Source organism: Paroedura picta, chromosome 13 (genome assembly GCF_049243985.1).
Source record: "Paroedura picta isolate Pp20150507F chromosome 13, Ppicta_v3.0, whole genome shotgun sequence".
Lineage (NCBI taxonomy): Eukaryota > Metazoa > Chordata > Lepidosauria > Squamata > Gekkonidae > Paroedura > Paroedura picta.
This window is the reverse complement of record NC_135381.1, coordinates 36,717,888-37,747,161: the sequence shown is the minus strand read 5'-3', so window position 1 is coordinate 37,747,161 and position 1,029,274 is coordinate 36,717,888. Positions and strand designations below refer to the sequence as shown.

Below are 1,029,274 nucleotides of genomic sequence, written 5' to 3'. Positions count from 1 at the left end.
AGATAAACTGGAGCATGTCCAGAGGAGGACTACAAAGATGGTGAGGGATTTGGAGACCGAGTCGTATGAGGAAAGGTTGAGGGAGCTTGGTCTGTTTAGTCTGGAGAGAAGGTGACTAAGAGATGATATGATAACCATCTTTAAATACTTGAGGGGCTGTCATATAGAAGATGGAGCAGAGTTGTTTTCTGTCGCCTCAGAGGGTCAGACCAGAACCAATGGATGAAAATTATTTTTAAAATTTTGGCTAAAGATTTGGAAGAAGTTCCTGAAAGAGTGGTTCCTCAGTGGAGCAGTCTTACTTGGGAGGTGGTGGGTTCTCCATCTTTGGAATTTTTAACAGGGGCTGGATACTCCTCTCACAGAAATGTTGATTTTATAAACGTAGGCAGATTGTGAGTGGGTGGGTGGGCAGGAGGGGATGTGTCTGTGCTTGTCTCTTGTGGCCCTTCCTTGCATTCCCAGGGAATTGCTAATTGCCATGGTGGGAAGGTGAATTTCCTGCAGACTAGACTGGATTATGGAGATTTTTGGTGGGGGTGGGGATCACTTGGGCATGTAATTGGGGTCACTGTGGGTAGGCAGGTAGTTGTGAGTGTTCTGCATAGTGAAGGGGGTTGGACTAGATGACCCTGGTACTCCCTTCCAACTCTTATGATTTTATGGTTCTGTGACATTTACCAGGGACAATCCCTCCCACCCCCTTCTCCCTCTTGGTACACCTCAACCCTTACAATGTCCTTATTTTGCCTCTTGGGGGAATTTTAGGCTGCCTTTATGAAAACTGTGTTTGTGTATGCTCCTCTTAGAACGTGTTCACTTCTCTTTTATCCCTCCCATAATTACTTTTTCAGACAGTTAAGTGTCTGGCTGGATGTGTTCTTGCAGTTCCAGGTAGGGTTGACAGCTCATGGCTGGAAATACCTGGATATTTGAGAGGCAGAACCTGGGGAGGCTGGAGTTTGGAGAAGGGAGGCACCTGGATTAATGCCCTGGATTCCACCCTCCACAGCAGCCACTTTCTCCAGAAGAACTGATCTTGGTCATCTGGTCCAGGGATTTGCGGAGTAAAGGAATGTAGCATTTAGCAAGCAGGGAAGGACTCTAAGCCACACAGAAGAGCACAGGAATCCCACAGGGACACATAGGAAAGTACCACAGTTTTCCTTCTGTAAACCGGAGGCAGATTGGTTGCCATAGACTAGGAAGAGTGGTGAAGTTTTGTGCCAAGATGGAAAAAAGGCCTTTCTGTCTGTCAAGAAGCTGCCTTTGAACAGCAAGCTGCCTTTGAACAGACATGTTAGCAAGATCTACTCGTGTGTATCAAGATGAAATACTGTAGAGCAGGGGTGGCCAAACAGTGACTCTCTAGATGTCCATGGACTACAATTCCCTTGGCGCTTGTGGGAATTGTAGTTCATGGACATCTGGAGAGCCACAGTTTGGTCAGCCCTGCCCTAAAGGAATTGCAAGGATTAAATCAGGACAGTTGGATCAGAAAGTTCTAGGGATAGATCTGGATTTCTCATCACTGCTAATTTCTCTGAAAATCTCCATTTTGATATCTTTTCCCCCAGCTGTCGTTTTTTCAGTGTTTTTTCTTTTCACCAAACTCCTTTTCAAATACAATGTAGGCATTTTCAGCAGTCTTTGTGCATTAATAAACAAGAAGTATGGGGGTGTGGCTAAAGATGTCGTCCTGAGAGGGTGGCAGGGCATCTGCTCTGCTATCTCTGAAGCCTGACAGGGGTCAATTGTGCAAGCAATTGGCAGAAAAGAGGAGGGGTACGCAAACCTCACCTCACCTTTCTACCCAGGAAGTTCTTGGGGCCGTCTCCAATCCTTTAGGGAGTATATCTCCCTGGATTATAGGCTGTCAGCGTTCCAGGTCCAGAGGACGACTGCCATTTTCTACCTCGGACTTTCTTTTCTTTCTTTAATCTTAAAGTATCTGCTTCAACCCTACATGATGATTTACCACAAATGAACGCTTTGAACTGAGGGGAGGACTTCGGCTGAGTTCCAAAACATCATTTACTGCAAGTATCTCTCGCTTTTTTTTTTCTCCGTCTCTCTTCCTGCATCAAAGCCCTTTGTTTCCCCCCTCCTCTTACTCTGCTCTGCCTGAAGCCACCTCGTTAAGAGGCAGGCTAATTCTCCTAACTAAGCAGAAGAAGGATTCAAATCAACTCGAATTAATTGGCAAAAGCTCTTATTGTAATTGTTTTGGTTTTCGGAGATAGAGATAAGAGCAGTGAATGTGAAAATCTCACGAGAACTTTGTGCCAGTACGAGAATCCCTGCCTTAACCGGCTTCAATACGTCACATGCCTGTGCCGGAACATTAGAGGATAAAACAGAGGACCTCTACTGGCCACTTGTAAAATTGTTTGGGGCCGGGTTTTTTTAAAGTCAAAATCATGTCTATGTTAAAAAGATTGGCTCATCTAATAGAGATACAAACCCAAGATTACAAAGTATTCTTAGATGGATTGATCAAAAATATCTCCAAGGAGATCCAAGATGGCAAGGAAGAAGTCTTCAATAGGAATGATGGATCAATAACAGTGACTGATGACAGCTTTAAACAAGGTGGAAAACCAACAGCAGAAGAGAAATCTGAAATTCATATCTTCAAGGAGATCCAAGATGCCAAGGAAGACGTCTTTAACAGGAATAATGGATCAATAACAGTGGCTGATGACAGCTCTAAACAAGGTGGAAAACCAACAGTAGAAGAGAAATCTGAAATTCTGGAGACGGAAAATGGGATGCCGGAGTTCTGCAGCCCAGATAAGGACACCCTTTTTAAAAAGACATACAGCCATCTCAAAGCAAGAGTGTACAAAAATCAATCAAAAGAAATATGGATCTGCAGTGAAAGTAACCGATTTAAAGGATCTCTCTGGGGAAAAAATTGTATTGATACTGGAGTCCAGGAGGTGCAACGGCCTCAAGATTTATCGATGCATATTTTGCGGGAAAGAGTACAACTGCACTTTCTACGCCAAAGGCCAGTGGGACAGAATATAATTTTACGGGAACGACAAGATGTAGCAAGCCTCGAGATGAGACCCCCTTAAGAAGACCGAAAGCTCATATTGTTTTATGTTTAATGTTATACCGTATTCTATATTTCCATTTTTATGAAAAAGGGGAAGCAGTGTCTCTTTCGCTCTTGTTTTTTTTTTTTTTGTCTCTTTTCTTTTATAGGCATATAGGTAATATAATCATTAGTGCTGAAAATGTAAAATGGGGTTCTCCCCCCTTATTTTTTCTTTCTTCTATTAGTGAATTGTCCTAGGACTAAAGCCTACACTGAGGATGGTTCTTAGAATGGGTCAAGCAAAAATTGTTTTGTAGATGTATTAGAACCAAGGATAAGGAGAAGCTATAGAAGACTGAAAGCTTATATTGTTCTATGTTTAATGTTAAGCATTTAATCTAAACCTGGAAATCTTATTATTCTCTGTATTAACAACATATACTGTATCCTATATTGCTATTTTTATGAAAAAGGGGAAGCAGTGCCTTTTTTCTCTCTTGTTTCTTTTTCTTAGTAGGCATATAGGTAATATAATCGTTAGCGTTGGAAATATAAAATGGGGCTTTCCCCTCTTATTATTTTTTTTATTGGTGTATTGTTATAGGGCCAAAGCTCATATTGATCTGTAGAAAATGCAAAGCTCTCAACTTATACCTGTCAGGATGGCTCTTAGAATGGGCCAAGTATAAATGGTTTGTAGATGTATCTGTATTAAGGATAAGGAGAAATTATGAAATCCCTTTGTAATTTTTTTTCTTTGTACATCTTTAAGGCAAAGCCCTACTTTCCTCTCCCTTTATCAGGGTATTGATACAGGGCCAAAACTAATACTGTGCTATAAGAAATGTTTAATGTTAAGCATCTAACTCAAACCTAGAAATATCTGCTAGGATAGCTCTCAGATTGTATCAAGCAGTTAATGTGAGGTCTACGATCTCTCAAGTAAGTTGATTAATAATAACTTTTCTTTTGTATATCTAAACAGGCTTTTTTTTTTTTTTTAATGTAGTGGAAATGTGGATGGCTTTTAGACTCATGGCTCTTAGAGTTTTGGGCAAAAGTTTATATCACTGTGGAGTCAATGTGGGGTCGTATATTCTCAAATGATGACTATATTTCTATCTTTATGAAAATAAAAAAAATCATTATAAAAAAAAAAAAAAAAAAACAAGAAGTATGCATTATATGTCTATTCTACCCATCAATTATGTCAACAGTGCATATAATGAAATAGCTCTTTGTGTGTATACTATACTATAGTGCAGCCTTTCTCAACCTTTTTACCACTGAGAAACCCCTGAAACATTCTTCAGGCTTCAAGAAAACCTAGAAGTGGTGCGATCATGAAGAATATAGTTGGGAAGCAGAGCTGTGGACATGCCCACCTGGGGCCCCTCTCCCCCTCCTACTCTCTCCAGGCCCATCACTGGCCATTTTGGGAGGGGTGGGTCAACATGATCATAAATGGGGTCATGCCGCCCAATAAATATTTAACTTTTTTAAAAAATCTATGCAAATTAATTAATTAATTAATTAATCGGGCGAGCCGGATTTGATTCCCTGCTCCTCCACATGCAGCCAGCTGAGTGAGTGACCTTGGGCTCACCACAGCACTGATAAAGCTGTTCTGACCGAGCAGTGATATCAGGGCTCTCTCAGCCTCAACTCCCTCACCGGGGGTCTGTTCTGGGGAGAGGAAGGGGTGATTGGAAGCCACTTTGAGACTCCTTCTGGTAGAGAAAAGCAACATATAAGAACCACTCTTCTTCTAGTATAAACCTGCTTCATTTCAGTCAAATTGCTGCCCCCTGTGCTGTCTGACTATCCTCTCTGACTCCATCACTTCTATGGGACCCCTAGATATCGTTCCTCTGATATGCTTGGGGATGGTCTTGCAGAACAGAGGGAGGGAGATGGTGAATCTGCAGATGAGCAAAGAGAACAGGATGTTGGCACTTGCTCCTTGTGCTCCTTCACCCGAACAGCAGAAACACAAATTTAAGAAGACATAAGGAAGAATTTCCCAGGGCTTCCCGGGAAAACCTCCAAGGGCTATTTCATCTAGGAGCAAATCCATTTTGGAACATAAAGAAATTGATTTCAAAACAGCAGCTGAGGACTGTAAAAGTTGATTAAAAACTCCTTCTGCTCAAGAGTACGCAGAGACCGCCATAAATAATCCCCAGCAGTTGACCTCCCAGTCAGCATTTACAGCTGGGCTGCCTTGTATGGTCCAGATTCAGCCTTAAAGAAAAACAACATACAGCCTCGCTGACACCAGTCAGAAATTTGGGATCATTTACAGGTTGCGTGCCCCCATCAGGTTTTCATAACTATGAGGAACTTTACCCAGGGACACCTTGGGATAGAAAGCTGCCTGTCAACAAGACCATAATGTTAAAGTCCAACTTTCAAAACGGGGCTGCAAGCTTTCTAGTCCCATCCCATTAGGAACTCCTTGAGACCACCATAAAACTGTGAAGTTAAGCCTGCAGAATGACTTTCTCTGGCGCCTTTCAAGATGGCGACAAACAGCTCAGCAGAAGCAAAGAAAGGGCCAAGCAGTCAAGACCGGCTTGAAATATTTTGGCAGCCAATCCAAATGGTGCGCAGTGGTAAGACCTGTCCTTGACTGATGCACCAAATTAGCCACCTGAGACCCTTGCCTCTCTGCTTTGTAGAAATGGCTGCATTGTTGCCTTGAGTTACAGCCCATTAGAGTTAGAGCCCATGTCACTATGGCTTGTCGGCTCTGCCTAACTAAGGTTCTTTCAGGTCTTCTCTGCATTTAGAACCACAGGACCCTAGAGTTGGAAGGGTCCATCCAGACCATCTAGTCCAACCCCCTGCTCAACGCAGGATCAGCCCAAAGCATCCAGGATAAGGATCTGTCCAGCTGCTGCTTGAAAACCGCCAGTGCGGGGGATCTCCCCACCTTCTTAGGCTATTTCACTGCTGAACTACTCGGACTCTGAAATCAACCCCCCACCCCCCAATATCTAGCCAGTACTATTTTTATAGTTTATACATAATTTTACAGTTTAAACATAGTTTAAAGCCATTACTGCAGGTCCTATCCTCTACACCCCTCAGGAACAGCTCCCCTCCGAGTGACAACCTTTCAGATAGGCAGATATTGCCGTCATGTCCCCTTTCATCCTCCTTTTCTCCAGGCTAAGCATTCCTCAAATCCCTCAGCCTTTCCTTGGAGGTCTAGGCCCCTGGCCCTGGATCATCCTCATTGCTCTCCTCGGCACCCTCTCCATTTTGACGGTTTTGAAGTTAGGCTTCCAGAACTGCACACAGTATTCCAAGTGTGGTCTGATCAATGCAATATACAGCGAGACCTGCGATTTTGATGTGATGCACCTGTGGATACAGCCCAAGCCTGCGTTGGCCTTCTTCACCACCACATCACATTATCTCCTCTTCTCACAACAACCCTGAAGGCACACGGTTAGCCCAAGGCCACTCAGCACGCAGATTCGAACTGGGGTCTCGCAGATCCTGGTACGGCCATATAATCACTACACCACAGTCAGCCATGGAGTTAATTTGGGACCTTGGACTATTCATTCTGTTCTCCCCCAGAGGGTTGTTGCAAGAATAAAATGAAGGGGAAAACTATGCCCCAAGTTCCACAAAGGAAGGGCACGATAAAAATCAGACACTGAGGCTCTTTTGCCAAATTGCTCAACTCTCTCAGGAATATATACAAAATTTGAGGTTCTCACAGACACTTGCAGGATCAGGGCCTCCAATTGTTTTCAGACTTCATCTTCAGCGCAAGTACTCTGCAGCCAATAGACCTGAAAGGCTCCAGAGAAATTGCGTATTTAGGATATGCAATAGCTGTCATAGATCCTTACAAGCGATTGCAGGATAAAATTTATTTCAAATGTCCCAACAGCCAGATTCTTTTTCAGAAAACCACAGTCTCTCAGCTGTATTCAATTTTAGTTTTTTTTAAATATCAAAAGCAATTATACTTAAAACAATTTGCTAAATAATCCCTGTATTAAAACCATGCTTTCAGCAGCATGCCTCTATTTTTTTTTTGCTAAAGCCATCAAACAGAGTAAGGAAGGAATAAAATGAACGTGTATTGTTAACATAGCAGAACAGATTTTTCCAGTTTAAGATTGCATAGGTAGGATTTCAGCCTAAAAATAGGATCTGTACTGCCAATTTGGAGCATTTAAAAATTACAAGACTCTGGGAATTTGGGGTTGTTGAGTTTCGGGGGATGCTTCTGGGGTATTTGTTGCGATTGGTGGTTGTTACACATGGTTTGCATTGTAGATTTCTTATTTCATTTTAATACTGAGACACTTGGCTGCACTCAATGAGTGCAACAAACCAACGTTAAACCAGAATGTGCACAGATGTCACCCATGCTACGTCTCTATGCTCATGCTCACCACCACAGTCTTCCTCTTACCTTCTTACCCAAAGCACAGTGCAGTTACCCTAGTTTAAAACCGCAATGTATGGATGCATCTGGTTTGATGATGATGATGATGTCATCTGTTCAGTTGTTTCCAACCCTCGGCGATTCTATAGGGAAGTCTCCACCATGTGCCCCCATCTCTGACTGCTTCCCTTAATTGGTTCATGGTCAGCTTTGGTCGTGTGTCGGCTTTGATCGTGTCAAGCCAGTGGATTCTTTGGCGACCATGTTTCCTTTTGCCACTGACCATACTGAGCATTAATGATTTTTCTAGCGAGTCTGATCGCATGATGTGTCCAAAGTAAGTGAGCTTTAGCCATAATATCTTCCCTTTTAATGACATAGTTGGTTTGCTCCTCTCTGAAACTGTCTTGCTCGTAACTTGGGTTCTCCATGGTATTCACAGCATTCATCTCCAGCACCATAATTCAAAATCAGCTATTCTCCTCCTGTCTTCCTTCTTCAGGGTCCAGCTTTTGCATCTATAGGTTGTTATGGGGAAGACAACGGCATTGACTAGCCGGCACTTTGTATTAAGGCTGATATCCTTGCTCTTCCATATTCAGTTCATGCCTAACATTGCATTCCGACCCAGTGTGAAAACACAATGCCAGTGTGGTGAAATGGTTAGAGGGGTAGGCTGGGTCTGTGAGTCCCCCATTTAAATCCCCAGTCGGCCTTGAAAAGCTTTCACGGTGACGCTGGGCCTGTCATATGTTCTCAGTTTAATCCTACCTCAGAAGAGAGAAGAATGAAGTAAGCCATTTTGAAGTAAATATAATAAGCAAAAAAGAATCCAGGCTCAAGATACCAGTAACAGGTGGAGGTGAAGCGAGTTCTGGTTATTGGCCATTTCTGAACTGGTGGAAAGTGGGGTATGTTCTAAAATGGGATTCCACCATTGCACTCCATGGAGAAGCAAAAGCATCAGGAGAAGCACAGTTCCTAGACCAGTGGTTCTCAACTTGGGTGCTGGGACCCCTTTGGGGATCGAATGACCCTTTCATAGGGGTCGCGGCAGGACAAGCAGCTTGGCTGGAGGGGTGCCATCCATACAACAACCTTGTGGGGTAGATCAAGATAGAGCGTTTGTCTGTCTGGAGCAGCGGAAAAGAGGAAGATCAGCATGGTGGGACAAGAGGCAGAACTGAACTGAGAAACCCCGGGGGGGAAACAATTTATATACAATCATGAACAATGGATCTTCACGCCATTGGTCAGTTTCGGTTTAATTTCTGTGAAAGAACACTTGCATAATTTTATGGTTAGGGGTCACCACAACATGAGGAACTGGATTAAAGGGTCGTGGCACTAGGAAGGTTGAGAACTACTGCACTAGACACTCATGGCTGATGCAGGCTTCTTGTAACTTGGAATGTTTTAAGAATATGATTCAGTAATCATGAAAAAACCCTAGCAACAAGTGGATTCTCACTCATGTGGAAACACATTCTACATAATGGGTGCAGTAGCTGGCAAGGCCTGGCACTGAGCCCTGCTTGCTGCACTACCACCACTGCCACCCATCTTCTGAGGCTGTCCCCACATTCCTGAGGGTGGGACCAGCTGTGGAAGATGGGTGGCATCAGAGCAAGCGTGGCTCAGTGGCTCACCAGCCACCATCTATTGGGGCAGGACAACAGATATCACATCTGTAGTCATATCCGTTTCAGAGTGTGTGCTAGTAGATGTGTTTCCACATCAAAAAGGAACCTGGCCACCATTTCCTATGGGATGAGTCCAGGCAGCTTTTTCATTCCATCTCACCCTAATTCTGCTCCTACAGCAGCCCCCCTACCACACGGCTTTTCTATATGCAGGCCCCATGATCCCTCAGCAGGGCATTTTGGGTGGTCCTTTTTCTGCCATGGACAAGCTGGGTGGATGGCAGCCTTGAGGAAAGAAGACAATGCATGACACTGATGGGCAATGCTGATGGTCAATAAAGAAGTCAAAAACACACAATAAAAGGAATATGGCCCAGTGTTATTGTGGAAGGGAAGCTGTTTGTGCAAAACTTTGCCCAAATCGGTCATGACTGCTTTACAGTTTAACATCGACATCTCTCTGCAGAGAACCCAGGGGGTTGTAGTCCTGTGGAGAGGATTTAGGGATCTCATAAAGAAACCTTAGCATCTCTCCATTTAACAGTTCTCAGGATTCTATGGGAGAAGCCCTGATGAAGTGGCATACAGCCAATGCATGCTTGGAATATAGACAAATGCCTCTGATTTGCCTTCCTTTTTATGCAGGAGTCATGGAAGTTTTTCTGCCTGTCAACAGAGGTAATTACATAGCATAGCTTTTGCTACGAGATGCCAGCTGAGGTCACAGTACTGAACCCTTGATTAATGCTAATAGGACCTGTAAATCCATTTCCCCTCCATGAAAATATTCTTTTAATAATTTCTAAACTGCCATTCTCCATGCTGCACTCACAGTATGTAGAATACCTAAAACTGACATTTTAGAACTCCTCTTCTTCAAAGGGCACAATTCATGAAGTTTACATCCGCAACTGGAAGGAGAACTCTGTGTTCAGCTGTGGTTTTTCTGAAAGCTTGTAGTGCAGCCCATCCAGATAAACATTGCATGTTGGTATGAGGGGAGGGGAGAGGATTTTATTTTTGCATATCCAAAACCAACTTTTGCAGCACATGAGAACAGAGCTGCTGCGTCAGCCAAATAGTTCATTTAGTCCAGCATCCTGTCTCATGCAATGGCCAATCTCTTCCTCTGGGGGGCCAACAGCAGGGTACAGAAGCCAAGGTCTTTCCCCTGATTATGGCTCCTGGCTCTGAGATTCAGAGTATTAGTGCCCATGAATGTGGAGGTTCCTCATAGTCACCATGGCTAGTAGCAATCCTCTATGAATCTATCTAATCTCCACTTTAAAGCTGTATATTCCTATGGCCATTGCTACATCCTCTGGCAGTGAATTCCACATTGTAATCCCTCTCTGTGTACGGTAGTATTTATTTTTGTCTATCCTGAACTTAGTACCCACTAGCTGCATTGGATGCCCCCAAGTCCTAGGATCTGGGAAGAGAGAGAGAAATCTCTTGGCCAACTCTCTCATCCCATTCATAATTTTGCAGACTTCTATTATGTCCCTCCTTAGTTGTCTCTTTTCTAAACTGAAAAGCCCCAAGAGTCTTCAGCCATACCTTCTAGGGAAGGAACACCGACCCCCTAATCATCTTGGTTGCATTCTTCCCTGTACATGTTTCTTCCCTGCTCACACATGAGGGTTACGGCCAAAGATCCCTTTCTTCAATGTAGGGAATTATTTTAAGGGTTTTTAGACTACCTTTCTGCTGTTGAGCCTGAGCATATTTACTCCCAAATGGGTGTCCTAAGGAATGTCGTCATAATTTCCTGAAAAGAAGGAGAATGGGTTCCTGATCAGGTATCCCCCAGAATGACAATGACCTCCACACAAGAGAGATCAGAGGAGAAAATGGCTGATTTGGAGGACAGATTCTTCGGCATCACATCCTCCTTCCCAAACTCTGCCTTTCCTTGGCTCTACCCCTACCCCTAAATCCCCAGCTATTTCCCAGATGGAAGTTGGCAACTGTATCCTCATTGATTGATTGATTGATTGTCATTGACCAACATCAGAACATTGGTAAAACCACAGCAACAGTCCTAAGTTAACAACCAAGTCAATTAGTATCAGCCAAGGATTTCTGCACTTTACTGGCAATACAACAGAACTTCGCCACTGTATAAGAACCAGAATTATCTTTACCTGCAAGGAAGATGGTAACTAACAGATTGTAACTAACAGATGGTAACTAACAGAGAACCGGAGTAACAAAGGTGAAATTAGGCTACTTATATCCTGATAAAAATCACAACTCAGTAGAATATGAGTAATCAATTTAATTGCACCTGAACTGCAAGGGCATCGTCGATTGTGCATAGGCACATGTTCAGTAAGCAGTGCCAAAGGAAATGCATTAGAACAAACTCTTGAAAAAGCCCATTAGAATCCAGCAAGGGTGATATGTGTTAAATATGGAGCAGTAGAACCCCCCCCCCACCCCAAAAAAGATTTTAATAACCTATATGGGCTTGGTAGGAGGGCCATCTCATTTTGCAGTTCAATATCCATAAGTTGTTGATAAACGAATTGTATCCTCTCCAGATCACAGGGCAGAAAGGTTTACTTAGGTTTGCTTAGGAGAAGGCAGCCATGCTCCTGATCACAGGTCAGCAGGCCATCATGACTGACCATTGCAGGCCAGGGAGAGATGCCTCCTGGCAGCAGGATACAGTCGCCTCTGATCTTGGTGTTGGCGAGAGGACTTAAAGAATATGAAAAGGGCCAAACTACTTTCTCAAGGAAGGGTGTGTATGTGTACACAGACCATAGTGGGCTTCATTTTTAGTGGTAGGACATCTTGCCCAAAGAGATATAGGGCTATGGCCCAGTGGTGGAGTGTATGATTTGCAATTGCGTACTGGGCTGCAGGTTCAATTCCTGGCGCCCTCTGTTTACATCAGGAGATACAAAAAAACAAACAAAAAACCAAACAAACCTCTGCCTGAGACCCTGGAGAATCACTAGAGAATCAGATAATATTGATAGACTAATGACTTGACTCACTAGAAGACGTTTTCATGTGCAAGAATTATTTTATGAATAAAGGAAGGGATATTGCTTAGAATTTCCAAAAGACAAACAAACCAGTCCAAGAGGATGACATTGTTTGGACAGATTGTTATTTTCACAACTGCTGAATACATTTTGGGCTTTGCATTATCCCTTGTCAACATTCTAGAAAAGGGAATGCGGAAACTGCGTCATGTGAAAATTGCATTTTAAAAGTATCTCGCCATTCAAACTATGGAATTTGGGTGTCTCTGTCACTTCCTGTCCACACACCCCTATAATTGCTGGATTTAGATGCTCTGTAATTACCCCACTGCTTTAAGGTTCTTTAAAGGTATAAGGAAGAAATGGCTGTTCTACAAAATAATCATTAGCAATAGAGAACACAATGTCAATGCATTATTCTGCCTTTAGCTTGTTATTTTAATGATGCAGGAATTGAACTCCTGCACCCAGAATACAAATAATATTTATCTACTCTGCAAATTCTGTTATTCCAGATCTGGTAGGGCAGCTTTTAATTTTTTCAATTTTAATTTCCTTCACCCTTTCCCCCCTATTAAAAAAACCCCAGGGATTCTAATTTGGGTTTTTGATTTTTATCGATAGCTATCAAACCACCATCTTCCGGAGCTACATCTTTCTTAGTAGCTTACACATTCTGCTATGGGGCTTCCTCCCCTTTCCCCTGCTGCCTATCTTCCCCTGTCTGCATTTAGATTGGGAGGTCCTTGGCACAAAGACTTGCTTGTTTTTCATTGTTCGCTGTAGTGGTATCCCATTTCTGAGCCAAAAATTGGTCCCCAAAGCAGCTAACAGACTTCCAATCCAATCCAACATAAATATAAGTTACAATGCTTATAAGAAGCTCTATAGGAAATGGTTTCACATCAGAGTCACTGCCTCCCTACCCCTTAGCAAGGATGGTTGCCAACTGATGCCAGCAAGGGACTAGATTTAGGTATTCTTTCTGGAGACATTGCATTTCCAGCATGCTGACCTTGGTGGTGGTGGTAGCAGTAGTAGCAGTAGTAGCAGTAGTAGCAGTAGTAGCAGTAGTAGCAGTAGTAGTAGAAGAAGAAGAAGAAGAAGAAGAAGAAGAAGAAGAAGAAGAAGAAGAAGAAGAAGAAGAAGAAGAAGAAGAAGAAGAAGAAGAAGAAGAAGAAGAAGAAGAGGAGAGTTGGTTCTTATATGCCGCTTTTCCCTATCTGAAGGAGGCTCAAACCGGCTTATAGTTGCCTTCCCATTCCTCTCCCCACAACAGACACTCTGTGGGGTGGGTGAGGCTGAGAGAGCCCTGATATTACTGCTTGGTCAGAACAGTTTTATCAGTGCCGTGGCGAGGCCAAGGTCACCCAGCTGGGTGCATGTGGGGGAGTGCAGAATCGAACCCAGCATGCCAGGTTAGAAGTCCGCACTCCTAACCACTACACCATCTAAATAAATATGGGCTTCAATATTACATGAATTGGCTTAAAAACATTTTGAGCACAACTACAAAGGTGCCCATGATTCAATATATATAAAGTTGAACTACAAGTACTTATAAGAACTGCAATGTCTTAGAAGAAGCATTCCCTTTTGTGGGAGAAAGAACAAGGAATGCCTCTTTTAAGGTGGGTGTGCCACCCAGTGGTGCTTCATCCAGAGATGGGTCCAAATGACTGTGAAAGGAGCAACCTTAAGAAGGTTTGGTCTTCCCATCCTATGGCAGCCCACAGAACTGTTACCCTAAAGGTAGCTCATAATGGAAGGGTGCCTCACACAGACCGTTTCTGCACTGGAGGTTTCATGCCGGGCTGCAGGCTGGAGTTTTAGTTGTGGCAGGTTGCCCCACCTCCTCCTGCACCCACACGAAGGAGTATTTGGCTCAGTGTGCCTCATCTGCCCACGGTTTGTGCTCCTGCATGGGATCTGGGCCAGTGAAGTTCCCAGTGCATAAACGGTCACAGAGACCTTCATGCTCAGAAACCCATGATTGGACTCTGAGCAGGATGGTACATGTAGAAACCAGCCTGGAAAAGACTATGGAGTTAGTACGACCCCTCAACAAACCTAGGAAGCCAGGCCAGATTGCCATCTTGTTTGGCTTCACTAGATTTCTTTCTCTTGCCTAGAAAAGCCAGGCCAGATTTCAACTGATTGAGCTAAATGTGCACATTATGGAAATCACACCCTCCCAACCAAAGACCTTTAGACTATAAATAGTAAAGGTATTTCTCTTCAGGACCTAACTGGTACTTCTTTTGTCCTGTCTTCTCCCAGCCTCTTGTTAGATACATGATTCTCTACAGTTCCCTTTGAGGGATCCAATTTGGGTAACAGAACCTCCAAAATTCTTCTCAGAAAAGTGGAAGTCAAAAGATTCTCACAAGGAACATAGTTGATTAAGTGTGTATGTGTGTGTGGGGGGGGAGGGGGTTCAGGATGAGGGGCCTCCTTCTTCCCACCAGTTGAAGTACCATTCCACAAACATAAACAGCAAAAAGCAATGGAAGAGCGACATTTTGGGAGTCAAAGGATGTCTTTTTCTTTAGGACTAGCTTTTTCTCACATTTCCCCCCTATAGAGTTAATCAATAAGTAGACCAAAAGCCATACAATTAATCAACTGAAACTTTGTTAACTTGATATTACCCCTAACATCTTATCCATTTGGTGCCACTTAATAATTGTGAAATAGCCTTGGGGGACGGACTGCCCGGCCTCTCCAGGGCCAATCAGAGTGCAGCCAGCTGCACCCTGATTGGCCCTGCCCCTTCAGCTCCCACCCTCCCTGTCTGAGTTGAAATAGGGCCAATCAGGGTGTACCCACCTGCACCCTGATTGGCCCTGCCCCTACAGCTCCCGCCCTCCCTCACCAAGCCCTCACCCCTTGCCTCACAGACTGCCTGGCTGTTAGAGCCAGGCAGTCTGTGACTCTGCTGCTCCACTTAGAATCATAGAATAATAGAGTTGGAAGGTACCTCATGGGTCATCTAGTCCAACCCCATGCACTATGCACCCCCTTGAACCTTCACAGAATCAGCCTCTCTGTCAGATGGCTATCCAGCCTCTGTTTAAAAATTTCCAAAGATGGAGAACCCACCACCTCCCGAGGAAGCCTGTTCCACTGAGAAACCGCTCTAACTGTCAGGAACTTCTTCCGGATGTTTAGACGGAATTTCTTTTGCATTAATTTCATCCCATTGGTTCTGGTCTGTCCCTCTGTGGCAAGAGAGAACAATTCTGCTCCCTCCTCTATATGGCAGCCTTTTAAATACTTGAAGATGGTTATCAGATCCCCTCTCAGTCATCTCCTCTCTAGGCTAAACAGACCAAGCTCCCAACCTTTCTTCATACATGTTTCATTCATTCATTCATTCATTCATTCATTCATTCATTCATTCATTCATTCATTCATTCTTATATACCGCCCTTCCCGAAGGCTCAGAATGGTTTACATCTAACTGAAACTATATATGAAACCATACATATAATAACATTAATATTATTAATTGATAAACTGGGTAACAGTATATCATAACATAAACAGTGGTAACTCGAACATGTCCAGGAGTCTTAGTGGGTTTCTGGGGGGGGGGGGCAGGAGCCCCGCAGATGTTGGTTGGTTATGCCTGGTCTCAGCCAAATGCCTGGTGGAAGAGCTCCCTTTTGCAGGCCCTGTGGAACTGTTTTAGTCCCGCCAGGGCCCTGACCTCCTCTGGGAGCTCATTCCACCAGGTGGGGACCAGGACAGAGAAGGCTCTGGCCCTGGTCGAGACCAGGCGGACTTCTTTTGGGCCAGGGACCAGTAGCCGGTTGGTGGCGGCGGAGCGTAAAGCTCTTTTGGGGGCATAGGCGGGGAGGCGGTCCCTCGGGTACACTGGGCCCTGACCGCGTATGGCCTTGAAGGTAATTACCGGAACCTTTAACCTGATCCAGATGTTGGTCTCCAAAGTCCTCACCATCTTTGTTGCCCTCCTCTGGACATGTTCTAGTTTGTCATCATCCTTCTTCAATTGGGGTGACCAAAACTGAACATACTTGCAGGGCCCCAGGTAAGAGGCCTGGCCGGGGGGGGAGGGAGTACTTCCCAAAGGCCTGCAAAGGCCTCGCACAGGCCTCAGGTGTGACCCTTTCAAAGCCCATTCTCACGAACAGGTTTTGCCACTAATATATTAATAAAGGCTGTAATTGACCCTACAATGACAACTGTTTTAAGAATAGATGTTTATCCGCTGCTATGCCTTCTTTCACACCATCAGTGGAAAGCTGAGGTCACAAAACTGATATGCTTCATACATACTGTATAACTGACCTTTTCAGAGGTGGGTCCTCCCCCCCCCCCGTCCCCCCAGCCATTTATTTGCTCATCATTTTCATCCTTCCTGTTTATAGCTCTGGTAACCTGTAGGGAAGCAGGGAGACAACTAGCCAATCAAAACGTAGAATACTGAAAAGGTTAAAGTCTATGTTTATGAGTCCATTAAATGTTTATAGTTCTTTACAATCTACACCGGGCATTAAAATTATGATCCCTCATTCCCATTGCAAACACAGCAACGAGAGTAAGAGATGGTAAGAGATGAATCTTTCCTGAAAGTGAAATTTGTCACGGAACTACCTCCCATCCCCCCCTCCCCAATGGGCATGATATTAATGTACTTCTTTGATGATACTAACAAAAAACAGATAATGGCACAGAACTGAATCATTCATATGCATAACATTTGCACAGGAACAGCTGTATTAAGCACGACACTAAGCAAGGCCATCTCTCCTGCTATCAGTTCAGTAACACTGGAGACGCCTCAGCGGATATGCACGGTATTCTCATTTATCAGCATCTTCCAGATCTGCAGTTTTGGCAATAGTTATTTCACTTTATGCCCTGTCTGTTTTATGGTCTTTTTTAGATGGAGGAGACAACGTCACTGCCCCCACCCTAGCCTGGACAGCCCAGGCAAACCCAGCCCATCAGCTCTCAGAAGCTAAGCAGGGTTGGCCCTGGTTAATATTTGGATGGGAGACCTCCAAAGATCATGACACAGAGACAGGCAGTGGCAAAGCACCTCCCAACATCTCTTGCCTGGCTGCCAGACAATTCTAGGATCTCTGGGCTACATGACACTCATGCCCTACGATAATAAATAAAATAATTAAATCACTGCCACCTGTGCAAGAGGCGTTACTTCAGGTCCGTGCCACTCACTCAGATGAGAGTCACTTCTTCTTCTAGCAACTGTGTGCCTTGTGCTTAATCCGCATGCTTTGTTTCGACGGGTGGAGAGTTCAGGTTTTCTAGGGTGGACCTCCTATTTCTTCGGAGTTGCAACACCATCGGGGTTCTTCTCCCCCTCCACAAAAAAATATCTTAATTGCTTTGCTTCAGTTTTTTTCCCTTTGTGCTGATTGGATGATGTTTGCCTGCCAAATGATCCCCCTCTCCAAACCTGGATGACTATGATCTTTTCCTTCCTGACCTAGCAAGGCTCACAATGATAAAAACAAAGAACTGTGCTGTATTCCCAGTTATAGAGCTCTGCGCTCTACTGCCTCCAATCAGCTAAGGATCCCTGGCCCTAAAGAAGTCCGCCTGGTCTCGACCAGGGCCAGAGCATTCTCTGTTCTGGCCCCCACCTGGTGGAACGAGCTGCCAGAGGAGATCAGGGCCCTGACGGAGCTTAAACAGTTCCGCAGGGCCTGCAAAAAGGAGCTCCTCCACCAGGCATTTGGCCGAGACCAGACGTAATCAATCAGCGACCAAGGGCCCCTGCTCCCCCCCCCCTCAGAATCCCATCAATAAGCCCTGGACCTGTTTGTATTACTATATTGTTTACTGTTATACTGTGTTGTTATTTGGTTACAATTATTAGTTATCAGTTATACATGTTCTACAGACTGTTTTATGTATTGTTTTCTGTTATAATGTAAACCGCCCTGAGCCTCCAGGGAGGGCGGTATAGAAGTATGATAAATAAATAAATAAATAAATAAATAAATAAATAAATAAATAAATAAATAAATAAATAAATAGTCGCCCTGCAGTCCCCCTACGGCAAGTAGGAGCTTCAAGTTCATTCTTAAGAGTGGCTCCCAGTGGAGGTGACTGTGTGAATTAAACTTCTCCCTTGAGGCCAAGTACAGTCTTCGTATGAAGCCATGCCGGACAGTCCCTTCCAATGCAGTAGATTCACGGGGCACCCTTTTCCTGCCTCCATATATAAGTTTCATTAAAGAGAAATTAACTTGAGTCTAAAGAAGAAAGGCATTTTGTGTACTTTTTTTTCTGCCAGAGGGAAAACAATGAGCGACAACACAAGCCTACAAAAGAAACACAGAATGCATTCTCACTAATGCACGACCCTAATAATAATAATAATAATAATAATAATAATAATAATAATAATAATAATACTTGTTATTGTTGTTATTGTTATTGTTATTGTTATTGTTGTTGTTGTTGTTGTTATTATTATTATTATTATTATTATTATTATTATTATTATTATTATTATTATTATACTCTGCCCTTCCCTGGTTGGCTTAGGGCAGTTGACAACAACTTAAAAACAATCACATTTAAAATATTAAAACATTTTGACACTAAAGGACATGGGCTGGATCCAGAGTAAATTAGCAGTTTTTCACGGATTCCCCTTTTCTACTTCAGACTCCCCCTCGTGCTGTTCCTGTGGGCGTCTGGTTTCCTGGAAGTAACATTTCAAAGAATGGGCTGCAGCAGCCAGGGGAGGTAGGAAGTTCCATTCCACCGATGGAAAACTGAGCTTGAATCTAGCTCCCTATTTACAGTTATACCGTCTATGGATTCTAGTGAGCAAGTAATGGAGAAAATCTCTGTATTACAATTAGTCATAGTTGCCAGATGCACAACTTCCATAGAGATGTACTGATTAAAGCAGGGGTAGTCAACCTGTGGTCCTCCAGATGTCCATGGACTACAATTCCCATGAGCCCCTGCCAGCATTCGCTGGCAGGGGCTCATGGAAATTGTAGTCCATGGACATCTGGAGGACCACAGGTTGACTACCCCTGGATTAAAGAATATAAGAAGAGTCCTGCTGGATCAGAACAATGGTCTCTCTAGTCCAGCTCCTGGCCCACCTGAGTCAGGAGATGAAGGTGAACCAGTCAGAACACGTCCAAACTAGACCCCTCTAGAATAGCGGTCCCCAACCGTTCTCAGGTCAGGGACCGCCTCCGGGGTGAGGGGGGAGCCGATGGCCCGGATGCTGTGAAGAATTAGAGAGAGGAGAGTAACATAAACCACTTTCAATCCCCGGTGGGGGTGGGGGGAAGGCAAGGTCTATATGAAGCAAATAAATAAATACAACACTGTAAGCATGTTTCTGAGCCTCCATCACATGTTGCCATCCAGAAAATTGCACATTTTAACCTGTGCTGGCTGCTGATGTATTGATTCGAAGAACCTGTGATTCCCTGAGGCATTCACTGCAGACAGAGACGGAATGAAGCAACGGAGAAATCAGAGAAGGAGCAAACAGAGCAGAGCAAATTTGCAACAAAATTATTTAACATTCATAAACCAATGGGAGCAAGAGTATCAAAATGAACAAATGTATTATTTATAGGCCATCGTTCTCCTTAAACCTCAAGGTGATGTGTGTGTGTAAACCCCTTATGACATCCCTGCAGTGGATTAGATGGACCTTTGGACTTCTCTTAAACCCATCAGGGTTCTGTCTCATCTCTTATGCAACACAACATCTATAGGAAATTACTAGGATAATAAAATATCATTTGCTGACAACAGCCAGATCTAGTTATTTTTTTTTTCTTGAACCCAGATGAAGCAATGAATGTGTTCTGAACAAGTGTATGGAGTCGGCACGAGCCATGCAAAGTGGGGTGCTACTAGTTGAGAATACAAAGGAAAGAGATTCACTCTGCTCTGGATTTTGGGCACCTGCCGTGCATGAATGGGTCTCAGGGAGAATGTCGTAGCAGCAATGGGGGACTCTCACAGTGGGCTGAATGACTGCACCCTTTCCCTTGTCCCAAGCAGAACTCTGAGGGGAGGCACCAAATGTTTAGGTACAAATTGAGTAATGAAATTGATATGTCCATTCCTTGCTCTTTTTGTTCTATCCTCTTCTTTCCTCTTTTTTCTTTTATGTATCTTTTCTCTCTTAGAATCATAGAATCATAGAGTTGGAAGGGGCCATGCAGGCCATCTAGTCCAACCCCCTGCTCAACGCAGGATCAGCCCAAAGCATCCTAAAGCACCCAAGAAAAGTCTGGGGTTGCCATAGGTTGGCTGTGACTTCCCATTCCTCTCCCCACAACAGACACCCTGTGAGGTGGGTGAGTGTAAGAGAGCCCTGATATCACTGCTCGGTCAGAACAGCTTTATCAGTGCCGTGGGGAGCCCAAGGTCACACAGCTGGCTGCATGTGGGGGAGTGGGGAATTGAACCTGGCATGCCAGATTAGAAGTCCGCACTCCTAACCACTATACCAAGCTGGCTCTAGTAATAGTCATAGTCATAGAATCATAGAATCATAGAGTTGGAAGGGGCCATGCAGGCCATCTAGTCCAATCCCCTGCTCAACGCAGGATCAGCCCAAAGCATCCTAAAGCATCCAAGAAAAGTGTGTATCCAACCTTTGCTTGAAGACTGCCAGTGAGGGGGAGCTCACCACCTCCTTAGGCAGCCTATTCCTATTCTTCTTTTAAGATGTATAAAATTGTTTAATAAAAAAATCTTTGACAAAAAAAGAAAAGAAAGAGACCGCATTGGTTAGCTACCCTCAAGGCTATTCCCTCTACCCAAAACTGCAGGAATAGAGTCCCCCTTTTAAATTGAAGAGCAACTGTGATATGTAGCCATAGACACACAGAGAGAGACAGACAGACAGAGACAGAGAGAGCACATGAAAATACCCTGACTCTCCCACACCCTCTTCCATTCATCGCCCCTACAGCCTTGAGAAGTTGACTTTTTGGAAGGTGGTGGTGTTTACAGGGACCAATTCTGAATGGCGTTAAATTAGCCACCACCATAATAGGGCTAATGTTTCATTAACCCATTGCATAAGTCCCTCACTGCATCATGCGCACAAGAAAACAATTTAATTTCCCTGCCTTATCACAAGCTGCAGAGACAGCCTTTCTACAGGCAAGGAAGGATTAGCGCAAAACCGGCCACTCCAGCGTTGTGATTTATACACCCAGCGTGCCTTGAGCACGTGACACGGTGTGACCCTCCCCAAGACACAATTGGTCTCGTACTGGGAAAGGGCAATTCCATTTCCCAGGGCTTTCGGTTCCACTGGCTCTGCCTTTAAAACAAACAAGATGCTGCATAATTAATCTATTCCCACACGCTGAAGAGCAGGGATACCTCTCGGCCGTTGCTACATGGACAACTCTTTCAATGGTTTCGGGTGCGGTTGTGAAGTTAGTCTGTTGAGTTATGGACTGTTTATGCACTGGAGGTTTCATCCTGGGCTGCAGGCTGGAGTTTTAGTCGTGGCAGGTTGCCCCACCTCTTCCTGCACCCACATGGGGCAGCATTTGGCCTGGTGCATCTCATCCGCCCCCGATCTATGCTCCTGCATGGGAGATGGGGCAGGGAAGTTCTCAGTGCATAAACGGTCATGCAGAGGAGGGAAACTTGGATGCAGCCTGATCATGAATGGGGAACATGGAAGGACGCTGCGGGAGGCACCCCACCTGCCCAGGTGAGAGTTGAAAGCAGCATTAATGGGAAGAAGGCTGATAAAGAAGCGAGAAAGTGACAGATCAGTTTGGCCTGGAGAAAGATCTGGTTCAGATTTCAATCAGCGCTTTGCTGGGATTTATAGGGCTTGCCTGTAGGCTTGCTTCTGTGCCCCAATAATTTTTGCACAATGTATATGAACACAGGCCATTTAAAATAACAGAAGGGTCAAGGCAGGATCAGCCTCAATCATCTGGGATAAGCATCTGTCCAGCCACTGCTTAAAGACCACCCGTGAGGGGGAACTCACCACCTTCTTGGGCAGCCAGTTCCACTTTTGAAATAATCTGATGATGAGGGGAAAAAAACCCTAAAATCCAGCCAGTGCCATTCTACGCATAGTTTAAACCCATTACTGCGTGTCCTTTCCTCTGCAGCCAAGGGGAACAGCATCCTGCCCTCCTCCAAGTGACCCTCTTTCAAATACTTCAAGAGGGCAATCCTGTCCCCTCTCAACCTCCTCTTCTCCAGGCTGAACATCCCCAAGTCCCTCAAACTATCTTCATAAGGCTTGGTTCCTTGGCCCCAGATCATCCTCGTCACCCTCCTCTGCACGTACTGCATTCTGTCTACATCCTTGTCGAAGTTTTGATGTACTCTGAACTACTGCACACGGAGCATACATCTGTGTTCTTGCAGTGTGCAAGCGTCAGTGAGCCATCACTGGTCATGCCTGCTTGTGCTCAAAACCGGGATAGCCAATGAGGTGGATTGGATCTAGATGTGGTGCACAAAGCCATTTTGTCTAGGGCAGGGATCCTCAACCTGTGGTCCTCCAGATGTTCATGGACTACAATTCCCAGGAGCCCCTGCCAGCAAATGCTGGCAGGGGCTCATGGGAATTGTAGTCCATGAACATCTGGAGGACCACAGGTTGAGGATCCCTGGTCTAGGGCCTTCCCTCCCATTGATTTGTTCTGTTGAATTCTAGTCTAGGACTGGATCCAGTGCAAAACTTCTGCTTGCCCTAGAGCTCTTGTGTCCATGGAAATACAAGGGCGAATCAAACTAGTTGCATCCCTACTCCTATTTCTGCATGCTCAGGATCTTGGGTGCAACCCTCTACAGGAGGAAAGTGTTAAGGAAAAGAAACTCTCTTTTGCCTGCTGAACACATAAGGTTTAGTCGCTGGCATCTCTAGCTAAAAGGATTTCAGGTAGCAGATGCTGCCGACAACCTTTCTCTGCCCAGAGACCTTGGGGAGGTATCCCCAGCCACCAGCAGTCTGACTCGGCATGAAGCAGCTTTATAGGATCTTCAGATGGCAGGAGAAAGAAGCCCCAAAACATCAAAGAAAAACAAAACTTTCTCTTTGAGTGCAGTGAACTTACCGCTATGTCCCAAATGAAAACCTACAGATTCTCCTTCATAAATCACAAACCCTTGATCCGCTGTTTCAAAAAAAAAAAAAAAAGCACAGCGGGCAAACAGCATAAGTACATATTTGCAATGCAGTTTACCCCATCGCCGCTCCAAGTTGCAAAAATTAATTATTGCTATAAAAAAATTACAACGTAAGTAGGTTATGGGAACTTTCATTTCTCAGAAGGAAGCATAGAGATGCTGTTCCAATAGCATCCCCTAGTGGCAAAAGAAGGGAAGTGGAGGGGCTCTGCAAAATCACCACGAAATCTGGGGCCAAACTAACATGGAGCGGCTACGTGGTGGCTTCTGCGTGAAAGGAAGTGGAGAAATGGTGGGCAGGAGAAAGCTTTCCACCCTTTGACTGCCTCTTATTCCCCTCTCCCATGAGCAGTTTCAGACTTGTCTCTGCAAACAGGTCCTTGGGGCACTGTCCGGTCCTTTACCTCAATTACAGACTTAATGTAGCAGGTGATGCTATTTACTTCCATGCCACAAAAAGCTTCAACTGCCCCTTTCCACACTTTTAAGCCTCTGTTAAAGGGACAGGGCTTTTTTCTTCCTGCCCATTGACAATTCTAGATGGGGGGAAGGGACTTTGCTGGAGGAGGGAGCGATGGGTAACAGAGAAATGTTTTCTGGGAAAATTAGGAACCTTCCTACCCACTTATCTACTCCTTATTGGCCTTCTGTGGGTGTAGGTTTTCCTCTTTAGAATAGGGCATCATGCTACAACTGCATTTTTGATAGAACAGGGATCAAGCTCAGCATGCCCCCCCCATTGTACTCACAAACATTATAAAGACTGTTTGATCATGATTTCCTATGAAAGATGACTCACATCGGAAAATATGGGGTTCAAGGGGATTGGATGAATCTAATTAAGAGCCAGAGTCCTCATTCTCAGGCTTCAGGGTGAAGTTTTAAGCAAAAGTCTTTATTTGGAGAATCATTGCAAAGATCAGCACATCGTATAAGCTCTTAGACAGAGACACCAGGACGGGGAATTGCACAGAATATATTCCTGGGCCTGGGGAGGGGAGCAAGGAATTGGCTTTTGGTGGGAGCCTGGATTCACACAGGAAAGGAGCAATAGTGTCTCTCTGATCTCAAAGGTATAAAAACCAGCTCAGGCAGCCATCTGTTGTTTAGACTGCCTAGCCGGGAGACCAGTCTTGAAGTTGGGTGGTAAGAAAGTGCATGTGGAATGAGCCTTTGAAATTTTAGGATTGGAAGGGAGGGGCACTGCTAAGAAGACCCAGGGAGGAACCACAACTCAGCGGGAATTCTGGGAGCCTAAAGGAACAAAACAACCTCAAAGAAGACGAAAGCCGTGGGTCAGGAACTAGGGGTTCATGACAAATAGTTCCTCTGGACGGACCACAACAGGGCATATAGGCCAAGATCTTCTCTTGATCTTGCCCGTGTCCCTGGGGTTCAGAGACTTATTGTGTCTGAATGTGAAGGTTCCCCTCAGTCCCCATGGCCAATGATAGACTTATCCTCTATCAGTCTATCTATCCCCTTTTTAAACTGTTTACTGCTGTGGACAGACAGTGAGCACTATCAGATTATCCCTAGGTAATGTAGCGTGTCCTGCATCCATCCCATCCCATCATCCATAATGGAGAACTTCTTGAAAACTTCACCAGGCTTGGCCCGGACAAACATACCTGGGGTTCTAGCTATAGATACAAGAAACACTGACACAAAACATTCTCATGAAACAATCTAAAGAACAGGTTAATCCAGGGGTAGTCAAACTGTGGCCCTCCAGATGCCCATGGACTTCAATTCCCAGGAGCCCCTGCCAGCATTCGCTGGCAGGGGCTCCTGGGAATTGAAGTCCATGGACATCTGGAGGGCCGCAGTTTGACTACCCCTGGGTTAATCAGTAGGGAAACCATACCATATGAAAGACTGCATGGCCAGGTCATTTCATTGGCCATAATCAATGAAAATGAGCCTCTTGTGGCGCAGAGTGGTAAGGCAGCCGTCTGAAAGCTTTGCCCATAAGGCTGGGAGTTCGATCCCAGCAGCCGGCTCAAGGTTGACTCAGCCTTCCATCCTTCCGAGGTCAGTAAAATGAGTACCCAGCTTGCTGGGGGGTAAACGGTCATGACTGGGGAAGGCACTGGCAAACCACCCCGTATTGAGTCTGCCATGAAAACGCTAGAGGGCGTCACCTCAAGGGTCAGACATGACTCGGTGCTTGCACAGGGGATACCTTTACCTTTACCTTTACCTTTAATCAATGAAACTGACGTCAAGAGGCTAAGGTTAAAGATCTTCTATTCATGTGCCTACAGAACATCTGATTCAGTGTGGAGGGTGTTCCACTGACTACACATGTTCACATTTACTGAGCATTCTGTGTCAGAGAAGAACTTCTGAGTTTAATGGGGTTCAATTTGCAACACATCTGAACATTACAAGCAGGCAAATTTGGGCACAAAGTCAAGCACTTACAAATTCTGATGACTCTATGACATGTGCTTGGTTTTAATGCGGCAGAAAGCACAGGATCTATGAGATTTGAAAAGCAATACAAAGAAAGAAAACCTTCTCCCTGTGTTTGCAATTTCTTGGCTTCTCAAAAACTGAAGCCCTTGTGATTCTACGCCAGAAAGGTGTGATGGTGGTTGCATTATTTAAATTTCTTAATTTATTAGGTGTAGTGACACTCCCTCATCCTGGAAAACCCAATAACACGGTACAAGCAGGTGTGCATTTTCAATCTTCAAATGAATATGAAAGCTTTACTAAGAGAAGGAAAATTAACAGTACATACATTTAAATGCTAAAATATCAGTTTATTTCATACCAAAGAATGAAGAAACCGCAGGAAAAGATCTGTAAACAGAGGCCAGAAGGTGGAATAAGCCAATACAACTATTTTAATTTCTATTTTGATTCCTTTAGTTGTTGTCATCGTTGATTCTGGATCACCACATTTTTGTTGCAGTTGCTGAAGAACTTGTTTCCTTCATGCTATTTCTATGTGTTTGGTTCACACATAGCACTGAAAATGTGAACATTTTTCCAAGCGGCAAAATCAAAGACCTTGGAGATACATTTCTCACAGAGGAAGAGCAAAAGAGACAAGTCACAGTGCAATCGCTATAGAGCAGGGGTAGTCAAACTGCGGCCCTCCAGATGTCCATGGACTACAATCCCCCTGAGCCCCTGCCAGCATTCGGTGGCAGGGGCTCATGGGAATTGTAGTCCATGGACATCTGGAGGGCCGCAGTTTGACTACCCCTGCTATAGAGGCTAACTCCAGTCTGAGACAATTGACTTTGATTGAAGTCACTCTGCAGAGAATTAGATTGTTAGTCTTGTCCTTTTCATGGGACTTTAAAAGCAATCATATCACAAAGTAGCCACTCAGGCAGTCCCATTCAACATTATTTGAATGCTTCCCTAACAAGGGACAGAGGCTTAGGCCAGCCTTTCTCAACTGTTTTACCATTGAGAAACACCAGAAATGCTTTTCAGGCTTTGAAGACCCCCTAAATGGTGTGATCATGTAGAATAGGGTTGGGAAGCATAGCTGTGGACACGCCCACCCCCTCCAAGCACATCATTGACCCATTTTTTTTTGACAGCACCATATTTGGTCATAAAGCACCGAGTCATGTCTGACCCTTGGGGTGACGCCCTCCAGCGTTTTCATGGCAGACTCAATACGGGGTGGTTTGCCAGTGCCTTCCCCAGTCATTACCGTTTACCCCCCAGCAAGCTGGGTACTCATTTTACCGACCTCGGAAGGATGGAAGGCTGAGTCTACCTTGAGCCAGCTGCTAGGATCGAACTCCCAGCCTCATGGGAAGAGCTTTCAGACTGCATGTCTGCTGCCTTACCACTCTGCGCCACAAGAGGCTCTTATTTGGTCATATTGCCCAATAAATGTTTTTTAAAAATTAAAAATACATTAAAACTTAATTAACTCCCACCCATTCAGGAAACTGTTCCATGGCTGTCAAGAAACCACAGTATTTCACAAAACCCAGGTTAAGAAAGCCTGACTTAGCAGTTTACAGTGTGAGACTGGATGTCCTGTTATAAGTCTCTCAGGGGCCATTGGTTTTTGATCTCTTCTTTGCAATCCATAGCTTATAACTGTAACAATTGCAGTTCACTAGCTGCAGGTCGGTCCGCTCTCTTCTGCCTTTCCTGGGTCATTCTGTCACAACACATGAATCCACTTTCTTTGTGAACTAATACTGTGCCTCGGAATGTACTTCCTTCATTCTTGCTATGCTTTCCCCAAGCTTGTGAGAGCAGATTCTATGTCCCTCTATCCCTTTAGCTGCATCGATGTATTACCAAGTCAAATTTGTTGAAGAAGAAGAAGAAGAAGAAGAAGAAGAAGAAGATGAAGAAGAAGAAGAAGAAGAAGAAGAAGAAGAATCATAGAGTTAGAAGGGGCCACACAGGCCATCTAGTCCAACCCCCTGCTCAACGCAGGATCAACCCAAAGCATCCTAAAGCATCCAAGAAAAGTGTGTATTGAACCTTTGCTTGAAGACTGCCAGTGACGGGGAGCTCACCACCTCCTTAGGCAGCCTATTCCACTGCTGAACTACTCTGACTGTGAAAATTTTTTTCCTGATATCTAGCCTATATCATTGTACTTGTAGCTTAAACCCATTACTGCGTGTCCTCTCCTCTGCAGCCAACAGAAACAGCATCCTGCCCTCCTCCAAGTGACAACCTTTCAAATACTTAAAAAGGGCTATCATGTCCCCTCTCAACCTCCTTTTCTCCAGGCTGAACATTCCCAAGTCCCTCAACCTATCTTCATAGGGCTTGGTCCCTTGGCTCCAGATCATCCTCATCGCTCTCCTCTGTACCCTTTCAATTTTATCCACGTCCTTCTTGAAGTGAGGCCTCCAGAACTGTACACAGTACTCCAGGTGTGGTCTGACCAGTGCCGTATATACAATGGGACTATGACTTCTTGTGATTTTGATGTGATGCCCCTGTTAATACAGCCCAAAATGGCATTTGCCTTTTTTACTACTGCATCACACTGCCTGCTCATGTTTAGTTTACAATCCACAAGTACCCCAAGGTCTCGTTCACACACAGTGTTACCTAGAAGTGTATGCCCCATCAAGTAGGCATGCTTTTCATTTTTCTGACCCAGATGTAGAACTTTACACTTATCTTTACTAAACTGCATCTTGTTCTCATTTGCCCATTTTTCCATTGTGGTCAGAAGAAGAAGAAGGAGAAGGAGGAGAAGAAGAGTTGGTTCTTATATGCCGCTTTGCTCTACCCGAAGGAGGCTCAAAGTGGCTTACATTCACCTTCCCTTTCCTCTCCCCACCACAGACACCCTGTGAGGTGGGTGAGGCTGAGAGAGCCCTGATATCACCTCTCAGTCAGACCAGCTTTATCAGTCCTGTGGCGAGCCCAAGGTCACCCAGTTGGCTGCACATGTGGGAAGCGCAGAATCAAACCCAGCTTGCCAGATTAGACGTCTGCACTCCTAATCACTACGCCAAGCTGGCTCTCAACTCAAGGACTCTACATCCCAGGTGCACCCTGGCTCTTACCAACCTGCAACCAACACTGGCAGGAAGAACCATCTTAAGCCACTGTTGCCTCTGCTGAGAAACTTTCCTGCAGCCATAGAAGTGATGTGGTTTCGGCAACCAAGGGAAGAGCGGCTCCCTGGAATCATTTGACGATGTGAACATAGTATGTGGTGTGTGTGTTTTTTTGTGTTTGTGTGTGAGAGAGAGACACAGCGCCATTGTGATACAAAATCTTTGTTGTTCACTACCAAACATGAGGCCCTTGTATTATGCACACGGAGCCTCTGCAGCCCTGTATGCTCAGATGTCTGCTTCAGCTGCACACCCCTGTATGACTGACTACCCCCAGACTTCAGCCTGGAGAAAAGGAGGCTGAGAGGGGACATGATAGCTCTCTTTAAGCATTTGAAAGGTTGTCATTTGGAGGAGGGCAGGATGCTGTTCCCATTGGCTGCAGAGGAAAGGACACGCAGTAATGGGTTTAAACTTCAAGTACAACGATATAGGCTCGATATCAGGAAAAAAGTTTTTCACAGTCAGAGTCGTTCAGCAGTGGAATAGGCTGCCTAAGGAGGTGGTGAGTTCCCCCTCACTGGCAGTCTTCAAGCAAAGGTTGGATACACACTTTTCTTGGATGCTTTAGGATGCTTAGGGCTGATCCTGCGTTGAGCAGGGGGTTGGACTAGATGGCCTGTATGGCCCCTTCCAACTCTGTGATTCTGTGATTCTATGACTTCAAACACCTGGGGGGGGAACTGGCTAGGAAAATGACACATGTGGGGAAGGTTGCCCTCCCTTCCCTGGTCTCATAGCTCCAGTCCACCTGGCTCCTGCCCCATGACCGCTTTTTGCAGTTCAATTGGCAGATCCCGACATCCTTGTGGTTGGGCCTCTGAAAGATTGGGTCACAGGTGTGCATCGGTGCTCAATCCCAATAGCTGGGGATGTGCTGCTCAGGGTGTGCAACTTTGCAAAAGAATCCGGCGAGGTCTTATTGGTGTTTGTGCAAACAGCACTGCTTGATTCCCTGCCAGCCTCCCCCTCCCCCCTCCCGCCCCCTCTTTTGGAATACAGTCTCTACTTCTCTGACATCTTCATTTGGAGAATACCTTTGATCGGTCCCCTCTTCTATAGTGTACGTTCCACATTAAGTCATTATCTATGCTGTTCACTCCATTAATTCTGCTAGTTTTATTAGCAAAGTTCTGCCGCCTCGTCCTGTAACGGTGACAAGCATTTCGAAAAGCTAATCTGACAGATAATGACTCCATTAGGGGTTGAATACTAATTGGTTTACATCAGGGGCCTGGAATTAATTGATGTAAATAAATTAGCACCTGAGCATGTTTCACCCCTGCTTTGGATTTTCCTAAATACTAAGAATCCTTAAAAACAAAACAAAACAAAAAAAGCCCTCCTTGTATCTTCAACAAAATGCAACTGAATATAAACAGACAGGCCAAGTAATTAAAACGTGGCAAGAAAACCTGCCAGAAAAGGTTGAATACTCTTTCCCAACTGATCTTTGGGGAATGGGAGAGGATATGGCAGAGAGCTTAATTTACAGATTTTATGGAAGTTTGATGACTTGAGCTTCTTCCCTTCCAAAGCACATTACTACTACTACTACTACTACTACTACTACTACTACTACTACTACCACCACCACCACTAAGTGCCACTGATAAATGGGACTGTGTTCCAAAAGAGCAACTAGTATATTACAGTACTCACCTCTCATCTATCAAGATGGAAAATTATTACCTGTCATTGGATTAATGTATCTTATTGTGGTTTGGTGTCAAGGAGAGGAAAAGCATCTGGGACGAGCTCCACTGGCAACTATGCTAAAAATAATAGCAGCTGGTTGAAAGGGGGTGTTCCTGCAGAGGCAGAACAATTTCTTTTCCAGACATTTCCAAAGCAGCAAATATCCTGATTTTTGTCTTATTTAACATATGACACTTTACCTTTATTAGTTGTTTTTTTGGGGGGAGGGGGTGGGATTAATAACTAAAGTGCAGCCTAGGAATATTTTGGAATTCCAAGCAAGGCCAAGTGGAAATAAGAAGGCTGTTTGCTCGGGAAACGTGAATGATGCCTGCAGATGGAAAATTCCGGCAGAGAGGGTTGACCGCAGAAGGCAGCCCTGGGTGGACTTTGGGAAGAAGGACTCTGAAGGTTCTTGCAAAGCCAAATCACTCCAGGCAACTCAAAAACAACAAAAAAGTTTGTTTAATTATATTCAGTGTAAGAAAAAGCATAGGGACATGGCAGGACCATTGCAGGGACAAGAAAGTGACATTGTAATAGGTGATGAAGAAAGAGCTGGACTTCTCAATTCCTAAATCTCCTCAGTCTTCTCTTCTGAGGGAAATCGTGTTCACCGTGGCAAAATCATTTTACGCGATGAGGGATGGGAGCTGTGGCCTAGGATCACTATAGGGGTAGTCCATAAACACCAAGTTTCTTTCAATGAAACCAAATCCTCGTGCTAGATCAATTGCATCCAAGGGTACTAAAAGAACTTGCAGATGGAATTCCTGAACCTCTGTCCATTGTTTTTGATAATTATTGGAGAACAGGTGAAGGGCCAGAAGATTGGTGCTCACTGAAACTTCACAGCCCAAGAACACTTCTGTGTACCATCAACTGCGCCTCCCTGTTGCCACCTCCTGGAAGCCACGCCACAATTTTTATTTAGGACTTTAGGGCACAGTAGGAGGCAAGGCAGCATGGTCTAATAACCCCATCTCATCAGATTTCAGAAGCTAAACATAGCCGGTATTTGGAATGGAGACTGCCAAGAAAGACTCTGAAGAAGAAGTCACCTCTACTTGTTTTCCTTGTGCTATCATGTACTGGAGTGCGCAGAAACACAGAGAAATGTCGGTGTGAGCCTGCTGGTTACAAGCTGAAGTTAGAACCCTTTCGACAACCGTAGCTGGCTTTTCTCCAGAGCAGGGGTAGTCAAACTGCGGCCCTCCAGATGTCCATGGACTACAATTCCCAGAAGCCCCTGCCAGCGAATGCTGGCAGGGGCTTCTGGGAATTGTAGTCCATGGACATCTGGAGGGCCGCAGTTTGACTACCCCTGCTCCAGAGGAAGCTGTGCTCACCATTGATTTTCTCCCCAGGAAATCAGACGTGCTTCAGTTTTAGCACAGGGTTATGGAACTGAGAACAATCCTACAGAGACGGTTTCCCTCTCTTGCTGGGGGTGGGGAGGCTTGGATGTGCTGCAATGCACCTAACTCCATCAAAATCTCCGGTGCAATGGCTTTTGACATCCAAGCCAGAATAATGGATGCACTTTGGCGGTAGAAAATAGCGGACAGTAATGCAAAGATTGTCCACTAGAGGGATCAGTTTCCATTGTCCAGGGATTCTGCATTTTTGCACGGTGTGAATTCACTCAGCAACGTGGCAGGTTTTCTAGGGCGACCTGTTATCTAATGGAATATGGACTGCAGACGCCGAGTCCATTCACACCAAAGTTTGGGTCCAGGGGCACCTTTAAGAATGACAGTTTGATTCAAGGTATGCGCTTTCATGTGCAAGCACGCTACATCGTATATGAATGGTACATACACACCAAAACTCATACCTTGAATAAAACTTTGTTGCTCTTAAAGGTGCCCCTGCATTCAAACTTTGCCCTGCTGCTTCAGACCCATACGGCTATCCACCTGAAGCTCCTGTTTAAACCAGTAAATAGTAAGAATTTAGGTATAATTACTGATACCCATCAAGAGCCTCTTGTGGCGCAGGGTGCTAAGGCAGCTGACATGCAGTCTGGAAGCTTTGCCCATAAGGCTGGGAGTTCAATCCCAGCAGCTGGCTCAAGGTTGACTCAGCCTTCCATCCTTCCGAGGTCGGTAAAATGAGTACCCAGCTTGCTGGGGGGTAAACGGTCATGACTGGGGAAGGCACTGGCAAACCACCCCGTATTGAGTCTGCCATGAAAACGCTGGAGGGCGTCACCCCAAGGGTCACACATGACTCGGTGCTTGCACAGGGGATACCTTTACCTTTACCTTTACTGATACCCATAACCTTATCTGACCCTCAACCAGGGTTTCTTTTCTTTCTTTCTTTTTTTTAAGAGAAGACTAATATGGAATTTCAGTGAGGGCTGATAATAAAACTGGCTTCTTTTTTTCCATTCCTGAATTAGGAAACAGTTACAAATAAATTAATGTCTTAAAAAAACAAAACTCCTGTGCCAAATTAATATTGCAAGTTTTTGCAGAAATGAAACACAGACGATACAGAGGATCAGACAAATGCATTGAAAAAAATGTCTATCATCATCAATACATATAATTCTCAGTGTAGCCAAATCTGTGGATACTTAAATCTTCTGTCTGAAGACATGGACAGCCAAGGCAGATCTTTTTAAAGCCATGTTGGGATAGTCACGTCTTTTAATGGGGGTTTTTAATGGGACTCCAACTTTATTCTGTTGTTTCAAACCAACATGGCTGCCCACCTGAACCTCTGAAGCAGGTTAGACAGAAAGTACCCTTCTTTCCCTTTAGCAAAGAGATGCAGTTAATAGTTACACAGTAGCCACATCTTGCCCACCTCCTGGGACCCTAGGACCACTGAGTCCCATGGGACTCTGTGACCCAATACACTCCTCTGTCAGTGGCCCTTGGTGGCCACTGAAGCAGAGGACAGCTCTTGGTCAATGCTAGGTGTTGTATCTGTAGACATGTGAAGAACCGAGCCTGAGATCTGAGACAGGTTTGTGGCTTATAATGTAATTGACCAATGTACAGCTAGATTTATTTCATTTATTTTATTATATTATATTTATGTACCACCCTCGTTTGTGGCTCAGGGTAGTTTACATTGGAAACTTTCATTAAAAGACTACAATAAAATTAGCATCTTGGTTTGAATACAGAAACTTTGCAACAACTGGCCAATTCTGCATACATTGGATAATGCTCTTTCAATGTGTTTTTGCAACTGGATTTTCTTGTGCAGACCAGGGCTGAATCTGCACAGAGCTTTTATTCCAATCCCAGGTCGATTCAGTCCCTGACATCTACACTGAATGCAATTTCCATTTTAATTTTGGGCAATTTAAATTTTCCCTTTGCAACAAGCATGATTAAACCAGAGTGACCCTACCTTTCCCCCGCGATATCCTGGAGTGGATAAAACCCTCGATATTTGAAAAATCGACATGAGTAAGTGTGCAGCTCTCTGCTTTCCCTGAACTAACTTGCTGCCTTGAGCCTCTAACAGTGTAGAAAAGCCCTGATTGGCCAGGGCATCAGTTCAAAGGCTTCCTCATTCCCAGGTTGCAAGGCTTCCCTTAAAAGGGAAGCCCTAACTTTTCTCATCAGAGATCTGCCTCTTGGATTTATTCCCCCTCCTCTGCTGTCTCCAATCCGCTTCCCCCCCTTCAAGAAAAGAAAGAGGCTCCTGCTGTGCTTTTCTCCCCTCCCCCATACACACACACTTCTAAGCTTCCCTGATAATGTGCAGAACACTTTTCTTTTTCAGTGGGGGGAGGGGGAGGAGGTAGAGGAAGACCTGAGTTCAGATTGATCTGAATTCAGCAGGACCCACAATGGAATAAACAAAGTAAGTGCAGAATCAGCCCAGGAAAATCGGCTTCCAAAGTGCATTGGAAGTGCATTATCTAGCATGTGCGGAATGGGCCCCAGTCAGTTTAAATCAAAATTGTCAAATACCACGTTTTAGCATGAAGATCCATTGTTTGCTTGTGTATATAAGTTGGGAGGTTTTCAGGGGGGTTGTTGGCTCCATTTTGGTTCATTCCAGTACTTCTTTGTATCATGCTGGGTGCCTAATAAAGAGCTCAACTTTTAGTGTTTGTGTCCACCTCTGAACCCATGGATCTAACACTAACCCAAGTATGATAGAAGGATACCTGTCTGCTTTCCCCCTTCCTTCTGAAGATTTCTGCATAGTTCCAAAAGTCTCCAGTATGCATACAGATATTTATTTTCAGGTGGATAGACATGTTGGTGTGAAGTAGCACAACAAAATTTGAATCCAATGGCACCTTTAAGACCAACAAAGACTATTCAAAGCATGAACCCACATCTGAGATCAGCATGTACATGGAAGCTCACACCTTGAATAAATATTTGTTGGTCTTAAAGATGACATTGGACTCAAATTTTGCTAAGGTATTTATTTGTAAATGTTAAAAACAAAGCTGCTTGCTCCCTGCCGTGATTACACCACCTAAAAAGGACTGAGCATGTTCCTTGCCCTCTGTGAGCCACGGAAAGAGGTTGGTTGAAGAAGACCTCCCCACGTCCTTAATAACTCATTGCATGTCCAGCTCATCAACACTACACAGGCAGGAGGAGGCAAAAATGCCTCCCTCACATATTGTTGTCTCCTTTAAAAACATATATATATATATACAGTCACTGCATATAAACAATACATTGGTATATTTAATTAGCATACAGTTTCTGCCAAAGGCAATCTCAATTAAATGCATCTTTACACATTCAATGTAAAACAGCGTTGGCAGAACAGTTCAAAGTGCCTAAAAGGCAGCTCTGTGCTTTTCCCTCTAGACTGAGGAATACAGAAAAAATAAAACAAAATAAATCCTTCAAAGTAGAGGGAACCTCTTCAAGGCAGAATTCAGGGACTTGAAAAGGGCAGCCATCAATGACAAATGATCTCTAAAAAAGGATACATTCCTTGAGCAATTAGAGCTGTTTGAATGAAAGCATTTGCCTAACTGATGGCTTTAAGCCTATCTCTTCTCCAAGGAGCTCTGAGCGGCATACACAGATTGTTCCCCTCCTATGTTTCATGCTTACGAAAACCCTGAGAGGTAACTTAAATTAAGAGAGAATTATTGGCTCCATGAACGTAATGAACTTCCTGGCCAAATGGAGATTTGAATCCTGGTGTCCCTAGATGGACCCTACATATAAGCCTAGTTTTCCAGCAACTTTTTCCCTACTGAAAAAGCCCTCCTCGGCTTATATGCGAGTATGTATGGTAATTGCAATAAAAGCCTGCTCCAGCCAGCCAATCGTTGCATTGCCTTCTGCAGAATGTGTACTGCAAGCTGAGCTTGCTCTGGCAGCTTGTAGGACATCAATGGTTTGACTGAGGGACTCTGATCTTTTTTTCCTTTTGCCTTCAATGGATGGGAGAGCCTGTGATGATGGAGCATTTCCCACTCTCGGCTTATATGCGAGTCTATATGTTTGCCCAGATTTTGTGGTGAAATTAGGTGCCTCGGCTTATATGCGGGTTGGTTTATATGCGAGTATATATGGTTATTATATGTAGTCCGTTTTGTGGTTTCTGATCTTTTTTTCCTTTTGCCTTCAATGGATGGGAAAGCCTGTGATGATGGAACATTTCCCACCCGTGGCTTATATGCGAGTCAGTAAGTTTGCCCAGATTTAGTGGTAAAATTAGGTGCCTCGGCTTATATGCAGATCAGCTTATACTCGAGTATATATGGTAAATTGACATTTTACCTAACAAAGATGCATGTGGGGAGTCATGTTGGTCTGCAGCAGCTGGACAAAGTTTAAGGCCTGGGCATCTTTAAGACCAACCACATTTTACTCAAGGTATAAGCTTTCGTGTGCATCCACATTTCTTCAAATACAGTTGGTAGAGGGTGAGCAGCAGAATGAAGATACAGTTAATTATTCTCAATATTCCACAATCAAGAAGGGGACATCTGCCCATCAATGTCCCAGGCTGTCACGGGTCTTCTGGTGCAGGAGTCTGACCCTACTATGCCGGCCTGGGGCTGCAGACACTGGGAGGGCCCCGCCTGTTCCTCCAAGTCTTCTCCTCTACTCCACCTCCTCTGCTCAGTTGAAGGACCGCCGCCTTCTTCCCCAGGACTCTGGGGCACCACCGACTGGGAGCTTATTAAGTGGGATGTCATCTGTAACTTCCCTAGGACCTGCTTGATGCAGCTCACAAGAAAAATCAAGCAAGTCAAAACAATAAATCTATTTAAGTGATCAGTCCAAATAGGTCAAAAACAGCCACACGGTTCCCAAGGAGAAGAAAACCCCAGCGGAGTATCTAGCCTTGCAACTATCCCTGTCTTGATGCTCCCTGAGCCACCAGGCACAGCTGGGTTCTGCCCTGTGACCCATCAGAGCCTATTTCCTCCACCAGAAACAACTTCCCATCTCATTCTGAACAGTGAAGCTCATGTCCTTTCTCCATCACCTGAGCTTCCTGATCTGGCCACTCTAATCTGTTGTAATAGTCTCAAGCTCTGGTGCACCACTGATGGAACCAAAATGGAATTTACTGGTTGTGAAATATGACTTGGTTATCTAACAGCTCAGGGAAAACCACTGTTTGTAGCTATTCCACAGAGGCATATACAGCAATCCCCATACCATTCTATGAACAGTATGGTACCCATTCAATTTTAGGATAAAAGTCTGAGGAGCTAGACATTGACTAGCCACTTCTGAGATCACTTCCAAGGGATAGGCTGAAGGGAAAACCTGAAATAATGGAGTCACAATGTTCTAGCCACCTGATGATGTGACAATATAATGGTCCAGCCAGGTTAACAACTTCTGCACAGTGCAAATCCGGCTTCCTGAGCAAACACCAAGCAAAAGAGGAGGGTACCATAATGGAGGACTTAGACGGGCAAGTATTATCAAGAACTCCTCTTTCATCCCAGCCAGCCTTGGTACTTAAAACATTAGGGAACTTTCTCCAAGAGTCCCCCATACTCTGACTTATGGAAGTTGGCCCATCAGAATTAATTTCCTCCATCAAAAGCTGATCCTGCTTTGAGCAGGGGGTTGATTGATGTCTTCCTGGCATGGAATAAGTAAAAAGTAGCGACATGTCCCTATAGTCAGGGGTAGTCAACCTGTGGTCCTCCAGATGTCCATGGACTACAATTCCCATGAGCCCCTGCCAGCAAATGCTGGCAGGGGCTCATGGGGATTGTAGTCCATGGACATCTGGAGGACCACAGGTTGACTACCCCTGCCTATAGTCATAGAACTACAATGAAGATCAGTCGGGTCCACGAGCCCTCCATGATTGGACAGGAACCTCTGCCCCATCTCTTTATACCCAGAATCTGATGTCATAGTGAGAACTCATTAGGGTCCAGGATCCTGAGATGGGAGGTAACATGCCAAGCAGGAATTCCACATATAGAAGGAACCTTGGTTTAGGCTTGCGCTGCAGCTGCCCCTGTTGGCAAAGACGCAAGCTGGTCTGGGTTTTCTTAAACAGGCCACTGGCTTGCCTCTTCAGTAGTGAACAGTAATACAGTGCTAGAATGAAAGGGAAGATTTTGCAAATACCATAACCAGCATAATTGGCTAATGAATGAGGTCAGAATAGAGCAAACTGAGAAAACTGCAGAGCAATGGGATGGTGGTGTAAATGCTTTATTATGTATGATTTTTATCAAATTTGTTATATCAGTTTTAATATGTTGTGCATCCCCCCAAGCCTTATAAGGAGGGGTGGTTCATAAATCTGATGATGATGATGATGATGATGATGATGATGATGATGATGATGATGATGATGATGATAATAATAATAATAATAATAATAAACAATATATTTTATTTCTGTGAAAGGTGTTCCATTTTGTTTATTTAGATTCCAGGGTTATGACCCCGCTTAAGCCAACCCCCAATTTGCCTGTTACTTCATAAACCTTAAAAACATTAAGATCTGCTTCATGAGGAGGGTTGCCAGCCTTCAGGTGGGGTCTGGAAATCTCTCAGCATTACAGCTGATTTCCAGACTACAGAGATCAGATCACGTGCATAAAATGGCTGCTTTGAAGGAAGGACTCGATGGCATTATATCCCCCTGAAGTCTCTCCCCTCCCTAAACCCTGCCCTTCCCAGGTTCTACCCCCAAATCTCCAGAAACTTCCCAACCGACAGTTACTTTATTCCCAAAGCCAGCCCTCTGTGCCCTCACTTAGAGAGATGAAACAAGTAAAAACGAGTGATGGCATTTTCTGTGGTGGCACCTTTGGATTGTGAGGTTCATCTCTTCAGTGGATCCTGCATCACTGGTCCTTGCTCCAGTGTTGTTTAGTGCAGGGGTAGTCAACCTGTGGTCCTCCAGATGTCCATGGACTACAATTCCCATGAGCCCCTGCCAGCATTTGCTGGCAGGGGCTCATGGGAATTGTAGTCCATGGACATCTGGAGGACCATAGCTTGACTACCCCTGGTTTAGTGGATTCGAATCATGCGAAATAAGTAGAATGATCCTGTCTGCAAGCAAACAAAGTCCTTGGCAGTGCAGTGCTCATGACTACAAATGTGGTGGTGACAATTCACAAAAAGAATTGATTCAGTCACGTTCTCTATTTGGGGGGTTTCTCTTTTCTCTCCAGCAACAGTGAGGAACTTTATGAAACCGAAATAGAAGATAAGTTCTCATTCCGTGGAGCAACGAGTCAAAGTGAAGGCAGTACAGATGAAGAAAACGAGGGATTTCATACAGACTTTGAAGAACACTCCGTTTCTGAACCGTCCATCGATGAACTAGATGCCTCTGTGGAAGCTGCTGGCCAAGAAGAAATGAACCAGAAAGCATGTAGGTCTCAAACTCCTCCCCCTTCATCAATAGACAATAACAATCCTTTTGCATCTGGGTCAGACAGTACCCAAACCAATGCATGGTGGGAAACAGCTGGGAGAGACCCTGCCATGACCCTTGTGTACCAGCTCCCCTTCCAATCCTACATGAACACACCATATTGTAGCTAGGGACTAGGGAAGCTTTCAGATTTCTCAGCACCCCTGACTAGGCTCTCCCCAACTTCCTTTCAGTTTCACTTCTCTCTTGTGCAAAACAATCTTGTTTTGACGCCATCTTTCATTTCTACACTCTTGAATTTCCCCCTTTTTCAAAAGAGCTTCATAGTACCATTATAAGCAGAGTTAGATCCTTGGACTTAATTTAGTTTAAGGGTGGTTGTTCTTTGATTTATTGGCAGTCCCAAACATGAATTTAAATGGTGGTCATTTTTGAATTTTTTATAAAACAGAATTGTCCCACTTAATAACTGCAAGGAAAAAATGGGGAGAAGTCAACAAGGGACTTGGAATGACGTGTCTCCAATATAAGACCGTGACCTGTAGAAAGCTCTGTCAAATTCTGGTATCAGAGAGACTTTGCTTGCATGGTTGTGATGTTCCTGATACCCTCCTCATAATATTCTGCTTTCTCCTGTCATCTCTGGTCAGCACTGCTTAATGCAGGATTATATCATTAAGTTTGACCTGCAGGAATGAGCTATAAATTATCAAAGCCATGCTTAGTGAGAAGGATCACATTCTATTATCCAACGGTGTCAATGTACTCTGTACATAAATTATGATTTAATACTCTCTTCTTGTTAAAATCGTGAATTGTGCATTGGTGTTATCACTGGAAGGCAAAATCACAAATATCCGGCTCACTTGCTTTGGCCATATCCTGTGATCCAACACAATGGAAAAGCAATGATGCTCAGATTGGTAAGTGGAAAAAGGAATCCAGGCTGACAAAGAACATGATGGTTATAAAAAGGTAGAGGTATCCCCTGTGCAAGCACCGAGTCATGCCTGACCCTTGGGGTGATGCCCACCAGCGTTTTCATGGCAGACTCAATACGGGGTGGTTTGCCAGTGCCTTCCCCAGTCATTACCGTTTACCCCCCAGCAAGCTGGGTACTCATTTTACCGACCTCGGAAGGATGGAAGGCTGAGTCAACCTTGAGCCGGCTGCTGGGATGGAACTCCCAGCCTCATGGGCAGACAGCTTCAGACAACATTTCTGCTGCCTTACCACTCTGCGCCACAAGAGGCTCTCAACACGGTGGTTAGACACCATCAGCCAGAACATTATACCACTAAAAGAAGTGGTACAAGATAGAAAATTGTGGCGACAGTTGAGCCATAGGATCGCCAAGAGTTGGACTTCACTGAATGGCTAACATCATCATCATGTCATTGTGTATATTATCTCTGAGTATTTAGTTGGTTTGTTTTTGTCTGTATGGATTTGAGATTTTTTATGCCATTAAAGGTAGAAGCATAGAATCATAGAATAATAGAGTTGGAAGGGGCTCATGGGAATTGTAGTCCATGAACATCTGGAGGACCACAGGTTGACTACCCCTGCCCTAGAGAGCTTATGGCCAATTGATACTAAAATATTTAAATAGTAATATAAGGAAAGGCAATAGGATTTTGCCACCTTTGATACAACAAACTGTTTTTGGAGGATTGGAGGATTCAACCACTGATGAAGTCAATGAAAACAGAATTTATCTAGAAGCTGTTATGGTTGTTCCTCCTGGTATATAAAAAAACTGTAAAATAAATTGAATTGAAACTCATTGTATAAGGTAAAGGTAAAGGTATCCCCTGTGCAAGCACCGAGTCATGTCTGACCCTTGGGGTGACGCCCTCTAGCGTTTTCATGGCAGACTCAATACGGGGTGGTTTGCCAGTGCCTTCCCCAGTCATGACCATTTACCCCCCAGCAAGCTGGGTACTCATTTTACCGACCTCGGAAGGATGGAAGGCTGAGTCAACCTTGAGCCGGCTGCTGGGATTGAACTCCCAGCCTTATGGGCAAAGCTTTCAGACGGCTGCCTTACCACTCTGCGCCACAAGAGGCTCTTCTTACAAACATTACAAACATATCGCCATGGAAAGGTTCCCTGTTTTCTTCTGTGGATCTTGGCCTCTGGCTGGAAGTTCAGGACAGCTTTGGGTGATATACCAGTTGTGGCTCACACACACAAAAAGTGGAAACTGGCCCTGAAGGTCTGTCCTCTGATCTTGTGCCATGTATTTATGTTGCCTCTGAAAACTGCTTACAAATCTCAGCTGCTCCAAAACACAACATCCAGAGATATACATCTTTACTCAGAGAGTGATTAAAATGGGGAATTCACTGCCGGAGGATGTAGCAATGGCCACAGGAATAAACAGTTTTAAAGATATGTTCATAGAGAATGTCTATCAATGGCTACTAGCCATGGGGACTGAGGGGAACCTCCACATTCAGAGGGAATAATCCTCTGACTCAGGAGGCAACGTCAGCAGAAGGCTTTGGCCTCTATACCCTGTTGTTGGTTGTCCAGAGGAACCAGTTGGCTGACGTAGGACTAGATGGACTACTGGTCTGATCCAGCAGCTTTCTTCTGATGGGGGCTTGGACACATAGATCATATCTTTTATGCAATAGCTGCTCACTTGTTTCCAGGCACAATTTCTAGTATAGATTTGTGCCTTTAAGACCCTAGATGCCTTGGGGCCGAACTGATCTTCTTCCTAAGCCCTTCTCTCTGTATCTCCCCCTGCAGAGGAGAAGGAGATAAGAACCAGTGGCATGGCTTTGTCACTGCAGGCTTCCCTTTAGAAGGAGACTCGCAATCTTGATAATAGTGATTCAATATAGCCCAGGGCCAGAAAAATGAACTACGCTGGTTGACTGAACATTAGGAGTTCTTTGCCTCTACGTTTAAATTCCTTTGTTTTCAGTCCTAGATTCGATTTTTGGTGAGCTGCCTCCAGAATCATTGATCAAGTTCAATTTTTTGTTTCCAAAGCCTCCACCTCCTCCACGAAGACCGCAGACAAAGCACCCTTGGTATCTCACCAAAGTAAGTGAATTGTGATTCTACATTCAGACACAGCGTCAGAATGTAGCCTGTTTCAACTAGTCACCCTCCAAGAGCAACCTGGGTGTAAGCTGCACGGAGCTTTTATTCCAACCCCAGATCGATTCAGTCCCTGCCGTCTACACAGAATGCGATTTCCGTTTGGATTTGGGGCAATTTAAATTTTCCTTCTGCAGCAAGAAGGATTGATCCAGAGTGACCCTACCTTTATTGTGCGATATCTTAGAGTGCTTTTAATCCTGAATATATTATAAAATCGCATTGTTTTGAATCGGGGCTCTCCTCCATGGTAGAGGACCTGTGATCGGCCACAGGTGGTCATGTGATGAATTTGCCTTAAAGGAGAGGCTCCTAATTTCTCTCAACTTCTGTCGGTCCTGGATTTTTTCTCCCTCCTCTGCCTTTTTCAATCTTCTCCCCCAGCCCTCCAAGAAAAGAAAGAGGCTCCCTGCTTGGCTCCTCTCCCCCCCCCCTTCAAGAAAAGAAATAAAGAGGCTTGGCTCCCCCCCCCCTTCTGAACTACCCTAACCACATGCAGAAGACTTTCCTGTTTCAATGGGGAGGGGGGGGAGAGGAAGAGTCCAAAGCAATCTGAATTCAACAGGATTGACAATGGAATAAACAAAGTAAATGCAGACTCTGCCCTGGATAGCCCATGCAAGTCTGAGCCCACCAGATCTCATATGCTAAGCAGGGTCCACCCTGGCTAGCATTTGGAAGGGCAGCTTCCAAGGAATTCCAGGGTTGGTAATGCAAACTATCTTCAAACGTCTCTTGCCTGGCAGCCAAACCATCTTAGGATCTCCTAAGTAATAAGTAAATAATGAATAAATAAACCTCCAGAGTTACTCACAAAAGTACTTGGGGGAGGGGCTATTGCAGTCTTCTAGGTGACTAATTGGAAGTGTCTATGCATCAGTGTGCTTAAAGAAAACACTGTAGAAATTTGGGAGATCAAGTGCCCCTATGGACACCTATGTCTGCCTCCTTCTTAGGGTTAGATCCCAGTGTGAAGCATGGAGGAAAGCAGCTTCCTCAAGTTTATCTCCAGATTTCTCCTCGATTCTATGGTGCAGCCCTCTTCTTTAACCCTCTCTGTCTTTTTAAGAGAGACAAGGGCTGAGAGATAAATGCCTCTATTTTCCTCGGGAGGTGGTGGGTTCTCCATCTTTGGAGATTTTTAAACAGAGGCTGGAGAGCCATCTGACGGAGAGGCTGATTCTGTGAAGGCTCAAGGGGGTGGCAGGATGAGCAATAGAGATGTGAGTGTCCTGCACAGTGCAGGGGGTTGGACTAGAACTTTTCTCTACCACCAGTTAGAGCAGACAATATTGTGCTAAATGGACCAATGTTTTGACTCAGTCTAAGGCAGCTTTTGACAGTCTAAGGCAACATTATTAGACAGGGAGGATGCATCTTTCAATGTTTTTTATTGCAGTTTCTCTCAGAGCTCTCTCAGCCCCACCTACTTCATAGGGTGTCTTTTATGGGAAGAGGAATAGAAGGTGATTGTAAGCCACTTTGAGACTCCTGATAGAGAAAAGCGGCATATAAAAGCGGCTTCCCACATGTGCAGTCAGCTGGGTGACCTTGGGCTCGCCACGGCACTGATAAAGCTGTTCTGACCGAGCACTGATATCAGGGCTCTCTCAGCCTCCCCTCCCTCACAGGGTGTCTGTTGTGGGGAGAGGAAAGGGAAGGGAAATGTAAGCCGCTTTGAGACTCCTTTGGGTAGAGAAAAGTGGCATATAAGAACCAACTCTTCTTCTTCAGTAATCTCAAGGCTCTCTCAGCCCCACCTCCCTCACAGGCTGTCTGTTATGGGAAGAGGAAGGAAAGGCGATTGTAAGCCACTTTGACCGTTTATGCACTGGAGGTTTCATGCTGGGCTGCAGGCTGGAGTTTTAGTCGTGGCAGATTGCCCCACCTCTTCCTGCACCCACACGGGGGAGCATTTGTCCCAGTGCACCTCATCTGCCCCCGATTTGTGCTCCTGCACGAGAGCTGTGGCAGTGAAGTGCCCAGTGCATAAACGGTCCATGAGACACCTTCTGGTAGTGAAAAGCAAGGTATAAACACCAACTATTTTCCTAAAACTGTGTAATAGTACAGCAACTTTCTCTTTTGTCTGCTACTATTATTTCAAGGTTGATGTGGCTGATGATGGAAGAAGCCAGGAAATTACCAGTGATGATCTACAAAAAGACGAGGAGCTCAGCAAGCCAAAGAAACGTTTTGTTCGTATTGGAGGCATGTTAGCCATGCCTGTCCCTGTGGAAGGTCCACTGTTTGCTGGTCAGGATATGTGACCATGTACCATGAGATCCCAAAAAAAGGGGAAAGCAGGAGATTGAAGCTCATGGCCACTTGGCTAATAAACTCACAGCACCCCTCTTTTTGTTCATGTTTGTGTATGTGCCTTTGAAGCTTGGTTTTAATTAGTTGAAACTTTTAAAATTTATTAATATTTATATACCGCCTTCTCCTCATGGCTCAGGGTGGTTTACAGAAAACTTGGAGATCATAATACAGGTAAAAACATGGCTCAATAGTAACAGCAGGATGACAACAGTAGTAACAGCAACATACGGTGATAATGATTTTTCTTAATTAAAACATTAACAGCAACATTAACAGTTAACTGAATCCCATAGGTCCATGATTGCCCTTTTATTTGCTCCAAGGACACACCTGTGTGAAGGGAGGGGTTCTGGGGGCTCTTTGCAGGCACACGCCAGCCCTGTGTGGTAGGACCGTCATCACTCTCTCACTCTGGGAAGACTCTAGAGGTACCAGACTTTTCATGGAGGTCGTGTGGGGAGTGGAGAAGCATTGGCAGGGTGCTGGAAGATCCCCCCCAAATGTTGGGATACAGAGTTGGGGAATCGCTTGTGATCGAACCTGTATGGCATGTCACCCCTCTACGTGTTCAGCATGGAGAACCATTATGAAGTGGCTAAAACATTTTTGCAAGATGATGGGGGGGGGTGAGGGTGGAGTGGCTCACTTCCGATCAAATTGGGCATGTCTATGCACATGTCTCGATGCCAGGGACCTCATCCCACACTCCTCCCTTGCAACTGAAGCATTCTGGCATCAAACACACCAGTGAGTGGCTGGGGGATCACTGGTGTGTTTAATTGATAAACAGAATTAGTAATCTCAGTATAAAATTTCATTATGAATAAATGTATGTATATAACAATGTAATACATATGCCCCACATCTCTTTCTTATCTATCAATCGTAATTTTCCTTTTTGTAGTCAGTCACCTGTAACACAATGCACAAAGTTCAAATTCGTACAGGATTCATGCTTTTTCTCCAGATGAAATAATCATATCCATCATCTTAAAGATATATATATATACTAGAAAATAAGCCCGCTGTAATCCAAATACAGCGGGCTCTAGGGAGGCTGTGGAGGTAGAGGTGCCAGCGGGGCCAGAGCACCGAGGCCAGGTGTTGGCCATCTGGGGAGGCGGCAGCGAGTAATCCTGGCCCGCCCCCCGGCCCGTGGCTTACCGGAGTGCGTGTGCAAGGCAGGAAGCGGAGGCAGCCGGGCTGGAGGGCAGGAGAGAGCTGGTTACTGGAGTCTGGAGACGCTCAGCCCGTTGTTGGTGGCGGCCGCGCCCGCGCATCGAGCCGCACCCGGCTCGGATCGGGCCGCGCCCGGAAGCCACGCCCGCGGATCGGGCCGTGCCCGGAAGCCACGCCCGCGGATCGGGCCGCGCCCGGAAGCCACGCCCGCGGATCGGGCCGCGCCCGGAAGCCACGCCCGCGGATCGGGCCGCGCCCGGCCGCGCCCGCGAGCCACGCCCACGGATCGGGCCGCGCCCGCGAGCCGCGCCCGCGGATCGGGCCGCGCGGGCGCGGCCTGCACGGGCACAGCCCGGCCCTGATTCCCTCTCCCCGCCCTCTCGCAGTAAGTAGCTTCCCGGGCCGCAAGCTTGCGGCCTGGGAAGTTTTTTACTGCGGGGGGGGGGGGGCGGGGAGAGGGAGCTGCGGCCCGGCGCCATGGCCTTCACGACCCGGCGCCAGGCCGCAGCCCGCAGGTTGGGGACCACTGCATAGACGGCGAGCCAGGTAATGTTGCTTTTCGGGTTTTTTTTTTTTTTTTTTTTTATGTCGGTGTCTCCCCGGAGGTTTCCATTGCGGCCATGCGGGCTGGGAGCCCCCAGGCCGGCTGCTTAATGCGAGGCTCGCCAGGGAATGGTGCGTTTGTTTTTGGTTTTTTTTGTATGTCTGTTTCTCCTCGGCAGTTTCCTTAGCGGCCATGTGGGCTGGGAGCCCCCAGGCCGGCGGCTTAATGCGAGGCGCGCTAAGGAATGGGGCTTTTCGTCTGGTTTTTTTTTGTATGTCTGTTTCTCCTCGGAAGTTTCCTTAGCGGCCATGTGGGCTGGGAGCCCCCAGGCCGGCGGCTTAATGCGAGGCGCGCTAAGGAATGGGGCTTTTCGTCTGGTTTTTTTTTGTATGTCTGTTTCTCCTCGGAAGTTTCCTTAGCGGCCATGTGGGCTGGGAGCCTCCAGGCCGGCGGCTTAATGCGAGGCGCGCTAAGGAATGGGGCTTTTCGTCTGGTTTTTTTTTTTTATGTTGGTGTTTCCCCGGAGGTTTCTGTTGGGGCCATGCGGGCTGGGCTCTCGGGGCGTCAGTCCGGGGGCTCCCTAGCGGCCGGCCTTTTTTTTTTTTTTATGTTGGTGTTTCCCGGGAGGTCTCCTTAGCGGCCATGTGGGCTGGGAGCCCCCAGGCCGGCTGCTTAATGCGAGGCGCGCCAGGGAATGGCGCTTTTCGTCTGTTTATTTTTCTTTTTATGTTGGTGTTTACCCGGAGGTTTCTGTTGTGGCCATGCGTGCTGGCCTCTCGGGGCGTCAGGCCGGCGGCAAAGAAGCAACTGCGAGCCGCGCTGCGCGCGGCTCGCAATTGCTCGGGGCTGGGAATCGGAGGGACCAATCGGCAGGCGCTTCGCGCCTGCCGATTGGTCCCTCCGATTGTCTGTCCAGAGGAAGGGTCCAATCTGGACTCTTCCTCATCCCGGACACATCCCGCCTCAGAACGCCTTACCGTTTTATTTAGTCCGTGGCGCCCGTGGCGCCACGGGCGGTGTTAAGATATATATATATATATATATATATATATATATATATACATATACATATACATATACATATACATATACATATACATATACATATACATATACATATACATATATATACATACATACATACATACATACATACATACATACATACATACATACATACATACATAATTACCTCTAAATATGAATTGGCACACTGGCTCATATGTCTTCTGGGAGATCTATGCATTTGAATTACCTTCAGCATGGAAGCGAAACAAGGGAAAAATTGACAGAAAAGCACTCTCAGAAAACCCAGGGAAACAATAAACAGAAAGTAAACTGTACTCTGATTGCAGGTAAATCAATGCAGAATGGAAAGAAAACCCAATGAACATGCATAGTAAAAGTGAAAACACCAGGGCATAACAGGCCAATATCAGGGTAAAAGTGGTTTCTGTACATTTCCTGGCAGGTGGGTGTGACAAGCTCTAGATATTTGTCAGCAACAACCAGAATATGCCGAACTTCAAAACACCAACACCAAGTCCAGATCCAATCTAGAGGATCCTGGGCTGCTTCCTTTGGCACACATCCACATATATCTTTTTAAAGCCCTGGTGAGAGCCAGTGTGATGAAGTGGTTAGAGTGGGCTTTCTCAAGCAGGGTTTTGTGAGACCCTGGTGTTTCTAGGTGGCCCAGGAAGGGTTTTCCAAATGGGTGGGTGTTAATTAAACTTTAGACATTTTAAAAAAATTGTTAAATATTTACTATCCTGGAAGCCCATCACATCCAGGAATGCAACGGGCACTAGCGGTGGGCACCCCCAGAAGGGGGCACCGGTGTCTGACCTACCGTTGCAGCTCCCGATGGGGACGACAGCTTGGCAGGCAGGCAAAGGTCACATGGCAGTGGAGTGGGGTATTGTGCTGGCATCCAGTGCAATGGCCCCACAGCTGGTCGGGCTGTCATGTGGCAGCCGAGCCGGTAGACCCACTGCCAGGTGGGGCAACGGGTGCACTGCTGGTTGGGTTGCCATGGCTCTGCCAGCCCGGTTGATTGGGGGTGAAGGCAGGGCGCTGCAGGAACACCCTCCTTGATGGCCAGGCAACGGAGCACCCTCCTTGTTGGCCAAGTAGCATGTGGCCGCAAGGCTGGCTGAGCGCCTTGCAGCCAACTTCTGGAAGCGGGTGCTCCAGGGCTGCGGGAACGCTCTCCTCATTGGCTAGGCAGCATCTGGCTATGAGGCTGGCTGAGCGCCTTGTAGCTGGCTTTGGAGGTGGGCACTCCAGGGGCTGGTCCATGCAGGCGGAAGCACAGGCCAGACACCCAGATGTGTCCCAGATAGCGTTCCACCCAGCGTGGATTTTCAGAAATATTAGAGCCACCAAATGGTAAAGATATAGTCATGTCAACCCCCCTTCTAAAATAGCCAGTGATGGGCCTGGAGCGGGTGCGAGGTGGAGGGGCCCAAGTTGGGCATGTTCACAGCTATACTTCCCAACCATATTTTGTATGATCCTGCCACTTCTGGGGTTTCTCAAAGCCTAAGAGTGTTTTGGGGGTATATCAATGGTAAAAAAAGGTTGACAAAGGCTGTGTTAGAGTGTTCAACTAGGATCCAAGAGTCCCAAATTCAAATCCTCACAGTGTTAAAGAAGCTGGCTGAGTGACCTTGGATCAGTTTAGTACCCTGATCCAGAATTGTCGTGGAGGAGAGAAGAATGATGTAAGACAGTGGTCCCCAACCTTTTTATCACTGGGGACCACTCAACGCCGGGGACCACTCAACGCCTTTTACTGAGGCCCGGTGAGGGGGGTAGTTTACTCCTCTACTCTCAACCACTGCCCTAACGCTCTCTGACTCTGGTCACTATGGTAATGTTTAAACATCCCTTCAAAATAAGATACAGACACGCCACAACAATGAACATAAGGAACATTTTATTTACATGGAAATTTTAACTCATGACAATGACAAGTCAATGGGAACCCTGAGCTTGTTTCTCTGCAACGAGATAGTCCCATCTGGGAGTGATGGGAGACAATGACACCCGAAGTGTGTTGTAAAGGGCCGGGGGGGGGTGAAGTAAAGGGCCGGGGGGGAGAAGGCGTCCTTCGGGGCCCACCTCCAATTAGTCGAAGGACCACATGTGGTCCGCAGCCCACAGGTTGGGGATCGCTAATGTAAGGTGTTTTGGGTCTCCTCTGGAGATAAAAGTGGTGTAAAAGATGAGGTAAAGGGATGGACAAACAAACAAGAGTTATAGACACACACACACACAGAATGCCAGCCAGGCTACAAGGAGTATGAAAAAGTTTCACTCTGTTCCAGACTCTCCCAGATTGAAATGGGAAATCGCTCCCCCCCCCCCCCAAATGCCTCTTGGATGATCTATGAAAATGGATAGATGAAGCATTTGTACTTTGTGCTGCGTGATACTCCTTGGCAGATACCCCTCTGTTCAACACTGCCGTGAAGAAAGAGTTCAATCACCTGGCACAGACACCTGAAAGCAATCTCTTTAAGGGAGGACAGGCCTTTCAGTGGGTACTAGTCAAGAAGGCTAAAGGGAATCTCTAGGGTCAGAGCCCCCTGTGCCTGGGAGCCTGTTGCTTGGAGGGAAGTGTACAAAGCTAAGTGTGGGCTATTGCTGTTAGACTCCCTGGAAAGAATCTGAAGCTGGCCTAGATAAACCTCTGGCCTGATCCAGTCCTTATATGGTTTATGAATGTCTTTAAGATATTTCAACTCCTTTCTAGTCTAAGCCACATTTGTAAGAAGTAAACTGGTCTCCTTCTGACAACACAGCACACCCCTACTGCAAAGACCAGCCATTCAGCAGTGGAGCTTTGGGCCAGATTTCATGGATCCAAATCCCATACCTCAACCGGAGCAGTAATAAGGACTGAAACTCAGCTCTAAAATATTAGAAGAGCAATCCCAATATACATCAACAAGGTATCTAGGTTCGGTCCAAAATATTCATAGAAATATTCATACTGTGTGAGTTTGAGCCGTCATTCACAGCTTCTTCTCCATCTCTTTGTGACATCATCGTCTATCCAGACGTCTTCTAGATGACGTCACAATATAAGCTAGAAGGGACAGAAATGGCCACCTCCGAAATGTGAGTTATCTGCTTGAGATTCAAATTAAAAAACAAACAAACATAGAAAGGTAGAGAATTTATGAGAAATGAACCCAGCTCTGTCTGGGAGAGGGGGAGATAATCATCTGTCTCTAAGCACCAGGCATTGTAGACATTTTTGTCCCAGGCAGAGGCCCACATTGAATTAAGTTCAGAATGATGGAGATAAACAAAACCCAGACAGGGGCTTAGTAACAAAGTCACGTGTAATAATGTGTGTGTTCCTCAGCGCAGCTATAACTTAGAGCAGGGGTAGCAACTGTGGCCCTTCAGATGTCCATGGACTATAATTCCCAAGAGCCCCCTGCCAGCGAATGCTGGCAGGGGCTCTTGGGAATTGTAGTCCATGGACATCTGTAGGGCCGCAGTTGGACTACCCCTGACTTAGAGGGAGCAAGATATGGTCTTGACCTGTGCAAAGCTGTTGAAACAATCTCTTGCAGGGACCTCCTCATTTCTCTCTGGAGTAAAAGAAGAGGGAGCTGAGGCACGGTCCACTCAGTACTTCTTCACCCAAGAAATAATCAGTCCAGCCTTCCTTTGTTTTTCCTGTCTCCCTTCAAAGGAGAAGACCAAGGCATTGCATACATTCACCTTCCCTTCCCTCTCCCCACCACAGACACCCTGTGAGGAAGGTGAGGCTGAGAGAGCCCTGATATTGTTTTGTGAAAGCAGCACTATCAGAGCTGTGATGAGCCCAGGTCACCTGGCTGGTTGCATGTGGAGGAACAGGGAATGCAACCCGGCTCACCAGACTAGAAGCAGCAGATCTGAACCACTACCCTACACTGGCTCTCATCCACATGTTTCTTAATGCCCACTTGGTGCTTTAGAACAGAACTATAAGTGAAAAACAGGGTTTTTCCCCTCCCCTCCAAAGTCAACAAGAATGGACAGCGTTTTATGCAATGATCTCAGGATTATTCTACTTGATTTATGCACATAATCCAGTCTGGAGGCTGGCTGACCCAGAGCAATTACCTTGTGTAACAACACCAGCCCATGGCTTCCAGGGAGTGGCCGGAGATCTCCTGGGAGTAGAGCTGACCTCCAGATGATAGAGATCACTTCACTTGGAGAAAATAGCTGCTTTGGACAGTGGAGTTTGCCATTGAACATCTCCCCTCCCCCAACCTTGCCCTCCTCAGGCTCCATCCTCAAATCCCCAGGCATTTCCCAACCCAGAGCTGGCCACCCTGGCCCATGGAGAAGCCAGAGCCTTGTACCTTCACTACTACATGGTGTACTACTACTACAACTACACCATGAAGGTTTCTCACAAGAATGTACTTGTGCATGCATCATTACTTATGCAACTAAAGTCTCTCACAAGCCGATAGTCGTGTAAATATATTATATTCACATGCATGAGATGTTAAGTTTTAAACATTAGAAAAGGCTGGATTGACGAAAATCAGTAATGGAGGGGGGGTTGAATATACATGACCCTGCTACAGCCCTTCATCATATTCTCTTCCATACAACCGAAAAACAACTACCAGAAAGAATATTTCTGGGGGAAAGATGTTTTTCAGCTCAAATAATTGTTTCTTGTTCTGTTTCTAGACTGTGGTTCATTATCCTTGTCGTCTGAGTACAGTATTACGTTGCCGTGTTTCCCGGTAGCCTCACTGAAGGCTATTTAAAGGGCTTTGGGCTCCCATTGTAACAAATCCTTCAAACGGTCCAGCTTATTCTTCATTGCTTTTCTTTCCACTAGGCTAGGTCTATAAATTAGATCTTTCTTCTCCAAACCCCTTGTGGATGAATGGTTTAATTAACAAGGGAAGAAACAAAACAAGGGGAGAGAAGCCTTTTCAGACATGGTTTAAAAGATCTTGAACCAAATCACTGCAATGTGTGTGTGTATGTGTACGTGTGTGTATGTACGTGTGTGTATATGTATATGTATATGTATATGTATATGTATATGTATATGTATATGTATATGTATATGTATATGTATATGTATATGTATATGTATATGTATATGTATATGTATATGTATATGTATATGTATATGTATATGTGTATGTATGTGTGTGTGTGTGTGTATATATATATATTCATTTATTCATTTATTTAATGTTATTTTCCTGGCCGTTACCTTGGAGTTGCAATCCTTCCCACCATAGGCACACAGGAAAACTGCACAAAAATGAATGCTGTGGGATGTCAGGGACAAGAGAAATGTAATCAGCATTCTGCAAAATACTGCCCACCCTTATGATTGATCAGCTAAAAGCTCGTCAAACATTGCTTACCAACCTTTATCACTGAAGGCTCTGTTCCATTAACCTCCTTTTCAAAAAGGTGATAAGGGTAGTCACGAGGTTCAGGGCCTTTTCAGCTTTGGCCCCCGAATTCTCGGATGCATTCAGGGTTGCCAGAGTAGGAAATTCTTGAGGATTTGGGTAACCTTAAAGTTCAATAGCATAACAGAATAGCCACTATAATATGTCTGTCAGGTTGACAGACTGGAAACAATCACTTCTCTAGAAGAAAGTATTTATTTTCCAAGCAGATTGATACCTTAGACCAGCGGTCATCAACCCCCGGTCTGCGGCCCGGTGCCGGGCCACAAAGGCCACGGTACCGGGCCACCGGCAGGCGTGTCTGCCTCCCCCCGCCCTCAGCGAAAAGGAAGGGAAGAGGCAGGCGCAGCCGCTGGCACGCTGGTGACGCAAGACTGTCTGGTAATGTTGCAAAAGGGAACAAAGCAATATGAAGCATACAGAAGGCCAAAGCAGACAAACTGGTCAAAATAATCAAAATGGATACACACTGGTTCACAAATGGCATGGCAGCAATCTTGTGATTCTTGGAAAAATCTTAACCTGATGGAGAATGATAGCATATTGAGTGCCAAGCAAACATAGACAAGGTAGACATCAGTGGTTACCACCCTCCAGGTGCAGCCTACAGTTCTCCCCAAAATTACCAACTTATCTCTTAGGTGGGTGAGTCTGAGAGAGCCCTGATATTCCTGCTCGGTCAGAACAGCTTTATCAGGGCTGTGAAGAGCCCAAGGTCACCCAGGGGGCTGCATGTGGGGGAGTGCAGAATTGAACCCGGCATGCCAGATTAGAAGTCCGCACTCCTAACCACTACACCAGGGGTAGTCAAACTGCGGCCCTCCAGATGTCCGTGGACTACAATTCCCAGGAGCCCCTGCCAGCGAATGCCAGCATTCGCTGGCAGGGGCTCCTGGGAATTGTAGTCCACGGACATCTGGAGGGCCACAGTTTGACTACTCCTGCACTACACCATACAGATGGCCACTCAGTGGAAGAATGATCAAACCAAGGAACAAAAACTCAATTGAGGCTCCCAAATAAGCTGTGATAGATGTAACTGTTTATTCAAAACAACAGCTAAAACCCCTACTGGTAGAATTGGTTATCTGATGGACTTCTTCAGCAGCCAATTTCTGTGTTAAATTTATAACATGCATAATATGTCAAATATATACAAAAGCAAAAAATCAAACAAATTACATTCTGGTATAACATTTAGAGGCAACATAAATAACCTTTCAAAAGGTACCAAAACAGAATTTGATTGAGAAAAAAAATCATGCATGGCAATTTCAGTCAAGAATATAACAACATAGAATATAAAAAGACTTGCACAACAGTAATGAAAACTCATTCCACAGTAAAATAGAATTCTGTAGTATGAAATCTCTTGTGGGGGACCTGGTCTACTAACAGAACATTGTCTATGGTGGTTTTATATTGGTTTTAATGGGTTGTATGGGGTTTTTATGAATGTTGTAACCCGTCTTGAGCCTTCAGGGGCAGGCGGGTAAAAACTTTAATAACAATAACAATAATAATTAGATATACTATGTAAGTTGACCATATAACAAAAATGTAAAGGAGAAATAGCACATCTTATCAAAATAGTCATCTAATGTGGCATTCAAATCTCCAGGAGTTTGAGTCCCTAAATGATATATGTAGAAAGCTTCCCTAGGTAAAAGTTTGTGCTGTTTGTCTATATTCTTAAAGTCCCTGGGTACTATCTGCTTTAAGGCAGAAAATCTTGTTCACTATGTTGCATTTCAAGGAAGTAACTGACTAAAAAGGGCTTTGATGTGAACCTCCAGGTGGTGCCTGGAGATATCCTGGAATTTCAACTGACCTCAAGGCTACAAAGACCAGTTGCCCTGGAGAAGGCTACAAAGACCAGTTCTCCTGGAGAAAATGGCAGCTTGCCTGGCATCACATCCCTGCCAAGATCCCTCCCTTTCCCAAATACCACTCTCTCCTGGTTGTGCCCCCAAATTGCCAGTTACTTCCCAGCCTGGAACTGGCATCTCTGCCCTGGCCACCTTATTTCAGGGCCTGAAGACAGGTTGAGTGTCTCCCAGTCAAAATGCACGGCCGACATGAACAGAAAACAGCACGTAGGAATGAGAGGGAGGTTTGTGCGGGTTCCCAGTTGCTGCCGTGGCTGACAGGTTTCTCCACTGTTTCTCAGACTGCTTTCCTCCAGCAGCAGACATCATCCTTCTCCTGGAGCACTGGAATGTTTGTGATAAAAAAGCACTTGAATATTAGTATATCAATACAATGTTATAATAATAGTTGTGAAAGGTTCTGAATTTTCATTTTCATTTAAAAAATAAAAACAGCAAGTATCTAGCCAGGGTGGCCAAACTGTGGCTCTCCAGATATCCATGGACTACAATTCCCATGAGCCACAGGTGGCCACGTGGTGCACATGCGGGCAGGGGCTCATGGGGATTGTAGTCCATGGATATCTGGGGAGCTACAGTTTAGCCACCCTTGACCATTTATGCACTGGAGGATCCATGCCGGGCTACAGGCTGGAGTTTTAGTCGTGGCAGGTTGCCCCACTTCTTCCTGCACCCACATGGGGGAGCATTTGGCCAGGTGCGCCTCATCTGTCCCTGATTTGTGTTCCTGCACGGGAGCTGGGGCAGTGCATAAACAGTTCCCAGTGTATAAACAGTTCTTGAAAGTCTTTTCTGTTGATAGGGCTGCCAGTTCCATGAGCCACCTACAGAGGATGGGGAATAAGGTTCCTAAAACTCCTACCTGAACATTGGATGGCTTTCCTTGCCCTCACATTCTGTGTGAGCTTTAAAAGTCCCTCCTGCTGAATTGTTATTAGAATACACAGCATTTTGTTGGGTCTTTTGCAGCGACATATTTATATGATTTGTCTATGTTTTTATTGATTGCATGTACATTTCTGCCTCACATTTGTGGTAGGGCATGTTGGGCGTTTTAGGGAGAAGGCAGCAAACAAATTTTGAACATTAAGCAATTAAACACAAATGTAATCATTTGTATCTCCCCTTCCTTTCCCCCCTAGTAATTATGGCGACATTGTGCTATATGAAAAATACATCCCAGGTATGAAGGTGTATAGCCTGGCGAAGAAACTGGCTCGGTAGGGCAGAGTGTGTGCTGGGAAAACATGCATCCTATGTTAACCGGTAGGGGAGAGCCGAGGTGAGCATTCTTCAGGCACAGTTGTCCAGTCCACCCCTGTATTCATCTGGGTAACAATCTTTCTTTACTGATTATTAAACCCCTGATAAGGACTTGGGTCTGTATTTATTTATTCATCTTATGGTGTGTATGTCATACAGTCAGGAGATCCAAGGATTGTCTGGCAGCCAGGCAAAGGACGTTAGGAGGTAGTTTGCCATTGCCTACCTCCACCTCATGACCCTTGGAGGTCTCCCATCCAAATCCTAAACAAAGTCCGCCCTGCTTAGCCTCTGAGATCGGACAGGCTCAGTCTGCCTGGACTACCTAGGTCAGGCTACTTGGGACTATATTTTAAAACACACAGGTCCAGAATCCACTTTTAATCTAAAACTGCAACATAGACTTTGCTTCAATTATTATTTTTTTAAAAGCCCTCAATGTGCTCTTTTATTCCTTCCTTTTGAGGCTGCTGCAGCAGAGGAAAGTTTTTAAGCACTAGTTGGGGAATCGCATAAAGTAGATTCCCCAACATAAAAAGTGTGAGCTACAAGAGAGCAACCAGCAGGCCACTCACTAAAGAAATGTGTGGAGCAGAAGAAGCGCTATCTCCACCTCCAATGTCCCGCCTTCTCCCAGGGATTGGATTTTTTTTAAAGCAAACTGCTTGGAGCAACGAATAGGTGTACAAGCATTCAGTCAAAGCCAAAAATAATTTTTCCCCAAAGTTGTCACGCAAAGCATGCCTCTCTAAAGGGTCCCCTCCCCTCCCCCCCAAAAAAATCAGGAACAAGATTAATTTTTTTAAGATTCTAGACTCGTGATTCCATAAGAGGTGGCATTATAAAAAGCACTATGTATCTATGATTAGATGCAAAGGAATTTCAATTGAGAAGTTTTACTTTAAAAAAAATTAGCAGGCATCACAGGCCCTCTAAAACATTGTGAAAGGGGATTGGCTGCCTGGCTTGATTGACAAGCGGAAGAGAGTAATGTGTAAAGCACATTGCTCTCTTCTGCCATTTCCAGCAGCGCTTGCGGAGTGTAAGAAGCGCGAGAAGGTGTCAGACGAAAGCAATAGAGCAAGAAGGCGAGGAATGGCCAGAGGCATGATAATATTTAGCACTACGCCATTTCACTGGTGTAACGCTGTTTTTCGATGTGCGGAAATGCCCATATTGTAAGAGGATTGCCCCTGTGGTCTGTTGCACATATTGTATCTATGTACAGTGCTAGCACATGTGGAGGGACAATGGAAATGAATACCCCTACCCCCTGTCTCCTTCAACGTGCATTCACCCACCTGAGAGCACAGCACCTACATGCATATGAGCGGTATTTCTTTATTGGTTGCCTTGATGAAAAGGCAACACTACATATTTTTAGCTTTGCAACCTTTTTTCTTTCCGTGTCCCTGTAGTAGCTCTTTTAGGCCCATTATGCATGGCCACCGAAACAGCGATTTCGGGTCACATGGAAAACTCGGAGGGGGAAAAAGCAAAGCAAACCGGTTATGCATGGGATGGGATGCAACAGCGGCAAAACCCAGAGTAACCGATTATGCACGTGGCGATCCCGGCGCCGCTTCTGGTTGCGCCCCGGTCACCCGGAAGCTGTGGTTTCTTCCGCGTTCCGCTAACACGGCTTTTTCGGCAGCGTGCATCAAATCTGTAGACAGTTGCGGCTGGCACCATGCGTTGCTGCCATTCCACCCCGAATGTGCGCTAAAACCCCCGTGCATAATGGGTCTTCGTGAATCTGCTGAAGATTTAATGTGGGTAAATTCATTAGAACTGCAGTTGCTGGAAATGCATTCATCTCTCTCCACTTCCTCCCACTGCTCCATTTCATCTTGTGTTGGTCTCTCTATTTCAGAACTTGACTGCTACAGGGCCGCACAAAAGCGGCGCACCAAACTAAGCTTTCCACTGGACTTTACAAAGCCTGAACGCCCAGGTACCCATGTCAGATCAAAACCTTCTGATTTAAAGGCAAGCTAAATTAGACATTATAAAAAATGTTTGTTTCGTTATTTTTATAGCGTCAGAATAATACTAATTCCATTAACCTGAATGGGACTATGTTCACAAAAAAATGAATTCAAATATAAGATTTAGCTATTCAACTTTAAATCATCTGACGCAGAAATGCCAAAATGTCCTGTGGTAAAAACCACATAATTTCACAAGAGCTTTATCAGAAGCTTACCCATCGGATTATATCTTACGTTTAACCTTTTGTAGACTTTTTCACCCATGTCTGAGGACCAAACTAGATACCACATCCCCAAGTCTGCTACAGGGACACAGCGTCATTTTAGAGCCTTGATTCTTGCTCTTCCAAACACGATGAGGACTCAGTCCTGTTGGAGACCAAGGCATGGAGATACGAGGGGCTTCAGGAGCCAAAACTCAAGGCTGCATCAGCTTCTAGGTTGGCCATATCTTCCCTGCAGTTATAATCTAGAATAGTTTATGAAATAGTTTATGAAGTGCTTTAGCACTTCACTAACCTTGTACAGGTCCTGATGATTCTCCTACCTCTTTCCTATTGTTAATGGCAGCTTCCATGTTGAAGTGACTTAATATTGGTCCCCGATGCTGGTACTGAGGAATGTGCTTGTGGTTGCTTAAGAAGAAAGTATTGGCAAAGTTTAAATATGCAAAGAGGTTCAAGCACCAGGCTGCTTAAAAGAATAAAATAGTTTTATTAAGTAGACAAACTTTACATAGAGAAAAATACCTAACTAACAGTTCTGTTATTTTCATCCTGCCTGTTCCGGAGGCAAGCAGAGAGGAAGTGAGCTCAAAGGAGCAGGAAGTCTCTAACGGAGCCAATCAGGACACCGGAGGAAATTATTTGAAAAAAAAAATCAGGAGGTTCCTAATCTTACTATGCTAAATATCCATTTTCTCTGGTGCCCCCTGTAGGATATTCTGCATATGCTTTTGAATCATGCACACTATAGGTCTTGCATATTCAAACAGAAAGAACAAAAAAGACAGTGGTGTTGGTACGTATCCAAACGCGCACTTCCTCAAACTGTTTGCAGATGCACAGGCAGTGATTTCTGTAATCCCTCATACTCATTTTTCTACCTACAATGTTCCTAAGGGTCCTGCAAGCCTCCAGGAACAATACTTTAGAAAGCTCATTGGGCTGCAACAGGAGAGAAAGAGGCAAAGTCTGGTCCCATGAAGTCCATGGATGATTGCATGCATGCTTTCAGGAAAAAGTTTTTCACAGTCAGAGTAGTTCAGCAGTGGAATAGGCTGCCTAAGGAGGTGGTGGGCTCCCCCTCACTGGAAGTCTTCAAGCAAAGGCTGGATACACACTTTTCTTGGATGCTTTAGGATGCTTTGGGCTGATCCTGCGTTGAGCAGGGGGTTGGACTAGATGGCCTGTATGGCCCCTTCCAACTCTATGATTCTATGATTCTATGCTGATGTTACCTAGAGATATCCTTATCCTTTGGTCCTCTTAATATTTATGAAACTGGCCGGGGGGTGGAGCTGTCCGGGGTGTCCGAGCTCAGATACGGGCCAATCAAGGGGTGGCCAGCAAAGCCTCATCTGAGTCATGAACAAGAATCCTCCTGTCCTTATTTATGTGCCCTTGATCATGCCAACCTCCTTTAGGTCACCAAACACCTATCTACCCCTGCTGTGGATGGATGGAATAACAAAATAATAACAATAATATTATATAGAAGAAGAATAAAAACAATGAAAAAGACAAACTGAAAATGAATGTATCCTGCCCATCCCTACTAGCAAGTAATGTTATTATTGCTTTTCTGCAGCGGAAACCGCAGCCTCCCACTCCTCCTCCTGAGCCGCCCCAGGAAGCCATCCAGGAGCCGCCTCCAGAGAAACCCGTGACCCCTCCACCCAAACCGTCCTGCTTCGACAAACTGTGCTCGTGTTGTTGTTGTTGTTGCTCACCGTGTTGGAAGAAAAAGGAAGACTCTTCCACTGCAGAGGCTGAAGCGGAGCCCCCTCCGGCTGTGGAAGCGCCCCAGGAGCCCCCAGTTCAGATAACACGAAAGCCAAAAAGAGGGATCCTTAAAAGAGGCCCATCCGTGGAAGAAAAAGTGACCCCTTCCAAGTCTGTTTCCATCAAAACAGAGGACGACAACACGCCACTTCCTTCTGAGCCTGCTCCCCCCGCTCCACCAGCTGCCAACACAGATTCTGGAGAAGAAATAGAAGTCATCAGCTCGTATACTGCAACAACGACGACGGTCGTAGCAGTTGTGTCTGAGCCTGTGACCACTATTTTTCGGTGTCAGGAAATTTGCTCTGTGATTGAGGCAGACGTCTGTCAGCTCGGACCAGATAGTCAGTCCAAGGGGGATGCATCTGCTTTGTCTGCCACGTCTCCAACATCAGAGAGGCCTTCCCCTGTGGTCCCTGGTGTTAGTGAACCAGATAAAGAACCACCAGCAGCATCTCAGCCTGAGCCTACAGCTGACTCCAGGCCCTCCCAGACGACTTCTGAGAAAACTGAACAAGGCGGTGAGTTCATTACTGAGGAAGGAGCTTCCCCACCCCTCACCCCATCCGGATCTTCACTTCCTCAACCACGCAAGTCATCCCACAGATATTTTACTCTTGCTGCTCCGGCCACACCACAGCCAAAGAAACGCGATGGAAAAACCGCTCCCCTAGTAAGCTATTTGTGTTTTTCCTCATGTTTAATGGAAGCTTTGTTGTTCTAAGGGTGGTCCTTGGCTTTGATGGGAATGTTGTTGTTGTTGTTGTTGTTGTTGTTGTTGTTGTTGTTGTTAGGTGCGAAGTCGTGTCCGACCCATTGCGACCCCATGGACACCAATCCTCCAGGCCTTCCTGTCCTCTACCATTCCCCAGAGTCCATTTAAGTTTGCACTGATGGGAATATTTGATGGGAATATTTCCCAATAATTTAAGAAGTAAAATTAGGAGCTACCATGGGCATCCCTCCCTGCACGCATTCCATAGGCTTCACACAGGCACAAATTGGAACAAATCATAATCCAGCACAGGGAAAGGTTGAATTCTGAGATCTGCATTTCTTCTGTGTTGTAGAGAGAGGTAAGCTAGTGGCCATTGTTTAAGGGTCTGGAAAACTGTTCATGAACATTATGTCCCCAGACTAAGAAGGATGAATTCTGTGTTTGATATCTCCCTGCATACTTTTCTGCACTTGCACAACACAGTCCCTGGACAATGTCTCTTTTGTAATCAGTCCTATAATTCTGTTCCTACTTACCTGATTATTGTCATAAGAAATATCTCACTTGTGCAGCATGAGTACCAGAACTAACCTGGAAGTCTAATGACATAATAGTCACTTTTCCTGAATACACCCCCAGGTTGGATTAACAGCTGTGTTCTGAGAGTTCGTTCTTTCTCAGTTTTGTGCACAGGACTGATTAAGACCAGGGCCATGGTGGGCAGAGAGATGGAGATAAAGCCTTCTCCTTCATCCCGTTTTTCCAGTCTGATGTACTGATGAGCTTTATAGTCATGATCAATAGGCAAGTTCAATAGGCAATAGGCAAGATCAATAGGCAAGACATCAATAAGTGGAGCAAATAGTGGCTTGCCAAGTCCATTTCAAATCTCCCTCTCCTTGTACATGGCAATGTTGGTCCAAATATGATCCGTTCATATCTGGAAATCATGGAACTACGAGAATATACCTGGACACATCAATATACCTGGACACATTTAAATCTTGGACAGGAAATCTCCAAGTCAGGACAAACCAAGATGGCAGGGGAGTAGAGTGAAGAAGCTCTCTGTGCCCCAGAGTGAGCAAGTCTTGTGATTGTTTTTAGAGTAGGTTTTGAGTGGGTCTCACTGGCATGGGGGAAGCAAACTGAACTCATGTCCCTGGGTGATATTCAGCAGCCCTGCTGTGTGGGGAGACATTTCCTTATCATTGCTTGCTGAAAGCATGAACACCGACATTCTTCCTTTGGCCTTGGCTGCTTCAAGGATCTTTTTCAGCTGCTCGAAGGATTACTTTTCTGTGATCAGCTGCAACTAAAAATAAACATCTGGCAAGTTCTTGTCAATATGCTCATCAGAAGCAAATCCTCTTCACCAAAAGGTGTTTCTCAGTCCCTTCCATGTTCTCTTCAACGTGTTACTTGCCTATTTCATAGCATAGCATTTCTAGTTATCTGTGCTAAATGAATTCATGTACTAATTCATTAATTCCTATTATTTTACACTGGTCACAGAACTCCTGAATGGATCCTTCATCAGTTTCTTTTCCCCAGGGAGGAGGGGAAAGACTTAAGTTCCTGCTTTTCTAGGGCATCCTTTTATTTTATTTGACATAAACATCATTTTGTATTGGAAATTATAACAATTCCCAATACAAAATGATGGTTCTGTAGTCTGCACAGGGTTTTTTACCCACTCCCAGCTTGAATAAATCTCTCCCATCTACACTGAATTCTATTTCCGTTTTGATTTGAGGCACTTTAAATTTTCCCTCTACCACATGCATGGTTGATCCAGAGTGACCCTACCTTTCCCCAGTGATATCCAGAAGTGGATATAACCCTCGATATTAGAAAAATCGCCATCAGTAAGTATACAGATTTCTGCTTTTTGCGAATTAACTTCCTTCTCCATGCCTCATAGCAAAGCAATCTTCCCAGATTGGCCAGGGTGTCAGTTCAAATACTTCCTGGTTCCCGGTTGCAAGGCTTGTCTTAAAGTGACTGTGCTCCAGAAGCCCTAATTTCTCTCAGCAGAAATTTGCCTCTTGGATTTATTCCCCCCTCCTCTCCTGTCTCCAATCCTCTCCCACCCACCCCCCCATTCAAGAAAAGAAAGAAAGAGACTCCTGCTGTACTTGGCTCCCCTCCTCATTCTGAGCTTCCCCAATCAACTGCAGATCATTTTCTGTTTCAATTGGGGGCAGGGGACAGAGGATGACCCAAGTTCAAATCAATCTGAATTCAGCAGGATCCGCAATGGAAAAACAAAGTGCAGATTCAGTCCTGGTTTGTTTAAGGATCTAATCAGGAATCCTGCACAAGCAAACAGGAAGTATTAGGTTCAGAAGCAGGAGGAAAGAGAAATTGTAAAGGGACACAAACCCTGGGAAAGCTTTGTCAGTTTACATGTGAATGGGTAGCCCTGCAATAGTGTTCTAAAAGTGTGGATGAAACCTCCATGAACTGGGATTTAAAACAGCAAAAACAAACAGAAATGCATCCTGAATGGAATGGGACCAACAATAAAGTACATGTTAAAATGAGCAATCTGAATACTTTCAGATTATGCGTAATTTAAATAACATCTATGGTGGCAAAATTCAGCTTTGTCTTAAGGCAAGATTTTTGTTTTTTAAAACACATCCACAGAACCCCTCCAGCCCTGACTCTCACGCCTGGTCTCTTTTTCTCTGCAGCCTGGGCCAAAGTGGATTCACACATTCCTTTGAAAAAGAAAAGTAAACGTTTGCAGAGATGCTTTTCCAATTCCGCTGTCTCACTCCTCTTGGGATCCCTCCTGCTGCAGCTTAGTACCAAGGAACAGTTTATTAAAAGCTCACAAATAAAACATCTCCATCGACACACCACGAGTCCTGATGTAAAGATAGTTTAAGATCTGATTATTTTAGAACTGCCAGGATTGGAGTGATGAAGGGAAGTGGGGATGGGCCAGAAGAGAGAGAACGGCTGTCAAAGAATTGCTCTGGGACGAGTCCCTTGGTGAAATGTTTCATTATACTTGAATCCCGTTGACTTTGTCATGGGCACGGCACAGAGGTAGACAATTTAGCAATTTGATAGAAATGATTTATGGGGGAGGGGGAAAAAAGCACAGCCTTGCTGACAAGTTTCAGACAAAACACTTGATTATGAACAGCTTGACTTGCTGCTTAGCTCGCACGAGAGGTCCTTCAGACTCTTGCAACAAACTGGAGCCAGCTTGGTGTAGTGGTTAGGAGTGCGGACTTCTAATCTGGCATGCCAGGTTCGATTCTGCACTCCTCCACATGCAGCCAGCTGGGTGACCTTGGGCTCGCCACGGCACTGATAAAACCATTCTGACCGAACAGTGATATCAGGGCTCTCTCAGCCTCACCCACCCCACAGGGTGTCTGTTGTGGGGAGAGGAAAGGGAAGGCGACTGTAAGCCACTTTGAGCCTCCTTCGGGTAGGGAAAAGCGGCATATAAGAACCAACTCTTCTGCTTCAAAGAGAAAACGGCACATTTCTACTAACTCATTGGCTTTGCAGCCGATTTGGAGCAATGGCTGGATCTCAGACACCAGCTGGAGAGGGATGGTTTGGCTATCCTTGTTTCATGTGGTTGATCAGAAGTACAGTATTTGCTGGGGTATAAGACTACTTTCCCCCCCTGAAAAACATGCCTCCAAGTGGGGGGGTCATCCTATACGCCGGGTGCACTTCAGTTGGGATAGACATAGCTGCCCATAGTGGCCCATAGTACTGTATTTTGAGTGGAAATGTTGGTGGGTCGTCTTACACGCCCAGTCGTCTTATACGCCGGCAAATACGGTAGTTGGTCTGCCCCCTCATCCTCTTTATTGTGGTTTGCATATTTGGAGAAATGAAAAAAACATTGGCGGGTGGGCCTGGGCAACTGTCCCCCCCCCCCAGCCAGTGGTTGATGCGGGGGCTCCATTAACATTGCTTCCTTCCCCTTATGGATCTATGGAAGGAACTCATCCCAACGCTGTGTTATCCAGTCAGAGTGGCAAGGGAGGACTCTGTTGCTAGGCAGATTGGGAGCCAAGGGCAGGGAGACCCTTTGCCCTAATAAGAGCCAGCTGAAGACAAAGGTGTTTTAAGTATTCAAGACACTCCTGCCAGGTAAATTTATATGCAGGGCAGGTACGGAGCATCAATAGGAAATGAGACAGGAAGCTTGCACATAACACAAAACCAAAATGAAGGCTAAGTTTGGTTCATGATCTTGGCTTGAGGTACCTCAGCTAACTTAGTATGGTGGAACGGGCTGAAGGACATCATTTAATCTGGGGTGGCTCTAATTATAATCATAGGCTTGCATTTTGTCTGAGCACCTTCGTTCTTTAGGTTCTGCTATGTTTGACCTGACTCCCATTTATCAAAACTGAAGAGCAGGGGTAGTCAAACTGCGGCCCTCCAGATGTCCATGGACTACAATTCCCAGAAGCCCCTGCCAGCATTTGCTGGCAGGGGCTCCTGGGAATTGTAGTCCATGGACATCTGGAGGGCCGCAGTTTGACTACCCCTGCTGAATAGGATGAGTGGAACTTTTAAAATTTATTTTGTGAAAAGAATTACAATCAAGATCACATGCAGTAATAGTAATAGTAATAGTAATAGTAATAGTAATAGTAATAGTAATAGTAATAGTAATAGTAATAGTAATAGTAATAGTAATAGTAATAGTAATAGTAATAGTAATAGTAATAGTAATAAAACTGTTTTGGAACTTGCAAAGAATTTCCGCTGAAAACATGCTCTATAATTCATTGAGCGAGCATAAAAGAATTAAATATCCCTTCACTGCCCAAGGCACCAAATACGTTTGTGGAAGTTAAGCAGAGTAATAAATGGCAAAGAATTCTGAAATATTAATTTGGCCCGTAGCACTCCGAACACTGATTTGCATTCATTAATCCGCGAGCAAGCTCGCGCTCTTTTTTTTCCAGGCGTTTGCTAGCAGCTAAACTAGTGAAAGGTGATATTGGGGATATTCGTATTCCGCATCTTATTCTGCGCATTCATGTGGGAACAAATGTTCGTGCCTGGTGTGGTGTGGAGCATATGAAATGAGACTACGTGGCCTTGGGGGTAAAAGGGAAGGGCTTGGGAGCACAGGTTGTGTTTTCATCAGTTCTTGCTGTTCATGGCCGAGGCTTAGGAAGAAAAAGAAAAAGAATGCAGATAAATGACTGGCTACACCATTAGTGTCATTGGGAAAGGTTTGGGTTTTTGGATCATGGACTGCTCTTCTATCAGGAGATGGTTTGCTCCTCAAGATGTTGGGGGAAGAATGTCTTTTTGAAGAGTCTTGCACACCTGGTGAGGAGGGATTTAAACTAAGTCCAATAGGGGAGCAAGACGTACATTCAAAGTTTAGTTTAGTGAAGATAACTGTAGATAAGAACACTGCAGGTTTAAAGGGAATGGCACATATGCAGGGAACTATTCTTACAGAAAAGTTCAGAAACTAAACATCTGGGGTAGTCCTACGAAGGATTATGATGTCTCTACACTAATGCACAGAGTATGGGAAACAAGCAGGAAGAACTAGATGTCCTAATATAGGAAGGGGACTATGATCTAATAGGCATTACAGAAACTTGGTGGGATAACACTCACAACTGGAGTAATAGGAAAGCGAACAGACAAATATTTAAAAGCGGACAGACAAATAAATAAGTGGGGGGGGGGGGAGAAGCACTATTTGTCCTGCTGACAACTTCATATCCCAGAAAGTGGAAGGGGCAACCAGGGGGTTGGCTGTTTTAGATTTCTCATCAATAGGGAAGAACTGATTGACATGGTAACAGTTGTGGGCACACTTAACAGTAGTGACCATGTGATTTTGGACTTTATAATCTTGGGGAAGAGATAAAAATAGGATATACAGAATCAACTTTAGGAGAGGAAATTTTAACAAACTTAATGTTGGATAGAATCCCATAGTCAGAAATACTTAGGAAGAAAAACTTAAGGAGATGGAAGTACAAGTATATATATGTATATGTATATATATATATGTGTGTGTATATATATATATACATGTATGTGTATCTGTATATGTGTGTGTGTATATATATAACACTTGACTAGTGTTAAGGATACATATATATATACATATATATACATATATATGTGTCTGTGTGTATATATATATATGTATGTATATACGTATCCTTAACACTATTTTGCTCCCTTTTGGGAAACAGCCTCCTGGGAGGAGACTGTCCGGGGCCCTGTCCATTCATGTCCACCCTGATTGGCCCTCCCCCTCCAGCTCCCACCCACCAAACCCCCTCCTTGCCTGCTAGAAGCCTTGTGGCAACGGCCTCCATTGTCACCCATAAGGAGAGAGGCAGCGACAGGGCTTTCCAGCCCGCAGGTACACTCCTGCTGGGAGGGAGCCGGGGGGGGGGAGTTTGCAACCTCCCTGTGAGCTGCAAAGCCCTGTCACTACTGGTGGGGGGAGGGGGGGAGGAACTAAAGAGCCTGTTGATGTGGGTGAGAGAGGAGAGTGCAAAAGTTGGCTTGAAACTCAACATCAAGAAAACAAAGATCATGGCATCCAGCCCTCTCAGTTCCTTGCAAATAGATGGGGAACAAATGGAGGTAGTGACAGATTTTATTTTCCTGGGCTCCAAGATCACTGCAGATGGGGACTGCAGCAAAGAAATTAAAAGACTCTTGCTCCTGGGGAGGAAAGCTATGGCAAATCTAGACAGCATCCTAAAAAGCAGAGATATCACCCTGCCAACAAAAGTGAGTTTAGTCAAGGCTATAGTCTTCCCAGTTGCAATGTATGGCTGTGAAAGTTGGACCATAAGGAAGGCCGAACGTCAAAGAATTGAGGCTTTTGAACTCTGGTGCTGGAGAAGACTCTTGCGAGTCCCTTGGACTGCAAGGCGAACAAACCCGTCAGTCCTAGAGGAAATCAGCCCTGCCTGCTCCTTAGAAGGCCAGATCCTGAAGATGAAACTCAAATACTTTGGCCACCTCATGAGAAGGAAGGACTCCCTGGAGAAGAGGCTAATGCTGGGAGCGATTGAGGGCAAAAGAAGAAGGGGACGACAGAGAATGAGGTGGCTGGATGGAGTCACAGTCGGTGCGAGCTTAAATAGACTCCGGGGAATGGTATATACACACACACACACATACACATATATACACACACACATATATAATGTTGTTGTTGTTAGGTGCGAAATCGTGTCCGACCCATCGTGACCCCATGGACAATGATCCTCCAGCCCTTCCTGTCCTCTACCATTCCCCGGAGTCCATTTAAGTTTGCACCAACTGCTTCAGTGACTCCATCCAGCCACCTCATTCTCTGTCGTCCCCTTCTTCTTTTGCCCTCAGTCGCTCCCAGCATTAGGCTCTTCTCCAAGGAGTCCTTCCTTCTCGTGACGTGGCCATGAGAAATAAAAAATGTGGCAATCCCTCAACAGTAAAGTATTTTTCTGAAGTAAAAAAACTTGATACTCTTTAGTGGTTATATCAAGTATGTGCTTATTTATATTTAAGAATAGTAGCAAAAATAAATTCCCAAGAGACACATGCATACCACAGGATTATAATTAACGATTTCACTCAAAGTGCTACAATGTGTTTCTCGATTAAACTCTCATTTAAGAACCTTTTTATGAGTCAGTGTGTATAAAAGAACTTCTTGGGTGCTGGAGAGAACTTGACTGGCTCAGTTTTGGACTGGAATGCCAGCATGAACAAGCAGGTGCCATTTTTATGGCACTTTGGTGACCTCACCTGAGAAAATCACATTGCTCAGTCTTTTCCTGAAGACAGTGGGAATCATATATGTTAGGCAGCAGCTCCCTCTTCTGACCAAAGTAGGAAATTTAAAAAAAAACGTTAAAGGAAATCTGTGTGCAAAAGCCCAGCACAATTATAGAATCATAGAATCATAGAGTTGGAAAGGGCCACACAGGCCATCTAGTCCAACCCCCTGCTCAACGCAGGACCAGCCCTAAGCATCCTAAAGCATCCAAGAAAAGTGTGTATCCAACCTTTGCTTGAAGACTGCCAGTGAGGGGGAGCTCACCACCTCCTTAGGCAGCCTATTCCACTGCTGAACTACTCTGACTGTGAAAAACTTTTTCCTGATATCTAGCCTAAATCGTTGTACTTGAAGTTTAAACCCATTACTGCGTGTCCTCTCCTCTGCAGCCAGCAGAAACAGCATCCTGCCCTCCTCCAAGTGACAACCTTTCAAATACTTAAAGAGGGCTATCATGTCCCCTCTCAACCTCCTTTTCTCCAGGCTGAACATTCCCAAGTCCCTCAACCTATCTTCATAGGGCTTGGTCCCTTGGCCCCAGATCATCTTCGTCGCTCTCCTCTGTACCCTTTCAATTTTATCTACGTCCTTCTTGAAGTGAGGCCCCCAGAACTCCAGAACAATTCTTTAAACCTGTGCACCAAAGAATTGTACAGTCTTTGCAAAGTTTATGAGCAGGGAAGTTTCCAAAATGATCTTCCTCTAAGCAACTCAAGAGTTCATAACAGGAATCCTGCATGTTTGTTTTTATTTCAGAAATTGGCACAATGCACTGCGTATTTACAATTTGCTGCAGCTTTCTATCTCTTTAGCCCAGGGGTAGTCAACCTGTGGTCCTCCAGATGTCCATGGACTACAATGCCCATCAGCCCCTGCCAGCATTTGCTGGCAGGGGCTGATGGGAATTGTAGTCCATGGACATCTGGAGGACCACAGGTTGACTACCCCTGCTTTAGCCCATTCTCTTTGCATTATTTTATTTATTTATTTATTTATTTATCATACTTATATCATACTTATCACACTGCATGTGCTTACTGGGAGGCCAACATAATGTGATGTGTACAAAGAAGAACTCTGATGCATGGAGCTTTAATGCTGAAATATATGTGCACATTCATAAGACACTGTACAAAGAGACTCTTGATACAACATACGTTTTCTTTTTTTATACTGTTTTTTTATTGATGCATATGAGCAACAGAGGAAAAGGGAAATGTGAAAATAAAAGTAGTAAAGTCTACAAACTGCACACAAGTCAGTTTCCATTTAAGAAATTATTTTAGTGGAGCAAAGGCTGGGTGGGATATATGACTTAGTGATCACTAGGGATGGGTGATTCAGATAAGCCAAAAAAATACCCGAATTGATGCTAATTCATGTACTTCTCAATCCTATCTGTGCCTATTTAAACTGGCCAGATCAGCAATACCCAAATTGCAATTTGGCTATTCAGATGCAATGTGGTGATGCAATGTGGTTATTCCCATGCAAAGTGGCGATTCAGATGCTCCACTTCAGCCTAAGGTGCAATTAAAGTCAATTTGCCTTTTTGTGACCTGGGGGGGTGGGAGTTTGAGGTAGAAGCACCAAATTTGCAGGATACCTGCTGGAGTCTTACCTCAAAAGAACCCCCATGTTTCAAAAAGATTGGATGGGGCAAAGACCAAAGAATCACAGTGGAGGCATCCCCCAATAGTGTTAGCCCAGGAGGGAGATGTTGGCCCGGCGGGGGGGGGGGGACCAATGGCCCAATTGGGGAGGACCTGATTTATCTCCAGCCTGGCCCCAACCAAATCCTTGGTGGAAGAGCTCCATCTTGCAGGCCATGAGGAACCTAGATGGCTCTGTCAGGGCCCTCAGCTCTTCTGAGAGGTCATTCCACCAGGTTGCAGCCAAGGCCCAAAAGGCCCTGGCCCTAGTCAGGGCCAAGCCAATGTCCCAGGGGCCTGGAACAACCAGCAAAAAGCCTTGAGGGGGGGCATAGGTAGACTCAGATAGGTAGGACCCAGGCCGCATCTATCCTTAAAGGTCAAAACCAAAACCTTGAACTTGATCCAGAAGCAAACCAGTAACCAATGGAGCTGCCGCAGCACTGGCTGAATGCGGGCACTCCAAAATGTCCTAGCGCTTTTATTTACTATTTAATGAGTTTAGAAATCAAATAGTTTCTTGGGATCAAATTAATCATTTTTCCTTTGTGAAGAGAGACTGACTTCCACATGTCAAATGAAATGAAGCCAGTCCTTTTGAGTTGCACTCGATATGAATTTTACTTGTGATTGTTGTTATTCTTTTTCATACATGGAGTTCTGTAGGAAATCTAAGGAGAAAGGTTAGTTCGAACTAGGCCGTAGCCTCCCAATGTGAAAAAAAACCTTCTCTCTAAACTCCTCTTGTATTATTGTACACCAGTTCCTAAGCACTGAAAGGCTACCAGTTAAAGCAGTAAAAGCCAGGAATAGTAGTTTCCCAAAGCAGACAACCAGCAGGAAACCAGGCGAAGGAAAATATGGAGGCTCAAATACACTAAAATTGTCTGCCTCGGCCTACCCTCACACCCACATACCTCTCCATTGTTTTACTTTATTCAGTGTTGTGACACATAGCGCGCCTCTTGAAAGTTTTCTTCCCCCAAAATCAGAAATGATATTAATTTATCAAAGGACTCGTCATCCCATAAGGGGTGGTGTTCAAAAAGCACTACGCATCTATGATTCCATGCATAGGCATTGCAACGGAGAAGTATGGATTTTTTTAAAAAATGGTCCGCATCGTGGGACCTTTAAACTGCATCAAAATATGGAAGAAGGGGATTGGTTGCCTGAATTGATTGACAGGCCAAAGCACAACACATTTAAGGTGGGTTGCTCTCTTCCACCTTTTACAGCAGCAGATGAGGAGGATGAGATGCACAAAGACAGCAGACAAAGGCAAGACAGCAAAAAGGTGAGGAGGGCCTGGGAGGGGCGATATAATTTTGCACTTTGCCATTCCGCAGATATAACGCTGTTTTTACTTATGTATCATCCTCGCTTACACCTGTAATCACTTTAGGAAACTCGGTGAAATAGTTGAATTAGTGTATGTTCGTGGCACGGCAACTTTTTACTTTGGTATCAAAGAATACCTCACAGTCATTGAAACATCTTTGCAAAGAGCAATGCTGCAGTCATGTTGATCTCTCCAGAAGCAGAGTCAACGCTGGCATCTTGTCCTATTACAGTGTGCCTGGGTGACCTACATTCTGACACTTTTGTTGATCATAGTCTGACTCGCTAGATGATGTGCACATATTCATGTCTTAAAATGCTTGACAATTTTGTAGGGAATTTTAGTAAAAGACGACGTGCTCTGGGGGATCAGTTTTCAGTATTTAGATATAGGTGCATCTATTACTGTTCTGTTTTCAAATCCAGTCTTGCATTTCACTCAGACTTGGTTATATGCATATTGTTCACTTCTTATCCTAGACCAGGGGTAGTCAAACTGCGGCCCTCCAGATGTCCATGGACTACAATTCCCAGGAGCCCCTGCCAGCGAATGCTGGCAGGGGCTCCTGGGAATTGTAGTCCATGGACATCTGGAGGGCCGCAGTTTGACTACCCCTGTCCTAGACTGTTCTGCTTGGATTGCTGGGGTCATCCAGCAGTGTTGCTATGTGTGGGGGGTGCCTCTTGACAGTAGGATCAGCCCTTCTTGCTCAGTGCTGTACAAGTGTTCCATCATCTTCAGCTTGAAAGGAAGCTTAGAAGTGTTATTGACTGAAAAATAACAAGCATCATTTCAAAGACACTTCCTCCCGTACAGGCTGGTTTGAGTTTTGTCAAACCTTATGTCTGCATCTTAATATTTTAATAACCTAGGTTATGGAGTTAGACGGAACTGAAGGATGTCAGCCTCAGGATCTGACTTTCAGTTTGGTCCAATGGTTCCATTTCTTGTATGTTTGATTTGAGATATTTTCGCTTAAGAAATAGTGCCAGAGCACACATCTGTCATGATTATGATTAAAGATATATAGAAAGACTTGAGGGAATGGTTGTGATCTAGTGAGTTTCATGAACTCACTTATGTCTACCATAGCCAATAATGGGATTCTTGTGTGTGTACTACTCCCATGGCAGCTATTCCTCACGTGAGCCAAAAAGCTGAGTAGGCGCTGAGAAGACAGCCTAGACACCCCACACCACGCCATTTCAGCGTTCCCATAGACCCGCCTCAGAGCTCCCATGAACCCCCAGGAGTCCTTGGACTCCTGGCTGGGAAACCCTGTTCTAGAACAACTACTCAATTAAAACATCAGGGTGTAAACTGCACGGAGCTTTTATTCCAATCCCAGATCGATTCAGTCCCTGCCCCCTACACAGAATGCGATTTCCGTTTGGATTTGGGGCAATTTAAATTTTCCTTCTGCAGCAAGGATTGATCTGGAGTGACCCTACCTTTATTGTGCGATATCTTAGAGTGCTTTTAATCCTCAATATTTTTCAAATCCGGATTGGGAAAGCAAGCTCCGTAGTAGAGAACCTCTGATAGGCCACACCTGGTCATGTGACAAGCTTGCCTTAAAGGAGAAGCCCCTAATTTCTCTCAACTTCTGTCGGTCCTGGATTTTTTCTTCCTTCTCTGCCTCTTTCGATCCTCCCCCCACCCCAAGAAAATAAAGAGGCTTGGCTCCACCCACCCCTTCTGAGCCTTCCTAACCACGTGCAGAACACTTTCCTGTTTCGATGGGGGGGGGGAGAAGAAGACCCGAGTTCAAATAGATCTGAATTCAACAGGATTGACAATGGAATAAACAAAGTAAGTGCAGACTCTGCCCAGGTGGCCTAAACTCTTGTTCCTTTCAATGCATACCATGAAGCATTTGTACATTTTATACTGAACAACCATTTCATACCAGGCTCTCACAATAGCATAAATCAGGGATCAAACGATGATCTTAGCATCTTTTAAGAGCATTTGTTTGAACTTAGACATCATTCAGAAAATCCAACTTGTGATTCTTCTTGAAATATAAATGATCAAAATATGGTCACTTTGAAAGCCTTATTAAATTACATTTTTATTCTAGTACCCATAGACCTGTTATTTTGACACTTTACCTTTTACAATTGCTCCTCACAAACTTTCAACAAAAAATAGATACAAACTTCTATGTTGTCTTTGGCATATGTCATGATCCAGAGGGGGGGGGGGACCACAAACTATCTTTAGCAGCATGAATGCAAAGAACATGTGATGTAATACAATGCCAGATACACTCTTAAGAAGAATGTAATACAATGCAAACTTTAATGTCAATATATACACAGCATTAAAGAAAACTTTTGGTTTGTTTTTTTAAACCCTGAATGAAATAAATACAATATGATACAAATTCACAATATGCTTTGAGAAATGAGAGTTACAATATTGATAACAGGGTGGGAAGACTATTTTGGATAATTTTACTTTTTTGTATCTCTAAATATCATGAATTAAAATTGCACAACTGGGTTTTACTTAATGCCCTCTCGCGGTTGAAGATTCATGGCCACCCATACGCCAGAACAGTTTTAAAATGCAAACTAGTCTATCAGTGCAAGGATGCCAAAGTACTTGGGAAGTTGGAAAAAAGTGATGGGGGCAAACAACCGTTCGAGACTAACTATGCCCTGGGTTAGATCCCAAACACCCTAGTGCAAGCACAGCCATTCACAAGTGGGGCGAAAAATTTGCACAAATCACAGTGTCCCTCCCCTCTGCCTATACCCTACTCTCTTCCTGAGGGTCAGGGTAACCCCTCAGGAGGAGAGATTAAGGGAGTGGCTGAGAGGCACTGAGGATGGGTGGGAGGGAACCACTCATACATGAGTACTTACCGTCCTTGGGATCCAGCCTCATATTTTGAGCACATCTATCCCAGACACAAATAATTCTTGCTTGTTTCTTCAGCAACCTATCCAAACAATGTCAACTTAAAGGGTGGGAAAACCCAACTTCCTGGCGAGTCTATCCTAGAACTATATAGACAACTTCTCATTAGTGAAGCTGTTCCTTTAAATTTAAAATTGCATGGAATGATATCTTCCCAAAAGCATCGTGACCCAGATTTTGACTTCAGTTTAATATTTTAACTTGTACCTATGACTAGTTCCGACTATCAGTATCACTATGTTAATAGGATGAAAATGGAAATGAATAGCTGCATTTTTATGATTCTCTCCTAATAACACTGAAGTGTGGGAAGAGATCTCCATTAATTGTCACAGTAAGCGTGGAGCTCAAACCCACTGGAACCAGTGAAGAGAAGGAAAACTGTACACGGACTCAAACCATTACCATGGGGTAGGAGACCTTCCCAGAAAACAGGTGTAACTTTAACCAGCTTGTAGGCAGGTAGTAACTAACAGAGCAGGGCAGTACAGCCAATTGTGGACTGAATACAAATCTGTACAGGCATTCTAGGCCAAGATTGGACTAGCCTAAATATACGTAAAAATATACTTCATATTGGACCATAAAATAATCCCTGAATGAAACACTAAAATTAGAGGCAAACTTTTGAAAGGAGATATTTACAAGGACTTGTGTTCGTTTTTTTTTTTTTACATGTACAGCTCCTATTTATCAAGTGCTATTGTTCTGTATAAAAGCAAAATGCATTTTATCTTGATTTGGGCAACTCAAGTAATTACAGAACCAAACAGGACTTCTCCCCGTCCTACACAGGTTGCTTCTTACAGGGGTTTCCTTCCCCAAACCACAGAGTTTAAGAGTCATTGGCGCACTTGTGTACAGCTGAACCATTCCTGAAGAATTTGTATACTGCTGTTTCTTTGCTGAATATGCAAACAAACCGTTTCAACTTAATAACAACAGTAATAATATTTATTTTTATATCCTACCCTTCCTACACTCAGGGGTGGGAGAGAACAAAAAGTTCAACATTACATTTCTCCTCGGCCTCAGCAATCCAACATGTATTTGTAAGTTTTTAGGGGGGAATTTATGCACATGGCTGATTTAGATCCCAAATGTGGCACATGGGAAAAAGAGAACATGAATGTTCCTGGTCTGAAACTGCTCCAGGGGGAAAACTCTGCACCCACATGGATCCCTTGATAGGGATCCCTTGATAGGGATCCCTGGGGCTTTCCAAATCAGCCAAAGGTTGCAAGGGGAAGCCCCTCAGCGACTGGATAGAACCATCAGTGTATTCTTAATTGCTGAAAGTTAGCTGTACTTCATCTTAAAGTTTTGTTGCCTCACCCTTAAGAAAAATGTGGCCCCCAAACACAGATTACAGTCAGCACCCAGCTTACAGGGGTGACTAGGCTTTCAAAAGAACACTCAGGCAAACTACCAGGCCAAGCAGAATATTCTCTACAGATTCTCCTTCCCCATAAAATAAACATCGTCTGAGAAAAGTAAGGCTAACACATCACGGTAAAATTGGTTAAAAGCTTGCCCAATTTCACAGGCAGCATACAGAGTGCTTTCAATTTTCAAATTGCTTGCAAAAGCCAAGCCGACAGTGTCACAGACTGGACACTTGGGTGCAGTGAGGCAGAACGCAAGGGAAATGGGTGGGAGAAAGAACTGGTAGAAGCAGCAAGATGCACTGATTAAAGCTACTTTCCAGCATTCTGCAGATCCTGCTCTGAAAAAAATATGGGGAGTTACGTAGGATGGAGTATGGTTAAAGTTCAGTTTAATTAGCTAAGAAGACTGCTAAAACAGTCTGCTAAAACGAAAGCCGTTAAATGTCTATTTACTGTTTGAACATATCTTTTGGGAATAGAAGACCTCAGAGCATGACCATACTCATTAGAACATGTTTTGTGGCATCATAATCAGTTTTGTCATATACATTTTAAGGGATGAATCACTTGTCAGAATCTTGAAGTCTGAAGTCGCAATTATTTTCACTCTCCACACCTTTCACCATTTGTTTTGGTGGCAATCCATGCTGCTTCTCTGTTTTCATTCCTCAAAAATAAGACTTTCTAGGAAAGACACATATATTTTAAGAAACAACCCCAAATGTACAACTGAAATGAAGGGGTAAATCACATACCAAAGGGTGCTTGTTAATGGTTAATGGTTAAAGGAGTGACAAGTGGAGTGCCTCAGGGATCTGTCCTGGGCCATGTTGTTCAACATATTTATAAAAGATTTGGATGAAGGAATAGAGGGGGTGCTTATTAAAGTTGCAGATGATACTAAACCGAGAGGGGTAGCAAACAAACCAGAAGACAGAATCAGGATACAGGACAATCTTGACAGGCTGAAAAACTGGGCTAAAACGAATAAAATGAATTCTAATAGTGAAAAATGTAACATTCTGCATTTAGGTCTATTTAGCCTGGAGAGAAGATGACTAAGAGGTGATATGATAACCATCTTCAGGTACTTGAAGAGCTGTCACACAGAGGATGGAGCAGAATTGTTTTCTGTTGCCCCAGAGGGTCAGACCAGAACCGCTGGGCTGAAATTAATTCAAAAGAATTTTTGGCTAAACAGATGACAGAGCGGTTCCTCAGTGGAACAGGCTTTCTCGGGAGGTGGTGGGTTTTCATCCTTTGGACATTTTTAAGCAGAGGCTGGACAGCCATCTGATGAAATTGCTGATTCTGTAAACTTAGACAGGTTGCGAGTGGGTGGGCAGGAAGAGTTATGTCAGTGTTTGGCTCTTGTGGTTCTTTCTTACATGCCCAGAGAAATGACAGTTGCCACTTTAGGGACAGGAAGCAAAATTCCTCCAGGCCAGGGATTTTGTATTTGCTGGGGGGGGGGGGCATCATCTGAGCATGGTATTGGGGACAGTGTGGATAGGCTGTTACGAGTTTCCTGCATTGTACAGGGAGTTGGATGAGCCTGGAGGTCTCTTTCAACTCTATGATTCCATGATTCTATAAGTACAACTGAATCACAGAATATACAAGTTAAATTTTAATCAGGATTAATTAACCCATTACATTCTACTACTCACAAGCCAGTGGTATTTACCAGGTAGGCACCTCTGGAGTACACAGCCCCACTCTTGGGATTATATCTAGAAAGTACTTAAAGACTGTTTTGATTTTATCCATGCTATGGCCTCAAAAGGGACAACCACATGCTCTAGTTCATACTGTCATGGGGGTCCCCTCTGACTGCATATTACCGGTGCTCCTTTGGGGACTTCTGACCAACTGAGAACAAGGGCTTAAGGAAACAAAATGCATGCTTGAAGTTAAAGTGAAGGTTCTAACAGTGTCATTCTAAGCAGAGTTACACCTTTCAAGGAAAGTATAGTTCTACTTAGAATGGCCCTGTGACTCCTTTTAGTGAACAAGAGTACGGATATCACAAGGCAAGAGCCAACCATAACCTTTGGGGCAATAAAAGTGCCCATCACGCTTTTGAATAAGACACTTAGGCATAAGAACAGCTCCGATTAGACCAGTGGGCCATTCAGCACTGGATTCTATCCCGTGAACAGCTACATCCAGGTGCAAAAAGTACATAATCTGTAGCCCTAATAATGCCTGGTTTGTGTGCAGATTAAAAACCCGCAAAACCCGCCAAGATTGGCCCTCAGTGGGGGACAGGCATCCAATAGGGAGAAGGCACTCCCCCACTGAGGGTCAATCACAGGTCTTCCCCACACCCTCCTCTTCAGGCACTTGGGAGGAGGAAGAGCAGGCAGAAGGTAAGCCAGGGGGAGGGGGAGGCCAACCATGCTCTATGCCACCATACTGACCAAGGTGGCCGTGACTTGCTGATGGGGCCACTCTGCTTCCTGGCCACCAGGGAGCGGGGGGGGGGGATGGTTGGCCATGCTCCCCTGCAGGCACAGCACAGGCTCTGGCAGCCCAGCCCTCGTGATTGGGCTGCCACACTCTGTGAGAGCCCTCCTGCTTGCCACCCCTTTAAGAGCCTGTTTCAAAATGGGCTTTGATCCTAGTTTTGGTATGATTCATTCCACAGCATCTACCTTTTCATAATCTGAGTATTAAAGGCAATTTAACCCCTTTAGATGGATCTCTGCACCGTCTTGATCAACAAAGAGGATCTGTCCATTGCAGGGGTCCTACATGGTGTCTGTAAGCGTCCGACTAATACCTTTCCTAGCACCTACCAAGTATTTTAGAGGGAGGGGGGCACAAGAGGGTTTTGCTCAGAAGGTCTTCTAACTGGCGGTACAGATTTTTTAAAATGTTGCTTTGGCAGCAGCTGGCACAACACAAGGATCTTCACTGCGTGTCTCAAGGTAAGCTGTGTGTATGCAAGAAAATATTTTAAAACTACGTTCATTTAAAAAGGCATCCTATTAAACAGCTTCTGCCAGAAATACTGAACAGTTCCTATTACGTACGATCTCACTATCTGACAACTTGCGACAGCTATTTGAGGGTGGAGCTCAGCAACACGCATCAGAATTCCAAATGCACCTGTAGGCTTGAAAGATTGAGGGCCTTTAATCAACAGTGTCCTCTTCAGCAAAGACCTCTGAATGTAATTCAACATGTCTGCATCTTTTTGGTGGGAGGTACAGAAGGCACCTTTCCCAGATCTGCTTTGAAATGGAATCAGCAAAGTTATAGTTTATTTTAAACACCTGTATCCTCTTTTATCTCTTCAGATTCAAGGCAGCTGATCAACATACTCAATGGTGATTTTACTCTGTAGAACCCAAAACACCACGTGTCTACACTAAAACAGTCAACCATGACATCCAATTAGTTTTCTACACCACTATTTTTGTGGCCACTCCATGATCTTTTCTACCCACCCCCCTGCCACCATCAGCCATAGCCAATTCCATATCTAACATGGTGTCTACAGGTATGAACCAATTTGCACTGAATATGCAATTCCAGCTGTTGCTCTGTCTTAATGTTAAGATGAGATTCTCAGATTACCTTTTGGCTTCTTACAGACTTAGTTCCTTAGTATCATCAGCAAGTTTTGTTACTTCAAGGAGTCACCTATAAATGGATAATTGAGGAACCGATGGGGGGGGGGGAATCAAACCGCTTTGCCCTTTCCTCATTTTTCTTATGTTGAAAAGCTAGTATACAGTATATTTTAATGAGATGATACGGATTTTCTAAATTAAATTTCAAGCCTTCAGTTTGAGCTACCTTGTTATTCCCAGTTGAAGCATCCCCGTTTAGACACAAAAACCAGACATTTAATGATACTCTAAACCAGACTTTTTCAACCTTTTGACCATGAAGGAGCCCCTGAAATAATTTTTTAGACTTCAAGGAGCCACGGAAGTGATGTCAGCTGGCCACGCCCCCGGAGGTGACATCACTACCCATGCTTTTAGCTCTCCTTTTGCTTCCTCCCTCCGCCTTTACTACTATTATGGTGGCTTTGCCTCGTGCAGGCCAGAAAGAAGAGTAGGAGCTGAGAAGACTGCACAGATTCCCCCCATATCACGACATTTCAGAGCTTCTGCAGACCCCCAGGGGTCCACAGATTCCTGGTTGGGAATCCCAGCTCTAAATGCTAGTAAATACATCACATGTATTCAACTCTACCTTCTTCTACCTGCTTGCATAAAGGAGCTATTTTAAACAAAAAAACGTGATTGTTTTCAACATGATGATTTTTGAACAACAGTAATCTTGTCTAGCAACAGGGCACTGTCAACTGGAGCTGTCCTCCTCTGTGTGGCATATACAATTTCAAATGTATTTACAGCAAACCAGATATTATAGAACCAATATCCAACCTAGGCTGAAGCTTACTGAAATGTGGAAATCTTAAAACCACAGTTCAAGAGAGACACAGCCGCTTGTAATCTATCCCTAAGGAGGGTGTCCTTAATGCCAATAAAGGCTCCTTTCCTTGACTTGATATGAGTGAATTAACTGTTCTGTTTCCCTAAATAATATCTCAGATTTATTTACTGCCTAAGATGCACTACAGCAATTAAGACCTGCTGTGATGCCTGAACAAAACAAACAGCATCAGAATGCATTATTTTGCACACATGTACATTGGGATAAGTTCTCATCTATGGAAAATAAGGCTTCTGCATACATTGGGAGGGGAATCTAGAAGTCATTTGAAACTTATTGTGCAGCTACAGGGGATTAAAATAAGACATTATTAGCATTTCTTTGTAATCCTTTTTATAATGTGACAAAAATGACAGCTTTTTTCCCTACAAAATCTGAATAATTTTTTTTTAAACCCCGTGAAATATGCCATGTGATAAGGAATTGTTGTTTTATAATTCAGGGAGAATTAACTACTGTCACATCACAAAATAGTCTTGTCAGAACAATAACCTGATCATGTGGGGAAAACAGAACAGCAGAGTGAATTAACAAGATGGCCCAACAGTTTCTTTAAAGTGGGGTTACCAACCTTTTCTTTAAATGAAACCTCATTCTGAGTAATGGAAAATATCTCAAACTAGCCCCTCCCCTAGAATATTACCAAGTCTTGCTCCAACCTTGAACCATGAAGTAAGAAGAGCACCAGCAATGAACTTATCAGCTAAGCAGCATGGAGACAAATCTTATTTTGGGGGAGGTGAGAAAAGTCTAGAGCTGCCGGTATCTAATGAGTTAATGTCCTGAGCTTTGTTGCTGTGGTTGAGGTTCTCATTCTGGAGGGCTTGACGCCTTAGTGCAGGTTAACAAACCAGCCCTTCTAAACTAATCAAAAAGGAACTGCCCATGTTTACAGGATGGTACATGGACAGTAGAAAAAAAAACATCTTTATCACATAAGACCCATATTGTTGGAAGGAGCTTAGTGGACTGCCTAGTTTACAGGTCTTCAAATGATGTGCCAGGAGTCACAAGCAGGTAAGGATCTTAGGCAGACTGTACCAGTTGCATTTTCCTTGTTTAGCTTTTAAAATGCAAGAGAGAGAGACAAGGAGGGGAAAAAAAGGTCACATACAGAAAGCAATTTAAACTGATTCTTTTGATCAAGAGAGGGAATTGGGAGTCTGTAGTGTGATATGATTGAAGACTATAAAACCAAGCCAACCCCGGCCTTCAATGTCTTATGCTATACCTAATATACAGCTAGAAGCTTTTTTTCCTGAAAACCTCTCACAGGGTGGAGATGTCACCAATGTATATATCTAACATTATTTATTTATCATATGGCATGCCCCCATATCATGACCCTGGTATTTCTTATTTCCAAGGGCTAGCCAGGGCCCTGCTTCTGAGATCTGATGGGATCAGGCTTACCTGGGCTATTCAGGTCAGATATTGCCCTAACAACCCCTCCCCATCAGCAGCCTCACATCAGAACTTTCCTAGTGTGACCCCCCCTCTGTAATTCAGGGAGGGGCTTTCATATTATAACTGAAGTGTAGATCTTCAGAAACACATGGCCCGAACACGGTCTGATTTAGACATCCATATGAGCACTAACACATTTTGCACTGATGCATCTTGTTTCGATTACCCTTGCCCTGCTCTGCCAGTCGTTTCAATGAACGGCCTCCATCGCTAAGTGACGAATTTACAAAACTATAGAGCTCAAAGGTGGTTGCTGGTTTTTTATTACATTAGCGCCAGGTGGCGAAAATACTAAACACCTGTTTTTCCTCTTCCAAATTTACAACTCGAGCATTGTTAATGGTCCCCTAAACCATATCTTTAGGAATTGGGGAAAATATACAGTATTAAAAACTATTAATGCAGCGGATCTCTGAAAAGGACAGCATATAGAAATTCCTCGTGATCTTTGCGATGCACCCTGACGTTTTAACTTTGATGAACCACCAACACTTCCTTTAGAACACATTATGAATCTCCCTGGACCTGTGTCCTTTTTGCTTCCTTTCCACTTTAACAGAATTCAAGTAGTGTAGGAGAAACTTGTACATGCTTTATAATCACAGGCCAGGCAGACACTCAGCCACTTATTGGATTTTCTCCCCTTGTCCCACTTTGGCTAAGTGCTCCCAGTGGATCTATAAGTCTGTTGATGTTAGCTTTTTCATACTTCGCCGTTGAGCTAAGCTGGAAGCTGCGACAGGCTCTAACACAGGCTGAAATGTCTTGTGATTCAGTGCAGAATATGTGGCAGCCATGGCCCCCTGGAAAACAATGTTCAGAGATCATCAGATCTGCATCTGCAAAAATAATGTCCGATTTTCAAGGAGAATGGAAGACAGGTACCAGTTTTACCTTTACTAAATGTGGCGCATCTTGCCTGTTCAGCTGATAGTGTGGCAACTGATCCCTACATGTTATCCATGAATGCTTGAGAACTTGCTCTGCAGTATATCGCTGATGTGGGTCTACATGAAGCATATGAGATAGCAAATCCTATATTAAAGTAAGTTAAACAGAGACAACAGTTAAGATCAAACAGGACGATGTGATTGTGAAGACTGAAGTACAGCAACTTATATTTGACTCTGCTGGGCCTTAGTGAAATCCGACACATGTTTTAATGTTAGCAGCAGATGAGTAACAGTAAATGGTAGAACCAGTCTGCTGATTTAACCTCAGCCTTGCAAAGTTCAGCCACTTTCAGGGGGAGTCAGTGTTGTGCATTCAAAAGACTTTTAGAACTACTCTCAAAACAATGGCTGAAAGCTGGCACGGTAAATAATTAATGGGAGGTTTTGTATACAGTTAATAAGGTAAAAGGTAAAGGTATCCTCTGTGCAAGCACTGGGTCATGTCTGACCCTTGGGGTGACGCCCTCTAGCGTTTTCATGGCAGACTCAATACGGGGTGGTTTGCCAGTGCCTTCCCCAGTCATTACTGCTTTATCCCCCAGCAGCAAGCTGGGTACTCATTTTACCGACCTCGGAAGGATGGAAGGCTGAATCAACCTTGAGCCGGCTGCTGGGATCGAACTCCCAACCTCATAGTCAGTTCAATGACAGCTTCAGACAGCATTTCTGCCGCTTACCACTCTGTGCCACAAGAGGCTCTCATACAGTTAATATATATACTAAAATCAGAGTGCAGTAGCACCTTTAAGACCAACAAAGATTTATTCAAGGCGTGAGCTTTTGAAGAGTGCTTGCACTCGAAAGCTCACACCTTGAATAAATCTTGGTTGGTCTTAAAGGTGCTACTGCACTCTGATTTTATTGTGCTACTTTAGAGCAACATGGATACTCATTTGAATATATATACTTTTTGCTTTGCATTTCTTTTACCATATGATTTTTGTTTGAGCATATGCACACACTGAAAATCCTATTGTGTACTCTTGATTTCAGAGGAGAAAGTACAGTAATAATCTTACGCATCAGCTGCCACAAAATCACAAGATAAACAAAGGTCAAGACATATATGATCATCTTTGACATGTTCAAGCCATGAAAGTAGAAATGAAAGTACAAAATTTGTATAACTGAAGTCCTTACAACAGGAATTCTAAAACAACTGCTTTGGTCCATTCTGTCAAAACCCTTTACAGGAAAGATTTACAAAGTACAAAAGCTAAGCGTTAATTTTATTTTGAAAGCAACACTTATATTGCAAACGAGGAGCCCATGAAAATTTTTACATCGATTTGATGCACATTTAAATTGTTGGACTCTACCACATAAGTTGCTCTACTGCATTCACACATTTAACTTTCACATTCTTTTGAGGTAGAAAATGAAACATATTTACACCTTTGCTGCATCTGAAACTGTGTCCCAGTTGCCTCCACTTAAAGAAAATTTTCCACTTCCTATTCGTAGCAAAATTTCCTCTGGGGTATCATTGGGGCCATTGGCAAAAGGAGTATACCTAAATTGGAATATAAAAGAAAGAATTATGGCAAATAAATTATTGAATTCACTATTAATAGGATTAAGCTAAAGGATGGAGCCTGCAGGGAGAAGGCACCTCAAGTTGTCTCCTCCATACCCAGCATTCAAATGATGGCATCAGAGCTCCATTGTGAGTCTCTTCAGACACCGACAGGCTACAGCCAGGGCACCGTTTTAACTTCCTGTGACCATAATATCATGAAGCCAACCATATTTGGTCATGTAATGAGATCAGAGGGAGCAAATGAAACTATTTCAGGGTGAGGGCAATATGGAACCAGCTCCCTGTGAATTAGTTTCCTCAGTAATAGACCAAATGTCAGTAAAGCTTCTGTAAGCAAAAGAAATATTTTGTATTTAGAGCAGGGGTAGTCAAACTGCGGCCCTCCAGATGTCCATGGACTACAATTCCCATGAGCCCCTGCCGGCAGTTTGACTACCCCTGATTTAGAGTATCACATATCACTGACAAAGATACCGAAAACGAAAAATACCCGGGAGTTCGTTTTGATGATTTGGAAAGATTGAGAAATTGTTTTACAGTGGAATAAACTGTTATTTGCCAGCGCCAATAAAATCATTTATTTTGCTTGTATCACGGCCGACGGATCTTCACCTGTTGAGTAAAGCTTCTGTATGCATGTCTATGTTTGAATAGATGTGATAGCCCATTCTGCCAGGCAGCTTAAGCTCTTAATATCATCAAGGCTGCTGAAGCCGATTTTTCCTACCTTGTCCAATTTGAGCTGCAAGTTGCCAACTAACTGACCAATTTCCAATTTTAAAGCATGGTTGCTTTAAAACTATAAATAACTAATGCTGACAATCATCCATTACCATTTTTGCAATATGAGGCATAAATCAAAGGAAAGATTCATTTCTCCCCCCCCCCCCCGCCCCTCACATTTTATTTATTATATTTTTATAATGCCAACCCAGCAAGCTGGTCGGGGCAGAATATCTGTAACAGTGGGCTCGCTGTTAATAATAATGCGCTAAGGGCTAAGTGGGTGGAGAGTGGGCGTGGCTGGTCCGAGGCAGGGCCCAATTGAGATGCACTAAGGGAAGCGGCTGCGGGGTGGTGGGGGGGAGGATTCCGTTCCCTTCGGCCCCCATAGCTTCTCAGCTCTTCTGATATTTACCATTCATCATCTTCTATTCTGCTTTTCTATAGATAAGACAGATAAGCTTTGGGAGCTAATATAATTACAATATGCTTTACAGTCTTGGGGCGTTTTTAGACCTAACTGCATCTGCAGGTGCCGACTGTCACAAGTGAAAGCCTGATTCATAGCTTGAGGCAGCCGAGAAAGTGGGAGGAGAGATACAAGGGAGGAACGGAATGAATCATACCATGCAATGGACAGTGAGAGAATGACACCAAATAGGGACTGTGATCAATTTTACTTGATTGTAATAACTCTGGACTGTATACTCATGGGTATAAAAACAAATTATGAACCAACTTCCGTATCTCACTTTGGAAGCTGAGAAATTCTCAAAACAGTGCTGATTAAGTACTCCAGGCATTGGATGTTCCATGAACATTCTGAGACCTGACCCCTCCTATAGGCCGATAATGGAGAACAGCTTTAATTAGTGCCGTGGCGAGCCCAAGGTCACCCAGCCGGCTGCATGTGGGGGAGTGCAGAATCCAACCTGGCTTACCAGATTAAAAGTCTGCACTCCTAACCACTACACCAATTAATGGAGTACCTTGGTGCTATAGTGGCACCACTGAGATTCCTTGACTCCCTTGCTTCTGGACCGCTACCATTTCTGCCTGCCAGTTTTTAGTTGTTAAAAGGAGAAAGGAGTCTAAAAATGAGTATGGATTCACTGAACTAGTGCAATGATTCTTTGGATTTTGGCCAGTAATTAGGATGTTGGGACAGTATTTCTCCTTAAGTACAAGACTTACAATCTTAGTATGGCTGTCAAAGTTCATACAAAATACCAGCCATCATATTAATGCTATGAAAGTTAGGAATGTCCAGGTTCTGAATACAAATATTAACCATAACCCAATAACAAATGCTTACCCAGCCAGCATTGTGTAGAGGAGAACACCCAAACTCCATATATCACAAGCAGCATCATATCCCTGTCGCATGAGAACCTAATAGAGAGAAACACACCACTACATCAGTGCAAAGACTCCACTGAAAGCTGACTTAGCTCAGGAGATGTTTAAATATAGCAGCTACCTTTTCTGCAACTTCTGCTCTTACATGCAAATAAAAGTCATACGGAAATCCAGGTTTATACATTTGCTTAAAAATTCTGAATGCACTGAACTATTTTAATGCTGCATTTCATATTTCAGCTACCTTGCCTTATCAGAACAAGTCTCTACAAATATGGTAATTTAGAATGTCAGCTTTTCTTTAAGATAATATGAAGCAAATATATCACAACTGACTTTAAATGTCAAAAAAGATACATAGAAAAATAAACATGAAATTCCACACACCTCTGGAGCTACAAAGTTGGCAGTATAGCAAGGCGTTAAGAGAAGCCCGTTCTCCCCCCGAAGTTGTTTCGCAAAACCAAAATCACAAATTCTAATAGAGTCTGCATTATTTGAATCATCCATATACAAGATATTACTGGGCTTAAGGTCTCGATGCACAACCTTTTAAAAAGACCAAACAAAACACTGGTAAACACTTCCGACACAGAAGTATTGCAATTAGCATAATTGCCTGATATATATGACCAACACTGTAATCCTATATGAATTTAATCCAGTCTAAACCCACTGAAATTTTAGGCTGGAGTGTTCAGGACTGCATAGTAATTTCTGAATTTACCGCGGTCTAACCAACCAATATAGTATTTTGCTAATTGTCAGCTATTACAATAAATAGTACCCTGTTCTAGGTTTACAGTGATGCTGGCTAATAAAATGTTAATAATATACTTTTCAAGATGGTACATGGAAAAGAACTTGTTACAGTTATTATACAGCGTTCAAAGGTATGCTTATTCATAACTTACTCCTTGACAGTGAAGATAGTCAACTGTTTTGGTGATAGTGTACAATACAGCACTTGCTTCCCGCTCACAGAAATACTTTTGTCTGAGAATACGATCAAGCAGCTCACCTCCCTTCATCAATTCAGTGACAAGGTAGATATATTTACCATCATCATACACCTGCAGAAGATTAACAAAACTGAGTAACACAAATATTCCCAAGGTACTGAAGGCACAAGAAAAAAAAAAGTATCATTTAACCCATCAATATGCAGAACATATACCAACAAGGACCCTGGGACAACAACAGAATTCTCAGCTGCACATGTACATTTAGCAGCACATGTACATTGAACCTAACTCACTGTATGTAATGCTCAACCTAAGCTTGTCAAAGTAAGAAATGGAGCACTTTAGAATGTAGACAAGGCATTGAATTAGACCTTAGGTCAGTGGTTCTCAACCTGGGGGTCGCGGCAGGGCGAGCAGTTTGGCCGGGGGGGGGGGGTGTGTCACTGTTGCCGCTCCTCCTGAAGGCACCCACCAATTCATAGACTATTTATATACGATCATGAACAATGGATCTTCATGCCATTGGTCAGTTTCGGTTTAATTTCTGTGAAAAAACACTTGCATAATTTTAAGGTTGGGGGTGACCATAACATGAGGAACTGTATTAAAAGGTTGCGGCACTAGGAAGGTTGAGAACCACTGCCTTAGGTTGATCATCCACACTTCAGATTGCTTACTTTATTTCACAGGATACGATAAATGGGGAAACGGGGAATTTCTTCCTTATTACCACCAAATTCAAATGGACTCAAATGTGCAAGTTTCTAGATATGCATATCTCAATTAGGAGTAAGTATTGAGAGCATACCCATCTGATAATGGCGATGAGGCTATTTTTTATAACTGTGTTAATGGCATCTGATGACATCTAATACATGTGAGAGTGGGTGGTAGATACAGCCTCCCAAATAGGGAGGAATAGAGGACATACATACACACTCAAAGTCACAATTTCCTCACCCAGATGGAATACATGCTCTCTTGGAAACATTTCTCATAGAATAATTTAGAATAATTTCAGAGCAAAACTTCTTTAAATTCAAGTGCTTGACCACTAATCAAGCTATCCACTTATCCTGTCTTTATAGTTTCTATATTCTTATGCACACATGCCCATTTTAGGGCCCCTAATCGGTAACCTGGATAAATATGCATGTGGCCACCTGTAAGTATTTTTTAAACCCTATGTTAAGTTCAATGTGCCAGTACTACATGTGAGTCAAAGAAACTATAGTCAAGCCATTGCATCCAGTATCTAAGTATTTTGGTTCATGAATCTTATATACATTTGGAACCCACTTAACACTGCCATATAATAAATGCTCTATAATTGCTAAGACGTTTTGAGTATTTCAATGAAAAATACTGTCAACTGTTACAAAAAAGTTGCCTTTTATATATTCTGACAGAGAGACAGAGGACATTACTTGTAGCAATGCTTAATAATGGTTTCTGAAACACAATATAAACCAGAATACATACATCTTTTAAAGTAATAATATTGGGGTGCTGTCCATAGCGCATCAAAATCTCAATTTCTTCAGAGGGATCTCTTTTACTTTTGTCAATGATCTAGAAAAGTGAATGGCAAAAACAGTTACATACTATTAATCGTTTTATTTACTACAGATTTTGTTAAATGTTAAATCTTACTTCGTAACAAATGACAGTCCTCTGTAGAACTATCAGCAGGCAGGCACATAGAACCAAATCATAGTTTTTAATGACAAAGCCATGTAACTGCTTCAGAAAAACTGAACAGAATTTACATCCGCTGACGGTTGCTAATTTATAGCTAACTGCAACTATTACATGTCACAATGATCCAAGTAGGACATAGCAACGTACTGAGGATCTACAATTTAACTCCCACTCTGCTCACGCACATCCCCTCATGATTGAAAAGCCATAAAATAAAGAACAGCAGTGTCCTTTCATTTATTTCAATTTATAATCAGCTTTCCACTCAAAAACTCAGGTCAGGCCTAAAAATATGTTTGCCTTTGGTTTACAGAACACAAAGAATGAACACAATGGCACTTTAGAGACCTACTCTAACTCCAAAAAAACATACCAGTGGTTGTAACTCCCAAGGCTACTTTCTCAGATACATGAACAAGCATACCCACCAATTGCAATGTCTGCAGTTCATCAACTTAATAAGCAGTTGGGTCTTTTTTTTGGGGGGGAGGGGGGTTGAGCGAATCTGTGTTAAAAGTCTTCAATCTAAATTTTACAAATCTGCTACTTCTTGTAATGAAACCACATAACAGGTAATCAATTACTGTTAAGGAAATAACTTTAAGAACTTTTAAGGCGCTAAATGTTGGTAAATTCCCCATGGGTGGCAAGAAATATCAGATATATAAGAAGCAGCTCCATAAATACCTTCACAGCAAACTCCATATTTGAAGCTATATGGATACAGCGCTTGCACACAGAGTAGGACCCAACACCAATGTCCTCTTTGAGCTCATACGCATCTGTGAATAGGGCACTGTTTCCATGAAGTTGCTAAAAGCAAACATAAGTTGTCATGTAATATTAAATTAAGGGATGAAGACAAAAGAACTTTCTGGAGAGCTTGTAGAACCTCTATCCATCATCTTTAGGACCTCTTGGAGGACTGAAGAAGTACCAGGAGGCCAGAGGAGAGTAAAATTTATCCCAAACTTCAAAAAAGGGAGGAGAGATGAACGAGGAAACTATAGGCCACGGAGTCTAACTTCAGGTGCAGGGAAGATAACCGAGCAGGTTTTAAAGGGGGCAATCTGCAATCATCTGAAGGACAATTTGTTCATCTGGGGAAGTCGGAATGGATTTATCCCTAACAGATCCTCCCAGACCAAACTGGTTTCCTTCTTTGACAAAGTGATGGGCTCTGGAGACCCAGTTGTGGTCCCCGTGCTCACCAGTAACATCAGCCCACAATGCCATATGTCGTGGCCGCCACCATGGTTGATCCGACTCTGCAAACACTGGTTACTTTACCAGAGACAAGTAACAAATTCTTCTTGCCTTATTATATTGATTCACCACTTGTCTTCTGTAGGGTCTCCTGCTTCTCTCCTCCATTTTATCCTCAACACAAGCAACCCAATGCAGTGAGTTAAACCAAAAGAAAGTGACTGGCCCAAGGTGACCCAGTAAGCTGAATGTGGATTCAGACTTGGTTGTGTCCCAAATATTATTCCAACATTCTACCCATTATGCTATTGCCAGCTGTCTCCTACACTGCCATAACAAACAGGCAATATCCAACCCAACCATCAGAGATCAAAACAAGCTCCAGGAAAATTTTGGTTATCCAACTAACTACAATAGAGAGAGATCAAAATGGAGAGCTGTATTGGTCTGTCTGTGGTAGTAGAAAAGAATGAGAGTCCAGTAGTACCATAAGGACTAACAAAATTTGTGGCTGGGCATGAGCTTTAATAAGTCACTGCCCGCTTCAGTTTGTTTAGGACATTTACATTTAAAGGTCACAATCAGTGTATTCACGTAGCACAGTACATTGCAACATCAAAATGTAGAACAATATCACAGCATTTTGAGACAGCTAACAATTTGACTGTCTGAATGTGTACAGCATCTCCATCACACAGTTCTTCAACTTTTATAAATGGTAAAGAGACATGCACATGTTCCAAATCCTCAGCAGGGTAGATGTATGAATTGAAACTTAGAACGTAAAGACCCTAGTCCAACAAGTCTGTATTTCCAGTTTCTTTGCTTCCCATAGGGGGCAGGAGTGGGCAAACTGTGGCCCTCCAGATGTCCATGGACTACAGTTCCCATAAGCCCCTGCCAGCAAATGCAGTATGTATACTCCACTCCCATCCAAGCCAGTTTGCTCACCCCTGCCATAGGGTATCGGTATTTGCCAAGAAAGACAGATGCACATTATATAAAAGTTTACTTAACAAGCAGTTATGGTAAATCAAATATCAAATATCACTACATAAGTTGACTTTTCTGTTTCTGCAAATAGTTAGAACCAAAATGGGTGGGGGATATCTTTACCTGTACTATTGGCAATATGTTGTTGAGTGGGGAGTTTTTGTGGTCTTCTATCGCAGTAGTTGCAACAAAGCTAAAGCCTTTGAAGAGCTGATGTGCATTAGCACTAGGTGGAACTCCTGGAGAATCTGGTGGTTAAATTTACATTTATTAGGCAGAAGACTATATCTTCAATATAAGACACTAGACAGATATATAAAATTTATCTTTTTGAAAAATGGAGAATCTAAATGTCATCCAGTTACATTCACAAATTTACCAAAACTATATGTGTATAACACTATGACAAAAATGTGATCACAATGCCTAAATTCGAAGGTTTGTTTTCCAAAAAAGTTAACAGGAACAAAATTTCATAGGGATAAAGATTCAACAGAAGGAAAACCAAAAGCATCTTTCAAAGAGGAGGTAAATACACATGATAAACATAGGTGGAAAGGTTATTATAATTACTGTTTAGCAGATTTGACATGTTCATAACAGATTTTGGCGCATTAAACAACATGCTGTAAATTTAGGGGAAGTGAAGAATTCTAGATCAGCTGGATAGAGGCGGGTCGGCAGTGCTAGTTCTTCTGGACCTGTTGGCCGCTTTTGACACCGTGGACCACGAATTGTTGGTCCACCGCCTCGCCGAAACGGGGATACGGGGAACAGCTTTACTCTGGATACGCTCCTTTCTCCAAGACCGGACCCAGAGGGTAGCAGTGGGGGATGAGCTCTCGCGCTCCTACAGACTTCCATGTGGAGTCCCACAGGGCGCGGTCCTCTCCCCCACATTATTCAACGTCTTTATGCGCCCTCTGGCCCAGCTGGTGCGGAGTTTTGGACTGGGTTGCCACCAGTACGCTGATGACACCCAGCTCTATCTCCTCATGGACGGCCGCTCGGACTCTCCCCTGGAACCATTTGCCAGATGTTTGGAAGCGGTGACAGAATGGTTCGAGCAGAGTCGCCTGAAACTCAACCCCTCCAAGACGGAGGTCCTGTGGCTGGGACATAGGGGGCGGGATCAGGAAGCGCGCTTGCCCACCCTGGGAGGGGCGCATCTTACCATTGCGTCCCAGGCCAGGAATTTGGGCGTGATCATTGATGCCTCCCTAACTTTGGAGGCACAGATCAAAAGAGTAGCAGGCCAGGCATTCTTCCAACTTCGCCAGGCCCGACTACTAGCGCCCTACCTGTCCCCCGAACACCTGGCCACGGTGATCCATGCAACGGTCACCTCCAGAATAGATTTCTGTAACTCGCTCTACGCGGGCCTTCCCTTGTCCTTGATCCGGAAACTTCAGCTAGTGCTGAATGCAGCTGCTAGGGTCCTAACTGGTACACCTTGGAGGGCCCATATCCAGCCAGTGCTGAGGCAGCTGCACTGGTTGCCAATTGCTGCCCGGATCCGGTTCAAGGTTTTGGTTTTAACCTTCAAGGCTTTCCGCGAGTTGGGACCCACATACCTGAGGGACCGCTTATCGCCCTATGCCCCCCGTAGAGCTTTACGTTCTGCAGGAGAAAATCTATTGGCCGTCCCCGGCCCTAGAGAAGCACGCCTGGCCTCGACCAGGGCCAGGGCCTTCTCGGTCCTGGCCCCTGCCTGGTGGAATGAGCTCCCGGGAGAGCTGCGGGCCCTGCGGGACCTTCCATCGCTCTGCAGGGCCTGCAAGACGGAGCTCTTCCGCCAGGTTTACAGTTGAGACCAGGCTTAACATCTATGCCCCCCGGGACCTGAGGATTGGGATTAGAGACGGGTACCACCAGTATCCCCTCTCCACTTGCTAGGGGGGAATGGATAGTTGATCAGCCGCTCTTGCCAGGTAGTTATTAACTATTGATATGTTAATTGGTTTTTTAATGTATTTTATGGGGTTTTATATTGTTGTAACCCACCACGAGCAGCAAGGGAATGGCAGGTAATAAATTCAACAACAACAACAACAACAACAACAACAATAATAATAATAATAAATCATGCTCATCTAGAATTTTTTGTTTTTTTTGCTTTACCTTTTGGCGTTTTGGCTGTGAATTCTGGATCAAAACAAAATGTGTCTTCGGGTTTTCCAGAAGCAGGCTTAAATGGGGGCTGAATCTCTCTCCTGTATAATTTCTGAAATTGATATAATACCCATAAAGTATTTTTTCCTCACACAACTACAGACTATTGAGACTATAAGAGTTTCCAAGACCTGTTCTCATCACAAACAAATATCTTTAATCACAGCCTAAACTTCAGTTTGTATTAGTAACTTTGATCAATCATTTCCCCACTTGAAATTTAAAAAAATATATTTTTCTTTCAAATCATTGTAAAGATATGCAGCATCATCAGTGTATCTAATTCTCAACATGAATAAACAAGACGGTTATCCACAAAACTGAAAAATGTCACAGGTTTGCTGAAAATTTTATTTTGTTTCTTTTCGTTTATTTTTAAATCACAGCCATTTCAAATCACAGCCATATCAGAGATGATATTAGGAATGGCTTCCCTGAAAACTAAAGTTTGAATCCATTGGCATCTTCAAGACTAACAAAGTTTATTCAAGGTATAAGTCATATGCATGCAAGCTTCTTCAGATACAACTTTCTTCAACTTTGGTGGTCGTAAGGGTGTCACTGGACTCAAACTTTGTTCTGCTGCTTCAGACCAACACAGCTAAGCACACGACTCTTTCCTGAAGACTGTTAAACTGTTCTTGACCGGGGGGGATAGCGCATATTCGGGGTGGAATGGCGGCGACTAAAATCACCGATAACGCACAGTGCCGGCGGCAACCAGCCGCAGCTTTGGTGCATGCCACCGAAAAAGCCGTGTTAGCGAAACGCGCAAGAAAACGCAGCTTCCGGGTGACCGGGGCGCAACCAGAAGTGGTGCCGGGGTCACCGCGTGCATAATCAGTTACTCTGGGTTTTGTCGCCGTTGCGCCCCGGCCCGTGCATAAGCGGTTTGCTTCACTTCTTCCCCCGCCGCGTTTTCCATGTGACCTGAAATCGCTGTTTCGGCGGCCGTGCATAATGGGCCCTTAAGGTGCTATTGTATATCATCTCTTTAACTAACATGGATCAGATTAAAAAAACACTGCAGGTGTTTACTGTAAACTATTAAAGTCTACTTTATGTTAAACTTTAATAAATCCCCTTTAATATTTTTTCTTCTTTAATTCAAATGACAGGTTATGCTTGCTTATAAGTATTCAGTATACTTATATGCACTAGTATATATCCACTAACTAGTATATCCACTAACTTCTAAGAACAGAAGATCATTAGAACAACACTGCAATGGACATCCTTAATGCACTCACATTCCAGTCAATGGTAGAAAAAAAGGGATGCCTCTTAATTTCTTCAACCCCATCAGGACCAGCTCCTATAATTACCAAGAATACAAAATATGTAACGACTACAAATAAGATATGTACATAAATAAATATTCAAATAAGATCAGAATCAGGGACACTTTCTCTAACTTCAGCACAAAATTCAATCATATGGGGAATAAAGCACCTAAGCAGAGAGGAAAATATATGGTCAGTATTTGTACAACCAACAGATCTGTTCTATATCCTCAGACTCACTCTCTCAACTCTACCTATAGCATTTAAAATAGCAATGGGTTGGATCCAATAAACAGGGAGCAGAAATAAAACAACCGCTAATGCCATCCTTTGCATAGTTGCATAATAGTTAACACACTGTTATGGAAATTTACACAGTCACTTTTAAGTTTCCACTTGCTCAAGAGCTTCGGGTAGTGGTTAGGAGCACCAGCTTCCAATCTGGCAAGCCGGGTTTGATTCCTTGCTCCCCCACATGCAGCCAGTTGGGTGACCTTGGGCTCACCACAGCACTGATAAAGCTGTTCTGACTAAGCAGTGATATCAGGGCTCTCTCAGCCTCACCCACTTCAGAGGGCATCTGTGGTGGGGAGAGGAAAGGGATGGCAACTGTAAGCCGCTTTGAGCTGCCTTGAGACTCCTGATCAAGCTGTTCTGACCAAACAGTAATATCAGGACTCTCTCAGCCTCACCTACTTCACAGGGTATCTGTGGTGGGGAGAAGAAAGGGATGGCAACTGTAAGCCGCTTTGAGACTCCTTTGGGTAAAGTAGCGTATGAAAACCAACTCTTCTTCTAGAAGCCTGGCAATCAGTGAAAGGAGGGAGAAACTGGTTTTGGATCTATCCAGCAATTTTCCAATATATCCAATCCAAGATTTCTCTGGACATTTTTTTGTCCAGAGAACAAAACAAAACAAACAAACAAACAAACAAAACAAACAAACAAACAAAAACAGGATGTATTTGGGATACATTTCTGGGGTATATATATTTTGGCTCAGACTGGAATGCACAATCCTAAGCACAACTACAGCAGGTAATGGATCACGGCATTCGACAAGACCACCGACAGATCAGCATACCGGTTTAGAACCCAGAAGGTGAATAAGGCACAGTGCTACAGTTGCACGGCGGGGTAGGTTGTAAACACAAATTATCATTTTAAAGTCTTTGCTTTCCTCTTGGATACTGACTCTTCTGTGACAGCGAAGGTATTTAGGACAACACTGAATTACTTAATGGACACTGTAAGATCACATTAAATTGATTAAGGTCCTTTATACCCACAGTCAAGATAATCCAATGGAAGCAGTATCAGACAGCTTAGGCAGCTTTGGGAAAGTTCTGTCTCCCTCACTTTCTTAATTATCCAATTGGATTAACAGTGACCTAGCCCCACACGAGACTGCTGTGAAACTAAATAAGGCGATACAAATAAGGCCTGGGCCACAACTCTTAATGCAGCAGAATGTAAAATCATTTGTAAGAGTCATGAAGGTGCCCGGCTCAAGAGCATCTTTAGCCCTCTTTGCCTTTACGGTTTTGCTTGGTAAAAATATGTTCTTTGAAGATTACAAAAGATAAAGCTTTAGTTGCTGTAAAGTCTAAGTGATGCTTACCTAATCTATTGGATGGATTTCTTTTAAACAGCATTCTCAGGAGACTTTGAGCTTCAGGACTTAGAAACTGCGGCATTCCAAGTTTTGCTCTAGGGGGGGGGGAAATAGCACTCTGTCAAATGCACTCAGCAATCATATCAGCTGAGATTAATTCAGAGCATGCAATTTGCAAATTATGCAATACACTTTTAAATCCCGGATAAAAGGCTGATGGTGGAGGAGAGTTGCAGCACCAAGACTCTCTTTCCTTTCGGACACTCCCCAGCCCAAGGATCCCAAGAACTGAATGTGTGGGCCGAGTGTGGGAAGCAGTGAACTTGGTCCATCTGTCTGGTGCAGGGGTAGTCAAACTGCGGCCCTCCAGATGTCCATGGACTACAATTCCCAGAAGCCCCTGCCAGCGAATGCTGGCAGGGACTTCTGGGAATTGTAGTCCATGGACATCTGGAGGGCCGCAGTTTGACTACCCCTGGTCTGGTGGATTGATCGATTAACACGCCAGCAGATGCCCAGCAGAAATTCCTGGAGCCGGTAGCTGGATGGGCCTTGCAGTTCACCAGATTATTAATTCTGGGGTGTTTCAAAGTTTATGTAGAGAAAACGGGTCTCTCACAGAATTCAGACCAAGAGTCTGCCACAGCAACACTGGGACTCTCCCAGTTTGTTACTGGCCTAACACATCAAGCAGGCCACACCTGGATTTTATCTTTGGGAGAGGGTTCATATCCACCTGGTGCCATGGTCAGACCATTTTGCCCTTAAGGCTCAGATCGATACCCTACTCCGTCGTTGTATAGGCGGAGAGCAGATTTATGCTTGCCCAAGGAGACTTATGGATCCAATTGGCTTCTGGTATGCTCTGCGGGATCTGATGCCTCTTGGCAACTCAACTGATGTGAAGACTGGCATAGCTGTCTTTCTGAAGCCATTGATGAGAAAGCTCCCCGATGCCCTCTCCACTCCCATCCCAAGCCAGCTCCATGGTAAACATCAGAGCTGCATAAACAGAAACAGGAGCTGAGTTGACTAGATTTAGCGTGATGGAAAACTTGTGACGAGGCATCAAGAACATTTTATAAGTCACTTATGAATGCTTATGAGAGCCACAAAATGGGAATATTTGGCAGCCTCTATTGTCTCTGTTAGCTCATATCTGGCTCAATTATTTAAAGCAATTCAATCTCTGACATCCCTGACAAATGTATCATCCAAAAATGCTCAATTAACCATTAGCTGTGAGGCTTTGGCAAGTTTTCTAAAGAAAGTCTTGTTGCTCTGCCAGGATTTATCTACCATGTTTAATAATTAGGGAACCGGTGGCCTCTTGGCCGTTTCATGGTCCCATTTTGGACTGCTTCAGTTTGCTCTCCTTGGTCAATGTAGTGGTCTGACAGTGGTCTGACCTACCACTCACTCCCTGGACCTGTGACTCTCATGGCTAGTAAAAACTCGTAGTGAAAAGATTTGTGCCCCCCCTCCAGGAGATTATTGACTTGTTCCTGGTTTCAGGCCACTTCTATAAAAAATTGGGGCTGGACCCATTTGACCATGCCAGCTACTTCTCAGTTTTGTATCAACCATCTCTGGGTCAGGTGATTGAGTGTGCAGTTGCGGGACAGATACAGGGTTTACTGGAGACAACATTGACTTGACCCATTCCAGTCCAGCTTCTGAGTGGAGATGGCTCTGGTCACCCTAATGGACGATCTCTGGTTTTGTTGTTTTTGTTGCCTTCAGCTGCCCTTAGCTGACCAGGGTAGGTACAAATAAGAAAATTATTATATATTATATATTATTATTATGATAAATGGGACAAGAATGTATGCAGGTCAATCCGAATAATTCCAGAGGGGGAAATTTCCATATTACAACATATATAGCATGACATTTTCCTGTTTAATCCATTCCATTTAATCCAACTCACTAAAAATATTGCATTCCACAATACTTTCATTAGCTGGCTCAAATCAAATTACATTTATTTGTGGACATAGACCAAAGATAAGACATTTTAACAAAATGTCATGTACAACAGAATAACATCAACAGTTATGGATAAAATATTATCAGAATAAAAAAAGGATATGATATATAGAAATAGAAATAAAATCAGTAATTTGATCTTTAAAAAATCACAAATCCTTATAATTTGTTATTTGGACTCTTATGAGCTATGTATACTAAAGCACATTTGCTGGCTGTTTTTTGACAGGGCTACTTGCCCATTCTCTGTAAAAAATAAGAGCCCATTTCTCATAGATGCATATCCCCTCCTTTCTCAGAACCAAGCCCTGAAGTCTCTTACCATACTTGAAGAGATAACCCCTCCCAAATCCAATACATCAGTTTGAAAGAAACCTAGTATGCACTTACTTGAGTATCATATTCATAGTTTCATTTCGATCTTTGCCTTGAAATGGCAGTGTACCAGTAAGCATTTCAAACTGGGGGGGGAAAGCCAAATAGTTAAGAAGTATGAAGACTGAGCACTTAAAACTTAAATAAAATCTGAAAGCTGTCTGGGAGTTTGTATTATTCATTAAAACCATAAATATTCTTCATTAAACCACTTTACTATACTAGAGGTTTCTGAGCTGGATCCCATATACCGTTTCCACTGTTTGTTTTGCTTTCCTCTGGCAAAAGGCGATTGCCTGATGAAAAAGACTCCAGAGTCACGGGAAAGACACTTGTATTGAAAGTGTATACGCCAGAGGAATAAATCTTCAAAATACAATTTCACACGGTTTTCTGTGTCTAATACTGTTCTAAAGATTGCAGCATTTTTTAGCTTAAGAAATGAGGGTATTTTGTAAAGTCCAGTACAGGAAATCCCACTCCATTAAAAACTGAAAAAGTATATTCAGAATACAACCACAACAACATAACAAACTACTGTCAAATCTTGCAAATGAAAATTAAAATTAAAATTTCCTAAGCAGCAGCAAAAAGCACATCTAAACATTATGTGACGCAGCAGGGAAGGGCAAATTATTATAAATATAAAGTTGTTGTTGTTATTAAGTTAGGAATTGAAATATCAAGTACCATAAGAACTCCAAATGACCACCAATCAGCACTCTGGTTATGGCCTCTCCTGTTGACAACTTCAGGTGCCATGTACTCTACAGTACCACAGAAAGAATAGGCCTTCTTTTCTTGATCGACAGATTCTTTACTAAGGCCAAAGTCTAAAACAGTAGTATAAAGACATATACAAAGTAAAGAAACTTGATAGAACAGTAACTACAGAACAAGACTATCTTACTATCCCATGAATGTAGGAGAGGGGAGATGTGGACCCATTACAAGTAAAAAAGGCACTCCTAAATTTAAAAAACAAAATTTATGAAGAACTCCCAATCAAAGCTTACTGAAATATATGTGAACAAAGCAAGGCAACACAAATGTTGATTTAGCATTCTAGTTCTTGTACAACACAGGCTTCATGTATCATGTGTCTGGGCAACTTAACAACAGATATTGTTTACGGAGCAGTACAGAAATAAAAATAAATTAAAAATTTAGACCCCCTAGAATCAGAATCATAGAGCTGAAAGAGATCTCCATGGTCATCAAGTCAAACCCTGAGAAGTCCAGAAACTCACAACTACCTGCCTACCCACAGAGACCCCATTTTCATGCCCAAGTGACCCCTCCACCAAAAATCTCCAGAATCCAGCCTAGCCTGGAGGAAATTCACCTACCATACCACTACGGCGATCAGCAATTCCCTGGGCATGCAAGGAAGGGCCACAAGAGACAAAACACATCCCTTCCCCACTCACAATTTGCCTAGGTTCATAAAATCAGCATTTCTGTCAGATGGCTATCTAGCCTCTGCTTAAAAACTTCCAAAGAAGGAGAACTCACTACCTACCAAGGAACACTGTTCCACTGAGGAACCACTCTGTCAGAAAATTTAATTACCTTTCATCAGTGTCCAGAAACAGACACTGCAGGGGCAAAACATAGTAAACTATGTGATACTATCTGGAGTGATGATTAATTCAAATCTTCCTGGTTCAGTAAGGAAGCCAAATCTGTCTTTTAAAACAATATTTGAAAACTTGCTAAATGTTTGGGAGGGATTCACAGGGTTATATGAACACATAAAGTTGCCTTATACAGAATCAGGCCATTGGGTGATTGGTGATTGGAGACTCACAGTGGCTCACCTATAGCCTAGCCATTTAACTAGAGATGTCAGGAAATGAACCTGGGACCTTCTGCATGCCAAGCGGAGGCTCTATCACTGAGCCACAACCCCTCCCCAAATCAAAGCAGTCTCTTCTCTAGCTTGCCCACTGCTGCTCAATCTCTTTGCCAGCAAGTTTGCACATACATTTTCTCTCCTCCCATCTGCATTCCTTCCACTTCCTTCATTAATGTCTCTGTTAAATACAGTCTGTGCATGTATAAAAGCAAATAAATGCAAATGTATGTGAGGGCGGGGGGATACTTTACTTTTTACTTCATTGATATCCCACCTTTAATATCAATGGGGAACCAAAGCAGCTTACATTGTTCTCCCAATCTCCGTTTTTTCATCACAACAACTGGGTAGCTGACTGACTGACCAGCATGCCAAGGTCATCCATGGCAGAGTTGTGGCATTGGATCTCCCAGATTCTAACCCAATAATTTAACCATTACACCACACTTTTTATATTTTTTTATTTTGCAAAGTTTTATGGCTGCTGTGTTTTCACTACTTGATTTCTGCCACTTAATTACAAAGTTGTTTATTGCTAATAGAAAAACAAAGTACCTAGAAGACCAGGGTTATTAACCGCTTAAACAATGCATGCCAATTAGAAAGAACTGAATCACTTGCCAATGGTTTTAGCTTGATGGCAAGTTTATTGCCTATCCTAGTCCGCAAAGTTCTATTGAATAAAAATACCACTGCCAGATTCCATCGTAATTTCAGCTAGCTGCTGACAGCTTCTGAAGGGAACTAACATTAGGGTAAAGGAGTTGAGGTGATATAAATGAATCCTCTTTCACATTTTGGGACTCTTCAACCAAAAAAACAATATACATACTGTTAGAAAAAGCTACATTTTCCGTTACATTTACATTTTGCTCCAAGAAAACCATCTGTCAAGTGCAATGGCAGAATGGCTGTATACAAGGTATTTAAAATATCTGTTTCCTAATAAATATCTGATTGTTGCAGAAGAGGGCTTATCATTGTACCCTGTTTTAGAGTAAGTGTAGGCTGTGAATGGTATTTACCAAAATGATACATAAGGTGTTGCAAACTGACGGAAGGGAACTTTAGACTTCCCAGAAGGAGGCCACATTTCTGGCAAGTGAGCAAAATATCTTGGCCAGACTCCAATTCTCAGTAATATAAAAATCTATTTGGGAAAACTCCATACATGAAACCAGAAAATGCTATTAAAAGTAAATATATTATAAGCAAATATACTATGTATACCCATTAATACTAAGAAACCATGCTAATAATTTCCACTTACCTGTTAACTTGATATGTCCTGCTTCATCAAGCAAAATGCTGAAAATTAAAATTCACATTCACCAATGCATGTAATAAATATATCAGCAATATTTTGTTAGACTATTTTAATAAATTAATTTCCTATCAAGATGACTGAATGAACTTATTGGGTAAAGAAATGGTTTACTGTAAGGTTTTTATATTATAAAAGTTGATAGTGAAACACCATATTTACATCCTGCACTTCTAATTTACAGTTCACAAGGCAGCTTACAAAGTTTGTACAGTAAGAAATGAGACCACAGGACTAAAATTAGCACAATGCTCCAATAAGATGAACTAAAAGCCACAGTTTCAGACTCAGAACTACTACAGTCCATAATTAAATCCTAATGGGCAGATTATAAACCCAAATAGCAAAAAGAAAAGGAACACTAAACATTAAGAACTAGGATATCTGCAGAATTAAAAAAGGGGGAGGGGGAGAATTATAAACCACACAACTTAAATAAAGCTAGTCCTCAGGACATAACAATGTGATCTTATGCAGTTACTTCAGTCTAGGATAGGGTTGCCAATATCCAGACAGCACCTGGAGATTTCCTGCTGTTACAATTAATGTCCAGATGGCCAAGATCAGTTTCCTGGAGAAAATGAATGCTTTGGAGGCTAGACTCTAAGCAGGGGTGGCCAAGCTATGGCTTTCCAAGCTCCCCCCCCCTCTACGACCAACATTAATCGGTTGCCCACAGGGTCCAGCAAGAGTTGAGCTGAGGCTCTTACAATTTCTATTTTATGTATCATTGTTATTATCATGTTAAATTATTATTGTTATAATATTACTGCTGTTATTGTTACCTATTACCATGAGTTAATTGTATCCTCCCTGTTTTCTGCAAACCACCCTGAGCCCTCGGGGAGGGCGGTATATAAATATAATAAATATTTTATTTAATCCATGGACTACAATTCCCATGAGCCCCTGCCAGCATCATGCTGGAGGGGACTAATGGGAATTGTAGTCTATGAATATATGGAAAGCCACACTTGGACCACCCCTGGCGGCATCATTTCCTGCTGAGATTCCTTCCCTGCCCAAAACTCCCTCCCCAGGGTCCACCTCCAAAATCTTCAGTTATTCCTCAATCCAGAGCTAGCAACCCTAGTTATTAATACTTTTGAAATAAATTGGCAAAGACCGGGAAAACTTTGCATAGTATAAAGCTAAGCTTCCGCAGAATGGTATATTGGCAGCAAGAAAAAATGAAAGCCAACTTAAATGTAAGTACTATAGTAGTGGATAAAATACATTTACTTTACTTTTCTGGCTTCAGGTCCCTGTATACAATCCCCAAACTGTGCAGATGATCCAAAGCAAGAGCCAGTTCTGCGAGGTAGAATTTCACATCTTCCTCTGTAAACATAACCTAATAAGAACTATATAGATTTACATTCTGATCTTGTTAAATTTATGCACATCTCTACGATGTTTACAAACTTCTTGAAATTTTAAAAAGCAGACAGTCTGTGATTTAGACTAACTATCAGGGGTAGTCAAACTGCGGCCCTCCAGATGTCCAGAGAACGCTGGCAGGGGCTCATGGGAATTGTAGTCCATGGACATCTGGAGGGCCGCAGTTTGACTAGCCCTGAACAAGATAGATACAATCCTCACTTCCTAGCATGATAGATCAGACTATAGACAATATACTCAGAAAGCTTCCAACTAAATAGATCTCTCTCAAAAACACACAGTTCTCCATCCTTAACATAAGAGAAGTGGAATGGTGATAAACTTTTTGAGAGATCATGCTGTCTCGCTAAATGACCACTCTTCCTTTAAGAAAGTGTGATTTAATGCAGCATGCATACTCTCCCCCATAGTCCTATCACTGCTCAAGTGAAACAGGCTTACAGACTGGAGCACAGGTCAGTAAAAGTACATCTGCATGATCTTCAATGCAAATAGGTAATTTGAAGAGCAATTAAACAAGATTTCAGATGACTATAAAATTTTATTTCATAATCAACTGTTGTACTACATCTATCTTTAAAATAGGAATCAAATTTGGGGGTGGGGGAATAAAACTTTGTTATAGTTCACATAAGAATAAGTTTTATAAAGCAGAATGCCATAAGAAAATGGGATTATCCCTCAGTGTTAGGAATAATGGAATTTTATATACACATTTCTAATGACCAAACAGTTCTACCGAAAATTGCTAAGCATATTTCTCAATAATGTATTACTTCTTAAACATAAACGCTTGCAGTTCATTAAGTGAAACACAGCTAGCAGTGGGAGTTCCAGTTTGTCAGCCATTTGCTTATCCAATATGCATATTTGCTTTTTCAGTCCTCAAGCTATATCACCTCATATCAAATTCAAACAGTAACTGCCCCACATAGTCTAATGATTTTAACAGTTAGAAAGAAAAGAATGTGGTAATACCTTGGTTCCTATACGCTGAGTTATCTAATAGAGAATGACTCCTCCAAATTTCATATACCTCATTATGGTTATTAATTTATTATCATATATGGCCTGTGTGTAATATAGCCAAGAGATCTTAAGATTGTTTGGCTGCCAGGCAAGAGACGCTGGGAGATGGTTTGCCATTACCTGCCCCCCGCACCATGACCCCGGTATTCCTTGGAGAGTGCCCTTCCATGTGCTAGTCAGGACCAGGTTGGGACACCATGGTTATCAAAACCATCATATCTGTTCCAAAGTTGGAGGATGGCTCATCATGGCAATTGCAAAAATAAAAATGGAAACCAACTGCTGAAGAATGTTTTGTATTTATTATAAATACATACCTCTTTGGATAATCGTGTGAATACATCTCCTCCCCTGAGAAAATCCAATATTAAATATAGCTTCCCTTCAGTCTGAAAGGCTAATATGAAAAATTTAAACGTCAGTTTTATAGAAGGAATGCTCTGAACAGCATCTAAAGCACAAATTGATGATGGGCTCTGCTGATATACACTGGATATAAACTGCAAGGCTCCTGCTTTAATTCATCAGATAACAGAAGTTTGAGAAAATCCATTTCTTCTGACATCCATGGAACTAGTTCAGTTTGGTTACATTAGTTTGTGAATCATAATCACATCAAAGTGAAATGAATCCAAGAGTGTAACCTGAATCCATCACATTGAATGTGTTTGCAATTCAACAATGAACGGTTCCCCAATAGGGAGGAAAGCAGGATATAAATGAATTGAAAATGAATGTATTTAATTACTTATTATTGAAATACTTACATCCCATTTTTTTTCCTTGTGGCTCAAGGAGGCTTACTAATGGTAATTGACACTGTCACTGAAAACGAGTGAATAAAGGTCCAGATAATTCCCCTCCCCAAGGATACCTGCAATTTATACCTCATTAAAAGCCCTGGAAAAAAACGGCCATGTAGCAACTGCTGGACATTTCTGAAAACAATGCCCTCCCCCCTCAGGGAGCTCATTCCACAATGTGGGAACTATAATGAAGAAAAGCACAAGGTATGGCTGGTGCCAAGCAAGTTAGCTTAAGCAGGAGTATAGCCCGTAGCTGACAGCCTGTTGACTGTACTTGGCACATGAGGAAATGTGAAAGATGACCCTTAGATACTTGGGTATGAATAGTTCTCTTTGATAAACCTACGCCAAGACATAAAGGCAGCAGAACAAAAACCACTCACCATAGTGCAGCTTGACAATAAATGGATGATTTACTTCTACCAATATATCTCTCTCCATCTTTGTACGAACCCTATCTCGAACTGCAAACAGAAATAGCAGTTACCTACACAAGGAAACAATGTGATTTAAGCAAAAAGTAGAAAAACTCATTTTCCTCCTGCTAAGAGCTGCAGTTATTTTATAAGTGACTAATTTCAAGAAAATTAAAATCCTAAAAACCTAGCAGTCTGATTTCCCAACAGAGTTACAAGAAAGTATATGAATAAAGCATATTCCTAAGTTCATAGATTAAATCAAAAGTGTAACTGCTTGCATTTAATCGAACTAATTTTAAGGTACATGCTCAAAATGTTGTCACTTAACACCATACAACAAAGGCAAAGATTTAGCAACCTCGGTTTTAATGCCAGAACAAAAGCTGTTGAACACATGGCAAGATCCTCATCACTTAACATGGTTAAAAGAGCAAATCAGTACCTTCTCTGCATAAAGAAACCTTAGCTGATTAAATCTTCTGAGTTTTTATTAAGGTTGGGCATTTTCACACATGAATAAAGCAATCATTTTGAAGAAACCTTCCTTTGTTTTGTTTTTTTAATGGCACATGCATACAATGTAGCAGACTTCTAATAGAAACAGAATCCTCTCCCAAAATGAGAGAAAAGGAGTAGGGATTGGCACAAGCCAATTTATGGGACTCCGCAAACCCATGATATGAGGTAATCCGTGGGTCACAAACTATGCTTGTATGGCCATGCCACCGATAACTGCGCAAGATCACATATGGGCCTTACCCCCCTGTATTTTCAGGCTTTTTCAGGGGCGGGGTTTCCTCCTTTGGCACACGTGCGTGAAACGCACAAAAATCTTTCATCCAGCCTAGACAGGGCATGGGAAGGTTGTATTTTTGGTTCCCGTGGCTACTCCAATGTTTTCCCATCTAGCTTGATTGGCCAAGAGTAATGCTCCCCCTTGGTTTCAATGCGAGAGCCTTGGGGCCACATGAGAAAGCATTGCATTATTTTGCTCATGATGGGACTGGGTGGCGGCAAGAGAGAGAGGTTACTTTGTTTTTTGGAGGAGATAATTTTGTGGGATAGAGTAGTTCTAGAGAGAAGGGGCACCCTTCAGCCTTACTTGTGGGTCTTTGGCTGCTCATTTCTGGCTGGCATTCAAAGCCCCACCCCCACACCCATTTGGAGCCCGACTGGCTTTTAATCGGAGCCTTGCTGTGCCTGTGACACTGGCTAAGCTTTTCCACACCCTTAAAGAACACCATGTTGGGAAAAAGAATTGTTTTCCCCTGCTCCCAGACAGAACACTTCAAAATCTGTAGTGGGAAAAAAGCAAATATACCTTTCAAAGAAGCTTTCTTCAGAACTTTCATTGCATACAGCTGCCCAGCATCAGGACCTAGAATTTTCCTCACGAGAAAAACCTAACCAGAGAGATTAAGTGTTTTACAATATGATCATCAAAGTGCACATAACCTATCACTTTTGTGTAAGAGAAAACCCAGCCAAGCTGAAGCCATTCATGTAGAACTACAGTAAGCCTCCCATTCCCTAGGAACCAGCATCAAAAACGTCGAGCTTTTTTTCTAATTATGATGGCATATTCATCAGCTTAACTGAAGCACAAGTACAAAAAGATCAATTAATAGGTCAAGCAGCCATACAAAACCGGAGGTAATATTTTTACTACTTCTTTTGGCTCTCTTATCAATACTGTAAAATTTCAAATGCTAAATTCCCTCCTGGAAAACATGCCCCCCCCTCCAATCTCTCAGATATGTGAAGACAGAAAAATTCAAAGTATTGTGATTTAGGCTTATATTCATTTCCAGTAATTTTAAGAGCAACAGGTCACAAACTGATTCAAGTGAATAGCTGTATTGGTCTGAAGTAGTACAACAAAATCAGAGTCCAGTTGAACCTTCAAGATCAACAAAGATTTATTCAAGGCGTGAGGAAATATGCATGCACATGAAAGCTCACAGCTTTAATAGATCACAATTCTGTTTCTATATTTTAAAGACTGAACACTCAAACTGAGAGCCAGTTTGGTGTAGTGGTTAGGAGTGCGGACCTCTAAGCTGGCAAGCCGGGTTCGATTCTGCGCTCCCCCACATGCAGCCAGCTGGGTAACCTTGAGCTCGCCACGGCACTGATAGAGCTGTTCTGACCGAGCAAGAATATCAGGGCTCTCTCAGCCTCACCCACCTCACAGGGTGTCTGTTGTGGGGAGAGGGAAGGGAAGGCGAATGTAAGCCACTTTGAGACTCCTTCGGGTAGAGAAAAGCGGCATATAAGGACCAACTCTTCTTCTTCTTCAGTAATCTCAGGGCTCTCTCAGCCTCACCTCCCTCACAGGGTGTCTGTTGTTGGGAGAGGAAAGGGAAGGTGACTGGATGCCGCTCTGAGCCTTCTTCGGGTAGAGAAAAGCAGCATATAAGAACCAACTCTTCTTCTTCTTCATCATCATGGATTACCTGGCCAAGAAGAGCTTTACTGGGGCAACCACATGTAATTGCTTTGAGCATTTTGCTGCCTCCTTTTACAAATTTACACAGGGGTAATAGCTGTTATTGTTTACTGTCAGATTTTTGTCAAACCCATTCTCCAAGAAACTTTCCACAATCCCATATATACTTTTTTAATTTACTGATGCTATGAGGTAGTTAGGCTAAAGGGAAAAAGCTGAAACAAAATCACTCTAACATCATGGCACGGGCCTATTATGCACGGAGGGGAAGGCCCGCATTTGAGGTAGAATGGCGTTGGCGGAAATCACCAATAACACACGCTGGCAGCAGCAACCTGGCGCAGATTTGATGCAGGCTGCTGAAAAAGCCGCTCCAGCGAAACGCGGAAGAAAGCGAAGCTTCCCGGCCAATCAGGGTGCAACCAGACATAGTGCCGGAGAGGCAGCGTGCGTAATCAGGGAGGTCTGTGGCCACCAAGGCAGTGCCACCCTCGAGACAGCCGCCGGAACGCAGCCGCAGTTAGGACGGCACTGCAGGGACAGAAAGGCGGCTTGGGAGCCCACAAGGGAGGGAGACCAGGGGGGGCCGGCCAGCCGACACTAAACGCTGAAGTCATGGCAGGCCCCAGGGGATGTGAGCACCGCAGCCCAGGGGCTTGGGGCGTGCAGCAGAGGCAGGGAACAGAGGAGACCATGGCCCCATCCAGGGACAGCACATAGGCCGCTCCAGCAATTCCCATACCACAAAAGACAACGGAGGCGACCGGAGTATGAAAATAGAAAACCTTTACTATAAAACAGTAGAAAACAGCAAGAAACAGTACAGAACAGTATAAATATGCTAACAGGCAACAGTAGGGAAACAGTATAAACACGCAGAAACTTGGAAACAGAGGAACTGGGGCAACAAACAAGGGGAGGGCTGAACTGGGTGCAAACCAAGGGGAAGGTAGAACAGGGGTCCAACACCCCCCCCCCAAAAAAAAATCCAGCTCTGGGAAGGCATCAGCGGCGGGACATCACATCAGTGCCGTGGAAGGGCCGGTGCCCTCAGCATCCATCGAGGCACCCCCTGCAAGGGGGGAAGACAGGGACCCTCTGAGGGTGACGGCCGCAACAGGGGGGCCAATAGGGCCATGGGAACAAGGCAGCACCGCACAGCCAGGCCAGGGGCCCTGGACCACGCAGCCGCCCTCTGGCGCCATAAAAACACTCCTGCCGATGCAACATTCACGTGGGCGCCCCGGCCTGCGCTCACATCAGATCCAGGAGGTCAGCGTGTGGCGGGGGCACCGTCGTCCATAGCTGCGCGGAGGTTGGACTGCTGGAAGATGAAGGCATCATTCGGTTGGCCCTGCCAGCCTGCCTCCGCGTCAATGAAATGGCCCGTGAGGCCCACCATTCCCTGGAGGATGACAGAGCAGAAGCCCTTCCGGTTCCCATATTTGTCATAGCGCCTCCCGAGTACCTGGATGGGGATGTGGCAGCCATCAACTGCTCCGATGCAGTGGGGGAACACTCGGCTTCCGAACCCATCCATGATCTGCGGGCGACGGGGAGTGCAGGTTCTCGGCTCCTGGGTCATTTCGCCAGCCACCTCCCCGCTGTGCCCCCTTGCCCCGCACCCCATTGCTGGCCTGCCTCCCACTGTCCCATGGCTTCTCGTCCCTACCTCGCCAACCCTGTCACCCAGGCACATGACCATCCGGTACCGCTCGGCATCCATCGTGAGACACACTTCCCGGATGATCTTCCCTGCCATTGCAACGCCGACCCCGAACTGGTGGGCAATGTGCCAGTACGTGAGCCCCGTGGCCAAGAACCACAGGGCAACGGCAACTCTCTTTTCCACGGGGATGGGCATCCTCATGTTGGTGGCTTGTCTCTCCAATCTGCTTTCGGCTGTCACAAATTCCTGGAATGTGGTGCGCGTCATATGGAAGTTGTCTATCCAGTGGTCATCACTACAGATGGCTTTCACATAGTTCTCCCACCAGTCCCGCCTGCGCCGTTCAGTCCAACCGACCCTCGAGATCCGCACTGCAGACAATACGCACCACCAGCGGCAGGCCGTTTGCCCACTTCCAAGACAGGGAGGCTCTCCACCACATCCCCCCTCCTGCGCCAGGTCTCTGGGCCAGCATCGGTAAGCACCGTGCTCACCTCCCTTCTGCATCACCATCTCATCAACCACAGCCGGCGGTTGCTCAGGGTTTTGCCGCCGTGGCTTTCCATCCCATGCGTTTGCGGTTTGCATTGCTTCATCTTCCTCCGCGTTTTCCATTCAACCAACGACCGCCGTTACGGCGGCCGTGCATAATAGGCCACTGTGAGAACTAACTAGTAAAACTCACTGGCTAGCCAGCATTAGGTAGCAGTACTTCTAATCCAGGCCTAGGTACATCTCATCAATGGAAGAGTCAGTATTGTTTGGCTGACCCTGTGTTATTAGCCAATCTAGAAATCAGTATAAAGCTGCTTCCGCACACCATGCGAACATGTTTAATTCCCATTTCACATTTTAATTCTAAGTGCAATAGCAATGTAACAGCAAAATTTGTAAATATTATTATGATGTGTGAAACTGCTAAATATGCGGCAAGATTGTTAAATTGTGTTCTGGAGAATCTAGCAGCTCACTCCAAAAATACATTTTAATGTCGGAGCAAAGGTGCAACATATTTAAAGGACACTTGCAAAGCTTTCAATTATTTTGCCTAAGCATTTACTCTTAAATCAAATATACTCCTCTTTCCCTCAAGCCTGCCTCCTTCCAGACAAGGCAAAGTGTATTATTCATCATGAAACAGCTGATAAAACATTTTGCATGGGTGTGTAGCACAGGGTGTGTAGGGTGTATAGCACAGAGACATTAAAAGGTTTTGTAAATCAAAGAGTAATTATGCATAGTTTATTCAAAGTTTCATCAAAAGTGAAAGCCTGTTTAAGTAATTAAAGTGTTAATCCAATAATATTTAACACTCTGATGTACACTTGTGGGGATGCCCCCATGCTTGGGTGAAGACAGATGGGGCTAACAGCATGTCTCTTAATTACTCTTCTCTACAACTGGAAATGCATCTGTCATTAATCTTAACATTTTTATTCCCTCTACTGTGTTTTCAAACTGGTTCAAAGTTGAACCCAAAGGACTGATAACCTGATAAACTTATAAACTCCGCTTCTTATTCTAGCAAGGTCATCTTCATTACCATTATACTGCAAATTTCCTAGATATTTTCATGATGATGTTTACTAATTTACTGCTAATTTACGGTCTTCTTATATATGTAGTCTAGCGATTTCCATTTCATTGTCTGAAGTGTGCATGCACATGAAAGCTCACAATCTGAATAAAACACTGTTGATCTTAAAGGTTCCTTTGGACTCAAACTTTTTACTGAACACACACTGTATATTCCTTAGTGCCAGCATTCAACATTTCGTCATTCTTTTGAGATAAAACAGTGGCACTTCTCTCCACTTCAAAAGCTACGAGAGGTAGCTAAGGTAATCAGCATCACAACAGCATGTGAAAGAAAAGAACCTTCAGTAATGATGAAAATTGGTTTTAGCTATTAAAGCAGCAAGATACCTTTCCTAGAATGATTTACACAAAGACTGTGCTTATAAAAAATGTGTCACTACTTGGATAAGATGCTATGCTCAAATCCCTTTAAAATACCAAAACACAGCTATACTTTCATTAGAATTTGTGCATTGACATGTGAACCCAAGTTCCCATCATCATCATAAAGAATAACTCACAAGGAATTCTAAATAGTAAAAGATGCCATGATTTGCAGATAGCCTAGAGCAAGGAATTGTATTTAGGAATACTACAGAACCCATTACAAAAGTCCTGCAGCTCATAAAAAATACAACAGATAGCAGGGGACAAAAGCTTGCTTCACAAGCAGAACACTACATGCAGCAATCTGCATCATATTTGTATTTTGAGGAATTGATTGTTCAGAGAAAGGCACGAATTCTTAACGTGCAATACAAATTTTAGACTATAAAAGCTGCTCCTTGTGCCTTACCTTTCCAAATGATCCCTGACCAAGGACTTTAAGTAATTCAAATTGTGCAGGGTCTGCTTTTTCACATCCTTCTTTCACGTGGTGGGTAATAGGTATCTCTTTTACACATCCTTCATCCTATTCAGGCAAAACCAACAGTAATTACCGATGAAATAATCACCCTTAATTAGGGTTATCAGTCCACAGTGGGGGTAGGGGATTCCTCACATCAAGCTGGTATTTCCCATCACCACTCTAAGTGGCATAAAAATAATTTTTAAAAAGGATGTCACATCTTTAGGAACTGGCAAATTTCTTTGGTTTTACAGTACAGCTTTGGCCAAATTTTAGAGAGGTGAGACATCACTTCTGGATTTAGCTGTCTCCCCTTCCCCAATTTCCTTCCCAATCTCCGGATGGTTGCCAGGTTGGGTCTAGCAAATCTACCTTTAAGATCCAATGTATTTATTTACTTACAAAATGTGTTCCTCGCATTGCTGCTACATAGGAGCAATCAGGTGGCTAACCATTAGAGCCAGCATTATACATCATAAAAACTAATCACAAGCAATTATGAAAATAAAGGGCAGGAAGAAACAGTCATTCAGGGAAAGCCAAACAAAACAAAAAAACTTCACTTGTTGGCAGAAAAAAAATGGGACAGAATATCCCTGGGGAGAGGGTTCCATAGTTTTGCTGTCATAACCAAGAAGGCTCTGTCTTGAGTTGCCGCCCACCTAATTTCAGAAGGCAGAGCATCAAACCAGTGCCTCAGAAGAAGACTACAGCAGTAGTGTTGCACCACTACTTGTAAAGGAAGATAGGGGATTTCCAATTAAAGGGAATACCATAAATGTGCTTACATTATTATAGCAATATGGTTCTCCTTCCTCCATGGGTTCATCCACCATTTTAATGCCATTCAGCTGCAAAAAGAAAAACAGTAAGAAAATGAAAGTGAAACTATGATTAAGGGTGAACAGAAATCATACAATTGCAATAAACGCTCATCAAACAAAAATGCGATAGTTGAGGCCTAACGTGTTGCTTCATCCTAGAAAATGAACAAAAAAGGGGGGAAAGCCCCATGTGAAACTGGACATTCCTATGCATTGTCCACTTAGCTCCCTCAGCATGACAGCACTGGTCCCTTATATATGAACAAATAATACTTTATTTGATCCCAAATAAAATTAGAAATGAGTACAGAATTATAGAACCTACTAGTAATAAAGCCCATTTGTAAAAATGGGCATGTGGAGGCCGGGGGCAAAGGCGGGCGCAACGTCAGCGGCGGAAGAGCAGGGGCGGGGCGGCACAACAGGGGCACAACGTGGACATGCCGGTGCTGGTGGGCTGGGGCGAGAGCCTTGGCGGGTGAGTGGGGGAGCGCGGGCCATCGCAGGCTTCCCGGGGCCTGGCGTGGCGCAGTGGGAGGCTCCGCGCACTGTGGTCGGGCCTGGGCGGTATGCACTGTCCCCGGCGAAGCCTTCGCGGCACGGCATTGGCTGCGCTGGGAGCAAATGGCCACTTCAGGCGCCAAAGCACCCAACCCTACTCAGAAAAGGTGTGATTGTGGAGAACAATCATTTGACACTCACTTTGTGAAGGGTCCTTATCCTCTACGGGGAAAAGGAGGGCATCTTTTGGGTAATTTCCACCAATCCGTCAAGAAGGCAAGACTCAGAAAGTTCTTCCTGTCATTATCAAGGTGGGAGTCACCCTCAAGATCAGTTTGGCAACTCCAACAGCTTTTAAATTCCATAATAATCTACTAACTGTGCTAACAAGAACAAGAACCACAACACAAATCAAACATAAATCAAAGCATTAGTTAGCAGTAAAAGGCAGCCCTTTTTTGTTCTTTTATAACAATGATGTGGGAGAGATGAAGATGTCCTCTTTTTCCCTCTAGAGAAGTAGGACCCTTCACAAAGTATCAAATGGTCATTCTCTCTCTAGGGGGGAGACATCTTCTGGAACATCCCTGAGCTGTGTCCCACCTGGGTGGGATCATTGTTCAGCATCCTGTTTAACCTGGTCCAGCACCCTTCATTCAAAGGCTGCCTGAGAAGCACTGTAGGCGTTGATCCTATAATAATGCCTAATAAATGTTGATACCGACACCCACATGGCTGCTTTACAAATTTCCTCCACTGAGGTTCTGTTTGTCAGTGCCGCATTTGTGGCTCTGCTTCTAAGGAAATGAGCTGCAATTCCATCTAGTGCCCTTAATCTTTGACACTTGTATGCCTCTCGAATGCAGTCTCTTAAGCACCTGCTCAGCGCTGCCATGGACATTTTTGTTCCTCTGTTGGGCTGTGCTATGGCAACAAACAGATTCTAACATAATAGGTTCAGTGCTCTACACACATCCAGAGAGTGCCACTACTTTTCTTTCCCATCTTTCAGTCTTCAATAAAAGGTTGGTAAAACAATCTCTTGTTCTCTATGGAGAACAGAACTGACTTTCGGTTGAAAGAATGATTCTAATCACAGAATCACTTTCTTTGTATACTATGCACAACTCCTTTCTTACTGACAAGGCTGCCAGTTCTGAAACTCATCCTGGCGACATTATTGCCACCAAGAATAGCACTTTCATTCTGAGCCACTTTAAATCTACTGAATTTAGGGGTTCAAACAGAGGTTTCTTCAGTCTTTTTAAAACTATGTTCAGTTTCCAGGACAGGAACCGATGATTCATTGGTGCTGAAGTAGCTGTTACTCCTCTCAAAAACCGTACTATGTAAGGGTGTCTTCATAGGCTTTGACCTTGAACCTTCAGAAGTACAGAAGACAATGCAGCCACCTGTCTCTTTAGTGCAGCTGCAATTAACTTCTAACTCCTTCCTGCAAAAATGCCAACACTTCTTTAATTTGCAGAACCATATAATGTACTTTTTCTCTCCTGCACAATCTCACAAACACATTCCAGCTGTAGTTATATATTCTAATTGTTGACTTTTCCCTAAATGCTAAGATTGTGGTGACCACCTCTGCATTGTATTCTTGCTCCTGTAATTGTTTTCACTTAAACTCCAGGCGGTTAGCTGTAAACCACCCTGGCTCCTGATGCCATACCGGTCCCTGTATGAGTAAATCTGGACACGTTGGTAACTGCAGTGGCTCCTGAGCTGATAACCTTACCAGTGTCAAGAACCATAGCCTTCTTGGCTAACATGGAACAATGAGGATGACTTCTGCTCTTAGCTGAATTTTCTTTAACACTCTTGGCAACACTGGGAGCAGAGGGAACACGTACAGTAGTGACTCGGGTAAATCTGTCATCAGGGCATTCACTGCTTTGGTTTCAAGATGGTGGTATCTGGACATGAACCTTCTTGTTTCTCTGTTTTCCTTCATTGCAAATCGGTCCACATCTGATTCTCCCATTCTGTCAGAACACTTCTTTCTTTAGTGGCCACTCCACCTCAGACAGGATCGTGCAACTTAGCCAATCTGCTCTTGTTTTCTACACCTGTTATGAGCTAGGCTCTCAACAACTTCAGGTTCTTCTTTGCCCAGTGCAAAACCTTCAACTCCTTGTGCAGGATCAAAGACTTCGAACCAACTTGCTTGTTTAGATATACCTTTGCCGCTACATTGTCGGTTCTAACCACCAGATGCATCTTGTAAAGGTTCTTCTGAAAATGCAGTAGTACCAGATGCACTGTTCTCATCTCCAGGGCATTTATGTGCAGTCTTGATTTTTCTGCTTCCACAAGCCCTGCAACGATGTCTCCTATGATGTCACTCCCCAGCCCCAAAGGCTCACATCTAGGATTGGACAATTCGGCTTCAGAAATGGCCGAATCGGGCAAATTGGCCCCAATTTGGACGTTTCCGAAGCGGAAACAGTATGAATCGCAGCCCCTTTAAGTTTTAAATGGCAGAATCGCCACAATTAGGTGATTCAGTAGCTGAATCGATTCGGCTGAATTGGAGGCAGCCGATGCTGCCCCAGCCTTCTGACTGCTCTGAGGTTTTGATTCTTTCCCCCCACCGAAAATGCCAAAGGGGGGGAGGGTAGGGGGAGTGATTGGCCAATCATAATGCCTGAAGCATTTCAGCTCAGGCATTTTGGCCACTCCAAGAAGCTGTTTCTTTTTTAGAACCCTGCTTTGTTGTAGCCTGCCCATGAGGCAGACCAACCTTATTTCTTTTTTCGAGAAAGTGACTACATTGCTGGATCAGGGGAATGCTCCAGACATAGTTTATCTGGATTTCAGAAAAGCTTTTGATAAGGTTCCACATGATATTCTTGTTGACAAGTTGGTAAAATGTGGTATGGATCTTAATTCTGTCAGGTGGATCAATAACTGGTTGACAAATCGTACCCAGAGGGTACTTGTTAATGGTTCAGCATCTTCTTGGAAAAGAGTATCCCAAGGATCTGTCCTGGGGCCTGTGTTGTTCAACATATTTATAAATTATTTGGATGAGGGATTAGAAGGGATACTTATTAAATTTGCAGATGATACTAAACTGGGAGGGGTAGCAAACACAACTGAAGACAGCAATGGAATACAGGATGATCTTGATAGGCTCGAGAAGTGGGCTAAACTGAATAAAATGAAGTTCAATAGGTAAAGTTCTGCATTTAGGTAGGAAAAACCAAATACACCAATATAAGATGGGGGAGACTTGTCTTGGCAGTAGCATATGCGAAAAGGATCTAGGAGTCTTAGTAGACCATACATTGAACATGAGTCAGCAGTGTGACTCAGTAGCTAAAAATGCAAATGGGATTTTGGGCTGTATCAAACGGAGTATCGTGTCCAGATCACGGGAGGTGATGCTTCCGCTTTAATCTGCTCTGGTTTGGCCTCACTTGGAGTACTCTGTTCAGTTTCGGGCACCCCAGTTGAAGAGGGATGTTGACAAACTGGAACCAGCTGAGGCTGACCTGAACCCAAGCGTTTCCAACAGGCCCCCAAGCCTCCTTCCTATGGTAATCACTGCTGATCTATCCAACCCACAGGGTCATCATTATGCATTAGTTGACCTAATGTTCTCCCCATTGTTTTTCTGTTCTACTAGGCTGTTTATTGTTAATACCATATTATTATTGTATACATACTAGGTTATTTGTATTGTTCCTGTTTTATATAAACCACCCTGAGCATTCGGGGAGGGTGGTATATAAATATAATAAGCAAACAAACAAATATATAAAATTTGCAGGAACCAATTTGTAAGCATCCTTGTTTATGAAGAACCGGAACGCTGGAAGTGTGATTTAGATCAATCAAGTATGTTTTATACTTCAAGAAGGTCAAACAAAAAGAAATGGGCCCTACAGCCTCCAGCAACTGAAAGTTAGGCTACCTACATAGTTAAAACAACTAAAACACTTCAACAAGGCAAGTACCAAATCTTAAGTAGCCAGGCAGGTTTTTTTTTAAATGTCCCAACTGCAGGCTTGGCAGCCAGGAAAGTGAGGGGGGGGGAGGATGACTCTAAACCTAATTCTACTATATTACATCAGTTTACTTAGAGGCACTACTGACTTCTTTTGTAGTTAAATTTGCTTAAACAGAGGAACCAAAAGAACAAGGATATAGCCGTGTCTTGACATGCAGAATGTATTAATTAAAAAACTAGAATAACCTGGTATGAGAAATTATTCATTTTGATGCATCTTCATACAATTGCATAGCTAGTCATTAACACAATCCCTCCTCCCTATTGTGGGATGAAACTCAAAAGCAGCACCCAAAACAACCAAGAAACTGTTCCAGGAACAAATTTGTATAATTTCAATATTAAAGACCATTATAAAAGTAGAAGACAATCTCTCTTGTGGTCCTTCCTTGCATACCCAGGGAATTGCTAATTGCTTCTGTGGGGTGGTAGGTGAATTTCCTCCAGGCCAGTCTGGGTTTTGAAGATTTTTCATGTAGGGGTTACTTGGGCAGGAGGTTGGAGTTGCTGTGGGTAGGAGGTAGTTGTGGGTAGGCAGGTAGAGCTACCTGCTGTGGGTAGGCAGGTAGAGCTCCTGCCTTGTGCAAGGGGGTGTTCTAGATCACCCTGGAGGTCCCTTCCAACTGTATGATTCTATGAGACAACAGAATATTGCATGGATTCCAACATGGAAGAAGCAAAAATAAAACAGGAATTTTCACTCAGATCATGAGGAATCAGAAATTTGATAGCATCTCTAATTACAAGTCATCACAGAAACTCAGCTTATGAACATATGATTTTTATCTCCACAGAATTCAGGGAACTCATCATTTACACAATCTGCAGCAAAGCTTCTCTATTATGTCATATTCACTTCTTTTGTTTAATTCAATATCTGTATTTCCAGTTCTGGACCGGATTCCTTAATGTGCTGTAGAATATGGAGAAATCTGAAGCAGGCAAAGTATGAAGAGCAACTAAAAATATTTGAAAACATTTTACACATCTTTAAATGTGCATTGCTTTTTATAACATTAGTATTTGGATTGCCTTCATGGGAACTTACACGTCCAAAAATTGTCCTTTAACACTGAAGTATAATCCACTTCTTTGCCAAGTCAAACATTTGCTTATTTTTACCAAAGCCACAATTTTGAAACCCTACTTGGACCACAGCAAAGTGTAAAATTAAGTGGCTGAGATCAATAAGACAGCAAGCATCAATAAACTCTTGTAACTATCAGTTCTCATAGAGTAATTAAGAATTTATCAAAACTCCCCTGTATAAATGCTTACCAGTATTCTTTTATGGGGTTAGATGTTAATGGTTTGTTCAAGATACATGGAATCTGGCGGGTTCAAGGGATTGAACATACACTGGAGACTTGCCCTTTCTTTGAACAGCAGGTTATCATAGTCACATACTGGTTTTGAAACCCTGCTCAGTTTCAAAAACAGTGTACCAAGCGGCAAAAGCTACAGTTGGACAAATACAAGCTGCAGAATGGGGGGATAATTCAGAAACATTCCACCACTAAGAATTTCTGCCTCCAAAATGCTTATGAGTTCCCGGAGCTTGAACAAACCAATTCTCTTTCCCTTATAAAATGGCCTCTGATATCCTGAAGCATATTCCTGTCTCTACCAGACTGGGGGTGGGAGTATCTTCTGACTCAGTGACAACATCAAGCTTTTCTGCATAACTAGAAGTTACTCAAGAACCTCGACATCCCTTTCTTGCATGCAGGAGGCCTAGTTTTGCCATTTTTGTCAGTATTACAAGGCTGCCAACCACTTTACTGATAAATGCAAAGAGGCTGGCTCCCAATGAAAGGAAGGTTTTACTGAGGATTCACACTTAGACCCCTTACTTGCTCATTGCAGTATCAGCTGATAGTTTGAGTCTATGAATAAATCACTTCTAATGTAGCTTGGTCTCAAATTCTTCTGCCAGTCATCAAACGTTGAATAATAAAGAAGTGTACATATATGTGAAACTATCACTTAAAAATCATAATGGAAACGCGAACTGGTCATAAGGGAAGGCCTTTTAAATGGAGCAATTCAGCCTACAGGTGACTGTTGCGTGGATTACTGTGGCAAGGTGTTCTGGGACCAAAAAGCTGCTAGTAGCTTGGCTTGGCTGATTATGGCAGAAATGGGGTCAAATAAACTTTAAAATATATTAAGTAAATCTCTACACACAATAACTACTATTAGCAATTGCCCTAGATAATGCCGAACATAATGAAAGGCTCCTAGCAACCCTCCTGCATGCGCACACATACACATACCACACTAAGAGAAGTACAACTCCTTTGATTGGGATATTAGCCAAAATCGCATTCTATATTTAGTGCAATGGCAACTTAGAAGAAAAAAAGCAGATTTAAAAAAAAATATCAAAGGAAAAACCAACTATAAAAGCAGCTAAAGTTGATTTCAACTACCTCACAATACAGGAACCAAGTTGATAGTCTAAGGATGTTCTCTTCTCCCACATCATTTCAACAATGAGAACACATACAAAGGAGGCATTGAACTGGCAAAGCTATAGGAGCAACAAGGTTCAATTCATATTCATGACAATATTTGCTGTCTCTGAATCCAACAGTATTGTCCTAAGTAAACATCCCTTTTGTTGTGCCTGAATAAATTCATTTCAGGCCACTATGTTATTTTAACATTTGATTTCCTTGTGAACTTCAAACAATTAACAAAGCATTTCCCATTTTAAAAATTTTTCAAAAAGAAAGAATGAGAACGATTTAAAAGAATGATTGCTGGACCTGACAATCTACAACACTGATGCTAGGTCTAAAACACCTGCACAAATAGTCATTTAATAATAATAACAGCTCTTCATTTAAAAGGCTACCTTCACGAAATAGCAATGCAAATGTCTAAAGGATGAACAGTCCATAGAACAGCACCCATATACTGAACTTATCATCTGTCAAGTCAAATCAGATTTTATTGCATGTAGCCATAGGCCATTACAATACAAAAGGAAAATTTAAAAAGGATTTAAAACATTTCAAATCAGTAACAAAAAAGTAAACAAGAGAATGTTCAATCTCAGATAATAATTACTTATCATAACTTATCATTTGCAGTCAAAGGCAGGGGTAGTCAACCTGTGGTCCTCCAGATGTCCATGGACTACAATTCCCATGAACCCCTGCCATTGTTTGCTGGCAGGGGCTCATGGGAATTGTAGTCCATGGACATCTGGAGGACCACAGGTTGACTACTCCTGGTCAAAGGCATTTGCTTGTTGGGCTGTGTTTGAGTAGGCACTGAAAACTTTAGGTGAAACTTCAGAACATAAGAGGCGCTCTGCTGGATCCAATCAGTAGTCCAGCATCCCATCTTAAACAGCAGCCAACCAGTTCCCCTGAATTAACAACAGGGCTGACACCTTTCCCTGATGTTACCTTCTGGCTATGGGATTCAGAGGATTAGGCCCTCTGAATATGGGGGTTCCCCTCAATTACCTGGTGGTGAAAATGTGCATGCGCGGCAGCTGCGCATGCGTGTTTGTGAGTAACTGCTGCGCGGCACCCAGGCCGTCGGCTCTCCCCTCACCCCGGAGGCGGTCCCTGACCACACAAAGCTTGGGGACCGCTGCACTAGATGACCCTGGAGATTCCTTCCAACTCTATGATTCTAACTAATTTCAAAACATTCCCATTCCTTTTAAAAGTAGACAGAACCTGGAGAATAGTTCAGTGTATGATGTTAATGCCTAAAACATATAAATTGAATTTATACTTCAATCTAAGCCAGAAGCAATAATCTTTAGAAGACTGACATGAACTTTAACACTGACAAGAAACTTCAAAACTCCTGTACAGAAGCTTCATATAGCTGATGCTTTAGTGTAAATTATCTAACAGATTCAATATGCTTAGCCTTAGAATAAAATTTATGTCATTAGCAATTAATGCCTTTCAAACAGCAAATGTACAAAGGAGGATAATGAAGATGAAGCAGGAAACCAGAAACAGTCTGTATAGCATTAATGTGCTAAAAAAACGTCTGGGTCCAATAGTTTACCATCAATAGTTCTCCAAGTAAGATACAGATCGCACAGAGGCAAGAAGAAGAAGAAAAGTTGGTTCTTATACAATACAATGTTGTTGTTGTTATGTGCGAAGTCGTGTCCGACCCATCGCGACCCCATGGACAATGATCCTCCAGGCCTTCCTGTCCTCTACTATTCCCCGGAGTCCATTTAAGTTTGCACCTACTGCTTCAGTGACTCCATCCAGCCACCTCATTCTCTGTCGTCCCCTTCTTCTTTTGCCCTCGATCGCTCCCAGCATTAGGCTCTTCTCCAGGGAGTCCTTCCTTCTCATGAGGTGGCCAAAGTATTTGAGTTTCATCTTCAGGATCTGGCCTTCTAAAGAGCAGTCAGGGTTGATCTCCTCTAGGACTGATCGGTTTGTTCGCCTTGCAGTCCAAGGGACTCGCAAGAGTCTTCTCAAGCACCAGAGTTCAAAAGCCTCAATTCTTTGACGCTCGGCCTTCCTTATGGTCCAACTTTCGCAGCCATACATTGCAACTGGGAATACCATAGCCTTGACTAAACGCACTTTTGTTGGCAGGGTGATGTCTCTGCTTTTTAGGATGCTGTCTAGATTTGCCATAGCTTTCCTCCCCAGGAGCAAGCGTCTTTTAATTTCTTTGCTACAGTCCCCATCTGCAGTGATCTTGGAGCCCAGGAAAATAAAATCTGTCACTATCTCCATTTCTTCCCCATCTATTTGCCATGAATTGAGAGGGCCGGATGCCATGATCTTCGTTTTCTTGATGTTGAGTTTCAAGCCAACTTTTGTACTCTCCTCCTTCACCCGCATCAACAGGCTCTTTAGTTCCTCTTCACTTTCTGCCATTAGAGTGGTATCATCTGCATATCTGAGGTTGTTGATATTTCTCCCTGCAATCTTGATCCCAATTTGTGACTCCTCTAATCCCGCATTTCTCATGATGTGCTCTGCATACAAGTTAAATAGGCAAGGCGACAGTATACAGCCTTGCCGAACTCCTTTCTCAATTTTGAACCAGTTAGTGATTCCATGTTCAGTTCTCACTGTTGCTTCTTGACCTGCATATAAATTTCTCAAGAGACAAATAAGATGCTCTGGTATTCCCATCTCTTTAAGAACTTGCCACAATTTGTTGTGCTCCACACAATCAAAGGCTTTAGCATAGTCAATGAAGCAGAAGTAGACATTCTTCTGGTACTCCCTAGCTTTCTCCATGATCCAGCGTATGTTGGCAATTTGATCTCTAGTTCCTCTGCCTCTTCGAAATCCTGCCTGTACTTCTGGAAGTTCTCGGTCCACATATTGCTGGAGCCTAGCTTGTAGGATTTTGAGCATAACTTTGCTAGCATGAGAAATTAGTGCAATGGTGCGGTAGTTTGAACATTCTTTGGCATTGCCCTTCTTTGGGATTGGAATGTAAACTGACCTTTTCCAATCCTGTGGCCATTGTTGAGTTTTCCAAATTTGCTGGCATATTGAGTGTAGCACTTTTACTGCATCGTCCTTTAAGATTTTGAATAGTTCAACTGGAATGCTGTCACCACCACTAGCTTTATTGTTGCTCAGAGTTCCTAAGGCCCATTTGACTTCACATTCCAGGATGTCTGGCTCCAGGTCAGTAACTACCTCATTGTGGTCATCAGGGATGTTAAGCTCACTCTTGTATAGTTCTTCTGTATAATTTTGCCACCTTTGTTTAATCTCTTCTGCTTCTGTGAGGTCCCTACCATTTTGGTCCCTTATTATACCCATCTTTGCATGAAACGTTCTCTTCATATCTCCAATTTTCTTGAAAAGATCTCTGGTCCTCCCCATTCTATTGTTTTCTTCTATTTGTTTGCACTGTTCATTTAAGAAGGCATTCTTATCTCTTCTAGCTTTTCTCTGGAATTCTGCATTCAATTGGGTGTATCTTTCTCTTTCTCCCTTGCCTTTCACTTCCCTTCTCTCCTTAGCTATTTGTAAAGCTTCCTCAGACAGCCATTTTGATTTCTTGCATTTCTTTTTCTTTGGGATGGTTTTAGTTGCTACCTCTTGTACAATGTTGCGAACCTCCATCCATAGTTCTTCAGGCACTCTGTCTATCAGATCTAATTCCTTAAATCTATTTGTCACCTCTACTGTGTATTCGTTGGGGATATGATTTAGTTCATACCTGAGTGGCCTAGTGCTTTTCCCTACTTTCTTCAATTTAAGCCTAAATTTTGCAACAAGAAGCTCATGATCTGAACCACAATCAGCTCCTGGTCTTGTTTTTATTGACTGGATAGAACTTTTCCATCTTTGGCTGCAGAGCACATAGTCAATCTGATTTCTGTGTTGACCGTCTGGTGATGTCCATGTGTAGAGTCGTCTCTTGGGTTGTTGGAAAAGAGTGTTTGCTATGACCATTGTATTCTCTTGACAAAATTCTACCAGCCTGTGCCCTGCTTCATTTTGTACTCCAAGGCCAAACTTGCCTGTTATCCCGGTTATCTTTTGGCTTCCTACTTTAGCATTCCAATCCCCCATGATGATAAGTACATCATTTTTTGGCGTTGCTTCTAGAAGGTGTTGTAGGGCTTCATAGAACTGATCAACTTCATCCTCTTCAGCAGCAGTGGTTGGGGCATAGACCTGGATCACTGTGATGTTGAATGGTTTGCCTTGGATTCGAACTGAGATCATTCTGTCATTTTGGAGATTGTATCCCAAGACTGCTTTTCCTACTCTCTTATTGATTATGAAGGCTACTCCATTTCTTCTGCGAGATTCTTGTCCACAGTAGTATACCTGATGGTCATCTGAATTAAATTCACCCATTCCTGTCCATTTTAGTTCACTGATTCCTAAAATGTCGATGTTCAGTCTTCTCATTTCTTGTTTGACCACGTCCAGCTTACCTTGATTCATGGATCTGACGTTCCAGGTTCCTATGGAATAAAAATCTTTACAGCATCGGACTGTCTTTTCGCCACCAGTTACTTCCACAACTGAGCGTCCTTTCGGCTTTGGCCCAGTCGCTTCATTCATTCTGGCGCTACTCGTACTAGCCGTCTGCTCATCCCCAGTAGCATATTGGACACCTTCCGACCTGAGGGGCTCATCTTCCAGCGTCATATCGTTATGCCTATTGGAACTGTCCATAGAGTTTTCATGGCAAAGATACTGGAGTGGTTTGCCATTTCCTTCTCCAGTGGATCACCTTTTGTCAGAGCTCTCAGCTATGACCTGTCCGTCTTGGGTGGCCCTGCACGGTATAGCTCATAGCTTCACTGAACTACGCAAGCCCCCTTGCCACAACAAGGCAGCGATCCTTGAAGGGGGCTCTGCATACAATACAATACAATACCTTTATTGGCATAAAGCAAATAAGCAGGATAAACAAAGTTAGTCAGGATACGTCAGACAGTTTAAATTTAAAAACTGAGGACAGAAATTCAGCCGTAATAAAAGTGACGTCGGCATCCTTATCACTCAGTAAAAATTGGCAAATCAGGTCTCTTGAATGGTTTCTCCGTTTTGGTATGAGAGGTATGATATGCCTTCTCTGTTCAGTGAACAAGGGACAATCCAGTAGGATATGTTGGATGGTGTCAGGAGAACTTGATTCACAGGTGCATAGTCTGTTTTCGAAGGGGATCTTGGCAAATCTTCCTTGTAATACTTTAGATGGAAAGGCGTTAAGCCGAGCAAGTGAAAACACTCTGCGATGGAGGGGATTTGCCAAGTTATGGAAATAAGCCGGCATTATCCCGTGCTTCACTTGGAGACCAAGCGCACAAGGAGAGCAGATTGCTGGCCCAGTGGTTCTTATATGCCGCTTTTCCCTACCTGAAGGAGGCTCAAAGCAGCTTACAGTCGCCTTCCCTTTCCTCTCCCCAAAACAGACACCATGTGACGCGGGTGAGGTTGAGAGAGCCCTGATATTACTGCTTGGTCAGAACAGTTTTATCAGTGCCGTGGCGAGCCCAAGGTCACCCAGCTGGTTGCATGTGGGGGAGTGCAGAATCGAACCTGGCATGCCAGATTAGAAGTCCGCACTCCTAACCACTACACCAAACTGGCAAAGCTAGCAAGTAAAGAGGCTACATGCTTGGTTCTTATTTCGCTTTTCAAAACCTTCCAATCAGCTTCATTGACAGAAGGAGATGGTCCAAAGTTATTTCCCCATTCCAGATCTTTTTGCCTTTCTTGGAAGCAAAGACAGAGATTCGAGATTCAATGAGGTTTACTCTTAAGTAAACATGCCTATGACTACAGGTTCCAGAGTAGTAACTACTGTTAGAATTGTTGCACACCTGTTGGAATTGTTGCAGGCCTATTAGCTTAAGTAACTCTGTCAAATTTAGCAAAAATGAACCTGCCATTTTTCACAGATGGTCTTTAGAAGAAAGCTAAAATTAAGGATTTTTGCCAGCGGTTATATTTTAACGTCTCAAATATAAACACCAATTTTCAGCACTCCAGAGGCAACTGAATGTTTTTATTTAGATAACCAATGATGTAATTTTATTACAGTATTTTTCTAAATTACCAGGGCAGAGAGAGCATGATTAAGTATTCAATTGCTGAAATATTTCAGAAGTGCATACAGCTATAATGGAGAAATGCCTAGTAATTACAGTGCTTAAGAACAGCACTCTATGGACATACAAACATAGGAAGGTTACAATCCAGTGTACCAAGACTACTTAAATCCCATTAAGTTCAATCATATGCACATTCACTTGGGAACTAAATTCCAATGAACCCCATGGGAATTTTTTTCGCGTATATATTCAATATTTCTAATCCAGTATAACATTCTAAGTTACAAGAAAGTCCCATCTATAGGAAAGTGCCAGTATCTAACAAAAACTTGCACTACAACCACAGACAAGCCTGTTCAGTTTTCCAAAACCATATTTAGATTAAATCTTTCATTAACATAGCATGTTAATTAGTATTAAAGGCATATATGCAATACTTCGCTTTTTATTATTATTATTATTATTATTATTATTATTATTATTGGATTTTTGCCCGGAAACTTTGGACGCCTACCATCTACTGCAAAGTCTGACCTCATTTATATTATTATAGCATAAAATACTTAAATATTAGGTAGCACTCAAGGCTAGAATATGATTACTTGCACAGTGTGAATTTTAAAACTTGTACAATTCTCTGTTTCCAGCAATAACCATTCCAGGATTAGGAAGGTGCCAAAAGAATTCACCAATAGTTAAATACATTTTCCCTGAGGTCGTTGCTTATTTTTGTCCTGAAAGTGTTGAGCATCTTTTTCAAAGATTCTATCTGACCTTGCTGCAAATGTCACTAATTGATGCATGTAGTATGTTTACTTAATGAAGCCTCTGGTCATGTCTGGGACAGGAAAAACAGAGTAGCCAGACTGTTAGAATTTAAGCCACCTAAACAGAACAAAAGACATTCCCACAAAGCTGGAACAAGTATCCAGTGGACATACCAGGCCCCAGTATCACACAGAATTTCCTAACATTCTGGCAATGCTAACAAACATACAGAAGTTGGGCATATCAGCTTCATTCAAACACAAACTCTCTCATACACACTTCATTGGGCACCATTCATCTGAACAACACTTTGCTGACTCTTAATCATGTACAAGTTGTTTTCCATAATAAATGAGCCCTTGAGAGGGCAAGAGGTTTGACAGCTTCTCCTTGGCCTGGAAACAGTAGCCACAGAAGTTGTCAGATCCTCCAAGGACAAAATGAGGCCCAAGGTGCAGGTTACTTACAAAGATAAAGAACTGAATTATTGTAGGACAATCAAATGTCTGGATTTTAAGGAATATTTAGTCTTTTAAGCAATGCAAAGGTCTTCTAAATCTTATCAGAGTTGGGGAGCGGTATTAGTAGCTGGATATTTCTGGAAAACAGGGGACTTTGGAAAGGGTCATCACTAGCTCCTCATAAAGTTTACACAGCAAGTATTTTTATTCCCTAGTCGAAACAGTTGACACCACACCTTGTATTTTTACAATGGAATGCCTGCATCACTCTCACAGCCCTGATAAACGAAATATGATTGGAATTTGCAAGTCCTTAAGGCTAAAATTATAAGACACAACTCAAGGACAAAGTGCAGCAGCAGAGGGATACCTTTGCTGCTGACACTTGAAAGTCATGAAAGGCTGGCAGAATGTTTGAGATGGAAAAACTATTAACTTTCAGGTTTTGGGATATCAGATGTACCCAAACCCTCCAACCACAATAATGAACAAAAACACTCCAAAGTAAGGGGGAGAAGCTCCAGGTCACCCCACCCCCAACTGCATCTGGCAATGTGGACAATGCACAAAAGAAATACTGTATTTGCTGGCGTATAAGACGACTGGGCGTATAAGACGCCCCCCCCCTCCCAACATTTCCACTCAAAATACAGTACTATGGGCAGCTATGTCTATCCCAACTGAAGTGCACCCGGCGTATAAGACGACCCCCCCCCCCACTTGGAGGCATGTTTTTCAGGGGGGGAAAGTAGTCTTATACGCCAGCAAATACTGTACTTTATGCTGTTGCAAACTACTGCTGTTTGAGAGGCCAGGTGCAAACATGTGCATCACGGGCTCTGTCGTAGCAAGGGTAATGGCACAGATTAGAGGGCGGTGACTTTTTTGGGAGCCTATCCGATCCCAAAAACAGAAGAAGCCAAAGCCCTATAAACATGGTCCCAAAGCCCTAGACACTTAAGCAGAAATAATTTTTAAAAGAACTAGCATTCCTAGGATGGCGAATAACTGGAGGGCTAGAGAAACTGCAATGGACAGAAACGAGAATGAATGAGCCCTCCACAGCTCACCCTCCATGCCCCAAACTGCTAACAAGAGAAAGCAGCCTGAGCTAGGTAGAGCAGAGAGCCAGCTGTGAATTCAGGACAAGGAAGAGATGATATCACCAGGAACGAACTGGAAGGGTCTGAAGGCAAGAGTCCCGTGAAGGGCATGGGCCAGGTCCCTTCAGGTAAGCTAAAAACAACAAGCAGCAGAAACTCAAGAGGAGAGAACCTACAACGTGCCATCAAGACAGATTCAAATGGGCAGCCAGGTTGGTCTGAAGGAGCACAATAAAAACCAGAGTCCAGGAGCACTTTTAAGACCAACCAAGATCCATTCAGGGCGTGAGCTTTCGAGGGCAAGCCCTCTTCCTCGGACTATGAGACTAGGCTTGCCCTCGAAAGCTCACGCCTTGAAGAAATCTTAGTTGGTCTTAAAGGTGCTCCTGGACTCTGGCTTTAACGTGCCGTAAAGGAATAGTGGAGAAGTCACAGAAAGCGCTGCCTTGGGGGGGGGGGGGGATGCTTGCAGAAACAACGAGGCCTTTTAAAAAGCGGAAAAGGGCAGTTTTCTCAGGGGCAGCCAGACATGGGGGGGGGGGGGCAAGATCCGCCTGGGATCGGGGGGGGGGGGAGGAGGCAGGCGAAGTTCTCCAGGGCAGAAAACCGGGGGGTGATATCACCTGAAGCGGGGGGGGGGGGTCTGCCCGAAGACTTTTGCGAGAGAAGAGCCCTGGGGAAGCAGGCCGGGGGCGAGAAGTCCTTTGCCCCCCCCCGTCTCCTCTCCCCCCCCCCCTCAGGCTTCCCGCCTCTCTCTCTCACCTCTCCCCCTCCTCCTCCGGAGACCTCCATGAGGCCGTCGTCTGGGGGCGGCGGCGGAGGGCAGGAAGGCTCCGCTTCGGGCTCAGGCTGAGGCTCCTCCACGCCCTCCGGCGGCGCGAAGGGCACCATGGCGCGGCCGCCGCTGTCGTCGTCGTCGTGGTGGTGGTGGTGGCGGCGGGGCTGCTCCTGCCGCCGCCGCCGGCCCTCCTGCTCCTGCTCCTCCGCCGCCGCCTCCTCTCCTCCTCCTCGCCCTCGCCCAGGCGGCGCCGCGGCGGACAGGGACGGGGCAGCCTCTCATGCTCGTCCCCCCCCGGCCGAGGGGACGCAGAGGAGAGCGGGGCGGACGGAGGGAGGGAGGGAGGCTGGCCGGCCGGCCCCGGCGCCCAACTCAGCAGCAGCAGCAGCGGCGGCGGCCGCCCCGGTTCATGGCGCGCGGCGCTCCGTGAGGCGGCGGCGGCGGCGGCTTCCCGGCAGGCGGGGACAGCTCCTCCGCGCGACGCCGGCCTCCCCTCCTCCGGCGAACATGGCGGGCGGGGCCGAGCGAGCGAGGGGCGGGGCCGGAGGGGGGCAGTGACGTCAGGACAGGCAGGAGAATCCCCGGCGGGAGGGGGGGGGTTACAAACCGCGCGGAAGGAAGGAAGGAAGGGAGGAAGGGCGGGGAGGGCGTGACGTCAGCGCCTGCGTAGGCGCCGCGAGGGGGACTGGCAGGGGCGGGCGTGACGTCGGCGCGCGGCTGCCGCCTCCTCCTCCTCCTCCTCCTCCCTCCCGCCGCCGCCGCCGCCGCCGCCTCTAAGGCAAAACAAAGCGCCCGCCCCTCCCCCACCCCACCCCTTTGCAAACCGCGGCTTGGGGACCGGGGAAAGCCACGAGGGTTGTGAAGGTTGTGCGCTGAATAAAGGCAACATAATGACAGTCCAGGAGCACCTTTAAGAATAAACGAAGGTTTATTCAAGGCGTGAGCTTTCGAGGGCAAGCGCTCCCCCTCAGACTATCAAATGTCACTATATATCTGCCGGCGTATAAGACGACTGGGCGTATAAGACGACCCCCCAACATTTCCACTCAAAATACAGAGTTTGCTACATTACATTACAGTACTATGGGCCACTATGGGCAGCTATGTCTATCCCAACTGAAGTGCACCCAGCGTATAGGACGACCCCCCCACTTGGAGGCATGTTTTTCAGGGGGGGAAAGTAGTCTTATACGCCAGCAAATACTGTATATATATATATATATCACTATATTTGATATATATATAAAATGGTAGGTGAGGAGGATGTATGTGCGAATGCTTCCTTGCGGCTTGTTGAGGGCACCTTAAATCCTTAAAATTGGGTTGCTTTAGGTGGCCATCGACTGAGAGGGAATCTCGGTTTGCCCAAAGCAGGGGTAGTCAAACTGTGGCCCTCCAGGTGTCCATGGACTACAATTCCCATGAGCCCCTGCCTCTCAGTCGACGGCCACCTAAACCAGTTTGACTGCCCAAAGGATGCAGAAAGCGGCCGGTTTGCAAGGACTGAGGGGCAAAATAGATCCGAGCCGGGGACGGAAACTTGGTCCTGAGGAACCAAGTGTCAGGGTCCTTGAAGGCAATTGTAACTTCAGTGCCCCCCACACACATGCAGGCAAGGGATGTGGGTAGAATGGATGGTGCCTCCTTCCCTCGTAGGAAGAGGGTTGTTGTTGTTAGGTAAGAAGTTGTATCCAACCCATCACAACCCCATGGACAATGATCCTCCAGGCCTTCCTGTCCTCTACCATTCCCCGGAGTCCATTTAAGTTTGCACCTACTGCTTCAGTGACTCCATCCAGCCATCTCAGTCTCTGTCATCCCCTTCTTCCTTGGCCCTCAGTCGCTGCCAGCATTAGGCTCTTTTCCAGGGAGGAAACCAGCACAAGTCAGGAGAAGAAGGAGAACCTGCTGGGCTGCTCTCCTGTTTGTTTGGAGTTCTTTATGTGTCTTTCTGGAGTTTCTTTGTTGGTTTACCTGTTTTGTACTTTAAATATATAGAAGGAGAAGGGTTGGTTTGTATGCCCTGCTTTTCACTGCTGGTGTTGGAGACGAATGCCGCAAAGTTACCAACAAGTTTTAGAGAGGAGCAAGCCAACTATGTCATTAGAAGGCAAGATATTACGGCTAAAGCTCACTTACTTTGGACACATCATGCAATCAGACTCATTATAAAAAGCATTAATGCTTGGCATGGTCAGCGGCAAAAGGGAACGTGGTAGCCAAAGGATCCGCTGGCTCGACACGATCAAAGCCGATACAGGGATCGGATGGACAAACTCTAACGGAGGATGCAGAGAAAGCAGAAAGGCTCTGCCTATTTTACATCTGTTTTTTTTTCCCACAGGTCAAAGGGTTTAGGTTTAGGCACATCTAGAGATGGCAGTAGCCAAGAGATAGTGTCTGGGTGGCAGGTTGACATGGACAGAGAGGTTGTCGAGAGGCATTTAGCTCCACTGGATGAGTTCAAATCCCTTGGGCCGGATGAAATGCACCCGAGAGTGCTCAAAGAACTTTCCAGAGAACTTGCACAACCCTTGTCCATCATCTTCGGGACCTCTTTAAGGACTGGAGATGTCCCGGAGGACTGGAAGAGAGCAAACGTTATTCCGATCTTCAAAAAAGGGAGGAAGGATGACCCGGGAAACTACAGACCAGCCTGACCTCTGTTGTGGGTAAGATAATGGAGCAGATATTAAAGGGAGCAATCTACAAACATCTGGAGGACAATTTGGTGATCCAAGGAAGTCAGCATGGATTTGTCTCCAAGAGGTCCTGTCAGACCAACCTGGTTTCCTTTTTTGACCAAGTAACAGGTTTGCTAGATCATGGAAATTCGGTTGATGCCGTTTATTTGGATTTTAGTAAAGCTTTTGATAAGGTTCCCCAATGTTCTGATGGATATATTGAAGAACTGCAATCTGAATTTTCAGATAGTTAGGTGGATAGGGAATTGATTAAAGAACCGCACTCAAAGAGTTGTTGTCAATGGTGTTTCATCAGACTGGAGGGAGGTGAGTAGTGGGGTACCTCAGGGCTCGGTGCTCGGTCCCGTACTTTTTAACATATTTATTAATGATCTAGATGAGGGGGTGGAGGGACTACTCATCAAGTTTGCAGATGACATCAAATTGGGAGGACTGGCAAATACTCCAGAAGATACAGACAGAGTTCAACGAGATCTGAACACAATGGAAAAATGGGCAAATGAGAACAAGATGCAATTTAATAAAGATAAGTGTAAAGTTCTGCATCTGGGTCAGAAAAATGGAAAGCATACCTACTGGATGGGGAATACGCTTCTAGGTAACACTGTGTGTAAATGAGACCTTGGGGTACTTGTGGATTGTAAACTAAACATGAGCAGGCAGTGTGATGCAGCAGTAAAAAAGGCGAATGCCATTTTGGACAGTATCAACATGGGCATCACATCAAAATCACAAGATGTCATAGTCCCATTGTATACGGCACTGGTCAGACCACACCTGGAGTACTGTGTGCAGTTCTGGAGGCCTCACTTCAAGAAGGATGTAGATAAAATTGAAAGGGTACAGAGGAGAGCGACGAGGATGATCTGAGGCCAAGGGACCAAGCCCTATGAAGATAGGTTGAGGGACTTGGGAATGCTCAGCCTGGAGAAAAGGAGGTTGAAAGGGGACATGATAGCCATCTTTAAGGAATCTGAAAGGTTGTCATTTGGAGGAGGGCAGGATGCTGTTCCCATTGGCTGCAGAGGAAACACGCAGTAATGGGTTTAAACTACAAGTACAACGATATAGGCTAGATACCAGGAAAAAAATTTTAAAGGTCAGAGTAGTTCAGCAGTGGAAGAGGCTTCCTAAGGAGGTGGTGAGCTCCCCTCACTCCCCTCTTCAAGCAAAGGTTGGATACACACTTTTCTTGGATGCTTTAGGATGCTTTGGGCTGATCCTGCATTGAGCAGGGGGTTGAACTAGAAGGCCTGTATGGCCCCTTCCAACTCTATGATTCTATGATTCTAGCAATGACCATGAACCAACTGAAAGAAGCAGTCAGAGACAGGGGGTCATGGCGAAGACTTTCCTATAGAATCTCAAAGAGTTGGATGCTACTGAACGGATAACATCATCATCATTTCACTGCCTGAATGGATCTCAATGCAGTTTCCAATCACCTTCCCTTCCTCTCCCCACAACAGTCCCCCTGTGAGGGAGGTGGGGCTGAGAGTGCCCTGATATTACTGCTCAGTCAGAACAGCTTTATCAGCAGCCTGGCGAACCCAAGGTCACACAGCTGGCTGCAGGTGGGAGAGTGCAGAATCAAACCCAGTTTGCCAGACTATAAACCACCACACTTAACCACTACACCACACTGGCTCTCTTTATACAAAGGCTCCATTCTGTGGGGCAAGAAATGTGAGACAGAAATATTTTTAAATTAATAAAACATCACTGTGAAATAGTATATTCAGGGGAGAATAACATAGTCCAAGGAGAAGTAACGTTTTATGTTTCAGACAAATGTAATGACTTTTTCCCCATCCCTGTAGTAAAAGGCAAGTCAAGGGCTCTCATGTCAATGCATTCCAGAAGTGCTGTTTTTGGAATTAACACAGTGCGAGCCACTCTGCAACCTTTAATCTTCTGTTCTTCACTGTCCCCTCCTGGAAGTCTTCTGCCCTCTTTTAAGAGTTGCAAAAGAGCAACCTTCTTTTATTTAGTTAGTTAGTTAGTTAGAAGTGATGTTTGCAGTGCAGATAAAATTAGAGATTCCCATTATATTTTCTGTTGGTTAAGGCTGAATGTTGCAGAACATGATACACTGCATTCCGCACACAGGATAATGCACTTTCAATGTGCTTTGGAAGCTGGATTTTTCTATGCGGAACAGCAAAATCTACTTCTAAAGTGCATTGAAATTGAATCAAATCAGATATTATTATTATATTATAATTATAAATCAAATCAGAGAATTTTCTATGTTGTGTGTTAACGCATCACAATGCGTAAGTCCCCTTAAATATATATATATATATATATTAATTTTGGTACTTGGGGGAACTTTTGAGTCCCCAAACAATCCCTGAAAGGGGATTGGTTGCCTCCAATGATTGACAAGCCGAGAAGCAGGAAGTAAAGTTCACATTGCTCTCTCTTCAGACTTCCCTGCCACCTTGGATAGAGGGGAAAAGGCAGCAGGAAAACACAGGAGGGGTCTCCTTATGGAGGGCTGCAAATGCAGGTTTTACAATCCTGTGTTTGCAAGCAGGAGGTGACATGTGTTTTACACAAAGGTGACCAGATTTTAACATTGGTAAAGCGGGACACCATTGACCGGGGGGGGGGGGGGTCCTGTTTAAAATTTTGGTCTATATGGAGCAACAAATATTTTCATAGAATGCATAGAACACAAAAATAGCATTGTAATACATATTTTTAAATTTCAACATAAGTACAATTTGCCAGGTGCCCTCTGATGTCCCTCCAAAAGTGGGACAATCTGGTCACCTTATTTTACACCCCCGAGCAAAAACGGTTTACAAATCACATTTTGGATACTGCTGATTTGACCCATTTAAATAGGGTTGGGATATTTGGCTCAGAAATGTCCCAGAAGTTCCCAAATCAATATTTTTTAAATACCTGTCAGCTTATCTCAACCAAATCTCCTGTTCCTAGTTCCCAAGTGTATTTGTAAATATCAATAGAGCAAGGGAAGGGCCACAAAATGAATAAGTAAAACAGCAAAAAATACTGTGTGGCAATTAATGCTAGTAAGAATTAACATATGAGCCTCTTGTGGCGCAGAGTGGTAAGGCAGCCGTCTGAAAGCTTTGCCCATGAGGCTGGGAGTTCGATCCCAGCAGCTGGCTCAAGGTTGACTCAGCCTTCCATCCTTCCGAGGTCGGTAAAATGAGTACCCAGCTTGCTGGGGGGTAAACGGTAATGACTGGGGAAGGCACTGGCAAACCACCCCATACTGAGTCTGCCATGAAAACGCTAGAGGGCGTCACCCCAAGGGTCAGACATGACTCGGTGCTTGCACAGGGGATACCTTTACCTTTACCTTTAAGAATGAACATAAAATGATTCATAACTTTTTTGTCACAGGAATAATATAGTAGACGTTTTCAACTACTGTATTTTTACAACTGATTAAATGTTATTAAACTGAATTGTGAGTTTTTTGCTTAGCCTTTTGCTTACCTCCTGTTTTGTATAAATCCGGGTTTTTTTGGAATTGTTTGTTAATAGATTTATATTAATACCGAACTGGTGAAGGTATAAACTGAAACGTTTTCAGTTCTTTTCTTCAAGCAAATTCTGGAATCAAAAAACGCTTTCAGTGAAGAAAGAAACTGAGACAAAATTATGAATCGTTTGTTTATTGTTACTAGCATTAATTGCCTTCCTCCAACTGGCCTGAATAATACTATTGAAAGTAAAAAAATAATGTCTGGATATAATATCTCTTATTATACAAGAATATTACCCAGAGACTGAAAGATATAGACATCCAGTTCCAGGTTCTTCTGTTACCACTGTGTGCTTTCCTTGAATCTGGGATATACCTTTATCATATGAAACCACGCCAATGTATTTTCATATCCTGAGTGCATATCTCTTAAAAAGAGCCTACTTGTTAGCCCATCTGAATATTTTCCCCTCAAACATAATGTGGGGCAGATTTCAGCGAATCCCCTTCTCTGAGAGACTTGGTTCAAGATACATTATGTCACATACTCGTGGAATGACCCAGGTTCCTACACTTTCGTTATCCTGAGTATCACTGAAATCTTTTTGTGCAGATGAGTAATACTGATAAATGTTATATTAAGTGACAAGGACTCAGGGTTTGTTGTAACAATAGTCAAGGTTTTTTCAGCTATTTTAAGAGATAACAGATCTTTTATGGAAATGATTAGGGACCAAGCACATTGCATTCAGGAGTACAACAGGTGCTAGATTGGGATGGTGGGATGGAAGAACTCTGTGGATAGCCTCTCCCTACCCCCAGGACTTAGAAAAGCTGCAGGCCCCCAGGAAGGGAACTCACTGGCAGGGGCAGCTCTCATGCGGCAGGGATCTGCAGTTTCTGAGCCTCAGAGGGAAGTGGAAGGAGGAGGGGGTGGTCAGAGATGGGAGATCGAAGGCGATTGGCTGTCTGCTGGATGGACAGGCAAGCCGGTTGGAGGAGGAGGCACACAGGGGCGGGACAACCACCCTGAGTGGATGTTAAACATTGAGTGGCACTTAAGCCATGAGACACGCTCCTCCTCTAAGCCCTTATTAGAAATATATTATGTGGAACAGGTATTTATCTAAACCAGCCTTTCTCAAGTTTTTCACTGTTCAGAAACCCCAGAAACATTCTTCAGGCGTAGAGAAACCCCAGAAGTGGTACGATCACGCAGAATATGTTTGGGAAGTATAGCTGTGTACACGCCCACCCATGGCTTCTCCTCTTCACACCAGGCCCATCACTGGCCATTTGAGGAGGGTCTATGTGACCATATGTGGTCTTATTACCCAATAAAAAATTAACAAATTTTAAATATGTATATTAAAAAATTAACTCTCATCCATTTAGGAAACCCTTTTGAGACTGTCAAGAAACCCCAGGATTTCACGAGTTGAGAAAGTCTGATCTAAACATTTAACATTTCTTGTTTATTGACTTTATTGCCAATAAAGGTGTTCTGATCTGATCATTAATTGCCATACAGTATTTTTTGTCACATTGGTAACCAAAGCATAGGACACCATGGATCTGTCTTCCAAAGGGGGGAAAAGGAGAATGGTGTTTGCAGACCACCTTCATTCAGTTTGGCTTGGTTTGCTGCTATACTTGCACGTGCTATATTTGCATGGGCACTTCCCATTTTGATTATGGGCCAGTTTGCTGAGCTATCTCAATCCAGGTGTCTTGGCAAAACAGTGTTTGTTTGCTCCCTCAAGCCTGGTTTCAAAACCTGATTTAAACCCCCCATTTAGAATCCCTGCTTGTGGGAAGTATATAATACTGAGTTTAATGGAAATAAATCATTTGTCCTGGAAATACGGAAGATTTACACAATATTCCTGATCTCCGGTCACCACTTGGAGTCTGGCAAGCAACCCTAGGTATTAAATTAAAACATGCACAGTAAAGTAACATTTTAAAAATCACATCTGAATAACATGCACAAAAACAAAGCAAGTGAAGCAACATCAAAGAACTGCTTTTGGACACCATTTCATGTTCTCTCGCTCTTTTGATTTTGTAAACTTGGCAAGAATGGAGGAGCAGTCTGTTGCAGCACATGGATCAGGAGAAGTACTTATCCTTCCTCCTCCTTTCTTCCTTATTCAAAGTCAGCAGTCATGTTTGTAAATCCAAGTCCAGGCTACAGTCTGTTATAGTGTTGTTTATTTGAATGTGGTGAGAAGAACTACATGTTTTATTCCGCTAACCATAATACGTTGTAACACAGCAGCGTGACTCCCAAAAAGAACTGCTTCCCGTGGGTGTCGAGAAATCTGCCAGCACGTAGTTGTACCGTCAATGATAAGATCTGCCTTTTTAACAAACTCTGGTGACTCCTTTGGAACACGGACTGCTCAATCAAGAGAATGGCTTGACTCAACGCTACAGTTTGCAATATGCAATGGCTGGGAACATTCCGACTGAAGCTAGACTCTAAAAGCAGCTTAATCCCTGTTGACATGAGGATACGGGGGTCAGCTCTACAGTGGCAGGTCTCATTTCTCCAAGGTCAAGGGCACAGGCTTGCTGTTGGGGAAGAACAGTCACACTGCTGCTCACTCAGGTGTGGGGTACCGTGGGGAGCAATACTTTCCCAGATATGGAAACTATTACGTCTGCGGGTTCAGTGGTCACAGACTCCAATTCTTCAGAACAGCTCTTTTTATTAAATAACTCCAGCAGCAGATTACAACTACTGAACAGAGAAAAACAGGCAAACTCATGCACTTTTATACCTTTCAGACAGCTGCCTCTAATTGGCTGTAAGCAGAGCAATCTGATTGGCCCTAGTGGAGCAATCCGATTGGCCCCAGCAGAGCAACCCATTTGGCCCTTAAGCAGAGCAATCAGATTGGCTCCTATGATTCCTTGTCTGGCAGAAGCCCTCATTTGCATCAGTGGCCAAATGCCCACAGACATTCCTGTCCCCCATGTTGTGTTACGTTTTTGCCACATTGATCACTATTTCCCTCACAAGAGAAGACCGAGGAGAAATAGGAGTTAAGCAGTTCAGCCGTCTCTTCATCATCTGTTATAATTTCACTTTCTTGTCCTCACAGTGGTCCTATGGTGTCCCTATTCTTTTTCTTGCTTGAAATGTAACTAAAGACGCCTTTTTTGTTATGTAGCAAGATTTATGGCATGCTTAGATTCACTTGTTCAAAAACGATGATCCATAACAAACAATTCATGTATGGTTACTTGGTTCGGAAATACGGGCCTAACAAATATGTCAGGACAGACTTCTTTCATCCCTGCAATGCTTCCTGGCATGCATTATGCATGTTCTAATGCTAGCGTCCCTGTACTTTCCCCACTCCAACTGGTTTCCGTTGTGAAATAATCTAGTCCCCCCCCCAAGAGATTTCTCTATGCCAGGAACAATGATTGGTAATCAGGTTTTTCAGTCTACAGCTTACGATGTACAAAGTTGCATTTACTGAGTCAAGCCATTGACTCATCAAGGCCCATATTCTGTACTCTGTGAGCTGCTCTCCATGATCTTGGGCAGAGAACTTTCCCTCCCCTGCAATCTGTGCTCCTTTTAAACTGGACACCTTGTGCATGTAAAATACGCCTGCACTCCTTGCACGGTGGGGAAGCACCACCATTAGCGCAATGGTTCCCTGGAGTCCAATCCAATGATTTATATTGCTGGGCTGGAACAAAAGTGCATTGCAGTATAAATATGACTATAGCAACTCACATCTCTTCTTGATTGCTCACAATTTTTCTCACCCAAGATAGCTTTTGCACCAGCATCTAAAACAGGTTGTTATTCACAGGGTGTTTTTTTATTATTATTATTGCATTATGTTCTACCTATTCAGCAACCAAGCTGGGAAGTGATGGTTCCGCAGTACTCTGCTCTGGTTCGGTCTCACTTGGAGTAATGCAGGGGTAGTCAAACTGCGGCCCTCCAGATGTCCATGGACTACGATTCCCAGGAGCCCCCTGCCAGCGAATGCTGGCAGGGGGCTCCTGGGAATTGTAGTCCATGGACATCTGGAGGGCCGCAGTTTGACTACCCCTGGAGTAATGTGTTCAGTTTTGGGCACCCCAGATGAAGAGGGATGTAGACAAACTGGAGCATGTCCAGAGGAGGGCAACAAAGATGGTGAGGGGTTTGGAGACCAAGACATATGAAGAAAGGTTGGGGGAGCTTGGTCTGTTTAGCCTGGAGAGGAGATGACTGAGAGGGGATCTGATAACCATCTTCAAGTATTTAAAAGGTTGCCATATAGAGGATGGAGCAGAGTTGTGGTCTCTTGCCCCATAGGGACAGACAGGAACCAATGGGATGAAATAAATTCAAAAGAAATTCCATATAATCATCCAGAAGAGGTTCTTGACAGTTAGAGCAGTTTCTCAGTGGAAAAGGCTTCCTAGGGAGGTGGTGGGTTCTCCATCTTTGGAAATTTTTAAACAGAGGCTAGATAGCCATCTGACAGAGAGGCTGATTCTGTGAAGGTTCAAGAAGGTGGCAGGTTGCAATGGATGAGTGATAGGGTTGTGAGTGTCCTGCATAGTGCAGGGGGTTGGACTAGATGACCCACAACGGCCCTTCCAACTCTATGATTCTGTTATTTTCTGCTTCCCCAAACACCAACATTTAAATGAAAGAGGTTGATTTTAAAAACCCTTTCCCTGGCCATATACTGCCAGTGGCCGGGAGACCTGGCAACCTCACCTGGACAAGATGTGGCAATCATGCCAGTGTGCACCCTCTTCATCTGCATGTGTGTGTGTGCATATGAATATACTCTGCTGAAGAGTGCCTCCCACTTCCTGGTTGGAAAGATGCTCTGTTCCATCTTCTAGAGGCCATGCTCAGCAGCATCATAAGAGCCATCACGACAAGCACTCATTGAGGGGCAGAGTGGGTATGTCAAACATTTCTGGTTATACAAAAGGAAAAAGATCCACTGTGGAAAGACAACACAACTAAACAATAATTTCTGCAATATAGAGAAAAGCTTTATCCAATGCTTGGAAAGCACAAATAAAGCATAGTAATGATACAAAGGCATTAAATAACTGTAGGAGTGCCACTGGAAAATCCAAATGAAGAACCCGTAAATCCTGCATTTCAGTCGTGAATGCTTCCTCAGTCTTTTATATTATGAGGAGTTGTTACTCTGCAATTGCACTATGAAGAAACTCATTATGAATATTATTTAGAGGCTTCTAGGTACTTGTTGGGGTCCACTGAGGAAACATCCATGAGCAAGATGCAGGATTTACCAGTTCCTTATTTGGATATGGATTTGGATTTTCCTACAATGGCATTTCTACAGCTACTTAATGTCTTTGTAGTATTACTATGTCCTGTTTGTGCTTTCAAAGCATTGGATAAAACCTTTCTCTGTATTGTATGAATTCTTTATTTAGTTGTGCTGTCTTTACACAGTGGATCTTTTTTTTTCTTTTGTACAACCGCAATGCATTGTGTATTGCATTTTGTATATTTTGGTTAACATTTCTGGCTGGCAGAGGACTGTTGGTTGTGGGCCTCTGTTGGTTGTGGGCCTCAGCAGATCGCCCACCTTGCTGTGCCCTGATGCCAGAAAAAGCACCCCTTCTCAATTGCAATGAAAGCTTCGAGTCGAGTTGCCAGCTCTGGGTTGGGAAATACCTGGAGATTTTGGGGGGTGAAGCCTGGGGACAGTGTGGTTTAGGGAAGGGAGGGGACACATCAGGGCATAATGCCCCAAAGTTCATGCTCCAATACAGCTATTTTTCTCCAAGGGAACTGATCTTGCTCACCTGGAGTTCAACTGTAAAAGTGGGAGATTTCCAGATGACACCTTGAGGTTGGCAAGCCTAATGGAGCCACAACAAACAATGGAGCCCATCCTAATGCTGCTCCAGCATTAGAGAAGTCCTCATGGATAGAACATGGAATAGTGCCAAGGATCCTGGCAGGAAATGGGAATTAGTATATGAACAACAGTCAGTAGGCTTGAAGGCTGCTTTGAGGACCTCAGTTTGTGTAGAACTATCCTCCATCGCTCTCTCATCTTCAACACCATTTGTCTTTGTACTCAGGTTTTGATGCAAAACGGTTACAAGAGCACTTGGACTGTATAGCCCTCGTTATAATTGCTAATCTACACTTTCCCTTACCCAAGTGTTTTTATTCTGTTAATTGGCTTTCTATCAGCCAAGATGAAAAATCTCTTCTTTGCAGAAAGACTGATTATTCTGACTTTCAACAGCCTGGCTTTATGACCAAAACTGCTTGTTGAGATTTAAATGAGAGCCACTATCTCTCCCAAAAACAATAACCTGGTAGTGGATGATATCCTTGCCCTGTCAAGATGCTGTTTCGAAGGGGCAGATTTATCAGCAATTTTGTTTTCTGACTGAACAATGAGATCTGACTGCTTGCTACTGATGTCTGTCAGGTGGGCGTGGAAAGCTCTAGACGGGAGAGAAAACTCAAGACCAAAAGCAATATTCAATTATCATTGTTTTGTTTTTAATCTTTTAATTTTATGTTAAAGATAGAATCACGGAACAGAAAAGTAAGAATGTTTAGATGAATACAGTTATAAAATGTATTCAAGTAAAACTCTTAATATTTCCATAATTTATACATAATTTATTATAGAAATTAAATATTGGTAGACTTGTGGTAAAGTCTTAATATCCTGAAAGTTAGCAGAGTACTTTGTATGGCTAATAAGCACAGAGTGTAGAATGCATGTGGTCAGAAAACACCAAACAAATAAAGGTACATTCTCCAACATGGTGGGGATCTGCTATAGATCACCAGACCAGGCAGAGGACTTGGATGAGATGCTCCTAGACTAGATTACAAAGTTCTCAAACAGACAGGACCTAGTGGTCATAAGATATTTCAATTACCCAGATATCTGTTGGAAGACCAGCTTGGCTAAAAATGAAAACTCCAATTGACAACTTCATTGAAACTAGAAAGGGCAACCAGGGGGTCTGCTATTTTAGACTTGGTTCTGACCAAAAGAGAAGAACAGGTTGACAAGGTAAAAGTTGTGGGCACATTTGGTAGTAGAGACCATGTGATTTTGGACTTTAAGATCTTGAGTAACAGAAAAGCTGTATGTAGTCACACATAAAGACTGGACTTCAGGAGAGCGAATTTAAAAAAAATGGAAAGTTATATTGGGTAGAATCCCATGGTCAGAAAATCTTAAGGAGATGGAAATGCTAGAAGGGTTTCGAGTGCATGCACTCTTCCTCAGACAAAAAGAGTACATGTACATGAAAGCTCACTCCTTGAATAAATCTTTGTTGGTCTTAAAGGTTCTATTGGGCTCAGCTATAATACTATGGTAAAGAGAGTTTCTGTTTATTGTCTCAAGTCAGGAGACATTGCACAGTGAGCTATTTTCAACAATTTATACACTGTTATTGTTTTTTGGGTGAGATAGCGGCTCTTATTTAAATCTCCATCCAGTTACCCTTTATTATTTCTATTATTTCTTATTCAACAACTACCTGTACTGTCATAAATATAACAATATACATTTATCTATCCAGCAATTTTTTTTTAAGCCACAATGATCTTTGTATTTTTGTAATGGTCTTCTATTAACTAAGTTGGTCAGTTTTGCCACTATAGCCAGTTCTCCAGTTCAATCAATATGGATGAACAGTCCAAAGGTTGGATCCCACTGATTCAGTCTGTTAATGGTTGTGTTTTCTGCTTGAACAGCAAGCCTTTCTTGTCACAAGGGGCTCCTTGTCTCTGAGAAAGCACCACCATGAGAAGAACGTATCTACAGAGGATCTGGGAGAATAAATTCTCCTCCATTCTGAATGTCTTGCAACAGAAGAAGAGATGGAGTTTTTTCTACCCCACTTTTCATTACCTGAAAGAGTCTCAAAGCAATTTACAGTTGCCTACTCTTCCTCTCCCCACAACAGATATTCTGCAATGTAGGCGTGGCTAAGAGAGCTCTGAGAGGACTGGGACTGGCTCAAGGTCACCGAGCCGGCTGCATGTAAGGAAGGAGAGTAGGTTTTTATACCCCACCTTTCTGTACCTTAAGGACTCCTCTCCCCACAACTGGCACCTTGTGAGGTAGGATTACCAACCTCCATGTATGGCCTGGAGATCTCCAGAAATGACAGCTGATCTGCAGATGTCTGAGATTCATTCTCCTGGAGAAATTGTCTGTTTTGGAGGGTGGGCTCTGTGGGTGGCCTCCCTAGAAGAACCCAAGAAGAACTCTGAAGAACTTGAAATCAACTGGAATATCATGGAAAGATGCATCTCCCAAACAAGGATACACTCTGATAATAGTTATATTAATGAGTGATGGGAGGGTTTCCATTACAGCTAACCCTACGTCGCCCTTGCCTCTACCTATATGTCATCAAAATCAATCTAATGAAATCAGTCAAATAAAAAGAAATCCTAGGGTTTCATTCAAGGTATAAGCATTTGTGTTCATTCACATTTCTCCAGATACAGTGAAATAAAACTTCCTCAACCATTACATATAGGTAGAGGCGGGGAGGGGGGAGTGGGGTTAGCTGTAATGCGAAGTGACCATTGGCAGAAGACTGGGGAAAGGGAGGAATTTTGCCAGGCAGTTGAAGACTATTTAGTATTGTTCTGTAGCTTCTAATCGCTTTCATAATAGACTTTCATTACATTCTGTTTGCCATAATGAAGGTTACATTCAAGCCACCCCCTAGCTTGCTCTGGAGCCCAACTTGATTCATCAATTTTTTATGTGGACTGCATTTCTTAACTGCATCAGCTTTATTCTCCATGATGTCACCCATTAATGGATATTTAATCCTTCCCTCATATTCCAGATTCTCGCTTTGATTTACCGTCATAGTGCCCGGTACCCAGAATTCTCGTTACTGTTCCATTTCAGGAATGTACTCTTTCCTGAGAAAGCATTTAGGAAGGTTTTACGCTTGTGGTTATGCCTCATACTAAAACTGAATGAGTCTCCAGCATGGGCTGAAAGCGAAAAATGTTTATAAGACTTCTCCTATATCCAATCACCATTAAAAATTAATATGAAGAATATCAGAAACTTCTCCAGTTCACAAAACGGAAATGTATAATGGAAAGCAGAGAGATATGACGTATGTCAAGCCTGTTTCTGACAATGTTAGGTCACCCCACTGTGGGGTGTTGGGGCCATTCCATTTTGTCCACCTCCAGCCCCGTGAAAAGATTTCTGCGCTCAATAGACAATTGACTTACGGAACCCACTGCCACAGGACATGACAATGGCCACCGCCTCTGTTCTAATTTAAATGTGATGCTGGTAAGGCAAATACTCTAATTTGGCATTGACATGGGATCTTATTCAAACTATGCTGCTACATGTGCAAAGAAGCGATACATGCTTATGTAGCACGCCAGAGACTGGAAGTCCAGGCAGTGAACATGCTAGTGATGAAGTGGTGATAACAAGTTTCTGAAATTATTATTATTATTATTATTATTATTATTATTTGAGTATCAGTTGCTTCTGGGAAATTGACTATGATTTTGCCTATGAGTTTGCTTTTAACTCTCCTTTAGTTATGCTACTGTTCACTAAAGGAAGAAGATGCATCTCTATGACCGTTTATGCACTGGAGGTTTCATGCTGGGCTGCAGGCTGGAGTTTTAGCCATGGCAGGTTGCCCCACCTCTTCCTGCACCCACACGGGGGAGCATTTGGCCCAGTGCCCCTCATCCACCCCCGATTTGTGCTCCTGCATGGGAGCTGGGGCAGTGAAGTTCCCAGTGCGTAAACGGTCTATGCCTACTTCTGAACTCTGCCCACCGGTAAATAGGAAGAACAGTTGGCAGCACTAGGCTTTTCCTCTGGAATGGTTCAGATAAGTTTTAACATTGAATCAAAAACACTGAACCAAGGACACCATATAGATAACTTGAAATATAGAGGTCACTTTGACCAAACTTTCTGGATACCTCCAGCGCCTTGAGAAGGAGGGAGGGGGAGGAATGTGCTCTGTATAATGTAAACTTGGGGTGAATTCTGACCCAGTGACTCCATGCCATGTCAGGAGCTCCAGGGCTGGCCTGCAGACTTTGGAGGTGATCCTGCAGATGACACAACGTACAACGATATAGGCTAGATATCAGGAAAAAAAATTTCACAGTCAGACTAGTTCAGCAGTGGAATAGGCTGCCTAAGGAGGTGGTGAACTCCCCCTCACTGGCAGTCTTCAAGCAAAGGTTGGATACACACTTTTCTTGGATGCTTTAGGATGCTTTGGGCTGATCCTGCATTGAGCAGGGGGTTGGACTAGATGGCCTGTATGGCCCCTTCCAACTCTATGATTCTATGATTCTATGGCACTGAAAAAGCCAGCCCTACGTAACCCTTTTATTCTTTGCATTAGCTTTGGACACTAGTCTATCTGTGATTTTTTCTTTTCCTGCAGCTAAAATAAAAACTCCAGTTTTCCAATCTGGTGTGTTTTGGAGTAACATTACACTAGGCAGAAATGGATCCTGCCTTGGCTGCCGGGCCACCACTAGCATGCTGATTAGGTGAACATGACTACTTTGCACAGATAGCAGCCCACTTTAAATGAGACCTGCTCCCATATGGGGTCCCACAGGTGTGTTCTTGTACCTCACCAGCCTAACATTTAAATCAGACCACAGGTGGTTTAAAAGGGAGGTCAAACAAGTTTATGGGTTTTCCCTGGAAGTGACGTGGCAAGGTGGTGGACATCAGTGTTCATCCGCTTCCACTCAGAGTGGTCGTGGGCAGCTAGGACTGCTGGTTTCATGCCATAGCAGGAGATCTGGCAGCCCTAGATGAAAAGAACTTGGCACTACTCAATGCCAGTTACTGGTAGATGACAACTACAGGAAGTTTCGTCCTCTCTGGCTCTGTTTGTGGTCCTTCCAGGGCAGGGGTAGTCAAACTGCGGCCCTCCAGATGTCCATGGACTACAATTCCCAGGAGCCCCTGCCAGCATTCGCTGGCAGGGGCTCCTGGGAATTGTAGTCCATGGACATCTGGAGGGCCGCAGTTTGACTACCGCGGTTCCAGGGTATCTGTTTGGCCAGTGCAGAAAACAGGATGTTGAAGTTTGGATTTTTTGTTTGGTCTAGCCATGGGTCCTCTTTGTTCTTAAGTCAATCAGCTTGGGAATTTGTATGAGTGTGTGTGCGTGTGTGTGTGTGGGGGTAACTTCATCAACATTCAGTGTTTATTATGATCAGTTACCCAACAGAATCCATATCTGGAGTCAATATCATCAGGCACTTACTGAGCCCCAAAGCCCAGCAGAGGACCCTGCTCTGCTTCTTGCTGTCCCTACCTGCTTACCTGTCCTCTGTAACTGAATAAGCAACAGAGGAGAAAAAGGAGGAAGCAGCTCCGAGTGCCTTGAGACTGCAAAATGGTCAACTGAAAACAATAAAAAGACAGACACTTTGGCAGCAACATCTACTAATTCTTCTGGATGGAGAAAGTGCCTGTCAATTACATCATCTGCTGATTCATTGCCCCTTCCCATTTTATCCCATCCTCTCCTCCTGCCGTGTAGCACAAGTAACAAATAGGTAGCACAGGTGCAGGAGCATACAAGAGGAGGGCCAGTTTATCCATGGATCAGGGCCATAGCCTCTTTACTCCCCCTTTCCCTTCTCTAAGGACACTCGGAGTGACACTCCTTTCCACTGTGGGGGGCCCCTTTGCCCTCATTCTGGCTGCTTCTGCTGCAATGGTACTCAGCTCGGATCCTGTGAATCCTTAAAATAGCTCTAGTGCAACCGGCCCCACAGATCCTTAAACCACTGTACAAGGGACCTTTTCAGCAACTATTGTTGCTCTAGCCATTGATGACAATACCAATGACAACATAAACTGCATTTTCCATTGAGCCATTTCCTTAACTTAATGACCAAATGTCCTGAGCCACATGCTGAATTTTTGCCAGATGACAGTGAGACCTCCCCACATCTGGCCAATACATGCCAGAACTTGTGTGTACTTTCAAATAGTTTGATAATTTCCTGTAGTTCACTTGAGGTTCCATGGCAGACGCTAGGAAATTCCTCAACAGATCCATCAGTGTAGACAGCATGGCCACACACTGCCCTGTTCTGTACTGAATCTCACCAGCTCTGTTATGAATTGGCTACTGCAAGAGATGGGACATTCTACCCAGCAAGCTGCCACTATTATTATCTTGTATGTCTTTCTGTAGCTTGGAATACCTCCTACAATGCCGTCCAAAGCAGAGAATCACCTTTCTAAGTCCATTGAAGTTAATGGGCTGAGAAGGGTATAACTCTGCTTAGGACAGCTCTGCCAGTCAGTTGCCTTATCGATTGTCAGAACTACTAACTTGTCCTTTCTTTAAAAAAAAAAACAGGTAAACCGAGTCTGATTGACACCTTTTTGTTGGCAAGATTTCTATTTCAAGAACAATAGCGTGACAAGTTCTGTCAATCTTTTTATCTTAGTCATAACTTCATAGCTGTCTAATCCAAGCATCTTCTTTCATTCCTTTTTTATTTTTAACTCCCTCCTTCCTGGAGAGTGCTTTTGATCAAAACTTTACATAAGCATAGCAAAAAAGAAAAGAAAAGAAACCAGCAGAACAATCTGTTCAGGGAAAGACGGGTATGTAACACGATGCATGTTTTTTGAAGATTATTCTCGGCAAGGTGCTGGCGCATATATTAATCTGTACGAAACTTGTTCATATACACACTTTGTATAAAAAGATATATAAATGCGCACACACGCACACATACACACAACAGTACTTTGATGAGAACCACTTTTACAAGGTATGCATAGCTCACAAATTTACACACACATCCACACTGTTTTATTTGTTTAAACCACACAATGTTCTGCCCTTAGTTGCTTGGGAGAGGGAGGAAGCTTACATGTGCACATAATATTCTAGACACTTCTCTTGCAGCATAAATAATCCTACTGCAAGGTGGTAGGTACTGTGGTAGGATTCAAATTGGGAAAGCTGTGCAGGAGAAAAGGGTTAAAAACCTTACCTCACCCCACAAAAGCTAATGACAACTTAAAAAAAAAAAAGAAACAGAAGAGAGACAACCAGAGATCTCCCACCTAGAAATCTAGCTTGTCTTTGAAATGAATCTTTTTTGTTGGTGCTTTTAGACTCCCCTGGAAAAGTCATGATCCAAATGTCAGAAAGTGATGGGCAGTAGCAATGAGTTACAATGAGCCAGTTTGGTGTAGTGGTTAGGAATGCGGACTTCTAATCTGGCATGCTGGGTTTGATTCTGCGTTCCCCCACATGCAGCCAGCTGTTGACCTTGGGTTCGCCATGGCACTGAGAAAGCTGTTCTGACCGAGCAGTGATATCAAGGCTCTCTCAGCCTCACCCACCTCACAGGGTGTCTGTTGTGGGGAGAGGAAAGGGAAGGCGACTGTAAACTGCTTTGAGCCTCCGGATAGAGAAAAGTGGCATATAAGAACCAACTTCTTCTTCTTCTTCTTCTACTACTACTACTACTACTACTACTTGCCAATGAGGACGGGCCACTAGCCACCCCAGCTCCTCGGGGTTCCCAATCTCAAAGTATAGCTGAGACCCAAACAGGACCCTAGAAGCCAAAGTCCACAGCATAATGGTTCTGATTAGCCAGGGACCAAATGACCTGCCAACCATGAGACCATTGATTCTGTATGGATCCACAGCTGAGTGGAGACAGTATGATGCAGCCTAGTTGCCCCAAGACAACAGAAGACGATGCAGCCATTTTATACCAAGTCAGACCATTGGGCCATCTGCTAAGAATTGTTTAGTCTGTCTGGTAGCAGCTCTCCAGGACCCAAGCACAGAAGTGGAGATCTCCCTGGCATTTTCAACAGCAGGCAGGATCAATATGTTTCCTCCCCTGGATAAATAGCAACTCTTCCGTCTCCTCGCAATTTCTTTTGGCATTTGATGGGAAAGCGGGTCAAAAATCCCTGCCTTCCCCCCACCTCCATTACAAAAAACATCCCATTGGGAAACTGTTGGAAGGAGCAACTCAGCATGCCTGGACATGTGGGGAGAGGGGCTACATCACTCTAGGTGTGTCTAGGTGACATCATCTTGAATGAGATATCTCTTTGTTGTAACCTGAGAGCTACCCTCTGGCCCCTCCTTTCTCTCTTGATTTGCCCTCTCCCACTCTCTGTGTGGCCTTCTATGGAGACAAATGTCTCTGCATGTCTCTCCTCCGGAGAAGATGTCCTCAGAATCACATGTGCATGATGCCAGACAAGCTGGCCATTTGTGATGGGGCAAGGACTCTCTACATTTGGCTTCTCCTTCTTACTTTGAATGCAACCTGAATGTGAACTGAATCTCCTTGAATAAATGTAAGTTTATTTTTTTGTAATCTATTCCTTTGACAGTAGCATACTTCTAAGAACAGCCAAAACTCTGCTATGTTAACCAAATATCCCAAAAGAAACAGAAGACAGCGTTCCGGTCAAGGCTGAAAGTTAACAAGTTCAGGGGATCCATAACAAAGTGGCCAAACCGGTACTTCCCTTGTTCAGCTTTGGACCCACCCAAGAAAGATGGCACCAGTAAGAAATCTAAATTGCTTTCACCCTTGGCACAAACGAGACCTGCCAGAGACACGGGGCAATTTGTAGGGTGCTCGTTTCAAGCTTCTCGTGAATTAGGCAGTGAGTGCTTGAACAGTCAAAACCTGGTAGTTTGAACAGTATACATATCTTGCTCCAACCACAATTTCAGGTTATTGCAACTGACGGCAAGTGAAGTTAAGAACCAAGGAATGCCTGTTAGCTTTTGACTTCTCAGTTTATATATATATATATATTGTAAAGCAAAGGCACTAGCGGGAAGACAACAATTCAATAAGCCGTGACTCACACCGCCGACCCACTCTGTATTAAAAGACATTATTTAAAAATACACTGAAAAAGTAATTGCTGTTTCCGATGTGTCTTTTAAAAGCAGAAGGGGGGTGGTGAGCAGTAAAGTCTTTGTGGACAACAATTCAGCAGGTGGCAAACTTGATAGGGGGGGGGGCTGGGTTTTTGCCATCGTGGTGGTGTGATGGACTTAGAAAGGTGCAACTCTGCTTAGGATTGTGTAGCAAGGAGACAGGGACTGGGACAGAATGAGGACACAACACAAGATATATAATCTTTGGCAAGAAATTGGCCAAATCTGTAAAGGTATCCCCTGTGCAAGCACCCAGTCATGTCTGACCCTTGGGCTGATGCCCTCTGGCGTTTTCTTGGCAGACTTAATATGGGGTGGTTTGCCAGTACCTTCCCCAGTCATTACCATTTACCCCCCAGCAGCAAGCTGGGTACTCATTTCACCGACTTCGGAAGGATGGAAGGCTGAGTCAACCTTGAGCTGGCTGCTGGGATTGAACTCCCAGCCTCATGGGCACAGCTTTCAGACTGCATGTCTGCTGCCTTATCACTCTGCGCCACAAGAGGCCCTATGGCCACATCTGTATTGTTACACAAATGAGAGTCAGAACAGAATGGGTGGATCTAGCCATCTTGTGGTCAGCGGGCGACAAGGAAGCCCCAATGCCAGGAGCCAGACCTGGAGGTATACAGAAATATGCATGCACAAGCCACCAGGCCTAATGCTTGTTGGGCACCTGGGAGGCGCAGGCAGGTTGGGGATGTTGTAGGCATTAGCCTCTGGTAGGTCCCCCTCCCGCCATCCAGAAATGTGAGTTAGGCAGCCATTCTCTGCCCCCTTCAGGGATAGTGCTGCAGCTCGACATCCACACAGCCTCATAAGGAGGCCCACTGACATGGGGATCTGGTGCACAAGTTTGGCTTCCCCCAAATATGGATCCATCCCATGCACAACAACCACCACTGAGAGGGGGGAGATCCCCCTCCTCCCACCAATACTCAAAAAAACCCAAAATAGCTTGACACATGATGAATATCTTGCAACCACAAGTTCATTCACTGGTCTGGTAAGCACATGCCTCCCTCACAGTATAATTGTAGCTGATATTTGGATGGTAATTTAGAAAATTAGAAAACTGCCAAAGACTGAGACTTCCTTGTATGTCTGTCTTCTTGCCAAGTTCATATGCTCTGGAACTCCAGACGTGAGACATTACAGTTCCAAGCAGTCTCTGGTGGATGATCCTTAGGTCATTAATATGGAAAGGACCAAGCCAGAGATGCCCGGAAGATCGTTACCCCTGAGTGGAATGACAAGTACCACTGGGACCCTGTGACACTGAGCCTCCTCTGACAGCACACCAAGGATAGAAAACCACCTCATATCATGGTGGCCCCACCAAATGATACTGAAATGATCCCCAAATGAAGACCTCAACCGGTGATGTACGTGGTGGCCCAATGGATGATGCTGTGACCAATGACAAAGACAGTAAGCAGGGACACAGAAACTCCTAGGATAAAGAAAAAAAACACAGTCTACTCAAATGTAAGTTTTCTGGTAGTCAATGGAGCTTGATCCCCCCAAAAGTGCCCTTAGGACTACCATCTAAATGCATTTATTTTCTGTTTGCAGGACAGTGTTTTAAAATGAGGGGGCATTCAAAACAGTATCTTTCACGTCATCAGAAGTGGTATAGTTCATTCTACCATTTCATCCAGAAACAGCTATCAGAATTCTGTAAACTAACACAAGTTAGGCAAGGAAATACTCCTTCCCCCATATTTCCCCTAAAGTCAGCTAGTTTCAAATTGTGACATTGAGAATTTTGAAATAATAATTTTGACCTTATTTTTCTCCATGTAGCTCCAAACATCTGCATGTGCCCTTTTGATTATCATCAAATTTTAAGGCACCAACTTCTCAAAAGCCTTTCTCTACAAGATCTGATCATCTGAGCCTTCTTTTCTTTACGAGACTGGAATGATAACAAATTACTTAAATTAGCCTGCCAAGAATAAATACCGGGCAGAATTTCCAGTCCATGCATGCCCAGAATGGAAGAGACAATTTAGAATCAGGAGTCATGTCATAGGCTGCATGGATGGTGAGAAGCAGATAAAATCTCCAGCACATTGGTACTAATCCAAGATCCCTACTTTCTTATTGCTGGTTCTCTTTAAAAACTGTATTGTAATAAGATAAGATCCACACTACTACAATTGAAGGATATAGGATGACTGCAGGCTAATTCAGAAGGCTGACCTTATACAATTGGTCCCCACCCCTACCCCAGTTCTATGGGATCGTGGGAAATTGAATACCACAGAGAGCTCATTCTTATGGTCAAATCCATTAAGCCCTCACATATCCCTAAACCATAAAATGCTGAAGGGACACTGACAAAGAATAAAATCCCAAGCTTGCTTTTTCCTCCCCTAGTGAGCACCAAACACAGCAAAAACACAGGCTGATTCAAAAACATGTCATGTCTTTTTTTATTTGGATGTAGAAACAATTGCATAGAAGTTGGATTCAGACATGTTTGAACCCAGATGAACGCACACTTTTTTGAGTGACATATGAAGAAAGGTTGGGGGAGCTTGGTCTGTTTAGCCAGGAGAGGAGACGACTGAGAGGGGACATCTTCAAGTATTTAAAAGGGTGCCAGAGTTGTTCTCTCTTGCCCCGGAGGGACGGACCAGAACCAGTGGAATAAAATTAATTCAAAAGAAATTCTGTCTAAACATCTGGAAGAAGTTCCTGATAGCTAGAGCAGTTTCTCAGTGGAGCAGGCTTCCTCATGAGGTGGTGGGTTCTCCATCTTTGGAGATTTTTAAACAGGCTGGATAGGTATCTGACGGAGAGGCTGATTCTGTGAAGGCAAAGAGGTGGCAGGTTACAGTGGATGAGCAATAGGGATGTGAGTGTCCTGCATTGTGCAGGGGGTTGGACTAGATGACCCAAGAGGTCCCTTCCAACTATGCTTACCTCCACTCCCTAGACTTATGAAGAGATGGTAGTTTCACACTGTTGATTTCCGGGCATGGTAGGATGGATCGTGCCATGCCAGATAAAATCCGCAGTGTGCTGATGGATGAGTGGCATGCATATTATGCAGATGGAAAGGACCAACCCTGTCAGTTCCTTGACAATCCAGAAACAAGGACCCGCTCCCAATAAATAAATCAAACCCTCTCTAAAATGTCAGTAAAGATGGATCTCCCCCCCAAACCATTACCGGGTCCGGTTCCAGCTGAGAATGCTCTTGAAAAACAGGCACCGTCTCTATGCCAGGCATTTGATTCAGCTCTGAGTCACACTTAACCACTGCCCACAGCAATCACCAAGAGCGGGCTGCTGGTGTGACTTGATGGGCATATTCAAGTTGCTGCACCAAGGCTGCACGCACACACACACACACACACATCATCTCTCTGTTATCGAAATTATATAAGTGATGCATGGATAGGGACAGAAAGAATCATCCGTCCACAGGCTCCTGATCTGGGAGGGTTTTTTTTAATGGCTTCTGTGGCAGCCAATAAGCCAATGGCGTGCTTACCGCTTGGAGAGGCACAGTGTAATGACACTCTGAGTCAACATATTGCTTCGGCGTGGGAGAAGTGAGCAGTCGGTGATGTCAGCCTCAGCTCTGTTGTGCTGCCTTGAAGGAGCTGCCAGTGCTCAGGCTGAGAGAGAGGGAGGCACGATGCCCCCAGACACAGGCTCCCAAAGCCTAAACCCCTACACAGAGCACACAGGGAGTGGCGCAAAATGCAAAGCATGAACAGAAAGGTGTGTTTCTATATAAAGACCAAGTGCCTTTTTTGTTGTTGTTGTTGTTGTTGTTGTTGTTGTTGTTGCTTTGAACAAACCAACAAGGGCCATGAACTGCCAGCGCTGCAGGTGGCAAGAACTAGCGCAAAGCCAAAGGGCTAGGTCTACACAATAACAATTGCATGTTGTTGAGTTGCAACTGATTCTTGGACGCCCAGGACCAGGGATGTATCACGGCAAGAGATGAATGGAGCTGGCTTGCTGTTGCTGGCCTCTACATAGCAGTTCTGGTCTTTCTTGGTGGTCTTCCATCCAACTGCTAACCAAGAAGGGAGGGGCCATGGTAGAGCCTCTGCTTGTCACACAGAAGGTCCCACGTTCAATCTCTGGCATCGCCCATTAAAATGATCAGGTAACAGGTGAAACGGGAGAACTCCACCTGAGACCCAGGCGAGATGCTGTTGGTCTGAGTAGACAGCACTGCCCTATCATCATCATCATCATCATCATCATCATTAGTTACTTGCCTCTCCCCAGAGGCTCAAGGCGAGTTACAACAATAAAACCCCAATAAAAACCCCTTGATGGACTGAGGATCTGATTCAGTAGGAGGGAGCTTCATATGTCTTCAAGTTGGACTAGATGACCAAGGGGGTTGGACTAGATGACCCATGAGGTCCCTTCCAACTCTATTATTCTATGATTCTATGACCCTACTTAGATTTCAACTACCTGAGGTAAAGAATCTTGAATTGTTTTCAATTCTTGCCCTTTTTTTCTTCTAATAAAAGTGCCGGCAGGGGCTCATGGGAATTGTAGTCCATGGACATCTGGAGGACCACAAGAGCAGCGGCTTCTAATCTGGCCAGCAGGGTTGGATTCCCCATTCCTCCTCCACGACTAGCCAGCTGGATGACCTTGGGCTCATCACAGTCCTGGTAGATCTGTTCTCACAGAGCAGTTCTATCAAAGCCCTCTCAGCCCCACCTACCTCACAGGGCGTCTGTTATGGGGAGAGGAAAGGAAGGTGATTGTGAACCACTTTGAGACTCCTTTAGCCAGTGAAAAGTGGGGTATAAAAACCAATTCTTTTTCTCTGACTAAATAGATACTCATGCTTTTCCTCACAGATAAACTTCACGTGTGGCTACACATCCTCCATGGTCATTCCCTTCGGTACTATGACCGTTAGCTCCAGGGCAGCATCCAGAATATGCAACCTGACCTACCTCACAAGTTTGTTGTGTAGGAAAGCAAGACTATACAGTAGCCCCCCTCCCCCAAGGTTCCTGGAGGGAGGGCAAGCGGCAGATGAATCCCGCAAGGAAGGTGATCTGAGGTGAGCCACCGGAGCTGTGGGATGCTGAAGAAGAGAAATGACAGGCCATACTGAGTCGCTGGCAGAATGAGAATAACGGGGGGAGAGACGTGTGCACCGGAAGGAAGACTAAACTCAATAAGAAATATTTGGCAAGAATTATTCCAACATGTTTATAGTACAGATGGGATTGTGCTTATGATTCATTTGCCTAGGAAAGCTCTTGCTCCTTTTTAGAGCGACCAATAAAATAAAATAGAATAGAATTAGAAGATGGTCTGCAGTCAGCACCGCCTGATGAAGTGGGCCTCCGGAGCCATTGTGGTGTTGGGATTATTGGGCTAACATCTGGGAGACCCAGGTTTAAATCCTCACTTGTGCCATGGAGGACACATTCTCTCAGCCTAATCTACCTCACAGGATTGTTGTGAGGAGAAAATGGAGGAGGGGAGAAAGATGTAAGCCCAGTTGGGCCCCCATTGAGGAGAAAGGTGGGATATAAATGAGTTAAGACATAAATAAGAGGTGGCCATTTCTACAAGGCCCTTTGTGTGCCTGGGGAGAGGGGAAACGTGGCACTACAGGGGACTCCAGAACCTCTTTTGCTCTGAGCATCCCACCTGGGCAGTCTGCACTTACTTTGTTTATTCCGTTGTCAATCCTGTTGAATTCAGATTGATTTGAACTCGGGTCTTCTTCTCCCCCCCCCATTGAAACAGGAAAGTGTCCTGCCCGTGGTTAGGGTAGTTCAGAAGGGGGGGGGGGAGCCAAACCTCTTTCATTCTTTTCTTTTCAGAGGGGGAGGGGAGAAGCCAAGCAGGGAGCCGCTTTCTTTTCTTGGGGGGGGGGGAGAGGATTAAAGAAGGCAGAGAAGGGAGAAAAAATCCAAGACTGACAGAAGTTGAGAGAAATTAGGGGCTTCTCCTTTAAGGCAAGCGTGTCACATGACCAGGTGTAGCCTATCAGAGGTTTTCTACCACGGAGCTTTCTTTCCCAAATGGATATTGAGGATTAAAAGCAGTCTGAGATATCACACAATAAAGGTAGGGTAACTCCGGATCAATCCTTCTTGCTGCAGAAGGAAAATTTAAATCGCCCCAAATCCAAACGGAAATCGCATTCTGTGTAGAGGGCAGGGACTGAATCGATCTGGGGTTGGAATAAAAGCTCCGTGCAGTTTACACCCAGGTTATCCCTTCGCTTCCAAAGGTGGGTCAGATCTTCTGGAAATAGGGGAAGCAAGCATATGGGAGGACCTTGGGCCGAGCCTACCTCAGAGGGACATTGTTGGAAGTGGGAGCTTGTTGGAAGAAGGACAAGACAGAAATTGATTCCAGTGGGCCAGTTTCCTTTCCAGGCATTGACTGACACTTAGTAATACATATAAAATACATTCGGCGTAGTATAGTTGTCAAAGTAGTTTATGCCAATACAAGTTATATGTGAAATATTTCCCGGAAATCCAGCTCTGTATAAACACTAAGCATTCAGATGAATTAGCTTAGCCAAATTGTGATTATTAAAATTAATTTCTCACCAAAAGACAGTCTGTTGTTGTTGCCAGCAAGTCACAGCTAACTTATGGCGATCCTATAGGGCAAGGGCAGCCAAACGGTGGCTCTCCAGATGTCCGTGGACTATAATTCCCATGAGGCCCTGCCAACACTGGCAGGAACTCATGGGAATTGTAGTCCATGGACATCTGGGGAGCTACAATTTGGTGGCCTGTACTGTAGGGTGCGCAAGGCAAGAGTTGGTTTACCGTTGACAGCTCCAGGTATTGATCCTGGCATTCCTTTGTGGTCTCCCATCCAAATATTAGCCACGGGCAGGCCCTGCTTAGCTTTTGAGATCTGAGAAGATTTGCCTAGTCTGGACATTGCAGGTCAGCACTGTTCTCTTCCCCAGCAGAAATATGCTATGTGTTATAGATAGCAGGAATGCAAGCTCTGGGTGGCAAAATTAAATGAAATTTGGGGGGGGGGGGAGCAGCCTGGAGAGAGTGGTGTTTAGGGAGGCAGTAGACCTCAGAGCGGGATAATGCCATAGACCCCACAATCCAAAGTAACCATTTTCCTCAGGGAACTGTGCAATGTGGAGATCAGTTATAATTCTGGGAGATCTCTAGACCTCAACCACAAGTTAGCAACCATGATAATGATTGATTTATAGCAGGGGTGGCTAAACTACTCATCAAGTTTGCAGATGACACCAAATTGGGAGGACTGGCAAATACTCCAGAAGATAGAGACAGAGTTCAACGAGATCTGAACACAATGGAAAAATGGGCAAATGAGAACAAGATGCAATTTAATAAAGATAAGTGTAAAGTTCTGCATCTGAGTCCGAAAAATGAAAAGCATACCTACTGGATGGGGGATACGCTTCTAGGTAACACTGTGTGTGAATGAGACCTTGGGGTACTTGCTGATTGTAAACTAAACATGAGCAGGTAGTGTGATGCAGCGGTAAAAAAGGCAAATGTCATTTTGGGCTGTATCAACAGGGACATCACATCAAAATCACAAGATGTCATAGTCCCATTGTATACAGCACTGGTCAGACCACACCTGGAGTACTGTGTGCAGTTCTGGAGGCCTCACTTCAAGAAGGATGTTGATAAAATTGAAAGGGTACAGAGGAGAGCGACGAAGATGATCTGGGGCCAAGGGACCAAGCCCTATGAAGATAGGTTGAGGGACTTGGGAATGTTCAGCCTGGAGAAAAGGAGGTTGAGAGGGGACATGATAGCCCTCTTTACGTATTTGAAAGGTTGTCATTTGGAGGAGAGCAGGATGCTGTTTCTGCTGGCTGCAGAGGAAAGGACATGCAGTAATGGGTTTAAACTTCAAGTACAACGATATAGGCTAGATATCAGGAAAAAAATTCACAGTCAGAGTAGTTCAGCAGTGGAATAGGCTGCCTAAGGAAGTGGTGAGCTCCCCCTCACTGGCAGTCTTCAAGCAAAGGTTGGATACACACTTTTCTTGGATGCTTTAGGATGCTTAGGGCTGATCCTGCGTTGAGCAGGGAGTTGGACTAGATGGCCTGTATGGCCCCTTCCAACTCTGATTCTATGATTCTATGATTCTTTGAAACCGTGGCTCTCCAGGGGTCCATGGACCACAGTTCCCATGGGCCTCTGCTGCCACAGTTTGGCTAATCCCGGTCCTATACTAATATTCCTATGCCAGATGACATCTGAATTTAGGAGCTGGCGATGGCACTTCCTCTAGACATCTTGGCTTTCACATCTTCATGGCACCCTCTTCCTTTTCCCATGGGACCCATTAGGCACGGCCAGAAAGGAACAACCTATCACAGCCTTTCTCAACCTTTTTACCATTGAGAAACCCCTGAAATATTCTTCAGGCTTCAAGAAACCCCCAGAAGTGGTGTGATCTTGCAAAATATGGTTGGGAAGCAGAGCTGTCCCCAAAACACGCCCATGCAGGCCCCCTCCCCTTTACCCCCCCTCCAGGCCCATCATTGGCCATTTTGGTCATAACCATATTTGGTCATATCACCCGATAAATGTTTAATGGATTATTAAAAATACATTAAAAAGTAACTCCCACCCATTTGGGAAACCCTTCCAGGTCCATCAAGAAATCCCAGGATTACATGAAAGCCTGGCCTATTTGTGTCCTCCTCTGCTGTATCCCAGCCCAGTGAAAAGCAACTTGGACATAACCCTGATGAGAAAACCCAGCACAACTGTAAGGAAGGTCCTGCTTCCTTTGAAGGCTCATGTAGTCTCAGCACAAGAAGGTGTTTTCAGTAAGCCTTGTTGGCCAAGGTCAACTTTTGAAGGAAAAAGCATTTCCGGAGAACATCCAGACCCAGAAATGTAGAGCTTTATCTGGGTTGCCAGTCCGCATGGGGGGCTGGAAATCTCTCATAATTACAATAGACCTCCAAAGTACACGTATTAATTGAAAGCATTTGTTTCACTTCTGGAAAATGGGCTGCTTCGGAAGGTGGATTGCATAGTGTTATACCCAACCAAGGTCCCTCTCCTTCTTAAACCCCACTCTCCCAGATTCTACGCGCAAATATCCAGGTATTTCCAAACCTGGAATGGGCAACCTAAGCTCTCTAGAGCAAAATCAGTACTGAAGTGCCTACTCAGTTATACAGATGAGGCTGATTTACACCTGCAGCTAGGTTGGCAGGCACCTGTTGGACCCCTGGAGCTTCTTGTTTCTAAATCCTGATCCACTGCAGTAGTCTAACCTAGAAGGTGAGACATCAGAAGAAGAAGAAGAGTTGGTTCTTATATGCCGCTTTTCCCTACCCGAAGGAGGCTCAAAGCGGCGTACAGTCGCCTTCCCTTCCTCTCCCCACAACAGACACCCTGTGGGGTGGGTGAGGCTGAGAGAGCCCTGATATCACTGCTCGGTCAGAACAGTTTTATCAGTGCCGTGGCGAGCCCAAGGTCACCCAGCTGGTTGCATGTGGGGGAGCGCAGAATCGAACCTGGCATGCCAGATTAGAAGGCCGCACTCCTAACCACTACACCAAACTGGCTCTCAAGAGAGGCATGTATCCAACCATACAGTGTACATTTCCACTTGTGGGAGAAGAGGAGATTTTTTTATGACGTCTCACTGAAGAATTTTGCTGATCCCCAATAATAATGGGGTGGAGGCTCAGAGGGTTGGCCCACATGGAAGAAAATTCTGCTCTATGAAGTCTGCAGATGGTGGGATACACATCATTGCTTTCAGGTCAACTGGTTGTTGACTTTTCCTAAAAGAGTAAATATAATTTTTCAAATGGGTAGCAGTGTTGTTCTGAAGTAGCACAACAAAAACAGAGTCCAGTAGCACCTTTAAGACCAACAAAGATTTATTCAAGGTGTGAGCTTAGTCTGAGGAAGAGTGCTTGCACTCGAAAGCTCACACCTTGAATACATCTTTGTTGGTCTTAAAGGTGCTCCTGGACTCTGATTTTGTTGTAGAATTTTTCAAGTGGAGCATTTCCATTCAGTAGATTCTACCACCAGGTGTCACTACAACAGCACACATGGCCCAGAGAATGCAAGTGGAAGATGTCTGCTTTTTGCAACATGCCCTCCTGTTAGCAATAGAATATACAATAACTCATCCACCCATTTCTTTCTTTTAAAAACTTCCTCATTTTGTTTCATCACAATATCTCATGATAAAGTGCCACCCCTCCGTGCCAATTACAAAAGCAGGAAAACCAAGTACATAACATATACAGAAATAGGTAAAGGTAAAGGTATCCCCTGTGCAAGCACCGAGTCATGTCTGACCCTTGGGGTGACGCCCTCTAGCGTTTTCATGGCAGACTCAATACGGGGTGGTTTGCCAGTGCCTTCCCCAGTCATTACCGTTTACCCCCCAGCAAGCTGGGTACTCATTTTACCGACCTCGGAAGGATGGAAGGCTGAGTCAACCTTGAGCCGGCTGCTGGGATCAAACTCCCAGCCTCATGGGCAAAGCTTTCAGACGGCTGTCTTACCACTCTGCGCCACAAGAGGCTCTCAAATAGATGCTCTTAAATTAACCCAAGATCTGACCTGGATAAACCAGCCTAGCCAGATCTTGTTATATCTCAGAAACTAAGCTGGATTGACTCTGGTCAGCTTGAAATGAGTTTGTGAACTGAGTTGAGATCCAACAACAGAGGATATTGGGATCTCTGTTACTTTATGAGCTGTACCCAAGGTGATACTTGAAGGTATGCATACATATTTCTTTATATCTCATGTTAATGCAATTTGTTTTTCATTATGTATAAACAAAGAGCCTCTTGTGGCGCAGGGTGGTAAGGCAGAAGATATGTAGTCTAAAAGCTCTGCCCATGAGGCTGGGAGTTCGATCCCAGCCGCCGGCTCAAGGTTGACTCAGCCTTCCATCCTTCCGAGGTCGGTAAAATGAGTACCCAGCTTGCTGCTGGGAGGTAAACGGTAATGACTGGGGAAGGCACTGGCAAACCACCCCGTATTGAGTCTGCCATGAAAACACTAGAGGGCGTCACCCCAAGGGTCAGACATAACTCGGTGCTTGCACAGGGGATACCTTTACCTTTACCTTTTATGTATAAACAACCGATCATAAACATTCAATTTCAGACATTGTACCATCGGCACTCGATCCGTATCAGTCTGGCTTCCCTGGCCACGGGGTGGAGACGGTGCTGGTCGCCCTATTGGATGACCTCCGTCGCCAGCTCGATAGAGGCGGGTCAGCCATGCTGGTTCCCTTAGACCTGTAGGCAGCCTTTGAATGGTTCGAGCAGAGTCGCCTGAAACTCAACCCCTTCAAGACAGAGATCCTGTGGCTGGGAAGCAGGGGGCAGGATCAGAAAGCGTGCTTACCCACCCTGGCAGGGGTGCAACTTACCATCACGACCCAGGCCAGGAATTTGGGTGTGACCATTGACGCTTCCCTGACTATGGAGGTGCAAGTCAAAAGAGTAGCCAGCCAGGTATTTTTCCATCTTTGCCAGGCCCAACTACTAGCGCCCTACCTGTCCACTGATCACTTGGCCACAGTGATCCATGCAACGGTCACCTCCAGAATAGATTTCTGTAACTCGCTCTATGCTGGCCTACCCTTGTCCTTCATCTGGAAACTTCAGCTAGTGCAAAATGCAGCTGCTAGGGTCCTCACCGGCACACCTTGGAGGGCCCATATCCAGCCTGTGCTCAGGCAGCTGCATTGGTTGCCAATTGCTACCCAGATCCGGTTCAAGGTTTTGGTTCTAACTGGCCTTACGCGGGTTTGGACCCACATACCTGAGGGACCGCCTATCACCCTATGCCCCCCCACAGGGCCTTATGCTCTGCAGGTGAGAATCTTTTGGTCGTTCCCAGCCCTAGGGAAGCACGCCTAGCCTCAACCAGGGCCAGGGCCTTTTTGGTCCTGGCTCCTACCTGGTGGAATGAGCTCCCGGGTGAGCTGTGGGCCCTATGGGATTTGTCAGCTTTCCGCAGGGCCTGTAAAACAGAGCTCTTCCACCAGGTCTATGATTGAGGCTGGGATCAGCAAATTAGATCTGCTGCCCCCCTGGGCCTCCAGGCTCAACATGAACATCTTCGGACCACCTTCTCCACCACCACCCCCTTAGCAACAGGGATTAGGAATGGGGTTTTTCCGCCATGTTGGGAGCATTTTAAAGTTTTAACGGGTGTTTTAATGGGGTTTTTCTTAGACATTGTGACCGTTTAGAGAATGAGCCGTTTAGGGAGTGGCGGGAAAGAAATATAATAATAATAATAATAATAATAATAATAATAATAATAATAATAATAATAATAATAATAATAATAATTCCAAGTTGGGAAAGCATGGATATTTAAACTTTGATTATAGCAGAGGTATGTTTGAGAGGGGGGATTGGCTTATAGTTTGGAACTGTATTGAAAATATGCTTGCAACAATAATTATTTTTTATTCAGGGAGTAAGCCACTGAGGAAGGTATCAATATGTATTGTACCTGGAATCTTGTTTAGACAAACTGATCTTTGTTTGTGATACACAGATTGAGGAACCATTCAAGAAATAACACAAGTATTCTTTTCAATTCAAGATACTTTATTGTTCAGCCACTTTAAAATTCTTTTTTTCCAGCTTCAATCTCAAGGAATCAATGGCTCTCTTTCAAATTCCAGGTTGTGCCTGGGGATCTCCTGGTATTACAATTGGTCTCCACGCTACAGAGGTCGGTTCCCCCGGAAGAAATGGCAACTTTGGAGGGTACACCCTACGGCAGGGGTAGTGAACCTGTGGTCCTCCAGATGTTCATGGACTACAATTCCCATGAGCCTCGACCAGCAAACGCTGGTAGGGGCTCATGGGAATTGTAGTCCATGGACATCTAGAGGACCACAGGTTCACTACCCCTGCCCTATGGCATCTCACCTTGTTGAGGTCCTTCCTCTCCCCAAAACCCACCATCCCCATCCTCTATTCCTAAAATCTCCAGGTATTTCTCAACCAAGAACTGACAGTCCTACCCAATCTAAGTAGCTGTCCTCCCCAGCCCCTCCCACCCCAAATTTATATTCTGAAGAATCTTAAATATCCTTAACCCTATTTCTCTCCCTTATATAGGAAGGAGACTGTCCAGGGCCCTGTCCATCCTGGTCCACCCTGATTGGCCCTCCCACTCCAGTTCCCACCCTCCCTCCTTGCATGCTAGAAGCCTTGTGGCTGCGGCCTCCATTGTCACCCATGAGGAGAGAGGCAGCAACAAGCCTTTGTGACCTGCAGGTACACTCCTGTTGGGAGGGAGCGGGGGGGGGAGTTTGCAGACTCCCTGCGGGCCGCAAAGCCCTGTCGCTGCCGGTGGGGGGGGACTTTACACTCCCTTTAGCCCACTTTGCAGGCCAGAGGGAGTCACGGCCACCCTCTCACACCCTCCTGCCTGCCGCCCCTTTCACAGCCCATTTTAAAAATTGGCTTTGATACTAGTCAACTTCAGAATGCTGAGTTGCAAACTGGTTCATTGCAAGAAGACTGAACAAATTTGCCTTAACCGGTGTGTATCCAACCATTAGCAGCCCTTGAAGAGAAGGGTTTCCCTGCTCCCCCCGCCTGCGGCAGCCTAAGAGACCCCCATTTTGTTCCTTGTGTTCAGTGGGCTCTTGGGAACAGAGTGGGGAGTGAGGAATTACCAGACATCTCTGGCCCCTCTTCTGAAACAGCTGTTCTAGTGGAAGAACGGCGTAGTTGGTTACGGGCCAGTACCTTCATCTGAATACACGACTCTATTAATATAGCACTCGGATTTTTAAAAATCAAATTTTACCAGCTGCCCATCTGGATCACAACCAGTACAGTCTAATAATACGCTTCCCTTCCAGATACCCCATTTAATTTCATAGGAAAACGGCTTTTGGAAGATACAGTGATGAAATTCTGGCCTGGACCCAGATTGTTTCCACAGGCAAAAGGATTTCTGCCCATATAGTGTGATTTCCCACATCTCACCTGTTACTGCAGCCCCAAATGCCCTCACAGCCTATTCCTGGAGCTCCTCGTTACCCTGAGAACATATCTGGATGGCATTTCAGAGGGCTGTGGGTGGGGTAAAATCATACCCAACATAACTTTTGTTCTTGCCATCTTGCCAAATGATTCCCCTTACAAGAGAAGACTGAGTAGGAATTGAGTAATTCAGCGCTCTCTTCATCACTTGTTACAATGTCAATTTCTTTCCCCCCACAATGGTCCTACAATATCCCAATTTTTTTTTCTTGTTTTGAATATAAACTCTTTTGTTGTTTTTAGCATTTCATGCTACCTTAAGCTCATATTGAGCTTTAGCTTTTCTAACACTCTCCCTACAAGCATTGGTTGTTTATATTACTCCTTGGTTATAAGGGCCTCCTTCCTTTCCCTAAATGAGTCTTTTTTATTACTCAATTCTTTTGAAAGCTGTTTATGGACCCATCCCGGTTTCTTGAGGTTCCTCCCAATTTTCCTTCTCACAGGAATTGTCTGCAATTGTCCCTTCAGTATTTCACTTCTGAGAAACTCTCAGCCTTCTTGGATTTTCATCTCCTTCAGTTTTTCTGACCATGGGATTCTACCCAACGTAACTTTGTTAAAATTTGCTCTCCTGAACTCCAGCCTGTATGTGTGGGCACATATAGCTTTTCTCTTCCTCAAGATCATAAAGTCCAAAATCAAATGGTCAGTACTACTGAGCGTGCCCACAACTTTTACCTCATCACCCAGTTCTTCCCTATTGATGAGAATCAAGTCTAAAATAGCGAACCTCAGAGTTGCCCATTCCACTTTTTGGGAAATGAAGTTGTCAGCAGCAGAACAAGTCAAGAATTTATTGGAGTTTTCATTTTTAGCATAGCAGGTTTCCCAACAAATATCCGGGTAATTTAAATCTTCCATGACCACTAGGTCTCTCTCCCCCCCCCCTGAGAACTTCGTAACCTGGTCTAGGAGGATCTCATCCAATTCCTCCACCTGGCCTGGCAGTCTATAACAGACTCCTACCATCTTGCAAAGAACCTCTTGTGGCACAGAGTGGTAAGGCAGCCGCCTGTAAGCTCTGCCCATGAGGCTGGGAGTTCAATCCCAGCAGCCGGCTCAAGGTTGACTCAGCCTTCCATCCTTCCAAGGTCGGTAAAATGAGTACCCAGCTTGCTGGGGGGTAAACGGTAATGACTGGGGAAGGCACTGGCAAACCACCCCGTATTGAGTCTGCCATGAAAACGCTAGAGGGCGTCACCCCAAGGGTCAGACATGACTCGGTGCTTGCAAAGGGGATACCTTTACCTTTACCATCTTGCAAATGCTTTTTATTGTCCCTTCTACACAGATATCCATACAAAATATTTAAACCCCATTTTATTATTATTAAATTAGACACTACTTCTTGATCCTTTAAACATTTCTCTCCTTTCGAATAATAACAACTCTGAATACTGGATAAATTTTTGCAAAATGCCATTAAATGGAACTGGTATAAGTTTTCTGGACAACTTGTAGCATATTTATTATTTTCCTTTGCTGTTCTTTTGTATTCATTCCATCATTTTATTCAGCTTTGACCGTGCCATCCTAATTTTATTGTGTCAGTTTACATGCCCGGATTCTGATTCCTTTTCTCTCTTGAATGCTTCTTTGATACCATTAGAAATTCCTAGCATTGGCATGCATGCCTAAACACCCCCTGACTCACTACCTCCACATAAAACCTCTCGTCTTTGCTGCGTCTCTCACATGCTTTTGCAGACGGCCAATACTGCCATCAATATTGAGACATTCATGATCTCAGGCCAGCTGCTTCTGCTAATAAGGAGAAAGGGTGGAGAAGGCTACAGAGCCAGGTTCTACTCACGACTTTTGCTTTTGCCTCATATAAGCTGCAGCGTCTGCTGGGCAGGGCGGAAAGAAAATTAAAATCCTTCCTATTCCAAGGAGAATAGAGCCCTCAAAAAGAGAGAGACCTTTTCTGCACCAGGAATCTGGCCTGGGCTGTGGAGCAGGTGAGTTTCTGCATCATGCCAGGCCTGGGACCATCCCGGAGCAGCGCCAATGTCGTCCGGAAGTGGAATTAAGCCCGATGACCGGACAAACGCTGTTCCAGACCAGATTCCTGGTGTGGAAAAGATCAAAGTATGTTTTTCATGCAAAGAGGTTTTAAGCAGCCACTCACCCCATTCATAACAATGAATGGGGGCAAACCACCCCCCATCCACTGCAAGGCTGAAATGGTTAACCAGGTAAAAACGGAAAACAGCTATGGTAGGCCACGGGGGGGGGGGGAGAAGCAGTAGGATAATACCTTTTTGTTAGTACCAACTAAAGCATCACAGAGTAGAGAGCAAGCTTTGAGGTGTCCCATCATGGTGGAGGAGACTATTGTAATAAAAAAACAACAATACTTTAATATATTATTGGGCTTCTCAAAAATAAGAAAGCAAGATGGCTTAGTAGTGAAATTATGGAGGCCAATTATTAGGAATATAGAAACCGAAAACTTCATGTAGGAAAACGAATCACTTAGCCTTTATTAAATTCTCCAGGCTTTCAGATCTGGTAGACGTAGAAAAATATCTTTGAGTGTAATAGACAAAAGATAGCAAAGGTAATCAGCCCTTTACTATGACCCAGTTAACCTAACAGATACAGTTTTGTAACAAACAACTCAATTTATTAATTAAAGTTTTGCCAAACTAAGTCCAGAAAAGTAAGGGAAAAATAACCCCAAACAAACAACAACAATTCCTGGAATTATTTGAGTGTGCGTTTCAGTATGGATGCAAAAGTTTCCAAGGACAAACAGTGTAAGAAAATTGTTTGAATGTGGATACACAGGATGAATACATTTGAAGAACAATTCTTAAGCAATGTAAGTTTTCCTGAAACAAATCAGTAACCAAATATAATGTCCATCTTTTACTTAAAATGTGAATCAAATCAAAGTGGGTTAGTTATCTCCAGATAAGTTAAAAACTCTATGGCACAAATTTTCACAAAAAAAGTTAAGGCAGAGACCAACGTTTTATATAAAAATAGCTGAGCAGGTTTCTAATGAAGGAAATAACTTTTTGTGTTTGAGGGAGATGGATTTTGTTAATACAAGATTATAAATATCCTTAATATATACAGACACAAGATTGATACAAATGGATGGAATCCATTTTTCCCCCAATAGGCCAAGATCATGTATCCTGGATTGCTGTGGAGGTACTCAAAGTTAAATATCTGCCATAGTCTTCTTGCTACACATACCCATTTACATGTCATTAAAACGGCACTGTAGATAGTGAGTTTCGTAGAGAAATTCAGTTCTGCCACACAAAAATTTACAAGTCTTGCTGAACTGGCCCAAAGGATATCATGTTAATTTAAAGATAATTACTTAGACTTCGTTGGCACATTTGAATAGCATACCGGTTTATAAAAACACATAGAACCTTCAAAAGAAGAAATGAGCTTTCAACTAAAATAGGTATCCAGTGTCTCCATCGCAAAGAAGCTTTACAGGAGGAGCTCACCTACTGAGATCTTACAGAGTGCTTCCCAACAGGACTGTTCCTGCAGCTGCCAATTCATATCCAGCAGACTCCCACTGAGCAGTGGAAGATAATTCATAGGAAACCATGTTCAGTTTTGATCAACTACTTTTGAAATGTAACTAGCAGCAAAATTATACAAAGCAGAGAGACAGACCGGATGGACAAGGTTTTACGTTTGGATATTCACCGACACACAAGAATGACATGCCTTTTAGAGCCATTCTCCTGCTCGCTACACATTGAACACCTCCTTTGATTCTTCAACACCGGATGAGGCTTACAACAATGCAAACAGCAGAAAAAGGTTTTTAAAAGGATCAGTACAGCAGAGGGCTCCTGCCCCTCTCCCTCAAAAGCATTTTCAGCAGCTGGCAAAGGTACATGACATGACTGATGACTTCTCTTCCAGCCACTCAAAACCTTTCAGCCTGGGTTCCACTTCAGGCTGGGGTGGTGGCACATCTGCCTATCAGCCGTGAGGTGCAGAATCGCCCCAAATAGCACAATCCCAGCACTACGCTCATGCAAAGGAAGATGTGCTCCTATGTGTACACTCATATCTGCTTTTTAGCCCCCTCCTATAGAAAGAGCAAGAGATCAAAGCTACATTTAGTTTCTGCAGCAGAAAAATAGTCGAAGTGTGACTGGGCTGCATGTGCTTAAAACCCTCCCCATAGATGTAACTGGGAAGGAAGCACAAATGCAATCCAGGTGACCTGTAAAAGGCCTGGTCAGCAGAATTAGGTGGTAGAATGGGTTGTACCATTCAAGACCACAGGTGAAGGATTAAATTTTTTCCAAGGTTCCCCTGTATTAGTAAAAAAAATCCTGTAAATGGAAAACTAGCACAGCAAGCAAAGGAACGCAAAGGGTTAGGCTAGATCTGGTTTCCCTAGTATGTGGAGTTATTTACAGGGAATGTCAAACAGAGGAGAACTAAAGTAGGAACAATTTCTCCCCTACTCTGCAGTCTACGGTAGAACAGCCCATTAGACTACGTCAGATTTTTACTATCTCACTCTGTTCCATGTGTTGACCACACTCAAATCTTGACAAAATCAATATATCTTAATCTTATCATACTGAAACCACCACCAATGACTGAGGCACACCTCTCTCTGAATTTTACCCATGACCAAGGGAAGTATCATGGTTAGCATCCCAAGTACAGAGATATTTAAGGAAATGCCTCTTTAAAGCATACCTGGTTCCTTTATGTATTAAGAGAATACTATTCATTCATTTAACCTGGACATCTGGGTTTTTATTTTTTACATTAGGTCTAATTCCTGCATTACAAGGATTCTAGATAATGAATTAGCTTTCCTTTTATCCTATTTTGGGACTCTGTGCCAACAGATCTTATCCAGGGAAAGGTAATAGAAGGCCATTTTCAATTCCATTCATGTGTTGGGGGGGGGGGGCAAAATGTCATGATTTCAATCTGAATTTTATAACCCACTTTGGGGTATTGTGATCAAAATCAGGGTGCAAAAAAAGCATGCATGCAAACTAGAAGTATTTCCATAAGAACCTCTTGGCTTTTTCTTTTTTAATGCACCTCCTTCTGAGCACTTGCCATCTCCCAGTGGGGAGACCATTGAAGGTAAGTGTGAGCCATTAGAATGGTGGGGTTGAGCCCCACGCATAGGTTGTTGGCCACAAACTCACCCAGGCGCAGTTTCTTTGACCTTGGAATAACTCTAGCCACCTGCTACAAGCACTGCTGAAAAATTGGGGAGGGGGGGGCAGGAGCTATAGCTTATCCATTTTAGCTGTAAGGTACAGTCCTGTGCAGAACATGTATAAGTCCCATTCATTTGTGGGACCCATGCTGGAAACATTCATATCATTCCCAACAACATAGTGTTATTTCACTGTGATTCTCTCTCTCTCTCTCTCTCTCACACACACACACACGCAGAGCTGCCTGTCTTTTCAGTCCTTTCATAGTTTTAAGGTATCAGTATATAACAAATTAGCATTAAAAAATTCCCAAATAAAAGTTTAAAAAACCCCCCAAAACTCAATTATTCAGTACACATACTTCTCAAGGTAACTCCCTCAATAAACACACCCTAATACCAAATAATAATAATAATAAAAAATCCACATACTTTAGGCCATTTATTACCAAGGGTGGTAGAGGAACGTAAGTCACACAGAAGTCTATTGTTACTCCCTTGCAGAGGTAGAATGTAATGATGTCATGTCAAGTTTTTAAAACTGAAGGATTAAGTAATATAGAAAAGATTCCAGATGTGACCAGGAGATATCATGTAAGAAAAATAACACACTTGCTTTTCAGATATTCTTATGAAGCATCCCAACCTTCCTATAAAAACTATTAACATATGTATTGCATCTGAGGACATAGTGTCATGTGGGAGTGGAGGGTGGTTCTCCAGTGAGATCACAACAGCATTGATCAGGGGGTTGGACTAGATGACCCTGGAGGTCCCTTCCAACTCTGTGATTCTGAGAAGACCAGTGAGGATCTTTTCAATATTCTAATCCTGGTCACAATAAGTATTTTCCTCAACATGATAAAGTAGTTAAGTTCTCACACAGGAAGGGCACTATCTATAGAAAGAAGCCAAGTTTATTGAAACAGGCAAGCCCCATATCGTACAAAATTAAGCTCCTATAGACGTTGCAGTCTTCTTTTACCAGTTTTTAAATTCTCCGTGCTTTTGGGGAAAGCCTTGGGCTGAAAAAAAATTGCCAGTGAAGTTCCCTTTGCACGGGTGTTAATGATACAAGGGGACTGGCATCTGGGGCACACCCCTTTGCTCTGAAGGAAAGCTAGTAACGCTATCGTGTATGAGCTTCCTTGGACAAATGTTTAGGATAAGAGTGAACTTTGGCAACTTTGCCCACTTTAATCGCAGTTGCATGCTGCTTTCACTGTTTCGGAATAATCATTTCATACATCATTGGTTACTATTTACTATGTTTTGCAAAAGTAGGTTTTACGACAATATGAGAACTTTGTACTTTATTTTGCTTCTATAATGACCCTAAAGAAACACAAGCATTTTTGTTATTTGAAGTCCATCCCATCTAGCAGATTGCAATTAAGTTGTACTGCAAAATGCGAAAAATATGACATGTCTGGCCACAACTGGTTTCTCAAGACATCTGCCCAGAGCTACTGTTGACAATGCCCTGTCCCTGTTAGGAGCAGAATAGGAAATAAACACAGTATACGTTCTCCTAATGTACTCTGCCCTAATGAATCAAAGTGATTATTATTATTTGTTCAATTTATTACCCAGCACTCCCAGACACACTGGCTCATGGCGGGTTACATACAAAATTCAATACAATAATATAATCCTCAATTAACCCCTCCCCCCATTAAGACCCCACAAAATTACAAAAATACAAAACCATTTGGTGGAACAATAATGATCCATCTTGACACCTCCATTAATAACCAGAGTGGCTAAGGGTGTAACAACTGGCCACACCAACAGATTTATCAGCATGGGAGCACATCTTCCAGGGGGGTGCCCCATCTGATCTTCTACCAGCACTGGCCTCAACCATAGACCTGGCTGAAGAGCTCCGTTTTGCAGGATCTGTGGAAAACTTGTGATGCCACAATTTGTCAGTGGGATGTTTCGGATTGGGACAGAAGTTGGGCACACTAATCTCCTGAGATGAGTTAAAGTCAGAGATCTTAGGGCTAAAAGTCAGGTTCATTCTGAGAACCACTTTTTCTGTGTGAAACACACAGAACCCTGGTTCAACCGATAAAGCTTCCAGCTCTGAAATCCTGTGAGTTGTTATCACTGATGAAACACTGATATTTCACTACAAGAAATAGTAATATTTCATCGTCAAAGGTATCTCCCAGATAGGCTCAAATGGCTGTTTTGTAAGGGTGCTCAGGACAGTGTTCAATCTCCAGGTAGGGAAAAGATGGACTTGTGGGAGTTGCCATAACACTGCTCCTTTAAAGAACCTGGCTATGTGAGGGTACCTGGTAATAGGTATCCATGTCACTAATGGTAACACCATAGCTAGAGCAGCTAACGATTTGCAGAGTGTAGCAGCTCTCAGGCCTTTAGAAACCGCATTCTGGAGAAAGTTTAATACCCTACGGACACTTAGAAATGTAAAATCTACCTTTCTCACCTGTATCACCATACAAAAGCCTTCCAGGTCAAGTTATAAATTCTGTTGGTAGAGTTTTTCCAGGAGGCCAGCATCATGTTAATGATGCAGCGCCTTTCCTCTGCAGAATCAACCTTTCAGTCTCCAAATGGTCACCTTGAGACATTCCAGATGAGGCTGCTACAGGTGACCTTGTCACAGTAAATTTGGGGACACTGGGAGCTCCAGCAGATCTGTCATGGAAAGCGGCACAGAAAACCAATGCTTTCATGAATAACCTCCACTCTTTCTCTTGCTGATTCTGTGTAACAGTTGGGAATGCTTAGGAATGGGGAAAACACACACAGCAGGCCCTGGGGTAAGTAAGTGCACCTGTCACTTCCACCTCCTTATGATACCGGGAGCAGAATCTGTAGTTTTTCCTATTTTTGTAAGTTACAAATAGACCTAGCACTGGAATCCCGAAGTCATTGGTGAATTCAGAGAATGCTTTGGAATCTCTCTCCTGAATAGTCTGTCTGCTTAACCAGTCTGGCTGAATGTTTGCAATGCCTTGAATGTGCGCTGCCTTGAGAGACAAGTGAGTCACCACCCAAGAGAGTATCCTGTGAACCTCCTGATGAAGTTGGGAGCAGCATGCCTTGATGAATTGTGTCCCTTTGCAGTAATGTTGACTGTGTGCACTGACATGAGCATTATGAAACTTTACCTTGTAATATTGAAGACCCAAGCATAGCACTTATAATTCCAGGAAGCTAATTGGGTGATGCGACTCTCGTCTTGACCAGAGGCCTTGAACTGGAGAGTTCTGTAAAATTGCACCCCAGTCAGTCAGACAGGTGTCTGCAAAAATCTCAAGATCATTCTCCACAATGAAGAATCTTCCCCAGTTCAGATTATTGGTCTACCATGCGAAGCTCAGCTTAATCTGTCGAGGTACCTTCAGTGAAAGTGTCTTTTTGGATGCTAAGACTGGTAAGGTCCCAGAAACTGTTGGAGGGGTTGAGTATGCCCCCTGCTCCATTGAAGAGCTTCCCAGTCTGTTACAAACAGGCCCATGAGCTTGCCTGTAACATTTGGGTCAATGTTTTAACTTTGATGACTGAAGCTGCTGTCCTCTTGGTCTTGAGATTGTTTCCTTGTGAGAGAAAGATGCATTTTTACTGTATCCAGAACCATTCTGAGGTGTTCCAGCCTCTACACAGGTAACAAGGAACTCTCTTGCAAAGTTGACCATGAAGTCACATCTCTCCAGGCATCAAATGGTCTTCTGTGCATCATCCAAGGTTTGTTGAAAAGATCTTAATTGAATCAAAACATCGTCGTGTTATGATGTGGGTGCACTCCCTGGCATCTCAAGTGACACCACCAATATGATCAAAACCTTGATGAATACATAAGGTGCCACTGAAAGACCAAAGGAAGGGCTCAAAATTGGAAGTGCCTATCCTTAACACAAAACCGTAGGTACTGTCAGTATTTGGAAAAATTAGAATGTGCAGGTAAGCCTCTGTTAGGTCTAGAGATATCCGGAACTCGCCCTATTGGAACACCTCTGCAATAGAGTGACGGGTTTCCATCCTGAAGTGCCAAAGGTGGATAAAAATGTTGATAAAGATTAAATCCAGGATGGCCCTACAGTCCCCATTCTGCTTGGTATTGTGAAAAAACAAAACAAAACCCTGCAACCCATTTTGTACGCAGGACCTGGCTATTGTCCTTATGTTGAAGAGGTTCTCCATCATTAGGTGAGTTCTCTGTCATTTTGTGGGTTTTCTGAGGAAGGACAACCTTAGAAACCTGTTGGGAGACATCCTTCTGAAATCTAACATGTATCTGTTTGTTACAACCTCTTTCATCTGAGAATCCATCTTGCACTCCTCCCACATTTAGGAGAAGAATTCCAAGTTTCTAACCCACTGGAAGCGACTGAGAGTCATGGTCTAAAACCCTTGGAATCTTGGTCAGGATACTTAGGTGTCCTGCATAGTTCAGGGGGTTGGACTAGATGATCCTTGAGGTCTAGGATTCTATGATTCAGGCTTTGAATCGTATGGGGCAGGCTCGTACTGTAAATTAAGGGCTGTCACAGATCTGGCTAACATGAATTTATAATCCTCCGACTGAAAAAAATCGAACTGAAGGCTTGGGGACTTGTGGGGGTGTTTGAAAGGAGGTAGCTACGTTACCCATTCATTGATCAGGAGATACGTTGCCATCAGCTGCCTCTCGAGCCTTTTCCTGGCTGCAGCCAATGCCTTATATATTTCTACTTATAGCTTATATAATTCTGGGCACAGGGGAGTATTTAGTCTGCTTCAGCGCAATATACTTTCATCTGCTTTTAATGAAGGTAAATACTAAAAAATACCTAAGCAGTATTGTTTATGCATCTGTCAAGATGGACGTGTAGTAACAACAGAACATGAACTTTTTGAATGTAAACTATATAATCAAATTAGAAAATGTCTCTCCCACTAACTAGGCAGAATTCTGGTACACTTAAGAAAATGCTGTCTGATAAAAATAATAAATTAACTTATGCAATAGACAAATTTGCTAGTCTGCTACCAAGATTAGGAATGTTTGGAAGGAATCTGGAGGCAATATACCAAAGGATTGTGATACTTGTTAAATTTACAATGTATTTTAGATCATCCAATTTTAAATTTTAACTTTGTTATTTATGATCCTTAGAATTTTCCTCTTAATTCTTAAGAAGTTTTTAATTATTATATATCTGTATATATTCTGTCTTCTAGTCAATTACTATAAGAAATCTTCTAGGAAGGAGGACCTCTGCCCAGCTGGAGCTACTACAGGCTGAGCTAATTTCAGACTGGGGAACAGACAAAATATGGCCATGGCCATTATTTGGCTTCATAGATCCCACCTGCGCTTGATACCCCTTTTCCCTTTCACACCACTTTTTGGCATGCTTGGAAGACTAGTTGCGAACAGTGTTGCGTTTGACTGGTGCAGCCTGGATAGGTCTGCTGCCTCTTGGCTTTTATCTTATCTGATAAAAACCCGTCCTCTGCTGTGCTGATTGCCCTTATATGCTTCAGCAATTAGGCTGTTGAAAAGCTGGCTGTTACAATGGCCAGTGTCGCCTTTTTCCTCATTCAATGACTTCCTTGCAACCGAGATAAAGAGGCAGGATGAAAAGAATAAGCACAGTAGGAGAAGAAAAAGTAAGTAAAGAATATAAGAAGGAGAAAACAAGAAACAGTAAAGAGAGAGTTATCAGAGACCCATATCTAGGTGCTCTCCCTAAAGAGGTAAGAAGAAAGATGATTTTCAGAAGATGAGCACAACAGGAGACAGGAAGTGGGAGAAATGTTTTGTTCCTGCCTCCCTAGTGACATTCCAGCAATCACCCGCCAAGATGTCCTCTGCTCAGGGGGAGAAACACAGTTTTTCTGTGGTATCTATGTACCATCAAGTTTTTTTTTTTTAATAAAATGCACACATAGGTGGACCAGCAATGGCTGCTGGATTTAAACTTTGTAGAATTATGCTCAAATCCTATTTTAGTTATTCACTTGATGATGATGTTATCTGTTCAGTTGTGTCCAACCCTCGGTGATCCTACGGGCAAGTTTTCGCCATATGTTTCTGTCAATGACTGCTTCTTTTAGTTGGTTCATGGTCATTCCTGTATCAGCTTTGATCGTGTCGAGCCAGCGGATCCCGTGGCAACCACATTTCCTTTTGCCACTCCCCACGCCGAGCATTAATTTTTCTAACAAGTTTGATCACATGATGTGTCCAAGTAAGTGGTAACTTTGGCTGTCCTTGATGTTTGCAGCATTTGTCACCAACACCATAATTCGAAAGCATCTATTTTCTTCCTGTCTTCTTTCTTCAGGGTCCAGCTTTCCCATCCATAGCTTGTTATGGGGAAGACAATGGCGTTGACTAGCCGGCACCTTGTATTAAGGCTGATATCTTCGCTTTTCCATATTCGGTTCATGCTTAACATTGCATTTCGGCCCAGTGTTATTTACCATTTCACGGCTGCATCCACCAGTTTGAGTGACCATAGAGCCAAGAAAGATGAAATCATCAATACATTCAATGTTCTCATTGTCAATCGTGACTTTGGTGCTCCTGCCAGTAGTTGTCATGATCTTGGTCTTTTTGATATTTAGGTATAATCCCATCTCTTCACTTTTTTCTTTTAGTCTCTTTATCAGGGTCTTCAGATCATGGTCTGATTCAGCAAGGAGTGTTCTATCATCTGCTTTCATTTTTAACAATGGGCATCCATTGTTCTGAGGGTGGCCATGTGCCCTGAGCTAGATGCAACTCCAGATGTGCACCCCAACCAAGTAGAGTGGCATTGGAAAAAAATCTTAATTCTGTACGAGAAAGGGTTTACTATTAGCTATGTTGACCGGAGTTGGCAGGATTAACAAGGAGATTCACCTTCCTGGATATCTTCCCTTGAAAGACACAACACCAGTTGGAGAGGTCATGTATGGAAGTGGCCCCACTGAACCTCTTCTACATTTACACCAGAAGGCCCAGGAACCTGTATAGCTGCATTAGAAGGGAGTGCCTGGCAGCAATTGCTGCTGAGACTAGAATAATAGTTTTAGCTATAATGGACTGAAGGAGGAAGAAATACAGTGTGGTTTTATCTATTACCACCCCCCAGGTGTTTCAATCTTCAAGTGGGAAACAAGGAACTTGTCTCACTGTTTACCATGAAATCAAAGTGCCCCAGAGTTTGAATGACCCTCTGAGTAGTTAAGTGTGACTGTTCCAGTGAGGAGACCTTCAGAAGCAGATTGTCAAGTTAAAGGTAAATGTGATGGCCCTCCTGATGCAGGAGGACCACCACGTTCCTTAGCACCATCAAAAATACCCTTGGGGACATGAATAGACCAAAGGGTAGGACCTTGTATTGATAATGTTGAACCTCAACACAAAAGCGTAGAAAATGCTTGTGATCTGGAAAAATAGGGGTGTGGAGGTATACCTCCTGCAGGTCGAGAGAAGTCAGGAACATAATGAGCTGGAGAGCTTCCGCGATGGGTCTCAGTATTTTCATTTGGAAATGTTTTAGACAAATGAACCTGTTTACAAATTTGAGATACAGGATGGCCCTCCAGTCTCCATTCCTTTTGGGGATGGTGAAGAACAGGAAGTAAATTCCCATGCTCCTTTCTTGTTGGGGAACTGGCTCTACGGCATTGATAGGTACCAGATGGTATATTGCCCGTAATGTGATATGTTGCTTTGAAGCATTTTTGGACATTGGTGAACTGAAGAAGCGGTCAGGGGGAAGCTTGCAAAACTCTAATTTGTAGCTCTGGAAGACAATTTCTTGAGTCCAAGCATAAATGCTGAGGTTGCTCTAGGCTTCCTTGAAGGATACCATCTTACCTCCCACCATCCCATTGTTGCTTTTCCACCATGAGTAAAGAAAAAAAAGGGGGGTGCAGCTGCTTCCATTTCATACCCCTGGCAGAGAGATGCGGCCCCAGTCGCTTCGGGTGTAATTAGTGGCTGATGCCTCTCAGCTACTGCCACGTCTTGGCAGTTAGAGTCAGGCTGCTGCTGCCACTATTTGACTTGTCCAGCAACCTCAAAGTCAAAGCCAATAGAAAACAATAGAAAAGTGACCTCTGGGGCTATTTTCGTTCCAGTGAGAGTCACGTGGTTGCCGCCACTGAGTCCAATGAGCCTCTTGTTCGTGCCACGCTGGGGGGGCAAGGCTCCGCACGGCTCATGCCACTGTGGAACAAAACTAAGCTAAAATACAAAATAACAAGTCTCTGGAATTAATTTGCCCCATTGGGTCAGATCCTCAGGCAAGCCTCTAATGGCTACCTGTCTTCACCTAGAAAAATGGCCACCAGGAAAGTGCAGAAACGCCTCACACTCCAAGGCTCAATGTTTCGCTCCAGAAATCAAAAGAAATCTGACCTATGAAAATTAAAGGAAAGAAAAAAATAGAAATATAGAAGAAATATCCCAATCTAAAGGATTCTCTTGAGGTAGGAAAAAGACTGAAGGAAGAAGGTGTTCCCATCAGGAGACAGGAAGTTCAATTTGGTTCTTCTTCCTTCAAAGAGGGGTGGGAAACACCCACCAGGATGTCTTCCTGGCCTCAGAGGGAAAACATAAATTTTGTGAATTGAAACTATGCAAGTCAGTCAATCAATTTCAATTTCTTCCCAGAATAATCATTCAAATGGTATGCGTCTAAGCAATATTCAAACCCACAGAATTCATTTTAATCTAAATTTCAGGAAAAAAAGTAAGAGTTCAGTCTCTTTATGGATGGAGGATTTGCACAGGAAATAGTTAAGAAAAAAGAAAAAAACTTTTGGCTGAAATGTTAGCTTTTGAAGTTCTGGTTGCCTTTAATTTATACTGACACCCACTTGCTACTGCTTTCTCTAAAGCATTTGTTTACTTGGGAAAAGTCAAGAGGCCTAATTAATTGGTGAGGACTTTACTAATTGGAACATACACCATGTCCATAACTAAGCACCGTATCTGGTTCAGCAACTGTCATTGCCGAGCAACTGGAAGCGGTACGTGGAACTAAAGTTCCACACCGAAAAAGGTAATTTTGCCATGCAATCACATTTGTCTCTATTCTGTCCATGCTAATATAAAACCTGCAATGTGGAGAGTTCCTTCCACACATCCAGAAAGGAGCCTCAGCTATCTAGAATACCTCTGCACTGAGAGAGTGGTACAGGCAAGTACCCTATACACAGCTATTCTACTGAAACACTGGACTTGGGGGCAGGGCAAAGCATGAACTCCTATTCAAATCTTTCCACTTTTTCTATCCAACATATCTCCGTAAACATGCTGTTTGTCCTCTTTAGTAAAGTTTATTTAATGCAATGTACATTTATTGTAGGAGTGGAAAATAGTGTGGGCATGCAGAATGTAAATATGATAGGTATATGGTTGGCAGGTAATGTCTTGTGTGAAGTCAAATACCTGTCCACGCCTTCAAATGAGAAGTGGGAGGGTGGGGCAAGAAGAATAAATTATCTAGCTTCTTACACTGCCCAAGTGTGCTGTGAATTGTCCCTGGTTGTATTCCACTGGTACCATCTAGTCTAGTGCCTTAGCCTCTCCTATCTTTCCCACTAAGAAGCTTATTTACTCCTGCTTTTACTTAGGCATAATTTTCAAGGCCTATTTGTAATCTTCCCCTTCAAGGGCTGTCTGCATGCCACCATGATTCCGTAAGAGTGTAGAAGACACACACATGATGGAAGCATGGCACAGAATTCAGCTTCCTGAGAATGTCAAGATTGCATTTCTTTAAAAAGCAACTTACCAGTCCTTGAGGACACAAAGATATGCTGAAAAATGACTGTGCAACACCTCATGAAGACTCAAGAGACAGAGGCATTTCTAGTGGTTTGAGTGCCATTGGAGCTTCTTAACCACTCTGCTGAATTTTGCAAACCACAATGACACAAAATTGTTTAAAAAAAAAACCCTGCAGAATTATGCTAGAAAATTATACCATTTTCACACAGGAATATTTGCTTCCTGGCAAATATTGCAACCCCCTCCCTTCCTTCTTGCCTGCAACAATAATCTTTTGGGAGACATGCACATTTATATCTTCAGCAGGATCTACAAAGTATGTCCACTCTGCAATTCTGGAGAAATTCCTACTGTTCTCCATACTTAGATGATTTCAGCAGATCTATGTTCAGTGCAAAACAGTCTATGGAGTGGAGGTTTCTCATGCGGTATTCAGCAAAGACCACCATCAAGACTGACCCATCTCCGAAGACAGAAAGTCAAGGTCAGTGGCAAACAATTTGGACTTGTTATGTACCCAAGCCAATGTCTGGAGATCCATGTAAATGGTTGTCTTTTCTGTATCTTTCAGGGAAGGCAGTTAGGTAGGAGAACAAACAAGATAAATTGAGAGGGGGAGAGAAGAACAGGAACATAAAGAATTTATGGACAGAAGAGAACATGGAGGGTTCTAGAAAGTCTAAGCTGTTTGCAAGGTTGTTTTAAGAATAAAAGGACAGGATTCTCAAAGTGGGGAAAACAGCAGGTTTTCTGTGTGTTTTCTTGCCATGGCACCAAGGCAACTGTGACTGCTGTCATTTCTTTCCTATTTTCACTGAAGAAATAAAATTCCACAGACCAAAAACAACAACCCAGAAACAGCCCTTCCCCACACTATATATCTTTCGCTTGGCAACATAAATTTGTATCCAACTGTTTCATTATCCAATTAAACACAAAATAAAAAGGAGTTGTAAATCAAAATCCTGAAAACAGTCAGTTAACAGAGGCAGTCCTCTGCACTGGTAGAAAATAAAGAGGGGAAGAATACAAAGACAAATTGGACATGTGAGTATCATAATTCTGAACAGCTGATACACATCAGGATTTTGATCTATTCAGACACACAAATGATTCAAATGCATTCATCTCAGAGCTCAGATTTTCTCTGGCTTATAGCTACCTAACAAGCTGAAGGAAGAGAATTCAGAGTCAGGACTACATGAAAGCAATTTCCATTTGGGGATCATATACTGGGGCTAATTTTGAGTTGGAGCATGATAGGGTTTTCTTTGGGGGGGGGGGAGTTAAAATAAATCCTAGTCTAGGTAAGAACTAGTATCTGAAGGGCTTCCTTGGGAATTTCACATCCCACCCATTCTTGAGTCACTGTCTGTCTTAAAGAAAAATATATTTGAGCTTGACACTCCCCCCCCCCCCCATACTCTGTTTCCCAATTCTTCTTACTGGCAGCTGGGGGGGGGGGGTTAGAGATGAGGCTCTAGTTTGAATTACAAACCAGATTCAACTTCTCTTGAAGGTAAGCCACAAAATATACCTTCAGAATCTGTGCACGATACGTGTGTAGCCATTACCTCGGAGTTATTGCCATGCTAAAGGGTAAAATACTTTGTCAAACCACCCTACTCCTGTAAAACAGTACTTCTTCCAACAAACAAGCATATGCAATACGAGGTGCCTAATTTCACCCAGAGTTCCTGCCTGCTGTTATACATAAAATAATTTATTGGAGTTTTCCATGTAGTGGGGAAAGAAGAGAAGATACAATAGTTAGTCACATAGTAAGCAAACATTTCTTTAGCTTGATCCCTGGTTTGCAACGTCATTTCTGTGAAGGTTCGGCTTTTTGCCGACCCACCTCTTCAAACCCATAGTTTCCAATGGTCAGTCCACCTACCTGAGAAGGGGGGGGGGCAAAAGAGAGAGAGAGAGAGAAGGCAAATATCACACTAAACAGGACTGATGGGCCACCCTGAACTATTAACGTAACTGGGCACCTTTCTTCCAGTCTTGATGCCCCACTCGTTTCAGGACTTAGTTAACAATGCAGTTAATGCTGACAATTATGAAGGTACCATAGTTGAAGCATAGCTGCTGGAAGCTTAATGTCTGTTTTCTCAAGTGGCTTTCACATCCGTCAAAAAACAAAGTTCCAAATCAGCAGCTACTGGCAACCGAGCCACTATGCAAGGTTGCTACTCTGCCTCCACCCCCCACCCCCCATTCCTGCCCTTCATATTTTAGGGTATTGGCTAAAACGCAATTAGTTCAAAACATACACACTAAGCAAACTATGATGTCTTATTTCCTCTGATGGAGCATCACAAACTGTCTGAGGCATTTTTCTCTGACGATGACGACAAACTGAATGAGGTATCATCAGGTTCAGGAGAGGCATGATTGAAATCCATTTCTTCTAACTCTGGAGGTAAATCTGCCAGAAGTGCCTGTGAAGGATATAAAATACAAAGAACAAGAACTTGCTGTAACCTTTGGTGGACTGTAATCCTTGGTTCAAGAAGAAGAGGAAGAGTTGGTTCTTATATGCTGCTTTTCTCTACCCGACGGAGTCTCAAAGAGGCTGACAATCGCCTTCTCTTCCTCTCCCCACCACAGACACCCTGTGAGGTGGGTGAGGCTGAGAGAGCCCTGATATCACTGCCCGGTCAGAGCAGTTTTCTCAGTGCTGTGGCGAGCCCAAGGTCACCCAGCTGGCTGCATGTGGAGGAGTGCAGAATCGAACCCGACTCGCCAGATTAGAAGTCCACACTCCTAACCACTACACCAAACTGGCTTTCAAAAGAAAGACCACCTGAGCACTGCAAATGACTCCCTGGACTCTGCCACCTTCCACAGGAGTCACAAAAGCAAAGACCCCTTTAATAGCCTGTCAGTAGTATTGTTAACCACAATTATCGTATATACTCGAGTATAAACCGAGTTTTCCAGCACATTTTTTACACTGAAGAAGCCCCTCTTGGCTTATACTTGAGTATATATGGTAGTTCTTCGGTGTAAGAGTTTCAAAGCAACATACTGAAGCAACAAATTAAATACAACACTTTTATTTTATTTTACTTCATTTAAATCCCACTCTTCTCCCCCAAGGAGGCCCAAAGTGGCTTCCATAGTTCTCTCCTCTCACAACCCTCTGAAGCAGATTCAGCTAAAAGTGTGTGACTGACTCAAGGTCACCCAGAGAACTCTCGTAGTAAAGAGGAGAGTCAAACCTGATTTTTCTCAGTGCTTAGTCTGACACTACGTTGCACTTGCTGTCGCTAAAATGATAACGAAAAGAAGAAGAGTTGGTTCTTATACGCCGCTTTTCCCTACCCAAAGGAGGCTCAAAGCGGCTTACAGTCATTTTCCCATTCCTCTCCCCACAACAAACACCCTGTGAGGTGGGTGAGGCTGAGAGAGCCCCGATATCACTGCTCGGTCAGAACAGTTTTATCAGTGCTGTGGGGAGCCCAAGGTCACCCAGCTGGCTGCATGTGGGGGAGTGCAGAATCGAACCCGGTATGCCAGATTAGAAGTCCGCACTCCCAACCACACCAAACTGGCTCTCAAAAACCTAAGAAGAAAGAGAGAAAGAACAGGAAAACCAGAGTTCCACCTTTGAGAGGAGCATCACTCGAAGTAAAGTTCTTCAGTCAAGTTCTCATCTGCATGCGCTTCATTTTACCTGCTGCTGTTCTTTATCATCTGTTTTGATAGCAAGTATCAAACTCCTGGTGAAAGTCTGTAGTTCAAAATACTTCTGTTTCTGGTGCTCCAGTTCATTTTCCATGAACCTCACTTCTTCATTCTAAGGAGAAGGTGGAGGCAAGCAAATACATCAGACTCTGATTTTTCAAAGGCAGGGAGGAATATAAATCCCAAAACAAATAAATAAAATTTAAAAAAACGTTAGCATTTGGGAAGCAATAATGAACTATGTTGTTCCTATAGTCAGCAATTGTGCAGACATGGAGAAAAATTAAACAGAGTTAATAATACAGGAAAGCACACCAAGAATGGCATCATTGGAAGGGGGGGGGAGAAACGGGACAAGGGAGAGAACAGCTTAATAGAAGGAACTTATTAGAAGGAAGCAGTCGCAAACCAACTGACGGAGTACCTGGAAGAAGCTTCGGTCCTAGACCCATCCCAGTCAGGCTTCCGGCCTGGCCATGGGGTAGAGACAGCGCTAGTCGCCCTGGCGGACGACCTCCGTCGCCAGTTGGACCGAGGCGGGTTGGCACTGCTGATATTACTAGACCTCTCAGCAGCGTTCGACACAGTCAATCATGAGCTACTAGCTCGCCGCCTCATCGATGCCGGAATACAAGGGACAGCCCTTCAATGGCTGATTTCCTTCCTCCGGGATCGTGGACAAGGGTAGCAATAGGAGAGAGAACATCAGACCGCCAACAACTTACTTGTGGAGTCCCACAAGGAGCAGTCCTCTCTCCTATCCTATTCAACATCTTCATGCGCCCTCTCACACAACTGGTACAAAAGTTTGGGCTGGGTTGCCATCAATATGCAGATGACACCCAGCTCTTCCTCCTGATAGATGGCCGCCCTGACTCTCCCCCAGAAGCATTAGCCAGCTGCCTGGAAGCAATGACGAGATAGCTCAAGCAGAGTCATCTGAAGCTCAATCCTTCAAAGACGGAGATAGGAAGGGCCCATGTGAGGAAGTGCGCCTGCCTGTCCTGGATGGTGTGCAGCTCTCTATGGCTCACTCCGCCAGGAAATTAGGTGTGATTCTAGACACTTCCCTCACAATGGAAGCCCAGATCACAAAGGTAGCGTGGTTGGCAGTCTACCACCTCCGCCAAGCCAAGCTACTAGCGCCTTACCTGGCCCCAGAACACCTAGCCACAGTGATCCATGCGACTGTCACCTCTAGACTGGACTTTTGTAACTCGCTCTATGCAGGCCTGCCCTTAGTCTTGACCCGGAAACTACAGCTGGTTCAAAATGCAGCGGCCAGGATCCTCACTGCAACACTGTGGAGGTCCCACATCTGGCCCATTCTCCATCAACTGCAATGGTTGCCAGTTGAATTCCTGGTCAGACTAAAGGTTCTGGTAATTACCTTCAAGGCCATACGTGGTCAGGGCCCAGTGTACCTGAGGGATCGCCTCCCTGCCTATGGCCCCAAAAGAGCCCTGCGCTCCACTGCTACCAACCAGCTAAAGGTCCCTGGCCCTAAAGAAATCCGCCTGGTCTCAAGCAGGGCAAGAACATTTTCTGTTCTGGCTCCCACCTGGTGGAACGAGCTCCCGGAGAAGATCAGGGCCCTGATGGAGCTTAAACAGTTCCGCAGGCCCTGCAAGGAGGAGCTCTTCCGCCAGGCATATGGTTAAGACCAGATATAACCAACAGCGACCAAATGCCCCCTGCTCCCCCCCCCCCTCAGAACACCACCTGTATACTCTGGACCTGTTTGTATTTTGCACCGTTGTATTGTTTATTGGTTATACTATTATAATGTTATATGTTTACAATTATCAGTTATTATTGCACGGTTAGTCAAATGTTTTATAGACAGTTCCATGTATTGTTCTTATGTTATTATGTAAACCGCCCTGAGCCGCCGGGGTGGGTGGTATATAAATATAATAAATCAATCAACCAAGCATATTTTATTACAATTTAAAAATTAGTATACACTTTAAGTGCTTGGACTGGTTTATGTAATCATACTTCATATTTTGGACATTCTAATACACACACATACTGTAAATATGGCTGTAATCAACAGCCTGTAGAAAAAATGCACTGCTCCCCTTAAACAACATCCCACCGAGCATCAGAATTCTAGGAAACTGCAACATCCAGGCAGCTGTCGCCTCCAGAAGGCCCAGCAAGGCATCCGGGGATGCATTGGGTGAGTGGTACACCACCCAGATGGCCACATTCTTGACTGATTCCCATCCTAAACCAACATACAGTCCCTGGGATCAATAGTGCTGGGAGAGCTCTGAAGGTCTCCCAAACCAGGACTTCCACCACTCTTCCCCTACCATGTATCCAAGGCTGATGCAGGACTGAATACCTGGGCAGCACCAGATCATTTAGGGCAACAGTCTCCCCCTCTGGTGCCCATGTTTCAATGAAACAAGCCATGTCAACCCTGTGCTTTGCAATATAACCTCACAAGGTTGAGGTCGTGTCAGCAACAGTTCCTCCAACTCTGGGGATGAGCTGGAGATTTGAAGGGAAGCACACATATCTCCCCGGCCGATGGCCCCAAGACGGGGCCTTGAAAATGCTATAAAAAAATAAAACACCTTTTCAATTTTTCTTAATTTCGTTCCCTCTTTCCCACACTTTTATTCTTTCTGCTCCTATTGTCATCATCTGCCTTCATTTCTGTATCCCTACTTCCAATTCTGCCCCCTTCTTTGTCAGTATTAGTCTCATTTCCTTCTCATACCTGTTGGACAAGAAAATGTCAGGTAAATCAAAGAGAATCATAGAATAACAGAGTTGGAAGGAACCTCATGAGTCATCCAACCCCCTGCACTATGCAGGACACTCACATCCCAATCGCTCATCTACTGTAACCTGCCACCCCTTTGCCTTCACAGAATCAGCCTCTCCGTCAGATGGCTATCCAGCCTCTGTTTAAGAATCTCCAAAGATGGAGAACCTACCACCTCCCGAGGAAGCCTGTTCCACTGAGAAACCGCTCTAACTGTCAGGAACTTCTTCCAGATGTTTAGAAGGAATTTCTTTTGAAATAATTTCATCCCATTTGTTCTGGTCTGTCCCTCTCGGGTAAGAGAGAACAATTCTGCTCCATCCTCTATATGGCACCCTTTTAAATACTTGAAGATGGTTATCAGATCCCCTCTCAGTCGTCTCCTCCCAGTGATCACTGTACTTCTCAGGCAGTATAAGTACATAATCAAATTGCCTCTGCTTTTGTGTTAGGTAAAGGTACAAGAGTATATGTAAATATATTTCTTGCTGTTTTACATACTATACATTTATTATGTGAACTTCTGAGAACTACGGCCTACTACATCAGATGTGTCCTAATACTGGTATACATATGCAAGTGTGTACAAATATAAAATTACGAACTTAGATTCATGGGTTGGATTACAGTCATATTGTGGTGAGGAGTGGGCAGCATGGATTCTTTGTTCAAGGGCACACAGTGATTACTGGCAGCCATGCCCTGATCTGAAGAACAACTGAGTTTCCTAATACTGCTGCCTTCAGTTTTGACCAATTCCCAAAAGCAACTGAATGTAATGTGACTTGTATGGGCTTCGTTGGGGTACTCCTTTTGTGGCTGAACTAGACAGCCTATAAATTCCTTTTCCAAACTTAAGATTCCATCTTTGGTGCTGAATGATTGATTGGCTCTCTTCTTAGTAGCATCAACACAGCAGATTTCTAGACCTGTGCTAATTCCAGGTAAAAAGTGAAAATTACACAGAATAGATAGTAGCTAGGAATAATAAAATTGTAATTATCACCAGAAAGCAGATGACACAGGAGTGATATTCCTTAGAACTCGCTGAAATGCTGCTGAGCTCATGACACTAGAAATTATAAAGAAAGAAGTGATTCACTCTTTCTTTTAAGACTATTTGAACTGGGTTTTTAATCCCCCCCCCCCGCTGAAATTAAAATGAAAATGAAAGGTGTGAGGAAAACTGGCAAGTAGAAAAAGCATTTTAACAAGCATGAATGATTTCTTTACCCTCATTTACTAAGATGACTTGCAAATTAGAATTCCACAGCGATCATTCTGAACAAATAGACTTTGAGGGCACAGCAGATGCGTGACATGGAGAAGTTCAACAATAGGGCTAGGAAGAGACTGATTGCTATCTTCCGTCTTGTAGAATATACAAGGAAGAAAATATGAAAAGCACTTTCTTGTTTGTGGAAAAGAGAAATCTAATTTGGGCATGTAAAATAGCTTCAGAACATAAGTACCGTATTTGCCGGCGTATAAGACGACCCCCCAACATTTCCACTCAAAATATAGAGTTTGTTGCATTACAATACAGTACTATGGGCCACTATGGGCAGCTATGTCTATCCCAACTGAAGTGCACCCAGCGTATAGGACGACCCCCACACTTGGAGGCATGTTTTTCAGGGGGGAAAAGTAGTCTTATACACCAGCAAATACTAACTATCTTAGCTGTCTCTTTCACAGGTATACAGCCACATTGTTGAAGGACACTTGATCACTATCATAGATTCTATAGGTCTGATGGTTGCTCATTTGTAAATTGAATGAGGATCCCTTTATTTTCCAGTGAAAAAATTATTATACAAATGACTCTTTAGAAACTAATCCTAAAGATGGAACCAGATAGAGTTTTCCTTGTTAGATGGCAAAAGGATAATAAATTAGATGATGTAAAATGGAAATCCATCTTTACTCAAGGCATTATCTTTACAGTATGTCTTGCATTGAGAGAAAATTTGATAAAAATGATTTATAAGTGACACTAAACTCCTTTAAGATTAACAAAGATCTATAAGACTGATGTAACTTATTGTTGGTTCTCTAAAGAAAATAAAGCGGATTTCCTTCATATACAGGGGGTTTGCAGACATGCCTCTACCTTCTGGAAAAAGCTGGCAAAAATTATGCTGACTGGGGTACAAATATTTTTAATCTATTTATGTACTGACTGCCACCCCCGGTCCAGCCAGCTCATGTAAAGGTCCTGGCCCCAGTTGAGGTCAGGCGCACCTCCTGAGGTGTGGGGACAGCCAGCAAATTCCTACCCGCAGAGCAAAAAGCCTTGGGAATACTTTTCAAATGACGTATCTTCAACCTTGATTCTGGTCTCCAAAGGAAGCAAGATGTTTTTCAGCCAAGAATGATGCCTTGAAGAAACTGCAGAAGCCATAGATCTGGCAATGTCAGCAGCATGCTTCCCTGTGCTGATGCTTTGTTTCGAGGTTCGGATGGCTTCATTGGGCACCATACGGACCAATTCCCTTTGTTCCTCAGGAAGCAGATCGATATATTTGGACAGACTCTCCCAAAGACAGAGCTGGAATGTCCCAATGATGACCTGAGAGTTAGCTATTCTGATGCTAAGTACAGAGGAAAAGTACATCTTTCTACTGTGTCTAGCCACCTTCACTCCTGATCAACAGAAGTCAAGTGCTCAAAGGGTTTTCTCTTAAATTGCATATCCTCGACGATAGAGGAGTCAGAAGAAGGGTGTATGGAGTCAGGCTTAATATAATACAGAGATTCAATTTTCTTAGGGGCGAGTTGCACAGATGCTGACATGTTCCAAATAGGTCAAGTCCTCGAAGCCTTGTATAATTGAAAGGGCTATGACAGTAGGTATGCTAGAGTACAGACAGCTAAGGATTTTGTTTCAAGGTCTAGCATCAGAGGTTGACACATTCAACTCAACGGCCTTTGCCATCCACAGAACCTCCTCATCATACATCCTCACGGGGGGAGGTAGAGGCTGGATGCATCACTGTGTTGTCTGATGATGGTTCAGAAGCTGTTTCAGGGCTCTTCTGAGGGGGAACAGCCTCCGTTTCAACTTCAACATAGGACGCTCAGTTGGAACCTAGAACAGACGCACTATCGGGAAGGTCAAGAGTGGCATTGCCCTCCAACTCTTCCAATGAACAGTCCTATTGGCCCATATATATTGGGGAACGGTCCATGATGGGATGATTCAAAAGTCTCCAGGTAATAGGACGATACTGGGCCGGTGTAACCACAGAATCTTCATCCTCAAAATCCAGAGCAAACTCCTAAGTCAACAGCTGCTGGAGGGATGGAGTCTCAGTAGATGGTAATGACCCTGTTGGATGAACATATAGGGCAGTGGAGGATGAACAAGGAGAGCGAGTTTTATCATAGAATCATAGTTAGAAGGGGCCATACAGGCCATCTAGTCCAACCCCCTGCTCAACGCATGATCAGCCCAAAGCATCCAACCACCACACTGTTTGTTTTCCCCTCGCTTATTTTCACCCAGATGCTTTCCACTGTAGATATACTCTCTTTCACTAGAATTTCCTGACAGGTAAGCCCTTTCCTCACGTACAGTGCCACTCCTCCACTTCTTCGATCTATTATGTTTTTTCTTAACAGTTCATATCCATCCACTATTACATTCCAGTCATGAGAATTATTCCACCAATTTTCTGTGATGCTTACCAGTTCGGATGCTGTTAACAGACCTCCTAAACAACCCGTTTCCTCGGAGTCTAAGGTTCCTAAGAGATTGCCTATTCCAGCTACTCCTTCCACTGGACAGCGTTTGGTGTCTGAGCCTCCCCCCAAGAGGCATTGTATGTCACAGCATAAGGCATTGTATGTCACAACATAATTCGGTTGATGTCGTTTACTTGGATTTTAGTAAAGCTTTTGATAATGTTCCCCATGATGTTCTGATGGATAAATTGAAGGACTGCAATCTGAATTTTCAGATAGGTCAATGAGATCTGCAGAATGTTCAACCTGGAGAAAAGGAGGTTGAGAGGGGACATGATAGCACTCTTTAAGTATTTGAAAGGTTGTCACTTGGAGGAGGGCAGGATGCTGTTCCCATTGGCTGCAGAGGAAAGGACACGCAGTAATGGATTTAAACTACAAGTACAACGATATATGCTAGATATCAGGAAAAATATTTTCACAGTCAGAGTAGTTCAGCAGTGGAATAGGCGGCCTAAGGAGGTGGTGTGCTCCCCCTTGCTGGCAGTCTTCAAGGAAAGGTTAGATACACACTTTTCTTGGATGCTTTAGGATGCTTTGAGCTGATCCTGCATTGAGGAGGGGATTGGACTAGATGGCCTGTGTGGCCCCTTCCAACTCTATGATTCTATGGTAGCCACAGATCAAACTGAAGGAGAGCCTGGCCTCGGAACCGATCGAGAATGATGAGCCTTTCGTGGGAGGATCTGCTGACAAAGCTTTCTCCCAAAGTGCTGCTTTATGTCTGGCCACTGTAATGCAGTGCACCTTCGGAGTGAAATTTTGGCATACAGGGCATGTAGCCACCAAGTGTGCTTCACCCAGGCAAATCAAGCATCGGTCATGCTCGTCAATAACCAGCATCTCGTAACTGAGCACTGACCACACATTTTAAAGACCTATTTATTTATTTGATTTACAGACCACCACTCTTGGCCCAGCAGTTTCGTGGCAGTTTACAAAATATAATGTCAATAAAAATTCACAAAATATAAAATTCACAAAACCCCCTTTACAATCGATGGCAGCGCAGTTGATGTCCTAACTCCCTTGTGGACCCACTGGACTGCTGCCATTGTAAAAGGCTAGAGCAAAAACAATATATGTAGAATTAGGAAATCGATGGAGAAAGTTAAGGCTGACCACTAAATGCAAACTGAGGAGGGTGGGTGCACCAAGCAGCGAACAGTCTCTGCCAACAAACCAATTGGTAGGGGAGGAATGGAAGATATTTGTGAAATCATGACATCTAACAAACTTCAGCAGTGTAAAGATCATGGTAGATTAAATGGTGTACATACAGCAGCCGGACTAGAATAATGTTCCATATTTCTACAAGTGAGGGGAAGGGAATAATAAGGAAGATGCAGTTTTGAACACAGGGGATGCAAATAACAGCACAGGACTCAAGTTTCACAGCAACACCTGCTGACGGCTTCAACTAATTTCATCCTCTTATGATTCCTTCAACAAAGGAACAGTTTGGTTCACCGTTGGCTAATCACCTTTCTATATGAAAACCAAAGCTAAGGTACTTGCTTTGTAGTCCAGAAGAGAGCTCATTTGATCCACTTCAGAATTACTTATCATATCACTTTCTTCATCATCTATGATTTCTATTTTCTGAAAAAAGAAAGAATGGGGATTCCATTACAAAATCAAAAGTTTTACAAGAGATATTAAAATATGCTGAGACATAGAAGGGTTGCAAAAACTGCCATTTAAAAATAATTTTATTTTTATCCAGGATGACTAAAAAGGCAAATAGCTAAAAAGGCAAATGGGATTTTGGGCTGTATTAAACGGAGTATCGTGTCCAGATCATGGGAGGTGATGGTACCGTTTTACTCTGCTCCTTGCCACTGTGACCCATTATGCACGGGGGGAATAATGCACATTTGGGGTGGAATGGCGGCGACTAAAATCACCAATAACGCACAGTGCCGGCTGCAACCGGCCGCAGATCCAAAAAACGCGGAAGAAAGCGCAGGTTCCCGGTGACCGGAGCGCAACCAGAAGTGGCGCTGGGGTCGCCATGTGCATAATCGGTTACTCTGGGTTTTGCCGCCATTCCGTCCCGTCCCGTGCATAAGCGGTTCGCTTAGCTTCTTCCCCCTCCGCATTTTCCATGTGACCCGAAATCGCCGTTTCAGCGGCCATGCATAATGGGCCTGTGGGATGATAAGTAAATTCCTTTCAGGCAATGCTGAATTCTGGAGATTTTTTGGTGGAGGGGATCACTTGGGCATGAAATTGGGGTCACTGTGGGTAGGCAGGTTTGTGAGTTGCTGCATTGTGCACTGGGTTTGATTAGATGACTTTGGAGTTCCCTTCCAAGCCTATGATTCTATAGGTACACCTTCACATCTGCCATACGAACACGGATGTAATCACAAGTACTAATTTGTAGGAAGGATACCTACCACATTATCAGCAGATACAGTAGTCTGGTCCTCCTCTTTGTGACCTATGTCTTCACTCTGAAGAACTTCACTGTGTTCTTCTACAGAAATAACGAAAGGAAAGTAAATTATTTATGAATCTATAGAATCTATGGTTGTAAATAAGCAATTTAATTGAAGGGCTTATAGCAAAATCCACAACATCAGAGGCAGAAATTCAGGCTTCATTTTTTACATAAACTCAATCTCGCAAAACATATCTTTTTTTCCCCCTGGCAAATAATTCATCATTGCACATAAAATAGTGATCATCGATCCCAGGACAACCCTGTCTGCACATTCAAGCCCTGATTTGTTTACACAACTGGTAAGTTAATTATAGGTTCTGGATTCTCAGGACACATGACTGAATGTTGTCTGTGATAAGACAGCCCATAGGATAAGCTACAGCCCATAGGAGCAGTCTGAAGAAGAAGAGTTGGTTCTTATATGCTGCTTTTCCCTACCCGAAGGAGGCTTAAAGCGGCTTACAGTCGCCTTCCCATTCCTCTCCCCACAACAGACACCCTGTGGGGTGGGTGCGGCTGAGAGAGCGCTGATATCACTGCCCAGTCAGAACAGTTTTATCAGTGCCGTGGCGAGCCCAAGGTCACCCAGCTGGTTGCATGTGGGGGAGCGCAGAATCGAACCCGGCATGCCAAATTAGAAGTCCGCACTCGTAACCACTACACCAAACCAGTGCCCTTCTCAGATCATTCATAGCTATGTGCACCTACCATGCTTTTATATTGACCAACAGGCCCCAAGTGCGCACAGAAATGATCCAACAGGCAATCCTATGCACAGCTGTAGTGCCTTATGCCACCAGTGTTGGAGTATCAATCCAGATTGCAATGTAATGGTATCTCATATAAAAGATTCTAACCAGAAAAAAATGTGCATGACAAGGTCCATACAAAAATTGTGCACAGAAAAAAGCAGTCATAAATGTGAACAAGGAAAACTGCTCATACCATAAAAAGCCAATGTGGAAAAACTGAATTTAATTTTTTTTGTTAGGGTTAGGGAGTTCTTTGCTGTGATCACTGGGTGTACTAAATTGTTATGGTTATTGGGTGTACTAAATTAGCACTTCGTTCTGAGGTTCTTATGAAAGCCATGTTCATCCATATTCCATTCTAAAAGCGGCTTATACAGTTTTGAAATTTCTCTGCCATCTTGTTCTACCATCCACATAAATTAATTCCACATATGTTTACCAACTTGGAATTTCTTTTAATCCCAAACATCTAGACATTTCTTTTGGAGAGAGCCATAATGGTGCATAAGGTTCAAACCTATGTTTATATCTCTTCCAAGTTATTAGATTTCTTCTTACACTGTAGTCTTTAAATTCTTTGTGCATTTTATCCTTATCATGCCACATTTATAGGTGCCAACTAAAACGTTTGTTGACTCCTTCTAATTCTAACAACCTAATATCTTTCACAAGGCACCAAGCTTTTGTCCTCACCAGTGATGCTTCCTCATTATAAATCCAGAAATTTGGAAGAGAAAAACCACCTCTCTTTTTAGTATCTGTTAATAATTTAAAGAGCCTCTTGTGGTGCAGAGTGCAGTAGAAATGTTGTCTGAAAGCTCTGCCCATGAGGCTGGGAGTTCGATCCCAGCAGCTGGTTCAAGGTTGACTCAGCCTTCCATCCTTCCGAAGTCGGTAAAATGAGTACCCAGCTTGCTGGGGGGTCAACAGTAATGACTGGGGAAGGAACTGGCAAACCACCCCATATTGAGTCTGCCATGAAAACGCTGGAGGGCATCACAACAAGGGTCAGGATACCTTTACCTTTAACAATTTAAATCTAATCCTAGGTCTTTTCCCCTTCCAGATGAAGTTCCAAATGTCTTGGAAGAAGAATGAAAGAAGTAATGGTTCTTTCATAAGTGGTGGGAGTGTGTAAAGGCGAGACAATACTGGAACAAAATATATGAGGAGCAAAAAGAAAGTTGAAATTTTGAATCAGCAATCAGTCACATTTTTATCCCACTCCTCCTCCAAGCAGCAGAGTGCCATACATCGGTGGTCTCCAACCACCGGGCTGTGGCCTGGTGCCGGGCCGCGAAGGCCCTGGCACTGGGCCGCGGCTCCCTGCCTCTGCAGGGCTGCGCAAACGCGACCCAGCCGCGCATGTGCGTTTGCGGCCACGCATGGCGCAAACGCGCATGCACGGCCGGGCAGTCGCCCTCCCCGCCGCTGCCGGTCCGCAGCCTGAAAAAGGTTGCGGACCACTGCCATACATGCTTCACCTTTATTTCCTAACAGCCAACCCGTGAAGAAGGCTAAGAGGATAGTGAGTGACCGCTGAATGACCCAGTAATATTTGAACCTGAGTCAGTCACTGTTCAACATCCCAGCTATTACACCATATAGCATCTTCATTTCATGTCTCCTCTGCTGCCTATCCCAGTTGAAATAGTTTTGGAATTGGCAATAATGGGCCAGAGAGAGATTACACAAATGAACCAAGTCTCCTTTCATTCTCTGCCCCTAAAAAAAACCCTAGTTAGTTAAGAGCTATGTAAGTATTGATTACAGTCATTTTTTCACTGCCTTTTGCCAGACCCAGATAGTATGAACATGTCACTGTACCTGAGGAAGCAGAATGTTTCAGCTCTGTTTTTTGCTTTTTTGTCTCTCCTGCTGGAGGAGTTCTTTCTCCCCTGGGCCAATGAAGATTCACAGAGTCTGGCAACCTACTTGGCTTTCAATCACTCTTTGTTATCTTATTCTCTTTATAGCTGAAGTTTTGACAAAAGCATGGAAATTTTGTGCCCAACAGCTCTCCGACATTTTCTTTCCCCCAGATAGTCATACAAAATGGTAAGATTGAGCCTAGCATATAAATCTGCAGATGTGCCCCAGAAACATGCTATTTTTGAAGTTCAGAAGCCATACACTTTGTTCTGACTGTGGCAATTAGCAGGATTTGTGAAAACCGCAGAAAGCATGAATGCTAGTTTAATCCTATCTCAAGCAGTCATAGCCTCTTCTGTTTTAGAAACATACAGAGTGCCATTACAGCATGTATCCACCACCTATATTGGTAGGGATGCCAGCCTCCAGGGATACCTTATCAATTAGGCTTCTAGGAGATATAACTCATTATCAGCAGGCCATTATGGAGATTCATTATGCCTACATTTAGACTTCTTGTCAGTTTGCAAGGCTAGAATCCCAAAGAAGACCTGTATGTATTATTCTAAAATACTTAGTATTAGTATTTTGGAATAATACAGCAGGGGTGGTCAAACTGTGGCTCTCTAGATGACCATGAACTACAATTACCAAGAGCCCATGCCTGCAAGGAGTCATGGTAATTGTACTTTATGGACATCTGGAAATACATAGTTAGGCCACTTCTGATATAAAAGATTGATCTTAAAGGCAAAGGCAGTCTCCCTAGGTCTCATGAAGAGACACCGTTGATCCCACGAATGGCTGTGTAATGAAGTCTTTTTATTCAGTAATATGAGTTTATATGTTTTTTATGAAAGGTTCACCACTCAGTATTCAAAAACACAATTGAAATGGAGTTTGCCAAAGCGAGTTTAATGAATATAAAACTTTTTGTTCGCAGAAATTTCTTTACTAACGTGAATATACTTGATGACAAATATGCTAGCAAGTGTTTAAGGAAGGCTGGAGGTGATTCTTTGTATTTATGCTGCATATTATATAACTGGATTGAATATTAATTGAATACTGTTGTTGTACAGCAAATAAGCCACTGAGGAACGTGCTACTTTTGAAAACAAGGCTAGAACCCAGGACCTCATTCTGGCAAACTCCATTTCAATTGTGTTTTTGAATACTGAGTGATGAGCCTTTCATAAAGAACGTATAAACTCATAGTACTGAATAAACAGACTTTATTGCACAGCTACTGGTCGATTGTCTTCTTAGATTCCCTTGGTCTCCTGGCAGCCAGCATCTTCCCCCAGGTCCCTGGCTGACCTGCTGCTGGGTCTTTCTCATTGCTCAAAATGCTGGGAAGTGGCACAGAGGAAGAGGCTGGGGCTGGGAACAGGCTCTAATTGGCTCTCAATGAGGGAGGGCCCTCCCACTGAGGTCCAGCACATCATTGGGTAGCGTGGTCCCGATTTTATGAGGTATGATCGTTTTGTTTTATATAATGTATACTTGGTCTTGGCACTATTTGTAAATTTTCTTTTGTAATGAAGGTAACTACCACAGGATCACTGTATTTCTCACAAGAGCTTTTCTGTTGTTGTTGGCTAGCCTCCAGGTGGCTGGAGATCTCCTAGGATTACAACTGATCTCCAGGTGACAGAGATCAGTTGACTTGAAGAAAATGGCCACCTTGGAAAGTGGACTCTATATGAAGCCTCATCAAACCCCACCCTCCTCGGGCTCCATCCTAAACATCTCCAGTTACTGCTATCTATTGCAATCAAGAGGGACTTGCCTTCTCTGGTGCTAGCTTTGTATATCTTTCTTCTTAGAGGGCTTCATTGGGCCCAAAAAAATAATATTTTCATGCCTTTTCCTCATTTTTAGACAGGAAATAAGCAGCAGACTGGCAAAGGAATGGGACTGCCTGGCTGCTGCCCTTAAGTCAGTCACTTTAGCAATGGAAACCTAAGCTAGACTGGCTGCCCCAAATAAAAGTGGGGCATGATAGGTCACAGCTATGCTAGATTACCTTCCAATTGGACAGAAAGGAGAGACAGGAGGAGAGTTGGCTTTGAGGCTGATGCTTTGATGCCCCTTCCATTCCCTGCTAACCAACAGGGAACAAGAAAGCCTTCTCTTCCCCACTCCTCCCATTTTGCATCCTTAATGACAATCTTGAATGCTGCTCCATTTGCTTTGTCATTCTCACACATATACAAATATAAATTTCCTGGAAGAGGAATATGCAAGAAGCAAATGTATGCAACAGCTGAAATTGAGCTTACCTATTATGAGGCCATATGGACAAACTTTACGATGTAAAGGAGCAGTAAAAATACCTTGTGAACTTCCTTCGGATAAGCAGATGGAGACTTCGTCATTTCTGTCATTATCATCACCCACATCAGTTGAAGCATCATCTCCTGGAATGGGTATTGATTTGCTGCTGGAATCGGACTGATTGGAAAAATCAGCAGGACCACCTCGAGGAGGAGGAACTTCAATTCCCATCAGGCGATATTTTCGTCTTCGATTCCCAATCCAAGTCTTGAAACAAGAATGGCAAGGAAAATACAAGACGTTTCAGAAAAATTAGAAAATTAAGAGGAAGCCTACCTCTGCTCTTTAGGCATCTAGGAGATCACTGACTACTTACACACTACCATTAAAAGACTGCCTATTGTTATCCTGGCAATGAAGAACAGAGAAAGGTTGACACGGACACATGAGCTTTTACTTGCAAGTAAGAATGTTGAGGAATGGTGTATAAGTCTTGCTTAAGTTTCTTTGGATTGAGAAAAGTTTTCATAAGTGGAAGTAGGCAAGTCTAACTTTGTGGGCAAATATAAGCTATTTAACTGAGCCCTTAGTAGCTGGATATTACCCTCTTCCTATGAAATAAAGGTAAAGGTAAAGGTATCCCCTGTGCAAGCACCGAGTCATGTCTGACCCTTGGGGTGACGCCCTCCAGCGTTTTCATGGCAGACTCAATACGGGGTGGTTTGCCAGTGCCTTCCCCAGTCATTACCGTTTACCCCCCAGCAAGCTGGGTACTCGTTTTACCGACCTCGGAAGGATGGAAGGCTGAGTCAACCTTGAGCCGGCTGCTGGGATTGAACTCCCAGCCTCATGGGCAAAGCTTTCAGACGGCTGCCTTACCACTCTGCGCCACAAGAGGCTCCTATGAAATACATGGACTCAATATGCAGGTTGTTATCTTTAAAGTTCTTTATGTCCTAAGAGTCACATCCCTCCAGGACCACCTCTCCCAGTATCAGCCCACTCCTTGAACCAATACCAATTGATCCCTTCTATAGTATACTTAGGATGTTCTCTGCTAGATCTCAGGCTTCTTTCTGTTGCAGCATTTATCAATATCTAATTCTCATCAATGCCAAATTTGTGGACGCCTAAACTTGCAAATTCCAACCATGAACAGAGAAGCCAGATGGTTCTACAAACCTGAGAAGTTATCAGATTTGCAGAAAAATTTATAAAATGAAAAACCAAACCGGTGTGTATGGGGGGAGGGAGATAAAAGCCATACATGTAACTTTAAGAAACAAATGATTTATGTGGTTATTGCTAAGCAACCACAAGAATATTGCCTGTAAAAGCCTTGGTTTCTCTCAGTAAAAGGCAGCAGGGTAGGCAGGGTCCTTTTCAGGCCTGTTTTGAAGGAGGACTCCTGAGTGCCAAGACAGCCAATAGCAATAACAACCAAGCAACTTGTGTGCATATATCTTGCATCACTCATCAACGCTGTTCAAAAGCAGCCACTGAATGGAAGACAGTGTGGTACAGTGGTTAGAGCAGCATTTCCCAATGAGGGTTACACCAGTTGTGGGGGGGAATTAATTTTTAAAAAATAAATATTTTCTCAACCCATTACTCCACCTTCTATCCTTAACAAATTCACCTCTTCTGATACCTTTCAATGAGGATTACTTATTTATATATTTCATATAATAATGCCAATAGCCTTTGAATGTTCAGGTGGCCTTTGGTTAACCAAGCTAGTCAATCCTCTTGCGGTTGTTTTTTGTTAGGGTAGGTGGTCAATCCTCTTGGGGTTGTTTTTTGTTAGGGTAGGTGGGAGGAAGAGGGAGGCCTAGCCTGGTCTCATACTCAGCCCTGCAGAGCAGGCTGCTGGGCAGCTTCAGGGCTTTGGTGGGAACAGGGGCCTAACTTCTGCCACCTGGATTTGGGTCATGGCAGTCAGTGGGGCAGACTGCTAGGCTGCTTCAGGGCATGGGGATGGGTAGAGACCAGGGCCTCGCTCCCACTAGAAGAAGAGTTGGTTCTTATATGCTGCTTTTCTCTCCCCGAAGGAATCTCAAAACGGCTTACAGTTGCTTTCCCTTTCCTATCCCCACAACAGACACCCTGTGAGGTGGGTGAGAGAGCTGTGATATCACTGCTCGATCAGAACAGTTTTATCAGTGCCATGGCAAGCCCAAGGTCACTCAGCTGGCTGCATTTGGGGGAGTGCAGAATCAAACCCAGCATGCCAGATTATCTTTAAAGTTATCTTTTTTTTCATTTTATAAATTTTTCTGCAAATCTGATAACTTCTCAGGTTTGTCCGCACTCCTAATCACTATACCAAACTGGCTCCCCCCCCCCCTTGCTCGGTCCCAGCAGTGGGAGAGCAGGCCACCACTCTGCAGCCAAATGATTCTTCATTGCTGGGGGAGGGGTTGTTCCGTATGTTTTTTAAAAACTTTTGTTTGGGTGAGCTGGGTGGAGAGAGATGGGGCACCATGTCACTTCTGGGGGAATGACAGGGAGGCATGGCCAGATGACATCATTTCAGGGTTACCTCAAAACCTGCAAATTTTTCCAGGAGTTATTCCACAGTCAAAAAGGCTGGGTTAGAGTTTCAGACTAGAATCTGGGAGACCTAGGTCCAAATCCTCATTCTGCCACAGAAGCTTGCTGAGTGATTATGTGTGAGTGATTATGTGTGAGTGATTATGTGTTAGTCAAACACACTCAGCTTAGCCTATTTTGCACTGTTTTTTTGCAGATAAATAATGATGTAGTTGTTTTGTGTTCCCATGGTAGAAAAAGGCAGGGTAAAAATGTGATAAATAATAAATATAGCTGAAGATAGGGATTGGTTTGTGGGGGGGGGGCAGGGAAGAGCGGAGGATGAGAAAATTAAATCCCCGGCCCAGCAATCCCCGGCAGTTCATCAGAATGCACCTAGTGGTTGGCACCACTTAACTTGACCAGACTTTGTCCAGGGAGAGGCTGCCCCAGGGAGAAAAGGAAGGAAAACCGAATGCTGGAGGAAGATAAAGCTAAGTAGGCGGGTGGATTGCAAATAGAAGGACGTGGGAAATGGGGACAGGCTATGGAGGTTTTTATGGATGGAAAAGTAGAAATATTAGAGCAAGGGAAAATGAGAGGCCTCCCACAAATCCCTGTGGCTCCTCTCCTTGTTTTATGAAATAGCCTTTCTGAAAATATTTACAAAGCCTCCACTTTGATGAGATCCTACACAGCGTGCAAGGAGAAATGGCTCAAGAATATTTTTTTACTTTGCCACTTAATTTTTAATTAATATGTTTCTTAGTATTAATTATATATTTCTAATATCAGTGGAAACCTGCCTTGTGTCTTGTTTTAGAAACCAGTGGGCTAAAAATGTTCAAAATGTTCAAAAAGCTCATATTTATGACCAAAAGCAGACTGTCTGGGAATTGCCTTCTTGGACAATGTTTTCCACAGTAATAAATTGACCTATGGTGTTTTTAAGAATCGTGTATACCCAGGCAAAGTTAAAGAATGGCACTGGGGCATAATACAAGTACAAATCCAAAGAAGGGGCATGTGAAATTAGCTTGCATCTTTACAATGAAAAGAGACAGAATAGTCCATTCATTTTCTTTTGCAATGAAATGCTGCAAGTATTTAAAGGAGCTCTTTGGGAAAAAAATTGTATTGATACTGGAGTCCAGGAGGTGCAACGGCCTCAAGATTTATCGATGCATATTCTGCGGGAAAGAGTACAACTGCACTTTCTACGCCAAAGGCCAATGGGACAGAATTCTACGGGAACGACAAGATGTAGCAAGCCTCAAGATGAGACCCCCTTAAGAAGACCGAAAGCTCATATTGTTCTATGTTTAATGTTAAGCATTTAATCTAAATCTGGAAACTTACTATTCTTTGTATTAATAACATATAAAAAGGTAAAGGTATCCCCTGTGCAAGCACCAGGTCATGTCTGACCCTTGGGGTGACGCCCTCTAGCGTTTTCTTGGCAGACTCAATACGGGGTGGTTTGCCAGTGCCTTCCCCAGTCATTACCGTTTACCCCCCAGCAAGCTGGGTACTCATTTTACCGACCTCGGAAGGATGGAAGGCTGAGTCAACCTTGAGCCGGCTGCTGGGATTGAACTCCCAGCCTCATGGGCAAAGCTTTCAGACGGCTGCCTTACCACTCTGTGCCACAAGAGGCTCTATTAATAACATATACTGTATTCTAAATTTCTATTTTTATGAAAAAGAGGGAGCAGTGTTTCTTTCTCTCTTGTTTCTTTTCTTTTGTAGGCATATAGGTAATATAATCGTTAATGGTGGAAATATAAAACGGGGTTTTCCCCCCTTATTTTTTCTTTTTTCTTTATTAGCGTATTGTTATAGGGCCAAAGCTCACACTGATCTGTAGAAAACGTTTAATGTTAAGCTCTCAACTTAAATCTGAAAATATACCTGTCAGGATGGCTCTTAGAATGGGTCAAGTATAAATTGTTTTGTAGATGTATCTGTATTAAGGATAAGGAGAAGCTATGAAATCCTCTTGTAATTTTTTTTTTTGTACATCTTTAAGGTAAAGCCCTACTTTCTTTTCCCTTCATTAGAGTATTGATACAGGGCCAAAACTCATACTGTTTTACAAGAAATGCTTAATGTTAAGCATCTAACTTAAACCTAGAAATATCTGTCAGGATAGCTCTTAGATTGTATCAAGCAGTTAACGTGAGGTCTACGATCTCTCAAGTAGGTTGATTATTAACAACTTCTCTTTTGTATATCTAAATAGGCCTTTTTTAATGTAGTAGAAATGTGGATGGCTCTTAGACTCAGTTTTGGGCAAAAGTTTATACCATTGTGTAGTTAATGTGGGGTCATACATTTTCAAATGATGATTATATCATTTATATTATAAAAAAGAAGAAGAAGAGTGTTCTCCTTAACAACCAAAAAAAAAGCTATGCTGGAAATCACAGAACCTGCATGGACAAAACCCATCTCAGCTGAGTACAGGAAATGTAGTAAGGAGAACTAGGTAACATGGAGTGAAAACGCTGGCTAAATCTAATGACTGTACTAAACATGGGCCAGGTGATCTAAAAACACTGTAATATTTCTGAAGGCTGTTTCACACATTTTATTTATTTGTTTTAAATGCTCAGTTGGTGAATCACCTCTAATCTCTTTACTACCATCCCTCTACTATTGTGCCATCTCCATCTGCTATTGTGCATTGCCTTCTACCTTTGTAATCTAATTCTTAAATGATTTAAGACAGATTATTATATATCTTATACAATTTTCTGTTAGCACTGCTTTGTAATTCTGTATTCTAAATCCTATCTCATTTGTTTACTGGATGTTTTGTGTTGCCTGGTTAAATTGTTTTTATATTTTGTAATCAGCCAAATCTCAGTGAGGAAGGCAGTCTACAACTATAAAGTAACTAAAATAATGAAAATAGTATTCCAGTTGTTCCAAAGACCTTTTGAGAACATCAGTCTCTGAAACAGAATAAATGGCACAAAGACAACATCAAAAACTGTATTTCTACATTCATTTCTGATAAGAGCATCTGGACTTTTTTAGGGCAATTTTTTTTTTGGGGGGGGGGAGGTAAGAATACTAAAGAATAAACCTTGAATAGTCATTCCTTTTAATGTATTTTTGGAAAATACAGAGCAATCTTCCACTTCAGAAAATTATTTATATGGTTTTGACTACTTTCTGAAGTACATCAACAACCACAACAATCAACAGCTACTAATATTCAAAGCCTTTCACGCATATTATATAAAGTCTTTACAAGAATCCCAAAGTAGGTCAAGTATTTCATAACGCAGATTGTTAGCTCTGCATGCTAGGATTACTACTTGTTATAACTGAGGAAGACAAGATATGAACCAGGATCTTCTCCACACATGAATCTTCTCTTTCTCCACATATAAATCTATAACAGGCCCCCCAGAGCCTAGAGCACCAGGCACCAGATTTCTTGAATTCCATGCTTAACTCATCTGGCTTTAAATCCTTGAATTTGAAATATCAGGCAGTAAACAATGGACCTTCTCTTATGTTCCTCCATTATGAAAAACAGTTCCACTTCCTTCTGGTTGAAAGTAATTTACATTATAGGTGGGCATGAACCTGGAAAATGGAAGTTTGTGGGGTTTATGGGCAGTCATAGCTTGGGGGGACATCATGAACCTCAAACCCCAAACCTGCACGGATCTCACCGTGCTCACAAACATTTAGGTTTGCATGGGTTTGTTAATTGTTTAGCTGTTTCCTGGAGTGCTGTATTTGTGAAATTAAAAAAAAAAGACATCTGCCTGCACTTAGTGGAAAAGCCTAGTCATAGGCACAACAAGGCTCCAATTAAAACCCAATCAGGTTCCAAAGGGAGGGGATGGCCCCCCTTGAATGCCAGCCAGAAATCTGCAGCCAAAGACCCACAGGTTACACTGAAAATGCTCCTTCTCTGTAAACGCTCCACCTGAACCACTCAATCTAACGAAATTATCTCCCTCCAAATAGCAATGTGCCTCTTCTTTTCTCCTTCACTCACTCTGACTGAGAGCAAAACAATGCAATGAGCTCTCACGGGGCCCCAGGAAGTATATATACCAAAGCATTCCCATTGAAACCAAAGGGAACACTACTCTTGGCTAACAAGGATGCCAATCAAACTAAGCGGGTAATCATTGGAGTAGCCATGGAAACCAAAAGACAACTCACCCAAACCTCATCTATGTAGAGAGGGAGAGATTTTTGCGTGCTTCACCCACTTGAACGCATGCGCCAAAGGAGGAAACTCCACCCCCCAAAAACACATATGTGGTCGTGAGCAGACTTCGGGGTGTGGTCAGACAAGCCCCAGTTCGCAACCCCCAAACCATCCCAATTCGTGGGTCTGCAAAGACCCATGGGTTGGCCCATGCCCATCTCTACTTTACATGCTGACCAAGTATAACCTTTTGAGCTATTGCTAGTACAAAACCCAGTATAAATCACAGCCCAACTGGAGCGTCAAGCATCCAGCTTGGGCTGCCGATCGATAAATGTCTCACCTGAGAGATTTTAGCTATAAATAGATAGGAAACAGAGCAAAAGAGCACTTCCTAACACGTCCATTAATTATGTAACACATGCAATCTATTTCAGTCTACCTCATGCAATTTTAAAGAAAGCTTTAATCTGGGCTATTTTTGCTTTGGCATAAAAAAACAAAAAAAACCCCAAGAGTTCCTTACCCGCACTATTTCACAGTCAACATTCAACTCTGCAGCAACCGCTTCAATTTTTTCTCTGCAAACTGAACCAAGGCTGGTCATTCCCTTGTCCCAGTATTTCTTGAGGGTCGCTAAATCCCGGTCACTGAACTGTGTACGATCCTGTAGCTGCAAAATAAACATATAGGTTTCAAGACCGGCTAACTGACAATAAAGACATATGCTGAAAATGAAGATGTTCGTTATGCTACTGGAAAGGAAAACACACGATAAAAAACAAAACTTGGATTATGGCGCCAAATGCACAAGAAGTGAGAAAGTCAAGATACGTATCCACTATCAATCAAAAACTAATACAAATATAAGAGTAAAGAGATCATATAAATGTTGGAAATCCTTTTTGAAGTCTAATGGGAACCAATCTCTTCCCCTAGGATTGCCAATTTCCAACAGCACTATAAAAATAAGCCACACTCAGTCCTCTCAGGCTTCAATGGAACAAATTCTGAGATACAGTAATGCGAGTTGTCAATTATCCATCCGTGAGAAAAATGTATAATTGGATAATTATGATGGATGAATAACTGGATATTTCTTCTTCTAAGATACTTGTGAATGCACATTGTTTTTACTTTGATATGATGTTTTTATTCTTGTTCTATAGGTTCTAATAAATAGTTTAGTTTGTCTAGACAGGCTGTTGACATTTGATATATCAATTTCATGTCAGAAATCTTTCAACATTTGTATTAATGAATACATGTTTTCTCACTTTTTGTATATTTGGTGCCATTACCAAATTTTTGTCTTTTCACTGTTGGTTTTTGACTGGGTAACCTGTTTATACTCATATTCTGATTTCAGAAAACAAGACAAGCACATTAAACACAGACCAAACTTTAGGCTTGATTTTGATTTGACTTGTAAAAATTCCTCGTAAGGACATGATGAAAAACTGAAAGTTCAATATCTAGTCAGTATGACACAATTAAATAAATAAATAAATATAAGAGATTAAATGAACGTTAGGTCACCTGTAGGGCAGAAACCCCCTGGCTACATCCAGCGGCTATGCACTCTGCCTTGGGGCCAACGGAGCAGTTCCACAGATGGAAGAGGGGTAATATTTACCAATTCCCCCCTCCCACTGCAGACCTCTAACTCTCACCTCATGATGTTCTTGGGGGGTCTCCTGACCCCCAGGAACAGCATTCCAGGGGATAGTTTGGGCTGCATCAGGAAAGGAGAGGTAAGAAAGTTAGATTCTGTGAACTGAAATCACTTCTGTCTGCAGAATTAATCAGGTATTAAAAGGAACTCTTAATTTCCAGTCATAGCGGCCACCACGGAGAAACCTCACATTGCCTGAAGAAATGTTTAGACTTGGAATTTGCATAGTTTATAGAGGGTTCCAGAGCCTGCAGCCAGCAAAACTCCTTTTTGTGTTTAGGTGTCTATGCATATCTATATAAACAAGGGGGCATTCTCAGGCAATGATTCTGAAACAGGCCTTCTAACTACCGCTGCAAGACAGATTACGAAATGGAACCTCCACATTCAGAGGGTAAATTGGGGGGGGGAGCTGCTTTCTTGTGTTGTTTTTGGGTCCATGAGAGCGTCTAGTTGGCGACTGGGTTAGACAGAACTCTGATCAGATCTAGCAGTGATCATCTTATGTGCCTTCGGTGGTTCTCTCAACTGCAGACCTTGCATTTTTTGCCATATAAGACAATGGAGTGAATCCAGCTTCTCTCTATGCCAAAAAAGAGGAGGCTGAAACCATGGAAACAAGTGAGCAGGAGAGGCATATTAACTCCCACATCACGGCCCTCAATGTCCCAGGTGGTCTCAGTTCCCATTATGCCCCAAGCCATTATTAATTCTCAGGCTTCTGACTGTTCCTGCTGCAGCTGACCCTGGTCTCTCCCATGATGTCTAAACTGTTCTGAACTCCCACAAAATCCCACAGAAACTAGGAATGTGGAAGGTAAGTTGGGGATGAAACTTCACCAACCAAGCTTCAGTAAGCAGGTAGTTGAAGAAGAAGAAATTAACCATGTATACCAGTTTTCACTTTACCATTTGAAACAACAGTGCTACCCAGTGTTGAATTCTTCAGTCTAGTTTAGTTTATTATTGTGATTCGAGATCAGCAGTGAGGAATATATACTACACACTGGATGCATAAAATAGATATTCCATACCAAAAGTGGTAAAAATAAAATGATTAAACACTAGACCAGTGGTCCGCAACCATTTCCAGGCTGCGGACCGGTGGCTGCGGGGTGGGCGATTGCCCGACCGCACATGTGCAGCACTCCTGCGCATGCGCGGCCAGGGCACACATGCACGTTTGCGGCATGCGTGGCCGCAAATGCGCATGCGCGGGAGTGCTATACATGCACGCTTGCAGCCGCACATGGCACAAATGCACATGCGCGGCCCGGTGCGGCCCTGCGGAGGCAGGGAACCGCGGCCCAGTGCCAGGGCCTTCGTGGCCCTGCACCGGGCCATGGCCCGGTGGTTGGGAACCACAGCACTAGACTATATTCTTCTGCCCTGTTAAACATGCCGAAGTGCAGAATCTTGCTACCTTAAGGGTAGTTTCATTGAGACAGTCATTATAAAAATAATGTGATCTACCTGGACATTTGAACTGAACTGGGGTAATGTACATAGTCCTGCTAAAATTGGCAATTTAAGAGGACGTGTTTGAGTGTTTCTACCATTCCGGACTGACCTATCTACCTTCAAGAAGGGCAGATGGGGGAGAATTAAGCTAGAGTACAGTCTCTATGGTGTTTGAAGTATTCTAATATGTAAAGATAGTTTGATGGAACATTTTTTTATTACAGTTCTCCCCTGCGGAAGCAGAGCAGGACCATGAGCTGTTGATTTGAAGGGCAGTATCCCTGCTTGATTAGTGCTCTGGCTCCTAGGTATCCAAGAAGCAGTAAGCCTGTACAGGAGAAACCAAGAAGTTGCAATTTGTCCTCTATTGCTGTCATCAACCTTGAATGAAAAGAGTCTGAAAGGACTAATGGAGTTAACTGCGGTGGGGAGTTTATCTTGACCCAGAAGCATGTAACTTGAAGCCAGGTATGTACCTCTAGTGGAACCAACCCTGCCTTTAGCCTAAGCAAGGCACTGGGTACACAACAAGGTATTCTAAATAAGCATCTGAGGAATTTGGATTAGATTGCTTCTAGTTTGCGGTGGTCATTCGACAGGCATGTCTGTGAACCATATACGTACGTTGGGGGACTACCTTGCCCTGAAAGAGTTTCAATGCATATGGTATTCAAGAGCCCCCTTTTAAGGAAGAATATTGCTGTAGGTGCTCTTTCAGCAGATTCAATTACATCAGAAAGCAGAACTGTCTATAAGCCAAATGGTCGTTTTCCACATATCCTGAAGGATAGGTTGTGAGATGGCTTTCTAGGGAAGAGCTTTAATTAGTTCACTATAAAAAGCAGCTCTGTGGCTTAAGTAGAGGCTGCATTTTTGGCATATTCAATACTGTACATAGTTTATCATGTGAGAAGGTCAATATTAACAGCTTTTAAGCTTTGGCCAACCACCTCCTGCAGAAAGTGTGGGTTCTTTGAGACACCCCAAGAAGGAGGAGCTATGCAGTGAGTCTTAAAGGATTCCTAATGCATAGGTGCTGCTGTGCAGGAGGACAGAAAAATAAAGTCCTTTGAAGTCAGGAAACATTATACAGATGTTCCTGCATTGCAAACATACTCTTATGCTATCCATTCTTAAGGCTGCTTATGTTTTCCAGTAATGAAAAGTACCTACCCTAAAAAGCCTCAACTCTTGTACTGTTCGTACAGATAAATGGAAATTAAGAAGATGGATTCCTGCAGAGTTTGTTCAGTCAACTATTACCAAAGTTGGCTATTCCACTCTCTCTACAGGTATCTTTCTCAGTTATGTAGAGAAAAACTTTCTCCCCCCTCTTAGCGGCAGAGCAGAGATCTCTGCAATTTTCCCATGTGAACGGAACTGCAAGAACACAGTCAAATATTGAACTTCACAGTATGTAAGAAATTATCCACTTTTTAGATTCTCTGACCTAGAGGAGGTCTCAATTTCAAAGTTGAAACTTTTCAAAATTGTCATGAGGACTGGTTTTGGAACATGCACATTATATCACTGTCTGCCTCAGTTACGGTAGTTGTTGCATTTTTAGGTACTACCCTCCCCCTCCAATATTTTGGCATTCTAAACATTCTCAATGGGTGAAGAAACCTCTCAAGGGCAATATGTCAGATATCAGCATTATTGTTATTAACATCTGTGACATAAACAGAGCAAGGAAAAATTAAGGCAGGCAGCACAATAAAATCAGAGTCCAGTGGCACCTTTAAGACCAACAAAGATTTATTTAAGAAATGAGCATCTGAGTGTAAGCACTCTTCCTCAGCACAGTATAAGAGTGTTCTTTCTTTGCCATTAGCTTGCAATGACCTCATGGTGACCCAATGGGGTTTTCAAGGCCACAGACTTCAGAGGTGGCTTGCTAATGCCTTGCCTCTGGACCTCCCTGGTAGTGTCTCAACCAAATACTGCTCAGGGCTGACTCTGCTTAGCTTCTGAGATCTGGCAAAATCAGGCTATCCAGGTCATGGCACCTGGATAGTGTAGCATGGTCCTCCTCAAAAGATAACACAGGGACCATGTGCAATGCATGAGAAGAGATCCTGCCTCTCTGTGTCAATCATCAGTCTCCGGTTTGAATTAAGAACAGCTCTTTGTGTGAAGAACAGCTAAGAACCAATCAGGACCCAAGGATGGCTGAGAAAGCCAGAAGGGAGGGAGGAGTGAGAGAAAAAAACTATCACTCTGTGAGTTCAGAACAAATAGGGTTTGGATCCCTAAACTGTTAAGAGAACTTGTCTAGGAGACTGTTCTGGGAGGCTAAATGAGTGAATGATCTGTGCTTACATAGGACAGGTTGTTTGATAATTCTTTCTCTGGAGACTTTGGAAGTTGAAGAATCTGTCCATTTTGATGAAATAGGCTAACACAGTGAATACTCTGGGAGCAGAGTGTGCGTGTTTCAAGGTCCAGTTTTAGAGGAAAGCTGTCTAATGATCTGTAGCTTCTGAGAGTAGCGCACATTTTCACCATGAGAATCCTGAAAATGAGTGACGGCCAATTTTCACATCAGAAAGAGAAGTTCGTCTGTTAACAGTTCTGTGCATCAAGGAGCTGATACTAAAATGTTATACCCTGAGCCCAGCAAAAGCTTTGTGTGACTTGTAAATAGCTTTAATCCTCATTTCTGAACCTCTACATGACCCCCAATAAGCTGGCTCTAAGGAGCCGGAAAAAAGAGCCTCTTGTGGCGCAGAGTGGTAAGGCAGCCGTCTGAAAGCTTTGCCCATGAGGCTGGGAGTTCAATCCCAGCAGCCGGCTCAAGGTTGACTCAGCCTTCCATCCTTCCGAGGTCGGTAAAATGAGTACCCAGCTTGCTGGGGGGTAAACGGTAATGACTGGGGAAAGCACTGGCAAACCACCCCGTATTGAGTCTGCCATGAAAACGCTGGAGGGCGTCACCCCAAGGGTCAGACATGACCCGGTGCTTGCACAGGGGATACCTTTACCTTTAAGGAGCCGGAAACACGATTTGGGGGTGAGCGGGAAGGGAGACGGTTCTGCTCCCATCGGTTCCTGGAGCAGTCCCTGAGGAGCCTCCAATTGAGGCTCTCCCACCAGAATTTCCCTCTGCCCCTTTAGGGCAACCCTGGGGCAACTAACTGGCAGCCCATGACTCAGCCCATGAGCCTACCAGGAGTTGCCTCAACTCAGCAGAAACAGCAGGCTTGCGCTGAGATAGAGGAAACACAGTGCCAGGTTAACAGCACACATAGCAGCTGCAGAACCAGACTGGACCTAGTTCTATGCAGCATTCTGACCCAATTAAGACCTTACCAGCAGAGTTCCAGGACCTGCCTCTAGAACAGCTGGATCAGCTTATTCTCACTCTATTTAAGATGAGTGCAAGGAAGGGATTGGGATTGCTGCTGGATCAACCAATTCCCAAGTCTCTGTCTGTGTGACTGCTCCTGTACTCCCGACTATGCCAGGTGATAGTCTGCAGGCTAAGGACGCCAGAGCAGGAAGCCTGTGGCCAGAACAACCTTATTTTTCCCATGCCTGGTTGTGAATCAAAGATATTTTAAAATCTTGTCTCGCTAACGTTTTTTATGAAATAACTGCACATAGAAAACCACTTAAGTGCAGTCTGTTAGTTATGGTTGCCAACTCTGGCCTTGTACCCATGGAGGTGGGAAGTCTAAGGAGAAAGTTAGCCTATATTCTAGGGTATAAAAAGTCTGGCCTTTGAAGCTGCTATTTTCTCCAGCGACACTGATCAGTTGGAATCCTGGGAAAACATCAGAACCTACCTGGAAGTTGATAACCCTACTGTCAGTTGAAGGTTTAAGTAGAGCAGGGGTAGTCAAACTGTGGCCCTCCAGATGTCCATGGACTACAATTCCCAGGAGCCCCCTGCCAGCGAATGCATCTGGAGGGCTGCAGTTTGACTACCCCTGAAGTAGAGGTATGATTGAACTCCCCCTTCAAGGATCGCTGCCTTGTCGTGGCAAGGAAGCTTGCGTAGCGCAGTGAAACTATGAGCTATGCCGTGCAGAGTCACCCAAGATGGACAGATCATAGCAGAGAGCTCTGACAAAAGGTGATCCAATGGAGAAGGAAATGGCAAACCACTCCAGTATCTTTGCCATGAAAACCCAATGGACAAGTTCAAAAGGCAAAACGATATGACGCCGGAAGATGAGCCCCTCAGGTCGGAAGGTGTCCAATATGCTACTGGGGATGAGCAGACGGCTAGTACGAGTAGCGCTAGAATGAATGAAGCTACTGGGCCAAAGCCGAAAGGACGCTCAGTTGTGGAGGGAACTGGAGGGAAAAGCAGTCTTGGGATACAATCCCCAAAATGACAAAATGATCTCAGTTCGAATCCAAGGCAAACCATTCAACATCACAGTAATCCAGGTCTATGCCCCAACCACTGCTGCTGAAGAGGATGAAGTTGACCAGTTCTATGAAGCCCTACAACACCTTCTAGAAGCAATGCTAAAAAAAGATGTGCTTATCATCATGGGGAATTGGAATGCTAAAGTAGGAAGCCAAAAGATTACCGGGATTACAGGCAAGTTTGGCCTTGGAGTACAAAATGAAGCAGGGCACAGGCTGGTAGAATTTTGTCAAGAGAATACAATGGTCATAGCAAACACTCTTTTCCAGCAACCCAAGAGACAACTCTACACATGGACATCACCAGATGGTCAACACAGAAACCAGATTGACTATGTGCTCTGCAGCCAAAGATGGAGAAATTCTATACAGTCAAGTAAAAACAAGACCAGGAGCTGATTGTGGTTCAGATCATCAGCTTCTTGTTGCAAAATTTAGGCTTAAATTGAAGAAAGTAGGGAAAAGCACTAGGCCACTTGGGTATGAACTAAATCATATCCCTGACGAATATACGGTAGAGGTGACAAATAGATTTAAGGAATTAGATCAGATAGACAGAGTGCCTGAAGAACTATGGACGGAAATTCACAACATTGTACAAGAGGTAGCAAATAAAACCATCCCATAGAAAAAGAAATGCAAGAAATCAAAATGGCTGTCTGAGGAAATTTTACAAATAGCTAAGGAAAGAAGGGAAGTGAAAGGCAAGGGAGAAAGAGAAAGATATACCCAATTGAATGCAGAATTCCAGAGAAAAACTAGAAGAGATAAGAATGCCTTGTTAAATTAACAGTGCAAACAAATAGAAGAAAACAATAGAATAGGGAGGACCAGAGATCTTTTCAAGAAAATTGGAGATATGAAGAGAACGTTTCATGCAAAGATCAGTATGATAAAGGACCAAAATGGTAGGGACCTCACAGAAGCAGAAGAAATTTTTAAAAGGTGGCAAAATTATACAGAGGAACTATACAAGAGCGAGCTTAACATTCCTGATAACCACGATGGGGTAGTCACTGACTTGGAGCCAGACATCCTGGAATGTGAAGTCAAATGGGCCTTAGGAAGTCTGATCAACAGTAAAGCTAGTGGTGGTGACAGCATTCCTGTTGAACTATTCAAAATATTAAAAGACGATGCCGTAAAAGTGCTACACTCAATATGCCAGCAAATTTGGAAAACTCAACAATGGCCACAGGATTGGAAAAGGTCAGTTTACATTCCAATCCCAAAGAAGGGCAATGCCAAAGAATGTTCAAACTACCGTGCCATTGCACTCGTTTCTCATGCTAGCAACGTTATGCTCAAAATCCTACAAGCTAGGCTCCAGCAATATGTGGACCAAGAACTTCCAGAAGTACAGGCAGGATTTCAAAGAGGCAGAGGAACTAGAGATCAAATTGCCAACATACGCTGGATCATGGAGAAAACTAGTGAGTTCCAGAAAAATGTCTACTTCTGCTTCATTGACTATGCTAAAGCTTTTGATTGTGCGGAACACAACAAATTGTGGCAAGTTCTTAAAGAGATGGGAATACAGAGCATCTTATTTGTATCTTGAGAAACCTTTATGCAGGTCAAGAAGCAACAGTGAGAACCGAGCATGGAATCACTGATTGGTTCAAAATTGAGAAAGGAGTTTGGCAAGGCTGTATACTGTCGCCTTGCCTATTTAACTTGTATGCGGAGCACATCATGAGAAAGGTGGGATTAGAGGAGTCACAAATTGGGATCAAGATTGCAGGGAGAAATATCAACAACCTCAGATATGCAAATGATACCGCTCTAATGGCAGAAAGTGAAGAGGAACTAAAGAGCCTGTTGATGAGGGTGAAGGAGGAGAATGCAAAAGTTGGCCTCAAACTCAACATCAAGAAAATGAAGATCATGGCATCTGGCCCTCTCAATTCCTGGCAAATAGATGGGGAAGAAATGGAGATAGTGACAGATTTTATTTTCCTGGGCTCCAAAATCACTGCGGATGGGGACTGCAGCAAAGAAATTAAAAGACGCTTGCTCCTGGGGAGGAAAGCTATGGCAAATCTAGACAGCATCCTAAAAAGCAGAGACATCACCCTGCCAACAAAAGTACGTCTAGTCAAGGCTATGGTATTCCCAGTTGCAGTGTATGGCTGTGAAAGTTGGACCATAAGGAAGGCCGAGCGTCAAAGAATTGAGGCTTTTGAACTCTGGTGCTGGAGAAGACTCTTGCGAATCCCTTGGACTGCAAGGCGAACAAACCGGTCAGTCATAGAGAAGATCAGGCCTGACTGCTCCTTAGAAGGCCAGATCCTGAAGATGAAACTCAAATACTTTGGCCACCTCATGAGAAGGAAGGACTCCTTGGAGAAGAGCCTAATGCTGGGAGCGATTGAGGGCAAAAGAAGGGGACGACAGAGAATGAGGTGTCTGGATGGAGTCACTGAAGCAGTGGGTGTGAACTTAAATGGACTCCGGGGAATGGTAGAGGACAGGAAGGCCTGGAGGATCATTGTCCATGGGGTCGCGATGGGTCGGACACGACTTCACACCTAACAACAGCAACAACGATTGAACTACACTGAATGCTACCTTTGTTTCAACAGCATTTAAAACCCTGACCTTCACACTACGTGACAAAAGACATAAAGTTATGAATGACGTGGAGAACAGGCTGGGTGACATTTTTCACTCTCTCACAAATGCAAGGGTTTTTAGGACCCACCACTGAAACTGACTGGCAATGCAAGAAGGACAGACTAAAAGTCCATGAGACATGATTTACAGAATTCACTATACAAAACTGTGATGATGGCCGCTAGTTTGGATAGCTATGAAAAGGGGTCAGGCAAATTCAAAGAGTAGCAGTCTACCAATGGCTGCTGATCAGAACTAAGAGAACACTCCAATGCAGCTTTATTCAGTTGGGCTTACTCTCAGAAAAGAGTTTCTAGGATTGCACTGTAAAAGGGTATTTTGACTAGTGTCAGATTAGGATTGGAGAGACCCAGATTCAGATACCTGCTCTGCTATCGAAGCTTGCTGGGGGTCCTTGAGCAAGTCACACACTCTTAGTCTATTCTCCCTCAGAGAGTTCTGATGAGGATAAAATGGAGAAGAGAATGATATAAGTTGATTTTCTCCATTAGGGAGAGAGAGAGGGTATAAATGAGACAAATAATAAAAATATCTGAATATCAAATGCTGAGGACAAAGAACAGAGAAGGTTTTAGGCCTTGCTTGAGGGCTTCTTAGACTCTGACTGCTGAACGAGGGGTGCCCTTACTATGATCCAGAATCATGTTCTTATAAACAAAGAGGACTGCCACACTGGTTCCCAAGCCAATTACTCAATAAAAAGTGATTCCCAGCTCAAACATTTTGATGTAATGAGGAGAACAAGATGGATTTGTAAACATGCCATAGTTTGGCTCAGTAAGCACACACCAATCTAGATGGCAGGACGCCTTTCTGATAGAAACTTCCTCGATCACTGCAGTCTACTTTGTAAACCGGGATTCTAATACATTACAGTCTTTTAAGGACTCTTCAAATGAATATTTCCAGTTATTTTCAGCTTTGGGTCAATTTTCTCTGCATCCCAAGGCCCTCAAAATTATTTTGCTTTGTTTTCTTTACAATAAATGGGGACACATGCACATTACTTTACCCCTTCTCAAATCTCATTTTCATTATGCAAAACCTAGAAATTGTGCCATTTGTTAGACTTCAGAGTTTCAAACAGATTGAATATTGCTTTTAAAGCATGTTCAATTGCAGGGATTCAAGCTATTTAACACCATCACAAATTAATAGTTAGATAGTTAAACACCACCACTAAGAGAAGAATCTGTGCACTGTTGTTTTTCCAGGGTAGATTTAGAGTTATTGCAGAGCTAAAAGATTTATGGCCTTCTATCATTGCCTTTCCCTTCCTATTTTGTGCCAGGCAGCCTGGATTTCATTCTTTGTAAATTAATTTAATGAAAAAGCAAATGAAGAAGGCAAACTACTTAAAAGTCTGGAGAATATAACAGAGGAACTTTCTACAGTTAGCTGAAATGGACTATATATTTTGAATATGAAGATTTTATTTTGAGAACTATCAATTAGAGCTGTCCTTGTTATGCCTCCATTAGCAATGCTCATCATTTTTAAAGATCTTATTCTGTAGCTCTAATGCTATTTTTCACTCCACTGGGTTTTCCTAGTTATTTTCACTGACATCAGTCCATAAGAAATATTTGACAAGTGAAAACATATTCCAGTCCATTTTACAAAGAGAGAAGTTCTAATTGCACTTTTATTTAAGCTTTTTATTGCTGATAGGCCATTACTTAAACCGGCTATGAAAACTGCATGGAGAGAACTAGTTAACCATACAACTTTAACGAGTCTGATTTTAGGACATCTCTGTATAAAAGGCTAAAGGTCCTGTTAATTACCTTCAAGGCCTTACGCGGTCAGGGCCCAGTGTACCTGAAGGACCACCTTCCTGCCTATGCCCCCCAAAGAGCCCTACGCTCTGCCGCCACCAACCGGCTAGTGGTACCTGGCCCTAAAGAAGTGCACCTGGCCTTCTCTGTCCTGGCCCCCACTTAGTGGAATGAGCTTCCAGAAGAGATCAGGGCCCTGACAGAGCTAAAGCAGTTCTGCAGGGCCTGCAAAAGGGAGTTCCTCCACCAGGCATTTGGCTGAGGCCAGGCACAATCAACCAACATCAGCAGGGCCCCTGTCGCCCCCCCCCCTCCCAAAATCCACTAAGACTCCTGGACCTGTTGTATTATCATTGTTTAATGTTATACATTTACTCTGTTATTATCATTAGTTATATGTAATGTTCCCTATATAGTTTTTGTCCTATGTAAACCGTCCTGTGCCTTCAGGGAGGGCGGTATATAAATTTAAAAAATAAACAGGCATAAATAAAAGGAAGTTTTTCACTCTTTCTAATTTACTACCATTGCTACTAACAGCAGCTTCAAAAATTTTAAAGGTGTGCAGATTATAGAAGTAGCTTATATCAGATTTTTTTTTACCAGTTTTGTTGATGGTAAAGACAATGCAGTATACAAAATTGCTCAGAAAAAATGCACCTATCGGTGGATAATCATTCATATCTATCAGGGTATCCACTGCTCTTTCAAAAGTCACACCAAAGAAACCAGGAGGATAAAGGATTTCCTCTAAGCCTAAAACATATACAACCAAAACATTTTAATACCTCCTAAGAACAGTACTTAAAATCACTCAAATGCTGAATGCAGTGGGCCCCACATGGCTTCAATGCATAGTACTTACTGCTCTTTTCCGGGAACACCCTGTAATCCAAGGCACAGTAAGGTTTCCTGAAATCTGTAAAAGGACAAAGAATGCGATGATTAGACAAACTCATGTGGCAAAACCTACAGTTTGTTGGGCAAAGCTCAAGCAAAGCAAATCCACACAAATATCATACCCAACAGTAAAGCAGTGATCCCTGTGCTAACAGTGAATGCAGCAAAACCAGGCCACCCACATAAATATGACTTTTTAAATTAACCAAGGAAGCCCTGTCACCACCAACCCCTAAACTTTACCTGATGGGGACTGAATAATATGCTGTACAAACTGGCTTGTTCAAGTCACTTTTTAAGTCCAGTTGCCATTTCATTTCGGCACTGTGAAGAATATGGAGTATAGACCTTTTCTTTTTTTCCAACATGGGAACATTTTCTATGGCCCTGATTTGACTGTGATGACTTATGACCTCCAATGTTCTTTGCCTTTTCTCCGGTTGCTTGCTTAGGGAAGATCTGATGAATCTTATAGATGAGGGGTCGGTGGGTGTGACATTCAATGGAATAGATTTGAGTGACCACTTCCTTGGACCATTGATCTGCTGCTGCCTTGAGTGAGGTTTGTTGGGAAAGCTGCAATCTGCCCCCCACAGGATCCATGGGATAGCCCTTGGATTGCTTGGAATCTTGCTCAATTTTGTCTGAGTGTTGGTTTCTGAAGAACCTTGAGTTGAGTCCCTGGCAAGAGGACTGTCTGAATTGATTCTAGGACTGCCTTTCTTTTGGTGATTCCTGCCCGCTTCTGATGTAGCTGCGCTTCTTACTGAATGGGTAGTGATTCCCATCGGAGGGATCAATTTCTGTGAGCTATATGCTTCAGCAAGTACCACTCTTAGACATCTTCCTATGGCCACACTGGACATCTTAGCCCCTTAGTTTGGATCGGATACAGAGATAAAAAGTGACTCCAATTTCCTGAACTTCTGTGTTCTTATCAGGAAGGCCTTTAGGGTTCTCCAAACATCTAAAGTGTGCCAAATTACCTTCGGATGTATTGACTGGACAAAAATGATGTTAGAGTGATGTCTTGGTTCTGCTGAAAACTTGACAGCACCTTTAGACGGAAGGTGTCTTGTGACACCTTCCTTGTCCTTGTGAAACAGGCAGAGCTCCTTCTTCTTCTATGCCTCTGCTCTCCTTACAAGCAAGCAGAGAATGTGTAACGTTGGCAGAGGTTTTGGTGTGTTGGTCTTCAAAATGGTCACTGTGTTTCTTCTCCTGAGCCTTTTCCCGCGCTTCTCTGTCTTGCATCACTTGGTGTCCTTTTGGGCAGGCTCAGCAGAGGCTGGGTTTGGGACAGTCTGTTTGGGCACATCCTGCAGTACCAGAGGCTCCTGGTCCATGGTGTCTCCAGCTCTCCCTTGGAAAGTAGTTCGTCTGCCACAGTCTTCCGACCTAGATGTCCAAGGGCCGTTGGGGAGTGACTAAGCCTTTAATGGCATCACTGCCAGAGCAGAGTTGTAAGAATGAGGGAATTTTTTTTAATAGGAAAAGAAAGGAGGGAATGGATTAAGAGGAGCAGGAAGGAAATTATAGAAAGGTAGTAAAAATGCAGCTGAGAGAAGAAAGATTTTAATCGCTAATCCCAATACCTTGTGCTATCTTAGATTGTGCATTTTTGTTTTTCACATCTGAGATTTGGAGTGGGAAATAAAAGTTGAAATTAGAAAATAAAGTCTGTTGTGTGTCCAAACAAGTACATTGTCTGGACTGAAACATTCTCAATTCAGTCACAACAAGATGTTTGGATTGAGATAAATCCTTTTTCTTACCATACATGTTTTTATCATTGAAATAAATCTTTTTAGGTAGGATTGCCAATTCCAGTCTGGCCTTGGTACATGGTAGGCAGGATTGTTTATTGTGTTTTTAACTGATGTTTTAATGTTTATATATTTTATACAATATATATGTATTGTATACATTTTATACAATCTCTAGGAGGGGTGGGGTATAGACTCACAGAAAGAAAGACAGCATTAGGGTCTACTGAAATAAAAAAAATGCAACTCAATAATTCCAGTACACCAAGAGAAAAAAAGTCCTGCCTTCCTGAGACAAGGGCTGAGAAACACCCAAGTAAGAGTTGAGCTGAGGCTCCTTACACTTTCCACCGTTCTTTACTGTTATTGTTGTTGTTACTATAAATGATGTTACCTGTATCATTTTCTTGCTTCATGTAAACCGCCCTAAGCCTTTGGGGAGGGTGGTATATAAATACAATAAACAAAAGAACAAATACATAATAAATAAAATAAGATGTCTTCTGCCTCTGGGGGAAAATACCTTCATTTCCCTCTCACAGCATATTCAAACAAGCGTAAGGTTGCCTTTGTCATAGTAGCTATAGCATTACTACTACGGTACTTTTCAGAAACCAAGTCAGAAAGATCCCAAACTTGTAGAGCAGCAAGTCTTAATGACTGCAAAGTGGTTTTAATACTAGATTGTAACCAAAGTCAGTGTACACACTGAATCCAAATTATGACCACTCCATAGCATCACCAAATCCTTTACACACTTCAAAAAGTCATCTCATTGTCTGAAGTTGTGGCCATATCTAAAAGACATGTAAATTCCACCATCATTCCAGATTCTTCTCTTACATAGTTCCTTTTTGAGGCAGCTGTACAATTCATACATTCTTTCTCAATGTCAGGGTTAAATGCTGCATAATGAAACTCATCACCACAAGACATGGTCAAAATAAGAAGACCTTAAGATAACTTTGCAAAAGGATCAGACACACTTTTTTGTTTACCAGCAGCCATTAGCCAGGATAGCAAAATACATTTTCTACATTTAAAGGCTGTCTACCTCCAAGAACCAGATGACAAGGACAAGAAACAAAGAGGAAGAGGATTTGTGCCCTGTTCATGTGCTTCCTGGAGGCATCAGGCTAACCAGTGCTGGAATGAGAGGCATCGGTATACCTGATATGATCCAACAGGGCTCTTTTCAACCAGCTTTGAGACTGTGGTTATCTTCACAGCCACTTTGTTGGGTATTGCTTAATTTGTTTATTTTTTAAGAGTTCTATCAATGTAAATTCTTACTGTATTTTAACCGGACAGTAACCCACTGTGAGCCAGCTTGCCTAGGAGCAGCAGGCAATAAATATAAAGAAACAAAGAATTCACATCTGCTGGCTGTAAAGTATGCAGGTTACCTAGAAAGGATTGTTACTCCATTAAGCTGAATAGTTTATTTCTCTCCAACTCTGCAATCTCCCCAGTATTTTATACCAGGTTCAGCGGAGTCCGTTACTGAGAAACCGCTGGGGCTTCCTGACAACAAAAAGCTCAGGTATTCTGGAGGTAAGGCACCACACTTTGGGTTGTCAACCTCCAGGTGGTAACCAGATGTCTCCTGGGATTGTAATTGATCAGCCTATGACAAATATCAGTTCCCTTGGAAAAAACAGCTCCTTCAAGGTGGTGCATTCTACAGCATTATATTGTGCTGAGCTGCCTTCCCTTCTCAAACCCTGCCCTTTCTAGACTCCACTCCAAAATCTCCCAACTAAGAACTGGCAACCCTAACATTACTTAGTCAGAATGGCTGCACTTCACCAAGCACCTTCCTTGATGCAATGTCACAACATAAAGCCGTTGGAAGAGGGTTAACTTTTAACAGACCACCACTTTTCATGCCTATAAACCAGGTACAGGCGCAATATTGTGATTTACATTAAAAATACTAACATCTTAAGACAGATAATCATCAGTGATTTAAAAAAAATGACATTTCAGTAAGTACTACTACTGCATTATTAGTAAAAATAATACAATACCGTTTCTGCATGCAAATGTTTCTATCAGCAATGAAAGCTGTTAGCAATTTGCTCGTCTGTAATCCAATTTAGTTACATTAAAACTGTCAGGGAAAAAAATGAGCTCATGTCCCCAGTCAATGGCTTTTCATAATCAAGCAAAGAGATCACAAGTGTTCTGATTTTCAAAGAGAGAAAATAACCTATAATTGGCCTGTCAACCTTACAAAATATACCCCACAGGCTTTACTCTTTTATAAAACAAGAGCTAGGAAACAAGACAGATCCAAGAAAGGAGGAGATGATAACCACAAGCAAGAGAAACACACCTAACAATTTGCAATGAAAATCTACTTTAAAAATCTTAAATGCATTTGTTTCAAAAACTGAGTGAGAGCTTTATCTAAGGTAAAGATAAAGGTATCCCCTGTGCAAGCACCGAGTCATGTCTGACCCTTGGGTTGGCGCCCCCTAGTGTTTTCATGGCAGACTCAATACGGGGTGGTTTGCCAGTGCCTTCCCCAGAGCTTTATCTACTTTATATTTAATTTCTAAAATCAAAATTAATTTTTTTAAAAAAATACATAAATTGAGGCTGTGAACTAAGTTTTGGCTAGTTAGTGTTCATTAATTTAGCTACCTGTGATTTTTGTTACTGATTTAAAATAAAATAAACCTGATGATGAAATATTTCATATAGAACATGTCTGTTGCATACTATTCTTTCAAGGTATCATCATAGAAAGCCAATTGGCTTCCAGAGCAAAAATAGTATGATTACGTAACAGTGTATTCTCTCTGTAAGCCAAGCAATTTGTGGTTGAATAAAGATTAAGATTAGTTTCTACTCCTGGTTCCAATAATTTTGAGTCACTCACCTAGAAATACTCTCTGTACTATTAAAAACTGATTTTACTAGATGCACTACTAAATTAGATTTATATGAACTATTTGGACATTTTTACTAACTACTAACCAAATAGTCAATCTGAGCTCACCAGTAATAAAGTCATAAAAGTGCATATTGCAAACTTTGATCCATAATCAGGGTCTGCAGTAAAACCTTGCATACCAGTGATGTTTCACTTATTTAAACAGTCTTTTAGATCCATGGATAATTTAGACAAAAATCAAGTAATAGTAAGAACAACAAATCATGCATCGCAAAGACAAATATTCAGCACCTGGCACAAACATCCAGATGGCTACATTGTCAACATCAGGTGCCATCTTTATGGCTCTCCCCAAAGAGCTAAAAGCCCTATGCATAATATTTGTTCCAAAGGACTGGTTTCTTACTGAACCTAAATTAGCTAGGGAAAAACAAATACAGATGATGATTCTAAAAACAATTCTAAAGATCATTCATGAGATTCAATGTGGGTAGAGGTTTAGGGGTGTAGGACCAAGATCGGGAGACCCAAGTTCAAATCCCCTTTCCATCATGGAAGTTCCCGAGCTCTTTAGAGCAGGTTTTCTCAGTTGGGTTTTGTGAAACCCTGGGGTTTCTAGACAACCCTAGAAGGGTTTTCCAAATGGGTGGAGTCTAATTAACTTTTATATATTTTTTTCAATTTAACATTTATTGGGTGATATGACCATATGTGGTCAAGTCAACCCCCTTCTGCAATGTGGCCAATGATGGATCTGGAGGGATAGGAAAGGGAGGAGACCTGGGTGGGCCAACCATATTCTGCACAATCACACCACTTCTGAGGGTTTCTCAAAACCTGAAAAATATTTCAGGAGTTTCTGAATGGTAAAAAAGATGAGAACGGCTGCTTTAGAACAGGGGTCCCCAAACCCCCAGACAAGTGCCTTCCTCTCCCCCGGCCCCTGCAGCACGGGGCTTCCTGTGCCAGGAGCGATTAGCCGAAAAAGCGGCCAATTCACTCAAGCCTAGGCCCATGAGCATGTGCGTCTGTGCCCACCGGCACACCGGTGCCTCCCTCTCCCCGGTCCAAAAAATGTTGGGGACCACTGGATGAGTGGGATAAGAAAATATAATAATGATAAACACAAAGATGATGTCCCTAGAATTATATCTCATAGCTGCATATATTGGTATGTAAGATTGGATGTTCAGGAATGTGGAGTGGAGTACATCATAATTTAAAAATAAGCAAGAGACATTTTCTGTGCAATCTACATCTTCTTTTAACATAAAAGAATACTAATTACCTGGTAACTGTTTTGGTTTTGAGATAGCCTTAACTGATTGGATGCTGCAAAATGTGAAGAAAGGTTGCTTCTTGATGGGTAAGAGCTGCTGTACAAAGTACTGGATGTAGTGTGTAAGGAGGTTCGTGGAGGCAAGTGGTAGTCTCTGTTATGATACATGATATTGTCATGCAAGTCCCGTGTGTTGACCATGTGTGAACTGCAACGGACACTTCTTCCTGATCCAGGCAAACCTGTGCCTGAATTCTCTGCTCTGAGGGAAGAACCACTTAATCTCGAGTAATTGTGTATCTGAGCACCCATTGAGGCCAACTCTTCTTCTCTAGCATATTCGTCATCGACATCTCCTGTTTCCATGGCGATGGACAGACAGCTGCCTTCTCCGGAAGAGGACTTGTGTGTGTTCCCACCCAGGATTCGCTGAGGTTGGTCAGTAACAGCTAAGGAGAAAACTTCACGGATTTCCAAGTTGTGTGTGCTACAGGAAGGGTCCCTCATATTAGCCCTTTGTCCAGATGGGATGTGGGAGGCAAGGATTGGGTGTTCCTGTTTTTGTAGCCTTTGACACCCCATCTGCTCCACTTTACATGGCCTGTGGCACAACACAGGCTTCTGAGGTAAAACCAACTCCGCGGTCTGAACTGAAGATCCACCATAACTTTTCTTAGTATGATTATAAATGGAGTTTGCGGAATTCAACACGCTGGTTTGCCTTGACAAGATTATAGTTTTCTCTCCCAGAAACAGGGAGGCATTTTTACAGTGGGGTGTTTGCCGAGCCACAGCAATATGTTGTCGTTGAAATTCTGGGTCACTTTTTCCAGGTGGCCTCTGAAGAGAGCTTTTATGCATATCGTTCATCAAAGCATTCGTCTGTTTACTGGACACCAGTCTGCCAGATGAACTGGTTGGATTGTATATACCAGTTACTATCACATCATTGTTGGAGGATGTCCAAGATGACTGCTGACTTTGGGACCGAGCAATGCTGACCACATTTCGGACTGCCACTTCCGGAGGTATGGTAAGAGTGCCGGCAACAGTCCCCGATGGTGTGCCTCCAGAATCCACAATGCTCTTGCTGCTCATCTTTCTTCTTTTGTTGCCAACCCAAGTCTGCAAACACAAAAGGATTCATAAGCAAAAAGGTCTCATCCAAATTACTTAACTCAAAACTAAAGGATCAAAGAGAGCTCTGTGGTACAAATGCTAAACGGATAACATGGGTGAGAAACATAAATGACCTCTGCCATTAATTCCCACGTACATTCATCCACTGTATTCTTTACCATTAATAGAGCAACAAGAGTGCAGGTCTTTCCTAGAATTATTCTATCAATTTTTCCAGAGAGAGACATTCGGGCACCAAGCAGTATGGGCCTTCTACTTTCCAACTCAGTCTTTTCCCACTGGACAGGGACAAGTTTTAAACTAATCTCTAAAGAAACATTCTTGAAAACAACAACAACAAAAATTGCCAGAAAAGCAGCCCAGGCTCCCCCCCCCCCCCTCAACTTTAGACAGAGCGGGGGAAGAAGCAAAGCAGTTTGTGCTCTTGTTTGCTTTAAAACTTGCTACATCAAGTAGAAACATGAATACCAATACCCATACAAAACACAAAGCCTAACAGAAGCTTATTACGAACTTAATTACACATTTTTATACTGACAGGGTGTAAATTCAAGAATCTTCTTTCCACAAGGAAAAGGAATGAAGTCATATTTTTTAAAATTATCAACTTCCTTAAGTTTTATTTGTTTCCCAGCATCATCCTTTTTCAAGTCTTGGAGATTTTATTCTTTTGATTTGTCTCATAACGTCATCGACAATATATCAGCAGCTCAATAAACGATTGAATTTTAATTTCAAATTTCTCAGGGGGAGAATGACTGAAGCACTGAGTGTTTATTTCCACCATTTCATCTTTTTTTAATACCTTATTTCTCTTGAAATAAAAACCACAGCTTTACTGGCAGGTTTCAGCAGAAGACAGGGAAATTTTTAAAAAATCATATCCTTTCATTCTGCTTAGAAATACATATTTCGAAGGGCCAGTATCAAATTATAGCCACCATGCGGGAGCTATAGAAATTATATTTAAGTATATAATTTATATAATTTCTCTCCTTTGCTTTTTTATGTAGCAAGATCCCCAAGGCAATTTACATGGAATAGCAATACACTATTTGGTGGGTGCTTTCATCTGTTCCAACAGCAACTATCTGGTGTGGCATTACAGCCAGATCCCAATTCTCATTGAATGGTCACTTACCAGACTTGATGTTCTTTATTTCCACACAAAATGTCCCATAAGGAACTTTATACAAGCAAGTGGATTTATTTTGTACTAGAATGACAATAAATCACACTTGGGTTCTTACAGCAGTTTTTCATAGCACACACTGATTAGATAAGAAGTGTTTTAAAAGAAAGTTTAAATGAACAAGTTTTTTCTAAATGGCCATTCAGTGTTTTCATTTCAAGAGGCACTTCTGTGTTTCTTCGAAATACTACAGACCTCAACCGTCTTCTGTAAGCTAAATTTAACATCTTTGTAGAAATCCTTTGTTCCAGAAATGATGGCTAGCTCTTGTAAATTGTGAATTACTGATAGTACCTGTATGTACCCAAAATTACTATTGGCTGCTGGTTAAGTTTTAAGAAAGGTACCCAATATAAAATATACACAGTGAACATCTGCTATGCAGTTTGCTTTTATTTTTAGTCACCTGATTCATTAACACACACATACAAATGGGCCACAGTCCTTTCTGATCATGTGTGATTAAAAGGACACACAGTGAAAGATACAATCCAATATGCAAAGCACCCACTTTGCATTTGGATAATCTACTTTTGAAAGAGGGCATTGTTCAATAACAAAATTATTTGGTCTAAATTATTGCATACAGGGGAGGAAAGACATAAAGACTTCTTGTGAACCTCTGTGCTGGCATGTTTGTTTTACTCACACAAACTCCCTCCCCCCCCCCAAAAAAAAAACCCATGCATACCTTAGCAACACACACAGATAACAAATGAGGGACCAATCTGCAGAAGGGCCACCATCAACTGGTTCTGTAATCAAGCAGGGATCTTTTGCTTCTTGCAGACAGCAAGATCTAGCAACTCCTTCAAACAAGCAATCTACAAAACTACCAAAACATTTGATTCCCAGATTACCCCTTCCAGCTCAAAAGAGATTGCACACCTCATCACCCTACCCCAGAAGAATTAGCAATCCTTTAATGACAATGTACCTAATTACCCATGAGAACAACAGTAAAATGTGATCTGCAATTGTAAGATCTCGTAGTTATTTTCAAGCCAGTTTGAATACCTCCTAATCTTCCTATAATTCTGTCTTCCCTATCAAGACTTGAAAAAATACCCGCCCCTTTAGTGAAGGAAAGCACATCTCACATATTATGCCTGACAAATCATAAACCGAAATGACTACCCTCTTTTGCATGTTGTACCAACATACAAATGCTATCAACAGTCATTTAATTGATAACACAGAGGCAAATACAGGGCTTCTTTTACATGGTATTATAGCCAACTAGAGATCCATGAACACTGATGGTTACATTCATGCTATTCTTTTTTTGTAAAGATATATATATATATATATATATATATATATATATAAACATGTTAAAATACACACTTATGCAGAAAACACTTCAAACAACTGAGGATGCTTAACCAAGCATCCAAATGGAATTTTTACTAAGAATCTCAAGAAGGCACAAAAGCCAGATTTTTCAACAAAAATCCCTGACTTCAAATGTTAGAGACTCACATTGCCTGGCAAGATGAAAGCTCTTCAAAATACTATCTCAAACAACAGAGGAAATTACTAAGAGCTGCCAATGGGGCAGAAAAAGAGATGTCAACAGGAAAAAAAGCACATATTATACCAAGGGAACGAAGTTTTCAGTTTCTTAATGCCTCCATGCCCTGCAGATGAATAAGCAAACAAGCGTATTTGTTATACTGTTATGTAAATTTGAGCATGGAAGACCTCAGTACTTACCCTGACTACACTGAAGTCCAGCTTAGTTTCTTGTGCACACTGTAATATGAGCTGAAAGCAATTTTTACTCTGATTTGTCATTCCATTTTCATAATAACGCTGCAATATCCTTTGTTGTTCTGCAGTAAATACAGAACGCAGATTCATCTAAAAATAAAAGAAGATACTCTGAAAATTGGAATAATTTAAGATTCGCAGATTTTAACTTTTGGAGGGGAAAAACCAAACAGGTTCTCATTTATTTAAATATGCCAAAGACTACAGCAAACTCAGCTCTGAATACTTCAGTTCAACTACTAGCATTTTGCTTAGCTTTACTTTTTAAAAAAATCCAGACTTTAAAAATGCTGTTTGCACAGTCAGGAATAACTTCAGTTTGAGCACAGGATAAGTCACCATGCTTTTTAAATGGCTAAAAGATGTTGATCAACACCATAATGTACAACCCAAGCAACCAGTTTTCTCTCTTCTCTGTTACCTTACACTTAACCAATATTACACGGGGAAGGTTGTGCACATTAGACAGGCCTCATTCCTAGCAGCTTCCATCAGAGCTAATGATTAAGTACATGCCTCACAATCTGGGACATGCTCAAAGGTGGCTTTCACCTCCATTCCAGATACAGCAGTCAAGGGACTGCAATAGAAAGGTAAAGGTATCCCCTCTGTGCAAGCACCGGGTCATGTCTGACCCTTGGGGTGACACCCTCTAGCGTTTTCATGGCAGACTCAATACGGGGTGGTTTGCCAGTGCCTTCCCCAGTCATTACCGTTTACCCCCCAGCAAGCTTGGAAGGATGGAAGGCTGAGTCAACCTTGAGCCAGCTGCTGGGATTGAACTCCCAGCCTTATGGGCAGAACTTCAAACAGCATGTCAGCTGCTTTACCACTCTGCGCCACAAGAGGCTCTTACTGCAATGGAAAAGACACATTCTTAACCCAGGATGAGCAGAACATCAAATGGTTGATCTGCTATCATTGAGCTCCAAGGATTCATTCTTACTCATAGTGGCATAACCCAGAGGAGGTATCTCCAACTCTGAGCTTGGATTTTGTCTCTTCCCAATATTGAAAACACCCAACACTATCCAAATTCTTCAACTAAGTAAGCTCGGTTCTGGCCAGGACCTGAATACCTGTTTGTATTGTTGCACTGTTGTATTGTTTATACTGTTATATTGTTATACGGTTACAACTATTAGTATTATTATTGTAAGGTATTCACTTGTTTATAGACTGTTTTATGTATTGTTCTTTGTTCCTATGTAAACTGCCCTGAGCCTTTGGGGAGGGCGGTACATATAAATATAATAAATAAATAAAATAAATAAATAAATACGAGGATGTTAGAAGACCTCATGGCTTCTGCTCTTAAGTGCAGCTCATAAATGTTTCTACAAGGACATTTGGCATGCTTTCCACTCCGACTGTCCTTTAGATACCAGTCTATAGAGACATGCCAAATCCAGGGAATATTAAACCCAAACTTTCTACTCAAATAGTAGAAAGGCTGGGTAAAATAAAACAAACCTGCCAAAATTATGGTGGAACAAAAATGCCTAGGTAAAACACAGATCGTATAACATTATTGTAACATGTATGTAGATTTCTTTTAATAGTGTTTATAATTGAATTCATTGCCCTCTCGTTGGTTTCAGTGCACCGTCCTCCTGTCCCATCCCTCCATTACATTATTTCCAAAACATTTCAGATCCCACACACTGTTGCAAACCATCCTCATGCCCAGGATCTGATACTAAAATCATGCCCAGCATCTCATACTAAAACTTCTCAGAATGCAATGAGATACATTACAAAGTCCTTGCGCAGGGGGCATGCTAATCTTCTCTGTATCGTTCCAATTTTAGTATATGTGCTGCCGAAGCCAGCACAATTTGAATGCTTCACGAATTTGCGTGTCATTTTGTTTCTAAAAACATTTTGTTTCTAACAAAATGCCATTATTTGCCCTTGCGGCAAGGAAAATAAGGGCCAAAGCGGTCCTGCAGAGAACAAATACCTAGAATAGCTACAAGATAGGTGGACGTATGTAATCTGGAAATGTTCTTATGATGTTAAGTAATTATTATCTGAGATGGCACATTCTCTTATTTACTTTTTTATTACTAATTTGAAATGTTTTAAATACTTTTATATTGTAAATGCATGTGGCTACATGCAATAAAATCTGACTTGACTTGACTACATTACAAAGTCAGAAACGGTGAAGACAGAGGGTGGGATGGAAGACATAGTGTTGGCCACAAGAATAGACAAATGACTTTTAAAAAGGAGAGGCCCATCTGTGGCTATTAGCCATGGGGACTAAAGGAAACCTTCATCAACAGAGGCAGCAAACCTCCAAATACTATTATTTGTGTACCGCCCTTCCCTGAGGCTCAGCCTCAGCCTCATCTAGACCTTGTTTGTTTCACCCTCCAGAAGGCTCCACTTATATGACAACAAACAATTATTTCCCACCTGCCTGGCCACAACATTAGCCTCCAGCACAGTAAGTGCCCTGGGTGGGAGGGAAGCTTGAAAAGGAAGATCCTGTAACCAATGCTATTCATTCCTTTTTATGATTCTACTCTTTGTTTGCCACAAATATAATGAATGAAAGGAATGGTACTTCTCCAGTTTGTTTTTTTCATCCAATTGGTAACAAATTAACCTCCCCATTTACAATCAATATTATTCTATGCACAGAAGAAAAATATCTAATTATGTATGGTTCCCTGAGGGTGGCAGGTTAGTGCAGGGAGTTGGGCTAGATGACCCAGGAGGTCCCTTTCAAGTCTATGATTCTATGGTTCTAAGTGTTTTAGCACCAACTGACTGTTTTTTCTTTCATATGTGTTTTGAATAATTTTGAAAGTGATTGGGATCCACTTTGTATATTTCGAAACAGAAAGGTGGGTTATAAAATAAACCAAACACACACACACACACATTTTTATTATTATTTAAATAAAGTAGTAAGGGCTGGTGGGGAGGAGTTAGGGCGGGCTCTGTCCGGGATAAAAACTCCTCCAAGTGCCATTCCAGGGCCAAGTGTCCAATTGGGGGGCGCGCATTGGACACTTGGCCCATCTCCCGAACGCCGCGCCTCCAACTCTGCAGTCCTCCAGAACAGCCATCCTCGCCGGATGGCTGCCAGGGAGGACGCTCGCCCCACGCCGCTGCAGTTTGGGGAACCTGCTTCCCCGCAGAGCGACTGCCCTTCGCCTCTGAGCTGCCTGCGACCGGCTCCGCCGCCCACTACTGCGACCATCCCCGCCCTTCCCACCCCCACCCCAGACGTCCCTCGCCCGCCAGCGCCACTGCCCGCGACCTCCCCCCCATTTCCACTACCCGCTTCGCCGCCTCAACCTCGGGTTCCCGCTCGCTGCTGCCTCCACGCCCTGACCTCCTGGCCTACCTTCCCTCCTCACGGCCCTCCAGAACACCTTCGCAGCTGCCACTATGTCCACCGCCGCTGGTCCACGAGACCCTGGCCTACACGCGGCCCGCCGCTCACGCTTCTCCATGCGGCCCCAAAATGGCCGCCGCCATGACGGGCCTGCCGTTGCTGCTCCACACAGCCAGCGCAAAGTCCTGCTTGCCCTGCACGTCCCTCGCCGACCCAACAAATGCTACTTGGCTTCTCCACGCTGCTGCCGCCCTGCGCGCCGCACAGCTACCGGTGAGTCGCCCCCAGGATAGGGGGCCACAACGACTGCACCCCCCCCCCAAAATGCCTGCCTGCCCAGCCGCCCACCACCACTCACACACGCACCTAGCGCCCGCTGTATTTCTCCCATAGCGGGCTTAATTTCTAGTTTTAAATAAATACTAATACTCAGATCAGCACTTGTTCACAAGCTTCTTTCTACAAGTATCTATCAAACCTCCCATATTATCAGTTCAGACGTCAAGAGATATACATAGGCTGCACTTCTCTCCATAAGGAAACATTTAAATACTGATGGAAATCTCAACACCTGCATATGAAGGGGACACTCATTAAAGAGATTTCCAACTACAGCCAGTGAACACAAAACTTGCAAAAATTATTAGTCCGGATTGATTGGGGATTGATCATAATGCTTATGCAGAAAAAGATCAGCAAATAGCTACCAATATATACAATTACCTTACCTTTATTTCAAGATATATACATTACAAACCCTCAAACTGCTATGTTACTTCGCAAGAAATTGCAAAGAACGTATTGGTCTATTAAGAAAAAAGCCAAAGCCAAAAGCAGAGCAATGCTTATTACAAGAAACTAAAACGTACAAGGAGCTTTTCAGTTCCAACAGAACTCTTCTTCCAGCTGGACATTGTGAAGAACACAAGAAAATAAGGATTACGGGATTGGAAGAGAGAAAGTAGCTGGAAATAACGGAAAGCACAGATCTGTAGGTTGCAATTGAATAAAGGGATGCATTTTGTAGATTGAGTTGGGTTCTGTTGTATCCTATTAGGCTAAAACACAAAGGAGGGCCCATTAGCTTCAAAAGGTAAATCTGGGCAATGCTGCAACTGCTGTCACGAATGGTAAAAGCCAAGCAATAACTTGAATCAGGTTCCAGCACTGATTGAATAAATTGGCCCCTTACAAGAAACAAAAAATATTGTGGTAATGCTAATATTAACAAAGGTAGACATTAATTTTGTGATGCACTAGGCAGAGATATTTATAAATCAAACTGAGCAGTATTTCCTAGAATACAGAAAAACCAGCAGGTATTTCTTGTGTGGCTGCTTTTAGATTTCCAACCCCCCCCCAATAAACCAACAAAGCTATATACAATTTATCTAGCTTTAACAAACCATGTGTTTTGTTTTGAAAACCATGCAGGGTCATTATAAGTTAGCGATGAATTTTAAGACTGCCCAGTTCATTAGGGGGATCCTTGAGAAAATAGTTTACTTTTTGTAATTATGTGTGAGGAGGCGGTTACATCCTCCAAGGTGGTTTTTATTGTACTCTTGTACTGCCTAAACAAGGCTTTCTCAACCAGGGTTTCATGAAACACTGGAAGGGTCTCCTGAATGGATGGGAATTAATTTTTTATATATTTTTAAATTTGTTAAACATTTATCTGGTGATATTAACATATATGATAATGTCACCCCCCCCCCCAAGCCAATGATGAACCTGGAGGAGGTGGGAAGAGGAGGGGGCCCTAAACCGTATTCAGCACAATGGAGTTACTTCTGGGGTTTCTCAAAGCCTGAAGAATGTTTCAGTCAAAGAGTTGAGAAATCCTTTCCTCCCGCCCCATTCACCCCTGGAGAAAGCAAGGGCCTACCACTACTCTGGTCTGGGATTGAGGACACAGATTATTTCTCCCCTCCTTTCCACATAAAGGTAAAGGTATTCCCTGTGCAAGCACCAGGTCATGTCTGACCCTTGGGCTGACGCCCTCTTAGTGTTTTCATGGCAGACTCAATGTGGGGTGCTTTGCCAGTGCCTTCCCGTCATTACAGTTTACCTCCCCCCCAGCAAGCTGGGTACAAATTTTACTGACCTCGGAAGGATGGAAGGCTGAGTCAACCTTGAGCCGGCTGCTGGGGTTGAACTCCCAGCCTCATGGGCAGAGCTTTCAGACTGCATGTCTGCTGCCTTACCACTCTGCGCCACAAGAGGCTCTTTCCATATAGGACCTTCTACTGCTGAGGGCATTGCCAGGTGAATGGTAAAGCTTGAGGTGTGAGGGCAAGACAAATTAAAACAAGCTGCTTTATTAAAGAAGGTTGGTTATTACTAAACAGGTGTGGCACCAAAAATCTTGCAAGCAACAACTTTAATTAACAGGGGATATATTTTCAACCAACACAGCAGAATTTAACACATAAAGGAATCAGCAAGGAGAAAAACCCCTCTTAACAAAGCTGCCTAACTGATCTTTACAGTATGTGGCCTTTCCAAGGTTTTATTTTCAATGAGGGATCCACTCCTGCTGGTAACAGCTGCTCTGCCACTCAGCTCCTGGGAGAACACCTTCCCTTGGTTGGGGTGGATGGGAGGTTATTTCCCTTATGGCCCACCTTCCTTGGTGATGACTGACCTCCCTTTCCCCTCTAATTTCACCACATCCTATCTCAGGATTGGAGGACATTTGGGAACTGTAGACTCATAGCAAAAACCCGAGCTAGGCCCCAGGTCTTCAAGTGGGAGAGAGTTTGCACACAAGCTTGCTGGCTGTTAGAGGCCTAGGAAAAAGAAGGCAGCGTACAGTTTGTAGCACAGTGACCCAGTTTCAAGAGAAAGCTGTTGCTGACTTTAGCAATTTTTAAACGAAGAACAGCACTACATCTTTGTACAAACTAGCCTGTGGTGCAAACGTTGCTTTTTTCATTTCTTTTGCAACTGCCTAACCTAGTTAAGCCTGCATAATACCCCTTCTGCTCTAGCGAGACTCCATTATAGTCTACTGTTCACTAAGCCTCAACATCTCTTTTTTGCCCCATGGCAAACCTGAACTATACATATTCCCAACAAAACAAAATCCAGTCAGGCACCTTTAAGACCAACAAAGATTTATCCAAGATGTGAGATTTCAAGTGCAAGCACTCTTCCTCAACTCCCACTGCTCCTTACAAGGTACATGAGAACAGGAAGCCAATGTTTCGGGGCTAACAGAGGTGATGCCCACAATGGACGGTATCATTATATTGTGACAATATATGGTACCGCTAGCACAACTCTCTGTAAATAAATTAACTCCAGGTGTACACACACACTCCCATTACATACATTAATCTAATAAAAGACTTTTGATGTAATCTATAGTAGTTAATTCAAACTGGTATTTGTTCAATTCATTATAAACCAGGTTTTTAAATTCTACCTGAATTCTGGTTTGTAGGGAAGACAGCAAATCATGGTTTTTATGTTAGTTCTTATGAGGGCTACATGGGAAAAGTGAGCACAAGCAAAAGCACATTTTCAGTAATACCTTAATAATGTGAAACTATGGCCATTTGCACAAAATCAACAAAATAGTTTTTTCACAGAACTCTACACTGCAAACCTATATGAACTGAAAATATACTAAAGGAATGATATTCCAAGCATGAGGTTCTCTATCATTTAGAAGTCACTTGTTTTTAGACTTATATAGAATACAGATCCACATGCCTTCTCCCAGGGTCCACAAAAGCCTTTCATTTTGTTTCACAGAGTTAACCATGAACAGTTAAAAATAGTTTACTGACAAAATATGACTGGACAACTAAGCAGCATCCCACCTGAACTCACAAGTATATCAATCAAATACTCCATTGAATAAGTTATGAAGCTTAATGAAAATAAAATCTATTTAATGATTGCTGATTTTGACATGCATTATTATCCTGCCCATGTGTTTATGAATGGGGAGGCACATATTGCATAGTCTCAGTGGAGCATGTCCAATTATTTTGCCACCACATACTAGTACATCTGTTACTCTACAGAAAAACCTCTTCAAGCAAGCTGCATTTAAAAATACGATCAATGTATACAGGTAAATACTATCAAAGTTGTTGAATAGGAATAAAGCAGCTATTTTACCAGAAAATGAAGATAGATTGGGATTATATTCTGCCATTATGTATGGAAGTTAACTAGAACACATTGCCCTACTCTCAGTACTATCTCTAGAAAGTGAACTACAGTTAACTGGAATGCTCAAACTCTCCAAGCCACTTCTCCAAACTCAGCTTATATAAAAAATTGAACTATGCATGCCTGGGGGGAAAGGCCCGCTCCTACCCAAGCCACCATTCCCCATCTCTTGGTAACTTTTACAACCCTAGAGCATACACCATCACGCATGCGTACTCTTGCCCCATTCAAAAGGAAAGATGGCCTTACACTGATGACCATGCGCATGCGTAAAAAATATTTAACTATTAAAAAGACTTCCCCTTCGGCTTACAAAAAAAAAAAAACCGCTGGCCTTTGCGTATGACGACGAAGCATCTGAAAAGGATGAAAACACGCACTCACGTAGAATTGGGAACTTGTATCCTCCCTACCCCGCATGCGCACCTGATCGCAACGGGTACGCTTTGCGCATGCGTCACGGTGGATCGCAACAGCGGATGATACCGCCGTCCCCAGCCGCAGATCAAGGGAGAGGCTCGTGCGCATGTGCGCGCCCAGTCACGGTCTGCGAGCACCACACTGAAGCGGAGCTTCAGTTTTTTTTTTCCCGCCCTTCCCCCCCCCCCCCAGCCCTCAGCTGAGGGGGCATCTTCCTCCATCCCAACCCCCACAGAGGCTGCAGAGGGCCGCCCGCCTGCCCGGCCCCTCAGCCGCCGCCTTTCCTCCGCTCCTCCCCTCCCCTCTGAGGAGCCGCGCGCTCATCCACGCCCCTCCCCCCCTTCCCTGCCCCCTTCACCGCCGAACCCACCGTGCTCTGTGGGGCGGGCGGGGCCGATCCGGCGGGGGGGCTCTGGCCTCCCGAATTCAGCCGGTTTCGGCTGGGTCGGTCCCGGCGTCACACAATGAAATCAGCGCCTCCGATCATTAATTCTCATCATGATCGTGACGTCAGCGGAGACAGCGGCCAATCGGCGCTCGAGATCAGCGCCGGCCGGGACAGTCTCTGCGCCCGCCCTCTCCACCCCGGGGGGGAGAGCCGGATGCAAGGAACAGCCCCCCGCTCGGGCAGGCGGCGAGGGGAGAAAGGGAGGGGGGGGAGGAGGAGGAGGAACAGCGGTTTTGGACCCGCTTGGCCGGAGGGAGGGGAGGAGGGAGGGGTGAGCGTATTCGGGAACGGCCGGCGAGCGCGAGAGAGTTATGAGCCGAGGGAGGAGGGCGCGGGGGGGGGGGTCGCTGTGCTATCCGCCGGCCTCAAAGGAAGCCGCCCTGGAATCAGCGGGGCCGGCTTCGGAGTCGAACGTGATTGGGCGATGAGGCCGGCGTTGCCCGTATGTGGATCCCGCCGTCCCCCAACTCCTACCTGAGGGGGGAATTCCAGGGCCGCCTCACGGTCGCCCAAGGGCGGCATTCCGGGGGGGGGGGGGGGGAGAGAGAGAGGACAGCTGAGGCAGAGTCCAGAGGGAAGGCATGGGTGGCTTCGGGCGCGCCTCGGTGCTTATTTTAAGAACAGGGGCCGTGGTAACTTTTGGTCTGCCCCTTAAAAGGGCTGGAGCAGTATTAATCCCCCAGTGTTTGAAAGCATTTCAGACCCATTTGCCGTCGTCAACCCGTGCAGGTTCAATAGGTAGTTGAGAATAATCATGAAAATAGAATATATTCCAATGGGTGGCCCGTGTTGGTTTGAAGGAGCACAATAAAGCCAGTAAGTCCAGTAAGCGCTCGGAAGCTCACGCCCTGAATAAATCTGTGTTGGTCTTAAAGGTGCTACTGGACTCTGATTTTATTGTGAAAATAGAATAGACACTGAACTTTTATCTGTCTTTTAAAAAAATCATCTCTTAGATCACAGTATGTTTTAAAAATATATTAAATGTATATAGATAGATTTTGGGAGATGTAACTTCCAATGCCCCCTATTAACCACTGTGCCATGCTGGCTCTGAGGATTTAAAAATGAGTGTTAAATTCATTCTTTGGATCCTTATGCGGGGCGGAGTGAAATATAAATATCTAAATAAATAAATGTTTACTCAGAGGTAGTCAAACAGCGGCCCTACAGATGTCCATGGACTAGTCCGCAGTTTGACTACCCCTGGACTTTACAGCATTACTTGAGGTGAACGTCAATATATCTCACAGTCATAGAAAGGCTGCTGTCACAGGTTAAAAATTGCCCTTATGCTTGAAGGATTTGTACATGTTGCATGTATAAGTTGTAATTTACTCAAAACTACATTATTTCCATGTATGGTCAGATCTATGACACTATTAATGTAGCTTACTTTCACTTAAATTCCAAGGAATTGCAGTCATACTCATTTAAACCATGATCTGTGTTTTCCTAATATTCAAGAGTATTTATTCTGGCAAATATTTTTATACCCCACGATAACTATAGCTCTACCTCTTTACCATTTCTCGTTAACCAGGTAGATTTGTTTGTATTATTGAGATATATACATATGTACCTAATTTAAAAATCTATCATGCCAATTGTATCCTAGAAGGCACTGGAACCAACTTCTCTATTTATTAAAACATTTATACATTTAAACGTCAGTGTTATAATGTAACTGTAATGCCCTGACAACCATAAAACTAAAGTAAAGCAAAAGCTATTGAAATATCTAGCCAGTATGATATAGTGGACTGGGAAGCCCTAGTTCATACATGAAACTTAATGAACAGTGTGTAGCCTTGGATTAGATACTATCATCTCCTAATTTACTGTCATAATTGTTGAACAAAGTCTGAGTCTAAGACTAAGTATGTTTAAGACCAACAAAGTTTTATTCAAGATATATAGGCTTTCATGTGCAAGCATACTTGAAGTAGGAATTACTATACTAAACTTGTTGAATGGTTTCGGCATAGCCGCATGAAGCTCAACTCAAAGACTTCTTTGGATGGGTAGGAAGCTAAAATCGCAAAAGTAGCACAATTGGAATTTTTCCATCTCTGCCAAGCCAAACTACTAGCGCCCTATTGGCCCCCAGAAAACCTAGCCACAGTGATCCATCCACGGTCACTGCTCGGATGGATTAGTGCAACTCGCTGTACATGAGCCTTCCCATATCCCTGATCCAGAAATTACAATTGGTCCAAAATGCTGCTACCTGCATGCTCATTCAAACACCATGGAGTGTTTGGTAATCACATTACCCCGATCCTTCAGCAGCTGCTTTGGCTGCCTGAACTTTGGTGGGCTGTGGGTTATCCTGGGGGCACTAAGAGGTAAGGGAGCGATAGGGTGAGAGGTGGGCTCCCTATACCATGTTCACTTAGTTACAATAGACCTGGCTATGGGACTATGTTGGTAAATGGCACTCCACATTTCTGCCTTTGCATAGTGCTGAAATCTGGTGCCAGCTGTTAGAATTTTTAGTAAATATGCCACTTGAGCATATTTACTAAACAGTGTACCATGTTTTGAGAAACTCTTGTCATCACATGTTTTTTCCTCTTTTTAACTTTTGAAATTTTTGCTGGTTTGGTGTAGTTAGGAATGCAGACTTCTAATTTGGCAAGCTGGGTTTGATTCCGCACTCCCCCAGCAATCAGCTGGGGGACTTTGGGTTCGCCATAGCACTGAAAAAGCTGTTCTGACCAAGCAGTAATGTCTGGGCTCTCTCAGCCTCACCCACCTCACAGGGTGTCTGTTGTAGGGAAAGGAAAGTGAAGGCGAATGTAAGCCGCTTTGAGACTCTTTCAGATAGAGAAAAGCAGCATATAAGAACCAACACTTCTTCTTCTAAATTAAATCATGAACATAATAGTATTGAATGTGGTATCTATTTTCCTGTGTTCTCATTTATTTGAACCTGTTGATTATGAGGTGCACTTTTAAGCTATATGAGGTTTTTAGTTCTTGTTGCAGCTTGCCTAATATTAATATTTCTAGTCTAGAAGAAGAAGAAGAGTTGGTTCTTATATGCCGCTTTTCCCTACCCGAAGGAGGCTCAAAGCGGCTTACAGTCGCCTTCCCATTCCTCTCCCCACAACATTCCTCTATATAAGAATTTTAAATTTCTCAGTTTTTTAGGGGAAAAATGTTCCCAGGTTAAACTTAAGGGGTATAATATTAAAAATTGAGTAATTGGGGAGAAATTTAGAGTATTAACATATAAAATTTAGTAATAAGGGAAATATTAGGAGCCAAGCACGTTGCATTCAGGAATACAATGGTGCTAGATTAGGGGGGGTGGAGTGGAAGAACTCTGCGGAAAGCCTCTCCCTCCCCCCAGGATCTGGAAAGGCTGAAGGCAGTTCTTATGGAACTCACTGGCAGGGGTAGCTCTTGTGCAGCAGAGATCTGCAGCCTCCAGCCCTCAGAGGGATGTGGAAGGAGGAGGGGGTGGTCAAGGGGGGGGAATGGAAGAGGATTGGCTGGCCGCTGGACAGACAGGCAAGCTGATTGGAGGAGGAGGGTAGACAATTCCATTGTGTGCTGTGGGAAGAAAAGGAATAGACAATTCTGTTGTCTGTTCATGTAGTAAGAAGTGGGGTACAAAAAAAAACAGTCTCGTCTTTCTTCCACATAAGTAGCAAATCGTGTTTCTTTTGTTCCTTAAACTGCTATATTATTTCAGCTTGCCTTTTGCTTAAGTTTGCGATGCAGTATTTTCATAAGTGTTTGGCAAACATTAAAATTAGCACAATTAAATCCTGTTCTGAGATTTCCTTGTTCAGCTAGACTAAGCATCTGATCTAGATGGTCACACAAATTGCCTTCCTCTGGCATTCTAATGCTAAGTCTCTTTTGCAAATAGAGCCTCCCTAACTCAGACCATACTGCTCTTGCTGTCTGCATTTGAATTACCCATAAAACATCTCTGTCCGTCAAAGCTTTGATCAGGGTTCCTCTTGCCTTCCTACTATTAGAATACAATGTCCTTTGACTTATCTGCCAGTCATCTTCCAGTTGTGGTTCCCTAATAGTGTGTCACAGTTCTCTTCCTCCAAATTAGGTAGCTATCTTTGGTACAGTAGGTGGTTATGCTAAATGTTGCAGGAAGCTGCCATTAAGGTTTCTTCTTCTCTTCACTATAAAAGTTGTATTTGTATTTGCCTATCAGGTTGTATTTCACAACCTGAATATTCATGCTGGACCCAGAATCCTGTTAGCAGAGTTTAAATATGCAGGTAGGTGTTAAGCACCAGCTACTTAAAGAACAAAACAGTTTTATTAAGAAGTGAATCAACTTTGTAAGTAAGAGGAGAGAAATGATCCTCTCAGTCTGCTTAACTATTCATCTGAAGGCAAAAGGGGAGGAAATGTACTCAAAGGAGCAAGAAGTCTCAAACTGAGCCAGACTGGACATAGGAGAGAATTATTTGAAAAACATCTGGAAGTTCCTAAATATGCTAATTACATGTGCCCTGCAGGATATTCTTCATATCCTCTTGAATCATGCACACTACAGGTATTGCATGTTCCAACAAAACTAACTACTCACACATATTAGTTGCAGACTTACTAATTACATACTGCACAAATCAGTCCTGCTCTTTGAAAAGACAAAACTGGTATTTCAAAGGGTCAGTGCAAAACTTTGCACTTTATCTAAGTAGATACTGCAATAATGCTTCCAATGATCAAAGGCTTATGTATTGGACCTAAACTCTATTTGTGATTCTAGTCTACATGAGCTTTTCAGGACAATAGTTTGTGAATGGAGGATATGTGGGAATTTATATAGAGGCTATATGATGCTTTTACTGTACATGGTAGTTATTTTTGAGTACATAATTACATACCTTTAGCTAGCAATGTACTTTAGCTAGCAATGAGCTTATTATTTTAATAAAATTTCAAAGAGCTGTAGTGATCCATAATCAGTACTCAACATTTCAGGTGGCTTGAGCTGATCATATGATCATGAAGCCCTGAAACGAGTTTTTCATGAGGGAGATGCTTGCTCAATTAAAGGGAATTGTGATCTGGGAACAGAAATATTACCTGAAGTTACAGAAAAGCTTATTATGTTATCCTTGGTTTGCTGTGTCACCTTAATACATTTCACTGACCACGTTAAAATTACAAAGCATATATATAATTCCGTAGAGCCTCTTGTGGCGCAGAGTGGTAAGGCAGCCGTCTGAAAGCTTTGCCCATGAGGCTGGGAGTTCAATCCCAGCAGCCGGCTCAAGGTTGACTTAGCCTTCCATCCTTCCGAGGTCGGTAAAATGAGTACCCAGCTTGCTGGAGGGTAAATGGTAATGACTGGGGAAGGCACTGGCAAACCACCCCGTATTGAGTCTGCCATGAAAACGCTAGAGGGCATCACCCCAAGGGTCAGACATGACTTGGTGCTTGCACAGGGGATACCTTTACCTTTATGTAAAATAGCGTCACCAGCTGATGAAATTACGGTTATCGAGAAACTTACGATACTTTTGCATTTTCATGCTAAGTACACAGCAGGTATAACAGATAAGGTCTTGCTATGGTAGCTGAAGAGTGTTAGTGTAACAACTAAATCAATCTATCAAACTTTATTACAGTCATTCAGACAAAGTTATACGAAATCAGTATATAAGAGACCAAAAGAATATGGTCATTTAATGTAATACAATTTAAAACAGATCATAAAATAGAACTTAAAATTATGCTACTTTAGAGCATCAGACTTTTATGGTGGCAGCACAAAACTTAGCGTAACAACTAAATCCATTTTGCCAACATATCTTAGACCATTTATGCACTGGAGGTTTCGTGCTGGGCTGCAGGCTGGAGTTTTAGTCGTGGCAGGTTGTCCCACCTCTTCCTGCACCCACATGGGGGAGCACTTGGCCTGGTGCACGTTGTCCGCCCCTGATTTGCGCTCCTGCACAGGAGCTGGGGCAGTGAAGTTCCCAGTGCATAAACGGTCTTAAAAATGCATTGGCTGGCACAAGTGTAACATTAGCACGTGAGTGCAAGATCATGCCACTGTAGCCACTGGAACAAAGACATGGATGTAAGGTCAGAATTAGCAGTGTCAAAAGTAAGCGAAGAGGGACTTAGAGCCCTAAACTTTCTCAGTTCACATTTGCATTGAAAAAGGGGAATATGATTTTTCACAGAGTTATAGATGCATCAGCCAGGACCATGGCTCAATGATCAAGTACCTGGCCTGCATACAGAAGGTTCCAGGTTCAGTCTCTAGCACAGGGGCAGTCAAACTGTGGCCCTCCAGATGTTTGGAGGGCCGCAGATGGCCTGATTTAATGTAAGGCAGCTTCATGTATTGAAATGGTATTGCAGAGACTATAACTTCCTGAGATACCCAGAATTTAGTGATAACTACTATGGTCATCTTTATCTGCCTGTCTTTTTAGACCCATGATATAACCCAGTCAGAGACATGCATAGTTTTTGCTAAAAGATCATACTATCAAATTCTGCCATCACTACTATCAGAAGCTTATTGCAGTAAAAAAAAAACTGTTCATGAAGTCAGATTCTGATGTCCCATTAATATCTTTGCAACAGCTATAATGTTGAGGCATCAGTGATGTGTTATCACATTATTTTTCTAATGCAATAACCTTGTCATCTTATTTTATTTATGCCTGCAGAATACATTCAAGCAGAGGCATTTTATCTTTTGCAAAATGGAATATGTTATTGCTGTTCTGCTCAGGCATCCTATTCAGGCTATAGAGCTGTTTGGATAGTGGCACATCTTAACACATGGCATGTTTTTTCCCAGTTCAATATTATCCATTTTCATGTGGGTACCACTCAGTCTGCATTAGAAGGATATGATGCGTATGGCCAGAGGGAAGAATGTAAAAAAACAAGCATCAAAGACCTTGTGATTCCATTTACAGCCTATCCTCTAATTAGGTCATGATTACTAGACAGTTTTTCCCCTTATAGGATAACCACAAATAATCACAGAATTCTGCCTCCTCACTTTCATTAGGCGCAAATCCCTCTGTGAATTTCTTTTGCTAAGCTTCACTCCTGAAAATCCAACATAATCCCACTGCAACTTGCATGACTGTGACTGTGAGAGCAAGATTGTATTCCAGAATAAATCAAACGGAGTTTGAATAAATTGTAAACTTGAATTTGATTGTTTATATTCTTCTTACTATGCATTCAGCAGTTTAAAAAAATCTTCCTGTTTCCTTTGGTGGTTAACATGAGACCTTTAATTCTGTGTGGAAATTTGAGGCAGTAAAAGAAGCAAAGATACCATAAAAGAGACCGTAAATGGTTTGTTAATTGAATACTGCAAAGTTCAACTCAGTGACTGATGCAGAAATAAATGTAGTAAAATGCTGAGGTGTTGAATTGATTGGTTTGGACTGCGCTGAAGGTGTCATTGAAAGTTCCCCATGTAACCAACTCCATGCAATGGTGAAATAACGAACTGGGAAGAGAAGTTCTAATCTATTCTAATTTTCTTTTGTGGCTTCCAGGATGTATTTTTAACCTGATCAGTTTTTTTTTAAGCATAATAGTATTTAAAAAGTATTTAAGAGCCTTTTGTGGCGCAGAGTGGTAAGGCAGCAGACATGCAGTCTGAAAGCTCTGCCCATGAGGCTGGGAGTTCACTCCCAGCAGCTGGCTCAAGGCTGACTCAGCCTTCCATCCTTCCAAGGTTGGTAAAATGAGTACCCAGCTTGCTGGGGGGTAAACGGTAATGACTAGGGAAGGGAATGGCAAACCACCCCGTATTGAGTCTGCCATGAAAACACTAGAAGGCGTCACCCCAAGGGTCAGACACAGGGGTGCTTGCACAGGGGATACCTTTACCTTTATTTAAAAAGTGGGGGACCTTCAAGTAGTTGTGGAGGGACATGTCATATTCTCTTCTACTTTATTCTGGAAGTCCCCCAGCCTATCTCCTGGAGAGCCAGCTTGGTGTAGTGGTTAGGAGTGTGGACTTCTAATCTGGCATGCCGGTTCGATCCTGCACTCCCACACATGCAACAAGATGGGTGACATTGGGCCCACCATAGCACTGAGAAAGCTGTTCTGACCAAGCAGTAATATCAGGGGTCTCCCAGCCTCACCCACTTCACAGGGTATCTGTGGTGGGGAGAGGAAGGGAAGGTGATTGTAAGCTGCTTTGAGACTCCTGATCGAGTTGTTTTGACCAAGCAGTAATGTCAAGGGAAAGCACTGAGAAAGCTGATCTGACCGAGCAGTAATATCAGGGCCCTCTCAGCCTCACCTCCCTCACAGGGTTACCTTTCTCATGCAGTGTTTTCACCCCTTTTTGGTTGTTCTCATAGTCTGCAGACACAATGTGTTTCTTCTACTCAATTTGCTAATATTCTTCCACTTGGAAAAGCTTCCTGATTACTGTTTATATTTGACTCTTTCTCAGCCATGCCTTTACTCAGGTGCACTTTAATGCCAAACCATCTAGAGTTTTGAAAGGGAGTATTTCAAGAAACCATACTTTGATATAGTACACAATATAGTATGTCCAGGTCATATGGAGACATTACATTTTTCTTTTATTAGAAGATAAAAGTTCTATGTAAACGTTCTAAAATGTTTTATGTAAACCGCCCAGAGCCGTAGGGAAGGGCGGTATAAAAATCCAAACAAATAAATAAAAAAATAATAACAGACCTATCATTCTTTTACCTACAACATTTTATGTTTGTGATAGATTTTCATCACAATGCAAATATGGTGTTGCTTTTTATATTTAAGTGATCTTAGCATGAGATACAGAGAGAACAGTTGGTGATGTGCACATACCTCGTGATTCCATGTTAAATTCTAGTGTCAGCAGCTTTACTATACAAGTAGAAGAGTCTGGCTTATTTGATGCCTGCAAATTAACCGTTGCTCTGCTTAGTCATTAGTAAAGTGAATTACTGTGATATCATGGGAAGTACATAAAACTTCTGATTGCAGAATGTTATATATTTGTGTGAATTAATTAGGCACATTTTAACTTCCTTAACAGAATGAGCATCCTAAGATACCATCTTCAAGTTTTAAGTTGCAGCCGTTATGATTATAGATAAAATCAGAAGGATATGTGGACAATGTGTAATTAATATACAAAACGAAGCCACCCTGCTAGTTCTCACTGTGGTAGTAAATCTGTGTTTGGGCTTTTCCAGTTCAGATTGTAAGTCTAAATGATTCTTCATTTTAAATAAAAATCTTTATATATAGGAAACTTGCAAGTCAGACAAAGTGCTATGCTAGAACTATTCTTTACATACTAGTTTTATATATACATGGATTATTTTTTTAAAAAAGGAGTGTTCAATCAAATTAGCACCCAATTTACAATTCAAAGTGATGTCACTGGAACTGACCTTATCAGTGGGAACTTTGTTACAAGGTCTTTGCAAATCCTCCCAAGCATTAATGTAACATGGGCTTCCAAACTGCTTGAAGTCTTGTTGTTTGGGGAAATAGATTTTTGGAGTTCAGACTTTTGTAGTAAGAGAAAATGTCATCATCTGACCTGCCACTTTCTTCTCCAAATGAATCTTTATTTTGAAAAAGCTGCCCAGAGCTTCAGAGCATTTAGTAAGGGAGGAATGCAAACCAGTATGTATTCAGAACCATTCTTGGTGACACCCACGTTGTTTCTGCAGCCAGCTCTGTGCAAACAAGCCGGCATCATTTTCTTCAATGCTGTTGCAGCGACCGCAGTGTCATCACCCACTTACAGTAAGTGTTGCCCACTTGGAGGTTATTTTTAAAAAAGAAAGAGCTACCACAAGTGGCTTACTCACTGAGATGCTAAGAGAACGTGAGCAAGGAAAGAGACATGTGCTGGCAGGAGAAGTGCTAGTGGTGAGTAAGGCTTGGATAAATGTGTCTGCATTTTTGATATTTTTAGATAAAGCCAGTGCCACTTAAACCATGATACACTCATCTATTTTTGAAACCTCTCTCTTTTTTTCTTATGACAAATCTTGCAAGCAGTTCTGAAGTTAGTATCTTGATCTTGAGAGGTGGCATCCATGACATTCCTTACAAAAACACACTTTTAAAAATAAGGTATCAGTGTTGTTTGTGTTGTTGTTTACTAAGGGCAATTCCGCATATTGAAAAAAATAGCGTTACATCAGCACCTCTGGCCATTCCTCACCTTCTGGCTCTCTTGCTTTCCTCTGCTGCCTTCTCACACTTCTTGGCACTCTGTCCACCTGCTTGATATGGCGGAAGAGAGCAACGCACTTTACCCGCAACTGTCTTCTGCCTGTCAATCAAGCCACGCAGCCAATCATCTTTCTCCATGTTTTAAAGGGCCCACAATCCCGGCTAATTTTTTTAAGTAAAACTTGTCTGTTGAGATGCGTATGCATCTAATCATAGATGCATAGTGCTTTTTTAATGCCACCCCTTTTGCAATCATGAGCCTTGAAGCTTTTAAAAATTAATCTCGAGCCCAATTTAGAGAGGCATGCTTAATATGTTAACTGGTGGAGAATTTTTTTTTTCCTGCTTTGCTTGGATGATTTAGCACCTATTCATTGCTCCAGGTATTTTGCTTAAATTTTTTTTAAAAACCCTGTCCCCGGGAGAAGGAGGTGGGTGGGAAGGTGGCCACTGGAGGTGGAGGTAGTGATACTTCAGCTCCACACATTTCCTTGACGTGTGGCTTGCTGGTTGCTCTTCTCTGCTCGCGCTACATATTTTGGGGAATTCACTTTATGTGACTCCCCAACTAGCGCTTTAAAATGGAGGATGTAGCTACGGGTTTGCTGCTGGGACGCTAGATGTTGACAATGACGTGAGAAACGCCAAAAATGTGGAATCTGCAAAAGGTAATCCTTTCACTATACTTTATGGGCTTGTCAGGCTTCCTCCTACAGCCAGGTTAGGCAACATCCCCCTCTGCCTCGCCTCCTATCATCTGTTGCATTTTTATCCTGCCTTTCCTCTAGGGAGTTCAGGGAATGTTTTATTTTTATTTATTTATTTGGATTTATTTTTAAAAAACCGAATAGTTCTTCTCTCCCTATTTTAATGACAACCTTTTGAAATGGGTTGGGCTGGGTGAGTGACTGATTGCATCTTCTAGCCTCAAGGAAGGGAGCAATTGCAATTCCACAGCCTCTCTTGGTTTTGCCTTATGGGCGTCTCTGCAGGCTATACATGCCTTGTGACCTCATGAGCTCCATCACTTTCCAGTTCCTTGGCAGCCTCTGCTGAATGTTGTAGGTTGCCTAGCAACCTGTCCCATCACAATCATCAGGCACGCTCGGAGTTGCCTGGTTTGCAAGCCCTCTGGCCCTGCCTGTCCTTCTGTGGAGACCATCTTACTGCCAAACCTCTTCCTGACCAGCATCAGGCAAAGAGAAATGCCACTTAATGTCAGCACTGAGTCCAACACTACCTTTCAAAGTGGTGTAGTGTCCCTGTTGCTCTGATATAGCTAGCAGCAACAACTCCCGAGTTACACCACATGAGGATACTCTCCTTCAGAGCTCAATGTAGCCCAACAACCAGTCATTTGCCCTACTGGGATTGACCTCCCTTATACACCTTGCTTCCTAGGTTGCTGTTCACAGAACTGTAGATGGACAAAGTTCTCTGTACTTTCTGCATGCCATGCAAATCTGAAAAACCTCAGAACCTTTCCTTATAGGGAAGGCGCACAATTAATTTGCATCTTTTGCAGCACTAAGTTATGCCTTTTGTGGCACAAGGACCAGATATGTAACACTATAGATTTGTACAAGGGCATTATGAAACATGCTGTTAAGTTCTTTTACTATGAAACAACAATATATACCTCCGAAGTCATCTTTTCTTATTCCTGTGGAAGGGAATGCTGATGACATTACATCCTCATGTGTCAGTATACTGTTCTCCTTTCACCCAATTCAACACACCATTTGTAATATAGAGAGACAAAGGTTCTGAAAAGCTATCATTCACTTGTTTAAAGGCATGCTAAACTATTTTTTGCAACCAACACAGGATTGTAAAAATGTAGCTATTATCCAGTGCCTACAATTCCTGCATCATCTACCTTGAAAAACTGAGCTCAAAGGTCCCTTTAGGGCAAAGTGACATTAATAAGATGAATTAGAAGCCAGACAGGTGAAACTGGTATGAAGCATAATTATGCACTTTGAAGTATTCCAGCTAACAATAGAATATGTAAAAGACTCCTAGATAACTGGCCAGATCTTTCCCTATAACTATATAATTCCCTATAAAAAACCATTGACTTGGCCCCTGACCTCCCAAACTGGACTCTGGTCTCTGGCTAGCCCTCTGTCTTGGTGCAACCACCTGCCTGAGTAGGTGCAGCCTGACAGAGTAGCACAAAAGTTTAAAATACAATAAAATCCAAACCCCAAGACCCTCCCCTCAAACCAGTCCTCACCATTTCAATCCCCACCACCACCCAGACTGCCATATCTCCAGCAACCTGTTCTACTAGGACTTTCAGAGGAAGGGAAAGCTCTTCTTCTGCCTGACCTCAACCAAATGTCTGGAAGAAGACCTTCATCTTGCACACTCTGTGGAACTTTGACAGCTTTGTCAGGGCACTCACTGTCCCAGGAATGTATTCCACCACACAGAGGCAAGATGAACATCCTGCAGACCGGGGATCACTATTCGTAGTCACAGAGGCCCTGAAGTTAGGCAGTCTCTCAAGTACACTGGGCCCAGACCATAGATGGCCATCAAGGTCAAAGCCAAACCTTGAACTTGACCAGTATTCAACTGGCAGCCAATGCATCTGCCTCAGCACCAGCTGGACATGGGTCCTCCAGAGTGTCCTAGCGAGAACCCTAGCAGCTGCATTTTGTACCAGCTGTAATTTAGGGGTCGAGAACAATGGCAGGCTCACATAGAGTGAGTTACAGAAGTCTAGCCTGGAGGTGACTGTTGTGTGGATCACTATGCTTCTGGGACAGATAGGGCAATAGTAGCCTTGCCTGATGGAAGTGGATAGAATGCCAGCTGGACTATTCTGGTGACCTGGACCTCCATAGAAAGGGAGGCATCCAGACTCACTGCCAAATTCCTGGCAGTGTGTGAGATCCTCAACAGCCATCCAGGGTGTGATTCCTGAACTGGCCCATTTCTACCCAACCACAGGACATCCTTCTTGGAGTGGTTGAGTTTCAGCTGGTTTTGCTTGAATCGGATCATCACTGCTTCCAAACATCTGGAAAATGTATCTGGAGGGGAGTTGTGGTATCCAGATAGAGCAGGACATTTAGAAAGTGCTGGAATAATATCCCAGTCCAACACTCTGGACCAGCTGGGACAGAGGTTACGTAAAGATGTTAAATAATATGGGGGAGAGTATCACTCCCTGTGGAACCTTGCAGGGGAGTTGGTAAAAACATGATTGCTCTTTCCTTACAGCTATCCTCCGAAAGCGTACGGTTCCAGAGAAAAGAGCACAGCCACTGAAGGGCTGTCCCTCGAATCCTTGCCCCAGCGAGGTGGTGGGCCATCAACTCATGGTCAACAACATCAAATGCTGTCAACAGAGTAACATGAGGAGGGCCAATCTGCCCTGATCCAGCTGGCACTGAAGATCATCTATCAGGGTAACCAGCACCATCTACTCAATGGCCAAGACAAAAGCCAGACTGGAATGGGTCAAGACCCAAAATTTCTTCCAAGAATGCTAGGAGCTGCTCTGCCACAACCCTTTCTATCACCTTCCTCAGAAACTCAGAAGTGTGAGATGGGATGGTAATTGGCTGGGTCATGGGGATCAAATGATAGCCTCTTCAGCAATGGACAAACCATTACCTCCTTAAGACCTTCTGGGAACTCTTCCAAAGTAAGGGAGAGGTCAACAATCTCCCAGGGTGGCTTTCTTACCCTGTTTTCAGGAGCCAGGAGAGGCAAGGGTCCAGAGGACAGGTGGTTGCTCTCACTGAAGCTAGCAACTTGTCCACTTCAGCCAACCTAAGTCAGCTAAAGCCATCAAACAATTCCCCACAAGGTGGCTAGTGGGTCTCCAGTTCCCTTTCTGTATCAAGCATGGAAGGAAGGTCACAGTGGAGTGATGAGACCTCATCCATGAAATTGCTCACCTTGCAACTCAACTTCAATTGACTAATATTTTAATGCCCTCCTTCAAGGACAGTAAGAGACCAGACTACCTCAAATAATTGTGTGGGGTGTGAGCTCGCAGACGCAATGGAGGTGTTATAAAATTTTGGTTTATGACTTTTCACATGTCAAAAGGTTTTTTTTTTAGTGCAAGGGTATGCATTGATAGTTGACTCCTGAGTAAACTAATTTGTAAGTGGTTCAAAGATACTTTCACATTTTTAATCTGAAGAGGAGAAAATTGCCCCATTCTTCCTGACCAAAGCTCAGACAACCTGTGTTTTCTTCCCTTGCCATTTATATTTATACAGCCCACTTACTCTACTTCCCCTTCCTTTACTCAAAAGGAAGCTGCTTCTCCCCTTTCCATTTTCAGTCACCCCATCCCATCAGCCTCCCAATCTGCTTGGAAGGAGGGTAATTGGGAACTAAAATAGTACCAGAACAGGAAATAGCCCTTCCCATACTCAGACTTCCAATCTGTCCTATCAAATTTCATCAAAGGAGAAAAGAAGAATTCTATATTACATGTGGCTCGTTCCATTGTCTGGAAGCAAACTTTGTTGCAGACCAAGATTTTCATCCCCCTTCGTCTCACCTGTAGCTTTCTGTTTTCTTCTCGCTCTCTAAGAGATGTAAGCGGCTTGTTAATACAGTGTTAGCAGGGTGGGAATAAGCAGCACCAATGCACTTAAAGCTACACAAGGACTTCCAGTAAACGGCTGGCTGGCATTCAAGACAAACGGGTCAAACTACAGCATTCTCCTCTCTCACACACACACACAATTTAATGGTAAAGCTGTCACTTCTTGTTTATCCTGGGCTGCACTGACCCAATTCCCTCTTTCCCATAAAATACATTGCAAGCCACGACTTCTCAAGTATGGTACGTTTCCTCTTGAGGCATGCTTTATTCTTTACATAAATTCCTCAGCAGCTGACCAGAGATTAATCGTAAGAAGGGGGAGTGCAAACTGTATCACTGTTGACAAAGGAACAAGAAACAATGAATGCAGACTAAGGAAGCAACAGAATAAACTGTAATCTATGAGCGTTACTATGAACTAGATATTACCACCAATTCTTGGTTCTCCTAAAAGCAATAATATTTTATTTTAAATCACATAAAGGAATATTCTCTAGCAAATACCAATTTTTACAGGCATTCTTTTTTTAGAACCACGATTATTATAAGAAAGGTGGCATATAATCTGATGACAAGTAGTTTTTTTCCCCTTGTTCATGAATAATTTCTTTTTATCCGATGCTGAGGCTTTTTGATAAGCAGACTGGAGTATGTAATTTGGATAACACCTACCAGCTAAACTGTATGCAAGAGTGGAAGTGTCCCCTCTGAAGATTTGTATACATTATTTCCTGTTCACTTATAAGCATGACATCTAAAGGGCTGTTTTTTTTTAAATCATCCACGTGGAAGTGACACCCATAAATACATTTGTTAACAAAACAGTTCTATTTGCTATTAATCCTCAGAGACATTATACCTGTGGAAATTGTGACTGTTGTATGTTAACATGTAATATAAAATACTTTATCAACCCTTTAGATAAGAAAACATACTAAAGGATTTTATGACATGGAACTTTACACAGGATACATATACATACACATACACATATACATATGTACATACGTACGTACATATAATCCATGTTAAAAAAAACAATTAGAAACTTAAGAACACACATAGCAGAGCACAAAAGTAATCTTGTTCAATCTTATAACAAGTGCCTCATTGGCTAAACACTTGCTTGAAAATAATCATGTTCCCACTGATTTTATTTTTGGGGTTGTGCAGTAATTAACCTGTAAAAATGAAAGGCTGCTACTGAAAAATGAAACAGACTGGATTGTTAGATTCCAGACACTGGGACCTGAAAGGGTTAAATGTGTCTTTAGAATTGCATCAGCCTCTTTAAAAGAAGGGGGGGGGGGAGATTACTTCAACTGAATGCCAGAATACAGTAAAGTTACCTATTTAATTCTGAGCCATGACCTGTGGGTGGTGGGCAACCTTCTCTCATCTTCGTTCTTTACAAGGAGTTTCTCTTCCTCATGTAATCTCAAGGACGGAATAAGTTCTAGCTGTTGTGTACGTGACTGATATTCCAGGACCTGCATTTTAACTTTTATTACAATATCTTATTTATATGATTTTAACTATACTTGCGTATAGCACCTGTATACTTATGCATAGTACTTATTTGTGCATCGTGATTTCCCAGTGTTGTTAAAATGCCAAAAAAGATGACATGTTTATCACTTGGGACCATGAAGAGCCGAAAGTATCTGTCTGTTACCTCTTTTCTTAAAGAATTTGGCAGCCTGTTTTTCTTAATTTTAAACCTATTTATATCTTCTGTCTGTTATGTATATTATAATGCTAATAAGATATGTGTATCTCACTAGGGAGGTGCATCAAAGGATGCAGAAGAAGATGGCTTATACCATAATTTGCATTACATTAACATATTTCAAAATTCATCAGATTTTTGCATCCTTTTTTCATGGCTCACGGTAACATTAGTTAGTTTAAAACTGGAAACTGCATTGTTCAGATTTTCAAAGTAAAAGGGAAAGGAGGAAGCCCAAGTTATCTTGTATGCCTTTTCCCAAGAGAACCAAGGAAATCCCAGCCTTAACCAAGATTCAGCTATCATTTATGTTAGCGATCCCCAACCTGTGGGCCGCGGACCACATGTGGTCCTTAGACTAATTGGAGGTGGGCCCCAAAGGATGCCTTCTCTCCCCCCCCAGCCCTTTACTTCATCCCCCCCAGCCCTTTACAACACACTTAATTGTTGTGGCGTATCTGTATCTTATTTTGAAGGGATGTTTAAACATTACCATAGCGATCAGAGAGCATTAGGGCAGTGGTTGAGAGCAGAGGAGTAAACTACCCCCCCCCCGGGCCTCAGTAAAAGGCGTTGAGTGGTCCCCGGAGAGTGGTCCCAGGCGTTGAATGGTCCCCGGTGATAAAAAGGTTGGGGACCACTGATTTATGTGATTTAAAAAACCTGCCCTTATATATTAAATGATATATAAATAACAACAAGGGAAGTATATTCATCATATATATTTTAAACATGTTTATAAAAAGACAAAATGACATATAAAATGAAACAAATATATCGGTTCCCCTCCTAGTATATTATGAAAGAGAAAAATATCGAAAACCCTGAACTGTGCCTTGATCTTAAAATGCTTTAGTAGTTTTAATTAGGGGCATTCACAAAATGATTAATAAATTGGGGAAAAGCTGCAACTTTCATCAAAAAGACACTTCTCTATAAAGGTACAATGTTTGCAAATATGCCAAATACAAGAAGAATGCAGCTGGCAGTAAGAATGGGGATTAGGGGGATCTGCTATTCCTACTGATAACCTTCAGTCCACAAATTAGTTAAACCAAGCACTTGAATGGGTTTAAACAAAACTGTCTTCTGTTCAAAGAAGGCTGGAAATTAGTGGAAGGGGCAGTCCCAAAGCCAAATCTCAAACACATTTGGTTCAAGCCATTTGGTATGGAGCACATGGGTTTGTATACACAATGACGTGGTGACTTAAAATAATGTCCAGTCTAGGGATTTCCCTGTTCACTCCCTGAGTTATCATATGGTGGTTAGAGTGATGGACTATGATCAGGGTGACCTGTGTTCAAAATTGCCATTTTTCCATTAAGATTCCTGGATGATGTTGGGCCATTCACTTTTTCTCAGGTTCACTTTTTCTCTATTTCACAGAGCACTGGCCAAATACGTACTCTCCAGATGGTTCTTTTAAAGAGCCAGGCAGCAGCATTCTGGACCAGTTGAAGATTCTGAATCATATACAAGGGCAGCCCTATGAAATGTAAATTGCAGTAGTCTAATCTGGAAGTGACAGGTGCATGGATCACTGTGGCCAGGTTGGGCACTGACAACTAAGGCACTAACTGCCATGCCTGGCAAAGATGGTAGAAAACCTGGAGGGCAGGATTTGTGACTTGGGCCTCCGTCGATAAGTAGGAATCCAAGATCACACCCAGGCTCCTGATGGTAGTAGAAAATATTAGCTGGACATCACCAAGGGCCAGGAGTTGTAGCATCTCACTTGGGGCATGCCAAACCAGCCAGCTTCAGCCGACTTTGCTCGAGCCAATCCGCCACAGCCTCAGACAGCTATCCATCAACAGATATAGCTGAGTGACACTTATGTATTGATGACACCCTAGCATGAAACTCTGGACTAGCTGAGCAAGGGGACACATGCATGGCAGAGTTTCCAGTGTCACATCTTGGTTTCCAAAATACAAATGACAGCATCGGAGAGGGCAAATACTGCCATTAAGAACTGCTGACTTGCGACCCACTTTCTAAGACTTTGTGGCCTGTTTTGGGGTTCTAAAAGTGAAGATATATACAATCTGGAGTCTGTGATCACAGAGGATTGCACTGTTGGTTATTTTGTTCATGTTTTGTCTCCATCTGTAATTTATCCCAATCTAACTTGGATGAAATTCTCATCCATTGTCCACTCATCCCCAAAGGGACCTTCCCTGCCAAATATCAGGCACACAAGAGAATAATAAATTAATGTCCCTTTTTTATAGGCAATTAAAATTCTTGCTTGGAGACTGGCCATTGCAAGGTGGTTGGCAACCCAAGAAAGAGGGCATTGGGCATGAAAAAGTGAATAAATAAAATATGAATGGCCATCACACTAAGAAAATAGCAGTATCACCTCCCCAATGAGAAGACTATGAGGTTGCCAAGGCAACTGAATATGGTATTTGCAATCTCATGAGACCCTCTTGCAAATATGTGCCTGCCATTTTTGACTGCTACCGGGGGTCTGTCTCCCCTTTGTCTTGCTGTCCACATCCCCTTCCAGCCCGGTGCTGCAGCCTGGATCCACACTTGGCCCCACACCCACCAGCACCACCAGTGACCCATGGATGCCTGCCTCCATGGACCACCATGGGCGGCCCTGGCACATTGCAAGAATGCTGACACCTCCCAGCCCCATGCGCTCACAGCTGCCACATGGCCCAATGGCACAGCCCTGTGCCCTCCTGCTCCCCTGTGGGGCCTCTGCTACCCCCACCACAACCCTCCATGCCCCCCCTCTTCCTCACTGGCATAAGGAACACTGAAGGAGCACCACCAGACACACTGCGACAACACCCCCCCCCCATCTTGCCGCTGCCTCATGGGGAACATGCTGTCATCCACTCCCACCTGCCTCCAGCCCTCCCCCACCATGAGTAAACACCACCCAAACCTCCCATCCTCCGAGTTCATGCAACAGCAAGAGGGCAATTGGGAAGTGGGCAATGAGCCATGACTCGCCCCCCCCATACCTCCACTGCCCCAGCACTCTGCCGGGGGACATCACCTCCCAGCCTCCTGTCCCCTCCTCCCCAAAACAGCCCAGAAGCTCCCACAGTTTGACCAGCTTTCCAGCTCCCCAGGCTAACCACTTCCCCTTCCCAGCCCTTGCTGTCACTACATGGGGCGAGGGTGCCATGCAGTGCCACTCCCTCTGCCATGGGGATGGGGTCTTGCTTCTCACCTGCTTTTAAACTGCTAGTCTTTTATCAAATTCTAGATTATTCACAAGAGAACAAGCATGATCAACAGCATCAATATCTGTGTTGTTTAGTGAAAATGGGCTGCAGAAAGCACCTTTTCCCATAATCACATCTGCATGTCATACCTGTAATATTTGATCAACTGCTGGTTTTTCCTGCTTCCACTGGAATGCTTTTCTGCTTCTTCTGTATGGAAGTTCTGGAGTGGAACCTGGCATCAGCACTATTTTAAATCTGAATACCTGCTCAGCATTTGATGCTATCATAGCCTCAAACACTTCCTCTCTCTCTCATTGAACAGCCTAATAAAAAGCCCTGGGAAATACAAAAATTTGCTTACTGTTTGGTGTCATTTTGGTTAGTCCTAAAAAAATGTCTGTCCAGAGGCAGGCAACAGCAAACCACTTCTGTTCCTTTCTCACATTGAAAACCCAAGAGCAGCCTTTCTCAACTTGTTTACCATTGAGAAACCCTGAAACATTCTTCAGGCTTTGAAAACCCCCATAAGTGGTCCAATCTATGCATAATATGGTTGGGAAGCAGAGCTATGTACATGCTCACCCAGAGCCCTTCTGCTTCCCATACCCTCCAGGCCCATCATTGGCCATTTTGGGAGGGGTAGGTGGGTCAACTTTACCATATATGGTCCTATCACCTGATAAATGTTTAACAATTATATATATAATATTATATAAATTAATCAATTCCCACCCATTCAGGAAACCCTTCCAGGACCATCAAGAAACCACAAGGTTCTACGAAACCCTGGTTGAGAAAGTCTGCCACATAGTCTGCCATATAGGATGGAATAGGCTGCCTAAGAAGGTGGTGTGCTCCCCCTCACTGGCAGTCTTCAAGCAAAGGTTGGATACACACTTTTCTTGGATGCTTTAGGATGCTTTGGGCTGATCCTGTGTTGAGCAGGGGGTTGGACTAGATGGCCTGTATGACCCCTTCCAACTCTATGATTCTATGATTCTATGACCATAACCTGGTTGCAAATTGATGGAACTTTCTATCAACAGCACTACCAGTAAAAAGTACTAACCTCAATTTCGTTGTGACCTTTGCCAGGGCTCTTCTGATTCTGACAGAACATGAGAAAAAGATGGGAGCTATTTTGGTCATCAAAATCAGCCTTTATAGCAGTATTAAAATAACATCCCCAAAGGTCGCAAACTCGTTCTCCCTTCAAGAGACTGAGCCTTTTTAGCTTATTCTGAGACCCAAAACTGTTAAGTGCAAGAGCCATATTGCATGCCTAAGGAAATGGGAAGTGAATCTGGAATAAGGTCAGAAGACTTCTAGAGGCTTGAATAGCCACACCTTGTTCTGGGAGATCTCTGCTCTTTGTTCTTTCTTCTCTGCCTCTAAGGTCAGCCATCGCAGTACTTGTAGTTCCTACAGAGCGTGTCTGATTTATGCATCTGCTGTAGTTAGACAGCTAGTCTCATGGGAGCAAGAGGCTGAAAATAAAATGTAGGTCTGTTGTGAAGTCTGAAGGAGACTTGGGAAAGAAGCAGCAAAGTTTTCCACTGAGAAACCTGAACCTTTGATGAAATTTGGCTATAGGAAAAAAGGCAATCCAGTGCACATGTGCCATGAAATGCCTACAATATACATGTGGTGGGAGAATGGGATAGCACACCCTAGCATGCCTTTAAATGTACCCACATTCAGTGCTGCCATATTTTGATGAATTCTACATGATGTTTCAATGGGGAGCAATGGGGGTTCTACTCTCAGTATTTCACCATTGAAAAATGAGGAGGTGGTAAATATCCTACTCTGGATTTGTGGATTTGTCCAGAAGTTTGGCGTGCTTTCCATTCAGTAGATTCTTCCATTACCCTACAGGGGTTATGGTTTGCCATTGTTGATTTATAAGATGAGTATTTCCTGTTACAAATACTTAAGATTTGTTTACAATGTCCACTATGAATCCACCATTTTACTTTTTTGGTTTGGCATTAGTGGTCACATACTTGAGAACCCAGATCTGTATGATTTTCCCTTACCTGGACAATTGGCTATCTGTAGGGAGAAATGCCTACATATTTAAACAATACTTTAGCTGACCTATGTCTTGTTATGAATATGGAGAAATCTTTACTTACTCCACTATAAGATGGGCAACAACGATGGTGAGGGCTTTGGAGACCAAGACATATGAAGAAAGGTTGGGGGGAGCTTGGTCTGTTTAGCCTGGAGAGGAGACGACTGAGAGGGGATCTGATAACCATCTTCAAGTATTTAAAAGGCTGCCATATAGAGGATGGAGCAGAGTTGTTCTCTCTTGACCGGAGGGACAGACCAGAGCCAATGGGATGAAATTAATGCAAAAGAAATTCCGTCTAAATATCCGGAAGAAGTTCCGAACAGTTAGAGCGATTTGTCAGTGGAACAAGCTTCCTCGGGAGGTGGTGGGTTCTCCATCTTTGGAGATTTTTAAACAGAGGCTGGATAGCCATCTGACAGAGAGGCTGATTCTGTGAAGGCAAAGGGGTGGCAGGTTACAGTAGATGAATGATAGGGATGTGAGTGTCCTGCATATTATTCTATGATTCTATAAGACATCGAATTTCCCTGTTTTCTTTCCTTCTCCTTCCTCAGACCAGGAATGTTCCATACATACCATGGATACCATGGTAAGAATTTTTCGTCCACCTGTTGTTGTTAGGTGCGAAGTCATGTCCGACCCATCACGACCCCATGGACAATGATCCTCCAGGCCTTTGTCCACCTAGACAGAGTCAAACAATTCAGAGAAGACAACTATCTCTTTTTTGTTTTGTTTTAAGTCCTAAAAATGGAAGAAGGACTTCCCTGCAGATACTGTCTCAGTGGATGGTGTTTGTGATTGAGCTAGCATATATACATGCCATGGTTGAGTGCCACTTATACATTGCAGCACATTCCACTAGGGCCCAGGCCACCTTGGCAAATTTTTGGCTGGCTTTCCACTTGACAACACCTGCAAGGCTGCTATGTGGTCAATGCTGTGAATGTTCATCCAACATTACTCTGGAAATGGACTTGAGAAGTGAAACTGCAGTGAGGAAAACAGTATTACAATGTTATTCTGCTAACTACACCCACACCCTCCTCTGTGATGAGTGATCTCTCTATTTTCCCATGTGGGATTGTAGAGAAGCTACAAAGATGAAAATAAAATTGCACTTACTTACCTGTAACTATTGTTCATCAATTGGTCTTCTGTGCATGCACACATACCTCCCTCCTATCCCCATTTTGGTCTCAGTGTATTATTAATTGATTTAGTTCACCAGCGGCAGAATAGGAAAACTGAGGGTGAAGTGCCCCTGCCACATCTCATGACTTTTGGGAGGGAAAGTCACTATACTCCTCTGAGAGGAGAGGGGCAACACTCCTGGGATTTGAATTCTATGAGAAAAGCATACGAGCTCCTCTCTGTGGCAGGCCTGCGGAAGCACAAATCTTTGTGTGTGCCTGCACAGAAGATCACTCAGTGAGCAATTACAAGTAAGTGCCCAAATTCCCAAGCTCTGAACACAAAGCACATGGAACACATGGCAAAATGGAGCACATAGCAAAATATAGATGATCAAAACAGTATGGTAGCCATTAATAATCCTATGGACTATTTAAACCTCTAATAGCATGATTATGACTGAATTCATATAAGTTTTGACTGATTTAACTTTCTATGGCTGCAGCCAAGACAGCAATCAACCATCTCCCCTGTATTTTCCCCTGTAATGCTAGGGCCTTTTAAAAATAAATAAATAATTGATATTGTGAAACAGCATTGTAACCTGATAATGATCTGTTGTGCCATACTTTCCCCTTAAAACTCTGCAAAGGAAAGAGCTAAAGACTTAGTTTTCTTTTTAAACAAAAGCTGGGAAATCATAAATCACAAGCAGAGGATCTTCAATAAGTGAATGGGGAAATCTCATTTTCTCCTGTATCCCCCACAATATTCTTTACCTTGGCAGCTTCCATAGACTCTACTCATGCTCTACTCATAGGCTCTACTCATGCTCTACTCATAGGGACCAAGCCCTATGAAGATAGGTTGAGGGACTTGGGAATGTTCAGCCTGGAGAAAAGGAGGTTAAGAGGGGACATGATAGCCCTCTTTAAGTATTTGAAAGGTTGTCACTTGGAGGAGGACAGGATGCTGTTTCTGTTGGCTGCAGAGGAGAGGACATGCAGTAATGGGTTTAAACTTCAAGTACAACGATATAGGCTAGATATCAGGAAAAAAATTTTCACAGTCAGAGTAGTTCAGCAGTGGAATAGGCTGCCTAAGGAGGTGGTGAGCTCCCCCTCACTGGCAGTCTTCAAGCAAAGGTTGGATGCACACTTTTCTTGGATGCTTTAGGATGCTTAGGGCTGATTCTGCGTTGAGCAGGGGGTTAGACTAGATGGCCTGTATGGCCCCTTCCAACTCTTTGATTCTATGATTCTCCCTTTTCATCTTCCCACCCACTAGCCAATCTACATTTACCTGCTGAATAGCCATGAACTGGTTGATGAACAGCTGAACTATTTATTGAAAACTTGGCTCCAACAGGTGAACAGGGCATGAACTAAACCAATGAGTGTTCAAGCAATGATAATTACCTCTGAATATGGAAATTCTATTCAACCATCATGCCTGTATGTGAATCATAGGTTTATCCCCCAGAAATGTACCTAAAGCTTTTTAAAGCCATCCATGTAAAAGGGGGAGCCCACTGATTTTTTAAAACAAAAATATGTTGTTATTATTGCAAGTGCTTAAGTGGTTAATTTATCAATTATTACATTAACAAATAAAACAGGTTTTATATTATTATTATTATTATTATTATTATTATTATTATTATTATTATTATTATTATTATTATTATATTTCTGTACTGCCCTTCCCCACAAGCAAGCTTGGGGCAGTTTGCAATAATGATGATAATCATGATGATGATATAAATAATACCAGTACCCCCTCCCCACTCTCTTAAATACCCTCCACCCTCCAACTTCAGTTGTAGATCTGGTTGAACTTCTGGTTGAAAGCCAGAATTTAACTAAAGACATGCAAATAGTGAAGTATGTTGCTGAAGATAGATGTGTGTGCTGTGTGACAGTGAAGGGTACAAGACCTAGCTTTAAGAGCCACCATAGCACAAGCAGGGCACAACACCTTCTAGAACTGACATACAGAGATGTTTGTGGTCCAATGAAGACAACCACTCCTAGTAGAAACAAATATATTCTGAGTTTTATTGATGATTACTCAAAATTCACTATAACTTACCTGATTAAAGACAAAAGTCAAGTGCTGGAAACATTTAAATATGTGGCACTTGTCAGCAACAGAATTAAAAAAGCCAGGCAACTAGTATTTTTCTCAGATAACAGGGAAGAATATATGGGACATGAAATAAAAAATTGTTTGGCTGAACATGGAATAGAACACCATCTTACTATCCCATACACTCCAGAGCAGAATGGTGTGGCAGAAAGGAAGAACTGCTCTCTCACAGAAATGTGCAAATGCATACTCCTTGAAGGAGAGCTACCTAAACAGTATTGGGGAAAAGTAATCAACACTGCTACCCACCTGCAAAACAGATTACCTACACAAGGTGCTACTCATACACCATATGAACTATGGTATGGGTACAAACCCAGTGTGAATCATCTAAAGGTGTTTGGATCAAAGGCATACAACTACATTCCTAAAGAAATGCAGGCCAAGATGGACCTTTATGCAAAAGAAGGCATTTTTGTTGGCTACGCACTGGGATGCAAAGGATACAGAATCCTTGACCCACAAACAGACACAGCCAATATCTGCAATGTGGTGTACATTGATGAATCAAAAAAGCATGAAGAAAGTGGATATCAGTGAATCTACATCAATAGAGAAGAAGCACAGTAACTAGAAACAATGTATGAACAATACAGAAGACACAACTGGGGAACCTTGAGAACCAGAAGGGGTTGCAGAGCCAAGTGTTAGATGATCAACCAGATCAAACAAAGGAGTTCCACCAAAGAAATTTTCTTATCTAGTAAAGGAAGAAGCCATACCTGAGTCTCCAAATGGGAAGACATAGAACGGATGACTGCCAAAGAAGCATAAAAATGGAGAAAATCTGCAGAAGAAAAGGCTGAATCTCTGATCAAGAACCATACTTGGACACTTACAGAACTGCCTCCAGCGAAGAGGACAGTAGGATGCACGTGGATCTTTAAAACTAAGCATGATGCAGAAACGGAAGTACAAAGATACAAAGCCAGATAGGTTGCTAAAGGATGCACTCAGAAGCATGGAGAAGACTACAATGAAACCTTTGCACCAGTGGTGAGGCACACTTCAATAAGAATGCTATTAAGCATAGCAGCAGCAAGGAAGATGCATGTGAAGCATATTGACATAAAGACTGCTTTTCTTCATAGAGAAATGAAGGAAGATGTCTACATGGAAAAGCCACTAGGATTTGAACTATACAACGAAAAACGCCTCATGTGCAAACTGAAAAAGAGCATCTATGGACTAAAACAGGCTGTGGGATATTGGAATGAGAAAGTTCATCAAATGCTAACCAAAGAAGGGTTTATCATAGAATCATAGAGTTGGAAGGGGCCATATAGGCCATCTAGTCCCACTACTCTGACTGCGAATTTTTTTTTTCCTGATATCTAGCCTATATCGTTGTATTTGAAGTTTAAACCCATTACTGCGTGTCCTCTCCTCTGCAGCCAACAGAAACAGCATCTTGCCCTCAAATACTTAAAGAGGGCTATCATGTCCCCTCTCAACCTCCTTTTCTCCAGGCTGAACATTCCCAAGTCCCTCAACCTATCTTCATAGGGCTTGGTCCCTTGGCCCCAGATCATCTTCGTCGCTCTCCTCTGTACCCTTTCAATTTTATCTACGTCCTTCTTGAAGTGAGGCCTCCAGAACTGCACACAGTACTCCAGGTGTGGTCTGACCAGTGCCGTATACAATGGGACTATGATATCTTGTAATTTTGATGTGATGCCCCTGTTGATACAGCCCAAAATGGCATTTGCCTTTTCTACCACTGCATCACACTGCCTGCTCATGTTTAGCTTACAATCCACAAGTACCCCAAGGTCTCGTTCACACACAGTGTTACCTAGAAGCGTATCCCCCATCCAGTAGGCATGGTTTTCATTTTTCTGACCCAGATGCAGAACTTTATACTTATCTTTATTAAATTGCATCTTGTTTTCATTTGCCCATTTTTCCATTGTGTTCCGATCTCGTTGAACTCTGTCTCTATCTTCTGGAGTATTTGCCAGTCCTCCCAATTTGGTGTCATCTGCAAACTTGATGAGTAGTCCCTCCAACCCCTCATCTAGATCATTAATAAATATGTTAAAAGTACTGAACCGAGCCCTGAGCCCTGAGGTACCCCGCTACTCACCTCCCTCCAGTCTGATGACACACCATTGACAACAACTCTTTGAGTGCGGTTCTCTAACCATTTCCCTATCCACCTAACTATCTGAAAATCCAGATTGCAGTTCTTCAGTTTATCCATCAGAACATCGTGGGGAACCTTATCAAAAGCTTTACTAAAATCCAAGTAAACGACATCAACCACATTTCCACGATCCAGCAAACCTGTTACTTGGTCAAAAAAGGAAACCATGTTGGTCTGACAAGACCTGTTGGAGACAAATCCATGCTGACTTCCTTGGATTGTCCTCCAGATGTTTGCAAATCACTCCCTTTAATATCTGCTCCATTATCTTCCCCACAACAGAAGTCAGACTTACTGGTCTGTAGTTTCCTGGGTCATCCTTCCTCCCTTTTTTTAAGATCGGAATAACCTTTGCTCTCTTCCAGTCCTCCTGGACATCTCCAGTCCTTAAAGAGGTCTTGAAGGTGATGGGCACTCTTGGGTGCATTTCATCTGGCCCAGGGGATTTGAACTCATCCAGTGCAGCTAAATGCCTCTCGACAACTTCTCTGTCCATGTCAACCTGCCACCCAGACACTATCCATCTCTAGATGTGCCTAAACCCTTTGACCTGTGGGAAAAAACAGATGTAAAATAGGCGCTGAGCCTTTCTGCTTTCTGTGCATCATTTGTTAGAGATTGTCCATCTGCACCCAACAGTGAGCCTATTGCCTCCTTTACTTTACGTTTGCTCCTCACATAACTGAAAAGTCGTTTCTTGTTACAATGGGCTTCTCTGGCCAATCTTAGCTCACTCTCAGATTTGGCCTTTCTGATGATTGATCTACAGTGCCTAGTAACCTGTATGTACTCTTCTTTAAAGCTCTGTCCTTCCCTCCATTTCCTGAACATTTCCCTTTTCTTTCTTAGTTCCTCTTGATGTTCTCTGTTCATCCAAATAGGCTTCTTAGAGCTCCTGCAGTGTTTTCGTCTTTCTGGGATAGTCATTCAGATGTTGAACTATTTCATCACAGTCCTTCTTTGCTTCATAATAAAATGAGATTATCAACATAAACCAGAATTTAAGTCCATTTCTTTGAGCAAGGCAAAGCAAAACCATGCCTGTACTCAAGATATAGAGACAACAAATAGATTTAAATTCTGGTTTATGTTGATAATCTCATTTTATTATGAAGCAAAGAAGGACTGTGATGAAATAGTTCAACATCTGAATCAAGAAGTAGAAGTGAATGACCTTTGAGACATCAAGTACTATCTTAGAATACAAATAGAACGAAAAGAAGATGGATGCCATCTTCTCAATCGGAAACAAAATCCTAGAATTTCTGGACTACATGAATATGAAAGAATTTGTCAGCACCAATTCCTATGAAAACAAACTCCCTGGATCAGAGAGGAATTAGTGAACTTTTGCCTGATAACAAGCAGTATAGAGAAGTGATTGGAAAACTTCTTTACCTAAGCACTTTGACAAATCCATATATCACAGCCGCTGTGGGACTATTATGCAGGAAGGTGGATTCACCAAACAAAAAAGACTGGAATGCAGTCAAACAACTTACAAAGTATCTGACTGGCACCGCACATATGAAAGTTACCGATGTGTGACAATCCCATATTGGTGGAATACATGGATGCAGACTGGGCAGGAGATACTAAAGACATAGTCAATCAGTGGACACTTATTCTACTATGGCGGCACAGTGATCAGCTGGAACAGCAAGAAGCAAGAAAGTGTAGCTGTTTCTACAACTGAGGCAGCAGACGCACGCAGACAACTGAAGTGGATACTGCAACTAATGCAATACTTTGAAACAGAGGAACCCAAACCAGTGCAACGTTTTGAAGACAACCAAGACAAAGCTTGCAGAAAATCGACTCGAGAACTAAACACAGTGATGTGAAGCATCACCTGGTAATGAACATGAAGGAAGATGGGCTTGTTGAGTAGGACTACTGTTCTACAAACGAAATGATTGTCGATACACTCACCAAGCCACTCCCTAGAGAAAAGTTTCAAAGTCTATGTAAGAAAATGAACCTTGTGGACTTTGTACACCAGACCTTGAGAAGGGGTGTTGGAATAGGCAATGTCTGGTGTACAAAGAAAAGAAGAAGAAGAAGACCCTGCAGGGGACAGCAAGAAGACTGTAAGAAAGGACAGTGAGGTCAGGAGGATAGAGAGGATAATGAGGTCTCCTGTTAAGTGTCATTCCTTGCCTGTCTCCAGATTGCTACTCTTAGCGGCAATTTCCTGCTTCTTCTCAGAAGCCACAGATCCAGTCTCTCTCTCTCTCTCTCTCTCTCTCTCTCTCTCTCTCTCTCTCTCTCTCTTAGTTAGGCATGTAGTCAGCTCCTATCTCTGTCTCTCTTCTGCACTATCAAATATGGTAATTCCCGAATAAACCTTTACCCACTCCAATCAGGGTGTGCAACCTCACTGCCTTATGTACTCTGCGAACAGAACCTGCACCAAGAAATGTGTCTAATAGATTCCATGTTAATCAGGACTTAAGCCCATGAAAGGCTATCAACATTGTACCTGAGGAAAAAACTCTACATTCAAACATTACATTGTGTGAAATTCAGAAACCAACTGAGTGGATGTGGGCATGACTCTCTCTTTCACCTTCAGAACCTGTGTTGCTATGCTAATGGTACAGAACTATGTTTCCCTTTCCTCTTAATTTCTACAGATGTTTCACCTCAATGGGTGACACTGAGTGGCAACTCTGTGGAGGCTATATTGTCCAGTCATAGTGCAAATTCTTGCCTGGTCATGCTGAGAGAGAAAGAGGGGTGGGGGGGGGGGAAGAGATTATCTGTAAGAAGCATGAAATAGTTGAGACACTATTAGTTCTTTTCTCTTCCTCTCCTTTCCACGGAAGAGAGAATCTTGTGGCCAGATGTCTGGGGCAAGGAATAAAAGATCCTCAAAGCATATGCTCTTGCTAAGTCATGTGATATTCTCTATGAAATAATGAAGATCCCCAAAGGGTCCTGACAGCCCACCTGCTTGATCAATGATTCCTGTACAGAGATTAGTCTTGTGCTGTTCTCACCAAAAGTTTAACATCTGCACAGTTTAAAAATATGTCCTCCCCTGTGGGTTTTGGAAGGAATGGGATCTGGCTAGCAGTGCACTTTCAGCATGGGCTACCCCTGGATAACTATATTTTGCAGGTCATGCTCAGTGGCAAAAGCAGAGCCTCCGGTAGGCTGTAAGTTCCCTTTGCCATAAATGAGGGACGCAAGTACAAAAAGACACAGTGGGTTGGTTGTCCTAAACATGGTTAGGTGAGGAAAGGCTTCCCTTTGGCATGTGAGTTCTACCTTGCTATGACTCCCTCTCCTGTGTCTGACATCCTGAATTACGTGATTATAGATTCTGGTGACATCCTGCATGGTGAATACAGAGCCTCTCAGCAATTTTCACCAGCTGCCAAACACTCTTGCGCTTTTAATTCATCGGTGACAATCAGCATATTTGCCACCAAGCCGAGACAATCTGCTATCAAGTTCCAGTGAGCAATATTGTCAGTGTTATTTCTGTCTAATTTTCTTTCTTTCTTTTTTTTGCTCTCCTCCCTCCCTCCCTCCCTCCCTCCCTCCCTCCCTCCCTCTCCCCTCCCCTCCCTGCAACATCCATGATCTCGGAGCTAGTCAGAATCTAAGCTGGGAGGAGGCTGAACAGCTGAAGTGTGCACTGTAAATTCACATTTGTGCCAGCCTAAATAAGTAGATCATTGGGTGTAGAGGCTGCCTCCTTTTTTTGTAAGTAAGTAGAGACATACTGCACCATTTCCTGATTCACTGAGCTCCAGAGGGCTGCTGGCTGTGTGCAGCAGGGGAGGTGCTAGAGCTGATCAAGCAGTGTAATTTTATACATTACTGAATCAGTGCAGAGAAAACCTGGAGGGACAAAGCATCAGCTCATCTTTGGACTGCATTGTGAAATCCTCCCTCTTCCTGCTCCAGCCATGCTCTGAGACATTTGTCCGTCTCCCTCCCTCCCTCCCGCCCACCCACCCACCTCCCTTTGCTCCCCACTCCTCTCCTTTTTTCCTCCCTCAGTTTTTTCCCCTCCTTGTGGTGTGAATGATAAAGTGGTCTGATGATGGCCCTCGTTATGGAACCTATTAGCAAGTGGACACCCAAACAAGTAGTGGATTGGATGAAAGGTAAGGGCATTTCTCTGCTGCAACCTGGCTTTTTATCCCTTGCGTTCTACAGAATCCGTGCTTTTGCAGCGGGAGGGGGGGGGAGAGTCATAATGCATTATCTTGATCCAGCTCCTGCTCCTTTTGCGATGCATTGTGTGGAGTTCTCTCAATTTTTCGGGCGGGGAGGGGGATTTTGATCCGTATGCTGTCTCACACCGAGAGTTGACGGAAAGGCACGGCCGAATGGAGAAGCTGGTTTCTTTGACACTCCTGGGTAACGTGCCGCTGGAGTCTCTGGGCCAACAGTTGATGCATGTGTGAGCACAAATGCTGACAGAACTGTAGACCTTGTTTGCGTCTCAAGAAGGCTCCCTTTAGTCATTGCACGGCATAATGATCTGATGCCTGGCTGTCGTTAAATTTGTCCTGATTAGCTCTTGGTGTGCTGAGAAGGGGTAACTGGAGGCAGTAGCTGGGCATGGCTGCAGCCCTTCTTTTGGGTGTACTTTTGAAGGGTTCAAAAGGGGGCTGGGGGAAGTAAGGGTGGCCTCCTGGATTCTTAATCCACACACCCGGACTTGCTGGCTTTGCTAGCGGGTGCCTCTGTATTTTGTTCCCGGAGTAAGGTTGACTGTGACAATTCCCCCAGCACCGTGGACAGTGCAGCCCTTGCCATATATGGAGAGTGCAAGGAGGAAGCAGGAAGGGACCGCCTGTCTGAGAAGGGGAAACTCTTCTGGATAACTTATCAGGAATTGATGGATACTGTACCCCCCTCCCAGCCCCACACATTGTCTTGTGCTACAGATGAGAGCCTGGAGAGGCAAGTTAGGCGATAACGGGCACAACAGAAGGCATAAAACACACGTCTGTTAACAAGCCAGTTTCATCTTCTAAGTTAGGAGGGTGTGGATGTATCTGAGAGGGGGGATATACTGTATAGCTGTAGAGGCAAGCCCTTTAAGGAAGGGTTGGCCTTACAGCATGAGCAAGCACACAAATTGCCTGCAAAAGAAAGCTCAAAGGAACTCAGTGGCAACATTTTTGTGCAGGTATGCACACACACACACACACACACACACACAATCTCTGTGTCTAATAAATATTGTCTGCATCTACCTATATTCAATACAATGCAAACTATGTATATATATATATATTTATATTTACATGTATTGTTAATAGATTTCATATTTTGTAGTGCTGAAGTTCATAGTCTTCTGCTTATCCTTTTTTTTAAAAAAAGTATTTTCTGGTTGTTATTATATCCAAGGAATTTTTTTTTTTTAACTTTGAAACTGAAATATGCAAAGATTATAATGGGGAAGTCCATATCCGGCTTTCCTTTCCCAAAGGTTCAGCATATGCATGAAATATTATATGCCCTATATTATTGATCCCATTTCGATATATGGCCTGAGTTGCGTACAGAAAATTGTTTGTGTTGCATATGTTAGTTCTAAATGATTATGTGCATGGCAGACTTGGCTTTTCTGTCCTTCTACCCTAATCATCTGTGCAAACATTCTGGTAAGTAAAACAATGTCTGCTACCCAGACCTTCAACTTACACTGTTGTCCTCATGGTAGCATCTAAAGAATCCACTGAGTTGTTTTCTCAAAGAGACCGGTTGAGGGACTCAGGGTATCAAACCGGCTTTGCCAGGGAGGTGGGGTCTTGAAATTACTAGGTAGGTGTGATGCACAGCTCTTGGAAACAAGATGTTGGAACCTAAGGAAAAATCCTACTATTTATAGATCTTTGTTCATGTTTCTAGAGCTATTTTGGAAAGTGAAAATGCTGTCAGTTCCCAAAATGATGTGGTAGAAGGGTACAGTGAAACTGTTAGGGGGAAATAACGCTTGTCGTTTACTTCAGAATAAATTTTGGCCCCCTTTGATTTGAGATTTGACATTTCAGCTGAAAGAGATTATCCTCAACCGATTTAATAACCATCTCACCATTGCTCCCAAATTTGTAGGGGTGGTGGTGGAACAGTACCTAAAGTCTTCAATATCTTAAACACTTAAAATGTAGTAGGCAACAAGGACAACTTCTGTGTGAGTGCGTGGACCTTGCCGAATTCCTGTAACTTGGATGGCAATTAGAAATACATCAGATGTGGGTGAGAAATATCGAATTGCTGAACTTTTTCTCTTGCCTGGTCTTCTCCTTCCATTACTTTTCCTACCTGCTTCTAGTCAGAGCCTCAGCTGGGGGTGGGGGGAAGCAGTTGAGGAAGAAGGTCTTCAAGAGGGGCACATGTGGGTGAAGGAAAGGTTCTCCCCTCACCCTCCTGCTATACAGAAATTCAGCAGTGACCTGATTGTAACGCGTGGGTCTGCTGCTGAATTATCTTGCTAAATTCCTCAATAGAACATGGTATGCATGATTGCGAGCCCTTGTATGCCAGCCTCGGAAACAGCCTTTGTCTGTCACTCATCGTGACATAAGAAATTCCTGGGGATTCCTTGAAATGTTATGGGTTGTCGTTCAAACTACATGTTGCACAATAGCTAAGAATATGTGCAGCCGCAGCAGCAAGGAATTTCCCCTAGCTACGGGCTTCCTGTGTGCAAACAGTCATACAAGCTCTGCTTAAAGCCATTTTATTACTAACACGTACAGTATAGGATTAGATTTCCCTTTAGCATTTGCTCTGCAGAAGGACACATATTACAGCATGAACTGCATTGCTGAACAGGGGAAAAAGCACATTAAATAATGTATCATTGCTAAAGTGTAGCATGATATCACCAAGAGTAGTCCCCATTGAAGACTCTCTGCTGATTTTAGGCATTATGTGCATAAAAAGGTCCCTTTGGAATCAACTCATAACCCTAACTTCTTGGACGGGTCTATCTGCATGACTTTATTTATTGATGTCTGGGATGGTGTCATGTCCCGTGTATAGTACTGTGATACTATCCCTTTTGTAGATTGATTGGCATTACCCATATGGCTTAATCAAGGAGGAACCAAAGTAAATGACATCACCGAGTCCATCACAGATGGTGGTGATCAGCATCTAGTTTCATTTAGGAAAATTTCTGTCTTTGCTGAAACATCTAGTTTTGACTGAGGCAGAAACAGGTAAATAATCTTTGTAGCATTAGACCAAATTTGTATACTCAGAAATGTTTATGTTCATCTATAAAAGAAAAAAGAAATGTAAATTTTCTCCTGAAAAAAAAAATGCTCGTTTATTCTGTAATGTTAGGGACTCGGATTTGACCCGGAGTTAAAATTAGAATTTTTTTCTGGGGAAGAATCCTGGAAATAAAGTAGCTAAAGCTTTGCCCAGCTTCATGGCTATACCCAGTAAAGCTTTGCTTGCTAAATTTGTGTGAGCCTGGCTGCTATTAAAGATGCAGGAGAAAAACCTGGAAGGGCTAAAATGGCAACCTACATTCCCCAGTGCGGAAGTGGAAGAAGTGGGAACCTCTCTAAATCAGGGGTAGTCAAACTGCGGCCCTCCAGATGTCCATGGACTACAATTCCCAGGAGCCCCTGCCAGCGAATGCTGGCAGGGGCTCCTGGGAATTGTAGTCCATGGACATCTGGAGGGCCGCAGTTTGACTACCCTTGCTCTAGATCATGGAGTTCCAGAACTCCATTGAGTGATAGCACTTCGGCTCTACCACTGAGACCAGAGTTAAATGCAGCCTGTTTCTTAAGAGTTTTCTGACCCCAACACTGCAAAACTCCTAGTGGTAGAGATCTTTCCATGCATTGTTGGGGGTAGTGGTAGAGAATGGAGTCCAAATGGAACTTGGGAAGATAATCCTGTGTCTCCTTCGTCAGCTCTGCAATCTCAAAATGCTGATAATCAATCAATCAATCAATCAATCAATCAATCAATCAATCAATACTTTCTGGTTTGAATACATGGAAAAACCAGGAGGGCTGCTTCCATGATGCTGCATTTGTATGCTTCTGCATGTCATTAGGCTGGCCAGTGAAGGAGACAAAAGTGTTAGTGGTGGGGTTGGGAAGTGCAGGATCATAGCTGATTTCTGGTGACCTGGTGGAGTTTCCAAGGCAAGAGGCCTTTGGAGGTGGTTTGCCATTGCCTGTCTCTGCATCTTGACTCTGGTATCCCTTGGTGGTCTCCCATCCAAAAACTAGCCAGGACCAACCCTGCTTAGCTTCCAAGAGCTTATGACATCAGGCTAGCCTGGGCTATCCAGGTCAGGTCCAGAATTCTAGTAGACCTTTAGATTAATCTAAGTATCCCATACTCATCAATGGTGGTTTGAACCATGAAACAACCCAGGTAAAATCCTCAGACCCCATGCAGGGGAGATGCTAGGGGGATAGGGGGACCACTATGTAGCCACCATTGCCCCACTGCCTGTCTGTGACTTAGGAAGCAATGATGAAGGACAGAGGTTAGGGAGTCTTATTGCCACCATGCAGCTGCCTGGCTGCTCTTGCAGTAACTCAAAAAATGAGGGAGAAAGGGGGGGTCCCCTGATCACTGTGCAGCTGCTTACCCCCTGGTACCTAGCAACCGAGGCAAGGTGAGAGAGAGAGGGAGAGGGGCCCTGAGTTGTATATGCTCACTTGCTTGCTCGCCTGCCCTGGCCAGGCAGCTGATTGGCAGCGCGTAGAATGACCAGAAGCATATCCTCCCCCACTTTGTTACTGGCTTATTGCCAAAAGAGAGAATTCCTAGTAGCAGGCTGGCAGACATGCCAGGCTGCACCTGCTCAGGAAGAAGTCAGCAGACATGCACCCATGGGTGCATCACGTTTCTTCTCCTCTGCAACCCACACTGCAACTATTCTCACTCTTCATGCGGTCTGCTGCTGCAGCAAGCAATTTACTGGTGATAGTGGAAATAACAAGTGTGAGTGGGACTCCGTTCTATGGTTCAGGATTCCAAAACCATGAAGACCACTGGCAGTCTTCAAGCAAAGGTTGGATACACCCTTTTCTTGGATGCTTTAGGATGCTTAGGGCTGATCCTGCGTTGAGCAGGGGGTTGGACTAGATGGCCTGTATGGCCCCTTCCAACTCTATGATTCTATGATTCTAAGACTATCTCTGCTTCTCACGATCTTTGGGAATGGAATGTTCACCAAAGTAACACGATGAGTTCTGTGATTGTCCCACTGCATTTCTACCTGGTCAGAAATAGTGGTGTGAGCATGATATGATGAATAACCGGCAGCAAGGTTTACTTTGACATTCTTCCTTGATGATTTATAGACTGGGGGATTATCCTGGCTTTTTTTGCTTGCAGTAACCATTATTTGCCGGACAATTCTATGAAGCTCTTTTAGTAGGCCGTGTACTTCTGCATTGAAAAGGCTGTAATTTCCTCAAATCTATTGATTACTAAGTTCATGTCACATTGTTTGCCACCAAGTAGCACCTCAAGTGGTATACAGCAAGGCAAAGGGACCACGAATTTTTCAGTAATGAAGCAATCAAGATCTCAGTTTGTATCAGAGACATTAGGGCCAAACTTGTTGCAATACTAGGAGAAGTCGGTGAATGGCTGACCCAAGCATTTCCTTTATTAAACAGCAGCTGTTGGGGGCTTTGTATTGAGATGGAAGCTATAGACCAGGGAAGGGAGTGTCAGACCACTGGTGCATGTAGTTCAATACTGTCTACATTGATTGTCAGAGATGTTCCAAAATCTCCATGTCTTCCCTCTTACATTTAACCTGACACCTCTCAACCAAAGGTCTGAACCCAAGACCTTCTGCATGCAAAGCATAGACCAAGACTGACAATTTAAGAATCCTTGTCAGTTTTTTTCAGATTATGGCAGCAACCTTGCTGTCACCAGTATTCATTTCTACATGTTGATTGTTAAATAACATTAAAGTATTGTTGCATTCACTTACAAAGAAACCCCCTAGCTATGACATTTCCTCTTGAGTTGGGCAGCCTGTTCCATCTTTCTTTGGTCTGTCTACGTTTCCTTGTAGCTAAATGAAATAATCTGTGTGGAAACCCAGAACCTGCATAGCACAGCAGCACCAACAAAATTAGTTGTGACTTTCAGGAGCCTGGTAAGTGATTAAATAGCAGGGATTATAAAATATATAAAATCAGTTCCTTCTTAAATGCACCTTTTTAGCTAGAGCTTCACACCAAGTCATTTATTCAAAGCCCTGCTGATTGATAGCAGTGTTTGCGTGCCAAAGCTGCCTGCTCAGGAAGTTCCATTGATAATGAATGTAAATGCACATTTCACAACTGTAAAAGCATTCCCCCAGTTCTGAATTTTGCCCCCCCCCCTTAACAAAGCTGGACCTCTAAAAATATAAGCAAATTCTGTTGGTAAATTTATTAACCATGCTGCATTGATCCTGGTCAGAATAATTATACATTCCCAGCAGAAGAGTTTTCCTTGGTACGTAATCCCCTGTTTTCAAGATGGTTCATTAAAAAAAAAACATAGAAGGGTTGGGGGGGGGAGCAAGGATGCCAATGACGTAAGTGGGCTTGTTAACATTCAGATCACACATGATTCTGGCAAACCCCTTTTCAGTCTCCCTTTTTTCCTTCTCATTAAGTCAGTACCTGCTCTGTAGCAATGTGTCATGACAAGGGAGTCTCCCACACTTGCAGAGAATGATGTATAAAATTGGAAAGCATTGGTGGAGCACTAGAATTTTTATCATCTTCTAGTCAAGCGGCTTTGCATCCATTAAATATGTCCCCTCAGTATTTTCTCCTTTCAGTAACGTTTTGCTACTTCAGTGTACCAAGGGCAAAGCCCAACCACAGAATTAAAACAGTCTTTCCCTTTCCCAGGGATTTCTGGGAAGTGTAGTTTTTAAGGATAAAAGGGGGAGTAGGCTCATTAATGAAAAGTCCACAGTTCCTTTGCATGCTAGAGTTCCCAAGATTCATTGCAGGTAGTAGCCATGATGGCTAAACACAAAAAACCAGTTGGTAAATTGGCACCCAGATAATCTGAAATTAGGAGGCAGTGAGTATTATGAGTTCTCCTGGGATAATTCCTCATTAATTCATTTTTAAACTCTCATCTATTTTCATAATAAATAGGTTAATTCGAGACAGCAAGGGGCTACAAGCAGGGAGCAGAAGCCCTAAATATATCTATCCTGAGGGATAAAACATACACAATATTTCTTATGAAATTCCATCTACTTCAAAAATGTAATTAATAAATCACCAATGGGAGCTGCTTCCAGTCAGAGTAGGCAATATTGAACTCAGTGGATCAATGGCATGACTCAGTATAAGGCAGCTCATCAGGAAGACGGACATCTGTGTTGTATGCAAGAGGTCCTAGATTCAAAACCTGGCATTCAGTGGTGGAGCATCCACTTTGCTTGCACAAGGTTCCAAGTTCAATCCCCAGCATTTCCAGTGGGAAAGATCAGGTAGTAAGTGATGTGAAAGTCCTGAAACTCTGGAGAGCTTCTGCCAAAGACAACAGTGAGCTCAATATACTAATCTAGGGGTGCCACACATGGCCACCACCAGGAATCTAGAAATGTGGTCTTGGGGGTACCATTGAGTGATAGCATGTTGACCTCTGTAAGAAAGAATAAGAAAGGATATGACACCTCACTAGGAAACCCTGGAAACCATGTGGTAAAGTTTTCTGTTTTCCCCAGATGTTACATCACTCCATCACTGATAGCTATTTTTCCTGCAGGCCACAGTAGTAGTAGTAGTAGTATAGTAGTAGTAGTAGTAGTAGTAGTAGTAGAAGTAGTAGTAGTAGTAGTAGTAGTAGTAGTTGGTAAGGTAATTAATGCAGCAATGGTACACAACCCAATTGGAGAGTAGATAAAAGTTTATTTATGTATTAACATACTTGATAGGAAAGAGGAGAGACATACACATCAGAGCTGCTCTGCTGGGCAGCCACTGGGTGTTTGGGCTGGGACACGTTGCCCCACCTCTTCCTGGGTCTGGATGGGGGAGCATTTTCCCCAGTGGACCTGGTCTGCCCCCAGATCTGTTCCTCTGGGGCTGATTCCGCATGGGTAGAAAAGGCCGAGAAGGTGCTCAAATGGAAGTGTGGCTAATCCCCGCTTGTATACAATACAGGCACCAGACAGGTCCCCACCTGGGCCTGCCATGGATTGGGCCCTCATTTACCCTGGGCTAAGGGAATGCAAAGGGCCTCTTGTGGCGCAGAGTGGTAAGGCAGCAGACATGCAGTCTGAAAGCTCTGCCCATGAGGCTGGGAGTTCAATCCCAGCAGCCGGCTCAAGGTTGACTCAGCCTTCCATCCTTCCGAGGTCGGTAAAATGAGTACCCAGCTTGCTGGGGGGTAAACAGTAATGACTGGGGAAGGCACTGGCAAGGCCAACCCGTATTGAGTCTGCCATGAAAACGCTAGAGGGCTTTACCCCAAGGGTCAGACATGACCCAGTGCTTGCACAGGGGATATCTTTACCTTTACCTTTAAGGGAATGCAGAGTATCCATGTTCCCTTAGCCCACTGCAGGAGCCAACGAGGCCATCCTATGGTGGCTGGAGGGAGCAAAAAAATATGCTGGTCAGCTTCAGGGCTCTTTGCTGCACTGTGGGGCAGACCTGGGATTCCATTGTGAGGGAAGTATTCAGGATCACACCCAGATTCCTGGTGGAGTGAGTCGTTGAGAGCTGCACACCATCCAGGGTGGGCAGGCGCATTTCTTCACATGGACCCTTCCTACCCAGCCACAGGACCTCCGTCTTTGAAGGATTGAGCTTCACACAACTCTGCTTGAGTCATCTCATCACTGCTTCCAGGCAGCTGGCTAATGCTTCTGGGGGAGAGTCAGGGCGGCCATCCATCAGGAGGAAGAGCTGGGTGTCATTTGCATATTGATGACAACCCAGCCCGCACCTCCTTACCAGTTGTGTAAGAGGGCGCATGAAGATGTTGAATAAAATAGGAGAGAGGACTGCTCCCTGAGGTACTCCCCCTGTAAGCTATTGGCGGTCTGACGTTCTCTCTCCTATTGCAGCCCTCTGTCCCTGACCCCGGAGGAAGGAGCCAATGAAGGGTTGTCTCTCTTATTCCAGTGTTGGCGAGGCAGCGAGCGAAGAGTTCATGATTGACTGTGTCAAACGCTGCTGAGAGGGCTAGTAATATCAGTAGCACCAACCCACCTCGACCCAGTTGGCTGCTGAGGTCATCCATCAGGGCAACTAGCACCGTCTCTACCCCATGGCCAGGCCGGAAACCTGTCTGAGATGGGTCTAGGACTGAAGCTTCTTCCAGGAATGCTTTGCGAAGATAACTGTTATTTATGAATATATAAAGCTACCAGAGACATTGACGCACCTGTCCATGGGCGTCCATGTCACTTGTCCAAATTCATTAAATGGGATTGTTGATAAAAATCCATCTCAGATGCAGTCTTTGAACGGGAGCGAACTACTATCCTGCACAAATCAATGACAGGTCTTGTGTTGTCGGTCTTTGGCTTGGTTTTCTGTTAACAGTGCTGTTTGTCTTCTCCCCAGCTTCTTACTTTTAATCCTCCCAACAAGTACCCAGCAATCACCTCACCCAGTCAGCACAATAGCCTCTCCTGGACTAGATGGCCTGTATGGCCCCTTCCAACTCTATGATTCTATGATTCTACTTTTCTCCCCAAATCTGTGACTGAATCATAACCAGTACTGTAGTGCATATTACTGGTGGGAGAATGTTTTGGCAAGATTGTGACAGGCCTATACAAAGCAGCATTCTAGGATCTACATGCTAGACCCATGTTATTTTTAGGCCTTGCTATTTCTGCAGTGAGGATTAAGGGGAGTCTGATTCCTGGGCAGAGTCTGCACTTACTTTGTTTATTCCATTGTCAATCCTGTTGAATTCAGATCGCTTTGAACTCGGGTCTTCCTCTCCCCCGCTCCTCCTCGCCATTGAAACAGGAAAGTCTTCTGCACGTGGTTAGGGTAGTTCAGAAGGGGGTAGGGTATAAAGGTAGGGTCACTCCGGATCTATCCTTCTTGCTGCAGAAGATAAATTTAAATCTCCCAAAATCCCAACAGAAATTGCATTCTGTGTAGAGGGCAGGGACTGAATTGATCTGGGGTTGGAATAAAAGCTCCGTGCAGTTTACACCCTGGAGAAGGAGGCGGAAGCAGAACTGAAATTGGGGCTTTTACAGTTCATAACATACTTACTTGGAGTGGAAGTCTAGAAATCTGTCAGTGCAAACTCTTCCTTCTGCCGCAGAGCTTGAAACGATTTTTTGTTTCAAGTGGGACAAAAAAGTCATGTTCAAATTCCATAAAGCCAGGGCTGTTTCCTCTCTCACTTAGAGGCACATTGTGTCATTTGGTTTGCATAGGTAACTGTTATTTATGAATATATAGAGCTACCAGATACGTCAGCAGCTTTTAGAAAGACTGGCAGGACCTTCTTGTGTCAACAAGTACTTCCATGTCTGCTGTTACCCATGCTGAGACTCTTATCAGCCCTGTCCTAAGCAGAGTTATACCCGTAAATGCCCATTGGACCTAGAGAGGTTTAGGATTGCGCTATGAATATGTTCACTGGGCTTCTTTCTGAATGTGATTATTAAGTCTTTTAAAATAAATTCCCCCTTTATCATTTTGTTTTTTAATGTTTTAAGATGTGAATATGTTGTAAGACTCCTTCCTTGAGCTCCTGGAAAGGGAGATAATACATTTAAAAATAAATAATTAAAATTTTTTAGTCAAACATGGTCCTTCTAGCCCATTCTAGAATTGCAGTGGTTCTTTGATGCATCAGCTAGGGATTTCCTGCATTGGATTAGTTCTGGCTTGACTTTCACTCCTTCTGAATTCTGCCTTAACAAGGATGACTTCGTTGAGTGAATCTAAATCCAGAAGCCAAAACAGGAGTTAGGAACCAGTAAGCAAACAGGCAGAGCTTTGCTGAGCGGGGTCAAGGCAGGACCCAAAGTCCGAGGTGCTGGAAGGATCAACGTGCAGTTGTATCCACAAGGGAATGCCAACCCTGTCCTTCCTTAAGTGCAATGGCTGGCTGAGGTGCAAGTGCTGTCCAAGGCAAGGCCACCAGAGACAGCAGTGTCAGTTTGTCTGGGCCCTGGTGGCTCAGTCTGATTGGGGCTTGGGGCTTGCTGAGCGTGCCCCAGCTCTTCCTCTTCTTCTGCAGGCTTTGACAGCAGTAGCAGCAGCAGCGGGGCTGATGGCAGAGGCACCAAGCCCCCTGGCAGGTGAGCTGGTGACACAGGTGCAGACAATTCCTCTGCTGGTGGCGGCCTGGGGCACATGCATGACAGAGACTCTGGGTTGGAGAATTTGTTTACTTGTGAAGTCTCCTTCTACTTACTCCTCTGATGTAGTGAAAAGATGATCACCTCTCCATTCATTAGGAGGTAATGTTTTTTTGTAGAAGAAAGCTTCATAAGGCTGAAATATTAGGAGGCAGCCTTCACTTGTCCCTTTGAAGAAGGAAGCCTAGGAGCAGCCTTCACTTGTCCCTTTGAAGAAGAAAGCCTAGGAGGCAGCCTTCACTTGCCCCTTTGAAGAAGAAAGCATCACAAGGTTGAACTAGGAGGCAGCTTTCACTTGCCCCCGAGCATTGCTCATTATTATTGAACTCATAGAACAGAATGTTGCACAGAAGCTGTCCACAGCCTACCTACCACCATCATGGACAGTATCTGTTGATCATTTTCTAGAGATGTATTTGAATTCATGGGTAAGTGAACTCTTCGGTTTCTCTAGTGAAACTCCCCAATGTCTCCCGTGGTCCATACAAAGGGGTGTCATACAGCATTGAACATTTAGCCCTAGTTAGGCATTTGTTGGACCTAGGACTAAATAACTTAGTCCTTGAGGGCTGTTGGTTGGAGAACAGAACACAGATTGATTCTAGTACTGCTATCTCTAGTCTGGCCTTGGCAATGCAGTGCTTACAATAATGTGGAATTGAGGATACTCTGTGCCTGTAGGTATTTTATCAAAACTCATAGTGATCTGTCACAGAGCAATCCTAAGAAAAATGACACCTTTCTTATGTCCATTGACTTCAACAGAGCCTGTTTCTGCACTGGGAACTCTGCTGCCCTGGCTCCCATGCAGGAGCATAAATCCAGGGTGGATGAGGTGCACTGGGCCAAATGCTCCCCCATGCAGGAGCAGGAAGAGGCAGGGCAACCTGCCCCATCTCAGTACATGAAGCCTCCAGTGCGGAAACAGTCTAAAAGGAATGCATGAGCTTCCAGATGGCAAGCATACATTTGCTTTTGTTTCTTTGGAACCACAGAGAATGGCTGCAAAGAGAACGATAGGCAAGAAAGAGCAAAATCCATCTCTTTGCTCTTCCGTTAATGGTGCTGCATTAAAATGAGGGTCTTGCTGTAGTCGTCGTTAATCCTGAATACAGAATTATGTTCTAGCACACCCGGAGCATGTGCACTGGCCTTGAGGGCCGTCACAACAGCTTCATTAAGAAAGCAACCTACAAGCCCAGGCCTTTCAGAAGACATGTCATTGTGAGCCGACACCCATCCATGCTATAGCCCAAGCCTCCCGGACTGCTTGCTAGAGTCAGCAATGAAGTCGGAGGCCTGTTTATCTCTAACCAGACTTGACTCTGCATAAATTGCCCCTGAGAACATGTGTCATTGAAACAGCCAACAAAATGCTGACAAGGATGCTCAAGCTACAGATGCAGATGCATGACTGGCAGTTGCATTGTCTTGCTCCTTCTGATATGTGGAACAGGGGTTTTTGTGTTCCTCTTCAGCAGTCAGCTAATTTTATTATTCAGTGTTTACTGGGGACAAGATTCTAGGTTGATTTTGTGAGTAACAGTGTGTTTGTGTGTGGTTGTGTGTGTGTGTGTGTGTGTGTGTGTGTGTGAGAGAGAGAGAGAGAGAGAGAGATTTAATTCTAATTAAACTGCAAGTTCAGCAGTCTGGTACAGCGTCTGATAACAGGGTCAGGGACACAGGCTGTATATAGATGGGAGTAGTTCTCGAAACTCCGCAGAAAAATGGGAAGGAACATGGTAAGGAACACACAAAGGGCAAGACACAAACCCAAGTAAGGACATGAGCTGGGGGGGATTTAAACTAAATAGACTGATTCAATAATTCCTCCTGGGATTTTGTAAGTATTTGAAGCTTCCAGCTGATGAATAGTTTTGCGACTTTTCAGAGGCACATGAACTCATCTGCGCTTTGGAAAAACATAAAAATTACACTTTTTTGCCCTCATTGTTATCTATCACAGCATATGTTTTGGACATGAGTGAAACTGAACGTTCTACAAAATATTTCAAAGTGACATGGTGAAATTTTCCGTTTCATTAAAAGCCTCTGTAAACCTCACGTTTGACCTGTCCTCCAACAGCTTCACTGGTTGCCGGTGGAGTTCTGGATCAGGGTCAAGGTTCTTGTACTGACAAAAGCCCTATGCAGTCTGAGCCCTGTGCATTTGAAGGACCACCTCTTGCAACTTGTCCCATGGAGCAGTGGTCCCCAACCTTTTTATCACCAGGGACCACTCAATGCTTGAGAATTTTACTGAGGCCCGCTGGGGGGGGGGTAGTTTACTCCTGTACTCTCAACCACTGCCCTAATGCTCTCTGATCGCTATGGTAATGTTTAAACATCCCTTCAAAATAAGATACAGACACGCCACAACAATGAACATAAGGAACATTTTATTTTCATGGAAATTTTAACTCATGACAATGACAAATCAATAGGAACCCTGAGCTTGTTTCTCTGCAACGAGATAGTCCCATCTGGGAGTGATGGGAGACACCCGAAGTGTGTTGTAAAGGGCCGGGGGGGGGAGGGGAGAAGGCGTCCTTCGCGACCCACCTCCAATTAGTCGACCGACCACGTGTGGTCCACAGCCCACAGGTTGGGGATCGCTACCCTGGAGGTCACTACACTCAGCAAATACTAATTTACTGGTCATTCCTAATCCCAAGGATGTGTGCCTGGTCTTGACCTTGGATCCAATGTGGTAGAATGAGTTGCCTGTTGAGATCTGGGCCCTGATGGAGCCATCAAAGTTCTGCAGGGCCTTCAAGAAGGCACTCTACTACCAGACCCATGGCTGAGGCCAGGGCAGCCCAAAGTTATATCAGCCTCCCTCCACCTTCTCCTCTTTGGCTCCTCCTATTTTTTTTTTTTAAAAACAATATTTTATTTCATTTTACCAAAATAAAGGGGGAAGGTTCCATGTAAGGGAGTTAGGGAGTTGGAGTTTGGGGGTTTACATATCTTTCCATTTACAGTCTCATCTTTAAAGTCCGAATCAGCCGTTCTATGGTGATAAAAGGGAGGAGAATGATGTTGAAAGCTGCTTTAGGCCACTACTGTGAAGAAAAACAAAGTAGGGTTTTTTTTTAATATATAGTGAAAGGGGTAGTAATTTATTAGGAGCTCTGGCCTGGATGCCCAAGGCTAACCTGATCCTATCTCTTGCTGCTGCTGCTGCTGCTGCTTCTTCTTCTTCTTCTTCTTCTTCTTCTTCTTCTTCTTCTTCTTCTTCTTCTTCTTCTTCTTCTTCTTCTTCTTCTTCTTCTTCTTCTTCTTCTTCTTCTTCTTCTTCTTCTTCTTCTTCTTCCTTGAAAACCCTGTAAGTCACCTAATACTTTAGGGGGTGGGGAGGAATGGTATCAGAAATTCAGAACTGTCCTTCCTCAATAGGTTTGCTGGGGCATGTAATTGAAATTTTATTCTGACTTTAGCTTTAAGGGAGGTCTGGGGGATGCCTTTTCAAAAAATGCAGGCATACCGTCCATTCTCTCCTCCATCTTGATCCTTGTTGTGGACTTTTAAAAAGAAACCTGCAGCCAACCAACCATGGTGGCATTAAACATGTGAAACTTTAAAAATTTTAAAAACACATGCAATCCTGCCGGGCCAAGTAGCAGGGTATACGTTTAAAAATAAATAATTTAAAATAAACAATGACAACAATGATGACCCATTTCTTTATGTACTTGCATTATGAGCAGTATAGGACACAGTTGTTGGAAAGTCAATGCATGTAACATGCAGCAACATGGGGCACTTTATGAAATCCCCAGACGATTATGAGCATTTTGCCAATGTGATACTACGACTAATACTGTGACAGTATATTGGAAGAGCAACCACTGACGAAGATAAAACAGAAAGCGGGTCACTTAACCTAGGATCCCGTTTTGGTTGACTCTTTATGTTTGATCATATGTTTGACCATTTAGACTTTGTTATAACCTTTTCCCTTATAAACATAGAGAAGACTACTATATAATTGTGCCTTGTGATTTCCTTTTTTCTTCTGTGTAACATGCAGCAGGCAAAGAACAGCAAGCAGGGAGAATGTGGGGATTGATACAAGGAGTGTAATTAATGTTACCAATTGGACGGGAAAAAATGTCCTTACCCTTTAATAAATGTTTAATTTGCAAAAGTGTTTAATATACAGTTGAAGTTTCTCATGGCTTCGTGCTAAATAAGATCTCCTGATAATTGCTGCAGATCAAAGCCAGAGAGACCATCTTTAAAGCTGGCCTCACGAAGGGTTATGAGTACAACATTTTTTTTATTTTTTGGACATGCAAAAACTCAGTTTCTCCACAGCAGACGGTGCAAGCCAGATGAATTTGAACATGTGCCTCTCTCATCAGCATTAGTGCATCATGAAATGCTACTGGAGACACGGCCTAAGACTGGGATTGTACCTTGTGTAATAAGCACTGCTCTTGAATGTACGTCTCATTTATTCAAATAAGAAATGCACTTGATAATCATCTAAATAATATAAAACCCAGTTGCGTTGCCCTACTGAATCTGCTGTTTATTCAAATGCAAATCCCTCTGCAACAAAACTTTTTGTTGTTGTTGTTGAAAGAAAGGAGACATGCCCTTGCTAAGCATTAAGAGGCAGCAAAATCGCATTCATGTTGATACGTCTTTGATCCAGTACTTGAAAAACCATTGATGTTTCAGCAAATGACTGTGAACAGATTTTTTTAAAAATATGGACTACCATTTCATTAGCACGAAAATTCCTTAAAGTGGACTAGAAAAGCAGCTGTGCTTTAACTTCAATGGCTCCCAGCGCAAAAGCCCCGTTCGTTTTGTAATCTGGATCCTTTCTTGTATCAGACTTTAATAAACTTTTTGCTGATGCTGCATTATTTCTTTGGATATCAAAGATGTTTCTAAATGACTGTGTGATTTTTCTTTGAATGATTTGTAGTCTAAGCTGATGAATAAGTAGGATACTGACAGGCTGCCACTTACTGGAGATGGCATTCTTTAAAACTGATGGAAATGGGAAACAGATGATTTGAGGATGGTGCTTTTTTTCGGGGGGGTGGGCATTAAGTGCTACCAAGCTGTTTCTGCATTATAGTGACCCTATGAATTAATGACCTACAAAATGTCCTTGGCTAAGTCAAGTAAGTACACTTTATTGCATTAGGTCATAGGCTATCACACATTCAAATATACAACACCAAAAAGACGTTCAAGAGAATTGCAAGGCTAGAATTTAAACTTTCTTGATTAACAGCAAAAACCGAATGTGACTTACTCCTGTCATACAGTCTACATATTAGCTGTTTTAAAAGGCCAAGGTATTTGCGCAGCGGCTACCTTGCATCTTTCTTGCAACCTATGTGCAGGTAGCAGCCCTTTGTGTCACATAAGGATTTGTGTCAGAAAGCAAATATCTTAATTTGTCATGAGCTGAAGATACTGCCCCTGGAATTGTTTTATTTAGAAATTTTCTCTGTGTAAAGTGAGCAGTCCAATAGATAATGAGGAAGGTCTTCAGCTATTGGATTCCTGAAAATATAGTGATGTTGTAAGAGAGGAGTTTGGGCATATCTCCTGGTCAAAACAGATGAAGGCATTAACTGAAATCTCAGGGCTGAAAACACCAACTTTAGCTTACTCACGTTGATGTTGACCACATACAGGGCTCTGCTGTGATATTTAAAAAGGTCGAAGAAGAAGAGTTGGTTCTTATATGCCGCTTTTCTCTACCCAAATGAGGCTCAAAGCGGCTTACAGTCGCCTTCCCTTCCCTCTCCCCACAACAGACACCCTGTGGGGTGGGTGAGGCTGAGAGAGCCCTGATATCACTGCTCGGTCAGAAAAGTTTTCTCAGTGCCATGGCGAACCCAAGGCCATCCAGCTGGCTGCATGTGGGGGAGCCTGGAATCAAACCTGGCATGCCAGATTAGAGGTCCGTACTCCTAACCACTACACCAAAGTGGCTCTTTTAAACCATGGAGCACATCTAGACTGCACACTTAAGGATGTTTCTATTTTTGTATCCTGAATGAAAACTCACTGTATTAGATCTTTATCATTTCCTAGTTCTGCTACTAAATAATCTGGCACAGTGTAATGTAAAATAATATAATCCATAAAGGCTGAAAGTGGACCCTTAGCTTCTATAGCAGAATTAGAGCTCTCATGACTAAAACAATCTATAGCAGACAATATATTTTTCCTTCACTTGAAAGAGGGTACTCCAAGCTCTGCTCTCATAAAAATGGCTGGGGCACATATCATAAAAGGATATTGTGGATATTCAGGATAGAGTCGAAGACACTAAGTACTTGCTCCTTCCTACCTCTACGTTTGTCAGAGATCCTTAATTTTAAATTTTAAAAACTTAATTTTAAAAACTTAATTTTTTCAAATATGTAAAATTGCAATTGGCGCAAGAGGTACAGAAAACGCTTCTCCAAATTTATTCTGTCAACTTTCTGCCAGAGTCTCTCCCTATTAATGGATTAGCTGAAGCTAAATTAACAAAATCCATGTATAAAGCTTTAGTTGGACCATTCATTCCCGAAGCTGCTATGTTGTAAAGAGTTTGGCAGTGGGCCATGATGCAATGTCCTTTTTGAACCCTGCTTAGTATGGACAAATTACGCTATTTTTACCAGCTCAGTGTTCCAGGTTTTTTTAAAAATAAAAATTTACCATAGATCTTAGAGGAGATACTTAACAAGCTAACTTGGCACAGTAGTTACACAGGCTACCTTTATTCCCTTTTTGATGTATTAGAACAGGAGTAGTCAAACTGCGGCCCTCCAGATGTCCAGGGACTACCATTCCCATGAGCCCCTGCCAGCGAATGCCAGCGAATGCTGGCAGGGGCTCATGGGAATAGTAGTCCCTGGATATCTGGAGGGCCGCAGTTTGACTACCCCTGTATTAGAACGACAAGACTTGTCTTCCAGCCTTTTGGGAATTTATCTGTGCTGTTGATTTGGGTTAAAAAAAAAAAACTTGGCTAAGTTGAGACAACCATCCAGGAAAGGCTTTAAAAAAGTCACGGGGTAGCAAACCTTCCCTGGGATATTTACCTGATGCCAGAGCTGCAATTATGTCTCTAACCTCTGCTTCTGCAGCTGGGGCCCATGCTGGGAGACCTGACATACCAATGCCCCGCAATCTATCATCTAGTAGGCTGAGTGAGGTAAGTGGCATAAAGTTTCAGAGATTTTTGAGAAATATGGCATATTTCCAAAGGCACGTTGAAATTCCCCACACCTGGCACTATCAAAACCCAGCAGCGTCCTGATCCTAATTCCTTTCACATACCTTTTGCATGATCCGATTTCCCCCCTTTTAATTAGATTTTTGAATTGGGTTTTTAACCTGGCAATCCTTAGCATGCTAAACTCAATCTTATCATATCCGGTCTGTTTCAGACCCTTTATTAACTTTGTAGAAACTCAAATACTTTGGCCACCTCATGAGAAGGAAGGACTCTCTGGAGAAGAGCCTAATGCTGGGAACGATTGAGGGCAAGAGAAGAAGGGGACAACAGAGAATGAGGTGGCTGGATGGAGTCCCTGAAGCAGTTGATGCAAGCTTAAATGGACTCTGGGGAATGGTAGAGGACAGGAAGGCCTGGAGGATCATTGTCCATGGGGTCGCGATGGGTCGGACATGACTTTGCACCTAACAACAACAGCAACAACATTAAGCTCTCAACACTCAAGCCAACTGTTTTTCAGACTTTGCACAGCCATTATAGGTTTGTTACTAATGAACAGATGTTTTAAAAAACTTAAGCATCTTATCAAACTACAATAGAGCATCAGAGTCAGCTTGTAACAGAGCTGGGCAGATGGACTTCTGTTGTTCAGGGCCTGGGATAGCCTAAGATGCATTTGCTCAGACCATTTGGCTTGTCTGTGGTTGGAAGATCTCCTTGAATGAGTCAATCAACCTCATGTTGGCTCTTTTCCTACTGCCTTCAACCTTTTCCTCAGAATTATTGCCCTTTCCAGAGGCTCTCCTGTTCTAAGCAACTTTAATTCTACTCTTCTTCCTAAACCTTTTGTTGACTTGGCTACTGCTGCCATTCTGCCTACTCTCCCATAGATGTTGACAGGAGAAAGGGTAGAGCTTATTCAGGTAGGTCAAACATTGACAAGGAGTCCCAGGTTCAGTCCCTAGCATCTCCAGTTAAATGAAGCAGGTAGTAAGTGATGTGAAATCAATCTCGCTAAGAGACCATTGGAGTGCTTGAGCCAGTTGGAGTAGGTAATACTGACTTGATACACCAATGGTCTAATTCAATATAAGGTAGTTTCAGGTAACTGGTTCTTTCTTCTCTGGTCAAAACACAGTGCTCTGGCAGTTAGCTGACCACATTTTTGTTAGATTAATGACTCAGAATGCCCAGGTAACATTTCTTCAATGAGTACTAATGCTTCAGTATAATCCCCCCCCCCCATAGTTCTGTTAAATGTGCAGGAGAGTTTGGAAAAGGATGAGTCATCCCAGCTGAGGAAAGGGAACAGAAGCTTATGTGAAGAAACTAGGGGCCAAGCACCTTGCATTCAGGAATACAACGGGCGCTAGATTAGGGGGGGTCTAGTGCAAGGAGCTCACTGGCAGGGCCAGCTCTCATGAAGCAGGGATCTGCAACTTCTGAGCTTCAGAGGGAAGTGGAAGGAGGAGGGGGTGGTCAGGGGTGGGGGATGGAAGGCAATTGGCTGGCTGCTGGACAGACAGGCAAGCCAGTTGGAGGAGGAGGCACTCAGGGGCGGGACAGCCACCCTGAGTGGGTGTTAAGCGCTGAGTGGCACTTGAAGCCATGAGACATGCTCCTCATTCAAGCCCTTACCTGAAATATTAATTGGAACAGATAGCAGGATTGAGTTAGGAGAGAGAGAGGCAGGTAGGCAGGCAGGCAGGCAAACAGGTAGAGACAGCTTTGAGTAGCTTAAAACATCTTGGAGATCTCTATGCATCTGTGGATAGATGCACCTACAGCCTTGTACCATGCACTGTAAACAAAAGACCCATACGTTTCTAGTGTTCTCCAAGGGAACGAACCCAAGAGCTATTTCTCCTACTATGGCTTGGATACCTGGGGAGTGTGACAAGTACAAATACAGTGACTGTGATGCTGAGTTGAAGGCAAACAAATGGTAACTTTATAAACTTAGCTTGCTATTCCTAATAGGACCTTCAATCTGTGTACTTATTTATGACTCACCTTCTACAGCAGCCTTTCTCAACTTTTTTACCATTGAGAGACCCCTGAAACATTCTTCAGGCTTGAAGAAACCTCAGAAATGATGCAATCATGCAGAATATGGTTAGGAAGCAGAGCTATGTACATGCCAACCTAGGGCCCCTCCCCTTCCCATCCCCTCTACGCACATCATTGGCCATTTTGGGAGAGGGAAAAAAATACAACATGACCATATATGCTAAGGTGACCATAGTGTCCCACTTTTGGAGGGACGTCTGGGGGTACCTGGCAAATTGTACTTATGTTGAAAGTAAATATATATATATATTACAATACATTTTTGCGTTCTGTGCATTCTATGAAACTTTTTGCTGCTCCATATAGACCAAATTTTAATCAAGAACCCCCCCAGTCAATAGTGTCCCGCTTTACCAATGTTAAAATCTGGTCCTTAATATATGCTCATATCCCTGGATAAATAGTTAACTCCCATCCATTCAGGAAACCCTTCCAGGGCCATCAAGAAACCCCAGGGTTTCAGGAAATGCTGGCTGAAAAAGCCTGCTCTGCATATATATGTGGAATTGTACTTCACATTTCATTGTGTGTGAGGGAGTGTGCTGTGCACACAAAAGCTTACACCTTGAATAAAACCTTTTTGGTCTTAAAGGTGCCACTGGACTCAAGCTGTGTTGTGTTGCTGCTGTTAACGTGGGGGAGTTAAAAGGAAACCTCCATGTGCACTGACAGTGTACTATATCTTGCAGAATAGAAGAAACACCTTTATACGCTGCTTGACAGCTTCACAGAAGCACTGGCTATTGGGGGCTATTGATTGAATATCAAATGATATTTCCAGCATTTATGTCCAGGGGATAGGGCAAGCAGGCATATGATTAGACACCCCAAAACACAGGGCTTCTAAACCCAATAACAGAAAAGCACAAAACACATTACAACAAAGGTCTCCCATGTGTGGGTCAAGGTGACAGCCTGCTCCTATTTAATCATTCTCTGAAGCTCGGAGAAATGATATTTCCAGCATTTATGTCTAGGGAACAGCCCAAACAGGCATATGATTAGACACCCCAAAATAAAAGGTAAAGGTAAAGGTATCCCCTGTGCAAGCACCGAGTCATGTCTGACCCTTGGGGTGACACCCTCCAGCGTTTTCATGGCAGGATCAATACGGGGTGGTTTGCCAGCGCCTTCCCCAGTCATTACCGTTTACCCCCCAGCAAGCTGAGTACTCATTTTACCGACCTCGGAAGGATGGAAGGTTGAATTGACCTTGAGCCGGCTGCTGGGATCGAACTCCCAACCTCATGGGCAGAGCTTTCAGACAACATTTCTGCTGCCTTACCACTCTGCGCCACAAGAGGCTCATACACCCCAAAATACAGGGCTTCTAAACCCAATAACAGAAAAGCACAAAACACATTACAAAAAAGGTCCCCCATGTGTGAGTCAGGGTGATGGCCTGCTCCTATTTAATCATTCTCTGAAACTCAGGGAAATAGACCTTTCTGGCTTTTCATTAAGACTGATATTTTTTCTACCACAGTGTGAATGTCAGCCTAATCATTAATAGCTAACCATCAAGCTGGAGATGCACTAACAAGCTACTAAATGGCTCAAATGGTGATGTATTCAGAAGACATTGGTGATAAATGTTTGCTATTTTTAAATCATTCACTAATGGCTGGAATGAATTATTCCCCCCCCCCCTGAACTAGCCCTTTTCCAGAGATGGATTCTTAAAAAAATTAATCTTCTTGATGAAATATATTTTGTAAATGTATACCTCTCTTGCCCATCCACTAGGTAATGTTACCTGATTTGGCTTCCTTTTGACTCTGTACCTGGTACATTATCTCAATTAAGCTCCTTTGTTAGCATAATGGCTGCTGCATTTTACCTCCACTCTCAGCCTTTTAAGAGATTGGCATGTTTCATTTAGCATTAGAGAAATATTTGATCAGCGATCGGTTTTTATGGATTCTGATGGAGGCTGCCATTATTTCCTCCTTTCTCCCAGAATGCAAAAGTTTAACGTGTCTCAGTGAGGATCTTCTTGGAATGCAAAATGTCTTAGTGTAACTCTCCACATCTCCGTATAGAAGTATCAAGTAGTGGGTAATGTTAAGGGTTTCTGCTTGAGAACCTGGTATGCTGCTGCCATTCTGAATAGATAGTACAATCCTCAATGGACCAAGAACCTGATTTAGGGTAAGGCAGCTTCATCGTTTCACATGTAATCTAAGGAAGGCTGCAGAAGTCCTGAACAAGATAAAGATAAAGGCTGATGACCATAACTCAAAGTATATATTTAATCTCTTGTCCCTTCTTTTTGCCCCCCCCAAATAAAAAATAAAATATGATCAGTCCCAAGAGCTGAAAAGCTCACAATTTCATGATATCTTGGATTATTCCTAATGGACAGTGTTGTGTTGGAAAGTCCCACCCTGTATTTTTTAAATTTTAAAACTGGCTAAACAAAGCAAATACCACAAAGCTCAGAGATCTTCCCCAAACCCACTTCCAGTTCTAAATAGTTCATTTAACACTTATCTCCTTTATTTTTATTCTACTCTTTCTCTAGGGAAGTTGGGGTAAGACATGGGTCTGATTAGATGATACTTTAGCAGTTTTAAGAGTGTTATAGCTCATCCATTGAGGCATTTCATTTCTTTTGGCTACGAAGCCTTGATGGATGACTGATGAAACTCTTAAAATTGCTAGAGATAGATGAGAAACAATAGTTGACAAAAACATAATCAGAAGTCTCAATGCAGTGTTCTAGCAACTTGCACATAGAGACTAAGAGAACTATTATGATAGTGTAAAAAATGGAAAAGAGCAACAAAAAAAAGGAAGAACAAGAGTTCTGTTCCATAAAATACAAGAAATCAAAGGGAAATTTAAAGCAGAGATAGGCACACTGAAAGATCCTGGGCCTGGCATGCATTAGGCTGTCATGGCCCTGAGTGAGAGCCAGTTTGGTGTAGTGGTTAGGAGTGCGGACTTCTAATCTGGCATGCCGGGTTCGATTCTGCACTCCCCCACATGCAGCCAGCTGGGTGACCTTGGGCTCAACACAGCACTGATAAAACTGTTCTGACCAGGCAGTGATATCAGGGCTCTCTCAGCCTCACCTACCTCACAGGGTGTCTGTTGTGGGGAGAGGAAAGGGAAGGTGACTGTAAACCGCTTTGAGCCTCCTTCGGGTAGGGAAAAGTGGCATATAAGAACCAACTCTTCTTCTTCTTCTTAATGGAATGTGGTTATTTTCCGCATTCCCTTAACTTCCCTTTTTGGATTTGTTTCTATGCAGGTAATATGGTTTGATATGCCATTTTTACAGAATTTGTATGTACAATGTATGTCATTAGTATGTATAATGCATAAGGCGCAAGTGACATTGAAAAATGCATGTTTTTGATGGCAAAATTTAGTACAAGGAAACAACATGGTTGGAAATAAAGAACCACAGGTTTGATTTGCCCAGGGGTGAAACACAAGCCTATTGATGGATTTTCAGTGATGAAAACTGAATCAACCCTAGTTTGGGCTTCCTTTATTGCAACCCCCCACAAAGGGCTGCAGAGCATTTTTTTATTTATACTGTCCCCTGCTAGTGTAGATGACCAATTTCCAGGGTTGGCTGTTCTTGTACTGGTGTCCCTTTGATAGCTATGTGTCAGCAAAAAATGCACCAGACTTCACTTTCTCCACACTGCTATTTCCATGCTTACTAATGCTGCATCTTTTGAGTTTCTGGTTGGCACAGCAACCTTTTTAGGAGGGGGGGGATATAAACCAGAGTGTTAGTGTTCTTCCCAGAATTCAACCCCAGGCCTTTTCCATTAAATCACCCACCAATATCAATTGAAGCAGGCATTCTACACTGTTTGCATTCTCATTGTCTGGGTTGCATTTAGCTACGCTCTGCTAAACCTATCACCTATCATCACAGAGCTAGCTGTGTTTCAGTTCTGTATAAACCTATCCTTGTGCATCGTGTAGAATTTTTATAACAAGACTCCTTGTACCAGGGGACCAGGGGATGAAAAGCATTGTGCAATTATAAGAACTAGTGTTTTACTGTACATCTATATCCTTGTATCTTTGATGTGGTTACATTCTGGTAGAACAAAAAAAAAGGGACAGCATTTGCAAGAGAGCCAACATGGAGCAGGAGTTAGACTAGGATCTGGGAGGCCCAGGTTCAAATCTCTACTCTGTCATGGAAGCTTGTTGGGTGACCTTGGGTCTGTCTGTCTTTCTAAGTCTAACCTACTTCATAAGAGTGTTGTGAGGAAAAAAATGGAGGAGAAAATGATGTTGTAAGATGCTTTGAGTCCTGCTGGGAAGAAAAGTGGGGTATAAATATCCAAATAAACAAACAGCGTCATTCACAGGGCTTCCAGAGAGTGCCATGGCTACTGTAATACAAATAACACTAAAGTAGGATTAAGTGCCACTCAGCGCTTCACAGCCACTCATGGCGGCTGTCCCGCCCCTGAGTGTCTCCTCCTCCAACCAGCTTGCCTGTCTGTCCAGTGGCCAGCCAGTCACTGGACAGACAGGAGTCTGAGGAAGAGTGCTTGAACTCGAAAGCTCACAACTTGAATAAATCTTTGTTGGTCTTAAAGGTGCTCCTGGACTCTTGATTTTACTGTGCTACTTCAGACCAACACGGCGACCCATTTGAATCTAAAGTAGAATGTGTTTGCTTCTGTAGCACACTGAAGAAGAAAATGAGCTGGTTTTATACACATTTCACTGCCTAAAAGAGTCTCAGGGCAGCTTACCAATACCTTCCAGTTTTAGCTACTATTTGAATGGGAAAACTTCCTTGCAGAGCCAGCATGGTTAAGGAAAGCAGTCTCTAATCTGGAGAACCAAGGTTGCTTCACCACTCCTCTTCCACATGCAGCCAGCTGGGTGACCGTGAGCTACTCACAGTTCTCATTGAGCTCTCTCAGCCCCACCTACCTCACATGGTGTCTGTGGTGGGGAAAGGAAGGGAAAGTGATTGTAAGCTGCTTTGAGTGTCCTTTAGGAAGTGAAAAGCAGGGTATAAAGTTTGCAGCAAAATACTTGAAAATGGGACAGTGCCAAAGTTCCACTAAAGGTATGGTGACCAGATCTAACGCTTTTGGCGGGACCGCCCTGAATTTGGGGCATCTGTCCCGCCTCCTTCGAAGTTCTCAAAATGTCCCAATTTTTTAAAATAAATATAGAATCATAGAATAATAGAATTATAGAATAATAGAGTTGGAAGGGATCTCATAGGTCATCTAGTCCAACCCCCAGCACTATGCAGGACACTCACATCCCAATCGCTCATCTACTGTAACCTGCCACCCCTTTGCCTTCACAGAATCAGCCTCTAGGTCAGATGGTTATCCAGCCTCTGTTTAAGAATTTCCAAAGATGGAGAACCCACTACCTCCCGAGGAAGCCTGTTCCACTGAGAAGCCGCTCTAACTGTCAGGAACTTCTTCCAGATGTTTAGATGGAATTTCTTTTGAATTAATTTCATCCCATCTGTTCTGGTCGGTCCCTCTGGGGCAAGAGAGAACAATTCTACTCCATCCTCCATATGGCAGCCTTTTAAATACTTGAAGATGGTTATCAGATCCCCTCTCAGTCATCTCCTCTCTAGGCTAAACAGACCAAGCTCCCCCAACCATTCTTCATACGTCTTGGTCTCCAAACCACTCACCATCTTTGTTGCCCTCCACTGGACACATTCTAGTTTGTCAACATCCTTCTTCAATTGGGGTACCCAAAACTGAACACAGTACTCCAAATGAGGCCGAACCAGAGCAGAGTAAAGCGGTACCATCACCTCCCGTGATCTGGACACAATACTCCGTTTGATACAACCCAAAATCCTATTTGCCTTTTTAGCTACTGAGTCACACTCCTGACTCGTGTTCAATTCATGGTCTACTAAGACTCCTAGATCCTTTTCGCACATGCTCCTGCCAAGACAAGTCTCCCCCATCTTACATTGGTGTATTTGGTTTTTCCTACCTAAATGCAGAACTTTATATTTGTCCCTATTGAACTTCATTTTATTCAGTTTAGCCCACTTCTCGAGCCTATCAAGAACATCCTGTATTCTGTTGCTGTCTTCAGTTGTGTTTTGCTACCCTTCCCAGTTTAGTATCATCTGCAAATTTAATAAGTATCCCCTCTAATCCCTCATCCAAATCATTTATAAATACGTTGAACAACACAGGCCCCAGGACAGACCCTTGGGGTACTCCACTTGTCACTCTTTTCCAAGAAGATGCTGAACCATTAACAAGCACCCTCTGGGTACGATTTGTCAACCACTTATTGATCCACCTGACAGAATTAGGATCCGTACCGCATTTTACCAACTTGTCAACAAGAATATCATGTGGAACATTATCAAAAGCTTTACTGAAATCCATATAAACTATGTCCACGACATTCCCCTGATTCAGCAAGGTAGTCACTTTCTCAAAAAAAGAGATAAGTTTGGTCTGACATGACTTATTCTTGCAAAACCCATGCTGAGTCTTAGAAATCACAGTTCTCAGTTCCAGCTGCTCAAGGACCGAGTGTTTGATTATTTGTTACAAAATTTTTCCAGCTACAGATGTCAAGCTACAGAAAGGCAGGACACGCTGCCACCACCACCACCGCCGCCACCACCACCAAACTCACTGGGAAGGGGGAGGGGGGTCCGCCGCCGCTATTGCGGCAGCGTGTCCCACCTTTCGGTGGCAAAATTCTGGTCGCCTTAACTAAAGGTTCTAAATCCAAAGTGAGTCTGTGGGCTAGCATATCCTGGATTTTCTTGGAAGTGATATGCCTGCCCCTAGAGATTAGATCCCCTGGACTGTTTCCACACTGGGAATTTGCTCCCCCCTTACCACACATCTAGTGACAGGGCAAATTCCTGGTTCTGCTTGGTTTTGGGCTGGGGCTGACCCAGGCATGGCCTGACTCAAGCTATCCATTGCCCTGCAGCAATGCCCCGGGCAGCAACGGGGCCTATGTTGGGGCAGGCCCATGCAGCAATGGAAGATTCGGGCCATCCTGGCCAAGCCCCTTCCCCACCCTTGCCAAACTACAGCATCCTGAAAGGGACGAAAAATGCCCTAGGAGGCTCCGTCATGCTGCACAGGGTGGTGGAGCTGCCTTGGGCATTTCTTTTTTTTAAATTAAGACTGTGGTATTGCTTACCACATAGAAATAAAAACAAACCCAGGCCCACACTGCCCCGCAAAGTGGCAGAATCTCACTGCCCCGGCTCCTGTGTAGGAGCATAAATACCCCACTGAGGTCGTCCTCCATAGAATCATAGAGTTGGATGGTACATCATGGGTCATCTAGTCCAACCCCCTGCACAACCCCCTCCACCCCCAGATTTTCATGGCTTTTCCAATTTGGTTCTGGCAAACTGTTCCTGGCAAACTGTTTCTCACATATGGCCAGGGAACACTTGATTATTCTAATGTTGCTTTTTTTTAAGAGTGGGAGAGGGTGGTCAAAAGAGGGAGAGGGTGGTCAAAAGAGGGAGAGGTGGGGGGTCAAAACAAACAGGGCTTATAAAAGGGTTTATTCAGCTTTTGACAATGTAAATCTATGTATGGATGTCCAGTTATCCCAATAGCCTCCTCTCCAGGTAATATATTTTTATTCAGGGCTGGTTTAAAAAAAAACAACACCCTCCATCATGCCTCTCACATCCCCCCTCCTCCCGGTCTATTTTTATTCACGATTTTTAAAAAACCTTCATGCTTGTATCTATTCCCGCCACATCCGATATATTTTGAATCTCTTCCTTTGTACAGTTGATTAATTTTGCTCTAAAATCTTTTGGCTAGGGATAAAATTGAGTTTCAAAAAGTGTCTACTTGGGTTCACATATCTCTGTTTTCTCTCTTGCAAGGAAGGGACCTGAGGGAGTCTTTATTGTCTTTCTTTTTCCACATCATATTTTTTTTTTGCTGGTAGAAGGAATATCTTTTTTTCAGCCTTCATTTTGTGCCCGTTGCATACCGACAGTGCAAGATGTATAATAAATGGCATATAAATGAAAGGAACACCATCATGATAACTATAGTAAAAATGAAGCAAAATGAAACTGGTTTTTGGCTGTATTAAAAGAAGTATAGTATCCAGATCGCGTGAGGTGTTGTTACCAATTTGCACTGGTAAGACCTCACTTGGAGTACTGTGTTCAGTTTTGGGCACCACAACTGAAGAAAGATGTAGAGAAACTGGAGCGTGTCCCGAGGATGGCTCTGAAGATGGTGAGGGGTTTGGAGACCAAGACATATGAAGAAAGGTTAGGAGAGCTTGGTCTGTTTAGCCTGGAGAGAAGGTGAATAAGTGGTGATAAGATAACCATCTTCAAATACTTGAAGGGCTGTCATAGAGAAGATGGAGCAGAGTTGCTTTCTGTTGCCCTAGAGCAGGGGTAATCAAACTGCGGCCCTCCAGACGTCCATGGACTACAATTCCCAGAAGCCCCTGCCAGCATTCGCTGGCAGGGGCTCCTGGGAATTGTAGTCCATGGACATCTGGAGGGCCGCAGTTTGATTACCCCTGCCCTAGAGGGTCGGACCAGAACCAACGGGTTGAAATTAATTCAAAAGATTTTTTGGCTAAACATCTGGAAGAAGTTCCTGACAGAGTGGTTCCTCATTTGAACAGGATTTCTCAGGAGTTGGTGAATTCTTCTCTGGAAGTTTTTAAGCAGAGTCTAGATAGTCATCTGACAGAAATACTAATTTTATGAACAGACAGATTCTGAGTGGGTGGGCAGGAAGTGATGTGTCCGTAGGGAATGGCTAATCGCCACTATGGGATGGTAGGTGAATTTCCTCCTGGTTGGGCTGAATTCTGGATATTTTTGAGGTCTCTGTGTGTGTTTTTTTGGGCATGGGTCATTTGGGCATGAAATTGGGGTCACTGTGGGTGGGCAGGTAGTTGTGAGTTCCTGCATTGTGCAGAGGGTTGGATTACATAACCCTGGAGGTCCTTTCCAACTCTATGATTCTATGTCCCTACCATAACATAGTTTTACTCCTTAGATAATTTCAAACAAAAACAAAGACTTGCCAATTGGCTCCCTACTTCTCTCTGTCTAATCCCTGCTTTCCAGTCTTTGAAACAGTGGCCATGATCCCAGAAGGAAAAAGATCTGTGTACATTCTTGGAACTTCTTTTTGTGGCATCTAGGCATGGCACCAATTCCCTGGCTGGAACACTTTATAGGGGCTTAAAAGAGATCGGTTTTGGTCAGGCTTGCTGAGGAGCTGCTGCCAGATCTGAGTCTCGGGTGGTGGGGGCAATATGTGTGCTTGCCTGAAGGTATTTTCTTGGTGCATGGAATGGTGCAAGAATTGGGAACTCAAATTCACCAATGTTACAGTTCTCTTGCTGATTTTTCTTAAAATTCATTTTGGTCTAAGAAGAAGATAAGGCAGGCTTTCTAATGGGGTTCGTGAAACCTTGGGCTTTCTTGATGGCCTTGAGCAAGTTTTGTGAATGAGTTGGAATTAATAATTTTTCATATATTTTAAAAAGGTGTTAAACATATATCAGAGCCTCTCACCCACTGTGCCATTTCCTTGCCTTGCCATTGCCTGCCAAAGGGAATTACATCACTGGAATGTGTCTCAAAATATGTGTTGGGCTATTGAAGCAGTTGCATCCAAAGGACCTGCAGGTGATGGAGCAACAGCAGGATGTGGACTACAGAGAAGAAGTGGGAACTATTTAAGGCTGTTTTGTGTAGTGGTTAGGCGTGTGGACTTCTAATCTGGCATGCCGGGTTCGATTCTGCGCTCCCCCATATGAAGCCAGCTGGGTGACCTTGGGCTCAACACAGCACTGATAAAACTGTTCTGACCAAGCAGTGATATCAGGGATCTCTCAGCCTCACCTCCCTCACAGAGTGTCTGTTGTGGGGAGAGGAATGGGAAGGCGACTGTAAGCCGCTTTGAGCCTCCTTCGGGTAGAGAAAAGCGGCACATAAGAACCAACTCTTCTTCTTCTTCTTCTTCTAATTCAAAGAGAGAGCAGAAAAATAGGAAGGCTGGCTGGGATGTAGTTCAGACAGAGAAAAAAATATGAAGAGACAGAACCAGGCTTCATTCCTGATCAAAGTCCTCTGGGGTGCAGGCGAACGATAAATGTTTAATGCTAATAACAGAAAGAGGGAAATAGAGAGAAGAGACTGGAAAGCAGAGAAAGAGCAATTGGCAAATACCATTGCTTGCAAGTGTGTTTGTATCACAAAGAAAAACATCCAAATGCTTGCTTTTTAGCTCTCAGCCTCTCAGAGGGGTCATATTCTTGTTGCAGAAGATGGGGTGGGGGAGATGGTTTTCAAAATGAAATATCTGTTCTAGATATAAGCACCCCCTGTGATGGATAAAAGAACAGTGGTCTCCTAGTAGACAAGAGCCTCTTGTGGCGCAGAGTGGTAAGGCAGCAGAAATGTTGTCTGAAAGCTCTGCCCATGAGGTTGGGAGTTCAATCCCAGCAGCCGGCTCAAGGTCGACTCAGCCTTCCATCCTTCCGAGGTCGGTAAAATGAGTACCCAGCTTGCTGGGGGGTAAACGGTAATGACTGGGGAAGGCACCGGCAAAGCACCCCGTATTGAGTCTGCCATGAAAACGCTGGAGGGCGTCACCCCAAGGGTCAGACAAGACTCGGTGCTTGCACAGTGAATACCTTTACCTTTACCTTTAGTACACTTTCACATAGCCCTTCAGTCCACAGTTAAATGCTGGGAGAAAATGCAAAGCAGCCAGAGATTGCTGGCAATTTCTATCATGCTGAAAAGTCTAACCTCTTTTTCATTTAGATGTTAAAATTATATCTGAAAAGTTGGGCTGCAAGTGTTAATTGATTCACAGGTTAATCAGTGAGAAGACTTTCAGTACCCCTGTTAATCTGTGCAACGTTTTAAAAAGGGAAATATTCATGCTCTTCATATAAACACTTATAAAAAGTTTCAGATGGCAGAAGAGGCATCTTCTCTTTAGTCGTGGGACTGAAGGATGCTCTTCTTACACCGAGCAACATGTGGGGTATGTCTCTATAGCTAGATTCTAGTCCAATAGTACATATAGATGTATGAGTCACTTTGAAAAGACAATAATGCTAAGAAGCTGATGGCAGCAAGAAAAGAAATCCCAACAGGAGATGGATTGATTCAAGGTAGGAGGCCACAGCCTTCAGTTTGCAAGACCTAGGAGCAAAGCTGAGACAAAGTGCCTATCATAAAGATGTGTGTGAGAGCAGGGGGGGGGGGGAGAGGGGAGAGAGAGAGAGAGAGAGAGAGAGAGAGAGAGAGAGAGAGAAAGAGAGAGACTTGTTGATCGGAAGGACCCCAGAGGGTACAGTTGGTAGATCTCTGTACACTGACACATTGAGTGCACCCCTGTAGAATGTCACACAGGATCTATGGATTTTCCTCAGAACCCACATGCACAATGCCCAGCTCAGGATGAGCCCACAGTGCCTTTGGAAGAAAATCTTCATCTTCCCTCCCATCCTAGGTCAGTTTTGAACCTGAAACAGTCTTTGGACCAATACATGGCCTGCTGAAATAACCCAAGGATTCCCCAACATGGCAATTATACCACCAGAACAATGGCGGGGTGGTAGTGGCAATGTTTTGAACTCTGGTGCTGGAGAAGACTCTTGCGAGTCCCTTGGACTGCAAGGCGAACAAACCGGTCAGTCTTAGAGGAGATCAGCCCTGACTGCTCCTTAGAAGGCCAGATCCTGAAGGTGAAACTCAAATACTTTGGCCACCTCATGAGAAGGAAGGACTCCCTGGAGAAGAGCCTAATGCTGGGAGCGATTGAGGGCAAAAGAAGAAGGGGATGACAGAGAATGAGGTGGCTGGATGGAGTCACTGAAACATTAGGTGCAAACTTAAATGGACTCCGGGGAATGGTAGAGGACAGGAAGGCCTGGAGGATCATTGTCCATGGGGCCGCGATGGGTCGGACACGACTTCGCACCTAACAACAAAGTGGCAATGTTGGGGTTTCCTTATTTGATTCCTTATTTCTCCACATGCAGCTGGTTGAGAGTTCTCAGACAGAGCTCTCTCAGACCTGCCTACTTCACAAGAGGCCTGTTGTGGGGAGAGGAAGGGAAGGGGTTTGTAAGCTGTTTTGAGACTCCTTCAGTTACAGAAGAATGGGTATACATGTCAACTTTTTTCTTCCTGCACGCATACCATGGTCCCAGTCTGAAGTGGACACCACGTTTGTGGGAACAGAGTTGAACCCAAAGCTCATTTCTGACAGTTACCTGGATGGGAACTAGACTCACTGTGTATACCATAGAACGGTGGTCCCCAACCTTTTAATCATTGGTGACCAGTCAACACTTGACAATTTTACTGTGGCCTGGTGGGGGGGGGGAGTCCTTTGCTAAGGGACATCACTGCCTGAGCCCCTGCTCCACTTGCTTTTCCGCCAGCGCCCTTGACTTCCTGCTGTCTGCTGGGAGGTGCTGCCAGCAGCAGCTGCGCAGTGCCACACCAAGGGGTAGCCCCAGCCATGGCGGCCGCAGGAGAGCACCAAAGGTGAGCTGGCGGCAGAGTGGCAGGGCAGCCCCCAAGGCAGCAACCGGGGAGGAGTACGAGGAGGAGCCATGGCCCAGTACTGACTGATCCACGGACCGGTACCAGTCACCGGACCAGGGGTTGGGGGCCGCTGCCATAGAATGTGTGAACCAGACTCTGAGGAGTTACACCTGCCACTGTAATTTTTTGTGAAGCCCAATCCTGAATTTATATCTATCACAGGAGAGTGAGAGGGAGGTGGAAATATGGATAGATGTACATTAGGGAAACAGAGAAAACTGTTTGTCCTATGATCTTCGTGCTTCAAAAGGGAGAGCTATTTTTTCTTCTGCCTTCCATTTTCATTGGACAATATATTTTTTAAAAGGCTAGACTTGATTTGTTTCTACTTTCCCTCGTTTGGTCTTTTCTGCAATTTGTTCAACATACATATGGAATCCTCTTGTTTACTCATTTTAAAGAGAGAAATCCCACCTTTAAAAAAATCCACCCTTAACCCTGGGAATATCAGCTGTTGTTCTGGTAGTCAACACAGTTCAGTGAACAGAAAATACTAATGAAGATAAGCAGATCATTCAGGGAGAAATCAGAAAAACCCTCACCAAATCATGATCGTGATTAAAGAATGCAGCGGGATTTACTACTAGTGCAAGTATAAAAAGGTGTTCCCTGTGCAAGCACCGAGTCATGTCTGACCCTTGGGGTGACGCCCTCCAGCGTTTTCTTGGCAGACTCAATACGGGGTGGTTTGCCAGTGCCTTCCCCAGTCATTACCATTTACTCCCCAGCAAGCTGGGTACTCATTTTACCGACCTCGGAAGGATGGAAGGCTGAGTCAACCTTGAGCCGGCTGCTGGGATTGAACTCCCAGCCTCATAGGCAGAGCTTTCAGACTGCATGTCTGCTACCTTACCACTCTGCGCCACAAGAGGCTCTTCCTAGTGCAAGTATACTTCCTGTCAATATATAATAATTATATTAGAGATGAAATTAAAGCATGGAGGTATAAATGTCAAGAGTTGTTTAGGCTTGGATCAAGAAAGGACATGTGAAGGAACGCAAAAGAAAAATAAGCCAGGACCATTCTGGGAAATGCAGCAAGTAGAGTGTATATTGTGAGGATAAGAACACCTCCAAAAAACAACAACATTTTACAAAATGCAAAGAGGTTGACTTTCATCACATCTGTGTCTTTTGCTCCGGACTGTGGACCCTTTCTCCCTCATACTTACAAATAATCTGGGCTGCAGAGCTGTGAAGTATCTGGAGAAAAAGAGGCAGAGAAACCACTGATGGTAAAGAAGGACATCCAGTTGGCTTCCCTTGGGGATGGTCTGCTCGGCGTATGAAAGTGCTGAGAAGCAGATAGATTTATAGTAGGAAGTGACATGGAATTGGTTCTCTGAGATCAAGAGGATCCCGATCTGTGATGTTAGTATCCCACTGAAACTGTCTCCCCTGACTGGTGGCCCCAGGAACGTAAGGAATAGAAAATGCCATCCATTTTGAATTCAAGAACTGTAGCATCCCTGTGTAATGAGAGAAACATTCAGTCTTCTACAGACAACAAGGAGTCACCCTCTGAACGTTAGAAGATATTTCTGGACAATTCTATCATATGTTCGGTACAGGTGGGCCTTTCCTTCCTGCCGATTACCTATGTGGGTCAAGCCAGCCAAGCATTCCTCTCCCCCTGCTCCTGAAAGCAATTCAGTTGTCTCTAGACATCTGCCTACATCTGCTTTCAATCACTGAGATATTTTTGTGTATGTGTTGTCTGATGCTGATCCAGCCAGAGTATCTCTGTGCGTTTTATTTAGCAAGCGGAAGGCTTCTTGTTGCAGACTCATTCTTTCCAAAATTGTTTTTCTAATACCTTGTGGTTGGATTGCAAGTATGCCCTGTGGAGGTGTCCCAAAAGGAAGTGTGGGAGGCTGCTCAGGTCTTCCTGACTGTAAATGTCTATAGGCAGGCTGTGGTATTCTCCAGTTTCAAGCATGAAATAACGATTCTGGCTTGGAACTGGGGTGCTTAAAGCAGGGATCCTCAACCTGTGGTCCTTCAGATGTCCATGGACTACAATTCCCATGAGCCCCTGCCAACATTTGCTGGCAGGGGCTCATGGGAATTGTAGTCCATGGACATCTAGAGGACCACAGGTTGAGGATCCCTGGCTTAAAGGACTAGTTGTTCTTAGAGTTTCCAGCCTGTCAATGAACACCTTCCTCTCAAGCCCTCTTCTCTCCGGACCCGCCAACAATGGCATTGAAAGTGGCAGACTCAGCTTTCCAAGTAGGGGCACTCCATCTTTGGCATTCTCTCCCCCTTAGGTACCTTTCCTACTGTTGTTTAGGTCTGCTAGGCCAAAACAGTTCTCTTTACCCAGGTTTTTAATTGACGTTTATCTCATCCCCTTTAAGTGGCTGTTTTAAGGTTGCCAGCTCTGGATTGGGAAATGCCTGGTGATGATGGGGATGGAGCCTGAAGACAGCAGAGCTGGAGAGGGAGGAACTGCAATGAGGTGTAATGCCACGGACTCCACTTTCCAAAGCAGGCATTTTCTCCAAGTGAATTGATCCCTGTTGCCTGGAGGGCAGTTATTATCCCAGGAGATATGTAGCCACCACCTAGAGCAGTGGTTCTCAACCTGGCGGTTGGGACCCCTTTGGGGGTTTAATGGCCCTTTCTTGGGGGTTGTGGCAGAGCAAGCAGCTTGGCCGGGGGGGGGGGAGCACTGGCACTGTTGCCGCTCCTCCTGCAGTTGCCTGCGCTTGCCACCGACTGCTCCAGTAGCGCCTCCAGTGCAGTCTCCTGCCAGGCACTCCAGGGAGCGGTATAGCTCAGCGAAACAAGAGGCAGAACTGAACTGAGAAACCCCGGAAAAAAACCAATTTATGTACAATCGTGAACAATGGATCTTCACGCCATTGGTCAGTTTTGGCTTAATTTCTGTGAAAGAACCCTTGCATGATTTTATGGTTGGGGGTCACCACAACATGAGGAACTGTATTAAAAAGGTTGCAGCATTAGGAAGGTTGAGAACCACTGCCCGATAGGTTGGTGGCCCTAATGGCTGCTGCCGTAGTTTTATGACTTGTTTTCATTATTTTATATTGTATGCTGCTCTAGTTTGTTGTCCCCTTGTTAGCCACCTTGAGCAGGTCTGGCAGATGTATAAAGTAATACAAATAAGAATTACATTCACATGGATTGACGCACACGGTTGGATTTGACTGCACGGGGGTGCCATTTGGGACAACTGCGAGCAAGTGGGGGCAATTTAAATGAATTGCCAGACTTTTTGCCAGAAGGCATTTCTTTACACTGCCAAAATTGTTTGCAAAAAAAAAGAGGAAAGGTTAACTCCTCCTTCTGAGTCTGCTTGGAAGTAAGTTCCATGTTATTCAAAGGGACTTACTCCTGGTAAATCCAAAAATAGTAAACCTAGCAGTTTAAATGAATAGCCAAGCATCTTTGCAATGTGTGCCCCCAAATTACCCCATATGAGAGGGGGTTCTGGCACTGCTAAAAACATTTGCAAAAAATGCTAAGCACAACTCTGTCCCAATTCATGGCCAAATTAAACAAAATGAGTTAAATTTGTTCTCTTTTGTTATCTTTCTAATACAGCTCAAATTAGGACAAGTAGTAGAATGCCTAATTTATAGAGCTATTCATAGAATACATTACATCTGTGGCAAAGAGTGCCACCGTTTATAAGCCTTTAGAGATTTTGCCATTCTTGATTGAAAGTTCAGTGGAGTTCTTTTCTTTTATCAACCCATAAAGAGGGATCTTATTAGAACAGGATGGTACTAAAATGGCAGAAGACCAGTTTGTAACAATCAATGCAGATTGAGTTCAGCTGAAGTAAACAGATTTATTTTTAGAGCTTCTCACTGTAAGGACTAATTGGTCTGTGAGGATTATCAACATAATTATGCATATTCTGTCTAAATAAAGTACACTGATACAGAAATAGGTCCAAGACTGGTACAATGTTTATTCAGTAATATCTGAGTAGGAGGAACACCATGACAGATCGCCATTTGTTTCTCCCTCTTCCAGTAGCTCTCTGTCATTTACTGCATTTGTATCCCACCTTTTTCTTCTATAAGCACCCAAAAGTAATTGACATAAGTTTCCTAGCCTCTTGTTTTCCACTCAGAAAACCAACCCTGTAAGGTAGGTTAGGCAGAGAAGGTGTGACTTGCCAAGGTCTCCCACTGAACTTCCATGGCAGGGTGGAGATTGAAATTTCCAGGGACCAGGCCAAAATTGCAGACAGAAGTTCTGGTTAGCTGGGTTTCCAATTTTGGATTGGGAAATTCTTGTAGATTTGGGGTAGGACAGAATTTGGGGAAGAATAGGACCACAGCAGGATGTAATATAAATATAAATAAATCTTATATAGAGTTTAAAAGGAGGTGGAAGGAAAGGAAAGGCAGCCCTCAAAAGGAATATTTTGCAAAACTTCTAGCACAGAAGCAATTTGTTCCTGGGATAGGGACTGTGCTGGAAGCAGAGTTTAATGGCTGCTGGCTTTGCTTGTCCTCTCCTGGGCAGTTCTGCTCTCTCTTCCATCAGCCAGGAGAAGCTGGAGGCAGGCAGGATGGCCGTGCTGAGTAGGGTGTGCAAACTTCAGAGGGAGGAAGTCTTTCAGCCTTCATGCTGAATTTCAGAGGTATTGGAATTCCTCAAGGCACAATTAATGGAATAAATTATGAGTGGTTTTATATTTGGGCTTCGTGTATTAATTATATACACAGGATTGCGATCCTGATTTACTAAGTTAGTGAAGGGAGGCTCCTACTTGAAATCTGTTCCACACACACCCACCCACACAAGCCAAGGACTTAATGCTAGATATGAAAAAAGAATAATTCTTAGGTATTTTTCTTCCTTTACTTTCATTCCCCTTGCATAGCAGCCCAGTGGTAACAGTTGGCCTGCCTTATAACATTCATTTGAAAAGTGCTTCAGCCTGCAAAAGGTCATGCTACAAAACAAGTCTTCTGAGTTATGCTTAGAAGGGAAGGAAGGGGGAAGACCAGGAAGCGTGGTTACTGACCTGGCTGGGGTGCAACTTAACACCGCGCTCAGTGCTAGGAATCTGGGTGTGATCTTGGACACCTTACTTACTATGGAGGTAAAGGTCAAGAGAGTAGCACGCCTGGCATTCTTTCATCTTCGCCAGGTGACGCTACTAGTGCCCTATCTGTCCCTGTAACACCTGGCCACAGTGATCCATGCGATGGTCACCTCTAGGATTGACTTCTGTAACATGCTTTATGCAGGCCTACTCTTGTCCTTGACCTGGAAATTGCAGCTGGTACAAACAGCTAGGGTATAGTGACCAGACTTCCAGAATCTCACGGGACCGTCACACCTCTGGGCCAAATGCCCCACATCCTGCCGAGGTCTCTAAAGGTCCCGCAACTTCTCGGAGGCCGGGTGTGCTGCCCTAGCTTGGCACACGCAGAGTTAGTGCAAGGGCAAGCACGGTTACAAAGTCAAGCAAGTTCAAAGCGCGTACCAGAGAGTAGCCAAAAGTCCAGTCCGGGTCTTATCAGGAATTGCTAGTGGATGAAGTCCAAAGGAGAACCGAAAGAGTTGTCGTTTATCTTTACCAAGGTCAAGCCGGGAATCTGTGGAACATTCAATCAAAGCGTAGTCTAGTCGGGTGAAGCAGGGTCAAGCTGGGAATCAGTCCAGCAGAGCTTCGCCGAAGCATCAAGAAGCAGGAAACCAGTCAAGGCAACGGGTGGACATGTGCACAAAGTTGCAGGCACACTGGGAAGCACTTCGGCTGTACTTAAGAACAAGCTGAGCTGTCACACCAAGTGGCTGCACCTGGCACTCAGCCTTCCTCCGATGAATGAGCCCCACCTGAGCCCAACCTAGCCTGTTGCTGTAGTCTAAGCCGAGCACTTTGCCTGCGTGTTGCCAACGTTGTCCTCCTGCATTCCCTCCTGCGCTCTGGAGACGAGTCTGGGCTGTTCAGCGGTGTTGCTGCAGGCTGAGGTAATGCTGGTGCAGAGGGCATGGTGCTTGTCTGGCTGGGACCTGGTTGTGGCTCCCTATCGGGACTTGCCTCTCTAAGCAGCACCCTGCTGCTTTGCTCCAGCTCCTCCACTTCCTCCTCCGAGGGAGCTGGCAGGATGAGCTCAGGCAGTGGTGCAGAGGCACCCTCTGGAGATGGGGCCATGACACCGGGAGGGAAGGAAGGAGGTGTGTTTCTTCCAGGGCTTCCACTCGCACCCTCCCTATGGGCAGAGATGGCAGAGAGGTAAGCAAGGCAGGCGGCTGTGAGGGAGGCATGCCAGGTCTCCTCCCCAGAGGTGGAGCGCGCACACAGGCACAACCCAGTGAATTCCAGGCCAGGAGGTGTTCAGCAGAGTCGGTGAGCCCAGTCAGAGAGTGAGGGGGGAGGGGCAAGAGGGGAGGAGAGGGGGGAGGGGCCACCCTTGCTGCTGCATCCGCAGGCTGGGTGGGCAAGTTTCCGCGCAGCCTTGTGTGTGGATTGCCTTCCAGGCCGGCCCAGGTTTGCACCTCCCTGTCAGGCTGCCTCCTGGTCCAAAGGCGCCTGGGTGGTGCGTCTGGTGCCACCCCCCCCCCCCCCCGGATTCCGACCAGGGCCCTTCCTCCTCCTTGTAGGAGCTCCGCCAGCCGGAAGCGAAGAGGGCAGAGGAAATGGCCGCAGTGAAGGCGGAGCCAAGGAGGCAGCTGCTCGCCCCCTGGCCTGCTATGACTCATACAATCGATGGGCAGGCTGGGCCCCCCGCATGGTTGCCAGCTTTGAATAGGGAACTCCTGGTGACGGCAGCATGTCCGGCCTTTTGGCCAGTTAATTCTGGTAACTTTAAGCTAGGGTCCTTACTGGCACATCTTGGAGGGCCTATATTCAGCCGGTGCTGAGGCAGCCGCATCGGTTGCCAGCTGCAGCCCGGATCAAGTTCAAGGTCCTTTTCGGTCCTGGCTCCAACCTGGTGGAATGAGCTCCCAGAAGACCTAAGAGCCCTGCAGGAGCTTCCATGGTTCCACAGGACCTGTAAAACTGAGCTCTTCTGCCAGGTCATTGATTGAGGCCAGGGCACGGGAGATTGAAGGGGCCGTCCACAACGAAGAACTATTGACATCCCTAGGAATTTGGGCGCGGGGACGCCGATGTGGGGGGGGGGGCGCATGGGAAGTGGAGAGGGGTTTTTATTTTTCTCGTCCCCAGAGTAAGTTGTTATTCAGGTGTTATGGTTTTGATGTTTTTATGTATCAGGGTTTTATTCTTGATTGTAACCTGCCACAAGTCCACTCTGAGAGAGACGGGTAAGAAATCCAGATGATGATGATGATGATGATGATTCAATTTATATCCCGCCACTTCCCAGCAGGCTCGTGGCAGGTAACAGCAGTCTTAAAACCCATTAAAAACTCCCATTAAAAGACAATACAATCACACAACATGGCGGGCAAAAACAACCCACTCCCACCCCTACGCTCAAAGGCGACGAGAATGGAGCACAATTGATGTCCACTATGGGCCCCTATAGGCCCCAGGGGGGCAATAAATCTCCTCCACCGACCCCAGCCAAAACCATAGACACGGTGGAAGAATTCCATTTTACAGGCCCTGCGGAATGTTGTCAAATCCCGCAGGGCCCGCAGCTCACCCGGGAGCTCGTTCCACCAGGTAGGGGACAGGACAGAGAAAGCCCTGGCCCTGGTTGAGGCTAGGTGTGCTTCCCTAGGGCCAGGCACAACAATGACGTCAACGTCGATGATGATTATGATGTGCAGGGTTGTTTTTATGATCATAACTTAGCATAGCTATTCCACTGGAACTTGTTCACTTAGGCCAGACTTTTTCAACCAGGCTGTTGTGTAACTCTGAGTTCCTTGATGGCCCTGGAAGGGTCTCCCAAATAGGTGGGAGCTAATTAATGTTTATGTATTTTCAGATTTGTTAAATATTTATTGGATGGTCATGTCAACCTGCCCCACTCCTAAATGGCCAATGATGGGCTTGGAGGGGGTGGGGAGTGGAAGGGCCCTAGGTGGGCGTGTCCACAGCTCTACTTCCCAACCATATTCTGCATGATTGTGCCACTTCTGGAGTTTCTCAAAGCCTGAAGAATGTTTCAGGCGGTTTGCAGGAGTAAAAAAGTTGGGAAAGACTGGTTTAAGCCCATTTATCTTACATCCTACTGAATCAAATGCTGGGTTATTTCATGGAAATGTCAATGTGCATTATGGTTGACAGAACATGAGAAGGCAGGTCTCTGCTCCAGGGACTTTACAGTCTAAAATTTGAGACAAGACAGATAATAAAGAGAGGCAAGAGAAGATAAATTAGAGTGGCAGCCTCTAATCTGGAAATAAATTAGAGCAGCAGCCTCTAATCTGAAGAACCAGGTTTGATTCATCTCCACATGCAGCCAGCTGGGTGACCTTGGGCTAGTCACAGTTCTGCTAGCTGTTGCTGCAGAGCAGTTCTGTCAAAGATCTCTCAGCCTTACCTCCCACATAGGGTATCTATGGTGAGGAGAGGAAAGGAAGGCGGTTGTAAACTTCTTTGAGACTCTTTTTGGGAGTCAAAACAATGTTATAAAACCAGCTCTTCTTTTGAATTTAGGGTAATATTGAGGAAGAACGCATGTTCATTCCAAAGACATATGGATGGGGTTAGTTTATTTATTTATTTATTTGTTTGTTGATTAATTGAGGCTCAGGGCAGTTTACATAGTTACTGTAGAGGCGGAGAGGTAAGAGACTATGGTATGAGTTTAAGCTTCTCTTGGACTGTGTATCTTCACAAAAAACATCCTCATGTGCACAAAACACTTAGCGCCCCATGTGAAAGTAGAAGAGGAAGAAGTGACTCCAGATGGCATTGCCTTGGGCCAGCCACAGTAAAGACCCTGATCTTTACAACTAGCTGATGTTTTTAGACTGGAACCTGAGCTGATGTATTTAGGATTGTCAACTGTCCCTTTAATAGACACTTTTTTTTTGAAAATATCCTGTCCCTTCAATAGAAGCTTACTTTGTAGAAATTGACTCTTGAAGCTTTTTGTAGAATTGAGATGAATATCACTTTAGAGCTTCTTGTGGCGCAGAGTGGTAAGGCAGCAGACATGCAGTCTGAAAGCTCTGCCCATGAGGCTGGGAGTTCAATCCCAGAAGCCGGCTCAAGGTTGACTCAGCCTTCCATCCTTCCGAGGTGGGTAAAATGAGTACCCAGTTTGCTGGGGGCGGTAAAATGGTAATGACTGGGGAAGGCACTGGCAAACCACCCCGTATTGAGTCTGCCATGAAAACGCTAGAGGGTGTCACCCCAAGGGTCAGACATGACTTGGTGCTTGCACAGGGCATACCTTTACCTTTAATATCACTTGATAAACAGCATGCCACCAGTCCTGTAGTACAGTGGTCCCCAACCTTTCTGAGGCTGGGGACCGGTAGGGCATCGGTCCACGCCCGCGCGGACCACTCCCACGGGCCGTGCCCGCGCATCGGGTTGCGCCCGCGGGCCGTGCCCGCGCATCAGGCCGCGCATCAGGCCGCGCCCGCGCAGGCCACGCCTGTGCAGGCCACGCCCGCACATCGGGCCGCGATGTGCGGCCCGGCCCTGATTCCCTCTCCCCGCCCTCCCGCAGTAAGAAGCTTCCCAGGCCGCAAGCTTGCGGCCTGGGAAGTTTCTTACTGCGGGGGGGGGGCGGGGAGAGGGAGCCGTGGCCCGGCGCCATGGCCTTCACGGCCCGGCACCGGGCCACGGCCCGCAGGTTGGGGACCACTGCTGTAGTATACGGACAGGTGACTTTATCATTGGATCTGACAATCCAATTCATAATTTACAACTTTCACATTTGGAATATCTTTCCCCTTGAGGTTTGTCTGCTTGCCCACATAACTCTTAGGAGCCATGCCAAGCAATGGAGGCCTTAGTAGACCAGACACTGAACATGGGTCAGCAGTGTGACTAGGTAGGTAAAAAGGCAAATGGGATTGTGGGCTGTATTAAAAGAAGTACAGTGTTCAAATCACATGAGTTGATGTTGCCACTTTACTCCACTCTGGTAAGACCACACTCTGTTCAGTTTTGGGCACCACAACTGAAGAAAGATGTAAAGGAACTGCAACATGTCCAGAAGAGGACTACAAAGATGGTGATGGGTTTGGAGATTGAGTCATAAAAGGAAAGGTTGAGGGAGTTCGGTCTGTTAAGCCTGGAGAGAAAATGACTAAGAGGTGATATGATAACCATCTTCTAATATCTGAGGGGCTGTCATATAGAGGTTGGAGCAGAGTTGTTTTCTGTTGGATGAGAACCAGTGGGTTGAAATTAATTTAAAATAATTTTTGGCTAAACGTCCAGAAGAAGTTTGTGACAGAGCAGTTCCTCAGTGGAACAGGATTCCTTGGGAGGTGGTGAGCTTTCCTTCTTTGGAGGTTTTTAAGCAGAGGCTAGATAGTCATCTGACAGAAATGCTGATTTGATGAACTTAGGCAGATTGTGAGTGGTTGGGCAGGAAGGGATGTGCCAGTGTTTTTCTCCTGTGGCCCTTCACCACTATGGGATGACAGGTGAATTTCCTCCAAGCCAAGTTGGATTCTCAAGATTTTTGGTGGGGCAGGATCACTTGGGCATGAAATTGGGGTCACTGTGGGTGGGCAAGTAGTTGTGAGTTCCTGCATTGTGTAGAGGGCTGGACTAGATGACCGTGGAGTTCCCTTCCAACTCTATGATTCTATGACTCTCAGTGAACCTATGGCTCAACTGTCACCATGATTTCTGATCTTAAACTGCTTCTTTTAGCTTTGTAATGCTCTGGCCAGTGTCCATTTTGATTGTATCTAACCATTGCATTCTTTGTTGGCCTGGTTTCCTGTTTCCACTGACCAAGCCTAGTATAATTGCTTTCTCCATTGAGTTGGATCACTTGATATGGCCAAGTAAGTGAGCCTACCAGGGATAGATCAGGCTTTATGCGCTGTAGTACTTCCTTGTTTGTGACTTTTGCATGCATGTATGTATGTATGTATTAGCCTTTGTTATTAAATGTATGTCATGCTTGCAGGGAATGATATGATCTTTCACTATATTTCACTTTTGTGGGAAGGGAGAGACATTCACTTGCCAAGCTACATAAAAGTTTTAGAGGAAAAGTACTTCTGTGACTGCCTGCTCTTGGCAGATAACAAGCCTTGTGTGGTTTCTGCTTCGCAAGGCATCAATTTTGCAGCTTGCTTTGTATTGCCTGGTAGCCCCGCGGGCCTGTGTGAAAATGAAGAACCTAGGGTCTCAAAGATGCTTGTGAAATTCTTCTCATTCAATCTTGGAATTTCAATTACCTGGCCTTATTTCTGAGTAGAACAGATGTAGTGCATTAGGAATTCTCTGTTCTTCCATTTATTATTTCTGAATATTGTTCATGGCTCAGTTTGGTGTGATTTTCAGTCAGAACCTTGAGATGAGTTATGGAGTGTCACCTGTGTTAAGAGCTGCTACAGCATTGCCATTTTTTAAATTACCTTTTAGAAGGACTTTCTGTGTTGAGAACAAGGGCACCACTCTGTCATCTTTTTATGCACATTGAGAACATGAGTAGGGCAGTGAGATAAAGTTCCTGACCCATTATGAAAAAGAGAATTCTACAGCTCTCTGGCTCTTGACTTGGACCTTCTTGTGGAATACCTCCTGATGTGCTTGCCGCCTTCAGCTTATGTTGGCTACCCATGGTCTGGGCCTTGATGCCAGTAAATCATATCTCTGACATCTTCCTGTCACATGATACTGATGTCATAGAACTTCTTTGCACATGCAAAGCTCAAGGAGGGACTTGAAAAAAGAGGAAAAACTACCATTTACATCCATCAATGCACATTTGCACATTGGTAAAGACTGCAAAAAAGCAATATTGTTTTGTTGGTCTGTATGTTTACATAAGATTCTTCTGCAATGTATCCAAAGAATCTTGATATGACTGTACATGTTGTTGTGTCAAGATCAAATCATCTACAAAAAGCATCTTGATGCTTTCCTTCCCTTAGTGTTACCATTTCTGAGTCGTACACTGGAGATGTAGATGGAGGAGATAACTAAGGAATGGGATGACCTGAGATCTACTGCAAAGGGTACATGTTTCAATTCGGCAATTAATTTTAGAAATTCTCGTTACATTTGAATTAAAGTCTAGAAAACTGCTGAATAGAACTAATGTCTTGAACTATAAAGGAGTAAAAAAACACTTTCTTATAATCTTAAATCAGCAAAGTTTGATTCAAAAGGACACCCATATACACCCAAGCCCTGTAAGATGTTCTCTCTGCTCTTGGACAGTCTGATTCCTCTTATTCAGTCATGAGACTGAGACATACTCTGCACATTATCAGAGGTCATTCACATTTCCAGTGCAGGGGTCTGAAAATAAGTTCTGCTGTTAGGTCATGGCTGAAATTAAACCTTGTCCATGGGAATGATAGAAGTAGGGCTTTTGGGGGGGGGGGCTTGGACTTTCCCACTCGCTCTGTTTTGAAAATGGGTTATGGGCAGGGAAAGCAAAAGGCAGAGGGTGATGGACACTGAGTAGCAGGCAGATATAAAAAGAACATCAACTTCCCTGTCATTTCTCCGGCTGCATATCTCTCCCAATAGGAGAGTTTTAGGCATAGGAAGGCTTTTTCACTGGCTAGATGCCATGTAGCGATTTTGGAGAGACCATATCAAGAGGTCCCAAGGCCGATAGGCTATGTCCCTGTGGACCAGGGGAGATAGAAACTATGGACCATGTTCTTCTCTGTTGCCCCTTATACCAAGAGCCCCATTCCAAGTTTTTTTCTTCCCTCTATCAGTATGTATCTGGGTTGGTTTATGCAAAATCACCGCTTACACTACTTATGCAAAATCACTACTTTCAGATGGAAATCAACAGGTATCAGCACTTACTGCAGAGTTTTGCATTGCAGTCTTTAGAAGTCACCAATTACTGGGGACTTGTTTTCTTCTGCATTGTAGTATTTTAATGCTCTCGTACTTAATAATAAGGCGTAGTCCTTCTGAACATGTGCCTCCCGCTGAATTTTATTTTATGCATGAGACTAATGTTGTATTCTGATGGACCAAAAGATTTGTGCTGGTCTGTAACTGAAATAAAATGTTCTGAATTTCTTATATATCAATTCAATATGACAAATTCTAGATAAATGAGTTGGGCTCTGCTTTATTTGAACTGGATCCTTATTCCCTCTTTAATGCAAACCCTTCCCTTTGTACCTGGGTATATTTATAATAGCTGATGTTTATCAGTCAGATGTCCATGCTACTCTGCACATGTTTTGTCTCACATTTTGCTTTATGAGTGCTCTACAAATCCAGGTGTAGAAAAGGGAGAAAATGATGTTTTAAAATTGCATTTCTACCAATGTACAAAACCAGAAAACTCAATTGCTGGGGGTAAGGATATGTCATTAGAAGGCAAGATATTACGACTAAAGCTCACTTACTTTGGACACATCATGCGATCAAACTCATTGGAGAAATCATTAATGCTCGGCATGGTCAGCGGCAAAAGGAAACGTGGTCGCCGAAGGATCCGCTGGCTCAACACGATCAAAGCTGATACAGGGATGAACATGAACCAACTAAAAGAAGCGGTCAGAGACAGCAGCACATGGTGAAGATTTTCCTATAGAATTGCTGAGGGTTGGACACGACTGAATGGATGACATCATCATCATCATCAACATCAAGGATAATTTAATAAGAATTTTCAGCAACTTTACCAAGCTACAATTGCCAGAATGTTGGAAGAGGAGAAGTAAATTTCTCATGCAGACACACCTTTAGTTACCCTTCTGGGAGGTTCAGTCTGGAATTTAGGTGAAAGTTTGTGGCACTTTCATTTAGATAATAAATGGAGAGAGAGTTGGTCGGCAAGAGGTCTTGGAGTCACTGCCTGAATGGATTGTTAGTGAAATTTACTACCATCAAGAATGTATCCTCTAATGGATTCCTGAGAGGAAGCTTGACAAGGCAGGCTCTGCTAATTACACTGGGGCACATACTCCTTTTCGCTTTGAAATGTATGTATTTATTTTAAAAGGTCTTTGGTGACACTGTAAAATCCAGGACTGTTTTCAGCAGCAGCCCTTGCACACATGATTAATTCTGTTGCCATCTAGACAGTAAATTGTTGAGCCAATTTACATGTTAAAAGGGACCCTGTCAGGTTGGAATAACACACAAGTGTGTAGAGGTTGGAGTGTGTCCCCCACACTTTATTCCTCTGCTTGGTCATGAGCACAATCTCAGATTAGTTTCTATAGTCAAAAGTGCTGCTTATTGTGAGGATCTTTGGTAACTCAGAAAAGCAAACTCTTGGCATAGAGTCAAATTTTTCTGTATTAAGTAAGAAAGTACTCTCATCAGGGCATTGTTGAAATTGGGGTTGTGGACAAAGGTCTGAGTATATAACCCAAACTCTGCCCTCCCCCCCCCCATAGGAATCCAGTAAGGACGGGGAAGCACCAAACAGTTTTAACATGCAGATGGGCATCTGGCTTCAAGGGAAGGGGAAAGGAACAGAGCAAATGGGTTTCTGAGAGGTGAGAAAGAGTGGATGGAATGGAAATGCAGAAAAGAACATCAGGGTCATAAACTGCAACGAAGGAGACAAGCTGCCCCATCTCGTGCACTGGGATGAAACTCTACATATTCTGATTACATAAACATCCTAAATAATAGCAGAAACCACAGGATTTTGACATTGGGCCACCCAAAGATCAGCTTCCGGCTGCAACCGCCAACAGGGAAGGTTCAGAGGATAGGCTGAGTGGAAGTCCTGGACCAACCTAGGCACTCACATATGAGCAGCCTCCACCCACTCCTTGTCCCCCATGGGAAACTACTTCCAATGTACTGAAGTTTGTCCAGTGTATCTTAGAGTCCAGAATTTGCTTGACCTTGTAGTGGGTTTGCTCATCCGTGTACACCAGAATAGGGGTGCCAGGACCAGATTACCATTTTGAGCATGATCCAGCATGCTACAATGGAACACAGGATGCACATTTTATATGTTTAAGGTGGAGAGAGCTCTACTACTGCCTCATTAATGAGAAAAAGTAAACGGCCCCACAAATCGAAGCCCTAACTTGCGGAATGGCTGTTGACAACCACTTCATAGGGAGATATCACTGTACTTCAATGTACCCCATTATTATAAGTGAATTCCATGAGTGGGATTAGGTCAATCCAATCATTCTGTTGGTTGTTGACTAAACACTGAAGATATTGTTCTAGAGGTTGATTTACCCACTCTGCCCATTAGTCTATGGGTGGTAGCCTGAGCTCAAGGTTTGTTCAATCCCTAGGGATGCCAAAACCTCCCACCAAAGCTTGGTAATGAACTGAGACCCCCTATTAGACAAAATTTGCTTGTCAATTCCATGCGATTTATAAACATGTTGTACAAATAAGGATGCCAACTTTTGGGCTGTGGGAAGCAAAGCACAAGGAATTAAATGAGCTTGTTTCAAAAGCAGATCCACCATCATCCAGTCTTGCCCTGGCTTGGAGGCAGATCAATGCAGGCATCCTTCCAGGGGGCTGCTGGGGTCTCCAGAGAGCACAGAAGCCCCTGCTGCTTACCCCCTGCCCTCTTGGATGTGATATACACCAGGCAACCTTGTACATAAGTCTCTACATCACTGTGAAAGTATGTCCACCAGTAATGTTGGTGCACCACGTGGAGGGTTTTTACAAAACTGAAATGACCAGCCACCCAGGAATCATGGCACAATTTTACAACCTCGATACATGTGGCGGTGGGAATGTAGAGCTGCTCCCCTTTGCAAAATAGACCCTCCCTCTTCTCTAAACTCAAATGCAGCAAGGTAAATGCAGCGAGGGGGGGAGCTTGTTGCGCAGCAGTCTGGCTTTGCATTATGGTGGCCAACCCCAGGTGAGTGGGACTGAACACAGATTCTATGACTGGATCTGTTTTGTTTCTCTGATGAGGCAGGTGGGACAAGGCATCAGCCAGAATGTTTTGCTTTCTTGGGAGGTGCTTGAGATAGAAGGAAAATTGGGGAAAGAACTCCGTCCACCTAATCTGTTTGGCAGAAAGATTTCTTGGTTGGCGTAAAGTGTACAAATTTTTATGATCAGTCCAAACCTCGAAAAGGACTAGGGATCCCTCCAGCCAGTGCTGCAAAGTAGTGAGTGCTAATTTAATGGCTGCTTCTTCTTTCTCGCAGATTGCCCAATTCCTCTCGATGTTGTTAAACTCTATTGACAGATACGCACACGGGTGCAACTGCCCCATCCCCCCCTTTGCAAAATTATGGCCCCCATCACCACATCACTTGAATTGACCTGCAAAATGAAGGGTCACATGGGGTTAGTGTGGTGGAGGATGGGCTCGGTGGTCAATAGGCACTTCAGCTCCTTGAATGCCCGCTGGTGTTCAGCAGACCATTGGAGCCACACTCCCAGTCCTTTTGCTCCTGATCCTCCCCCTTTAGTCTTAAAAAGTTCTGTTAGGGGCAGGGATGTCGATGGGTGCATACTGGAATGCCCCACTGTATAAATGGCTCCCTGGAGATTAAAATCCAGGCCAACATCCTTTCTCATCTTCTAGAATTTTATGGGAAGAGTGTCTGTCATATGAAGAAACATCTAAACATTCACTAACCTGCATTCCAAAGCCCCAATATGATTGCCCTTGTTCTTCTTCTGAATTTTTGATTTTCCCACATGGTATTTAACATAAGAAGAGCCTTGCTGGATTGGACCAGTGGTCCATCTAGTTAAGCATCCTTTGGCCAGTGTAATCCCCAGAACTCATTCTTCATTGAGTTATTTCTGGCTTGAAAGATATGAGAAGGAAATAATTTTATTAAAAACGTGAGTCTTCTACTTCCATGTGCAATATCAAAACTGCAGTTGATTCACACATTTATCCCTTGATTTGGTATGGCTTTGTTGTACAGCACTTGGCAACTCCTATCTGAATGTGGGTACTGAGAAGGATTTGGCTCTATCCAACCAGCTTTTGGCTTGGACAGTATTTCTCTTCCAGTCAGTTTCCTCTTTCAGCTGTTCCTGATGATCCATAGATCATTAGAAAAGGGCACTGAGTGTGCTGCATCAGGATGACAAAAAAGAAAATCCCTACTTTGTGAAATTGGTTAATGGTAATGTAGAAGGAAAGTGTCATATAAACTGAAAACTACAAAAAACTGCGTATGTGCATACCCAACACTTGGGTTCCCTTAAAAAAAAGATCTGATAATAAAAAAATATGACAATTCAGAAAGAAACATGGATGTATCTAGAGCATTTTGGAAGAATCTCTTGAGTTTCTGGCAGACTCATATGTATCGGCTTTGATCAGGTTGAGCCAGCGGATCCTTTGGCGGCCACGTTTCCTTTTGCCGCTGACCATGCCAAGCATTAATGGTTCTAATTCCAGCAGGTGTTAGATACGTGTTAGATAATATTTCCATATTTGCCACTATTGGGAGTAAAAATTTGGACAAGCAACATTGGTCAGACCTTGAATGAGAGCTGTGTCATTGCGAACAAAAATTATATTTCCATTTCTGTGGATTTAATTCTATCCAAATGTTGACCAATACAGGTTGGTGAAGGTTAATGCAATTTTTGGCAATTTAGCATCTTGTTTTTTGTGTGATTTATCCCAAATTCGGTTCAGAACAGCATTAAAGTCTCGAGTCAAAATAAACTCTGCATCAATTACTTCCATGTGCTTTTGAAAAAAATCATCATAAAATTTGTCTTTTGTATTGTTAGGTAGATATTTGTCAAGATTAAACTCTTTCCCTCTGGTAACTGAACCATAAGCGTAATAAATCGACATTCTTGATCTCGAATCAAAATATCAGCTTTAATAATTGGTTTGACTAGATATATCACTACTCTTTTTTCAATCAAGGCCATGGCAACAAAGGCTGTCCCCAACCTTTTAATATCTAAGAACTTCTCATGCTTTTGTTTAATATGAGTTTCTTGCAAACAAAGGTGCACAAACATGCTGAGACATTTCTTTTCAAAAAGACCAGAAGCTATTTATTGAAGTCCAAAGAGCACAACAGATCACTTCATAATAGGCATTGCTAAGAACAATTTGCTAAGAGAGACCGAGGGTTCACATAGACAACCTCCTCCTCCATCACCAGTTCATATCATATTAGTGTTTTGGAGCAAAATATCTGTTGTAGCCAAGTTTTAAAGGGGTGCTTAATCCAATGGGATGTTCATGAGAGAAGAAAATAGAGCAGAAGAAAGGAAAAACAAATTGTAGAAATGACAGGTGGCAGCATTGGGACCTCCCCCCCCAAGAGACCTAAGATCTGGAGGAGAGACTCCATGGATCAGTTCAAGGCCTCTGGCACCCCCGGAGGAGAGGGGGAGCTAGCGTGCCTTCCTCATTTCTGCTGGTTACAGCCACAATCAGCCCACACCTGGTGTCGGAGCTTGCAAAAAGCAAACTTGCTAGGCTGCCCCCCCCCAGAGCCTTTATTCTTGACCATCCTTTAGCAGCTAATTCTTTTGACAGTCTGCAGGGTCAAGTTCAGTTCATACCCATAGGTACACATTTCTGTGGCAGAAGCAATTATCCTTGCCTGTTTCTTAACCATTGGATTGTACATCTCTGAGAATATCTGCGAAACTCAAATCCTGGGAACAAAATGCTTGTTTCTCTTGGAGGACTGCTCCAAACACTGTTTTATTGGGCAGAGCAATCAGTGAGTTTTAAAAACTCTGACAACTCTAAAAGCTGTACTACGTTAAAAAAAAAACACCAAAAACCACATTGGTGCCTTCGTTTTCCTTAAGGTTTTGAAACCCAATATTTTCCCAGGTGCATTAAAGTGACTAGAATATCCATATTGTATTCATTGCCTCTCTAAATAGCATACTGTTAGAGGGGGGAGGGGATTTATTATGCCTCACTGCAGCTTTAATGTATAGCAAAAGCTTATCCTGTGTATAAAATGTAAGAAAGCTACATCTTCCTGTTGAAGAAGAAGAAGAGTTGGTTCTCATATGCTGCTTTTCTCTACCCGAAGGAGGCTCAAAGAGGCTTACAATCGCCTTCCCTTTCCTCTCCCTACAACAGACACCCTGTGAGGGAGGTGAGGCTGAGAGAGCCCTGATATTACTGAAGAAGAAGAAGAGTTGGTTCTTATATGCCGCTTTTCTTTACCCGAAGGAGTCTCAAAGTGGCTTACAATCGCCTTCCCTTTCCTCTCCCCACAACAGACACCCTGTGAGGGAGGTGAGGCTGAGAGAGCCCTGATATTACGGAAGAAGAAGAAGAGTTGGTTCTCATATGCTGCTTTTCTCTACCCGAAGGAGGCTTAAAGTGGCTTACAATCATCTTCCCTTTCCTCTCCCCACAACAGACACCCTGTGAGGTGGGTGAGACTGAATGAGCCCTGATATCACTGCTCGGTCAGAACAGCTTTATCAGTGTCCAAGGTCACCCAGCTGGCTGCATGTGGGGGAGTGCAGAATCGTAACCGGCATTCCAGATTAGAAGTCCACACTCCTAACTACTACACCAAACACAAAAAGATTTCTATGTTTAGAATGCTGTAATGTCAACAACCAAGGGCATCTCACTTGCAAGCCAGTCTTCCACGAGTGGCAATTAAGGGTAGTAATGGTGTGTTGTTTGTTTGCTTGTTTTGTATGGAGAAGCATTCCGTGATTTGTGCCCTAACATACAGTATCAACTGGCAATGCAAAACACAGGGTTGCCATGTCTGAGAAATGGGACTTAGTCACTGTTCTTTGAGCAGTTTTGGGGCTGCTGAAATCCTGTTTTGGACTTAGCTTAAAGCCCTCCTCACTAGGTCTGCAAGTCTCTTTGCAAAGACATTTTTTCTCACGTTTATGAGAAACTAGAAGAGCCTCCTCACGGTAGTGCGATCCATGATCCAAAACCCGAAAACTTTCCCTATGACACCAATTACATGGCCAGTCATTTATCTGTATTATTTTTCTTTCCCCTCCTAAGCCTCGACCATTAATAGGAAGAACTGATGAAAACACAACCTGTACTCCCCTGTCCTTCCTTCCCCCCCTAAGACCACATAGTCTTGCTTCATGTGCTCCACACTGCACTGGGCATATCATTTGCTCCCACATCAATGAGCAGGAAGGGATCTCTGTCCTTGGGCTTTACCAGTCTTTCCACCCTTTCCATCCTTGATTCTTGCACCAGGTAGACCGCATACCTCTCGAGACAACAAGACTGGTTGACATACTTTGGATTCTACTCCTCTCAATAGGGAATCCCCAACTACCAACAAGTGTCTCCTAGTCCTAACAATTTGGGGAGCATAAGAGGTAGTCCTCTCATCTACAGGGGCCTGTGAAACATCTTCTGAGCTTCCTATTTATAAATTGAACAATATAGGAACAAGCATGCTTTCTCTGACCTGTCCATGGTGCTGAACTGTCAGCCTTGCTGAACCTTCATTCCTATTGCACCTCTAGTCAATAATCCTAGATATTTGGTCTAATGTTGACTATATTTGCTAGCAACCCTGGTCTTCTGCTCAGTTTGACTTTTCCCTACATGAAATCAATGCTGAACACTGAAATGAGACTAGTTTTGATGGCTGTGAATTTCTTGATGTAGCTACCTCATTAATCATTCATTAATTAAGAACATTATACAAGAATATATAAAAAACATAAGAAAAGACCTGCTGGTTCATACCAGTGATTCATGTAGTCTGGTATCCTGACTCACACCGTGTCCAATCAGTTCTACTGAATGGCCAACCACAGGGCATATAGGCTTTCTCTCAATCAGTTGTAACAATATCAACACAACAGTGTTAGGATGGGACTCTTAGAACTCTCCAATCACCTCTGATCTATGCTAGCAACATTCATTCATTCATTCATTCATTCATTTGATTTATATACTCCACTCACTGCAACATCTTGTTTTATTTCATCCTCAGAACAACCCTATAGTTTAGGCTGAGAGTCGACTAGTGGGCTTCCATGGCAGAGTTGGAATTTGAATTTGGTTCTCCCAAATCCTAGGTCAATAATTTAATCACTACTCCACACTGGCTGTTTTGTAGGAAGTTGCAGGTAGTAAGATGTTGATGTTACAAGATGAACAGCTTCATTTTAGGATTCAGATTTGGGGGGCTGGGGCATTTTTAAGGACCCTGTATGCAAATTATATCTGCCAATAAAACTGAAGAAAGGTTTTTATACCCTACTTTTCATTACCTGAAGGAGTCTCATAGTGGTTTACAATCACTTTCCCTTTCTCTCCCCACAACAGGTAGGTGGGACAGAGAGCTCTATGACTAGCCTAGTGAAGAAGTGGGGAATCAAACCTGATTCTTCAGATTAGAGGCCACCTCTCTTAAAGCACTAAACCACACTGGGCAAAGGATAGTACATGATCTGGTAGCTACTTGCCTGCAAGGGGGAAGTTCAACCAGTAGTATTCCCTACATGCATCCTGAACGGGTATCTACAATTTGTTCTATCCCCTCAGAATCTAATGTTGAAGCCAGATGGGGAGCCTGTACTGTTTAGTTGCAGCCTGTTAATGGATATAAAATGGCTTATGGCATTAGAGAGCCAGTTTGGTGTAGTGGTTAGGAGTGCGGACTTCTAATCTGGCATGCCGGGTTCGATTCTGCGCTCCCCCAAATGCAGCCAGCTGGGTGACCTTGGGCTCGCCACGGCACTGATAAAACTGTTCTAATTGAGCAATCAGCGATATCAGGGCTCTCTCAGCCTCACCCACCCCACAGGGTGTCTGTTGTGGGGAGAGGAAAGGGAAGGTGACTGTAAGCCACTTTGAGCCTCCTTTGGGTAGGGAAAAGCGGCATATAAGAACCAACTCTTCTTCTTCTCCAGTAATATCAGGGCTCTCTCAGCCTCCCCTCCCTCACAGGGTGTCTGTGGTGGGGAGAGGAAAGGGAAGGCGACTGTAAGCCGCTTTGAGCCTCCTTCGGGTAGGGAAAAGCGGCATATAAGAACCAACTCTTCTTCTTCTTCTTCTTCTAGCTTTCCTGCAGGTGATAGACTATGAGACACATTATTCCATCTCCCTTTCCTGCCGCAGTAGGCAGTGGGTGGACTGTGTTTGGGACAAAGTAGCCACTCAAGTGCCTTCTCAGACCTTATCATCCTGGCATTTGTTTAGGTGACTCTCACAGGTCATTTAAATTCTGTAGGGTGACCTGCAGCAGCAGCTGGCAACGATCCTCTTGCTTTGGAGTGGTTCAGCAATCAGTTGCAGAATACCTGGAAAGACTAAGAAGCAGGCTTTTGATTGGCGCTTGAAACGTGATGCGTATTTTATACAAATGCCATTTCAGAAATGTCACACATCCTGCATTGATTTCTAATTACATGTCAAGTGAGCAGATAATTGAGATCGACTTCTTCTGTTAAGTGATACGTGGGCATGCTAGGGATGAATGGACTATCCTCTGTAGCTCCAGCATTCCTTTGCCTTTTGTTCCTCCTGGATTCCAGTTTAAACTGGAGGATTAAAAATATACGCTAGGTAGGCTCCTTTTAGCATGATGGTTTATTGATCTAGACATGTACTGTTGTGTGTTGGTGAAACAGCACAAAACACACACATGTAAATTAGACTTAATTAATTTAATTTACAGTTCTCCTTTCTCACTGAGGCTCAAGGAGGACACAGATAAAATCCAAGCAATGAAATAGAGTGTGAAATGAGCAATACAATTCCAGTAGAAACAGATATTTGAAAAAAAATTAAAAATTTATTTTTATTTTTTAGCAGAATTTTTATTTTATTTTCCAAAATTAAAGATGAAACAGTACGAATAATATACATTATTAATACAGAAAAGAGGTTATGCTCTTCATTTGATACACTTAATTCCCCATTTCAGTCCCCTTTTAGATTATTTTCTTAAGTAATTCAGATAAGGGCCCCATTGTTCTTGAAAGGCCTCTTCTGTTTTTCCATTAACTATCAGTGTCAGTTTGGCCATCTTGGCAAAGTCCGCTAGTTTGTTCAGCCAGTCTTCTATCGAAGGTAGTTTTTGCGTTTTCCATTTCTTGGCCAAAACAAGTCTTGCTGCCGTTGTCACGTAGAAGAATAAGCTTTGAGTTTGGGCTGGGAGGCACTGCGGAGATATACTTAATAACATAGATTCAGCTTTCATCTAAGACCCCACATTTTCTGCACAATAGTGTGTATTTTTGCCCAGAACTTATAAACTTTTTCATGTTTCCACCACATATGAAAGAAAGAACCTAAAAATTAAAAATTTTCAGACATGATATGTCAAACAATGCAGAAAATCATATTGCCTATGTAGAAAACAATTCATTGAGAGCAGGGTAATACATGCAGCAAACAGATAACATGTTCTTTACAGAGTGGTAAAGTTCACAATCTTGCTCCATTTATTCAAGCACCCTTCTGAACTGCCAAATTATACTATAGCCCTCTTACCTTGGTCATTCTGAATAATGCTCTGTTTCATTGTCAGCGGGATGCCTGAAGTATGGAAGCACTCCTGACTTCTTCAAATGAAGAAGAATAGTTGGTTTTTATATCCCGCTTGTCACTACCCAAAGGAGTCCCAAAGCAGCTTACAATCACCTTCGCTTTCCTCTCCCCACAGCAGACACCCTGTGAGGTGGGTGAGGCTGAGAGAGCCCTGATATTCCTGCTTGGTCAGAACAGCTTTATCAGTGCTTTGGCGAGCCCAAGGTCACCCAGCTGGCTGCATGTGGGGGAGCGCAGAATCAGTGCCTTGAACTGAACCTGATAACTGATGAGCAGTCAGTGGAATGGCTTCCACACAGGTGCCATATGCAAGATTCACCTGGCTCCTGATAACAAATGTATGAAACGGTACATGCATACACGCATAGTGCTTTGTCTAGAATTTGGAAATTTAAAATAATAGAATCATAGAGTTGGAAGGGGCCATACAGGCCATCTAGTCCAACCCCCTGCTCAACGCAGGATCAGCCCAAAGCATTCTAAAGCATCCAAGAAAAGTGTATATCCAACCTTTGCTTGAAGACTGCCAGTGAGGGGGAGCTCACCACCTCCTTAGGCAGCCTATTCCACTGCTGAACTACTCTGTCTGTGAAAAACTTTTTCCTGATATCTAGCCTATATCGTTGTACTTGTAGTTTAAACTGATTACTGCGCGTCCTTTCCTCTGCAGCCAACGGAAACAGCATCCTGCCCTCCTCCAAGTGACAACATTTCAAATACTTAAAGAGGGCTATCATGTCCCCTCTCAACCTCCTTTTCTCCAGGCTGAACATTCCCAAGTCCCTCAACCTATCTTCATAGGGCTTGGTCCCTTGGCCCCAGATCATCCTCGTCACTCTCCTCTGTACCCTTTCAATTTCATCTACGTCCTTCTTGAAGTGAGGCCTCCAGAACTGCACACAGTACTCCAGGTGTGGTCAGAACAGTGCCGTAAATTTTTAAAATAAAAAGAAACACCAGACAATCCCTAATGCATTGGTTCTATAGAAGAAGCCTTGGAACTTAAAATTCTAGGGAGAAATCTGGTTGTAGAGAATTGGGAAGCCTCCATAGTTCCTATCCAAGACACCCATTACCCAAGAAGTACTGTAAAATCAAAGCAGTGGAGAATAGGGATGTTTGCATGAAGGAAGTATTTTTTTCTGTTTTAGCAGTTTGGTGAATCTGTTAAAAACATTTAAAGGTCAGATTGGCCTGATTTAAATGAAAGTGACGCAGAAACCTTACTTTTGATGAGGCTGAAACTGGCCATGTGGCCATGTTTATGATCTGTAGAGCACTGGAGAAGACTTTCCCTTGGCATGATTGCTTTTAACCTTTGGCTTCCAGCCATCCTAGCCAGGGTGGTCTTTGTCCCATTGTTGCTAGACCCCCTCTGTGGAGTGTGATACAGTGGCTGATTGTCTCACAAAAGCCTTGTTGGTTGCTTGAAGCAGAGATTTATTCCCTCTTTGGTCATTCCCTGTATGGTTATGTTGGCTGATGGCTGTTGGGAATTGACTCAATTAATATGACTGCTAAGGTTACCAAGATGGATGTCTTTTTTTAGATTCATAGTTGAGAGTTTATTGTTGGCTACCATTTATTGTCACCTTGATCTCAGAAGCTAAGCAGGGTCAGTATGGTTAGAATGTGGATGCAAGACCAAAAGGGAGTCCAAGGTGCCTATGCAGAGGCAGGCAATGGCCAACTATTTTTGAATATTTGTTGTCTTGAATCCCTACAACAGGGGTAGTCAAACTGCGGCCCTCCAGATGTCCATGGACTACAATTCCCAGAATCCCCTGCCAGCAAATGCTGGCAGGGGCTTCTAGGAATTGTAGTCCATGGACATCTGGAGGGCCGCAGTTTGACTACCCCTGCCCTACAAGGTCACCATTAGTCCACTGTGACTTGATGGCACTGTCCACTACCACCTTGGAAAAGCTTTTTGGGGGGGAAGAATGATAAAAGTCTTTGAAATAAATAAACAACCCCCATAGGGATTAGGCGAATGCTCAAAAAAACTTGCCCAACATTGTGAAAAAGAAAACCTTGAAATTAACTACCAGAAGATCAGGGCCATGGCATTTGGCATATGTCCAAAATCTAGAACATGGATGCTAAATGGGCGCAAAATTAAGCAAGTAACCAAATTTAAATATTTAGGTGTATATATTCAAGCCTCTGGAGCAAAGAGCATCCATTATTCATATACATCAGAACTAGGGCAAAGAAATAATATATTGAAATTCTATCGAACAAAGGGCAGATTCTTAATACCAGCAACCCTGAAACTATACTCTGCTAAATCTCTAGCCCAACTCACGGTGAATTTTTGGGGGCTCTGATATCAGATACTATCAAGCTTGAAAGGGTCCAGTCTAAATTCCTTTGGGCACTCCTCCAACTTCCATGCTGTGTAACCAACTCCATGGTGTATCTGGAAACAGGAATGTTAATGGTCCAAGACAAAATCTGCCTCAGCAATAGGAATGTGGCTGAAATTAATACATAACCCACAGGGTATAGTTTCTTTAACCCTGAATGACAACTTCCAATATTCTTGGACTAATGCTGTTCACAGAGGAATCCAAAGTCTGGGCTTCTCCATACACTTATTATCCAAATTAGCTCATGATCAAGCTGCATCATTAGTTAAGCAGCGGATATAAGACAATCAACATCAACTGGACCTGAGTAAAGCTCCAACTTTTTTGGCCTCCAGTTAAAACAAGATATGTTCTGGCTCCTGCCACTTATCTGTCTCAGCTAGTAATAAGTAAACAAAGAAGGGTATTTACCCTTGCAAGATGCTCCGTCTTGCCTTCAGCTCTTGTAGAGGGTCGCTATAAGAACATTCCCCTTACACTGAGACAATGTTTTTGTGGGAGTGGCGAAATTGATACAAGAGAGCATATATTGTTCCGCTGCCCTGCTTATGTAGACATTCGTAGCAACTTGATTGAACCACTCCTTAAAAAGTTGCCTGAACATCATGATGTAGATCGAGCAAAGAGTCCCCCCAGGTGACAACTCAGCTGGCCAAGTTTAGTGCCGCCGCCATAAAAATCTGATGCTCTAAAGTAGCATAATTTTAATTTCTATTTTATGATCTGTTTTAAATTGCATTATATCAAATGACCATATTATTTTGTTCTTTTATGTATTAACTTCACACAACTTGGTCTGGACGATTGTAAAAAGGTTTGAACTGAACTAAACTGAACTGAAATAAATAAATATTCTGCTATAGTTTCAAGCCCTGACCTGGATCACCCAGGCTAGCCTGATCTGATGAGATTTCAGAAGCTACAAAGTGTCATCCCAGGCTAGTATAAGGATTACCGGTGTTTTGATGCAGGGATAAGCAATGGCAACAAACCTCTGAACGTTTCTTGCCTTGAAAACCGTATGGTGGTTGGCATAAGTCTTGACGGCACTTTCCGTCCCCCTGCAGTTCGAGAGGATACAGGCAATTAAGGGAGCCTTTGTCCAGATGAGAGGTCATATGTACCCCAAACAGAGTTATTCACTCTCATTGAAAACTACCTTTTCCACCCAGCCCTGATAAGTGACTCAAAAAGAGAAGGTAGACAGTCCAATGTGGGATGGATTAGGCTGAAGTATATCAATTTGACAGAAGAGAACATGCATAAAATGAACTTCACAGCATGAAATATATTTAATGAACTGTTAATAACTATGGCTAAAACTGTTAACAGTTCATTAAATGTATTTAATATTAGAAAATTCAATGTATGCATGCTATTCTGTTAGAAGATATAAAATATACACACAAGTGCATGGATAGCCCTGTAAACAGAACTGCAGACTACCACCCTCCTCCAGATTTTGCCCCAGGTAACCAAATTTATTCATGGCTAGACTAGAAGAAACTCATAGGTAAACAGAGACAGCTTCCAGCCTTATGAATCATTTGAATCCCAGTCCATGGACTCCAGTTGGTTTGCAGGTGTATCACAGATGTATGTACGCCTTGCTAGGCGTGCTTACGGCAAATTTTCTCAATGCAAATCTGCAAAAAAACACCCAAAATATTTGTTGCCAGCTGCTTTAAAATGACATCTTGTTATGTTTATGGGTCTTTATATTGCTAAACACTCTAAATATTGCAATGCAGCCGTTAAGAAACTTGTAAACAAATGCAGACTGGCTCCCAAAATCTTGGGAGGAAAATATTGAACCACATTCACACACACACACACACACACACACACACAAGCCGATGGGTGCTTGCGAATTTGGCGCCTGGTTTTAAGAAGCTATAGAATGTGCAGGGATATAAACAGGTAAGCAAGTTCAGAGCAGAAGATGTGAGTTTCAAAGCAGCTGAGTGCCTTTGAATTCAGAAATGAGCATTCGGGTATTCTTAGCTAGCCAAGTAAATGGGTGCTGCATACACAATCTTCTAATCCAGATGTCAGGACTGCATTCCTAAAGCTTCAAGAGAAATTAGCAATCCTGCTGTTTGATGGTTCGGGAAGGAGAGTGAAAGACAGATCTATGGAAAATTCCCAAGCTGGGCATGAACGGAACAGACCTCACCTTGAAGTCAAAGGGTTACTAGTTCTGTATACAGTGGTTGTATTGATTTATTCATTTATATTTGCATTTATATACCACCACTCTTGGACCCAGCTGGCTCATGGCAGTTTACAAAGAAATCTTTAAAACCCTATACAAAAAATACAATAAAATGCAGAATGCAATACAAATGAACCTCCCCCTCTCCCACCCATCCATGCCCTACAATAACAACTACCACTACCTGGGGGGGGGGGAGGCCCTTCTGGTGATGCCTAGCTTATGGGGCCCATACAGGGAGAGACCCAATCTTCCAAGCCTGGCCACAACCAAATGCCTGGTGGAACAGCTCCATTTTGCAGGTCTTGAGAAAACTGTGCTAGCTCTGTGAGGGTCCTCAACTCTTCCAGGAACTCATTCCGCCAGGTTGGGGCCGGGACCGAAAAGACCAGGTTAAGGCCAGGCATACCTCCCAGGGACAAGGGACTACCAACAGATTCAGACTCGCAGAGCAGAGAGCCCTGCGGGGGGCATAAGGAGTCAAGTGGTCCCTCAGATATATGGGGCCCAGGCTGTGGATGGCCTCAAAGGTAAGAACCAAAACCTTAAACCTGATCCAGAAGCCTTTTAAGCCATCAAGTCACACTGGTGACTCAAGTTCAGCATATGGTCTACTAAGACTTCTAGATCCTTTTCACACATATTACAACCAAGAGCAGTCTCCCCCATCCTGTATTGGTGTATTTGGTTTTTCCTACCTAAATGCAGAACTTTACATTTATCCCTATTGAGTTTCATTTTATTCAGTTTAGCCCGCTTCTTCAGGAGGGAGGTCTTTGTTAGTTGCTGAAACTGTTCATTTTAGCAATTTACTGCTGCTTTAACTGTTTTGTTGATCGTTTTATCCTACTGTTGTGAACCACCCAAAGCCCGTTCATAGAGAGGGGCAGTACACAAGCTAAATGAATAATAATACCTCAGATAGCTAATCCAAGGCCTGATTATCACTGCAGTTATTGTGCGGGGATGTGGCTGGCTGGCTCTCTGGGACCTCATGCAAAGACATTCAGTAATTTGTATCTGCTTTTGATATCATTTTTATCCAGGAAACATGGATGATCAGCAAGATTCACTGTCCCGGATTTTTGTTTTTTCTCAAAAGACTCTGAAAGGCCCTGTGGGTTGCCCTAGAAAGCACCTAGCTTGTCTAATACTGTTATCCATGACATCACAGGCTTCTCAGGTTCTTGTTACTCACAAACTGGTTCTTGTAGTTAAGATTTTTTGTGTGTGTATATACTATAATATTATTCTCAATATATCTATCCATTCCATCTTTCTGTTCTCAGTCAGTTGAGAATTAATCAAAGGCCAGATTTTTGATGATAGTAAGGGCTGTTTTTCTAGCACCCTTTAAAAAATTTTGGCAGATGATTTTAACGCTAGAATAGGGAATTTGTTTGGAAAGCTAATAGATTTTCCTATGAAAATTTTCTCAGTTTGTTCAAAAGATATGGTAATAAATGCAAATGGACTAGAATTGGCTGGTTTTCTTGCACAGAGGAATTTGGCCATAATGAATGGCTGCTTTACTTACCTTAGTACCAATGGGACAAGTGTCATAGATTATTTTGTTTCAATGAATTTTCTACCATGGGTTAAGCTAATGAGGGTGTGTGATTTTTGTTGTTGTTGTGCTAATGGCCATCTGCCTGTTGCTCTCTATATGAAATCCTGGTGTTCCTAATGACATAAACTGTGTTCCAAAATAGATTCTCAGATGCCTCTAGCTACAACCAGCAGCCAGAGGCATTTCCAGCAGAGAAGGATGTTTGAGACTAATTCTGCATTGAGCAGGGGATTGGTCTAGATCAGGGGTAGTCAACCTGTGGTCCTCCAGATGTCCATGGACTACAATTCCCATGAGCCCCTGCCAGCATTTGCTGGCAGGGGCCCATGGGAATTGTAGTCCATGGACATCTGGAGGACCACAGGTTGACTACCCCTGGTCTAAATGGCCTGTATGGCCCCTTCCAACTCTATGATTCTATGAAAGTGGGGAACTCCATTATGACATCAGGAAGACATCTGGGCTGAACTTCTATTTTTCTTCTGCTTGTGTAGGTGGCCAGAAGCAGGAGTCCACCGGCATGAATTGAAGGATAAGGGCCACAGAGTGCTTGGTCTATGGACCTGAGTAAGCTGGACCAGCAAGTGTAGGACTAGCCCAGCATGTCGTGCATTGTAATATTTGTTTACCTAATCTGTGGTTTTGAATTTTGTAAGCCACGTTGGGTCCCCACCTGGGAGAAAAGTAGAGTAAAATAAATAAATAAAGTGGCCCTCCCCGGTTGCCCATCCCCAGGATCTGGTATTCCAAGGTATACTTTGTCTCTTTATGGAGGTTCCATTCAGCTGCCATGGCATGTAACGGCCATAGATTGCAGATCCATGCCTTCCCAAGCTTAGCTAATCCCTTTTTAAAAGCTGTCTAAGCCAGTCGCTGCATCTTGCACTAGTGAATTCTGTAGGTTAATTACACATCGTGCAAAGAAATCAATGCTGGCTATAATTGCTCAGCAAAATAGAATGCCTATATATTTTGGTACATCAACACTGTGTTTTTTTTTGCCGCTGGAAATCTACCGGAAGATTTGTGGAAATCTATATTGGTTTCAATAAAAATAAAATCCTCGAACAAAGTTGCTTGTCAGAGAGAGGTGCCAATCTCATTTGCTTGGTAATGACTTGAAATTTATGACTAAATGAAAATAACCCACCGGAAGACTATTGTGACAAGACTCATTCAATCTGGGTTACAACTGCCTTGTGCAATGCGGGGGGGGGGGGGGGGGGAGAGATAATGACGGAATGAGAAAATTGCTATCTTAATTCTCTCCTCTCTGTCAGATAATGAAGATCTGAATTGGCTTGCAGCTAATGGGGAACTGGTAGCTTTTGAGGCAGATTGGCTGCTTTGATAGGTGGTATGAGCAGACAGTGCAATTAGCCTTCAGTTGATTGTGTAATTACGTCAATCGTTTGCGGAGAATGAGAGAATATTCATCTTCTGCTCTCTTGCATACGGCATTGGATCTCCTCGGCTAACAGAGCCCACGTAGCAAGAAAGCACCTTCTCAGGAGAAATTTCCTAGATGATTCGCTCTGGTGCATGCTTGACTCATTTGTTTACTCTTGGATCAAATGAGATTGCAGGCTGGAGATCTGTGATTGGAACTCCTGGCCTGCAATTTTAGCAACACTTTCCTGGAATTAAGCCCAGGCCATAATTCTGAGTAAACCTGAGTAGACCTGCTCCCTTGATAATAGTGGAAATGCATAAGGGCAGCAGTGCCAGGAAGGGGCTCGAGGCAGTATTCTTTCCTTGCACTATTTGGCAAGTTAGAAAATGCCTTGTAGGGTTGCCAGCTTCCAGGTGGAGCCTGGAGATTTCCCAGAATTACAATGGACCACCAGACTAAAGACGTCAGTTTTTCTGGAAGGAACGGATGCTTTGAAGAGTGGGCACTATGATATTCTGTTCCACTGATGTCCCTTCTCCAAACCCCACCTTCCTGAGGCCACATCTCCAAATCTTCAGGAATTTCCCAACAAGGAAATGGCAACCTTATCACCTAGGTGGCTAAAATCAGTCATTGGGGAGGGAGACTGGGTTCTCTTGGGGAAACCACATAAGAGTTAAGTCTTCTTGGCCTTGTGCCATGCTGTGATCCACATTGCCCCACAGGTGCTTTTGGGGATAATATAACACATCTGGAGTTTGAATCCTAGGCAATATTGAACCAGCTGGACTGATGCTGTGACTGTTTGAGTTCTGATAGGCTCTTAATTTTCATTGGGGAGTTTGTTCTACCACGTTGGGTAACAGAAGAGAAGGCTCTGGCTCTGACTGAAGCCAGGTGAATGTCCTTGGGGCCAGGGATCCCCAATCTGTTTGAATAAATAGAGTGAGTTGTTCTTCAGGGAGTATAAGTAAGCAGATAGTTGTTGAGATACGCAGGACCCTGATCACATATATCCTTGCAGGTGAGTACCTGATCCAGTATTCAATTGGTAGCCTGTGTAGCTGCTGAAGGACCAGGATCCAAGGAGGTGCATATGTATGAATTGGCAGATACATTAAGTTTGAGCTGTATTAAATGGCAGATTCTGTCAAATTTCTCTTCCACTGCAGCTTTCCTGTGGGTCCCCTATCACCTGGCAGCAATATTTTGGAGATTAGTCACAGCAAGCACCTGCATTCCGAGGTGTTCACATGACTCAGTTCAGAGAGACAGAAAATTTAAAGGAGAGGATGTTAAGACACACTGACGATCTTTTAACAAAGATTTAGATTTAATCTTTAATAAACTGGGTCGTTTTTTTATCTGTGTTTGTAACAACAATCATGGTTTTAAAAGCTTTCTCATACACGGCTTAGAATACTAAATTTTACAAGCCTAAAGTCTGGCAGCCATTACTGTCATTGAGACACATGCCTTTAAATTCAGAGAATTGTTCTAAATTTGGCACATTGTGCAAACACTGGCAGAAACAGAAGACCGTTTTTTAACATCCCTGGGCAATTACGGTGGCATCTTGTACGCATTTTTAAAAAAATATCACTGGGTTTTATTTTTCTGTAATTAAAGATGGGACAAAGTTCCTTTAAACATTTTGAGAAGCTGCTTAATTACATGATTATTCTTTAGAAGTTGCGGTGGTTTGTGCGATGAATTGGTAATTAGCAACTTCTTCAATGTAGCTTGCACGCATGCCGGGCAAACTACTCTGTTAATGTTAGGGAAGTGCTTGGAAGATTTACTGCCTCTTATAAGAGCAAATTATTATAATGTTTAATATTCCAAGGGCGCAAAACAATAGGCTATGAGACAACCATATAATTGTTGGATTAGTCTCTGCAATCTATTCCCAATTTTTTATTTAAATTTCCCTGTTTGATTTTTACAAGGCTCGCTTCTCTGACTTCTAACCGGAGCTCAGTAGAAACTCTTCATAGGGTTTGGGTTTTTATTAAGCAAACATTTGTGGCGTTACTTAAGGAGTCCTACCCATTCCATGATTTCTGCATATTCCTGGAATAAATATTATGGTGACCCCAGCAAAAGGTTAACATGGCAAGTGAGACACAGAGGGGGCTTCCTCTGCAGATCCTTCCTTGGTGGTCTCCCATCCAAAGTCCAACCTGCTAGCTTCCAATATCTGATGAGATGAGGCTAGCCCAGGGGTAGTCAAACTGCGGCCCTCCAGATGTCCATGGACTACAGTTCCCAGGAGCCCCTGCCAGCGAATGCTGGCAGGGGCTCCTGGCAATTGTAGTCCATGGACATCTGGAGGGCCACAGTTTGACTTTCCCTGACCATACCATTCTGCATCCTGGCTGATTCATATACTTTGCCTTTATTCTGAATTGCCTATATAGCATTGGGGTGCTGCCTGATTGGATGAAATTACCTCTAGCAGGTTCCTGGATTTTATGCTAGGAGAACCCATGAGATCAAATTCACCTGACAAACCTGAGCAAGGAGATACCAGTAAAAATAGGAAAGCCTGGCTCTCACTTTCAGGGCTTTGTGATCCACTTTGGAGCCGGGTTTGTTTGTTTGTTTATTTGGATTTTTATACCGCCCATTCTTTGCAACTCTGGGCAGTTGCATAAACTGGGAAATGCTGACCGATGTGACTAATCCGGAGAGAAGGAACAGGCAGCAGTTTGGCTAGAGCATGTAACCGAACAGGCCTGAGACAAGGTAAAGAACTGGACAAAGCAATTTCAGGAGAAAATGTATCTCGTGCTGAAGTTGTTTTCCTCCCAGAAATCAATACCAGGTAATATTTTAAAGAATTCTACAAATTACTGAGGTAGTGAATTCTTGTCCTCTTCCACGATCAGGTTCACAAATATAGTTGCTTCAGTTTAACAGGTTTGGGGCACTTTTAAACTTCTCATTTTTTCTCACGAAAGCAAAGAGGGAGAAGCAAACTGACTCCTTTTTAAAGAGGGGTAGGCATACATGAATGGGACAATATATCTCCAACATGTCTATCGTGCCATATTTTCTAGGATAAGTTGGGGTGGGGTGGGGGTGGGGGAAAGTAGACAATGGCTTGTACTAGGAGTTTAATTTTGAGTATGGCCACTGCCAAACAAGGAGTTCTCTTCTTCTTCTTCTTCTTCTTCTTCTTCTTCTTCTTCTTCTTCTTCTTCTTCTTCTTCTTCTTCTTCTTCTTCTTCTTCTTCTTCTTCTTGAAACGAGAAGGGATAAGCTTACAGCCACCGCATGCCTTGAAGCTGGAACATTTATTCACAGATCAATGGGTGGCATTGCTTGAGAGAAGTACACAATCTTGGAAGTCTTAGTGTTGTCAGTCGTTTTTGAAGTTAGACTGGAGGAGGCTTCTCTGATACTTGCAAGCTGTCTTGGAAAGAGAAAAGGGAAATGCAAGATCAAAGAAAGGACCCAATTACAGAGACTAAATAGGAAGGCTTTCTTTTCTGCCTTTCTCCCAGCAAGCATACATGACTGATTGCTTGGTATTTGTGTTAGCACCCTAAAGATAAAAGATCTCATAAGGGTTAATCAAAAAGGAAATTTACCAGCCAATCAAAAGTATGTCTACTCTGATATAAGTCACATTGATTTCGTTTTGTGCAGATTGGTGTGTGGTGGTGGTGGGGGGGTGGGGGGGTTGGGGGGTTGGGGGGTTGGGGGGTTGGGGGGAGGGGGAGAAAAGACATCGACTGAGCTATATAAATGACCTTTGAAGACTAAAGGCAGTCTCAGAACCTTATAAAGACCACTTTACATTTATACAGTGCTTGCATTGTAAGGCCCTTAATTATGCCTTACAGTAACCCTGAAATGTAGATGTATCATTAAGTATCTACTAGTAGTAAAGCCCGTTGCATTTTGTAATACCACGGGTGCTAGCTCATGGTTTGGTGTGACTCATTTGAAAGTTGGCAACCCTAAGAGAAGGTCTCTCTGTGCACAGCAGTCTTGACCCCAGTCAGGTTTATACACACCTAGGTAGTGTGGATATCCAGAACATGAACCAATCTGCCAACCTTACCTTCTCACTGCAATGTTCTCTGGGTGGATAGCTAATCAGGCTGGAGGAGAACACCCAGGAGCTGTACAGGTGACCTGATTGGCCAGTAACGCCCAACTCCTCCTAGGACCCCTTATAATGCTAATGGTTACAGATGGTAAGTTTGGAGGCGAACTGGGCAAATAGTGGTAGGCATACCTAAAGCCATTTTGAATAATTTGACCTGAGCACTTCAAGGCTTATAGAGTGCAAGCCTAAGCAGTTCTGCTCAGGCATAAGCCCCATTTTATCCAATGGAGCTTACCTCTGAGAAAAATGTTGTTAGTACTGCAAACTCAGATACCAAACCAACTCTCAAGCAATCTCTGTATTGCTTCCTCCAGGCAGAGTCAGGCTTTTCTATGCACCCATGATCTTAAATCACATAACTGGCAATGTCAGGGATTGAACTTGGCACCTTCTGTATGCAAAGGCACACAGTCTACTGTACTACTCCAAGGAGCTTGTCTATTCCAAGCTAAACAGGTTTCATCACTCCATGCTGGGTACTGGAAGACCTTATAGAATCATAGAGTTGGAAGGGACCTCCAGGGTCATCAAGGATGCTTTAGGATGCTTAGGGCTGATCCTGCGTTGAGCAGGGGGTTGGACTAGATGGCCTGTATGGCCCCTTCCAACTCTATGATTCTATGATAGATGGCCTGTATGGCCCCTTCCAACTCTATGATTCTATGATTCTAAGTCCAGCCCCCTGCAGACTTTTTCAGTGTCTTTTGCAAACCACAGAGAAATGGAATGCTTAAGGCAGGGGTAGTCAAACTGCGGCCCTCCAGATGTCCATGGACTACAATTCCCAGGAGCCCCTGCCAGCGAATGCTGGCAGGGGGCTCCTGGGAATTGTAGTCCATGGACATCTGGAGGGCCGCAGTTTGACTACCCCTGGCTTAAGGCCTATTGGCTCAATGGCAGCACATATATTTTGCGTGCCACAAATTCAATTCCATCAAATGATCTCAGGTAGCAGATTTTGGAAAGACACTGGAACTTTGGAATGGCATTCCTACTCAAATTCTTTATTTGTTATATTTCTATACCACCCTCTCATAAGGCTCAGGTTACATAAAACATAAGGGAGTACATTATAGCCATAATAACAATAATCTTAACAGTAACAGTAAGAACCAGTATTGATAAATAGCGTAACAATTAGCAATGCAATAGAACTTTTCAAACAGAACCCATGGGGGGGCAGTTGGGTTCAGGATGCGCAGGATGTCTGTGATGTCCATGGGGCCAGCTGAACGGTGTTAGGTCTGTCAGCCTCAGTCAAATGCCTGGCAGAGGAGCACCATTTTACAGGCCGTTTGGCATTTCAGGAAGAGCCCTGATCTCTTCAGGGGGCTCATTCCACTACGTTGGGGCCAGAACCAAGAAGGTTCTGGCCCTGGTTGAGGCTCGCTGTGCTTCTTTGGGGCCAGGGATCCACAGATAGTTGGTGGTGGCTGAACATAATGCTCTGGGTATAGGTAGAGAGGCAGTTTCTGAGATACATTGGGCCCAGACCGTGTATGGCCTTGAAGGTGACAACCAAAATCTTAAGCCTGACCTGGAATTCAACTGGGAGCCAGTAAAGTTGTTGAAGGGCCAGCCAAATGTGATTATTTCTCAGACAGGGGCCCCTATTCTTATGTCAGTTGTTTTTAGGAGCCAAGATGGACATGGGTCTAGTGGGCAAGTGGTTGGCCTTGTTGCTGTTAGCATCCTGCCCACTTCAGCTAATGAGGGTTGTCTGAAGTTACTCAGTGTTCTCTCCAGAGGTGGCCAAGGGGCCTCTAGTTCACTTTCCGTATCAAAGCTTGAGGGGAGGTTGTGGCAGAGAGTCGAGATTTTGTCTGCAAAATGACTTACAAATGCCTCATATAGAACATAAATAGAGCCTGTGGGATCAGACCAGTGGTCCATCGAGTCCAGCGTACTGTTTCACACTAGGGTTGTCAGTTCCAGGTTAGGAAATATCTGGAGATTTTAGGAGTGGAGCCTAAGGAGGGGAGGGGTTAGGGAGGGGAGGAACTTCAATGGAATATAATGCCATAGTAGCTTTTCTCCTGATGAGTTGATCCTTGTTACCTGGAGATTGAGCCTCTTGTGGCGCAGAGTTGTAAGGCAGCAGTCTGAAAGGTCTGCCCATGAGGCTGGGAGTTCGATCCCAGCAGCCGGCTCAAGGTTGACTCAGCCTCCCATCCTTCCGAGGTCGGTAAAATGAGTACCCAGCTTGCTGCTGGGGGGTAAATGGTAATGACTGGGGAAGGCACTGGCAAACCACCCCTTATTGAGTCTGCCGTGAAAACGCTAGAGGGCGTCACCCCAAGGGTCAGACATGACTCGGTCTTGCACAGGGGATACCTTTACCTTTACCTGGAGATTAGTTGTAATTTTAAGAGATATCCAGCCTCTATCAAGGTAAACTATGTCTACAGCATTCCCCTGATATAGCAAGGTAGTAATTTTCTCAAAAAAAAGAGAGATAAGGTTAGTCTGACATGACTTGTTCTTAAGAAAGCCATGCTGACTCTTAGTAATTACAGCCATCCATTGTAGCCACTAAAAGACTGACAGTTTGATGGTTTGTTCTAAAACTTTGCCAGCTATCGATGTCAAGATGACGGGTAGGTTGTTACCCGGATCTTCCTTTTCCCCCTTCTTGATGGTGGGTACCTGTGGAGAGAGAAAAACATAGTGACAGCAGCTACCAAACAAGAAGCAGACGATGCCTCAGAGTCCAAAGGAGAAGGAAGAGGGGCTTAGACTCCTGTTTAAGAGGGCAGGGGCGGGGCTTATGTAGGAGATAAAAGGGAAGTGGGGGAGACACAAGGGGATGGATAAGAAAGTGGAGAGAGAGGAGGTTGAAGGTCGTGGTGTACAGTGAAGGAGGAGTAAAGCTATAGGTGTCTAGATGATGGGATGGTAGTTACCTGAATCCTCCTTTTTCCCCTTCTTGAAGATGGGGGCTTCATTTGTCCACCTCCAGTCTTCAGGTGTTTCACCTGTTCCCTAAGAATAGTAAAAAATAATGGAATCAGTTCTTTTGAAAGCTGTTTATGGAGCCATCTTGGTTTCTTAATGTTCCTCCCCATTTTCCTTCTCAAGGAAATTGTCTGCGATTGTGCCTTCAGTATTTCACCTTTGAGAAACTCCAAACCTTCTTGGACTTCCATCTTAGGTTTCTCTAACCTTGGGTTTTCTACCCAACAGAATTTTACGTTTGTTCAAAAAAAAGATCTACTGATGTCCAGCTTGTATATGTGATCCACCCTCACGAGGTGCAAACCATCTCCTGATAGAAGAGCCTCATCACAGTAGCATAATCCGTGGTCCAAAAATCCAAACCTTTCTGAATGACATCAATGATGCAGCCGGTCATTTATCTGTATTATTTCTCTTTCCCTTCCTAAGCCTCAGCCATTAACAAGAAGGACTGACAAAAATACAACCTGTACCCCGAAGTCCTTCACTTTCTCCCCAAGGTCAGTGGTCCCCAACCTTTTTTCGGCTGGGGACCGGCAGGGCAAGTGCCCTGCCCGCGCAGCACGCATGCGTGCCCATGCCCGCACAACACGCACGCGCTGCCGGGCCGCGCATGCGCTTGTGCGTGCTGCGTGGCCTAAGTCACACATGCGCGGCACTTTGCGCATGCGCGAAAGTATGGCGCATGGACAATTTCGGCCGCACAGCACGCAGGTGCACATGCGCGGCCTGGCCGCGCATGTGCAATGCTTGGTGTGGCCCTGATTCCCTCTCCCCCCCTCCTGCAGTTACTGCGGGGGGGGCGGGGAGAGGGAACCTCGGCCCAGCGCCCTGGCCTTCGCGGCCCGGCACCGGGCCGCGGACCGCAGGTTGGGGACCACTGCCCAAGATGACGTAGTCGTGTTTCATGTGCTCCGTACTGCACTGGGTGGCATTATTTGTTCCCAAATGAATGAGCAGGAAGGGATATCTGATGACGCAGGAATTAATAGTTCTGATTTGGTATATGTAACATTATTATATGTAACGATTCAAATGGGTAGCCGTGTTGGTCTGAAGTAGCACAATAAGTCAAGTCTTTATTATTACAGTACTAGACCAGTAGTCAAATTACAAGGTACATAAAAAACATCTGGCATTAACAAGATAAAAGAATCATTGATAACTTAAATATTATTTAAAAAGATTAAAACATTCCAGCTAGAAGAATCATTCTGGTTTTAAAACTCACAAGCATTATCTCAAGCAATTGAGACTATCTCTACCTAAGTTGCTCCGAATCCAACCAGCTCTTCCTTGTTTTGAGTAGCACAATAAAATCGGAGTCCAGGAGCAACTTTAAGGCCAACAAAGATTGATTCAAGGCGTGAGCTTTCGAGTGCAAGCACTCTTCCTCAGACTGTGAACTACCATCTGAGGAAGAGTGCTTGCACTCGAAAGCTTGAATCAATCTTTGTTGGTCTTAAAGGCGCTACTGGACTCTGATTTTATTATATGTAACGTAACATTATCCCAGGAATTGCCAGGTAAACTGTATCAAACCGAATTGGTGTTGGCAGATGCATTCGTACTACTCAGGAGTATTACAGAAGGAGCTATTTTTTCCTCTGCAGTTGCCTTTTGGCTCTAAGAAAAGATCTGAGTCTGAGTGACATATGCTGACCTATATATATTGTGAGGGGTCTCTGAACTTGTTTCCAGTTAGTGAATGATGGAATTATGTCTTAATGGTTTTATGATTCAAGCTGAGTTACTCATGCTCCATTTTCTCCGTCTTTCACTCAAGCAGAGTAATTTCTTCCATGGATTTTTTGTGAGCAGGGATTTTGGAGCAAAGCCAAGTATTGCCTTTATTTTGGGAGTAAAATGAGATTTCTTTTTCCTCCAAGATTTGCTCTATCTGTAGTTTTGGTGCCCTGTATTTGATATGGTAAGGACTTTAGATATGTTACCCATCCATCTAATTCTCTGGACAAAAATGTTAATCTGCTGCCCCTAAAAACATGAGGGTTTTATACCTGGGAAGGATAGAGGGAATGCTGGAGTAGCTATATTTTAATAAATAACATAGCACTTCTTCAGATATGTTAAATAAATACATGGACTAGACAATACAGGTTGCCCAGTTGCTGTGTATTGTATTTCTCCTGCAAACTGCTTTCCCCTGTATCAGGGTTTTGTAGTGTGGTGCCTATGGACATCATAAAAAGCAGAGACATCACCCTGCCAACCAAAGTGCGTCTAGTCAAGGCTATGGTCTTCCCAGTTGCAATGTATGGCTGTGAAAGTTGGACCATAAGGAAGGCCGAGCGTCAAAGAATTGAGGCTTTTGAACTCTGGTGCTGGAGAAGACTCTTGCGAGTCCCTTGGACTGCAAGGCGAACAAACCAGTCAGTCCTAGAGGACATCAGCCCTGCCTGCTCCTTAGAAGGCCAGATCTTGAAGATGAAACTCAAATACTTTGGCCATCTCATGAGAAGGAAACACTCCCTGGAGAAGAGCCTAACGCTGGGAGCGATTGAGGGCAAAGGAAGAAGGGGACGACAGAGAATGAGGTGGCTGCATGGAGTCACTGAAGCAGTCGGTGCAAACTTAAATTGACTCCGGGGGATTGTAGAGGACAGGAAGGCTGGAGGATCATTGTCCATGGGGTCGCGATGGGTTGGACATGACTTCACAACTATGGACATAAGGACACTGTGTGAACCCTTTCCTGAGAGCCATCTTGTGTGATGCTGGGGTCAGGTGATTTGCTTTTGTCCAGCAATGCTTCTTATTGACCACTGGAGATTTTACTGGCTGTGCAGATTTTTAATAACATTAGGGGGTTGGACTAGATGGCCTGTATGGCCCCTTCCAACTCTATGATTCTATTATTATGCTTTAGCACCAGCTTCCACCATGGCACAGGAATCCTCACTCTGACTTGAAGGTAAGCCATGACAGACATTTTTTGGCTGGCTCATCCTCCTGAGGCAGCCTTTTTTTGGCTATATCCACCACCCCATGTAATAGTTCCAGGCTCAGAAAGGTTGGGAACCCCAGCCCCAAACCAATAACAGACACGGTCAGTTGTCATAGAATAGCCACGAATATTCAGATAGCTGAATCCCTAAGGAAGCTCACAAAATCCTGATGATCAAATTAGCTTCGGTAATAAGAGCTTAGAAAAATGAGAAGGAATAAATTTGAACATCTGGGACCCAGAAAGGTTGAGGGGGCTGAGGCTTGGACATGCGCTACTATAGAGCCATCACTGCTCCTCAGGCAAAAATGCCCTCAGCGCCTACCTCAGAGCCAACCAAAACATCATGTGACAATGAATCATAGGACTAGCCAGGCCCCATGGGAAATGGGTATCCATGAAAGTCTGTTCCCCTAGTCCCCTTGTCTCCGGGACCATGAGTGAGATGGTTGAAGTGGCAGCACAAGAGGCAAGGAAAGAATGGAGGCTGGAACCAAACTTCACAAAAGATCTAGAAGGTGTGGAACTACCTGGGATGGGGGGTGGGGGGGATACGAGAGTGGCAGAGGGGCTGTGCAATGGGGATGGTGGAAAAGGCTAAAAAGGGAGTACTAGGAGTGAGTTGTTACATACTGATTTTTTTTTAATGGCCATATTTTTGGCTATTGGTCAATGTGGAATGTTTAATTGACCGACCCAATCGTTTTATTGTGTGTTTCCCATAAGGCTTCCCCTCCTCCAGATGCTAGTCTTTGATTTGCTTCAAGGCTGATCATCACTGCTCTTTCATCTTACTGCTCTTTCATGCCGCTGCTGATCTCCGAGCTATTTACCCTAAGAACAAATTCAGAAGTTGGTCTTGGCAGACAGTTAACTGCATGAATACTGCCATGTCGGCTGCAGATGCTGAATCCCATGGTCCATTACTGTTTGATCTGTCAGAAAAACACACACACAAACCCCCGAAAGAAATAAAAAAAATACTTGCAGAGCTGGCTAATGATGCTGCTTCTCAAGTTAGTGACCTAATTTCCTATATGAAGTTGGCAACATAGTATTCCTTCCTTCTGCTGCTTTCTGTATTAATTTTGCAAGAGGTAGAAAACTAATGACTTTTTTTCAATTAAAAAAAGCCAGCCTGTGTCCATCTGAGGGGCGCTCAGGAGTAGGCTCCATCATTACGAACAAAACATCACATCAAAATCACAAGATGTCATAGTCCCATTGTATACGGCACTGGTCAGACCACACCTGGAGTACTGTGTGCAGTTCTGGAGGCCTCACTTCAAGAAGGGTGTGGATAAAATTGAAAGGGTACAGAGGAGAGCAACGAGGATGATCTGGGGCCAAGGGACCAAGCCCTATGAAGATAGGTTGAGGGACTTGGGAATGTTCAGCCTGGAGAAAAGGAGGTTGAGAGGGGACATGATAGCCCTCTTTAAGTATTTGAAAGCTTGTCACTTGGAGGAGGGCAGGATGCTGTTTCTGTTGGCTGCAGAGGAGAGGACACGCAGTAATGGGTTTAAACTACGAGTACAATGATATAGGCTAGATATCAGGAAAAGATTTTTCACAGAGTAGTTCAGCAGTGGAATAGGCTGCCTAAGGAGGTGGTGAGCTCCCCCTCACTGGCAGTCTTCAAGCAAAGGTTGGATACCCACTTTTCTTGAATGCTTTAGGATGCTTTGGGCTGATCCTGCGTTGAGCAGGGGGTTGAACTAGATGGCCTGTATGGCCCCTTCCAACTCTATGATTCTATGAAACCCATACACAGGATCTGACCGTCATAGGCTCATACCAAAGGCAGTTGAATTGACTGTACCGCTAACTCAGTCCAGTCGGAAATGCAGATTTCCAACTCTTCTTTCTAAGTTACCTTGGCATCTTGTGACTTTATTTCTCCAGGTCAGTGGGCTTCTCAAATGGTCCTCTGGAAAGCCCTGGGGCTTCCTTGCAGGGACTCCACAACAAAAAGGTTATTAATCTTTCCCAAAAGACAGCTTTCCTGTTATTACCAATGTACATTTGCAGGGGAATTTCTACACACACTCCAGATCTTCCCCCCTTTTGGGGCTGTATCCCTTAAATGTCATTGTCACCACCTTTCCTTTTGAGGAATGATCTTTAACAATTTCCTCATGAGAATTAATGATGCTGTCATTTTTCAGGGCTTGGTTCCCTCCCAGAGTTATAATTTATTTTTGAGAAAGTAATGGAAAGGCATTGTGGTAGGGGTACTTAAGCAGTGCTTCTCCAGTGCCGTGCCCATAGATTCTGTGGCACTCACTGATATGTTTCCTGGCACCAGTTTGCTTCTTCGGCAAGGCAAACAGGCAAGTTTGGGAGCTGGAGGTACATCAGAGAATTTGGGAGACATCCCCTGTGGGTCTTCAGGAAGCACCAACTGGGAAAGAACTGCCCCCACTGTAGAATACTTGACCTGGGTGGCTGTGAGGACAGCCTGGCATTTGTCACCCTCACAAACTCAGCAGCTGAAAGTGCTCACTAGAAAGCAAAGGAGAGAAACTGAGAAAGTCCTACTGCTGCAAGAAACCTCCAGCTACCCCTAGACAGAGCAGGAAGTAGCAATCTGTCCCCGCCTCATTCAGGAAGTTCTTTGGGAGTGGCTGCCGGGATGGGAGATGGTATCTCGGAACAGCATCACTAGCCCATGGATGGTGTGCCTCCAGACTCCGGGGAATCCAGCAATCCAAGTCAGGAGCCGCCACTGGCTATGCCAGTTGTGTTACGAGGGATGCACAGGGGAGACGGAGGAGTGCAGGCACCATGCCAAGCCCGGGAGGTGGCCACCAGTATTGCGGGGAATGCAAGGAAGGGCCGGATACTGGGGAGGGGACAGGGGGAGAGAGGAGAATCCAATAGACATCACCCGTGGGAACAAAGTGACAGCGGAGCCAAAGGAGAGTGCAACCCTTGTTTCGAGCAGGGAGGTTGGAGAGACTGAACCATGGAGGGTGATGCCTTGTACTTGAACCACAAGGGGCAAAACCTATAGGGAGTCACGGAAGGTGTTTGTTCCATTGCAAAAGTGCTGGGAACAGGCCGAGTCCCTTGTTGAGTGAAAAGAGCTGGGTGATACTAATTTTCAGTGGCAGGAGGGGATGTTATATAGGATGTATGTTTCCAAACAAGGACTGTGATTGTTTGAACCCCATAAGCGAGTGGTGGTCCCCCTGGTACATAGGGGGCTTAGGCCATAATTTTCCATTGGAGGGGGGGGGGTTTCACATAGCTGCAAAGCACACAGTATTAAAGGTATCTCGAGCCTTTTATAGGCCAGAGCAGGGGTAGTCAAACTGCGGCCCTCCAGATGTCCATGGACTACAATTCCCAGGAGCCCCCTGCCAGCGAACGCTGGCACGGGGCTCCTGGGAATTGTAGTCCATGGACATCTGGAGGCCCACAGTTTGACTACCCCTGGGCCAGAGTGTCATAAAGATGTGAAAAGATACCTGATGAAAGGGGAGAAGAATGGGAGGGTGAGCTAAATATGAACACCCTGTTGACTTGGAAATAGCAGACAGAGCTCCAAAGGTTTTTGAACAAATATGCTGGCATCTTTCCAAAAGTTCCCGGGGTCACTCAAGCGTTTCAGCATCATATAGCCATGGGGGATCACCGGCCAGTCCCGTCTAGACCCTACCCCTGAACGAAAGGATGGAGGCAAGGGTGGCTGAAGAGATGAAACAGATGCTGGAGTGGAGAATCATAAAAGAGTCCACCACAGAATGGGGTTCCCCCGTAGAGGTTACTCTGAAGAAGAGAGTGAAGGAGGAGGCCCCGAGTATCGGTTTTGTGTGGATTATAGGAAGTTAACAATACTGGATCCTTATCCCACTCCTAGGGCAGACAGATTGCTGGAGGAACTAGGAAATGCGCATTTATTAGCACCATGGATCTGACATCTGGATATTGGCAGATTCCTTTGAGAAAGGAGGTGTCAGACCGTACTGCTTTTGTATGCCCTTTGGAACGTTACCAGTTTCTCAGGCTTCCCTTCGGCTTAAGTGGGGCTAGCAAATGGTTCCAAAGGTTGATGGACCATGTCCTACAGGGGCTGGAGCTTGCCAAAGCCTATCAGGATGATGTGGCTGCTTTCTGCTCCTCGTGGGCTGAACATTTAGGTCACTTGGAGATGGTGCTACAGTTTTTAAAGCAAGCAGGCCTCACGGCCAAGATTTCTAAATGCCAGTTTGCCTGTAAGGATGTGGAGTTTTTGAGTCACATGGTGGGGGGCAGGAGCCATTTGGTCCCAAGAGGCTAAGGTCACCAGTGTGATTACTTGGCCCGTCCCTAAAGGATGTACAGGCTTTTTTCAACCTGGTCAATTACTACCGAAGATTCCGCAAGGGGTTTGGAGAAATAGCATCCCCCTTGAATTTGTTGTGCTGTATGGTCTGCTGTAGCCGTGGTGTGGTCTGCTGAGTGTCAGGTGGCTTTTGACCCACCATTAGATTTCTATACCGCCGCTCGCCATAGCCTCGCGGTGGTTTACACATACCATTCTAAGACAAGAAAACCCCAATAAAATCCCCATTAAAATAATAATCACGTACTAACCAACAATGCAATGGCGACCATAATTTCTAATAATCCCTCCTTGTTCAGGGTGGTAAAGGTAAAGGTATCCCCTGTGCAAGCACCGAGTCATGTCTGACCCTTGGGGTGACGCCCTCCAGCGTTTTCATAGCAGACTCAATACGGGGTGGTTTGCCAGTGCCTTCCCCAGTCATTACCATTTACCCCCCAGCAACAAGCTGGGTACTCAGAAGGATGGAAGGCTGAGTCAACCTTGAGCTGGCCGCTGGGCTTGAAATCAATTGTCCCAGCTCTGGCACATCAAAAGATTTTCTAGTTATAGATGGGAAATGTTTCTTGTGGGGGTGGCCTCATTGCGAGTCCTGACATACATCCATAAGGGCTCTGCCAGAACACGCTTGGGTGAAGTCTAAACCTGCCTGAACTACACTTGTCTCCCAGAGCCAGCTGTAGGGGGCGGCGAGATTTAGTTAGGGTTCTATCTGTCAAACAATCTATTTGTATTATTACTGTGGTTTGCTTTAGAATATCTTTTAATACACCCTTTTACAGATATCTGGCTCTGGTGTGTCCTACTGGCTCTCTGCAACCTGTGGAACCCTCAGAGGGGTACCCTGAGTCCAATATACCCTACAAGGGGGGCAGGAGAGAGACCCCTAAATCTCCTTCACAATGGCCCAGGCTATCCTGATCTTCTCAGATCTCAGAAGCTAAGCAAGGTCAGCTCTGGCTAGTATTTGGACTGGGGTCCTCCAAGGAATACCAGAATTGTGATGCAGTGCTGGGCAAGGGCAAACCACTTCTGAAGTCTCTTCCCTTGGAATCCCCACGGGGTCACCATAAGTTAATGGAGACTTTGCAGCACTTCCCATCACCACCACCACCACCACCACCATTGTAGGACACCAGGCTTGGAACCTCCCAATATTTTGTGATTGCCCTGTCGTGACATCAGTTTCATGGTAGTGCCATTTCTCCAAATTTCCAGATGCACCCACAGGCTCACCAAGCTTGGCCAGTGCCTGGAGGTTCAGCCATGAAATTCACAAGGAGAGCATGGACCAGTCCCTTTTTCTCATGTGATAGCAAAATGACAGGAGGTATATCACAGAGGTCACCAGTCGCCTTTGGAAGGAAGCATGTTTTAGTCTCTAATCTTTGGGATTCTGACAGAGTACGGTAGGCACAGATGCAAAATGGTGGTTATATGAGGTGGAGCCAACCACAAAATGGCAGCTGCAGCTTTCCTGCTATTGGTGGCAGCTGCTACCAAAGTAGCATTTTAAAAAGTCTGCGCAGCCAATAGAATTTCCAATAGCCAAATAAAAGTCCCATTCACTTTCTAAAAACCCTTGGAATGTGCCAGGAAAAGTGTTGGTGGGCACCCTGCTGGGGACCCCTGGGCCCACACATATCCATATCTGCATGGCTATTGACATTGTGCAGGACTCATCTTGCTGTTTTGCATACTTAAGAAACTGAGCTACACTGCGAACAGAGAAGCATTTAAGATAACAATTATGTTCCCCCCCAAAAAACAACAACAATGAAACACGCGAACAAATACTGCCTTAAGTTAATGGAGGATGAACAATTGCACAGCTAAAGAATTCAGTGTGTGACAGCCATAACAGAGCCTTCAGCAATGGGTAATGGAGTGGGGGCTTGGGCAGTAGCCCTTGATATGAGAACTGAAGTGTTTACAAACATGCCTTTATTTTAATTTGTGGAAGTGTTACCTTGGGGAATGCTTTCCGTGCCCTCCTAAGCAGAGTTAGAAAGATAGGCTAAGAACAGTGTGCGTCTGCTGGTTTTCCTTCCCAAAACACATGCAGCTATTTTAACAGGCATTTTATTTGCTTGGGCAACAAAATCGAGCAAGTGAAAGTGAAGAACTTTGTATGCTAGAATCTGCACTCCAGGATCGCCTCGTAATTCTCTCCTAACAACCATTTCAAATAAACAGTGCTCAGGTATGCTCACCAACGTAGAAATAGGGGAAGGGCACGCCAGAGTTTAAATTTCTCAGCAAGGATTGCCAACTGCTGTTTGGGAAGTACATGGAGATTTTTTTTGGGGGGGGGGTCCTGTGGAGGGTGAGGTTTGGAAAGAGGGGGGACTCCAGTGGGGTATAATGTCATAAAATCCACACTCCACGGCAGCCATTTTCTCCAGTAAAGCTGATCACTGGAAGCTGAAGATCAGCTGTAATTTTGGAGGATCTCTAGCCCACACCTGGAGGATGGCAACTCTACTCAGACTATGAGTGACTGTTTGACCTATTTGGGCTATGTGATGTTATTTGGTGACTACCTATTCCATATAAACAATGAATTGAGGGGAAAAATGTATATACACCATATTAAGAGTCACTGATGAAGATATTCTCTTCATTTTGACTCGTGCAATTACACAATAAACGGACTGTGTGTATTATTCCAGACCATTTGTAAATTGCCAGGGATTTCCAAAGCAGTGGTGGGTGGCCCTAGTTTGGGCAATATCACCGTATGTAGGTAAGCCACACCTGTGTCTGAATGCTCCTTGCAACAAGGTGCCTTCTGTGTAGAAAAAGCTAGTACATCTGGGAGACATACTTTCTCAGACATACTCTCTTTTGGTGTGAAGAGGTCACACCAATCAAAGCACATTCCATTCTAAGGCTCCACCTTAGTTCTTGACTGAAGAATACAAACACCACCTGAAGTGCAGAACCTCTGTCTGTTTTTAGTCTCCAGTGGGTGGTAACCTATTGCCCCATGAAGCATTTTCCTATATCAGTATTGTCAGATAAGTCACTTTTCTGACTTTTTAACAATCAGGCTATCCATCTGGCTTGTGGCAAGCTGTAGGTGTTGACCAAGTGGTATCATGTTGGTGATGGTGATAGTCCTGTAATTTGTTGCATATTATGATGATGAAGAAGAAGAAGATGAAGAGTTGTTTCTTATATGCCGCTTTTCCCTTCTCATTCCTCTCCCCACAACAGACACCCTGTGGGGTGGGTGAGGCTGAGAGAGCCCTGATATCACTGCCCGGTCAGAACAGTTTTTATCAGTGCCGTGACGAGCCCAAGGTCACCCAGCTGGCTGCATGTGGGGGAGCGCAGAATCGAACCTGGCATGCCAGATTAGAAGTCCGCACTCCTAACCACTACACCACGCTGGCTCTCTTATGATGATCTTATAAACATGACAATCAGGAATATGGGTCATTGACCTCAGTACAGTTAGGACAGTGGGCTGAAGGTTGCTCGCTTTTCCTATTGTAAGAACTTGCTGCCATTTGGGTCACAACTGACACTGAACAGAAACAAGAGCAGAGCAAAATGCATTCGGAATCCTATTTTAGGATCCAATGTGATTTGAGTCCTGTAATGTGGAGACTGCCAGGTTGATGAGGGTTCATCTTATACATAATTTATTATTTATACTTCCGAGGATGTACTGAACGTTTGAAAGGCTCCAGAGCGAGCCCCACCCATCTCTGGAGACTTAGAACCTTCAACTCTGGGGGGGGAGGGGGGTCGATGGCTCAGGAATGCTGAGGTCGTGGGGTGGGATGACCCACTTCAGCTGGCAGGTAAGCATCTTACTTTTGATGCTTTCATTTTTCTAAAAATATAACAAATCAAAGGTTGGCGGGTACCTGTGTCACCACTATGTCAGCTTTTATCTACCTCCAAGCTTAATGTGCGACTACCGGCCAAATTCAACTATTGCCTGCTCACTCTACACAGGACACGACTCTGTGCAAGCAGGTGGTCAGAAAACTAACTTCATCAACGACTACAGGAGTGCCTTCCCCACAAGGAGACATTGAGATACCCCCAAGCCCCTACATAGCGCCTAGTGCATTCCTGAGTGCACCAGGCTTTACTTCTAGTATAGCATAATTTTGGGTTACAGCCTGCAATCTGAATGGGTAGAGATCAGATACAGGTCTGCATCTCCCCCTCCCTCAAGAACTAAACCTGTGTCTGTTCCTTTGGTGCATTAGTGCATTGATGTAATGTGGCCATTAGAACACAGTAGAGTAGCAAGGTGGTTAAAGTGTTGAATTCAGGCTAACGGGTTGTGTCCCCATCCTGCCATGAAGATCACTGCCAGCCCTTCGCTGTCACAGTTGTTGTGAGGTTAAAATGGGAAGTGACCAGATAGTTGTTATGAATGCCTTCAAGATAGATATGTGTGTGTGAAGAAAACTCTAATTATTTAACCAATTTCTCTCCAAAGGTCCAGAAACTCCTCTAATCTTTTAAAGAATCAAATACTTAAAAGGAGTTACCCTTACCTCGATCCACAAACCATACATGCTTCTCAATATTTTTTTTGAAAAATTAGATTGGCTTCCCGATGCAAAAAAAATAAAGCACTAAGAAAAAAAACACCAGCAGGCTGTAATATTCTCTGAATAAATACTTTCTTCCACCTGGTTGACAACTTATCATATGAATGAATATTAATTAACTTCTCTAGCATTCTCTGCTCAATAAACTTTTAAGTATCTGTTCTTTGGGTGGGCATCTGAGCAGCAAGTTGTTATGACATAATTCATATTTATGTTTAAAGAGAAGACAAGGCACAGTAAAACTGACTTATAGTAATAGCCAAGAACCATAGATTTAATCACCATAGTAAAACATAAGTTTTCAAATTGGAATGACTGCTAGATTTTTGTAAAGGTAATTGAAATGGAGCTTCAGTTTGTTCTGGACAAATCAAGAAATAGTTCTACAGATGGCCTCTCTGATTCAGCAGCCTTTTCCTCATGCATTGGGCAACTTTGGAGACGATGTGCAGTGGTTTTGTATACTTTTAATCTGGGTATTCACAAGACTTTTCTGACTTGCATCTAACGTCCATCAACTGTAGGTCTGGCAGACTCTCTCAGCTACACATCTGTAACCATTAGCATTATAATAAAGACAGTAAGGGGGCCTAGGAGGAGTTGGGCCTCACTGTTTACTGGCCAATCAGGTTGCCTGTACGGCTCCTGGCTGTGTCCTCCTACAGCCTGATTGGTCATCTGCCCAGTGGCCACCAGTGTGCATGTCCCGCCTCTAGCCATCTCCCCACAGTTCTTTCTCCTTGCAGTTCTTTCAGTTCATCTGAGTCCTTTCCCCGGTGAATTAGCTGTCCCTGGCAGCTAACTCCCCCCTCCCTTCAGGCCTGCTGCGTGAAGGAAGCCTCTAACAGCCCCCGGCTGAGGTGAGGCATTTTCGAGAGCAATGCAGAGGAGTCTGTCAGCACACTTGTGCTTTCCTTTTGAGGGGGAAAAGCTTGGCTGACAGGGAAGCCAGAGAGAAGCCCCTTCTCACTTAAAATACTGCTGTGGCCAGCCTTGCTGCTGGAAGGAAGGCACAGCCAAGCCATGTGTATTTCTTGCCCGTGTCTCTCTGTGAATTTGAAGCCTACCACACAGGGTTGTTGTGCAGATTAAACTGGATGTTGCTGCAGAGGTTCTTTTGCATCCTGTTTCATCTGCACAACAATCCTATGCAGTAGGCCCCAAGTGTTTCAACTCCACAACAACCTGCGTGGGAGGCCTTAAATGTTTCTTCTGCACAACAACCCTGTCCAACCTCAAAAGCTGCTATTTCTGCCTGGGGAGCTGATCGTTATAGTCTGGAGATGAGCTGCAATTCCAGGAGATCTCCAGGCCTCCCCTGGAAGCTGGCTGTCTCTGGTCTGGATATATTCCTCAAGGTTTAGAAGTGGGGCCTCAGAAGTGTGTAAAGCCTCCACCTCCACCTAACCAGCACCATAGCAACCTCTGACCTATTTCAGGTCAAGAAAACATTGCAGAGAGGAAGTAAGGTTCCCAGATTGGTGTAAGTTCATGTTCTGGAATTCCACACTACCTAGGTGTGCATAAACCTGACTAAGACTGCTGTGCACAGAGAGGCCTCCTCTTTGGACCAGAGTAGACCTGTGTGATTTGCTCTCCTATTGTTGGAGGTGGCACAGAAAAGTTCAATGAAATTGTAGTGCCATCCTGATTAGGAAAGTCAAAAATGTTTGGGTCTACTTAATGGAGAAAGAGTTTTCATTTAGAGCAGCGGTCCCCAACCTTCTTGTAGTCGGGGACCGCCTCTGAGGGTGGAAGAGAGCCGGCAGCCCGGCCACCGCGCATGCACGTTTTCGCCACGAGGTGGCGCTAACACGCATGTGCAGAGCTGCTGCACGTGCGTGTTTTCGCCAGCAGGGGGTGCAAACGCGCATGCGCGGCAGCTCTGCGCGTGTGCGTTTGCGTCGCTGGCGTGCCGGCGGCCGTGCCTGCCTCTTCCCCCCCTCTCACTGCGGGGGGGGGGGGAAGCAGGCGCGGCCGCTGGTGGCCCGGTACCATGGCCTTTGCGGCCCGGTACTGGGCCGCAGACCAGGGGTTGAGGACCCCTGATCTAGAGCCTGAAGCTGAAAATAGCTAGTGGTAAAGTAAACCGTGCAGTAACTGAGATGCCACCAAATAACAGAACCTGCCTACTTCAGAAGGTGGGGGAGCAGAGAACAGAACCTTAGGTGCTAATTGTAACTGGAGGTGGTCCTTTTTGCCTGTTGCCCTTACAATTCCACCTGCTGTTTTTAGATACCTGGGCAGGAAAATGTCTTCTCAGGCTGGGATTTACATAGGGCTCCTTGTGCGCCTCACAACTGATGCAAACAAATATCACACGTTTAATTGCACAAAGCTGTTGTTGATTAAAAAAAAACACCCAATGTTTTGTGCAGTAAATAGCAATGTAATTTAAACTGAAATTCTGGTGCAGTGCAAATGCTTGTCAAAAGAGATTGGACATTATCTGGTACTGTTTCAAGGCTTTATACAAGATTTCTTTATTAACTGTCAAGCAAGGAGAAGTGAGAACTTCTTAATAATGTAATGAACTAATAAAATACTTGGGGTAGCTGCAACAGTTTTGAGGTAATTATATTGCCGCTATCGTTCTGCTGACATCCTCTTCTATTGGAACCTTATTAAAACTATATTTGGAAAGGTTTATTTGAGTCACTGTAAATGCATGTCCTCAGCTTGACTGGCTGTGGAATGAATATCCTGGAAAATAATCTTCTTAATGTGAGTCAACAATTTTCATTAACTTGTCAAATGGAATAATTACATTTCCACTAACTATGAAAATATACAGGTCTTCTACTACAAGCTTGTCCTATTAGATAACCTGGTGGTGCGTAATTATGGAGTGGGGTGGCAATGCTATAATATCCCGTGCTATTATGGGTAGCTTAAATATCACTATGTGCTTGGATTAATGTAATGTATGAGCAGATAAGGACCATTTTAGCCGATCAAGTGATAGGTTTGTAGAAAGGCTGTGTGCTTAGAATCATAGAATCATAGAGTTGGAAGGGATCTCCTGGGTCATCTAGTCCAACCCCCTGCACTATGCAGGACACCAGCCTATCGCTCATCCACTCTAACCTGTCACCTTCTTGAACCTTTACAGCAGTGGTCCCCAACCTGCGGGCCGCGACCTGGTGCCGGGCCGCGAAGGCCATGGTGCCGGACCGCGGTTCCCTCTCCCCGCCCCCCCGCAGTAAAAAATTTCCCAGGCCTCAAGCTTGCGGCCCAGGAAGCTTCTTACTGTGGGAGGGGGGGAGAGGGAATCAGGGCCGCACCGCGCATTGCACATGTGCGGCCGGGCCGTGCATGCATACATGCGCCATGTCTGGCTGAAATCACGCATGCGCAGCATTTTCGCACATGCGTGCATGCGCAAAAGCGCCGCGCATGTCCAAAAGCGCCGCACATGTGCGATTTAGGCCGCGCATGCGCGATGCGCGGGCGGGGCAGTTGCCCTGCCGGTCCCCAGCCTAAAAATGGTTGGGGACCACTGCTTTACAGGATCAGCCTCTCCACCATCTCCCAAGGAAGCCTGTTCCACTGATAAATCATTCTGTCAGGAATTTCTTACGGATGTTTAGTTGAAAATTCTTTTGAATTAATTTCAACCCATTCGGTTTGGTGCGTCCCTCTGGGGGAAGAGAAAACAACTCTGCTACATCCTCTATATGGCAGCCTTTAAAATACTTGACCTTCATTGCTGAACCAGAGATATGGGCCCTGGTGATTCCAACTAGGACAGCATTGTTGGGGGGTCCACACTCTAGGAATGGGACCATAGAATATCTATGGATGGTTTTAGTCATCAAGCTGCCATGTTGCCCAAAGACACAACATTGGGGACCCCTGAATCAGACATTCAGGTCATGACCCTCAAGGGCAGCATGCTGGCTTCTTCTCCATGTTCACTGCAAAGTCTGCAGAAGCCTTAATCCAGACAGCTGAACATTGGAAAGAAAATGCCTTCTCTTGTCTCTGATTCCATTTCTCAAGGAGCTGTTGGGTTCTGTTTTCTACCCAACTAGAGGAGATAACATGCAACAGTTACTAAGGGATTGCTTGACAGAGCAACGAGGCTGTTTGGCAGGTATGGAAGACTGAAACCAAGAATATGGTGAAAACAGGGATCTTTTAACTGAAGGCAATACATTCAAGTGGTCATGATGACATACAACATGTGGAAATAGCACCAAATACTAGAACATCCACGATAAATTCAAGTATTCGGGGCACCAGCATTCAGTGCAACATGTAGCACTGAGGAAGGGAAGGCAGATGCGGAAGAGGTGGAGCAAGTGGGTGGACAGGAAACTTATAGACACATTGCAGGATTTCTAACGAGAGATCCAAATAATCTGGCTGAGGTTCCAAACATCTAGTCAGCAAATGATCCAAAGCGAAAGGCAATATCTATGTGTTGCCATGGGATGATGAGGCTTAAACCACTGCACAGACTGTGTGGGTTTGGAGCAGATAAGAAACTCTGTGATGGCAACAGAATATGCTTTCATTTATAGAGCTTGAAGCATGAACAGGACTCAAAAAAGTGCTGTTACTAAGGTCAGGAAAGTCAAGTAGTTTCCAAGCAAGTAAGTTGTACACCCTAAAAGGCTGAAGGTGAGAAGGACAGAGCACCTATGTCCTGGGAATATTTTCAGTTAAGGAAAGCATAGGAAGTCTTGGGGCCAGAAATAAACCTTGTTGGAGGCAGTTTTAGTACCCTCATTGGAATATAGGATTTAAGAAGTAGCTCTCTACTCTCTGACATCAAGCCAGGGTGATCCAGTAGCCCTGGGATCCATTGTCCAAAATGTGGAACGGATAGCAATCCAAAAATGATGACATTGTGAGCCATGTCACTATGAGCTGATGCTAATGCTGTTCCTATGCTTTCAAAGGTCCAATTAAAGCAGGCAGATTTGGTTGTAGCTAGTGCTGGCACACTTGCTTTGAGGGGCAATGGCTTGTAAACTGAGTTAGTGATTAAAGAGTACTTAAGAAAACTTACGTGCTTTATCTTAATACTAGAAGAATCAGGGAGTGGACCCTGGTCTCAACCAGGGCCAGAGCATTCTCTGTTCTGGCCCCCATCTGGTGGAACGAGCTCCCGGAGGAGATCAGGGCCTGACGGAGCTTAAACAGTTCCACAGGGCCTGCAAAAAGGAGCTCTTCTGCCAGGCATTTGGTTGAGACCAGGCATAACCAACAGCGACTGAAAGGCCCCTGCTCCCCCCCGCCCCCCTACCCCCCCTCAGAATTCCACCAATATGCTCTGGACCTGTTTGTATTGTTGCACTGTTGTATTGTCTATATTGTTTATACTGTAACATTGTTATATGGTTACAACCATCAGTTATTATTGTAAAGTTATTCACATGTTTATAGACTGTTTTATGTATTGTTGTTTGTTCTTATGGAAACTGCCCTGAGCCTCTGGGGAGGGCGGTAAACAAACAAACAAACAAACAAACAAATAAATAAATAATTGACAGTGCAATCCTAAAGAATGACACCCCTTCTGAACCCCCTTAAGTCAATGGGCTTACAAGGTTGTGACTGTTTAGCATTGTACATTAAGAAAGAGGGAGAACTTAGTAGTATGTGGTGCTGAAGAAAATGCAGGGTAATTTTTTTTTGTCTTGTTATTCTTCTGACGGGAGCATGTACAGCAGACTGTCAAAGCCCTGTGGTATTTGCCATGTTTAATATAATTCTGTTTGATTTGATTTTGACTTGATGACTCGCCTTTACGATGGATACCATGTTGCAGTGTTCATTGTATTACTCCATCCCCTTTTGGCAAGCCGGCAACCATTTAGGAATTTCACATGTAGCTCACATCTCCTGGTCAGCTACCTTCACCCCTTTTGCTGAGCTTCCAGCTCACAGCTTTTCCCAGGGACAGCCTGGGCTATGTCCGACTACCCTTGGATAAGTGACCATCCCTCCCACCATTGCCATCTGCAATTCAAGGTGAAGCGTTATCTTGTGGGGGAGTGTGGGGGGGTGAGAATAACAGCAGTAACAGACCTGTATTAGGGTCCCCTCCCCAGTTCAAGCAAAGAGTGTGTATATTGCTGTTTCAATGCTACCCATCCAATAATTCTGATTTTTACAATCACAAGTCTTTTTGGTATCTTCAGTGGGCAATCCTCATAGAGATGTACCCCATTGCTTTTAGAAGAATCAGACAAAGCTTTTCCATATGTTTCTGGAGAGATGTACTCATTGGTCAAACTTTCAGATAACTGACTTTACCAGAAGATCTGGGCCCAAAGTCACCAACTCCATGTCTGCTTTATGGTCTTGGCAGCCATAACCTGACCATGCTTTTCAGATGTTTATGCAGTCGGTCATAGATTGAATCAATGATTATTAATTTTTAATATGAGTTCTGTTAATGGTATTTTCATTTCTGCTTTGCTGTTATTGTTTGCAATACAGGGCATCATATATTTAGACAGTTTTATTTCTTTGGGTCCTTGACCAGTACAAAAACTATAAAGCAATTTTTCTGTGGGGGGCAGGGACTGTTAATCAGTACAGTGCTTTATATTTTAGTTATTTAACTGTGTTTTATAATCCTGTTTCCTTTTGAAAAAGTAGAATATAATAAATGAATCACTAGTTGGCTGTCCGCAGAAGAATCTGTGTTTTCTTAATGTGGGTCTTCCGAGGGCCTGGGTCGGGCCAGGGCTTGGATGGCAGTGATGTTGTGCATAATCGGGGATTTTCCCCGAAGCCCTGTCACTGCCATCTTGGGCATTCTGGCCCGTGCCTAATCGGTCTATGTGGGATATTTGATGATTGATGGCTCCTTCACAGTAAAATTACCTCATTGCAAACACTGAGGGGAGGACGGTATCCAAATGTAATAATAAATACATTAAATAAATAGAGCTATAGGACTCTTGGATTGTGGATGAAGCTGGAGGACTCTGGAACATTTACAGAGTTTTCAGAATGGAACTGGTTCTTCCCGCAATGGGTCGAAGATGACCCATGAAGGTCATCCAACTCTATGATTCTATGATTCTATGAAGCAGCATAGCTGACGATGGACCTGAGGCTGTGACATGCACTGCCTGTGACATGTTTGTATTTTTACCTCAGGGTAAGAATTACATACAAATGCAACAAGCGCAAGTTAGCAGCGCTTCTGGAGGAGAAGGTACAGAAGTGTGAAGAACACCTGTCCATGATTTATTCTATAAAGGCGGGTGAAGAGCTCTTGGAAGGAACTCATGGAGGACTTTTTGAGGGCAATTGGGAGAGGTGGGAAAGGTGTCTCACCAATAAGAGGAGAACACAATACAAGAGGACAACAGATGTTACCCTTTGGTGTTGAAAAATAAGATGTTCTGCCCCTCTGATTCCCAGAAATCGTTTCCAGGATCTGCCTGTAGATAGTGACTAGAGATGTAAAAAAGAGAGAGAGAGAGATTCTGCCCCTCTGACATAGGAGGATCTGGCTATAGATAGTGACTCTGGACTACAGGAACAAGTGCTATCCCCCCAACTCCCCTGAACCTCCCCCAAGTCCCCCAACTCCCCTGAAGTAATATCTGAGCCTCTGTCCATTATTTTTGAAAAATATTGGAGAACAGGTGAAGGTCCAGAAGATTGTAGGTGGGCAAATGTTATCCCCATCTTCAAGAAGGGGGGAAAGGAGGATCCTGGAAATTATAGGCCTATCAGCTTGATGTCTATAGCTGGTAAAATTTTAGAACAAATAATCAAATAGGCGATCCTTGAGTAGCTAGAGGAGATGGCTGTAATGACTAAGGGTCAGCATTGCTTTCTCAAGAACAAGTCATGTCAAACTGGATGTGCCATTATTTGTCACTTTTGGCCCTTCCTGGCATACCCAGGAAATTCCTTATCAGTACTGTGGGATATTAGGTGAATTTCCTCCAGGCCAGGTTAGATTCTGGAGATTTTTGGTGGATGGATTTGGCATGAAATTGGGGCCACTGTGGATAGGCAGATAGTTGTGAATTCCTGCATTGTGCAGGAGGTTGGACTAGATGATCTCTAGAAGGATCTTCCATCTACGATTCTGTGATTGAATGATTCTAAGCTTATCTGTGAGATGGATCCCCCTTCTTTGCATCCTATTCGAGAAGAAAATTTGAGGTAATAATGATGTTCCCTCTGGTGTATTATGATAAATCTTTTCTGAAAGAGCCAAAATGAAATGTTTTATATGTGCCTCTCCTTCATTAAAGAGATCATGTCTCTGTTTCGGGGATAATGCTTCACACTTAAAGAAGTTGCATTAAGAAAAATCCACAGGAGTATTATTGCTTTTCTTGGTAGATGAACTTCATTTTCTTTTTGTAATTAAAAAGGTGCACCTATTTTCCCTTTGTCAGAGGCCATATGTCTACACCAATCCTTTTCCCAACCACCTACGTTCATAGTTATAAAAGTTAGCACCCCCACTACCCTGGCCCATCTGTTCAAGAAAGTTCAGAGACTTGAGAGTACTGTTGATAATGGTTGTAGGCTTAATTTTGCCCTGATTTACAGAGCTCCACTTGCTGTGTTTTAGTGTGTGCCATCTTAAGTTCCCAAATCCACACCGAGAGCAAATCATTTTCATGCACTTTATTTTTTAATTTGGTTTCATCCTCTTAACAATCTGTTATTTTGCTTCCCCGCTTCCCCAGAGAGATAGGAGACAAAGGACACTTGAAGCAGCTCCCATTAATAATACAATAGGAGTGAGCATGCAGATTTGCTGAGCTAGTGTTTTTCAGATGAATTGCCTGTGTATTTTTTTTCCCTTTTGGGTGTACGGGTGTGTTGCATGATTATAAAAGTATTTGGCCCCATCCTCTCAGTGGTGTAAATCTGCTCCTGAGAAATGGCAGTGAGTTGAAATTTAAGGGGTCCCCTGAAAAGGAGGCCCAGTTTATAGTTCTGATTCCCCCGCCCTTCTCCTCTGCCAAGTAGAAAGCTTGTAAAGCTTGGTTGATGAAGCAGAAAGGCAGTCTATGCACATAGGGCTGTAAGCTCTGGGTTGCGAAATATTTCTCTACATTTTGCCTGCTGTGAAACCCCTGAAACGTTATTCAGTCTTCGAGAAACCCCAGAAGTGGTGTGATTCTACAGAATATGGTTTGGAAGTATAGTTGTGTACATGCCCACCTGGGGCACCTCCTCTTCCTGCCCCCTTCCAGGCCCACCATTGGCCATTTGGGAGGGGGGAGGTCAACATGACTGTATACAATCACGTCACCCAATAAATGCTTAACAAATTTTTAAAATATATTTTAAAAATTACTAAACTCCCACCCATTCAGGAAACCTTTCCAGGACCATCACAATCCCTTGGTTGAGAAACCCTGACCTAGAGATTTTGGGGGTAGAGCCTGAAGATAGCAGATTTCCTGGCAGCACCTGGGGGCTGGCAGCCTTAACATGAGTCAGATCCATATGGCTGAGACAATATTATTATTATTATTATTATTATTATTATTATTATTATTATTATTATTATTATTATTATTATTATTATTTTCTATTTATTCCCCGCGACTCCCTGTCTGGCTCAGATGGAAGCGTAGATCTTTTAAGAAAACCAATTGTTTTGGCAGTTTAGGAAGGTGAAAATAGTTTGCCCATTCTGAGATGGATAGGAAACATGGTCTTCATACTGTGCTTGCTGTATGACATCATCATGAAGCCAGCTCTGATTGGCTGGCGAGTGATGTTCTCAGGAAGCTTTATTTGTTTTCATCCTCGATCATAAGCCTGGTGGAACAGCTCAGTCTTGCAGGCCCTGTGGAACAGGTTAAGGTCCCACAAGGCCCTGATCTCTCTTGGGAGTGCATTCCACCAGGGTGGGGCCAGGGCCAAAAACAGTAGGAAGTGATGAGGAGCCCCTGGTCATGTTTACATGTTGATTTGGCAGGTCCCTTCTAAGGTCAGATTTTTCTGATCGTTGTCAATGTCATGTCAAAGTGGCTTTAAGTGATACCTGTGGATGCCATGACATCACAGGTTGTGATTCAGGAGCTGCCCTAGTTATTTGCTACTCACAGCCTACTATATGTCGTGATGTCTGACAATGGCCCTTAGTTCACCTCTGCCAAATTTAAATCATTTGGGGCAAAGGAGCTCATCTACCTTGTGACATCTGTCCCCTTTCATCTGTCTTCTACTGGCCAGGCCAAATGGATGGCGAGGTCCAAGGAGTCATTAACACAAATTGTGGAAGGGAGTTGGAAATGGCAGTTAGCCAGGTGCTTGCTAACTCAACATGTCATGCTCAGTAGGTCAACCAGGAGAAGTCATGGCAAACTATTGATGCACAATGCTACTAGACTGGCTACATCGGGATAGAGGAGCAAGGATGGTTGTGAATGTTTACAATGGCTGATCTAGTGTACGTAAGGAATTGTGGGGCAGGCCCTGGTTGGGTTCCAGCCAAGGTAACCAAGGCTACAGGCCTGGTTTCCTACAAGGCAATGACACCATTGCAACTATAGGAGGGCTGAAACTATAGGAGCATATCGATCAAATGCAGTGATGCGTGCCTGCTGTGGTCACAGTCCTTGTGTCGGAGAGTCGGTGAGCAGTCTTCTCCTAATAGTACTCCCCGTTTAGCGGAGCAGATAGTTGACGCACCAGTATCCAATGGCGCAGATCTTGCAAATGATCCAACAGTGTCAACAGGTCCAGAAGCTCAGCCTGCAGTGGAAATATGGTGTTGTCAGAGGGCCAAAACCTTACCACAGTATTTAAGGGACTTTGTTGAATAAAGGGGAAGGGTGTTACATATTGTTAATTGGTTATTAAGGGGTTAACCCCGGGAAGCAGGAGGTTCCTTTGTCAGAAAAAAAAGGCAGGAAACTAACCTAGGGTTCTCCAATTGCAGTTGCCACTTGCTGTGAGTTGTGTGCGAAAATAAACATTGTGTTATTCAGTTCAAGAGTGCCCTTGTTCTTGATTCACAATACCTCTGATTCCCCCTTCAAGCTATTCCTGAAGGGACCCCCATCTTCCAGAATCAGCATATCATGGAGTATTGGAAACCACAGCAGGAGGAGGGGAGGCATGCACATTGTTTCCACATATGGAAATCCTTCTATCCATGGTCATTTCAGGCAAGATTCAAATCAGTATATTCGCTGGTGCAGTGGTGCTGCAAGCAAATGAGGGAAGATTCAGCAGCAAGACCTAGTTCTCTTCAGCCCCTTTGAACTCAAGTTCAAAGTTATAAGGAAGAACCTGAATGTTTCTCTTTAGAAAGTAAGCTACTGGTGCACCTAGCCCAGATTCAGATCAGAGCTATGCAGGGTTTTAACCTTTCATGCTCCTCTAATCTAAGCCTCCTCTTGTAGGATCTTAGCACTTTAAAGGAAAAGACTGTTCCTTTGAATAATTTTAAAAATTCCTTTAAAGTGCTAATAACTGCGTGTGGAGTGCCATTTTTGACTATTATAACAATGCAAGTGGTATTTAACCCTTAAGTCTGTTTAGCCTGGAGAGGAGACAACTGAGAGGGGATCTGATAACCATCTTCAAGTATTTAAAAGGCTGCCATATTGAGGAGGGAGCAGAATTGTTCTCTCTTGCCTCGGAGGGACAGACTAGAACGAATGGGATGAAATTAATTCAAAAGAAATTCCATCTAATCATCTGGAAGAAATTCCTGACAGTTAGAGCAGTTTCTCAGTGGAACAGGTGGGGTTTGGAAAGTAAGCACGTGAGGGATCAATGAATACACACAGAGCCAGCTTGGTGTAGTGGTTAGGAGCACCAACTTCTAATCTGGTGAGCCGGATTTGATTCCCCACTCCTCCACATGCAGCCAGCTGGGTGACCTTGGGCTGGCCACGGCACAGATAAAGCTGTTCTGGCCAAGCAGGAATATCAGGGCTCTCTCAGCCTTACCTCCCCCACAGGGTGTCTGTTGTGGGGAGAGGAAAGGAAAGACAATTGTAAGCCACTTTGAGACTCCTTCTGGTAGAGAAAAGCGGCATATAAGAACCAATTCTTCTTCTTCTTCAAAATAAACCCAGGTTGCCAACTTGCAGGGCTAGGCTATCTGTTCCCCTGAAGGAAATGGCAGCTTCGGATGGCAAAGTGTATGAAATCATATCTTTGTTGAGCCCTTTGCTGTCCTCAGACTCCATCTCTAGATCTCCAGGAATCTCCTAAACTGGAGTTGGCAACCCTTGATAAGTCATTTTTTGCTTTCAGTAGATTCGTTCCTGAACAACCACTGTCTTTTTCTTTTCACTTTTTCTGTCCCGTCTGTTGAAATAAGACCTTTGTTGTTGTTGTTGTTATGTGCGAAGTCGTGTCCGACCCATCGCGACCCCATGGACAATGATCCTCCAGGCCTTCCTGTCCTCTACCATTCCCTGGAGTCCTTTTAAGTTTGCACCTACTGCTTCAGTGACTCCATCCATCCACCTCATTCTCTGTCATCCCCTTCTTCTTTTGCCCTCGATCACTCCCAGCATTAGGCTCTTCTCCAGGGAGTCCTTCCTTCTCATGAGGTGGCCAAAGTATTTGAGTTTCATCTTCAGGATCTGGCCTTCTAAGGAGCAGTCCGGCCTTATCTCCTCTAGGACTGACCGGTTTGTTCGCCTTGCAGTCCAAGGGACTTGCAAGAGTCTTCTCCAGCACCAGAGTTCAAAAGCCTCAATTCTTTGACGCTCGACCTTCCTTATGGTCCAACGTTCGCAGCCATACATTGCAACTGGGAATACCATAAAGGTAAAGGTAAAGGTATCCCCTGTGCAAGCACCGAGTCATGTCTGACCCTTGGGGTGACGCCCTCTAGCGTTTTCATGGCAGACTCAATACGGGGTGGTTTGCCAGTGCCTTCCCCAGTCATTACCGTTTACCCCCCAGCAAGCTGGGTACTCATTTTACCGACCTCGGAAGGATGGAAGGCTGAGTCAACCTTGAGCCGGCTGCTGGGATTGAACTCCCAACCTCATGGGCAGACAGCTCCAGACAGCATATCGCTGCCTTACCACTCTGCGCCACAAGAGGCTCATAGCCTTGACTAAACGCACTTTTGTTGGTAGGGTGATGTCTTGACTAAACGCACTTTTGTTGGTAGGGAGATGGAGTCTGTCCTCAGACTCCATCTCTAGATCTCCACTTTGCTTAAATTTGTTCTATGTAAGCATTCCATTTCAGATTTTCTAAATCTATGTCCTGTAAAAATGTACTGTGCATTTCGTCTTCATACAGATTTATTTTTAAAACAAAGTTTTAGAAGTCCATAGATTATTCTGCCATGGGTAAAAAAAAACATTTAACTATTCTAACACAAAGGGTAGCTGCATTCTTCTACAGGCCCTCCCCCCTTTCTTGTAGAGATGAAGTGAAAACCTCTCTCTGCTTACTCAAGTGAGACAAAACATGAAAAGTTAGATGAGCATTTCAAGTATCTTCTGTCAATGCAGGGGGGGGGAAACGTGTTTCTTTAATAAAATTACAGAAGCAATGCTAATTTTAATCAAGGTTACATTCCTACAGTATGTTTTTAATTACTATTTGTAATTAATAGATTGTAGCCGTGTAATTATGTCTATGGCATTTATGGTACAGATGGAGTCGTGTCTGAAAATACGAGCCATTGATTTGGTAGTCCTGCTCCCCTCCCCCACACACTGATACTGTTTTTAATTAAACTCGTCTGTAAGCAATTACTTGAGTCCACGGTGACTTGTGTGTTTTGTTGCAACGGACTATGACTGAAGGTATGAACAAATCAGAATCGCAATTAGTCATGGAGATATGACTCATTGGCAAATGTCATAAGGCCACTGGGGATGACATATACCTTAATATTTAGCTTGCACTTTTGGTTCTCCTGGCTAGTTTCACTTCCTGAAGCAGCCCCCTACTGCCTTCACTGAATACTCTTCTCTGTGTCCTATATAAATGTAAAGGTATCCCCTGTGCAGGCACCGAGTCATGTCTGACCCTTGGGGTGACGCCCTCTAGCATTTTCTTGGCAGACTCAATACGGGGTGGTTTGCCATTCCCTTCCCCAGTTATGCACAGCAAGCTGGGTACTCATTTTACTGACCTCAGAAGGATGGAAGGCTGAGTCAACCTTGAGCAGGCTGCTGGGATCAAACTCCCAGCCTCGTGGTCAGAGCTTCAGACAGCATGTTGGCTACCTTACCACCCTGCGCCATAAGAGGCTGTTGTGTCCTATATAGTAAGCCATAATAGTATACTTTAAAATAAACCACAATAAACTACTGCTGTATCAACCGCATTGCCTCTCAGCTGGTTTCTCTTGGCATGCCTACAGGAAGCTTTGGTTCTTGGGTGTTATCTTTGATATACCTCCTTATCAATGGAGACGTAGGTCACCATAAGGTAACTCAGCTGGCATTTTACCATCTTCACTTCTGCTGGTTCTTGAAGCCTGAAGAATGTTTCAGGGGTTTCTCAAAGGTAAAAAAGTTTAGAAAGGTGGTATATCTGGAATACTACGTCTGGTGATGCTTTGTATTCTTGCTAGATGGGCCAGTGGCCTGATCCAACATGGATTTTGTAATGGTCTTATATACGTGTACCACAAGGCTTTTGAGGCACCTTTAAAAGAAATTAAAGCTGTTCGGGTAGCATTTCAAACTTTGAGATCACAGAGGAGGGTGTGACAATGCATGGTGTTTATAATGGTAGTCATTTGTTCACACCTTTAAAAAATGGACTGTGGAGTCTGTGCATGTCTGCAGCCAGTCACGATGCTTGGAAGAGATGGACTGTTCACAGCACAAGGGGAAATAACGTGGGAGGGAAAGTCAACATAGGAATTGACTATGTGCCGGATGCAAAGCACACTTTATTTAAAGGAGTGCTACCCACATTTTCCATTAACATGTACAAGGCGACTAACCGTGACAAAATATAGAACAATAAACGCAATTGATATCACATTTGCTAAAACCTTAACTAAAAATAGCAACGAGTATATAAACGAAACATAATTAAAACAGCAATAAACAGTGGTGGAGCAGTTCGTGCCGGATTATAGCTTCCCATCTATATCTGTGGTCGTTACCCCAAGCAGGCATACAGTTAAATCCCAGTGGAAGCTATAAAATGAGGCAGGCAACAGATGGTCCCTGAGTTTTTAAGGGCCTGTGAACCCCATATCATGAGTCTTGGGGCCAGAGCCTAAGAGCTGGCCACCCTAATTAAAATTGCAATGAAAATATCACTACCACTTAGAACCAGGAAGGAATATGGCATGGCATAGCTTGGTCTTATCAGAGCTCAGAAGCTAGACAGGATCAGTGCTTGGAAGGGAGGCCACCGACAAAGATTCTGCAGGAGAAGGACATAGCAAACCACCTGTGTTTCTCACCTGCCTTGTAAGTCCCTTGCTGGAGCCACTATAAATCCACTGTGATTTGATGGCACGTTACACATACATTAATTGTCACTTCCAGTTACCCCTCCCTGCTCTCAAGCAACTGAGCAGTGAGAGAAAACTGGGGTGGACAGGGGATGGGTGGGCAATGAAGGGGCTTTGGCACCACCTCTGTAGTGTTACTCCTGGTTGTTGCAGATGTGATGCTGTAAATCTCTTAGGTCTTTATGGTCTTATCACAAAGATTGGGGGAATTCCCAGAATCCTGTTCTGATGTCATGTCTGGGTGATCACCATGGAAGTGACGTTGTCACATCAGAAACTTTCCCGCTCCCCACATTCCACTCCTGAAAAATCTCCCAGAGGTTAGCAGAATACAGCCATTAAGTGAATATCTCTAAAGAGGACAGCCTTATCCCACCCCCCACCCCCAAACAGACTCTGCAATCCGGACTTTAGGCCCTCAAACTGCCTATTGTTTAGGCCCTCAAACTGCCTATTGTCCTTCAGGGCTGCTTGGATCCTGCTCCAGACCCCAAGCTCAGCCCTCTGCTACCTCGCATACACAACAGCGATCATGTCTCCAGAAGCTCGGGGTTCGAGAGCTAGGGAGGGACATTCTTTCTACCGCTGTTTTGAGAATGCACATGTCTTTCGCTGATGTGTTGCGGCTTGTTCTCAGAAGTGTAGCGGTTTTTTCAGGGGAAATCCACATTTCTGGATTTCCTCCTAAGCGCTATAAAAATCCGATTGTTGCTGGAGTTTTGCGGTTAGTTTGCGCCGTCAGGCAGAATGTTAAATTAGTAGTATTTACAAAAGGTAAGACTTCGGCTACATGCGGAATGGCCCTAAATAAGGTAAGACTTCGGCTTCGTGCGGAATGGCCCTAAATATTTCCTTTCCCTTTTAGCTTGCATTTCTGCCTAAGAACTTCAAAAGGTGACACTTTCCATACCTGCCTTTTTCAAATACTTGTTGTTGTTATGTGCGAAGTCGTGTCCGACCCATCGCGACCCCATGGACAATGATCCTCCAGGCCTTCCTGTCCTCTACCATTCCCCGGAGTCCATTTAAGTTTGCACCTACTGCTTCAGTGACTCCATCCATCCACCTCATTCTCTGTCGTCCCCTTCTTCTTTTGCCCTCGATCTCTCCCAGCATTAGGCTCTTCTCCAGGGAGTCCTTCCTTCTCATGAGGTGGCCAAAATATTTGAGTTTCATCTTCAGGATCTGGCCTTCTAAAGAGCAGTCAGGGCTGATCTCCTCTAGGACTGACTGGTTTGTTCGCCTTGCAGTCCAAGGGACTCGCAAGAGTCTTCTCCAGCACCAGAGTTCAAAAGCCTCAATTCTTTGACGCTCGGCCTTCCTTATGGTCCAACTTTCGCAGCCATACATTGCAACTGGGAAGACCATAGCCTTGACTAAACGCACTTTTGTTGGCAGGGTGATGTCTCTGCTTTTTAGGATGCTGTCTAGATTTGCCATAGCTTTCCTCCCCAGGAGCAAGCGTCTTTTAATTTCTTTGCTGCAGTCCCCATCTGCAGTGATCTTGGAGCCCAGGAAAATAAAATCTGTCACTATCTCCATTTCTTCCCCTTCTATTTGCCAGGAATTGAGAGGGCCGGATGCCATGATCTTTGTTTTCTTGATGTTGAGTTTCAAGCCAACTTTGGCACTCTCCTCCTTCACCCGCATCAACAGGCTCTTTAGTTCCTCTTCACTTTCTGCCATTAGAGTGGTATCATCTGCATATCTGAGGTTGTTGATATTTCTCCCTGCAATCTTGATCCCAATTTGTGACTCCTCTAATCCCGCATTTCTCATGATGTGCTCTGCATACAAGTTAAATAGGCAAGGCGACAGTATACAGCCTTGCCGAACTCCTTTCTCAATTTTGAACCAGTCAGTGATTCCATGTTCAGTTCTCACTGTTGCTTCTTGACCTGCATATAAATTTCTCAAGAGACAAATAAGATGCTCTGGTATTCCCATCTCTTTAAGAACTTGCCACAATTTGTTGTGCTCCACACAATCAAAGGCTTTAGCATAGTCAATGAAGCAGAAGTAGACGTTCTTCTGGTACTCCCTAGCTTTCTCCATGATCCAGCGTATGTTGGCAATTTGATCTCTAGTTCCTCTGCCTCTTCGAAATCCTGCCTGTACTTCTGGAAGTTCTCGGTCCATATATTGCTGGAGCCTAGCTTGTAGGATTTTGAGCATAACTTTGCTAGCATGAGAAATTAGTGCAATGGTGCGGTAGTTTGAACATTCTTTGGCATTGCCCTTCTTTGGGATTGGAATGTAAACTGACCTTTTCCAATCCTGTGGCCATTGTTGAGTTTTCCAAATTTGCTGGCATATTGAGTGTAGCACTTTTACTGCATCGTCCTTTAAGATTTTGAATAGTTCAACTGGAATGCTGTCACTACCACTAGCTTTATTGTTGCTCAGACTTCCTAAGGCCCATTTGACTTCACATTCCAGGATGTCTGGCTCCAGGTCAGTAACTACCCCATTGTGGTCATCAGGGATGTTAAGCTCGCTCTTGTATAGTTCTTCTGTATAATTTTGCCACCTTTGTTTGATCTCTTCTGCTTCTGTGAGGTCCCTACCATTTTGGTCCCTTATCATACCCATCTTTGCATGAAACGTTCTCTTCATATCTCCAATTTTCTTGAAAAGATCTCTGGTCCTCCCCATTCTATTGTTTTCTTCTATTTGTTTGCACTGTTCATTTAAGAAGGCATTCTTATCTCTTCTAGCTTTTCTCTGGAATTCTGCATTCAATTGGGTGTATCTTTCTCTTTCTCCCTTGCCTTTCACTTCCCTTCTCTCCTTAGCTATTTGTAAAGCTTCCTCAGACAGCCATTTTGATTTCTTGCATTTCTTTTTCTTTGGGATGGTTTTAGTTGCTACCTCTTGTACAATGTTGCGAACCTCCGTCCATAGTTCTTCAGGCACTCTGTCTATCAGATCTAATTCCTTAAATCTATTTGTCACCTCCACTGTGTATTCGTCAGGGATATGATTTAGTTCATACCTGAGTGGCCTAGTGCTTTTCCCTACTTTCTTCAATTTAAGCCTAAATTTTGCAACAAGAAGCTCATGATCTGAACCACAATCAGCTCCTGGTCTTGTTTTTATTGACTGGATAGAACTTTTCCATCTTTGGCTGCAGAGCACATAGTCAATCTGATTTCTGTGTTGACCGTCTGGTGATGTCCATGTGTAGAGTCGTCTCTTGGGTTGCTGGAAAAGAGTGTTTGCTATGACCATTGTATTCTCTTGACAAAATTCTACCAGCCTGTGCCCTGCTTCATTTTGTACTCCAAGGCCAAACTTGCCTGTTATCCCGGTTATCTTTTGGCTTCCTACTTTAGCATTCCAATCCCCCATGATGATAAGCACATCATTTTTGGGCGTTGCTTCTAGAAGGTGTTGTAGGGCTTCATAGAACTGATCAACTTCATCCTCTTCAGCAGCAGTGGTTGGGGCGTAGACCTGGATCACTGTGATGTTGAATGGTTTGCCTTGGATTCGAACTGAGATCATTCTGTCATTTTGGGGATTGTATCCCAAGACTGCTTTTCCTACTCTCTTATTGATTATGAATGCTACTCCATTTCTTCTGCGAGATTCTTGTCCACAGTAGTATACCTGATGGTCATCTGAATTAAATTCACCCATTCCTGTCCATTTTAGTTCACTGATTCCTAAAATGTCGATGTTCAGTCTTCTCATTTCTTGTTTAACCACGTCCAGCTTGCCTTGATTCATGGATCTGACGTTCCAGGTTCCTATGGAATAAAAATCTTTACAGCATCAGACTGTCTTTTCGCCACCAGTTACTTCCACAACTGAGCGTCCTTTCGGCTTTGGCCCAGCCGCTTCATTCATTCTGGCGCTACTCGTACTAGCCGTCTGCTCATCCCCAGTAGCATATTGGACACCTTCCGACCTGAGGGGCTCATCTTCCAGCGTCATATCGTTATGCCTATTGGAACTGTCCATAGAGTTTTCATGGCAAAGATACTGGAGTGGTTTGCCATTGCCTTCTCCAGTGGATCACCTTTTGTCAGAGCTCTCAGCTATGACCTGTCCGTCTTGGGTGGCCCTGCACGGCATAGCTCATAGCTTCACTGAACTACGCAAGCCCCCTTGCCACAACAAGGCAGCGATCCTTGAAGGGGGCAGGACTGCTTAGTGAAGTTGATTGACAGATAAGTTCAGGATGGGAAAAGTCACTTGTGGGATTCCCTACCAACAAGATGCAGTGGGCAGCCACCGGCTTAGATTTGCTGTTAACAGAAATAGATCATTTGATGGAGGACCAGTCTCTAAAACTGGTAGCCGCTGGAAAGGAACTAGGCTTGCCAAGCTCCAGGAAGGGCCTGGAGATCTCCTGGAATCACACCTGATCCCCAGGCTACACAGATCAGTGCCCCTGGAGAAAATGGCTGCTTTGGGAGGTGAATTCTACAGCATTCTTCTCCTTCCCAAACCCTATCCGCTGATCCCAAATCTCCAGGAATTTCCCAGCATGACACTGACAGCCCTCACAAGGAATCCTCGGCAGGCATGCAAAGAAAGTCCAGCAGTGGCCATGAGCCTGGAACCACGGAGGCAGCAGACTTGTAGGTCAAATCCTCGAGCCGCTGAACGACGCTGTCTAGCAGCCGCTCTTCAGGGCCGCGATGAACGGTCCCGCCGCGCTTGGCCGCCCGGGCGCAGAAGCCGCCTCCAGTGCCACGCGGCTCCACATGCTCCCGGCGCCGGGCTTTGCTTCTCGCCTTCCTCTTTCCTCTTGCATTATATTCACAACCCAACAAGGAAGCTTTCACGTTGTTTGACAGACTTTCCCAACCACCAAAGTTATATATAATTTCTTTGCGGCATTATAATGGGGAATCCCAAGATTGACTTTCTCATGGAAGTTAATTAGAATCTGTCCAGGGAATGAATTCTGTGTCTGACAGTATGTGTTTGGTATACATGTCACGTCAAGCCAAAGGCTTTTTTGGTATTCTGATGATCAAAGCAATTACTCTTTTGATATTTTAATTATTACTTTTTAAGGTGCACAAAGTAATCTTAATAAAGGCTATAAGACCTTTTCCACACTGATAATTTGCCCCGAGTTGGAAGGGGCCATACAGGCCATCTAGTCCAACCCCCTGCTCAACGCAGGATCAGCCAAAAGCATCCTTAAGCATCCAAGAAAAGTGTGTATCCAACCTTTGCTTGAAGACTGCCAGTGAGGGGGAGCGCACCACCTCCTTAGGCAGCCTATTCCACTGCTGAACTACTCTGACTGTGAAATTTCCCCCCGATTTCTAGCCTATATCGTTGTACTTGCAGTTTAAACCCATTACTGTGTGTCCTTTCCTCTACAGCCAATGGGAAGAGCATCCTGCCCTCCTCCAAGTGACAACCTATCAAATACTTAAAGAGGGCTAACATGTCCCCTCTCAACCTCCTTTTCTCCAGGCTGAGCATTCCCAAGTCCCTCAACCTATCTTCTTAGGGCTTGGACCCTTGGCCCCAGATCATCCTTGTTGCTCTCCTCTGTACCCTTTCAATTTTATCTATGTCCTTCTTGAAGTGAGGCCTCCAGAACTGCACACAGTACTCCAGGTGTGGTCTGACCAGTGCCGTATACAATGGGACTATGACATCTTGTGATTTTGATGTGATGCCCCTGTTGATACAGCCCAAAATTGCATCCGCATTTTTTACCACTGCATCACACTGCCTGCTCATGTTTAGCTTATAATGCACAAGTACCCCAAGGTCTCGTTCACACACAGTGTTACCTAGAAGCATATCCCCCATCCAGTAGGCATGCTTTTCATTTTTCTGACCCAGATGCAGAACTTTACACATCTTTATTAAATTGCATCTTGCTCTCATTTGCCCATTTTTCCATTGTATTCAGATCTCGTTGAACTCTGTCTCTATCTTCAAGAATATTTGCCAGTCCTCCCAATTTGGTGTCATCTGCAAACTTGATGAGTAGTCCCTCCACCCCCTCATCTAGATCATTAATAATATGTTAAAAAGTCTCGGACCGAGCACCGAGCCCTGAGGTACCCCACTACTCACCTCCCTGCAATCTGATGAAACACCATTGACAACAACTCTTTGAGTGCGGTTCTCTGACCAATTCCCTATCCACCTAACTATCTGAAAATCCAAATTGCAGTCCTTCAATTTATCCAACAGAACATCACGGGGAACCTTATCAAAAGCTTTACGAAAATCCAAGTAAACGACATCAACCGAATTTCCACGATCCAGCAAACCTTTTACTTGGTCAAAAAAGGAAACCAGGTTGGTCTGACAGGACCTTTTGGAGACAAATCTATGCTGACTTCCTTGGATCACCAAATTGTCCTCCAGATGTTTGCAGATCACTCCCTTTAATAACTGCTCCATTATTTCACCCACAACAGAGGTCAGACTCACTGGTCTGTAGTTTCCTGGGTCATCATCCTTCCTCCCTTTTTTGAAGATTGGAATAACGTTTGCTCTCTTCCAGTCCTCCGGGACATCTCCAGTCCTTAAAGAGGTCCCAAAGATGACAGACAAGGGTTGTGCAAGTTCTCCAGAAAGTTCTTTGAGCAGTCTCGGGTGCATTTCATCCGGCCCAGGGGATTTGAACTCAGCTAAATGCCTCTCGACAACCTCTCTTCCATGTCAACCTGCCACCCAGACACTAGCTCTTGGCTACTGCCATCTCTAGATGTGCCTAAACCCTTTGACCTGTGGGAAAAAACAGATGTAAAATAGGCACTGAGCCTTTCTGCTTTCTCTGCATCCTCCATTAGAGTTTGTCCATCTGCACCCATCAATGGGCCTATTGCCTCTTTTACTTTACATTTGCTACTCACATAACTGAAAAAATTTTTCTTGTTACAGTGGGCTTCCCTGGCCAATCTTAGCTCACTCTCAGCTTTGGCCTTTCTGATAATTGATCTACAGTGCCTAGTAACCTGTAGGTACACTTCTTTAGAGCTCTGTCCTTCCCTCCATTTCCTGAACATTTCCCTTTTCTTTCTTAGTTCCTCTTGAAATTCTCTGTTCATCCAAATAGGCTTCTTAGAGCTCCTGCAGTGTTTTTGTCTTTCTGGGATAGTCATTGATTGAGCATGCAATAGCTCTTGTTTGAGTAGCGCCCACCCTTCACATGCTCCCTTCCCTTCCAGCATTCTCATCCATAGTATAACATTCATTTTTTCTACACTAATAGAGCTGTTTTGACCAAGCAGTGATATCAGGGCTCTCTCAGCCTCATCTCCTCGCAGGGTATCTGTTGTAGGTTGAGGAAGGTAATGCAATTGTAAACTGCTTTGAGACTCCTGATAGAGAAAAGCGCCATATAAAAACCAACTCTTCTCTTTGCATTGCATTGGGACCCAGCTTGGGCATGCCCGGACACACACAGTAAATTCTGTAGTGGTGCATCAATAAGCTTGTCAACTTAAGGGCGATAGCAGGACAATTTAAACACCAACTAGCCAGGATATTCCAAACTAAATAATACTTGGCCTCAGTGGCTTGCACAGTTTTTTTTTTTTTTTTTAATTTGCTATCCTGCTGGAATGGAAATACCTACAACTGAGTTTAGGGCCTGTGGGACCAGGCGACAGATGGCAACATAAAAATGTTATGTGCACATAATTTAGTTAACAGCCACAAACAATTAATATTTGGGGGGAGGAAGAGTTTAGAATAGTCCTCAAAGCCTCAAATGGTGGTTTCTGAACCTCTAGATGCAATGGTTGTTTATGCCCTACTATTCTCACCAGTGAAAACCTGGAACAACTTGGAGTATCATGCCTTCCTCTTCCATTTTACCTTCAGAGTTTAGTCAAGCTGAGAGGAGAGACTGGCACAAGATTACTCAGCCAGCTTCCATGTCAGAGTGTGGTTTTTTTTTACCTGGGTGTTCCAAATCCTAGTCCAGGGGTAGTCAAACTGCAGCCCTCCAGATGTCCATGTTCGCTGGCAGGGGCTCATGGGAATTCTAGTCCATGGACATTTGGAGGCCGCAGTTTACTACCCCTGTCCTAGTCAGATGTTCCTTTTAACCTCTGTCCAACTACACAGAATGCCCATTTCAGAAATGATGTATAGGTTTGGCTGAGGCCGAAGCAAAAGCCACCATAGCCTTAAACAGGGAACTTTTCTCTGTATAAATTTGTTTCAGAGCTGACAACAGAATAAACTATATATGGTAGGAGCCATGAGATCATCTCACGAGCAAGTTACTTTTCTAGAGATTAAACTGAAAGTTCCAGGTTTGAAACTCCCAGGCTTTCTTCCTTTAGGGAGGTGATGGTACCGCTTTACTCTGCTCTGGTTCGGCCTCATTTGGAGTACTGTGTTCAGTTTTGGGTACCCCAATTGAAGAAGGATGTTGACAAACTAGAACGTGTCCAGAGGAGGGCAACAAAGATGGTGAGTGGTTTGGAGACCAAGACGTATGAAGAATGGTTGGGGGAGCTTGGTCTGTTTAGCCTAGAGAGGAGACGACTGAGAGGGGATCTGATAACCATCTTCAAGTATTTAAAATGGTGCCATATAGAGGATGGAGCAGAATTGTTCTCTCTTGCCCCAGAGGGACAGACCAGAACGAATGGGATAAAATTAATTCAAAAGAAATTCTATCCTGACAGTCAGAGCAGTTTCTCCGTGGAACAGGCTTCCTCGTGAGGTGGTGGGTTCTCCAGCTTTGGACATTTTTAAACAGAGGCTAGATAGCCATCTGACAGAGAGGCTGATTCTGTGAAGGCAAAGGAGTGGCAGGTTACAGTAGATGAGCGATAGGGATGTGAGTGTCCTGCATAGTGCAGGGGGTTGGACTAGATGACACATGAGGTCCCTTCCAACTCTATTATTCTATGATTCTATGATTCTATGAATAAAAGCTACAGGGGGGGGCCTATCTGACCCAAGCCCATGGCATTGGAGCAGAAGGGGTTTTAACCCCCCTCCCAACTTTGTTTTCCCAGCCTCAAATCCTTTGGCAGAACATAGAAATCATGTTAATTATGCACAATTCAAGGTGCTGGCTTCATCTGTGGCAAGCTGCTTCTATTAGCTGATTTTGGGGGAACCTAGTTTATTTTAAAGTATAAATGTTTCCCTTGGATACCATGCGTTCTAAAGGCAGTGAGGCTGGATAGCCATCTGACGGAGAGGCTGATTCTGTGAAGGCTCAAGGGGGTGGCAGGAAAGCCTCCTTTGCCGTGCTCCCATTTGTGCCCACCGTGGGGGGTGCATCTTTCCCTTTCTTAAGTCTACTGCCCTGTCTTTGGATCATCTTCAGCCTCAGTATTCAGGAAAATGAGCATTCCATAGCTGACTCTTGGTCTCTTAAAACAGGCTCCGAAATCTAGTTTATGTTAAGCTCCAGATCTATAGCAGAAGGTTAAGCTGCCATTGGCAGTACGAACAAGAGAATATAATTTAAGGCATGCCTTCATCCCCTAGACAAAGCAGATTTGGGGATTAAATGCTCCTTCCTAGCCAGCTCTCTCTGTCTGTCTCTGTACTTTCAGACCCTGTTAGTTGTCAGCCTCTAAAGTTGCAGTAGGGACTGATTGTCTACTAATAAGAAAATTAGCATTTAGAAGATGACACAGTGCTGTGTTGAATCTTCGAACAGCTCTGGAGTTGGTAAAGGAGATCTGATTACGAAGCAGACAGGCGATGTCAGGTCCGTCTTTATAATGACAGTCTTAAGGAATGACAGGCAAGCCATGGAGATGATTTACAATCAGCCTTCTCACCCAGCAATCATAGCAGCTGCCTATTTTTTCGTTCATGGACAACCAAGCTGTGTTTTGCAAACCTGGGTAATTTGTCGGCAGACGAATCTGTCCAAGGTCTGGGCATCTGCATCCTTTGGGGGATCTACAGCTTGAAGGGATTAAGTGGAGAAGGCTGTAGAGAAAAGCAAAGCTAGTCCGTCACGTTAAGGTTGCATGCCCCAGTACCCTAACTTTGGGGAATTTGGGTTCTTCTCGACCTACTCACTCACGCACATGTTTTCAGGCTTGTTTTTATCTCTGCTTTGGGGAGATGAAATTATCAGATAATGATGATGATGATGTAATCCCTTCAGTCATGTCCGACCCTCAGCAGTTCTATCGGAAAGTCTCTGCCATGCGCCCCTGTCTCTGACTGCTTCTTTTGGTTGGTTCATGGTCATCCCTACATTGGCTTTGATCGTGTTGAACCAATGGATCCTTTGGCGACCACGTTTCCTTTTGCTGCTGACCATGCCGAGCATTAATGATTTTTCTAGCGAGTTTGAACGCATGATGTGTCCAAAGTAAGTGAGCTTCAGCCGTAATATCTTCCCTTCTAATGACATAGTTGGTTTGCTCCTCTCTAAAGCTATCTTGTTGGTAACTTTGGACAGCCAACAAGCTGGTTTATCAGATAAACGTATGCTCAAATTGTCACATTTATTAGGGACAGTCTCTGTTCTTGGTAGCACTCTCTTCTTTTTTCTTTTTTGCTATTGAGTCATAGCGGACTTATGGCAACTCTCTAAAGTTTTCAGAGCAAGAGAAGTTCATTTTTGGAGGGGGGGCAGGTCAACATGACCATATATGATCATAAATCCAATAAATGATTAACCAATTTTAAAAACTCCTACCCATTTGAGAAACGCTTCCAGGGCCATCAAGAAGCTAGGGTTATGTGCGGTGGCATCCGAATCAGCCTGGAATGGCCAATTCGGATGCCGCGACACACAACCCTACAAGAAGCCCTAGGATTTAATGAAATTCCTATTTGAATGTGTGTGGGGATTAAATCTGGGAGTATATATACATATATACCATATATATATGTACCATCATCTTCTGGTCGTTCCCGGCCCTAGGGAAGCATGCCTAGCCTCGACCAGGGCCAGGGCCTTTTCAGTCCTGGCCCCCACCTGGTGGAATGAGCTCCCGGGAGAGCTGCGGGCCCTGCAGGACCTTTCAACGTTCCACAGGGCCTGCAAGACGGAGCTCTTCCGCCAGGTCTATGGTTGAGGCTGGGGCTGCTGGGGTACATCGACTGCTCTCCCCCGGGCGTCTTCTTGAACATCGTTGACCTCCTTCTCCTCCACCCCCCCTTTTTTAGGAAGGGGGGTAGGAAGGGGATCTTATTATTGTGCCGCCATGTTGTGACATTTTAAAGTCTTTAAATGGGAGTTTCTAATGCCTCAGAGCCTAATTCCAATTGACTAACATTTGGGCGGTAAGGGACCTAACTACCCTAAGTAATTGGGCCAGGCGAGAGTTTGCGGACACGATTTCCGCAGCAAAAAACTCCCTTTTGGCCCTTTTCACCTCCATCTCATATGCCCTCATAAGCGTGCAATAAGATGTTCTTGCAGCTTCGTCATGAGTCTTTCACCACAATTTTTTTAAAGATATTAAAAATGAATTAACTCCTACCCATTCATGAAACTCTTCCAGTGCTATCAAGAAACCCCAGGGTTTCACAAAATCTAGGTTGAGAAAGCCTACTTTAGAAGCAAAGAAAGCTAAGGGAAGATTTTTGAAGAGAATTTTCCTCCCATAATCCTGAAGCTAGGAGGCAGCCAATTAACTTGATGAGCAATAGAAACAGGACGGGGAAAATTGAGTACTTCTTTACCTAGCAACTAATAAATTTCTGGAAATTTACTGCTAGTGGGTGTAGTCAATAGGCACAGTTGGCAGGCTTTTGGGTCTTGTGGTTGTAACAGCTGCATAGGGCTATGCTGTCTAATGTGTCTGTGATGGGCCTTTCCCACATGCTAGTCATGGCTTGATGTCAGGTGTTAAACACGCAGAGCGACAAGGATGATCTGGGGCCAAGGGACGAAGCCCTATGAAAATAGGTTGAGGGACTTGGGAATGTTCAGCCTGGAGAAAAGGAGGTTGAGAGGGGACATGATAGCCCTCTTTAAGTATTTGAAAGGTTGTCACTTGGAGGAGGGCAGGATGCTCTTCCCATTGGCTGCAGAGGAAAGGACACGCAGTAATGGGTTTAAACTACAAGTACAACGATATAGGCTAGATATCAGGAAAAAAATTTTCACAGTCAGAGTAGTTCAGCAGTGGAATAGGCTGCCTAAGGAGGTGGTGAGCTCCCCCTCACTGGCAGTCTTCAAGCAAAGGCTGGATACACACTTTTCTTGGATGCTTTAGGATGCTTCGGGCTGATCCTGTGTTGAGCAGGGGGTTGGACTAGATGGCCTGTGTGGCCCCTTCCAACTCTATGATTCTAGGATTCTATGCATGTGGGAACAAGCTCCAAATATATAACACTGAAGTCATTGAGTGACATATAAAATAATGGTACTTAACCACAAGATTCAGAGAAATGGAATGTCAGATTTCCACCCTTTTGCATCTTGTCTCTGAGTGTGAGAATGTGTGGATTCAAGTGTGGGAGTAAAGAGGCAATTGACTCAACGATGTTGATGGATCAGAGAGAATTTTCGGGGTTTATGTTTTTATTCTGCTTTCCTTCTCAGAGATGAATGTTTCCCCCCCCCCCTAAAAGGCTTCATATAAATATAATAGATATATTTATATATACTGGAAGAGGGAGAGCCCTGCTTGCTTCCTACAAATTTCATGATGAGAGTCTCCAGCCTGGCTTTCTGTTACTAATAGATTACTGGGGATGTTTGTATGCTGCCAATGAATAATTTTGGCAGGGTTTCAAAAGGAAATGAGCAGACAAATACTGAAAGGCATATGTAATAAAAGAACAGCTTAAGACAACTGTGAACTGTTGACAGCCCCAACCATATACAGTGTGCATCTGCCACGGGGTATTTAACAAGCTGCTCAGGCTTGGCATGGGAATAGCTGGAGGACTTCTCGTGAGGCATGCTTTGGACAAGGCAAGAGAGAATGGAGATAGCAGGATTGAAGCCCACAGCAGGTCATCACGAATCTGGGTCCAGTCAAGGCTCAGACTGTGTGTTTTCTTTTCAACTTCATTTTTAGAATCTAGATATTAGATATTACCCAAGGCTGCCTCATTTTCCCAGGCCAAATAGAGGGGCGTTATACTATACAAACCGATTGATTAGATGGATTTTGGATAGCGAGACCAGGAGATTTTAATGTTGTTTCAGGGCTCAGAAGAACCATTTAATGTCCTGCGGGTCACTAATGTCAATGGACAGAGCATCTCACAGGCTACTCAGCCACAGAATCTGGTGTTGTGGATGGATGGCTGTTTATCAACAGATATACCAGGGTGCCATCAGGATATTGATGTTACCCCATCCCAAAACTCTGGACAGCTGGGCAAGGGGGCACATGTAGATGTTAAACAATACCAGAGAGAGAATGGCTCTATGTGGGACCCCACATAGCAGGATGTGCTGCTGGGGAGTTCTCTCCCCAAGCATCACCCTCTGACCCTGACCTTGGAGAAAGGATTGGATCCATTTGAAGGAAGCATTTTGCATCCCCATGTCAACTAGGTAGTGAGCAAGTAGCACATGATCAACAATGTCAAACACTGCTGTTAGGCCTAATAATAATGATGCCAACCTGCCCAGATCTACCTGTTCCCAAAGATTGTCTGTATATAGTGTAGTGACCAGAGCCATCTCCACACCACGGTCAGGTCAGAAGTCAGATTGAAATGTTTCATCCAGAAAACACTGTAGCTGTTCTGTGATTGGACACTCAACCACTTTGCCTAGAAAGGGACTGCTTATCTCCTATCTGCAGGACTGCTTATCTCCTTATGCTCCCCACAGGGCATTCTGCTCTGTGGGTATAAATTTGTTGATGGTCCCAGGTTTCCCGGAAGCATGCCTAGCCTTGACCAGGGCCAGGGCTTCTTCAGTCCCGGTCCCTACCTGGTGGAATGAGCTCCTGGAAGAACTGAGGACCCTTTTGGAGCTCTCTGAATTCCATAGAGCCTGCAAAATGAAGCCCTTCTGTCAGGCTTTTGGTTGAGGTCAGGCTGAACACTAGCCTTATGAGAGATCATTACAGAAACCAATTGGATCCATAAGTCTCCTTGGGCAGGCAAAAATCTGTTCTCTGTCAGTACAAGGAGAGAGCAGGGTACTGACTTGGGCCCTTAGGGCAACGCAGTCCAACTGTGGAATTCTAGTAGATTGTACTTGACCAGTATGTATCCCCATTCTGAAGATCAAGTCTAGGGTGTGGCCTGCTTGATGTACAGGACTGGTAACAAATTGACAGAGTCCCAGCATTGCCATAGCAGAAACTAGGTCCAAAGTCTACATGGAGCAGGTCTTCTCTGCATGGATGTTGACGCCTCCCACAATTATCAGCCTGGGGAACTTCAAGGCCCACCAGCCACCAGCTCCAGAGAGTTCACAAAGGCATCTGTTGGTGTGTTAGACAACTGGTATAACAGACAGAGGGCCAATCCCAACCAATACATCAGACAGATGGCCAATCGGGTCACATATGCCAGGCTCACCCATCCACCAACTCCAGGGAGATTGCAAGGGTATTTGCTGGTGAATTAGATGGCTGGTACATCCAACAGATGCCCAAACCTTTTGACCAGGTTGGTTGGAGGACCAAGAATCCAGGTGGAGCCAGTTTTACCCTCTCGCACCCAGGTCTTAGTCACACACACCAGATCCACATTTTGCTCCAAGGAAAAAAAACTCTGAAGAACAGCAGTCTTATTTTTTATGGACCTGGCATTTCACAGCACCAATGCCAGAGAAAGGTTGTTATTTATAGCCCTACCACTTTCATGTCTCAGAATGGGACAAAGATTTAAAAGGGTATGGGCATTCCCATATCTCCCATCCCTGGGAGGGATCTTAGCAGAACATAGGAAAGGGCCATGTTATTTCCCTCTTTCCTATAGAGCTGCTGGCTTCTGAATAATGCCCAATATACGTGGGTTTTTTTTGTTTTTTTCCTGTCAACTTACAGCAAACTTAATACAACTTAATAGGATTTTCAAGGCAAGAGAAATTCAGAGGTGGTTTACCATTGCCTCCCTCTGTGTAGTGATACACATTTGAAATGCAGGCAGGAGATGGCTCAGTGGGTGATCTTTCCTTGCTGCACTTGCCATATTTTGAGATCTGGAAGAAGTCTCCTGCCACTCCTGCCAAGTCAAACTGGAAAATAAAAAAACTAAAACCCTGTTATTGTCACCCACTCATAATGTTTATGGATTGTTCATATTTTAAACCCCTCTGTGCAAACATGTTGTGGATGGTGTCTGTGTGTGATAGAAATTATTTCTCACTAGAAACAAATTCCCAGTTGGTAACGGCAGCTTCACTTGAATGCCTAACATTGGTTTGTTTTTTGAAGTATCTCTGCATCAACCCCATGAGGGCCCAGTTAATTATCTAAGAGCATCTGATAGCAAGGTTGAACTTATGTTGGTCTAGGCTCTCAGTTTCTGGATGGGAGAACTCAGAAAACCTTGTGTCAGAACATACCCTGAAAGAAGGCGCAATTATGCCCAATAATGAAGAAGTCAAATAGGATTTCAGCAGCCCCAAAACTGCTCAAAGAACAGTCAATAAGTCCCATTTCTCAGACATGGCAACCTTGTGTTTTGATACAGTTGATACTGTATGTTAGGGCACAAATCACGGAATGCTTCTCCATACAAAACAAGCAAACAAACAACACACCATTACTACCCTTAATTGCCACTCGTGGAAGACTGGCTTGCAAGTGAGATGCCCTTGGCTGTTGACATTACAGCATTCTAAACATAGAAATCTTTTTGTGTTTGGTGTAGTGGTTAGGAGTGCGTGCCGGTTTCAATTCTAATCTGGCATGCCGGTTTCAATTCTGCATTCCCCCACATGCAGCCAGCTGGGTGACCCTGGGCACTGATAAAACTATTCTGACCGAGCAGTGATATCAGGGCTCATTCAGTCTTACCCAATTCACAGGGTGTCTGTTGTGGGGAGAGGAAAGGATCGAGAAAAGCAGCATATAAGAACCAACTCTTCTTCTTCTTCTTCTTCTTCTTCTTCTTCTTCTTCTTCTTCTTCTTCTTCTTCTTCTTCTTCTTCTTCTTCTTCTTCTTCTTCTTCTTCTTCTTCTTCTTCTTCTTCTTCTTCTTCTTCTTCTTCTTCTTCTTCTTCTTTATGGATGTATACAATCCTGTGAACCTCACTGGTAGTCACACACAGGTTTACCTCCTTCACCTTCACTCTCTTGCACACAGGTTTACCACCTCCACAGGAGCCAGCCTCAGTGAGATGTCAAAGGTTCTTGATTAATTAAGAGGTTTTACCTTTCAAAAAGCTAATCAGCATCCCCAGATGGGTGCTTTGAAAACCAACAGCTGCCAATGGGACAGAGGTGTTTATTAATTCTTATTAATTCTTTCTGAAATGTAGGTAGCCAATCTGAAGTCCATGAGTGAGAGAGAGAGAGAGAGAGAATAACTTCAAGTTAGTGCATTACGAGCAGAAAGATTTTAAAAATTTGCTTTGGCAACACTTCATTCTCAAAGCATCAGCCTGGGATTACAGATTTTCTTTTTTCTTTTTCTTTTCTTTTTGATATTATGGAATACCTTGATCATAGATGTTTGGTGTCTTGTCTAGACCTGTACGATCAGAAGATTTCACCTTGCATGTAATACTCTACTGAGCCTCAGCACAGGTACCAGCCCCTGTGTTTACTATTGGGCTTATTGTGTGTCTGTTGTGTTTACTGTAGTTTTATGCTGCTAGGTATCAAACGATAAGGAACTCCATAATTTGGTAGGCAGGAAAGAAATGACCTTAAGCACTAAGCTCTTTGTGGAGTCCCTCTGTGCAAAGGCTAAAGGAGGAAAAAAACCTTTACTTCCCTTTCATGGAGTTAAAATTGGCCAGAGACATTAAATATTAATAATAAAGAATTTCTTTCCTCTGAAACTCTGCAGTTCTTCAAAAAATATCTAAATGCTATAGGTGCAGTTTCAAACTATATTTTCTTACAGAAAACCCCTACTCTGTTCTGTACCTACTAGAAAACGTGTTCATATCAAACCGTTCATTTTTTGAAGACAGGAGTAAGGAAGTTGTTTTGAAGACAGTTCTTTGGACCGCAGATTCTTTGGCATTGGTCCACAGATTGGATTTGTGTGTTTGTGTGTGTGTGTAAGCCCATAACTTACAAGAGTTGTAAGGTACTGTGGTATAATAATAAGGTATCACGAAAAAAGCATAGCAATGTGTCAAAGAGCAAGCTTTTGCACAGTATTGCTGTTTAAAAGCCTTGAAAACACTGGGGGCCTTTTCGCACGGGGATCTTTGTTGCAAATTGTTTGCGGAATGAAAAATCGCCATTTAAAATAGTGGAATTCGTCGTTATGCATACCTGCCTTTGTAGTGGAATCAGTTGCGTTTTTTAGCGTTTCCCACAGGCTTCCGGTCTCGGCAGAAATCGCTAGAAAGGAAGCGCTATTGCCAAGCTCGTCCCGCCCCTGGCCATCAAGCAGCCAATGGGCAGCTGTTAGCATGCTCCCAAACAGCCCCTTTCCCTTTAAGAAAGGTTTTTTAAAAAACAAAACAGACCCATAGCAACGAATCTAGGTAGATTCGTTGCAACGGAGAGACCCATCCAGCTGCCTAATGTGAGCTGTCGTTTGATTGTATGATCGTTGGCACGCTGCCTCGAGTGATAAAAAAAAAATCCCCCCCCCCTCTCACGGGCCCGATTTTCGGCTGAATTAATGTGTAAAAAATAAAGGGACTTTATTTCAGCAAACGGGCTTTTATGTGGTTTGTGCTTAGTGACTAAAGGTGAAGGACTGAAGCCAGGGAAGCCTCTAAACAGAAAGAGGCTCGCTGGTGCGTTTATCCCCGCTCGCTCGGAGAAAAAAAAATGGCGATCGCTTCGCCGGAAGTTTGGAGGACAGGCTCAGGGGGAGGGACTTTGAAGAACCCGCAACAATGGTAACGCACAGGTCTTTAGCGCTAGTGTTGCAGATTGGTTGCAGGAGTGTATCGCTATCCGGAGGGTGAATCCACTTTTCTGGATTCCCCTGAAAGCGCTACAACGAAGCGCTTTTTGCTGATTGGTTTCAGGAGTGTTGCAGATTGTCTGCGACGTCGTGCGTTAAGGCAAATTAGTAGCATTTTCAATTAGCAACCATTGTGCTATTTTGAAGCCGTGCGAAATGGCCCTGGATTTTGTTGAAAAGGTTTTGAAAAATATCACAAAGCGTATTGCTGCTATATAAACAGGCAGATGTTACAGATACTGATAGTCTGGCTGTGATGATCAAGGAAGTGCAAGGCCAATAATAATGAATCATAGAATCACAGAATCATAGAGTTGGAAGGGGCCATACAGGCCATCTAGTCCAACTCCCTGCTCAACGCAGGATCAGCCCTGAGCCCTAATGCCAACCTAAAGCTGACACACCTCAATATGCATTTCTAACAGCATAATATTTTATTCTCCTCTCTTTCTCTGAGATATATGCAGGATGTGTATATTTAAAACTGAGTTAGGAGATGAAAGTGTATGAGGAACATGCATTAATATTAGTATTTTTATTTTGAATAAGTGGTAAGACAAATTCTCCCATTGGTTCATGTTGCTGAAAGGCCTTCAATTATAACTTAGAATCATAGAATCGTAGAGTTGGAAGGGACCTCTAGGGTCATCTAATCCAACCCTCTGCACAATGCAGAAGCTCACAACTACTTGCCCACCCATGGTGACCCCAATTTCATGCCCAAGTGATCCTTCCACCAAATGTCTCCAGAATCCAGCTTGGCCTGGGGGAAATTCACCTACTATCCCAGAGTGGTGATCAGCAATTCCCTGGGTATGTAACGAAGGGCCACAAGCGATGAACACTGGCACATCCCTTCCTCCCCACCCACTCACAAGCTGCCTAAGTTCATACTAATTTCTCTACATTTTTCTTCAGTTGTGGTGCCCAAAACTGAACACAGTACTCCAAGTGAGGTCTAATTAGAGCAAAGTGGTAACATCACCTCAAGTGATCTGGACACTATACTTCTTTTAATAGAGCCCAAAATCCTGTTTGCCTTTTTAGATACTGAGTCACACTGCTGACTCATGTTCAGTGTCTGGTCTACTAAGACCCCCAAATCCTTTTTCACACATACTACTGCCAAGAAAAGTCTCACCCATCTTATGCATTTTCTTTTTCCTACCTAAATGAACACCTTTACATTTTTGCTATTAATATTCATTTTAGCCATTTTAGCCATTTTAGCCCAGTTTTCCAGCCTGATTCTGTCTCTGGTGTGCTTGTGACCCATCCCAGTTTAGTATCATCTATAAATTTAATAAGCACCCCCTCTATTATTTCATCCAAATCATTTATGAAGATGTTGAATAACACAGGGCCCAGAACAGATCCCTGAGGCACTCCACTTGTCACTCTTCTTCAAGAAGATGATGAACCATTTACAAGCACCCTTTGGGTGTGATATGTCAGCCAGTTCTCGATCCACCTAACAGTAATAGGATCCATAGCAAATTTTACCAACATGCCAATAAGAAAATCATGGAGAACTTTATCAAAAGGTTAAACAGTGTCCACAGCATTCCCCTAATCAAGCAAGGTAATAACTTTCTCAAAAAAAGAAATAAGGTTAGTCCGACATGACTTGTTCTTCCAGAAGCCATGCTGACTCCTAGCAATTACAGCCATCCGCTCTAGCTGCTCTAGGACCGACTGTCTGATGATTTGTTCTAAATTTTTGCCAGCTTTAGATGTCAAGTGGATGACCGGTAGTTACCTGGGTCTTCCTTTTTCTTGTTCCTAAAGATGGGGAAAACATTTATATGCCTCCAACCTTCTGGCACTTTACCTGTTCTCCAAGAATTGTCAAAAATAATGGACAGAGGCTCATATATTATCTCTGCAAGTTTTTTTTAGTACCCTATTTGTAAAAATCAAGTCTAAAAAACAGACCCCCTGGTTGCCCCTTCAACTTTCTGGGAAGACAAGTCAAGAATTTATTGAAGTTTTCATTTTTATCAGATTTGTTGCCTGGTACCACAATTTGTTTGAAAATGAAATTGTGAGATTTTTCCTCCATGTCCAGTCTTAGGCTCAGGAGAACCGTTATCATTGGTATGTGAGCACACTGCATATTTTTGTCTTGGCCTGCAGTTGTGTGATCAGGTCTTTGTCCAAAGTCTTATCATCTGTATGCAGTCAAGGAAACCTGGAATGTGCATGTTGCAGATGCTCCTTTGGTTTGAATTGGATATGGCACTAAATCTAAGCTTGCATTCCTAACAGTAGCAGATGTGACCACTGTTGACCCTGTGCCCATTCAAATCCCTGATATCTCTGCTGTTAGCATAGGAGAGGAACAAATGCCACAGATAACAGTCTTGGGACATGTGAGGGAAAGTGTAGCTACATAAATGCACATTTGCTCTGTTGTGCAGTTTGGATATTTTGTTGTGACTTTGCAGCTGCCTTTTTCTTTGAGATATTGTAAAATCTCTTCTTTGTGAATTTGTGGCAAGAGCTGCACATGACACTTTCACTTCTGAAAAGCTCTTGGTTCTCTTTAGTTCCCCAGCAGTGTCTTCTCCTGCCAACATTTTCACTTAAAAATACTAATAAAACTTCAGGTGGGCAACCATGTTGGTGTGAAGCAATGGAACAAAGTTTGAGTCCATGCATAGTTCAAAGCTTAAACCCAGAATTAAGTATCATTGGTCTTAAAGGGGCCACTGGACTCAAATTTTGTTCTAGTGATAACACTTGCTCCTTAGTTCTCTTCATCCTTGGCCAGTGTTTGATTGGATGTTTGTGGTAGACTCCCTTATGGTTCTGACTGCCACATTTTGTATCGGTTGATGTTTTAGGGCCATTTTCAAAGGTTAATTATGTCCAATATGTTACAGTAGTATAATCTGGATCTCACCAAAATATGTGTGACAGTAGCTGGCTCCGCTTCTTCCAGGAAGGGTTACACCTGGCAAACTACCCTAAGCCATTAAAGCACCCCTCAGATGTCTAAGTAGGATAGACAAAGAATCCAGAAGTTCTCTTGGGTGATCATTCAGGAAAGCACAGCCCTATCCATAAGAAGCTGTATACCTGTTCCTGTATCAGTTTTATTCTCAAACTGTAGCTTCAACCTCATCATCCTTGGATTAATATTTAGCGCAAATGTTCCTGTAGGGAGCCTCTGGATCAGTCTCCAATTTCTTGCTGAGAGTTGTTCTAGGGGGATCAAAGCATGATTCTAGAATCATAGAATCATAGAGTTGGAAGGGGCCACACAAACCATCTAGTCCAATCCCCTGCTCAACACAGGATCAGCCCAAAGCTTCCTAAAGCAGCCAAGAAAAGTGTGTATCCAACCTTTGCTTGAAGACTGCCAGTGAGGGGGAGCTCACCACCTCCTTAGGCAACTTATTCCACTGCTGAACTACTCTGACTGTGAATTTATTTTTCCTTATATCTAGCCTATATTGTTCTATTTGTATTTTAAACCCATTACTGTGCATCCTTTTCTCTGCAGACAACGGAAACAGCATCCTGCCCTCCTCCAAGTGACAACTTTTCAAATACTTAAAGAGGGCTATCATGTCCCCTCTCAGCCTCCTTTTCTCCTGGTTGAACATTCCCAAGTCCCTCAACCTATCTTCATAGGGCTTGGTCCCTTGGCCCCAGATCATCCTCGTCACTCTCCTCTGTACCCTTTCAATTTTATCTACGTCCTTCTTGAAATGAGGCCTCCAGAACTGCACACAGTACTCCAGGTGTGGTCTGACCAGTGCTGTATACAATGGGACTATGACATCTTGTGATTTTGATGCGATGGCATTCACCTTTTTTACCGCTGCATCACATTGCCTGCTCATGCTTACTTTACAATCCATAAGTACCCCAAGGTCTCGTTCACACACAGTGTTACCTAGAAGCATATCCCCCATCCAGTAGGCATGCTTTTCATTTTTCTGATCCAGATGCAGAATTTTACATTTATCTTTATTAAATTGCATCTTGTTCTCATTTGCCCATTTTTCCATTGTGTTCAGATCTCGTTGAACTCTGTCTCTATCTTCCAGAGTATTTGCCAGTCCTCCCAATTTGGTGTCATCTGCAAACTTGATGAGTAGTCCCCCCCACCCCCTCATCTAGATCATTGATAAATATGTTTAAAAGTACCGGATCGAGCACCAAGCCCTGAGGTACCCCGCTACTCACCTCCCTCCAGTCTGATGAAACACCATTGACAACAACTCTTTGAAGGTGGTTCTCTAACCAATTCCCTATCCACCTATCTGAAAATCCAGATTCTTTCACACTTCTTTGCTTTGCTGCTGCTGACAGGACTTAAGGAGCATGAATCACTGTGTTCCTCTCCCTTTTCTGGGAACCTGCATGCTTAGGGATTGAGGTACGGGAGAGGAGTTTGCTCAGGGTACTCCAGAACCTTCAATGCCAGAATGTAGGAATTGTTCCTTTTAGTTTAAGGCTCTTATGGTTTGGTCCCTGCCCATCCTTTGATGCTGCTTGATGCTCCTGGCTTTCCTATTTGGCTAGGCAATGAAAGGCATCCATGGATACAGTTCTATCCCTTCTCTCCTGTTAAACAAAGCACAGGACAGAATTAGCAGGGATGCAGAAATACCAGAACACTGGTGGAGAAGAGTTATGGGATGGGAGACTTAAAGGAGTTTTCCCCTTCCCATGCAAGTATTTTCTGTATGGCACTGAAGACTGGGGAGAGAGCAGTTTCACATGCCTTGGCTCAGTGGCTGGGAAAGTGTCTTAGAATCATAGAATTGGAAGGGAAGTTGGAAGGGATATCCTGGGTCATCTAGTCCAACCCCCTGCGCTATGAAGGACACTCGTAACGCTCTCGCTCATCCACTGTAACCTGCCACCCCCTTGAGCCTTCACAGAATCAGCCTCTCTGTCAGATGGATCTCCAGCCTCTGTTTAAAAATTTCCAAAGATGGAGAACCCACCCCCTCCCAAGGAAGCCTGTTCCACTGAGGAACCGCTCTGACTTTCAGGAACTTCTTCCGGATGTTTAGGCGGAATTTCTTTTGAATTAATTTCATCCCATTGGTTCTGGTCCATCCCTCTGGGGCAAGAGAGAACCACTCTGCTCTATCCTCTATTACATGGCAGCCTTTTAAATATTTGAAGATGCTTTTATTAATTTATTTAATTTCTAGAGCACGCCTCCCTGCAGGGCAAGTTCAGGGCAGTTAACATCATGAAATTCATACAACTTTAAAGTCATAAAAACCTAAATCATAAAAGCATAAGTCATAAAAACAGGCCATAGGATTAGTAAGTAGTACCTGATGCAGGTAAGAGTAAAAGCTCCAACAATTTGTGGGGTTAAAATCAGCTGTTCCAAGTGCTATTTTCCCATGGTGGGGATGGTGAGAGGAGAGGAGGGAGGCCCATCTCAGTGCTCATTTTGGGCTAAGCCATATGCCTGGTGGAAGACCTTGAGGACCTTGAGAAATCTGATAATTAGAATTGGGCCTGGATCTCTTGGCAGGGCCAGGGCCAGGGCCAAGAAGGAGGGCATATTAGGGACAAAGGTCATCTGTGGAGGCTTCTCTTGACATTAATGGCTTTCCTCTTTGGCTAGGCAGTGAAGATAATGTTGATGCTCATGACAAAGGAGGAGATGACACTGTGCCTTGCGACCCCCCTCTCCCTCCCCATGCAGAGCAACTTGAAGGTAGCTTTTTTTAAAGGTATGTTTTTCAGGTATGCTTTAGGTGAGGGATTAGTCCTTTCTGTTTCTGGTTTTCTTGTTGGTGCGGCATGTGGTTAATTTGTTAAACTCTCAACATAATCAAGAGACACATGGCAGGTGGAGCTGAAGGATTAAAAATAGCTGTATTTTCCTTTTTGCACCAGCGAGATTCAGCACATTCTGACACTTACCTAAGTGCCAAATTCAATAGAAAGCAATTAACTCTGATCTGAAACTTGACACCACCAGGCTGAGTAATCCAGCAGCTTCAACAGACGGAGACTGTCGTAAGTGCCTAGTGTTGTGTGGTGTGCCTGTGTTACAATGTGCACCCCTTTCCCTTAATCCTTGCTTGTATATTATTCAGTGCAGTTCAAGAACACAAGATGCTGTGAGGGCCAGAGTTGAGAGTGCAGCAGGCCAAGCCAGACACAAGAAAATCTATAGGTGGCTCTCTGGCCCACCTTTTGTAAACAGCATCTATAAGGAGGTCTGAATTCAGGATAGGATGAAGCAGGGGAAGAGAGATAGGATTCCTTATTCCCTTCCTTCACTATACAGACCTTGGACAGCTCCCCAGAGTCAATATTTGCCTCCTTGGAAGAAGTCCATAAGTTGACTGTAAGCTTCCTCCAGTGGGCTTCTATCAGCTCTAGAAGATTGTTTAAGGTGCACAGTCTTGATCTGCACGGAGGCTACCCATAACTGCTGTGATGAAGAAAACCCTTCGAAATGAAAATACAACCCCAGATTCCCCCCCCCCCCTGTTCTTATTCGTTTGGCCTTATGGTCCAGCTCTCGCAGGGATGTACATCTATGTTTGGACCCGTACCACCATAGACACAGGATCTCAGGACTGAATACCTTTTCATACAAAACAGAATTTCCCTTCACAAGGAAAGCTAGCATATCATTGAAAAAGTCTAGCCAAAACGTCTCTCTGAAAGGCTGGTTTCCTTTGTGCGTGGTTCTTACTTGCCTTCCATGTACAAGCACACAAAAAGCAGTGACTGCTGGTCACATTTCTCCATCCACTTTCTCTGCTCTTCTGTTCCTACTTTATCCCTTTGGGTGGTGAGTGGGAAGGGGGAGGTGATCACCGGCTTTGATGCAGGAGAGATGAGAGAGATGAGAGAGAGAGAGAGAGAGAGAGAGAGAGAGAGAGAGAGAGAGAGAGAGAGAGATCGGCTGGGAAACAAGTCTGTGGGAGAGAGAGAGAGAGAGAGAGAGATCGGCTGGGAAACAAGTCTGTGGGATGAATCCTGGCATGCCTGACAAGCTGTAGTTGAAATAAAATCATGATTTCAGTTTTGTAGCTGAACCAAGTCATTGTGTTGTGGGAGCTGTGAAAACAGACCCCTGTGCTTAACCAGGGACTCCTGGAGAGCTGGAACAGAAGGGGCACACAAAGAAACATGTCTTACGCACCCCGTGGTTCTTGATGAAAAAAAAAGCAGCATCTCTTGTGCAGTGCTATCAAGATGCTATAAAGTAACGGTGGGTATGGCTGGACTGGCCGCTCTTACATAACTTGGTGTAGTGGAGAGCCAGCTTGGTATAGTGCTTAGGAGTGCGGACTTCTAATCTGGCATGCCGGGTTCGATTCTGCGCTCCCCCACATGCAGCCAGCTGGGTGACCTTGGGCTCGCCACGGCACTGATAAAAACTGTTCTGACCGGGCAGGAATATCAGGGCTCTCTCAGCCTCACCCACCCCACAGGGCATCTGTTGTGGAGAGAGGAAAGGGAAGGCGAATGTAAGCCGCTTTGAGCCTTCTTCGGGTAGAGAAAAGCAGCATATAAGAACGAACTCTTCTTCTTCTTCAGTAATATCAGGGGTCTGTCAGCCCCACCTACCTCAAGGGGTGTCTGTGGTGGGGAGAGGAAGAGAAGGCGATTGTAAGCTGCTTTGAGACTCCTGATAGAGCTGTTCTGACCGAGCAGTAATATTGGGGCTCTCTCAGCCTCACCTCCCTCACAGGGTGTCTGTTATGGGGAGAGGAAAGGGAAGGCGATTGTAAGCCCCTTTGAGACTCCTGGTAGAGCTGTTCTGACTGAGCAGTGATATCAGGGCTCTCTCAGCCTCACCTCCCTCACAGGGTGTCTGTTATGGGGAGAGGACAGGGAAGGTGACTGTAAGCCAGTTTGAGACTCCTTCAGGTAGAGAAAAGTGACATATAAGAACCAACTCTTCTTCCTCTTCTTCAAGTTGTAGCATTGGGACCTGTAGTAAGTTGGTTAAAGGTTGCCCCCTCCCCCCACAAGCACATGCCATACTCTCAAGTCAGTTGTGTTTGAGCTGTTTCTCCTAGGAATGCCAGCCTCCAGGTGAGACATGAGGATTACCAAGAATTACATCTCAACTCTAGATTACAGTGATCCTTGGGGGAAAAGGATGCTTTGGAGGGTGGACTCTGTGACATTATACCCTACTGAAGTACCAGTCCCCTCCAGGCTTCATCCACAAATCTCCTGGAGTCTCCCAACCCAATCTGCGGGAACCTGACAACTTTAATTTCGTCTGACTTTCATATACCGAAGGAAAGGAATCAGCCCTTTCTGCTTCATGGCTGGTGAATCCCCCTCACTCTATACACACACGCTCCTGATGCTGTGCATTGTTGCTGGTTGTTTGCCTACAGCATTTCCACCTGGGTGCACCTTGCCTTTCCAGAGCAGCCTTCTCCTCCCTTTGGCCCCTTTCAAACAGCCTGTGTATTCTGTTTCAGTAGCTGGTTGCTAGTGTTTGTGCATCCCCCCCCCCCTGTCATTTCGGACACACCTGTTTTAGTAACAACTGCTGGTGGAATTTATTGACCTTTTAATACCAACCTGCTTGCATCTGGGTAGCAAAGCATTGTTTGAGCCATTTTTAAGGGAAATCCCAAACAGAATCCCAGCATTCTTCTTGCCCCTCCTCCCCAAAAAGCTTCTTTGGGAAAAGTCGATTGACTGGGAGAGTAGCAGAGAAGGAAAAAGAGGCACTTTACCCTTTTCTTCTGCTTCATTTTGCCACCCCAAATTGCCCATCCAATAGACTTTCCTAGGGATCCCAAGAACACATTCTGAGACTTGGGGGAGAAAAGCTTGGAGTCAAAAGAGTTAATTGCTCTTTCACAGCTTAGCTATGGATCTCCCCTTTTCTGAAGTGTCTTTCTTTGGGCAAAAACAGAGAGCTGCTTCTGTAGTGCTTGACATTACTCACGTTTGCATGTTGTGAACTATGATGGCTTAAGCACTCTTCCTGTCGCCCGAAGTGTGCATTTCGGAAGCAAGGGTGGTGTGGAGGGAGTGTGTCTCCTCCGGCCATGTGCAAGACAGGCTGCAAAAGCAGCTACATGGTACCCAAACCAGGCAGCATGGGAGGCATGCAGCTCCACCCTGTGCTGTGCTTACTTATCTGGTCTCCTGACACGCTGCTTGGCCCTGAAGCAGCAGCTATCTTTAAACCTTGAAATGACACTAGAATTTTGCTCACAGCAGAAAGAATAATGATCTCAAACATGATTATATGAGGCATCATTTTCCGTAGCAAATAAGAATGTGGATTGAATAATAATTCCGCGCAGACGAGTAGAGATGGTACATCATTTACCTAAACCATACAAGAAAAGATTATGTGGCTTTACTTTGGATTGCAAAGACCTTGTCTGTCCTGTAACTGATGAAGCAGCCTTTCTTTCCTAGTACAGTTTATGCATGATCCCCTTGCCCATTGGACTTCTATTAATTCTGCCTTTTTGAGGCAGTTCGTGTCTGTTCTGTTTTCTGTCGGTTAAGCAAAACACTATTTGCACAATACGGAACTGGTAAACCAAAACAGATAAGCACAATACGGATCTGTATACGGTTTGTATACGGCACTGGTCAGACCACACCTGGAGTACTGTGTGCAGTTCTGGAGGCCTCACTTCAAGAAGGACGTAGATAAAATTGAAAGGGTACAGAGGACAGCGACGAAGATGATCTGGGGCCAAGGGACTAAGCCCTATGAAGATAGGTTGAGGGACTTGGGAATGTTCAGCTTGGAGAAAAGGAGGTTGAGAAAGGACATGATAGCCCTCTTTAAGTATTTGAAAGGTTGTCACTTGGAGGAGGGCAGGATGCTGTTTCCATTGGCTGCAGAGGAGAGGACACGCAGTAATGGGTTTAAACTAAAAGTACAATGATATAGGCTAGATATCAGGAAAAAAAATTTCACAGTCAGAGTAGTTCAGCAGTGGAATAGGCTGCCTAAGGAGGTGGTGAGCTCCCCCTCACTGGCAGTCTTCAAGCAAAGGTTGGATACACACTTTTCTTGGATGCTTTGGGCTGATCCTGCATTGAGCAGGGGGTTGGACTAGATGGCCTGTATGGCCCCTTTCAACTCTATGATTCTATGATCTGGTAAACCAAAACAGATAAGCACAAGAATCATGAGTGGGGGATTCTACCCAGCCCCAGCTTTACTATGGCAGCTCTCCCTGATCTTGCCTAACTCCAGTTATGGTGATGACAGAGCTGGCTCTCCTCCATCATGCCTTGCTAAAGTTGAGGTGTTGACAGAGGCAGCTCTGCGCATCACACCTGGCCCTAGCCTCACCACCTAAACAGTGGAAGCAGCTCCCTTAAGCCCTTCCAATCCCACCCCCCAGTTATCTCTACAACAGAGAAGTATCTGTACATGCACAAAAAAAAACAGTCATTTCTAAGTTTGGGGGTGGGGGATTATGCCCGTCTGCATTCTCTCTTGATTCTTGAGATTTTCTGCAAATCTGAGGGGTTCTTGAAGTTTGTAGAAAAATCTTCCTTCTGTGTAAATGGGCCCAGTCTGTGAATTTAAGTATCCACAGATGGGTCCTCGCTTCAGTATTAGATATATTGCATGTATGGGTTGAGATTTCCTTTTCAGGTGTGATTAAGGTGACTCTTTAAAAAAAGGTTTCTTTTGGTGTGAATAAGAACAAGGATCTGTAACATTTGATTTTATTGATTGGGTTAATAAAAGCTTCATAAATTTTTTAAAAAGTAGGGATTGTCTTGAATTCCTCTGCTGTTTTGATTCTCGAATCTTAATTTCATAACGCAGTCCTAAACAGAGTTTTGTCTAAACCCATTGATGTTGATGGGCTTAAAGGGAAAGGTAAAGGTATCCCCTGTGCAAGCACTGGGTCATGTCTGACCCTTGGGGTGACGCCCTCCAGCGTTTTCATGGCAGACTCAATACGGGGTGGTTTGCCAGTGCCTTCCCCAGTCATGACCGTTTACCCCCCAGCAAGCTGGGTACTTATTTTACCGACCTCGGAAGGATGGAAGGCTGAGTCAACCTTGAGCCGGCTGCTGGGATTGAACTCCCAGCCTCATGGGCAAAGCTTTCAGACGGCTGCCTTACCACTCTGCGCCACAAGAGGCTCCTGTTGATGGGCTTAGAAGAGTGCAACTCTTTTTAGAATTACATGGTTGGATGTGCTTCTTCCTACTGCAATTAAGCATGTGATTCTTTAATTTTGTGCTATCTACTGTTTCCTAGAATTGAATCATTTTCATAAAAATCATGCCCCTTTCAACACTATTTTGTATCTGTACTTAATTATATGCATTCTATATATGTTGGTTATTATGTCTATACCCAACTTTTCTGACAACTGTTTCCCAAAGAGGTTATATCAGTCAAGAGAGACAGGTCTTGCCCATAGATATAGAAATCAAAAAGGTAAGACACACCAGAGAGATCATGGGTAGCTAGGGCTGTGAATTCTTTTTTGGAGGTAGTGCAATGATTTCTAAGTCCTTAATCTTCCAACCAATGGGAGACACATGCTGACAGATGTTCCAAAAACATCACAGCACTTAAGTCTTCGAAGAAGGTGGCAAGAATTTCCACAGATTCTTCTCTCTCTTACTGCAGCACGCCCCCCCCCCAAAACACAAACACACTTTTGACTTTGACATTGTTGAGAGGTCTGATGATCCTCATGAAACAAAATGGGGGTGGGATGTAGTCTGGGAAACATAGGAGGTAGGGAAAGCAGTAGAGTTCCACTGTCTATAAGGAGCTGAATAAGTTGTGTGTGTATAAATGCCATATGGATTGTGTATGAAACCGGTCTGTCACACAAACCAATCTTCCAAACTAACAATGAACAGTGGAGCTGAAATACTTGGCAAAAAAATTATAAATGAATGTAAAATGAGTGTGAGAGGGAACATTAGCTCATCATTACTAAAAATATACCTTCAATTAATCAGACAGCAGAGTGTTCTTTTGAACAGCAGTTACAAAAAATGCAGCTTGACAAGTGCCATTTAAGATGAAGCATGCCACCTAAGGTTGCCAACACAGAGTTGGAAAATGCATGGGACCTGGGAAAGAATGTCATGGGAATGCATTATAATAGGATTTGGGGCTGTATCAAATGGAGTATCGTGTCCAGATCACGGGAGGTGATGTTACCGCTTTACTCTGCTCTGGTTTGGCCTCACTTGGAGTCCTGTGTTCAGTTTTGGGAACCCCCATTGAAGAGGGATGGAGACAAACTGGAGCATGTCCAGAGGAGAGCAACAAAGATGGTGAGGGGTTAGGAGACCAAGACGTAGGAGGAAAGGTTGGGGGAGCTTGGTCTGTTTAGCCTGGAGAGGAGACGACTGAGAAGGGATCTGATAGCCATCTTCAAGTATTTTAAAGGCTGCCATATAGAGGATGGGGCAAAGTTGTTCTCTCTTGCCCGGGAGGGACAGACCAGAACCAATGGGATGAAATTAATGCAAAAGAAATTCCATCTAAACATCTGGAAGAAGTTCCTGACACAGTGGTTTCTCAGTGGAACGGCTTCCTCGGGAGGTGGTGGGTTCTCCATCTTGGGAGATTTTTAAACAGAGGCTGGACAGCCATCTGACGTCGAGGCTGATTTTGTGAAGGCTCAAGGGGGTGGCAGGTTATAGTGGATGAGCGATAGGGTTGTGAGTGTACTGTATGGTGCAGGGGGTTGGACTAGATGACCCCACGAGGTCCCTTCCAACTCTATGATTCTATGATTCTATGGTTTGTAGGGTTGATGCTGTAAACATCCAGTTTCTATGAAAACTCTCTGTAATCTGTGGATCATTTGAATTTCTGGGAAGTCTCCAGTCTCTACCTGGGGATTTGTAACCCCAAGCCTTCAGGGAGAGTGGCATATAAATATAATGATTAAATAATTAAATCTATATTTTTACATGAGGTAATATAACTTCTGAAATGTTGACTGCTTTAAGGCAAGCATCATCTAAACAAAGCAGGCTTGAAGAAGAAGAAGAAGAAGAAGAAGAAGAAGAAGAAGAAGAAGAAGAAGAAGAAGAAGAAGAAGAAGAAGAAGAAGAAGAAGAAGAAGAAGAAGAAGAAGAAGAAGAAGAAGAGTTGGTTTTTATATGCTGCTTTACCTGAAGGAGTCTCAAAGCGGCTTATAGTTGCCTTCCCTTTCCTCTCCTCTCCCCACCACAGACACCCTGTGAGGAAGGTGAGGCTGAGAGAGTCTGATATTACTGCTTGGTCAGAACAGATCTACCAAGGATCTCAAGGTAGCTTACAATTACCTTCCCTTTCCTCTCCCCACCACAGACCCCTTGTGAGGTAGGTGAGGCTGAGGGAGCCCTGATATTACTGCTCAATCAGAACAGCTTTATCAGTGCTGTGGTGAGCCCAAGGTCACCCAGCTAGCTGCACGTGGGGGAGCCGGAAATCAAACCCGGCTCGCCAAAGTAGAAGTCCGCACTCCTAACCACTACACCAAGCTGGCTTTCATATGCACAGTTAATGCATTGATTTGGAACTCATATGATTTTATTAATCAAGTGACAAACCTATGACAGTGTAAGATGTTTGGGATAACAGATGTTTACAAGAAGTACAAGAAGAACTTTCTTTTAGTTCCATTCAGGACAAACCTAGGGTTTGAATATGGGGGGGGGGGAGTTGTAACAATATCCAGCTGTTACAGTGAATGCATCTACATCCTGTGTCTGTGTTCATCCATTTGCAAATATCACCCAGCTTGCGTTCACTTTGCAAATAAAACTGGCAGCTAGTACCTAGATAAATATATATTCAGCTGTGCATGAGTTGAATGCAACATGAGAATCACTTTGTGCATGTATAAAGACTCAAGTGTATATGGTACACAGACTGTACCTGTGTTTTTGACTCAACTTCCCGCCACTTGGGATAACAGGAATTTCTCATGATGATAGTTCCAATCATGTTGGTCTGTGGGAGAATAATTACATTTTGATTCTAGGAGCACCGGAGAGTCCAAGAGTTTCATGGTGTTGAAATATGGACTGCTGCACAAATTCGTGTGTCACACTGGTGCTCTTTTGGGCAGCATGCATATTAAAATTGGAATGACATACAAGAACTTCTCAGTGCAGAAACAGTGGGCTTTCTGTATTGGGATAATTAGGAAGGAAGTTGTCGTTTACTCTTCTTGGAAATGTTTGTGCGAAATTCTATTGTGGCTTGAGTGTTATAAAAGTAACAGGCTTCCTCCTTTTGCTTTCACCTGTGCTTTGAATTTGCCATTGGCTGGCAGCGTAATTAATTAGGCCAAGCACTCCTACCTATTTAACACTTTCCCACAGTCTGACCACTGCTATTACAGAGTTGTAAGCAACTAATCCATTTCCCATTTCAGTTCACGGAACAGGGTGTTAATTCTAGAGCTGGAACTTGCTGCTATAGAAGACTCTGTTTTCTCTTTTTAAGGGTTTTCTCCTCCCCTCCTCAACCCCCCCCCCACTATTGATCTGTTAATGGTTTGTCTGGCAACTGCTTATCTATGACTTTCTAGTTCTTTTCAGACATCGTCCCCTTGAGTCACAGGAGCCCACCTACAAGAGCATTTACTAACCATGACGCCTCTGATATTTACAATCACTCTTTTATGTCACTAGGACAACATGTAGATTATTCATGAGTTTGCCTGGTCCCGCTCAGAAAAGATCACAAGAAATGGCAAGCACGTAGAGCAGGAACATTGCAGATAGTGCACACTGCCCTGATCATTTGATTGACATGTGTCTCCATCTGAGGCTACAGGGACAGAAAGGATTCGGGGTTTGGTTTAAAGCAGGGGTAGCCAACCTGTGGTCCTCCAGATGTCCATGGACTACCATTCCCATGAGCCCCTGCCACCGTTTGCTTTTCCAAACCCTGGCTTTTCCACACAAGGGCCACAGCAGGCAGATCCATTCAATGAGCAATTATCTAAACCAGCGGTCCCCAACCTCCGGTCCGGGGACTGGGACTGGTCTGTGGATCAGTCGGTATCAGGCCACGGCTCCTCCTCGTCCTCCTCCCCAGCTGCTGCCTCAGGGGCTGCCCTGCCACTCTGCCGCCAGCTCACCTTTGGTGCTCTTCTGCGACTGCCATGGCTGGGGATCCCTCTCGGCGTGGCACTGCGCAGCTGCTGCTGGCAGCACCCCCCAGTGGGCAGCGGGAAGTCAGGGGCTCCGGCGGGAAAGCAAGTGGAGCAGGGGCTCAGGCGACAGTGGCAACATCCCTCAGCAAAAGACTACCCCCCTCCCAGGCCTCAGTAAAATTGTCAAGCATTTACCGGTCCCCAGTGATAAAAAGTTTGGGGACCACTGATCTAAACCATGACCCAGTTAAGACAGGGAACGGAGGCAAACTACACATTATATTTGAGATCTTTGATGAAGTCTCTCAACTTGCAGCCATCGTGGGGTCATGGTGCTGGAGTGGGAGAGTTAACCTGTTCTCCCATGCTCTTTCCTCATTAGTCCTCTTGGGATTCTCCTTCTGGTCCAGTTCTGTGGGTCTGATTCAAACTGGCTCTAAGAAATCATCACAGATTCCCTACTAAACACATGTTATCATACTATTTATTTACTTCATTTACACCAAAGTGGCTTAAATACTTCTCCTCTCCTCCATTCTATCTTCTCAACAACTCTTTATCATTATCATTATCATTATCATTATCATTATCATTATCATTATCATTATCATTATTATCATTACTACTACTACTACTACTACTACTACTACTACTACTACTAATGCTTTAAAATACTTCTCTCCTCCATTCTATCTTCTCAACAACTCTTTATCATTATCATTATCATTATCATTATCATTATCATTATCATTATCATTATCATTATCATTATCATTATCATTATTATCATTACTACTACTACTACTACTACTACTACTACTACTAATAATAATAATAATAATAATAATTCCCCGCCACTCCCTGTCTGGCTTGTGGCAGGTTACAACATCTTATTAAAACACCCATTAAAAGCCATAAAAAACCCCAACATGGCGGAAAACCCACTCCCAACCTCCACTACTATTAGGGTGGTAAAGGAGGTCTGATGATGTACTTAAACCCCTGGGGGGGGGGCGTCGGTCTACCTCGCCAGCCCCGGCCTCAACCGTAGACCTGGCAGAAGAGTTCTGTCTTGCAGGCCCTGCGGAACACTGAAAGATCCTGCAGGGATTTTTGAGTTAGGGTAGGCCCAGGGTCACTCCGATAGCTTCCCTGGCATGAGTGTTGCTTTGAAAATGAGTCTCCCAGATCCTGTTCCAGCACTCCTAGCCATACACCATACTGATGCTCTCTGCAGGGGGGAGTCCATGGGCATCAGCACAAAATAAACTGGACATAGTTATTTGTCCTTTCTTAAATTGTTTAGCTCCTGACACTCCTGAAAATGACATTTGTGTGGATTATTCTAACAGGCAGCCAAGCACATTTTACCCTAAGGAGGAACAATACTGTGCGATGGGAACACAGTTTTTGCGTAGTTGGGAATACAGGGTTTAATAAGGAACCATTTTATTCTTTAGAAATAGATTGGGAAGAAAGGGGATTAAAAACAGAATAGGTGATTTTCTCATCCATTTTTCCCAGCCTGTCATTTTCTTCTCTTTCCTGTATCTTTCCTTCCCTGTAACGGTTGTTTCCTCCCCGCACCATCCCTTCCCGGTATTAAAAACATGGTTGCAAACTAGGAGAGAGCAACTTTTGCTCCAGGTCTGGGGGGAGGAACCCTGTGTGGTGTTTCATGCCCCTTTTTTTCAGTGTAGAGGAAAGTAGCAACTAAAGAGAAAATTTCCTAGGTGTAAGCACTAAGAAAATAGAGAAGACCTTAAATTTTATAGATGCAAATAAAAGTACTAACTGCAGAAACACTAATGGGATGGAATCAGCTGAAATGGGGGGGGGGAAGCTGGTGCTGAGAAAATGCAGTTCATTTTGTACAAGAAACAAAATCAGAGGAATATCTGCCTGATAGTTTGAGGTTAGGCTTATTTATAAAATCCTGTCCTAACATCTGTCTCTGGACCAGTTAGTCCTATTTTGGTAGTGGATACTCCCAAATTGCTGGGATTTCTATCACATCTTCCTTAGAATGCCCTTACTTGGATAGTCCAGGTATCTTGTCAAGTTAAGCTGGGTCAATCCTGGGTTGAGCCGGCACTGGGCTTTTTATTCTTTCCTAGCTCAAATAAATCCCACTGCTCCCACTTCATTTGATTTATGTTTTGGTTTTTGGTTTTTTACATTTTCCCCCTGCAACGTTCCTGATCGAGTCCGCAGTGATACTACCCTTTCTCCGTGATATCTAGGAGTGTATATAACTCACTGCATCTGAGAAAAGCATTCCAAAAGCCTCAGTATTTATTTCTACATTTATTTATTATTTGATCTAAATTCTGCCACTCTCAGCCAGGCCAGCTTGTGGCAGTTTACATTAAAATATAAAAACATTTTTAAAATCCCCTACAATATGCTTAAAAAATACCCGCAGAGCAGGGGGCATAAGGAGATAAGCAGGATTGGAAAAGGTCAGTTTACATTCCAATCCCAAAGAAGGGCAACGCCAAAGAATGTTCAAACAACTGCACCATTGCAATAATTTCTCTTGCTTTCAAAGTTATGCTCAAAATCCTACTAGTTAGGTTCCAGCAATATGTGGACCGAAAACTTCAAGAAGTACAGGCAGGATTTCGAAGAGGCAGAGGAACTAGAGATCAAATTGCCAACATACGCTGGATCATGGAGAAGCTAGGGAGTTCCAGAAAAACATCAACTTCTGCTTCATTGACTATGCTAAAGCCTTTGATTGTGTGGAGCACAACAAATTGTGGCAAGTTCTTAAAGAGATGGGAATACCAAAGCATTTTATCTGTCTCTTGAGAAACCTATATGCAGGTCAAGAAGCAACATTGAGAACCGGGCATGGAATTACTGATTGGTTCAAAATTGAGAAAGGAGTTCGGCAAAGCTGTATACTGTCGCCTTGCCTATTTAACTTGTATGTGGACCACATCGTGAGAAAGGTGGGGTTAGATGAGTCACAAATTGGGATTAAGATTGCAGGGAGAAATATCAACAACCTCAGATATGCAGATGATACTGCTCTAATGGCAGAAAGTGAAGAGGAACTAAAGAGCCTCTTGATGCGGGTGAAGGAAGAGAGTGCAACAGTTGGCTTGAAACTCAACATCAAGAAAACTAAGATCATGGCATCTCAATTCCTGGCATATAGTTGGGGAAGAAATGGAGGTAGTGACAGATTTTCCTGGGCTCCAAGATCACTGCCGATGGGGACTGCAGCAAAGAAATTAAAAGACGCTTGCTCCTGGGAAGGAAAGCTATGGCATATCTAGACAGCATCCTAAAAAGCAGAGACATCACCCTGCCAACAAAAGTGCATCTAGTCAAGGCTTTGGTATTCCCAGTTGCAATGTATGGCTGTGAAAGTTGGACCATAAGGAAGGCCGAGCGTCAAAGAATTGAGGCTTTTGAACTCTGGTGCTGGAGAAGACTCTTGCGAGTCCCTTGGACTGCAAGGCGAACAAACCAGTCAGTCCTAGAGGAGATCAGCCCTGCCTGCTCCTTAGAAGGCCAGATGCTGAAGATGAAACTCAAACACTTTGGCCACCTGATGAGAAGAAAGGACTCCCTGGAGAAGAGCCTAATGCTGGGAGCGATCGAGGGCAAAAGAAGGGGAAGACAGAGAATGAGGTGGCTGGATGGAGTCACTGAAGCAGTAGGTGCAAACTTAAATGTATTCCGGGGAATGGTAGAGGACAGGAAGGCCTGGAGGATCATTGTCCATGGGGTTGCGATGGGTCGAGCATGACTTTGCAACTATCAACAACAGCAACATAGAGAGGCATGCATTGGCAAACCACTTCTGAATACCTCTTGCCTTGAAAACTCTATGGGGTGGCCATAAGTCAGCTGTGAGTCGAGGGCATTTTACTCCACTGTTTTTGTTCATATTTCTGCCAGCGCATTGCAGGTCTCCCCTTGTCATTGTTGGCTTGTAGAGTCTTTGTTGCAGGTGCATGAGGCATGCTCTTTAACGGAGTGATTTATACAGTATTTATAAGTACAGTGTATATCGTTTCATGCATATAATAACATGTAACGCTGATTTGATGAACAACAAACGTTAAGGCGTACATTTCACAGGAAAACTTCAGTGTGAGGAAATGGCATAGAAATTGTGAAGCACAGATTCAGTTTGCACAGGGAAGATGTGAAAGAGAAACATTCATTTCCAGGCTGAAAAATAAGCAGGGACAAGACATTTGAAATGAGTACTAATTTGTGTCCTGCCTTCCTTCATTGGAGTTCAAAGTGGCATATGTACAGTCCCCAGGAAATCTTCTCCCTAGATGCTGATCAGGGCCAGGGCCAAACTGCCCTCTCAGAAATAACTCCAAACCTACCTGAATTCTTGTACACACAGAAGACTCTAAGGAGAAGGGTCAGTATCTCTGATGATATCAGTGATGATAAGTGTAGGTGGAAACGCTACAGATTTAAAGGGAACTTTATGCAGGGAACATATGCAGGGAACTATTAACTTACAGGAAATGTCAGGAGAGCCAGTTTGTTGTTGTAGTTAGGAGTGCGGACTTCTAATCTGGCATGCTGGGTTCAATTCTGCACTCCCCTACATGCAGCCAGCTGGGCGACTTTGGGCTCGCCACGGCACTGATAAAACTGTTCTGACCGAGCAGCGATATCTGGGCTCTCTCAGCCTCACCCACCCCACAGGGTGTCTGTTGTGGGGAGAGGAAAGGGAAGGTAATTATAAGCCACTTTGAGACTCCTGATATAGCTGTTCTGACCGGGTAGTGATATCAGGGCTCTCTCAGCCTCACCCACCTCACAGGGTGTCTGTTGTGGGGAGAAGAAAGAGAAGACGACTGTAAGCCGCTTTGAGCTTCCTTCAGGTAGAGAAAAGTGGCATATAAGAACCAACTCTTCTTCTTCAAAACTAAAAGCCTAGGTTATGTATTTATATTTAAACTTGTATACTGCCACTCCCAGCAAGCTGGCTCACAGTGGTTCACAAAAAGAATAAAACAATATATAACAATTCACATCCTTAAATATAATCTTAAAAACACTCCCCAATACTCCTCAAAACAATCCCCAACATCATAAAAAATGGCGGTATACAGTTTCCCATTAAAAACCTTCTTTTCTCGCATCGCATCATTGAGACCGGTACAGACGGCAATACTGATTGGTAGTTTGATAGAATAACATAAGATTCCTGGTGCAGTCTAATAACGCACCCAGGAACCAGGGGGAGGGGGAGGGATTCGATCTCACGCTCCAGGTACTCGTATGAAGGATTACGAAGTCTCTACACTAATTCGCAGAGTATGGGAAACAAGAACTAGAAGTCCTAACAAAGGAAGGAAAATATGATCTAACAGGCATTACAGAAAACAGGTTGGAGTCTCACAACTGGAAGAATACGATTGAAGAGGCACAAATCATTTAAAAGGGACAGACAAATAAAGAAGGGGAGTAGCGCTATATATTAAGAATATATTTACTTGAGAGGAAATACATGTGTCTGAGCATGAGAGTTCAGCTGAGACTCTTTGGGTAAAAATAAAAGGAGTAGGATATGAGCCTCTTGTGGCACAGTGTGGTAAGGCAGCAGATATGCAGTCTGAAAGATCTGCCCATGAGGCTGGGAGTTCAATCCCAGCAGCCGGCTCATGGTTGACTCAGCCTTCCATCCTTCCGAGGTCGGTAAAATGAGTCCCCAGCTTGCTGGGGGCTAAACGGTAATGACGGGGAAGGCACTGGCAAACCACCCCGCATTGAGTCTGCCATGAAAATGCTAGAAGGCATCACCCCAAGGGTGAGACATGACCCGGTGCTTGCACAGGGGATACCTTTACCTTTACCTTTACCTAAAAGGAGTAGGAAAGAATAGTGGTATTATGGTGGGGGGTCCACTATAGATCACCAGGCCAGGCAGTGGACTTGGAGGACATACTCCTAGACAAGATTACAAAGTCCAATAAATTCTTAACTTGTCTTGCTGAGAAATCCATTTCCCAGAAAGTGGAAGGGGCAACCAGAGGGTCTACTATTTTACGCTGGATTCTTACCAATAGGGAAAAAACAGCTGATGATGAAAAAATTGTAGGCATGCTTCGTACCATGTGATTTTGGACTTTATGATCTTGGGGAAGAGAGAAGCTGTACGTAGTCACACATACAGGCTGGTGCAGGGAGTGTTCTGAAGGAGAAATCCTCCCAGATTAGGATCGTCACCCCTCCTTCCCTCCCTGGAATCTATGACTGATCGGGCACAAAGAACCCAGCAGTGGCTAGATCTTTAAGGCCACTGTTTTGACTTCCTGGACCCAGGTTTGACGAGATCGTTTCATTTCTTTCTGGAGGGATAGCCTCGATCATCGTTAATGGCATCTACAGGACTGCCTGATCCAGTTTCTAATTGCCTGTTGGGACGTGCCTTTTATTGGTTCACTTTTGTGTAAGGAGAAAGCAGGGATCAGGGCAAAGTGCGTAGTAGGTTGAATTTCATTTTAAGATTTGACTTGGGTTGATTTGAGAGGTTTTAAGATTCCCCCATTTTCCCATTTGGAGAGAAATTCAAGACTTTGGTTTGTGCGTCCAACCAAATCTTGGGAAGTTTTAAAAATAACCTTGCTTGCAGGCAGATGTATCTGAAGGGGATAGCTGATGCTGAAAAGATAGGGGTTTATGAGCTTTTAGAAGTATTTTCTGTACGCCTGAAAGAGGGCATGCAGGTAATGATTGCTTGTGGTTTGGCTCGAAGCACTTTGCTTTGAGAGATTCCATTTTCACACACTCAGCTTTTCAAATCGTTCTTCTGGGGCTGGGATGTTCTAAGTTCAGCCTTTTAGTACATTTTGCAAAAACCCCTGTTAACTGTTACTGAGTTTTGAGCCTGAAGAAAACGGATCCTCTTCCTTCCCAGAGTGGAAAAAAATGTTAAGTTTTTTCCACTTCAGTATCCTAATACAGAAACCACTGAAGTTTGAAATTTGAACCTTTCCCTAACTTCACATTTTTTCCCCCTCACTGACCCTATTGACCTGGAATTTATTGTTCTCTGCTCCATGACTCAGGTACATCACTGTCTCTCTTGGGTCCTGATATTCACCTTTCGAGGATTTCTTGTTCATGTGAGTTGCTCCAGTTGTCACTCTCCAGGGTTTGATCCCTTCCCCCAAAGTCTCTAGAACTTAAATCTCTAGGTGGACATGATAAATCTCTAGCACAGGGGTAGTCAAACTGCGGCCCTCCAGATGTCCATGGACTACCATTCCCAGAAGCCCCTGCCAGCAAATGCTGGCAGGGGCTTCTGGGAATGGTAGTCCATGGACATCTGGAGGGCCGCATATTCATCTCAATGCATTCTCATGGATGCTAAGTCACCATGCAATGGACAACTGGCTTACCAGCCTGCCATTTCATAGGTTGTAGTTGCTGAGATGTCTTTTTTTGTTTTTTTCAGTTTTTTTTAACTCTAAGCTACAGAATGGGTTCAGGCATGTAGCCATGATGGTCTGAATCAACAGAACAAAGCTGAGTCCAACGAAGTTTAATCCTGGGTATAAACTCTCATGTGCATCAAATACTTCTGTGCATGCACACAAAAGCTTATAATCGGAATGAAGATTTGTCGTGCCACTTTGTTCTACAAAATGGGGAAGACCTAACACAAGGAAGCCGTGGTCCTCAGTTTGCCAGGTCTGAGGAAGGCTGTTAACAATAGAACATTGTGAGGGATGTTAATTCATTGTGTCTCTTTATATTGGAAGCAACTTGAGAGCCCCTAACACACGCACACACACAGGCGGGACACTTTCTTGGCTTTCTTAACTTTCTAACCATTGAAAAACCCCTGAAACATTCTTCAGGCTTCAAGAAACCCCAGAAGTCACACGATTGTGGAGGTTACATCTGGGAAGCATAGCTGTGTACACACCTACCCAGGGCCCCTCCCCTTCCCACCTCCTCCAGGCCCATCATTGGCCATTTTGGTAGGAGGGTCGATAGGACCATATATGGACCATATATTTTGGTAGGAAGGTCGATAGGACCATCTATGGACCATATATGGTCCTATCACCCGATAAATGTTTAACATTTTTTTTAAATACAGAAACTGGTTGGATGAAGTGAGAGAACTTGTTTTAACAAAGGATTGCCTTAAAGATCATACATTCCTTCTTAACATCAGACAGGAAATTTTGAACTGTTTGTTGCCCCTGTACCTTAGGTCAGCGGTCTGCAACTTTTTTCAGGTTGTGGACCGCTGCCAAGGGGTGAGGGGAGAGGGTGACCCGGGCCCCCGTGCGTACATGGCAGACCCGTGCAAACATGCATGCACGGACCTGCTGCACATGCACGTTTGCGCTCCCAGCAGGCACAAACGCACATGCGTGGCAGGTCTGCGCATGCACGTTTGCACCACTGGCATGCCGGTGGCCGCACTTCCCTCTCCCCCCCTCCCGCAGCAAGAAGCATGCAAGGCTGCAAGCTAATCGGCCGCTCTGGTGGCCGATTTGCTTGTGGCCCAGCGAGCTTCTTGCTGCGGGGGGGGGGCAGGGAGAGGGAGCCGCACCCCGGTGCCGAAGCTCTCATGTCCTGCCTCTGGGCTGCAGACTGGGGGTTGGGGACCACTGCCTTAGGTGACAGAAGACACACTTGATCACAGTTCCATCAAAACACTGTGGTGGTAATTACTGGCTTCAGGAATTGGGAGAGGGGGTCTTTGATGGGACTCTCTGTGGTGGCCTTTTTACAAGATTCATGTTGCATGCTGCAAAAAAACAACTTTGGTTTCAGACAGATGTTACTGAGAGCCTCCTGTGGCAGATCACACACTGCTCTGAATTAATTCATGTGCCTCTGAGTATCCAGGTCGTGTTCTGAGTCAGCTGGAGATCTTAAGGTGGGGGGGGGGGGATTGAGTGCTTAATGTTATCAACAGCTCAGTGAAAACCATAGCATGATCCTTTGTCCAACGTCCTGTTTTTTTTTTTTAAGAATTTTTATTATTTCAGATAGAAGGGAAAAAAATAAACAGTGAATATAAGGAACAGAACCATCATAAAAAGAATGACTTCCGTAGACCTTTGAAGCCATATTTGCTACTTCTGTTTTTCTCCTTTGTAAAAGTTTTCCATCTTGATTTTCCTGCTCCTTGATGCACTTCTGACTGGATGAGTTTTAGTTAAAGCAAAATGGATTTTACACATTCCTTTTCTTCTCTCTGGCCCTTGAAATGCTTCAAACAAGGAAGATGTCAAAGGTTTAATTCTGGAGTTAGAGCACGTATAATATGTGGTGCCCTTTGGGTTCCTTTAGCTGATTTGCAAAACCTCTTAATATTATGCATGCTCACAGGTACATATTGATACGTAGCATTCAGTAATACATGCAAATTCATTGGGATTCTGTTTCTGCAGTATTAGCAGGGCCAGTTTATCCATTAGCATGTGCTAGAGGCCTCTTGCTTCCAAGGGCCCCATGTGGTACCTTCTCCCCCCGTAGATCTGGGCCATACCCTCTCTCCTCCCCCCTTTCCCCTCTTTAAGGACATCAGAGTGACAACTCTGGGGGATTCCATCCACCCTCCTTCTGTCTACTCCCACCACAATTGTAGTCTGCTAGGGACCCTGCAAATCCTTAAACCACTCCTAAGTATTAGTGGTCGGTTTATGCCAGGGGTAGTCAAACTGCGGCCCTCCAGATGTCCATGGACTACAATTCCCAGGAGCCCCTGCCAGCGAATGCTGGCAGGGGCTCCTGGGAATTGTAGTCCATGGACATCTGGAGGGCTGCAGTTTGACTACCCCTGGTTTATGCAGTGCTGTTGACTGTTGGAAAACTATGCCAAAGATGTAGCTGGTTATATAATCACACTGAAATTGCGTTTTCCCCCTGTGTTTGGTCAGTGAGCTAGCTTGATATAAGTTGGGTCACAGATACCCAACCTGCCTTGTACATACTACATAGTTCTCCTTTCACTCCTCCCAACAACTGTGTGAGGTAGGTAACTGACAGGGAGTAACTGACACAAAGTTCCTCAGGTAGGGGAACAGAATGAAACCTAGAATGAACTCCTGGCAACTGATGGGGGATTGGGGGGGATACATTGCTGGAGAAAGAGACAGGCCCAGGCTTCATCACTGGCATCACAGTAGAAGTGACATCATCACACCAGCAACGTCCAGGTGGCACTCTGGTATGTGGGCAAAAACTTTATGGTAGAAGACGTTTACCATAGAGGTTTTTGGTCCAAATACTAGAGTGTGACCTGGATGCCACTGGTTTGATGATGTCACTTCTAGTGTGATGCTGGTGATGAGGCCTTGGCAGTTTCCCATCCACATGCTGGGGTGGATCCTACCACTCCACTGAGCAAAGTTTGAAACTTCCTTCTAGTCTAATCTTTTTTCCACCAGTTTAAGTGGCTGGTCCAAAGAATTTGTGCACAGGGCCTTCCACCAATGGAATGGTCAGTTGTTGTTGCTGTTGTTGTTGTTGTTGTTATTATTTAAATTTCTTACATGTGAGTTGCAGCACATAAAACCCCGATAAAAACTATACAATAAAATCCATAAGAACAACAATATATACAGTTGGCAAACACAATAAAACAAGATGTGGCAAAAAACTCGAACCTATCTATACCGCCCCTCAGTAACCCATCCTGGGAGTGGGAGGAGGCAATGTAATTTTATTTCTGGAAGGCCACCAACTTTCTGAGATGTGTTACCATGAGAAAAAGTGGTTTCCCAAATGTTTGTGTATTGATTGATTGATTATATTTATATATGTATACACATTTGTGTGTTTCATCCCTCTTTGCAGTTTTAGATGTAATGATTCAGCTTTTTCCAGTAATATATGCTCCATTATGCCAAAACTTGTACTGTTGTTTGGTGTCCATGTAATCCAAGATTTCTCAATCCATGTAATCCAAACTTTCATGAAACCCCGGAGTTTCTTGATGGTTCTTGCAGGGTTTCCAATGGGTGGAAGTGAATTAATTTTTCAATATATTTTTTTAAATTTCTTAAACATATATTGGGTGATATGGCCATACATGGTCATGTCAACACCCCCCTTTCCAAATCGCCAATAATGGGCCTGGAGGGGTGGGAAGGGGAGGAGCCCCAGGTGGGTGTTGACACAGCTATGCTTTCCAACCATATTCTGCACTTCTGGCGCTTCTTGAAGCCTGAAGAATATTTCAGGGGTTTCTCAATGGTAAAAAAAGTTGAGAAAGGCTCCCATTTGAAGGGATGGGTAGAGAGGGACAAAATAATTCTCACCTCCTTACTCATTGTCTTGCAAACAGACTCACTTCCTGAGAATAACAGAGTTGTGCAGTAGTGTTGTAGATGTCTGCATGACAGTAGTGGTGTAGGTACCTGCACCACAGATTTTCAGCTTGTTTTGAACTATGGGAGTTGGTGCCTTTTTTCAATATAAATGCTGCTGTGCCAAGTCATTTTCCTTCCTTCTAAATCTTGCGGTGGAAGGCAGGAGGAACAAACTGGCATTTTGATAACTGAATATCTTTCATGGCTGTTCTCTTGTCAAGTAGATTTTCTCCTGGGGGAATTTCTCTACCTTAAAAGCCAATACGAGGCTGGGGCATTTCTACCAACTCTCTTGGCTCCTGCAGAGAACCACTTTGTAGTCTTTCACGATAATTCCTGTTTAGACATCTGTAAGAGAAAGGGCGACATTAACAAGCATCTTGAGAAGGAGCGGAAGGAAAATATATCAACGACAAAAGATTTGAAATCTATAATGGAACTTTAAAAAAGAAATCATTATTTTTGCATCACTTTAGACTGTTACCTGTTAACAGTAACAGAAGCACCTAAGATGCCAGAGAGAGCTGCTGTAGAATATTTGCTACAGTGTCAAGCTAGGTCTGGGTTCAGACTTCCACCCATCATAGGGCACATTCTCATGGCCTAACCCTGAATGTGAAATGGTTTACATCTCTAAGCTGAGGCCACCAAGGCTCCTCGCTCCCAGGTAAAGAGAGAGCTTGAATGGGGGAATGAGCTGATATTTTACTGTCCGCCATCTTGTTATATTATGTTATTATTCTATTACTAGCGGCAAAACCCGTTCGTAAGAACGGGCTTTGAAAGGGGCCCACACGGCCATGGCGTGTGGAGCCGGAGCAAACGGGGTGAGTGGGGCAAGGGCGGCTCTACTTGGAAGCAGGCTCTATTCCCTATTCCATCTCGGACACCCCGGACTGTTTCCCCCTACAGGGCTGTTTCGCAATTATTAAGAGGAACCATGAATAAGGATGTTTTAAGGGGTATTTTAGGGGGGGGATATTGTATTTTATTGATCTTGTAAATCGCCGCAAGATATTTAAGAGTGGCGGTATATAAATGTCAATGTCAATGTCAATGTCAATGTCAATGTCTTTAACACTTGTTGCTCCCTTTTATAAAATGGAAACAGCCTCCTGGGAGGAGACTGTCTGGGGCCCTGTCCGTCCCGTGCATCCCTCCTGATTGGCCAGCGACCATATGGCCCATCCCCCACAAAGCCCGCAAGGCCAGTAGCCGCCATTTGGCCACTGGACATAGCCAGAGACAGAGGTCAGAGTCAGGGCCACTGGTCTGGAGAGGGGGTGACTGAGCGGCCTGCCTGCTGCTGCCCTCGCTGCAATAAGACCTCTGCTGCTTGGGAGGGGGCCCTGTGGCACTGACTGCTGCTCTGGGTCGGGGGCCGAGGGACTGCTTGCTGCCCCTCAGAGCTCTCAGCCCCACTTCTCTCATAGGGTGTCTCTTATGGGGAGAGGGAGAAAAGGTGATTTTAAACTGTTTAGAGACATCTGATCCCTGCTGGGTGACTATGGGCCATCCCAGTTCTCTCAGAGCTCTCAGCCCCACTTTTCTCATAGGGTGTCTGTTATGGGGAAAGAGAGAAAAGGGATTTTAAACTGCTTAGAGACACCTGAAGTCTGTTGGGTGACTGTGGGCCATTCCAGTTCTCACAGACATCTTAGACCCACTTCACTCACGGGTGACTGTTATGGGGAGAGGTTAGAGACAACTGAGGCTCTCTGGGTGACTGTGGACCATTCCCAGTTCTTTCAGAGCTCTCAGCCCCTTTTCCCTCACAGGGTGTCTGTTATGGGGAGAGGAAGGGAAGGCAATTTTAAACTGCTTAGAGACATCTGAGGCCTACTGGGTGACTGTGAGCCATTCCCAGTTCTCTCACAGCTCTCATCTCCACTTCACTCTCAGGGTGTCTGTTATGGGGCAAGAAAGGGAAGGCGATTTTAAACTGCTTACAGACACCTGAGGCCTGTTGAATGATTCAGGGCCATTCCAAATTCTCGCAGAGCTCTCACAGCCCCACATCCCTGACAGGTTGTCGATTGTGGGGAGTTGATGGGAAGATGTGTTTGTTAACAGTTTTGTGATGCCTTTTGGTAGTAAACAGCAGTGTACAAAAATCCATCTTCTAAGGGGCAGCAGTGAAAGAACCATGTGGGCATATAACTTTATATCAACAGTAACAAGATGGAGACAGAAGGAGTAGGGCCACAGAACTGGGAGGAATTGGTTGCCATGTAATCTCCCCCTAAGAATAGTCTCCAGTCTGATTTTCCCTTTACATATCTGAAAACATGGCTCTGGAAAGCTCATATTTAACCACTATGCCACAATTCCCAAAGGTCAGTCCTCTCCCACACTCAACTAACATTCTAAACAACACATTTTGACACCCATATCTCCACACCCATGCCCTCATTTGTCACCGCACCACCATAGCCCCCCACACAACGCACATATTCAACCTCATGCCCTTACAACCTCTCCCTTTCCTCTTCCCAATGCCAAGTTCTCTCTATCTTAATCACTTTCTTCCTTTCTACCTCCCTCTCTCTTTGGTATTTTCCTCCCTCCCCCTGCTAGCACCCGTTGTATCAGCTACAACGGGCTTTAATTCTAGTAAATAAATAAATGTTCAGTTGTGAATTACCTGTAATTATCACAAACCAACTGGGCTAGCTCATCTCTCACCTGGAATGCCCCAATGATGGATTTGCCATGAATTGGCTATGATTTGATGGCATGCCCTTTGTCTTCATAACATGTACGTGCGTAAAAAAATCACATCCAATTAGGCCCTCGACACAAACTCCTTCACAGGGCTGTTGTGAGGATCACATGAGAGGAGAATGCTGTCTGCTGCTTGAAGCTCCTTTGAAGCAGGAGAGGAGGATAAATAATTGATAAGGTTATGAGTCCCAGTGAGTTTAAAATCTAATTTAATTTTATCCTTGGCCTCCCTGTGCTGAGTGGAGCAGTGGAAAGTAGGACAGTAGAAAGAAGGCTTTAAAAAAAGCACCGCGCCTTTGAGACTAACTGGTTTTGCAAGACATGGTCTTCCACAGGCAGCTGTTCCACTGATGGGTATTCTGTTCATATTTTTAAAGCATTGCTTTGGCAGCAATTGCTGCCACAACATGAGGATCTACACTGTTTACTGAAGTTAGGCTATGGCCATTGGATTGTGGTTGGCTCCATCTTTTTCGTCTGCCACAGGTACAGGACAGCCTCCTCCTCCATATTTCTGCCTCCCTAGCCTTGGACACTCCCATACAACAGGGACGGATCCGGTGAAAGCTTTCCGTCCTTGTTCCAGTTTGGTGTAGGACAGCCAGTTTGGTGTAGTGGTTAGGAGTGCGGACTTCTAATCTGGCATGCCGGGTTTGATTCTGCACTCCCCCACATGCAGCCAGCTGGGTGACCTTGGGCTCGCCACGGCACTGATAAAACTGTTCTGAATGAGCAGGAATATCAGGGCTCTCTCAGCCTCACTTATCTCACAGGGTGTCTGTTGTGTGGAGAGGAAGGGGAAGGCGACTGTAAGCCGCTTTGAGACTCCTCCGGTAGAGAAAAGCGGCATATAAGAACCAATATCTTCTCCTCCTCCTCCTCCTCCTCTATTTAGCTAGCAGAGCGAAACCTAGAAATGGACTGGTATTCCATGAACTTGTCCAATATCCTTTATAAAATGTATCCAAGACTCTGCTATATTCAGGGATGTGACAAGTCTTCTTTTGGTAGCAGATGATTTTTTCTCCCAAGTATCATACCATATATGATGTTATGTCAGATTGCTCCAGAAATCACTGGATAATCTTATGGTTTTACCCTAGTGTTTCTGGCGATCCCTAGAGCACCATGATATCACTTTTATCCCCCCCCCAAGTGACATAATTTTGCACAATGTTCCCTGGTCCCTGTCCCCTATCTTTGATGGGGTGCCAGCCATCAGCTGGCAGCCCTAAGTGTTCTACGTATTCAAATGTAGTTGCCCCAATCAAAACAGCAAGAAAGGAGCAGGTGTTCAGCCCTCATCGTCACAATCTGCACAAAGCCTTACGTTTATCAGTCTTAATGTGCCTCCAGCTTGGTTCTTCTGGCACATCTTTTGTGCTGCTCCTCCTTTTTGTTTCATTAGTTGTTCACACATCACTGGTGAGCCATGTTCCAGGTGGTTTCCTCTTGGAATAGCAGAGAATAGATCTCTTCCCTTTCCCACAAGACAGCTCTTTGGGTATGTGAAGAGTTCATTCACATTTTCCCCTCAGTCTTCTCTTCATCCTCATCTGGCCATTCCCACAGTTCTTAGCCACCTTTTTGGTGTACCATCTAAGCTAGATGAAAATAAACTAATGTAAACAAATGCAGGTTTCTCACAGGTGGGAAACAAAAGCCAAATATTCAGCTTGAACCAAGTTTGAAGCATTTGTACCTGCCCATGCCCACATTCCTCTCTATCTCCTTTGCTTTCCTTTGGTCCACTATTGTTGTTTTAGGTTGTAAATTCCTTGGGGCCAGGAACCTGCCTGTTTTTGCCTACATATCACCATAGCTATCCTTGTAGATGAACTGAGCTGTGTGAACAATAAGGTGATATCTATCATTTTAGACTGCTAGATTTTTGATGGGGAAACATCTCCGTTGCCCGCCCTGAAATGAAACGGAAGTCTACGGAAGTGACGTTCCACTCCCCCCCCCCCCAAACAGCAGAGTGGGGAGGAGGAGGGTCTAGTAATGACAGCTAAAGGGAAGGCGGGAGGAGAAGGAGGGAGGAAGTGCTGGCACCAGGCCTAGGGAGGAAAGGCTGAAGGAAGGTGATGGAAGGGCAACTCGATGGAGCAGGACAGGAGAGGCGAAGGCAGGGTGGTTTTCTGGCCTTGGCCTCCTCAGTGAGTCAGAGAAGAAGGCAGGCTGCCTCCTCCTCCCTCCCTGCAACCCCTGCCCCCATAATGGAATAACAGAGCAAGGAGGGCAACAAGCCTTCCCCTCACCCCCGCTCTGCTGCCTTCCATATTCAGTTTATTCCTCCCTTCCTTTGCCTCACTTCCAGCCCCATAATTACCTATGGACTGGGCGGAGGAGGTAAGAAGGGAGGGAGGGAAGGAGAGAGAGCATGTTTCAAGGCTAGCTTTGAGGTGGGTGGGAAGGGGAAACCTGCTCTGGATGGCTGAAGGGGGAGCCTGCTAGAGTTTGTCTTCATCTCTCCCCCCCCCCCATCTGCTATTTTCTGAGGGGGCTGAACAACCTGGCATCTCCCGTGCAGAGTTACTCCCGAGCAGGTTTTGTGGAAAGGAATAGGAGAAAGATTTTCTCCTTTGCCTGCAGCATTGAAAGAGTTAAGCAATCTGATCTGTAGGGAAGAGCCATTGAAGGAAGAAGGAGAGAGGGAAAATGATTTGCAGCTGGATCCTGGGAAGGGTTTCTCATGAGTAAGTCACGCGGGAGTTCAGTCCTGGAAGAAATACAGCTAGAATCTGAATCTCTCTGTTGGCCTCTCCTAAACTCTGGCTTCAGGCTCCCCCCCCCCGCCCCCCCATCTCCAGGTACTTCCCAACCAGGAGCCACCAACCCTTAAAGGGGCGAGAATGTTCTCTCATTCCCCTGGAGAAATTAGTGCGGAAAAATGTCTGCTTTGGAGGGGACACTCTCTTGACCTGATCTACCTCATAGGTTTATTGTGAGCATAACATTAAGGTAAAGGTAAAGGTATCCCCTGTGCAAGCACCGGGTCATGTCTGACCCTTGGGGTGACGCCCTCCAGCGTTTTCATGGCAGACTCAATACAGGGTGGTTTGCCAGTGCCTTCCCCAGTCATTACCGTTTACCCCCCAGCAAGCTGAGTACTCATTTTACCGACCTCAGAAGGATGGAAGGCTGAGTCAACCTTGAGCCAGCTGCTGGGATCGAACTCCCAGCCTCATGGGCAGAGCTTTCAGACTGCATGTCTGCTGCCTTACCACTCTGTGCCACAAGAGGCTCTAAAGCCTCTAGGAATACACTAATCTGGAGCTGGTAACCATTGTACCCCTTTCTTTTGGTCTAGCCCAGGGGTAGTCAACCTGTGGTCCTCCAGATGTCCATGGACTACAATTCCCATGAGCCCCTGGCAGTGTTTGCTGGCAGGGGCTCATGGGGATTGTAGTCTATGAACATCTGGAGGACCACTGGTTGACTACCCCTGGCCTAACCTACCTTTCAGGGTTACTGTGTGGTGAACATGAGAAGAAGAAGGGGATAATTCACTTGTGCCTTCCTTAGAGGAAGACTATAGCTAAAGTGGACTTTCAGCCCTCTGCCCCCCCCCCATCTGCAGGTACTTCCCAACCTGGAGCTGGCAAGCCTAAAATGGCAAAGAACCTTCCTTCCTTCTCTCCCTTCTGCTTACTTGCTTCCTTTTCTTCGCTCTCCTTCCCACCCAGAGGCTGGCAACCCTGCCCCAGCCGTGATGTTCCCACATAGATTTTCTGTGAGAATCAAATCCTCACATCCATTTTTTATTATGGAATATGAATCTGGGTCTCCCTTACCTTAGTCCAACACATTAACTGCTGAACAGTGCTGAATCCTGCCCCCCCCCCATCCTGGATATTAATCTGTCAGGCATGAACTCTGTGAGGAAATGGTATAGAGAAGACTCTGGTGGCCTGAGAATCTTTCATTAAGACTGCAGCACATCTAATAGAATCATCTAATTATGTGTAATTTTTATATCCTGGTCTTTGGCCTTATAAATAAATAATAACCATCTAATTCTGAGCAATGGTCTCAGATTCTGGATCAAAAATTGGCATAATAGGGCTATGTGCTGATAAAGAATATTTTTCTACAAGCCTAAGGGAAGCTTTAGGTTTTCAGGAAAATAAGAAATGCTAAACAATAGTGGGGAAGGGGTCAAACTCTCTAAAATCATAGAACACCTGTTGTCCTACCAAGTTTGAGTAATCCAGTACACCCATTTTTCCCTAGTGGACAATCCCTGGAGCCATTTTGAGACAGAAAATATATTGGGGTGAAGGCTTAAGCCTCCTCTGTCTACACATATGGAGAATCTAAGGGCCATTCCACACAAGTTCAAAGTAGCAGAAGGCTTGCAAATGGTAAATGCTACTAATTTGCCGTTCCGCATGACGTCAGCTGGGAATTCCCAGTAAGCGTATGCTTGACAGGATATTTATTATTTATTTATTTTGATTTCTAAATTTAATATATCAATTTCATAATAATCAATAAAGTATAATATGAAATCAATTGTGATTCGATGCTGCATACCTTATAATATTTATATCACTTGTTCATATTACATTGATTGTAGAAAAGTTTTAAGCCAATTTTCACCAATACCTAAATGAAAAATCCATATTATGATGTAATTTACAATATGCTGTAGCACACTATAATAAATCAAAGATATTTAAACATTTACCTATAAATATAGGTATATATAAACATTTACCTATAGTTGTCCAAATGGATCTCAATCTCTGAAATGGTATGGGGGAATGTGGCATATGCCTACAATGTCCCCAAATGCCATACTGAAAACAAGCTAATTGTACTAATTCTGTCACTAATTCAACAACACCTTAAAGGGGAAATACACTCCAACCATGAAATTAACTACAACCATTCTACATTTACAAAAATCATGACAATTCCAGATTACTGTTGAGACCATGTGGAGTTACAGTATCCAATTGAAAAATAAGTTCTGCCTCCCTTCATAATAGGCTTTTCATTACGTTGGTCTTAGTATATTGGAGTTCTGTAATTTGTTCCAAACCCATGAATCGGGGCTGATCAGCCCTTTTCTTTGAAGGGCAATACCATCAGGGCATTCTCTACCTCATTGTTAATTCTGGATATATGTTAGAAAATCCTTGTTCTCAATGTTCCCGTTGACATGCCTACATAAAGTAGGCATACGATACAATGGGCATACAATACAATATACTATATTGGAAAAGTTACAATTGATTATTTTATTAATAAAAATAGAAATTTTTCACAGGATGTATGAAAACCATACCCTCAATCATTAATTTACAGGCTGCACAACAATCACATTTGTAACTTCCCTTAACATCAACACTTGGGAAACTCCTTACAGGTGTTACTAATTCCTGAATGTTTCTACTTCTCCATGAAAAAATAGGAAATTGGTCACAACCAACCAAATACGAAATTAAATGCCAATTCTTAACAATAATGTTTCTAGTCACATGAGAGCATCAGGAACATTGAAACAAACATATTAATCTAATCATCGGGGAACATTCCCTATATTTAAATAAATTATCTCTTTGAGAGCAGACAATATTCACAGAAATGATTTATTTAAATACTAGCCAGAACACCCATTGCAAGCAGGAATGCAAGGGGTGCTAGGACTCAGGGGACACCAGGAGGTGCAGGTCTCTCTCTGTGTGTCTCTCTCTCTCTGGCATGTCTGAGAGGAACATGGCTAGAGTCCAAGGAGGAGGGTGAGAGCTGTAGGGGCATGGCCAATCAGGGCGTTGCTGGCTGCACCCTGATTGGCCCTATTCCAACTTGGACAGCCGGACATGTACCACCCCTAAGGCTGTTTCACAAATATATAGAGGAATCATGGATAAGGATAAAAGGTAAAGGTAAAGGTATCCCCTGTGCAAGCACTGGGTCATGTCTGACCCTTGGGGTGATGCCCTTTAGTGTTTTCATGGCAAACTCAATACGGGGTGGTTTGCCAGTGCCTTCCCCAGTCATTACGTTTACCCCCCAGCAAGCTGGGTACTCATTTTACCAACCTCGGAAGGATGGAAGGCTGAGTCAACCTTGAGCCGGCTGTTGGGATTGAACTCCCAGCCTCATGGGCACAGCTTTCAGACTGCATGTCTTCTGCCTTACCACTCTGCGCCACAAGAGGCTCTATGGATAAGGATAGGGAATCTTTATTATATATATCTAGCCACTGAGGAAGACAGCATCCTTAAAAATGAGGTTTGACCAGTACTCATTTTGTCTTCTTCCAAATAGAGAATTATTAAAGTCAGCTTGAAATCATTGTCTTCTGCTTCTGCTGACCAGGTTTCTTGCTTACTTGACAGCATATGGGAGCAGTATATTGTATAGCAGAGAGAAGGTGGCATGTCATAACCCAGATTCATCAAATCTTGGAAGCTAAGCAGAGTCAGCTCTGGTTAATATCTGGATGGGAGACCTCCAAGGAAGACAGCAAAAGGGAATGACAAACTACCCGTACTTTGGCTGCAACTTCACAGTCGTTTACACACACATACATTGTGTACTTAGGCCCTAGGGTGATTTGGTTCTTCATCTGAGCTGTATTCTTTCAGATTGTAGTTGGAACAACTTATGGCTCGTCTGTATACAGAAATTGTGACCCAGAATTGCATTCAGAATAGTACAACTCAGATACAAATTTGATACCATACTGGGAAACAGGGCTAGGGGATGGTGTGAGCCTCTATGTAGGTACTCATGAATACATATGTGTATTTTTATGGCTGCACACACTGCACAATAGTGATTGTCTGCAATTTCCCAGCATCTGTATCACCAATATACACTCAATAACTCATCTTGCTAAAGGAAAGCAGATAGTAGTTTCACAGCATTCCTTGTATTGGTATATGGTGCTTGGTTTCAAAATGTGTACAGTATAAAAGATGCATGGTATTGCACCAGGTATAAACTGTTATTGTTCCTTCTTGCATTCCTTTCATAAAGAATATAGCCTTTGTGTTGCATTGAGATGAAAGCAGCCTTACTTATGAAGCTGTCGTGAGCCGGCAACGTGTTGTTCCTTTCTGAATCTCTAACGGCGCATCTTCATTGTTGCTCTTTTAAACCAGGCCTTGATGACTGCCTCCAACAATATATAAAGAACTTTGAGAGGGAAAAGATCAATGGAGAGCAGCTATTGCACATTACTCATCAGGAGCTTGAAGAGTTGGGAGTCACTCGGATTGGTCACCAGGAACTCATTCTGGAAGCAGTGGATCTGCTGTGCGCTCTGGTAAGTGAGTTTGTTACCTTAGGACAATGATTTTTGTTATGTCTTCTCAATCCAAGGTACGGAAGTGCTTAGAAGTTGCCAACCTCCAGGTGGTGGCTGGTAATCTTCCACTATTACAACTGATCTCTAGGTGACAGGGATCAGTTCATTTGGAGAAAATGGTCACTGAGGAAGGTAAACTCTATGACATAATACTCCTTAGAACTCCCACCTCTTCTCAAGCCCCACTCTACCCAGGACATCCCCCCCCCCCCAAAAATCCAGGTATTCCCTGGAGCTGGCAACCCTCGTGCTTACATGAGTATAAAACTGATTTCCTAGTTAGATAGATGGATGGATGGATGGATGGATGGATGGATGGATGGATGGATGGATGGATGGATGGGCGGGCAGACGGGCAGACGGGCAGACGGGCAGACGGGCAGATGGACACATACATAGAAAGATAGATAGACATATGGACGGACATACGGATACATGCATACAAATATAGATAGACAGATGGACAGACACATACATACAAAAATAGACAGAGAGACGGACAGACAAATACATACAAAGATGGAGGGAGGGAGGGAGAGAGAGAGAGAGAGAGAGTAGTGTATGGGGACTCCATGAATTAATGACCTCCAGAATGTCTTGTTGTTCACAGCTTTGCTCAGGCCTGGCAAACCGAGGGCACCTGGATTGAGTCAATCCATATGTTAGCTCTTTTTTTGCTGCCTCAACTTTTCTTCAAGTTGAAAAGTAAACCGGTCCCTTAGGCTTACAATAAAATCACAATATCAATACTTACTTTAAAAAATAAGTATGTCTTTCCAACGAATGTTAACAAATAAAGCTATACAAATTGGGAAACTGGTTTCTTGTCTTTTCTTTTATTGTGAAGGTTCCAACCAAAATGGTCTCTAGATCTGTCCCGTTTTCAAAATTTTCCTCAGTGGTTGACCTGTCAATATTGGATCAGTATAAGTAATTCCAAAAAGGAATATATAACACCTTAACTGGCAAAAAAAAAGTTTCATAACATATAATCTGGCCTTTGGGGATGCTTGTCAGCAGACAGCCTCAACTTTCTTAGCAGCTTCCTCATGCCCCTAGATTTTTATTGACTACTCACAAGGACATGATGCCTGTCCTGTTTCTGAATTCAAGCCTTCTTAGTTGTCTCCTTGTTTCTTTAGAGTGGTCTTCCAGTGGAGGTGACCCGGGTAATTTTTTTGTTGGTGCTTAGATGGCATTGCAAAGTGATTGGTTTTTCAGAGGCTTTTGGTTGGATACGTATGGCTGTGATTGCATTTTGTTACATCTGCACGCCGGTGGTCCTTTCGGGCAGCCTTTCTTTCCGAGTTATAGGTTAGAAGTGTGCTTTGGGGATTATGCTTGTTCTGCTGTTTCATGATTGCGCTGCCTGTAAGCCACCTTAAGTTCCTTTCTTTGGTGGAAAAGGCAAAAGTATAATAATTTCAGTTAAATGAAGAATAAAATAACGTGCCTGAAGCATTCATTTAATATGCAACAGCTTGTCCTTTATTGTTTTGAAGTCACTAATAAACTTACAAAACCATTTTCCTTTGAAAAAGAGGATATCTAACACTGTTACAATGCAGTACTTACCAGTGTGTTACAATGTTCTAAGCCCACTGGCTTCAATAGAAGCGTATTGCTGTGTTTAGGATATTCTGCAATGTTTACGATGGATAGGCATTTATGGAAGGAAAGGAAGAGCACTTACAGAAGGTGTGCACCTTGTGTGCACAGTGTTATCTTTTTTAAATTCCCCAAATCTCCCCAAGAGGCAAAATGGGAATATGATTTACTTGGGAAAGGTACCAGGAGACCAGGATGATTCCTGGTAAATAAGAGGCTATTGGTACGAATTTGGCCAGCAAAACAGACAGTGTTCTAAGCTTTCAAAATTGGTTAACAAAAAGCAGCTTTTCCAGGAACTGTCAAGTGTCAAATGCTGCTTTTGAGGAGGACTGAAAGTACTTTTATGACTTACCCTGTCTGCCAAGTGTGTCTTCTTGCTATCTTACAAAGATAAGATGCATTCTAATGCATTCCCCCTGCAAGAAAATGGCACATGCCTTAGAACTTTGTAAAGTTGACAGCATGAATTCCAGATACTGCATTAGATCTATTCATTGAATATCAGGATAAATTAAACCTTCACTCCTTGAGCCACCTACAGTGCGTTCATCCAGAAACAGATTAAGGGGGTAACCCTCACCAAACCATCCAGATGGTATTTTTGCATTTATTACTCTGAAGTGGGTTAACTTGCACAAGTCTTGACCTGAATGGCCCCATCTCATCAGATTTCAGAAGCTAAACAGGATCAGACCTGGTTATTATTTGCATGAGAAGCCACCAGGCAGTTCCAGTGTTGCTCTGCAGAGGAAGCCAATGGCAAAATAATCTCTCTTCCTCTCTTGCCTTGAAAACCCTATGGAGTCTCCATAAATCACATGCAACTTGACTGTACTTTTTACCACCAACAACTTGTACAAAAATAGTATATCTGTTCCTTTCCATCTTCTCCTCCAGAGAATTTTAACTTGCTATATGATATGCTTCTAAGATTTCATTTTATACAAAAAAATTACATCGTCAAATGATAGAGTTGGAAGGGATCCTCCAGGGTCATCTAGTCTAACCCCCTGACAACTACCTGCCCACCCACAGTGACCCCAATTTCATGCCCAAGTGATCCCTCCATCAAAAATTTCCAGAATCCAGCCTGGCTTGGAGGAAATTCACCCACCATCTCACAGTGGCGATCAAGAGACAAACACTGGCACGTCCCTTCCTGCTCACCCCTTCGCAATCTGCCTAAGTTCATAAAATCAGCATTTCTGTCAGATGTCTATCTAGCCTCTGCTTTAAAACTTCCAAAGAAAAAGAATTCACCACCTCCCAAGCAAGCCTGTTCCACTGAGGAACCGTTCAAACTGTCAGTAGCTTCTTCCAGATGTTTAGCTGAAAATTTGAATGAATTTCAAACCATTGGTTCTGGTGTGACCCCCTGGAGCAACAGAAAACAACTCTGCACCATCTTTTATATGACAGAGATTCAATTATTTGAAGATGGTTATCATATCACCTCTTAGTCATCTTCTCTCCAGGCTAAGCAGACCAAGCTCCCTCAACCTCTCCTCATACAACTTGGTCTCCAAACCCCTCACCATCTTTGTAGCCCTCCTCTGGACATGCTCCAGTTTATCTCCATCTTTCTTCAGTTGTGATACCCATAACTGAACACAGCACTCCAAGTGAGGCCGAACCAGAGCAAAGTAAAGTGGTAACATCACCTTGTGTGATCTGGATGCTTTTAATACAGCCCAAAATTCCTTTTGCCTTCTCAGTTACTAAGTCACACTGCTGACTCATGTTCAGTATCTGTTCGACGAAGACCCCCAGATCCTTTTCACATGTACTACTGCCAAGAAAACTCCCACCCATCCTATAGTGATGCATATGATTTTCCTACCTAAATCGAGAACTTTACATTTATCAATATTGAAATCCATTGTATTCATTTTAACCCAGTTTCCCAGCCTGTTAGGGTCATCCTGTATCGATTCTGTCTTATGATGTGTTTGCTACCCCTCCCAGTTTACTATCATCTGCAAATTTAATAGGCACCCCCACCCCCCATTCCTTCATCCAAATAATTTATAAATATGTTGAAGAACCCAGGGCTGAGGACAGATCCCTGAGGCACTCCAATCATCAGTCCTTTCCAAAAAAGATTACAAACCATTTACAAGTAGCCTTTGGGTATGGCCTGTGTACCACTTCTCGATCCACTTAACAATAATAGGATCCATACCTCATTTTACCAACGGCAACAAGAATGTCCTGTGGAACCTTATCAAAAGCTGTACTGAAATCAAGCTAAACCATATCCACAACATTGCCCTGATCTAGCAAGGTAGAAACTTTCCTTAAAAAGAGAGATTAATCTCACATTACTTGTTCTTGGAGAAAGCCATGCTGACTCTTAGTAATTGCAGCTATCTGACTCTTAGTAATTACAGCTATCCACTCTTGCTGCTCAAGAACCGACTGCTTGATGGTTTGTTTTATAGATATCAAGCTGACAGGTTGGTAGTTACCCGGATCCTCCTTTTTCCCCTTCTTGAAGATGGGGACAACATTTCTCCACTTCCAGTCTTCTGGCACTTCATCTGTTCTCCAAGAATTATCAAAAATAATGGACAGAGGCTCAGAAATTACACCTGCAAGGTCTTTTATGACTGGTTAAATCAGGGGTAGTCAAACTGCGGCCCTCCAGATGTCCATGGACTACAATTCCCAGGAGCCCCCTGCCAGCACTCGCTGGCAGGGGGCTCCTGGGAATTGTAGTCCATGGACATCTGGAGGGCCGCAGTTTGACTACCCCTGGGTTAAATGATAAAGATTTAATCTGGATGTGGTGTCCCCCACCCCCCCTTTTGTAGGCACGAAAGAAAAAGACCAGGCTCTATAAATTCTGCTTGTCCATGTAAGGGGCAATGTAACATGGCAGCAAATGCTGAAGTACCATTAACAATTATAAGGCATTGGAGCAGTAAGATGACCTAATTGGGCAGCAAACATCTCTAGAAGAGGCTCAACTTCTTTTGATGGTTGGCTCTTTTTCTCTTGGTGCCTTGACCCAATTTTTAGGGTGTAAAAATCTGAATTCCAAGCTACTGTGGCTCTGAACCCCTTGTAATTCTGAGCCAGTTCTCAGGGATGTGGCAAATGTAGCCCTTTTCAGACATCACAAAGGCAGAAGTTTCCCTTCTTGATCTACCTCTGTCTACTGGCAGATTTTGTTTCCCTCAAAACCCTGTTTTTTAGAGTTGCTAGCTCTGAGTTGAGGAATACCTGGAGATGTTGAGGACGGGGTTTGGGTAGCAGAGGGATTCAATATGGTACCATGTCCTCAATACGACCTCAATCTGGTAGCATGGTGTATTTAGTCAATCTGACCCATCTAGGTAATATAGAAGCTAAAATCTGTTTTTAAAAAATCACAGCAAAAGATAATTAAAATATGAGTAAGATACAAAAATATTACTACGTAAAGGAATTAGATTAAAGCAATGTTAAAACAAATAAGTATCAGGAAGAGATGTATTGTTTACCATAAAAATAAAGGTTATTGTTTACTAAAGAATCATGTTCTAATATATTGAAGGAGAAATAGTAACAGGGTCTTGTAAATCTGTTCCGGGCCTGTATTGTTCACCGCTCTGAGGTAACCTATTGCGAGGGAGCAGTATACAAGTGGCAAAATAAATAAAATCTGCTCATTCAATCTATTAACCCTTAAGCATGTGCAAAGGACATCATAATCAGATAATATTTAGCTATTAGGTAAAGGTAAAGGTATCCCCTGTGCAAGCACCGGGTCATGTCTGACCCTTGGGGTGACGCCCTCTAGCGTTTTCATGGCAGACTCAATACGGGGTGGTTTGCCAGTGCCTTCCCCAGTCATGACCGTTTACCCCCCAGCAGCAAGCTGGGTACTCATTTTACCGACCTCGGAAGGATGGAAGGCTGAGTCAACCTTGAGCCGGCTGCTGGGATTGAACTCCCAGCCTTATGGGCAAAGCTTTCAGACGGCTGCCTTACCACTCTGCGCCACAAGAGGCTCTTCAATATTTAGCTATACTTTACTACAATCTACTGTCATTCAGACTTTCTTGTTGATCTTGTTCTGGCAGAAATGTAGAAAAATTTTGCTGCCATATTAGAAATGAATGAGTCATTATCCCCTAACAAATAATTAACTAAAATGTCACTAGATGAATGTGACAGCAACGGTAGAAATAAGCTATTCCTGGTATTATTATAAGAGGGTCAATATAGTAATATATCTGAGATTGTCTTGATTTGATCAGTATTACAAGGCCTTTCAGTTCATTTCAGCATTCTTATCTCTTTTGAGGTATTTTCTTTTCTTTTCTTTTTCTTGTTAAGTTTCTTTCTAACTGCCTAATTACGTCTGTCAGGTTTTGAACACTGTGAAGGCGCTATGTACAGATATTAATCACCTATATAAAGAAGGATAATGCTTCTTTTTGGAGAATTCCATGCCTTCCAGCTACTGCTGCGGGTCTGCTGATAAACTCCTTCAGGATCTCAGCAGAGCTTACTGTTTATGGTTTGTGCTTTACACTAGTCTGAAGCTCCAGTGACCGAATGTATGACTAGCCATAATTTCTCCAGGCCCAGCCAAACGTCTTTCATTCTCACGTTTCTCCATCTCAAACATACAGTCTTTTGAGGAATGTGTAAAGAATTGTGTATTTATTTCTGAGGTGACTACATAGAACCTATGAAAGCAGTCCCATCCAGGAACTTTGTACCATGGCAAAGTGTGTCTGTTTCTTCTCTTTCCTGCAGTGCTTGGTTGCTATTCCAAGAGCTCCCTACACCTAGAGAACTGTTGTGTCAGGGATAAGGCCTCTAGATTTCTATGCAGAGGGGCATTCAGTCAGGAGGAGTCTCCATGCATGCTCTGAGGTGGTATAGATGTATGTTCACCCCTTCCATAAGAACTTGACTATGGTTATGTGATCATCTGTTGGAGGGCCACTTTGGTGGAGTGGGGTTCACGGTACTAAAGTGCTGCCTGGTCCCATTGACAGAGATATTTCTTGTATCCACACCCAGTATTTTTTTTTTCTTGTGGGATTGACATGGTAAGGAAAGGAGCAGCTTAATGGTAATATTTCACCCTGGGTAATCGCTGACACTGATCTCCTACTTTCTTGGCTCTTAGGCTATTCCCTTTCTCTACAGCTCTGTCTGGCTGCATCTTAGTTATGAAATGCCATTGGAAAAGTTGATTTTCTGCTCATGAGAGCTGCATAGGCAGAGGGTGAGTGTATGTTTTCATGACCCCGAGAAGCAATTGACAAGTCTCATCAAAAGAGTGCCCTGTCCAGATTATTTTGACCTGCAGCTCACTTGCAAGTGGAGGTTAAAGATGATTGATACTTCATTTGCTTCCACCTTTGCAATTTGTATCCCTGTAATTAGCATTTTGAGAGGCAGTAAAGTGTAATGACCAGTGTAAGACCTTATAATGAGCTGCATGCTGATTTTTGATGTGGAACATCTACTGGTGCACTCCCTCAAACGGAAATGTAGCTGGACATGATGTCTGTTATCCTGCCTTAGGGAGAAAGCCAGTAGATGGCTCATAGCAGCAGCAGTGGTGCCACAGCAGTGAGGCTGAACACTGAGGTGCACTTGTTGCTCGGGTGTCACCACCACTTCCAGGTTTCCAGGGCCGTTCCCACCATCTGAGGAGCAGGAGCAGGAGCAGCCTTGGAAGACTGGTGCCCTGGCTTGCTGGGTAGCGCTGCCTCCACTAGGCTTCAGAGGCCACTCCCATACTCTGGAGAGTGAGAGAAGCCTTGGGAGACTGGCGGGGGTAGTGGCAGAAAGAACATCTTGATGCTGGGGCTTGCTGGGCTGGCGCTGCCTCCACTAGGCTTCTGAGGCTTCTCCCATGCTCTGGAGACTGGTAGAAGCCTTGGGAGACTGGCGGAGGTGGCAGCAGCAAGTGTGCCTCGGCGCTGGGGCTCACTGGGCTGCTGCGAACTCTGCTAGGCTTTTGAGGCTGTGCCTGCACTCCAGAGTCCAAGAGAAGCCTCAGGAGAGAGACTGATGTGGGACTGCGATGGCAAGTGTGTCTCAGTCCTGGCCCCAGCTGCCAAGGGTGCACCAGGCACTGCGCCCAGGAGCCATGCATACAGATAGGGAAAGGGAGTAAGGGGTGGAGGGGAGGAGGGAGTGGGCAGGGGACAAGGATTCTCACCCCTTATGTAGATGTTCTGCATAAGGGACGAAAATCATTGTTGGTTGTACTAATAGTACAGTGGGAAAATACATCAACGGGGCCAAGGAACTACTAAAATAGCTTCTGGCAGGTTGCCGATAGTTAAAAGGAACTGCTTTTTTGCATTGTCCATGGGTCCACTTCATAACTAATATATGTCAACATCGGTGGTGAAAGAGCTGTCAGGTTGTGGCTGACTTATGGCAACGTGGTAGGGGTTTTAAGGCAAAAAACAAACAGGTGGTTTTGCCCTTGCTCGCCTCTGCAGAGTGACTCTGAACTTCCTTGGTGATCTTCTTTCCAAGTACTAAGCAGGATAAGAAACAGATGTTGTCATAAATAAGGTAATCTAATATTATGTTATAGAAGCAGTTTTGGGGAAAGAATAGGGGTATGACCTTGCAATCTAGGGTCTTTTAAGGTTTTTAATGCTGCCCAAATGGTCATTTTTGAGACAAGCAAACATGCCCAGGCATATAACACTGGATCCTAACAATACTGCAGCATAAGACACTAGCAGGGTTGGATTCTTCCTGTCTTTCAGTTTTCCCTGCAACCTTCTTTCTACTGAAAAGGTGATGTTGAAGGTTAGAAGACCCATCTAGACAAACAGCTATGCAACACAGAAGTTCCTGCGAGGCTAGACAAATGGATAAAATTGCCACTCTTTGCCTCTTCTATAGGTCTCCAATCCTCAAAATCACCTTTTTGACATATAAAGAGAGCTTTTGGAAGAAAGAGAAGGCAGGGAAAATGTTGTTTCTTCCAGAAATTTATGCTGGCAGTGCACAGGACCTAACCTAGAAATTACAGATGGGACAAATAAACTTAGTTACCCATATATATTCAGGCAGAAGCTGACCCGAATTTTAGCTAAGGCACCTAATTTTTTCCCCAGTATCAACAATAACAGGTAAGACCCTCACTTGAGTATAAGCCTAGGGGGGCTATTTCAGCATTAAAAAAATGTGCTGAAAAAGTAGACTTATGCTCGAGTATATACAGTAAGTTTGTTTAGATCTTATCTTACTGAGAAGGACACTGCACAGCTCTAAACGTTTTTGATGTCTGGTCAGCACTGGTCAGACAACACCTGGAGTTCTGTGTGCAGTTCTGGAGGCCTCACTTCAAGAAGGATGTAGATAAAATGGAAAGGGTACAGAGGAGAGCAACGAGGATGATCTGGGGCCAAGGGACCAAGCCCTATGAAGATAGGTTGAGGGACTTGGGAATGTTCAGCCTGGAGAAAAGGAGACTGGGAGGGGACATGATAACCCTCTTTAAGTATTTGAAAGGTTGTCACTTGGAGGAGGGCAGGATGCTGTTCCCGTTGGCTGCAGCGGAAAGGACATGAGCCCCTGCCAGCGTTTACTGGCAGGGGGCTTGTGGGAATTGTAGTCCATGAACATCTGGACGACCACAGGTTGACTCCCCCTGGTTTAAACTACAAGTACAACGATATAGGCTAGATATCAGGATAAAAGTTTTTCACAGTCAGAGTAGTTCAGCAGTGGAATAGGCTGCCTAAGGAGGTGGTGAGCTCCCCCTCACTGGCAGTCTTCAAGCAAAGGTTGGATACACACTTTTCTTGGATGCTTTAGGATGCTTAGGGCTGATCCTGCGTTGAGCAGGGGGCTGGACTAGATGGCCTGTATGGCCCCTTCCAACTCCATGATTCTATTCAATGGATAAACTTCAGAGAAACCCCCAGAGTTCCTGGAAACACAGCTTGAAAAGTTGTGCTCTAGAATATAAGCCTGGCTAAACTTAGTTTTTTGGTTCTTCTGACATTTTTCAGGAGAGCTTCTGGCTAGATTTGTCTTCCTGTTTCTTCTTTGTGACTACTGCTTTGAAATTTTCACCCCCTCATCCATATCACAGATAGAAATGTTGAAAAGTTATGGATCTGGTACAGACCCCTGTGGCCCCTCACTGCTCTCCTCCCTCCCACCCCATGAAACACCATTGACAACTACTCCTTGGGTGTGGTCTTCTGATCAGTTCCCTGTCCAGGTAACCATCCAAAAATCCAGTCTGCAGTCCTCCAGTTTATCCATCAGAACATCAGGGGGAACTGATGTCAAAAGCCTACTGAAACCCAGGTCGACAACATCAACAAATTTTCTATGATCTAGTAAGCCTGATAGTTAGTCAAAGAAGGAAACCGGGTTGGTCTTGGCGGGCTTTAGTAAGCTTCTGTAGAGTACAGCATTGTAAGTTGATATATTGATGCAAAACCCATTGCCTATGTTAGCAGATGAACTGTCCTCAGAGAAGATTCAAATGGGTAGCCGTGTTGGTCTGAAGTAGCACAATAAAATCAGAATCCGGTAGCACCTTTAAGACCAGCAAAGATTTATTCAAGGTGTGAGCTTTCGAGTGCAAGCACTCTTCCTCAGACTGTCCTCAGAGAAAGCAGAGATTCATTTCTGAATAATCATTCTTGTGAATGTCATAGGACTCATATCTTTGATAAGATCATCAAAAGAAGTAATAATTAAAGGGAGGTGCTGTGTCTCAGTGCTAGAGAACTGGCTTCTCATGGACGATTCCAGTTCCAGTCCCTGATCTCCAGTTAGCAGGTGTTGGATGGCTTTTCCTGACAGCCTGGAAACCTTCTGCCACTCAGAATAGGCAATACTGAGCTAGATGGCCAGTGATCTGTCCTGGTATAAGACAGTGTTGTGAGTTCATATAGAATGCTTTATTATTGAAAGGTTTTGAGAGGCTTACCCAGTAATCAGAATGGAGATCCCAAACATGGATACCATGCCGGCTACTATGCTGCCTGCTGACACTTTGCTTGGTGCCCACTGAAGGTTTTTAGAAGGTAGGCGTGGCCAGGTGGCCAGCCTAGCAATAGCTTCTGATTGGCTATCCAGGAATTGATAAAGACTCAGCCCTATCAAAAATAGAAAACAGCTGGTTCTCCCCCCCCCCTTAAAAATGAGTAGAACTTCTCTTATCCCCAGTGCAAAACCCCATCTGTTTTTCAGCAGTGGAAGGAAAGCACTAACAGGGATGGATTTAAGTATGTCATGAAAATCTACGTTCACAGAGGGACAAGATGACCTTTCCCGTTTTAAATTGGTTCAGTTTAATACTTATCTACAAAGCTGAAGTGCTGTCATAAAAATAGTTATGCCAATAATGTCCTCGGTTTGGGGGTGTGTGTGATGTGTGTTTTAATTTCATGTTTTCAAGGCTTCATTCTTTTTAAATATACTTGGTGCTCATCATCCAGTTCCTGTTACTAGCAAGAAGAAAAGGGTCAATTAAATCCACATGAGCACAGCTATGTACCACTGAATTAAGAATTCATTTTCTAATGCAATATCTGTTGTGCAAATGCTTGAATATGTGTGTATAGGGTGGCCAACTCTGGCTTGAGAAATACCTTGAGATTTGGGGGACAATGCCTAGAGAGGGGAGGAGAATGCAGGGCTGTGATGTCATACAGGTCAACCTTCTAGGGCCAGCATGGTATTGTGGTTAAGAGCAGTAGCTTCCAATCTGGCAAGCCGGGTTTGATTCCCTGCTCTTCCTCCACATGCAGCCAGGTGGGTAACATTGGGCTAGTTACACCCCTGATAATGCTGTTTTCACAGAGCAGTCCTGTCAGTGCTCTCTCAGTCCCACCTGTCTCACAGGGTGTCTGTGGTGGGGAGAGGAAGGGAAGGCGATTATAAGCCGCTTTGATTTGGGTAGTGAAAAGCGGAGTATAAATGCTCCAGGAGCACTGGGGGACGGTGACAGCAGAAATTGGAATCTCACAGCACTCCAAGAATCATAGAATCATAGAGTTGGAAGGTAACTTGATGGTTCTCTAGTCCAATCTATAACATATAAACGACCATAACATTAATACTATAAGAACTGATCATTGTAACAGTGCGAACAATGCAAACAGAGCAATAGTGCAAACAGGTCCAGAGCGCACTGATGTAGTTATGGGAGGGAGGGAGCAGGGGCCCTTCAGATGTTGTTGGTTATGGCTGGTTTCAACCAACTGCCTGGCGGAACAACACAGGGTACAGGACATATCTCTGAGGTACTACACTACAAGAAGATGAAACATTCACAAGCACCCTGTGGGTGCGATCTGTCAACCAGAATTCCCCACATATCTCTGGGAAAAATCATAGAGAGTTGGGAAACTCCTAGGGCCTTGCATGACGCAATGGTGTCACTAATGGATGCATATGAAGAAGTACTGTCATGGTGTCATACACTACTGGTCCTCCAATACTTTTTTTTGCTCCTGCTGCTGTATGTGCTGACTGTAGTCCATGGACATCTGGAGAGCCACCGTTTGGCCATCCCTATTTTAATTGTTCCCTCATGAACATGGGAAGCCACACATGGTAGCAAGCTGGAGCCACGCAGTATCTTGAACTGCCCATTGCGCATTTTAAAATTACAGCAGTGATATTCTGCTTGGGATGTGACACTGCTCCCTAGTTGTAATTCCATAAGAACTTAAAGCTGGAGCAGATTTAAGAATGCTGAAGCTCTGCCCATGAGGCTGGGAGTTCAAGCCCAGCAGCCGGCTCAAGGTTGACTCAGCCTTCCATCCTTCCGAGGTCAGTAAAATGAGTACCCAGCTTGCTGGGGGGTAAAACGGTAATGACTGGGGAAGGCACTGGCAAACCACCCCGTATTGAGTCTGCCATGAAAACGCTAGAGGGCGTCACCCCAAGGGTCAGACATGACTCGGTGCTTGCACAGGGGATACCATAATCTTTATCTTTGTCCTGTAATACTTGTTTCCCCCCCCCTTTATAATTAAAATGTGACAAATGCAAAGCAGGTTTGACTTAATGAGCCCACTCAACATTAAACTGCAACCAGCATATATGTAATTTGTGGACTGTAAGCCACCTTGAGCCACGAGAAAAATCAGGCTACAAATATTATAACAAATACCCAGGTGAATTTCTACACCCTTGCGTTCCCTCCCTTTCTTTCTGAAAAGTGAACCATCTTTTTTTACCTCTTTCAAACCATTCAAGATTTCATACTAGGTGATCCTTTCTCCGCCAGGTAACAATATTGTCCCCTGTTCAGTTTAGAAAGGTTTCTCTTTTACCTGTTGTACATTTCCCCCATCTTAGCCTTTGGTTTTATAAACACCGAAGAATGATTTTTTAAATCATTCAGTTTGCATTTGGACATAAACTGTGAAGAGTATATTACACCATCTTCCCCCTTTCCTCACCCAAATTCACGAGTTTCCTTTTGCTGCCTTAAGACTGAAACACTCATTTTCATAGATCAGTTCTTAAGGAGATGGAAACAGATCTTGTTTCTTTGAGACGCAAGCTCATATCTCTATAGTGACAAGAGTAATATCAGCATTATATTTCTAGCATCCAGTACACTTTTTAAAGGGTTTTTTAAAAAAAGAGCACAGAAGAGTCATACTTCATAATCGTAAAGTGCTTCTTTTATAATGCAGTTCCCAATCCAGAGAAGCTCAACAGAAGAGCTTGGTAATTATTTATAAATATGAGAGAGGACAAATCTTCTTTATGGCCTTTCTAGATGTCTCTTTAGCTTGTAAAAGCTTAGAGGAAGTTTTTGTTTGGCAGATTGATAAAGAACGCATACAGAAAAATATTGAAGGAATCCAAGTTTGGGGTACATCATTAATTGTAATAATGTTGTTATAGTAGCCTGAATAGCCCAGACTAGCCCGATCTTCCCAGAGCTTGGAACTTGGACTGCAAACCACTAAGGAGGACATGTGTTGCAGAGCAAGGTGATGGCAAACCATCTCTGGTTTCTTCTTGCTTTGAAAACCCCATGAGGGGTCACCATGACAGAAGGGCTGGCACCAAGTTTTTTTTTTCATATGAAATACATCTAATTTTATACCCTATACCAGGGGTAGTCAACCTGTGGTCCTCCAGATGTCCATGGATTACAATTCCCAGGAGCCCCTGCCAGCAGATGCTGGCAGGGGCTCCTGGGAATTGTAGTCCATGGACATCTGGAGGACCACAGGTTGACTACCCCTGCCCTATTCCATCTAATTTTATACCGTCAAGTCTCTTCCCATTTCTCCTGTTGGCTAGGATACTTTAGGCCACAATCTTTCCGAACGCCTTATACCCCCCTCCCCCTTTCTACCCTCTACTCATCCAATAGTAATAGTGGGAGGCAGTAAATTTCTTAAAAATGGTCATGTGGGGAGATTTTAAGCTTATCACATAAGCTTAGTTAAATATTTTTTGGTAACCTTTTGCACTTGCAACTGGGGAAATGATTGTGTTCCCCTATTTTATGGCTGGTTCTGACTGATCAATAGTCTATTACTTGCTTCCTGTTTTTCCATAGGATCTGTCTGTTTTTGGTTTGAATGGTCCTCAGTTAGCACATCCTTAGAAGTTAAGCAGGAGGGGTTAGAGTGTATTTTTTGCTTCAAGCTATCTTTTCCGAAGCTATGCGTTAAACATCTTTTTTTCCTCTAACAGAATAATGTAGATTATATTTGATAATGTAGAAGGATCATTTATCTTATAGTTCGTGTTTCAAAAGGGCAGCAAGCTCTTATACTGCAAAACAAGAAAAATTTATCTGACTCTCAACGCAAAAGCTGAACTCTGGCCATTTGCTAGAACTGTGGTTTTCAAGTTTCCTGCTACGAGTTACCTGGTATGGAATCATCCTGGTTTCTTTAGGTTCCTCCCAGTTTTCCTTCTCAAGGGGATTGTCTGCAATTGTCCCTTCAGTATTTCACTTCTGAGAAACTCCCGGCCTTCTTGGACTTCCATCTCCTTCAGTTTTACTGACCATGAGATTCTATCCAAAATAACTTTAAGTTTGTTAAAAGTTGCTCTCCTGAAGTCCAGCCTATATGTGTGATTATGTACAGCTTTTCTGTTCCCCAAGATCATAAAGTCCGAAATTGGGATATTCTATTGAAAATTATATGATGTTATAGATTGTTATAATGTTCCATATACATTTATGCAGTGTTCCAGAGCCACAAAGAATGGGCGGTATAAAAATCTAAATAAATAAATAATTAAATAATTAAATAATTAAATAATTAAATAATTAAATAATTAAATAATTAAATAATTAAATAAATAAATAAATAAATAAATAAATAAATAAATATTTTTCCAGTTGTGCGTGCAGTGTTAAGGAAAGAAAATAAAACATTTTGCATGATCTACTAGGTATTAGATTCAAGAAACTTATATTATTTTACTAGGGGCCAAGCCCGTTGCATTCAGGAATACAATGGGTGCTAGATTCGGGGGAGGGGGGAGTAGAAGAACTCTGCAGATGGCCTTTCCCTCCCCCCAGGACCTGGAAAGGCTGCAGGCTGGAGGCCTCCTGGCAGGGAACTCTAGCAGGGGCAGCTCACTAGCAGGGGCAGCTCTCACACAGCTGGGATCTACAGCCTCCGAGCCTCGGAGGCAAGTGGAAGGAGGAGAGAGCGGTCAAGACAGACAGGCAAGCCGGTTGGAAGAGGAGGTACTCACGGGGTGGGACAGCCGCCCTGAGTGGATGTTAAGCGCTAAGTGACACTTAAGCCATAAGACATGCCCCTCCTCTAAGGCCTTACCAGAAACGTTATGTGGAACAGATATCTTATCTATTCGTTCATAGATGTCACATGCAAAATGAATTTGGCGCTCTTATTCTTATCAATCAGAAGTCCCCAGTCAGAGCACAAGAACATATGAGGAGATGCAAGGCTTTTGTGTTTGTGAATCCTGGCCTGTGGAGGGCCTTCATGGTCATCACTAGGGGTGCCATTTGTACTTGTTTCAGTTTTTAGGAGTCATAAGGGTTCAGCCCCCACTCGGGGGGGGGGGGTAGCTAGGGTTGTTGGCCTACAGGTGGAGTTTGGAGCTCTTCCAGAATGACAACTAGTCTAGCCTTGCTAAGCCCCCCCCCCCATCACTGATGGGGGGGATAGAATTGCCACATCCAGGTTGGGAAACTCCTGGAGATTTGGGGCGGAGCCTGGGGCGGACAGGGACCTCAGTGGGTACCATGCAATAGATTTCACCTTCCAAAGAATCTATTTTCTCCAGGGCAGTTGTTCTCTCTGTGTTGACAATAGGTTGTAATTCCAGGGGATTCCTAGGTCCTATCTGGATGGCGACTCCTTAAACTAGTCTGGTCCTCTGAAGAAAATGATAGCTTCTGAGGTTGGACTCCATCTAATCCCTTCCTACTAAGCATTTTCCCCTCTCTAAACTCCGCCCTCCCCAGGCTCAGGAATTTCCAAATCTCCAGGAATTTCCTGAGTTTGTAACCCTAAGAATAGCAGTAGCTTGCTTTGGTAGTATGCCAACAAATGTATTTCCCATACTACTCTAGTATGAGATGCTATTGTATGGAGGACCGCTGCAGGGGGGTTAGAAAACAAACCTATATTTGAAAGCTGGCTGTCTTCAGCCTAGAGAAAAGGAGGTTGAGAGGGGACATGATAGCCCTCTTTAAGTATTTGAAAGGTTGTCACTTGGAGGAGGGCAGGATGCTGTTTCTGTTGGCTGCAGAGGAAAGGACACTCAGTAATGGGTTTAAACTACAAGTACAATGATATATAGGCTAGATATCAGGAAAAAAATGTTAACAGTCAGAGTAGTTCAGCAGTGGCATAGGCTGCCTAAGGAGGTGGTGAGCTCCCCCTCACTGGCAGTCTTCAAGCAAAGGTTGGATACACACTTTTCTTGGATGCTTTAGGATGCTTAGGGCTGATCCTGCGTTGAGCAGGGGGTTGGACTAGATGGCCTGTATGGCCCCTTCCGACTCTATGATTCTATGATTCTATAATCATATCTGCAATCTGTTTCCTTAATAGGTATTATATGTCTGAAAAGTTTCGTGAAACTAAGACACCAGTGCATCTAAAATACTGGCAAAGCAGCATGTAATAAACACTGGATTCATTCTGTATAGAAATACATAAAACTCTCTACATGACATAGTTTATAACAGTAATTCTTTAGTGGATACAATGACATTTGATAGTTCATCTTGTGTTAAATTGGCACCGCAAAGTTCTGATGTGGATAGTGTGTGTGTGATTAAACCTTAATGCAAGCTTCGGTACTTCATTATGCCATTGTTTCTTGGCTGGTGCAAAAGTTGATTTTTCTCCATTGGTGCATGCCCAAATTAATTTACTGAGTCCACATTGCCAGATGTGCTCTGACTCGCACACATCCCAGCGTTACAGTATCAATGGGTTACTTCTTCCTTCTAGTCTCACAGCCTTCTTTGCTGCCTGCTGTCTGCTGAATAGCTCACTAAAGAAAAGTCATGGATATTAAAAAAAAAAACCCAGCAACACTGAAATACAATACAGTTAAAACACAATTTCAGTGGTTGTGACAATCTTTAACCGCTCCTAGCGGAGCAGATTTAATAATTTGTTAAGGGCCCCGAGGGTGGGCCCTGTCCGTGATGAGGAAGGATGCCGATAGGCCCCTTCCCCCGGACTGACAATCGGAGGGCCCAATCGGCAGGCGCCCTCCGATTGTCAGTCCGGCGGCAAGGGACCAATTGCGAGCCACGTGCAGTGCGGCTCGCAATTGGTCCCTTGCCGCTGGACTGACTAATCGGGAGGCGCAAAGCCTCACCTCTCTCAGCCTCACCTCCCTCACAGGGTGTCTGTGGTGGGCAGAGGAAAGGGAAGGCGATTGTAAGCTGTTTTGAGACTCCTTCGGGTAGAAAAAAGCGGCATATAAGAACCAACTTTCCTTCTTTTTAGTGGCTCACTGTAAAACACTCCTCCAACACCACATTTCTAAAGCTAGGAAAATCAGGAAGCAGCACAAATTAAAATAAGTCTTCCTGTTCCCAGTATCTGACCAATTAGGTAATTTTCGACTCGGTGCCAAAGGCTCAAGAACGTTTCCTCATTTGACAGACGACAGTGGAGAAAGCTCTATCCCTCATCATGCCTTGCCAAACTTTAAAAAGTAGGGAAAGGTTAAAAAACTTAATATTAGAACTACATAGCTTTACAAGAGTTCAAGGCATTCATAAAATTACTTCAAAGGCACTTCTTCCTGGTTTGCCCTGCAGGCATTTTGCCCTCTAGTTCAGGGGTAGTCAACCTGTGGTCCTCCAGATGTCCATGAACTACAATTCCCATGAGCCCCTGCCAGCAAACACTGGCAGGGGCTCACGGGAATTGTAGTCCATGAACATCTGGAGGACCACAGGTTGACTACCCCTGCTCTAGTTAATCTAAAAGTGCTAAGTGAAAGGTGGGACTTCTGTTAGGCAGGAAAGACTTTTCAATTCTTTTTTCAAAAGGAAATCCAATAGTTATTTCAAGCAACTATTAGCATTTGTCTTCACACTTTCAGTGTTATTTTTGGCTTTTTAAAAATACTGCTGTTGTCCCTAAGGAAACAAATAATAAAATGTTTGGTTTATGCTCTGATTATTTGAGGGGATGGGCACAATTAATAGTCATTCTGCCATCATTTAAACTTGATAAATGTTGCCTAATGATAAATAGGCCAATAATATTTCTTAGATGCTCATGTTTAATCTATTTTTTTTTTTAAAAGGATTATTTGTATTTCTGGCTTATGTTCCCTGCAGATAGTTGGATGCATTATGGGTTTGTCCAGAGATGGAAATGATAGCTGTAAAATGCATTTTTTTTTTGCATAGAGATGTTGTGAAGGAGGAATTGGTTTTCTGTGTGTAATTGTGCCAAGGGCTAAGAGCCTTGGGGAAATGGACTAGACCAGGGGTCCGCAACCTTTTGGCACATGGGGGCTGCATTAACGTTCCCAGTGCCTAAAAAGGGCTACATCTTAAACCAAAATGTAACAAAATTATTAACCTACTTATTTAGATCAAAGGTAAACATTCAAAGAAAAATCAAGAAATGGAACAATGTTTACTGTGGAATTGTTTTATTTGGCTACACATGTTTACCTAGTCAGTGTGATTTTTGTGGGTATTTTCTGTTAGGGCCACACAGAAAGAGGTCGGGGGTTGCATGTGGCCTGTAGGCCTTAGGTTGGAGTAGACTATCAATTCAGATATTTTAATAGATGTATTTCTAGTATTTTGTGAGAGCAAAATATTTTCTGGAGTATCTTCAGTAATTTTTCAACCGACTGTGAGCCAGCTTGGTGTAGTGGTTAGGAGTGTGGATTACTAATCTGGCAAGCTGGGTTTGATTCCCCACTCCCCCACATGCAGCCAGCTGGGGGACCTTGGGCTCCCCACAGCACTGATAGAGCTGTTCTGACCAAGCAGTAATATCAGGGCTCTCTCAGCCTCACCCACCTCACAGGGTGTCTGTTGTGGGGAGAGGAAGGAAAGGCGAATGTAAGCCGCTTTGAGACTCCTTCGGGTAAAGAAAAGTGGCATATAAGAACCAACTCTTCTTCTTCTTCTTCTTCTTCTTCTTCTTCTTCTTCTTCTTCTTCTTCTTCTTCTTCTTCTTCTTCTTCTTCTTCTTCTTCTTCTTCTTCTGCTTGGCATTCCTTATATGTGAGCTGCATTCAAATAAATGGAAGAGCACCCAAAAGTGTACCAACTCAGGCAATGACTGTAACTGCCACCCTAAGCAGAAGTACATCCTACGGTCTTTATAGTGCATAGTTCTGTAGGCAGGCGCACATAAGGGTACACCTTTGCTTAGGAATGCTGTGTAAATTTCCCCCTGGATTCTGGAGTTCCAAACAATCTGATCTTGTTCCTGAAGGGAATGAGATCACTTCAGATTTCTCCATTCTGTGTAGTTCTAAATTTTTCAAATTTTACATTTTTTGTACATGCAGAGCTTACCACATAAATGATACATAAAAGTGCTTTCAGACAACACAGCAAAAAAAAAAGACATATCTGCATGACTCTATGTTAGTATGCCTTCAGTGGTATAACACTGTGCAAGAAGTTGTGTTTTGTTTTGTTCTGGTGTTCTGGCAGTGTCTACATATGCATTAGTAATGTGGTGGGTGTCCGAATGTGAATTACATAAAGGAAATGTGGAAAATAGCCTTTGCTCCCATTCCAAAATTAGTTTTACGAATTCTGCCTATTAAATCAGAATTCTGGTAAAAGGAAACCTAGAACTAAATCAGTGGTTCTCAACCCGGGTGTCGGGACCCCTTTGGGGGTCAAGCAACCCTTTCACAGGGGTCACAGCAGGGTGAGCAGCTTGGTCAGGAGGGCGCCACCACTGTTGCGTTCCTCCTCCTGGACTCAGTTTTTGTTCTTCCAAATCACTGGTTTTCGTTACTTGGTTCATACCCCGCCCTTCTCTCCAAGGGGGTCCCAAATTGGCTGACATCGCTCCTCTTGCACTTCATCCACACAACAGCCTTGCAGGCTAGATCAAGATAGAGTGTTTCTCTGTCTGGAGCAGCAGAAAAGAGCAAAATCAGCATGGTGGGACAAGAGGCAGAACTGAACTGAGAAACCCCGGGGAAAAAACCAATTTAGATACAATCCTGAACAATGGATCTTCATGGCATTGGTCAGTTTCAGTTTAATTTCTGTGCAAGAACACTTGCATAATTTTATGGTTGGGGGTCACCAAAACATGAGGAACAGGATTAAAGGGTCGTGGCTTTAGGAAGGTTGAGAACCACTGAACTAAATGAACTAAATGAACCCTGTGGAACAATAAAAGAACTGAAATGTAGACATCCCCTCAACCAGTACTGGCTATGACTGTACTCACCAATTCTGGACTGGGAAATCCCTGAAGATTTGGAGGTAGATCATGGGGATGGTGTGATCTGGAGAGGGAGGACTATCATCACTATAGTATAATTTCAAAGTCCATCCTCCAAAGCAAGCATTCCCAGTGCCTCCCTCCCCCAGTGCATCCCATTGATTGCTCATAAATGCTGCTTTGGTGGGCAGGGAACACTCATGAATAGCATGACAGGTAAATGAGGGGTCCAGAGAAGGATGAAGGATTTGGCAGAAATGCAATGTTCCCTTCGCTTAGCCAAAAGTTTAATCTGAATTGAGCTATATATGTTGTGCTCTGTCATCAAGGATTTACTTGTTGCATGGGAAAGATCAGCTTTGCATGTGTACCTCTTAAACTACAAGTACAACGATATAGGCTAGATATCAGGAAAAAATTTTCACAGTCAGAGTAGTTCAGCAGTGGAATAGGCTGCCTAAGGAGGTGGTAAGCTCCCCCTCACTGGCAGTCTTCAAGCAAAGGTTGGATACACACTTTTCTTGGATGCTTTAGGATGCTTTGGGCTGATCCTGCGTTGAGCAGGGGGTTGGACTAGGTGGCCTTTATGGCCCCTTCCAACTCTATGTTTGTATGATTCAATGATTCTCTTACTGTTCTCAACTCTTATCTGGTCAATATGTGGGCAGCTCCAATGCAGATGTATTTTGAAAGGATGTTTCAAACGTAGCACTGAGAGATGGGGATTCTTGAGTTCTCACAGGAATGTTCCAGTGGTCCTTTGTGTGAGTCTCCTTGTTGACTTCTTGTGGATTCAGTATGATGACATAAAATTGCTAGGTGTCCTGTCTTCTTGGATTGCAGGCCATAGGAGTGTTCCCGGGGAAAAAAGGATATGGCTAGGCTCTCTTTGCAAGATGCATAGCTTCCGATGATTTCGTGCTGTCTTTAAGCTGTCTTTAGTCGAGCCCTGAATTTCTTGCTACCTTTTACACTTGCAGTTGTTCAGCCTCTTAGGTAATACTTGAACACAAAGCTTATTTAAAGCCCGTTCCTTTCTATTCCCTGCAAGCTTTGCATTAAAAAAAAAAATCTAATTCTGTGTCTTTGAAGTTAGCAGAAGCTCTTATGAAAATGAATGCCTTTTTATATAATCAGTGCTACCCTGATGAATGTTTTAATGTAGCAGGAAGGAAGCAGAAGAATATAATGTCCATGGCCTTTGATCTGCCTTCTTTCATTAAAAAAATGTGGAAAGGCTATACCTAAAATAAGGAGAAACATGTGCACTATGTTTCACCAGTCTTAAGTTTCATGCTCCTCCCAGGCTGGAGGGTATCCGGTTTCATCAGCTCCCTGGTCTGGAATCCAAAATCACAGTCCTTTTCCATTCCACATCTAAGAGCCACGGTGTGGTCATCAGTCAATCCAAAGTCAATTTACCAGAGGGTGGTCAGGACCAAGATCAAGAAAGCTAGCAGGCAAGGAACTAGGGAGAACTTCAACACGGTGATTAAGTGAAGTGTTCAGTTGCTTCCACAAGGAGCACTGCCCCTTCCTGCCCTTAAATACCTGAGCTTCTTTTCAGGTATCATCTTGAGAAGACTCAGAGTCAATCAGCAAGCCTTGGCGTCTCATGAGGCACATGGTCCATCTGCAATTGTCTAGCTCTCTCTGACTATACTGCCTGTGGACTTATCAGTTTGACGGCCTGCAGCTGGCCTAGAGCAAAGCCAACTGAGTGGTGGAAGAACTTCTGCTGACACTGTGCTCTTTAGATGGCCCTGCATGGAGTGATGCAGTCCTACTTTCTTGGCTCTCCCGCCTACTTTTCTGCAGGCACTGGTTGAATTGCCTGTTCTCCCCCAGTTGAGGTGCTGCCTATGATGCATCCCAGAAGTTTGAGCCTCCAGATCATCTGTAAACTGCCTCAAGACCTATGGAAGAAAGGTGGTGATAATGATACATGAGAGGTAGTCAAACTGCGACCCTCCAGATGTCCATGGACTACAATTCCCACGAGCCCATGATCATGGGAATTGTAGTCCATGGACATCTGGAGGGCCGCAGTTTGACTACCCCTGTGATACACCATTAAGAGTGTATATTGCACTGTAGCGGTTCTACCCTTCTTTTCCATGCTGATGGATCTTTCGTGAATACACATATGGAAGAAGGTAATGGAGCGGGTAGAGCAGGGGTAGTCAAATTCGCTGGCAGGGACTCCTGGGAACTGTAGTCCATGGACATCTGGAGGGCCGCAGTTTGACTACCCCTGGGGTAGAGATACGGCAACCAGGAAGTCTCCAGTTCATTTATAGCATCTCTGGTTTAAAAGGATCTCAAATAGCAGACCTGAAAAAGACCACGGTTTGCCCCTTTAGAGAGCTACTGCCAGTCTCAATAATACTACACTGGATATTAGAGTCAGTATAACTCAGCTTCAAGTGTAGTTTCCTTTGCATAGAAAACAGCACAGCCCATATGATTTTCTTCCCGTTTCTTCCCATAGAGAAGTTCCATTGGACACCACTCCTCACGTAAGCAGAAGAGAATTCATCTGGGAACCCTACAACCGCTCATCTTGTTTTCCAGTTTTATCTAGACATCCTAGAGCAGGGGTAGTCAAACTGCGGCCCTCCAGATGTTCATGGACTACAATTCCCACAAGCCCCTGCCAGCATTCACTGGCAGGGGCTCGTGGGAATTGTAGTCCATGGACATCTGGAGGGCTGTAGTTTGACTACCCTGTCCTAGAGGGATTGTCTTGGGTGACGAAAGCCAGGTCAAACGTTTTCATTAGTCTTTTTTTTAAAAAAAATGTTTTTGGCTTAGAATAATGGGAGTTGGAATTCTTCCAGGAAATGTCGGCAAGGGTGAACCAAAGCCGCTCCGGCCTTTGACGTGCCCAGTTAGCTAGAACAGATTAATTTCCCTAATAAAGAACAGAGCCGCCAAATTATATTTAATAAAGTAGGCAATGGTTCGTGCAGTTGTGCGTTTAACGTTCAGCCACATCCAGACATCCCAGACCTGACAGCAAGCTCAACAATCAATAACGTTACAAACCAGGGACGGCGAGGATCGCCCTGTAGCTTGCCTGTCAGTCAGCATTAGTGCCAATTCTGCTCGACGTTCCCCCCACCTCAAAATGATGTTAAAATTATAGAGAAGTGGGTTTCTGTGATAAGGCGTCGCGGAAATTAGGTCGCAGTGGGTTCAATTACTTCTTACTCAGATACCTCCGTCTTTTGCCCATGGAGTGTGTGATTATCATCATTAGCCAATTAAAAACATCGCAGTGGAAATGACAAGGTTGCTGGGCCATGAATAACACCTGATATGGGGAGGGGGGGGATTCCTTGAACAGACTGCCCTGCTTATTAGATTTCTTAATATATCTTTGTCTCCTGTTTAACCTTGTGAATGAGTGTGTGTTAGCATTGCTACCATCAGATATTTTGCTCTAGCATGGAATTAGTTATCCTATGTTCTGTCCCTCCTCCCCCTGACTCTGGTTCCCCCCCCCACACACACACACACACAAACACACATAGGTAGCCTTTTCGACACACAGTATTTGTGGCTATTGGGGTGCATCCTCCCATCTTGTTTGTGAGAGCCAGTTTGGTGTAGTGGTTAGGAGTGAGGGCTTCTAATCTGGCATACCGGATTCGATTCTGCACTCCCCCACATGCAGCCAGCTGGGTGACCTTGGGCTCACCACGGCACTGATAAAGCTGTTCTGACCGGGCAGGAATATCAGGGCTCTCTCAGCCTCACCCACCCCACAGGGTGTCTGTTGTGGGGGGAGGAATACGAAGGCGATTGGAAGCCCTTTGAGACTCCTGATAGAGCTGTTCTGACTGAGCAGGAATATCAGGGCTCCCTCAGCCTCACCTCCTTCATAAGGTGTCTGTGATGGGTAGAGGGAAGGGGAAGGCGACTGTAAGCCATTTTGAGACTCCTTTGGGTAGAGAAAGGTGGCATATAAGAACCAACTCTTCTTCTTCTTCTCAAGTGTTTCTGCAGGTCTTGAAAAAATGCTTTCTTGATGATCCTTAACTGATCAGCCCCATCTTTCCAAAGAAGGCTTTGCTGCCTGCTCTGAAACATATTGTTACACATTGCCAAGGGCTGTAGTCTGCCATTGTAGAGACTATTTACTTAGACGTGCTTTAGTTTAGCAATACAGGAGGAAATCAATCAAAGGGGTGGATGCAGCCATGAAATCAGACGGCGAATAACACTGGGTCGGAATGCAATCTTAGGCATGAACCGAATATGGAAGAGTAAGGATATCAGCTTTAATAGTCAGTGCTGGCTAGTCAACGCCGTTGTCTTCCCCATAACAACCTATGGATGCGAAAGCTGGACCCTGAAGAAGGAAGACGGGAGGAGAATAGATGCTTTCGAATTATGATGCTGGAGATGAATGCTGCGAATACCATGGACAGCCAAAGTTACCAACAAGATGGTTTTAGAGAGGAACAAACCAACTATGTCATTAGAAGGGAAGATATTACGGCTATAGTTCACTTACTTTGGACACATCATGTGATGAAACTTGCTAGAAAACTCATTAATACTCAGCGTGATCGCCAAAGGATCTGCTGCTCGACACGATCAAAGCTAATACAGGGATGACCATGAACCAACTAAAAGAAGCAGTCAGAGACATGGCAGTCAGAGACATGGCGAAGACTTTCCTATAGAATAGCCGAGGGTCGGACATGACTGAACGGATGACATGATCATCAGGAAGTCTTAATTGTCCTAAAACATGGTGGCAACAATACATAGTGTGCATCATCAGCTTTACTGGCATTGGTGGAAGAAGCAAGATGGTGATGGACAATCCTCTTTACCCAGCTGCACTGCTATTTTAATTTTGTGATTGTGTTTTGACACACCACGTAATTTCTTTCTGCTGGTCTATTTGGACAGACTGGTCTATTTAAATACATCAGCCTGCCAGTCAGACCGCTCACCTATTCTGTTAAAGTATTGCAACCATTGATACTGTTGGAATCAGTAGTGCGTACTATTGAACAGAATATGGAGGAATGTCCAGCAGGGGCCATTGGAGGAGATGTGTTTAGGTCAGGAATTTCCCGATTAGTTCGACTGGAGACTTCCTGTTCCGTTGAGCATGCATCCTCCCTGCCCACCTCCATAACAGAAATATATACTGGTACAGATTGAAAACTATTTAATGTCTGGAATGTTTTTTGTTTAAACTTTTGAAGCAGTTTCCCATCTTGTCAAGCCACAAAGGTGCTGTCATTTATTGATCTGAACCCCTCCCCATTAGAAAGGGTTACAGTTGCACTGGGTCTTTTTCTGTGCAGTACGTTACTGATATGTACATGTACTCTTTGTGCTTTCTTTGCCCTCTTAGACAGCTGGTGTCTTATAGGCCAGGTAACAAATCTCACATTTAGTTGCCCACACTGTTCCTTTCCCCAAAGCAGCAAGGGAAGCAGAGTATTTGACCTAAATTCTGCAACTCCCTGAGATATTTGGTTGCAAGTTGTTCAGAATGTTTCTGACTGGTTGCCAAATAATATTTGTGGTGCTTCTCAGCATGCACAGGTATATGAAGCATGTGTGTGTGTGTGTGTGGAGGTCTACACATCTCAAAATGCTTGGCTGCCTTTCCTGTGTTATTTAAAACAGACACTTTAAATATCATGAACTTTAATGATGAGCGAAGAGGTTGGCTCATCAGCCAGGAGTTTCGTTGTATTTATTTCGGTTTGTCAGTCAGTTCCAAGTCTAATGCCCTTTCTTCTCCCTGGTATTTCTCCCAGCTGAATGAAATGTGTAACATTCTTGAAATATCAAGCTGCAGGGAAGCCAAATGTTGGAAGGGGAGGGAGTGCTGCTTCAGAGTATCTCTGGCTTAACACTATTTGAGGGTAAGGTAAAGGTAAAGGTGTCCCCTGTGCAAGCACCGGGTCATGTCTGACCCTTGAGATGACGCCCTCTAGCGTTTTCATGGCAGACTCAATACGGGGTGGTTTGCCAGTGCCTTCCCCAGTCATTACCGTTTACCCCCCAGCAAACAAGCTGGGTCCTCATTTTACCGACCTCAGAAGGCTGGAAGGCTGAGTCAACCTTGAGCCGGCTGATGGGATCGAACTCCCAGCCTCATGGGCATAGCTTCAGACTGCGTGTCTGCTGCATTACCACTCTGCGCCACAAGAGGCTCTTTATTTGAGGGTAGTTGACCACAATTTAGTAAAAATACAGACCACCACGTGTGTTTCTACTGCACTGAGACATCAGAGAACACATTCCGTAGTCTACCTAATGGACTCTTTTGCTGGTGCATTGGTTTTAGCCAGGGGTAGTCAAACTGCGGCCCTCCAGATGTCCATGGACTACAATTCCCAGGAGCCCCTGCCAGCATTCGCTGGCAGGGGGCTCCTGGGAATTGTAGTCCATGGACATCTGGAGGGCCGCAGTTTGACTACCTCTGGTTTTAGCCATCGGTCCTCAATCGATACTGCAACTGAATTCTGGGTCGCTGAAAAAATTTATCCGTCTGTTGCTGTAGTGTGCCATTTGATTACTATTGGGATCTTTATACATTGTTTAATGCTTTGTCTCGTGGCTTGTATTCATTGTTTTATGCATGGTTTGATCTTATATGGAAATGACCTTAAACACCAATTCAGGCATGTGGCACATTTCTCCATCTTTTCAATCCCATTCTTCCTCTTCAAGGAAGTTCTGAACAGATGACATGGGCCTCTGTTTGCCATGCTCTCATATCAATGTAGCAAAAGTTGATTTAGCTGTGTATGGGAATTTGAACTCAGGCTGAACTGAGACCATTGCTCTGACAACATCATGGTCTATATCCAGCCTTTCCTAAACTGTTCATGGAGGTGTCATCATAGAATCAGAGAAATGGAAGGCACTTTCAGGGTCATCTAGTCCAATCCCCTGCACTATGCAGGAACTCACAACTACCTGCCCACCCACAGTGACCCCAATTTCATGCCCAAGTGATTCTTCCGCCAAAAGTATCCAGAATCCAGGCTGGCCTGGAGGAAATTCACCTACCAACCCCACAGCAGCAATTAGCAATTCCCTGGGCATGCAAGAAAGGGCCACAAGAGACAAACACGGGTGTATCCCTTCCTGCCCACCCACTCACAATCTGTTTAGGTTGATAAAATCAGCATTTCTCTCAGATGAGTATTTAGGCTATGCTTATAAACTTCCAGAGAAGGAGAACCCACCACCTCCCAAATAAGCCTGTTCCACTGATGAACCACTCTAACTGTCAGGAACGTCTTCTGGATGTTTAATCAAAAATTTCTTTTGAATGAGTTTCAATTCATTGGCTCTGTTCTGACCCTCTGGTGCAACAGAAAACAATTCTGCTCCACCTTCTCTGTGACAGCCCCTCAAGTGTTTTAAGATGGTTATCATATCACCTCTTAGTCATCTCCTCTCCAGGATAAACGGACCAAGCTTGAGATCCTTGTTCAGAAACTTGTTATCCTTTGTATGGACAGTTGCCATTTTTCCTGTAAAAACATGTAGAATTTTTTTGCTGTGTCTCTGGTGCTTGTTTGCTGTTCCTGTGAATTATGCTATTCCTGTGAATGGAGCAGCATAGCTGCCTCTTGTGAATTTATACTCCCCCCCCACTCTATGAATCAAATGTTTATCTATTATGCCCATCCCCTGGGGAGCTCAGGATACCACACTTTGACCGTTTACGCACTGGGAACTTCTGCCCCAGCTCCCGTGCAGGAGCACAAATCAGGGGCGGATGAGGTGCACTGGGCCAAATGCTCCCCCGTGTGGGTGCAGGAAGAGGTGGGACAACCTGCTACGACTAAAACTTCAGTCTGCAGCCCGGCATGAAACCTCCAGTGCATAAACGGTCTTTGTTTCTCCTGCTCCTCCATTTTATCAGTCTGGCCTGTGGTCACCCTGTGAGCTTCCATGACAAAGCGAACAATTCAACCTGGGTCATAAGAGTTCCTAATCTGATACTCTGACCATATTAAGCTTTGCAAACAAATCTTCTACATTCCTGTTAATAGGCAAAAGCACAATATCCAATTATCATGTAACAGGTTGAGGAACAACAGCCATGTCTTTGTCCACTCCCCCCCCCCTTCCCCTACCAACATATTTTGGCTTTAGCTAGCACCTGGCTTTCTCATTGCTCTCCTAGCAGTATTCGGAGAGTATTGATGAGTTTCCCCATGTTCTGCTAAATATTCTTTGGACTGCAGGACCAGTTTTATTGGAGGAATAAATAATTAACTAACGAGTACAGCACTAGTTTCCCCCCAGTTCTGTGAACCAGACAGGCTTCCATTTCCAGCACTGTCTTACATTTTTGACAACCATTATCACTTCCAAAGGATCCCCAGGTCCCACTCAGAAGTTATTGGGCTCAGTTCCTAATGGATCCTGTGCTATGGCCTACTTCATTGAATGCTTAATGCCAGCCTTGTCTGTACTATGGTGAAGAAAATGAATGGCAAGAGTGTTCCAGTGTATGTGGCAGGGCGGCATGCAAAAGGGGCAGAACCTGGCTAATTTCAATGTGCTTCATCATTGAGGAAATTGAGATTTCTACCTAAGTTTAGTTAGTTAGTTTTATTACGGTCATAGACCAGCATAAGATGATACAGAAACATCCATTAAAACCAGGAATTAAAACATCTTAATAGATAACAATAGAGAATAGAATAAGCTGTCCAGTTCACTTAAAACAGACCATTCTATTACGAATTTTGATCGCTGCTGTGCAGAACTTGGCAACTCTATAAGTTGTGTTATTTTCTATATCTGCAAGCAGCAGAGAAATGTAAAATTCTTCTGAGTGCCCTGGGAATCTGCCTAGCAGCGGAAGAATTAGACTAGTTCGAATCTCATTATAGAATCGACATTGAAAGAGAACATGTTCTATGGTTTCTACATGTCCAGAGCCACAGGTGCATTTCCTTTCAGTATAGGGTATTTTCCTATATCTTCCTTTTAATACCGCCGAAGGGAAGGCATCACAGCATGCCAAAGTGAAGACCGTCCTATGACTAGGTACTTCAAGCTTGGCCAAATATGTCATAGCAAAAGATGAATATCTATTGGGTTCACTAATAATGAAAGATGGGTTATTAGCTAGGTCCTGTTGGCGTTCTATGTCAGTCAATCTCTGCTTAACAACTTCTTTGGCCTGATCATATCCCATGCTCAGTAGGAACTCAGGAGAGAACCCCAAGCGTGTGATTTTAGCTCTGATGTTTCGTTGCCATGACGATTGATAGCCATCCTCAGTTGTTAGTGGGGCAAGGCCACGAGGGAAAAAGGACAGTCTAAGCCAGTAATTTAAAGCAGTCAGCCATACTCTACCTAAATTTATATATCTTCCTCTAAGCATTTTGATTCTTAAAAAAAATATTCCTGGTTCCATATTGCATGTTATAAACAGAATTTTTTTAAAAACATAGCGTCCATATTTTGATTTTGTTTTTTTTTAAAAAGGTTCAGATTACATTATCAAGACTGACTTTTGAGCTGTAGGGGAGAAAGGCCATTTTGTGTAAGCACATGCCCTTTTGATGTGAATAATCCTACTTCATTTTAAATGACAAAGAGTGAAGATATGCACACCTGACCTATGAAGTATAAATATAAAATAGTTGTTGAAGAGCAGGAGCGTTTCAGAGACTCTTGCGATCATCGGCTTTTCTCATCCTGGGGGGTTATGTTGTATTCCTTCCCAAGGAAGGCTCTCTGCTGCAAGAATTAAAACAGCTGGCTCCCACCCTACAGTTTTCCTACTATTGTCTTATGCCAGTGGTTCTCAATCTGGGGGTCGGGACCCCTTTGGGTGTTGAATGACCCTTTCACAGGGGTTGTGGCAGGGCAAGCAGCTTGGCCAGGGGGGGCGCCATCCACACAACAGCCTTGCAGGGATCGAGATAGAGCGTTCGTCTGTCTGTAACACTGGAAAAGAGCGAGATTAGCATGGTGGGACAAGAGGCAGAACTGAACTGAGAAACTCTGGGGAGAAAACAATTTATATACAACCATGAACAATGGATCTTCATGCCATTGGTCAGTTTCAGTTTAATTTCTATGAAAGAACACTTGCATAATTTTACGGTTGGGGGTCACCACAACATGAGGAACTGTAGTAAAGGGTCACGGCATTAGGACTGCTTGGACATTAGGACAAAGTCTGTTGACTACGACCTGGAGTTGCCTGGGATAGACAGGAGAATAGCCTGCAGGCTATTCAGTCAGCTGTGTGGACAACTGAAAGCAGAAGTATCACTGCAAGGTAGCTAGCAGAAGGACAGATAACGCCAAGGCAGGCAGCATTCCAAGAACTTGAACCCTGCGGTTGAGGAATTGATTCTTTTGAAATGACCGTCTCTCTAGTCTGGATTCCAGCCCTGCTCCAGCTCTCTGTGGTTTCCTGGAAGATGTTTTGTTTGTTTTTTGGATATTTCAGGCTAGGCAGACTGGATTAATGTAACATCCTATGAGGTTCAAAGGAATGTTCCACAAAGAAGTCGATTTATCTGTTAGGATGCTATGGGCTACTACTCATCTCTAGGTCTGGGTCCAATGTTGCTGTGTTTTTTTTCTTCCCTGTTCCTTCCTGAGGTGAGCTGTAGAGGCCTAAGAGCCAGCCCAAGGAACAGGTTTGGTCTTCCGAATTGGTATTTTGGTTTTTGTTGGGGAGGGGAGGCAAAAATAATTTCTTCCCACCTCCAAGTCAGTGTCTAGTTTTTCAGATATGAACCATCATGGCATTATTAAGAAGGCAAGCTCTGGACAGTAAGAAATAGTTTAAAATATTTTGCAGTAAGTTGGTTTCCCACTTCAAGACTGTACCAGTTTTTTTTTTCTCCCTTTGCTTTCAGAATTACGGCTTGGAGACAGAGAACCTGCGAACGCTCTCTCACAAGTTGAACGCCTCAGCCAAAAACCTTCAGAACTTCATAACGGGTAGAAGGAGGAGTGGCCATTACGACGGCAGGGCCTCCCGAAGACTGCCAAATGATTTTCTTACCTCTGTCGTTGACCTGATTGGTGCTGCCAAGAACTTGCTTGCCTGGCTGGATAGGTAATTTAATTTTTAACCTTTTTGAGATATTAAATTTCCCCTCTCGCTGCAACGTTCATTTGTTGTAAATGTGTCCTCATATGAGATGACAACGAACAAGGTGTACTGTAGGAGTGGGTTGTAAAATCTGGAATACGTTTCTCACAATCAAAGGCTCCTTGAAATTAGGGTGGGGGCAAAAATTTACTTGTTTCAGTTTTGGGAAGAAACAAGCAGTTTGAATGGGGATGGGAAGCTAAGACCATACAGATGGTAGTCCTCTTTATCTTGTCTCCTTGGCTCCATTATTTTCTTGGCTGCTGTTTCCTTCCCTACCCCTTTTTCCTAATTCATAGAATCATCGAATCATGGAATAATAGAGTTGGAAGGGACCTCATGGGTCATCTAGTCAAACCCCCTGCACTATTTAGGACACACACACAATCCTATCGCTCCTCCACTGTAACCTGCCACCCCCTTGAGCCATGGCCTTCTCTTAAGCCAAAGATGGATTGAGAATGGAATGTTGACAGCCAGCGTGGTGTAGAGGTTGAGAGTGGCAGCTTCTAATGCAGAGAGCCAGGTTTGATTCCCCTGCTCCTCCACATGCAGCCAGCTGGGTGACCTTGCTAGAGCAGTTCTCTCAAAGCTCCTGTTAGAGCAGCTCTCTCAAAGCTCTTTAAGTCCCACCTATCTCACAGGGTGTCTGTTGTGGGGAGAGGAAGGAAAGTGGGACATAAAAAACAAGTCTTCTTATCATAAAGCCTTGTGTGAAATGTTGGCTGCCAGCAAATAGAAGTGCAACAAATTATATTTGTGCTTTGTAACCTGGCCAAATGAGGTTAATTGAGGACAAGTGAAGGGAATTAGTTTTTTTTTGGGGGGGGGGGAGGGAGAGTAAAGAATGCTAAAAAGGGAAAGCCTTTTTTTTTTCTTTGCCAAAAAAATGCTTCCCAAAATCGGGGAAGTAGTGTCAGTTCCACCCTGCCTGAGAGGAATACAGCCCTACCTGCAGCAGACAGATCTGCATGTCATGGAAAGGTGACTCTGAGGGGATGGTTTTATCTGTTGTTCAACAGGGCTGATAAGAGGTAATTGAGCACAGAAGCTGAATGGTCGTTTATCAATTTGGAAAAAACAAGTTTTTTTTCTTGGTCAGGGCAGCCATAAATTTTAGGTTGGGCCTTTCTTTCCTGCCTCTGTCTCTTACAACTCTAGAGAATTTTGTAAGCTTCAAGAGGACTCTGGCATAGATCTTTGCCAGCCAAGCTGAGCGAGATTCTCAATCCAATTTTGGCTGCAAGTGGAGAGATGTTGTTTTTGAATTCTCTGCTACATTAAAAACAACAACAACCTCATGACTAAAGAAAACAAACCTGTCGGAACCAGTCTGTAGCTCAGTGATATGACCCTGATCTATATTAAGGACCTAACTGCATGTTACAAAGCACTCATGACCCTCATATGTCTACTGCAAGTCTGGTCAAGAGAGGGGTGCTCTCTCTCCATGTTTTTGCCCTGCCCCACAATGCCCCTTGGGAACAGCTGCTTGCCCCATTCAGGAAACTTGTAAGTGTTGATGGGCAAGTAGTAGCTCCTGGGCTATTTCAGATCAGGACAATAGCATAGGATGAAGTTGCAGGCATAGAGTTGGCAGCTCCAAATTCCTGGAGATTTGGAAGTGGGGGTGAAGCCTGAGGATGACAGAATTTGTGGAGAGAGAAGGACTTCAATGCCATAGAGTCCACCTTCCAAAGGGGCCATTTTCTAGTCTTCTAGAGAAAAAGGGTCATTTTCCTTTTGGGCTATGAACAGTCGGATATCAACACCACATAAAGGTTTTAGAAAGAGATGATCTATGGACATCCATTGATCATCGTCTGCTTTTGGGGAATATGAACAGTGCAGTTTCATTGTGATGTGTTTGTCAGTTTTGCAGGCATTTTGAATGAGACTGCCCATAACTTTTTAAATTCCTTCTTGATAGGTCTCCGTTTGTCAGTGTGACAGAATACTCTCTGCTGAAAAATAACATTGTTCAACTGTGCCTGGAACTAACAACCATAGTGCAACAGGTAAGAGTTAATCTTACATGAAGTTACTCCTAAAATTTGTCTCCCATAAGGGAGAAGCACATTGATCGCTTCCTGGCTGGATCTCATCTGAGAGCTGCAGAGAAAAGCCATCTGTCTTGTTAGCGAAAATAAACATCCAAGTTCTTCAGCACGCAAACCCAACTTTCAGTGAGGTCAAGGAGAGCCACCTGGTCCAATCTGGCCAATTGATCATAGAATGCTTCAAGGATAGGTAGCTGGTCTTTCTGGGGCTGAATTCTCCCCTTTGGCCAGAGTTCGATGATGACTGCCAGAATAAATCCCTTCAGGTCTCTACCTAAAGAAGCACTGTGAATGTGACCCCAAACACTTCCATCCTATCCAAACCTCAATATTTCCCAGAACTCCTAGCCTTTTGGGTCTTCTGCATCCAACATAAAGGCATACTATGTCAGAGCACCTCCCTTGCTAGATCAGACCACGGGCTAGGCATGTGCAAGAAGAAGAATATTGGTATTTGCCAATATTTCCAAATACCAGTACCAGTATTGGTATTCTGATTCGTCAGTATTCGGGAATACCGAATATTTTTGACTCCATTATACCCTATGGGGTCATTCAAGTCAATGGTAAATCTAGCTTGAGTCTATTCAGTGGTCTAGTGGGGACATCAGTTTGAGGTAAAGAAAAACAAATCTGTAGCATAGCTGTTGGAACCTCTCCTCAAAGAACCCCCAAGTTTTAAAAAGATTGGATCAGGGGGTGCAATTACATGTGCAATCAAAGAAGGTGCTCTCTTCCGCCATTGTTTCCAGTGGGGGAGAATAGCTAGGCTGTAGTATAAGCCCAGCAGAATGTCCCAGAGTGAAATCTGCAGTGGAATTTTTTGCAAGGATAGTCCAGCAGCAGGACCAGTGCCATCCTGCCCAGAAAAAACCCAACAGGACTGAGTTCACATCTGAGAAAGTGAGGAGTACAAACTGAGGAGGAGGGGGCATTTCTGCACTATTGCACTTGTTCTGCTATAGGTTATAACAGAGCTGAAAATATTTGCTTTTCCCGAATATTTTCAGGTTTTTTGGTATTGACTATATCAGTACCAAATACAGATTGGAGAATCTGTTTTTGGTATAGAAAATATCAAAACATATCAACAAGGATATTGTTCAGTATTTTTTTTGGGGGGTGGGGGCTATGAAACTGAATATAGATCTCTTATAGCAGGGGTAGTCAAACTGCGGCCCTCCAGATGTCCATGGACTACAATTCCCAGAAGCCCCTGCCAGCATTCGCTGGCAGGGGGTTCCTGGGAATTGTAGTCCATGGACATCTGGAGGGCCGCAGTTTGACTACCCCTGTCTTATAGGGACAATCTAGTCCAACTTTCTATTTCTAACCATGCCGTGTGCAAGTATCACAAACAGGGTACAAAGATTATGGTCGTTTGTTTGTTTTTAATCATGGAAACATGTGGAAAGTCTCTTCTTTTATTCTTGTTAAACCTTGTAAAAAACAGGGGCAGAGTTTCTGAACTAAGTCTGTTTCGTGCTCTGTTTGGTGTTCTTCATCAGACAAAGTATTATATGGTTAATCATTCCACAAAGGGAATCTTTCCCACTAATACGTGACCTGAGGAATCTCACTTGCCGTAGCACAGCGGTCCCCAACCTGCGGGCTGCGGCCCGGTGCCGGGCTGCGAAGGCCTTGGCACTGGGCCGCAGCTCCCTCTTCCCACCCACCCCCGAAGCGAGAAGCTCACCAGGCCGCGAGCAAATCGGCTGCCAAAGCGGCTGATTAGCTCGTGGCCCGGCAAGCTTCTTGTTTCGGGAGGGGGGGGGGGAAGAGAAGCTTGCCGAGCTGCAAGCTAATCAGCCGCTTTGGCGGGCGATTTGCTGGCAGCCCAGAGGGGCCAGGAGAGGGAGCCGCGGCCACCGGCATGGCAGCGGAGCAAACGCGCATGTGCGGACTGCCGCGCACGTGTGTTTGCACCTGGCAGGGGCGCAAACGCGCGTGCGTGGCAGTCCGCGCATGCACGTTTGCGTTGGGGCTGCCGCGCATGCGCGGGGCCCCAAGCCACCCTCTCCCGCCACTCCGGAGCAGTAGTCCGCGGCAACCGGAAGGTTGCGGACCACTGCCGTAGCATATGCATGTGCTCCTTTTACAAGACTTAACGAGAATAAGAGACCTTTCACAAGTTTCTTTGCATGAACTTTATTTCATGTTTAATGTATAGAGCCAACACAGGTCCTTGTTTGGCTTGCTTCCTGCCCTGTGTTCTCCATGATTTTGGCTGCTGTGAATATTAACAGTCATGACCTGTCCTCTAGGAATGTTCTTAATCCAGTTTTCTAAGAGATAATGGTCAACCCAGGTAAGAAGCTGGAGGTTGCATGTATGAAGCCCATAAACAGTTTTAATGGTCCAGGGGTAGCCATTTGGATCAGGGGGAGGGGGTAGTATAGAAGAGGTATTAACCCTTCCATCCTGATCTCATGTCCCTTGGAACTGCTATTTTGTACCACCATTTGGAAACATGAAGGCATATGGATAAACTTTATGTTTTCAGTATGTAACACACCCCACCTGAAATAGTCCCCTCCTGCACTGGTTGCTGTTAACCAGTTAAAAAGATCGGACCTTCCAGTGTTTGGTTGTTGTTTAACCCTAAGCTAGGTTCCTTCATCTCACTTTGGAGCATTTAATTCTACAGGTTTCTTAGGTACAGTATGAAGAAATGTTTTATCTTGTCTGCCCTGAGTGTACTAATAAATAATTTAATTGGAAGCCACAAGTTGTAACCTAATGGGGGCGGGGGGGCAAATGTAAGTCTGATTTTTGTGCCCCTGGTCATTTTTATAAACCTCAAAATGTACTCTTGTCTAAACATAAATCTTAAGGAAATAGTTCTATTGTTTAATTGTGTGTCCAACTGCCCGAATACCTTGGCTTTCTCCCAAAGTGTTCGGAGACTGCCTTCATCTGTACATCTGGATACAAAGCTCCACCTCACTGAACTCTGGTTTAAATGAAGTGAATGTCGAGAGAAATATACTTTTCTGTTAACGCAGTATGAATCCCAATCAATCTCAGTATGAAAGCTTTGTAAATCAAATCGAAACTGTCGGGATCGTCTGCTTCGGCATGGCCTGTTCTTTAAAATTCATTCATTCCGCTCTACAAAACAGAGGAAACGTTCAGGGCCACTCCTTAACCAAAGCCCTTTATACTTTGACCTGAAATAATTAGCTTTGCTTCAAAGGAAGCTCCAGTGGCATTGCGGACATATAAATGGAAGGAATAAGACCCAGGGCTCAGAAGTAGAGCCGGGAGCCCAGCTGGGATGGATATTTCTCCTCTCAGTGTTTTGAGAGTTAAATGGAAATTGTGTGTAATAAAACAGCTATTCCATTTTAAATATTTTAAACTAGGAAAGGTCTGGGATTGCCTTGAGGGTTTTGCCAGGGAAACCGTTGGAGTGATTCAGTGTGTGTGTCTCTGTGCTGGCTCTGTAGAAATCAAGAGGGAACTTCAAAGGGGTGCTTGGCCATGACATTTAGACTGAAACTCTTCCGAATTCCTGGGATCTTTACTTGATAAGCCTTTGCATCACTTGTATTACATTTTCCCCTGTTCTATGCAAAGAAGCTGCACCGTTGATTTCCCAATGTAATAGATAAGCCAAAAACGAAATCAAAAGGCCAAAATAATGAGTTTCTCCTCCACTCTTATTATTATTAGGTATAAGAAGTCTATTAATCATTCAACTTCTTATCATAGCTAATAAGAGTGGATGAGAGACTCATAATTTTGGCCTTTTGATTTCATTTTTGGTTTATCTATTGCATTTTTCCTAGCCTTTCTCCATCAGAATGGATGAGATGCACATTTATTATTATTATTATTATTATTATTATTATTATTATTATTATTATTAGTATTATTATTAGTATTATTATTATTATTATTATATTTATACCCCGCCTCCCCCCGAAGGCTCGAGGCGGCTTACATAACCCCATCCCCATAAACCATAAAATAACAATAAGATCCGATAATTTACAATAATGGCAACAACAATGGCTTAATCTGCTCATTTGGTCTCCACATCCTCCTACAGGAGGGGGGTGACACTCTCTACCGCCAGTTTGTGAGCGGGGGGGCTGAAAGGAAGCTCTCAGTATAAACGATTCACATGTGTATATGTCTGTGCACACAAACACACACAAATGTTACAAATCTACTTTTGGTTGGAGTTAGTCCAGGCATAAACATACGGGTGGGTCCAGACTAACTCCTTTGAAGCTTCGTCTCCCATGGCTGCAAGGACTTCTACCTATGAAGTACATTTTGCCCACCTCTCACTATCCATGACTGTCCACAACATTCCCTGGAATCCTGATGGACTGGGAACTCACATGCAGAACCAGCATTCCAGCGGTAATTCCAGGCCCCAAGAAGGTAGGTAGTCATGGTCCACAGGTGGAGGTCCTTGCAGAGGTGCAAGTCCTGGCATTTGGGGACCCAAGCCATTGTTTTTTCCCAGATGAAACATTTCCCAAAGGTTCTGCAGTTTTGAAAGTCAATTCCTAAGTAGGCTGGTTGGTAAGAACCTTGGCTAAGCCGTAAGCTCACTTAGCACTGAGTTTGTGTAAGCTGACCTAGCAGTAAGATCGTTCACTTGACATTCAGAAAGCCCTAAGTTCACTTTCTGATATCTCATCCAGCATCTCTGGTGCTGGAAAAAGTCTTTCTCTGCTTGAGAGCCATCCCTAGCAGGAGGAACTGGTCTTCTGATAGTTGCTCATGGCCTTATTTAATAATGTTTTATTCAGCGCCTCTTCCAAGGATTTCAAGGTGGTATGCAACAAAACAAAATCAGAGTCCAGTGGCACCTTTAAGATCAGCAAAGATTTATTCAAGGTGTGAGCTTTCGAGTGTGCGTATTTCTCCCTTCCTCCACCATAGCCACCCTGTGAGGTACATTAGCTGAGAGACTGGGCCATGTCTGAATTCATACACAGGTGTCCCAGCTCTTAACCTGACATTGTAAACTGTGCCCCTCACCAGCGATGAGAATGTCATCTTTTCAGTGCTGCCTGACCACAGTTCAACCAAAATTAACCAGTCTATTCATAGAATCATAGAGTTGGAAGGGACCTCCAGGGTCATCTAGTCCAGCCACCTGCACAATGCAAGAATGCCCATCCACAGTGACCCCAATTTCCTGTCCAAATGATCCCCATCTGCACATCAAAAAAAAAACCCCAACAGATCAGAAAAAAAATCCCAAATATTTTATAATGTTATGGCTATAATTATGTTTTAGGGCAGATTTTGAGGCTGCCCAAGAAGTAGGTCATTAAAAAAAATTGTCCAAATTGAAGTGTATCTCCCAGATGCCTGCTAATTTCTCAGATGCTGGTATAGATACCGACCAAAGCTGCAAAGGGCCTCATATTAAGCTTGCGATTACACTTATTAATGTATCATCTATTTTCTCTTAAATATTGCTTTTCTCAAGGGGAGGAAAAAAGCCCTGCTCCCGTGCCAGTCAGCACATCCCCAGAGAGCCAAGTTCAACGGCAGAGCCAGACTGCTTTCTAGTTGCTCTGCAATTATGTCTGATCTCTTCCATTTGTAAGAAATATTCTGACATTCCAGCCTAAAGAATGTTTTATATAAAAAAAAAAAAAGCTAAAGAGGGAGCTGAAGGTAAAATCTTGTGGAATGGTTAGGCTCAAAGCAGATCACTTGGCAGGTAGAATGCTTTGGAATAAAGCTCGGGGTGAAGAGCCAGGTTTTTTTCCTCAATATCTGTATTTCCTGCAAAGGCCTTTGATTGGGGGAAAATGTCACATTCGGTTGATGCCTGATAATAGATAGGAGAGAGTCAGCAGTTAAAAAGCGGCTTCTTTTTTCCTCATCTAATGAAAGGAGAGCCAGAGCCAGCGTTGTATAGTGGTTAGGGTGTTAGATGTTGATCAAAGAACTTCCTGTTCAAAATCCCATGAAGGCTCATGAACAAAATGGAGTTTTCTTCTGGGCCTCTCCCTCCTTCTTTTGCATGGCATGCCCATATTGGGAAGGCAGAATTCTTTCTCTCCAGCTAGTTACGACTTCCAAATGGGGCCATCCTTAAAGAGAGGCGTCTGTCTTTCCCAGTGACTGAGATTCTTCACTAGGATTAAATCAACTGTGTTCAGAGCCAGTCCATCTCTGAATGTGAGCTGCCATGGGGCAGCAACTAAAGTGAGTTTTAAGGAAGGAGCCAGCCTGGTATAATGGTTAGAACAGACTTTCTCAAGTTTTGACCATTGAGAAACCCCTGTAACGTTCTTCAGGCTTCGAGAAACCCTAGAAGTAGTGTGATCCTGCAGAATATGATTGGGAAGCAGAGCTTTGTACATGCCCACCCAGGGCCCCTCCCCTTTCTACTCCTCCAGGCCCCCCATTGGCCATTTTGGGAGGGGGGGCTGAAATGACAATATATGGTCATATCACCCAATAAAAGTTTAAGAACTTCTAAAAATAAATATTAAAAATTTAATTCAGTCCCACCCATTCAGGAAACCCTTCCAGGGCCATCAAGAAACTCCAGGGTTTCATGGAACCCTGGTTGAGAAAGCCTGGTTTATAAGGTCTGACTAGGCTCCTGGAATCTGAATCTCTATTTTTATTTATTCTTCGACATTTATAGCCTACCTTTCTGTCCCAAAGACATGCCATAAAAACAAAACCAAGCAAAAGCATATGTAATTGAAACAATTATAACCAATGCTAAAATACAAACACAATCAGTAGGGTGGCTCTCTTTACCTCATGGGCATTATTCCAGCCAGTCATTTGTGATTTACAGGTAATCTACCATTCTGGTTGAAACTGAGTTATTAGCTACAAAGAAGAAGAAGAAAATTGATTTTTATAACCTACTTTTTACTGCCTGAAGCAGACTCAATGTGCCTTATAGTCGCCTTCCCTTTCTTTCCCCTGTGAGGTAGGTGAGAGTGCTCTGAGAGAACTGTAAACAAAACAAATTCTGACAGGACTGCTCTGTAATTTATCAGTTATACAGCATTTCTATGTAATTGCCATAAGCCAAGTCAATCTTAAAGGTTATAAAGGTAAAGGTAAAGGTAAAGGCATCCCCTGTGCAAGCACCAAGTCATGTCTGACCCTTGGGGTGATGCCCTCTGGCGTTTTCTTGGCAGACTCAATACGGGGTGGTTTGCCATTCCCTTCCCCAGTCATTACCGTTTACCCCCCAGCAGCAAGCTGGGTACTCATTTTACCGACCTCGGAAGGATGGAAGGCTGAGTCAACCTTGAGCCGGCTGCTGGGATCGAACTCCCAGCCTCATGGTCAGAGCTTCAGACAGCATGTCGGTGGCCTTATCACCCTGCACCACAAGAGACCCTGTTAGTGGTCATAGTTCCATCCAATTTTGCTAGTAAACTCAATTGAGTAAAAGCCATTGCAATTTTGTACTCAAAAAAATGTGGAAACTGAGCAATCCAAAACTATCACTCCTTTTATTAAAAGACTTCTCTATCAGCTATTGTATTTGGGGTTTTTTTCTCTCTCTCTCCTGGGTTAAGTTTGGTCTTGCCAGCTTGAAACAAGGCAGAAAACTGATACACGTAGCACCCATTTTGTTGATTTGCTTGGGTGACAGTACAGCAAATTGAGAGCTGTCACAGCAGACTTTTAAACATATGTTTGTTTTTATTTTTATCCTAATTAATCCCAAGGGATCAGGGTGTTTTATGGAAATTACATATGCAGCGGATGAGTCAGTGTTCTTCAAAGAGTTTACAATCAGCTTGCAATAAAAATATAAATAGATCCTGGAAGTTAAGTGTGTATGTGTAGATCTGAAGTGATCACATACTTCTGCCTGTAACCTCTCTCAGTCTGCGCTCGGAAGCTGGGGTGAAATACTCTTCTCCAAATTAAAATGAGACGGGGAGGAAGTAGCAAGGTCATTAACCAGTTGGATTGACACAGGAATGTTGCATCAATCTCCGCACTGCCTTTCTGAATCCAAGTGCACCAAAATACCTTTATAGAACCCTAGAAGAAGAAAAAGAAGAGCTGTTTTTTTTGTATTCTTCTTCTCAACAAGAAGAACAGTTATAGCTTTGCTTATATACCTCCTTTCTCCCCAATAACAACCCAAAGCAGCTTGTATCATTGTCCTCGCCTTCATTTTATCCTCATAAAAGCCTTGTGAAGAATTAGGCCAAGAATATGTGACTGGCCCTAAGTCTCCCAGCAAGTTTCCATGGCAAAGTTTGGATTCATACGCAGATACCTCAGATCCTAGTTTGACACTCTAACCAAAACATCATACTGTCTATACCCAAAAGGACATTGTAGGAAATAATTGAGGGGAAAACAGAGACAGGAAATGGATGTTTTTGAAAACTGTGTGGAATTTACATTCATGATCTGCCTCATTTCCAAGGGGCTGAGATCCAGTAATTCTGCTGTAAACCGCCATGAGTCAGCTGGTCTGGGAGTGGCGGTACAGAAATGGAAGGAAGGAAGGAAGGAAGGAAGGAAGGAAGGAAGGAAGGAAGGAAGGAAGGAAGGAAGGAAGGAAGGAAGGAATTTCTTTATCCTCACATTAACCCTGTGTGGTAGGTTAAACTGAGTGGATGATTTGCCCAAGATTACCCAGTTAGCTTCATAGCCGAGGCAGGTTTTGAACCCAGATCTCCCCAGTCTGACTCCAGAAAAGGGGAGGAGAACCATTAAGAGTGTGGTGCAGTGTATAGAATATTGGCTCTGGCTTCAAATCCCATGAGCCTGTCTCAACCAGACATAACTTCCAGAACTTTTACAGGGTAAAACTGTGGCCAGGAGAGGGGGGAATCCATAGTCAGTGCCCTGAATACTTGAGGGCCTGGGTAGGAAAGAAATGTGCTTAAATAAACAAAGCCAGCAAGTGACTATCTATTTTCCTCTCCCAGCGTGAATGAAAACAAATACAATCAGAGCTACATTTCAAGTGAACGCATAATAGATGAAATTGTGGGGGTGCGACATTCGCCATCTCTCCCAGATTCCTGCTAAGTCAAGAACAGTTGCATCAGAAAACATCTCTTTGGGACTGAAATGAAAGCATTAATGCACCTGAACTCTCCTGTCCAATTATTATGTTAATGCACCCAAACCCAAAAAGATAATTCTCCAGACACTTTAGTTGAAAATTGAAAGTTGTTGTTGACTTTATCTCTTCTCATCTCCACTCAACTGCATGTAATTTGGTGGCCGGTGGGAGATTCCCTCCCCACACACCAACACACTTTAGCTTTCTTGACTAGGTTTCACGCAGACAGCGAGATCTGCAAGTGAACAAACAAAGCAAAGCAAATACAATTGACACAGAGATTCCTGTGGGTGACTTCAATCTGATTGTTTTTTTCCGTGAGAGGTAGAGGAAACAAGGAGTTGGGGAAAAATAATATATAAAGCTTTCGAATTACGGTGTTGGAAATGAATGCCGCAAAAGTTACCAACGAGATGGTTTTGGAGAAGAGCAGGCCAGCTGTAGCATTGGAAGGGAAGATGTTACAGCTGAAGCTCACTTACTTTGGACACATCATGCGATCAGACTCGCTAGGAAAATCATTAATGCTCGGCATGGTCAGCGGCAAAAGGAAACGTGGTCGCCAAAGGATCCACTGGCTCGACACGATCAAAGCTGACACGGGGATGACCATGACCCAAGTAAAAGAAGCAGTTAGAGACGGGTGCACGGTGAAGACTTTCCTATAGAATCGCAGAGGGTCGGACATGACTGAATGGATGACATCATCATCATCATCATTATCAAATCTTTCACAAAGATGTTCGCTGGGCATGATACTATGGATAAGAGTGGCAAGCACAGAGGAGCTATGGGCAGGATCTTCCATCTTTCCGCAGGGCCTGCAAAACGTTGGTTGAGGCCGGGTGACACAGAAAATCAGGGCCCCCTATAGGATCGGAGTAGCAGTAGCAGATGTTAACAGTGCCCTCTTTCTCCCTCCCCTCCAATATGTCGGGGTTGGGATAGTTAGTTACTGTTTTCCGCTACATCTTTGTTTTGCGTTGTTGGGTTTTATAGGGGTATTTATTGGGGTTATGTTGTGACTCGCCTCGAGCCTACGGGGAGTGGCGTGTAATAAATACAATAATGACGATGACAACAACAACATCTACAATAATAATAATAATAATAATAATAATAATAATAATAATAATAATAATAATAATTCCCCAGTTTCATGAACACGAGGCTGGAATATCTTCATGCACGGAAGATTCTCACAGCTTGACTGAAACGAATGGACTTTATTTTTTGTTTCCTCGAGCTCCCATTTGGGTTTTGCCTCTCGTGAACCCAACCCTTGACTCGTTTAGTCCTGGCACCCAGTTTTTTTCTGTTCAGTATATTATTTGTCAGTACATCAGCACTGTGCATCTATTCTACTGGTGTACATAAATGCTGCACGTTGTATGTGATGGTGGAAAGTGTTGTCAAATAACAGCTGGCTCATGGTAACTGCACAGGGTTTATAAGGCGAGAGGTTCAGTATTCCTTGAGTGTCTCCCATCCAAGTGCTAACCAGGGATGACCCTACTTAGTTTCCATGATCCTATGAGAGATAGCTGGTACATAAAAACCCATGCAACATGCACAAGGGATAAAAATGAATCTTCAAGGCCCAAGGAGAGAAAAAACTGCCCTGTGTAGAGGGCAGAGACTGAATTGATCTGGGGTTGGAATAAAAGCTCCGTGTAGTTTATACCCTAGCACCATGGACAGGACTTTCCAGGAAATCCCATATCACCTCAAGTCAGAGTCAGTGGCAGGAAACATAAGGGAATAGCAGGTAGAGATGGCAATACTAGAAAAGTCCAGGAAAGGGAATGGAATGGAACCATGCATGAAAGTTCTTTGCAATAGAGTCGGTTCACTCATCTGGCAGGGTGCCAAGGAAGGCTGCCAAGCTCCTATTGCAGGGTAGGAAATTGCTTGTTCTCAGCTTCTGTTTCATGCCACCATCTGTTCCATTGTCTGCGGAAGTGTGCATGCACACAAAAGCTCACACCTTGAATCAATCTTTGTTGGACTCCAATTTGGTTGTGGCTGACTGGAATTCATAACCTTAAAAAAAAAATCACTGTTTGGTGATGGTGTGATGTCACTTCCTGAGAGTGACATCAGTCCTTTCTAGGAATTCCTGGAAACACTATGGTTTTATGACAGAGTTTTATGGAATCCTTGAGAGACATGACCTCACTTCTGGTGTTTTCTCAAAAGTCATGTCACACTATTGCTGACAGTGCCTTCTCTGTCTGTGGGGAGTGCCTGTGGGGAAAGGAATGGGAAGGCGACTGTAAGCTGCTTTGAGCCTCCTTCGGGTAGGGAAAAGCAGCATATAAGAACCAACTCTTCTTCTTCTTCCCACCCACCCCTATCCCAGTCTCCCATTGGCTGTCATGCTGAAATAAATATTAAAATCAAATGACTTGCTTGATGTGTGGCGATGATTTTGAGCTCTAGGGGAGGTCTTTTTAGTTGCATCAGATCCTACTTCCCCACATTTTAAACAAGCAAATAAAAAAGCAAACACATGCACAGCATCCTTTGTGTGTTGTCAGGAGTTCTGCTGGAGCCCAGCCATTGTAATTAGGTCTCACAATGTGTTTGTGGCTATTTGCAATCCTAATAACTTTTACAAGGGAACAAAGCTGACAGTGCTTCTCTTTTCTATGCTCTGGAGTTGCCAAATAAGCCTGCATTTTGCTTGTTCTGTGGGTTATTTTTTTTTAAGTGTCTTAACAAGAAATATGGTTTAAAAGATTCCTCCCCTAACACTGTAACTAGTGTTTGTGGCAAGATGGAAGCTACCACTAGTGTTTTATGATTTAATTTCTTTTTCTCCAGGTGATGCAAAAAAGATAGTATATTGCACCCAACCTCAGACATGCTAAACGTGTGCAGTAGTGCATAGCTGGGATCATTTTATTTATTTCTTAGACTTATACATATGCTTTTTGTCCTCATCCAAGACCGGCCTGAACTGATCAGGGGCTGTTAGGGACTCCCTTCATAGCAGGCCTGCAGGGAGGATGAGGGTAGGGAATCTTGAGCAAGAGAAGAAATTGGTCTGAAGAGAGGAGATTCCACCAACTGGAGGCTTTGGAACCTTCAGCATTTTGTCAGAGTCAATGATCACGATTTTATGTGTATATACTAGAATTAAAGCCCATTGTAGCTGATATAGTGGGCACTAGCTGGGGGAGGGGGGAAAATAGCAAAGAGAGAGGGAAGTAGAAAGGAAGAGAGTGATTAAGATAGAGAGAGCTTGGCATTGGAAAGAGGAAGGGAAGGGGTTGTCCAGTCTGTAAGGGCATGAGGCTGAATATGTGTGTTGTGTGGGGGTTGTGGTGGTGTGGTGACAAATGGGGGAGTGAGATATACAATCAAAGCCTAGTTCAGTGAAGATAACTGTAGATGTGAACACTGCAAATTTAAAGGGAATGGTGCATATGCAGGAAAAAGAGAGCCAGTTTGGTGTAGTGGTTAGGAGTGCGGACTTCTAATCTGGCATGCCGGGTTCGATTCTGCGCTCCCCCACATGCAACCAGCTGGGTGACCTTGGGCTCCCCACAGTACTGATAAAACTGTTCTGACCAGGCAGTGATATCAGGGCTCTCTCAGCCTCATCCACCCCACAGTGTGTCTGTTGTGGGGAGAGGAATGGGAAGGTGACTGTAAGCCGCTTTGAGCCTCCTTTGGGTAGGGAAAAGCGGCATATAAGAACCAACTCTTCTTCTTCTTCTTCTTCTTCTTCTTCTTCTTCTTCTTCTTCTTCTTCTTCTTCTTCTTCAAATATTAACGTACAGGAAAGTTAAAAAAACAAAGGTCTGGGGTACTCTATGAAGGATTACACTAACACAGATTATGGGAAACGAGCAGGAAGAACTGGAAGTTCTAATAAAGGAAGAGGACTATGCTCTAATACAGTGGTCCCCAACCTTTTTATCACCAGGGACCGACCGGTCAACGCTTGACAATTTTACTGAGGCCCGTGGGGGGGGGGTAGTCTTTTGCCAAGGGATGTCACCACTGCTGCCTGAGCCCCTACTCCACTTGCTTTCCTGCCAGTGTCCCTGACTTCCCATTGCCCACTGGGGGGTGCTACCACCAGAAGCTGTGCAGTGCCACGCCAAGGAGGAGCCCCAGCCATGGTGGCTGCTGGAGAGCACCAAAGGTGAGCTGGCAGCAGAGTGGCAGGGCAGCCCCCAAGGCAGCAGCCAGGGAGGAGGACAAGGAGGAGCCACGGCCTGGTACCGGTCCCTGGACCGGGGATTTCGGACCACTGCTCTAATAGGCTATATATATAGTTTTATGTGAGAAAGCTGAGAGTGTGGGGGAGAAGATGGTGGTGTTGAGGGGGAGTGAGGTGCTATGAGAGAAATCTGTGCTGTGTGTGGAAATTATTAGCCTAAGTTCCAGAATTTATTTAAGGAACTTCAGTAAAAGAACTGTACCTCTCTTAAACCATTATATTTATGAATTTAACAAAAGTTCATTTCAGAACAAAACTGGCTTCTCAATAATCTTTTGTGGTGTAGTATTTATTCTATTTATTTATTTCTAAAAATATATGTGCCATGTTTCTGCCCTCTTTGAGCCATCAAGGCAGCTAACAGTTTAGGAAAAAATCATAATAAAAACACATGATTAAAAGTGTTAAAACCCAACGACATAAGGCAAGAAAGAGGGATCACTGAGGGAATGCTAGTTGAAACAAAAAGGGTCTTTACCCACTGGCAGATGATGAGGGCAGACAACCGTCCCTAGGGAGAGAGTTCCAGAGTTTGGGTACTATGCCTAAGAAGATCCCTTCTCAGGTTGCTATACACCTAATCTCAGAAGATGGGGGGTACCCAGAGCAGGGACCCCCAAGATAACAGTAGTGCTCAGGAAGGTTCATAAGTGAAGAAAACCACAGAGAGGAGAAAAAACCTGAAAAAACAAGAGCAACAACAAAAAAACTGAAAACCAGTTAGGACCCTAAATACTGAATGACTGTACAATCTGAATAATAAATTTATATAAACATTTATTGTGTGCAACTAATTCATTCATTCATTCATTCATTCATTCATTCATTCATTCATTCATTCATAGATTTGGAAGGGATCTCCTGGGTCATCTAGTCCAACCCCATGCACAATGCAGGACACTCACAACCATATCGCTCATCCAGTATCACCTGCCATTCCTTTGAACCTTTACAGAATCAGCCTCTCCGCAAGATGGCAGCCTTTAAAATACTTGAAGATGGTATCTGATCCCCTTTCGGTCATCTCCTTTCCAGGCTAAACAGACCAAGCTCCCCTAACCTTTTCTCATATGTCTGGCTCCCCAAACCCCTCACCAACTTTGTTGCCCTCCTCTGGACACACTCTAGGAAAATCCAGCTGCCAAAGCACATTGAAAGAGCATTATCCTATGTGTGTGAAATGGGCCCTGGTCACAGCTACCCCCAGCATATCCAACTGTAGGCCTGGGTCCAAAGGAATGCCCTAACTAAACACTCTTTCCTTCATGTACTCAGGAACCCAGGTGTTCCTTTGTAAAGTGTGATAGAAAAATAATTTTGTGGCTGCCTCTCTCTCTCTCTCTCTCTCTCTGCCTCCCTCTAACATTTTTCTTTTCAAAATGTTATTTTTTCACAATGTGAATCAGTAATGCAGAAAGGGAAAGTATGCAAATAAGGAGACCCAGGATGCAAATGACCTGAAACTGTTCATGCTCCAATGTTGGCATTAATATTAAAAATTCTTATTTTTAAAACTAGGATTAAGGATAGTTAGAATGCAGAACAGAGAGAAATTCAGAATAAAAGCATGGAAGAGGAGAGCAATCTCCTCTGTAATAATACCTTTCCAAGACTTCACTCTCATCCATCTTCAGGCATGACTGTAAACAAAAGGAAGAAATTTGTCCTGGATGAAGTTTTTAATATAGCCATTAGCTGCTGCTTACATTACAAGAAAATCCTTGACATATAATTTTTTTCTTCCATGTTTTCATTCTCCTTAGTTGGATCCCTCCACCCCTTCGATACATGGGATTAACCTCCTTTACTGGCAGTAGAAGAATCCAGCTAAATTAAATGAGCTATTACTGTACGAAGGTAGCCCCCCCCCCCCCACACACACACACGCACACATACACACACTTACTAAAAGGCACAGAATATCCTTTATTATATTCTTGGAAGTTGTTGTTTGTGGCAGTCTAAAATAGCACGGTTAGAGTAACATGTTCTTTTTCCAATAGTTGTTAAAATAGCTAGGACAAAGAAGATTTATGGAAATATTAAATGCTGTTTTCCCTTCTCTTCCTCCCCCTCCTGTTGTTACAGGATTGCACAGTGTATGAAACAGAAAATAAAATTCTTCATGTGGTAAGTAGACATTACCGCCTCTTCTTATTTATACTTTGCACAACCTTATTCCTTAGGATGGGGATCATGGCTACAGCCCTGCATATGCTTCTTTGAGAGCCGGTCCCATCAAATACCAGGACGCTGCTCATTAAGTTTACATAAGACCTGGCTGCAAGACTCTGTGATGGATTTTGTCACCCCTGTTGACAATAGAATTTTGAATGCAGCTCCCAGAGTGGCAATAAGACGTCAGCTTTGCAAACAAGACCATGCAAGTTCCTGGTTCACAAGGCATCTCTCTGGCTAAATGTCCCAATCCCCCCCCTCCCTTTGGCATGCAGATTTCAAAATGACTATTTGGAAGCATTTTTTTCCAATGCCTTGGAGGGCGCTTAACCCACTTGCTCACTTTCTTTCAAATGCTAATTAAAACAAAGGGATTATCCCAGCCGCTTCCCCTTCTAGAAGCAGGTAATGGCGGTGGGGAAGGGAGAACTTTCCCCCAGAATGTCCTTGGATGCAAAGCAAGAAAGGAGGCTTCTTGTTCCCAGAAGGGCCTGGGAATCCAGGTGGGTATCTCCTGCTGACTGCAGGAAGTAAGGTCTCTTTTGCTTGCTGCCCATGAAAGAGGGAGGTTGCTGTGACTTGAGGGGAGGTAGGCGGCCATCTTGGACCATGCGGCTGCTGGGTGAGATGTTAAAAACGCAATAGTAAGAAGCCCACTCTATTTTTAACACCAGATAGGGCATGTTGTAGCAGAGGGGCAAAGGGATTGCATTTTACCCTATTTATTTTGGATTATTTTGCCTAAATCTGTGCTAAATCTTGTTTGTAAAACTTTTCTTTTAATAAATCTTCCATACATTTGAAAACTGAGCTTCCCTGATCCACAAGGTGCTTCCACAGCTTGAGCACAAAGAAAATGCTCAGATTCATGTCTCCCAAACTGAGGTTTGGATAGATAGAATCAATGAATCATAGAATCATAGAGTTGGAAGGGGCCATATAGGCCATCTAGTCCAACCCCCTGCTCAACACAGGATCAGCCCAAAGCATCCAAGAAATAGATACTTCTCCTGAACATTTCACAGACCTTTGTTTGGCTGGGGATTTTTCTGGCAGCCTTTTTAGTATGGGTGCCCCTCATTCCACCTGAAATGGCTGGAAGCGACGTCAAGACAGCAGATTGTTTCCCTCCCTTTGGAAGGGGGAAATTAGTCCTGCATAATGAAATGGCTCATAACACTGTTGACCTGGCAACTGAGAGGCCCATGGGCCCTGCGCTCAGGCCAAAAGGACAGCAACTGATTTCAGTACCCTGAATTGCTTCCCCCACCACCACCTTTGGAAATTGGAATTATCCAGTTTGTGCCCATCCCTACTAAGGAGTGAGATAACCCTCCCTGTCATGCCCTTCCAAGCCGATTTGAAGCTATTTCAAAATCACTCAGCAATTCAGGCTTAATTTGCTATTGGCTTACCGCCCTGCCACAGCTGCCCCTTCCCATATCCTGCTGAAATTTACCCAACAGCAGCAACGGGGATAAGAGTAGTCTTCATTAAGCAGCTGTCATCAAGACCTTCTGGCTCCTTATTTAAGGACCCATAAAGCTTGAGAAACTACATTTCCCAGGAGTCAGCAAAGGTCCTCAGTCGGTTCAGCAAGAAACTGCACACTGTAGAGAGAGCATTTTAACACACTGGCTTTCCAAATGGACAGTTCTTCCTCATTTAGCCGGTAACCTGAATGCTCGAGTTTCTTTTAGTGGAGCTTATGAAAAGCAAAATGTAAAGCCACGAAATCCTGACATTTCTTTCTGTTCAAGAACCTTATTGACTTTTAGCTTGGATTACTTTTGCACAAATGACATCCTTAGAAATACAACGTAGAAGGGCACTTCAAATGGGCCTATTTTTAAAATGAACTAACATGGCCCTGATTGGAATTAAACCTCAATTTAGCTCTTCTGAAATGATCCCTTGCTGAACTGCGTTTGGTGAAACTTTCCCATTGCTAGTTCTGAGCCTTCCTGGAGAGATGTGAATACTCAAAAGTCAATCTTTCAAGATTAAAGCATTAGTAAACTCCAGTATAAACACAGAACACAATCCTCAAAGAAGTAACTTGTTCCAGAGTAGCCCACATAACCTTTGGATTGCCAGATCTTCAGCTCTCCTCGGTCTTCCAGAGTGTTGGTTTCTTGGCCTCCCTCAACCTCGAGACTCATCCCTTAGTGTTCTCGGCCTCCCACAGTGTTCTTTAGTTCTTTCAAGCCTTCCAGACTATCAGACCACAACTTTACCTTTTGGCCTTTTCAATCTGCTCCCATGGCTGGTTGGTTTGGGTAGCTGCTTATAGTTAGCCCTGGAACTATGTCATCACTTGGGATTTTTGCCCATCCAGCCTCAGAATTTGCCCCTCTAGCCACAAAGGACTGCGGGCACAGAGGCTTCTGGCCTGGGTCTTTTTTGAGTCTGCCTGGCTGGGAGGGGGCGGGTGATGAGGGCATTGTGCTGGCTTGGGCCCTCACAACTACCTGCCTACCCACAGTGACCTCAATTTCATGCCCAAGTGATCCACCAAAAATCTCCAGAATCCAGCGTGGCCTGGAAGGAATTCACCTACCATCCCACAGTAGTGACCAGCAATTCCCTGGATATGCAAGGAAGAACTACAAGACACAAAGACTGGGGCATCCCTTCATGCTTACTGGCTCACAAACTGCCTAATTTCATGAAATTGGAATTTCTGTCAGATGGCTATCTAACTTTTGCTTAAAATCTTCCAAAGAAGGAGAACCCACCACCTCCCGAGGAAGACTCTTCCACTGAGCAACATCAGGAACTATCAGGAACGTCTTCTGGGTGCTTAACTGAAAACTCTTTTCATCTTAAAGTATTTGAAGATGGTTATATCACCTCTTAGTCATCGTCCCTCCAGGCTAAACAGATCAAGTTCCCTCAGTCTTTCCTCATACGACTTGTCTCCAAACCCCTCACCATCTTTGTAGCCCTCTTCTAGACACACTCCAGAGCGGAGTAAAGTGGTAACATCATCTTGCATGATCTGGACACTATACTTCTTTTAATACAGCCCAAAATGCCATTTGCCTTTTTAGCTACTGAGTTGCACTGGTGACTCATGTTCAGTGTATGGTCTACTAAGACCCCAGATCCTTTTCACACATTTCACACATACTACAGCCAAGACAAGTCTCCCCATCTTATAGTGATGCATTTGATTTTTCCTACCTAAGTGTAGAACTTTATATTTTTCACTATCATTTTATTCATTTAGCCCCAATTTCCAGCCTGTCAAGATCATCCTGTATCCTGATTCTGTCTTCTGATGTGTTTGCTACCCCTCCCAGTTAAGTATTATCTGCAAATTTAATAAGACACACTTCTCTTCCTGCATCCAAATCATTTATGAATATGTTGAGTAACACAGGGCCCAGGACAGATCCCTAGGGCACTCCCCTCATCACTCCCCTCCAAGAAGATGATGAACCATTTACAGGCACCCTTTGGGTGTAATCTGACGACCAGTTCTCGATCCACCTAACAGTAATAGTATTCCAACCACATGTTACCAGCTTGCCAATTTATTTATTTATTTATTCATATTTATATACCGCTCTCCCTGAAGGCTCAGGGCAGTTTACATACTGAAAACTATACATGGAACCAATATCATGCAGAACCTTATCAAAATCCTCTCTGAAATCAAGGTAAACTATATCCACAGCATCCCCCTGATCTAGCAAGCTAGTAATTTTCCTTTTAAAAAGAGATAAGGTTAGTCTGACATGACTTTTTCTTGAGAAAACTGTGCTGGCTTTAAATAATTACAGCCATCCATTCTATCTGCTCAAGGACTGACTGTTTGATGATTTGTTCTAAAATTTTGCCAGCTATAGACATCAAGCTGATGGTTCTATACTTACCCGGATCCTCCTTTTCCCCCTTCTTGAAGATGGGGACAACATTTGCCTGCATTTTATCTTCTGTCACTTCACCTGTTCTCCAATAATTATCAAAAACAATGGACAGAGGTTCAGAAATTACATCTGCAAGTTCTTTTAGTACTCTTGGATGCAACCCGTCTGGCCCAAAAGATTTGGTTTCATTTAAAGAAACTAGGTGTTTATGGACTACCCCTACAGTGATCCTATGTTTATGGAAAACAATTCCCATGATCCCCTGCCAGCATGATTTCCAACCCCGCTATATGTCACGCTTACAGACTTGTGAGTCGTCTTTTTAAACTACCACATTTATATTCTGCATGTCTCACCTCTGGGCACTTTCTTCCCTAACAGCAGACCTTCTCTGCCAAATTGATGCCTGGAGACAAGAACCAGGGAATATGAATTACATTCCCATTGTAAACATTCATAATCAATTCCAGCAACCTGGGAGGGAAATCCCAGACTGCTTTCACAGGTGTTCGTTAAGGCATCCTGAAAAATCCAGTTGTGAACCATTGCTAAAATGCATTGTAGGTGTATTAGCCAACATTTGTGAAAGCAGCAAACAATCAACTTCTAAGCATATGCCAACAGCAGCTCCTAGATTTGGCATTTAGTCTAAAGAATGCAACTATGGAATGCAAAATAGGTGTATCTGCATGTAACGTATCTCAAAGTAAATTACAATGACAGTCAAAGTTTCAGCCTCTAGTTCCAGCAGATTTGTTTCTCAATGCATCCGGCTAGTATGACCTAGGCAACCCTCAGAGCCCAGTATTCTGAAACATTGCTATTGCAGCTCAGCACTGCAAAGGCAGCTTTGGAAGCACTGTGTGGTAATACCCACAGCTTGATGGGCCGGGTGCTGAATAGTGTGACCACCATTACCAACCACCTTAATACCAGGTACAAGTTAAGGATGGCCCAAGCTTTTAAGCACACGGCTGCTAAAATTCAAGGTTATTTTCCCTTAGACTTCTCCTGCTCATAAGACTGATATCCTCATTCCGTCCTAGTACTATTGAATAGAAGCATTCATACACTTTACTATTGAAAGCTGTAGACCTGGACCAGCATCAGCATGCAGTATGGTTGGGCAGCTGCCAGGATCCATTGCAGAACCATAATACAAGAAGAACGTATGAAGGAATGTGTCCTAAGCTCCTTCCATCCTGGTCCCTCTCTAGGGAAAAATGAGAAATTGCTGTAGGAGCTGTTGAATTTGTAGGAGGATCTCTGAAGCTAATTCCCATTTCTGGCTGAGAGGGATGCCTTAGGAAGTAGCACATCTTGCTAAATGCCCACATTCAGGCTAAATGTCCAGGCTCAACTGCATGAAAATGATAAATCCAGAATAAGGAGTAAGGGTTTTAGCCTCCAGGAATGTGGTAGAATTCTGACAGTAGTAATTTGATAGCAGGTTTGTGAGATACAAAGTATTTGTGGCCACCAGGAGTACTTGGGATCACACATTCACTTGGGATCACAAAGCTGCCTTTGCAGTGCTGAGCTGCACTGTGATCCTGTGCTCAGCTGGTACCTGGGAAACTGATTTGGATTGGGGCCATGGTGCATGGGTTGAAAGAGCTTCTGCCTTTTCTCTGTGCTATTTTGCTGACCAGAAATTGCCCAGCTTGACATCTATAGCTGGCAAAATTTTAGAATAAATCACCAAACAGTCGGTCCTTAAGCAGCTAGAGCGGATGGCTGTAATTACTAAGAGTCGGCATGGCTTTCTCAAGAAAAAGTCATGTCAGACTAACCTTATCTCTCTCTTTTTTTTTTTTGAGGTTGATTTCAGTAAGGATTTTGATAAGGTTCTGCATGATATTGACAAGTTGGTAAAATGTGGCATGGATCGTATTACTGATAAGTGGACTGAGAACTGGCTGACAGATCACACCAAATGATGCTTATAAATTTTTCATCATCTTCTTGGAGAGGAGTGACAAGAGGAGTGCCTCAGGGATCTGTCCTGGACCTTGTGTTGTTCAACATATTCATCAATGATTTGGATGAAGGAATAGAGGACATTGTTTAATAAATTTGCAAATGATACTAAACTAGGAGAGGTAGCAAACACACCAAAAGACAGATTCAGAATACAGGATGATCTTGACAGGCTAGAAAACTCTGTTAAAAGGAATAAAATGAATTTTAATAGTGAAAAATGTAAAGTTCTTCATTTAGGTAGGAAAAATCAAATGTATCACTATAGGATGGGGAGACTTGGCAGTAGTATGTGTCAAAAGGATCTGGGGGTCTTTACTCATTAGATCTCTCTTGGAGTATTGTATTCAGTTTTGGACTAAAGTTCCTACAGTTTAGGAAAGGTTGTGTATAGTCCGTGATGTTGTCAGAGCAATGGACTTAGTTCAACCTGAGTTCAGATCCCCACACTCAACTCAATCAACTTTTGCTACATTGATATGAGGAGAGCATGGTGAAGAGAGGCCTATGTCATGTGTTCAAACCTTCCTTGGGAGAAAGGATGGGATTGAAAAGATGGAGAAATGTGCCACATGGCTGAATGTAGGTTTAATGTAATTTCCAAAAAAGATCAAACCATGCATAAAACTACAAATGCAAGCCATGAGACAAAGCATTCAACAGTGTATAGACATTCAAATAGCAATCGAATGGCACACTTCAGCAACAGAATATTAAATTTTTCAATGACCCAGAATTCAATTGCAGCATCGATTAAGGACTGATGGCTAAAACCAATACACCAAAAAAGATTCACAGCTGAATGGGTGAACTGACTCTAGAGATCAAAAATTCGTATCTGTTGCATCTGCTTATGCAAGTCATCCTTTTGATGTTGCTGTTATCAAATGATGAACTGTGTTCATGAGCCAGCCCTTAAACCCAATAGACATCATCAATAGGGAAGTTGAAGAAACAATTTAAATTAGCATACTTGTTGCAAAGAAAGCTGAGCTAGAAGAACTGGGGAGGTTTTTTATGTGAAGAAGTACAGAAATAACCACTGCAATTCTACACCAATCTGATGTGTCCAAAGCAGATTTCTTTTTTAAAAAGTACTAAAAGAGTGATATTTGTGTTCGATTTATGAGCAAGATGGTCCAGTGCTGCTAGTCAAACACAAAAGTGGTCGGGCCTTTGGCAGACTGCCGAGGATCATTTTCTCTGAGGCAGCTTGGAGATATTCATAGTTCTGCGTCTGGTTTCAAGGTGGATGCTTGAAGGACATGTTTTGTGGGAGGTGACTGACAGCAGCCAGGATGCTGTAAATAATAGTGAAGGACAGCAGTATTTTCTTCTCCCCTCCTCCCCAGCAACTCAAAGTAAAAATCAGCACACAGGCAGATAGCATGACGATCCAAGTGAAGTCAGCCCAGGTGTCCTAAGCCCCTGCCAGCTCTCGCTGGTGGCATGAAGACATGTACACATCCCACCACTGACGTATCAGAAACATGACCCAGCCTTGGCTGCTTTTGCTACCCCACTCTTGCCTCCGTTGGGCCTATGGCAAAGTGTAGACACTGCAGGGATTGCAGTACCCACCTGTGGCCTTTCTACTTCCTTTCATTTCCCTTGTCAAACTGTCCCATAGCAAGCCAATTGGGGGAGGGGCCTTGAAAGAGTAATAATGGGAGAGGAATGGTACACAGCAGCAAGCACCCCAATAGGACGTAGTGCTTGCATCTCTCCCTTCCCCATGGTGTCAGTGGATGAAGCATTCAGGCTGAAGTTCTACCTGCAGCCATGCTACACTTTTCCCTTTGAACAGGATGAAATTAGGTTTTGTTTTGATCTGGTTTAATGGAATAAGACTCAGGAAGTCTACAAGTTGTGTTTAGAATGTGGACGTTCCCACTTCATTTGGGGGCTCCTGCATTCCATACAGGTAAAATTTATCGTGTGGGAAGTAGTTTCTCTTTCTCTCTCAACTCTGTTTGGGAACTTCTTTACAATGCCAAACATTTTCCTTTAGGGTGCCCAAGTCTACTTGAAGGTTAACAGAAATGCCTTTAATCTCTCATTATCCAGTTTCTCCCTGGAAGTTAACAAGCCATTTATTTCTCTGTTTATGAATTTTTAGTTTGCTTTGAATTAATCCCCTTCTTTGCCAAAAGAAAAAATCAAAGAGAAGAGGGGCAGGGAGGGAAGTTGTGCAAAACTTCATAATTTCACCCTGTAGATCAGGGGTAGTCAAACTGCAGCCCTCCAGATGTCCATGGACTACAATTCCCAGGAGCCCCCTGCCAGCATTCGCTGGCAGGGGGCTCCTGGGAATTGTAGTCCATGGACATCTGGAGGGCCGCAGTTTGACTACCCCTGCTGTAGATCCTCAGAGGCAAGCAGTGTCTTCCCATACTCTCCCATCCACCTGCTAGAGCAATACCCTGTGATGTTTAACACAACCCCCTCCCCCTCAAAAAAAATCCCGAAAGGGATGAAATGACAAAAGAAGGAAAACGTGATTTATTTATTTATTTGTTATATTTATATACAGCCCATCCATGAGGTTCAGGGTGGTTTACATACAGTCAGGAAAAACAATACGGTAGATTGAACAGTAACAATACAATCAAAGCAATAGAACAATGTAATGGAACAGAAGAATATTGGTGAGAACATCTGTTCAACTATAACATATTGACAGCCCCATGGGTTGGATGCATCAGCGGTGGTTTTCATGGGAGGGAGGGAGGAGTCAATGGCTATATCTGCAAAAATGAATTTGGAAAAAGAAATTCCACACCTCCCTCCAAACGACATTAGTCAATTTGCAACTTCTGTCCTGGCAGAATATAGAACTTCTAGCTGTTATATTTTGTATGGAACATTATCGTACATGAGGACACATGCTATACAGATATTGTGGTGATTGTACTTATTTATTTTATTATATGGTCAAAGACCATCTGGTCATAAAAGTTGACATCAAAGATGATGTCATGGCAACTGGATTTGTTGCACAATGGTGCCTTTGAGACTGCTACAGGGATTAGTTATATTGTGGTAGTGTTACTCTTCAGGGACATTTGAGACAGTGTCCAGACAGTACCACATAAGTGTTGAGATCCCTGATGGAATATCCCAGACAGGTCCAGATCACCCATGCCAGATGCTAGAGGGAGTGACGCAGTGTACTTTTTGCTTAGTTTATTGGCTGTAGACGAATTTGTGCTTTGGTTTTGATCTTTGTAGTGAGTAGAAGACCCTGTTCTCTCACGCAATGTGTCATTTGACCCTGACATCCATAGTCACCCTTTTACTTCAAGCCACTTAAGATGAGAGGTCTTAAATTGCTACTTAGAAATAGTGTTATAACTTGAATAATTTGGCAATTGTGTAAAAGAAGTTGTGGTGATCTCTCTCTTTTCCCATCCCTTCCTCCAGTGTAAAACGCTCTCTGGAATCTGTGACCACATCATTTCTCTCTCATCTGACTCTCTGGTCTCGCAATCAGCTCACCTTGAAGTCGTTCACCTTACCAGCATCATGCCAAATGAAGGTTTGGTAAGTAAGGGGGTCAGAGGGAACATGTAATATTGAGTTTAAATTCCCCCCAATTCACAAGCTGTGAAGTTGAGCGGAGTTTTGTGGAATTGGGGGCTTGCAAGTAGGGGCAATATATTTATTCCATTTCGAGTCATCCATGGCTGAAAACATCTAGGGCCATTCCGCACTGGGATCCATGTAGCAAATTGTTTGCTGAATGAAAAATCGCCATTTTAAATAGTGGAATTCGTCGTTATGCATACCTGCCTTTGTAGTGGAATCCAGTTGTGTTTCTATCGTTTCCCACAGGGTTCCGGTCTCAGCAAAAATCGCTAGAAAGGAAGTGCTATTGCTGAGCTGTGTCCCGCCCCTGGCCGTCAAGCTCCCAAACAGCCCCTTTCCCTTTAAGGGTGAATCCACTTTTTGGGATTTCCCTGAATGCGCTACAACGAAGCGCTTTTTGCGGATCGGTTTCAGGAGTGTTGCAGATTGTCAACGACGTTGTGCATGGCAAAACTGTAGCGATTTCAATTAGTAACCATTGTGCTATTTTGGATGGATGCGGAACGGCCCCTAGTTAGGTATTACTTAGCCTGCTACATTTTAATTCTACCCTTTCTCTCAATAGCTCAAAGCAGCATTCTGTATTCAACCTCCCCGTGTTTTGCCCTCGTAAAACCCTGTGGGGTAAGTTAGGCTGAGAGGGAATGATTGGCCCACAATCACCCAATGAGCCTCTTGGTTGAGTGCTGAGCTACAAAACATTCATGGTCCAGATTCTCTGGGAAGGGACAGTTTTTTGCTTCGCTGGGACAGAAACCTCACATGGCACTTAAGGGACTGGAAAGCCGACTCAGAGGACATCTCTGAAGGTTCATAAATTATGCAGCAAAGGATGCTGGAGATACTTGCCCTTGAAGGAAAGGGCCCAGTAAGCAGTGGGGTGATACACATGGACCTGGTAGGGTAAAGAGATGGAATTTCCTCACATCTGTAACCGCTCCTGTGGAGTGGTAAAAATAAAGCGCTAAGGGGTAGGTGGGAGGAGAAAGGGGCGGGCCTGTCCGTGATAAAAAACTCGGAGGGGCCAATCAGGAGCTGCGAAGCATAGGTATGGGCATGGACACAGTGGGTGGTGGGCAGAGTGGGAAGGGAAAAAAGGAAAGGGTAGTTAGAAGGGCGTGGGGTCAGGATGAGCAAGAACAGATGAGAGGAGTGAAAGGAAGGGGGATAAAAAGGGAGCAGATGGAATGAGGTGTGTGAGAGAGAGCAGGAAGGAGTCAGAGGAGGAAAGGCAGAGGGAAGAGGAAAGGATAGGAAAAAGAGCCAGATGGGACAAAATGGAAAGAGCTGGAGAAGGTACTGAGGGAAGGGAGAGAGAACAGCCTGAAGAGCCCATCCTGTGGAGCAGATGGCACGGGGTCACGGTGGAGGAGAGCAACTCAGAGGATTCTTTGGAAGGGTCCATGGACAGTGTTATGGAAGTTCCTTGGTGCTCTGTAACCCCACCTTCTGACATAACAACAAACAAGGAGTTTCCCCTGGAGGAACTCCTGGAATACCTACCAGTCTCAACATTAAGCTCCTTTCATGGTCTCGACCAGGTGGAGACAGGTCCCTCCGGACTCCGCTCCCGTCCTGTCCTACCTGAGGCACAGCCACGCCCGGACACTTTGGAAACGAAACCTTTTGTCAAGCTTCTCTTTCCCCTCCATGTTACCCTTGTGTATGGGTGCAGGAATAAAATGCTTCCCAAAAAAGCAGTCTTGACACAGTCATGGGTAAGTTCTCAGAAGGTTTCTAGATACATGTTTTCCTGAAGAGCTCAGCCACTCCAGCCGTACAATGGAGATAAAGCAACTTTGCATTTTCTTCAGTGTGTGTGGCTGCAAAGGATGGAAAAGAAGAATGGGAAAGGAACTGGATTGGAAAAGGAACTCAAAAGAATGGAAGGAATTGGCATCACGCATGCCAAATTCAAAAATAGAAGGCTTCAGAATGAAGGATCCCTTATTGTGTTGGTTGTTCATTAGAAACAAGACTAGATAATCAGAACTCCTAAATGCGGTGAAAAGATTGTACTAGGATTTCAGAAGTATTGCTTTACTACAGGAAACCTATTCTGCCATGAATCTCATGGCTGAATAAGCCGAAGGTTGGTCAGCTTCCCAAACTGTAGGGTGCCATCCTGCTCTGAGGCATATTCATCCTAGTTTTAGTTATTCCCCTTTTTCCGCCGGGATAATTTAATCCTTGTTTTTAAACCAGAATCCAACATGGTTTGAACTTCTGCAAGAGAGCCATTAAGCAGGAGAACAAAGCAAAATGCCACAGGGGAGAGACTGGCAAGGAAGGATCCTTGGCATGCAGAATGAGAGAGCCAAGAAGGGAGGGATTTATCGCCACCAAGGGCCTGCATTGGTTTGACTTAAATTCTCAAGGCAACACAGTCACAAGAGACATTCATCTGTCTCTCCATTCGCTATCATCACTGAGTTTGATATATTACTCTTGTTTACATTTCATGTGAACTGCCCAGTGCCTTAGGGGATGGTGGTATATAAAGGAAATTATATATATGCTAGTGTTCAAGCCCGCAGCAGCCTAAAATGCAGCTGGTGCTCGCGGCAGGAAGGGGTGGGTGGGAGGCAAGCTGCTGGCACTTTTAAAGAGTAATGCGAGGTGGGGGTGCATCGGCCTTGGGGCTGTCACGCTCTGGGCCAGCTGATGGCAGCCACCGTCGTACCTGTTAGGTGGCGGCAGGCCCGCTGGGTCCTGCCTGTTGGCGGCAGCCCCTATTAGGGAGCTCCGTGGCCACCACTGACTCAATGCTGCTGTAGCCTCCCTGCCGTGGCTCATTGACAGTGCTGCCACAGTGGGGTCCTCCTGACCACCATGGCCAGCCGCTGTGCTCTGCTGCCACCACCCAGATGGAGTGGCAGGACGTGGCAGACACTATGGCCGCAGTAGCCAGGCGCGTTTGTGGGCAGAGCGGTGAGCGGCTCGCCGTGAAGGGTGGTAGGTGTAGGGGCCAGCCCAATCAGGTTGCAACTTTGCTGGCTGCAGCCTGATTGGGGCAGCTTTGAGTCCGGACAGTCACCCAGGGCCAGACATGCTCCACCCTCCCAGCCGGTTTCATAAATATTAAGAGGAGCCAGTGGAGACAGACAGACAGACAGACAGACAGACAGACAGATATTCCTGCATCTACCCCATACTCATTCCTTATTTTGCTATACCTCCCTTTTCCCTACCTTGGCACTGGCCTTTTACCTGCCTGGATTTGCAGACTTCATACCATCCCATGACTCCTCTGCTGTATTCTCTGGGCATTCCCTTGTACTTTTGGGCCCTGATTCTGCAGATGCCTAGACAATATGCACCAAAGGCATGATGATCTTATTTGGCCTTCGCTCTGTTTCCAGAAAGCGCTGGCAAGAACTGCTGCAAGCGAATCCTTTGATATATTAAATTTCCCTCGTGGCCAGTGGAGATGTCTCTCTTTCCCAACAATAGGCACTTCTGTGCTTCACTCATCTCCGCTTTTTTTGTCCAGCGGGGAGGATCAACCAAGTGCCATTCCTGTGCGAGCTCCATTTACATTAATGGAATTTGTTTAAGAGCCGTGTTTGCTGGATAGAGTCCACAGATTACAACAGAATGGATTGCACGAGTGTTGTTAGAAGAAAGTAAAGGCCTCTACAAGCTGTTCCAGGAATAAAACTGAAAAACTCCCTCTCCCACCCCAATGCATGTACGCTGAATAGAATAATTCTGCCTCCTTTTTCCCTTTTTGTGTTTCTCATCCCTGCTGCTTCAACCTCAACAATCACTGTTTTGATTTTGCTTTCTTTTATGTGTGAAACAAATGTGCGATTCTTTATTTTCGCATCATTCTGTTGTACTGACTCGCTCTTCCCAAATGGGCCTGTTTTCCAGTGTCTGTGCATCAGTCAGCGTCACATCTGTGCATTTCTCAAATATTATAAACACCAGTTACTGCACATAAACACTGTAGGATGTATGCATGCAAGAAGACTGTCAGCAAAAGTGGGAAATAATATGAATAGAAATCATTAGCTCATTTCTAAAAGATGCTTCATGCTGGTTCAGATGACTGGCTGGTATTGTCTATTGTGATCGGCGGCAGCTGCCCAAGGTCATTCACATCAACTGAACCTTTTTACTGGAGGTTTTACGGTTTGAACCGAGGGCCATCAGAATATAAAGTACATACCTGAGATCTGCCCCAGAGCCGCAACCTCTGTTTCTGTTGAATGCAATACCCTTGATTCTGCCAACAAGAAACTTCACCTGGATTGGGCCAAACCAACCATCCTTCTCTTAGGAATATATTTATGGTTTCTGCACATTCTCAAGCATTTGAGAGAAGGTCCAGTCTTACTACAGACTATTCTGGGTTTGTTTTTAGTTCCAGCATACCTGAACCAGTGTGTAAAGATATATTTAACGTCTATTATTTTTAAAACACTCTTTGAAAGGGGTGACAGTCAGGAGGGCACCACAGAGAAGGAGGGCTGGAGTTGAGTGTAGCCACACATCTGTCCCTATTCGCTGGCAGGCAAGAGACCACAGTCTCACCCAAAGGGGCTGGACCACCTGTGTAGTCAGCCTCCTCCCCGGCTTACCTACTGCTGGCTCTTCCTTTTCCCAAGTACCTGGAAGGGACAGTGAGGAGGAGGAAAGGGGGCAGGGAAAACCTCAGTAGAAGAACATCCGCTCCCTATTGGGGGCCTATCCCCATTGAGGCCAATTAGGTAGGGTGTGGCTTGTCTGCACACCAACCAAAGATTATTTTGGCTACAGGTTATGGGAACTGTATTCTGATTGGGGAGAGGGTGTTACTCTGGTACCCACACAGCTGCTAACTACTTTTTAAACCAATACGGAAAATATCAGCTTTTCCCAGGAGATGTTTTGGGGTGTAGCAACTTCCAGCAGCTTTTGGTAGTCGTTGTGCTCGCAGACATTTGCTGTGTTGGATTTTGCTGTGGTTCCACCTTGGACATGAAAGAGATATTCATGAAATGTTCCTCAGTTGCACAAAGAAATAAATGCATCTGAGGGAGGGGGTGGATCTGGTTTTGAATATTTATTTTACTTCCCTTTCTGATATGACATTCTGAATGATGGAGTCAAAAGTGTACGCAAATATGTATTTTATGCATATTGCCAAGAAGAGTGTATGAATGCAGCATTTACTCAGTCAAACACACATGAAATGTCACATCAAATACCAAAGTAAAATACATATTCAGAAACAGATTTTAGGAAGGTAGCAGTAATCAAGAGAAATACTCCAGAAAGGCCTTCGTGCAGACAAGATTGGGAGATTGGGCAAGGTTGGGAGATTCCTACGTCCCTAGAGTCTAGCTGGAAGAAGTAGGCAAAGGCACCAGCTTTTGCAATCCAAAATAGATTTTTTTCCTGCACTTTCCAGTTCAAGGGATGTCAAGCAGGGATCAGACAACATCAAAAAACCCACCAATCAGTCCTCATGCAAATATACAGAATTTCCACACAGTGCCTTGAAAAAGGGTGCTGAACTTTTAAGAAAATAGTTTAGACCCAGCAGTCCATGGAAGCAGGGTTGGCAGAGGAGGGCTTCAAACATGGTGAGGGGTTGGGATTCCAAGCTGTTTGAGGAAAGGCTGAAGGAGCTTTGTCTGTTTAGCCTGGAGAAAAGATGACTAAGAGGTGAAATGATAATCATCAAATACTTGAAAGGCTGTTGTATAGAAGATGGAGCAGAGTTGTTTTCTGTTGCCCCAGAGGGTCAGACTAGAATCAATGGGTTAAAATTAATTCAAAAGAATTTTCAGCTAAACATCCAGAAGAAGTTCCTGGCAGAGCAGTTCCTCGGTGGTGTTAGAATCTTCATTCACTCCAAGAAAAGCAAACCTACCTTAGAAAAGTTTCTTTAATAGAGCAAAGCAAGTTAATGCACTTAAGGCATAATTAGAACTAACATACAGATTACAGGTGAACACATATAGGGTTCAAGGAAGGTGCTCCCCTTCCTAGGAACATAAAGCAGATACCATGTCAAGGAAGTCACAAGATTTTGATAACAACTATGGGTGAGAAAATGACGGGAAGGAGGGCCAAATGGACATGGGAGGGGAAAGGGAGGAGAGGAATGTCAATGCATCTTTTTTGCTTGAAGAACTAGGAAGAGAATTTGTCCTTGGGTATTGGTGAGGTCTAGGCATGGCAAACTACTAAATCATAACAGGAATACAGACTACTAAATCATGATAGAAATACATGTGTGTTTCTGGAACATGCTTCCTCAGGAGGTGGTGAATTCTCCTTCTTTTAAGCTTTTAAGCAGAGGCTAGATCTGACATAAATGCTGATTTTATGAACTTTGGAAGATTGTGAGTGGGTGGGCAGGAAGGGTTGAGCAGGTGTTTGTCTCTTAGAATCATAGAATCATAGAGTTGGAAAGGACCTCCACGGTCATCTAGTCCAACCTCCTTCACAATACAGGAACTCAAAACTATCTGCCCACACACGGTGACCCCAATTTCATGCCCAAGCAAAAATCTTCAGCAAAAATCTCCAGATTCCAGCTTGGCTTGGAGTAAATTCACCCACCATCCCACAGTGGCAATTAGCAATTCCCTGGGTATGCAAGGAAGGGCCACAAGAGACTCTTCCTTATATGCCCAGGAAATTGTTAATCACCATTGTGGAATGATAGTGAATTTCCTCCAGGCCAGTCTGGATTCTGGAGATTTTTGGTGGATTGATCAGTTGGGCATGAAATTGGGGTCACTGTAAGCGGGCAGGTAGTTGTGATTTCCTGCATTGTGCAAGGGGTTGGACTAGATGACCCATGAGGGCCTTCCAACTCTACGATTGTAAAGTTGAGAGCATTTTGCTTGCAATAATAATACAATTACAATTCCTCAGGTGTAATAACTGGAGGAAGCCTACAGCAGTTTCCCTGTTTCTACCCTGCCACTGCTGGGAACAGAGAGGGATCCTGTATGGATAATTTGTACATCTCAGCCTGCCTGTCTGATTAAACATAATGCAGAGTGGTCCCCAAAGCAGTGTCATCATGACATAGGCTGTCTTGCAGAAACAATAAGTTTCCTTTAGTGTCAGTAGCTTCTTATCATGAAGAATAAACTGGTCCTTTGAGGTTCTTCCTAACAGTGAAACAGTGGAAAGGAGAGCCGGATATGTATAGCATCGTTAGGGACGAGAAGCCCAAACAAGCCTTGTGTCAAAGTACAGGGCATTTCACCCCAAATGTTTCTCCTGCAGAGAATCATTTTGACAGTTTTGTGATGAGTATTTGTCATCAGAAGGGTATAGTTCACTGTGGGGTTCTCCCGAGCAGCCTCTACTACAGTTAATGGGAAGAACACAGAAGAATGTTATTAATTTTCAATGAAAGTTAAGAATATTAGAAGAGCCTTGCTAGATCAGACCAGTGGGCCATCCAGTCCAGCATCCTGTCTCACACAGTGGCCAATCAGTTCCTCTGGAGAACCAACAACAGATTACACTTACATGTAACTGTTACTCATCAGTATCCTCTATGCAGACACACATTCCCTCCCTCGTTGCTGTGAGCTTGCTATTATGTCTGTGTGTAAGGGTGTATTGGTGCGTCACACCATGACTGTTCGGGACTCGGTGGCAGCAGTTTGGAACCGAGGGAAGGCATGTCCTGACTGCTGGCAAGAAAACTGACACCTGCCTGTTTCCTCCAACTAGGATTGTCCCCTTTTTATACCTTAGCTAGTAAAAATTATGTTCAGTGGCCAGTCTGTGCCATACTTGTACTCAATGTGTGTCTGCAATGTGTGTCTCAGTGCCCTTTGCTGGGATATATTTTTTACTAGCTAAGCTCTTTTGAATTACTCCACTTATCTTCTGTACTTGGGCATCATATATATATGTATCTAGTTCTGCTTTCTATGGCAGTCATTTTGTGATTGATACTACTTTCCGCAGCAGTCATTTTGGGTGATCCTCTCTTCCCTGTGTCAGAATTCCAAAAGTACCCATGTACTCAGAAAAGTTGGGTGTCCCTGCTCTACACAGTTCTAGATCTCCATTTCCATATACAGCTCAATTTGGTATTGGACTCGACAAAGCTAATTACAGACAGGCATTCTGTAAGAAAATAGGCTACTTATGTGTAAGCCCAACTGGAAAGATTTGACATTTTTCACTTCTAATCGCCTTGTCAAGATTGTGACAGGGTACAAAACCTTCTTTCCAACTGTTCACAGGAGCCTAACTGTAGTTTCGGGAGTTCCAAAGAACCGTAGAGACCTGGGTTCATGGCACTGGAATGCTTCTTCTTGCAGCATTCTAGGCATGGGGAGAATCAGGGGATTCCAAGGAGGAGGCCAGTACCACAGCTGCCCCATCATTTCATAGGTTTAGGCAAAGGCAGGAAGAGAACAAGGATTGAAGATTGCTATTTAAGACAGAGAAGAGCTATTGAGGCTGTACTTTATGTAATATATGTCTACTCTACAAGTAAGAATTGGAAGGATATGTTATCATATTCTGAATTTAAAAACAACTTCATTAGTGTGGTACATTCAGATTAGAAAAAGAGTTGGCTCTTATATGTTGCTTTTCTCTACCCAAAGGAGGCTCAAAGCGGCTTCCATTCTCCTTCCCTTTCCTCTCCCCACAACAGACACCCTGTGAGACGGATGAGGCAGAGAGAGCCCTGATATCACTGCTCGGTCAGAACAGCTTTATCAGGGCTGTGGTGAGCCCAAGGTCACCCAGCTGGTTTCATATGGGGGAGTGCAGAATCAAACCCGGCTCACCAGATTAGACGTCTGCACTCCTAACCACTACACCAAACTGTAGTAAATAGTACCTTGGGAGGGGAGACTACAGACACGCAGTTTGAGGCAGGGGGAAGAGGTGGTGCACCAAACTATTTTCCTGACCTCAAATTTTCCTGACCTATATGCCATGACGAGCTCAAGGTCACCCAGCTGGTTGCATGTGGGGGAGTGCAAAATCGAACCCAGCATGCCAGATTAGAAGTCCGCACTCCTAACCACTACACCATACTGGCTCTCAGTGGTGTTATACATTTAGATGAACTGTGCAACATGGGAATAATCATTCCTATGGTGCAGATCCGAGTATACCATAGATGTGCACACATGCCTAGACTCTAAGTGGCCTCAAACTTGGAGAATCTGGTTGTCCATATTAATTCAGCATTTCTGTGTAATTATTAACTGAATTCCTTTCCTCTGAAGTGGCACGAGAGACGTGCTTGTTTGGTGACTATTTTTAACAGTTTCCAAAGGGTTGTAGTGGGACATCACTTCTGAATAGAAAATTCAGCTGTGCCTATTTTCTTCTAGATACAGATGAATTAATCTATAGTTGTTCTTTCTTTTTTTAAAAAGACAAATGAAATAAAAACAACATATAAATTTTCCATGCTTTAAATAATGAGATGCCAAGTATTGTGCTGTAGAGGAGGTGACAGAATTAGGTTCTGGTGATAAAACTGCTGTTTGTTGTTCAACTGGGTTCACAATTGTATTGTTCGTTTTTGAAGTACTGTTCCCCTCCCCCCCCCCACCGCCCCAAGAGTCTCTTGCTTTTCTCATGAAATGATAATGGCCAGAAAGAACAAAAGCAGACACTTTGGCTTCCTCTTTGAGATACTGACAACAGTAAGTTTTGGAGACAAAGTTTCTTTTTAAAATAAATGTTATATTAAAACTTTTGTAAAGACAAAGATAAAACCTTGGTAGCCGAGTAAATAGAGCAGTGAGGTTGCACACCCTGATTAAGATTAGGTAAAGGTTTATTTAGGAATTACCACACTTGATAGTGCAGAGGAGAGACAGAGACAGGAGCTGACTACATGCCTAACCGAGAGAGACAGAGACAGAGACAAAGAGAGAGACTGAAACTGTGGCTTCAGAGAAGAAACAGCAAATTGCCCCTAAGAGTAGCAAGCTGGAGACAGACACAGGAGGTTGATGGTACTACTTTGCTCTGGTTCGGCCTCACTTAGAATCATAGAATCATAGAGTTGGAAGGGGCCATACAGGCCATCTAGTCCAACCCCCTGCTCAACGCAGGATCAGCCCTAAGCATCCTAAAGCATCCAAGAAAAGTGTGTATCCAACCTTTGCTTGAAGACTGCCAGTGAGGGGGAGTTCACCACCTCCTTAGGCAGCCTATTCCACTGCTGAACTACTCTGACTGTGAAATTTTTCCCCCTGATATCTATCCTATATCGTTGTACTTGTAGTTTAAATCCAATTACTGCATGTCCTTTCTTCTGCAGCCAATGGGAACAGCATCCTGCCCTCCTCCAAGTGACAACCTTTCAAATACTTAAAGAGGGCTATCATGTCCCCTCTCAACCCCCTTTTCTCCAGGCTGAACATTCCCAAGTCCCTCAACCTATCTTCATAGGGCTTGGTCCCTTGGCCCCAGATCATCCTCGTCGCTCTCCTCTGTACCCTTTCAATTTTATCTACGTCCTTCTTGAAGTGAGGCCTCCAGAACTGCACACAGTACTCCAGGTGTGGTCTGACCAGTGCCGTATACAATGGGACTATGACATCTTGTGATTTTGATGTGATGGCCCTGTTGATACAGCCCAAAATGGTATTCGCCTTTTTTTTAACGCTGCATCACACTGCCTGCTCATGTTTAGCTTACAATCCACTGCCTGCTCATGTTTAACTTACAATACACAATACTTGGGCACCACAGTTGAAGAGGGAAGTAGACAAACTGGAACGTGTCCAGAGGAGGGCAACAAAGATGGTGAGGGGTTTGGAGACCAAGACGTATGAAGAAAGGTTGGGGGAGCTTGGTCTGTTTAGCCTGGAGAGGAGACGACTGAGAGGGGATCTGATAACCATCTACAAGTATTTAAAAGCCTACCATATAGAGGATGGAGAAGAGTTGTTCTCTCTTGCCCTGGAGGGATGGACCAGGTCCAATGGGATGAAATAATTTCAAAAGAAATACAGTCTAAACATCTGGAAGAAGTTCCTAACAGTTAGAGCAGTCTCTCAGTGGAAAAGGCTTCCTTGCGAGGTGGTGGGTTCTCCATCTTTGGAAATTTTTAAAAGGAGGCTAGATAGCCATCTGACAGAAAGGCTGATTCTGTGAAGGTTCAAGGGAGTGGAAGGTGACAGTGGATGATTGCTAGGGTTATGAGTGTCCTGCATACAGCAGGGTGTTGGACTAGATGACCCAGGAGGTACCTTCCAACTCTATGATACAATGAATGAATGAATGAATGAACGAATGAACGAATGAATGAATGAACGAATGAATGAAAGAATTGTGCACAATAAATGTTTATATAATTTTATTATTCAGATTGTACAGACATCCAGCGTTTAGGGTCCTAATTGGTTTTCGGTTAGTTTCTTGTTGCTGTTCTTGTCCTTTTAGGTTTTTCTCTTCTCTGTGGTTTCCTCACTTATGAACCTTCCTGAGCACTACTGTTATCTTGGGGGCCCATGTTCTGGGTACCCCCCATCTTCTGAGATTAGGTGTATAAGATCCCTGAGAAGGGATCTTCTTGGGCATAGTACTCAAACTCTGGAACTCTCTCCCTAGGGACAGTTGTCTGCCCTCATCATCTGCCAGTGGGTCAAGACCCTTTTTGTTTCAACTAGCATTCCCTCAGTGATCCCTCTTTCCTGCCCTATGTTGTTGGGTTTTAATACTTTTAATTATGTGTAAATTCACTGATGTCCACTTGCTTCATACTTCTTAGGTTCTCATCAACATACACCATAATACAGATCTTGACTGTGTCTGTTTGTGGGTCAAGGATTCTGTGTCCTTAGCATCCCAGCACATAGCCAATCTTGGCCCATTTTTCTTTAGGAATGTAGGCATATGCCTTTGTTCCAAACACCTTTAGATGATTCACATTGGGCTTGTGCCCATACAATATTTTACTAGTAGCACCTTGAGTAGGTAATCTGTTTTGCAGGTAGGTGGCAGTATTGATCACTTCTCTCCAGTATTTTTCAGGCAGCTCTGCTTCAAGAAGCATGCATTTGCACATTTCAGTAAGAGATTGGTTTTCCCTTTCTGCCACACCATTCTGCTCTGTAGTGTATAGGACAGTAAGATGGTATTCTATTCCTTTTCAGCCAAAAAAATTCTTCATTTCATGTCCCACGTATTCTTCTCCATTGTCTGAGATAATTGCTAGTGGCTTCCCTCCTTTAAACCTACTGCTGACAAATGCCATAAATTCTTTCAATCTTTCCAACACTAGAGTTTTCTCTTTAATCGAGTAAGTTGAAGTGAATTTTGAATGCTCATCAATAAAACTCAGAATAAATCTGTTTCCATTAAGGATTGCTGTCTTCATTGGACCACAAACAGTCTTGTGTATCAGTTCTAGAGGATGCTATGTCTTGCTTTTGCTATGCTGGCTCTTAAAGCTGGGTCTTGTCCCTTTCACTTTCACATTGCACAAACATTTATTTCAGTAACACATTTTCTTATTTGCATGCCTTTAGTTAAATTCTGGCTTTCAAATTGGCTTACTGCATAACTATCTCTATGACTCAAATACCTGTACCAGAATAAAGAGCAGTGCTTGTGATTGCATTGCCTTGTGAATTTTCTTCTCTGCATGCATGTATCAAGAATATACAAATCCCCATGGATTTTGCCTGTAGAATTAAGCTTTTCTTCTAGTTTTATATAACACTTTTCATTAAAAGATACAAGCATGCATTTTCTTGTAAGAGCTTTCACAGAAATAAGATTATTTGCAAGACAAGGTATTCTTTGACCAAGATGTCTTCAGTTTCTCCATTGGGCAGTATGCATCTTATGAGCACTTCATCAACCCCTTCAGTCGTCACAGAACTCCCATCAGTTTCTTCCCTTCATTTATCCAACTTTTCAAAAAGACTTATAACTGCACATATGTGAAGATATTCCACTATCAATTAACCAAAAATTACTTTTGGAAACATTCTGAGATAATATGAAGTATTTTCATAAACATCTTTCATTTGGCTTTTACTCTGCTTTTATTCCCTGTTTGGGAATAGTATTCCTCTGTTTAAAAGCATTACATCAGTTTTTGATATGACCTTTCTTCCCACAGAGGGAACAAATTACTCCTTTGTTATTCACATTCATTGCTAATTGCGGCTCATTAAGTTGTGATTGCGTTTCAAACATTCTGTTCTCAGATGCTTCCTCAAGTGATTTTAAAACTTAAGTGAGGGACAGATTGGGTTTAGACTCAACCTGAGATATCACATTCTCATATGATTCTGGCAAACTTAGCAGTATCACAATTAAATCCTGACCAGGCAGGTCCTTCCCAGAACTACACAATTGTTGTATTAATGCAAGCATTTCATTAAGGTGGTTTCCTAGATTAGCTCCTTCTTTCGTCCACATGCTAAATAGAGTCTTTAATGGGTACATTTGACTTTTTAATGATGCATTATCATAAAACTTTTCAAGTTCCTCCGAAACAGCTGTAGCTGTGAACTTGTCTAACACTCTTAAAACATCTCTATCAGTTAAGCTCTTTATTATCAACCCTTTGGTTTTTTTGATCCCAGGTGTCCCACGTCTCTTGGGCATCCTAGTTCTCATCTTCTGGCCAAGGATTCTGGAGTACATCCTATATTCCAGCTTCAAGCAGACTTATTATTATTTGTTTCTTCCAGATGAGGTAATTGCCTTCCATAAGCCTATCTATCAAGTTGCTATGCTGTGCATCACAGGTGGTGGCCATCTTGGGTCCTTTGTTCTTGCCTGCTCATGCCAAGAGCCTGTGTTTGATTTGGACAACCATAACTCCTGTTAGCAGAGTAAATAAGGCAGTGAGATTGCACACCCTGATTAAGAACAGATAAAGGTGTATTCAGGAATTGCCATACTTGATAGTGCAGAGGAGAGACAGAGTTACGAGCTAACTACATGTCTAACTGAGAGAGAGAGAGAGAGACTGGATCTGTGGCTTCCGAGAAGTAAGAAATCGCCCCTAAGGGTAGCAATGTGGAGACAGACAAGGAATGACACTTAACCAGAGAGAAGGTCCTAACTACCTTATCCTATCTAACAGTATTCTTGCTGCCTCCTGCAGGGTCTTCTCCTTTGCCTATTCCAACATATCTAACAAAAACTACAAGGAATATAATGAAAGTAACGTAAAAATCTAAAAAAGTAATTAACTACAAGAAGGAATAGGATGGAAGAAGAAAGTAAGTAGGAAAATTAAAACAAAGCTTCCAAGTATCTCCACAGGAAATTCAGGTAACATTACAAACTTATCACTTACTCCAAAGTTACATATATTTTCACAGAATCACAGAATCACAGAGTTGGAAGGGGGCATACAGGCCATCTAGTCCAACCCCCTGCTCAACCCAGGATCAGCCCAAAGCATCCTAAAGCATCCAAGAAAAGTGTGTATCCAACCTTTGCTTGAAGACTGCCAGTGAAGGGGAGCTCACCACCTCGTTAGGCAGCCTATTCCACTGCTGAACTACTCTGACTGTGAAATTTCCCCCCCTGATATCTAGTCTATATTGTTGTACTTGTAGTTTAAACCAGTGGTCCCCAAGGCTGAGGACCGGCAGGGCATCGGGCCGCGCCCGCACGGACCGGCCACACCCGCGCATTGGGCCGCGCCCGCGGGGGCCGAGGCCATGCATCGGGCCGCGCCCACGCCTCGCCCGCGCAGGCCGCACATGCACATCGGGCTGCGCCCGCGCTGCGCCCGCGCGGGCCGCACCCGCACGATCCACGGCCCGGCCCTGATTCCCTCTCCCCGCCCTCCCGCAGTAAGAAGCTTCCCAGGCCGCAAGCTTGCGGCCTGGGAAGTTTTTTACTGCGGGGGGGGGCGGGGAGAGGGAGCCGCAGCCCGGCGCCATGGCCTTTGCGGCCTGGCACCGGGCCGCAGGCCGCAGGTTGGGGACCACTGGTTTAAACCCATTACTGTGTGTCCTTTCCTCTGCAGCCAACAGAAACAGCATCCTGCCCTCCTCCAAGTGATCTTTCAAATACTTAAAAACTCTTTTTTCTATTTTTTAATAATTTTTCTCTTGACTGGCATATGGTAATTTGGGCCAGAAAAAGACACGACACAACTTTTGGCAACAACAAAGGCCACAGCTTTTATTCCAATCCAACCAGGGTTGGCCAGGCACGAGATGTAGAATACTTCCCCACGCAGCCGTCCAGCTGCTGACCTGGGCTCAAGGGGCGCCCTGGGTCCGCCTTCCTCCCAGCCGAGAGGAAGGAGCCCTTGCCCCTCGTAACCCTCCCCTTGGGAGAAGCCTGGTAATGGTTGCTGGGCGTCCACCTCATGCAACCATCCCATAACTCCTGGCCCCAAGCCCCTGACCTTCCCAGCCGGGTAAGGCCGCGCTCGGTGTTGGCCGGTCTCTTAAGGAGACCCCCTCCTCAGGGTCCAGTACGCAAACTGGTCCCTGGCCTAACTATTCTACCTCGTGCCGCACTTCCGCCGCTGTGACGATGAATCCAAGGGAGGGAGGGTGGGTGACTGTCCTCTGCGGCTCCGACGACGAGAGAGAGCGTCCCCGAGCCGCGTGGCGCCTTTTAAGCAGGCGCCCGGCTCCGCCCTCTACGTTCCCGTCGGCGCGCCGTTAGCGCGCCGACGCTCCCCGCCGTCGCGTCTTTCCGGCCCCACCCCCCAGCCGCGTCAACTGCGGCCTTGTTGAGGCTCGGCCGCTCTTTGACTGGCATATGGTAATTTGGGCCAGAAAAAGACACGACACAACTTTTGGCAACAACAAAGGCCACAGCTTTTATTCCAATCCAACCAGGGTTGGCCAGGCACGAGATGTAGAATACTTCCCCACGCAGCCGTCCAGCTGCTGACCTGGGCTCAAGGGGCGCCCTGGGTCCGCCTTCCTCCCAGCCGAGAGGAAGGAGCCCTTGCCCCTCGTAACCCTCCCCTTGGGAGAAGCCTGGTAATGGTTGCTGGGCGTCCACCTCATGCAACCATCCCATAACTCCTGGCCCCAAGCCCCTGACCTTCCCAGCCGGGTAAGGCCGCGCTCGGTGTTGGCCGGTCTCTTAAGGAGACCCCCTCCTCAGGGTCCAGTACGCAAACTGGTCCCTGGCCTAACTATTCTACCTCGTGCCGCACTTCCGCCACAGGACGAGTGCCGTCTGGCCTCGTTCTCGCCAACCCTGAAACCCCCTGACACCAAACCGACAAAGCAACCCTTAAACTGTTTAACCACAACTCAATTCCCCTTCCAGAGAGGTGTACTCCATCCTCTCTAAAAACCGATGGATCGTCGTGCTTGATCCCTGAGTGTCTGATGACAGCTCCTCCGAGTTCTGCCATCACTTTCCTCACAGCCCGATTGATCTTCTCCTTTGCCTGATGAACCTTCTCCGGCCGGAGGGCCTCCCGCCAAACCCGTCTATCCAGCATCTCCGACCAGATGATATATGTTCCAGGCAGTCGCCAGCGCAACACCCAGAGATCCGCAACGATCTTGTTTCGAAGCTGCAGCCCCGACTCCATTGGTAAATCATTCTCACCGAGCTGTATCACCAACACCGCTGGGGGGCCCTCAGCAAACACGGCACTGGCCACGATAGGTAGCAGTCCCGACCACTTCAAGCCTCGGTGACCGGCCCACCGAAGTCCCAGCTGTTCCGTCATCCCCAGTTTCTCCTCCCATCCAACGGTGTCCGCATATCGGCCTGCCCAGAACACAATACTGTGTCCGACTATAAGGGCTGTGTGCAAGCTGTTTCCCCTGGGCCCCATGCTTGGTCCTGAAACAAGCAACAACAACTTATCATCAGTTACGTATATAAAACTGAAATGCCTTCGACTGCCAACGCCCCAGCCTCATTATCTCGCTCGGGTCCGCTCCATCCTGGAAGGCTTGGGTGGCGGCACCAATCCGGAAAGAATGTGTACCATACCATTCCGGTCGGAGACCAGCCCTCCGCAGGCAGAGCTTCATCACCGCTGAAAATTGAAAACGTGAAAGGCAGGACCCATCACCATGGAGAAATAAAAGCCCAGGACTGGTTGATCGATAGGACAGGTATCGAGTGAGACAACGAACTGGGCATGTATCCTTAAGGGCCGCCCAACGCAAAAGTACTGCGGCCCCCTTTCCCAGCTGGTCAGTTTTAGACCGCCGCACCCAGATCCAGGCACCCTCCTCCACGAATCGCACGTCCTCCACCCTCAAGGCTGGGGAGTTCCGTGCCATTTTATTGGACGCAACCAGCTCCCCACAGCGGAGAGCACCGTGGTAGGCCACCGAGAAGGCCGCCCGGAACAAGGCCACCTCCCAGGTGGACGTACAGATTCGTTGCAGCTGGCGAATCACCAGGCGGAGGACGTCCCCCGTAATCGGGCGCCTGGAATCCGGCACTGCCCTGGTCAGCCTCCCCCAACCCTTTATCGCCTTCCTAGCTAGGAAGGAAGAACCTGGATCCCAGGCCCCCAGTGCCTTGCTAACGAATGAAAACCCTGCCAGGGTGACGCGCAGCGTCTTATGGGACAACCCCCGGCTTTTCAGGTGTGCCAAGTAACATAACAACGGTCGCTCAGCCAATGGCCACGGATCATGCCAACCCGCACTGCGGGCAAAGTCCAGGAAGTCCCGGGCTGCCCCTTCGTAACTCCGACGTGTTGCTGAGGCGACGGATCCCCATACGCCTTCCCAGATCACGTGGCTCCAAGGTCCCAGAGATTGTCCGGGACTTCGTCCGGCTCCCGGCGGGCCTGAGGTGCGAGCAATCGAAACCTTTCTACCTGCAACCGAGATAAACTGTCAGCAAGCTCATTCTGCACCCCAGGTACATGCCGGGCACGGAATGTAATGTTGGCCTCCAAGCATACCAACACGAAGCTGCGTACTAGGCGCATGACCCTGCTGGACTTCGCTGTTTGCTTGTTCAAAATTTGAACCACCGCCTGGTTATCGCACCAGAACAGCACCCGTTTGTCCCGAAACTCCTCCCTCCAAATCTCCACAGCCACGAGGATGGGAAAAAATTCCAGAAACGTGAGGTCCCGCCGTACCTCAGCCGACCAACTGGCCGGCCATGCCTTGGCGCACCAACGGTCCCGGAACAGGACTCCAAAACCTCCCCCACCCGCAGCGTCAGAATGGACCTGCAATTCGGCCCCCAGGTGCAGGTCTTCCTGCCATATGGTCACCCCATTGAAGTGTCCCAGGAAAACCTTCCACACCCTGAGGTCCTCCCTGATCCCCTGCGTAATTCGCAAGTGATGATGTGGCTTCTGTATCCCTCGGGTAGCATGCGCCAACCGGGCACAGAAAGCCCTGCCTGGGGCGACTACCTTGCAGGCAAAGTTCAGGTGCCCCATAAGCACCTGCATATCCCGCAAGGAGCACTTCCTTTTTTGGATCATGCCGTCCAGCAAACCAACCAGCACGGACAACTTGTCCAGTGGCAGGCTAGACGTGCCAGCCACTGAATCAAGCCGAATGCCCAGGTAAGTAAGCTGCGTGGCCGGACCTTCCGTTTTTTCCGGGGCCAGAGGGACTCCCACCTCACCGGCTAATTCCTGGAAGGTTGCCAGCCTCCTGGCACAGGCGTCTGACCCCCCAGGGCCAGCAAACAGGAAGTCATCCAAATAATGAGTGACCTCCCGAAACTGGCCCCGCTCCCTAACCGCCCACTCCAAGAACCTGCCAAACGCCTCGAACGCCGCGCACGCTACAGCGCAGCCCATGGGCATTGTCTTGTCCACGTACCAGTGCTCACCAAACTTGATCCCCAGCAGGTCGAAATCCTCCGGGTGTATCGGCAGCAACCTGAAGGCCGACTGGATGTCACTTTTTGCTAGGAGAGCGCCTGGCCCGCATGCCCGCACCATGGACACGGCCTCGTCGAACGAGGCGTACCGGACAGAACAGAGTTCCGGGGGAATGGCAGCATTTACCGACCCACCTTCAGGGTAGGACAGGTGGTGGATGAGGCGATATTGCCCCGCCGCCTTTTTGGGCACCACCCCCAGCGGTGATACCCGCAACCGGGGCAAAGGAGGGCAGTCAAAGGGGCCAGCCATCCTCCCAGCCAGGCATTCTTTCCTCAACTTGTCTGCCACCACTTCGGGGAAGACCCTGGCAGACCGTAGGTTCCCGCACGTTGTAGGAACCCGTTCCCCCGTATAGGGGATCCGGAATCCCTCAGTAAAACCCTTCGCGAGATAAAGAGCATCACCCCGGTCAGGGTACCGCTGCAGCCACTCCACCAAGGGTCCCAGTCTTATGGGAGTGGTCGCCACCCTCCTGAGCTCGCGGGGTATCTCAGGCAGTCTTGCCGGCTGAAGAGGAACCTGCTCCACCCGACCCTCCGTCCTTCTTCCCGGAGAGTCGGGTTCCTCGAAAGGGAGCGTTCCCCCCCCCTTGCGTGCACACAGGGAGAGCGTGATTCCCTCCACAGCCCTCGCACTTATGTTCAAACCGGCATCGCCGGCGTTTACACCCCGCCCGGTTATAATCCCAGCAAACGAAACCGGCAAGCTTCCGGCTGGGGGCTGGGCTTTTCCCTTTCTCCTTCTGCTGCCTGACACTAGGACCGACTTGCACAATCCAAGTATCATGGTGTTTCAGATCCCAGCGCGCTAGGGGATCATGGGAGGCCAATTCCCGGAACTCCCGGTCATACTCAAGCGCTGCTTCCTCCCCTGCCAAGTCCCGGGCCTCTAGCACGTGAGACAAGTACCTCCACGTGTGCCACCCCCGCTCTGGATAAGCGGCCGTCACCAAGGCCATGTATTCGGCCAAGCCGCGGAGCCAGTTATCAAAGGTTCTGTCCGCCACTACCCTATCCTTCCGTTTAGCATCCCTTCGTTTACCCGTGTCCCCACCCTTGCCTTGCCCCTTAAGCATGGCAAATATGTCCACAAAGAAGCCCTCGAGCGCCCGCTCCCGAACCTTAGCCGGCAAGTGTATGCCAGGGGGAGCATCTTGCGCCGTGTGGCAAACCGGGGGAACCCGATCATCCTCTGTAACACCTTCTTCCGCCAAGAGCTTGGACGCCTCTTCCCTCCTCTTCAGCAGCCACCGTGGCAGGCCTGGTACAAAGGCTCCTTCGAGCCAGTACCAGCCTTCTCGCAGATCTTCCTCACCTTCCCAAGACGATGATTCACCAGAGGTAGGGCTGTCCTTACGCCGTGGCTTGGGGTCCTTCCGGCGCGTGCGCTCCCGCTTCGGGTCGGCCTTGCCAGGCTTGCCGCTCCCTGCAGATGAACTAGAAAGACCACGACGCCCGGAGCCAGACCCCGGCGAGGAGTAACCATCCCTGGAACCCTCGCTCATGCTACTGCCCGCCATTTGAGCCAAGGCAGCCGAATACCCCCGCCAATAAGCGGCATCCTCCTTGGGGAGGGGAGCGGGCCCCTTCTCCCCCGCTCTGCCCGTCCTGGCCCTGGCGCTGACAGGCGACCGGGCAACCCCAGAGGGCTGGGCCCTACCAGGTTCAGGCCTGGTAGTAGTAACCGGCTGGCCACGCCCCCTAGAGGCGGCCGCAGCATCGGCCCTGCGCCCCCGTCGCCCGGCCCTGGCTGGGCCCCTCGCCCTCCTGGTGGTGCTCCTGCCCCTGGTCGTCTCAGCCACAGGGGTGCCAGGTGGCCTAGGGGAGGCACTCCCCCCTCGGCCCCCACGGCCCTTCCTGCTGGGCCTCGCCCCAGTACTCCTGCTCCCGCCCTCTGACGAGGCCCTGCTGGGGCGGCGAGAACCGCGCAGCCCCGATCGGGATCTGGCCTGCTCCCCTTCTGCCTCCCCCGAAGGCCGATCGCCGCTCCCAGCGGCCGCCCGGGCCGATCCCCGAGCACGTGGCACGGCCGCCGCCCAAGCGGCCCGCGCGCGTATAGCGCTAGCCCTGCTCCGGACCCGGCTGCCGGAGCCCTCCCCCGCCCCCCGGCGAGCTCCCGGAGTGCCGGCCTCGGCCCCGCCCGTCGTGCCTCGAGATCGTCGCCGGGCCATTCTCGCTCCGCTCCTCCGGCCTCTTCTGCTGGTCCCAGCCGCCGTCTCCAGCCGCCGCCGATCCTCCGCCGCCGAGCCGCGTGCCCCGGCTCCACTGAGCGCCGAGCTGCGCTTCGCCTCGCCCTCAGGTAGGCCCGACCGCAGGAGGATCCCGTGAACGCTGTCCTCTGCGGCTCCGACGGCGAGAGAGAGCGTCCCCGAGCCGCGTGGCGCCTTTTAAGCAGGCGCCCGGCTCCGCCCTCTACGTTCCCGTCGGCGCGCCGTTAGCGCGCCGACGCTCCCCGCCGTCGCGTCTTTCCGGCCCCACCCCCCAGCCGCGTCAACTGCGGCCTTGTTGAGGCTCGGCCGCTCTTTATCATCAAATCCACAAATAAATTATTTTTTTCCATTTTATGCAAAAAGTTTATAAAGCATTTCCACTGAACAATAAATACAGGTATTGACTTTTATCTGATTAAAGAAGTAACCATGGCCATCTCTGCAAGCTCCCCATGCTCTTGATCAACCTTTCCTCTTCGGAGGGTAATGTTGAATCTGTAGCACATATAATACTCTTTCTGCTGTTGTCATAAATAAAAACAAAGTTTAATTAGTCCCTAAAGAAAAGTCTCTAGTTCCAATTGTACACTAATTTTTATAATCTTTTGGATACATTAATGTACTTTTATTTTTTATAATTACTTTATTATATGTTCCCCATTCATGGTAAAATGTTCATTTTAGAAACAAAATTTCTTTTAAATATTTTCCCCTGGTCTAGAAAAAAAATATTTTCCTCTGGTCTAGAGATGACGGCAGTGGCCCACAGCTATCCGGGTGGAAAGGCGGCGGACCGGCATGGGTCCCAATGGCCTGATGGGGTTGGGGTGGCCTGGCACAGTTCCCAGTGGTCTGGGGTGAGGTAGTGGCAGCACAGCTCTCAGCTGCCTGGGCGCACAGGGGCCCTCAGTCGTCTGGATGAGGGAGATGGCGGTCCCACACGGATCTCGATGGCCCAGTTCCCTGCAGTCCCTGAGGTGGCAGTGGTGGCCCAGCTCAGCCCTCAGTGGTTGGAGCCCAGTTGGCCCAGGTCCCGATAGTCTGCATGAGGTGGAACGCAGGGAAGATAGGAGAGTTTGTGTGGGCTCACCTCTTCACTCTGTCCTCCGTTTTGGATTTTTTAGTTGATTTCTTCTCTTCTTATTTTTCTTCTTAGATAGTTTTCTTGTGTTTTCTTCTTCCATTTGTTGGTTTGTAGTTGCCTTTCTCCGTTTCTTTCCATGACCATTAATTATTTAAATTCTGTTGCTGTTGTTTGGTTTCTTGGTTTCCCTAATTATTATTATCTTAATTTTGTTGAGTTTTTGCAGATTTTTAGCTGGTTTGGGTGGGCTATTTTGGTGGCCTAGGTGTTTTATGGGATTATGCGACCGTCTGGCCACCCTCTTACCCACTACACTCAGCAAACCAGGCTATTAGAGCATATTTCTGAGAATGCCCATAGATTATAACCTCAAGCATCTTGAGATCTGTTTTTCCTGAAGGGGTTTCTTCTGTTCCCTCAGCTATAAAGGTTTTTCAGGGGGAGGTGGCTACCCAATTAAAGTATATTTTCCAGGTCTGCCTTGATAAAGATCTTCACCCTCTGGAAGCCGTACGTCTAAGTTCTTGCAATCAATACCTGGAGTCTCTTGATGTATTCCAAATGCTCTCCTCGGGCTGAAAGCAGGGATGGTTCCACTTGAGGAATGAGTGTGGGTTCAAATGGCCACCTATTAGTTAAAAATGAATTGCAGTCCTCAGGGACTAACTCAAGTTAATTCACAAGTTATGTACAATGATTCACCTCAAGACTGCAATTACAGATTACCGAATAAAGAATTATAGAATTACATATTTATTACAGAGGCTAATTTTCTTCCCCTCAAGACATTCCCCTCTGTTTTAATCAAGCTGTTTACTGTATGCCAGGGTCTGGCAGGGTCTCCTGGGAATTGTAGTCCATGGACATCTGGAGGGCCGCAGTTTGACTACCCCTGCTGTATGCACTGTGTCTTTGCATCCTTTGCAATCCTTCTTTACAGTACCTCTCCCATCCTCTTAGGATAGAAGGACCCAGATCTCCATTTCTGTTTTACTGTGTCTGACAACAAGAGCTTACTCTTGAAAGCGTATACCTTGAAAATATTGTTGTTGTTGTTAGGTGCGAAGTCGTGTCCGACCCATCGCGACCCCGTGGACAATGATCCTCCAGGCCTCCCTGTCCTCTGCCATTCATCAAAGTCCATTTAAGTTTGCACCGACTGCTTCAGTGACTCCATCCAGCCACCTCATTCTCTGTCGTCCCCTTCTTCTTTTGCCCTCAATCGCTCCCAGAATTAGGCTCTTCTCCAGGGAGTCCTTCCTTCTCATGAGGTGGCCAAAGTATTTGAGTTTCATGACTGAAAATATTATTGGGTTCTAAATTGCTTTTGGACTATAATCTGATCGTCTCCTTATATTTGTGGATAACCCCCATTCAAACAGTCTGAGAACTGTCGAAGGAAAATTCCAAAATTATGGCTTTTCCCTGACCCCGCAACCTTGTTAAATCTAGGCTTCCAGAAGATCATTGAAATAATTAAGCAATGGATCTGGGACCTGGCCCTTCAGTCTGACAGAACCTGGTTGCATTTGTCTCCTAATGCAATGTACTATACTAAGACTTTTTTACCAGCATAATGTCTCATTATCATAGAAATTCCTGAGTACAGGAGAATCTTCACTTTGGTATGTTTTAGTCCCTTGCCTTCAGCTTCTTTCATTCCTTCTTCTCAGCAGATTCGCCCTTGTCAAATAGGAAATACCATGCCACAATGATATACATTATACATATATTATGCTGATTTTAATACATTCCTCTGGAAGATCAGAACTATTCTCTACTTCCATCTACCTTTCAGACTTCTCTAAAGAAAATTACTCATAATGAAACCTAACAAAATTTTATATAATAGTATGCACAAGATGAAAACAGGTGCTTGAGACTTTATAAAACTATTGTAAAATGTGTGCACAATGTTGGATTATAATGGGACACACAAGATTTTTTTTTCGATTTTGATGTTGTACTTGGCATTTTTTATTGTTTTAATGAATACTCTTGAACTGATCTGGTATTGAAATAAACTGAATAAACCAAGCTGCCTTCAACTTTGATTCCAGATGAAGGGCAGATGTAACTGAGGGCAGGCCTTAAAGCAGGGGTAGTCAAACTGTGGCCCTCCAGATGTCCATGGACTACAATTTCCAGGGAATTGTAGTCCGTGGACATCTGGAGGGCCACAGTTTGACTACCCCTGCCTTAAAGGCACAGAATCCCACTATTCCATCATGCAAATATGTGACTTGGACTTCCAGAGATTTCCAGTGTCCTCTCTCAGAAATGTCTTTTCTTGTTCTTGTTCTTCTTCTTTTTTTTTACTTTTGCTAGGTACACTGGTGTAATGAGTAGGTGGTAAGATTTCAACATAGTGGACTAGATTCAACTCCCTGCCTCATTGGGTACCTATGGTTCAGTCATATTCTCTCTATCTAACTCAGAAGGCTGTTAGGATATCAAATAATTTCATGTGTCTGTTATCTGAGCTCACTGGAAGAAAGGACAAATACAAATGTGAGATTTTGGGAGAGCAAGTAAGAGAACTGACCCTGCAGAAGAATGTTTTGTTTCTCCCAAAGCTCTCATGCTGCACTGCGATTGTCGCTTCGTTGTGAAGTTTACTTACTTGAGAATAAGCATTTTGCCATTATTATGCTAGCAGTTTGATTGTTGTTGCCCTATTTAAGAGAGCTCATTATAGACTATTCACTAGCTCCGGATATTAATTGTGGCTTCTTGTTCTTTTTAAGGGGATGTATATCAAGTCGACATACGATGGCCTACACGTGATCACTGGAACCACGGAAAATGTATGTTTCTGCTAATTTGGATGGTTTTGTTCTTATATTTCCATGAACTGACCATTATAACCATGAGCTGGGCCCATGATGAACCTTTTGGCAGTTAATTTTTCTCTCCTGTTTCTCAACTCAGAAAAAAAAATTGGTTTCTAAAGTGATTTATGGCAAGTCAAAAACGAATACGGATCTAAAGTAAAACATGATGTTATTGGACACCTCAGTCCAAGTACTGAGAAGAGACGGCTTGCTGCTTCTTTTTCTATCTCTGGCCTTACTCATGGTGGCTGGTTGTGAAACCCTCACCTAGAACTAGAGCCACATTTAACGGATGTCCTTCTGCTTGCTTTCTATTCCTGTGTGTGTGACCTTGTAATTTCTAACTGTGGTCTTGTCCACTTCAGTGGAACTTGATAGGAAATATCCTCAGTGAATTATATTCTATATATGATGATTGTCTTGTTTTTCAAATTAAGATTCTGTAGTGCTGGCCATTTAGCAGTTCCCTGGGTATGCAAGGAAGGGCCACAAGAGACAAACACAGGCACATCCCTTCCTGCCCACAATCCGCCTAAGTTTATAAAATCAGCATTTCTGTCAGATGATCTAAAGGTAAAGGTAAAGGTATCCCCTGTGCAAGCACCGAGTCATGTCTGACCCTTGGGGTGACGCCCTCTAGCGTTTTCATGGCAGACTCAATACGGGGTGGTTTGCCAGCGCCTTCCCCAGTCATTACCGTTTACCCCCCAGCAAGCTGGGTACTCATTTTACTGACCTCGGAAAGATGGAAGACTGTGTCAACCCTGAGCCGGCTGCTGGGATCAAACTCCCAGCCTCATGGGCAGAGCTTTTAGACTGCATGACTGCTGCCTTACCACTCTGCACCACAAGAGGCTCCTGTCAGATGATCTAGCCTCTGCTTAAAAACTTCTAAAGAAGAAGAACCCACCACCTCCCGAGGAAGCCTGTTCCGCTGAGGAACCGCTCTGTCAGGAACTTCTTCCGGATGTTTAGCCGAAACTTCTTTTTAATTAATTTCAACCCATGGATTCTAATCTGATCCTCTGGGGCAACAGAAAACAACTCTGCTCCATCTTCTCTATGACAGCTCCTCACGTATTTGAAGGTGGTTATCATATCACCTCTTAGTCGCCTTCTGTCCAGGCTAAACAGACCAATCTCCTCCTCACCATCTTCGTAACCCTCATCTGGACTCACTCATTTCTCCAATTCTTTACATCTTCTTTCCTTTCTGCATCCTCCTGCCCCGCCCCCCATCAGCCAAAAACTGGAGCCTTATTGCACAGCAGTAGGCCAAGGTATGTCATGTGACAATGTGATTGCCTAGACCAGGGGCAGTCAAACTGCGGCCCTCCAGATGTCCATGGACTACAATTCCCAGGAGCCCCTGCCAGCATTCGCTGGCAGGGGCTCCTGGGAATTGTAGTCCATGGACATCTGGTGGGCCGCAGTTTGACTACCCCTGGCCTAGACATTCAGGACTGGCATGCTTTTCAGTCCAGTCTAACCAGTGCGGGAACTTGCCTTCTCACTGACTGGGACAAAAGTCTTTGTTGGCAGAGTTTTGATTGGCAGAGGGACGTGTAGCCCCAAGCTGCTTAAAATACTAAAATAGTTTTATTATGAAAAGAAACAACTTTGTATAGAAAGAGGAGAGAGAGAGAGACACCTAACTGTTCTGTTGCCTGCAGTTTCTGTTAGTTCTGGAAGCAAGCACAGAGGAAGTATGCTCAAAAGAGTAGAAAGTCTCTTATTGAGCCAATTAGCATAGTGGAGGAGATAACTGGAAAAATATCAGGAAGTCTGTGATCTAACTATGCTAAAAACACATATGTCCCCTGCAGGACATTCTTTATATTCTGCTCAGTCATGCACACCACAGATCTTGCATATTCCAAATCTGGGTGACCTTGGGCTTGCCACAGAATTGATAAAGTTGTTCTGACCAAGCAATAATATCAGGGCTCTCTGAGCCTCATCCACCTCACAGGGTGTCTGTTGTGGGGAGTGGAAGGGAAGGGGATTGTAAGCCGCTTTGAGACTCCTGATAGAGCTGTTCTGACCAAGCAGGAATATCAGGGCTCTCTCAACCTCACCCAACTAACAGGGTGTCTGTTGTGGGGAGAGGAAGGGAAGGCGACTGTAAGCCGCTTTGAGACTCCTTTGGGTAGAGAAAAGCAGCATATAAGAATCAACTCTTCTTCTTCAGTAATATCAAGGCTCTCTCAGCCTCACCTCCCTCACAGAGCGTCTGTTGTGGGGAGAGAAAGGGAAGGCGAATGGAAGCCGCTTTGAGACTCCTTCGGGTAGAGAAAAGCGGCATATAAGAACCAACTCTTCTTCTTCTTCTTAATTTGGACATATAAGCTGAAGCAATAGCAGCAGGAGCTGCAGTCCAAATGGCTAGAGTTGCCCTGTTGCAAGAGTAACTTGAATATGATACAAATTGTTGGCTGCTGATGCAAACCCAGCACATTCATTTTTTCACAGTATAGACTTTGGTGTTTGCTGATGGCAACCATTTCAAAAAAACTGGAAAAGGAACAGAGGAAACTATTTTGTTTGATCCGGGATTTGCTCTTGTTTTCTCCGTAGACAAGGGAAAAGCTTGTTGGGAAGAGATGTCACATGCATGTCAATCAAAGCCATGACTGCATTCATTGGCTTGGATGACAGAAAGGAGGGAGCAGGCCTTATTTCTATTCTTACTGCTTATTTTGCATAATTGATTCTGCTACTGCTGGCCAAGGATACAGAATGCTGGCATAGATAGTCAACATTTTTTATTGCATTCGAAAGAAAAGAAGAAGAATCACATTTAAACAAACTGGAGGGGATCTCGATGAAGTAACTGGATTTGCCATTTTTTGGAACTGGATGAAATGAGAAGATGATGTTTTTATACGCTACTTTCACGAACTGAAGGACTCTTGAAGCAGTTTACGATCGCCTTCCCTTCCTCTCCCCTATAAAGTAAGTAGGGCTGAGAGAGCTCTAAAGGAAGAAGAAGAGTTGGTGCTTATATGCCACTTTTCTCTTCCTGTAGGGGTCTCAAAGCGGTTTACAATCACCTTCCCTTTCCTTTCCCCACAGCATATACCGTGTGAGGTAGGTGAGGCTGAGGGAGCCCTGATATTACTAGAAGAAGAAGAGTTGGTTCTTATATGCCGCTTTTCCCTACCCGAAGGAGGCTCAAAGCGGCTTACTGTCGCCTTCCCATTCCTCTCCCCACAACAGACACCCTGTGGGGTGGGTGAGGCTGAGAGAGCCCTGATTTTACTGCTCGGTCAGAACAGTTTTATCAGTGCCATAGCGAGCCCAAGGTCACCCAGCTGGTTGCATGTGGGGGAGTGCAGAATCGAACCCGGCATGCCAGATTAGAAGTCCGCACTCCTAACCACTACAACAAACTGGCTCTCTACTACTACTACTACTTGGTCAGAACAGCTCTACCAGGAGTCTCAAAGTGACTTACAGTCACCTTCCCTTCTTCTCCCCACAACAGACACCCTGCGAGGCAGCTGAGGCTGAGAGAGTCCTGATATTACTGCTTGGTACAGCTTTATCAGTGCTGTGGCAAGCCCAAGGTCACCTAGCTGGCTGCATGTGGGGGAGCGTGGAATCAAACCCAGCTCACCAGATTAGAAGTCTGCACTAAGCTGGCTCAGTATCACCAAGTTGACTTCATGGGTAATCAAACCTGGTTCTCCAGAATAGAGTCCCCCCACTCTTAACCACTGTATCATGCTAAGCCTTGTTCTTGGAGGAGGAGCCTTCTACATGCGAAAGGAAATCTTGGAACCAGAAACATTCTTCAAATGGTGTCTCCAGGACAGCAGGTTAGGGAAGGATCCCTCACCTAAAGCCTGCCAGATCCTAGGAGTCCTTTGCCTTATACCTGAGCATCCCCTCTGGTCCTCAAGATAGAATGTAGCCTTAAGGTCTGCTGTGAGTAGCTGTCCTGCTGACATTACATATATGCTCCTCTGCAGTACTGGTTTACCCACACAGCACATGGTTCCAGCAGCCCCACCACTGCCTTGCCAGCAAAGCCCCTACACTGAGTGACAGAGAGCTTGCCAGAGAGCACATGTGCAGACAGCTTACAGGCATACATCTTGCGCTCTTCTTCCCCACCGGCTTCAACTGAGGCTAGGATCCTCATTGCTTGGACTGTCAAGTTGCAGAGGAGAAGGTGACAGTGGCGGGGGGGGGGGGGTGAGTCAGCTGGCCAGATCTGTGGCAGTTTTTCCACTCCATCCTGTTAAACATTTGGAAGGGACTTGTTCATTGCAGTGGTTCAGAAGATGGGCTTTGCAGTCTTCCCTTTGCAAGAAGTCAGGTGCTCCCCTCCCTCCCCCCACAATCTTTAGGTGCTCCCCTTTCGCCTCAGCAAAACATACAAAATATCCATACTTTGAACACATGACCAAGCCTGGCCCTTGCAGAAACTGCCCCGGCTTCCAAATACAGAAAGATGGAGAGGGAGCCACACAGGGAAGCCTGGTATCAGCTAAGGTCCAAGATGAATCCCAGGGGTTCACTTTTGTAATGGGGGGGGGGGAGACAGGAGCTGCAGAACACAACTACTTTTTTGCAACCCAAAGCTAAGGAAACAGAACAAATTCAGGGGGTGGAGTTTCCCTCCCCTCCTAATCAGGCTTCAGTTAACTCTTTGCTATCCAGCGGTATAGAAATTGAAAAATAAGTAAACAAACAAATAAATATTAATGCTCTGAAACTGGAATACAGTCTTCAAAGAGGATGGCAGCCCCGGAGTGTACTCAGATTTTTAAAAATTAGGTTGTTTTCTTTTTTTATGCTCATGTTAGTACATGGAGTTTCGGCAAAGTGTAGGTATCAGTGGCTTCCTGCGAGGGTGCGCCACTGTTACTTCTTCAGCACAAAGGACAGCGGCAGTTGTGCTCCAGTAGGGCCCTGCTAGCTCTGGTGCTATGGACCTTGCATATGGACCTCCCATACCCTGGGCCTGCTGCTCTGCTTCCTATAAGCTGCCACAAACTCCCAGCTGGGCAGATTCCCTATTGTTTCAGGAAGTGAGTCCTCAAACCCAGTTCTCCCTTTGTTGCTCTGCCTAGGAGCCCTTCTGTTTGCATCTCCAAGCTAACCGCCTTCCTATATTGGCAAGGACAGGAGTTATGGAAGAGGCTGCATTTTTCTTCCTTGGGTTCTTATTGAGCTCTTTGTTGCCTGCCGAAATATTTCAAGTGAGAAGCTCAATACTATCTAAATAGGAAGATGGAATGCAGCCAGGAAGAAGCGAATGCTTCTTTCCTCTAAAGCTGTTCTCTGCTCTTGGCCAAAGTTGACTGTACTTCTGCTTACCTAGGTGAAGCGGAGTTTTATTGCTGCCTTGAAACATAATCCCAGGCACTGAGGCAGAGGCAGTTTTTGTCAGGTTAATGGAAAATGTTGGCAGGAACAAGCCAGGGATGGTTAGGAGTCATCAATCTAGGGAAGGCTGGGAGGGGAGGAGGCAGGGAAGGCTGCAGCCACAATATGTGCATGGAGTTCAGCAACTGGGAATATCTGATCTACTGAACAAAGCTTCCTTAAATTCAGGATAGAGCAGTGGCAACAATGGGGGGAAATTACTGAGGACAGCAAAAGAAGTCTAAGGTTAGACCTGAGGAAGCCATGGCTGTGTGGCACAGCATCATCCTTGTTTGGAGTAGGTCTCAGGTTTAATCTTTGGCACTTTTCACTTAAAAGGAACAAGCTGTAGGTGATGTGAAAGACCTGAGACCCCAGGCACCTGCTGCCGGTTATTGCAAACATATTGAGAGCCAACTTGCTGTAGCAGTTAGGAGCCGTGGCCTCTGATCTGGAGATCCAGGTTTGATTCCTCTTTCCTCCACATGCAGCCAGCTGTGTGACCTTGGGCTAGTCACAGTCCTGCTATAGCTTTTCTCATAGAGCAGTTCTGCCAGAGCTCTCAGAGCACTACCTATTATTATTATTATTATTATTATTATTATTATTATTATTATAATCATCATCATCATCATCATCATCATCATTATTATTATTATTGAATTTATTTCCCGCCACTCCCTTGTGGCTCGTGGCGGGTTACAACAGTATAAAAACCCCATAAATACATTAAAACCAATTAACATGTCAATAGTTAATGACTACCTGGCAAGAGCGGCTAATCAACTACCCATTCCCCCCCTAGCAAGTGGAGAGGGGATACTGATGGTACTTGTGTCTAATCCCAATCCTCAGGTCCCGGGGGGGCGTAGATGTTAAGCCTGGTCTCAACCGTAAACCTGGTGGAAGAGCTCCGTCTTGCAGGCCCTGCGGAGCGATGGAAGGTCCCGCAGGGCCCGCAGCTCTCCCGGGAGCTCATTCCACCAGGCAGGGGCCAGGACCGAGAAGGCCCTGGCCCTGGTCGAGGCCAGGCGTGCTTCCCTAGGGCCGGGGACGACCAATAGATTTTCTCCCGCAGAACGTCAAGCTCTACGGGGGGCATAGGGCGATAAGTGGTCCCTCAGGTATGTGGGTCCCAACTCGCGTAAAGCCTTGAAGGTTAAAACCAAAACCTTGAACCGGATCTGGGCAGCAATTGGCAACCAGTGCAGCTGCCTCAGCACTGGCTGCATATGGGCCCTCCAAGGTGTACCAGTGAGGACCCTGGCAGCTGCGTTCTGCACTAGCTGAAGTTTCCGGATCAAGGCCAAGGGAAGGCCCGCGTAGAGCGAGTTACAGAAATCTATTCTGGAGGTGACCGTTGCATGGATCACCATGGCCAGGTGTTCGGGGGACAGGTAGGGCGCTAGTAGTCGGGCCTGGTGAAGTTGGAAGAATGCCTGGCCTGCTACTCTTTTGATCTGCGCCTCCAGAGTTAGGGAGGCATCAATGATCACGCCCAAATTCCTGGCCTGGGACGCGATGGTAAGATGCGCCCCTCCCAGGGTGGGCAAGCGCGCTTCCTGATCCTGCCCCCTGCGTCCCAGCCACAGGACCTCCGTCTTGGAGGGGTTGAGTTTCAGACGACTCTGCTTGAACCATTCTGTCACCGCTTCCAAACATCTGGCAAATGGTTCCGGGGGAGAGTCCGGGCGGCCGTCCATGAGGAGATAGAGCTGGGTGTCATCAGCGTACTGGTGGCAACCCAGTCCAAAACTCCGGACCAGCTGGGCCAGAGGGCGCATAAAGACGTTAAATAATGTGGGAGAGAGGACCGCGCCCTGTGGGACTCCACATGGAAGTCTGTAGGAGCGCGAGAGCTCATCCCCCACTGCTACCCTCTGGGTCCAGTCCTGGAGAAAGGAGCGTATCCAGCGTAAAGCTGTGCCCCGTATCCCCGTTTCGGCGAGGCGGTGGACCAACAATTCGTGGTCCACGGTGTCAAAAGCGGCCGACAGGTCCAGAAGAACCAGCACTGCCGACCCGCCTCTATCCAGCTGGCGACGGAGATCATCCAGCAGGGCGACCAGCACCGTCTCCACCCCGTGGCCAGGTCGGAAGCCAGACTGATATGGATCGAGTGCCGAAGTTTCTTCCAAGAATGCCAGGAGCTGGTCTGCCGCGGCCCTTTCGACCACCTTGCCCAGGAACGCTAAGTGCGATACTGGGCGGTAGCTGTCTGGGTCTGGCGGGTCCAGCATAGATCTTTTCAGGAGAGGGCGGACCACTGCCTCCCTTAGCTGCTCAGGGAACTCCCCGGAGTCCAGGGAGAGATTGACAATATCCCTGAGCTGGCCTCCTATCTTCTGCCCCCCTCCTTTGAGGAGCCATGACGGACAGGGATCGAGGGGGCACGTGGTCGCCCTGACCGAACCTAGCAACTCGTCCACTTCGGGTAGAGAGAGCCGTCTGAAGCCATCGAACGTCACCTCCAAAGGCGGCCAACAGGTCTCTAGTTCATTTACTGTATTAACTGTGGCAGGAAGAGCGCGGCGGAGCGATGAGACTTTGTCCGCAAAATGGCTCATTAAAGCCTCACAGCCTAGTTCTAATTTCCTACTATTTTGGCGCCCCTCAAGGGCGGTAAGGGATCTAACTGTTCTAAATATTTGGGCCGGGCGAGAGTTTGCGAACGTGATTTCCGCGGCAAAAAATTCCCGTTTTGCCACTTTCACCGCCATCTCATACGCCCTCATAAGCGTGCGATGAGATGTTCTCGTAGCTTCGTCTCGTAGCTTCTTCCGCCACACTCGCTCCAGTCGTCTCACTTCCCTTTTTCTCTCCCGAAGCTCCCTGGTATACCAGGGTGCCCGTTTGAGTCGAGGGCAGAGAAGACGTTTAGGGGCGATCTCATCTATGGCAGCCGATAGGCGGGACTGCCAGTCCTCCACCATGGCCGCCAGTGAGTCGCCAGGAGGCATCGGGTCCCGCAGAGCATTCCGGAATCCTATTGGATCCATAAGTCTCCACGGGCGGGCTAAAATGCGCCCGCCGCCCAACTGGGGGGGGTGGTATCCTGAGCCGGGCCCGCAGGGCATAGTGGTCTGACCACGGCACAGCCAAAACTGTATCCAGATCCACTTCTATCCCAGCGCCGAAAATCAGGTCGAGTGTGTGTCCGGCATGATGGGTGGGCCCAGCAACAAATTGCGAAAATCCTAGTGTTGCCATGGATGACACCAGGTCTCCGCCATGGACTGGAGAGGGCGCATCCGCGTGGACATTGAAGTCACCCAGGATCAGAAGCCTGGGGTACTGCAACGCCCAGGCGGCCGCCGCCTCCAGCAGGCGGGGCAGGACATCTGGCGGCGCGTTGGGCGGACGGTAACAGGGTGTCTGTTGTGGGGAAAATGGAAGGTGATTGTAAGCCTTGAGTAGTGAAAAGCAAAGTATAAAAACCAACTCTTCATCTTTGTGGTTTCTGTGCAGTCACACATGGGTTCTGCAAAGATCGCAGGCCTGCCACAGAGAAATAACTAGCTAGCTAAAGTAAAAAATTGCCTCCCAAGAGTGCTCACCCCTCCTCTCACAGAGTGACTTTCCCACCCAAAGTCATGTGATGTGGGAGGAGTTAGCACTCTCCCCTCAGTCCTTTTTTTGCCGTTGCAGGAGAAGGACGCTAGACAGCTAGCTCTTGGTATTTTCCTCAGATATTTTGTGAGGTAAAAATTTTTACAATTCTATATAATGGCACTTTTTAAGAAGTGTGGGAAATGTGGTGCCAAAATGGCGCAGACAGATAATCATTCCTCGTGTTTATTATGCCTTGGTAAGGGACATTCAACAACTAATAGTCCCTCGTGTAAAAAACTGACTCCAAAGACCAGGGATAATAGGGCGAGGAGATCAAAAGTTGCCCTGTGGGGAAAATCCCTGAGACCTGAGGAGGCAGCTGGCCCTTCTACGTCTGTGGGCCCAACATCTGCTGTTTCCCCACAAGGACAGCAAAGAGCTGCCTCAGAGCCCTTGAAGAGAAAGAAGAAAAGGGCGATTGCTCCATCACGAGGTCATTCTCTGTCAGCCTCGGTGGTGTCTAAAAGGGCCAGAAGGCTAGATTCCCCCTCACCGTTGCCAACGCAATCGGCGTCAAGGGCCCACTCTTGAGGGCGCGTACCGATGCCATCGACGGTGATTCAGCTTTCCAGTGCCTTGCCGTTGTGCCAAGTTTCGGTATCGACGGCAGAACTGCCAGCCGGCGATGAGCCTGTGCTTCATCCGGGTACTGAACAAGTGTCACAGTGGAGGTCGGTTTCGTGGCGGCGTTCAACATCACCATCTGCTGATCATTGTTGATACTCATTATCTAATGTGGAAAGGTCTGCCTTGACGCCGAGCATTGTGCAACGCTGGCCGCCGACCTTGTCCCATCATCGTTCACCCTCAGTGTCAGATGACAACGCTCCTGTGAGACCCAGACGCTGTTGGCGCTTGTTGTTGTCGGAATCCTGGGTGCCGATGCTGGTGCCAGCGTCCTGGCGTCGATGGGGAAAGGACGTTCCACCACCAATGAAAGAACTTACCTCTGCCGTTGTCGAGTCCCGTCGTCCACAAAGTACATCGCCGGCACCAGTTTCGTCCGCAAAGCGGCATGTCGAAGATGAAGACTGGGCTCGTCGCCAATGGTCCTCGTCGTCGATTGTGTCGTCATCGAGAATTTCCGTTGACGACGATCGACGTCGAAGAGCACATTCTGAAAAAGAGCACATTCTGAGAGAGTGTGGCTTAGTGGAAGAACCTCTGCTTGGCAGGCAGAAGGTTCCAGTCCTGAGAATCTCCAGTTAGAGGAACTAGGCAGTGAATGATGTGGAAGATCTTAGCCTGAAAACCTGGAGGGCTACTTCTGATCTGAGTAGACAGTACTGACTTGGATAGACAAGTGGTCAGATTCAGTGTGAGGGAGTGCCATACAGCATGATTACTGGAGGACACTAAGTGGGATATTGGATGCCCAAAGCCATTGCTTCAATCTATGCAGGTTTGCCAGTACTTAATCTTCTCAGATTCCCATCGAGCATGGACAGTCTTCTTCTCACCAGACCCAGGGTTCCACCAGGGCAGTGCTTGCTGGTGCAAGGTTGAGCCAAACCTTCACCACAGTTTGGCTATATCAAGATTCATTGTATGGATATACTTCCAAGTAAGAAATACAACTTATTCTTTTTAAGTGAAAAAAGTGAGGATTAAACCTGAGACCTATGATGATCTTATGGAGAGATGTGTGGAGAAACACACAATCCATTCACTTGAATTTTGCTAACTTCTTTAACTCTTTTTGTTGTTCCTCTGACTTTTTTCCTGCAAAAGAACCCCCAAGCCTCACACATAATTTCACTTGAGGTGCAGTTCAGTTGTGCACTGGTGAACCCCAGCAGGGGCTTTTCATGGGAGATAAGCTAGGTTTCTACCTCTGACTGGCCATGAAATTCATTTGGTTGCCTTGAATCCATAAGGTCAGATTCCTGGCATCTCCAGTTGTTACCTGAAATGGATCCCTCAAGAGGAATTATGGGAAATTTCAATATTTATTGAATACATTGGCAAAGAGGTTGGGAAACTGCAGGATCTTTTTACCAATGTTTACAGGATCCTGTTACTAGGTAGGAACCCTTTTAAATAAAGATGGCAAACTTGCACTTAAGAAGATTTATTTGTGGAAAGTTGGGGGGTACACTCAAAACACATACAAGTGCAAAACATACAATTTCCCAAGAAATATAATAGATAAAAATGGGAGTAGGGTCGGGTAATAGTTACCTATTCCAGAAGAATCAAGGACAGAGGGGACTGTCACGCGACTAGCAGTGTGGCAGAAGATGACATCAGGGTCAGCAAGTTGTACAAGGGGTATTGATTACTGAACACAACAAAACGGGGCTGAAAGGTTGAGGGACTATGAAGATAGGTTAAGGGACTTGGGAATGTTCAGCCTGGAGAAAAGGACGTTGAGAGGGGACATGATAGCCCTCTTTAAGTATTTGAAAGGTTGTCATTTGGAGGAGGGCAGGATGCTGTTCCCATTGGCTGCAGAGGAAAGGACACACAGTAATGGGTTTAAACTACAAGTACAACGATAGAGGCTAGATATCAGGGGGGAAAATTTCACAGTCAGAGTAGTTCAGCAGTGGAATAGGCTGCCTAAGGAGGTGGTGAGCTCCCCCTCACTGGCAGTCTTCAAGTGGATACACACTTTTCTTGGATGCTTTAGGATGCTTTGGACTGATCCTGCATTGAGCAGGGGGTTGGACTAGATGGCCTGTATGGCCCCTTCCAACTCTATGATTCTATTATTATTTAACCTGAATACAACTAAGAGGAAGAAGAAGAAGCAGAAGAACTGATTCTTATATGCTGCTTTTCTCAACCCGAAGGAGTCTCAAAGCGACTTACAATCTCCTTCCCTTTCCTCTCCCCACAACAGACACCCTGTGAGGTAGGTGAGGCTGAGAGAGCCCTGATAATAACTACTCAGTCAGAACAGCTTTATCGGTGCTGTGGTGAGCACAAGGTCACTCAGCTGACTTTATGTGAGGGAGTGCAGATTCAAACCCGGCTTTCCAGATTAGAAATCTGCCCTCCTAACCGCTAACCAGTACCCAAAGGTGATATGATAACCATCTTCAAATACTTGAAGGGCTGTCATAACGAAGATGGAGCAGAGTTGTTTTCTGTTGCCCCAGAAGGTCGGACAATAACAAATGGGTTCAAATTAACTTAAAAGAATTTTCAGCTAAACATCCGGAAGAAATTCCTGACAGTTAGAGCGGTTCCTCAGTGGAACAGGCTTCCTCAGGAGGTGGTGAAGTCGCCTTATTTGGAATTTTATAAGCCGAGGCTAGATTGTTACCTGACGGAAATGCTGATTTTATGAACTTTGGCAAATTCTGAGGGGATGGACAGATAGCTGTGAGTTCCTGCATTGTGCCCAGTGTTTGGAGTAGATGACCCTCAAGGTTCCTTCCAAATGTATGATTTTATGATTCTAAGTGAGCATATCAAAATGGTATCTGAAGAAGTTATTGTTATTGTTGTTGTTGTTGTTTATAGCCTGCCACTCCCCTAAGGCTCATGGCGGGTAACAGCATATAAACCCCCGCGATAAAAACCCCTAATACATAAAAACCATCCTAATACATAACACATCAAACAACCCAATGAGCAGTGACTCATGAGAGCTCATACCTTTCCACAAATGTCGTTAGTCTTTATAGTCCTGTTGGACACTTGCTCTTCTCTACTGCAACATAACGGCAGTTGTAATGGATGTTGCAGCAACTACAAAGACAAGAATGTACTAGCATTGTTTACGATACCCTAAAAGTGATAGAAGGGGCCTCCAATTGAAACATCTTATAAATTTTGGAGCAAAAGCAGCTGTGTAGCCAAATGCATCACTTTCTCTCTAGCAGCAACATCTTTAAAAAATACAAAGGTGCCAGCCAAGTTCTTACTGTCAGTTACTGTAGTGTTCATTGCCGTGGTTTCTGCGCATTCTTACAGGGGTACTACAGAATGGCAGGCCTGCCATGGGGAAATAAGTAGCCAGCTTAGAAAGCTTTAGAAGCTTCCAAGAGTGATGGCCCCTCCCCTCACAGAGAGAGACTTCCTGCGCACTGTCACAGGATGTGGGAGGGATGAGCACTCTCCCCTAAGTCCTTTTTTTGCTGCTTCAAGAGAAGGACGCTAGCTAGCTAGCTCTGTCTCGTTTACTTTTGAGACCTTCTGTGATAAGAAATAAAACGAATACTTTGATAATGGAAAGTCAGAAGAAGAGGAGGGCACTTTTTAAAAAGATGGCCCAAACTGACAACCGCTGTCTGGTCTGTCTGGGAGAAGGGCACTCAGCTACTAGCTGCCCTAAGGCTAGGGATGACAGAGCAAAAAGAAGAAGAAGAAGAAGAAGAAGAAGAAGAAGAAGAAGAAGAAGAAGAAGAAGAAGAAGAAGAAGAAGAAGAAGAAGAAGAAGAAGAAGAAGAAGAGTTGGTTCTTATATGCCACTTTTCTCTACCCGAAAGAGGCTCAAAGCGGCTTACAGTTGCCTTCCCTTTCCTCTCCCCACAACAGACACCCTGTGGGGTGGGTGAGGCTGAGAGAGCCCTGATATTCCTGCTCGGTCAGAACAGTTTTATCAGTGCCGTGTTGAGCCCAAGGTCACCCAGCTGGCTGCATGTGGGGAAGTGCAGTATCAAACCCGGCATGCCAGATTAGAAGTCTGCACTCCTAACCACTACACCAAACTGGCTCTCTGATGGAAGGTGGCCTTGTGGGAGAGACTGCTGATGGCTGTAGACCCCTTGGGACCCTGTACTTCTGCAAGCCTCTCGGAGAGAGAGAAGACCGCTGAGCCACAAAGGGCAGCTCTTGAGCCTCCTAAGAAAAAGCAGAGGGTTTTGGCTCCATTGAGAGAATGCTTCTCCCCCCCCCCAACTGTTGCTAGGAAGGGCAGGCAGCAGAGTTCACCCTCCCTCCCCCCATGGATGTGGTCAGAGTCGAGAGGATGCTCTCGGGATAGAGAATCTGCTCTGGTGTTGCCAGCGGGGCACAAGAATAATTTGGTGATGGCAGAGCGTTTGAGATTGGAAGTGTTTCAGCTGCACATCCAAAAGTAGTCAGTGCCAAGAGACCAAGACTTGCTGACAAGATTGCCTGTGCAGCCTTCGGCAGCAAACAACCACTGCCGAGACTCTTCATCAGTGCCCCTCCCCCCCATGTTTGCTGCCAAGATTGTGACCTCAGTGTTTGCCATTGACGTTGGATGATGAAGTTACCGTGAGACCAAAGTGTCATTGATACCTCGTCGTTGGAATCATCTACAGAGCCTTGGGTACTGATGATGGTGCCAATTGGTGTAGAGATGGCCTGACATCAGCTAAGCACCACGAGTCCTCCGTCTCTTGAGACACACCTATGGGTCACAGCTACAAGACCCCCTTCATTGTCAAGGCTCAGTGATTCAGAGGTTGATTAGTCTTGATGTCATAGTGACGACAGAAACAAGACTGTCGACTTAGACTTCCAGACTGAGTCGATGTATGGGGACATAGATGAATCTGTGTTGCCTTCCCCTTCAGATGTTGTAGATATGTCTACAGGTCATTCCCTATTCTCACCAATAATTATAATGGCTAATTCCCTTTAGTTTTAGTATAGAGTCAACATGGAGAAGTTGGAGGACCCTATCATGGAGTTCTTTATTCTCCTGACATAGGACCTGTGGCCCTCATCCTGATTAGAGGGGTTACTGAAGTGTCAGAGCATACTTGGCAGATGCCAGCCTCAGTCCCTCTTTCACCTAAAAGGATCAATCACCTTTTTTGTGCAAGAGGAGGGGATGCATGTATCTTTAAACACTCAAAACTGACCTATGGTTTTTTTTGGCAGTTTTACCAGGGAGGGGAAACCCTGAGCAACACTCTGCACCCCTGGACAAGAAGGGCAGTCATGTGGATGCATTTGGCTGGAAACTTTATACTTCTACGGCCATGGACATCAGAATAACAAATCTTCAGACTATTATGAGCAGCTATCAGGCTACCCTCTGGGAGAAGTTGGCAGCTCTCCCTGAGCACCAGAGGCCTTTTGTACAGAGGCCTTTTAACTGATTGCAAAGACCTGGCTCATCAAAAGGTTAACACTGCCAGGCACAGAGCAGATTGCCTGGGGAGAATTATGGCAACTGCTATAGTCATGAGGAGATATTGATAGCTCAAATCCTCAACTCTCACGGCAGATATAAGGATCAGTTTGGAGGATCTTCCCTTTTGAGTGGGGGTACCTATTTAGTACCCAATGGATGATACTTTGGGAAAAATGAAGAAATATTGCCTACAGGCAAAGTGATTATGTTTAGGGAGTTCTTCTACAGCAGGAGTAGTCAACCTGTGGTCCTCCAGATGTTCATGGACTACAATTCCCATTTGCTGGCAGGGGCTCATGGGAATTGTAGTCCATGAACATCTGGAGGACCACTGGTTGACTACCCCTGTTCTACAGCATATCCCCATCCCAAGCAATGGAGCTGAGCTTATTTCCATTCTCAGCTCAATAGTCCTTTTCATTATTTTGACAATAGGGCTAGAGATTTCTCTCCTGCCTCCCATTATCAACACCAATCCTACAGGAGTGGAGGTGGGTGTAATTGCCAAAACCACTCTGAGAGGGACACTTGTCCCAGACGGACTCAGTCTCAATGACTGACCATATTTCTTACTTTTGTTAGCAGGTTGGCTGACTATTTTGATGCTTGATGTTCTGTAACCCAAAGTACTTGGGTCCATTCAGTAATAAAGAATGGTTATTATTTGGAATTTATGGATACGCCCAGGTTTAATTCCCCACTGGTAGGGTGGGACTCTCAAGATCCAGACACTCTGTCTGAGATGGATGAGCTCCTGCGAAAAGGGGCTATTCTATGGCTAGGCCCTTGCCCAATTTCAGAGGGGTTTATTCCAAATACTTTCTTATAGATAAGAAAAGAGGTGGTAAGAGAGCAATTTTGGATTGACTTGATTTGAATGAATTTATTTCTATGAAAAGGTTCCAAATGCTATTAGCTGCTCAACTCCTTCCCCTCCTTTCTGGGGATTTATGGTTTGCCAAAGTGGACCTAAAGGATGTGTATTTCCATGTGTCTATCCACTCAGCCTGTACTAAATACCTCCGTTTTTGTGTAGGAGGAGACCATTACAAATACACTGTACTCCCCTTTGGCTTCACATCTACCCCAAGAGTTTTTACTGAGGTCAACAATGTGATAGTGGCTCATCTTTGGAGGCAGGGTATAGTGTTTTTACCCATAACTTAATGATTGGCCTTTGGTTGGCCACTCCAGGGAGCAGCTTTCTTCCTCTATTTCCATTTCAGTGGCCCTGTTATAATCTTTGGGGTTCATTCTGAATTGGGATAAGTCACACCTTAACCCTACACATGCCCTAGAATTCATAGAGGCACTACAGGACGGAGATAAGAGAATGGTGTTTCTGCTCCCGTATAGGGTGACACTGCTCTCCTCCTAAGCACTGTGGGCTAGTAAGTTCCATTCCCACTTTGTGGTGCAGATCCAGAGATTACTGGGTCACATGGTGTCTACCACAGTGGTTATACCTCATGCCAGACTGCATAGGAGACCGCTCTAGCTATGGTTCTTATCAGTTTGTAAGACCCATTTGGTCCATAGTTGGAAACATTTTTCAGTTCCGAGATCTGGAGATCTCTTTTACGGTGAGCTGTTCCCTCGATCTTATCTAAGGGGATGCCACTAGGTGTCCAGGAGGAGGAGATGATTTTGTACACAGATGCATCCCTTCAAGGGTGGGAGGCACACTGGTTGCACCTTTCGGCCAGCGGCCAATGGCATGAACACGACACTTTGCATATTAACATGTTAGAAATGAGGGCAATAAGGAATGTTCTCCTTTCTTTTTCAAAGGAAATGGCATGATGATTACTACGCACAACATAGCCGCAGGGCATCACATAAGAAAGCAAGGAGGTACGAGGTCCACAAGACTGTGTCAAGAAGCCACTAAAATTTGGAACTGAGCCATTGCCAACGTGGCTCTTTTGTCTGCAATACAGATTGCATAGGAACTGAACACTTGGGCAGATGCCCTAAGCAAGGAAATCAGATTCAAGAATGGCCTCTGGTGACAGAATTCCAGCTTCCTGGCTTTCACCCATGGGCATTTCCAGCCATAGATCTCTTTGCCACGGCAAACAATACAATGTGCCACCGCATCTGTGGAAGGGACCCAGCATCCCTAGGGGACCCTTTTCTCCAAAGTTGGGATGTTCAAAGGTGTTTTGCCATTCCCTCCCTTCAGTCTCATAAGCATAATGTTGTCAAAGTTAAGCACAGACAATACAAAGTGCATAGCAATAACCACCGTTGGGCCCCAAAACCCTTGCTTCCCTTTTTTACCGCTGCATCACACTGCCTGCTCATGTTTAGTTTACAATCCACAAGTACCCCAAGGTCTCGTTCACACACAGTGTTACCTAGAAGCATATCCCCCATCCAGTAGGCATGCTTTTCATTTTTCTGACCCAGATGCAGAACTTTACACTTATCTTTATTAAATTGCATCTTGTTCTCATTTGCCCATTCTTCCATTGTGATCAGATCTCATTGAACTCTATCTTCTGGTGTATTTGCCAGTCCTCCCAATTTGGTGTGATCTGCAAACTTGATGAGCAGTCCCTCCACCCCCTCATCTAGATCATTAATAAATACGTTAAAAAGTACCGGACCGACCACCGAGCCCTGAGGTACCCCACTACTCACCTCCCTCCAGACTGATGAAACACCATTGACTCTTTGAGTGCAGTTCTCTAACCAATTCCCTATCCACCAAACTATCTGAAAATCCAGATTGCAGTTCTTCAATTTATCCATCAGAACATCATGTGGAACCTTATCAAGTTTTACTAAATTCCAAGTAAACGACATCAACCGAATTTCCACAATCCAGCAAACCTGTTACTTGGTCAAAGAAGGAAACCAGGTTGGTCTGACAGGACCTCTTGGAGACAAATCCATGCTGACTTCCTTGGATCACCAAATTGTCCTCCAGATGTTTGCAGATTGCTCCCTTTAATATCTGCTCCATTATCTTCTCCACAACAGAGATCAGACTCACTGGTCTGTAGTTTCCCGGGTCATCCTTCCTCCCTTTTTTGAAGATCGAAGTAACGTTTGCTCTTTTCCAGTCCTCCGGGACATCTCCAGTCCTTAAAGTGGTCCCGAAGATGATGGACAGGGGTTCTGCAAGTTCTCCGGAAAGTTCTTTAAGCACTCTCGGGTGCATTTCATCCGACCCAGGGGATTTGAACTCATCCAGTGCAGCTAAATGCCTCTCGACAACCTCTCTGTCCATGTCAACCTGCCACCCAGATGCTATCCCTTGGCTACTACCAACTCTAAATGTGCCTAAACCCTTTGACCTGTGGGAAAAAATGGTTGTAAAATAGGTGTTGAGCCTTTCTGTTTTCTTTGCATCAGAGTTTGTCCATCTGCACCCAACAGTGGGCCTATTGCCTCCTTTACTTTACGTTTGCTCCTCACATAACTGAAAAATCTTTTCTTGTTACAATGGGCTTCCCTGGCCAATCTTAGCTCACTCTCAGCTTTGGCCTTTCTGATGATTGATCTACAGTGCCTAGTAACCTCTAGGTACTCTTCTTTAGAGCTCTGTCCTTCCCTCCATTTCCCTTTTCTTTCTTAGTTCCTCTTGAAGTTGTCTGTTCATCCAAATAGGCTTCTTAGAGCTCCTGCAGTGTTTTCTTCTTTCTGGGATAGTCATGGATTGGGCATGCAATAGCTCTTCTTTGAGTAGCGCCCACCCTTCATATGTTCCCTTCCCTTCCAGCATTCTCGTCCGTGTTATGACACTCATCATGCCTCTGAGTTTATTAAAGTTTGCCCTATGAAAATCCAACATCTGCGTCTGGCTACAAGCTTCCTTGCCCCCCTCCCATCTCAAAAGGAATTCTATGAGGACATGGTCACTTCCCCCTAGGGTCCCCACCTCCTTCACCTCATCCACCAACTCTTGCCTGTTGGTCAGTATTAAGTCCAGTATGGCTGAACCTCTTATGGGTTCATCTACCATTTGATAAATGAAATTGTCAGCCAGGCAGGTCAGAAAGTTGCATGACTGAGGACGCTTCGCAGAGTCTGTTTCCCAGCACACATCTGGGAAACTGAAGTCGCCCATGATTACAAGGTCCTGCCACTTGGATATATTCACAAGCTGCTCACAAAGTGCAGCATCCACATCCTCTCGTTGGTCAGGCGATCGGTAGAAGACACCAACCACCACACTGTTTGTTTTCCCCTCGCTTATTTCACCCTCACTTATTTTCATCTTTCACTGGAGATATACTCTCCTTCACTAGAATTTCCTGACAGGTAAGCCCTTTCCTCACATACAGTGCCACTCCTCCACCTCTTCGATCTATTCTGTTTTTTCTGAACAGTTCATATCCATCCACCATTACATTCCAGTCACGAGAATCGTTCCACCAAATTTCTGTGATGCCTACTAGATCATACCTTTCCATCAGCATGAGAAGTTCCAGCTCTTCCTTCTTATTGCCCATGCTTTGGGCGTTAGTATAAAGGCATCTGAATCCTTTTACTTTTGGTTCCCTATGAGCTGGCCTTGCCGGTTTGGCTGCCCCCGATCGTTCTTCTTCCATACACTCCCTATGTTGATCGTCTCCTTCCCCTTGTGGCTTCAGTTTAAAGCTCTCCTGATGAATCTCCCCAGGTTCCTGCCAAACACATTCTTCCCCAACTTCGACAAGTGCAGTCCAACAGGTGCTAGTAGGCCTTCCTCAAGAAAGCCTATCCCATGGTCCCAGAAACCAAATCCCTCTTGCTGGCACCACCTATGCAGCCACTGATTCACCTCCATTATCTTCCTCTCCCGACGCATTCCTCTTCCTTTAAGGCAAGATTGAAGAGAATACCACTTGTGCCCCCATTTGCTTGAGAGTTTATAGAGTAGTTCCAGGCTTCTTATCACACTCCAGAATGGTGCTCCTTCCATGACATTTTTTTCTTATTTGGCTACATTGAAGATCTCAGGGCATTTTAATTCCTCCATCAAGGTTCACCTGACAGCTCTTTCAGCTTCTCATAAATTTGTAGAGGGCAAACCTGTGATTCCTCAGTGGAATTTCTTTCTGCACTTACTCATAAACCTTTTGAACCAATGGCTATGGCAGAATTGTCTTTTTGTACCAAGTTGCCTTTTTCATTGCTATAACGTCAGCACGCAGAATTGGCGGCACTCTCCTCAGAACCTCCCTTTCTTCAAGTCTTCAGAGACAAAGTTGTTTTATGCCCCAGCATTGAGTTTCTGCCTAAGGTTATATAAAAGTTGCATTTGGGACTATGTCTGGTGTTACCTGTGTTTTTTCCTAACTCAGATCCACATTGTGAAAGACAAATGTACACTTTGGACATGTGCAGATCAGTTCTTTTTTATTTAGACAGGACTAAAGATTTCAGAAAACACAAGGCACTCTTTGTCTGTTTTAGGGGAGCTAACAAGGGCAAGACAGCTTCGTCTCAAACAGTTTGGTGTAGTGGTTAGGAGTGCGGACTTCTAATCTGGCATGCCGGGTTCAATTCTGCGCTCCCCCACATGCAGCCAGCTGGGTGACCTTGGGCTCAACACAGCACTGATAAAGCTGTTCTGACCGGGCAGTGATATCAGGGCTCTCTCAGCCTCACCCACCTCACAGGGTGTCTGTTGTGGGGAGAGGAATGGGAAGGTGACTGTAAGCCGCTTTGAGCCTCCTTTGGGTAGGGAAAAGCGGCTTATAAGAACCAACTCCTCCTCTTCTTCTTCTTCTTCTTCTTCTTCTTCTTCTTCTTCTTCTTCTTCATCCCAAACAATTTTGAGATGGATTGTTCAGCCCATTAAGCTTGCTTACAAGTTTTCTAAACTGGACTGTCCCCTGCAAGTGACAGCACACTCTACGAGGGCTCAAGCAACATCGGCAGCCTTTGCAGCGGGGCTTCCAATGTCTGACATCTGTAGAGCAGCTACACAGTCTACTCCCGGCACTTTGTCATTACTCTCTTGACGTTTACTCTGTGAAAGAAACAGCAGTGGGAAAGGCAGGGTTGCAATCAATACTCCATGGATAGCCCACCCCACCTGCAGGGTGAGTGATCTTGCTAATCTCCCATGTGGGACTGCCTAGAAACCACAAAGATGAAAACAGGGTCACACTTACCTGTAACTGTTGTTTATCAAATGGTCTTCTGTGCAGTCACACAACCCTTCCTCCTTCCTTGCGGGGGGGCCGCTGATTATTGATTGCCCCCGCTAAGTGGCAAGGGGAAAGGGCTGAAGGGAGAGTGCTAGCCCCCACCCAAATCATGTGACTTTGAGCATGAAGTCTCTCTCTGTGGGGGAAGGGGCAAACACTCTTGGGAGCTTCTAAACCTTTTCAAACTAGCTAGTCATTTCTCCATGGCAGGTCTGCAATTCGGCAGTACCATGTCTGATGGCACAGAAGACCTCTTGATAAACAACAGTTACAGGTAAGTGCAGCCCTGTTTTCTGAGCAATAATAAACTCATAATCAGAGCAGAGGCAGCCTGGATGGAAGAACAAAGAGATAATGGTGGTGGTGGGGTTAGAAGAAATACTATATTAAAGCCTAGTTCGATGACGATAACTGTAGATGGGAACATTGCAGATTCAAAGGGAATGGCACATATGCAGGGAACTATTAACTTACAGGAAAGTTCTAAAAGTAAAGCCCTGTGGTACTCGTATGAAGGATTGCAATGTCTCTACATTAATGCACAGAATACGGGAACAAGCAGAAAGAACTAGAAGTCCTAATAAAGGAAGGGAACTATGATCTAATAGGCATTACAGAAACCTGGTGGGATAATACTAACAACTGGAATAATAGGATTGAGGGGCAAACAAATAAAGAAAGGGGGAGGTGTAGCACTATATGTTAAGAATATGTATACTTCTGAGGTAATTCATGTGTCTGAGCATGAGAGTTCAGCTGCCAGTCTTTGTGTAAAAATAAAAGGAGTAGGAAAGAATAGTGGTATTATGGTTGGGGTCTGCTATAGACCACCAGGCCAGGCAGAGGATTGGATGAGATGCTCCTAGACCAGATTACAAAATTCTCAGAGAGACAGGACCTAGTGGTCATGAGAGGTTTCAGTAATCCATATATCTGCTAGAAGACCAGCTCTGCTAAAAATAAAAAGTCCAATACATTCTTGACTTGTCTTGCTGACAACTTCATTGACCAGAAAGTGGAAGGGGCAACAAGGGGGTCTGCTATTTTAGACTTTATTCTGAACAACAGGGAAGAACTGGTTGATGAGGTAAAAGTAGTGTGCTTGGTAGTAGTGACCATTTGATTTTGGACTTTATGATCTTGGGAAGAGAAAAACTGTACGTTTCCACCAATATGCTGATGACACTCATCCCCAGGGAATTGCTGATCACTACTGTGGGATGGTAGGTGAATTCCCTCCAGGCCTGGCTGGAATCTGGAGATTTTTGGTGGGGGTGATCACTGGGGCATGAAATTGGGCTCACTGAGGGTCGGCAGGTAGTTTTCAGTTTCTGCATAGTGCAGGGGTTTGGACTAGATGACCCTCTATGATTCTTTGATTCCATTAATCATGTTCTAAGTATCATTATTGTTGGTTGTATTATAAAGTATATAATGGAGATTTTATCAATGTAACCTTTAGCTTCCTAAATTGCCTAGTCTGGTTGGGTTATTGTTTCCCTCTTTAGTTTTATTTGAACAGTAGCAAGCAGTATTTGAAATTTAAAACTTTTGCTACAGCTCATCCTTTAGGTTCCCTGCTAGCTACTGTTCAACAGCAGGCCCCCTGAGCCTTTTTGTATCAGGAATTTGCTCCGACTCACTGCTCATCGTGTGGCGGGGCAAATTCATGGTGCATTTAAGATACCAAACAGGTTCATGCTCATCCCTATAATGCAAACCACCTCTGAACATCTCTTTTCTTGAAAACCCCATGAGGGGGTTCTGTAGGTTAATTGTGACCTGATAGCCCTTTCTTTCACAGCATAGACGCTCATAACTCTTTATTTGTTAGATTTAACTTTTGAGGCCCCCACATTGTCTGAATAAGATTTTACTTAGCACATGTGCATTATTAACCTGCTTTCTAACCAGCACAGTCATGTCCTTTTGTTTTCTCTGAGTTCCTTCTGTGGTCACACCCTTCTGGGTACTGAATGTGTCGTGCAACACTTTCAAATAATCTACTGTGGACCCCAGCCGAAATCAATTGTACAATGCATTAGGACAGATTCCCCACCCCCACAACGTTTGATACAGAAGACGAAATATTTTATTAAAGGCAACAAGGGGTTGGTGTGGGGGCAAGCAGCATCTCTTGTTAAAGAGCTTATAAATTTTTTAATAAGAGAAATTTGTCAGTCGACCAAATGAAAGCCATAAATCTTTTAGCGGCTGGCTAATCTCCTCCGTCTTTGGGAGTGCTGTTCAAACAATACAAGGAAAGGAAACATGTGGATACAGCAGTCTGGTGGATTTGTTTCTGCAGGGGGATGGGACAGGATGTGTGCTGAAATAAAAGCACAAATATTTTCATTCCTACAACATCAGCCTAATTTTTTGGCTTCTCTTTGGAAGTACTCACTGATTCCATCTTAGATGTAATTGAAAAAGATAATGGTGGGGGTGGGGTGGGGTGAAACAAAAAGAATTTTCTTTGGGGGGGGAGGAATGAAAGTTGCATGACCTGAACTTTCATGTTTTGTACTGGCAGAGATTTAAGAAGATTTAGTTGGCACATGCAGGTTGACCAAACCAGGGCTCGCATCTGAGAATGAGGCATCTCAGATGCCACAGTCATAGGGCATGTTTGTACATGTATGTCATTCCTTTAGTCTTTTGCAGCATTTCCTTTTAATCCAGCCTTCTGAATATGTAAACTGAGCCGAATGTGTAAACTCACGCTGCTGTAAAGCGAATATAGCACAGTGGGTAGAAATTATTGGTTTTAAACTGAGGAGATCAAAGTTCAGAGCCCGCTCAACCTGAAGCCCACTGGGTGACTTTGGGCAAGTCACTCGCTCTGCATAACCAACTTCACAGGATTATTGTGAAGATAAGACAGAGGAGAGAAGAGCTGTAAACACCCCACTGAGCTCCTTGCTGGAATAGTAGGTGGGTGGGTGAATAGTTCTGCCCACTTCCTAAAAACATCAAGAAGAGAAGAAGAGTTGGTTCTTATATGCCACTTTTTTCTACCCGAAGGAGTCTCAAAGTGGCTTACAATCCCCTTCCCTTTCCTCTCCCAACAACAGACACCCTGTGAGGGAGGTGAGGCTGAGAGAGCCCTGATATTACTGAAGAAGAAGAGTTGGTTCTTATATGCCGCTTTTGATTAATATAATATGTCAGGATTCAGACAAATGGTGGTGCTTAATGAAAGACTGATTAGACGTCTAATAACCCTAATGGCAAATTCTGACGGAAGACAGCGTAGATGCGCTCCCCACTTGCTGCTAGAGAGAGTTTAGACTTTGGCTGCTTTTGTGCTTCGTCCTTCACCTTGTTTTGTTTCCTTCTCCTCTTGCCTTTTTAGTCTCCAGCAGATCAGTGTAAGAAGATCCATGCGGGGGATGAAGTGATCCAGGTTAACCATCAAACAGTGGTGAGCCCTTTCACAGGTTATATGTGGAGCTGCCGTATTTTGTTCTTGTTAACAACAGTTTTGTTCCGCCTTATCAGGGATGGCCATGCAATTCCAGGTGCTCATGAACTATGGTCTGATTGCATCAAAGATGGGATTATACGGATTTGTCTTTATGCCCCCTAAAGACTAATTGTTCAGACTGGATCCAGGACACAGGATAGGTGCAGACAAAAGTGCAATGAAATGCAACGGTCCTAGTTTGTTTTACTGGTTTGATGATACCAACCAGTTTGTCTTTCTTGAAAGAATTCTTGAGTCTAGATATGGGACATTACTGGTTCCCATAGAAACCTGTACAAGTCTTGTCTGTGTCCCCTACTTTCAAAGTTAAGGTTGGTGTCAGTCTTTTTTTGGTGGGGACTCGGTTTGGAATTTCCTCTCCATGGATTTTCCCTGATGCTGAACCTTTGATGTTTTAGGCAGGGGCTGGACATCATTTGGTTGATGTTGACTTTTGGAGAAAGGAGCTTTCTCTTGTGAGCCTTATTACTGCTAGACTCCCTATTCTGATTGGGTTATTGATGTTTGGCTTTTACTTTAACACTTGTCTTTAATTTCAAGCTTTAATTTCCTGCGTAGATTTCTGTTGAGGTAACTAAAGCTTTTCTCAGGCCAGATACTCAGCACTGCCCACAGCTGTCCTAGGTGTAAACTACACGGAGCTTTTATTCCAATCGCAGGTTGATTCAGTCCCTGCTGTCTACACAGAATGCGATTTTCGTTTTGATTTGGGATGATTTAAATTTTCCTTCTGCAGCAAGGATTGATCCAGAGTGACCCTACCTTTATTGTGTGATGTCTTAGAGTGCTTTTAATGCTCAATATCTCAAGATTCAGATTAGAGAAAGCACAGTGTTTTGAATCTGGGCTCTCTTCCGTGGTAGAGAAGCTCTGATTGGCCAAAACTGCTCATGTGACAAGCTTGCCTTAAAGGAGAAGGCCTTAATTTCTCTCAACTTCTGTTGCTCTTGGATTTTATCTCCCTTCTCTTCCTTCTTCGATCCTCTCTTATTAAATTGAGTAGTATTTATGTAAGCCCTCTTTATCTGAATCACATACTGACTCATTGCTGACCCAATGCTGTTTCCATGATGAGTTTTAACCCTGACATGTTTTATATTTTTGATCTTAAACAGTTTTTTGTATTCAATTATTTCTTGTTGTATTCATTTGATATTTTGATTGTGTATTTGAACTTTGGTCTGAATGACCATAAATAAAATTTGACTTTGGGGGTGGAACCTGGGGAGAGTAGGGTTTGGGGAATCAATGGAGTCCGCCCCCCTCAAAAAAAAAGAAGCCCTTTTTTTCAGGGGAGCTGATCAGTTGTAATTCCAGGAGATCTCCAGCTCGCAAAGGATGGTAACGCTATCTGGAGTTTATTTTCCCTTCTTCTCTAGTCAGAATTCTTCTTTCTGCTTTCCGTTGACTTCGCTCCCTACACTATTGCAAATTTAGACTTCTAGCCTCCAAATGTTAAATTTTTTTGGCTCTCTCTTAGTTATTATCTTTCTTTCTCCTTCCCCATACTTTCTTTCCTCATCCTGCCCCACTTTGATTCTGGGAGAACCAAGTCGAACTTCTAAACAGTTTGTAAATTACTATTATATTTAGGCTGATTTCTGTTGAGCACTATAATGTATTTATTGGATTGTAACATTTCCAAAGTCCTGTGAGGTCCAAGGGCTAGAAAGCCAAACAATAAGAAAATATCAATTGAAAGCATGTAGGGCTACAAAAGGATTATTAAAAGGCATTTGGATCACACCAGAATGAGATGCACACTGCTGCGTTCAAACTAAATTATTGTTAGCATGGCCACCCTTCAGGTGATCTCCTGACAACAGAGATCAGTTGCTCTGGAGAAAATGTCTACATTGATTGGTAGAATCTTATCAAACTATAACCCCTTCTCCAGGCTCCAGCCCCCAGATATCCAGGAATTTCTGGTTGAGTATTTAGTGTTGACCAAGTGACTTTTAAATTTGCTTCCCAATAGTTCTGCCCTTTTTAATTAAGGTATCATTCAATACATAAATTTCTAATTAGATGCATAAATGCTAAATTCAGTAGGTAGGAACAGTCTGCAGAAATATCAAAGCCTTCTGTTCAATAGAGTCCAAAAGCAGCTTTGCTAATTAAATCACCATCAACTGTAGGGGAAATGCACTAATCGTAAATTGAGATACTTAGGACAGTTTCAAAGAGAATGCATTCTCTTTCCTAACTGGCTACTTTTACTCCTCATTAACATATCTGTTTCATGTTGTTTGGCAGTGAAATTGCAGCTGTTTCCTTGCTCTGCTCTTCTGATGAATTCAGACCATTTTCATTGCATTAAAATAGGATGCATTTTTTATCACAAATACTTTCTTACTAGTCTTACAGAGCAAGCCTGGGCATGTATTCATTGAGGTTGATTCTCTGATAACTGATCTGGATTGTCCAGGCTAGTCTAGCCAGGTCTTGGTAGCTATAGAGCAGGAGTGGCCAAACTGTAGCAGAGCAGAAGTGCAAACAAGATATAGCCAAAATAATGAGGTGGTGGAACAAGATAATCAGTGAACCCCTGAAGAGGTACCTTCACTTATTTTAGTGAACTAAACACTGCCACGTGCTGTTAGTGTTCAATGTGCCTATGAACTCCAAAATAGTAATTTCATGCTGGTGCCTCCCTTTGGTTTATGCTGGAAAATGGCAGCTGTTAAGTTTGTTACAGAGTTCTCATGGAGGTTGATATATAATCTGCTGGCTCGACACGATCAAAGCCGATACAGGAATGACCATGAACCAACTAAAAGAAGCAGTCATTGATAGAGACGTGTGGCAAAGACTTTCCTATAGAATTAATTAATTTTTGCTTTATATTCCTACTGTCATGATGGTAATTCATAGTCTGAGGAAGAGTATTACACTCGAAAGCTCATGCCTTGAATAAATCTTTGTTGGTCTTAAAGCTGCTACTGGACACTGATTATATTTTCCTTTACTTCATTCATATCCATCGTCTGTGACCAGTTATTGACTAGGGACTTCTTCGGATATCATCTACTCACTTCTAGGCTCTTCTCATCTGGTCTCCCCAGCATATAATACAAAACAATATCAAAATATTGAAATAGAAAATTGATATCTAGATGATATTAAAACAGCTGTCTAATCCATTGGTTTAGTATGGTAAAATGGTAGATTTTGGCAGCTGCACAAAATCTAGTGACTATCTGTAATCCAGAGGTCATGATTCTAGAGAAGAAAGGAACTATGCAATACCTCAGATCTATCAGTGTTTTTGTGTTGGTGGGGGGGGGTGTTTTGGAGCATATGAGTAAGAAAGCGTATGTAAGGTTGCCATCGATACAATAAAACACACTCGACCATTTCAATTTCCCCTGTTGCAGAACTGCATGGACTTTCCTGGTGTGTCACACCATGTTATCACAGAACATTAAATCAGACCAGATTAAAAACTTCCCTATATTTGGAAATTAGTAAATTAGCCAGATACTTAGCTAAAACTTGTGCCTGAAGAAATTATATTGTGTGGCAAGACTTAAAGGGTGTGGCCTCCCAGCATGCTTACATGTATGTGTGTGTGTGTGTGGGGGGGATTTCCTTTACCGCTAAAGGGAGAGAGACTTATTTCCTTTTCAGGATGCAGCAGCAGCTCAGATTAGAGATAGGTTCAGTTACTCAACTCTTGTTTCAGCCTCCAAGCCTTCATTTCAATTTTGTTTCTTCTTTGTGCAAATTGAACTCATGATACTTTATTTCTGCACCGTTTTCTGTCCCCTCATGCATTAATTTATCCCATCATACGTATGCATTATTCAACTTCATTTAAGCTTCAGCAGCTCAGCATGAGAGCCTCTTGTGGCGCAGAGTGGTAAGGCTGTCTGAAGCTGTCTGTCCATGAGGCTGGGAGTTCGATCCCAGCAGCCGGCTCAAGGTTGACTCAGCCTTGCATCCTTCTGAGGTCGGTAAAATGAGTACCCAGCTTGCTAGGGGGTAAACGGTAATGACCGGGGAAGGCACTGGCAAACCACCCCGTATTGAGTCTGCCATGAAAATGCTAGAGGGCATCACCCCAAGGGTCAGACATGACCCGGTGCTTGCACAGGGGATACCTTTACTTTTACCTTTAACTCAGCATTATATGTGTAAATGCCACACATGAAAAACATGTACCGTGCATTTAAATGCCATACAACTTGACTAGACAATATTAAACCAATACCAAAAAGTGGAGAACAAAAACAGTTGACAAAAATATAGAGGAAAAAGAAATAAAATGGGCAAGAATTCCTAATCCCTATGTCAAATGTGACACCCTTAAACACAGTTTAAAGAAGGCAAACCTGTGGGTTCACAATCCCACAGGGAAATTCTCCACTTCTAAGACAAGTCAGTCTTTCCATTTATGTGTAAAGTTCTGCATCTAGATCAGAAAAATGAAAAGCATGCCTACTGGATGGGGGATATGCTTCTAGGTAGCACTGTGTGTGAACGAGACCTTGGGGTACTTGTGGATTGTAAGCTAAATATGAGCAGGCAGTGTGATACAGCGGTAAAAAAGGCAAATGCCATTTTGGGCTGTATCAACAGGGGCATCACATCAAAATCACAAGATGTCATAGTCCCATTGTATACGGCACTGGTCAGACCACACCTGGAGTACTGTGTGCAGTTCTGGAGGCCTCACTTCAAGAAAGACGTAGATAAAATTGAAAGGGTACAGAGGAGAGCAACGAAGATGATCTGGGGCCAAGGGACCAAGCCCTATGAAGATAGGTTGAGGGACTTGGGAATGTTCAGCCTGGAGAAAAGGAGGTTGAGAGGGGACATGATAGCCCTCTTTAAGTATTTGAAAGGTTGTCACTTGGAGGAGGGCAGGATGCTGTTTCTGTTGGCTGCAGAGGAGAGGACAGGCAGTAATGGGTTTAAACTTCAAGTACAACGATATAGGGTAGATATCAGGAAAAAATTTTCACAGTCAGAGTAGTTCAGCAGTGGAATAGGCTGCCTAAGGAGGTGGTGAGCTCCCCCTCACTGGCAGTCTTCAAGCAAAGGTTGGATACACACTTTTCTTGGATGCTTTAGGATGCTTAGGGCTGATCCTGTATTGAGCAGGGGGTTGGACTAGATGGCCTGTGTGGCCCCTTCCAACTCCATGATTCTAGGATTCTATGGAAGCCTTTCTAAGGAGCCCCAAGAAGTAATGTTAGCTTCTTGTGACAAGTGATGGAGGTGTCAGGAATAAGCCTGTCCACTTGTTGTTCTTTAAGTATCCCAGTCCACGATGATGTCACCTTTCTATTCTTGCTCAGCTGTCATCTCCGCAATGCCATCCATAATGTCCTAAGAGCTTTCCAGCCTCCTCTGCTGCCATTCAGGGCAAGCTGCAGTCAATTGCATGTTCTTAGTATTTTAATGGTTCTCTCATTAAGGTTTCTCCTTAGAGCAATTTATCTTCAGGACATTAATTATTTAGCATCCTCCTGGACCCTGAAATCTGCAAGGCACCCGGATTTCTAACATTCACGCCCAGCTTTTACACTGCAAGGCATGATGAAATAGAAAGAAAATTAGACATTGTTGATACCCAGTTTAAATGAAGACAGGAAAGACAGACTTAGAAACCAAGCTAGTATTAATTTCTACCCAAGCACATTCTCTAAGGATTGTTGTTGTTGTTTTTAATTGGGGAGGGGGTTATAATCACCCCATTCATGCCTGAAGGAGGAATAGAATTTGTAGATGTCTGCTTCAGTCTTTAAATTACTATTAATTTGAGATTCAGGAAGAGATGCTCAGAAAAGGCTGAATTTCAAATGGTTCAAATGGGTACTGCAGGGCATGCTGTCTCTTATCAGTAATGACACCATAAAACAGGCATACCGTTTAGGTAACATAGGGAGATTTTTCTTTTCCCTCATGAATCGTAAGAATAGCCTTAGGAGTGGAGTGGGCGAAGCATGGTCCTTCTAATCCTGTTTCACACAGCTGGTTACTGTGGCTCGTGACACCAGCCAGACACCCTGGAAAACCTTCAAGTTGGGCACAGAACCTGAGTCCTTCTCTCCTCTCCCCACCACCGGTACCATAAACAGACATGACTGTTCCATTTAGCCATGAAGGAGAAGGAGAAGAAGAGTTGGTTCTTATATACTGCTTTTCTCTACCCAAAGGAGTCTCAGAGCAGCTTACAGTCACCTTCCCTTTCCTCTCCCTACCACAGACACCCTGTGAGGGAGGTGAGGCTCAGAGAGCCCTGATATTACTGAAGAAGAAGAAGATTTGGTTCTTATATGCTGCTTTTCTCTACCTGAAGGAGTCTCAAAGTGGCTTCCAATCGCCTTCCCTTCCTCTCCCCACAACAAACACCCTGTGAGGGAGGGGAGGCTGAGAGAGCCCTGATATCACTGCTCAGTCAGAACAGCTCTACCAGGAATCTTAAAGTGGCTTCCAATCGCCTTCCCTTCCTCTCCCCACCACAGACACCCTGTGAGGTAGATGAGGTTGAGAGAGCCCTGATATTACTGCTCAGTCAGAACAGCTCTATCAGGATTCTCAAAGTGGCTTCCAATCGCCTTCCCTTCCTCTCCTCACCACAGACACCCTGTGAGGTAGATGAGGCTGATAGAGCCCTGATATTACTGGAAGGGAGGGGAAATTGGCAAACAAGATCCTCTCCCAAATGCCTCCCAAATTACCCCTTGACACCTATGACTGGATTTGCTGTCAGACTACAGAATATCAAAAGGGGCAATGAGCCTGCAGGTAGAAAGGAAGGAGGACTGTGGAATCCGTGTCCTCCAAAGGCAGGGCCACCGCCATTAATGTTTTTAAAGGGAGACTACTCAGGAAGACCCAACCTGTCAGAGTGTTTGGGGGGTGGGGATGAGGATTTATTCATGGTCTTGTGCAGCACGCAGAGTAGATGCAATGCAATGGGTGAAACCACAGGCGGGTCCCCCCCCCCTCCCTGTACACAGACTTACACCCCAAGTGAAGGAAAAACCTGAAATAAAGTGTTTTTCCAAAGAAAAGTAGAAAGCTGGAGTTGTGGGGGACCCTTTGCCCCACTCTAAGAGAAAAAATTAGGAGAGTTAAGCCAGAAGAGGTTTAAAAGGAAAAACCCTTAAAGAACACCACGAATACTTCAAAGACAGAAAATAAAAGATCTCTGCCTGCAGCTGGTGGAAGCATAGCCAGTGCCACCGGCACAGCAAGGCTCCGATTAAAAGCCAATTGGGCACCAAAGGGGGGGGGGGGGCTTTGAATGCTTGCCAGAAATGAGCAGCCAAAAAGCCACAAGTAAGACTAAAGGTCCTCCTTCGCTCTAGAATCATTCTAGCTTTCCCACAAAATTATTTCCTCCAAATAGCAATGTGCCTCTCTCTCTCTCTCTCTCTCTCTCTCTCTCTCTCCCTCCCCCCCCCCACCGCCACCCAGTCCCATGGAGAGCAAAAGAACGCGATACATTCTCATTAAAAACAAGGGGAACAGTACTCTTGGATAATGAGGATGTCAGTCAAGTTAAACAAGTAATCATTGAAGTAGCCACAGAAACCAAAAGACAATCCCCCCCCCAAGCCGGAAGAGAGATTTTTGCACGCTTCACATGCTCAGTGTACGTGCACTGAGGGAGGAGATCGTGTCTCTGAAAAAGCCCACAAATGCACGTAGAGGGTTAATACCCATATGTGGTCGTGTGCAGTTGTTGGGGGTGTGGCCATACAAGCCCGGTCCACGAGCCACGAAGTACTGCATTTCATGGGTTCACGGAGACCTGTGGGTTGGTTCGTGCCCATCTCTAGTCCCAAGGGCATTCAGAAAACTGAATGTCACCGAGGGTTTGATCTTGAGTTCCCTAGGCCTTAGTCCAGAGCGCTAAGCAGATTGTTAGTAAAGGCGGACTTATTAAGTCAAACTGCGGCCCTCCAGATGTCCATGGACTATAATTCCCATAAGCCCCTGCCAGCGTTCCCAAATCTGTTACCCCACATCAGCTACTCCTCTCCCATGCTCCATCTATTGATTGATTGATTGATTGATTGATTTATATACCGCCCTCCCCCGAAGGCTCAGGGCAGTTTACAGGGAACAGGAAACAGGTACAGATAACATAAGGAAACACATGTGGCAACAGCAGTAACAATACAGCAATAATAACTCCAACATGATAATAGCAGCAATAATAAGATAGAACTGCAAAGGATCCTCAGCTCAACTCTTACTGGGACCCAGTCCGTTAGGCAGGTTAGTGGCGGTCATAATAGGAGGCGGGGGGACCTGAGGGCCAATTGGAAGCAATGGTCCAGGTCAACCTCAACCCAATGCCTGGTGGAGGAGCTCCCTTTTGCAGGCCCTGCGGAACTGTTTGGGTTCTATCGAAGGTGCATCAGTCAATTCACAGTTCCTTTGTCTGCCTCAGTTTCCTGCAAACTGCTCCTACATATTTGCACACGCTCTCTTCCTGCTCTTTTCATCACAGCAGTCACTTTCTCTACACTCTCACGCAAGAACGCAGAGCTGTCAGGAGACCAGCTCCTAGAGGGGACACATTCACACCCATTGAAGGTTGCTAATGTTATTTTTGCCAAGGCCCAGCTCCAATTGAGAACCACTGTTGATGCATTCCCAGTCTTCAAATCTGTATTAATATCGGAAAGAACCTTTTCTCTTTTATGCACATTATTGTTGTTGTTATTTTTAGATTTGTATACCACCTTTCACAAATGTTGTCACCTTGAGGCAGCATACAATTAAAACAATATATAAAACAATGTCCCATAAAAACCCATTAAAACAACAGTACATTGCACATAGTATCTTACAAGCAAGATGGCGGAACAATTATCTCCCCAACCCAACTCTGTGGAATCCAGCCAGAATGTTAATCAGATTGTAAATTATAATTATAATCCCGGGATGCTTGGGTAGGGTGGGATCCCTGACCAAAACATCAGAAAGGAGATCAGCCATTTTAGCGTGGTCCCCCTAATGCCGGTCACAGCGAGGCGGTGGGCCAACAGCTCAAGGACGACCACATCAAATGCGGCCGGCAGATCCAAAATTACGAGGATGGCCAAACTGCCCCAGTTGAGCTGTTGATATGTTCAGGCCACAGAATATTTAACAGTGGTTTAAGCATTGCATTGTGTAAAATAATGAAGTGTTTATTCATGAGAGTGGAGGAATGTAGCTCTTACTCCATTCTGGCAAAATGAATGGGGGCAAATTTTTGGCACGGAGTACCTCTAAACAGTTTCTCGAGGAGAGAGGGGAGCGCATGGCCCTCATGCATTCCTTGACTGATGCTTTCATTTCAGATGGTGGTTATAGCTTGTAATAACTTAAGAACTTAGTTCTCCTCTGTGGAGTTTTTGCTAAGTCAAATATATGGTGTTTTATTCTTAATTAAACACCTTGAAGAAATTGCACTAGCATTGTTGCACAATCTCCTCTGCCCCCCTCCTGTTTACATCCCCCACACTTAAAAAAAAAAGTAACAGGTTCCATTACAACAGCCCGGATTCATTTTGTAATTATTCCGAAACTGCTGTTCTTTAATCCTCTAGTGAAAAACACTGATGCTTTAGTGGAAAAGATAATTAAAAGCAATAATTCAGTTTGTTTAGAGGGTATAAAAATTAGAGCTGTACATCACTGTCTTAAACAATCTTCTTTGTGTGCTTTTTGCTGTGAGATGGATATTTTCTCTGTGTACTGCCTTAAAAAAAATCAACCAGTATTTATTTCCTTTTCTGCTGAAGAAAAAAATAGCAAAGTATGCAAAAGAAATTCCGGAGTTTGTATTTTGTGTGTGTGTGTGTGTGAAGAATAATTTATACCACATTTTTTATCCTGCTCTTGCTTGAGGGAGCCCTGGGCATCTTTGGTGCTTCCCATTCTATTTCCCCCTGTGTAGAAAACAGGACTGAAAGAGAACAAATGGCCGCAAATTACTTTTGGAAATTCGTGAGCTAGTGGGGAATTTGAATCTGAGTATGCACGGTTCTCTGCACGTGTTGGATAATGCACTTTCAATGTGTTTTCGCAACTGAATTTTCCTGTGCAAAACAGGAAAATCTACTTCTAAAATACCTTGCAAGAACATTGTCTAACACAGGGGTAGTCAAACTGCGGCTCTCCAGATGTCCATGGACTACAATTCCCAGGAGCCCCTGCCAGCGAATGCTGGTAGGGGCTCCTGGGAATTGTAGTCCATGGACATCTGGAGGGCCACAATTTGACTACCCCTGGAATGGTTTTGTCTGACAGTCTAACAACAATTCTGCATGAGAATTACAACAGCTATATAAACTCATAATGGACGCATGTTGATAATGTATGCCCAGGCTCCCTATTTGTTTCCAGGAGTAGTTCAAAGTACTAGTTCTAATTTTAAGGCCCTAAATGGTTTGGGGACAGGGTAGGATGCTAGTTCTGAATTGGGAATTGCCTGGAAATCTTGAATGTAGAGCTTGGGGAACGTGGGATACAATGCCATAGTCTCTGTTCTCCAATGCAGCCATGGTCTCCAGTGGAACTGATGTCTGGCATCTAGAGTAGTGGTCCCCAATCTTTTTGAGACTGGGGACCAGCGGGAGAAAGGAGAGCGATTGCCTGGCTGCACATGCGCCATGTGCGGCAGAAAACGCGCATGCGTGCCACTTTCATGCATGCTCAAAAGTGCCGCACATGCGCATTTTTTGCCACGCATGCACAATGCGCGTGCGTGGCCCTGCTTCCCCCTCCCACAGTAAGAAGCTTGCCTGGCCGCAAGCTTGCAGCCTGGTAAGTTTCTTACTGTGGGGGGGGGGGGGCGGGGAGAGGGAGCCGCGGCCCAGTGCCAGGGCCTTCGCTGCTCGGCACCGGGCCACGGCCCAGTGGTTGGGGACCACCGATCTAGAGGTTCGTTGTAAATTCTGGGAGATCTCTAGGCCCCACCTGGAGGTTGACAATGTTGGGCACAGTATCTGTCTCCTTCCATACTATTCAGCCTACGGGTTAAGATCTGCCTCTTAAGTGCTCCTTTCTGTGCCCCCCCCCTTCAGAGTTTAGCTGGGTGGTGACTGATGGCAGGAGATTTGATATGTCCCCCCCCCTTCTCAGGCGTGCCCTTCCGAGGCATCCTTTTTGAAATGCCCTCCCCTTCTGAGGCATGTCTGCCTACTTTGCCATCCTTTAGGTGCCAGATCAAAACAGCAAGCTTTTAATTAGTGGTTTTATCCTCTCAACTTTTTAATGTTTTCTATGGACAGTTTTCTGCTGCTTCTGCCTAATGTTTTCAGCTGCTTTTTAATACTGTGGTTTTTGATTGTCGACAATGTTGAGCTAGACTCCGAAGAGCCAGCATAGAAATATTCTGTATATAAATAATAAAACATCACGCCCGGCACACGGAAATCCATAATTAACGTTCATAACTCCAATAAAATCAGAGTCCAGTAGGACCTTTAAGACCAACAAAGATTTATTCAAGGCGTGAATCAATCTTGGTTGGTCTTAAAGGTGCTTCTTGACTCTGATTATATTGTGCTACTTTGGACCAACACGGCTACCCATTTGAATCTGTTCATAAATCCAGTGATCTTAAAGAAAATATTGCCAACATTCTGTTTCTCTTCAGGTTGGCTGGCAGCTGAAGAACCTGGTCAATGCATTGCGTGAAGACCCCAATGGAGTCATCCTAACTCTGAAAAAACGGCCTCAGAACACCCTGGTGTCTGCTCCTGCTCTTCTGAAGAACGTGCGGTGGAAACCTCTTGCCCTGCAGGTAGGAAGAATGCTACTCTGGGATTGCAAAGGCCAAATCTAAAAGGGTAGATAGGTTCGCCAGTGGCAAGAATAGCCATACCCAGCCATACCAGGGCCTAGTCTGCACACAATAGATAATGCACTTTCAATGCACTTTCAAAGTAGATTTTCCTGTTCTGCACAGAAAAATTCAGCTGCCTAAGTACATTGAAAGTGCATTATCCTGTGTGTGCAGACTAGGCCCTAGTACAAAAGACCAATTGCTCAGAATTGTTGTTAGTTTCCGATTCTCCCCCACTTCAAGCCTTAGCTACTACCTTCTGCAACATTCCTGCCACACCCGTATTCTCCTACCAAGCATCATTTTTGAGACCTACCTACAAAATAGCCAGAGTGCTGTAATTTTTTTTCCTTAGGAAGAAGAAGAGTTGTTTTTTATACCACACTTTTCACTACCTGAAGGAGTCTCAAAGCAGTTTACAGTTGCCTTCCTTTCCTTTCCCCACAACTTTCCTTTCCCCTATGAGGTAGGTGGAGCCTTCTGATCTTTATAACTGGAGATGCCAGGGATTGAACCTGGGAACTTTTGTGTGCTATCCAGATTCTCTGTCACTGAGCCAGGCGAAGGGCTGGACCAGAACTGTTCTTGCTAGTCAGCCAGTTTCCTTTTTCATGGTAAGTTGTTTGAGGGGGAAGCCATCCCAAGTGACATCTTACCTTGATAGCCCCACCTCCACCTCCTGCCCTCTCATCCTCCTCTACATCTTGCTGCCTGTGCATCTCCAGCCCGACTCAATGTTGCCCTGCAAATTTAGTGCTATGCATTTTCCACAAATCGTTCCGTGGAGAGAAGAAGACATCAATCTAATGACTTTCCCTTCATATCTTTTTTATTACTGGGATTCCAAGCGGAGGGAGAACGCAATTATAAACGCCATGTCGTATACCAGCTGCCCTCAGCCAACTGCTACTCATTCGCCGGCTCTCTCGGGCAAAGCCTGGGCTGTCAAGCCAAATCACGCTTAAGTTCCATCAGACTGTTGCTGTGCCTTCTCTGTCTGTCTTCTCTCACGCATGCTTTTCAAGAGGAAATTTGGAACCCGTTTTGGATACCTCAGCCTGCCAGCTTTCACGATTTTGAGGCTGAAGGATGCTTGGTCTTGAGGATAAGCATGATTCGTTTGTCAGCAGGAAAACAAAGAAGTGGGTCAGCCTGCCTGCCTGCCTACTGAGTTTGTTATGCTTTTCAGGTGATTTTAAAAATGCAGAAGCCCCATGATCTCCCCCTACCTACACAACTGGGGCTTTTAGCTCTTGTGACTGAGTGTTTGCTTATTATAGCCCAATCTAGCACGAGGTTTATTTTTCCTATGAAGGGAGCACAATGTTTTTTTATCTAGACCAGGGGTAGTCAAATTGCGGCCCTCCAGATGTCCATGGACTACAATTCCCACAAGCCCCTGGCAGCGAATGCTAGCAGGGGCTCCTGGGAATTGTAGTCCATGGACATCTGGAGGGCCGCAGTTTGACTACCCCTGAATTCTAGACAGACCACGCATTGTATGGTACAAGCACTCCTACATTACATACATGCGTCAGTGTCAGCAAATTGCAACTGACTTACAGCCAACCCCAGCTAGTAAGAAGCAAAAATGTTTTCCTTGGCAGCGTCCCGTCCAAGTATTGACCCGTCTCAGTTTCTGAAACCTGTTGAGATTGGGCTATACCATGCTGCCTTCTCTCCACTGTCCTCCAGGGATTCCTCATGTCTAGAAAGAGATCTGAGTTATTCGCTCTCCTGACAGTCTGGTTCTCAACCTGAGGATTGGGACCCCTTTGGGGGGGGTCAAATGACCCTTTCACAGGGATCATAGAATCATAGAATCATAGAGTTGGAAGAGGCCATACAGGTCATCTAGTCCAATTCCCTCCTCAACGCAGGATCAGCCCTAAGCATCCTAAAGCATCCAAGAAAAGTGGGTATCCAACCTTTGCTTGAAGACTGCCAGTGAGGGGGAGCTCACCACCTCCTTAGGCAGCCTATTCCACTGCTGAACTACTCTGACTGTGAAAAACGTTTTCCTGATATCTAGCCTATATCGTTGTACTTGAAGTTTAAACCCATTACTGTGGGTGCTTTCCTCTGCAGCCAATGGGAACAGCATCCTGCCCTCCTCAAAAATGACAACCTTTCAAATACTTAAGGAGGGTTATCATGTCCCCGCTCAACCTCCTTTTCTCCAGGCTGAGCATTCCCAAGTCCTTCAACCTATCTTCATAGGGCTTGGTCCCTTGGCCCCAGATCATCCTCGTCGCTCTCCTCTGTACCCTTTCAATTTTATCTACGTCCTTCTTGAAGTGAGGCCTCCAGAACTGCACACAGTACTCCAGGTGTGGTCTGACCAGTGCCATATACAATGGGTCGCAGCAAGGCAAGCAGCTCAGCCGGGGGAGGGGTGCCATCCACACAACATCCTTGCAGTGTAGATCAAGGGACAGCGTTCGTCTGTCTGGAGCAGCGGAAAAGAGCGAGATCGGCATGGTGGGACAAGAGGCAGAACTGAACTGAGAAACCCCAGAAAGAAACCAATTTATGAACAATGGATTTCTACACCATTGGCCAGTTTCGGTTTAATTTCTGTGAAAGAACACTTGCATAATTCTATGGTTGGGGGGGTCACAACAACATGAGGAACTGTATTAAAGGGTTGTGGCATTAGGAAGGTGGAGAACCACTGACCTGGCTATCTAGGATGATTGTGTGTGTGGAGTAGCACTGAAGTCTGTTGTAGGGAGTGTGTGAGAGAAGAGGCCACCCCCAGCAACTGCCATATTGGCTTATATTAACAGGACCGCCACCTTGGTCCCAAGGGTGTTGTTGCCCCTCGCATCCCATATACTTATTGCTTCATTGTGAACTGGGACAATGGAGAGGCTAGGGTAGTCAAACTGCGGCCCTCCAGATGTTCGTGGACTACAATTCCCAGGAGCCCCTGCCAGCGAATGCTGGCAGGGACTCCTGGGAATTGTAGTCCACGGACATCTGGAGGGCCGCAGTTTGACTACCCCTGGAAGAATGAGCTGTGGAGTAGGAGGTCTCTGCTTCCAGCGCTACGTTGGTCACATACTCACTAGGTGGGCCTCTGGCAACTCTCCAAGCTCAGTCCCCTTACTGCAGATACTACTGCCTTGCCTTACAGGGCAAATTCAGGGACTGCGACCTGAGAATGCTCACGAAATATTTTCAGCACTGATAGCATGGCTTATGAATGTGAAACACTCTTAACATGAACTGCCTGCAGGGGTTGCAAGTGTGCTTTCTACACAAGCCTAAAACTTTTTGGGTTGCTATCAGAAGGGTTCCAGAAACCAACCGTTTCTCTCCCTGCCTCTCTTTAATCGGGATTATTATTATTATTATTATTATTATTATTATTATTATTATTATTATTATTATTATTATTATTATTATTATTATTATTATTATTATTATTATTTAATTGTTAGACCGCCCTTCTCCAATAGGTCTCAGGGCGGTTTACAACATAAATAGTTAAAACACAATAAAATCCCCATAAAACCCCCAATTAACATCAACAAAAGTTACATACAACATATAGCGGCGGTGGTCACAATTCTGATTTTAGTTACCTGATTTCCCCCCAAGGGATGTTGCAAAAAGAGACCCAGCTGGCCAGTGTTGCTCTCAGGGTTTTTCTTTTCATGCTGCACAGCCACCTCCTGAACAGACTGTCCCAAGTGCTGCCAGGGTAAGCCGCTCTTCTCTGTTAAGGCACCTGGAAGGAAGACCCAAAGCGTGGCTACAAATTTTTCCAGCCATGCCAAAAAGCTCTTGCAGCGCTGAATACCTTAATGCTCTCCACTGGATGACTGATCATCCCCTTGTCATCACTCTTGTGATAGCTAAATGAGTGAGCGAGGGCATACGTAGGATCTTTCTTAGCATCGTCACTCATCATAAATTTTAGCATTTCATTGCTGTATGCGTTCCCGGGCATGTGGGATTGATTTAAATGGCTGACAACAGGGCTGTCTTCGGGAGACGGTTTCAGCCAACGAATGCTACCTGCAGCCAGCATTACCCGCGGCCCCTGCAGGGTGCCTCATTCTTTCCCAGCCTTTCTCTTCCTACCATCTGGTATTATACAACAGTGTTAGAAAGAAGCAATAAAATCAGAACTCTCAAGCACTGCAGTGTCGGAGTGGAGAAGAAATTGAGGCTCCATCTGTGCATCACACTGTCCTTGGGATAGTTGAGGAACACCACATGGACTTTGTCTCATGCATGCCATGGGAGTTTTGTACTTCCCAGATGCACGCTGGCTCTTTTCTGTTTGGGACCACGGCATGGGAGGATGAACCATTTTAGCTCCTCCCCCCCCCACCTGTACATTCTTATGTACAACTGAGACTTCTCTCAAAATGGCTGGTGTCATGCCCGCACCTGCACCACTGCAACTACAAGAGCCACCGGAGGACTCGCCTACACCTGCTCCACTAACTCCACCCCCCGCCTAGAGCTGCACTGTCAGCTCCATTGCTGCCACTTCTGTCAGAGCATATAGTGGAGGAGGAGGGTCTGAGCAATGGGGCGCCATCAGCAAGTCCTGAGCCCTGATCAGGTGGAACAGCCAGGGCCCTTTCTGCCCTTGATGGCGTCAGCACCCCAGTCGAGCCCGGGGAGCTCACCGGAGCAAAGAAGCGTGTTGACTTCATGGCTCACTGTGAAAGCAGATGGGCCCAGGTGAAAGTACTTTGATGGGCGACACCTGAGGCCCCCAGGTGTGACTGTTTATATCTCAGCCAGCAGTTGCATTAAGGAAGGGCAGTGATGGCATTTCCTTGTGGGTGCAACTGCATGTTGATCCTTCCAGCACCTCGGACTTTGGTTACAGCCTTGACCCTCACTTCAGCTAAGCTCTTTCCATTTGCCCATTAGTTCATGATTCCTGTTCCGACTCCTGGACTTTGGCTTTTGGTATTTGGACTTGGCTTTTGACTCGGCGCCTTTGGTTCTTGACCTCGGCTTGTGCTTTGGCTATTCTTCCGTCTCACCTTCTGGACTCAGACTTGCTTGGTTGGTAATAAGACACAGACTGGACTGGAACTTGGTATTTGGCAAGTTATTAGGTGTCAGGGTGTCAGAACGTGGACTCTACCCTGAGTGTGCCCAGGTAGGGCAGCACAGCTGTTTGTAGCAAAGGCATGAAGAAGGCTGGAGGAAGTTTTCCTGCCTTTGCATAATGCCTGGGGAAGGTGGGAGGACCACACTGACCAGCACCATTTTATCTGAGGGCCTGCCTTGCCAAATGCAGGAAGCCTTTTGCAGGCTGTACACAAGCAGTGATGTAGAGCCTGGACAGGCAATTTAAACTGTGCTTATTGGGTACTGGGTTAATTTTTTAATGAATATCCACCCACCTTCCTGTTTTTCAGGATTTTGGGGTATCTGTCTGTCTGTCCTTAGTTGTCATTGGTTTTGTGCATCTGGGTGGATCCTTTTTGGAGTAAATAAGCCTGTGAGCCCCCCCCCCTTTGGGGATGGTACCAGGTGTCAAATGGTACCACTTGGCAGCAACCACCCTAGTGATACCAATCATATTTGTCACTCCTGAGTTTTCGCCAGAAAGAGGTCTGTGGGAGATTCAATGACCGGCAGGTGGGACACTTAATTTCCTGGATCTACCCCCATGCTTTGCCAATTCTCCTTGGTCTGTAATCAATACAATCTGTGGCCAGTTTTTATTCCAGATTGCTGTCTGGTATGTCTGTGTCCCAGTAAGACCTCTTCGTACTAAGCCTGCAAATACTCAGATCACCCCGTGGACCCCTTGTTGGTTGCAGAACTTACATTTATTCCTGTTATCTGATTTATTCCTGTTCTCTGCTGGTTTTTAATCAGTGGTAGAACAAGTCCAGGGTGAAATCCTGTACCCAGTGGCCTCATCCTGGCTATGGCCCTGGGCTCCACTAGTGTCAATAGTTGTTGGCCATGACTTTGGCCAGAGACATTCTGCTGAACATTAGCAGAACGGGGGAAACAAACCATTCCCACGTATACGGACTTGCCTTCTATACAGTTTACTGCAGCAATAAGATTCCATTAACTAAAGGTAGGCACTCCAGTGACAGAGAGAACTTCAGACTGGGCCAGTTCCAGTTCTGGGCACAGAGTGACCATAGATCCTACCTTCCTTTGCTCATGCCTTCAATTGCACCCACCAACCCACAAGCCTGTGCATCTTTCTGTGACTCCCTCAGGCGCCCTTTTCCTGCCCATGTTGACAGATGCCTACACCACCCACATGCTCTTTCCCTGACTATCCTGGGAGCACGGATGTTGCAGTGCTTGCTTGCAAGCAAGTAGGTGAGACAAGGTCATGTAAGTCAGCAGTAATGAGCCCCACCAGACGCTCTGGCCCTGGCAGCTGCCCCACATCATGGTATGCTGATACCAGTGCTCCCTTTGGGATATAATCCAACAGCATCAAAGAGACACAGGAAGGAGGAACAAAAAAAAAGATCAATATTTAAGAAGCTCTGAATAGTTGAAACCATATATTACAGTTTCCCCCTAGAGCTTAAATGGACTAAACACACCCCATATCACTATTTAATAAACTTGCTTACATAGAATCATAGAATCATAGAGTTGGAAGGGGCCATGCAGGCCATCTAGCCCAACCCCCCTGCTCAGCGCAGGATCAGCCCTAAGCATCCTAAAGCATGCTTTCACTTCTTCAGTGGTGGGGATGAAGCCCTTCTTGCCTTGCTTTTGTGGTCTTCCCAGGGCTGCCAGGGATCTGCTACTCCCCACAGCCAATCAGCTGCCATCAGGAGGACTTACAGAGAGCAGTGGGAAGCCTGGGTTGGAGATGCACCATCCAATGAAGATTTTTTTTGCCCCAAAACCAGAGTTTTCCATGTCACCAGCAACATGATTGCCTGACTTCTGGTGTGTGCCAGAAGTGACATTTTTTATTTATTTAGATTTCTATACCGCCCACATCACTGTGTTGGTGACATTGCTGCAATGCCAGTGTAGGCCTTCCCCCTGGCCGGTAAGTCCCTCATCTCCCTGTTGGTTGCTGAGAGGGACATGGCAACCTTAGGTCTTCCTGTGGACATCTAGTTGGCTAGCGGGAGAAACAGGGCACTGCACAAGATGAGTCTTTAGCCTGAGCCGGTCTGCTTTTATAATACTTCCCTGAACGAGCCATGAGCATAGGTGAGATGACCTGGCCCTAGGCTTTTATGACATAAATGTCCTGGAATAAAAGCTGCCTCAGAGACCATTTGGAAGGAGCGGTCTTGGCCCTCACTCAGTATTTCCCATCAGTGATTCAGCTGTGCTGTAAATGTTTCGTGTTAACAGCAGGAAGACGTTACCAGGTGACAGTGTGATATTCCACTGATGTCAGCTTTTAATTAGGAAAGATGGCATTCGTGCCAATCTCACTGCATCCGCCTCTGGTGGCATTGTTTGATATTAGCACCTTGCTTTCATGGTAGAACCCTTATAAATAGATACTTGACTGCGTCTCTGTTTCTTATGCTTTCTGGGCTTTTGTGGCAGTGAAGGTGAGCTGCCACTGAATTCCTTTCTCAGCTTGCAGAAAGAACACGTAAACAATCGCTCAATCATGTTATGAATATTTATGTGAGGGGTTGATTACTACATTTACTTGCTTGCATTGCATTACACTGTAAACACTGACTAACCTTGGGTGTAAATTAATATTTGCAAATTGTAAAAGCAACGTGTTCCGAATCCAAGAAGAACATAAATACATATCGACGTGAATATATTTCAACCTGCCGTACTCCTGATATCTGTGTTTCTGTCAGCTTTGCTGAGATATACTTTGTGTTTCTGATGTCAGAGTCATAGAATCATAGAATCAAAGAGTTGGAAGACACATCCCGGATCATCTAGTCCAACCCCCTGCACAATGCAGGAAGTCACAACTACCTGCCCACCCACAGTGACCCCAGTTTCATGCCCAAGTGATCTCCCACACAAACCAAAAATCTCAAGAATCCAGCCTGGCCTGAAGGAAATTTATCTATCATCCAATAATGGTCATTAGCAATTCTCTTGGTTGTGCAAAGAAGGGCCACAAGAGATAAACACTAGCACATCCCTTCCTGCCCACCCACTCAGAATCTGCCTTTAATATAATTAGCATTTCTGTTAAGTAACTATCTAGCCTCTGCTTAAAAACTTCCAAAGAAGGAGAGCTCACCACCTCCCAAGGAAGCCTGTTCCACTGAGGAACTTCTTCCAGATGTTTAACCAAAAACTATTTTGATTTATTTCAACCCTTTGGTTCTGGTCCGACTTTCTGGGGCAACAAAGTCAACTTTGCTCCATCTTCTTTATGACAGCCCTTCAAGTATTTGAAGATGGTGATCATATCACCTCTTAGTCGTCTTCTCTCCAGGTTAAACAGACCAATCTCCCTCAACCGTAGCCTTAGGGGAGGGTGGTATACAAATGTAATAAATAAAATCAATAAATAAACCTTTCCTCATAGCACTTGGTCTTCAAACTGCTAACCTTCTTCATAGACCTCCTCTGGACAAGCTCTTTTTTCAATACATCTTTCTTAAGTTGTGGTGCCCAAAACTGAACACAGTACTCTAAGTGAGGTCTTACAGGAGTGGAGTAAAGTGGTAACATCACCTCGCCCTATACTTCTTTTAATACAGCCCAAAATCCCGTTTCCCGTTCAGTGTGTGGTCTACTAAGACCCCCAGATCCTTTTCACACATAGGACAGCCAAGACAAGTCTCACCCATCCTATAGTCTTGCATTTGATTTTTCCTGCCTAAATAATTAACTTTACGTTTATCACTATTGAAATTCATTTTATTCAATTTAGCCCAGTTTTCTAGCCTGTCAAGATCATCTTGTATTCTGATTCTGTCTTCTGGTGTGTTTGCTAACCCTCCCAGTCTAGTATCATCTGCAAATTTAATAACCATTCCCTCTATTCCTTCATCCCTTCACTGGAACCTGGAGGGGGGGGCTGTCTCTATGGCCCCTGGAACTGGCAGCTTCCCCATCCCCCGACTGTCATCGGGGCCTGCTCGAGAGTGTGGATGTCCTAGGGCCTGGCCTAGCCTTGCCAGCTGGGCGATGCGCCCCAGCACTGGATCCAGCCCTAGGAGGCTCACCCCCCTTGATACAAGGGCCTGGCCTTGCCTGCCCCGGGGCCTGGCCACTCTCCCATGGATGGCCCCCCCCCCGAGGTCCCAGCATAGCCCCGCCTCGCCGCTTCATTAATGGCGGCTGCAGTAAGTCACGGCCGCGCTTTGTTGCGAGGAATGTGTATACTGCATTTCAGTGTCAATGCCCAAGGAGAAAATGTAATGTGAGAACTGGGTTTCAGTCAATGATCCTTTCCTGCCGTGATATGGGTAGCTTAGGATGACCGTGTTTGAATCTTCAGCTATAAGGCCAAGCTGGACAAGATGGCCATCCCATGTCCACCTTGAGGACACCACGCCCATTTTTTAGTCCTCTAAAAATGCTGAATCGGCCTGGGCCTGCTTGGGCCTGCATCATGGCCAGCTGAGGTGTTATTGTCCCTCACTTCTCTGCATGTTTTCAAGTACTGAAATGGCTACAACTCACAAGCCCACAGCTTTTTCAGCACAAAAAGGCCGTGGGCAACAGAGAGGCATGTTGCTGGCTCAGTTTGGCCCTTGCGGTGTTTTAAAATTGCTTTAATATGGCAGCCTTGTGGCAGCCACAAGGATACCATTACATCTACTTTGGCCCCTTATTTGTGCTGTGTTGGAGCTGTAACCCAGCCATTTATAGTTGTTACTTTTTTTTTTTAATGCACAGAAGGTTATTAATGAGGAGGTTTGTGTGCTTTTCTGGCATCTTTTTCTAAATAACTTTGGGCTTCCAATGTGTTTGTTAAATAGAAAAATCTTCACCAATCTCTCTTTGGGGAGAAATTCTCATTACAGCCAATCCAGAAGGAGAAAGCTTCAAAGAAGCTGGCAATATCTGCTGGGGCTATGAACATTTCTGCTTCATTGCTGCAGAAGCAGACCACAGAGATGGCCAGTTTATTAGGAAAGGGACTGAAAAAATAAAACAGGCTGCATTGTGATTTTTCTGTATGCATCTATGGTGTGGCCTCCATTTGGAATACAGTGTTCAATTCCGATGAGAAGAACAAGGTACAAGGATTTAGAGGTCATTCCTTTTGAAAACAGTAGATTTTTTTTGTTTAGAAAAAAAGTAATATTGGGGATTGATATGTAAAACAAGCACAGAGAACTATTTCTCTTTCTGCCGACACTAGAATTTGAAATCAGTGAATGAAGGTAGTTATAGGGAGGGCACCATCATGAAGGGCATGTCTATTAGCTCAGGGATAGTCAACCTGTGGTCCTCCAGATGTCCCTGGACTGCAATTCCCATGAGCCAACGTTTGCTGGCAGGGGCTCATGGGAATTGTAGTCCATGAACATCTGGAGGACCACAGGTTGACTACCCCTGTATTACAAGTTAATAGTCACAATGCTGCTCTGAACCCGAGTCTTCTGTTTGAGGGCAGGTTATTTCCATTATTCCTGCTTATGGGCATTACTTGGTTGGCTGAAGTGAGAAACAGGTTGCTGGACAAGTTGAGCAGGGTCCTCATGGTCTTACATGTGTCACTTTTTGCTTTTTCCTTCTGTCTCTTCAGCCTGTGATCCCAACAAGCCCGACGAACAGCTCCACAACCCCTACCAGCACAATGGGCATGGGCTCCAAAATAGACAGCTCGACTCTCCAAGATGTTTTCATCCTCTCCCCAATGTCAGGACTCTACGGCCCAAGGTACACCTTGCCAGGGATGATGGGTCTTGATTTTGTGAGTCCAGACTAGGACAAAACAACTCTATCACTTGCAGTCTTTCCATAGAGCAGTGGTCCCCAACCCCCGGTCCGGAGATCAGGACCGGTCTGTGGATCAGTCGGTACCGGGCCACAGCTCCTCCTTGTCCTCCTCCCCAGCTGCTGCCTCGGGGGCTGCCCTGCCACTCTGCCACCGGCTCACCTTTGGTGCTCTCTGGCAGCCGCCATGGCTGAGGCTCCCCCTCGGTATGGCACTGTGCAGCTGCTGCTGGCAGTGCCCCCAGCTGGTGGCGGGAAGTCAGGGGTGCCAGCAGGAAAGAAAATAGAGCAGGGGCTCAGGCAGCAGTGACGTCCCTCAGCAAAAGAGTACTCTCCCCCACTGGACCTCAGTAAAATTGTCAAGTGTTGAACGGTCCGCAGTGATAAAAAGGTTGGGGACCACTGCAATAGAGCATCGTTAAACCAATACTTAATTTTAATCCAAATAATTCCCAGCAATCCATGTCTAGAAAGCATGATTGATAAAGGACCATGATGTGAAGAATCCTAGAGCTAGAGATCTTTCCCAAAAATTAAAATTACACAGTCATATGGTGATTTTCATGATTGTGCAAAGATTGTGTAAACTCCAGCACAAATGTATAAATATTATGAGTTCTGTTTTGCTTTTCTCATACATCTTTAACAACCCTTTGTTGTGCAGAAAAGGTTTTCAGCATGCAGAAAAGGACCTATGGGTAATGGCCATAATGTCATGTTCATGTACAAATATAAGTAATTCTACATAGAATGGTCCAAGGCTAAGCACTCCCTCTGCTCAGGCTGTCTTGCAGGCATGCACACAGGATTTGACAGACATACTATGAAGCTCTTGGTCTTCAGGGGATTTCTGTTCTCATCCATAAACAGGAATTATTCATTTAATTTGGTAGAAAAGAGTCCAGTAGCACCTTAAAGACTAAATTTGTAGTAGGGTTTGAGCTTTCATGAGTTACTGCTTACTTCTTCAGGTACAGCTAGAAAGTGAGTCCTTATTTCTTGGAGAGTGATTTCAGGTGCGAAATGACAATTTCAGCCATGATTGATTAGGTGTGATATGCAGAGGGGAAGTGGGCGTGGGGAAATCAACACTGGAAATGAGACAGGAAACCTAGATCTCGATTAAATCCAGGTGGATGCATTTCTTGAGTGTTATGGTTTGTTGTAATTCAGCAGTCTCTCTAATTTTCCTTTGAAATTTAATGTGATTTCAGGCAGGTAACATACTGATCTACAGTAGAGGAGCAAGATTTGAGCCTAGTAGCACCTTAAAGGCCAACAAGACACCTAGGATATAAGCTTCAGAGAGTCAAAGCTCCATTATGTTTGATGGAGGCAGCTTTGACTTTGAAATCTTATACACTGGAAATCGTATTGGTCTTTAAGGTGCTGCTGGATTAAAAGGTCATTTAATGTGCTGGTTGATATCCCCTCTTCTGTTTGGAAATAATATATAACAAGTTCTATTTTTTTAACTTAGATCTCTCAGCTTGTGTGTTGCATTATTCCCTTTCAGGGATGTTGGTGTTTATAAAATATAGGGATGGCCCTACCAGAAAGACATCTGAAGTTGCAAATGGAGAGTCGCTAAAGGGCATCAAATTGTTATTCATCCAGTGGTGGAGTTTTCTTTTAAACTGTATAGTTTAAAACCTCTGGGATATTCTGCTTCAGAGCTCAATAGAGCTCACATTGGCCTTAATAAAAATTTGATTTCCCATAACAGTCATATCTGGTGGGGATTTTAGAATCATAGAACAGAATCATAGATTACCGTGCATCAAACTTTTCCTGAGAATATGTAGGAGCACCTGATATTCCATCACTGCCAAAGCCATAATACCTGCTTAGTGGTACCAGAAAGCATGCTTTGTGAGTAGAACATCTCAAGTTCAAGCCCTATCACCTCCATTTAAAGGAACTAAAGGAACAGGTGTTGGGAAACACTTTTCTCTGTATGTAAGATGGACTCCCCCCCCCCCACACACACACACACACTTCCCCAATCCAGGGCAAATTTTCCCTCCCAAATAATAACATTGTTTGTTCACAGACTGAGCAGCCCTTGTAGCATAAAGGTAAAGGTATCCCCTGTGCAAGCACCGGGTCATGTCTGACCCTTGGGGTGACACCCTCTAGCATTTTCATGGCAGACTCAATACGGGGTGGTTTGCCAGTATCTTCCCCAGTCGTTACCGTTTTACCCCCCAGCAAGCTGGGTACTCATTTTACCGACCTCGGAAGGATGGAAGGCTTCTTGGCTTTGTACAATCATGGAATTTTTCCTAAACCCTTGTCAGAATGGCACTCAGGACTTGTTAACAACCAACAAGCAAAAGTTTTTTATTTTACAAATAAGAAAAGGGTAATTGGAATGAGGAATCAAAGCCTTTTCTTATAAATCAGCTTTAATACAGTTAGAAGTTCTTTGTTATAGGCTTTTTGAGAATTTTTGATGTTCTTATTATTTGAGTTTTCTTTGAGAAGTATCTCTCACTGTGTTTATCCCAACCACATCTGTTTTTCTTTTGTCTATGAGTTTCCATGAACTCCTCTGATTTCTAGAAGCACCCTCAATTTCCCTTCATAGAAGTATCAGCATCCCTCTGCCTTCTGAGGCATCTCAAGCAAGCTTTCTCTCACAGAAGTCCAAGGAAATTCTTACACCTGATTTCCTCTCTTCAACTGGGCAGGGATCCTCCTCTTCTTAGAAACATCCTTCCCTATCCTTTGGCCTGAATTGGTTGTATCTTCTCACTGCCCAAATTCTTACTGCCAAATAGATTCCCAAGTTACCAGACACTGTGTAGAGATCTGCTTTCAGCTGTTAGTAAAGACTCTTTCTTGGACTAAACTTTTCTCCCCAGAGCAGATGTTCAGCTAAGAAACAGGCAGGTTCTGTCAAAATGAGCTCTCTCTCTCTCTCTCTTTCTCTTAGTGAGGAATGTTAACCCTTCACTTACTTGTTGCTGTTACTTCAGCACTTGGAACTTTACCATTCTAGTGCTGTCTGTCACAGCATGAGTCCCTGGAAAGTCACCACTAGGCTAAACAATACTTGGGTGGGTATAATGCATCTTTGTAGGCTCAAACAGGGCAAGAGTAGAACTGATTGGTGCCTGGATGGTAAACTGGGAGCTATGAAATTCCCAAGGAAGAGCAGAATGTCAACATAGTACAATAATAATCCATTATGTTCCTTTTCTTTATATGTCAGGATTGATTGGAAAACGAATGGCGGTCCCTTTGTAGACATTTGTCATCTATTTGTCAACTTCCTACTTGACTTATTTCTCCTTTTGTTCTTAGAGATGAAATTGGAATAATGTCTTGTGACGACATCAGCAAGTACGGTGTTGGAAAGACTGGGCTGAAAGGTTCTGAGTCCCCGAGCTACTTTTTGGAGCATGAAAGTGGAAAATATTACACGTTGATTGAAGGCGAGGGCCATCCGGCAAGCTCTGAATATGAACGAGGTAGAGCGACGGGGATACGGCGAAGAGAGAAGACTCCCACACACGGTATGCTGCTGCTGACTTTGACCTTTCACGGTGATTCGTGTTTTCTCATATTTACCAGTTGACTCAAAGCTGGAATTGAGTTGGAAAAGAAGCCTGTGATTTGACAAGATTAAATTCCATGGCCTCTAAGGACCAAACCCTACTAGTGCGAGGCCTGCTTGCTCAGACCTAAGATCCATCAAGTTTAGCATGCTGTTTCCGACACTGACCAACCAGTTGCTGCCAAGAACTTTCAAGTGAGACATGAAAACAGCAACACACCCCCACTATTTGTGTTTTCCCAGTCAGTGGTGCATTGCCTATGAACACGGAGGTTCCAGTTAGTCATCGTAGCTTATAATCCTTGATAGGCCTATTAGGTAATTAAGGTTTCAGCATGCAGCCCCTCCAGTTCACTATTGTAGTTGTTCAGATGACTACCAGGTTGCTTCTCAGTGCAATAATGAAAGAAATGTGTGCTTTTGTATGAAATGGGATTGTGTTCAAGAAAGGCATGTTTATGATCATTTGGGGCTCAGGTTTATCAGGTTTATTGTGTCTAGATTACAGGAGGCCTTACTCTGTTCTGGTTTAGTCTCACAGAGTACTGTGTTCAGTTTTGGGCACCCCAGTTGAAGAGGGATGTAGACAAACTGGAGCATGTCCAGAGGAGGGCAACTAAGATGGTGAGGGGTTTGGAGACCATGACGTAAGAGGAAAGGTTGGGGGAGCTTGGTCTGTTTAGCCTGGAGAGGAGGTGACTGAGTGGGGATCCAATAACCGTCTTCAAGTATTTAAAAGGCTGCCATATAGAGGATGGAGCAGAATTGTTCTCTCTTGCCCCGGAGGGAGGGACCAGAACCAATGGGATGAAATTAATTCAAAAGAAATCCCTTCTAAACATCCAGAAGAAGTTCCTGACAGAGCGGTTTCTCAGTGGAGCAGGCTTCCTCGCGAGGTGGTGGGTTCTCCTTCTTTGGACATTTTTAAACAGAGGCTGGAGAGCCATCTGACAGACAGGCTGATTCTGTGAAGGTTCAAGGGGGTGACAGGTTAGAGTGGATGAGTGATATGGTTGTGAGTGTCCTGCAACCAGCAGTCAACCAGCAGAAGGAAGGTATGGAGGCTCAAATGCACCAAAGTCATCTGCAGCGTCCCGACCTCACTCCCGCCTTCCCCTCCCTTGTTCCCGGGAATGAGAATTATTTTATTTTAATGACGAATTTCCTGGAGCAACAACTGGGTGGACACGCATTGAGGCGATGCCAGAAATAAAATAATATTTCATTCAACAATGGGTGCCTCTTGAAAGTTTTCTCCCCCCCCCAAAAAAAATCAGGAATTATATTGATTTACTAATTTATCAAAGGACTCAGCCACTTTGGCTTCAGCGCCCATGGAAGTCAATGGTGCCATAGACTATAATGGGAATGTTGGCATTCCTGTCTTTCCTGGGGCTGGGGTGTGGGTGGGAGTTTGAGGTACAGCTTCCAAACTTTCAGGGTAGCTCTGGGAGGCTATTCCATGACTCCCCCCCAAATGTGAAAATGATTGGTCCAAGGGGGTCCATATCTAGGGGCTCCCGAAGAGGGTGCCCCATCCCTCCATTATAGCCAATGGAGAGTCGTCTCCAATTTGCTCCTTTGGACCCTCCTTAACCGCACCCAAACGCAACTTAGTGCATGCAAAGAACCCTTATGTGGTTTTCCACCATAACAATCTGCAGCAATCTTTGACGTTTATGAAGAAACTGAAAAATGGGACATAATAGCCATAAGCCTTGCTTTCAGTACAGATACTGAACATCTGCAGGTGTTAATAGGACATCTCTTTTGAATGATTGTGGGTAGGTTTTCTCTAGTGACTTAACTAGGAAACCTTCTGGAGTTGATTGGCAATCGATTGCAAAGAAGGAGTGTGGTCTTGGAAACACATTAACTGCTGCTCCCACTCTTCCCCCTCCCGTTGCTATTGAAAGAAATGACAATAAATTAGTTGCTGAGCGATGGATGCCCAGAAGGTGGACCAGGTTTCTTGCCAGGACTTGTATTGTGTACAGAGCAGTTTCTGCTTCAGAAATACAACAGTTCTCTTCCAGTGATACTCAAACTCACGGATAGGCTTTTCGCCATTGCAATTAAATGCAACCTTCGTGTTCAGTGGCAATATACCTGTGAGTGCCAAAAGCTACCACCATCATGCCATGCTTATGAATTTCCTGGTGGCATCTGGCTAACTGCTGCTGGAGACAGAATTCTGGACTTTGATGGACCTTAGTTTGATCGCGAAGGCGTGTCGGACCCATCATGACCCCATGGACAATGATCCTCCAGGCCTTCCTGTCCTCTACCATTCCCTGGAGTCCAAAGTATTTGAGTTTCATCTTCAGGATCTGGCCTTCTAAGGAGCAGTCAAGGCTAATCACCTCTATGACTGACCGGTTTGTTGGCCTTGTAGTCCAAGGGACTCGCAAGAGTCTTCTCCAGCACCAGAGTTCAAAAGCCTCAATTCTTTGGTGCTCGGCCTTCCTTATGGTCCAACTTTCGCAGCCATACATTGCAACTGGGAAGACCATAGCCTTGACTAGATGCACTTTTGTTGGCAGGGTGATGTCTCTGCTTTTTAAGATGCTGTCTAGATTTGCCATAGCATTTCTCCCCAGGAGCAAGCGTCTTTTAATTTCTTTGCTGCAGTCCCCGTCTGCATTGACCTTGGAGTGATCTTAGTGTGATCACACAACACCAATTGGACAAACCACCCTGCTGTCTTCCCCTTTGAAATTCTGTCAGTGAAGGACTAATATCCAGGTCAAGGAAAGCAAATGGGTACTTTCATTTCAGTGTTAAACCTCAGCATGTGTCCATGGGTCTTCTAATATCAGACTTCTGCATTCATTTCTTGTGACTATATGAAGCCACTCTATGCTAAGATGGATCACTTGCCTATCTAGCTGAGTATTGCCTATTTCACTGACTCTCTAGGGTCTCAGACAGTGAAAGCTATTTTCTAGGAATTGCTGTTTCAGTCCCTTCTACAGGCAAAGCAGCTGTTCTTTCATTGGGCTGTGGGCTTTTCACTCCAGTGGAGGGGATAGTGCCATCCTTCCATCTTTAGAGAAGTCAATGAACCATGTTTTATTGGTGGACTTCTTTGTTTTCTCGTGTTGGAGCAAAATCTCAGATCAGGGCATGGAAATGTTTATTATTGGTGCCTCCATTGCCCTGTTTCTGAGGATGATCAGATAGAGAAGACAAAGGAGATAATCTGATTATTGCATTCCCATTAATATGTTCTAGGGTTAATCTCATACTTTCTGGGAGCTCATTCCACCAGGTCGGGGTCAGGACTGAAAACACCCTGGCAATGGCTGAGGCCAAGCAAGCCTCCTGGGGGCTGGGGGCCACCAGCAAGTTAGTGCCTCTGCAGGAGGCATAAGGCAATAGGTGGTCCTTCAGATATTTGGATCCCAGACTGTGAAGGGCCTTAAAGGTCAAAACCAGAACCTTGAACCTGGTCCAGGCCCTTAACTGGCAACCAATGCTGCTGCCTCAGCATTGGGCCCTCCAAGGTGTTCCTGGGAGGACCCTAGCAGCTGCATTCTGTACCAGCTGCAGTTTCCGGGAAGTTCCTATTCTAATTATGCTAAACACACATCTCCTCTGATGCCCCCTGCAGGACACTATATTCTGCATTAGGAATCATATCTGAAGCAGCCAAATGGAGGCCAAATGTTATGTGAGCTTTTAAGCTCACTGTAATTTCTGCATCAAGACGGATGTTACAATGTTCTGGTGAGCATGAGAAGTCGCACAATTTTTGTCTCAATATGGCTGGTTCAGATAGAAGCTGTGATGATACAGGTTTCATTCTTATGTTGTGCAGCACTGAATAGTATGAAATCTAAAGCAGTTTTGTGTGAGGGATGTGCGAATTCCCTTCCCATGGAGTATAAACCAGCATTTGCTCCCTTAATACTGGAGAGAGGAACTTAAGTAAGGCTTAATGCAACTACAATCCCCGTTTCTAGCTTTCTCTCCAAGCAGGAAAATCTCACAGGCAGTTTGCCTGAATAGTAGAATCAGAGAGAAGTTGGCTTTTTGAAATGCAAGCCAATAAAACGGATTTTGCTTGCTTTTGTAAACTCCGAGCAAACAGTGACTTATAGATGCCAGCTACATTACTGCAGTGTCAGATTTTGCCAGTGTTTACAGTTTGTCCTTATGCCCCAATTTGGGCTGCGACATCCCATAGAGCAGGGGTAGTCAAACTGCGGCCCTCCAGATGTCCATGGACTACAATTCCCCGGAGCCCCCTGCCAGCATTCGCTGGCAGGGGGCTCCTGGGAATTGTAGTCCATGGACATCTGGAGGGCCGCAGTTTGACTACCCCTGCCATAGAGGGATAACACTTCAAAAAGCAGCACATCAATTCTTACAGTTGTTTTGCAGAAATGTTGGGTTCCAGCATTTGTAACTGCTTCTTTTTTCTGTATCATCAAAAGGTTGTTTGTATATCCGGAAACTTTGGGTAAGCATCTCAGTCATTGTGTGAGCTGCTGGAATTTTTTTGACCCTTGTAAGGGGGGAACTGTCAATGACGGAATGTTGACAAGCGTCTTAATTTTGTTTGGGAATGTGAAGTAGGCTAGGAAGAAACTTTACACAGGACTTGGGGAAAGAGAAATGATAGTTGATGGGGGAGATTTGAAAAGGGGGAGGATGCAGGGCAGGGAGGTCACAGATGTGGGGTTCAATTTCATTTACTGGTCCAAAGTAACCAGCTAAAGAAAAAGGGTCTTAGTTAAGCATTGATTCAAATGGGTAGCTGTGTTGGTCTGAAGTAGCACAATAAAATCAGAGTCCAGGAGCACCTTTAAGACCAACAAAGATTTATTGAAGGCTTTTGAGTACAAGCACTCTTCCTCAGACTAAGTGAAGCATTTTTAGTGAAGCATTGATTAGCTTGGATGCACAAAAGCCAAGTACACAACTGGTGGGTCTCACCTTTCCAGTAGTTGCACCTCAAGATGTTGAGAATGAATGTCTTTGTGAAGAGTCTTATGGACCTGGTGAGGAGAGTATTAAATGAAGTCCAAGGGAGAGGAATGGGAAGGCGATTGTAAGCCGCTTTGAGCCTCCTTCGGGTAGGGAAAAGCGGCATATAAGAACCAACTCTTCTTCTTCTTCTTCTAGTTTCAATATCCTCAGACTACACAAACGAAAAAGAATCCATCCGAATATGGCAGGTACCCTGAGCGCTCTTTTCCCTTTCTGTCATTCAAGTGGATTGCTCACAATCCATTTCTATAGTATAGTTGCAATGAGTCACAAAAAGACCCACAAACTCCCAGTGAGGGCCAGTATGGAATAATCCCATTGCATACTGTCCCTTTACCACTTAGCTCAACCTGACTGGACAACGCTGAGAATGTATCATGGCACTAGGGAAGGAAGATCTCTTTGCCGCCAGCACTGCCATAGAATAGGTTCTAAAGCAGGGGTAGTCAAACTGCGGCCCTCCAGATGTCCATGGACTACAATTCCCAGAAGCCCCTGCCAGCAAATGCTTACTCACTTTAGTGAGTAAGCTTCAGTATCGGTCATCTTTCATCGTCACTCTGTCACTTCATCTCCAGGGACAGCCAGGGAATTCAATGGACTCATATACCCTCATATCTTTAACGATCTCCCTTCTGCTATTCTCCTTGGGAGATTTTTGGAAATGCCCTACTCTGAAAAAACACGTCCCTATAATTCCGGCTGTGTTGAAACCATCCCACATGTGTTTTTCAATTGTTCACTGTATGCCATCATTCGTGGGCACATTTATTCAACCCACTCCTTTCTGTACAGCACAGATTCAATGATGAGGCTAAGGTCATTTTCCTACTTTCTAGTAATTGAATCAGTTGCCAGGTTTCTACAGCTGGCTCTGCTCATAATGGCAGAGCAATCCAAAGTTTATGACGTACTTTTTCTGTTTTCTTTTTGGTATGCCAGTTAAAGGTCTTCAGAATCTAAATCTGAAAGGACTCATAGCTCTGGTCAAAGGCCGTTTGGAAGCAATTGGGTTCACCAGTGATTTTATAACTATTTTTGGTAGCCCTATGGATCTCCTGGAGATAAAGCAGCTATTTGTGCCGAAGCAGCCAGCGCTGTGGCACGGGGGGCGAGGGGAGGCACGGGTGCCAGTGCGCCAGCTGGTGCACACACGCAGGCGCAGAGCTCTGGACCATGGATCACGCAACCGTGATGAGGCTGTTCTATCGGGAGATGGTTTGCACCTCAAGATGTTGGGGGAAAATGTCTTTGTGAAGAGTCTTGTGGACCTGGTGAGGAGAGCATTAAATGAAGTCCAATGGAGGAGCAAGGCATACATTCAAAGCCTAGTTCAATGACGTTAATGTAGATGGGAACACTGCAGATTTAAAGGGCATGGCACATATGCAGGGAACAATTAACTTACAGGAAAGTTCAAAAATTAAACTCCTTGGGTACTCATATGAATGATTCTGATGTCTCTACACTAATGTGCAGAGTGTGGGAAACAAGCAGGAAGAACTAGAAGTCCTAATAAACAAAGATTATGATCTTATAGGCATTACAGAAAATTGTTAGGATAACCCACAACTAGAATAATATGATTGAGGGGTACAACTTATTTAAAAGGGTCAGACAAAAAAATGTTAAGAATGTTTATACTTGAGAGGAAATATGTGTCTGAGCATGAGAGTTCAGCTGAGAGCCTTTGGGTAAAAATAAAAGGAGTAGGAAATATTAGTGGTATTATGTTGGGGCTCCAAGATCACTGCAGATGGGGACTGCAGCAAAGAAATTAAAAGACGCTTGCTCCTGGGGAGGAAAGCTATGGCAAATCTAGACAGCATCCTAAAAAGCAGAGACATCACCCTGCCAACAAAAGTGTGTCTAGTCAAGGCTATGGTCTTCCCAGTTGCAATGTATGGCTGCGAAAGTTGGACCATAAGGAAGGCCGAGCGTCAAAGAATTGAGGCTTTTGAACTCTGCTGCTGGAGAAGACTCTTGCGAGTCCCTTGGACTGCAAGATGAACAAACCTAGAGGAGATCAGCCCTGACTGCTCTTTAGAAGGCCAGATCCTGAAGATGAAACTCAAATACTCAAATACTTTGGCCACCTCATGAGAAGGAAGGACTCCCTGGAGAAGAGCCTAATGCTGGGAGTGATCAAGGGCAAAAGAAGAAGGGGACGACAGAGAACGAGGTGGCTGGATGGAGTCACTGAAGCAGTTGTTGCAAACTTAAATGGACTTCAAGTAATGGTAGAGGACAGGAAGGCCTGGAGGATCATTGTCCATGGGGTGGTGATGGGTCAGACACGACTTCGCACCTAACAACAACAATGTTGGGGGTCTGCTATAGACTGCCAGGCCAGGCAGAGGACTTGGATGAGAATGTGCTGAGTGATGCTTTTTATTCTGTCAGATGACAAACTTCTACTGTCATTTTAATATACTGTGCCACATGCAGGTACTGTTGAGACAGGAAGCTCAGAGCAGAGGGGAGCAAGAGAGAGGGAGCTGTAAACAACCTGCCGCCGCCTGGGACATAAATTAATGAATTAGTCAATGAAAGATAACATCAAAAGGAATGGAAAGGGAAAATGAAATAATTGAGTCAGTATTGCCTTATGTGGAAACTGTATTCCAGCAATGATTTTTCTCACTGATGGGGTGTTTCCAGTTTTTAGCACATTATTTATCTGATTGTTTCTCCAGAAATATTTGTTGAACAGTAACAAAAAGTTTGAAGGGGAGAGCAAACAGAGTGGGAGAGTGTTCAAATCTAGTGGATAGATTCAAATGACTAGCCATGTTGGTCTGAAGTAACACAATGAAATTAGAGTCCAGTGGCACCTTTAAGACCAACAGAGATTTATCCAGGGCATGAGCTTTCGAGTGCAAGCACTCTTCCTCAGACTCATAGTCTGTTCATAGTCAGACGAAGAGTGCTTGCACTCGAAAGCTCACACCTTGAATAAATCTTTGTTTGTCTTAAAGGTGCTACTGGACTCTGATTTCTAAATACAGTGGAATTAGGGCTGCCTGCAATAAGTTGGAAAATACCTAGGTGGAATCTGGGATACTGCATAATGAAGCCAGGTCTGTTCCTTCAAACTGGGGAATGATGAACAATTATGCCAAGATATGAAAACGTGAAAAACAATCCAGACTAACCTACCCTTTGTGAATGACATATTTTCCATTGTGAATAAGTACTCTGAACTTGCCATATTACTATTCAATGAGGCAGAAATATCTGTTGGTATAATTGGAAAAGTTTTGCTTATTCCTATAATGTGTTACATCAGCTGCTGCAACCCCATTTCTGGCTTTTCTTTATGACTAATAGGCAATGGAGGAAGAACTGTTTTTCTATACCCCAGTTTTCTGTGCCCCACTTTTCATTACCTAAAGAATTGCCAGAACAGTTTACATTCACCTTCCCTTTCCTCTCCCTACAGCAGACACCCTATGAAGGAGGTGGAGCTGAGAGAGCCCTGATATTACTGCTGGGTCAGAAAAGCTTTCTCAGTGTTGTGGCGAATCCAAGGTCACCCAGCTGGATGCATGTGGGGGAGTGCAGAATCGAACCCGGCATGCCAGATTAGAAGTCCGGACTCCTAACTACTATACCAAGCTGGCTGAGAGAGCCCTGACATTACTGCTTGGTCAGAACAGTTTTATCAGTGGTGTGACTAGCCAAAGTTCACTCAGCTGGTTGTATGTGGAGGAGTGGGGGATCAAACCCAGTTTTCCAGATTACAGCCCACTGCCCTTTAACCACTACACCACGCTGGTTCTCAATAGGTGGAAGATGACTGGATATTTTTAAACTTAATTCCTTTTAATTTGTGTAGCATTTATAACTTGGCTTTCCATTTTATTTATTTTTACCTTTTGATTTCTATACCGCTGCTCTCGATTGATTCTGTTCATTCAAGGGCTTAAGCAGGCCCATTTCCCCCATCTGCCCAAACATCCCACTTTCCTTACTGATTCTTGGCCCTCATTAGACTGGGAGGCAGTCTAGACTGGCTTATTTGCAAAGCTACAATTTTCTGCACCCCTGAGGAAGCCTCTGCTGAGCCCCCTAACTTTGTCTGTGAGTGGCTCCCAAGGTCATCCAGCTGGCTCTCTCAGCCTCATCCACCCCACAGGGTGTCTGTGGTGGAGAGAGGAAGGGAAGGCGACTGTAAGCCGCTTTGAGCCTCCTTCGGGTAGGGAAAAGCAGCATATAAGTACCAATTCTTCTTCTTCTTCTTCTTCTTCTTCTTCTTCTTCTTCTTCTTCTTCTTCTTCTTCTTCTTCTTCTTCTTCTTCTTCTTCTTCTTCTTCTCCCTTTTGCTAATTGAGCCACTCACATTACCATTAGATACAGCAATGAATAATCTGGAAGGAACGTTATGATGTCTCAGGATTTGGGTTCCTCCCTCACTTCAACATTTACCTGATTATTGCAAAGTTCATCATCATATCCCAGCAAGATAAATAAAGCCTAATTGCTTTCATTATACGCCTCAAGATGGTGATCAGAGCTGGGGGCAGGGGGGAGAAAAGAACCTGGCTCCTTCAGACCATGTGATGACATTCTGAATTAGCGGCATCTGATTTATCAGGCGGAAGAGTCAGTGAAGACGTGTCACAAATCAGTAAACAGCAAGCTCCATTTATCCATCTGCAGAGCTGCACATTGAAATCTTTGTTGTTTCAGATTAATGTGTGCGTATTCGTATACACACAGAGAGTTTTTATTTCACCAAAATAATAAAACTGTGGGAATGAGCTACTGGTCTGGAAAGAAAAGGGGAAAGAACCTCTTGACTGCATCCAGCCTTCTCCCATATTGGGTTTCTTTTGGGAGCTGGGGAACTATCCTGTGCTAATATTTCAGAAAATCACCCCAGTGTCTAAAATGAACAGGCCGCGGAAATTGGAGCCAGACTGGCATTTGTGAATGGTGATGATTGGCTCTGTATTTCAGATGGGAGCTGATTCATGATCAAGAGTAGTTTTATGTGACACATGAGAATACACTCAGGGGGGTTCTACAAGGGTGGCATTTTGAAGAATAAATATTTTAATTGCGGGGCTCCAAGAGGTATATATGGATACTTTTCATTATTGGGGGAGCCTCTTTTGGTCCTGGCCCCTACCTGGTGGAATGAGCTCCCAGAAGAGCTGCGGGCCCTGTGGGAGCTTTCAGCATTCCCCAGGGCCTATAAAACTGAGCTCTTCCACCAGGTCTATGGCTGAGGCCGGTGTGGCCCAGGAAGATCTATATGGCACTCTCTGACAGTTTGCAATCTGACATCCGCACCCTCCTCCCTCTCACTCCGTTGTAAGTTGGTTCTTGGGCTTTTAAGATTAGTTTTTTTTCCCACCATAACTTGTTTTTGACTGGATTACAACTGTGATTTTCTATCTAGTTTTTAACTGGGGGTTTTATGCATCTGTATGTAACCTGCCAGAGCCTCTTGTGGCTCAGAGTGTTAAGGCAGCAGATATGCAGTCTGAAGCTCTGCCCATGAGGCTGGGAGTTCGATCCCAGCAGCCGGCTCAAGGTTGACTCAGCCTTCCATCCTTCCGAGGTCAGTAAAATGAGTACCCAGCTTGCTGAGGGGTAAATGGTAATGACTGGGGAAGGCACTGGCAAACCACCCCGTATTGAATCTGCCATGAAAACGCTAGAGGGCGTCACCCCATGGGTCAGACATGACCCGGTGCTTGCACAGGGGATACCTTTACCTTTAGTTTTCTAAGAAGGCAAAAATGTATGTAACCCGCCAGGAGCTGGAAGGGAGTGGTGGGTAATAAATCGAATGAATAATAAATCATTCATATCGCTTACGTCACATGAATGCATTTAAATATTAGACCACTGAAGAAGAAGACCCCAAGGGGCGTTGAAACCCATTTGGTTATTTGGTCATTTATCCATGTGTCAAAATGTTTTGGATTTGTGCAGTGGAGTGTGATATACATTGATGCTTTTAAGTTTTATATGTGCACATTTATTGTGCATAAATATTTGCATTTTAATTTTTTATACTTATACCTATTCTTCTGCTGCTCTGCCTTTTTGGTTCCTAACGTGCACACAGGTTGGGTTATTTTGTTCCCTATTTTGTTGTTTCATAAAGAAGGTCCCACATAGGCAGTTTTACTGATCTCCTTCTGTCTCGAGGGTACTGTTACTCCAGGTTTCCTCAGTAGAAAATGTTAGGTATAGAAGCATGCTATCAGTATGCAAGGCAGAGCAAATCTGAATGGTTTTTATCATATCAAGAATGTCTAAGTTTCAAAGACGCTTAGATGCCTTTCCCCTTGAGACATCTGCAAGCTAATCACAAGTTTTATCCAATAATGCACCTGCTGAATGCCTCTGTCTTCAAAAGGACATGCAAAAGGTAGAGTGCACAGATTTTAAACAGCAGCAGCAGAATGCCCATTCACATATACTTTAAACATCTTAAGATGCTTTAAATCAGGGGTAGTCAAACTGCGGCCCTCCAGATGTCCATGGACTACAATTCCCAGGAGCCCCTGCCAGCATTCGCTGGCAGGGGCTCCTGGGAATTGTAGTCCATGGACATCTGGAGGGCCGCAGTTTGACTACCCCTGCTTTAAATGTACCCTTGAAGATGTGTAATTGGATTCGGTTTATTTGTCTAAATTAAAGGCTGTCACCAAAAAGAAACAAGAGTCACAAAATAAATGAACCCATAAATGTGGTCCCTCAGTTAAAAACCTTAAAATACAGAGTATAGGAGATCGAGGGCAAAAGAAGAAGGGGACGACAGAGAATGAGGTGGATGGATGGAGTCACTGAAGCAGTAGGTGCAAACTTAAATGGACTCCGGGGAATGGTAGAGGACAGGAAGGCCTGGAGGATCATTGTCCATGGGGTCGCGATGGGTCGGACACGACTTCGCACATAACAACAACAAAGGAAACAAAGGCCTATTTTGCTGATAAAACCAGTGGCCTGTTTAGTTGAGCGTTGCCTTTCACACAATTATTATTATTGTTGTTGTTGTTGTTATTGTTGTTGTTGTTGTTATTGTTATTGTTATTGTTATTGTTATTGTTATTGTTATCGTTATCGTTATCGTCATCGTCATCGTCATCGTCATCGTCATCTTCATCGTCATCGTCATCGTTATCGTTATCGTCATCGTCATCATCATTCAATTTATTCCCCGCCACTCCCTTGCGGCTCGTGGCGGGTTACAACATCTTAAAACCCCATTAAAATCCATTAAAACCACGACTACAATTTGACATTATTAGTTAACTAACTAGCATGGCAAGATCGGCTAATCACTTCCCCTCCCACTACTGACAGGTGGAGGGGGGGATAGCAGTCCCAATCCCAATCCCAGATCCTGGGGGGGCATAGGTGTGTCCTTGGAGGACCAACAAACAGCATAGATGCCAAGACCTGCCCCTGATGTTGTTGTCTAGCTCAGTTATGCAGAACTTTACCCCAGAACTAGCAGCCATTGATTGCCATCTACATAAATGCATCCCATCTCTTTTTTAAAGCCATTGACGACAGTGGCCATCACTACAACCACTGGGCAGTGCATTCCACAATTTAATTAATCACTAACTAAAGAAGGGCTTTTTTTTGTCCATCCTGAATCTACTGTTCATCAACTGTGTTGGGCATCAATGACCATAAATGCTGTCAATTCTAAAGAGATTCTCTGCTATGGAGTAATTGAGCCTGCCTTCTAAGATCCATAACAAGATTCTGAGCTTTATTTTTATTTTAAAATCAATGACCTGTTAGGGAGTATGTGATGTTGAGGATACATTACCATGTTCCCCCGCTGTATAACAGTAAAAGAAGCTATGAGTAAACTGTTTTAGCCATGATAGGGAGTGAAAGATAGGTGTAATATATGTAATATGGCCACTTATCTTCTGCCACCTACATAGTCAATAAGCATGCAAGGGTGAGATCCAGGCTTCAGTGGGAAACAGTGGAGACTTGTGAGACATTTGTGCCGGGAATTTACCAAACCTCTTCCCCGAAGCCCTGTAAAGATGACTAAATGTGGAGCATAAAGCGCTCATGACTCTAACACCAACGACGAGTAGTTGATTGCTTAGTGTTCATAGAGCACAATGTTGCATGGGCCAGCACATTCTCCATGTGATCAGCAGAAATGCAAAGTACTGACCATGTGTGCAGTTAGCATATACATCAGTTCTGCATAGAAGTGTCAGTCTGTTCATGATGGTCTTGTTCTTGTGCATTTGGGGGTTTCTCCCCACATAGACAGTGGGAAGGCCCTGCAGTAACGGGAAAATCCAGACAATCCCCTACCCAATCCCTACAGAGATGTCTGGCTCCTAGATTCCCCTTTTGCTCCATAGAAAATATAAACCGAATTTCTCTGAAAGAAAAGGGAGAAACTGTAGGGTAGAGTAGCGATCCCCAACCTGTGGGCTGCGGACCACATGTGGTCCTTAGACTAATTGGACGTGGGCCCCGAAGGACGCCTTCTCCCCCCCCCCCCCCCGGCCCTTTACTTCATCCCCCCCAGCCCTTTACAACACATAAAAAGGTTGGGGACCACTGGGGAAGAGAGCTCATCTGGACAGTTCTTCAGAGCCACTGAGGGAAGGAGAGTGGAGCTGTTCCATGCTGTCCCCTTTTCAGTCCTTCAAAGGCTTTCCCCCCCCCATTTATTTACTGAAAATAAAAGAAGGAATGAAAACCCCTCAGGTCTGAAAGGGGAGATGTGAGCCATGAGGGCAAGTATACAATCCACAGGTGCCACTAGAAAGAGCAGTGGCTGCAAGTAGTGGAGGATTATTCCCACGCCCTGATCTTCTTGCTGCTGCCATAGTGGTGGGTAGGAATTTAGAGCCCCCATCTGGAACCAATCCTTTTTCTGTAACATCCAGCTCTATGCCACTGAACCCCTTATGCCTCAGAGAAAGGCAACATAATTAAGCAGGAAGAGTCCTAGTGTTTTAACAGATCCACACAGAACAGCTGCTTTAGCTCCCTGATCATTTTGGTTGCTCCTTTCTGTGCTGTTTCGCGTCCTACACTAGGACTAGGATCACATTCCTATGCAGTGGTGTGTGCGGTGGAAGAATCTCTATCTCACACCCATCAAGCCATAGGTGCTAGACTAAAGACTTTTTGTTTTTTTTTACAAATTTTAAGAAGAGAAGAAGAGTTGATTTTTATACCCTGCTTTTCACTATCTAAAGGAGTCTCAAGGTGGCTTACAATCTCCTTTGCTTCCTCTCCCCACAACAGGCACCCTGTGAGGTAGGTGGAACTGAGAGAGCTCTGGGAGAACTGCTGTAAGAACAACCCTAATAAGACTGTGACTTGCCCAAAGTCACCCAGCTGGCTCCCTGTGGAGGAGGATTGGGGAATCAAACCAACCCTCCAAATTAGAGGTTGCTGCTCTAAATCACTACACAAAGCTCAGCTCCATGTAAGAAGCCTTGCATGGGATTGGAATGAGATTGGGAAGGAAGCTTCCCCAAACTGAGTAAGTTTTTTAACACTCAAAAGGGATTGGGACTCATTATGAGCCTGCATAGGCTAACTGTTGATATTTTCTGCTTAAGGAGACACGAACCTTTGGCCCTTTCCTGTTGATAAATTTCCATTGCTCCAGCACATTCTGGACACTGCAAGCCCTGATTGTTAACTGCACCAGATTGCTTTTTTTTTCCCCTACCAACTTAACATGCATGGCGCCTTTTGAGCGTAAACTAACCTTTCTTTTAATGAGTTCCAAAATTTTAATTGGTTTCCTTTTGTACTTTTTCCAGGTGATCTGAGACCAGTTTCTATGCCAACAGAATACAGCTGGATAGGAGAATCGAAAGAGACAAATATGTACAAGAGGGGGAGCCGAGGTGAGTACTTTGGTGAACACACAAAAGTGAGAATTTCTTCAAACTTTCAGTATGAAATTTCTCAATTTTCATGCAGGACTGGTGTAAGTAACAGTCTCTCCAGTGGGGGGGGGGGACCTGGGGTTCTCGCCAATCTCCCACTGGTCTCCAGACTACAGTGATCAGTTCCCCTGGAGAACATGGCTGTTGCAGATGGTGGATTCCATGGACTTTTATCCTCATTAGCTCCTTGCCCACCCTAAGCTGGTACAGAATGCGGCTGCTAGTGTCCTCACTAAAACACCATGGAGGCCCATATTCAGCTGGTGCTTCACCATCTGCAGCGGTTGCCAGTCTGCTTCCGGGTCAAGTTCAAGGTATTGGTATTGGCAGGGCCCTTAACTCTGTAGGTATAAATTTACTGGTGGTCCCGGGCCCCCAGGACATTCGCCTGGCCTCGACCCAGGCCAGGGCCTTTTTGGTCCTGGCCCCAACCTGGTGGAATGTGCTCCCAGAAGAGCTAAGGGCCCTGCCAGAGCTGTCAACTTTCTGCAGGGCCTGCAAAAAGGAGCTCTTCCGCCAGGCGTAGGGTTGAGGCCGGGGTCGGTTCCTGGTGTTTTCATAAGAGGATGCCCCCTCAATGCCTATCAGATCTGGCTCCTCACTCCCAGTGGAAGACAGCTTGGCCCTCCAGCTGAATGGGAGAGAGGATGGATATTAGACAAGTTGAATGAGAGGTCGGCATCTATTGTGCTATTTGCTACCATCTTGTAAGAGGTGTTTTATGGGGTTTTATTGTATTTTTACTGTTTTTATCTTGTGTAAACCACTGTGAGACCAATGGAAGAGTGACAGTATAAAAAACAAACAACCAATCAATCAATAAAATAGACTCCACTCTCCCCAGCTCCATTCCTAAATCTCCATGCATTTCCCAACCCAGAATTGTTGATCCTACTATCAACACATTTGAAGCTGCAAGTTCTGTAGCAGTTCCAGGCATGCACACCCCAGGGCATGTTGCAAATCTAGCCATAGTGCAATTGTAGAACAACAGCTTTGCATGCGGAAGATCTCGTGTTCAATCCCCATTTGGAAGGAGCAGGTGGTACATGAAAGGCCCGTGTCTGAGATCCTGGAGAGTTTCTGCTAGTCAAAGTAGAGAGGAGCAACCTTGATAGACCAATGGGTGAGCACAGTATAAGGTAGCTTCAATTGTTCGAACTTAAAACTCAAATAACTTATCACTTCTCCTTGAAAATAAGTTGACATTTTGGAGGGACTCTTCAGTCAGTCAAAGAACAAAGAGCTGATGTTTTTATTTCCCCAATGAAAGAAGCAAAGCAAAAGACATGCCATAGTTTTCATGATGTACAGACCTCCAAGTATGCATGCCAAGGAACTACTTGTCTTTAAGAGACTGGTTGTTGGTTGTTGTTGTTTTTTTTGGGGGGGAGGAGTTGCTGTAGAGCAGGTCCTTTGGATCTGTAGACTGCAAAGATTTGGTCAGATATAGTTATGTCTCATGCTTTGCAAAATATTCAATTCTAGAGATGCCTCCCTCTTGAACAACCCATTGTGGCTCACTGGGATTTCTTGAAAATGTCACATTGCAATATTCAGAAGGACATGCTTGAGGTTTCCCCAGTGACTGTTCTCATAAGTATGCTTAAGGCCTTATCAGCGCCGAAGTGAAAATGTCGTTATCTTAGCTGTCTTCCCTTTTCCCTCCCTCCTTCCCAGATTCTGAGAATTCACTCCTGCGGTATCTGAACGATGACAAGATCTTGGTGATCCAGGAGGAGCCTTTGACTCAGAAAGACAACAAGAGAGACACCAATCGCAGGTCGCGGAAAAAGGGCAAGAACAGTGGGAGCCCCAATTACCCCATTAGCCCCTCCATGTTGACTTCGTCTGTGAGTGTGCGGCTTGAGCCTGGGCAGCAAGAGGTCTTGAACTTCTCCTTAGCTGAAAGCAACACTGTGCCCCTCTATCATGTAAGTCCTTTAGGCTCACTTGATGCTTTCTTTTGTTTTGAGCCTCAGCTACTGAGATCAATGAAACCAGAACACCGAGGTTAGATGTCGTGGGAGTATCTGTGTTAGTCTGTTGCAGCAAACAAATGCAGAGTGTCACTTAAAGGCTAATCCTTTGTTTTTCCATTGCCTTTCATTGGGTATAGCCCACTGCTTCTAATGCTGAAGTCTGTTAGACGGTGTCTTTGATCACAGTGAATTTAGATATCCTTTCCCATGTCATAGGCCTCCATTTTTGAAGAAGGTTTCCTCTTGGAGTTTCCTGCAAGCCTGCCTAACTTGCAAACGTCCAACTGGACGCAGGCCATGTCGGCCCAAATTGTTGCTGTGGGAAGTGTTCAAACAATGACGTCTACAGCATCTCTTGTTTTTAGCTCTGACTTTATACTGTTCCAGGGTAACCTCACAGAGGGATTTATGATACAGTCCAGACAATCTCTTAGGGTGCTGGGCATTTGCCCTTTCCCTTGGATGCTCTGTGTCAATCTTTCAGCATCACAAGAAGAAGAAGAAGAAACCTTGGAGGAGAAAACAGATTTATACTGCCAAGAGAGAACACTTTCTCTCTCAGTCAATCTGTCAAGGCACTGATGCAATCATATCATTGAAAGAGCATCAGAGAAAGCGGAAGACATGTTCAGACCCCATCACTGCAATTTACAAGTTTGATTTTAGTGCTCTGGAGGTGTCACGAATCTTTGAATCTTCAGTGCTGAATTTATAAAGCCCTGATCTACTTGGGAGAAAAGTCAATGGCTTTCAGTGAGCCTTGCGATTGTGAAGCAGCCTACGTAGATGAGGGGGAAATATGGTTTGAAAGTGGACCTATAACTTATTCTAGGCTTTTGGTGTTGAGTGGCATTATAGCATGCCAGATCCCAAAAGGCATTTTCTTTAGAAGAGATGTCATGTTTTTTTTTAGTAATGCAAAAAAATATCCTCCTTGAAATTGGTAGTCATAGAATCATAGAATCATAGAGTTGGAAGGTGCCATACAGGCCATCTAGTCCAACCCCCTGCTCAACGCAGGATCAGAGCAAAGCATCCTAAAGCATCCAAGAAAAGTGTGTATCCAACCTTTGCTTGAAGACTGCCAGTGAGGGGGAGCTCACCACCTCCTTAGGCAGCCTATTCCACTGCTGAACTACTCTGACTGTGAAATTTTTTTCCTGATTTCTTAGCCTGTATCGTTGTAGTTTAAACCCATTATGGCGTGTCCTTTCCTCTGCAGCCAACGGGAACAGCATCCTGCCCTCCTCCAAATGACAACCTTTCAAATACTTAAAGAGGGCTATCATGTCCCCTCTCAACCTCCTTTTCTCCAGGCTGAACATTCCCAAGTCCCTCAGTCTATCTTCATAGGGCTGGGTCCCTTGGCTCCAGACCATCCTCGTCGCTCTCCTCTGTACCCTTTCAATTTTATCTACGTCCTTCTTGAAGTGAGGCCTCCAGAACTGTACACAGTACTCCAGGTGTGGTCTGGAGTGCCGTATACAACGGGACTATGACATCTTGTGATTTTGATGTGATACCCCTGTTGATACAGCCCAAAATGGCATTTGCCTTTTTTACCGCTGCATCACACTGCCTGCTCATGTTTAGCTTACAATCCACAAGTACCCCAGACACTATCCCTTGGCTACTGCCATCTCTAGATGTGCCTAAACCCTTTGACCTGTGGGAAAAAACAGATGTAAAATAGGCGCTGATTCTTTCTGCTCAGTTACATAATTCCCCTCTTTCAAGTAGTAGGTGATTGCTAGTTTTCTTTTATGCATAGAATCATAGAATCAAAGAGTTGGAAGGGGCCATACAGGCCATCTAGTCCAACCTCCTGCTCAACACAGGATCAGCCCTAAGCATGTCCCCTCTCACCCTCCATTTCTCCAGGCTGAACATTCACAAGTCCCTCAACCTATCTTCATAGGGCTTGGTCCCTTGGCTCCAGATCATCTTCGTCGCTCTCCTCTGTACCCTTTCAATTTTATCTGTGTCCTTCTTGAAGTGAGGCCTCCAGAACTGCACACATATATCCATGAAACTATTAAGGATATGATAGCCAAGGAATGGTTGCATGAAAAGTCAGGATATGAAATTCCAGCTTTCAGCCTATGGCAAACCAGTGTTGTACATCTGTCACAATGTCTATGGTTCTGTTCTTGATAACACCAGATTTATAAGCATATGAAATTCGTTCTAACAGGAACAGACCCCCCACCAAAAAAGGGTCAAACTAAGGAAAATATGCTCAAGAGACTATTTCAGTGGTTCTCAACCTGGGGGTCGAGACCCCTTTGGGGTCGAATGGCCCTTTCACAGGGGTCGCGGCAGGGCAAGCAGCTTGGCTGGGGGGCACCATCCACACAACAGCCTTGCGGGGTAGACCGAGATAGAGCGTTAGTCTGTCCAGAGCAGTGGAAAATAGCGAGATCGAGACAAGAGGCAGAACTGAACTGAGAAACCCTGGGGGGAAACCAATTTATCTACAATCATGAACAATGGATCTTCACGCCATTGGTCAGTTTCGGTTTAATTTCTGTGAAAGGACACTTGCATCATTTTATGGTTGGGGGTCACCACAACATGAGGAACAGGATTAAAGGGTCGCGGCATTAGGAAGGTATATATACTCTGCTTTATAGAGTAAACCTTTTATAAGGTAGAAAGATGGCTAATAAATCTTTAAAATAAATAAATGTTCATCTTACTGACCAAAAATTCAGGTTTCCCCCCATGTGGACCTATTGCTTTTCCTGGGGAGGGACATGTGCAGGCCTTCCAAAAGACTCACCTGTTGTTCTTGCAGCCATGAGGGCTAACAGAATCTCTGCAGCACCATCTCCGGTCAGGAAAGGAGGGAGGAATCTGAGCAACCTCTACTTCCCCTCCATGGTCCTCATTGAGATCAGGACCTAAACACCTGCTTGTGAAAATAAATGTTTGGGAGTTCATACCCAGAAATCCTTGAGTCTTGTGTAGTTTGGCCCTTAAATGCAGGGGGTACCCCTTCCCGAGTAAAAAAAAAACCCAGCCCAGCTCATATAACCTTCTGTGATGGTGGATTGTGGTGAGCCAAAAATAAAGCACAAAGGTGATCTTTCAATAAGAGAACAAGCAGTTTTGTAGCCTTGGCGACAGGATGAAGATTTATAGGCAGGTTAGTTTCTTCCTTTAGGTCAATATATATTGTAATGTGACCGCATCCAGCTCCCTGCAACTTAGTAACATAACTGCACAAAACACTCCGTTACTCAGAGTTTGGCATCTTTGTAGCAACAGCAGCCACCGAAGGAGAAATGAATGCTCCGAAGCCTCTGTATTCAAGCTGCGTTTCTTTTCAACCCTTCCTCGATTCTTTCACAGTTGGGCATTTGGGGAAATTACTGTTTTCATCACAGCTGTAGCGAGAAACGTACTGTAGGTAGCCAAAACCAGGCTGATCGCGTAATCGGAAAATGCAGCAAAGAAATAAAATTTGCAGCAGTTGGTTAAGTGTAACTGTGGAGTGCATAGCTTCTCCTTTACACGGGTGGAAAGTCGAAAACGGCAATTTAGCCAGAGACACGCAGCGCCGGCAGTAAATTCATTACCACCATGTCCCTTCTTGATTTGATCTCCGCTCGAACTTGGCACAGGCGATGGCTTGTCAATAACGAGCGGGAGATTTCGGTTCGCATAGCTTCAGACCCGGAGGGCTTTTATAAATGCATCACAATGCCATGTGCAGATGCACTCTGCCAACTCAATAAGTGAGCTTTTCCCATCTCCCACCTGGTCTCATTGACCTGCCTGTCCTTGCCTGACCTATTGGTGTTTTCAGAGAGGTTTTCTTGCCCTTTCAGTCCTCACAGAGAGGTGGATCCATTTCCAAGCCCATATGTTTTGCTGGTGTTCTTGAGATGCTCTTCTGTGCAAATATGTCTGGACTATTAGAACCAAGGTCTTCAGAATGGCTCTGGCTTCTTGTTCTGTGGCTGAAGGCCAAATATAAGTTTCTGGCAGAGCCCTTGCTCTTTGAGAGCCGAATATCTAATCCGTGTGTTTGTGTGCGGAGGGAGAGAGTTGCTTCCCCCGCAGAGTTACTTCTCGCACAATCCACGTCTTTTGCACAGACACACACACACAAACATTTTTATCACTGTTGCTGCAAAATTGTATCTGCAAATCCTGTATAGGGGGAATCAGCTGTGGGGGAATACAAAAGAGAAATAGACTAGGGCAGAGTTTGCCATCCGCGGTGCTCCATGGCAGGGGTAGTCAACCTGTGGTCCTCCAGATGTCCATGGATTACAATTCTCATGAGGGCTCAGGGGCTCATGGGAATTGTAGTCCATGGACATCTGGAGGACCACAGGTTGACTACCCCTGCTCTATGGTACTATGATGGCACCTCAGTGGTACTGTGGCATGGTTTTTTTTTTCAAAATGGCGGGTAGGCAGACTCCCTCCTATCATATGCCTGCCAATTTCAACTCCTTGGAAAGCATTTTTTTAAATTAATTTATTTCCTTATTTGGCCACCCCTTTGCAAAGTGGCCAATGATGGGCCTGGAGGAGGTAGGAAGGGGAAGGCCCCCATCCATTCAAGCCTTTGCCACTGAAGGCTCCTGTTAGTTGTTCCTGTGTCTTGGGTGGTAGCTGGAGCAGGAGTCAAAAGGTGAGTCCTTCTCCAGTGGAGGTGGGTGGGCAGCAGGCCTGGGCCAACCCAAGGCTACTTGTTACTGCCATGGGCTGCATTTTGGCCCATTCTGCAGTCAGCAGTGTGAGGCTGGGGTGGCCTCAGTGGGCCTCTCAGGAACTTGGGGGAAGAGGCCACCCCCAGCCTCGCACTACTGGGAGAGGCCTCTTCCCCCAAGTTCCAGAGCGGCCCAGTGACCTTATTTACACTTGAGTAAAGGAAAGGGCTGCTGCAAGTGACTGGAACTCCAGAAGCATAATTTCAGATCTAAAGATCAGGGTTGGGTCTGACATGGACAGATCCATCTATTATGGGGTTTGTTCACAAGTAAATAAATTTAGGATTCCACCTTGTTCAGAAACCCTTGGAGTTAAAACAATATTTAGAACAATATTTCTTCCATATTTAGCAGGGACAGGGGAACCTGTTTAGCAGACTGCATTCATAAAGTGAGCTAACTTCTAATGTAACAAGCATTTTATTAGTGATTGCATGCACACTGTAAACAGGTGACAACTTTGTTTTTGTTTTTTTACAGAGTTTAGAGTTCACTGTGTGTGAGTGTGGGGATCTTCAGTTACTCGGAAAAGCAAACTCTTGACGAATCAAAGGTTTTGACTTTAAAAAGTACTCTCATCAAGGCATTGCCGAAACTGGGGCCGTGGACAAAGGTCTTAGCATATATCCCAAACCCGGTTCCCCCCTCTTATGGGAATCCAACTTGTTTTAACATGCAGATGGGAATCCAGCTTCAGGGGAGAAGGGAAAAGGAACGGAGCAAATGGGTCGCTTGGAGGTGAGAAAGAGGGGAGGTGGGAACGGAAATGCAGGAAAGAATATCAGGGTCATAAACTAAAGCAAAGGAGACAAGCTGAAACCCATCTTGTACAGAGGGATGAAACTCTAAATATCCTACTTACATAAACATCCTAAATAGTGGCAGAAAATAGTGGAAGTGACATCACTCTCTCACTGTCAGGATTCTGACAGTGAGAGAGTGATGTCACTTCCAGGGGCATGGTAGAGAGGCAGAGCCAGCTAACATCATTTCCTGGTACCTCAAAGCCTGACAAAAATATTTCAGTGGTACCTTTGCAGCCAAAAGAGTGAAAACAGCTGGACTAGGATGATCACACCTTCTCCCTGCCACTTTTTTAAGGTTCCCAGACCCAGGACTGTTCCCAAACATCTGCTTTAGCCCTGATTCATGCCAGCTTGCCCATAAGGTGGCCTGTGCACACATGTCCATAACGAGGTTTAGAATTGTTTGGCCATTGTTTCATTTCCCATCCCTCTGCATCATCAGTTTTGATGAAAACAGCAATTCAGTGTGGGCGAGTGGCTGTTGCCGTCTGAAGGGGGCAACTCCACAAAACTCATAGAGCACTTTTTATTTAAAATCAATGTTTAGGAAAGAGTGTGGCACTGAAATCTAAAATTAAAATCTGTGGAGGGATTTCATCAATTGCTGTAAGGATGCATATTTGGTAGATGGTCAACGGATACAGTTGGCCGGATGCCCAGGTATGAGGCCATCATACAACCTTGGGCTAAATAGAACATTAATACCAGGAAATGGCATCCTTTTCATTACAAGGTCATGCCATTTTTGCAGGGAAGAGAGAGCTTTGCTTAGCCTTACATTCTGCCCTTTATAATTTGATTATTTAAGTTTGTCTTTAGGGATACACCACTATTATAAGAGGAGAAAATCTACACCAAATAAAATGGAGTCTGGTTGCCAGGTAGAGGGAGGCCAATGCCAGCACACAAAGGACAAGCAAACATGTTTCATTTTTCTTGGCATAAAAATGGCCACAGCTTTACTGTTATTAAAATGACTGTAGGTGAACCAAAGACGGGGGCAGACTGACAGGTGTGGTAGCTATTCCCTCCAACTCTGACTTGGGAGATTCATAGAGATCTGAGAGCAGAATCTAGGGAGTCTGGCATTTAGCGAGGGATGGGAAGAGACCTCAGCATGGTTTAATATCACAGAGACCACCCTCCAAAGTAACCTTTGTTTCCAAGGGAACTGATTGTTGTAGTCTGCAGATCAGTTGTAGTTCTGGGAGATCTCCAGGTCCCATCTAGAGGTTGGCAGCCCTTTCCCCCCAAAATTTCCTATTCCACCTGCTTTCAGATATGGTAAACTAAGGGTTAAAATTGGATCCATCACTTTTCTTTCAAGGTGTGTAAGAACCTTCAAGGTGTGTAATAATTCAGTGTGTAAGAACAGATAGATCCTATTCCCCTTTCCATGGTAGACAATTGCAGAAAGGCCCAGCGTAGCTGCTATCACACATCACCCTGTGTGCCTAGCCTCTGTGATGGCTTGGGGAGCAGCTAGTGGCCATGATCCTGCTCCCCCTTCTGCTCGTGCAATTAGGTTGTAATTTAAGGCAGAGTCATATGCCCATTTGTCTGAGGGAGTCATCTCCTTGACCAATATGGCAGCTATAAAGAGTTGTCATGCCTCTCTTTGTGTTACACAACTGGGGAGTGTTGGGCTATTTTTAGAAGAAAAGAAGTTTACAATATTTATGTCAGAACATTTTGATTATTGCCACCACGCTGAAGCAGTGAATGTAATGAGGCAAGTTATTGGAGAGCAACTCCAGCTAGAATATTAAATCTGTTATCCATAACCAATTTATAAGTCGGTTTTTGGCTGTGGGAGCCACTCTGTGAAATGATGATAAGCCAAGCCCACCTCCAGAGTGTTGTTGAGCTGTGTTAACTTGCATAACAGCACCAAGTAGGGCTGAGGCGTTTCTTTGCTGCTGCTTCAGCTATACATATGCATTGTGCTTTATGGAATGCAAGGCAGGTCCCTGCCCTGAAGTGCCTACAATGTAAAGTTTGCAGGGGAGGGAAGTGGAGAAGGTGATGAACAAACCAGAAGGAAAAAGGAAAGCAGCCAGGAACTCAGCCACAGTGCTGGGATCCAGCTCCAGTGGAATGTTTCCCTTCTCCCAGTTATCCAGTGTCATAAGTGAGGCCAGAAAGAAAAGAGAAATCTTTTTTTCTGCCGAATGGAGGCAGAACTCAAACCACATTTTAATTTATGTTTATTATTAGTGTATTTAATTTTGATTGCCGGGGGGGGGGGTGATATTGGCAGAAAAGAAGGGCAAAACTACAATCCATCCGTAAATAACTGCAAAGAATATGCACTCATTTCAGTAATTTATTGAGAACTTGTGTAGCGGTGTAATCAAAGTGCCAGGATAGGATCTAGGACAGTGGTCCCCAACCTTTCTGAGTCTGGGGACCGGCAGGGCATCGGGTCGCGCCCGTGGGCCGCACTCGCGCATTGCACATGCGCGAATGCACCATGCGTGGCCGAATCACGTGTGCGCTGCACTTTCGCGCATGCACGCATGCACAAAAGTGCCGCGCATGCACGATTTTGGCCACACATTCGCAATGTGCGGCCCGGCCTTGATTCCCTCTCCCCGTCCTCCCGCAGTAAGAAGCTTCCCGAACCGCAAGCTTGCGGCCTGGGAAGTTTTTTACTGCGGGGGGGGGCGGGGAGAGGGAGCCGCGGCCCGGCGCCATGGCCTTCACGGCCGCAGCCCGCAGGTTGGGGACCACTGATCTAGGAGACCCGAGTTTCAAACGCACTCTGCCATGAAATTTACTGAATGACCTCAATTATACATTCTCAGCCTTACCAATGCATAGGGTGGTTATTACAAGGATAAACTGGAAGTGGGTAGAATGCTCATAAGCCACTTTGAATCCCTGTTGGGGAGAAAGAGCAATTTAAATATCTAAATAGTTCCATAACACAAATGTTATCAATTGATATACCACAACACAGGTAACTTATGGGAGACCCGAAAGGATTTTCAAGGAAAGAGCTATTGGGAAGTGGTTTGCCATTGTCTAACGCTTCATAGAAAACCTAGGTGTATTATACATAGCAGGAAACCTTGCAAAATGTCTGCCGAAAAATACATTGTTTTTATTTTGGCACATGGCAGTGTTTTTGCTGTGTGAAACCTAGCATTATATTGCTGATTCTGCATAGCGCCCCTCCTCATTTTGTCGAGTGCATTTTTTCATTGTAGTAGTAATTAAAACTAGATTTGCAACGACTTTTCTTTTGTGACAATACTGAGGATGCTGTTTTTTCATGCATAAATCTTAGTGCATTAGTCTCCTCTTCCTGTGACAGCCCCTTTTCTGTTCTCAGTCCCTTGTTCGCCAATGGGAGACCCTGAGGTAAAAATACAAACATGCCACAGACATTGCAAGTCACAGCCTCAGGTCCATTGCCAGCTACATCGCATAAGTTCATTGCTGAAAGAACCAGACCCCTTCTGAAAACTCTGGAACATTTACAGATTCCCCTGGCTTGATCCACAAACCAAGAGCCATTTGCCTCTCCCCCTTTGGTTCACGCCTCTGGTGAGCAAGAGCTGTGGAAGAAGTTTCTGACAGAGCGGTTTCTCAGTGGAAGAGGATTCCTCAGGAAGTTATGGGTTCTTCTTCTTTGGAAGTTTTTAAGCAGAGGCTAGAGAGTCATCTGGCAGAAATTTTGATTTTATTAACTTAGGCAGATTGTGAGTGGGTGGGCAGGAAGGGATGTGCCACTGTTTGTCTCTTGAGGCCCTTCCTTGCATCCGATCACCATTGTCGGATGGTAGGTGAATTTCCTCCAGGCTAGGCTGAATTCTGGAGATTTTTGTTGTGTGTGGAGGGATCACTTGGGCATCAAATTGGGGTCACTGCAGGTTGGCAGGTAGTTGTGAGTTACTGCATTGTGGAGGGGTTGGACAAGATGACCCTGGTGGTCCCTTCCAACTCTATGATTCTATGTCTCTGATAACTCAGTCCGGGGAATTTCCTCCCCAATCAGCAACTCCAATGAAGTCATCCTGTGACATTGAAACCTCCAGATTACTCAAATGATCAGAATATTTTTAGTCCCCATCCTCATTAAAAAACCACACAGAACTTTCCTGTATTTTTATTTGACAGGTTGCTAAGTTCCTGTTTCTTGTGGGAGGGAGAGGTGTTCCTATTCTGTATGAGTTCTGCTCCCTCTAGTGGTCTATTCAACATCAAACAGCCCCCCCCCTGGCCGTTTAATTCCCAATATTTAAATCTACAGGGAAATAAAGGGGCGGGGGGGGGGAGGACTGTTTGATGTCAAATCAACCTCTAGAGCAGGTTTTCTCAACCTAGGTTTTGCGAAACCTGGTGGTTTCTTGATTCCCCTGGAATGGTTTCCGAAATGTTATTAAAAAAAATATTGTTAAACATTTATCAGGTGATATGTCCATGTATGGTCATGTTGTCCCACCCACCCTTCCCAAAATGGCCAATGAAGGCCCTGGATGGAGTGAGAAGGGGAGGGACTCCTAGTGGCCATGTACACGGCTACGTTTTCCAACCATATTCTACATCAGGGGTAGTCAAACTGCGGCCCTCCAGATGTCCATGGACTACAATTCCCAGGAGCCCCCTGCCAGCGAATGCTGGCAGGGGGCTCCTGGGAATTGTAGTCCATGGACATCTGGAGGGCCACAGTTTGACTACCCCTGTTCTACATGTTTGCGCCGCTCCTGGGGTTTCTCGAAGTTTGAGGAATGTTTCAGGGGTTTCTCGACTTTAGAAACGCTCAGAAGCGCCGCTATAGAGGGAGCAAACCATTTGCAGAACAGGACCCCCCTGCTCCCCCCCCCAAGAAACAGGAACTTAACAAGGTAACACGAAAATGCAGAAAAGTCTCTTGGTTGTTTCTTCTTCTGCTTTTCCCCATAGAATAAACAGCTGGTGGGGAAGCTTCAGAGATGGAAGCTTGCATAATTTTAGGGTTGGGGGGTCACCACAACATGAGGAACTGGATTAAGGGGTCACGGCATCAGGAAGCTTGAGAACCACTGTCCTAGACCAACACACCAGACATCACATCATATTAACTCTGTAGTGGTGAGCTCCTACCTATAGCCTCCTATCCTTCAGAAAAATCCTCCCCACATTGGTACTACCTTAAGTTAGTAAACAGGGGTACCTGTTGGACTTCAGTACAGCGCTTTAATTCCTGTGTACCATTTCACACAACAAACCACTTTTTAAAGTTGTGTGTTCCCAGCTCCACCCACGGGGGAAACCAAACACTCTGTTACTTCTTTCCAGCTGACATTTATTTTCTGTTGTTCCCTTCCTGGCTTCCTTTTGCACCATTTTTGTTTTCAAGTATCGAAATGAAGCACTGTAGATGATTTTGCTACAGGGAACGTTTCTTCCCCGTCTCCACCCTCTCTGCTATCCATGAGCAAGTAGAGGGGTAGGGGAAAACCTCAAAGGCAACTTTTTATTTTTAGCTGAGCTCGAAGTGTGGGGGGGAAGTGCCTGTCTTGTATCGTGTGATGGGTTTAGCGTTAGCTTACTGAACTGGAGAGATAAGTAAAGCCTTCTGGCATCAGGGCTGCCACTTGGCGGGGGGGAAATGCTTAGGATGAAAGATCTGTAATTTTCAAAGCAATGAAAAAAGGAAAAGTTTTTGTACAGCATGAAAGAAGGCGAGTACGCTACAACAGCAGCTATGATAAAGATGGGGGTATTCTCTACATCTGGAGCTCAATAAATTGCTTATCTTGATACTTGGTTACAAGGTGCAGGAAAACCCAAGAGAGAGAGACAGAGAGAGAGAGAGAGAGAGAGAGATCGCATGACTGGGCAAGCGAACATCCACTTGCTCTCAAGCCACAAGTGCCAGAGGTTTTGCCTGCTGAAACATCTGGCTCCTCCCATCCTCCCCATTCACAAATCCGTGGCTTCAGGGCTCCCAGTGAGGCCCAATTCATAAAAACAAGCAGCGGCTCATTAGCTGCTTCTAAAGTAATGCATATACAGCACAACACATGCTGGCCACTATGTGAACACATGACAAAACATGTGAAAAACCCAGATTTAGCATCTACCACCTTCCTTGTTGAGTCACTGAAGCAGTCGGTGGACTTCAAGGAATGGTAGAGGACAGGAAGGCCTGGAGGCTCATTGTCCATGAGGTCGCGATGGGTCGGACACGACTTCGCACTCAACAACAACAGCAACCTTGCTTGTTAGAAGAACCAAAGGCTGCCAAGTTTCTATTAGTCAAGCCATTTCTAAAATTTAGGTTAATTGCCCATTGTGTATCCATAAATGCCAGGTGGTGCTTAAAAGGCATTTTAAATATATCCCCCCCCCCTGTGATTTGATTAGTACTCAGACAAGAGACCATCAAGGAAGGCCTGGGTTGCTATACAGGGGTAGGCAATGGCAAACCACCTCTGAACTTCTCTTGCCTTTAAAACCCCATGGGGTCACCATAAACTGGCTGCAACTTAAAAGCAAAACAAACAAACAACCCTGTACACTAGGGTATAAGCCTAGTTTTCAGCAGCTTCTTTCCACACTGAAAAAGCTCTCTTCGGCTTATACGCAGGTATGTATGGTAATTGCAATAAAAGCCTGCTCCAGCCAGCCAGACGTTGCATTGCCTTTTGCAAATGTGTACTGCAAGCTGAGCTTGCTCTGGCAGCTTGTAAGACATCAATGGTTTGACTGAGGGACTCCTTTTGCCTTCAATGGATGGGAGAGCCTGTGATGATGGAGCATTTCCCACTCTCGACTTATATGCGAGTCTATATGTTTGCCCAGATTTTGTGGTGAAATTAGGTGCCTCGGCTTATATGCGGGTTGGTTTATATGCGAGTATATATGGTTATTATACGTAGTCCGTTTTGTGGTTTCTTGGGACTACTAATAAGAAAAATATTATTGTTAATATTAGGTAAATTTAAACGGAATCCTTCTGCAGAATGTTTGAATACAATGCTGATGTTCCTTTCATTCTTCCCCAAACAAACCTGCAGTTTGATCCATCCGTTCAGTCATATAATATTTAATCCCCTGTGTAGATTACTAAATGAATTGTTCTCCCCTGTCTTCCTCCTTTCATCTCTACTTTTAATCAAACTGTTCAGGTTTTGTTTTGGGGTTGTTGTTTTTTTTGCTTGTTTCCTTTCCTTGACACAAGACAAAGCAAGACGCTCCAAAGATCACCCAGGGGGCTCTGAGAGATCACAGAGGCAGATGGAGTAATCTTCTGTTCCTGCTGGCAGTAAATGGGCCACCTGTCTCTGGTTGGTGGTGGGCCCCTTGCCCTGCAGATGCCAATCCCCTTCACTACATGCAAACTATGTATGAATAAGTAATAGCCCCAGCCAGTTCCCTTGCCTTTCGGGGAAAACTGTAACTCTGATACTTTGTCATCTTGGGTTTTCCCAATGTAAGTATCTCCAGTGGGCCTAACAATACCCCCCCCCCACCACCCCATGACTGCTTCAGATCAGGAACATACCCAAGTGGAGGGATGAAGCTTCTTTTGATACTGCCATCCCAATCCAAATTGCAAACAGTACGTGTAGCAGTTGAAGAGAACCAGAAAATCACATCTGACAGTTACACAGTAGAAGAAGAAGAAGAAGAAGAAGAAGAAGAAGAAGAAGAAGAAGAAGAAGAAGAAGAGTTGGTTCTCATATACTGCTTTTCTCTACCCGAAGGAGTCTCAAAATAACTTACATTCGCCTTCCCTTTCCTCTCCCTACAGCAGACACCCTATGAAGGAGGTGGGGCTGAGAGAGCCCTGATATTACTGCTGGGTAAGAACAGCTTTCTCAGTGCTGTGGCGAATCCAAGGTCACCCAGCTGGATGCATGAGGGGGAGTGAGGAATCAAAAACAGCTCGCCAGATTAGAAGTCCGGACTCCTAACCACTATACCAAGCTGGCTGAGAGAGCCCTGACATTACTGCTCGGTCAGAACAGTTTTATCAGTGGTGTGACTAGCCAAAGTTCACTCAGCTGGTTGTATGTGGAGGAGTGGGGGATCAAACCCAGTTGTCCAGATTACAGTCCACTGCCCTTTAACCACTATACCACGCTGGTTCTCAATAGGTGGGAGATGACTGGGGATTTTTAAACAGAGAACCTTGTACTTAATTCTTTTTAATTTGTGTAGCATTTATAACTTGGCTTTCCATTTTATTTATTTTTACCTTTTGATTTCTATACCGCTGCTCTCGGTTGATTCTGTTCATTCAAGAGCTTAAGCAGGCCCATTTCCCCCATCTGTCCAAACATCCCATATTTCCTTACTCATTCTTGGCCCTCATTAGACTGGGAGGCTGGAATCGAACACGGCATGCCAGATTAGAAGTCCACACTCCTAACCACTACACCAAACTGGGGGCTCTAGACCCAACCTCTGTACTCTGTAATGTGTGAATATATCTTTACAAAAATACAGCACTGTGACAATCAGCAGAAGAGTTAGGGTTAGGGTTTAATCAAAATACAGGTTAATCCTAGAAAATACACGGGGGAAAATGGCATTTGCCCAGAGATTGGGAGAAACATTCCTCTCCCATTTTGAAGAACTAGAAGAACTGTTGAAGAAATAGAAAGTAGTGGCAATATTAAAGTTATTCTTAACGCTATTGGTATTATATTTTGGCTTCTTGCTTGCCATGATTATATGGTGGAGCTAGAGACAGATACCCAATCCCATTAATAACTGTATCCAATCAATCAAAAAAAGAAGTAGCTTGGAGCTGATATTTGGAGATGCTTTCTTTAATTAAAACTTTGCAATAAATCAGGAAGTCAGATTCAGAACAGCAGGGAAAGTTTCTGCTAAGAATCATCAGGGGATAGCTGTCCAGCACCAGCAGAAGGAGAAGAGATAAAAGTCTTATGACACGTATTTATTTCACACATTGTAGGGGGAGGTGAAATTAAAATGTAAGTATGAAAGCACCAAATGTTTCCTTGACTTCTGCAGCATTTGCTCAAAGGCAAGACAAAGTCCCCCATTCCCCTTGATATGCCATCAAAAATGTATAAATTATAACTATGTCCATTTGTAGTGTATGACTTTTTAATGGTGTTTCTCTGACACTCAGATATCTTCTTTTTGATTAAATACAGTAAATACAGAGAGCCAGCTAGGGCAGAGTCTGCACTTACTTTGTTTATTCCATTATCAATCCTGTTGAATTCAGAGTGATTTGAACTCGAGTCTTCCTCTCCCCCCCCTCCCCATTGAAACAGGAAAGTGTTCTGTACTTGGTTAGGAGGCTCAGAATGGGGGGTGGGCGAAAAGCCTCTTTCTTTCTTTTCTTGAAGGGGGGGGGGGGAGAGGAGCCAAGCAGGGAGCCTCTTTCTTTTCTTGGAGGGGGTGGGGGAGAGGATCGAAAAAGGCAGGGAAGGGAGAAAAAATCCAGGACTGACAGATGTTGAGAGAAATTAGGGGCTTCTCCTTTAAGGCAAGTTTGTCACATGACCACCTGTGGCCAGTCATGGGTTATCTACCACGGACGAGAGCCCAGATTCAAAACAATGCGATTTTAAAATATATTGAGCATTAAAAGCACTAAGATATCGCACAATAAAGGTAGGGTCACTCCGGATCAATCTTTCTTGCTGCAGAAGGAAAATTTAAATCGCCTAAAATCCAAACGGAAATCGCATTCTGTGTAGAGGGCAGGGACTGAATCGACCTTGGATTGGAATAAAAGCTCTGTGCCGTTTACACCTAGGTCTCGTGGTTAAGTGCAGTGGCCTCTAATCTGTTGAGCCAGGTCTGATTCCCCACTCCTCCTCCACATGCAGCCAGGCAATAACATATTCTTAGTCACTCGATCTCAGCCTAACCTGCCTCACAGGGTTATTGTGAGAATAAAATAGGAGAATGATGCAAGTTGTTTTGGATCCCCTATAGGGAGAAAGAAGAAGAAGAAGAGTTTGTTCTTATATGCCTTCCCATTCCTCTCCCCACAACAGACACCCTGTGAGGTGGGTGAGGCTGAGAGAGCCCTGTTATTACTGCTCGGTCAGAACAGTTTTATCTGTGCTGTGTTGAGCACAAGGTCACCCAGCTGGCTGCATGTGGGGGAGCGCAGAATCGAACCCAGCATGCCAGATTAGAAGTCCGCACTCCTAACCACTGCACCAAACTGGCTCTAAGTGAAGGAGACATAACTTCCCACGTTGCCCTCTATGCCACCAATTACTAACCGTAGCTAACCCTGCTTAACTTCCAAGTTTGGGTAGGATCAGTCATGCTTTCTGGACATGGATTGCTGGGAATTATTTGGATTAAAATTAAGTCTTGGTTTAATGATGCTCTATGGAAAGAGTGCAAGTGAGAGAGTTATTTTGTCCTAGTCTGGACCGGGGGTTCAGGACCACTGGTCTAGAGCAGTGGTCCCCAACCTTTTTATCACTGGGGACCACTCGACGCCTTTTACTGAGGCCCGGTGTGGGGGGGGGAGTAGTTTACTCCTCTACTCTCAACCACTGCCCTAACACTCCCTGATCGCTATGGTAATGTTTAAACATCCCTTCAAAATAAGATACAGACAAACCACAACAATGAACATAAGGAACATTTTATTTTCATGGAAATTTTAACTCATGACAATGACAAATCAATGGGAACCCTGAGCTTGTTTCTCTGCAACGAGATAGTCCCATCTGGGAGTGATGGGAGACAATGACACCCAAACTGTGTTGTAAAGGGCCGGGGGGGATGAAGTAAAGGGCCGGGGGGGGGAGAAGGCATCCTTCGGGGCCCACCTCCAATTAGTCGAAGGACCACATGTGGTCCGCGGCCCACAGGTTGGGGATCGCTAGTCTAGAGTATTCAAGAGGCAAAGGAACAGATTTAATATTACTTTGGGGAGATTTTGATGTGTTTAAGGCTGTAACACTATTGAAATTTTGGAAGTGAGTCCCAATTGAATGGATATGGTTTACTGCTGATTAAATTCGGATTGGACTTTAAACAGCTGTGATTCAGTCCCCAATAACCGCTGGCTTCATTGCAATAGCCAGACCCCACGGAAGTCAATGGGAGACCCTTGCACACAAAACGGCAACCCAAATTTTATTTCGGCTGGCTATGAGGACTTTTTATCGCTATGAACTAAGGCTAAATGCTGCATGCTGTGTATTTTTAGTATTTAACTGCCAGGGCTGCAACACTTGAGAGCAAAACAAACAAGAACACCCTTTTGCAGGGATTTCTCCTTGTACATTAATTGAACAGATGCTGAGCCATGTACTGTTGGCACAACAAAACCAGAGGTTGTGGGGCCTAACCATGCACTTTGTTTTTTATTTTTGCTGGGCAAGCTTTGCTGCTGTCTCAGAAGAGATTGCTGTTGTTGTTAGGTGTGAAGTCGTGTCCGACCCATTGTGACCCCATGGACAATGATCCTCCAGGCCTTCCTGTCCTCTACCATTCCCCGGAGTCCATTTAAGTTTGCACCAACTGCTTCAGTGACTCCATCCAGCCACCTCATTCTCTGCCGTCCCCTTCTTCTTTTGCCCTCAATCACTCCCAGCATTAGGCTCTTCTCCAGGGAGTCCTTCCTTCTCATGAGGTCCTTCCTTCTCAAAGTATTTGAGTTTCATGTTCAGGATCTGGCTTTCTAAGGAGCAGTCAGAGCTGATCTAGGACTGACCGGTTTGTTCGCCTTGCAGTCCAAGGGACTTGCAAGAGTCTTCTCCAGCACCAGAGTTCAAAAGCCTCAATTCTTAGTTTAGAGAGATGATGTCAGGAGTTCCGCAAATGCGCTTTTGCAGCCGTGTATGGTGCAAATGCGCATGCGCGGCCTGGCCCGGCCCGGCCCTGCGGAGGCAGAGAGCGGTGGCCCAGTTTAAAAGATGAAAACTGCTAGCATAGAATGTCACTAGAAGGTGTAGGGTTGTTTGGGGCACCCCCAAATTTTATAGAGAAGAGAAAGACTTTGAATCACATGTCCTTGAAGGTATATCCAACCTCCCCCACCAACAGGGCTGAATTGGATGTGCAGTTCCTCCGTCTTCCAATCTCACCAGTCAACTTTCAGGAGTCTGGGGCCTCATTCATGTTAGTGTAATTGCCTGCAAATATAAGCTGGGGACTTCTGTGGTTTACAGATCAAAAGCCTCTCAGTTTTGATATCAAAAAGTGTGTTTGACCTTATGAAACTCATTACCCAAATGGATTACAATTGAGTCTCAGTCTGACTTCTGTGGAAGCTTAAGGGAACGGCTTTCATGAAATCTCAGGCTGCTGAGAAAGCACTTTTGTTGTAACAGATTGTCCAGCATTTATAGTTAGTAATAACTCCTCCCTGAATGGTAGTGGAAGAAACTTTCCGTTGTCCTTATGCCTGTCCCACCATCTCAGTCTAACACGCCTCACAGGGTTGATGTGAGCATGAACAGTGTTCATAGAATCATAGAATCATAGAATCATAGAATCATAGAGTTGGAAGGGACCTCCTGGGTCATGTAGTCCAACCCCCCTGCACTGTGCAGGACACTCACAACCCTATCGCTCATCCACTGAGAGACTGCTCTGTCAGGAACTTCTTTAAGCTGTTGTAAGCTGTTTTGTGTGTTCATTGAGGAGAAAATATTTGGAAAAAATTAAATAAAATGAGAAGACCAGCCTAAAGAAAAAAAAATCTTATTAGGGTTCAGTTTCTATATTAGGCTGGTAGTTTATAGCAAGATTAAAAGTTGGAGCAATAGTTAAAGTTTTATAGAAGTAGATAACAGGCTATCTTTCTTTTTCAAAGGTGTCTGTCTTCACAGGTTTTTGAAGTGCTCCTAAGCTGGAGACAGACAATTATTCTGAAGAGACCCGAAGGTGATATATTAGAGGCATCACTGCTCAGTGCTTTAATTCCTTTGTTGTCAGCAAAGAGTTTTGCAGGTTTTTGAAGTGCTATCGAAAACTGCAAAACTTGCAAACAGAGGAATCGTTCAGCCATTGATTCAGGTCGGAATGGATGTGCACCAAGGGTGGGGGGGGGAGGCTAGGCCAGGCCCCACAATCATTCTAAATTCCCATGAATATCATCCACACCTTCTATTATTGTTCTTGATTTGGATCACACATTTGAGTGCTTGTATTCGTATGTTCTGTACAAATTGGACTCTTGAAATCTTGGATGAGGTTGTGACCCTGACTCTGGCTGCCAGCTCTGGGTCGGGAAGATAGCTGGGGTGGACTTTGGAGAGGGGAAGAAGAAGAAGAAGAAGAAGAAGAAGAAGAAGAAGAAGAAGAGTTGGTTCTTATATGCTGCTTTTCTCTACCCGAAGGAGGCTCAAAGTGGCTTACAGTCGCCTTCCCATTCCTCTCCCCACAACAGACACCCTGTGAGGTGGGTGAGGCTGAGAGAGCCCCGATATCGCTGCTCAGTCAAAACAGTTTCATCAGTGCCGTGGCGATCCCATGGTCACCCAGCTGGCTGCATGTGGGGGAGCGTAGAATCGAACCTGGCATGCCAGATTAGAAGTCCGCACTCCTAACCACTACACCAAACTGGCTCTCAAGGACTTAAAGGGGTTGTGCCATGAGGTCCACTTTCTCAACCAGCCATTTTTTCCAGATGAGCTGATCTCTGTTGCCTGGAGATCAGCTGTAATCCCAAGAGATTTCCTGTCACCATCTGGAGTATGGTAACCCTGTTCCCCTCAAAACAATTTCATTTCTATTAGAATAAAATTCTTATTGGGGCAGTAGGCCATAGCCTCTGTCATGCTGCAGTTGAAATGCTGGGCTGAAAAAAATCTATAGTCTATCTTGAGTCCTAATTGACCGACTGGCGACTACAGTGATTGACCAAATGTGAAGCATGGGAAATTATTCCTCTGCAGTGACAGGTCTATTAGCCTTGGTCACCAAAGGCAACCTCCATATTCAGAGTCAGATAATCTCCAAGTATCAATGATAGCAAAGAAATTAAAAGATGCTTGCTCTTGGGGAGGAAAGCTATGGCAAATCTAGACAGCATCCTAAAAAGCAGAGACATCACCCTGCCAACAAAAGTGCATCTAGTTAAGGCTATGGTCTTCCCAGTTGCAATATATGGTTGTGAATGTTGGACCATAAGGAGGCCGAGCATCAAAGAATTGAGGCTTTTGAACTCTGGTGCTGGAGAAGACTCTTGCGAGTCCCTTGTACTGCAATGTGAACAAACCTGTTAGTCCTAGATCAGCTCTGACTGCTCCTTAGAAAGCCAGATCCTGAAGATGAAACTCAAATACTCTGCCCACTTCAGGAGAAGGAAGGACTCCCTGGAGAAGAGCCTAGTGCAGGGTGCGATTGAGGGCAAAAGAAGAAGGGGACGACAGAGAATGAGGTGGCTGGATGAAGTCACTGAAGCAGTAGGTGCAAACTTAAATGGACTCCGGGGAATGGTAGAAAACAGAAAGGCCTGGAGGATCATTGTCCATGGGGTTGCGATGGGTCGGACACAACTTCACAACTAACAACAACAACATCAATAATAGGAGGCCACATCAGGGCTCCTTGGTCTTTGTGCGCTATTAATTTGTGCACTCTTAGTCCTCCAGGACAACTGATTGTCTGCTGGACTATATGAACCACAAGCTCTGATCCAGCAAAACTCTTCTTATGTTCTTCTGGCTCTTTCAGCTGTCTTACCATTACATAGCTTAGTGGAGAAGTTAAGAGGTATGGAGAAAAATCTGCAAAATACCCTTTGTGTCATGTTTCACCAGTCAATTCACGGACTAATTCTAATCTTGAACTAAAAACCTGGCGAGGGCGGGGGACTTCCTGTACAGAGTGGGAAACTAAAGCAGTTAACAATTATGCAGAAGCTCAAAGGTATTATGGAAATGCAGATTATGTCATAATACCCACAGACCTGTGAAATCTCATACTAACTCATCTTAATTTAAGTTTGTTTTTTCATTTTAGCATTGAAAAGTACAATGATTACCTTGCTATTTTTTTCTTGTAAAAGCCAATAGAGCTAAGTTTAAGTGTTCTTGAATTGCTAAATTTACTTTTTGAATCATGTAGACATGGATTCATGGAATACAAAAGGCTTTAAAAAAAACATATCCCCTTGATTAAGCTGTGCTGAAATCTCAGTGGCACTCAGTAATGCCTTTTTAAGAGAACATCCTAATTTTCTTGATAAAAAATACTAATTTGGACACACTGGGAAAGGAGTTCTGTGTCTAAACAATGGTGCAGATGGCCATCTCTCAGTGTTACACCTCAAACTTGCACTGAAAGGATGGTCTAGGGCAGGGGTAGTCAAACTGCGGCCCTCCAGATGTCCATGGACTACAGTTCCCAGGAGCCCCCTGCCAGCATTCGCGAATGCTGGCAGGGGGCTCCTGGGAATTGTAGTCCATGGACATCTGGAGGGCCGCAGTTTGACTACCCCTGGTCTAGGGCATAGTGGTTCTCAACCTTCCTAATCTCGCTATTAAAGGATCGCGAGATTAGGAAGGTTGAGAACCACTATGCCCTAGACCAGGGGTAGTCAAACTGCGGCCCTCCAGATATCCATGGACTACAATTTATTAAAGTTCCTCATGCTGTGGTGACCCCCAACCATAAAATGATACAAGTGTTCTTGCACAGAGATTAAACCGAAACTGACCAATGGCGTGAAGATCCATAGTTCATGATTGGATATAAATTGGATATAAATTGGATATAAATTGGTGGGTGTCTTCAGGAGGAGTGGCAACAGTAGCATTCCCCCACCTGGCCAAGATGCTCGCCCTGCCTCAACCCCTGTGAAAGGGACATTCGACCCCCAAAGGGGTCCCAACCCCCAGGTCGAAAACCACTGGTGTAGGTGATGTTGTCAGGTCCAGGGATAGCATTGTCTGGTTGTATGTGGCAGCAAAGTTGACATCTGGGTATATTGCAAAATCTGATACCAGTGTCCAAGTTAGATATTATATTATTGTGGGTGAGGAATTGTTTAAGTTTGGCGGGGCTGTCTGCAAGTTCTTGGTGATTTCCTGCTTATATTTTCAAAACAACAAAAGCACCCATGTTCAACAAGGCTGGACATTTCAGGTTTATTTAGTACCCCATACTGCAAGCAATATGTTTCAAGACAATGACACTTTTTCTAGCTTTCATTTTACATGTTGTCATTGGCCTATGATAATGCTCTTCTTTATCCCAAGGCAATGTGCAAATGTGTTTCTCTAACTACATTTGGATCGATTTCCATTCATAACTCCAACATGGAACTATATTTTAAAGTAATAACAAATGGCACAAATTTTCAAATGACCATTATAGTATTTCAGATTAATCTGAAGCAAGTTTAACCCTAAATTCTTCAGTGTGTGGTGTCTCACCTTTAGGATCAGCTCTGTTGTGGGTGTGGTTTTATTGTATATTTAAAACAAAGCCTTAATACATAACTCCAGAACTAAAATTAGGATGGTTACAAGCAAATATTTTAATAGCTTTGACATTAGCGAAGGAAAAAAGTTTTAAGACCATTTGTGTTTCATTTCCCACTTCTGCCCACTCATTCTAGGGAGGGTTTTAGGGGCGTGTTGAGGGGGTGGCAGACCAATAGGAAATGACACCTAAAAAAAGAAGTAGCTGTATTGATAAACGTGGAATTGGAGACAGTTAAATGATCCAAGCGAGAGTCCCATTTTTCATTGTCTGAAATTAATAACGTGAGAATGAAGAGGCAGAAAAGAAGAACATTATTTAGCCTCTTAATATGAATAAATTATAGGCTGGTGACAGAGGAGTAGTGGCACAACTCTCTAAAAAGCTTGTTTGTTGGGTCTCTCTGGTCGCCCATCCGCTGTCACCCAAGAAGGAAGCTCAGCATGCTTCGTTTTATAGTTCAGTGCTGTGGCAGCGTTAAAAATTCTGGAATCGATCACTTAGGTTTTCATGGTGACCTTTGAAATGAGCAGGATGTGTGGGTAAGCTGCGGTTCTTGGTGTCAAAGAAGCTGAAGTTCTTGTTTTCAAGCAGGAGTGCCACAGGAAGTAGGAAAATGAGTCACACAGCTTTGTATGAGAAGTCTGAGCAAGCTCTACTCTAGCACTGTAGACCTCCTCATATCTGAGCTTAGAGCTGGGTCTGTGCATCATTTCTCAACCTGCCCCCAATACAAACTTGTGACCTAGGCCTAATCTGCACGCAATAGATAATGCACTTTCAATGCACTTTAGAAGTAGATTTTCCTGTTCCGCACAGGAAAATCCAGCTGCCTAAGCACATTGAAAGTGCATTATCCTGTGTGTGCGGAATTGGCCCAGGTCTCTTCACTTACACAATACAATCTAGCTAGCCAGCTAGCCAGCTGGCTAGGTATCATCTCATGGCTCAAGTCATGAAAAGAAAAAAAATATTGTGCTATTGGGCTTGCACATTATCCTATCTCTTCTGCTCCTCCAGGTTTTCTCTGCGAGGAACCCATGAAAGGTGAAATGAGAGGGTATTCGCGTTTGTCATTCTTCTTCCTGAAGTGAAACTTTACCCTAGAATTTAATCCTCACTTACTGGCTTAGAGCCTGTCAGCAGGCATTAGTGTAATCATTGGAGACAGTAAAATTGCTTGTCTTCCTTTGGAAAGGCCACAATAGTGATGTTGAGGAAGCACTTATATCCCTGGGGAGCAACTGGCTTTGCTAGAGGCCCCTCTGAAAAGAAAATGAGTGGGTGAGGGTAATTTTGCCTGTTAAATCCATGGGTTCACAGACTGGGAGTTCATTTCAGCTCTTTGTTGACCCCAGCTCTAAGGACCAACATATACACAGGGTTGAACAATAGCAACCTTACACCATTGCACTCTATTGGCCAACTTCAGTATACATTAATGGGTTCCAGCAGTTGGGATCCAGCTGCACATTGGTCAGTTGTGATAGCAGGATGCTGATCCGGCCTTGGAACTCATGCTCAGGTCCTCAGCAGGTCTACCAACACAACAATACCCCCCCCCCCAAAAAAAATATACTGCTACAAAGTAATCAGTACAGCTGGAAATTTCCTAAATGGAACATGCTTTGAGGGCTGTTCAGCGAAGTTAACCATGGATGTGGCCATCGGGGTAGACCCAGCCCCTGCTCCAAGCCCAGGCATTCCGACCCTCCCCCCCCCCACCCCAGGGGTAAATTGTACCCTTCAGTCCTATTATTCCAGCTGTGAGAAATATCCCACCAGGTTAATGTTATGCCTATTCTATCATAGTCCGTTTATTAGGACTTGTACTTCATCCTGCTTGTTTCCCATACTCTGCGCATTAGTGTGTAGAGACATCATAATCCTTCACACGAGTACCCCAGGCTTTTAGTTTTTGAACTTTCCTGTAAGTTAATAATTCCCAGCATATGTGCCATTTTCTTTAAATCTGCAGTGTTCCCATCTACATTAACTCCATTGAACTAGGCTTTGAATGTACATCTTGCTCCTCCATCGGACTTAATTTAAAGTCCTCCTCACCAGGACCACGAGACTCTTCACAAAGACATTTTTTCCACCTTGGTGCGGTGCAAACCATCTTCCGATAGAAGAGCCTCACCACAGTAGCATGATTCCTGGTACAAAAACCCAATTTTTTCCCAATGATACCAGTGATGTACCAGTCATTTATCTGCCTTTTTTTTTTTCTCCGCCTCTCGGTCATTAATAGGAAGAACTGAAGAAAATGCCACCTGTGCTCCCAAGCCCTTCAATTTTCCTTCAAGGCCACTTAGTCTGACTTCGTATGCTCCCCACTGCACTGGGCAGTATCATTTGTTCCCACATGAATGAGCAGGAAGGGATCTCTGTCCTTGGGCTTTACAAGTCTTTCCACCCTTTCCGTGACATCTTTGATTTTCGCACCAGGTAGACAGCATACCTCTTGAGACAAATCATAGAATCATAGAGTTGGAAGGGGCTATACAGGCCGTCTAGTCCAACCCCCTGCTCAACGCAGGATCAGCCCAAAGCATCCTAAAGCATCCAAGAAAAATGTGTATCCAACCTTTGCTTGAAGACTTGCCAGTGAGGGGGAGCTCACCACCTCCTTAGGCAGCCTATTCTACTGCTGAACTACTCTGACTGTGAAAATTTTGTTCCTGATATCTAGCCTATATCGTTGTACTTGTAGTTTAAACCCATTACTGCGTGTCCTTTCCTCTGCAGCCAATGGGAACAGCATCCTGCCCTCCTCCAAATGACAACCTTTCAAATACTTAAAGAGGGCTATCATGTCCCCTCTCAACCTCCTTTTCTCCTGGCTGAACATTCCCAAGTCCCTCAACCTATCTTCATAGGGTCCCTTGGCCCCAGATCATCCTCGTCGCTCTCCTCTGTACCCTTTCAATTTTTTCTACGTCCTTCTTGAAGTGAGGCCTCCAGAACTGCACACAGTACTCTAGGTGTGGTCTGACCAGTGCCATATACAATGTAACTATGATATCTTGTGATTTTGATGTGATGCCCCTGTGGATACTGCCCAAAATGGCATTCACCTTTTTACCGCTGCATCACACTGCCTGCTCATGATTGGTTTACAATCCACAAGTACCCCAAGGTCTCGTTCACACACAGTGTTACCTAGAAGCGTATCCCCCATCCAGTAGGTATGCTTTTCATTTTTCTGACCCAGATGCAGAACTTTACACTTATTCTGACCCAGATTCAGAACTTTATACACTTATCTGGTCGAGATACTTTGGCTTCTAGCCTCTGGAGAGGGTGGTATATAAATTTAATAAATAAATAATAAATAAATAAATTGCCAGTGATGCATCTCCTAGTCCTAACACATTGGAGAGAAGAAGAGGTAGTCCTCTCATCCACAGGGGCTGTTGAAACATCTTCTGAATTTCAGGAAATTTGTGGGTCCACAGTCACTATCTACAGGCTGATCCTGGCAACAATTTCTGAGTATCAGGGGCCAGGATACATCCTTATCTTTTGACACCTGCTAGTGGCCGGGAGCAGAGGTATTCAACCTGTAGTCCTCCAGATGTTCATGGACTACAATTCCCATGAGCCCCTGCCAGCAAATGCTGGCAGGGGCTTATGGGAATTGTAGTCCATGGACATCTGGAGGATCACAGGTTGATTAACCCTGGCCAGGAGAGCCTGACAACCCTAGGTGTGAGGAAGAGTTCACTATGAAGTTGCCATTTCCTCCAGGCAAACTGATCTCAGTTGTCTAGAAATAAACTGTAATTATTTCATCTGGAGGCTGGCTGCATGACTTTAATCCTTAGGCAGTTCTCCAATCAAGCAGGCAGTGCAGTTCCCAGGAGGAGAATCACAGCTCTGTGACCTCAGTGGGCTTCTGTGATAATTGTTGTGCAAATGACCAAAAGCCAAGTGCAGTTGGCACCGGGACTTGGAAACTCTCTTGAATCATGTGCATATTTAATAATCTGACTCTTAAAGCTTGTGGCATGACCCTGTGCTGCTTGGCAACCAACTGAGGGAGCATTTTGGCTCTTGAAGGAGACTGGACATTTACCTCTGTCCTCGGAGATGTATTATAGACATGACAAGGGAAATAATTAAGAAAAATGGAGGCTGGCCCAGAAGTATAGCTCCCCAGAGAAATGTTTCAAGCCTATGAAGGTAAGCAGCAAAGGAGGAAGATTAATGATGTTGGTCGGCACCCAATTCTAATAGATATAGTACCACAGATCCTTACATGGAGCATCCTTATGATCAAACAAGCATCTTTCCTGATGATGACCGGTTGTGGTACCTGTCAGAAATATTTAAACCACACCTGAATGTAACTATGTTTTCTCTATATGCCCACCGTTAGTTTATCAGAATGATTGTGTGTGTGTGTGCATGTGTGTGTGTAAAAATAATCTGTTTGACAAACACATTTAGATTCTGGGCTTGGTTTCAATTTTTTTGCTTTTACCCTTTCAGATGAGACAGCAAAATGTTTCATTTTCGTTAGACCCAAATGTTCATACTTTTAGCTCTGTAGGCCGCATTTGATGTGGTCGACCATGAGTTGTTAGCACGCCGTCTCACCGGGACAGAGCTTAGGGGGACAGCCTTACAGTGGACTCGTCTCCTACCTCCAGAACCAGAGACAGAGGGTGGCAGAAGGGAGGAGTTATCATGCCCCTTTGCCCTCTCTTTTAAGGTGCTGCAGGGGGTGATACTCTCCCCCATGTTATTTAACATCTATATTTGCCCTCTACCATTTGCACCTACCTGTCCCCGAAACACTTGACCACTTTGATCCATGCAACTTTTTGTAACTTGCTCTATACTGGCCTTTCTTATCCTTGACACATAAATTGCAAATGGTCCAAAATGCAGTTTCCAGGGTCCTCACAAGGTCATCCTGGAAGGCCCATATCCAGCCTGTGACATCCAAAAAGCCATTATAATGGCAAATATCAAGGCCAATATTAGATTATGCAGCGAGACTGAGAAGAAATTCAGGATCATAGAATCATAGAGCCAATCTGCAGCACAGTGCAGGAACTTACATCTCCCTGCCCACCCACCGTGACCCCAATTTCATGTCCAAGTGATCCCCACCACCAAAAAATCTCCAGAATTCAGCCTGACTAGAGGAAATTCACCTATCATCCCACAGCGGCAATAAGCAAAGGCCACAAGAGACAAACACTTCTTGCCCACCCACTCACAATCTGCCTAAGTTCATAAAATCAACATTTATGTCAGATGACTATCCAGCCTCTGCTGAAAAACTACCAAAGAAGAACTCATCACCTCCCAAGGAAGCCTGCTTCACCGAAGAACTGCTCTAACTGTCAGGAACTTCTTCCGGATGTTCAGCTGAAAATTCTTTTGAATTAATTTCAAAACATTGTTTCCAGTCTGATCCTCTGGGGCAACACAAAACAACTCTGCTCCACCTTCTCCTTGACTGCCCTTTCAAGTATCTGAAGATGGTTATCATATCACCTCTTAGTCGCCTTCTCTTCAGGCTAAACAGACCAAGCTCCCTCAACCTCTCCTCGTACGACTTAGTCTCTAAACCTCTCACCGTCTTTGTAGCTCTCCTCTGGGATAGGCTCAGGTTTCTCTACAGCTTTCTTCAGTTGTGGTGCCCAAAACGGAACACAGTACTCCATCGGATCTTTCCAGAACGGAGTAAAGTGGTAACATCACCTCGTGTGATCTGGACACTATATTATTTTAATACAGGCCAAAATCCTTTTTGACTTTTTAGCTACCAAGTCACTCTGCTGACTCATTTTCAGTGTAAGGTCTACTAAGACCACAACATCCTTGTCACACACACAAGTCTCAACCATCCAATAGTGAGGCATTTTATTTTCCCTACCAAAATGCAGAGCTTTAAATTTCTCACTATTAACATTCATTTTAGCCCAGTATCCTGATTGTGTCTTCTGGTGTGTTTTTTGCCCCTCCCAGTTTAGTATCATCTGCAAATCTAATAAGTACCCCCTCTATTCCTTCATCCAAATCAGTTATGAATATGTTGAACAACACAGGGCCCAGGATAGGTACCCTTATGGAATGCAGGGAGAATATTCTAGTCTCTGAGCAGGTGTGCAACGGTTTAACTTCAGCAAGATGATTGCGTTGTCTGCTTTCCAATCAGCACTTCATTCAGATTCCATGATAATTGTGGTTTGCTCAACAAAACCTGAATAGTACTCCAGGCATAAATAACAAGATTGAATGCCTCACTTCTGTCTACTTTTTATTTTTATGCTACCTCCTAGCAAGGAAGACATCTTCTGATAGCCATGAGGGGTGGTGGTACTCAACAAATTGTGGCTTGTGGATTCTGGCATAGCAATAAGCCACAGGTAGTACATACTAGGGCTAACAAATCTGCTACAGCTCTTGAAATCCTGGTTTGGTGCCAACCAATGAACTCTACTTTGCAGGACGATCTGCATCCAGACATCACAGTGAGCCACCAGAGTTTGAATTATGGTTTAATTTTGACATCAGGCCACTGATCTACTAATGTCAGTATTGTCTACTCCAGGGTTGGGCAAACAGTGGCCCTCCAGATGTCCATGGACTACGAATGCTGGCAGGGGCTCATGGTAATTGTAGTCCATAGGCATCTGGAGGGCCACAGTTTGCCCATCCCTGGTCTACTCTGTCTGGCAGCACCTTTCCAGGGTTTCAGGCAGAGGTCTTTCACATCACCAACTATCTGATCATCTTAACTGGAGATACTAAAGATTGAACTGGAGACCTTTTGCACGCCAAGCAGATGTTCTTACACAGCGGTCCCCAACCTTTTCCAGGTTGAGGACCACTTCCAGGGGTGGGAGAGAGCCGGCAGCCCAGGTGCCGCACATGCACAGCAGCGGTGCGCAAACGCGCATGCACGGAGCTGCCGTGCATGCGTGTTTGCATCCGCCAGGGGGTGCAAACACGCATGCACGGCAGCTCCATGCATGCGTGTTTGCGTCTGCCGGCACCTGCCTCCCCCCCCCCCCCCCCCGCAGCGAGAAGCTAGCCAGGCCACAAGCAAAGCGGCCGCTTCTCGCTGCGGGGGGGGGGGAGGCAGGCGCGGCTGCCAGCGGCCAGGTACCGAGGCCCGGGGTTTGGAGACCACTGCTCTAACACACAGCTTCTCCTTCCTAAATGATGAATGATCCAAGCTGCTGACGAACATTGCTAGAAAACAGCACAAAATGTTGCTCAGGCAGGAAGCTGTGAATTGCTCCAACACCATGCTGGATGAAACCTTGAAAACCGCTTGTATCAAAAAGAGGAGTTGTTATCTCCTACCTTATTCTTGCAGCTATTTTCACTCTCTCAGCTTGTTGAAACTTTAATAGGAGCTGTTCATTTTGCTTAGATGTCGTGGCTGCGCCTCTGATAGATGCCTCTAAATTAATCCAGCTCGTGAATTGCAAATTAACGACTGGAACACATGAAGTTGTCTGTGTTGTTGAGGCATTAATATGATATCAGGATGTTATGTCAGAAAATGACGATAATTAAGGACCTGGCATGGTGACCTTGGAGGACACTCGCGTGAGCGATTCCCTTGCAGTCAACAGAGCTGCTCACATTATGAAGGACTCCTTAAGCCAGGGGTAGTCAAACTGCGGCCCTCCAGATGTCCATGGACTATAATTCCCAGGAGCCCCCTGCCAGCATTCGCTGGCAGGGGGCTCCTGGGAATTGTAGTCCATGGACATCTGGAGGGCCGCAGTTTGACTACCCCTGGCTTAAGCTAAGTGGGCCTTTCAGTGTCGGACCATTAATTAAAGACAAATTTCCAAGAATTTGTTAAAGAACCTAAGAGCAATCAGGCTGGATTGATATTTATCGCCAGTGTGACTCAGCTCCGTTGCAAAATGATTAAACTTGATGACTACCGTCAGGTGAGGGTTGGACTTTTCTCCCCTTTTAGTTCCGTTTTGCATGTTTTAGAAACAGCTGAAGAAACAGTTGCCTCTCTCTGTACTGCCCACAGTGGGCGCTTTTGCCTCTACTAAATAATGCAGTTTGCAAGTGTATTTTGCCATTTCGTACAGTAAAACCCAGTTGAAAAGTGCATTGAAGATGGAATGGCAGGAGAGCCAGCTTGGTGGCTAGGAGTGCAAATTTCTAGTCTGGCGAGCCGGGTTTGATTCCGCGCTCCCCCACATGCAGCCAGCTGGGTGACCTTGGGCTCGCCACAGCACTGATTAAGCTGTTCTGACCGAGCAATGATATCAGCGCTCTCTCAGCCTCACCCACTTCACAGGATGGCTGTTGCAGGGAGAGGAAGGGAAGGCGATTGTCAGCCGCTTTGAGACTCCTGATAAAGCTGTTCTGACCTAACAGTGATATCAGGGTTTTCTCAGCCTCACCTCCCTTGTTGTTAGGTGCGAAGTCGTGTCCGACCCATTGGGACCCCATGGGCAATGATCCTCCAGGCCTTCCTGTCCTCTACCATCCCTCGGAGTCCATTTAAGCTTGCAGGGTGTCAGTTATGACACCTTACAGGGTGACACCTTACAGGGTGTCAGTTGTGGAGAGAGGAAGGGAAGGTGAATGTAAGCCGCTTTGAGACTCCTGCTAGAGCTGTTCTGTTTTGAGTAGTAATATCAGGGCTCTCTCAGCCTCAACAGGGAAATGAAAGTTACAGTGCATTGTATCTGCTCAGTTCTGGAAGAGAATAAGCAAGATCCACTAATCCTTATTTGAGAAGAGTAAAATTATTTGTAGATGCATTTTCATGCAATCCATTGGTTAAAATGTCAGTGGTGAAATATGCATCATTTTGAATTCTACCCATAAAAATATTGCCATAGTTTGGTCTTTGGTCTGTTTTGCATGCTCTTCTCAAGGCAGAACTACGGGCAATTCCGCACCCGTTAAATGTACTGAAATGCTTACCTTAGGTAGTCACTATATTCCCATCCTTTTAACAGAACACAGCATTGTAAACTCTGAATTTGCTGGGACTATTTAATTCTGAGTTTGCTGGGACTATTTAATTCTTTCCCAAATGACATTTTCCCACTTAAAATCCCCCTCCACTAAAAACCCATGCTTTTTATCCATGCCACAGGGAAAAAATCAGTAGATTTCCTGCGGGAAGGGTAAAAGCAGTTTGTTAGTGGTGATTTTTAGCTAGGAAAATGGCAAGAGGAGGGGAATGGATTAAATAGTCTTTGTGCTGGGACATCCCCTGAAGAATCACCACCCACACAACTGTAGACTTCTGCTTTTTAAAAAGGTCAGGGAAAATAATTTCAGAACGATACACACAAGCTGGAGTTTTGCCCTTAAACTGACCTTGCGTCAGGGAAAAGACCATCCTAATCTCACTTTCCATAGCAACAATCCATGTTTCAAGAAATGAACTTTTCTGTGTCTCTGGATGTATCTGGATGAATAGTCACTCTGTGCCAAGAAAGAGGTTAATCACAACAGCAATTATGTATGATAGCGATCCCCAACCTGTGGGCTGCGGATCACATGTGGTCCTTCAACTAATTGGAGGTGGGCCCCGAAGGATGCCTTCTCCCCCCCCCCCCGGCCCTTTACTTCATCCCCCCCGGCCCTTTACAACACACTTTGAGTGTCATTGTCTCTTATCACTCCCAGATGGGACTGTTTCATTGCAGAGAAACAAGCTCAGGGTTCCCATTGATTTGTCATTGTCATGAGTTAAAATTTCCATGAAAATAAAATGTTCCTTAGGTTCATTGTTGTGGCGTGTCTGTATCTTATTTTGAAGGGATGTTTAAACATTACCATAGCGATCAGAGAGCGTTAGGGTAGTGGTTGAGAGTAGAGGAATAAACTACCCCCCCACCGGGCCTCAGTAAAAGGCGTTGAGTGGTCCCCAGTGAGTGGACTGTGGCGTTGAGTGGTCCCCGGTGATAAAAAGGTTGGGGACCAATGATGTATGAGAGTCTTAGGGTACAGAAAACCTCACCCAAGAGGGAAGCATCGTATGCCAAATCCCTTCCCAGTTGCTGATTTGATCACTAATGACTTGCAAAGGTTCCAGAGTGCAGTCTTCAGATTGTTCACACATTGGAACAGTGTTTACAAATAGACAAATGGTACGACCATTTTAGAGCTCCCGTCTGTTTGGGCTTTCAAGCTGCTTGGCTGGCTGTACCATCTTCTCGTGTGCTCAGCCTTTCCCCTCCCCACCAACAAAATTAGCCTTCCACTATTTGCCCCAGTCTAGCAAGAAAGATCAGAGTGCAGAGAAGGGGGCTTCTGGGTATGGAGATGACACAATGTGTATGTAGACCGCGTGTATTTACTTTAACTGTAGTCTGCCTTTCACACAGAGACTCATGGTGGATTACCTAGTAATCCATTAATAGACATTAAAATGGCTACCTACATTTTGTGGGGGAGGCAAGCATTGGGGTACAGGTCCATTTGGAATTGCATATTGCTAGGTCAGTGGTCAACCTTCCTAATGCAGTACAGTTCCTCATGTTGTGGTGACCCCCAACCATAAAATTATTCAAGGGTTCTTTCACAGAAATGAAACCAAAATTGACCAATGGCGTGACGATCCATTGTTCAGGATTGTATATAAATTGTTTTTTCCCAGGGTTTCTCAGTTCAGTTCTGCCTCTTGTCCCACCGTGCCGATCTCGCTCTTTTCCACTGCTCCAGACAGACGAACGCTCTATCTCAATCTACTCCGCAAGGTTGTTGTGTGGATAACATCCCCCCCCCCACGGCCAAGCTGCTTGCCTTACCATGACCCCTGTGAAAGGAGTCCCGACCACCATGTTGAGAACCACTGTGCTAGAGCCTGGGGCTGGAGTCACAAGACCTTCTGGAAACTGATTCTTTTCTCTCCAGAGTTTATCATATTGACGAACATTCTGTGACATCACAGCAACAGCACACAGGCAGCTGGGAGACAGTCAGGAAGCAAGTTTTATAGCGCATCCTAAGCAGAGTTGTCTAAGTTGATAGAAGTCAGTGAGCTTGGAATGTTGTAGCTCTGCTTAGGACTCTGAGACTGACATCTCTGACTTATTCGTCCACTGTTTTCCATGTCCTACACTGAGTGTTTGTTTTCTCGTGGAAATCATTGCGCAAATGAATGTAAATGTTCCACTTCCTTCCGATTAGAGCTACCAAAATGCTGATTCGGGCTGTTTCTGTGGGCTTCTCTTCCTGTCAGTAGCATAGCCTTCGTCGTGTTTGATGATTTTTTTTCATTGACTTCTTCAACCTCAAATGCTAAATGTCCTCTTTTTCTTCCCTCCTCCCCTTTCTGCAGAGAGCCAGCGACACAGTCGGCGGAGACTCTGAAAGGTAATTCACTTTGCTGTCTCGCTTTTGGAATGTATTTGTGGAGCTGTTGCCAGCTGTATTAATTAGAGCTTTGAAAATTTGGTTGTGGTTTTCAGTCTCCCCAGAAGTTCCAGTGCTTGCGAGAGAATGTGAAGAGATGCCAGATTGCAGGCAGGACATAATTAGCATGGTTCAAAGCATCATTTGACCCAGCCACCTGATGATTGTGCAAGGGAGAATCAGGACAGGAGTGAACCCATTAAAGGAGCCTCGCTCTTTTTAAACACGAAAATAGCTTTCAGTTGGAAAGAAAAGGTATAATGAGAAGGTGAAGAGAGAAAGCATAAAAACCTGCTTCTTCTGCTCTGAATACCATTCATGTATCTTTTTTCCCCCCTTTCTTTTGGAGGGTTTCTGTTAACAAGAACATTTGTAACATAAGATATGCCACCTAACATTTGAATCACCTTGTTTTGGGAAGAGCAAGAATAGAAAATTAAAATCCATTCTGTAAATAGGTATGTTTAATATCCTGAAAATGCTAAACATGGCCTCCCTGTGTCATGTACGGCTGTTTATTCAGCAAGTCTATTTTGTTCATGAGACTCAGCTCCTGGTGTAAATCGGAGCATGGCTGTTTTAACATTTTATTTAAATACAGTATTGAGCCTTTGTTTCCTGTAGGGCTATGGCCTCACATCAAGATATGGGCAACAAGTCCAACTATTTTAGAACTATACCCAGCACTGCAGATGCCAGCTCTGGGTTGAGAAATGACTGGCAATTTTGGAGATGGGGGAGCCAGGGGAGGAAGGGGTTTGGAGAGGGGAGGGACTTTAGTGGGGTATTAAGCCTTAGAGCAATGGTCCCCAACCCCCGGTCCGGGGATTGGGACCGGTCCGTAGATCAGTCAGTACCGGGCCACAACTCGTTCTCCTCTCCAGGAGCTGCCTCAGGGGCTGCCCTGCCACTTTGCTGCTGGCTCACCTTTGGCGCTCTCCAGCGGCCACCATGGCTCCGGCTCCCCCTCGGCAAGGCACTGCGCAGCTGCTGCTGGCAGCACCCCCCCCCCAGTGGGCGGCGGGAAGTCAGGGGCGCCGGTGGGAAAGCAAGTGGAGCACGGGCTCAGGCGGCGGTGACGTCCCTCGGCAAAAGACTACCTCCCCGTTGGCCTCAGTAAAATTGTCAAGCATTGACCGGTCCCCGGTGATAAAAACCTTGGGTACCACTGCCTTAGAGCACACCCTTCCGAAGCAGCCATTTTCTGTGATCTTTGTAACCTGGACTACTAACCTGGACTCACAGTCAAGCAGAAGACTCTTAGCATGGGCCAAACAGATTCATCCACATGTGTGACTTGCCCTGCTTTCACATCCATCTCCCTGTCCACTTAGGGGCTGGCTGCCTCAGGTCTGTCTTTGTTGTGTCACATGTGTGGCTTGGCTTGTTCAGCCTTGGAAGAGTGACTGGCCTTCTGCAATAAGGACACAGTACTCTAATGAGAGATGTATAGATGTGTGGTTTTCAGAGTCAAAAGCAGTAATCTGCTGCAATAAAAACAGTCATCTTTGGAAGTTTTTAAGCAGAGGCTAAATAATCATCTGACAGAAATGCTGATTTTATGAACTTTGGTAGATTGTGAGTGGGTGGGCAGGGAGGGATGTGCCAGTGTTTGTCTCTTGTGGCCCTTCCTTGCATACCCAGGGAATTGCTGATCGCCACTCTGGGATGGTAGGCGAATTTCCTCCTGGCCAGGCTAGATTCTGGAGATTTTTTGATGGTGGTGGGGATCACTTGGGCATTAAATTGGGGTCACTGTGGGTAGGCAGGTAGTTGTGAGTTCCTGCATTGTGCAGGGGATTGGACTAGATGACCCGGCGATCCCTTCCAAATCTATGATTCCATGGTTCTATAGTTCTACATTCATATTCTAACATAAACTGTCAAGTATTGGAACAAATTTAGAGTCTAGTGTCACCTTTAAGACCAACAAATTTTTATTCAAGGCACGAGCTTTCGTGTCCATGCGCACCTCTTTCAATATGTATGTATGTATCAGAGGAAGGGTTCTGCTGCTTCAGACCAACACCAACTTGAATTAAAGCCCACTTTCCTCAAAGGCAGGTAATGAGGCCTCCCTTCCATTCTCCAGCAGCTGAATGAGAATTCATCAAGATATCACTAAAGGGGCTTGTTAATCAGCAGTTATGGTCAAGAAACTTAAAATGAATAATTAGTATGGGGTACAGAGAGCTATTGTGAATAATCTCTCCTTAACTCTGTATGACCATTGCATAGTTACCCTTTCCTTCATGCATTTCTCTCTCTCTCTCTCTCTAGATAACCTGAGATATGAATAGATTCAAATGAGTAGCCATGTTGGTCTGAAGTAGCACAATAAAATCAGAGTCCAGGAGCACCTTTAAGACCAACAAAGATTTATTCAAGGTGTGAGCATTCGAGTGTGAGCACTCTTCCTCAGATTATGAGGCTTGCACTCAAAAGCTCACACCTTGAATTAATCTTTGTTGGTCTTAAAGGTCTTCCTGGACTCTGATTTTACTGAGATATGAATGTCTGCCTGGTGAGTAGAGTCACCAAATAAAGTGGGTACTAATTTGAGAACGTTTATCCCTGCCTAAAACACCGTGGCAGCAGTAGCATAATGTAATCAGCACCCTCTTGTTTCCCATTACCCACCACCCCTTTAGAATGGGTTATCTGGGGCAACTATATAGACATTATTGGTTTGCCACATCTGTCTTATTATTTTATTCTGTGTATTATTGTGTATTAGGGTTTTATGGATTTTATTGTATGGTTTTATTCGGGGTTTTATGCTGTAGCTCACCTCAAGCCTCCGGGGAGAGGCGAGTAATGAATCTAAATATAATAATAATAATAATAATAATAATAATAATAACAACAACAACAACAACAATAACAACAATAACAACAATAATAACAACAACAACAACAACTAGTCAGTCTTTACAGTGCCATCAGATTATTTTGGACTGAATATATATTAATTTCAGCTACCTATCAATTGGTGAAGTACCTGACTAATTTTCACATTCCCGATAAAATGTGATTTCCCTTTAAATATAGGTTAATGCATCTTCCCATTCTTGCACCTAGTGATGTTAGAGAGCCTTTGCTTCCTCTATCTTCTGAAAGAGATTTCAGCTTACAGACCAATCTCTGCCTTTATAAAAACATATACAATTAAATGTGAGGTCGATGCATTTTGACAGTACGTCTGCCCTTCAGAGAGCTTTGCCTCACCGTTTTTTTGGATCGGTGGTGCAGTCAATCATAGATCCATTAAAGCCGAAAGAAAAACATTTGCTATCGAATGCTCAGGGCATTATGTTACTTCTTACGGACAATGTCAAAAGTTTAAAACTGAAATGTAGGCTGCAATGGATGGTTTATCAGGCCAAGCTTTGCAGTTAACAGCCCTTTCAGAACAGGTTTTGAGTTCTCAGAGGAGGCTAGCAGAGATCCGTAGTACAAATAAAGTAAAATGTAAAAAGCTGAAGTAATCCATCTTGAAAAGGAATATTCCTGTACAGTTCTACAGAGCAGGAAAAAGAGGAAAGCTGTTGTGGTGAGAAATTTTAAATAAGAGGTTTCAATCATACCTTGTTATTTATTTGGATACATTGTTCTGTGCTGTCCCTTTCAGAGGCTAGGCCAGAGAGCCTTGTGCCCCTTCTACATGATGGAAAAGCTGATGAAAACTCACTAAATACATCTTGATTTTTCTGATCTCTGCACAAGAGAGTGAATTTACTCCACAAAACTGATTTTGCTCTGCATGGTTCCGTGCAAAATACCTCTTGGTGAGCACGGGGAATCAGCTGGGCCAACATAAACCAAGCCAAGATAATCCTGAGTCTAATGGACAAGGAACAGAGAAGGTTTAAGTTTTAAGTATTGTTATATTTCCTTTTCAAGCCAACTTGTCTGCCCTGAAATTCTAAGAATAAACAGTTTAGAAAGCTGGATTTGTTGAGCCACTGAGCAGTATTAGGAACAGTGGTGCAAGGACTTCACTTGTGGCAAATCTGAACTGGTGTCATGTCACTAATAAGACTAATAAAGGAGTTACAGGGTTGCATTTTAGGCCCTTTATATTTAACATTTTTCTTAATGATCTTGCTCCAATCTTATTTAATATTGATTGATGATGGCCATAGTTCTAGTCACATTTCTCTATTGCTAAATGCCGATGATGCGGTTACAACAAAGTACATCACCCCAGCAAAAATCTCCAGAATCCAGCCTGGCCTGGAGAAAACTCCCCTAACATCCTAGTGGTGATCAGCAATTCCCTTGGTATAGAAGGAAGGGCCACAAGAGACAAACACTGGCACACCCCTTCCTGGCCAGTTCCATTAAAGAATCCAGCTTAAAGTACAGGGTTCTTAATTCATTACAAATGAGCTCCATAGTTTTAGCTGTTAAGGAGAATAAGCCCAATGATATATTATCAGTTATCTTGGTTTCCACTTCTCAACTCCAAGATTCTGGGCTGTCAGCTGTATTCCCTACATTTTCCATATTTACAATCTTTCCAAGATTTCCAGCAACATTATCTGTAAGGGTGTCTCTGGGAAGGGTAAAATCGGAGTCCAGTGGGGCACCTTTAAGACCAACAAAGATTTATTCAGGGCGTGAGCTTTCAAGTGTAAACACTCTTCCTCAGACTATGAACTCCCTTCATGACAGTGGGAATATATAGCAAAAATTAATTCTGTTACATCAGTAGATTGCGTTACACAACCAAATACAGCCAATGATAATTCTTTGCCAAAACAGCCAATCAATCCCCTGGAATTCAGTTGCAGTTAACAAAAACATAGGAGAAACCAAACTGCCTGTGTCAGTGATCAAAGGCTCTCACCTCACCATATGCTGCTTGCCCCACCTGTCTCCATACAAGTGTGAAACATTCCTACAAGGGAAGTGCTGGTATCTATCTTACCCCAAGGCCAGGGAGTTAAACTCAAAATTCCATTACATTGCCATGACCTTACAGTCACATTATCACAAATAAAATAAATTGTGAGGAATATGGATATACAAATTGAACAAGCTTATTGTGAATAGTGAGATAAAAAAGCCTATGTCCTTGTTGAATCCAGGATATGCCATAGTTTTGAGTGTCGTAATAACTTGCATTTCTGCAATCTCCCTTTCTAGCCTGTTCTTGAAGTTCCTTTGCAATAAAACAGCTACTTTCAGGTCCCTTATTGAATGTCCTGGAAGGTTGAAGTGTTCCCCTACAGGTTTTTCAGTTTTGTGGGTTTTGATATCAGACTTGTGCCCATTAATTCTTTGGCATAGGGTTTGACCTGTTTTCCCTATATAGAGAACAGAGGGGCATTGTTGGCACATGATGGCACATACAGTGTTAGAAGATGAGCAAGTGAATAAGCCTTTGATGGTGTAGGTGATGTTGTTAGGTTCAGTAAATTTCTGAGTTTCTATTTAGTAGAAAATAGAAATTACCACCTTGAAGAGGCATGCAGACGAAACAAACTCAGCTTTGAACTATTAACGAATTTGAGAGGCCCTGCTGTGTTGTTCAAACGAAAGAACTTTTTTTGTTAAGTTCTCATTTTTCCCCTAATGAACAATGTGTAAATTGAAGAACTACTGTCACCACAATTACATAAATGTTTGCCCTTGTCAACTTAATACATTTATTTAAAGGACCTCTGTGTGCATTTCAGTCACTTGTCACTGGGTGGCTGTTCAAATGAACAGTCTCTTTAGGCTCATTTTTGAAGGCAGCTTTATTAAGACTTCTATAGAAGCAGCATGCCTCGAGAGCTCATTTAGCTTAGCTGTACCTCAGAGTCTGTCATTGTGCAGAACATGCCTTATTTCAGTTTGCCTTCAAAGCTGTCTACAATATTCCATGCAAATATTTATTCAAGTGCAAGGGAGATGAAAGCTGCTTTCACACATGTTGGTTAACACATTTTTCCATGCAATTTAGCAGTCATTTGCAGCAGAAATTTGCATTATCCAATGTGTGTGAAAACACTCCAAGTTGTTGTAGGCCTAAATCTTGGTTCCTACCTTTAAAGAGCCTCTTGTGGTGCAGAGTGGTAAGGCAGCCGTCTGAAAGCTTTGCCCATGAGGCTGGGAGTTCGATCCCAGCAGCCGGCTAAAGGTTGACTCAGCCTTCCATCCTTCCGAGGTTGGTAAAATGAGTACCCAGCTTGCTGGGGGGTAAACGGTAATGACTGGGGAAGGCACTGGCAAACCACCCCGTATTGAGTCTGCCATGAAAACGCTGGAGGGCGTCACCCCAAGGGTCAGACATGATCCGGTGCTTGCACAGGGGATACCTTTACCTTTACCTTTTACCTTTAAAGCTTGGGACCAGGGTACTTCAGGGCCCACCTATTCCTGTATAAACCTGTCCGTCTGTTAGGATCATCCTGTCATGGGTATCCCTGCTTTCTGAAGACTGGACAAGAACTTTCCTAAAGAGCTTCTTCTGGCACTAGAGTTGTCAAGCTCCAGGTGGAGTCTTGAAGATCCCTGAGAATTCAGTTCATCTCCAGACTCCAGAGATCAGTTTTCCTGGAGAAAAATGGCTGCTTTAGAGGATGGACTCTAGGATGAGGATATTAGGCGAACCTGATACATATGGCAGTGGTCCCCAACCTTTTTATCACCGGGGTCCGGTCAACGCTTGACAATTTTACTGAGGCCCCGGGGGGGGGGGGAGAGTAGTCTTTTGCCGAGGGATGTCGCTGCCGCCACCTGAGCCCCTGCTCCACTTGCTTTCCTGCTGGCGCCCCTGCCTTCCCGCTGCCTACTGGGGGGCTCTGCCAGCAGCAGCTGTGCGGTGCCACGCCGAGAGGGAGCCCCATCCATGGCGGCTGCTGGAGAGCACCAAAGGTGAGCTGGCGGAAGAGTGGCAGGGCAGCCCCCGAGGCAGCAGCCGGAGAGGAGGATGAAGAGGACCTGCGGCCCGACACCGACTGTTCTACGGACCGGTCCCGGTCCCTGGACCAGGGGGTTGAGGACCACTGCTGTGTGGCATTATACCCCACTGAGGTCCCTCCTAGCCCCAAATCCAGCCCCCTCCCCCCCCCCGAGTTCCCTCCCTAGCTCTCCAGGTTAATTCCCAACTCAGAGTTGGAATCCCTATCTGGCACTATGCCTAAGGGTTAGTTGCTGGGTAAAACTCTCTATAATCGCTGATGGTATTGCATTCTTTTAATTGAACTGTTTTTATGGTAACTTTTATCATGCTCTTTTGGGGGACATATCCATACAACTCTAGTACTCTATATGCTTATGGTTTGTTTGTTTTTTTAACCACCAAGTTGCAGCCAATTTATAGCAGTCCTGTAGGGTTTTCAAGGTGGTTTATCATTGCCTGCCTTTGTGTGGCAGCCCTGAACTTCCTCGATGGCTTCTCATTCAACTCCTGCCCAGGGCTGACCCCACTTGCTTCCAAACATGAGGATATTAGGCTAACCTGATACGCACATTTTTCAAGCCGTGCTTTAGAACCGTGCTCTGCTAAGGGAAATCCCAGCAAAATGCTGCCTTCCTCTCTGTCCGCTACGAAATGCCCTGAGTCATTGGTGTTTCAGTTTAGCAGCCTCCAGCCTGAAAAGCAGCAGGAACTAGAAAGGAGAAAATAGAGGTTTCTCGAGCACACTTGGACTCCCTCCAGGCTGCTGACCCTGAAAGAACATTGGCGGTAGCCAAGTCAGCAGCAGGCAGGCTCTTCTGTTACTGATAAACGCCAGCAGAGGGGAGAGAAAGCTCAGATCACAAGGCCATGGAATAGACACTGTTAACATAATGCTTCAGTGCTCAGACTGTTGTCTGGCTCCAACAGCTTTCCAGATTTGATCCATTTTCCAAATGTTTTCTGTTCCAGTGGAGTGTGTGGGTGTCAGTTGTCACCAAATGCTGGACTTTCTGGGCTTTGCGGCATGTTGCAGAGGCCTCGTTAATGTGATTGTTGAGACTGCACGTGTGTGTAAGTTGTGGGCAATTGCCTGCAACATCCTGCACCGTTTGGTTTGCTCTCTTCCGCCAAGATGGGTATGGTCCCTAGTTTCACAAGGATCAAAGCAGCTTTAGAGGAGAGAACAGGGGCAACAATGCATCTTTGTGACATTTGCTTTATTTCCAAACTAGAGGCAAAGCCCATTGTATGAAGAAATACAATGGGCGCTAGCATGCCCCTGGAGTCCTCGCTGCCCTCCTGGATGGGCCCCCACCCCCCGATGGTGGCGGCCCGGCCACCCTCCCCCCGAGTCCTAGGGCCCTTGGAGTGGGGCCCAGGTGGGCCAGACAACGTCCCTGCAGCGTGGGTTCCCCCCCGCACAGACTTACCTGATCCATGGGGTTGCTTCTCTGGGCGGGGGAGGCTGACCGGCATGAAGTTGTTGGTGGCTGGTGCGGCTGGCGCGGCAGCAGCGGCCCTGGCACCAGATCCGCGGCTGCTGGATCCTCCTTTCCCCGCAGGGAGCCCCTGGCAGCTGCACGCAGTGGGGCTGGCGGGGGCTACCTGGCCGGCGGCCTGACACGTTGCTCCCTTGTCGGCAGGGCGGGAAAAATACAGGGCAGGAATCGGCCGGGCCAATCGGCAGGCGCTTCGCGACATATTGAAAAAGAAGCCCCAAATATCTAAAGCAGTGGTCCCCAACCTTTTTATCACCGGGGACCACTCAATGCTTGACAATTTTACTGAGGCCCGGTGTGTGTGTGGGGGGGGTAGTTTACTCCTCTACTCTCAACCACTGCCCTAACGCTCTCTGATCGCTATGGCAATGTTTAAACATCCCTTCAAAATAAGATACAGACACGCCACAACAATGAACATGAGGAACATTTTATTTTCATGAAAATTTTAACTCATGACAATGACAAATCAATGGGAATCCTGAGCTTGTTTCTCTGCAACGAGATAGTCCCATCTGGGAGTGATGGGAGACAATGACACCTGAAATGTGTTGTAAAGGGGGGGGGGATGAAGTAAAGGGCCGGGAAGGAGGGCGGGGGGGAGAAGGCATCCTTCGCGGCCCAACTCCAATTAGTCGACGGACCACATGTGGTCCGCAGCCCACAGGTTGGGGATCGCTAATCTAAAGGACTTCACCTGTTCAGTTTCTCTGCCTGCATTCTCCAAGTGCAGTACTTCCAGTATTTAGAAAAGACTAATAATTTGGTCTTGTCAAAATTGATATAAAGAGAATTCAGGTCACAAAAGGTGATAAATTTGTGTACAGAGCGTTTAAGACCAACGTTTGTAACTGAGAGAACCACTGTGTTGTCAGCATATATCGGAACTACATCTCAATTTAATTTAGGAGAATGTCGATCCACTGTAGCCAGATATAGAGGTAGGTCGGCAAATTGAACAGGCTCAGGGCTAGTACACAACCCTGCTTAACCCTTTTTGACATGGGGATTTTATGAGATAAAGTGCCCAAGCCGTCTAATCTAATTTGGCAAGAATTAAAAGAGTGTAGTTTTGGAAGTAAAAAAAGAAAGCGGTGAACTATTTTTAACTTCTTTAATTTCTCCCATAATAAAGGATGCTAGACCGAATCAAAGGCCTTATGTAAGTCAATAAAAGCTGTATATAATTTTCTCCGTCCCTGATGGGTGTATTTTTTAGCTAGAAAGGCCAAAATTGAGTAGTGATCCAGAATGGAGGGAGGTGGCGTAAATCCAATTTGTTCTCTACCCGGTAAATTAGAGGCATTCATTCAATCATGTGGTTTTTTTTAGCAGATGTTTAGCATAGAGTTTTCCCACTATGGACAGTAAACCAATAGGTCTATAGTTTTATAAGTTGCCAGGATCACCTTTTTTAAAGATAGGTATGAATATGGAATTCAAAATGCTATCTGAAGCTGTCTGCCCATGAGGCTGGGAGTTCAATCCCAGCAGCCGGCTCAAGGTTGACTCAGCCTTCCATCCTTCTGTAGTCGGTAAAATGAGTACCCAGCTTGCTGGGGGGTAAACGGTAATGACTGGGGAAGGCACTGGCAAACCACCCCGTATTGAGTCTGCCATGAAAACGCTAGAGGGCATCACCCCAAGGGTCAGACATGACCCGGTGCTTGCACAGGGGATACCTGGGCTGGTAGTTAAGCTTGCATTTGTTGCTAATTTGTTGCTAATATTATATAACATTTTACATGCAACTGCTGTGGTATTTACATACTGTTTCTGCAAATGAGGTTTAGTTCTGCTTTAATGCTAACTAAAGTAGAAAGATGTGTGTACAGGGAAAAAAATTCAGTTGATATAGATGTAGCGGTAGCTGTGGATGTAGATATATAAACAAATAAACAGGAAGATGGGAGAAAATTATTGTTGCAAATTTCCAAATGGAGGGTTGCCAACATCAAAGTGTTAGCTGGAGATATGGAATTACAGCTGATTTCCTGACAACGGAGATCAGTTCACTTGAAAAAAATGGCTGCCTTGGAAGGTTAATTCCATGACATCACCCCCCCCCCATTGAGGTCCCTCCCCTCCACAAATCTCTCCCTCTTTAAGCTCCACTCCTGAGATCTCTAGGTATTTCCCAACCTGGAGTTCTCCCACAGAGCTTCTTTAGAGAGTGGATTCTAGGGCAGCCAATTCCATCCTTTTTGGCCTTGGAGGAGCCACTGAAATATTTTTCAGGATTCAGAGAACCCTAGAACCGGGCTGGAAGTGATGTCAGCTGGCCACATGTGCTTGCCATGCCTGCGAAGGACTAAGGGGAGGAGAGAAAGGAGGTGGTTTGAAGCAGGAGTTAGGCATCCAGGTTCCTTCCCCTTTCCCTGGCATGGTAACCATGCGAGAACACCACTCCCAAGTCAATGGAAGTAGCCAGTTCCCTTCTTTCACAGCCATGCCGCGAATAACGTCTGGCCAAGTCCATTAAGCCAGTGCATTTGATCAAGCTGATGCAGTCACTCTACGCAAACCAAGAAGCCACTGTATGTACACCATTTGATGACACTGACTAGTCCAAAATAGAGAAAAGAGTGCGCCAAGGTTGTATTCTTTCCCCCTTCCTGTTTAATTTGTATGCTGAGATCATTATGAGAGAGATTGAACTCAAAGAATCAAACACTGGAATTAAGATTGGAGGAAGGAACATAAATAATCTTCAGTATTCTGACAACACTGCCCCCCTGTCAGAAGCCAAGGAAGGCCTAGAACAGTTGGTTACAAAGGTCAAGGAAGTAAGCAAGAAATTTAGCCTTTTCTTAAATACTAAAAAGACAAAAATAATGACCATTGCAAAAAACAGGCATATCACTGTAACAATTGATAGTGAAGAGATCAAATGCATTCAATAATTCATTTTTCTTGGATCACAAATTGATGTGATCGGCGATTGCAGTATTGAAATAAAACATTAAATTGTTCTGGGTCACTCAGCAATGATGAGCTTGACCTGAACATGGAAAAGCAAGGACATAAGCCTGACTACCAATGTAGATGAGCTATTTCCAATAGCCACTCATGGCTGTGAAAGGTGGACAATGAAAAAAAATCAGACACGAGAAGAAGCGATTAATTTGAACTCTGGTGTTGGAGAAAGCTTCTGTGGGTTCCATGGACAGCAAAAATCACAAACAAGGAAATACTACAGCACATAAAGTCTTATATATAATTTGTAGGCAAAATCACGAAACTCCGGCTCACTTACTTTGGCCATATTGTGTGATCCAACTCAATGGAGACAGCAATGGTGCTAGGATTAGTCAGTGGAAGAAGGAAACCAGGCCAAGAAAGGGCGCAGTGGTTGGACACAATCGAGGCTGACACTGGCCTGAACATTTGCATAGCTGTGGGAGGCAGTATGGGATCGGGGATCATGGCAGCAGCTGTGCCATGGAATCTCCTAGAGTTGGACCTGACTGAATGGCTGACAACAACAACAAATAGGGGAAAGGCTGGGGAGTCCCTCAGGGCTTAAGGAAACCCCGTTTGGGAATCCCTGCTCCAGGGCATTATTTCTTCCTGTGGTCTGCCCCATGACCAAACCCAGGAGTTGGCAATCATAAGGCCCATGTATATTGGACTTTGGAGGAATAAAAATGTGATATTTATTATTATTATTATTATTATTATTATTATTATTATTATTATTATTATTATTAGATTTATTTCCCGCCACTCCCTACAGGCTTGTGGTGGGTAACAATAGTCTTAAAATCCCCCATTAAACCCCCCCTTAAAAGACTATAAAAATACCCAACACGGCGGAAAATACCACTCTCCCCTACCCGAACAAGGGCATTGGGGGATGGAGGGTGATGATAGACAAACCTTCAGAGTCAAACCATTAGTTTTAAATTCTATGTTCTTGATATAGTTTTAATATTTCCACACATCCCTTTTTGGTTAATATCTTTGAGGCAGTTTTTTGTAGTTAATTATACCAACATGCCAAGTAATCTCACATAGTATTTAAAAAACCCAAAGAATGCAGCAGTAGCCATAATATAATGGCAGACACCAATTTGTTAACTCAGGAATGTTTATTGAAGTAATACACAAGGGATCAGCCAGCAACTGGCAAAAGAGAAACCAAACTCCACTCAATATATAGGCTCCTTTAGTGCCTAAACTTCCCGTGTGTGGGAACCTTGCAACCAGTTCTTAAAGACACAGTCCCCTATTAATACCCTACAGCAGTGGTCCCCAACCCCCGGGCCGCAGCCCGGCGCCAGGCCGTGAAGGCCTCGGCGCCGGGCTCAGCTCCCTGTTCCCACCCCCCCCAGCAGTGAGAAGCTTGCCAGGCCGCGAGCAAATCAGCCGCCGAAGTGGCCGATTAGCTTGCGGCCCAGCAAGCTTCTTGCTTCGGGAGGGGGGGAAGAGAAGCTTGCTGGGCCGCAAGCTAATCGGCCGCTTCGGCGGCCAATTTGCTGGCGGCCTGGAGGGGCGGGGAGAGGGAGCCATGGCTGCCGGCATGCCGGTGGTGCAAATGCGCATGAGGCTGGGGCTGGGGCTGCCATGTGTGCGCAGTGCCGCGGCCGCCCTCTCCCCTTACAGCGCAGCAGCGGACCACAGCAGCCAGAAGGTTGCTGACCGCTGCCCTACAGTATCCCCTCAAAATCGGCTAGCACAGCCGATTTTGAGGGGATACTGTAGTGCTGTGCAGTGGTTAGAATGTCAGCCTAGGATCTGGAAGACCTCTCCTCAGATTCTCTGTATGCTATGGAAGCTCTGTAGGTCAGTGGTCCCCAACCCCCAGTCCGGAGACCGGTACCAGTCTGTAGATCAGTCGGTATTGGGCCATGGTTCCTCCTCATCCTCCTCCCCGGCAACTGCCTCAGGGTCTGCCCTGCCATTCTGCCACCGGCTCACATTTGGTGCTCTCCAGCAGCCGCCATGGCTGGGGCTCCCTCTCGGCGTGGCACTGCGCAGCTGCTGCTGGCAGCGCCCCACAGTAGGCAGTGGGAAGGCAGTGGTGCCAGCAGGAAGGCAAGTGGAGCAGGGGCTCAGGCGGTGGCGACATCCCTCGGCAAAAGACTCCCCCTCCCCCTGGGGCCTCAGTAAAATTGTCAAGCGTTGAGCAGTCCCCGGTGATAAAAAGGTTGGGGACCACTGCTGTAGGTGACCTTGAACCAGATGGTTTCTCTCTCAGCCTGATCTACCTCTGGAGGTGGTGTTTCTGAGAATAAAATGGAGGATGGTGGAAAGGATGGTCTGCTGCCTTGTATTCCTTGGATAGGGTTGCCAGGCATAGCTGGACAACCAGCATGAGCGCCAGTGCAATGCTTGCAGGTCATGCTGGAAATAATATCATTACATGATGACGAAGATCGCCACTTCCCCTTTTGCTGGCCTGTTCCCACCTCCTGACTGGATATTGGCAGGCATCAGCAACAATTTCCAGGGGTTTGTCCACCATTAAAAGGCACATAGGATTGCCTGGTCCATCAGACCAGGCAGAAGGAGATACGGGTAAACTTACCAGGATCAGGGAGGGAGGAAGCCGGAAATAAACACAACATGCCCATATCACCCAGGAAGAGATGCAGGCATGTTGGAGATATTGGGGACAACATTCTGATTTGGGGGTAAAACTCTATGGTGGAATTAGCTTCATACCATTGAGTTTTCCCAGAACTTAGGCCATCTCCCCAATGTCGTCAGCGTGACTTCATAACTTCTAGGTGATGCAGGCATGTGACGTTTATTTCCTGTTTGGGAGGTTAATTTTCCCCACTTCCTGATAGCCCTGAAACCCCTGGGAACTGGCAACCTTAAAGGCATGTGTTAAACTTATATCTTGGAGGAAGGACAGGATTAAAATATCATCATCATCATCATCATTTCTGTTCTGTTCTAATAGGGGCACAGAATGAAACTAACCACTTTTGGAGTGAGGTCACTAGGCCTCTGCAGAAGAGGTCATTTTATGGATTTTAAATGAAGTGTTCCAAAATGTTTCAAAGTATTTACTTCTGGACTTTCATTTCAGGATCCTTGAAAAGTCATTTATTTTCAGCACTGTGGATGCCGGCAACTTCCATAATTGCTTTCCTTCAGACAAGTGCCAATTTGCAGCTATTTATTATAGCTGGAGTCTTTAATTACTTGAGGGGCAGCAAGGAGCAAGCAACTCTTATTGGGAAGGCCTCTGCTATTAATAGGCAACAGTCTGAGAGGAAGAGAACCGGCTAGAAGAGCTTGGAATTATTGATTTCACTTACCCCATGTTTCCTCCGAGGAGTTCAGAGTGACATCATCCTCCAGCTTCTCACACGAAAAGAGCGACATTTTCATAACAGAAGAAACAGAGGGAGGGATTTCAAACTCCTGACTACAAAACACATTAAAAAGAGGCAAAACTGAAAAGAGCTAGATAAAGGTAAAGGTATCCCCTGTGCAAGCACCGGGTCATGTCTGACCCTTGGGGTGACGCCCTCCAGCGTTTTCATGGCAGACTCAATACGGGGTGGTTTGCCAGTGCCTTCCCCAGTCATGACCGTTTACCCCCCAGCAAGCTGGGAACTCATTTTACCCACCTCGGAAGGATGGAAGGCTGAGTCAACCTTGAGCCGGCTGCTGGGATTGAACTCCCAGCCTTATGGGCAAAGCTTTCAGACTGCATGTCTGCTGCCTTACCACTCTGTGGCACAAGAGGCTCATGGAAAGAGCTAGGAGGATATTATTATTATTGTTCTTGTTGTTGTTGTTATTATTAGTCCTATGACCGTGCTTGATTCATATTTGGGACAAGGGTATTGTTCTTTGAGAACCAGGAGTGGTTAAGAATGGCGGCCTCCAATCTGGAGAGGCAGGTTTGATTCCCTCCTCCACAGGCAGCCAGCTGGCCGGCATTGGACTAGTCACAGTTCTCTCAGAGCTCTCTCAGCCTCACCCACCTCACTGCTGTGGGGAGAGGAAGGCAAAGGTGACTAAAGGCCCTTTGGAACTCCTCTGGGGATTAAAAGAGTGAGGTATAGTTCTCCAGAAGTATGAAAATCATGGGGAAATAAGTTATAGCTCATTTTCTTCTTTCTTTTTTTTTTGATAATCTTTTATCATAGTTCCTCTGACAAAGGGCTGCTTTGGCCTAGAGATCAGGACAAAGGTCCCCAACACTGTGCCTGTTAGTGCTATGGTGCTTGCAGGCACATTTCCTGTCACTGGCCACATGTTTTTAGAAAGTGAGCAGGGCAAGTTGGAATTTTTGCCCAGCAAGTCTTCTGATGGGTCATTGGAGATAATTGGCAGTGCTGACTGTTTAAAATGTTGCTTTGGCACCACATGACCAAGATTTTCAATCAGTAGCAGCAGCCATCTTGTGGCTGGCTCCGCCTCCTGCGGCAACCATTTTGCAGTCGCCCTTTTGTGGCTGTGGCCACCATGCTATTTCAGAAATCCAAATGTGCCTGCAGGTTCAAAAAGGTTGGGTGCTGTTATATATGTGGGCAATCTGTGCCACAGAACTTAATGCAAATAAGAGCTTAAGAACTGCACGATCGCAGCCAATCAAAAGACATATGTGAACTCTCCAAATGGACCAATGAACTTCTCTCGCTAAGGACCTTTGGTGGGCTCTCCAAAGTGAATATAAGTTTGTGTTGTGCTTGTGTGTTTCTTGGGTGTTTGGAGCTGATTGCTAATAAAAGAGCTATTGTTTTCGAAGGACTGACTGGTCTGTGTCTACGGAACCCACAGACACTCCAGGGACCTCTGGGTTAAGGTGTCAGGATAGGAGTGGGGTGCAAATTGCCACTATAAATTACCCTGAGTCAGTCACTCTTTCACATGAGGCTGATGTGAGGCCGGTATTCGGGACAGGAGACCATCTTCACTTCCCCACACTCCCTAGAAGAATGGTAACAGCATGGCAGAGAGAATGTGGAGATTATTTTGGTACTTTCTGTATCAGGCATAGCAACCTGGAATGCTTTAGTGAATAAATAGACATCTGCTATTAGCATCTTGTTAAGTTTCACATCTTAGCTTTTTATAGACATGTTATAGCTCTCTGTTTTTGTACCAAAAGCTGTTAGGTTTACCCTCTTCCAAACAACAACAACAACAACAACAACAACAACAAACATATACACACTCACATAATTATACGCTAATGGTGGCTCCTCTGCCTGTTGTGTGCTGAATTTGTTTATTAAGTAATATCTTCACATGTGATTTAAAAGCACTTAAAATATACTAGGGGGATTTCCGCACCCTTTAAACGCAGCGTCATGCCAGTCAAATGGAAGCTGAATATTCTGGCTCCTTCATATGACGTCGCCCACATCCAGCATCTTGCCCGCTGGCTGCTCGCTACATCCTCCATTTTAAAGCGCTTCTCTGGGTATCCCCAAAAGTGGATTCACCACCCTAAAAAGCGCTAGTGACCAGAGAGCAACCAGCAGGCAACCAGCAGAAGGAAGGTATGGAGGCTCAAACATGCTAAAGTCATCTGCAGCATCCCGCCCTCACTCCCACCTCCCTCTCCCTTGTTCCCGGGGATGAGAATTATTTTTTTTAATGGCAAATTTACTGGAGCAATAGGCAGACAACCGTGTAGGCAATGCCAGAAATAAAAGAATATTTCATTCAACAAAGCATGCCTCACAAAAGTTTTCTCCCCCCCCCAAAAAAAAAATCAGGAATTATATTAATTTACTCATTTATCAAAGGACTTGCGACGCTTCAGCTTCAACACTCATGGAAGTCAATGGCGCCATAGACTATAATAGGAATGTTCCCTCCTTTCCTGGGGCCTGGAGGGGGAGGGTTGAGGTACAGCCTCCAAACTTTCAGAGTAGCTCTTGGAGGCTCTTCCCTGACTCCCCTCCAAATTTCAAAATGATTGGTAAAAGGGATCCATGCTTAGGGGCTCCTGAAGAAGATGCCCCCATCCCTCCATTATATCCAACGGAGAACCTCCTGGAGCTACCCTGGAAAAAAAAACGCACACACAACCCGGAAAAGGCAGGAATGCCAACATTCCCATTATCGTCTATGGTGCCATTGACTTATATGGGTCCAAAGCCAAAGCGGCCGAATCAGGCCCTTCATGCACAAGCCTACTCATCATCCCATAAGGGGTAGCATTCAAAAGCACTACATATCTATGATTCTATGCATCGGCATTGCAACGGAGAAGTGTTACTTGTTTGTTTTTTTTTTAATTAGCGGGCATTGCGGAACCTTTAAACAGTGTCAGAATGTGGAGGCAGGAGATTGGTTGCCTGAATAGATTGACAGGCGGAAGCACAATGTGTTTAAGGCGCGTTGTTCTCTCCTGCCTCTTCCAGCAGCAGGTGAGGAAGTAAGACCCGCAAAAAGAAGGCAGACAAAGGCGAGACAGCAAAAAGGGGACGAGGGCCGGGGGGGGGGGGGATGATATAATGTTGTGCTTTGCCATTCGGCAGGCGTGACTCTATTTTTACTAATGTGTGGAAATGCCCTAGGAAATACAGCATTGTTCTGCAATGTTTTTAACAACATACAAAACATAATGCAATGTGTGAAATGATAATTTGTATGCTGCAGGGGGAATTAAGGTCAAAACCTACCCATTATGTTTTCTTCCATGTTGGTTTTAAAAGGTCCCTCCCCCTTTCCAAAGGCAGCTACTGGGGATAATTTCCAAGGCTGACTTAGGGTTTCTAGGTCCAGGGGGGATGGCAGAGGTAGGGCGGCCAGATCCAGATTGGGAAACTTTGGGAGATGTGGGAGCGGACCCTGGGAGAGACGGGGACCTCAGTTGGGTCCAATGCCACAGAGTCCACCATCCTCCAAAGCAGCCATTTTCTCCAGGGGGACCGATCTCTGTAGTCTGGAAGTAAGCTGTGATTCCAGGGGATCTCCAGGTCTCACCTGGAGGCTGGCAACCCTGGGCAGAAAACAGCATGAGGACGAGAGAGGACCGTTAACCCTTTTCTACCCTGCTGTTTTTCTATTGATATAAAAGCCAACCCTAAGTTGCTTGCTCCCTCGCTTAGGAAAGTTTATGAGCAGCTGTTTCTTTTCCTCTGCAGGGGTACAGCAACTTTTTTTTGTTGTAAATAAAAATAAAACACCCTGCAGCTGCATTCAGAAAGGGGGGGGGGAGTAGTAGTTTAAAAGAACATAAGGGAAAACACGCTGCTCCAGTGAGCTTAGGCAGATTGTAAGTGTGGTTCGGCAGAAGGGATCGTATAGGTGCTTGGCTCTTGTGGCCCTTTCTTGCATGCCCAGAGAAATGTCAACGCCACTTTGCAGTAGGGAAGCAAGTTTCTTCCAGGCCAGACTGGCCAGAGATTCTGGTTTTGTGGGGGCATCATCTGGGCATGGAACTGAAGTCACTGTGGGTGAGCAGGTAATTGTGAATTTCCTGAATTCTGCAGGGGGTTGGAGGTACCTTCCAACTCTATGGTTCTATGATTCTGAAATGTGTGTAGCTACAGCCTTAGTATACACGCTCTAGCAGGGGTGGCCAAACTCTCCAGATGTCCATGGACTACAATTCCCACTTACAGGGGCTCATGGGAATTGTAGATCATGGACAACTGGAGAGCCACGGTTTGGTCCAGAAGCATCCACTCACCCATTCAAAGATTTCACATCTAAAGTTCCCTTGGAAGGAGACAAAACCAAAACAAAGACGACTTGAACAACTCAGACTGGAAAATATTTGAGCATTGCCCCAAAGAGGGTGGAGACACTGATTTCCCAGGGACAGATATCAGAAAATAGGAGCCTTCCTGAACAAATAGGGGGCAGCTTGAGTGTGTGTCTTACAGTTCATGCATGGCTCCCTTGCACACATGTACACACACACACACACACACAACCCGTCAAGGCAGCTGACGGAGGCAGACCCACTTAGCTTCAGGAGTAGAAATGCCTCCTGTACTTACGGATTGCCATCCACCTGCCCATCCCCAACCCCCACCACCCTGACGCTTGAATTAACATAGATTAGCTAATCGGCTTTGAGGATTGGGAAACCAGATGCTCTCCCGAGAACTCGTTTACATCCCCCCTCCCTTCCTGGAGACCCATTTCCCTACCTTTTCTTAAGCAAGCATTTTGACAGAAGAGAGACTTTGGGTTTTATGTTTGTTTGTTTTTCAAATCTAAGCCGAAGTGGCATGCAGTGGCTGAAGGAACTTGAAAGATTTAGCTGCGCTCCTCTTCTTTTGCCCAAGGAAGCAGTTGTTTCATTTATCGTTTATTTTAGGATGACTCTGTGTAAGTCAGGCATGCTCTGGGACTAAGCCCCAGGAGCAGTAACTCTGCAGGCCCTTATTGAGTGAGCTGCATTTTTCATCTTTTCCTTTTGAGATTGTGTGTGTTTGAATTCATAAACTCTCTTTTCTCAATCTCTGTCTAGATATGCAAGTTCTGCTGTTGAGCGTCAAGGAGGCACGTCAATGAGGAAGGTAAATCTCAGCTAAAACGTTGTCACATTCTAATAAAAATGCACTGCTGTTCTTTTTAATTTTTTTTAAAAAGATACTAATAGATATATCTAACAATTCGGGAGTTTCTGTACCAAGTACTAAGACCAATTTCCCAACTTATGAATAGATTAACATGATGAATGTAATTATTTCATGAGCACATGTAAGAAGAGCAGGTGGGTAGGGAGAAGGAGAAAGTGCCAGCTCAGGATCTACTGTGTCAAATGCTGCTGATAGGTCTAATAGTATGAGCAGCACTGACCTGCCCCAGTCTAGCTGGCATCGGAGGTCGTCCATCAGGGCAACTAGCGCTGTCTCCACCCCATGTCCAGGCAAAAAAAATGGGTCAAGGGCTGAAGTTTACTCCAGGAATGCTGATATTTGGACCACAGCAGCCCTTTCAACCAACTTTACAATAGGTGGCAGTTCTGCCTGGGACTGACTGCTAGCTCCACCCTCTGCTGGGTGGGCGTTGTATTATAAAAGGTTCTTGCTCGTTAAAGATGCATGCCTGGCCCTAAAGAAGTCTGCCTGGCCTTGACCAGGGCCAGAGCCTTCTGGGTGGCATTCACCACCACCAGTGATAGATCAGTCATTATGTGCTCTAGCCTCAAAACTTTTTTGACGCCCCCAGTATCTCTCTCAGGATGGATTTGCTTTTAGAAGGCTTTTCCTGGTGGTTTCCCCCAGGGTAATTCAGCCTCTCAAACAACTTCATGCAGACCGTCTTATAAACAGTCAAATCTGGTCAGGTGGGTTTCCAAGCTGAACACAGTCAATTGCCAGCCTGCTTACGAATTTCAGCTTCCTTCAGGCTATTCTTCATGGAGTGAATACATGATAATTAGCCAAACCACCGAATGCTCTGTACAGAAGGCAGAGCGAGTGAGTCCCATTGCCTTTCCTGCACATTTCTTGAATTTTAAACGAAGTAACTGGGAGCCATGTTTGTAGCAAAGAGTGCAATTAGATAGACATTCAAGGCTTGAAACAAGACAGTGACTTCTGAAGCAGCTGCGGATCGCATTCCTTTTTCTTAAGAACTAATTTATGTGGCTTCTGACAGGAGCTGAGTAATCTTTGACATCTGAAAGGATTAGCTGTCATTTATTTATGCAAATCCATTCTGCAAATGGAGATGTTTTTTTTTTTTAAGTTGTAGTTTGGGTACTTTGGTAGCGATCCTTTTCATCTCAATGATAATCATGGGTGTAATCACAACCCGGAAGATTGTCTAAAGCAGTGGTCCCCAACCTTTTTATCACCGGGGACCGGTCAACGCTTGACAATTTTACTGGGGCCCTGGGGGGAGGGGTAGTATTTTGCCGAGGGACATCACCACCACCTGACCCCCTTCTCCACTTGCTTTCCCGCTGGTACCCCTGACTTCCCGCCACCCGCTGGGGGGTGCTGCCAGCAGCAGCTATGCAGTGCCACGCCGAGGAGGAGCCCCAGCCATGGTAGCTACTGGAGAGAATAATAGAATCATAGAATCATAGAATCATAGAGTTGGAAGGGGCCATACAGGCCATCTAGTCCAACCCCCTGGTCAACGCAGGATCAGCCCAAAGCATCCTAGAGCACCAAAGGTGAGCCAGTGGCAGAGTGGCAGGGCAGCCCCCGAGGCAGCAGCCAGGGAGGAGGACGAGGAGGAGCCACGGCCCAGTGCCGACTGATCCACGGACTTGTATCGGTCTCCAGACCGAGGGTTGGGGACCACTGGTCTAAAGCAGGGGTAGTTAACCTGTGGTCCTCCAGATGTCCATGGGCTACAATTCCCATGAGCCCCTGCCAGCATTTGCTCATGGGAATTGTAGTCCATAGACATCTGGACTACCCCTGGTCTAAAGGCCAAAAAAAGAATCCAGAAACTGATTGTACTATTCAGTAAGATGATTTTAATTTTGTCATGTATAGCCTACTTCCATGGTCAATAACTAGTTTATAGTGGGAGTCAGATTTTGAATTGAGGTCCAAAGGGGCCTAAGGTCCACCCACTTCCACCAACGGAGCTGAGATGCAATCAAAGGCTCCTAAACCACTTCAGCTTCAATGGCTACAGGGCAGGCTTTCTCAGCCAAGGTTTTGTTTAACCCTGGGGTTTTTTTATGGCACTGGCCGGGTTTCCCAAATGGATGGGAGTTAATTAATTTTTAAAAACCAACTCTTCTACTGGGGAGGTGCTACTGGGAAACAATGTTAACCCCCCTCCACATGTCCCTGTGGCCTCATGGTACTTCTGTGTCCCGTTTATAGTTTCCCCATCTTCCATGCCATTAGTCTTGGAAAAATTGCAACAAAAGCACAGAGGGCCAATCAGGTAGAGCAGTGGTCCCCAACCCCCGGTCTGAGGAGCAGTATTAGACCATGAATCAGTTGGTACCGGGCCATGGTTCCTCCTCGTCCTCCTCCTCGGCTGCTGCCTAGGGAGCTGCCCTGCCACTCTGCCACCGGCTCACCTTTGGTGCTCTCCGGCGACCGCCATGGCTGGGGCCCCTTCTTGGCATGGCTCTGCACATCTGCTGCTGGCAGCACCCCCTACTGGGCGGCGGGAAGTCAGGGGCGCCGGTGGGAAAGCAAGCCGAGCAGGGGCTCAGGCAGCGGCGACATCCCTCTGCAAATGATTACCCCTTCCCCAGGGCCTCAGTAAAATTGTCAAGCGTTGACCGGTCCCCGGTGATAAAAAGGTTGGGGACCACTGAGGTAGGGAGTAAGCTGTCAACTTGAGCTACATTATGTTTAGTAATAGGACCAGATGCATAGACTGCATCAAGATCGTTATGCAGTATTTTAGGGTTATGACCATGCATTCTCATGTGTTTTAATAAGTCATGCTGAGAGAATGTTATGTATGTATTTTAAATATTTCTGCACAGCTTTTGAAACTAAAAAGGATCCCCAGGGTGACTGTACTTCAATGCCATCATGTGCACCAGCACATCAGTATAGCTTTTGTGTGTGTGTGTTTCACATTGCATCTGTACGTGCCAGTAACACTGAAAACTCTTGCCTTGTAACTCATATAGTGTCCTTTCTGCTACCATTCACATGTGAAGCTGGTCAAGAGCCTAATACTTCTGCCTATTCTTAAACATCTTGGAAACTTTCTATCTCGTGCTTCTCTTCTGTTCATTTTTCTCAACAAAATCGGAGTCCAGTAGTATCTCTAAGACCAACAAAGATTTATTCAAGGTGTGAGCTTTCGAGTGCAAGCACTCTTCCTCAGACTATGAACTCCCTTCATGACAGTGGGAATATATAGCAAAAATTAATTCTGTTACATCAGTAGATTGCGTTACACAACCAAATACAGCCAATGATAATTCTTTGCCAAAGTAGCCAATCAGTACCCTGGAATTCAGTTGTAGTTAACAAAAACATAGAAACATAGAATATAAAGCAAAAGTTAATTCTGAACAGCTAACGTTCCATGATATAATAAAATCAGAGTATGGTAGCACCTTTGTTATTGTTAGGTGCGAAGTCGTGTCCGACCCATCGCGACCCTATGGACAATGATCCTCCAGGCCTTCCTGTCCTCTAGCATTCCCCAGAGTCCATTTAAGTTTGTACCTACTGCTTCAGTGACTCCATCCGGCCACCTCATTCTCTGTCGTCCCCTTCTTCTTTTGCCCTCAGTCGCTCCCAGCATTAGGCTCTTCTCCAGGGAGTCCTTCATGAGGTGGCCAAAGTATTTGAGTTTCATCTTCAGGATCTGGCCTTCTAAGGAACAGTCAGATCTGATCTCCTCTAGGACTGACCGGTTTGTTCGCCTTGCAGTCCAAGGGGCTCGGAAGAGTCTTCTCCAGCACCAGAGTTCAAAAGCCTCAATTCTTTGACGCTCGGCCTTCCTTATGGTCCAACTTTCGGTAGCACCTTTAAGACCAACAAAAATTTATTCAAGGCATGAGCTTTTGAGTGCAAGCACGTTCATAGTCTGAAGAAGGGTGCTTGCACTAGAAAGCCCACACCCTGAATAAATCTTTGTTGGTCTTAAACGTGCTACTGGACTTTGATTTTATTGTGCTACTTCAGACCAACACGGCTACTCATTTGAATAGTTCCATGATATGTCAAAAATGGGAAAGCCCCCAAGTCATGAGCAGCAGAAACATTTGAAAGTTGAAGGCAGGAGTGTGCCATTTCTTGTCGCTTGTGGAAATCCCATCTACCCATATCACAGGTATCAGTTCAATGGCTCTTGCCCTGCAGCATAACAATGAATCTAAAAATACTGCCCACATAGTCCAGTAGGTGGGAGGGAGCAAGGAACACGCGATGCCAAGCACTTGGCTTATAAGCTGTGTGGGAACCCAAAACCACATGCTCAACTTCCGGCACTGGAGGCGCAAACATAGATGATACGCTACATGCTGTGGTTTTGGAGAAGGCATCAACAAGGCTAAGCCACACACCCTCTTCCTGTTTCCTCTAGTAACTTGAAGCTGTGCATTCTGCATAGCCACATTTGGACAGGGCGTTCGAGTGATCCAGGAGGAAAGCAAGCTGAAACACCCTGAAGAACTATAAGCCAGCCTTGCAGGGGTCACTCCGCTCAGACCTAGACAGCGGTTCTGTTGCCCCACCCTTGGCTGCCTCCTGCACCACCACAACTGTCAGTCCACCGGTGAGATGAAACTGAACCTTGTGGCCTGAACCTTGTGGGCCCTGCAATGAAGGCAGACCTGCTGGGACTTGGCTGCTCTTGCTTCTGGCTGCCAGCAGCCCACCAAACATATAAATAACCCCTGTTCATATTGAGAATGTTTGAAGCTGTCTTATATCAAGGGCTTATATCAGCAATTCATCCAATTTGGTGTAGTGGTTAGGAGTGCGGACTTCTAATCTGGCACACCGGGTTCGATTCTGCACTCCCCCACATGCAGCCAGCTGGGCTCACCATGGCACTGATAAAACTGTTCTGACTGAGCAGGAATATCAGGGCTCTCTAAGCCTCACCCACCTCACAGGCTGTCTGTTGTGGGGAGAGGAAAGGGAAGGCGATTGGAAGCCGCTTTGAGCCTCCTTCGGGTAGAGAAAAGCGGCATATAACTCTTGTTCTTGTTCTTCTTGTTCTTGTTCTTCTTCTTCTTCTTCTTCAATCAAACAGTGGCTCCCTACACTCCCACAGAGCTCTTTCTTTTTAAACTGGAGGTCTCTTACCCTCAACTTGAGTCCTTATATGCACAGCCTGTTCTGTACCAATGGCCTGTGGTTCCTTGCAGGCTCATCCTGCATTGTACAAAGAAGGAATTTCAGCAATTCTCTTGCCTCTCTTTCAATTTGCCTTGCATTTTTTTAACCAGATGTATTTTATACTGTACTTGGGCCTAATACATGCAGGCGATGTGGGGAGTTACGGTTCCTTACTTGCTCACAGTGCACTGTGCAAAGTAGAGATTTCAGCAATTTTCCTTGCATTTTCCTAACCTAGAGCAAAAATGCTAAGCCATTCTCTCACTTCTGAATGAACTTGGTTAGGGTGTGTGTGTGTTTTTTAAGTCCTTCTGAATTATGTTCTTTTGAACAATGCAGTGGCATGTGCTGTTCAGTGGCGCACAAGGAGGAAAACAAGAATGAGGCTGATTGACTGCTATTTTTAGAAGTCCTAATCCCTTTGGCTTTTTCTGATCTCTTTTGCCTGCCTGATCACTGTCTTCACAGTCTCTCACAATGAACTGCAGAAGGCTGCATTGGGTGGGGCTTCTTCTTCTTCTTTTTTGAATGGATAATCTGATGTGTGCATTTCCTTCAATTGGCTCCTATGGAGCTGTTCTTTCTGGTGTGTAATTACTTTCTGACATGAGGAAATGGTTTCAAGGATATTCCAAAAGTAGCACTTTGCTCTGGATTACGCCCTGCCAGTTTCAAGGGCTCTTTGTAAAGTTGCAAAGGAGCGAGTAGAAGGAGAGAGCTGCTCTGTAGTAGTCTGGTGTGTGTCATTTGGCTCTTACCCCTGCAAGAAAATGGAGCTCAGAAACAGAACCTCCTCCTGAAGGTCTAATCCTGCCCTTTCTGGCTCTTCTTGCAGAATTAGTGAGGTGGTCACAATTGAAAAGGATCACTGCACTCTCTTTTTGGACTTAAGATGGGTTGTCACTTCAAGGCTCTGCATAATCGATTCAGGCCAAGCAATTAAAGGCTGCCATGTAGAGGATGGAGCAGAGTTGTTCTCTCTTGCCCCAGAGGGACGGACCACAACCAATGGGATGAAATTAATTCAAAAGAAATTCCGTCAACATCTGGAAGAAGTTCAGTATCTGTTCAGTATCCATTGTAGATTAAACAGCAGGTTTTAGATGGCGAGGGGCTGTAGCTTATTGTATGCTCAATCACCAAAAGTTAAAGTTGATGGTGGGAACAACTCCAGAGAGAATACTTGCCCCAGAAGGATAGACTAGAACGAATGGGATGATATTAATGAAAAAGAAATTCCATCTAAAAATCCGGAAGAAGTTCCTGACAGAGCAGTTTCTCAGTGGAACAGGCTTCCTCAGGAGGTGGTGGGTTCTCCATCTTTGGAAATTCTTAAACAGAGGCTGGAGAGCCATCTGACAGAGAGGCTGATTCTGTGAAGGTTCAAGGGGGTGGCAGGTGACAGTGGATGAGCGAGAGGGTTGTGAGTGTTCTGCATAGTGCAGGGGGTTGGACTAGATGACCCATGATATCCCTTCCAACTCTATTGGCTGCAGAGGAAAGGACATGCAGTAATGGGTTTAAACTACAAGTACAACGATATAGGCTAGATATCAGGAAAAAAAATTCACAGTCAGAGTAGTTCAGCAATGGAATAGGCTGCCTAAGGAGGTGGTGAGCTCCCCCTCACTGGCAGTCTTCAAGCAAAGGTTGGATACACACTTTTCTTGGATGCTTTAGGATGCTTTGGGCTGATCCTGCGTTGAGCAGGGGGTTGGACTAGATGGCCACTATGGCCCCTTCCAACTCTATGATTCTATGATTCTATAATAGACTCTTATGACTCTCATCTTAGCACTGAAGAAAGTTTACAGTGCAAGAGTATGAGTGGTGAATTCATAGATCCCGCTCTGCTGTGAATATCTGCTTGTCCCAGATCCCAGTCCTTGCTGTTCCTGCTCCCAGCCTAATCCCGTGAAATACCTTAAAATCTTTTTTCCAATTTACCTGTCAGCCTCCCTCCCCTTCTGGTGGACAGGGAAGTTCTGTGTCGGTGCAAAGGGAGAGGAACTGCTGCCTGAGTTTGTTAGGCGAAGAAACTGACCCCTTTCCCATCAAGGAAATTGTCCGCTCTGGTAACATAGGATGCCGGCTTCAGTAAATCCCCCTCTGATCTAGGAGGGTTTTTTCTTATGTCCTTATGAATTACTGAACTTTGCATGCCGGGATGAAATCTGTTCTGTTGATTAGGCTGGGAGCAGGAACAGCAAGGATTCTAGTATAACAAGCAGATATTTGCAGCAGAGAGGGATCTATAACTACTCACCCCGCTATATACTTGTGCCATCTCCTTTCTTCGCTGTTGATATGGGGGTCATAAAAGATGGGTAGGCATGAGGGCACATAAACCAGGAGAAAACTCACGCTCAGAAGAGGGAGAAAGGGAAGTGGCCGATTCCCTAGCTTGTGGCTGAGTCCATTAAGGCAGAACAGGAAAGGCTGTGGACCCTCTGGAGCTTTTGCGGACCCCCAGGAGTCTGTGGACCCCTGGCTGGGAATACCTGACCTAGAGAATATACCAGATCCAAATTATACAGATTTGAGCCTACGGGGAGGCCGGTATATAAATGGGAGGAGGGAAGGGTCTCTGATGGACACGGCAATCATGCATGCCTCTTTTAATGGGTGGAAGCATACACATTCCCTGCTCATTTAATCTTTATAGCCACCATGTGACGTAAGTAAGGCTAATCCATGCTCAGCCTGTGAGTTTTATGGTGGAGTGGGGGATCTCAACCTGGCTCTCCCCATCTCTGAGCCAACCATCTAACCCTTGTACTACATGAGCGCAGTCCACAAGGAAGTGTGTGTTTAAATGTAACTTGTGAATAGGGTGCTGATTTTTGCGGCTGCAGGTTGAGATCTGACCTCTGTTGTGGTTAGGATAATGGAGTAGATATTAAAGGGAGCGATCTGCAATCATCTGGAGGACAATTTGGTGATCCAGGGAAGTCAGCATAGATTTGTCTCCAACAGGTCCTGTCAGACCAACCTGGTTTCCTTCTTTGACCAAGTAACAGGTTTGCTGGATCGTGGAAATTCGGTTGATGTCGTTTACTTGGATTTTAGTAACGTTTTTGGTCCCCCATGATGTTCTGATGGATAAATTGAAGGACTGCAATCTGGATTTTCAGATAGTTAGGTGGATAGGGAATTGGTTCGAGAACCACACTCAAAGGGTTGTTGTCAATGGTGTTTCATCAGACTGGAGAGAGGTGAGTAGCGGGGTACCTCAGGGCTTGGTGCTCGGTCCGGTACTTTTTAACATATTTATTAATGATCTAGATGAGGGGGTGGAGGAACTACTCATTAAGTTTGCAGATGACACCAAATTGGGAGGACTGGTAAATACTCCGGAAGATAGAGACAGAGTTCAACGAGAGCTAAACACAATGGAAAAATGGGCAAATGAGAACAAGATGCAATTTAATACAGATAAGTGTAAAGTTCTGCATCTGGGTCAGAAAAATGAAAAGCATGCCTACTGGATGGGGGATACGCTTCTAGGTAACACTGTGTGTGAACGAGACCTTGGGGTACTTGTGGATTGTAAGCTAAACATGAGCAGGCAGTATGATGCAGCGGTAAAAAAGGCGAATGCCATTTTGTGGCTGTATCAACAGGGGCATCACATCAAAATTACAAGATGTCATAGTCTCATTGTATACGGCACTGGTCAGACCACACCTGGAGTATTGTGTGCAGTTCTGGAGGCTTCACTTCAAGAAGGATGTGGATAAAATTGAAAGGGTACAGAGGAGAGCGACGAGGATGATCTGGGGCCAAGGGACCAAGCCCTATGAAGATAGGTTGAGGGACTTGGGAATGTTCAGCCTGGAGAAAAGGAGGCTGAGAGGGGACATGATAGCCCTCTTTAAGTATTTGAAAGGTTGTCACTTGGAGGAGGGCAGGATGCTGTTCCTGTTGGCTGCAGAGGGAAGGACACTCAGTAATGGGTTTAAACTACAACGATATAGGCTAGATATGAGGAAAAATATTTCACAGTCAGAGTAGTTCAGCAGTGGAATAGGCTGCCTAAGGAGGTGGTGAGCTCCCCCTCACTGGCAGTCTTCAAGCAAAGGTTGGATTCCCACTTTTCTTGGATGCTTTAGGATGCTCGGGGCTGATCCTGCGTTGAGCAGGGGGTTGGACTAGACAGCCTGTATGGCCCCTTCCAACTGATTCTATGATTCTATGAGATTTGCTACTTCCTCTTATTGATGGGTCTTGTGTTAGTGCAACAGTTCTGCTTTATTCCTATGAATTGTTTGCACTTCTCAGCCTCCTGCCTATCTGTTATTTTTACCTCTCGTTGTAGGCTAGACTGTTGGAAAAGATTCTGATGGAAAAAGGGGGACGCATGTGCAATGATATTTATTGGCTTTCTGCTCCGTTGCTTTAGCCAGAAGAATGCCACAGAATCTCTTCCCTGAACAGAAGGCTCTCGCTGCTCTAAAATAACACTAAATAGCCGGGTGTCATTTCCAGCCATTTGTTCTAATACATTTGGGGACTTTTGGGACGGTGGGCAAGGGACATAGTAATGGAAAGAATCTGGGGCAGAGCAGTTTTTAAATTGCTTGATTTTAGCGGAATGAAGCCAGCAGGAAGGAAATTGTCCCTTCTTTCTGCCGATATCAGCCTTCAAAATAAGTTACGTTCCCCCAAAATGATTCTTAGGCCTATTTGGAGAACAGAGGAAATGGACCACTTTAGATTTTGGATAAAACCACAGCGTTTCCATAGATCCCTAGAGAAGACTGATGGCTTTCCTCCAGAAGTGACGTCACATCATTACCAAAGAGCAATTTTAGTAGATTATTTTTCTCCTGCCAGCGGGAAATATCTGCTTGGCAGAGATTTGTTAGCCCTGAGCTGGAGTCCTGCAAGGAATCACATGGGTGAAATGTGAAAATTTCTGTCCATTCACAACCCAGATTTCAACTTCCCAGAGACTGTACACCTGTAAGAGTACAAGCAGGTCAACTCTACCCCCATCTACTTTAATTTTTTCCCCTTTGACTGAACTGTCTAGTACATTTGTAGCCTTGCCCAAGGAGCTCAAATCATCGTACATTATTCCCCCCTTACAATGTTATGCTTGAGAGCCTCTTGTGGCACAGAGTGGTAAGGCAGCCATCTGAAAGCTCTGCCCATGAGGCTGGGAGTTCAATCCCAGCAGCCGGCTCAAGGTTGACTCAGTCTTCCATCCTTCCGAGGTTGGTAAAATGAGTATCTAGCTTGCTGGGGGCTAAACGGTAATGACTGGGGAAGGCACTGGCAAACCACCCCGTATTGAGTCTGCCATGAAAACGCTAGAGGGCGTCACCCCAAGGGTCAGACATGACTCGGTGCTTGCACAGGAGATACCTTTACCTTTACCTTAATGTTATGCTCACAATAAACCTATGAGGTAGATCAGGTCAAGAGAGTGTCCCCGGCCCAGCCAGTCTCCTGGCAGAGTGGGGATTATTTGACCTGGGTCTTTTAAATCCTATTCTATACTCTAATAATCCCACGCAGACCATTCCGGAAACCAATTGGATCCATAAATCTCTGCGCCCCTCGCCCAAATAGGAAAAGGGTGGTATCTTGAGCCAAGCCTGCAGGGCGTAATGTTCTGGATATGATTTTAAATGCTTCCTGAGCCAGTTTGCTGGAATGGGTAGTATATAAATTAAATTAGTAATAATAACAATAATAAGCTGTGGGGAAAGCACCTATCTGAACCCAGTCAATTATGTGCATTTGCCACCATGCGCCAGAATCGGCTTATGGCCCTCTGTTGCAAACATTCTTTCCATTATTGACCAACGCATGCCAAAAGATTACTGCTTTTTCTTGTGGATATATCCCCAGGTGAGTAGCCATAAGGTGACAGCATGTATATGCTACATCAGTGATAGTGGCTCAGAAGCCACATGTGGGTTTTTTACATGCCACAGGGGACTCATTTGAGCACTGTTGCCCAAGGCACCTGTCTCATGCTCTAGGAAAGTGAGCAATTCCTTTAGAAACTGGAATAGTTCGTAATTACTGTGGACCCAAGAAAGGACTGTCATTGTTCAATCAGAACACAATTTGCCCATGACTATTATATCAGAGTTCTGCAAATGGAAGGGTTTTGTGTTTGAGGCTAGGTCAACATATGCAGCCGAGTAACTCACAGACAACTCTATATGCTCAAGAGTCCACTGGTAATTAAAAGGATTTTTGGTTGTGTATGTCTGGGGTAGTGTACAAGGGATACAGTAGTCATGTGCCTCTTTTGGTTGATGGGAATTGGGAATGTGGCTCTCCATGATCTGTAGAGCAAGTAGCATTATGCTGGATTTTCAAGTACCCTTTTCACACTTTTCAAGGGCACTCATGGCCATCAAAAACAGCATTTCTTATTATGCCCTAAGCCCCATGGGTATCTTCTACTCGCCTTCCTGGCTCAAAATAACCCATCTGAAGAACAGCTTTCTTCCATACAAGAAGCATGGACACTGTGACATTAGGCTGGTCCTGGTAAAATGTGTCATGCAGATTGTGTTCTTTTTTTTTTTTGGTTTGCTCTATGTGAACCAGATTAGGCAATGAGGTACATCAGTGGGGCCCAGCTGGGTAGGGAGTCAGACAGGTTCCTCTCTGTTAGGGCCCTTCCCAGTTATGGAACACCTTCCCCAAGTATGTCTGCCTTCATTATCTTTAAACACCACCAGGGATGGGGGATCCAGTTTCATTGTTCAAAGCTTTCAGGAAGATTTAGGATTTTTACTGAATGCTGCTTATAATACTGATGGTGCTATTTAACATGGGAATCTGATGCAAAATTTATTCCAGTTTAAGCCTATTGATACTAAGAGCATTGTCTTTTAATTTTCTTCTTACATTGATTGAAGGTATATAAACAAGTCACCTTGGAGGCCTATAAATGAGCTGGCAGGTGTCTGTTTTTTAAACTTAAAAGAAAACCATTTTGCATGATGTAATATTTCATATCAGTGTGAACTTAAATGGACTCCAGGGAATGGTAGAGGACAGGAAGGCCTGGAAGATCATTGTCCATGGGGTCACGATGGGTCGGACACAACTTCGCACCTAACAACAATAACAACAATATTTCATGACATGATTATGTACCGGAGCATTACCAGGGAATAAAATGTTCATTCATCCATGTTAATCTGATGATCCTCTCTGTTTTGGACAGTCTGAAGTACTGAGTCTGCAGGATACTGGTGCTGCTTGTTAGTTTTTTAAATGTTTCTTTTATCTACTATTCTCTATTTTTGCTGTTTTAATGACTTGGTTTATTACTTTTTATTATTTTTTATGCTGTTGGCCTTTATTGTCAACCTATTTGCTTTATTAGATATTGTAAGCTGCCCCGGAATTATTTTTATTAACAGCATGTGATATAAATATTACGGGGAAATGAATACAATTCAGATAAAACAGCAATTTAGGGAGAAGACACACAGGCACCCAAAATAGTGATAAAACTAGCTATGGCAAAGAATGGCTAGATTCCTTCTGAAACGGTAGCTGTATCACTTGGGATCGCTGGTGAATCCTGGCCTACACAGTTAGAGGCTCAGGTCTCTTCCATATCACATTGCACTTTTTAACAGCTTCAGATTGTATACCAGCTATAGCCATTCATTTGGCCATTCACCACTTTGGCCACAGTGGTATGTGCTTTGATTGCATCCAAGTTGGGATACTGCTATGTGCTTTACATGGAATTTCCCAGCCCAGAGATTGGCAACCCTAGTCCCTTCTCCCACAGTGATAGAGGAAGAGCAGACATAGATGGGGTCTTCAAAGTGGTGGAGGTCTATCTGTGAAATACCCTCCCCCTTGAAGCTCATCTGGCATTTCCATTGCTGCCTTTTGGCATCCAGCTAAAACCAAGATTTAAAGTCAATTTTATCTCCTTTTTGGGTTCTCTTCCGGCTTTTAGATCAGCTTTTATGCTGATTTTAGTAGCTGATATTTTAAAATATTGCTGATGACTGCTAGTGTTCTGGTTTACTAAGCGTCAAGACATTTGAATGGAATCATATATGCACGTGTATATTCTAAATTGTATTAGTTGTTGATTATTTTTCATGCTATCAGCTACCTTGGGCAGACACCGAAGTGCGTGGAATAGAAATCTTCTAAATAAAATTGCAGAGTGCTTCTTCAGGGCAGCAAGAAACAGTAAACTGTGTGACATGTTAGAAAACTGGCGTTCTTCTACAGTTGCTTTGTTCTGCTTTCCACCATGTGCTTGCATTGACTGGCATCTTCTCTCTTTCTCCCTAGTCCTTTCACTACGCTTCCTTGCGGGTCAAAAGCAAAAAATGGCCCAAAGGTAAACTGTTTGAATCATTAATATGTCTATTTTCATTTTGGGATGTAATAAGTCACATGAAGGACCAAGACATTCTAGGGTTGCCAACTCTGGATTTGGAAATTTCTGGAGATTTGGGGGTGGAGCCAGGGGAGGGCAGGGTTTGGGATATAATGCCACATAGTCATCCAAAGGTCCCATTTTCTCCAGTGGAGGAGATGAGCTGGAATTCCAGAAGCTCTGTAGGCTCCACCTGAAGGCTAGCAACCCTATTAAACATAAAAAGTACATTGAGAATTTGTACTTTCCCATGAAACATTCTTTTATAAAGCTTCCCCTGTGTATTTGGCATGCCAATTCAAGAATCTACTTCAAGAATTCTGTGATGATTTCATGTGATCTTTTTATGCCATGATGTTTGAGCATTTGGCCTTATGCTCTTTTGGGTAGGCTTTTTGTTTTTTTCTTTCTGAAAGAATGGGGAGTTTCTAATCTCTGGTTCTTCTTCTATGTCCTGGTGCTTCTACAGCTTCCTTTAAAAGACTATCAATGACTTATAAGAATTTTTTAATTCCTTAATTCCGCTGACCCCATCGGTGACCCGAAACACATTGTTTTCCTCTCCTCTGTCACAACAACCATGAGTGGTAGGTTAGGCTGAGAGTCTCTGACTGTCCCAAAGTCGCCCAGTGAGCTTCCATGGCGGAGTGGCAAATCGAGCCTGGGTCTTCCAGATCCTAGTCTGACGTGATAGAAAACAAGCTGTTTGAGAAGCTGTTTGAGAAAACAGGTCAGTGAGGAAGATTTCTGTAGATCCTTTACACCAGTGGTCCCCAACCCCCGGTCCGGGGACCGGGACCGGGACCGGTCCGTGGACCAGTCGGTACTGGGCCGCGGCTGCTCCTTGTCCTCCCCAGCTGCTGCCTCGGGGGTTGCTCTGCCGCCGGCTCACCTTTGGTGCTCTCCAGTGGCTGCCATGGCTGGGGCTCCCCATTGGTGTGGCACTGCGCAGCTGCTGCTGGCAGCGCCCCCCAGCAGGAAGTCAGGGGTGCCGGCGGGAAAGCAAGTGGAGCAGGTGGTGGCGGCGACGTCCCTCAGCAAAAAACTACCCCCCCCCAGGCCTCAGTAAAATTGTCAAGCATTTACCGTTCCCCAGTGATAAAAAGGTTGGGGACCACTGCTTTACACCTCACAATGCAAATCAGTATTTGCAATGATCAACTGTTGGCAAATACTCATGCTAGACTTCATCCTAGCAGCTTTAAACACATTAAGGTGCCTTGTGGAGGTCAACCCTCAAAATGGAAAATTGCATTTCCCCAGTTAACAAAATGTAATGCATTTAGTGTTCCGCAGATGTGCTGTTCTTCACGGAAGTGTGGAATGCATGTGGACTACATGAGATTGTCCTTGACCAGGACCAGGGCCTTTTCATCTCTGGCCCCAACCTGGTGGAATGCACTCTTTAGGGAAATCAGGGGCCAGTGGGAAATCAATCTGTTCCTTAGGGTTTATAAGACAAAGCTATTCCATGAGGCTTACAGTCGGGTCCCAAAATAAACAACCACCAATTAATGCTTGCCTCACCACTGGGAGATGGAAAGATCGGCTCCTGATGCTAAACCCCTATTTTTGGATATTAATTGGGGGCATCTAGATGTAGGTGTTTTTAACCTATATGACTATAATACTTGATGGATATGTTACCTGTCCTGAGCAATATTGGAAAGGCAAACTAAAATAAATTGTTGTTGTTGTTGTTGTTGTTACTACTACTACTATAACTGTTGTTGTTGCCAATGTATTATCATTTATTGTGCTAAAATATACAATCTTGAGTGATCCTATGGGTAAACAAGCATTAATTCAGATCACAATTCAAATTAGTGGGGTTCAAGATATATTCCTAGGGATTCCTCAAAGTAGCCAGCTTGGCGTAGTGGTTAGGAGTGCGGACTTCTAATCTGGCATGTCAGGTTTGATTCCACGCTCTCCCACATGCAGCCAGCTGGGTGACCCTGGGCGCAACACAGCACTGATAAAACTGTTCTGACTGAGCAGTAATATCAGGGCTCTCTCAGCCTCACCCACCTCACAGGGTGTCTATTGTGGAGAGAGGAAAGGGAAGGTGACTGTAGCCACTTTGAGCTTCTTTCGGGTAGAGAAAAGCGGCATCTAAGAACCAACTCTTCTTCTCCTCCTACTGCAGTAGTACTTACTCTGCAGGTCACAGAGAACTGTATTTGCAATCACTATCAACCAAAAGAGCCACGTAGACTTCCATACCAAACATGAGGCCTAAACTTCAGGGAGATTTGCCGCTTTTATATTCCTCTAGCAGTGGCTGTTTCAGAGTGGGAATCAACTGCTAACCACAGTCCTCCACCACCTCTCCCAGACAAAGACCTTGCCCACTTTTCAGAACCCCAGGCTGTGCATGGCATTGGGGAATGGCGCTCAGAAGAGCCACAGGTAGCATATCAAAAAGCCATATGTGCCTTTTGAGTCACATGACTGAGTACAATAGAAGCTTTCCTAAGATTTTTCAGCAAGAAGATCAATAGTATAGTACTCAAGTACAAGGCCACTTGCTTGCCCTACACATCCTTACACTGACCTGGAAGAGCACTGGCCGCATTCCAGATAACTTCCTTGACAAAACCTACAGGAATGGGAGCCTTTGATGCTCCACTCATGTTGATTTGCTAATGTCAACTACTTATACGTAAGAAGCCTACGTTAGCGGTCCCCAACCTTTCTGAAATCAGGGACCGCCTCCGCCATGCGTGCGCAGCAGCTGCGCACAAACGCACACGCGCAGTTGCTGCACATGCACGTTTTCACCACCAGGGGCGCTAACATGCATGTGTGCAGTTGCCACACATGTGCGTTTTCGCCACCAGGGGGCACAAACACGCATGCGTGGCAACTGCGCGCATACACGTTTGCATCACCGGCATGCCGGCGGCCATGACTACAGGCGGCCATGCCTGCCTCTTCCCCTCCCTCTCGCAGTGAGAAACTAGCCAGGCTTGGCGAGCTTCTTGCTGTGAGGGGGGGAAGCAGGCGCGGCTGCCGGTGCCTTGGTACCATACCGGGCCACAGACCGGGGGTTGATGACCCCCAGGTCCATGTCACATATTCTGCCCATGCCATCATCTCCCAGATCCACAGAGAGGGCATATGTCTCCTCCCATTTCATCTGGAGTTTTTAAAAGAGAATTACAGCGACATCACTAGTGTTGCTGAAGTGTTTTTGTCTCGCAACAGGGAGGGGGTTTGTGTAAGAGAGAGTTCACGAAACGTTTTTCCTGCATTCTCCAGTCTGTACCCCGATCTTGGCATTGGCAGTCATCACATTCCCCACTGCTGCTAGATGTTGTTTTCTTTCACATTTTCTTTCGTTTTTATCCACCAGATGCCAGAGTGAGGGTAGGAAGTGTCGCTTTGTGACAGTGGAATGTAACCAATTATATTTATGATATCTAAAGTCAAGTCTGGTTTTACATGTAAGAAAAAAAAACCGAACCCAGCAGTGACATGGAGCACAAATCACTGGTGTGGAGAACATGGTATTCTGTTTCCAGTAACCAAATTCCCCTATGTGCTTCACAGTCTGTGAACATGGAGCTGATGTAAGACAGCAATCCATGTAGCACATCTAGCATGTTTTATAGCCCGTGTACTTTCAAGGGCCCTGAACAATGCCTCCCACACCATGGATCAGAGCTGTTGCCTCCTTATTTAAGGACACTTTGATTTACACCCCTTTCCACTGTGGAGAGACCCTCTGCCCCCAGTATGGCTGCTGTTGCCACAATTGTAGTCTTCTAGGGTCCTGCATATCCTTAAACCTGTTCTGCTGCTCTGGGCCCCACAAATCCTTAAACCTCTCCTGGCTATACGCTCCTTCCCAGGCTGTGTTCTTCTTAAACCAGATTGGAAGAATTCGGGATATTATTTCAAAAAGAAGAAACTTTTCAGAGCTTAGCTGTGGGATACCACAGAAGAAAGAATAGTAATTTAATGTGATCTAAACTCTTGACACCACTTCACAGCTGTAGGACAAATATAATTAATATAACAATGTAAACTCAATTTTTCACAGTGAACAGTCTAATGTTTTAATTAAATTTGCCCTAGGCTTTTAAGGGAAAGTGATATGAATATTAGGGGGGAAATTCTGTTTCTGGTGATTAAAAAAGAGAGAGAGAGAGAGAAAGTAAAATTTCAGGGTTGTCAAAGTCAGATGGGTTGAAGTAATGAAAATAAAGCCCTTTCTTTTGCGCTACATTGGCTCTAAAAAAATCCCTGATGCGAATTAAACTCCGAGTAAAATACAAATGGCACACACTGGCCATTCTTTCCTCCTCTGTTTAACAGAGGTCAGAAGACGATGCCACAATGCGCTTAATCACAATCAGCTGTAACGTCGTCTGATCTGTATGAAGCATCAAGAAATCAAGAGCAGGCAAGGCTGACGAAGCACCCCTGACATTTGTACAGGGATTGGATTCATTCTGCATTTTACTGTTCACTTGGGAAATGGAAGAGAAGCCAAGGCAATGTCACAAAGCTGTACTATCAATCCCACTGGGATAATCTCTAATGCCTGCTATCCATCCTCTCAGCTGCAGTCGCTGACTCACACTTGGGTAGTGAAGTAGCTAGCCCAGCTCGGAAATTTCGTGTTCTGATCTCACCTCCCCTTTGACCCCAATAGGTGGTTTGGGGTCTGAGATCACATCTGTGTCACCCACTTAGAGACACACACCATCTGTGTTACTGAGTCAATACCAACTTACCCACAAATTCCAACAAACGGATAAAATTACACCATTAACATTTAAACAAAGTACCTGACTGTGCTGGATCAGGACAAATAAAAATTAAACCAATGTGTTATAGATACACTAAAATGAAACTTACCAGAGTCCCCAATAGGGTTCCCAGGTTTCTCTTGGCCACCAATGTTAGTGAGGAAGTAGTTGGAAGATCATAGAATCATAGAGTCATGGAATCATAGAGTTGGAAGGGACCTCCAGGGTCATCTAGTCCAACCCCCTGGACATTGCAGATCTAAGTGAGAAAACTCCTGGAGATTTGGGGATGGAGCCTGGGAAGGATAGAGTGCAACACCATAGAGTCCATCCTCCAGAACATCAACTTGCTCCATGGGGACTGATCCCTGCAGTCTGAGGATGAGGTGTAATTCCAGGGGATCCCCAGGTCTCACCTGGAGGCTGGCATTCCTAGTTCCCAACCTTTCTGAGCCTGCAGGCATCTTTGGGATTCTGATGCAGGGTAATGGGTGTATTTACAAAAATGTTACCATGGGAAATTGAAGTATTTTAGGGCCTCTAAAGGAGAAGACCCATCAGCCACAGAAGCCAGTCAACAAGTACAAGACTCTTCAAGTTGACGATGGCAATCTTGATTAAGTATCAGTTTTCAATAAAGTGTCAAAACATGCTCCTAGGTATGAACCTGTTTTCAGTGACCCTACAAATAATAAATGATATGTACCCACTAATTACACAATTTGCATAATCATTGTAAAAATAAAATATTGAAAAAATACTTGTCAATGATACCTGTGTCCATTTTTATCCACCTGCTCTTCCAGTATCGAATTGATTTTAAAAATCTAATGGAAATACATACAAAATCAACATCAATTTTTAAATATGGACACTGTTGAATATACATATTGGTGTAATACAAGAAATCCATATGTTACATGATCATTTACCTGACTGAAGTGAAGTCTTCTTCCCATTCCCAAGTTTCTTTCTCAAAACATATATTTTTCCCTTTCGAGTAGCCATTTTGTAATGTCTGATTTCCCACAAACCCCACCACACTCTATTACTGAAGCTCCTCTCATGCACCACTATATTGATCATTCAAACTCATCAGAACAGATAAGCTTGATAGGCATTGAGCATGTATATGATGGGGTTTCTGGAAAGTCAAACATTACAAAATGGCTACTACAAAGGGAAACAGAATGGATCTTTAAATAGTCTACAATCTTCGGGCTTGAACAATATGATAGATTTCATGTATTTTCTGTAACGTCATTAGGGGACAGCTGAACTGGGTTCACCAATTGAGATTAACACTTATTAGTTAGCATAGTATGTTTCTTTTGGGTCACATTGAATTTGACTACACTACAGAGAACTGGATATTAGTAGGGAAGCAATCCCAATCATAAGATTTCTATACTTAACAGTGAAAGTTCGGCATTTTAATTGAGGATGAATTGTGATTTCTAATGTGTATATATATTTTAGCAGACTCTAATAGAGAAATAGAGCCTCTTGTGGCGCAGAGTGCTAAGGCAGCCGTTTGAAAGCTCTGTCCATGAGGCTGGGAGTTCCATCCCAGCAGCTGGCTCAAGGTTGACTCAGCCTTCCATCCTTCCGAGGTCGGTAAAATGAGTACCCAGCTTGCTGGGGGGTAAACGGTAATGACTGGGGAAGGCACTGGCAAACCACCCCATATTGAGTCTGCCAGGAAAACGCTGGAGGGCGTCACCCCAAGGGTCAGACATGACTCGGTGCTTGCACAGGGGATACCTTTACCTTTTTTAATAGAGAAATACAATTTTGAAAAATATATGTTTTGAGAAAGAAACTATGGAATAGAAAGTTGACTTCACTTCAATCAGGTAAATGATCATGTAACATATGAATTTCTTGTATTACACCAATATTTATTCTTAACTGTGGACATATTTAAAAATTGATGTTGATTTTTTACGTATTTCCATTAGATTGTTTCTTTTAAAATCATTTGGATACTGGAAAAGCAGGATACAGGTACCAATGATAAGTATTTTTTCCATATTTTATTTTTATCATGATTATGCAAATTGTCTAATTAATGGGTACATATCATTTATTATGCACGCAAAAACAGGTGTGTATCTAGGAGCCTGTTTTGACATTTAGTTGAAATTTGAAACTTAATAAAGATTGCCATTGTCATCTTGAAATGTCTTGTACCTCTTATTTTAGGGCCTCAGCATGTTTTATTCCTAAGAGTTCAACTCCATTCACCCACAAATTCCTGCTGGTGCAGAAACAAAAGTCATACTTCCACTACCCTTCAACACTACAGCTGGGAAGAGAATAGACACCAGTGTGAGAGCCTGAATGCTACAATATTAGAGAGCCAGCGGGTGTGGTAATTGGAGCAGGGATTCTCAACCAAGGGCCTGCAGCCTTTTCCCCTCCTGCCTTAATGGACTTGGCCACAAGCTAGGGAGCTAACCACTTCCATTGTTCCCCTCCCCTCCCCACTCCTGAGCATGAGTTCTCTTCTGTGACTGGGAGAGAGTGAAGCCTGAATACCTATTCCTTCCTTGAGCCGCATCCTGTCTCTTTACCCCACAGTCCTCCTCAAGGCTGCCTTTGAATGCAGATGGTGACATCACTTCCAATGACATGTCACTTCTAGGGGTGTGGCAAGGGGGGCATGGCTAGCTAGCATCACTTATAGGGCTTATTGAAGTCTGAAAAGTTATTTCAGGGGTTCCTCCATCCCACACCAGTGATCAGCTGTTCCCTGGGTATGCAAGGAGGGGGCACAAGAGAAAAACACTGGCACATCCCTTCCTGCCCACCCACTCACAATCTGCCTAAGGTCATAAAATCGGCATTCCAGTCAGTTGACTATCTAGCCTCTACTTTAAAACTTCCAAAGAACCCACCACCTCCTGGAGAAGACTGTTCCACTGAAAAACCACTCTAGCTGTCAGGAACTTCTTCTGGATGTTTAGCCGAAATTTTTTTTGAATTAAATTCAACCAATTGGTTCTGGTTCAACCCTCTGGGGCAACCAAAAACATCTATGCTCCATCTTCTATATGACAGCACTTCAAATATTTGATGATGGTTATCATATCACCTCTTAGTTGTCTTGTCTCCAGGCTAAATAGACTAAGCTCCCTCAACCCTTCCTCATACAACTTGATCTCCCAGAATTACCACTGACCAAAAATGGCATCTTTAGAGAGTGGCATCTGTTTTGTCATAACCCAGCTTTTCTCCCTCCCCAAATCCTGTCTTCTATAGGCTCCAAATCTCCAGGAATTCCCCCAATCTGGAGTCAGCAACCCTAATTAGGTCACCATGGGCCATTCACACTCAACCTGACCCATGGAGGACTGTTGTCTAAATAAGATGAGAGGAAAACCATGTATGTTACTCAGAGCTTTCTAGAGGAAAGGGGTTGAAGAAGAATGCAACAGATAGATCTATGAATACGCAAGAGGGCCAATTTAGTTGTCAAATATAGAAGTAACTTGTTCATTAGCTGGATGGTGGGATGGAATCAAGATTTCCAAATAGCTAGATCATCCTGACATTTTTCTTCAAAATGTATAGAAAGAAATGTTGTTCTCCATTGTTAATTTATTGTTCCTTAAAGGGGGGGGATGACAGTATTATTGACACCATCTCTCTCTCTTTTCCTGAGGTTAACTTCTTGGTCTCTGTTCCCAGGAGGCTCACTGAACAACAGCAGCCGGCGGCGGATTTCCTGCAAGGACCTAGGGCATGGAGACTGCGAGGGCTGGTTGTGGAAGAAGAAAGATGCGAAAGGTTACTTCACCCAGAAGTGGAAGAAATACTGGTTTGTCCTGAAGGATTCTTCCCTCTATTGGTACACTAACCAGAACGTGAGTACCGGCTGCAAACTAGAAGGAGACTAAAATAAACCCCCTCAAAACACCAGCTAGGGCAGAGTCTGCACTTACTTTGTTTATTCCATTGTCAATCCTGTTGAATTCAGATCGCTTTGAACTCGGATCTTTCTCTTCCCCCCCCCTCCCCATTGAAACAGGAAAATCTTCTGCATGTGGTTAGGGAGGCTCAGAAGAGGGGGGGAGGCAAATGGAGACTCTTTCTTTGTTTTCTTGAAGGGGGGAGAGGATCCAAGAAGTCAGAGGAGGGAGGAAAAAATCCTTTCTTTTCTTGAAGGTGGGGGGGCGAAGAAGGCACACAAAAAAATCCAAGGCCGACAGAAGTTGAGAGAAATTAGGGGCTTCTTTAAGATTTCTCCTTGTCACATGACCACCTGTAGCCAATCGTGGGTCTTCTACCATGGAGGAGAGACCAGATTCAAAACAATGTGATTTTCTGAATATATTCAGGATTAAAAGCACTCTGAGATATCGCACAATAAAGGTAGGGTCACTCCGGATCAATCCTTCTTGCTGCAGAAGGAAAATTTAAATCACCCCAAACGGAAATCGCATTCTGTGTAGAGGGCAGGGACTGATTCGACCTGGGGTTGGAATAAAAGCTCCGTGCAGTTTACACCTAGGAAAGCTTCCGAGGGTCTAGCTAGATGAAGCATTGAAGGATCTGTGAATGTTTCTCTGTTTTTTGCTTGGTAAATAGCAATTGTGCATGGCCCAGGTTCAACTTGGAGGGGAGGATAAGCCTCTGTCTCCTTCATCCTTGTCTGTAAATTGACATGCTACTTGTGGATCTGCCATTTGCCTCACTGTACAGGAACATCCAAGCAACCTAGAGGACATCATGGGTCACGTCCACTGGGCAGGCTGGGGCAAAGTGCAAGAGTCTGGGGGGCAAGAGTCTGGGGGACTATCTCACAAGTGGTTGTTGTAAGGATTAAGTGGAAAAGGGGGAAACGATGTTCTAAGCTTCTTGGGGTCTCTATTGGGGAGAAGAATGGGATGTAAATATCTAAATAAATACATTGACTTCTCCCTTCTCAGAACTGCCCATATCAGCAGCTATTTGCTTATCATATAGCATAATGTAGGAATCGACATCTGTATTCGCTTACTTGCTCTTTTAAAAATCTGCTCTTTTGCTTTTCATTTTGGTATTACATCTGTGAGATTATAAATTATTTTAAGAAACTGTAAATTATCATGCATGCATCAGCAGAAAGGATTTATATTAATGTAATAAATGAAAAAATAAAAAGCTATCCCATTTTATCCCCAGAACAGCCTTGGTCAGTATCCCTTGTCTGTTTTCATAGCTGAGTCAGATTTAAACCCATCAAGCTTGGAGCATGTATCTGAAAAGGACTGTTGTTAGCTAGAACTAAGTCGCCAACCTTAGGTTGGGAAATTCCTGGAGATTTGTTGGTAGAACCGAAGTTGGGCAGGGTTTGGAGTTAGCAGGAACCTCAGCAGAGTGTGTTGCCATAGAGTTCTCCCTCTGAAACAGCCTTTTTAAAGGGAAATTTATTTATTTATTTAATATTTTAACTTATATACCACTGCTCTCAAGGACTCATGGTGGTTTACAATAAAAGAATAAAACAACCCAACCCATAAAACCCCCAATACATTAAAAGATGGCAATTCATTGGAGTTAACTCCCCATCTCCCCTCCCCTGTCCAGCTGCAGTCAGGAGCTCTTTCGGTAGAAGCGAGGGTCCTGATCTCACTGATTCTAGGGGATCCACTGATAGTAACTCCGGGACCTCCGCCATCTCCATCATCTAGAGCTAACCTGTAGTTCTGGGAGGTCTCCAGGCCCTATCTGGAGACTAGTAACCCTAGTTATACCCTACATCACACATGTCTATTCCATCCCACCCCCTGCCTTTGAATATAGTGGAAACCTGTACAAGGTAATGATATTACTTAGTACTTATATAGCAGTACAGAATGTTCAAAATGCTTATGTGCATCAGCCTTTTATAGTAACCCTGGAAGGCCAGAATCATCATCTCTGTCCAGCAGACATAGGTCTTAGCTGGAGACAGTGTAGCTTGTGTAAAACAGACAGATCTTGGCATAAGCAAAATTCAAACCACAGACTTCCTGAGGAGAGGTGGATAGAACCGTAAACTTACTGAGGAAGTTCTCACTTGGAGCAGGAGCAAGCTGAACGAAGCGGTCCCATGGGGTGCTTCCATGTTCAGAGGAATAAACTTCTGAATGCTAGGAAGTCCTTTTGGGAGAAAGGCCTGTTACTGGCCCTCCAGAGGAACTGGTTGGCTACGTTGTGAGATGAGATGTTGAATTAGCTGTACCACTGACTTGATTCAGCAGGGCTAATCTTATGTTCTCACCCTCACTCACCTTAGCCAAAGGCAGTAGAGGTGACAGCCATGCAGGTAGCCTCACCTTTCCCCCAGCATGGTCCCATGCTGTTTTAACATCGCTGTCCACCTGTATTCCTTAGTTGCTGTAGCACATGAGCTTGCAATGTGAAAATAATGTTTTATAAATGAATGTGTAGGGGAAATTAAGGGGAAATTCTGGAGGTGGTTTGTTTCCATTTAGAAATCTTAACCTTGCTTCTATTTGATTATTAATACGGTGCTTTTGGTTGCCTGACAACCACTATTTAGTTATCCCCTATTTCAGCCTTAACTGTTGCAGCCTAAGGTTGGCTCAGATGAAATTGGTCAATAACAGCACAGGCTTCAGGGTGTGAACATTTCCTTACTGAGATGCCTACACGTACAAGGTGCAAGCCAAAATCATATTAACAATAATAAAGGCTGGCTGCTTAAATAATTTCCTTCATGGCCCAGGGTGATGAGGAGGGAGGCTTCCATTTATATATGACCTGAGCTTTTTCTGTCCCATGGTCTTAGTTTAAAATGCTGTTCCCAACAATAAAATGATAAAAACCATACTATTTGTATAATAGCCACGTGTGCCTTCTCCTTGTCTGGGTGGGGGGGGGGGGAATCCGCAAAATGGAACCATGCAGGGATAGGTTTCTGCTAATATATGGATACCAATCAAATTGGTAGATAAATATGGCATTTTCAAATTTTTATTATTAATCGTGGCATAAAAACCTCTCCAAACAGCATGATTATAAATGGGCAACACAAACACATCCAGAGTTGCTTGCCAAGTTGTCTCACGATTACTCAGGGAGAACTCAATTGCCTGTTTGAGTTACCAAGACAACCCCTCACAGCAGTAAGGCCTCCCCTTGTCACTGTGCTGTGAAGAACTGGCTGTAAGTTATAGTGTCCTCTGCCAGGCATTGAGTGACCAGTAGATTGCACGATGCTTGGCGGATGATAAGGCTTCCCAACCTCAATGTGGGAGCTGGAGATCTCCTGCTATTACAGCTGATTTTCAGATGACAGGGATCAGTTCACCTGGAGAAAATGGCAGCTATAGCATCATGCCTCAAGCTCTGCCATCTTAATGACCTACCCCCAAATTCTCCTGATATTTCCCAGCATGGAAGTGGCAACCCTAGAATCATAAAATCATAGACTCATAGAATCATAGAGTTGGAAGGGGCCTCACAGGCATCTAGTCCAACCCCCTGCTCTACGCAGGATCAGCCCAAAGCATCCTAAAGCATCCAAGAAAAGTGTGTATCCAACCTTTGCTTGAAGACTTCCAGTGAGGGGGAGCTCACCACCTCCTTAGGCAGCCTATTCCACTGCTGAACTACTCTGGCTGTGAAAATCTTTTTCCTGATATCTAGCCTATATCGTTGTACTTGAAGTTTAAACCCATTACTGCCTGTCCTTTCCTCTGCAGCCAATGGGAACAGCATTCTGCCCTCCTCGAAGTGACAACCTTTCAAATACTTAAAGAGGGCTATCATGTCCCCTTTCAACCTCCTTTTCTCCAGGCTGAACATTCCCAAGTCCCTCAACCTATCTTCATAGGGCTTGGTCCCTTTAATATCTGCTTCATTATCTTCTCCACAACAGAGATCAAACTCACTGGTCTGTAGTTTCCCGGGTCATCCTTCCTCCCTTGTTATTTATTTATTTGTTTGTTTGTTTGTTTGTTTATTATATTTATATACCGCCCTCCCCGAAGGCTCAGGGCAGTTTACATAGGAACAAAGAACAATACATAAAACAGTCTATAAACAAGTGAATAACTTACAATAATAATACTAATAGTTGTAACCATATAACAATATAACAGCAGAAACAATAAAAACAATACAACAGTGCAACAATACAAACAGACAATGGCAACAGTCTTTCTTGTGTCAGGACTCTAAAATCAGTACCTAGTTTTATCAGGGCCTTTATTTTGAACGGTGTGATTGGCCGTTCCCTGATTCCTGTAATTGCTGGTGCACCCACAAAGGGTTAGTGATCTTCCTTTATACATATCTGCTGCTGACTCAAGGAAGCTTCTGAAATTTTCCTCATTTCCATTTCTCCCTGGATTGTGCAGTTGGAAATTACTTGCTCTTGTTCCAAAAGTTCAGCTGATTCATTACGAATCCTCTTTTGCTTTGAACATATATGCCTATACTGCAAAGAAAGGAGAGCAATGAGGCCCAATTTTATGTACAGCTATTCCAAAACATTCTTTGTGTTGAGTTTCACCAATGCACGGGAATGCCATTAGTAAAACTGCATTTTGTGTATTAGTAAAATTGCATAAAAGAAGAAAGGGGAAGAATGTAAAAAAAAGTGGAAGGAACTGATTCCGTCACAAACTTAATTTCAAATAACCTTAGTTTAACTGGAATCAGCAGGATGGGAAGCCGCAGAGCTGAGAAGGTCTGTGGACTTCTGGAGAGCTTGGTGCATAATGGAATGGGAGAAATCTGTTCAGCTCTGGCTGACTTCCTTGTGTAAGTCAATGAAGACTCAAGGAACAAGGCATAAGCAACTAAGGGTCATCATGCTGCATGTGGCACAGGAGATCTGTCTCTGGGTCGTCTAACACTTTTCTTTTGTAGGGCTGCCACAGCTTTGGGTAGGGAGGAATGTTCTGTCCCTTTAAAGAAGGTTTAATGGGATTCTATTAACCAGAGTATGTTATTCATTCCATAACATTAAAAAGCTTGAGCAGACCATTTTCACATCTTAAGCCCCAGTTAAAGAAACAGGACTTATTACATTCTCTAGGCCTATCCGAAGAAGTCTCTGCACTTGATCAGAGCAGTGGCACTTGGAAAAGTGAGATTAGCCTACGCCTTCCATGTCATTTTCCCAGTCTTGTTGAATACCTGTATTATTTTCCTCCCAGGTCCCTTGCCAAAATCAGTCTGGTATATTTCCCCTCCCTTCTTCCCATTATTATTATTATTATTACAATGCATCCTTTAAGACCCCATTCAATGGCTCTCTCATATCAAATCTATTTCAGCCAATGAGGTGAAGCACTTTCAACTCTGGCTTAGGCCTGCCAGCAACCTGGAGGGGGAAAATCCCAGTCCCTTTAATAAAGGCTTAATGGATATTATTTACCAGGTGATGCTGTCTATCTGTCCAATGAGAAGCCCTATCAGCCCATTTCCACATATTAAGTCTCTGTTAAAAGGGCAGGCCATTTTCTTCTCTGGGCTATTGAACTGGAGTCTAGGACTTGACTGCCTGAAAAACAAAACTTGTAAAACCATTGTCAAGCAAGGTATTGGGGGCAGAGAGGTGAACAGAGTCACAGCACACTTTTTCAGTGAAGCGTAGTTTTGCGTGTTGAATAAGTTCAAAGCTGCTTTCATCATTCCAAAAAAGCGTTTCCCATTTAAAGGCGTTCTACCATGCTGTCTACAAGCAGAACAGGTGTTCACTGGAGTTTGTTCAGGGATCCGGCAGTTCAGTACCTTTAATGACAAGAGCGTGTGGATTCTCGAGTCTCAACCGGTGCTCTTCATTTTTTTCAACAGTATTTCCTCTCCCTCTCATGCTAGGATGAAAAAGCAGAAGGATTCATCAGTTTGCCAGAGTTCAGGATAGACAGAGCCATTGAATGCAGGAGGAAACAGTAAGTATGAATCAGAGCAGCCTGCCCACGAAGGGTTGGGTCTTACATTTTAGAACATGTTAAGTGGTCTTACACAGAGTTGGACTCTTGGTTCGTCTAGGTCAGGGGTAGTCAAACTGCGGCCCTCCAGATGTCCATGGACTACAATTCCCAGGAGCCCTTGCCAGCATTCGCCAGCAAATGCTGGCAAGGGCTCCTGGGAATTGTAGTCCATGGACATCTGGAGGGCCGCAGTTTGACTGCCCCTGGTCTAGGTGGTAACCATGCTGTCTGGCACTGGATTTCCAAGATCTGGAGGCGGAGAATTTTCTACACATCTTTTAACTGGTGACATGGGGGAGGGTTGATTGCAAAGAATGTGTTCTTTCACTGAGCTCTTCAGCCCTGCTCCCAAAATGTTGACTTCAAAACGAGACTAACTTTGATAGGACTAACTTCCCGGTAAGTTGATCAGGATCAACTGGGAGTGAAATAGCGGTCTCTGGGTTTATATAGTGGGCTTTTTCAGGCCAAATGCGAGCAAAGAAGAAATCAGAAAGCCAAGATTCATCTGTGGAGAAAGGAAAAGAAACATCTCAAATGGGAGGACAGAAGAACCACATTCCAACCAGTGGTTCTGCCTCTTCCCTGGTTTGGGAACACTCTTCTTCACATGGCTAGAATCCATAGCTAATGTGTGCCATCTAGTGGATCCTGTGAAGTTCTTTTTGTGGTGCCCTTTCGACAGTGAATCTTCCTGGCTTTGTGAAACAGAATTCTGCTCATTTTGATAGCATTCATTGAGCAATAATATTTTGTCTGTTTGGCTTATTTCCCCACCATCTACCAGCTGGCACTGCATAACCCACTTGTGTTTTGACAGAAGCATTTTCCAGATGGTGAGCTTGCTACGAAACTGATTTTCCCAGATGATTTTGGCTTCTGGATGTTCCAACCCGTGGCAGTTTTGCAACTTAAGAGGGGGGGGGAGATGGAGGAGCAAGTCTTCAATGTGAACAGAATAAATCAGAGGTTCACGAAAAATTAACAGTTGCATTGTCAGAATAAAAGTGAACAGTAGAGCATGTTCTACAAATATTAACTACAAATATTAACCTATAACAAGACTCTGGAAAATGCTGTTTGGTGTCCTCATCAGAATTAAATTGTAATTGTGACAGGGCAAATCTGTGATTGTCTTTGACAGCTCCACAAATGAAGAGAGCTCTGCTTTTCTTTCAGATATTAAATTCAGAGATTATTCTGAGCAATCCTTTGATACTTCCAATGGGAAAGATATATGAGATTTTGTTTGTTTGTTTGTTTTTAGCTCTGACTCTGTTCTTAGGTGTTCCATGAGATTCAGGAACCATCCAGGGTGGAAAAATCCCATAAGGAGATTAATTCAGTAGTTATCCTTGTCGGTGTTAAATCCTGATGAGGAATGACTTCTGAAAAGAGGATTGTCATTTTTACCTCCCTCACAGTTTTTTGCAAGTTACGTTTTGGGAAAACCATTGAAAATTAGCTCGCAAAGCAAGGGGACAGTATCCAGTCAAAATGAGGGCACAACATGTAGAAGTATGAGGGCACAACATGGGGGCACAACATGTAGAAGTGGCCAGAATATGCAGAGTACAGGGACAGCATGAGTGGATCCAGCCATCTTGTGGCCAGCAGACCACAAGCCCCACTACCAGCAGCCAGACCTGGAGGTGCATGGAAACACACACGTGCAGTTCCATGAGCCTAATACTTACTGGATGCCAGGGAGGTGATAGGCAAGAAGGGGCCCTTCAGGGTCAGCCTCTACTAGAACTCCCAACACACACCCCTGGAGTCCTTCCCAAAGGCAGCCCTCCATTTATCAAGCTCTGTCTTTTGCCGAGAACATCTCCCAACTTTAACCATCCAAGTGTCCTTATTCATAACATCCCACTTGAATCACACAGTATTAGAAGCCCTTTCTCTAAAAGACTTAGCATAGGCAATAGCAGCTGCATCCCCCACCGAAGACTTAGCTTCTAAAACACTACTGAGCTGATGAACAAGATGCCAGCCCCACTCCAGAAAAACAGCTGAAACCAAACACATATACTCCAAATAGCTCTTGAGCCATGACGCAAATGACCTATCATGGAGCTTTACCCTTCCTGTCTTATTTTGGACTTGTCGTAGCCCTATCCTCTTCCAGTTTAACAAATTAAACACATCTGCATAATAATGGTCCAGTGCCTGCTCCCTCAGCTTGCACAGCAAATGTGTACCAGGAGGATCATCGTCGTTATCATGATAACCAGTCAGTAGTTCCTTGGGATCCCCTGCCCCATCACCTTCACTATAATAAGCTTTAATTTCAGATCTATGCCTATGAAGCCAAACTGGGAGGCCAGGCACAAACACGCTCTTAAGCCAATAAGTCCCATCCTATATACCAATGTCCTCCAAAGCAGGGGTAGTCAACCTGTGGTCCTCCAGATGTCTGTGGACTACAATTCCCATGAGCCCCTGCCAGCATTCTCCGGCAGGGGCTCATGGGAATTGTAGTCCATGAACATCTGGAGGACCACAGGTTGACTACCCCTGCTCCAAAGTAAATGACTCCCCAGAGATATCCTCACCCCACCACCCCTCCTTCAATGGTCCACCAGGCCAAGAAGCTCCTCCCATCTCTTGGTATGCAGATGTTGAATTGCTGTTCCAAGCAGCCGGCTGACTCACTTCTTGGGGAACTCTTGGATCCGGATCCCGAACGTTGTGCCCAACTATATTGGGTACGATAGAGAAAGGGCCGCCCCACCAGTACCCAGTCTAGTCAGCTCCCTGTGGAAAGACTGGCATGGGAACCTACTCCCACCCCCAACCTGAAAGGCATGGGCAGGTCAATGTGATCCCACAGCCCCTAGGGCATAATGGCCCCATACAGAAACACTGTAAGGTAAAAAATAGAGAGTCTGCTAGTCCTGATCTACTGTGCAGCCCAGCCCATACTGAACCAATAATGGTACAGATGAAAAGGAGAAGCAGAGCTCCAAATCCCCTGAGAATCTCAGCTAGCAGTTTCATGGAGATATTAGAATCCATGGCAGACAAAACAGAATTCAACAAAACCCTATAGTATAATTGCTAGACAGCAGAAGCTATAGTTGCCCCGTACCACCTACTGGGACTTGTCTTCCAGCTGAGTGTACAACAAGCCACCGATGTACAATTCTCCCCCATTCCCCATCCTGAAAAATGGACCAGGAAGCTTGAAAAACAATGATGGATCAAGAAGGTAACAGCCCTCTCATTCTCATCTATCAGAGCAACCAAGGCAATTTCTGTGCCGAACCTGAAACCTGTTTGAGATGGGTCCTGATAACCGGTTTCATTGAAAAGTGCTCCACTAACCACTTAAGTACCTTTTCCCCAAATGAGAGATTTTTGTGAGTAGATCATCCATCCCCACCAAAAGGTGAAATGTATAATCATCTGAACCAACAAGTAATCCCCATTCAAAGCATCCGAAGTGTGGTGAAGTTGCAGCTGACTTTTCATGAGCGCTTACACACAGACAGACACACATATACATGTTTCAAATAATCACAGCTTGCAATGCTAGTGGGTTCTATCATGCATTCTGTAACATCGACATTTCCCCCCCATATGTTGAAATCATGTGACTCTCTTCCATTTTTCACATTGGCCAGTAACCCGGCAGATAACCCCATAATGCCCCGGAACATGGAAAGTGGGGCTTTGTAGATTGTCAGTCTCAAAAAAAGTCTTGTCAGTTTCCACATCAGGTTTTCCCACTTTGACCATTTGCGCAGTAGGAGATATAACTTGTTTTAGCATCACTTTGGATTTCCTTTGGATGCTGCGACTCTAGCATTCTGCTCTCCTTATTTCCCAGGCTGAAATTTGTGATATACTGAATACGATGGAGGCAGCCTCCCATCATTTACTCTCTTCCCCCTTTCCAAAAATGTGATTTTCGCAAATTGGTGTCTGCTTGCACATTTGTTTTCATTGTACCCCTTAAGCCTACCATTCTGAGCCATTGATTGCCCCTCCTCTTCTCCCCAAAGTGTCCCAATTGTATTTTTTTAAGACTGCTTTTTTAAAAAAGGGGTGATCATGTTACAACACTGCTTCTGAGTTTAAAAAAAAGCAGTCTTGCAATCTTACACAGCAGTGTTATGATGTTATAATGTTATAACTCAGGGTTTTAAAAATTACATTTGGGACAATGGGAGGAAGGGGGAAGGCAATCAGCAGGGCAGAATGGTGGGATTAAAGGAAACAAAGGTACAAGCAAGCCCCTTTTTATTTTAAAAAGTCAGATGAAGGGAGGGAAGGGTGAGGGAGGATGGCAACAAGGAAAGGGGTGTTGCCAAAGAACTCAAAATGGCAGGCACGGGGAAAAACCCGATTGTATGCATTTCCGCACTTGACAGCCCCGAATTAAACCTTGTTCGTCCCCGCTTTAAAAAATGAAAACTGGTTTTCTAGAGATGTCTTTGCTGCAAGGCAAGTGCGGGGCAATTTGGGTCTGCACCCAAAGAGGCAAATTTCAGTGCGGAAACAGGCAAAAAACCTGACGCTTTAAAAATGCAAATCAATATCCCTAGTGCGGAAACGGTCTTTGCCTGCCTTCTTTTCTATACCCTTTCATTCAACAAACTAAGGCTAAAGTGCATGTGCAAACCCTGAATCTCAAGGATTTAAATACACTTGGTGGACACTACTGTGTAGCTGCAATGGGGCCGTTACATAAATTGCTTTTAAAAACTTTGGACACCACCCCCACATGTCATAAGTGATGTTCCGCCCCCATTTAGAAAAGTGTATTTTTTTTTCAAAATTGTAGCTGTAGAATAAATACACCAAAGGAAAAAAGAATGATCCATAAAGCGGACACAGGATCCAAAGTAAAGATTAAAGGCTTACTGTTCTGAAAACCTTTACTAAGATGTGCGTACGTAATGGGCCCTTGTCTCTGCTTCCCTGTAGAGTCTTTTCGATGGCGAACAATTCTTTAGTTTACTCACCATTGAGAATCAAGGACTAAGACATCACTTTCAATTTCTTTCTTTTCTTCTCTACCCGCAAATGCCATCCTCCATTAGAGAGCTATTGTACCAGAGAAAGTGTGGGGTTTGGGGAAGGTGGGGGGGTTTGAAAAACTTCCCTGTGCGAACAGGGAGTATCTCCTTTGAAATGCTTTCAGTTCATTTCTGAAAAGGTCACACATTGAGGGGTATCGCATGTATGCTCGGCTGTGACCCGGTCTGAGTTTCTAATGGAAATGTGGAAAACGGCTTTTTGAGGGCTCTCCTAAGGAGTTTAATAAAAGAACGTTACTAAAGAAGATTTAGCCAGTTACACATCCTAGACCACAAGCTAGGCGTGCTCACGTACACATGCATACACCATACAGCAAGAGATCCTATATTCAATAAGAAATTTCTACTGGGGAAAGGGAATGGATGTTCGTTTGTTTTTCTGGTAAATTGACTTACAGCTGGTAAAGAGTTTTTAATTTGATATTCAGACTTCTGGATCCCTGAAGGTTTAGAGTAGGTAACAGTGTTATAAAACAATGTTGATAATATCAGAGAAATCTAAGTTGATTTTGAATGTGAGATTTATAGGAGATTACATGTTTTATTGATTTGAGCTGCATAAATTTACATATGAAACGGCAATAGTGTTTTTTGTTTTTTGTTTTTTGGTTTATGCATCTTGGATGAAGCCTTCCCCACTCAGAAAAAACCTTTCCCTTTTCACTTGGGAAGAAATGCCTGTTCTCTGATAACCTACCACACCTGCAGTTTAGTTTTGTAAGAATATTCATAAAATTGATGGCAATACCTTTTGTCAATCAAAATGTTTTGGAGCAATAAAATCAGGAAAAAATCAGTTAATGTTGCAGCCTGATTAAAAATTTTGGTTAAAAGAGCCACCTGCCCCCTCTGAATATTCCACTAAACAAAATAGAAATTAACATTGCTTCTGGAAAAGCTGAACTTTTCTCAACCTTATTGGAATAGGTGCCACTTCAGAAGAATGCAGCAAGCATAGTTTTTATTTCTGCATCGAGCACACAGTCAAAACCAGCTGCCTCCATCATAGGAGGATGCTTAACATACCACCTCCCAACATTTTGAGACAGGCCCCAGTTTCCACAGCAGCCATTTTATGGTTTGCCCCCTGCGGCAGCCATTTTGTGGTTTTGCCCATTCTCAATTCTCAGAATCCACAACATGTCCACACATTCAACAAAACTGGAAACTCAGAAAACGATAGGTCTCTGGATAAAAAGAATTTTGAGGGGGGAGAAAATGAGATAATACAAAGACCTATGCCATGGGGAGAAGTAAGATCATGTTTACTGCTTACACAGTTTGCCGGTCCCACCTCCGGCACCACAGATGCATGTTCTGAAAGTCTGGCAGAATTCATCGTGCACAGGCTCCTTACAAATATCCTTTTTGATATCCTAGAAGGAATGGGAGGGTAGGGTCAAGTGCTCATATAGCCTCTGCATTTTAAATTTGGCCAGATTCATACATTACGCCGCAGTGGGTTGTAGGATTGGAAACAGGACCAGTATGATGTGCATTCCCCATCAGTCCTATTGTGTACAGTTCTTGTGTATAATGGAGACCCTGTGAAAATGCTTCTCTTTGTCCCCTCTTCAAGGGTCAGAACCACTAACAACCTGATAAAGGAAAGCAAGTTAGCAGAGGGGAGAGAATAGTTATAGCATTTAACATTGGAGGCCCACTGAAGCGCAAGAACAGAGGACACACTTATAATCAAGGATCTTGGATCTTGGGGCTGGAAGGGCACTCTAAAGAACTCCTGCCTGGGTAAAAAAAATATAGTCCATATAAAGAAACACCGTTGGTTTCTCGTAGAAATACACCCAAAGCAAACAAAACCAATAGGCAAAAAGTTGTATCTTCCTGAGATTTATTAAATGGTTGCAAAATCATTTAAAACTGCATTTAATAAATCTCAAGAAGATACAACTTTTTGCCTATTGGTTTCGTTTGCTTTGGGTAAAAAATATAGACATGACTGTATGGACTAGGCAAAACTAGATGTGCTGGTTTTCAGAAAGTTGAGTCTGGGGAAGTTTCTCCACAGCCACAAAGAAGCCACAGGGAATGGCTTGGCTATTAAAAAATAAAGCACATTTGGGGGTAAGAACACAACCATGGGAGAAGGAAGGAGCTGTTTTTCCCCTCTGCCATTATCCTATACAGAAACGGCACCTGAGAAGAGTTATATCATCATATTTGTTGTACCATATAGAGTATTTGGAGCAGCAAAATTTGTCATGCATAGGCTCCTTACATATATTTGATAACCTAGGAGGAATAGGGTATCAAAGGGTTGAAAACCTTTTAAAAGCACCATTTTGGCATAGGAAAGTGGTCAGAGGGGAGTAGTTTAGGATGATGCGGGCAGTTCTGATTATATCATTATACCTCCCAGACTGCTGGTGTAACTGCATAACCCATGGATGAAACAATGACAAGAAGCCCTTAGGTTTTGTTAACGTCCTTTTATTGCAAACTCTTCTTCTCCCCTCTTTCTGCTTTTCCCACCAGTGCTTTCAAAGCTTGTCATCCCAAAATTAAGAGCTTCTACTTTGCAACTGACTGTCTGGAAGAAATGAATAGGTAAGATATATTTATGTTCTTCTTGAAAGGAGTTCTAATATATACAGAGCAGCAGAATAAAAGGAAACTTGGCGTTTCATCTTCCCTGCATGTGTTCAGGTCCCTGTGGTTCTTAATAGATGTTCCTTATGCAGCTTCTGAATGGGGATGTGTCGTTCATCCATAGCACTGAAATCGGGGCTGATTTGACTTCGGTGCTGAGTAGGCCACAATTAAGGTCTCAGCCAAACTCTACAAGTATGATTATTTAGGAGATTCTGTGTATACATTCCTGCTTTCTCATTTTGCATACACATATGAATATTTAACATCTATACCTGGGTATTTGTTAATTACAGTTGTATTAGTTGGTTATAGTTGCACGTATTCAAGAAACCCAGTGGTAGAAATTAATTTCTTATCTATGTATTGGCTGGCCTTGTTTAGCTTTGGAAATACAGTCTCAATCAAGTGCTTCTAAATTCTGCTTCTAAGAACCAAACTAGACTAGACCCTGGAATTCTGGGATGAGGGTCTCATGTAACTTTGTGTGGGAGATTTGGAATGAGACTGTAGTGTGGGGAGAAGGAAGGTCACTTTGGTCATTTAGCCACCCATGCCGAAACAGCTACTCGCCTGAGAATATAGTTGAACAATGTGCTGTTGTCCCACTATTGTCCATGAGAAATTACTAATACATTGTGTAAGAAGATCAAAGAAAAACAGATGGAAAGCAAGGAATAGGGATGGACACAAGCCACAAAAATGTGGTTTAGTTCATGATTCATGTGTGAACCATGACCTGAACTACAAACCCAGTTGGCTCACATATGAACCAAACCAGGACTGTGAAGTTCCTGCGTGAAACAGCTGAGGCGTAGGGGCAGCTTGCTCCTGTGGCTCAGCTGTTTAAAGGGGCTTTCTCAAACAGTTAGTCCCAGGGTCCTGCATAGTACAGGGGCTTGGACTAGATGAACCATGAAGTCCCTTCCAACTCTATTATTCTATGATTCTAGGGTCTGGCTGCCCAATAAAGCTTCTTTAAGCAGTTGGATCACATGGAGCAGTTTTCTACCCTGGCCCAGCGATATAAAAGGGGCTTTTTTTGGAGCTAGCCTTTGGGCTTGGTGCCCAAGAAAGCCTCTTTAAGCAGCTGAGCCACAGGAACAGACTACCCCACAGCTCAGTTGTTTCTCTTCTAAACAGCTGAGCCAGGGGAGTGACCTGCACAGTGCCACTTAGCTGTTTAAAGGGGTTTTCTAGGGCCACCAATGCTGCCCAAGAAAGTTCTTTTAAACAGTTGCACTGTGCAGAGCAATCTGTTCACTTGGCTCAGCTGTTTAAAGGGTTTTTTTGGGGGGGGGAAGCCAGCCTCAGGCTTGGAGCCATTTAAACCCCTGCTTTCTGCTCAATAAGCAGTCTCACTGTTGAAGAAAAATCTCTTTATTGAAGAAAGTAGCTAACAGAGTGCATGGTGCTTCCTTTCTAGAGCTAAAGGGCAAGCTTGCAAGCATGACTTTTTGGTTTTTTCTTGAGATCCTGCCCCGCAATTTGAAAACAAGCATGACAAACAAAATACCAGGCACAAAAGTTTCCCAGGCAAAGTTTCCCATGCAAGGTAAAGGTAAAGGTATCCCCTGTGCAAGCACCAGGTCATGTCTGACCCTTGGGGTGACGCCCTCCAGCGTTTTCATGGCAGACTCAATACGGGGTGGCCTTGCCAGTGCCTTCCCCAGTCATTACCGTTTACCCCCCAGCAAGCTGGGTACTCATTTTACTGACCTCGGAAGGATGGAAGGCTGAGTCAACCTTGAGCCGGCGGCTGGGATCGAACTCCCAGCCTCATGGGCAGAGCTTCAGACTGCATGTCTGCTGCCTTACCACTCTGTGCCACAAGAGGATTTCCCATGCAAAGTGTGGGCTAAAACCTGGATACCACAAAGCATTCCTAACCTAGACACCACAAAGCAAAGCAAAGCAAAAATACTGATAATTAAATCATACTAACATGTCAAGGTATGGAGGGAACCATGGGAACAGGTAAACAGGTAACATGAACAGGGTCTTGACAAGAGGGAAATGAGGAAAGGGTATGCCTCTGTAGTGATGAAGGTCTTAATGTTCTTCCTCCAGTTGCTGTTATTTGGATATTATTTCCTTCCTAGCAAACTCAAATGCTTTTTCCTATTTCAGATAAAAGTGGTTATACTTATAACAATATAACCATTGTGGTTAATAATCGAAAGGCAATTGGCCCAGAAAATCCATATGGTATATTAGCAGAACTGCTTTTACTTATGTCTTAATATTTTTTTCCATGATGAAATAGTAGATTTTTAAAGAAAGAGGCTGCAGGCCAAATCCAAGCATTCCCAAGAGACATTTTATTTTCTATCTGTTCAGTATCCATTGTGGATTAAACAGCAGGTTTTAGATGGCGAGGGGCTGTAGCTTATTGTATGCTCAATCACCAGAATCTCAAGTTAAAGTTGGTGGTGGGAACAACTCCACAGAGAATACTTGCCCCAGAGGGATAGACTAGAACGAATGGGATGATATTAATGAAAAAGAAATTCCATCTAAAAATCCGGAAGAAGTTCCTGATAGAGCGGTTTCTCAGTGGAACAGGCTTCCTCGGGAGGTGGTGGGTTCTCCATCTTTGGAAATTCTTAAACAGAGGCTGGAGAGCCATCTGACGGAGAGGCTGATTCTGTGAAGGCTCAAGGGGGTGGCAGGTGACAGTGGATGAGCGAGAGGGTGTGAGTGTCCTGCATAGTGCAAGGGGTTGGACTAGATGGCCCAAGAGGTCCCTTCCAACTCTCTTATTCTGTGATTCTACTAAGACTGATAGACCAGTGATCTGACCTGATGCAAGGCAGCTTTGTACATTTAACTCTTTGGGTAGATAGGTGAGTCTTTCCTGCTTTTCTTCTTGCTATGCTATCTCAGTGCAATTATTCCTTCCATACTGGAGGGCTTTGATGTACCAAAAGAACTTTGGAATACTCTACCAGTCACCTGATTGGATGAAACAATGACATAGATGAAACAAACTAGATGAATGACGTGTGGGGTAAGGGATTCCTCAGTTGCTACAAACCAGAAATCCAAACCCAGTTTTAGTCATGGCTTGTAGGCAAGAGAGGAAAAAACTACAGTTTATTTGTTCCCATTTATCTGGGATGAGACACTAAGTCTTCATTTCCTGAGTTGCATGTGAAGGGAAGGGGGAGTATCAGGTCCAAGGACTTTCAGTAAATTGTTGCCAACCTCCTCCAAGATTAGAAGTGGACAAACAGACATCAGTTCCATGGGGGAAATGGCAGCTTTAGAGGATGGATTCTATAAAGTCTGTGGGTTCAGTGATCACAGATTCCAAGTCTTCAGAACAGTTCTTTTTATTTAGCAACTCCAGCAACATACTTCACATACTGAACAGAGAAAAACAGGCAAACTCACGCACTTTTAGACCTTTCAGGCAGCCCGCTGCTACCTCCGATTGGCCCTGAAGAAAGCGATCTGATTGGCCCTAAGCAGAGCAATCATGTTCCTTTGATTGGTCAGTTCCTTGGCTGGCAGAAGCCCTTATTTGCATCAGTGTCCAAATGCTCACAGACATGACAGACTCCATAGCTCTCCTTGGTCCCCAAACTCCACCCTTTGCTCCCATTTTCCAGGAATTTCCCCATTTAGAAGTTGGCAACTGTAGCTGAATCCCATTCTCATAAAGACAGACCATGCTTTATCGCTCTATCAGAAAGCAGCCACAACTGTATACCACTGAGGCTGACTCCTCATTTGCAAACCACTGTTTGTCAGCATTAAGTTTACATTGGACCTAACCGTAATAATGAAACGTCAAATTCTAGGCTTGTCATTGGCTCACTTCTGCTGGGAAATGTCAAGGTGATTCTAGCCATTGCCCACCATTAGCCAAATGAGGGGAGGTGATCATTATCGCCATGCAGTGATGTAGCTACTGGAAGTTCCATCATTGTGCAGGGAGAATGATCTTCCCCAGTTAACTCTTCCATTTCCTACAGCCTGGCAGCCCATGGAAGGTGAGTCTCCCATGGCCCACAGGGTCCTTCCAGCGTGTTCTGCCTGCTATTTCACTTGTTGCTGCCTTGCAAGATTAATGGCCTCTTGCTGCTTTTTCAGGTCTGCACAAGCACACTTGCATTCTTGCATGGGTTAATAATGGAGTTAATAAATATGTGTCTAGCTTGGCTCAGTCAGTCCGTGCCTTGCAGAATAACACGGCTGTGCAGGGTCACACCTGCAGTGGGCAGCAAGATCTCATTCCTGGGAGGGTGATCTGTATGTGTTATTCAAGGAAACTGATAAGCAATAAGATATTTATACCCTGGTTCACCCATTGTATTTTTTAAGATCAAAACGGTATGGAGCTTGTAATAAAGTGCCATGGTTTTCATATCAGTTCCAATTAAGGAACAGCAGCAAGGTGTTAATATTTTAGATTACCTCCAACTGAGAATGTTTGCTAGGGACATCAAAGAAGACTTAGCTAAAACCACATTGCTTTAGCTCCCCTGTAAAGCAGATAAAAGCAGAAGCCAGGACCTGTAATTTGAAATCAATGCAAAGTGCTGAAAAGACTAGAAAGGAACAGTATTGATTTTAAATCCAGTACATGAAAATAGTCTGTACTGCAATCAATTGATTGAAAATGAGCTGATGGGCAGGAGAGAGAAGAAAGGAAGCAGTATTTCTACATGCAATAGATAATTCACTTAAGGAACTCACTGCGACAAGATGAAACATTCATGACAGACAGGTGTCAGGAACCAAGCGATTGGGACCCCACAGACTCACTCCACAGACATCATTCTCGGGCTTCAGGATGAAGCTTTAAGTAAAAGTCTTTATTGGAAGAATCCACTATTCCCACTAAGGACACTAAGACTGATTATGCACGGCAGCAGTTACAGTGGGCCGCTGCTGGTTCCTTCTTAAGCACACACAGGGGATGGAATCCCCCAGTGCATGCAGATAGCCCTGATGTTGTGTGTACACACGCACAGTGTTGGGGCTGGAAGAGCCCATCATTATTCACGGTGGCAGCAGGGGTCATGGGGGCCCCACCACACATTGGCAGGGGAGATAACCCACCATTGCAAGGGTGGAAGACCACCTCATTCAGCTTCATGGTACCCAAAGGCCCAACTCTTCCATTATACATGGTGCCAGGCCAGAAGGGCCATGGATGGTGATCGAGGCAACACAGGGAGCATGGAAGGGCCATTCGAGGCCCTAAGTTGGGCCAGGCAGCTGGGATGGCGGTGATGTCATGCCTAATCGGGGATTGGCCCCGCTGTTTCATTGCCGCCAGCCCAGACTTTCTGCCCCATGCATAATCGGTCCCAGAATGACACCCCTTTCTACCATGTGTGTGTGTGTGAGGGGGGGTTCCTCTGCACCCAGTCTGGCTGCTTATGCATCTTATACATTTAGGAAACGAAGAGGGAAAGGAGGATGTTTCCATTGGCTGCAGAGGAAAGGGCGTGCAGTAATGGGTTTAAACTACAAGTACAATGATATAGGCTAGATATCAGGAAAAGAATTTTCACAGTCAGAGTAATTCAGCAGTGGAATAGGCTGCCTAAGGAGGTGGTGAGCTCCCCCTCACTGGCAGTCTTCAAGCAAAGGTTGGATACACACTTTTCTTGGATGCTTTAGGATGCTTTGGGCTGATCCTGCTTTGAGCAGGGGGTTGGACTAGATGGCCTGTATGGCCCCTTCCAACTCTATGATTCTGTGATTCTGTGATGAGGGGAGCTTGGGGGTTTCATTTACAGTGAACACAGCTTGGGAGTTGGTTTGTATTGGCAAATATCTGAAATAAGCTTGGCAATATAATCTAGTTTCCCTTGGATTAATCCCAGTGCGGACTGGGGATGGGGAGAATCTACCCATCACTAGCTTCTGTCCATGCCTTTTTATAACACCATGTTAGCAGTATTTACAGGAAATCTTCCTACAAAATCCTAGGCCCTTTGAAACCTGTGCTGCTAGCGGGATATCCGCCATTCAGAATTCTCAGCCTCTTCCCTGCTGAGAAGCATAAAACGTTTTGCAGAATGTAAGGCTGTTAGGGAACTAGCATGTGAAATTATCTGCATTATATCCCAAGTAGTCTTTCCAAAATAAGAACACTGGACATCTGGATCACAGTTTGCTCTGGGATTCTTCCAGTTCTTCAGGAGCCGGCGTCATCATCTTGTTCTTTTGAAAAACTTATTTTTAAAAGCTTGACTTTGACACGTTAGCAGACAGAGTTATTACCTTACAGCCGTAAAAGCCTCCGTTCCAAAGCGCATCCAAAGGAATTGTGAGTGCCTCTTTCAGAAATGGTGTTTTTCAGGTGTGCGTCTGAAATGTGTAAGTGGGCACCTAAAGAAAAAAAGGATGAATGGTGCAGGAAAACTTGATGCCCACTGAGTTTTTTAAAAATTGAAACTACAAGGTGGGCACAAGGAGACTTACCCACGTGGGCACTCCAGACACCCAGCATTGCATTTATTGAAAGAACCCACACAATCGTCCTCATCCATCTGACTGAAATATTTATACACTAGAAATAGAGCCCGCTGTAACTAAGACAGCGGGCGCTAGCGGGGTCAGCGACGGGCTTCTTCTCGCGGTGCGGCAGACGTGGCAGCAGCGGGCACTCTGGAAGCCGTCGAGGGGGCCTCGGGGTGATGGGTGTGGACACTGGGTGGGCGGCCTGGCGAGGGCTGTTGGGTGGCGGGCAAAACAATGATGGTGGCGAGGCTGTGGCGAGCACAGCCGAGCACAACTCTATGATTCTGTGATTCTGTGAATATCTTAATGAAACATGTCCTTTTGTGTGCAAAAGCTATGCCTCCTGTCTGCATCTGTGTTGCAACAGTTAGGCCCCAGACATTAGCAAACATGTATTTACGTTGAAGCCATGCTGATTTTCCCTGGCAAGCCTTTTTGCATGACATTCATATGGCTCTAATTCCACCCATGAATACGAATGGAGTTTGCTTTTCCAAGCTTTGAAAGGCTTTAATGAATGTGGCTTGTTTTCTCAGAGGAACATGCAGGTAAATGACATTCATGCTGTGCTTGAACAACAAGATATTTAGGATTTAAGTAAACTTGAGCCCAGAGTGAATGCCTTCAGATCACAATATTTGGCATAATGATGACATTTACTTCTCCCCCCCCCCCACCCTACCCACACACACACACACACTTTGCACCAGTTCTTGTTCATAAATTATGTCAGAATTCAGAGCACAGAAATAGTTTGACCCATTCACTGACCATACAAGGAGTCCGATGCAGTGAAAAGCTCTATAAATCTGAATTATGAAAACTGAATATTAAATCCCACTGAGTCAAAGACTGGTAAGGTAAAGGTAAAGGTATCCCCTGTGCAAACACCGAGTCATGTCTGACCCTTGGGGTGACGCCCTCTAGTGTTTTCTTGGCAGACTCAATACGGGGTGGTTTGCCAGTGCCTTCCCCAGTCATGACCGTTTACCCCCCAGCAAGCTGGGTACTCATTATTCGGAAGGATGGAAGGCTGAGTCGACCTTGAGCCGGCTGTTGGGATTGAACTCCCAGCCTCATGGGCAAAAGCTTCAGACTACATGTCGGCTGCCTAACCACCCTGCACCACAAGAGGCTCATCAAACATTGGTATCAGTCCTCTAATCAGCTTAAGGAGTATACAGATGTATATAGTTTTCACAGCGAGTTGCCATGTGGTATTTTGGAAAACTCTTCTTGGGAGTATATGAGAAACTTGTTTTTGTGTGGTGAGCTGTTTATTGTTAAGCTGTTTCCAATGCTTATTTTTTTGGAGTTGGCATTTAAAAAATATTTTAATTGGGTATTTTGCGTCTATCATCAATTGAGAAAAGTCTTATTGACAGATGATTTGTTGTGAATATTGCAAGCAATAAATTGAAGGAAAAGGCTTTGAACAACAGCCCTTTTAGAAACTGCTTATCACACTAAGCCATTATTTGCACAGGCACTTAGTTTGGTGTTTGAATATCTAGCCCTCTTTTCTTATTGTCCGTAGCATTATACTCCACCGAGCTCCCTCCCCACCCCCGATCCCTTCCACTCCTGACTCCACCCCCCACAGTCTCCAGGTATTACCCAAAACTGGCAAACCTAGAGGTGAATCATATCTGCGAGGGTCCTCACTGGAACATCTTGGAGGGACCACATCCAGCCGGTGCTGAGGCAGCTGCACCGGTTCAAGGTTTTGGTTTTAACCTTCAAGGCCATACGCGAGTTGGGACCCACATACCTGAGGGACCGCCTACCACTCTATGCCCCCCGCAGGGCCTTACGCTCTGCGGGTGAGAACCTGTTGGTCGTCCCCGGCCCAAAGGAAGCGCGCCTAGCCTCAACCAGGGCCAGGGCTTTTTCAGTCCTGGCCCCTACCTGGTGGAATGAGCTCCCGGGTGATCTGCGGGCCCTGCACGATTTGTCAGCTTTCCGCAGGGCCTGTAAAACGGAGCACTTCCACCAGGTCTATGGTTGAGGCTGGGGTCAGCGAATCAGGGACATCGCTCCCCCCCTAGGAGTTGGAGTGTACGCTACTCCCCTATCCTTTCCTCTTCACCTCTTAATAATTGGGGGAGGGATGGGATTTTTAGCCGTCATGTTAGTAGACTGATGTTTTAATGGGAATTTTAATGGGGTTAGTTGTGACCTGCCTCGAGCCTGTTGGGAGAGGTGGGAAATAAATCTAATAATAATAATAATGATAATGATAATGATAATGATAATGATGATGATGATGATGATGATAATAATAATAATAATAATAATAATAATAATAATAATAATAATAATAATAATAATAATAATAATAATAATAATAATAATAATATTGGAACCATATGTAAGCTGCTGCAATATGGATACTATACATAAATAAAAGAAACAACATAAATGTTTCTTTCCTCTTTTATGTCCTCTCCATGTAGACTGTGAACACTCCAAAGCCAGGGCTAGTCTTTTTTTTACTTACATTATTCAATGTAAAAACATCTACACAGGTGGCACAATGAATTCACAACTACAGCAATTTATAAAGGAAAGAGTTGGTCAGAGTTTTTAATAACAGCATCCAGTGGTCCCGTCGCCTATTTCTCCCACTGCTGTCTTAAATGTTGCTTACTAGATGTAAAGAAAACAGAGATTGGTGCTTGAAACCAATGATAACTTCGGGCGGTGGGGCTGGCCTCTGTTTATTTCATCAGATGGATGAACCGTCTCGGTCTTGCAGCCATTGGTTATACACCTGATGACAAGGATATTCGGCCAGATGAAGGTAAGGCCATTATTCTTCTTTGACACTGATTCCAATGGAGAGATGCTTCTTCTAGAAAGGAAAGAGAAAGGAAATAAGCCTTGTGAATGCTTCGGGCGCCAGAAGATGTTTCTGACCATAGTGTGAGAGCTGGCCCAATTGCCATCAATAAGAATACTTCTCTTGTAGAAAACTCTTTATTGAGATTGCAACAGTGCTAATATCTCTACCTCCTTGCTAAAACTGATGGACTCCATCACCACCCTTATCTATCTTAGTCCCTGCAACTCCCTCTGGAGACCAGTTTGAGCACAAAATTCCAGGTGCCATCCTCCCTTCACCCAAACTGAAAGTCAGTCCATGCTGGTACTACAACTTCCCAAGGCCGAAGGAAAGATGACCTCTTCCCACACAGCAGAGGCTGGAGTGTCAAAACCTAAACTAGCTGTTTTCACAGCTACACAAATCAATTACACCAGATCAAAAGCCACTGGCAGGATGATACATTGAAAGTGGCAAACACAAGATCAAAGAATACTCTTAAAAATAGCAACAGGCTTTTGTGAAATAACATGGCAAAATCTGTGAGTTAATCAGGTTTTGACTACTAGTATAAGGAAATGCAGAGTTTTCATTAAGATGGCTGGTATCTAAATTGTTTAGAGGACCAAAAACCTCTAATGAGTTTTCTACCAATAAGTAGTAGCCATATTGCATTTTTACTAGGGCAGTCACAGGTAGAATTCAGAAGTCTGACAATTGTAATCAGGTATTTCCAGTTTTCTCAGACCCTCTTAGAGCCCCAGCCTACATCATAGAACTCTGTTGAAAGGAATACAGAAGTGAACGGATGTGAGTTAAAAAAAAAAAAACAGGATGCGGATTTAAGAGATACTTTAATTCAGTAAGAATTTAAATTAAACTGTGGACACAGAAAGCACCTAGATTTCCTGTATGGCCCCTTCCAACTCTGTGATTCTATGATTCTACCCACTTCCAACATTTTAACCACACGGTTTCTCTTTCTTGATCCCCCTGTCTCTCCTTTCTTCCCTATCTTTCTTCTTTTCTCTCCCCTATACTTACTCCCTTTTAAAGACAATCCAAAAGAAGAGAATGGTGATATTTCTGGTACTATAATGTTGGTTTGCAGTATCTTATTAACCTCTCACCCCATCACCCTAATACTAGGGAATATGCAAAAAGCAGTCTGTCCTTAAACTGGGGCTTTAGTAAAAGTGCTGATGAAACTGATATTGCACACTCAGAGGTACAGTTTATGAAAAACTGGAGGTGGTAAAGGAAGATCAGTAGGGTAAAGTAGGTGATGTATCGTACCTGGATGTACTGCCTAAAGAAAATAGGCAGCAGCAGAGACCTGCTTTGCCACAGTTGCCAGAAGGGAAAATCCATTTCATTGACAATACGAACCGCTTTTTGTTTAGCAGATTACTGGAGTGAAAGTGACCAAGAAGATATTGATGGCTCCTTAACGCTGAAACAAGATGGCCCCATAACACTTTGTGATACCTACCACCGAACACCCTCAGTAAGTTCTGCCAAGCTCATGCTAAACCACTCTGAATCATCACATTTTGTTTGAGGCCTTTTTCGGAAGCTTACCTCCCTAAGCCAAATGGAGCAAACATGGAGTGGTACTCCAGGTAGACCAAGAGGCATGGGTGAATTCTACAATACTGGGAAAAAAGAGTCTGCCAGGGTCTTTCTTGGTTTTCTTAACAGGGTTTGATGGCTCTGTAAGTGAGAAAAGGGACCTTGGGTCTGAAATGATGGATCTATCTTAATTTTTAAAAAGATAAGAAAGGTGACATGTGAGATCCTGACCTACTTGTAACCCTGCACCTGAGAAAGAGGATAGAGGATAGTAGGCACACTACGACCTCTCTCTCTCTCTCTCAGGTTCAGGATTACAAGGAGGTCACAATCTCACATTCACCACCCTTTTCGGGTTCTAGCAAGAAAGACTATGGTAGCCCTTTCCATAAAGTCAAACCTTGTATCACTACTTCCTCCCACTTTCTGGCCACTTGTGTATAGGATGAACAGTGCAAGGTACTGCACTAGAATCTTCCACAACTGGAACTACACCAAGTGGCTTGCATATCAGTGGATCCAACTCAATATGATTTGGGATTCTCTCCATTTCTTTTGTTTTAACCCTTAAATGCAAAGATTGCAATTCAGCCTGAAAAGAGTGTTACAGTCTCCCTCAATAAAAAATTCACATGCTCTATTTGCCTCCTTGCCAAAAGAAGTTCCTATAAAATTATGTTGCTTGTTCTCCAGTCATCCCCATTGCTTGCTGAAGCTAAGCCAAAATTCTCATAATGCAGATTATTTTCCTAGTTAATTCTACCTTCACCTCTCTTTGCATCTTTTTTTCTCCGTTACATTAAAATTGAGACTGCAAGCTCCTTGGGACAAAGCTCTCCTCATCTATACTCCCTAAAGTGCCAACCACAATAAATCACATTAATAATATGGGCTTGGAAACAATTTAGTACCGTGATTTGTCAAATGTGTTTTGAACTATTTTCATACTGTCGTTGGTAAACACACTGCTGGTATACAGAAAGTATACGAGCTGAATTTTTAATTTTTATTTATTTAATTTTTTTGGTGCTTAAAAAAAAATGACCTGTGTTTCTCCGTGCAGATAGGACTCTCTCTATTTTTCTTTCAGATTTTTCTCCAGCGTGAATGATGCGGTCCTCACACAGCCAGAACCAGAAAAAGCATGACTGAGGCAACAGCATCACATGGGTGAAGCTCAGACTGATTTTTCACCCATGTGATGCTGTTCCGCCAACGGGGATACAGGTTAAGCCTCTCCCTTTCTGTTTCTCCCCTCCCCTTTTTTTGCCTTTTTTCTCAATTTTTTAAAAGACAGTATTAAAATACTATTCCACCAGATTTGGATAAGTTTACCAATCCTCGTTCAATCTGTTTTCTTTTCTTTTTCCCCTCTCATGGATGCTTATATAGTACCTTCTGCCTCCCCTGCTCCATTTCTGATTGGAACGCTTGCTCCCTCAAAAGGAGCAGGAAATCCAGTTATGGCATTTTTGGGGGGGGACATCTGTATCTCTCCCACAGCTCATTTTGGGGTTGGGTATAATTTGAGGTCTTCTGAAAATCTGCACCAGCAATACCCCGGCTCCTTCTGGCAGGAATTGTTCTTCTGGCAAGAGTTGTTCTTGAGGTGTATTGAAACAAGGGGTTTTTCTGCATTCTTATTTTCCTCCCTTGTGTGTTCCTATTGCTTGAGGGGAGTCTATTCAGCTAGTGGTTGAATTGATATTGCATTTTTTATGAATGGCATTCAGACATAAAGCAATGTAATATTGAGTCGACCACTAGAGGGAGTAAAATACATGTAGCACTGGAGGGGGGGGGACAAAACAACAGAGACACACAAACAAGGAAAATTAGAATGCTGAAGAGACCAAGAATAGGAAATGTTCTTTAAGAATTCAATGCCTGCTTTGTGTAGTAGCCATCACTGCTTTACACCAAATCAGACTTGTTATTTAGCAAGACTATTAAACACCTAACCCTCCCCCTGAGACATTCTGTTACCAGCAAGGTGGATGTTGCTTCTATGTTTGCCATATAGCTAGCAGGAAAATGTCTAAAGATTTCTGTTCATGTGAAACTGTCAGGAGATGGCTGCAAGTCATACAGGTGACACAGCTCTGAGCAGTTGGGTGCTGCCCATATTGTTGCTAATGACATTGTTATAGTAACTCACATGGAGGAGAACTCTTTGGATGTCCTGTTATCAGCACTGAATCAGTTAGAGAAGCATTGAGCGCACAGGTATCCCAGCAGCTAAAGGAGGGGTCTTATACTACATTGCACATATTGCTTTTCCTGTCTGTTCCCATGACGATGTTGTATAATGGAACATTTTAATTATTTTCAGATGAATTCTTCAAGTCCATTCCCTGAGCCTAAACAGGGCCGGCACTTCTCCAGTGAATCCACCTACTCCCACTCTTCTGCAGAAGATTCCCGACAAGATCCAACAGGGAGTACGCACTCTTCGGGCTGTAGGCCTCCCTACAGAGAAAGACGCTCATGGCAGGACCTCATAGAGACCCCGTTGACTAGTTCTGGGCTTCATTTTCTCCAGACTGTTCCTCCTGACTCTGAGTATGTGAGCAGCCGGCTTGGAATGTCCCCTGAGAGGCGGAGACAAGCAACACTGCCAGTCCAAAGGCGACACAATCTTGAACAGGACGGTCCTTTCCCATTGGTGGAGTGCCACCGAGGTCAAAGCTCTCATACCCGGCCCCAAAAGCAACGGAGCCAAAGCCTTCCCCGAAACAGAGATGTCCGAGTCAAAACCTGTGTAAAGCCTGCTGGGATAACAGAAGAGAGATCTGATGAGCAAGTGCATATTAAAAAGCAAAGCACTTTGTGCGAAGAGGGTAAGAGGTTAAAGGAATATCAGCTTCTTCTTTAGGAGAGGGACTATAGCTCATTGGCTAAGCACCTGGTTTGCATGCAGAAGATCCCAGGTTCAGATCCTGGCATCTTCACTTAAGAGCTCTCTCAGCTGGAGATCTTGATGAGCCGCTATCAGTCAGAGTGGGCAGCGGTGATCTTAAAAGGATTAGTGATCTGTATTCATAAAACTTGAACGATCTTTCAAATTTAGGTCCACAGTGAAAAATAAGGTATATCAACAGAAGTATCTTGAGGACTGTATTCATAATTCCTTGGAAAGCACTGATGTGGTATAGACTTTATGCCGGGGACATTGGGGTAAATGTTATCCTTAAATAGAATTTAGCTGTTCATAAAGCCCCAGTTATGTACCTAATATACTTTAGTGTTACCCCCAAACTGGTCATAAAAATTGATGAAAGGTTTCAAATTGGCATAGTTTTGCCCTGGGCAGAACTATTGATGTGGAACACATCTACTAGTGCATTCTGTCAAATGGAAATGATAATGGACGTGACATCCATTGTCCCGCCTTCAGGTGCGCGCTAGTAGATGGCAGATGTCAGCAGACCTCTGATGCCCAAGGCAGGCCAGGGAAGCAGGGAGACTCCACTTCTTGGCCCAGCCCCACCCTCTGCAGAGTGGAGAGAGGCTGGGGAAGTGCTGAGACGTGCAGCCACCACCAGCAGTGTTCTGAGGCCCAGCCTAGGCCCAGCCAAGACCCAGCCTTGGGCCTCAGAGTTCTGACGTGCCATCGGAACTCCTGCAACAGATAAGGCAGAGGAAGGGGGAGAGGTTGGGAAGGAGGGGTGGGTGGTAGAGGCAAGGGGAGAATGGAGAAAGGTGTGTGGGGAGGAGGAAGGGATTGAGGGGGGAGGGACCAGGAAGGAGAGGTAAGTGCAAGAGGCAAGAGGGGAGGGGGGAAGGAGAGTGTGTGTGAGAGAGGGAGAGGGAAAGGGCCTGGACTATGTGTTTCTGATTCACTGTGACAATCAGACTCTCACTAACTTTTTAAAAAGTTTATAGGCATGACTTCCAAAACAAACACAGAATAATTGCTTTGGCGGGGGCAGGGGGAGCTTCTGTTTTTCCGTATGATGTAAAATTATGGAATAAATGATAACATTGGCACACTGCTACTCATCTCCCTCACCACCCTCCTGGAATTGCTGTCAAATGGAACCTCTATTCCCTCTTGCTCATTGTTAGTGACTCAGTAGTAGCCAGGGCAACAGCACTTCCGCTGTTGAAATCCCCCAGAGAAGAAGAGAATATCTTTGCAGGGTCACTTCATCATAGTAGGTCTTCTGACACACAGTCACTATCTATACATCCAGAGGGTACCATGTTCCATATATCAAGCATGACCAAATTAGGTAAAGTTCAGGCTATAAAATCTGGTTAAACTAGAGAGTTGTAGGAACTGCAGAAAGAACCTGAGATAGTCCTCAACTGAGAACTCCCTTCCAGGTTATTCCTGCTACTAAACTAAATACAAAGATGCAACATAGAAAGCGGCAGATGGACAGATAAACAGGAAACAGAGCATTATGGCTTTAATTGTGGTTTTATGATGTTACTAGAGGCAAAGCCCGTTGTATCCAAGAATACAACGGGCGCTAGAGCTTGGCAGTGGGAAGAGGAAGGGGAGGAGTTGTCCAGTCTGTAAGGGCATGGGGCTGAATGTGTGTGTTGTGTGGGAGGTTGTGGTGGGGTGGTGGCAAATGAGGGCGTGGGTGTCAAGAACCTGTGGTGTGGAATGTTCGTTGAGTGCAGGAGAGGACTGACCTTTGGGAATTGTGGCATCGTGGTTACAGATGAGCTTTCCAGAGGCATGTCCTCAGATATGTGAAGGGAAAATCAGACTGGAGACTCCTCTTAGGGGAAGATTACATGGCAACCAATTCCCCCCCAGTTCTGTGTCATTTCCCTTCTTGTGTGAATTAGGCCACAGACACCAAAATGCCCCTCTGCCCTAATACACATGGGGTAGTCACAGTACACAGGTGTCCACCCTTTTCACTGTTGATAAAATGCTAAGTGCCCACATGCTTCTTTCATGGTTGCTCCTTAGAAGAAGAATGGATTTTTGTACCCTATTGCTTACTACCCAAAGGAGTCTCAAAGTGGTTTACAAAAAACCTTTTCCGTTCGTCTCCCCACAATAGTCAACCTGTGAGTTATGTGGGGCTGTGAGAGGTCTGAGAGAACTGGGAATGGGCTTCAGTGACCCAGCAAGCCTCTGGTGTCTCAAAGCATTTTCCAATCGTCTTCCCTTCCTCTCCCCATAGCAGACTCCCGATGAGGGAGGTGGGGTAGAGAGCCTCACAGGGAAGCTGGCAACCCTAAGAGGAAGATTCTCTGTGCACAGCAGTCTTGACCTTAGTAAGTTTTTTTATACTGGTTTTTTATTTGCCAGGCCAAGGTTGGAAAAAGTCAAGTCAGTTCCCATGTGTTTCCAGCCATTTACTTGTTCACTATTTACAGTTTCAGGCTGTAAATATTTATTTAGATCTTACTGAATTTTCCAGATTCACAGGACTGATGCTGGTCTGCCTGTCTGCACCCCAGAATACAAACAGTTACTGGTAAGGGCTGGCCATAGCCCATAGACCAGGAGGGACACACCTGCACTACTCCCTCCCAACTGCAAACAAAAATGGCTCCTTTGAAGGCTGGACTCTGAGGCAATGTACGATTTTGATGTCCCACCTCCAAACCTCCAGAAATATTTTCAACCCAGGGGTAGCCAACCTCCAGGTGGGGCCTGGAGAGCTCCTGGAATTACAGCTCACCTGCCGAGTATAAAGATCAGCTTCCCAGGCAGAAAGGGCTACTTTGGACAGGGTTGTGGTAGAGAAGAAACATTTAAGGCCTCCTACACAGGTTATTGTTGAATTGAAAGACTTGAGGCCTACTGCACAGGGTTGTTGTGAAAATGAAACAGGAGACAAAGACAGCTTTATCAGTGCCATGGTGAGCCCAAGGTCACCCAGCTGGTTGCATGTGGGGGAGCGCAGAATTGAACCTGGCATGCCAGATTAGAAGTCCACACTCCTAACCACTACACCAAACTAGGCAACACAATATCTTGCATTTAGATTTAAAACTGCATTTTAGCAATGGTTGTGTGTTTTTTTAAATCGGAGCAATCGATAATGTGTTGTTTCTATTTATTCTAAGAAAAACAGACAAATAAGACTGCTTGTTTATTTTCCTTCACATATTCTCCATGGTAGATATATTTTTAAAAATGTAAAGAAAAGGGAACTGTCTTTCAGAAAACACTGAAGAAGTAAAAGGGAGTAAGGACGGTCTGCATGAGTTGTACAAGACGCTGGAGCAAGCCAGTTTGTCTGCCTTCGGAGAGCAGCGCCCCTCCACCAAGCAGGAATTCCGACGGTCCTTTGTCAAGAGATGCAACGACCCGGTGATCAATGAGAAGCTCCATCACATCCGAGCACTCAAGAGTACTTTAAAAGTAAGCATGCGATCTTCAATACTACTGGTTTGACATAAAAATACACATTTTACTTCTCCTTTGTGAAGGTCAAACTCATGAGGTTTGTTTTCATACCCGCTATCCTTTTTGCACCGAATATATCCCTTCATAAAGTGCATGCATTTCATAACTTTCTCAGTCCCTCTGTAAATCCATGTTATTACAAGAAATGTAGGTTATGTAGTAATGTGCATATAAATGCTGCACAACAGTGGTCCCCAACCCCTGGTCAGTGGCCCGGTGCCAGGCCGCGAGAGCTTTGACAGCGAGCTGCGGCTCCCTCTCTCCGCCCCCCCCCCACAGCGAGAAGCTCGCCAGGCTGCAAGCAAATCGGCCACTGAAGCAGCTGATTAGCTTGCGGCCCGGGAAGCTTCTTGCTGCGGGAGGGTGGGGGGAGAGGGAAGCGTGGCTGCCAGCACACCGGCGACGCAAATGCGCATGCGTGGACCAGCTGACAGAGGTTGCAAATGCATACATGTGGCAGTTTTGGGCATGCATGCATGCACAGAGCCACCGTGCATGTGCGTTTGTGCCCCACCATGAGCGCAAATGCGCATGTGCGGCAGCCCGCACATGCTGCCGCGTTTGCACCCCGCCAGGCACAAACGCGCATGCGTGGCAGGTCCACGCATGCGCATTTGCACGGGGCTGCCGCACATGCGCAGGAACTCGGCAACGGGCCGCAACCTGAAAAAGGTTGTGGACCGCTGTTGTACAAGATACATATGTAATACAAAACAAATCTACCGAACCACCAGCCAAAAGCAGAGAACCGAAACAGCAGACGAAAATTGCAACCAATGTAGTAAGAAATGGAAATAGGGAGAAATATTTGTTCATCCCACAATGGATAGATTCAAATGGGTAGCCATATTGGTCTGAAGTAGCACAATAAAATCAGAGTCCAGAGTCCAGTGGCAACTTTAAGACCAACCAAGATTTATTCAAGGCGTGAGTGCTGCACTCGAAACCTCACGCCTTGAATAAAACTTTGTTGGTCTTAAAGGTGCTCCTGGACTATGATTTTACCACAATGGACTTTTGTATTTGATCCTACTAGTCCTTCCTTCAATGTTAATGCGTAAACAAACCAATAAAAAGTGTCATCCAAACGTTGACTTCCTTTCTGAACAGAATGTGTCTTCTTGACCTTTGGCAGGCAAAGGAAGGAGATCTTACCATTATCAACAACCTCCTGCACGACCCTACCTTAACGTCAAAGAAATTCAAAGAGTGGAAAGTCAAGAACTATGAATTTTTCCTGGACGTTTGCGAGTACAGCGCTGCTTTGAAAGCTCAGAACGGAGCCTCTGAACTCGCCAGCCCCACCCCTCTGCTGACACACACACACTCCTTCATTGAAACGCATGTCTGACAGGCTGGGGTTGGGTGGGCAGGGTCAATGTGTGGGCAGGACTACGAGAAATCCATGGGAGCAAAACACTGTAACCTATGTAAATAGGGTACTCTGCTGTATTGTACATAGGTTGGATAAGAAAAAAATAGTGCCACCAGATGCCTACTGCATTGCATGACATTTTTGTTGTCTTTTCTTTTTTTTAAGATTTGGTTTGCATTGGGGGGGGGGGGGGAAAGCAGTGCAGAATTGTTCCACCGGCACTAAAACCCAGGAAGATTTACGTGTACTGTACTCAAGGGGAAACGTAAAGGAGCTCTCTTTTTGAGAGGGTAAAGAAGCTCTCTTTTTTATTTTATATATGTAGATATACCATATGTACCCATATCTATGTATATAAAATGTAACATGAAAAAAAAAACTGAGGTTTATTTTTTAAAAGACTAAATGCCCATCTTCATAATTTTTCCTTTTTAAAAAAAACAAAACAAAAACAAACAAACAAAAGAAAGTGTATGCTATTTAAAAAAAAACAAAAAACAGAAATGCATGGGCCACTCCTAGGGAACAGAAGATTAAATTGTTCAGCATTTCTGACAAGCAGTAGCTACTGTCTTTTGTGAGCGTCTCGAAGGCTGGAGTAGCAAGGAATTAGTCAACTGAACCCCTTGCAGTGTGCCTTAAAATGTATAGTGTCTATCCAGCAAAATGTTTTTTTTTTCTTCCTTTGCCTCTCCAGGGCACAAACTGTACATGCCGTCAAAATGCTGTGCTACTTTTACAAGAAAAATACGTGCCTGCTTTTCAGAGGAACGGCCCGGAATCGTGGGCCTGGGCATGTGTGTGAACGAGAGAGCGTGTGTGTGCGTGCGTGCGTGAGTGCGTGTGGCACAGAACAGGCTTAGGAGAGGAAACAGGCTGGCGATTCTATCATAAAATGACTTCTGGTTGCCTTTGCGTCACTGCGCCTTCGAAAGACGCAAAGCCTTCTTCTGAAGATGGTAGCTATTCCAGTTGTCAGCATTTATCCACTGTGAATTTAGTGCCATAGACCTGTGAACTGCAAAATTTCTGATATCGTCTTCTGCCGCCTCGAAAGTGAGCTGCATTTAATTTTTTTAACAAACCCCGAGAGGTTGTTTTCCATAAGACTTTAACACCAAGTTGGTTAAAGCTCTTGTGTATGATTCGAAAACTGTTTTCATGGGATAGAAAGTAGGCAGGACAATAGAGAATCAGGAGGGTAGTGGTTTCCCCAAAAGGTGAGGAAGGGGCTTGGGGTCTACCAGACCTTCGTTGGGAGTGTTGGGGTAGTCTGCTGGTAGTTATTCCAGATGGCCCAAGACTTTTGGCACCTGAGGGAGGAAACAATGCTATCAATCTCACCCCTAATAATATAGACCTATGAATCAGTTAACAGTTGGCTATCTTTCTTGCCAGGGGTAGGCTGCCTCACACTACCTTAGAGTTGCCAACCTCCAGGTGGAGCCTGGAGATCTTCTGCTATGACAATTGATCTCCAGGTGACACGGATCCATTTCCCTCAAGAAAATGGCTGCTTGGGAAAGTGAACTCTATGGCATTATACCCTGCTGAGGTATACTATATCCCCCCAACCCTCCCCTCCCCAGGCTCCACACCAAAAATCTCCAGGTACTTCCCCACCTGCGGTACTTAATGTGAACTGGCCCCGTCAGCAAATACTGTAAGACGGTTTTAAAATAAAAATGGAAGAGGAATTTACAATCAGGAATCATCAGCTAAGTGAGTTTCCGCCCCTCCCCAAATCCTGTTCTTTTAATATCGAGTTTTAGAATCATAGAGTTGGAAGGGGCCATACAGACCATCTAGTCCAATCATAGAGTTGGAAGGGGCCATACAGACCATCTAGTCCAATCACAGAGTTGGAAGGGGCCATACAGACCATCTAGTCCAATCATAGAGTTGGAAGGGGCCATACAGACCATTTAGTCCAATCATAGAGTTGGAAGGGGCTATATAGACCATCTAGTCCAATCATAGAATTGGAAGGGGCCATACAGATCATTTAGTCCAATCATAGAGTTGGAAGGGGCTATATAGACCATCTAGTCCAATCATAGAGTTGGAAGGGGCTATATAGACCATCTAGTCCAATCATAGAGTTGGAAGGGGCCATACAGACCATTTAGTCCAATCTCCTTCTCCGTGCAGGATCAGCCTAAAGCATCCACTGCAGTGTATTTCTTTAGATGAAGACTGTCGAGAATACACCGGTGCCTCATGCCCACTGACACACAGACTCTCCATTCATTTCAATGGTGCTTGTACAGCAACCCCACATACTGATACAGAAATGAAAAGTGAAGCAACAGCACTTGATGGACTGCACCCAGGTTATTTGACTTTGGCCTTATGCACATATGTGAAATCAGAGGAAACTCAGTGTGCAGTCTGACAATGGCATCGTGTCCTGCCCTTCCCCATGTGTTTGCTGCAACAACTCAGTCGTTCATATGTGCACGGATACATGCATGCACCAAATAATGGCTCAGTCTTTCCCCTTCATGAGCCAATGACAAAGATTGCATGTATTAGGCATGTGCATATAGTCTTCTGCGCATATGCTCCAGGTAGATGTTACATCAAACACACAGAGAGGCAGGTATGCGCATGATCCCTCTGCCATACGTTGCAAGTTGACTTTTTGGAATTATGCACAGAGCATATGATTGGCAGCTTCGATGCACATGTTGTTTTACATAAGCTTTGCTGCCTTAGTTATTTTTTTAATAGTAAGCATCTGTCCTCCATTAATTTCCTGAATACAGTTCCCATTCATGACAACATATGTAGTATGCAGTTCATGATTCATAGAAACACTCCTTACAAGTGTGTTCTACAAGGTCGCTGTTAGACAATAGTCACGCAAGGCCTATGGATATTGTTTAAGGATCACTTGCAATCCAATACACTTACTGGCCATTACACTTACTGATGTGGTGCAAAACAATGTTAAAACCATATTAAATGATTATTACAAATGTTTATTAAAGTGCACCGATAATAAATTAAAAGCAAAGTAAAAACAACACATATCTAACTGCACATGAAGAACAGACCAAATGTGTTTTGACCTCCAGGGGTCTTCCTCAGTGGTCAAGATAGACTATACAAGGCTCTCTTGTCTAAGAACAAATTCTAAAGTTTTGCTGGGCGGCCAAGAGAAATCTGATTGGTGTCGTCCCAACCAATATTTCTAAGGGGTTTCTTTTTGGAGCCCACCTTCTTATGCACCCTTGATGCAGAATAAGACCATAGCTGAGAGTGGTGGTCTCAGACAACACATACATTAGAAGGTGGACTCCAAAAAGAAACCCCTTAGAAACATTGGTTGGGGCGACACCAAACAGATTTCTCTTGGCCGCCCAGCAAAACTTTAGAATTTGTTTTTAGACAAGAGAGCCTTGTACAGTCTATCTTCACCACTGAGGAAGACCCCTGTGGGTCGAAAGGCATTTGGTCTGTGCTTCGTGTGCAGATAGGTATGTATTGTTTTTACTTTGTTTTTAATATACCATTGGTGCACTTTAATAAATATTTGTAATAATTTTAATATGGTTTGAGTTCCTGACTTTGTCCAGGTTGGGTTTCGGTTCCCTTTTTTGGTTTAGCATTGAAAACCAGCCTCGAAAGCTCTGCCTGTGTATCTGTGGTCATTCACTCGTGCAATTCATGAAGGGATGCACAGACAAGGCAGCCCTTAATTCCAATGGCTTCCACCCAAACTGTCTGTTTAGGATGACACCACTTATGTGTTTTTTTTAAAGCAATTGGAGAGGCAGTCACGTTTTAAGACGGTAGAGCACAAAACGACAGCAGCTCTATATAAAGAGGAATCTGCCATCTAGGCCAGGGGTAGTCAAACTGCGGCCCTCCAGATGTCCATGAACTACAATTCCCAGGAGCCCCCTGCCAGCGAACGCTGGCAGGGGGCTCCTGGGAATTGTAGTCCATGGACATCTGGAGGGCCGCAGTTTGACTACCCCTGATCTAGGCACATAAAATTAATTTATGGTGGGAGAGGATCTTCTGGTCATGAAATTGGGGTCACTGTAAGAGGGCAAGTAGTTGTGAATTCTTGCCTTGTGCGGGAGGTTGGACTAGATGACCCTGGAGGGACCGTCCAACTTTTTGATTCTAAGAGTTGGCCAGAAACTATCCCTGAAATACAACAGTTGCTTCTCAAGCACTGTTGTTCTGTTGCCACTGTAATAATAAATCAACTTATTTTAAGCTCAGAAGACAAGGAAGATTTTAAGAAAGTAAGGCAATGACACCCCCCTCAAAAAAAACCATAGTCCGCTGCAAGTGTGCTCCCAATACCAGTATTGCTGAGGTTTATTCGATTGGACCCGACATCTGCAAAGGTCTGTGTTTTGTTGAGCTGTCGCACTAAGTCGGTGTTTTTATTTGGGAGGATTTTGAGCCTAAAATGCACACGAGCCTTCCTTTATAACAGCGCCCTTAAAGTTCTTCCTCCAGGTGCTGATTCTTTGCAAGTAACCAAGCCACTAGAAATAGAGCTTGGCCAACACTGTGGCGAAGGCTAAATATGTTTAGCCCCCTTGTATCTATGTAGGACTCACTTACCTCTTCTCTTAAAATCAGTGGGGCATAACTGTGCTTCGTTTGAGCTGGGCTGTGTTCCTTGTTGCAGTTTCAGAAAATGCAGCACTGCAGCTGAACAGGTTTACTCAAAATACATTGCACAGAATTCAGAGATACTTACAGGTGAAGGCAGATAGGAAGGGAACCTGAGAACAAAAGGGATCTGATCTGTAGCTTCATGTGATGCCAGGGCTGCTGGGGAATGCCACGTCACATTACAGGGGGAGGTAGAATGTTTGAGTGTTCGCCCATACTAAAAGCCTCACTTCACATATTTTGTAGGGCATTTGTTTTTGTTCAACATGTCAGAGAGAAGGATTCCAACCTAGCTTTTGCCCCCACATGCTACTTTGGGGGGGCGGGGGGAGTAAGGGTGTTCTTAAAGTGAGATTACTGATTTCTTACTGGCTTTGCATTGTTTTCTTATGCACGATTTTTAGTTAAGGCCTTTTCACATGTTGTTCCTACACATGGAGGGAGGAGAAGGATTTGTGTTCTGTCCTCACTGCCAGCCTCCAAACAATGACTTGAAGGTCCAGATTAAGGCTAGAAAATTAGGAATCCTTTTCTCATGTTTGCACAGAGACACCTTCAACTTACTTTGTAACATATGATGGGAAGTGTATATGTTCCCATTCTTCCCTTGTGCTTCCACAGATTGAGATAATGTATGGGGTGGGTTTTAGAAGAACAAGAAGAGTTGGTTCTTATATGCTTTTCTCTACCAGAGGGAGCCTCAAAGTGGCTGACAGTAGCCTTCCCTTTCCTCTCCCCACAACAGACACCCTGTGAGGTGGGTGAGGCTGAGAGAGCCCTGATATTATTGCTTGGTCAGAACAGCTTTATCAGGAGTCTCAAAGTGGCTTCCAATCGCCTTCCCTTTCTCTCCCCACCACAGACACCCCGTGAGGGAGGTGAGGCTGAGAGAGCCCTGATATCACTGCTCGGTCAGAACAGCTTTATCAGTGCTATGGCGAGCCCAAGGTCACCCAGCTGGCTGCATGTGGGGGAGTGCAGAATTAAACCCAGCTTGCCAAGTTAGAAATCTGCACTCCTAACCACTACACCAAGCTGGCTCTCTTCAGTGCACAGCCCTCACTGAACAGAAGGAATATACGTTTTTTAATATCTGTTTTGTAAGAAAAAGCTGCTAGGAAAGCCTTATGGCGTGGGGTGTGCATCTTTAAAAGAAATAAATAAATGAGGGCAGTCGCAGAATCATTTCAAGTTCAACTATATTTCTGCACAAGTGAGCGAGCTTCATGTATGCGTGGAAACTTGTTCTTGCTTTGGCAGCACATATGCCTAAATTAGAATCATAGAATCATAGAGTTGGAAGGGACCTCCTGGGTCATCTAGTCCAACCCCCTGCACTATGCAGGACACTCACATCCCTATCGCTCATCCACTGTAACCTGCCACCCCCTTGAGCCTTCGCAGAATCAGCCTCTCCGTCAGGTAGTTTCAAACATTATCATGTCCTCACCTCAGTGTTCACAAACAGCCTTCCCCTCCCTACTCCCAGGTGTAGGGAAAAAATAGGTTCATGGGCATGTCATCTGTCCCCAGTGCTGGTTTTTTGAACCAAAGAAGAGACACCAGATAGTTTGTATGTAGTACCTCTTTTTGGCCTGGTATTCCACATCTTTGTAATGGGATCCTTTTCCTAGGAATTCAAGAACATTCACAGTCTTTTTTCATATAATTTCCACACTTCCCACTCTTTCAAAATAAAAGAAGTCACTTCCCTCCTCTGATCATCTAGTGGGAAAACTGGGGTGCTTTCTGAAGTCTGTTTAACTTACAAACACATGTCAGGACAGAGCAATGTTGCAAAGGCTGGTTATGTCTCTTTTTGGGGAGTGGGAGGATTCTGGCCCTGCTCATCTCGCAATTAGAGGGATTTACAATAAGGTGCCCAGATTTTAACATTGGTAAAGCGGAACACCATTGACCAGGGGGGGTTCTTGATTAAAAACTTGGTCTATATGGAGCAACAGAAATGTTCATAGAACACATAGAATGCAAAAATAGTATTGCAATATATTTTTTAAAATTTCAACATAAATACATTTTGCCAGGTGCCCCCAGATGTCCCTCCAAAAGTGGGACAACCTGGTCACCTTAATTTACGACCAAATCCAGTTTCTAGATCGTAATACGAGTATCAGTAGCTGGCTTGCCCAGGCTTCAATGGTCGACTCATTTTACCAAAGGTCTCAAGTCAGACCACACTAAATTATTTTCCTTATAGTTTCTTATTGCTATTCTTTTTGCCGTTACTGTTACAGACAGAGATATGTTCACAGCATGTCTCACTTCTTAAATTGTATCGCTTCTTTATACTCCCGTCTTACAGATCTTCAGCTTCTCCAGTGTCCTTATTGAGTTCGTTTTGTTAACCAAGGCCAGGGGTCTCCTGTTCCCCCGCCAGCACATAGTCCATGGACACAGTTCAGCAATCCCTGGCCAGACAATTAAGGTTGAGTAGAATGGCTTTGAATAGGAGCCTCCTCTGTGGTGGGTTCACCAGAGGGTTCCTGGGTCACACGACTGCAATCTAAGGTGTCTGCCTCTGTCCCCTAAGGACATTCATAACCATCCTATGCCTGCTAGCCCCAGGAGCAAACGGCAGATGTTCTGGAACTGAGGCCTAGAGAAGAAGAGCAGTGGAGATAGGAACCAAGAAGAGGGGGGTCTGTGGGACCAACCTCACATGCCTGCCTTTTCACATGGCAATCAGGAGGAGGAGGTGGGAGAAGCTGTCCCTGTGTACTCCCTCCTGTAATCTAGCGATCCCCAACCTGTGGGCTGCGGACCACATGTGGTCCTTCAACTAATTGAAGGTGGACCCTGAAGGATGCCTCCCCTCCCCCCCCCGGCCCTTTACTTCATCCCCCCAGCCCTTTACAACACACTTCATTGTTGTGGCGTGTCTGTATCTTATTTTGAAGGGATGTTTAAACATTACCATAGCGATCAGAGAGCGTTAGGGCAGTGGTTGAGAGTAGAGGAGTAAACTACCCCCCCACTGGGCCTCGGTAAAAGGCGTTGAGTGGTCCCCGGTGAGTGGTCCCCGGCATTGAGTGGTCCCCGGTGATAAAAAGGTTGGGGACCACTGCTGTAATCTACCCATTCAGTCCGATGCTGAGCCTCTATGCCCTGTTCTCTGCTGATAGGAGAATCAAATTCTTAGATTTCTATTTTTCTTGTGAACCAGTTTTGATCAAGCAGCTCTTAGAAGGCTTCAGTGCCAACTTGTTTTTGCAGGAATATGTTGCAAGAAAACAGCCCTACTGCAGTCCACGCCACATCTGATGCTGGATCTCTGCCTTCCATATTTAATAGCCAACCATCTCCTACCCCCCCCCCCCATAAAAACCAGCACTTTACTAAAGAAGCACTAACGTTTTTATAAGTCTTGTGACGTCCGTCATCAAAGATGCTTCTGTCTCTTTCATTTTCAGCGTTCACTTGAACAAAGTCACTTTACTGAATTTCGCTGCTAATTTATTTAAAGGGGAAGAGAGAATTAAAAAATTGGGAGAGCTCTTAAGTCCCCTCCCCATTTCCTCCCGTAAAGATACAGTAGGGATGCAGCAGTGCACCGGTGGAAAATGCTGTTAGGTTACAATTGACTTAAGATCTGACAAGGTTAAGCTAGCCTGAGCCCACAAGGATGGCGTTTTACAAATACAGGATTCTTTAATGAATGGATAAATACTTCCTGCACACAGTTTCAACAAGAGGACTAGTGAACTAAAATGAAATCAATACGAAGGGACCAAGGGGCACTAATGCAGGTAGCTGCTTCATATTGAAAATCATTTCCCCTATATACTCGCGTATAAGCCTAGTTTTTCAGCACCTTTTTCACACTGAAAAAGCCCTCCTTGGCTTATACGCAGGGGTATACGGTAATTGAAATAAAAGCCTGCTCCAGCCAGCCAATCGTTGCATTGCCTTTTGCAGAATGTGTACTGCAAGCCGAGCTTGCTCTGGCAGCTTGTAGGACATCAATGGTTTGACTGAGGGACTCTGATCTTTTTTTCCTTTTGCCTTCAATGGATGGGAGAGCCTGTGATGATGGAGCATTTCCCACCCGCGGCTTATATGCGAGTCAATAAATTTGCCCAGATTTTGTGGTGAAATTAGATGCCTCGGCTTATATGCGGGTTGGCGAGTATATAATGTACAGATCCAGAAGACTAGGAACTGGTCAGGCCCCTGATTAATGTTGGCTACAGGAGTTCTGGAGCAAATATGTTGAGAACGATGATAGCTTTGCTGTTAAAAGTACAGTTTTCATCAGTGACGCATTATCTTCTCCATCTAGATTGCCAGCTGTATCCATAGCTTGTGCTTTTATTTTTCCAGCTGTATTATCCAGCTGCAATAGTAACCTTACTATATCCCTCCAGTAATATGCCGAGGCCTCTGTCCCTAGTGAATTGCCAGCTGGCTTTAATATGACATGATTCACATGTGATGCCAAACCAAGGCCCTGTGTTCATATACACCCTCCTTCAAAGCCTTCTGCCTTTACATCCAAACTCTCTTTACTGTGGTTTGGATTCCCCCCCCCCCCGGATCAAGGCTGAAAACCCATGGTTCTTCGATAAATATTATTTTGCCAGTATTGAAATAACTGCAAACCATTGTTCCCACTAAAGCAGGAGGTCATTCTTGACGCTGATTTCAAGGGGAGGGGGATTGAATTTGTAAGCACAGGGTTTGCTCACAACATAATGGCAAGTTGGGAGCAATTCTTTGACGGTCTACTCAGAGCCAAGACCCAAGATATTCAATGGAGCCTACTCCCAGGAAAGTTTCCTTAGGATTACAGCCGAATAGGACTAAGCTTTTGAGATAGCCAGCAGTTAGCTACTGGACCGGATTTGTCATTGTAAAAGCAAATGGAAGCTAGGACTCAGAGTAAGCTGCATTATAGCCTGATCTCACATCATGGGAGAGAACAATGACGGTCTTTACAAAGATTGTAGAGTTGTCCAAGGCGTTCCAATGAAAGTCTTCACTGTGATCGTTCATAGAACCATTCAAGCTTGGATTTGTAGAATGGATAAGGCCAGAGATGACCTTGAAACTAATAAATCTCAATTGTCGTGAATACAGACATCCATCCATAAGCTGCTTTACCCCTCCCCTTATGAATGATTCTTCCACTCCACCTATTGGAAGGGAATGCCAGCATGCAGCAGTACAGATTGTTGTACAATGGGAATGCCTTGCTGGAAAGCAACCTTGCTGTTTTCGGTAGCACATGATCAGTCAGCAGTACACCATGTCACATGCATATACACAGTAATGTGCATCAGGAATTAGCGCATAGTGGGAATCTAGGGCTTGGTGGCAGTTGACACCCTGGTTCTCTTTGCATTGGAATTGTTACTCCCGCTTCCGTTTCCAACAAGTTCTTTGTTAGCACAACCAAATCTTTATGTCATTTTCCCACAAGAGTCTATGTTCCCCCTCCAGTTAAGAAGTCACATGGTGTAGCATGGATTCTTCCAAAGACTTTACCTGACATTGTTTCAGAATTGATGCAAAGATTAGCAGATGCAAACAGGTGGCAAGCAGCTTGCTCTAACTGAGATGCCACAGAAAACCCTGAGGCTTTATAGAATCAAGTCATATCCTGTTGGCCTCTCTGTGGCCACCTGTTATCCACTGTACTGGAGGCTGCAGGACTGCCTCTGTCCAGATGCATTGGTGGTGCTAAAGTGCAGCATAGAAAGATGGCTTACACCTGCTATTTTTGCCTACCCCGGTGTGCAGGAGCAGCTGCTCCTTAACACAGGAGCAGTCCAGAGTCACGCAGGGTCTTGCATTGACCATTGCCCATTTTAAGATTACAGCAGTTATATGCTGCTCAGGATGTGAACAGCTCCACTGAGTAGAGGGGGGGAAAACCCAAAGGGAACAGTGTAGTTCAGGAAATAAGGCATCTGAGTATGGTACCCAGAGCCCTTCGTTTGAGGCTCCTGGCATGTCATAGAAATTCACATGGCTGTGATTGCGTGGAGAAACTCAGAACCTGATAATTTTAACAAATAACTTTAATGGCATTGGCTTATGATGGTAGGTAAATTGTAGAGGTGACATTTGTTAGAGGAGCAACGGAAGGTGAACTCTTCTGGGGCTTCCAGGGATCCAGGGGTAAATCATTCTACCCTGTACAAGTTACCTCCCCAAACAATGTCAAATGTCATAAAATTTTACAAAAAACTGCTATTCTGTTTTTGCCAGTGAAAGCACATAATGGTCAGTAAATCTATGCAGATATACTTTTTATGCATAATCAGTCTAATTGCAGGATCTGAATTTTTCTGATTTCAGGTTTTGGGAGTTTTGTGTTAGGCTGCTTCTAGATAGCCTGCCTTCATCTAACTTGGCATTTATAAAATAGTCTTTCTTTTAATCTGAACCATCTGTTTTTAACAATGGAAAGATTAATTCCAATTTTAAATGTATGTAAAATATTTTTTTCTATAGGTATAGGCTGTACTGTATATGCACTTCATTTCAAATTTATATCTCTGCTATAAAAATGAGTTTTTTTTTGTAAAAGTCCCCTGTTGCTATTACAAAAAAGAGAGAGTTTATGGCTAGAAATGAAAGAAGAATGTCACAATTTTCAAAAGGTTGAAGAAGAGATCAGGTTGATTTAATATTCGTGGGACCCAATCCACTGAGCAGGGCTTCTGTATAAGCCACTGTTTTGCTCTTGAGTAGCTCCATCAATTTTAAAGGGACTTGCACAGGAGGATCTCCTGATAAATTGTGCCTATAAGCACTTCAATTCCAGGCAAATGTAGCCTTTTTTAAACATTCCACCATGCATTCCACTTTGCATAAAGTTATGCCCTTTAAAGCACTATATTGCGTGCAATAACACTGCTATACATACAGTACCTGGAGTGCTGTTAAGTGATAGAGGACTAAAAAGTTGTTAGAGAGCTTTGCTGTTTCACTGAAAGCACCCATTAAACTCTGCCCCCAATAAATGGCATTGTTATCGTTATGCATTCTCAGGCAAAGAATGTGTGCGTATTTCGGCTAGGCTGCCTCAACACTGGAAGAGAAATCGATTTCAAATCAGTTTAACTGTTTATGGCTGTCCCCCTAAGGCACAGGGGACTTTGTTTCAGCTAGCGTGAGCACCTTTGCCAACCTACATCCATCAGAGCCAGTTGAACAGATCTGATGCAGATTTGAATGCATCATGCAGACATACTTTTTAAGAAGCTGGGAGGGGGACTGGGGGGGGACCCCATCTGCACTAGTATTGAGAATCTGCACTAGTATTGAGAATACGTTGACAGGAAACTGTACTACAAACTCCCTTTTCTTGCATTGCATGGAAAAAGTAAAACAGGCTATGATAATGTTTGTTTGTATATTCAGGGGTTGAAATAGCAAAGCACTAGTATTCTGATGCTGCCATTCAGCCTATATTTGTATTGCAATCTCAGGCTAAGGAAGTTGGAGTTGATATGATAGAGGCACAATTTCCCGCGTGGCATAAACCATTTGATGCTGTTGTGTTTCGTCAAAGAGGTTTGACTGGTTACTGAAGTCAAACGTCAGGCACTCACAACTTGTATAGTGATGCTTGGGATACTTGGAAATAACAGACTTCAAATAAGAATTTTCTTAGCTTAAAAGTGCGGATGGAAGAGTGGTAAGAACATCTACTTTGCATGTACAAGGCCCCAGAGCATCTATGGATTCCAGGGCCCATTCTGCACACAATAGATAATGCACTTTCAATGCACTTCTGCACAGGAAAATGTTCTGCACAGGAAAATCCAGCTGCCAAAGCGTATTGAAAGTGCATTATCCACTGTGTGCGGAATGGGCCCAGGCACACACTCGCCTGAGAATCCAAAGAGCTTTCCCCGACCCTAGCGGAAAATGCTGAGTTAGCTGGGCCACCTTGGCTTAATATAGGGTCGCACCAAATGTTCGTTTTCAAATGTATTACAAGCAACTGCTTGGTGGGCACATACTAGCCGACGGGTGAAACTGACTTGGCTTTCTAAAATACTACACAATTTATAAATCAATACCCCGGCTTTCCCGGATCCCCAGTCATCAAACCATCAATGTGTTTGCCGAATGCGACAACACAATTCTACCCAGAATTACTTCAGTCTAAACTCACTGGTTTCAGATAAATGTGACCTTCTAAAAAGGAAATGCACTAGGGGCTAGGAATGGAGGAAAGATACCCTTGTAAGTCCAACAGTGAACAATTCCCAAGTAGCAGAATAAAGATATGCCCCCAAACGGAGTTGCGTGCTTGGATTTAGAATTCTCAGGGGAGGGGGGAAATCCTTTCTATCCTAGCGCTGAGCAATGATGTCTGTTCGGTTTTTGAGACCGGGTAGTAAGGTCACCCATTTTTAGGCATGCACGATAGTCCAGCTTTGGCTGCAAAAATGAGAGGGGGTTATGTGAAGCATCTGGAGAGCCCAAGTCCATGGCTGGTAGTCTGCATTTGGCCAGGGGGTGGGGGTGGGGGTGGGGGTGGGGGTGGGGGTTCACAAGGTATGACCTCCTGTGACCAGAACAGACCACAGACAACAACTGCGCTATCACATCACGTTCAACACTCCATGAAACCGACCAGCCTCGTGCCATAAAATGGGCAAACAAACCGTGTTTTGATCATTCTGCTAAGTCTGTATCAGTAGCTGACCAACGTTACAAGCTCTCTATGGTTTTTCTGTTGTCAATAAGAACATTCTTACTATTTCTGTAGCAATAGGAGGTTATAAACCAAATTTTCACTGGGACTGTTTTCAAATGATGATGTCGAGAACAACAACAAAAAAACAAAAAATAGCGCCTTGTGTTAAGAAAAAAAAAAAGTCACGGAGACCTTACGTCTCCTGAGCATTTTTGTTTACAGGACACTATGTATATAAATTATATATATATATATTATATATATTAGAGGCAGAACTGTTATTTATCATACTTTATGTTGTGCTTGGTTATTTCTATGACTTGTCTGTTATCTAGAACAATTTTCGATAGAAAGAGAGAGAGAGAGAGAGAGAGAGAGAGAGAGAACGTTCTGTAGCTGGAACCCTCCCCAAAAATAAAGTTTTAAGAGGGGAAAGCTTTAAGCAACAGTACATATGTATTGTATTTAGCACCAATTTACTGTATGTTTTCCTAACTAGCTGTGAAAGAATAAAACCAAAATGTGATGTCACATTATAAACCAGGGAGGAGCCTGCTCTGTAGTGCTACATTCTGCCTTGTTATCTGCAAACTTCAGCCATGAGTCAGTCTTTCTTATCCACGAAAGGGGAACATGGATTCTTTATGTGTATGTAGTACACCAATCCCAAGCCCGCTATTTGATAGACACACCTTTCATTTCATCACAGATACCCAGAGGTAGAAAATGAATATCTTTGGGGGCTCAGGCAGGTAAATCAGAATTTCAACCCCTGGATAATACAGGCTTCTTTGTTTTTTTTGTTTTGTTTTGTTTAATCCGTTTCACCAAAAGTATTTTTAGTTTTATAACTGTACTTCACTGCAAAGTGATTCAATAGTTTATAGTTTATATAGGCTATGAATGTTAGGTTTAGGTTTTTTCACCCTGTTTTGTTGGGTTGGTTTCTCTCTTCTTCTTTTTCCCCACGAAAAATTAAGTTCTTTGTGAGTTACTGTACTTGGCTGCATTTTTATTTTCTATCACAGAATAACTTGTTACCTTTTTGCGTGTCTACAATGAGAATTTATGAATGGAAAATTTCACTGTGTGTGGCTCCTTGGGCAGATACCTCATGGTACATTGCACAGACGTGTAAGTTGTAAGTTGCACTGCAACATTATAAAAGGAACATATTGCTCTTTTTTCAAAGATATTAACTTATTTAAAAATATATAGACTGTACATTATTGGGGGGGGAAAGGACATTTATTCTTCCTAAATTAAAAAGTAGCTTTTGTTTTGGGAAAAAGTTGTAAACTTACGTTGTAAATTTGGACTTCAATAAAATGAATTCTCTGCAACTTGGGGCCTTTTTTTTCCTTTTGCAACTTATCTCCTTAAAAAAAAATATTTAATTTAAGGTAGGAATGCAGCTTAAAAATTCATTAAAGGGATGATTCACAAATCCTGCAGAAGGATCATCACTTATTTTATTTAGTCAATCTCTCTTAATACAGATTGGAGGCTTTTTGTCTTCCTCAGGGTACGGACCAAGGGTCACTGGGGGAAGGGCCGGAGAAGATAGTTGTGAATTTCCTATATTGTTCAGGCGATTGGACTAGATTTACCCATCCCATCTATTTCTTAAAATTAATGGACTGTTCAACCAGAAAAAGACAGCAATATAACAAAAAGTTACCACTGATCAATATTCATTAAAAAATAAACAACATTTAATTGCAGCAGCTATATATTGACACATATCTCATGTTATATTAAAATCCAGGTCTGCTAACAGAGTCATTCAATGATAGAAGGATGAGAAGACTTCTTATACAGATGAAGATCCAGAATTTTTCTTCTCTGATCCAGATAAATTACACAGAAAAAGAAGAAAATAAATCACAGATACAAACCCTAGATCCTGTTTCTTGGCCTGCAAATTGTATGAGTAATTTGTCTGCATTAGCATGTGGGAGCTAATTCATTATTACAAGAAAAAATATCTCTGATAGCATGGTTCTGTAATACTATAGAAATAGTATAGTATTGGACCAAGTATGAATATCCACAATAGGGATGTGTGGTTTCGGCTTGGAAACGCCCAAATTGGCCGAATCGGGGCTGATTCAGACGTTTCCGAGCCAAAAACGGTCCGAATTGGACCTCTGCTGGTTTCAAAATGACCCAATCAAAAAGATTCGGCTGAATCGTGGCTGAATCAAATCGATTTGACCGAATCGCCAAGCCGGTTAGCAGCCTCATAGCTGCTGCAGCCTCCTGGCTGCTTCTGTTTCTTTTTTTTTTGTTTGTTTGTTTCTGTTCTTTGCCTTTCCCAGGGGCTGGGGGGGATTGCTGTATGTTGCACCGCTGAAACTTCCTGGGGAGCTCAGGGAGGGTCTTCCCTGACTCCCCTGCAAGTTTCAAGAAAATTGGACCAAGGGATCCAATCCTAGGGGCTCCCAAAGAGGATACCCCTATCAGCTCCATTGGATATAATGGAGAGTTATATTCTTTGGTATTAACTTGATGATCTTTGGGAGCCCCTAGGATGGAACCCCCTGGTGCAATCTTCCTGAAACTTGCAGGGGCCTTAGAGAAGACCCTCCCTGAGCTCCCTTGCACATTTTAAGAAGATTGGACTAGGGGGTCCCATCCTAGGGGCTCCCAAAGAGGGTGACACCATTTGCCATAGACTTTAATGGTGGGAAAATAATTTCAGCAGGTTAATTGCCAATTTCCTGGTTAAGTAACTTTGGGAGCAGGACTCCCTCGTCCAATCTTCTTGAAACATGCAGGGGAGCTCAGGGAGGGTCTTCCCTGAGTCCCCTGCAAGTTTCAGGAAGATAGTACCAGGGGCTCCCATCCTAGGGGCTCCAAAAGACCATTCCCCATAAAAGTCTATGGGGAATCAAGTTAAAACCAAAGAATCTATCTCTCCATTATATCCGATGAAGCAGATAAGGGTACCCTCTTTGGGAGCCCCTAGGGTTGGACCCCTTAGTCCAATCCTCATGAAACTTGCAGAGGAGTCAGGGAAGACCCTCCCTGAGCTCCCCAAGAAGTTTCAGAGGTGCAACTTACACCCCCTCCACCCCAGCCCCCAGGAAAGGCGGGGGAATGATTTCCAATGCAGGTCAATGGCTCCATTGACTTGCATTGGCTCCGAATCGATTCGGACAGCTCCAAAACGATCCAAATCGATTCGGATCCAACCAAATCAGGTCCCCTTTGCACAACCCTAATCCACAGTACAAGAACAAACATATACCCCACTTCCCTTCCTGAAGACAATACCATTCTTCTGCCACAAGGTGGCTACTAACCAAACTATAAGCACCAGTCTTCCCTGAGGACATAAGACAGTCATAATTCAAATCAAGTGAGTTTAGTTTGTCTATGAGCACTAACCTGATTGGAGAATTAGCAAGAGACGGGTAACTACAGGATCTCCACTTATGTATAGCAGGATGTTCTCTTTGTTGTTGTTATGTGCGAAGTCGTGTCCGACCCATCGCGACCCCATGGACAATGATCCTCCATGTTCTCTTTAGAAACTCTTAAATAAGCCAGATTGGAGTAAGTGGAAGGTTGTTTTACTGAAGGAGAATTTAAAGGCAACTTACAAATCCGTACACTGAAAGGTTTTGAAACACACACTCAAGAAATTAATTAAGGAAAAGCAGGGTTGAATGGGAATAGATTTGTAGAAGTGGAGAAAGCTATTGTTAATGTCACAATGTGAAGAAGTCCTTGGATCCAATGAGAACAACCAGCTGGAGAAAGAGAAGTAGCTTACCTGCAAGCAAGCAGTGTATGCAGAGTACCCAAAGAACACACACACACACAAATGGTTCTGAGTGTTACAACATAGAGATAAATTGTATCCTCAGGTTATGGCTAATGTGGCAGCCCCTAAAACAGGACGTGGCGTGATTCCTGCGTATGATAAAAGAAACTAGAATGCATGTGATGGGTCTGTCTGGCATGAAGACAATACCCAGGGCGGAACCTCGAAAGTCTCCTGGGAACCAAACAATAACCCTGATTGCTCTACCAAGGTGGAATCAGAGATGCTAATGTGTCTTGATGATCCCTAGATTTCAGGGCAGGAGATTGTTAAAGTGAGATAGGCTTTTAGTCATCATCATACCTAATAATGGAGTTCCGTGAGTATAGAAGGGAAGTTGCATTTGAGAGTTGATGGGATTAGTAGCACCTTTCTCAGAGAGCCTATTTATCTATGTGGCTCTCCAGTAGTTCATGGACTATAATTCGCACGCAGGGGCTCATGGGAATTGTAGTCCATGAACAACGGAAGAGCCCGTTTGGCCACCTCTGGTATATTGCAACTGGAGCACCTCACCATTGCCAGGATATATTAGAGACTTCACTGAACCAATTGAACAGACCCTTTCCTTTTCTTTTCCTTCCCTTTTAACTCATGCTCAGTTCAACAATGTAGTCATAATACGGAACAAATAAGTGGTCTCCATGAGGACCTTTTGGTTGTTTTGTCATCTGCTGTTTAATGTGTAAGCTTAACCTTTCTGCATACTGGGGCCTGTTGCGTATCTAAGTCCCGATGGGTTTCCAAACTGGCGTTGTTAGTACGAAACACTTATGGGCACACTGTCAGGTATGTTTTCCTTTACTGTTTCGGAAGAGAAGATAATTAATCCATCCCTCGTCACTGGGAATGAGAAGAGGTGGAAGGTGTCTTTGGGCCTTTGTGAAGATTTATGCTTGTGGCGCAAACAGCAGACACTCTATGCAGAGAGCTGTGATGGGCGCTTTCCTTCTGCCCCCCTCCCCTGTGCACACTGCAAGACCACGGAGATGACTCAGAGGCATTTTGTAATTCTTAATCAGATAAGGCAGAGATGTACTTTCAATAGGGGCCTCAGTATATAGATACTGTGAGCGAAATCTCCGAGGAATTGTCATTATTCTCGTTAAATCGTTAAATCTATTTTACCAAGGCCATTAATGTCTCATTTCATTCCTGTGCTGGTTAGATACCATCTGTTACCTTGAGGCAGTAGAATAATTTCATCCTGAATGGATTTTAAACCATGTTTTTTTTTCCCAGTTTTAAAAAAGCCCTATTTTGTGTTCCTAAAACATCCCAGATGCTTATACATTTAAGAATGAGCTATCTTGTTCAGAATTGACACGCAGTGAAGGTATGGAAGTATGTTTGATTTTTAGAATTCTTCTGCACAAGGATTGCATTTATGATTTGTTTTCTGGTTGCTGATAAGCAATGGCATTTTGCACCATCTGGGAGTCTGGCTTCATGCAGAATAACAAGGTATGTCCCTGTCCTTGGGAGCTTACGGTCCTACACTTCAGTGCATAGGGGCAGACAGAGGGAAGGTAAGCACAAGAAGAATACATGCTTATAGTGGTGCATTTTGGTAGGTGGTGTCATTTCCAAATGCTTCCTGGAAATACACTCTGGACAGCTCAAGGAAACACAAAGAGTTGGAAGGGCCCACTAGGATTCGTGGTCCATCTTAGTGGTCCATCTTGTCTTCAGGGAGGAAGGCAATCATGTCACACTCACTGCAGATGATGGGATGAGTGTTCTGGAGGTCCATTGTAACTTCTAGGCAGTGCAACTACTATATTATATTTTCCTAGTAGTTGCACTGCCTAGAAGTTACATCCTGGCAAATAGATGGGGAAGAAATGGAGGTGGTGACAGATTTTATTTTCCTGGGCTCCAAGATCACTGCAGATGGGGACTGCAGCAAAGAAATTAAAAGACGCTTGCTCCTGGGGAGGAAAACTATGGCAAATCTAGACAGCATCCTAAAAAGCAGAGACATCACCCTGCCAACAAAAGTGCGTTTAGTCAAGGCTATGGTATTCCCAGTTGCAATGTATGGCTGCGAAAGTTGGACCATAAAGAAGGCCGAGCATCAAAGAATTGAGGCTTTTGAACTCTGGTGCTGGAGAAGACTCTTGCAAGTCCCTTGGACTGCAAGGCAAACAAACCGGTCAGTCCTAGAGGAGATCAGCCCTGACTGCTCCTTAGAAGGCCATATCCTGAAGATGAAACTTAAATACTTTGGCCACCTCATGAGAAGGAAGGACTCCCTGGAGAAGAGCCTAATGCTGGGAGTGATTGAGGGCAAAAGAAGAAGGGGACGACAGAGAATGAGGCTGCTGGATGGAGTCACTGAAGCAGTAGGTGCCAACTTAAATGGACTCCGGGGAATGGTAGAGGACAGGAAGGCCTGGAGGATCATTGTCCATAGGGTCGCGATGGGTCGGAAACGACTTCGCACCTAACAACAAAGAAGTTACAATGGACCTCCAGGACACTCATCCCATCATCTGCAGTGAGTGTGACATGATTGCCTTCCTCCCTGAAGACAAGATGGACTACATCTGCCCCAAGTGTAAGCTGGCAAGACTTTTGGAGGAAAGGATTAGGGGCTTAGAAGAGAGGATTATTACTCTAACAGAAATTAAGAAAGGGGAGGAGTTCATAGATAGGAGCTGTGCAACTCTGAATAAAGAGGATACAACCAGTCCTGAAGAGGATAAGGGGATTGACCTCATAACGGAGCCTCTGCAGACCGTTATGAAAAAGACTCAACGGCGTAGAGCGAGATGGTTCTCAGGGCCTATGGGACTCCAGAATAGATTTCAGGCCCTTGCAGAGAGGTGCAAGTGCCAATGAGGGAAGAGGTCCCAAAACAAAGTCTAAGACAAAGTGAAGAGGCCACGGAGATAGAAGGAAATGGTGCTGAGAAGAAGAAAAAAGGAGAGTAGTGGTAATTGGAGACTCCCTACTAAGAGGAATGGATCGCCATGTGGCTGGGCCCGACCCCCTAACCCGAGAGGTGTATTGCTTGACAGGGGAAAAAAATTAAAAACATTTCAGAACAGCTGCCCAAACTCCTCAAATCTACGGTTCGCTACCCATTTGTGATGGTTCACGTGGGAACGAATGACATGTCTGTGAATACCATCGCTCTTGTTAAAACAGACTATCAAGATCTAGGGAGGAAGTTCAAGCAAATGGGGGCACAAGTGGTATTCTCTTCAGTCTTGCCTGTCAAGGGAAGAGGAATGCGTCGGGAGAGGAAGATAATGGAGGTGAATCATTGGCTGCATAGTTAGTGCCGGCAGCAGATATTTGGTTGACTAAAACACTGCAGGAGCTCTAAGAAGCCTAATTGGATGAACAGAGAACTTCAAGAGGAACTAAGAAAGAAAAGGGAAATGTTCAGGAAATGGAGGGAAGGACAGAGCTCTAAAGAAGAGTACATACAGGTTACTAGGCACTGTAGATCAATCATCAGAAAGGCCAAAGCTGAGAGTGAGCTAAGATTGGCCAGGGAAGCCCATTGTAACAAGAAAATATTTTTCAGTTATGTGAGGAGCAAATGTAAAGTAAAGGAGGCAATAGGCCCACTGTTGGGTGCAGATGGACAAACTCTAATGGAGGATGCATAGAAAGCAGAAAGGCTCAGCGCCTATTTTACATCTGTTTTTTCCCACAGGTCAAAGGGTTTAAGCACATCTAGAGATGGTAGTAGCCAAGGGATAGTGTCTGGGTGGCAGGTTGACATGGACAGAGAGGTTGTCGAGAGGCATTTAGCTGCACTGGATGAGTTCAAATCCCCTGGGCCGGATGAAATGCACCCGAGATTGTTCAAAGAACTTTCCGGAGAACTTGCACAACCCTTGTCCATCATCTTCGGGACCACTTTAAGGACTGGAGATGTCCCAGAGGACTGAAAGAGAACAAACATTATACCGATCTTCAAAAAAGGGAGGAAGGATGACCCGGGAAACTACAGACCAGTGAGTCTGACCTCTGTTGTGGGGAAGATAATGGAGCAGATATTAAAGGGAGCGATCTGCAAACATCTGGAGGACAATTTGGTGAAGATAGGTTGAGGGACTTGGGAATGTTCAGCCTGGAGAAAAGGAGGTTGAGAGGGGACACAGTAGCCCTCTTTAAGTATTTGAAAGGTTGTCACGGAGGAAGGCAGGATGCTGTTTCTGTTGGCTGCAGAGGAAAGGACGCGCAGTAATGGGTTTAAACTACAAGCCTGATATAGGCTAGATATCAGGGGGGGAAAGTTTCACAGTCAGAGTAGTTCAGCAGTGGAATAGGCTGCCTAAGGAGGTGGTGAGCTCCCCCTCACTGGCAGTCTTCAAGCAAAGGTTGGATACTCTATGATTCTGTGATTCTGTGATTCTATGTTTAGCCGAAAATTATTTTTAATTAATTTCAACCCACTGATTTTGGTCCAACCCTCTGGGAAAACAATTCTGCTCCATCTTCTCTATGACAGCCCCTCAAGTAGTTGAAAATGGTTATCATATCACCTCTTAGTCACCTTCTCTCCAAGCTAAGCAGACCAAGCTTATTCAACCTTTCCTCATACGACTTGGTCTGCAAACGCCTTACCATCTTTGTAGCCCTTCTCTGGACACACTCAAGTTTCTCTAGATCTTGGATGGGAGACGTCCTATGAAGACTACGGGGGTTGGCAATGGCAAACCACCTTGACTTCTCACTTACCTTGAAAGTTCCTTGCTGAGGTCACCATGTATCAGCTATGAATTGACTGCACCTAGTACATTTGAAATAGAGAATATCCCTTCAGAAACACTGTACCAACAGACAGCTGTTGCTTGTGTCAGATTCGAGTGGGTCGCCGCATTGGTCTGAAGCAGCAGAACAAATTTAGAGTCTACTGGCACCCTTAAGACCAACAGAGTTTTATTCAAGGTATGAGCTTTCATGTGCATGCACACTTCCTCAGATACAATGAAATGGAAGTAATTAGTATATACTTATGGGCAAGTGTGAAGGTAAATTAGACCAGTGGTTCTCAACCTGGGGGTCGGGACCCTTTTGGGGATCGAACAACCCTTTCATGGGGATCGTGGCAAGGCAAGCAGCTTTGCAGGGTGGACACCACCTACACAACAGCCTTGCGGGGTAGATCGAGATGGAGTATTCGTCTGTCTGGAGCAGTGGAAAAGAGTGAGATTGGCATGGTGGGACAAGACGCAGAACTGAACTGAGAAACCCTGGAAAAATTTATATACAATCATGAATGAACAATGGATCTTCATGCCTTTGGTCAATTTCGGTTTAATTTCTGTGAAAGAACACTTGCATGATTTTATGGCTGGGGGTCACCACAACATGAGGAACTGGATTAAAGGGTTGCGGCATTAGGAAGGTTGAGAACCACTGACGTAGAGCATAATGAAAATGGGTAACAGATAACAGAGATAAATGGGATAAAACAGGATTTGTTTGTGTTCACTTGAGACTGAATTGCATGAGAAACATCTTGGGTTCAATAAATATGTCTCCATTAAGAGAAGAATGGGCTTGTGTCAGTTAACTGGAGGCAGACGCTTGTATCATGTTGCTCTCACATGGTACCTGGCTGTTGTTCACTGTGAGAAGCACTACAGGATTAGAGCAGGACAGAAATCCAGAATGGACACAAGGAATTTAAAAAAAAATTCAAAGCCAGGTAATTCAGTATCAGAACCATGTCAGAACCATGACTGCGTTTAGGATTCATTTCCAGGAATGTTCTGAATAGGTGAGTGTTGAAGTGGAATTGGAAAAAAATATAGAAAGAGGTATTATGCACCTATTTGTGGAAGGAATTCCAGGCCCAGATGTAATGAGAAGGAGAAAGCAAATAGGACAGATAACCATTGGGGGCAGCAAGGAGAGGAGAGCTACAATGTCACCCTTTTGCAGTTAACCAGAGCAGACTAATGAGGACCAGGAAAAAAAAATAAGCCTGCTCTTAGTATTCTTTGCCTTCTAAAGCATGTTTAGTCCATCAGGTTATTTTGCATATGTTTCTTTGGATATATTTTTCATTTACAAGTAATTCCTGGGAGGGAGTCCCATCAAGTATGCAAAAAGCCCTAATTAGGCTGAGGGTGGTCCCGTTTCACTGCCTGCTGATCGGCACTGGATCATTAAGTTTGCTATTAGGAACGATTACGATTATGGAATTATGAGAATTTATGTCAAAATATGACAGAGCACTGGCAAAACAGTCAACCTCGTGCTCATTGCCAAGTATAACAGTATGAGACGTCTGGGGAGAGACATAATTCAGGTTGATTTACAAATGATTATCTTCACACAGGTTTCATGCTGTTTTCTCCACAGACAATATTTTCTGTGTAGGAAAATATATAAATAATCGTCACACCCCTCCAGCCTGGTGTAGTGGTTAAGAGTGGCGGCTTCTTACCTGGCAAGCTGGGTTCGATTCCCCAGTCCTCCAAAGGCTGCCCACTGGGTGAGCTTGGGCTAGTCAGAGTCCTGTTAGAAGCTGTTCTCACAGAGCAGTTTCTCTCAGAACTCTCTCAGCCTCAGTGGGTGACTGTTGTGGAAGAGGAAAGGAAAGCAATTGTAAGCCATTTTGAGACTTCTTCGGGCAGTGAAAAGAGGAGTATGCAAAACAACTTGTTCTTCTTCAGTGGTCAGAAATATCTTCTCCCCCCCCCCTTTAAAACTAATTCTTGAACATCCAACCTACAAAGGAGATCATCTTCTGACAATTATTAATAAACTGGTGTTGGTCTTTAGAACATAAAAGGCGTTTTTGTTTTGGTCTAGTGCAGGGGTAGTCAAACTGCGGCCCTCCAGATGTCCATGGACTACAATTCCCATGAGCCCCTGCCAGCAGACGCTGGCAGGGGCTCATGGGAATTGTAGTCCATGGACATCTGGAGGGCCGCAGTTTGACTACCCCTGGTCTAGTGTGTCAATATGGCTAAGTTTGTTTGTTTTGTCCAGAGTTAACCAGACATTTTACCCACAGAAGCTGCTCCACTGCAGGATGGAGAGGAAGTCATCTGTTCAAACCCCTCTCAAAGTCTTTCGTCCCCAGCAGAATTGTGAAGACGAAATGGTGCACAGAGCCCTGAGCTCTTTGAAGAAGGAAGATAATGCTTGAGCACCCAGCAGACCGACTGCACGGTGAATTCTAGCTGGGTCAAAATCAGACATGAAAAATAAACACATGATCTGTAAAACGGTATACCAGAAACCCATATGCAGCTTGCTAAGATGCCCGAACACTTTATGCAACATTACAAAAGATCCTGGGTTATGCCTGATGCACTGCACACACTTTACCAACCCCCTCAATTATGTTGCTGTCTTAATCAACCGTTTGCTTGCTTGCGCATGTTTGATTTCTGTGTGTTTGGGGGAATGACTGTTTCTTAAGCAACCCCTTTTTTAAGCCTGTGGGCATCTGGATTCTGACAGATCATCCAGGTTGTGGCTGGAGATCAGATCAGTTCACCTGCAAATGGCTACTTTGAAAGGTGGATTTTGTATCATTATTCCCTATTGTATGATGCAGGGGTAGTCAACCTGTGGTCCTCCAGATGTTCAGGGACTACAATTCCCATGAGCCCCTGCCAGAAAACGGTTATGGGAATTGTAGTCCGTGAACATCTGGAGGACCACAGGTTGACTACCCCTGGATAATGTATAAGATTATATAATATATAATAATATATAATATAATATTGTATATTGTATAATATACAATATAATATAATATATCAATTATAATTATATAATAAAATATTGTATATTGTATAAGAGAGCCTCTTGTGGCGCAGAGTGGTAAGGCAGCCGACATGCTGTCTGAAAGCTCTGCCCATGAGGCTGGGAGTTCAATCCCAGCAGCTGGCTCAAGGTTGACTCAGCCTTCCATCCTTCCGAGGTCGGTAAAATGAGTACCCAGCTTGCTGGGGGGTAAACGGTAATGACTGGGGAAGGCACTGGCAAACCACCCCGTATTGAGTCTGCCATGAAAACGCTAGAGGGTGTCACACCAAAGGTCAGACATGACCTAGTGCTTGCCCATGGGATACCTTTACCCTATTGTAGTCCATCCCCTCCAAACCACACCCTACTTGAACTCCATCCCCAAAATCTCCAGGTATTTCCAAGCCCAGAGATGGCAACCTTACCACAGCCACACCATGACTGCTGGAGGCGGCAGAGCCAGGCGCAAAAAGGCACCCACAGTGTAGTATTTCTCCTATTGTAGTAGATATGGGATGAACACAATGGTCATCTCCCCCCCCCCCCGGTACATTCAACGTCAGAAATTCAAGGGATGTAGTTGACCCTCGCATATATAACGGAAAGGCAAAAACTGCATGGGTTGCATTTCCACCTGTTGGACAGCTGTTTATGGCACTGTAACCCTACACCTTAAACAATGGGATTGAGAAACATTGGAATTAATGACATGGAAATCACCAGACTCCATACATAAGGAGAGAGTAAATTCACGGCAGATTAGTTAAGACCGTCATGATAACATCCAGCCAATATGCAGCAGAATGAGGGTGTCTTCCTTGCAAGAATACCAAGTTAAGATCATCAGTCCTTTAGGTCAGGGGTAGTCAACCTGTGGTCCTCCAGATGTCCATGGACTACAATTCCCATGAGCCCCTGCCAGCATTCGCTGGCAGGGGCTTATGGGAATTGTAGTCCATGAACATCTGGAGGACCACAGGTTGACTATCCCTGCTTTAGGTCCAATTCGAGATTTTAAAAAACACACCCACAAAGGGGATGCAAATGTAAAGACGAGGGGCAGAGACATCTCCAGTCGCGAAGAGGAGTAAATCAAAGGGGCCCGTCTCCTCCCAGGCGACTCCCGAGAAGGAAAGCGCCACATTCCCTTTTCACCCAACGCTGCACGCGAAGAAGAGTTGGAGCGGCAGTGGGCGGGGCGGGGCCGTCCCTTCAGCCAATCCTCGCGCCCGTTCCGTTTGCTCCGCCCCCGTTCTGCCGCGTCACACAGGCCGGGCGGATTCCTCCTGGGGGAGAGGCGGGGCCAAGATGGCGGCCAAGGTGAGTGGAGCGGCCTGTCCGCTAAAGGGAGGAGCCCCCAAGAGAAGCGGCGGGCGGGTCGTTGTGTTGAGCTCTAGGAGAAGTCGCCGATAGGGTCTCTGAACGTCTACCGCAGGGGTGGGCAAACTGCGGCGCTCCAGATGCCCGAGGACTACAATTCCCATGAGCCCCTGCCAGCGTTCGCTGGACATCTGGAGGACCACAGTTTGCCCGCGCCTGCGCTACAGAGTGCCCGCTTCCTGCAGCTGTGAGTGAAGTTTCCTGGGCTGCCAGCCTCCAGGTGCGACCTGGGGAGCCCCTCCAGAATACAGAGATGAGCTTCCCTGGAGAAAAGGGATGCTTTTTTTGTGGGGGGGGGGGAGCTCTATGGCAGGGGCAGCCAAGTTATGGATCTCCCAGATGTTCATGGACTACAATTCTCCTGCTGGCAGGGGCTTATGGGAATTGTAGTCCATGGACATCTGGAGAGCCACTGTTTGCTGAACTTCTGCCCAGATGGGCATATCTATTTATCTGCCTTATGATCTATACAGGATTCCACCTCCTTTCCATTTTATCATCACTGTGATTTTGGGGTGGGTTGACAGAATGTCTGGCCCAAGGACAATGCACTGAGTGTAGATTTGAACTCACCCCCCTCCCCCTTTCGGGCCAGGGTTTTGGGCATTTGCAAGAACAGTCCATCCTGTGGGTTGTTTATTTTTCTAGCTGTTTTAGTTAAAAATAGCTCCCCCACACACACATTAGTTTGTGGAAATGCCCATTGTTATTTAACAATAAAAGAGAGAGACTGTTATTCAAAACAGTTTTTAAATTGAAAAAAGCAAGTGTGTCATTTGTCTGATGCAAAAATATCTGGAAGAGGGGAGGATGCTAAAATTAAAAGTTCGTTGTTCAAGAGGGTTACGTTTATTCTCCCACTCCTGGGTGAACTCCATGATGGCTCAAAGGAGACCTGCTTAGAAATGGCGAAAACCTATCTTTTTCAAACCAAGTGGCCAAATTCTGTGCTTATTTGTGCAGAGCCTGAAATAAGGTAACTGACAGTAATACTGGCTAGGTCATATTATGATTTTTATATGATTTTAGCTTGTTCAGGTGGCTTTTAACTGTTTTTATCTGTATTTTATGATATCTGATGGTCTGTGACCACAGTAATAAACTACTAGTAGCAGTTATTTATGAGAATTTGCAGCCCTATCCTGTCAGGTTGGTTACCAACTCTAGATTCATGAGGAAAGGACTTACATGGAAGAGAATGGAGTTGGGCGTGATTTCCAGGAAGCCATGAGCCCAGCTGGCCTCCAGCATTGGATTAAAAAAAATGTGAAAGTGGTGGTCTTCCTTTTATCGATTTTCCCAGCATGAGCTCTCACAGTTTCATTATTTTCTCTTTCTTTAATAACCCTTTCTACAGGGCTTGTTTTTCAGAAATCAGCTTACGCCCTGTACTATTTGCTTTAGGATGCTTTGGGCTGATCCTGCGTTGAGCAGGGGGTTGGACTAGATGGCCTGCATGGTCCCTTCCAACTCTATGATTCTATGATCGTGTTTTCATTTTTCCTACAAGGGATGCCTCTCCCTTCACTGTCTGCTGTTTTCCAGTTGTTTCTTTTACTCTCTAAACTCTTGGCGTGCAGAGGGCTGTCTTTATTCCTACAATGTGTCTTGGGAAATATGCATTGAAAGAACCAAAGAGGGAACAAAGTCACCCAACCTGTGTGCACAAGTTAAGAACCTAAAAGGTTGAGCAGAAGTAGAATAGGTATAAGTATAAAAAATTAAAATGCAAATATTTATTACAATACTTTTGCACAGGTAAAACTTAAAAACATCAACGTATATCACACTCTGTTGCAGAAATCCAAAACATTTTGACACATGGGATAAATGACCAAATAACCAAATGCATTTAAACCCCTAATATTTAAATGCACTCATGTGATGTACTAGGGACTATAAGGTGGTAAAAAATCTGAAAGAGATAAAAATGTACTATGAAGAGCATTGTCATGCAATAAAACTTTCTTATATACGTCTGTGTATAAATACTTAGGATGATGATTACTCACGTGAATGTATTATTTGAACAGTTTTCTCATATATTTTTGTGAACTACAATTGAATTCGAGATTTTTGCCTCTATTCTCAAACTTTGTTCGGCTGCTTCAGACCAGCATGGCTACACTTCTGCATCTATCCCTGGAGATGAAAGTTTAAGAAGGCCTCTGGTAGGGTGTGGCCACAGAGAAAGGATGAGATATTTGTATAAGAAGTGCCTGGGGAGATGGCTTGATTGAGGCGTAGATGGCAAATTGCAGACTGGTACTTCCCTAGAAACTGTGCATTAGTTGTCTCCACATTTTCTCCCTCAACCTGAGGCCTAGAAACTTGTGCGGTCAGCTTTTCTAGCATTTTAGAAATGATTAGGTAAGAGTCCATAATGTGAACTGAACTCAGTCAAGGCTATGTAAAATCCTAGAGTGCAGGCATTGGTCTTATTGAGCAATATAAGTGATACAGGTTTTTTATTTAAAAATCCAACATAATTAGCATCACTTTAATCTTGAGTGATCTTTTAATTCAATTTTCTGCTTGCAAAAAGAAATTTCTGCAGACAGCCCTCCCTTCCGCTTTCCTTGAAGGAAAGTTCAAGGGGCTACCGATAGAAGCACGTAAGTGTGTCTGTGGCGAAGGTCAAATAGAGACAGCTGAACATGTCCTATTTGAGTGCAGGCTCTATCGTCACCTCCGTATAAATACACTGGCCTCATTGCTCGCAGAATGCCCCAGAGGTTTGAGGAAACAGCGCCTTAAGCTACTACTTTCAGACACAAATAAAGATCTAACAAAAATTATTGCTAGATTTGCTTGGGTAGCTATAAAAATAAGGCAGAGCTGGACCAACTCTGTTCCCTAGTGCTTTTATATTGGATCCATATACAACTGTTCTTATTTCTTAGTTTTTACCCATTTATAATTGATGTTATATTTGTAATTTTATGTTTTTTACTGGCTGGTCTATGACCATAAATAAAATTGATTGATTGATTGATTTCTGCAGACACATTTTGACAATGCACAATGATTTATTGTAACTTTAGCATCGTCATTAATAAATCAATACAGCAGGTTCCTCCAACAAATTGCTTACCCCCACTTCACAAATAATTTCCCCCAATAATACAGGTCAAGGAAGAAGCTGTGGTAAGACACTGGTCTTGCATCCAACCCTGCTTAGTATGAACTGCTTATATAATCTGAACCTCTTTTCCTCAAGTAATTCAGGAAACTTTGACTGTGCTTTGGAGTGCCTCTTTTACCCTTTTCTCAAATGCTGTAAGTTGCAATATCTCATCGTGTTTAGCAAATAGATATGTTGCTGTAATAAATCTTTTGAGTTTCGATGAATAAAAAAATGTCCTTTTAAAAGGAGTTGCTTTTGATTTCTCGATCTCTTTGCCACTAGATGGCAAAATGGGCCGCCATTCCTGTGACTTTGGCAGGTGCTTCAGAGGAGGAGCCGAAATCCCAGCCGGTTAAAGCACATCAGGTAGGCTTTCATCTGCAAAGAGAAGACCTGGGCGCATCTAACATCACTAATGTGTTCCTCTGAGTTTCATCTCACAAGAAGCAGAATAGGATAGTAGAATGGAGAATGATTTGTTTATTCCATAGATTCAAATGAGTAACACAATAAAATCAGAGTCCAGTAGCACCTTTAAGACCAACAAAGATGTATTCAAGGCGTGAGCCTTCGAGTTGAATAAATATTTGTTGGTCTTAAAAATGCTACTGGACTCTTGATTTTATTGTTTATTCCATGTAGCTCTCTCTTCTTTGGAGCTAAAGGTCTGGGTTTCCCTATGGTGTGCAAGCAGAGTACAGTACAGAATGTTAGTTCAGAATATTAGTTCATATAAGGCACTCTTAGTTCATATAAGCTGATGGTGTCAAACAGGCCTTGACCTTGTGCCCTGGATGAACTAAGGATGCCCAGTAGAATCCACGGAATCCTCTGCTACTTGCCAGAGTTCTCTGATGGATTATAGAGGCCCCAAGGCAACATTTTGAAATGTTTGACGGTCGAAATCCCTGCAATGGATAATCTGCATCCAGATGCTCACACATGTCCTGTCCCTGCCAACATCCCAATCGTATCCTCATGTAGGTCGGCAGCTGACTCTAATGCTGGTTTAAATAGCCGGCAATGTCTAGTATTTCTGTGTATATGGAGCATCATTTGCTTGTCTGAAAGCCAGCTACTCCATTGCGGATTGGGGTGGCAGAGAAGACAATCTCATTCAAAGGATAAAACAGGACAGTTGATGTCCTCGGAGGAATCTCGACATTTTCATTGTGTTTCTCAGGTATTTGTCATATGATTTTTTCCCCCTCTTTCCTCTTCAGCTTTCTATTTATAACGCACCACCTCTGAAATCAAGATATATCAATGAAAAGCCTGGCAACTTGCAAACTGGGATTTCTTCAGTACGAAAGTCAGTGAGTTACTACATGAATGGGTGCAAGGTAGGAATATAAATTGCCTAATCGGGCCGGCATTCAGGTTTAGCCGTAAGTGAGCTACTGAAATAAACATAGCTTTCTTAGAAGCAACGAAAGCATCTCAAACTAGTCGACAAGTTCACTCAAAAACCTCTTTGGATTAAATGTCCTCTATTTTGCCACTCATCAGGCTAAAGAATCATTCCCACCCACCTTGCTATTTTTTTCCAAGCTAGGGAAAGGAGCGACCTCTTGTGGTGTGAATTAAACGTAATTTTTCAGTACAACTATTGGGCTCGTATTTTCTTGTAATACATGTGCATTTTCCTGGCATATGTCATTGTATGTCATGAAAGCTGGAACAATTCCGGGCAGGCATATGTGTGGGGTTTGATGCCTGGGGATTTGGACTTCAGTTCTCTCCCTTCCAAGTGCTTGAAATTTGATACATTGCAAGGACACAAAATAAAGAAACCCCAAACATCCTATTATGTAGGTATCCCAGAGGAAACTAAGGTCTAGTGAGCAGAACTTGGCCCCAAAGAACACTCTCCCGAGTTATCTCACGGTCCTGAGGAACCTACAACAGTTCCATAGGGCCTGCAAGAAAGAGCTATTCTGCCAGGCCCATGATTGAGATCAGAGACCATGCTAGAAATTTGGCCTCTTGGCCCAAAACACCAGTCCGTTCAGAACACCAGCTAAAATATATTTACTCATATAAGGATACAGGATGATCTTGACAGGCTAGAAAACCGGGCTAAAATGAATAAAATGAATTTTAAAAGTGAAAAATGTAAAGTTGTGCATTTAGGTAGGAAAAATTAAATGCATATCTATAGGATGAGTGAGATTTGTCTTGACAGTAGTACATGTGAAAAGGACCTCGGAGTCTCAGTAGACCAGACACTGAACAATGAGTCAGCAGTGTGACTTGGTGGCTAAAAAGGCAAATGGGGTTTGGGGCTGCATTAAAAGAAGTATAGCGTCCAGATCACACAGGGTGATGTTACCACTTTGCTCTGCTCTGGTAAGACCTAAAACTGTGTTCCGGTTTTGGCACCACAATTGAAGAAAGATGTAGAGAAACTGGAGTGTGTACAGAGGAGGGCTTCCAAGTTGTATGGGGAAAGGTTGAGGGAGCTTGTTCTGTTTAGCCTGGAGCGTTGAAGACTTAAGAGGTGATATGATAACCATCAAATACTTGAGGTACTGTCATATAGAAGATGGAGCAGAGTTGTTTTCTGTTGCCCCAGAGGGTTGAACCAGAACCAATGGGTTGGAATTAATTCAAAATAATTTTCGGCTAATCATCCAGAAGAAGTTCCTGACAGAGCGGTTCCTCAGTGGAACAGGCATCCTTGGAAAGTGATGGGTAGTCCTTCTTTGGAAGTTTTTAAGCAGAGGTTAGATAGTCATCTGACAGAAATGCTGATTTGATGAATTTAGGCAGATTGTGAATGGCTGGCATAAGAGATTCCTATCACCCCTCTCTGTTTACATCACTTCCCTCATCAAAAAAAAGAGAAGGTAATTTAGGAAACCTCTTTTTATTTCATTATGAATTATTATAGTAATAAGCTAATGAGTTATTCTAATAATGAGTTAATGAATGAAGCCTCCGTGTGGGTAACAGCATAAATAAACAACAATAGTTACAATATAAAGTTTATTTTGTTACCCACTTTGAGCCTTCATCATCATTATTATTAATTTTATGATAGAGAAATTCCATGGAATAATAATGGAGAAATTCAGTGAAATAATAGTTCCCTACTGTAGATTTTATAGCAATGGGGAGGCAAAGAGATGTTACATTGGTTTGCTGTTGTTGCCTTGAGATTGATGTTAAAAAATCCATATTCTTCTTTGGATCCTAATCAATATCTGTTTTGTTTTTTTTTAATTCTTGGGGAACTGTAGAATGTTGATATTGCTTTGGGTTAACAGATACTGGCAGGGTTGCATTGATGTACAGAGTAACACTATCTTACTTAAGATAAGCTGGGATCCAGTGTAAAATATCTGTGAATGGATACATAACGTCCCCACCAAAATGCCCCCCCCAAATGCTCCTTCTGGGGAATGGCAGATCCCACTGGAAGCTGCATGGGGGGCGGGGTTGGAGGGCTGTTGTGAGCAGATTATAGGGTCAGAATAGCTCCCCATCAATCTTTTTGATAGGATCCATTTCCTTGATTGCTCAGTGCAGCTGTACCATGTCTTTGAAACAATATAACTTCCCTTTTCACATCAGACTGAAGATGTTTATTTTAAAAGAATGGGAAGTTTTTTTTATGTTTTGTTAAAATAGTAATTTGGTATTTATAGGTGAAAGACATAGATTTCTGACAACATAAGAGTCCAGATTTTAAAACTTGTATTTTGTTCTATTTATGCAGAACGCTTATTTTTTCGTAAAAAATGGAATCATATCTTCTATACAGTTTGGAAAAGGTGGGTGAGTATAGTCCTTTTTCTGTTCGCATATGACCATGTAAATCAGGGGTAGTCAAACTGCGGCCTTCCAGATGTCCATGGATTACAATTCCCAGAAGCCCCCTGCCAGCATTCGCTGGCAAGGGCTCCTGGGAATTGTAGTCCATGGACATCTGGAGGGCCGCAGTTTGACTACCCCTGATGTAAATCATAGACATGATTCCGTTTGGGCTCCCTTGTGAAGTTCCACAGGGCTTGGTGCTCTCCCCCACGCTTTTCAACATCTTTATGCGCCCTCTGGCCCAGCTGGTCAGGAGCTACGGATTAGGTTGTCATCAGTATGCTGATGACAATCAGCTATATCCTGATGGACAGCCACCCGGATTTCCCCCCGGATCCATTTGCCAGATGTTTGGAAGCCGCGGCTGGATGGTTTGAGCAGAGCCGCCTGAAACTCAACCCTGCCAAGACGGAGGTCCTGTGGTTTGGAGGGAAGGGAGCAGCTCAGGAAGCGCGATTACCCACCTTAGCCAGGATGCAACTGACCATCACGTCCCAAGCCAGGAATTTGGGTGTGACCTTGGATGCCTTGTTAACACTGGAGGCCCAGGTCAAGAAGGTAGCGGGCCAGGCTTTGCTCCATCTTCACCAGCCCCGGCTACTAGCGCCCTACCTGTCTCCTGACCACCTGGCCGCAGTGATTCATGCGACGGTCACCTCCAGAATAGATTTCTGTAACTCGCTCTACGCGGGCCTACCCTTGCGCCTGAACCGGAAATTACAGCTGGTGCAAAATGCGGCTGCTAGGGTCCTCACAGGAACAGCTTGGAGAGCCCATGTCCAGCCTGTGCTGAGGCGGCTGCATTGTCTACTGATTGCTAGCTGGATCAGGTTCAAGGTTTTGGTTGTAACCTTTAAAGCCCTCCGCGGTCTGGGACCCACATACTTGAGGGACTGCCTGATGCCCTATGCCCCCTGCAGGGCCTTACGCTCTGCGGGGACAAGCTTGTTGGTGATTCCCGGCCCCCGGGAGGCACGTCTGGCCTCGACCAGGGCCAGAGCCTTCTCGGTCCTGGCCCCTACCTGGTGGAACGAGCTCCCGGAAGAGCTGTCGGCCCTGCAGGATTTATCAGCTTTCCGCAGGGCCTGCAAAACGGAGCTCTTCCACTAGGCCTACTGCTGAGACCGGAGCCTCCTGGTAAGATTGCCCCCCCTTCGCTTTTCTTCTCTTTTCAGGGTTACACATGCAGTGATCCCTGGTCTCCTCCTTGGGTAATGTCGCCAATTGTTGGGTTGGATGATATGATTGTGTGTTAGGGTGTTTTTATGTATTAGGGGTTTTATGGGGTTTTATATACTGTTACCCGCCATGAGCCTTAAGGTAGTGGCGGGCTATAAATCCAAATTATTTATTTATTTATTTATTTATAACACTTATTAGCTGCCTTTCTCCTTGCAGAACTCAGGGTGGCTTACAATATAAATAAAACTAATGTTTTTTAAAAAGAGAATGAAAACAATATACATTGCAATTATAAAAAGACATAAAAGGTCACAATTTAAAAACTCCAAATATTATTAAATAATAACTCAGTCGGTGAAATGCAATTCCAAATAGAGCTGTATTCAACTGCTTTGACAGTGAGGGAGCCAGGTAAATCTCCCTGGGGAGCTTGTGCAGCCGGACACACCCTGGTGGAATTATAAGGACTGGGAGGGCGACACGCCCTGGTTTTTCTTTTTTTTAAGTATTGCTCCACTATCCATGCATGGCTTGGTTTGGTTACATGGCTGGTCTTTATAGTTGTTTTCCTCTCTGCGTATATATGCCCTTATAAGTAATAACGCAAATGTCCAATGTGCAAGAGGGAGGAAATCTTCAAATATTGTACTGTTCTTTACTTTTAAGATGCGTATGTTTATCTGAAGAATCCCCCTCCGGAATTTCTTCCCAAAGTTGGCGCAATTACAATTTCGGGACTGACTGGGCTAGTCCTAGCAAGAAAAGGTACGGGGTGCCCTTTCTTCACTTTTTGTGAATAGAAAATACGATTTCAATTAAAAAAAAAACACAGTCCAGATTAAAGGTAAAGGTATGCCCTGTGCAAGCACCGGGTCATGTCTGACCCTTGGGATGACGCCCTCTAGCGTTTTCATGGCAGACTCAATACGGGGTGGTTTGCCAGTGCCTTCCCCAGTCATGACCGTTTACCCCCCAGCAAGCTGGGTACTCATTTTACCGACCTCGGAAGGATGGAAGGCTGAGTCAACCTTGAGCCGGCTGCTGGGATTGAACTCCCAGCCTTGTGGGCAGAGCTTTCAGACTGCATGTCTGCTGCCTTACCACTCTGTGCCACAAGAGGCTGTACACTCCAGATTACAGACCTTTATATCATGACTGGTTGTAGAAGGTTAACACTAACCAGGAAGTACAGCCTAAATTAACTTACCTGACTGTGGCAACAGTGTTTCTGGCTAAAACAGCACTACAGACTACTGCCGAAACATCGATGGTAGAGTTGGCTTTCACTTACCCCATGTATGGCTGAGGAGGGCTTGCTGTTACTTTCATGTAACAGAATTTGTGTCTTGTTTCTTTCTTTGAAAACTGTTGCTGTTTGTTTAACATGTCTATGTATTAAAGGTAAAGGTATCCCCTGTGCAAGCACCGAGTCATGTCTGACCCTTGGGGTGACGCCCTCTAGCGTTTTCATGGCAGACTCGATACGGGGTGGTTTGCCAGTGCCTTCCCCAGTCATTACCGTTTACCCCCCAGCAAGCTGGGTACTCATTTTACCGACCTCGGAAGGATGGAAGGCTGAGTCAACCTTGAGCCGGCTGCTGGGATTGAACTCCCAACCTCATGGGCAAAGCTTTCAGGCGGCTGCCTTACCACTCTGCGCCACAAGAGGCTCTGTCTATGTATTAGGGGTGCACAAAACAAAAATTGGAATTTTGGTGGCTTGTGTATATTGATTCAGGTATATTGACAATGTTGCAGGCTATTAACAAGTTAGGTAGCTATTCAATAGAATTGTTTCTGTGTGATTCATAGCAATTATTTTTTTGCAGGGGCCAGATTTAAGAAAATTGCCTATCCTATGGGACTCTGCACATTGTGTGTATCGCTTTGCTACCCAGCTCAGTCCGTAATTGCTGCAAAGGTAAACTCTCCGTAATGATGTAAGAATTGTTGGCATACTTCTAGACTGCCTTTTGTTTTTAAGGGAGAGTCTCATGTCTGATTCAGCCCAACTTTAAATCATGAGTTGAAAACATCTAATAGATTGCCATCTATAATTACAAGGATATTCTTCCTTTATTGGGTGAATCGCACCCTTTGTTGTAGAAGTCATTTAGGCTTACCTACATGAGAATATTTTTTTGCTCGGCGCAGTAACTTGTCTAAATTTAAACTAGGTAACAGGTAAAAAGGTTTATTCTGCAAGCCACAAAACCTATGAAGCAATAGGATCGCTCTGGACAAGACGACCCACTGCAGAAGTACCCCTCGTCCTGGGTGAAGTTGCTGAGGTAAGCTCTTTGTGATGCTACAGAGATACAGTGGAAGGACCTTTCAGTGATCTGTGTCATCTGCCAAAAGATTAACATTTGCGGATGCCTTGCATTAGCGGTCCCCAACCTTTCTCAGGTCAGGGACCGCCTCCGGAGTGAGGGAAGAGCCGACGGCCCGGGTGCTGCGAAAACGCGCACACGCAATTACCACACATGCGTGTTTTCGCCACCAGGTGGTGCTAACACACATGCGTGGCAACTGCGCATGCACGTTTTCGCCACTAGGGGCGCTACCGCGCATGCGCGGCGACAGCACGCATGCGCGTTTGCGTCACTGCCATGCCGGCGGCTGCACCTGCCTCTTCCCTTCCTTCTTGCTGCCGGCGGGGGAAGGCAGGCGTGGCTGGCGGCGGCCCGGTACCGTGGCCTTTCCGGCCCGCCCCCGGGCCGCGGACCGGGGGTTGATGACCCCTGCCTTGCATCACTGAAGCACATTTCTAATGACAACTGACCCTCCTGATACTATCTAAAGATTCTGTATTGCCACAAAGCATACGTAAAACAGCTATACCTTTGTATGACTCATTTTGGCAATTCTGTCTTACTATAATTCTGTCCCACTACAGAAAGCTGTGGTCTCTAAAACAGACCCTACAGCAGCTTTGGAAGTGGAAGAAAAGGCGAAAGCACACGAGACACAATTCCATGCAGAGAAAACTGTTTCTGAGTCAAGTACAGTGCCTTTGATAGCGGACGTGAAGGTGCCAAGTGTCATATCAGGTAGGAAAGAATTGACACCATCAGTAATGTAATATATAATACAGTGGATAGGGGAGGGGCTCTTCTTTGCTAGAGGTTTTCAGGTAGAGGCTGAACAGCCATCTTCTGTGGCTATTCTTACATTGGACCAGTTGAATTAGATGGCCTAGAATAGGGGTAGTCAACCTGTGGTCCTCCAGATGTTCATGGACTACAATTCCCATGAGCCCCTGCCAGCATGCTGGCAGGGGCTCATGGGAATTGTAGTCCATGAACATCTGGAGGACCACAGGTTGACTACCCCTGGCCTAGAAGGCCTCTTACACCTGTGTGTGTGTGTGTGTCAAGTGTCATCAAGTGATTTCCAACCCATGGTGACCTAGGCCTCTATGAGACTCAAGTGAGTAGCCATGCTGGTCTGAAGTAGGACAACAAAAATGGAGTCCAATAGTACCTTTAAGAGTGCATGCACTCTTCCTCAGAATAAATTCCTCACTCTTCCTCAGATGTATTCTGAGGAAGAGTGCTTGCACTCGAAAGCTCACGCCTTGAATAAATCTTGTTGGTCTTAAAGGTGCCCCACCGGACTCCATTTTTGTTATTTATTTATTTAATTGGGTTTTTATACCGCCGCTCCATTATGGCTCAGGGTGGTTTGTTAGGCCTCTGTTAGTTTTTTTCACTGAACACGTCCTCTCTTGAAGATCTTAACCAGTCACAGGTCTCCAGATTCATTGGTACTCTGCCAAGGTTTCACACAGATCATGTGGCCGTGGCTCAAAAATACCAATTTTTTGTTTTTTTGTTCATTTTTGCATGCCCCTAATGTGTATCCGAGGCCATGGCACTGAAGAGCTAAGTTTCTGTCCTTTTTCCCCAATCAAAAATCTCCCCTACAGGATGTTTTTGTATCTCTTTTTCCCCGGTCAGGGTTTAAACAGGTGAGTGGAGGGGGGGGGGCAGTTCTGACTGGGAAACAGCGTGGAAGGAGGAAAGATCAGCCCTCTTTTCTTAGTTCAGTCACCCTGATCCAGGTTCAACAATGGCTACTTGCATTTACATATTCGGCAAATCCAAACACGTGTGCCCCATGTTGCATAGGGTCTGTTCCAAGATGATGGAAGTTCTATTTATTTTAGGGATGCTTTTTAAATGATAGTTTTAATCCGATGTTTCTTTTTTGATGCTGGAGGGTCATGTTGAATTGCAATGGATATTCTGGGTTTTGAATGCATCATAACCTGTCTTGGGGATCCATTCCCTGGTTGGAAGGAAAGGATATAAATGACTTTATAGATTGAAGATGCGTATTTTGCAACTTTTTTCTTTATTTAATAGATGCATTGAAGGTACCAAAGTTTAAACCTGATCCCAGCCTCATGGACCATGGCCAGTCCAATCCAGAAGATGTGGATATGTACAGTACCAGAAGCTAACACCCCAGACTGTGCTGTCTTCGGGATATAATAATGATGGGACACTAAACGGGGAGCATAAAGCGATTTGCAAGTGAACTTTATGTGGTGGGATTGAATCAAGTATTTTCTTAACCCTCCCTGAATAGCCAATGTACATGTCCTTGATTGCCAGTGTTTACTTTTTTTACTACTTCTTGCTACCAAAAATATTTTCTGATTTCTGTAAGTCTATGTACTCTCTTGATACACAGAGCAAACCATTTTATAGGGACTGGAGTGCTTCCGGTGACATTGTTGCTGTCCTGCTGGCAGTTAATATAAATGTAAAATAGATTACTCGGCTGCTTCTGTTCAGGTCCATGCAGTAAAAGAGAAGCATTTAAATAGTCTTTTTTTTTCTCTCTCTTCTCCTTTGGCTTATTTCTGATCCAGGGGTGCTGTGCGTAAATGATCACATTCGGCAACCATGCTGGCTTTTAACATTTTTGCTAACAGAAGGAGAAGAGGCAAAAATGTGCCTCTTACTAATGATAGTTTATGGCTAATGGCTGCCTGACATTATAAATGGCATTTCCGAAAGGATTCTAATTTTAGAGGGATGCGTATGAGAGTGGTTTTATGATTGACAAGAAAAGCAGCTGCTTTTTGTACTTATTGTACAATGGCCTCTCCTAGGATGCCTGAGCTTATCCCCACAACTGACTGTCGTGTCTGGATCTAGCTCAAGCCACAGGGTCACTGCTTAAGTTGATTTCCGCACCACTGTGGGTAGGAAAAACACAAGAACATGGGATTTGTAGTTCTTTAGCAGGAAATGCTGGCGTCTACCTCTACTGACTTGGCTATCATCAATAAGAAATGGCTTTGCAGCAGGGGGGGGGGGTCCGAATGCAGCATGTGGCTAGCCACATGTGGCTGTATGTGCTGTATGTGCTGTTGGCTATGGAGTACAGAGTCTATTGATGCTGCATTCCATCTGAAAGCACCTTCCTTTTCCTATCATCACAGAGCTACGACTTTGGTGAGAACTCCCTCTCAGAGCAACATTTGGGCTTCCAGATTACCGTATATGCTCGCATATAAGTCGGGTTTTTCAGCCCTTTTTTAAAACTGAAAAAGTCCCCCCCCCCTCGGCTTATATGCGGGTATGAAAGAAAAGCTGCCAGACAAGAAAGGAGGGTGGGGGGTGGGAGGCAAGTCTACTTAACTGAAGAAGCAGAGGCAGGAAGAAGCAGAGAGGCAGCAAGCTCAGGAGGGACAGTGGGAGGGGAGGGAAGAGCAATCTCTCCCTCCCCCCCCTCACTGCTTTCACGAGGCTATCACAAGGCTAGCACGTGCTGCTACAGAAAGCTCTGAAGAGGGAGAGCAAAAAGCAGAAGGAGGACACGCCCCTAGAGGAAGAAATGGAAGGTGGAGGGAACAGAACACCCGGCTAAGAAGAAGGGAATTGGATAAGAACAAGGGTTGGATAGGCAAGAGGGGTCAGAGGGAAAGAGGGAGGAGGAGGGGAAAGAGGGAGGAAGAGGGTGAGAAGAAAAGGAGGGGGGGAGATCCTGTCCCCGCGTATCCCACTGTTTTTTTCAGCAAGGGATGGACTACTGCCTCCTTCAGCACCTTGCAGAACTTCTCTGTAGCCAGGGAGAGGTTGACAATCTCTCCCAGCGGGCCTCCTATCCACTGGTCACTCGTTCTGAGTAACCAGGACAGACAGGGATCAAGGGGGCAAGTAGCTGCCCTTACTAACTCCAGCAACTTCTCCTCTTCAATTCCTGAGAGCGATCTGAAGCCATCAGAGGTGTTCCCCGGGACGGCCAATGGGCTTCTAGTTCCCTCTCTGTATTAGGAGTGGCGGGAATGTCCCGGTGAAGCTACAAGACTTTATCCACCAAAAAGCTTGCTAATGCCTCACAAACAAGAGCCAGCTGGGTGTAGTTGTTAGAAGCTCAGATTTCTTATCTGGCAAGCCCGGGTTCGATTATGCGCTCCCCCACATGCAGCCAGCTGGGTGACCTTGGACTCCCCACAGCACTGAGAAAGCTGTTCTGACCGAGCAGTGATATCAGGGCTCTCTCAGCCTCACCTACCCCACAGGGTGTTTGTTGTGGGGAGAGGAAAGGGAAGGCGATTTAAGCCGCTTTGAGAATCCTGATAGAGCTGTTCTGACCAAGCAGTAATACCAGGGCTCTCTCAGCCTCTCCTCCCCCACAGGGTGTCTCTTGTGGAGAGAGGAAAGGGAAGAATTCAAAAGAAATTCCGTCTAAACATCATTCCATTTCTAAACATCCGGAAGAAGTTCCTGACAGAGCGGTTCCTCAGTGGAACAGACTTCTTCGGGAGGTGGTGGGTTCTCCATCTCTGGAGATTTTAAAACAGAGGCTGGATAGCCATCTGACGGAGAAGCTGATTCTATGAAGGGAATGGCAGCTTACAGTGGATGAGCAATAAGGTTGTGGGTGTCCTGCATGGTGCAGGGGGATGAACTAGATCAGTGGTCCGCAACCATTTTCAGGCTGCAGACCAGTGGGGGGGAGGGTGATCCGGTTCTGCGCATATGTGGCAGTCCATGCACAAACGTGTATGTGCGGCAGGTCTGTACATGCGCGTTTGTGCCATGCATGTGCAGCTGTAAACACATGTGTGCGGCACTTCGCACAAAACTGCTGTGCATGAGCGTTTGTGACCGCACATTGCGCAAGCATGCATGCGCGTACCTGCCACACATGCGCAACATTGCTGCACAATGCGCAAATGCGCATGCACGGACCTGCCACGCATGCGCATTTGCGCCGGCGGCCACACTTCCCTCTCCCCCTCTCCCTCAAAAAGAAGCTTGCCAGGCCGCAAGCTAATCGGCCGCTTTGGCAGCCGATTTGCTTGCGGCCTGGGAAGTTTCTCACTGGGGGGGGGGGGAGCCGCAGCCCAGTGGTTGGGGACCACTGGACTAGATGAACCATAGGGTCCCTTCCAACTGTATTATTCTATGATTCTAAGAGCCTTGTATGCTGCTTTGAGACTCCTGGTAGAGAAAAGTGGCATCTAAGAAGCAACTCTTCTTCCATTGACTATTTTGGCGCCTTTCCTCAACTACCCTATACAATTGGGCTGGGTGGGAGCTCGCAGACACCATAAAGGCGGCATTAAACTTATGTTTAGCGACCCTAACCACCATTCCATAGGCCCTCGTAAGCATGCAATAAACTGCTCTTGCAGCTTCATCGTGAGATTTCTGCCACACTTGCTGTAGCTGTCTCGCTTCCCTCTTTCTCTCCCTTAGCTCCCCCATATACCAAAGAGCCAGTTTGGGGAGAGGGTGCTTGGGAGCGACCTTGTCAATAGCAGTCAGACGGGACTGCCAGTCCTCTGCTAACACCACCAAAGATTTACCAGGAGGCATTGGATCCCACAGAGCATTCAGGGATCCAGTGAGATCCACGAGACTCCGCGGGCTAGATCAGTCTAGCCTTGTCGTTGTGAGTTCCTGCGTTGTGCAGGTGGTTGGACTAGATGACCCTAGATTCCAGCTCTATGATTCTATGATGATTCTAGCCTGAGCCATCCAGTTCCTGAATATTGACTAGAAAATACATTGGGCCCTGAGAAAAGCATCTGGCCGCACAAGCTGAATTGCACATAAAAGAGAACAAGAGGTTATACCTTAAGATGGAATGGATGCTGTTCCTTAGTGGTCAGCTTAACTGTAGTGCCATTTGATCCTTTATGCTGGTGCTTTGACCCAGCTAAAGATCTACTGCAGCAGAATTCTTCCATGTATTGTTCTTATGTTATTATGTAAACTGCCCTGAGCCCCCCGGGAGGGCGGTATATAAATATGAATGAATGAATGAATGAATGAATGAATGAATGAATGAATGAATGAATGAATGAATGAATGAATGAGCAGTGTTATACCCTGTAAACCAGGGGTAGCCAAACTGCAGCCCTCCAAAGGTCCATGGACTACAATTCCCAGGAGCCCCTGCCAGCAAATGCTGGCAGGGGCTCCTGGGAATTGTAGTCCATGGACCTCTGGAGTGCCGCAGTTTGACTACCCCTGCTGTAAACCTTTTTGGTAAGCCACAGGATTTGGCCTGCGTTAACAGTTGTATAACTGCGTGGAAAAACATGAAATGTAAGAGCCTGCCAGGAAATTGCAGGGCTGTGTCAGCGTCCTTGGGCAAAATAACAATAGCAGCAACGTATCAAAATAAGTCACAAAGCAGGCCAACTGTTTTTAATTTCGGTTGCTCTTACTACCCTGGCTTGAGAGGCACGGAACGGGAGAGCACAATGGGCAGGCTATATGTTTTTTGCAGACCTGATGAGCTCATTGGCTTCAAAGCTTGGAATGATAATAAAAGAAAGTGGAGAAGTTCTTTTTATTGTCCATCAGCCATTCTGATAAGCTGCTCTTTGTCAAACCTGAAGAGATGCCAGCCTTCTTCAGTGGAAAGGTCTGAAGCGCCACGCCTCATGTAATACTCTATAGACGGCTTATTCCAAACGACAACGAGGAAATGCATGCAACTACAGCTGTTCTCGAGAGCTATCTGTTGGGAAGGAAACACACAGGATTGCATATCTGGAGGCTCACCATAGTGGCGAGAGTTTTCTATATGGAGGAATGTGCAATCCCTCCCCCTTCAGTCTGAAGTGGACCGGTCCGTAAGTCCTTCCTCACCTGCTCTGGGAGTGAACTGGGCCAAAGAACTTGCCCACTAGTTTCCTACAGATCTTTTCTTATTTTTGAGTCCTCCAGCAGAGTTGAATAATATAGTAGCTTTCAGTCAACCTGCAGTTCAGCAACTTCCGTAGACGGAATCAGTGGGTCAAAATACAGGTTACAAAATGATATATTTGTAAGATATTGAATTAACTTGCCTGGCTTAATTTCTTTAAAAGCTCTGTTCCAATGCCCCAGCCTGCCAAAATACAATATGGAAGAAAAAATGCAGTTGTGTGAGTTCACATTGTTTAAAATAGTTTGCAAATTGGATAATAGTTACATAAGACATGGGCCTTCAGGGTTGTCATAAATTACATCAGGGGTAGTCAAACTGCGGCCCTCCAGATGTCCATTGACTACAATTCCCATGAGCCCCTGCGGCAAATGCTGGCAGGGGCTCATGGGAATCGTAGTCCATGGACATCTGGAGGGCCGCAGTTTGACTACCTCTGAATTACATGCTGTCAACGCCAGCAAGGGGTATGCAAGGCTAGTGAGATGCAGGTTGCTTTCTCTGCAGAGTCTTTCTCAGGAGGAACGGCAGCAGTGGTGGAGCCCCCCCCCCAGCCAAGCTGCTCACCCTGCCACGACTCCTGTGAAAGGGTCGGTCGACCCCCAGAGGGGTCCCAACCCCCAGGTTGAGAACCAGTGGCATAGATCAGGGGTAGTCAACCTGTGGTCCTCCAGATGTCCATGGATTACAATTCCATGTCCATGGATATAGTGATGACCACAGAAATAAAAAGCTTTAAAGGGGGATTCGATGGATTCAAGAAGGATAAGTCTATCAATGGCTACTAGCCATGGTGACTAAGAGGAACCTCCATATTCAGATGTCAGATTGCAAAGTGGCACAGAGTGCCTGAAAGGGGGGCCATGTCGATCTCCCTGGCCGTACCGGCCTCAACCATAGACCTGGTGGAAGAGTTCCATTTTATAGGCCCTGCCAAATGCTGGAAGCTCCTGCAGGGCCCACAGCTTTTCTGGGACCTCATTCCGCCAGGTAGGGGACAGGAACAAAAAGGCCCTGGCCCTGGGTGTAAACTGCACAGAGCTTTTATTCCAATCCCAGGTCGATTCAGTCCCTGCTGTCTATACAGAATGCGATTTCCGTTTGGATTTTGGGAGATTTAAATTTTCCTTCTGCAGCAAGAAGGATTGATCCAAAGTGACCCTACCTTTATTGTGCGATAGAGTGCTTTTAAACCTCAATATTTTTCAAATCTGGATTGGGAAAGCAAGCTCAGTGGTAGAGAACCTTTGATAGGCCACACCTGGTCATGTGACAAGCTTGCCTTAAAGGAGAAGCCCCTAATTTCTCTCAACTTCTGTCGGTCCTGGATTTTTCTTCCCTCCTCTGCCTTTTTTGATCTTCTCCCCCCCCCTTCAAGAAAAGAAAGAAAGAGGCTTGGCTCCCCCCCCCTTCTGAACTACCCTAACCACGTGCAGAACACTTTCCTGTTTCAGTGGGGGGGGGGGGAGAGGAAGACCCGAGTTCAAATCGATCTGAATTCAACAGGATAGACAATGGAATAAACAAAGTAAGTGCAGACTCTGCCCTGGTTGAGGCCAGTTGGACTTCCCTGGGGCCAGGAATAACCCAACAGATCGGTACCCGCAGAGCATAAAGCTCTGTGGGGGGCATAGGGCAACAGGTGCCCCCCACAGAGCTTTATGCTCTGTGGGTACCAATCTGTTGGGTTATTCCTGGCCCCAGGGAAGTCCAACTGGCCTCAACCAGGGCAGAGTCTGCACTTACTTTGTTTATTCCATTGTCAATGTGGGGCCCAGACCGCAAAGGTCCTTAAAGATTAAAACCAAAACCTTGAATTGGATCTGGGCGGCAACTGGTAACCAGTGCAGCAGCCTCAGCACAGGCTGGATATGGGCCCTCCAAGATTTACTAGGAAAAGGTTTCCTGGGTCTTGAACAGAAAAGATTTTTCCCACAGCAAGCAATAATATCACAAGTAGAAATATATATTCCCATTATTAAAAAAACAAAAACCAATCTATCTGTTAGAAGCATTCAGTATATACATATATATAAATTGGATTGGGTGACCAGTTTTGTTTTACCTCTAAAATCATCCATGACATAAAAGTCTTCCAGGTACAATAACTTGCCAATCCAAGGATCATATGTAAAGTAGTACATTGCAAAGCCTACAACACCAATATCTGGAAGGAGGGAAAAAGATATCTGTATAAAGAAACACAATATCAAGGTGAATCTCGAAGAGCTATCAACCAGATAGCTAAGGAAAAATTCTTTAATTACGTACCTTTTAAGCATCGATACAGCTGCCTTTGTGAGATAAGAAAGGAGGCGTACAAGAACTTACAATTTAGTAGACAGAATAAATTATCCTTATATGTTGTATTCTACTTCATAGCCATGAAACTCAAGGAGCAGTGACAAGATAGAATGTCATTAGAGAACCAATCCAAAATCAGTTTACACCAATAAAGCACTGACCTAGTTAGGTTACTCAGATCTCAGAGCCAAGCCTGGTTAGTTTTAGGTATGTTTTTAAAAATCTGGTTATTGCAGGTTCGGGTCAAATTGACATAACCCAAATCACCCAAATCCCTGTTTCCATCTTGGGTTTTGGATTGAGCTTGATTCAGAAAAGCCATATTTCCCCCAAATCACTGCCTTCAGCTGATACACAGAGACTGCTCTCTGTGGATCAGATATTCTTCAGCCAGTGCAGGGGGGCATTTTCAACTGGCTTTCCTCCAACAGATTGTCCCCCCCCCATAGCCCAAAAAACAGCTGATCCAGCAAAGAGACTCCTCTCTGGGGATCAGCTGTTTGTCAGGCAAATCATAAAAGAGAAGCAATTTATATTAATCGGAATCAGTTCCTGCACAGCGGCTATATAAAAATTTGGAAACTCCAAACATGAGGTTTCCTGCATCTTGATTAGCTTGGTCCCAAGACCAAGCTGCTAGTTAGGACCAACCCAAGGTGCTAGTATGTGTTCTTGGTGAGGATTTATTTGATTTCATTGATCAGCTGAACCTCCACTCCACACTTATCATATGACAAATTATATTTGCTTCCCTGCCAAACTTCAAAAGTCATTTGTCATGCTGCTAGAGCACAGGGAGGTCTGTGATTACGGAAGAACAAATCTGAAGGCCCTTTGGGTGTACAAAACTAGTTACACAGTTTTTAAAGCTTTAATCAATTGTTGTTTTTCTTCTCATTCTTCCATTTTCCATCCAAGGGGCTTTCGAGGTTATTAAACTGATTAAACCTGACAAACCAAGAATACCAGAATTCAGCTTTCTGTTAAGTCACAAGATAATCTTTGTGAATATATATGTGCTGAACTTAATTAAAAATGGGAGCAGGTATTTTCAGGCCAAAACTGGTTTTGACAGCAATACATACAATAACAATCTCCAAACTTTCAGTATCTAGGGACAAGGCAACAGTTGTCTTTGAAATTCTAGTGGTTGTGTTTTAATGACAAGCAGCCCTTGGGAACCAGGGCTTTTGAATGGGGAGCAACCCAGGACAGAGAAGGATGCTTAACCCTTTGCAAATCTTGTGGTTTTCTGCTCTTAATCCCCTGCAGCTGATTTTTCCCTTCCTTGCAGGATTCCTGCAGCGTCACCAATTAATTTGTACTTGTATTTCATGCATGTAAAAAAAATGCCATAGGTTCAGTTCTATTTGTTGAGCGTTGGTGAAAACGCCTGTGTTAGAGGGGGAAATTTATTTTCAGTGATGTCTCTATATCTCCTTCCTTCCACAACGAACTCGACATATGCTGAATTCCAAGATGGTCTCCCACCCAGCACTGACCAGGTTCAGACATGCTTACTTGTACAGAGTGTACCCTGAACGTGTGCAGAGAGAGTCTTTGCACATTGCAAGAAAATGGTGTGGGGGGGAAGGGTTAAACAACTCTGCACCCTTCATGTACTGGACCATGATCTCATGCGCTGGGGCCCTGTACCCTGGACATGTACGTCTGTCTTTACAAGAAAATGGTGCAGGGGGAAAGGGTGCTGTAATCCTGTGGCTAGTTTTCTTTTTATCTTTTTCTTTTTGCCATTGTCGTATCTGACTTATGGTGGGGTTTTCAGGGCAAGAGAAGTTCAGAGATGGTTTGCCATTGCCTGCCCTTACATAGCGACCCCACACTTTCTTGGTGGTCTCCCATCCAAATAGAAGAAGAAGAAGAAGAAGAGTTGGTTCTTATATGCCGCTTTTCCCTACCTGAAGGAGTCTCAAAGCGGCTTACAGTCGCCTTCCCATTCCTCTCCCCACAACAGACACCCTGTGGGGTGGGTGAGGCTGAGAGAGCCCTGATATCACTGCCCGGTCAGAACAGCTCTATCAGTGCCGTGGCGAGCCCAAGGTCACCCAGCTGGCTGCATGTGGGGGAGCGCAGAATCGAACCTGACATGCCAGATTAGAAGTCAACACTCCTAACCACTACACCAAACACTGACCTGGGCTGCCCCTATTCACTTCCAAGATCTGACAGAGATTGGGCAGTTGGACTATCCAAGTCAGGGTGTGTCTACTTTTAGGCCTAAAAGAATTCTCGGATTTATCACAGAGAAGGACCTGATACCAGGAGAAATGGTTAAAGCTTACCTCCAGTTCCATCTTCCTTTCTTGCCTCTGCTATTAAACAGTGGAAGAAAGGGCGCGAACCGAAACCATCTCGAAGTAAATCTGAAAATATTACGGTTATTGAATAAATGGTGGAATAAAGTTATAAGTGGAACAAATCTACTACCAACTTCCTGACAGACCCAGGGGTTCTGCTATGGTAGATTGAGAGGGCAGAATATCAAGAGTTCTCCAGAATCTGCTTTCTGGATTCTGCTGGAGTCCTCTGACAGCCAACAAGTAAATTGTGCCTGCAGAAAAGTTAGATCCATCATCATTCCATGGTGGCTTCATGGAACCTCCATGTTTAGAAGCAGTGTTTCTCTGAATACCCATTGCCAAGAGGGGTCAGTAATTGGGGGATGGCTTTGACCTCTGTTCCCCCACCTGTGCTCCTTCCACTGCATCTATCTAATGATGGGAAACAGGAATACTGGGCTGGATCTGGCAGCTTTTTTATTCATGATGATGGTTTATCTATGATGATTTAAGACATAGGAAATGAATTGGCCTATATCACATATTTTCCCCTCCCATTTCTCCAAGGAACTCTCGTCAAAGAATTCAATCCCAGGCCTAGAAATGAATTCTGGAGATTGAAATGCCCAACCTACTATGAGTACCAATTCTATGTTACTTCATCTCCAACAGTGATGTTCAGAGTGTTTGGATTTTGAGTGGAGATTCCCAGGGAATCAACCACGGAACTCACTTTGTGGCCCTGGGGCCAAGCTAAGGATGCCAGACTCCAGGAATTGTAGCTTATCTCCAGACTACAGAGACATGTTCCTCTGAAGAAAATGGATGCTTTGAAGATGGACTCCCCTGGCACTGAACCCCCCTGAAATCCCTGTGCTCCCCAGGCTCAATCCCTAAATCTCCAGGAATCTCCCAATCTGGATCTACCAGCTACTTGCCATTCCCTTTCAGTGGCCCTGAGGGACTTTCCAACCCTAGATCTGTCACTGTCTGATCATCCTAATTTGTTTCATTGGGGGGGGGGAGGTTGAGGATAAAAGGAGGGAGCCATGCATAGCACCCCAAGCACCATTTTTCTGCCCAGTGGGGTTCTTCTTTTATCTACTTTTCTCTCCCAAAGAAAACTATGTGCGGTAGGCTAGGCTGAAAGACTGAATGGCCCAAGGCCCTCCTTCCATCAAGAGAGATGGCGATTTCAACGGTGGAGTGAGGATTTGAAATTGAGTCTCCCACTATTCCACCCTGCCTCTCTTAGTGGGGGATGGGATAAAAGTAAAATTGCACATTTTTAGTTTCTTAAACATGTCATACCAGGCTTTCCCCCCCCCCTTGTTTTACCTGTTTCTGTTATTTTAACTGCATCCGGCATATTTTCATAAGCAGCTAACTCCTACCAAGAGAAGAAACCAGAAGGTAGAAGAAGAAGAGTTGGTTCTTATATGCCACTTTTCTCTACCCGAAGGAGGCTCAAAGCGGCTTACATTCGCCTTCCCTTTCCTCTCTCCACAACAGACACCATGTGTGGTGGGTGAGGCTGAGAGAGCCCTGATATGACTGAAGAAGAAAAGTTGGTTCTTATATGCTGCTTTTTTCTGCCCAAAGGAGTCTCAAAGCGGCTTACAGTCGCCTTCCCATTCCTCTCCCCACAACAGACACCCTGTGGGGTGGGTGAGGCTGAGAGAGCGCTGATATCACTGCCCGGTCAGAACAGTTTTATCAGTGCCGTGGCGAGCCCAAGGTCACCCAGCTGGCTGCATGTGGGGGAGTGCAGAATCGAACCTGGCATGCCAGATTAGAAGTCTACAGTCCTAACCACGACACCAAACTGGTACCATTTTAACAATCGTGGAGCTTCATTAAAGTGCTGTGAAAGATCAGTTTTCACCAGTCTCTGAAGAGAATACCCATCCAGTACTTATTAAAAGAACCAAGACGGACTCTCGACTGTCAAACTGGAAGAAGGGTAGAGCTGCTAGGTTTATGGAATGATGGCATGGCCAATGAGGAGGTGATGGTGTCAAAGTTCCACAGGGCCTACAAAACAGAGTTCTTCCACCAGGCACTTGTTGAGGCCAACTGGACTAGAAGATCTTGCCGCTCCTTAGAATGTCAAACTGGAACAACTACCTGGAGATGACAACTGGGAGCTGGAAGGATTGGTTTGGTGAAGGTTGGTATGGGGGTAGGGCTAGGATGTGATTTTATTGTATTTTTATTCTATTGTTTTAAGTTCTGTTGTAAGCCACTGTGAGCTGGCAAGACCAGGAGCGACAGCTAAGAAATTGTATTAATAAATATAAATAAACAAGATGGCCTCATTTCAAAGGCAATTAAACACCTGGATGTCTGTAGTACTTACTAAATAAGGAAAAGAGAACACAAAATTGGTGGCTTTTGGGTAGGGAGGGTGCAACTCCCCCCCCTAAAATATTCTTGGGATACATTCAACCTAAAAATATCAATATTTCCCAATATTCCTGAATCCCAATACTAGAATGGTATTTGGATTCAGTAAATATCTGGAGATACCAATTTTTTTTCAGTTTCACTATACTGTGTGAGGACCATTATAATCAATGGTCACCATGGAGTTTAATTAAGCATTGAGTTGGGGCTTGGCGAGGGGCTGTTTTTTGGGCTCCCAAAGGAAGTGCTCCCATCTTCCATTGTTTCTAGTGGTTGGGGGGGGGGGGAGAGAAATTTAAATTTAAAAGGTTATCAACAAGCCTGGTAGAAAATGGCAACAACTCTCTAAGGTCTTATAACTGCTGGGGTCTGAACCTAGGACCTTCTGCCTGTCAAGCAGACACTCTGCCACTGAGCCATGACTTCTGCCTGGGTGTTTTGGTAAAATACTCACACAATGGGTGGGACTGCATGCAGATGTCACCTGTGATATTCTTCGTGGTACATGCAATTGCAGATCATAGGCATCCCTAGTCTTCTCTTCCTATCATCCATTTTGCTGTGCTGCTTCCACATTGTACACCTGGGAATGGTGGTCAATGCCAGCACAGTTTTGTCAGCCCAAGCTGCTGCACTGGCAAAGAATCCAGTCCCACAGCCGGCCCTACATCACTTTATGGCCTTGTATCATAATGTAACTGCCCCGTGAGCCCTGTGGAACTGCCCTATGCTGCATTAGACCACGGGTCCTACCTAGCTCAGTTTTGTCTGCTTGGACTGACAGCGGCTCTTCCGGATCTCTGGCCTTGGCCAGCACTTGTGAAATCCACTCAACCAAAGGTGCTAGGGATTGAACCTGGGGCCTGCTGCAAGCAAAGGGGAGCAACCCTTCCTGTGGACAGTCAGGCAGACCTGGATGGCTAGCAAGCTCTTGGTCCATGTCCTCCTTTCTCTCTTACTTTGATGAGACGCAGAATTTCTGGGCAGTCTCGCGGCTCTGCTGGGCGAACCCGGAAACGGTTCAGGGAGCCAGGATTTGCCATGATGAAAGCAGAGAGCAGCAGGGGAGCTGATCACTTCCCACCAGGGACCTTGAGTGCTGCTGGGCCTCTGATTGGGGATCTTCCTCTTTGTTCACCATTTCAAAGGGCTGTTTGTTAGACAAAAGGAAAGAAAGAAAAAAAGACCCCTGTTCTTTGCCCTCCTTCCCCACCCTCCTTCCTTGTTTTTTCTCCTTGCCGTTTACAAAGATGGGGGTGTAGCGTTCACTCCTTGCAGCTCCCAAGCATCCGGAAGCATATTTCCCACCCTGCCACTCTGGCTGGTGATTAAGCTAGCAGCACGGTTCATAGGGCGAGTCACAATGGGACTGGCATCATAATCCCACCCCTATCCTCCCCTAATCTCCTTTCCCTTTAACTTATTACTTTGTTAGTTGCAAAGTCATGTCCGACCCATCGCGACCCCATGGACAATGATCCTCCAGACCTTCCTGTCCTCTACCATTCCCCGGAGTCCATTTAAGTTCTCACCGGCTGCTTCAGTCACTCCATCCAGACACCTCATTCTCTGTCGTCCCCTTCTTCTTTTGCCCTCGATCGCTCCCAGCATTAGGCTCTTCTCCAGGGAGACCTTCCTTCTCATGAGGTGGCCAAAGTATTTGAGTTTCATCTTCAGGATCTGGCCTTCTAAGGAGCAGGCAGGGCTGATCTCCTCTAGGACTGACCGGTTTGTTCGCCTTGCAGTCCAAGGGACTTGCAAGAGTCTTCTCCAGCACCAGAGTTCAAAAGCTTCAATTTTTTGACACTCAGCCTTCCTTATGGTCCAACTTTCACAGCTTATTACTTAGCGTGAACAAAGCCCAGAAGGGAGAGGTTCAGGCAAGAGACCTAACTAACTGCCTAGCTTATTTTGTTTTGGAGGCAAGCAGGGAGGAAGTACGATCAAAGAGCAGGAAGTCTCCAAAGGGTCAATCAGGGCACTAGAGGAGATTACTTGAAAAACATCAGAAAGTTCCTGATCTAGCTATGCTAAATAAATATGTTCTCCAATACCCTCCAAACTATGAGAATGCCATAGAGTCCACCTTCCAAAATGGCCATTTTCTCCACGTGATTTTCTTTATTGTCTCAAGATGAGCTATAAACCCAGAAGACCTGGTGGTTGGCAACCATACCTACAAGTGAACAATTTATTGGAAAGTAGAGGAATTTATTAATTTTAATTAAAGAAGGCGGTTCTTTAGGTTATTTCTTTAGGTGCATGAGTTAACAAGGCATCTAATAACTCCCCAACTGTGTTTACTTGGCAACACCCCATTGACACATTTGGACAAAAATGTTGCAATTGCCACTTGAAATCAAAAAAAGTTCTTTTCAGGAAACATCTTTGGTGGGTGGGGGAACGTGACAGTGCTGGATCTGAAGAAGGTAGGCTAATAAAATGTCACAAAGGGCAAATCAGAGGTATTAACAGGAAGTATCAAAAGTTTTTCTTTCCTGGGGAAATTTTCTTAAATAGAATAGTTCCACAGAGAGAACTGGCTGAAGTGTGAGCAGTCTGCACACAAGATTTATATATTTTATCCTGCCTTTCCACTCCAAGTGCCTCCCAGGCAGCTTACAAATCCATATAATGCTTTAATGCAATATGTAAGAACCTTTACTAAGAAATAACAAGGCTGGCATTAATCATTATCAGAATGAGAAGCTGACTGCAGTTAGGCTGCAGATGTTTTAATAAAAGCAAATCCAAGCCAGACAGATTTGGGCAAGTCTGTTGTACTGGTTAGAAGTGCGAACTTCTAATCAGGCGAGCCGGGTTTGATTCCCCCATGTACAACCAGCTGGGTGACCTTGGGCTCCCCACAGCACTGATAAAGCTGTTCTGACCGAGCAGGAATATCAGGGCTCTCTCAGCCTCACCTACCTCACAGGGTGTCTATTGTGGGGAGAGGAAGGGAAGGTGAGTGTAAGCCGCTTTGAGACTCCTGATATAATTGTTTTGACCGAGCAATAGTATCAGGGCTCTCTCAGCCTCACCCACCTCACAGGCTGTCTCATGATAGAGTGGCTCCTCAGTGGAACAGTCTTCTTTGGGAGGTGGTAAGTTCTCTGTCTTTTGGAAGTTTTTAGCAGAGGTTAGTCATCTGACAGGTTTGCTGGTTTTATGAACTTAGGCAGATTGTGAGTGGGTGGGCAGGAAGGGACGTACCAGTGTTTGTACCTTGTGGCCCTACCTTGCATACCCAGAAATCGGTAAATGCTCCTGTGGGATGATAGGTGAATTTTCTCCAGGCCAGGTTGGATTCTGGAGATCTTTGGGGGACGGATTACTTGGGCTTGAAATTGGGGTCACTGTGGGTGGGCAGATAGTTATCAATTCCTGCATTGCACAAGACTGAGTGGGAAAAGATGGCTGGATCAAAATACAGTTACTAGATGCACTGAAGACTCTTGTCCTATGACTAAGAACTGGGTGGCAGAATAATTGTCAGACTTGCATAACTGCCGAAATGCTTGTTCCATGCAAAGGTTAAATGAGACAGAAGCTTCACTGTCCTCCTTTGCATCTTTGATAAGCTTGTGGATAACGGATTTCTTTGCAAATGACCTGAGCTTCATTTCACAATCCTTTATGGTAGAAATGTCATAAAGCAATTGAACATTTCAAGCAGCTTAGCATTTCAGAGGCCAAGAATGGAAAATATACTGGGGTATTTTTCTAGGTGAGATACGTGATGAGGTTTGTTTATTTCCTAAAGGATAAAGAAAGAATAAAGATATTCGTAATTCCACGCACTTTGACTTATAAATTAGTCTGCTCTTGGGTCAACCAGGGCCAGCCCAACCATGGAGATGAACTAGGCAATAACATAAGGCAGTGATGGTTAAAGTTTTAGTGCCCAAACTGTAACCCACAACCCACTTATTTATTGCAAAGTGCCAACACGGTGATTTAACCCAGTGGTCCCCAACCTTTTTATCACTGGGGACCACTCAACACCGGGGATCACTCACCGGGGACCACTCAGTGCCTTTTACTGAGGCCCGGTGTGTGTGTGTGTGTGTGGGGGGGGTAGTTTACTCCTCTACTCTCAACCACTGCCCTAACGCTCTCTGATCGCTATGGTAATGTTTAAACATCCCTTCAAAATAAGATACAGACACGCCACAACAATGAACATAAGGAACATTTTATTTTCATGGAAATTTTAACTCATGAAATGACAAATCAATGGGAACCCTGAGCTTGTTTCTCTGCAACGAGATAGTCCCATCTGGGAGTGATGGGAGACAATGACACCCGAAGTGTGTTGTAAAGGGCCGGGGGGGGTGAAGTAAAGGACCGGGGGGGGGGGAGAAGGCGTCCTTCGGGGCCCACCTCCAATTAGTCGAAGGACCACATGTGGTCCGCAGCCCACAGGTTGGGGATCGCTAATTTAACCTGAATACTGAGGTTTTGTTCCTCTCCCCCTTTCCCCCCACACCATTCCCTTCCCTTCCTTCCCTTCACCTTCGCTCCATTGAGGGGAGTGGTAAGGCCAGGCGTCCATGTGGGCAGCAGTGTGTAGCATCAGGATCTCTTATTGTGGCAATCGGTAGGAACCTCACAGTAGAGTAAGTTGAGAAAGTGTGGGTGGCTCAAGGACATGAAGTGAGTGCCACTGAGCTAGTTCAGTAAGGTAAATTCTGAACCCCTGATCCCATACATACATGTGTCGGCAGGAACAGAACCCCTACACACAAACTGGCCATTTGTGACATGCATTGGAGCCAAGAAGTCATTCAAACATGAACAATAAAGGTAAAGGAATCCCCTGTGCAAGCACCAAGTCATGTCTGACCCTTGGGGTGACACCCTCTAGCGTTTTCATGGCAGACTCAATACGGGGTGGTTTGCTAGTGCCTTCCCCAGTCATTACCGTTTACCCCCCAGCAGCAAGCTGGGTACTCATTTTACCGACCTCGGAAGGATGGAAGGCTGAGTCAATCTTGAGCCGGCTGCTGGGATTGAACTCCCAACCTCATGGACAGACAGCTTCAGACAGCGTGTCGCTGCCTTACCACTCTGCGCCACAAGAGGCTCATACATGAACAATAAACTTTGATTTCTTCATTGCCTCCTTCTGCTTAAAGATGCCCAACTCACGGTTGAGAGGATTATTGGTACGTGGATCCAAAATGTGACCAGCTTTGGAGTACTATGGATTTTAGTAGCCGCTGTGCCTGAGTAGCCTTGGCTTTAGCAGCTGTTGTCTTTATACAATGGGTCGGCTTTTGCAGAAGCAGACCATGGTATAGTACAGGAGAAAGCAGGTGGGTCAGCTTTAGACAGAAGAGGAGTTCTATTGTTAACAAATGAAATGCAGTATATTAGAATCCTTTAAAAACGCAGAGATTCACCTGGCTTAATTCAGGCTGAAGTATGCACCTGGGAAGAAACCTCATTGAACTCAGGGGGATAGACTTTGTATAAATGCTGCAGTTCCACCTTCCATCTTGTTCACAGACCAAACAAAGTGTCAATGGTTCTTGTTACAGTGATTGGAATTGTAGAACACAGTTAGCACACATTGGGTCATTTCCTGCAGGAAAATGGAGGCTGATCCCCCCCCCCCCCCACTGGTCAGGTGGGGCCCCACAGTCTAATTGAGAAGTATGGTGAACCATTCACAGGGCTGAAGTTATTGCATACCCCTGGAGCTGCCAGATGTAGGACCAGGGCTAACATCGGTGTACCCTGAAGTAGGGCATCTGCTGTGGCCCAGACTTCTGGTGAGTTTTAGTTCTGCTGACTCCCACCCACACAGCTCCCCTGCCACCTACCTGTACCCCTGCTTCTAGATGCCCAATGCCATTAAGGAAAGGCATGTTGGCCGTGCCCTCCTGAGAGCAGGAGCAACAGTTCTCTCAGTGTTTTTTGGGGAAAGGGTGTGCAGGTAGCACATGGATAGCTTGCATGCATGAGAATGATGCACAGGCAGTGGAGGGCATTCAGGTGTGAGCGTGGAAAGGAAAACATGAGGGAGCTCTGGTGATAGGAGGATGCAGGAGCCCCAAGCACTTCTGCCCAGCATACTCCAAAATCTGGAACCGGCCTTGCTTTGGACTGCTGTGTCATTCTCCCTGGATGTTCCACCTGCTCACCCGCTGATTCGTTCTCCCTGCTGGCTGCCTTGTGGCATTTAGTGACACACAACATTCACCGTTAGGCACAATAGGGAGGGAATCCTGGAGAGGGGGGAAGGGCTCTGTCACCACTGTTTGGAAATGGATCCAGATTGACAACAGCTGTTGTTGTGACTGGTTGCTTTGCTTCTCTGGTAGGCAGCCGGTCTTTGCTTACAAACAGACCTCCTGCATTTCACTGATTTTTGGCCCCACATTTTGTCCTCTGTCATATGTCAGCTGAGATGCACTCTGTGCATACAGTGAACACCGATCCACACAAGCTTAAGCCACAATATACTACTGGTATTTAAAGGACCCCAAGAGATGGTTGGAGTGAGTGACTCAGCATGCCTGGACACTGTATAGCAGGGGTAGTCAAACTGCGGCCCTCCAGATGGCCATGGACTACAATTCCCAGGAGCCCCTGCCAGCGCATGCTGGCAGGGGCTCCTGGGAATTGCAGTCCATGGACATCTGGAGGGCCGCAGTTTGACTACCCCTGCTGTATAGGGATGGCTTGAATGGGATGACTCTTTTTGTCTTGACTTAGCAGCTGCTCTCTGACCCCTTCTCTCTCTCTCCCATTGTCCTCCCACTCTGTGCACATGGCCTTCCACGAAGACTCATGTCTCTGCAGGTCTCTCCTGTAAAGGCAGTGCCCTCATATTGCCACATATGTGATGCCGGACAACCTGGCCATTTGTCACAGGAAATGAACTCTTTAGATTAGGCTTCTCTCTCCCCCTCTGCCTGCAACCTGTATGTGAACTGAATCTACTTTACAATGTAAGTTTACCTCTTTGCAATATACTTCTTGGGAGATTTATTTACTGCATTCAGTATCACACTTCTATGACTGGCAAAACTCTACCAATAGAATCACAGAATCATAGAGTTGGAAGGGGCCATACAGGCCATCTAGTCCAACCCCCTGCTCAACGCAGGATCAGCCCAAAGCATCCTAAAGCATCCAAGAAAAGTGTGTATCCAACCCTTTGCTTGAAGACTGCCAGTGGGGGGGGGGGGAGCTCACCACCTCCTTAGGCAGCCTATTCCACTGCTGAACTACTCTGTGAAATTTTTTTCCTGATATCTAGCCTATATCGTTGTAGTTTAAACCCATTACTGTGGGTCCTTTCCTCTGCAGCCACCAGGAACAGCATCCTGCCCTCCTCCAAGTGACAACCTTTCAAATACTTAAAGATGTATAACATTTCAGTGCTCATGCAAGTCAGACCAGACCTCCAGTCCACTATAACCAAGCAATTGTCTCTAGCCTGGATGATTATTCAAGAAGCATCTATCAACAGAAAGGCAATATGTTAAAATATGAGTGTAAAATATTAAACATATTCTGTTAAATCTGGTGATCATTAGAGTTTGGGGCTGTATTTTTTTCCAAGGATGGGATGGTTGGGTTCGACCAGCAGATGGGGGTATTTGATTCTAGAAAGGCATCTGATTCCTGTGCAATAAAATCAGAGTCCAGTAGCACCGTTAAGACCAACAAAGATTTATTCAAGACATGAGCTTTCGAGTGCAAGCACTCTTCATCAGACTATGAACTGACCATCATAACAGTAGGAATATATAAGCAAAAGTTAATCCCGTTACATTAGTAAACTGCAGTTGGTAGTTTTCACAGAAAGGTGTGCCCTGACCTGGATAGTCCCAGACAAACCTGAGCTGGTCAGATCTTGGAAGTTAAGCAAGGTTGGCCCTGTCTAGTATTTGGATGAGAGATCTCTAAGGAAAACAGAATCATGGCATTGAAGCAGGCAAGGACAAGCCACCTATCTCTTGTTCAGCTGTCAGACAATCCTAGGATCTTCTGGCTATAATACACACAATAAATAATTAGACCGAAAGGTGTTTTTTTCAGCCAGCCTGCATTCTAGATGGGATTGGTGTGGGAATATGATGAACTGCCTGCTGCTGGGACCTCCAGAAAGTGATTCTGAACTACGTCTGTGGCTGCCTGAGCAACTTTATTGTTCTTGTTTCCTAACTCCTAGCCAAGCTCAGTGAACTCAAATGGACAGGAGTGGGTGCATTTAATTCAGATGACCATCAGGTATACTACTGTGGGCAAGAATCTCGCAGAAGAAATGGAGTAGCCTTCATAATCGGTAAGAGAGTAGGAAAAGCAGTCTTGGGATACAATCCCCAAAATGACAGAATGATCTCAGTTCGAATCCAAGGCAAACCATTCAGCATCACAGTAATCCAGGTCTATGCCCCAACTACTGCTGCTGAAGAGGATGAAGTTGACCAGTTCTATGAAGCCCTACAACACCTTCTAGAAGCAACGCCAAAAAATGATGTGCTTATCATCATGGGGGATTGGAATGCTAAAGTAGGAAGCCAAAAGATAACCGGGATAACAGGCAAGTTTAGCCTTGGAGTACAAAATGAAGCAGGGCACAGGCTGGTAGAATTTTGTCAATACAATCGTCATAGCAAACACTCTTTTCCAACACCCTGCTGATGACACCCAGCTGTATCTTCTGATGGACGGCCGCCCTGATTCCCCCCAGATCCATTTGCCAGATGTTTGGAAGCCGTAGCTGGATGGCTCGAGCAGAGTCGTCTGAAACTCAACCCTGCCAAGATGGAGGTCCTGTAGTTTGGGCAGAATGGAGCAGATCAGGATTACCCACCTTGGCCAGGCCACAACTGACCATCACCCCCCAGGCAAGGAATTTGGGGGTGACCTTGGATGCCTCGTTAACACTGGAGGCCCAGGTCAAGAAGGTAGTGGGCTATGCTTTTTTCCATCTTTGCCAGGCCCGGCTACTAGTGCCCTACCTGTCTCCTGACCACCTAGCTACTGTGATCCATGCGACAGTCACCTCCAGAATAGATTTCTGTAACTCGCTCTACATGGGCCTACCCTTGTGCCTGATCCGGAAATCTCCTTTCTCAAATAGTGAAAATGTCACAGAAGGGTACGACTGATAAGTCGCTTAGCTTGCATATTTTTCATTATTTATTTCGATAAGTGCAGAAATTATTTTGTGCAGAATTCTGTAGGAATATTCAGCCTCGCCAAACAGCCAACCAGCAGACTGACATCTACACAGATTCTGCTCCCTCCAGTAAAGGAAACTACTGCTGTATCCCGAAGTCTCTCCGCTGCCCAGGAAGGGGACCCAAAGTAATATGATGCTGTACTGACTGTACTAGGACTCTGCATGCATGCTGTGACTTATAGAATCATAGAGTTGGGCCATATAGACCATCTAGTCCAGCCCCTTGTTCAATGCAGAATAAGCCTAAAGCATCCATGATACGTATCTGTCCAGTTGCTGCTTGAAGACTGCCAGAGAGGGGAGCTCACCACCTCCTTACGCAGCCCATTCTATTGCTCCATTTTCACTTTCCTTTATTTATTATTTATTTCTTAAATTTTGTATCCCACCTCTCATCACTTGTGTTGCTTCGAGGCAGCTAACAATTAAAAAACGTAACAATGCCCCGTAAAAACCCTATTAACAATATTATGAAGAAGGACCTACAAGATGCCAGAAACAAACTATTACCCAGCATAATCTACTAAATACAGCCAGAGAGGTGTCCCGTCAGAATATCTTCGATTTCACTAGAAGAACAATCATCCATCAGTGACTTTTCTAAGTAACGGAAACATTGTTAGGCCTTATGGGATTAGACACCCACAAAATAATTATGACTCAAAGCTTTTATAGATACAGAAACTCTATAGTCTTATTCCTGCTCAAACTGATGGGTTTCTATTTTTTTTGGGGGGGGAAGCATAAAATGTTCTCAAAGACCATTTATGCACTGGAGGTTTCATGCCAGGCTGCAGACTGGAGTTTTAGTCGTGGCAGGTTGCCCCACCTCTTCCTGCACCCATACGGGGGAGCATTTGGCCATGTATGCCTCATCCGTCCCCCGATTTGTGTTCCTGCACGGGAGCTGGGGCAGTGAAGTTCCCAGTGCATAAACGGGGGAAGTCAGATCCCATGATCTCCACTGAAACAACAGCCAGCTTTCTAAGTGGTGCTCATTTTATCTGCCAGTCTACTTTGCATGGATTGTCCTTTATGTTCTGCATTCTACGCTGTAAGCTTTGATGGATGTACAAATGTATCGTTACTAGCCAATAATGACTTTACAGCCTAGACTCTTTTTGTTTTCCTCTTCAACATTAAGCCTTCAGGTCTGATAGTGACTTGTTCTCCCAGTCATGGAAAATGGTCCTTCCATATGTTGAGTGAGATTAGCCATTTCTGTGACTTTTTCTGGAAAAAAAAGATCACCCCAAACAACATCTGTTTTTCAAAGATAATGCTTTGGTAATGTAAGCCAAATGGTAATGTAAGTAAGAGATAGCATGAAAGTAACTTGTCCATGGAAATTGTAGTCCATGGACACAGTTTGACCACCTCTGTTCTAGATACTGCACCCACCTTCTCTGCCCTTCCCCTCAACGACCTGGTAGTGCATTCAGTGACAGACAGTGCAGTATAGTGGTTAAGAGTGTTGGACTTGAGATCCAGGTTTGAATCCCATTTGTGCCATGGAAGCTCTTTGGTGACTTTGGGCCAGTTACACTCACACAGCCTAAATCAGGGGTGGGCAAACTGTGGCCCTCCAGATATCCATGGACTACAATTTCCATGAGCCCGTCAGGATTCACTGGCAGGGGCTCATGGGATTTGTAGTCTATGGACATCTGGAGGGCCAGTTTGCTCACCCCTGGCCTAACTGACCTCACAGGGCTGTTATGAGGATCAATATGGAAAAGAGGGGACCAATGCAAACCGCTTTGGGTCCCCATTGGGCACATTCACATATGGGAGAGGAAAGGCATTATCCCTGTTCTCTATGGCACTCATCCATTCCTTTGACCTTCCCTTGTGAGCACATCTGCATTTAAAAATCAGAAATATTTACAGATTTTGCCCACTGCAACCCCCCCCCCCCAAAAAAAAGCTGTATTTCCAGAGAATGAGGAAATATTTGTACATCACAACTGTTGGTTAGTGCCAAATACTTCCAGATTCAGGGCACACCAAGAGAACAGATGCTGGAGAGCTTGGTAAAGGATCAGCAGTCAGCTCCTATGTACAAATGACCTTTGCTTGAAAATAAGTTTATCTATCCACCTAGGCAATCCCAATGGCAAGACAGGCCAAGCTACAGTTGCCCACTTGAAAGAATAGCACATCCCTAGCTTCGCAGGCAGTAGAAGGAAAAAATGGCAGGCATTTAGAAGTGACAGTATCTTGTAACATATGAAAATGCCCTACACTGAGCCACACCATTAGACTACCAAGGCCAGTCTTGTCTATTTAGACTGGCAACAGCTCTCCAGGATTTCACATCACCTACTATCGGATCCTTTTTGACAGGAGAGGCCAAGGATTCAACCTGGGACCTTCTTTGCGCAAGACAGGTGGCTATGCCACTGCAGGTCTCCAGGGACTCAGGTCAAGGTTTTCACAGTACCTATTACAGATCTTTTTTTTTTTTTTTTTTTACTACAAATGCCAGGAAGGGAACCTGCCTGGGCCATTATGCACGCAAGGCAGATGTTCTACCAATGAGTCCCAGCCTGTCTCCAAACTTTAGCTCTGCTTCCTCCACTAAATAAAGCAGCTGACAAAAACCTGTTTCTTGATTTACCTCCCAAGGTATTTCACTGCCATTATGTTGTTGTTAGGTGCGAAGTTTTGTCCAACCCATCGTGACCCCATGGACAATGATCCTCCAGGCCTTCCTGTCCTCTACCATTCCTCAAAGTCTGTTTAAGTTCGCACTGATTGCTTCAGTGACTCCTTCCAGCCACCTCATTCTCTGTCATCCCCTTCTTTTTTTGCCCTCAAGCGCTCCCAACATTAGGCTCTTCTCCAAGGAGTCCTTCCTTCTCATGAGGTGGCCAAAGTATTTGAGTTTCCTCTTCAGGATCTGGCCTTCTAAGGAGCAGGCAGGGCTGATCTTCTCTAGGACTGACCAGTTTGTTCGCCTTGTATTCCCAGCACCAGAATTCCAAAGCCTCAATTCTTTGACGCTTGGCCTTCCTTATTGTCCAACTTTCAAAGCCATACATTGCAACTGGGAAGACCATAGCCTTGACTAGACGCACTTTAGTTGGCAGGGTGATGTCTCTGCTTTTTAGGATGCTGTCTAGATTTGCCATAGCTTTCCTCCCCCTTTTAATTTCTTTGCTGCAGTCCCCATCTGCAATGATCTTTGAGCCCAGGAAAATAAAATCTGTTAACTACCTAAATTTCTTCCCCATCTATTTGCCAGGAATTGAGAGGGCCAGATGCCATGATCTTCATTTTCTTGATGTTGAGTTTCAAGCCAACTTTTGCAATCTCCTCCTTCACCCGCATCAACAGGCTCTTTAGTTCCTCTTCGCTTTCTGCCATTAGAGTGGTATCATCTGCATATCTGAGGTTGTTGATATTTCTGCATATAGGTTTCTCAAGATACATATAAGATGCTCTGGTATTCCCATCTCTTTAAGAACTTGACACAATTTGTTGTGCTCCACACAATCAAAGGCTTTAGTATAGTCAATGAAGCAGAAGTAAATGTTCTTCTGGAACTCCCTAGCTTTCTCCATGATCCAGTGTATGTTGGCAATTTGATCTCTAGTTCCTCTGCCTCTTCGAAATCCTGCCTGTACTTCTGGAACTTCTCGGTCCACATATTGCTGGAGCCTAGCTTGTAGGATCTTGAGCATAACTTTGCTAGCATGAGAAATGAGTGCAATGGTGCGGTAGTTTGAACATTCTTTGGCATTGCCCTTCTTTGGGATTGGAATGTAAACTGACCTTTTCCAATCCTGTGGCCACTGTTGAGTTTTCCAAATTTGCTGGCATATTGCGTGTAGCACTTTTATTATACTCCGTGATAAATGACTGTTTTATTCTTCATTGCAATGGCTCTTCCAAAGGGAACTCCGTATTTCTTATTCTACAAATGAGGAACTGAAGCAGAGCCTTGTTGACTTCAAGGGTTGCCAACCTCAAGTTGGTGGCTGGAGGTCATCTAGACTTACAAGTGATCTTCAGATCCTAGAGGGAACGGCTGCTTTGGAGTACAGCATCATATTCCTGAGTTCCCTCCCCAAATTCTACATTCTTCAAGCTCTGCACCCCAACTATATAGTAATTTCCCAAGCCAGAGCTGGCAACACTATGGGATTCCAAAGGCTCATGAAAGCAGGCCAGAACATTAATGTTCATTCTGCTGTTCTGTCAATGGTTAGCCACCTCCCACCTACCAGATCAGCAGCCACTCAAAATGTTTTCAGCAACCAGCACAATTCTCCCACCTGCCATAGTTGTGCAAACTCCCTTTACCACAAATTGGTCACTGCTGGCTGACAAAAGGCACACTGGGTATCAAGTGATGCTTGTCCTCATTTCCACTAACACAAACTCAAACAAAAGTAATTACTAATAGGTTCAATGAGCCCTAAAATTAATTTCCTGTCATTTGGGGGTATACTTTCATCTCTCCATCAGTGATAAATGAAAGAAGTTAATGCTTGTGCTATATCAAGGTGAAGATGCAATTCCACAAAGAAGTTTCCAGAAACGTTTTTCAACACAAGGCTGTTAGAAGTTTGTTTGTTCTCCTGGTTGTTATGGCCTCTGGCTCCAACAATAAACCTATTATTCTATTCAGTGCAAGGCTTAAAGAATTTAAGCTTCACGTTTTGGATTGGAAAAGAGCAATTGCATCCTGACTTTTATCTCATATTTTGTTTAAGTATCATTCCAAAAGCCTTGTGGTTGCCATCTCTTATTTAATGATGCATCTTGTGGTTTTTATTATTGTTGTTGTTGTATTTATATCCCACCTCCCCCCGAAGGTTCAAGGCGGCTCACATAACCCCATCCCCTAAAATCCATACGAATAAACAATAAAATTACAGTGGTTAGTAACCAATTGGTCACAATAGCAACAATGATGGCATAATCTTACTCATCCAATCTCCGCATCCTCCAACTACACGGGGTTGGCACTCGCTACTGCCAGTTTGTGAGGGGGGGGGCTTTCAAAAAATTAAGAAATTAGAAATGTGCATCCTTTTCCCCAAAGAAGTGAGTTTGTGTCAGGGAAAGAGTGGAAAAATTCAGTATCAAAAACAATTTCTCACTAACAAAAAAAATGATGAAAATCTAAAATTGTGTCTCTGCAGACTGTCTGGCGAATCTATAAAAGTTGTGAGAGACACTTGTTATGCAATACTAAGAACTTTGGAAATGAATAACATGGGACTTTGGAGCAGACTTCCTTAAGAATGATCCTCAAACCTAAAAAAGGGTTAGGTCAAATAATTATCCTATTAACTTTATCCTTTATCATTTATGAATAATTGTCTCCCCTATGAAGACCCAAAGCAGCTTACATCCTTCTTGTGCTGTCCTCACAATAGCCTTGTAAGGTAGGTCAGGGACTTTTACTAGTCATATACACTGGCAACGCTCTATAAAAATCAAACATTAAAATTGGCTCATGTTATACAAAGATTTTTTAATAGGAAACAGAAATCCTTAATCAGGAATCTTGAGACACCTTGAAAACTAACAGAATTTTTATTCAGCATACTTCCATAAACAAGAGATCACTCCTTAAGATGCTGAGTGGATCCTTCCCTCGCTTTCCATCTTGCAAAAATGTTTAGTGATGGGAGCAGGGGCGGGGAGATGAACCTGAATTATCCCATCCCAAGTACCCTTAATGACCATTCAACTCAGAATAATTGACTACACGGGTTTTTTCTTTATTATTGCATTTCACTTAAGGATGCCTGACTCCAGGAAGGGCTTGGATTTACAGCTCATCTCCAGACTAGAGATCAGTTCCCCGGGGGAAAACATGGATGAGGTGAATGGTTGTCCTAATAGCACTGAACCCCACTGAGGTGCCTGCCCTTCACAGCCTCCATCCTAGAGTTGACAGAGCCAGGTTGGAAAATTCCCGGAGACTTGGCTTTGGAGCCTGGAAAGGACACAATGCCCAAGTCCATCCCTCAAAACAGCCATTTTCTCCAAGGCAATTGGACTTTGTAGTTCGGAGATGAGCTGAAATCGCATGCGACTCCCTGGTCTCACCTGGCATCCCCAAATCTCTGGAAATTTCCCAACCTGAAGCCAGTAATCCTACCCCATCTCACTGATGGCCAGAGGAACCCTAATTTTATTGCATTCTGACAGTGATACCCCTCCAAGAGAAACAAGACGACCAACAGCAGCAAATATAGATTTTTTAAAAATCTGACCATATATGTTGTTTCAGGGACCGACAATGCAATTTTGAGAGAATCTGACACAGAAACGCACGCTCCATCTTCCTGTCCCGCAAGTTGTGTGCGTTTTCCCTTTGCCTTGGTTGGTTCCTCTCCGCGCCCTCCTCGCAAAACCCTCCGCCGTTGTTTATTGTTTTGTCTCAATCACTCCCCCCCCTCCAACAACCTTTCGTCTAATGGCATAAGTTGCTGGCAGCGACTTCACCTCGCCTTGCTACGCATGCTCCAACCAGCCGGGGAGAAGCGGTTGCCTGCCTAAAAGACGCGCGCCAGCAACGGCTGGTCGCGAGACGGCGAGTGGGGGAAGGGAGGGGGAAAGATGGAGAGGAGGAGGGGGGGGGTAGAGTAAGCGAGCAGGCCGCGCGCGCTCCCGCCCGCCTGCCGTTTCCTAGCCCTAGCCTGTGATTGGTGCAGGCCTCGAACCTGGCGGATCCCAAGGCCAGGCCCCGAAAGCGGCAGCCGAGGCGGCCGAGTCTCTCAGCCTCCACCGCCGCGCTCGGGCCCGAGCCCGCCAAGCGAAGGTGAGGAGGGGAAAGGGGGCGTCAGGCCGCGGGCGACGGGGAGAGATTTGGGGGGCCAACGGGAGGGGGGAAAGGGGGAGAAGCGGCAGGCCGCGCGCAGGCCTCAGCACAGGCCGCGCCCCGAGGCCTATCCTCGGCGCCGCCGCATCCCGGCCCGGCCCGCCGTCGCCTCGCCCTCTTTTTCCACCCGAGGGCCCGCAAGGGCCGGCCCGCTCTTCGAAGAGCCGGGGGAGGGCGGGGAAAACCTCCCCTCCGCGCTCCGCCGCCGACCCTGGGCGAGGGCCGGGGCCTGTGAGGCGGCGAGAAAATGGCGGCGGACAAAATGGCGCCCGCCGAGCCAGGAGCCCCTTTCCTCTCCCGGAGAGAGAACTCCGCCCGGATGGCTGGGAAGGGGGCAGGGAAGGAGGCCGCCGCCGCCCCAAATGTGCCCCTCCGTGGGCCGCCTGCTTGTCCCGAGCGGGAAAAGCGCAGCAGGCCCCGACTCGCCGCCTCCCAGGGCTGTGCGAGCAGGACCGGCCCGGCGAGAGAGGGAAGGAGAGCGTGGCTGCCCGCCCGCCTCTAGCGTAGCCAGCCGAGCCTCGTTCCGCCCGCTTGTCTGGGTCGCCCTTTCCATCCTCGCTGCGGTCCTCTCGTGTCCCGCGCTAGGCATCGGCTGCCCGGCTCCCTCCTTCCCCTGCCCGTCCTCCCTCCTTCCTCCCTTTCCTTCCTCGGCCGTGCGTCCGCGCAACACCGCCCCGGGGAAGGATGGGTACAACCCCACCCCCTTTTGCCCGGCTCAGGGCTGCAAAGCGCCGCTTTATTGTTTGCGCTTCAAGGGCGCTGATTGGAAGCGGGAGGAAGAGGAGGGTTAGCGAGGCGCGCCGCCGACGGGCGCGCGTCCTCGGCGCGGGCGGGCGCGCGCGATGGAAGTCCCAACCCTGCGGGCGTGCTTTGTTTTTGTTGCTCTTGGAGGTTCCCTTTTCCTCCCCGCCCCGCGATACTTTGCTCGCTTTGGGGGAGCCTCGTAGACGTAGAGTTTCTAGCAAACGTAGGATTTGCAAGCCTCGTAGGACGCATCCTTTTCACTTGGCGACGTTCAGCCCTGCAGGGTTCACGTCCATGTAAACTGTTTAAGGATCGGGGTTTAAAGGAGGAGACGAAGTTTGGAGGCCAGTGGCACCTTCAAGTCTAATTTGTTGACGTGTACTTTGGGCTAAAGGCCGTGTCTGCAGGTCTCTCCTGTGCGTTTGACGTGTGGAGTTGTGCTCTCCCACCTGTTCCCATTTGTTTCTGTGCGTGGGTGATATGCTGGGAGCTCATAGTTTATGTATTGTTTTTCCCACGGAACTTGTAGTTACATCTCAGATTTGCATTGCTATAGCCACCCTAGACTTTACTGGTTCCGGCAAAGAGATCTTCAGTTAGTTCTTTTAACCCAATAACTGTATAAATGCAGGCTCACTTATTCTCTCATGTGCATGTAAACATAGTAAATACAGATGTGTTTGACCAGAATTTCCTCCATTACTGCACTGACAGTGTTGTTATCTGAGTCTACTGTTCAGTGGACCCTAGTTACTAGCTGGGTAAGTGGGCTCACAGAAACATTAAAGGAGAAAACACAGTTCCTCTGGCAGCCTTGTTGCAATTCAGTTTTTTTCTTTTTCTGTCATACATAACCACAGGGTTGGCTGGGGGATGTTATTTCCAGGTTCAGCCCCAGAAGGGCACGTGAGGTGATTTCAACTGATGTCTACAGGAGAAAGAGAGCAAGCCCCAGCTAGATAGATAGTCTCCATCAATTTTCTGTGTTTGTCTTCTTTGCCATATATTCTCCTGTTCTTTCCTCACAATGAAATTTATGTTTTCAAGTTTAATAAATTTGGTACTGTTCACTAATCCTGATTCTAAGCAGTCCAGATATCTTATTTTTTAATTTTAAAATATAAGCTTGTATCTTCACCAGGTAACTAGAATCAAGGCAAGAAACAACAGCAGAAGCACTAAAGGTAAAGGTATCCCCTGTGCAAGCACTGAATCATGTCTGACCCTTGGAGTGACGCCCTCCAGCATTTTCATGGCAGATTCAATACGGGGTGGTTTGCCAGTGCCTTCCCCAGTCATTACCGTTTACCCCCCAGCAAGCTGGGTACTCATTTTACCGACCTTGGAAGGATGGAAGCCTGAGTTAACCTTCATCCGGCTGCTGGGATTGAACTCCCAACCTCATGGGCAGAGCTTTCAGACAACATTTCTGCCGCCTTACCACTCTGCGCCAGAGGCTCATAGAAACGCTACAGAAACATAATTGCAAAACCAACAAATTAAACCAGCCATCAGGGAAATGTTTCAAATTCAAGGCACCCACAAAGCAGTGGGTCAAAGAATAATATGCCATCGAGTTGCAACTGATTCATGGCAACTCCATCCATGGGTCATTCCAGGCAAGAGATGAGCAGAGGTGATTTGCCATTATGTTACTCTGCACAGGCAGAAAAGACCGGGATAGCACCTGTATGGCTATGTGGCTAATCCCTGCAGTCACATGACATTGCTGCTGGCCCAGGCCTGGCGCAGATCAGGCCCTCCATTGCCCTGTTGCTGCAGGGCCAACAGGACATCTCCTGCCCTTTCTACAGCAGCCCGGAGGGAACAGAAAATGCCCCACTTGGTTATGTGATGCTGAATGGGGCTTGGGGAGGGGCAGGAAGGTAGAACTGCATGACATCTACACACACATACACACACACGACAGAACCTTTCTGCCCCGGCTCCATCCATCGGGGCGCAGAAATCCAGGGCAGACCAGGTCCATCACACTAACCAGTCCCCCATGGGGACACAGAAAGTGGTGGAACATGCAGCTCCACTGCAACACACCAGCAGCAGTCCAGAGTGGCCCTGCTGGTGTGGAATCAACCTCTGAGTAACAAGCCCTGTCTTCCTTGGTGGTCTGCCATCTAAATACTAACCATCATCAGCCCTGCTTAGTTCCTAAACTAAAGGGTCTTCTAAAGTGGTGGTCCCCAACCACTGGGCCATGGCTTCCCCCCCCCGCCCCCCCCCCCCGCAGTAAGAAACTTCCCAGGCTGCAAGCAAATCGTCTGCAAAAGCGGCCAATTAGCTTGCAGCCCAGCAAGCTTCTTTTTGTGGGAGGAGGGGAGAGCGAAACAGGGTTGAGCATGCGCAATGCACATGCATGGCTGCACATGCGCAGCCAAAACGCACATGCGCATCACTTTCATGCATGCGCGAAAGTGCCGTTCGTGCACATTTGGGCCGCGCATGGCGCAAACATGCATGCGCAACTGGGAGATCGCCCTCCCCACAGCAGCCGGTCTGCAGCCTTTAAAAGGTTGTGGACCACTGTTCAAAAGAGTTCTGTTTTGCATGCTTTCTGAAATGATGTGAGAGTTAAGCTTCTGATTTCCTTCAGGAGTCTCTTCCACTGAAGCAGCCACAGAAAAAAAAACTACGAAAGATCAGAGTAGGAACAACTAAAAAGCTTTGCTGTGCTGAGTGAAGCATGAGCTCATTCCAGATGTGTGTTCATGAAAGATTTTAAGTAGATTTTAAGCAACTTGGATTGGATGCTGAAGCCAATACACAACCAGTGCAGGAATCATCAAATAGACATTAAATGATCTGTGTAGCACACCCCAGATATGGCAGCCTAATTGTATTTTCTAAACAGTCTGCAAGGGCAGCCCCACATTTTATTTTGGGCAAACTAATCCATTTTTGTAGGCTTGATTCCAAAATATATATGTAACTTGGTTGGGTTCAGAGAGCATTATTTGTTCAAGTCCATGCATTGCATTTGAACCTGAGTTTTCCACTCATTTTAGTGCTTCTGTTTGTTTTTTATTGTATCTTTGGTGTGTTTCAGATATTTTCATCAAAATGAAACTTGCTACAAGTATATGTAATTTTCATACAAAGTTGCATTTTTATAATTCTTTATATTATTTGGGGTACTTTTTCTCTCTTAAAAGAACCCATGAATTAGATCACTGTTATTCCTCCTTTTCAGATGGGACATTGAGAAATTATGATTTTCCCAAGGCCAGGAAGACTGTCTATGGGAGAAGTAGGACAAATTTAGAATCAGTCAAACTTGCCTTCCATTTGACAACCCTGGAACCTTGTGAAGGAAAGCAGTAAAGTACCAGTTTTTTTGACGGGAAACTGACGCTGGAAGCATGTGACTTACACAGAGAGAGTTCATGGGTGAGCAAGACTTAAATTATCCTGTGTCCTCACTGGTTTTTCTCTGCAACCTGTTCTTATGAAATGCATACTGATTTGTGGCATTACATGGAAGGCCTGGGCTATCTTCCAAAGCAAAATAGATTCTTGCCTTTTCACACAGCCTTAGTCCATAGAATCCTTATAGTCTACATTAATAAATCTGGAACATCACCTATTAGTTCTGGTTGTGCATTCACAAACGCAGATTAATTATTGAAAAAATGGGGAAATAAATCTGGCTATTCGATGGAGAGAATAAAGTATAAATAAAAGTCTACAACTATCCCTGATGCCACATTGCCCCCCACTTTACTCAATTTGAGTAGTTATCCTTTAAACAAGGTTCGTCAGGTGATCTTGAGTATGCGTTCTGTATGTATTTTGTGTCAGTGATCTGTGTTGAACAGTAAGGAACATAAACTCAGGACTTTAATTGAAATGAATTACACAACATACTGAGATACAATACCCAGTGTTACACCAACCAAATAAAATAGAATTGTGAAGGTTCAGACAAATACATGAAGAGAAAATGACAAAGTATATCCCGGACAAAGAAACTCAGAAGAATAAAGCAATAAAGGATAACTGCAGAGGACTACCTAATAATAAAATTCAGTTCTGCCACTGGAATTCGGCCATTCTCAAGCTATCTAAAAGTTAAACCCTCCAAGTTACTGCTGATTTCGAAGCAGTTTTCATAGTTACCTGTTTCAAGATTGGTCCAAAGCACCACACTAGGTGAATCTTGGAAGGAGAGAGATGAAAGAGCCTGTTCTCTGCTACCTTTTGATGTTTGTTTCTTTGTTTAGAGGAGCCCCCCCCCCTTTCTCAGGGAGGTGGGGAATAGTGACAAGTTTTCAGTACTTTTAACCGTTTTATCCCCTCCCCATTTCTTTCCCAGGATACAGTGTGACTGGTGTTCTCATCATATTCCATGTTCCCATAAACAAGTACCATCTATGTAAGATCATACCGCTTGGCTTGGGTCCTTGGCTTTGTTATGGCTATGTCACAGCCATGCTGCTATCATCCATGTTATCAGACACAGTGCTCAGCCACTTCCACAGCATTTTTGAAAAGGTACATGGACTCACAGATTTTCCACTGAAAGGGATCCATTTTGTCCATCATGGTCAATTTAGGGTATGCTGACTCAGAATTTGGATAAATTGGCATAACAGATTATTAATATAGCATAAATTGGGTTGTCTCCTGCTGATTGGAGCCCAGCTCTATAGTTCTAGGTAGGTTAATGCCATATCTTCTACCTTGGCTGAATGATCACTTTAACGGAAAGGTGGGACAGCAGAGGCCCAGTCGCAGCTCAGATAGTATCGGTCTTGAAATGAAAAATATATCATATCAATATGAAGTACTAAAGAACTCTATAACAGCATACACCTCTGTCCCTTTGAAGAAGAGTTGGTTCTTATATGCCACTTTTTTCTACCTGAAGGAGTCTCAAAGTGGCTTACATTTGCCTTCTCTTTCCTCTCCCCACCACAGACACCCTGTGAGGTGGGTGAGGCTGAGAGAGCCCTGATAGTCCTGCTCAATCAAAACAGCGTTATCAGTTCTGTGGTGAGCCCAAGGTCACCCAGCTGGTTGCATGTGAGGGAGCGCAGAATCAAACCCGGCTCACCAGATTAGAAGTCAGCACTCCTAACCACTACACCAAGCTGGCTTTCTTTGCTACTGGAGACTTGCCTGGTTAGCTGTAGAAAAATTATTTATCCCAGACGGGATATGTATATCAAATATATCAGTCCTGTCTTTGTGCCCTAGTCTGCAAACTGTTCATTTCCTTGCAAAAGTATTTTTTTCTTATAAGAGGGCAGAACAGAAGAGAAACTGTTATATTCTTATCTGTGGTTATGAAAATTAAATGCGGATCTGTAAATAATCTTAACATTTCCTGGTAGTATAGTTTGAAATTGAGAAGAGGAGTGTAAAATGCTGGTTCAATGCAAACTACTATAGAAATTAGGAATGTACGCTTTGGCTCAGTTCGGCCGTCTCGGTGATCACCAAAGCCCGAGATGCGTAAGAGGGCAGTGCCACGGCATGGAGAGGAGGGCCGACAGTGGCAGCACACCATCCGGCAGATGCACGCTGCCAGCTGGGGCACCACCCCCCCTCCACTGCGTGACGCTGGCCTCCTACATGTCACCTTGGGCTTTGGTGATGGTCAAGGCAGGTGAGCCGAAGTGCACATCCCTAATAGACATGCCTTCCCTAAATTAAAATATTTTTAGATCTCTAATGATTTGGACCATAAGGAAAGTCGAGCGTCAAAAAATTGAGGCTTTTGAACTCTGGTTCTGGAGAAGACTCTTGCGAGTCCCTTGGACTGCAAGGCGAACAAATTGGTCAGCCCTAGAGGAGATCAGCCCTGACTGCAGCTTAGAAGGCCAGATCCTGAAGATGAAACTCAAATACTTTGGCCACCGCATGAGAAGGAAGGACTCCCTGGAGAAGAGCCTAATGCTGGAAGCAATTGAGGGCAAAAGAAGAAGGGGATGACAGAGAATGAGATGGCTGGAGGGAGTCACTGAAGCAGTCGGTGCGAACTTAAATGGACTCTGGGGAATGGTAAAGGACAGGAAGGCCTGGTATTCTGCTTGGAGCCAAATAAAACAGTTTTAAAAACAACCAGTTTAGACTGCTTTATTATATTACAATTGTTGTTCTGCATTGAATATAGTCTGTTGAAAAACTGCGTTGCAATGCTCTTTGCATGAAACAATTCATAGCCCTGGCCCCTGTAGTTTTGCCAACTCCGCTTTGTTCTCTAATGCAGTCACTAATCTGCATAACTAAGGAGCTTCTCTGCACGACTAATAGATCCTCTCAGGCAGGCAGGAGAGAAATGAATTGGTGTAAAGCACCTTTCAGAAACAACACTTAAAAGATGCTTAAAAAGATGCTTAAAGCACCGAAGCAGTTCAACATGCAAAGCAAAATCAGTTTTGTGGAGTAAATTCACTCTTCTGTGCAGAGATCAGAAAAACAACGATGTATTTAGTGAGTTTTCATCAGCTTATCCATCATGCAGAAGAGGCCCTGGAGGATCATTGTCCATGGGGTCGCAATGGGTCGGACACGACTTCGCACCTAACAACAACAAATGATTTGACTTTTCTGTATCAACAACAAAATTCTGGTCAGAATATGGAACTGCTCCAAAAGTGTTCAGAGTAGTATTCTGGCACATTGTGTAATGGATTTTCTGAATGTTGTGAATCACAACTTTTAGTTAAAAAACAAGTAGAAAGCGTTTCCTTAAAATTCATACGCAGCAGAGGGCCTAATGGGATCAGATACCTATACATTACTGTTTCTTGTCTCAATACTTGTACACATCTGTTGCACCACCATCATTCTGATCAATGGTTTTTAAACTTGCCACAAAAATACCCAGCTCTCAAAAACAAGTTAGAGTATGTATGTACAAATTAATAAATTTAATGTCATGCACCCTAAAGTGCATTAAATATTTTTATGTCCCTACCACTTTCTGTATTTTTTTCAAACAAAAATATTTTGTTTTATGCAGTTAAAATGGAAGATTCTGTCATAAACTTTATGTTCACATGACCCTAAGAATAACACCTGAGTGGCTTAGCTTTCAGCTCCTTTTTTGGCTGTTTTTTATAGGATATGTAGCAATAGCATTAATTTAGATACAGTTGGTAAATAATAATCCCACTTGCCAATGAGATTGCCAACTTTTTATTGGCATTGCTCCTTTGCTTTTGAGAGCTGAGTCATAATTTGCTACTGATTTTGAATGCTGAGAGATGATCTGGTACTGACATAGCCTTATATTCCATTAGGAGTTTTACACGTCCATTTCAGTCCTTGTGTATTGATTACTATGAATGTACTTCATCTACAAAGTCTTTGTCCTTACATCAACTCTTTATATAGGCTACCAAAAGTAGGGAGAATAAAAGAGTCTTGCAGCATTCCCCAAGTTTTGGGGTTTGGTTTAAGTTTAAGAAAGAAGCAACTTATAGGAGCATGCAAGAACTGTGTTAGTGAATCAGGTCTTTTTGATCATTCATTGTTATTGTGATTCCATCATGTGGAAGGAGGGGAAGTTGTTTTTGAGGATTGTAGGTCTGAGCTTTTCAAGGCTGTATACATTGATAACATCTTGAACCATGGTCAAAAGGGATAATATATTATTATATAATAATATATATTAGGAGGCAGATTGTTATGTCCTGCTCCGACTTCAGAGTTCTTGTATAAGGAGCACAACATAAACAGCATCAAAATCTGTTTACCTTGAAGTATACACAGTGCTAAATTATTGTATATACTGTTAGTGCTTATAATAATTACTACATAATTTTCTTTTTACAGTTTGAATGAGTGTAACTGATTATGGATCCAGGTGGTGGAAGCCTTGGACTGCAGACACAGGAGTCCAAAATGCCTCATACCATGATTATGCAAGATTTTGGTAAAACATACTTATATTGGTTTTTAACTCATACATTTGTTAACTAGTTGCTAAGTTAATAACGGATGTCAAAATTTGCACATGGCATTCCTGAGCAGCAATATGTTCTTAGGAACTTGACTTTACATAGTGCTGTGCCAGCATTCTGTAAGCCTTTTTTGTATAGCATGGCTGCCGTGTTTCTGAGACAGTCCAGTAAAGGCAAAACCACATTCCAGCTAGAGTGGTTAACTGTCTGTAGAAAAAAAAAGGCCCCTCTGTTTCATGGAGGCTTATTGGGATGTTAATTACCAGGTGATGTTTATAGTCTTATTGCTGTCTCCATGCCATGAGACCCTTTAGCTGCCCATTTTCATATATTGAACCTTTGTTAAAAAAACAGGACATTTTTTTCCAGTTGACAACCCTCACTACAACATGAAGACATATATGCACACATATTACAGTGGCAGATGATCATTAAGTGGAATTGTGGCACATTTCCCCCCAAAGTTGTTAAGAGAAGTCTTTCATAAATTGCTACTGTGTAATTGGGTGGCATGAGAATACTCTGGTGTTTTTAATTAACTATAGTGTATTCTGTGCGGCATTATCCTACCTGAACTTTTTTGTTCAGAAGTAATATATTTATTTTATTTTTAAATTCTAAACCTTCCTTTCTCCCAGATAATTGGGACCCAAGATGGACTTTCTTCCAAGTAAGTGCACCTGTAAACACAGAATTACTTAAAGCAAGAATACTATTATTAATAGGTATAGCACACATGGCAATTTGACAAAGAATGCATAATTATCAAGTAACATACTGAATTTTAAAGTACTTTACAGAAGTAGAGCTATTAAAATATTAACCAACTCTCTGCTCCCCATTAGAAGGCCATGCCTCCCACGAGCTGCTGCCATCCATCGTATTTCAAAGCTCCATACCAAACTGGATTACATTGTCCTCATTTCTTTTTAATTTTAGGGCTAGGGCAGCATGCTGAGTATACACATTTGTTGACCAGTTATATTAACTAGTTGAAATAAAATATGCTGAAAGGCATGAGAGTGCCTTAATCAACTACATGCTCGTTATAATCCTTAAATATATATGTTCTTCCAGCAATAAGACTATTAATTATTTTTGTATCATTCTCCGTTGTTTCGTAGTGACTGGAATGGCCGGTACTGCTCATATTGATGGAGACCATATTGTTGTATCAGTTCCTGAAGCTGTGCTAGTTTCTGACGTCGTCACAGATGATGGGATAACTCTTGATCATGGCTTAGCAGCTGAAGTTGTTCAAGGACCTGATATCATCACTGAAACAGACGTTGTTACGGAAGGTGTGATAGTTCCTGAATCTGTGTTGGAAGCTGATGTCGCTATTGAAGAAGCTCTTGATACCAGTGATCATGTTTTGACTTCTGATCTAATAACGGAAACTGTTAGAGTTCCTGATCAGGTTTTTGTGGCTGATCTTGTTACGGGTCCTGATGGACATTTGGAACATGTGGTACAAGATTCTGTGTCTGGGGCTGACTCTCCTACAATGGTTTCAGAGGAGGTTCTTGTCACAAATTCAGATACGGAAACTGTGATTCAAGCAGCTGGCACTGTTCCTGGTTCAACAGTTACCATAAAGACTGAAGATGATGATGATGGCAAGAGTACATCTGAAGACTACTTAATGATATCTTGTAAGTGGAATAAAAGTTTATTTGAGATTGAGGCTGGTGTTGGATATAATTTGGTTGTGAATTTTTAATAGTATGTTCCTATTCTTGTAGGCTATACTTGGAAGAATGTTTTTAATAAACTGAAGTGGTGGTCTGCAATTCATTTTTAAAAGATTACTACATGCAGAAAGGCAAAACTAAATGCACAAGTCAAATATTGGAAATAATTAGCACAATTGATAACTCGGATGTAGAGCTAGCAGGTGCCAGTATGGTGATCTACCACAAAGTCCAAGGGCTGGATGCTAAGTTTTGAAAAATGATATTACAAAAGCACTCAATAGAGGCAATGCTTTATTCATCCCATAATGTTTCAGTATTGCTGTTCAAGAGGTAATGCTTACATACAGGAAAAGATTCAGAGATCGCAGGATCAATAAGAGTATTTGTGAATTAGAAAAGTGGACGATGGAGATGGTCATATGTAGACGAGGAAGAAAATGGTTAAATCCTAGCTCAGCTATAACATTTCCTGATATCTTAACTATGGCTTTTGAGATTAGGAGCATCCTAAAGCTCATATGCTCCTTCCTTCTCACACTAGTATTGCACGCTCCCTTCTCTTCATCACTTTATGTCAGCATTGTGTTGAATGATAAATATACTTACCCGTATTTGTCGGTGTATAAGACGACTGGGCGTATAAGATGACCCCCCAACATTTCCACTCAAAATACAGTACTATGGGCCACTATGGGCAACTATGTCTATCCCAACTGAAGTGCACCCGGTGTATAAGACGGACCCCCCCACTTGGAGGCATGTTTTTCAGGGGGGGAAAGTAGTCTTATACGCCAGCAAATACTGTAGTTCAAAGTTTGAAACAATGGTTAGAATTGGATTTAGGGTTTAAAATTACCCGTGGTTAATACTTAACTTAGCCTTTTCCACCCTTGCAAGCCAAGGGAGTTGGGAAAAATGAAGCGAGGAGGAAGGATGTGTGAATCTGAGGGCAAGGTGGAGGGGCAATGTGTGCTAGAGAGTTGCATCTCATTTCTCGATTGTTAGGCCTTCATTGAAAACAGATGGAAATTAAACATTTTAAGAGAAAGAAGATAGGAGGGAAATGATCCTTTTCAAATATTTCAAGGGTTATCAGAATGCCATTATGACATTGTGCACTGACTACTTCATTTTGTGTAGACATATCATTAGAAACATAGCCCCATACAGTCCATGCAGGCAGTGAATTTTAAAGCGAAGAATGTTTGTAGACAACTAAGATACAAACAGTGAACAGTTGGATTTATAGTAAAGGCTGGCGATACCTTTACGTTTTTTTAAATATGTTTTCTTTAACATTTATGTTATACTTCAGATGGCTGGACCCAGATGAACTATTTAAAGTTTCTGGGGTTCTTCAAAATCAGTGTAATTGTGCCACTGATTTGGAGAGTATTTGAAATGTAAAATTTGTTTTGAATTTCGAAAAAGTTGCAAATTATCAATGGCCCTGTTTTGAGTGTTCTACTTAGCTGATGAGCAGTATGCTTAATTTGTAAGGGGCTGTTTTCATGTTCAGAAGGTCTAAGTAGACATATTGGTCAGATGAGTGTAAAAGGAATATTTACTGTACTATAAATAATTAAGTGACATCTCAGCAGATTAGGACAGATTTTACTTGTTCCTACCTATTAGCAGTAATAATAATAATTGAATCAAAACTGAATAATCTGTCCCAGTGAAGTAGTCGCACCTGTTTAGACGCAGTCTGTCAAGTATGCATTTTTGGATTCCTTTGTAGATTGCAGAAATTATTTTCTAAATATTATAAAATGGAATTTTGGTATTGAAGTATAGATGATTCTTCTATTCTTGGTAATTTTATGTGTTGCATGACAACTTGCAGTCTGGTGCAAGTTAGTGAGCAAAAAGTAAAGGGAGCATTATTAATGTATTATGAGTAAGCTTCCAGTTTTCTCCATTTATGTTATGTTATTATGTTTAATATACATCAGAATTAGTCATTATAGAGATTTTATTTTCATGGTAAACAAAAATGTTTAGAGTAAAGCTATACCATTCTGGTATCCATTCAAAGCCATAAGGTCATGGGGAAAATTACAACTTTAATGGCGCACATGCTCTGGAAGAACCTTACAAAACCTTCCATATTTGTGCATGGTACGTAGTGCATGAGCTAGAACACATTTCTAGAGATTTATACATTTATCTTGCTTTTACAAGTAGTACTTAAAGATAATTTTGGAAAATAAAGTAGCTAGCAGAAGGTAAACTATTACATGAGTAACATAAAACATCCTTTTTTTGTTTTTCAGGTTTGCGATGTTCAGACATCCACAGTGGATTGCTAGCTCTTGATCCATATGATGTATGCTGCATGCACAATGCTGGTGATCCTATACTCACTACAGAACCACACTGGAGCTGTCCTTTAGGGGTAAGGTAATATTCCACCACCACCTCCTTTTAAAGAAATATATTACAGCATAGCAGGGGTGGGCAACTTTTTCTTGGTGCTCAGCCATTTCCCTTCGCCAACTGCTACCATTCTACTATGGCCCCGCCTACTTTCACACTCCCCATAGTGACAATGTTATGATAGCGTAGCAGGGTGGTGCTGTTTGTTGCTTAGCAATGCATGGCATTACTGTGTGGACCATGAACATGTAAGCTGCAAGCCGCATGTTATTCAGAACTGATAATGGGCCATAAAATGGGTGTCTGGGCCACATCTGGCTTGTTGGCCAAAAGTTGTCCACCCCTGTAATAGAGCATTGCATCGTTTGCTAAGATTAAACATACCTCCTGTTGTTCCCTATGAGAGATAAACTATAGGAAAATCAAATTTACAAAAATTTTGCACAGCTGTTAAACTATGGCATGTATCTCATGGGCTTCTATGGTGGGTGTGATATCAACCAGCATAGTGCATGCTGAGACAACACATGAATTGGGAGCTGGCAATCCACAGTGAATCTGAACATCACACACCTGAAAACAGCAAAGAAGGTAAGTTTGAGGTGATCAGAGTTCTGATTCTTTCTTATAAATAGTGTTTCCATAGTTTCTTATGTTGTGAATGGCTCAATATAAAATTGACAGCTGGTATTTCCAGGTATTGGTTCAATTTCTTCCTTCTTCCATGGGCTTAGTCTCAGAAATACTTTTAGCGCTAAAATAAATTTAAAAGGCCAGATGTTCAGTATTAATGAAACTGCAGTTTGTTTAATCCTTATTTGCTCAGTCCTGTTTTTTCTGTCTGTGAGCCTTCATGCACTGACTGTTTATGGAAAAGTGTTACACCCAGGGGTACTTTTTCAGGGGCCAAAAGGGTTTAGGTTTCTGAAGGCTGTAGCAAGTGAAATAATAGACTGACTGGGCATCAAGTTACATTTGATCATTAGAACTTTAAAACCACTACAACAAAAACAACCCACAGTTACCAATTCCCTAAAAGATATTCATAGATAATATAGATTAGCCTCCTGACCTAAACAGCACTGCTGTGTATATCTTATACTGTCAACAAACCAGAAGTGTACAGAGGTTTTAAGCAGGTATGTTTGTGTTTAGCATTCATTAATTTTGTCCTGAGATACACATCTTTGAATCCCAGGTTAAGGGTCCTGACTTCAAGAAAACAATTATTATATTGCCATTGGGATACTATTGTCTTGCAGACAAGGTGAGATTAACAGATATGTTTGGAGGGAAAAATGTTTATAAAGACAATCCTCGTGTATTTTATATATCTATACTATTACAGATGCTTGTTTTGAAGATACTACACTATTTTTGCAATAGGCTCTTTTCATCAAATCTTTTTATTGCAGTTGCTTTCATTGTAAGCAACCATGTTGAAATAGGAAAATGGAGCAAGAACCTATTTAGAATATTGTTACAAGTGGCTGCAACATATCAGTTCTTATCACCAATTAAAGGTGTGCAATCAGATATTGCCAACCCAATACAATGTCCAATATCTCCTGCCTCAGATTAGATGAACAATATCTGATACCATGAAAGATTTTTTCAATATTTCCCAATTCTGTAATACTTTTCCTTCATTAAATCCTGGAAATATATGAAATTTTGTCAGGAAACTTTTTGGTGTTCACAGCTGGTTTGTGGCACAATGGCTATTTAAACTTAGAAGACCATTATTTTCAGTAGTGAAACCCCAGGCCAGGTCTAAGTGCATTGAAAATAATGGTCCCTTAAAGTTTAAAGGGTCACTGTGCCACATACCAGCTTGGGGGTACTCTAATTAATCACCCTTCAGACCAGCTGGGGGTTTTCTCCCATCGTTGTAGGCAGCAGGAGTAGCAAGATAAAAAAAATTAAAGGAGTAGGAAATAATAGTGGGATTATGTTCAGGGTCTGCTATGGACCAGCAGGCCAGGCAGAGGATTGGATGAGATGCTCCTAGACCAGATTACAAAGTGCTCAGAGAGATGGGATCTGCTAAAAGGGAAAAGTCCAATAAATTCTTGACTTATCTTGCTGACAACTTGACAACTCGAAAACCCGGCTCCTTCGATTATGCACGGTGCTCAGGCAGCTTGGCCCTCGCCTGTGCCCTCGGGAGTCCTGGGACTCGGGAAGAATCCATGTTTCGTTAACGTGGGTCTTCTGAGGGCCTGGGCTGGGACACGCTGGTGGCGGCAGCGTGCATTATTGGGGATTTTCCCCGAAGCCCTGCCACCGTCAGTGCGGGCGTTCCAGCGTTCCATAATGGGTCCATAAGAGGGGCAAGTTTTGGCAGTAATATGTGTAAAAAGGATCCGGGGATTAGTAGACAAGACACTGAACATGAGTCAGCAGTGTGGCTCAGTAGCTAAAAAAGCAAATGGGATTTTAGGCTGTATTAAAAGAACTATAGTGTCCAGATCATGTCAGGTAATGCTACTGCTTTACTCCAAGACCTCACTTGGAGTACTGTGTTCAGTTTTGGGCACCACAACTGAAGAAAGATGTAGAGAAACTGGAGCATGTCCAGAGGAGGGATATGAAGATGGTAAGGGGTTTAGAGACCAAGTCTCCTTACTGCACAATATCCTTACTAACACAATTCATTCCTTTATTTTGTATATGTAAAAACAACAAAGGATATCCATAGAACAGTCCTCCTTTCCCCTTGGTACGAGATCCAGTTCTTCTTTCTGCATATTTGTGTCCCATTTTGGTTGTTCCTGTATTTAAATCCAGTGACTTTGTTTTGCTGCAAGATTCCCGGACATGGGCTTCTTGTGTTCTTGGTATTATCCAAGAGCTGGTTGGGAAAGTCTGTCATGCCTCATGAAAACAGATATAGATGAAAATTGCACAAGCAGGAGGGGGTGGATTGTGTCCATAGTTACATTTTGTAATCTGTCCTTCTATAAATATTTGTCTAGTCACACAAGCTAATTTTGTAGTGACAAGCACTAATGGCACTGATATTTTAAACTGTTTTTGAAATTATAGGTTTTTAAATTTCCAATCAGTTCTGTTTTCAGTAGCTCCACTATTGTTTTGACTCATTCAAAGGTTACCGAAATAAAAGTTATGCGTTTCCGAAATACAAATTATGTCAGTGGCATTGAAAACTGCTGCCGTTTGAGCAGTTATCATGAAACCGCATCAAGCAGATGTGAATCAAAGATACACTGTTACATTTAAGTGTTGGTATTGTTAACGACGGTTGAACATCGTGATTCCAGCAAAGTAAACAGTGGTGCTCAGTTTGCCACCTTATGTTGATTGGGCTGTACGAAACTACTTGTCCTGTCATTATTAGTGAGTTCAGAGTTAGGAAACAATAAAGATAGAGATGGGGTGCAAGCCAAAATCACACACCATCTTCCCTTGGCCCTTCCCCTCTCCTGTCCTTCCATTACCAGCCTGGGTTTTAGGTTTGCACTGGATAAAGTTTGTTAACTGAGAAGCAAATCCTGTTTAGGAGGAAATGTATGCTGAGTACAGTTTTCTGATTGCTGAGTACAGTTATGGCCCAGCAGATGTTCACCTTAACCGTGGTTGGAGGGAAGTGGAATTTGAACATAGGAGAAAGGGGCTGTGAGGATGATACATGCAATCCCTCAGCCTGCTCTAGGCTCTTGAAAAAACATAGGAGTTGTGTATTGGCCTTACAAGGTAACTTGCTAACTTTTTAATATTGTTACAGTTCTGTCACCTTTCATCTTTTGGAATGCTCTACTCTGGAAAGCAAGGCATATCTATGTGGTTAGATACTTAGCTTTATCAGATACGTGGCCAGTGTTATGAAAATGAATACAGACAGGGTTAGTATTTGTATTTAAAACTGGTAAGGTGTATCTTTTCTTTAATACTGTATATTTTCAGAAGTAAACAGGATGGCAATATACAGAGACATAATATCATAACTTGGTAATAAATATGTTTCTATAATGAACTTGCTAACTTTGTTAGGTGACGAAATTAACTGTTTGGTTAAAACAGAATGTTGTCATATAGTATGTTGAATCTTAACAAAACAACTAGAATTGAAATGATTGCTTTGCATGTCAACTTTACAGCAGACTTTATGTTTATTTTTCATATAAATAAGAGCTAGGAACGTTCCTCAATAATAGCTTCTAAGTATCCTCCAATTCTGTAATTCTTTTTATTTTTATAGTGGATGATGTTGGTGAAAAACTAGACCATATTGGAAACACGCCTTTAAAAATCAGCACTGAAGTCTCACATGACAATGTTTCTAAAGATGATGGTTTTGGTTCTGAAGTTATTAAAGTTTACATATTTAAAGCAGAAGCAGAAGATGATGTGGAAATTGGTAGGTATCTCAGCTTCTGTTCATTCACTTTGTAGATATTTAACTAACTCTGTTTATACTGTAAACCAATATTCTGGGTAATAGCCTCTAAATTTACCTGTAAGTCTCTTTCACTAATTAAATCAAAGAGATTTATCATAAACAAAATCTGGTGCCTGCTCATGCCAAATGGCACGAAATGCTACCATCCCTTTTCTTGCCACAGTTTCAGTACTTATCCTTCTTCCCAAGACCTATAAAAGCACTAAAGTGCAATATTATGTTATTCCAATTTAAGCCCATTTATTTCCATGGAGTAATAGTGGAGTAAATCTGCCCAGGATTCTGCTGTAAGTTTGTTCCTGCCTGTTATATGCCTAGCCTATGAGATTACCATGCTACATACATATTTAAGTACTGCCCCACTGTGCTACCTCCCTTAATAATGTTTGGGCAATGCCGTTTAGTTGTTAACCTCTTATTTCACCCAAGACACAGAAGAGAAATGGAAACATTTTACTGATTTAAGGATCTTTTCTGTTAAAATGTTATCCCATGACAGCTATTCCTTCTCTTAAAGGTGGAACAGAGATTGTAGCAGAGAGTGACTTTCACAATGGGCATTCTGTAGCTGGAGTCATAGAGCAAGGAGGCGTTGGCAGAGTACAGCGAGAAAAGATGGTCTATATGGCTGTTAAAGATTCCTCCCAGGAGGATGAAGACATTAGTAAGAGAAACAGATTTTTTTCTTATTGTTGAGAAAATAATCTCCCCATTTCTCTCCTTCATAACTATGTGAACAGTAACCTTGAATGGATTTTAATCCTCTGTTCTCATGACCTTTTTAAGGTTCCAAAGAGGAAAGAAATCCTAACCACATACAATCCCCCACCCTCATTGCCTGTAGTTTCTTAAATCACAATTAGGAGACACTGTTTTGAATGCAAGGAAGACTCTGTCCAAAAACAGTCTAGAATCCAGGGAACAGTTAAGTGGCTGTGTCAAGCTAAACTGTACATGTCAAATCATAGCTCATAGATTTGGTGTGCACATAGCTAGTAGCCTGGTTGCTTCAGGTGAACCAGTCCTCTACATGTACACATGCACATATCATGTACATTCTGCCTTAGTGTGTATATCACAGTGAGTGCCAGAAGTTTTGATTTTCATGGCAATCCCAGAGATGTTTTTGAATGTCTGAAAATGGGGACTTCAGAGGATTCACAGGAAAGGGATTCCTCATTCTTCCCTATCTTATTGGTCCTTCTGGTTGCTGCTGTGATAAGCCTTCTCCATCACTTTCCAGCCAGGTAATAGGGCTGGGCTTGGAAAGAAAGCTGGAGAGCAATTGCAGAGAGTTTTGGAACAGAGATCTCTGTTCTAAGCTGCCTTCTTCCAGTCCCACCCCCTCCAGGCAATTCCTGGGAGGGGTCAGAGGGGGAACGCATGTTCAGTGTGCTTTCTGATCCAAATCCAGATCACTGCCACACTCATCAGCTGACTGATGGGAGACAGTCTAAGGGTCATTATGCACGGCCGCTGAAATGGCAGCACGGACAACGAGGAGGCGGAAGAAGTGAAGCAAACGCATGGGACAGAATGGCGGCAAAACCCAGAGTAGCCGATTATGCACGTGGCCAAACTGGAGCCGCTTCTGGTTGCCCCCTGGGTGTCCGGGAAGATCCACTTTCTTCCGCATCTCACTAATGCAGCTTTTTCGGCGGCATACATCAACTCTGTGCCCAGCTGCCGCCTGCGGCATGCGTAATCGGTGATTTTAGCTGCCGCCATTCCACCTCGAATGTGGACCTTCCCCTCCATGCATAATGGGCCAAAGAAAGACTGACAATTCAAGTAGAATGCGAGCTTAGAAGAGAATCGGCAGTGGCAGTCCAATAAACTTTTTATTTCCAGTTTCACAAAAAATCAAAATGTAATTTGTCTCATCCAGCAAAATCCTGTGTTAAATTAGCCAGAACCAGGAACCTAGGCTTATCACCATATTTTCAGAGGTAACCCTTATTGTTTTCTGTCAAATACAAAATATTCCAATTTTAGTATATGTGCTGCCGAAGCGAGCACAAATACAAAATAATATATCAGTGTATACCTTTAAAATGTTTCAGTACTAATTAATCTATATGTAACAGGAAGTATCACATCGGCAAATTGATTCCAAAGTAATGGAGAGTTCTATATCTCCTTCTACACCGGTCTCTCAAAGGCTTTCCAAAGCCATGCAAACTTTTAACCCTCCAAGCAGTCAAACAGATGCCTCCCAAGGTTAAAAATTTACCTTGTGCATCTTGATTAAAAAGCCAAATCCAAATCCTTTTCCCCCCTCTTATTGGCGTATAAAACCAGTATTACAGTTGGAAGTGGAATAAATAGACATAATAGCAAAATTAAGTAAAAGACAAGGTAAATTCTACATTTGTTGTTGTTAGGTGCGAAGTCGTGTCCGACCCATCGTGACTCCATGGACAATGATCCTCCAGGCCCTCTTTTGCCCTCAATCGCTCCCAGCATTAGGCTCTTCTCCAGGGAGTCCTTCCTTCTCATGAGGTGGCCAAAGTATTTGAGTTTAATCTTCAGGATCTGGCCTTCTAAGGAGCAGTCAGGGCTGATCTCCTCTAGGACTGACCAGTTTGTTCACCTTGCATTCCAAGGGACTCGCAGGAGTCTTCTCCAGCACCAGAGTTCAAAAGCCTCAATTCTTTGACGCTCGGTCTTCCTTATGGTCCAACTTGCACAGCCATACATTGCAACTGGGAAGACTATAGCCTTGACTAGACGCACTTTTGTTGGCAGGATGATGTCTCTGCCTTTTAGGATGCTGTCTAGATTTGCCATAGCTTTCCTCCCCAGAAGCAAGCATCTTTTAATTTATTTGCTGCAGTCCCCATCTGCAGTGATCTTGGAGCTCAGGGAAATAAAATCTGTCACTACCTCCAATTCTTCCCCATCTATTTGCCAGGAATTGAGAGGGCTGGATGCCATGATCTTCGTTTTCTTGATGTTGAGTTTCAAGCCAACTTTTGCACTCTCCTCCTTCACCCGCATCAAGAGGCTCTTTAGTTCCTCTTCGCTTTCTGCCATTAGAGTGGTATCATCTGCATATCTGAGGTTATTGATATTTCTCCCTGCAATCTTGATCCCAATTTGTGACTCATCTAACCTCACCTTTCTCATGATATGCTCCGCATACAAGTTAAATAGGCAAGGTGACAGTATACAGCCTTGTCAAACTCCTTTCTCAATTTTGAACCAGTCAGTGATTCCATTCCCGGTTTTCACTGTTGCTTCTTGACCTGCATATAGGTTTCTCAAGATACAAATAAGATGCTCTGGTATTCCCATCTCTTTAAGAACTTGCCACAATTTGTTGTGCTCCACACAATCAAAGGCTTTAGCATAGTCAATGAAGCAGAAGTAGATGTTCTTCTGGAACTCCCTAGCTTTCTCCATGATACAGCGTATGTTGGCAATTAGATCTCTAGTTCCTCTGCTTCTTCGAAATCCTGCCTGTACCTCTGGAAGTTCATGGTCCACATATTGCTGGAGCCGAGCTTGTAGGATTTTGAGCATAACTTTCCACATAGGAATTGATAAATGTATAAGAAAGTGTCCTTAACAACAATTCTGACACACTTTAATGTCACCTAGCAAAACTTTGGCCACAGTTTCTGTTATTTCTGTGTCAGTGTTATCCAGAAGTAGGGAAACCTTAAGATGGTTGAGAAGTCCCTGCTTATTTATCAAAATAGGGCTCAGGTGTTTTCTACAAAGACTTATGCAAAAAGGACAATAGTAGAGAGCACGTGAGACAGCTTTAATACTGTTTATTTGACAAGGACAGTATCTATCTGAAAATGGCACTTTTTGGAATCTTCCTAGGAAGATTACTGTGGTTAGGGCATTACATCTGGCCAGAGGGAGAGAGCTTTCTGATGGTTTCGGTTACGAATAAGAAAAAAGCAATGATGAATGATAAAATACACCAAATAACTCTTCCTGTTTTACAAATCTTTTCTTTAAAAAAGGTGAACGTTTAATTTCATGGTCCATGCCATTACAGATGAGGTGTACTTAGGGCGAGTGTTGGTGGTTCAAACTTTACTTCATCTGTGAACTCAGTCACCTTTGGCATGCCACTGTTCTCTCAGCCACCCCCCATCTGCACTACGGGGACCATCATTCTGTTCTATCATATAGAGTTATAAGGATTCTTGAGATCGTGTGTATGAAATAACTCACTTTAAAACACTGTCTGCATGATGATGACAGAATGGTGCAGTGGTATTTGATTGAGCGGTATGTAGACTGGCCGTTTGTTTCTAGTACCTCAAGAAACTTGTGACATCCCAACAGAAAGCATGACCTGAAACAGGCACTGTGATATTTGGCTATAACTTTAGCTTTAATTGATAGGAATCGTTGAATTGAAAAATGGATAGTTAATGTCATGAATTAAGTCTCTTCTCTAATCTAAATCTAGATTGTGCTGAAATAGCAGATGAAGTTTACATGGAAGTTATTGTTGGCGAAGAGGAAGCAGCATCGCTCCCTGACGCGCAGCTTGAAGATTCTGGTGTGAATAAAACTTTTGTTCCTGTTGCATGGGCTGCTGCTTATGGTAGGATGCTAGATTCTCTCTTCATGAGAGTTCCTCCTTTACCTTGACATAGTTTGCTATCCTTCTGTGGGGCTCAGAGCATCCACCCAACACTTCTGAAAAGCATTCTACATTTTTTGCTGATAAAAAAAAAAATTGTAACATAGAGCATGACTTCATTTTAAAGGCTTTCCACAATGCTCTCACTCTTTGTCTCAGGTTTTAACTGAAATAATACTTTCAAAATTATGTCTTGTAGTAGAATACTTCAAACTAGTAAAGGAACTCCTCTCTCTTGCTTAAGGGTGCCCGATAGACACATATTCAAGCACACAAAAGACATAATTGCAGACTTCCATGGTTCTTCATAGTGCACTAATCTTGCTTCAGTTCTCCCCTTTCCACTGAACCTTAGAAATAGTTCTTATTTCATGGAATTTGACTAGCATTTGAAGCACATGGTCCTAGAATCCATGAGATGTTAATATTTTGATCAAAACCCACCAGTGAATATTTGCCAGTAGATGGTGCACTGAGACCATCTTTGATAAGGCTTTGATAACGCTTCAGATGCAATTTCATAGACTTCAGGGAAAGGAAGAAAGAGGGTTGTCCAAGCAGCAGCAGCTGATCTGATAGCAATATGTGCTGCTCTGTATTCCTTCTGAAAAGGTGATCAGGTGTGGTCTAGAAGGCCCAGAAGAATGACACTTTAGTTGCCAAGCAGTATGACAGTTCTAACCTAGGATCCCGTTTTGGTTGACTCTTTATGTTTGATCATATGTTTGACCAATTAGACTTTATGTTATAGCCTTTTCACTTATCAACATAGAGAAGACTACTACATCACTGTGCCTCGTGATTTCCTTTTTTCTTCTGAGTTCTGCTTTTGTGACAAGTGACTAGTGAAGATGCCTTCTTCATGGCATGAAAAACAATGATGAGTGTTAGGAAACCTGATCATATTTGTATCTTGTTCTGCAGCAACTGCATCCAAAGCCTGTATGTACAATACAAGTTTATGGGTGACTATTTTGTTTCTTTGTTTGGGCATCCCTCAGAGAGTGCTTTAAAAAGAAGGCTTGGCAATAGAACCTAATTATTGTTGGTTTTGCTGGAAAATATCCAGACTATCTTGATCATGCTGTTCTGATAAGGAATTAATTCAATAACTACTGTTTTCTCCAGGAGATGATAGAAGACTTCCCAGGAGGTATGAAGACTGTCAAGCACCAGGTGAGAAGATTAAGATTTCTTCATATCTCTTGCATGTTAAGGAGGTTTTTACTACCCTTGGGCTCTTTAAGCTATTTTGTTAGGATTAGAAAGCTAGTATTAGAATGGGAGATTTAAAAAATAATATTGAAAGGGAAAACTCAGTAGAATCTTGACTATTTTCAGTGGTTCCCAGTGTTAGGTCTCTCTACACTTGCAGCTGTTAGTGCCATTGCTGTGGTGTAACCAAAAGCAATTTTTTTCACAATTTATCCTTCCAGTATTAAAATGCTACCAACTAGCTTGTGTACCAGCCTGAACTGCAGTTCAGATGGGGAAGCTCACTGAGGAGGTTTAGCAGGCTGACAATGGGAAGAGAGCTATGGAGCAGGACATCTCACAGGCCAGTTTTAGTGCCTTGCATCCCCATCCTAAATCATGATCATGAATCCAGTAAATATTCCATTATAGAATCATAGAATTGGAAAAGACCTCCAAGGTCATCTAGTCCAACCCCCTGCACAATGCAGGACATTCACAACAGCCTGCCTATCCACAGTGACCCTAATTTGATACCCACCAAAAATCTCTAGCATACAGCCAGGTCTGGAGGAAATTTACCTACCGTCCCACAGTGACAACTAGTAATTTCCTGGGTATGCAAGGAAGGGCCAAAAGAGACAAACACTGGCACATCTCTTCCTGCCACCCACTCACGATTTGCCTAAGTTCATAAAATCAGCATTTCTGTCAGATAACTAGCCTCTGCTTAAAAACTTTCAAAGAAGGAGAACCCACCTCCTGAGGAAGCCTGTTCTACTTCCTGAGGAACCACTAACTGTCACGATCTTCTTCCGGATGTTTAGTCAAAAATTCTTTTGAATTAATTTCAACTCATTGGTTCTGCTCTGATCCTCTGGGGCAACAGAAAACAACTTTGCTCTATCTTCTCTATGACAGCCCCTCAAGTATTTGAAGATGGTGATCATATCACTTCTTAGTCATCTTCTCTCCAAGTTAAACAAACCAGGCTCTCTCAGCCTTTCCTCATATAACTTGGTCTCCAAACCCTTCACCATCTTTGTAGTCCTCCTCTGGTCACACTCCAGTTTCTCTGTCTTTCTTCAGTTGTGGTGCTCAAAACTGAACACAGTACTCCAAGTGAAGTCTAGCCAGAGCGGAGTAAAGAGTTAAAATCACCTTGCGTGATCCAGACACTATACCTCTTTTATTACAGCCCAAAATCCCATTTGCCTTTTTAGCTACCGAGTCACACTGCTGGTTCATATTCAGTATATGGTTTACTAAGACCCCCAGATCCTTTTCATACATACTACTGCCAACATAAGTCTCACCCAGTGATGCATATGACTTTTCCTACCTAAATGCAGAACATTTTTCACTTTTAAAATTCATTTTAGTCCAGTTTTTCAGCCTGTCATACTCATCCTGTATCCTGATTCTAGCTTCAGGTGTGTTTGCTACCCCTCCCAGTTTATGAATATTTTGAACAACACATGGCCCAGGCCAGATCCTCGAGGCACTCTGCTCGTCACTCTTCTCCAAGATGATGAATCATTTACAAACACCCTTTGGGTGAGATCTGTCAATCCACCTAACAGTAATAGAATCCATATCACATTTTACCAACTTGTCAATAGGAATACTACGCAGAATCTTATCAAAAGCCTTACTTATTATAAGTATCTTTATTTGCTATCTTATGTATGCATACTAAGGAGCAAGCCCAAATCGGCTTAGATTTGACTGCAGGCTTTGATGTAGAAACCAACATTAATGGAGAAATATATATATGAGACACAGAGAGAGAGAGAGAGATTTCTGGTATTTCTATAATCTAGCTCTGAACCTTGGGTTGATGCAGGCTGTTTCTATGTGGCTTTGGTTTTCTAAATAAATTCTTAAATCACTTGCATCCTTTTGATGGCTATCTGATCTTTCAACTCAGGAACTAACTTGGAAGCAAGATTAGAAAACAAAAATGGCAATGCAACTCAATTCTTGCAAATTTGTGATAGCATTAGTACAAACAGACTGCTTAAACCGAAGGCCAAGAAGAGGCGGCGAGGGGAAGCAAGGCAGTGGCAAACAGGTAAATTTGTTTTTACGACAAACAATATTTTAATATATTTATTAAACTGGAAAAATTGTGGTTTTTCCCTGCATTCATTAACCATTGAGAGTTTTCTGATGCAAAGCGTCCACAAATTCCTGTTCAGCTCCTTTTAATTTATTAAATTCATTAGTAATGTGGAGTTAGCCTATTAACATCAAGTACATTTTGAAGTGTATAAGTCTGATTAGGATTGCACAAAGCACATTTTTGGAGCTCAGTTTGTGGCCAAATTACAAATCGAATCCTAGACCCATTGGAACCAGGAGGTTGGTTTGCAAACCAAAACAGTTCATAGGGGTTCATGAGCCAGTTAAATTTTAAGCCCCTGCTTTCTAATCCCCCCCCCAAAAAAAAAGAAAAGAAGAGGAGGAAAAGCAGCAGTTTAAATGGCTTGGAGACACGTTACCCCTGCTTTTTGCTGGCCGAGAAAATCTGCAGCCAGCAGAAAGCTTGAAGTGAAATAGCTTAGAGCCATTAGAGCTTAGTGCCATTTCAACTCCTAGCTTTTTCATGAACCACCATGAACTGCATCAAGATTTGTGGAAGTTCATGATGACTCTTCGGTCCAGGAACCATGGGTTCACAAATGGGCCAAAATTAATGATGAACTTTATGTAGTGAGTGGATTTGTGCCTGTCCCTATCAAAGACCTTGTGGGTTCACAGAATAGCCACTGACTGCATGACAGAAATTTTCTACTTGCTCCCCAAGGCCGCTGTCTGTATACAGCAAACTGCTTACATGCAGTAGTCTGGAAGATTGTTTCTATCCTGCCGCAAATCTCCTCCTCCCCAAAAGAAAAGTGCCATAAAGGCAATTTGACAGTAGATGGATTGTGGCTTATTCTTCTGTTAAGAAAGGCAGCATAGGTGACAGTTACCTAGCATCTAACTTGTTGACAAATATCAACTCTTCTTTTCAATCAGTCAGTCAGTCAGTCAGTAACCTTTTATTGGCATAAACTCTTCTTTTTTAATGTGTCCCGTTAGAAACTTGCCAATGCTCTTGTTGTATAGCTTCCTTCAACTTGGGTCTGAGTTTTACCACCAAACCAGTCATGTTATGGCTGCCAGAAATCCTGCCCTTTTCTGACCCTTGTCAAAGTATTAGAGCCACTTAATGACCTGGGACTTTGCTCAGTTGTTTAGGGTGAGCAGTCAAGGTGAGTTTCAGCATGTATTGGCAAAATGGTAATCAAAGGTAGACTTATAGTATAAACGCAACATGATCACAAGAATTCAGTTAGTGATGCTTATTTATTTCTAACTTATAGTATGCTAAGGCAGCTTACAATGTAAACAACAATAAACACAATATATTGTATACATACATATAAAAACCACTGAGTTAGAATCTTTATACAGCTTTTGCTGTATTCATATTTGTCTAAGGGCTAAGTGGGCAGAGAGTGGGTGGGGCCAGTCTGGGTCACGCCTTCCAATTGGCCCCTTAACAGGACAGACAACAGTTGTAACCAATCGGGTGAGGGCACAATCTAGGCCCTCACCAGCAGAGGCCAGAAAGGCTCCGAGGCCCTCACCAGGACAGGCTAGAAAGCCATGGGGAAGTGGCAGGACACCATGAGTAAAGATGGAGGCTTTCCCCTTGGGCCTAGAAGCACACCCGGGGCCTCAAAGAGGCCCAGGGTGTGCTTCTAGGCCCGAGTGAAAGGCTGCACCAACGCCGGGGGGGGGGGGGGAAGGAGGGAAGCAGGCCTTCCCCTCGGGCTTGAAGCACACGGGGGGGGGGGGCTTTGAATCTAGTCTTACGAACGGGCTTTGAATCTAGTCAGTAAAATAAAACTGCCAGTAGGCAGAAGAATTGAAATTAATTGAATATATACTTTATTTGTCTTAGCTGTTAAGCTATCAAATGATATTCACTGTGTTTAAAGAGGTCCTGTATATTGTTTCCACTGATGCAAAAATCATTATTATATCCTTTTGCTTCATGACATTTTCTGTTTATTTGAAAACAGCTGTTATAATAGGTCCTGATGGACAGCCTTTAACAGTCTACCCCTGTCACATATGTGGGAAAAAATTTAAATCCAGGGGATTCTTGAAAAGGCATATGAAAAACCACCCAGATCATATGATCAAGAAGAAATACCAGTGCACAGACTGTGATTTTACAACTAACAAAAAAGTAAGCTTCCATAATCATCTGGAGAGTCATAAGCTTATCAACAAAGTTGACAAGACCCATGAATTCACGGAATACACTCGGCGGTACAGAGAAGCCAGCCCGCTGAGTTCAAATAAGCTGATCTTAAGGGACAAGGAGCCCAAAGTGCACAAGTGCAAATATTGTGACTATGAGAGTGCGGAGCAGGGTCTCCTCAACAGACACCTCCTTGCAGTTCATAGCAAGAACTTCCCTCATGTTTGTGTCGAGTGTGGGAAAGGATTCCGCCACCCTTCAGAACTCAAAAAGCATATGAGAACGCACACGGGGGAGAAGCCTTATCAGTGCCAGCATTGTGTCTTCCGTTGCGCCGACCAGTCCAATCTGAAGACACACATCAAAAGCAAGCACGGTACTGACCTGCCCTTTAAATGTGAACATTGCCCACAGGCATTCGCAGATGAGAAAGAACTCCAGGAGCACACAGAGTTGTTTCAAGGGCACAAGACTCATCAGTGCCCGCATTGTGACCATAAGAGCACCAATTCAAGTGACCTGAAACGGCATATAATCTCCGTTCACACAAAGGACTTCCCTCACAAGTGCGAGGTCTGTGAAAAAGGCTTCCACCGTCCGTCAGAGCTCAAAAAGCACAGTGATACCCATAAAGGTAAAAAGATCCATCAGTGTAGGCACTGTGACTTTAAGACTTCAGATCCTTTCGTACTTAGTGGGCATATCCTCTCCGTTCATACCAAGGACCTGCCTTTTAAATGCAAGCGATGCAAGAGAGGATTTAGGCAGCAAATTGAACTGAAGAAGCACATGAAGACCCACAGCGGACGGAAAGTGTATCAATGCCAGTATTGTGAGTATAGCACTACAGATGCATCGGGCTTCAAGCGGCATGTCATATCAATACACACGAAAGACTATCCACACAGGTGTGAATACTGCAAAAAGGGATTCCGTAGGCCATCAGAGAAAAATCAGCATATAATGAGGCACCACAAAGAGGCCCTAATGTAACATATGAGCTATGGAAGGAAATGATTTAGAAACTGTGATATGCTAATTGGGGAAGAAAACTCTCATGAACTGTTTCTCCTGGTTTCAAAGCTTGATATTAAATCATAACTTTACATTCTTTGTATTAAAAGTCTTAAAAAGTATTAGGGTTTACAGGGGATCTCAAAGCCCTATGATTGTTGCTCATCAAAAACTAAAAGAACACTATAGAGAGAGGTGAATGAATGTCTGAGAAAGCTGCAGAAAAGAGACCTTGAATGTCTTCTGTTTAAAGTATTATATACATTGTTAAGCTACAGGAAATACTGAGGCAGTTACCTTAGCCCTTTATCAACAATGCCAGTTGTCTCCTTAATGAAAGCTGGAGACTAGATTTCCTCAGAAATGTTTGCTAAGGCAAGTCTATTATATGCAGTTTTTGAGGAGCTAGATGATAGTCAGTCATGTGGTCATTCTATTTTTATATTGTGTTGGGAAATTGTATTCAAGAACTGGTCAAAATCTGAGGTCTTTTTATTTCCTTTTCAAAGCAAACATACATTTCATCTGGGAATTTTGTTTCCTTCAGTAATTTAGGCTCAAAAGAGTAATTTCAAAACATTTTTTTTCCAGAGCTGCTAGCCTATTTTATTGCAGGACACGGTGTTTAAAATATAGCATTATGTTTTTGAGCTCAAAGGGTATTGTTCGGTGCTAGGATTTAAGACGTGTATGTATATAATTTCCCTTATCTAAAGCTGCAGTTGAATGTTCAGTATGGCACTTGTGACAAAAAAGTACCTTTGAATTGATTTAATGATTTATTTTAATGAGAAAAAATAGATGGATGCAGCTGATGGTGCTAAAACTTGGCACAGTCCTTTTTTCTTGCTACTTTAATATCTTCCCTAAAAAGAGAATCAAGATTGAAAAGAACAGAACAATTGAAATTGCCTAGAGCAAGGGATCCTCAACCTGTGGTCCTCCAGATGTCCATGGACTACAATTCCCATGAGCCCCTGCCAGCATTCGCTGGCAGGGGCTCATGGGAATTGTAGTCCATGAACATCTGGAGGACCACAGGTTGAGGATCCCTGGCCTAGAGAACCTTTAGGGGGCAGTGTGCCTGCCAGGTAGGACTTTTATTGTCATTACCTGCCAATATAAAATGTTCAGTATAGACTTGAAAATTGCACCTTTTAATCAACCCATACGAAACCTATACCATACTATAAACACACATTCTCAATCTGTAAGAAAGTTATATATGCAGTATTTAACCAGAACAATATGCTGCCACTAGTTTGAAGGTGGATCTTCAGTTTACAGTGTATACATTTGAAATATGCATCCCTTTAAACAATGCTTTGTGTTAGCATGCTGCAAATCAAAATGGCGCTTAATATAACAAGCTGGTCTAGGGCTATTTAATTAAAAAAAAACCTGTTCATAAATGTTATGCATATAATGTGTACTTTTTTAAACCTTTTTTTTTTAAGTTGCTTCTTGTTTGCACACAGATGTTCACATGATAAATTGTAACTTTACTTCATGCTACTATATTGTGGCTTTGTGTTTCGGATAATGTTCATACTTTGTTTTTGCACCAGATGAGAATCAGTTCCTTGAGAATAAATTTTTTTTATATTTCTAAACTTCAGAAAGTTAACTTTGGGAAACCTTAGAGAACTACTTGTGTTTTATGTGGCTGTAAAAAATGATGTACACGCTGTAAAATAAGATTGTCACTGTTATGTGGAATTATTATTTCTAAATGTGTTACTCATTGTAATGAGCATACAATAAAATGCATCTCTTGCACTCCACACTTATTGAGAACATTTGCGTTTCTTGCCGTAGCCAAGCCAGTGTAGAACTACTTGCTGATCATTTAATATTTTAATTGCCTGATATCCCGATGTGGGGGGGGGGGGGGACGGGAAAGTAAATTGCAATCACAGCATTCAGGAAAAATAATTGTCCCTTTGAACTTTTTATTATAATGTATGAGCATGTAACATCTATTTCTTTCATTTATTTAAAATATTTCTATTATCAAGGTTGCAAAAGAAAAGGGGCAAGTACAATTACTATTTCCTCAGTGGTGGCTATATGTGACTGCTGGTCTTTAATACTGTATGTTTTACATAGGGACGCTTTCCTCTTCCTGTATTCAAAGTAACTCCACCGAATGAGCCAATGTTATATTAAATTTGCCTTTAGTTGAAGGAGAGTTTTTTAAAAGAAAAATTTGTGTTAACCAGCCTGACAAATAACTGTTGCTTTGCATTACTCTTATTTTAAAACGCGTCTCGATGTGACATCCCAGTGTTAAAGGTAAAGGTAAAGGTATCCCCTGTGCAAGCACCAGGTCATGTCTGACCCTTGGGGTGACTCCCTCTAGCGTTTTCATGGCAGACTCAATACAGGGTGGCCTTCCCCAGTCATTACCGTTTACTCCCCAGCAAGCTGGGTACTTATTTCACTGACCTCGGAAGGGTGGAAGGCTGAGTCAACCTTGAGCCGGCTGCTGGGATCGAACTCCCAGCCTCATGGGCAGAGCTTCAGACTGCATTTCTGCTGCCTTACCACCCTGCGCCACAAGAGGCTCATAACATCCCAGTGTTAACAGGAAGTAAAACGCACCGTTTGATATTTTTGAAGAAAACAATACATTTTCAAGGGAAAGGACTGGTAATCCATTTCAGAGTTAATCTGCCCGTATATATTCATACAAACAGGCTTGTAGTAGGAAATGGGGAGAAAAAACATCCAGCCCAAGGTTATGTTTTAACTGCTGCCATGATGACATGGGGGAGGGAGAAACGGAGACCAGCAAAGTGGTTGAACTGCAAAACCTCTTGCCGTTCTTGGGGTCAAGGCCAGTGAATGGGAAGCAAGGCAATAAAGAGTTGCATTACTGAGTGCAATGTTATTTATTTGCAACCCCATTCCAACAAGCATTAACCACTCAAGTAAGTGCAATAGCAGCACACATACATGTCAGTTTAGCAGCTGCCACACAAATTCTGGAAACTCACTGCATTTCTACTTGCAGCTCATCCTTAATTAAATAGTTCAAAAATAATGGGGATATTTCAAAGTAAATAGATAGTGTCAGGATGTGCACTTTGATCCATGTTTCAGCATGTGTGAACCCACAGCCAATTCTCATTATGGAATGATGTTTGTTTTTAAAAAACACTATATGTGCATAATAGAAATACCAGCGGTGAAGTGAAATAAAGTAATTACTTTCAGAAAACCACACTGTGACCCCTAAAGAGCCAGTTTGGTGTAGTTGTTAGGAGTGCGGACTTCTAATCTGCCATGCCAGGTTCGATTCTGTGCTCCCCCACATGCAGCCAGCTGGGTGACCTTGGGCTCGCCACGGCACTGACAAAACTGTTCTGACCAAGCAGTAATATCAGGGCTCTCTCAGCCTCACCCACCCCACAGGGTGTCTGTTGTGGGGAGAGGAATGGGAAGGCGACTGTAAGCCACTTTGAGCCTCCTGCGGGTAGGGAAAAGCGGCATATAAGAACCAACTCTTCTTCTTCTCTAAAACCTGTACTCCATCCATCCAGTAGGTGGTAGTAGTAGTAAGTTATTACATAAGTAAAGGTAAAGGTATCCCCTGTGCAAGCACCAAGTCATGTCTGACCCTTGGGGTGACGCCCTCTAGCGTTTTCATGGCAAACTCAATACAGGGTGGTTTGCCAGTGCCTTCCCCAGTCATTACCATTTTACCCCCCAGCAAGCAAGCTGGGTACTCATTTCACCGACCTCGCAAGGATGGAAGGCTGAGTCAACCTTGAGCCGGCTTCTGGGATTGGACTCCCAGCCTCATGGGCTGAGCTTGTTCAGACAGCATGTCGCTGCCTTACCACCCTGCGCCACAATAGACTTTATTATGGAATTACACCAGAACAATAGCAAAATATACCTGTTTGCACCAAAGTGATACAGAAGTAGGATACAACATACCTGTTATAACTCGCCACATAATACAAAAGAAAAATAAATTGTTTAAAACAATGGTTTGTAAGCCGTGACTTCTTCGGGTAGTAAAAAGTTCCAGTGGTTTAACAATAAAAAATTAATATGAGTTTAAACTAACATCTAAATCTGGAAAATGTCTAGAAATTGTTCTTGCCCGATTTAATAGTCTTAGTTGTAGATATAAATATGTTCTTAGTTCACAAGGGACACCCAGCTAATTCCACAAATTCTAAGCACTGTAAGACAGAAACTGGCTACTGATTTAGTAATTCCTGGCAATTCCTCTGACAGTTTGTTGTTATGGCTGTGTTGTTTGCAGCTTTGGCCCCGGCAGTGTCACCAAAGGAAAGATAAACTTGGCACAAGCCGTAAAATAGAAGGGGCAACTCAGAAGGATGTGCTCTAAAACTTCTTGTCCTGAGTTAACAAGGACATAGTCTGTCATGAAAGGGTATGTGTTTACACTTACCAGCCAGTACTGCAGAGGGTAACACCATATACCTTGCCAAAGAAAAAGTTCTTCTTTGGCTATTACTTTCCAGGATGAAAGGATAGGAGGAAGGGAAAAGAAGATATCTCTAGCTCAGTGATTATCTAAAAGTTGGATAACTGGCAAGGTCCACTTGCCATTTAGTGTCTTGGTTTCATTGTTTGATCAATTTTTTTTTTTTGCTGAATCCAAGCCTAAAGAAAGTAAAGCATGATGAGAGAACCCAAGATGTGATCTTACACCCAAGATGTGATCTTACACTTTACAGCGAGTGACCTAGATTGAAAACTGTTGTCTAAAAGTAGGGGTAAAAAGCCATGGGGGTTAAAGATCATTTTAAGCCAGAGGCAGAGAGGAAAGTGTGACCTTCCTCAACTTTCATCATTCCTGTCTCTACCTGGACCAAGGAATTTGACATCAATCTGGGAGTTTGCAAACCACTCTCAGAAACTTTGCTCGTACCCATTCAAATGGGGAAAACATGGCAGAGTAACTGAGGGCCACATCTTAAAGAAGTTGGGCTAGAGTCTTGGCCTGAAAAATTAAGTGCAGCTAGGACACAGTGACCACCTCTGTTCCTAAGGGATTTAAGTATATTATATGCAGATCTGGTTCCAGATCAGCAATAGTTACTATGGGCTAATATTGAGCCATTTGCCTGCAAAATCATCCCTAAATATTTAAAGCTTTTAATCTGCTCTATGCTGTGATTTTTTATGTATTACTTTCCAGATTTTTGGAGGTGCCAAAAGGCCATTGATTTAGTCTTCTGATAGTTAATTATCAGTTCCTCCTTTTTACAGTACACAGCTAAATTGGCTAGAGCCCTCCTTAGCTCAAGAGTAGTTCTGGAAAGTAATACTGCATCATCTGCATACAGAAATAATGGGACATGCCATTGTCTAATTTAGGTGGATGGAGGTCTGGTCCTCTTAAAAAGTTTTCCATGCTGTTTATATATAATCTGAATAACAATACCCCACCCCCTGCATACATCCCTGTCTCACTCCTAGTAGTCTATAGGTTCTGTTGAATGTACTTTTCCACAATATCTTACTCTGATACTGTGGTCATGCATAGCTCTGATGAGTATATAAACCCCTCTGTCTACCATGGATGCTTCTAGTTTTGCCCAAAGGCACAGGCAAGAGATGGAGTCGAAAGCTGCCCTAAGATCAACACACGCAGCATACAGTGATAGAGTACCATTAGAATTATATTTCTCAATATGTTGCAAGATTAAACAGTGGTCAAGTGCAGATTAGCCTTCCCTGAACCCAGCCTGTTCCTCTGCAATGTTCTCCTGGTCAAGCCGTGAAATTAATTTATTCTCAAGGTGCTTGGTGTAGAGTTTACTGACAGTGCTTAGTAAACTGATGGATCTATAGCAAGCTGATAATCTCTTTTGCCCTTTTAAAAGAAAGGGACCCCAACTGCTCTTCCCCCCTCTTCTATCGCGTGCAAGAGATCCACCTACTAAGAAACCCACAGAGAAGGAGGTGGGGCAGGGGAAATACAAATTCAATAAGCCAGTTGCAATACCCCATGTAAAAGTGAAATGTTTCTGGTTTACAGCCTCATTTTACTGTGACCTTGGGTATGTCCATTTTCTTAATACAGAAAACGTATAGATAAACAAGATAATTTTAAAGAAGTTCTTTAGCAGTGAATCAGCTAATGTGGTGAAAACATCTGACCCCTTTCTTCTTGTGGCTGTTGCTAGCTATAGGATTTGGTCAAAACTTGTTCACGATCAGTAGTTTGTTCTTTGCTGTATTTGTTGTTCCATTTTTGCTTCTTACGTGCACCCATCTGCAACTGTAAATACCTACATCTGCCTTGTTCATACTGCATATACATTGTTGCTTGTCTGTGGCAACACCTAAGCAGACTAGGGATTGCCTTTTGGGGTGGGAAGAACTGTGAAGGTTCATTTAAGCAACAGCACCTGTGATCTCCTCAATGTGCTATGCAATGGGTAGACTGGGAGGGTTTTTTTTGCCCAACTTTGGGGGAAAGGAAGCCAATATTTAGGCTTCCCAGAGTTACTTCTTTGTGATCTCTCTGCATCATGTTGACAAACGTTATGTGCATACCAAGAATTTGGGAGACAGATAAGAAACCAAGCTTATTAATATCTTTATTCCACTTAATACAGCCGTGTCTGAACTGGTAAACAGGCTACACAGTGGGACTTCAAATACCCTCATATAAGTTGTGGAATAGGCTTTCCAAAAGGAGAGGGGGTGACACATACGTAAAGCAAATCCTTAAAAACACCACACAACCCGACATGTTGCAGTGGCATCCCCCACGCTTGTATCTAGCCACACAACCCGAACAACTACCCACATCCCCGTGGCAATTAATGCCAAGAGCAGCAAGCAGCTTCAGCTTTGTTCATTCCAATAACATTCCTTAAGTCCAACTGCAGTTCAACTGCTCATATTTCACCTAGAAGGCACAGAACGAATGAAGCCAAAAGATGACAAGCAAGGCTTATTGCTAAGGAATATCAGGGTGAAGGGTTCCATTTTGATGGCTCACGGAATATCCAAAGTGGGATACTTAGCAGCTTTAAAAATGGTTATGGTCGCATATACCTTTCTTAGCAAAGGCTATTCCTCTTTTTCTTTTGGTTTGAATATTGGGTGCAAGTCCTTCCTCCCCACCCCAACCCTTTAATGCAGGGGTAGTCAAACTGCGGCCCTCCAGATGTCCATGGGCTTCCAATTCCCAGGAGTCCCCTGCCAGCATTCGCTGGCAGGGGGCTCCTGGGAATTGTAGTCCATGGACATCTGGAGGGCCGCAGTTTGACTACCCCTGCTTTAATGCCTGTACAATTTGAGCCATGCCGGGCAGAAGGCCACAGCACTAGCTAAGTTATAACAGGCCACCAGCAGTTAGATAAACGTACTTTACAGCAACCAACAGCCTCTGGCCGATGGAATAGCTTGTGGGCCACCAGAGGTGCGAAAGGCTGACCTAAAATTCTGAGTACCTTCCAAATCCATCAAGTGTGCCCGAAATCTCTTCAGTTGGTTGGTCCCTCCCCACACATCCACTCGGTTGCAGTGGAAACCACCAAGAAACAGCCTGCAATCCCACACCCTAAAAAGCCAGTTCTTTGTATAACGAATTGGCAGTTGTGCTCACCTATGAGTAGCAGGATTAGCCCCAAGCTATTTTTTCATTTTAAGCTTTCCCACATAAAAGAAGCCAGCTACCGCTTTGAAAATTTAATATCCATGTAAATTTCAGTAACTTTGAAATCTCATTATAATATCCAGTAAAGCCTTCAATGTCCCAATCCGACATGGCGGTTCACACACTCATCTCCAAGACACACGTGGGAAATATTTGGGCTCGATCTTCTTTTCTGGCCCACTTGTAAGTTAATAAGATAACTATTTCAGTCACTGGAAGAAACTCTCTATGCACAATAAGAACGTGTATACCATCAAAAGAATACTAACATCTCCGGAGGAAAAATGCAGTCAGCGATGTTTGATTGCAGGCTCAGTTCCCAGAAACATTGTGCCTTGCTGAAGTTGAGACAGGCCATCCTTCCACAGGTACCTACTCCATTTCTCCAAAGTACATCTCTCTTTTGCAAACCTCCCCCCCCCCCCCCACACACACACCCTTTCTTTTTTGTTAATCTAATTTGGCTTTCAGACAGTGATATGTGAATTCCATATACTTGTTGGGCACAATGGGGCATGGCTGTAATAAGCCCAGGTACAGTAACAAGGGGGAATTACAAAACAGGATTCCCTCCCCCCACCCCCACACACACGTTAGACTACCTACAGGTGCTTCCCTGACCCTCAAGTTTTCCACATCAGAATGCAAGCCCTGAGAATCAGCAGACCTCAAAAGCATACTTGTATGCCCTATATCAGGGGTAGTCAAGCTGCGGCCCTCCAGATGTCCATGGACTAAAATTCCCATGAGCCTCTGCCAAGGAACAAGCCAACCACCTGCAACCTAAGCTGTTTCATCATTCATTTTGCCCACAGATAATAATGAGACCAGATCAGAGATGAGCAGTTGTCTGGTAAGCAAAAATTAAGAAGGGGCACATCTTTTTGGAAAAACAGAGATGGGAAGAAAAAAGAGTTTACTTTGTCCAAACTCCTATAACTAAGTTATTCTCATAAATGTGTGTCTTGTTTTTGAAAGATACCACCATTGTAGGGGGTGGGGTGGGGGGGATGTCCAGGTAGACATGCTTTATTGCAGGTTTCAAAATATATTCTGATTAAGCACAGCAGATAGCCTTTTCGTTCACCTCCTGATCTTTCCTTCAGGGAGGAGAGCTTGCTCCACAGGGTTCAACATCTCCTGATTTCCATGGCAGACCCGAGACGCACCGTAGTGTAGTAGTTGGGAATGTCAGACTAAGATCTGGCAGAACCAGGTTCAAATCCCCCTTTCTGTCCTGATACTCACAGGGTGACCTTGGGCTAGTCACTCCCTCTTTTCACCTCGCCTACCCTTACAGGGTCGCTGAGATACACAGAAGAGGGGAGAATCATATCTGGTGCCCCAAATCCCATTGAGGCAGGGATAATAAAAATATTGTAGAAGGATGTTTAAGGTTTCCTCAACAGGGGAGTGAAGCTGGAAGGGCGATGGCTTAAAAAGCAAGCTTTGTCTCTAAATCTATTACATTTTGCAGAGTGTTGAGTATGCTCCCCCCACCAAACCCTGGCTAGTTTTAAGTTCCAGTCTTGAACTGTGAATGGAAAAGAGAAAAACAAACAGCAGAAGGGAAAGAATAAAACAACAACATTCCTTTGACTGTGTACTCCTCTGAGCAGCTGGGAACTTGTCTCTGGGAGGGGGGGCTTGTTCATTCCTGAAAGAAGCAAGCAGTTCTTTAATCGGAAGTAAAGGATTCCTGTTGCAAAACAAACAACATGCATTAACATCACTCAGGCCATGCACGGGCAGATGTATTTTGGGAGAGAATTTCGAACATCACTTTTGTATGAACCTAGAGCAAGGGTAGTCAAACTGCGGCCCTCCAGATGTCCATGGACTACAATTCCCAGGAGCCCCTGCCAGCGTTCGCTGGCAGGGGCTCCTGGGAATTGTAGTCCATGGACATCTGGAGGGCCGCAGTTTGACTACCCCTGATCTAGAGCAACTGCAAGGGCCACAAGAACGACCATTTACACGCAAGTGGCTTGCCCCAGTTTGCATGTTATTAAGAAGTACTTTGGCCACCTCATGAGAAGGAAGGACTCCCTGGAGAAGAGCCTAATGCTGGGAGCGATCGAGGGCAAAAAAAGAAGGGGACGACAGAGAATGAGGTGGCTGGATGGAGTCACTGAAGCAGTAGGTGCAAACTTAAATGGACTCCGGGGAATGGTAGAGGACAGGAAGGCCTGGAGGATCATTGTCCATGGGGTCGCGATGGGTCGGACACGACTTCGCACATAACAACAACAACAACAACAAGAAGTGCTATTCCTCCTCCCCCTCCCTGGATTGTGATGGCCTTCTGCACCTCTTAAGTGTTTCCCTGATTTGTCAATCATCTCCAAGCACCTGGAGAATCGAAGCAAAAAAGTTCCCCATTTGTGGAGGGCAAATACAAATCTTACAGTTCATTGAGAAAACTGGGGTCCCGCTTTTGTGATCTGGCCCAGCATAAAGGGACACGGGCACAGTTTATCAGGAAAGCACATGGTTTGCTCACACATTTCAAGCAATGATTAAGGAACCCAAATGGATAGCTACTTCTCTGGGTGGTTTCCATAACTGACATTCCCTTCAAGATCACCTACCTGCTTCCACATTTCTCCGGTTTTTTCAATTACAATAGTCTGGGATTCTTTGACAGGTGATGTAACTTTGTAGTCATCGGACAAGAGCCCAAGAATGGGATACTGGTTCCTGTACCTGATAGTTGAAAAGCATCTCTCAGTCTTGCTAGTGGACTTCGAAATGAAACAACATATTCCTTGCCTGTCTGTTAATTGTGACTAAAATTTGAAGGAGATTCCAGACAGCTCACAACAAAATGGTGGTTTTGCAGAGACTGGGATCAATTACTTGCTTAAACCAAATTCATTAAGGTTGCTTTGCTAGACATCCAACAACTGAGGCTCATTTTCTGACAGCCCCTTTGTTTTCACGGTTTAAATAATCCACAAGTGTCATTTTTATTGGCAGGAGGGAGACAAATGAATTGCAAATTCAGAATCAAAATCAGGATTATACATAACTGGAAAGGACCTCAAAACACCATCCAGATCAGCCGCCCCTTCTCAGATACTTAAAAATCACCCCCCCCCCGACAGCAACAGCTGGTGCATTTGGACAGCTATGGCCACTGGGACTTTATACGGCCTCACCATTGCTAGTCACGTTTAATGCACTAGAGGTCATCAAATTTCATACTAAACTTTAACTATAATAATAATAGATGGAAAAGACAGACAGGGGGACATTTTATCATGCCCTAACATCAAGTATACAGGTAATAAAGCCAAGGCTTTATCAAACCTGCACTTTAATACCACCCATTAATTAAAGAAATGAAATGTAAATCATATTCAAAGAAGCAGGCATGAGGCTACACTAAAGTCCTGATATGATCGAAAATGGCCAGCTGTGCTTATCCTCCCATGTCGATTTAAAAGGCAAAATATCTGGATAGCTACAGGCACCCAGTTGCTGGATGCAACTTCATTACTTTTTAGTGATGATGGTCTTCGTTATTCCTTGGGATGAGTTGCCTGATAACTTCTCATGCTTCAGCCTGAAGATTTCCTGAAACAGATTTAAAAACACACACATACAAATGGAGAAAGTGGCCTGACAGGCAGCCGAGCTACTAGCCCATTGAGTTCATCACAGTCCTTAAAACCTGAGATTCTCTAGCCAGAGTTTCCTGGAAGAACTCAACCCCTCTGGCGTACAACACCAGCACCCCATCATTGAGACCCACCTCTGCCCTGCCCAAACACAGTGCCTACCAGGGAATTGTTTTGGATAGCTTTCGTTATCCTATCAGTAAGAAGTAAAAAATGCTCAGAGCCTTTCCAAGGATGCAGGTTCATTGCCTGCTTTGCATGTGGGTCCCAAGAAAATTGGCCATGCTGAGGCCCTCAATCAATCAAACGATGCTTCACTTCATTGGCTTGGGTCTTGCTAATCTGTGAATATGAAGTGTGTGTGTTTCTGTGCTTTTTTGACTGCTTGCATGGACCTTTGTCCTTTGCCTTGGCTTTACTACAATCCTTCCTAAACCTGCCTTCCAACAATCAATTGTAGCAAAGTTGGGGTGGATACCACATGGAAGGGAAAGGGCAGATCTTTCCATGTGCTCTTCTCTCTGGTTGTTGCAGAGGCTGTCCTCCACTGGAGAGTGTGCTTCCTCTGGCCCTGAGCACCTCCCTTTGTGTATGACCAACGTTTTTCAAGGAGCCTCAAGGTGAACAGGAGCCACAGTGGACAACAGTTGCTAACAACTAGAGAGAAGCACACGGGGAATGAAAAGGCAGGAACTGAGCCAATATGGGCTTTTAAATGGTGCCCATATATGTGTCACAGTACAGAACTTGTGCGCTCAGGAGAAGGAGGAATTCATCTCCCCAAAAGACTCCCACATCCATGAAGCCTTTTTAGGACTTTGGATAACATTGATGCTAATTAGACAACCTTAACTTATGGGCAAGATTATAGCTATGAATTAATTATAACAGTTATATTTGCACATAGAGCAGAGCTGCAATGCGTAGGTCTATCACTGATTGAATTTATCACTGGATTGAAAAGGGGCCCTCAAACAGAAAGCTATTTTTAAATATAAATTTATCTTTAGCCCTAATAATATTTTACTTGTGTCTACAGAGACACATTGACTTGGCCATAGTAATCCATGCAACGGTCCCCTCAAGAATGAATTTCTATAACTCACTCTACACTGGCCTACCCTTGTCCTTGACCTGGAAACTCCAGCTGGTGCAGAATGCAGCTGCTGGGTCCTCAACAAATACACCTTGGATGGCCCATATCCAGCCTGTGCTGAGGCAGCTGCATTGGATGCCAGTCGTGGCCCAGATCAAGTTCCAGGTTTTGACCTTTAAGGCCATTTGCGACTTGGGCCTGGCCTATCTGAGGAACAGCTTGTCTCCTTATGCCCTCCTCAGAGCACTATGCTCTGTGGACGCTAATCTGTTGGAGGTCCCTGGCCCTAAGGAAGTATGCCTGGCCTCAACCAAGGCCTTTTCTGTCCTGGCCCCGACCTGATGGAATGAGCTCTCGGGAAAGCTGAGGGCCCTGGCAGAGCTGTCACAGTTCCACAGGTTCTGCAAAACAGAACTCTTCCGCTAGGTCTTTGGTTGAGGCTAGTGCTAAGAACAACACAGCCCCTCCTCAGGCATGGATTGGTATTACATCTACACCCCCACCTCTAGAAAGGTCTGCTCGGAGGACTAGGGAATTTTAGCCACTAATCTTGTGACTTGTAGAGGAACTCATGGCCTCAGGGCTAAACGAGGATTTTATAAAGGGGTTTTAAGTTTGTATGCCACTGTGAGTCTTTGGAAAGTGGTGGGAAAGAAGTTCAATAAATAATAATTATAACAACAACAAACAAAGTGTGCCCCATTCGGTGTCCACAAGGCAGCACCTCCGTACCTCTTCCTGTTGCTTAATCCAAGTCTCCTTCTCTTCCAGCCTCAAGTTCAACTCGTGGAGTCGCATCTGGAGGTCGGCATCAGTCCCCTCTTTCTTTGAGATATCCTTCTGGAATTCGCATAGCTGAGACTGCAAAGAAAGAACAGAGCACATTTTAAGGAGCCCCAGAAGGGCGCTTGGAAAGAGCATCATGGAACGTAACTGGCTGATCTACAAGATGTGGTCTTTGACAAGGAGAGTGCATAACAAGGACGGGGCAGAACAGTGGTCTTAGGTGGTCTTAGAAAGCTGTTGTTTCGTCTGTTTTGGCTCCCCCAGGAAATGTGAGGCTTGGTGAGGAAACTCGTTGTTGTATCCTTGTCATTGTTAGTTGTGAAGTCGTGTCCGGCCCATCGCAACCCCGTGGACAATGATCCTCCAGGCCTTCCTGTCCTCTACCATTCCCCGGAGTCCATTTATGCTCACACCAACTGCTTCACTTGTATCTTACCAAACCTCATCTATTACATGGAAGCCCACAAGTGGGACATGACGATCCAACCACCAAATTTAAGACCCAGTATCCTGTGCTCTGAACATGACATCATCATAGGTCATAGCTGTTGGCAGACCAACATGAAGAAGAACCAAGTCATGCTGCAGGATTTAGCTGACATAATTTGTTGGATCCAGCCAACTTTTTTCACCCAGTCCTCACCCCTTTACTAAGCTCCCATCCAACATGGTTGTTGTCCAGACAGGTCTCACGATATCCAACACAATCTGTCTGGTGGTCAAAGGGGAACCCCTCCTCCCCTTTCTCACTAGCACAACCGCTGGGTGGGTCCAACCCAATGTACACCAAATGCTTTGAGCAATGTTGAGATTTCTACTGACTCTCAAAAGCTCATACCAAGAAACAGTCGTTGGTGCTACTGGACTCAAGTCTAACTGTTCCAGTGCAAACCACCATGGCTACCCACTGGAATTGAACTGGTGTCACTTTGGGATACACAGCATGGCATCATTCGCAAGGGCCTTGCCTTGTAGAATCCCCATTTGACCTATGCTGATGAACAGGAGATGATCTCCATAGCCTTTCCCCAGGAAGGCATAAAAACAACATACTCTAAGGTTGCGGATCTGCCGATCTTTATCCTCCCGGAGCTGATTGATCATCTCCACGTAGCGGCTGGACAGTTCATCAGTGGTGGTCTGAATCAGGGGGTTTGACGAAACCTGTGCAAACAACCGTGGTCCTTCAGTTTAATTGGCAAATGGAAAACAGCAACACGGATCGTTTGAGAACTGCTTTTGTTGAAAGGGAAAATGGTGGTCTTGAGAACCAACAGGTCAAAGTGCCTTATACTCACCCATGTAGGCCAATAGTAAGAACACCACATCGGTATTGCCAAACAAAGAACAAGCAAAACAAGGCATTGCAGGCTCACCCAGCCCACTGGGCCATCAGTAAGCATTGAGTTATTGTTCTCCCCAATGTTCTATTGTTCATAATGTTATAGTTATTAATATGTTATTATATACTAAGTTATTTGTACAGTTATCTCTGTTTGATGCAAACCACCCTGAGCCTTTGGGGAGGGCGGTATATAAATGTAATTAATAAATAAATAATAAAAGGAGGTTGAGAGGGGACATGATAGCCCTCTTTAAGTATTTGAAAGGTTGTCACTTGGAGGAGGGCAGGATGCTGTTCCCGTTGGCTGCAGAGGAGAGGACACGCAGTAATGGGTTTAAACTTCAAGTACAACGATATAGGCTAGATATCAGGAAAAAGTTTTTCACAGTCAGAGTAGTTCAGCAGTGGAATAGGCTTCCTAAGGAGGTGGTGAGCTCCCCCTCACTGGCAGTCTTCAAGCAAAGGTTGGATACACACTTTTCTTGGATGCTTTAGGATGCTTTGGGCTGATCCTGCGTTGAGCAGGGGGTTGGACTAGATGGCCTGTATGACCCCTTCCAACTCTATGATTCTATGACTCTATGAAATAATCACAGTTTTCTTGAACTAAGCACCATGGCTCCCACGGTGAGCAATGACAAAGGTGTGCCTTTACCTGCATCCTGAGGTTCTGGACTTCTTGCTCCAAAGCTCGTTTGCTGTATTCTAGATCCTTCAGCCGAAATTCCTTGTCCCCATCGTTGTGCCGGAGAGAAATGAGCTGCTCCTCCAGTGCCCGGCATTTGAGAGTAGACTCTCGGAGGGCTTTCTAGGAAAACACCACAAAAAGCTCTCACCGCTTGGAACAAGCACTTCCATGCATGCTGAATAACACACTTTCGATCCTCTCTGCCATTGGAAACAGCCAAATCCACTTGTAAACAATTACTGAGGAGGACTGAAAGCACAATATTCAGAAGGTGTGAAAGTGCCTAAGTATTTATGGACGTGAAATAACAAGACTGAGCCAAGCTCACAGCCGGACAAGCTGTATCATGCTGTTTTACTTGTGTAAACAGAATCTTCAAACACGCAGGAAATATGTAAAGAAAGAGGGTCCAGTCTACCTTTCTCCCCTTTCTTCTTTGCAGGGAAACAATCCCAACGCAAATACTGCTCCCCCCCCCAGCTGAAAGTAACACAATCCAGAGGGGAAAAGGCTTCCCTTCGATTTTGATGAACGTACAAACTCTCCTTAGGCCAGTGATGGCAAACCTTTTAGAGACAGAGTGCCCAAAATGCAACCAAAAACCTACTTATTTTTCGCAAAGCGCCAACACAGCAATTTAACCTGAATACTGCCCTTCTTCCCCCCCCCTTCTTCTATGACCCTTTCCCCCTCTATTTCCCCTCGTTTTGCCCCTTTGTTGTTGGGCTGTTTATTTTTCGGTTTTGTCCCCCTCCCCCTTTTTACCCCCACATCTTTCCCTTCCCTCCCTTCCTTCATCACCTTCTCTGTGCAAGGCTTGCAGATACCAGCCCAGCTGAGTGACCCAAGCCAGCCAATTGCTTCCCAGACCAGGGAACATGTGGGAAGAGTCCTCCCCGTCCTCTGGGCACCGGGAAACCGGACCTTGTGCAGGCTGACTCAGCAAACTCTGTATTGGGGAGGTGGGTGCATGCCCACAGAGAGGGCACTGAGTGCTGCCTCCTAAGAAGAGCCCTGCTGGATCAGACCAGTGGTCCATCCAGTCTAGCCTCCCATCTCTCACAGTGGCAAACCAGTTCCTCTGGATAGCCAACGACAGGGCATAACTTGCTGAGACCTTCCCCTGATGTTGACTCCTGGCTCTGGGATTCAGAGGTGGACTGCTTCTTACTATGGAGGCTTCTTTTAGCAGCCCCTGATAGACCTATTCTCCATGAAACTGTCCAATCTCCTTTTAAAGGTCTCTACGCATGTGGCCATCACTACTTCCTCTGGCAGCAAATTCCATACTTTAATCACTCTCTGCGTAAAGCAATATTTCCTTTTGTCTCCCCTGAATCTATTGCCCAGCAGGTTCATTTGGAAGCCCTTGGGATCCAGTATTCACGGAGAGGGCGAAGATGTTCTCTTTGTCACCTCTGTCAATCCGCTGTCAATTTTATAAATCTCTATCATGTCCAACCCGTAGTCATCTCTTATCTACGCAGAAAACTCCCAGACTCTTCAACCTTTTCTCACGGGGAAGGGGATCCAACTCTCTAATCAACTTGGTAGCCCCCTCCCCCCCCCCCCCGGTACTTTCCCCAGCTCCTTCCACCTATCCATTCTTTGGGAGAAAAACATTTCAAAACATCACCTGCACCAGATGAATCATGTATGAACTATTCTTTGGTCTACTAGCATTGCCTGAACAAACCAACGCTTAACTGTGAGTTGTCATTTCCTTCCTGAGCGAATGCTTACAAAAGAACGGCCATTTCACACCTGAGACACATTCAGGCTTACCTGCTGTTGGTGATTGTTCTCTCGCACAGACGCCAGAAGCTTTTCATATTCCCTCACTTGGCTCTCTTTGAATGCCAGGTCTTTCTCAAGTAATGTCTTGTCAGTTTCTAATTTCTGTAAAACCAAAATATTTGTTATGAAAAGGTCCGCTTTAGGAAGGTAGCAAGAGGAGAGAGGAAGGACAGGAAGGCCCAATCTTTACAGGGGGGGGGGATGATGATGACGGCAATAATACTGTTGCCCCAGAGAGACAGAGAAGACAGCAATGACCGGCAACAAACTGACTCCTGCAGAGGGGCAGGAGTTCCTGGAGTCCTGGAGCCATGAAAGGTGCCCAGCAATTCCAGCCTTGATGCCAGTACCGGCTCTGAAACACGCAGCATTCCTGAGATTCTTCTCTTCGAGAATGGCTCAAGAGGCATAGCACCAAAATGCATCTCATCTCATTCATATGTGGGCCAGTTTTGGATGTTTTAAAGCCCTGGGCCTGGTTTCAAATAGCCCCATAGCTGGTTTCCGCACACTTAAAAAACAGCTGGGTATTTGCCCATCTCACATTATTCTTGATTTATCATATGGAGTCTGTGCAGTATAGCAAAGAGATCCGAGGACTGTCTGGCGGCCAGACAAGAGATGTTTGGAGGTGGTTTGCCATTACCTGCCTACACATCACGACCCTAGTGTTCCTTGGAGGTCTCCCATCCAGAAGAAGAAGAACAGTTGGTTCTTATATGCCGCTTTCTCTACCCGAAGGAGGCTCAAAGCAGCTTACAATCGCCTTCCCTTTCCTCTCCCCACAACAGACACCCTGTGAGGTGAGTGAGGCTAAGAGAGCCCTAATATCACTGCTTGGTCAGAACAGCTTTATCAGTGCTGTGTAGAGCCCAAGGTCACCCAGCTGGCTGCATGTGGGGGAGTGCAGAATCGAACCCGGCATGCCAGATTAGAAGTCCGCACTCCTAACCACTATACCAATACTAGCCAGGGCTGACCTTGCTTAGCTTTCAAGATCTGATGATTTACCTGGCATATCCAGGCCCCATTCTGCACACATAGGATAATGTACTTTCAGTGTGCTTTGGCAGCTGGATTTTCCTGTGCGCAACAGGAAAATCTACTTCTAAAGTGCATTATCTATTGTGTGCAGAACAGGCCCAGACCAAGGCCACTTCTCACATGTAATGGTGGAAACTGCTGTCTAGGCAAGAGATGTTCAGAGGTGGTTTCCCACTGCCCGCCTGGCAGAATGACCCTGGATTTCCTTGGTGGTCTCCCGCCCAAGCACTAACTAGAGCTGACCCGACTCAGCTTCCGAGATCTGACAAAATCAGGCAAGTCGGGACCATCCAGGTTAAGGCACTGCTCACGTACTACACAACTCCCCCATTTGAAAAAGTTCAAATGTGGTGAATGATGCAGCAGAAAGAAAGGGGAGGGGGTGTCTGCCATTCAACAGGAAAGAGTCTGGAATTCCACTGGATGTATCTAAAGTAACATTTGGGATCTTGGCTCCCAACAGCTTAAATGGCCCTGGCTGAAAGCGAGAGGCAGCCACCTACCCCCAAGTCATCCTGAAGATGGAGAAGCTCCTCTCGAAGGTTGCTGAATGTGGCAAGGACCAGCCTCATAGACTTATCCGCTGTCACTCTCATCTAGGGAAAGAAAGAAAAAACGTGCATCTGGCTTAGACAAGCAGTGGATTCAGAAAACTGTTCCAAGGATCTGTCAAATCATCAGAAAACTGGAGAAAAAAGTATGGAAGTAGACAAATAAAAAAAATATCGCAAAAATTTACCCCACCCCAGTACCTAGAAGAAGAGTTGGGTTATATACCTTGTTTTTCATTGCCCAAAGGAAATTTCAAAGTGGCTTACAATCACCTTCCCTTCGTCTCCCCACAATAGGCACCCTGCTTGGTCAGAACAGTTTTATCAGTGCCGTGGCGAGCCCAAGGTCACCCAGCTGGTTGCATGTGGGGGAGTGCAGAATCGAACCCAGCATGCCAGATTAGAAGTCCGCACTCCTAACCGCTACACCACGCTGGCTCTCCTAAATCTCTTCCTACAGGATATATTAAGTTCTTACAGACTTGAGCAAACCAATTAACTCTCTGCCTTGTTTTCCTTGTTAGTTCTTAGTCCTGACTCTCAACATTCTGTGATTCTTAGAGGCTCATGAGCATGCGCAATTCTTACTGGTCATTTTGTTTGGGGGGGGGGGTCTTAAAATATTTTTTACAAAGTACTCTTTTTTTGAATAATTGAGGTATGCCCCAGAAATTACTACCTGGTATATGGGTGTGTTTTCCCACCTGCCCACAGCCCTACCTGTAAGAGGTAACGGATTTGTTGCTTGGTTGATTCTGAAAGTCCTCTAGGAATCAAGCTCTCAATATCTTCTGTCTAGTTAAAAAACAGGAAAAAAAAGAGAATCAATCTTCAAACATTTGAAGATGGTCTAACTTTTTAAAACACAAAATCTTGCTTGTACTAAGCACAAAGTAACCGAAAGAACTATTGGCAATCTCTCAGCAGAAATTTCCTACAACGTCCAAATCCATGCCTGCTGTTACAACACTACAACTGCACCAAAGAAAGGATATCAAAGTCCCTTTGCTGGCCTCTCTGTATTCAACAAGCATATCTCTTTATGCACACCCACCAGGAGAGGGCTTAAATCATGGAAGCTTAAAGCCACAGTTTTGAACGTACATTTCGGATCCAAACAAAATGAGAAAAAAACTTAACCCAAACAAAAGTCCAGGAACCAAAAAAGGTTAATGCCCAAAATGGCAAATGCCTAAGGCCCAACGGGGTTACATCATGTTCCTAAAATGTGATGTAACTATGAAAATACCAATATTTATTAATAATACAATTTAAATTAAAAACACCCAAAGGCTTTTGTTCATGGTCTCAGATAGAATCTAACCTATGCAGATACTAGGGATCTCAGCACCACTGACCAAATGCATTTCAGTGTTGTCATTTGTAGTTATCTGGCATCCATGTAAAAACAAGATGCAATAAATGTACAATCAGTCTTTTAATATATTGGCTCCTTTACATAGACAAAACCCTAAGAAACAGAGGTAATGGACACTGTGTGGGCTGTTGGTCGCATAAGTGGACCATTGGGCCAGGTAAAATAATCGGATGCCTCTTTATTCTCAAAAGCAGGTCCTGGTCAAGGCAAGCATTACTCTTGTCAACATCCACTTCCATGTCCTCCAATCGACTACAGAGACAAATACATGGAAAGTAATCTTCACCCAGTTTAACACAAAAAGTCACAGTTAAATTGTTCTGTCTGCACCGCTTCAGTTTCAACGGACTGAAAACACAACTCAAAGAAAATCCTGGAAATTTTTGACATACTTACTTGAGTGTAAGATTCGATTTCATATCTCCTGCAAAAACAGCACATGGACAACGTCAGATCAACAGACTGTTTTCAAACCTGCTAAATTACTACCTACCTATACTTTTGTAACACGGTAATCTCAATCCTTCTTGCATAAAGTACGGCATTTTTTAAAAAATGGTTTCTGAAGCTGTTGTCAATACATAACACACACTGGGATGGACCCCACCATCCAAAACACTCTCTCTCTCACACACACACACAGACACACTCAAGTTAGGCTTCCAATCTTCCAAATGAACCTTATACCAAGCCATGACATGAGATTATCTAGTTCCTGAAGTGGGTAATGAGGCTCCGGAATGCAGGATTCAAGGTATTTTGTCAACTGCATTTAGGTAAAAGAGCTTGGTTTCCCAACAAACTTGTTAAATTACTGCTTGTAGAGGCCAGTTGCAGAATGCTGCTCAAACCAACCAACTGGAAAATCTGTAAGAAATTCCCCAAATTCCAAGGACGAGGGTGGTAGTTGCAGACATAGGTACCTTCCTCCTAGCTTCTCAACGTGCTGAAGCAAACAGCTGTAGAGATCGTTGCTTTTGCGGTTCAGCTCTGCAAGGAGTTCGCCAAAGTAGCGGGAGTCCAGCTGGTCATTTGTTTCAGGGATGCCCATCGCCTAACGGGAGAGGAAAATGACACCGTTGAGGCTAGCTCATACATGCATCGTACACAACTCCTGAGGCTTCTGAGCTGAACATCTAAAATGCTGTCATGGAAATGTTAAGACTGGGCATTGTAAAACTTCAGCCTGACCATACTTCACGATGGCCTGTTCACATGTGCCAATCGGCACATGATGCCAAAGGTGTGGCCCACTGGATGGAATGAGATTGTCACATCTGAAGGTCATGGACTGTGCCACTGCAAGGGAAGGGACAGACTGAAGAGGCATGTGCATATTTTTGATAGTATAGAGCAAGAACTTGCCTTCAAGTGCAAAACAAGCACGAAAGGAAGAGAATGGTTTTAGGCTAGCCTCCTCCCTCTGTGATGGTTTCTCTCTCTTTGTTGTAAAGTCACAGCTGACCTATGGTGACCCTGTGTTTTCAGTTCACTCAAAGCAGGCAGCTTTCTGATTTGGTTGCTGTAAAGGCACATTCATAACTGTGGTATGTTTTCCTGTCTCAGGGTGTTAACCTCCTAATTCAGGTGTATATGTGCAGACTATCACAGTCAACGTGCTATTAAGCGTTCACACGTATGAACTCAGCATTGCTAGAAAGAAGTTCTGCAAAATCACAAGACTTCAAACTCCTTATTCCACACATTTTGTTTTGAAGCTCACAGCCCAGCTTTAGGAAGAGATACAAGCAGAGACAACATGTGTGCGTACACATCCCAAATTCTGTCCCCAGCAGATGAACATAAAAGAGATCATGACCCAGTGGTGAGAAACTGTGGATCGCCAAACGGCTGCTGGGAGCTTGGATCCTTGCAGTGAGTGATTCAATCCTGCAATTATGCTTTTAAGCAAGTCTGCATATTTGATGTCTGTTAGCATCAGTTAGTTACACCCTGGCTCTGAGAGATTCTGAGCTACTCTTACTTTACAACTACAGACACTGCAAATTTCAGAGTGGGCGTGTCTGGCAAGCTGAACTTATCACAGTTACACGAGCACAGAGATAAACACAGGCAAGCTTCCCTATACTGAATCAGGCCATTGATCCAAGTGAGCATCATCTATTCAGGCTGGCAGCAACTTTCCAAGGGCTCACGAAAACATCTTTCACATCACCCCCTGCCTAGTCTTATAATTGGAGATTCCAGGGATTGAACTTGGGGTCTTCTCCATGTCAAGTGGATGCTCTACCTCAGGGGTAGTCAACCTGTGGTCCTCCAGATGTCCATGGACTACAATTCCCATGAGCCCCTGCCAGCGAACACTGGCAGGGGCTCATGGGAATTGTAGTCCATGGACATCTGGAGGACCACAGGTTGACTACCCCTGCTCTACCTCACATTTGGCTGTGATGACCACACCTGAGCTGATCACCCTTTCTATTTGGTTTCTTACAAAATAACTCTCCAACAACTGTCTTCAAAAGCATGGAAACGCTGCCTATCCAAACAGACCAGCAGCCACTAAGATTGTTTCCATTGTAGAGTTTTGTTTTTACAAAATCTGTTGCTAAGGTCTAGTGTAGGTTTGCATAACACAGGTATAAACGCTGCTTAAAAAAAAACTTGCAACTGATTTAACAATTTTCCGCTGACTGGACCAGTGACACAGAAAGGAGGGAGTAGAGCCGCTCTCAGCTGGGCTGCGAGAGAACCGGCATGCACAAAAGACAAAACATAAAGGGAAGAGTTCATCCCAAAATGGGTTCCTTTCATGCAACTGGTGAACCAAAGCAGCAGCTGTTTGAGCATCTCGGGTTTTCAGCTTAAAAAGAAAAACCTGCATAGGTAGACTGTGACAATTCAATTCTAAGAAAAAGAGGAGCATTACATGCAAGATTAAGAGCCTCTTGTGGCGCAGAGTGGTAAGGCAGCCGTCTGAAAGCTTTGTCCATGAGGTTGGGAGTTCTATCCCAGCAGCCGGCTCAAGGTTGACTCAGCCTTCCATCCTTCCGAGGTCGGTAAAATGAGTACCCAGCTTGCTGGGGGGTAAACGGTAATGACTGGGGAAGGCACTGGCAAACCACCCCGTATTGAGTCTGCCATGAAAACGCTAGAGGGCGTCACCCCAAGGGTCACACATGACCCGGTGCTTGCACAGGGAATACCTTTACCTTTACTTTACATGCAAGATTGAAGCCAGGTAAAGGAACATGCAAAACCTCACTCAACAGGCTCAGCCAGATAAAAACTTGGCATTTCTGACACTGGGTGAACAAGAGAAAGCAGCTCATCGAGACTTGCCTCCCCCCCCTCCTTACACCCACAAACAGGCTTGGCTAAGCCACAAGCAGCAGCTCTGGCTTTCCCACGATGAAGAGTCGATTTCCCAGAGTCGAAAGTCCCGAGCACAGTTCACATAAGCGGGATCCAGCCTTTTCTCACTCCCGTGCTCCGCCTTAGTGACACTGCGTTGCATAAGTTGCTGCCGACAAGGCCGTGTGCTGCCTGCCAGAGCATGTGCAAAGATTTGCCTGGCTTTTGCTGGAAGCCCAGAAATGGATGTAGCGACTTAACGCCTGATATCATCAGTGAAGAAACTGCCAGTGACAAACAGCACAACCTCAGCAGTTAAAAGTTAAGTCGGGTTTTCTTTTTAAAATTAAAAGGCCAAGTTAGCCACAAAAAGCCGTCTGAAAAGCAGCTTATCCTGTTTCTTCGCAAACTTTTGCTTACTAAGAGGGGGAAGCCATGGGGGAAATGCCTGCATTATGAATTCACAATAATTGGTTTGATGTAGGAGCACGGTTCTGTTGGACCAGGCATCCCTCCTGTCCAGCATCCTTTTTCCCCGAGGGCCTTCCGGGAAGTCCACAAGCAGAGAAAGGAGTTAACAGCTCTCCACTGTCCCACTATTCACTTCCTACAATCTGAAGCTAAAGTATACACTGTCTCTGAACCTGGAGGTTTCATTTAGCCAGCATTACTTAAGACGTGAAGAGCCTCTTGTGGCGCAGAGTGGTAAGGCAGCAGTCTGAAAGCTTTGCCCATGAGGCTGGGAGTTCGATCCCAGCAGCCGGCTCAAGGTTGACTCAGCCTTCCATCCTTCCGAGGTCGGTAAAATGAGTACCCAGCTTGCTGGGGGGTAAGCGGTAATGACTGGGGAAGGGACTGGCAAACCACCCCGTATTGAGTCTACCAAGAAAACGCTAGAGGGCGTCACCCCAAGGGTCAGACATGACCCGGTGCTTGCATAGGGGATACCTTTACCTTTACTTAAGAGGTCCAACGAACCCTTGATTCCAGAAAGTTTATGAAGTGGAACCACATGAGGTGAATAATGTTGTAGTTAATGTCTGTGGCATTTAAAGCAATATTTCTGAATATTTCATTTCATGCTGTTTTGATTCCACTATTCTTTAACTTTATAATTTATATTTGTCTGTAATACACTGCTGGGCTGCATTGCATTCCTGCATTGTATTCCCGCTTTATTGTCTGAATATCTTTTTTTGTGCCTTGCTCTATGATGTTCTTTGTTACATGGATTATTTATTTTTATTTATTTTACAAAATGCATGCCTTGCCTCTCGGTCATAGAGTCATAGAGTTGGAAGGGAACTCCAAGGTCATGTAGTCCGACCCCCTGCACAATGCAGGAACTCACAACTACCTGTCCACCAACTACTATGCCCAAGTGGTCCCTCCATCAAAAATCTCCAGAATCCAGCCTGGCCTGGAGGAAATTCACCTACCCACAGCAGCAAACGGGTATTCCTGGGTATGCAAGGAAGGACCACAAGAGACGAACACTGACATATCCCTTCCTTCCCACCCACTCACAATCTGCCTAAGTTCATAAAATCTAGCCTCTGCTTTAAAATTTCCAAAGGAGGATAACTCACCACCTCCCAAGGAAGCCTGTTCCACTGAGGAACAGCTCTAACTGCCAGGAACTTCTTCCGGATGTTTTGAATGAATTTCAACCCATTGGTTCTGGTCCAATCCTCTGGGGCAACAGAAAATAACTTTGCTCCATCTTCTCTATAGGTAAAGGTAAAGGTAAAGGTATCCCCTGTGCAAGCACCGAGTCATGTCTGACCCTTGGGGTGACGCCCTCTAGCGTTTTCATGGCAGACTCAATACGGGGTGGTTTGCCAGTGCCTTCCCCAGTCATTACCGTTTACCCCCCAGCAAGCTGGGTACTCATTTTACCGACCTCGGAAGGATGGAAGGCTGAGTCAACCTTGAGCCAGCTGCTGGGATCGAACTCCCAACCTCATGGGCAGAGCTTTCAGACGGCTGCCTTACCACTCTGCGCCACAAGAGGCTCATATCTTCTCTATAACAGCCCCTCAAATATTTGAAGATATGGTTATCATATCACCTCTTAGTCACCTTCTCTCCAGGCTAAACAGACCAAGCTCCCTCAACCTTCCCTCTACATCTTTCTTCAGCTGTGGTGCCCAAAACTGAACACAGCTCTCCAAGGGAGAGCTTACCAGACTGGAGTAGAGCGGTAACATTTTCATACACCCTAAAATTCCATTTGATTTTTTAGCAACTGAGTTACACTGCTGACTCATGTTCAGTGTATGGTCTACTAAGACCCCCAGATCCTTTTCACACATACTACTGCCAAGACAAATCTCACCCATCCTATAGTGATGCACATGATTTTACATTTTTCACTATTAAAATTCATTTTAGTCCGGTTTTCCAACCTGTCACGATCATCCTGTATCCCGATTCTATCTTCTAATCTAGTGTGTTTGCTACCCCTCCCAGTTTAGTGTCATCTGTAAATTTAATAAGTATCCCCTCTAATCCCTCATCCAAATCATTTCTAAATATGTTAAACAACACAGGGCCCAGGACTGATCCCTGAGGCACTCCATTCGTCACTCCCCTCCAAAAAGTTCTCAATCCACCTAAAAGTAAAAGGATCTATACCGCATTTTACCAACTTGTCAATAAGAATATCATGTGGAACCTTATCAAAAGCCTTACTAAAATCAATGTAAACTATGTTCACAGCATTCCCATGATCTTGCAAGGTAGTAACTTTGGCAATAAAAGGGATAAGGTTAGTCTGATGTGACTTGTTCTTGAGAAAGCCAAGCTGACTCTTAGTAATTTCAGCCATCCATTGTAGCTGCTCAAGGATGAACTGTTTGATGATTTGTTCTACAATTTTGCCAGCTATAGTTATCTAGATCCTACTTTCCCCCCTTCTTCAAGATGGGGACCACATTTACTAGTCTCCAATCTTCTGGCACTTCACCTGTTCTCCAAGAATTGTCAAAAATAATGGACAGAGACTCAGAAATTACATCTACAAGTGCTTTTAGTATCCTTGGATGTAATTAATCTTACCCAGAGGATTTGATTTCATTTAAAGAAACTAGGTGTTTATGGACTACGGTGATCCTCATAAAGGCCACTAATGCAGCCAAAAATCAAAACATACACAATTCATATCTTAAAAACCACTAAATCCAAAAAAACCCACCATCAAAACAAAACCTGAGCAAAAAAGACATAAAACAATTAAATCACTGGGCAGGAAGGAGAGATCAATGAAGGAATGCAAACAAACAAACAGGAGCCTTCACCCACTGGCGGAAGATTACAATAAATGCGGAAACAGGGTGTCAGGAAATTAATCACAGTATTCCACAACTGGGGGTGCATCTCTCCATTAGTCTCCAATTAGTCTTCACTATGTTCCCCCTTCCCGAGAATTGAACCCAAGTAAGTAATAACCTTATAAACTTAGCTTGTTATTCCTGTAGGGCAGTTGAACCTGTTAAACAACTACATTGTTCAGAGCACAAATTTATTGTTCATCCTCTGCCTATGTTTGTGGACTTGTACATTCCATTTCATTGTATCTGAGGAAGGGTGCATGCCCACAAAATCTTACACCTTCAATACAATTTTGTTGGTCTTCAAGGCGCCACTAGACTCGAGCTTTGTTCTAATGCCATTCAGAGTTACACCGTTTTACGCCCATTGACTTCCGCCTTGAGTCTCAGCAAGAAAGGCATTCTAGAAATCATTAACTCCAAAGGCCCCAGAAGGAAATAACTCTACTTCGGCTAGCACTGTTAGTGAACTATAAAAAAGGGTGAGAGGCACTCATTTTATTGCCTCAACAGACATATTTTCCCCGAACATCAGACTACCATCTCTTTTGCTGCCTAGACAATCCTATCTTCTCACAAGATTAGCTCCAAATATGAATGCTCCCCCCTCCAAAGAAAGAAAGAAAGAAAGAAAGAAAGAAAGAAAGAAAGAAAGAAAGAAAGAAAGAAAGAAAGAAAGAAAGAAAGAAAGAAAGAAAGAAAGAAAGAAAGAAAACCACCACTGTGAAACAATGAAACACAGAGAGGGCCAATAAAACCAGAGTCCAGACGCACCTTTAAGACCAACAAAGATTTATTCAAGTCCTGAACTTTCGAGTGCAAGCACTCTTCCTCAGACTAAGAACTCCCTACATGACAGTGGGAATATATGGCAAAAATGAATTCTGTTAAATTAGTAAACTGTCACACATCCTTTAGGATGCTTAGGGCTGATCCTGCGTAGAGCAGGGGGTTGGACTAGATGGCCTGTATGGCCCCTTCCAACTCTATGATTCTATGATTCTATGATTCTATCCAAATACAGCCATATGGTAATTCTTTGCCAAAACAGCCAATCAATCCCCTGGAATTCAGTTGTAGTGCACAAAAAACATAGGAGAGATAAAACTGTCTATGCCAGTGATCAACAGCTTCCACCCCACCATTTGCTGTTTGCCCCATCTGTCACCATACAAGTGTGAAACATTCCTGTAAGGGAATTACTGGCAATTTGCATCTACACAGAAAGGGAGTTAATTCATACCGGTTCACAGGCTTGAATGGTGACTTTCCTCACAATGTTGTTTCCGCCATCATTGACACGAATCGGAGTCACCTCACAGGGGCTTCCCGTCTGGGTCTGCTGGCACTGCTGGACCACCGTAACATGTTCTGCTGGCTGGCTGATTTGATATTGGTCGGGCTGGGTGTGCTGCTGGGCATACTGGTACTGCTTCTCCTAAAAGGAAATAGTTGTGTGTCATGCTGATATCCTCCACTGGGTCACATCAATGGAAACTATTAATGATCTTAAGGAAGAAGCCTTAAGTGCTACTTTGGGTTGAAGATCATTACAAACCGTTGGGTTAGTTCTTGTGAGGTTCTTGTGAGGGCCCCTAATGGTCCAGATGTGATAGCCAGAACATCTGGCATGTCTACAACTGCCTATGTTTTCTTCTTCAACTCAAATCCAGAATAGAGGAATTAGCATTTTAACAGCATTAATCCGGTCTAAAACAGATGAAGTATTTTTTATATTTAAAGTTTTTGTTTCATTTCAGTAATTACTAAATTAAAATTATCTTCAATCTTTTTTGAGGTATCTTAGTACCTAAATAAGAGACAAGAGCCTCTTGTGGCGCAGAGTGGTAAGGCAGCAGTCATGCAGTCTGAATGCTCTGCCCATGAGGCTGGGAGTTCAATCCCAGCAGCCGGCTCAAGGTTGACTCAGCCTTCCATCCTTCCAAGGTTGGTAAAATGAGTACCCAGCTTGCTGGGGGGTAAACAGTAATGACTGGGGAAGGGACTGGCAAACCACCCCGTATTGAGTCTGCCATGAAAACGCTAGAGGGCGTCACCCCAAGGGTCAGACATGACTCGGTGCTTGCACAAGGGATACCTTTACCTTTACCTTTAAATAAGAGACATGACTATCTTTCATCTTCATCTTTTTTAACTCATTTGAAGAATCTAATTGAAGAATAATGGCAATATCACAGTTTGGTCAACATTTCTATTATATCCTGAAGCTTCCAAAAATGAATTAAGGATAATACTCAGGTGGTTACTAGATTCTTAGATATCCTTTAAGAAAATTACAGTATCATCTGCAAATATAAATATCTTGTACTGGGGGGTTCCTATTTTCAAATCAGATACTAGAATTTGAGCCTTTTATTGTTAATGCAACTTAAACTGATGGCCATACCCAAAGACTTTTTCAAAAGAAAATTGTGTTTGAATTAATCAAGTGTTTTTCTGCAACCAAAAATAGGAATGTAGCCTTCAGATTTTTTACATAATGACTTAAACAGATACATTCCATAATATTTGTTGTTGCTAAACATCTGGGGATAAATCCTAATTGATCTTCATTAATGTATCTTGAAATAGGGTCCTTTAATGGTTTGCTAACATTTGCTAATATTGAGGTGATTATCTTATAATTCAGTAGGTGAATTGGTCTATATGAATTTACAGATGTTGAGTCCTTCTCTGGTTTCAAAATTATTATCATTTTTTTATTCAGTCCATAATACTGGTAACAATTCTTAGAAATTCATCTAAGTGTTTTCATGGCAAACTCAATACAGGGTGGCCTTGCCAGTGCCTTCCCCAGTAGCTCACTCTTAAGTAACCAGAAGTTTAGCTGCTCAATTGGGCTTCCTTTCTCAAAAAGACACAGCTGTACTCTGCTGCAGATAGTTCTTTGAGAACTGGATGGCAACAAATTGACAAGGGCTTGAATATGTCCTCTGGGCATGTTTAGCCTTCAAACTGACAGGAGAAGAACAGGCTGAGTCCAAGATATTTCCTTGGTCTCTTGGTTCTGGCTTTTCCAACCTTGCTTGTACGTAGCAGATTTGGCTTACTCAAAATGGAAATCCAGGAACCTCAGACCATCTTGAGCCCAGCTCTATCAGGGGGGTCCCCAAACGTTTTGAGCCACACTTGGAATTCTGGCATTGGAGGAGCTTACTAGAATACTGGGATGAGTTGGTGGAGGGCCTGCATTCCCAACAACTCAGCTGGAATTGCCTCCCTTTCACCAAAGAAGCCCTCCGCAATGCACACATCTGGCATTAAAAAAAATTGTCTCTGAATTGCTCTGTGTGTTTTTTGCAAATTACATCTGTCCATGCAAACTTTAATCAGAACAGGATCAGAACAGGCAGTAAGAGAAGCAAAGTTGGAGTTTATTTCAGGGGCTCCTCCACAGTCAAAAGACTTTAAAAAGCTGGTGTAGAGACTTGCCAAAGCAACATTTTAAAAACTGTGTACAGAAATCTCCGATATTCCACCAGAAGCCTTGCTGAGTAAAAGCCCTACTTGATCCCACGCACTTCTTAAAAATACTTGGCGGCTGCCTGAGAAGTACTGGCTAGGTCCCATCGGCTTTAGTAGCCAGGGGGCTTGCTGACCAGCTGCAGCCTACCTGTCCTTCTGTCCACCTGTTCAGCAAATCCAAGCCAGTGCTGCGTGAGAGCCAATTTTCAGGTATGAAACGCCTGAACCACTTAGCCTGGCTCTCAGTTCCTGACTACCCAGAGTCTTTGCAGAAAAATGACAAGGAAAGACTGTGCTGCTGTTCCTTTTGTGTACAGCTGCTTTTGTGTACAGCTGCTTATTCTAATCAGCATTAGAATAAGGCTTGCCTGTCCACCTTCTTTCCCCTTCTACTCCGTAAGCAAACACTATGAAAATATAACCGATCCCCCGTACAGGGAAACTCCATGCAAAGACCTTTGTATTGTTCTGGGAAGTCAGAAATGTAAAACGACACCATGAATACAGTTCTTTCAAAGGAAGGCTGCTGGCCGTCTGTTCTGCAGAAAGCGCTCACAGCAGGAGCAGCCCTGATCTTTTTGCATTGCTGAGCGAGTGTTTCTCTCTCCACCTCTGCCCTTCTCCCGTAGCCAGAGAGAAACAGGTGCTGCCTGTGTGACCAGAGGTGCAGGGATTAATGGAAAGGGGGAGGAGATCAATGTGGGAAACAGGCCCTTTTAGTGGTTCAGGCACACAGGGCTAGATGCTTGCTTGCTTGCGTGCTGGCTAGCTATCTAATCGTTATATTTCTAGCCAGCTCTTCCCCAAAGTTTCAAGGTGGGTTACAACAACTAAAACCATAGCAATTTAGATGTACAAAATTAAACATCACAGTCTTAAGGGGTTCTTGGCAAGATCCTGTCCAACACGACCCCTTCCAAAATAGCTAGACAGAGAGGGCAGATAAGCTGCTGTCTGCTGTCCAGTTACGACCACTTTTCACTCAGCTATGAAGGTGCCGCCAGACAGCCCTTATGGTTTGTCCCAGCAGGTATGTTAACAGGAGCCACAGTTGATGTTGTTTAGTCAATGACAAGGGAAGGAAAGAAGACGGAGGGGATACGCAACCCAGCAAAAGGGAGGAAGGCTGGCCAAATCCATCTTTCCCAGGGGGTCCAAGGCCACCACTTTCGATCCACCCAGAGAGAAAGAATAAGCTGTGGTCACTGCAGCTACACAGGGTTACTCTGCCAAAGGCAATGAGGTCCTGGGGTCTTTCTGAGAATGCTAACCCTTAATGTCAGCCACACACACAGCTTCTTCCATTAGCTCCCAGGCAGCCAAAACTCTATCAAAAGAACAAACCCACAATTGTTACTGGGCAAAACTTTAAAAGAAGGGGGGGAAAGTCTTACCTGATCTGGATTTAGTAGCTCATATTTTCTTACTGTTTTTTCAATGATGACATTATTTCCTCCCCTCAGAAGCGGAGACAATGGCTCCTGGAAATATAAAACAGTTGGGCTTTGCTGAACGGTACAGCTATTATTTGTTTACTTTGGAGGAAAACAGAAATGTGTTTCCATCCTCTTAGGCAGGGGTAGTCAAACTGCGGCCCTCCAGATGTCCATGGACTATAATTCCCAGGAGCCCCCTGCCAGCGGATGCTGGCAGGGGCTCCTGGGAATTGTAGTCCATGGACATCTGGAGGGCCGCAATTTGACTACCCCTGCTCTTAGGCATTCAAGGATGCTTACAAATTCAATAAAATAACAAAACTACTAATAGAAAAATCAGCATTAAAATAAGGAAAACAACCAATTAATAAATCCTTTGTGCGTCCTGATCCTAGACTGCTTAGTAATTTTTATGTCAAAGCCTTGAACTGTGCCTGGAGCCTGGGAGACAGAAGACTTTGCATATTATAAAAATATGCTCACTGAAGGGAACCCTGTTGACCTCCCAGCCTCTGGGTACTGGATCCATTGTGGTTGCCAAAGGCTTTTTCAAAAGTCCCAATGAAAATGTCCAGTTCCAGCAGTGTTTAAGACACAATGGCCCCAACCGGAGCACGGTGACAAGATATGCCAGAAAGTCTTAGGGCCTTTTCGCACAGGGATCTTTGTTGCAAATTGTTTGCGGAATGAAAAATCGCCATTTAAAATAGTGGAATTCGTCGTTATGCATACCTGCCTTTGTAGTGGAATCAGTTGCGTTTTTTAGCGTTTCCCACAGGCTTCCGGTCTCGGCAGAAATCGCTAGAAAGGAAGCGCTATTGCCAAGCTCGTCCCGCCCCTGGCCGTCAAGCAGCCAATGGGCAGCCGTTAGCATGCTCCCAAACAGCCCCTTTCCCTTTAAGAAAGGTTTTTAAAAAAAAAAAAACGACCCATAGCAATGAATCTAGGTAGATTCGTTGCTACGGAGAGACCCATCCAGCTGCCTAATGTGAGCTGTCGTTTGATTGTATGATCATTTGCACGCTGCCTCGAGTGATAAAAAAAAAAATCCCCCCCCCTCTCACGGGCACGATTTTCGACTGAATTTATTTGTAAAAAATAAAGGGACTTTATTTCAGCAAACGGGCTTTTCAGTTGTTTGTGCTTAGTGACTAAAGGTGAAGGACTGAAGCCAGGGAAGCCTCTAAACAGAAAGAGGCTCGCCGGTGCGTTTATCCCCGCTCGCTCAGAGAAAAAAAAATGGCGATCGCTTCGCCGGAAGTTTGGAGGAGAGAGCCAGGGGGAGGGACTTTGAAGAACCAGCAACAATGGTAACGCACAGATCTTTAGCGCTACTGTTGCAGATTGGTTGCAGGAGTGTATCGCTATCCGGAGGGTGAATCCACTTTTCTGGATTCCCCTGAAAGCGCCACAACGAAGCGCTTTTTGCTGATTGGTTTCAGGATTGTTGCAGATTGTCTACGACGTCGTGGGTTATGTCAAATTAGTAGCGTTTCCAAATAGCAACCATTCTGCTACTTTGAAGCCGTGCGAAATGGCCCCCAATATTGCTAGCACCAAACAACAGCAAAAAGCGAATGCAACAACCTTTCAGGCAAAATGCTGAAATCGTAATTATCAAGCGCACCAACTCCCGGAGAATTAATCCCCTTTTAAGAAATGGACTGCAGCCCTGTACACACAACATCTGTGCATGCACAGCTAACACCCACAGGGACGGGGGGAGAACAGGACCAAACAGGTTGACTCCACACCCATCTCTTGATCAAGCACACTGTTCCCACCTACACACTCCTGCTTCATGCAGGCACAGCATTTGTGTGCATATAAACCAAGCATGGATAGATTCTCCTCCTGTGATCACTGCCGTTTGTTTACTGGTCATGAGAATGAAGCCCACTCATCTCGTTTGTTGGGCACAGGCTTGCAGACAAGTTTAGTGACACCAGCAACCTTGGTCCTATCCATGTTGACCTGAACACACAAGGCTGCACATACAAGGACCGTGCAAGTGACAGTTGCAACCATGGACAGGTTTTCTTACCTGTTCGGGATTCTCTAATATAATCCTCCGGACTGTACCCTGGGAATAAGGAGATAATTTCAAAGATGGAGACTGGACTTCCTGTAAGGGAAGAGAGAAAAAGAATAGTAAATAAGACAATGCAATAAGACACGATAAAAAGATAACAAGAATCCTAGACACTTCCTCGGAACTGAGGCCCATCAATTTCAAGTGACATTGCTTCCAGGTGATACAGAATGCAGGTTTAGAAGAATTTAGAACCAGTAGTGGATTTAGAACCACTGTAACAGAGAAAAATTGTAACCTCTAAAGAGTTGTAACCTCCGTAGAAAGCAAGAGACGCAGCAGCCCAGCTTCCCAACTGAGCCAAAAAGATACAAGACAACATAAAGACATGGCAAGAAGGCAGGCCCCAGGAAAATTTATGCACAAATGCTCAGCGGCAGTAGGAGGTCTGAACTTTGGGGTAAACGCTATTTTCAGTGGCTTGGGTTTCATACTGAAAATTTATGCTGTCATTATTACGGTTTATTGTACTGACTAGAAAGTAAGCCCGATGTAGATAAAATACAGTGGGCGCTAGTGGATGGGGAGGAAGAATGTAGTAAAGGAAGGTAGAAGAGGGAAGGAGGGATAGGAGTGAGAAAGGAGGCCAAGGGGTGGGTGAAGCGATGGATAGAAGGCAGAAAGAAAGGAAGGGAGAAAGGCAGAAAGACAGGAAGGGCCAAAGAGAGCAAGTGTGAGGGAGAGAGAGAGAGAGGCAAGAAGTAGATAGAAAATTAGAGGAAGGAAGGAAGGAAGGAAGGAAGGAAGGAAGGAAGGAAGGAAGGAAGGAAGGAAGGAGGGAGGGAGGGAGGGAGGGAGGGAGGGAGGAAGGAAGGAAGGAAGGAAGGAAGGAAGGAAGGAAGGAAGGAAGGAAGGAAGGAAGGAAGGAAGGAAGGATGGATGGATAGATGGATGCCAGGGAGGTAGATGGAATGGGATGGAAAAGGGGGGAAGGAGGGTAGTGCGTGAAGGGTCCATGGGTGGTTGGGGGGGAGTCGTGAGGGGGGGCCAGTTGGGAGGGAGGGTGGCCGGGTAAGATCGTGGGCTAGAGAGGGGAGGGTGCAAAGGTATTTGGGGTGGGGGAAGAGGCCACGGTTCGGAGGGCGACTCGTATGGGGGTCAGGAGGCAGAAGAGGGTGGTGGGTGGGTGGGTGGGTGGGTGTGTGGGGTGGTTGAATGTGCAGCGGAGGGGGGTGGGAGTTCAGAGTTCATGGGGGTGGGCGGAAGAAGCATGCAGTGGGCGGGTGTGTGGGGTGGGGGAATGTGTGGGGTAGAGGGTGGGGGTGGGCGGCAGAAGCTTGTGGTGGGTTAATGTGCAGCGGAGCAGGGGGAAGCACAGCAGTGACTTGGGGGGGTGGGCGGCGGAAGCGTGCGGTATCTAAAGAGGCAGCATATGCATTTTCTAAACAAGCTAATAATAAATAACACGCCCCCTCCCCCAAAGCCAGGCTATAGCTTTGCAAATGTTTATTACAATATAAAGAGGGAACCTCCCCGATAAAACAATTATACTCAGGGTCTGAAATTACATAAGTGCATCTCTGACACTGGAGATTCAGCCAACCCTTTTCCTTCTAGATGCACAAACATTTGCAGTAGCTATGCAGTGGAAAGAACGAGGAACAAAGGTGTTTGAAGGAGCCTACAATCAAAGTTTGTTGGTCAAACTAGATTTTTATCCAGTGAAAAAAAGCTTTCCAGAAGTTTTATCAAGTTTAGAGTTTTCTTCTCTCCACTCTCTTGGAACAGGCAACACAAAAGCAATCCTCCATATCATTTTAAATTAATTAAATTAGGAGCAAATTAAGTAGCAACTACTTAAATAATTGATATTCCTAGATTTAGAAAAAATTTTCTTCTTAATGCATAAAATTAAATGGTTGTCTTATTTAAAAATCACGCATGGTTGTTTTATTTTTCAAATGTACAGCCTGCTTTTGTGCTTAAAAATGCAAACATTTCCCTTCTTAAAAACACAAACATTTCCTCAAATAAAACTAGCCAGTAATGAAAAGCAGAGATAAAAGTAACAAGGGCTCATCCAAATATCCATCGAATTATAATTGTATGTGCTTAGTACCATAAAGATAATACTGATGCCCTGACAATAGCATCAGTCAACAAGGAAGGTGCCACCGTTGAAAAGGCCCTACCTTCCAACCACTACCTGTCTGGCTTCTGAGACCAGGGATACCCACAGCTGGACTTCAAAAAGAATCTCAGAGAATGGGCAGGTTTACATTGGACTGGATGGTCCTTCAATTGCCCTACTCGAAGCTGTTTAGAACTTTCTTGATAAAGCAGATACCAGAATAGATCTTTAAACATGGTCATAATATATTCTGCGTGGAGAGTCCACTAAACCAGGCGTAGTCGCTGGCAGGGGCTCATGGGAATTGTAGGCCATGAACATCTGGAGGACCACAGGTTGACTACCCCTACACTAAACAATCTGGCTGCTCTACTGCAACCACTAGCCATTAAAACAATAGATATATGCATTGTGGAGGCCTTCTTTAACTAAAGGGAGGCAATTCCAGCTGATTTGCTAGAGAATGCAAACCCTCCACCACTTCACCCTAACATTCTGGCAAGCCCCTCCCAGACAGAGAACTGGCTGAACCGGTTGTTGGATGTATAGTACATATCTTCAAAATTCAGATGATTTTATGTCAGCTCAAATCTAGTACATTTCACCTTATTAAACCACTCCTGTTCTTCTCTTGCTGCTATGGTTACCAGCTCTGGATTGGTAAATACCTGGAAAATTTGGTGGTGGAGGATGGAGGGATGGGATTTGGGGAGAAGAGGGACCTGATCTCTATTGTCTAGTCTAGAGATAATTTGTAATAGTGAGAGATCTCAAGGATTCACCTTGAGGTTGACAACTCTAGCAAGTGCCTACTATAATATTAAACTGTAAGCTCCTTGCTTATATTATCATGAAAGATATGGCACCTGGATAGCATTATACACCTGCATGCCTGCCAATAAAGTTCTTTTATATAAAGCAGGGGTAGTCAACCTGTGGTCCTCCAGGTGTCCATGGACTACAATTCCCATGAGCCCCTGCCAGCGAATGCTGGCAGGGGCTCATGGGAATTGTAGTCCATGGACATCTGGAGGACCACAAGTTGACTACCCCTGATATAAAGGACTCTTATACACCTGCAGTCCTTGCAAAGGCTCTTTTCTCTGTTGGCTTTAATGCACAGGCAGGTGGACAACAGCTCCAATGAACTGAAACTTGACTCATGGGCATCACCAGTTGACCAGCCACACTCCCCAAAGGTGAGGATTCAAAGTGCTCTAAGCCGCCAACTAGGACAGAAAAGCACAGGCTGCCCACTCAATCTTCCTGCAAGCTCAGTCAGCAAGAAGTGGGTTGGTAGAACATCAACTGAGAAAATTATGTTTGTTTGTTTGTTTGCCCCTAGAAAAAGGGGAATTTTCAATTGCATTCTCCTGGCAATCTTTCTTCCAAAAATCTTTATATACGTACTTGCCTAAACACCACTTCACAGCTTCAGGGGCCTCTGAAATGTTTCCATGTTCCAAGTTTCACAGCTTAGGTGGAGTAAATTACGGAATTACCAAATTGGTGTCTTTTCAACCCACAAACTCATATTGGTTTCAGAGAATGGGAGGCGATATTAAAGTAGAATCAACTCTAATCTTCAGGGATTTATGGTGAGTTCCAAATCCTAGAGAATACACAGGCAAAAGCCCTGTGGGATGATCATCTTAATGAAGACATGTTTCGGCTTTCCAAAGACAAGGGCTCTGGCTTGCCAAGTGAGCACTCAAGAGCCTGCACATGTTAAGGTATTGTGTTTCACAGTCACTTTAATTGGCACCTCTGCTCAGGTGCTCATTGGCAAAAGCATGGCAATCATAAGCAACAGAGGCCTGGTGCAAACATGTCTACAGAAGGACTGATGACTCACCCTCTCTGTTAAAACCTCCCACTATACAGAAAAACATCAAGCAAGCAAAGAGAGAGGGTGGTAGGTCTTTCTCCCAGCAATGCCCTTTCACGGTTTCCGTGTTGTTGTTTTTAACACATGTGAATGTTCAGAACTGGAAATTGCATCTGGCCATTTTGGAAGATAGAATCAATGAAAAATACTCCATGGAATTCCCACCTCTCCCCTTACCCCCTCCTCCTCAGGGTCCACCCCCAAAATCTTGTTTTTCCCAATTTGTAGCCCACAACTCTTAACTCAAACACAAACTTCACAGAAGTTTAAGAGCTGCCTATCCCAGCGGCATAAAGAACTTCCCCAAAGAAATTGACAAACTGGAAGAGCTTCAAAGGGAGAGGCTGAACTGGGAGGTATCTTCTGTGGAAATAACGCTGCTTTTCGGCCGCAAACAACCCTCTTGGCAAATGATGGATGAAAAATAGGAGTGCATTTTAGAAGGGAGAACAGCTCTTCATGCTGGGAAGGCTATGTGAACCAGCTGCTGCCCTGGGGACAGAAAGGGAAAACACGCCCCTGTTCACATTCCAGGCTCCTTCGACTCAGACCCTGGTCTAGGCATGCAGAAGAACAAGGTGCTAGGGTGAGCCATACCAGGGATGAGAGTCAAATTTAAAACTCTCTTGTACCTCCATGGACAAAAGCAGGGGTAGTCAAACTGCGGCTTTCCAGATGTCCATGGACTACAATTCCCAGGAGCCCCTGCCAGCGAATGCTGGCAGGGGCTCCTGGGAATTGTAGTCCATGGACATCTGGAGGGCCGCAGTTTGACTACCCCTGGTCAAAAGGTTGAAAAAGGCTGTTCCAGCGTATCGTACTCACAATGCTGTCCTAAGCAGAATTACAGCCTTCTAAGTGCATTGATGTCTATGGGCATGTACCTCTGCTTAGAATGGTACAATCATTCCCATTACAGCCCTGCCAGAAAAAAACACAGACCAACCCCAGGACCCAACATTTGCCCCATTTCCCACGTCCTTTTCTTTAAGCGCCTTATTTGTCCTTCTGAAATCATTAATACCACTTTAATCATTACAAATTGTATTCCAACAAGATTTTCAGTTAAGTCAACAAGAGCTTACTTCTGCAAACACAGTAACTGCTTGCCGATACTAGCAATCTGTTTTCAGATATTCAGCCCTTTAAGAAAAAATCTCATGATATCTTATATTAAAAGTTCCTTGACACAACTGCCCCACATATCACACCCAGACTAAGCAAAATGGGATCCCTGACAACGGACTTTTATAAAACATGTGTTTGCAAACATGTTCACTACATTCACACTTCTGGCTTCTTCATGTTTCTTCTGAATGTGTAAAGCTGCCCTTATCATATCAGTCTAATCTGTATTTTCTAAGAATCAATCTTCCTTACCATTCCAGGGTGTGGCCCAAAGGCGGGGGAGGAACCTGGAGCAAGCTCCTCCCACTTCTCCCTGTCTTTGCAAGATTTCTTTACCAAGGCCCAGCTGATCACCTTGGTTGGTGGCTTCTTCCAGGACGTACGACCCACCCACAAAGTGCAAGGTGGGTCGGACAGTCACCTTCATTGGCCTGGAACAGCTCCAAGCGAGATCCGTGACGACTTTTACTTCCTCTGCAATGTGACCACATTCATCTTGCTCAGAATTGTAATCCCTGGCTGGAACTTGCTCTGCAGGGTCTTAGGTAGAGCGAAGACTTTCCCAACACACTTGCTTCCTGAGATTATGTAAGGGAAGAGGCTCCTTGGTAGGTGAAGCACGTGCTTTATCATTCAGCCATGGTCCAGCTGCAGCCACTGGCAGCCTGTGCGAATGAGAGCCAGCTACCCCTAGGCTACCCATCAGAAAAACAACACTGTACCTACCGCACTGCTGCTGAACCTACCACGCTGCCTACTGACAGAGAGCATTTGGCCGAATGAAAGCACCGTACAAGGGAGTGCCATCCTTATAACAAGCTGTACATTCAACGCCATAATTAATGGTACATGCTGTTCGCCGCTTTCAACTTTTTGAAAAGGCGGGGTACCAAATGTTCTAAAAATAAACACCAGCACTAGCCTGACCTCAAATTGGGGGGCAGATGTGGTGGCATCAGACTGCGCCAGTGATCCTCCTGCCTTGCTTGGAGAGATATTCACCCGCTGCAGTGTGGAAGCCGTCCCTGGGGAAGGAGTTGCTGGGCCAAAGACGGCACACAAAATCAGCTCTAGAACAGGGATCCTCAACCTGTGGTCCTCCAGATGTTCGTTGACTACAATTCCCATGAGCCCCTGCCAGCATTTGCTGGCAGGGGCTCCTGGGAATTGTAGTCCACGAACATCTGGAGGACCACAGGTTGAGGATCCCTGCTCTAGAACACACACCAGCTAGTTCCAGATTGCACAGGGGTGTGTGTGTGTTTGCAAAACAATGAGGAACTGTCAAATTCAGAGGCAAAGTTTACAACCAGATTCCAGAAGAACAAGTTCGAAACATTTTTAAAATGCAGCGGCGCTATAGAGAGCCAGAGGTCTTATTAAACTTGCCCATACTGAAGTTAAGTAACCCTTGTAAAATGGTTTTTGTGGGCACAATGCATTCACACATCCTTATTAGAGAAGCTTTATAATAAGCCACTGCATTGTTCAGATTTTACAATAAAAAGCAACATTAACCTGCTGTAATTGACCCCGGATTAACTGTTTTGAAACACTCAACAAGAGGTTTATTATATTTGTGCTGGGAGATACATTTTATTACAAATGCCAATGTAAATATTCAGTCTCTGTCTCTCTCTGTCTCTGTCTATCTCTCTCTGTCTCTCATATACAGATTTGGCCCAAATGTTTGGAATCTGCCCCTTTTCCTCTCCCCCACTTAAATATTTTAACACATATTTCCTTTCCTCCACAACAGAAAGAGGCAAATTCACTTTCCTTTCCCATAGACCATGTACTGTATCAGTCATTTCCTTTATCAGGAAGGTTTGTTTGCATAGGCAAACCCCAAAAAGGAAGCGTTTGGAAACACAGGGGCAAAGACCTCTGCATTTCTTCACTGTTGTGCATGTGGTCTTAGAAACAACGAAATCTGCAGAACTAGGAGCCGAAATTCTATTTCATGATTACTGTTCATTGTAACAGTCAAAAACAGTCTTGGAGATCAACGTTTTCAGGTGACTTTACCGACGCATTGATAAAAGTCCACTGGCTGAGTTGGTCGGCCCCTGTAGAAAAGATGTAACCAAACTGCCTCACTCTGCACATTCCTCACATACCAACTCTGACTTCTAAGACCAGTAATAAAGTAATAAAGTCACATTTTTAACCCGCTTGAATTCTTACCCTATCTCAGGCTTTCTCAACCTCTTTACCATTGAGAAACCCCGGAAACATTCTTCAGGATTTGAGAATGCCCAAAAGTGGTACGATTGTGCAGAACATGGTTAGGAAGCGTAGCTGCGCATATGCCCACCCAGCACCCCTCTGCTTCCCACCCCCATCACCATCACTGGCCACTGGGGGGGGGGGAGGAGAAAGAGGTCAACATGACCATAATGCCTATTTGCTGTTCAAGATCATTAGATCAAAAGAGCATGGAGGTAAATAAATATGAACCCTTAAGTGGACAGGGAAAAAATTCATTTGACATTCTAAAACCAGATCAGCTAGTCACCAAGGTATTGGGGGGGGGGGGGGGAGTGTTAGTTTCAAAGTCATGTTTCCACCAGGGAAAAGGTCCTGTCCTTCACAACCTTCCTCCCAACCTATGAAAGAGGAGTCCACAGAAGATCTTACCTGATGGGCAGACACATCTGAGAGTAAGCAGTCTAAGGCCCTTTAAGGCAGTGGTCCCCAAACTTTTTATCACCAGGGACCGGTCAATGCTTGACAATTTTACTGAGGCCCTGGGGGGGGGTAGTCTTTTACCGAGGAATCGTCACCGCCGCCTAAGCCCCTGCTATACTTGCTTTCCCGCTGGTGCCCCTGGCTTCCCACTGCCCATTGGGGGGCGCTGCCAGCAGCAGCTGCGCAGTGCCACACTGAGGGGGAGCCCCAGCCATGGTGGCCACTGGAGAGCACCAAAGGTGAGCCAGTGGCAGAGTGGCAGGGCAGCCCCCCCGAGGCAGCAGCCAGGGAGGAGGACAAGGAGGAGCTTCGGCCCGGTACCAACTGATCCCCCGGACCGGAGGTTGGGGACCACTGCTTTCAAGGTAACAGCCAGCAGAGCATCTTACAACATGGGCCCACCTGTCCTGACTCCTGGCTTTTCCCTTTTCTCTCTCCTGTAGGTTTGTTATGCATACCTCTTTTGTTATGCATACCCCCACCCCAGTCAAACACTATTTTGCTTTTGTTTTATTCTAAAATATTTTAGAATATTTTAGAATATTTTATTATTTATTGTTTTGAGTTGTTTCAACAAATGCCCTTGTGGGCAAGGAACCCTTTTAAACTTCTTTCAGGCCTACCACAAAGCCACTTCTACAACAATCCACACTCTTCTTTGAGCTCTGGGCACCGGCCACCCCAAAGCTGCGGCCATATCTTCAGCAGGTGTAGTAACTTGGCTTAGGGAGATTACGGTTCATATCCCCAGTCAGTTATGAGGTACCTTGGGTGCCCAGAACTAAATTTTGAGTCCTACGGGCACCTTAAACACCAACAACATATTCAAAGCTTAAGTTTTCAGGAAGAAGAGCTGGCTTTTTGTAGCCTGCTTATCTCTACCCGAAGGAATGTCAAAACTGCTTACAATCACTCACCCTTCCTCTCTCCGCTTCTTCTAAGGAAGAGTGCCTGTACTCGAAAGCTCACGCCTTGAATAAGTCTTTGTTGGTCTAAAAGGTGCTATTAGACTCTATTTTTGTTCTTCTCCCCACAACAGACACCCAGGGAAGTAGGTGAGGCTGAGAGAGCTCTAAGAGAACTGGGACTGGCCCAGGGTCACCCAGCTGGCTGCATGTGGAGGAGTGGGGAATCAATCCTAATTCTCAAGCCCAAAAGCCACTCTTAACCACTACATCAAGCCTGCTCTCTAAGTGAGTCAAAGATGATTCCATCTATCTACTTTCAGAGCCACTGTGCGTAGGACATGGGGCAGCCTCATGTAACCTCCAGGAGGAAGGGCAGAACACAAAAGCAACAGATAGATAATTAAGCAAACAAGCGAGCGCGACCAGATTCCATACTTGTAAAATCATCGCCACTTACATATATATATGTTTAACAGGCGTGATTCTCTGGAATAAGCCAGAGAAGGAAATAAACATTAGCGGTCCGAGAGCATTAATGTTCTCCAAGTCATCTCCTACAGAGCTTGGTGCAGGAGCATGCCTCAGTGGACTGCACCATCTGTCACAACATTATCTCACTAGCCAAATGGCCTGCTGCCCTGTTTGTCTGAGCAAAAAAACAGGTTTCATGTGGAGACAGCAAGCAAGGCCTGTGGGACTTATCAAGTCCCACATCTGCCTTTTCTCTTCCCCAGACAGACCCAACATTGTATTGTATTACACATATGCTCAGGATGATGAAACGAAGGTACCAAAAAGCCAGGCAGAAATAATTTGCTAAACAAAACAAATAAGTCTTTGCCATGGCAAACTTGGTGTTTCCAAGGAAATCCCTTGGCTCACAAATCCAGAAATAAAACACTTCTGATGTTTTGAGCATAAAAGGAGCCCTGCTGGATCAGACCAGTGGTCTATCTAGTCCACCATCATGCTCTACCTTGGTGGATCAACAGAGAATAAAGGCCAAGGACTTCCCTGTAATTGTCTCATCACACTGGCATTCAGAGGTTTATTGCCTTTAGATGCAGAGCTCTCCTTTAGTCACCATGGCCAGCAGCCATTGATGGCAATCTCCTCTTGAAACCTGGCAGATTTTAAAGTCCCTGGTGCTTGTGGCCCTCCCTGCACTCGCTGGCAGTGAATTCCACCATCTGATTCATCACCAGTTAAAGAGGTATTTCCTTTTGTTTGTTTGTCAGTCTATTGCCCATTCACTCCATTGGGCATCCGGACTCTTAGGAGTAGGGCAGTTCTAGGATTACGGGGAGAGAGAGCAATAGTTCTCCCGAGCCATTATCACCATACCATGTCTGTAATTTTATAAACCTCTGTCATTTCCCCACTCAGTGACAAGTACAGTCTAATCATGGCAAGCCCACAGCAGTTTCAGGCAAGAGACAGAAAGATCAGGTTTGTCACTGCCTGTCTCTATGCAACTCAGGACGTTCTGTGGGGTCTGATCCCCCCTCATATGAGCAAGCCAGACTTGGCCTTAATTGTCTTTGTCCAACACCAAAAAGTCCCAGATTCTTCAGTATCTCCTCACAGGATCCTATTCCTTACTCATTTTGGCTGCTTTTCATTAGTAAAAGATACACAAAGGTTGCTAGGTCCAATGACCACCATCCCCTCCCCTTATACACACACAGACACACTGCTCTGACATATCCCAGGCACACCTGCCAGACAGGATCAGCCACTGAAAATCCAGATTCACAAGAAAGTGATGCAAAGGAACAAAGGTTGCATATCCCTTATTTTTAAGTCTTAAAAAATGAATACTGTATAATGCAATTTTGTTTGGGGCAGCCCATGTTCAACTTACAGGTGTTTCATGCAAGAAAAAAAAAACACATATTGCCCGATTTAGGCATTTCTTGCAAAAATCACCTCTTCCTCTGGAACGCAAAAGCCTGACGAAATGCAACAAGCAGCATGCTGGAATCCCAAAGCAGCGCACCTCATCTGCTCCAGATCACTGCCCAAGCTAGCAAACCCCTGGGAATGAGAAAGGGCCCCCAAAGCCTTTCCATGCACTAAAAACCGTATCTACTGGTGCGGTGTAGAGGAGATTCAGATCCCAACACAGCTGGAGACGCTGCTGGATGTCCCTGGTTTAAACAGTCATTCTCTACAACAGTGGTAGTCAACCTGCGGTCCTCCAGATGTCCATGGACTACAATCCCCATGAGCCCCTGCCAGCATTTGCTGGCAGGGGCTCATGGGAATTGTAGTCCATGGACATCTGGAGGACCGCAGGTTGACTACCCCTGCTCTACACTTTGCGAACTATACAGGATGTCACATGCCAGCATTTAATTGGTACACACTGAGCAAACCCCATATTTAGTAACAGCCAGGGAAGCAGCAGAATTACTCAGATGCAGGGGAGCCAGTGCTGACCGTATGTCCTTTCCTAGGGGTGGAGTTGTGCCAGCTAAGCAAAACCTGCCTGCTGTCCATTAAGTCTCAAGAGGGTGTATGAAAGCCCAGCACAAGAAACCAAATTACATGTTCTGCAGAAATGCTTGTTTCGGTCTCTCAAAATTTCTGTTTTGGCTTTGCCAACGCTGGGGCAGGTTCTGAATCTGACTGGCACAGCTGGACCAGGTGTGGGCCTACTGAACTTTTTTCCTCCAGTCCCCTCAATGAATGAATCCTGCATCGTTTTCCAAACCTAAACCCACCCACCCCGTCTATGCAAATTATACACCTGCAGGTGAATAATACAGAAGTCACATTCCACATTCGAAATAACTCGGTCCTTGGCACAAATAGAAATGTAAGCCTTGGAAGGGAGACAGGTAGTGGGAAACCAAATCTCCTTAATTTATCCCCTTAACTCCTCTTGATGTTCTGGTGGGAACAGTTCTGGGAAGCTGGGAGGGCAGGGGGAGAAAGACAACTTTTCTTAGTGGCTATGCCCCCACCCAGGGGATAACCTGTTTTGCAAGCATAAGGTGTGAATAGCAAGTCCTTGGGTGAACTCGCGGGGACGGGTCTGGATCAAACCCCCAAAAGGCGCCTGGTGCGTAAAGCGGGAGTCCAGCGTCCCCTCCAAGCCCACCCAGCAGGGTAGGGGCTCACCTGTGCAGGTACCCTTCCTGGGACTCGTGAGCACGCGGAAGGGAAAACGCGGCCGGCCTTCCAAGCGCCCCCGGACCCCCCCCCCCCCTTGCTCGGTCGCTTCAGACGGGCCGCCCGGCGGCTTACCTGGGGCGGCAGAGGCGGCTCGCTGCTCCAGATGACGTGCTGGTAGCCGGGGGTGCCGTCTGCGGGCGAGGGCGCCCGGGGCGAGCAGTTGGGCGGCTCCAGGAGCTGCACGCGCCTCCCGCCGGGGCTGCTGTAGGTGCGGACGCGCTCGTAGACCACGGTGCCGCCGCCGTCTTGGTTCTGCTCGGGGAAGGGCCGTCCGGGGGGCGCCGGGCACTGCAAGGGCAGCGGGGCGGGCCGGTTCTGGCGGGCGCGGGGCAGCGTGGCCGGCGGCGGGCAGGTCTGCTGGGGCAAGGGCCGAGGCTCGCACGACGGCGGCGGCAGCGGCGGCGGGGGAGCGTAGCTGGGCGGCGCGTAGCACTGGGGCGGCGGCCGGGGGGGCTCCGGGAAGGGGTAGCACTGGGGCGGCTCGTAGCAGGGCCGGCAGGGCGGAGGGTAGCTGGGCGGCGGCTGCTGCTGCTGCTGGGACGGCGGCAGCGGCGTCGGCTGGACCTGTTGCTGGACGCCGTACATGGCGGCTCGGGCTGGCGGACCGTCGGGCGAGCGGGCGGTGCACTGGCCGGGCAGGCGCGCCGGGCGGAGGGTAGTCGCGTCGGCCGCCCTCGCCGCGGGGACACGCCTGCTGCTGCTGCTGCTGCGCCAGCTCCGCCCCGGGCAGCGCGCCAGCCAGGCCGCCGGGAGGCCGAGGAGGAGCGAGGGAAGCCAGGAGGTTCTGCACACGTGGGATAATGCGCTTTCGGTGTGCTTTGGCGGCTGGATTGTCCCTGTGCGCAACAGCAACATCCACTTCAAAAGGGCATTGAATGGGCATTATCTATTGCAGGGGTAGTCAAACTGCAGCCCTCCAGATGCCCATGGACTACAATTCCCATGAGCCCCTGCCAGCAAAAGCATCTACTTCCAAAGTGCATTGAAAGGGCATTATCTATTGCAGGGGTAGTCAGACTGCGGCTCTCCAGATGCCCATGGACTACGATTCCCATGAGCCCCTGCCAGCAAAAGCATCTACTTCAAAAGTGCATTGAAAGGGCATTATCTATTGCAGGGGTAGTCAAACTGCAGCCCTCCAGATGTCCATGGACTACAATTCCCATGAGCCCCTGCCAGCAAAAGCTGGCAGGGGCTCGTGGAAATTGTAGTCCATGGACATTTGGAAGGCCGCAGTTTGGCCATCCCTCATCTATTGTTAACAGCCTCTTGTGGCGCAGAGTGGTAAGGCAGCCGTCTGAAAGCTCTGCCCATGAGGCTGGGAGTTCAATCCCAGCAGCCGGCTCAAGGTTGACTCAGCCTTCCATCCTTCCGATGTGGGTAAAATGAGTACCCAGCTTGCTGGGGAGTAAACGGTAATGACTGGGGAAGGCACTGGCAAACCACCCCGTATTGAGTCTGCCATGAAAACGCTAGAGGGCGCCACCCCAAGGGTCAGACATGACTCGGTGCTTGCACAGGGGATACCTTTACCTTTTACCTTTACATCTATTGTGTGCCCAGTAAAGTCCCAGTAAACCCCGTAACCAACCCTTGATAGTACCCTGGTGGCTACATTTTAAACCCAAAAGTTTGTGGATGATTTTCAAGGGCAGTGCCATAAAACGTGTGTGGCAGGAATCCACCTTGGATGTAATCAGAGTTTGAATCACTGTGGACAGAACATCCTTTTGGGGGAACGGCAATAGCTGGCCAAACAGTTCCTTGGTCCTCATCCACCCCATTGCCTCCTCCGGGAATTCAGAGAATTTCCACAGCTCTTAAGGATAAATAGAGCTGGAGATTATCTGCTATTAGTGGCACCTCCTTCCAAATTCACAGTGGTTTCATAGAGATGTGAAATAGCAAGGAGGGCAAGATGAAACCCTGCAGGATCCCGTAACTTAAATGCACCTGAGCATCACCTTCTGGAATCAGGTGGCCAAGTAAAACCAGAAGCCAAGTGTAGTGCCCTCTGCTCTCAGTTTAGCTGCAGCAAAAACAAGTCACAGGGCACTCCGGCCCACGAAAACCTTTACATGGAATTTTATATGTCGACCTCACCAAGGTCCAGAATTTTATGTCTACCTCAGATGTCCAGACCAAGGGAATAATGCCACTCCTCCACACCAGGCCCACCCCATTGCAGGATCACCGTCAACACTTATGCTCCAGTCTTACACTAAACAGAGCATATTCCTAAACAACCCTCTACCTGTCGCAAGCTGGTACTAAGCTATTAGAAATAAAAGTAAAAGTGAGCCTTAATTTTAGTCATAATTCCTTAGGATATCTGCAGAGCACTCAGTGGAACAGGCTTCCTTGGGAGGTGGTGGGTTCTCCATCTTTGGAAATTTTTAAGCAGAGGCTGGAGAGCCATCTGACGAAGAGGCTGATTCTGTGAAGGTTCAAGGGGGTGGCAGGTGACAGTGGATGAGCGAGAGGGTTAGAATAATAGAATCACAGAATCATAGAGTTGGAAGGGGCCATACAGGCCATCTAGCCCAACCCCCTGCTCAATGCAGGATCAGCCCAAGGCATCCTAAAGCATCCATTGCATCCATTGTGAGTGTCCTGCATAGTGCAGGGGGTTGGACTAGATGACCCAGGAGGTCCCTTCCAACTGTAAAATCTCCTGGGGACCAGCATCCCTAACTGTGCCTCTTTAGGTGGTTTACAATTCAAACCCACTCCACACCGCACATCACCCGGAGCCGACAGGCAGCATAAAAATCTAATAAATAAGTAAATAAATGAAACCACAAGCCCTTAAGCATCAGCAGTAGAAAATCCATACTGCCACCCAAGTGATGCAAAATAGACAGGTGGGCGGCATGGGGAGCCCAAAGGTGAGATGTCACCCCTGAAAAACCCCTGTCTCTCATCACCACACAGCTCACTTCTAATGCGGGGTGGGGTGGGGCAGCAGGGCTTGAGGTAGATTTGAACTGGAGGACTGTACACGGTGGTAGGAGCCTGTCCTTTGGGTACTCTGCCCACAAATTCGGGGTTTGGGGTTTGTGATGTCCCCCCCCGACCTGTGACCCCCCACAAATCCAAGAAAGTTCAGTTTTCCAGGTTCACGCCCACTTCTAGCTGGTAACAGGTGAAAGACCTCTGCCTGAGACCCTGGAGAACTGCTACCAGTCTGTGTAGAATAGTGGTTCTCAACATTCCTTCTGGCACGACCTTTTAGTACAGTTCCTCATGTTGTGGTGACCCCCAACCATAAAATCATGCAAGGGTTCTTTCACAGAAATTAAACCAAAACTGACCAATGGCGTGAAGATCCATTGTTATACATAAATTGGTTATAAATATTGTATATAAATTGGCGGGTGCCTTCAGGAGGAGTGACAACAGTGGCAGCGACCCCCCCCCCAGCCAAGCTGCTCATCCTGCCATGACCCCTATGACAGGGTCGGTCGAGCCCCAAAGGGGTCCCAACCCCCAGGTTGAGAACCAGTGGCATAGATCAGGGGTAGTCGACCAGTAGTCCTCCAGATGTCCATGGACTACAATTCCCGTGAGCCCCTGCCAGCAAACGCTGGCAGGGGCTCATGGGAATTGTAGTCCATGGACATCTGGAGGACCACAGGTTGACAACTCCTAGTGTAGATAATACTGACTTTGATGGGCCAAGGGTCAGATTCACGATAAGCTTCATGTGTTCATTGCAGGACCCTGAAAGGTGGTTCCCAGCTGCTGTTTTCTTGCAGAGTAACCTCTTTCCCACATCCCGCTTTGTGGGAAAGCAAGCAGGCAGGTCAATACCCAGCCTGGATGTCTAACATGACGTATTCATGCTACTATCTTCTTCCTGGATTCCTGAAGATGACTGGCAGCGGCTGGCCTCAAGACAACTTTTAAAGTTAGATGTTAAATGGGTCTTGTTTAGGGTAATACAATCCCATCCTTGCCTGTAGCAACCTATTTCTAAACTCGCTAAAATAATAACCATATCCTTTCTGTAATTTAAAATAACCACCTTGACATGCAGAAGCCACACTGTGTCATTATATTCCCCATAGCTGATTTTTAAAAAGCTAACAATGTAAATTTAGTTGCATGGCGTTTATTAAAGCCACATGAGAACAACTGCCTAATTGTCCATACATATCCTATTTATACACGTGATTTGTGTGTTTGTGTGTGTGTTTTTTCCCAAAGGCTACTATGGAAACACCTTGACATTGATGATAGTTCAATCTCAGGTGATCTCAGAAGCTAAACAAGATTAGCCCTGGTTAATACTTGAATGGGAGAGACAGCCAAGGAAGTCTAGGATGCGACTCAGAGGCAGGAATTGGCAAATCAGGTCCGAATATCTCTTGTCGAAAGCCCTTTGAGGTTGCTGTACATCACCTGGGTCTCCATGGTACTTTCCAGCACCACTATGGAAACGAATTCAACAAAATGCTGTGAAAAAGGTGCCTGTTATTGGGAAAACGTACATGGCCAGAGTGTTCCACTCCATTTAAAGATGATCCTGCTAAGGAAAAGAGTTTCCCCTTGCAGGGCCTAGGTGCCTTGTTTTTAATTGTGCCTCAACCTACACAAAGAAGCAGTTTGTGCCTTTTTGCGATGGTGGCATGCTATCCACAAGGATTGCAATCTTCAGTCCAAGTATACCTTAAGCCAAACACCAGCATGGTTAGTACTTAAATGGGACACCTACAAGGAATTCAGGATTGCTACACAGAGGCTGGGTGAAGTATTGCACACAGAACACCCATCCCCCAAAGCATCCATCTTCTCCAGATGGATCTCTGTAGTCTGGAGATGAGGATCCGTAAGTCCCATCTAGAGGCTGACATACCTACTAAGAGTAAGGTGACCAGATGTCCCACCTTTGGCAGGACAGTCCTGCCTTTGGGAGCATTTTCCCCATGTTCTGCGCCGTTTTCAAGATGTCCCACGGCGTTCTCCATTAAAAAAATTTTTTTTTACATTTTTTAAAATTTATTTTTCTTCTGCGCAGGCAGCCAGGAAGACAGGCCAGGCTCAGGAGGCCCCCACACAGGCCCGGGCTCCAGGGCGGGGCTTGCGTGGCACCACCATTCCCGCTGGCGGCAGCTGCGGGGCCCTGGAGGGCAGCGGCAACGCCTCGTGCATTGCAAGCCCTGCCCTGGAGCCCGAGCGCTTCCTGAGCTCAGCTCACTCCGCTCTCACGCTGCTGCTATTGCTGCCTTCCTTCTTGTGGTGGGACAGCCCGCCTGCTGCTGCCGTCGCTGCCGTCGCCCCACCGCTGCCCTTCCGAGGCCAGTCGGGGGAGGGGGGAGGGCCCGACTACTGCCGCGTCATCATCGAGCAACCAGCTTGCTCTCGCTCTTCTCGTTCCATCTCACTGGTGCAGTAAGTCAGGGAGGGAGGAGGAGGGAGGGAGAGCCCGCATGCTGTTGCTGCTGCTGCCACCACTGCTGCCGCCGCTGCCCCACCGCCGCCCTTCTGAGACCAGTTGGGGGGAGGGGCAGGGCCCGAGTGCCGCCACCGCCGCTGCTGCAGTGTTGGCGGCTGCGCGTCCTGCCGTTTGTCCCCGGAAATCTGGGCACATTAACTAAAAGCGTTCCCTAAGCTCTCCCTCCTCTCCAAATTTCTAATATTTTCCTTCTCAGAATTTCCCCTTTTCACAGGCTCCTCCTCCTATACTGATGGGCATTTAGCTCATTTGTAAATAAAGTATTTACCAAGATACCAGACATAGCCCTATAACAGTTGGGCAATATACCAACAGGCTTCCTGCAATCATTTCCTCTTGAGCAGGTGCCGAACATTTAACATTGACCTCTAAACCAGGAAATCACACCTTCCAAAGCAGAATAATAACATGCACAAAGGAACAACAGTGTAATGATGACAGAAATACAAAGTGCCACTACAGCACACACTAATCAGGCAGAACAATTTTGCACACTGACAATGACTAAAGATATCACACAAACATGCAATCGTAAGCATAGATGCACACAGATAATCAAGCCACAGATACTATCAATATGAATGAGGAATCCAAATAGCATACAGAATTATAACAAGAATCCCAACATCGTTCCTGTTTTGAAATAGATTTCTTCAGATAAATTCAGAGATGAAAGACCCGCCCCCCCCTGCTTCTTTATAGTAATAAACCTGTCATGTTCCACAGGCAATTCTCCCAAAGAGGCAAATGTAGCATCTTTGTAAAAAAATTCAGTAGTTTATTGAGAAGACTACAAACGGCTACACAGGATGCTTTTTTTTTTTTACTAAAGCTAGGCTGTCAACATACTGTCTGTTTGACTAAAGTTAGGAATACACAAAAGATTGGAACAGATATAGAGCCAAATACTTCCCAACCCCAGTGCCATTTGTATCCACATCTTGTGATGCACCCCTAATAAGCATAGGTATGCACACTTTACAGCTTGAAATGTGGAGGCAGGAAGAAGAAGAAGACAAGGAAGAAGAAAAAGAGGAGGAAGAAGAGTTGGTTCTTATATGACACTTTTCTTTACCTGAAGGAGTCTCAACACGGCTTAAATTTGCCTTCCCTTTCCTCTCCCCACCACAGACACCCCGTGTGGTGGGTGAGGCTGAGAGAGCCCTGATATTCCTGCTCGGTCAGAACAGCTTTATTAGTGCTGTGGCGAGCCTAAGATCACCCAGCTGGTTGCATGCGGGGGAGCGCAGAATCAAACCAGATTAGACATCTGCACTCCTAACCATTACACCAAGCTGGCAGCCCTAATATTCAGAATGCAGTAGGAGCCCCACTGGCCTGAGAGCCTGGGAAATAGGGAGGAAGGAACAACTCTGACAACTCTGAGATGATCCTGAAACTCTGGTTAGCTTGTTCTAGTAGTAGTCCTCCCCCCCCCTCCATTCACATATCTTCCTGGTGGACTGGACTTTGACTTGCAAAAGCTGGTAATGAAATAAATGTTAGGATTTCAGGTGCCAATAGATTTTTGTTCCTGTGCTGCCAAAGTGTGACTTGGTGTTGACTCCCATCAACCTCCAGATTTCTTTCCTCACCCCCAAAAGAAATGCTTGGGAGACAAGTAAGTAAGTGATATTTTACATCCACGGCCAATGGAATACATTTTTGCCTGCACAACAACCCTATGAGGTAGAGTAAAAATGTGGTTCTTGCTGTCTTTCAGTCTGTCAACCTTGGTTGAAATTAATTCAAAAGAATTTTCGGCTAGGGTTAGGGTTAGGGTTAAACGTCCAAAATACGTTCCTGAGGGTTAGAGCAGTTCCTCAGTGGAACAGGCTTCGTCAGGAGGTGGTGGGTTCTCCATCTTTGGAAATTTTTAAGCAGAGGCTATATAGTTATCTGACAGAAATGCTGATTTTATGAACTCAGGCAGATGGTGAGTGGGTGGGCAGGAAGGGATGTGCCAGTGTTTGTCTCTTGTGGCCCTTCCTAGCATACCCAGGGAATTGCTGATTGCCACTGTGGGGTGGTATGTGAATTCTTTCCAGTCTAGGATGGACTCTGGAGATTTTTTTTGGGGGGGGATCACTTGGGCATGAAATTGGGGTCACTGTGGGTGGGCAGGTAGTTGTGAGTTCCTGCATTGTGCAGGGGTTGGACTAGATGACCCTGGAAGTCCGTTCCAACTCTATGATTCTAACCCAGTGAATATCACAGAGGGATCTGGATTTGGCAAGCGACAGGCAAATCTGGCACATTTCTCTTTTCCTGTCTGTTTCATTACAGACGTTGCACCATAAACCATAAAGATTATCTCAATATTAGTCGAGACGAGGGTTAATATTTAACTAAGATGCCCAGGGTTGCCCTGGAATTAAGGCAACTGAATTTCCAGTTCAGCTGCAGCAATCTGAAGCAATGCTGGAGGGTAAATTGGAAGGTCTCTCCTCTGGCAAAACATGCAGAGAATTTGAGAGCCTTATTCCGATTGCCTAATTTCAATTCCTGTAATCAGGAAAGGGCCTTTAGCAGAGCTCCATGGTTTAGTTAGGTCTGGGAAAGGGTGCCTCAAGGAACAAAGCACAACACAAAACTTGATTATTCAGCCAAAATGTAGAGCTTTTTTTTTTTTTAAACAAGATATTGAGAATGAATGATCTTTACTTTCCTGACACCAAACAAGGCATTTTGTTTAGAGATACCGTCCTTATGAATAGATAGGCTTCTTGCCATGATGGATATTGTTGGCTACCACATCTCCCTTGGTTCCAATAAGGGAGTGAGAGTGTAGGTTTGCCAGCTCCATGTTGGAGATTCCTGGGAATTTGAGGGGGGAGCCTGGGGAGGACAGGAAACTCAGTGGGGGACAATTCCATAGACCCCTGTAAAACATCTACTTTCCCAGAGGAATTGATCTCTATAGTTTGGAGATGAGCTGTAATTCCAGAAGATCAGCAAACCTCACCTGAAGGCTGGTTTCCCTAAAGTCTGGTTTTGAAGTGGGTTGTCTAATGAATTCCATGTCACTGAACTGGAGTGGTATTAGAGTGTCAGTGTCTTTAATTTTGCACCATAGGAGAACACATAGTTTAATAAAGTTTTGGTCTTGTTTTCAGTGGCAATTTTATGTAGAACATTTGTGTTCTATTTTTCCTCTAGGGCGTTCAGACCACTGCATGCAAGTCTTCCCTCCTGCAGTTTATCCAGACAGCAACCCTGCGAGATAAACCAGGCTGAGAGAGAGACAGTCACTGAGCTGTGAAATTATATCAGGACTTCCATGAAAGAGTGGGGATTTGAATCTGGGTCTTCCCAATCTTATCTCATTTAGCTCCATTTCAGTAATTGGTTAAGGTTTATTATATGAATAATATGAACAGGAATGTGATGGCCTGTCAGGGGTTAATGTCTCACAGAGTCTCAGAATCTTTGAGGGACAGGTTGTTCAAACAGAATTCTGTGGAGAGCATCAGTTAAAAAATTGCAGTTGGAAATTGACAGTTGAAGAAGAGACAGTGGAGCAATTACTGAGGACTGGGAAGGAGGCAAAAGAGGAGTGAGAGGATCACGGAAGATCCCCATTCAAGCCAAAAGGGGACAGAGCTTTTAGTGAAGAGAAGTAATCTCTTCCCAGTAAAAAAAAGGGAGTTAACTCTGGTATATATATACATAGAATTATTTTGTGGAACTTTGTTGTATGCTCTTGCCTTCAAGTAAAAAGAAAGTAGACATAGAGGCTGCTCAACAAGCAAGAAAGAAGAAACAAATGGAAAATCTTATGTGTGAGAGAGGGAAGAGAGCAAGATCACCATAAGGAGCTTAAGCAGTTTTAATGTGTGGGAAGGATTCACTTGGAAACAAAGCCCTTACTTTGAATTATTTTAATAGTGAGGTTAAATTGTGCATTTGTAGTTCTTTTGCACATTATCCCAATGCAGATGAGGTCCAGTATTGTGTAGTGGTTGGAATTATTATTATTAAGATTTACAGGCTACCTTCCTCCAATGATTCAATATCAGGCTAGAATCCAGGACACCCACGTCTGAATCCTCACTCTGCCCTGAAGGTTGTTGGGTGACCTTGGGCCACTAACTCAGCCTAAACTATCTCACAGGATTGTTGATAAATTGGAGGAGAAGAGGATAGTGTTGTAAGCTGCTTTGAGTCCCTCTGGATAAAAAGTGGGATATAAATAACTACACCTAAAAATCAATAAATTACGATCAACCAAGAAGTGGGGCTTTCCTGTTAAATAACTCCATGCTTTATTAGCATTGTCTTTTTAAAAAATCCCCCCTTTCTATAATTTCTCCAAGAAGAAGAAGGAGAAGGTGTCATTAAGCTGCAACCAACTCATACCTAACCCAACCATGAGGTGTCCAAGGCAAAAGACAAACAGAGGTGATTTTTCCAATCCCCTTCTGCTTAGTTGACCAAGTCTTCCTTGGTAGTCTCCTACTGAAGTCCTATCCATGGCCAGCCCTGCTTAGCCCCCAAGCCCTGACAATCTGAGACCAAATAGGATGATTTGGACTACTCTTGATTCCAAGGCAGCTTCTAAAACAAACTTGGTCAGAGTAATTCTTTGCTAGTTGGTTGGCAAATTAGGACTAAGACAAGAGAAGCAGAGGGAGAGCTTTGATACAGCTAGCAAAAAATTTCTTGGCAGCAGGGAGGGAGAGAAACTCCACACACCCCAATTACATCAATCATAAGAGATACCAGATTCCCAGTGAAGAGCATTCTTTAACCCACCCATTTAAATATGCTTCACTTTCATCATTGGGTGTAGTAAGAACAGAACACGTTTTTGGAGTAAGCAATTGCATCCAGCCAACACCCTTCCACAGGGGGAGAAGTTTGTGCAAGATCAGCACAAGTTGCTTTTAAGAGAAAAATAGAGAATTCCCACAAGGTGGGTAGAACGAGTCCTACCAAAGGCATGTCGTTGTGTGTGTGTAAAGTAGGAAATACACCTGGTGAAATTTTGCCTTGCTTGGAGAGTTAATGATGGGAAAGCCTCACCAGCTGGTTTTCCAACAGGCAGACATGTATTAAAAACCATAGAAATCTAGCTGTTAAAGAACTGCCTATTGTAACCAACCACAATCTGTGGCCACAAAAACCAAAGTGGGTGGTAGGGGGAGACAAAAACAGGCTGATCACCAGATTAGTCCTCAGTAATTAACTACCATTGGCCTAGGCCAGCCTTTCTCTATGAAACCCCAGAAGTGGCGTGATTGTGCAGAATACAGTTGGGAAGCATAGCCCCACCTGGGGCCCCTCCCCTTCCCACCCCCTCCAGGCACATAATTGGCCATTTTGGGAGGTGAGATGGGTCAACATGGCCATATATGGTCACATCACCTGTTAAATATTTTAACACATTTTAAATCAGATACTTTTATCAGATACTGACCCTCATGTCACTCACAAGGTATCCCTTTTTGGGGTGGCTGTGAAGAAAATTAGGGTGAGATTTGTTACTAATGGCTTTATTGATAACTTTTTGTGAATTTTAAAGTTTTATGACTGTGTTGGAATTTTTGTATATATTGTGAATTTGTTTTGTAATGTCTTGCAATGGCCTAAGCAATAAAATTTGTGACATGACATGACCTACCTCGTAAAAATTTGGCCAAGAAAATCCTATGGTACAACTCTCAAATGATTTTGATACAGTGCCCAGAGGTGATCCCCTCAGGCCAGAAGGTACCCAACAAGACCGTTTATGCACTGGGAACTTCACTGCCCCAGCTCTCATGCAGGAGCACAGATTGGGGGTGGATGACGTGCACTGGGCCAAATGCTGCAGGAAGAGGTGGGGCAACCTGCCACGACTAAAACCCCAGCCTGCAGCCTGGCATGAAACCTCCAGTGCATAAACGGTCCAAGGGACTGGGGAGAAGTAAAGACCAGCAGCAAGTAGCCCTGGATTATATAATGTGCATGGGACAAATCCATCAAGAAGCCCTACTGCTGAGGCTGCCAATGGTGAAAGTATTAAGAAAGCATTATGCACAGTGCACTTTACAAAGATGCACTGAATAACAACTTGGAATGTCAGAGGACTGACTCAAGGAAAAATGGGAATTTTGAAAAGAGAAATGCTCATGTTTAATATAGACCTTCTTGGCATCAGTGAATTCCATTGGACAGATGATGGTTTCTTTCAATCGGAGGATTTCACAATATTCAGGACACAACTTCATAAGCAGGAACGGCAATGCGTTCATTGCAAGCAAAACAATTTCTCAAGCAGTGGAAAGCTTTTTGATGATCAATAATCAAATCATGACAATCTGAATTTTTGCCAAGCCAATGAATATCACAGCTATCCAAATATACGTTCCAACAACTGATGCAACAGAGGTGGAAACTAAAGACTTCCTTACCACCATTTAAGACACTTTAAAATAAGTACCAAAAAAGATTTACATAATGGGTGAATTTAATACAAAGGTTTGCACACAAGCAGAGTGACATTACTGGCAACTTTGGACTTTTTTATTTGACTAGATGACCTTGGAGGCACCTTCCAACTCTATGATTCTATGGATCTATTATTCTATGAATCATAATCCCATATTTCCTAGCTTTCTGACAGGTCCACCAGACACGGTAAAATGATGCATTTATATTCTGACATTTCCAACATTTGCAATTATAACTCTTAGAGATTCTTGCTATATCTTGGGGCGATATATAATTTAAAAACATTTTAGACCAGTTTTCTTTTAACATTTGTTGATCAGTAAATTTCAGCTCATTAACCCACAATCCCTCCCATTGATCCATGCTTATATTCTCTCCAATGTTTTGAACAGATTTTATCATGCAATCTTTAACTTGATGTTTCAGAGTGCAAGTGCAAGAACAGTTTATAGATTTTGCCTAACAAATGTTTTATATCACCAAGCCTTTTGTGGCGCAGAGTGGTAAGGCAGCTGTCTGAAAGCTCTGCCCATGAGGCTGGGAGTTCAATCCCAGCAGCCGGCTCAAGGTGGACTCAGCCTTCCATCCTTCAGAGGTCGGTAAAATGAGTACCCAGCTTGCTTGCTGGGGGGTAAACGGTAATGACTGTGGAAGGCACTGGCAAACCACCCCGTATTGAGTCTGCCATGAAAACGCTAGAGGGCGTCACCCCAAGGGTCAGACATGACCTGGTGCTTGCTCAGGGGATACCTTTACCAATTTTTCATAAGCAATTTTCTCTTTTCTCTTTCTATTGACAGCCTTCTGTTCTAAATTGTTCTTTCAATTTTGAGATTATATGATACTACATTATCTAAGGCATATTCTTTCCTTCTTTCATGATAATTTGCCATTCTTTTAATTTTGCCCATCATGTTAAATTGTCTATTTCTTTCTTGAACTTAAATCATAATGAACATTTATTAAAGAAATCAACGGCTAAGGTGATGGTTTTAGACTATCTTTACACTTAAACCTTAGCAAACAGTCTCTTATGCTTCCCATCTTGTTTCTGAAATATTCTTAGTGATTGTCTCTTATTTAAAGTTACTTCCTTAAGGGTCGATGAATTTGTTATCCAAACCAATGATGTGGTTTGCTTATATAAATGAATATTTGGGAGTGCAAGGCCTCCATAATTTTTATCATTTTATAGCACCTTGAATCTTATCTTTTCACAGTCCATATAAATTTATCTATTGCACTTTGCTAAGTTTTAATAGTCGTATCTTCAATTTGGATCATTAACATTTGAAACAAAAAAAAACATTAGTTTGGGCAGTATATTCATTTTATCTGTCATTCATCCTAACCATGAAACCTTGATTTTTTCCCCATCTTTGTATGTTTTCAATTATATTTATCCAGATTTTCTGGTATTTGACTATATTTTTAGTTATTATACATCTCTTTAATTTTCCAAATTGTTCCTCCTCTTCCTCTGTTGTATTTAGCAACTTTGTCTTGGTCTTATTTTTATTACCTTATAACCAGAATAAATTCCCAATCTGTAAATTTGGTCCATTACACATTTTATTGAATGATCAGGATGTTGAAGCAATCTGATATTTCAGGTTGTAAACTTCAAACTACTGGGTTAGTCAGCTGCCTGGTGGGGGGGGAAATATCCTGTTCCTTTAATGGAGGCTTAATACGATGTTACTTACCAGGTAATAGTTACCCCAATGCCTTGAAACGCTTCAACTGTACATTCCCACTCACTAAACTTCAGTTAAAGGGCTGGCTGACAAACTTACAGAGCTACATTTTCAGATCTTTAATGAATTTGAACTGGATCCACCATTCATTTGAGCCATTAATGCAAGGTTTAGATAGGAGATGAAAGGGTTAACGTGCACCTGACTCCATGCGCTGAAACTAGAATCATATTTCCAGGAACTTGGTCTTCTGTCCATCTTTCTCTTCCTTGTCACATATTAGAATATTATGATGGAATAAACACAAGCATTTGCAACATCTCCCATTGTCAGACACTCCCGCATTTCAAACTGGTGGCTAATGATGAACTGAGAATAAATTGTGCATGTGCAATGTTTTGTTTGCGCTTCTCCAAACATGCATTGGTTTGCTCTGTTTCGTTATTGAACACAAACAAAACTTCCCGGGCTGTGAAAAGGGGCGGACTGAGTCATGTTTTCTCCCTGAAACAATTCTCTTTGTTCATTCTCTCAATAGGTACTTAAGTAGCTGCATGTGGTATGCATTTATGACATTGTCATTGGTACTATTAAATAGCTCTTCTGCAAGCACTAATCACAAGGTCTCAGGTGACAAAGGATGCTGTCGTTTCCAAAATGGTGATGAGCCCAGCAATGCTGAATGACCTGTCAGAAGGATGTGGTCTAGAACAGGGGTAGTCAACCTGTGGTCCTCCAGATGTTCATGAACTACAATTCCCATGAGCCCCTGCCAGCAAATGCTGGCAGGGGCTCATGGGAATTGTAGTTCATGAACATCTGGAGGACCACAGGTTGACTACCCCTGGTCTAGAAGGCAGGCCCAATTCTATGGTTCCTACCTCTCCTCACCCAGTGCTCTCTCTCAAAGTCCACCTTAACAAGATCTTTGATGTGCTCACATGAGATGCCTCTAAATTAGATGGGTGGGTCAAAGTAGTGACTCTGAACCTATGATCTTCTATCCATAAAGGTAAAGGTATCCCGTGTGCAAGCACTGAGTCATGTCTGACCCTTGGGGTGACGCCCTCCAGCGTTTTCATGGGAGACTCAATACAGGGTGGCCTTGCCAGTGCCTTCCCCAGTCATTACCGTTTACCCCCCAGCAAGCTGGGTACTCTTTTACTGACCTTGGAAGGATGGAAGGCTGAGTCAACTTTGAGCCAGCTCCTGGGATTGAACTCCCAACCTCATGGACATCGCTTCAGACAGCATTTCTGCTGCTTACCACTCTGCGTCACAAGAGGCTCCTTCTATCCATAAGGTATGCTATGTTATCATTGGACACTGACCTCCCCCCACACCTCCCCAGCCACAAAAAGACACAAAGCAGTGCTCTAGGCAAGGCAATTTTATTTCTACAGGTATATTTATTACATAAATAATAATAATGTAAAAATACATTCAAATACAACACATTAATAAGAATTAATAATACAACTGTCTTAATGTCAGGACGGGAAAGATTGGCCAGAAGTTGGTAATTGTGCAAATGATCTGCAAATGTACAATTCCTTGAAGGAAATTCTTGTGGCTGATGGCAATCAACAAACTCTTTAAAGTTAGGCTGGATTCCTATTTGTTCTGGGCCTATCTTTTTAAAGACCTGGGAAGATATTCTCAGAATCAACCCTGTTAAGAATTGCTGGGATGTTCAGAAACCCTACCAATGTTGAAAGGGTGGGAGGATCAGGTAGATCAGCACAGAATCCATTTTTAAATTCTGCAATTCAGAGTTTCAACAATAGATTAATCAACTAATGCTTATGCTGATTAACCAGTGCCAGTGCGGAAGGGGCCATCTTTTTCAGGGAAGAGCAGATTTAAATTAGTGGGGCTTGGAATTCACCGCTAGTTTTTTCCTACTTTACCTTTCTACAAAATGGCACTCTGGGCAATTTATAAAACTGAAAACAAAACCACAAATCAACGAGAAAAGTAACTAAAAACTGGCCAAGCCCAGAACATTCACCCCAGCCTGTGTATTGAGAACAAAGGAGATCTGCAGAAAAATCAACGGAAAGTAGTTGAGTGTAGCCTCCCAAAGAAGTTCACAAGAGCTATAGAGCTTCACTGGTCTCCGATTGGCTGCAAGTGAAGCGACCAATCAGGCTTCCTGGACCAGAGAATTCTAAAGTCTTCAGACAGTGCCTTCCTCTAAAACAGGGGTAGGCAAACTGTGGCCCTCCAGATGTCCATGGACTACAATTCCCATGAGCACTTGCCAGCATCTGGAGGGCCACAGTTTGGCTGCCCTTGCGCTAAAACCCTTGCTTTGCATACTTACTAATTATTTTTAACTAGTAAAAAAGCCCATTGCCCTTTGAAATGCAATGGGCGCTAGCAGTGAGAGTGGGTATGGGGGGTGGGGGAGTACCTGGAGCGGCTTGCGAGCCGCTGGCGAGTGGCAGGAGTCCTGGAGTTTCGGCGGCCTGAGGCGGGGCAGCGGGCGGCGGCGGGTGGCAGCGGCGGGGCCTCCTCGGTTGCGGCTCTCCGAAGGCTCTCCGAAGCCTTCTCCCAGCTGGTGGAGCGGCCGAGAGAAGGCAGCCAGGGCCACCCACGCCCCGGGGCTCTTCCAAGTCTTCTCTCGGCCAGCGGAAGCCGCTCCGCCGGCCGAGAGAAGGCGGCCAGGCCCACCTGCTCCCGAGGCTCTTCCAAGCCTTCTCTCGGCCGGCGGAGTGGCCTCGCAGCGTCTATGACGCCGCGAAGCTGCTCCGGCGGTCGAGAGAAGGTGGCCAGGGCCACCCGCCCCCGAGGCTCTCCCAAGCCTTCTCCCGGCCGCCACGAGGCCGCTCTTGCGGCCGGGAGAAGGCAGCGCGGCCGACCGCTCACCTGTGGCTGTGCGGGTGAAGCAGGCAATGGGGAGCCGTGCTTCGCGCGGCTCCCCATTGCCTGCTTCGGGCGGGATAGACACTTGGAGGGGCCAATCAGGAGACGCTTTGCGGCTCCTGATTGGCCCCTCCGAGTTTTTATCCTAGACCGGTCCCGCCCTAACTCCTCCCCACTGCCCCTTACTCTTTTATTCAGTCCGTAGCGCCCGTGGCACCACAGGCTGTGTACAGATGCTGGCAAAAGACACAGAGCACCAGCCATCAATCTTAAACAGTGGGTGACTTAAGGGCATGCTCATTTACTTCTTGATGCTACTTTGCTTCTGGTGTGTCACTGTCAGGTATACTAGGAGAGAAGTGAGGATTAAGAGTGGGAAGTTCCAGGTCACTGACATAAGAGCTTTAATAAATAAAAATGCATTCAAATACAACTCATTAATATGAAGATTTGTCTTAATGTCAGGAAGGGAAAGGTTGGCCAGAGGTTGGTAATTGTGCAAATGGTCTACCTGTGATGACTACTTGATTATTATTATTATTATTATTATTATTATTATTGCATCTGTAATATGTTGCCTTGTAGCCACTTTAAAAATCAAATGCTTTTAGTGGCCAATGTCAGATGGAAGGCAAAATATTACTCAGCCAAAAAACAATCATCATCTGTAATTGGTTGACAGGCCTAGAGGGCATAAGTCTCTATATATCATAGAGATTTTTATGTGTGCAATATCTATTAATATTTAATGTGCTTATGCACAATCTCTGTCCAGCTCAAATTAAGAGCCATATATATGTATGAAGTGATCTGCTGGAGCATCTCATGAATCCAGCCATGTACCCATGTAGACTCTGCACATTTAAGCCTTTTCCTTTTCCTCCAATAGAAGCTGCAACTGTCATGGGGCTTACATAACAGACATTCTATCGGATTGTGCCTCATATCTTTATGAACAATAGATCAATGTTTTGTTTTGGCTCTGGATTTTCATGCAGAGATGGTTCTTTGTGAATATCTTGATGCAGCTCTGAAGAGATACATTGACAAGGTCAACAGAACATCTATGCTAAAGTTTTCCCAGCATGTTTCTTCCTTTCATGGGGGCATTTTTGTTGTTAAAAAAGATCAGTACTTGACTGGAGATATGTGTAGCATCTTCCTCTTTCTATCCAACCTCAATCAAAAGCCTGGCAGAAGAGTTCCATCCTGTAGGCCTGTGGAACTTCAAAAGCTCCATCAGTATAATATTATAAAGATCTAGCTATTCCTAATTTGTAGAAGCGGAAAAAGCCCTCTGTTGTGTGTCTGTATATGTGTGTGTGGGTGTCATAATAACAATGTGATGTGAGTAAAGGTAAAGGTAAAGGTATCCCCTGTGCAAGCACCGAGTCATGTCTGACCCTTGGGGTGACGCCCTCTAGCGTTTTCATGGCAGACTCAATACGGGGTGGTTTGCCAGTGCCTTCCCCAGTCATGACCGTTTACCCCCCAGCAAGCTGGGTACTCATTTTACCGACCTCGGAAGGATGGAAGGCTGAGTCAACCTTGAGCCGGCTGCTGGGATTGAACTCCCAGCCTTATGGGCAAAGCTTTCAGACGGCTGCCTTACCACTCTGCGCCACAAGAGGCTCGTGATGTGAGTGTCATATACAAAAATGCACATTGTTCTATCCATCCAGAATCAGGTCATTTGGCTTTAAAAAAACAAATCAAAACAGGTTTGGGGAAGATCACAGACAAATGGGGAAAAACACAGATGCAGGATGAGATTTTCAACCTGTGGATCAAGACCCAGAAGTTGTCTGCAATCTTCTGAAAGTGGGTTATGGGCTGGTCCTCCCTAGCCACACCTGCTTTATTCATTATTCTTGTTTATATTTTGGAAACCAAGATGTGATCCTTCCATTACATTAGTTGGCATCTTTTCTTCGTTGCATATATAGGTTGATCAAGTAAAACATATCCTGATGGTTACTAGTTTTTAAAGAGAGTAATGGAGAAGGAGAGGGAAGCTCTTTATACCAAGGATTCCTTTGCAGCCATTTGGGAAAATTTTGGTTAATTGTCAATTCTGACCATGACCTTTAAGTACCAGCAGCCTTTTGCAATGTCCAGGAAATGGTCAGGGTTCCTAAGAATGCAGCTCCTGGCAACAAACAATTCTAGGAACTTCTTTCTCATCCACACAGAACTTTAGTGGACACATGTCAGGTGTTTCACAAATACAACCCAACCAAACGGAAGAGAGAAAGAAGAAGATGTCTGAGTGACAGCTCCCTTAAGGCAACCCTGGAGTTAAGGAAATTGACACACCATCCAATCTCACAAGTATTTATGGATTCCATGTTGATCCCGCCCTTTACCAGGCTCTGCGTGGCACAAAGTATGGGCAGGTTAGGCTGAGAGGGAATGCTTAGCCCAAGATCACCCAGAAAGTTTTGCTGGGATCTGACCCTGGGTCTCCCAAGATCTAACCAAAACATTATGCACTCACTTGGAATACTGTGTTCAGTCTTGGGCACCATAACTGAAGAAAGATGTAGAGAAACTGGAGCATGTCTTCAAATACTTGTGGAGCTGTCATAGAGAAGATGGGGCCCTCAGTCGCTCCCAGCATTAGGCTCTTCTCCAGGGAGTCCTTCCTTCTTATGAGGTGGTCAAAGTATTTGAGTTTCATCTTCAGGATCTGGCCTTCCAAGGAGCAGTCAGGGCTGATCTCCTCTAGGACTGACCGATTCGTTTGCTTTGCAGTCCAAGGGACCATAACTGAAGAAAGATGTAGAGAAACTGGAGTGTGTCCAGAGGAGGGCTACGAAGATGGTGAGGGGTTTGGGGACCAAGTCTTATGAGGAAAGATGGTCTGTTTATCCTGGAGGAGTGTGGAAAGGAGTGAGATCTGTTTAGCCTGGAGAGAAGACTCAGAGGTGATATGATAACCATCTTCAAATACTTGTGGGGCTGTCACAGAGAAGATGGGGCAGAGTTGTTCTCTCTTGCCCCAAAGGTTCAGACCAGAACCAGTGCGTTGAAATTCATTCAAAAGAATTTTTGGCACTACATCCAGAATACATTCCTGACAGGGTGGTTCCTGAGTGGAACAGGCTTCCTCAGGAGGTGGTGCATTCTCCTTCTTTGCAAGTTTTTAAGCAGAGGCTAGATAGTCATCAGACAGAAATGCTAATTTTTTGAACTTAGGTAGATTGTGAGTGAGTGGGCAGGAAAGGATGTGTCAGTGTTTGTCCCTTGTGGCCCTTCCTTGCATGCCCAGGGAATTGCTAATTGCTACTGTGGGATGGTAGGTGAATTCCCTCCAGGCCAGGCTGGATTCTGGAGATTTTTGGTGGAGGGATCAATTTGGGTCACTGTGGGTGAGCAGGGTTCCTACATTGTGCAGGATTACTCTGGTGATCTCTTCCAACTCTATGATTCTATGCTCTAATATCCAGTTGAAGATCTCCTGTTTTTATAAACTTTAAAGTAGCTAAAAAAGCTCTCACTTTGAGTGGTACTGGGAAAGGAGGTGTCTAACTATTTACTAATGCCATTTTCCCAATTTAAATCACTCACAAGTACCAGAGTTTCTCTTAGACCTGGGATTTCCTAGAGAATTTCCTCAGCTTACACAGAGTCCTATACACCTGTTCTAAACTAAACACTAAACAGAGATAACAGAGCAAGAAGATCTACCTGGTGTATAATTTATCCCATAGACTTGAACTAGTGAGTCTTTATTTCCACCTGGATACAGGTTGCACCAGCAGCACAATTTTCCTGGTTTATTTCCAAAAGAAGGAGAATAAGAAAGAAGGACACAGGTAGAAGGCTGGACTTAAAAGGTGAGTCCTGAATCTGAAAAAAGACTGAGGGTTATTGGATGGCTTGGTCATCATCCCTATGCATACGCAATGTTTATATGTAGGTTCCAGTGTGACCTTTAACCATTTCAACTCTGATCCAGCCTGTGCCAATATTACAATCTGCCACTTGTAACAACATGGCAACATGGCAATATTACAGACAGAATCAGAAAGTTAGAATGGAAACCACAGAAAGGTCACTGCAGTTGTTTCTTTAAAGGTATCTATTAGCTAAGTTAGTCATTTATCAACAAATGTCAACCAAACCATAAGAGCTACATTAGTGCAGTGTCATGCAGGTCACCCGGCTAATTATAAAGGGAGTCCACAATGTTTATCTGAAAATGACTTGATGATTTAAAGTTTAGATTGCCATTAATAAAACGGAATCTAGTTTTCCATGTTCCAAATTTCCTCCCCCACTTTAATCTTTATAATTCTTATTCTTAATCTTCCTATTATTAGTATTATTACTTTGTTTTTATAACCTGCCCTTCCCTGGGTGGCTCAGGATGGCTAACTCCTCAATTAAATTTGCATCCTGAGGGTATAGCCAGGTCTCCAAGGCAGCCATGCTCTGGAGGTTTTTCAGCCAAGGCGGTCTGAAGCGCACATCCATACTGCAAATGCCGCTGAATTCACAACAGCAATGACAGTCATGTAGAAACAACCTAATCCCTTGCTGCAAATCAAATCTTTGTAATGTGACCAATCCATTGTTAGGTGTGAAGTCGTGTCCGACCCATCGCGACCCCATGGACAATGATCCTCCAGGCCTTCCTGTCCTCTACCATTCCCCAGAGTCCATTTAAGTTTGCACCGACTGCTTCAGTGACTCCATCCAGCCACCTCATTCTCTGTCGTCCCCTTCTTCTTTTGCCCTCAATCGCTCCCAGCATTAGGCTCTTCTCCAGGGAGTCCTTCCTTCTCACGAGGTGGCCAAAGTATTTGAGTTTCATCTTCAGGATCTGGCCTTCTAAGGAGCAGTCAGGGCTGATCTCCTCTAGGACTGACCAGTTTGTTCGCCTCGCAGTCCAAGGGACTCGCAAGAGTCTTCTCCAGCACCAGAGTTCAAAAGCCTCAATTCTTTGACGCTCGGCCTTCCTTATGGTGCAATCCATAGGGCCATTCTGCTGAATGTTTGTAGTATGCAGAAATGCTATATTTAATAGTGAAATTTCATAATTCCGCATACCTTTAAATCTAGTGGAATATTGAAGTCCCAGTAGCGTTGTATTCATTCCCCACGTTTCCGATCTCGCTGGAATCGCAACAAAGAAGTGATATTTTTCCACGCTTCTTCCCGCCCCTGGCCATCAATCCAACAGAACAGCCAATGAACTGTTGTGTTTGTGCTCCCAAAAAGCCCCTTTCCCTTTAAAAAATGTTTTTTTAAAACCCAAACACACTAGTTGCAACGAATATTTGTTCATTCATTGTCTCAGAAAGACCTTTTTTGCTGTCGTAGGAGCTGGCATTTAATCGTTTACACGGTCTTTAAGTAAAAAAAAAATCCCCCCCCCCGATGGGCGCGATTTGTGGCCGAAATTATGGCCAGTGTCGAACAGGGGGCTGTGTTGTGCTTGGGAACTTTAAAGACACTTGCAGTAGGGAGCTGTGTTTTACTGTTAAGCACTCCTGTGGAGGGACTTTAGCCGCAGAAGCCTCGTTCATTCGTTGCTTTCGACGGTCTAAGGGAAAAAAGACGAAGACGACGATGAAGACGAAGAAGAAGAGGAGGAGGAGGAGGAGTTGGTTCTTATATGCCGCTTTTCCCTACCTGAAGGAGGCTCAAAGCGGCTTACAGTCAACTTCCGTTTCCTTTCCCCACAACAGACACCCTGTGGGGTGGGTGAGGCTGAGAGAGCCCTGATATCACTGCTTGGTCAGAACAGCTTTATCAGTGCTGTGTTGAGCCCAAGGTCACCCAGCTGGCTGCATGTGGGGGAGCGCAGAATCGAAACCGGCTTGCCAGATTAGAAGTCCGCACTCCTAACCACTATACCAAACTGGCTGTTGCAGCTCTTGTTCGTAACATTACTGCTCCACATATATCACTCTGTACTTATTGTAAGAACCTTTGTGTCGTACTGTTTAAAGTAGGACAGGCAAAAGATACATTTGGATCCTCATTCATTCAAGTGTGATTTTGGGCCACTCCCCCCACCACCACTTGGCCTAACCTGCATCTCAGGGTGTTGTAGGTCACCACAATAGTCCAAACCCAAATCCCCAAACAAAAGGTGCCTTTTATATAAACCAACTAGAACAATATGAAACAGTGTACAAGCTCTTAAATTCATTGAAACTCTAAATCATCCTGGATTTTAAATAATAACAAAACAGGATGTAAGGGGTAAAAAAAAAAGATCTCAAAGCAGGATTTCCCGCCCAGCGTTCACTTATAGCAGAAGTTTTCAGGCGACAGAACCCTTGTGGGAAAAAGTGTTGCATGTGAGTTTTTGCTGGAATGTCACAACTGGTCTGCGACATTCTATGAATTCGTAAATCTCTGTGGTAAAGACTATAGAGGTTTGGAGGATTCCTAGAGCATCTATTATGATGTCAGGTTTTAATACTGTTTGGCAGCCCATTTTGGTTGTTGTCAGCCATGCAGTCACGTCCAGCTCTCAGCGATCCCATGGCCCAGCTACCACTACAATTCCCAATCCCACTTTAGCTCCCTCAGCCATGCAATATTCCAGCCAGTGTCTATTGTGATTGTGTCCGACCACTGTGTTCTTTGTCAACCTGGTTTCTTTTTTCCACTGACCGATCCTGGCATAATTGCTTTCTCCATTGAGTTGGATCACATGCCCGAATGCCACAACAACTTCACAACTGGGTTGTTGAGAGGATAAGAAGCGAAGAGCATTATGTCACCCTCAGCTCCTTGGAGATAGGACAGGAGATAAAAATGTATGTGGGAGAGATGCTGAGACAGCTTCTCCTGGATTATGGTCCTCAAGGCAGCAAACAATTAAAATATAACCTTAGAAAACAGTACATATATAGAACTTAATTCAAGTGCAATAGCTGTCAGGTCCCAGCAAGCTGAAACCCTGTCTGACTCTGAGGAAAATCTTGTCAGGATCAGCTACTGCCAACAGGCTCAGCCTCAAAAGCACCAGAACTGCCTAAGGAACTCATCCCAGAAACTGAGCCGCAACCAGGCACAAGCACTCAGCACTTCCAGCCTTTGGACCCACCCTGTTGCAGAAGCCCTGGCAGCAGCTGGATCCCCACCCTTGTCTCCTGAGCCCAAAAAGCAACGGTGTAACAAGCAATGCTCTTCCTTACAGGAAAGATGCAGGAGCGTGAGGCTAGCTGCACAGGGCAGAACTGGTCTCGGAGATTCTTTGCAGGGTCAGTCCGAAGGCTGAGGCAGCTGTTCATGATAAGCTGCACGATGGGCTTACAAAGAGGTGGGAGGCAGAAGCCCAGTCCTCTGGCAACATCTTTCCTACCTGACCTGCCCCTCCAGACTCTGCTCTCAGATTTTGCGGACCCTGCTTCCCTGACTCACCTTTGGTTTGTGATTCTTGACTATGGACCTTCCTCTTGCCCTTATCAGACTTGGCTTGTGAATGATTGCTGTCCGGCTACTGACCTCGGCTTCTGTGACCTTTCAAGGCTGTTTGGGCTGCTTGCCCATCTCTCCCTGCCATGCCTGGAGACTTGATACTAGCACCATCAAGACCAACACAATTTTACAGGGGATAAGCTTACAATAGTTAAAGTTTGCTTTGGTAGATATCTGAAAGCTTAAAGTCTGGACAATTTCATTGGTCTTTAACAGGGGTAGTCAAACTGCGGCCCTCCAGATGTCCATGGACTACAATTCCCAGAAGCCCCTGCCAGCATTCTGGAGGGCTGCAGTTTGACTACCCCTGGTCTTTAAGGTGCTAATGAACTTGAATTCTGTTCTTCTGTTACCGACTTAAATATGTGTATCTAAAATCAGTAATGGAAAAAAACCAAGATGAAGAGTCAGTAGGGGAATGCCAGACAAGGAGAATGCTAGACATAAGAGAAGTTTTCACCTGCTGGCAGAAGCCAACAATCAAAGAGGGTAAACAAATTCCACAATATTAGTGTTGCCATTGAGAAGGGCCCTTTTCAGGTTGCCACCTCTCCTCCTCAGATGATGAGGGCACCTGAGTCAGGGCTCCTGCAGATTACTATAGTGGTCAGGTAGGTTCATATGAAAGTGAGTCCTTGAAGTTTTATGAATTCTATACGCCATCTGCTGCTTTGGATGGTACTCATGCTGAAACGCAAGACAGAAATGTTTTCATAAATAAAGATGGCCTTGAGGCAAACTGAAGTGCCAGGAGTCTACAATTTCCATTTTATGGACAGAACGAGATATCTGACCTCATCTTTTCTTGTGCCCCATTAGAATAATTATGTCTGCATCTGCATAGGGGCTCAAAAACATGGCTTTCTCCCTCTGAAATGGCCCTTTGAGCTGAATTAAAATGCAATGTTTAATCTGGTTTAAAAGGGAAAGTCCTAGGAACACTATGAGTCGTACTCAGAATTAGTACAGTGTCATATGGAGTTTCCCCTTTAATGTCGGGCTTCTTGCCTTCTATGTGAGGGACAATTCCCATGTAGAAGCTGCTGAAGATTCCACAGGGCCCAATGGCTCTTCCACAAGTTCTCCTACAAGTTCTCCCACCTTGTGCTACTCAGTACAGATGTCAATCCAGCCATTTTCATAGTACCAAGTAAATCCACTTTTACTTCACTTCCCAGTTTACAATCCAATATACTACAGATGCACACTTGCTTAACCTGGATATAAGGTGAGACCCTGTGTAGAAATAATTTGAAAATGAAGTGAATTTAAAATTACTGCCATGTACCTCACTCTACCTCCACCTTGAATTTTCATGCTTTATCCTGATGGAGGCCAACAACAGTGTCCTGGGCGTATGATTGGATGACGCTATTGTAGAATCAGGCATCAAACCAGTTTCACAGAAACCCCACCCACCAAGGATCAAAGAATAAAAGGTTGCAGTCATCACACACAATATAAAAGGCCTACACCTGTTATATAACACATGCTTGTTGATTCATATCTTGTGAAATAAATTATCCTGAATCCACAAATTAGATGATGCTCATGCATTACTTACAAATCAAATATGATTTACTATCCTGCTGCAATTGGGACCAGCAATTGTACCTATAAGGTTATTACTTCTGCTACACAACAGGAGGTAACAGAATTTGGTAAGTTCACAGAAACTGTTGAGCAAGCACAGAGGAAGAAACTAAAATGTTTGGTAGTTTTCCAAACAGTTACAAGGATGTTTGCAGTTTATTATAAGTGTCATTTGATCATCTCCTACCAACAGCCCCCAGACAATCCTTAGTGGACCCTGAGAGCATCTTCAGCTGGGATTGCCAGCTCCAGGTTGGGAAATACCTGGAGATTTTGAGAGTAAAATCTGGAGGGGAGGGACTTCAGCAAGGTATAATTCCATAGAATCCAACCTCCAAATCAGCCATCAGTGATAGAATGTATCTGGAAACTATGATTTTATCATAGAGGTTTTAACAAATCCTAGAGAGGCATGACATCACTTCCAGGTTTTCCATGGAAATGATATCACGCTGTTGGCTCCACTGTGATTTTGTATTTTTCTTTTGCTGCTGCTTCAAGCATGGGGAAAAGAGAGTTGGGGTGAGATATTTCCAGATGGCAGTCCTGATATATTCATTTGTACCCCATTTTTCACCTTATTGTGGTCACAAAGTGGTTTACGATACTGTCATTCCATCTTCCATTTTATCCTCATAAAATCACCCTATTAAGTGGATTAAGATGAGATTGTGTGACCGGCCCCAAAGCACCCACAGGGAAGACTGAGGATTCAAAACTGAGCTTCCCAGATCCTAGTCCAACTTTTCTTAATACTTTTATGATTAAGAAACCCCCGAACCATTTTTCAGGCTTTGAGAAACCCCAGAATATGTTTGGGAAGCATAGCTGTGTACATGCCCTTCTCTTCCCACCCCCTCCAGGCTCATCACTGGCCATTTGGGGGGAGGGGCAGGTCAACATGACCATATATGGTCATATCACCCAATAAATGTTTAATAAATTTTTAAAAACGTATTAAAAATTAATTCATTCCCACCTATTCAGGAAACCTTTTCAGGGCCATGAAGAAACCCTAGGGCAGGGGTAGTCAAACTGCGGCACTCTAGATGTCCATGGACTACAATTCCCATGAGCCCCTGCCAGCAATGCTTCTGGAGGGGCTCATGGGAATTGTAGTCCATGGACATCTGGAGGGCCGCAGTTTGACTACCCCTGCCCTAGGGTTTCATAAAACCCTGGTTGAGAAAGCCTCTCCCAGTCTAATGATGATACCACAATAGCTTTTTTTTGCCTCTAGAGCAGTGGTCCCCAACCTTTTTATCACTGGGGACCGGCCAATGCTTGAAAATTTTACTGAGGCCGGGGGGGGGATAGTCTTTTGCCGAATGACGTCGCCGCTGCCTGAGCCCCTGCTCCACTTGCTTTCCTGCTGGCAACCCTGACTTCCCGCTGCCTGCTGGGGGGCACTGCCAGCAGCTGCGCAGTGCCATGCCAAGGGGGAGCCCCAGCCATGGCAACTGCTGGAAAGTACCAAAGGTGAGATGGTGGCAGAGTGGCAGAGTAGCCCCCAAGGCAGCAGCCGGGGAGTACCGACTGATCGACGGACCGGTACTGGTCCCCGGACCGGGGGTTGGGGACCACTGCTCTAGAGGTCCTCACTGTTTGAAACATGGTGAATGGCAATGATATAACCAAAGACTTTATTGGTAGCAGCACCATGACTTTGGAATGCCCTCACAAAAGAGGTCTACCTACCCTTACGACCTTTTGCAGAATCCTAAGCACAACCCTCTTCCAGATGTCCTTCAGCCTGCAAATTCTTCTTACACTGCAGGAGTTTATACTGGCCTTCATGATGGCTTTTGTAGCTGGCATAAACGTAAGATCAATAGTGCATAGCACCATCAATTGTGGTCTGCCCAGTTGCCATTTTGTCCTCCCATTTATTTTTCGACTGAGAGGCAGCAAGCAGAATTGATGGTTTTCCCAAATCAAAATGGAAAATCAGGAATGAGTACTACTCTAACTTTTCTATTACTATGTACTTATTGGTGGTATTAAGTCAGTAGTTATAGATTCTGGCAGTCTTCTTCTGAAGATCTCATTCTTTTTCCCTTTTGAAACTAGAATGTAGCAGAAAGCTTCCTGGAACAATCCCAGTTTAAATAGTCCCTCTACAACCATTGCTTTAAGAGTTGCCAACCAACAAAAAAACCAACAAGGGGATTGCACAGTGTGTGAAGATAACACAACAAACCAGAGATTACTGTGTTGGATAATTAACCCACAATCAGAATTTTTTTTACACATATGTTATATTCATTTTCTCAGAAAGGATACATATAATGTTTACAAAATTGTTATTCGTTTCATATTTCAGATGTCACACTGTTGTCCACACGAATATCCAGTAATCCTCCATTTTGCTAAATTCTTGTTTCTTCAGCAGACTTAGTGGAATCACATAGAACAGTCAAAATACATGCCTCCCCAAAGGACCTCACAATTTACAAACATCCTAGAAAAATTCTCCACAGTCTCAAAAAGTGTTTCCAGTTTGAAACAACATCTCTTATCCTAGAAATTCAGGAATGTTTGTTTATAAATTTTCTTACATTTGTTATAGGGTTCCCTTGACAAATGCTGGGAGATTCTGGGTTGGGGACAGTTCCTAGAAAGGATGAAGTTTAGAAAAGATGTGATGGCACTTCCAGGAGATGCTCTAGGTTGCCTCCCCTATTTTTAAGAATTATTATTTATTCGATAGATTACCCACCACACTTGGCAAGCCAGCTCATGGTGGGCTACCTAATGACCCAGATACAATAAAACCCCATTAAAATAATCCCAAACAATTTTACAGGAAAAAAATAGAGCATGGCAGTAGAAAAGATATAAGCACTCCCTATAATGGAATGACTGCAAGCCGGGATGAGGGGAGAATACAACAACTGGCCATGCCAGTGGTGGTACCGATGTAGTGGCATGTCTTCCCAAGGGGGGCCCATACAATCTTCCTCCAACACTGGCCTCATCCGTAGACCTGGTGGAAGAACTCCTTTCTCAATTTTGAACCAATCAGTGATTCCATGCCCAGTTCTCACTGTTGCTTCTTGACCTGCATATAGGTTTCTCAAGACAGATAAGATGCTCTGGTATTCCCATCTCTTTAAGAACTTGCCACAATTTGTTGTGCTCCACACAATCAAAGGCTTTAGCATAGTCAATGAAGCAGAACTAGATGTTTTTCTGGAACTCCCTAGCTTTCTCCATGATCCAGTGTATGTTGGCAATTTGATCTCTAGTTCCTCTGCCTCTTCGAAATCCTGCCTGTACTTCTGGAAGTTCTCGGTCCACATATTGCTGGAGCCTAGCTTGTAGGATTTTGAGCATAACTTTGCTAGCATGAGAAATTAGTGCAATGGTGTGGTAGTTTGAACATTCTTTGGCATTGCCCTTCTTTGGGATTGGAATGTAAACTGACCTTTTCCAATCCTGTGGCCACTGCTGAGTTTTCCAAATTTGCTGGCATATTGAGTACTGCATCGTCTTTTAAGATTTTGTAGGAATGCCTATAAGTTATGTCTTTCAAAGACTTTTTATTAACTTATGGTTGGTGTTCTATACTGGAGACGTATTGCCTTAAACACTTTGTGTATTTTTGTTCCCATTGTCAGACACTTTGGACCTCAGGGGGGAGGAGTAGAAATGACTCAATGAAACAAAAATGTCCCACTGAAATGCTGGAAATCCAGATCTCCAGTTGACATCTATGCACACTTTTTTATAAAAAAGCAAAGATCCCTAGGGACTGAGTCTTGGCTATTATTGTCTCAATTCTTAAGAAGGGAGACAAATCTAACCTTCAATTAGCCTTCTTGGTATGTTTAGCAAGCTTAACTCCAGGCACTTATACTGGAACCTCCAGGACTGGATGGACCAAGAAAATATATTAATGGAGGAGCCAGCAGGTTTTACAGCTTTTCATGCAATCATAGATCAATGTTTGATACTGCATCATTTAGCAAAAAAATACAGCTTAGGGCCACAAGGGGTGCTATACATCGCTCTTGTTGATTTTAAAGCAGCCTTTGATAGTATTCCCAGACACAGATTATGAGCTAAGCTTGAAAACTCTGCAATTGATAAAAGATTATATGTACTTATTTGCAAGTTATATGCAAGTAACATTACCTTTGGTTAATAGAAAGTCCTCAGAATCACCTGTCTGGAAGGGTCCCAATGGAAACAGGAGTATCCTGACATCAATACTTTTCAACTTCTATATTAATTCTATAATAATTGTGGACTTTATCAAACCTAAGTTTCCATCCTAAACTAGCAAACAGAATGATCTCTGCCCTATTATATGCGGACAATATGGTAATTCTATCTCATTTGCAAATAGGCTTTAGGAGAGCAGATCTTTACCATATACTGTCAAGAGGAACAACTTGTAATAAATTATCCCAAAACTAAAATTTCACCATTACTAAAAGTCATGAGAGACTAAGATGGTAGATTGAGGGACTCAACAGTGAACACATTAAATTCTTTAAACATGTAGGTATCGTATTTCAGTTGACAGGATTGTGGAGAGCTCTGAAACAATAAATATGGCTGAGAATGCCCACAAAATGACTGCATCCACTCTCAGAGTCTTCTTGAAAAAAGGGGCCTTCTATATCCCTCTATTACATTTGTATACCACACTTATCTTAGGCTCAGGGTAGTTCACATAGAATGAAAACAGAGCTCTGTGACTATATCAAATAAAGCTAACAATAATAATAATAGCAATAAACTGAGAAAATAACATTCTAACAATAAACGGTAAACAATCTAACAGACTCATGCTTGGTCAGCAAATGCGTTCAAAGGAGGGAGGTTCAGGTGTCCAGTTGATTTTGTTCAGCTTTGGTTGGCTTCAACCAAATGCCTAGTTGGAGGAGCTCCCTTTTGCAGGCCATGCAGACCTGTTTTAGTTCTGTTAGGGCCCTGATCTTCTCTGGGAACTTTTTCCACTGCGTGGAGGCCAGGACAGAGAAGTCTCTGGCCCTGGTTGAGGTCAAGTGGATTCCCTTAGGGTCAGGAATAATTAACCAGTTGGAGGTGGTAGAGTACAGAACTCTTTGAGGAGCATAAGCAAAGAGGTGGCCCCTCAGGTACACTGGGCCCAGACCGCATATGATTTTGAAGGTAATTACCAAAACCTTAAACCTGATACGGAATACAACTGGTAACCAGTGCAATTGTTGTAGAATGGGCCAGATGTGGGACCTCTGTGGTGTTGCTGAGAGGACCCTGGCTGCTATATTCTGGACCAGCTGTAGGTTCCACATCTGAGTTAAGGGTAGGCCTGGGTAGAGTGAGTTGTAGAAGTCTAGCCTAGCAGTGACTGTCACATGGATCACTGTGGCTAGGTGTCTTGGGGCCAAGTAAGGCACTAGAAGTTTGGCTTGGTGAAGGTAGAATGTCAGCGTGCTACTCTTGTGACCTGGGCCTCCATTGAGAGGGAAACATCCAGGATCATGCCCAAGTTACTGGTGGAGTCAGCTGTTGATAGCTGCATACCCCTCCAAATCTGCTGGCAGAGTATATAACAACACTAGAACTCCCTAAAAATCAAAGAATATTTGCTTGGGCACACTTCAATGCTGTGCCTTCAGCCTTTCTGGAAGGCAGATTCCTCAGTATTCTTCATTCACAATGAGTAAGTTCCTGCCAAATGGAAAAGGGTAAGGCTGTAGACCATATACCATTGCACTGCTCTTACTATTGTGACATTTACTCACAATATATCACACCAATGTTAGTAAACGTCCCAGGAATATCAGAGCAGCTCTACACCTCTGCTTCTCTATGATCTTTCTTCAGAAACAACTCGCAATATTGCAAAATTTTGTACGAGGCCACAGAACATACATAAGCAGATGGTTAAGTCCTTAGACAAGTCTGCAGTATGATGACTTCTTCACAGTTATTTGCTGATCTTAGAATTGTGTCATACTGCCTCCCCCCCCCAAAAAAAGCCCAACTACAAATAAATGGGGGGAGTGGAACAGTATTTTATCAGGAATTGGTGCTAAAAAAATAGAAATTGTCCCCAGTGAACAGGGAGAGTTGAATAATATGTTAATGATATTTCACTGAACAGAAATAAAATCTTTCCAGCTTCATCAGATTCAAGATTATTTTAAGAAAATCAAATTAATTTCACTTGCAAAGCTGATAAGAATCCTATGCTGCCCAGCAGATATGGAAGATTAGAATGAATGGTCTTCTTCCCTATAAAATAAATTAAGACTAGATCATTTTGTATACACCTTTAGACCCATTCTGCCTCACCAGAAGATCTCAAGATCTTTCCTAGCAGAATTAAAATAATGGCTGAGCAACGAGGGAAAAGAGAAAAAAGTGGAAAGGGAGTTTCCTTCACACCCATACAGGTGTGGTAAGTCTCTTCTTCTTTTCTTTAAGTATATTAAAATTATGCTAAAGGTAAAGGTAAAGGTATCCCCTGTGCAAGCACCGAGTCATGTCTGACCCTTGGGGTGATGCCCTCTAGCGTTTTCTTGGCAGACTCAATACGGGGTGGTTTGCCAGTGCCTTCCCCAGTCATTACCGTTTACCCCCCGGAAAGTTGGGTACTCATTTTACCGACCTCGGAAGGATGGAAGGCTGAGTCAACCTTGAGCCGGCTGCTGGGATTGAACTCCCAGCCTCATGGGCAAAGCTGTCAGACGGCTGCCTTACCACTCTGTGCCACAAGAGGCTCATAAAAATTATGCTAAAAGGAACAAAATGGGAATTCAAAAGACAAACAAAGTTTAGCATTTGTGTGCATGCATACTTCTTCAGACAAAGGAAAAGGGGATTATGATAGTGCAGGACATTTTCTCTCTTGTTATACTACGATAGGCCTATCCCATGTATCAGAATTTCTACCTAACACATTATTATCCTGTCCTTCTTCCATGGGTAACAACAACCATATGCCTATTTTAAATTGAGAAACTAACTGCAAATAACATTTTCCTTGTGGTGTCCTCAGATCTACCCAGGAGAATTTTCAGTCAAATGTTCCTTGTAAGTCCTATGCTGGGAACTCAATTTGCTGGTGCATCGAAGCCCAATTCAGACTTGGAGAGGAGTTTAAGCTCACTCAGAGACCATTTTTGGTTCAGAATGCTACCATCAGGGTGTTGACTGGAGGGGATTGCAGAAACCAAATCAATCCAGTTTTGGGCCATCTTCTTTGGTTTCCAATTTACTTCCAGACAAAATTTGGTGCTGATGTTGACCTTCAAATTCCCATGTGGTTTGGGACCAATATACCTGGACCACCTACTCCTTTATGAATCTTCTCGACTGTAGTCATCTTTGAAGGCCCTGCTATGGATGTCACTGCCTCCTGAGTCCAGCCAATTCTATGTGCATCTAGAAGCATGGTTTTCCTGTTTTGCACAGGAAAATATAGCTGCAAAAGGACACTGAAAATGCATTATCCAATATGTTTGATATGGGCCTAGGTGGGTGGCAACCTGAAAGAGAGCTTTCTTGGCCATGGCAACAAAACTCTGGACCTCTTTCTCTCCAGGGAGATTTGTTTGCTGATTTCCCACCATGGCAGGGGTGGGGGTCTCCCCTGTTGGCTCTGTGGAGTTGGCAGGGGCAAGAGGCATCCCTGCAGAGATGGCGTAGGTTGTGGGAGGAGCCGGGCTGAAAGCCCAGCTCCTCCAATTATGTACAAGGCTCGGTCTGGCTAGCCCTCGCCTGCGCCCTCAGGAGTCCCAGGACTCTGGAAGAACTTGTGTTTCATTAAAGGCTGGAACCCTTCTTGAACTTGCAGTGAATGAGGAGAAACCACTAAGTGTAGTTGGGTGGTTTGGAAGTTCAGTAGCAGTCTGTATTCCAAGGAAAAACCTGTTCTTTTAGGGATCCTCAGTTGATACTTTGGTTCCACACCACTCTAGGGTCTTCAGCTTCTTCACTCAGTGGGGAGGAACTGGTGACGTGGTCTATGACAACAGGGAAAATATTGCAGCCATTATGTTCCACCTACACTCAGGGCCCAGGGGCAGATGAGACTGTGGGTACTGCATTCTGAGGTGCTTTCCCCAAGTGCCTGGAGTAAAGGGTTGCTAGTGTATGCAGCCTTTGTATTGAAGGGGAGAGAAAAATGTCCTTGGGTTTGAAACTGTTGCCATAAGCTGCCTTAAAAAGGTAAAGGTAAAGGTATCCCCTGTGCAAGCACTGAGTCATGTCTGACCCTTGGGGTGACGCCCTCTAGCATTTACATGGCAGACTCAATACGGGGTGGTTTCCAGTGCCTTCTCCAGTCATTACCGTTTAGCCCCCAGCAAGCTGGGTACTCATTTTACCGACCTCGGGATGGAAGGCTGAGTCAACCTTGAGCCGGCTGCTGGGATTGAACTCCCAGCCTCATGGGCAAAGCTCTCAGACTGCATGTCTGCTGCCTTATCACTCTGCGCCAAAAGAAGCTGCCTTACAGGAGCCATATCTTGAGTTCCTTGAAGGAACGGTGGGATAAAAATGTGAAGAATGGACCAAAGAAATGGATGCTGACCAAGGTGAGAACCAATTCGTTGCCAATCCACGCCAAGAGCAAGTTATCTGACTTTTTACAAAGATGTGTATGTAAGGGAGGGACGTCTTTAAGTCCCATCTATCCTACTAGAGCTTTGGTGTCAGCCTGCCATTCAAGGTACTATTATAGCTAGTTTGGAATTACAGAAGTATTCCCATCTTCAAAAGCAACCAACTGAAACCATTACTCACACAATAACTCATAGTAATTAGATATAATTCTTATAATCACACATTGTATGGTCCTTTTTATTCTCCCAGAATTATTAAACTGTTGAACACATAAAATGTTGCAGATCTCACTGTACTTTTCTCTACACACCCAACAATCACTTTACAAATTACATTTTGTGAATTATCTTCTGGGGACTTATTCTTTTCAATTAGTTCAATTTTCCATTATGGTCTACTGAAATTATCTTGGTTTAGTATGCTTCGGCAAATGGACGACATCATAGACAATAATAATAATAATAATAATTCCAATTCTCCCCAACTGCATTTCAATCAAAAGTATAGTTATCGCTGTCTTCTTTTCTTTTTTTTACTGCAAATAATTTAATAAAAATGACACTATGTTGAAGAAATAAATGAAGCAAAGAAAATAAGTGGTTGATATAAAAACAACATAGCATAAAATCAGAAGATGAAAAATAATATCAAATTGGATGATTTCGCAGGGATATTTAAATTTAATTTTTCACTGGCAATCTTTTAGCACATAATGGCATCACAAAAAGAGGAAGCTCCAAGTCAAATAATTACTTTTTCTGTACTTCCAATTTTCAGCAAAAAACAATTATGTTTTTTATGTTGGCATGCCACTCAAGTAGTACAAATTATATGCTAACAATGATCACAGATTCACAACAGAGTATTAGAGGCACAGAAGTTAAATTATACCTAATGCTCAACAGACTGCTGTAGAAAATGGCATCCATGAGTTGAATTCTTTTCATGCCCTGTATCGTTCTGGATTATGTACACCATTTTATGACATCATAGCATCAGGGCTAAGACCATCCAATGATGCTTATTGGCTTTTTCAAAAATTTATATTTTGCTTTTTCACACTTCTATACTTCATGGCAGTTTATAAATCTGTTTTAACACATTTTATTTGTTCATGTTTTGACTTTTATTTCACTCTTTCTAAAAAAAACAACAACCCTCAAGGCAGATAACAGAATCAATAAAATACATACATTCCAAACATATACAAAAATAAAATTTAAAATTAGTTAAATACAGTTAAAACATTTTAAAATTACACAGCTACTAATGCCTTTAATAGTGTTCTTATACTGGCGGGGGGGGGGGGTCCATTTAACATAACCCTCACTGAAGAATATACAGGCTATAGGCAGAGTAGGTTTTCAATCTCCATGAAGGTGTAATCTTCTGTATGCAGATTTAGAGCAAAACTCCCAAGAACCAGATAATCCCTCAATGAGGTGTTTTCCCTCTTGAATATCCAGATATGCTGGAGTGTCATGGCTGGTACCTACTAGGCAGGATGGGCAAAGGCCAAGGGTATTTGTCCGCATACTCAAGTGAAATGAACTAAAACTCAATGAAGAAAAAGAGGCCTAAAACCGAACAGTAGATGCGGGTGATTTTATCTATAAATTGCTTCCTACAGAAATTACAGCAAGCTGATAACAATTCTATAGAAAGCTCAAGAGTTTTCACAGTCCTGAAAGGCTCTGCTAGAGGGCATTCTGCAGACATAATAAATGCAGAGAAATAAGATTTCTTTAACACAAACATCACCAATAAACAGCCCCCAAATGTGTTCTAGCCTGAACTTACTGTTCTAGTTCTGATCTTAGTTTGGATTTTCCTATCACCTGTGCTGTAGACATTTTGTTTTTTCACTCCTTGGTATCATCTTGATACCAAGGAGCTGATCTACCTCTGCACTGAGTCATAGGACATTTAGGAGCAAGTGTGTCCACAATTCAGGTCAACCTAGCTATTCCACTGTAGATCAAACCAGACAATCAACAACAACAAAATTGCTGCGACTTTTGAACTTGGCTCGGGTTCTGACTGCCTCCAGAGAAATAGAACTGCAGAGTAATAAAGTGTTTTGAAAGTATGTAGTTATTAGTTACCCTTGTAGATGAGGCACAGATCCGGACTCACAGAGCTTTGAGGTTTAAAGAAGAGTAATCTTTCTTAGGAAAAATTATTTGCAAACATATATCATATTCATAAGAAATTAAAAGAGGCTTGCACCTGGGGAGGAAAGCTATGTCAAATCTAGACAGCATCTTAAAAAGCAAATCTAGACAGCACCCTAAAAAGCAGAGACATCACCCTGCCAACAAAAGTGTGTCTAGTAAAGGCTATGGTCTTTCCAGTTGCAATGTAGGGCTGTGAAAGTTGGACCATATGGAAAGCCGAGCATAAAGGAATTGAGGCTTTTAAACTTTGGTGCTGGAGAAGTCTCTTGCAAGTCCCTTGGACTGCAAGGCGAACAAACCGGTCAGTCCTAGAGGAGATCAGCCCTGACTGCTCTTTAGAAGGCCAAATCCTGAAGTTGAAACTCTTTGGCCACCTCATGAGAAGGAACGACTCCCTGGAGAAGAGCCTAATGCTGGGAGCGATTGAGGGCAAAAGAAGAAGGGGACGACAGAGAACAAGGTGGCTGGATGGAGTCACTGAAGCAGTCGGTGCGAGCTTAAATGGACTCCGGGGAATGGTAGAGGACAGGAAGACCTGGAGGATCATTGTCCATGGGGTTTTGATGGGTCGGACATGACTTCGCAACTCACAACAACAACAATCATAATCCTCTGAAACAGAGTAAAAAAACCTTAAAGAGTAGTTACAAAAGCAACACATTGCAAGCCTCTTTTGTCTAGGCTGCAGACAGACTACATGCAATACATCAGCAGATGGAGAAATAGAGAGCTAAGCCTAAAGCTGGTTGTTTGCTTGCTTTTGCAAAGGTCACACACTAATCTATTCTTCCTGAAGAAAGTGGAAGCAGGGGAGCCCACTTTAAACAAAGAAATCCCAGAGGACATGCTGGGAACTTTCTACTGCTCATGGCTGCAATTCCCAGTACTGACCACTGAGTACCACTAGTGAGCATACAAGTTCAGTTTACCTGCTTAAAACAGCTTAATAACAGCCCTTCAAGGCTGACTTCACCAAATTATTTGCTGATTGCAATTCCAACAAAAAATAAACCGTAACAAGTCAGCTGGGAACTCCACAAGAAATCCCATTGATCCAGTAGCCTACTGGACCATCTTAAGAAATTCCCCACTTCTATGGAGGCTATAGCATCCTAGAAGTGCAGAGATGAGGAGTCTAAAGAGGGCTTTAGATCACTTTTGATCCTTGTTCCTCCAGTACCATTTAAATAATAAAAACTACTGGCCTTCTTGGGTGAAGTCAGCAAGGGAGACCAGTAAATCATGGGAGAACTGATTACCAGTGGCACGAAGGTCCAGTCATAGTTCTAAATTCCTGCCATGGGAGGATCTCTTTCATCTTTTCCCTTTGAACTTCCTGTCTCCTTGATACTGCAGCTAGTCAGGATGATACTATGGAAGCATACTCAGTTCTTGGGCAAGCACAAAGTAACACCATGTGATTAACAGGAGTCCATTCTTGATCACTGAGGCAAGGATATAGTTTGTTTTGCCAAAGACAATCCCTAATAATTGGATGGTTTCACAGATCGGCAATCCCTTAATTGAAGTCAGCCACCAAGAAGTTTCAGAAGACATTCATTTGCACATGGGCACACAATAGTGTCAATGAATTCCAAAGAACCTTACGATTTTACCATGGGTATAACAAAAATGGAAGCAACATCTCACATTGCTCCCATTTGCTCCCATTTTTGTTCATTTTTCCACCTGACCACCATCTCAGGACCAGGTTTTTTCTATTTTGCATCATGGCGGTAAACAGGTCTCTGGCCATTAATTAAACAGAAGGCAGAGAGCCAACAGAGGAAGAAGGACCACACCTAATTTTGTTTGCATTCAATGGTGTTGAATAAGAATCCCCGGGTGTCACCCAAAATAGGTCTTGCATCACATGGTGTCTGCCATTCCATCAAGGCCCCCATGTAATTAATCAGTAAGCCACTAACTACAGCCATTAGGATCTTCATTATGTAACTCCAGGATTAGAATTGCCAGCTCCAGGCTGGGAAATTCCTGGAGCTCTGGGTGTGGTGGGTGGGGTTTGGGGAGGGGAGGTACCTGAGCAGAGTATAGTGTCATAGAGTCCACTCTCCAAAGCTACCATTTTCTCTGGAGGAAACTAATCTCTAGAGAACAGCTGCAATTCAGGGAGATCTCAAGACTTCTATTTAGGATTCATGGACATCTACAGAAAAACTTACACTTAATTTCTTGCTGCTGGACTACTGTTCTACATGGTTTTAATTCATACTGTTTGACTTTCCAGGATTGCGTGTTGCCCGTCTTTTCCCTTTGAGGTGAGGATACACACCTGAGTCCTGTCTTACCAAGCCTGGGGGTAAACCCTGCTTTTTATTGTGAATACTTGTTCTGTAACTGTGGCATGAATTTGCCCCAAAACGTGTGCTTCCATATCATGTGGTAGCGGCAGAGTTTCTCATATAGACTCCAACATGATGTATCCCATCTTCGTATGCCCTTAGGATTATTTACTGCACCAGCTGTCTTGGAACCTCCAGAACTTCAAGAGTGGAAACCATGATCGTTCTCAGTCATACTGTGTCTATCTGATCTCTTGCCTCCCCTGCTATGAATGGAGTCATTTGCTTAGAAATTGAGTGCTTGGAAAGTCTGGCTGTTTGGTGCATTTATAGTGTTTGTTATAAACACAATTCTTGATATTGAGTGCTTGGGACTTGCTGATTCTCAATACCAGATGTCTTTATTTCATATGTGTACCAATTCATGGCAATGCAAGCAAGAGATTTTCAAGGCAAGTAGAAGGAGAGGTAGTTTGCAAGGTGCTAAGTAATAATCATGCTTAGTCTCTAGTATCTGGTGAGATCTGGTTGCACCATGCTGCCTTCCCTCCCAATATTTGTACTATTGCCCCATAATAAACTATTTCTGGTTTTGACACTATCCTCAACTCAGTGTTCTTTCCAAGCTTATAATAGCACTTCAATACCTTAGTCACAGATCTGAATCTATAATTGTTTAGATTTGGGGATCTTCTTTAAGCTAGGTATGACATACTGCACTTAAAGGCTTAGAAGTGCTGTACAAACAGAGTAAAGGACTGTGAAGGGTTCATTCTTCAAAAAGCCTTGAATAACAAACAATCTGATTGGTTAGCATCAATTGAGAAGAGAAAGACTTTATAGTTAAATGATGAGGAAATGGTCAGATCTCTATCTAGTTACCCTTGTAACTAGGTTAGCTGAGAGCAACCTTACACTGATGGAGAACTGGGAAAAAGTTGGCAAGAAAGTTTGGGAAGTTAGGTGGTGACTCCCATTCAGGCCAAATAAAAGGGATAGATCTTCTATATCCATTCTGGACTGGAAGCAGTACACCAGGCTACTGCTGGGTGTCTCAGCCAGAGCAGGCTGCCCATACGGGGTCCATACAGGAGAGCATTTTCCACACCAGTCTGTCCTGGATTCATGCCTCCAGAGAAGGCATCCAGGGCAGTGAGGTTTCACCATGCTGTGGCATGGCAAGGGCTGGTTTTAATTTTTAATAACAGTATATTGCATTACGATACACTATCCCATTCTTAACAAAAATTAGAATTCCCCAGGCAACCCTGCCTTGCTGCACAGTGCAGCAAAGCTGCCTGGGACATTTTGTGTCCTGTGATGCCATAGACACAGCCATAGGTGGGGAAGAGCTGGGCCAGGATGGCCCAACTCTTTTCTACCCCATGACCCTGGCCTGACATAGGTCCAATTGGTGCCCGGGGCAAAAAAGGGAACACAGGCATATTCATGTTTCCTTGCACCAGGGCAACCAAGGGCCTGAGCGAGGCCAGGCCTGAAATGGCTCTGGCTTGGCAGCAATGTCATCTAGCTTTGGGAATTTGCCCCACCACCGGACAAGTGGTAAGGTGGGACAAATTCCTGGTGTGGACAAGGTCCTATTGAGAAAAAAGTTTTCCTACCCAGTCAAACCCAGTTCTGCCTAGATTGAGTTCAGTCTAACTTTATTCTTAGCTGAGAGCAACTTTACAAAAATCGAGAATTGGGGGAAAGTTGACAAGAAAGTTTGGGTAGTTAGGTGAAGGCCAAAGAAAGAGGATAGATTTTCTAGAAAGAAGTTAATTTCCCTACCTAGATCTGAAGAGTGCAAAGATACCTGGTTTGGTGTGGTGGGAAACTGCCTTTGGAGACCTTAAGAGTCAGTTAAAAACTCAAGCCAGTACTGGTGTCTCAAGAGAAAGGGTTTCGCGTTTCGGTAATGGAAGGAGTCCATCAGCCTTCATGAACACAGATGAGTCAGAGAATACTAAAGAAAGTATGCTGGAACATTTGGAAAATGTTGGAACAAAAGTCTCTCAGCAATGAGACTTTAAGTAACTGAACAGTTCAAGAAACTCCAATTAAACTAAAATTTCATAAATTTAAATCCCTGATTTTACCTGGCCTTGATACTGAATAAAATATTTTGTTAATGAGGAAAATAAAAACCTCTTGAGTGCCATTTAAGTTGTATATGTTCAAGGGGTCTCCAATTCCTTCCCTCAGGTTCCTGGGCTGAGCAAACAGCCAAAATATTACACTGTCACAGGTTGGGACAGCCAGAATTCACAAGGAAAGGAGAAAACAGAAAAGTTGGGTGGCTCAGTCCCAGAAGGGAGGGAAGTGCTTACCTCTAGCAGGAGAGAAGTGGATGGTGGATGCCATTCCAGGTGTAGGACCTAAGCCAGAAGCTAGCTAGGCCTTGGGAGTGAGAGATAGTGGAAGAAAGGTTGTTTGCATGCATTTTAGTTATTTTACATTGCAATCCTTTGTAATGATACAGTACACTGAATTGCACATTCAGTGTGAACTGGAAGGAACACAAACCGGGCCATATATATACCCATACAGGGTTTCTCTTGACTACAAGCAGTAACATTCCCCCTTGTATGCAAAAATTAATATACTTTACCCTTTGTCAGGATCAGGAGTCCTGATCTCTGCCATGATTTGTATTTGACCCGAATGACTCCATCTTGAATCAATGTGTGTAATTATAAGAGTCTCTGTGTAACCCTGAACTGTCTGCTTTGCGCTATGATTTAGGTTTGCAAATATTTTCGCTAGACTGTGTTATCTGGAGGAGAGGAACTGTCTAACACCCAAGGCCAAGATAACCCAGTTATCACTTGCATGTGAGCCCAGGCTGGCACCTGTGGGCAGGGGGCTTTTTCTCTCTGGGAAAATGCACAGCTTTGGGCAGGAAAGGGAACCAGTAAAAGTGCTTGTGTCTGTGTATTGTTCAGAATCGACTATGAACGTTGAGGTGCCTTGATCAGCTAGCAATAAAGCTTTCTATTAATCCAGAAGTATTGTTGTTAGTCTGTCTGCCCTTGACACCCTTCCCCTTCATGCCTCTTTATAGATGAGATTTGAAGAAGACTCTCCTACAGCACTGACAACGCCTTGCATTTTTTCATTAGAAATAATGGCAACCATTCACGCGGATGGGAGAAATAAAGATTGCCTCCCTTTCAGCAGTGGCTCACAATGTTTTTGAAATATATTCAACATTTGGGGATCTGTTTGCACCATAATTCTATGCTATTCTCTCTTCTCTCTGACATAAAATGCAGAAACCTTACATCAGTTAACAACAAACAGGTTTATTTTTCCTGCTCAGTATTTCTAAATATGTAGCACCGTTGAGCAACGGGCTATATTTCATGGCAGTTTCATGAATTATTCAGAAGTGGCTCAGTTGTGACATTATCCTCCCAGAACCTCCTTTGCTGGCTCACCCACCTCCTCCCTTTTGGCCACACAACCCACCCACAAGAGTCAGGGAGAGACTTTCAGGTCCCAGCTCCCAGTTTGAGAATGACTGTCTTTCAGGCACCACCTCTCCTCTTACCCGTATCAAAAACAAGTTGTTGCAGTCCATTAAATTTTGTCCCCCATAACTTAATGGAAACCTGTGGGAACAGACGGGCAACTCTACATGAAGTTCCCTGGACTCAACTCGCCTTCACTGCGACCCTGCAGCAGTTGTGAGGAATATCCATTTAAAACTCAGACCGGGAGTAATTCAGCTTGGCACTGAGGTACAGCAGGAAGGCAGGAGACAGTCCTCCCCTCAGCAGCACAATCATGAGATAATTGGCCCCCCAACAGACTCTAAAAACACCATTCCCTGCACCTGCTGTGTGGCTGTAAGGAAAGCAAGCTCGGGTCCAGGGAACAGAAAACCCAACTCATTTTTTTTTTATGTTTTATGGAGTTTGGCTGTAATGAGTCTCTTCAGTCTATAATCCAATATTCTTGGTTACATCAGAGTGTGACAGAATCCTTTGGAGATAGATAGATAGATAGATAGATAGATGGATGGATGGATGGATGGATGGATGGATGGATGGATGGATGGATGGATGGATGGATGGATGGATGGATGGGGAGGGAGAGAGAGAGAGAGAGAGAGAGAGAGAGAGAGAGAAAGATGGGCGCTCATAGAGTGAAACATCAGCTCTTTATTAAGATCACACCACAAACTCAACAGCTCACCATCCAAACTTCTATACAGTCCTGTAATCCCATCAAAGCCTGAGATTGGCCCTGTGCAAGTTTCCCCAGGTTTGAACCGATTGGACCATTTCAAATATCCAGTAGCAGGACAGATCCTGTGTACTGACCAGTACAATCACAAATCCCCGCTGTTGGAATCATACTTCCTGAAATGCAAGTTTGCTACAACACTTATGCAACAGACAGACAGACAGACAGACAGATGCACATTCACTGCCTGAGTGCTGCAAACAGGTCAGTAACTATGGTGTTTGGAAAATATTGCCAGGGCAGAGTGTAAGGGCCTTTTCGCACCGGGATCTTTGTTGCAAATTGTTTGCGGAATGAAAAATCGCCATTTAAAATAGTGGAATTCGTCGTTATGCATACCTGCCTTTGTAGTGGAATCAGTTGCGTTTTTTAGCGTTTCCCACAGGCTTCCGGTCTCGGCAGAAATCGCAAGAAAGGAAGCGCTATTGCCAAGCTCGTCCCGCCCCTGGCCATCAAGCAGCCAATGGGCAGCCGTTAGCATGCTCCCAAACAGCCCCTTTCCCTTTAAGAAAGGTTTTTTAAAAAAAAAAAACAGACCCATAGCAACGAATCTAGGTAGATTCGTTGCTACGGAGAGACCCATCCAGCTGCCTAATGTGAGCTGTCGTTTGATTGTATGATCGTTTGCACGCTGCCTCGAGTGATAAAAAAAAAATCCCCCCCCCTTCTCACGGGCCCGATTTTCGGCTGAATTTATGTGTAAAAAATAAAGGGACTTTATTTCAGCAAACGGGCTTTTAAGTGGTTTGTGCTTAGTGACTCAAGGTGAAGGACTGAAGCCAGGGAAGCCTCTAAACAGAAAGAGGCTCGCCGGTGCGTTTATCCCCGCTCGCTCGGAGAAAAAAAAATGGCGATCGCTTCGCCGGAAGTTTGGAGGAGAGAGCCAGGGGGAGGGACTTTGAAGAACCAGCAACAATGGTAACGCACAGGTCTTTAGCGCTACTGTTGCAGATTGGTTGCAGGAGTGTATCGCTAACCGGAGGGTGAATCCACTTTTCTGGATTCCCCTGAAAGCGCCACAATGAAGCGCTTTTTGTGGGTCGGTTTCAGGATTGTTGCAGATTGTCTACGACGTCGTGGGTTATGGCAAATTAGTAGCGTTTCCAATTAGCAACCATTGTGCTATTTTGAAGCCGTGCGAAATGGCCCTAAGATTTGACTGTGGCTATTTCTCTAACTGGAAATTCACCTGCTTGGTGGAGTTGGAAGTTGAGTGCTTGTGAAATTGTGGGTGAGAAATAGCAGCTTTTGCATTTGAAAGGGCGTGGTAGAGAGGCTTCAGAAGATAGTCATGGTGGCCCGGAGTTAAATAGCTAGATTCGAGTCCATTCGCACTTTAAAGATCAACAAAATTGGAGGGTGGGGTTTTGAGAATCAAAACTCCTTTGGGGCCTGATGCATGAAGCTTTGACTCTCAAGGTCACCTGATTGAAGATGAAGCATTTTGAGGTGCAAAATCTTGGTGTTCAAAGGTACCAGTGAAAGGCGCTAAAACTTTGGATCCCAGGGGGAAGTTTTGTCCTATATGCCCTGCTTGTTGGCCCCTGTGTGATATAAAATGCTGGACGAGGTGGACCATTCTTAGGTTCTTCTATCCTCTCAGAGTCACCATTTACTACATTTATAGGCAGAGATTCAAGATGGATCTGATCTGCTAACTTGGTAGGAGATGCACTTGCCTCCCCTACTGCTTTCTTGGCACACTACTAAAGTTTGGAAATAACACAGAGGTTCTGTAGGACTCCAGTGCTTCCTCCTCCAAAGGAAGCCAAGCCAGGGATTGTAGACTTGGGTTTTCTCACTGCTTGAGGAAGTGGGAATAACCCAAGGCAATTCCACTGCTCCTGCTAATTGCTGTTAGAACTTTTATTTTTGGCTGGTGACAGTGAATTTCAGTGCTTCTGTCGGTTGTTTCCTTTGGTATTTCATTGAGTCGATGCCTTTTATTCACTGATCACTAACGAGAATGTCGAAATGTCAACAAAAGCAAGAGTAGAGAAAAGGTCAAGATTTTTGTTCGTTTATTATTCAATTTGTTAACAGGATGGTGTGCAACATCTATTTCTACAATAGTGTTAAAATCAGAATATAAAAACTTTAATAATAAATAATAGTAAATATTCTATCTCAGTGCTTCATCTCAGCATATCTGGGTAGCAGGGGGGTGTCGGGGTGGGGGGAATCCATCTAGTTCTTCTATCTTGGCCTCAGCTGTATTAAGATCATACTGAGGTGGCTTGTATTGAGTCAAGACCATGGGTCCATTCACTTGGAATGGTCTATTCAGACTGGCAGTGGCTCTGTACAGTCCCAGGCTGGGACCACTGCCACCATCATACAGGTGGCATTGGGGCACTGAACCTATGACAACCTGCATGCGTTCCACCACTGAGCTGTGGGTTCACGGGTTAATGCCCTAAAGTGGGGAGCCAGCTTGGTGTAGTGGTTAGAAGTGCAGACTTCTAATCTGGCGAGCTGGATTTGATTCCCCGCTCCCCCACATGCAACCAGCTGGGTGACCTTGGGCTCTCCACGGCACTGATCAAGCTGTTCTAACCAAGCAGTAATATCAGGGCTCTCTCAGCCTCACCTACTCCAAGGGGAGAGGAAAGGGAAGACAATTGGAAGGCATTTTGAGACTCCTTCAGGTAGAGAAAAGCAGAGTATAAGAACCAATTCTTCATCTTCTCCTGGAAACCACCTACTGAAATTGGTCTCCAGGCTTTGTCCCACAACAGAAAGCCTTCTAAAGAACCATGGAATGAGGTCATTGACAATTTTTTCATGCTTTCTCTCATGCATAGCAATGGATTGTCCCTCAGATGGAGAATAGTTTCTTTCAGATGTTGGATGTTCTTTCTCACACTTCTTTGGTGCCATTAATTTTGCTACTTGGTACAAACCTATGTTGTTCCTGGCACCATGCCAATAGGAACTCCCCGGCAATGTGTTTGTGTGATATATAATTAGGCACCTGCCAGAACATGTCCACAGCCACTGAAGAACTCCTTGCACTATCTAAAACATAATTAAATCTGTGTTTAGTCACTGTGTCCCAGATATACTTTCTATTTTTCAGGAATGGGAATGAGACTGGCAGAAAAAAACTTGTCCAGAGAAATTGGGTATGGGATGCAATTGAAAGGGGAACTGGAACAGGAGGCCATTTCTTTCATGCCTTTGTAACCCCTTCCTCCAAAGAGTTCAAGATGGCAGATGTGGTTCTTTCTTCCCCATTTCACCCTCACAACAAACCTATGAGGTAGGTGCAGCTGAGAGTATTGGGAGGTTATTTATTTACTCCATTTATATTCTTCTTCTCTCCCCAGTGGAGACCCAAAGCAGCTCACAACTGCCTTCTCCCCTCCTCTTTTATCCTCACAACAACAACCCTGTGATGCAAGTTAGCTTGAGACTGCATGGCCGGCCCAAGGTTATCCAGCAAGCTTCCATGATGGAGTGAACATTCAGACCTGGGTCTTCCAGATCCCAACCAAATGGGCTAACCACTATGACCATTTACGTACTGGGTACTTCACTGCCCCAGCTCCCGTGCAGGGGCACCAATTGGGGGCAGATGAGCTGCACCAGACCAAATGCTTCCCCAGGTGGGTGAAGGAAGAGGTGGGGCAACCTGCCATGACTAAAACTCCCGCCTGCAGCCTGGCATGAAACCGCCAGTGCATAAACGTTCTTTGTCATGCTGGATGTCCATGAGATGCAATAATTACTCTTAAAATCAGAAGTCCACTGGTCAATTTCTGGTGGACCACTTTGAACCTAAACAACTGCTGGCATTCGTGCAAGGAATGCTGGATGAGACAGATGTTGATTGGGCCCAGCATTCTTATGTGGTTCTGAACTGACACTGTTCCTGAGCATAGAACAGTTTTGTCTTTTACTGCTAAGAGATACTGATTGTTGTTTACAAACTCGGGACACGGTGAAAAAGAAACTAAGAAAAGTAGGATGTTTGAAAACAGCTTTCCTCTCCTCGCTTTAATATAGAACATAAGATGATAATGTGACAATACAAAGGTATGTAATCACGTTCCAGACACCATCCCCTTCTGACTGGGTGCAGGCATGCCTGGGCACAGTTTTGGGAATGCTGGGGGAAGTTGAGGAGACTCCAGCAGAGCTCAACAGGAAGCCGGTCCAAGTGGGATGGGTAAAGAGAACACCAGGGCCAATGGCTTTCAAGACCCAGGGTGGGGTTGAACAATTTCAGTATTTCACCCGGGGCACCAAATTCCCTGGATCAAGGAGACCTGGGAACTGCCGCTAGTAGGATGCTGTTCCCTCTGTGTAAAATACACATGACTCATAACATTCAAGTGGCTTCCTCCAAATCAAAGAGTAAAGCTCAGATACATTCCCATGCAAGTCTCAACCCATTAGATGCTTTGATCTGTTAAGTGTTGAGATTAAACTTAAAAAAAAACACGCCTCTGTTTGCAATGGCACTCAACAGTATTCAAAGAGGAAGATGGTTCCATCTTCATTAAGCAGCAGAGCAATAGTTGGTTGCCGAACAGTTTTGTTATCGGGCTTATTTATTTACTTGGATTTTTATATCCCACTTATCTCCCCAGTGGGGACTCAAAGCAGCCTATAACATTGTTCTCCCCTTCTTGATTTTTACCCTCACCACAACAGTTTGGGGCAGTAGTTAGAATATTGAATTGCAATTGGGGAGAACCAGGTTTGGATTTTCACTGTGCCGTGGAAGCTTGCTGGATGATCTGAAGCCAGTCACACAAACCCTTAATCTTAAATGCAGCAGCCTCTAATCTGGAGAACCAGGTTCAACTTCCCACGTGCAGCTGGGTGACTCTGGGCCAGTCATAGTTCTCTCAGTGCTTTCTCAGCCCCGCCTACCTCACAGGGTGTCTGTTATAGGGAGAGAAAAGATAGGCCATTGCAAGCCACTCTGAGATTTCTTTGAGCAATAGAAAGCAGGCTACACGAAAAAGCTCTTCTTCTTGTTGTTGCAAGGATAAAATGGAGGACAGGAGAATGGTATAAGCCACTTAGGCCCCCCCATGGGTAGAAAGGTAAATATACAGAATGTATACAAATAAATGTATGTTCTGCTGTAAGAAAGTAAGTGGCCCAAGGTCACCCGCGAAGTTTCCATGGTGGAGTCAGGATTTGAACTTGGGTCTCCCAGATCCTAGTTCAACACTCTACCAACTACTAGAACATGCTGGCTGTATTTTTGCATCTTGTCTGGGATGCCAAGTTGGCTACCTTCTTATTTGCAAAAACCAGTTTTTCTCTCTCTATACAGAACATATTTGCACAGTGGTTTGGAAATAGGCCAACTGCTATTATAGGCTTCAGTTGTCACGTTAGGTCACCCAAGCCCTGAGCAAAGATTGGATAGATTTTTTTTTTGCCTTTACTAGTTTTACTGATTTGACTGAGTTTTGCTTCTAAAACATAGAATCATAGAATCATAGAACCATAGAGTTGGAAGGGGGTCATGCAGGCCATCTAGTCCAACCCCCTGCTCAATGCAGGATCAGCCCTAAGCATCCTAAAGCATCCAAGAAAAGTGTGTATCCAACCTTTGCTTGAAGACTGCCAGTGAGGGGGAGCTCACCACCTCCTTAGGCAGCCTATTCCACTGTTGAACTACTCTGACTGAACATTTTTTTCCTGATATCTAGCCTCTATCGTTGTAGTTTAAACCCATTACTGCATGTCCTTTCCTCTGCAGCCAACGGAAACAGCATCCTGCCCTCCTCTAAGTGACAATTTAAAATTGTTTTTTAAAAATCTGCTATTGGATTATATTTATTGCTGTGACGAATATACTATTTACCATTTAACAACCTAGATGTGATGGTTGAGGTCTGGCATATTAACCCCTCCCCCTCATTTGAATGTTGGACAGGATGTAAAAATATATTGCTTTTATCTGGCTCTTCTTCCTTATGTGACTCTTCCTTTTCTTTGTTTCTCAGCTTTTGGGTTAGCTCTACTGTGTGTAAAACTAGGAGCCAAGGGAATTGCTTCCTAGCCAGCCTGGGTATGAGACAGGCGTTGTTTCTGGCTTATGAAATGCCAAACTCAGCCGCTGTTCTTTCTGCACATTAAATCCAATGTCACAATGGCTTCTTGCATAGGACTTGGTTCATACAAGGTACAAGTAAATCATTGTTACTTTATTATCACGTTGCTCATGCTCAGAAGGGAATTGTCAATTAAAATATATGCGGGCGGGTGTACATTAGACTGTCAAAGCAACGGGTCACACGCCAGAAAGGCTGGGCTTGAATGCATCGATCTCTAATGTGATCATGATATAACAAGGTTCCCCAACATGGTACCCGCTGGCGCCACGGGGCCTGTCAGTACTTCCTCTGGTGCCTGCTGAATTTTTTAAAAAGTATGCAGGACGTTGTAAGGCGGGGCTTGGGTTTGGCTGCCCTCACTGAAATCAAAGGAGTTTGTTTCCATGTCTGCTGTAGCAACTGGACGATCAGAAGAACGAATAAGCACCAAGGCTTCCCTTCGTGTGTGGTTTTATTCCACCCTCTGGCTTTCCTTCATTTCTTTTTAAGCCCTTATTTCTTTCTAATCTTCCCTTCTCTGGCCAGCCTTCCTGCCTTTTTTTCCCGTAATCCTCCTGTGGTTGTTTGTTTTTTGTTTGCAAGGCGAGGAGGGAGTTCTTGTGGTTGGCTTTGCCTTCTCAGCAGCCATTTTGGAATGGAATTCACTAGCCCATCTCAGAATTCTTAAGGTACCTGCAGGTTCAAAAAGGCTGGGGACCCTCTAGACATCATGTTATGGTATATGACACCAGATAAACTAGGTGAAATGTAAAAAAAAATCACCAATTAAGCACTGGAAATGTGAACAATTGACCAGAACTTTTAAACCATATGTGGTGGACTAAGGCAATCTGTGGCCTGGGCCCAGCATATTTTAGCGTCCGTTTAACTCCCTATGCTTCTTGCAGGGACTTCTGATCTGCAAATACTAATAGGTTGGTGATCCAGCCCATGTGAAATCTGCCTGGCCTCAACAAGGGCCAGGGCCTTTTTGGCCTTGACCCCTGCCTGGTGGAATGAGCTCCCAGAAGAGCTACGTGCCCTGCCAGAGCAATGCAGTTTTGCATGGCCTGTAAGACAGAGCTCTTGTGCCACGCTTTTGGTTGCAGCCAGGTTGAGGATTAAGGGAAGATCTTGGGTCCCTCCTCAGTTACCCTCTGATGATGTCATCTCTAGCCACCTGGGTTGAGGTATTTCTTTAGAGCAGGGGTAGTCAACCTGTGGTCCTCCAGATGTCCATGGACTACAATTCCCAGGAGTCCCTGCCAGCATATGCTGGCAGGGACTCCTGGGAATTGTAGTCCATGAACATCTGGAGGACCACAGGTTGACTACCCCTGTTTTAGATATTTGGTGGTTGGCAGCTTTTATGTGGTATATTTTAAAATTTGTAACTTAATTTCTGGCGTGAGCTTGCTGTGCCAAGAGCGGTGGCATATAAATATAATAAATAAATAAAAGGGAACATTAAAAAACCAAGAAAAACATTGGTGGCACCTTCAAGACTCTCAGGTTTATTGTGATGTGTCCACAAATACTTAACCTGTTTTCCTTCACGGTCCTTTGTGGTTTTGTTCAATGCACAATGAAAATAAAATTAAGCAGTCCTCAGTAGCCTCTCCCTTTGAGATTGGAATTTTAAACTGTTTTCCTTTGCTGGGCTTTTCTCAACAGTGAGCCAGGAATTCTTCTAGTTCTGCCCAACAAAAAGAAAGTCAGCTGGTGGAAATATAACAGGGTGTGCAACACACCTTCACTGCCAGTAAGGAGGGACTGAACTGGCTGCCAAACGCTGAGAGGTCTATTTCCAGAAAAACAAAACAATATGCTAAAGTTTTGGATTAAAAAAGAAAACATATCCTACAATTTGACAATTAAAGGGGGGAGTAGAGACTCAAAAACAAAGATCCGGCTGGAGTTTTTCAAGGAACAAGTCCCCAAGAAACCTGATGAGTTTATGAGTCACACATAAGGTTCCCCGCACAGCTTGATGGACAGGAGCTCAAAGCAGATGACATTTCCCCAAACAGAGAAAACCACATGTTAAATCTCTTCCTGCACAGAGGGAGAGGTGGTATTTCAAGAGAGAGGTGGAGGGAATCGAAGCCAGTGTCAACACCTGCTCTGTTTTCTCAAATAATTTAACTGGGCTATTAATGTGTCTATTTTTCTCTGCCACAGATTCTCAGGGTGGCTTAAAAAGGGACTAGTCCCAACCAACGCAAGGAAAGGCAGCCAAATACAATTAAAATATACTAAAAAAATATATCAAAAAGACAACAATGTTACAAGCTAATCTGAGAAAAGACCTAATTAAAATGAATAAAACAAGGACAATAACCAACAGATGAAACCACAATTTAAACAGCTATAAAATGACAAATTAAAAGACCAATTAATATAATCTTCAGATGAAACATTCAAACAGCAGGATGATATTGAAATCATATGAAAAAATGGTAACATGTCAAGGAAAAACCTGGATCAGTAAAAATGTTTTTGCCTGGTGTTGAAACTCAGTTGGGTTGGTGCCAGGTGATGATTTTAGGGGAAGGTATTCCTCAGGTGATGTGCCACTAGTCTCTTGTGGGAGTTCTTCTGTTCTCCGACTACAGAGTGTCTCCTGCATACTACAGCTGGGGGACAGGTGGTTACAGAAGAAATGCACTGGTCCCGCCCGCCCGCCCGTCCGCCTGACCATATCCATCCATCCATCCATCCATCCATCCATCCATCCATCCATCCATCCATCCATCCATCCATCCATCCATCCATCCATCCATCCATCCATCCATCCATCCATCCATCCATCCATCCATCCATCCATCCATCCATCCATCCATCCATCTATCTATCTATCTATCTATCTATCTATCTATCTATCTTTGTGTGGAGCACCTACAGTAGATACAATGGATTTTTGTGAATAATAACAAATACTACAAATACTATATACATCCCACCTTTTGTAAGCTCTTCACGGTGGCTTCCAACTAGATTTTTTTTTAATTTTAAAAACTAGATAAAAACATGCAACTACATCATAAACAGAGGTAAGATTCTTTTTAGGAATAACCATGGAGTGGGACGTTCTGTGATGACTCATTCCCCACTTCTGCACAGGAACCCAGTCACGGGAAAGGCAGTGAAGAATGGAAGACCAAGATGCTCCTGGATGTGGTATGATTACATCCTGCCAGCAGCATTGTTGGGTCACCATTGCTTACCTTCTACTCCACCCCCTTCCCAGTTTGGAAGGAGTATGTGTTTGTCCGTGAAAGATAGAAACACAAACAATGGTGTTACCCTCAGTGCCTTTTCACATGATGAGGCAGATTGAGCCAGTGCTGAGGTAATTTTATTAGGGATGATGCCATTGGTGAGGCAGGTGGGAAGGTAAGAATTCATAGCTGTGGCCTGACCCAGTCAATGAAGGACCATCTTACTCCCAATGCTGCTCACAGGGTGCTTCAGTCTGCAAATACCAACAGGTTGGTGATCCCTGGCCTGGTAGAAACCAACAGGTTTCATCCCTGGCCCCAGCCTGGTGGAATGAGCTCCCAGAAGAGCTGTGGGCCCTGCAGGGACTAATACAGTTCCATAGTGCAATTCCCCTGAAGAAAATGGCTACTTTGGAGGGTGGACTCCATAGAATTATGCACCACTGAGGTCTTTCCACATTTGAAACCTTGTTCTCCTTTGGTTCTACCACCAAATCTCCAGGGATTTCCGAGGCCTGTTGGCAATTCTAGCTGGGAGAGACCTCAGCCTGAGACTCTAGATGGAAAGCCATACAACAGGGCTGATGATCCTGCTCTCAGCACTCTTGAACTGTTCTCCCACCACAGCATATAGCCATTGTGCACTGAGAAACGTTGAGCTTGTTAGCCAACTCTGTGATGTTGTACCGCCATGTACAAATAGCTTCTCATTTAAATGTCCACACATCTTATAAGCTCTATTCAATCTTATGAATATATCCCTAAGGTCCTCTTTGGGCTTTCTCTGTCCTTAAAGAAACAAATAAACCAAGAATGATTGGCAGGCAAATGACTTTATATGAGATATTTATGATTATATTACTTTCCCAGTCAAACACTAATGCTACTCTTTGAGTTTACACTGGCCAAAATCCAAATATGTTATTGACATCTGAACTTCCTTTGTCATTTTCTTCCCTGCGGTTCTTGCTACCAAAGATACAAACTGTGGTTGGTTGGTTTGTTTTTAAAACACTGAACAGTAGCTTGCCTGGGAACTACCACAACAAAAAATGCAAAGCAAATTCCAACTGCATGCATAAGATTCATTATTTTCACTTTCAGTGACTTAAATTCTGCATTTTAAATGACTGATTTAGACCTGATTTTGCTTTTTTCTGTAGAAGGCAGTGCAAAGTTTGGGCCATATACACATTTTGATGCTGTGAAAGTACACACCAGTGAAGCTACTTGCTCCTTAGTTTGCTTCTTCGTCATATATTGAAAAGTTGCTGTACATAATGGGCCCATTAATGCTAAAATCATCCCTTTGCACAATTATAGAATCATAGAAACACAGAGTTGGAAGGGGCCATACAGGCCATCTAGTCCAACCCCCTGCTCAACGCAGGATCAGCCCAAAGCATCCTAAAGCATCCAAGAAAAGTGTGTATCCAACCTTTGCTTGAAGACTGCCAGTGAGGGGGAGCTCACCACCTCCTTAGGCAGCCTATTCCACTGCTGAACTACTCTGACTGTGAAATTCCCCCCCCCCCGATATCTAGCCTATATCGTTGTACTTGTAGTTTAAACCCATTACTGCGTGTCCTTTTCTCTGCAGCCAACAGAAACAGCATCCAAACCACCCTGTATTGAGTCTGCCATGAAAACACTAGAGGGCGTCACCCCAAGGGTCAGACATGACCCGGTGCTTGCACAGGGGATACCTTTACCTTTACCTTTTACCTGTGGCCCTGCTGCAGGGTCTGGGATATAGGAAGTGGCATTCACAGAATGGAAGCCACAAAGTTGGATGCAAAAGATTGATAAAAGAATTTAGAAAGCTATGAGAGAAATAAAGCAAACGTACTGAGCAATCAGGCAGTCCGGAACAAAAGAGCATTCAATGTAGGCACCTGAAATCAGATATAGGGCGGGAAATGCAAAGAGCCAGTTTACATTATCATAATAATGTAATATCATAGCCTGGAGAAAAGGAGGTTGAGAGGGGACATGATAGCCCTCTTTAAGTATTTGAAAGGTTGTCATTTGGAGGAAGGCAGGATGCTGTTTCTGTTGGCTGCAGAGGAGTGGACACGCGGTAATGGGTTTAAACTACAAGTACTATAGGCTAGATATCAGGAAAAAAATTTTCACAGTCAGAGTAGTTCAGCAGTGGAATAGGCTGCCTAAGGAGGTGGTGAGCTCCCCCTCACTGGCAGTCTTCAAGCAAAGGTCGGATACACACTTTTCTTGGATGCTTTAGGATGCTTTGGGCTGATCCTGCGTTGAGCAGGGGGTTGGACTAGATGGCCTGTATGGCCCCTTCCAACTCTATGATTCTATGATTCTAGGACCAACAACTTTGTATTTATGGCCTACTAGAAGTGAATGATTTATCACATTACATCTTCAAATGTCCTCTGTATCTTCAACCTAAGGCCAAGTTCATAAATGTGGTTCAAAATTCGACTCTCCAATTCTTGCTGCCTAACATCTCATACAGAATGTTCCTGTTTACTAAGACAGCAGAAATAATTAGAGCCAATATTATCCTGTCAAATGTGGCTATTTAAGGTGGTTTCTGAATATCCATTAGGGGAAAGATTTTTAACTCTGATATTTTATTTGAGTATTTGGTATACTCAGTGGTCCCTAACCCCCGGTTCGGGAACCGGTACTGGTCCGTAGATTATTCGGTATTGTGCCACGGCTCCTCCTCGTCCTCCTCCCCAGCTGCTGCCTCGGGGGCTGCCCTGCCACTCTGCTGCCGGCTCACCTTTGGTGCTCTCCAGTGGCCACCATGGCTGGGGCTCTCCCTCGGCATGGCACTGTGCAGTTGCTGCTGGCAGCGCCCCCCAGAAGGCGGTGGGAAGTCAGGGGTCCTGGCGGAAAAGCAAGTGAAGCAGGGGTTCATGCGCCGGCAACATCCCTCAGCAAAAGACTACCCCCTGATCCTCAGTAAAATTGTAAAGTGTTGACCGGTCCCCAGTTGTAAAAAGGTAGGGGACCACTTCTTTACATAAAGTGTTTTACACCGGTGTACTGTTTTGAGCTCTATTGACATGTATTTTATTCTTGTGTGTTTTGGGCTTTCAAAGGCCTATGGTCATATGCAATAAAGCTTTACTGGATTGGCACACCAGCATGCCTCGGAGATTTCCAAGGAATCCTATAGGAGCATGGTCAAAGCCATGAGTGTCCAATAACATCTTCTGAGCAACCTCTCTCCTGCTGTCCTTTTCTGTGATCCCAGGATTGACTTTCCTGACTCTTAGTCAAAGGACCAACCAACTACTGATGAGCTGGCCAGCATGTGGACCTTCACAAGATTTGTCCATGGTCCCACTGGCAGAAGTTGGGCTTGACAATGCGGGGTAGTCAAGAATGCAACAAAATTAGCAGTGAAGCATTGCCCTTATCCATCTAAACAACAAGATAATCTACCAGAGCCACCAGTGCCATTTCAAGTCCCAAACCTGTTGAAGCATGTGACCTCTTGAAGCTTATGACCCCAAGAACCTGGGACAATTCCATAGTAACCGTGAAGTCTTGAAGTTGACCAGGTACTTGTGCTGCTTAGCTTTCAAGACCCAAAGAGAAAAGGCTATGTCCTGCTGGTATCAAGATACCAGTAAGATCAAATGAGGATTTGATCTTACTGGTATCTTGATCATGGGAAAATTGTTCTGGGAACATGAGGTTCTGATAAGCTTCCTGTGAGACAAGCTGCACAGTTGTGGGAGGATGAAGATTGACCCTTGATATGGTCTTATCTTCTGAATAGAAGCCACCAGGGAGAGACAGATAGGCATGCAGGGTCTTGACTTTCCAGCCTGATCAGACCTTTCAGCCCTACCCATAACCCACAAGATCCTTGCTTTAAAAGAATGAAAGCTGCAAGGTTCTTGCAATCCAAATTCTGCACGTGATAAGATTCTACACATGTAAACTTGTGCATGAACACAAACAGGTGCTTGAACCGATTCTGGGTACCGAATGGCTTCCCTTCTTCCCAAGACAATCCAATCACAGTGAACATTGACATTTCTCATGCTAGACTGGTTGGTGGTCTGACAATTAAGCAACATGCCCTGCTGTGTGCCAAGAGCCAGTGTGTGCAGCGTGAAGCAAGAGGACCACGGGGTGTGTACAAAGAAAACGAGAGCTGGTTGGGATAATGCTTTGATATGTATCAGCCAGCAGCAGTAGCAGGAGGAAAAGGAAACACATGGCTTTGAGCAAAGAAGCCTCAATGGCATATCAGGCTAAGCAGGAACGTCAGTAAAAAACAAAACGCAACCAGTTCTGACAGCCAGCTCTCCAAAGACCTCAAACGCACAACCGCGGCAACAGTGGGAATCACAACCACAAAGCAATCGCAGATGCCTCTCACTCAGAGGTCCACAGCAGCATCTTGGGTGGCCTACACATAAACACATGGAACTGCCCTATACGGGATCAGACCCTTGTTCCATCAGAGTCAGTAACATCTATTCAAGCTGGCAGGGCCTCAGGCAGAGGTCTTTCACAGCACCTGCTGCCAGGTCTTTTAATTGGAGATGCCAGGGATTGAACTTGGGGCCTTCTGCGTGCCAAGCAGATGCTCTCCCACAGAGCCACAGCCCCACTGTACCAGGAGGCATCATGATGTCCAAGCACTGCAAACATGCCCGGAAATTTTATTTATACGCTGGCAGGGGCTCGTGGGAATTGTAGTCCATGAACATCTGGAGGACCACAGGTTGACTACCCCTGCTCTAGATATTTGGCATACAGTTTGCCAATTATTGAGAGAAGGCCAATTGGGCGGAAATTTTTCCAGAAGATTAGGACTGCCTGTTTTGAAAACGGGGATGATTATTGAATGTAACCCAGAATTGGGAACAATTCCGTATTGATCGATAAGGGTAAATAGATTAGCCAGTAGAGGAGACAACCAATGGATGCGTGTTTTCAGAATTTCTGCCGGGAGCCCATCAGGTCCAGGAACGCTACGAAGTTCGTTTCTCATCTTAATAAAACTATTTTATTATTTTAGGTAGCTTGGTGTATTTAAACTCTGCCGACATGAAGCAAGGGGTAGGCCACTGTAGGGGAGGAAACTGGACTTAGCGGACCACTTGTGTGACCTTGGAGGGCTTTTCTTATGGGCCACTCTCCACACAGGCCCCACTATCAAACATGCTCCAATATTTTTCACTTGCCCTGTGCCAGCGGATTCCATCCAGATTTTGGCACCTGGCCCTGGGATTGTCAAAGGCGTTGCGAGAGATCCGTCTGTTGCGGTGTCACCAGGTGTTACCCCACTTCACATGCCCATGCCTGATAAGCTCTGTATGAAAACACATGTCATGCATTATGCAATAAATGTTAATACACAACACGGAAGATTCACAGCAGCAGGCAGAGGCTGGGTTCAGATCTCTGGGCCCCAAAGAATTTGCTGGCAAAAGAAAGAAGGGATGGGTGAGAACGGCCCGATGTTTCAGTCTAATGGTTTTCTTTGATCAGGGTCACATTTGCACCTGCGGGCCTGTGGCTGGATGCTTGCAGTCCCCAGGGATAGCTAGAATCAGACACAAGGATTTCCGTGGCAGCATTCCGCACACTCGGGGACAAATCGTCCAGCAAGCACCCACTAAGCCAGATTTCTGCGATATTTCACGACCAGAAAACAGAAGCTCTTACCTGCCAAAGATAGCTAGGAGAAAGGAAATAGCATATTGCTCAAAGCCAAGCTGACAAATTTGGGGATGACAGAGGGGGATTAGCAGAACCACTTTTGGGATTACCTTTTCTCAGACCCAAATTGACCACCATTTTGAGGGGTTGGAGCCATTTGTTATGATCTAATTCCCTACATATGGAAAGCTAGCACATTATGGAGATGGTTCTAATCTTCCTGATGAGGTAGATTTCAATATGTAGGGAATGATTTTTGGTATGGAGAATTATTTTCCCCCATGGGCATTCTAAACAGGTAGAGAGCTATACTAAATGTCCATCTCACACAATTCTTCTCACCGCAGAGATAACTTAGAACAGGAGACCCAAAATGGCTGCCTTGGGTGCAGGAGCGATCCACAAAATGTTGGGGAGCAAGGTCATGCATGACTCTAATAGTAATCCTTCAGTATTTCAGGTGGAGGTTCTGCTTAACACGATGTCTTATGAACATATTATTTTAAAATATTTCATTGCATTTGCATAGTTTACCTTCAGTCACACAGTGCAGATCTTTGTGCTGGAATCGCAGTGACTTCCAAAGCAATTAAAAAAACAAAAAGTTCAGTCAGTCTGATCTCCATGGCCCCGGAGAAGCCCTGCTGAGCAGATGTCTCACTGGCCTCATCTATTTTCTAAAATATCTTGGTGGGGTGCCAGGAAAAGGTGCTGGGGTGTACCACAGCACCCAGGGCACCATGTCGGGGACCCTTGACTTAGAATTTCTCTGTCCTGCTGTATTATTCCCCCCACCAAATCCCTATTTTCATTTTGCTCCTGTTTTTGTTTTATTGGAAGGAAGGAAGGAAGGAAGGAAGGAAGGAAGGAAGGAAGGAAGGAAGGAAGGAAGGAAGGAATACTAAATAATAGTAGTGACAGTCTGACTTTCACAGGTATGTGGAACACATGCCTGCTCCTAGCCCCCCCTCCCTCACAGGCACACACACACTCACATGCATACCTTCCCCCCTCTCCTCCCCTCTTGCCTCCCCGACCTCATCCTTGGTCCCTCCCCCCTTCCTCTCTCTCAAAGACACACAGACAGACTCCTTCCCCCCTCCACTCCCACTCCCCTCCTTCCCTTCCATGGCAGGAGGGCCGCCATCTTCTGTGGCGTCCTTTGGGCCCCTGCTGGCTCTGCCATAGCCTCTGCCAGCACCAGCACTGCCTGGGCTTCCAGCAGCAGGGTGGCCACCACAGCCCCTGGAAGTGGCGCAGGTGCCACCTTGGCCCCCTCCAGAGGTGCAGCCACCACCTCTGCAACAGCACAGGGACCACCTCTGCCTCCTCTGCCAGCCGCCTCCCTTACTTTTCTGGCCCATTCCCTGGGGAGGGACTTCGGACATCAAGTCCAGATCCATTTCTGCTCCAGGGGGCATACCAAATGATGTGTTCCGCATCAAAAACGAGAAAGCTCAAAATGAGCACCAGCCTAATCCTCCTTTTAAAGGAACAAAGCAAACTTTTGCATCCCTTTGCTGGCAAAACACCTTCGATCTGATGGTTACCAACCTCCAGGTGGGGCCTGGGGATCTTCTGAAATCACAGCTCATCTCCAGTCTACTGAAATCAGTTCCCCTGGAGAAAATGGCTTCTTTGAAGGGTGGACACGATGGCAGTCCCTGAGGTCCCTGTCTTCCCTGGTTCCCCTCCCCCAAACAAAATGTCTCCAGGAGTTGGGAACACCTCTGTTCTCCTCCAGTTGTAAGAGTTCTAAGAATAAAATACATTGCAATCCGTTGTAAAAATAATATTCATTTGGCTCAGAAATGTAAAGATTCCAAAGACACAGCTGGAGCATGGAGATTCAACCCAGCGGGTCAATTGAATGGAAGTCTGGATTTACAAGAGTAGGGAAATGGTCACTTGGTGATACAGAAACTGGGCTGGAAGAGGAAAATTAAGAACACAGTGCCCTCTGCTGGACAGCATAAAGTTTTGTTTGTTCCTCAGGCTGTTTAAGGATCTCACTACAATAGGCACCAACAGCCTCTTATTCACCTGAGATTGTCCCTCTTTTCTGGCCCTTGGCCCTGGTTAAAGCCCCAGGGGAGGTCCTGCATCTCTGGTGTCAAGCAGGAAAGACTCCTTGCATGGAGGGGAAGTGCCACTGTCAAAAGGAATGGAACTGAGGAATCCAACTGATTGTTCTTCTTCTCTCCTAATTTCTGTCTACCTGTAGCCTAGCAGCCTGACATTTTAGATTTAAAGGAGACCTGGTATGGCATTGTGGTTAGAAGGTTGGACTAGGATCCAGGAGACCCAGATTCAAATCCTTTCTCTGCCATGGCAGCTTGCTGGATGACCATGGGGCCTACTCTACCTCAGAGGGTCATAGGTTGTGATAATACAAATCTTAAGAGGAAAGCTATTTTGGTCCCCATTACAGAGAAACGTGGGGTAAAATGCCTACATTAATCTAAATAAACAAACTTCAGAGTAAACTTGCTTAAATTGCTTCAATGTGGTTTAATATGTTATTTCAAATAGCGAATAAGATCCATTCTGCAGCTGAACAAATATCCTATGAATTATTTTCACTTAAAAACAAATCCATAGCTTCAGATATTGGGTCAGAAACTTAATTACATAAATCTAAGCATTAATTGATTTAATCAATCACTGAATGGGTACATTTATGTACTGAACTTTACATGTATCACTATTGAAATTCATTTTATTCATTTTAGCCCAGTTTTCCAGCCTTTCAAGATCATCTTGTATTCTGATTCTGTCTTCTGGTATGTTTGCTACCCCTTCCAGGTAGTGTCATCTGCAGATTTAATAAGCACTCCCTCTATTCCATCCAAATTATTTATGAATATGTTAAACAACACAGGGCCCAGGATGGATCCCTGAGGCACTCCTCTTGTCACTCCTCTCCAAGAAGATGACAAACCACTTATAAGCACCCTTTGGGTGCCATCTGCCAACCAGTTCTCAACCCATCTAACAGTAATGGGATCCATACTGCATTTTACCAACTTGTCAATAAGAATTTCATGTGAAACTATATCAAAAGCCTTACTAAAATCAAAGTAAACTGTGTCTACAGCATTTCCCTGATCTAGCACAGTAGCAACTTTCTCAAAAAAAGAGACAAGGTTAGTCTGACATGACTTGTTCTTGAGAAAGCCATGCTGACTCTTAGTAATTACTGCCTTCTGCTCTAGCTTCTCAAGCTCCTCTAGCTCCTGACTGTATAATGATTGGTTCTAAAATTTTGCCAACTATATATGTCGAGCTGATGGCTCAGTAGTTACATGGATTCTCCTTTCTTCCCTTTTCAAAGATGGCGACAATATCCCGTCTCCTGGCACTTTACCTGTTCCCCAAGAATTTTCAAAAATATAGACAGAGGCTCAGAAATTTCATCTGCAAGTTCTTTTAGTACCCTTGGATGCAATTCATCTGGATTTGGCTTCATTTAGAGAAATTAGGTGTTTATGGACTACCCCTACAATGATCCTAGGTCATAACTCCCATCCTTCATCATGTGAAAGGATTCTGCCACGTTGAGCATGATTCCCCTAACAAGAGAATACTGAAAAGTAGGAATTTAGCAGCTCAGTCCTCTCTTCATCACCGTTACCATGTCACTTTCTTGTCTCTGCAATGATGCTGTCATGTCCCTATTATTTTTCTTATTTTGAATAGAACTTAAGAACCCTTTTTTGTTGGTTTTAGCATTTCTTGCTAGCCTAATCTTAGTAGACCAGACACTGAACATGAGTCAGCAGTGTGACTCGGTAGCCAAAAAGGCAAGCAGTATTCAGGGCTGTATTAAATGAAGTATAGTGTCCAGATCACATGAGATAATACCTCTCTTGGAGACCTGTGTTCAGTTTTGGGCACCACAACTGAAAAAAGATGTAGAGAAACTGGAGCGTGTCCAGAGGAGAGCTATGAAGATGGTGAGGGGTTTGGAGACCAGGATGTATGAAGAAAGGTTGGGGGAGCTTGGTCTGTTTAGCCTGGAGAGAAGACAACTAAGAGGTAATATGATATCCATCTTCAAATACTTGAAGGCCTGTCATAGAGAAAAGGGAGCAGAGTTGTTTTCTGTTGCCCCAGGGGGTCGGACCAGAACAAATGGGTTGAAATGAATCCAAAAGTATTTTCAGCCAAACATCCAGAAGAAGTTCCTGACAGAGGAGTTCCTCAGTGGAACAGGATTCCTTTGGAGGTGGTGGATTCTCCTTCTTAGGACGTTTTAAAGCAGTTTAACATCCTTCTTTGGACGTTTAGATAGTTATTTGACTGAAATGCTGATTTTATGAACTTAAAGGTAAAGGTAAAGGTACCCCCTGTGCAAGCACCGAGTCATGTCTGACCCTTGGGGTGACGCCCTCCAGCGTTTTCATGGCAGACTCAATACGGGGTGGTTTGCCAGTGCCTTCCCCAGCCTCTGGCAAGCAAGAGCTTTTGTAGCACGAAGGCCCACCCAGCAGAGGGTGGAGCTAGCATTCATGCAAATTGTCAACTAATGCAAATCCGGTAATTTGATTAGCTGCAGTCTCCCACCACCCAGGCAAAGAACAGACAAAAAAACAACAGCATTTAAACAGCCCCCTCTCTCCTGCAACCTATATACAGAGTGTCCTCACACACTGTAAGAAATAACGCAACACTCACCAGTAGCTCCCGAGCTGGAACTTTCCCCTTCTCTCTGCCCAGCTGTTTGTTCTACTGCCTCAGGCAAGCAAGGGCCTTTTATAAAACAGGCAGAGATTGCAGCAACCAAGTACAATTGTGAAATTCTTATACCACCTGCTTCATTTCAGCCTCCTTTAGGTTTGGGTCAGACCGCCCCACCCCATCCAAACTCAGAACCCAAACTCAGAATTGTTTACTGTTTCACCATTTCCTTGCATCAAGTATTTCCCGTAAAACATATACCTCTTTCAAATTTACTCTTACCTTATAAATGGCTTATATTGTATCTGTAAATACCTCCTCCATTTACAGAAATGAAATGTGTATCCAAAATACAAAAACTAAATGTGCATAGCAAATTGAAACAGATCTACAGACCCAAGAATGGAAAGTGGGGAGAACCACTAGGAACAATCTAAACAAATTCAAATAGAAATGAAACAGAATATTTGCTGAGCCATATCAGCAATATATAGTGGGAAGCTGGACTTGTTCAAGGAATCGTGCGAGCACAGGGTATTACTCTTTATTATTTTTGCCCCTACAAACTTATAAACAAGTGCACGAGAGGTTCCTGGAGTGTACGCCTTCCTTCTGTGCCCACCTTCTTGTGAAAACAATGGAATACCATGAACCACAAAAGCTAAGAAAGGGTTAAAACACAAATATTTAGAATGCCACCATAAATACACAGATCACTTCATAAGGCAAGTGTAACCTGGTTTTCTGCCAGGGGCCCATTATGCACGGGGGGGATAGCGCACTTTCGGGGTGGAATGGCGGCGACTAAAATCACCGATAACGCATGGTGCCGGCTGCAAACAGCCACAGATTCGGTGCATGCTGCCGAAAAAGCCGCGTTAGCGAAACACAGAAGAAAGCGCAGCTTCCGGGTGACCGGGGTGCAACCAGAAGTGGCGCCGGGATCACCGCGTGCATAATCGGTTACTCTGGGTTTTGCCGCTGTTGCATCCCGTCCTGTGCATAACCGGTTTGTTTCGCTTCTTCCCCCTCCGTGTTTTCCAGACAGGCATCCTTTAGCAATGTTCTAGGGTGCCAGATGTGTAGGGAATGTTGGAGCAACAAACTATAACCTCTGGCAATATCTCTGTCCCCACTAGCTCTACCAGTGGTCAGTTCATTCACCCTGACTTTCCCACTCCTATAAAGGAGAGATGGAGGAACAGAGGGTCTCCAGCTCTCCTATCGACACTGGTTTCCCCAAACCACATGATACATAGTGTGACAGTGTTTCCTCTCCCACCTGAGTGAGTCTATGCATGTCTGGCCTGGGCATGGTGGTTCTGCGCACAGCCAAGTTGCAGAACATGTGGGAGTTCCTGGCTAGCAGCAGGGCTAGAGCACAAGACCCCTGGCTGGCCCTGTGTTTTGCCCTGCCTGAGACATTGGTTGGTTAGCAGCCAACCCATCAAGGTCCTGTTGACAGTATGGGAAAGCTGCAGTAACTCTACATTAAAGAATAATGCCTATTGGAGTAGACTGCAGGTTGGCTTAACCTGCAATATGTTGTGCGAGCAGAGGATATTTTAAACTACAATTGGTAGGGGGGAAAGTTAGTATTTTGCTTTCCCCAGCAGAGGTCAGTGTGAAGCAATTGTAGTTTAGAAGGTACTGCAGATAAGATGTGCAGACTCAGAGCATGGGTTAAAGGAGAGGAAAAATGAACTCTAAAGAGACAATTTTTGCTTGTTTCAATATGAAAAATTGTTAATATAATATTTATATATACACACAGACACACACACACAGACACACAAACCAACAAGATAGTTTTAGAGAGGAGCAAACCAGCTATGTCATTAGAAGGCAAGATGTTATGGCTAAAACTCACTTACTTCAGACACATCATGCGATCGAACGCGTTGGAGAAATCGGCATGGTCAGCAGCAAAAGGAAACGTGGTTGCCAAAGGATCCACTGGCTCAACATGTTCAGGGATGACCATGAACCAACTAAAAGAAGCGGTCATTGACAGAGACGCATGGTGAAAACTTTCCTATAGAATCGCCGAGGGTCGGACACGACTGAACGGATAACATCATCATCAGCCTTTTTGGCCTAGTACCCTCTAAAACCCACTTATTGGTCTTTTTGACAACTCACAGTATCCACAAATCTCTCCTCCATCCCCGTGTTTGAAAGAAGCAACCTTCTTTAGCAACTGCTGTTGGCTAAATATCTTCTCATTTTCGCAGTTCAAACTAGGTAGCAGACGAGGCCACTTTATCCTGCTGTGACAGACCAGTATAGTGTTGAACTGAGAATGAATTAATCCAGAGAATTAATTAATTTGTTTCATTTAAACCATGATTTTTCTCCCCAATAAGAGCCAAAGTGGCTTGCATCATTCTCCTCCTACCTCACAGGTTGGTTGTGAATATAAGCTAAGAGAGGGTATTCTCAGTCATGGCACCAAAGTTCTGGAACTTTCTCTCCAGGAAGACCCTTCTTTTGCCATCTTCTGAAGACTTACAGCATGTGTTGTTCAAAACCAGGAATGATTATTGAAGACAGACCCTTGAAATACCCTTGTCTGTATAAGGACATTTAACATCCAGTGGATAGGCAAGGGACCTCCACTTGAATATAGACGTTGACATTCTGGTGATTGAAAAATGATATAAAAACATATTTTATGTATATCTGTGTGTTTTTCTAAAACAATTGTGTGTAAATACTGATCCCTGAGGAAGACCAGTATAGGTCAAAACATGTTAGGTCTTAGGATGCTACGACAGAACCAACTTGCTATTTTTATTGTTTTTTATACTTTTATATATTTGAGCTCCATAAATAAAATTCAAATGAAATACATTTTTATTATATAGAGTGTACTTGCCCATTGTATACAGATCCTAGGGCCAAATTTCTAGCTGGCCTACTAGATGGGCTAAATGATAAATCCGACCAGGAAAAACTTGTCTTTTTGTTAGCAGATACTAATTCATTTGTTTCTAACAAAATGTCATTATTTGCCCTTGCAGCAAAGAAAATAAGGGCCAGAGTGGTGCTGCAGAGAGCAAGTACCTACAGGAGCTTTAGGATAGGTGGACATATGTAGTCTGGAAATGTTTTTAGGATGTTAAGTGATTGTTGTCTGAGATTGCACATTCTTTTTATTACTGATTCGAAATGTTTTAAATCCTTTTATATTTTCCTTTTGTATTGTAATGGCCGATGGCTACATGCAATAAAATCTGACTTGACTTGACTATATAGAGTGGGGATTCAAACCTGGGTCCCACACATCCTAGCCCAACACTCTAACCCAGGGGTAGTCAAACTGCGGCCCTCCAGATGTCCATGGACTACAATTCCCAGAAGCCCCTGCCTGCATCTGCTGGCAGGGGCTTCTGGGAATTGTAGTCCATGGACATCTGGAGGGCCGCAGTTTGACTACCCCTGCTCTAACCAGTACGACACACTGGCATTGCAATATCTGATGTGGCCTTCTGAAAAGATAGTCCAGATCCCATCTGCTCACGGTACATGAAGCCGAGCTTAATTAGATAATAACGTTTTATTTGGGGGGTCTGTTCGTTTTAGGACTAGCTTGGCTGCATGTCAGGGCCGAGGACGGATGATGCTCAGTGAATGAGGCAGCTATTCAATAGTTCTTTTCTTCCTCGTTATTCAACGTACAGATTCCATGCCTTATTGTCCAATCCCTGCACTGACTACAGAACCATTCGTTTCGCTGTGGCTTGAATTACGCTCCTTCAGACAACTGCTAATCTCTGATCTGGTCTCATTATTGTCTGTGGGCAAAATGAATGATGAAACAGCGTAGGTTGCGGGTGGTTGACCTGTTCCCAGGCAGGGGCTCATGGGAACTGTAGTCCATGGACATATGGAGAGCCACAGTTTGGCCACCCCTGCTGTAGGGTTCTCAAGGCAAGAGACTAACAGAGGTGGCTCAGCCTAACAACCCTGAGCTTTCTCAGTGGTCTCCCATCCAAGCACTAATTCTGAGATCTGATGCGGTGAGCTTATATACACTAAACTGTACAAGTTGTCAATGTCTGGTTGACCCAAGCTCACTACATGAACATATGAAGCTGCCTTATATTGAGTCAGTCTATTGGTCTATCAATGAGCCTCTTGTGGCGCAGAGTGGTAAGGCAGCGACATGCTGTCTGAAGCTGTCTGCCCATGAGGTTGGGAGTTCAATCCCAGCAGCTGGCTCAAGGTTGACTCAGCCTTCCATCCTTCCGAGGTCGGTAAAATGAGTACCCAGCTTGCTTGCTGGGGGGTAAACGGTAATGACTGGGGAAGGCACTGGCAAACCACCCCGTATTGAGTCTGCCATGAAAACGCTGGAGGGCGTCACCCCAAGGGTCAGACATGACCCGGTGCTTGCCCAGGGGATACCTTTACCTTTTTAATTGGACTATCAAGGTCAATATTGTCTACTCATACTGCCAGCAGCTCCCTGGGGACTCAAGCTCAAGTCTTTCACATCTCCTGCTATCCAGTTATTTTAACTGAAGATGCTGGGTCCTGAACCTGGGACCTTAGGCATGCCAAGCAGTGGCTCTTCCACGGACCCATGGCCCTCGCCATATTATTATTTAATTAATGAATTAACTTCTAGACTGCCTCTTCCTGTGATGGAGTTCAGTGGCACCTTTAAGACCAACACAATATAATTCTGGATGTGAGCTTTTCCTCAGAGGCATGCATGCACATGAAACATCACAAAAACTGTTCAGCATGCAGCTTGAGTTGAACAGAAGCCCAGATGAGGGCACATCCCATGTGGTGGCAGCTGTCAGAGAAGAAGAAGAAGAAGAGTTGGTTCTTATATGCCGCTTTTCCCTACCCGAAGGAGGCTCAAAGCGGCTTACAGTCGCCTTCACATTCCTCTCCCCACAACAGACACCCTGTGGGGTGGGTGAGGCTGAGAGAGCCCTGATATCACTGCTCGGTCAGAACAATTTTATCAGTGCCGTGGCGAGCCCAAGGTCACCCAGCTGGTTGCATGTGGGGGAGCGCAGAATCGAACCCGGCATGCCAGATTAGAAGTCCGCACTCCTAACCACTACACCAAACTGGCTCTCAGTGGTGTGTTCACTCGCTGGGCATGCTTGTTGCAAAGTTCTCAGCATTCTTAATTGTCCAAGGAGAGCACTTTTCGCTGTTGCCCCAGAATTAACCAAGAGCACATCTTGGAATGCATCAATATTCCCCTTCTCACAACCCTGGATTTCCTTGTTGGTCTCCCATCTAAATATTAAACAATAAAAATATCTTCATAACAGTGTCAGGTTCCGGAAGAGATCTTTCTACAAATCAGGAGGAAGATCCGAAGAATTTAAACTGGAAAAAAAAAAACAAAGGAACGGATAAACAAACATTTCAACATTTTAAAATGCTGTGAGCTCACAAAAATGCAGTCACTGTTTTCCAAGCCTAAGGAAGCGCAGATGGTTTATTTTTATTTATTAACTATAAAAAGGAGGGTTACAACACTGATTTAAACATCCCCAGACAGTTGCCTTAGAAAAACAAAATGGCAGCTAAAGTTTTATTTTGGACACTGCAGTGAGCTGGGGCTGGGAGAAGGAGTGGCCATGTTGGAAAAGAGAAAAAGAAAGATTGGGGGGGGGGGGTGCAAGGAAAGCCACAGTGGAAGAAGGAAGGAGAGAAAAATAGAGCAAAATGTGGGGAGCAAGGCTGAAGGGAAAGAAGGATGCAGAGAAATGGGAGAAGCTGTAAGGACTACAGGGGGTGAGGGGAGGGGAGAGGAAAGGAAAGCTGAAGTAGCATGAGAAGAATGACCAGCAGTGGGATAACATCCCCCTCCCCTACAAGTTCTTGTGGGGAGACAGCAGGAGTAGGGCCACAGAACTGGGAGGAATTGGTTACCATGTAATCTCCCCCTAAGAATAGTCTCCATTCTGATTTTCCCTTCACATATCTGAAGACATGGCTCTTTAACCACTATGCCACAATTCCCAAAGGTCAGTCCTCTCCCACACTCAACTAACATTCCAAACCACAGGTTTTTGACACCCATGCCCTCATTTGTCACCACAACACCACAACCCCCCACACAACGCACATATTCAGCCTCATGCCCTTACAGACTGGACAACCCCTCCCCTTCCTCTTCCCAATGCCAAGCTCTGTCTATCTTAATCACTCTCTTTCTACCTCCCTCTCTCTTCGCTATTTCCCCCCTCCTTGCTAGTGCCCGTTGTACCAGCTACAACGGGCTTTAATTCTAGTACTTGTTAAATAAATCTGGAAGGGATTTCAGCCAAAGCAAGTTTTGACATTTGGATAGGCTTAAATGTTGTGCCACCATTATCGTGTAAACCATCCTAAACAGAAAGGTCCATCTTATTTCAAGACCAAAGCACTTACCTAAAGCACACACAGTCATGGTTTTAAAAAATGTATTGCAAAACAAGAGAGTAGAGAACAGAAGACCCCAATGTGATAGACCAAGTAGCCAGGGAACGGTAGCTAAGGTACTGAGTTGGTATGCATGGAACTTCAGGAAAGGAAGTTGCTTTGCCATTGGCATCTATCACAGCAGGTCTTCTGTTGCGGGACAGAGAAAAACGATGTGGCCAAAATTGCTGTGCTGCAAGAGCTCATATTCATTTCCAGCAACACTCAGAGCTTCGGCAAGGTAGTTTTTCTTAGCAGAGACCATATGCGAAGCCACAGATGACCCGGTGGGGACACTCCATCAAAGCAATCATAGTTTCCCTGGCCTTGAATAAGTGATGTCCAACTGTCTTCATATCTGATTAGAATGCTCCAGGAAAATGTGTCCAGGAACTCTTAATATCTTCAACTTTGGATTTTTACTTGTCTGCTGTCATCAGTTGCTTCTGCAGTGGGTTGGCCTCTTTATGAGCGCAATCCACTGGCAGCTTTTTTACTGACACAGTCTCCAAGTTCTGTCTGGACATCTGTGTGGCTTCTTTTCCTTTTCATGGGAGTAGGCACATAAGATTCACGGCACAGTGTGAGGCGCACTCTGGAAAGTACCTGCAAACCAAAACCTATTGCCTGTTTTATAAAGAGAAGAATTTGCTCTCAAAATCCCTGCACGTGTTTTTTTCCCAGGGAAATATCATATGAGATGGCTTTAAAATTGTTCAGGCCAGATTTTCGTTTTGCCTGTAGCTCAGTGATGCTTTGCATGCAGAAAGTCAGGGCATTTCTGCACATTAAAAAAAAATAGGGTCATATCCGCAGAATGGCAAAGTGTGACATTATATCGCGCGTGCACCCGGCCTTCCTTACCTTTTTGCTGTCTTGCCTTCCTTGACTCACCTCCAAATTTCAAAAAGATTGGTCCAAGGGGTCAGTGTCTAGGGCAGGGGTAGTCAAACTGTGGCCCTCCAGATGTCCATGGACTACAGTTCCCAGGAGCCCCCTGCCAGCATTCGCTGGCAGAGGGCTCCTGGGAATTGTAGTCCATGGACATCTGGAGGGCCGCAGTTTGACTACCCCTGGTCTAGGGGCTCCCAAAGAGGGTGCCTCCATCCTTCCATTATATCCAATGGAGATGACTTTCTTCAGGAGCCTGTAGACGTGGACCCCTTGGACCAATCATTTTGCAATTTGGAGGTGCTACCCTGAAAGTTTGGAGGCTGTACCTCAAACCCCAGACCCACCCCAGGCCATGAGAAAGGTGGGAATGCTGACATTCCCATTATAGTTAATGGCACCATTGACTTCCATTGGTGCTGAAGCTGAAGCAACTGAGTTTTTGATAAATGAATACATTAATACCATTCCTCATTTTTTTGGTGTATGTGTGTGTGGGGGGGGGGAGAAAACATTTGAGAGGCATGCTTTCTTGAATGAAATATACTTTTATTTCTGGCATCGTCTACACCTGTGTCTGCCTATTCGTTGCTCCAAGAAGTTTGCCATTTTTGAAAAAGTAATTCTCATCCCCGGGAACCAGGGAGAGGGAGGCGGGAGTGAGGGCGGGATCCTTTTGTGCATTTGAGCCTCCATACCTTCCTTCTGCTGGTTGCCTGCTGGTTGCTCTCTGGTCGCTAGTGCTTTTTAGGGTGGTGAATCCACTTTTTGGGATTCCCAGAGAAGTGCTTTGAAATGGAGGATATAGCGAACAGTCAGCGGGCCAGATGCTGGATGTGGGCGACGTCATTTGAAGGGGCTGGAATATTCAGGTTGCATTTGACTGGCATGATGCTACATTTAAAGGGTGTGGAAATCCCCTCAGTCCTTGGCAGAAGGGATTAGATATGTTTCTGAGAAGGCTTTGGGGGTTCCATTTTAGCCACTGGTAGAGTTAGATCCATGGTGGATCTCGTGGGTAAAGAACCACAGACACAGGAATTGTTGCAGTTCTTTATTGACGCCAGAATATGTGCAAGCTTACAAGAATGAGTGTGTCCACCTCCTTACCAATGGGTATCACATGTGCGTTACATCAGTGTGTTCCTGGAAAAGGGGCAGCCGACTGGTATCTGGAACTGCACAAATTGGAAGGTTTTGGGTTGAGTTCGTTTCCCTTCTTTTGTTGTTTGCAATTCTAAATATCTTCTATAGGTGGTAGTGTTATATTTGAGTACCAATTTTTATCTTGGCTCCAACCACCAAGGGTAGCATAGAAGGGCAAAAAAACCCAACAGTGGGTCTAAACCTAGAACAAACAATGATTTACAATCTAAGTGAAATTCCACAGGATTGGGGACTAAGTTAGTTTATGAAATATATGGTCTCACTTTTGGTACAACGTGCAGAATGCAGACGGCAACTGAATTTCCACTGAAACAGATAAGCCCCTTTGTTAGTCAACAAATGAGCCTTGAACCAAATTAGACACTTTTATTTACGAATGATTGGATGTTACGGAGCAACAAACCAGACCTGTCATATCATATCATGGCCCTGACACATCCAACAAACAGAAGCAAGATGACATTCCGTGGAATCAGGTTATTGACACATGAATGGATGGTGGAACCATGAGGCCAAAAATGATGGCTACAAATGTCAAACAGAAATTCTATCCATGGGGAGCAGGGTAAGGTGGTAAATTAAACTCCAAGATAATTCATTTTAGTAAATTATCATTGTTTTAATACGTTAGGTTTCTCCCATATCCATTTTATTTTCATATAATGAAGCCTCTCCAGATGATCCAGAACAGAAAGGATACCCTTTCTTAGACCGCTTCCACAATGGTGATACCCATCACTTTTGTTTATTTCTAAATGCCAAACTTTCTGTCCATTTCAGCACTTAATTTTGCCTTTCCAAACACAGATCTAAATTATTCATTTGCTGACCCCATGGTTAATGATTCCCTGGTTACAGTGGTTTCCTTTTTTAAGGCAAATTCTAAATCAGAGTTGCCCAATGGGGAAATTCTTACATTTGGGTTTTACCCCAGTTACCATTTTGATTTGTTTGTGCACACACACTCGTCACCATTCTCCCTCCCACTCCCTTTCTCCCCCCTCCTTCCTTCTGCTCTGAAGCATTAGACTTCTATTTGTTTAAAGAAACGGTGATTATGTCACAACGCTGTCTCTAACCATTAAAATACAGTGCCAATCAGTCTTGCTTGTTATGCAGCAGCAGCACTGCAATGCAATAAGCTAAGTTTTTTTTTTAATTGCATCAGGTTTACTTGGGGAGGGAGAACCAGTATGTTTGTGGTGTAAATAAGGGGTGTGATGAAAAGTGGAAGCAGGCACCATTTTGCAAAAAACAACAACAACAACAACAACAACAACAACAAAACGTTTTGGAAAAGGGGAAGGGATCATGCCAAACTTTGTGTCCATTTAAACACCTAATTTTGCCTTTCCAGTCGCAGATCTAAATTGTGGCCTCATGGGAGACTGCCTCCTTCCGAATCAGATGCAGAAAACATATGGCGAATTTCAGCCTGGGAAATGAGGAAAGCTCAAATGCATAAAACCTAGTGTCGACTGGCAATGGAAATCCAAAATGAGGCTAAGATATGTCTCAAACATGTAAATGGTCAGACTCCAGAAAACTTTGTGTAATACGACAGAAATCTTCTCAACGGTCAAACAACCTTACATCAAAGAGTTCTAAGTGTCAATCTGCTAAATGGGAGGGGGAGGGTTAAACCTCTCATTCTGCAGCTCCATAGCCTCAGTCCATATCTGGTCTCCTCAAATCTACTGTTTTGACTTTTAAAACACTAGGGAGATTTAGTTACAGATCATACTGGGACCCTGCCTCTCTTCCCTGAAAGAGCTTGGTGAAAGAGCTTGGTGAGCAGTAACAGGAATCAGGGCTCGGATCCAGGACTTGCCACCTGCCACCACTGCTTGTCCTCCAAGTCTGCCCTCAGGGGAGCATGGGGAGCCTCTAAGAGCAAGCAGAAGTGGCAAATGGGGCTTGGCTCTGAGCTCCATTAGCCACCGCTGCTGCTCATCTTCCAAGGCCATCCTGACCTTCAGGAAAGCACAGGAAGCCTCAGAAACAAGTGGCGGCAGCAGCTAGCTAGGCTCAGAGCTAAGCCCTATTTGTCAGGCTGCTGCCACTGCCTGACCTCCAAGACTGCCCACAGCATCAGGAGAGTGCGGGCGGCCTCAGAGGATGAGTGGTAGCAGCAAACAGGGCTTGGCTCTGGGCCTCACCACCTGCCATCGCTGCTTGTCCTCTGAGACCGCCCCCTCTTTCAGAAGAGCACAGGCAGTCTCAAAGAGTGAGTGGCAGCAGATGCAAGCCCCAGAGCTCAGCCCCATTTTCCATGCCACCGCTGCCTGCCCTCCAGCCCTCAGGAGAATATGGGTGAGTGGAAAAAGCAGCAGCAGAGGCAGCGGGGCAGCTGAGCCTGGCATCTGGACTCATCAGCCTTCACTCTGACCATTATGTGGGATGAGAATCTGGTTGTCGGCACTTTTTTTTGTTACACCTCCCTACCCTCCTTTGTAAATCTTCCTGAATTCTCTTCCATATTGGGATGTAATTATCATCAAATACATTTCGAAAGTCTTTGTCTAAAGTTATTCCCAAATATTTCATTTTTCCTGGATTAATTTCACATCCATTTTTCATCTCTAAATCCACTGACATTTGTTTTGAGGCTCCTTCTACCATAATTTTAGTTTTTCCTCTGTTTATTTTGTATCCTGCATATTGACCAAAGTCTTTCAGGGTATCTAACAATTGTAGAATTGTTATTTCAGGATTCGTCAGAATAAAAACCACATCATTAGCATAGCTCCATATCTTAAACTCCTCACCTTTAATAAGAAGCCCAGAGTGTTCTTTTGAATTACTGTTTTTTGTTGCAGTTGTTTCTAGAACAAGATTAAATAATAAAGGGGATAGTGGGCAACCTTGTTTTGTTCCTTTCATAATCTGAATTTTGTCATATGTAAGCATTCTGTTCACCAAGATTTTAGCTTCCAGTTTTGAATAAACGTGTTGGATAAATTTCAGGAACACAGTTCATTGTTTGCAAGGTCGCCTGGAAAAATTTCCATTGAACATTGTCAAAGGCCTTTTCAGCATATATAAAAAAGAGGCAGCACATTGCTGTGATGTATACATAGTTTATTGCATTCAATACTAGGCAGATATTATTTTTCATATGCCTTTTCTGCATGAAACCTGTTTGATCAACATGAACAACATCACCTATACATCTTTTAAGCCATTCCGTTAAAACTTTAACAAAAATTTTATATCATGCATTCATTAATGAAGTCTGTATGATTGTGGTAGAGTTGGGTCAGTCCCTTTGTGTATGAGAACTATAAAAGCTTGCTCCTATGATTCTACTATCACTATTTCTGGTGCTTCCATTATTTTATTTATCAGTTGTTGTAGCAATGGTGTCGCCATATGTATCATTCTTTTATAATACTCCACTGATAATCCATCTGGTCCTGGTGCCTTCTGTGACTTCATTGAAATTATTTCATCATTGATTTCTTGAATCAATATTTTTGGTTTAAAATTCAATGATATTCTTCTGTAAATTTCTTTATAAGGATATGTTTCAGGTACTGTAGTTCTTCTAAATTATCTCTTTCACTTTCTGAATGAAAGTGTCTTTTAAATATCTTTTAAGTATCCTTTTCTAAGAGATGTTCAGCTCCTTTCTATTTCGGTCAAAAAATTGAAGTTTTCTGATTTTTTTTGTAACCTATATGCCAACCATATTCCTCGTTTATCCACATGTTCAAAATTATTTTCTTTTAAATACTCAAGTCTTTCCCTTATCTCTTTTGTTTTGATATAGTCTCTCTCCAGTCTTAAAGGCTTGATTAAGTTCCAAGTTTGGCTAGATTGGGTTGCCTGGTGTTGTTCTTCCAGTTGCTGTAATTATTCCTTGATCTTTTAAAAATCTTGTTGTTTTTTTCCTTTTAATAATAAAATTTTGTCTGATTAGTACCCCTTTTATATAGGCTTTGCTTGCATCCCAAACTGCAGAACTTTTCACATCAGATGTTTGGTTGATTAAAAAAAATTCCTGCAATTCTGCTTCACATCTCTGCAATCTATATTTATCATCAAAAGTATACTCATTCATCCTCCATCTTCTTAAACTGACTCTTTGATATTTTAATTCCAGTCCTAGTGGGTTATGATCAGTGAATGTGTTAGGTAAGATTTGTGCATTTGTCACCATCAGCAATAATGATTTGGAAAGCCAACATTGGTCAATTCTTGAATACAAACTACATTGTTGTGGGGAAAAGTATATATTTGTTTTTTGTGGATTTACGTCTCTCCAAACATCAACCAGAGATTATTGATAAAGATTAGAAAGCACAGTCTTTGGGAGCTTAGCTCCTTGTTTTTATGTGATTTATCAAGCAACAGGTTTGGAACCACATTAAAATCCTCTATCAACATTAAATCTGCATCTAGCACTTCAGTGTGTTTTTGAAAAAAATCATCATAAAATTTGTCTTTAACATTGTTGATTGCTTAGATGTTTGTTAATTATTAGTATTTTCCCATCAGTGATACATCGACTTTCTGGATCTTGAATCAAAACTTCTGTTTTTATATTATTGTTAAGTACATAGGTTATTCCTCTCTCTTTTTACTTTGGTGGAAGCTGGAAAGGCTTTACCTAGTCTTTTGATGCCTAAAACTTTCAAGCGTTTTCATTTGATGTGAATTTCTTGAAGACATATACTATCAGATTGATGTTTTTTTAGTTGATTAAAAATTATTCTCTTAGCTGGAGCAATTAAACCATTAACAATCACAGAAAATATTCTTAATTTCTCCTTAGCTTTAAGCAGGTCCTGATTCTCCTGCTTGAATGGGTTGAGCTGGTGTTTGTCTTTCTGTTTCCTGTGAAAGCTGATCAACTAGATCCTGTGCTTGTTGAAGTGTTTTGATAATCCTCCTTCCAGAAGGTAATATAATTTCCAAAGTGAAAAGGATCTTCCAAAAATATCTGATCTTTTTGTATAAGTATTTGACATAGAAAATGAAATTGTGCTCTGTTGCACAGAGTGTTGTTTGGGAGGCCTTGGAATATCTTAACTTCTTAGCCTAAGATTTTGAGTGGAACAGTGAGGTTATTTTCCAAGACAGAATCTCTCACTATCTTGCTGTCAAAATTTATTAAAAGATCTCTTGGTTATTTCTGACAAACTGCTGCTCAGGAATAAACTCTGTAAGTCTTGTCAAACTTGATATCATTGTCTGAGATATATTTTTCAAGTTATTATCTCTGGTTGCAGATCCAATTTTCCAAAATCATCAGAAACACCTTTTGTTTGTTAATTCTTTGTCCTTGTTTTAATATCAAGAACTTCAAACCTCTCTTCTGCAGTTATTTTCCAGTCCTTTAACTCTGTTACTTCAGATTCCACCTTTTGAACTTGGTTATGGTTTCTTGAATTCATTTGGTGTTTAAATCCACAGATTTCTTTAAATCATCAATTCTATCTGAAAGTGCTTTTTTGGTGTCCATGACCTCTTTTCTTGTGGAGCCCTTCTAGAAGTGCTCTGATTTCTTTATAATGTTTATCTAGCCCATGCATAATTTGGGCAGTGTCTGGGCCTTCATCTTCTTCTCCTTCTTCAAGCTTCTTGGCTTTTGCAATTCTTTTTGCATATGCCATAACTTTCTTTTTTCTCCAATGAGAGAGTAGATCCATTAGAGAATTCTTTTTCAGTGATTTAAAAAAATGTCTTAACAGACATCAATCAAACCAGTGAAATATTGAATTATGAATAACATAGAAACAGATTGTCAATTTCATCAGAATTCAATTCTATATAAGCTCAGTGAGAGACCTTATATTATTACGGCAGTTATTAATAATTATTTGATTTTCATGAATCACTCCAAAAATACATCATTACTCTAAGTAGAAAGCATAGAGTTCTAGCAAGGAAATATTAAAGTCTAGAAATAAAGCTGTTCAATAGATTTTATGAATATAATAATTTTAAAGACTTCATACAGTATATCTCCCCAGCAACTATAAAATTATAGGATTAAACGGACTTTAGTGCACTACACCTATTTTTATTTGCTACATAAAAAATCCAGTAATTATCACCAATTAAGCATCAGAAGGTTCTTAGCTGATTTCAGGAGAATCTTCTTGTGTTCCTAGGCAATTGCTCTTCTGATCCTGACACTCATCAATTGACTTAAAGATGCCCAACTGCATAGGTTTATAATGCAAAAAAGAAAAAAAAGAGGAACAAAAGGCAGAGATAGGAAGAAACCAGGTTAAAGGGAAAGCAGTCGATGTTTTTCAGCTTTTCAGCTCTTCTGTCCTCCCAGGTCATCTCTGTCCCCAAAAAGCTCTAGTCTATAGTACTTCTGGGGTTTGTAGCTGTTGTGATCTGCAAATGACCCTCACAACTTCCCATAGTAAATCTCTCAGTCTCAAGGGGGCAGTGAAAGTCTCACCCCAGCCCACAGTAGTTCACTATCTTCAAGGTTGATCTCTGAGACAGTAAACAAGTTGCAAATGGCAAGTTTGAATCCTTTTCTTATAAACCAGTTCTTTAAACTGTCAGACATATATTTGCCACTAGTTCAAAAAGAGTTCAGAGCCTTTTACTAGACTGATCTTTTTAGAAGAAGAAAGCGGAGAGGGAGGGGGAAGAAAAGCTTTGCAAGTTAAACAACCTCTCCCAAACACTTCCCCCTCCTGGAATTCTTTGAGTGAAGATCTTTAATTGTTCAATAGAGCTAAACAGACTTCAAAGGTAGACAGACCAGAAGTAGAAAAAAATAGGAAGTTTGCTGGTTGTTGTTGAAGTGGCCTGAACATTGGGAGACTGTTAAGATCTGAGGTTAAACTCTGCCTCAGTATTTCTGGACTCCAATGTCCCCAGAGGGACTATCAGAGTAGGTGAAAGAGGATTTATGTGCAAATCCTCTGGTCCTGCTGCTTGATGGGATAGAATGGTCCACACCTGGTCAGAGAGGAAACAAAAGCTGTCCTAATGAACCATCATCTTAGCCAGACCCCTCAACCCTGATGTTCTCTTGATGTTTGTTGCAGAGTTTTGTTTTGATATTAGCCAGTAACAATTCATAATCTGAACTGCAGTCAGCACCAGGATATGTTTTGATACCAGGGATTGAACTGGACTATCATCAGCTACATAAGATATAGTTGATTTGGTTCCTGTGTAGTCCAGTTGGTGATGTCAAAGAGTATAAGCGATATTTATACTGTTTGAACCAAATGTTCATGATGCAAAACCAGTTTTTCATAACAGAATTGTGCCAGACGATTACCTGCATCATTCCTTCTTCCAAGTCCGAAGTTGCCAATAATGTCTCTCTGCTCGTGTGCCACCCATTATGTAAATGACATCCTTCTTGTGAACTTGTTCTAAAGTGTCTTGAATGGTGGTATAGAAGTCTTCAACTTCTGCCTCTGTTGCATCAGTTGTCGGAGCATATATTCGGACAGCTGTGATATTTATTCCCATGGCATAAATTCGGATTGTCATGATTCAATCACTGAAAAATTTTCCACTGCTTGAGAAAAAATTTTGCTTGCAAGTAAAGCCATGCCATTCCTTCTCATGGAGTTGCATCCTGACCAGTACATGGTAAAATCCTCTGATTGAAAGCAACCATCATCTGTCCAATGTAATTCACTGATGCCAAGGAGGTCAATGTTCAACCTAACCATTTCTCTTTTAATAATTTCCAGTTTTCCTTGAGTCAGTCCTCTAACATTCCAAGTTGCTATTCAGTGCATCTTCATACAGCGCAGACCCTTGCTTTCACCATTAGCAGCATCAGCCCCTGGAGTTCCTGCTGTATTTGTCCCAGGCATGTCAAAAAATCCAGGGCTACTCACTGCAGGTCCTTGCATCTTCCCAAACCCTTGTTGGGTACCGTGTGGCCTGAGAGGCTCACCATTGGGCATCATATCGAAATTGCTTGAGAGCTGTACCATAGGATTGGCAAACCTTTATATACAAAGGTAGGTTGCCAGGTCTTTCCTTAGCCCTCCCCATTTACCTGGGCTTCGAACTGGCACGCTCAGGTGTGCATGACTCGGTTCTTTATGCAGCATCAACTAAAACACCAAACAGCAAACATAGGAACTCATAGAACTTATATACATTTGAGCTGGCCTGCCAAGGAACCTGATTGGCCCTTAGCAGAGCTGTCTCATTGGTCCATAGCAGAGTTTTAATACAAGCCACTCATGGATCACATTAGAATACTTCATTTGCATAATTCAGTTCTTGAGCAGCCTGCATACACAACATTCTCCCTTGGAACCTTCAGCACCCCACGTGGCCAGATAGATGCCAGAGAAGCTCATCAGCACAAGAATATCCCTGTTCTTTTTTCTCCCCGTCTTGTGATAACAAAAGTTCCATTTTTAGACATCATTAGCAAATCCCTTTTAAAGGCCTTCTCAGAGCATACTCAGAACTTCAGAAGCAATACACAGTACAGTTCCTTCATACCCTGCACTTCTTCAGGCTACAGGTACAATCTTATAAGTGAAACTCTTCCACAGCAAAAAACCTTCAGCTGCTTGTTAAGAAAATCTGCACAATGCAACAGAGAAGGGTCTTGGAATGGTCTTGGGACACTGACAAAGGTGCTCAGAATGGATTTTTTCAATCACATCTTGTAGCAATGCATTAAATTTTGTCGTGTGAAAATCTGCTTTCTGTTCTTTGGTCTGTGCTTACAGAAAATCAATCTCATCTACTAAATAATAGATAAAGTCAGTCAACTAACCCTCCACAGTTATAATCAAGGAATACTACACTGGAGTTCATACAGGAGAACATTGGCAGGACCAAATGAAGACCAGGGCAAATCAACTCTCCATCCCTCCTTTTGAGTACCTCATTTCTTCTTGTAAATTGAGGCTCATTTCACAACCTCGACAGATGATTTGCATGCATAATTCATCCCTGTTAAATGCTGATACATTTCTAGGCTGGTGTCTGTAAATCTGTATCAAGTCATGTCATATATATATGATGTTATTATCAATATGTAAGATTTTATGAAAACAAATTTGTTCTCCTAAGCTTATAGTTTTTTTGTTTTGTTTTGTTTTTGTTTTTAAATTTTAAGACTATCTGAACTGTACTGAATTTGAGATTACTGACATATGAAATCACCGGATGGACAAGTATTGAAATAACATTACAGCAGATGATTGGTTTCTCCTGTGGTACTTGTTGGTCTCTTTCCTGGTCCCCATTTGATTCTTGCAGATAAAATCCAAAGAGTATTAGGCTGAGCAGAGAAAAATAGGGAGCACACCAATGTTCTCTAGAGCAGTGGACCCCAACCTTTTTATCACCGGGGACCACTCAACGCCTTTTACTGAGGCCCCGTGTGGGGGGGGTAGTTTACTCCTCTACTCTCAACCACTGCCCTGACGCTCTCTGGTCGCTATGGTAATGTTTAAACATCCCTTCAAAATAAGATACAGACACGCCACAACAATGAACATAAGGAACATTTTATTTTCATGGAAATTTTAAGTCATGACAATGACAAATCAATAGGAACCCTGAGCTTGTTTCTCTGCAACGAGATAGTCCCATCTGGGAGTGATGGGAGACAAGGACACCCAAAGTGTGTTGTAAAAGCCTGGGGGGGGGATGAAGTAAAGGGCTGGGGGGGGGAGAAGGCGTACTTCGGGGCCCACCTCCAATTAGTCGAAGGACCACAGGTTGGGGATCGCTCCTCTAGAGAACTGCTGAGGTTTCACAACTGTGCACCCCCAATTTGGGTGTTTATACAGGTTTATATTTCCCCATTCCCCTCCTTTTTTTACATTTCTCGACTTGGCAATCCATCCCTGTGGCTGTGCAAGGCTGAAGCCCTTCCCCAATAGTCACTCTGCCCAAGAACAAAAACCTGATCCCACCTTTTCTCTGACTCCCTGCAACCACTTGTGCAGCATTAAAGCCCAGGAGGCCTCATCAGAGATACACACTTGGCTTTCAACCAAGTTGAGATTGGCCCTGCCCACATGCCAGCTGTTTTGTGGGGGTGGGGGGATCTATTGACTTTTCAAATTCCAAAAGCCTGTAGGTTCACCGTGTTAAGGATCTCCTGCAGGGAGTCTTACCGGCTCTACAGGTAAAGTTGTTCTAGTCTGTGTTTCAGATGCTTAGTCAATAGTTGAGCCAATATCCCATCACGAGCACACCCTAAGTCCCGGTCATCCGGTCTCAACAACCCAGGTGATTGTCTGGTCCCCATGCCCCTAAATCTGGCTTTGAGTAGGGGTGAACTTGCCTTGAAAACCCTACAGGGTCAGTTTTAATGGTTTTAGGAGATGCTTCTATTATGTATGTTTTTCATCTGTTAGTGGCATTGGCGATCCTGATGAGGGCAGAAGGGCAGAGTATAAATGTGGTATATAATGAATAAATAATAAGCCATCTGTGTGTGTGTGTGACATCTGATATCATTTATAGCGAACTGACACATGCTGGAAACTGCATACATTTTTACAGGGAACATTGCATGAGATAAGAGAAGCTAATGTTTCAGTAAAGATTCATGGACATTTCTTTTCTCTCAGCGGAGGATCAAAATTAGCATCTCCAAACTAAACTAGTAAGGCTGTCAAATTCATACTGATCCCTAGCCCATATATATATAAAGGTAAAGGTAAAGGTATCCCCTGTGGAAGCACCGAGTCATGTCTGACCCTTGGGGTGATGCCCTCTAGCGTTTTCATGGCAGACTCAATATGGGGTGGTTTGCCAGTGCCTTCCCCAGTCATGACCGTTTACCCCCCAGCAAGCTGGGTACTCATTTTACCGACCTCGGAAGGATGGAAGGCTGAGTCAACCTTGAGCCGGCTGCTGGCATTGAACTCCCAGCCTTATGGGCAAAGCTTTCAGATGGCTGCCTTACCACTCTGCACCACAAGAGGCTCATATATATATATATATATATATATATATATATATATATATATATATATATATATATATATATATATATATATATATATATATATATATATATATATATATATATATATATATATATATATATATATATATATATATATATATTTCTGTTTCAGTTGCAAAAAATGCTGCAATGCCCTCCTTAAAGTTCCATGGAATAACAAACCTGTCACAAAAAAATAGGGCCGATCAGGAGCAGCTGATTGTTTTCCTTAGAATCATAGAATCATAGAGTTGGAAGGGACTTCCTGGGTCATCTAGTCCAACCCCCTGCACTATGCAGGACACTCACAACCCTCTCGCTCATCCACTATAACCTGATACCCCCTTGAACCTTCACAGAATCAGCCTTTCTGTCAGATGGCTATCCAGCCTCTCTTTAAAAATCTCCAAAGATGGAGAACCCACCACCTCCTGAGGAAGCCTGTTCCATTGAGATACCGCTCTGTCAGGAACTTCTTCCTGATGTTTCGACAGAATTTCTTTTGAATTAATTTCATCCCATTGGTTCTGGTCTATTCCTCCAGGGCAAGAGAGAACAACTCTGCTCCATCCTCTATATGGCACCCTTTTAAATACTTGAAGATGGTTATCAGATCCCTTTTCAGTCATCTCCTCTCCAGGCTAAACAGACCAAGCTCCCCCAACCTTTCTTCATACCTCTTGGTCTCCAATCCCCTCACCATCTTTGTTGCCCTCCTCTGGACCCGCTCCAGTTTGTCTACATCCCTCTCCAACTGTGGTGCCCAAAACTGTACACAGTACTCCAAGTGAAGCCGAACCAGAGCAAAGTAAAGCTGTACCATCACCTCCCATGATCTGGACACGATACTCTGTTTGATATAGCCCAAAATCCTATTTGCCTTTTTAGCCCTTGAGTCACACTGCTGACTCATGTTCAATGTGTGGTCCACTAAGACTCCTAGATCCTTTTCACACATACTACTGGCAAGACAAGTCTCATCCATCCTATACTGCTGTAGATTTCTCCCCCTCCCCTAGTTTTCCAAATTCACGGCTGCTTCCTCCTCCAGTACCACCTCCAACCAATAGTCTGCCTCTCCTCCCACCCTCCCCTCCATATATATTTTTTAAACATTTTTAATCGTGATCATGTTACAATACTTATTTGCTTTAACAATATCACCCACTTTCTGCGAATGTCTCAGAAAGTAAAAAGTAAAAACAAGGACTCCATATTCTCCCCCCACCTCCCCTGTCTTCCCTTCCAGCATCTAAGCACACTTTATGATTTAGGATGCAATGAGCCACTTCATAACTTTCAGTTGTATAACTGTGGCTGTTGTGCATTCACAGCAACAAGAACACCCCACCCTCGTTTGGATGGTTCAGGTGCCATGAGAATTGAGGATAAGGAGTATGTGATCCTTTTTTCTTAAAAAAAACCCCTTTAGATTGTGTTACAGTATGAGTGCGTTATTCTGCATGCTCAGAAATGCAAAACAAATTCTGCAATTTGAGGCCCGATCAGTTACGGGAGAAAACCACAGATGCGGAATGCCAGATGCAACTTCAGAGTCTACGTTTAAAATCTGATGCAGTGGGAATGCACTGGCAAATCGGAACTGCGGAATCAGTTTCTGTTTAGATAATGGGAAAGCAATCTAAGGGGTAACTGCAAGGTGTTCAGATCTCCCAGAGACATATCACAACAGCCTATAATACGGCACAGTCTATCACATTATACGTATCGGATGACTTGGAGAAATTGCTCTCAAAATAAGATGGGAGTTGTAAAGAAAACAGTAGGGAAAAAATGGTATTTCATACCGTAGAGCTCGGTGCGTTTATATAATCATTAAAAACAAAAGAAGCTTGGCCTTTAGTTGCATTTTCCCAGTCGTCCCTTCCCCCCCCCCCTTTGTAGTTATTATTGCTTCATTATACAGTCATTTGTACAATGTTTTGGCAGACATTCACTGTTGCATAAATTAAAGTCCCTGAATCTAGTTTTTGCCTACAGGTCTTTGATGAAAATACCAGGAACATTTTTATTTGAATGTCAAAGTTTGTCAACCATTAAACTGATTGATTTTTCATTATACAATCCAATAGGAGAGGCAATCTCCACTCTGTATGCAACATTACACTGAGAGATATACTCATCTCTGAACAATCCTTCCTACTTAAGCTCTAAAAAAAATTATATTCTCGTCACGGAAGAACCACATGTTCCGAAACCATCTCTAGACATGAATTGTTTTGTTAATATGCCCAAGACAGGTATGCTGCCGTAATTCAATTTACATGAAAATAAATGAAAAGACATAACATGGCTGCAAAACTTCACTTTTAACAACTTTTTCAATGGGGCTTCAAAAGAAAAGCGAGGGTTTCCTGAATCTATCTGAGGAGGCTGTAGGAGGGAGTACAGTGAAAGAAAGAGAAAATATGGATAGCAACACGGGTCAGATATTTTCCCCAAACTGAACAAAGTGGCCGATGAACGTTTATGTGGTGGTGGAAAGTACAATGAAGTCACAGCAGATATATGGTGACCCTGCAAGATGAGTAAAGGTGGCTTACCATTGCCTGCCTCCATGTTACAACCCTATATTCCTCAGTGGTGTCAAATCCAAATAGTAGCCAAGGCTGACTCTGCTTAACTTTCAAAATATGACTCAGTGAGGTTGTTTTCCTGCAACAACAGCTTCCTGAAATCCTTTAACTGGGAATGCCAGGATCTTTAAATTTAGGATCTTCTGCAGGTGTTTCAGCTTTAAGGCTTGGCCCCTCTCCATCAAATAGGCAGCCATGAACCCGGGTAACCCCGGTTAAAAAATAGATAGGTTTCATGCTAATTCCTACACATGTGGCATTTTTGGTACAGAAATTTTGTAACAAGTCAGGCAGCCTTAGTCCCAGTTAGTTCTATTTTGCACTAAGAGAAGGAAGAAGATTAGGATCTTAAATGCCACTTTTCTCTATCAGGGGTCTCAAAGTGGCTTACAATTGCCTTCCCTTCCTCTCCCCAGAACAGACCCCCGGTGAGGGAGGTGAGGCTGAGAGAGCCCTGATATTACTGCTCAGTCAGAACAGCTTTATCGGGAGTCTCAAAGCGGCTGCCAATCGCCTTCCCTTCCTCTCCCCACCACATTCACCCTGTGAGGTAGGTGAGGCTGAGAGAGTCCTGATTTTACTGCTCGGTCAGAACAGCTTTATCAGTGCCGTGGTGAGCCCAAGGTCACCCAGATGGCTGCACGTGGGGGAGCAGAGAATAAAACCCGGCTCACCAGATTATAAATCATACTCCTAACCACTACACCAATACAATGTAATGCAAGGAAAATATAATAAAGCTTGGTGCATACAGTAATAATTTTCTCAAACGTGCTGAATCCCTAACAAATCCAAAAACGAATATCCAGTCCCGTTAATTCAGAAATTAGTTTTAATTAAATTGCACAGTCAGAAGTCTTTTGCTGCAAAAGAAAGTTACGACTACCATCATTATCTGCCCATAAATAGCCAACTTTTCAGATTAACACACAGAATGTTAATGGCACTGGCATTAAGTCCTAATTAAACGATGAAGAAATACATGCATTACATTCTGTCAGTCGGCCATATGCTCAAGTGAGAAGCATTTCAATGAAACATCATTGTCTGTTAGGGCCCCATTATTTCCATTTGCTTCTTCCACCTCACAAGTACCAACAGCAACAAAATTTTCTTATGTCCAAAGAAAGTGCATGTGTGTGTATGTAGATTATATAATATTGAACCAATTTGTCAAGGGGAATAAAAATATATATTTGGTCTGGCAAACCATGTAATGACAGCTGTATTTGATTTTCCACCCTGGAAATGATTTGCATCTGATTCATTCTTACTTGGATATACATATTTAGAGCGTATCATTAAGAATTTCTGTTTGCTTCTGAATAAATGCTTTGCACTGCTGAATTGGTGCTGCTAGTGGTGCATCAGGAGCTGTGCTTTTCTATATTTATCGCTGTTCTAACAGCATACGCATCCCAGGTATCATTCAAGAAGAACACCTGGAATAGACTCGTAGACCTCACTGCAGATGAAAGCCAAATCTCGGAACTTGGGTGGGTGTTTCTTTTTCTTTTTGCAAAATATGTAACTCCATAACTATGTACTAGAAGGGTCAACAGTGTCATTTAAATTTAAATTAATTTAAAACATATCTCCCACCTTTCTTCCCAATTAAGGGACAAAGGTGGCAAACAGTTAAAAAGACATTAAAGTCAACTTTGAAAACAGTACATATATGTTCAAACAAACAAGGGGGAAGACCAATAAGAGAAGGACAACCAAAACTGAAGCTCTGGCAGAGTTGCTAGAGTTTGGGAATTTCTGCTGCAGGCATCCAGTGAACCTCTAAAACAGTAGATCACCAGATAATTTCCCAGTAATTTCCCAGTGTGATAAACAGCCAGTCCACCCCTGTCTGTGGGATGGGACAGAAACCTCTAACAGAAACCTCTTTGCATTTGCAACAAACTCCAATTCCTAGGACTGTGGCAGGAGGTGCTAGAAGTACACATTGTAGTCATACTCACACCTCACTATCTTTCTCCTTCACTTTAAAAAAGTTGCAAGAATCAGATTTGTCATGAAAGCATCAAATCTAAAAACACGTTGTTTTTGAAATTTTGTTTTAAATTTTTTTTGTATTTTTATGTCAAATTATTTTTATGTCAAATCATCTGGGCATGGAATTGGCGTCACTTTGGGTAGGCAGGTAGTTGTGAATTTCCTGCATTCTTCAGGGGGTCGCACTAGATGACCCTGGAGGTGCTTCCAACTCTGTGATTCTATGATCTCAACAAAATGAAACTCTTGGTTTTTAAAGTGTTGATATTGTTGGTAATAACAGAGATATTGCAATGCTGGAGTGTTACGCTTGCTGCTTGATGGACTAATGGTCTGATTCATTGGAAAGCAGCTTCTGGAATTCAGTAAGGCAGGGGTAGTCAACCTGTGGTCCTCCAGGTGTCCATGGGCTATAATTCCCATGAGCGTGTTCTGGCTGGGGCTCATGGGAATTGTAGTCCATGAACATCTGGAGGACCACAGGTTGACTACCCCTGCAGTAAGGCACATTATTTATACCCTCCTCCCTCATGCTGCCTTTTATTTTCTATAATCTTTCAAATTATACTTTTTTTAAAAAAAGGACCTTTGTCAATATACTTTGTCAACATTCATGTGTAAATAAGTGCATGGATGTACAGCAATTCACATGTACAGTCATTATTCTTCACTCAATATATGTATTGGCCTTTAGCTCAAAGGTATGGAGAAGCTTAGTCAAAAGAGTGGGAACAGTCTTTTGACTAAGCTTCCCCATACCTTTGAGCTAAAGGCCAATATATATATTGTAAAAAATTGAGTGAAGAATAGCGAAGGACTAGATCCTCAACACATACTGTTAGAAACAACCACTGATGAAAATGCCACTTTGAAAACGGTACAAATCTGGATGCCGTTTTGGTTGTTTTATTACTATTAAAAGAAGATATAAGATATTTCTATTTTTATTCATTAATTGTTAATTGTAGCCTAAGGTAGGTTCTTTCTTGGTTTTTTGGCAAGCAACAGCAAATCCAATGTGTATACATATGGTCAGGGTTTGCTAAGCCTAGATTTTACTTTGTATTGTCCAGAAGTTTGCACCTTCAACATTAGAAAATGCTTTTAAGAAGAAAAAAATAAATGGAAGATTCTTAGGATACTTTATGCTACTCTTAGTGCAACACTTTGTACATGCATTGTGATCATGCAGTTATGGGAGGGAGGCAGACTGGCTTCTAGAGCAGGTGAAAGTCTTTCCACCATGCTTGACAAAAAAGGACCATCCTGAGGACCATCCCCCAGTGAATCTCCTTCAGTCACAAGTTTACTCAAATATATACACACCTGGGTTTGATATACATTCCACATATTTCCATCTTTTCGAGCCAATGTATGCAAGGGGCATAGAATTTACTGCCTGTTCGAGTTATGACAAGAGAAGTGTTTTCTATTAAAGTCTCCTTTGATCAGACCTCCCATGCCGTCAACAACAACTACATCTCCTTGATGCTTCACTGTCAGCTTTCTAAATCTCAACTGCCACAGAGATTTACAATGTTCCTGCATGGCTTCCTTTCCGCATTCGGAAGAACCCAGCATCTGTTGTAAAACAGCAACTGGCCGCCTGTAAATAAAGAAAATGGCAGAATTGCTAACAAGGCCTACTTCCACCCCATGTAACTTTATTGATTGTTCTGATTCCAGACTCCCATAATTCCCTGTACCTGACAATAATCCAAGGAACTATTATCTGAAAAACAGTCACAGTGAAATGAGGTGGTCTCACGAGTCCAGACCTATACAAATTATTAAATCTACACCTACAGTTTGCTGAAGACGTTCAGTAGAATCAGAACCTCTTCCCACAATAAGATTGCATCCCGCCCAGTACTCTCCTATGAGTTGGACTGTGCTACATGAAGATCAAACCAATCTTCCTAGGGTTGTCAGCTCTGAGTTGGGGAACACCTGATAATTTGTGAGGTGGAGCATAAGGAAGGGTTTGGGGAGGCAAGGTATAGTGCCATAGAATAGCGATCCCCCAACCTGTGGGCCGCAGACCACATGTGGTCCGTTGACTAATTGGAGGTGGGCCGCAAAGGACGCCTCCCCCCCCCCCGGCCCTTTACAACACACTTCGGGTGTCATTGTCTCCCATCACTCCCAGATGGGACTATCTCATTGCAGAGAAACAAGCTCAGGGTTCCCATTGATTTGTCATTGTCAAGAGTTAAAATTTCCATGAAAATAAAATGTTCCTTATGTTCATTGTTGTGGCGTGTCTGTATCTTATTTTGAAGGGATGTTTAAACATTACCATAGCGGTCAGAGAGCGTTAGGGCAGCGGTTGAGAGTAGAGGAGTAAACTACTCCCCACACACACACCGGGCCTCAGTAAAATTGTCAAGCGTTGAGTGGTCCCCGATGATTAAAAGGTTGGGGACCACTGCCATAGAATACAAATCCAAAGGACTTGTTGTCCCTATCACGATGGACCTTTCTGGCCCTATGGACAGAATAACCAGACATTTGTTAGCTGATGGGTCCCCAGAAATCACGGAACTGGTGGCCGAATTCTTGGCTACTGTGATACAAAAGGACATTCGGCTAGGCAAGAATCAGGTCTAGACCAGGGGCACATACAATTGGCGGAAATTACTGATTGCTGGGCATTCTGGAGGAATCTCCTGTTGGTTACTGCCTATTTTATTTTATTTTATTTGTTTATCTAGACTATGTAATTTTTATCAATTATAATTATGAATTACCCTTGTTCTCATGATGTTTTATATGCCATTAAAGGTTTTTTGAATTTTGAATTTAGAATACAAATCCATATTTCTATATCCCAAATTCTGCTGTTTGAGGGCATGTTTAGATTGAACCCTAAACCAAACTTCAGGGCTGCTTCAGAGATAGACCGACCAAATGCAGTCTGAAGCTGAAATTCTCATTAAAAGACAGAGCCAAAGCAGCTGTCCAATGTGCACTTCGGTGTGCTTCGGCGTTTTGGATGGCAGCCATTTAAACTTTAATGGGAAACAGATAGTGGGGAACTGCTTAGCGTTCCCACTCTTTATTTTCCGACTTTGCTTGGGTTTCTCCAGGGCCAAGGGGAGGAGGGAGTGAGGCAGACCAATGACTGGGTTCCCTTGAGGAGCCCAGCCAATCATAGCAATACATTTTTCATCTGCAAATGCATTGCCATGATGAGATCTTGCAGCTTGCAAAGCTTGCTTGCTGCCAAGTTAGCGGGGGGGGGGGGGGGAGGCTGGGGGGGGGAAGTTATCCTATAGGGAGGCAGGTTTGGAGGGAAAACATTTCTTCGCCAATCATAGAAGGTTTTTCCTCTTTGAAAATCTTCTGTGTATGGCTAAGGCTAGGCGGTCTTCTTATTTGCTTCTCTTGCTGGCTGCTGGCTTGCTGACCTGTGCTGCTCTGGCAGAGGAGATTCTTTGAGTCTGACTCCCAGAGAGTTTGTGGAGCCTGCCTGGATGGCTGGCAGCTGTTGCCACTGCTGCTGTGCTGAACCTTGGAAGATCTTTATTTTATAATATTTATTTATAATTGGATTTATATACCGCCGTTTGCCGTTCACAATGAAATATAAAATCACAGTAAAATCACATAAAACCCCATAAATACCTCATTATTACAATAAAAAGATGGCATTCTGTTCTATAACTCTCCCCATTTTCCCCGCTTGTTCAGAGAGAGGTCAGATGTTAATTCCGTAAGAGAGAGAGAGGAAAGAAAAACTGGCCGTTGGATTAAGGATTTTGGATGGAACCCGGGCTCTGCCCTGGCCCTCCCCTGAGCTTTTCCCACATTCTTGGTTCGCCCAGACATTCCAGGGTCAACCGGAGCCACTGCCATTTCGGTCACTGAGTGCTCAGACATCATTGAGTCCAGAGGCACTGTTGAAGGGATGTCGATATTGTGACCAAGAGATCGATTTGGGATGATTGGCTGAGTTTCCTTGGATTCTTGCAATTTCACATAATCCAATCTATCTGTGAATGCCTGTTGCTCTTGCAGGGGTAAGGAGATAATCTCAAAGGACCTTAAAATCATTTTCAATCGTATTTGTCAGATGCTCATGCAAAGGAGGAATTAAGGGGCAGAAGCAGGGATTAACCATTTCAGTTTGCACGCCAAGGCTCTGGGGTTGTCATCTGACCCCTGTAACTGCAAATTGCCAGACAGATTTTATCTAACTACAGAACCAAATTCTGAGAGAGATGGTTAACTACTAATTTGCTCTCCTGTTTAGATACACATCCCCTTGGGGGAGAAGCCAACTGGCAAAGTTCATGGGGGTTTGCAGGCGGAGTACTTTGAGGATGGTAATCTTTGGCAGATAGCTTACCAACCTCTGTGGTAAGGTATATCAACTGAGTTTTAAGTTCCTCAATATTCCTAAAGATACAATCCAAAGTTCTTGCCATCAGCTCAAAAGAGTTACCAGTCACTGAATTTACTGCTCCCTCTGACGTCCCCTCTAAATCAATCGGTTGTAGGAACTCTGTTGGTTGCTCCTGTGGGGCTACTGCTCCTCCATTTGGCTCTTCTTCCACCAATTCCAGAGCAAAAGCAGCAAAACGATTCCCTTTTTCTATAGCACATATAAACTTTCCTCTCTTAGCTCCAGGATTTGGGAAGAAGTGTTCTATTTTCAATTGCTTGGATGCAGGGGGGAGACTTATTTCTTCAAAATCTCTCTGGTGCTTCCCAGAAGCCATAGGTGTGTCTGACGCCTTACAAAACAGTAAGAAATCACTACTCCACAAGTCATAACAATAACCCAGGGTATGCCATAAATATCTCTCTGTTCTTTCATGCTCCTTGCTTCCACAGCTTTCATGGAAGTACAGGTTAGTCCTGGGTTTCCAGCAGTTAGGATATCAACACGTCTTCTTATATGGTGGCAAAGTTGTAAAAGCATAGAATCATAGAGTTGGAAGGGGCCATACAGGCCATCTAGTCCAACCCCCTGCTCAACGCAGGATCAGCCCAAAGCACCCTAAAGCATCCAAGAAAAGTGTGTATCCAACCTTTGCTTGAAGACTGCCAGTGAGGGGGAGCTCACCACCTGTGAGGGGGAGCTCAGCAGCCTATTCCACTGCTGAACTACTCTGACTGTGAAATTTTTCCCCCTGATATCTAGCCTATATCGTTGTACTTGTAGTTTAAACCCATTACTGCGTGTCCTCTCCTCTGCAGCCAAGGGGAACAGCATCCTGCCCTCCTCCAAGTGACAACCTTTGAAATACTTAAAGAGGGCTATCATGTCCCCTCTCAACCTCCTTTTATCCAGGCTGAACATTCCCAAGTCCCTCAACCTATCTTCATAGGGCTTGGTCCCTTGGCCCCAGATCATCCTCGTCACTCTCCTCTGTACCCTTTCAATTTCATCTACGTCCTTCTTGAAGTGAGGCCTCCAGAACTGCACACAGTACTCCAGGTGTGGTCTGACCAGTGCCGTATACAATGGGACTATGACAACTTGTGATTTTGATGTGATGCCCCTATTGATACAGCCCAAAATGGCATTTGCCTTTTTTACCGCTGCATCACACTGCCTGCTCATGTTTAGTTTACAATCAACAAGTACCCCAAGGTCTCGTTCACACACAGTGTTACCTAGAAGCGTATCCCCCATCCAGTAGGCATTCTTTTCATTTTTCTGACCCAGATGCAGAACTTTACACTTATCTTTATTAAATTGCATCTTGCTCATTTGCTCATTTTTCCATTGTGTTCAGATCTCATTGAACTCTGTCTCTATCTTCCGGAGTATTTGCCAGCCCTCCCAATTTGGTGTCATCTGCAAACTTGATGAGTAGTCCCTCCATCCCCTCATCTAGATCATTAATAAATATGTTAAAAAGTACCGGGCCAAGCACCGAGCCCTGAGGTACCCCTCTACTCACCTCTCTCCAGTCTGATGAAACACCATTGACAAAAACTCTTTGAGTGTGGTTCTCTAACCAATTCCCTATCCACCTAACTATCTGAAAATCCAGATTGCAGTCCTTCAACTTATCCATCAGAACATCATGGGGAACCTTATGAAAAGCTTTACTAAAATCCAAGTAAACAACATCAACAAGAATTTCCACGATCCAGCAAACCTGTCACTTGGTCAAAAAAGGAAACCAGGTTGGTCTGACAGGACCTGTTGGAGACAAATCCATGCTGACTTCCTTGGATCACCAAATTGTCCTCCAGATGTCTGCAGATCGCTCCCTTTAATATCTGCTCCATTATCTTCCCCACAACAGAGGTCAGACTCACTGGTCTGTAGTTTCCCGGGTCATCCTTCCTCCCTTTTTTGAAGATTGGAATAACGTTTGCTCTCTTCCAGTCCTCCAGGACATCTCCAGTCCTTAAAGAGGTCCCGAAGATGATGGACAAGGACTGTGCAAGTTATCTGGAAAGTTCTTTGTGCACTCTCGGGTGCATTTCATCAGGCCCAGGGGATTTGAAGCAGTGCTAAGAGGCAATAAAAATGGTCTCCCAGTTGTAAAACAGTTAGTCTCTGACTAAGCAATTTTGATAGCCTGCAGCCCAATGGACTTGGCATCTTTAATTTTACAAAATTCTATAAAAAAACAAAAACAGACTATCCTACAATTTCAGGCAGCTCCATGCTGTCTATTAAGAAGACAGCTGTGGAGCAGTTATAAAGACAGAAGGAAACAAAACAAAAGATAAGAGAGAAAAACTTGCAGAGCAGGAGTTGGTGTGTCCATTTCCTCAGACCCAGTCCCTTGCACATGCACCCAAAATGCCTGAGAGTTGCCAGGCTCTAGTCATACATAGGATATGACATCATAAAATTGGCCAATGGAGCACTGTTGTCTCTTGCAATGGCCTCTTGGGATCTTTCCCACTGTTTAATCCATATGCAAATGCATGCAAATTGAAGAAAACTCTTTTCTACTATTAATGTCTTTATGTGACAGATGTCCATCTTTTCCCCCACCCCCCCAGCCCTCCTCTTAATAAAGGATGTTACCATGATGATATTGTTTGAGAGAGCCACTTACGTTAAGGGGGCAAGACAATTGCAATTCTGACCCACCAGTTCAAAACTAATAGTCTAATTAAGTAGACTTTCATTTTGGATGCATTTTTTTTTCCAGCAGAGGAATCCAAACCTATAAGGGCACTTCCAATGGGGATCAAAGGTGTGAATATTGCATGAGCTCCAAGGTGCCTGAAGGATACCAAAGACGTGCATTTAAAAATTCAATTAACCTTATCTTTCTTAAACTTGATTAATAATCCTACAGATAAATCACTACTTTAAAAAGCGATAGTGTCTTTTGAGTATATCCTGTCTAACATGCTGTATTTTTCTCTAACCCTTCTTTGCATAGGCTTAAATTATGAAATTCTCACTGGGGGGTGGCGTGGGGGGAGCTCAGTTCAAGGCATTATCTGGGAAATGTAATACAGCCGATCCTTGTCTGACGCTACTGTAAGGGAACCATTGAGCACTCAACTTAGCACAGCAAACAGATTTGAAACTCCGAGTTACCCATGTGAAAAAGACATTGAACTCATTTTGTTAGGCACTCAGTGTAGTGTGAAAATCAATGCTCATGGCAGTTTCTTTATGTACCTTTTGCTTTGTCAAGAAATCAAAGGCTGAACAATAAATGGTTTAAATTTTACATTGTCAGGAATGAGTACATCTGTTCGGCATACACTTCTTGCTATGCATGCGATTGCTAAATAGGCCTGAAAATTCTGAGGCAAACTAAAGTCAGAGGTTTAGAGGGGGGATTTTTGACCACACACAAATTATAATAAACCATGCACTACACATAAAATGTTCTGAGTATCAGATTAATGCCTCTCAGCTCTAGTTTATAAGCAGACATTACTACAAAGAGGCACAATTGGAAATTTTAGAATCTGCCAAACTTCAATCTGCCTGTTTAAGATTAGGACTACAAAATCTAAATTACAGGACCAAGACTTGTATTTACTGACATATCTGGCTATGCAGGGGAACTGACCTATGCAAGCTGGAAGTCAGTTGAAATGTTGGGAGATCCTGAGTTCAATTCCTCTATTCTTTCATGGAACTCATTGGGTGACTTTGGGCCAGATACTTTCAAGCTACATTCTATGAAGCTAAGCAATAAAAGGGTAAGAGAGACCTACACTGTGATGATGTTATAAGTTCAGTTGTGTCTGACCCTCAGCGATTCTATAGGAATGTCTTGGCCATGCTTCCCTGTCCCTGACTGCTTCTTTTAGTTGCTTCATGGTCATCCCTGTATCAGTTTTGATCGTGTCGAGACAGTGGATCCCTTGGCGACCACGTTTCCTTTGACCATGCTGAGCATTAATGATTTTTCTAGCGAGTTTGATCACATGATGTGTCCAAAGTAAGTGAGCTTTAGCCGTAATATCTTCCCTTCTAATGATGGTAACTTTGGCTGTCCATGGTATTCTCAGCATTCGTCTCCAACACCATAATTCAAAAGCATCTATTTTCCTCCTGTCTTCCTTCTTCAGGGTCCAGCTTTCACATCCATAGGTTGTTATGGGGAAGACAAGGGTGGTGAATACCTACACTGCAGTGTAATGTTTATTGAATTGGGAGAGTCAAGGCTCAGATCCCTACTCTGCCATGGAAACTCTCAGCCTAACCTACCTGAAAGAGAATGATGTAAGCCATTTTGGATCTCCATTGGGAAGAAAGGTGGGGTATATAAATGAAGCAAATAAATAAAAAAATTAGTATGGGCTAATTGGCAACTAGAATTACTGACTTTAAAAGAACCAATGCATATGTTAGCACAGTTATTTTGCTTTAACTTCCACAAGATAAAGAAGCACTGGAAAACACTCTTGCAAGCAAGTCTTTAATTTTAATATTATAAAGTTCATTTCCAAAGGGAAAACAAACCAACAAAGTCAACGTGGGATCTTGGCAATGGGACTGTCTAGACTGCAGGCTCTTCATTTGGCTCCACTATTGATTTGGAAATGGGCAAATATAATTGGGCTACAGCCATGCTTTCTGATTTATGCATACGAGCATCAAATAACAAATAAAAAGCTGGGCTTGTTGCTACCCATCATAAATAACAGCTTAACTGCGAGCATCACAAGAACTACTACAGAGCAACTGGGATGAATTGAAGTCAGGATTGCATATAGACACAATAGATACCGGCAAGGCAGCTGGGCCTGTTTGGCTGCACCGTATGTATTTGTAATGTTGCTAACAAAATTGTCATCAAAGCAGTTTCAGTCACTGAAGGGCTGTATCACAGAGAGATAATAGAGTCATCTTCCTTGGAAACTGGAAAGCAGAGCAATCCTTTCTGCTGTTATGGTTTTTAGTGAGCAGTTGCATTAAAAAAACCAACACATTGGCCCAGTGAATTGCACAGTAGCTAAAACCCATCTAGGCGTTACACAACAAGTTTTCAGCTCAGTAACTTCAACTGGGATGTCATTTTCCAGATCCCTTTCCATATTCATTGTAAGAACAAGATGAACAGGCAGCCAAATTGTGGATGTCCCAAACAAATGTTGGACTATTTACTCTTTCTCAGCCTGGAAGTGGGAAAAGCATCCCACGACAACGACAAGTAAGATGGCAACGGATTTTCCATATTAGTCGTAATATGTATATGATTGATCATTATGAGTTGTTAGCTGAAATCTTAGATATTTAAAGAGCCATTTCTTGTTCCTTTGTCCTGTTCTGTCCCCTTCTCCTTGAGTTCCTAAAAACCAGTGCAATGATCCAGTGACTTTTATAAATAAACATGTATATTTATAGAAGCTATCTTCCAATATCCAGTAACACTCTACTAGTGTGACCAAAAGACAAAACCTGTGATCAGGCTGTTCAGAAAAGGGCAGACAATTCTTTCTACCTCATAAGACTATAAGAAGAATCCTGCTGGATCAGACCAGTGGTCCATTTAGACCAGGGGTAGTCAAACTGCGGCCCTCCAGATGTCCATGGACTATAATTCCCAGGAGCCCCTGCCAGCAAATGCTGGCAGGGGGCTCCTGGGAATTGTAGTCCATGGACATCTGGAGGGCCGCCGTTTGACTACCCCTGATTTAGACCAACATCCTGCCTTACACAGAAGCCAACCAGTTCCTTTGTTGGCCAACAACAGAACATAAGAGGTCAAAGGTTTCTTCTCCTGCTGTTGCCTCCTGGCTCTGGGATTCAAAGGTTTGTGGTGGAGGTTCCCCTCAATCACCATTGCTACTAGCCACTGATAAACCATGAATCTAATTCCCTTTTAAAGCTGTTTATTCCTCAACGTTCACAGAGACAGTATGTGGTTCAATCACCACATTCCCACACATATACCCCTGAATGCTTTGCTCCCAAAAAGGGAATTGTTGCTAGGCATTCCTACAAGAAGGAAAGACAGAGATGGACCTAGGGACACCAATCGCAGCAAAGACAATGTTTGACACGCACTAAGGTTGCCAAGTTTCAGGTGGGAACCAAAAAATACAGATCGAGGTACACACTGTATGAGAGTTATGCAAAAGAACAAAACCCACTCTGTAAAGACACTCAAAAAAGAATTGGTACAATGTGAAGAAAAGCTTTTATCAAATCTTTGAAAACACAAATAACATTAAAAATGTTAGCAAGCTGCAGGAATGCCACTGGAAATTCAAAAATCCGAATGAGAAATGGGTAAATCCTGCGTTTCGCTCTTGAATGCTTCCTCAGTGGACCCCAACAAAAACTTTGCCTCCGGTTAATATTCACATTCTAATGCGTTTCTTCATAATTCTTCATTCGGAATTTAACGGCAGAGCGACAACTCTTCAAACTATAAAAGAGGCCTCTAGCACTTATTCAGCAAAGCTTTTTTGTTGGGGTCCACTGAGGAAGCATTCACAAGTGAAACGGAGGATTTACCGGTTCCTTGTTTAGATTTTGGAATTCCCAGGGGCATCCCTGCAGCTTGTTAACATTTTTATATATGGTTTGTGCTTTCAACGCATTGGATAAAAACTTTTCTTTGCATTGCACCAATTCTTTTTTCGTTATCTTCACACAGTAGGATTTGTTCTTTTGGATAACTTCCAGTTGGGGACTGGAGATCTCCTCCCCCACAGAATTAGAGCTGATCTCCATGCTGCAGGGATCAGTTCCCCTCGAGTAAATGTCTGCTTTCAATCTCTATGGAATTATACCATATACTAAAGCTCCTTCCTCCTTAAATCTCCAAGAATTTTTCTGAGCTAGCATTGGATACTCACAGAAAATGGAATGGAGGATGGGAGACCACTGCTCAGTGCCCCAACTCCATTTCTAGAGGGGTCCTTTGTGAACATAAGCCTACAGTTAGCCGGCACATCACTATCAAATGGGTGATCATTTTGCCTGCTTCAAAACATTCCTTTTAAAATTCCTTAAAGGTAAAGGTATCCCCTGTGCAAACACCGAGTCATGTCTGACCCTTGGGGTGATGCCCTCCAGCATTTGCATGGCAGACTCAATATGGGGTGGTTTGCTATTCCCTTCCCCAGTCATTACCGTTTACCCCTCGGAAGGATGGAAAGCTGAGCCAACTTTGAGCTGGCTGCTGGGATTGAACTCCCAACCTCATGGTCAGAGATTCAGACAGCATGTCGCTGCCTTACCACTCTGCGCCACAACAAACAGGTAAATTCCATCAATTTTCATGTGATCTGCTTCTGCATGCAATCTACCCGTAAATTAACATTTTTCTTTTAAAAACTCTCCACGTTTTAGTTGCCTTCCCAGTGGTAACAGCAGACAGATCTTTGACAATCAGCTTTGTTGCTTTGGTTATATATATTATCTTAATAGCTTTGGAACAACATGAAATACGAAATCCAGTCCTCATCCATGTGGGCTCAATGAGTGTGCATGCAAGATTTTCACAGGACTAAGTTGAACCCGATTTCTCTTGCCGGGAGATCTGGACATACGTCTAGCATCTTCACCTGGGTTTCCCCCTTTGCTTGTTCAAGTTAGTACATGACTTGTTCAAGTGAAAAGGAGGATGGGGACACAAGAGAGGGGGCACAGAGATCTCCCATTCCCTGCTGCTGTGTGCACTCATATTTAGACACCAAGGAAGTAAAGCCCCTGACATGGATGTCTCAAGCTCTCCTGATCTCTTCAGATCTTGGAAACTTAAGCAGGATCAGATCCAGATACTAGTTGGGTGGGGGACCCTGAAGGAAATCCAGGGCTGTTATATAGAGCAAAACAGCACTGTTTGGTGCTTCCCTTCTACAAATTAAACTCATCGTAATTTATGCACCATGTTTTATCTTTAAAATTGCTGCTTTTTAAAGAATATTTTTTTTTGTGCAAGGGATGTAAATGGCATATAATGTAAACAGAAACACCTCCCCCCCCCCAATTAAATGGAAACACCAGCAACAAATTCTGGCAAAACAATTCACAACATGAAAACAAAGAATGCAAGAAGGGCACCATTAGAGGAATTGGTTCACTCCTCCTGGGTTTATACTTCTAAGAATTATTCTGATTTTTCTTTTGTAGATCAGATTGCGAACATCAATGACATTTGCAGCTGAATTCTTGACCAAGATAAACAAGGGGACATTTAAACTTTAAAAAGCCACCATACAAACGACTTTAAAGAAGGCAAGAATACCTATTTTATTCTGAACGCCTGCTGGAGATAATCGGTAACATCAGAGCTTCAAAGCCACCTTGGTGATACGCTTTACAGCAAACAAAACTAACAGCATAAAAATTTGAACATTTACTTCTGGTAAAGTAGACCTACCAGAACACTAAAAATGGAGAACCTTCCCTCACGTTTTCTACCCTAAATGGCTGCATTCTGGAAACAGAACTGTATTTTTGCTGCTGCTATTCTTGTAATGAAAATCAAGTTACGTGGTTCACTGCTGTTGGTTTCAGCAAACTGTGTAGTCTTATCCAAAAAATGGTAAACATTAGAGGTGAGCATGAACCATCGCACGTATGACCATGAGGGTCCACAAGCTTGGAGGGGCCTGGGTGGGGTGTAGCTCCCAACATGCTCCCTGGGTCCTGGGTCAGGTGCTCTGACTTCCCACTTATCTACTTACCAACCTAACCCACTTTCTACCTGCCTACCTAACCAGGTATCTACCTTGTGAACTCTCCTGGTCACCCCCTGCTCCACAGGCAGGACCTCTGGATCCATTGTGCAGAGGACACAGCAGTGTGTCTCATCCATCCCCTGAGCGTGCAAAAGGAACCTCTTGTATTCGTCCACATCACAGGGACCTTGCTGGGAATCGCTGGCAGTGTGGGCCAAGAACTCGGGCTGCCAACCAGTGGACGGTAAGGAAAATGTAGCCATGCTGCCAGTTCCACAAGTCATCCATGAAATGCACAGTACACCATTTGGCTTTGGATAGCTCAGCCTTTACCAGATTTACCATGGATGGGCACATGGAGGGGACTACCCGGTGACTTACAGTCCTAGAGGATGAGATGGAATACACTGGTGCAAGAGGATTCAGTAGATAGTCCTCTGTCCTGCAGCAAAGAGAGGGGCTGATCATCCACAGTCACCATCTGCCCAATGAGCCTAGTTATAGCGGCCTGTGCCCTCTCCTTGGGCTTCTTGCTTGGCGTGATCACATGCCACCATGGCTTGCCATTCAGTCCCACCCATATGTCCCACTGTGATCAGACTTCCCCGTTAGGAGGAACCACCCACCATTAGGGTAGTCCCCAATGGAAGCCAGCCAACTTATCGTTGGATGTAAAACACGGGAAAGCCCCAAGGCACGAGAAAACCAAAGTAAGACCCAACCTGGGATGCGTGGAGGTAGCCAGAGGAGGTCCAAAACAGAACACACCCTGATGTGGCAGAAACAGTAATGTCTGACCGGCCTCCAAGTGTGTCGATGGAATGTGAGCAGGGGAAAGAGTGTGAAGAGAAGCAAAAAACGTACTCTAAGAGAAAGCCACAGAAAATTAGAACTTGACTGGTAAAGGTGATACTTTAAGGTGATGGGGGCATGGGGGGGGGGGGAGAAGGAAGGAAAAGAAACCTGAAAGCCAGTAAACTGAGTTGGCTATTAAATGACATCCACCAAAAATACCCAGACCAGATGAGAGGGCTGGAGCCACAGTCAGGGCAACCCCCCCTCACCCCACACATATCAAGTAAAGTAGCGATCCCCAACCTGTGGGCCGCGGACCACATGTGGTCCTTCAAATAATTGGAGGTGGGCCCCCTTTACTTACCCCCCCCCCAGCCCTTTACAACACACTTCATTGTTGTGGCGTGTCTGTATCTTATTTTGAAGGGATGTTTAAACATTACCATAGTGATCAGAGAGCGTTAGGGCAGTGGTTGAGAGTAGAGGAGTAAACTACCCCCCCACCGGGCCTCAGTAAAAGGCGTTGAGTGATCCCCGGTGTTGAGTGGTCCCCAGTGATAAAAAGGTTGGGGACCACTGAAGTAAAGGAAACTAATGAGATCAAACTGTGCCTCAGATTCAGGGTATTGGAGGGAAAAAACAGGATTTATTGGTGGTCTTTAACCCCACTCCCAGCAAAATTGGGTATCAAATTAACATCCAGAAAAAAACCCACCTAAGTATGAGATGTGTCCCAGAAATGTAACACTTGATTGTATTTGAGATTGTTCTATCTGCTTAAATGCTGAAAGCCAATAAGCTGATTTGGCTGTGCAACAACCAAACGAGATGCAATGCAGTGGGGGAAACCATAGCCAAGGGGGGATACCCCCCTACCCCGCATGCACACACACCAAATGAAGGGAACACCCGAAATAAAGTGTTTCCCCCAAAGAAAAGACAAGTAGAAATTTGCATTTGTGGGAGATCCTTTGCCCCACTTTAAAAGAGAAAATTAGGAGAATTAAGCCAGAAGAGATTTAAGAGGAAAACCCTTAAAGAACACCATGTTGGGGGGGGGGGATTGTTTCCCCCTGCTCCCAGACAGAATACGTGTCTCTTCAAAGACAGAAAATAAAGGACATCTGCCTGCACCCAGTAGAAAAATCTAGCCACAGGCACAGCAAGGCTCCGATTAAAAGCCAATCAAGCTCCAAATTGGGGGAGGGGGGGAAAGCTTTCAATGCCAGCCAGATATGAGCAGCCAGAGACCCACAAGTAAGGCTGAAGTTGCTCCTTCTCTCTAGAACCGCTCTATCTATGCCACAAAATTATCTCTCTCCAAACAGCAACGCACTTCTCTCTCTTTCTCTCTCTCTCTCCCCCACCCAGTCCCACCAAGAGCAAAAAAAAACACAATGCTCTGTCATGTGGCCTCAGCGACTATATATAATACGGCATTCCCATTGAAACCAAGGGGAGCGCTACTCCTGGCTAATGATGATGTCAATCAAGTTAAATAGGTAATCATTGGACTGACCTGAGAAACCAAACCCCTTCTATGCCAGAAAAGAGATTTTTGCACACTTCACACGCTCAAAACGCATGCGTGAGGAAGCTCCGCCCTTGAAAAAGCCCGTGAATGCACAAAGAGGGGTAAGACCCTTAGTATGTGGTCATCTGCGGTCGTCAGGGGCGTGCCCCATACAAGCCCGGTCCACAAGCCATGAACGATCCAATTTTGTGGGTTCGCGGAGACCCGTGGGTTGGGTCGTGTCCATCTCTAGTAAACATGTTCACAAGAAAAATATTTTGACACATAAATGACAAGAACCAGATAACCAAAAGCTTTTCAACACCACTTGGCGTCTTCTTCTGTGGTCTAACATTTAAATGCACTCATGTGATGTAATAATGGGGACTATAAAATGGTAAAGAGCCTCTTGTGGCGCAGAGTGGTAAGGCAGCCGTCTGAAAGCTTTGCCCATGAGGCTGGGAGTTCAATCCCAGCAGCCGGCTCAAGGTTGACTCAGCCTTCCATCCTTCCGAGGTCGGTAAAATGAGTACCCAGCTTGCTGGGGGGTAAACAGTAATGACTGGGGAAGGCACTGGCAAACCACCCCGTATTGAGTCTGCCATGAAAACGTTGGAGGGCATCACCCCAAGGGTCAGACATGACTCGGTGCTTGCACAGGGGATACCTTTACCTTTACCTTTACCTTTACCTTATAAAATGGTAATTTATTTATTTATTTGATTTCTATACTGCCTTTCCGTATGGCTCAGGGCAGTTTACATACAACATCATAGGGGATACATGGAACAATCTGAAACAATCTGAAATAGATAAACATCTATTATGAAGAGCATTGTTATGTAACTGTTGTTGTTAGGTGCGAAGTCGTGTCCGACCCATCACGACCCCACAGACAATGATCCTCCAGGCCTTCCTGTCCTCTACCATCCCCCGGAGTCCATTTAAGCTCACACTGATGTGCAATACAAATCTATTCACTCTTTTTCATATAAGTCTATGTATAAATACTTTGAGTGATGATGACTCACATGAATGGAGAGGTTCTCACAGCAATGAAAAGCGTCCAAATATTCCTCTTGGAACCCCCAATTAGAATATTTATTCCTCCCAGTGCCATCCTACAACTTAAAAAAAATTAAGTTAATTCATTATAAACATCCAAATAATGCTCCCATTAAAAACCTTTTAGAAGTCCTCTCTGAGCCCAAGTGGAATATAGTGAAAAAGTGACTGGAAAAAATGTTTAAATCCTTTCTGATGTAAGATGTCCTTGAAGTCAATCAGCTGCCTGGCTTGTGTGGTTGCAACTTGTATAGTGGAGTGTGGAAAGGGTGGTGAAAGAAGAGGCCAAAATATGTTTCTCTTTGAGGCCACTGACAGGAACTTGCAAAAGTAATAAGAAACTAACTAGTGAAAAACCCTTCTTTTGCAGAACCCCACTTCACTATCATATCAACAAACAATTCAGTATTTTTTTTTTTAAAGAGCAGCCACCCAATCAGTCTCTTTATTTAAAGCGTATGGAGAAATACTGCTCAGTTTGTGAATCCAGTTCTCTTTTTCTAAGCAGTCTTGAGGCAGTGCCAGCTGGAGACTGAACTTGTTCTATCACCCAAAGCTGGAAATCCATCTGTGTGGCCAGACATTGTAAGATGTCTCACCAGGGGCGCTGCCATCCCCCTCTGTTAGATGCTGCTGTGATGTTCATAAATTCTTGTTCCGATGGCCCAGGCTGTAAAGCCGATATACAGTTTTTCATACGCACACTGAATTGCATAGATTAAAGACTTAGTGGCACAATTAGCAAAACAATTTGTGTAAGAAGTCTTATCTCCTGCAGCATTTCTAAATGGACTTTTTTTTAAAGAGACAAAGCACATGCTGAACAAAGGCCACAACTGAAGAATCATCGTATTCTCTGTAGCGTCAGTCTGTGTCTTATTGGTGTTTAATTTACTTCTGTGAATTGTTTCCTGGATGTACTTGTACATTCTATTATAAGTAAATGTAAACCATTCTATCAAAGTAATATATTTTTTTCTCCCTGGGTGTCAAAAGAGATGATCTAGATCAGGGGGAGTCAAACTGCAGCCCTCCAGATGTCCATGGACTACAATTCCCATGAGCCCCTGCCAGCATTTGCTGGCAGGGGCTCGTGGGAATTGTAGTCCATGGACATCTGGAGGGCCGCAGTTTGACTCCCCCTGATCTAGATGTATTTGTCACAAACTTATTATCTAAACTTCCCAGATGCAGGGCTCTCCATTTCTTTGCCTGTTTGGTCTTGGCCCTGACCTGGTGGAATGTGCTCCCGGAAGAGCTGAGGGCACTGGCAGAGCTGACACAGTTCCACATGGCCTGTAAGACGGAGCTCTTCTGCCAGGTATTTGGTTGAGGCCAGACTAAAGAAGATCAGGTCCCTTCCTTCAGAAGCCCCATATCTCAGTCCGAGGGCGGTGGTGTCTTGCCATTTACCGGACATGGAGGGGGCGGGGGGAGGTTACAGAATTGAATTGTGTTGCCATCATCATAGTTGTATTGTATCATTGTATTGTTTTATGGATTTTACTGTAAGCCGCCAAGAGCCGGCAAGGTCCGGGAGTGGTGGTTAATAAATGCTAATATTAATAAATAAAAGGTTTATAATAGGAGCATTCTTTGGATGTTTATAATGAATTAACTTTATATATATATAAAACAATTTTTGTAGGGTGGCACTTTAAAGAATAAATATTCTAATTGGGGATCACCAAGAGATATATTTGGACACTTTTCATTAGTGTGGGAGCCTCTCCATTCATGTGAGTAACCATCACCCTAAGCATTTATACATAGCCCCATATGAAAAAGTCAAAAGATTTGTATTGCATAGCAATGTTCTTCATACTACATTTTCATCTATTTCAGATTGTTTACCACCTTATCGTCGCCATTATTACATCACATGGGTGTCAAAATATTTGGGATGGGTGCAATAATGGGTGATAGAGATGTTATGCGCGCATGTATTAAAATAAATATTTGCATTTTAATATTTAATACATATTCTGCTGCTGCTGCTCAACCTTTTAGGTTCCTAGCTTGTGTATGCAGGTTGGGTCACTTTGTTCCCTCTTTTGTTGTTTCATCCCAAGAAAAATGAAGCTTGTTATTGTGGACAAGAGTTTCCGGTCCCAGCTCAGGCTGTTAAACAGGTCTAAGAGTCCCATGGGAATTCCAGGGACAACACAGCTGCATGACAGTCGATTCATTCTTCTTCAACCTTGGAGTCGATCGTGACATCAGTCTGGTTTGAGGGCTTTTGAGTCACCTCACGCCTCAGGGTTTCCCTCAGTCTCTTCACTACACATTTCAGACAAGGTCTCTGGTTTGGCTTCTGACTCACTGTTGAAGCCAGGATCTTCTGGCTGGGTCCCATCTCCGTCATAGATGATATCTTCTGGATTTGGAGGTGGTGGGCAGAACTCCTCACTTGGAAACATCGCTTGGAAAATGGCCTCGGCCTATTTGGGAAAAGCAAAACAAGCAAATGTTGCGGTAGCTGGCCCGGGTCTAGAATGAGATGTCCTAGCGTAACAAAAGCTACTTACTGATCCATGATACCCATATCATCATCACCATCCTACATAAAAGGGAAGTTGTGATCAAGGATGTCTCATCAGTTAACCAGCATGCTCTGTGGTCCAGGGGATATGCCCAGCATCCACTGACAAAACCTGAGTGTTTTTTTCCTATTGGTGATGCAGGGATGTCTGTGGGTTTCCGGCGAGTTTTCTGGAGCTCATATATTTTTGTGCTTTAAAAGGGGATCAGACAGATTTAGGGAGAGTTAATCTATCCATGGTTACTAGCCCTGGATACTAAAGAGAACTTCCACATTCCTAAAAATCAAGACCACAAGTTTCCACAATGAAGGGATTGCAGGAGAGAAAACCTTGGTCCTGATACAGAGAGTCCAACTTGAATGTTTTAACATCTGGAGAACCGTATATGGAAAAAGATATTCTTTAGGCATGGGAAGATAATTTATGAGGACAATATGTGGTTCCTAACCAGGTGTTTCCTTCAAAATGCTGGGGCTCTGGTTGGAGCGAAGTAGCTGTATTTACTCCACATCTACCCCCACTTACACACCATCTTGCTGCCTTTATTTATTATTTTCAATCCCCAACAAGTTTGAAACCAGAAATAAGCCTTGCTGACAGGAAAAAAAGCTAGGAGATGGGATTCAAAAGGAAGGAATCTAGAGGTAGGGGGAAAGCATTAACAACTTCTCCGCTTTTTACAAACTCTATTTTTATTGCTGGTAATCATGATATCCTTCCTAACTTTGTGATTTTATTGAACTTATTTATTGTATTGCATATCTGAACTTGTGATGGAGTGTTTACTATTACTGTTTACCTCATTTATGCTTCACCTTTCTCCCTAGAGGGAACCAAAGTGGCTTACCTCATTCTCCAGAAGCCTGTGAGGTAAGCCTGGCTCAAGTAAGTGGGATGGGTTCAAGGTCACCCAGAGGGCGGATTTGAACCTGGGCCTTCCTGATTCCTAGACCAACATTCCATTTATTATCCTATGCTGGCTCTCTCTATCTGCCCCCACATTCCTGTTATGTCAGTGAAAGCAGATTTGGGCACTTACATCAGCTGAGAGAACAATGAGTTTCATCACTTAAAGGTAAAAAGGTAAAGATATCCCCTGTGCAAGCACCAAGTCATGTCTGACCCTTGGGGTGACGCCCTCTAGCGTTTTCATGGCAGACTCAATACGGGGTGGTTTGCCAGTGCCTTCCCCAGTCATTACCCTTTACCCCCCAGCAGCAAGCTGGGTACTCATTTTACCGACCTCGGAAGGATGGAAGGCTGAGTCAACCTTGAGCCGGCTGCTGGGATTGAACTCCCATCCTCATGGGCAGAGCTTTCAGACTGCATGTCTGCTGCCTACCACTCTGTGCCACAAGAGGCCCTATTCATCACTTAGGTATCCCATTTTAATAGTCTGAGACAACTTCCTAAATTTTGAACACTATGGCAGCCATTAAGGTTTTTAATGACTCGGACTAAAGAATATAAGCAAGAAAATTTACACCACTGCAATCTGTGTATGTGTTTTTTTTTTAACTGACAGCTGCTCCCCACAAGAATGGCGGACACAGCACAAACACTTAACATTGCACCTGTATATTTTAATAGTAGCCTTAATTTTGTTTTTCTATGCAATAATGTACTTGTGGAGAGGCTAAGAGATGAAGACCAAAGGAGTATAAGAGAGAATATTATTAAATGACACTGAAAATAGCAAAGCCAAAGGGTGGCTAAAGGAGCCCTTTCTTTGAGACCCCTTTTCTTCTGTGTTACAAGCAGCCACAAGGGAGCTTCAGTTAGATCCTGGCACTGGGAGGAGTAGAGGGGACCTGTCCAATGTCCTAGCCCCCCCCCCTCAAAATCATAACCCTCCCAAAGCTGCTACTAGTCTGGGATGGGGGACGGTTCAGTATGAAAAATACTGGGTGCCATTTTGCTCATGCAAGCAGAATTCTTCCGTCTGCCACCAGTACATCCCCAGTGGGCCAGCATTCTTTCTTTGGAGCTTTTAAAACAAAAGGAGTGGGGAATGATGCATCAGAATGTGGAATAGTATGGTATAGTCTGGATGTTGGAAGCTAATCAGGGTCAGTACTTGGATGGAAGACTACCAAGGAAAACTCCGCAGAGGAAGACAAGGGCAAAGGACCTCTTCCTCTCACTTGGCCTGAAAGCCCCGTGCTGGGCTCTCCGTAAAGTCGGTCAAGGTTTGACAGCACATACATTGATAACAATGGAACCCCTATGGTGATTTGATGATTTCCTTACCTGTCTGACAGCACAGTCATTGCCCAAAGCACCATCAGGTCCAGAACACACATGGACATTGGAAGGCAAGCTGTCATATGAAGTCTTATCTACACCAGATGAGTCTCTCATGTTGAAATACACCGACCAGAGAATTTGGGGCTTTTGTGCATCATTTCCTGTATTTTTGCTTTCTGAAATGTTCAAGAAAATATCTTCATCATCAGGTTGTGGAAGCAATCAGATTTGTGCAAGTTAGGAAAATATTAATTTAAAAAATCAAATTAAGCATAAATAGTCTGAATTTACTAACTTGCCAAGAGCCAGATTGGTGTAGTGTTTAGGAGCACTGACTTCTAATCCGGTGATGTTTATGGACTACCCCCTACAGTGACCCGAGACCAGGGGTAGTCAACCTGTGGTCCTCCAGATGTTCATGAACTACAATTCCCAGGAGCCCCTGCCAACAAATGCTGGCAGGGGCTCCTGGGAATTGTAGTCCATGAACATCCGGAGGACCACAGGTTGACTACCGCTGGTCTAGACCACAACTCCCATTCCTCATAACGAGAAACTATTTTGCCACATTGTGTATGATTCCCCTCAGAAAAGAAGACTGAGGAGAAGTAGGAAGTGAGCAGTTCAGCCCTCTCTTCACCCAAGTCCTCTGTCTGGCCTGGCAATCTATAGCAGACCCCCACCATAATACCACTATTATTTCCTAGTCCTTTTACTTTTAAACGAAGAATCTCAGCTGAACTCTCATGTATTTCCTCATAAGTATAAACATTCTTAACATATAGTGCTATTCTTCCCCCTTCTTTATTTTTCTGTTCCTTTTAAGTATGTTGCACCCCTCAATCATATTATTCCAGTTATCTCACCAGGTTTCTGTAATGCTTATTAGATTTTAGTCCCCTTCCTTTATTAGCATTTATAGTTCTTCCTGCTTGTTTCCCATAAGCTGTGCATTAGTGTAGAGCCATCGTAATGCTTTTGAACTTTCCTGTAAGTTAATAACTCCCTGCATATGTGCCATGTCCTTTAAATCTGCCGTGTTCCCATTACAGTTATTGTCGAACTAGGCTTTGACTGTATGTCTTGATCCTCCATTGAACTTAGCCTCCTCACCAGATCTGCACGACTCTTTGCAAAGACATTTTTCCCCACCCTCATGAGGTACAAACCATCTTCCTATAGAAGAGCCTTATTACGGTAGCGCAATCCATGGTTCAAAAACCCAAACCTTTCCCAATGACACTAATGGCATAGCCAGTCATTTATCTTCATTATTTTTCTTTCTCTTCCTAAGCCTCGGCCATTAACAGGAAGAACCAACAAAAACACAACCTGCGCTCCCAAGTCCTTCCCTTTTCCCCCCAAGGCCATGTAGACTCGTTTCATATTATCCACACTGCACTGGGCAGTATCATTTGGTCCCACGCGAATAATCATCAGAGTGGCAGAACATCTCCTTATTTTTTTGACAATTATGGGTGACGTTCTACCACCTGTTGCTCTCTTGTATTGCGCCCCTAATTGGTGAGACACCTTTTCCACCTCTCCCAATTGCCCTCCAAAAACTGCTCCACTAGTTCCTTCCAAGAACTCTTCACCCTCCTTCATAGAATAAAGTGTGGACAGGCATTCTTCTAGCTTCTGTATCTTCTCCTCCAGGAGCGCTAATATTGGTCTGAAGCAGCAGAACAAAGTCTGAGTCCAGTGGCACCTTTGAGACCAGCCAAGTTATATTCAAGATATAAGCTTCGTGTCCAAGCACACTTCTTCAGAATTCTTCAGAATTCTTATCCATGGTTCCTCTATATATTTGTGAAACAGCCTGGAGGGGTGGAACGTGTCCGGCTGTCCAAGTTGGAATAGGGCCAATCGGGGTGTAGCCTGCAAAGCTGGCTGCACCCTGATTGGCCCTGCCTCTGCAGCTTCTGCCCTCCATCCCTGTACTCTAGCCTCTTTGCTCTCAGACACACCTCAGTGCCTAGAACCAGGAGCAGGTAAGGGGAGAGGGCCCTGGGCAAAGGGTGGAGGGCCTGCTAACGAGGGCCTCTTGGCCTGCTAGGCTGGGCCTGCTAACTAGCTGCCCAGCCCCCGCCTACCCCACTTAATCTGGCTGCAGCTGCTGCCCAAGCCCACCTTAAGCTGCCTGGCTGTGGGCCAGGGGAGGGGACCCTTTCAAGGCCCGTTCTTAGGAATGGGCTTTGAAGCTAGTATATTATAATATCTGAAGAAGTGTTCTGGTACTCAAAGGTTTATATCGTGAATAAAACTTTGTTGGTCTTAAAGGTGACACTGGACTCAAAGTACCATTTGTTTTTAAACATTTACCTGCATTTCTTGAAAGGAGAGCCACATTTGCATATGAATACATGAAGCTTCCTTATATCAGACCATTGGTCCATCAAAGTCAGTACTGTGGACTCAAGACTGACAGCAGCTCTCCAGGGTCTCAGGAAGAGGTCTTTCATATCACCAACTGCTGAAACCTTTCATGGGAGATGCCAGGAATTGAACCTGGGACCTTCTGCAAGCCAAGCTTCACAACCGAGTCATGCCATCTCCCCCAAAGCAGGCGCAACCCTGACGTAGATGCCAGCTGCAGGGAATGCTTGCCATTTAAAGATGTTGGCTAGCTGTTTTAAACTGGGCTAACAGTATATCTTTTCCCTTTACACAATTTAAAAGCAGCTGCCATTTGAAAAAAAAAAGGGGGCACATTTATCCCGTTTGAACAACATGAAAAATTAAAATGAGTCCGCACGAAGGAAGGGGGAGAGATGAGATGCAGACAGTTTGAGACTTTGCAAGATGCTCTTTTTAATATATTAAAAGTTCCCACTTCTTGTATATTAAAAAAGAAAAAAAAATTACTTCTTTCTCATTTAGGCAAGAAAATGAATAGAGTCCCCTTCTCCAGGTGACTTTGCTTCTCTGACCTGCCATGGCCCACTGCTCACTTTATCTGGTGATTCATTTTCAATAACTCTTACAGTATTTGTTCTGACATTTTAATTAAAATACGACCACTACCTCATCTTGATGATAAAAAGGCCCGTGTGTCAGTGAAAACTGACTTTACAGTGCCTCAGTGCACCTGAGGACCTTTCCTGATCACAGAATTCCTCCGAAAGAATTTCAGGCAGCTTATAAACAATACATCACTTCAAAACCAGATCACTTTAAACATTAAGATTAATGCTTTTAAAAAAAACACACATCCAAACGGAGGGGGTAGGCACAAGCAGCAAGGTTCATATTTTCGGTCTTTCAAGGTGCGTACAACATTTTTAAAATAAATTAAATGATGAGAAGTTATGTTTGGATCAACTGTAAATGCAGTCAGACTTCACAGGATGCTAATGGACTCCCCCCCCCAGAAAAACACACACACACCAATAAGTATAGGAGTGAAAGCTATATCCAAGTGGACTCTGAATTTACAGCTTGGCTTTCTGCCGTTATGCTTGATGGAGACTCCCAAGGACAACTCTGAAGTAAATGATCTTCTGTGTGGAATCCAGCTTGGAGAGTTTCCGTGGAAGTGATTGCCTTGAAGGTCAGATAGCTTGCAGGCCTAACAGGGGCCTTTGCCTGCCATGACGTGGCCCAAAGACACGCCAAACTAGAAACCTGTTTTTATGGGGGGGTTTAAAATTTAGCTGCAGCAAAAAAATAAAGGGGAGGGGACTAGAGCCCAGAAAGAACCTGTGTCCAGAACAAAGGATAACATAGGATGATGTACCTTTACACCTTGGAGGCTGGCTGCATCCCTGGACCAATGCCATCAATCCATTCCCCGCATTCAATCTCCAGGTCTACCCCCAAAGTCTCTAGGCTAGCCCTGGAGCCCTGATCTCATCCTCTGATGAGGCAAGGATCACCAGGCCAAGCCCCAGCCTTCAGGCTTATATTAAACAGAGAATATTCCTTCTGATGGTGCCTCTCTGCGCTAAGCACAGAAATATAAAGTCAAAGTGATCCTTAATTTTAGTCAAAACATCCCCTGGTATCTACAAGTCGCCTTTAGCAAGGGGTGGGTCACTACCAGATAATTAGATACTTCTGCACTCACAGAAAACCACAATTTGTCATTTCTTCCCAACGAGTAAGATGCGGTCTGAGATTTGCCTTCCAAAATCAGGATTACGTCATTATTATTATTATTATTATTTAATTTTTAGACTGCCCTTCTCCAAATAGGTCTCAGGGCGGTTTACAACATAAATAGTTAAAACACAATAAAATCCTCATAAAAACCCCAATTAACATCAACAACAAGTCACATATAACATATAGCGGCGGGGGTCACAATTCTGATCTTAGTTACCTGAGTTCCCCCCAAGTTCAGCCTGGTGGAGAGAATAATATTCAGAAGAGGGTGGAACCAATACAATAGATCTAACAAAGATCTCGATGTTAGAGATCTCAATATTGGAGGGGATCCTCTGATGGATTAGTGGGAGAGCTGCCCTGGCCTCAACCATATGCCTGGCGGAAGTCTTACAGGCCCTGCGGAAAGCTGGTAGATCCCGCAGAGCCCTTAGCTCTTCTGGGAGCTCATTCCACCAGGTTGGGGCCAGGACTGAAAAGGCCCTGGCCCGGGTCGAGGCCAGGCGAACATCCCGTGGGCCCAGGACAACCAGTAAATTCATACCCGCAGAGCGGAGTGCTATTGTACAGAGTCCCAAGTTTGCAGGGGGAAATTGCTGATTCATGCACAACAGTTTACTAGGAGTTCTCAATTTGTTCATAATGTCTGATAAACATAAGGCTGAAGGGAAACATTAGCTGAAGGGCAGTAACGTTTCAAACACTAGACTATTTGAAAAACAAACTTTACCTGTTTCCGTGCCGGTGGTGAATAACTGCCACACAACAGGTTCTAAGTCTTCTTTGGCAGTTTTAATAGATGAACAAGTTAAGTGGACCAAATCTGTTTAAATGACATAAAAATGGTGATGGTCACCCAAAATCTGAGATGCATAATCAGTTCAACTCAAGAGAGAGTTGGGGAAGAAGACCAACCATGAAACAGAACCTAGTAATGAGTAAAATAACTTTAATACTATTTCCATAAAAATATCCAGAATAACAAAAATATGAATCTTAGAGCTTTCTTGATCCATTATTTTAAAACACTGATAATTAATAACAGAGTTATTGACTGATTAAAATAATTTTAACTGATTTTATTGATGGCTTAAGTCTAAATAAACTGCATGCTACCAAAACTGTACTACATGCTGTTTTTGTAGATATGAAAAATATACAAAACAACCTACAACTCAAGAAACAAAAGCTATCAGCCATAAACAGGACAAGCTACCTTCAGTACTCGCTGGTTAATTTCCCAAAATCTCCCCAAAAGAAACACAGATAACATCAATTCTCAACCTCGCTGATTAAAATATGTCCTAATCAACAGTTACAGTTCATTACAGTTATAAGTTGTTAAAGCTGATCAGCTCGAATCAATTAATGCTGATTGATCTACTGATTTACCGGATGCAGAGATAATAATTAAAAGTTTATTATGATGTCTTAAACATCTGCACAAAATTAACCCTTTGAAAATAATTCATGGGTTGGCAAAGGGAGAATACTGCACTGGGTTGTAGCCAACTGAACCGAACACATCCAGTGTCTTCTATGATTTGGCCCCAGCTGCTCTCATAATACACTGAGGACTTGTGTTTGCTACCTATTCAATTTGGACGACCCAAGCCAGAATCCCAGTTCTTCTCAGAACCTACTGAGGCATTTTGTATAATTGGGTGGGTCAAAATAACTGTGAAACAGCCGGAATTATGTTCCATAAATCCTCATGCAAGTGTGCTACAACAGATGGACTCAGTAACAGCTCTGAAAGTTTCACTTGCTCGAAAGTGTACGTGTGTGTAGGGGACCCTCCGACACGTTACTATGAAACGAAGTAAAATATGTAAAATAAAATAAATAAAATAAAAATGTAAAGTAAAATTAAATAGTAACTATGAAAATTTGAAAGACAACCAACAGGCCGATGTTGACCCATAAAATGTAAAGAAAATGACGATTAAAATCATACCAGATTATCTAAACCTAATTAACTCTGCACTAAACATCTCCAACCTCCACTATGCTAGCCCCACCTCCACCCCCCCCCCCTGGCTCCACAACTCACTACCGCCAGCAAGAGCCAATCTCGTAAAGGGGGAATTTGGGTTCAAATCCTCATTATTTCGTGGAAGCTTGCTGGAAGGATAAAATGGAACGTGGGAAACCAACCCAAAGGAGGAGGAGTTGGTTCTTATATGTCACTTTTTTCTACCCAAAGGAGTCTCATCAAAGCGGCTTACAGTCACCTTCCCTTTCCTCTCCCCACCACAGACACCCAGTGAGGTGGGTGAGGCTGAGAGAGCCCTGATATCACTGCTTGGTCAGAACAGTTTTATCAGTGCCGTGGCGAGCCCAAGGTCACCCAGCATGTGGGGGAGCGCAGAATCGAACCTGGCATGCCAGATTAGAAGTCCGCACTCCTAACCACTCCACCAAACTGGCTATCCATGGAAGTCCTCTGTAGGAACCAATCTACAATCTAGAATGCTACCCCCTCATTTTATGTAATGCACAGACTCTAAACGGGATTCACTGCATGCCGACTGTGTGATGTTATCTTTTGGGCTGGTGAACAACCTGTGGTGTTACAATACAAGTTATTCTGGGACTTTTTTTTTTTTAATGACCCAACTACCTAGCAAACCTATTCATTGTGCTAAAACCTGGTCAAGTGAATCCACCCTGAACCACATTTGAAATTGCAAATAACTTTGCAATTTAAAAGCACTTCCATCCCAGGTGACAAGTATTATTGTTTCAAAAACAAAAACAAAACCAAGTCATGAGTAAAATACCTTAAACACTGGTTTGCCAATTAATATGCAAAATCAACCTTTCGATAACTAAAGATTATTTCCATGCATAAAGTGAAGAGATTTTGGCCAAAGTGCCTCTAATGAAAAAGTTGGTATTTTGAGTTTGACAAAGAGACAGAAGTTCTGTGCTTTAAGCGCACAATTTGGGTGTGTGTGTGAGTGCGTGTGTGTATGTGTGTGTGTGTGAGAGAGAGAAACAGCAGACAGATGCAAAGGAAATGCAAGTTTGCCACATCAAATATAGTTATTTTCGGTTTAAAAAGCCACAAATCATTAAAGCTCCATTTTATTTTGTATATATAATTATCCAACTACCTCTGAGATTACTGCTACGTGTTAAAGTCTCATCAGTGTATATTTTTATTGTATTTGATTTACTCAACTTTGACTGCATTTGTTCCTGCAGTTCCCAGCATCTGTCACTGAGTGATCTCTCTTGCAGAAAGAACAATGAGCAGGCTTTACATTCCCATTATTATGGGTCTCAACGTGTAGAGCAAAGAGAAAGAATCTGGTTCCACTCAGCTGACAGTGCCGATTAGGTGCCTGTCATCCCTGCAATGTGATCCAAGGTCAGGGGTATCTGTATACTTATACCTTAAATAATTGGAGGAAGAAAGAGATCAGTCAAGTTAACATGTCTACATCAGATGAGTTTTTTAAAATATCAAAAAGATGGATTCTTAATCTCACCTCCCTCACAGGATATCTGTTGCGGGGAGAGGAAAGGGAAGGCGATTGTAAGCCAGTTTGAGACTCCTGATAGAGCTGTTCTGACCAAGCAGGAATATCAGGGCTCTCTCAGCCTGACCTCCCTCACGGGGGGGGGGGGGGGTCCGTTGTAGGGAGAGGAAGGGAAGGCAATTGTAAGTGTTTTGGAACTCCTGGTAGAGCTGTTCTGACCGAGCAGGAATAGTAGGACTCTCTCAGCCTCCCCTCCCTCACAGGGTGTCTGTTGTGCGGAGTGAAAAGGAAAGGAGGTCGTAAGCCACTTTGAGACAGTGTTGGGTAGAGAAAAGCAGTATATAAGAACCAACTCTTCTTCTTAATTTTGGCCACAGTACAGTGTTATCTTGGCTGTTTTGGTGCTTATGGTGGTCCTCACTCAGAATGAAATTCTACCACAACCTACTATGGCTGATTTGATCCAAAGGCACCCTTCCACGTCTTCTGAATACGCGTGGACTGTTGCATCTGGTGCTAGAGAACATCATGTAAAAAAATGAAGCCAAACCAAGGGATGCTCTTCTAATTGCACAATTGAGCCATTCAGCCCTCTCTTCATCACCTGTCACAATGTCACTTTCTGGTCCCCACAATGGTCCTACCATGTCCCTATTCTTTTTCTTACTTCAAATATAATAAAGAACCTGGTTTTGTCGTTTTTAGCATTTCTTGCTAGCCTAAGCTCATACTGAGCTTTTCTAACACTCTCCCTACAAGCATTGGTGACTTGTTTATATTCTTCCTTGGTTATAAGGTCCTCCTTCTATTTCCTAAATGAGTCTTTTTTATTATTCAATTCTTTTGAAAGCAGTTTATGGAGCCACCCTGGTTTCTTAAGGTTCCTCCCAGTTTTCCTTCTCAAGGGAATTTTCTACGATTGTGCCTTCAAAATTTCACTTTTGAGAAACTCTCAACCTTCTTGGACTTCCATCTCCTTAAGTTTTTCTGACCACGGGATTCTACCCAATATAACTTTACGTTTATTAAAATTTGCTTTTTCTGAAGTCCAACCTGTATGTGTGACTATGTATAGCTTTGCTCTTCCCCGAGATCATGAAGTCCAAAATCTCATGGTCACTACTACCAAGCACATCCACAACTTTTACCTCTCTAAAATGACATCGTTCTTAGAAGAAGAGTTTGCTTTTATATGCCACTTTTCTCTACCTGAAGGAGTCTCAAAGCACCTTCCCTTTCCTCTCCCCACAGCAGACACCTTCTGAAGTGGGTGAGGCTGAGAGAGCCCCGATATTCCTGCTCGGTCAGAACAGCTTTATCAGTGCTGTGGCAAGCCCAAGACCACCCAGCTGGCTGCATGTGGAGGAGCCTGGAATCAAACCCAGCTTGCCAGAGTAGAAGTTCACACTCCTAACCACTACACCAAGCTGGCTCTTAGATACGTGTTTTAAATTGGCTTGTATGATGGTACAGTAATCTTCAATGTCCACCTCTGTTGCATTACTTGTCGGAGAGTATACTTGGACAGCTTTGATATTTATTGGCTTCCCCCTCCCCAAATGGCCAATGATGGGCTTGAAGTGGGTGGGAAGGGAAGGGGTCCCAGTTGGGCATGTCCACAGCTATGCCTCCCAAGTATATTCTGCATGGTCACACCACTTCTTTGGTTGCTTAAAGCCTGAAGAATGTTTCAGGGGTGTCTCGAAAGTAAAAAAAAGTTGAGAAAGGCTGCTCTAGCTTCTCATCCTCTGGCTAAGAGCTCAGGAACAAGAACCCTTTGACCTCTCCCACTGGGCCCATGCCTCTAGACAAGGATTTAAGGCAGGGGTAGTCAAACTGCGGCCCTCCAGATGTCCATGGACCACAATTCCCAGAAGCCCCTGCCAGCGAATGCTGGCAGGGGCTTCTGGGAATTGTAGTCCATGGACATCTGGAGGGCCGCAGTTTGACTACCCCTGATTTAAGGCCTCATGTCCAGGCCTTAAATACCTGTAGGTAGAAAGGAGAGCAAACGCAGAGGGCAGCTGCTTCTACCTACCGGACTCCTCTTCCCCTGTATGGTTTGTGAATAAAGCCATAAATGTTACGGGGAAACTTTTTAAAAAGTGTCTGAAAGCAGATATAACTGGATGGGGGCAAGGACAGCACTAGAAGCTGATGGGGATTTCCTCTCCATTTGGCAATACAGCTGTATGCTCATTCACTAGAAAAGAAGGAGAGCATTAAAGCTTTCCAGATTCTGGCTTCCTGTGGTGTTTTATAATAGAGTTTAAAAACTGCAGATAACCATCTGTCATTTTAATGAACAAGCATTAGCAGTCCAATTGACCTGAAGTGTAAATGCATAATTATAGTTTTTTTACAAAGCTTATTAAAGTGATTTTTAATAACAACTAACGCAATGCACTCTGAAACAGGTTGGTAGCAAACAAAGAGCAGGTATTTCTGAAACTGTAGAAGTCCTGACCTTTCTGCGGTCAGCATTAGAACAAAGCTAGTAAAACGAACTTCAGTCCAGAAAACACAGGCTCAAAGAAGGAGAGCTGGTTTTTATATGCCACTTTTCTCTACCAGAAAGAGTCGCAAATCGGCTTACAATCACCTTCCCTTCCTCTTCCCACAACAGACACCCTGTGAGGTGGGTGAGGCTCAGAGAGCCCTGAGATTACTGCTCAGTCAGAACAGCTCTACCAGGAGTCTCTAAGCGGCTTCCAATCGCCTTCCCTTTCCTCTCCCCACAACAGACACCCTGTGAGAGAGCCTTGATATTACTGCTTGGTCAGAACAGCTTTATCAGTGCCATGACAAGCCCAAGGTTACCCAGCTGGCTGCATGTAGGGGAACAGGGAATCAAACCCAGTTTGCCAGATTAGAGGCCACCGGTCTTAACCACTCCACTAAGCTGACCAAGATGCAGCATTGTTCAGCCTGGTTTTGCTTGTAGTGTTTAATTAAAATGTAGGGAAGAATACAAAACTGGAACATGGAATGCCAAGAAGTCAAGTGCCCCCAACTCACTATCTGCATCAACCCTGACCACGGCTATGCATACAGCACAGTCCTCAGAAATTCAGGAACTGGTCCCAAAACCACAGGCCCTTAATTTCCTTCTAGCTCTTATGGCTGCACAGAGGATAAACACCAAGCAAAAGTGTGGCTAGGTAGGATTCTGAATGGATGGGAAGAGGAGAATTTAAAAGCCCTCACCGTAAGTACCAGAAGCAAGGTAAGTTATACATATTTAAACAAATGCAAGGAAAATCGATTAACAGGCAATATTTGTACAGTCTACGGTAGTGGTAGTCACACTGCGGCCCTCCAGATGTCCATGGACTACAATTCCCATGAGCCCCTGCCAGCATTTGCATTTGCTGGCAGGGGCTCATGGGAACTGTAGTCCATCTGGAGGGCCGCAGTTTGACTACCCCTGGTCTACGGCATTCTGCTTGTGATAGTGCAGAATCACTCAATATCTACGAGTCCCACAAAGAAACCAGAAGATGCACGACATGTGGAAATGTGGCATTTCCGTGACAACTGTGGCTTGTGCAGTAACACTGCTGGAAATTCCTTGTGTCTGTGTTCTCACACACAATCTAGGTTTTTACAATGTGGCCCCATACTTATGTGCCCAAAAAACAGTTCATGGAATTTGGAAATCAGATACACTCCTAGTTCTTTTCAGTTAGTCCCATTAAGACTAGAACTTTGAAGGTAAGTGCTGAGTTGGTAAGGAAAAGGCAGATGGGGATGAGATTAAACTGCCACAGAAATATTTTCTTCCAACTTTTAAAATCCATATTTCAATGCAATAACCGAATCGTAAAACCTCATAAAAAAAGAAGAGGATGTGGGATCTTAGTGGAAAATGCCACTAACCTCTTTTCCAAAAGGTCGTTGCCAATCTATACAATATGTATTATGCACATTTAAAAACCTTTTGCAGAAATCATCAAAACTTTATTGCTATATTGACAAGATCTCATTTCCTTGAAGCCATTCTGATGCAAACATCCGTATAATCTCATTTATGGCTACCACATTTTTGTAACAGCCATAATTAAAAGAGGCAACAGGACTGGATAGATACGAGTTTGGCGCTTCAGTTCTTACTAGGGGAGACAACCTGTGGGTCATGGAGCGTGACATATATGTATCTCCTGAACATCTGAGGACTGGCACCTCTTCTTCTTCTTTGGGGACAGAATGACCTTTTAACTCACTGCTGTCTGGAGGACGGCAACATCGTAAAAGCTCGATCAGAAAGGCAACCCACCTAGTCCAGCATCCTGTCTCACACAGTGACCAGGCAGTTGCTCCGGAGAACCAACAACACTAAATAGTAGCCAAGGCCTTCCGTTGACGTTGCCTCCTGGCACTGGAATCAGAGGTTTACTGCCTCTGAACATGGAGGTTTTCATCACCAGTCTCTGCTCCATGAATCTGTCTAATCGCCTATTAAAGCTGTCTCTACCTCAGCCACCGCAACACCCCTGGCAGCAAATTCCACCCTTTAATCACTCATTGTGAAAAGAAGCATTTGCTCTCATTCAACTGGAATCAACTACCTGTCAACCTCGCTGGATGCCCTCGAGTTCTTGTATTTTGGGAGGGGAAGAGAAGTGTCCTCTCTGTCCACTCTCTACCTGGTGCATATTTTTATAAACCTCTGTCAACAGAGCACTGAGGAGGTTGGTATCTCTGCAGAGGACCCTGCCTGAAATGACAGCAGAGTAGAGGCACCCATAGTCTCTCTCCTCCTGTGTCACTGCCAAGGCCAGAAGTGATGTGGCAGGAGGGTGACACACAGGTTTATGCCCTTTGACTCCATTGGCAGGTTTGGTGCTGAGCAGATGAGTTGCGCACCTTGTCCTTGTCCTGTTCATGCTAATACAAGCTGGCTACAATTCCAAGTACCTACTACAGATACAGGTGGGGAGCTCCCTCTGGTTGTCCACTTCCGCAGGACATTGGACTAGATCAGGGGTAGTCAAACTGCGGCCCTCCAGATGTCCATGGACTACAATTCCCATGAGCCCCTGCCAGCAAATGCTGGCAGGGGCTCCTGGGAATTGTAGTCCATGGACATCTGGAGGGCCGCAGTTTGACTACTCCTGGTCTACGGCATTCTGCTTGTGATAGTGCAGAATCGCTCAATATCTATGAGTCCCACAAAGAAACCAGAAGATGCACGACATGTGGACCGGCCACTTCAGTCAAGAAAGACAAGAACATAACATTGCCTTAGTTATTTAAAGAACAAAACCCAAAAAAACAACAGCCGGAAAGAAGAGCAAAGTCGAATCTCCGCGTACTCACAGGTGTCCTTCATGCACGTCTTGGCTGAGGAACACAGTTCAATGACGCAAACTGCCGGCTGGCCTGGGTCTACTGGTGGGACAGTCAAAATGGAAACCTAGGGAGCAGAGAGATCGCCTGAAAAACTCTCCCAAAAAGAAATTTACCAGCAAGAAAAGACAGGCGCACCCGCCCCACGGATCTTGAAGCAATGTAATATGAACCCTGGCTAAACAGGGTTTGATAACTGGTGCTACTTGCTTTGCACCCAGAACTGAAGTTGCCTGCATTTCACATATTTCCCCATCTGATTGTTGTCACAACACATGGTTTTAGTTATATAACCAGTGATTAGTGAGACTTGGGAGGGGGGAATCTTACTCAACCTCTCCCCCTGCTCTACCTGCCTTCCAGCCTACTCCACTGCAGACAGAAGGAGACTGAGTGGGTGGCAGTAGCTCCTGTTCTTCCAACTCCCCCACCCCATCTGTACTGCTGCTGTCGATGTGGTTCCTGTAGTGGTCCCCCATTCTCTGTCCTTGGTGGACCTCCTCTCCTCCTGTTCGGGAGGACTTTGCTGAAGCTGCTGCCTTGGTGGTAAAGGATAGTGGTGAGGCTCCTTAATCTCCACTCCTGCCCACAGAAGTGGGGAGGCAAGCAACTGGGCTTGCCTCTGCTCCCACGCTACCTCCACTGCCTGTCAAGGAGAAGCTGTAGGGCCGGGGCTAGCAGCAGCATCTCCAAGAACTTTAACTGGCTCCTCTTTCTTTTCAGACAACATGTCTCTGCTTTGACATGGAGAGGACTGCATCGGTAACCTCGTGAGATGTGAGCTGGCCAGAAAGAACAGCTCATGTGTACCAGAGGGAAGGGTAGTTCAATTCTCTCTCTGTCTCTCTGTCTCTCTGTCTCTCTCTCGCTCGAGAGAGAGAGAATTGAACTGCCCTCTGGCACACATGAGCTGATTTAAGGCTCACTGGGGAAAGCCTACAGGGTTGTTTTTTCAGTCATATTAGGCATGGGGAATGTAGGTTACAGAACTCTAGAATCATGCTTGGTTTGGCCCTGAGAGATCATGGCTATATTGCAGAGGGGAGTGGCCAGACTGTGGCTCACCAGAGGTTCATGGATTACAATTCACATGAGCCCCTGCTAGGACCTCTAGAGAGCCACACTATGGCCACTCCTGCTTATTGTGTGATTCATCCACCATGCTTTGTTCAGGCACTTCAGACTCAGGCATCACTTATTCTTTGAAAATAGAAAAGGTTTCATTGATCAACTATTTATCCCTTCCCTTCACTGGTGCTGTCTTGTTCTGGCCACTTGAACGTAATCCTGCCTCATATAAAGGTCCACAAAGGTCAATCCAAATGTATGCCTGCTGCAAATTTACCTTCTGTATCTTTTTAGTGTGATTAGCCTTATGCCGTATTTAATAAACAAATTACCTGCTGCAAAAATGGAAATTTGTTTCTGTTCTCTCAGTCACAGTCATGGGCAAATGTATGTAGGCGGAAAGAGTCACTTATACCAGGGGTAGTCAACCTGTGGTCCTCCAGATGTCCATGGAATACAATTCCCATGAGCCCCTGCCAGCCTTTGCTGGCAGGGGCTCATGGGAATTGTAGTCCATGGACATCTGGAGGACCACAGGTTGACTACCCCTGACTTATACTGAACATGTGGGCTAACCTGCTGATCTGAATCGGTCTTCAGTATTGATCGATCAGTAATGAGAATTGCTCGGGAGATCTGCCTGCAATGGAATAAAGCAGTTATGAAATGTTTAAGGTTTATAAAAAAATGTATGAAAGTTGGCCTAAAACAGAAACAAATGAAATGTTGAAGCATTTAACGTTATATCAAAAATAATTTTTATTATAGGTATTATTATGGTAAGAAGAGCCCCACAAAGGCAAAAGAGGAGGTCGAAAGTCATAATGCAGCCCTTCGATTGTGAGAGGTGTGGACCCAGGACAATTTTGCCCCTGGCTTATTTTGAGGATCAGAATAAGCATGCCCCATACCTTGCAGCCACATAACCGCTCACTTTAATACCACAGACCGTTTACAGAACTGAGAGGGGGGAAATTAACAGTATTTACTGACTTCTGAAATTTTCCACCCCATGCTTCTGCCACAACTGCACTCAGGACAGATTGCAAAATCACAAAAATCACCTGGAGCAGGCTCCACTGAGAGACCACATAATAATAGTCTAAAACAGATAAATAAAAATTAAAAGCTAGTCAACAGTAACAATAAACCTAAAAACATTTGTCCTGACAGTCTGACTCTCAGAGGGTATGTGGGACACATACCTCCTCTAGAGGGACTTTGTAAGGGCCCCCTCCCTCCCTTGCAAACACACAGACAGACAGACAGACACACAGACAGACAGACAGACAGAGACACCTTTCCCTTTCCTTCTGGTTTCCCCCTTACCTGTTGGTTTCCCAGCCTCCTCCCTGCCTCTTCTCTCACACACTAAGGCACACAGAGAGATACCCCCCCTCCATCCCTCCTGTTTCCCCCTTTACCTATGGGTTACCCAACCTCCCTCCCTCCAAGCAAACAAACACACACACACACACACATACAAATATGCCTTTCCCTCCCCTTCCCCCTGGTTTCCCCCTTACCTGTTGGTTTCCCAACCTCCTCCCTGCCTCCTTTCCTCTATCTCAGTGGTCCCCAACCTTTCTGAGGCTGGGGACCGGCAGGGCATCGGCCCGCCCACGCGGCCCACGCGGGCCACGCCCACGCATCAGCCGCACCCGCGCCCCGCACCCGCGCATCGGGCCGCGCCCACACATCGGGCCTCGCCCACGCACACGCATCGGGCCGTGCCCACGTGCCGCCCGTGCATCGGGCCGCACCCGTACGGGCTTGGCCCGGCCCTGATTCCCTCTCCCCGCCCTCCCACAGTAAGAAGCTTCCCGGGCCACAAGTTTGCGGCCTGGGAAGTTTTTTACTGCGGGGGGGGGGGGAGAGGGAGCCGCAGCCCAGCGCCATGGCCTTCGCGGCCCGGCAGCGGGCTGCGGGCCGCAGGTTGGGGACCACTGCTCTATCTCACACGCAGAGGCACACAGAGAGACACTCCCCCCCTTCCCATTTCCCCCTTTAACTATGGTTTTTCCAGCCTCCCTCCTTCTAAGCAAGGAAACACAAACTCACTCACTCACTCCCTTCCCCCCTCCTGCTTTACCTGCTCTTCCTCTGCTGACTCAACTTCAGTGGGTTGCACGCACACGCATGAGTACGCGTGTAAGCAAGTACACGATGACACACACGGGCATTCATTTCCTCCCTCCCTCCCTCCCACTAATCTGCTCCTCCTTCACTGCCCTGGCCCAATGGGTTGTGCAGCAACTGTCCAGGGGGTGGGGCAGCCGCTGCCTTGGCCACTCACAGTTCACATAGAGGCTGCCCGGCCCCTGGGGCTGATTTGGCCACTGCCCTGACCTTGGGGGTGGGGCAGCCACTGCCTCAGCCCCAGCGGGTCATGCAATGGCTGCCCAGGCCCCAAGGTCCGGCACGGCAGCTGGTTGGGCTTCTGGCGTGCTTCATGGGCGAGATGACAGACGTAACGTCATATTTCCATTTGATGAGGCACGCCAGAAGATGTGTTCCACACCAATAAAATATGCTGCAATCAAAAGCAGCACAAAAAACATAAGCTTGTAAAAGCCAAAAACATCTAAAAGCATCCTAACTAGAGAATCAATTAAAAAACTGAGAGACTGCATGAAGCTGATACATGCAGCTCATACAATTAAAATATGTAAGTGAATCCCTCTAGATGGGAAATAACAATTCAAAGACAAATGGGCAATCAAGTATTGCCTTGCAGATGTATAAGTGAACGTAACACATTTCTAAAGCTGGCAGAAATTGCAGGTAGCCAGTGTGGTCCATGAAGAAGATAATCCAAAAGGGACTCTAGGTGATGCCCTTATTAAAACCAGCCAAAACTAAGCAAAGGCATTACATTACTGTTCCTTTGGAACTCAATGTCTAAGTACGTTACAATTAAAAACAGGGTGATCATTGACACACCAGTTGCCCACTCCATTTTTCATTTTAATACACTTACAAAAAGGAAAATCTTGTGCATCAAATTTTCTTTTCTGAAATACTCGAGGGGAAAGCACAGTGGCCATTATACAACCAAGCCTTCTGCACAGCTTTTGACCTAGTCTCACACACATCCATCTTCATTAAAAAAAAAAAAACCCTGTAGGGTGGACAATTCTTGCATGTGACAAAGGAAAGTGGCAAAATGAAAACAAATTCTGTAGGGGTAAGAGAGGATCTGGTTGTTAATAGGATGAAGGACGTATACCAGATTATAGACCAGGGGTAGTCAAACCGCGGCCCTCCAGATGTCCTACAATTCCCAGAAGCCCCTGCCAGCATTCGCTGGCAGGGGCTTCTGGGAATTGTAGTCCATGGACATCTGGAGGGCCGCAGTTTGACTACCCCTGTTTTAGATTATACAAAATTAAAAACTAATGCAAATTTATGGAAACAAACTGCAATTCCTATACTTGAATCTTCCCTCAGATATAGGGGAACTTGTCCTCCCTTCTTTCAAAGATCTGCAAACATGGGGGGGAGGGGGGAGAGAGAGAGAGGGAGAGAGAGATGCTCTTGGCTGAATTTCCCATAAATAGAAATGGGAAGCTGAGGGAACGAAAATGGTCACTCTAATTACCTTATTTTGACTATATGCCTTCTGAAGCATCCAGTATTGGCTATTGTGCGCGAGAGAGACAGGACCAAACTGACCACTGGGGTGACCTGTTATAGTGCTAAGTCTGTTTTATTGGTCTTAAATAGCCATTAACTGGCCAGTGATTACCTCAGCAGAGGTTAATGGCATAAATGAAGCACAACCAGTAGGCAGGGAGAAAGGACTGTTTAACTCTCAATGCACCTTCCAGAAACATCTAAGACTCTCTTCTGAGTTTCGGTGTCAGTTGCTCAGTGTGAGATCAAGGGCACAAAAGCTATGACAAGCATCAGTATGATAAAGGCGATTTAGTGCCCTGTGCCACTAAAAGTGCTAGCACTGCTTGAAGCAACAATCTTGAAGTTACAGGAACACAAGGGAGAGGAAAGTGACCAGTATTAGACCTTGAGTAAAGAGGAGGGTGTGTTTAATTGAGGGTTTTTATGGAAATTGTTGTATTTTATCTTTTATATATTTTTTGTAAACCGCTTTTGGGCCCATTTCATCAGGAGGGGCGGGGTATAAATTATAAATAAATAAATAACACCCTCGCAAAACACGGATGTCCCTTCTCCTGCCCTGAAGAGAATCTGTTTTGTACTCTTAGAGCCATGGATCCAAGCATACCTGTATGTATCCAAATGCAAACTTAAAATGGAGAAGAAATATGGTCTACTCGCATAACAACTTTGGAGGATCAGAAGACTCCCTTAAACTGAATCCGACTACTGTCCATTCAGACTGGCAAAAGCTCTTCAAGGTTTCAGGCAGAGGACTCTCACATCACCTGTACTTTTCACTGGAGATGACGAGGATTGTACCTGGGACCTTCTGCGTGCAAAGTGGAAGCTCTAACGCCAAGCAACAGCCTCCCCCCAATTGTGTCTATTTATATACCACCATAGGTCAATATAGCAGTTTAGTGTGCAAAAGGTCCCTTGCTCTAAGGGACTGTAAAGGAGACAAAGGGAGGGGAAGGTGGTAGAGGCAGGGATAAACCGGGAAAAATTATACATTAATTCTAGTTACACCGCATCTCTGTGCAGATAACCTATCTATGCATTGATTCACTGAGTGGGCAGGAAAACATGGGAAAACAAATTAGTAGATCCCAGGATCAGGCCTGAAGATGCATGATGCACCAGCCTCCCAGAAGCAAAGTAAGTTTGGTCTGATACATGCCAGGATGGCAAACTACCTCAAAACCCTGCGTATGCCACAGGGAAGGAAGGCAGGAGAGAAATGCCATAAACATATCATTCTTTCATCCTGCCTTGATATTTACCTGTAGCACACGTTCCTACATGTCTTCTCTGAAAGGTAACTGTCTTCCACAACAAAATAGTTGGCATTTATCCTCTGACCAAAATGATCTATGATCGCTTTACACCTGTGGAAAAAAGAAAGGAAAAGAACACAAGGGAAGAGGGAAAAAGTCATTTTATTGTCAAGCATATGTGTATGAAGAACAAGATGAAATGACAAAAATGCTCTATCCGGTGCTTAGAATTTTTCTTTTTTGTTCTTTTACAGAAGGTTGAAAACTGATTTCTTCCTTTTGATTACACGTGCTAGCATAGTATGAAATTAACATTTGGAACCTCATAATTGTTATGCTGGGCATTTAACTTTGATACTCTGAAATGTATTAAAATGCTATTAGAACAGTCAAGAAATCGTTGCACAATAGATACTCTAAAGTTGATGAGGTAAGAGACAACTGATTTAATTCCAATGGTGCAATTCAAACAATTTTGTCTTTCTATTACTATACTGCTGCCTCCCTTACAGGAACTATGCCATGTGCCACAGTAAGGATGATGGTGGCAGTAGAAAGTGACATCAAGTCACAGCACATTTATGATGACCCCTGATGGGGTTTTCCAGGCAAGAGACTTCAGAGGTGGTATTTCATTAATACAGTGTATATGTGTGGGTGTGGGGGGGGGGGAAGAATGATACTAAAGGTAAAGGTATCCCCTGTGCAAGCACTGGGTCATATCTGACCCTTGGGGTGATGCCCTCTAGCGTTTTCATGGCAGACTCAATACGGGGTGGTTTGCCAGTGCCTTCCCCAGTCATTACTGTTTACCCCCCAGCAAGCTGGGTACTCATTTTACCGACCTCAGAAGGATGGAAGGCTGAGTCAACCTTGAGCCGGCTGCTGGGATCGAACTCCCAGCCTCATGGGCAGAGCTTTCAGACTGCATGTCTGCTGCCTTACCACTCTGCGCCACAAGAGGCTCTTTAGAATGACACTACTGAGATTTTATTCCCAAAATGCAGAGAACCCACATCAAAAAGTGGGAATTTACAAATGAAATAGTGTATTAAAATGCGATAGCCTCCTTAATTCTGATGTTATCATATGGCACGTTTCCACTTGACCTGCCATTACCAACCCAATGATATGAGGAGGTAAAGGGAAATTCTATATTATGGTACGGGGGTGGGGAGAGACAACAAGTGAATATGCTGGACGCCGTTTTCAGTAACAGCCGTACATTACTGCCACAGTCTGCCCAGCAGAATATGCTTGTTCTAATATCATCTCTCAAAACTAAGACCAGACGTCTGCACAGGACATCGATTTCTCTGGCAACTTCAAAAAAGTTCCCCTTTAATGTGAGTCAAGCTACTTTCACTCTCAAGTTTCTCATTTAAATACCGCTTAACAAATGAACCAGGCCAGCTGGCGTGGCTCGTATTTAATTATAACCTTTTTCTATTGTTTATGAAACAATTCCCCTCCCACCCCCCAAAAAAAACCCTCTTGAAGCACTCTGTTAGTGGGGTGTTGGAAAGGTTGATTAAATGCCATAGCGCAATCCTCCAAAGGCAGTAAACAAGCAAAATGACTGCTCTTTATTTTGCTTCCTTGTTGCCGCTTAGTAGTAGCTAACAGTAAGATATTTGATAAGACCTTTAACCCCCCCCCAAAAAAAAAAACCAACAACAGAGAGCCAGTGTGGCCCTTTTAATATCGGTTTGTACTTCAACTTCCGAAGAATTCTTTCAAGTGCCACAATCAGATCAGGAACACACTTATGCAATGACATTATCGGGTCTCCGTCATCTGATATGTGTTGGGACAATGAATCATACAGAACCCTCCATTGACCTTCTTCAATGTGTCTAGATAAAAGCATGAAAATTAGAATCCATCTTCCTTGCCAAGTGCCACCAGTTATAAATGTACTTTATAGGGCTCATTATCCAAACTAATGGACTAAGGGCGACATCCTTGAAATGGACTTACCAGCACTGACAAAGCCAGTGTGCAATATTTCAGGAAAGATATGTAAATTACAGTGTTTGCTATATCTTTTTTTTATTATGGAAATATAAATTTACATTTGTCACATCTCTTGCGGTTGGAGGCCAGGCCGGTCTCGTTTGGAAACGCACTTAAAAACTATGCTCAATGTTAAACGTGGGCAATTATTTTTAATGCAAGTCCTGCTCGAAATATACATACGTGAATTAAAACACCTTAAATCTTATCAAATGAAGCCGCATAAGCAAGATCTACACAGCGGGAAAGACCCGATAGGGAAAGTTAAAAGGGAAAGAAGCTAATCAGGGAAGAAATTCAATTTTTTGTTTCCCTAAAGGCAAAACCATCGTGACGAGATTCTCGTTCATAAAAAATAAAATAAGCAACAAACCTGATGGCAATCCAGCAGTATTAGTAAGAGGAAATGTCTTATTTTAAGCTCTGTTATGTCATAAAAGCAGATAGCCTCATATATTGAGGGACACAAGAATCCTCAGTTTTTTCAGTTTGCCATTTCTTAGAAAGAAAAAGAAGAGTTGGTTTTTATTTCCTACTTTTCTCTACTCAAAGGAGTTTCTGTGGTCAGCATTAGATCAAAGCTAGTAAAAGTGGGGGGGGGGGAAACAAACTTCAGTCCAGAAAACAAAGAAGAGCTGGTTTTTATATGCCACTTTTCTCTTCCAGAAAGAGTCTCAAAGTGGCTTAACAATCACCTTCCTTTTCCTCTCCCCACAACAGACACCCTGTGAGGGAGGTGAGGCTGAGAGAGCCCTGATATTACCGCTCGGTCAGAACACCTCTACTAGGAGTCTCAAAGCAGCTTACAATCGCCTTCCCTTCTTGTGAGGTAGGTTGGGCTGAGAGAACTCTGAGAGAACTGTGACTGATTCAAGGCCACACACATGGGAAGGAGGTGTGGGGAATCCAGCCTCGTTCTCCAGATTGAGTCTACTGCTCTTAACCACATCACACTTGCTCTGAATTCATTCACACTGAAAAGGAGAAGGGGATCCATCAGAAGCCTATGAACTCTTGATTCAACAGTTTCTCAGGGGCGTGGGGAAATTCTAATGTGCCAAGGCGGCTGCCTCTCTCCCAGAAATGTCCCATTCGTTTTGAAAAGGTAGTTCTACATACACAAGAGGCAATCCAGATATAAAAGAGCTCCGTGCTTACAATGGAGCTCCTAAAAAGCTCCAGAATTGGGGATGGTTGTATGCAAATGAAAGCTCCAGACAAACAAATGCTACCCCCTTTTCCATCACCAGGGGAAGAAGGTCCATGTTTTTTGTCAATGTTAAGAAAGCTGGACATCTATCTCTATTTGAGTACAGCTCCACGAGTGCTTCAGTTCCAAAAGGTGGTGGGAAAATTGTGAAAAGAACACACATACTTGTGGGATCTGAAGGGTACACAGGATTAGTTCAGGCTATCTGATCCTGAGGTAAAAAGGTAAAGGTAAAGGTATCCCCTGTGCAAGCACCGAGTCATGTCTAACCCTTGGGGTGACACCCTCTAGCGTTTTCATGGCAGACTCAATACGGGGTGGTTTGCCAGTGCCTTCCCCAGTCATTACCGTTTACCCCCCAGCAAGCTGGGTCCTCATTTTACCGACCTCGGAAGGATGGAAGGCTGAGTCAACCTTGAGCCGGCTGCTGGGATCGAACTCCCAACCTCATGGGCAAAGCTTTCAGGCGGCTGCCTTACCACTCTGCGCCACAAGAGGCTCACTGATCCTGAGGTAGCCCCCTGCAGATACCTCCTCCATTTCGCCTCTTTGTATTAAAACAATATGGATGTGCTTCATATAAAGGGCTAGGATTACTTAATCTCGAGAAGAGTCATTCTATTCTATTTCTCCCATGTATGTCAGCTCGGGTGATTTAATGACACTGAAGCTGTAGGACATGCCCTACGCATAGCTAAATCTCTGCGACAAACTATAGCCATTCCAAACTTGCCAGCAAAAATTCAATGACATCCAGTCAATGAATAAGGTCAGATTTTAAAACAAACAATGGGCTTTCATTTGAAGACAACTGTTTGGGAATTTGATTCAGGTGGTAGTCGTGCTGGTCTGAAGCAAAACAGGGTTGCACTTTCCTATAACTGCAGTAACTGCTTCATAGCCACTGTGTAGTCTCACATGGGAGAATAGCGAGGGTGTGGGCTAGTTACAGAAGACTGATTGCAGTACCACTTTCCCCATAGCGGTCTCCCTTGAAGCATCAATGTCCATGGACTAACAGCAGACAAATGTGAATGCTGGAGACCAGATAGCCGCCTAACAGATGTCCAACAATGGTAGGCCCACAGTGAAGGCCGCAGAAGAACCCTGGGCTCTTCTAGAGTGTGCAGAAATGTTAACAAGACAAATTACATTGGCCACAATTCGATGGCCAAAGCTATCCACCTGGAGATCATCTGGGCTGACGTGGCTTTCCCCCTCCGAGCCCCCTTAAAACAGATGAAAAGGTCCGTATCCTTTCTAAAGTCCTTAACTCCATCCCAAAAACCCCAACAATGCTCCAAATCTGTCTTTGTCATTCAAGGGGTTAGGGAGAAACATTGGCAGAGGAACAGTCTGGCCCCAGATGAAATCTGGATACAACCTTAGGTAGAAAACCTATGCTAGGTCTAAGCAACACCCTACCTCTGTGAAAATGAGAAAATGGTGGTTTCGAAGAAGGTGTGGCTATCTCACCCATCCTACGTGCAGACATGATGGGTACCAGAAAAGAAGTCTTGTACACCAGTGGGCCCCAATCTTTTGATCACTGGGGACCGGTCAACGCGTAACAATTTTACTGAGGCCCGGGGGGTAGTCTTTTGCCGATGGATGTTGCCACTGCCTAAGCTCCTGCTCCACTTGCTTTCCCGCCGGCGCCCCTGACTTCCCGTCGCCCACTGGGGGGTGCTGTCAGCAGCAGCTGCGCAGTGCGACACCAAGGGGGAGCCCAAGCCATGGTGGCCGCTGGAGAGCACCAAAGGTGAGTTGGCGGCAGAGTGGCAGGGCAGCCCTCAAGGCAGCAGCCAGGGAGGAGGACGAGGAGGAGCTGCGGACCGGTACCAACTGATCCACGGACCGGGACCGGTCCGCAGACCGGGGGTTGGGGACCACTGTTGTACACCACAAAAGACATATCTGACACTGCTAGAGGTTCAAAAGCTTTATAAAGGAGTTGAGACAGAACTAGGGATAAACTCCATTGCAGGGTTGGGAAAGCAACAAAAGGGTATATGTTTCTAAGGCCCTTCATAAACACAGCAACAAAGTATGTGAGAAAACAAAATGCCCTATTGGGTCATGGAAGGCTGATATGGCCGCCATGATGTAACTTAATAGATGCGTTTGCTGAGGTCCTGTCCTTCAGTGGCAGTAAATATAGTAAAATATCCAGAATAGGACATGTCTGAGGATTCAGGCTCTGTTGCTGCACCCATGACACCTGCATTGTGCAGGGGTTTCGATCAGATGTCCCTGGAGGTCCCTTCCAACTCTATGATTCTATGTTCTACCTATCACAGCATTTTTCCCCACTTTTCCTTATCAACAACAAGAAGAGTCCAAATTTTTACCCTTTTCAAAGGATGCCTACAGTTCAAGGAGCCTGAAAAACTCTAGGAAACATGCAAATATATAGTATGAAACAGTATCTTTAAAATTTTTACAGTGGAAATTTTTTACAACCATACAAAAAAAAATAGTGGGAACACAGGACACTGTTGTGAAAAACAGAGAAAGTGATAGTGGCTCTTCCTAAAGGTTCAAATTTCATGTTGTTTCGTGCTTACAATCAAAATGAGGAAGTACTATAGGCAGAAGCACATGGTACTAACTTCACATTTTAAAATATTTGTTCATAACACTGTTTTCGAAATAAATGTTGTTACTCATCCTGAGGTGATCTGGCAGACCATAAATCTAATTACACAAACCATGTCATCTGCCAAGGTAACCAGCAAATTTTATTAGCTTTCCAATTTGTCTCAAGGAACGTAAATTCCTGTCATCGAATTTGTGGTATCTTACAAACAAATTTCACATATAATTCGATGCATTCTTAAAAATACTTGGGCCATGGAGGAGCTCAGACTGTCAGAAGAAATTTGTGGAACTGAGCTCCTCTCTATCCCCAACCGAATGCCATGCCATGCCAATATATACCACTTCCTCTTTTCATTTCCTCTACCTTTAAGGAGCACAGGTCACCACCCCACTTTTTCTTGGCAACAACCATGGTAAGATTTAGAGTAGCGATCCCCAACCTGTGGGCCGCGGATCACATGTGGTCCGTTGACTAATTGGAGGTGGGCCCCGAAGGACGCCTTCTCCCCCCCCAGCCCTTTACTTCATCCCCCCCGGCCCTTTACAACACACTTTGGGTGTCATTGTCTCCCATCACTCCCAGATGAGACTATCTCCTTGCAGGGAAACAAGCTCAGGGTTCCTGTTGATTTGTCATTGTCATGAGTTAAAATTTCCATGAAAATAAAATGTTCCTTATGTTCATTGTTGTGGCGTGTCTGTATCTTATTTTGAAGGGATGTTTAAACATTACCATAGCGATCAGAGAGCGTCAGGGCAGTGGTTGAGAGTAGAGGTGTAAACTACCCCCCTCCACCGGGGCCTCAGTAAAATTGTCAAGCGTTGAGTGGTCCCCGGTGATAAAAAGGTTGGGGACCACTGATTTAGATTGACTGGTCATAGGTATGCTTCACAGCTGATTAAGGATTTGAATCAGGTTCTCCTACTAGGCCAGCCTTTCCCAACTTTTTTACCACTGAGAAACCCCTGAAACATCCTTTAGCCTTTGGGAAACCTCAAAAGTGGCGCGATCATGCAGAATGTGATTGGAAAACATAACTGCATGCACACCTACCAGGGTCCCTTCTTTTCCCATCCTCTCCAGGCCCATCATTGGCTATTTTGGGAGGTGGGAGGGAGAACGGGTCAACATGACTATATATCGTTATATCACCCGATACATTTTTATTTATTGATGTATTTATTTATTAAATTTTTATACCGCCCTCCCTTGCACCTCAGGGCGGCTCACAGAGAACATGAAACCAAAAAGACATATACAATGTGAATTCAATAAAATCAGAGTCCAGTAGGACCTTTAAGACCAACAAAGATTTATTCAAGGCGTGAGCTTTCGAGTGCAAGCATTCTTCGTCAGACTGTAATCTTCTTACATGACAGGGAAAGCTCACGTCTTGAATCAATCTTTGTTGGTCTTAAAGGTGCTACCGGACTCTGATTTTATTGTGCTACTTCAGACCAACACGGCTACTCATTTGAATCTATCCCAATGTGAATTCAGTAACTGCATCAATGAGCAACAATAACATCAGTAGCACTGAATATTGTGTAACACATTTAAAAGATATATGAATAATTAATTAACTCCCACCCATTCGGGAAACCCTTCCAGAGCTGTCAAGAAACCACAGGGCTTCACAAAACCCTGGTTGAAAAAGCTTGGACTAGGTCCTGACACATCAGGACTATAACACAGCATGTTTTCCTGGTGAAGGCAGGATCAAAGATCAGAAAACAGAAGTCAGCACAGGCTGGGTGGGACTAACAGATAGGCCTGTTGTTATTTCTCATAGTGTACAATAATAGGACATAAAGAGAGGGAAAAGAAACAGGTAAGTAAAAAAAAACCGAATATGTTTAATAGAAAAAAATTGCAACATGAATGACAATGCCATATATGTATTTTACTATGTGAACACTTAAATATTGGGAAACTGGCTAATGTACCTCCCAAATATTTCCAGTACTCCTATATCGGTGTATCCCCAAGTAAAATGTGAGACATGCACACAGGAAAATTTGGCCACACTTACATCTCTCATAATGGTAAATAGGCAAAAGCAAAGCCAGGCACCACAGGTGTTAATCCAGCAGTTAGTGAGAAAATACCTGCTGATTTTTGTTCCAACTTAAAAAAACAAAGTTGCCCAGGGGCCCGATACTGTTATAAAAAGAATTCATCCTATGATAAGAGGGCAGCGTAGTTTATGACAACAATCTACCTAAAAACTCATTAAAGTCTTTTCTCTTAGAGTGACATGCATTATCAGCAAAGATTAATCTGATGAGTCTTTAGGTGAGCTTCATTTTTTAAAATGCAATAACAGAGGGCTTTGTTGTCATCTGATGAAAATCAATTAGAGTAGGTAAGGCCACAAGGAAAACTAACATCACTCATCACCAGACCCCCGGCAACCAAAATGATTTGTCTTCCAAGCTTGGGTGATCAGGAGGCTGCAGTAATATTGGAGGGAAATTAATTTAGTTTCTATATTCTAAACCCACTTTCCTTGTTCTGGAGGACCTATACACAAATTACTTTTAATCAAGGTTGATGTGTTATTAATACCAAGGAAGATCTTTGAAGAATCATTTTTTTAAAAAACTGACTCTGGCATTTTTCATCTTGCAGTTTTGTGGGTATACATAAAAGAAAGAGACAGAGAGAAGGTTACTCCTCACTAGCCTTACCGTCTGGTTTCTTTATCCACTACCAGGCACTGTACGGAATGGTGCAGACAATAGATACCACCAAACACGGCACACATCCTGGAAGATAATCACAGATTTATATGAGACAGATGAAAATTATGATTTCAAAGCAGCTCACATTTTTTTAAAAAGAACGGGTAGGAGCAAAAGGGAGGAGGTTCCCCTTTGATTACCAAAAGGGTATGCTAGAGATCAGGGATAGTCAAACTGCGGCCCTCCAGATGTCCATGGACTACAATTCCCAGAAGCCCCTGCCAGCATTCGCTGGCAGGGGCTCCTGGGAATTGTAGTCCATGGACATCTGGAGGGCCGCAGTTTGACTACCCCTGCTAGAGATTATAGGACCTACCTTGGACTCCCCCCCCCCCAATGGACAAAAACCACATGGGAGTCAGACTGTAGAAAGGAAGGGAATTGGATGAGATTGAGTTTAAAAATTCCCTGATGTGATCCAATCAAAATAAGTGTTTCCAAACCCACTCCATTAAAATCCAATTAACACCTCATTTGACATCTAAAGCCAAACCTTACATGTTAATACAGATAAGCTTAAATAATAAAAATTAGATGGCCTAAACAAGTGACTTTTAGAATGGCTTTAAAAAGCTGTGCTTCTTTTGCACGGAAATCTTCAGTGCCACCAATGCACTTGTGTCCACTTCTCTGCCTGAAGGTAAGTACATCCAGGCATCAAGTTGTAGTTTGTGACATGCTTTGAAACCCTCGGCCCATAGGTCATAACCCCAAAACCCTAGACCAGGGGTAGTCAAACTGCGGCCCTCCAAATGTCCATGGACTACAATTCCCAGGAGCCCCTGCCAGCGAATGCTGGCAGGGGCTCCTGGGAATTGTAGTCCATGGACATCTGGAGGGCCGCAGTTTGACTACCCCTGCCCTAGACTATACTTCAGAGCCGTAGCATTGACCCTGCAGTTTTAACTGAGGTGGAACAGCAGAAAAGAGCGAAGCACGATAGAGACAAAATTTGTGGTAGAGTATGAGTTTTCCCGAGTCACTGCTTACTTCTTCAAACAAACATTGCCAAAACCCCAGACCCTTCTTCAAAGAAACAAACCCTCCCTGGAGGACATTCTCTTCCCTCCCTCCTGCCAACCATGGTTGAGTAGTTTGTTGTCACGCTGTTAATCCCCGTCAGACAGCATCCAGATAGGGATAATCATACCAGACTCTAGGCAGAGGATTCTGAATTTTTGGTTTTTGTTTTATTTCAGAAAGAGAGAGTGCTACAAGTTATATAGTATCGTTTTTAGAAAGCTACAAACAATAGAATTCTGCCCATCTCCTCCTCATCTAAATCTTAACAATAGTTAAGATTTAACAAGAGTTTGCCACTAAGTTAATAACTTATTCCACTATATGTCTTCTTACCTCCACATATTCACCTCAGCGTATTATCATATCATATTAACTATAATCACAAATATCACTATACCATGATTCCAAAAAAATAACTCGTTATTTGATACACATTAAAAAGGAAACACAGAGGATATTGTTAAGGTTTCCAAGGCCTGGGTCTCCACACCATGAACCTGCATGTGATCAGATAATTGTCATCATAGTCTTTATTACGGTGCTAGACCAGTAATAGTCAGATAATTTTAAATGGCCATAGCAGCTTTTTGATCTGATTGGTTGGTCCTGCAGTCAACTTTCCTCGTTCCCTCCAATCACCATGAATTCCCCAATACTCAATGCTGCATCACCAGAGGTTACAGAAACACTCGCTCGCCCGCTATCCTAAAAAAGTGTGGAGGCCAGGAAAGCCATCCAGAGAACATTTACTGCCACCCCCCACCCCCCACCCCCGTGCTTCGACTTTCACACAACTTTAGTACTAAAAAAGGAAATAAGGATTTATCAAGAAAAGAGACTGGTTGACATCTTTAAAAAATTTAAACCAAAATAATTCAATGACAACTATGATTACAAAAGTAAAAGAGCTATGCTCATTATGTGCACAGGTAATGAAACTGAATGCACGCAAGGGCAAGGGAGCAATGCCAGAGAAAATCGGAAAGCTGGTTTTCTTTCTTTTTTTAAAAGAAAAGAAAGAGAAACAAACAAAAATGGTAAACATTTCAAAGGGAAAATTAATTAAATTTGTTTATTAGCATTGATGGCGACAAGGTGCTTTGCAATTAAGAGCTGCAAGCCAAAAGGTATTTATTAGACAACTGTTTGCACAAAAAATGATAAACCAGTGAATGAAGTTCTAATATTAGCAAGCACACACATGACCACTTTTCCAATTAAATCAACTCTAGAAGTTTCTCTCCCCATTGCTAGATTCAGCTGAAAACAAGGTGGAAAAACTAAGCAGATGCCATTCACACAGCATATTTCCTTTAAAAGATAATTAAAAACTGAACTTAAGTTTTCCCTGCTCCAGGCAGCCCTGTTGAAGTAACGGGCAGGCCAAAAGGTAAGAAGGATAATCAAGCCTGGCCAATCCAAAGGCTGCATATTCTCTGCCAATTGAAGGCTCTGATACTCCACACTCCTTTTCCCTCCTGTGCATGAAGGTGACTGCTGACTTGTTTTGGAACCATTAGCCCACATGTTGTAACCACACTGTGACCAAATACTTCACAGTTTAGAAAATTCTTAAATCTAACTCCAACTTCTTTTGACATCTGAACTCGGGTGCTTTAATAAAACTAGGTCCGAAACTACAGGTTAATTCTGGCATCGGTTACCTGTTCACACCACAAACTGCAAAATGAAGCTGATGGTTGTGAGTTCTGAGGATTCACAGACCCTAACAGCTCAGTAAACTAATTCCAAGCTTCATTGTGCAACTTATCTATTCTTTCTCATGGAACCCGCACAACAATTAACAAGCTTTCATTCTTGCCCTGCAAACATTTAACTTTGGCTAATGTCCATCTAAATCAGGGGTAGTCAAACTGCAGCCCTCCAGATGTCCATGGACTACAATTCCCAGGAGCCCCCTGCCAGCGAATGCTGGCAGGGGGGCTCCTGGGAACTGTAGTCCATGGACATCTGGAGGGCCGCAGTTTGACTACCCCTGATCTAAATAGTAAACATTTCACCTGTGTGTGTATGCTGTAATATCGCACACATGCAGTGTTCTCCATTCACATCAAAAGCCATGAAGTGTATGTGTATAAAGAACCTCATCCTACAGTTAAGCATGGCATGCAAAACTTATTTATTTATTTGTATTTCTTTATATATCTATGCCACCCTCCCATATGGCTGAGGGCAATTTACCCAAAGCCTAGAGATATACATCGCAAGCATATAACAATAACCATAAAAGTGGGCTCCAGTTGAATAACGGTATTATAACAAATCACATGACAGCATTACAATTCACATGACTATTGGGTAGATCGAGAACTGGTTGACATGTCGAACCCAAAGTTGGTAAATGGTTGATATAATCATAGAATTGGAAGGGAATTCCAGGGTCATCAGTTCACGGTAATGAAGATGTACAACGGAATTCAAACATCTGTTGTCTTAAATTGCGCTTAGGTAGAAGACACGGCCTTAGCTTGCCAGTGTTTTCTAGAAAGAAGCTGGGTGAAAACGAAGCAAGGCACGTATTGCCAACGTTACTTCTCCTTCTTTTCCAACAGTATGATTTGGCTAAAACCAACGTACAAGGCAGCGCTGGTAATTTTAACCCTAAACGACAGACGTTTAAACTTACACTCCTCTAATTAACTAGCTGCTGCCTCTGCCAATAATTTGGGCATTGCTGAAAGATAGCACCTGCCCCCGTACTCCGCTTCAACTTTGCCCTGGTGACACCAAACGGCATTACAGCTATATTAACAGCTGTGAAAATTTTTGGCCTGATGGTGCCCCCTCACATCATCTCTAGCCTTTAAATGCCATTTCGATTCCTATCAAGGTAAAGAATCAGCAGCTGCAATTTCTTAATACAGCTGCAAAACAATAGGGCCCATTAATAGCTGAACTTCTGACAGCACATTCACAATGATTTATGAGTTTGTATATAATTTGATTATTCTATTAATTCTACTGATTACTGCTTCAGCTAATACAGTGAAGGTCACTCCCTAAAATAAATCTTCATTACATTTCACAGAAAGTAACTGCCTCCAACTGGTTGTTTTTGTTAATTAAAACACGAATGTTACAAGGAAGGAAAGAGGCTTCCGGGGGTTGCTGCATTTGCTGTTATAGGAGGATTACACTGTGGTGAGATGACATTTTTGGATCTCAGGGTTTGGAACAAAAATGCTTCATTTGGATATCTTGATTTAAACATGCACAGAAAGAAGGGGGGCAATAAAAAGAGCTCAGGTTTTTTAAAAGATCTCTGAGGGAAGGAGCCACTGATCAGTGGCAAAACATCTGCTTTGCATGCAGAAGTCCCAGGTTCAATCCCTGGCACCTCCAATAAAAATTAATAGGTGATATGGAAAGGGGATGCCCCTTCACAAAAATTCAGTAGAACTTCCAGTGGTTCACTACGAACTGCTGCATACGGGCCCAAACCTGGTGGAACCAGCGCCACAGTGAAATCAAGGCCCCTTCAGAAATCAAACAGTTCTGTAGGGCCTGTAAAACGGAGCTCTTCCGCCAGGCTTTCAGATGAGACTAATGGTGAGGGACCCCCTCCAGCCAGCCCCTGCCAAACAACCTGACACTCAACATGTCCCTAACCATTACTGTTATCCTTCTTCAACTGTTGTGATTCCCCAAATGTTGTTATTGTTATACTGTTATATCTTTTTACTCGTTCATTCCATTTACTCGTTCATACCACTGGTTCTATGTACACTGTCCCAAGACATCACATTGAGGGATGGTATATAAATCAAATGGATGATGAATGAATGAATATCTAGCAGAGTCATGCCATTCTAAGACCACTGGGTTCAATGGACTAAACTCTGCTTAGGAAAGCACACCAAGAAGAGTGTGTTTCTAAATTCTACACATATTAGTATTTCTAAAGAGATCCATATGGACCTGCCTGTGATCTACTTCTACCTACAGTATTTGCTGGCGTATAAGACTACTTTTCCCCCCTGAAAAACATGCCTCCAAGTGGGGGGTCGTCCTATACACCGGGTGCACTTCAGTTGGGATAGACATAGCTGCCCATAGTGGCCCATAGTACTGTAATGTAACAAACTCTGTATTTTGAGTGGAAATGTTGGGGGGTCGTCTTATACGCCCAGTCGTCTTATACGCCAGCAAATACGGTACTTTTGGCACCACTTTATTGACATGCTTTAATTAATTTGCTTGTGAAATCCCTACGGAGTTTTAAAGTGAGAACATTTTCAATTATAAATTTTAAGCAAATGTATATTATTATTGCTAGATCAGTAGGATTCTCAACAACAAGGTTACTGAATTCCACACTACCAGTGGGGTATTTATCGGGCATATCAAAATAAGCATCCAGCACAACCCCAAGAGCACCTGCTTTGAACACGGAAATATTCCCAACCGCTTTGTTTTGCAAGAAGGGAATTTCGCAAATCACCAGAGATACCGAGCGCTTTGCTCACAAAGGACTTTGTGTGCTTAGAAGGCATGTTTCAACGCAAAGGTTATTTTCAAATTAAAAGTCTTGTCCTGTCAAAACTTGAGGAATAATATGGGCAAGGACACAAAAGCATTCCATAGCTTTATTAACGACAGTGTTCACTGATCTGTGAATAACCTGAGAGAAGAAAAAATGAGGATTATTGAGTTACTTTACCAATCTATCCATCCATCACTGAAGAACAGGTCTCAGAAGTGATGGATTATCTCACCTCGTTGATGTTTGTCCCAAACTACGGCTCTCTCCTCGAGAGGCAAGGGAGGGGGGGTGATTCCTCCAAGCACCATCTCCACACCCTAAGTAGCAATTCTGATATCAATATGAAGCTAAAAACAGGAAATGCTTACAGCAGTCTCCTTTCTTTTAACCTGGTGCTAAGACACCCCGCTGCTTAAAAAAAAATGAAAGTGATAGAAAGTTGGGAGAGGGGGAGATTTTGAACTGATTGCTCTTGACAGAAAACCTGAACGCAGCAACTGGGCTTCCAAACAAGCGGATCAGAGTTTGGAACTTTTTTGTGCCAAGCTAAGAAATTCAAGAGTTGAATCCTGTGTAAAGTTATGCCATTCGTTGGCTGGAACTGTATTGTTACTGTGGGGTTAATTCATTCTAGCCTGCGTTCCGTTCCAGGTTTACACAGCCTGACTGTTAAAAGTCTGCTTTAAGGTCTCAAGCTTTATAGGGATTTTCCCGTACATTTTTAAAAGCTTCAAAGAAGCCCATGGGGGGCTGCCATCAGATTGGGGCACAGCACTGGGAAGGGGGAGGAGCTTATCCTTTGAATCCAGACACAGCTCCCCGGTTACAATGTTGACTGTCGTGCTTGTCCCACCCCCTCCCCTGCCACCCCGCTGTGCCCAACAGCAGATGGGTAATTTTGAGGAGAGGAAACTGTGCAAGAGGAAAAGAATAAAAATTAATCTCCCAGTGCTACAGCACTGATCCAGTACAATCGCAGACAACTGCTATGACGCCTTATTGGGAAAACAGGAGTGCAATCCTAAATAGAATTAAGCCACTCTGAGTCCAAGGAAGATAGTGGGCTTTGAACAGCATAACTCTGTTTAGGACTCCATTGCTAGTGTCTGCAGTGTGTGATTAAACAGGGGCAAACTAAACCACGATAGCAGGCATCCAATGTAAAAACTGAATGGGGTAGAGATTTACAAGCCCAGCTTACTATTGGCCAGTGCTAAAAATATTCACTAACTTTACTGATGACCATGTTCACTGATCTGTCAGAAGCACTTCATGGGATGGATCCAAACAGCTTTCCAGGTGCTGGGTGGACACACAAAGAAACAGGAAAACAAAGGTGGCTTCTCCTTACAAGAATAAGAATAATAAGAAGAGTTGGTTCTTATATGCCACTTTTCTCTACCAGAAGGAATCTCAAAACGGTTTACAATCGCCTTCCCTTTCCTCCCCCAACAACAGACACCCTGTGAGATAGGTGAGGCTGAGAGAGGCCTGATATTACTGCTCTGTATCGTGTTTCCCTAAAAATAAGACAGTGTCTTATATTAATTTTAGGTTAAAAAATAAACTAGGGATTATTTTCAGGTAGGTCTTATCTTTATTAGCGTCCCCCAAAAATGTTACATTTATTCCAGTTCTCCCCGGAACTCCGTTAAATCATATCTTAAGTGCAGGGCACAGCCTCTGTCAAGCCGGGGGATTCTGGGATTGTAGGCGGAGCTGACAGAGGATGAACAAGCAGGGACAGGGCGTTGAAAGTGTGTATCACTGCCGATTGGGAGACGAGCGGCACAGCAGTTTAGTGTACACGTGTGCTGCAGATTTGAATGTTGGCTGGCCCGGCGCCCTCTATGACCACGAACACCCCTACAAGAACACCCCTAAGGCCAGCCCTGGCTCTAAGGATCAATTAGAGGGAGGTCTTATACTAGCAGTGCATAAAAAAGTACCGCTAGGTCTTACTTTTGGAGTAGGTTTTATTTTCAGGGAAACAGGGTATGAAAGAATATGCAAGACGAAAGGACGATATTAAAACTAATATCACAGAGACTAGAAGATCAGGATACCCAGATTCTGGGCTCTTCTATGTATGTTCTCCCCACTTCTGGGATATTCCCTTAACTTACAAATCCATGCCCATGTATCTCCAAATTTTGGAGACACACCAGTTAAGAAGAGCATTTCTAGTAGCTCGCTTAAACTATCTTTCCCTCAAATGTCACCCGAGGTAGAGTTTTGAAGATCCCTCCTCAGGAGAGATACTGTTTACATCCATGTAGACAGTATCTCTCCTGAGGAGGGATCTTCAAAAATGTCCCTGACACGTTATACCATATACTTCTGGTGTGTCCTAAGTTTGAAGCATTTTGTTGCCCGTTAGCTAATTATCTGAAGAAATTGAAATTCAGTTGTGTTAATGAGAAACACTGGATTAAAATGATACTAAATGTGAGGGACTCAGCAATTATTATAAAAGTAGCAAAGTTTTTATTGGCAATTTTAAATGAAAATCTTTTACGATAGATTTTACATCTGGAACTGTTTGAAATTTTCGTTTTATGCTTTGCAATTTTATGCCAATAAAGGTACTCTGAATCTGAATCTGAATGTGTGTCTGAGGGGGGGGGGGAGATTATGGAACCTGCATGTACAAAAGCCATGTTGGCTGAAGATGCGCCATGCATGTACAAAAACCATGTGACAGGTTACCCAACCGTTTCCATAATCTGAACTGAGTCTCAATTGAAAATGGCAGACTATAAATGAATGAATAAACCATTCCTCAAAACTATCAGAGAGGAGAATGCTAGCTAGCTACATGAACCATCATTCTAATCTGCATAATCTACCGGAAGACAGGTTTGACTCGTGATTTAATGTCAGAAATCCATCTGCTAGTGTTAAGAGGAGAAAATTATTGAAAGGCAACAGCATAAACGCCTTGCATTCATTTCCAAACGAGACAATGATACAAACACAATTTCCTCCGTACTTCCAGCCCTTTTCTTTAAAAATGCAATCACCTCTTTTCTAGGACAAAAGGGTTCTTTAGATGTTACACCATAACAAACACTGATCTTACAAAACATTCTAGCTTGTCAAGAGGGAAATTCAAATGGGTAGCTGTGATAGTCTGCAGGTACACTATAAAACTGGATGCCCAATGCCACTTCAGAAACTAAGAAAACTTGGGTAAGCTTTTGTGACTCAGAGCTTAATGTTATATAAGTGGACACACATAAGGTTGAGAAATTCATATTAATGGGTAATTACTGTGTTTTAATTAGAATCTACTGGATGGTGTGCAGCTATCAGCAGTTCGCTCTGCCAGGATTCTGGCCATGATTCTGGATGCTTCCCTTTCAATTGAAGCACAGTTCAAAAGAGTAGCACGGCTGACATTCTACCACCTTCGCCAAGTCAAACTACTAGCACCCTACTTGGCCCCGGAACACCTAGCCACAGTGACACACGTGATGGTCACCCCTAGGCTAGACATCTGGAACTCACTGTACACAGGCCTACCCTTAACTCTGATCTGGAAACGACAGTGGCCAGGGTTCTCACAGCAACGCTATGAAGATCCCACATCTGGCCCATTGGCCAACCACTGCACTGGTTACCAGTCGAATTCCGGATCAGGCTTAGGGTTCTGGTAATTACCTTCAAGGCCATAGGTAGTCTGGGCCCAGTGTACCTGAGGGACCGCCTATGCCCCTCAATGAGCTCTGCGCTCCGCCACCTCCAACCGGCTCATGATCTCTGGTCCCAAGGAAGTATGCATTATTTCAACTAGTACCAGAGCCCTTTCTGTCCTGACGCCCACCTAGTGAAACAAGCTCCCAGAGATCAGGGCCCTAACAGAGCTAAAACAGTTCCACAAGGCCTGCAAAAGGGAGGTCCTTTGCCAGGTATTTGGTTGAGGTCGACCGAAGCTAAAGAACCTACTGGGGCCCTGAATCTCCCCCCCCCTTGAACCCATATGCCTGAATTGACTAACCATGGGTCTGTTAGATTGCTTAATCTGTTAGAATGTTGTCTTCTCTGCTTATTGTTATTATTATTATTACTGTTGCCTTTTATTCAATATATCCAGAGTTTGATGTATTGTTCTTGTGCATGTGCCACGTGAACCACCCTGAGACTTAGGGGACGGCGGTATATAAATGTAATAAATAAACAAACAAATGAACAAATAAATAAAGGCATGTCTGAGCCTTAGGGGATGGAGGTGAATGAATGAATGAATGAATGAATGAATGAATGAATGAATGAATGAATGAATGAATGTCTTCGTCTCTAAAGGACCCCTGAAGGCCTGTTTCATCAAGAGGGATTCTTCTGAAGGGAAACCCTGCAGATCAAAGGCAAAATACAAAAACATATTTGCATTGTGGCAGAAGCCCTGTTCTGTAAACTGGGAGTTTAAACCCTAAAATGTGGTAGCTTGGTCTGCATCCAAATATTATGCTAAGCCGAGGTTCAAGCTAAGCCGAGGTTCATTTGTAATACTCAAGTGCACAGAGTTTGTAGCTAGTTTAGAAACTAACATTTATATTAATTATGGTATGTTCTTATGTTAGAATGTGCACAGTCACATGAATAGCCCTCAACTTTGTGCACTGACCTAAAGCCAGTCCCGGATTCCAGAGATAGCAGGATATAGAGGATTTTGATGACACTAATAAACTGCTTAAAATGCATGGCTGTTTATTATTTCTATATTTTGAGACTGCCTGCCTGACCACATATTGGTTTGATGTTGCTTTTACTTCTCACTGTTGCTGCTGTTTTTTAATCTGTAAACTGCTTTGAGAGCCATTTGCTTGAGTGGTGGATGAAAAACAATAATTCAATTAAAAGGATGTAGAAAATCACCTCCCAGAAGTGAGACCAGGGAAGAAGCAGGCAAAAACCAAGATTTAGGCCACAAGCTAGGATTTGTTACTTATATATGACAGTTTAGCCATAGTTTGTACTGCAAACAAACCATAGTTCGTTGTGATGCTGAAATGCTGTTTCCAAAAAGCATGCTCCGATTTGATCGTAACTGTTTAGATCAATAATGAGAGAAACGCTGATCTTGCCCACTGCTGGAACTGCAGCTGCTGCAGGCAGCATTGTGGAGCTTATGCAGAATTTCATTCAGAATGCAAGGATATGACTTACAAATGTCTTTGAATCAGTCACATAAATATGCATGCATGCCATTTATAACAGTAGCCTTGATGAGAACACACAGGGTAACCGATTGCAAGAAACGCTTAAGAGGTTTACATTAAAACAGAATATGAAGAGGTGGTTAGAAATCACAGGACAAGTGACACCTTATTCTGATAACCTGGTGATAAAAATTGTAGAATATGATGTATAGGCAGGGATGTTACCACTTGGTAGATAGATTGAATGGGATTCCTACAAGTCTTTAAAACCCATTTAGAATTAGCAATGTACAAAGGCAGAAGGTAAGTCCCAGATTCATAAAACAAAACTGGGATCTTTAAGAGAAGGACGCGTTAGTTCTTAAGCTAACAGGACATGCTCTAAGAGAGGGTTTTTAAATCGTGTTTTCATTTTCCACTTTTAAAAGTCAAAGCAGTCAACCTTAATGTGATTTACTTGTTTCCAGTTCTCACAGAAGAGCCGCAAACAACATTTTAGCCCCAGAACTACCCTTTAAACTAGGCTATGTTAAGACATAGAAAGTGGCACATCTCTAACCATGCAGTTCCCCTAATTAAATGGCATTTGCGCTTACAAAGAAGAGGCAGTGATTTCCAACAATTCCTACCTCCTGCAGCAGATCCCCACCTTGCCTCCTACACTGTTCCTAAGTATCCAATGACAAACCCCCCCCCAAATACTGGGACAACATTTCACTACACTACAGCACTACACTACAGCACTACAACAAGAGAACGAAACAACAGAATCTCACTCTGACTAGGATGAGGATGACTGGATCTGTGGTGGCAACTTGTGCACAAGTCACTCCAGCAAACTTCTTGGCCGAGCTTCCAAAAATGAAAAGCCGACGCTGTAAACTTTTGCACCGTGCTGTCTTTCTGTTCCCTGGGGACTGTTTCAAAGACAGTAGAAGGGTTTCTGGAGTTAATTAAAGAAGGCAAAAGGTTGCCACCAATGCAACATTACACCATTCACAGAATCATGGAACCACAGAGTGGGAAGGAGCCATAAAGGCCATCTAATCCAATCCCCTAATCAATGCAGGATCAGCCTCAAGCATCCAGGATAAGGATCTGTCCAGCTACTGCTTGAAGGCCTCCAGTGAGGGGGAGTTGATTACCTCCTTAGGCAGCCCCTTCCACTGCTGAACTACTAGAACTATGAAACAAAATTCCTGATATCTAGCCCATACTATACTGCATGTTGTTTAAACCCATTGCTGATAGTTCTATCCTCTGCTGCCAGCAAGAACTACTCCCTGCCTTTCTCTAAGTCAGTGATTCTCAACCTTGGGGTCCCGACCCCAATTGGGGTCACCTGGCTCATTCCGTGGGTAGCCAGGTTGGTGGCCGCAGTGGCAGGTGGCAGGTGGCAGCAGCCAGTGGTGGAACCATGGCACTGGTCACTTCCACGCCACCTCCAGATTGTTGCGCGCCTGCACACACCGCTACTGGGGTCAGAGCGTTATGGCAGCTGAGAACCGCTGTTCTAAGTGATAACCTTTCACATACTTAAAGACAGCAATTACATCCTCTCTCAACCTCCTCTTCTCCAGGCTGAATATTCCCAGGTCATTCAGCCTTTCCTCATAGGGCTTGGTCCACAATTCCCAGATCATTCTTGTCACTCTCCTTTGCACCCTCTCAATTTTGTCCACATCTTTTTTGAAGTGCACACAGGACCCCAGGTGTGGTCTGACCAATGTGGAATTCAGCGGGACTATGACATCTTCTTTAGCGGGACTATGGCAACAGACATGCGATGCCTCTGTTGATACAACCTTCTCTGTTGATGCGCCTTCTTTATTATTGCATCATACTGCTCATATGTACCTTACAGTCCACAAGCACCCCAAGATCTCATTCACACACAATGCAACCCAGTAGTGTATCTCGCATCCAGTAGGCATGCTTCTCTATTTATTTATTTATTTATTTATTAGATTTTTATACCGCCCTCCCATACGGCTCAGAGTTTTGTGACCCAGATGTAAAACTCTGCACTTATCCTTATTACGTTGCATCTTGTTCTCGTTTGCCCACTTTTCCAGGGTGTTCAGATCTTGTTGAACTCTATCTCTACTCCTCCCAAAATGGTATCATCTGCATATTTAATTAGGAGTCCCTCCACCACCACCACCCCAGAATCCGGATGAAGATTTCCTGTTTTAAACTTCCAGCTAAAAAATTAATCATACAGAACACTGCATCAGAGTTTGAGGGAGTGGTCCACAGAGGATAAGCTTCCCCAGGGATCCCCCACAAATATAATAGCAGCAGGAGGTAGAGAAGGGGCTGAGGATGGAGGGAGGACAGAAGCCAAAAGTAGCATCCTGTTGCCATTTCTCACCCTACATATCACTGAACAAAGCGAGTGTTGAATTGTTAAGAACTTAATTCCCCACTCCATAAAGGTAAAGGTAAAGGTATCTCCTGTGCAAGCACCGAGTCACATCTGACCCTTGGGGTGATGCCCTCTAGCGTTTTCTTGGCAGACTCAATACAGAGTGGTTTGCCATTCCTTTCCCCAGTCATTACCATTTTACCCCCCAGCAAGCTGGGTACTCATTTTACTGACCGGAAGGATGGAAGGCTGAGTCAACCTTGAGCCAGCTACTGGGATCAAACTCCCAGCCTCATGGTCAGAGCTTCAGACAGCATGTTGGCTGCCTTACCACCCTGCGCCACAAGAGGCTCTCCCCACCCCATAAAAAATGCAAAAATGGAAAAAGCAGGTGGTCTAAAGCAGGGGTAGTCAACCTGTGGTCCTCCAGATGTCCATGGACTACAATTCCCAAATCCTGGCAGGGGCTCATGGGAACTGAAGTCCACGGACATTTGGAGGACCACAGGTTGACTACCCCTGGTCTAAAGGACTTAAATGGCACCCATTGCAACTGCATCTTGAAAATATACCCTTTGCTTACCGGCAAAAGCACTGCGGGATCTCCCCTTGCCCATACAGAGGGAACAAGAATGGAGTGTTGCCGTAGCGGCCGAGGCACTGCAGAAATTTCTGAGTGGCCTTCAAGCCATCGATGGTGGAGCTGTCCGCCTCCGAGACCATGGCGATGGAATGCAAAATGAAATGCTGCAGGTTGGGAGTCAGTTTCTGGGTTTTCAGATAGTTGGAAAACAGATAGTCTTTCTGAGCTGTTTCGGGGAAAGGAAAGGGAAGCCAAATGTTATTAGCTTTGCATGGCCAATGGGGAAGAATAAAACAAAAAGTTGACATTCATAACCGCAGGTTGTACCATGCCCAGGACTGCTTTCAGTCCTTAAGAATGGCAAATGGAGAAGGGTCCTCTGGGGTTTACGCCTACAAATCCTCACCAGCCTTGTCTTCTTGTTTCTGCATGACATCTCAAGGGAGATGCCCTTGAGCATTTAAAAGGCTCCTCATACAAGGGAGCATTTGACAGGATTGATTGTTGCCAGTTCTGATTCTGCAGATCCCTGGCACACGTGAATTCCAGGATGATCAAGTGCCCTCTTGCTGATCGGAATGGCTTGGGAGCTCAACAAGTACAACTCAGGTACCCCTTCCCCGAGTGCTTTGCTGTGAGTCCTCGCCCAAGAGAGCCTTCCCTGCGCACATAGGTGTACACAGGCTTAAGGGGGTGGCAGGTTACAGTAGATGAACAATAGGGTTGTGAGTGTCCTGCATAGCACAGGGGGTTGGACCAGATGACCCAGGAGATTCCTTCCAATTCTAGGATTCTAGGATCAGAATCATTCTAGGATCATTACAAGATGGTCCATAATCAAAAGACATATAAATTTAAGAAACGGGATTTCGCATTTAATATGGAAATGTCAGGGAAATGGAGGAAATAAGGTAGAGAAACGCATCCATACACAAACAAATATCTGATGAAGTGTGCATGCACACAGAAGCTTATACCCAGAACTAAACTTTGTTGGTCTTAAAGGTGCCACCGAGCTCAAGCTGAGTTTTGCTGCTTCAGAACAACATGGCTCCCCACCGAAAAAAAAAGGACATTCAAGAGATATATACCTTGATATTCATCTGGGTGCTCTTCATAGTCCAGGCAAAATGTCAGGAATCTCATCAGCATTCTCTTTTCCACCATGGTCAACTGCTTTCTGTTGAAGACGTCTGCTCTGGAACAGGGCACCTGAAAGACACTGACTTTGTAGGACGTTGTTTCCTCCGGCCACAGAAATAAGCAGCCGAGGCCGTCAGGGTCTGTGGTTCAGTGGCAGAGCATTTGCTTAACATGTAGAAGGACCCAGGTTTAATTCCCAGCATCTCCAGTTGAAAGGATCATTCAGTAAGGGATATGAAAGACCTCAGCCTGAGATCCCGGAGAACTCCTGCCAGTCTGAATAGACAATACTGGCTGTGATAGATCAATGCCTTGGCAGACAATGGGCTTAAAATGGAAGGGACCTTTCTCTCTTAGCTCTGCCAAAAAATTCACGATGCCTTCATTAAGCCAACAGAATGTCCCTCCCAATGGAGAACAATGAATGAACCTGGAGACCACTTAGTCTTAACAACTTGGCTATGTGAACCATCACTTGGACACAAAGTGGGGACCTTCAGCAGAGGCCTACTGAATTCTCTTCTTTGGTCATTCTGTAATACAGGGACTATAGCTAGCAATAAATAGCATTACAGTTTATGGAAAGGTTGGACAATTGTCTAATGCTATTATGACTGTGAATGAACAGAGATATTCCAGGAGGGAATAGAGAGATTGTTAAATGATGGCTGCAAAGACGTTAATGAGAGTTTAAGGGCCAAACTCGATACGATCCGAAGAGACTCGTCAATGGCTCTTCTGCGGTTTTTAAGGATAAAGAGATGCATTCAGCAAGGGATCTAGGCCAATCGAGACAAGCTCAGTCCCACCACCATGCCCTCTTCCTGACCTTAAACAACTTGCCAATTCAGCTTGTGACAAAGGAAACAGAGGCAGTGGGAGGACTTAAGTGTCCTGTCCAAGTCAGATAGCTCCTATTTATCTTGTAGAAAACCTGCAGGAGTTCCAAACAGACCCCCTAATGTCCAATCAAAACATTTATTTATTTATTATTTAAATTTATATACCGCTGTTCCCCATTAGGCTCACGGCGGTTCACATAATAAAAGAATAAAAACACAATAAAACCCATAATTACAATTACTAAAAAAATGACAAGACGGCAAGCGAAAAAAAACTAGCTAAAGTCGCCCTCTTGACCAGTCAGGTCAATATGATTTAATTTTTCTTCAAAAGACAAAAACAAAGGGCTTTTGAGATCCAGTCTACGGCAGTACCTGTTCCACTCTCCCGTCTCGAAATGCAAGAATCCGGGTGACGTTTTTAAACTCAGCATATCGGCTGACATTGGACTTAATCAGAAGGTCAATCAACGGTCCTCGGGAATATAGTAACTGTACAAAAAAAAAAAAGGTTGTACTTTTGAAGAAAACATGTATTTTAATTAACTGTTTTTTTTCTTAACAGCATCGTCAACAAGAAAAGGCAATCATGGCTATAAAACATTTTGCAATTTTAAAATTAGACTTAAACAATGGTACTTCTGCATATCAGTTCTGAACCTCCAGTTCTCTATGTGGACGATTACCTCAGTATCATGCAGATTAAGTCTGTGATCTAAATGAACTTTCATGCCCATGTAGACATGCAGAAAACCAACAGCCAATAATTGCTGTGTTTATTCCAACATTCCCATGCAGAGACCCTTTAAAGCTTCAGAGTTTCCCGGCAGAATGCAGGGTAGAATGCTGTCAATTTGAATCCAGAGGAATCATCTCAGATGTTCTCCAGAAACAGCAAGAGAAGAAATTCAAGTCAGTCATACTTCTAGATTGAATTTAAAAGGGAGCGATGAACAACTCTTTAAAACTCAATCAGGAAACATGAGGAGACAAAGAACCACTCTCTCTTTTGGTGCCTTTGGACAACCTCTGAAGCAATTGATCGTTGGGTTTTGGGGTCCAATCACCAAAACCAACGTAAATGAACAAAAGAGCTTCCTCAGATGTGGTGGGGTGTGATTCTGCCATTTGGCAGAAGTGTCCCATCTTTCCTCATAGGCTTTAGAAAGGTCCCTTGACTACAGAATTGCTGCCGCTGGAAGAGGGAGCTACAAAGCTATATATGTGCCAGTAGGACACTGTGTGATGCTTTGGATCCAAGCCACAGAGCCAGAAAGAACAAAATAGGGAATGGAGGCAGGATGCAAGCTAGTCAGTGAACAAAAATCAAGAATGACCATAGACACTGCCAGTCCAAGATGGAGTGGTCATTTAAAGCTAAGTGAAGTTAAAGATGAGGAGATATCCTTATGAATCTAGGAAACTCCCTGCCACAAAATTTTCATGGAAAGCTTTAGAGACTTTTACAAGCACCCTCCAAAACCAGCATACCAAGGTATCAGGGCACAAACAGCTTCCGTCTGCAACACGACACAAATCTTGCATGATTTTCCGGAGATTGGAATTATATATACTATTATAAGAAGCATTTGTCATACATCTGCTCTCTATGTTAGTTTCAGATGGCAAACTTCCTGCTCTTTTATCCCCAAACTTTTAAATATCCCAGAAAGCACAGCGCTCCTATGCTTACAAGTTAGGACCATAAAGCTTAATCTTCTAATACCTTTACTTGCTTTGTATAAGCTAAAAATTTATTACACATTCTTGGAAGGACATGAATGTAAAACCCTTAGTGCAAGATGGATGACCTGACTTAAAAAGCAATGCTCCACTGGAGAAAGTTACTTATGCAGTGCTATCATTCTCAAAGACTTTGCAGCCACGAGAAGCTAATTTTGCAAGTCTAACAAGAGAGGTGGGAGTTGGGTCACCAAATTAGAACCATGTCATCCGAGGTCAATTTGAATACCCATGGTCCCAAACATTCTGGGACCAGAATCACACATCCTCCCCCCCATGAATGTATCAAGATCCTTAGATCATCTTCAGGAGCCTTTTCTCATGTGTCTCGGGCGTCTGAAATATGATAGGTAGAATGCAAAATTAGCTGTTATCTTTGGTACACCTTGGCAAAGTAAGTTCAACTCCCCCTCCCCCACCCACCCCTTAACCGGACGATGAAAGGCTAATGCAACAGTTTTTTTTTTAGGTCTTTTGATCTCTGAATCTGCTGTGGAGAAATCAGTCCTCTTTTTTTTTAAACTGGAGCTTGCTTTTTCTGTTTACTCCTAGGGCAGAGTTTGGGCACAGGAAGAAGCTCTGCAGGGTATAGAGCAGGGGTAGTCAAACTGCGGCCCTCCAGATGTCCACGGACTACAATTCCCGTGAGCCCCTGCCAGCGAACGCTGGCAGGGGCTCATGGGAATTGTAGTCCGTGGACATCGGGAGGGCCGTAGTTTGCCTACCCCTGGTATAGAGTCATAGAGTCTACCCTCTAAAGCAGCTGTATTCTCCAGCTCATTGCCTGGAGTTGAGCTGTAATTCTGGGAGATGTCCAGGGACCACCAAGAGACTGGCAACCCTATTTACTTCTTGTGGCTGCATATCTTGAATGGCTTGAGCTTTAAACTGTATTTGAGGGTTTAGTTCTGTGATAAGCTGCCTTGTGGACCTATAAAGGCAGAATGGCCGGCTACAAATATTTTAAACGTTGTCAGCTGAAGGTCTATCGAGTAAGGAATTATACCCAGGAGAAACAAAATGCAGTATTAATGACTCCAGTTAATCCTTTGTTTAGAAATATAAATTGGGGCCCCTGGAAGGAATTACTGGGGGGGGATAAATTATTGGAAGATTTCCTGTAACTCAGTAGTCCCCAACCTTTTTATCACCGGGGACCACTCAATGCCTTTTACTGAGGCCCAGTGGGGGGGGGGTAGTTTACTCCTATACTCTCAACCACTGCCCTAACGCTCTCTGATCGCTATGGTAATGTTTAAACATCCCTTCAAAATAAGATACAGACCCGCCACAACAATGAAGTGTGTTGGAAAGGGCTGGGGGGGGGATGAAGTAAAGGGTCGGGTGGGGGGAGAAGGCGTCCTTTGGGGCCCACCTCCAATTAGTCGAAGGACCACATGTGGTCCGCGGCCCACAGGTTGGGGATCGCTACTGTAACTCACACATCTTCACTTCAGGACGCTATGAGCTCTTAAGGGCAGGGGTCCCCAACCTGGACATCTCTGGAATTTTGACCTAGCATGATGGGCGCAAAGGCAAAAGGCCTGCCACAGGAGGTACACACACACACACACTGGAACCCCTCATTCAGGGGACAAAAGAGCATTTTAAAAAATGTACTGTATTTAATCAATACAGTCTATGGCCAATCAGAAGCCCTGCTGTGAATACTCCACTCCCATCCCTAAAATACTTGGTGGGCACCAGGAAAAATCTTGGTGGGAATCATGGTCCCCAAGGGCAGTATATTGGGGATCCTCATTAGGGGATTAGAGTGGTTAGTTTCCCACATTACCCTCTGTTTTCCTCCCCTCCCACATAATCAACTGCATCCAATGGTCCATGCTTCCAGGAACATGCTCAGGACTGAATAAGGGCTTCTTTCTTGGAAAAAAGGAAGAAAAGAAACCGGTCTCTGCATATTATGTAGGTCAAGTCTTTTTCAGGAGGGCTTTTATTTATTTATTTATTTATTTATTTATTTATTTATTTATTTATTTATTTATTTATTTATTTATTTATTTATTTATTTATTTATTTATTTATTTTATTTTGATTTATAGCCCGCCACTCCCACAAGGCTCATGGCGGGTCACGACAATAAAACCCCCATAAAACCCCCAAATACAATAAAACCTTCTAAAGAAGCCGAACAACCCAACCTAACCTGCTGGATACTGACACGGGCTGGTTTATTATTGCCATTTGCAGCAGAATATTACGGTAATCTTTTACAATTTATGGTTTATGTTGTAAACGGAAAGATTTTACTTTACTAAGGATATCGTGTTTCACCAGGTAGAGTTACTAGAGAAGCACGGCACATCTTTTCAAATAAATATTTGTAAAGAAATACTGATCTGCACATCTGGGGAGGAACCTAACTAGGGCAGCCCCCAACACTGGCCTCCTAATAAGCAGAGGACAATTAAACTCTGTTCATTCCATACCAAAGATGCCTTGCAGCACTAAATTAGGTCTGTATGCATTCTGCATTTCTCCCTGTGGTATTGGACAGAGAGTCCTGAATCTTACAATTGATGCTTTTTTATTTGCTTAAAGATGTAGAAGAAGCCATCTACAACAGGGGTAGTCAACCTGTGGTCCTCCAGATGTCCATGGACTACAATTCCCATGAGCCCCTGCCAGCAAACGCTGGCAGGGGCTCATGGGAATTGTAGTCCATGGACATCTGGAGGACCACAGGTTGACTACCCCTGATCTACAACATTCACTCTTATATCATTATTTGATCGTATCATTAAGTAGTAGAAAATACAAAATCAACCTTGGAATGGACAATTGGCAAACAGAAAGAGCCAGAAAGATCCGATTCGGATAATAATTCCCTCAAATAGTAAAGTTGCTAGCCAATTGCCTCTCAGTAGGATAACAACTTCTGCAAGTTATAAACAAAGCAAAATTCTAAATAGTTGGGGAACTTCCATGGGATGCATACAAATCCCTCTTCTAAATTAAAAAGAACCCTAATAAACAGCTGGATGAGGACCAATTATTTGCCTATGGAGGGATAAAGAAATTGGTCTGCTTAAAAGACAGTGGGATATTTTGCACTTGTTTAGTCCCTCTGCAATTTTGAAAAAGCAAATAAAATGCTGATGACAACAGACTAGATCTTCAGATTCCAATTTTGAAGAAGGAGAGTTTGTTCTTGTATGTCGTTTTTCTCTACCAGAAGGAATCTCAAAGGGGCTTATGCCTTCCTCTCCCCAGAACAGACACCCTGTGAGGTGGGTGGGGCTGAGAGAGCCCTGATATTACTGCTTGGTCAGAAAAGCTCTATCAGGGGTCTCAAAGGGGCTTCCAATCACCTTCCCTTCCTCTCCCCACAACAGACACCCTGTGAGGGAGGTGGGGCTGAGAGAGCCCTGACATTACTGCTCGGTCACAACAGCTTTATAAATGCTGCGGTGAGCCCATGGCTGCACGTGGCAGAGCGGGGAGACAACCCCGGCTCACCAGATTAGAAGTCCACGCTCCTAACCACTAACACCAAACTGGCTGTTCCACCAATGAAAGGGTCTTGCATCACACAATGAGATGAATCTATGACTGTTGGGAGAAGATTCATCCTTAAGCAGCAAGGAATTTGAGGGTCTAGTGCACTTTGCATTCCATTTCTTAATCCTGGTCTAATTTCTATTTATTTGCTTTTTTCTTTTTTTTTTGCAAAGCACCACCCCCAAAGGAAAAGGTTCACATCTGTGCTAAAACTTTGGATGGTCTGAAAGAAAAAAGATCAAAATGTGCTTTTAGACCCGTCTACTTTTTAAAAGAAACGCCTTTAAAGTGTGCGTCTTCTGGAAAGCGACCTATGCTCCTTACAAAGCAGAATGCGAGATCCAAATACCATCATAATTACCCTGCATACTCTTTGAAGCTTCCAAAGGAGTTACTTTAATGAAGTAAACAGGGTTTTTTTTTTAAGAGAAAGAAAAGTCAATGAATTCCCTACCTTGGAAGTTAAATCAATATTAAATCGCCTGCCTTCTTTAACAATTTGGGGATAAGTAATTTGCTTCGGTTCAGCAGTAGCATCCGTTATTGATGCAGATTCGTTGTTTTCTATTCCTGATACTGACAAATCGGAGGTTATGTTGCCATTGTGCTCCTCTCCTACAGAGGTGACTTCCACGCCATCACTGTCGCCTGCGCATTCTGCACTGTTTCCTGCAGGACTTTCCGGGAAATGTTCTCCACCTTTGTCTCCTGATGATTGACCTTCTAAAGATATGTGCTCCTCATCCGTGGTAGTGCAAGCTTCCTCTACAACCTCACTAGCAGCAGGGGTAACCGAGGCAGAGAGCTTGGGCAGCGCACCAACTTCTTCTGCATCTTCCACTGAATCCTGACTGATTTAAAGAAAAGGAAAAGAAGAAACAGTCCTTGAATTCAGCAGCCTTGAAACTAGCTAAGTACAAAGGACCCTTGGACAAGTGACGCCGAGTTTACCAAGTTCATGTTCTTCCAGTATATTTACAGAATACAGTAAACTGATTGTTTGGCCTCAAGACCCTGGCTGAACTGCTTATGGAAGCTCAAGAGGAAAGTCTTGCAAAAGAATGTTGACAAACAACAACACTTACCGTATATATTTGCATATAAGCCGAGGCACCTACTTCTGCCACAAAATCGGGGCAAACTTATTGACCCGCGTATAAGCCGAGGGTGGGAAATGCTCCATCATCCGAGGCTCTCCCATCCAGCCTCCCCCCCCCCCCCAACAAATACAGAAAGGTCAAGAGCTGCTGGTTTTTGTACCGTGCTTTTAACCCACAGAAACCAAAAAAATAGTTTGGAAGAAGTGATTAAGAAGAGGAAGAAGTGAAGGCAAAAGGAAAAAAAAAGATCAGAGTCCCTCAGTCAAACTACAAGCTGCCAGAGCAACAATGGGCTGGCTGGAGCAGGCTTTTATTTCAATTACCGTATATACCCGTGTATAAACTGAGGAGGGCGTTTTCAGTGTGAAAAAAGGTGCTGAAAAACTAAGCTTATATGCGAATATATGAGGTATAAAAGAGGTGAAAGGATAGCTTGGATGGAAAAATAAATACAGTATTTGCTGGTGTATAAGACTACTTTCCCCCCTGAAAAACATGCCTCCAAGTGGGGGGGGGGGGGGTCGTCCTATACGCCGGGTGCACTTCAGTTGGGATAGACATAGCTGCCCACAGTGGCCCATAGTACTGTAATGTAATGTAACAAACTCTGTATTCTGAGTGGAAATGTTGGGGGGTCGTCTTATACGCCGGCAAATACGGTAGTACAGAAGGGGCTGTATGTTGCGGATTGTGCACACATAAAACTTTATCTCTTAATTTTTACTAGTCATGCCTACACAATTTTAATAAAATGTAAGTACGCCTTAAAATCTTGCAGTTGCCATTCCCAACAAAGCCCTTCGATTGCCTACCAGGATAAAATTAAGCAGATCAAAAGAGGGAGGTCAGTGCTTCTTCCTTCTCCTCTTAAGGGAAATATCTTTTTGACATCCGCCTTCTAAGGAGGCACTCCCTATTTCATCTCACCTCGTTTTTTAATCTTCGACTTCAATGAAGCCTACCTCAGCAAACCTTTGCTTCTGAACTTGCGATTTCGGTTTACGTTACCGACAGAGATGAATCAAGCCGGTGTCATTCTAAATGGGGAGGGGTCAGCGATAATTTTGCATTACCTTTTTATCTTTCAACCACTCAGCCATTAGTCCATCAAGCAAATGTTTTTAAAGCTTCGCTGACAATTAATGAACTGCAATGTGAAAACGATAACAGCCCTAAAGCTTTGGGGGCTATCAATAGAAGGTTGAGTTTCCTCCGTTGCCGGAGGCAAAGGCCCTTTAATTTGTTAGGACTTGGTGTCCTTCTGTAATTAGCAGCCTGTTATATTGACTAAAGAAAGACTCCTGGAATAACTTCTGAGGTAGTAAGCCTCAGAATAGTCCTATAGATTTTACTGAAAGGTATATTTTGAAATTAAAATTGCTAGTCATTTTACAACCTGTGTCCAGGGAGACAGAATTCTAAGAATCTTTGGAGCTTCTTAGAATTCTGTGTTTTATCTGTCCTATATAATAAAATGTGCAGGGTACTTCTTACGGTGTGCCAGCCCTCTAGCTTGAGGGCCCTTCAGAGAACCAGGCGCGCAGTCAGTAACCACCACAGAGCCTCTGATTGGCCCTGGGGGGGGGGGGAGTCCTCCCACAAGTCTTGCCCACCCTTGCCATAGCCTCCTCTTCATCATGCAGCCCCAGGAGCACAGCTGGCCTCTGCCATGGCTGTGTACTCTTCTGCCCAGCCTTCCTGCCTCCATATCCATCAACGGATGCTGTCCCCATTTTCTTTGGCACCCTCGCCACCAGTTGTCCCCCCTGAAAGAGCTGCCATACTGGGGCACGGGTGCCCACCCCACGTCTCCCAGCCTTCTGCCCCAACAGCTGGCTTTAGGGGGGATGCCACCAGTGGCTCCCAGCCTCCCATTGCCAGAGTTGGTGCCAGGGCCTCCCATCAACTCCCACCCTGCTTTTACTGCTGCCTACAAACCAGCAGTGCCCCCCCCCCCAGACACATGGGGAAAGTGGCATGGAAAGCATGCCACTGAGGCTTACTTTCTAAGCGGCCTAGGGCCAACCTTCAACACTGCCTCCTCCACCCACCTCTCCCTGCCCTCCCACAGCGAGCACTGGAGGAGCCCCACCACCTGCTTTTAGAGCAGCCTGGGAGATGGCATCTCCCCCCCACCAGCTGGCATCGCTGCTGCATCTTCCACTCTGCTTTCCCAGTGGTGAACATTGGCAGCTCCCACAGTGGTTCCAGGTGGAGCAGGACAGAGGATAGCACACCTCATCCCTTTTTAAAAGCACCCTATGAGTCGCCACCTGCCCCCCCTTCTTGCCACAGGGACATGGGGAGGGGGAGCTCCTGTGTGAGCGCTTGGTCCTCTTGCCCCTCTTAGGATGCTTTAAAAACAGGATCTGCCACACCACCCTGTGCCCTGCTCTCCCAATGCGGTAGTTATCAAGGGGGGGGCCCCTTCTAGCCCATTTTTAAAGTGGTCTTTGCCCCCTAGTTTACGCATAAAGGAAGGAAGACCAGTGTCCCTAGAAGGTTCACTTTTTCCTCAGTTAGACATATAAGGGAATCCTTGCAGATTTCTTCATTTCCAAGTGGTTTGGGGCCCTTCAGTTTACATGGGAGAAAGATAGCAAGAGAGAACATGATGAAGGTTTAGAACGTGATGAATATGGAAAATGTGAAGAAAGGGGACCTTCCCACAAACCCATCTCAGGTACATTGTAGTTTCAAGACCAGCAAATGAAAATACTTCATTGTACAACGCACAATTGACATATGGAACTGAGTGTCACAGAACATATTATGGCCGGTAGTTTGGATGAGTTCAAAATTCATGGGTCTAGATCAGGGGTAGTCAAACTGCGGCCTTCCAGATGTCCATGGACTACAATTCCCAGGAGCCCCTGCCAGATTCAGGAAGGAGTGATCCATCAATGGCTGTTAGCCATGCTAACCTTCATGGTCATAATCAGGAAACCACTAAATGTTAGTTGCATGTGTGTGTGGGCTGGTGGGTGAGAGGTGGACAAACATGGCTACAGACAAACATGGCTACCCACCTGAAATCTATCCTTGTAGGGAACAAGATAAAATGCTAAACTGATGATTACATCAAGGTTGTAGAGATGTAGGGGTTATCTATATTTGAGCTCAATGTATGCAACTGGAAAGCATGCCTACTGGATGGGGGATACGCTTCTAGGTAACACTGTGTGTGAACGAGACCTTGGGGTACTTGTGGATTGTAAACTAAACATGAGCAGGCAGTGTGATGCAGCAGTAAAAAAGGCAAATGCTATTTTGGGCTGTATCAACAGAGGCATCACATCAAAATCACAAGATGCCATAGTCCCATTGTGTACGGCACTGGTCAGACCACACCTGGAGTACTGTGTGCAGTTCTGGAGGCCTCACTTCAAGAAGGATGTGGATAAAATTGAAAGGGTACAGAGGAGAGCGACGAAGATGATCTGGGGCCAAGGGACCAAGCCCTATGAAGATAGGTTGAAGGACTTGGGAATGCTCAGCCTGGAGAAAAGGAGGTTGAGCGGGGACATGATAACCCTCCTTAAGTATTTGAAAGGTTGTCATTTTTGAGGAGGGCAGGATGCTGTTCCCATTGGCTGCAGAGGAAAGCACCCACAGTAATGGGTTTAAACTACAAGTACAACGATATAGGCTAGATATCAGGGAAAAAAATTTCACAGTCAGAGTAGTTCAGCAGTGGAATAGGCTGCCTAAGGAGGTGGTGAGCTCCCCCTCACTGGCAGTCTTCAAGCAAAGGTTGGATACACACTTTTCTTGGATGCTTTAGGATGCTTAGGGCTAATCCTGCGTTGAGCAGGGGGTTGGACTAGATGGCCTGTATGGCCCCTTCCAACTCTATGATTCTATGATTCTATGAATAAGGTGGTAGAATGGGACAGATATCTGTTGAATGCTATAAATACCAAGAATGGGGGAAATATAATTAAACTTGAAACTAAGCCCACTGTACTTTAAATACGGCAGGCACTAGCGGGCCTCGTGTCATTGCTGGGGAGCCTCTCCGCCTTCCCGCACCCCCCCCCCGCACCCGAGGCCAGCCATGGGGCTTTGCACCTCCCGATTCGTCAGTCCGGCGGCAAGCAACCAATCACGAGTCGTGAGCTGCACGGAGGGCCCAATCGGCAGGCGCGAACGCTTCCTCATCCCAGACAGGGCCCGCCCTCGGGGCCCTTACTGTTTTATTTTATCCGCTCCGCGGGAGCGGTTAAAGATGCTCAGAGGTGTTCTGGTAATTAAAAGGGGTTATGCTATGTATTATTTGAGCTTGTTTGAGGTGATGTGCCAATGCAACAGTAGTCATTTGGCTCTTTTGGTTGATGGGAACTGCAAATGTGGCTCTCCATAACCTGCAGACCTAGTTCCTCTCTAGTATCATGCTGTGAAGTTCACAATAGAACCTTTTACATAAAATATTTCCTATCTTCTTCGCTGGGTAGTGAAAGAAAAGAGAATGTCCATTTAACAAAAAAGATCTGAGAAGAGACCATCCAGTTCCCAATTAGTATACATAAGAAATAATACCAGTTATTATCAACCCCGGTCTCTAAACAGAATAACAGTCCTGGGGAGGGGGAGAATCACTCAAATGTAAATCTTCGTATGCAATACTAATTCCCAAAAAGAATCCATCTGCAGCTGAAAGTGGTGTAAATTCTGCATGTTCTCTAGCATCATTCATTAATTAATACTAGCAACAAAAGTATCTCTCAAAGCCAATGTGTCTTATTAATGCCTCCTAACAGCTACCCCTTCTGATAGGTCAAAAGAAAAATTGCCAGCCAGCTGGTTAATTTATTCAGCACAGGTGTTCACTATTTTTCAGCCATTTGCCTAAGTCCCCCCTCTCTGCCCAATGCTGCTTTCTTGCAGAGACAGTATTCTTCCCTTTGAAGGATGTACTTTGTTCTATGGCCATTCATTTTGGCTTTGCATACTATAGTACCTTCGTTACCCAGCTGTCTTTTTTTTTCCTTTCAAAATAAATATTCCTTTGGTTATTTCCTAGGAGTTCAAAAAGGTAAGCAACAATAGGGAAAGACAACCAGAGCATGTAAGCTCTGAAGAAGTGGAGCAAAAGCCCATTCTTTGATGTTAACTTGCCATATGGAACTATTTTATTAATTGCAGTTTTCAACCAATAAAAACATAAGGTCTGGATCCCAGGAGATTTCCCAGTGGTGTGAGAGCGAGGACCCTTTTGACCCAGAAAAGCCGGGGATCATGGGACTTGCACGGACAAAAAGACATGTGGGACAGCGGTGGCAGTGAAGAGGGTAATCAGACAAACTGCACTTTCTCTTTTTGGTAGCACAAAAACTAGCAATTTATTTATTTAGAAGACAAGAAGGTTTTTATACTCCACTTTTCTCTACCTTGTTGTTAGTTGCGAAGTCATGTCCGACCCAGCGCGACCCCATGGACAATGATCCTCCAGGCCTTCCTGTCCTCTACCATTCCCTGGAGTTCATTTAAGTTTGCACCTACTGCTTCAGTGACTCCATCCAGCCACCTCATTCTCTGTCTTCCCCTTCTTCTTTTGCCCTCAATCGCTCCCAGCATTAGGCTCTTCTCCAGGGAGTCCTTCCTTCTCATGAGGTGGCCAAAGTATTTGAGATTTATCTTCAGGATCTGGCCTTCTAAGGAACAGTCAGGGCTGATCTCCTCTAAGACTGACCGGTTTGTTCGCCTTGCAGTCCAAGGGACTCACAAGAGTCTTCTCCAGCACCAGAGTTCAAAAGCCTCAAGCGTCAAAGAACTGATGCTTTTCTCTACCTTAAGGAGGCTCAAAGCAGCTTATAGTCACTTTCCCCAACACAAGCACCTTGTGAGGTAGAGGAGGCAGAGAGAGGGCAAAGTTACACATCTGAGTCACAAAAATGAGAAGGGTGCACGCTGGATGGGAGATACACTTCTGGGCAGCAGTGTGTGAATGAGATCTTGGGGTATTTGTAGACAGTAAGCTAAATATGAGCAGACAGTGGGTTGGGGTGGAGTAAAGGAGGCAAATACAGTCTTGGGCTATATCAAGAGATGCATCACATCAAAATCACAGGATGTCATAGTCCCGCTGAATACTGCATTGATCAGACGGTACCTGGATTACTGTGCGCAGAGAATGCGAGGAGAGCAACAAGGATGAGCCAGGGCCTGGAGACCAAACCCTATGAGGAAAAGCTGAGGGACTTAGCAATGTTCAGCCTGCAAAGTGCCAGCTTGGTGTAGTGGTTAGGAGTGTGGACTCCTAATCTGACAAACCAAGTTTGATTCCCCGCTTCCCCACATGCAGCCAGCTGGGTGACCTTGGGCTCACCACAGCACTGATAAAGCTGTTCTGACTGAGCAGTAATATCAGTAAATATTAGTAAACAATTCTGCTCCATTTTCTCTACAACAGGCCTTCAATTATTGGAAGATGGTGATCATATTACCTCTAAGTCATCTTCTCTCCAGGCTCAACAGACCAAGCTCTCTCAACCTTTCCTCATACAACTTGGTCTTCAAACCCCTCACCATCTTTGTAGCCTATTCTGGGTTCTATTCTGGGTATAAACTTCCATGTGCATGCACACTTGTTCATACACACTGAAGCAGAAGTTTTGTACTCATATCTATTAAACATCTTTATTATGCTGTATGCTGATTTGCAGCTCCCCTATGTGTATGGACTGCCAACTTCATTTCCAATATACCTGAAAAAGTGTGCATGCACATGACAAGTATCCCTTGAATAAAGATATGCTGGTCTTCAAGGTGCCACTGGACTTGAACATTGTTCTGCTCTATGCATGTTCATGTTCATTTGATGCTGCAGACATGAAGCAATGATTTCAACTCTTTTAACCTTAGAATGGGAGCAACAGGGGCTTTAGCAAAGATCTCCTGTTATGCAGCTGAGCTCCCCAAACCTTCCACTGGCTGCCACCCTTGCTCCTGTTCACAAACCATAAAAGTACCTAAAGGGGAGAGCTATGTCAAAACTTTAGTTGGTTTAGCTGTGGAAGGAGGGAGTTAAATAACCATTTGCCTTGACTCATGCTGCTTGTTCCTGCAGAAGTCCAAGTAAACCACCTGTTAAAAGTTAGGTGCAGACCAATACCCTGGAGCTTACCTGGCATAGCAAAACTCTTCAACATTAAGAATGGTTTTGTCATCCTTGCTAAGAGGAATCCCTTCTTCATTCTCAAGGATAAGTTCTTTCCAAGCCTCAATTTCTTCGCAAGTGTAAGTCTTTTCCTTCCAAGAATACAAAGAAAATCCACAAGGTAGAAACAAAACAGTATTTCTTGGGTAGCTCAGAAAGTTGTTCATTATTTTAATTTTATTTCAATGTTCCTTTATCAACACATACATTCTTTGGGCAATGGTAGAGAGTGTTTCTCCAAATGCAAGAACAGAAAGGGGAAAAACTGCAGGGAAGATTCCTATTTTATGCAGCAAAATGCAAACAAAGAGCAGCATACATCAGCGCAAAATGAACGGAATGTATAAGACAGGGTGAATTTCATGTAAGTGAACTCACCTGGTTATCTTTTATCCAGGACAATATTCCTGAGAAACTGAAACTTGCCCAGTTTCCTCCATAGTAAGCTCTCCTGTTTGAAAATAAACAAAACCAATCTCGTTTTTTTAAAAGGCATTTTGCAAATATATTGTTACAATTATCTAAATGATGAGGCGATAAACCAAGATGGTTACAAGCACATTCTAGAGCAGGGGTAGTCAAATTGTGGTCCTCCAGATGTCCATGGACTAAAATTCCCAGGGGAATTGTAGTCCATGGGCATCAGGAGGGCTGCAGTTTGACTACCCCTGTTCTAGAGCATAACACTGCGGAAAACAACCCCACCCCCAATCCCTATACCCCGAAGCAGACAAAATATCTACAGATTTTACATTAAAGCAGAATTGATAAGGAAGAAGAAGAGTTGGTTCTTATATGCTGCTTTTTCTCTACCCGAAGGAGACTCAAAGCGGCTTACAGTCACCTTCCTTTCCTCTCCCCACAACAGACACCCTGTGGGGTGGGTGAGGCTGAGAGAGCCCTGATATTACTGCTAGGTCAGAACAGTTTTATCAGTGCTGTGGCTAGCCCAAGGTCACCCAGCTGGCTGCATGTGGGGGAGTGGGGAATCAAATCCAGCTCACAAGATTAGAAGTCCTCACTCATAACCCCTACACCAAACTGCCTCTCACTCAATACATTTGCCAAGTAAATTTTTCTATCATAAAAAGTGTGTTAACCAAAAATTAAGTTCTCCATTGCAAAACAGAATGTTACGGAAAGTTTTTCCTAATAATTTGAGTCTAAACCATTTCTGGTGTCTACCTAGGGTTACCAGGTCCCCACAGCCACAGGTGGCAGATGGGGTTGGGGGATAGGTTTACCTGATTAAGATTGGGAAATCCCTAGAGATTTGGGGGGGGGGGACCCTGGTGGGATACAATGCCATGTGATCCACCTCTGAAGCATCCGTTTTCTCTAGAGGAACTGATCTCCATAGGTTGGAGATGAGCTGTAATTTCAGGGGATCCCCAGGTCCCACCTGGAGGCTGGCATCCCTATGCCTACCAATTTCTTTCAAAAAGTTCAACAGCAGCAATCATTAGGCCTGGCCTATGCAATGTCATCTCAAACCAGAAAAAGGGGAGAAGCTTTATTCTGTGTCTGGCACTGGCATAACTTTACCTGGACAAGTCTGACAGCCCCGGACTACAGCTGGATGAGAGACCGCAGCAAGACGTGGGTGGCATAATCTGTAGAACTCTGACCACACAGCTCAGATCTACTCTAAGGGGCTCTTTTGATACACTCCCCACAAAAGAAACCCAGAGCCCCATGCCTTGGTAGATTATGCACATTTGCACTATCTGCCTGTTTGCGAAATATTTATTCAATTTAAAATACGAGTATTCTCAATATTTTCAAGACAAATTATTTTTCTTGTTATAGTTTCTGCTATCAACAAGCTGCATAGGGCAGGGGTGGGCAAACTGTGGCCCTCCAGATGTCCATGGACTACAATTCCCATGAGCCCCTGCCATGTAGAATTTCCTAGGCAGAAGCCACGTAGAAAAGGTAACTTTTGTTATCTTATCAATTTTATTCCTTAGCAGAAATGGATTGCGGCTGGCTACAGAGGCCAATGAAAAGTCTGGTTAGTTTCACACAAACACCACACACACAGACACATTCAGTTCTGGAATCACAAACAAGATGTGCAGCCCCAGCAAAGTAAAACTAGTGGCAATTCAGACCCAGCAGGAACATTAGAGAGCTGCTCTCTGCTGACAGCTTTTTAGCCTGAAGGACTCACATCCCACACAAATCCAGAGATGCTGTGCTAAATCCAGAACAAGAAACGAAAGGTGCAGGTGGATTGGCTAGGCAGAGATCCATCGCTCCTTCCATGACAGTCGAAGATGCATTTGCACAAACATATCCACACTGAAACATATAACAACTATTCCATTGGAACAAGAGAACGCCAAGGCAATCCCAACAGGGCCTTAAGAGTGCTCTGGGGCAAGAGAGATCTGTTCTTGGGGAATGTCAATTAGGAAAGCTGCCTCTCTCGGCGCTATAATGGCCCGGGAAAAATGAATCAAAGCCGCTGATGTCCGAGAAGAAGTCGCTGACGCTTCGTGATTTCTCCAGAGAATGGCTTGCATGTATCTGTCTTCCGTTTGATCTTTCTGGGTAGGAGGAGGGGGAAAGTCTCCCATCATCAGAACGGCTGTCTTTTGCTCGTGAAATCCCTGTCACATCAATTTTAAGAGCTCAGGCGTACATTGACTTCTGTATCTCATCCTAAACTTTTCACATCACATGAAGAGGCATCTATTAAAGGATTCCTATTTTGGCGCTGGCTAATCCCACCGGGGGGGGGGGGGTAGAAACCAACCGGCATTTTAGTAAATCTCAGCCCCGCCACCCCCAATCCCAAAAAAAGAAAACCCTCTGCATTTGATTCAACACTGGAAACCTATGTTGCTTACATCTGGCCACCACATTAGCACCACCCTGGCATCAGTTTAATAGAAGCCAGATTAGAAAAATTTGAAGAAGAAAAATATTTTTTTTTCCTGAGGCCTCCCCTCCCCCCTTTCCCCATTTTTCCCAAGGAAAAAACCTGGAGATTTTGGGGAATGCTGGGGGGGGGGGATTCCCATTAAATGTTTTCCCTTTTCAAGCGAGATAAATGCTTTTAAAGACAAGATGGGTGTGCTGTAGACACAGACGACTCTTAAATCCAAAATGCAGTTCTGCACCTAAAGGATAGTGACCCTTCATGAGGGGAACAGGCAGGGTTTTCCTTGCTTCTCAACAGTTGTATGTCTGCTGCTGTCTGTTTGACCCTGAGTGGTTGATCTTTTCGCTCTCTCTCTGACCAGGGTGACACATTTACCAACTGACTGGGCAAAAAATAGCTTATTGCCCTGTCTTACAGGAGGGAGTAAAAAAGATGTTAGAAAGAGGAGGGACAGAAAATGTACCAAAACCTCAGAGGAAAACTGAAACCCACTGAGAACCAAGCTCTCGCTAACCGGATAGCACATGTACCTTAATTTTGTTAAGACAGCATAGGGTGCATCAGCTTGCAGTTTTGTCTAAAGCACTGGGTATATCTACAATTTTGCTTGTACGAAATTAAAGCATTTAATTCTTAAATTTCATTAATGTTAAATATTGCAGCTTTTTTGCCACGCAGAAGTCCCTGAAACATTACTCAGGCTTCAGGAAAACCTAATAATGGCACAATCGTGGAGAATATGATTGGGAAGCATAGCTGTGTACACACCCATCCGGGGCCTCTCCCCTTCCCAGCCCCTCCAGGTCCATCACTGGCCATTTGGGGAGGAGGGGGTAAGTCGATATGACCATCTATCATATGGCCAGATAAATGTTTAACAAATTTTAAAGCTATTTTTAAAATGAATTCACTCCCACTGAAACCCTTCCAGAGGCATTAAGAAACCACAGGATTTCACGAAACACTGAATGAGACAGCCTGTCCTAAGTTATCAATCGTGCATTTTATGTTGTTAAAGCACTAAGATTTAACAAGGTTTGAGAGGACAGTAAGTACTTCAATTTCCCCCCAAATCTGTAGTTTTCCCAAAAAAGCAGGAAAAATCCCCCCCCAACTCCATGCTGCTTCCATATTTCAGGAAATTTTCTGTCTTTTAGGTCCATCTATGGAAACCATTTTGCAATAATTAAAATAGCCATCACATGAGATCACACATGGTGGCAAAAAGTCTTTTTTGCAACCATCATGTGGCTTTTATGCGTCACATACCAGGACAACTCAAGATTTAATTACTTGAAGCATCTCTTCCTTACTCCTTCATTAAGAAATAACTTTGGAGCCTCCAACAAAGCTAGCCACAGGCGGATTAAAAATAAGAGTGTGACTGATCCCACAGCTTATTGATATGTCAGTAAATACCCTGACTTATCAAAACCAAAAAGCTGAATTATTTCTCGCCTCGCCCTCAGATTCCCCCTACAAAACACTAGCAGTAAAAACAGATAGTCATGTATACACAATCAAGCTCAACCAAGGTTAGAACTAACTAGAGTTTGCTACTATGGCCCTCATTAAGATCCCAAAGGTATAATAAAGCCATGGCTTGCTTACTGTGCTAAGCCTTGCCCATGAAGAGTATGCATAAGCTCAAGCAAAATTTGTTCGTTGCCCTGCAAACAGACAGACGAGAAATTGGTAAACTGACTCCTAATCCTGGTCTCACATCTCAATTCACAGCCAATTTCCATCTACCGCTTAGCGGTTTGGATGCAACATAAAACCATGGTTAACTAAAGCAAACCATGATGAAGAGTGATGCCAACACAGGCCAAATATGGATGCTACTCAGGAAGACTAAACATTTGGGAAACTGGGGGATTAGAAACTCCTGTGCACGGCTGGAGCAGTTTGATGTACTTAAGGTAAAGGTATCCCCTGTGCAAGCATCTGACCCTTGGGGTGACGCCCTCCAGTGTTTTCATGGCAGACTCAATACGGGGTGGTTTGCCAGTGCCTTCCCCAGTCATTACTGTTTACCCCCCAGCAAGCTAGGTACTCATTTTACCGACCTCGGAAGGATGGAAGGCTGAGTCAACCTTGAGCCGGCTGCTGGGATTGAACTCCCAGCCTCACGGGCAGACAGCTTCAGACAGCATTTCTGCTGCCTTACCACTCTGCGCCACAAGAGGCTCTTTGATGTACTTAGCCTCACATAAAGTCCACAGAATACAAGATGTCAGGCGCCCTGCCCCAAGGAGTTCACAGTCTAAGTATGTCACAGCAGAGGAGAAAGAGAGGAAAGAGAAGCAAGGATATGCAGAGAGAAGAACTAGCCTTAGTTCTGGAAGGGAATGGGGACAAATGAGCTGGGCCAAGTCTTCATGGAAACAAGTGCGTGTTGAGGTTTTCAAAGGAACTGAGAGAGCAGTGGTACTGAGTAGGGATTCTGGCAGACAGTTCCTGATATGAGGAGGATCAAGGGCAAACTCCTATGAGACTGGGAAGCCCTTGAAAGGCAGAGGAAAGTTGTATCAAGATATGGCAGAGGAAGAGTGAAAGAGAAGGGGAGCAAGGCCACGGCGAGGGTTTGTGCTGGGTCCTAGAATGGAAAGGACAACAATATAGGGATTTAAGGAGAGGCATTGTTTGGTCAGGCCAATTCAAGAACTGGTGCAAAGCCAGGGGGCACTTTGGATTCAAGAGCATTAAGGGAGGGATTTATTAGACTCCGCCCTTCCTCCATAGGACCTGAGGGCAGCATTCGTGGTCTCTTGGCCCCACCCTTCTGTTGAAAGAGCCCCCACAATAATCCGTGAGGTTACACAGAGAGACAGTGTCTTCCCCAAAGTCACCTCATTATTTTCACATCCCTCCTGTATTAAAAAACAACAACAACATATCTTCTAGTTCCAGAGGTTAGCAACAGTAATCTGCACGATGACAATTTATGGCAAGCTTCTTTGTCAGGCTGCAAACTTTAATTAATGGCCCCCATCAACAACAGCTTTAATTAAAAGTTTTCAATCCATGGCATACGTTAGAGCCAGCCTGGAGAAGCATTTAGATCAGGGGTGGACAAACTGTGGCCCTCCAGATGTTCATAGACTACAATTCCAAGGAGCCCCTGCCAGCAAATCTGGAGGGCCACAGTTTGCCCACCCCTGATTTAGATGGTCAGTACTCTCTGGGAATTCAGGTTGGAATCCCTGCCCGGCCATGAAGGTTTGCCAGGTGACCTTGCTCATGGCACTGTCAGGAACTGACAGTCTAGCAACAAGACTTCTGAATAAAAGAAAACTTTATTGCATAGCAGTTCAGGATCCTAGACGCCTCAAAGTCGAATCTACTCAATAGGTACAATACATCTGCTTTTACACACAATTCTCCCGCCCAAACCCAGTCGGGTTCCCAGAGGCTCAAAGCCCCCTCCTGCAGGTGCCGGTCCGGGCAGAGAGCCACAGATGGTAACAGGCCCATCTTCAACCTTGAGACATTCACAGAGTCTACTCACGGAGATATGCAGTCTGGCAAAAATGGAACAGTTATTAAATCACTACACAAACATCGCAGGGTCACAAGAATATACCAAGAATATACTGACACACAGATACAAGATGGAGTCACTCAGGTCAAGCATAAATCATGGCAGTAATCGGGAGATTCTGACATTCACACACTTTCAGCCTAACCTACCTCACAGGGTGGTTGTTGTGAGGAAAGTGGGAAGTGGGAGAACAATGCCTCTTTGAATCCCCACTGTGAGACTAGTAGTGAAGTGGGCCAAATCTGAGAATAGTTACAGTATTTGCTGGCGTATAAGACTACTTTCCCCCCTGAAAAACATGCCTCCAAATGGGGGGGGGGCGCGTCATCCTATACGCTGGGTGCACTTCAGTTGGGATAGACATAGCTGCCCATAATGGCCCATAGTACTGTAATGTAATGTAACAAACTCTATATTTTATTGGAAATGTTGGGGAGTCGTCTTATACGCTCAGTCCTCTTATACGCCGGCAAATACGGTATGTCCTACGAATGGGAAAGTCAGAAGTTTCCACAAACTTCAAAAATATCACAGGTTCGCAGAAAAAAACTGAGATCTTTAAAAAAAAATGTGCTTTCGAAAAAGCCATAAACTCAAAATAATAAACTGAGCACCTGCCGCTTTAAGTTTTATTGTAAACCACCACGAGCTGGCTGGTCCAAGAGTGGCGGTATACAAGTCTAATTAAGAAATAAGAAATAAGAAACCTTGCATGTGGACCTGGACGAGCACTACAAAACTGGGCCACAATTTTCCTAGGACAAGGCTGCTCAGGGGGGAGAAACTGAAGACAAAGGGGCAGATAAAGGTGGGGAGGGAAGAGAAAAGGAGGCAGGAAAAGGGGAGAGACTGTGTGTGGGGGGGTTTAGGGAAGGAATAGAAGAATCAGTGGCAAAAGGGGAAATGAGATGCCCCGTGAAAGTTCCAACTTTGTGTGTGGGAGGGGAGTTTCTTGGTTCGGATGTAGAACGAAAGACAAGAATAGCAGATATGTTATTTCCTTCTTCAAAGAATTAGTGATGCTTTATTTTAATCGTGAGTTCAAGATGCATTTAATTAAATGGAATCTATTTCTCACAAAATGATTCAATCACAGAAGTAATATTACATTCAGATATATGGGTCTCGAATTGCTGGATTCATTTTATAAACAGGAAAGGATTGGTTTATGTCCTGACATTTTTGTTAAATTATTTTAATGAAGATTACTGCTGCAGAACTTGTCGGCTGCTGCCGAGGTTGTATTACCAACTGGAAGAAATGCATCTGTTGGTATTGGAGCAATTACCAGTTTCAAAATTAGCAGAGGCAAACAGTATTATTATTATTACTATTAAATTGGATTGGTTACCCACCATTAACGGCAAACTGTGTCACGGTGGGTTACAGAATAAAACACCACATAAAACAATTATTATAACCCCATTAAAATATAACACACACCCTGGCGGCGAATAAAGCTCTCTTCCCATCCCACAACTAATCCCCTCCTGGTGCATCATGGGGGCATCATGATGATGGTTCGTTCCAGGGATGGTCTGGCCTAATATAGACTCACCTGGAGTCTCTCTCCTGGAGGGACCCAATATCTTCCGTGCCATGGCCTCAGCCATAAACCTAGTGGAAAAGCTCCATTTTCCAGGCCCTGCAGAACACAGAAAACTCCCACAGGACCCTCAGCTCTTTCGGGAGTTCATTCCACCAGGTTGGGACCAGGACCGAAAAGGCCATGGCCCTGGCCGAGGCCGGGTGGGCTTCCTGGGGGCCAGGAATCACCAACAAATTGGAGTATAAAGCCCTGTGGGGGGCATAAAGCAAAGGACAGTTTCTCAGATATGTGGGTCCCAGACCACGAAGAGCCTTGAAGCTCAGAACCAGAACCTTGAACCTAATTTGGACTACAATTGGTAACCAATACAGGCTGGATATGAGCTCTCCAAGATGTTCCTGTGAGGACCCTAGCTGCTATATTTTGCACCAGCTGAAATTTCTGGGTCAGAGGCAAAGGCAGGCCCGCGTAGAGCGAGTTACAGAAGTCAATTCTGGAGGTGATAGTTGCATGGATCATCATGGCCAGGCGTTCTGAAGACAGGTAGGGTGCTAGTAGGGTGCCTGGCGGAGGTGGTAGAACACCTGGTAGGCTACCCTGATGACGTGTGCCTCCAGGCATCCAGAATCACCCCCAAATTCCTGGCCAGGGGGGCAATGTTCAATTGTGTTCTGGCCAGAGTGGGTAAACGTGCTCCCTGACCCGCCCTCTTCCTTCCTAACCATAGGACCACAGTCTTGGAGGGCTTGAGTTTCAGAAAGCTCTGCTTGAACCACCCAGCAATTCCACACATAAAGCGTGGCAGAATAATATAAGTATAGCAGGGGAAATGGAATCTATTTAGCTTTTTAAAAAATCTGCATATATGAATACAGTTTTGGAAAGATAGGCATTTTTGTAGTATGGGGAGGCAATAAAGTGCATGGTGAAGTCCAAGAGAAAATGAAGACTTTGCCAAGTGCTTCTAGATTGGGGGGAGGGGCTTCTCCTCCCAGGCCAGGCCATTACAGGCCGGCCCTGGGAAAATGACAAAGCTCGCCACTGTTGCACTGATCTGTGTTGTCACTTCAGGCTTTGGGATGACACTCTAGGATCCACTCCAAACTCTATGGCTTGAACACAAAGTTCCGGAGCATATTCTAAAGTGCTACCCTGATGTGATGGTATCATTTCTGGATCTTGTAATAATTAGAGCTGCAATCCCCTTGGGCCTGCAGTTTCAGGGTTATGTAAGACATACGAACTCTCAGATCCCTCTCTAGCATTTTATATCTGTTCTGTAACCAGCTTTGATTGAGCAAAGTTTGAGTCCAATGGCATCATAAAGACTAACAAGGTTTAATTCTGAGTATAAACCTTGGTTTGCACGTACACTTCATCAGATTTGATTGGTATGCCAACTGGGCCTTTCCTCAAAGCAGGTGCTCTAATCCCACCCAGACTTGACCACTGTACACAGTACTGTATGCAGGGTTGCACTTGTAGACGCACCATAACTAGTTCAAAATGCAGCAGCAGGATTACGGATATAAATTACACAGCACTTACCTCATTTGTACTAAGGGACATAACACTGGTTATCAGTTAATTTCTGTGCTCAATTTCAGTGCTATTTAGGATCTTTAAAGCCCTACAGAATCTGGGAGCAGGGTCCTACATGGAAGCTCACCTGGCCTTCACCAGGGCCAGGGCCTTTTCGGTCCTCGCCCCGACCTGGTGGAATGAGCTCCCGGAAAAGCTGCGGGCCTTGCAGGAACTTTCAACATTCCACAGGTCCTGCAAGACGGAGCTCTTCCGCCAGGCTTTCAGTTGAGGCCGGGCAGCAAGGGAGAGCCACACACACCCCCTCACAAATGTGGCGGCTGCATGTGCCATCAGCCCCCCCTTTTTTTCTTCCTTTTAGTGGGGTTATGGAAATTGGGTTAGTTGCATGAACCTGGCTGCCATTCTTGTCTTGCCTTGTTGTGATTAATGTACTATGTTTTATTGTTCTTATTACTGTTTTTAGGGGATTGATTTTATGTGACCCGCCTCGAACCTCCGGGGGGAGGCGGGATATAAATTAAAGGATAATAATAACAACAACAACAACAAATAACAATAACAACAACAATAACAGTGGACCTGTATGAACCTACCTAGTTACTCAAGTCTGAACTCCAATTGCACGGACAGGGGGAGGGAACCACTATACAAAACAGGGAGCTTTGATTATAGAATTCTCTCATCACAGAATGTTCGGCTGGTACCAAGCATGCTGTTTCTTAAGATTCATTTGTTCACCAGGCTGCCACATTTTTAAAAAATATACAAGTATATTATACTGTCATTTTTCCAGAATTGCGTATAGCATTTAATTTTTTAACTGTCTGCCAAGTGCTTCCCATGGAGAGAACAAGGTTAGAAATTATTTAAACAAAAATACAATCGAAATGATAGAGGCAAATCATTAGTTTAAATAGTCGACCAACCAGCTTCTCTGTTCTGGGACAGACAGCATGGCATCAACCAAATTTTGACTTCCCGGCACAAAACCAAGCAACTTGAACAAAACATTGCTTTTAATTCTTTTGTTTACTACATAGAAATGCCGCACCTTAAAGTCCAGAAATTGCCCCATTGTTATTGTTACATTACCTTAATTATTCTTCATCATATTTTACAGCAGGGGTAGTCAAACTGCGGCCCTCCAGATGTCCATGGACTACAATTCCCAGGAGCCCCTGCCAGCAAAAGCTGGCAGGGGCTCCTGGGAATTGTAGTCCATGGACATCTGGAGGGCCGCAGTTTGACTACCCCTGTTTTACAGTGTGTATCTTTCCAGCTTATTGTCAAAGGTTTAGTCCCGGAAACACAACCGTCCTGCTGAGAACTAAACTCTCAATACTCATTACTAAAAATCTGACAAGGAACGAACACCAGTTTAAGAAGCCAGTTTAGGTTTGAACAGTTCTTCAAAGTTCTTCCTTTTCATCACACATTTAGGCAAGATAAAGTTATTTGTTGCCTTAAATTGCTGGCATCACTTTGACATCACGGAATCCATTGGCCGGTGATTTTTTCCCCCATTCCTCGACACATTTCATTGCCTTGAGGTACTCTAAAGAAACACTGAACTAAGCTGTTTTCTCAAACTGTTATCTATTTGATGTTATCCTGTGTTTCTGAATCACTCCCAATAAAATCTACGTATCAGTAAAAACACTGCTTTCCTTTGGCACAGGTTTATCCCACCAATGTATTTGGAAATTATAGGGAAAAAAATAAGGGTGTGATGCTCGAAATTAAAACGGTTAGCATGAGGAGGGGAAAAAGGGGGCAGGGGTTGCAGGGAAGGAAAGATCTGCATGCACGAACAGCCACTTGCATAACTACATTTAATTCTCAACTTTTGCAACTTCAAGTTTAAAGTCAATGCCATGCCACTCGGTCTGAATTGCAAATTGCTTTTCTAAATCACTTAACATCCATCCTTGAAATTTCACACGTCAACAGCTCATTAATATCTACAGTAAATGTAGCTCTACTGAAAAAGAGCCATGGGATTTTCCCCCCCAGTGTTTCCCCCCCCCGCCCCCAATTTTATTGAGATGGATAGCTTGAGCCCAGAAATGGAGCCCCCTTCAATTACAATTTGGCAGAAGCTAACTTTGGTTTTAAAACATGACTACAGGAATTTATGGCCGAGCTGCAATGGAAGTGACTATTTTGAATAAGATTAGCTGCTCTTGATGGGGGGATGCCTGGACAGTGTTTATAAATCAACAGAGGTGCTACTCAGTGGTTTATAATGGTCCACTTCAGCCCATCTACCACCATCACATAAGCGGTATATTATGATAAACGCAAAACAGTGGCGGGAGATTAAAAGTAATAAGATCAGTATAGGGGTAATGAATCCCGGCAGGCCTGCCACACGCAAAGGACTTCAAAAGTTTCATTTGACTTGCAGTTTCTCCCCACTTCTCCCTCCCCTTGTGCTTTCTATCCAACCCCTATTACAAAGGAAGAGATTTAAAGTCAACACCTCCCTGCAAGTTAAACAGAGGATTTACTGGTGTGACACAAGTTCGCATTTCTCTCTCTGTTCCCTTAAGAAGTCAGTATGAAATTTAACATTTGTGATTGTAGCAACAACCACAAAAAGGTTTGAGTCTACGCTATTGCATTTCCCTTTTACAATGCAATTTTAAGCAGGACTTCTAAGTCCATGGAAGTCAGTGAGTTTACAAGGGTGCAACCCTGTTTAGGACTGCATATGTATCTAATTTCTCTCCAGGCCTTCAACGCTCCTTTGACCGACGGCAGCTATGTAGTGATTTCAATGAAAAGGAGCTAGAGCAGCAGTTCACAACCTTGGGGTCGCGACCCCATTTGGGGTCGCTTGGCCCCTTCTCCAGGTTTGCCAAGTTGTCCGTGGCAGCGGTGGCGTGTGGAGGCACGTGGTGACGGCGGCGGCCAGCAGAGGCGGAGCCATGGCAATGGCCGCCTCCATTGTTGTGCACATGAGCGCGCGCATGTGTATGCCACACACACCAGCCGCCGCCAAAGTTGGGGTTATGGCGAAGAAAAATTTGAGAACCGCTGAGCTAGAATTTCGTGGGACTTAAAAACCTTAACAAACCCGCAGCTCCCATAAAGGATAACCCAAAGACAGTTACATTGCAACAGAGGGTGAGAGTTTTAATATTTTAAATGGCGCTCCTTGATACAGTCTAAGGCAGGGGTAGTCAAACTACGGCCCTCCAGATGTCCATGGACTACAATTCCCAGGAGCCCCTGCCAGCGAATGCTGGCAGGGGCTCCTGGGAATTGTAGTCCATGGACATCTGGAGGGCCGCAGTTTGACTACCCCTGGTCTAAGGGCTAAAGTAAAGGTTACACAAGAGCGCTCTTATCGGATATCTTGGCATCTTTTCCAACATTCCAAAGCACCCATAAGGAGAGAAAGGGGGCACAGTTTGCACGGTGGGCCAAACCACTGAGTAACTTTTTCCCCTAGTGCCTTCCACGTTTGGAATCCCTCCCCCAAGTACTCCTGTTAGCCACTGTCAGAGAAGGGAAGGTGATTGTAAGCCGCTCTGAGACTCCTTCGGATTGGGAAAAGCAGGGTATAAAAACCAACTCTTCTTCAGGTCTAGGCAAGTACAACATAGTGTGTGAGCAGGTGGGAGAAGTAATTTGATTACATGAATGTAAATACTACATGCTCTACAAAAAAATCCCAAAGTGGTTAGCCATCCTCCCTCCTGCACTTCAAATCCCATCTGCTGCTTTTTCACATTAAAGAAAACATCACCCATATAGGTTGTTCATTGGACCTTAACATTTTGAACGCTCTCTGGGTCCGTTTCTTATTTATGCATTACAAATATACAGGCAAAAAAAGCAAGCTACTTTGAGTGCACCCAGGTACATGCCAACAGGTAGCTCTTTCTGAGCTGCTGTTCCTTGGCCGTCAACCACTCAGGATCATGCCTGGCGGACTGGTGGGGAGGGCTGCAGCCTGAACTACTCACATTCCCTCCTCCAATTCTGTTGCCTTCGACCCTCCCCCAGGAGAAGAGAGAACCCAAATAGTTTTTTTAAGAGTCAAAGTCAGACTTTATTGCACTAGCCCATAGACCAGGGGTAGTCAAACTGCGGCCCTCCAGATGTCCATGGACTACAATTCCCAGGAGCCCCCTGCCAGCGAACGCTGGCAGGGGGCTCCTGGGAATTGTAGTCCATGGACATCTGGAGGGCCGCAGTTTGACTACCCCTGCCATAGACCATCGCAAGATCAGATAACAATAAAATTGTTAAAAACGCAGAAAAAAAATTACACTTGACCCATACATTCTGCTCATTAGCCCTCACTATTTGCCACAAGGCCTGCTAGAATCTTTCTGGCGGCCAAAACAAAGGTGGCAACCCTTTTGTGTCACAAATGGGTCCATATCAGAAAGCAAATACTTTAATTTATCATGAGCTGAAGAGAATGCCCCAGGAATAATTTTATTTAGAAATTTCTTCCTTGGGTCTGTGTAAAGTGGACATTTCAATAGATAGTGTGGCAGATTTTCAACTGCTGGGTTCCCACAGTTACAGAGACGTTGCAAAAGAGGAATGTGAGCATATCTCCCAGTCAGAACAGAAGAGCCAAATAGTTATTTGAGCCTTGTAGGATCTGTGAAGGAGCCTCTTGTGGTGCACAGTGGTAAGGCAGAAGACATGAAGACTGAAAGCTCTGCCCATGAGGCTGGGAGTTCAATCCCAGCCGCCAGCTCAAGGATGACTTAGCCTTCCATCCTTCCGAGGTTGGTAAAATGAGTACCCAGCTTGCTGCGGGGTAAACAGTAATGACTGGGGAAGGCACTAGCAAACCACCCTGTATTAAATTTGCCAAGAAAACGCTGGAGGGCGTCACCCCAAGGGTCAGACGTGACTCGGTGCTTGCATAGGGGCTACCTTTACCTTTACCTTTAGGATCTGTGAGGCTGCTATACTTAAATAATCATAAGCCCTCCCCCGGTGGGATCATTCACATCTCCCAGTAAAAGAGGAGCATGCAAAAGGTACATGACAGGCCCCCAATACACCCTGGTTTATAAACAGCTGCTGCAAAACCAGCAGTGCAAAGGGATAATGTGGTTTGTGGCAGATCATTGCAAATTATCTCAAAGCTCCTCAATACAGCCAAGTTTTAGACTGGTCTTTTCAAAGAGCCCTAGGAACTGTAGTTTGAGAGCATATAGAAAACTCTCTTCTTTCACTATGATGTAAAGACCAGGAAAAACAGTTATACTCAGGATCATGCCAAACACTCTTCTCAAAGATGCTATTTGTAATATATCATCTCATGATCTCATAAACAAGCAAAAAAACATGGCCACTTTAAAAGAATTATATTTGACAGTGATATGAGTATACCCCAACGTATGTTAGACCAGTGGTCCCCCCCAACCTTTTTTAGACTGGGGACCGGCAGGGCAACTGCCGCAGCTGCGCATGCGCACGTGCGCCATGCGCAGCCAAATCACGCATGCGTGAAAGTGCTGCGCATGCGCGATCCAGCCGCACATGGTGCATGTGCGCATTCGCGGCCCTAGCCGCGCGTGCGCAATGCGCGGCCCTGATTCCTTCTCCTCCCCTCCTGCAGTAAGAAGCTTCCCGGGCCGCAAGCTTGCGGCCTGGGAAGTTTTTTACTGCGGGGGGGGCGGGGAGAGGGAACCGCGGCCCGGCGCCATGGCCTTCGCGGCCCGGCACCGGGCCGCGGCCCGCAGGCTGGGGACCACTGTGTTAGACAGCCAATTTCCAAGCCAAGCTGGGTGAGAAAAAACCTAATTAAAAAAAAATAATGAAAGATGCTGATTAAAGGACTTACGAATCCAGATGCAGAACTCTTTGGCCACTTCGTGAACATGCAGCTGCTATGATAGATTCAGGCAAACCTGGAAAGAAGATTAAAAAAAAAATTAAATATGAAATTGGATGTGTAATGCTATACCAAGCAGTTTTAGGGGGCACACGTAAAGCACTGCAATTTAAACTTCCCTGATATTATTGTTAGATCAAACAAGGTGTTTGGTGATATTTTATTTTATTCAAAAAAGCCCGAACAGTTTATCTTCCTTGATAAAGGCCGGTAGCTGTAAGTATTACCTCAGTGTACCAGATCACAGGTCCACTAAAAACTATAGCTGATTCCAATAGTGATCAATCAGATTCTGCGAGGAAGCTCAGAAGCCAGCCCATTGCCTTCTCCCAGCATTTGTCAATCAGATATACTGCCTCTGACCAGGGAGGTTCTATAACAACCAATGACGATGGATAGATGGTGTATCCATCAGCTTGTTAAATAACAGCGATGCAATATTTAGAATTTGAAGATATAAGGAATGTTTCCAATTGAATCCAGCCTAATCTGCAAAATGCTCTACTCTGTCTGCACATTTTTATTGTCAAGATCCTCAGAGGAGTCCTGCCAGATCCTTCTGTTCCAATCCTGGTTAACATGGTGGCCAGATTAAATGCAAAATACAAAAACTGTGTATGGAATAGATTGTGCAATAAAGGTATACTAAAAACAATTTCATAAACTGACTGGAGTAAATCTTCTAAATAATCTACTCATCCACAGTTTTTGAATGTTGTATTTTGTTTGACTACCTATGCTGGTATCCTCTTTGTATTGTTCACACAGTGGCCAGCCAATTGCTCTGGGCAAAGAGACTAAGGCCCTCCCTGATGTTGCACTGGGATTCAGTGGTATACTATCTCTAGATAAGGAGGTTTCCCTTTAGTCACCACAGCCATTAAGCACTGATGAACCTATCCCCCAAGACTCTATGTAATCCCCTCTTAAAGCTATCTATGCTCACGGCAGTGAATTATTGCAATGTGCATTTGATCAGGTTTGTGAAAGCAGCTTTGAGCACAGTTTGAAAAGCAGCATATAAATGCTGAAATCTACTTCGATGCACTGTTAATTCCCAGAAACCCTGTTCGAAAGTGCTGCATAATCTCCCCGATATCTTTGATACTTCACTGACAAGTCATCTATGGCAAACTTCTACAGGCTGTTTCAATTTGCCGTCTAATAGAAAAGCAAAACCAAAAAGCTGTCTATCATGCCAAGTCATAAAGAGGACCAAGATGCTATCCTTGTAGACAAGTTTTCCGCAAGTTCAGCAAAATGACTTTCTAACGAAATCAGGAATCGGTATGAACCCAGGAAGTGTTCTAATCTATTTCATATCTTCAGGAGCCCTTAAGGTAGAAATTCAGTCTTTCGGTAACTTTTTTGTCATTTTTAAGGCCTACCTTTATGACAGGTAGTGGGAGATTTAATCTCAACTAGCAAAACAGAAAGAAGTTATGAAGGTTCTATGCTAGCCTCCAGTGTCAACGGCGTTTTTGCTGTGACAGAACACCATGTAATGCAACGGTTTTTACCTTGGGAAAAAAAAATGCTATGCTAGGAATAGATGAAAGTTTATTCGGTCTAGTAGCATTGGGGGGGGGGAGGGGTTGAAAACACAGAAAGAGTTTTCTTTCCCCCTTAGCTATGTCTTCAACCTACGTGAGGTGTCCTCTGGTTCTAGTAGCCAATTAGCATAGAAATTCCCATCTGGAAATGTTATTTTGTCAAGCTACTTTTGATGACACATTGCACAGTATCACAGAATGCTGCATTGCAAGAGAGGCCTATAGTTTACACTTGCTTGGCAACACAGGCCTTTCCAATGCCTTTAAATCTTAAAGCAATGCATACCAAGATTTCAAAATCTGCCCCTGTAATCAAGTGAAAATAACTCTGCATTTACTACCTTTCAGTCATGGACAGCTAAGGACTGTTTTTCGGGCTCTGCAAAACGGCCAGTGAGGAGCCACTACCTGCCCACCGGGAACCTGACTCATCCTAGGTGAGCAAGCAAAGAGCAATTTGCAAGACAAAAAAAAATCAAAGTTTGGGTCTTCCATGCAGTTGGGTTAGAGCAATGGTCCCCAACCTTTTTATCACCGGGGACCGGTCAGTGCTTGACAATTTTACTGAGGCTCGGGGGGGGGGGGGTAGTCTTTTGCCGAGGGACATCACCGCTGCCTGAGCCCCTGCTTCATTTGTTTTCCTGCCAGCGCCCCTGACTTCCCACCGCCCACTGGGGGGTGCTGCCAGCAGCAGCTGCGCAGTGCCACACCGAGGGGGAGCCCCAGCCATGGCGGCTGCTGGAGAGCACCAAAGGTGAGCTGGTGGCAGAGTGGCAGGACAGTCCCCAAGACAGCAGCTGGGGGGGAGGATGGGGAGGAGCCGCGGCCCGGTACCGACTGATCTACAGACCAGTACCGGTCCTCGGACTGGGGGTTGGGGACAGCTGGGTTAGAGCAGTGGTTCTTAACCTGAGGGTTGGGACCCCTTTGGGGGTTGAACGACCTTTTCACAGGGGTCGTGGCAGGATGAGCAGCTTGGTGGGGAGGGCGCTGCCACTCCTCCTGCAGGTGCCACACTGTGGGCTTGCTTTAAGGCTGTGTGACATTTTATTCAAATAGTTGTGCAACATACTGATGAGCCCACAATGTCCAGTGGTTTTTAAGATCTTTGCCATACCCAATGTATAAATATTTGCTTGTGCAAAAAGGCCAGCTTACTTAGGAAGACTGGAACTATAAAAACATCAGAACACAACTGCATCAACAGACTGAAAAAGATCATACGCCTACATATTCAACAGCAATCAACAGCAATCTATTTGTGGGATTCTTTTAAAAAATCAGTATTCCTAATGTTTTAACTTCCTCGCTCACATCTGTAATGTTTGGGTTAGTTTTCCATGATAGATTCTTAAAACTGTATCAGTACCTGGGATTGATTTTCCCTAACACCACATTTATATAACATAAACATAAACTAAAGTACCAGCACCACTCCCGGCATATCGAACAATAAATAATAGATTCTCCTGACAGGACTTTGATGACTGGGCAAAGCCCAAATGCTTTCAGCCAAAATCATATGGAGCCATAAATCACTCTTTATTTTATAGAATATTTCAAAATGGATTCCTGCTTTCTACCTTGAAAGTCATTCCATCTGTTATTTATAACTAGCAAAGAGCAGAAAGAGAAAAAGAGGGGGAAATTGCATGGAACCAGAAAATTTACAGTGGCTGGTTTTTATAAAGAACAACTTCTTTTTAGAAAAGACGGGACAAGAGGGAGAAACAGAATGACTAGGACAGAAAATCCGAGAACACAGATACCTTGAGGAGGGGGACAGGTTTTATTTTATACCTTGAACAGTGTCTGACAAACAGGTCCTTAGCAATGCCCAGGATAAGTTGGAAGGCAGAAACACAAGCTGCAAAGCAAACCTGGAGGTTCAGAATGAAGGATGCTGCTTCATCGCTAAACCTGCAATGCTGTGATTACAGGTCCTGCCCTGTTCAACCAAGAATCCAACCCTAGCTCCCCTACTCTAACAATTCCTGTTGCATTCTCCTAAGAATCTGATTTCACATTTTCGAATGACAGGTGTCATATCAGCTGGGATACCTGCCAGTAACATTCGGTGCATCCCCACTTTTACCTTTCCCTAAGGTCACAGATGCCAGGTCTCTTGAATTGCTGCTTATTGATAATTGCTCGGAGTCCACTGAACGGGCAGCCAAGTTTTTATCTACAGTTACGACCCACAGGGTAAAGCCATAAACGTCACTGGCTTTATCTTCTTGTATTTGCTGCTCCCTTGTCTGCTGAAATTTTTTATAGCTTTATAGATCTGTATTACAGAACTAATTTGAATACTGTTTATATTTTGGATTCCAATAAAGGTTTTTGTATCGTATTGTAAAACATTCGGTGCAATTTTCATCTGAACAAGGGAGCCACAATAGAAAAATTCGTTTGGGAAAGCAAAGGGTTTCATGCTTACCATTGATTTTGAGAAGAGGTCAATAGGATTTCGACTCAGGCTACATTAATGTGTGCCAACTTGAAGTGGGGGGTGTAAGAGAGAGCCTGCTAGATTAGGACTAGGTCGCCACCCTTGACACGGAAACGCACCGAGTGACCTCAACCCAGATGCTCTCTTTCACCTCCCTCACAAGCCTGCCATTGTGAGAATGAAAAAAGAAGACGGGAGAATGATGGGCCAAGTCCAAGTAAGGCTGATAGCGCTGGGTGGATTGTTATGGGATGCAGAGTCTCTCCCAAGGAGCCCTCCGGCTCACGCATATCTTCATCAACAAACTGATTTTTTTGCTTAGAACAAAAATTCCTTTTCTGTATGGTTGGAATCTGGGACCTCTATAAGGTGGAGGGAGAAGAGGAAGCAGTTTGCCACTGGGATGGAATAGATGGGTCCGTTCATTCTATTAGCCATGATATGTCAAGCAAGGTATTTCGGCCAAAGGGGACAACCTCTATGCAAGAGATGAAATTAGCACACTGAAAACAGAAACACTCCAAATTGAAAAGTTACACAAGGGAATTTGTAAGACAAACTATAGAGCTGGAATTTGTGTGCAGATCTGATAAAATCACACTGGGACTCAAGACAGAAGGGCTAGCAGAGCTCACTACACAATATAAATACTCCGCTTTACAGGCGGGAAGAAAATAAGGGAAGAGAAACGATGAACAAGGTGCAAGGCAGAACAGTTTTATTAGAGCTTCTAGACCTCCTATGCATCCTGCCGTATGCTTTATGAGGGGATCTAATGAAAAGTTTAAAAGTACAAGAATATAAATCCAATTTAAAATGTTTAAGTACTTGTAAAATGAATCAATGCACACTCTGAAAAAGGTATAGGTGCTGTACCATTCCTAGGGTTAAATCCTGCACGCGGGGCTTCAGGGATGTCAGTATTGTCAATCTGGAATGCACTAATTCCCATTTGTCAGCATAGCTAATTAGTATTATCAAAGCTAATAATGCTTACTATCAATTTATTTATTTATTTATTTGTTTGTTGAATTTGTATACCGGCATTCCCAATTGGGCTCACGGCGGCTTACATAGTAAAAGAATAAAGACACAATAAAAAAACCCATAATGCCCTTAATACATTATTAAACTCACCCCCTCGCCCAGCCAGGGCCAACATTCTTAGTGTCCTACTGGCGAGAATGGGGGGCAGATCAATAGATGGACACGACAGACATGGGGGATCCCAGATTGAATAGTGGGAACAGCCAACTTCCTGGGGGGAAAAGTCCCTTGAATAAGGTCCTATTGGCTTATAAAAACCTAATAAAGCTCTACATGGATTGGGACCAGAGTACTCAAAAGGCAATATTCTTTCATACATTCCTTCCTGGGTCTATTTCATCAACCCAAGGAACTCAGGGGGTGGGTGCAAGAGAGAGGGTCTTTTCAGTGGCAGCCCCATGGTATAAATATAATCTTAACCCCCACCCGCGGCGCCTCGGGTGCCGCGGACTAAATAAAGCCGTAAGGGCTTAGGGGGAGGAGTTAGGGCGGGCTCTGTCCGGGATGAGGAAGGGTGCCGATTGGCCCCTTCCTCCAGACAGACCATCGGCGGGGCCAATCGGCAGGCGCGAAGCCAATTCCCGCCCTCCCAACAAGGGAGCCCCCGCCAGCCCCGCAGCTGCCGGGGGCTCCCTTGCCTAGCGCCCGCTGTATTTTAATTACAGCGGGCTTGATTACTAGTAAATAAATAAAATGGCTATGGAACAACCTCCCCAAGGCCCCTCATTCTTGATCTTTAAGAGGCAACTGAAGACAGTTTTATTCACAACAGCATACGATTAGTTCTTCTGATCAGCATCTCTAAATTACTGATTTTAACTAGTGGCTTTTATTATTTACATTATAAGCCACCTTGAGTTCCTATAAGGCAGAACAAAATAAAAGAATGGGATGTGATCTACCTCCATGTCATGCAAAGCTTTAGCTGCCCATTTCCATAGATTACACCATGATTAAAGGGTCATTTTACTCCAGGCTGATTGGCAGCTCTACATCAGATCAGTAGATGTATGCAACCTGATCTTAGCTCATTTCTGAGTGTGCCTATTTCTCTCTCAGCCCACCAATTTCCTGCTAAAAGGTGGGGTTCTTTAATGTGGGAAAGAACCACTGCACAAGCTGTTCTCAGCTTGTGAACCAAGGATGTGGAGCAACTAATCTTCATGCACTCTCTTGCTCAGCTAGTGCAGAGGCTTGGGCTGGGTTGCCACCAATATGCAGGTGACACCTAGCTCTTCTGATTTGCCCCAAGAATATTTAACCAGATGCCTGGAAGCAGTGACAAGCTGGCTCAAGCAGAGTTGTCTGAAGGTCAACTCTTCAAAGACAGAGGTCCCATGGCTGGGTAGGAAGGGACCGAGGAAGCACACATAACCCAGCCTGGATGGAGTGTGCCTAGCAGTAGCTCCGCCAGAAACCTGGGGGTAATCCTTGACACCTCCTTCTCCATGGAGGCACAGGTCACAATAGTGCAGCAGACCTTCTACCACCTACGCCAAGCCAGTTATTGGGCTAAACAGGGTTGGAAGGAGGGGCAGGTGGGCATGTGCACAGCTCAGCTTCCCAATCATATTCCACACAATTGTGATACTTCTGGGGTTTCTCAGACGCTGAAGAATGTTTCAGGGTTTCTCAACAGTACAAGAGTTGAGAAAGGCTGCCCTAGCACCTGCCAGCCATCCACTCCTCACCCTGTTCCCCACACCTTCTAAGATTTGTGCTCATGATCTAGCAATCCTGTGTCCAATTCCCAACTCAGCTATTGATTAAGCAAGTAGCATAAGTACCTCTCAGTAGTCCACGCATAAAATGGGAATAGGAATATGCCATACAGGGCTATTTTTAAGGCAAAATAGAGGATTGTTATAAATGTAACATTTTTCATCATGTCACAGGCTAAGTCACTGAGTTTAACAGTCCAATCCTAAACAGTCCAATCCATGGACTCCGGGGAATGGCAGAGGACAGAAAGGCCTGGCGGATCATTGTCCATGGGATTGCGATGGGTCGGACACGACTTCGCACCTAACAACAACAACCTAAACAGAGTAACACCTTCTAAATTCACTGACTGCAAGGAGGTAGACAGTTGCATCTCTGCTTAAGATTGCACTGGATATCCTATTTTTCACTCAAAATATTCTCCCAAAGGGTCGAAAAGGATATTTTTTAGTGATAAACAGCATTAAAATGCAATATAAATGCTTCTCAGGGAGGAGATTCTTAGTGGAGTTGGGTTAAACTCTGCTGTGCTCAACTGTTTCCTATCCTTCCTTTGACTGTGTTAAACTCTCAGTATTTGCCCAAATGCACTTGCAAAAACAAGCAGGGAGGGGGAAGCAAGCAAAAGTGTTGATAAAGGAGCAGGAAGAACAGAGAACAGTGTATTCAGCAAGGCCTAGGGACAAAGCAAAGATAAAATGGAGACAGATTCTCAAGGCATATTCACAGGTAGCATGTAATTGGGGCATTTTAACCTGGGTTTCAATTAAAGCTTCCAACTTTATTACTGGCAGGGCAGGTGGGTCCTTGAATGGCTGCAGGGCCACAAAAGGAATTCCGTTCTCAGTTTTCCTGCAGGCTATCATCTGCTGAAATCTTGCTTACCATACTGACGCTAAAACTCTGCCAGAAGAGATGTTGGCAAAGCTAGCCGAAAACTCAAGTGGCTGCAGGCAAATCACAATATATTTGCCGCTTCTGTTCCCTCTAAGAAAATTAAAAAGCAGCAATAGCCTCACACCATTTTCTGTCTACACCCATATGTACATACACAGATAGCCTTTTATGCAGCTGCCAAAGTGGGGTTCTAGCCTGGTGCAACACTCCATCTCTGCTTGGTGCCCCTAGACCCCTTGCATGCAGTTGCCTTATTCAGATAGTTGCCTAGACCACTGGTATAGAAGAATCCAAGGACCGATAAAACCAGAGTCCAGTAGCACCATTAAGACCAACAAAGATTTATTCAAGGCGTGAGCTTTCGAGTGCTTGCCCACCTTGAATAAATCTTTCTTGGTCATAAAGGTGCTACTGGACTCTGATTTTATGGTGCTACTTCAGACCAATACGGCTACTCATCTGCATCTATCCAAGGACCGAGGCAGTGATCCTTCGCATCTCCTACAAGCTCAAAGGGCGATGCAGAGGGAGGGTGGGGACAAGATCAGGCCCTTCTTGGTATAAACCAGACGCTCTACAATGCTACAAAGAGTGCTTGTACTCAAAAGCTCACGCCCTGAATAAATCTTTGCTGGTCTTAAAAGGTGCCACTGGACTCTGATTTTATTATGCTACACAGGGTGTAGCCACTGATTTCAATGTTCTAGCCTGGCGCTACATTCCATCTCTGCTAGGCGCCATTAGACTCCTTGCGTGCAGTTGCCTTATACTGAATCAGACCACTGGTCTAGCAGAATCCAAAGACCGATAAAATCAGAGTCCAGGGGCACCTTTAAGACCAACAAAGATTTATCCAAGACCAAGATTTATTGGTCTTAAAGGTGCCACTGGACTCTGATGTTATTATGCTACAACCTGTGGTCCTCCAGATGTCCATGGACTACAATTCCCATGAGCCCCTGCCAGCATCAGCTGGCAGGGGCTCATGGGAATAGTAGTCCATGGACATCTGGAGGTTGACTACCCCTACCCAGAGTGACTCCAGCCTTTCCACTGATTTCAATGGACTGAGAGCGCTGGCTAGCCCACCCTCCCTGTGCTATCGGGGGCTGCACAGAGCATAGACCTGGCATTAAGAATACAAGGAAGGGGGTAGACATATTAGCCCTTGGGAAAAGCCAGGCAGCCAAAGGAGGGGAGAGGCAGCGCCCTGCATGCGTCGCCCCTGCTCTCTCGTGTCCTGGCATTTAACAGGCATGACTCGCCCCCTCCCGCCTTTAATCCCTGCTGAAGTTCCCTATCCCATCGCCCGTCCCCTTCGGCCGCCTGCAGCCCCCCCACCTCTTACCCGTTCCTATGACCACCACATCAAACTCGGAAGGCAGCCTGTCCGCCATCTTGGGAGGGGGAAGCGATGCGGTCATGTGATCCTCGTGCGTGTCAGTTCCTGGCGGAAGTCTAGCCGTGCGTCGGCTTCAAGCCCCCGACGATCGACGGAGGAGGATGGCGGCGGAGGCAAGCAAGCGGGTTGGCGGGTGCATTGTGGGTAATGTAGTTCCTTGGGGAGACGCGTTCTCTCCCCCTCCTCCTCCAAGGCTTGGGTCTTTTCTCCTTGTTCTTCTCTTCTTCTTTTTTTGCCCCCTAAAAACCCTAAGAGGGAGAAGGGAAATGTAGTTTACGCTTTTGTGGGTGTCTGATGGTTACACAAAGTCTGGTTTGGATATCTGAGGAAGGACATTAGCCCTAAAAAAATCAGTCCAGTAGCAAGCACTTGACAGCTTACTTACGCCTTGAATGAATCTTTGTTGGTCTTAAAGGTGCTACTGGACTCTGATTTTATTGTGCTATTTCATGCCAACACGGCTGCTCATTTGAAACTAGCCCTTAATTTGACTCTTTTTGTAAATGACTCCCCAAAGTAAACAAGGCTAAACTTAAGAAAACTGTTTAAAAGGAGCTGGTCTTCTTGGACTCATTCCTCATACGCTGGATAATGCACTTTCAGTGTGCTTTTGCAGCTGTATTGTACTATGTGAAACAGGGAAATCTACTTCTAAAGTGCATTGAAAGTGCATTATCCAGCATAGGCAGAATGATCAGAGGCTGTCCCTAATAAATAGGGACAGCTGGAGATGTAGGCTTGGTGGAGATAGTGAATTAACCCTGGGTTCCTACAGCCAAGTCTAACTGACAGTAATGAGTCTCAATTTGGCCATTTTATTTTACCTGTTTAACATTTAGGGGAAAAGCAAGTATTACTTCCTTCTTTCCCAGGCTGGAGTCACTCTGGGTAGGGGTAGTCAACCTGTGGTCCTCCAGATGTCCATGGACTACAATTCCCATGTGTGACATTTATTTCCCACCCTCTCTCTGGAGATTGGAAGCCGCTTTGAGACTCCTGATAGAGCTGTTCTGGCCGAGCTGTAATATCAGGGCTCTCTCAGCCTCACCTCCCTCACAGGGTGTCTGCTAATGGGAGAGGAAGGGAAGGGGAATGTAAGCCACTTTGAGACTCCTTAAGGTAGAGAAAAGCAGCATATAAGAATCAGCGCTTCTTCTTCTCAGTGTCATGACCACCGGTTTTGTCCCAAGTGTGTGGGGAGGGTCTGTGTTGGGTCATGACTGGGTTGACAGGGCTAACCTTCCCATCATTTTTCACACATTAGGTGGGCTGCTGTCAGAAATCAATATGTCCTTGGACAGGCAGACAAGTGGTATAGCATTAAGAGCTGCAGCGGACCAAATATCAGCATTCCTGGAGGAAACTTCAGCCCTTGACCCAGTTCAGTTGGGTTTCCAGCCTGGCCATAGGGTGGAAACGGCGCTAGTCTCCCTGATGGATGACCTCCGTCGCTAGCTAGACTGAGGTGGGTCTCCTAGCCTTGCCGATGCCGGGATACGGGAGACAGCTCTCAAATGGCTGATCTCCTTCCTCCAGGGTCGTGGACAGAGGGTTGAAATAGGAGAGAGAGTATCCAACTGTCATCAGCTCACATGTGGAGTCCCACAGGGAGCAGTCTTCTCTCCTATTTTATTTAACATCTTCATGCACCCCAGGCGGGCAGATCCCGCTGGACACCGGGGCCTCGGGCCTGACCTTCCCTCGCGGCTGCCAGCACGGGAATGGCGTCCATGGGGCGAAGGTGGCCCACGTTGAGGGGTGGGCAGGTTGGGAGGCGCTTCGCTTGTCAGTCCTGAAGCAAGGAGCCGATTGGCTCTCTGGCCCAGTACGGGAGGCGATTGGGCCCTCCACTCGTCAGTCCTGGGCCAGGGGCCAATTACCCCCCACCCAAACCCGGACAGCGCCCACCCTCCAAGCCCTTACTGTTTTATTTATACCGCTCCCACGGAGTGGTTTAAAGATAACTCAGGTTTTAAAAAAAATACATTCATGGCACTTTGGGGGAAGTGGGGGGCAATCAAGGGTGTAGAATCGTGAGATTAAGAGACAGAATGAAAACAAAGGTGCAAGCAGGCAGCCTTTTGCAAAAAGCACATTAAAAAGCATATTAGTAAAGCACGATGGGAAGCTGCTTCTGTCAGACTCAGTGCGGAAAGCATGTTGCGAATTTCAGCCAGGGAAATAAGGGAAGGAAAGCCCAAATACAGAAATGCTGGATTGGACTTGCAGCATCCAAAGGAAATCCAAAGCAAGGCTAAAAAAGGTAAGTCTCCTAATGTGGAAACGATCTGTGCTAGTGATTTGATAAAGGTCCCTGGTATGCTATGTTAATGTTTTATAAAAGGTTCTGTCAAGTACAGTCATATGTTCTGATGCTGGGATGTATGTTTATTAATTGTATATTTTTAAGTGTTAAAATGTTTAAATGATGCCTATGAATGATGCACCTGTTAACTGTGGGTGATATCCTGGATTTTAGATATGTGAATTTAAAATGATCAAAGGGCAACCTTCAGAGTAGATGATCCTAAAGTTTAAAAGTTGTGTTGCTCAGATGCTAAGAGAGGTGGCCGACCATGGTCCTTTGAAGAGGCCTGATATGACATTTCAAGACAGCCTCAGGCTCTGACATTATCTTTTCTTTGCTCATGAATGAAAGGCCTCCTTGAGAATTTGTAACAAAGAAAAGCCACTTGAGCCCAAATCTCCAGATGAAAACTGGAGAATCCAGACGGGAGAAAACTGGATAGTTCTGAAATTCCATTTAATTGCTAAGGTCATTGGCTAAGGGTCTAATGACTATATCCTTGCTGTTTTTTATGAGGTATCTTTCTATTGCTAATGGCTAGAATGTATATGTTGTAAAAACACCAGTGGGAATTAGTCCACTTGCTTTTTGAAATAAAGTTCTTTTTTATCTGGTAAGCTGGTCATGGTTCTCAGACTGTATTAATTTAGGAATCATATAACAAAATTGAAGAATGCTTCTGTTGAGAAACAAAATGTTTGCTAGTGTCAAGTTCCTTCAGTTGTCCAGAAAACAGTCTCTGACAGTGCAAAAGATGTGTTTATTCTAAAGCAAGAAAGTGAACCCGGCAAGTACCTTGTCAGAACTGGGGTACAATAGAAAAGACACAGCATATAAACACGTCACCTGCACCCCCTTCCCATGAGAATCCAAGGAACGAGGGAGTTCTTCATAGGGAACAGACCAGGCAGATAGTGAGGCACTCAAGGCTGTGACATTGGATTTTGGAGACAAGGAAGATGGATGTGGGGGGAGGTGTGAAAGGGAGAGGGAAGGGAAGGAAGCTGGGTGCAATAAGCTCTCTGGATCTACACATCAAAGAGAATCAAAACAAATGGCAGAAGCACAGCATTCTGACAGCTAGGTGGTGTAATCTGTTTAGCCACACTTTAACCCTGCTTATTTTATAATGTATTTCTGATGCATTTGCTTGTCATTTTACACTCTGTATGGGAGGAGTCTATGGTATAGAAAGTGAAGTTTGTTTATAGAAAAGCTGTCTTTAGCAAACTAAGCCTTCAATATACCTGTTCTCATTTTTGCATTTCCCAAATAAATTTCCCACCACATGCCATGTAGTAGATTAATTTTCGACTGATTACATGATTGGGCAGAGTGAACATGACAATCGGGAGTTTAGTTTTTGGTAGAATTAGTTTCAACTATAGAGCCCCCCCCCAAAAAAAGAGTGTCACCCCAACATTCTCACATAACACCAGGTCACATTAAAGTCACATGTGTTTGATGTTCCTCCTTTTTGGTGGGTAAGTCCCCTCCACTGACCAGCTCTGTAAACTGATTACTAACAAATGTGTTCAAAGATGGTGAGTGTTTTAATATAAGAATAGAACAAAGATGCCAAACATGTTTTCTGTGGGCACTATAGTATCTTCTGGGACTATGGTTGCCAGCTCTTGCTGTGTTGATAAATAACCTGCCCCCCTCATCAATCAGCTGGCTGGTAGCAGGACATACTGGCAGAGAAGATAGGTCTAGGCCATTGTCGCCAGTGACATCTCTTCCAGTGTGTACACCAGGGATAGTCAAACTGCGGCCCTCCAGATGTCCATGAACTACAATTCCCATGAGCCCCCTGCCAGCATTTGCTGGCAGGGGCCTCCTGGGAATTGTAGTCCATGGACATCTGGAGGGCCGCAGTTTGACTATCCCTGGTGTACACCCTGTATATGGACAAAAGCTTTATGGTCCCTTGCTGGGACATTTTCTGGTGCCTGCTAAGGGTTTTCAGAAAACAGGTGGGGGTTTAGCCCACTAAGGCTTCTAATTGGCCTTTGGAGATTTGATTGGCTGTGTAGATTTTTTTCAAGTTGCTTTGGCAACAACAGGTACCATAAAATACCTGTGAAGATTCATAGATCTTTACGATACCTAAATGTAAGCTGTAGCAGCCATTTTGTGGCTGCCTCCGCCTCCTGTGACAGCCATTTTGTATCTGTGGCCTCCATGCTGTGTCAGAATTCCAGATAGAAATAACATGATTTGAAACAATTTCCCCAGTTGGAAATTTTTCCTCACACCAGACTTGTTTAAATTTGGGGAGTGGGATGAAACAGATAGTTGTAGATGTTAATTGAAGTTCTCCAGGATTATGGCCCAGCCTTTAAAACTGATCCCAAGACAGCAGAATCCCTGTTAAATAATTCCCACCCTTTTACTCTGCATGTTGTGGGCAGGAAGGTTTTCCTGACTGAAGCCTTTGGCATTATTATGGTGGCTATGGCTCAGTAGACCTGGACTGCTGGAAGGTGTGTGAGGATATATTCAAGTCTTAACACCTGGCATCATAAGGGGTAATAACCTGATTGGCAGCCCATTAACACCTTGTTATAAGCCCCTTGCTTATGCACAAGAGTGGGGGGAAGCCACTAATGGAAACCAGAAACCAGCCATGGCGATCTAACAGACGGGGTGAAGTTAATGCGCAATCTTGGTAAGCAGAATGCAGACAATGGCTCACAGAAAGAAATACTGAAAGCAAAATACCAAATGCTATTTAAAAAGAGAGAGAAACAAAACACTGATCCAAATTAAACAAAATCAGTGACCAGGAGCACCTTTAAGACCAACAAAGATTTATTCAAGGCGTGAGCTTTCGAGTGCAAGCACTCTTCCTCAGACTGTAGCATCTGCCCATAGCAGCCAGCATCGTGCCATGGGGTGGGGAGGCATGGGCACCGGCGCACCGGATGACGCGCACGTGCAGGCACAGGGCACTGGCTGCTACGGGCAGGAATGGCCACTTCAGCTGCCAAATCGTATAACCCTAGACAGGGGGAGAATCTGCCTCCCTTGCTGTGCCCTCTGTTGTCTGTTTTTTGTTGTGTGTCAATTAAAAAGAAAAGGGCTATGATGAGAATAGAAATTATAAAAAAATCACTTTGCTAGTGGTAACAATAAGGAGGTGAAATCTCACAGTCTCTTTTTATAGGCAGGGGATGGAAAGCATTTTTTAAAGCACCCGTAGGGGTCTCATTCCACACTGGGGAGGGTGAGATCTCTGTTACACCTGTAATTAAGTAAGGCTTGCTTACGTGGCTGGAAACCAGACCATAACACGGATGGTCCTGCGACACTGTTTAATGGCTATCGAAGCATAGGCCGGCTAGGAATAGCTTAAAACCTGCGTCACAGAGATGTTTCCTAAAAGCAGAAGTTTTAAAAGTTCACATGTACTTTCGGGAGGTGTCTCAATAGTTGACCGTTTCTCCAAGACGGTTTACATGTCAGAAGACTGCACAGGAAATGCTTACTACAGACACATTTTCTTGCTTGCACTAAACTTTTGTGTTATTTTCTTCATGAGAGCATTAACCCTTTAGGTGGGTGCACAGAGTGTAAACTCCTATCTCTCAGACAATGGGAGGAGGGGTTAGAGGTGGGGTCACGGCAGTGGGTATAAAAAGGGGAAATGCTTGTGGCTTTGCTGACATGCTCCCATATTAGTAAAGTAAAGGTAAAGGTTTCCCCTGTGCAAGCACCGAGTCATGTCTGACCCTTGGGGTGACGCCCTCTAGCGTTTTCTTGGCAGACTCAATACAGGGTGGTTTGCCATTCCTTTCCCCAGTCATTACTGTTTTACCCCCCAGCAGCAAGCTGGGTACTCATTCTATCAACCTTGGAAGGATGGAAGGCTGAGTCAACCTTGAGCCGGCTGCTGAGATCGAACTCCCAGCCTCATGGGCAGAGATTCAGACAGCATGTCACTGCCTTACCACTCTGCGCCACAAGAGGCCCTGTGCTCCCATATTAAATGCCTTTAATATGATATAGGAGAACTTCATGTGTGACCCTTTGTTTCCAGTTTCCTGCCTAGCCACAGGACCTCCATGTTGGAAGGTTTGAACTTCAGGGAACTCTACTTGAGCCAGAACATCACTGCATCCAAACATCTGACAACTGTTTTGGGGGGAGTCAGGATGGCCATCCGTAAGTAGATAGAGCTGTGTGTCATAAGCATATTGATGACAACCCAGCCCCAAACTCCAAATCAGTTGGGCCACAGGACACATGTAGATGTTAAACAATGTGAGGGAGAGCATTGCCTCCTGTGGGACTCCACAAGGAAGTTGGTAACAATGCAATTTCTCCTACCACCACCCTCTGTCCATGGTTCTGGAGGAAAGAGATCAGCCATTGCAGGGCTGTCTCTTGGACACCAGCTCCAACTAGGCAGAAGGCTTATGGTTGACAATGTCAAACACTGCCAATAGATCAATAACATAAGGAGCCATGCTGCACCTGTCTAACTGACACCAGCGATCATCCATTCATCAGGGCAGCTAACACTGTCTTCACCGTGTGGCCAGGATGGAAGCCAGGCTGGAATGGGGCAAATGCCAAAATCTCTACCAAGTATGCCAGGAGCTGATCTATGGCAGCCATTTCAGTCACTTTCCCATAAATGCTAAGTGCAAAACAGGGATTTAATTGGCTGGGTCCTGTGGATGTCATTTTCAGTAGAGGGTGAACCACCGCCTTCATAGGGAACTCCCACAATGTGCGGGAGAGGTTGATGATATCCCTGAGATTACCTCCTATCGTCTAGTTGCTCACCCTGAGCAGCCAAGAAGGAAAGGGACCTAAGGGGCTGGTGGTCGCCCTCACTGACCCTAGCAACTGGTCCACTTTGATTATTGAACTGAAGCTGAGTACAGATTCAGCCTTGTTTCCTTTTCACTAAGCAGAAAGTCAAAACATGTAACCAGCTTCATCTGGATCTGATGTGACATCTTTCACAATAAGAAAATTATATCCAAGAGCTCAAAATGGCAAACTTTCCTATAGAATCGCCGATAGTTGGACAAATAACATTATCATCATGGTAATGCAATGGAGATAGGGAATGCAACAGCTTTGTGGTATATGCCCTGGGCACCATACTTGATAGGGGCACACTGGGTCCCACCAAGCTCCCATAGGCAGTGGGAGCTACACACTCCAACTGGCCCATGCCCAGCGACACCTGCACCAGTGGACAGAGGATGACTTGGTGGTGTGTGCACCAGCTGAGAGCAACCTAGCCCCCCAACAACATACACCTGAGGCTGGGTGTGGCGCCCTCCTGCAACTATGCAATACCCAAGGGCCACTTGGCACAACTCCCCACGGCCTTTCCTATGGTGCAGGTGTCTGTGTGGGGTACCCTCTGCCCTTACGACTGTCAGTTCTGCATCTTACCTTACTGACAGTGGGGTGAACTGAGAGATTCACAGCCTGAAACTGCTGGCCTCTCTGCCACTGTCCTCATTGTGAAAATCAGGACATCAAGCAACAAGGAATGCTCGTTCAGAGGTGGCCGTTTCTCTGCAGAGAATATCTCCGCCTGCATGTCAACAAGTCCCACTGACCCATTTGCCTCAGGTGCAAAATTTGGTAGGTACCCCACTGGGTTGGAGGGCCATATGTGGCCTGTGGGTTGCAGGTTGGGAACTCTTGCTTACATCACTGGCTTGCTTTTCCTTTCTGCTCCTGTACCTTCTCTCTCAACCTCTAGCTTTCCCCTTCTCCATGTTTCTGGGCCCTGCTCCATACCTGCTTCTTGTGCTCTGCTCTTCCGTTCTGCTCTCTGTGACTTAACTAGCTCTGGTTCTCCACAGCTACACCCTGACAAGCCACCTGGGCCCAGAACCACTGTTCCTTTCCCCAGGCTTGCCTGCTACTTCCATGCCTTCAGAGATTCCTTGTGTCAAACTGCTAAAGCTGCCTTGCCACTGAGGCTACCTTGGTTGCACCCTCCTGGGTCTCTCTACCGCCCCCCCTCCCCATTTACTTCTGGACTCAAGAGCGTGTTCTGCCCTTACAGATGGGACATTGTCAGGTAGCATGACACAAACACGCTGAGAGCCAGTCATCATGGCTGAAAGGCAGGGTATAAATAAAATCAATTGACTATTAATAAGAACTGCACTTTACTAGGAGTAAACACGGAGCTGATTTGTCTCAGAGCAACCAAATGGCTGCAGACACTGGAGGTTTGTTGTAGCGGTGCTCCCCCCTCCCCCCCCCCCAACCACCACCACCACCACCAGGAAAAAGAGAATAATGTTTTTATAAAGTACACAAAGAGAATTATTTCACCGTCAGCATGTCCCTGTTTCCAAAGAACCAAGTATTTATCCTAGCAGAACTAGCTATTGGTTGGCCGGTTCTCTGAGCTTCTGTTAAGTTCATTCATAAGATGGCAGTCCATGCAATCCTATTTCATGATGACAGTCATTAGTCACTGAACCAGAAACCCTTCTTAGTACCGGCTGATTTGGCCAATGTTTATCTAGGTTCCTTAACAGTAGGATTTGTTGGTGTTCTACAATGTGCAACTATTAGCATCAGAAGCAACCGATAAAAAATCTAATAGAGGGGGAGAGGGGAAGGGGAAAAAAAAACAACAATGTATGAATAATCTTTATGGGAATGTCACAGCCTTTTAGAAAAATGTCTACTTACAGTGTTTTTTTTCCTCTTTAGCTATTTAATTGCAATGTCATAGTAACAGAAAGCAGCATACCCAATTCTGCACGGCTGAATAAGCACATTCAATAAAGAAGATTTAACAGAGTAAATCAAACACTGGATTAAACATTTTCTGCATAACAGACCACAAAATGGGCATTCATTTTACCAATAGATCCTCCGCATTAGAAACAAATAGAAGTGCCCGTCGACATAATTAAACAGCACATTCAATGGCACGATTGAAAAATTTCCTTATATTTTATTGAACAAGCACCCTAGTCAATTACGGTTTGCCTCGACTTATTCAAGAAGGAGCAAGATTAAATGCAAAATGTAGGCATTTGCATTCAATAAATTAATTTGTTTTCTTTTGTACATTTTTAATCAGCAAAAGTTCGGACTCATTTGTAATCTGGGGATGGCATTTGAACAAATGATCCATTTAGTGCAATTAATTAATACGTGTTCAGGGGGGAGAAAAATAAAGCATGCAAATCTGGATTTACTATTCCATTTTTAAAATTCTTCCTTCATCCAGTGGCTTCTCTCTTGAAAAGTGATTTTTCATTATTGTGATTGCTTTGAGCAAAAATAAAGAGCTTGTGGAAACATCACAGGATGTCAATAGTTTTTTTTTCTGCGTAGTTCATTTCACATGCTAATAAAGGTCTGTTTATCACTCTTACATAAATAGTACCGACTGTTCAGGCTTTTAAAAGAGGTTTTGCTGCTGTTTTAACCTTGTCTCCCTCTAAAGGGGGCAACCTTTAAAATTTCTATTTCACTATTGAAAAAAGTTTCTGTTCAGAGGCCCTTGCGATCTCAGAGAAAAAAACATCAGATTCACAGAGTTTATTGTAAATTGTACCTTGGAACCAGAGCTGAGCCAAGCAAAATCTCTTTCTTCTAGTTTCTCCCTTCCTAGTTCAGTCTCTGGCCTGTTTTGCATCCTGCATAGTCCCTGAGGGTTCCCCAATCCTACCCATTAATTTTGGGGAAGGAACACAGAGTTACAGCAGAAAGGGGGAGGCAGGAAAACTACATTCAATAAGCCAAGCTCTGCATATCATGGGTTGGTCCCAGGTAGGGTTGACAAAAATTAGGCCAAAGCTGATGGTGCAAAATAAGGTGAAAATATATTTTATTACTCACTTAAAATTTATTTTAATCCCTTTTGAAGAATTACTGCAAGACCAACAGATTCCCCTGATGAAGCTTGCTGGCGAAGCACATAGGGAATGTTTGGAAATTAAATTTAATTGAGTAATAAAATATATTTGACCTGATTTTGCAACAATCAGCTTTGGCCCTAATTTTAATCTCCTGTGACTGATGCAATTCTTTATTTTCTTGTTATTCACATTGCCTGTGGGGACCTCCTGGCATTACAGCTGATCTCCAGATAACAGGTGTTGTTTCTGTAGACCTGTCAAGAACTGAGCTTGAGGTCCAAGGCAGGGTCATAATCCTGAGCACACGATTGGCCAGTGTGAGGTAAGAGCCCATCTGTCAGATCCAGTCAGTTTAAAGTGAAACTGACCAATAGTGTAGGCTGGCAGGAAGATCCTTTTGCTCCTTCGTGTATATAAGTCAGGGGTAGTCAAACTGCGGCCCTCCAGATGTCCATGGACTACAATTCCCAGGAGCCCCCTGCCAGCATTCGCTGGCAGGGGGCTCCTGGGAATTGTAGTCCATGGACATCTGGAGGGCCGCAGTTTGACTACCCCTGATATAAGTTATGGGTTGTGGGTTTCTCAGTTCACTTTTTGCCTCTTGTTCCTTTGAGCTGGGGTCACAATCGAGAGCTGAAATGAACTCAGTGTCCTGGTTTCTGAAACCACAGTTCTAATAACAGGAATCAATTCCCCTGGAGAAGAATGGCAACTTTAAAGGGTGGACTTTATGGAATTACACCTTGCTGAGTTCCCTTCCTTCCTAAACCCACCCTCCTTAAGGCTCCATCCCCATATTAGCTGGAATTTCCCAATCCTGAGTTGGTATCTATGATTTTTTAAAAAAAACACTTAAAATAAAATAATATTTTTAAAAATAGACAAACTATGCATAGAAAGTTATCAGGATTGGACTAGATGGCCTGTATGGCCCCTTCCAACTCTATGATTCTATGATTCTAGGATACTAGTGGAATAGGCAACATCTGGCATACAAAGAAGAAGAGAAGACGCTCAGGGGGCAGCAAGAGGACAATGAGGTCAGGACTTTCTCTCTTGTGTCATTCCTTATGTGTCTCCAGCTAAGTCCATTTCCTCCTTCTCAGAACTCTACTCTTTCTCAACCAGAAATGTAGGCTGGAACCTGTCCCTCTTTCCTACTGAATATGTTAATTTCTAAATAACCTTTATTCGCACTTTAATCAGTTTGTGCGCCCTTGTTGTGTTAATTACTCTGCCAACAGATGCCACCTCGCCTATTTTTGAATGGTGGACTGGTGCGGAAGATGCAAAAAAAAAAGAAGAAGAAGAAGAAGACGACCAGGGAGGAACAAGTGCAAAAAATCACAGCCGTTGCACAATCTCTTCCTGCCTTGTAAACATTAAGGCCAGGCTCCCTGGGTTGCAGTCTGGCAAACTTGGCAATCCATGATCTCTGTGATGAAGAACCGTCAGCGTTTGGCAGCTCCATGCTGCCCCTAAAACTCTAGCAAGTCAGCTCAGTTACAAGAAATCTGCATGGTCTACTGAAAAGCCCTGCCCAAGCACAGATGCAATAATAACTTTATTTATCTTTCATATTTTTATACCGTCCATCCTGGTAACACAGCTCTGGGTGGTATGCAACAGGATATACTAATACGCATTTTAAGTGTTTTCCTTGCCTTCTCTATGGGACAGAGTGGGGAATTAATGGTTTTGCCGCATCTTGTTGTTCTTATCTGAAGTATTTTTTGTCTGTGGTTTTAAGGGGTATTTTATTGGGGGTTTTATACAGACATTTGTAACCCGCCATGAGCCGCTTGGGAGTGGTGAGTAAGAAGTCTTAATAATAATAATAATAATAATAATAATAATAATAATAATAATAATAATAATAATAATAATAATAATAATAATATACCACCTAGAGCTGTGTTACCAAGATGGACGGTATAAAAATATGAAAGATTAATAAATAAAGTTAATATTGCATTTGTTAAAACAATTTAAAATACAATTTTAAAAAAGTAAAATAAGATAAAACAATTTCAGATTGAAAAATCTAGCATTGGCTAATCTGCAAACTGGTGTTTCTTATTAAGTTTCAAACAGACTGGCAAAGGTACATCTCTCCCATACGAAGGGGGTAATGTGTGGGCTGAGTGAGGCCACATAAAAACTAGATGTTCAAAAATGTGCATGGGAACCTAAGAGCTGTTTACCTATGAAAGAACTTTCAGCCAGTTAACTGTCGCCCCTTCATTACACAGTTAAGTTTATAGATTGTAGCATTTCAATTAAAGTCTTTTTCTAAACAATCTCCCCTTTCAAGGTGATGCTTCTGTTAAGTACAAAAGCTTCCATTAAAAAAAAATATAAGCACTCCTACTGGTGCAAGAAAAGCCATCTTTATTATTTTCAGTCGACGTGTAAAACCTGGCAACGCTGTGACCCAATTTGGTTTGTGAGTTTAATGGATGATTTATGAGACAACAAGAGATGACAGGGTTAACTATGGCTCTGCTCTCTCCATCAGCTGGTGGTCTTCAAGCCTGATATAAAACACACACACCGGCTTGTTAATACTGGAACGCCAAAAGAGATGCGCTTAGTGCGTTCACAATGCCAGCCGTAGCTGACCGCCATTTTACTACACCCAGGATATGCATAGTTTTGTTTGGCTGAGCCAAACATTGCGGGGATAGGTCATGCTGAGACAAGGGAGGTGCGGGTCTGGCCAGCAGAATGGATAGATTTAGCTCTGTGATTTACAGCACAGTTAGCAGAGTTTCATCCCTTGCATTCAATGGACTTAGGAGGGTATAACATGGTTAGAAAGCAATCCTAAATAGGTCTGCTCTTAATTCCACTAAGGTCCATTCCAGGGGGAGACAAACTGGACTACAATTGTCATGGCTTCTGGAGAGCCACAGTTTGGTATTCAGTAGCAATAAAGTGTTCTTAAGATAGAATCATAGAGTTGAAAGGGGCCATACAGGCCATCTACTCCAACCCCCTGCTCAACGCAGGATCAGCCCTAAGCATCCTAATATCTAGCACACCCCTTGTCAGACAACTCTGGGAGGTAGGAGGGGTCTTGTCATCTTGGTAATTTTTGGATTGATGTTGTTTTAGGGTTGGGTTTTACGAGGATATTTTAATACGTAACCCACCTTGAGTCCCAGGAGGAAGGCAGGCTATAAATTCAACAAATAACAATAACAACAACAATAATAATACCATGGCTGGAAGGAAGGAGAAAATGTTACCCAGATAAATCAGTGGATGACATTTCTGGTGACTTGCCCTTCCTTGAACCCTCACCCCGATCGGGCTGTAAAGTAATTGCTTGGACCATGGGATCATGTGAAGGCTGATGAAGCTGATTTTCTAGATGTTTCTTTGCATACCAGACACGGCAGTCATTCGTAAGAGGGTTACAAGTTCAGTATTAGGAGACAGTAACTTGGTTCAGACACCACAGAAAACCATGATAGATTTAACTAGGTGCAAAAGATCCCCTGAATGTGAGCCGATATACTAACTATGGTTAGTGAGGGTACATCAAACCAGAATATGAAGTAGGCCTAGTCTGGCAATCAGTGGGAGACTGGGGGATGGGGACCTAGGGTGTCAATGTAACATCACTTCAAGGAAAAAAACGGGAAATGACATTACCCTTTTCTAGGAATTGTGTTTATTATAGAGGATTGATGACAATTCTAATTTTCCCCTGGGAGTTATGTCAATCCTCTCTGGAAATGGCTGGAAATGTTATCGTTTTACCATAGAGTTCCTTGTGTTTCCTAGAGAGGCATAGTGTCACTTCCAGGTTTTTCCTGGAAGTAAAATGTTACTTCTAGGTTTTCCCTGGGAGTAACATCATTGTGCCAATGATGTTTTTTTCTTTTTTTAAGTTTTCTCTTGCTGGACTTTGGAGTGCTTGTGGGTAAAGCCCACTGGGGGCAGGAGATCTTCCCCACAGCAATTTTATGGCAACCCAAATCCAAAGTCATGGATTTGTTACAGAGTTCTTCCTTGATAAACTCACTGACTTCAATGGACTTAGAAGGGTGTTACAGCCTACAGTTGTATGACAAGTCAACTGTGGTTTCACATGATGTATGAATGCCAACAGCTTATCTTATTCTTGGCTTGTTGCCCAGTGCTCTTGCGGTAGTACAGGTTGTGATGCTTGCTGGGTTTTTGAGGGAGAAGGCACAGAAAAGAGCAGTAGTGATGAAAGCCATGTTCCAGTCAGGAAGTTAGGAACTCGGCCAACTCTTAGTTTCAGAAACGAACAATAAGCTGCAGTTTGCATGCTATTTCAGCCATCTACCTTGAGTTCAGAGTTCCAGTTAAACCAGGCTGCACAAAAAAAAATAAAGTAATGACAGCTGGAACTTATTTAAAAATGAGAGACAATGTTTTAATTTTTAAAAGAATCGATTCCTGTTCAGGCTGCTGAATAGAGCCTGTCAGAATTGCCCTCCCCTGTGCTGGGCCTATTCTGCACACAATAGATAATGCACTTTCAATGCACCTTAGAAGTAGATTTTCCTCTTCCGCACAGGGCAATCCAGCTGCACATTCAAAGTGCATTATCCTATGTGTGCAGAATGGGCCCTAGACTCCGAACAGGATCTTCATGCAAAAGAAGACAGGAGGACCTAAAAGCAGGCTCCTCCTCCAAAGAAGACCCAGGGGATCAGCAAACCACCCTCCCTGAATCTTTTCACCTTCTCCTGCTACTTGAACAGCCAGGAAGAAATCGAGAAAAAACACCCATAGGTCCTGTATAAGCTATCCTGCCGAGCCCGATTTCTGATCCCAGCTGACTTGGAGGCAATGGGGAAATAACGCGCTGTGTTTCTGTTGATATAATTGATGGTGGGGCCTGGCGCTCTCTCGTCCTACCAGTCACCTTACCCACAGATTACTATTCCACACCACCGTTCCCGTGCAAAGACAGCATGATTTTCAATGACATTTTCTTCAGAAATGGCAAGGAAGCCAGAGACAGAAAATGAAATTGACTAGGAACTACAACACAGCAGAGGGTATGTAAAGTTGGGCAATAAATCAAGGTGTGTGAACAGGGATAGTCACCAGTCTTGATTTATTAAGCCGAGTATTGCCGTGCTATTAATAAGTATTAATCTACTCTTTTATTCCATTTTCAATGGCATCTTGAAATATTTCAATACCGTTTGAATCGGGCTGTGATAATGCGGGCAGCTTGGATGCGTCAGAGCGGCGGCCAAGCTCATCTTGAAGTAGGTACGGGACAGGAGATTGTACTGGAAGGTCTGAGGCAAGGGATATCAGATCCTATGCAAAACAGGTACACTCTTTTATAATCGGGTCCTCATTTAAGCAGCTTACCTGTCTTCTCTTTTGCCTCTACTCTCTTGACCCCTTGAGGTTTCAGTAAAAATTAGATCACTTTCATATTATATCTTGGATGCTTTAGGATGCTTAGGGCTGATCCTGCGTAGAGCAGGGGGTTGGACTAGATGGCCTGTATGGCCCCTTCCAACTCTATGATTCTATGATTCTATGATTTATCCACTTGGCTACCATAAATGCGCCTGTGGCGCTGAGTTCTTCTAGGGACCAAAACAGACAAAGACCCACAAGATCTGAGATTAGAATTCTTTGCATTTTTTCATCAACTAATTAGCTGCCCAAGGGTGTTGCTTTGAAGGATTACTATGTGAGAGGGTTATATCCCTTTCTTGGTATACCTCAACAGGCTGGGGGAAAAGCATTACCAAAGTGCAGTTCTCTATTCTTGGGGGAGAATATGGGTCCTTGAATGTGAGCAATGAAATCCCACATTCAAGATCATTGCTGTTTCATATGGGAGTTTTAAATTGCAGAAGAGAGAGAGCAAAAAAATCCGTCCCAAAATAAACTTGTTGTGGTATGTTCTTCTTCTTTGATAATAAAGAAAGTCAGTTCAATCATGAATGGCATTTCTTAGATATAAGTTCTGCATTTCAGATTTTTAAAAAATAACTATTCTGGCTTTGTAACCAATGCAGGCTGGATGAGAAATAAAATGATACTGTTTTGAGACTTCTCTCCACAACTGGAAGCAGCTCAGAATGGACCCCACACCACCTCTAGGGGCAGGGATGAATCACTGCAGGGTGGATACCCAGGGTGCGTCTTTTGAAACTCGGCTACCCCTCCTGCTAAGTAAACTGCCATTGTTATGTGACTAGACACTGTACATTTTATATGCAGTGACTGCACAGAGTAATTTTTTTTAAGTTATGTATTTTAGATTGTATGACTGCACACAGTTTGGAAAAAACACACATCTATTATTTCAAGGTAGAGGTGCTATATGGGACATCCAAAATCTGTCAGCAGATACCAGCTGGTGAAATTGCGAAATTTGGGAGGAGGAGAACCTGTTGGAAATAAATCTTGTACCTTCCCAAACCCTATTCAAAGAAGAAAAGGAAGCAAAATGCCCAGAAATTTTTTTAATCTAAAAAAGTTCTAAAACTGCTCAAAAAGCTCCTACAGAAATCGCACCATAAATATCATCATGCAATTAAAAAGGTTTAAGGTGATCCATAAAGCCATGTGAATTGATGTCTCTCATATGCAGTATTTTAACAGGGACTTCAAGAGAGAAACCATAAACAAAAAGGCTATAAAGGCATCAAAAGAAACGAGTTCTTGCAAGCTCAGATTCTTGCAAAAAGCCTTATCTTAGGGCCACAATAATAGTCTGTATACTCAAGTTGGGTGTACCTGGCTCGGACATCCTTGCATGTGTGTGACCAAATAAAGGGGGAACGGAAACAACTCAATACAAGAATGATAACCTAAAAGGCTGAGACCCCAAAAGAATTGATACTAGAATATGACTAAATAAAAAAAGGTAAAGATATCCCCTGTGCAAGCACCAAGTCATGTCTGACCCTTGGGGTGACACCCTCTAGCATTTTCTTGGCAGACTCAATACGGGGTGGTTTGCCAGTGCCTTCCCCAGCCATTACTGTTTACCCCCCAGTACTCATTTTACCGACCTCGGAAGGATGGAAGGCTGAGTCAACCTTGAGCCGGCTGCTGGGATCGAACTCCTAGCCTCATGGGCAGAGCTTTCAGACTGCATTTCTGCTGCATTACCACTCTGCGCCACAAGAGGCTCATTTATGACTAAATATGAAATGCTAATATAAAAATATCATATATATTTAATTATACATTCAAAAATGTTAAAATGTCATTTGAAAACCACACTGATATGTTTTTGCATGTAAGTACCTTCGACGAGCATTCCGCCTCTATCTGAAGATGTGTGCATGCCACCAAAACCTTATACTCAGATTTTTAAAAAAAATTAATGTGTTGAATGTTATTCAATAATATATTCAAGAAAAAGAGAAAATGGTACCTACATAGTAAAATTGAGCATGCAAAAATTAAAATACATTATAAAATACATTGTGGATTTATCCCTCCCCACATATTACCATCATATTTAAGACAAACCTATCACCCCCCCCCCCCATTTCTACTCAAATTTCTGTTTTAATTTTTCATGAACAAGACCCCCAGGTCATCTTGCTTGGGGTCTTCAGCTGGGTCCTTGGCTGGAACAGCGGGGCTGGGTGTAGTTGGGTTAGATTTTAATATTTTCCACCATCTGTTGTCATTGTTTATATTGTTGTTTGGGGTTTTTTAATGGGAATTTTATATTGCAGTTTTAATACTTGTTTGTGAATCGCCATGAAGCAACTAGTCGTGAATGGCGGTATATAAATAGAAACATTAAACAAACAAACAAATAAATAATCAATTACTGAATCCGTTCTTTCTATCGCACTGGACAACAAAGAATCAACCCTATGAACATTTTTATTATTCTGATAAGCGGCTAATTTCACTTGAATAAACCTCTTTTATTTCCAACAACCACTCCTGAATCTTGCATGGTTATTTTGTTTCCAATATCAGCATACATCTGTCTAGTGGCTGTTATCATCACCATAGGTAAATAATTCAGTAATCAGACCTCTTAGCTACAAGGAATTTGTATTTGTAGTCCAATCAGCATACCTTTTGCTACCTGTTTCCGGAAGGTGGAGGCATGTATGCAAACCCACCATATATGAAGGAAATCCGCTTTATCTTCTTAACAGAACCAACAATAAGTAACACCAGTCTTTTACAGATCTTTGCTAATCTTAAAGGAGTTAAATGCCACCTATAAATCATTTTTATCAGTTTTTCTCTCAGTGTAAGGTATCCTGTAAAGGTAATGCCTTGAATAAAGATTAACTTCCATTTTGCATCATCTAATTTATTATCTAAGTTTTTTTGCCATCTAACAAGGAAAATTTTATCCGGTTTAAGAATAATTTCTAATAAACTAGAGTAGATATCTTCTGTTATTAATGACTCCTCAGATGCTGTTAATGTTCTTAAGACAGTTTTCCCTTTATCTGAATGTCTCGAATCACCCAAGTAACTTCTAATCTGGAAGTATTCAAATTCTGAAATACTAGATTTTAAACTGTCTTCAATATTTTTATAAGAATTAACTTCATAGAATCATAGAATCATAAAATAATAGAGTTGGAGGGTACCTCATGGGTCATCTAGTCCAACCCCCAATGTTTCAATATCCAGTTTCTGTAATTATTAAACCCTAAGGTTTCCCAACCTCTTGGCGGAGTAAATTCTATACTTATCGACCATATTGTTAATGACAGATACTAGAGGAGAGCGGTTTAGAGACATTTTATTTTTAACTTGATCCCACACATCAAGAATTGCATTTATGATAGTGTTATCATTTCTATAATATTTTTTCCTATTTACTTTTTCCACCCAAGGCCAACTCTTCAAAGGCAACTGTATGAAAGACTATTCTACGGTGATATATTCAGATTTAAACCTGTTGGTCTTAAAGGTGCCACTGGACTCGATCTTTGTTTTCCGCTAAAGGACCAGTGATAGAATCGTGGCACGTTTTGTGGGAGTCATTGTGGCTTGGGGGTTAAGACTGGGAAGCCCTACCTTTGCATCCATTGGCTACTATGAAGCTTGCTCTGCGTGGTTGTTTTCTTCCATCCTAACCTACCCTATAGGGTTGTTGTGAGAATAAAATGTAGGAAGGGAGAGCCATGTATCCTGAACTCATTGCAGGAAAGCATAGATAGAACTGGGATGTGCAAGGGTTTACCTTTTAAATGGATCATATAAGTTTTGCTGCTTGTGTTGGCAGAGTTTAAATAGGTTAGACACGAAACTGCATAAAGTAATGAAATAATTTTATTTTGAAAAAGAAACAACTTTGTATAGGAAAGGAAAGAGAGTCCTAGCAGTCTCCAAGTAAGGATGGCATACAAGTATAATGAATGAATGAATGAATGAATGAATGAATGAATGAATGAATGAATGATTGCTTGGTTATTCTGGAGGCAAGCAGAGAGGAAGTGTGCTCAGAGAAGCAGGAAGACTCCAGTTGAGCCAATCAGGATGCTGGAGGAGAGTATTTGAAAAATATCAGGAATTTCTTTCTTGATGACCCCTGTAGGATATTCTTCATATCCCTCTGAATCATGCACACTGCAGATTTTGCTTATTCTAATAGCCTGCACAAAAGGAGTTATGTACTATACAAACAGACCTCTTGTTAAGGTGGTGCAGGTATTAATCTTCTCCATGTTTACTTGAGAGCACAAAAGTTTGTCCTAATAAAAGGTATTATGTGGCTTTTCTTTACTTAGAAACTTTGTGGGATTTCTTTCTGAGTAAATATGCATAGGACAGGGATGATAATTCTCCTACTATCCCAAGTATTTGTACTTTGGCAGAAATACTGGGACTTTCCCCATGTAGAAATCCGTTTTTCAAGGAATACTTGTAGGAGGGAAGACAGAGAAAATAATTCCTCCTCCTTTAAAAAGAACTTAAAATGAGTTCAAATCCTATAGAAAACTGAAATCTTAATTCCTATTTGTATAAAAGTAAATGGAGTGACTTATTTGGAGATGATTATAATTGTCATTGTCATCAACGTAATCATCATCATTACTTTTTGTAAATCTGAGTGGCTGATTCAAAAGGAGTCTCTTTTTAAAAGAGTACCCCCCCCCCTGCACATGCCTTTGTGATTCTCTCGTGTGGCATCGTGTTTGGGGCTGGTACCTGCTTCCTTCAGCCTCTGAACTTTTCACAATGCACCTGTCATCTTATAATGAGCATTTAAAAGAAAGGCGTCTCTAAGAATGGAAATCATTTTTTCAGAGAAAGATATGCCGTTCATGACTGTTTTGTTAGATGGTTTGGAAACAACACGGTGTAGCATACACAGGCCTGGTCAGTGGCAGGTCCAGAGAGAACCATTTGACTAGATGTGTGTGTGTGTTTTTTAAATATCTTGGCTTTTTGGTTATCAGCAGCATCTTGAATTTATGTTACTGAGTGTGTAACCCATTAGTGTTCCTCGAAAAGCTGGTAATTTCTTATTTTATGCAACAACGGCAGCACGACGTGGTGGCTAAGATGCGGAAACACCAGGATACACCTAAAGTTGAGGATTGGTTTGAGAAATTGGGAGACTTGGCCAGAATGGCAAAACTTAGCAGTCTAATAAATAATTGCTCTGCAGGTGAATTCCAAGAACTCTGAAGAAGAAGAAGCAGAATAAGAAGAAGTTGGTTCTTATATGCCACTTTTCTCTACCCGAAGGAGGCTCAAAAGGGCTTCCAATCTCCTTCCCTTTCCTCTCCCCACAACAGACACTCTGTGAAGTGGGTGAGGCTGAGAGAGCCCTGATATTCTTGCTTGGCCAGAACAGCTTTATCAGTGCAGTGGCGAGCCCAAGGTCACGCAGCTGGCTGCATGTGGGGGAGTGCAGAATCAAACCCGGTATGCCAGATTAGAAGTCTGCACTCTTAGCCACTACACCAAACTGGCTCTGGAACTATTATATCGACTATCTAGGTAGTTAGTTAAGGAATGTATTAGAAGCTGGCAAGGCTTAATGGATTAGATTCTCTCTTAAGTGGCTAGTTCATGGGGACTGGCACTAGCCAGTCACTGAGTTCCTCGCTCACCATCACATCACCCCATCGTCTGACATCGGATACATCCCAGCAAAGCTTCTCATGGGCTCACGCCTGACTACAATGCTGAAGTGGCTCAACACGGACTTAACTTCCTCCTGTCCTCCCGGCAGGGAGATGGCAACAGCACCCAGGTCATTCTCCATATGAGACCTGGTCTTTGTCTGGAACGATGGTATTGGGTATTGCTGGATTCCGGCCCTTGTTTAACATGGTACCGGACCCGCCTCCTATGTCGTACAACTTCCTGATAGCAACATTATGTGCCACCATGTGGATCAGAGGTGGCACTGCATTCCCGCTGACAGAGACTGCACACCACAACCTGCTGAGATGCCCTCAACCTTTCTGCCTGAACTGGCGGACATTGTGGACCACAACCCTCCCCCAGAACCGCAGCTGTTGCCTCCGACAGCTAACGTCAGCCCAGCTCCGGCTGGCCATCCTTGGTTCTGATGTCAATGCCAGCTGTTCCACCAGCGACTCAGATAACAGACTTAAGGCGCTTCGGATGAATTAGGGTGCCTCTGAGATACCTAGAACAGGGGTAGTCAACCTGTGGTCCTCCAGATGTCCATGGACTACAATTCCCATGAGCCCCTGCCAGCATTCGCTGGCAGGGGCTCATGGG

General features: G+C 44.2%; 9 protein-coding genes and 1 non-coding gene across 38 annotated transcripts; 4 read left to right on the top strand and 6 right to left on the bottom strand.

Moving 5' to 3' along the window:
* The first annotated feature begins 37,341 nt into the window (after window positions 1–37,341).
* On the top strand, window positions 37,342–44,837 carry LOC143822894 (uncharacterized). Its single transcript, XM_077308602.1, has 4 exons — window positions 37,342–37,424; window positions 39,160–39,362; window positions 42,305–42,426; window positions 44,592–44,837. Exons 1-4 carry the CDS (start codon window positions 37,408–37,410, stop codon window positions 44,751–44,753), a joined length of 504 nt encoding a protein of 167 aa, XP_077164717.1. The 5' UTR covers window positions 37,342–37,407; the 3' UTR covers window positions 44,754–44,837.
* Window positions 44,838–82,156: 37,319 nt separating this feature from the next.
* Window positions 82,157–129,719, bottom strand: RPS6KA6 (ribosomal protein S6 kinase A6). 3 transcript variants are annotated; one of them, XM_077308920.1, is made up of 22 exons: window positions 129,165–129,719; window positions 112,962–113,024; window positions 112,120–112,236; window positions 106,949–107,030; window positions 105,592–105,672; window positions 104,720–104,799; window positions 103,220–103,326; window positions 101,920–101,956; window positions 99,481–99,630; window positions 98,806–98,876; window positions 96,433–96,521; window positions 94,779–94,843; window positions 93,478–93,580; window positions 91,480–91,604; window positions 89,845–89,970; window positions 88,939–89,028; window positions 87,406–87,564; window positions 86,879–87,040; window positions 86,448–86,524; window positions 84,265–84,382; window positions 82,811–82,951; window positions 82,157–82,719 (listed from the first exon to the last, which is right to left on the bottom strand). In XM_077308920.1, exons 1-22 carry the CDS (start codon window positions 129,291–129,293, stop codon window positions 82,594–82,596), a joined length of 2,298 nt encoding a protein of 765 aa, XP_077165035.1. In that variant the 5' UTR covers window positions 129,294–129,719; the 3' UTR covers window positions 82,157–82,593. The 3 variants fall into 3 exon arrangements, with proteins under 3 accessions (XP_077165035.1, XP_077165037.1, XP_077165038.1); XM_077308922.1 differs by having other exon boundaries at window positions 99,481–99,623; window positions 101,919–101,956; window positions 129,165–129,718; XM_077308923.1 differs by lacking the exons at window positions 112,962–113,024; window positions 129,165–129,719 and having other exon boundaries at window positions 105,592–105,695; window positions 112,120–112,169.
* A 49,085-nt stretch (window positions 129,720–178,804) lies between these two features.
* HDX (highly divergent homeobox) lies at window positions 178,805–235,118 on the bottom strand. 9 transcript variants are annotated; one of them, XM_077308969.1, is made up of 11 exons: window positions 234,441–234,619; window positions 226,457–226,603; window positions 222,418–223,533; window positions 216,427–216,480; window positions 204,157–204,303; window positions 196,978–197,185; window positions 191,968–192,047; window positions 191,084–191,167; window positions 183,026–183,148; window positions 181,620–181,787; window positions 178,805–181,237 (listed from the first exon to the last, which is right to left on the bottom strand). In XM_077308969.1, exons 1-10 carry the CDS (start codon window positions 234,582–234,584, stop codon window positions 181,662–181,664), a joined length of 2,229 nt encoding a protein of 742 aa, XP_077165084.1. In that variant the 5' UTR covers window positions 234,585–234,619; the 3' UTR covers window positions 178,805–181,237; window positions 181,620–181,661. The 9 variants fall into 9 exon arrangements, with proteins under 9 accessions (XP_077165084.1, XP_077165086.1, XP_077165083.1 ...); XM_077308971.1 differs by lacking the exon at window positions 234,441–234,619 and adding an exon at window positions 234,847–235,118 and having other exon boundaries at window positions 178,805–181,787; XM_077308968.1 differs by having other exon boundaries at window positions 178,805–181,787; window positions 234,441–234,618.
* On the bottom strand, window positions 228,239–228,348 carry LOC143823277 (U6 spliceosomal RNA). The gene has a single exon (XR_013226440.1). It is a non-coding gene; the product is annotated as a U6 spliceosomal RNA (small nuclear RNA).
* Window positions 235,119–265,705: 30,587 nt separating the features above from the next.
* Window positions 265,706–681,240, top strand: LOC143822809 (connector enhancer of kinase suppressor of ras 2-like). Of its 4 annotated transcripts, none has more exons than XM_077308411.1 (24): window positions 265,706–266,252; window positions 418,967–419,130; window positions 450,545–450,747; window positions 452,714–452,801; window positions 468,215–468,256; window positions 477,583–477,702; window positions 502,569–502,628; window positions 527,209–527,277; window positions 538,955–539,101; window positions 549,816–549,949; window positions 553,316–553,527; window positions 568,355–568,441; window positions 570,164–570,417; window positions 603,690–603,724; window positions 623,562–623,610; window positions 637,126–637,174; window positions 645,667–645,842; window positions 651,796–651,869; window positions 659,456–659,527; window positions 668,785–668,855; window positions 670,280–670,383; window positions 672,781–673,288; window positions 676,589–676,788; window positions 677,969–681,240. In XM_077308411.1, the coding sequence occupies exons 1-24, from the start codon at window positions 266,186–266,188 to the stop codon at window positions 678,182–678,184; spliced, it is 3,201 nt and encodes a 1,066-aa protein (XP_077164526.1). In that variant the 5' UTR covers window positions 265,706–266,185; the 3' UTR covers window positions 678,185–681,240. The 4 variants fall into 4 exon arrangements, with proteins under 4 accessions (XP_077164526.1, XP_077164527.1, XP_077164528.1 ...); XM_077308412.1 differs by having other exon boundaries at window positions 265,707–266,252; window positions 670,283–670,383; XM_077308413.1 differs by lacking the exon at window positions 265,706–266,252 and adding an exon at window positions 311,096–311,400.
* On the top strand, window positions 316,683–717,442 carry APOOL (apolipoprotein O like). 4 transcript variants are annotated; one of them, XM_077308416.1, is made up of 9 exons: window positions 316,683–316,686; window positions 707,883–707,968; window positions 708,826–708,945; window positions 711,324–711,378; window positions 713,270–713,368; window positions 714,433–714,524; window positions 714,781–714,894; window positions 715,503–715,656; window positions 716,974–717,442. In XM_077308416.1, the coding sequence occupies exons 2-9, from the start codon at window positions 707,885–707,887 to the stop codon at window positions 717,069–717,071; spliced, it is 816 nt and encodes a 271-aa protein (XP_077164531.1). In that variant the 5' UTR covers window positions 316,683–316,686; window positions 707,883–707,884; the 3' UTR covers window positions 717,072–717,442. The 4 variants fall into 4 exon arrangements, with proteins under 4 accessions (XP_077164531.1, XP_077164530.1, XP_077164532.1 ...); XM_077308415.1 differs by lacking the exon at window positions 316,683–316,686 and adding an exon at window positions 704,350–704,415 and having other exon boundaries at window positions 707,885–707,968; XM_077308417.1 differs by lacking the exon at window positions 316,683–316,686 and adding an exon at window positions 704,461–704,662 and having other exon boundaries at window positions 707,885–707,968.
* A 3,815-nt stretch (window positions 717,443–721,257) lies between these two features.
* On the bottom strand, window positions 721,258–730,132 carry SATL1 (spermidine/spermine N1-acetyl transferase like 1). The gene is made up of 6 exons (XM_077308420.1): window positions 729,759–730,132; window positions 727,732–727,783; window positions 726,397–726,477; window positions 723,855–723,956; window positions 721,928–721,972; window positions 721,258–721,596 (listed from the first exon to the last, which is right to left on the bottom strand). Exons 1-6 carry the CDS (start codon window positions 729,840–729,842, stop codon window positions 721,430–721,432), a joined length of 531 nt encoding a protein of 176 aa, XP_077164535.1. The 5' UTR covers window positions 729,843–730,132; the 3' UTR covers window positions 721,258–721,429.
* Window positions 730,133–744,604: 14,472 nt separating this feature from the next.
* Window positions 744,605–774,048, top strand: ZNF711 (zinc finger protein 711). 11 transcript variants are annotated; one of them, XM_077308448.1, is made up of 12 exons: window positions 744,606–744,788; window positions 748,801–748,997; window positions 749,923–750,101; window positions 753,393–753,492; window positions 754,159–754,190; window positions 754,645–755,175; window positions 761,819–761,977; window positions 762,537–762,683; window positions 766,455–766,592; window positions 767,760–767,807; window positions 769,756–769,899; window positions 771,902–774,048. In XM_077308448.1, the coding sequence occupies exons 5-12, from the start codon at window positions 754,175–754,177 to the stop codon at window positions 773,077–773,079; spliced, it is 2,361 nt and encodes a 786-aa protein (XP_077164563.1). In that variant the 5' UTR covers window positions 744,606–744,788; window positions 748,801–748,997; window positions 749,923–750,101; window positions 753,393–753,492; window positions 754,159–754,174; the 3' UTR covers window positions 773,080–774,048. The 11 variants fall into 11 exon arrangements, with proteins under 11 accessions (XP_077164566.1, XP_077164563.1, XP_077164564.1 ...); XM_077308442.1 differs by lacking the exon at window positions 754,159–754,190 and adding an exon at window positions 746,734–746,776 and having other exon boundaries at window positions 744,607–744,788; window positions 771,902–774,047; XM_077308449.1 differs by lacking the exon at window positions 749,923–750,101.
* A 5,625-nt stretch (window positions 774,049–779,673) lies between these two features.
* POF1B (POF1B actin binding protein) lies at window positions 779,674–819,299 on the bottom strand. Of its 2 annotated transcripts, none has more exons than XM_077308453.1 (15): window positions 818,665–819,299; window positions 806,679–806,759; window positions 804,593–804,679; window positions 800,956–801,150; window positions 793,989–794,119; window positions 793,462–793,489; window positions 792,408–792,482; window positions 791,640–791,732; window positions 790,081–790,194; window positions 788,263–788,415; window positions 787,316–787,426; window positions 786,209–786,337; window positions 784,260–784,336; window positions 783,349–783,463; window positions 779,674–782,456 (listed from the first exon to the last, which is right to left on the bottom strand). In XM_077308453.1, the coding sequence occupies exons 1-15, from the start codon at window positions 819,175–819,177 to the stop codon at window positions 782,436–782,438; spliced, it is 1,923 nt and encodes a 640-aa protein (XP_077164568.1). In that variant the 5' UTR covers window positions 819,178–819,299; the 3' UTR covers window positions 779,674–782,435. The 2 variants fall into 2 exon arrangements, with proteins under 2 accessions (XP_077164568.1, XP_077164570.1); XM_077308455.1 differs by having other exon boundaries at window positions 779,674–782,414.
* A 104,142-nt stretch (window positions 819,300–923,441) lies between these two features.
* Window positions 923,442–1,007,446, bottom strand: CHM (CHM Rab escort protein). Of its 2 annotated transcripts, XM_077307682.1 has the most exons (15): window positions 1,007,336–1,007,446; window positions 998,266–998,332; window positions 983,295–983,367; window positions 982,884–983,008; window positions 975,112–975,508; window positions 969,768–969,884; window positions 968,499–968,619; window positions 967,408–967,633; window positions 953,714–953,791; window positions 945,202–945,306; window positions 940,874–940,937; window positions 939,200–939,296; window positions 931,123–931,215; window positions 926,289–926,461; window positions 923,442–923,936 (listed from the first exon to the last, which is right to left on the bottom strand). In XM_077307682.1, the coding sequence occupies exons 1-15, from the start codon at window positions 1,007,409–1,007,411 to the stop codon at window positions 923,745–923,747; spliced, it is 2,004 nt and encodes a 667-aa protein (XP_077163797.1). In that variant the 5' UTR covers window positions 1,007,412–1,007,446; the 3' UTR covers window positions 923,442–923,744. The 2 variants fall into 2 exon arrangements, 1 of the variants encoding a protein (XP_077163797.1); XR_013226166.1 differs by lacking the exons at window positions 923,442–923,936; window positions 926,289–926,461; window positions 931,123–931,215; ... (3 more) ...; window positions 953,714–953,791; window positions 975,112–975,508 and having other exon boundaries at window positions 967,521–967,633.
* Window positions 1,007,447–1,029,274: the final 21,828 nt, after the last annotated feature.

Excerpts from the sequence above, each read along its gene's own strand:
- LOC143822894 (XM_077308602.1), top strand. Across the intron at positions 39,363-42,304 it reads AGAAATGAACCAGAAAGCAT|TCCTAGATTCGATTTTTGGT; the intron begins GTAGGTCTCAAA and ends CTTTGTTTTCAG. Across the intron at positions 42,427-44,591 it reads ACCCTTGGTATCTCACCAAA|GTTGATGTGGCTGATGATGG; the intron begins GTAAGTGAATTG and ends TATTATTTCAAG.
- RPS6KA6 (XM_077308920.1), bottom strand. The coding sequence starts at position 129,293 with ATGGTGCCCTTCGCGCCGCCGGAGGGCGTGGAGGAGCCTCAGCCTGAG. Across the intron at positions 91,605-93,477 it reads CACAGCCAAAACGCCAAAAG|ATTCTCCAGGAGTTCCACCT; the intron begins GTAAAGCAAAAA and ends TTTAACCACCAG. Across the intron at positions 86,525-86,878 it reads CCAACTTTGTAGCTCCAGAG|GTTCTCATGCGACAGGGATA; the intron begins GTGTGTGGAATT and ends TCTCTCTATTAG.
- HDX (XM_077308969.1), bottom strand. The coding sequence starts at position 234,584 with ATGCGCACGAGCCTCTCCCTTGATCTGCGGCTGGGGACGGCGGTATCA. Across the intron at positions 226,604-234,440 it reads ATACAAGTTCCCAATTCTAC|ATGAATCTGCGTTCTGTATT; the intron begins GTGAGTGCGTGT and ends TTTTATTTTTAG. Across the intron at positions 181,788-183,025 it reads ATGATAAAGAACAGCAGCAG|GCACTTCTGGCAGATTTACC; the intron begins GTAAAATGAAGC and ends TATCCTTCACAG.
- LOC143822809 (XM_077308411.1), top strand. The coding sequence starts at position 266,186 with ATGATGGCCCTCGTTATGGAACCTATTAGCAAGTGGACACCCAAACAA. Across the intron at positions 450,748-452,713 it reads TTGCTTGCCTGGCTGGATAG|GTCTCCGTTTGTCAGTGTGA; the intron begins GTAATTTAATTT and ends CCTTCTTGATAG. Across the intron at positions 452,802-468,214 it reads TAACAACCATAGTGCAACAG|GATTGCACAGTGTATGAAAC; the intron begins GTAAGAGTTAAT and ends CTGTTGTTACAG.
- APOOL (XM_077308415.1), top strand. Across the intron at positions 708,946-711,323 it reads ACTACATGAATGGGTGCAAG|AACGCTTATTTTTTCGTAAA; the intron begins GTAGGAATATAA and ends CTATTTATGCAG. Across the intron at positions 713,369-714,432 it reads GCTAGTCCTAGCAAGAAAAG|GGGCCAGATTTAAGAAAATT; the intron begins GTACGGGGTGCC and ends ATTTTTTTGCAG.
- SATL1 (XM_077308420.1), bottom strand. The coding sequence starts at position 729,842 with ATGGCAAATCCTGGCTCCCTGAACCGTTTCCGGGTTCGCCCAGCAGAG. Across the intron at positions 726,478-727,731 it reads AGTTAAAATAACAGAAACAG|ATTTACTTCGAGATGGTTTC; the intron begins GTAAAACAAGGG and ends TAATATTTTCAG. Across the intron at positions 721,597-721,927 it reads AAAGAAATTAAGCCAGGCAA|CTCTCGAGAACAGCTGTAGT; the intron begins GTTAATTCAATA and ends CCCAACAGATAG.
- ZNF711 (XM_077308446.1), top strand. The coding sequence starts at position 753,414 with ATGGATCCAGGTGGTGGAAGCCTTGGACTGCAGACACAGGAGTCCAAA. Across the intron at positions 755,176-761,818 it reads AGACTACTTAATGATATCTT|TGGATGATGTTGGTGAAAAA; the intron begins GTAAGTGGAATA and ends TTATTTTTATAG. Across the intron at positions 766,593-767,759 it reads TGCATGGGCTGCTGCTTATG|GAGATGATAGAAGACTTCCC; the intron begins GTAGGATGCTAG and ends TGTTTTCTCCAG.
- POF1B (XM_077308453.1), bottom strand. The coding sequence starts at position 819,177 with ATGTACGGCGTCCAGCAACAGGTCCAGCCGACGCCGCTGCCGCCGTCC. Across the intron at positions 784,337-786,208 it reads GGATTAAGCAACAGGAAGAG|GAAATCTTCAGGCTGAAGCA; the intron begins GTACGGAGGTGC and ends AATCTGTTTCAG. Across the intron at positions 783,464-784,259 it reads AAGACCATCATCACTAAAAA|GTACAGGAACCAGTATCCCA; the intron begins GTAATGAAGTTG and ends TTCAACTATCAG.
- CHM (XM_077307682.1), bottom strand. The coding sequence starts at position 1,007,411 with ATGACCGCATCGCTTCCCCCTCCCAAGATGGCGGACAGGCTGCCTTCC. Across the intron at positions 953,792-967,407 it reads ATCCCGCAGTGCTTTTGCCG|GATGTGTGCCGTGTTTGGTG; the intron begins GTAAGCAAAGGG and ends ATTATCTTCCAG. Across the intron at positions 945,307-953,713 it reads GTGGATAAAGAAACCAGACG|GTGTAAAGCGATCATAGATC; the intron begins GTAAGGCTAGTG and ends TTTTTTCCACAG.